We start from the raw sequence: 973,242 nt of genomic DNA, 5'->3' as shown, positions 1-973,242 counted from the left end.
AAAAGAAAGTATAGTAAAAATAAACCTTTGTGACTGTGAATGAGGCAAAGACTTCTTCGATACAATACCAAAACAGGAAAAAAGTTGATAAACTGGACTTCATCAAAATCAAGGACACTGATCTTCCAAACACACAGGTAAAGGAATGCAAAGGCAAGCCATAGAACTGTGAGAAAAATATTAGCAAATCACATATCTGATAAAGAACTTGTATCTAGAATATACAAAAACTCTCAAACTTAGTAATAAGATAACAGAGATTTTTAAAAAATGGGTGGAAGTTTTAAATAGATTTCACCAAAGAACATATATAGGTGGAAAATAAACACATGAGAAGATGCTCAACATGATTAATCATTAGAAAATGCAAATTAAAACCACAGTATAATTCTACTAGACAGTTATTAGTGGGATTAAAATTAAAAATACTGATCATTCCAAGTGTTGGGCGAGGATGTGGAGCAACTAGAACTATCATATACTGCTGGTGGGAATATAAAATAATACAACCACCCTGTAGAACAGTTGGGCAGTTTATTAAAAGTTGAACATGTACCTGCTATATGAACTAACCACTCTACTCCTAGGTATTTATCCAAGAGAATTGAAAGCATATGGTCATACAAAAATATGAGCATGAATATTCATAGCAGCTTAATTGGTAATAGTCACAACAATACAAATGTCCATCACAGAAGACATTATAAATAAATTGTAGCATAGCCATATGGTGGAATACTACTAGGCAATAAAAAGAATGGATGAATCTTCCAAAATCCTTACCAAGGCCTGCAAAGACTTACAAAATCTGAATCTCACTTTTCCCTTTAGTCCCATCTCTCTCTCTCTCTCTCTCCCCTTTTCTCCTTTTCTCCCTTTCTCCCTCTTTCTCTCTCCACTCCCCCATAGCTTGCTGTGCTCCAGCAAATTCTCCTGCCTGTGGTTTTTCCAACATTTCAAGCTTTTCCTGACACAGGGCCTCTCCACGTGCTAGGAATCCTATCCCCCTTTACTTCCCATCCACTGTCCCCAGCTGGACTGACTCTTACTTCTCCTTCACGTCTCAGCTTGTACTTTCAGAGGAATTTCCTGACCTTCTAATTTATAGGAGTATAACCCCTGCCCAGTTACATTCTGTCACAGTTTTCTTGAGCCTTCTACCTGTCACCCGTATGACCTAGGTCCAAAAAAAGTAAACAAATAAAAAAATAAATGTATGAATTTCCAACAATTATGTTGATGAAAGAAACCAGACAAAAAGAGTATATAGTGTAATATATGTAATTATTGAAAATGCAAACTGATCTATAATGAAAGTAGATCAGTGGTTGCCTTTTGATGCGGGAGGGGGTGATGAGTGGCTTGAGGAGTCTTTTGGAGGTGATAGATATGTTCATGATCTTATTTGTAGTGATGGTTTCACAGTGTATGCAGATGTCGACACTAACCAAATTGCACACACTCTAAATGTATGTTGTTTGTTCTAAAAATGTACCCAGGATTTGTTTTAATCAGGTATGTTAGAACACACAGACACAGAAATGATTGTCATAAAGGAAGAAGTTTATACTCACAGATCCCTAGAAACAGGGGACACAGCATCCCATGGAGGGCCACCTGGGGAAAAGATTAGGGTTTGTCATGAGATAGAAGAGACAGAGGGAAGAGCCTGGCCCAGAGCCTTTATTAGGGTTTTTGTTTGTTTGTTTTTAGTTAGGGGAATACTGAGGAACAATGTGTTTCTCTAGGGCCCATCAGCTTCAAGTCGTAGTCCTTCAATCTAGTTGTGGAGGGTGCAGCTCAGCTTCAAATCCAGTCGCCGTTTTCAATCTTTAGTTGCAGGGGGTGCAGCCCACCATCTCATGGGAATTGAACCAGCAACCTTATTGTTAAGAGCACACGCTTTAACCAACTGAGCCATCTGGCCCCCCCTGGGGTTTTAATAGGAAGGAATGGGTGAGGCAGGTAGGTAGCTGAGTAAGTTTAGGATTCATTTGAATAATTTCAGAGTTATAATCTCTGAGTTATAGGGGTAGTCTCTAGTTGTCTGGTATCTGGCTCTGTGGTGGTTTAGAGCAGGAGAATATTGGCTTGGTGGGTGAGAATTTGATAACAGACACGGTTGGAGGTGTGGACTCTGAGTTGATTGGTTTGTATTTGAAAGGCGCGTTCACAGGGGAGTTGTTTGGTAACGCTAGGATTAGCACCTCTAGAATCAAGGCCCCAAAGGGCATCAAGCATACAGAAAGTAAGAAATTATAGTCAATACTCTATTTCTTGAATGTCAGTTATTTCTCAATAATAAAACTTTAAAAAAATACACGTGAGCCTCCTTTCCAGCAAAATTATATGATGCCCCAATTTAAAAGAAAGCAATTAGTTTTAAGTCTTAACTACATCAGATAAATCATAATAATCTAGGCAACCTGAAAAAAAAGTTCTTCAAAATTTGAATAGTCTGATGTAGATTTTTGAAGGAAATGTACTTCAAACACTGTAAGTCACCTGTACAATAAGAATAATGCTTTAGAGGACTTCTGGCCAAGATGGAGGAGGAGAAAGGAGAATAGCACATCCCAGAAAGAAGACCTGCTATGTTCAGGGCCCTCTGGGGGGAACTGTGTTGGAAGTCCAGGTCTCCCAGTTCAAGAGCCTTCAAAAGCCCCTTTATCTGTGAAGCCTCCTAGTGATGGTTAATTTTTTGTGTCAACTTGAGTGTGCCCCAGGGTGCCCATATTAAACGTTATTTCTGGGTGTGTCTATGAGCGTGTTTCAGAAGAAAAAAGAAGAAGAAAGCTTTAGAAAAAGTCATACTAAAAAGAGGTCCTTATATCAGCTAATTTAAGAGATAGAATATATTTTTATTAACATAATGATTACATCGGTGATTTTTTAGAAGTTAATTTGAACTGAAGAAATTCAAGGATTTCCCAGAAATTGATTCACAGGAAAGTCTGAAATCAATTTTTAGGCCAATCTCCATCTAAAATTTAGGTAATTTAGAATCCAAATGATCACAAATAAGTAAGGTCAGTTAATAAAATGTTTGTTTATTTTATTCCTTCTGACAACCTCAGAATATATTAGGAACTTTCTGCTTGCAATTGCAGATATTAATACAAATCTAAAATTTATCCTCCCTTTCATGGTAAGAACCCTAAATGAGACTGAGTGAATACATGTTACCAGCCACATCAACTGTTGACTTTAGCCAAGACTCTGAGTCTGACTTTAGCCATAAGCCTCTTAAAATAATGCTAACTTCCTGATCATATATTGAACATTATCTAATTAACTAATTTTCAACCAGCCATTATTTGTGGGGTATGTGTGTGTGTATATGTGTGTGTGTATGTATACCTGTAGATACATGGTGGAATGAGTATATATAATTTGGAAAAGCATTTTATATACATTTGATTTCCAAAAGTTATGTGAGTTTTTGTTTTTTTAAACCCACACCAAAAGGATGGGTTTTTAAAAAGTTGATAAACCGTATTCTAATCAGTGTGTCTGATGTCAGGCTATTTAGACAGCAAAAATAACAATTTCACTTCAAATTTCAGCTCTAACATTTCTACATGTGGAACTATTTGATTCACTTAACACCTGCAGAAAACTCCTTAAGTGCCAGATCCTGTGGGTGTTGTACTGTGAGTGTTACAAGACGAAAAAGACACACTTCCTATCCCCAAATAGCGTATGTCTTGTAGGGGATTTTATAACATGTATTTAACACATTAGTTTGAATTTCAGAAAAAAAAAATCAAAATTTTGAAAATTTCTAAGACTGAAGTTAACAAATCCTCTGCTTTTTTCTCTATAGCACTATTCAGTTTCTTTCTTGGGATTTTGGAGTTTGGAAATAAATTTTTGGAACCTACATTTGGGTACAAAGTCCTTAGCAGGCTGCTGTCAGGGAATGCTACAATGAATGTTGTTTGGTTAGAGTGAAAAAGGAAAAATAAATGTGCTAATTCTATGTGTGTGTGTCAGGTGATATATATTCTATTAAAAATGGGATTCTAGATGCATACGTGAGACTTAGCTGACGTATATTTTTATGTATATGTATTTCCTACAGGATCAGCCGCCAACTTCAGCTTTTTCAGATGGATGAGGTCTCTTCTGATCCCCTCCTACAGGTGTGTGTCAATCTGGGTCCAGGACCAGGGCGGATGAGTGTCCTGGGGCCCTGGGAGGAGTTAAGGGTGCCCCCTTCCTAGCTGGGCTTGGGTCAGTTGTGGTGTGGGAACCTGACAATGGAAACCCTCAGGGAAACTCAGACTCTGCTCCTCACCATCCTCCACCACCGAACCCCAGCTTCACCTCACCAGAAGCTTCCTCTGGCTCATGTCCTCTCCCCTTCTTATCCTCAGGAATCATGAACAGTCTTTATTTACAATCTGATTGCTGGGTGATAAGTCAAGGGAGCTACTCTCATTGAGGTCAAAGTCTTTAAGACACACTAGGCATCAGTACATCATACACAAAGTGAAGGCCCAAAGGACTCCCGTTCTTCTATCTCAAGTCAGAGGTTGTTGCTGGGACTGTGCTGGTGAAAGTACAGAGGCCAAGTACAGAAATAGAGTAAAGATCCTGGAGGATTTCTGTAGAACCTCCACGTTCAAATACACGGGGAAAGGGAATAACAAACTTTCCTAGAAAGCCTCATAGAGAAGATAAGATTTCATAATCTCTGATCTCTTTCTTCCTCCTCCACCCTTCCGGTGCCAACCACTTTGTGTTCAGACCAACTTGGTATCAAAAGCCTTTGTAGTTTACCTAGTAGCTCCCTCCCCTTTGAAAGTCTCAGGATCTGGGACATTACTTCTCTCCTCTTTCAATATCAGTGAAGAACCAAAGCTTCAGGCTGGAAAAATCCAGACAGAGACCCAACCAAGTGTTTATCTGGTTTCATTTTGTTGATTTGTTTTTGAAATTCTAGCTGTCTGGGTTGCAATTGCCAATACGTATTTCCACCTTCCATGTCCAGACATTGCTAACAGATTACAGGACCCCTTCCTTTGTGCTTGGAAGCTGGACTAGACTTTCTGTGTGGAGCGATAGGAGCAGTGGACCACCTCTCGGACTCTCTTCCAGTCTGAAGCACCAGATTGGGTGGCTTAGGTCACAACACTACTACATTGATGTCTTATCCCCTACCCCCTATGCCTGTGGAAAAGTAGAGTTTAAGTGGAAACAACTTCTGTGTAGAGGTTGCCTACAGATTCTGAAGCTGGACGTGGTGGGTGGTTGAGAGTATTTGGCCCTATCTGACTTACAGGAATATTTTTAGGCATGCCAAGTTTTCAAGCCTACTCATGGCCATGGCCAACACTGCTCTTTATGTTGCATGCTGAATTCCTAGAATTTCATCTCTGAGGTAGGTCACTGTAGTGTTATGTAGAAAGAAGAATGTATTAGAAGGAGATTATTCTTAGAAAAGGACAATACTTTGGTTGGAATAAACCCAGTCCACACTATTCATAGCTCTGTGGGCTTGTGAAGTGGGCTGTGAGGGCCTCAGCTAAGTCTCAACATCAAAGTTGCTGGCCTCACCATGGCTACTGAGCAATATTTTGTGGTAGTTATTTAGGAGGGGGAAAGGCTCAAGAAATGGTGATTTATTTAAAAGTAGAAATTGGTAGCTGTGTTTTATAGTTTGTAGTTTTGAGATTTTTTTTCTTCCTCTCAGAACTATAGCTCCAGATGCTCTTCAAAACCAAAGAATAATATAGTGGAGTGGGTTTGGGTAAGGGAATTTGGCTATGTTACTTTCGCTGTTACACCTGCAAGTCCCATAATTGTGTAAAATTTAGCCCAATCTTGAGAAGGCTTTCTTTCCCGAAGTCCTAGCAACTGCCCAGGTGAGAATTCTTAGGCCATTCTAGACTAGAAAGTAAAGCATATTATTTCCCTGAACTCAGAAGAACACAATGGTTTCACCAAAAACAAACAAACAAACAAAAACATTAATAAAAAAATGTGTTGGTGAAAACACATGTTGACTGGTGTGGCATTTTGTCACTTCCTAACCTTTTTGAAGATTCAGCCTTTATAGAGTTAATTCATTTCTCAGAAAACCACAACTTATCTAATTTAGATATGTTCTTATCAGTGGTAGCAAGGCCTTAGTCATGTGATCTGAGTTTCTGTGACAGCACATTTTGCCAGTTAGTTGAAGCTTTCTGTGTAAGTTCCACAGATTTAAATGTTAGATTTCTACCTTTTTAAATTTTTTACAGCAATCAAATATATTCCTTATTTAAATAATTGAACATTACTACTTGCAAAGTAAATGATTCTTTTTGAGTAAAATTTCTAAGAGGCAATCCATGTCTAAGGTTTGACTTAAGGACCTACCATAGGTGGTAGGAACCAGAAGGGGCCCAGAAATATGAGAAAAGAGAAGCACAAAGAGGTGGAGAGGTTTGCCTGAGGCTACTAGGTTGATTAGTGACAGAGCTGTGACTATATCCATCTTCTGAAGATACCTGACTACCAGTCTGATCTTTCCTTACTCCTTTCTGCGTCTAGCACTTTCCTCATGTATCCCTAACATTTTTCTTTACCAGTTTATTCCAACTCCAACTGTCTGTAGACACTTCAGTGACAGTGGAATCCATACCAGGACTTGTTCTTTGTCTTCAGGCCAACTTGGTGACAAAAGACTTTGTAGATTACCTCGCAGCTGCTTGCTCTGTGAACCTTAGCTCTGGAAATCATTCCTCATTCAACTTTCTTCCAATGAACCAAAGAGAAGGTTTCTCTTTCTGCTCTTCTCAATTTTCCAGCCTCTCCATTCCATTGTTTCATTTGACAAAAAAAAGTAAAGAAAAACTATAGTACCCCAACACGACACCATTTAGGTTACCTTTGTATAATTTTCTAAATTTCTACTAAAGAAAGGTAAATATCTCTTTCCTTATTTGATACTTATTTCTCATAAATATTTACAAACTTTGGGTTCATAAACTGTTGTACATATAGCTTTCAACAGTTATGTTTTTCAAATACATCTTCAATAATAAGCATAATGACATTTTTACAAATAATTACTCCATGTTAGAGAAGTCTTATCTTCACCGATGGTCTTTCCTTCTGACCATCCTCTGTGTTTCTCTCACCAAAGGAGCTTGCGATCTCCCCACGAACAGATAATTTTGGCACCATCCCTCGCTAGGGTTGACATGGAGATGACTCAGCTCACCCAGGAGAATGTAGACTTCGCCACTCGGGATCGCTACCACCACTCCTCTCTTGTGAGTCGAGAGCAGCTGATGCCTCAGTACTAGAGTACTGAGTACTCAATCAGTACTAGGCAGCCCTGGGACCCTCCTCTCTTGGAGCCATCCAATGCACCGTGGACCCAAATCCCAAAACCTTTGTGGAGCTGGTTCTCCTCAGTAGGAAACTCAAAGACCTGTCCTCCTACTGCCATTTTGGACAATGGAAATCTGCATTCTGGTGTGGAGCACCACATCCAACCAGGGTAACCACTGGAATGGTGGCGGCTCTGAAACACACACCCAATCTGAAGAGCTCCACATGGACACCAAGATTTGAAGGTGTGGAGAAGCAAACCGGATTGCTTGTACTGAGGGCCACAATAAATGGTTACTTACATTTTTATTTTATTATTTATGTTTTGAATAGATAATACACTCACATCGTTCCAAAATATAATGTGAGAAGTCTCCTTCCCATTCTTGTTCCCCATCTGTTCAGTTCCCATTTCCTGCCCCAAAGGTAACCACTGTTCTTATATAGACTTCCACCATTTCTTCGTGAATATACAAGCAAATAGGAATGTGGATTCTTATTACTCTCCTTTTATACACAGAAGGTAGCATATTACACATGTGTTCCACACCTTGATTTCCCCTTCACAATCTGTCTTGGAGACATTTCCATATAAATACATATACCGTTGCCTCATTATTTTTCATTGTATGAATGTGCTATAATTTATTTCATCAGTTCCACAATGATGGCATTTGGATTGTTTCCAACCTTTTGCTGCTATTACAATCAGTTCTGCAGTGACTAATCTTGTACATGTGTACAAGCATAAAGAATTTCTGTAGGATAAATTCCCCAAAGCGGAATTGCATGATCAAAAGGTACATGCATTTGTAAGCTATTATTGTTTAGTGAAGGTCTTTTTAATTAAAAGTTAAATTGCCATGAATTACCTAATGGTGGTAATTTGTGTTCTCAAAAGCATTGGTAGTCGCCAGCTCTCCAAACACTTTTGCAGCTGTTTTTGGCATAAATGCAGGAGGGGACAGGACTATTTTGGTTCTTCTCTGAGCTAAGTATAACATTCATCACAAGCATCGGTCCTGGGCCATGGTAGTGGCTCCCCCAGATAAGTGGGGCGCTTGGCCCAGAGCCAGTGGTTTTACCGCTGAGCCGCAGGGAGGTACTATTGGGTCAGTTATGACCCCCTCCTTCTGCAGCAGAGGAGTCCTCCAGAGTCTGTGTGCTCAGAATCACCTGGGAGGCTTGTTACACATGTAGATTTCTGTGCCTCATCCATAGATTTTTTTATTCAGTAAGTTTGGGGGAGAGGCCTCGACTTTACATTTGTCACGAGTGCCTCAGGTGATTCAACGCAGGCAATCCTTGGACCCCATTTTGAGAAACACTGACCAGTTTAATAGACTGGGCTTAAAGCGAGTCGGGGGTAGGGTGTTCGTGATGAGGGGCTAGTTAGATCTTACCATTCTCTACCAGAAAATGAGATCTAGTTTATGGTGACTGTTCACAATGAGATCTAGTTTATGATCACTGTTTATGCACTGTTTTGTGGTTAAATACCAGACTTCCGAACATCACTGGAAACAACTTAACGAAAACCAGCCCTGAGTGAAGACGAGGCATTGGGAAGTAAAAACAGCATAAAAAGACAGACTGTGTTCCTGAGGGGCTGACCTTTGATATGATCTCTGAGGGCCCTTTTGAAGAAAAAGCTACACTAGTTTCCTGTGGCTGCTGTTAACAAATTACACAAACTGAGTAGCTTAACACAGTAGGAATTTATTCTCCCCCAGTCCTGGAGGCCAGACATCTGAAATCAGTATCACTGAGCCAAAACCAAGGTATTAGGAAGGCCGTGATCCCTCCAGAGGCTTTTGGGGAGAATTCGATCCTTGCCTGTTTCCACTTCTCGTGGCTGCTGGCATTCTTTGACTTATGGCCATATCACTCCCAGCTTCAAGGCCAACGTCTTCAAACTCTTTCTTTGCTTTGTGGTAACATCACCTTTTCCGTGTATGTGAACTTGGCCTCTGCCTCAGTCTTAATGAAGATACGTATGATTGCAGTGAGAGTCCACCCAGATAATCCAGGAAAATCTCATCTCAAAAGCTTTGCTTTAATCTTACCTGTAGACACTTTACCAAATGAGCGAACATTCATAGGTTTCAAGGATTGGGATATGGATATATTTTTGGACACCATTTCTCAACCTCCCTCAGAAGCCTTTAGGGATTCGGCTTTTTGCTTTTTTGAATTCTACATAACAAGCTAAAAAAGTAACTCCTTTGAAAAAGATGCTACTGAGTTTGAAAACCATATGTGGCAGAAGACTCAAGTATCCAGGATGAGAACGTTCCCAACATGATAAATTTTATGGAAGAGAGAAGGATGGAGTATGATAAAGATAACCAACCTTCTAGTTGGTGTTGGGGATACCTAAATGAATAGCCCAGAGTCTAGTGTGGAACACAGATGCTAAACATGCTGAATCTCTAATTAGATCCAAAAACTTTGTATTTAACCAAAACCATAGTGTATAAATAGTGATAGTAATTAGTGAAGCAGTAATCAGGTATTAGCCTGGGTTCCCCAGAAAGCAGACGTTCCTGCGCTACTGCTTTGCTGGGGGAAGGAGTGTGCATCAGGGAAGAGGGATGAAGCAGGGAGGGGACATATCGCTGAGATAGTGGCCCCTCAGTTTCATGTGCAACTAAACATTTCATCTCGAAGGACCCTTTTGAGAGACTGTAGGAACACCCATGTCTCAAGATCCCCTTGCAGAGCGGGGAAAGGATGAGAATTCATCCACTGGTTCATGTTTCCCAGAGTCCAAGGTTAGCCGTGAGGGGTGTGAACCCACTCTGCACTTGTGATTTGCACTTGTGTGAGTACCTAGCGAGTGGGCATGAGGTGCCCTGTGGGCATGAGGTGCCATAGGGCTTGTGTGCATGAAATTGGCTGGAGCCCAGCAGAATTGGTAGCTGCAGTGGTGGCTGGAACGAGTGACCTCAGGCCCAGCGACATGGCCAGAGAGGATCTGAGGGGGCACATAAGAGGTGTCATACACGACCCGTATATTCACAAAGGTCGGTTGTAAGTACAGACTGTCAGAAAGATGAGACATGGGTGTCACTGGATCATTGCGACAGAGTTTACTTATCTAAAGGATGCTGGAAAATGTCAGCACCGTCAGGATACATGGCAGTGAGACTAGCAGCATTTTCTAAAATAGAGGGGCCGGTTTCTGGCCTAAAAGATTTATCAAGGAGCGCACACTGGTGGGTAAGAATGTCTGAAAGAGTGAGGGTCGTATCAAACCTTCTAGAACCATAAATGTCACCCTTCAGGCCACACTGTCTATCAGTTTTTCCATCTAATGATCCATCCACTCATCTATGTACCTACCCACCCACCCATTCATGGCTGGAGCAACTGGTCACATGCCTGAGACTACCTCACCCGAGCCAAATACACCTCCCCCATCAGAGCTTTTTAATGTATGATCACAGGCCATTCAAAGGAACTTTTTAGCCACCATCCTCAAACTTGCAGGGTGAGTATAGCCCAATTCTAGAGCATTCTTGAACCCAGAGCTGGGAACCAGGACAGGGGTCATTTTTTTCAGGTGTCTCTGGGAGTCATGCCAACAAGTCCTCTGTCCTATACAACAGGCCGCATCCTACCCATTCATAAATCACTGTGGCAATTTGAGGCTCAGGATCCCATCATCCTTCCTTCCCTTCAGGTTTCTGAATGAGAGAGTATACTAAAGAAGGAAAACAATGTGCCTGTTTCTGTATTGATACCTGGACAAGGGTGCAAGGGCTGAAATGGAGAATGCAGCTGAGGTCAGAATGTTGAAGCAAGGCCTGTAGTATCTAACTTTCTTCCTCTTGAATCTAAGAATACTCTTCTCCCAAACACCCTTGGATGAGGCATAAGAATCAAACAAGAGAATGACCAGCTGGTCTCATCACCCAGTAGCAGATGAGCACAGATCAAAGGGGACCACACATCACCTGTCAACTGCAGGCCCTGCCTGACAATGAAACATGGCCCCAGCTCTGACTAATCAGATTGGCCTCGCCCCTCCCATGGGGGGAGCAAATACATGATGACAAGGTGTGGGTGGGGACAGAAGTGTTCCCTCTGCCCGTGCAGTGGTGGGAGGGAGTTTGGTTGGTGATTCCATCCTCTCCGTGGGCAGAGGAGGAAAGTGAGGAAAGCTGAAAGGTCCTCAGGAGCAATGCGAGCAGTGACAGAAGCAGACGCAGGGTCTGTGGATGGCCAGAGGAGCCCCAGGCCACATGGATGGCAGTCAGGGAGGGTTCCAGGAGGAGGAGATATCTGAGCACTTGGCCAGAGCATTCAATACATCTTTAGAGCTACTCTTTCCCTGACATGCATGTTGCTATTTCTGCTCTCCTACACTGAAGAGTGGAAAGAGGGGCTTCCACTCCTGAGGTCAGAGTAAGTGGGAGAAGAGGCTGAGAAACCAGCTCAGAGCTCTGCAGGGCCAAGGCCAATCCCTCGAGTTTCATGGCACTCGTGTGTATGCTGAATACCACCTGTACCAGTAGGTTGAGTGTGTGGGTTGTCAAGGTGGGAGCAGTGTGGAGATAAGACAGATAGAACACACAGTCCTGATATATGAGGTGTGATCAAAAAATACGATGAATGTTTAAATTTTTAAAAAGTGTATTCCAATAAAGGGTACATCGCCATTAACCCCGTCAAAATACTCCCCCTTGCTTTGAACACACTATCCCATCGTTCTTGCTACTTTTTGTAGAGCTCTGCTTTACATTGTCATTCAGGGACGTAGAAAGTCTCTGTTTTGTAGCCAAACACTGTTTAGGCCCTCAGTCTTCCCCCAATCTCTCAGCATCCAGTGGGCAGGTGGAAGAAAGACATGTGGATTCAAGATTCTTAATGTGATCACATCTGCAACGTTCCTTTTGCCATATAAGTAACGATTCACAGGTTCTGGGGATTAGGACCTGGCCATCTTGACTTTGGGCTGGGCTGCTGGGGCAGACCCTGGAGATGCCCAGGGAAATGGCTGGAGCATAGCTACAGAGCGTACAGCCAAACCGTGCGCTGCAAGCGGAATTCACAAGTGCTGAGGAGATACAGAGTGAAGAAGAATTCCAAGAGACTTCTTGAAGCAAGTGGATTTTGAACCAGGTTGAGCAGAGGATATGGAAAGGCTTATGAACCAAGGGAATGAGTTGAACAAAAACAAATGAGACAGAGGGACCAAAGCAAGAGAATGTAGGTCTTATCTTCAGCCTAACAACTCTTCTTTCTACTTTGACTTCAAATGGGCTCACTGGAGAGGCAGTTTGGTGTAGTCGTAAATTCATGGGATTTGGGGAAGAAAATCTCTGATTCCTGACTCTGCCACTTACTTGCTCTGTGATCTTGGGCAGGCTTCTTAACTTCTCTGAGCCTTGATTTCCTTCTCTGTAAAATGGGAACTATAATTCCTGCCTGCCTCCAAGTGGAGTTGTGAATACAAATAAAATGAGATTCACATTTTTTTTTGGAGGAAATAAAGGTGGAGGAGGTGTCATAAAAGTGTTCTCCTACCACCAGTGACTGCTGGTTCCGTGTCACTTCCTGTAGGCAACAAAGAAAGGAAAGAAAAAAAAGGCATCATGAGAACTGCAGTGATTCTTGCTACCTGCTAGCCTGAAATTTCGGAGCCAAATAGAGTCCTACCGCTTCAGCAGGCCACGCTGTCTCTCGTCAGCTACAGACACAGTGGCTTCACTAGCCCACAGCAGGGCATTTGCACATGGCCAGTGACAGGCAGGAGAACCGCTAGAGTTACCATTTGATCCCATTTCAGCTTGGCCGCCTCCTCCCACCCGCTTGGTTTATCACCTTCGTCTGGCCACTTCCCTGCACCACTTCTCTCAGGCTTCTCCTGCCCCTCCCCTCGCCTCCCCTCCCCTTCCGTTCCTTTCCCTTTCCTTCCCTTCCCAGAGCCTTGGGAATTTTTCTTAAACATCAAAAAACCTACCCCACTCTCCCATTCTTTAGAACCAAGGCTTACTTTCGAGCAAATAACCCACTTCTTGCCGTGTTGTATCCCCGTGATGTCCACATAGGAGCCTAAGAGGAGAGGATCAGATGTGGTGCTTGCATGGGCTGGGGGTCATCCCATACTGTTTGCACCTCTCCGTAGACAGGAATACAGAGTCTGTGCTCACCAGACACTGTTCGGCACCCCTGCGTCTGGGCTCCTTTGAGGAGGCAGAAATAGATGCCAGTTAGTTGGTTTGAGGCAGCAAGTAGAGGCGTAAGCCCCTGACTCTTGACAAGGTACTCTTCTTGGGGGGATGGTCACATTCTAGTAAAAGGGAAAGCAGATGGCGAGAAAGACCCACCAGCATCAGGGGTCCCGAGTTAGCTGTGCTCCTGGGCACGCTGCCCATCTCACAGCATCAAGGCTGGTACACTTTCCCTGTTCCCTAGTGTGATGGGCTGGTGGTGAGTGGAGAATGGATAGCAGTTGACTACTCACCATCATTCATTGAGGTGAGGGTGGCCACAACCTCCTTCTAGAAGAGGCAGAAGCAAAATAATGGAGAGCCTGGGTTTTGTGTGTGTGTGTGTGTGTGTGTGTGCCTATTTGGTGTGTTTCTTAAAAGGGACACCTATGACTCTGTGTGTGTGTGTGTGTGTGTGTGTGCGCACTTTCCTGACTGTCTGTGAGAGAAGGCGCTCTATAAAAAAATCTGGATTTACCAAATGTGAAACCTGGCTTAAAATATAGGCCATGTGGTCTTTGTCAGATTCACTTTGGGAAGCCCTGAGGGTGAGTGGCATTTCAAAGGATTAGCAGTCGTCTCCCAGCAGCCAGCAAGAGGGCTGGAGGAGTGCTGCTCTGTGCGATGTGACATACACCATATGTGGTAAGAGGCTGAAGGTGGAGAAAACAATATCGCTTTCAGATATGAACCCCAAACTGATAGTCACAAGGGCAGATGCTCGAAATGGCAGTGTTGATTTTTAATTGAGAGGCTTGTCAGGTGGGCACCCCTGTGTAACTGTATGTGTCTGTATTAGTCAGGGTGGGCTTGCTCCTGCAACAAACAGCTCCTAAATCTCAGTGACTTGTCACTTTATAAATTTATTTCTGGCTCATGTTCCAGTTTGATACAAGTCAGAAGGGGATGGGGAGCTCTGCTCTATACAGTCATTCAGGGATGTAGGCTCTCTCTGTATAGTAGCTGAACATTGTCTAGGCCCTCAGAGTGTTTCCCTGAGCTCTCAGCATCCTGCTGGCAGGTGGAAGAAAGGGACATGTGGAATCCTCCATGGAGGTTTTAGGGACCAGGGTTATAAGGGCTCAAATCACTGCCTCCTGCATGCCATTGGCCAGAACTGGTCATGTAGTCTAATTGAAAGACGGGCTGGGAAATGCAGGCCAGCTGTGTACTCAGGAAGAAGAGGGCTGGGTTTGGTGGGTGTCTGGCCAGTCTCTGCCACACTGCCACTGTGCTCAGGATGAGAATAGCTAAACTGAGTTCTTTATTGATGGCAAATGAGTGAATCTCCTGATCTGTCCTGAGTAGGTTCACCACTTTAGAGCTGTCTTCTGTAGGAAATTATACACTCTGCCATTCCTTATATCATGCTTGGAATTCCATTTTTAGTATTATATTCAGAACCTTTGCGTCTTCTAATAAATGGCAAGTTTTTATCTTTTGAGGGTTCATTTGATTTCTGGAAGCACCAGAAATCATTTGGAACCAAATCTGGGAATAAGGGGACTGATTAAGCTAAATCATGTTCTTTGGGTCAAAAATGAGGTGTGACCAGAAAGTAAACTTTATGAGACTCCTGAGGCAGTTGCCATAGATGAGATTCTAACACATTTTGAGGACTGACATTGTCATTGGAATCATTCCGTAAGGCCTTTGAAGATGCTGATTTGAAGGAACAGTATTTATTTAGATAAATATTGTGTGTGTGTGTGTGTGTGTGTGAGGTGAGTGATTCTGTAGTTTTGGTTCATACGCTGTCTTCTATTCATAATCTGTGTTGGTCTTTTTTGCCCAACTGGATTGAAAGATCTTCAATAGCAGAGATGTATCTTCAATTATAAATCATCCCAGTTCAAGTTTGAAGTGTTTTTTATGTGACCTGTCAACCCAATCAAGCCATCATGTGTTCATTCAGCCACTTGCTTAGAATTTATTGAATGTCTATGTGTGCAAAGCCATTTTTTTAAATTGAGAAACTGTGAAACCAGATGACAGCAATTGCTTCCCTAGTAGCCTGAAGTTCAATTTGTAGGCGTTGGAAGCAAAGTGTTCCAGGGTGAAGAAACAGGGATTGGGCACAGACGTCTTGGAAAGCCAGGCGGAGAAGCAACTGGCCTTGGAATAGGCTGCGCTCGGATAGTTCAACCAAAGTGTGAGAAGAGTAATAATTCTCCATAAGCTTTTCTTATAGACTGAAGACACGGGACTCGCTCTTCTCTGCAGTGAGGTTTTACCTTTCTGGATAAACCCAGTGCCTTGGAAAATCTTCATGTCTGTTTTAGAATTACTCATGTGACCCCAGGACACCCAGCCTGAGCTTCTCTTTCCTCATGAGCGGTAGGAGGAAGCATGAGAGACAGCATTGGAGCCTGCTCTACAACTGTCCTCCCAGGAAAGGATTTGGGGATCCCACCGTTCTATCATACAGCTGTATTCAGAGGTAAAGGATAACTCCTTATTTATGCAAGTGTGGTTCTCAGTTCACTGATACAAAAAATCACCTGGGATGCTTGCCAAAATGCAGATTCCTGCGCCCTTCCTAGACCTACTAACTCAGACTTTCTTGGGTAGGACCTAGGAATATACAATTTTAAGTAACCCCTCCCCAGGTGGAAAGGCTTTCGGCCGAGCGGAGTCTGAGACTATCTGTCTCCGTCAGTCCCGGGCTCTGATGGGCACCATCCCAGACCACAGCTCCATGATCTGTACACTGCGAGGCATGCTGGTCCACGCTGGCGTCTGCCGGACCACACTGCAGGGAGGTACACACGGACCCCACGGACGAGCCAGACAAAGTACTGCAGAGCCTCGTTCCACTAAGAACAGTGGCGTTGGGCTGCACCACCTTGGTGTGTGCACAGGTGTGTGTGTGTGTGTGTCTTTGCTGTTGAGGGTGTATTTATCTGTAGACCTGGAGCCATTTTATTCTCTCTGCTACTGACTGGTACACTCCCTCCCCATACCTCCCCCCCCAGCCTCCAACTCCTCCCTTCCTTCCAGCCCCCCCTCTTACGATGTTGGGACTTCATGTGTCCCCTGGGCTCCATGGTCATGGCACCCATCTGTAGCTGTTCTTAAAAATTAAGAAAATTGTTTCATAGTCTGTTCTTAAAAATTAAGAAAATTGTTATCGAGCGAGCTGTGTTATTAGGCTGTCTCCTTTGATCCTCAGAATAACTCAGTGAGGAAGGCACTGTTATTTCTCCCATATTGTAAATGAGGGAAGGCTCGGGAAAGTTAAGTAATTTATCCACGGTCCCATAGCGAGTAAGTGGCAGAGCTGGATTTGAGCTCAGATCACTCACTGATCACGCTTTACAGTCCCCATGCAGGCCAGCTTACACCTTGTCTTCTCTCTGTAAGGCCCCAACGGCTGCTCCTTACATCTCTATGGCACATGTGGGCAGACTCTAGCCCCTGGGCCAAATCAAGCCCAGGATCTTTTCTTTTCATAATTTTTAATTGAGGAGAAATTCACATAAAATTAACCATTTTAACTACTCACTGCCTGTTTTTGAAAGTAGAGTATTATTGGGACATAGCCACATCTATTCATTCACATATTGTCTCTGGCTGCATTGGCACTACCATGGCAGAGTTGATTCGTTGTGACAGAGACCATATGGCCCACAAAACATAAAACACTGACTGTCGGGCCCTTTATGGAAAAAGTTTGCTAAACCCTGGTTTAGAGGGTTTGATCTGGATCCAGGCCCTTGGGAATGAGTTTTCTCAGACATCTGTGTCTGCATTAAGGAATGCCTCCCCTTCTTAAAGGTAAATGCTCCTCCGTTGCTGGAGGCCATGCTTTTGCACCTCCTGGACCTAGCTCCTCAGCTACCTCTGTTTTCTCCTCCTTCCTCTTCTTTCCACCCCTACACACAGGTCAGTTCTGGTAAGTATACACACACCTGTGCCTGGTCTGCCAGAAGCCATCCATTTTTATTTCTTTCCCTGCCAAATGCCTGATATGGATAGTTTACACCGGAATATTTCACCTTCTCTCCTTATACTTTCCCTTCTCACCCTGCACAATCCAACTTCTGTCCTTTCTCTAGCTTTTCAGCTACATCTCCATGTGTATGTCTCGGAGTTACAGGACGTTCACGCAATCGACCCAGCCTCCCATCTTTGCTAATGCCACGCTACCCTGCTCTCCTGTTCTCTGACTGTCTCAAATCAGTTACTGTGAGGCAGGATCACCAACGACTATAAACCATGGTCACTTGGCAGGGGCAAAAGATGTCATAGGTCACATGTTCCCACTTGCTTATATGAAACAAAGACCTTTGGAGACAGGACATGTTGAGACATTTATGATCTTTTATTTATTATTTATTATCTTTGAGACATTTATTCATCGTTTATTTCCCACTGTGGGTCAAAGATTGGGGAGATCTTTATTCTAATGAAAGCCACAGTTTCAATTTTTTTTCTAGTTTTAAAACCAGAAAAATCAAGAGCCTCCTAATGTAATTGTTACTTAATTTTTTCTTTAATAAGAGAAATAACATACTTTTTTTTTGCATGACACTTTTTTTCTCATGTCTCTTGTGTTACTTGATTGTTATAGCTACCCCATGAGGTAGTAATACCTCCCAACGGCAGATATTACATCTTTTGAAGATGAAAAAATTGAGACTCGCTGAAGTTAATTGATTGGCTCAAAGTTGTAGAACTAGAGAATAGAGAAGCCAGAACAAGGACTCATGTGTTCTGCTCTCTACTCCAGAGCTCTTTTGTAAAACATCCCATGTGGCCACCTCCATCTTTCCAAACAGAAATAGTTTTCTTTCCTGGTTATAAGAGTAATACATGCCATCAAAAGACACATACAGGAATGTTAATAGCAATGCTACTTGTAATAGTTGCAAATGGAAACTACTCAAATGCCCATTAACGGAAAAAGGAAAATAGATCTAGCATGGGTACCATTGAGCGAAGAAAATGAAGGGTGTATCGTATCACTACATACAACACGGGCAGTGAATCTCACCATCACAGTGCTGAGCAATAGAAGCTAGACACAAGAGTACACATTATAGCATCCCACGGATATAAAATCCAAAACCAGGTAAAATATATGATTAAAATATATGAATATATCATTAAAATATATGAATCTATGTGGAAAGAAGTCAGGAGAGTGGTGACTTGCATTGGGAAGAATGACTGGAAGAGAGCATGGGCATCGTTCCATCTCAGTGCTAACCCTGCAGGTGTTCTGTTAGTGACATTCGCTGAGCTCTGGGTGGTATGTTTATAGCCCCCTACAGGGCTACTTTTCTCTTCTGTACATCATAGTTTAATTTAAAGTTTTAAATATGCGTAGTTGTTTGTGCTTTTGTAAGAAAGTCAGACGCCACAGAGAAGTACCCATATGCTTCAACCATTTTAAAGAATGAAACCCTGAGTAAAAGTTTATTCCACAGATATTTTTTAAAATGTATTTGGTTATGTGCGACAGGTAAATAGAAGAAACCTAAAAGAAAAGGGGAAAACAATGGGGATGAGTTGCCTGGAAGAAAGGCATAAAAAGAGGAAAAGCCTGATGGAGATGGAGAGAAACGGATGAGTGGGAGGCACTTGCTGATGCAAAGCGAGACATGAAGAAAAGCAGAGAATGAGATACCCACAAACAGCCCCACAAGAAGATACCTGTGAACAGAAAGTGACATAGAGAAGTGCCAAAAGAATGGGGGGCCCATCGGGGTCCAGAGCAAGAGGAAAGCCCCCAATCTCACAGAGTGAGGCAGAGAGGGGCAGCAAGAGCGAGAGGGGGGAATCTGGATTAGATGTAAAGATGTGGACGATGTACTTGATTGCTCACCTGGACCATGTGAGGGGCGCGAGTTATCACTACTTTTTGAAAGGTGGGGGAGCTTTGCAGTCACAGGAAGACACTGCCCTCTCAGTGTACTTTGGTTCAGGGCCTGGCACTTGGGAAGTGCTCATCAAATATGGGTTGACCGACTGAATGAAATGATGCCTGAAAACCCAGGTCCCTCTGCCCACAGTGGGAACTTCACCTCTGGGTTTTCTCTTCTTCCCGGGCCCTGGCCACTTTGCCCAGTGTTCTGGCATCCCAGGAATTTCCCTGGTTGCTTTGGGGAGGATTTTTCATGCTGGAAGCTTTCTCAAAATGAGACCATTTTATCAGAACCCTGTTGTGTCGGAGATTGTTCCTGGCTCATTGACGTTTACAGTGTGTAACCGATTTTATCAGAGGAATGTAGTTTGGAATTGGAACGGTTCTCTTAGATGGGCAGACAAGAAACGGAAGGTCATTCGAGGACCCACCCCAAGCTGTCTAAGTTGGAACTCAGGATTGCTGTACATGATGCTTGGGACCTGGCCAAGTCATGAGCAAGCCTTCCTCCCTGGAGGAGGTCCCAGCCTGCTGGCAGTGGGTTGCAGTGTTTACACCCTCACCTTGGCCCTCCAAGGCGAATGTCTCTGGAACCCTGCACCAGCCAGTAAAGAAGCAGCAAGAGGTCCTCAGCTTGGGGTCTAGCAAGCAGCCCTGCTCAACCTGGACAAAATGACACCATTCCTGATATTCCAGAAAGGGGACAGTAAGGCTTCTTTCAGGAGGTCAAATGTAGGGAAATGGGTTTATTCCTTCAGTTCTTGTATTAAAATCCCATGGCATTCTGCTTCCTGGAGCTCTGAACAAAACAGTGCAGGTGTAGCAAGTGTTCCATGGAGGCTTGAATTCCTTCTTCTGTTAAAACCCTGGTGCTGTCAGACCAGCTCTGCAGCTTCTTCTTGATGTATCACTGAGCAGAGAAAAGGACCAAGTGGATTGCAGAGACAGGCTGAGATGGGACAGGAGGACGGGTCATGAGAGGTCAGACACCTTTGTTCCTGGTGGGATGTCATCTACCCTGAAGTGGGAGAGGGCACAGGTGCCCCAGCTCAGGCCAAGGCTGCTGGATGCTGGAGGAGCAAGTTGGGAACAGCTGGTGCTGCAGGACACACTCCACTAATCTCTGTGCGCTCTGGACAGGGCTGGCATTCTAGCACATTTCTCTCACTCTCTACAACTATTTCTAAACGTCTTCATTGGAGTGGCTAGAATTGTGTACCTGAAAAGATAAGTTCAAGCCTTAACCCCTGGTACCTGTGAATGTGTTTTTATTTAAAAAGAGGTTTGCAGATGTAATCAGGTTAAAATGGGATCATACTGAATTAGGCTGGGCCCTAAAAATCCAGTAAGAGGGCCCTGTAAAGACATAGACACAGAGTGGAGTGATGCATTTATAAGCCAAGGGACACTAAGGATTGCCAGCAACCACCAGAAATTAGGAGGCAAGGAAGAATTTTCTCCCAGAGCCTTTGGGGAGAGCATGGCCCTGCTGACATCTTGATTTTGGATTTTCAGCCTCCAGATCTGCGAGAGGATAAACTTCTGTTGTTTAAAACCACCAAGTTTGTGGTCCTTTGTTAAAGCAGCCCTAGAAAACGTATGTATTATGTTCTTCAAAATTTCACATCCCTCAGGCTCCTCCACTCTTAGTAAATAGCCTATCTCCTACGTTACCAAAAAAATTGAAGTCCTTAGACAGAAATCCAGACTCCTTCGCTGTGCTACTCTCTCCTCTGTTCCCCTCCCAAGGCCAGTCCCTCCACCCCTCCTGCTTCTCAGAAATCTTATCATGTCACCATCTTATCTCTTTCATAGACCTCTGACTTTCTCTCTCCTAAGCAGACCCTTTCTGTGTTCATATTCTCCCACTAAAAACAAGAACAACTTCCCACCACCTACATTCCCCTGTAGTTAGTTACTGTGCTGAGCCACTCTTCCCCTTCAAAGCCAAACCCTCTTGCAAAGGTACCGCGACCAGCTTGGTTTCTTCACTCCCCAAGTTGCTCCATTGTTGCTTCTGCTTCAATCACTCCGTTGAAACCTTTCTGCTTATGGTCGCCAGTGACTTTCATGTTGCTAAATCCAATGGATAGTTTCTGTCTTTGCCTTACTTGACCTTTTGGCAGCGTTACACACTTAATCACAACCGCTTTCCCTTTGCTTCAGTGACATCACTTTCTCCTGGATTTCCTCCCATGTCCCCGCGGCTCTTTCCTAATCTCCTCTGAGGCGTAGTCTCTTCTCGGCAGCCATCTCATGCTGTGTCCTCAGGGCTCACTTTTAGACTCTCTTTACTACTACAGTAGTCTTTTCCCTAGCTGATCTCACTACTCCCTTGTACACAGATCTAGACCTCAAACTAGAACCTCTCCTCTCAGCTCCAAGTCTGTAGATCTAAATGCACCCTTGACATTGCCCCTTAGATGTTTCAAAGTCACCCTAGACCCAAGTCCACAACAAAGTTAATGATCTTGACCACACACATCTAGTTCTCATCCACTGTTCTCTCTCCTTGCGACTGGTGCCACCATCCATTCAGTCATGAAGACTAGAAACTCAGGAAATCTCTGACCTCTCTTCCTCATCCTCCATATCTCGTGGATTTCACCTCCTACAATCTCAAACCCATTGCTTCTCTGAACTCATTTCTATCATCCTTGTCCAGAATGATCATTTCTCACGTGGACTCTTAAGAATTCAGGAATCACCTCTTGTTTCTAAATCATTCCTGTTATTCTCGGAATGATGATTTCCAATTGCAAATGGTGTCCCTCTTCACTGCCTTTTCTTTTCCAACTCCCGCCTTACCCTACCTTCACAACTTAGACAACCTTAAAATGACTTCCCTCAATTTTTGAGATAAAGCAAAAATCTTTCAAATAGGCTGTTTGGGCCTGCCTGATCTGCTTGCCTCTGGCTTCACTCTCTTCCCTAGGTGATCCCTTTATGCTCCAGTCACCTTGGCTTTCTGTTAGTCCTTTACATGTATCTCAATCCCTCCTGCCTCAGGGCCTTGGCTCATACTCTTCCCGCTCTTCTTCGCCTGAGCAATAACCTACATATTAAGCTTTCAGACTGTGGCTCTAGCTCATGTTCACAGGGAAACTCAACACACCCTCCCTACTGCTGTGCTTTAGAGCACTTTCCACAGTGACACAGTTACATTTGTTACTGTCTGTCTTCTCTAAACCTTTCAGCTCTGTAAAGTCTGAGATTCATCCAACATCTAGCACAGTGCCAGGCGCCAAGTATTTCCATAGTAAATATGAGTTGAATGACTGAATAAAAGAAAGAAGCTACTATGTTGCGTCCTGGGGATACAAAGATGAATAAGAACTTCCCAGAAAGCAGATCCTATTGGGGGTGGGAGGGGACAAGCAGATGAGAGGATGAGTAAACAGACCTAGGGTGTAACAGGATGATGAGCACATAGCAGAGGAGCAGGCCAGAGGACACAGTGATGCCTGGGCCCAGCTCACCACCCCCAGATGAAGTTCATCCAGGTGTCTGTGACTGATCTCTCAGCCCTCACTGATCCCAGCCCTGTAATATTACTACTGTGCGGTGACCACTGCAACCCAGCCATCGCAATGCCACCCACACTGCCACAAATCCTACAGGGCACTGTCCTCAGGAACTGAGCACACTTCCAGTCGGATCAGAATGCAGTGTTATTAAAGGCTCTGGTTACAGTAAGAGCATCGTGTGAAGCGCTTCAGTCAGAAGAACTCCTGGTACCTTCCAGAGAGTGATCTCATCATATCCTCAGACCAACCCCAGGAAGCAGTGAAGAATAATGATTTTTCTCCCCACTGTACAGTTGGGGAGACTGAGGTCGATAGAGATCATTTGACTCGGCCAAGGAGTGAGAACAGCTCAGGAACAGAACTTGGAGATAACCCAAGGTCCTCTCTACAGGGTCTACCAGGCAGACCAGGCAGCAGAGGGGGACTCCTCAGGCCAAGGACGTGCCCAGCAGGAGCCTGCAGGCTTGTTTGCTTTGGTGCAGAAGCACATGACATCACCTCTTGGATCCACAGAATGTTAAAGCAGATGGGCCCTGAGACATCATATGACTCGTCATCCTTGTTTTATGAAGGAGGAAACTGAGGCCAGAGAGATGAATCTTCTTTACGCTCCCTTTCCTTTCCCTGCCTTACTGATATCAAGCAGCAGGGCAGAGACTGCTAGCTGTCTACCCAAATCCCTTGTTTGCCTTCATGGCTAGACTATATTTCCCATATACCTTTGCAGTTTGGTGAGGTATGTGACCATGTTCTCTCCAGTAAGATGTTAGAAGAAGCAAAACGTGCTCCTTTCAGGCCTGGCCCATCAAAACCTCCTATGTTCACATCTCCACGTTGTTTTCACCTCTGGCTGATTGGGATGTCAATTCCAAGGGCAACTTTGGAAGCCATACGTTAGAGAATGGCAGGGCTGCCATAGTGTGAATCCCTGAAAGACTGTATGGAGTCAGGTCACCCCACTGACCTGAACATCAGTGTTTAAGGCTATTAAGTGAACAAGAAGAATAAAACATCTATCCTGTAAAGCTGCTGCATTTGGGGGGCCTATTTGTTACTGCAGCCTAGCCTAAACCTAATCTAACTAACACAGGGACAGGAAAGTCTCTGCAAAAGCTCTGACTACATACAGTATTGGGTAGTGGAGACACTGGGCTCACTGCTGATTTCACTGTCAACCACTTTGGGGTGTTCCCACTCACCCCTCTGGAGAGTTTAGGAATGCCTGACTCCTAAGTCAGTCCAGAAATGTGATCTGAGCTGGCTTCCTGCCTGTTTCATTCTAGATCAATAGACTCCCAGGGCTGGAATGGATCTGAGATGTCATCTGACTTATCCCTTTGGGAAGGAAACACTGCAAATGTCCTTATACACCTGTTTCATACCTCCTTGCTACTGTGTTAGGTCTTTACTGAACCCTAAAACACTAGAGCTGGAGAACTCCTTCACAGTTATCTAGGACAATCTTTGTTTTACAGATGAGAAAACTGAGGCACAGGTCAGTTAAACAGTAGTAAAGGCAGGACAAGAAGCAAGGGGCCCAAGACCAGTTGACTATTCTTTTCAAGTGTCTCTCTGCCTCTAACTCTCTCTTGCTGTTTTCTCTTGTTCTGTCCTAGGAGGAGATGAAAAAGTGTTGGAGTCCATCTTTACTGTGATCCATCTTTCCAGGTTCTCCTTTGTCTCCCTCTCTTCAGGTTAAGCCCTAACCAGCTGGCCTGAACTTGGTCATTTCTCTCAGAGGGCAGAGAGAAGATTAGAGAGAGAGGACTCTGCACGCCTAAAGGGGAGGGACATGTGTGTGGCAGATCCACATTTGCTCCTTGGGCCTTGGTAGTGAAGGCAGAGTCTTTAGTGGGATCTCTAAATCTACACGAGAAGCCTCTAGGGACCATGAAACCCTTGAGCATGACTGGTTGCCTGGGATGGTACCCTGTGCTCTGAGAAATGTTCTCTGAGGGAGGGAGGGAGAGGCAGTGTTTTGGCTTGTGGGGGCTTGTCTGGCAGCATCTGGGCAGCTGGGTAGTCCTGCCTGTTAATAGGAGAGCAGGATCCAGAGAAATTGACTGGGGGCCATGAGAACAAACCAAGTTACCTACAGGAAGATCGTTGTATAGTACTTTCTTGGAAAGACCTGGAAATTCTATGTGAGAGCCCTGAAAACTTGGGTTTATTTTGTGGTTCTTATAAAATCAAATTGTTACTCTTCACTCCCATATTTAAGGTGAGCTTGTTTATACAGACCATCCTTACGTTTTCGTTTTCTGCCCAGTGACTCACTCGGACTGAGTCACCAGAAAGTAGGCCTAGGTCCATCATCAGCTACCCTGGACACCATGATCTGGTGGGTCATGGAGCTCTGGAGAACAGCAATTGAAAGGAGCAGAGAAATGGGGTGGAAAGACAGGCCTGAACAGTTTCCTGAACATCTGGTGGTCAGACAGGGGTCCCTAATGGAACTGAGAGATCCCCAAGGAGTTGCAGTATTCATTTCAGTTGAGACATTGCCTGGATTTTTGCAAATTCTGAATGGGACCAGAATTAATGATGCCACGTGGTCATTCACATATAAATCCCTTCCTCTTTGGGTCTAGCTTCAGAATCTTGAGCAAGTTATTTTCCCATTTTGAGCCCCTCTCTTCAGCTGGAAATGTAGAGGCTTGCAGCCCTTAAATTTAGACATTTTATCATTTATTTATTAGGAAGGGAGGGGATATGGACACAAATGAGACTTTATTTACCATGAAAATCTGTTTACATTAAATCTTTGCATCTCTCCTCTGAAGGTTTCCATTTAAAATTCAGTAATCTCTGTGCGTCATTTTGTTGAATTTGCGATCTGCAACCCTTTCCCTGGTTGAGTTTGCCCTAGCAGTGCCTGAATTCACAGTTTTCTTTTCCCTGCGGCCTGTTTGGGTGTCCTGGTGGTGACATTTCTGCAGAACTCTGGTGTGAGCCAAAGGCAGTGGTGGATGGGGATGGAATCCAGGCTTGAGAGGGCGCGGGGAAGGATGACTCCCGCGTTGGCTGCCGGGCGAGGTGTTAGGCTTGGCAACAGCGAACTCAGCGCCAATCCCTGAGGCCTGGAAAAGTAGTGGGGGGAAGGGGATGGGGGGGGCTTCAAATTAGTAGGGGACAGTGACGGGGCCGGGTGCAGAGCAGGGGCACAGGCTCTCCTTCTGTCGCATAACAAAGCACTTTGTTTAATCTAGTTAGTGCTAATCACCTAACCCAGCACCTGCTTGTCACCGATTAGCTGTGCATTTAAGGACTTGGAAATTCTGGTGCCCGATTCGGAAGACAAGGTTTCTCTAATTTTTCTCCAAATGGCAAAGCAATACGTGTGCGCGAGCGCGCGCGCGCGCGCGCGCGCGTGTGTCCAAAGTTGAGTGGTTCTGTGGCGGTCACCGCGGTCCCGGGCCGGCTGTGCGGGCGCCGCCCCCGCCCCCCTCCTGCCCTCTCCCCGCCCCCCTCCTGCCCTCTCCCCGCCCCCCTCCTGCCCTCTCCCCGCCCCCCTCCTGCCCTCTCCCCGCCCCCCTCCTGCCCTCTCCCCGCCCCCCTCCTGCCCTCTCCCCGCCCCCCTCTTGCCCTCTCCCCGCCCCCCTCCTGCCCTCTCCCCGCCCCCCAGCCCGGCCGCGCTCGGCGGGTGATGTCAACCCGCGGCGGAGCCTCCCGCCCCGCGACCCGCCCGGGCTAATTAGCATGTAGCGGCGCCGGGGCCGCCTCCGCCGCGCCCGCCAGGCCCCCGGCCGCCCGCCCGCGGCGCCCCACAACTTTTGAGGCGGGGACCGCGCTCGCAGCCTCACTTCGCGGACTTCCCGGGGCCTCCACGCCGTCCGCTGCCCGCTTCCCTCGCACCCGCGGCCGCCCCGCGCCGACCCCGCGCGCCGGGCATGTGAGCGCGGGCGGGCGCCGCCACCATGGCCTCGCCGCGCGCCTCGCGGTGGCCGCCGCCGCTGCTGCCGCTGCTGCTGCTCCTGCTGCTGCCGCCGCCCGCCCCCGGGACGCGGGGCCAAGCGCCCTTCGCCGCGCGCGGCACGCCGAGCGGGGCGCCCCTCGCTGGCGCGGAGCTGCCGCCCGAGCCCGAGCCCGAGCCCGGCCCGGAGCACGGTCTGCGGCCGCCGCCGCCCAGGGCGCCCCGGGAGCCCCGCGGGCCCGCGCCCCCCGGCCCCAACCGGACGGCCCTCGTGCCACACGCCGCGACGCAGCGGGGACCCCCGGGCCGGGCCCCGAGAGGCGGGAGCGCGGGTGAGTGAGAGCCGGGGACCGGACGCCGAGAGAGCCGCGGGCTGCGGGCGTGGGCGCGCCCCGGGCCGCACTCCCCGCCCTAGGCCCCTCCGTGCTGCTCCGCCCGGTGGGGGCTCCGCGTAGCCGGGCGTGCGTGGGACCCTGAGCGCGGCTGGGAGGGAGAGCAGCGGGAGGGGGGAGCGCATTTCTTAGGAGATTTCGCTGGTGTCTGGACTGGGGGGTGTGACCATCCTGTTCCCCCCCCCACCCCTTGGAAGAAAACTTATCTCCCTGGTGGACCCCGGAGCCCCCCATATACACACCTCCCTTAAAACGTGGAGGAGAACCCCCACACCTTTCAAAGTTTCTCTACCATTACGGAGTGATGACCTTCGGCGCGTGCATTCCCCAATCCCATTCTTTTCCTATATGTACAGAAATGGCCTCTCCAGGTGCAGAGCCTGACTTTCAAATATAAATAACTGGTTCTTTAAAGGTTCTAGCCCTTAGGATATTGTAAAGGACAAAGAATGTATTTGGAAACAGCACACTCTACAGTTTCACCCTAAAAGCTGAGGGACTGGGGGGGATGGGATGGGGCTTGGGGGTTGCAAGGTAGAACCCTTCCAAGGCAGACACTGACGCAGGACTGCCGCTGAGCCTTTTCCTCCCCTTTCCTTACATACATAGGCAGTGTGTGAACTCGGAGAAGGACCTGCCCATCCTCCTCTGGACCTTTTTATCCAGTTCCTTCTTTAGGTCTAGGAGAAATGCTGAGAACTGAGTGGAATTCCAACCATAATACTATTGTGACCTTGGGAAGATCACCTCTTTAGATCTCAGTTTCTCCATCTGTGAAATGGAAGTACTGATCCCCGTTCCTCCCAGCCTCCCAGCGATAATGTGACAAAATGAAAGTAAAAATAGTGAAAAATACTTTGACCGAAGTCAAGTATTGTGGTGGTGGTAGCCAGTGCCTTCCTGTGAGTGACAGGAGGCAGGTGCTCTCTTGGGGTTATCTGGAGAAGCAAGGTTGCTTGCAACACTCCGTTCTGATTTGGAGTTTAGGTGAAGGTTGAGAAGATTTCATCTTCCTAGTTGACACTTCATTTAAGTGTCTCAGGTCACACAGACTTTCTGGTATAGGAATTAGCATGCTTTGTTTAAGCTAGGGATGCTTTCTCTAATTAAATAAGAAAACATTTTTTAGAAATAATCAGATACCCCTGTAAAAACTCAATTCCAAATTCAGTAGTACTCCCATCACTGCAAACTGCATTGTCCTTGTGAATTTCTAAATCACTGGCACAAGACTGAGAAATTGAAGAACAGTAAGGGGAGGGAGAGGAAAAAGAAACTTCAAAAGACCTACTGGAGACACCCACGGTGACTCTGATTTTAGATGACTTACCACATATATCGTTTTAAGTTCCACGGGAAGGATTCAAGAACACAAGAGAGAACATTTCCTGCCTTTCTCGTGCTAGAAAAGTAATGGCAGGACACTAATATTTTGTGAGTTTTCTAAATGGAGAGTGGAATGCAGGGGATTGAGGCCATTTCAGAGGAAACTCCCGGGAACTGAAGGCAGGTTTGTCTAGCTGGTAATCAGCCTTTCTTAGCTGTGGAACCCCAACTTGTTAGGGGATGGGTGGGAGGGCTGCTCCCATGCCGGGTCCCTGGCAGGATGAGGCTGGCACTTGAGTCTCCTTCCTGTCATGGCTGGGAATCCCCACAGGTCACAGAGACCCATGTGTTACAGGGTGAGGGACGTTGGAGGAAACTGACTTAAGGGGGAATCCGCAAATAAAAACTGAGGCTGATCTCCTTTGGTACTCAGGGACCCCTCTCCCCTCTGCCTTAAGTGACCCACCTTTCCTCACAGGTGCCGCAGGTAATGCTGCTAGTCTTGGCTTTACAACCTTCCCAACTTGATTTATTTGGGGAGATGAGAGGGATGGAGGCTTCAGGTGTTTGAGATCGGGAGGAATGCACGTGAGAATCCCAGAGAGCAGGTAGGCAAGAGGCAGAATAGTCCAAAACTTCTCTTGTTTAAGAGGGTCTCTTCCTGGTGTCCCCAAGGAGTGTCTGCTGTTCAGCTGATCTAAGGGTAGATCTCAGGCGGGATGTTAGAACCGTGAGATTGGAACAGAGGAAATGCATTACCTGTTGAAAACTGCTAGAAGCTACAAACATGGCTGAGGATTCAGGCATGACCTGTGCTTGTTTTCCAGTGGTGGCTCAAACAGTGTCACTCGAGGGAAAAAGAAACAATGAACAAGAAAGCCAACATTACATGATTTCAGTGAGTCTGAGTTTCCTAATAACCTCCGAGGATTTTCTTTGGATCCTCTTTGATTGGCTACCATGTATCACAAGGTACAATCAGTTCTCTCCTACGGCAGCAAAGTCTCCATGCTAAAAAGGCTTCCCGAGGCCCTCTGGTCCACTCCACGTCCCATGTGGATGTCTGCCCTTTCATCACCCCTGACAGATGGCCATCTAGGCTGTGGACCAACGTTTTTTGTGTTGGGGCGCTGCTCCCTCCTGCTGGGAATGAGCCCAAGGTCTTACAAATAATGTGCTTCATTTGATTGTTGGGGAAACTGCCTGTAGTCTGCCAGGGTGCTAGTGGTCAGTGCCTAGAGCTCATGGCTTGGGCTTCCAAATACATGGGTGTCAGCCACAGGGAGCAGAGACGTCCTTTTCTACCCTGGGGCCTTTTCTAGCCCTTTTCCTCCTCTTGGCAGAGTTCGAGGTTCTCATTGTTGAGAAACCCTTGCGTACATTCTGTCTGTGGGTTGTTCGCCTGCATTAGACCGCAAGTCTCAGCACAGCAGCCCCCGCACCCCATAGCCATTGTAGCCTTTGTTAGGCTTTCACACCCACCTGTCACATGCTGGATGTTCAGCTGAACTTGTTGCTGGTGATTCAGCCCGTGGAGATAGGATGCCAAGTCCTGGAGGTTTTCTTTTTCTCGGTGTTTTTTAAACAATTCAGGGCTTCCAAGCCACAGTTCTAAGCTGATTTTTATATGCCTTATTTTTTGCAACTTACAGGCCATGCTTTAATTGTGAGATCTGCAGATGACAGGGGGAAAGAAGGCTTAAGTCATAATGAAAATCATTGCAGAAGGAAAGAACTTTCCCACCCAAAGGGGAAATGACGCTGAGTGGCCGAGCAGCCAGCCCAAGGAATAATCTTAGAAAAATGCAGCTCCCTAGAGTAAAGGAAGCACTGTGGGCCCAGCCTCTTCTGGGCTGTTACATAGCTGTCCCCTGAATTGCTGTAACTTTGTGGGCCAACTTTACCATTTAGCTGTAGCTGCTGGGAAAACCATTACAAAAGGTTGTGAAGACCCTTGTTGGGCAAGGGCTTGCCCCGCAGGCAAGGGAGAGGGGCTCTCTTCTAGGGTTTCTGCAGTAGCCAAGGCTGGGGGAGGGGGAAGGGGGTGGTGGGGATTCCTGAGAAGCCCGCTTGCTTTGATGGAGGGTGCCCCAAATAGAAGGAGGGGTGGGGGGAAAGGGACTGTCCGTGCTTGTGTATGTTTAAAAGCCACATCCTTTGAACCTTGCAAAAACCCTTTTATTGCTTCCCTCGGCATGTGTGCAAATGCTGAACTGGTATTTTCTCCAAGAGCTAAATGGTGTGGGTAGAGGGAGAAGGAAAGGTGTTTGATGCCCAGCTGGGCAGTGACTGCACTCCTAGTCCTGGAGAGCTGGGGAAGGAGCCCCTGCCCTCCCAGAGATCCCCTCTGCCTTCCAGCAGCCCTACCCAGCTGGCTGAAAACAGTGTTCTTGGAGTTAACTTGTCTCAGAGATGCTCAGAAGGAAAGCAAAGAACAGATGGCAGTTGAGGTTTTGTTTGTCACTTATTGCCTTCCTCAGTGGCTTCCCCTCTGCCCCCAGGCCCCTTTTGTATAAATGGGTGGTTTCAGCTGTAATGTATGTTCTTGCCTTCAAAGAATTCTAGGGAAGCAATAGGGAAGGAGATTAGTGTTGGTCTTTGGACTTCAAACCTTTCAGCATGTCAGTGTGGTCATTGCTTTCACGTTTTGCATCCCAGTTAACTCTCAAAACAATCCTGTGAGAGGTGGTATTTCTCTTTTACAGTCATGGAAACTGAAGCGCGGTGAGGTTAGATCACACTGTAGATGGAGGAGGCAGAATTTAAATTGATTTGACCAAATTGATTTGCTCTTTCCTCAATATCATGCAGCGTCTGTTTTCTCATTGGTATCGTAGGGTGAGAGTTGTTCTAGATCTCTAAGATCCTCTTCAGTGCATTCTTCTTCTGTTCTTCCTCCACTCCCTGCTCTCGCCCCTTTTTTGAGAGTAGGGACCAGGATTGAGTGAGAGATGGAATGCAGAGATGGCAGTGGTAATGGGGACTACCGACAGAGCAGAGATGCAAAATCAATTTGGGGGGAAATCGCTCAAGGCAATACCACATGTCTTTATACATATATAAAATGGTATTTTATAGGGAGATGGTAAATGATGCCCTATTTAAAGGGTGTGAATCCAGAGGTAGCTATGTTAATTATCAACCAAACTAAAATGAATTAGTAACACTCTTAACGGGCTCTCCTGGAAACATGGCTGATGCCATGAGGCAGTTGTTATGAATACCTAGTCACTAGGAGGAGAGGTTAAATGGTGCCCCTCTTCAGATCCTGTACGATTGTTTTCTTTTTAACATCTATGCCCTCTTTCACCCTCTTCGTTCATCTTGCGTGCAGAAACAAAGATGTTTCTATCCGGTCTATCTCCCGCCTTCTGTTGGAGTGTGGCAGATGGTTCATTCTGTGTTACGTTCGACTGATTTGTCCGCAAATATTTACAGAGCCCTTTCGGTGTATGAGGAACTGTGTCAGGCGATATGGAGGTTGTAGGGCAAGTCTATGTCTGATGCTTCCAGGGAACGGGTAGTCCTTTGGGGGCACACACATCAAAACTATAAAATCTGAATTGATGCCTTAGTGATTCATAAGGGAATGTCATGAGAAGAGCATACTGACCTAGGGAATGGTGTGGGTAGAGACAGGCTGCATGCAGCATGCAGAGGTGGGGGGGCTCCTGGCGTGGGGAGCCTGGGAGACGTTGGGGAGAAGGAAGGAGTTGACTAGGTGTGGACACACACAGAGGTGGGGAGGGTATTGGCATCAGCAAAATTCCAAATATTGAAAAGCTCAAGACTTTTTAAATGGAGGCGGTCCATAGCCAGGAAGCCAGGGGTTGAGGAGAGGAGAGGACTTGGGGAGACTAGTTAGGCTCCACAATAACTGGAGTCATTGAAGACTGTCATCTCATCCGGGCACGATCCAAGTTAAAAGGAAAGGGGAGATGGGGAGTGTGATGCCTGAGGAAAGGCCATTGGATTTGATTCTGAGAGGTTTAGGGGAGCCTTGAAGAGCGCAGGGAGACAGCCAGTGTGGACTTCCTTGGGCCAAGTTTAAGAAAGAGGCCAATCAGAGTGAGCCAGAACTCTTCACACCACCGCCCAAACCAGTTAACTGCCCACTCTTCCCACGTCAGGGATTGGCACCACAATCCACCTGATCACTTAAAGGAGAAGTCTAGAAGCCGCCCTCCATTCCTCTCCTTTCCTCACCCTCTACATTTTTTTTTGTTTCCAACTCCAGTTGATTCTGTTTCTAGAATCTATCACGAATCTGCCCTCTTTGTCTCCACTACTCTTTTCTGTTCTCCCTGCATCCACTCCTGCTCTCCCTCTAATCCGCCCTCGCAAAAGCCCAAGTGATCTTCTTAAGATGTAATTCAGGTCACCTCACGATCAGGCTGAAAACCCTCCAAAGGCTTTGCATTGTACTTAGAATAAAATCCAGACTCCCTGCTGGAATGCAGGGTCCACAGGCTCTGACCCTGCCAACCCTCTGGCCCCTTCTTGTTCCACTCCCCTCTTCTAATCACACTAGACGGCTGTTTCTACATGCAAACTCCTCCCTATCTTAGAGACCAGGCACATGGTGTCCCCCTGCCTGTAGTGGGACCAGCCCTCCAGGCAGCGAAATGCCCTACGGCCAGAACAAGCGTGAATGTTTTAGGATTGGAGAGAAGGACGGCCACAGTGGCAGGATCACGTTAGGGCGATGAGAACCACAGTAAAGAGGTCAGATTTTCTTCCAGGTGCCATGGGGGTGTTTTAGCAGAGAAGTGATGTGGAGAGTAGACTGGGAGAAGACAAGAGGAAGTGAGGGTGGGAAGCCAGGGCTAGTTTGGTGCCTGACCCGTGGTAAGCACTTGTGGTATTTGTCGAATAAATGACCGCTAAAAGGGAAAATGAGTGCAGATATAAAAGTCAGAGGTGGAAAGAGGAATTCATGCTTGCAGTAAACTCTGTCTGAGTTGACTTCACGTTCCTGGATCACCAAGACCCGGGGTAGGGCAGCCAGTACCTTCCTCATGCTTTACACCCTAGTGCAGTAGGGCAGTGCACTAGACAGTCTTTCTCTCTGAGTGAGGGAGAGGGCAGAAGGGTTGCCATGGGAGCAGAGGCCTGTATCCTTGCTGTGGTGTGGGGTGCCCCGGCTCGGGTGCTGCTGTGGTGCGGGAATCTCTGGGGTGTAGAGTTTGGATGTACATGTGTGGAGTGTTTGCCTTTTGCTGACTGGGTTCCTGCTTCCCGCGTTGGCCCAGGAGTTTGTCAGACAGCGAGCATGCTTCTCCTTCGTCAGGCAGGCGGCCCCTCCCGCCCCGACATTTGTTTCCCCTGCCAGACCAGGGACCGACCCTCAGCCCAGAGAAGCCTGGCTTGCCATCAGTCAACAGTGAGGCCATGAGATGATATTTTTGAGTTAGGCTCAGGATAAAGGGCTTGCATTTTGGTGGTTTCAAGCTGCATGGTCATCTTTGCTTTTCAAAAATTATAGCATTTATTTTTTTCTGATTGTAAACATTTTATGTGTTTATCATACAATTTGGAAGATAAAGGGGAAAACAACAAATAAAATATCACCTATATTCCAACTACAAGAAGTATATTAAAACATCAGTAATCGTTTCTCATTTACAGGGAATATAAAATGTTACATATATCCATATGAATATCCAGACTAGATACTGTTCCATTATACCATAACTTTTATGCAGCATAAAAGTTATGTATTTGTATCTGATTATTTCCTTAGTGTTATTTGTATCTGATTATTTCCTTAGTGTTATTTCCTGGATAGGGAAAATTTAAAGATTCCTGACAGTAATACCAAATGGTTCCTTAGAATTGTACCAAATTACACTTTTGCCAGTGTTGTAAGATTGTGTACCTCTCACCACACTCTGTTTGTCACCTGATGTTTTGATAAAAACAGAGCACTTTTCTCCTACCTTTCTTTTTTACCCAGATATGTTCTGATGGTGTGTGTGTGTGTGTGGTGGAGTGGCCAGTCACAGTCTCACTCTGCTCAGCCCCGTTTCCGGAAGCTTCTGGGGCTCTCCCTCATCCTCTGGTCTGATGCAAGTTGAAGAGAGACCGTTTCAGTGGGTGACTGACTTTGCAGCGTGTCTGATAATCAGGAAGCGTGGCCACTGCTGATAGTGGGTTTCTCCAGAGCAGTCCAGCAAGCCCTCTACCTGGACGCGTTGAAGTTACTACATCCGGGCAGGAGGCAGCCTGGCAAAGTGCTTTGGCAAAGTGGCCAAGCAGAAAGGAAACAGTGTTTTAGAAGGAACTGCAATGCAAAATTTGGGATGGGGCAAGAGAATGCCACAGGGGCCTGTGTCTTTCTAAATTAGAACCAGTTCATTGGCAGAAATTGTTCCTTTCAGTTGTGGAGTACTGGGCAAAATTTGATTTTTGTTTTGGGTTTATAAGAACATTTTGAGGATTCTTGACTCAGGGTTAGAAGGGACCTGAAAAGATTTATCTTTATTCATTAAATAATGGAAAAGCCGATTTCCAAAATAAGGAACAAAGGGAAGGCTCTTCATTTTCCTTCAGAGTGCCCACTCTTGCCCCATCTACCGTGGTTGATTTCCAGCCAGAGTCAGTAAATTTCACTTTGTGCTCAGGATTCGAGGTCGCCTTAAATTAGGAGATTATTTGACAAATCTAGACGCTTCCAATCGAGTGATGTGGTGGCCCCAGCTCAGACATTGACATTCCTGGGAAGGTTCTGGAAACCAGTGAGGCAGTTTCACAACCATCCTCATGACAGAGCTGTAGTTGGGCTGGAAATGTGCTCCAGCAACCCGAAATGGCTAGAAGTGAAAGCTGGTCCAGAAGGTCAGGTTTTGGCTCTGCCACTTACTTACAATGTGAGCAAATCCCATCCACTTCTAGCCCTCCATTTTTTTTTTATCTGTGAAATGAAGGGTTGGTTCATCCATGCTGAAAGCTCCATTCCTGAGAGGGCCCATCTTTATCCTGTGAACCTCCCGACTTCCCTGATGCTGGCAGGAAGTGTGAGGAGACTCAACAGCTGGTTCTTAGCTCGGGGTCCAGGAGCTGCGGGAGTCTGTGTGGGGGATGAGGAAAAGGGCCTCACAGAGGCTCTGCGTGTACATCTGGGAGCTCACCACACCTCCAGCAACTAGAGAGGAAGCACCAGATTATATCCGTTTCTGTTCCTTATTGCCTGGCACAGACTTCAACCCAGGGAGGCCCTGTCAACATGGGGCCACCAGCTGCCCAGGTGGTGCTGTAGCAATGCTGGCACCAACATACGATCTAAGGACTCCTGTGATAAGATCTCTTAAGGAGCTGCCAAGACCATAGGCTAAGTCTACAGAGGCTGTTAAAAATGGGCTCCTTCCTTTTGCTTTACATTCTAGTTCTGGGGTACTTGTCCTTCACCGAACTATTCTGGCTTCCCTGTCGTGTAAAAGTATTTGAGGAAAGCTCACAGGTCAGATGGTGTTCTGGTGACTCTGTGTTCTGGGTCCTGGGGTTGTTGGGGAGCTTGAAGGAGAGGTTTTGACCTTGCTGGAGACCCTGAATAACGATGGCCCCCAGTTCTCTGTGCTGGGAAGGAGCGGGGCTGCTGGAGACAAGGAGCTAGATCTGATAAGTTTGAAGAATTTCTGCTCAGGGTCTTTGCTAAGTTGGGAAATGAAGACCAGGGAGGAAGATGAGTGATGAGAAGAGAGCAAAGACTAAGATCAAGCTTGCCAGCTGGCTCTGCCACCACCCTAGGCCGTCTGGACAGAAGCAGTCACATTGAAGGAAGGAGTAGCAAGAATCCAGGGGAGAGATGCCCGGTTGTAATCAGGAATGTTGTTCCTTGTGCAAGGGCGTGACTAGTGTTTGTCGTACATTAGGCCAGTATTGGAAACCACTCCATTTTCCTTCCCTGGCTGGCAGGTAGGAGGAGATGGAAACAGACTCTACTTGGGGATGAGTTTCAGTCCTGTAGCCTCTGGGGCCACCAGGGCAATTGTTGCTGCCATGTGGCGAGACTTTTTCTGGGATCATCTTTTGCCAGGGTGTGGGCTTTGCCGTCACAGACCTGGGGAGGTCCTGGTTGGGTGTCAGACTGTCTCAGTTCAACTCCAACAGTGCCACTTGCCAGCTATGGGACCTTGGTAGATTATTCCGCCTCGCTGTGCCATCAGTTTCTTACCTGTCAAATGGGCTATTCATAGGCCTTGCTCAGGGAATGTAAGTGCCCCCTGTGCCCTGTAAAGCAGGTTGCTCTGTGCCTGGGCAGGAGAGCTCTGTAAATACTGGCAATGGTGATGCTACTGAAACCAGTGCCTGTTTATCTGGACCATTGTATTGACGATAGCACCCCCTCCACTTGGTCAGGGGACAAGTTCGAGTTCCCCTTCTAAGGACCTCTGTTACCTGGTCCTCCCTCACCCTGGACCCCTGCCAACCTCACCCCTTGGTATTCCTAGAACTCTCTCTCCATCCTTAGCTTCATGTGCAGAGAGGAAAGTGCAAGATTTGTAGTGAGAAAAACTAAGTGCTGCAGCCCCTGCCTATAACCATCTGAAGAGACCAGATTACACATGAAATAATTAGGATTCAATAAAAACAGTATGTGAGGTGTTGCCACAAAATAAGAAGCCTTTAAAAATCGATCCTTCTGGGACCTCCGTGGGCAGTGAGTGTTCTCCTCCGGTGAGAACCTTTGCAGGTTATTGACACACACCTCAAAAGCATTTGCAGGAGCTGGGAGCCTCCTTTATAGCCAGTGCGTGGGCCACAAGCAACCCACGGGTGTTTCTTTGTGATTAAACCACTTCCTGGATCCAAGATGGGGTCTCCCATCTTAATCTCCTGCATCAGTCACTAGATTGGGCTTTGATTTTTCGTCTGTTTCTAAAAGAATCCAAATCCATTATGAAGGGGTGAAAATGTGTCATGATTCAGGAAAGCCAAGAGAATATTCGACAGGCTGTATTGAAAATCCAAGAATTTTAGAAAACAGCTTGAGCAATTACAGCATTGTTGGAATATAAGTATGTCTTAGTGGGACCTCTTTGAAGAGGGTCATCCATGCTAGGAAGATAGATTCTTGTGGTTTGTTAGGAATTATGTATAGTCACGCCTCCTGGTAATGAAGTGCTGCTGTCTGTAGCCACTGGCAGAGGTAGGGAAGGGAGATGCCAGTGGTGGGTCAAAAGTTCTGCCAGGGTCGGAGGACTTTTGGTCTTAACCCCTTCGCTTTCTAGCTACGTGACATTAGCTGCCTTATGTCTCTGGGTCTTACTTTCCATGTGTTAAAAATGGGGATAATAGTATCTATCTTGCTACCTTAACAAGGCTTTTGAGGAAGAACAAATATAATTATGACTGTGAAAGCACTTTATTTATTTATTTATTTTTAAGGAGGGTGCAGCTCACAGTGGCCCATGTGCGGCTCGAACCAGCAACCTTGGTGTTATTAGCACCACGTTCTAACCGACGAAGCTAACCGGCCACCCCCGAAAGCACTTTTAATTGTAGACATAGCAACTAATTTGAGTCATAGTATGCGTTGGCTTTGACCATGGGCAAGACATTTCTGTCTCGGAGCCTGTCTCCATGTCTGTCAAATGGAGATGATGATCTCAGTTCTGTCCACTTCCCAGTGTTGTTGTAGGGGTGGAATGAATTAATCCGCATGGACAAGCTTTGTAAACATGCGTGCGCTGTGTGTGTGTTTGTCATTAATGTCTCCCAGAACACAGAGACGTCATGATTACCCCGAGTGAGGTGGGGCTTCATGAAGAAGGTAGATGCAGGAGGATGAGTGGAAAGTTGCCGAGGAGGTGGAGAATGGGAGAACATTCTAGGAAATCTCAACGGCCTTTTGCAGTCCTCCCTCCCTTTGTCCTCTCAGCTGCCTCTGGTTGCCACGAAGAGCTCTTTTCCATCTCCTCTCCCTCCCCCCACCACTGGGGTGATCTTCCCAGTTCTTCCCTTGACCTACCTCCAGCTCAGATCAGTGGACATTTATTGAGTCCCTCCTATGAACCACAGTCTCTCATAGGGACGTGGAAATATAATCAAATAAGTTATCATTGTATAACAAGATAAAACAATAGCCAAGAGGGAGAGTTCTGTCTGGGGAAGACTTCTTGGAAGTGGTCGCCCCTGAGCTGGTTGTGAGAAATGAGTCAGATTTTGCCAGAAGGCCAAAGGAAAGGGAGTGAATGAAGCATTCTAGGTGGGGAGGATTGCAGGAATGGAGCTCAGCTTCACCTGTTTTCCCTGAGTGGGTGATTCCCAGAACTGTCTTTCTTCTGTTCAGAAATCCAGTTCTCTGCCTTCAGATGCCTGCCAGACATACATACATGTTTATATGCTTCACTTTCAACACAATGGATGATGATTATACATGCAGATATGTCACCCCTTCCTTTTCCCAAACCCATCCTCCCTTTGCTTATTAATGGTCCCATTAATCTCTCTGCTGCACATTCAAAACGTCAACCATCTTTGTCTTGCCTCCATTTCTTCCCTTTTCTTAGTCACATGTAATCACCATCAGCTCTTCCTTTCCTCCTTCACTCTGTCCTCCCTCCTCCCCTGTCTTCCTTTCCTCTTCTGCATGCTGTCAGTACACTTAATTACATTAGGACAGTGGGCTACATAGGCTGTCAACATGTAATATCCCGTTTGCGTCATGAGACTGCAGTGTGGGTCCGGGTGTCTGGAGAGAGGTCCTGGAAGCCCACCTGAGGGGTCTGCCTCCTGCTTTCTGACTTTCCTTGTCAGAAAATGTTGCCTGTTCTCTGGAGCTCTTGGTCTTTGTTTTGCTCTTTCCTTTTTATCCTTCATTTTTCTCAATTCCCATATTTATTTTAACTGTAGTAGGACACACCTGGGTTTGGGTCCCATTCTACTATTGACTTAATCTCACTACACCTCAGTTTCCTTGTCAGAAAAGCAGGGATAATAATGGTACCTACCTCCCGAGCTGTCATAAAGATTAACTGGGACAATCCATGTGTCCGTTGGCACCTGCAGGGAGCAAATGCCACGCACATTTGGGCTGCCATAATAATAAGCCTAATGGTTACCTGACTCTGGTAGGTGTCTTTTAAAAAAATTCTCCCTAGCTTTGTTTCTCCCTCTCTCTGTAAATTTCTCCCTTTTGTTTTATTTCTCTTCTCAGCCCCCTTCCTTTCTTCTCCCTCTGCTTTCTCTCTTTTTCTTAACCTGGGTATGGCATACAACTGACTTTTAAAATAATTGGTTATATTTGAGTCAAGGGTCAGCTTTCCCACTGTTAATTTTAAAAGCCTATTAGTAAACTTTTAATTTATCTCTTTAAATAGATTTCACTCATACAAGCCCCGAGGGTCCTGGTGGGCCCACTGTGAGCATCCCCCGGTGACAACAGTGACCCTGCTGCCTTCCCTGTCCCAGTCCAGGCCTCTGGCCCCTTTTCCCGTGACATCATTTCACAAGTACGTTTTCTAACATTGTCAACTTTCTAGATAAAAGATGTTTCTGTGATTTCCTTAGAGTCCAGGGCCACTTCACACAGGTCTGTAGAATACATGAACCGCAGAACTTATAAAAGTCAGCCGCCAAGGCCGAGTGACTGTTTAAAGCCCAGGGCCCCATCGTGCAGTTCGCCCCTCGCCCTCCCCTGCAGCGGGCCCCTCTTCCTGCCCCCTCCTCCCGCCCTCCACCCCCCTTCCTCCTCGGAACCAGGATGTTTTTCCTTGCCTTTTTATTGTTTCGCTAACCTGGCAGGCCTCCTTTGGTGGAGCCCTGCCACCAAGCTTCCTCTCTGGGTGTGAGCGCATATTAGGGTGACAACACAAGAGAAAGGGAGGTCTGCTCCCCTTCCCCGGTCGCCCCACCTTCGCCACCCCCACCCGGCACCACAGGGAGCTTCCCTTTGCTAAAGAGCCTCCTCTTCAGCCCCTCTGCTGAGTGTTTCTTTTTCAAAGGCTGAAGGGGACTAAGGAAACATAGGCACAAGGTAGACACGCCACCCCCCCAAACCCTCCCCACACAGGGTAGGCACCCCCACAGAAAGCCTTTTTGTTTACTTATTTAATTGAACGGGAATCTTCTGACTTTGGACTCTAGGGCTTTGTCTCAAGGATTTGTTTTTCTGAAGCCTATAGAATTATTTTTAAAGCAAAGAGCTTGAGGTCACTTGAGGGACCTTCATCTTTCACTCCTGCCTGGGTAGGCTGCCTCAGTCATCGCCCCCAGGCCACCTCAGGGGTGAGTCCATTTCTGGAAACCTGACCCCGGACTCAGGTCAGCCAGTCTCTGCGGCCGGCCTTACTCCCCACAGGATGATCAGTGGGACAAAACCTGACTGTCTCACAGGGAGGGGAGGATAATACATCTTGTAAACTTCATACTTTTCATTACTTGAGGCTGTTCCAGGGGAATTTTTTTTTTTAAATCAGATCATCGATCTCAAGTCCAAATACTTCTCACTGTATATGGTTTTCCTTAGGGCCGCTCCTTTCAAGGCAAGAACAAGGAAGGAAACGAAACTCCCCATGAGCCCTGGACAGTTCAGATCAAGGGCTGAGCCTTTTGTTCACACAAACTCATTTGGCTCCTAACCTCCCTCCACCCAGAATCATTACATCCGCAGCAGCGTTTCAAAACACAGCCCAGAGTGACCCAGTTGAGGAGGCGGCTGCCTTTCTGGTGAGGTCGCAGCCACCTTCCCCCTATGCCCCCAAGGTTCCTGCGTGCCCCAAAATATCCCACTGGTCACCATCCGGCCTGAAATCCCCCTCATTTAGAGGATTCCAGGGGTGAACGCAGTGAGGCCAGGAAGGCCCTGATGAAAGCGGGCCTCGATCTGGAGGGCAGGGTGGCAGCCAGGAAGGGAGGATGGTAGGCATTCTGGTCTCAGCCCTGTGCCCTCCAGACTCCGAGGGCACCCTCTGCCACCCTCTGCCACACTGGGCCACTTCTCACTCCCCAATGGCACTGTAGGGCTTTACTTACATGATTCAGCACTCTTGGAAGCAGTCAGCTCCTCGAGATAGATTGCACCTTGTCTTGTGTGTGGTTGATGCTCAGGAAAAATCTATTGTTTTATTGTGGTAAAATATACATAACAAACTACCATTTTAACCATTTTTAAGTGTACAAGTCATTGGCATTGAGCACATTCACAGTGTTGTACAAACATCACCGTTTCCAGAACTTTAACAGTGCTTTAACTTTTCCTTCCTTTAACAGTCTGAATAATATTCCATTGTATGTAAATACATTTTGTTTATCCATCTGTGGATGGATGGGCACTTGGTTTGCTTCCACTTTTTGGCTGTCATGAACAATGCTTCGACAAACTTTGGTGGACAACTATCGGTTTGGTTCCCTGCTTTCAATTCTTTTGTGTATGTACCTAGCCCTGGAATGGCTGGATTATATGGTAAATCTAGTTTTACATTTTTGAGGAATTGCCAAACTGTTTTCCACAGTGCCTGCACCATTTTCCATTCTACCAGCAACGCCAGAAGTTTTCCGTTTCTCCTCATCCTTCTCAGCATTTGTTGTTTTCCAGTTTTTTGACTGATAGCCATCCTCAGGAGCATGAAACATGTCTTTGAATTTATAGATGCCGCTCACTGGCTATATGGTGGATTTGGAACTGTTACTGTCCCTCTTGGGCCCAGTCCTCTCACCTCAGGGTCAGACTAGTTGGTTCCTGTGGTCTCTAAGGAGAGGGATGGGGGCACCAAAGACAACCCAGACAATTTCTCAACTTGGACCAGAATGAAGGATACAAACACTATGATGCTGGCTGGTGATAAAGGCCACATGCCCTACATTAGTGTGGGAAGAGCTGGCTGAGCTGCTTCTCATTCCTCCCTGGTTTTCATGTGGGTGGCTACTTAGGAAAGACACGGGAATGAAAGAGCTGGCTTTCATCTCTACTCTGCCACTTATTTGGGGGTTACCCTTGGCCCGTCACCTCCATACTGAGCTTCAGCCTTCTCTTCTGTAAAGTGGGTAAGAATTCCTGTCCTGCTCGCCACTCAGAATGTCAGGATACAATCGGTTAATTTAGGCCCTCGAAATTATCCCTATAGACCAGGGGTGTCCAAACTTTTTTCAGCGTTTTTCACCAAGGGCCATATGTGGTAAAATACACAATCAGCCGGGCCACTCACTCAAGGTGAAGTACGTATTGCCTCACCTGGTTTATTTAAGTAAACTAAATATATTTTTGGAATTTGCTGCGGGCCAATTAAAAATGGATTGTGGGCCGCAGTTGGCCCATGGGCCGCTGTTTGGACACCCCTGCTATAGACAGTGCTTTGAAAATTATAAACATCTCTAAGAATAGGAGCATAATTTCATTCTCCCATACATTTTCTGTGGACAGTGTCTTGCTCCTCTTGCGGTGTACAGCATACCAAAAGGGGAATTAAAAAGGGAGAGTACTAGCAGTCTCTTTTTAAAAAGCTGTCTTCTCCCCTCCCTACGTGAACAATTGAATCTTAAGAACATTTGGAAAAATTACAAAGAAACCTGCTATCACAGGTATAAGATCCACGCTGGTCTGTAGAACAGCTCTCCTAAGAGCGGTTCCTAGGTTGAGGATCCCAGGAAAGCTGTAAGGGGGAGGCAGGGATGGAGAATTCCGTAGCTGAGGGTCAGTGTCTTACTGTTCCAGAGCCTTCTCCTGATGAGCCTTCATCCCTAGCAATCTCACCGTCATCTTCCATCTACCAAGTGACACTCTGTAAAGTCCTGGGGACTTTGGTTGACTGGTCTCTTCTTGCAGTCCTGGTGTCCTCTGCTGCGTCTCAGCTCTTACGCCTTCCTGGCCCCTACTTTTAATTTTGTTCTGTCCTTCCCTTGTCATCGGTGTCTTTCGCTGGCTCTTCTCCTCCCTCCAAATTCAAGTTTCCCTTAATTCAGTCTTTGGCCCTTGCTTATTCCTTCATATGTCCTCTCCTTGTCCTTCCTTCTAATCCATGATCCCTAATCTTTAACTGCCTGTTGGACATTTCCACTTGGAAGTCACAACCTCACTCCAAATTTCACATTTTGAACACGGACTTTTCCTGTCCCTCGAACTCGTTCTCCATTCTGCCTCCACTCTTTCTTAATGTCCGTCTTCTCATTACCCAGGAGAGTCCTCTCTGAGCTTGAAGCTGATGTAAACGTCCTCTTATGCAGTCTTCCAGCTAATAACATGCAGCTGTTGTGAAGCCAGGTCTGTCTGATTCCAAAGCCCATGTGACTCCTACCGTCTCCTTCCTCTCAGGGAGAAACAGGGCAGTGCAGAGGCTTTACGGCTGACATTTGAAGGCCAGTGGGACATTTCTGTCTCTGCTCACTGGTCAGGTCTTTAAAGCTCCATGTCATGGAGTTAACTGGGGTGTGGTGGAAAGACACCGGGGTTCAGATTGGGTCTCTGTCATTGAGCACGCGACCTTGACCTTGACTAGTCACTTAATCTTTCTGCCCCTCAGTTTCCCCATGTGCCCGTGATACCCACTTGACCGGCCAACATGTGCATTAAATGAGATAGCACATGTGAAAACACTTAGCACTTGGTGGGGAAATCTGATTCTACAGAGAGGGAAGTGAAAAGAAAGGGCTGGTGCTTCAACTCTGTGTCCCAGAAGCCGGAGGTTGTAGCTGGCAGCACTTGACACAGGGTCTGCTGCAGTCGTAGGCGGTGCGGTGTGGAGGCGGTTAGGCCCTCTGGGAGGAAATTGCCTCTTTGGATGACACAGAGCAGTCTCCGTACACGCCCACTCCACTGCACAGAAACAATGAAGTTGAAAAACCCCAAATCATGAGGTAGGTGGGTGGTGAGGAGCTGACCTGTAGCAGCTGCTACCTGGGAAATCCTACTCCCGAGCTGTGCTAGCGTCCCTGACGATGTTTGTTCACAAACAGATGTTTCGGAACATTAAAACACTACAGAAGTGGAAGTTGTCAACTTGGGAGAAAATAACAAGGCAAAGGAATAAAATTCTTGTTAATTTAATCTCCATTCATGGTACAAGGGAAAGTGATGGCCTGACACAGGGAGCTGAGTGCAGAGGGAAGGATGGTATTGCCAGCTCAAAAGATACCCGTGAACTGGGACATCCATAGTTCAACATGGGACTAGTTGGTGTGGTTCCCCCCCACCATGTGGGGTGGGGTGGTGGGTTAAGCAGTTGTCTCCAAGCATCAGGGGAGGGGGATGGGTGAGGTGAGTAGTGCCTCAGGGTGCTCCCTCCTACCCCAGAAGCTTCCCCTGAGTGGTGTGGCACAGCTCCTTCTCCTCATTCCCCATTTGTCCCAGGCTCCGCAGCCTGAGGCATCCCTTCTGTCCTTTTCTCCAGGGCCATGTCTCTTCTCCACCAAGAGTCAGATCGGGTTCTCCGATACCTCCCCCTGCATGTGGTACGTCCTGTTGAGTCCTATCCACTTGACTCCAAATTCCTCTCCCACTCAGGGCCTCCACCTGTGCTGAAATAAGAGCCACAGCACAAACAAGATTCAACCACAGTAACCTAAGCAATTGAGGACTTCTGAAAGGATTTGTCCTTTGACTTCAGTACATGTTTTAGCATGTGACCCATTGTTCTCCCTGAGATACAACACGGAATGCTGTAAAAGCACGTGCGTGTTCACAACCCAGACCTCGAGTGGTAGAGGGGCTGGGCCTGCTTTGTGAATGCTGTTTCTGAGGAATACTTCCTACCGTAGCCAATACAAGAGGTAGAAGGGCATCCAAAGTGAAACGGGACAGTGGGATACTGTTGCTTTGGAACCCCAGGACAGTGATGTCGGGGGCTTCTCATGCCAGAGGTGGTGGCGGCCCTCACCCTGTGCCCCCAAGTTCTCCCTGCACTTGTTAGGTGAGTGTCCTGGAGCAGAGCTAGAGGGAGCACCAGCTGCCCCAGCAGCCGCTCAGCTAGCCTCGGACCTTTCAGCGCACTGCGCTCCTCACTTCCAGGGGGGCCTGGGGATCTGGGTGCTATGGGGGATTTCTCCTCCGGTACCAGCTCTGATCTGCTGCCTGGAGAAGGATTGGGAGACTGAGCCATGAGTCATCAGCAGGGCCCACCCAAGTCATCCCCACATCTGTTTGTTAAAAGTTAATAGATCTAAGTCCATTTAATAGCTCTAATGTGTATGGTGCTGTACCAGATACTGTTGAGAGCTCTCACGTGTGTACTGTGTTACAGCCCAGAGAGGTAGGTCCTGTTACTGTCCCCGTTTTACAGGTGAGGAAGCCAAGGCGCTGAGAAATGCAGTATCTCGTCGGAGGTCATAGGGCATGTAAGGTAGAGCCAGAAGTCTCCCTCAGACAGCCTGACTTGAACCACAGTCTCTGTGTTCCTCACTGCCTCTCATGAAGAACTGAATTTCTAGATCCAGGCATGGAGCTAGAAGCAGGCTCTTTTTCTTCTAGAGGGGAGGATCTTTGCACAGAGAACACGGATTCATAGGGTGTGGGTAAAGCAAGCAACTTTTTATGCTGCCTCCTGTGTGTAGGGAAAGAAAGTGAAAGATCCTTAGATAAAGAGGGACACTAAAGGTAAGAGTTTCTCACCAGTTTAGGCAGCTATGGCCCCCGTGATGAAGGGGAAGAGAGTAGAGGTGGCACCACAAGCCAGCAGGTCTCTGAGGACAGCAGGGCCTGACAGTGGCAGCCTAGCCAGGAGTGTGTCTTGTTTCTAGCTGCTCTGGGGAGATGGGCACTGGCACCTCTCCTTGATCAGGCCACCAGCTAAGGCCACAACTGATGCTGAGAGTGGTGAGGTGTCTAGAGGCCACGTGGCCCAGACACAAGGAAACTCATCAGTCCTTCAGCTGGGCAGTGAAAGGCCACTCACCTGCTTATGTTTCCGCATGGCACAGGAGACCAAACCCGCACACTGTCTTATTAGCAAGTTGCATGAGCCCACTTTATATTTAACTATACAGGCTTCCCCTACCTTAGGGGGCAGGTCTGGGGGACAAAGAAAGCCCATTACAAGGTGGCTTCCACACCAGGAGTCCTTTCACCAAGATACCAACTTTTTTGGTTCTTTTCTTAGGAGACACATTTTTTTTTTTAACATGTGTTTTTAATAACATGGGATCATATGGTCCATACCATTTTATAATTTACGTTTTCACTTGACAATAGAAGGTGAGTATAATACATATCTAAAACTGTATCAATAATATATTTTGGTCAGTTTTTTAAAAAATTTATTGTTTTGTAATTAAGTTAACCAACTCCCTATTGTAGAAATTTAGGTTATTTCCAATTTTCGTTATTATAAACGATGCTGTGATAAACTTCCTAGTGCCTGAAACTTTGTGTACTTCCTTAATAATTTCCTTGGAATTAATTTCCAGAAATGGAATTCCTAGGTCAAAATATCTGCCTATTTTTAAGGCTTGTGCAATGGATTGCTAACTTTCTCATTGTAAAGTATGTGCTATTTCATTCTTACCAACACTGCGTGTAGGTGTCCGTTTTCTATACCTGCAATGACTGTAGATATTATAACTTTTTAAATCTTTGCCAATTTGATAGGAAAATCGCATATATAAAAATTTGAAAATGTCAAACTAGAAAAGTTTGGCTTTGTATTTTATTTCTTTCCTACAGTCCTTTCATATGTTTATTCTCCACTTACACATTTTCTTTTGTGTACTGCACATTCGTGTTCTTTGTCTATGAGATGTATATCGTAGGAATTTGAGAGTTCTTCACGTATTAAGAATGCTGAACTTTTATCATGCACGACAGACATTTATGCTGATTTGTTATTCATCTTTTTTTAATTTTTTGTTTTTATCACACTTATACATACTTTAAAGATCAACTGTGTTTTATAAGGTTATTATAAAAACTCTGATTACTTCTACCATCATCATTTCCTGCTTCCCAGAATCAACCACTTTCAACCCTTTTAACTTCTTTTTAGTAATTACATCCATATCTCTAAATAACATGCTTCTATTGCTATTTATTGATTTTTTTTTTTTTGGTTTTGGTTTTAGGCAATATTCATTGATTTCTCTCCATGGAAATTTTGTATCATTTCAAGCAACATCATTCAGAAGTTATACACTCCTATTTCTATTCCTTCAGGTTAGATTGAGGAACTTAAAAGTGCATTTTTGACAGAATTTAAAGTTACCCTTCTACACAACATGATTCTCATCATCCCCTCCCAACTTATGTTATCCAGGATTTGCTCTGTATTGTTTTATTATTCCCTAAATGAGAAATTATTTTTATAAATTCAGTATTTCTTTAGAATTATGCACGCACTTAACATTTTCTTTCGTCATTATTTCTTGTTGTATCTTATAGCTTTCATCTAGGGTTGTTTTTTTTCTGCTTGCAATAAATCCTCCATAATTTCTTTTAGTGGACATGGGTGATAAACTCAAATTTGACTGAAAATATTTCTATTTTAAAGTAGTCTCAAGATGTTTTTCAAAGCTAGTTTTGTTGAGTATTCAATTCTACATTTTTTTCTCTCAGCACATTGAAAACATTTGCCTACTGTCTTTTGGCTTTCATGGTTGTGGTTGAGAAATCAGCTGTTAGTCTAATTGTCATCTTCTGTAGCTGATTTGTCACTTTTTCCTTTCGTAGTTTTTAAGACCTAATATTTATTCTGTGATTTTCTGCAGTTTTACTGTGATAGGGGTTTATATTTCCTTTTTATTTAGCTTTCCAGGATTTATTTGGCTTCCTTAGTCTGAGGACTCATACTTTTTATTAGTTCTGGAAATTCTCAGCCATTACCTTTTTGAATGTTGTCATTTCTCTTTTTCCTCTCTTCTCCTAGAACTCTGTTTTTTTTTATTAGTTTCATGTGCACAAGACAAGGTAATACTTAGACGTTCATCATTTATATCCCTCACACTGTGGACCCCCCTCCCCCCATCCTAGAACTCTAGTTAGATATATGTTGGACTCTCACTCTATCTTCCTTGTATTTTCACCTCTTTTTCATATTTTCTATCGTTATATAGCATCTGGGCATTTTCTTGTCATCTGTCTTGCAATTCTTAATTCTCTTTTTGGCCATATCTAATCTGCTAATGAGTTTCCTAATTTCAGGTTTTTTTTCATTTCTAGAATTTCCATTTAGATTTCTTTCAAATGTTTTTGGCCATTATATAGTCTCTTTTTCTCTCCTTTTCATTATCTAATTTCTTTTCATGCAGTTTTATATACTTATATTTTTTGTCTGATAACTCCAATATTTGCTTGTCCAGTTTGCTGACTTTTGCCCATGGATGCCTTTTTACCTTGTATATTTTGTGATTTTTGACCGCGATCTTTTATTACTAGAATTTTATCAGTGAATGACAAAATTAGATTGAAGGTATATTCATCTAGAGAGTATTCACATTTGTTTCTGTCAAGTACTTGGAGGCATTGTATCTCAAAACCACTTTTCCACCCCATTAATAGAGTGTGTGTGTGTGTGTGTGTGTATTTGAGATGTAATTTATATACCATAAAATTCACCCTTTTGGAGTATGTAATTCAGTAGTTTCTAGTGTATTCACAAGGTTTAGAACCACTTTTACACACATCCTTGGCTTGAGGTTTAGACCACACAGGTGTGGTAAGCTTGTGCTTCACATGAGGGTCAGCTTTATGGTTACAAATTCTTGGGTGAGATTTATTTTTCTTTCATCTAAGACCAAGATTGAAGGGCCAGCTTGTTTCTGTTTCCTTACACCGAACGTATAGCCCTGGTCCCAGCTTTCCACAGGAGTTTCCTGTCAGATACCCTCCTTGAGAGTTTTGTCTGCTCTCTCCTCCATCCTTGTGGCGAGCAGACCAGAAGTTGAAGGTCACAGAAGTTGAGTAGAGATGCCTCAGGGCAGCTGCGGGCTTCAGAGTTAGCTCACCTCCCTGAATCCCTCTCTGAATTCCAGCTCTCAGTTCATTTTTGGCCTCAGAAGATTTGATTCTTTACTTACTTGTCAACTCAGCAACATTTAGAAATATTGTTTTAAAATATTTTATTCAGCATTTTTCGTGGCCGAGTTATCAGGATACTGCAGGACTATTGTCTGCCTTTTAGTTTTGTTTATAGTGTGCGTTTTTGTCTTCTTGCATCTTCAGTCAGCCCTCCAGGGAGAGAGTGTGGGTCAGTGCTGGCCATGTCCTGTCTTCACATGGCCATTCTTTTCCTTTTGGAGACTGCAGTGAAATTCCGTGGCTTGACTGGGGTCTGGGACTTCTACTCCTTGTCCTTAAAGAAGGAGACGTTGCTGCTCTCTCAGGCCCAGCCACACTTGTCGTAGGTATAATAGAAGTATACCCCAAATTCATTTCCTTCCCTTTGCTTATGGCTTGCCTGCTTTGGGGCATGGGTTTTGAATCTCTTCCGCCTCCCCACAATCACTTTTTTTTTTAATATTGTCAGTCTTTTTCATTTTATTAGTTTCAGGTGTACAAAACAATGTAATAATTAGACATTTACACCCCTCACAAAGTGATACCCACCCCCAATCTCCTACTCCTCTGACATCATATATATGTCATATTTATACATTGTACATAATAGCTGTTCCAGTTCCATTGACTCTATTCCCTATGCTGTGCTCCACATCCTGTGACGATATATATATATATAGTCATAATCACTTTTTTCCTGGCTTCTGAGAATAATTTCTCTCATTGTGCCCAGTTGATCAAGAAGATAAAGAAAACATCCTCAAACCCTTTCTTTTACCTCCTCTCGGGAGGCAAGCTTGCCTTCACAGCTCAGCTAGGAAGAACAAAGGGAACATGTCCTATGGGTCATGTTCTACACCCCCAGAGTCTCAAGTTCAACTTAGGGACTTTGCAGCTACCCTTGGAAACACCCCTCTACATCCCGTTTCTGGATGAGTGTACGCCTTGCCTTTCTGGGGCTGGGCCCCAGAGGAGCCTAGATGCCTGGGCAACTTCCCTCCCCCTTCAGGAAGCTTCTGTTAATTATCACTTACAGGAAACAGAATAGGAAGCATGAAAACAGTAATCTCAAGGGATTGGGGGAGGAAATGATTCCCTTAGGAAAGTTTGTCAGTATCTCTTATGGAAGTTTTTATAATATAACCACCCATCCAACGCCACTGCTTCTGGTAGTAGACCAGAGTGAGAAAATTGAAAATCATTCATCTGGAATTGCACTGTCCAATATGGTAGCCACTAGCCAAATGTGGCCACTGAGCCTTACAGCATGGCTAGTAAAATTCTCACAGGATTTTAAAGGTTTAATACAAAAAATGCAAAATATCTCAGTAATTTGTAATATTAATTAGATAGTGCAATGATACTATTTTGGATATAGTGGGTTAAATAAAATAGTTATTAAAATTTCATCTTTTTTTTCTTAAATGTGGCTACTAGAAAATGTAAAGATACATTGGTGGCATGCATTTGTGGCTCACTTTATACATCTCTTGGCCAGTGCTGAGCTAGGAGGTAACTTGTTCCATTTGGAAGTGTGTGTGTACGCGCGCACGTGTTTGCGCTATATTTTGAGTCTGTCTGTTCTGCCTGCAGCCTCTACTGGTCAGATGGTTGGTCATTTCTGCCTGACTCATGTAGATAGAAACGATTTCATTCATTGCCACAGAGGTTTCTCAACAGTGCCCATGGCTCCCAGCACTAAGCAGAAAGAAAAATATCATTCCCAAAGAGAGAAAATCAAAATGGGTTTTTCAAGGAGCAGTGGAATCAGCAGTAACTTCACATGGTCCTCGTCCTCATCCTTGTTTTCTCTAGAAACTCACTCAAGTCCATGCCCCAATTAGCGCATGCGTTCCATGTTCACGTCTGTAGTAGTTTGGATGTACAGGGCCATAGCTCTTAGAATGCTGTTTGCTTTTTTATCTCCCAGGGGCTGCCACCCCAGGAGTGGCCTGCCTGGCTCTGACTTCCAAGCTGTGGCCGTAACGTGTAGACTTCTCCAGAGTCTCCAGACGGGCAGCCTTCGAGGCTTGGACTTGGGTGTCCCACCCACCCAGACTCTGAACCCCCTGCCTTGATAAATGACACTTGATAAATGACACTTGATACCCCAAGATGATTTTCCGCTGTGCCCAATTTTACCCTCAACTTGAACTTCATCCTCACGTTTCAAACTAATGCCCTCTTTGCTATCATCTTGGGTGAAGTAAATAATCACTTAAAATTTTTTTCTGACTAATATAAATACATTCCTAATTTATAAACTTCAAGTTTTAACAGTCCATATTAATAAGCAACATTTCCTCAGCACCCCTGAACTAGAAATAAGGCAGAATAGGAGGATTTGCTCTAACGCTCCTCTCCAGCACATTATCTTCCAGCTGAGCACAGGTGCCTGGTGACTGGCAAGGGACATGACCGCTCTGGGCCTTCTTTGCCACCCGTGCAAAGTGGGGGCGATCCTAAGAGCATCTACTTCCGACATTGTGCAAGGCCTGAATGGAGGGGTGCATGCTAAGCGCTCGCGTCAGTGTTTGGCACGGACACACACAATTGCTATTACTATTTCTTTTTTTAACAAAACGAGATCGTGTTCTAAATGCTATTTTGAAGCCTGTTGTTTTTACTCAATGATACCTCTAGAATATCTTTATTTTATCTTATAGCATCATTTTAATGACCTTTTAATACCTTTTCATGTGGATATACGGCACCTGGTTTCATTGATCTGCTGTAGGATTTTTAGGTTCTTCCTTTCCTCCTTCTCTTCTCTTCCCTCCCTCCCTCCCTCCCTATAAAGTTACTGCATCAAACTTATTTACATCTACTAAGGTTTGGTAATATTGCCAAACCCTTCATGAAGTTTTCCGGAATTGTGCATGTCCCACCTCCGGCCTGTGAGAACAGGTGTCAGGATTAAAAGCTGACAGCTTTTACCGTCTACCACCAAGAAGGCACAGTTCACAGCCTTGCTACTAATGAAGAGCTTCCTTCCCTCCACTCACATCTGACCTTCGTCTGCCCACCCCCCTCTTTGAGCCTGCCCAGATGCCAGAGATTCAAGTCCTCTTCCCTGAGCCCCACGTTGATCTCTTTTTATCAGTCTTCATAATTCTGTAAAATTTCCTCTCACTGTAAAATTTAATCCTATGTACTATTGTTGCTTCATAATTTCTTCCACTAAATTACAAGAATAATTACTGTGGGGGGTGGGGAAAGAAAGGTGAAATTATTCTACTTGAGTCCACTTCCTTATTAATATATCTGCTCATGGGGTTGTTTCTGAAGGTTTTCTTCTTTTTGCAAAAGTCAGCAAGTTCTCACTGATCCATTTTCTGATTGTTTCAGCTACTGTAAGGAACCATTGGGCAGAAAACAACACTGAACCCCACATAGAAAACATCACCTTTGCTCAGAATCAAGTGGACTTTTCCACCGTGGCTTCCAAAGAAGGTGTGATGGTTCAGACCCCCAGCAAGAGACATGCTTCTTCAGATGCTCCAGAAAACCTTACTCCCCAAACTGAAACAGCACATGCTAGAGGAAGAAACAGCTCTTCGAGGAGAACAAATGTCACCGTTTCCCCTGTTGGGCCTGCGATAGCGACAGCTCTGACTTCCCAAAGCAGCACCTTAGGTCAGTTTATGCTGCTGATGCTCATTCCATTCATGTATGTCCAGTCCTAGAAAACAAAATTTCTGCCAGTCTCCCCCTCCCCCGTCCTGCGCCTCAATATCCATTTTCGGGTCCTGGACTGAGGCTCAGTCCTGTGACTTTGGCTCCATCTGTGGCACACTGTGGGTAGCAGGTATAAGTATAGACCTGACAAGGGTGCAGATTTGCTGAGAGGCCTGTCCAATCCCGTAGAACGTGTCCTCCATGACCAGTCTGAATGCAAGCAGCATCCAGCTATACTGCCACACACTGCAGTCTCAGAGGTACCAGGACTGGTGGGCTGCGTGGTTGCATGTTTGAGTTGAAGTGGCTCAAATGGTGGTTCTTGCTCCAGATTGTACAGCTAGTGGTTTGCTACTTTTACTGTAAGATGTGAAGAAGGGGCTGGGTCTGGATCAGCAAGATTTGATTGAGGAAGGGAAGACAAAGAAGTCTAGCATTGATTAGTTCCCTACTGCATACCAACATGTCTAATCTCTCAGTTCTCACAGCAAGCCGGTGAGGTCACATTATTCTCCTGTTAGGAATTTGGAAACTGCAGCTCAGAGAAGTTAATTCATCCATCGGGTGCAGGTCAAACAGCTCACACGTTTCAGAGCTGGGATTTGAGCCTGTGTCTGTGTGTCTGAGCCAGGTGGAAGGGTGGCTGAGGAATGGGTGCCCCGACCATGTGGTGAAGACACAGAGGAGAAAGCATGGGCTTCTTACGGAGCTTCCAGGCCGGCATCCTCCCTTGAGGGAAGGTGTAAGTCGCATACAGAGTAGAGGAGCCTCAGGTAGAACAGTTGTGTGGATGGCATTAGGGACAATCACGGAGGACTTTAAAGGGCTGACAGTTTAAATTTGGTGTGGTGGGATGAGTCACCTAAGGTTTTTGAACATGGCAGTGACATGATTAAAGCAACTTTGGGGAGGACTCACCTGGTAGACAGGTGTAAGATATCTGGGTGGGAGATGGGACAGAGAGAGCCTGGAGTCAGGGACCACCCAGGCAGACACAGAAATCCAGACACCAGGTGCTAAAATACGGCCTGGTGACCTCAGGGTTGGAGAGGAAGAGACTGATAAAGACTCTTCATAAAAGGGAGATGGATAGGACTTGGTAACGTAGAGCATGAAGCCATCCTAAAAGTAGAGGAGGAAGCCATCAAAGATGCCCCATGGCTTCACACCTTAGTGACAGGAGGTCTGGTTGGGCGCTCAATTCTGTAAAGAGTATGTATGAAAGTATTTTATGTCCCATTCATGACTAATGGAGTTAGAGCTTAGAAACTCTGCACATGATGCTGCCTGGGTTTGTTCATCCAGATATTGGAAATTTTGTTTATGTTGGATTCAAGTAAATTCTGGAACCAACTTTGCGAACTGTGAGTGATGAGTCATGAGGATCAAAAACTGATCTCTGATCCCATATCATCTGATACTTAACTTCCTTGTGTTGGTTTTCTGATAATTTTACCACAAGATGCCAAGTCTTTGTGAAATCTAAAAACATTCTTTGTCTTAGTTTGTGGTCTCTCGTTCAGGGGTTAGCTTTTCATAGAATAAATAATTGCTCCTGATTTCTTCTCATGTCTGTATATTTTATAGAGGTCAGAGCTGAGCCCACTAAAGATTATTCAGACATTTGGAGGTTGACTGGTGGAATTTTAATTGTTGCCGTCTGCTTTCAGCCTTGGGAAGGCTTTACCTGCCATCTAGCAGTGCAGGGTCAGAAGGAAGAAGTGCCCCTTCTCAAACAGAGAGCAGAACATCTCGGGGTTCCCTGGCGAGGGGGAAGGGGCTCCCCGAAGAAATGACTGCGTACACCCAAATGGCCACTTCTGTTTTGAGCCAGTCGTCTCTTCCTACTTTGGAGATGGGAGAAGAGACCACACTCTCCAGGAAGAGAGATTCCCCAGGCCCAGAGCTCTTCTGGCTGCGTTTCTCTAGGACAGCGGCTTCCACCCCTCCCTCAGGTCATTCCCCAGGTAAGTAGTCCTACCCAGCTTAGCATTCTGAAGTCATTCTGAATATAAATAAATAGGCATGTGTAACTAGACGTACTCGGCACAGGGGCTAAGGGGAGAAGACATTAAGCATGAATGCAAAGTATTTGGGGTAAATTTATGTCAGTATTGAAGTTCATCTTTAAAATATGTTTTCTGTAACTGTATAAGGAGGAAAGTAATAGTTGGTCTGGTGGCTGCTCCCCTACACACACACACACACACACACACACACACACACACACACACACACAGCAAAGACTAAGTGTTGGTGTGTATTCTTGCACAAGAGGCCATGTTCTGGGGTGAATGAAAGGACAAGCATTACGTCATTTGATTAGGAGTTAGATTTGTGTTTCTTCATTATTGCAAAAGTGTTACTTTCAGTGGCAAAGATAACATAGACATACATTTTTCTAGGCCATCATTTAAAAAAAAACAAAAAAACAAGGCTGTGGGGGTGGAGCACTCACCTCTTTGCCATCCCAGTTGCTAGTCATCAGTTCAGTCTCCTCTCAGGTATTTCCATCTCCAGGAAGCCTTTCTTCAACCCTCGGTGCCAATCCCCTTGTCACATTAGCTTATCTAAGCCTGTCTGCCCAGAGAGATTGTAATCCCCTTGAGGACATAGGCTGCATTTATCACTTCTCATCAGCCCCCCACTGCCCAAGAACGTGGTGCATTTGATAAGTAATGGGGATTAGCGTGTGCCCAAATATCACGGGGTTCACCTGGCCATGGGCCAAAGAGAATGTGGTACACTCTGCCCCTTTTTCTCTTCTCTGAGGTTTTATTCAGTCAGTGCCTGCTGCCTGTGTCTTCATCCCCATGCCATAGGGAGCAGGACAGAGAGGGTTGGAAATATTCTTGGGAAATGGAGGTTAGGTTGCTTTAGAAATTGCCATTTTAAAATTTTTAGAGGTCGGTGGTTTTTAGAAGTACTTGGCAAGACTGGGGATTTGGGTTTACGTCATCAAAGCAAAAAACGAACCCAGAGGTCCTTTCTGGAATGCCTATTGAAAGCCACCAGTTCCTCTTCCGTATACTCTGTGCACCGTTTCCTGCTGACTAGTATGTATATAGTTTATGATTTGTGTTTTTCGGAGATTGCTTTTTAAAATTATTCTTAAACATTGGTTAGATTGGCTAAAAGCTATGATCCTTTCCAGCTTCGAAGTTCTGTGGTTCAGTGATTTACAAGCAGCTTTACTAAGTGGTGGAAAGGAAGCATTTTCGAGGAAGCTACACTTTGGTTCTGGTCAGGGTCATTCACTATTTATAATTTAAATTCAACCCACTACTGTGGCGTATTTGAAAATCAGCCTATGTTTCCAACTTTACTGCACTTAACTCTGTAGTTCCCTATAGTTTTCAATATTAAAAAAATAATTGATCCTCAAATTCCTTGGGCGTTCATCATGTTAGAACCTTATACTTTTAATTTTTGAAGAGTTGTACCTTATCTTTCCCATTTCTTGAGTCTTTCATGGAGCATTTCTCTTCCTTCTCAGTGAACTGGGTGTTCTGTGATAGGTCCCACCTCCCTCTTTGATGCTACAGAGGGCTTTGGGTGCTGTTAAATGAAGGGATAGCAAGGCATCCAGGAACATCTGGATTCTGCCTGCCAGCCTCCTCTCCTCCCTGCCAGATGCAGAGGGGACATGCACGAGGACCCGAAGCCACATGGGAAGCAAAATTCTGCCTTCTTTTTAAAGCTGAGCTCATACCTGCTAACCGGAGCCCTGGTAGACCTCCTTCCTCCCGTGAAATCTAAATCTTAAGATTTTGCTATCCCTTTCTGACCAGGCAGGAGTGCTGAGCAGGCCAGCAGGACGTGCCAGAGGCAGACCTGAGACCCCCCAGCCCCGCTGGCCACTCTGTAGCAGAACGGAAGTGAAGAGAGAGCGGCAGGGGTGTGTGACTTTTTACACTTGGCCACTCCATGCATGCAGTAGTCAGTGTGACCCAGGGAAAGCCCTGGCACTTAGACCAGTCAGATGAGTGCTGTTTTTTACTAAGTGAGTGCTGAGATGGCCAGCAAGGAACCGGGCCTGGAGAGGATGGAGCTCCTTATTGGAAACATGAGGGGATTAGATCAGATGATCCTAAAGATGCTTTCTAATTCCTGCATCTGTTATTACAAACACACCAGCCTTTGTATTGTGTGCCTCCTTTCCCGCTTACTCTGCTACACAGAAACACCCACACAGCATAACCTCTTCTGAGGCTTGGGGAGTCAGGAGTTACCTGCTTCCAAAAATAAATCGCATGCCAATAAATATATATGTGCATGAAAGCAGGTACAGGCCCAAACAGCTATATCAGATTAAAAAATAGAGAGAGATCAGAAGCCATTTGAAAGGATTTTTCTTGCTGCTTTACATCTTTTGCTGCTTTATATCTTTCTATGCTTTGCATATTTTCTCTAATGACCATGTACTATTTGATCATTAGGAGAAAAGGTAAGTAAAGCAACTAACAGGGAAAAAAGTTCTCATTTGAGGTGGAAAGAGATATGTGTATGTTGAATTGTGTGAGAGCAGTTACAGTGGAGCTCTAAATTTAGTACTGAGCTTCCTGGAAACCAGGGCACAAAGGGAAACTGGGTGGGGCATGAGATTTTTGTCAGATAAGGTTAGTATACAGTTTTACCCATAGGCATAAGTGTTTTGGGGGCAGTCCATTCTAAGAGGAAAATTTACCTAAGGAATGTGGAGAATCATAATAGAAAATGCCATCAATTGCTGTTTTGTGGAAATTGTGCTAATGTTCTTTAAAAGGTGATATTTTATATAGATTGTCGATAGGAGCTCAGAATGTAATAATGGCTCTCAACTTATGAAAGTCCTTCTGTGGGTAGCTGAGCTCCTGTGGCCCAGGTAAATTGCTTTGTGGTGATTTCACTTTGTAAAAGGAAGAACATAAATAACTCAGAAGACTGTAGATTTAGCATATCTTTCTCAAATATCAGCTGCTTCAGCTAGATTTCTGGCACGTTCTGGGTCGCAGTCAAGCCAAGGTTGATCATTCTGTTGCATGCCTGATGCTTCAGTGTGTGCCGTGATCGGAGACTCACCTGTGTACTCGTACTTCTTCCAGATTAGTCGTTGGCCTGTCCACCTCCTGTAAGAAAGATTAGGGAATTTGGATGGTTTCTGCTCCCAAATGGATGGTCTTCCCATTTCTGAGTGGCTGCTGTAAGGGTTAGAAATGAGCAAGGATGGGCAGCTCTTTAACAGTCAATAGTGTTGGCCTGTTAATTAGAAGCATGGTAAAGTTCCCGTAGATGTCATTAGCAGGTGCTCATTTGGTGGTATGAGTGGGGACTGTAGATGAGTTTGACCAAACATTTCCTCCTTTTATTAAGAGGCACCAGCTCTGCAGAAGTCTTCACACTACTTCCAAGCTTTGCTGTGAGAATTAAACGAGATTAGGTATACAAAGTACTTACTTAAGCACAATGTATAAATGTGGGTATAAAGTACTGGCACATCATAATTGGTTGGTAAATAGCAGCTTTTAATAATGATAACAACCAGACGATGAAGCAGATGTCCCACGGAGCCCTTCGGGGTCGCGGAAAACACAGCAGTTTTCCTTTTGTGACTGTCAGCATTTGGGAATTTTGTAATTGTATTTCTGTGGCCACTGATTTATTGGACTCAGGTGTTCAGGCTGAGTCCAGTATAACTGCCACTGTACATTGAATCGATGAAATAATGCAGTTTACTGGGAATAAAAGTACCTTTGAAAGAGCACTCAGGCTATATTTTGGTGGATTTAGATCATAACTATAATGAAGTTAAGCTTGAGAAGCTACGTGGTTGAGTGGGAATTTGGGATGTATCTATAATTTTTCTTTCTTCCTTTCTTCCTTCCTTTCTTCCTTCCTTTCTTCCTTCCTTCCTTCCTTCCTTCCTTCCTTCCTTCCTTCCTTCCTTCCTTCCTTCCTTCCTTTCTTTCTCTCTCTCTCTCTCTCTCCCTCTCTCTCTCTCCCTCTCTCTCTCTCTCTCTCTCTCTCTCTCTCTCTCTCTCTCTTTCTCTCTCTCTCTCTCTCTCTCTTTCTTTCCTTCCTTCTTTCCCTCCCCCCCCTTTTTCCTTCTTTCTCTTTCTGTACTAATGTGTTTTTGTTTTTTAGGTAAGCTGGGACTCTTTTTTTGTGTCCTGGTCTTTCTTTTCCCTTGTTTTAATTACTACTTGTATGGATTGCCTGCATCTTCATTAAGGTCCCATGCCCAGAACTGCGGGCTGTATTCTAGGTGTAGGCTGGTTCTACAGTTTGTACAACAGTAAGAAGAAACTGTGTTTTCTGTGCTCTCTCTCTCTCTCTCTCTCTCTCTAATTATATTTAATATTTGTGCTTTTGGTCACAGCTGCATATAGGACTGGTCTTCAAGGAACCATTTATAATGAGAATGTCCTTCTTCCCTTTCTGGATCATAATTAACACCTCAAAACCTTACAATATGAAATGTGGTAAAAAACTACAGTGAATATTTAAATTAAAACAATTTATTACAATGAAAGACACATTACCATTAATCCCCCTCAACATACTCCCCCTCACTTTGAACACACTTATCCCATTGTTCTTGCCACTTTCTGAAGCAGTTCTGGAAGTCCTCTTTCTTGAGTGTCTTTAGTTGAATTGTTGTGGCTGCCTCGATGTCCTGATTCGATTCAAAACATATACCTTTCATGATCATTTTGACTTTGGGGAAGAGCCAGAAGTTGTATGGTGCCAGATCCAGTGAGTAAGGTGGATGAGGACACACCGTAATGTTTTTATTTGACAGAAATTGCTGTACCAGAAGCGATGTGTGACATGGAGCCTTTCCATTGTGATCACTAAAGACAATGAATGCTGCTGCCGAGTGCCATCCAATGGAAAGGCAGGGATCTTCAATATGGGAAGTGGCACGTTGAACCTTAATAACAGTGTGTGACAAGTTTCAACTTTTTTGGTAAAGTCAGTCGGGGGTGAACTACAGTTGAGAGAAGGTATGTTTTAAAGCGTGCCCTAAATTATCCTCCATCATGACAACCTCCGTGTCACACATCGCTTCTGGTACATGGCAATTTCTGTCAAATAAAAACATTACAGTGTGTCTCATCCACCTGTCCTGTATAAGTTATAAGATGGAATTCAAGAGTAGAAGTTTTACCTTCCTCTATAAAAACCAAGGCAACTAATGGTCTAAAGCAGGGGTGCCCAAACTTTTTTCAACGGTTTTCACCAAGGGCCATATGCGGTAAAATACACAAACAGCCGGGCCACTCACTCGAGGTGAAGTACGTACTGCCTCACCTGGTTTATTTAAGTAAACTAAATATATTTTTGGAATTTGCTGCGGGCCAATTAACAATGGATTGTGGACCGTGGGTCTAAAGGCTCGAGCTAATGTCTTTTAGCTCTAGCTGAAGCTTTTCATTGTGTTTGGTGAAGGATCTATATTTGTCTACCAAAATGTAATAAACATTATTTGTATCTAGATTCATCCCTGATTTTATTAACCTCCCCCCGACTCCTGAGTACTCTTAAAGCATTTTTTTTTTTTTCCATTTTAGCTTCTGGAAGTATGGAGGAGCTAAACAACTCCGCTGCTCTCCGAAGCCCCTCAGTCAGTCAGACAAAGAGTGTGCATATTGCCACCACATTCCCCAGTGGTGTCCCAGGGGTGATCCAGTCTTTAGCTGTCAGTCTGGGACCCCTAAATGAGACAGAGACTTTCCCTGAGGATTCTGAAATTGCCATGACTTCAGCATCAGTCCATTCTTCACCCTCTGTGGCAGAATTGAGAAGAAACAGTGAAATAATCAGGAATCCAGGGGATGGGGAATTCAGGGAGCTGTCCACAGAAAATGGGCTTGGCCTTACATCTTCCAAGGTTTCAGTGGAATTTGGACAAAATGATTCCCCAAGTAAGTATTCAATTTTACTTCATCTATTATGGACATTTAAAAAATTGTTGGATTTTCTTAAGGGATCACTTCAAGTCCATTTGCAACCTCTAAAAAAATCGTGTTTCTTTAGATAACACCATCTCCTTTATCTAGTATACCACATTATAACTTTTTGATTTTCATCCTTAGGTGAATATTGTGAACAGGCTCCAACAGGCACCATTCCTCCCACTTTTTTATACATGAGGAAACTGGGGCTCAGAGGGTGTAAGCAGAGTTGAAACCTCAGCCTCTGAGCCGTCACTGTTGATTGCATCTTGTTGCTCTGCAACATTGCCTTCAAAGTGAGAACTGGCCTGCTCTTTGAAACTAGATTGAGTTATTTTATGTGCAGATCATCTTTAGAAATAAAATATGCAGATATAAATATATTCCCCAAATTCCCCGTTTTAATGTACTCCCTATAGTTTATTTTCTGTTTGCTATACTTCAAAATTAAAATAATATTTATTAATAATAGAACTGTTTTAGAAAAATGCTTCTGACTAAGCACTATATTTAGGCATATCATATTTATTGGGCATAATACACTCCCTCCCTTGATTGCTTTTGGGGAAAGAAAATAAAACACTCAAGCCTCTCAGTAACTCTGCTGCTTTACACATGCTGTTTAAAAGCTCCCCTCTTCACTTATGTTTATTTTTAGTATTGCTATCTTACTGACACTGGAGAGTTTTGAAATAATTATTTAGAATATAAAAATGCATGTCCGATTGCACATATAATAAATACTTCACAAGGTTTTCGCAAAGGGGATCTTTCCTCAGAGAGGACTCACGTCTCAGCTGTGGAGGGGTCTCTTTCACATCTGTGTAATGGCATTTTTTCCCTGATGCCTTGCAGTCTCGGAAGGACACCAGCTGGCCAGCAGCTCTGATGCAGCGAATGGAAGCCCCATGTCTCAAACTGAGACTGTACCTGGGTCAGTCCCATCTGTCAGAGGCAGAGAGCGCATTGCACACTGGTTCTTGACCAACACCAAGACATTCGCAGATGTGGCAGGAAGTTCCACTTCCTATCCTGAAGCTGTGAACTCTTCAGTCTTGACCCAGTTCTCAGCCTCTGCCCCACAGTCTAGAGGAAGCGATACAGCGCTGGGTGAACGGAGTTACTCTGAGCTGGCCACGGACTTGTCCTCATCCTCAGAAAGCCTGGAGTCCTCCGCACGACGCGGTGAACGCTCGAGTAGGTTTTCACCTCACGGAACTAGACCACAGGGAGGGAGCACAGGCTGATGAGGCTTATGGTCTTCTGTGGCATAGTAAGGCCATGCATGAATGAAATACTCCGTAGTCTCCTCCAGTTTCATTATTCCCAGGCCGTTTTTCTAGCTGGTTGCTACAGATATACCTGTATGTCCCCCAATTTTTTCTGGTACTTCTCCAAAGAGCTGCTGTTGCCACCTGCCTCTCCCGCATACAGCTCAGGGACTTCTGTCCACATTCTTCCACTCCCTACAGCCCACCCCACACCCATACCCACCTCAGTCACTCAGCTTCTAGAAGGTGGAAATACCACCTCGTGAGTGGTTGTTCACCCCAGGTCCAGGCATTCATTAAGAGAAACTCTTTCTCTTTTTAAAGTAACTTTATTGAGATGTAATTCGCATTTTATATAATTCTCCCATTTAGAGTATACAATTCAGTGGTTTTTAGTATATTCACGAAATTGTGTAACCATCACTACTATCTAATTCCAGAACATTTTCATCACCTCAAAGAGAAACCTGCTACTCATCCACAGTCACTCCCCTTTCTCTTCCTCCCAGGTTCTAGCAACCACTAATTTACTCTTTGTCTCTCTGGATTTGCCATATAGACAAATTTCTATAGCAATCCCATAGTATTTCATGTAAATGGAATCATATGATATGTGGCCATTGGTGTTTTTCACTTATTGTAATGTTTTCAAGGTTCACCACGTTGTAGCATGTAACAGTACTTCAGTCCTTTTCATGGCTGAATAATATTCCATTGTATGGATAGACCACATCTTTTTTTTATCCCTTTATCAGTTGATGAATGTGTAGGTTTTCCCCCCACTTTTTGGCTATTATGGATAATACTGTTGTGAACATTGCAGTATAACTTTTTGTATGGAAATATGTTTTCAATTCTCTTAGATTTCCAGGTTTAATAGTAATACTATTTTCAACCTTTTGAGGAACTGCCAAACTGTTTTCAAGACTGGCTGCACTATTTTATGTTCCCATCAACAATGTACAAGGGTTCCAATTTCTTTACATTTTTACTAACACTTGTTATTGTCCATCGTTTTTTATTATAGCCATCCTATTGGGTGTAAAGTGATATCTCGTTGTGGTTTTGATTTGCATTTCCCAGTTGAGTATCTTTTCATGTGCTCATTGGTCATTTGTATATCGTCTTTGGAAATGTCCATTCAGATCTTATGACTATTTTAAAATTGCGTTATTTGTCTCTCTCTTTTTTTTTTAGTTATAAGAGTTCTTTGTATATTCTGCATAGCATTCTTTTAGAGATATATGATGTGCAGGCATTTTTTTTCCATTCTGTGGGTTGTCTTTTCACTTTCTGGATGGTATTATTTGCAGCACAAAAGTTTAATTTTGATGAAGTCCAGTTTATCAATTTGAGAAAACTTTTGATGTTCCTTTTTAAGAATGTCTTTGGGTAACGTAAAAAACTATTCTCAGCAGGCTTGTCAATGTAAAATATACACTGACTAAAGCAAAAATGCATTATCGTATCAGTTAAACTTATAATCGGTTTACATTCTTACTTCTCCATCACTCTTCCCCCAGATGAGCATCCCAGTCGACGACGAAAATTAGCATTTATTAGTACTGATGTGATGTGACAAAGCATAAGCTTATCATGAAAGAATACCACATGTATGGGGAGAGGATATTCATGCTTTTTATGTCTGTTCATGGAAAATACATTATCTGTCTCCTAAACAAAAAGAATCATTTTCCACCCTCACAATTGTGGGGCTCAGAATTTTTACCTTTTCGAAAACCAGGAGCTTAGGTTCTGTAGCCTTTCCATCTCTCGGTACCCTTCGCTCTGCAGTTAATGCTCTGTCGGTTCATGTGGAAACTGTGGTCTTATGTGAGCAGATTGTGGGGTTCGGTTATAAAGTGCTAGAATAGCCTCGTTCCTGAAACCACCTCACTGTGGGTTAACATGATGCTTTATCCCCTTTCCTCTGAATTACCCAAAGCTGACTGATCCTACCATCCAGCCTGTCAGAGTTCTGAGCTCTTCCTTTTTCTGGATTCAGATGCAGCGCCTCTGTTTTAGGTCATGACACTCCACTGTGTTAAGGCTGTAAGCCTGACGGGGTTGTTTGCCTAAATTTCATCTAACAGCCTTTACGATCTCCCCATCCCAGGTGTTGTCCTCTTTGCCCTGGGAACTGGTGCTCAGATATGCTCAGCTCTTGGTGGACTTTCCATGGGTCTCATAAGCCCTCCAGCCTGAGTCAGGTTCCGTCTGTCCCTGGCTCCGGGCTTTCTCAGTGCTGCTACAAGTCACTGTATATCCCTGTCCCCACACTCATTCCTGTCTGTCAGTGAATGCACACCTGTCATGAAGTGAGCTTACCTAACCCTCAGCTTTACATCTGTTTTCCATCAAGGGGTGTCTTTGGGGTATCAAGAGCTCGCCTGGTCTGGGACTAGGAATAAGAACCAGGAAAAGAGCCTGTTTGCTTGTAGAGCCAGATTATGACGTATGTAGGCCAAGAAGAACTGGACCTCATTTCTATACCCAAGAAAGGAGGAAAGGACATTTATTCATGTATCACTTGTCCCTGTTCCATCCCCACCAAGGAAATAAATACATTTTAAAAAAGTAAAACAGAGCAAAAACCTTTAACCTCCTCTCACACGGCCATCTCTCACTGATGTGTTAGGACAAAGTATGAACTCTTAGGACAGGCCCTGTGTCAGTTCACGTATCACTGGTCCCAGCAGGAGGTGAAAGCCTTCGGAGTAATGTGGGCCTCTCTCCTGGGCCTTGTCAGAAGATCTAAAGCCCCAGTAGAGTGGTTAGTCTTTTGCCCACTGTTCACCTCCCCTGCAGCCACCTCCAATTTCCCCGACATAAACTCTATTAATTAAGTATCACCAAGCAGAAATACAGTATTGACCCTGTTCACTGAAGTAATAAACTTCCGCATAAATCTAGGTCGCCTGAACAGATAGGCCGATCCGCAGCTCCTCTTGAGGTTTCAGTCACTGATAGGCACCTGCAGAGAACACCACACGTTTTGGTTTTATGCGTTGTCGGAAAGCATAGGGAAGCGTTTGGGCTGACATAGCCCAGGAAGTGAGGCTTTTCCTGAGACTCCAGCACGATACCATTGCTCTTGCCTTGCATTGACCAGCCATCCCCTTTGCAATCTTCTTGTAGCCACTGAAGATAATCCTGAGCTGGGAGTCAGTGCCGACTCGCAGGAGGGGTCTGAGGGGACATCCGGAGCTCGCGTTCACAGCCCACACACTTCAGCTACTTTCACTGGAAACGGAGAGCGCACGTTGCGATCTCTCACCAACGGGAGCACAACATCTGGGGATATGAGGCGCTCTGCAGAGGCTCCCAGAGAAACAGAGAGTGCCACTCTGCACAGGAATGTGACTGCGACTGGTGACGCCCACCTGGTCTCCGGTTCACTGGCGTCCTCACGCGCTCTTGGAGGTGATGAGCAGAATCTCTTTCCACATTCCTTCAGCTCATCTGCCAATCTGCCCACGGTCCTGGGATGAATTAAGTTCGCTGTCCACCCAGGAAGTACTTGACAAACTCTTTACGAAGAGAACTTTCTGGGTTTTCTTACCTCTCCCCCACCCCCAACTTGCCTAGGGCATTGGCTACGTTGTCTGCCAGGATGCTTAAATAAAAGAGAACAGCCACTTTGTGACTAAGGCCAATCTCCTGGGAAAGAAATATCTCATTATACAGAATGGAATGTTGGGAGGGTTTTCCTTTTTCCATTTAGGCATAACAATTGTTCTATTTGGGGTCTTAAGAGCTTTTCAGATACCAGTTTGCTTTTATCAAACAAGGCATGTGGAAGGAATTTGGACCTGTTCCCTATTCTTGGGCTTCTGGTCCCACTTCTCTTTTATTACCATTTCCATTGCTGCTACCACACTCCTCACAGGAGGGTAAATCTGCTCGGCAGACTCTGACCTTCCTGCCTTCCATACTGTCTCTCCAGAGTGCTGGCCATTGAAAACCACCTCTCCAGAGGAAGTGTTTCACCCATGGGTGTTCATGGATGGGACACTTGAGAGTCTGTTTTACAGTGCATGCTCAGGAGACTGCTTATCTGTTTAGTTGACCTAACTTTAGTTTTTCCCTTTGCAGTCACTGGAATTAGCTACGATCAAGTGAGTGGCACTGATTTGGAACAGAGGACTTCCAGCGACCACATGGACCACACCTATGTCTCATCTCCATTCACCAAGGGAGAACGAGCACTGCTGTCCATCACCGACAACAGTTCGTCCTTGGACATAAGGGAGAGTTCGACCTCTTCTATTAAGATCTCAAACTCTTCACATTCAGACTATTCTTCCTCTTCTCAGGTTCAGACTGAAAGAAGTAGCATCTCATCCTATGGAGGGGAATATGCTCAGCCTTCCACTGAGTCACTGGGTTCAGCCAACCTTCCGTCCTACACACCCACCATGAATATGCCAAACACCTTGGTTCTTCTGGAAGCCGATACGGGGTCAGTTGGTGACTCATCTTCTTCGTCAGGGCCCCCTCTGCCCCTGGCCTCAGTGTCGCACTCCCACCATTTGTTATCCTCAACCTTACCATCCACCAGGGCCTCTGCTCACGGCTCCTCCCCTGATGCACCCACACCTTTGTTTTCCTCGCCACCACCTTTGCCAGTCTCCCTGACAGTCTCTTCCCCTGGCTCACCATCTGTGTCCCAGACAACCCTGCCACCTTCATTTTCTACCTTGGCCCCACCCAGGACAAGGGACACTTCTGTGACTGTGGTTCGGACACCGACAATGACATCATCTGTGGCAGTGCTCTCTAATACTCAGACAGCAGACCCAAAGAACCAGAGCAACCCCACACACAGGAAAATGGTTACGGAATCAAAGGCACCGAGCCTGGAGTCTCTGCCCACTGAGGACCCCGAAGCTGAAACAATGAGCTCTACTTCGAGGACCCCTCTGCTCCCCGTCTTCCCAGAGTCCTCCACTGAGCAAACCCTTCCAGCCACGAGCACCAGCTTAGCCCCAATGCCTCTAGCTTTGACAGCCACCACGCTCGAGGCCTCGCGTCCCCCTGTGACCACTCCCCGTCCCCAGTCAAGCACTGCCCCTCTGAGGCCTGGCCCCACAGCAGTACAGACTGTGGCCGGAAAACAGCTCTTGCCAACCAGCCCTGGAATTCTAGTGCCACAAATTTCAACAGAAAGTGCTGTCACCACCAAAAGGAGCCAGGTGCATACAGAGGCTGCTACCCGATTGATCCCCCTGACCGCTGTACCCACATCAGCACAAGTGTTGACCACAGGGCTTGGCGTTTCAGAACAGTACAGTCCGGCTTCACATGCCCTCAGAACGTCTCCTTCTCCCCAAACCGCACATGTTCCTACAGCTGAAGTGTTGCCTCCCAAACCCACCACCTTCCCTGCTCAGAGCAGCTCGCAGTCCCCATCGGCCCCGCCGTCGCCAGCCTCAGGTAGGATGCAATGGCACGCGCACGCGGAGAACAGCTTGGGCTGGGGCTGTGTGTGAATGTGTGGCGACGGCTGGTGTTTACAGTAGTCCAGTGTTTGCTTTGTGATCTCAAATGCTTCCTGTTGAAGCACTTGAGGCATAAAATAATGTCACAGTGGACCTCATTTTCTCACCCCTGAGTTACATAATTCTTGCTGAAGAAACAGAAGAAGACGCCATTGGCCGTGTGTGACATCAGCAGATGGTGCAATTGTAGCTTCTGATGCCTCGTAATCACACGGGCTTTCTCAAGCATGACCTTTAACTCTTCCAGGGCCACAGGGGGCAGTGATGCAGGAGTGGAGGGTAGAGAAACTGGAGTAAAGAAGCGTTAGGGGGCCTGTCTGTTATACACAGTGACAAGGGGTTAGCTCTAGCTCCCAGATCAGAATCCCGAGCTGCTGAGTCAGGCAGGCGGCTCCCCAGTCACCAGAGAGGCTTTCCTGGATCCAGGGGAAGCCCAGGCTCCTTGTTGCCCTCAGCTTGTGTTGCTAATTGATCAGTGTGGGTGGAGGGCCTTTTCAGGAAGAAGACTGATAAACTCATCTTGTCCCATACTGACTGTACAATAAGGGCTCCTTTGCAGTGTGCTTGAAATGATCTTTACATCCACCTTGATGTCCCTGGCACAAGGCAAATAAAGCCATCCGCGTGATTTTTTTTATCATGTAAGAAAAGGTAGAAGTAAGATGGTCTGTCTTTTGATGTCATGTTCAACACTGTGCATTTGACTTGTCCACACCCAGGAAAGGGAAACTGCTGTTGGTGACAGGGTAAAATGGAGACTGACATTCTGAAGGAAAAAGAAAAGACGAGAAATGCTTTGTGGTAACTGGAGCAGGGAGCTCTGTTAGTGGCAGAGTTCCGCCCAGTCAGCCATCAGCATGCTGGGATCTGGAGGGTCATAACCTCCCCACCCCCACCCCGCCCCACAGGGCAAGCATGCACCCGTGATTGCAGCACCTCTGAGAAATGAAAGGTGGATCCTTCTCTCCACAAGTGTGGGGCCCCTGCTCCAAGGTTCACAGGACTTCACTTCCAGTGCCCAATACCATCTATTCCAATACCATAGGGGACACAATTCACAATCTCTCTTAAAGCTGATTATGGCCGTTGCCATGGTAACTATAGGCGAGTATTAGGAGCATTATTACTGGCTGTTAGTATATTTTTTGTGATTGGGTCCGTGGGTACAGTATTTGGCTACATAGATGCTGAATTTAGACAGGTAATTTGGGGTAGTTCAAGTAGCAGTGAGGAATAGGAACCCCATGTTTAGGTGTACCCACTTGTTTTCGAGGTTATTCTTTTGGAGTTAGAACTCTTGATTTTTACCGTTTTCTTCTCATTGTACCACTGATTTTCTCCTTGGCGGTGATGCAGTTATTTTGTGGGTTTTGGCTTTTCTAAGTATGTGTCAGAAACCTTTATTAGGCAATTGTTATACAACTGAAGCGACAGTGCTGGTTATGCAGACCGAAACAGAGAGTTGTGGTCACTGCCCTGGGAGTCTGAGATGACATTGAGGCGTGTGTATCACGAGGCCTGGATGAATCACCCCCTGCTCATTGTTACATCACATAAAGAGAAGGCATTGCAGGGTTCAACTCTAATTGTTTTTCTAAACGATTGCACCATATGCAGAGGTCCACATATTATTCCATTTTGAGACTTTCTGATCAAGGGAAATCTTGCAGCAGGAGGGGGCTTGATGAAGGCCTTTTTCCCTCTTAACATGTGGGTGTTTGTTTTTTTTCTGTAAAAATAAGGAAGATTTTATTAACACCTTTTTCCAATATGAAAGCATTTAACATTTCTAGGCTGCAGATGTATTCCCCTGTTCAATCTGGGCCACCACAAAGGCAGAAAGCACGGGGATTTTTTTTCTTTCGCATCCTAGTGCAAACAAAAAGGACAACATCAGATTGTTCAAGTTCTGTCAGGGGATGCAGTCCCCTTTCACATGTCTTTTAAATGGGCCGCGAGTAGAATTTTCTAAATATCACAAAGGCTAGTTGTCCATCCTGAACAGAGTGACCGTTAAGCAGCATTGGGATTTGAACCAGGGCTTGCGTTCAGGGATCCCGTTGTCTGACACGTGTGTCTGTATATATGCAAGTGCCGGAATCCGGTCCCACCACGTCACTGCTGCGCCTCTTGGGAACCCATTCTATTTTAGTAGTGTGGCCCTGCAGGCAAGTAAACAGAATTAAGCTGGAATCAAATAGTAGCCAGGAGAATTAAATATTTACCTAGAGCTGCCTTTACATATTAACTGCTTTATTCCTGGAATGTGTTTTTAGTGAACAGCTGTGCCCCTAACCCTTGTCTTCATGATGGGACGTGCGTTGTGGACCCCAGCAGCCATGGGTATCGATGCGTTTGCTCATCTTCCTGGCAAGGGCATGACTGCAGTGTAGGTAAGAGGAACAGTCACCTCCAGGGGCCTACAAGGCAAGAGCACATTGAGCCAGGCCGTAAACACCTTTTTTCTCCAAAATGTAGGGGAGTAAGGTTTTTTTAAATTAATGTCCTGCTTGCTTAAGAGTTAGTGTGCTTATGTGTTGTCTGCAGAATAATGTCAGACAAAAGCACTGACAAGCCTCCACAGTCTGACTTGATTCTGAAGCTGCCCATGTTCCTGCCGCTACACTGGACCATCCCTGGCTCCCTAAACACCCCTAAGCTTTCCTGCCCCTGGCTTTCACTGTGCTGGTGCCACCAGCCCATGTCTGCTCGTGAAAGTCCTTCCAGTCTTAGTCCAGATGTTATTGGAAACAGCCCTTAATCCTTCCCCTCCTCAAAATCTGCTACTTTATCTGTCCTTCCAAATCCTGCCTTGTGTTTACACTTAGCTGTATACGTGGCTGCCTCCACCCTTAATAGGCTGGTAGCCCTGTGAAAACAAGGGTAGTGTCCTGCTCATCTCTGGGGCCCCACCACCCCTAGTGCCATTTGGCCCTTAGCAGGTGCTTACTGTACCGCGTTATGGTCTTGCCGTCTGATTCAGTCTGTCCTTGTTTTCTGTCCTCTGCAGATGTGAATGAATGCCTCTCGAACCCCTGCCCATCCCTGGCCATGTGCAACAATACTCAGGGATCCTTTACCTGCAGATGCCCAGTTGGGTACCAGTTGGAGAAAGGAATATGCAATTTGGGTAAGAGTCCATCTATCTTGGATTTTTTTTCTGCCCCACAGTATATTTGGCAAAGTAACATACGTTGTTTTTCTCCCTAATCAAAACCGTTATTTGTCCAACATATAAGTTTAAGGAACACAGAAAGAAGTGTAAGATGCTGCCTATTATTCCACCACTCAAAGATGTAGCACCTTATTTGAAACTTTTTTAATGTACATTATATCTTTATATAGTTGAAATCATGCAGTATTTGTACAAACTTTACATTGTAAGCATTTTCCCATGTTATTACAAACATCATACAAACTTCTTAACGACGGCATCAATATGCCATCATTTGTGCATAACACTGTTTGCTTACCCATTCCACCCCGCAGTTGGGAAAAAATATACATCAAAGGATATTCTAACCACATAGTAAAGAAATAACATTTTAGGGAATGAAGAAAGAGAATAAAACCCTGATTATCCTATCAAAATCACACATTCTTTTCATTTTTATTTTTTTTATTTTTTTTTTCATAAATTTATTTATTTATTAGTTTCAGGTGTACAAAACAAGGTAATACTTAGACGTTCATCATCCATATCCCTCACACTGTGAACCCCCCTCCCCCCATCCACCATCTCTTTTCATTTTTAAAAGCAGTCTTCACGTTCTTGTCCACAGGCAGATATATTTTTATAAAGTGTTGCCATAATCATACTGTACAATTTGTCATGTTTTGTTCCCCAGTTTGACAGTTTCATGAAGCTGGTGGGTTTTAGATATAATCACCATTTTACGGATTAAGAAGCAAACAACCCATGTGAAAACTAAGGCCCTGACAAGGTGCTAAGAGGCTGAGCTTATACAACTGCTTGATGAGAAGCCAAGCTTCCAGCCCACAGGTCCTCCTGTCACACAATAGTGTGTGAATCATAAAAGCTTTCTTGCACACAGGGTATAGCCCTGTGTTGGAGTGTTCAGTCCAATATATAACTTGTTGAAGAAATTAGAAGTGAAGAACATGGAGTTATTATCTAAGCTGGATAAGGAAACTGGCAGGAAAGTGACTCATCTTTGAATCATCTTAAATCGCCTAGTATGATACTTCACACACAAAAAGAGCTCAGTAAATATTTTTGTGAGAGGACCAATGTCTTTGTCTTTTAAAAGTGTTATTTGCATGAATTCCTATTGCCTATAGGCTGAAGGGAATCATCAGACTTTTTAGAAGGTTGTATCAAATGACAAAACTAAAACAATTTAGTGACGAGTTTGACATCCCTTATTCAAGGGAGAACAAGCCATGGACGGGGGAGGACAGTGCCTCATAAGCAGGGGAGCATTCTTCCCAAGGGATTGTGGGCAAGAGTGGGTTTTAGAGAGGGTTAGACGTGGAAATGGCATGATTAGCTGGGGTTGCATAGCAGACCTTATTTAGAAAGATCAAGGAACAAAGAAATAAATATGTAGCCCAGAGTTGTCTTGGCTTTGAGGATTGGCTGACTGGGTATACTGTGCTTCTGGTCAAGTGGAGCAGTTGCAGGAACACGAATGTTCCGTTTGCTGACCTGGCACCCTTCGCAGCAGCGGCCCCATCTTGAGCCTAGACATTTATTTCAACAGTTGGTTCTCTACTAAAATAATGGCAGAATTTTGAAAATTGTTTAAAATACAAGGATCAAGTCAAAGCATCATTTAAAGAAAGAGAAATCTAGGAATGTAGACATCAGTTAAAATTAAGAATTCCTCTTATTCTAATAGATTGCTTTGGGGTAACCTATTTCATTTAGCTACACCCTATAAGAAATAAGCCAGGAGTTTTAGGTTTTAAAGTGGAAATTGGAAATGGTTTTGTTCTGAAGCAGCGTGGAGAGTACACTTGCCCAAGAACTCAAATGCTTGGCTTTCCTCTGTCCAGGGCCACCACCTGCAGCATATGACCCCTGCACCTCAATTTCCTCATCTGTAAAATCAGATTACCACCTGCTCTGCTTCCCACTGAGGGTTACTGTGAAGATCAAATAAAATAATGTATTTGAGCAAGCTTTGGTAGAAAAAAATGGTAGAATTCTCCAGAGGAGAGGTGTCACTTACCATTAGTTTTCAACCTCTTGGACCAGAACTGAAAGCGATGAAAACAGTAACCTAATCTGAATACAAAGTAATAATGAGGAATCTTTAAGAAAAACCATTTCAATAACCTATGTAAATCAGCAGTTAAATTTGAAGTAAAAAATTGCCTTAAAGCCTGATGATGTCGGTGCAGACGTGAAGATGTGCGTGTCCCTGGAGAGAGTACACTTGTGTGATGCCATCTTCGTGTGACAGTGAAAGCAGAGGCCACATTGACTGTCGTGACTCAGAAGAGATGTGTACTTAGCGTTTATAGTATGTATAGTTCTAGACAGGGAGTCTGGGTATAAACCTGTGAGATGTGAAGACGAAGGAGTGGGATAATACTTCTGGAAGCTTGTGTGTGGAGTGTCCCACGGGCAACACCATCAGGAGAGAGCTAGCGGGTCTTTTGTGTTAACAATCATCTTTCCCTTTTCAAGTCATTTAGCTTCATTGTTCATACACATCAGAGGAACATGCAAATTAGAGCATGCTGAAATGCTTTCATTTGGCCAAGAATGTTTTCAAAGAGCTCCCTGCTGCTCAGAAAGAGTCCTAAGCAGCTGGCTTCACTGAACTGTAGAACAAGCAAAAAGATGTTAAATAAGGATTAAAGGCTTTAGACAGTAAGTATAAGATGTTAAATGTTTTCCCTGGCTCATTTGTGGGCCTTTTTCTTAATTCAGCAAGCAAGCTTTCTGTGAAAGAGCAGCTTCAGGGGTTTTTGTGTTTTGGGTTATTTTCTTTTTTACTTTTTTTTTTCCCTGTCCAGGGGGAAAGATTCGAATTTAATATAAAGGAAGATAAGAGCCAGATATAAAGCAGGCTGTACTAATTTTTGGTTGCTTACCCATTTGTAAGTTCCAGTCCCCTCAGGCCCAATCAGCACCGACTGATGTTAACTAGAATTTTATGAGTGAAATGGGCCTTGAACATGGGGCTGCTTTCTTTCATGTCTGAATCCAATATGGGTCGTTTCAATACGTGGCTTATAATCATGGAGTCTGGCAGCCCCCAAAGTGGGGTCCCACTCCAGATGTTTGGCACCTTTCTCTGCCGTCCCTTGGTTGTCCTGAGAATGTCAGATTCCTCAGGGGACTGAGGGTAGAGAAGAATTTGGAAGATGGGCACACATCACATTAAACGTTAATTTTGGCCCTTGGGAGCTGGGTGACCTTGGGAAGTCACTGACTTCTGGAAGACTCTTTTATCAGTGATAAAATGGGCATTTCCTCTGAGCAAGAGTAATGGGGTGACTCGAGAGAGAAGGTGAAATCAAAGCATGCCTTTAAAGCCAAGGATGTATCAACTTGGTAAAAGACCTAGAGTGCGAGAGCTTTTTGTCCTCTATCTGAAAATTTTATGGGGCCTGAGGAGCACTTTTTGTGTCTAGCCCCACGTCTCCCTCCCCTCCTGCTAGGGTTATGCTATTTAGGCCAGCTCATCTTTCTTCTTTGTCACAGCTTTATTGAGCATCTATTATGGGGGAGGCCATTAGGGAGATGTCAGGAAGGCTCCTCTCAGCAGCCCTCACATATACACAAAAGTCTCCTTAGAGTCTCTCACCCAGAGGTTTACTCAGTCTGAGTCTTCAGCTCAGCTCAAGAGATGCTCACTTTCCTAGAGAGGAGCCCGGAGAGGCAGATGGGGTCTCCATCCTCAAAGAGAAAGAAATGCACAGACGTGGTCCTTTGAGGTGGAGTAAAGCTGGATGCCCCAGAAATTTACAAACACAGAGCCTTGCGTAGGTCAACCTGTTGTGTGGCCTCACAGGTTATGTTTTCATTTTCAGTGAGAACCTTCGTGACAGAGTTTAAATTAAAGAAGACATTTGTTAATACCACCATGGAAAAACATTCAGAACTGCATGAAGTTGAAAATGAAATCACCAGAACAGTAAGTTTCCTAAAAGGCATATTCCTTCTAGTCCTTTGTTTTCTAGAACAGATTTTGTTCAGAATTAGGATCCTCCTGGGGACCAGCTATAACTCCCGGGATGTTCATTTCTGTTATATATGGAAGGTAAACTTTATGGTAAAATAAGAGGCCCCCTGGAAATAGAAGGGAAGTGTTGGGAATGAGTGGTGCCCAGTAGAAGTGTTTCTTTGAATGTGTCCTCATGTGCAGTCTTTATCGGTGTCTTGGCGTTTCTTTTCCATGTGCAGATTTACCATCACAGACATTTAGATGACATGTACCAATAAGAGCTGTTGGTGAGGAGGAAGGACCTAGAAAATCCTACTATCCCATCAGCTGTTGACATGCTGGGTGATTTTCTCTCTGTGTTTTAGATCATGGAGAGAGTGATGCCAAAGGTGTAACAGTTAACCCTGATTATCCAGGGTTCAGAATTCATTGCATATATTATCTAGGGGCCTTTGATTCTTCTTCTTTCCCTCTTTGCTTTACTTTTTGTCAAGAAAAAAAGAAAGGAAAATGGAGAGGAAGAAAGAAGAGATGAAAATAAAGCTCAAATAGTACATTTTGCATCTCCACTGCTACCTGAGTCTAAGATTTGGTGTTTAGGAAATTGAAGTTTGCCATTAAAATAAGCTTTAGAGATTAGTTGATTTCTGATTTCAGTTTTACGTATTCTTTATGGGTAAGAGTTAATCTATTAGCAAAAAGCTATAGCATTTTCTAGGACTGTGGATTTTGTTTGTGTAAAATTTAGGTTCCAGTTCCATTTCTGTATCCACTGAGCCTCTGCTCTGTGACAGGTACTTTGCCAGAAGCCTCATTCCTGTTGCAGGTATTGCTAACACCTTTGCAGATGGACAACTGAGAGGCTCTGGAAGCTAAGGACATTGCCTGAGCTCAGAGCAAAGTTAGAGAACAGTCCACTAGTCCACCCTCACTTCTGACACCAATTGCAAGTTTGGGGATCCCCAAGGCCACCCTCAGATCTGATAATTCACTAGGACTCACAGATCTCACCAAGAGCTATTGATACTCAGGGTTATGGTTTATTACAATGAAAAGATCCAGGCTGCAATCAGCCAAGGGAAGAGATTCATGGGACAGAGTCTGGGGGAGGGGAGGGAGACGGGGCCGGTGGTTCAAATGTGGTGTTTGCAGTTGTGGTTCCCTCACGGACTCATGCAGTGTTAGTCTCTCAGCAGTGACGTGTATAATATTCATGGAGGATTGCCCACAGGGCCGCTCACCTGAGTCTTGTGGTCTAGAGCTAATCCATAGGCCTAGGCAGCGGCCCATATGGCTGACCTCGGCCTCCAGCCCCTCTGGAGGTCTGGCGGATACCCTCTAACTCAAAGCCCTCCCCATAAATCACGTTGTTAGATGAGCAGGAGTGGCCCAGGCCTCCAGGTAAACAACAGTAGGATATTCCAAAGCTTAGAGATTACTTTGCAGGAGCCAAGGGCCAGACCTCTCTTTGGGCAAGGTTAAATTTTTTTTTTTTTTTTTAAGGAGGGTGCAGCTCACAGTGGCCCATGTGAGGCTCGAACTGGCAACCTTGGTGTTATTAGCACCATGCTCCAACCAACTGAGCTAACCGGGCCACCCTAGTTAAATTCTTTATAGTGGGTTTTACGTCTACTTTATGTCTACTAACCCTATACCTGGTGTCCTCGTCACTCTACCACAGCTCCCCCTTGGTTGTGCTGTAGGTCAGTATTTCCTTCTAAGATAGTACAGGGGCTTGGAACCCCATGCAAAGGTGCAGCCTTGGCCATTACACAGCGGTCAGTGACTTACCTGACTTGCTAATTTTTACCCAGTATCAGCGTATAATTTATTGATGATGTGACATCTCCACCCGACAGGAAATAGTGAAGATTTAAGCAGTGACTGGAGACGTCATTCAAGTGCTCTTTCCCAAGATGCCATTCAGTTCTGAAATGTGCCATTTCTGTTTTTACCTGAGGGAGAAACAGTTTAAGTAATAATACTACTACATAACAACACATCATTGCCCATCAGCATATAAAGCCATGTCGTTCAAAGCCATAGGGATTTGATAACGTCCCATGTTTGAATCCATCTTCTAAAGAGTGAGATGTATCTGACACACAGGCTTTGAAGACAGGTGGGTTTGCATTGGTCAAGGTGTTAAGACCGTCTGTTGCACAGGAGTCCCCAGCCCCTGTGTGGGGGAACCTAGAAGCAGGTATAGCACTTTATGCCCTGGAGGGATTTCCTGCGCTCTCTCAGGGTACAAGGCAAACACAGGGAAAGTGGCTTTTAATTTGCTCTGAACAAAAGGGTTCTTGACCCACATAATATAATTCCCCACGGAGAGCCTTTTTGAAGAGGACCTATCTTTGCATTAGGTCAACAAATCGTAGATTAGGAAAGGTCTGTGTCGGGTCTGCCAGACCTGGGGTAGCTGAAAGGAACCAGCCTTTTCTTGAGGCTCGTTCACTATGCAAAGTCCAAATAAACAGTTGCTGAGTTTTTTGAAACCCTGCGTCTTAGAAGAGATCTGCTCCTTTGAAGATGTTTTGCATCCAAGGGTGCTATTCTGAACATCTTTTCCTGCCAAGATTTTCCCCACTGATTTACTATCTGCCTCTCTCCCTTTGTACTCAGGGAACAACAGAATAAGCGCAGAAAGGCGTGTAAAGAAGGGAACATAAATAGGACACCACTCCTCTGTAAAGACCCCTGCTGATAACTTGATGGCTGGAAAATGCCTATTTGATCCTAAAAATAGGAAATTGGTTCCAGGTCCAAGGCTTTTGTCTAACTCACAGTTAACAACAAACCTATTCTTTCTTTCAGTTAAATGTGTGCTTTTCAGCGTTACCTGGTTATACCCGATCCACAGTTCATGCTTCTAGGTAAGTAACAGAATTACATTCGCTTGTGAACCAGTCTATAGAAAGGGGAGGAGATTCTTACATGGGTGGTAGCAACAAAATTGGGCCCTGTTTTGACCCAGCCACAAGGTGACCCAGGGCCAAAGTCGCTGGACCCTCATGCTTTCCCATTCCCTCACTGGACAGTGGAGATGACATTCATTTTCCAAAAGTCCTGGGTCCACATGTCATTTTAGAACAATTAAAAACCTACACACTTTTCCTATAGAGAGTCCAGCGTGGTGGTCATGTCACTGCAAACCACCTTTTCCTTGGCCTCCAATGTGACGCTGTTTGACCTGGCTGACAGGATGCAGAAATGTGTCAACTCCTGCAGGTCCTCTGCTGAGGTCTGCCAGCTCTTGGGATCTCAGAGGCGGATCTTTAGAGGTAAGGGAATGGCCCTGTGGGACGACCCTGCCCATACGGTTAGGCACAGACCTAGAATAGAAACGTAAGGCTTTCAGGGCTCAGGTCCAGGAAAGCTCATCACAGAGCCAGCCTATCTTTGAAGTGGGTGTTGAGCAAATTAACACCGTGTGAGTGCACCTTTGTGCATGCTTACACACGCACACGCACACACACGCACACGCACACACAGTCTTAAATTCACCTGGTTCTTGGCCTGCTGCCCCTTCTATTTCTTCTCTACGTTGTCGGTGAGGGAAGTGATACAGGACCTGATGTAATGAAGCAGAAATCACTCTTCTTTCCCTTAAAAAGTTCCTGCTCTTTCTGAGGAGACAGCCATTCACACACAGAATGTACGTGCTTGTCAATTTCCCAAACTTTCATCGTGATACACCTTTAAGTAAAAAAAAAAATGTGTAGTATTACTTGTATTTTTTATTTGTTTGCAACTTATCAATGCACAGAAACAAGACCAGAACAATGTAGGCCAGACTGCTCACGATGCCATTCATGATCATTTCCCCATTCTTTTTCTTGCTTTATCTGTTTGGTCAAAAGCTTCTACGGTGCATCTAGTGTGAAGCAGATGAAGAAAAGAATTAGATACAAGTTCAGAAGGCAAATTTAGGTCTTAAAGGGGAGGTTTCGCCTCTGGGATGGGAAAACTGCTGGAATCAAAAGTACTTCCTCGCAAAGGGGGCTTGTTCCTGCTGCTTTCTCCTAAGTGATCAAAGTGGGCTGGCTCTGTTTAGCTCATGTCACTACACAAGTAGGATGTGGAATCTGTGATTCTCCCATCTGGTGCCCAGACACTGGACCTGAGTGGTAGGTAGCAGGTTTGGCGCTCTATCTGCTGGTAGACCCAGGACTTCCCCAGTGGGTCAGGGCTTCGTGAGGGCTGGTCCCAAGGGCTTGCCCACGGGAGAGCCTGCAAGCCGGGTGTTAACCTTTCACTCTGGGATAAATGCCGCAGCTTTGGCCTATTTCAGGGCTAGTTATTCGTTTGAAAAACAAAACAAAAAAATAAAAGAGCTAAACTTTCTGGAATTGAAATTGCTATCATTCAGCCTCTATTGGAAATTAGCTAAAAAGTTCATGCTCCATTGTGCTGTACTCTAAACTGTGAGGCAAGAACTCTTTGGTTTTACTTTGTTTCTCTTGCCAGTGATTCAAGGTCCCCGTTTTTCCTCCTCGATGAATAGGAAGGGGACCTTTCAATTCACTAAACATTTATGGAGTAGATCCTATGTGGTCAGCATTGTAGGAGGTTACTTTTTTGTCCCCAGCAAATGTGTTTCATGCCTTGCAAATCAAGTGATCAGATAATTTGGATTTATCGGATCCTGTTCGGAGCAGCCCTGCCCTCTCTCTGACTCCCATTCTTCCGATTGCTTAGATGGAACTTATAGGGAAGCACCTGTCATCCTTGTTTACTTGCTGAGGTCCCATTCCTTTTTTTTTTAAGACTTTATTTTATTTTTTTTTAGAGCAGTGTTAGGTACACAGCAATATTGAGAGGAAAGTACAGAGATTTCCTCTTACTCTCTTGTCCCCACATGTACTGATCCCCATACTTTTCCTCTCCTTTCAGAGCCTGTGAAAACAAAGACAGCCAGGTATCTTGGCTGAAAACAGGCTCACTTCTGTTTTTTCTCCCAGGTCTTCTCCAGGCTTTGCCAACTTGGTTTCTCGCTCGCCTTTCTGAGTGCTAGAGAGGTGGGCATGGCGAACAGGAGCTGTCAGGCTCTGACATCTGGGTGTTTCCAACATATGGGCAGCGTCCAGCTACTCTGGACATGGCCATTGCAGAGGCAGGTTTTCACTCTTCAATTCACAAAGTATCCACTTCCTTGCCTTTCAAAGAACTGCAGCTCTCCTGTCTCCAGATGTTTCGAGTCCTTGGAAATCCCCCAGGCCTTCGATTTACATAAGTTCTCTTTGTCTGGCGGATGTCATGCCCAGGAAGGACCATGGGAATTGTGGATGTAGAAAAATCACATCACCAGGCTTCAAATGAAAATGGGATTATACGTGGTTCTGTTTGATGGATTTATGATAGAATATTTTAAAAGAATTTTTTAAGATAGTGACTCCTTTATTGCAGAGGCAGGGCCAGCTTTCCTTGCTTTCCCATGAATCTGCTTCTGTGAAGAGAAGGGTTGCTTATGCAGGGCGAGTAGTATTTGCCAGCAGGCTGGATTAATGGGCAGGATGAAAGGAAAACGTGACATCGGCTTCCAGAAAATATCTAATCAGGCCAGGCAACTCAGGCTGGAGAAGGCTCTTGCCAGCCTGGGTAGCCTTTTGTTCCGGAGGTATTTCTTCAGATTAAGGCTTGAGTACTGGCAAAGCCTTCAGAAGTTTTTGATGAGGAATTGTGGAGCCTTAGTCCCTCTCCGGTGCCAGCTTCTCCGTGTTTGCTTGGTGACATTTTCCATTTTTTAATTTTTTTCCCTTAAATACAAACTTTTCACAATAAACAAAGGAAATTCTATCACACACACAAACAAGGTTCTGATTTAGCACGTCGGCTTCCACTGATAAAGACAGGAAATTCGGCGTTGAGAACTCAAGTTGTGTCCTAAGCTTACCTCCCTGTGACCAGGCCATCCACCGGGTCCCAAGCTCTCAGGACTCAGAAAAGGAGGCGGATGAGGGGGCCCTGTGTGGGTGTCAGCTCTTGTCACCAGAACCTGCCTGGGCAGGGACAGTTTTGCCATGTTAAGAATTGGTACCTGGCTTCTGAATAGGCTGGTGTCTTCCTTCAGGTGGGAGAGGGGAGACCACGCCTCCCTGTACAATACACACGCTGCCCTTCCGCGGCTCTCTCCCCATTTCACACTTGTTCTTGTCTGCCAACAGTAGCTTGCCTTGCCCTGTACATGGATCTAAATAAATTACTGCTCCCTCTCCAGTTGGCTTTTTCATATTTTTGTTCTGTTGTCTGTTTATTCCAATTACATGTGTCACTTTTCTCGGGCTTATTGTAGATGGTAAATTGTACCCTCAGAGGGTCTGCTGTAGAAATGTCAGAGAGGGTCCACTGTATGCAACCTCAGAGGGGGCCACCTGCGCCACGTGGATGCTTTTTGATAATAATGAAGCGGTTCTTTGTCATCCGGGAAATGAACATGGCTCACATGCCCAGGGCTGGACAAAGAATTAGGGCCCTAACGGGAAGGAGACAGCAAGCCTGTAAGATGCATTTTTCTGTCTGCCCGTGTCTCTTGGTGGTGACCCGGTGACTGGTGGTCTGACTGCACCTTCAGCAGGTGTGTATTCAGCACTGTGTGTGGACCAGTCTCTGTGCACGGTGCCAAAGACCCAGAGATGAATAAGCCCAAAGGCAGGCAGTGTAGTGGGGGGGCAGACAGGTGACAGAATTAAACCGCAGTCCCCGGGAGGCAGATTATCTTCTACACCTCTCCACAGAATCATCTGCGCAGGTCCGAGCCCCTTCGCTTCCTCTGCAGGAACATAGTCATGATTTCTGGGTTTGTGTTGACCTCCCCACTGCAGTCCTTGAGTGAGAAGCTACAGAAGACACCGCACCTTCGACGGCCGTGTTTGCAGTGGAGGCTGGAGTTGGGGACAGCACCCTGTTTCTTTTGGGTTTGGTTTCTCTGTGCCACCGCATGCTGGGTGAACGCTTAGTAAACAGGCCTGGCGGCCAACATGGGAGGAGTGGCAGAAGGCAGAATGGACCTCTGGAAGGAGTGTACACTGCAGACTTTTGGGAAAACTCTTCTCAGAGCCTCTTGAAACAGAAAAGTTCACGCATCTTAAAGTTTGAAGTGGAGGAGGTTTTGTTTGGTTTCACTGTCTTGTTTTTCCATTTCAGCGGGCAGCTTGTGTAAGCGGAAGACTCCAGAATGTGATAAAGAGACCTCCATCTGCACCGACCTGGATGGTGTCGCGCTGTGCCAGTGCAAGTCGGGCTACTTTCAGTTCAACAAGATGGATCACTCCTGCCGAGGTACCCCAGGGTCTCCGGGGTGGTGTGGCCCGTCCTGTGACCGGGAAGATGATTTTCTGTGCCAAGGGCTCTCTTTCTGCTCTAGGTGTGACTCTTCTAAACTGGGGGTAACCAGTTCTTGTTACACAGCCAGACGGAGTACATTATCTCCTTGGAATAACAGCATTATCTCTGACCAGTGCACGCTGGCCAGGCCACTGGATTCAAAGGGAAAGAAAAGAGAATGGAAGGCCTGTGGTAGCAACGCCTTTTCTTCCTTTCTTTTTTTTTTTTCCACTTTAAGGAAGTTAGAAAAATGACCATTTTAATTTCCAAACTTTTATTCTATTGTCTGCTAATCTTTTAAAATGGTAATCCAAGCATGGAGTCAGGTCTTACCTTTTAGCAGAAGCTGTGGCTCAGTCAACAGTTCTGATGAGGCTCGGGCGACCTGGGGCAGAGCCCGACTCTGCTTCACCAGTCATGCATTATCTTGGGCACATCACTTGCTTTGCTGAACCTCAGTTTCCTCTCCTGTGAAATGGGTATAGTGATACTTCATTAGATAATCTAAGAATTGAAGAAGGCTGTGTATGTGGTGGTACTTTGTGACCCATCAGCATTTGCTCTTGCATTTCACCCAGGTTGTTGTGGAAGTAATGAGTTCTAATTTTAAAGGTGTCATGACATGTTTGAGGGAAGAAACCTAATTCTGCTAACCTTTTAGGTGACACCTAAATTCATTCAGTTTGAGATGAAAGGCTTCTCAATGAGCATAGTGCTTTAAAATTAAATAATTCAAATCCAGAGCACTGTGCACCCTGACTTACAACAGATTGCTGCAATGTGATCACCAGAAAAATTTAGCAAGGTAAAGACCATCATGTCACTTTAAACATCACATCACATCAGAATGTTTCAGCACATTTTTCCTGTTCTGTCAACACCTGTGGTGACAGATATACTGGAATCTGAGTAAAAATCACACACTGCGGAAAAGTGACATGACAGTCATATGTGTCAGGGCTTCCCATTAGAGGACTCATTCCATCAGAAGAAGATAAAAATACGTTTTAGGGCAGTGCTCTCACCCGGATTTTCAGACCCTGTGACTTAAGCTTGTATACAAAGGGCTTTGGGAGGGCACAGCCACAGCTCTGCCTGCAGGCTCTGCAGTGGGTGTTGAAGAGGGGGGCAGCCGTCCGTGATGGGCAGTGGTCCCCATGCGTGACAGCTCCACCGCATTCCTCAACGCCATGTTAGGCTGCTGCTTTGGTACAAAGAGATGAGGCTTCCTAATTCCATCCTATCTGGTTTAATGCAGAATTTCCTTGCCCTTCTTAGAAACTGAGCTGTTGAGCCCCACTTTATACGGGAAGGCGACCTCTGCTAAAATCCATATGCTGGAGTACCGTGCAGCTGACGGGAGGGAAAGGCAAGGTGGGCAGAAGTGCAGGCACGTAGGAGTGCTGGCCCCAATCCACCGTGCCTCTGGAGTTTCTGATGGCCTCCAGATGGCCCTGTTAGCTTTGCTTCTGGCTGGCGAAGCCACGTCCCCTCTGTTTCCACGACAGCACTTTCATTGTGTCACTTATAGACGCCCAGCAGCAATAGCCGATCTGTCAGAGAGTTTCCAAATGCAGTGGCTCAGGCACCAGCAACCTTATGTTTATCAAGTAGTGACACCATAAGCAGTGTAAAGCAGCCTTGGTTAGCTTTCGGGCTTGTGACTGAGCCCCCAGGAAGCCTCATGTCTGCAGTGTCCTCGTTGGTTAGATTTTCATCTGCGGCCATCAGACCTCTGGGGAGTGTCTTTGGGAGCTCCTTGGACCACAGCCTTGTTGACTGGGTTCTGATGGGTTAGCAGTGACATCTTCTGGCCATTGGTACACAGGGGTTATTTAAACCAAGTTCCTTTTTGACACCTCAAATCAGGGGTCAGTCCCCTGTATTAATGGAAGATAGAAGCGTGTGGATGTTTCCTAAGTCCTTGCAATTCATAGCTGTACATTAGCAAGGCTGTATTGTTCTCTGTCGCGCACACACGCGCGCTTGCACACACACAAACACACACACACACACACACACACACACACACACACACACACTGCTTAATGTCTCACATAAAATGTCTTTATAGAGTCTTTACCAGACTTTCAAAGTGTCATATAAAATTAAAATAGGTGTCCTTCCCACAGGTGTCCTAGCTTTCTTCCACCATGCAGGCATCACGATGAATTCCGACTACCTGTTTGCCGGTCTCTTTCTCACTAGACCACAAGTGCCTGGTGAGCAGTACCTGTGTCTGGAATATGCTTAGCACATTGAGGGGCTCAACACATGCCTGTTGAGTGAACAAATATGATAGGATAAGATTGGCAGGTCTTGATTTAGTTTCCTGCATGGGAACAAAAGAGTTTTTAAGACTCCACCATTCCTTTTTTAAAAAGGCCAGAAGGCTTGAATTTTCTTGTGTTCCGAATCAATGGGGGAAGCCCAGTTCGGGTGTATACGCCAGCTGTTCATTGCATCTCCCTGCTCTGTGAGTCTGCCCCGCCAGGGTGTGGAGACGCAGCGCTGGATCCTAAGACACACGGGAGTGCCTTGTGGCAAGATTTTCCTCCTCGAGCCCCTAGAGCAGTGCCAGGTCCACCGTACCATCAGCCTTTGACTGACTGGCTGAATGAGCCCATTTGGAATAAAGACATATCATTACATCAGGGAGTCAGGCCACTTCCGAAGCTAAGTGAAAACAGCCCGACCGCTCAGCTCGCAGGCAGGACGACAGGTGGACTGTGTACCTGGCTGGATGGCAGCCCTGGGGTGGGAAGCTCCCTTCCCCCCCCACCCCCACCCCCCAGCAGATGACGGTTGGGTGGGTAGATCTGATGTGAAAACATTTCCAGGAGGAAGTGTTCAGAATAGAACAGACGGGTGTGACATCAGCCTGCCTTGCTGCTGCGATGGGTGGGATGAGTCACTGGCATGCCCGCCGTCCCTGTGTAGCCGTATCCATGGGTCATCCAGGGGCAGCTTCCCACGCTCACACGACCCGCTGTGGCATGGGACTGCCAAGGCACAGTGATTTCCAGGACCGGGAGACAGGGGTGCTCAGCTTGTTCCTTACAAGCCCGACCTGAGAAAGGCAGGAAGAAAACTCAAAGGTAGCACAGATTTGGGGGAGGGGCCTCGTTCCTCCTTCCCTAAATGAGATATAATGCTCTACCTTATTGCAAAAAGGATTTGAAGCACCTAATGAAAATTCAAGTACCAAAATGAGACTTAATTTAAAAGGTAAATCAGGTTGAAGGAGAAATGCAATGAATATGCAGAAAGATAGACCGTAAGTTACCACGTGTTTGCTAAAGGTAGGCCACTCGTTCCAGTTTTGGGCTTCCTGGACACTGAGGCAAAGAGAGAAATCTGATTCTGAAAAGGGGAGGGGGACCATAAAGTAACGTACAGTCGTTCAGGAGCACCCCCATCTTTCTAGACGCTGAGGACCGAGAGGAGTGTCCCTGGGGCGTCCTCCTGAGGAGGTCACTGAGCGGTGTTGTGGTCATGTAGTCCGTGACATCCCGCAGTAAATACTAGGGACTTGCCCCGGGCTGCTGCTTATACGAGGTAGCTCTTACAACAAGAGAATGTAGCTCAGGAAAAGGGACTCCATGGAGCCCAAACAGTGCAGTCCAGGTTCACCGCTCTCATGATCTGCCGTGAGAGAATTATAGGTTAGGTAGAACAGTGCTTGCCAAACCGTTCCACAAAACTAGGGATATGTCAATAGCCTATGACAACAAAGCAGATGCTAGAAACATTTAACGTCTAACATTAAAAAATAGAAGGAAGAGGGCTATTAAGCCCATCTACGTAGTCCACATTATTATCCACTAATCCGTAAGGGAGGATACAGGAAGTCTGTGTGAGCTCTCCCGTCCCAGCCTGTAGGGCGTGCTCCATCTCTCTCCAGCCCTGCATGCTGCTAGCACTCACATCTCACCGTTAGCATGTGTGCTGCCTGTCCAAGGATTGCTGCTCTATGCTATGTACCTGTTCTTACCCAGGATCTTTTCCGCAGTGCATATCGTACATTAATCATGAATCAAATTTTTATCATTCCTTGCAGCAATGGATTAGTTTGTGAGGCCATTTTTTATTGTCTGCTTTCATCCAAGCATGTGTTATAGCTCATGCTGTTCTGTCAGCTGATTATAGGGTTGAAAGTGTTCTGTGATCAAATAAATTCAGGAAGTGCTGATTCAGGGGAATGGCTGGGCCACAGCTCTTCAGTGAAGCAGCCATCCATGAGCAGCAGCACCAGAGGCTTCAAAGTTACGTGCCTGGGTGGTGGGCGCATTAGGGATCATCCGGTGGATATGTCCAACATCTCCTGCACAGACTACCGGGTTAGCTGCTCTTATGGAAAAGGAGGCACCCACTATGGCTGTGTCCCACAGAATGGCACCCACTAACTCAAGGGCCAACAGCAAGTTAAAAGTTAGACTCAAAGAAGGTAAAGCATTTGTCTTTCAGTATGTGATGTGACATGGGGGCCACAGAGAACTTCCAAAGAGAATTGCACTTGCTGGAAAATAATTACAGTTGCATTTATTTAGTGGTTACTATGTGCCAGGTGCTGTGCTAAGCCATTTGCATGCCTTATTTGACCTCATCTCCAAAAAAACTATAAGGTAGATATTATTATTATCTTCTTTTTATAGATGGCAAACTGAAAGCCACAAAGAAGTTAAGAAATTTTTTTTCATAAAATTAAGAGTTGAGCTGGCAACAGTATTTAGGCCAGGTTATAGACAGATAATTCTAAAGCTGTTGGCGGCCTTCTGGTTCTAGAATATTCTTGGGGACTTTAGGATGGCTGGTGTTTAATTGTCAGTTGGGGCCATGGGAGGTAAATAGATATATTTATGGATTTTCCTTTTCTCTTTCAGCGTGTGAAGATGGATATAGGCTTGAAAATGAAACCTGTATGAGGTAGGCTCCATGTTCGTTTATTCTGATGAATTTGTTCCAAACTTTATTTAGAAATTACTTAGTAAATTGCCTAATGATTTGAGATTTGAAACGAATTCTCATTCTTTTCCTCTGTTGACTTGCAGTTGCCCATTTGGACTTGGTGGTCTCAACTGTGGAAACCGTAAGTATGCCGTAAGAAGTCTCGAGTAAGAAGTCTCGAGTTCAGCGTAGGCAGGGCCCTTCGCCGGTGTTAGCCAGCAGGGTATGCATGCGTCTCCTCCCCTCCCTCAGTTCAAATCCACTGTCTTCCCAGCTCCCGTTCTGGGAGGTATGAGGAAAGCAAAGAGTGTTCTCCAGAGGCTCAAGGTCTGGTAGGGGAGATAAACATTCCTAAATAGCCCTGACCACAGAGTGTTAATATAATAAATTGTGAGATGTGAGGCAGGGAGGGAGTGGCCATGCCCGAGGAGAATAAACCTCCTGAGTACTTCTTGGAGGCGATGGAATTGGAGGTTTTGGAAGACTTGGACAGGCAGGTATGGAGGAAGAAGGCAGAGGGCAGAGGGAACCACTTAAACAAGGGTCTTGGGGCAGCCTGAGCCTGTGGGATTCGGGGGACAAAGAGTAAGGGGTGTGGCTGAGGATGGAAAGAGAGGAAGGCAGAGAGTGGAGGACTAGAGTAGAGGGGACCAAAGTGCTAGAGTTTGGGACGGCCAGCCTGAGAGTTTAGGCTCTACTCAGCATCCATGGTGGAACCAGTCAGTCTTAGAGCAGGAAGGTAGTTTGGAAAGAAAATCAGATCGGGCTGCAGTGAGAAGAATAGACTGGACAGAGGAGAACATGGGGAGTTAGAGACTTCCTCCAATGCAGTCACGGCAGGACTCAGGGCTGGAGACAGGCTCTGAGGCATCTGCTCCAAGCTGATGTTCCCGCTCCTAGAAGCACAGACGATAGACAGGGCGATGTCAGCTGTGTGCATGGTGTGTGTGTTTCACACCTAATTCAGTTTTTTGAGAAAAGCAGTTGGGATTCGTTGAATATCACGTTCACTGACATTTTCTTATATCAAGACCTGAGAAATGGAAATCACTCTCAAAATCATGAAAGATATTCTGGGATATAAGATGTAATAGGAATGATACCATTCAATACTTCGTCTGAGGATCGCTTTGTCCCTTCTATAGATGAATGTGCCAACAGCCCATATTCTAAGTTTACTAGACCAAAAGTAAACATGATTTAATATGTAAAAGTCCCCAGTTTCTGTTCCCCAATGGTATACTTTACATTTTACGTTCTCAATGGTATTTTCTTTGCTCATAAAACTTTTAATTAGTAAGTTTCATTCCTGGATTTCTTTTGAGAGTAATAAAAAATAAATAAAAGGAATTAAAACAAAATTCACTGCTGAGGACAAAACTGACATAAAGCTCTCTCGGTGTACTCAGCACGGAGCCACTCTCAGCCAGAAGCTAGGGATTTGGACTTCCATATTTACCTCAGATTATCTGATTCATCCTGCCTGCAAATTAGGAAGATGTGCAATAGACAGCCTAAGAGAAAGACTAGGGAAGCACTTCTGGAAGCAAATGTATTGAGTCATACTGACTAGAGAGGGAGCAGCCCACTGAATTAATGTGTTGTGTTTTTTTTTTTTAACTAGCAACCTGAGGTCACGGGGTGGTGTAGTACACAACTCTGTCTTCTTTAGTAGTCACTAAGGACAGCACGGTGTCATACAAGCATTTAGGCACATTCATTATGGTAGACCCGAGCCATCACACACCGAATGGTGTTCGTGTTACGATTATATGAACTGATTTGTACTCACAACACTTCTAACACCAAATATGTGGGGGTTTGACTCTCCAGACTTAGTGTCAGACCTCACAGGTGACAGGCTCATTTCCACAAGACTGCCCCCACATCAGCAGCACCCCCACCAGCTTGGACCCCCCGTACTTCTGACCAACTAGCTATAAATCAAGGGTTCTCATGACCCCCCACCTCGTAATGTGCTAGAGCAGCTCACAGAACTCAGGAAGGCACTTTACTTACTATTATAAAGGATGAAACTCAGGAACAGCCCAACGGAAGAGATGTGCAGGGCAAGGTATGGGGCAAGGAGAGTTCTCAGAGCTTCCCTGCCCTCTGGGCACCACACGCTCTCAGCACCTTTATGCATTCACGAACCCAGAATTTCTCAGAACTCCATTGTTTAGGATTTTTATAGCAACTCTGTTACATACTATCAATTAAATCGTTGGCCATTGACCCTTGGAGGGGTGGGGGTGGGGCTGAAGGTTCCAACCTTCTAATCACAGGTTGGTTCTTCTGGCAACCTGTCCCCATCCACAAGAGTCACCTAATTAGCATAAACTCAGGTATGGATGAAGGGGGCTTATTATGAATAACAGAAGATGCTTCTTTCATCCCTACCTCTCAGAAATTCCAAGGGTTTTAGAAGCTCGTATGCTGGGAACTGGGGGTGAAGACCAAATAGATATTTCATATTATATCACAGTTTCACAAGTGTATGCAGTTTAATAAGGGGAGGAAGTTATCATTGTTTAGACTATTTAAAAATTTAAAAGTATTCAAAATTCTTTGTACGTTATGTGTTGGTGCTTAAAAGGGTAGGCTTCAGGTTTTTGGAGATTTGGCTTATGTAAAATAGTCTGGATAGCAGTATATGTCCTTTTCTAAAAATGAAGGTTTAGACAAGCCAGTTTCTCACCTGGCTTCAGGGACTTTCTACTCTGTGTCAGGAAGATACCTGTGCTGTAAAGGGGCTGCCTGGGGTACAGAATAGCCTTGGTTCACTTTCTAGTGTGACTCTCATCCCTCCCTCAAAACCAGAACCGAGCCACAGAGCACCCCTAAACTGGTCAGAGAGTGGGGTGGCCTGTACATAAGAAGAGACCAGAGAAGGCCTAGGGCTTTTCAATGTGGATAAAGGAGGCTGAAGAGTCAGGCACAACATTTAAGATATTTGAGATCTGTTCACCTAATGCTGGAATACTGGAACTAAACGGTATTTTCTTTTAGAAGAGTTGGTTTTAGGGCTCACGGTAGTGAGTGCACCACGAGCCTGCAAACCTTATCCTAAGACGTTAGAAATATTTAAAACAGGCTTAGATAATATTAAAGAATAATTTTATTGAGGGAGGAGATTACATCGATTTGTATCACATGTGCAAGAAATTTACTAGACTACTATCCCATCAGATGGCGAAGAAAGAAAGAGAGAGCAAGACAGGTGAGGAGTGTGGAGCTGTGGCAGCTCTGGGAGTCAGGGAGGGAGCAGGAGGGAGCGATGTCGTCCTGAGGCCTCGTGGCCCTGACAGGCCTCCATAGACTGACCGAGTACTTCAAACCTGCTCTGGTCAGACAGCTTCCTAACTAGGTTTTACCAGAAAATGCTTCCTATTTCTCAGTGAGTGGAAGAGTGATCCCTAGAGGGAAAATGGACAGAGTGCAAAGCCCTATAAAGAGCTGAAGGAAAGGGAGTGATTTGCAGGGCGTTGTTCTAAGCGGCAGGTAGTGATTTTTTTTTTCCAGAGATCATTCAATCCTATGTATGTCTAGAGATGATATACCCTTATATCCACTGACTATTCCATACATTCCTGTGTCTCCCCATTATGTGTGCGGATGGGGGGCAGAGGGTCTCAGAAGTAGCCAGGATTTCTCTCTGATCCTGAGGCTTCTTTTCCTCCTTGTTTATCCAAGTCGCCATTGTTATGGCCAGCAGAGGGCACACTCCTTTGTGGATGTAGGCTAGTTCCTGCCCACCTTTTTGTTGGTGACTTTTGTTAACTCTGTGATGGTGTATGAATATTACTTTCTGATTTTGATATCTGTGTTAGTTTCAGTGTTGCCAAGCAATTAATAGTGGCTGATAACAAATAGTACCCTCCATCTGCCCCAAGCCCTGGGTATTGGTTAAGGTATCAGGAACACCTGAACTTTACCCCCGTCTCTGGCCATGGCACTTTGTGGTGTCTGGCTTTTCACTCAATATTTTGTGCCAAATAACAGGGCCCTGATCACTCACTACTGTCACTCTGCTGTCACCACCAAAGACTGTGGGCTGTAGCTTAGGCTGGATTTTTTGTAGGACAACAAATGCCTTTTCTCTGTGCAGACTTCTTGGAACACACACTCTACCCAAGCTCAGTGAGACGGGAGCCCCGCGTTGTCAGCCAAGCCACTGTCTTGAGGCTCCCTCACTCCATATTCCTGGGAGTCATCCAACTCCACTATGTTCTGGGTTAGGCATAGCCTATGAATCGCCTTTCCAAAATTTCCATAATTTCCTAGTTGTGTCCAGATTGCACTCTCTGTTCCTCATAAAGAATATCTTTCCAACTGGAGAGGGCAGGAATAGCCTTTCTTTCAAGTCCTTTAGTCCCTGAGGGAGTGTTGGCCCACCTGGACTCCCGTGTGCACCTGGCAGGGCCCCCTACCCCTGGGGAGCTCAGGTTGCACCTGTTTTATCACTGCTCTTCTTCTTATTTTACTTTCATATAAAAAAAGTCAGTGTGTATACCCTAGAGTCCAACAGTTCTGCCTTATACCAGTTATCCAGTGACCCCAGAATTACCTTGCAAGCTTGTTTTCAGAGAGGTCCCTCTCTTCTCTTCGCCCCTCCACCCTTTTCTTAGGCGTGCATGTTCCGCCTTTGCTTGAATTTTGCATCGGCTGCTCCTCTCAGTTTTATTACATCTCCCATGACATCTGAGTTTGCTTCACCTTTTTTCTCTTTTTAAAATAAATTTTGTTTTTTCATAGCATGATTTTTTTTTTCAGTTTTTTAACCTAAGTTAATTAGAAAATAGTTATAAACTAAGGGAAAAAGAAAAGTAAAATAATTAGTCTCATCACCCCTGAAACATTGTTAATACGCTAGATTGGATCCTTGCTACTAACTGTGGTCCGTGGGACCAGCCGCGTGAGCAGCCCCTTGGAGCTTGTTGGAAATGCAGAGTTGCAGGCCTCTCCGAGGGAATTCCAGACCCACTGAATCAGAATCTGAATTTTAACCAGACCCCTAGATTTCGTTAACATGCAGATTTGTATGTTTTCACGTTTGAGAAGCATTGGTATTATAGTGACTCTTTCCAGCGGTATGTATGTGTTTATCTTTCTAACATAAATTGGATCTCACAGAATATACTGTTTTGTAACTTCTTTTAAACCTAGTAAACTGTGCAGTATTTTCATTCACATAATTTTTAAATGTCCCTTTTTATACTCTGGAATTCTACTCTGTGGATTACCATAATTTACTTAACCATTCCACACGCATTATCCTTTTAAAGTCTTTTTTTATACTCCTATCCTCTAAGCCACGTTTCTATTTTGTGGTTTTTGTCATTTTGTGATTATAGAACTCACATAATTTTCCTACGTTACCTTTGTTTGGCCGCAGATGTTTTTATCCATCTCTGTTTCATGTTCACAACCTGCCCTTTTGTAGCTCATCCTTTCCACACAAAGGTTCTGCATCTCTTCAGCAGAGACTCCTTCCCCATGAGCCTCCCAGCATGGCCAGCGAGGAAGTAGAGCCTGTTTTCCTCATGTATGCTCCTCTTCCAGTGAAATCAGAACCTTCACCTTAAAGATCTTTCAGCAGTCTTCCCTCCCCGACTAGCAGTCCAGTGGCAGGTGTATAAAGTACCTGTTAATTGTGTTCACCCTATTGTTACATTGGGCTTAAAAAATTCACACCAGTGGAAAGGCTGAGTGTTGGCAGGAGTCACTCCTCACAAACATCCAGGAAGAGAGCACTAAACTCTGAGGAGGAAAAAGAGATCATTCATTATCCAGAAGTCAACTAGAAGTCTCATTCAGCTCAAAACACACGTCTCACTCAGTCTTGACTGGCCTTACTTCATTCAAGTCAGAGCTGGAAGGAAGCAGGGCTTGGGGAGAGGGGAATTCACTCCATATCTGCTCTTAGGTATGGTCACATACAGCCTGTACACGTGAGAAAGGCACATTTTAAAAGGAACAGAGGGGAAAGAAAAAAAAAAGAATGCTGTGAGCCGAGATTCCAAAGGAAAGATGCTGCAAGAAGAATGGAAAGATTTAAAAGGCAAAATTCTAACCATCCATCACGAATGAGCTCAGTGAGGGGGAAAAATGGATAGAAGTGAATAAATTTTAAAACAAAACTTATGTGGTCACTTAGAAAGGTCTGTAATGAGTTCAGGAGTTTTAAAGGAGAAGGCATATTAGTTGGTGTAATTCTGATACCGATTCCAACATGTGTTCTTTCCATACTGCCAAGCAGTTAACTCAGTTCTGACATTGTCTACCTGGAGATGGCATTAGATCCCACAGGTTACGGGCTCAGTGCACAAGACTGACCCCTCCTCCTGACACACGCACACACTTCAGCACTTCAGATACTAATTGCAAGTCCAAGGTGTCACCTGTGCTTCTGACCAACTGGCTACAGATGAGAGGTTCCCACTACCCCTTCCTTGGAGTCAATTAATTTGCTAGATCAGCTCACAGAACTCAGAGAAACACTTTGCTTACTAGATTACCAAGTTTATTGCAAAAGATGCATGGGGCAAGGTATGGGGAAAGGGCACAGAACTTTTACTCTCCCCTCCTCCCCACGTGTCAGCCAACCTGGAAACTCTGAACCCTGTCCTTTAGGAATTTTTTGGTGGCTTCATTACATAGGCACAATTGATTAAATCATTGGACTGGCAATTGATTCAACCTCCAGCCCTGCTTCCATTCCTGGAGGTCAGGAGATGGGACTGAAAGTTCCAACCCTCTAATTACAGTATTGGTTCCCCTGGCAACCAGCCCCCACCCTTGGGTGCTTTCCAAAAGTCACCTCATTAATATAACAAAAGACACCTTTATGCTGTCATCACTTAGGAAATCTAAGGGTTTTAGGAGCTCTGTGCCTGGCACTGGGACAAAGACCAAGTACATATATACAGAAGGTGCCAAAAAATGTATACACATTTTAAGAAAGGAAAAAGCTATTACAATTAGGCTGATGGTAAACATTTTGAGCACCTCTTATAATTGCAGAAGTCAAATGTGACTTGTATTCGTCTTTTGTTATTGGTATATATTGAGTATTACAATTTTAATAGTTTTTTCCTTTCTTAAAATGAGTGTGTGTGTGTGTGTGTATATATATATATATATATATATATATATATATATATATATATATTTTTTTTTTTTTTTTTGGCACACTCTGTATTTCTTATTATAAATCACAATATCACAGTTGGCTACAGCTCTTCTGGAATAAATAAGCCTAGCTAGCTTAAGCAACAAAGACAGTTTATTGGAAAGATCCTGGAATTTCAGCCTCAGGAGTGGCAAGAATCAGGGAATTATAGGGAACCACAGCAGCTGGAGGTTGGAGGCCCTCTTTTCAGGGCATACGTTCACATGACTCCATCTTCGTCTCTCATCTCTGCTCTTTGCTGTGTGTGTCTGTGCACAGGCTTTCTCTCTTTCCCAGACAACATGATGGAAATAGGCTTGCCAAGCAGCTTTGAGTGTGAGTTACTGGTTCAGCCATTTTGGAAGAGAAAGTTCTCTCTTTCCCAAATTGAAATTCCTGGGAAGGAACTACTTGACCCAGTTTGGATCATGTATTTACTCCCAAACCAATGTGCTGTGGCCAGAGGATGGTGTTACATGTACAAGCATGACCACCCCCAGTGTAACCTGCACTGGGGGGAGGGGTGAATAGTTGCCAAAAGGGGGTTGTCTAATTAGACAGTCCAGTAGATTCTATCCAAGTAAGCACATAAGGAAGTACAAAATAGTTTATAGGAGAGGCTAAGGTGCAGAATGGGTTGGCTTACTGAAAAATGCCAACTGTAATGAGAGCAACACCAACCTTTGATCAAACCACAAGAATAAAGAAAGATAGAACCATTGCTGGGGAAAAACTGAAATGGCAACAAATGTCAAAGAACAGGCAAGTAAGACTGTGAATTCCGAGTTCATTCTGGAGAATCTCCTCAACGTGGAAAGGATAAGGCAGACAAACCTAAGGCAACACTCACTGCCTTCTCTCTCACTTTAATAAATAAACTTTCAGAGCACGTGTGGAACTGATCAACATCACGGTTGGAGTTGAATCGAATCCCATGCGCTTGTTCTACATCATAACGTGGCCTCATAATAAATCTGAAGTCAGTACCTAAGTTCAAAAGATCAGTTGTAGTTCATGAACTGACTTTACAGCAGGTATGAGTAAAAAAGGTTTGTGGGTTATATTGTCCATAAGCTTATTATGTACAAGTTTTCAGTGCTGTGGCTGCCAAAGAACATCAAACATCCTCTTTAAAAAATTACATATGTGTATAAAACAAACTATGTATGTGTATGTACACACATGATTTCTAGATTTAGAGGAGGTTTTGTGTGTGTGTGTGTGTGTGTGTGTGTGAGAGAGAGAGAGAGAGAGAGAGAGAGAGAGAGAGAGAGAGAGAGAACATGAATCAAATTTGGGAAATACAGAAAAGCACAAAGAAGTAGAAGTTAGCCATGAGGACCTTCAGCAACACTAAGTTCTGTGAGCATTTTGGTGAATTCACTCCTAGGCGCCTTCTCAATGCTCGTGTGTGCAGGAGTAGACGACCTCTGGCTTTCTGTGCAGTGCTCTTTCCTCTCCCGTGTAATCTAAGCCAAATGCTACCCGCAGTGTGGTCTGCAGGCTGCCAGCATGACTGTCCTCCTGAAGCTTGCTAGAGACACAGCTTCTCTCGGGGCCCTAGCCCAGACCTCCTCCGTCATCTCTCGGGGTGGGGACCAGGCATCCGTGTTTACACAAGGCTCTGGGCAAGTCAGATGCACAGGAAAGTTTTGAGGAGCAGTAGGCTTATACCAGTGTTCCTCAAGTGCGGTCCGTGAACTCTTACTGGACTGTGACACGATCATTCAAAACTTGAAAGTGAACACTTAGAAACATTATATTCGTTTGACATGGCTGTGACATCCAGGCATGTGGTCCTTTTCAAAAATAGTTTTATTGTAAGTTTACAAAATCAGTCCACAGTAGACTCCTTAAAAAACAACTCATGATAGTTGGTGCCTGTGCGAAAAGATGAGAGGAGCAAATGAGACTTTATTTTCTTAATTTAAAAAGAATGCCCACAAGGAAAGAAAATGACCACAGATGGTATGAAAAGTACTGGTTTATACTGTCTGTGTCTCTTTAGAGACAAAACTGCTCTTTTCCAAAGGAATCTGCTACCACTGTAGCCACTTGCAAGCGTCACTTCTAACCTGAGTGCTCACTTTTGCTGAAAGTGAGATAAACTGAATTTGGTGTGGAGGGATAAGCAGGAGCTAGACTTTGGTCTCTAGGAACAAAGGGGGCCATTATAGCTTCTTCCTTCCTTCCTTCTTTCCTTCCTTCCTTCCTTCCTTCCTTCCTTCCTTCCTTCCTTCCTTCCTTCCTTCCTTCCTTCCTTTCTGAAATATAGAAAAATACATTTCAGTGTAGGTTTTTATAAAGCAGGTAAATGGCACAATCAGATTTGTGTGTTTTTTAATGAGTAGGCAAGACTGGGCTCAGGAAGATGAGTTAGGAAGCAATTGGCAGTTGTCTGAAGAGTTGACAGTAGTTTAGGGTGATGTTGGTGGAGACGAGGAAAAGTCAACAAATTCAAGAGTTGTCTTTTGTCTTTACTTTGTTAAAAGTGAAGCTTGAATACATATGTCAGGAGGTGAGGGAGAGAATTACCTCATTCCATGGTTTGGCAAGAAACTATTCCATGGTTTCTTGTGTATCTTATGGTTTTCGAGATAGTCAGGCTTTTGTGCTCTTTATTTAAATAAAGGAGAGGTGAATGGTTGCTTGTTTTTACTTTTATCTCAGTCCGCTCACTCTCAGCTCTGTGCATTATCCTTTGACTTCACCTGAATCCTTAGGGAGCATGGTTCCATCCTAATTTATTATAGAAAATATGCTTGTTGACCCTTTGTTTCATCCTGGACCTTATAACCCAAGAAGACAATTTTGTTATATTTCCACAACAACGAAAAATTAATCTGAATATTTAATAGGCCTTATTGAAAATGATTTACCCAGAAATATACAGGTATAAAACTAATCAATTAAAATTGTAATATTGTTTATTATATGTGGTATGTACCTGCTTATGTGATCGCTAATTTGGGGGTAATTAACTTCAATTTGTATGTATCGAGGAGACTACTCAGTGCCTAGCATGGTTTATGCAGTGATTCCCTCAGCCTATTGCTAACTGACCAGTAATAGTTCTTATAAAACTGGGGAGTCTAAGCCAGGGTCACCTGCTTTATATTTTATCAAGAACCTAAAACGAAATCAAGAATTTTATATTTACTCTCACCATCAATTCAAAAATTTAAAACACAGTTAACACCCAAAGGTGGGAAGTAGCCAAGAAAAGATTCTCTATTTTCTCCATAGTTTTTAAAAACCAACTTTACTGGAGGCATAATTTACACATAGTAAAATGCACATATTAAGTGAGAAAAAAAATACAAAAGAGTCTTAGAAGATAGAATACTGATTGAAAACCAACAAATTTAGTTTTAGAAAAGTTCATACATCTTTATTTTTCTCTTTTTACCATGGATTGGTGAAAATGTCATCAGGGCTGGTCTGAAGTACATGTTGAGAACCACCGTTCTAGAAGTGTCTGAGAAAGAACTTTTCTCAAAACAGTGTGGGGAAAGAAAAATAATATTCCTCCTACCCTTCTACTTTCTTGGCTGACACCCTCCCCCTGAGCCCTCCCCCCACCCACACACATACCTCTCTATAATATACATTAACAAGAGGGAAAAAATTACACATGTACACATGGGAGTCCCACAAAGATGAGACTCAAAAGGCAACCGGATGACTGAGTCTAATACACCTTCTTGAGCTAAGGAAAGGCCTAGGGGTCTGGGGCTTCAGAGGGGGGAAGGTAATTCATGGGAGAGTGACAAGAGGAAATGTTTGGTACACAATGGCTTCCCTGCCATGTAGTAGGTAAGTCTGTCAGGTGAAAAAGTTATCTCTGGTAATAGCTTTATTCCTGATATAGGCCACCTTTCTAATGTAAGTCTTCTTTACAAAAGGGTAAGTAACACTCAGTTTTCAGATCTCTGCTGTAGCTGCAGTTTCTTGAAAATAATAAATATGCCTAAGAGGCATATTTTGGGGTGGCAAATTCTGCTACCCTCTGACAGAAAATACAGAGCTAATCCTGACTAAGGGGCTATTGCTGGGAGCCCAGAAAGTGAAGTCATCAGCTGTGGCATGGAGGTAGCTGTGGGGTGGGGAGGAGAACCATTTTTTTGTATTCATTTATTCATTCATTACCTCTTACCAATCTACTTCTTTTTTTTAACATGTTTAGCCTATCAGCTTATCACCGTGGTGATTGCAGCGGCCGGCGGTGGGCTTCTGCTTATCCTAGGCATTGCACTGATTGTTACATGTTGCCGGTGAGTAATGGAGTTCACATTCTAATTCACTTTCTTTGCGTGTGCTATGCAAGGGCCAATTTTTACTCTTAAAAAATCTTTGGGGTGGTTTACAATATTAAATCATAACATATGACCGAACCATTAAAAAAAGGAGAAAGGGAAATTCATGATAGGTAGTGCCATTGGAGGAAAGGAAAAGAGAGCAAATGGGACTTTTTCTTTACTAAAAAGGAATAACCAAAAGTACAAGCAACAAAAGACGTAGATTGGACTGTATCAAAATGAAAAACTGCTATGTAGGGAAGGAAATTATTTTCCTTTACCCTTCTAGGTTATTTGGCTGGTCTGATAATCAAATTAACAGAAGACAGATTAATGGGAGAAAAACAAATTTAATTACATATGGGGAGGGTATAAAAATATGAAACCCACAGGCAATCAGGCATTTGAGGATTAATGTGCCCTCCTGAGCTAAGGAGAAGGGGGTAGGAGTCTAGGACTTCAAAGGGGAGGAAGACAACTGACAGGAAGATGAGAACAGCAAACATTTTGGCAAACAAATGTTTGCCATGCCATGCAGAGGCAATGGGACACAGAGAGGAATTTGATCCCCAGGCCCTGCTGAGCTTCCCCACAGCTCACCACCCCTAGTCATACTCTTTGTAGTTATCTGGTGATAGCTCTCTTCCTGGACCAGGCCCTCATCTAAATTCTTTTAGGCAGTTAGGGGGGAGGTAGAAAAAGCTCTTCCTGAGTCTTTTGGCCTGATTGTCTTCAGTCAAAATAGCCCACATGCTAAAGTGGCACATTCTGGGGAGACTTGTTCTGAACCCTTTCAGCTTCAAAAATCGCTCTCAAGAAAATGAAAAGACAACCCCCAGAATGGGAGAAAGTATTTGCAAGTCATATGTCTAATAAGGGACTTGTATCTAGAATATATAAAGAATTCTTACAACTCAATAATAAAAAGGCAACCCAATTTAAAAATGGGCAAAGGCCCTGAACAGACATTTCTCCAAAGAAGACGCACATGTGGCCAATAACCACGGGAAAGAATGCTCAGTATCATTAGCCGTCAGGGAAATGCACTCAAAGCCGCCATGAGCTGCTGCAAGGATGACTATTTAAGAAAACAAACGGGAAATTACAAGTGTTGGTGTGAGGATGTGGGAAAAATTAGAACACTCATACAGTGCTGTGGAAATGTAAAATGAGACAAGCACTTTAAAGCTGTCTGGCAGTTCCTCGGGGAGTTAAACACGGAGTGGCCATTTGACCTGGCACTTAGCACTTCCACTTTTAGATATACACCGAGGGTGGCAAAAAAAATGTATACAAGTGGACAGTTTGGTCACTGTTGCTCAAGCAGTAGTTCGCTATAACCAGAAGTGTCTGAATGCTGATGATAACCACTTTGAGCACCTCTTGTAATTGCAGAAGTCACACGTGACTTGCATTCATCTTTTGTTATTGGTATATATTCAGTATTACAATTTTAATACAGTTTTCCTTTCTTAAAATGTGTATACCTTTTTTTGGCACCCTGTATGTGCGTGTGTGTGTGTGTGTGTGTGTGTGTGTGTGTACTGTGTTTCCCCGAAAATAAGGCCTAGCTGGACAATCAGCTGTAATGCATCTTTTGGAGCAAAAATTAATATAAGACCTGGTCTTATTTTACTATAATATGAGACTGGGTCTTATGTGATATATGATATGACATGACATGATATGATATGATACCCGGTCTTATATATTATATAATATATGTTATATATTATATACATCTTATATATTATATAAGACCGGGTAGCCTGGTACAAGGCTGGTAATTTTGCTCCAAAAGACGCATTAGAGCTGATTGTCCAGCTAGGTCTTATTTTAGGGGAAACATGATATATATACATATATATATATATGTATATATCAAGAAAAATGAAAACTTATGTCCACACAGAAACATGTACATGAACGTTCATAGTAACATTTTTCATAATAGCCAAGAGGTGAAAATAATCCTGATGTCCATCAACTGATGAATAAACAAAATATGATATATCCATGCAATGGATTATTATTCAGCCATAAAAAGGAATGAAATACTATACTTGCTATAATGTGCATGAGCCTTGAAAATATTATGCTGCAAATTAAAAAGCCAGTCACAAAAGACCCCCTATTATATGATTCCATTTATTTGAAATGTCCCAAATAGGCAAATCTAATAGAGACAGAAAGTACATGAGTGGTTGCCCAGGGCTGGGTGGGCAGGGAGAGAATTGGGAAGTAATGGCTAAGGAGTACAGTGTTTCTTTTTTGGGAGATGAAACTGTTCTAAAATTGATAGTGATCATAGTTGCACTAAAAACCACTGATAATACTGAAAACCATTTAAATATACTAAATATATAAAATATATAAAAATATATAAAAACACTTTAAATGGGCCAATTAAGAAACAAACAAACAAAGATGAAAGGGTTACCTGAAATATTTGAGCAGTTAGAGGTTGTAGCTGACACGTGGGATGAACAGAAACTCAGCAAGTATGCTTGGCTCTGGCTTCCTGGCAGCCAGTGGGATTGGGTTTCTACTGGAAAAGGAAGGGAAAGGACAGAGTTGGTCTCTTTTCTCGGATTATCTATACAGATAAGGGAACATTATGACCTTTGATTTAGATGGTAATAAATGGCAGGAATTATCCTGAGATAACAGATGGAGGAAATGTACCAAAATAGCAAGATACCTTTTGACCATTGACATGAAGGACATTTTGTGATATCCACTATCTCCAGTAAGGCTGCAGAGAGGACTGCCCATTCAGGAATGCAGGCCTCCTGGTACAGCCTTTGTGTGTCATTTACAAACTTCCCACCACATGATCGAAGGTAAAGTACTTGAGTGGAAACAAAAGTCTGGGTATGAGATCAGGAGCTGCAGAGATAAAACCTAAGTGCTCAAGGAGACATAAGCCTTATATTTGCTAAGTGTCCTCTATCAGGTAGTGAGGTAGTGTAGCCATTTGGGGAAGAAGACTGCGGCCCTTGGTCACTGGGAAGGGAAGGTAGTTAGTTGTAAATGAATGAGTCATAGTTTGTCCCCGTCCTCCAGGGACAAAACAATGGCAGGTCTGTTCTGAACTGGGAAGGGACTATGCCTAAGCCACATGTTAGACGTTTGGTTTTGTGACCCGGAGTTATGTCATGCTTTCCCCAGAAAGTTTACATATAGGAAAATGAGGCAGAAGGAAGAAACTTCAGATTGATCTTAACTAGGGCAAATATAACTAAAAATATCTGATACGAGGCCCATTAGATAGGCAAATAACACATAGACTAACAATTTTTAGTCAATGAACTCGCACAAGTAGAGGACTTGTCCCAGGGTTTCCCTGACCCACTTAAATGAGAATACGTATGGGTTGTAAATAGGTCGGCTTTTTTGCAAACAAAATATCCTATTTGTATGGTTTCTGAATTAGCTTCATGTAGTAAAATTGCACTATCTGAGGAGTTGGGAGGCCTGAATTCTAGTCCCAGCTTTTCTACCATGTTTCCCCAAAAATAAGATCTAGCCAGACAATCAGCTCTAATGCATCTTTTGGAGCAAAAATTAATATAAGACCCAGTCTTATTTTACCATAATGTAAAACTGGGTATGTAATATAATGTAATGTAATGTAAATGTAATGTAATGTAATGTAATGTAATATAATATAATAATATAATATAATATATTATATTATATAAATAATATAATATAATAATACAAAATATCGGGTCTTATATTAATTTTTGCTCCAAAAGACGCATTAGAGCTGATTGTCCGGCTAGGTCTTATTTTCGCGGAAACACGGTAATAGCAAAATGTGGCCCCAGGAACAAGTTGCATCTCTTCACAAAGCCAGAGTGGCCCCATTTGCAGAGCTCCTGTTTTAGTCAATCTATGTGAGATCTAGGAGCACACATGTAAATTATGATGCTCAAGCTGGTATGGAACCACTGGACTAAAGGCCTGAAGGTCCTAAGGCCTTTCCTTTATGCCCCCAAGAAGCAGTGATCTCTGTCTCCCCAGAAGAGCCTAAGCCAACTCCATTGCTGGTATCTTTAAGAGGTCTGGTAACCTGGCCTCTTAGATTGGAAGATTTTTTTTCATCTTTTCTTGCACCTGATTGCATTTTTACTTGTTTTGGGCAAATACTAAAAATAACAACAACAATAATAACATCCCTCGGTGATGAAAGAAATATAATAGTAGCTTTAGGTCTAATTCATCTTGTAAAAGATTAGATGGTGCTTTCACAGATATCATTTCTTTACAGAATTTATTCATTTACATTTTCAAATATTTTTTACCCCACAGAAAGAATAAAAATGACATAAGCAAACTCATCTTCAAAAGTGGGGATTTTCAAATGTCCCCTTATGCTGAGTATCCCAAGAACCCTCGCTCACAAGAATGGGGCCGAGAAGCTATTGAGATGCATGAGAATGGAAGTACCAAAAACCTCCTCCAGATGACAGATGTGTATTACTCGGTGTGTATTCACACGTCCAGGGTGACCTCAGATTCCAGTTGCCTCTGAGAATTAAGGGATTCTGTTTTGTGGTAGTAGAAGCACTATAGCTAGTTAAGGGTTAAAAAGAACAACGGCCTAAACCTCTTGTTCGCATAGTTTAATATTCAATTCACTTATGATCTATTTTCATGGTATTTGTTTTGACATTGAGCTATAAAGGCTATTTCCACAGAGCACATTACTTTTATGGGGTTTTAGCAATAACCCTCTTGTTACTGAACTTCCCTATAAGTTATAGGATTGGAAACTGAATGCTAGAGAAAGGATTTAATGATATTTAGCACTTGGCTCTTTCATTTTTATCTCTTGTCTGTCATACTTTACCTCATGTGGTTGGTTAGATAGTTGTAACTGAGGGATTGGAGAAAGGTATAAAGAGAATACTTCAATGTCATCCTCAACCAGCACTTCCCAGAGGTTTACAAGCTTAGATACTCAATAGGTCTTTAATCATTTGCTGTGCCCTTCCCTGGACTGCATCACTTGGAAAGATGGGAGACTCCCCTGAATCTTTTCTTCTTCTGTCCCACATTAAATAATCCATGTCATATTCCGGTGCACTGCTCAGTTCATTTCACATTATACTATGTCAGTCATAAAGCAAACATATATGGGATATCTGAGCTGAAAAATAGACGTCAGGTGACTTCTCATGCCATGTGGGGCTGGTGGAGCTGTAGCAATAAAACATGAAACCTCGCCCCAGCAGGGACTTTAACAGCACTAGGTAATCCTGTGACCGAAACCACAACCCCTCTGTTTGCTGTGGGGATTAACCATGAGGGGTTAGACTTTGGATGGGAGGGGCAGGTTTCTTCATGCTAAGAAAGCTATTTTTTTGATGGTTTCTTTGAAAAATTTGAACCTGAATGAAGAACAAGAAGACACAGGGGAAAGATAAATGTAGACACAAACTTAGCTGTAGTCCAGATATTTCCATTGATATTTCTGCCTAAGAGGTTTGTTTTGCTGTCTGTCAGGAAAGCCCTTTTACTCTAATAACTGCAGCCATAATTAAGCAGGTGTCATTTCCGGGAGTGCCACACATTCACACTGTTTGCTAGGGTCTCCTCAGCCCCAGCGTGGCACGACAACATAGCAACAGACAGGCCTGCAGAGTCATAGGACCCAACTTCGCTGTGTTTCTATGGCGTTAAGAGTTGCCTTAAATAGATACAGTCAGGAACTTAAACTCTGTCTTTATTTCACAGATAGGTGTTCTGTAGAAGCAGAGCCTAAACTTATGGCATGAAGCTGTCACCTGAGTGAGAGTGCTGTCCCTCACACTGGTCTCACGTGTCCATTGGGCTTTCCTAGGATTCGTGTTTATTAAATGCAGTATCTCATGTTTTATTTCCGCCAGGCAAGCATTTTCCCCTGGTGGTCCTAAATAAGGGCCTCCTCAAAGTAGCCATGGCATTCCCAGGGAGCTTCTTCTGCGTATCAGCCAGGTAGTCACAACCCACTAGGCTGGAACCTGGTTAGAGAGACCTGAGAATCGCTGTCGGCCTCCTGCTTTGGGGTCCTAACTCCACATCCGATGGGGTCGTCCGACCTTTTGAAGGTTGGTCCCCTATTCATGGCTGGGACAGTCGAGTTCAGCTAAATGCCAGAGAGGATTGCTCTGGCATTTAGTGCTCCACAGAGAAAGATACTTTTTTAAAGGTCAAGCTAATCATCAGATATAATTCATCTTGATCATAATCAAGATAATCATTAACCCAGGTGTTTTCCTTTGTTGGTCGAAAATCACCCAGCTGCCCTTGATTAATGTTTTTTTTTAATCCCCTTTTAAAATATGGGCAAAGGTATCCCAGTTTCCATAAAGACACGGCCTAGGGGGTTCCTGACTTCTAGGTCAGACCTTGCTCTGCTATGTATAACTGCCTCCATTTTAGGTTTATTAAAATGTAGCGTTCTTTTGAAAAAAATAAAATAAACTATTACATTTTAAACCCACAAATAATAAATTGACTTTTTTTCTTTTCTCTTTGGCTACCAGCCCACAAGTGTAAGGAATCCTGAACTTGAACGAAATGGACTCTACCCGGCCTACACTGGATTGCCAGGATCACGGCATTCTTGCATTTTCCCGGGACAGTATAACCCATCTTTCATCAGTGATGAGAGCAGGAGGAGAGACTACTTTTAAGGGAGAAGACAGAGGGGCTCATTGCTCTGAGCGAGGGCTGGAGACCTCTGTTGCTCAGAGGACTGCACCGGGGGGCACCGCCGGCTGGCTGCTCCCAGGACTTGGGGAGCCACCCTGGAGTGGCAGGAGAAAGTGGGACAGGCGAGAGGGGCATGACCACCGTGGGCGGGGACAGATGGAACCTGTGGACATGACACTGCAGGCTGCTCATTCGTTACTGTGAATGTGAACATAGGCCAGTACCAGGAGCGTCTCTGAGGGACTGCAGCTTGGCCACTGGCTCCAGGGACCACGTCAGCTAGGGCAGATTGTTAGGCACCGTTGCAAGGACCCAGTTTTTCTCTTAGTTTGCACTTTAGTCAAATGGGTAGTGAGAGCTCCCTTTGGATGCTTTTCAAGACTGGTCCAGAAAGACCTCTTTTCCCCAGGCACTTCCATAGGCCTCAATTTGGTGAATCATTTACAGCAAAATCCTGGTTTTTTAGTTGTTTTCCTGTCAGTACCCATGTGCTAAACAACCTGAGTGGTTTGGAGAAGCTGTAGGTTAACTTAACAATATTTTAATATGTTTCTAGGTCGTCTAGTGCTACGGTTTCCAAGCCAACCTCCCAAAATGAAGAATTGAAATTTGTGAGTTACAGCACAGAACTCCCGTTTGTTTTTTTAGTCAGGGTGACACACTGATTTCAAAGTATGTTTTCCCATTGCCATTAAATCTCAGATAAGTCTGGGTCAGGGCAAAATAACTGCCATTTGGTGTGAGTCAGAGGCATCCAGCTGCCCCGTAGCGAGACCCAGCGAGCAGCAAGGGGCTCTAGTGCTGGGGCAGGCCCTGGACGAAGTTACAGAGCTGCAGGGGCTGGGGCACGGCATGGTGTCGGGGACTCGGATCTTCACCTTTGAGACAGAGGCTGCTACAGATGGAGTAGGAATGGAAAGCCGAGTGCAGGTTTGGTCTGAGCTGGTATTTCACCACTAAAGGGAAAGCAGCTGGTGTAGTTCCTACAGCTGACTGTGGTTAGAGGAGTAGGCTGAATACGCAAGCTCCATTTCCTGAAACACCAGGGCCTTGGGAAGCCGTGTGGATGCCTGCGGAAGACTAGAGCTGGGATGGAGCCTCATGTAAATCTGCTTACCTGCTAGTGCTGCATCCCTGCTTCAGTCCCTCATCTTGTCCATAAACTCGGTGTCAGCTTTTCAACCAATTGCTCAAAGCTATTTATTCGCTGAAGACATAACTTATTTTCACTCATCCAATAATTTGTGTCTTTCTACTACTACATAGTTCCCTCCAGAAACATGATTGTAATTCAAGTCAGCATTGGAGAACTAAAGACTCCTGGCCAGGTAGGGGGTTGAGAGTTTGCCTGTAGGAAGGAAATTCCACATGTCTTATTTATTATGCCTGTGACGTGGGTCCTGAGCGCGCAGCACATCCAGTGCTCAGTGTCTTTACCTGCTTCTTGTGGAACTGTGATTATTCTCGTCCCCTGCTTTTGAAGTATCCTAGTTTTGAATGAAGTGAACACAGAGAATTGTGTTCTCACCCTGTGACTTGCAGCTCAGTGGCACCCACATTTTTGGAAATGGGGTAATCTTTGGGGACAGTTCTGTCCTGGGCATGGTAGTTTCGTCAAGATTTTCTAATCTCTTCAGAATGTATCTAATGCTTATTCTTATGTAATCCTCATCCTGACAGTTGTAAATGCAAACTCCTCTATCCCGTGGTCTCCACAAGCCCTCACCCTTTGCAGCAGGTACACTAGTCAGGGGTGAGGCCTCTTAGTAGTTAAATTGCACTCATCTCATGAGATAGATACTAAAAGAATTCTGTTTTTGTCAGTGGATGCCAACTGAAAATTTCAGAGCATGTCCTTTTTGAAACCTTGGGTCTTGTATCTTTCTGCTAACCCGTTCAAACAGCCCTTTGCGCCTCATGGCCACACATCTACCTGGACACTTCCAGGCTCCTGCACTCAGCTCACCTGAGCCAACAGACTTGCTCCCTCCTGAGGTGGCCCAGCTTCCTGGCTCTTGATCAGATCCTTGCTCATCCCCAGGACCAGAGCCACAGTGGGGGTGCCATTCCCAGGCATATGCGTCTCCCCCCTTTAGCGGACATCACAGCTGACAGATCATCTCTGATATCAGTGCAAGAAGCCATAAGTTCCACAAAATGAAGTGTTCTGTCTCAGAGGCATTCTTGAGAAGAACCCCAAAGTCCAGAAAAGAATGTCCTGTGAGTTCCAAGGATGCTTTCCTGTGAATGGATATGAAGCATCCTTGTGTATATTGGATATGAAGCATCCTTGTGCATATTTCCTGTGCATATGAAGTAGATTAAGAATGTTGTTTTCTTTTACTGTGAAAAAAGCAGACACCCTGCAGGGCTGAGTTCACATAGTATCTGCAATTTCTAGAGGGCATGTGGGGGTAGGGAAGGTGCATCTCCAGAGTGTGAGGGTCGAAGGCATGAAAACAACGTGACTACGGCAATGACAACTGCCCACCCTGGGCGAGGAAGGGCGCGGCTGACTTGACGCCTGCTTGGGGTTACTCCCTCCAGCGGGGTCCTGCCTGGGCCCAGGGAAAACACCTGCTAGGACAGCCGCAGCCTCCGGACTGAAGTGTCAGGGCTGGGAGAAGTGGGAGGAAGGGGAAAATGACTCTTTACTGCCCAGGAGACACTTAAACTTCTAGAGGGGTGGACCCCATGCATCGGGTAGCATAGGGGGGGGGGGGCGGGTTTTGCTTAAGCTCCTAAACAAAAGGTCTTATTTCTCAAGTCTTTTCCTCTGTCCCACGAGCCAGCCCGGGGCATTAGAGACAACATAGGAAGTCTGAATGGTCCTAGCTAGCCCCTCCGGTGTTCCCATCATGGCCAGGCTCCCTGCAAGGTATTCGGCCTCACCACACCCCTTGTGAGGTGGGCACGAGAGTGCCTGTTTCTTACATATGGGAACCTTTAGAGAGGGTAAATGTCTTCCCTTGAAGAACCAGGATTCAAACCCTTCTGCCAGGCTTGCTCTTCCCACTGTACCTCCCTGCCTCCCCTTCCTGGTGATGCCTCACCATCCAGAGTACTTTAAATGTCAAAGAGGACGTGAGAGAGTGGGCTTAAAGTGTAAGTTAATTTTTATAAAGAATCTTAATATTATTAAGCAGTCACTAAACTAATGATATGAAGAGCAAAACATGTTGAATCCCTTTTTGAAAAAGTCCTTTCAGGTTTGTTGTGACACGTATTTCTTGGACACTTGTGGTCATCATGAACAAAATAGTGGCTGGCTCGTGCTTAGCAAGAAGCATATTGGTACGTGGCTTTGGGTGTAGGAGGTATAAGGTGATGACCTGGGTTTTTGACAAACAGCCAGACTTAGCCGTCCACCTGAGGGCCACTTTGCCTTTTTCCTGTGGTGAGGCCCTGGCTCCCACTTACTGGAATTACGGTTTTTTTAATGGTGTCAGAGTTGGGGAAATATCAGTTAAATATTGTAAATGCTGACAAATCTTCCTCCTTGGACAAAAGTTTATTTTCAGAAGCAGTTAAGTCATTTAGAGCCCAAATTGTGAGTGGATAGTGTAATCAAGCTGGCTGATAGCGTTTGGGGTCAAAAACTAAGATGTGATTATTAAGTTCTTGTAAAGGTAACGGTTCACGTAAGCCTAAAAGGGAGGGCAGCATCTTTGCAATAGAGGGCTCGATGGCTGCCCAAGAAAACGTCTTTGAAGGATGCTATTTGTGCAGATGTGAAAGTCCCAGAGCAGACATGGTAGGGGTGTCCTTTGCTCATGACTTTTGGAGACCTCTACTAATCCATCTTGCCCACCGATGAAGTGCCTGGGTGCCCTGTAGCTCTATGAACTTTGCCTGGAAAAGCTAGAATTGTATAGTCCAGTTGCTCCTGGCTTAGTTTAGCCTAACACACTCAAAACCTGGGTTTGACCCATACTTCTAAAATACTTAACACTGATTTCAAAACTAAAGCACTTTGGAGAGAGGGAGAATTTCCATATTTTGCATCTTGTTTAAGACTACCCGTAATGTCAGATTTTTTTTTTCCTATGTGGCAACTTTTGTGGGGATTAGAAGGGACATTCCATTTCCTTCTTGACAAAGCAGCATTCTGGGGTCTTCGTGTGCATTTTTGGAAACAGATACACAGTTTTGTAGAGTTGGTTTTTGAGTACTATACGTGTTCTTTTAAAATTTCCTCTCTTTTTGCGAATCTCTAGAGAAGGAAACTGGTTAAAATACTAGGAACATTAAAGTATTAAATGTCAGTTCATTTGTTGTGCTAAAGTATCTTTTCAATAACGTAACAATCCATCGTGTTTGGTGTAAACTGCTCACAGAAAAACTCGTGAAACCGAAAGGGACAACTTAGGTCTGAAAAGAGAGAAATCTTAGCCTGATTCTGTCCCGTTGGCATTTTTAAAGAGGACAGATTAGATTCTGGTTTTATCATTGTTTTGTGGACACGTCTAATGCACTTCAAGTGTAATCATTAGGTAGGAAGGATGGGACCACACAGGGATATGATGGATCCAGTCTACCTGCGAAACTAACCTAACTCACTTATCTTTCTGTATTACCTTGGCCTGTTTCTTTAAAAAAAAGATCTTTCATCATGGGTGGCTGTTAAGTTTTCTTAAGATTTGTGTTGCTGGATTTATGGTTAAATGAAGCATGCGGTTGGAATATGAACTTTCTGAGTTTTCACGTCTTGGATTTCTCTTTGCGAACCTTTAAACCTTAGCCCCTGATTGATTGTGTTAAATCCATTATGAGAATGTTATTTAAAGTTGTATTATAATTACAACCTCCACTAATTATTCAGTACTGTAGCAGCAAAGTATTATTTGTAAGAATTTGGTTATTTTTATACTTATCCACTATAAGTCTGGCGTTCTAGTCAGTAAAATAATGCAATAAAATAAATATCATTTTCATTGTGTGTTTTTCTTGTAAAAAAAAAAAAAGCAAACCAGACAGTGCAGCAGGTTATTTTTCATGAGGGCATCACTTAAATCATGGCCCTCTTTGCAGTGAACTCTTTACAGTGAACTCTTAATGTGGAAAATGTAGGGACTGAGTCATTGCTGTATCCTCAGTGCCCAGCACAGTGGGGAAATATACTTTTAATGATGGATGGATAGATGGATAGACAGATAGACCTAAATGATAAAAAGCCTAATTTAGGTATAACACCTGCTTTTGTTTACTTTTCTTTCTGTGGATTGAGAGCATAAATAACCAATTCAGACGCACAGTTTTTACCTATATGCCTCCCAATACCACTCCCTGCCAACACTTTACATCTTGGAAGAGAAAGAAAAGTAAGTGTATTTGTGCTTTGTGGCTGAGAGAATCTGTGGAACTTTAAGATGGTGGGCCAATGAATGTAGCTGCCTGACTAGATACCCACAATTTAACTGCATGTAATTGAACTAACTAGAATAGAAGCTGAGGTCATGGGCTGTGTCTTATAAGTATAGGATAACTTCTTTGAAGCTCCAAAGTCTGGCTTCAAAGTCCCCAAAGTGTTTTACATGTGGGGATCCAAAAAACATACAATTAAGTTCTGACAAGTTCTGATCATTAAGTTCCTGAACTTGTTGCAATGATGTTGCTAACCTTTTTTGGTATCAGAGGGATTGTTCATTATGAATTTGTACCAACTGGACAAACAGTTAACCAAGTTTACTGTTTGGAAGGGCTGAAAAGGCTGCATGAAAAAGTTAGACGACCTGAACTTTTCGCCAACAATTCATGGCTCTTGCATCACGACAATGCACCAGCTCACACCGCACTGTCTGTGAGGGAGTTTTTAGCCAGTAAACAAATAACCGTATTGGAACACCCTCCCTACTCACCTGATCTGGCCCCCCACCATGACTTCTTTCTTTACCCGAAGATAAAGGAAATACTGAAAGGAAGACATTTTGATGACATTCAGGACATCAAGGGAAATACCACGACAGCTCTGATGGCCATTCCAGAAAAAAAGAGTTCCAAAATTGCTTTGAAGGGTGGACTAAGCACTGGCGTCAGTGCATAGCTTCCCAAGGGGAGCACTTCAAAGGTGACTGTAGTGATATTCAGCAATGAAGAATGTAGCACTTTTTATAGGATGAGTTCGCGAACTTAATTGGCAGACCTCATACAGAAGATGCCAAAAAAAATGTATACACATTATAAGTAAGGAAAGAACTTAAAATTATGCTGATGGTAACCACTTTGAGCGCCTCATGTAATTACAGAAGTCAAACGTGAGTTGTGTTCATCTTTTATCGGTATATATTATTGCAATTTTAATACACTTTTTTCTTTGCTGAACATGTGTATACATTTTTTTGGCACCCTATGTATGTTAATAAGTTGCTTCCTTGGATGGCAGGGATGGATGAGCCTTTCAGATTGTGTCAGCTTTATGACAGAAACCTTGGCACTGGAGAGGCCAGTAGTGGCAGCTTGGGGCACAAAAGGAACCTTTTGGCAGATTAGATCAGGATTGTACTCATCAAACATCTCTGAACAGAGATAACCAGCGGCAATCTCCTCTCCTGACCTGGCCCCTCCCGCTCAGCTTTCCCAGCCCACCAGTTAATCCCCAACTGAGATCTTAACAGAACTGACCCATTTATTTTCCTGCCCAGCTCAGCCAGACATGAACATTACACAGAGATGCCAGGAATGAAGATATTTATGTTGATTTTTATTGACCTCCTAAAAACTTACAGCACCATCAGAAGGCCTGGGATCTGACAGCTGGTACAAGACACTTTCTAACAATTTCATGGTTGTTTTTCTCAGATTGTAACGTCAAGCCTGAGTCTGTTCAGCTCTCTGAGCCCCAGTATCCTGACCAGTGAAGTGGGGATAATAATTATTGTCTCCTAGAGTTGTGAGGATTAAAGGGGAGAATTCAAGTGAAAACACTCTGTAAACTACAAAGAAACGTAACGCATATTAGTTCTCTTCCATAAGGCCCTCCTATCACCAAAAGAAAGACAGATAACTGCAGGATTAATATGTCCATTTCAATGCTGATTAGCTAATTATTGGTCTTGACCTTGGACTTGATTCAAATTCTTGGAAATCAGGCATGTGATGATGGAAGGCAGAATTATCAGCAGTAGTTATTTACTTGGACATGAAGAGGAAAAAAATATGTCAAAAATGACCTTTAGCCTAAGAGGAAGTAGGGTATTCAGAATGTTTGAAAAGGGTGGCAGTAGGAGAAGGAAGATAGAGAAAAACCTCTCCAAATGAAGTGGATGTGTCCCAGTACATTCTTTGTGATAAGCAGTAGTACTAAAGGTAGAACTAATACAAGTGGAGAAGAGAGATGTCTCAGGACATTGGAAAGGAGACTTTGCTTTAAAAATATTAAATACAAATTAAAACAACACCAGGAAATTATAAAATAGAGAATCCCAGGATCTCAGGTTTGGAAGAGATCTTAGCCATCGTTTACTCCAACCACCTTTAAAAGTGCTTAAATTCCCTCTCATCTGAGTAGCTATCCCAGGAATAGAGAGCTTATTTGCTTTGAGGAAGCCCCCTACATATCTCAATAACTCCAAGTACTAGAAAGTTCTTTCTGACTTTCCTCCCAGTTATTTACCCCTTCTTGAGTGAGAATCCTTTTGGGAGGGGCAAGGAGATTGGAGGGGTGGAGGAACTGGATTTAGGTTACCAGGACAGATTTGAGCAAAGCTGAGCAGGAGAGAAGAGAGGTGAGGCTGGGGAGGAGGGTCTATACGAAGGCAGGTGAGCTCCAGGTGCAAAGAGACTCCAATGACAGAGAACACAGGTTCTGCTCTGGGTAAGCCACAAGCAACCTACCAGGGATACCTGAAAAATGTGTGAAGAGGATTGTTCCTGCCCACCTCTGTGACCTCCCCAGCTATCTTTTTAGGCATGGTGGGGGGAGGGCAGAGGCTGACAAGCAGTGGGACAGGGCAGATGGCCCTGGCCACTCATGCACACTTCCTGATTCATACCCCCACTTACTAGCTCTGTGACCTTGGACAAGTTATTTTTAATCTCTTTTTAATTCCTCAGATGTGATCATATAGAATCTACTTTTTAGAGTTGTCATGAGAATTAAATGAGTCGATATCTATAAAGCACACCAGTATTTTATATTTAGTAAGTGCTGTAAGTTTGTTAAACATAAAACATTCTGGAGTTCAAACTAAACGTATCATTGAACCATGACTTGGGTTTCACAATTTATGTGGCCGATTTCACATACTGCCCTGTTTCTCCTTCTCCTCTTTCTCCTCATTATATTGTTAGTATTATTATTATTATATTCCTGACAACCTCCTAAACTATGAAACAAGTTAATAATCACATTATAATGAGAGAGGCATCACAACAAAAGTTGCTAAGAGAGTAAAGTGTTTTTTTGTAACTATGTGAGATGATGGCTGTTAACTAAAATTATTGTAGTAATCATTTCACAATATGAACATGGCACACCATGATGTTGTACACCTAAAACTAATAGTGTCATATGTCAATTACATATGTGAAAAAAAGAAAAGCCAGGGTTTCCTGAAAGAAGCAGAAAGCGGGTGGTAAAGGATGAAAGGAGAGAACATCTGAAGTCGCTGGGACTATGGGAGGAAGCTGATTCAGACATGGGGCAGTAGTGAACAGAGGGTGAGAACAGAGGGTTTGTGGTAGCAGCAGTCCCCACATAAAATAATTTTACTTTAGCAGAGCTCAGCAGTGTCTATTAGAGCCAAGCAGGGGCCAACAGGTGGACCCAAAATTGCAGTTTTGTTTGGTATGTGGCACCAGATTGGGAGGGTACTGGCTGGAGTGACAGCCTGTGGGTTTGGCCTTAGAAGAGGGAAAGGCTGGGTGAAAATGAAGGGCTGACACAGATTACTATCTTTAATCCATACAATACCTAAAAATGTCATACACTTTAATTAGGACATTATGAAAAATTCCATTAAAATAATAGACAAAAACCATGAATAGAAGCTACAAATAACCTAACAAATATGTGGAGAGTGTCCAAACTCCTTAGTGGTCAAATCAGTGAAACTCTAAATACTACTGAGATACTCGGTTTTGTGGTTGTTGCTGTTGCTTTTAACCTACCAGAGTAGGGAAAAAGCCTGCTTTTTAAAAATGAAACTATTGTTTGCTGATGGATGAGAGGACCACTGTAGGGGTGGAAATTCCTGTCAATCTTTAAGAAGATAATTAGGCAATAATTTCTAGAAGCCTGAAAATTTCTACCCCTTGAATTAGTTATTCCACTCCCTGGAATTCATACTAAGGATATAATGCAAAACAACATATGAGAGAGGCACACTATTCTCACTCCCTCACCCCCTTAGTGCTTGTGTGCAAAGAACCAAGTCAGGTTAACCGTCAGGAATAATGGAACCTGGAGGCCATTAATATCCCGTGAGGCTCTCCGTCCCCCGATTGATACGCATCACAAGGCATGACAATAAAGTCAGCTTTCTCAGGCTACTTCCCTGCAGAGGCAGGTAAGTCCAAAGTACCTCCCCCCGCAACTTCATTGCTTTCGATTCCTACATTTCTATAATCCCTGTTTCTATTATTAGCTCCTTGGTTATCACCCACGAGGCTGTGAACTCCTCAAGGTCAGCCACCTGTTTTATAGTATTTATATATTTGTTTTGAATTGATCTCCACTCCCTTTTGCGAACACACAGTATGCCTAATAGATATTTGCGAACACAGATGCCTAATAGATATTTGTAAAATTATCTGTCAGTTCAGCTGCTCCCCCCTCTGTACTGTCACATTATCTACCCTCTTTAGTTTGTATGTTGGCTGGAGATCAAGATGATCTCTTCAGTTATTCTTAAATGTCCTGTGTGTGTGCCAACCAATTAACATTTCAGGGGTGCTATGTTTATTAATAGACTCTTTGTCACATACCTTAAATCAAGGTCCATGGCTCTCTGAGCCCTCAGCAATAACACTTCTATATTTCTTACTGATAAAGGGCTATGGTGATATGTGGGTAATAAAACATAGTGACAAGTCAGTTTACTCACAGAAAGTTAAAACTGCGATGGAGCTCAGAAAATGATGGCATCATTCAAACATCCCGATTCTACCTAGAAGGAAACTGAAGATTAGAGAGGGGCAATTTTCACAAGGTTACCTTCTGGTTCACGGAAGGGTTGGGATAAGAGTGCAGGATCTAGGCAACCAGTTTATTATGGTTACCAGGGCATGTAGTCATCAAAAGTATGTACAAAGGGCATGTGAGCCACAGCAGTGTAAGGGAGAGGACCAAGCCAGCACGGCCAGCCGTGCTGACAAGGCAGAGCTCCATAATGGAGGCGGAAGTCACTATGCCCCTGGGAGAAGGCCTGGTTGGAGAACATGGGCAGGGATGTGGGGCAGGCAGAGACCAGTGCTTGGATGAAATAGAAACAGTGTGGGGTGGTGAGTAGAGCATGGCCTTGGAGACCTGGAATTCAATCCCAGGGCTGTCTCAGATCCCCTTGTTACCTAACTTCTCTAAGAGTCAAATTTTTAGTCTGTAAAAATGTGCCCATAGAACTGACTTCTGAGGATGGAGTTAAAGGAGACAGTGGATATGTGGTAATATTTAACTCCGCACCAGGAAAGAGCTCTGGAAGATGGTGGTTTGTGATATCCTCGTGGAGGTCAAGTTGTGTGGTCCTTCTAGGAAGTTAAAGGTGAGCACCCATCCCTCTGTCAATCTTTAGGAGGCTTTTGGACAGGGATGAGCTCCAACCTTGGTGAAGACCTATCCCCATAGGGCTGACTACACTCTAGAACTGGGGTTGGCACCCTATGTCCCATTGGCCAAAGTCAGCCAGTTGCCTGTTTTTGTAGGACCCAAAAGCTGAGAGTGATTGTTACATTTTTAAATCACTGAAATAAAAAACAAGAATCATATTTTGTGCAAGGTGAAAATTATGTGGAATTCAAATTTCAGTGTCCACAAATGAAGTCGTATTGGAATACAGCCGCACTCACTTGTCTGCATATTGTCTGTGGCTGCTGTCGTGCTACAATAGCAGAGGTGAGTAGTCGGGACAGAGATTGTACATGCCATTGTCATCACTTCACACGGGTGTTCAGCACATTACTCAATAGTATTTCAAATGCCCCGTGCACGGTCATGCCATGACATTTTTGTTTCCTTTTTCAAATTACTAATGTGAATTTTTTTAAACTACCATGTCAAAATAAGGAGAGAAAAATGGACTTCAAATGTCATGACTTTAAATCACAGTAGGGATTATTTTGGAGAACGGATGGTTTTATCAAATTAGGTGGTACAGCATTATTTATTATTCAGTGACCCTGTAGGTGGCATAAAATAATAGATTATGTTAATATTACCAGACTAAGGACATATCGCAATATTCCCAACTCACTGAAAAGCAATCATCAGAAAACAATTTTTGTTTTTTAACGGAATATCTCATCCCAGCTGAATTTCTTCATAAAATTAACAAAAACAAGGCTGCCATCAAAGCAAGTTTCCCAGTGGCTCATTTGTTAGCCAAGCAAGGAAAGTCATTTAGGGATGAGTTCATTACATTGTGATTGACTGAAGCAGCCAAAGAAACGTGTCCAGAGGAAAGAAACTTGCTTAAGGCTATTTCAGCAAGAACAGTTGCTCAGAGAGTTGAGAACATTGGGAACAGTATCAATAGTCAATTAATAAGCAAGACAAATATTTTGAGCAGTTGCCCTTGGCTTTTGATCAGTTGATAAATGTTACCAATACTACTCAGTCAGTGACAAGTTTGAAGTGACGGTAGAGGTAGCCTCTATAAATAGCCTCTGTGGACCAACTATAATGAAGAATATTTTCAAAATGAAATCATACACGTTAAAGGAGTGCGTTGTATGATATGTGAATTAAATTCAATAAAGATTAAATCTCTTTTTTAAAAAAAACTATTTTCAAACAAGTTGAGAAAACATTATTTCAGTATAAACTGAAGTAGAATCTGCTAAGATATGTTACAAATGGAGGTGGTAGAAATATGTGTGGAGCAGGGAAAGCTATAGCTGCATTCATTGACAAAGCTTGTGAAAACATTAGGCATTTTAAAGCTTATTCACTGTATTAGTCATGAGTAAGTATTCTGTGTAAAATATTTGAAAATATCATGTGTTATGGAACCAGTAGTGTCACAGTGAACTTCATTCACTATCAGTGAACTTAACCATCATTGGTTCTGTGAACTTTTGTCAGATATAGAAGCTAATATCCTGACTTACCCTACTACAAGGCACTTTGATGGCTTAGTAGTAGTAAAGTTTTATTTCAAGTTTTTGAACACAGGGCTGAAATTAAAATCTTTCTGAAGATTTTAGAAGAACTATTATTATCAAACAAGAATGGCTTTTGAATCTTTTGCTGAATACTTGATAATGCTTCTTAAAGAATTAAACTTATAATTACAAGGCAAAACAGCACTTACATGCAAATTTTATACTGTGGTAAAGTCATTTTAACAGCTAATGTTTTGTATATCCCAAGTAATGCCAAGCTGCTTTCTATACTTTCCATGTGGTCACAAGTTAAAAGGAGAAACAAGATCCTCCTTCCCACATAAATTTGCAGCAGACATATATTCTGAATAGTTCCAGCAGTGCTTTTTGGACTTTAATGCAAATGTGAAGAAAATTTCTGTATTTCAAAATACTTTTTACTAAGCAATTGAGAAGCATCTACTTAACTTTCAACTGAAAGTGATAAATTTGCATTGTAATGGTATCTAAAACGTATCTACCCATAGAAGAATCTCATAGAATTTAAGAACGGCCTTCCAAGCAACGAATATACTTAATTAAAATTATATACTCATGGACTAATAGCAGCGTTTGGCAGTACCTATCTGTGTTGAAAGACATTTTCAAAGATGACATACATAAAATTTTATTATAAATTAGCATTACAGTTGAATATTTGTAATCAGTTTTGATAGGAAACCTAATTTTGAACTGCAATTAAACAAACTAATATCCCCCCTCCAAGAAATAATTCTATTCTTCCATTGGTAAAGCAGTATTACCAAAAATTGTGCTCACTTATTATATTTTAAATTTCACCAATAATTTTTTTGGAAATTTGTTTTTTTTCTTGTTATATAAATGTGTGCATAATATCCTCAATTTTGCCTCTTTCCCCACATAGCCTAAAATATTTACTATCTAGCTCTTTATAGAAAAAGGTTTGCTGACTATGATATAAGTCACAGCACTATCTATGCTTTGGTTCCTAGTTATAATATGGATATTATAATAGTAAATCTACTTCATGTTTTTGAGTTAATAATTGTAAAGCGTGTAGAATGGTGACACATGGTATGCGCTTTCTATTTCTATTTTTTTATTTTTTTAAGATTTTATTGGGGAAGGGGAACAGGACTTTATTGGGGAACAGTGTGTATTTCCAGGACTTTTTCCAAATCAAGTTGTTGTACTTTCAATCTTAGTTGTGGAGGGCGCAGCTCAGCTCCAGGTCCAGTTGCCCTTGTTTTTGCAGGGGGCGCAGCCCACCATTCCTTGCTGGAGTCCAACCAGCAACCTTGTGGTTGAGAGCCGGAGCTCCAACCACCTGAGCCATCTGGCCACCCGGGAGCTGAGCGGCAGTTCATTGACTTCATTCTAGTTGCAGAGGGTGCGGCTCGCAGGCCCATGTGGGAATCAAGCCGGCAGCCCCATTGCCCAGAGCTCACGCTCTAAACAATTGAGCCACCCATCCACCCCGGTATGTGCTTTTTAAATGTAAGTTGTTATTAATATTAATAATGACATTTCTTTTTTTTATTTATTGGGGTGACAATTGTTAGTGAAATTACATAGATTACAGGTATACAATTCTGTATTACATCATCTATAAACCCCATTGTGTGTTCACCACCCAGAGTCAGTTCTCCTTCCATCACCATATATTTGATCCCCTTTACCCTCATCTCCCTCCCCCCACCCCCAATAACTACATTTCTATAGCTCTTCTGAATTATACAGAGTTGTGGTTATTACAAAAGTTTCTGTGTGGGCATAGAGAGAGGCCTCTGGTGAATAAAAATTTGCTTTAAGACAGTCTTCCCTAAAATTGCCCGGTGAAGTGTCCACCTAATCCTATCCCAGCTCACTATTTTTCAATTTGATTTTTTTGGTAGCAGCTTTATTGAGATGTAATTTACATACCATACAATTCACTCATTTAAATTCAGAGCATCACCACAACCCATTTTAGAACATTTCTATCATCCCAAAAAGAAACATATTTCTTAGCCATCATCCCCCAATCCTCTCACCTCTTCCTGGCCTTAGCAGCAACTAATCTATTTTCTGTCTCTATAGATTTGCCTATTCTGGACACTTAATATAAATGGAATCATACAACATGTGGTCTTTTGTGACTTGCTTGTTTCACGTAATGTTTTCAAGGTTCATCCATGTTATAGCATGTGTCAGAACTTCATTCATTTTTGTGGTGGAATAATATTCCATTGTACGGATAGACCATGTTCTGCTTATTCATTCATCAATTTATGGATACTGGGTTCTTTCTACCTTTTGGCTATTATGAATAATGAAAGTTCATGTACAAATTTTTGTGTGGATGTATTTTGTTTCTCTTAGGAATATACCTAGAAGTGGAATTGCTGGGCCGAATAGTAAGTCTACAGCTAAATTTTTGAGGAATTGCCAGACTGCCTTCCAAAGTGACTACACATTTTACATTTCCACCAGCAATATATGAGGGTTCTGATTTCTCCACATCCTTACCAACACTTGCCATTATCTGTCTTTTTTTCCCAATAGCCACCCTAGTAACTATAAAGTGATATCCAACTCATTTTTAATTCTCTTGGATGGAGAACTACCCTCCTCACCACTCCATGCTGGGGGCATGTGGGCACACCACCCTGGGAGCCCCAGCCCTGCAAGAGCACTAAGGTATTTTCAGCTAAAACTTAAGTTTTTCTCAGGGGAGAAAAGGAATCCAGAGATTGTGCCACATTGGTAATTAGTTTTTCAATTCACAAGCCCACACATTTACACCACCCTCTAAGAAGGCATTATTTAGAAACGTGGAATTATTTTTCAAGAGACTACAAATACTTACAGGGAAGATTATTACAAGGAATCTTGACTCAGCAGGAGCTAGGACAAGATCCTTCTAGAGAGTTCTGTACACCATTGCCTAGCCCCATCTCACACATTCCACCCTCCATCCCTGTGATTTCCAGAGACACTAAGAAGACTTCTGGGGAGAGGAGAGAGGGCCGCTGGGAGAGAAGTCTCCATCAAGAAAGGAGGAGTCTCTCTGAGGTTGCAGGCCCCACATCAGGTCAGGAGGTCAGAGAGGAGGGTGGTTTCTGTTCCTGCCAAGTGTGTCAGCTACTGCCCAGGGTGGAGCAGAGATTGGGATATTTGCCCCCAAAGAAAGGAAGCCAATCAAGGGCTGTTTATTGCATGCCTGCTGTGTGCTGGCCTCTGCTGGGTATTGTGCTTATTGGTGTACTTTGCCGAGAGTGTTTCAAGATGAGGTCTTCCCGTTATACCTACCCCCACCACTCTCAGAGTGTCCTTTGTAGTACTTTGCACAAAAGAGTTATCGCAGAAATGTTAATTTCAGTTCATTGCTACATTCCCAGAGCCTGGAACAGTGTCTGAGTATTGTAGATACTCTTAAGTATTTGGTGAATGAAGGAAAGAATCTAAACTCGACACTGGCTGGTGGAACCCAAGTATAGTACCTCATTGTATATATATTTTATAGTTTATTCGCACTTAGTAAAAATACAAGTATTGTTAAAAATTTTCTTTGTTATAATCACTATGTAATGTTCCTCTTACGAACTCATCAAATTTGGCTTGACCAAGCCCAGATTTTGGACATTTACATAGTTTAAATTTTTTTTCTATGAAAAATAATAGTAGTACATCCTTGTACAATGTCTTTGAGCACATGTCTGGCTATTTCCTTAGGAATTGTTGGGTCAAGGATTGCATCCATTTGTAAAGGTCTGTAATACACATTGGCAAATTTGTCTTTGGGAAAGGGAAATGAGGTCTGTTTCCCACACACCATTGCCAACAGCAAGCACTGTCATTCTTTTCATCTTTGCCAATAAAAGTATAGTATCTAATTGATTCATGGTGCTAAGCCACCTCTCAAGGAATTATTTATGAGTACATACTGAAGATGGTTTTCAAATTTTCCATAAAGAAAACAGTTCCTGAGAAAATTAGATCAAAGATTCCTTCTTGGAAGAGAAATTTTATAGGTGACTAGGAACAACAACCACCAAACAGAATATCTGATGAAAGATTATTGGAGTAGCGGCAAGTCAAGTTCAAGCCCTGACTATTAAGTTAAAAGTCATTCATTATACTCTCCCCAGACTGAATCAGTCTGGTGGGGGTGGGAGGCACTTCCTAGGAAAAGAAGCAGGTACTTATCTGATCAAAGTCAATCAGAAACTTACTCAAGAGTTCAGCTCCAGCTCAGGCTTGGATTTATTTTCTCTTTTACTAGTGTGATGTAGTATTTTTCATGTTGTTGATATTGCACATTTCTTTTTCAGTTAATTTACTTGTTTGTTTCCCCTGCCCCCTATACTTTTGAAGGCGCTCTCCCTCAACACCCATGCAATGACGTGTCCTAGCAGTGTTTTCCAAATTTCTGTCAATTTTGTACCATCCTCAGGATTCTTGACAAACCATATACAGCAGTTCCCCCTTATCCATGGTTTCACCTTCCTGTTTCAGTCACCTGTGGTCAATTGCTATCTAAAGCTATTAAATGGGAAATTCCAGGCATAAACAATTCATTAAGTTCTAAACTGTACGCTATTCTGAGTAGCATGATGAAATCTTAAGCCATCCCGATCCATCCTTCCTGGATGTGAATCACCCGTGTCCATCGTATTCCCACTGCATACGCTCCCCACCCACTGGTGAGTCAGCAGCCATCTTACTTATCAGATCGACTGTTCTGGTACCACGGGGCTTGTGTTCCAGTCACCCTTATTTTACTTAATAATGGCCCCAAAGCTCAAGAGTAGTCATATTGGCAATTCAGAGATGCCAAAGAGAAGCTGTAAAGTGCTTTCTTTAAGTGAAAAGGTAAAAGTTCTCGACTTAATAAGGAAAGAAAAAAAACCATATGCTGAGGTTGCTAAGATCTGTGGTAAGAACAAATCTTCTGTCTGTGAAATTGTGAAAAAGGAAAAAAAATTGTGCTAGTTTTGCTGTTTCACCTCAAACTGTAAAAGCTACAGCCACAGTGTGTGATCAGAGCTTAAAGGCATTAAATTTGTGAGTGGAAGACGTGAACAGAAAATGTGTTCCAATTGACCGCAAAATGTTGCATCAGAAAGCATTGAGCCCATCTGAAGACTTCAGTAAGGGATCCCCTCAAGTGAGTTAACACTAGGCCATTTATTGCCAATTGAGGGATGGTTACACAGATTCTGAAATAGGTTTGGGTTGAAAAACATAAAAATTACTGGAGAGTCTGCGTCCGCTGAGGAAGACACTGCCGCCACATTTCTGGCAGGGTTGAAAAAGCTGACTAGGATTTGGTACTACCCCAGGTACTACCCCACTGGGGGTCTTGGTACTTATGCCCTGTGGATAGCGGGTACTACTCTAGCATGTCTACTTTTTCTTCCATAATATTTTTCATGAAATTGACTTATTTCTTTAAGACCTATATGAATTTACTTTTAAAATAAACTTTACATCATCACCTCAAAGAAGACACTAGTTTCCTTTGCCATAAATAGCAAATCACCATAAAATAAATACAATAAAAATAAAGTGTCACCAGATTCTAGGTGTATATCTTTGATTGCCAAAGGCTCTGTGCCTGAGGCCTGCTCTGTCTTCCTTATAAAGGGAAATATGCGAGTATTGGAGAACAGTTAAAGATATACTAGCAGTAAATGAGACTTTCTCCGGCCATAATCAGAATAACTGAATGTGGGGACAGAGCCCCAGAGAGCAGTTTCCAGGCTCTTGACCTCACATAGAAAAGTGCTGGCGTAGGTAGTAAATGGCCATCATCTGTGATTGGCTGGCCATTAGCTGTGGCTAGTTGGCCGTCAGCTGTAACCAGTGAGCCATTGGCCACTAATATAAACTGCCATGGCTATACTAGCAGAAAAATGGGGGCTAGTAAGAAGATGGTGGCTGAGCTGGCAAGCCCGGATTGCAGCTAGCACGGCGGATTACGGGTTACATATTGCAGAGAACTGGACAGCAGGTTGCAGATAGTGTGGCTTCTGTTTCCTGTGTCTCCAACCCAGCCACCAGCGAGAATATAGTGGTGTGACTCCCCTATCTATGGCTCCGTGGGTGTTCCTCTTTGGCCTCACCACATCCTGCGTTCTTATGTGGGGAGCGGGACCAGAGACCCTGCAGGCCGCCCTGCATGACACGTGGCACAGCGAGCAGGGTACTGCTCCTCCGAAGGGCAGTGGAGCAGTTTGTGTGTATGAACAGTCAGTCTCAGGAAGATCAGGAGGAGCAGCTGCCAGAGAGCTGGACCCCGTGGAGGGGTGGGAAGACATGGACAGTTCCCCAATCAGCAGAGGCCAGAGAAAGCGAAGGTTGTTGCCGCCCTGTGGGCTGGGAACTGCTTGCTGAGGCAGCCCGGATGCAGGACTTGTAGTCCCAGGAGGAAACGCTTGCTGAGTCCTCCATGAGAGCTGAGGGTGAGGTCAAGGTCGTCCCTCACCCCCAGGACAGCCCTGGTAAATGACTGTGGACTATGGGGAGTTGCCTTCCATCCCTAATTCAAAGGACGACTTGACTGTTTGGGAACATACCACCATGTATTGGAACTGGCGGATGTTTGCTTTTGTATCTTGACCGGCCGCCATCGAGAATATGTAAGCATCTTGACTGTGAGCCGCTGTTGTTCCAGCACAGTACCCTGAGAGGCCCAGAGAGAGTGGCTGTGCCCTGAGAGCCCTGGCTGAGTCTAGGAAGTCTGGCTGTGCCCAGAGAGAGTGGTGGTGCCCTGAGAGCCCTGGCTGAACCTGGGGAAACTGGTGGTACCCTAAGAAGCCCAGGAAGTCTGGCTGTACCCAGAAGTACTGGTGGTGCCCTGAGAAACCCTGGCTGTGCCCAGAGAGCCTGGTTGTGTCCAGGATATTGCATTCACCTCCAGGCTCCTCACACAGGGCCCCTCGCGGAAGATGCTTGTCTCGTAAATTGTGAGGCGAGACCCTGTAGGGGTGGAGTGTGGGGACAGAGCCCCAGAAAGCAGTTTACAGGCTCTCAGCCTCACATAGAAAAGTGCTGGCTCAGGTAGTAAATGGCCATCAACTGTGATTGGCTGGCCATCAGCTGTAACCAGTGAGCCACTAATATAACTCCCGTGGCTACGCGAGCAGAAAAGTGGGGGCTAGCAAGAAGATGGTGGCTGAGCCTGCAAGCGCTGCAGTGAGTGTTGCGAACAGTGTGGCTCCTGCTTCCTGTGTCTCCAACCCAGCCGCCAGCGAGAATATAGTGGTATGACTCCCCTACCTAGGGCTCTGTGGGTGTTCGTTTTTGGCCTCACCACATCCTATGTTCTTATGTGGGGAGCGGGAGCTGAGACCCCGCAGGCCGCCCCGCACGACACTGAAATAAATTTCAAAGGCACATATTTTTGCCCTCTAACTGAATCAATGTTCTCTAATGCTGTGTCCATGGACCACCTGAAACCTTGTGGGCTACCGTGTTTCCCCGAAAATAAGACCTAGCCAGACAATCAGCTCTAATGCGTCTTTTGGAGCAAAAATTAATATAAGATGCAGTATAGTATTATATTATATTTATTTTATATTATATTATATTATATTATTTTATTTTATATTATATTATATTATATTATATTATATTATATTATATTATATTATATTATATTATATTATATTGTAAAGACCGAGTCTTATAGTAAAATAAAACTGGGTCTTAATTTTTGCTCCAGAAGACGCATGAGAGCTGATGGTCTTATTTTTCAATCAGACAGGTCTTATTTTTGGGGAAACACGGTACAGCCTCAGTAGCTCTCACACCTGAGCATGTGTCAGAGTTGCCTGGAGTCTTGTTAAAACACGGATGGCTGATTCAGTAGGTCTGAGCTGGGGCTTGAAATGTGCATTTGCAAAACCTTTCCAAGTCATGCTGGCGCTGCTGGTCTGGGGAACACGTTTTGAGAGCCACTGCCCTCTTTGCATCATCTCTCACTTTAGGAATAACTGAGTTGGGGAAGGCCGACAGGCACAAACCAGACCCAACTGCAAACCCCAAACAGGTGCAGACCGGCTCAGATCTGTTGTTGGCAATTTTCCTCTTAAAGAGCAACAAGCCCAGACCCAGCACTAGCATCCCTGAGAGCAGTTCAACTCTCTAGAACCACTTGCTTCCTCTGAGGAAGCCTGAATTACAATTTGTAGCAGAGAGAGAGACAGAGAGACAGAGACAGAGACAGAGAAAGAGACAGAGAGAGACAGAGAGACAGAGAGACAGAGAGACAGAGAGACAGAGACAGAGACAGACAGAGAAACAGAGAGAGACAGAGAGAGACAGAGAGAGACAGAGAGAGACAGAGAGAGACAGAGAGACAGACAGAGAGACAGAGAGACAGACAGAGACAGACAGAGACAGACAGAGAGACAGACAGACAGAGAGAGAGAGAGAGAGAGAGAGCTCTCTGACCTTAGTCAAACCTCTCTATAATCTCACTCAGGAATAGAAGAGGAAGTAGGTGAGAAGTAAAACCACTTCCTCCATATAACTTTTCCAAGAGCTTATTAATTCCAGAAGATAGATGATGATGACAAACATTTTTTTTTTTAGAGCTGACTAAACTCAGTGGGGTGAGTAGATAAGCAATTGTGGAGTTTAACAAGCCAAGATTCCAAAAGCCAATGCCTGCGCCTTTTAAAGGTCGAGGTGTTTTGGAAAACATCTCCAGTAGTTAAAAGTCCACATGTCAGCATTTGAACCTCTTCGGAGCCCTTCACATCCTTTGTGTGTGAGAAGAGGAAAATCTCAAGAAGAGAGGTCAACTATGATGCCGCCTCCCAACAAATCAAACCACAGTAATTTGTCCATGTTTCCTTCTGGTGCATAACATTGTTTCTATGGGAAAATGGAGTCTCTATTCTTGACTTATAGATAAGTATCTAGAATATAGCTGGTGTGTGAATAAATATCACACCTTTTTCTTGCCCAGGTTTTGAATCATGTGAGCAATAAAACAAAGCATATGGCAGATGAAGACAAAATATCACTTTGAATAAGGAGCTTATTTTGGAGAATGTAGCGTAGGGCTTCCTAATGCTGAATCCTTTCCCTCCCAGGTACAACAGCTGTGAATACCGACGTTCTCTCCCAGAAGGGAAAGGGCAGGATCTGAGGTGAGTATTCCCAATGTATTCTTCTGAACTAAGTCCCTACACCTCACTTAGGCAGAATGAACAAAGGCATGCCGACAGCATGGCACTCTCTGAGTCCCCTCCACATGAGAGGAAAAATCGGCACTAAGGAAGAAGCATTTCCCTTACTGAGAAGCTCTGTGTACATTGTCTCTATAATCCTGGGATGTTGCAGTCTGGTGTGGATTGGGTTAGGAAGGGGCATGAGAAAGGATGATTGCTGGTTCATACTGTCAGGACTGCCTGCCTTTCTCATTGCCCGTGTTTTCCCAGGTAAGGCCAGGGATGAAACAGAAGAACAGGTGTTTAGCAGGCCTCTATCCCTTCCTGGTCACTTCACTGTATGCTCAGCAGAGAAGTGATATGGAGAATCAGTAAATATTGACACTGTTGTAATATAACAACACCAGCAGATGCTGGTGGTAGAACTCTGTGCATCCTACTCCCTTGATATTTTGAATCTGAGACAAGATAGAGCAGTGGGCTCTTCCTGGTTTAGGAGGTAGGATTTGAGACCCTATGACTATTTTTGTGACCTCAAACCACTTTTTCAGCTTTCCTACATTCCTGGTTAGCCTTTTATAAAGTGAATGTCATAGGTTGAAATGCCATGTAAAAATGGCAAAAAGCGAGATCATCTTTGCAAGCCATATATTAAGAACTTACAACTCAAAAGTAAGATGACAAACAACTCAATTGAAAAATGGGCAAATTATTTGAACAACTGTTTTACAAAAGAAGAGATATGAATGGCTAATAAGCACATAAAAAGATGCTCAATATCATTTGTCATCGGGAGATGTAAATTAAAACAAAATAGAATGGTTCAAATTCAAAGACTGATAACCAAGTGTTGGCAAGGATCAGTACAGCTGGGTCTCATATGGTGCTGATGGGAATGTAAAATGGCACAACTTTGGAAAACAGTTTTTAAAAGTTAAATGTACACCTACCATGTGATGCAGCCATTCCGCTCCTAAGTATTTACCCAAGAGAAACAAAAGTGTATATCCGTCCACACAAAGACGTGTACATGAATATTCATAACTCTTTTATTTGTAGTAGTCAAAAACTGGAAACAACTCAAATGTCCATCAACAGATGAATAGATAAACAGACCATGGTATATCCAGCACATCCATATAAATGGCATAATATTCAAGAAGAAAATAAACTATTAATACACACAACAACATGAATCTCAAAATAATTATGCTTAGGGAAAGAAGCCAGACCAAAAAATAAAAACCCAGTACAGCTGTGCGATTCCATTTATATAAAATTCTAGAAAATGCAGACTCAGTGATTATCTCAGACTGGAGGTGTGGGGAAGGATGGACACAGGAAAACTTTTGGAGACTGTGAGAATGTTTGATGTCTTGATTATGATGCTGGTTTCATGGGTGTATGCACATGTCAAAACCTTAAATCTGTGCAGTTTACTATACATAAGTTATACCTCAATAAAGTTGTAAAAGAGAAAAGAAGAGAGGAAGGCAGAAAGGAAGAGAAAGGAAGGAAGAAAGGACGGAAGGAAGGGCTGGTACACATAGCAATATGAATGAATTTCAAAATCATTGTGCTGAGGGGGAGAAGCCAGACATATAGTACATACTGTATGACTCCACTTACATAAAATTCTAGAAAAAGCAAACTAATCTCTAGTGACAGAAAGCAGACCAATGGTTGCCTGGGGTTCGGGGTGGAGGGAGGAATGGTCTGTAACGGGGCAAGAGGAAGCTTCTGGGTGTGATAGAATGTTCCAATATTGATTATAATGGTGGCTTCACATGTTTATACATCTATCAAAACTCGTGGAATTTTACACTTTAAATGGATTTATTTACTGATGCAAATTATACCTACCTCAATAAAGTGAGTTTTAAAAGAAAAAAGACATTTTTTTAAAAGGCTTTTGTTTAACTCCTGGTGCCAGGCATCATTCAAGCTGAGAATAACAGCACAACATATAGGCCTGAGAGGTGTCTTTGCTTGGGAAAAATATTAAAATTGGCCTCTCTGCTATGCAAGAGCCAACCCCAAATCCCATTCCTGAATAGAGACTTGTGAGACAACAAGAAACTAACCTGCTGTGTAAATAATATTAAAAAATGTGTTTTCACTAAAGTCAGAGTTAAAACTTTGGCTAATATTCACAAGGGGTTATTGGAGGTTGGGGCTAGACTCAGGGGAGTTGGGGTCTTGGATTTTTAAGGCGGGAGGACTAGGTTAAGAAAACTCTCATCCAATTGATAAAGCTGGTTCCTGAAATGTGGTGAGAGGTCAGGGTCTGAGGCGCAACAGGTGAATAGAGGAGCTGTGAGGCAGGAACATGACCAGGAGTGAAGAGATTGTCATCTGTTTTGTTTTTCCCTTTTCTGTGCTGTATTTTCCCCCTTCTTGACCTCTCACCCGCAAGCCTTCAGTCAAGTTAGGTTAAATGCTACAATTTGATGTTAACTCTGTTTGAGGACAGTAACGGGGGCTGTATCCACATACAGTAATCTATGGAGAGCCATGGACCCTTGGAGACATGATTACAAAGTCACTAGACATGACGGTCAGGGAGGCGCAGAGCGGTGATGCACAGTGAAAGGTGACATAAGTACTCCTCAGGGATTCTCGGAACTACAGCTGGAAGGAAATGGATTTCCTGCACTCAACTGGGGGTGAGTCAAGCACAGACTATATTATTGGATGTTTAAAGGAAAGGTGACCACCTAAAAGATGGTAGCTTGGGGCCATTTGAGATATGAAGAGATTAACTACCACCACTACCCCACCTCCTAAGGATGTTTGGGCTGTCCTGAGTTGTTTTGGATTATGAGACAGAAAAATAGTCCATAAGATCAGATTCATCTCTTGTATCTCAAAAGCTCAGAGGAGATCTACAGCATATGGCCAAACCCTAACTAGTAATTGCCATTGGCTGGTTGACGTCAGTTAATGACTGGACTTTGTACCTGAAAGAGAGTTAAAACTAAAGATAGTTGGGGGAAAATCATTTCCTCCTTGGATTACCTAGCAAGAAGATCAAAAATGAAAACCTTCGCTCACCTCACTCTTCTTGCTCTCCTTTTTGTAACCTCAGGTAAGGAACATTTAAACATTTTTAATTCTTTTAATCATGTTTGTTGTCTTTGAGGTGGAATCAACAGGCTTCCCCTACCAATTCCCTCAGTCTAAGAAGTGGACTATTTTGGGGATGAAATTTTCTCTCCAACTCAGCTCAAAGACACAAGACTTTTCAGTTTGCAATGAAGGAAGATAGAGCAGTAGTAAAGAGGCCCCTGGACTAAGATTTGGGGTTCAGCAAACCAGAGATTTGTCTTTTGAGTGTTCCTGAGGCCGAACAAGAGTGGCACAGTAAGTCCCAAGGGCCTGGTGCCCTGAAGTAGCCTTCTCTTTGGCCCCCGATATCATTGGGCCCTAATGCAGTGAAGGGACCTGGTTTAGTCCCTGCTTCTGCCCTCAAGAGTCTTTTGACCCCTTTCACATGGGAATTAAGGTTAACCCGAGGCACATCCCTTAATCCATCTGACTATTGGTGGGCTCTTCTATCAAATGTGTCATTCTTATCTATGTCACAGATACTATCAGGCACAAGGTAAACCCTTAAGAAATGAGAATAGCAGCAGGAATAGGAGTACCAGCAGTCAACATGACCAATTGGTAGATTATTTTCTTGCCCCTAGAAGAGCAATTGCTTATCTCTTCAACATTTCAGAATGACTATTTAAACCAGGCCCTGTTCAAAGGGAAGAGCCAGATTCCGCCATTCGGGGGCTCACAGACCCATGGGGGAGTCAGGTAGCCTCTTCGGCAGTTGTCTATATCCAAGGATTTAGGAATTGCTTCCTCACTAAAACTTTTAATTTTTTTTAACTGATTATCCATGTCAGAGTTCTTAAAGACAATTAAGGATTCTATAAAACTGATCACTGGATCACTAAGAGTTTACTACCCCATATGTCCAAGGGCTCCTAAGAGTTGGAAAGGCACCTTTGATGATCACCAGAGCCCTTAGGACAAAGATCATCTCTATTCATCTTACTCTAAAAAGTTCATGTGTCTAGAATTATTCATGTGTAAACATTACTAGAAAAATATTTTTGAAAAGTTTAATCCACATTTAATGAGGTATTTTTATTTCATCATTCTTTAAACACACCCCTTCGCTTTCTTCCTTCATACCTATCAATGGCTAAAATGCTGTGTAATGGAAACTGGGGCAATTGTTTTAAACAGCAGGACAAAGGAATCCACTTCCAGGTTGTAACAGCGCCATCTGGTGACATTTTCAATTGTCCTCACTGAGGACCATGAGAAATATTAAACCCAGACTGACAGTTCTGCAACTATAGACATAAAAGATATTACATCTTTTTTTTAAACTTGGGATGACATTGCTTAGTAAAATTATATAGGTTTCAAGTTACATTTCTATAATACATCATCTATATAATGCATGTGGGTTCACCACTCAGAGTCAGTTCTCCTTCCATCACCATATACCGTGTTTCTCCGAAAATAAGACCTAGCCAGACCATCAGCTCTAATGCATCTTTTGGAGCAAAAATTAATATAAGACCCAGTATTTTATATTATGTTATATTATATTATATTACCTAGTATTATATTATATTATTATATTATATTCCCGGTCTTATATTAATTTTGCTCCAAAAGACTCATTAGAGCTGATGGTCCGGCTAGGACTTATTTTCGGGGAAACACAGTATTAGTACCGCACTCTAACTAAGCTAACCGGTCATCCCTGTACTGCTCTAATTTTTATTATTTCCTTCTTTCTGCTGACTTTGGGTTTCAATTTGTTCTTTTTCTAGTTCTTTAAGATGTAATATTAGGTTGCTTGTTTGGAATTTTTCTTGTTTCTTGGGATAGGCCTGTAATGATATAAATTTCCCTCTTAATACTGCTTTTGCTGCATCCCAATAATTTTGATATGATGTATTTTCATTCTCATTTGTTTTTATGTATCTTTTGATCTCTGCTTTTATTTCTTCTTTGACTCACTCATCCTTTAATAGCATGTTGTTTAATCTCCACATATTTGTGGGTTTTCCCATTTTCTTTTTGTAGTTGACCTCCAATTTCAAAGTCTTGGGGTCTGAGAATATGCTTGGTATGATTTCAATCTTCTTAAATTTGCTGAGGCTAGTTTTGTGTCCCAACATATGGTCTGTCCTTGAGAATGTTCCATGTACACTCGAAAAGAATGTATAGTCTGGTGTTCTAGGATGAAGTGCTCTGTAAATGTCAATTGTGTAGATTTGATCTAATGTGCCATTTAAGGCTGATATTTCCTTATTGATTTTCTGTTTGGATGATCTATTCATAGCTGTCAATGGCGTATTTAGGTCCCCTACTATGTGTTTTTGTCAGTTTCTCCCTTTAGTTCTGTTAGTAGTTGCTTTATATATTTTGATGCTTCCTGATTGGAAGTGTGTATATTGATAGGTGTTATGTCTTCTTGTTATATTGTCTCCTTTATCATTATGAAATGTCCGTCTTTGTCTCTTGTTACCTTATTTATCCTGAAGTCTATTTCATCAGATGAAAGTATGGCTACACCCACTTTTCTCTGGAAGCCATTTGCTTGGAATATCGTTTTCCACCCTTTCACTTTGAGTCTATATTTGTTCTTGTGGCTGAGATATGTCTCTTTGAGATAGCATGTGGTTGGGTTTTGATCCGGTCTGCTAACTCTGTGACTTTTTATTGGTGAGTTCAGTCCATTTACATTTAGGGTGATGATATTACATCTTAATACATATTAACTCTGTCATATTTTAATAACATTTTCCCAGTTTGTCTGTTTAATTTTTAATTTTGTTGTTATGGGGTTTTTTGTGTGTGTGTTTGGAGGTAGTCACGTATTTTCATTTTTAATGTCGTCAACTATACAGTAATTCCTCAGTTAACATCATCGATAGGTTATGTGACTTTAAGTAAAACGATGTATAATCAAACCAATTTTACCATAGGCTAATTGAATAAACAAGAGTTAAGTTCCTACATCATCTCAATAATGTCATAGCCAAACGATGTTGAATAAAACACAGTTATTCAAGGACTTGCTGTATTTATTTTTCGGAAAATAATGGCTTGGGTACTAATTATAGCTGACCCTTGAACAAAGTGGGTTTAAGTTTTTTAAATCTGAGTATAAGTGGACTCACGGAGTTCAAACCTGCTTTGTTAAAGGGTCATCTCTAATATTAAACTTCCATTATATATTCAATGTTCTATCTTCTGAAACTTGGTATTTTTGTTCCTCCAGCCACCACCCAAAACCCAGTTGACCCAGCAACTCCTACCACCACAGTGACGGCATCTACTACCCCAACCACTCCTACAAATCCTACCACAACAACGACGGCATCTACTACCCCAACAACTCCTACAAATCCTACCACCACAGCGACGGCATCTACTACCCCAACAACTCCTACAAATCCTACCACCACAGCGACGGCATCTACTACCCCAACCACTCCTACAAATCCTACCACCACAGCGACGGCATCTACTACCCCAACCACTCCTACAAATCCTACCATCACAGCAACGGCATCTACTACCCCAACAACTCCTACAAATCCTACCACCACAGTGACGCCATCTATTACCCCAACCACTCCTACAAATCCTACCACCACAGTGACGGCATCTACTATCCCAGCAACTCCTGCAAGTCCTATCACCACTATTTCACCTACTATCAACACTGTTTCTTCAGTGACTTCCAGTGATGTCACTTCACCAAACACCAGCAACCCAAATCCTGATACCACAGGTAAGAGGGACCCCCTCAAAGATGCCTCACTGAGGAATCATAGCATTGTGGAGGATGGTAGGCAAGTATGTTCTACTGGGGTAAGGAAGTGGGTATAAAGAAACTCAAGTTTTCCTTGGATATGAACCCTTGTAATTAAAAAATCTGAGTCACAAAGGTTAGTAGTGATGGCAGTGACCCTGAAAAATTACTCACATTTCCATTCTGTTCTCCTTTCCTTCCTACCCACCCTACCTCAAGCTATTTGCCAGATGTGAAATATTTTGTGAACTTGGACTTTATGAAAGCTATTTTTCCACCTGCCCTCTCCCTAGGAGGTTTTTGGAAATAGTTTCAGCTTGTCTGTGAAGGCCAGGTTCAAATAAGCACCAACTCTTTAGCCCCACTGGTCTTGCTCCTTTACCTAAGGAAGGAGTAAGTTCTATCCTGACTCCTTATCAGATGTGATTGAAAAATAGGACAAGTTATGATGGTGGCTGATCACAATTTGGAGTTTGAGCCAATTTTTGGAATTTGAGCCTGAGAGACAAAAAGCCAAACAACAGCAGTGCTCATATAGTCCTAGACATGACCTGGGCCATTATCCAAAGGACAGATATTCTGGGGATACTGTCTGAGGGATGACAGTTGGCCTCAAGCCAAAGTTATTGAAATAAACCATTTCCCAACAGTTGATCTAGAATAGGGGTCAACAAACTTATCAATAAAGGCAAACTATGGGGCCGGCCCGGTGGCTCAGGCGGTTGGAGCTCCATGCTCCTAACTCCGAGGGCTGCCGGTTTGGTTCCCACATGGGCCAGTGGGCTCTCAACCACAGGGTTGTCAGTTCAATTCCTCGGGTCCCGCAAGGGATAGTGGGCAGCGCCCCCTGCAACTAAGATTGAACACGGCACCTTGAGCTGAGCTGCCGCTGAGCTTCCAGATGGCTCAGTTGGTTGGAGCGCGTCCTCTCAACCACAAGGTTGCTGGTTCAACTCCCGCAAGGGACGGTGGGCTGTGCCCCCTGCAACTAATAACAGCAACTGGACCTGGAGCTGAGCTGCGCCCTCCACAACTAAGACTGAAAGGACAACAACTTGAAGCTAAATGGCACCCTCCACGACTAGGATTGAAAGGACAACAACTTGACTTGGGGAAAAAAAAAAAAAAGTCCTGGAAGTACACACTATTCCCCAATAAAGTCCTGTTCCCCTTCCCCAATTAAAAAAAAAAATCTTAAAAAAACAAAATAAAGGCAAACTAGTAAATATTTTAGGTTTTGTGACCCACAATACAGTCTCTCTTACAACTACTTCACTCTGCCATTTTAACATGAAAGCAGTCATAGTCAATATATAAATAAATAGGCCTGGCTGTGTATCAATAAAACTAAATTTATAAAAACAGAAGATTGACCAGATTTGGCTCATGAGTCATAGTTTGCCAATTCCTTGTCTAAAAGAATCCTGAAACCTAAGCTTGAAGGGTCTAGATAAACCCTGTCATTCTCAGATAGGGAAAAGGAAGCCCATCGAGGCCAGCAACCTGTCCAAGGTCAAAGAGCAAGTTGATGTCTCCATACACTCATGTCTTTCGACTTCCCCAGTATTCCTTGATAGAGCTAAAGAGTAGATGGGTAAGCAAATGGAGCCAGAGCCTGTATCTAAGGCCTGTTTCCCAGTCTTTCATGTTGGGAGGGGCCACTCTGCAGGCTAGGTCCAAACAGGACATGGCTACATAATCAGCTCTCCTGGAGTCAGAAAAGGGAGCTTTCCTAAGCCATTTCTGCTTCCCCAGACACTCTCTGTTCTGGCTCTGTCACTAACTGGGGGGGGATGGGGCAAACCACTTTGTTCTGGGCTTCAACTTACTCATCTGTGTTAAGGTGTAACTGAACCAAATAACCACCAAAACCTTCCAGCTGAAACATCCCCTGACTTTATTCCTGACACAAAGAACAACCTGTCAGTCCTGTATTGCCAGAGAGAAAGCATTCCAGGAGTTATTTGTCTGGTGGATCCAAAGTGGAGTTGTGCTCAGTTTCTTCCCTAGGATTTCCTAAATCATCCTTGCAAGGTGACTGAGGGTTTTTTTTTTAAAAAGCCCCTTGCTTCACTTAGAATATCGACTCTCACCTTGTCAGAAGGGGGAGCCTTACTGTTTATTAGATACTGCGCTATGCCTCCCTTTGGTCCCATGCAGCATTTTTTTAACTCTTTAAAATAAAATTTTAAAGTAGACTTTATTTTTTAGAGCAGTTTTAGATTCACAGCAAAATTGAGAGGAAGGTACAGAGATTTCTCATATACCCCCGACATTACATATGCATAGTCTCAGTCATTACCATCGTCCCTCATCAAAGGGTACATTTGTTACAACTGATGACACCTCATGATTACCCATAGTCCACAGTTTACATCAGGGTTCACTGAGGGTGTTGGTACATTCTATGAGTTTTGAAAAATGGTATCCATGTATCTATCATTATAGTGTCACATAAAGTACTTTCACTGCCCTAAAAATCTTCTACGTTCCACCTATTCATTCTTCTCTTGCCCCAACCCCTGGCGATGTCTGATCTTTTTACCGTCTCATAGTTGTCTCTTCTCTAGAATGTCGTGTAGTTGGAATCCTATAATATATAGCCTCCTCAGATTGACTTCTTTCACTTAGCAATATGCGTTTAAGTTTCCTTCGTATCTTTTCATGGCCTGATTATTATCTAGTGCTGAAAAGCTCATTTCTTTTTAGCACTGAATAATATTCTGTCATCTGGATGGACCACAGTTTGTTTATTCATTCACCTACTAAAGGACATCTTACTTGCTTCCAAGTTTTGGCAATTATGAATAAAGCTGTTACAAATACTTGTGTGTAGGTTTTTGAACGGACTAAGTTTTCAGCTCCTTTGGGTAAATACCGAGGAGTGTGATTGCTGGATCCTCTGGTAAGAGTATGTTTCTTTTATAAGAAATCTCCAAACTGTCTTCCAAAGTGGCTGTGCCATTTTGCATTCCCACTGCAATATTGCTCCACATTCTCATCAGCACTATTTTATTATATATATATATATATATATATATATATATGTATATATATATGTGTATATATATATATATATGTGTGTGTATATATATATATATGTGTATATATATATATATGGAGAGAGAGAGAGAGAGAGATTTTATTGGGGAAGGAGAGCAGGACTTTATTGGGTAACAGTGTGTACTTCCAGGATTTTTTCCAAGTCAATTTGTTGTCCTATCAATCGTAGTTGTGCAGGGCACAGCTCAGCTCCAGATCTAGTTGCTGTTGTTAGTTGCAAGAAGCGCAGCCCACCATTCCTTGCGGGAGTTGAACTGGCAACCTTGTGGTTGAGAGCCCACTGGCCCATGTGGGAATCGAACCGGCAGCCTTCGTCATTAGGAGCACGGGGCTCCAACCTCCTGAGCCACCGGGGTGGCCTTATTTTATATTTTTTAATAAAAGTAAATTAGGTCCATAGTTATGGAAAAAGAAGCTTAAACAGGGCAAAATATATGCAGTAAAAACTAAATCTCGCTCTCATCCTAAATCTCTAAGACCCAGACTGCCGGTTTCCTTCCTCAGAAACCAATTTTATGGCCAGTTTCTTGTATCTCCCTCCAGAGATAATCTATACAAATATAAACATACATATTTATGTGTTTGTGTGTATTCCGCTTTTTTATCACAAAAGAGAGCATGTTATACACATTGTACCTTATATGTAGATTGTTTTTAAAAATCTATTTCTACCTAGAATTTCATAAGCATTCAGACAGCGCTGAAGGTTGTCAGACATTTAGTTTACTCAGAAATCAAAGCTCAGAATCATTTCATTTGACAGAGATGAAGAAAATGGCCAGCCAAGATCACCATTTGGCCACTGACCTAACTTTCTTCCCTGGATCCCATCAGATCTCTGGAGTTAGGAAAGATGCTTCACCCTACCTGGTCTGGGAGTCCTGGCCAGTGGTATGGGAACAATTGCAATATTATTCTCACCATTTATTCAAGTTGCCCACTCAGAAAGCCAGAGTAGAGTGTCTGTTCATCAATTCCTCTTAGAATTTTTACTGAATTAATCTACAGTCTCCCTTTAACATCCCTTTCCTTTCTTTATGGATCTGTACACCACGTATGCTAACTAGAATATAACCTCTAGTTTCTTTTTGGAGAGTCTTGCCTGTTCCTTTCTATAAGACAGTTATTTATACCATCCTAAAAATGTGATGCTTTCACTACAACAGTTTTGGGGAGGACTATCTAGTGTTAGAGGATAAGACATCAAGGTTCCGGGGGTCCCTTGCGATCCAAAGATTCCTGACTCCTTGCAATTAGAAGACTGCTCTGAGCAGACTCTTGCCCCCCAACCTCTAACTTTTATTGTTGACAAGCACTTGCTTCCAGAATTTCAGCAGCAAACTCCTTAGATACATAAGAAAATATGTACTTGTTTCTAGCTCTTCTAAGCGTGTGCCCTGGAGTAACACAACGAAGGACTAGAAAGTACCTCAGGAGGGAGGCGAGAAAATGTAAAAGTATGTTTCTGGGTGTTATTTGTTGCTCTGTTTTCATCTCTTTCTTCTCCACCTCAGGTCCTTGCCACAAAGATGCCTGCAGAGATGGTTCTTCGTGTGTTAATCTGAATACGGATCATTTTTGCCTGTGTGTAGATGGATATTACTATAAGTCTTCCAAATGCAACAAAGGTGAGTTACAAAGGATGAACCACGCAGACCTGCATCTAACACCTAAAGTGGAATTGAAAACTTAAAATAATGGCGAAAAGAGCTTCCAGAATACTAGAGGTAGAGGAAAATTTGGAGGCAACAAAGGCCAGCAAAATAGAAAAATGGCTCCTGCCTTTGTCTCAGTGGGACTAAATGTGAGAGGAAATTGGCCAAGTCAGATTTGTGAGTTAGTCCTGAAGGTCTGGCAGTAGATGTATCCCTTTACTTTATCTGTTCAAGGGACTAATGCTACGAGGACAAAATGAGAATGATAGTTGTCGGAGGCCCTGGAAAAGTTTAAAGACTGCACAAACACAAAGTGTGCCATTCCATGAGGACACTGACGTGGAATAACAGGATATGCCTAAGACCACACTGTTAGACAAGCCTGGAACTCCAGCCTTCTGACCGTGGTTCAGTTCTCTGTCATAGAATTTGCTTGCTCCATAACAGAAAACCCCATTTTTAGAAACTTAAGAGCCTCTCAGCTCCAGAAATGAACTTTTGGAGCAAATCACCATAAACTTGACATAATACTTTTTTGGTTAGATCAGCTAGGTGCTATGAAGGTCCAAGGCTATTTCCTGTGTTATAAACTATTATCTGTTTCATGAATAAGAAATATCCCCCCTTGCCAGAGCAGATCAATTGTATAGAAAACAAATGTTGGGGGGTGGGAGATGAGGGTCAGGGGGATCAAATATATGGTGATGGAAGGAGAACTGACTCTGGGTGGTGAACACACAATGGGGTTTATAGATGATGTAATACAGAATTGTACACCTGAAATCTATGTAATTTTACTAACAATTGTCACCCCAATAAATTAAAAAAAAAAGAAAGAAAACAAATCTATAGTATTGTCCCCGGGACTAGAGACATTTCAAAAGCCAAAGATATTTCAAAAGCCCAGCCAGTGTTCCTTGATAGATCTAAAGCACTAATAATCTCATTTCTGGGGATCCACTCTAAGTAAATGACCCCAAATATAGAAAGGCTTAGGCTTAGGCATGAAGATGTTCATTGCAACCTTTTTCCCCCTTTTGAGGGGAATATACATATATATATATATGTAAATATAACCATTACCTATTGTGGTTTGGGATAGTCTGGGATAGTCTATTATTATGCAGCTTTAAAACATGATAGTTATGAAGACTATCCCAAACCACAATAGGTAATGGTTTGGGAAAACACTTATTATGTAATAATAAGTAAAGAAGATTCATGATATAAACTTGGAATTATAAACATAAACTTTGCATAGGAAAAAAGGAGCTGGGAGAAATACAGGTTTCCCCCACTAACTGAAAGTACAACGGTCCTATGAAACGTTTTGTAAGCTGAAATGGCATAACATGCAGAAGCAATTACCTTAGGACACATCGTGCTCATGGATTCACAAACTAAATCTAGATACCGCGCGGACGCTCACAGACAGAATTCAAAGCTCTGGCGGCTGGATGCCGAGACACTGCGTATGGTTCCCGGGAAAGGAGCTGGTGTGACCACTCTCACTGCCCAGGGTACATGCTGCCTCTATAACAGCTCGCTGCAAAAAAAATGCTGACTGCTCTTTTCAATTTTCACCTTTTTTCATGAAAGCAAAAATTCTCTTCAGGTTTCTTTTGGTTAGCAAAGACAGATAGTAACGTAGGTCTTTCATAAAGCAAACTTTTGAAAAGTGGGGGATCCCTTATACCAAAATGAAAAAGGTGTGTTAGGATGGGTAGGATTTGGGGTAACATTTTTCATATTTCTACGCTCCCTGTAGTAGCATCGTATATTGTTTAGAATTTTTTAAATGTATGTTTTAAACAAAATGAAAATGACCCTCTTTATATTGAAACATTACAGAAAGGTTCTGCTTGAATTTCAGGAATGATATTCCCTGGAAAAATTACAGTAAGCATATCAGACACATCTAACTTGGAAAATAAAATGTCTGCAGCCTATCAACGATTACATATAAAAATTATTAAATTTGTAAGTATCATCTAACCTTCCTTCCTGTATAAGAATTCTTTATTCCAGCACCGAGTTGCAGAGCGTAGGGCTGGAAATTCAGGTGGTCCACACTGGTACCATTGTTCCAATTGTTCAAATAATGAAATACACCCTTACTGGTTGGCCGACAGTGGCTGTCCTGAGCCCCCTGGGTGCTACTACTGCCCTGTGACCCAGGCCCCCTTCTGGGACCCGTGGGCTTCCCCAGGACCCTGCACTTCTAAGTAATGCCTGGCTCAGCAGAGGTTCGTTAGAAGCTTTCTCCAGCCACGCCATACTCATCATTACTAAGCTATCATAATATTTTTAAATGGACAGGTAAATATAATGATGTTCTAAAATAAATTATTTCCACAGCATTGAAGAGAAAAAAAATTTAAAGAAGTTTGTTTTTTTCTTTAGACATTCCAACTTGCATACATTTCTGTGCTAGTATGACTTTTTTTTTTAAGGTCTGGAAGAGAAACTCCATCTGAATTGATATGTTACTTTTTTCCCCCCTGTCAAAAATGTCAAAATGAACAACAGCTTCATTTCATTTTGAGTTATTGTGAGTGAGTGGGAGGGTCAAAATGAGCTCTCCATTCTAGAACCACAGCTGTTAGACCTGGAAGGGGCCTGCAGAGGGCCTCTAGCCAGTGTTTCTCAAAGTTTAGTAAGACTTTAAAACCTACAGTCTTATTCTATGGTAATATCCTTTCATTCAGAATTGTATCATTACAAACGAGTTTTGTTATTAGAATTGGTAAAGTGTGAAAAACAGTTATCCAAATGACTTTCCAGATTGTACAGACAGAAAGAGTACTGATGATGGAACGGCCGGTGCCTGGCACTGCTAGGATACACAGCGTGGCTGCTGTTTCCCAGGGCTTGCCCTGGCCCCTTTGCCGTCCCACCTGGCCAGGACTTCTCTTATCCTGGATCTGCATTCCTATTTGCCAGCTTCGATGATAGATAGTCAGTACATTGAAGAAGGCAACATCAATATGTTCCTATTTCCAGGGAGTCCCTTGGTTGTGTCGCATGGCTTTACAGAGCACTGGCCACGGTGGCCACTGCCTTTCCCAAACTTGCTTCGGGTCTGAGTGTCCAAAAGCCCCCTCCAGCCACAGGCCTGTGCCCTGGTCTTCAGAGACCCGTTTAGAGACTTGAGCTCAGTCAGGTTTTGATGGTCCCAGGGGGACCAGGCAGGGGATAGAGCATTCTTATAATTTTGAAGAGGCTTTTGTCCAAAAGGGATATGCTAGAACTCCCTTGCAACTCCTAGAGGTAGGAAAATAGAGACAATTTACTTTCTTCAAGGTCCTCTTAGCAGACTTTGTAGCCAGGGTAGTGCTAGCTCAAGCCTTGAGAACTCTCCCAGGGTCCATTTTCTACATAGCTAGATCCAAATGGTAGTCCGCAGAGGGATTTGGAGTCCCCCTGTTGTATGCTGTGTCTGGCATTTTATGGGTACTATTTCTAATTCTCAAAATAGCCCCATGAGGGAGATAATACTATTTTGTGGATGAGGCAGTTGAAGATCAGTGAAGGAACTGACTGAAGGTCACTTCAGCTGATGATGTAGGAGGTTGGAATTTGAACCCAGATCTGCCTGACCACAGAGCCGCTTCTCCCTCTCCTCACTACCTGGCCCTGTTGTGCAGTGGAGACCAGGCAGGCCTGTTTAGATAGTACCGGGCTTCTTGTCAACCTTACTTATACCTGTTCAGACTTAGAGATGTATATTCCAACATCCTCAAGGGTGACCTGGAAGAGAAAAAAAAAAGAAAAAAGGAAAAACTTTCTTCTATGCCAGATGCTAATTTCACAATCTCTTCTTTGGGATTAAGAAAATTAAATGGACAGTGGTCAGTAGGGGAACTGAAGGATCTTGGACATTGTCCAGGGAATTCATTCCTAAGTTGATTCCCAGGAACCTGACGGTTTACAGATACACCAGCTATTCCTAATATTTAAAAGAATTAAAAGGAATATGGACATATTCTGAATATAAGGCTGCTCAGACTAACTAGAGCATCAAATTTATTTGAATTCGACTAGAATAAAAGAGAGATTAGTTAACATCTTTTTTAAGTCACATTGGTAGCTACAGTCTTTTAAAATGTGGGGTCACCATGGGGACAAACATAAGAAAAAAATCATGGATTATAAAAATGTTGCACCAACCCAGTTCAACACTCATGCAATAAATATGGAGAGTAGGGCCCAAAGAGGGGAAGACATGTCCAAGGTCATGTCTTTCACATTTAAAATTCATTCCATCATCAGTCAACCAGTGTTTATTGAACTTTTCCTGGGGGTTGCCCTATGCTGAGGGCTGTGGGGTGGGGGTGTAGGAAGTTGTATCCTAAGAAAGAAAAACACAAACCCCATTCTTGGCATCAAAGAACTTACGTTCTAACTGGGCCCTTCAGCCTACCTCCACCTCACCCCTGCCAGAGGTTCTAGCTTTATCTCTGGCTACTTCTCTATGAGTTATCTAGAGTTGTCTCTGCTCTTAGAACACAACTCAAGCCTAATAAGATCCATCTGCTCTGGAGCCCCTCCAGCACACAAAGCTGTGTGTCATATATTCCATCTCATTTTATACACATTATAGCCCTCCATGGTAGAAATTACTGCTATCTCAAGCTTTCCAATGAGAAAAGTAAGGTTCAAAGGAAAATTATGCAAATTACGGAAGAAACTTTCTTTGAACTGCCATGGTAGATTGGGTCTGCCCAATTTTTAAATCTCTTAGTACCCTGGCATAATTCCTTGGGCAAGGTAGGCAATGAAAGAAGTGTTCCTTGGGGAAATTGATGCATGCATATAGATAAGTCTAACAAATATGTGGAATTTTACCGTGACTTTGAAAAGACAAACTTAAGGGGCAGCCTGAAGGCTCAGGTTGGTTAGAGCACAAGCTCTGAACAACAGGGTTGCCGATTTGATTCCCACACGGGCCAGTGAGCTGCGCCCTCCACAACTAGATTGAAAACAACGAGCTGCCACTGAGCTTCTGGAGGGACAGCCGGATGGCTCAGTTTGTTAGAGCTTGAGCTCTCAACAACAGGGTTGCCAGTTCAATACCTGCATGGGATGGTGGGCGCCCCCTGCAACTAAAGATTGAAAATGGTGACTGGACTTGGAGCTGAGCTGAGCCCTCCACAACTAGATTGAAGAACAACAACTTGCGGCTGATGGGCCCTGGAGAAACACACTGTCCCCCAATATTCCCCAATAAAATAAAATAAAATAAGACAAACTTAATAAGTTAGTTACCTTAATTTTTAAGAGTATGATTATTAATTTGGCTAAGTGTTTGAGGTTTCCATCTTTTTCTTGGATAATGCTGACTTATATCAAAATGTTACTATTTTACAGCAAAAATTACTAAAAGGTGTTAGAGAGCATGTTAAGAATAAATAATTTGCTGTGATGAACTACATATATTTATACATAGGAGTTTAGAAATGTATTTGTGTTAAAACCTAGATACAGTATCACATTTCCCCCCTCTTTGTAGTTGTTAATAAATCTGTTCTCCTCCTCCACAGTTTGAAGGTGTATTCATCAATTCTGGTCTTGGACAGACTGTAATTCAGGATGTAGGGTAAGTTTGCTATGTACTAAGTTTGCTTGGAGGCAGGTGTACATTTCCCTAATTTCTTGTCTTTTCTTGAGTTTCCCATGCAGCACAAAGGCTGTCCAGTGGGAAGTCACAGGTCAAGCAGAGGTGGTCAGTCTGTCACACATCTCTTGGCCTGAATGGACAGAGTGTAATCTGGGGACAGCAAGATGCTGTCTGTGATTGGCTGTTCAGTAATTTGCACACCGGATCAGTGCGTTACCTGGGTCAGTTTGTTTGGTTCAATTCCTTGGCTACAAAACACACCTGGTCAGTCCCTGGAATGTACATTTTAGGGGGCCAGGAGGAGAATAAGTGGCTCATGGCCATCTCTTCCCTCATAGAGGGGCAGTGAGGGAGATAAGAAGACCCAAATCTCATACTTGGCTACTGAAGGGCCAGTAGCGAGTTCTTTCTGCAGTAAGAACAAGCATTTATTGAGTATATCCATATGCAATGACCAAAGAGGGACCCAAGAGGCAAAAGATTCTCAAGAAGGTAGTGATTCCATTTCGGCCGTCTCTGAAGCTTGTTAACACACAAGTGCTGCAGCCTGAGGAAAGAATGCTCTAAGATGAATGAAGTTGTGCCGAAAAAGCAGTCCTAGTGTATTCATATTTTGTGGGTTTTGTTATTGCATCTATCTTTATAAGGTTAGTCAAATTCTTTGTGGAATAAGATACAATAAATATTTAGACATATAAATTCAGAGGTCTCCTGAAGGTGGTAAGTTTTGAGGTTGGCGGCTAACGAAAGGCAAGTGTGATTGGCAGCCAGAAGACCAGGAGGCAGACTAAAGGAAGGCACGGTTCCCACAAGGTAAGGGGCAGGCAGCAGGCAGAAAGGCTGGACCCAAGGCAGAGGCTCTGAAACTGGAGGTTCACAGTAGACATCTGCTGGAGGGCTAGACATTGTTTCAGGACATTCAGTTTGAGTGACGGGGTAGCAGGGAGTTCATGCATTGGACAGGACTGCATAAAACAGCAACAGTGAGGTGTGATGGCTTCAGCCAAAACTGTACTTCAATCCTGTCCTTGGCCCTTCCTCACGGCATGAATGGGCAAGAGTTTTAACATCTCCAAACTGTGGTTACCTCTTCTGTATACCTGGGATAATCTGGTCAACTTTCCTGGAACCTTGGGAGGAATTAATAAGAGAACATTTGAAAGATTCCCTGAACAAAGGGCCTGGCACATAGATGATTTCAACACTATGTGTTTGTTCCTATCTGTTTCCCTTCCAGAATGTGGGACCCTGCAAGTGTGATGGAGAGCTGGTCCCACAAGGTCATCTCTAAAACCGTGGCACTCCTTTCATTCTTATAGAGTTACTTAAAGGGAGCCAGGGATGTTTGGAGACAACCTTTTACCTGTGAGCTCAGTATACTGGCAAGAAACTAGATCCCCCCTGGGGGCTGTGGCAGGGCTAATGGACCTTAGTCTCACCTAGAAGACATTTCTTAGGCTCCAGTCCAATGCTTTCTCCTTGGAATCCCCACGATATTTATCAACTGCACAAATGTTGAAATTAAAAGGATACTCAAAATTTCTCTAACTCTCAAACCTCTCTTTGGACAGAGGTGGAAACTCAGGCTCAGACAAGCTATGACTGATCTTGGGCCACAAAAGATGGTGGCAATCTTGGGTCTTTATCTCAGGTCTCTTTACTCCAAGTTTAGTGCTCTAGTCATTTATACTTTACCTTTTTGTGTCACTTAGGTACGCAGTGGCTCCCCTAATTCATGAGTATAGTGTCTTGCCTTCTAAATTGGAGTGTAAGCTAATAGATTCTTCGAGTGAATTAATTATCGTTGGCATTTCTTTCCTACCCCCCCTGCAAAATTACACCGTAGTTCTGGTCATTTTGTAACTGACAAAGAATAACTTGTATCAAGAACCCCTTTTTCATTGCCCTCTACTTTCCTTGCCACCTCTAAATCCTATCATAAATGAATCATGGGAGATAATTTAAAAATAAGAATGCTGAAGCCATTTTGTTTTCTTGGACTCTCTTTTGAGGTGATTGTTCCTGAAAACAGAATTTGGTAAAAATTTTGGATTATCTTGATTGTTCTGAAAAACCAACATGGCTGTAAACATTTCCTAAGTAGGTTGGCTATGTTTTCAAGCTTCTGTATGTATTCAAACATCAAAATGGAGTAGAGGGGAAAAAAAACGTGACAGGAAAAATATACCCTGAGTCTTAAAAACACACAGCCACACATCAAATAAGAAGGGAATTTTTTAAAGTCCTTTTATTTCTCTCTCAGTGATTGTATCACTTGATTCCTTTTGAGCACCGAAAGAATTAGACCTTGGCCCAACTGTTCTTAGGGCTCCAAACTGCAGTGCTAATTAGAGAGACAGAGACTCTTACAAGGTCTCGCTCATACAGACACTCACTATTTGGTGATGTGACTTGGTATTATACGCTCATATTTCCCACCGCCCCATCTCCCCCTGTTTCAGTTCTCCTCTGGGTCCTGTGGACCCAGGCCCAGTCACATACCCACTTCTCCTGCTGACTTCCTGGCCTTTTCTGGAAATGACCCAAACTCTGTATGGTTGATTGCTGTTTACTCTGTGCATACGGAGGAACACTGCCTCTCTGTCTCTCTCAAAGTTCAAGTCTGAGGTTTCACAGCTCAACAAGAGGCTTACTCTTGATTTTCTACAGAAAATGGCAACTTATTATTTTGGATATTACTTGTTCTACTTCTCGTCAGTCCCAGGCTCCTAGATCCTAAAAATGATTGTTCACAATTTTTCTGAGTATCCTCCAATGGGACATTGTTTTAGCCATAGATTTCCTCTGAACACACATTGAATAGAGATCTCCAGGCCTATAAATGGCCATCTGATTGAAACCCCAGGCCTCCATATTGGGGCCCCAATTGTGGATATAGGACTGTGGGTCAGAGCTAGAACTGGGAGACCTGGGAGTCTGGGAGGTTTAAAGACCAATTTGTTGATGCTTCGGTTCAATTCATCAAGTGATGGATTCATTTCATTTTCAGGATATCTCCTTCAGCAAGATCTGAAATGCGTGCCGATGGCCAGAGTGTTGATGTAACAATAGTAAACCTTTTCCCAGAAACTACTAAAGAAAATGAGATGTCTGTGTCTAATGCAATTAAAAAAGCAATTAGTCAAGGCAGCTCTGATGGCGTTACAGGATATACCCGTAAGTAGTAAATAATTTTATTCAAAGTTTACCTAAAGACCTAGCTACCTTTTTCTAAACTTTTCCATTGTATGTGAGAAGGGGGAAAGAAGAATTGGATAACTGAATCTACTGATGTCTCCAGGTTTCCTTTTAACCTGTTCATTCTTCCTCCCTTTCTTCTCTCACTCAGCTTCTATCCTTTTTCAACCGTTTCCCAAGTCGTCAAACTGACCCCTTTGTTTCTCTTTTTGAAAGGTAGTCTTGGACAAATAGTCTCTGGACAAGGAAAGGTGAAGCGAGGTGAAACAAGGCGGCTTTATACCAAGCTATAGCCCAAATGATAAGAGGAAGTTTTATGTATCCTGCTTCCCCTTTAGGCCAACACACAAGCCCATGGCACAGCTGTAACAATTCACTTTTGCTGTGCTACAAACCACCCCAAAACGTAGTGGTCTAAAACAACGACTATTTATTGCAATGCCATCATTCCATGGGTCAGAATTTGGGCTGGGCTCAGGTGGGCAGTTCTGCTCTCGGCCAGGCTTGGCTGATCTCTGCTGGGCTCACTTAAGCAATTGCTGTTACCTGCTGGGTAGGTAAGCTGGGGACTGACTCATCTAAGTTGGCTGAGCTGGTTGGTTTGTCTCTGTTCCATATGGTCTCTCATTTTCCAGCAGGCTAGTCCTAAAGGGTTTCAAGAGCAGCAAGAGGATAAGTTTCAAAGCACAGGTATTTCTCAAGTCTTCGCTAATGTCACATTTATAACTGTCCTGATGGCCAAAGCAATTCACATGACCAAGCACAGTGTGGCAGGCACTACCGAAGGGTATGGATACAGGAAGGCATGAATAAATGGACACTATTACTGTAATCAACCCATTACAGCAGTCATCAAAAGTTCCTTATCTCAGAGATACCTGTTAGGGCCAGTTCTGGTGGAAGCTTGGAGCAACTTGTTCTCAGTCCTAGTTGCCAAATCCAAATGCCTCTGTTACGGCACAATTGACCTGATTTTTTTGTAGCATCTGACACTAGTCTTCTTTTTCTGAAGTCCCCTTTTCCTCGGGACTCCACCCACTATTCTCCTAATCCCCTTCCTGCCTCCCTCATTCTTTTTTTTACTTTTCTTTCTTTCTTTTTTGATTTTTCTAAGACTCCTTCTTAATCTCTTAAATTTTTGCTTTTTAATGATTGTAACCTCCTTGGCCTATTGTGCAAAACTTATATCTCTTTCTGAAAATATAAACAAATCCCATTCATTTATAGTTTTTCAGCACCTTTTCTCTTTCTTCAAGAATTCACAAAGATTCTTACTATTCTCTCAGGACCTGGAATGTAAATGCTGTATGATAAAACTCTTAAATTCTATCAGAAAAGATTGGGACTCCCCTGTACTCTTGCCTCTCCTTGGGCTGCAGTCACTTCAGCCATGTCCATTCAACTCTTTTCGATGTAAGTATTACTTACTGGCAGAAGAGATTGGAGAAAAATAGTGTGGAGCCATTCTGTCTTTCTCATGTTATCCATCAACATTACACCAACCAGGCCTGGCCTTTCCATGAGCCCCTATAGCATGAACACACACACACACACACACACACACACACACACACACACACACACACACACACCCTTCATTCATTTGCCCACTTTTCCATTTTAACTTTTTGCTCTTTGTTGTTGGATTTTTGTTGTTGTTATTTTGGGTTTTGTTTGTAGCAAACCTGAGCTCATTTGGTGCTCTAGACTTTGTTACATTTTCAATATTCTGTCATTGGTTATGGGGCTTTCTTTCCATATCTTGTGTATGTCTTTCATTTGACAACTTTCTCTGCAAACCATGCCAGTTACTCAAATTACGTGAACCCTCTCCCCCACCTTTTTTTAAATCGCTTTTTTAGCAGCTACACAGTTAGAATTACATTTTCAGAGCTTCTGATATTCTTGAACTATTTCCATCTTCCAGAATCTCATGCCACATAATGATACCTTTTCCTTTCTGAACACTTCAATATTTACTCTGTCAAAGTCATATTACTCTCTCTGGCTATCACTTAGCCCTTGTCTTCCAAGGGACCCATCACTTCTACCTGCTAGTCAGTTTCTCCTTGGGTCAGAATTTGGTGCAGAGTAGCAATTCCTACAAGCAGAACCTGTATTCTCTGGAAGATGAAATTGTCAGCAAGGTAAGACAAACCTTATCATACACTACTTTTGGCTAGATGCAACTTCTAGCATGTGTGAGGAAGTTGAGGGTCCATGTCAGCATGGAGACTGTCCACTCAGAGTGGTTGCCAGCTGACAATAACTAGTGCATTCTTCAAGACAAAGTTGGGGTCCCCTATGCAATTCTCTCATTTAGGCTCTCCTTAGTAATTGCCTTGGTTATAAGCCCAGCATACTTGAAACCATTTGGTCTCAGCTCTGAGAATTGCTCCTCTCAATATCTGACAACTCCTCTCATCATCTCTCTACTCTGAGACCAGGCATGCGTTCTTAGATACATTAATAAATTACCACATGGTTCCAGCAGCGAGCATGAACTGCCCAGCAAATGAAGTGAGAGGCTCAGAACTTTTAGAGGAAAACATCTTTTCCTGCTTTCCTGCTTTTGCTGCAAAGACAGATTCTTTCTTCTGTGTCAAAAGTTGTAGAATCTCTTTCTCTAGACTTTTAACTGGAAGCGTTTTTAAATGGCAGGTGATGAAGGAAAGTTTGTCACAAGTCTGGGAGGTTTAGGAGAGAGTAACCACGTAACTGTTCTACCTTCTCCTAATCTCTCTCCTTAGATTCATCTAAGAATCTCTATTCTTAGATTCATCTTTTTGTTCCTAATGCCTTCCGACCTAATTAGACTACCATTCTTTTTAAAATTTATTTTTCAATTACAGTTGACATATTATAATAGTTTCAGTTGTACAACATAGTGGCTAGACATTTATATAACTTATGAAGTGATCACCCCGATAAGTCTAGTACCCATCTGACCCCATACATAGTTATTACAATACTAGTGACTATATTCCCTATGCTGTACTTTACATCCCCATGACTCTTTTTATAACTGGCGATTTGTACTTCTTAATCCCTTTCACCTTTTTTACCCAGTCTCCCAATTCCCCTCCCATCTGGTAACTATCAATTTGTTCACTGTATCTATGAGTTTGTTTCTGTTTTGATTGCTCGTTTATTTTGTGTGTGTTTTTATATTCCACACATACATCAAATTATATGGTATTTGTCTTTCTCTGCCTGATTTATTTCATTTAGTATAATACCCTCTAGGTACATCCATAATATCACAAATTGCAAGATTTCGTGCTTTTTATGGCTAAGTCATAATTCATTGTATACATGTACCACATCTTCTTTATCCATTCTAGACTAACATTCTTAAAAGATTGCTTTTGCATGGCATGCTTCTGCTCAAAATCTACCAATGGATTCTCAGGTTTATAGGATAAAAGTCAATGTGCTTAGACTGGAATTCAAAGCTTTCTATACTGGTGTGTGAACAAAAGAACGATCATTTGTTGAGGCTCCACTTGTATTTACATTAGCTCACTCAACTCTCACAAAAATCATGTGAAACAAGAATTATTAGCCCCATTTTATAGATGGAAGGGATGTGGGCCCACCAAAAATCAAATGATCAAACAGAGAGAGCCCACAGCCAATAAATACGAGAGCCAAGAATTTTCTATTCCACTTCACAACACTGCCTTTCCCCCACCCAAATACAACACCACTCCTTCCTGACAAGAATTCTGTGCTGCTTTTCATGCCTTGTTTACTCCACTTAGAAAGATTTTGTCTCTCCTTTGACTGTTCAAATCTTCCCTGTCTTTTAAGACAGCCAAAGTCCCATCTCCTCCATGTTACCTTTTAGCTACTTGAGCCCCTGAATTCCCATTGAACTTAAAGTCTGGATTATGAGTTGCTTGAAGCAACTCTGTATGGGTTCAGATATATAACTCTGCAAAGACGGGACCCAAAAGTTTTGGAGCTCCTATGTCCCTTATGGAACCCAGCACAGAACTAGGAGCAAAAGAGACATTGGACTTGAACATAATTGCACTGCATTGCGTTGAATTAATTTGAGTTGACTTATGTAAGAAAATCATCATGGAAGAGAAGATTGGAGAGTTGGATTTCAGAATCCCAGATTTTCATTTGTTAAATCCCAAAACTAAGGCAATTATAACACTAATGGAGTGGGGTGCTTTCACAAGTTGCTTTATCCATATTGTCTTGCTGAATACACTTTTGAATTATTTGTGCCCCTCAGAGGAAGATCGGTGTGAATTTTATGGTTGTTTAAAGGATGAAGATAGCTGTAGCAATGGTTTACAATGTAAATGCAAAGAAGGGCTGGAAAGACCTAACCCACAGATCGCTTTTTGTCTTGGTAAGTGTTCCACCTGCTTCTAAATGTCCTTCACAACTCCTATTCTCTCTCCTATCACATTTGCAAAATATAAACTTTACTGCTCAAGTGTCCATGTGCAATTCAGAGTCTGAGGGCTGTGAATTTTGACTTTAGACATATGGACCTGAAGTATGGCCTTGGCTGTGAGCTGGTGAGTCAGCCCGTGTGCAGCTTCACAGGGGGGCATGTCATGTGTACAGCCAATGAGCACCTCATTTTACCTAGAAAAACAAATGTGAAAAAAATTGTATTCTGTGATACATGCTCGTATCATTTTGGGGTTGAAGAGGTTGTTTCTGAAAATTACCTAGAAATCACTCTGTTTTGCAGCTAAGTGTCCTGATACTTGCAATGAAAAACACAATAAGCAATGCTTAGTGAAGTACAGAGAGAAGGCTGATTGCGTGTGCCTGCCGGGCTACCAGGAAGATGCTCATGGGAACTGTCAAGCGTAAGAGAAATCATTCCTTTTCTGTCTTGCCATAGCTGTAGCTTATATATGGGATAAAGGATAAAAAGGATAGGGCTTACCACATATGTATGGGTTTAGGATCAGGAAGTTGGTACACTGGCATCAGTTAGTAAGCATTCTCCATCCAGCGTCATCACCATCATCGTCAGAAGTTTTTGAACATTCTTTATATGCTAGGAACCACACTAGGTAATACCTCTCACATAACAACACTGTCGGGAATGTACTAGTTCCCAATTTTCAGGTGAGGAAAACTGAAGCCCAGAGAATATTATTTGCCCCAGCTGACAGTGCAGCAAATAAGTGGCAGAGCCACGTGGCCTAGTAGCCTGAGGGGATCCCACTTTATGCCGTGCCTGTGGGGTTCAGCCTCACCTGAATTGCTGAATATTCCTGGAGCTTGGGGGATAGAGTATTCACTCAGTAGCAAATGAGACCTCAGCCTTCCAAAGCTCCATGGGAGCATAAGGGAGAAAAAAGAAAGAGAAGAAGGAAGGAGAAAATGAAGGAAAGACATGGGGTTGGGTAGAAACTCTGACATGCTCCCACAGAGGCTCTTTACCATGGTTTCCTATTATGTATTATATTTTAGGTGTGCATTTGGCTACAATGGAGTCGACTGTAAAGACTGTGAGTATCCAAGTTTTGCTTTGTTGTTAAGCATCTGAGAAACAAACATTAATCATATTCAAAAATTCTGTCCAATCCCCCAAAGTCTCTGGCTCTCTTCATAAAGAGGGAGAAAATCTGCCTGCAATCGCGCCTTCCCATGCCTGCTCTTAGGTCACAGGCACCAGGAAATCACAGAGCTCAGCCTGAGAGTGGGCTGGCACATTGGCATGTGTCCTGTGTCAGCCAAGGGCAGCCTAACAGTCTCTTCATTTCCTATATTAGCTTAAATGTGCATTTTCTCCGACTAGAAAGCATAAAAGACCAGTATATTCCAAAAATGTCTGTGGTCGTGGAAGAGCAGAACCAGAAACCCGACACTTAAATACTCGAACCTTGTTTTGTTTCAAAGCTATTTAGTAGTTTAAGATGTGTAGTTGCAAGTTCACTTGCTTTGTGTCCTCCCATGCCCCACACCTACCAGGCTGGGACAACACTAACAGAGGAGGAGAACGGGTAATAGTGAACCTGCAGACTCTTCCCTCACCAGTTCTATCAGGTGAGGCCAGATACCTGGCTCCTCTGTTAGTGACAATTGAACTCTAACCTAGTTCCCCCAGCTTATCATCAGGTCGGGTGTGGTAGGCAGGCAAAAGCAGCAGAGGTCAGGAAGGGGTGGGGACCTCGGGTGAGATCCCATCCCCTCTAAGTTCCAGGATGGCCCTGTCACCATGCCCTCCTTTGCATTTATGGTCTTGTCTGGCAAGGCTGCCTCTTCGGACTGAGTTCTGAAGACACAGGTGGGGATTGAAGATGGCAAGGAGATAGGGTTAAAAGAAGTGAGTCACCCACCCAACCTGACCCTGGAGGGGTCAGAGAAGAGAGCTTGTTTGTTCTCACAGACAGCAACCCCTGGGAACACACGTACCTGTGCAGTAGACAGTAGGGGCCTGCTTGTGGGAAACTGTTCCTACTCTTCTCTTTTCCCTTTCAGCATTTCAGCTGATCCTCACTATCGTGGGCAGCATTGCTGGCATCCTACTTCTTGGCATGTTGATTGCGTTGATCTCAATGAGGTATGGAAAGGAAGTGTCTCTGTTTGGGGCACAGTGCCACCGGCATGACACGCTAGTTTTTAAACACACGTAAATTTTCCCAGGGCAGGAGAAAGAAAGTAAGGCGAGGCCTCTCTAAAACTACTGACTTGTTTTTCTTACCTTAATTTTCTTATATGCTATACACGATCATTGAAGAAAGTCAGGAAAATAGAGAAATGTGTAAAGGAGCAGAATAAAACACCAGCCTGAGGCAACATTTTGGCATATATCCTTCAAGGCTTTTCTCTGTCTTTTAAAGTGATATTATATACCTAATTTTGTATTCTACGTGTTTTAAAAAATATTTGTTGAGGTTTATTATTGTTTAACACTATAATGTGACACAGCAACCATTTTCTTATCAAAAATTCCTTTTTAACAGTGTTTAACCCACTGATGTTGTCAAATATCATTTTCATTAAGTCAGACCTCTGCCCAGGACCATGTTGCAAATGGTCAAAAAAATCAACCTCAACTGGAGCCCCCTAATTTCAAGTAGAACTGGCTCTGCACGGCCATTTCTCAGCTAGGGTCCTGAAGTGCTCTTCTTAAGAACATTAAGTATTTGTACAACAAATATTTAGATACATTAAAGTTTCCTCTGTTAACGGAGGGAGAATGCTGTTATCCTATTCTAAATGTGTCAAGTGGGGATCCACTTTGATAAAAACAAGCTACTTTTTAAAAATAACATGTAACTCATATCTTATATTTTGGCAAAATAGGTATTTTTACACTATATTGTGAAAGGTTAAAGAGACTTTAGGTTCCTGAAATATTGTGTTTCTTCCTTTTAAAAAAGAATTCCATTTTGATATTAACTTCCCCAGAGACAATTATAAGGACACCAAGTTGGGAACTGGGAATGGCTTTCCCTTTTTCCAGGAGAGGACCAGAACATTCTGATGGTGGAGCAAGGCTGTCTCTTCCTTTCTTAGGATTAGCTCACTGTCCTGGCTCTCCACCTTCCTCAGGGGATGCTATAGAACCTGTGACCCTGGGACAGCCACACTCTCAGCTCCTCCTGCTGCAGGCCCGTGTTTGCTCTTAGCTCTTGGTTCTTGGGAACAACACAAGAATTATTTCTTGTCCATTTCAAAGGAAAGGAAACTTCTCTTCTGTCACCTCAGACAGGAATGTTGTCAAAAGGCAGGAATTCTGGGGGTGGCCGCTTAGCTCAGTTGGTTAGAGCGTGGTGCTAATAACACCAAGTTTGCCAGTTCTATCCCCACGTGGGCCACTGTGAGCTGCGCCCTCCTAAAAAGAAAAAAGAAAAAAAAAAACAAAAACCGGCAGGAATTCTGTTGTAGGCTGGGCTGGCCAGGAGGCTCTCAGAGTAAGGGAGCCTTCCTTTACAACGTTCCCAGTGTGACGGAGGCCCAGTGACTATCACCCTGGGAGTGCCCTGAAAGCATCATGGATCTAGCTGGTCCCACTCCCTACTCCAGTCTAGGGCACTTCAGGGGCAGGTCCATGGCCTGCCCTGTGGGACACAAGGAAGAAGAAGGTCATGATCAGAGTTAATTGGGGGCAGATGCCTTCCTCACCTGCAAGAATTTCCACTTGCTTTCAATGCTTATCCTTGAGAGGCGAGAGCCGAACCTGGGAAACTCCTATTTCTCCTTTTAAGACCTTTATACATTGAACTTGTCTCATTCAGAGGTGCTTCTATAGACATTGACTTTGCTCAAATGTAAAATTAGGTCACAAATCATCTTTTCTCTTTGACTTCTATTGTTACTTCCATAAATCAGTCAACAGCACACTTGAGAATACTAACATCAATAGCAAAATGTGGGTGGGACCACTGGAATTAGATGGTAATGTTGGATCAGTGTTAGCGTTCTGGTTTTGACAGTTACATGGAACTTGCGAGAATACTGTCCTTAAACTTAGAAACTCTACACTGAACGAAGTAATGACGTATTACTGGTAATGGGACATCAGGTCTGCCTTATTCTTCTTACATGGTTCAAAAATGTTAACAGTTGGGGAATCTGGACAATGGATGTATGAGAGCTCTGTGTGATATTGTTATGGTCACTCACATGTAAATTTGAAAATAGTAGTGGAAATGTAATGGCTGTGTGCGATATCAGAGGGATAATGGATGGGGAGAGGAAGGTTGACTCAGTGTGAGGGATATAAATGATAAACGTCTAAGTATTACTTTGTTTTATGCACATGAAACTAATAAAAAAATAAATTTAATAAGTACATTTAAAAAAAGGAATATTAACATTTGCTTTAAGGACTCTCTGCCATTGTCAGATCCTAATTCCTGTTACTGATTACAGATCAAAGAAACCGAAGGATACTGAAGAACAGAACTTGATTGAGAACGACTTTCAAAATCTGAGACTGCAGCAGCACACGACAGGCTTTAGCAATCCAGGAGCAGACGTGAGCGTCTTCCCTAAAGTCAGGACAACCTTCTCCAGAGACGGTCAGTGGCAGAATCCCTACGCGGCCTCCGAAAACAGAGGCATGCCCCGTCCTGATTATTAGGTGAGTCACTGGGCTTCTGTGTGGCTTTTCTGAGTGAAATGCCCCAGGGCAGAGTAGGGACCTGGCTATGGTATTTTCTCCAAGCCCTGGCTGCCCCTGCAGGCTTTTTTTTTTTTTTTTTTTTTTTAAATCAAGAGAAAGGTCCTAAGAAGCTCTCTGCTATTGTAAATAGCCACCACTAGGTCCCTCACACTGACCATCTATGTGACTTTGGCCATATCACTTAGTTCCTTCGCCATCTATATCCTCAGCTATAAAAAGGAAAAAAAAAAAAGGCTTACCTTAGAATCCCTTAAGGTTCTTTGAAAATACAAGCTTCTATGGGTAAGACTCCAGTGATTGCGTGGGGTTGGGTTATAATTCCCAGGCTGTCGAAGGACCGAGGACACAGGTCAGGCCTGAAGAGGACATGCGTGTAAACACGGTTCTGTGGATCCGCTCCAGCCAGCCGTGTAAAGGCAAATCTCCTCTCCTCCCCTGCACCCCACCCTGCCCAGGCTTCAAGGCAACCCCATCCATTTCAAAAGATGGAAGATAAGTCAAGTTAGGCTGGTAATAGCTTATTTCCCATGGAAGGACTGTCAGAGACTAGCTTGTATTCCTTAGATTTGTATTGGACAATCGTAGCTGGCAATTTGCTCAGTGTGAGCCAAAAGAAATGCTAAAAGAGAAAAAGCCTGTAAGAGGTGACTCTCTCAGGGAAGAAGAACAAGGGGACTTGTTGTGGACGGAAGAAGAGACAGTGAAGGAGGAGAAGCCAGGGGGCCAGAGAAGAGACAGGAAAAAGAAGGCAAGGAGAGAAATAATTTTAAAAATAGTAATAAAAAAGAAAGAAAGGGAGAGACAGGAAAAGAAGGAGGGGTTACAGTGAGGGATACCCGGAAGAGTAGAAACATACAGAGGATAAAGGAGGAGGAGGACACAGGAGGGTGGTAGAGGGGCTGAGGAGGGCAGGCAGGCATAGGCTCTGCGCTCTCTGTGGCTGCATTTCACCCCTGCAGGCTGCTCAGGGGAGCACACTGCCCTTTAAGGATCTTAATGCACTTCGCACATTCTGGGAAAACCTGACTTACTTTTATTCTAAAATCCTATAGTTTTCAAAATAAACTTTCCTTTAGTCATGAAAGTCTAATGTTCAATGTGTGTACCAAGGTACGACTTATACACTATGCATCGTGTTGAGTCAGACAGAGTCTGGCCGGCAATAGCCAAAAATGGACATCCTGTGGGAGCGCCTCTTGGCTTCTTCATTGAAGGTGAACCTTAACCAACAAACTCATTAAAAACCTCCTTTCGTCCTTATCATTAGAGCCCTTACTTGAAGAAAACCCTTTAGTGGTATAGTAAGTGCGGGATTTAGTCAGACAGACATGGGTTCAAAGTTTTGCCCTTCCTGTTACTAGCTGTGTGATCTCGAACAACTTGTTTGATTTCTCCGGGCTTGTTTTCTTATCTATGAAATGAACAAAATGCATTCTGCCTCATAGGACAAAGATCAAATAAACTAACATCTGTAAAGGATCTAACACAGGTTCTAATTTGAATAATAGTATTCAAATTATGTCAATTAAAATAATGTTAATAATTTATGCATCTAAATTTTTCTCATCTATTTCTGTTGGAATACTTTTCTAAGTTTTTCTTTTCCCTCTCTTCCTCTCTTTTTGTCTAGAATAGTAAAAATTTGGAATCATCCATGGCCCTTAACCCAATATACAAGCTCTTATTTTGCATGTTTAAGTTACTGATGGAGAAGTGAGCAGCAGTGAAGATCTGACTTTTGGCAATTTTCTTCCATGGATCTCTAGCCTCTCTGAATGGAAGCCTGTGAAAGTTTTCAATGAATACAGCTTGTTTGCTAACTGAGTACCTGTGAAATTAAATGCACTTATTCGCACCTGTAAGACAGTTGATTTTCTCAATGGTTAGGAATTTTTGGTTTTGTTTTTGTTTTTTTCTGGTGGGGCAACAGTCACCATTTCTAATCTAGAGGAAAGCTCCCCAAGATTGCTCATGCCTGGGAGAAGGTCGCTGTTGAGTTGATAGCCTACCGATCAGTGACCTCATCCCAGGAGACCCTTACACATCAGCTGTGGAGGTCCCAAGGGATGGGAAGAGATCCCATCTTTTCAGGTTCTCCTGTCCCTCAACTGTAGGGATTTGATTGCCCTTGAACTGCCAGGAGCTTGTGACTGGGCCTCACACCAAAAAGAGAGAAAAAGGACATGTCTGTCAGCTTTTTCAGGAGGAGTGACTGGAATACAGGATCTTTTTGATGTTAATTAGAATGCCTGGACAAAAACGTCCACCATGGTGTGCATTCCCGAGTTTTTGAAATGCCAGTGGGTGGGAGGAAACACATGACCAGGAGGAAAAGAGGCAGAGGGAAGCTGGACTGGAAGATGAGTAAGGGAGAAGGTACACAGATTCCCCTCCTCGATGAGCAAATGGGCACATCCTCAAACTCATGCCCTACACAAGACTCAGAGCCTAGGAAAAGGTGCGAAGAAAAAAAAACCCAGAGCAAGAGCTTGAAGGCACTTTGAAATTGCAGACATTCTGTCTGGCTGATGGTGGGAGAGGGAGCTCGTGCTCTGGATCCAGACGTCCAGCCTGGTGATGCAGATTCCAGAAGTACTTCACCGAGGCCTCAAACTTCTCCTGTGACAGAGGCTTGGCTATGGCCACCAGTACATGCACACCCAGGAATGGGGGAGTCACATCCAGCACAGGCTTGCTGTAATGTTAACGGTATCCTTGTTTACGTCTGATGTCTGGCCCCCTTGCAAGTTATTTTTATTTATTGTTACTGTTATTTGTTCTTGACTGTTAACTGTGAAAGGTAACAAATAAAGCATCTTTGGTAGAAGGTGTCCTTCCTTGTGTTCAGGGCTTTTGGTGACGTACAAAGCAGTAAGTTTCACTTGCAATAGCAACCATGGTACATGGCAAACTGGAGAACCCTGGAAAAATGGAGCTGGAGCATATGATCAGACCATATCAATAGCCTTTGGACTTCACTGTTAGGCCAGTCTGAGCACAAGACTCAACTCAGATATTGCCTGTACCACCGCAATAAAGCAAGTCTCAATCTGTTTGCTGGTGGAGGGTCTTGCCATCAGCTGTAAAAAACGCAACATCTGTGAAGTGCAATAAAGTGAAGCAAAGTAAAACGAGGTAAGCCTATAGTTGTTTGTGCTTTTGCAGCTGAAAGCATCCTCACTCATTCCACTTGTGTTTACTCTTGCCGTCTCAAGGCGAGGTGATGAATGGAATAAAAAACACACTCTTATGAGCCATTAATGCCCACAGTGGGGACATTAGCCGTCAACCAATCAGTTAATAGCAGCAGAATTAATGCAGACATAACTTAATATTGTCTGACCACTGTGACTTGTCATTACAGACTTTATTTTTAACCTGCATGTTACCGCCTTTACATTTGAAGACGGTGCTGGATTCAGTGTTAGAATTAGCTTATTTGAGCCCCTTTTCTAAAGAGTCCCATCTCCCTGGCACCCCTATGCACGAGAGCATGCCAGCTTCCATTGCTTCTCAAAGGCCCTGGGCCATACAAACTCTAGGTTTAACAGACCAGAGTACATCATTTCTTCAGAGATTTTCACTGCTATTGTTTAAGTACAAATAATGCTCTAAATATGTATATATGTAATGTTTATGAAAATGGCTTTGCGTTCAAAGTTGCTTTTGATTCTTATATAATATGGCCTATCATTCATTTTTGTTTCTGCTCACTGGGACCTTTGCACAGGTTTGCTAATTGGTTGTCCTGAAACATTGGAGGATAGTCAGAATGAATTTTCTAAGATGCAAATCTGATCATGATGCTTCCTCGCTTAAGCCTGTCAAAAGTTTTCTACTGAGAGAATAAAGCTCATAGAATCAAGCCAGACTTCTGTGGCTTATCTGGCTGTTGCCACCAACTGCTCCCATTTTGCCTCAGACATCCCCTACCAAGTGCACTAACACTCTGGCCATACCTGCTGCCCCCTAAACATACCACCTCTTCAGAGGGCCATTCTTTGCTCATGCTGTTCCCTACACTTGGAATGCTCCTTTCCTACAACTGCTCAATAATGACCTTCATCTGTCTCCATCAGCTAAACCATCATCTCCTCTGACCAGCTTTTCCTCATCCTCTCCTCCCTGCAGCCCTCTCGAGTAGAAGTATCTCCTCCATATCCCTGCTGGGTCCTGTAACCAGTTCTCCCAGAGGAGAGGTTGTGCACAGTCTGTGTTTTCTTTTCACCCAGTAAAGACCTAGCATAGAATGACTATTAAAGATTTGTGAAACAGGAGTATACAACAGGACCCACCCTTCCAGCTCAATCTTGAGTATTTTCCTTATCTTGATTGTGGTGATGGTCTCATAGGTATGTCAAAACTTGTCAAACTCTCCACTTCATATATGTACACTTTATTGTACCTCAATAATACCTCAATGTGATGTGATTTATGAAAAATATATATTTGGTAACTCAGATGACTAAAATATATTTCACAGGTATGTTTGATGTTGTCCACAATTCCTGGCTCACAGCTCCTGGAACTACTGGAATTTCTTAAGTGTTGAGAGTGAAAAAGTGTCTTCTGTTAAGTGAATGAGGTGACTTTTGGGAAACACCTAAGGATGGGAGTTACCGGTGAAACCAACCATGTGATTGGAGGGTTGGACCTTTCAGTCCCACCCCTGACCTTGGGGATGGGGAGAGGGGTTGGAGGCTGAATCAACTTTCAATGGCCAGTGATTTAATCAATCATCACTAGGTTTGGAGAGATTCTGGGATGGTGAACAGGTGGAGATTCAGGGAGAGAGTGGCATACTTGGAGAGGACATGGACCCTTTGAGCCCCTTCTCACATACTTTTCCCTATGTATCTCTTCCATCTGGCTATTCCTGAGTTATATCCTTTTACAATGTATCAGTGATCTAGTAAGTAATATGTTTCTCTGATTTCTGTGAGCTGTTCTAGCAAATTAATTGAACCCAAGGATGGGGTCATGGGAACCCCAGTTGGTCGGAAGTGTAAGTGACAATCTGTATTTGTGATTGGTATTCTGAGTTGGAGGAGGTTGTTGGAACCTGAAATGTGTGGCCAATCTGTCAGAAGCAGAGCCTGCGGCTGGCATCTGAAGTGTGGGGGAAACACCCTGCCACGGTGGAATTGGGTCTGGAACCTGCTTTACTCAACAAAGCTCTTGTTCTTTTTTAAAGTGAGGGGATGGACTCTCCTGCAGGTACCTCTCCGACCTTGAGGAAGGCACCTTAGATCACAGCCCTAACACGGCACCGAAACACATACATGCCATTCTGCTGATCTCTGCTTCAGACGGAAGGTTCTCTTAAGGTCAACACGGGGTGAAACTAGCTGCGGATGGGCGGCTACCATGACAGCTGCAGGTCTCAGCTGCACATTGGAGTCACCTGAGGAGACTTAAAAATCACTGATGCCTGGGTCCCATCCTAGGGCGCTTCCCTGGTGTAGGGCAGAACTGAGCATCGGGACTTTCAAGCTCTTCAGGTGACTGGAACGTGCAGTGGAGTTTGAGAACCACTGCTTTAGATCAGTGGCTTGGCTCCTTGCTGACAAGACGCTGATCACATCATTTCCCATTCCTTCCTCTCAGAATCTAGAAACCAGAAGCCCATCGTGCAGGAAGTTTCAGTGGGCTCTAAGTTTCCTTATGGAGGAGAAGGTCAGGCGTCCGTCCAGGAGGTACCCGACACCAAAACAGCTTGAAACAAATCTTTTGGGCAGTTTTGCCCTTGAACCACCGCCCCCCTCTCTCTCCTTCCTACCTGCTGGGCAAATTTCACGGCCACTAGGTGGCACTGTATCCTATGGTTTGCAGAAAACCCAACTTCCAGGGGTGGGGGTAGGGGTGGGGAAAACTCTTAAAGGGCTTATTGAAATCTTAACTTTTAATTCACTAATGAGAAAAAAAAAATTTCCCTTAACTTTTTCTTTGTCTCTTTATTCCTTGCCCTTGCACCAAGGAAACATTCAGCTCATTCTTGTTGCAATATTTGCATTATTTTTACTGGATCATTCGAGATCATACATCGTTCCTTTTTATTGGGCCTATAATACCTTAAGTACTATTGAAGTAGTGTTAATGTCATATTAATGATGCATAAAATTTGGTACAATTGTTTAGATAATGTTTTATTTAAGGGTGATTTTCAAAAATCAAAAGAGGTAAATCCATTTTCACTGAAAAAAATTCTTCAGTTAAGATAAAAAAAAAAAAATATGTCGCCGGGGGAGGTTTCTGTCTTTCATCAGTTTTTAGGAGGTGACAAAGGCTGCCTGGGTTTTTTAGAGAATGAGGTTGGGAGAGCCCTGGGACACAGTCTGGGGCTCTTTCCTCAACCTCCAGGCTGTGAAATGTGGGTTCTTTTATACAAAGACAGAAGCTTGGTGCAAACCATCAAAGGCCTCATAATTCCTACAGGACCAGTGACATCTTTTCTGAGCCCACAATCATGACATGTGGTCCAATAAAAGAATTCTTTCCTGCTTCCTGATGAGAGAGCCACTTTGAAACACAGTAATAATAATAGTTGATATATTATGGAGTACTTAGTATATGCCAGGCACAATTCTTAGTGCTTTACATATATCAACTCCTTTAACTGTCATGATAATTATGAAGTGGATACTATTATGATTCCCATTCAATAGTTGGGAAATAGAGGCAAAGGACGTTCCCAAAGTCACATAGATAGTAAGTAGCATAGCCAGGGTTTGAACAGGTAGTCCAACTTCAGAGCCCACCTCTGTCATTTAATGCCAAACTATTGACATATGTAAGATATTTCAATGGTTAGTAGGGACAATGAGACATCTACCTATTTGAAACTGAGAAGTTCCTATATTTACTAAGCCTGGTGCCAGATACAAATAGTTTCATGGAACTTACAGGTTAATAGGCCTTTATTACCAAAAATGTAAAATTCTGTCTAAATTTATGCAATTGTTCAAATTTCAGAAAGTATTCTCTCCGTTAAAGTAATTCATCTAAAACCATCTGCAAAATGCCTGCTGTTTATTACTTATTACCTCAGGTGTGGCTTCCATGTTTGTCTGGGGGTCTTCCAGCTTCTCTCTCGCTAATATGAAGGCTCTCCAGTCTCTGACCATCTGTGGCATCCTGCCCTTGTGTGGTATTAGTGGAATCTTTGAAGTTTCTTTCCTTTTGGTGGAAACAATAACCTCTTTCTGGGTCCAAGCCAGAAATGACTCCCCCAATGGACTGACACTGAATGCCTGCATCTCTCCTTTATACCACCTTTACCAGCCATTCCCCTCTCTGTACCTGAGCTCTCTCTTATTTCTCTGATATTTAGAAAGTCCTCAACAAAATTTATTGAATGAAAGAATGAAGGTCCTATTTCCATAAAGTAACATCCTAGAGCCAAGAATGTTCTGGAATACGGGAGCAAATCGATAGAGTTAGAGCAAAACAACAGGAGAAGTTCAGATAGGCGATAACAGAAAGAATCTCTTAGCCAGCCCTGACTAAGGGTCCTTACCATTTTTCTAGTGAGGAGAATTAACTTATACAATGCCCTCTAAATGGTATATGATTCTCATTCTAGAATATGGTATCTGTCATTTTAAACTAATTTCTAAATTTTTCGTTTAGGTTTAAAACAAAGTGTCAATACAAATAGACATTTGGACAATGGACCAGTGGGTCAGCTGAATGTTATAATCCAGAGACGTCTGTTCTTGCTCCTGGGTGTTCCTGCTGAGCCCCCCTGCTCTCCTCTAAGTGATGATTCAGGCTTCTCTGTTATGGTCCCATCATTTAAAACATGGCTCTCAAGTTCACACTGTTGTGCATTAATCTAGTAGAAAGCAAGAAAGTGTGGAGAATCATGTAAAAGAGATTTTATGGGTTCAGTCTGGTGTTAATACACCTCATTTCTACCCACATTATACTGACTTAGAACACGGTCACATAACCTCACCCAACAGATGGAGACAGAAGCAGCAGAGCTACATGTCCAGGAACGTGAGGAAATGGATGCTTTGTGAACAGCTATCCAGTCTGTTTGTCTCCCTCCCTTCACCTTGCAACATTTCCTCATTCTTCAAGACTCAGCATAAACTTCACTAGTCTATCCCTAACCCTAGAATAGCATCTGGCACATAGTATACTATGTATGTATACACTCGATAAATATTTGTGGAATAAATGAGTCATTTCACAAATACTTTCTAAGTGCCCACTCTCAGGGAATCGAGAATTAAGTCAGAGAGACAGTCATGCCATAAGCAAGTAACTTCAACCTCAACTCTTCTCATGGAGCAAGGACCAAGCCCTTTGAGAACATGGAGGAAAATGTTCTGTAAACATCAGTTCACAGGCTTGAGCTGAGTATTGAAAGGCGAGTCAGAGTTTACTAGTCAGAAAAGATTAGGAATAGGGCCCTCTATGGAGGAGAAACATGATGTGCCGAGATGAAAATGTGCTTGAGGGTGGGAATAGGGGCCAAGCTGACATGGTGCATCAGGGCCGGAATGTGAAGGGTCTTGTGTGTTTCCTAACCAGCAGATTCCTGATCTATTACCAATCCTTCAATTATACCAAACATGTGCCTTGCCTGCTTTTTAAGGCTGCACCACTATAATTAGTAAGACATTTACTTAAGTCCTCTCTTCCAGTGTAGAGTAACTTGCTAGGCCCTCTGAGGTTTCTTTATAAGGAGACAGCCCACGTAGCTTACATTACGGCTTGTGACCATCCTGCCTCGGTCTGACTTGGCTCTGTCCTTTAACTGCCCTTGGAAAACAGTGATTTGGGTCGCCTAGTCTGGGTGCCACAAATCCCCACAGCTAACTACATTTTGGCCTGTTGATCTGCGGGTGAAAGGCTCTATGTTTGCTGTCAATGAAGATTTAATTGTGGTTTGGGGACAAATGCTATAAAGACAGTTATAAAGCATGGAGCTCCATGTAATGAAAGGCCTGCGGTGACCCTGGAGGGGCCACCTGTATAACATGACCTAGAAGATTAGTGGGGTCAAAGCTGTTGCCCTAAAAAATTGTTTGGGTCCATCTCCCAATTTAGGAAGTACCAGGTAGATTCAATTAATATTTATTGAATGCCTACTATGTGCCAGGTATTTTAAGACATATTTGCTAATTTAAACTGTTCATACATATTTTCTGAAATAAACACAAGACCAACTATTAGATGGTACTGCGCTTAGAAAATATTAAGATACTGCATTTCTTTTAAATATACTCAAATTATGTTAAGACTGCCATAATCACAGTGAAGATCAGAAATTCCATTCAAAATGAGGCAGCTGTGACATAATGGAAAGACTTCCAGTGGACCTTGGAGTCGGAGATTTTGGCTCTATTACTTACCTCTTTTCTGAGCCCTAGTGTCTAAATGGGGAGAATAAGGTATGTTTTTTGTTTGTTTGTTTTTATTTTAATTGTTTCCCTGTTCAAATGACTGATGTGGTCTCTGTCTCCTGACTGGATACTGAGTCTCCCCCACGGTGTAGCTTGGAGGAGGGCATGACACTGCTCCCAGGATGTGAGAAAGGGTAGCTGAGGCATTTACAAGTTTATTAAAATGGTTCACCCCTCCAATAAGGTCATACAAATATACTCTTAGGCTCCCTGTGTGGATTTTAAATATATGGTAATATTTGTATGTCATATTTATCCCCCAGTAAGGTATGTTTTACAGCATTGATTTGCATGAACTATAAATACCTGGCTGGGCACCGTCCTTGAGGCCTCTCTGAGAATGGGGACTTTTTGAACTGTGCTTGTCTTTGTGAAGAAACTGGAAACTAGACTCGTGGAGTTATTACAAAGTAGAATGGCTTCTACAGCAGGGGGGCTCTTGCACCATGGGAGCAACATGGAGCAACATGCCCTTGAGCTGAAGGCTCTGCCCGACTGAGACCAGAGCTCCTGTGAGATGGGCTCTTCGGGCTGCCATGCTCGCCAGCTGTGGCTCCTCCCTATGTCTTTTTGAGTTGGCTGAGCCAAGTGTGGCCTCTGGAAGGCTTCTGAGTCCGAGTGTTTAGTTGAACCTAAGAGGGACCTCCGATGGGCACAAGCAGGCATCATGTTTTGTTTTACGGTCTCTGAAATGTTGGAGGGGACAGTCAGTGACCTATCGCCACTGAAGCCAGAAGAGGAAACTATCAAAGAAGGAGTTTGGGTTACATGGAATGAAGAATTTGCTGTGGTTGATGATTAAGTATTTGGAGTGGATTGGCTAGGGAGCTAATGGAGGTTCCCTGGGGCATCATTTCAAGAGGCGATGTGATCATTTTCAGAGTGCACCCTCAAAACGGGCCCTCACAGTCTTCCCACCTACAGAGAACATGTTCACACAAGCATTGCATCCTCTATTAAAGGGCAGTGGTTTTCTGAAGGACAAATTTTAGTTGGTAGAACAGGTTATGTAAACGAGAGCCCTCTGTCAAGTGCCAAACATGTTCGACTTCACAAGTAGTAATTACAGAGCCAGCTCTGGCACGGACCAGATCTTATATTTTCCAAAGAAGCAAACTGAGGTCCACAGAGGAGCGGGCAGTTATGTGATTGCTTAACTGGTTGAAGGGTAGAGAACCAGAACTCGATTCTTTGGATTCTGAGTCCAGATTTCTAGTTTTCTTCTATTAGCAACTGAATATGAAGAGCTGTATTCTATAAAAGGGGCAGCAGCTTCTGCAAACTGGGCAAAGTTGGGTCCCAGGCTGGTGGCTGATGGTTTCTTGTGGACCAGGTCCTTGAGCAGCTGCTCCCCCTATCCCACCCCCAACATGAGCCCCCAAGAAGGGGTACGGGTCAGAAGCTCGTCTCTCCTTTTAAAGGCTGCTGAACTTCTAGCTAAGCCTGTTTTTAAGGACCACTGATGGACCTAAGACGAGGCAGAGGAGAGAGGCAAGAAGGAAGAAGAGGGTGGCAAGGAAGGGAATGAAGTGTAGGTGAAAAGGAGGATAAACAAGAAAGGGGTATTCAAGTAGCCAAGGCCAAATGCTGGCCCACCTTCCAAGAGCATTGCCAAGTTACAGCTTCTTCCTTCCAGTCTTCAGAGATCTCTGTCCTTTCCTGTGCCCTGGTGTTCACTGCCCTCTGTCCCATCACCCTGCTGTAGCATTTCTCCTCATGCCACACCTACGTGGACAGTAGCTGTTCTGTGTACCCTCCCCATTCCCTACTCCTTTTTTTCCTGGCATTTACTCTAGAAGTCTCTCATCACGATTGATTACAAAGATGTGTATGTATACCTGTATTCATTCATTGTACTTTTTATTGAAATAACTGGGGAAAAACCCATGCCCTTTAGGTGGTGTGGATAACTTCCAGGAAAAGAGAAACTGCGATGGCTTTGCTAGAGCAAAAATGGGCACTTGGAGAAAGACTCCACCAGTTTCTTCTGAGTCTAAGCCTTACAGATAATTTTAAAGACAAGTCTTCTAAAAAGAAAACAATCATGCCAAAATTAATTGAAAAATATCACACTTTTACTCTAATTTTACTGATGAATATTGTTTAAAGATATTTCTGTTCACAAAAGCTGGAAAACATACATGCCCTCTGAAAAATATAATCTTAAAAATATTTTCAAAACTAACCTTTGAAAAATTGCTCTCAGAAAGATATAATTAATGAGCATTTTCATAATTGATAATTCTATGAAGAGAGCGTGAAACCACATGCATTATTTGCCAAGGGTGTGCTAGCTATTCCATAAATAAGTTTAAAGTGTTTGTATGTGCATCTTAACAGCTTCGGAGAAATATGACTTTCTATGACTCACAGCTACATTTGTCCATTAAAAGCAATAATAACAAACAGAAACACCTTTCCTTACTGTTGAAAATTTCTATCAAGACCTGTTCTGTGTTCCCCCCTCTCAATATGAATTCTACCCACTCAGGTTTGGCATGACCATAATGTGTATGCTTAACGTCAAAAGAAGCAAAAAACATTACTGAGCGATCTACTATATGTCAATTAACATTGATAGGCTGTTTTCACCGAATGACACCATGCCTTGTCCCCTGTATCTCCTGTGTTCGCTCATTATCTGGATGTTGCCTTTAGATCTGTCCCTAGCAGCCCCGTATAGGCGGTAAACTCTGAGAGCTGGCCTGGGGATTATTTTTTTCCAAATCAGGACCATGGTGCAAGGGGGAGAAAAACCTATAAAGAACATGTCCCTATAAAAAGGAATATAATTTGGTACTTTAAAAATAAAAACTTAATAACATTAAAGAAAATTTATATGTTTCATAGCCCTATCAATTGCTGCAAAAGAATGTTGTAATACTCTGTCACCAGGACCTTTCATTTCTTGTACTGTGACAAATCCCAGGCATGACTATTAAAAGGACAGTAAATTAAGCATATTACCTAAACGAAGGTGAATACTATAGGGTTGTTGTCTTTTTCTGCCCTGGAACTTTTTCCCCTGCATAGTAAATTGCAACCATGTATCAGTAAAATATTCTTGACCTGGATTATAAACTGAATTGCACAATATGACAATTCACTGTGAGAGTGAATTAACATATAAATCTGAATTGTGGGATAGAAAAGTTTTAACTAATCTGATTTTTATGTCTTATGGTAAAATATACATAAAATTTTAACCATTTTTAAGTACACAGGGCAGTGGTATTAAGTACACTCACAATGTTGTGCAGCCAATCACCACAATCCGTTTCCAGAAATTTTCCGTTATCCCAAACTAATATTCTATGCCCATTAATTAATAATTCCCCATTCCCCCTCTTTTCAGCCTCTGGTAACTTCTATTATAGTTTCTGACTCTGTGAATTTGCCTATTCTAGGTACCTGATATGTAAAATGATATATTTGTCCTTTTGTGTCTTACTTATTTCACTTAGCATGTTTTCAAGGTTTATCCGTGTTGTAGCATGTGTCAGAATGTAATTCCTTTTTAAGGCTGAAAAATAATAGTCCATTGTCTGTAGGTACTACAATTTGTTTATCCATTCATCTGTTGATGGACATTTATATTGTTTCCACCTTTTGGCAATGGCGAATAATGCTATTTCGAACATGGGTGTACAAATATCTAAGTCCTTGCTTGCAGTACTTTTGGGCATGCACCAGAACTGGAGTTGCTGGATCATATGATAATTCTATGTTTAACTTTTTGAGAAACTAATCTTATTTTTAAACTAATAAGAAACATAAAATTTCTCGGGGTTGTTCGTGCTCAAACCTTGAGAGTCAAACCCAATCCAACCAGCAGCCTCCTTAGGGCCCAAAAGCTCAACAACAATCAGAAATGGGATGTTTCCAAGAAAACTGTTCCAGTGACTGTGGGAAGTACTGCCTTGTCTCCCTCCTGAGGGGGGTCAGCCGTGCACCCTGACTTTGCTGATTAGAGGGAATCAAAGCATTTGAAGGGCATTTCTACCCCCTAGCTTAATAAAAGGAATGAAGGGTTCTTAGGTAGGAAAAGAGCTGCAAACAAGAAAGCAAAGGCTTCAGGGGAATTAGAAAAGGCATCTCCAAACCAGTTCTAAAATTGTAGAGCATGGAAGAATGTTGTCATCACTTGGGAATTAGTGGCTCCTGGCAGGTCTGGGCAGGTTGGAAACCACCAGGTGGGACAGGACCAGGGTAGATTTGATTGTAACGCCTTCCAGGTGCAGTCCAGGTAAATAGGCGTGTGTGTTGGTTCTGAACAGTGAAGCATTATGTTGGCATGGAAAGGTGATGCACAGAAGGTCAGATACCACAGGGCCTAAGCTCATAGGACGCTTCCTAAATGCAGGTTAATGATTGTACTCAGTGCAGTATTTACCCAGTTTCTGAGACTTAACTTTCTTCTATCTAATCCATCTTTTACCACCTGCTGGACCAGTCTTTTAAAATCACCCCTTGGCACATGACACCTCCCAGTCCAAACTTTCACTGGCTTTCAATAATTTATAATCATGGCCTCTCAAGGCTGGGTAAGAGTAGCCCAAGGCCACTACCCTGAGCGGCAGAAAGACACAAGATAAACCTGGGGCAGCCTCTGCAGCACCAAGTTTACTGGAAAATGGGGATAAACATGACTTCTTTTTTTAAAGGTACATACTTTTATTGGTACAAATTACAGATAGTAAAATCGAGGCACAAAACAGTTCATTTACTTGCCTAAGAGGAGAGAAAGTAGCAGAACCAGCATTCAAATATTCATTGCCTGGCTAGCCTTGTGCTGTGTTAGGCATGTTATTAGGTTGGTGCAAAAGTAATCGCGGTTTTTGCAATTATTTTTCTTTTAAACCGCAATTACTTTTGCACCAACCTAATAATACCTCCTTCTATTTGCCTATAAACCTTACCAGTCTTTTTTTTTTTTTCCCAGTTGGGGAATATTAGAGGACAATGTATTTCTCCAGCACCCATCAGCTCCAAGTCCTTGTCCTTCAATCTAGTTGTGGAGGGCGCAGCTCAGTGCCAAGTCCAGTCGCTGTTTTTCAACCTTTAGTTGCAAGGGGCACAGCCCACCATCCCATGCGGGAATTGAACCGGCAACCCTGTTGTTGAGAGCTCGCCCTGTAACCCACATGCCATCCGGGTGCCCCTAAATCTTACCAGTCTTAAGTCATTCATCATCCCAGCTCAAACCCACCTGGTTCTTCCGACTCGCTGTTAGTAGCTCCCCAAGCTCCCCATCCCCACCCCGTACACACAAGTTCAGCACCAGCTCAGATGTAAATTATACGGTAAAAACCTAAGCATCTATTTTTGAGTTTATCAGCTTAATGTAAACGATAAGGTGAAAGCCTGCACATCTGTTTTTGAGTTTATCAGTGTGCTTGCACGGAATCCGCCGGTGTATCAAGATAAGGAAAAGAAAGAACGGCGGCACATTGTCCAGTCTGGAATCCTCCAAAGGGGCAAAAACGTTAAGGAGAGAAAAGTGGGCTCCACGCCCCACGTGTGTTCCCTTCCCCATCAACCGCGTCGCCTCCTTCCTTCCTTCCGCGAGCGCCGGGCTGCAGGCTCGGCTTTGGGAGGACGAGACGGCCGAGGCACGATCCCAGCGTGCCCGCTCTCTCCACAAGTCTAGCCACCTAAAGTAACCCCTGGCGGCGCGTGCCCCGCCCCCTTCCTGCAGCTCCCAGCTGCTGTGAAAGCCCAGCCAGACCCGACCCAGCGATTGGGAGCCCCGGCCCCAAGCGCGCGCGGGAAGAGACTTCCACCTGGGCGCCCTCCGCCTCCTGTCCCGGACTGGTCCCCGCGCGAGGCGGAGCTGGCCCGGCCCGGAGCTCGCCCCGCCCCGCCCCGCCTCGCCGTAAACTGACCGTGTGGCAGCCGGGCGGGGGCCTGGAAGGGGAGAGGAGAGAAGGAGGAAGGAGGGGAGGAAAGTGGAGCCTGGCGGGCCGGAGGGAGGAAGGGAAGGGGCGGAGGCGAGGGCAGAGTGTGCCGGCGCGCGGGGCGCCTCCCGGAGTCTGAGTTGCGGCCGCCGCGCGGAGCCAGCCCCTCCCCTGCCAGAGCTGCCCGCCCGGGCCGTCCCTAGCGGCGACACTCCAGGCGTCCCGGCCGGCGAGCCCAGGCAGCGGCGGCCCCTGGCCTGAGTGGCGAGCGCTGCGGGAGGGATGGTGGCGGCAGGGCGCGGGCCAGCGCAGCCGCCACCGCCTCCTGCCCGGCCCCGGGCGCTGTGAGCCCCGGGTGCGCGCGGGGCATGCGGCTGCAGCCCCCGGCCCCCGGCCCCCGCGCTCCAGCTTGGCACGCACGTCCCCGCGCTGTGTGTGGTTGGCGCGGCCGCTGAGGCCGGGCGCCCCCACCATGCCGCCAGCCCCGGCGCCCCTGTACGCCTGCCTCTTCGGGCTCTGCGCGCTGGTGCCCAGACTCCCAGGTAAGCTGCGCCGCCCTCGGTGCAGAAAGAAACTTGGTCGCGACTGGGATGGGCCGGGGCGGGAGGCGGTGTCTGAGCGCGGAGAGGCTCTTCCGAGCACTCCCAGGAGGGCGAGCCGTCGGGTGCGGCCCGGCGAGGGGCTTCCGAGCTGCGTGCGCCGCCCCGCCCGCAGCCCCGCGCGGCTGCAGTCCGCGGGTCCCCTCCCGGGCTGAGGAGGAGCCTTCCTTCCAGTGTAAACAGCCTTGTCCGGCGGCTGACCCAGCCCGGGGACGCCCGCGCCCAGTGAGCGGGGAGGGCCGCCGCCCGCCCTGCGCCGGGGCCGGGGCTCTGCGCTCCTTGGCACAAAGCGGCCCTTGTGGCTGGTCTGCGGCCAGCGGCCTTCTGGGAGGCGCCGAGCGATGCCGCGGGTGCTCGGTGCTGGGCGGCGAGGGGCAGTTGGAGATGCGAGACCTGGAGTCTTCGCTGGAGCCAAGGCTGGGGGCCACCGCTACCCGCGAGGGTTCGTCTCCCGGAACTGCGGATGCTCAGGGCCCCAAGGCGAATCCTAGAGTTTCACTGCGCCCAGCCTTACTTAAAGATGTAAACCCCCTTCTGTCTCCCCCAAGTCACCGCAAACCCGAGGGAAGACCCACGTCCCAAACCACAGCCCCACCTGGAACTTCCCGGTCTGATTCCTTCTGCCTGGCTGCATCCCGCAATTTACAAACATTCTGTGCCGCACATTCCCCTAAGTCAGGAGGACTCTGGAGCGGAGGGCAGGGGGTGGCGTGCGATTGATTGCATTAGTGCGACACTGCCATGACCGCCATGGGCTGGCCGCTGTGTGAGGAGGCTTTTACCTGCTTTAAGTTTTCGGAGTTAGGGGAGAGCTGGATGTGGCAGGTAGGAGGGTCCAGAGGAAAGATGCTCTTTTTGACTTTGGGGCTGCCAGGCAGATGAGCTACCTCCACTCCCTCCAAAAAAAAAAAAAAAAAAAAAAGAAGAAGAAAAGAAAAAGAAAAAGAAAGAAAGAAAAAAAAACCACTCAGAGTCCCAAACTTATTTTTCCCCCGTAGGAAATAATTGTGTATTGGGGTGCTCCATTCACTTTCAAGACCACGGTACTTGGTTGTTCTCGAGAGCCAAGTGCCTGGCTTCGGAGGGAGGGCAGAACTGCCCCCTCCACGGGAGTCTCATTTACATGAAGGCAGTGGAGGTTTATGTCTGAGTGGAGGAGGGGTCTGGGCAAACAAAAAACTTCCTGCAGGCCCTAATTCAAACTTAATACTGTAGCTAGGTTTCTTTTATGGGAAACTAATCACTCCAGAACTTGGAATAGAGCAGTGCTTTCCAAACACCCATCTGCCAACCAGTGCCGGTCACTTGATGTTTTTCTGGGTGCGCAGGGAGATACCGAGAGAAAGAAGATGTAGCCTGTGTCACACATAGGAGTGTGTCTTTGCCAACCAGTCCGCTGCCTCACAAGGACTCTCCTTTGAAATTGTCTTCTTTACTATTTTTTTAAATTTTTAGAACAAATTTTAATGAGCTATGAAATTAAGAAAAGCATAAATGACTAAAGTTCTTAATTTTTTTTCTTTAAATTTGGCCTTGAGGCAATGGTTAATTTCATATGTTTGTAAATGGTTAAATTAAAATATGTTACTTCTGAACATTGCAAAGAATGTTTGGATTAAATCTTTTTTACTTTTAATGAGAAACTTGTTTTAATGATTTAAAGTGGTAATAGGGAGGTAGTTTTTCATTTTTGACAAAATAAAAATCTGGCAATTCTTATGTGAATTTCCCCCTTTTCTGTTTGTTTTGTTCTGTTGTTAATTTTCTGTGAAGTCCAAAAATTAGGAACTGCTAAAGGAGATGACTTTTAAGTTCTATTACAGCTTGACATGCTGTGATTCTAATACTCAAATATTTCCAGTTGCAGAGAAGTTTTTCAAGACAGCTTCCATTTACATGGTGATTTCTGGTTTTTAGAGTTCATATACATCTTCACAATGATCTCCATTTTTCGGGTGGGCCCAAGTGGGTGAAGTGACTTGCCCATTCTCCTTTTCCCTGACAAGGAGGCTTTCTGGCCCAGTTCCCTTTGTCCTACATGACACAACCTAGGTAGGGAAAAAGCTTTGAGCTGGTGACATATTTCCAACTCCTTCAGGGTTCCCTTTTATTTTGACATTACTTTAGAGCTCATTTAGCCTCCCCCCCTTCCCCCACAATGGATCAGCAAAATGGTGATAGAACAAGCCCCTCATTGGCCTTCAGACCTGGTCACCTCCCTCTTATAATCTGGAGCTTCTCAAGATTAGAAGGGATTTACAACTGTGTGAGTTCTCCTAGTTTCCCAGTGGTGCTCAGCCACATTCCAACATAGTTTGAAACAGTTTTTCTTCTCTTTTCTTTGTTTTCCTTGAAGCCCTGCAGGTCCTTTCTCCAGAGTTTGTTTCTGTTTTGCTACTAGGAACATGATTTAAAAGAAACACCTTCGCTATGTCGTGACAGAGGTGGACCTGCAAGGCTACCCTGCCTTGGTGTTCCTACATCATTAGCCAAGCTGCCGGTCTGTTGCTATCTCCACACTTTCATCCTGGGGCTGAATCCAGCAGGAAACAGACTTTTAATTTAAAGGGGCTCATTTCAACAAGTCCCTGGCACGCTGACAAATCCCACATCCCAAGGTTATCTCCCGCTTTTCTTATACCATGGCCAAGAGCCTCACAACAGGACCCTAGAACTGGTCTTCCCACAGAACCAGGGTGGGGTTTCTCTGGGGTGAGGCCCTTGCTCTCTAAGGAGGGGGGAGCGTGGTATTGACCCTCCTGTAGGGCTGGAGTCATGTTTGCTATCATAGTTTATTATTTCTTTTATTGTTTGTTTAGTGATGCCCTGCAAATTAGATTGCTTTAAATCCTAAGAGAGCCCTTTAGTTTATTTCGTGGACTCCTATTGGTAGACTCTCCCCATGCCACCTCATTTTTGGGACTGTTGGACGTGAGCTGTGGGTTGACATCTGTCTTCAGGTAACCAGGCATAGGTTTAGCAATGACAGGACAATGAAATGCAAACTGGGGGCTTGGTTTGTGGATGGCTGTTTTCCTTAGGTATTTACACTTTAGCTCCATCATCTTTGAATTAGGGGGCTTTTTATTAAAGGGGATTGAGGCAGAAGAGGGCAGGGTCTAATTAGCTCTAATTAGTATTCCTCTCCTGCTTGTTCTCCATGCTTATTTAGCTACTGAGGCAACAGAGAATTAAAATATCTAAGTAGTTGGCAAGAGGCCCTTTGTGCCTGCCTGCACTGGTAACTACTTTTTCTTCTTCAGCTGGTTCACGGAAATATTCTTAGAAGTTTTAACGATATCGGCAATGTGGGACAATTACTCAGTATTTAAGTAATAGTGTCTTCTCACAGGGTGGTGTGCAGCTGGGTTATAAGGCGGTGGGTTCTCTTTTCACAGGTATTTTCATTTGGCTGGGGCTGAGGGCTTTGCAGGCTACAGCTATGGTTTGTGTTCTTTCTTTTCAGTTGGAATGGGATTAGTGGCTTTTATAAATGTAAAGGAACACTACTTATAGGTGCCTATTTGATTGTGAGGCTTCTTCTTGCTTTTGTTGAATGCAGGGTTTGATTCCTGGGCCGCATGGTGAAAAGTTTGCTTCAAGACAGGCCTCCCCCCCCCCCACCCCGCCCCGTGGCCAATGGCCGATGGTTGGAGGGGGGCTGTAGTGTGGCCTGCCTTCTCCTTACTGGATTCCCTCCCCAACCCCCACTAGAGTTTTTCAGCGATGGTTGCTTGTCTTTTGTAGATATGGGACCTTTAGTTATTCTCCACTTGTCCCTTTAGTTATTCTTAACTCTCACTCAGAGTGATCCTGTTGAAACTCAAATCAGATCATGTCACTCTGCTTCAAACCCTCCAGTTGCTTCCAGAAGTCCTCACAGTGGCCTGCCACATTCCCCATGAACTCTCCCTCCCCTCGTCCTCCAGTTTCCCTGATGTTATTTTTCTTCCTTCCCCTCACACACTTCACTCCAGCCACAGGAGAAGAGCCTCGTCCTCCCTTGCTGTTTCTAGCATGCCACCATGCTTCCGCTGCGGGCGCTTCCCTCTGCCAGGAAGGGACCAGTTGTGCCTTTCCCTCTTCCCAGATGTCCGACTTCCCCCACCACTGCCATTCTTCAGTTCTTTCCTACTCAGCCAAGTGTTCCCTGGGCACTTTCAACTAAAGCTGCAACCTTCTGCCCTACCTTCTTCCTATATCTCCTTTCCTGCCTTGATTTTTCTCCTTACTACTCATCACCATCCTATGCACTTTGTTTTTGCCCTTCTCCCTGAATGAGGTCTCCCTCAGCCAGGACACGTGAGCTCCCTGAGGTGGGGAGTTTGTCAGTGTTTATTCATCTCTGTATCCTCTGTGCCTAGGACAGTGTCTAAATCATATTTGTTGAATGAATAGATGAACATGAGTCTTGATAGTGTGTGTGTTTGCGTGTGTGTGTGTGTGTGTATGTGTGTGTGTGTGTGTGTGGTGGGGCTTGGCCCATCCTCACCTCCTTGTTGCCTTCTACAACTAGCTTTGAGATCAGGGTCTGTGTGGGTAGCTTATGAGGAGGAAACATTCTGGGAGAGAGAACCTACTTGAACGTGTCAAGAGTTTTTTGAGATGGAGTCTACAATAGAGACCATTTAGTCTACCTCCTGAGTTGTTTGCATGAGGGTGCTGAGGCTGAAAGGTTAGGTGACTTGCCCAAGGTCATGTAACCAATGAGTGACATAACAAGTACTTGGATCTTTCATGCCCAGGGTATCCTCTCCTCATCCTAGAATTCCAGCCCAAATGTCCCCTCTTCTATGAAGGCTTCTCGGCACCCCTCGGGTGGACCAGAATTGGCATCTCCTTCCCTTGGCTCATAGTGGATTCTGTTGGCGAGACGGGAGCTGGAGGGAGTCTGCCTCACCTGCTACGCAGTGAATTGCCCAGGTCTTACGTTTAGGTCCCTGATACAACCATAATGATTGATACTCAGTTGATTTCCCCCCACCCCACCTCCTCCATGGTTTCAATGGCATTAAAACAAACAAACAAACAAAAAACCAAACTTCAACTTTTAAAAAATGTAAAATGATTTTAGATTTACCGGAAAATTGAGAGGAAAGCAGCCCATATGCCTACTTTCCATATGTTCACTTCCAGTTTTGCCTATAAACGTCTTTTGTTAGTATGGTTATGATTAATAGTATTAACTAAACCTTTATTAACTAAAGGTTATACTTTATTCTGATTGCCTTAGTTTTTACCTAATGTCCTTTTTCTGTTCTAGGATCCCATCCAGGATACCATATTGCACTGAGTTGTCATGTGTCCTTAGGCTCCTTTTGGCTGTGGCACTTTCTTAGTCTTTCTTTGTTTTTGATGACCTTGACAGCTTTGAGGAGCTATTTTGTAGACTGCCCTTCTACTGGAGTTTGTCTGATGCTTTTCCTCATGATTAGCTTGGAGTTATGGGTTTGTGGAGGAAGACTATAGATGTAATCAATTGGCTTTTTAAAAATTAATTTTTGAATAGGTAACATATTCATGTAATTTTTAAAAAGCATACCAAGTATGCAGTGAGAAATTTCATCCATTCTTGTTGCCCCCTCAGCCCTGACCCCCTCCCTGCATAGATTATCCCTGTTAGGTTTTCTTAAGTACCAGCGTGTTTTCTGTACATATATTACAAACACCCCTCCCCCGTTTGTATTGAAAGGCAGCACTGAACACACTGTTCTACATATTGTTTTTTATTTTTAATTTAGCAATATATCAGGTTGAACTTCATATCAGTATATAGGGAACATGTACATTCTTTTTTTTTTTGTCCCCCACTGGTTGCCAAATTATCTTTAATTGAAATGTTTTCCTTTGTAATTCTTAACTACTCGAGCATTCCACTGCACTACTGTTGATGCCATCTATGGTGTCGTGAGGGTGGCCGCCATCCACATGGCAGCCCACAGCCTGGGCAGTCCCCAAGATCTCTTTCATGGTTCCAGCAAGTTCTCTAGCTAAAGATCGGTGCCTCAGCTGTCAGGCAATGTGGACAATCTTATCAAAAGTGATATTTCTACTCTGTTTAATGTTTGTGCTTCTGTCTGTTTGTGATTCTTTGAGGGCTTTGATGATCAGGGCAGAGGCAGAAGGTGGCACCTCAATCTGGGCCTGTCTGTTCTGGGTGGTCAGTTTCACTGTAATCCTCAGACCCTTCCAATCACCGGTTGCTTTAGCGATGTCATCACCAACCTTTTTTGAAGACAGACCCAGGGGGTTGATCTTGGGGGGCCAGGGCAGATGTGCACCGACTTCCCCCCACTGCACCTCAGGTAGATGACTTTGATCTCGTTGGGGGTGAACTTCGGCAGCTTGGTGGAGGCGGATGGTGCAGGATGAACTGGGACTTGGGACGTCGGCAGAAAGTGGCACGAAGCCTCCTCTGAACTGAAAGCGGAAAAAGTATACATTCTTTTTAAAAAGCTTTGTGGTATTCCATTATATGAATTGATGTTTTAAAAAACAAGTCATATCTGTGACGCTGACATTGTTGAGTGTTCTGTAGGTATCTGATATTCAGAAAAGCAATCTAAGATGTGAATGACTGAGATAGATCCTTCCCAGGGTGTATTTCCATTTCATGGTAACATCTTCAGACCAATGACTATTTAGTTGCTAGATTCTGTACTGGAAACACTTTATCTGTTGTGTGACAAATGTGGCAGGTGTGGTTCAGGTCATGGGGAGAAGCACTCTAGTACCTTACTGCCTTTTTTTCATTTTTTTTTTAAATAAATGTTATTGGGGAATATTGGGGAACAGTGTGTCTCTCCAGGGCCCATCAGCTCCAAGTTGTTGTCCTTCAATCTAGTTGTGGAGGGCGCAGCTCACCGGCCCATGTGAACCGGCAATCCCACTGTTCAGAGCTCGCGCTCCAACCAACCGAGCCATGTGGCCGCCTCCTTTTTTTCATTTTTAAACAAGAATAATGAAATGTTTTCATTTCCTGTTGTCTTGAAAACAATGACTAAAATATAATTCAGGACTGCATTTCTCTAGCCTGACTTTGTATTTATATCACGAAGGTGATGGCACAGACATTAACTTTTCCAAATATCATGCTCCGTTATTGTTCATGGGTGGGTGTCCACTCACCCATGGCTTTCTAAGGTGGGTATACACCCTATATATTCATTATGCTTTTCCCACCACCCCCACTGATTAGCGTCACATCTCCTCTCTCCCGCTGCCAGTAGGCATTCCAGCTTACCACTCACTTCTGTTATTCTGCTGAATGTTTTCGATTGGGAAATTCCAACTGCTGGATTTGTGCTTCAGTAGGTGTTGTGTGACCCTGACATGTGGGGTGGACAGGAGTGTGGAGAGGCTGAATGGAGGGAGGGAGGTGAGCTGGGAGACTGCTGCAGGAATGTGTGGAGTGCCTGGCTTGGATTGCGTGGGGCTGGAGGGAGCAGGCAGGAGGGGTTGGATTGGGGGAAACATGTCATACATCTTGGAGGAATGATCGGCCAGACATGATGGCTGCCTGCATATGATTGATGAAAGAGAGGGGTGAGTCAATGAGTTTCGGAAGGAGAGCATATTTTTAGATTATGGCTTGCAGTAAACCCCCAGCTGCAGTGACATGAAAGGCTGCAGGCAGTTGGAGTCGAGTTGGGAATAGTCACTATGCAAACAGCAACTAAGAAAAGATGTGGCCATTGTTTGGGCTGCGATTGCCTATTTCCACGACCCAGACACAACACTCTGACATTTGTGAACTCCAGTTGTTTAGCTTTTTAGTCATTGCTTCCTTCCTTTCAAAATGCTATTGGTGCTTAGCGACTCATCCAGCCAAATCCAAACTCTCTGAAATATTCATAGGTGGAGAGAGGAGACGCCAAAGGGAATATCTGGCACTCTGACACGTCAGCACACAAGCCTGGGTCCCTTGCTCCTGGAGTATCAGTCTGCTACCTGGTACCTGGCAGGCTGTGAGCTCCCGGGAAAAAGGCCTGGGTCATTCATCTCTGTATTTCTCGCATCCCCTAGTCCAGGGCTTGGCATGCTTAGTGTGCAGGTTTTCTTGAATTTGAACTTGTCCCAACAGCAACCTAATTCTAGAGGAATCATTTTGAGCATAGAATGTGCAATAATAAAGTAAAAATAACTAGCAATGCAGTAGGACAAATATTTTACAGTTCAGCATGTTTTCTTACCAGATGTCTGTCATATCCTTTGAGCCTCTTCAGTGTTATGGCCAAGTCTTTTAGGCTGGCTAAGCAGAAGACCAGATCCCAGTGTGATCTGGGTCAGAACTGGGGAGCCCTTATTGCCCTGACCTGGAGAGCCCCCCACCCAAGATCCCAGAGCCCAGGGATAAAGCCCAGGCAATCAGAAAGTGGTGTTTGTGAATTTATGTGGATTGGAGCAGAGATGTAAATGAGACATCTGACCTCAAGTTCCCTGCTGACCAAAGGCCTGTTGGAGATCTCCAGAAGACTCTGGCACTCGCTGGTCACACGTCCCTGAGTCTGAGACGGTGCAGAGACCACTAGGCAAGTTTCAGATGCGGGCACTTGCCGGCTAGCATCTTTTCTGACTTCTTTCTTGTAGACTGGGCTCCTTGTTTCAAGTCACTTACCTTCTTTTTCTCATGTTTTCATCTGTAAAATGAAGTGACTTGACTAGCTCATCTTTAGCTAAAACATTTTTATCTCCACGTTTTTGTAGTTCCGTGATTTTGTGGAAATGATTTCATAGAGCAAAGCAAATGATGTGCCACAGGGGCGGAGTTTCTGTTTGAGGAGGTTAGCGAGAACAGGAGGAAAGTCACTTTCATTCTAGGTTTGATTTTCCCCCCTCAGATAATGGTTTCTGACAGGTAAGGGGATTTGATCAAAAAATGGAACTGGCATTTTGAAATTGTTTTCTACACGCATTTTCTTTTTAAAAGGCTTAAGTACCTATTGAAAAGTCCCAACATGGCAGGAGGCAGGCAGGCTCAACTTTCCAGTGAGCTGGATTCTAAGACTTTCTTGGTCTGTGTTCGGACCCAGGACGGGCTCTTCCTGCTCAAACGAAGTTTATGCATGGTGGTTGGTACCTGTTTCTTTCTCCTGGAAAATGTGTTCTGAGGCCAGTGGTGTACCCAGGAGGTCCTGCAGCAGGTTTGAGATGGTGTCTGAGCAATGCCTGCATTGGGTCCCCCAGCTCTGTGGGTGTGAGGCAGGGATCTCAACAGGATGATGAGCATGAGGGGTCCAGGGTTTAGGGTTTGGTTCTCTGGTTGGTGGAAACCATTGTTCTTACCCTCAAAGCCACCCTTCCTTTTTTCCCAGCAACTCAGGTCCTGCCAGTTTCTTCTCCCTTCTGTGGCAGCTACCATTTTTATCTCTCTAGTGTTCTTTGGGGAGATACAATATACCTTCCTGTGTCACCCAATTTCTGTGGGTTTTTACCAATCCAGACACCAGAATCAATTGTCTACTGTAGATTTCTTCCTTTCTTGCATTAGCATTTCCATGATGTCTTGATATTGGCAGTGAATGGCATTCTGAGGAGCATGCAACAAAGGAAAAGCAGGGAGTTAACACTAACAAATAAGGGAAATGTTAGATTTTCAAGATGTTTTACAATAGATGTTACGGTGTTTTAGTGGAGATAGGGAACAATCTCCACCTCCTTACATTCCCCCCGCCCACTATCCCTTTTTCATCTTTTGGACTCTTTTTTTTCCCCCTTACGGTCTGAGTCCTTCTTCCTAGGGCTGGTGGCCCTGGGTTTTCCTTATTCCGTCTATCCAGTGTGCCTCTAGGCAACAGCCAGGAGAAACCAGTGAGTCCGTTTGTGCTGAGGACTAAGCAGTCATTTTCATTCAGAGGAAAACCAACAAGTTCTGCTCTTGGTCAAAAGAAATCTGTCCTGATGTTTCAGAGAGGAAGGGAAACAAAGGGATGAGTTTTAGCAAGGATACCTCTGCAGCTGGCTGGGTGGGGTGGAGGTGGGTAGGAGGGGTAGGGATGTAGAGTGTGGTAGGATGGGAGGAGGGTTTAGGGAGGTGGGGGTGCGGAGAGGAGAGGGAACAATGGATTTCAATTAACATCAACACCACAGTGGAGCCTGACTCAGGAGACCCCTCCCAGATTAATGGGAAGGGGGACTGACCTGGGTTTGAAATGAGTAACTTTTACAACAATAAAAACGTTTCCTTTTAATCTTAGTTTCTGATTTATTTATTTTTTTGAATCAGGAATGGGGTTTGAATTTGATCAAATGCATTTCCATTACCTACGGAGGTGATGATATGGGTTTTTTTCTTATTTGACCTACTAGTAGATATATTGCATTAATGGATTTTCTTTCTCTTAATCCAGCATTATATTCCTGGGCTACATTCTTTTTTAAGGGCTGTGCTGGCTTTTGGTACATTGAGGGTTTGGTGTGATAGCACCTGATTAGGATTTTTTTTTCTTATGCCTGCAGGAGACGTATATATTCTTCTCCCCCCCGCTGCCTCCCCCCTTTTTTTTTTGTCATTTCGGCTGGGCTAAGTATAAAGGGGTCTTGTTCCCCCTCAGTGAGGGAGAACTTGTTGTCATTATAGGGAAGGGGGTGGAAATCCAAGGGGGCCCAACAGAAGAAATGGGAGTTGTCACACAAGTGTGCATGATGAGTGGGTGCTTCACAAACCAGTTTAGCGTCAGGCCCATAGCCTTCACCTGCAATTATCACTGGGACCCTTCAGCCTTATTGAGACCCCCTATTAAAAAAAGAAGTGACTCCCCCTCCCACTCCATTCAGAGGCCTCATCCTTAAGGTTTATGGCCGTGAACTAATTGGTGCCTCTTTATCTTGCTTTGCAGGTCTCAACATATGCACTAGTGGAAGTGCCACCTCTTGTGAAGAATGTCTGCTAATCCACCCGAAATGTGCCTGGTGCTCCAAAGAGGTATGTGAGTGGGGGAGGGGAGGAAGATGAGCAGGAATGCTGTGGGGGCGGGGAGGGCGTGGCTACACCACAGCACACAAGTGGAGGATAAGGAAAAAAATGTGTGCAGATTCTGCAGGCTGCCTCTTCCTCTTTTTCCCGGGGCAATGACAAAAGAAAAGCTGCATTTGTATAACATGATAAGTTAAACTGGGTCTCTAGATAGTATTGAAAGTTTTAATCCTGTTTTAGGGAACCAAGAACGACTCCTGTAGAGTTTTCTGCTATTTAGTCAGAGACCTGAGCTTGTGAAGTGACTTTGTTGTATAACGATTCCAAACATCGCTGGGTAGGTGGCATGTTAATGGAGGCTGGTCATCTGAGGGTGGCTTATTTGAGGGTCAGTGTCACGAACTGACCTTTAGAGAATGATTTTATTTAAAAAGAATGGCTGCTGTTTCTTCAAGCCCTGCAGGAAAAAGTGTAAGCTTGGGTGGTGATAGGCAGATTGCTGTCATTAAAGCAATACACATGTCAAGCTTGGTGGGCTAACTGGGAAAGGATCAACTTCTAAGCTTCCTGGGTCAGTTTTCTAACCTGTTGTTGGGATCATGGGACATACGCCCTTCCTGCACGGGTGCACCATTGTGATTCTTTTTGGGAGAACCCCAGACTTGCCGTTTTTTTTGGACTGGCTCAGCCTCTGAAATTGAGTGTGTGGTGCCCTCAGGAGGCCAGGCTGCTTTGCCAGGATGCAGCCTCAGAGATCTAGGGATTCCTTTAGCCTGTAATGGCTAAGTGATGGTGTGGGGACCCCCTACTAGATGACACATACTTTTTACACCATATCTTTAATCCTCACTACAGTTTTGGCAGGTGGGTGGTAATACACCTGGTTTATTGATAAAAAGTCGAGGCTCAGAAAGATAAAGCGACTGTTTCAAGGCCTCATGATGTCCCAAAACTAGGGTTTGAGTCTGGCTTCTTGGACCTTTGAGCATGAGCTCTTTCCCCTAGGCTGTACTGCCTCTAACCTGTGACTGCTAGAATTTCTTCTAGTAGAGTAAGATTACGACACAAGTATTCTGAGAGGAATCTTCCCAATATGTAAACCCTTCTTTGATTTGTGCTTTTTTAGTATCTTTTCATGGATGTTCTTTAAAACCTTCCACTGGTTCCCTATGACCTGCAGGACAAATCCAAGGTCCACGGCCCCTGCCTGCCTCCCCACCATCACCCCTTTCCTGCCCTCAGTACGTGTGCCAGCGGGGACTACCTGAAGATCCCCAGAGAGCCCTGACGGATGAACACCTTCGTGGTTTTCCTTGTGCTGCTCTTTCTCCTGGACAGCCTTCTGGTATTCTCCATCTTCCCCTGAGCAACACCTTGTCTTCCAGTTTTCAAGAGTCAGTTTAAGCCCGATTTACTCTATGAAGACTTTCATGTTTTTCCCTCTGACACATCTGTCCATCCATCCATCCATTTATCTGTACATCTGTCCATCCATTTGATGTGAGAATATTAAGTTTTTTTCACCAGAATGTTAGAGCAGGAGTTTTGTCTGTATTCTTCATTGCTGTAATCTCCAGAACTCACAATGGTGCCTGGCACGTAGTAGTTGCTCAGTAAATATTGATTGAAGGAGTTCATTGGGTGGCTATTTATTGCATGTCTGCACATACAGGCCATGCCACTTCCTTGTCTCCTCATGCTCTACTCTTTAAATAGTACTTAGAAGTCTGCTCGTTTGTTTTCATGCTTCTTGCCTAATAACTAAATCATTATTTTCTTGAAAACCTAAACTCTGTCTTATTCACATTGGCATCCCCAGACCTAACAAGAATCTGGCAGGAATTCATATGTGATAAAAGAGGCCTGCTAGAAAGACGTGGCATTAGAAAACCAAAGTTTAAGTCCCAGTTTTACTATGATTTACTCTTGGTTTGTTGATGTATAAAATGAATAAGACAGTTCTACCCTCCAGTGTTATTGGCAGTATAAAATGAGGTCAGTGCAAGAGAGGGCGCATAGATGGGACTGCTAATAGACTGAGCCTCCTGAATGACTGAGTGAGAGTTATCCAGCAAACTGCTATTGGCATCGATGATTATAGTCTAGTGAAATGGGGGCAGTGAGATCCGGACACCGGGATCGATGGTCTACTGTAGGTTTCTTCCTTTCCTGTGTTAGCACCTCCATGTATCTGATGTCTGATAGTGGCAGCGAAGGAGGAGCGCGTCATTGTTCCAGCCCACACTTGGGCTCCCTCTGTGCTTAGACAGAGCCTCATCCTTGGCTCGAGAACTTCCTGTGATGCCTGCACTGGAATGCAGCTTCCCATCCTCTTTGGGAGTTAACTTTCCCCAGGGGCCTGAGGGTGTCTCAGGGAGCTGGGTCTGCAGAGTTCTGGAATGGCTTGGGTCAACCCTGCCCCTTAGCATCTGTGTGGCTGAATACCTTCCTAACCTTACATCCTGGGACATCATCCTAGAAGTAAGGTGTATATCTGCCAAGAGCATATGACGCGTGTGTATATGGTGGGCTTGGACCGAGCAGATGGCCGTGGAGGGCCAGGTCCCTAACCAGTGTGTTCTCGGTGGACTCTGAAGTGTAGGCACCTGGTCGCTGCATGCACACCAGCACGGATTCATCCCAGCACACGTTCCATCCAACTCCCTGGCTCTAGATCCCACAATGGCTTCCTTATTTTACTTGAGGTGGGGGTGGGGACTCTTTACATTTAACACTCCTTGTAACCCAATTCCACCTTCTCTAATCAGTCTGTCCTCCCATACCTGTATTCTCCCACAGGTATCAAGTGTGAGTCAGCCAGTGGCCTCTTTGCGTGCTGCTTCTCGAGGCATTATTCTCGATTTTTGTCCTGCATTTTTCTTTTTTTTAAGTAGCAATTTGCCTCTGCTCTAAGATAGTAAGTTTCACAACCCAGCTAGCTGTAAAGAGGAATGTGCAGGGAAGAATGTGTATGGAGGCTCTTATGGCAAGGCCTCAGGGCAGCCCCCATTATTTCCACCCTCATTTTCCTGCATAAAACCCAGTCACATCACTACGCCCAAGTGCAACGAGAACTGGGACACTTAATCTAGCTGTGTGCCCAGGAAGGAAGGGAGGATGGGTTTGTGGTGGAGGCAGCGAGGCCAGTGTGCCTTGCAAGAGGACAGTGGTTGAGGAGGAGTAGGCAGGGCTTGAGGGATCCATGTTCCCTGCCGGACAGAAAGCCGGGTGGGTGGAAGCAGGAGAGGAAGCAAAGGCAGGCCAGGGCTGTGCTCAGGGCTGGGGGAGCAGGAGGTTGGAGGGCGTGAAAGTCAGTCACTTTTATGTGATGTGGCCGTGGGCAGCACAGGCTGCTGAGACCGGAAGGAGAAGGATCAGGTAGGCAAGGCTGCCCTGGGAAAGCTGAAGTCCCACAGGGAGATCGGGGAAGTCTGTGTCATTTAGATGGGTAGAAATAGGGCCAGGCGTGGAAGGAGACTGAGGAAGCCTGGGCTGGGGTGAAGGGTCTTTGCCTTGGAGGTAGATGTGGAGAAGAAGGAACGAAGGGGTCAGTAGGACTGGAGGCAGGAACGTGTGGAAGGAGATGGATTAGAGGTTGGGAAGACGGGCCGCCTGGACCTTCTGTAAAATTACAGTGGCAGGGCAAGGAAAGGAGACATTGCCTATATTTTCTTTTAAGCTGGGAAGAAATGGGGGGGGGAAAAGAGCATTTAGTCCAGCTCACAATAGAATATAGATTCTTTGAGAGAACATTTCTTTGTGGTCATGAAAGGAATAGTCTTGGTCTGTTGTCAATGCTTCTTAAGTATTTGTTCAGTGCATTAAGTGAGCTGACTAAAAGCTGACCGAGGGGTTTCTCTCTCCTTAGGCAGGCAGTGCATGCCGTCCTTGTGGCTAGTGCACAGATTTAGGGTGGCATCTCTTACCTTCTCTCCTCCCTCTCCCTGCCCCAAATTCACAAGGGTGCTACCAAGCCAGGGCTGCAGCCTTGGCAGGTCAGAGGGCCTGGCCTAGTCGTGTCCCAGGAGAAAGGCCAGCCTCAGAGGGCAGCCAGCTTCCTGCCTGTGCCCAGTCTCTGCCAGGCTCGCTGCCTGTTTACCAGTTTGCTTCTTTCCTCTCCATTCCAGGGATTGTGCCTGTCTGCCTGCTTTCCTGCTTGGGTTCCTCTTCTCCCAGGATCTGCAGTTTCCAACAAACACAACACCGTCTTTCCCTCAGAACAACCACCCACATCTTTTTAGTGTTCGGCGTCAGCCACAGTAGGCAGGGTGGTCTGCAGATAAGGTGGTGACTGGGTGGCACAGACAGACACACCTGGATGCACTGGCGCAGGTGGAGATGCAGGTCTACTGAGCGGACAGCCAGCCGAGCACTGGCCTTCCCTGCAGGAAGAGACTGTGATTAACAGAGGGTACGGGGATTCGGTGTTACCATGTTACAACAAACACTACACCTCATTATGTCCTCTGCTGAGGTGGGATAGAGGGAGTAGAGAGGGGCAGGTATGACGAGGTAAAAACAGCAGTGTTGTAACAAATTAAAAGGATCTGAATTGGGAACACCTCCCTTTTCTTTTTTATATTATCACATAGTGACTAAAAGCCCTAACAGATGTGTCAAGTTTCTGTTCCCCTTCTGTTGCTTCTCTTGGTCATTTGCCTGTCGTGCACTTACCTTCCAGGAGTCCTGTGGAGAGGTGATGATGGTGTTTCTGGAGACCATGGGCAGGTGCTTCCTTCATAATCTCAAACCTCTTCCAGCGCCGAGCATCTGCGAGCAGTTGAGCTGTGCCCCATCAGAAGCCCATCCTGAAGCTAGTTTCCATTTTTCCATATTGAGATGAAGTGTACCCCTCTCCTTCTGTACCCATTTTTCTGCTTCGAGAGGGCATTTATCCTCCAAGTTTGATCGGTGGCAGGAAGATCTCTGCATTTGGGGCAGCAAGGAAATACAGTTAATCCTTCATCAACACTGGGGTTGCCGACCCCATGCATAGTCAAAAATCTGCACATAACTTTTCACTCTCCAAAAACTTAACTACTAATACCCTACTGCTGACTGGAAGCCTTAGTGATCATATAAACAGTCGCTTAACACATATTTTGTACGCTGTATGTATTGTATACTGTATTCTTGAATAAAGTAAGCTAGAGAAAAGAAACTGTTGTTAAGAAAATCATAAAGAAGAGAAAATAGATTTACAAGGTATGATCAAAAAATACAGTGAATGTTTAAATCAAATAAATTATTATAGTAAAAGACACATTGCCATTAATCCCCCTCAAAATACTCCCCCTCGCTTTGAACACACTTACCCCATCATTCTTGCCACTTTCTGAAGCAGTTCTGGAAGTCCTCTTCGTGAATGTCTCTAGTGGCGCTATTGTGGCTGCCTTGATGTCCTAAATTGATTCAAATGTTTACATTTCATGGCCATTTTGACTTTGGAGAAGAGCCAGAAGTCGCACAGTGAATAAGGTGGATAAGGACCGTAACATTTTTATTTTACAGAAATTGCTGTACCAGAAATGCGATGTGTGACATGGAGCCTTTCTGTTATGATCAAAACATATGGTGAATGCTGCTGCCGAGTGCCATCAATGGAAAGGCAGGGACCTTCAGTATAGGAAGTGGCACGTCAAACCTTCGTAACAGTGTGTGACAAGTTTCAACTTGTTTGGTGCAGTCAGTCGGGTGTGAGCTACTGTTGAGAGAAGGTGTGTTTTAAAGTGTGCCGTAAATCATTCTCCATCATGACAATGCTCCGTGTCACATACCACTTCTGGTATATGGCAGTTTCTGTCAAGTAAAAACATTACGGTGTGTCCTCATTCACCTTATTCACCGGATCTGGCACCGTGTGACATCTGGCTCTTCCCCAAAGTCAAAATGATTCAGCATATCAAGGCAGCCACGACAGCGCAACTGAAGACACTCACGAAAGATTTCCAGAACTGCTTCAGAAAGAGGCAAGAATGATGGGATAAGTGTGTTTGCAGTGAGGGGAAATATTTTAAGGGGAATTAATGGCAATGTGTCTTTTATATAATAAATTTTGTTTTAATTTAAACATTTACTGTATTTGATCACACCTTGTATAGTATTTATTGAAAAATAATCTGTGTTTAAGTGGGCCCCTGCAGTTCAAACCCGTGTTGTTCAAGGGTAAACTGTACTAAATTTAGAGGGATGGAATCTGTGGGCCCAGAGTTAATTTCCTGCTGCAGAATTCAGCAATGACCTTGGCTGAGATGGGAGGCAGATGATGATACAAAGAACACTGGACTTGGGTCTGAGAAGCTGAGTCCAGATTAATCTAAACTTCTCAGGTGAATTTAGGCATGAATTCAGGCATATTGGCTTCTGATTTCTCACCCACAGAAGTGAGGGGCTGGCACCAGGCAATACATCCAAGGTGTATTCCCCTTGGAACTTGCTGTATTCTGATACCTGGCAGAGGGTTGGGTGTCAAGTCTCTGGAATCTGAAGGCTCTTAGGCACATTAGACGTCAGGATGTCATTCATGCGAGGAGTCTCTCAATCACGAGTCTTCCTTTTCTCCCAGGGTGTATAATTTGGGGAATCGCACTCACTGAATTTGGAGCTTGGAAATGTAGGTATTGAGACATTGTCTCTATAATGTTTGTGTATCTGGAACGCTGTAACCATCACAGTATATGCCCCTGGTCTCTGTGGTTTTGGTTTCTTCACTTTAAATATGCATATGTTTTTGTTTAAAATTAAAATACCTTGAAAGGAGCTCAGGGGGATAGGAGAAGTTTCTGTGCTTGTGGGGTTAACACTCCTTGGGGTCTGCAGCATTCTCTGTCCTTTTCTTGGACAATGAAAACCTACGGCTAGAAATTAATTATGGTTATTTTCAGATCCCATGCCAGAGGGATCTTCAGCTCTCGTGAGGAGCCCACTCACTGTTCAGGTAGCCGCCTCACTCAAATGTTCTTCAGACCTGCCATACCCAGAGGTGTCTCACCTGGTGTCTTTGAGGCTCTGGAACAATGACAAGATTCAATATATAGGGAAAGATGTCTCAAAGGCTGTTGAGTACATCAGTAAAACCACTGGGCCTGCCCCAGGTAGCAAGCAGCGGAACTCTGTGCAGTTGGATTTTGGCAAACTGGTGACAGAGATGAACAGCACTAAGAGTAAATCTAATTTGGTGCGCATGCCATAATAGGGTGTCCCTTGCTGTTTTTCAAGCTGAAGCTTTTGAGAAGGGGGCTCCCTATACCGTCACATTGCTGACTTGATTGGCACTTCTGAAGTCACCCTGCAAGTTGCAGGTTTAAGATGGTCCGTGGTACTTCTCACGCCGACAACTAGGTGACAGGGCAGGAGTTCGTGGTCCTCCTGCCAGTGCAGCAGACTTCAGGGAAGACGTGCGCATTGGAGCTGAGATTTACCACAACCTTGAAGGATGGTATGAAGGAGAAATAGGGAAAGCTGCTACCAGTGAGGGGAATGAATGGAGCTTTGCTCCCTGGACATTAAAGAAGCCTCAGAACTTCTAAAGAGTGCACTTGGGGAAACCAGCTACACAGATAAGGCTGTAATTGGCACGGATGTGGCTGTCTCTGAGATCTTCAGGTCTGGAATTCTGACCCAGACGTTAAGTCTCCTGAGGATATCAGCAGGTAGCCCTGTACAGGTCCACCATCAACGACTGGTAGTGTCTTTCAAAACCCTCTTTGAGCAGAGTGACCAGGCAGGTCCAGGCAGCAGGGAATGATCTCAATGACCAACTTGAAAGTGAATGGCTGAGGCTGTGGAGAAGCCATGCAACTGCCTCCTGCTTAGAAGGAAGCAGATTGGCTCTGACCCAGCTTACTCCAGAGTGAAAGCAGCTGCAGACCAATGGGAGGAGTGTCAGGGGTTCCCATCACTCTGAAGATGCTTTCCTTGCCATCCTGGTGGTGGGGATCTGCACCTTGGCAAGCAGAGGTGGGCCAAGGACAGTTCTTCAGAATTGAAGGAGCTGTCAGCCAGGCCCAGTGTGCCAGCAAGGAGTTCAGAAATTGCCTAGCCACGTAAGCTCTGAGCGGCAAGCCCCAGAGCCCTTCCAGCTCCGGACAGCTCCTTAGACCTCTGCTTCAGACAGCTCAAGACAACAGACTGATAGTTGTGGGGCCCTCGGGGAGTTTATTCTCCTTTCTCCTACCCCTGTGCGTTTTTTACTTCGTCACTAGAATTGCTACACTAGAGCCAAACACGATCCCTTGGAACCAGTTTAGGAAACCTTAGCTTCGGGTTCTTGCATAATTTCCAGGATAATCATTTTAAGCTAGAATAATTATGTTCCTCACCTTGTTCCACAAGGGTCTGTGGAGCCACTTATACTTATGGTGCAGTCCCTGAGGTTTTGACAGGCAAGGTCTCCAAGGGTTCAGTACACAAAGTAAAAAGCAAACAAACAAACAAACAAAACCATTTAGTTATAAAAACACAAAAAAGCCCAAAAAGCCGTCACAGAGGCCCAGAACAACACATCTGGTTTTACTCATTTAAAAACACTACAAAGTCTTTCTCCTTATTGGTCTTGTATCTAGACGTTGACTAGTTTTGGGGAATGACTCCCTCTGCATGTTTGTGCCTCTGTCAGCAGTCTGGCTTCTCACACAGCAGTCAAGGGGCACTTGACCCATCTGAGGCTTCCTGTCAAACTGTTACAGAGGGCAGAGGGACACCAGTGTCCTGACACCACCAGCCACTACGGGGATTATCCAGGACGGCACAGTCGTTTCACCAGCTGGAGGAGGAGATCGTCGTTTTCACACCCACCAGTGAAAGGGTGTTCAGAGAGAATCCTGGGTTTGCTTTGCCATTTAAAAATTCCATTACTGGAAAATGATCAGTACTTATTTTAAAACAAAGTATATTATTTTAAAGTTAATGGCCCAAACTTCTGGTGCCTTACATTAGGTTGGGTCATCCTGATACCCAGCTTTCTCCTCAATTCACCTTAAGAAAAATATTTTTCTTATCAATGTGGCTTTATTGTTCAAACAATGATAAAGATAGAAAGAAAAATATCATTTTAGTTCCTCTACCCTAATACTTCAACTATCTTCGTTTTAAAGGTTTTCTTTTGAATCCCAGTGCAGATCCCATTATAGTTTCTGATTATTTTCTTAGTATGAATGTTTTGAAATTTCTACTTAGTCTCCATAATTATTTGCAATGCCTGTGTCATCTACTGAGGTTTTATACTGTATTTTTTGTTTGGTTTAGGGATCTCGGTTTATAAGCTTATAAGATTATGCTGTTCTAAATAACACTGCAGCATATATATTCTTAGGGAGTTTCCCCTTTCTTTCGATTACTTTCTTGTGGTAAATTACTAAGAGTGGACCTCTAGGTCAAAAGGCAGAGTGTACGTGTACCGTGACATTGTTCTCCAGAATGGTGTACAATGCCCAATGCCTGCAAAGTAGATGTGTGAGCAGCTCAAAGGTTAACTCTTGATTGCCTGAGCGATGACTACTTGGCGACTTATATATGTATCTTCCAAAAATTTTTAGTTATACAACCTGGACTAGTTCAGTTACTTTCTCCTGCTAGTTATGTTGGCAGACACATTTTTTTTTTTTTAAGTGTGTTTTTCCAGGACCCGTCAGCTCCGAGTCAAGTAGTTGTTTCAATCTAGTTGTGGAGGGTGCAGCTCACAGTGGCCCATGTGGGGATCAAACCGACAACCCTGTTAAGAGCACCGTGCTCTAACCAACTGAGCTAACCGGCCGCCCGACAGACACATTTTTTTTTTTTTTAACAGGACCTTATTGGGGAACAGCGTGTACTTCCAGGATGTTTTTCCAAGTCAAGTTGTTGTCCTTTCAGTCTTAGTTGTGGAGGGTGCAGCTCAGCTCCAGGTCCAGTTGCTGTTGCTAGTTGCAGGGGGCACAGCCCACCATCCCTTGCAGGAGTTGAATTGGCAACCAACTGAGCCATCCGGGAGCTCAGCGGCAGCTTAGCTCAAGGTGCCGTGTTCAATCTTAGTTGCAGGGGGCGCTGCCCACCATCCCTTGCGGGACTTGAGGAATCGAACTGGCAACCTTGTGGTTGAGAGCCCACTGGCCCATGTGGGAATCGAACCGGCAGCTTTCGGAGTTAGGAGCCTGGAGCTCTAACCGCCTGAGCCACTGGACCAGCCAACACATTTTTTTTAAAGGAGCATTTTGGCCATTAAACTAACCATGAAACCAAGCATTTTTATTACACATTTGTAGTTTACAAAATGCTTTCATATCCAGTCCCTTAGTTAATCCTCTTAATATTTGGTAAGGCATTTGGGATACGGACTATCATTTGTCCCTTTTCAAACAATGAGTATAGAATGTAGAGGGTTCAAGTTCAACCAGATGGTGATGGTTCTTCAACTTGAGGTGTTCTGGAGAGACACCCTGATGGCCTCCTGCTCTCTTCCTCTGTTTCTGTGCCTAGGACTTCGGCAACCTGCGATCAGTCACCTCCCGGTGTGACTTGAGGGCAAACCTGGTCAGAAACGGCTGTGGAGGCGAGTTTGAGAGCCCTGCCAGCAGCACCCAGGTCCTACGGAGCCTGCCTCTCAGCAGCAAGGGCTCCAGCTCTGCGGGCTCAGACGTCATTCAGATGACACCACAGGAGATCGCTGTGAACCTGCGGCCTGGTCAGTGCCCTTGAGATGGGACACATTAGTGGAAAACGAGGCAGGGCAGACTGAGGCAAGTGCCAGGGGAGGGTGATGGCAAGGCATGAGTCAGACTCCAGGAAGCAGAGTACAAAGTCCCTGTGGATGGACAGGATATATATATATATCTTTGTGATTTTTAAAATTGTGGTAAAATGCATGTCACATAAAATTTACCATTTTTAACTGTATGTAGTTCAGTGGCATTAAGCACACTTGCAGTGTTGTACAACCATCACTACAATCCATTTCCAGAACTGTTTGCATCTTCTCAAATTAAAACTCTACACCCATTGAACAATAGCTCCTCATTCCCTCTTTCGCACAGCCCTTGGGAGGCACTGTTCTACTTTCTGTTTCTATGAGTTTGACTGCTCTAGGTACCTCAGATAAGGACTCATACAGTGTTTGTCCTTTTGTGTCTGGCTTATTTCACTCAGCGTAAGGTCTTCAAGGTTCATCCATGTTGTAGCATGTGTCAGAATTTCCTTCCTTTTTCAGGCTGTATATATATATATATATATATATATATATATATATATATATATACTATATTTTGTTTATCCATTCATCCATCAGTGGACACTTGGATTATGTCCACCTTTTGGCTATTGTGTGTAATATTATTATTTTCTATGAGAGAATGTAGTTCATGCAAGCTTCTCAGGGGAAGTGCTACTTCTGGGAAAAAGTGCTTTCTCCTGTCAGCAAATTCCACTTGAGTCAGTGGCATTTTGAAGGGACCAACTTTTAGAGGAGAAGTATTTTGTTGTATGATGCTGGAGCCTCTGTGAGTCCTAGGATTGTAATATAAGGAAACCAACAGACGTTGCACACTTACCATGTGCTGGATACTTGCCCGACCCTAAGGTACCTAATATCACTGTACACACGAGGGGCAACCTGCTCACGTCCTCCCACTTAGCAGTGGTGAATCTGACTCAATCGCAGGTCTTGTGACTGCGGAACTCGTGGTTGTTTCTCGTCCACCACTTTCGTTATCCTGTATTCTACATATTAGAATCCTTGGATGCCGAAAGATGGATGTACGTGTGTCTAAATTAGGAAGCATCACACTGTTGAGAGAAGGCAGCTTTTTTCCAAATTCCACTGATTTGCCTCCTTTTCTTGTGTCCCATTGTCTACGACACCATTGGCATCACTGTTTGTAGATGGTTTGTTCAGATTTCAGGGCAGCTTGGTGCAGCGAGAAGATCATGGGTCTGGTTGGCCATCATGAGTCCCAGTTCTGGCTCTGTCCCGAGCTCAGAGGCCCTGGGCAAGCAAGTTAGCATCTCAGGGGTTTTGTCACCTTCATTCCTCACAGCCATGTTCAGCTGCCTAAATGAGACTTTTTGTATAAATGCACTTTATTTTTTTTAAAATTCTTAGTTTCAGGTGTACAAAACAACACAGTGATTAGACATTTACACACCTCATAAATATAAATGCACTTTAAAAAGTAAAAATTATTATTATTTTCAAAAAGTAAGGTCCAGAGGTACAGATTCTGAAGTCAGCCAGATCTAAGTTTGAATAGGGGAAGGGAAGGTTCTCAGTGTCTCAGAAATGGATTTAGCATGGCACTGCACATCAGAAGCACTTGATAATGCTTCTTGTTTTTGCTAGAAAGAGCTCAGAGACATCATAATATTTGAGACATGTTTTATTTGCCTATCAAATTGTCTTGGAAATAAAGAACAAGAGGAGGGTGTAAATGCCCCTGCTGGAGAGAGAGGCCCAAACAACTGGATGGCCTAGGGATTAATGCTGGGATTACCTATTTTTACAAATCATCTCACTGTAAGTGATACTTAGCCTTTTTGTTTGGTGAGACACCAAGTTGAGAGAGAGAAGGAAAGGAACACTTTACAAAGCTGTGTGAGTGGGTAGAAGGCAGTCAGCTGAGCCTTTGTGTGGGCAGATGTTTGGTGACGTCCTCTGGGGGAAAATAACTCATTTCCTTTTGTGCAGACAGGCTCAGGGTCAAGGGCTTTGACCAAGAAAGGGATGTAGGAGTTGTGGTAGACTATTGAGATAGTGGAACATTGTGTAGGATAAGAGTGGTTATCAACTGATGTGAATGATATATCTTCCTTTTTATCATAACAGTTACTTAAAGGAAATTCTCGAAAGTCGTTTACTTTAACACAATGTTATTTTTCATTTTTACTAGATCCTCTGTCTTTTTTCACGTGTTCATATTTTTCACATTCTTATAATGCGTTTGTAAGTGCGTACAGTTTTCACTCAATAATCTTTGAAAACAAGGACCCAAATTAACACCTCCAAAAGAGTTTATAGTTTCAGGGTCATCACTGAAGGAGGTTTTTATATTTTTGAAACTCTATCTATAATTGCTCTCAGAGCCTGTGATATTCTCTCCAAGAAATACTCTTCATGGTGGCAAATTCTTATTCTTCAGGGTAGGTTTAGTTTAGGAAAGAGTTGGAGGTCACACAAAGCCAAAGATATTTTAATTTTAGTTTTTCAAATCAGAATCCAGGTATGACTGTGTGGCAGAGAAACTGTTGTTTGGTTTGACTTAACTGGTTTTTTGATTTTTAAGATTTTATTGGGGAAGGGGAACAGGACTTTATTAGAGAACAGTATGTACTTCCAGGACTTTTTTCCAAGTCAAGTTGTTGTCCTTTCAGTCTTAGTTGTGGAGGGCAGCTCAGCTCCAGGTCCAGTTGCTGAGGGTGCAGCCCACCATCCCTCGCGGGAGTCGAACCGGCAACCTTGTGGTTGAGAGGTCGCACTCCAACCAACTGAGCCATCCAGGAGCTCAGTGGCAGCTCAGCTCAAAGTGCCGTGTTCAATCTTAGTTGCAGGGGGCGGGGCCCACCATCCCTTGCGGGACTTGAGGATGTGGGAATCGAACCGGCAGCCTTTGGAGTTAGGAACACTGAGCTCTAACCGGCTGAGCCACCGGGCCGGCCCTTAACTTGTTTTTAAAACAGCCCCTGAAGAGGAATTAAAGACGTGATGTGAATAAGGGCAGCCTTTCTGGGGCAAAGTTCTCTTGGCATTAAATTTATGCACAGTACTTATTTATGCATAAAGCTCAATGTAGGCTCAATGAAAGAAAAAAGAAATCTGTCTTATTTGGTATAGTCACATCTCCTGCTAAGCATTTATACGATACAGTTTCCGGTACTGGAAATAAAATGGAAAATGTGATCCTGTGGTTTTACAAAATCATGATGTGACTGCTGGGTGCAGCTCTGATCCTGTGGGAAGGTGTAGCGAGGTCAAGGTGATGGAGAGGTGGCTGCTCTATGAAGACACACCCAAATTATGAGGATGTTTTAGTCATAGAGATGAAGACTAGGAGGAAAATAAGAAAATAAGAATTTTTATAGGTCTAGAACCTTGTGAATGTGTTTCTCAAATATTAGAAACACCTGAAGCCATTGATGCCTCTTAAAATTTTGAAAATGTTTGTATCTAAAGAGAAGTATAGGCAAACCCAGATATTTTTTATTCGGGCGAAGGAGAAATGGTATATTACAGTTAGCACCTCCACAAGGTAATGACCTCTGACTCTGCTGAAGGCGTTCAGCTAAGTAGTGATTGGTTTTTCCATTATGCATTTGTAGAAGTGTTTTTGTGTCTTCTCCCTGGCCCTGCTCCCCATACCTCATAATAGATATTTGTTGAGTATAATGTAACACTTTACCAGACTAGCCAAGGACAAGCCTCAGCATAGTAGAAGACTTCACCAAGGCAAAATTATTGTTCCAGGATCAGCCTGGAAAAAAAGAAAAATAAATATTTCCCTCCTTTTTAAGCAGGGTTTTTTGTTTTGTTTTTATTTTCTTTTTAAATTGAGATATGAGTCACATACCATGAAATCCACGATTTTAAAGCGTTTAATTCAGTGGTTTGTGGTATATTTGCAAAGCTGGGAAACCATCACCACTGTCTAATTCCAGAACATTTTCATCCCTCCAAAAAGACACCCTGTACCCCCCTGTATTGTCACTCCTTCCTCTCTCCACCATGTTCAGTCTCTGACAAGCACTAGTCTATTTTCTATCTCTTTGGTTTCGCTCATTCTGGACATTTCACTTCAGTCATGTACTCTGTGGCCTCTTACACCTGGCCTCTCTCACTTAGCAAAATATTTTCATGATTCATCCGTGTTAGAGCATGTATCAGGACTTAATTCCTTTTTATGACCAAATAGTATTCCATTGTGCATATATAGATATACCACGTTTTAGTTGATGAATATTTGGCCCGTTTCCACGTGGGGGCAGTTATGATCAATGGTGCTGTGAGCATTCGTGTACAAGTTTTTGTGTGGACATGTGTTTTCAATAATCTTGAGTATATAGCTAGGAGTGATATTGCTGGGTCATGTGGTAATTCTGTGTTTAACTTTTTGGAAGAACTGCCAAACTTTAAGCAGGATATTGTATAAACACAGGATCATGTTTTCTATTTTTTTCCAATCCTGAAAATGTCAGGGTAACAACCTTTAAAAAGCCTTAACAAAGGACATAAAAGCCTTAACAAAGGACATAAAAGCCTTAAGAAAGGACATAAACTTTAGAATAAAGTTTATTGAAATGGTGAAAAGCTAGAGGTGGAGCAATTAGAAAAGGTTTACGTAAGTCATCACTCAATCTCAATCTCTTAGCCTCTCAGAAAACGACCCTTGATTGGTAGCTTTTTAAAAATTTTAAACATTTTATTTTGAAATAATTTTAGATTCACAAGAAGTTGCAAAAATAATAGAGAGTTCCTGTGTACCCTTCTCAGCTTTTCCCAACAATAACATGTTACGTAACCCCAGATCATATTATCAAAGCCAGGAATCATATGACATCAGTATCATAACTAAACTACAGGTTGCTTTTGGTACGGGTTTCCTGCCAGCCCCTATTTATGATGCTTTGGAGGTGCCAGTTACCTGATTGAGGTATTGCTTCTGCCACCCAGACTGCTAATGCATGCACTTGATGATGGGTGGATAAGAGGTTTGCTGTAGACTGAATGTTTGTGTTCCCCAACCTTCATTAGTTGAAATCCTAACCCCCAATGTGATGGGAGTAGGAGGTGGGGCCTTTGAGATGTGATTAGGTCATGAGGGTGGAGCCCTGATGGATGAGGTTAGAGCTGTAATTTAAAAAAAGACCCTGGAGAGCTCTGTCACCCTTTCTCATGTGAGGACACAGCAAGAAGTCTGCATTCTGCATCCCGGAAGAGGGTCCTCACCAGAACTCCACCATACTGGCACCCTGACCTTGGAATTTCAGCCTTCGTAACTATGAGAAATCATTTCTGTTGTTTATAAGCCACCCAGTTTATGGTACTTGTTACTGCAGCCCAAACTGTCTAGAACAGAGTTATTTTCAAGGAAACTAGAAATGCTGAGCGCTAATGCTTGGAGCAGGCACTGAAGGCCAACCATGGTTCCATCTGTCAAGAGGCATAATTCTTGAGGGGGGGAGTGGGGCAGCACAGTGGCCTTGTTCTAGACCAGAGAGATGATTCTTCAGTTTGGGTCTGGATTTAATTCTGGGGTACCATTACCTTCTGCTGCAGTGAACAGAAGAGCGAGATGATAGTCTGTGCCCTAGGGCCCCAATTCCCTGTTCAGCTGTAGTCCTGTTTTAATATAGGTACTTGTTATGTGTCCCTTCTTTCTTTTAATTTCTAACCCAGAAAGGTAATTCTGGGAAATCAAAAACTGATAACATTTTTGGGGGGATGGCGAGAATCTGTATCTGTTGAAGTACATTTGAACAGAAATCGTTCTTAAAAAAACTAGAAGTTCTTGCTGGAATTGTCTACCCTCACTCTCCAGAAATGTTTGTCCTCTGATATATACCCCTAAGGAAAAGCTAACTTTCCACTGTTTATTGAAAGAAGGGCAGAGAGAAGAAAGCTTTAAAAAAAAAAATCCATTTCAGGTAGATTGCTAGTTGATACTTGATTATGGTGGGAGAACCTCCACTTATGAACTGAGCAGCGGCAGGAATTCTGTGCAAAATACAGCTGAAGCTGGGTGCTTTGGAAACAGGAAAAACCAGAAGGATGTGAAAGGGGGCTGTTAGCAGGAGTGGCTTCATCCTCACCGGTGTGAGGTGATCAGCTTTACTTTTGTGTTTGCTTTATCCTCCTTCTCTGATCCCACTGCTGGTCTGGATTTTGTGGACTGGCCCTAGAGAGAAGGGGTGTAGCCACAGGGGCAGATGAACTTGTAGGGGTCCTATGTGGAGAGGGAGGAGGGGGGCATGTGTGCCGGGATGGTGTCCCCATGGCACCCACAGTGAAGGCGAGAAGGGCTTTGCAGCCTGCTGGTCACAGGGGAGGTGGCGACTAGTTTAAAGTCTCAGGTAGTGCAGGGCTGGGTGGCTGGATGTTTTATTACTGCGCTGTAGCTAAGCTTACATGGCTCCAAGTGGGCCCCCAAAGATGGAAAATGTGCCCCAGAGCTTCTCTAAGCAGAGAGTGCGCCTCACATGCAGCGATAGCTTCACCTTCAGCCTGCTAACCTTGGAGGCCACCCTTGTTGGGGAGTTGGTGCCCTGTAGCTTAACTCCCACACTGAGAATTAGTCCAGGAATGTCAGTCCCTCCAGAATCTGCTGACAAGAACATTCCACGATTGCCAAGGCCACTGAGGAGTTTGTAGCTTTTAAACTCAGACATAGTTGAGGTAGCAGTAAACCCTCATTCTGAACATTGATGCTATTACTCTTTTTCTTATACTCTTCCTTTTCTGGAAAAGTGGAGAAATATTTCTGTTGAACACTTGCAGCCTTCCAATTGTGTGCGTGCATGTGCTTTCTTAGTGATCCATTTCTCTTAGAATTTAATGCCAAGAGATTTCTTACTTCAGAATAAAGGGCCTCTTAGTGTACAAAGAGACCTATATATCACATCTTGTTTCCCTCTTTGCCTTCATGCCTGGAAAATTGGGCATTAAATTTAATGGCCAAGGCTGTAGCGTCTCACCCTCACATTTCTGGTCGGATTTTCTCTCTGTTTTTAGCCCCACAGGAAATTGCTTTGACTTTTGGGGAAACTAAGGATAAGTTTTCCTTGTGTAGAAGCATTTGTAGGGTGTTTATATACATTGTCTCCTCTAATCCCCACAAAAAATAACGTGCTCCCCATTTTACTGATCCAGAAACTGAGCAGCATGCGTGCTGAGTCCTTGGTGACAAGATCTGGATTCCAACCCAGTTCCCTCTTCCTCTTTCCTCCTGTGGGTGGCTCCCTGAATCCAAGCCCGTTTTCTGTTTCCTGGTCCTAAAATGCTCATCTGCTAATTACTCATAATCCACAAAGAGGTGGAAGTGGATTCTGGATAAAAGAGGGTGTAGCTTGGTACTTCTGGGGGAAGGGCACAGGTGACAGAAAATGCAGAGACCCTGCCAAAAGGTCATGGGATTGGACAGAAGGGACGTGATTGCAGGCTCTGGCCATTGGGGGTCTGTGTTCTGCCCATGCAGAGGAGGGTTTCCACTGCCCCCAAGTTTCCCCCCCCTTCCCCCACTGTGATGGGAGGGACCCTATGCAGTGACCTGTAGTGTCTGATGGGAACCAGAGACAGACAGTGATTGCAGCAGTTCGGAATTCATTCTGGAAGAAAGCTCAAACATTCATCCATTTGCGCCACAGTCTGATGGTTTTTAAAAATAGGCTCATACCAACAGGTAACCCAAACTACATCAATCTGGAGGCAGCTAGAACAGTACATGTAAAGACAAGTCAGGGCAAGCCCGCGCAGTGCTGTCACTCGGGCTACAAATAGTAAGTATAATAATCGCACTTCATTTGTGCAGGCTCCTACCCACATGAGTGCTTCGTAGCCTTAATCAGTGCTTTGCTGTTACTCGTTTTATTTTATATTTAAGGAGATGGAGGCTCACTCAGGTGGCACCCCTACTCAAGGGACAGAACTGGAACTTGGACTGAAATCTTTTGGTCATTTGATTCTTCATGGTCTAGTTAATGAAATCCATCTTGTCTGGGGTGGGAGGAGGAGAGGGAGCACGGAGGATTGGGTTCTCTGTCCTGCAAGTTCAAGAAGGCTCCAGCTTGCTGATTGTCAGCTAGAGGTACAATATTGGTATCTCTGAGGCATGATGCCGGCAGATCAGGCGTGGACCCCTTGGGTGGGAGTGAGGCCACCTTCACTATTGCACCTCTGAACACACAGAGTACATCCGAATTTCAAATGTGTGTGGACGGTTCTTCTATCCAAAGAGTTCAAGGGTTTCCCTTGGTGCCTCTGAAAGGCTAATCAGCCCAAGGGCAGACAGAATCACCTGGTATGATTTTGCTTCTTGACGCTGGTTCTAAACAATGTGTTTTTAGAGATTATGAAATGATGTAGAATTGTTATCCTGGCATGAGTCCGTCTGATATTGCGCTGACGTGGACCTTTCTATACACCCTGAAGGTTAGATTGTAGAGGCCACACCTTCCAGACATTGGCTTTTTTCTTTCTTCTTTCCTCTGAATTAATTCCCCTTTTCTCTGTCTGTTAGCTATCTTGTCATAGAACCAAAAATTATTTTCTTGTAGCTGGTAGACAAATCCAGTGGTGTTTCTTTCTTGCTTTCTTTTTTCCCCTTTGGAGGGGGCTAAAATTTGGGATCTGTCTTCTTGTATTTACACATATAATTTCTGATGATAATGATTGGTGTCTGTGATGTTCCAAAACATCAAATATGTCCAAGAACTAAATACTATTGTTTGATAAATAGCTAGGGAAATAGAAATAGGTGACATGGTACAAGCATGCCATTTGTGTCCTTTTGGGGTATTTTTTTTTAATTAGTTTCAGGTGCACAAGACAAAGTAATACTTAGACGTTTATCATTTATATCCCTCACACCGTGTGAACCCCCTCCCCCATCCACTATCCCTCTGACATCGTACACAGCCATTACATTTCCACTGTCTCTATTCCTAATGCTGTACTCCGCTTCTTGTAAGTATATATATATAAAATTATAGTTGGCATTCATTATTGTTCAGCTTCATCTTCAGGTGTACAGTGCAGAGATCAGGCATTTCCTTTTGGGGTGTTTTAAGTATCTTTGTATCCCCACCCTCCATTGCCTTGTAATCTGTCTCTTACCCACCTCAGTTCTTACTCACCGATGTCTGTACCCTTCTTTTGTTAATTTCATGCCCATTTTCTATTTCACACACACCTTTCCAGTCTCCTCCTGGCCACGTTCCCACCTTTCTCTGAAGTTCATGTGTGGTTGGTGGGCTATTCTCACCGAAATTATGTCTGTGGACTTGTCTGGCTCATTGTACACCAATTACCCAAGTGTCCTTTCAGCTGAGAAAACAGAACACCATTAAGGAGACTGGTTGTTAAAGAGTTTCCTTAGAAATGCTGAGCCAAGTATTTGGAAGGAGAAACTAGGGTTTCATCTTCAGCACACATACTCCCTTCTGTCATTCTTCTTCCAAGAAAAATATTTCTTCTGAGAGACACACAGAAGAAAAGTAAGAGGTGGATCAACTTTGAAAACAAAATCCATCCCTTCAGCCCCCAGCAAGTTGGGTGACCTCTAACGTGCACGGCCTCTCTGTTGGCACAGGTGACAAGACCACCTTCCAGCTGCAGGTCCGACAGGTGGAGGACTATCCCGTAGACTTGTACTACCTGATGGACCTCTCCCTGTCCATGAAGGATGACTTGGACAACATCCGGAACCTGGGCACCAAGCTTGCTGAAGAAATGAGGAAGCTCACCAGCAACTTCCGGTTGGGGTTCGGGTCTTTTGTGGACAAGGACATCTCTCCTTTCTCCTACACAGCACCGAGGTACCAGACCAATCCATGCATTGGGTAAGTGACCGGCTGTCCTTCTATTGGGTATTTAAGGATGGGCAATGGAGGAGCTGGAGAACTTAGCCCAAAGAAAGGACTGGGGGGGCAGGGCATGTTTAGGAAGGAGAACCAGACTTAGGTGTTTAATCTGATTAACGATGACTCAGTTCTGCCCTCCCCCTATGCGTGAACTGTCAGGTTGCCTGAAGATGTAAGGATCATAACTCATTTGTTTTCCTGTCTGCCTGATACAGAACTGTTTGCTACATTAATAGATTTTAGAGAATATTTTCAGGAAGTTTTGGACCCAGGTGACCAATGAGGGAGCAGGCAGAACAACTTAAGTGTTCCCCTTGTTTGGAGTGACTGACATGCTTGGGATAAGTGAATTCAAAGTCTGTCCCTGTTATAAATAACTACAACTTATCTCCACAAAACAAAATGAAAACCTTGTGCTTTAAACGTATGATATTTTCCCCCAACGTAAGTCAAGTACTTGAATTAGAAAATATTTGACAATATTATTAGCAAATAGGAGTTTCTAACTGCTGCAACAAACACATCCAAAAGTATGTAATGTCTTAAACTTGATGGAAGTTTATTTCTTGCTCACCTAAGTGCACATGGGTCTCTGACCAGTGGACACCTTTCCTCCAAGCAGGGACTCAGGGATCCAGGCTTCATCCATTCTGTGCTTCACCATCTTCCACATGTGGCTTCTCAGGTCGTCATGCCTGGAGGATTACTCATAGGGGGATCTTATGGGCAGGACTGAGTGGTCTTTGCCTCTTCTCCTACGTTTTAGTCTAAAGAACTGTGTTCTAGCAAGGAGACTGGAAACCCGTTTAGCTGTGCCCCTGAAGAAGAGGAAATGGGATTAGTGAACAAGTCTCTGCCAAGGTATTTGTGTATGGGAGACGGAGAGTCACATCCTCCAATCCCCTTAACAACCTCTATGAGGTTGGTTTGTTTCCCTTCTCGTCTTTCCAGTATCCTTTACATGTCGAGATTATACAATAACTGAGACTGAAGTTCTTACCAAGTGTCAAACACCATACCGAATACTTTACATGGATTATCTCTTTTAAATCTCATAGCCATCTTTTGAGGTCTCTAAGGTAGATGTGAACCATATTTTAAAGATGAGGAAACTGAGGTTTAAAGAGAATAAATAACTTACCCAGTATTACACAAATTGTAAGATGTAGACTTGGGATATGAATCAAGACAAACTACTTCCGGAATCTACCTTTCCATTAATATAGTGCTTGTTTTCCCCAGTCCAAATCACACTACAGCAAGCACACTTTACCTGAGTCTGAGTAATAATACCCGTTCCAAAACCATCCAGCCCTGTAGGCACTTGTCTAAGGGTCATGTTAGGCTGTGCTGCAGTAACGAACAATCCTCCAACCTCCCGATCTCAGTGGCTCAACACAATGAAAGTTTATCGCTTTTACAAAATCTGATGAGGGTTGAGCTACTTTCTATGGCAGCTCTCCTTCTAGTGGTGACTCAGGGATCCAGGCTCCTTTCATCTTGTGAAGTCACTTTTGATTCTTGGTCTCCTTGGTTGCCCCTAGGGGAAGAGAGCTGTTCTTAAGCCGTTGAGTCTGTCTAGCCCTTCAACTGATCTTCGGCAGCCTCAGCAACTCCCAGCTTGGATTGGGCTGGGTGGTTGGGGTGACGTGGTGTTTATGCCGGTGGTATATGTTCTTCTGAAACCTTCCTGATCCTTCTGTATACTCTCCTAGAAGCTAATTTAGATCTTTTCCTGGGGTTGGGAACCGACATGATGGAAAAACCAATAAGATAAGAAAAAGTTTTAAATACAAATGAGATTTTAAGTTCCTTAACCATGAAGAAGCAGTAGGTGTCATCATTTGCTGGTTTAGCGTCCTACTGGCCACAGGTGGTGCTGGCATTATTACCTTGGTCCTCTCTCCAAGGCCCTTTTCAGTGGAGTCCCAGTGCCAAATGTCTGATTATTGGCATTCTGCTACTTACCAGGAGCACCAGCGTCTTCACCAACTTTTTTCAGTTCATTCAGAGTAGTGATTTTATCTGCTTCTTTTTATTTCTGCCCTCTGGTTGGGCCCTGTCTCCAGACAGAAGGTTGTTTCTCCACTTTCATTCTTCTGTGGACCATTTACTAACTGTGAGATGCTAGATGGGAAGCTGGCAGAGGATGAAAGACTGAGTCTGGGCACTCAGCATTTGAATTCAGGTTATAACACACGACTTATTCAGAGCTTCTTCTCTAAGCCTTGGAAGGCAGAACCAATTTCAGACAGTAAAAGTCTTGACTGTGAGTACAAGGCACACTGAAAAGCTGCTTGTAAGACAGGAAACTTAGGGAAGAATTGGAGTTTTGAAGGAAACATCACATCTAAGGCAAATCTCTCTTCTCTGAACTGGGCAACACATGGGGAGTCACTTTTTGGCTCAGTGAGCAGGCTGAGATTTATATCTCAGAGTGTCCTCAGAGAGGCCCCACTGCTCCTGGGGGAGGACAGAGCAAGCTGGGGGATGCAGTCTGGCTGTTCCTGTGCCTGATCTGCCTGTACCTGTGCTTTGTCTGCCTTTCTGAGTTTTGATGACACTGTAAATTAGTTACAAACATTTAAAAAATAGAAGATTTAACCTAGGATAACCAGGATTCCTAGGTTTTCTTGAACAAACTGGAAGGTCTGGTAAAGCTGGGCTTATTCCACATGTCGTTTGGCTGCCGCAGTCCCTACCACTCCCTCTTGCCTCCCAGCTGGCCTGCTTCACTGGTTTACGTTCCATGCCTGGCTGGACGTTGTCTGTGATCCTAGTCTACTTTTTCCCTTTAGCATTGTGGAGAGGAAAATCAAGCTGCAGTGGCACCTTCAGTTAGTTTTTTCTTAGCTGTGGTGGTGGGAGCAGTGAAGCAGCTCCCAGGAAGTTTTGGAGGGGATGGGGGAGTCAGGAGAAGTGACTTAATCACCTCTGCAGGACATCTCGGAAAAGAGAGCCAGTTTTTCATGGGGCTTTCGTGAGGTTAGTCCCTCCTCCTTCTACTCCAGATGTTTCTGCCAAGGGATCAAGCTCCTAGACTCATCCCTTCCCATCTTAGAGTGCGCCAGAAATGCCAGAACCGAAGCAAGCAGTACCAGGGCTGCCGCAGGAGAAAAAGATGTCAAGTAATTTAATCATAAGATTAAAGAATGGTTTAATTGCTATTCTGAGTAATAGGAGTAGTGTCACTGGGAAGAGTCACATGATGTCCACTGATACAGGAGTTGGAGGATTAATCTGGCCCGTTACTTCTAGTTGTGAACACGTTGTCTTTTGTTAGCGGTATTGGGCTCTTGTTGGAATACGTGTCATATCTCATCCATACGTGGAATCTAAAAAAGTTGAACTCATAGAATCAGAGAGTAGACTGCTGATTGCCTGGGGCTGAGAGGTGGGGGGTGGGGGAAATGGGGAGATGTTAGTCAAAGGGTACCAACCTCCGGTTATCAGATGAATGCTTTCTGGGGAATCGAATGTACAGCATGGTGACGCTAGTTAACGATACTAGAAATACATACGTGGGTACTTGTGTATTTGCCAGTTGTCAGGAGAGTAGTAGATCTAAAATGTTCTCAGCCCACACACAGAAATGGAAATACTTGGTTTGCTTGTTTTGTTTCATCAGAGAATGCATCCTTATCTTGAAAATTCTCACACGTTGTCTCTGATGCCTCTCTCCTAGTCTCTTCCATTTTCTAACACTATTAGATGTCTCTCATTTTAAACTTCATGTTTTTAAATTTTTCTCCCATGATTTCTACCACTTTTTTTCCTTAAGCTGCACAATAAGAAATTTCTTCCAGTTTACCATTTTTTCCTTCCGTTGTTTTTTTTTTTTTTTCTCTTCTGTTGTTTTAATCCATACACTGAAGTTTCATTTTTGAATTTCAGTGACTGTATTTTTTATTTGGTTCTTTTTCAGACTTCTGTTTTTCATACTATTTTTTTTCACAGCCTCCTGATTGGTTTCTTCCCCCCTAATAATATCCTGTTCTGGTCTTTGGTATTATCTCTTCCTCTCCTTGAATATTTTAAATATCCTTGCTTTAAAGTACTCCATCTGATTCAGTTATCTCTACTTCTTGAACTGCAGACCCTTCAGTGTGTTGAATTTGCTGCCATTCTTTCATTCTTTCGTGGTGGTTTGTTTCTATAACTTTTTCATTAGCTCCTCTTCATCAGAGGGTTGCGTACCCCAGGTGTGTCGGCCTCCCTGCAGGGTGGTTTTCTATTTGCGGCTGCCAGGATACTCCAGGTATCACTGGGACTAGTTTTCCTGTTCATTTCTCAGCTGGGGGTTTCTTTGCCATAAAAGTAGTGAATTATGACTTGCTCTGGCCTGGAGTTGCAGTTGTTATGGGTGATTCATCTCACTCTTGGCTCTCAGTGGATCCTCCCTCTTTCCCAGGGCAGTGGTTGGAATTTTTCCGCTTTTGATGTTAGCGACAGGGCAGCTCTTCGTAGCGCCCTGCTTCATGCAGAGAGCTGCACTCCGGTGCTGGGCCTGGCGAGGGCCTGAGGCTCATTGACCTTGTCAGAATCCTGCCCCCAGTGCTTAGGACCTCTGTCAGGTCCTGACACGGGGAGCTCTCTGCCGTGAGCTCCTGCTCGCTGCCCACCTTGTCTCTTACGTTCATTCATTCGTTTGATGTTTTCTTCTTCATTTCTGGCACCTGGAATTTCCCTGCTAGGCTTCCAGTCTTGACTACATATTAACATTTGTAAAAATTCTACTTTATCCAGCAGTTCTATATGATTAGAGTAAGTGGGGAGTTCTTTCCTTGTCAGCTTGATGCATAATAGTCTTCTGAAGCATTAGATTGTTTTCTGGATTTGCCTAGATCTAATGTCTTCAATTGGATTGACTTTTTATATACCCATGTTCCCCCAGGCTCTTTGAGCATATATATATATATATATATATATATATATATATATATATATATATTTATATATTTATTTATTTATCTTATTGGTTCATAATTCTTAATTTAGTCCCTGTTTGTGTGGCCCTAAACTGGGGCCCTACATCACAGACACAGGGTGGGGGTGGGAGGGTTTCCTGACATGAGACCCTCCCCGCCAAATACCCCAATCCTCAGGTCACTCAGGCAGTTATTCCAGGGGTTAAACTAAATGTCATGTGACATCATATTTCAGTGACTATGGAGACATTCAACAGGGTCTGGGTGACGAAGTTGTTTTCCTCTAAGAGGTGCCACTAATTTGCTTGTAGTAAATTCTCTTCAACGAAGGCTTCTCTTTGGCAAACACATTTTCTAATTCCTAATTACTTAATAGAAATTCTCCACAGTAGAAAATCATCTACCGTTGACCCTTGAACAACACAGTTTTGAACTGAGCAGATCCACTTACACGTGGATTTTTTTCAATAAATACATACAGTACTGTAAATGTATTTTCCCTTCCTTAGGATTTTCTTAATAACATTTTCTTTTCTCTAGCTTACTTTATTGTAAGGACACAGTATATAATACCTATAACATACAAAATATGTGTTAACCAACCTTTTATGTTATCAGTGAGGCTTCTGGTCAACAATAGGCCATTAGTAGTTAAGTTTTTGGGGAGTCAAAAGTTATATACAGCACCCTAACCCCTGCATTATTCAAGGGTCAACTGTACTTATTGCCGTTTACAGGAACGTAAGGGAAGAGGTGAAAAATGCTGAGCTGATTTAGCCGAGCTTTTCACAGCTTTTCTGGTTTTCTCATTGAACAATTGTTATTCTGTTACAACCTTTCCTCAACCAGCCTGATCAACCATGACAGTTAACACACACCTGAAATCCTAAATCATGTACCAGAATGACCCAGAAGGGTATAGCTGCTTAGAGGAAGAATGAGAGGGAAGTGAGAGTTTGTGTGTATTTACTTCCTCCTGGGCCTGTCCATTTGTCAAATGATCTCAAATGGGACCTCAGCTCAGTTCTTTCTTCCAACTGGGAATGTAAGTTCCATGACCCTTCTCTTTATGACAAAATGAGACAGGGATGAAAAGTTTGGGTGGCCCAAAGCATGAGTTATAGGAATCTGACCTGTGCAAGCACAAGCTGCAGGTGAAGATTTGGGAGCAGGAGGAGGGGGTGAAACAAAGGACAGGCAAGTGGGGAAAGCCTCTAGCTGCTGCCCGTCTGGAGACAAGGATGTCCAGAGCCAGCTTGTGGCGAATGACTGTGGTGGATGGAGCAGGCACTGTTGGTCCCAAAGAATGAAATGGCTTCTTGGAAAGCCAGAGATTGCCTCTTGTGAGGAGGAGGGGAGCCTGTCCAGACCTGCCCTGGAAGCTTGCTTTCTTGGCGGCTGTTAGGCAGGGTCCCCTAGTAGTTGCTAAACCTGTTCGCCTTCCCCGTGTATATGGCTTCTTTGGATGATAAAGCCTTCCCACAAGGCCTCTCTGTTAGTGTTTGTTTTTCGTCTTCTGTTCTGAAAGGGGCTTCCTGAACATGTCCACAGAACTGCACAGTCTGGTCCAGCTGGACTTCCTGGCCTTGTGGGCTTAGCCCATTCTTGCCCTTACTCCCTGCACTGCAGCTCCAGTGGCCTTCCCTCATCTTGGGGCTCTCTATGCTCCCTACTGCCATGGGGCTCATCTCTGGCTAGGACCCTCTTCCCTCTCCCCTTTACCTAGTGAACCCGTTTGTGAAACAGTGTAAGGCCTCGCTTCCTATTTCATTGGTTATATATCAAGCTGAAACTTCTAGAACTATAACTGGGATCTAACTTCCTCCAGGAATGGGGCTGCTTGGGATCTCTATTGCAGATTGAAGATAAGATTGCCCAATATTTCAGGAGAAAGACATAGCATTAACCTACTACTGAGATGTAATACTTCCTGCTTTCCAAATTTCCAGGTATAATTGTCCATTTGAAAATGGTTGGTTTTGAAATGATTTCTGTTGCATGTAGGAGAGCTGATAGTTTATCACTGTGATATTTATACATGAATGAAGATGTAGAAGAACATTTTCATTCCTTTTCCACTTGGCATTGGCTTGTGTGCCAGCATGTCCTGGTGGTCTCTGAGGGGGTTGAAATGAAGGGGCTATGTGATCTTTGCCCCGAGGCAGCAGCAGAGTTGCCGACGCGGGTTTCATAGAGTAACTCACATTGTCTGCACTTGACATTGCCCACCTTCCTCAGCCCAAAGGGCTTTCCCCTCTGTGCTGCGTGGCTTCTCCATGTTGTAGAGAATGACAACATGAGTGCTGTTGCCCACTTACTTCCTTTGAATCATTTGTCGATTCCATTCACTAGCAACCTGGTATATGCTGTCTTACCCCTTTAAGGCCTGAGTAGTTTGGAGAGTAGAGACTATGCTGTTTCTCTTTTGTTCTCCCCACTGTGCCCATCCCACAGTAGGTGCCGGGTAAATATTTATTGGTTCCCAGAATACTTGGTTGTTTAAGATGTAGAGACAAAAATTGAAAAATGACTCTTCTCTTCTTTCTCACTAGTTACAAGTTATTCCCAAACTGCGTCCCCTCCTTTGGGTTCCGCCATCTGCTGCCTCTCACGGACAGAGTTGACAGCTTCAATGAGGAAGTTCGGAAACAGAGGGTGTCCCGGAATCGCGATGCCCCTGAGGGGGGCTTTGACGCAGTACTCCAGGCAGCTGTCTGCAAGGTAACTTTCCTTCCTGGTCCTACATCTGCATGGGAGGTCAAGGGGGGGAGCATCCAAGGGGCCGCTGGCACTGCCTGTAGGAAATGGTAGATTTTAATGACCCCAGCATGTGGTTTCCCATCTACTCTTACATCAGAGGATGAGCTCAGTGAAATCCACAGCAATCAAATCAGCTGGAGCTCAGGAATGGATTGGGGCTGGTGTCCTTGTGTCAGGGTGTGGCTGTGTGCAATGGGATGCTGTCTGCCAAGAGACAGCTGTTCTGTGTTTATGTATTTGGCTTTTTTTTTTTTTTTATCTTTTCAGGGGAAAAAAAAGGAAAGGTCAAGCCAAATGCTTAGAAGTTTATAGAGCTTTCTGGCCCAATTTTGGTAAACCTTAAAGATTGCTCTATTGGGGCATCTAGCTGTAAAGGAGACTTGCACGTCATCTTTGGTTGCATTTCTGTTTGTTTTTCTCCTGCTGCTCTGTGATATGTGAATCTAGAGGGAGGGCATAGACTTAGGTCAGAAATGAACTCATGCTTTGAGAGGTTCCAATCTCAGCAAAATATATCATTGGAATGTTGCTAATAACTTATTCCTAACATAATTTTCTATTGTCAAAAGAAACCAATACCAATAACAAAACATAAAAATAAAAATCACTCTTGAATTTGCTATCCCAACACATACTTTCAAAAATTTTCTATAGTGGTCATCATAGAGCGTGTATAATTGGCAGTGCTTTCTTGAAACTTTAAGCAGGCTTGGCAGTAGGGCAGTGGTTGGGACTCATGTTTGGACGATGGTTGGGGACGGAGGTTAGGACTCAGTTTAGAGAAACTGCAGTCATTAGCTGCTATTCATTTACTAGGCGATAAGCACTCAATTGTCCACTGACATGTTTCTGACTCTAGAGTGCCTGTGTTCAGTGTGTCACACTCTCACTTTTCTTCCTTTAATCCTTGACAGGGTGATAAGAGAGCCATAGTCGTCCTTTCTGAAATAAAAACCTGAAATGGTAGGTAGAGAGGGATAAGGGGAAGGAAAAATGTGAAGGAAGCAGCACTGTCTCCTGTCGTCCTCTTCTCGGTCCCACCTTGGTTCCACTGGTCATTCGCTGCATCCTTGGGGCCACCGGGGGAGGAAGGTCTCACAGTGGCCCCCTCTCCAGGATGGCTACAGAGTGGCCCCTTCCCAGCTGCTGGCAGAGCCAAATGGTTTCATGCAGAGGTCCCTGATGCTTTGTAGCAGTCCAAGAAAGCCAGATGGGACACAGCTAGAATGTGTTCAGCTCTTAATCTTTCAAAGACGTTACAAAATAGTTTATAGATTTGCTTCAGAGAGAAAAATTGTATTTTGACTGGCATTCAGACATTGATTGCATGAGGCGTTGTCTTCACAGACATTCTGCCAAATTTCGCTTCTTGGCAGGGATGAATAGTAAGTAGTGCAGGGAAAACAGAGTATCCCTCTCTTCTCCTCATCTTGAGAATTTTGTGGGTTTTCTTTTTGGGGGAAATAAATCACCCTTAAGGCTTAGGGGAAAAAACCCAATGACAGGCCTAAGCAGTGTCCAGTTATATTAATTCTGTGTAATTAGATTAATCAGAAAGGCATGATTGAATGCTTGAAGCACAGTGGTCTTTGAGTTCCTCTTGTGCTGACCCAGACTCATGAAAATATTCGCCCCTTTGAAAACTCACATTTCAAGACAGAGCATTTCAGAGGAGATGCTGGCAGGTTTCTTAAAGGTGTTGCCTTGTACCTCATATGTGAATTAGTGTTGGCTCAGGCACTCTGTTGACATGTTCTCTTCTTCTCCCCCATGGCCCTTTACAATAGAGAATACCTGCAAAATTACTAATTGCTTGGAATTATGTAGTTTGTGAGCCACCAGCTTCTCCACCTTTTCTTTTCCTTTGTGCTGTCAGTTTATATTGGGATACATGGAAAGCAATTTCTTTTTCACTTGAAATCACCTATTTATAACAAATGTCATCCTTCCTGGTTCCCCGCAGCCTTCCTTATAGTAGCCAAATACGAAACAGAGATTGTGGCCTACCTTTTCATGATGACTATGCAGCACTCATACCTTTAAAGAATATTGAAGGACTTGAATAATGCTTAAGATAAATTAAGAGGGCAGTGGAAAGCAAGTGATAAAACACTAAGAACAGTACGATCCTATTTTGCAAACAAAAGAAAGAAAAATATTGGAAATACGGAGACCAAAGTTACCACAGTAGTTGCCTTCAGTGATAGGAATGTATGTGTTTCATTTTTTTCTTTGTGGTTTTCAAAATTTTATATTTATCTAAATTCCCGCAATGAATATGTATGATTTGTTTATTCTGGAACCTTTCAAATATACAAAAATAGAGAGAATAGTGACATTAAACCCCATGTACCCATGGTCTATCTTTAACTGTCTCGACTCATGGCCAATCTTGTTTTATTTGTTTTGTCCCCTATTATTTGAAGGAAATCCCGGATGTCATTTGTTTCAATGATATTTAGATTTTTAATGATAATTCGATTTCAATAATCAGATTTGGAAGTTTCAATAATAATTAGATTTCCATTTCAGTAATTAGACTTTTAATTTCAATGATAGATTTTTTTTTAAGTTGTTTTTTTCTTGAAGTCCTGGGCATACCTTGCTTTGTTTACTGAATTTTCTGCCTCCTCCTGATTTGCCCAGATTAAAGGCCCTTCCACGTAATCCTGGAAACCGAATGAGACAGAGCCAGCAGGCCTGGAACCTCTGCCATTGGAGATGAGCCTCCCACAGGGCAGAGCGGCTGTGCCATCCGCCTGCAGCAGCACAGGCCCGCAGCTGATAACAGGCCCATCTCACAGCCCACAGGGGCTCTTTGTTCTGGTTCCTTTCTCACTCTGGTTTCCCTGGGATTGACTGTTAGTTAATCAACTTGTGAAACTTAGGGGTATGGGACTTTCACGTGATGAACCTCAAGTCCCACCTCTATGGCCTGCTCTGTGTTTCTCGGAAAGCTGTTCTTTGCAAACAGAAGGAAACTGTTTCTATATAGGATTCTATTTAGGAGAATGACTGTTTCTACGAGTGGAAGCTTTGAATTGCTGACTTTCCCCCAGCAGGTCACATTGCTGTGAGAGGCCATCTAATAACATTCACAGCTGAGGAATGCCCGTCCTCAGTGCAGGCATTTTTGTTCTAATGTGTCATACCCAGCTGGGTTGGAATGAGGGAATGTCACTGCCCTTCATTTCTTTTCTTTAATAAGTAGAAACCTATTATGGAACCTGTTTATACTTTTTCTTGGTCAGAATAATCGTTTCTCCCATTACCACTTTTGCTCTCCCAGGATTTTCTAGAACTTGATTCTAAGTTGTTTATTCTGCAGTTGTATAGGTGGAAGTATGATGCATGGTTCAGATTGGCACTATAGCTGCTTTCCAGTTTTTCCAAACAGGGAGTGCCTTTAGCCTGGGGAGATGGGAGGAGTGGCCAAGGAGCTCTGGTCCAAGTTGCCAGTCACCACTTGGCTTCTTTTCTTCATGGCATTCACCTTAAAGAAGTTACCTGCAAATTTGAGCTTGGCTGGGAACATCCTGTTTGCACAGAGGTCCACGGGCTGCTTTCTCCCATGAGACAGAAAACGAGATCTAAGCCACCCAGAGCATTTCCCTGTTGGTCTCAGCTTTGAGCACCCTCACATTTATCCTCCACACCCTTCAGACAGATTTTCTGTTTGAATCTCTCATGTCTCATTTTGCATTGTGTGTTAAGTTTTTAAAGCACTGTATGCCCTCTCAGAAACAGGCAGATGAGTAAGTTTACATGCTGAGTGAACCATCTTGGGAGTGGATTGGGCCCTTTATTCCTTTGCTGGTGAGACCATCCTGATATGCAATGGGGACCACAGCCCCGGGCAGCTGGAGGGACACCTTCACTCGGGCAAGACTTTCTCCATGGACCTCGGGAGGCAGAATACTAGCTGCCCTCACTGGACCATCATCCATGCTCCAGATGTTTTGTATACATCACCTCTGATTCTCACAACTGTTCCTCAGTATATGGGTGGTAGTTTCTCTTATAGGTGACAAAGTGAGCAGCACGGGGATTCATTACACTCATTTTTAGTAAAGGGGATTGCCAGGATCAGAACCAGATCTGATTGATTCTAAAGCCCATGCTTTCTCCACTCCCTGGTGCCTGGGCACTTTGGGAAGTAGCACAGTGCTGTGCAGAGGGGGAGGGCTCCACGTAGTCATGTCCCAATTCAAGCTCTGTCCCTTCTGCTACTGGCAGGCTCCCTCCCGAGAGGTCTGACCTCTCGGGACCTCAGAAAGCTCATCCGGAAAATGCAAGAAAGTGGGATTGGAAGGACATCTGCGGGATGTCCTCCAGCTGTGCTGGTCAGTGCTGCTTTTCACAGAGGACTGTCACAGCCCCACCCCCTTTGCTCAGAGCCCTTGATTTTGCTTTTTTGTCTCTCCTGGTTTAGGTTTGAGCCTCAGGCTGAGTGATAAAAGATGGCATGGAGTCAGGCATGGCTATGAGAGGTTTCCGCTCTGCACCCTCCCCCTTCCAGCCTCCTGCAGAGTTGAAATGGTTTCTTTTGGCTTGTTGCTTGCTTTCTTTTAGACCTCAGGCTTTTATTGTTTTTCTGAGCATGAGTTGAGAAATGTAGGAAATTGTTCTTCTTTCCTCGAGGTAGGCAGCCACCCCTGACACCTGTGTGTCACCTGAAGGGACTCCACCATGTGTTTTCTCTCCCTCCCTGGGTTATCAGCAGGCGCGACCTGTTTCTGCTAGCAGATAGACCCACAGTTTCTGGGGCTTGATCCAACCCAACCTGCTTGCTCTTCCTTTGGTTCAGGGTCTTGGTGAAATACCATGAAAGTTTTGAATTTCTCTGTGGCCTGCAGAAGCTACAGGGGGCTGTGTATGTAGGTTTGCAGGCCCTCTGCCCATGCAGCGTTTTTATTGGAGGTGGCGAAGGTTCTCCTAGACTTTCTGTTTGGCAGATGGTTGTAGTTAATGTACACTTTTGAATCACTCGACTGTTTTCATCCCTGAGGTGCTGTTTCTCTGTTGCCTCCTGCCTATAAACTGTGCTATGGGCTTCACTGCTCTCTCACAGCCGCTGGTTCTGACAAGAAGGATGAGAACTGACTGAATTACAACTCAGAATTATCAGCAGGGCACACATGAGAATTCACATCTCTCTCTTATCTTCCAGCATAAACCTCTCTTGCCTGCTTAGAAGGTGTCTGCACACCTTGGCTCCGCTGGCTGACGACAGCAGGGAAGAATCACCCTGGGGGAAGTTAAGTGTCCCCTTTGATGACTGAGGCTATGTATTTTTGTACCTGGCAAAATGTCAGTTTTCCATTGCCGGTGATGGGCTCCCTTTTGCTTTAAATGTCCATTTGGCAAAGAAGAAAAGAGACAAGGATTTATTCCTGGGACCTCTGGCTCTGCTCTCCCCAGCCTCGGTCCCTGGCCTTGGTGTTGCAGCCACAAGGACTTTGAGTCAATTACTCTGACTCATGGGAAGCTCTTTGCACAAGCTCTTTCCTCTACGTGGAGTATTTCTCCTCTGTATTCTGGCTTTTTATTTTTTTTTAAATTAATAGGCTTTATTGTGTAAGAGCAGTTTTAAGTTTACAGCAAAATTAGGCAGAGAGTACTGAGTACCCTTATAGCCTCTGTCCCCCACCCCACACAGCCTCCTCCATTATCAATATTCCCCAGCAGAGAGGTACACTTGTTACAATTGATGAGCCTACATGAACGCATCATTATCACCCAAAGTCTGTAGTTTACATTGGGGTTCACTCTTGGTGTACGTCCTGTGGGTTTGGACAAGTAAGTAATGACGTGTCTCCTGTTATAGTATCAGGCAGAGTCGTTTCAGTGCTCTGGAAGCCCGCTGCCTGTGTCGCCCTCCCTTCTCCCCTGAACCTCCTTTCCTTTTAATGTCTAACCTATGGCTGCTGACGGTTCGGACCGCCGCTTCCTTGTCTATGGGTCAGGGAAGCCTTCCTTAATCGATCCTCCCGACGAGGTCAGAGTCCCCGAGCAGCAGGCATTGGGCACATCCACTCCAGTTACCGTTGTATTTTTATTGGAGCCACTCTTGAGTGATGTCTGCCTCCCCTTTGAGACAGTAAGCTCCCTGAAGGTAGGGGCCCTGTCTCTTTTCTCACCACCATATATCCCCAGCGCTGAGCTCACTGCCTGGCACAGAACAGCGTCTCCTTAAACACTTGGTGAACAAGCAGATGCTTTGTTCTCACAGGCTTCCTGATGCTTCTGAAGTTCAGGTCCCTGAGGTCTACCTCCAAGCCCACCCATCCTCCCATCACACCGGGCTGCCTCTGTGTCCCAGGGCTGCACACATATCCATTAAAGCAGAAGTACTACAACTTGGCAGTACTTTCCAACTCAGTATTTATCAAGTGACCAGTAAGTCCACAGCGGCAGGTATTATAGAGAAAAGAAAAGATGAGAAAAAGTTTCTGTCCTCAGGGATTTGATTTGAGCTGCAGGTCTCCCAGAAAGCAAACGTTAGATGGAACCATATAAACTTACTGGCATTTGACTATCAAATATTTGACTATTGATAGTTTCTCCTGCAAAAAGAGAAAACTCATGTGGTTCAACTTTATATGTTGTAAATGTTTCTCTTCCTCAATTCAGATTGGCCTCCAGAGAGGCCACATCAGACTTGTCCTACTGCATGAGGCTGGGGCTTGGGCTCCAGATGAATGTCTAAATCCTGAGTCATAGGCCAAGATTTCTTTTCCCCAAAGGAAGAAATACTACACTTTTGCCCTCCTTAAGTTTAACCACGGAAAAGATATTTTGAAAAGATTTTTCATTGCAAAGTATAGATAGAGGCATGGAAAACTACTAATGAGAACATGTCTATTGTCAGGAAGTGATGGTAATAGGCTTGAATGTCAGCACTATTGGGGAAGCCAATCATAGAGGAATCTAACCTTGGTTTTCATTATGTGCTGTGTTGGAATTCCGACTCCTTGGTCCCAAACTCAGATCTGGTGTGGGGACTGCCCCCGGGCTGGTCATGTTGGTCCCCTTTCCTTCCTTATCTCATCCCCCAAAGCTGTTCTCTGTCTCAGTGCTTGTCTGAAAGGTTAATGTCCAGTGTTTTATTATGACTTTTGAAAAACTGGTCGAGTACTTACCGTGTGCAGGACACCTGTTACGGGCTATGAGGGAGGCACAGGGGAGTGAGCCGCAGTTCCTGGCCCGTGGGCACCGCTCCAGTTGGAAGACTGATGCCTGTATAACAACCTCAGGTACCAGGTACCAACAACCTGAGGTCCCCTCAGGTACTGGGGGAGGTCTGGCCCTTAGGACCCAGGGGTTGAATCACAGCATTCTTGTCCTTCAGGGGGTCACCTTGGCCTCTGCCTCCCCGTGTTTGCCCTGAGGCTCTGATGCTGATGACATTATTGATTACTGTTGCCTGAATGCTTTGTGAGTGCAGGCTCTATGCCAAGCGCTTCACAGAAGTGATTTCAGTTAATCCTTTGGAGGTGGTTCCACTCTCCTATTTTGGTGAGGAAACAATCCTAGAAAGGCGGAGTAGCTTCGCAAAGGTCTTACACCTCGAAATGACAGAGCCAGAGATGGACCTGAACCCACCAGGTCCAGAGTTCTTCATCTTGACCTTACAGTGCCTGCCACAGGGAGGGAGAAGTGGGAGGACTGCGCTTCCACGCAGAGCAAAGTCCTCATCTAAGGAACCATTCCAGTTTCCCATGTGACCCAGTTTGCATCTGGTAGGGCAGGACTGTCAGTCCCAGGGGAAGACCGTTCTACGTGCTACTGATCTCTGGAACTAAGAGTCCCCTGTTTATCAGAAACAGTTGTCACATGGCTCTGCCAACCCGTGGGATTTTCCAGAGGGACCACTTGTCCCATCCCAGGTCAGTGTGCTGATGGAGCCCAGCCCTTTGAGTGAGCTGATCTTTGCTCTTGACTTCCTTGTCTGTGAAATGGGAACGCTGATGTTTGCCTTCTCATTTGTAATTCATCAGGCGTCTCGGAACTATGGGTTCTGCCCTTGGTCTCACACAGATAGTACTGTAGAGACACTGTTTTAGATGGTGGGTCCATTTTAGCAGTGATGGAGCATGTGGCCGGTGACTCTTCAGTGACAACTGGGGCTCATGGGCCCTGTTGACATCTAGCCAGAGAGCTGTTTGTTTGGGTGACCATTAATTTTAATTAGACAGACTGACCTTGAGATCAGAAAATCCAGTCATTTAAAGCTAGTATTTCTGTCCTCACCGAAACTGCTCCCTGGATGGCATCTTGATTCTAGGTGCCCCTTGTGTTTTGAATACTGTTGACCAGAGATAGTACCATGAGTGTTGTCTCTGGACAACCAAGCCAAAGCGAGCAAGCCAGCCCACATTCAGGCAGCACCTGTGTTTCCTAAGGCAGCTGAGTGGGGCCCCTGCCTTTCTTAGATTCCCAGGAATTGGTGTTCTAGGCCCTCCCCTGCACTCTCCCTGCCTCTCTCACTTGTCATGCTCTGCCATGGTCCCTGTGTAAGCAAGTCACTGTGAAATGCATCTGGGGACCCACAGGCTTCAGTGGATCAGGTCGGAAGATTCAGCTTCCAAACATAGGACACGCCCTCCAGGGCCTGCAAGCCAAAGTCCCAGGCCTGTTCCCTCTGCTCGGCCAGACTGCACCGAGGAGACTACGTCTGCCTTTGGGGGCTGTGTTTAAGACAGACATCGATAGCAAGAGAGCAGGGGGGCGGGGAGTGGATGGTGCCAGGCCTGGAAACTATGTCCTTGGGGAGTGGTTAATGGTTAACCCGGAGGAGAGACACCACAGGAAGGAGCGGATGACCGGACATCAGATATCATTATAGCAGAGAGAGGGATAGACTTCTGGCTGTACCAGCGCACGTACCAGGGTATCACAGGGAAGCAGTTTTGACTACAACATAAGGAATAATTTTCTAACAAAGATGACTGCTCGGTAAGAGCAAGCTGCCAGATGTGGCAGTGAGTATATGTGGGCGTGCCAGATGAAAGATCCCTGCATTGGCTGGAGCTCGGGCGAGCCAATCTCTGGGGTTCCTTCCAAACTTCAGGTGCTACTATTTCCTCTGCCCAGTAATCCCTGGTGCTTTTGTTCTGCAGTAGCCCCATTCTAGCCTGTCTTCTGTGGCTCTCATCAGTTGATCTTCTAAGCTGCATTTGTACTTGGCCACCATGACCATGTATGCTCATTTGTGTGCCAAGCACAGCTTGCTTTGAACTGCTGCCTAGGAAAGCTTTCCCTGGCTCCCAATGGCTTTCCCATGGAGCCACTTTGCCATGTGGATAAAAGTCCAGATGGGGTGAGGCAGCTGTTCGGGGGACCCAGGGACAGATTAGAAGTGGGCAAAGAAGGGTGAAAGCCTGTTCTTGGTCCCTTGAATGACCTTCCTCCTTTGTCAGACCTTGCAGTTCCTGAGTGTGACTCCTTCCAACCCCAAAAACCAAATTGCCCCCTAAGCCAGAGGCTCATGTCCTCAAAGAGAAAAACCACATCCTTATTCCCTAGCCCTGTTTCTGTCTCTCCCCAGCCCCACACTCTCTGGGGCCAGATGTTGGAAGGGAACAAGCCAGCAAATCTGCTTTCATTCTTGGGAGGAGCCAGTTTCTACTTATCTTCTCAAAGACTGGAAGGCTTGGTCTTCCATCTCCATTCTACTTCCCATTTCTATGGACCACTGCTTTGGCTTCACTATTTTACAGAGTCCCACATTCCCCAGACGGACTTTCAGACCTGGCTGTGGAGGTCCTCCAGCAACCATCCCACTGCTCTGGCCCCCTCCCCCTCCCCACCCTTCTGAGCTTGTATCAGATGAGCCTGTGATCCTGCCACCACCCTTTCTACAATTCCCGTTAGTTTTCTCATATCTCAGCACATGGCAGATGACTGGATTACATGTTTTCACTTAAGATAGCCCCATAATGCTTCTCGTATCTACATGTTTAAAAGAAGATATTTATTAGACTCCAAAGCATATTAAATAGCTGGTGGAATTGTGAGTTATGTGGTTGAAGACTTGCAGACATTGTGAGGGAGGTTTTTTTGGTACCCAACCCCTATTTCATTTATGTCTTCATTCATTCGCTCCTTCCTCACGGAGTGCCGAGGATGGGCCAGGGTTCTCTGGTTGTTCTGGGACTGGGCCCCGCCCGCCTTTCTCTCTTCCCTCAGCTCCAGATCTCTGCTGCTTTCTGAGGAGAGAGCAGAGTTTGGGCAAATTCTCTGCTGAGTTTCTACCCTGAGAAAGTCCTCTCTGGCCCCATCCCTGGTTGGACTGGTTGGTCCCCACAAAACTAGAGGGTTTGCTTCCTGCAACCTGGATGGAATCAGAGATTTGGGCATGGACACACTTGTGTCCAGAGTCCATGGATGGCTGGTTTTCACCTAGCATGGCCACCTTCCCGCGTACCTGGCTCACCTGAAATAGCTGGAGTAAAGGTGGTCACAGAGCACATCCCCGTGGGCTGGCAGAATGCAGGCTGCTGGGCCTTGCCTGCTCGCACAGTGATTAGGAAGGCAGGGGACACGGCAGCACCGCCTGGAGGCTTCAGCTCAACACAGGTCATGAGAATGGACTACAAGAGAGAACTGACAGTTTGGGACTGGATGGGATCTGTGGGGAGGAGACCAGGGAAGTAAGATGAAAAAGACAATCCAGGGTTTCTAGACAAGGCATTCGATGGTCCCACTGTCAGAAATGGGCAAGCCTGGAGAGGCAGCTGATTTGGGGGGAAGTGGGTGTAGCAACCTCAGATAAGTTGAGTCCGGGTGACAGCCGACACAGATCATTTGGCTTTTGGCACCGATCTGGGAGTAAAGCTCAGGAGAGAAACCAAGTGTGTGTGTGGGGGTGGTGTGGGGGTGGGGTGGGGGGAGGGACGGTATGTGAATGGGAGTTGTCCAAGCAGATGCATGAACTTGGATAAATCTCCACAGGGGAGTTACCTTTGACCTCATCCAACTGCTGGGGAAAGAGATGGAGTCAGCCAGCAGCCAGAGTGGCCAGGGGGGATTGAATGGTGCCATGTCCCAGAAGCCAAGGGCAGGAGGGCTCCAAGGAGGCCCTGGTCAGCAACAGAGTGGCCACCACAGTGAGGTCTGGGGAGGGCTGTGGGATTAGAGGGAACCTCAGCATGTGATTCTCAACCTGGGCTGCACGTTAGGTGTCAGAGTCACCTGGGGAGTTTTAAAAGCCCCAGTGACAGGGCCGCAGAGGTCAGCCCAGTTACATCCAAATCTCTGGGCTTCAGTACTGTGAATGCTCCCTAGAGGGGCCTCGAGTGCTGCCAGGACACAGAGCCCTGTGTGTGAGGGATGGAGACGGGACTAAGAACCACTGTCTAAGAGGGGAGACGGAGAGGAAAAGTCACCCGGAGAGGTCAGATTTTAAGGAATTGAGAGGATTTACAGACAATCATTTTGCTAGGAGAGAGAAAAGAGAGAGAGAGAGAGTGAGAGGATGTGAGATTGGTGGAGTAGCTGGGTCAAAAGAAATGTTAAAAGTGAGTCAGTAGCAGATTTTTAGGCACATGGAAGGGAAGCAGAGAAGAAGGAACTAACTGATGGAACAATCCTCTAAAGAGGGTGGGATTTGGGGACTGTGTTCCTGGGGCAGGGAGGAGCACTCCTTCCGTTGGGACAGTAAGATCAGAGGAGGAGAGGCCAGGGGGTTGCCCCCCTTATTTATGAGGCATGCTAAGTCTATGGAACCAGACACAGTGAGAGACTGGAATAGATGAGGAGGCAAGTCCTGTTACCTATCTCTGTTGTTGAAAAAGAAAGGTGAGGTCACCTCCTGAGTGAATATGAGAACTTGAAGTTGAAGGCTGCCACTGACCTTGTGGTGAATTTGATGCAGATTTGACCAGCGAACAAAGAGAAGTTAAGTGACTCGCAGACTTGGCCAGACGGGAGTCCAGCCCGTTTCCGTGCCGCCCAACCCTGACATTTTCATCTTTGGGCTGACCTCTATCACATTGAATGTAATTGGCTTTAAAAATTTTTGTTTTTACTCAGAGACATGGAGAAAAGTTTAGCCAAACAAATAGGTCTGTTTTTGTTTCTCTTAAAATAGTTTTTATAAAAAGACAATATATACCAGATTTTGCCATGTGTAGTGCTCACATTTTTGCCCAAATTTGTGAGGGAAAAATAAGGATGCACATTATACATGGGTAATACTAATTCCTTATCTATATAAATGTTTTAAATTCTTTTATTTATGCTTATGAGTTAAAAGTGTAACTCTAGAAATCAATAACGATATCTATATGCAAAATAATATCCTGGAATATGATAATCGGTTTAGTTGAACTTACGGACGAATTTGCAACAATAAAGAATTCTTGGCCTTCTATGATGCATAAATATAATTTTGTTACTGGTACATAAAATTTCTTGTACGTTTATCTGTTCTTGTGTTTTGCAATTATTCGTTACATAAAATTTCTCATACCATAACAGTAAAAAAAATAAATGCTGAAATTCCTTTATATTGCAAAACACAAGTACCCAAATGTAAACAAATAAAAGTTTGAATTAAAACAAAAGATTTTTTTTCCTCCTGAAAGTTTGGGCCAAAGACGTTGGTGCGCATTATACACGGGAGCTCATTATACCTGGCAAAATAGTATTCAATCTAAACATGTAGAAAATGCTGATAACCAGACAGGAGATGAAAATCGCCCATACCCTTACAGCCCTAGAATAAGGTTGCGTGCTTCGGGATTACAGACTTAAGTCCCAGATTTTCAGCTCCGTGGGAATACTGCTGACAATAACTGTCAATTCTGGACTGTTTCTTACTGAGGTGGCTGCTCCTTGTATATCATTTTATTTAATCCACTCAATAGCCCTGTGTCATGGGTACTATTATCATCTCCACCTTAGAGCTGAGAAGTTGGGACTGGGAAAGATTAAGTGACTTTTCCAAGGTCACAAAGACAAGCCAAGGCAGATGTGGGGCTGAACAGAGATTTGCCAAACACCTGAGCCCAAACCCCTAACTGCTATGTGGATACTGCCACTGGACAAAGAATACATACAAGTGATATTTCCAGCATATTGATGACACTCAGTCTATTCATGTAATTTACTGTATTTAAATAACTTTTTGAGCAAACCAAGGCTTCTTAAAAAAAACAACAACAAAACCCAAAACAGCTTTTGAGGTATAATTGATATACAACAAACTTTACATATTAAAAGTGTACAATTTGAAAATTTGACATATAGACACACACTTGTGAGACATATCTACACCATAATCAAGGTAATGAACATACCCTTCTCCCCCAGAGGGGTATCTTTTTTGTCATTTCTCCCTCCTGCGCCACCTGCCCCCTTACCCCAGGCAGTCTTCCGTCACTGCATATTAGTATGCATTTGCTAAAATTTTATAAAAATAGTATCTACTCTGTTTTTGGCCTGGTTTATTTCACTCAGCACAATTATTTTGCAATTCAACTGTGCTGTTGCATGTCTTCATTCCTTTTGTTACTGAGTAGTATCCCATTGTATGGATACATGTACCACCGTCTGTTATCCCTCCACCTGTTGATGGATATTTGGGTTGTTTTGGATATCTGGTAGTTTTTGCCTGTTATAAACAGAGCTGCTACAAATGTTCGTGTTCAAGTCTTCATATGGATGGATGGCCAGGTCATTTGATAGTTGTTTGTTTTACTTTCTTAAGAAACTGCTAGTTTTCCCAAGTTGATGTCCACCACTTTACATTTCATTTCTTCCACATTTCCATCAACATTTGGTGTTGTTAGTCTTTTTAGTTTTTTAAGGGAGGTATAATTGATGTAACATGATGTTAGTTTTGGGAGTACAGGGTAATAATGTAGTATTTGTGTATGTTGTGAAATTTTCACCACAATAAGTCCAGTCAACGTCTTTTGCCACACAGTTACAGATATTTTCTTTCTTGTGATGAGAACTTTTAAGGTTCACTTCCCTAGCTACTTTCTAATATGCAGCACAGTATTATTAACTGTAGTCATCGTGCTGTGCATTACGTTCCCATGACTTATTTATAACTGGAAGTTTGTACTTTTTGACCTTCTTCACCCATTTTGCATTTTTTTTTTTTTAAAGATTTTATTGGAGAAGGGGAACAGGATTTTATTGGGGAACAGTGTACTTCCAAGGACTTTTTTGTTTTCCAAGTCAAGTTGTTGTCCTTTCAGTCTTAGTTGTGGAGGGCACAGCTCAGCTCCAGGTCCAGTTGCTGTTTCTCGTTGCAGGGGGCACAGCCCACCATCCCTTGAGGGAGTCGAACTGACAACCTTGTGGTTGAGAGGACGCGCTCCAACCAACTGAGCCATCCGGTAGCTCAGTGGCAGCTCAGCTCAAGGTGCCGTGTTCAATCTTAGTTGCAGTGGGCAGAGCCCACCATCCCTTGCGGGACTCGAGGAATTGAACTGGCAACCTTGTGGTTGAGAGCCCACTGGCCCATGTGGGAATTGAACCGGCAGCCTTCGGAGTTAGGAACACAGAGCTCTAACCGCCTGAGCCACCGGGCCGGCCCCCCATTTTGCATTTTTAATTTTAGTCATTCTTTTAGAATTGTATATTCTTTTTTTTTTTATATATTAGTTTCAGGTGCACAAGACAAAGTAATACTTAGACGTTTATCATTTATATCCCTCACACTGTGTGGACCCCCCTCCCCCCATCCACTATCCCTCTGACATTGCACAGAGCCATTACATTTCCACTGTCTCTATTCCTAATGCTGTACTCCGCCTCTTGTAAGTATATACTTTTAGGTGTGTGATAGAATCGCTCGGGCCGGCCAGGTGGCTCAGGTGGTTGGAGCGCCCTGCTCCTACTGCCTCCATCGCCAGCTCGAGTCCCACATAGGCCAGTGAGCTGCGCCCTCTACAGCTGAGATTGTGAACAACGGCTCTGCCTGGAGCTGGGCTGCCCTGAGCAGCCAGAGATTGGTATGAGCTGCCGCACAGGTGGCTGTGTGCTGCGGTGAGCGGCTGGTGGTCAGTGTGAGTGGCCAGTGGTCAGCGTGAGCGGCTGGCAAGAGCCGCTGTGAGCTGCTGTGAGTGGCTGACCGACGATCGGCGACCCACTGCCTCAGCCAGGGGAGCACAAGGCTCGTAATACCAGCAGGGGCCAGGGAGCTGTGTCCTACACAACTAGACTGAGAAACCACGGCTTGAACCGGAGTGGGGGGGAGGCAAAAGAAGGAGGGGAAGAATCTCATTGTGGTTTTAATTAATGCAAAGCTTTTCAACTCTTCAGTATGCAATACTTCATAGTCCCTGTAACAATTGTGGAGCCTCACATATCAAGGAGTAAAAGGAGAAGGGAAGAAATGTAAAACTTTTTACTAGTCTTAGAGTAATAATTGTAAATCTTTTTTTAGTTCCCTTTTATGTGTTAAGTATTTTTTAATACATTATGTCTAAACCTAGCATCAACCCTGCAAAGAAGGATTGTCTGCGTTTTACAGATGAAGAAACAGGCTGAGAGACGTTAAGTGACTGACTCAGGGTCTCACAGAACAAAGCAAAGACTTGAATTCAGCCTTGTCTGTTTCAAAGCTTACATACTCGGGTCCCTGTGCCTTACTCCATTTTGTAGTTAATTGTTTTCTCTTCTCTCTCTCTCTCTCTCTCTCTCTCTCTCTCTCTCTCTCTGACTCTCTCCTTTCCCCCTCTCGAATCCATTTTCTCACTATTGCCCTCTGCCCCAAACATGGAATACAGTACTTAAGCCTTCAAAATAGATACAGTGTTTCCCCAAAAATAAGACCTAGCCGGACAATCAGCTCTAATGCATCTTTTGGAGCAAAAATTAATATAAGACCCGATCTTATTTTACTATAAGACCGGGTCTTATATAATATAAAGTAATGCAACATAATATAATGTAATATAACATAATACCGCGTCTTATATTAATTTTTGTTCCAAAAGACGCATTAGAGCTGATTGTCTGGCTGGGTCTTATTTTCGGGGAAACACGGTAGTTCTGCTGACCAGGCAAACATTAGGAAAATTAATTCAAATGTAAATTATCTGTGGAGTAAAATCTTTGTAAAATCTCCAAGCCTCAAAGCCTGGGTGAGTAATCAAGCCTGTCCTGACTCATTCTCTGCAGCCCAAACTCTGGGCCAAGTTTGCTAACATCCCTTACATAACAAGGGTCCACTTCAGAGAAAACAGAATTTATTATTGTTATGCTTTGCCACTCTTCATTTGTGGAGCTGTTTTCATTTCAGATGCAACCTTTCAATTCAACAAGCATTTATTTTAGTTCTGGCTGTTTAGTTGAGAGCCTACCATGTACTTTCATGAATTATCAATTATCACACACATACATTTCCTCCTCTCTCCCTATTTGATTGGGCATTTTATCTTTTGGGTAAGAGACAAGTAATCTGAATCTGGCTTCTTGGGTCCTTACTGGTTCAGTGACCTTGGGTTAATAACTTTCTCTGAACACCAGTTTCCTCAGCTACAAGATAGCAATTACATATATTACCTACTTCACAAGGGTTGTGGTGAAGATTAAATGGAATAATGGAGGTAATCAATAAATGTTAAGTATTATTCCTGTTTTACTGACAAGCAAAAAAACTTCCGAGGTGTTAGATCATTTGGTCAAAGCTACACAGGTAATTAGGGGGAGCAACAAAATTCAGATGCTCATTTTTGGGCCCCCAGGTTCCACACTGTTCTATTTCTGCACTGCCACCCTCCTTTAGATCGCCACAAGTCCCTTAAGAAGCTGGCCTGGAAGAAAAGGAGACCGAAACAGTTAAATGACAGAGCCAGTATTCAGAGCCCAGTCTTGTAAAAGTAGTACTTGCTCATTAAAGACAGTGAAAAATGGAAATAAGAAAAAGATTACCCATAATCTCACTCCCAACCCCATTGTGGTGTATTTTGTTTCAGTCTTTGTTATTGTCTTCTTAATAGAAATTGATGCGTAGTTTGCAATTACAGTGCTGTTCCTTTGTTTTTCCCTTTATATCACACGTTTACATGTAATTTCATACTCTTACGAACATAATTTTTAATGGCCATGGAGGAGATATCTCCATTTACTTAACTGTTCCTGAATAATAGGATATTCATGTCGTTCCCTTTTTGTCACTATTAATAAAAGTAACTGTTGTGCATATTTCAGAATATTCTTGCAGCTAGAGTCCCTTGAAGTAGAATCACTGAGTCAAAAGACATATATTTCTTTAAGGTTTTTTTTTTAAAGCTAAGTTTATTGAGGGATAATTTTTTTTTTTTTTTATTATTTCTCATAATAGCTTTATTACAATATAATCACACATCGTATAATTCACCCATGTAAAGTATACAACTCAACAGTTTTTAGCATATTCAAAGTTGTCCAACCATCACTACAATCAATTTTAGAATATATTCATCACCCCAGAAAGAAATTCTGTACCCCTTAGCAGTTAATCTCCATTGCCATCCTCCTACCCTTTTTCCCAGACCCAGGTAATAACTAATCTAATTTCTGTCTCAATAAACTTGTCTACTCTGGACTTTCATATAAATAAAATCATACAATATATGGTCTATTGTTGTGACTGGTTTCCTTCACTTAGCATAATATTTTCAAGGTTCATCCAAGTTATAGCATATGTTAGTACTTCATCCTTTTTTATGGATATGAATATCTCTTTTTTTTTTTTAATTAATTAATTTATTTATTAGTTTCAGGTGTACAAAACAAGGTAATACTTAGACGTTCATCATTTATATCCCTCATACTGTGAACCCCCCTCCCCCCATCCACTATCCCTCCGACCTCACACTGAACCATCACATTATATATATAAAATTATAGTTGGCATTCATTAATGTTTAGCTTCTGATGTACAATGCCATGATCAGGTATCCACAGTATCCCTGAGGTGGTCTCCCAAATAGGACGCATGTCCATCGGATACCCAACAAAATATTGAGGGATAATTTACATAGAGTAAAATTGACCTTTTTTTAGGTGTAAAGTCTTACAGCCACCTCCACAATTAAGATATAGATAATTTTCATCACCAGAGTTTCCAAGTATCCCTTTGTTGTCCATCCCTCCCTTTATCCTCCGACTTGCACAACCACTGATCTGTTTTCTGTCTCTGTATTTTTGTCTTTTCCTGAATATCTTATGACCAGAGTTAGTAAATTGCCTTTTGAGTCAGATGTTTTTCACTTAGCATAGTGCTTTGGAGATTTATCCAACCTGTTTGTTTCTTTGATTGCTGAGTAATATCCTACTGTACAGATGTGCTTCAATGTGTCTCTCTAGTCACCACTTGAGGACCGTTTGCGTTGCTTCTAGTGTTGGCTGAGTATGAGTAGCTGCTATAAATATTTGCAAAGAGGTTTTTAGGTGAGCATACGTTTTCATTTTTCTTGGGTAAATACCCCAAACAGTGGAATTGCTGGGTTGATAGTAACTACATATTTGACTTTATGAAAATCTGCCAAAATGTTTTCCAAACTTGCTGAAACATTTCATATTCTTACCAGCAATTATGCGAGTTCGTTTTGTTTCACATCCTTACCAGTACTTGGTAGTATCAGGGTTGGTTTGCCAGCTACTGGAATAGTTAGTTACTAATTGTCATCTCATTGTGGTTTTCATGTGCATTTCCTTAAGGACTAGTAATGTTGAGGATCCTTTTATGTGCTTATTCCCACCCATATCTCTTCTTTGGTGAAATGTCTTTGCGAGTCTCTATCTTTTTAAATCTCTATCTTTTTAAAATTCAGTTGTTTGTTTTTGTATTATTGACCTATGAGAATTCTTTATATATTTTGAATACAAGTCCCTTACCAAGTTTTTAGTTTTCGCAAATATTTTCTCCTAATATGTACCTTGTCATTTCTTTTTCTTAATGGTATCTTTCAAAGAGCAGATGTTTCTAATTCTGATGAAGTCCAATTCATCAATTTTTTTTTAATCCTATGAATTATCTTATCTGAGAAATCTTTGCCTATACAAGGTCACAAAGGTTTTCTCCGTTTTTCTTCATAAGTTTTAAGTTTTAGGTCTGTGATCTACTTGGAGTTAGTTTTCATACTTAGTGAGATGTATGAGTTGAACATTTTTTTGCTTGTAGATGTCTAATTGATCCAGTATCTTCCGTTGAATTGACGATATATGCACGGGTCTGTTTCTGGTCTCTGTACCCCGTTCCACTGGTGTATGTGTCTATTCTTTTGTTAAGACCACACTGTCTCGATTACTGTCACTTTATAAGAAGCCCTGATCTTAGATAATGAGTCCCCCAACTTTATTGTTCTTTTTCAAAATTGTTTGGCTAGTCTCCATTGTTTACCTTTCCATGTAAATTTTAGAGTCAGCTTGAGACCTTTTCTCAAAAAGGTCTTCTGGGCTTTTGACTAGGATTGTGTGAAATCTGTAGATCACTCTGGGGAGAAATGACATCTCAGCAACATTGACTGTTCCAATCCATGAAAACGACCTCTCTGTCCATTTATTTATTTCAGATCGCTCTGATTTTCTTTAAGGTTCTTAATATACCTTGTCAAATGAAAGGTTGGTCTTCAACTTTCTCGTTAGGGTGTTTAGCACATTGTTGTGCCCTTCTGGATAACAAAGCCACATTTGTCCTGCAAAAATCCCTGCTGGTCTACATTCTCTTGATTAGACTTTATTTCCCAAGGATCTAACCCCGTCCCTTCCACTCCATGGCTTATAATTATTGCTTTATTTACTTAAAGGTTTAAACTCTTTATGAAAGTATAATATACATACTGAAAGCTATGCATAGAATGCATCTTGATACATTTTCACAAGGTGGAAATACCAGGTCAAGAAAGAGAACGTTACCGACAACCCATTTGTGATCCTGTGGTTGTGATCCACAACGCATCCTGTGATCTCTTCCAGTTATGACCCCCCCTCAACCCCCGTCCCAATTCTCCCACTAGTGGGAACCACTGTCTCTTGACTCCTAACGCCATAAGTTAGTTATATCATGGTTTAGAATTTCATTGCTGTAAGGGACCTTCTAGGTTTCTTACTCTAGGTCCCAAAATGTGTCTGGCTTTTTCATTGTGCCTTTGCTAGTGCCTGGGACACCTGCCCTCCCCACCTCCTTCTGCCTTCTCCTCATTTCCTCTTCTAGCTTCCTTTCAGCTCAGTTTAAGTTTCATCTTCCCTGGGAAGTCTTTACCTCCTCCTTCTTTCCCGGTTTCCATTGACATTGTATTTGTCTTCATTAGCACGCTAGTCATAATGTACTGGAAGTTGTGTTTCCATTTGACTCTAAGCTTTTTGAGGTCTGGAACAAGCTGTTTTTGTAGACCCAGTGCCTTCCATGGGGTCTGGCACACAGTGGGAGGCCAGTAATTGTACATTGAATAAATGTGGAGAGACAAGGAAACTGATTCCCCCAATGGTTAAGTTCCTTACTCACAGTAGGCCTCCTGGCTTTTAGTTCTCACTGGTTTCTTTTTAAACCCCTTTTCCTTTGACTTTCTGTGATTTCTAATTTTTAAAAAATTTTTGTTTACATGCTGCTTTTAGAGCAAGGAAGAAAACATTATATGTTCTCTGTTTTATCCATCATTACGGAGGCTATTTTATCTATCATTATGGTGATAAGAGAGGACATTACCTTCAACCCCTCATCTGTCTTAACAGCGATATCTTTTTATTTGTCAAGTCCGTGGACCCAGTCTCCTATTTCAACATTAAGTGTGCGTGTGTTGATAACTCTCAGCAATCTTTAAGTCCTTCCTATATTCCCCCTGCTACCGATATATTTTGGGATGCCCTTTCGCTGTCAGTAAGCCAGCAACCATACCTCAGTTTTTGTTGCTGAGGGTCTGGCTGCTCATAATAATGACTGTACATGTTTTTGTGTAGTGTTGGGGCCACAGTGACTACTTAGACTTCCCTCGCAATACAGACTGTATCTAGCTGTCTCCCCAACTAAAGAGTGGATACATTTCATGTAGTGAAGTATTAAAGGGAGTAAAGGGATAATCTGATTGACCTTAAACACCACAGTGGTTCAATTAATTGAGCGGAGTAGTTTACACCTACCAGCATGGATGGCAGATTTTACCAAATCCTCTAAAGACAGAGCCATCGATTGGTCATTTGAGCACTCCATTCTGAGTGGTTCAGTCTAATTGGAGGACTGAAATGTTGACTTACCCATCATCTTAGAGAAGCCCACCAGCCTCCTCAGATGTGTTGTGAGAGGTTGGGGAAGGATAAAGGCTGTTCTGGGGAAGGTGAGGCTAGAAGGGGAAGCAGCCCTCAGATGTAACTGAAAGGAGCAGGGAGGAGTTTGATGGGCTGGAGGGAGAGTTCCAGGTGCCTGGGTCTATATGAACCAAACCTGGAAAATTTGTCTTTTTTGGGTTCCCCCAAAAAAGTTCCCCAGTCCAGGTTGCTTCTCTTCCTAACTCTGTGGGATCCCTCCCCAATGGTTTGATGAGGGTCCCAGGTATACACACAGGGGAATGACTCTGATTCACATCATGACCCTTGGAGATCAGCCAGTGCTTTGTCCAATGCCCCGGGCAGGCGTGGGCAGTGCTCAGAGGGCTTTGCACCCATCACACTTCCATCCCTCAGGAGAAGATCGGCTGGCGAAAGGATGCCCTGCACTTGCTGGTCTTCACAACAGACGACGTGCCCCACATTGCACTAGATGGAAAACTGGGAGGCCTGGTGCAGCCGCACGATGGCCAGTGCCACCTGAACGAGGCCAATGAGTATACTGCGTCCAACCAGATGGTGAGACATGGGGATCCCCAAGCAGTCCTGTGACCCCGACTGTGGTCTGAGGTCCCACCTATCGGGCCCTCTACTCACTAACTTTCCATTCGTTCTTCAGGTTGGGTTTCATTGTTCCATCTTCTCCAGCTGCGTTTCCAGAAAGCCTCATTAACTTAGAACATTTCTCAGGGATTTCTGCAGCTGGGCCATCTGTCTGCCACTGTGTACCTAAGTGGGAGTGTTTCACTGCGGGAAGGATGACCCTGGGGAGACAGGATAAATCTCAAAGGGGAGAAGTGATATTACAGGAGAACGAGAACTGTGTTCTTACAGAGATGAAAACTGGGATCGAAGTTATAGGACGTGACAAAGACAAAAGTTCCTGCCTTCTAGAAATGGGCTCCCTGAGGCACTGAGCTGTCAGTGTCAGCAGTGGAAGGCATTCTGCTTGGAATGGCAAGCCCCAAGTACCTTCTACTCCCAACAGTCTATGACCGTGACTGTGTAATATAAAAGAATTTATGCAAAATTTCACACATATATATACGATAATAGACCAGTGAAATGAACTCCTGCATTCCTATCACCCAGACCCAATAATTACCAAGATCTTGTCGCACTTAATATGCAATTAAAAAAAAAAATCTAAAATTTCTTCCTTCCCAAATCCATTCTGTTATCCGGCTAGGGAGGAATTCTTACTAATTTTCTTGGCTGGACAAGCCCTTTTCCTCCAGTTCAAGAGGTGGCCAGTGGCCAAGCCTTCCATGTTATCCAACAATAATGGAGTCTGGAAAAAGCTCATCACTATAGAATCTGATAACTGTGCCCATCATTAACCCTTAAAATCTTTCAGGACTTTGTTCAACTGCCTCTCAGCCTCCTTCTTCCCTCCCTACTTACACTCCCTCCCCTGCCAGGGCCCAACTTTTAGTCCAGAGGTCCACAGCCTCTTCTGCCCATTCGGAGCCATGAGCAGGACTAAGCAGGACCTGTGGGGGACATTGGCAGGCCCCACATTAGGTATCGGAAAAGTAAAATAGGGAAACAGACTGGGAGGAAAGCCCTTAGGGAAGAGAGGAAAGATAACAGGCACTGAGAGTAGATGGTAGGATGTGGTGGCTGTTATTTTGGGGGCTTCCCCACTGTACTCCATCCCTGCTGAAAGGATGGAGACACAGACCAGGTTGGGAAACCTCCACTCATCACTTCTCCATTCTGGGTTGGGAGGGGTGGGAGGAGTGCATCTAGTCTGGTAGTGCCAGAGGGTCCTTTCCTGCGGGGTCCCCTCTACACAGTTAGGAGCTGCTCATGCGGCTTGGTTATTAAGGGCCTTTAAGGGGAAGATGCTTTTTCATGGCAAGTGATGAGTCACTGAGTATGTATTGGAGCCTGGTGGGTAGTGTCTCAGCCTGTTAGAAATGTTACATCCTTGACTTTTGCCTGGCCCTAGGACTACCCATCCCTTGCCTTGCTTGGAGAGAAGTTGGCAGAGAACAACATCAACCTCATCTTTGCAGTGACAAAAAACCATTATATGCTCTACAAGGTATGCATGGAGGGAGGGAAGCAGGGAGGCTGGCGGCCTGATTTGGGGGCCATGCTGACCCTAAGGTGAATGGGAGGTTAGAATGTAAGGTGAGACATGTTATCAGCCCTGCTTTATGTGGTGAGAGATACAAAGGGAGGGGTGGAATAGCGCCCTGTCTTTATCCAGTGGGAAATACTAGTGTTACAGAAGCTCTTAAGCATTCACCTAGCAGTGCATATCTTTACAAGGAATTTAACATATGGCATCTAATTTGATCCTGAGAAGAACTTTGGAAATAATACGAATTCCTTCCATTTTTCAGATGATGAAATGGAAGCACCCAGGGGCACACTCTTAATAGGGAAGGACAATATGAAATGAAACTGTACAGAAAGAGAATGAAGGCACTGAAGCAGACTATGTCACTAATTGCAGTATTCCAGGGATTCTATGCCCTGCCCACACAGAGTACAGGAGACCAGTGAGGTAGCCTGGGGTAGGAGTTTGCAGATAACAGTGAATGTCATGAGTGAACGGAGCAGTCTGTAGGAATCCATTCTGTCTAAAGGAGGCTATTTCCAGGTCATCCCACAGACCATCATGATAAACTCCCCTCGTGAAAGTGCTGTTTCCCACACTCACAGGCAAGTCACATTTTGAAGTAGGACTCTCCTCCGAGTTGCTCAGGGGGTGCGCACACAAGCTAAATGTAAAACCCAGCTCACCTCTGACATCCTTGGGCTACCCCCCCGCCAGCCCTGGTCCCTTCTCCTTTCCGCTCTTAAATACGCTCACGGCAACTTTATCTAATTGTGTTTTCTTATTGCCCCTGCCTGAGATTACCACTGATAAAATGCCACTTATATCTTCTTGAGCTCTTTTTCTTCTTTTAGTCTGAATCCATTTTGTAAGATGAAAATGAGGAAAGAGGATTGTTTTTTCTTTTTTTGTTTTGTGGAAGATAGGATAAAACACATCCGTTTACAAATGACATTTTTAGAGGGATCAGTTGCACAGACTGGACTGAGTGTGCTTCCAGATGCTTCAGGAGGAAAGAGGTCCACCTTGGCTTAAGCCATCCTTGCTGCTAACCTTGCTCAGGGAGGCGTCCAAGGTGGGCTGAGGGCAGTGGGTGTTTCTAGATGTTTCCATCCCTTTATAAGTGACACACTCAGGCGTTAGTACAAAGTAAAGAGGAAAGGCAACAATTTCAAGGCCTCCTGCTTTGTCACAGGACCTCATCCAGAGATACCCATCGGACCTTGGGAAGGCACCATTCACATCTCCATTCCTTATCAGGAAAAGAGGCTATCTGTGAGCCCTTTGGAAAAATCTCTCCTTCTGAACAGATTGAGGGCATCCTTGAGCTGAACCTGGGAATACCTATGTAGACTAGGGGAGAGATGGCAGGAAATATGATACGAAATATGAGCTTGGAGGATGGCCTTTCAGAGAGCTGTCCATTTCATGCCAGAGGGGAGGGGTCTCCGAGAAGGATCATGACTTTCTATGGTAGCAACAGTTTGAGACCTTCGAGAATAGATATTCCACAGCCTACTGCAGCCGCTCCTCCCCTGTGCTGGTGCTTCTCGCCTTTCCTTGTGGCAGCCTCTTCAGTTTAGGTTGTGAGAGTGACAGGCTGGTGCTGGGGACCCCTCACGGTTCTAGCTCGGTACAGCAGTGTTCACTCTTTGATGGTGTGGAAGGGCAAAGGGGCTTATTTCTTTTCTTTTCTTTTTTTTTTTTTTTTTTTTGCCAAGAATTTTACAGCCCTGATACCTGGAACAACAGTGGAGATTTTACATGGAGACTCCAAAAATATTATTCAACTGATTATCAACGCCTACAATGTAAGTGATTGGTTCCCCCCCCCATCCCCTCCCCCCAGCCCCATTCTCTCCCAGTGAGGCTTCAGGAGCCTATGTAGTCTCAGGTGGGCAGCACACCGTGCTGGCATGCTTGGCTCTGCCTTCCGTCTCCTGGCACCTTCTTCTCATTCAGGTTCGAGGTGGAGAAGGCCCACCTGCTGGATGTATCCCTCTCCCCTCCCCTCTGCCAACTAGGCTCTCATCATAAGCTAGTCCCTGTGAGCTGTGAATGGCTCAGTCAGACTCAGGCCGGCGGCCCCTGGCTGTGCTTGAGTTCTGACTATGTGATAACCCAGGACCTGTTGGCTTCCTTACTTGGGTGGGTACAGGTGCTCTCCACCCATCCAGTTGCCTAGATGATCCGGCCACTGTGTTCCCGGCGGTGAGAGGTGAGAAGCATGCATACTGAGGTTGCCTAGCAATGGGCAGGACCGTTGAAATTCCTCAAGCTCAAGGAGCTCCTCATAGAGCTGCAGACAAAATGGGATAGAAGAGTCCGAGAAGAATCCACAGCAGGTCTTTTGACCACACATTTAGGATCTGATCATAATCAGGTCCTTACACAGGGAGGCTGAGTGGGCCTATTAAATTTTGTGCTACTGTAACTCACCAGTTTACCTTAGCTCTGCTATACACGAAAGTGTGACAATGAAGTTCACAAATTTGTCGCAATGATGTTGCTAACCTTTTTTTGATATCAGAGGGATTATTCGTTATGAATTTGTACCAACTGGATAAACAGTTAACCAAGTTTACTATTTGGAAGTGCTGAAAAAGCAGTGTGATAAAGTTAGACAACCTGAACTTCTCACCAACAATTCATGGCTCTTGCATCACGACAATGCACCAGCTCACACGGCACTGTCCGTGAGGGAGTTTTTAGCGTAAATGAATAACTGTATTGGAACACCCTCCCCACTCACCTGATCTGGCCCCCAAAGACTTCTTTCTTTACCCAAAGATGAAGGAAATATTAAAAGGAAGACATTTTGATGACATTCAGGACATCAAGGGTAATACGATGACAGCGCTGATGGCCATTCCAGAAAAAGAGTTCCAGAATTGCTTTGAAGGGTAGACGAGGTGCTGGCACTGGTGCATAGCTTCCCAAAGGGAGTACTTCTAAGGTGACCATAGTGATATTCAGCAATGAGGTATGTAGCACTTTTTCTAGGATGAGTTTGTGAACTTAATTGTCCGACCTCGTGATAAGTGCAGCACTTACAGGTGTGGTTTAGGAGTCACTTCCATATCCCAAGCCAATTGTGATTCCCAAACCTTTCTTCTTCCTACTTTCCTTCCCCTCAATTCCTAATACTCAGACCTACTTTTTTTCAGGAAAATGCAAGCAATTTCTTATGCAGGGAAGTATGTACCCTCAGCTAAGCCCCAAGATGGTTATAGCTTCCACTGCCCACACAGCCCCTTATAGGACCAGGTAACGCCCAAAGCAGAATTCAGAGTGCATCTTCCTGGTAAAACAAAGTTATACTTAGAGTAAGTCTAGTGGAAGTAGCACTATTAGTTCGAAACTTATGTAAAATAGATTTTTGTGGGCTACACTGTGAACCTAGTTAACCACTATGGCATCACATGTGTGTGAGAAAAGCCATCTTATGTTTCCAGCCATGACCGATTTACAAATGAGTATTCGGAACTCTGCCTTTTCCAGTGTTGACTTTGTCAGCCTACTGGTGGAACACTTTTTTGACAAAGTACTGCTCAGCTAGACTAGCAGCTGTAGATAATACCCTTACCTCTGGGGGGAGCCCTGGTACTTGGGGGTGTGGCCAGCCCTCCCTAGGTCTCCTGGAGCTTTGCTGTGAGTTGAGGGGCAGTGAGGATTTGTGACCAGCTCCCCCTCCCTCCTCCTGGCTCCCTGCCCCCACTTTCCGTTATAGTTATGGGTCCTCTTCTTCACAAATTCTCCAATTCCACCTCACTCCTGAACTCCCTGTTGAGAGAAACTAAAGACTTCCTTCTCCTCACTCCCTACCCCACTCCCTACATTCTGACATCCTCTTTTCTGATCTCCGATCTCTAAATCTTTGCTGGATCCAGGGCACCTCAGAACACAGAACTCAGAACCTAGTAAGACAGGGTTTCCAAGTTAACTTTATACTTAGCAGTTTTCAGATTTCCACAGTGAGTGGAAATGTAACACTGAAAGAGAGAGAAGAGAGCATGCATGCGAGGGAGGGGGCCTGGCCTTGCCGAGTGTTGTCCTCGTTCCGTGTGCCGTGCTGTAAACCTCTTGGCTGCGAGCTCTGGACACTGAACTAAAGAAGTCAAAGTGAGAGCTGGAACCGGCCTGTGCAGCTCTCCCTGTCCCTCTCGGGGCCCTGGAGTCTGGGTCAGGAGGGGGTCTATTGCTAGATCTGGTGAGGTGAGCTCAGCTTGCCTCCTGCTGAGCCGGGCCCCTTTTGAGGGAGCAATGGCTAAAGAGCAACCACATCTCAGTCTGTGGGGTAGGGTGAGGATGTTCTCCTGAGTTTCTGGGGAAGAGCCACCTCCCAGCATTTCCATCCTCAGTCAGCTCCTCAGTCCAGACCCCTCTGGGTGGCTGACAGACTTCTGGGGCTCTCCCAAGAGCTTTTCCTGATAAAGTTACAGGCCCTCTGCTCCTCATGGCTTTAATAAAGGAGGGCCTAATGACACACAGTTTCATAGAACTGACTGGATGGTGTTTGCCAGAAATGAAAAGAACAATCTGCGCAGTCAGCATTGTGTGACTAAGTGGTTCTGCATGTCCACATTTGTGTGTGTGTGTGGGGGGTGCTGCTGAAGACCAGGGAGCACGAGGCATTAATGTTCGTTTCCTGGATGGGAATCTCATAAATGCTTAGTGGTGTTCCTTCTCTGAGATACATTGCGTAGGCCCTGAGCAGGGTTCATGATAAATAAACTCATTTTATTAATGGAAATCCAGGCCCCTGGGGAGCCACATTCTCTTTGTGGTAGGCGGAGGTAGGTCAGGGGAGAAGTGGAGAGCCCTCTCTGCTGCTGAGGAGTCGGGATGGGATGAGCAGAGAAAACGATCTCTTCCAGGTGGGAACTGCATTTGGAGCCTGGGATGGAGCCCTTGCAGAATTGTGGGAATCTGGCACTGTAACTTGACTGTGAGTTAAACGGGTTCCTGTAAGAGAACGTGTTAGGAAATGAGCCATACACAACTTATGAATGAGTTTGAAACTTGACTTTTTAAAAATGGGCGATTCTGGAATACTGTCAACAGTGACTGTTCAAATTTAGTGGAAAATTTTTAAAACAGCTTTATTGAGAGACGATTAACATACAAAAGCGAACAGATTTAAAGTGTACAATCAGATACATTTTACACATATACACACTTGTGAAATCATCATCACCATCAAGATATTGAACGTGCCCATCACTCCAAAAATGTGGGACCCTTGGTAATTGCCTACTTCCGCCCCTCCCTTCATTGGGCATTTTAAAGAACTATATACAGAAATGTGAAATGGCAAGGTATTTGGTGCAAAGCCTGGCTGGTGGAAGCCATGTTGGGACTTGATGCTGATTAGTACCTATTCACTGGCTGCCAGCATTTCTGGAAAATGGGAAGGCCCAGGGCTGGACTTCAGCCCCTAATTCTTCTCCTGGATTTCGGCCTCTGGTGTGGTGTGTGTGGGGTGTGTGCGTGAGTGAGCAACCTTTGGACCTCAGTAGAGGATCCAGTTTGCTCTGGCTACCCTTTCACTTGCTCCTCTGCCTGGCCAGGGTCCATGTACAGCTCTAACTGGACTGTTGGCATTCCTCTGTGTCACCTTACCATCTCAGCGGCTTGTGGTGGAATTCAAATGAGTCATGCAACACATGACTTAAGTGTGGGTGTTGACTTTTACCTCCCCCCGAGAGTGCTGGCAAACCATCTGTGGGGACAGTCTGGAAAGATTTTGGTTGGAACATATGTAACAGATGAAATGGCTGTGGTGTTTAGCTAAGCTAAGGAGGGAGCAAAATGGAAAGGGTATGTTTAATTTAATGTCTCGTAGAATCGAGTCTGTCATATGCAACTTTCATAGTGAGTAATCTCTAAGTCTGGGCTTTGATTTATTCTTGCTTTGCCAAATTCTTCATTGTGAGAGATCACCAAGTCCTCCAAGGGCGTTCAGTCATGTGGAGCTTTGCTGTATAGTTGGTGCTGGTGAGAGGGTCTCGTCCAGCGCTCAGAGAGAGGGCCCTGGCTGTACACACAGAACTCCAGCATCACCTCGCATTGAGAAAGGGGACGTAGAACTCACAGAGTAATCAGTGGACTCTTTTCAGAGTGGGAAAGAACAGAATGAGCTGGAAACCACCAGAGTTGCATGTGGAGGGTGACATCAGAGGCCATGGTATATGTTCTTCTAGCTGAGCACATGTTTCTCTTTTTGTTGTTGCCATAAAGTCTGTTCCCACCCACACCACAGCTGGCCTGACTTAAAGCAATTGCAGATGTGACCTAGCCTGACTATTAATAACCTTTACACTTCTGACATTTTTGACATTGTCTCCTTGTCTGAGGATGAGGAGTAAGGACTCATCTAAAGGGGCAAATCTGGTAGGACTTAATTGAATTTCAGAAATCACACATAAGTCTTCATGTGAAAGAGTTGCATTGCCTATGGCTTTGATCTTCTGTTATATCTTGTTTCCTATTCATTTATTCACTCCTTCATTCATTCACTCAACAAATACATACTAATGTCCTCATGTGTGGCAGGCATCATTCTAGACCTTGGGAATAAAACAGCTATCAGAACTCAGTCCTGCCCTCTGGGAGCTCATAGTCTAGTAGGGGACACTGACCCTTACAAGCAGAATATAGCCTGACCATCCACCGTGTTCAAAATCAGAGCCAGTTTTCAAAGAAAGAAGTGAGTATCGGGTGTGGTGATTACAGAAGGCACTGCAGGGGGATCAGAAGTCCTGGTTCTGGTCCTGCCTGCCTGTGGCAGTTGGACGACCCCGATGAGGCCTTTTCTTTGGCCTCAGTTCTCACTTCCATAAAACGAGAGGTTTGAACCGAATAATCTCCATGGTTCCTACCCCTCTAACATCTTTAGAGTTTCTGATTTTAGAGACTGTGTAGGGAGTGAGAAGAATACAAACTTCAGATCAGAACACAAGACTTTGGGGTCTAATGGCCACAGTAGAACATAGGATTCAGTTCCCATCCATTATAGTTACTGACTCATAGAATGGGAGTCCCAGTCCCCAGTGCTTTTTCCCCCTCTACCAGACTCTGTTAACACTTCCTGGTGGCAGCCTCAGCAGATCTTCGTGGGGAGTGCTTATGCTTCCTCTCAGCGTCCTGTTCAGGAACCACAAGGCTCATATTTCATGTGAATATTCCCAAGTAACTTTTTACATGGCTCTAATCTACCAAGCTCTTTTATGACATACTGTTTTCCCTCATCCTCATAGCTATTCACAATTACAAATTTAAAAAAAATTAGCTCACTTGCAAAAATAACTTCATTTAAGTTTCTTCCACTAGGCCTGAGCCCTTTAGCTGCTATTAAACTATCCATCCTTTCTTCCATCCATTCAACAAAAACTTGTGCTCAGTCCTAGAGAGAAATATAATATGGCCCTGGGAATTCACAATTCAATGGGGAAAACAGATTTGTAAATAACTAGTCACATCCAGCAGGAGAGTGCCATGTGCATGGAGTGGTGCCCTCGAAATCCTTTGCCAGTTGAGGCTGGCTGGCCCTTAGGAGGAAATGGATTTAAGAGAGAAAGTATTTTTAGAGTTGTAGAAGCACTTATGCAATTTGTTGCAAAGGAAGAGATTATTTTTTGCAGAGAACATTTTTAACCAGCTGTTAATTTGTTGAGAAAACTGCATATTTAATGTGTACAAGTTTAATAGTATATGCTCAGCAAAAAAAAGAAAAAAGAAAGAAAAGACACATGAGAGTAACAGGCAATTCTGCCTGCAGTTCTGTTTAATGCCGTGTTCCCTGGAGTGAACCTGAGAGTGAGAAGGAAGAGGAAAGTCAGATGGGCCTTCAGTTAATCTTGGGTTCCACATATCTGTGGGTCTCTTGGAGTGCATACATCCCGCTACACTGAGTGTATTTAGTGTACAATTTTATTTTTTTTGTAAGATAGGGCCCCTAAATACAAGCTAATTACTTTATTTGCCCTCAGTCTCCAGAGTACATCGACTTGAGAGATATTCAATGATGGTTTTTAAAATAACAGACATCTAGAAAATTGTACAAACTGTTCACAATCTAAATACACATTCTCCTGCTGGAGAGAAGGTCTATGGTGGGTTAGATAAATGCTATACCAAAATTACAACTAAATTATAGAACAATCAACCTCAAGAATCATCTGAATTAGTTCAGATTAGCTGAACAGAATCTCTGTAACTAAGGATGTAAAGAAAAAGCCACATTGAGATTAGTAGAAGGGGCGGAGACATGAAATGGGCTGACAAACCCACAGATAGTGGTTGAACACTGGGAGGGACATCTTGGTGGCAGTGGTCCCTCCAAAAGAGGGAGGGGACCCAGCCCAGAAGTCCTATGCCAGGAAGAAGAGTTCCCACAGCATCTGGCAGTGAAAATCAGTGAGGACTCTGTCTGTTTGTCTCAGTGAGATGGAAGGTGGCTGGAAACCTAGATGCCCTTTTAAAGTGTCCGTACATAGACTCACTTGCTTGGAAACACTCACCTGGTCTCTGGTGGAGGGGCGGCAACTCAAGAGATGCCAGAAACATACTGGGAAGGACTGAGTTATGTGGCTCAGGAGTGAGGCTAGAGGGACATGAGCCATTGTCCCTGTGTGGAGCCTGCTTCCTGTGTAGCCTGCAGGAGGATGCCATTTATTCTGTATTGATCCTCCCCTAAAGGGCCAAATCTGAGTCTGCATTGGTCTGATAAAATCCACACGTGTGCACCACCTTGGTGACACCCTAGGTACTATACTACATTGCCGGAGGCACTCCCGGTTCCCGGGCACCGGCCCCACCCCACAAATTGTGGAAGCCTTTTACAGCAGCAGACGGCCCGCAGTGGCCCGGGGAACTTCTGGGGGTGGGCAGTGAGCCACTACCTGGACCGCAGCCTCTCTTGGGTGGCTGTTGGTGAACTGTGGGCCTGAGGCAAACAATGGATGGCTGCGGTGTTCTTGGTATTTTGTGAAGCGGTCGTAGACCAGGCACTGGGCACAAGCACTGAATCTGCATTAACCTTGTAAAAACCACCAGGTCACATGACTCCCTTGGAACCCACCCCACCCCACTCCTGCTGCGTCACCAGAGGCACTCTCAACACTGCCTCAACTAGCCTGGTCCATACACCTAAAGAGGCTCTTTCAACAGCTGAGCCTTATGGGTAGCTGGCAAGTGGCAATGGGCCTAGGGGGCCTTGGGCCTTTTGCTAAGCTTCCTCAGGCCAATACTGATGGCAGCTGGCCTCGATTCACAGTGAGGCCACCCCCACATGCTTCCAGGTCCAGCACAGGGAGCAACCAACCACATACATATTTGTAGCTCCTACCAGGTAGCTCCAGGTCGATGATAGGCAAGGCTTAAATTGGCCCGCATGGGAGCCCCTTCCAAGAGACACCAGAAACAGCACACCCAGAGGCCAGACTTAGACTACACCAGAGCACTACCTGGCTAGACTCACAAGTGGCACACGCAAAGGGTGGTCTTAATAAGCACAAAAGCCTGCCAGGGTGAAGCCCCCACACAGCAGCTCATACATTGTGGGTGTCGCCAGTCCTCACAGTCAGCCTGGGAGTCAATCCTACCTACTGATGTGCCAAAAGTAATCAAGGCTCAACTATAACAGGAGAACATAAGGGACACTCCTAGAACACACAACAGGTGATCAAGGAGACTGTGCAACTAGACCAGACAGGATACCTACTACATAAGACACCCAGCAAAGAGTGAGAGACATAGGAGACCTACCTAATACATAGAAGCAAACACAGAGAGGCAGCCAGAATCAGGAAACACAGAAACATGTCCCAAATAAAAGAACAGGAGAAACCTCAAGAAATAGAACTACATGAAATGGAGGCAACTAACCTACCAGAGACAGAGTTTAAAACACTGGTTATAAGAATGTTTAAGGAACTCAGTGAGAATTTCAAAAAGAGATAGTAAGCATAAAAAAGGACGTAGGAATAAAAAGAACCAGTCAGAAGCAAAGAATACAATAACTGAAATGAAGACTACGCTAGAAGGAATCAAGAGCAGATTAGATGAAGCAAAGGATCGACTCAATGATTAAGAAGACAAGGTAGTAGAAAGCACCCAATCAGAACAACAAGAAGAAAAAAGAATCCCCCCAAAATGAGGATAATTTAAGAGATCTCTGGGACAACATCAAGTATAATGACATTCGTATCATAGGGGTACTAGAAGAAGAGAGAAAGCAAGGTATTGAGAACCCGTTGAAGAAATAATGACTGAAAACTTTCCTAACTTTGCAAAGGAAACAGACATACAAGCCCAGGAAATACAGAGATTCCCAGAAAAGATGAACCCAAACAGGCTCACACCAAGGCACATTATAATTAGAATGGCAAAGGTTAAAGACAAAGAATCCTAAAAGCAGCAAAATAAAGACAACTAGTTATTTGCAGGAGACCTCCCATAAGACCATCAGCTGATTTCTCAACAAAACTTTGCAGGCCAGAAGGGGGTGGCAGGAAATATTCAAAGTGATGAAAAACAAGGGCCTACAACTAAGACTACTCTGCCCAGCAAGGCTATCATTGAAAAATTGAAGGAGAGATAAGAGCTTTCCAGAGAAGAAAAAGCTGAAGAAATTCATTACCACCATGCCAGAATTACAAGAAATGTTAAAGGGACTTCTTTAAGCAAAAGAAAAGAGAAAACAAATGATGATAAAAAATATGAATTATAAAATGGCAATAAGTATGTACCTATCAGCAGTCACTTTAAATGTAAATGTATTAAATGCTCCAATCAAAAGACATAGGGTAGCTGAATGGATAAGAAAACAAGACGCATGCATATGCTGTCTACCAGAGACCCACTTCAGATCAAAAGACACATAGGTTGAAAGTAAAGGGATGGAAAAAGATATTTCATGCAAAGGGAAACAAGAAAAAAACTGGAGTATCAATACTTATATTGGATAAAATAGACTTTGAAATGAAGACTTTAATAAAAGACAAAGAAGGACATTGCATAATAATAAAGGGATCAGTCCAACAAGAGGACATAACGCTAGTAAATCTTTATGCACCCAACATAGGAGCACCTAAATATATAAAACAAATATTGACTGATATAAAGGCAGAGATCAACAGTAATTCAATCATATTAGGAAACTTGAACACCCCACTGACACCAATGGACAGATCTTCCAGATAGAAAATCAACACAGAAACAGTGGTCTTAAATGACACTAGACCAGATGGATTTAATTAATATTTTTAGAGCATTTCACCCCAAAGCAGTAGAATATGCATTTTTTTCAAATGCACATGGAACATTTTCCAAGATAGACCACATATTAGGCCACAAAACAAAGTCTCAATAAATTTAAGATTGAAATTGTATTAGGCATCTTCTCTGACCACAATGGCATGAAACTAGATATTTTACGAGAAAAAAAAAAAGAAAAACACAAACAAATGGAGCTAAATAACATGCTACTAAATAATGAATAAGTGAACAGTGGGATCAAGGAAGAAGTCAGAAGATACCTTGAGACAAATGAAAATGAAAATACAATGACCCCAAATCTATAGGACACAGCAAAAGCAGTCCTAAGTGGGAAATTCATAGCAATGCAGGCTAATGTCAAACAGTGTAACTTCACACCTGAGGGAACTGGAAAAAGAAGAGCAAAGAAATCCCAAAGTACAAAGAAGGAAATAAAGATCAGGGTAGAAATAAACAAAATATAGGCTAAAAAAACCCTGCAAAAGATCAGTGAAACCAAGAGCAGGTTTCTTGAAAAAATAAACAAAATTGACAAACCTTTAACCAAACTCATTAAAAAAGAGAGAGGACCCAAATAAATAAAATCAGAAATGAAAGAGAATTGACAACTGACACCACAGAAATACAAAGCAATTTAAGAAAATACTACAAGCAGCTATATACCAACAAATTGGACAATCTGGAAGAAATGGATGAATTCCTTGAAGTATATAATCTTCCAAAGCTGAATCAAGAAAAAACAGAAAATCTGAACAGACCAATTATGACTAACAAAATTGAATCAGTAATCAATAAGCTCCCAACAAACAAAAGTCATGGACCAGATGGCTTCACAGGTGAATTTTACTATACATTCAAAAAAGAACTAACACATATTCTTCTCAAACTATTCCAAAAAATTCAAGAGGGAAGACTCCCAACCTCATTTAATGAAACCACAATTACCCTGATTCCAAAACCAGACAAAAACATTACAAAAAATGAAAACTATAGGCCAGTATCCCTAATGAATGTAGATGCAAAAATCCTCAACAAAATATTAGCAAACCGAATTCATCAATACATTAAAAAGATCATATACCATGATCATGTGGGATTCACTTCTGGTATGCAAGGTTGGTTCAATAGCCACAAATCAATTAATGTGGTACACCATATAAACAAAATGAAAAATAAAAATCATATGGTCATATCAATAGATGCAGAAAAAGCATTTGACAAAATCTAGCACCCATTAATGATAAAATCTCTCAGCAAAGTGGGAATAGAGGGAACATATCTCAACATAATAAAGTCCATATATGACAAACCCAAAGCTAATATTATACTCAATGGCAAAATGCTAAAAGCATTCTCCTTAAGATCGGGAACAAGACAAGGATGTCCACTTTCAGTCACACAGTACTGGAAGTCCTAGCCACAGCAATGAGACAAGAAAAACATAAAATGCATCCAAATGGGAACGGAAGAAATAAAACTGTCATTATTTGCAGATGACGTGATACTAATTATAGAGAACACCAAAAATTCCACCAAAAAACTATTAGAACTGATAAATGAATTAATATTCAGAAATTGGTTCTATTTTTATGCACCAATAACAAACTATCAGAAAGACAAATTAAGAAAACAACCCCATTTACAATTGCATTAAAAAAATACTTAGGAATAAATTTAACCAAGGAAGTAAAAGATCTGTAATCAGAAAATTATACAACATTAAAGAGAGAAATTAAAGAAGATACAAATAAATGGAACCATACACTACACTCATGGATTGGAAGACAATATAGTTAAAATGTCCATACTGCCCAAAGCAATATATAGATTTAATATAATCCCTGTCAAAATACCAATGGCATTTTTCACAGAACTAGAACAAATAATCCTAAAATTTATATGGAACCATAAAAGACCCCAAATAGCCTCGGCAATCCTGAAAAACAAGAAAAAAGCTGGAGATATCACACCACCTGATATTAAATTATACTGCAAGGCAATAGTAATCAAAACAGCATGGTATTCGCCTAAAAACAGACACAGATTAATGGAACAGAATAAAGAGCCCAGACATAATTCCATGCCTATATGGTTATTTAATCTATGACAAAGGAAGCAAGAATTTTTACACTGGGGTAAAGACAGTCTATTTAATAGATGGTGCTGGGCAAACTGGACAGATACGTGCATAAAAAATGAAAATGGATCACCTTCTTACACTGTATACAAGAATAAACTCAAAGTGGATTAAAGACTTAAATGTGAGACCTGAAGCCATAAAACTCTTGGAAAAAAATATCAAAAGTGAATTCTCAGACATTACTCTTCGTAATATTTTTAATGATGTATCTCTTTGTGCCAGGGAAACAAAAGAAAAAATAAACATGTGAGACTACATAAAACTAAAAGCTTTTTTCACAGCAAAGGAAACCATCAACAAAACAAAAAGGCAGTCTATCGAATGGGAGAAGATATTTGCCAACAATACATCTGATAAGGGGTTAATATCCAAAATTTATATATATTTAAAAAACTCATACAGCTCAACACCAAAAAAACAAACAATCCAATTAAAAAATGGACAGAACGGGTATTAAATTATCGTTCTTTGAAGAAGTAAATTTTGAGGAGGTGTGGGAGGAAGGAATGCATTTTATAAAATGTTACAATGAAGTTCACAACTAACCTTTGAATAGCAGTTTTTAATATACAGTTAAAACTCTATAATGGACAGTTAAGTGAATTACCAGTGAAACGTGAACTTGCCAAACAGGGTTTTGGTTTATGGAAGAGCCTGCCATTGTTGTTCCACGTCTGGTTGTTACTGTTTACATTCCTTCGTTGAGCCTTTATCTTCATAAGCTTTTCAGCTGGTACATGTTGAACACGTCTGTTTTCATGGTCACCACAGGATCAGAGGCCGTGGATGTGGACAGTCGACTGGTCTGTTTCAGTCTGTCTTTTCCCATGACTATAACAACTGCCTCGTCTTGATTTATAAGAAAAACCTGGAAAACCTACAAAACTGTGTTTTGTGGCTTATCTAGGAGTAATACAGAAAAATATTGCTGTTATTTTTGGTGAAGAAAATCAATTTTGTATAGTTTATTTCAACCTAAATAAAATGTGAATTTTGTTTAAAAAAAAAAAAAAAAAAAAAATGGACAGAAGACACGAATAGACATTTCTCCAAAGAGGACATACAGATGGCCAAAAGACATCTGAAAAGATACTCAGCGTCACTAATCATCAGAGAAATGCCAGTGAAAACCACAATGGAATACCACCTCATACCTCTCAGAATGGCTATCATCAATATATCAACAAACAAGTGTTGGTGAAGTTATGGAGAAAAGGGCACACTTGTGCACTGTTGATGGGATTGCAAATTGGTGCAGCCACTATGGAAAACAGTATGGGGATGCCTCAAAATATTAAAAATAGAACTACCCATATAACTAATTCCACTACTCAGTAATTCCACTACTGAGTATTTATCCAAAGAAATCCAAAACACTAATTTGAAAAAAATATGCACCCCTATGTTTACTGCTGCGCTATTCACAATAGCCAAAATATGGAAGGAACTAAAATGCCCATTAGGAGATGATTGGATAAAGAAATTGTGGTACATTTATACAATGGAGTATGACTCTGCCATAAAAAAGAATGAAATCTTACCATTTGCAACCACATGGATGAGCCTAGAGGATATTATGCTAAGAGAAATAAGACAGAGAAAGATAAACACCATATGATCTCACTTATATGTGGAATCTAAAGAACTGAATAAATGGAAAAACAACAAATAGATTCAGATACAGAGACCAAATTGGTGGTTGCTAGATGGGAGAGGGGTTGGAGGGATGAGTGAGAAAGGTGAAGGGATTAGGAAATACAAACTGGTAGTCACAAAATAGTCATGGGGATGTGAATTACAATATGGGGAATATAGTCAATAATGTTGTAAAAACTATACATGGTGTCAGATGGGTACTAGACTTATCAGGGGGATCACTTCTTAAATTATATAAATGACTACTGTGCTGTACACCTGAAACTAATATAAAATAGTATTGAATGTCAACTATAATTAATATATATATATTATAGTCACAGGATATAAAAGTACAGCACAGGGAATATAGCCAATGGTATTGTAGTAGCTATGTATGTCAGATGGGTAGTAGACTTGGTGGGGATAGACTTTGAGAGGGGTGTAAATGTCTAATCATTATGTTGTTTTGTACACATGAAACTAATAATATTAAAAAAAAACAAAACCCTGAGTATCCAGCACCCAGGTAAAAAAAAAAAACACAAAACCAAAGAAACAGTATGACTAGTATGCTAGTCATACTGTCATGCCCTCTTCTGTTACTGTCCCCTAAGGGTAATCATTAGTTTTTCCTGTTTTTGAATTTCGTATCAATAGAATCACACAGTATGTGTCCCTTTTGTGTTTGGCTTCTTTTGGGCAGTGTTATATTTATGAGATTCATCTATGTCGTGGCATGTAGTCACATTTCATTCATTCTCACGATCATGTGGTATTATGTGAACAATCCGCAATTATAAAATAAAACCTATTTTGTTGATAGGCATTTGGGTAGCGGTTTACAATCAGTGGTGCTATAAATATTCTTGTACACGTCTTCGGGTCAGTACACATCTCTGTTGCATATAATCCTTGGGTGAATTGATAGGTCTAAGGTTGGCCTAAGCTTTAGATGCTGCCTAACGGTTGTCTCAAGGGTTGTTTCAATTTTCAGTTTCACGTGAAGGCTCCAGTTGCTCCACATCCTTTCTTACACTTCATATCTTCAGTCTTTTATTCTATCCTCGTGGGAAATTTTGACTTGATTTTCGTTTCATTCACTGTCTTGAGAACATAATCCACACAAAAGATGTTATTCTCTCCTAATGTAGTTCAGCCTCATTCAGATGGACCTGATCTGCTGCGGGATGGGTGTGGGTATGAAGAACAATAGGGTGGATTCCTAGGGAAAGTGCCTGAATTGGTTTTGAAGGACGATAAGGAGCTAGGCAGGGGAAGAGAAGAGCCATTGTGCCAAGGAACATTATTCTAGGCACGTGTGAAGGCCCAAAGTCTGGGGAGCACACGGCAAGATTTGAGGAGCTACGTGTCTGAAGCAGGGGGTGGGATGAGAGGTGACTGGAGAGGCAAATGAGACAGGACCTCACCCCGTAGGTATTATTATCTAATAATATCACAAGGCAGGTGGACCATTATCAACGTCTCCAAGCCCCCAGAGGGAGACCTCAGGCCAGGTTTAGTTCGATGGGGGTGTGGCTGTGGAGAGAAGGAAAGGGATGAAAGAGGAGCAGCAAAGCCAACTCCTGAGACTCCTGAGTGAGAGGAATCCATGTGGGCATCAGAGAACCAGTGTGGACAGCATTTTGGTGGCAGCCTATCCTAATCAGTTTGGGCTTCCTCTTCTCTGTTTAGAGCATCCGGTCTAAGGTGGAGCTGTCGGTCTGGGACCAGCCTGAGGATCTTAACCTCTTCTTCACTGCCACCTGCCAGGATGGTGTATCCTACGCTGGTCAGAGGAAGTGTGAGGGCCTGAAGATTGGGGACACGGTAAGTTCTCCCCCTCCCCCCATTGTTTATTTGATGCTTGTGTTAGCATTGATCACGCTTGTTTGACTTCTGATAATTTTCATAACTTCTTAGAGTCCTTTAGGAGTTCCTAGTCTGTCTTCCAACTCAGCAGCCTGGGGGACTTCCCTAAGCCTGCTCTGTGTTGTGTCTCCGAGGTGCCCAAGGGACTTGTTCAAAAACCCCAATCAGTAGACAGCCGTCAGTGCATTCGTTACTCCCTAAGTCTTCCTCAAGTTGACACTGTGCCCTTGGGGTTTTAAACCATTATTATCTTCACTTGACAGGGATGAAATCAGGTGGGAAAGTATGGTCAGGAATCTAAGAGACCTGGCCTTCATTCCTAGCTTTCTACAGCTTGCTCTGTCCCTCAGATAATCCAACCCTCACTTTTCCCTTCTGTAAAATAGGAAGAAATCCATCCACTTCTGTTTGATGAGATGAAATGGATAACTACAGCAGTGAAGGGCATAGATGCTTTGCATGGACTCTGGATATAATTAAATGATGGGGAGGAAACCTCGTATGTGTACCTGTGTGCCAAACGAGTGACTTGGGAGAGGAGGACATATGGGTGATGAGAACACAGATGAAATACTGTCACACAAGCAGGCAGTGGTGATGGAGAGCTAGCCGCACATCTTTGGGAGGTTCCTGCTGCCAAAGCAGATCACGAGATCCAGTCTTTGCTTTGTTGACAGTTTCATTTCATTGTTGACATTTCATTTGCTTTGTTGACAGTTTCATTCAGTGAGGGGGAAGTTCTCTTCCACTAAAAAGATCGGACTGGAACCAGAAAAAGTATGGGGACCTTAAAAATAGCTGACGATACGTTCTGAAACACTAACAATGGACAAGGTGGATATAAGCAGACTTATAACCGGGACTCCAGGGAAACCGCTAAAAAAGACGCAGGTGTAACTGCACAGCTGGTTACACCTCAGTCTCCCAGGGTTTTCTCACATTCCATACTAGATCCTCTCCTCCCTTCCCTTGCATGACTGCCCTTCGCCCACTTTGCGACACACAAGCATACGGGTACATCTCACTCTTCCTAAATATTACTGTGGTGCTTTGCCCGCCAAAGAGACAATTCAAAGTATGGTATCGATGTTGAGAAAGTGAAGGACTAATGACTGGGTAACAAACCTTCTTCTAAGACAGTTTTTCCCCAAGTTTGTTTGTTTAAATAAAAGGTGGGGATGGGGTGGGAAGAGGACCTAATCAAGTTGTCAGCTATATCATTAAAAATGATGACGTTGGCATTTCACTGAGAAGGCACTCATGGAATACGATGAGGTTGCTATAACAAAACTTCTAGTCCCATCTTTCTATTTATGTAAGTTTTTTGGGAGGGAGCGCTTTAATTACACAAATAAAAAGTAGGAATAGAATTGATGCTGGTCCTTATCTTACGTAGTGATAAGTGACATTATTTTACATATACATGAACTATTTGGGTGAGGAAAGCCTCATCTCATTAGAGACACTTCCTATGAAATTTTATTTTTAGTACTTGTCCAATTTTGTTGTATATTTATGTTGCTTTGATTCGTGGTAAGGATGAATCAATCCTGATGATTTTTTAAAAACACAAAGCCTCATAGTCACAGGGTTTAAACAGATCGTTATGAAAAATGGAAGGAGGCAGAAATAACCAGAAAAAACAACGTGTAAGTGAATTCTACAGATCTGTGGGTGGAATGTTTGGTGCAGTGTGTCAGGCGAGCTAAAGAATGATGGGTGAAAAACACCCAAACAAGGAACCCTTGACTTGGAGAAGAAGGTACCGTGGAACAGGGAGAAAGATGTGCAGCACACGCACACAGGAGCCCTGGGTTCAGGAAGCCTCTGGACCATTTCTGATGACATCCTTATGCATGAGACAAATAATGCGGGTTGATGACAGGACAGTCAGGAACATGTGAAGCTGAGTAAACACACTTTCTAAGAGGGCCGGTAGTGTCCAACCGGAAGACTCGACTGAGGTTCTAAATGTCTCTTGTCTGTTTATGTTTATTACTGGCTTGGGTTGCGCTCATGGAAGACTTAGGAAATATGGGAAGATCACAAAGCTGGAGGAAACAGGTTATCTTATCAAACCAAGATTTAAAATATTATTCAAAATTGAGCTGTGTTGAAATCATCAGGATTGATAGCTTGCATTTCATTCAGAATATTAGTAGGCTGGAGGGAACTTGGTTTAATGGTAGTTTTTAAGAAAAGGAGCTGACAGATTCTAAATGTCAAAGGCTCCATGTGAATAAACAGTGTTGCTTTTTTTTAGAAAAAAAATAATGCCAGTTGAGGGTGCATGAACAGAAGTATTTTGAAACCCCAGAGATAATGGTTTCACTCTTCCTTGGGTGGTTCAGCCTGCATCTGGAGTTCTGTGTTCAGTTCTATTTTTTAAAAGGACAGGTCATGATGAATTGTCTAGAAACTAAGAAGGTCAAAGGAACTGGTGTTTGTTGATAATAACATAAAATCAGAATTCTTTTTCGAAGCAAAAAACCAAAGCCAATTTATGCCACCCTAAGCCAAAAAGATAAGATTGTTATAAGATTGTTATATTGGGATTCCTAGTGGATCCAAGAGGAACATGCAGTTAGTTCTGGAAGCACTAGAAACAAATAAGACAGTGAGTAAGTTAGCTCTGTTCTCCACCGGTTCCCTGTGAGGTAGATACTGTTACTCCTGTTGACAGGTGAGAAGAACTGAGGCAAAAGGAATTTAATTGCCCAAGACTCCACAGCCATTAAGTAGCAAAATGAAAGTTCAAAGCCAGGGCTTTTGGGCTCTGAGGCCAGCACCCTGCACCACCTTTACCTGGCTCTGTGGTGCCCAGGATTCTGCTCTGTCATCCTATTTCAAAGGGCTCATCTCAGATGATAACAGACCAGGGGCCTCCATGCAGGGGACGCAGTTATTGTGTGCCTTTGTGCACCTTCCCCATTCAGTGTGCTTGCCTGTGGCTCAGGTGGGGAAGGCAGCGCTGCACTCTGTGCCGGCAGCTGAGATTTGGCGGTGTGGTGACCTGCCCAAGATCACCCAGCTACCCAGTGGCAGGCTCGAATCTCAAACCCAGGTCTTTTCACTCCAAACTGATTTCAAACTCATTTCACTAGTCATTGGCTCCTTATCATGGAGGGAATAACATGAGTTGGCATGCCCTGGGGACTTACAGTGTGGCCAACACTGCGGTAAGGGCTTTGCTGCTACTTCTTCCACTTCCTACAGCAGCTGTATACGGGAGACATTACTTCTCCATTTTAGGTGAGGAAGACTGGGGCTCCAAGAGGGGCCTGAGAAGCTTGCCACAAGTCCCACTGCTGGTGAGCCCCAAGCACCAGAATCAAATGTGAAACTGCTGAGGCCAGAGTCTGTGTGTTCCTTTTCTTTCTTTCTTTCTTTCCTTTTTTTTTTTTTTTTTTTAAAGATTTTATTGGGGAAGGGGAACAGGACTTTATTGGGGAACAGTGTGTACTTCCAGGACTTTTTTCCAAGTCAAGTTGTTGTCCTTTCAGTCTTAGTTGTGGAGGGCGCAGCTCAGCTCCAGGTCCAGTTACCATTGCTAGTTGCAGGGGGCGCAGCCCACCATCCCTTGAGGGAGTCGAGGAATCAAACTGGCAACCTTGTGGTTGAAAGCCCGCACAGAGCCTATGTTTTTTGCTTACACCTCATGCATTTTGGAAGTAAAAGCTTCAAAGAAGCCAAAGGTGGTGTCATTGCTGCTTATGTGCAGACACACGCTCTAGGATACAGATTGCATTTTTTGCTGAGATACCGTAGGATAAAGAGACATTGTCCAGAAGACAGAAAACGATTGTAAGTGACAGTTGTTCACAAAAGTGAAAACATCTCTGATGTATTGGGATGATTTGTAGAGCACTTGAAACAGTAAAGAAAGAAGGCTGCTTTTCCCATACACCCTCAACATCTCTTCCACAAGGCGAGTCGCAACCCCCGTCCTCCCCCGGCCTTGGGATCCAAGGGGCCATGGCCCCGTTGAAACAGCAGTGGTCCCCGAAACAAGCTTCCGTGCTGGCTCCTGGTCTCCTCTCCACATTCTCATGTTGTCTTGCTGTCCAAGGGGCTTGGTCACGTGGCCCCAGGCTGCACGGCGCGGGCTGTGGGGTTTTGATTTTCTGTGGCGGAGGGCAGGCTGGCAGAGCAGCGGCCGCTCATCTGTCTTAGGCATGCTGCTGCTCACAGGGCCGTGCCAGGCCACGAGAGGCGAGCTCTTTGAGGGCCCAGAGGCAGTGGGAGGAAGACCCTGCCACTGATATGCACAGCCCAGTGCACAATGGAAATGTGGGGTCTTTGTTCCAGAGTTGTTAAGGATCTCAAGATGACAACAGCAGAGCATTAAACGAAGCAAGCACATGGGCACGTAGCCGGCCCTGGTGGGTGGAACTGGGGGGCTTTCCCTCAACTGCCTTTTTGCTAAAGCAGCTGGGACTAGTCTGCTTTTCTTAACCCTGGGCCAGGAAGGGAAAGTTTTATTCCTCTCCTCAGGCTGAACTGTCTTTCCCTAAGGAGTTTACAGTTGGGCTTTGGCAAGCAGGCTTGCTACTGAGTATGTGGGTATTTTCTCTCTTGGTATTTGTCCCAAGGACAGATCTGGTGGAAGAAATAAACATGCAGCTGAGTTAACCCCCTGCAGGGAGACAGACGGGTGTGGTGCTAAAAGCGGGGCCTGATGCTTCGGGAGCCCAGAGGAAGAGGGGCCCTGCATTGCAGAGGTGCTGTTTGAGTTGAGGCTCAGAGCATGAGTAGGAGTTTTCCAGACACAGAAAGGAAGGGTGGGCAGGTCCCCTGAGTGGGCAGGTGAGTCTGTGAGCTTGTGAAAGAACATGGCCCTGTTCCCAATGTGAAGCAGCTGAGAGGCGTGAGTTGGGGGCTGAGAGGAGGGTGGTTAGAGCGGGGCTGCAGGCCATACTGGTAGGACGTGTGCAAAGCTAAGGTGTCTGGCTGTTATCTGGCACGTAGGTTCCATTCTTTAGAGCCGGAAGTTGCAAGGGCTATGGATGGGTCAGGGAATGGCGAGGGGCTAGGCAGGGGTATAGAGAACAGCTGAAGGGCCTTGGGACTCGCCTGGACAGAGGGATTAGGGAAAGCAGAAGGTATAATGTCATCAGGTGTCTCGGGGTCTGGCCTATGAATGAGGGTATGTGTGGGGCAGCCTAGGGACAGCTAGGTTAAAGTGGCAGCCGGGGTGGGGGGGCTTACCTCTTCATAAATAAAGTTTCCTGCGGGAGTGAGGGTGAGCAGGCAGAGGTCTGTGGTCACTTCTAACCAGAGGCTCCTCTCTGTTCTCCGTGTTAAGAGATCTTGTTCAGGCAAGACTCAGGAGAGGTGGTAGAGGGTTAGGGAAAAGGACGCCTGTCCGCAAAGAGAAATATTACATAAAGAAAACCTTGAAAGCCCCAAATCCAATGAGGTTCTTTTCTCCAGTGATTTCAGATTTTTCCCTAATTTTCCTGCCCTGGTCCCAACACCAACCAGGGCTGACTGAGTGGCCCTGCCCTGGGAGTCGGTTTTCTCACGGACCGGCTTTGACAAATAAGTATGCAAGTGGTTGACTGTGTGGCAAGCCCCATCGCCGGGTACAAAGGACCCAATGAGCCCGTCCCCGGCTTCCCACGGCGTCCCTGCTCCTGTCCCCTCCTATGGGGCTTTGTACCCCAGGCCCATGCCCAATGCTTTGTTTCACTGCACTCCTAGTGGACTTGGCATCAGCACAGTTCTGGGTTTGGTGGGTTTGGGGTGGGGGCCGGGTGGCCCTTTTGAAAGGGTGGATCAGGCCAGCAGCTCTGCTGGGGAACCAGGCGCATCCCAATGAGGTTTAAATAACAGGACTGGGAGGGAAGCAGGGCTGCTCTGTCCGTGACCTTCCTCTGGAATCTCAGACTGGGAGAATGGAAAGTCTCCGGGAACTGGGGAGCCTTCAGTATCAGTTGGAGGCCACAGTAATCAGGGAAGAGAAGCCTCATTCCCGCCGCCTGCCAGACTCTCCAGATTCTTTCCTGATCCCTCAGGGAAATGGACTCTGAAAGGAAGGGTTGAAAATCAGATTTACTTGCTGTTCTCCGAGTGCTTTTTATAGCATTCTTGTGCCCTCAGCAGGACCGGAGGCCCAGTGGCTGAAATAGACACAGCCATTCTCTGGTCATCAGGTGGCCGCTGAGCGCCCGGCTGCTGGGCCCGGACAGCGAGGACCGAGGAAGGCCACTGGGACCTGCTTACAAGCCAGGTGCTCGTTGCTCCCTCCAGCCAGGCGAGATAGGGCGTGAGCCTTTCCAAATCCGGGGGGATCAGTTGCCAGCGCTCAGTCAGGGGCTCCGCTAACCTCTCCACTTACCCCAAGCAGAACGCACTGGCAAGACTTGGGACATTTTATTCTCCCTTTCGTTACTTTGTCCTTTGTTGCAAGTTTTCCTGGGGGAAGCTGATGCTCACAGGTGGACACTCCCCCCAGTCTGTCAATAATTAAATGCCTCTAACTCTTGGTCCAGGTTACTCCTTTGTAGTTTATTCCAGTTCTGACCCACAGACACGTTTGGGAGCCAGGGCTTTTCATTTAACAAGTGCAGCAAAATGGTAGCCATGGGAAGTAGGACACGGAGCTAGTACGGCTACTTTCCAAGTATGTTCACCTCTGCATTCTTGGTGGCCCCATGGGTGGCTTCAGTCAGGTGAGCACCCCTCTCTCTCCATGTGTGGGCTCAGATCACCTCTAGCCAAGGCAGGAAGATTTGGAGAAGCCTCCAGCCACCACCTTTGGGGTCCCCACAGTGAGCCGGGCCACCTCTCCCACTGTACCCAGATCTGGACAATGGGTGCCTGCCTCTTTTTCCACTTCCAAGAGGGGATATGCCAAGGAGAGCACAGGCTCAGCCCTACCTCTCACCAGCTGTGCGACCAGCACTAACTTACCAGCCCCGTTTTCTCTCTGGTCCATGAGGATGCCTCCTTCTAAGGGCATGTCAATGAGACGCTCATGGAAATGCCTGCGCAGTGCCTGGCTCACATAGGTGCTCGGCACCTGGCACTATTAGTGTGTGTTGTCACAAGGCAGGTTTTAGTTCCCCCATCTTGTTTCCTTACCTCGAGAGCCAAAGTACCTCAGGGCTTTGGAACTTAGTCCTGAACCTGTTTTGGTCAATTCTTCCCTTTGCCTCCAGCCAGCCCCCACGTAGACATGGGTGGGGTTGGGCTAGCTCCTACTGTGTGAAGCTGGCTTGGTTCTCCCAGTGTCCTCTGACCCTGGATCCTGGTCATCGTCCTTAGATCACGTGTCCAACAGCATCTCCTGTGACACCCTTTGGCTAACGCTGACTCCTGGGTATCTGTTGTCAAGCTCTTTGGAGCCATGGCTTTCTGCCAAGCAGGACTAGCTCCAGAGAGCTGGGTCTGGCCTCCTGCTCAGTCTCATACACCCCCGCCCTCAAGCTGGGGTGTCCCTCAGTGTCACAGAATCTGAAGGCAGGCCTGTTAGAATTAATAAAGATCCCAAAGTGATAGGCATCTGCTGACTGTTCAGACAAAAGTATTTTCAGTGTTCTCCAAAAGTACACATCATTACCTAAAGAGTGCCCAGTAAAGCCAGTTATTATTTTTTAAAAATCAGCTTTATCCCAACCCAAATAATAGAATTAAGAATAGCAATAGCTAAGTGATTTCTAACCCATTTTGAGCTTCAGAATGATCTGAGACTTTTGAAAAATAAAGACATCCGGGCCAGACAGTGTGAGTCAGTTTCTGGAGTGGGCCCAGGCCTCTGTCTGTTTGGGGAGCACCGCCGTTCAGGGAAGAAGCCCTGCAGGACGGCATTTGGTCAGGGCGTGCCAGCTCCGTCAGTGCATTTCCACAGAGCCCTGCTCTCAGGGCAGTGCTGGATGATTCTAACCTCACGCGACTCCTTTCCCAGTGGGAGGAGGGGAGGTCGAGGGGTCGTGCTCTGCTTCCTGGGACAATCACATCGAGCGTGTCCTTGCTGTCCCCACATTCCAGCCGAGTGGGCAGCTAACGGGCATCTTTCCTGCACTGCCATCTGCCAGCTTGGTCCACCTTGTTGCCTGTTTCCAAGGCAACCCACAAGAAGCTCAGGAGTTAGCAACACTTCTTTACATGCTTTTTGAAAAATAGGAAAGAAGGAAAGAGGGAGGAAAGGAGGGTGGGAGGGAGGGAGAGGAGAGGAGAGAGAGAGAGAGAGAGAGAGAGAGAGAGAGAGAGAGAGAGAGAGAGAGAGAGAGAAGGAAGGAAAGAAGGGAGGGAGGGGGAGAGAGAGAGAGAGAGAGAGAGAGAGAGAGAGAGAGAGAGAGAGAGAAAGAAAGAGAGAGAAAGAAAGAGAGAGAAAGAAAGAGAGAAGGAAAAAAAGAAAGTCTGTCTACATGTGTGGAGCATTTCATCATGATGACTCACTCTTCTTTTATGACTTCAGGCCCATGGGCTGGTTATGAAAGACACAGCTGTAAGGACCACTCAGGTCCTTTTAGGTGTGGCTGTAAGGAGGCAGATACGCTGGGAGGGACCTGTGTCCTCTTGTCCCTTCTCCTGTAGGGAGGAACACTCTACAGAGGGATCCTTGGACCTCGGCGCCCATGGTTCAGAGAGCACATCTAGCACAGTGCCGGGCACAGAGGCAGTGCCCCGAACGTATTTGTTGAATGAATGACTTTCAAAATGGAGATGGGAAGAGGATAGGATAGAAGTGCAAAGGAAGTGGAGAAGAAAAACTGGGTAACCTTGAGTGGATCTTTCTCCCTTCCTGTCAAAGCCCATTTCCTGAGGGTTATGAGGATTAAAAAAGATAATGAATAAACATTCAAGAGCCAAGCACAATGCCGTCAAATGCTGGCATGCCCGAATATTCTCTTCCTCCATACAATGAGGGCGCTGGCTGACCGGGGCCACTTTCTCCTTCGGCCACAGTGGGGGTTCTGCATGCGTGTCGTGGACAGGACTGGATCCCGTGGCAGTTCTCCATCGAGCACCTCAGAGGAATTGTTCTTGGGCTGGGCCCCTGGGTGACTGGGAGGCCAGTGCAGATATTCTGGTTCGCCGTGGCCACAGTGTCTTCTTTTTTCTTTCTGCCCAGGCGTCCTTTGAGGTGTCGGTGGAAGCCCGGAGCTGCCCAGACAAACACATGGAGCAAGTGTTCACCCTGCGTCCTGTGGGGTTCCGGGACAGCCTGGAGGTGGGGGTCACCTACAACTGCAAGTGCGGCTGCAGTGTGGGGCTGGAGCCCGACAGTCCCAGATGCAGTGGGAATGGGACTTACGTCTGTGGCCTGTGTGAGTGCAACCCCAGCTACCTGGGCACCAGGTGCGAGTGCCAGGAAGGGGAGAACCAGAGCGGGTACCAGAACCTGTGCCGGGAAGCGGAGGGCAAGCCCCTGTGCAGCGGGCGTGGGGAGTGCAACTGCAACCAGTGCTCCTGCTTCGAGAGTGAGTTTGGGAAGATCTACGGGCCTTTCTGCGAGTGTGACAACTTCTCCTGTGCCAGGAACAAAGGCGTCCTCTGCTCAGGTAGGCACCCCAGGCAAGCACTTATGCTCGGAGCCAGGCGCGGGCCCAGGTGCTATTCAGACATCCCTCAAAGCATGCCTTTCACCTCCTACCACTGTCCTCCTGGGAGGAGATGAGGGCAGGTCTTGCCCACCCCCAAGCCTGGGAATGGGGACCAGTGTGTCAAATATAAAAGCAGGAGAAGGCTCCACCATATGACGTGGACTCTCAGAGTTGGAGGGGTCTGTCGTGGGTCACCCAGGACTTGCCTGCACAGCACTCCTGACGGGTAGATGTTCTACCTCTTAATTGCCTCCTGGGACAGAGAGCTCACTGGGGTTGGTAGTGGTTATATTCATCTCCTGTTGCAGCTCTAACAAGTTACCCCAAACTTAGAGGTTTACAACAACACAAATTTATTCTGTTAGAGTTCTGGAAATCAGAAGTCTGAAATGGATGCTGTTTGGCTAAAATCCAGGTGTCGGCCGGGCTGCATTCCTTCTAGAAGCTCTGGGGAGAATCCATTCCCTGGACTTTTCCGGCTTTTAGAAGCCATCTGCATTCCTTTGGCTTGTAGGACCTTCCTCCACTTTCAAAGCCTCTTCAGATCTTTCTCTGACTCTGACTTCTGTTTTGTTGTCACGTCTCTTTCTCTGACACTCCCGATTATAAGGAGCCTTGCAATTATGTTGGACCCACAAAGATAGTCCAGGAAATTCTCCCCATCTCAAGATCCTTGACTTAAATCACATCTGCAAAGTCCCTGTTACTGTGTAAGTAACACAGACATAGGGTCCAGGGACTAGGCTTTGGACATCTTTGGGGGGCCATATCCTGCCTCCCACAGACATGATCTGAAAGTGTCTTTTCATATTGAACAGAGAACTGTTTCTCAGTAACTTCCACCCAGTTGTTCCCATTGTAGCCTCCGTCTTCCATATGACCAACATCTGAAAACTTCTTTATGTTTCTCTGTTCTCTGGACACCAAATCCCTTCCTTCTCTCAGGGCTCTGTCATTTTGTTGAGCATGCGTCTCAGAATCAGACATGTTATTTGTCCTGGGTAGTGAGGGCTCATCCCAGAGCTCAGCGGAACATTTGCTTCCTGTGATCTGCACATTCCACTTCCATGAACACATCCTAACAATGTGCTCACTTTTTCTTTTCTGTTAAACAATCATGTTATAGTATTGAGCTCGTTGTTGACTTGACTACCAATATTTGGAGATTTTTAATTTTTTGAATGAACTCTAGCCAAGCCCGGTTTTTAGTTTATAATCTTTGAGTGCTTAAATTTTTTAATTTAAGCATCAGGCTTTACATGGATTCCAGTTACATGATGACAGTGTGGCAGTTCCCATTCTGGGAGATGCATTCTGATGAGGTACTGGAAAGTTGTGTCTCTGAAGTGTCATTCCATCCAACAGCATGCCACCTGTAAATAGAGTAAACAGAACAATTTTAGGCAGGACTATAGTTACTTCTGCTGTGTATTCTGTTGTTTCTAGGATTCCTTCCTTGAGAAGGGTCTTCCCGTTGGAAGTAATGATTTCAAAGGCACATAGAGTATAGCAGGGAAAATCAAGCACAAACATATGAAGCAAATCAGAACATATAAATGATCTGTTGTTGTTGGAGGAGTAGCCATCCGTCCATGGGAGAAACAAGTGCTGAGGGTTGCACAGACACGGGTTAGCAAGTGAGGTCTTCTGGAGCCGAATGCACCAGGAGACAAGTTATAAGTGCACCCTTGGGTGCAGTGGGACCCACGTGTTCAACATTGGGATTGTTCCAGAAAGTGCAGGACACATAAATGTCGTAGAAGAGTAAGCAAGGTAGAGGAGTTAGGATCTGATGTGCTGAACATGCAACAGGCATCCCCTCTTTCCCTGTCAAAGGGATGATAGATCGGGATTAGCTGGATGGTTCTGTCTGGGTTAGCAGAAAATGTGCTTAGAATCAGGCAGACCCAGCTCTGAGTCTGTTAACAACACATGCTGCGTGTGTTCCTTTGGGTATAGAGCTGTTGTGAGCAATAAGAGAATGCATGTAAAGCGCCCAGCACAAAAGGAGGACTCCCTGACCACCAGTGGCTTCAGTGGCAGCCACAGCGGCTGCCCGGTGTGCAGGAGCGGACGGCCTGCCCCCTATAAATCTCTGGGCTTTGCCTAAGGAGTCCCATCATGGGGGGGCTGGAGTTTCTAGTCCCTTTAGCAGCCACCACCAAGGCTCCAAGAAGCCTGGCAGTGTCTGCCATTGGCTTTCAGAAGTGTTTTGTTTTGCTTAAACTTACGAGCAAATATTTTCACACAACTGTCTCTCCTCTGCCCTGAGGAGTCAGGAATAATCCTCTACCAGGTCTCTATCCAGAAGGCTGCTTGTGCGTACGTTGCCTAGGAGCCAGGGCTTCCATGTCAGACAACCCATGTACATTCCATCTCCACAGTTTATCAGCCTTCTGCTTGGGTTGTTCTGGATTTCTGGTTTTCCTGTCCCTGAAAATGGCCTAGCACACCTTGTTTCTGCATTACTGTTCGAGCTGAAGGAGAAGACATAGACAGAGGAGCTGGCGTGGTGCTGGGCAGCAAACAGGGCTCAGTGTGTGGTGGGTGCCTCCTCTCCCTCTCTCAGATGTTTCAGTCCTGTGAATACAGAACAGAGCCTGGAGGTGCTGGGGAGAGAGGGTTAGTAGATGACGTGTGAGTGGCCTCAGTAGGGGAAACGACATTTTGGAAACAGGAATACTTGTAGCTGAGTGAATATGCAGCTTTTTTGTTCAACCACCAGAACCCACAGTTCTGAGCTAATGTTGCATTTCAGAATTCTGCCAGACCCCTGGTGCTCTTCTCTCCTCCTCCGTTCACTTCATACAGTCCTGCAGTCTTGGGAGACTCGTGTCCCTGGGTAGAGAATTGGGAGGTTCCAGTAAGCCCTTGGGGCTCCCACATGCATGTTTTTTCCAATCATTAACTTCCCCGGATTGCTGAGATAGGGTGTCTTTTACCCCCCCCAACCCCCCGCCAACTGGAAAAGCCATACACATTCTTAAAGAAAACTTGGAAAATACAGGGAAGCCAATGGATGTGTGGTCATTCCGTGCCGTTTCTCCCCTTCTGGGTGACGAGGGTTAATTTGGACCATCTGGCTACCAGACAAGAAACTCCCTTTACCCTCACTGTCTCGGATGCCTCCTTTCCAACACTGTGTGCTCAGTCAAGTGATAGCTCCAGATAGCTGAAGGATTCTTCGGAGGTCCAGAATATTTTGAAGGGTAGAAAGACATAAAATAAATTGTTCTTAATTCCATCACTTGTACTTTAAGAGGTTAGTACTTTTCCTTCTAGACTTTTCTTCTAAGTTGGTGTGTGTGTTTGTGGTTGTATACAATTTTGTATCTTGCTTTTTGTAAATAATATTATGTGCTAGGAAGCCCTTGAAGTTGAATTACTTTACTCCATCATTGATTAGGACCGTTTGACTGTCCATCACACCCCCAATTACGCTCCTCCACCATTTCACTAAGAAAGCAACAATGAGTTGAACGTGAAGCTATCCACGTCTTCCTGGAGAAAGCAGTTTCTGGAGTGAGGCCACTATTGTTTGGATAGTTGAGGGAAGACTTAAAGCCTAGTCTGACACATCCAGGCAGCGGCTCCTTGTACATCAGCTCTTCTTTCACTGTCTCTCGAACACTACAGCTTGTTCAAGAGGCAGCTGTGGACAGGGGTTCCAGCCCCCAGTTCGTTGGTACCCGTCATTGGCTTGGGGCCCCCACTCTGGAATTGGGTGTGTTAGTTTTGAGCTCTTGGGCTGCTGTTACATTTGGGGTTTTTGTGGGAGAGAAGTCTTATTTCCCAATAACCACTCTGGTCTTGAAGATGCTGACTCAGAGAGTCATAAGCAGCTGACTTCAGCTTTCTCTCTGTCTTTCTCATCCCTTTTCCCCGCTGCCTGTCCCTACAAGGAGACTGTGGGTTTGTGGTCTGTCTTCAGACGGGGGCAGAGGCAGAGCCAGGGCCAGAATTGGTGGGGACATCCTAGAGAACCTCCTTCCACTTCTCTCTGGTCTTTCTGCTTATAGCCCTTGCCCCACCTCCCAGCCAAGAGACTGGACTGAGGGGGAAATGCGAGCAATTGCACATTTGTGGTATGTTATACGTCATAAAAATTAGTAGTGAAGCAGATCAGACTAAGATCTGCAAGCAACTGAACAACTTTGTTGTTACTTTCGTGACACCCTGTCATGGAAATGCGTGTCCAGTCAGGGCTGTTGTGTCTCCCTCTGCTTTCTAGAGGCAGCAGAACTTAGAGAACAGTTCTACCCATAGACTATTCCTGTGTGTGCAAAGGGAGCTTTACGGGGCCATTTTGACCGTTTCTATTCTTTTTAGTCTTGTAAAGTGTTGCCCCTTCAGAGTCCCACTACTAAACAGCTGTTTAGTGGTTTTTAACATAATAAAATATTATGGCTCAAACTTTGTTGTTCTTTGTTGGCTTCCGTACAGTGCGTTTTCTGGGATTTGAGTTACTCGATTATGGTAAACTGTTGCAATCAGTCTCAACCGATGCTTTCAGCAGTCTCTGTACTAAAATGACTGCACTGGGGTACATTGCATAATTTGCTAATAGCCTACTTCTTGGGTTTCATATACTGAGACAATTTAAACCAAATAGGATATAGAATTTTGAACAGAACCTTTTTGGTCTCATGACTGTGAGCTTCCACAAGTAAATAAATTCTCTTATATTTTACTCCATCTAACAGGCTATTTGGCCAGTTTGTCTGTGTGTGTATGTGTGTGCGTGTACACGTGCACGTGAGCACATGTACACATGCATGTATATATGTGCACGTGTGTGTATGTCTATGTATATATTCTTTAATATGTGTCAGGTAATTAGAGGTCAAGGGACATCTGTAGTTCTCCCTCAAATATAACAAAAAGGAGAGTGACTCAAGTGACACTATTGGTGTCATTCTTAGGGGTCAGAGCCAGCATCTAAGCACAGGTTCTGCGTCTGGGCTGCTGGTTTCTAGAAGGCTTCACGAGGTTCTGTTAAATCTCTCCAGTTAAAAGTGCCTCTGATCTTATGGCCTCCTTCTGGACGTCTTATTTTTCACCAAATGAAACACCTCCCATGGCAACAGTTACCCAGATATGTTTATAAAAGTACTTCTCACCATATTTATACTGTTCTTTTCAGAAATGTGATTTTCACACTCAGAACCAGCAGCGTGGTTGCCATTCCTGGGGCTATGATCACAGCAGTACCTTCTGTCACTCCATTGCAATGTGCGTATTTCGTAAATGACTTGTTACAGGACCATACTGAGTGTGGCTCCGTGACAAAGGCCTCAACATGTGCCTTTTGAGTGAATTAAGGTTTGACATATTTAATTTCCAAAGAAAGGGGTCTTTTGGTGGAATGGCTACCACTATGTGCCTTAGGTGGGAGAGCCTCGAAAATTCTTCAGGTTTATATTAACCTCTGTTCAGTTTGTTCATGATTGCCCAAGTGCTAGATAAAGGGCCCCTCTCCCTCACAGGCATATCCTGCATAACAGTTTCCCTTATCGAGTATTATATAAATTCTAATTATACACATGACTGCGAAGGCCGTAAGAGTCAGATTTGTTCTGGAGTACTCCAAATGGGGTGTCTTTGAGAACAGAATTTGTTACAGAATTCTTCAGGAGCTATGGTTATAAGGAATAATATACCTGTAATTAGTGAAGATACTTCTACCGAGGACCATTTACCGGAATGGTTGTGAACAGTGCATGTTCAAATCTGGATTCTAAACCTGGCACTGCCCTTTCCTGCTTCTGTGACCTTGAGCTCTTCATGTACCCTCTCTGACAGATTTTCTTATCTGTCAAAGACCCTAGAGCATCAAATAGGATAGTACTGTAAAGCTCCTTGCATGCTGCCTCTCCACCAAGGGTATTGAATAAATGTTATTACCTGCCCACCCCCTTCCTGGAAGAACATTTTCTTACACAGAGATAAGCAGTAGACACATTCATGACCTCAGAATAGATTGGTTTTAGAAGTTCTCAACAAGCATCTTATGGTTAGGAATTCTCTAGAAATTCCATCTGTATCCAGACAATGCTCAAGTTCACTTGAAAGGCAAAACGGAACCAAAATTTCGTGGCTGTCATGTAAGGAAACAATGCATCTTTCAGACCAGCCTGTGAGTTAGGTGAGCTGGGCTGCTCAGCTCTGGAGTCAGCCAGCTTCTTGCAGCTCGTGGTTGGAGAAATCTCTTTGGAAAAACCAGAGCATAATAAGTATCTGGTCTTGGACAGTGCAGCTACAGATATGGAAACAATGATCTCTCACTGAGGGTTATTTTGTTTTAGGTAGGCTGCTGCATTCTTCTCATTCAGCTAGAGCTCATGGAACATTCCTCGTATACCAAGTGTTGTACTCGGCGCCATGGGCACAGAGTTGGATTAATTTCTAAGTTTTTGGGGTCCCTGGAATTATCCACATCTCAGAAACTTTCTGGGATTGAGGAAGGAAGATAGGAATCATTTAAGCTTATGCCATCTCCATCCAGATTTACATGAGGTCTTGAAAGACAAGAGAGAGGGTGTCGGGAAGCCATTGTGAGAATTTGCCTGGCTCTGTGCTCTGAGCTTAGCTCTGGGAATGGAATTTTCTTACTGCCTTTGCTTACTGCTGAGATCGTTTTTAGAAACATCTTAAGCAACAATTCACCAGTCATTGTGGAAAATGGAGTGATCTTAACATTGGATCTCCCCTCACCACTCTTCTGTCTCTACTTGGAATGGTGTGCAGACAGGACTCTGTGTGATGAGTATTCTGCACATGCCTTTGAACTTCAGGCCTGGTCCTTAAGGTCATGAAGTTTGGCTTGTGAAGGAAATAATGAAATTAAAAAAGCAAAGGAAAATCCTAGGAAGACCATGTGAATGTCAAAGATAAGATCTTAGTCATGTATAGATTTGGGTGGTATTAGCTTTTTGATATTATAGAATCCCATGTTAGAACATTTTTCATTCTTAGTTAAATTGAAAACTATGGGAGACCTCTGGTGACTCAAAGAGTTATTCCTAAGGCAGCTTTTGTTCCATTTCTTGGGTGTTGAGCTGTCACTTTGAGTTTGCTCTTGACTCTGGAAACTGTGACATAATTGATTACAGGCCTCTGCTGCTCGGTGCCTTTGGCAGGGTGGGGCAGGATTGGAAGGAGCCCTGTTTTCCTTTGGGGTGAGTGTCTGTGACTCTCAGAACATTGGCTTCAGAGCTCCACCCAGGTCCAACTGCTTCCTGGTGTCTGGAATGTGCTCTGAGCTATTCTGACCTGCTAGAAGTCTTCATTCTTTTCTCTAGGACCCTTTCTTGAGCCTGGCTTCTTGCCCTCTGACCTGGAGGAGGGGGCCTCCTATCACCCCCTCCCCAACAACCCCCCCCCCAAAGTCTTGACCAGATAACCCCATCATCCCCAGCCTAAAGAACTATACTTCCCAGGCTGCTGTGTTATTTGATATCACAGCATTGGCCTTTAGCAATGGGCAGATGTCGTAATGATGCAAGGAGAATCGTTGTTAATGCCCTTTTCACTATATTGAGGCAGTTTCCTTAGAAACAAACGGAGGCTAATTTGTTAGTATTTTGCGCTCATTATGAGCAAGCACTATAGTGGGATTATGCGCATGTCATGCCCTTTGTAATACCACCCATCACACACAGTAGGTCAAATGTGTATTACCTGCTTGTGTTTGGGAACACGGGCCCAGAACCTCGACTAGAGCTCCTTGCTATTCTTGATGATAGATACAGGCCAGGGGAACCTTGCCAGTAAATAGTGACCTTATTTTTACTTATTTTGATTAGCTTGAGACCTGTCCCAAGTATGTGAACTATCAGTTCAGCCCTCCCTGCCCCCATCTAAGCATGTAGCCCACATTTTCCTAGTCTTACTTCATAAGTAAGTGCTGTTTATTTCAGTCAACTTTTTAGGAAGCATTTAGTCTCTGTTTTCCTAAGTGTCTCTGGGTTACGTAAAGCTATATAAGACACAGTAGACCAGGCTGAAGGACACTCGTGGACCAAAGGACTGGCTGAGGTACCCGTCCTATGGTTATTAGTCTGATGAAAAGCCCAGAGTGTTTCTCTTAGTGTTCAGCAGGTATCTGGCTCTTGTTACTGATTATGCTGAACCCACTTAAATGAACCTTTGTTAGCCTGTTTTAATTCATAAAACACTCTTGACATGAGGATCTCATTTAGTTGTTATTACTCTACCCAGAGGTTGATGTGGCTGTTACTGATCCGATCATGTGGGGGCGGCTGTGGCTGAGAAGACTGGCATGTTGGCTACACTCCCCACCAGTGTTGGCCCAAAGCCTTGACCCAAGAAAAGCCCATCTCCCATCACCCCCCGGGGGTGCTGCTTCCTGCTATCTCGTGGCTTGGCTGGGCTCCTGGAAGCCCAGCTTCAGCGTGGCCCACTCATGTGACATTCCAAACCAGCTTTGTCCATTGGGCGTGCTGCACCAGGCTCTGAACAGTGGCCAACTGAGGGTGGAATATGGCAACTGCCAAGCAACCACAACAACGTGACAGTTTTCCAGGCTGAAAATAGTAATCCTCTCATCCTGTTGCAGTGATCCAGAGGGTGGTAAATTCATGTCCTCCTAAGTGTGGTTGACATTTCCCCGGAAGTGACTGCCCGTGGATTGGGCCGGGTTAGCCAAACTCAAGAGGTTGATCTGAGGTATCGCTATTTTTTTTGGCCACAGGCCTTCTGTTTTTCTTTCTGAGTCAGTGTTCTTGGGGTCCTTTACTTCATCTCACTCAGCTATTTCTAGACGTCTTTGAAACTGGAAAGGTGAGTTCATTAAAGAACATGGGATTTTTCCATCTTCCCTTCATTGCTTTACTCTCCCTGTGATGGATAGTGTTGGGCCAGAGACCAAGCCCTTTCGTTGCAGCTCCCGTGTCAAATGCAGCGGTAATTAGAGGGATTGGGCAGCGTGGGCAGCAGCATGGAGAAATCAGAAAGGCAGAGCTGTCCTTTTGAGAGGCCTCTATTGCCTTTGTTAGCAGAGTCAGCTTTCTAGCCTGTATTGTCATCTCAGAAAGTAATGTTGAGGTTTGGGGAAGATCAGTGTAAACAACCTCACCGTATTTATTCAGTAGTGGTCCTATTTTGCTGCTTGGCTATAGAATGCACCGTGTGGTGCAAGAAATGAAGGCAAAGGGTGAGGGGCTTGTCAGGGAATCGCCTGTTAGGAAGCACCCTCCGTTGACCTTGTCAGTGCTGGTTCGTTGACCCCAAGCCAAGGACAGACAGGCAGCTGGCCCTGAGACTCAGGATGCGTCATTGTTCACATCTCTGAAGAGTCTTTTGCTAGAGAAATCTGAACAATATTCAAGAACAGTAGCGGGGTGCAAAGCCTGTGACTTCTGCTTGACTGTAACCATGTCCTGCCACGGAAGGAGAAGTCTTTATCCTTTATTCCTCCTGTTACCCTGAAGTCTCAGGGTTTCTGGGACATGTGTTAAGAATTTGAAATATCTCAAACATCACATTGGCATTCATAAACATCAATAATGCTTCTGTTCCTTTTCTAATTTCCAGCATTGGATGTCTTTTCTCAGGGCCTCAGGATTGTCCTGATGATGTTCACAGCCTCCATCAACCATCAGCATATTCTGAGCATATTCTGTGCCTGATACCATGCTAGTGAGTCACTGGGCAAACATGAATTATACACAGTCTGATTTTGTATGGTGGAGGCTAACGAGAAGAGTCAAACGAGTCAACAAACAAATATATCCATGTGATAAGTGATTATGTATTACACTCTCTCTCTTAACTAAGTCTTCTGGTCGGTTATAGAACACGCTCAGGTCTCTTCAATCTTAAGGGAAAAAAAAAGGGAAAATAATAGGATAAAGACACCCTCAATCGCCTACCCCACTCATTGCCCCACTCTTTCCTCCATATTCATACAGCTGTATTTCTCAAAACATTTGTCTACACTGTCTTTATTTGTCCCCTCCCATTCAGCCCTCTCTTCAGTTCAATTTGGAGTCAGCCTTGGGATTCTACCAAAATAGGTCTTCCCAGATCCCTAATGGCCTTGTCCTGCTACATCTAATGGATGTTTTCAGCCCTCATCCTGACTTTTCAGCAGCAGTTGACACTGCTGACCATGCCCGCCTTGAAGTGCTTTCTCCCCACGTTTAGTCACAACTTTGTAGTCTCCTTTGCAGGGTCCTTCTCCTCTAGCAACTGGTTCAGTGCTGAATTGTCCTAGGGATGGCCTAGCCACCTTCTCCCTGTGCTCTCTCTAGGGAATGTCATCAAGCCCACACCTTCTGTTACCCCTCATGTTGTTCAGACTTACTCCTGAGCTCCCTTTCGTCACTGGCCTTCTTGACATCTCCACTTAAGTGCACCTTAGTCTCAGGATGTCTCGAACGGATACCATGATCTTCCTGCCAACCACAGTCCTCTTCTGATTTTCCCTATCTCCACCTTTCATCCAGTTGTGCAAGGCAGAAACCCAGCAACCGTCCTTTTTCCTACCATGTTTCCCCCAAAATAAGACCTACCCCGAAAATAAGCCCCAGTTAAGATCGTCAGCCAGACAGACGCATTTAGTACGTTATAACGATGTTCCAGAAGAAGATGACATGACTGTATTTGAATTAATGTAGATTGTTGTACATAAAAAAAATAAAACATCCCCTGAAAATACACTCCAATGCATCTTTTGGAGAGAAAATTAATATAAGACCCAGTCTTATTTTTGGGGAAACACGGTACCTTCTCCTCAACTTCTACATCCCATCGGCCACTAAGTCTTGTCCACTGACCTCTCATATTTCTTTGAAATTCATCTTTTTCCACCTCTGCTACCCCCAGACCAGTCTGTTTGCTCTTCACAATGCAGTCAAAGAGATTGTTTCAAAACAAGACTATGCTAATGTTCAGCACCTTTTAGAGGCTGTGAGTAGTTTGGAATGGCCGGAACCCAGGGTATCTGGGGAAGCAGGAACAGATGAAGAGACCCCAGAGGCAGGTTGGGATGTTGGACAATGAAAGTCCTTGTATGTTGTGCACAAAGTATAAATAATAGAAGGTATACTTTAAGTGATGAGGAGCCATTAAAGGGTTTTAAGAAAAACAGTGTCATCGTATAATTTACATTTCAGAACAATGATTAAGGAGGCCACATTGGAAGTGACTTGGGGAATGGGAAGACCATCGAATGGGAAATCAACCATGAGAATGCTGTAGGGTCCAGGGGAGGCTCTCAGCTCACCTCAGTGATAAGTGTATTGTTGGGCTATTTGGGGCCTAAAGGATAAACTCAAAACTCCTCCGTCTAGCACTCAGGCCCCATCCTCCATAATCACTCTCCTTACACTCCCTCCCTCTTTCCTTCCCTCTTGTTTCTTCCTTCCTTCCCATGCATCTATTTATTCATCCACACATCCATCCAACAGGCCCATATCTAGCCCCCTTGTTACCTATCTCTCCCTTTCAAATACATCCCTTGCAGGCTGCCCACTCTCTCTATTCATCTTCACAAATGAACTCAAGCTAGTTTTTGCACCCCAAATGCCTTCTCTCATCTACTATTCCAAACCTGTAGCTTTACCTGGAGCCCGTCCCAGGCTCTTCAGATTTCTCCCTACTCTGACATTGCTCAGTAATGTCAGAGGGAGAGGAACCTTAGAGCTCACCTAGTCTACCACCCTTTCTTGACAGATAAGAAAATGGAGGCCAAGAGTGATTTAATGCTCAGTTATTTAAAAGAGCCAGCCTTGTGGATGGGTCTGTTACACATTTTTAATTATACCACAGCCTGGGTCACCTTGAGTATTCATCCTATGTGTTGTTTTAATTTTTATCATTTAATCCTGACTGGATTATGCTGGAGAGGCCGTTAAGTGTAGTGGTTCGGAAGATGGGCTCCGGGGCTGAACAAATATGGTTCAAATCCAGGCTCCGACACCTAGCTGCTGTGGGACTTCAAATAAATTGCTTGGCCTCTTCATGCCTCGTTTTCCATCGGTGGGAAAATTAGGGTAATAATTGTACCATTGCGTAGGGTTATTGGGAGGACTAATGAGATAATCCAAGTGAAGTGCTTACACTGTACATTTCTGTTACACATTTACAAAGGATTTCCTCAATCTTGTAAGATATACAAGGCACTATTCCTCTTTTATTGATGAGGAAACTGGACCGCTGCCCAGAGCCAGAAAGGAGGTAGCTGAGATTGCACAGTGGCACCCATTCAGAAAGGATGTCCCCAGCCGAGCAGGTCCAAGTAGTTTCAAGCAGAGTGGTAAGGAAAGCACTGAGTTGGTCAGAGACTTTCTGCATGAGCTAAGTTCAGGCTTGGTGTTTAATGGAGCAGTGCTGTGCTTTCTCGGTGGGAGGAGCTTCCCATAGTTGGCAGGTTCTCTGGTCAGTAACTAACTCATCCTTGGCAAGACAACGTGGTGTTTACAAGCTTAGGAAGCCCCTGGTGAGTACACCACTTGTCAAGAGTGACTTCTGTCTTGGTGCTGGAGGTTCATTTCGTTTTTGCTGAAGTGCCTGGAGCCAGGCTAAGTTTCATTACGAGGGAATGGGGAACATATCCTGTGCATCTCAAAAAGCTCTGTTCTTTACTTTTTTGGAACCAAAGCCAGTGCACGGGAGGGAAAGACAAAGTAGTGACAGGGGCACAGTCCCACAAGGATCAGACTCGGACATACCCTGAGAATATTGGCAGGCAGCATGGGCCAAGCAGGAACACTTGAGGACACTGGAGGGCCTGTTACGTAATACTAACCTGCTTGTCAACAGAGAACCAGGAAGAGCACTTCCTAGGAGGGAGTTCCCCTTGTTCAGAAGCCCCAGACAGATAGGCCATAACCCCTGGCTCAGCAGATTCTCTGGGCCCCTGAGTCACACCGACCCCCATGGCTGGAAGCAAGTTAGGCTCTGAATTGGGTTCCTGCTGTTTTTAGCACGGTTGTTGGAGAGTTCCAGGAGCAGGGCCCAGGGTTCCACCCAGAGGTGTCCAGAACACAGACAAGACCAGACTTCAGTGACAGGGAAATATTCCAAAGAAGCAAAGGCTTTCCCGCACACACCCCTTTTTCTTTTTCTCTTAACCACTTCCTGTTTATGCAGCTGTCTCCTGAGAAAAGGGGAAGAGAAAGAGGAGGGGGAGACTGGGGGGCAGACAGAGGGTTGTGAGTGCAGGAGATGCTACAGACAACGGGAGAGGGTGAGAAGGGGATTCTATGAGAGAAGCAGGAACTGAGAGGAAACAATGAGAGAGAGGAAGTGACCATATATACGTGTGGGGAGAGGGAGACAGGGCCATGAGAAAAGGGAAAGGGAAGTGTCCTTCCTGTCTCAGGAACTGAGCTTAGCCCTCCCCTGTCAGTCAGAATGGACTCCCGGAGGGGACGGAAGCTGCCACTGAGGGAAGCCACAGTGCGTTCTGTTCCGAGCTGGATGAGAACTGTGTTTGGAGCAGCTGTGGAGAGATGATTTATTTGCCAAGGGTCCCATAGCCATGCCTCAGACATCTAGCTGTCCTCTTCCTGCTGAGGGCCGGGTTTGCTTCCCTCCCTCATGGGCTACACATTGACACACCTTAAGGAGCCTCCCAAGCAGGATCTCAGGCACCTTTGTGTGTCAACCTCCCCACCAAGGCTCTGGGGGCCCTCTCTGTCAGGTGTTCTCCTTTCAGGCAGGACTTGGATTAGGTAACCTTATGGGAGCTTTTCACCCTGAAAATCTTTGATCCGAGCTCCCAGAAAGTGCTCCCCTCCTATCCTCCAAGAAGATGTACCCCAAGCTACCCCTTCCCCTCACTCCCATTATAACCACAACAACGATGATGATGATGAACTTCACTAGCATTTATTGAGCACTTACTACATGCCAAACACTAAGTGCCTTATCCTGGTTAAGTGATTGAACTCACACAGCCCTATAAGGGGGGCATTTTTATTAGCCCCATTTTAAAAATGAAGAAACGAAGGTGCAGAGGGGTTAAACATCCATTCCTTCTGGTAAATAGCAAATTTAGGAGGCTAACCCAGGTACAGGTTCCAGAAGCCCCACATTAACCACTTACTGCCGCCTTTTCCAAATGTGTCCTTGTATCCCAGCTCTGTTCTTCACCACCCCCCACGTTCCAGGGTAAGCAGGCTTCTCTTCATCCTCAGCCTTACACAGGAATCCCCAGGCCCCCCTTTGCCTAAAACTGGTAGTCCCTGAGAGCATTGGTGGGGAGGGTGCTGGGGGATGCTGACCGCTTCCCACCACCTACTCCGCACTCCCCTTGCTCTTCAGTGCTCCCTGCTTTGCTTTCCACCCCGCTGAACTCACTCCCCTCCTTTGAGGTTGTGACATCCCATTTCATGGTCCTCATCCCTGTCACTTACTGACCTCCTGGTCACCCCCTACATTGCACCGCACGCTCACTCCCTCTTCCCCAAGCCCTACCTTCCAGGCGTCCTGCATTGCCCTGTGCCACGCTGTCCACTGCATTGGTCTCCGTGTTCCTTGATTGCTCAGCTCCAGTAGCAATCCCAGCAATTCCAGCTACCATTTCCTGAGCGCCCCCCTGTGCCACATACCATGTGAGGGGCTTTGCTTGCAATAACCCCCACATCTCACAACATTCCCACGAGGAAGGCATTGTCCTTATTGATAGATGAGGAAACAGATCATTACACAGGTTTGGGGACTTGCCCAAGGTGACAGAGTGGATGTGGAGGGCAGACTTGAACTTGGTGCCAGCGCAGTCCCTCCGCCTTTCACACAGCTGATCCGCCGTGACCTTGAACTCCACGGCTGGGTCTGAAAACTGTAGCATCTCTGGCCGCAGCCCTCACGCCTCAGCCCATCCTCTCCCTTTCTCCCACTACATCTCTTTCCACTGTGATCAATTTAGAGTTTGCCATTCCCTCAATCCCTCCATTTCCCCCCAAACTTTCTATCTCCTGATCTTTCTCTTTAGTCAGAAGAATGCTCAAATATATTCCTCCTTCAAAATCCCCTGTCCTTCCCATTGCTTCCTTTCCCTGCTCAACCAGGTAACTTGGGAGTTGCCTATCCAGACTGTTACCACTTCCTCGCCTCTCTAATGGCCGGGTTCTGCCCTCCCATCTCCACTGACGGTAGCAAAACCCAGTAGCCACTGTAGAATTGCCCTTCTGACCTCTACAGAACACTGGTGCTGGGCCTTCCTCTCACGTCCCGTTTGGCTTCCAGGCCACTGGTTCCTCTTCCTTCTTTCCGTCAGCTCTTTCCCGGCCTGCTTCAAGGGCACCCCTTCCTCTAAATAGCCTGCATTCTATTTTATAAAAGGAGGCAAGGAGGCCACGTCTTGGCCCCCAGCCCACACAGGCACTGTTGTGCTGAAGGAGAGCTGTATAAATGGACTCATTTACAACTTCCTGTCCATTTAGCTGTCAATCATTCTAACAAAGGTGGTACTACTAATAACTTGGCCATGTAGCAATTCACAGCTTACAAAGTGCTTTCACATGCCCTTCAATATCCCTATCTATGTGTAATGAAAATATTTTTATGTCTGCACAATATTAAACAGGCATCATTAAAATCAACTCACTTTGCCAAGGTGTTGGGGGGGAGCATTCTAAATGAGCTTTGCTTCGATGAGGGCTCCTTGCTTAGGGCGTCTGTGTACTGTTAGCCAGGATCATGTTCACAGTCCCCATTCAGTTCTACTGATAGGCAGGTTATTGATCCTTGGGACAAGGCCAATGACCCTCGTCATTTTAATATCACGTGTTCCTACTGGGATGTTGGGAGCGGCCAAGGGCAGACCAGAGATGTGGGAAATCCCCACACGTGCAGATTGAGGCCCAATTGCAGGATCTGAGACATGGATTAGGATAAAATGTGACCAGACCTACATAGTTTTTAACGTGCTATGTGGCTTATGCTTTCTAAAGGAGGCTTGGAAGCTTTAAACCAATATGGCAAGGTGTCATACCTTGTGCACTGCTCCCAGTAGTTGATAGAACCTGCCGGGAGTGCAGTGTTGAGGAAGGTTCTGAGGCCCCTCCCAGGCTCTCTGGAAAAGAATTCCATCACTAGGTGTGAAGGGGGACATGGCAGCATGTGCCACATCTTTGTCATCGCTGCTTTAAGCTGTCTTTGAAAGGTGATCAACTACCCGACAAACGAACTCAGGGCTACCAGGGGGAGTCACTGAGGAGAAGCCTTCAGGTGGCTTCAGCTCTTCTTCGAAGCATGGAGCCCGCGGCTTCCTTCCTTGTTTGGCTTGCTGGGACTTTGCTTTGGAATCACCAAATATTTGAGGTCCAAAGCCACAGGCATAAGGATTTTCTAATGTCCCGCAGCCCCTCAGCAGCTCCCACTTGCTTGCTCAGCCCACTGAAGTGGGCTGGGATCTCTGCTCTGACTACTTTCCAGGTTCTTTGTACAACATTCTTTCTTGTTGTGTTTTTGCTGTGTTCAAGTGTTGTGGCTTATGAGACTTTCAGGGATGGCCTGAGTCCTGTCCCTTTCCCTGAAACCTCGGTGACCTTTGGGGAATCATCAACTCCAACTCTCTTCTGCCCTTGACTCCTGACTCTCTACATGACTCCTGATCTGGGGTCCCCTCACCTGCCAGCATCGGGGTGGGTTTTGGAGCTCTCAGGCCTCTATGGGATCAGATGTACCCAAAGCAGCTGGTTTACTTGCTGATCAACCTTCCCAGTGGAAAGTACAAGAGCAGCAGGCACCTTTGCCTGTTTTGCCATCATTCTCACTCATTGTGTTTCCCTGAAAATAAGACCTAGCCGGATAGTCAGCTCCAATGCGTCTTTTAGAGCAAAAATTAATATAAGACCTGGTCTTATATGATTGCATAATCATATAAGACCTGGTCTTATAGTAAAATAAGACCCGGTATCATATATCATATCATATCATATCATATCATATCATATCATATCATCTCCGGTCTTATATTAATTTTTGCTCCAAAAGACACATTAGAGCTGATTGTCCATCTAGGTCTTATTTTCGGGGCAACATGGTAGATGCCCAGTCAACACGGGGTACAAGTTCTCCCTGCAGCACACATACACTTCACCCCACACCCAAGTCTTCAGCAGAATAAAATGCTACCTCCTCTCCAAACCTTGGACACTTTGGAACATTGTGTCGGGTTATATTTGAGAGTAGGAAGAAAATGATGAGAGTAGGAAACAATGAGAAGGGGAAGAAACAATGAGAGTAGGAAGAAAAACAACACTCACCACATCCAGCAAAGCAGCCCCTCTGGCCTGAGTACTGTCTTTGCTGACCAAGCCTTCTGCTTTGTGCAGTTTTGCTTTACGGGATGGTATGATGATGTACGAGCCATTGGAGAGCGCTAGATCAGTATTTAAAAACCTACCCCTGAAGTGCATTGATATGTGCAGCTCACTTTGAAATGCATTTAGAAATATGACTTGATGAATGGATCTAGGGGTGGATAGATATGAGATAAAACAATGGGTAACATCCTAATGGTGGGATGTGAGTGGTGAGTACATGGGTGTTCACTGTATAATTCAACTTGGCTGCTGGTTTGGAAATTTTCATAATAAAATGTTGGGGAGGGGGATTACCCCTGACAGTGAACCATGTTAATTTAAAACAGGCTTTTGACCAATGTGGTCTCTGAGGCCAGAGAGTGAAGGAATTGTGCGATTGGAGCCATTTCATTTGGGAAGACTTCCTGTGCGGGGTGGTTTCCTGCCTGCTGTGGCTTGAAACCCATGCTCTTCATAGACTGGTGGAGAGGAGGGACGTGCCGTCCTCCCTCCCTGGGATGAGCTGTGCTCCCTGCTGCCATTCCCCTCCAACACCCCTCTCACCCATCACCCTTGAGCAGGGTACTGCTCTCTCCTGAGGCTCTCACACCAGCTTCCAGGCAGTTAAACTGTACTCCACAGCCTCCTCCTGGCCCTGCTTGGCTTTTCTCTCCTCTCCCAGAGGGCTGCCGTATGCCTTGGCACTGCCTGTGAGACGCGGTGCTCTCATCCAGCATAATGTCTACTGTGAGCAGAGAGGCTGTGGGCATGGGAGAGATGGGAGGCCTGGCTGCTCCAGATGGCCGCCCTGCTGCCTCAAGATTCTAGGCACCGACAGAGCGCGGGGTTACAGGAAGTAAGTGGCAGGTGAAGTTCTCTGGAGTTAGGACCGACTGACCTGACTTGTACATCACATGCAACAGCAGGTGCTGGGATCTAAGCAGCAGGATAACTGACTCAGGTGTGGGGGAGTAAACCACAAGGTGCCCACCTGTCCAGTGCCCACCCTGCCTCTCCAGTCTCCTGCTAGTCTCCTGCTAGGGTGCTCCGTGAATGCAAATTCTTGCTGCTATTAATATCAGGCTTAGCAAAATGGCATCAGGAAGGAACATATGCTGCAATAATAGTATTAGGAGGATTTTTAAAAATTCAGTGCCATTCATAGCACTGCTTTCTGCCTCTGTTAGTGTAGAGAATTGAGAATTCACTGTCAGGCTCTTGGCCCCCTGGGAGGATGGTACTTTCCATAGTTTTTACTGTCCATCATGTGCACACACATGCACCCACCCACACACATGTGCCTGCTGAACACACTCACACAATCCTCCGAGCTGAGCACTTCCCTGCCCTTGACACCTGAAGAACCTTGAACGGGTGTCCAGCCCTTCCCCCAGCAGGTTGTGGAAGTGGTCCTTTCTGCAAGGGGGAGTAGGATGACCCTCAGCCGGTCCTCATCTTGGTTTGGGCATGCTCCATCTTCTTTTCTCCTGAGACGCAGTGGTTCCTGGAGCTCAGACCATGGACTCGGGAGTCAGACTCCTTGGTTTGCATTCTGGCTCCATGGCCGCTGGCTGTATGACCTTCAACAAGCCTCTCCATCTTTCTATGTCTCAGTTTCATCACTTGAGAAATGAGGATGATGATAATCCCTAATGCGCAGGTGCTTTTAATCAGTTTTACTCTGTGGAGCCTGACACTGTTACGTAGTAGTACAGCAGTGTTAGCCGCCCCCACTGCTCTTGGCAACCTGCTCCTCTGTCACCCCACTCTGGGCTGCACGTTCAAGTCCAGAGCAAGAATTCAGCAGCTCACTAAGACTGAGGCGTGGCAACTGTGCTGGTTTCCTATTGTGGCTGTAACAACTTCCCACAAACACAATGCTATTCTTCCAGTTCTAGAAGTCAGAGTCTGAAGTCATTTTCAGTGGGCTAAAGTCAAGGTGTTGGCACTCCCTCAGAGGCTCTAGGGGACGGTCCTTTCCTTGCCCTTTCCACCTTCTAGAGCTGCATTACTTGCATTCCTTGGCCTGGGGGCTTCCTCCTCCATCTTCAAAGTGTAGTATCTTGCCTCTCTGTTGTCCCGTCTCCCTTTCCCTTCTCCTTTTATGGGCCCTTGTGATGGCATTTAGGGACCACTGGATAATCCAGGAGACTCTCCCCATCTCAAAATGCTTCACTTAATCACTTCTGCAAAGTCTCTTGTGCAGAAGAGGTGACGGTCCCAGGTTCTGGGAATTAAGATGAGGACATATTTGGGGGTTATTAGTCACACAACGACTGAGGCAGGGAGAAGCTCTCTGGGGCCCTGGTTCTATGGCGTGACTTGGCCAAATTCTGCGCCAACTTGGAGCACTGCCCCAGACCCTGCCAGGCCACACAAGCTGCGCAGGACCCCCGCTGTCACTCCCTGTCAGCACTAGGCCCTCTATCTGTCCAAACAGACTCTGAGGGCACAGTATCTCATTCTGTTGGACCCCCAGTGCCTGGCACGTGGTGGGTGCTGGGTAGTGGTTATGTGTTTGTGCATGCAGGCGCTGATATGTTATGTGTGTCCTTTTAGGGCATGGTGAGTGTCACTGTGGAGAATGCAAGTGCCATGCAGGTTACATTGGGGACAACTGTAACTGCTCAACAGACATCAGCACGTGCCGGGGCAAAGATGGCCAGATCTGCAGCGACCGTGGGCACTGCGTGTGTGGACAGTGCCAATGCACAGAGCCAGGAGCCTTTGGGGAGACATGTGAGAAGTGCCCAACCTGCCCAGATGCTTGCAGCACCAAGAGGTAATGGACCCCACCTACAGGTTTAGAATACCTTGCGTCTTTTTTTTCCTTCCTCATTCCAGCTTCGCACCCCAGACCAAGCCTTCTTCCAGCCAGCCAGCCTCTCACTCCCCACCTGCACCCTCCCAGCCTTGCAGGGGAGCGAAACTCTTACTAACATTAACTAAAATAGCATCTTTGAGGCTCTGGTTCCAGGGGGATTTTGCAAGAAAATAAAAACAAAACAGAAAAAAACCCAGACTGCTATTCTATTGCTAAACAAATTTAGAAATTACCAGGTTACTGAGTTAAAAGAAATCAAACTGGTTTTGGTAGCCAAAATAACATCTTCTCACAGCCTTTAGTGTGCTACTAAATATTTCAAAAGGGAATTCAGTGGCCATCTTTCTTACGAGTGCATTTGATTTCACCCCTCCCCCACATTCCTGTCTCCCAAACAGTGTTTCATGGGACACACATATGGGACATGCCCTTTTAAAGAAAACATAATCAGAAGGTAAATTGGATAGGAGGGCACCTGACCTGGATGAGCCAGGCCAGAAACAAACTGCCAAGACTGTTGAATTTTCTGCTCCATTTATACAGATAATGGAACGCTGGCTCTGTGCTGCTGATGAATGCACAGATTGTCTAGATCTGGGCCCCCGGCCTGCAGTGACTCAGCCACAGGGTCACGTTCCCCGGCTTGACCTCCCCACGGCTCTGCCCTTCACATCCTGCCAGAGTGCCAATGAGAAGGAATTTTAAAAAAAACCAAGGAGTTATGCCATTGGGAAAGCAAGAATGACAGTTTCTCTTGAATTTTGCTAGAGAAACAGCTGTGTCGTCATCATCCATGCTAAGATGCCAGCAGGGAGGGACGAGGAGGGGCCCAGATGATCAGAAACAAATAATAATACAGACGGCGTTTCTCTTTGGTTGGAGAACGCAACTGTGCAATTTTCTTCTGGCAGATTTCCCCTCCAAGCGTCTGGCTCAGGCCGATAATAAAATGAGTTCATGCTCCTTGTGCCTGCCGTGGCTGCTGATCAGTCCGTGGGCAGAAACGTTCTGGGTGGCAGGACCCCTGGTTGGACATTTGCCACAAATAATCCAGGCGTGCGTAATTGAAAGCTGGCTGCAGGTCGAGAGACAAAGATAGACTGGGCCAGATTTTGTTCTGTGTAATTGGAAGAGAGCCGGGGAGAGTAAGGGAGAAGAAAAACAGATCCACTTTAGATCTGCTAAGAGAGGAGAAACAACAGAAATTCAGAGAAACATCCCAGGGGTGGAGGTTAGGATCCTGGATCTGGAGCCCACATAGCTGTGGCGGTCTGAGCAGGGACTCATAGCCATTGCCCACATTTTATGCTGGATGGAGGTGCCCTCCCCCCAATGCCAGCAGCAACACCCTTTTGAGTATATGGGTCCCAGTCCTTGTGGCACATGAAGTTAATGGAGGAATGGGGGGTGGGGGGGCTGGGGAAGCTAGGACACCACACGTGGAATCAATAAAAGTAAATAAAGTCTGTTTCTTCCTCTGGGGCAGCAAAGCAATGTATGATTGGCTTAGGTTAGTGTCGTGCAGGGTCTCTGCTCCCGCTCCCCGCCCAAGAACGCAGGACACGGTAAGGCCAAACAGGAACACCCACGGAGCCATAGATAGGGGAGTCAAACCAATATATTCTCGCTGGCGGCTGGCCTGGAGACACAGGAAGCAGGATCTACATAATCTGCCTAACAGCAGTCCGCGCTTGCCAGCCACCATCTTCTTGCTAGCCCCCATTCCCTTTCTGCTAGCGTAGCCACAGCAGTTATATTAGTGGCCAATGGCTTACGGGTTACAGCTGACGGCCAACTAGCCACAGCTGCTGGCATCTGATCACAGTTGATGGCCATTTACTACCCGAGCCAGCACCTTTCTATGTGAGGCCGAGAGCCTGGAAACTGTTTTTTGGGGTTTTGTCCCCACACTCCACCCCTACAGGGTCTCGCCTCACAATCTACCCGATAAGCATCTTCTGTGAGGGGCCCTGTGCAAGGAGCCTGGAGGTGAATGCACTATCCTGAACACAGCCAGGCTCTCTGGGCACAGGCAGGGTTTCTCAGGGCACCACCAGTACTTCTGGGCACAGCCAGACATCCTGGGCTTCTTAGGGTACCACCTGTCTCCCCGGGCACAGCCAGGTTTTCTCAGGGGACCACCACAGTACTTCTGGTCACAGCCAGACTTCCTGGGCTTCTTAGGGTACCACCTGTCTCCCCGGGCACAGCCAGAGTTTCTCAGGGCACTGCCACTCTCTCTGGACACAGCCAGACTTCCTGGACTCAGCCAGGGCCTCTCAGGGCACTGCCACTCTCTCTGGACACAGCCAGACTTCCTGGACACAGCCAGGGCCTCAGGGCACTGCCACTCTCTCTGGGCACAGCCAGACTTCCTGGACACAGCCAGGGCTCTCAGGGCACTGCCACTCTCTCTCTGGGCCTCTCGGGGTACTGTGCTGGAACAACAGCGGCTCACATCAAGGTGCTTACATATTATCAATGGCGGCCAGTCAAGACACAAAAGCAAACATCAAACCAGTCCCACTACATGGTGGTATGTTCCCAAACAGTCAAGCGTCCATTAAATCAGGGATAGAAGGCAGTTCCTCATAGTCCATAGTCATTCGCCAGGGCTGTCCTGGGGGTGAGGGATGACCTTGACCTCACCCTCATGTCCCACGGAGGACTCAGCATGCATTTCCTCCTGGGACAAGTCCTGCATCCGGGCTGCTCAGCAAGCAGTTCCCAGCCCACAGGGCAGCAACAACCTTCGCTTTCTCCGCTTTCTTCGGCCTCTGCTGGTTGGGGAACCATCCACATCTTTCCACCCCTCCACGGGGATCGAGCTCTCCGGCAGCTGCTCCTCCTGGTCTTCCTCAGACTGAGCTTTCATACGCACAAACTGCTCCACTGCCCTTCGGAAAGCTTTGGCCAGCACCGTATCCTGCCGACTACGCCATGTGTCACGCAGGGGACCCTGCTCGCTGCGCCATTTGTCGTGCAGGGTCTCTGCTCCCGCTCCCCGCCCAAGAACGCAGGACACGGTAAGGCCAAACAGGAACACCCACGGAGCCATAGATAGGGGAGTAAAACCAATATATTCTCGCTGGCGGCTGGGCTGGAGACACAGGAAGCAGGATCTACATAATCTGCCTAACAGCAGTCCGCGCTTGCCAGCCACCATCTTCTTGCTAGCCCCCATTCCTTCCTTGCTAGCATAGCCACAGCCGTTATATTAGTGGCCAATGGCTTACGGGTTACAGCTGACGGCCAACTAGCCACAGCTGCTGGCATCTGATCACAGTTGATGGCCATTTACTACCCGAGCCAGCACCTTTCTATGTGAGGCCGAGAGCCTGGAAACTGTTTTTTGGGGTTTTGTCCCCACAGTTAGTTTAAAGGTTCCATGGGAAAACAACCCCAGCTTTAAATGTTGAAAGCATTCATTTCCTAGAAGACATAGACATGATAATTTATTATCCGTTAAGCAATACCCAAGGAACAAAGGGAGCAAAGAGATGAGGGAACCTCGCTATTCCTTCTTACTTGTCTCTGGGCCACACTGACCCTGAGTCTCGTTCTCGGCCTAGTTGCTGCAAATTCTTTTTTTTTTAAACAAAGTCCTTTTGATAGTGACTTCTATCAGGCTGTTTTTCTACTTGCTTTTTTGCTGAGGGCCACCCGATTTTGAATGCCTTGTGTCCTTCTTTTTCCCTGGGGTTTCGGAGCAGCTGATCTCTACTTTGTAGAACTAACCACACATACCCTTCATCTTGGGTAAATTCACACTCAGCCTCAGCTGATTTCAATTAACAAGTTCTGTGCAAAATCTCTCTCAGCAACTTGTTTGTTTAAAAGCCCAGACCTATTTTAATAATGACCACAATATATCACAATTTCAACCTAGTACGTGAATCACACAAGTTAGACTGATATGTCTATGTGGATAATTAGGGAATATTTTCTAGCAGTGGTCCTGTGGTTGAATGACAGCAGGGAATGCAGTTGGAGGGCACAGTGAATCTCAGCTGAGACCAGAAGCAGTCACCCTTCTTTGTAATGTGTTAATCCAGGAGGCTGGAGGGGGTGCTGCTGGGTTAGCATGAATGACCAGAGCTGGAGCCATCCCTTCCTGGGCCGCAGCCACGGCTCACTTGCCTGCCTTCGGGAGCTGTAGCCTTGGGGGCAATGCAAACATCGCCAACTTGTTTGTAACTCTGGAATGTTTCCATGAAGTCATTCCTAGGAGAGTGGGATTTTTGTATCCAATTCTAGGATAGTTGAATTCTTAAGCATATTAAAACCCTCTTAAGAAAATCTTATGTACTTTCTCTTCACAATCTACTCACTTGTCCATTCCTCCTTAATGTTCAGAACATGAAGTGAGGATTTGGGGAGAGGGTTGTCTGAGAAGGGAGCACCTGGGTGCTGGATCCAGCAGCTGCCCTTGACTTTTCTCTGTCCTCCTTCCCCTCCCCTGGTCGCAGGCTGTGACTCTATCCTCTACCAGAGTCTTAGTGTAGCCCGACTAACAGGTGAGTAGACAGCAGGGCCCTTAGGAAGCCTGCCAGGTGGGCTCCCTCAGGGAAAGAGAAGGGGGCGAGGGCCTGAGAAGTCCGCAGCACAGTGGTTTTCGGCCCTCACTGTTAAGCAGAATCCCATATGCCCAGGCTCCAGCTAAGAGATGTAATTCTGTGGGGTGGTTGGCCCAGGCAGTGGTATTTTGTCTTCAAAGCCCCCTGGAGAGTATAATATGCAGGAAGCTTGTGAGAGCCCTGCCCTAGTGATGACCGGGGATATCTTGGGAATTGGGACAATATGGGGTCATCAAACACTGGCCATGGGTGTGAGGACCACTCTGTGAGACGGGGGTCACAGTTTCTTATCACTCAGAAACTTCTTGCCTGGAGCAGACTCCTCAGTCAGGTGTTTGGTGCAGCAGAGTGCAGATGGATTTGGCTCCAGCTATTGGAATTTGAAAGGTCTCCAACCCACAACTTGACTTGTAGACGAGACATGCCTCTGAGCTCACATATGTTCCTCCGAGAACCCTCGGGCTTCCCCACAGCCATAAGAATGAAGCAGCAACATTCCCTGAAGTCAAACAGCTGAAGACAGGCAGAAGTTAAAGCCTGTGGGGCCTGCAGGAACGCTGAGATCGGCTTTGCTGGGAGCTCTTTCATTATTTGTGTGGAGCTACTAAATAGCATTTAACATGCACATTTATTGCCTCTTTTCCAAAGAGATTGTGTCGAGTGCTTGCTGCTTCACTCAGGGAGCCCAGCTGACAACCAGACCTGCCAAAACCTGTGCAAGGATGAGGTGATCACATGGGTGGACAACATCGGTGAGTGTGCCAGAGCAGCCCTGTGCAGCCGTCCCCTTTTGGACCTTAGCAGACATGTAGAGACTTTCTCCCCTGTGGGATGATCTTGAAGGCTGCTTGGCCGGGAGGAGGATAGTTTTAGCCTTGAGTTAGGGGGCATAGCCTCAGTGTTCTTGGCATGACTGCCGGCTCCCCAAGAGGACTGGGGAACCTGTGCTAGGGCATAGGTTCCAGACTCTTTTTAAGGTATGAGACCTCGTTGTTCATAAGTTTCTGAACCCAGTCTTCTCCTGAGAAGTTGGTGTATTTGTTAGAATAAGTAATATTAGCTGCTATAACAAACAAACCCCAAACCTCAATGACTTAACAAAATATAAGTCAGTTTATCACTCACTAAAAGTCCAGTGAAGATTCTCCTAGATGTGGTCATCTAGGCACTCTCTATTGTGGAGGTTCCTCCCTTCTCAAGGTCCTCAGAATCCTCTCCATTTAGTCAGCAAATGGGGAAAGACAGAATGAAAGAGCACGTAGGAGGTTTATGTGAGCCTGGCCTGGAAGTACTGAACATAACTTCCATCCACATTTCACTGGGCAGTCATCAGTCATCTAGCCACATTTAACTGCAAGGCTGGCTGGGAAATGTGGTCAAGCTGTGTGCTCAGAAGCAGGGGAGCCCTGTTTGGTGAACAACTAGCCAGTCTCTGCGCTGTTGGTCGGAGCCCCGTGTGGCTATCTTTCAGTCCAGAGGGGCAGAGCTCTCGTTCAGTCTGGATTGAACCTGGGATTGAGTGCCACCTTGGCTCTTCTCCCAAAGGCAGGTCACCCGTTTTTGCAGATCTCGCCCACTCCTTCTTCTGCTGTGTTGCCTCGCAGCTTTTAGGGCTCTTCTTCCTCTAACTACTCCAGTTTGACAACATCCCCTCCATCCCCCTGCTATTACTCTGGACAAATGATTACAAGTCCATTTCTGATTGTGAGCCCACGAGGAGGCTCAGATAGAGGTACAAAGATGTTGGCTTTTCACCAGCTCTGGGCGGCATCCATCTTTCCAGTACAGCCATTGCTCTCCAGGCTGAGGAGTTTCTAAGGGTAAGAGATGCGAATCACTTATCTTCGCCCTATAAACATGTGACGGGGTTTGGAACTATTCTGGAGCAGTCTATTTACATCAAGTCAACGTGACCCTGTGCTGCAACCCTCCTGCACTGCTATTGAGAATGTAAAATGGTACAGCCACTTTGGAAAGGGTTCGGCAGTTCCCCCCAAATTAAAAATAGTCGCCATATAGTCCAGCAATTCCACTTCCAGGTGTGTACACAAGAGAATTGAAAATATAGGTTAACACTATACTTGTACATGAATGTCCATGGCAGCATTACTCATAATGGTCAAAAATGGGAAACAACCCAAATGTACATGAACTGATGAATGAAAAAATATGGCCTATCCATGCAATGGAACATTATTCAACCATAAAAAGGAATGAAATTTTGACACGTGCACAACATGGATGAACCTTGAAAGTATTATGCTCAGTGAAAGAAGCCTCACAGAAAAGGACATACGAGGTCTGACAGTTACGTTTGCAAACTTGCCACCGTGCGCTTACATTGGCAGCGCCGTACAAACAGCTCGGTAAGGTTTCATAACCTGGGTATATCAGTGTCTCACAGCTGTGTTTGTGTCAATGGGTGATGGTGTCTTGCTGAGTGGCGTTCATTATTTTTGCATGTTGTCACGAGAATGTCTGAGCTTGAATTAGAGCAACAAACAAACATTAAATTTATTGTTAACGTTGGCAAGAGTGGAAGTGAAATCAGGCACATGTTAGTCCAAGTTTATTGGGATAATGCCATGAAGAATACAGCAGTGTGCAAATGGATTAAGCGTTTTTCTGAGGGGAGAGAATGTGTCGCTGATGAAGAGAGAGGTCAGAGCAGCCAGTAACAAGCAGAACTTAAGAAAACATTGCAAGAATTCATCAAACTGTGTGTTAAAATCGTTGGCTGTGAGAAGCATAGCAGACGAAGTAAATATTGATAGAGAAACAGTTAGGAAACTCTTAACTGAAAATCTTAGCATGAGAAAGGTGTGTGCAAAAATGGCCCTAAAGGGGGCCGGTCGGATGGCTCAGTTGGTTAGAGCCCAAGCTCTGAACAACAGGGTTGCAGGGTCGCTGGTTCGATTCCCCAATGGGATGGTGGGCTGCGTCCCCTGCAACTAAAGATTGAAAATGGCGACTGGACTTAGAACTGAGCTGTGCCCTCCAGAACTAGATTGAAGGACAGCAACTTGGAGCTGAAGGGCCCTGAAGAAACACACTATACCCCAATAAAATAAAAATAAAAACATGAAAAAAGGAAAACGTTTCCTATCCTTAAAAAAAAAAAAAAAGGTCCCAAAGGAGCTCACTGATAAACTAAAGAAAAGGAGAATCGAAGTTTGCTAAGACCTTTTTGAGAGGCAAGATGATGTTTTGGTCCGTGTTATCACCGGTGATGAAACATGGGTGTACTGATAGGACCCTGAAACAAAGCATCAAAGTGCACAGTGGAAGTCAGCCAATTCTCCATGACCAAAAAAGTTCCATCAGTCCAAATCAATGTCAAAATGATGTTGCTAACCTTTTTTGATCAGAGGGATCATTCATTATGAATTTACACCAACTGGACAAACAGTTAACCAAGTTTACTATTTGGAAGTGCTGAAAAGACTGCGTGAAAAAGTTAGACGACCTGAACTTTTTGCCAGTAATTCTTGGCTCTTGCATCATGACAATGCACCAGCTCACAGGGCACTGTCTGTGAGGGAGTTTTTAGCCAGTAAACAAATAACTGTATTGGAACACCCTCCCTACTCACCTGATCTGGCCCCCAATGACTTCTTTCTTTACCCGAAGATAAAGGAAATATTGAAAGGAAGACGTTTTGATGACATTCAGGACATCAAGGGTAATATGACAACAGCTCTGATGGCCATTCCAGAAAAAGAGTTCCAAAATTGCTTTGAAGGGTAGACTAGGCACTGGCATCGGTGCATAGCTTCCCAAGGGGAGTACTTCGAAGGTGACTATAGTGATATTCAGCAGTGAGGTATGTGGCATTTTTTCTAGGATGAGTTTGCAAACTTAATTGTCAGATCATGTATGTTATATGATTCCACTTAGATGTCCAAAATAGACAAAAACATAGAGACAGAGAGTAGATTAGTGGTTACCAGGGGCTGGGGAGAGAAGGGAATTGAGACTAACTGCTAGCATGCATGGGCTTTCTTTTTGGAGTGATAGAAATGTCCTGGAATTAGGTAGTGGAAATGGTTACACAACATTGTGAATATACGAAAACTACTGAATCATGCACTTTAAAATGGTTAAATAGTATGGGGGAAAGACTGTGGACCTTGAAAGGGACTCAGCATCTGAGGCTCCCTTGCTGGCAGCCTTGTTCTCTGCCTTGACCTCAGCTGCTCAGACTTCTAGCCCAGCCACCTGTCTGTCTTGGCCCTAATTTGCCTTCTTTATAGACTTCCTTGTTCCTGCCTCCCTGATCTTGACCGACTGTTCTGGCCAAATCACGGCTTTTGAGTGTGTCGAGTCATGTATGCAGCCAACACGTATCCACTGAGCACTGCCGTGCGCCCGGGCTTGTGCCAGATCTAGGGGGAGCCAGCTGGGAGATGACCGAGTCCCATCTCTCCTGCCCCGTTTCCTGCTCCTGCTTCTGTCTTGCGACTTAAAGCAGGACAACAAATTCTGCCTGCAGGCCTGGGGACGTTGCCCCTTAACTAGGCACACACATTCAAAAAAGATAAGACAGTGCCTTCCCGGGGCCCACTTGGAGCAATCGCAGTCATTCATGTACAGCTGCCTCTCAGCCTGTCCCTGGGAGGTGAATTGGTTGCTTCACAGAGAAGGTTTCTGTTTGAATTCACCATTTATCCTTTTCCTTTCTTCTCCCTGGCTTTTTATCACACAAACACAAACACACACACACATACTCACAGACCAGGCTGAGAGAAAAGGTCCAGGCCTTTATGTTTGAAAACCACTCTAAGACATCTGGTTCCAGGTTAAAACTCCTTTGAGCAACAGGGTTTCAAAGGCCAGAGCTGAAAAGCATTTCATGGCATAACATTCACCTGCAATTGTCATTTAGGACCCACTGGCCATTTCCTACCCACTCACCTAACTCTTACTTCACACTCTTCCCTACTTCCTTTCCCTCCTAGAAGCCAATCTAAGACTTTCCCAAGGAGGCCTTAGAATGCAGCTAACACCTGGACCGGGGATTGTGACAGCTTGCATCGGGTAACAGCTAGGGGGTCAGGGAAGAGTTGAGGCAGTTTGAGGAAGGGGGCTCCTACTACAGGGGAGCAGGCCAATCCGTGCCGGCTCACTTTATCTCCAGGTGCCGGCACCACTCTGGGTACCAGCAATCTGTTATCCAAACGTTCTCATCACATTGTGTGTCTCTTTGGTTTTACACCTTAAGAAAGAGCAGCTAACGCTTGGCCTCTGCAGCCAGCTGTCAGCCAAGCAGACGCAAGTGGGAACTCAAAGAGCATCAGGACGGCTTTCTTTTCTTTATCCCTTTGATTTCCAGGGCCAATTCCATTTACCAATCCTGACACCAAGTAATTCCTTTTTTTATTTCACATTACCCCTAGTAAACACTTCAGAGGTTTGAAGATCCTTTCTTTCCACAGGGATCCCTCCATCTAAGGGAATTCAAGTCCCCAGAGCAAACTAAACTCAGCACCTAAGCCTGTGTTCTCGATGTGAGAAACCTGAATTCATTTTTAAAGGCCCAACCTTCTCCCCCGCCCCCTTAAGTCTCTCTGCATCCCCTTTCCTCTGTGCGGTGTTTGGCTCCTTGCCCCATCCATCAACGCCTCTGGGTTACTCAGATACAAACTTGGGATATTTCTGCTTGGTTTTCTCCCAGTGAAAGATGACCAGGAGGCTGTACTTTGTTTCTACAAAACTGCCAAGGATTGTGTCATGTTGTTCACCTACACAGAGCTGCCCAGTGGGAAGTCCAACCTGACGGTCCTCAAGGAGCCAGGTGGGTGAGGGCCGGCTCGTCTGCTCCCCCGGGGGCTCTTGTAGGCACGTCACCCATTCTCTCCTCATCACCCTTACCAAACTCCAGAGAAAGGAGGGTGATAATTCCTTATAAAGATCAGACTCTAAGGCCGCCCCCCTACCTAACTCTTACAGTTGAGAAGAAAGACGGCTGCACATCTGGCTGCCACAGATGGCTGTGGCAGAGCTCTGGGGAGGGGGGCATGGACGCTAGAGAAACACAAGGCCTGCCCCAGGGGAGTGTCTCATCTCAGAGGAGAGAAAGCGCAGGGGTGAAAGGGAACACAGGCCTCACTTAACATGCAGGGCTCAAGGCTAATGGTGGGGAGCTGCTGGGCTCTGCAGAGAATGTGCAGGGCAAGTCTGGACAATCCGGGCTGGGCGGGCCAGCGCTGTGTTAGGGAGACTTTGGGTACACACACACCCTGGCCAGGCCACTGCGCTTCCCAGCGTGCAGTCCAAGAATGGCAGATGGAGCACTGGATTACACATTCCTACGTGCTGCCGTGCCGGGCTCCCTGGGCCACCAAGGAGGTGCAGCTTTAATCCTAGCACAGATAATTCTGCCTCGTGCTTTGTGCCCAGGGACCAATGGCCTTTTGCCTTGGGGTAATTAGGGTTTCCAGTGTGACCCCTTTTATTCTTTTCTGGAGGAGCACGGGGGGAGCAGAAAAAGATGTGCTTTCTTCAATTCACAGCCTTGCAAACTGTTTCTCCAAATTGGGCCAGACCACATAACGTGCCTTCCCTGGGCAGAGGCGGGGGAAGTGTGGTACCAGCCCAGAATGCGTGCCTGGAAGAATGAAACTTTGCTTCCAAGTGCTGTCTTTGTGGTTCTTTGAAAATAAGCACATTTGCTCCAAAGGTCTCCACACTAAGGGCTTACAAATGCTGGCTGGCCCCCAGCCCAGCCCTTGTGGAAGTGGCTTCATGAAACCTCCTGCCTGCCCAGTCTGCCCTTGAAAACATTTACATGGAAGCTGAGGCATAGTCTAGTGTCCTGCCCTGGAGACTGGGCCAGGCTGGGGCGCTACAGCCCTGCACGGCGTGTGTGGGAGAACGTGGTGCGGCCTACAAGGTTCTCGCCTACACTGTGCCATCAGCTTGCTGTGTGGCCTTGGAACAATCAACATTCCTCTTTGAATCTTTCATTTATGTGCCTTGAAAGATGCCTGCCCACTCAAGTCTTCCAAACGCAGTGTGAGGATCTAAGATAGGATAAAGGGAAGACCTTTGGAAGAGAGGTGTACATTTTATTTCAGATACCCCCGAAGTTGGGGGTGGGAGGGGTGCACTGATGCTGGTGACCGTGCTCATCGTGCCTCCTGGTCCCCTCCAGAATGTGGCACTGCCCCCAATGCCATGACCATCCTGCTGGTCGTGGGTGGCAGTATCCTCCTGATTGGTTTTGCGCTCCTGGCTATCTGGAAGCTGCTTGTCACCATCCACGACCGGAGAGAGTTTGCAAAGTTCCAGAGTGAGCGATCCAGGGCCCGCTACGAAATGGTAAGGCAGTGGGAAGTGGGAAGTAGACAAAATGTCAAGTTTAGGTGTCTGCTTGAGTTCAAGCAAGTGATAAAGACCCGCTAACATCTTTGACATTCCAAACCAAGAATCAAATCCTGAAAGGAGGTATGTGCCCAGTTCTGGATGGTGAGACGTGCATGGCCTGGGAACACAGAAGTTCCTGAACAGAGCCCTGCCCCAGACCCAGGTTGGGAAACGCATGGGGCAGAGCTGCTCAGCTGGCACTGCCTCAGCAGGAAGTCTGGACAGTCTAAGAGAGACCACAGACCCAGGGGAGGCCCTCAGGTTCTTAGAGTCTCTTACAGTGTCCATCTGTGTATGTCTTGTCTCCCCATGCAAACTGCATGCTCCCAAAGGACTCGTTACAGAGTAAGGGCCCCCCACCCCCCAGTCCCCAGTTAGTTACTGTTAAAGTTGGAAGGAATGTCAGAGACCATCTCCCAACCCTCATTTTAGAGCTGGAGCCTGAAAGTTCAGAGGAGGGGAGGGATTCCCCCAGGGCAAGGCGATCTGGAGGCTGCCAGTACTGGAGCACAAGGCTGTCGCCCCACCCGCGTGCTCAGCCTGCAGCCTTCCTGGGTGACTCACCAAGGAGGCACCTCTAACCCTGAGTGTGTTCGAATGAATGAACTAACACACATCCTCCTGCCTTGCATGTTCTGTAGGCTTCAAACCCTCTGTACAGAAAGCCCATCTCCACACACACCGTGGATTTCACCTTTAACAAGTTCAACAAATCCTACAATGGCACAGTGGACTGACAGCTCCTTCTCAGAGGGCTGGAGGGGGTGAATGATAAAGTCAGAGACTGACACGCTTTGGACAGCTGCTCCACTCAATCACGGCTCCCTAGATAGACAAGCACAGAGACCTTCTGGTGAGCCTGGGCAAGGAGCCCATTTCCTGCACAGGAAGGCGCCCGGCCATGCCACCTGGCTACGGCGCCAGAGCCTTGCTAGGTGGCCACCCCTCCAAGCCTGGGAAAGGCCAGAGGACCTTGGCGCTGTCGGCTTTCCCCACCACATCCACCTTGTCCTGTCAATGAACTGTTGAGATGCTGGGCTGCCTCTCTTCCAGGAGGGCTGGGCCTCCAGTCTGGCTAGAGGAGAAGGCTCTTGGGACTGTCAGAATGTGTAAAATTGATGCACGGTCTGGCTTTTTAATGTTGATCATTTTTATATGAAATAAAAAGACCATGCATTTATGATATAGTTCTGATTCCTGATAATTGTCTGCCTGATGTCTATGCCTTGCACATGGGTGTGGGTGACGGGATTACTGAGATGCTTGTTCAAGGCCCAGTTTGCAAATGTCCATTTTCCTCTCTGGTCCATGTTTGTTTAGTACTTTTGTAACGAAAAGGAAAGAGATTGTTTGGGATTGAAAGTAAAGATTAAAACCAAAATATTTTGTCTTTGCCTGACACTCTCTATGACCTGTATGTTCCTTTCTGAAGTGACCTTGTACGGTGCCCCGGGGGCATTGAAATGTCTGTGCACTTCCTAAGGAGACGCAACAAGCCAGTCCAATGCTCGAAACCAGGTCTCTTCAAACAGGGCTCCATGGGGCCCTGAGGGGCAGCCGGGCTGGCTCTAGGGAGGACTAAGCAGGTCTCTTTGGACCCTCCCTGCTTTTACTTAAAGAGTTTAGGTTAGAAAATGTGAAAACCATCCTCCCCCTTCCCGAGGTGCTGAGGCCAGAAATAGTGCAGATGAAGAAGGTTCCAGATGTGGTTTCCACACAAAGTCACTTCTTACACATTATCAAGAACAGTTCCCTTCCCCAGCCAAACGCCTGTGTCCCAAGCAGGCCCAAAGCACAAAACTCATTTTTATTTTTATTTTTTCCCATTGGGCCCTGAAGTCCCCTTAGGTTCCAAGATCTGAGACTGAAGGAACCCCACAAGTTGCCTGATCATATCTCCTATTTATAGAAGAGGAAACTGATTGCCAGAGAGGGAAAGTGGCTTGCCCAGGTGTCAGGAGGCTAACTCATGACAAAATAGTACTATGTAAGACCCAGGTCTCAAATCCAGAGTGCCAGCTTCCTCCTACCTGCTCTTTTTGTAAAATCTCTTTCACTAATCAGTTTTTTGCTATTGGCATCACTTCAAGGCTATCAGGCTTTTATTCCAAATTCATCTGTTTTCAGCCTGTTCACCTTACTGAATTTCTGCAAACACGAAGACAACAATGCCTATCAGTAAATAGGGCCTATGGTACTCAGAACAGATTCTGAGTTTCCTTTGTCCTGTGTAATTAGGATGAAGCAGAGACCTGAGACTTGGTAAAGCCGTCTTAAATCCTTTTTGGAATACAGCCAAATGTAAATAAATATATAAAACAGGTAAATGGTGGCTTTGAGACTTTCTAAAATGAGAAAAATTGGATATTGGAAGAAACTTTGGCTTTCTCTTCTGCTTAATTGTGGATTTCCTGGGGACATTACCTTGTTCGAATTCTCATTTTTGGACAGCTCTGTAAGGGCACAGCATCCTTGAGCCATAGATAGCAAAGGATGATTTGCTCCTGGCTTCCACCTGACGTGGGTATTTCATCTGTGACCCGGGAGGGCTGCTGATGGAACCAGCCGCTCACGGTGCCCTGCTGCCCCCTGCTGGAAGCTTTTGGGACAGGCTGTTTGGAGACCTGACTTCTGAGATTCTGACCCAAGACTGCAGGTGACTTCTTCATTTCTTTTCTTAGGCAGTTTGGCCATGCCCCTCTTTCCTCCTTGCCCAACAATGAAATTAAATAATGGGCTGGAAAGCTCTCTCAAACGGAGGGTTACATTGCCCTTGCAGTCCTTACTGGCTGTGGAGGCACGGATGGAGTGAACCTTCCAATGCAGAGGTATCACCCTTGTGTGGCCACCGCGGCTCTGCAAGGAGTGCCTGGCAGTCTCTGGAAAATTTTTTCTGCTATCTGTTTGGAAAGATGATCAGTGCTGCACTTGTTTGTTGGAAAGAAGGGGGCATTATTTACCTTTGTAACCAATCTATGTTGCTATAATACAGATTTTTCAAATGGTACTTGTCAGGCGGGGTCTCAGCTCCCGCTCCCCGCACAAGAATGCAGGATACGGTGAGGCCAAAAAGGAACACCCACGGAGTCACACCACTATAGTCTCGCTGGCGGCTGGGTTGGAGACAGGAAACAGGGGCCACACGATCTGCAACTTGCCGTCTGCTTCTCTGCCAACCAACCTCACTTGCTAACTGCAAGCTGCTCTTGCTAGCTCAGCCACCACCTTCTTGCTAGCCCCCATTTTCTGCTAGTATAGCCACGGCAGTTATATTAGTGGCCAATGGCTCACGGGTTACAGCTGACGGCCAACTAGCCACAGCTAATGGCCATCCAATCACAGTTGATGGCCATTTACCACCCGAGTGAGAACCTTTCCACGTGAGGCCGAGAACCTGGAAACTGCACTCCTGGCTCTGTCCCCACAATGTAATACCGGGTCTTATATTAATTTTTGCTCCAAAAGGCGAATTAGAGCTGATTGTCCAGCCAAATCTTATTTTCAGGGCAACAGGGTACTTAAACTAAAGTAACTAACAGCCGCCTCTTTTGGGAAGACACTTTTTTTTTTTTTAATGTGCTTAATTAGGACCAAAGCTTGAGGTTGATTATCACAGAACACTCGAGATGAATTTTAGGTAACAGCAAACAGATGGGGAGATCAGAGAGGAGGGGAGGTCTTATTCTCTGTTCCAATGACACCTTATTGTGCGGGGGACTCAGCTCGCTGCGCCATTTGAGGTGTGGGGCAGCCTACGGGGTCTCTGGTCCACATAAGAACACAGGACACAGTGAGGCCAAAAAGGAACACCCACGGAGCCATAGGTAGGGGAGTCACACCACTATATTCTCGCTGGTGGCTGGGTTGGAGACACAGGAAGCAGGAGCCACACTGTTCGCATCCCTCACTGCACCACTTGCAGGCTCAGCCACCATCTTCTTGCTAGCCCCCATTTTCTGCTAGCATAGCCACAGAAGTTATATTCGTGACCAATGGCTCACTGGTTACAGCTGACGGCCAACTAGCCATAGCTGATGGCCATCCCATCACAGTCGATGGCCATTTACTACCTGAGCCAGCACTTTTCTATGTGAGGCTGAGAGCCTGGAAACTGCTCTCTGGGGCTCTGTCCCCACACTCCACCCCTACAGGGTCTCGCCTTACAATCTACGTGACAAGCGTCTTCCATGAGGGGCCCTTTGTGAGGAGCCTGGAGGTGAATGCAATATCCTAGACACAGCCAGGCTCTCTGGGCACAGCTAGGGTTTCTCAGAGCACCACCAGTCCTGGGCACAGCCAGACTTCCTGGGCTTCTTAGGGTACCACCAGTCTCCCTGGGTACAGCCAGGGCCTCTCAGGGCACTGCCACTCTCTCTGGGCACAGCCAGACTTCCTGGACTCAGCCAGGGCTCTCAAGGCACTGCCACTCTCTCTGGGCCTCTCGGTACGGTGCTGGAACAACAGCGACTCACAGTCAAGGTGCTTACATATTCTCGATGGCGGCCGGTCAAGACACAAAAGCAAACGTCCGCCAGTGCCACTACGTGGTGGTATGTTCAAGCCGGACATTAAATTAGGAATGGAAGGCAATTCCCCATAGTCCACAGTCATTCACCAGGGCTGTGTTAGCCTCACAATGTGTGCCCTCTCTGCTCCAAGTCCCCCCCCAACCTGGGGGTGAGGGCCTCAGCAAGCACTTCCCAGCCCACAGCGCCGCAACGGCCTTCGCTTTCTCCAGCGAGACTATAGTGGTATGAACCCCCTACCTGTAGCTCCGTGGGTGTTCCTTTTTGGCCTCACCATGTCCTGCATTTCTGTGCGGGGAGCAGGAGCTGAGACCCCGTGTGACACCTGTTTAGGTGACTTGATTATCCAGAAGCTGGCGAGGAAACCTATCTCCAGTTCTTGCTGGGATCTTGTCCTCTCCACCAAACATTGCCCCCCACTATTTACCCTTCCTCCCTACATGCTTTCTAATTCTTCTGACAGATGTTCTGCTGCATAATGTCTTCATTTTAAGTGGCTTCAAATTCTTGTAAAAAGGCAAGATCTAAACAGTACTAACCACAGGGTCATAAGCCCCTGTGACCTTCTAGGCTACAAGTATTTGACGTTTTTGTGGTGTGGACCCTTTTTGCATGAACTCTACAAACCCCATGTCACAATACACTGTTATGTAAACGGAATGAACTAAAAAGTCTAAACCTATTTATTGGGGCAACTGGGTACCATTTCCTATCTCAGTTTGACTTCAGAAATACCCTGGCAGATTAAGCAAGAAAAGCTTCTTTGCACCAAATATTAAACCCCAGAGAGTAAAAGCAGCCTGTTCTGTGACCCTCACAATAGGCCCACACCGTGTTCAGGGAAGGGATGCCCCCCACTTACAAAGGTTGAAGTCAGTCATGCTTGCTTGGAATGAGGATGGGCAAGTGAGACCCCGTCAGGGATCCCTTCTCTGGTTTGGTGCTGTTCCCTCTTCTCTGGGAAAAAGTGTGACTTGTTTTCTTATCTCAGAACTCTAAGGTATGATTGGGGGTCATCTGAGTTTCTGACTTGAGGACCCACATCTTCCCTGAGGTGACATGAAGCTCCTCTATGTGCAGACTACGAAATTATAAAACATCTCTTCCCTCTTCCTCTTCCTCGTATTTTTTTCTCTTGTCTCCATCATATAAACAATCTGGTATGTGCACATTAACCAAAAATCCAGACACAGTTCAAGGAATTATTTTTTTTGGATGAGGGAAGATGACAACTGACAGAAATTTCATGATTCCTGGCACAAAAATTCACTGCTTTCAAGACTCCTCTCCCTAGAGGTGACAGAGGGGTTGCCCTAGGCCATGGTTCATGGCTCGTCCTCTGCCAATTCAGCTAGCGCTGTGGCAATGGGACATTTGTATGAGCTGACGTGCTGGTTGCCATTCATGTCCAGGCCCATGGCAAATAAAACAGTATTTTAGAAAACCTACACTGAACAAAACACTGTCGACTGAGGGGGTGGTGTGGGTCACACGCCCCGCATGAGAGCTTCTCCACGTGGGTGGAAGAGCTGGGCAAAGTCCCAGGAGAGACGGGAGGCTGGGCTGCTCGGCTACCTCTCCTACCCAGTGTCGTTCCCAGGGTCTCTTTCAAGCTCGATCCACTGTGGGCTTAATTTGAGTTGGGAGACGTCCCCTAATGGATGGACCTGGAGTTTTAAGAGGGGAAGAAGGCAACAGAAGTGAGGAAGAGGTGATGGAGCCCAAGAGGAGACCACAGGGTTTTGGGGAAGTCAGAGGGCGACAAGATGGCAGAGGTAGGGAGGGGAAAAGAAAGGATAAGGGATGGTAGGAAATCAAAGACTGACGAGGCTCTTCTTCCCTGAGCAAATTCTAGGAGGTAAGCATTTTTAGGTCATCCATTCAAGCATGCAAAAAACATGGTTTTATGTGTTGTCTCTTAACTCAATATTCTCTCTTCTTCAAGTATCTATTCAAGGGATGGAGAAAACAAAGTTACTGGGTAAATAGGGACAGTGTGTTTCGTTAAACACAGTCATTTCAGGACCCACCCACCACCACACGTTGGCGGGCTGCTACGTGCAGGGAGACAGTGCCGTGTTATGGTGTTAGAGGGGGGCTCACAGAGCCACATCTCTGCACACTGACACTGGCTGAGACCTCGTTGTCTTTATCAGAACCGCTTTCCGCTGAAATGTCCTTACATGACGGCTGAGAGACCCTTCAGGCCCAGCAGATGTTTTCCAGCTAACTCCCATGCCCTTTTCAGGGAAGTTCGGCTTCTCTGTCATGTCACTGGAGCCACAGGAAGCACAGGCTGCCTCAGGCCCTACCCCAGACACGCAGGGCCTCCAAGTGCACTGCCAGCCTCTGTGCTGGGGCGAGGTCCCTGGATGGTCACCGCTTTCCTGGGCCCTCCCTAGAAAGCAAGCCCCAGCGTTCCTCTGCTGTCCGGGCATCTCTCTCTCTCCCTCCATGGGGTTTGGCCTGCGGTGGGGGAGCCAGTATCACAGCCCAGGCCGGCATCTGCCTGTGACCGCCTGTCAGCCTCCTGCTCCTCTCCAGGCCAGAGGAAACCCCTCCGCCACCCCCTTGGTGGGAAGGAGAGAGGCACATGTTCTTCCAAACCAATACTTATGCCCAAACCTTGAATTTTAAAAGTTAAAAAATGTTCTAATTGTTTTATTTCTCTTTGTGTTTCCATGTGGCCTCCCTTTCCTGGGGCACAAAGACCAAGTATGGGCTTGGAAGGGCTATGGAGAAAATGAAGGGGAAAAAAAAAATAACTTGATAATTCATACGAAGCCTAGAACCTAAAAAACGACATGGCATCGCACCTCCTGTAATCCAAAATAAAAACAGCATTTAATAAAACAGCATTAACTATAAAGTAAACGTACAGAAGCTCAAGGAATCCTATTTCCCAGCCCCCTTGCTTTTAAAAGAATGTATCAGATTCCTTCAAAGAACATACTTTGGTGTTGCTGCTTTACTGTCCTCCTAGCCCACACTTAGTGGGCCCGTTGTGAGCTGACGAGATAGCATATCCACCTGTTACGAGTCAGAGGGAGCAAATCGCAGTCCGCGGGGTGACACGTGGTCACTGTTAATGACGGACACTGGGCTGTGTTGAAATGCAGTATCCACACAGAGCCCAGCAGCTGTTTCTCTCCGAGAGCTCACCGAAAGCAGCCAGAGGCGGACTGAGAAGGCTGAAGGCAGGCTGATGGTGGAACAGCCTGTCTTCCTGGTGACGAGCTGGATCTGGGAGGGCGGCAGCACATCGTCACGTGTGTTTGCTCCGGCTGCCTCACAAAGCCTCCCGGAACTCCGTGGCACACGATAATAAGCATGTATTACCACGCTGACAGGCTCGCAGACCAGCTGGGTCCCCTGTGCACCAGGCTGTGAGAGGCTGGGGTGAGCTCTGCTGTACTCTGTTATTCTTCTGGGACCTGTGCGCTCGCCAGGGCATGTTTATGGTAGTGGCAGAAGTGACAGAGTTGGTGAGCAGACACTCATGAGCCTGGGCTCAGAAACGGTATCATCCTCTCTACCCATGTTCCACGGGCCAAAGCAAGTTACGTGGCCAAGCCCAGCATCAGTGGGGTGTGGAAATATTCTTCACCTTGAACTAGAGGAACTGCTGAGTCACATAGCAACGTTTGTGGATTCAGGGAGGGGAAAAGAATCAGGACAATGCTAGAATAGCTCCTTCAGTTTTGGCACTTTCTGCTGAATCCTGGCAGCAATGGAAGAGTATGTCTCTTGAGTTGTGATAGGAAAACTCGCTGATGTTTCTTGGGATAGTATGGAAGTCCCTTTTAAAAATTAAGTTTAGGAACTAAGTTCTGTAACGACCAGGACAATGTATGTCTGGTTCACTTCCTGTGTTCAGTAAACACTTGATTAAATGGTGAAAGAATAATATATGTATAATGATGTGTCTGCATATAGACATAAAGGGGTAAAAGTGGAATATGTCAGCCTACACAGAAAGGGAGTAAAGAGTGTACTAAAACTACCAAACTGGTGTCAAGAGACAGGGATTCCAATCCTTGCTCTGCTTGTAATTAGTTCTTCTGTAAGCTTGGGCAAATTGTTTCTCGATGGGCCTCAATTTCATCTGTGAAATGGGATGATTGGATCAGATGATCTCTAAGGAGCTCCCAGTGTCAGTTCCCTAAGATGCTGGGATAGTCACTTCAGCTGCTAACAGGTCCCATTGCTATTGGCTCCACACCGGCTACCTCTGCGCTCATAGCCTCCACCTGACGAGCCCTTTAAAGGCACACGCTCAGTGCATGTCCCCATTAGCATGAATCCGAGACGGAGCACTGAAGTGCAGCAAGCACAGACTACCGGGAGCCTAAGAACAGGCTGCTCCAACCTGAGGGGATCGGATGGCTGCGTTCCTAATTGGTTTCACAGCCCTTTCTTCTCAGGGCCTGTGGATGAGAAGGCCCTTCTCAGGTACCTGTCTCCAACCTTCCAGTGTTACAGATGGCAGTAGGCTACCAGTTGGATTCCTTTTACTTTGCAAGTAATTTATTGCTCTAGGTGCTTGTACAATTATTTACTGTGGGGACAGAGCCCCAGAAAGTAGTTTCCAGGCTTTCGGCCTCATGTGGAGAGGTGCTGGCTCGGATAGTGGATGGCCGTCAGCTGTGGCTGGTTGGCCATCATGTAGCCATTAAGCCATTGGTCACTGATATAACTGCTGCGGCTACAGAGGGGAGACGAGGAGAGTGAAGGAGGACACTGAAGGAGAGTAAGGAGTAGAGAGTTGGTCGGTTGGCAGCAAAGCGGACAGCAGGTCGCACGTCGTGTAAACCCAGCCTCCAGTGAGACCATAGTGGTATGACTCCCCTACTTATGGCTCCGTCGGTGTTCCTTTTTGGCCTCACCATGTCCTGCGTTCTTATGTGGGGAGTGGGAGCAGAGACCCCGCAGGCCGCCCTGCCGGCCACCCCGCATGACAAATGGCACAGCGAGCAGGGCTGAGTGACATTTACCCTTGGAGTTCATCATTTTTACAGGCTGTGCCTAAGTGTATGCCTCTGTCCAAAACTCCTGCCTAGAACTCAGCAGGCTTGTTAAAGCTGCAGACTCAAGTATGTTTTCAAACTGTGGGAATTTTCCTCAATCATTTCTGTGATTCCCTCTCCTCCCCTTATGTCTTCTTCTGTGCACGGATCTCTCCTCTAAACCTCTCATCTACTCCCTCGTGTTTCCATCTTTGTCCCTTTGTTTGGAATTTTGATTCCTTCCACTTGAATCTTCCAGCCCACAAATGTAGTTTGCGAGATTATCATACCATCTTTAAATTTTTCCATCAAGTTTTCGAATTCCAAGCTAAAATTTTTAGTTTCCCAAACAAAAAATTGTGCTGGCACCCATTCAGGAACATTTGCTGGGCCGTGTTCCAGGTGCAGAGAACACTGCACTGAACACAAACAAAATCCCTGCTCTCTTGAGAGCTCACACCTGTTACAGGTGGTTTTGCTTTCCTCTGGTTGCTGGATTTCCTGAGGCACTTTCTTTTGCTGACCCATGGTCTTGACAAGTGGGGCGAACCGTTATGCAGCAACAAACCCATGGCTGGTAGGAGTCCCACAGACTTCACCTGTGGGCCAGTGCTGCACTAAGCAGGATAGGCTGTGAGAAAACTGTTCTTCCGGAGCCAGGGGCCAGTGGGCCGAGTTGGGACCGAGACACCAGGCCTGTCAGGTGTGCAGGCTGGCCGTGAACAGATGCCTTTACATCCTGGGTCTCTGCTTCTGAAGCTCTAAAGGGGAGTTGGACCAAGTTGCTTAGGTTCCCCCACCATACAAATCAATGGGCTTATGTGGTACCACATACTTAGACTATTGGAAGAAGCCAGGGGATAAGTCCTCCGCTCCCGTAATCTTACAGATGTTCTGGGCACTGTGTGGGAGCTGCTCCCCTCTTCCTCACTAGGACCAGGTGTTAGACTTACAGCTCAGGCTCTGTAAATTCTCCGTGACTGAGGAAGGGCTAAACTATCTAATGCCTCCAAAATACTCCTATGCTCAACAGCACCCTCACAGGCCCCACGACAGCCCAAGCTCTCGCTCTGAATCAATTTGTGCTCCAGTTTTATGACTCCAGACTGGGCTCTTGCTTAGATGAGAGGTCGCCAGCACTGGGCTTATTCTCAAGACACATCAAAACCACCTGAGGCCTCTTTAAGAAATGCAGATTTCCAAGCCAACAGCAAGTCTGCTAAAACATTCTGATAGTGGGGCCCAGAGGTCTGCATTTTAAGTGTGTGCCGGGGTCAGGGGATTCTTTGACGCTCCTCTGGCCTCCTCCCTTCAAGTTACTTAGAAGGGGCCCTAGGTGAGCGTCACACACAGAACAGGCGGCACCGGCAGCCCACACCTGAGGAGCGGGAGGACTCAGCAAGAGGCAGGCAGACCTCTCGGCGGCTCAATGCAGAAGACACCTGTGACGGCCCGGTGCAGTGGTTCTGTGTTCTCTAGAGAAGCAGCATGAGAACTTGTCAGGATGCACATTTTCAAGCCCCATCCTAGACCTATCCAGTCAGACATGCTGGCGCTGGGCTCAGCATCTGACTTAAGACTCCAGGTGATTCTGACGCATGCTCAAGTGCAAGGCCCACTGAGCATGGCCAGTAAATGGCCAGTGCAGACCCCAGTAAATCACTCCAAAGGTTTCTCCGCCTCCAGGTCACCAAGGCTTTGAAGTCATCTAGAGATTCCTGCAGGTTTCATTCGGTATTCTTCCTCTTCTTAACATCCAGCTCCTTCAGAATAGCTCTGAGAGCCACACCTTCCTTTTCCTTCTGATCTTCTTACTCCTTGATAACTTGCCTTTCCCGAGAGGAATGTCTCTAGAGATGTAGCACTGGGACTTCAGAGCAGAAGCTCGTAAGTGCAGACACCAAAAGGGAATACAGTGAAAACCCAGTTGAAACCCCAGGCTCCATCTGCATCACTAGAGGAGCAGGGCACTCAGGGACGGCAGTCGTCATGAGGAAATGCAAGTGTCCTTTGATACCTGCCAGTGCCTATAGGAATGACCCAGACGAGGGAAAGGCAGATGGTGAGTGCGGTGGGAGAATCAGAACTGAGCCTTCAAATGCAACGGCCACCCTGGCCCTACGCAAACAGCCTTGAGTGTGTAGTGGGGCCGTTTCAAAATGGTCATCTGAACCCACACCCTTCACATGCCTCCCTCCGAGATGCTTCCTGAATAGGCCAAAGAAATATAAAAATGGGGGAAAATCTATATAAGTATTGGAGAACAGGGATCATCCAGAAATCTGGAGGAATTTCTGGGAGAAACACTTGGGACGAAGCGTGAGGAGAGGGCTACCTAATTGGTTATTCTACGTGTGAAGGCGGGACTTTTGAGGAAAGGTCTAAGTCCTCAGTCCCACCACGGAAATGTGCTGGAATCCAGAAATGAAGGTAACACCATCAGCTCCGTTCCTGGGCTCCTTTCTCTTAATTTCTGGTGAAGGCTGACTTTTCCGTCCCTGTCAGCAACAGCTGGGACAATGAAAGATACTTGAGCAAACCTCCAATTTGGAACCTTAGGCCTCTTGATGCCACTGTCTTTTTAAATAAATGAAAGAGCAGTTGGTCTATTTGTAATCCAGTGAGGCAGTAGGAACCTGTGACAGGATTTCAGTACAGGTGCACAACTGCTGCCCAGGGGAAGAAATGAATCAGAGGCCTCTCCGTTTGTGGAAATGAAAGCCAGATATTGGCTTCCGGGGCTCAGCTAGACACCTTCCCCCTTCCCATTCTGGGAACCAGCACCATTTGGGTGCCTGGACTCACTTTTAAGAGGAGGAGGAAGAGCACAGCTAATGTTTTAATATTATTGGGCATCACATTAGACAGAATAAAGGACACAAGAAATGTACTGGTTTTATCCTCTTGATGTCCTAAAATTTTCATGTCATGGCAATTAAAAATCAAAAAGTCTGGCCTAGAGATGGGGATGGGGGATCCTCAAATGTGGAAGACCTTAACACAGAACTGTGATCGTCTAACCAACATCAGTCTTCCTAAATGAATGCTTAAAAGGAACTTACTATAGTGCTAATGCAGTGATTACAAGCTGTCCAATATTTCCTAAACACCGATAATTCCAGAAGTCATTCCAACACACGACCCCTAGTGGAATCCAAGCAGTATTGAAGGCTGCTTATTATCTCCAGCCAGTGCTTTTCAGGAGGCCATGGATCTTCAAGGCCTTCACAAAATGTACCCGAGACACTCAAACGCCAAGTCGACTCAAATAAGCCTCCCAAGCAGCTTTTCTGTACATCTCAGCTGCTTGCAGACGATTAGCGGATGTTATTATGCCCCGGCCTACAATGATGATATCAGAACCTCGTTCGCCAATAACTTCTTGTGGGCTATTGTACTGTTGGCCGAGATTGTCCCCTGCAAAAACACAAAAGTTACTGTTTAACACAATATAAAACATCAATAAACCTGTCCCATGAATTTCCTGGAAAAGTATCTAACCGGCTTTAAATAGAAATATGTCTTGCTTTCCATGCCCCTCCTACACAGTGAGTATACGAAGAGATGCCCTGACATAGGCTAGAGACCTCCACAATAGAGAAAGAAGCCAACCAACGTCTAGATTAGAGCATTTATAGTGTAACAGTATCAAACAACAAAAAAGTAGATCACCTATATTGCCAAGAAAGGTTCAATACTGAAAAGAAAATAACAAAAATTGGCCTTACAATTGGGGACAATTTTAGTGTACATCTCAGAATCACTGTGACACACTGTTGGAAAAGGGCATCTAAATGGCACATGACCACATACTGGACCTTTCTGCCACAGCCCGAGTGCTCAGACCACGCACAAAGCCGAATCCTTAATTTTGGCTTTTTCATTCTTTTCATGGATTTTTACTGGGGTATAACTGACATATAACAGTTTCAGGTATACAACATGGTTCAGTTTTTGTATATTGTGAACTGATCACCACCTTAAGTCTAGTTAACATTCATCCCCTTGTATAATTACAACAATTTCATATATTCTAGGCTCCTTTGTCGTAAATTAATTGACCATGTATGTATGGGTTTACTTCTGGACTCTACTCCATTCATCTATATGTCTGTTTTCATGCCAATACCATACTGTTTTGATTACTAGCTTTGTAATATAGTTTGAAATCAGGAAATATGATGCCTCCAGCTTTGTTCTTCTTTCTCAAGATTGCTTTGGCTATTTGAGGTCATTTGTGGTTCCATGTAAATTTTAGGTTTGTTCTATTTCTATGAAAAATGTCATTTGAATTTTGATAGGGATTGGACCAACTCTGTAGATTGCCTTGGGGAGTATGGACACTTTAATAACATTAATTCTTCAAATTCATGAGCACAGAATATCTTTCCATATATTGGTGTCTTCTTCAATTTCATTCATTGGTGTCTTACAGTTTTCAGTGTACAGGACTTCAGAACCTCCTTGGTTAAATTTATTCCTACGTATTTTATTATTTTTGATGCAACTGTAAATACAACTGTTTTCTTATTTTCTCTTTCTGATAGTTTGTTGTTAGTCTATTAGGCTGGTGCAAAAGTCACTGCAGTTTAAAAGATTAAAAATTGCAAAAACTGCAATTACTTTTGCATCAACCTAATATTGATTTTGTATCCTGACAATCTACTGCATCTTATTTATTAGAAAAAGCTTTTTGGTGAAGTCTTTGGGATTTTCTATATGTAATAACATGTCATCTGCAAACAATGACAATTTGCCGCCAGAGCCAGGTTATATGGAGCTGTCTCCTGGGAAGCAGTCACAAAAATCAGGGTTTCCCAATATACCAGCAAGCTGTAGCGAGGGAGAGCACAAAGATGGCGTCCATTAGTTTACATTCCCTGAGACCAGCTCTGTAGGCCCCACCTGTGTGTCAAACCTGCAGCCTGTCCTTCAGGCTGAAGCTCCAGGACAAGTAAATAGACCTCTTTCACAGAAACACTGGGATTATGCTTCTGTATGCTGTCTGTGCAGTACTCTGGGGGTGATAGCCTGAGAACTGTCTCCCCAATCATTACAGCCTGTGGCACTCAGGAATGCAAATCCCCCTCCCCCGCTACTAGATCCAGGAGATGAAGGGGTGTGCCCTGGGCGGGAGCTCCAAAACTGGGGCACTAGACATCTATAAAAGCTTCCCTCCGAGAGATACTTGAGCTCTGGAACACAGCAGAGGGAGAGCACGAAGATAGCGCCCGCCCTTTGAGGTCTCTGGAAAGGATTACAGTCAGCCCTTAGACGTGAGTTTAATGAGAAGCCTGTCCCTCAGGTTGTAGCTATGAGGAAAAGCTAACAGGCTTCTTTGACAGAAAGGCTGAGCTCCTAGGTCTGTTGTTTCTTGCTGTGCCCTGGAGGGTGGAACCTGTTTAAGAACATTTTCTCTGTTGGTTACAGTCCTGTGGGACCCAGAGCTAGGCCAGGCAGAAGTGTCCCTCAGTGGCAGCTGCAAACATCGAGGCACCAGACAAGGGTAGAAGTTCCTTTCTGGGCAACACCGGTGATTTGAAGTGAGGCAGTGGGAGAGTGCAGGTTGTGTTCCACCAGCTTGTTCCCTGAAAGCACTTCCGTAGGCCACTAGATGTGTGTGAAATCCGAAGCCCGGCCTCAGGCCAAAGCTCCAGGACAAGCAAATAGGCCTCTTTCACAGAAAGACGGGGTGTTCGAGCATGCTGTCCGCGGTGCCCTGGAAGTGGTCGCCTACTAAGAACTGCCCCCCAATTGTTACAGCCCATTGGGATCCAGGAACACAAGTTCCCTAGCCTCCAGAGCCACATGATCAAGGGATGTCCCCTGGGCAGCAGATGATGTAAAAACTCCCTTCCAGGAGATACTGTGCTCTGGAGGGCGAAGATGGCACCTACTAGTCTCCATCCCAGGAGGTTTCCAGGCAACTCTTAGGTGTATGTTAAGTTAGAGGCCTTCCCTGTGGGCCAACACTTTAATGTTAGCAAGCGAGCCTTTTTACTTAGTATCTGGGTACCATCGGCTGCCTCTGAGCTGGGCCTAGGGCAGATGAGTCTGCTCAGAGCCCTCAGGTGACTCTCGTCTGTGGGTCTCGTGGACACAAGCCCCATTAGTGTTCAAAGCTAGAAGTTTTGGGGGCTCATCTCTCAGGTGCGGGTACAGCTGGGGCACTCGATGTGCAGTACAAACCCTTCACTCCTCACAGAGAAGCTCTGGGCTGGAGGTCCCTCCCGATTGTGGGTTACCACTCCAGGGGTGTGGTGTATGGTAAGATTGCGCTCCAGCCTCTCCCACTCCCTTGGATGTGCGTTTCTTGTTCTTCCCCGAGGTGTACTCCTTGCTCAACTAGCCTTAGTTTTTGTTTTCAGAGGAAACTGTTTCTTATGTAGCTTGGTGTGTCCAGGGGAGGAGGTAAGTGCAGGACTCCTACATCGTTATCTTGAAGCAGAAACCCTCTTTTTCCTTCCTTTCAAATTCTGTTGTTCCAGAAGCCTTCTGTTAAATGGCTTATCATTCAAATCCAAGATGCTTTCAATATCCCCCAAAGCCTATATCCTAACTGTACTATCTAGTGAAAGAATTGTGGGGGCTCACAAGGGACATTAATAGTCGACAAGCACAGAGTGCTTACTCTGTCAAGACAGTGTGTAAGTGCTTTAAACCTCGTATCACTTAAGCCTCTCAACAACCCTGTGAGGTCACCACCATTATCCTCATTTCACAGATGAAGAAAATGAGACTGAAAGAAGTGAATTGTCCAAAGATACATGGTTACTAAATAGAAGGACCAGAAATCCAAATCTATCTGACTCATAAAATGTTTAGTACAAATGTGGAGTTTAAAAAAAAAAATGTTGAAAGCTGAGGCAACTATTACAAAGCCTTAGGAAGGCAAGTCATCCTGCTGAGGTCTACTCTGTAATGTATAGAACCTGAAACAAGAAATCTGGGAAATGGAGACCTCCAATATTCTATAACCCCGGGGATAACACCTACCATTCATTAATTTATTGGAATGCTCATCAGCCTATTAGCTTTCTTTCTGATTACAGAAAGTTAATGATTTCTGTTTAAAGTACTTAAAAACAAAATACCAAAAAGGTAGTACCTTCTTTTTCTTAAGTGTGGTTATATTATTTACATAAAATAATTAGCTCCTTCGAGGTTAATGGGTATCCACTAGTTCTAGTATTTCAGAGTTTAAAAAGAAAACCGAGATTTACCAAACTCATACCTGCAATCATTATGTTCTCAGGGCAATCCTTCCAGTTACAGAAATACCAACTTTCATCAGCTCCTAAAAAGCATAGTGTCCATTCCCTCCAACATTTGCAAAAGTACTTCTAGAATATTTATGTGGCACAGGGGCACTGTGCTGGAGGGCAACCAATCTTCAGAAAGAGCTCTCATCCTTGAGGAGTTTCTAGACTAGAAGAGTATTCCAGAAATACTCTCTACATGTTCAAAAATCTATGCAAGGATGTTCAGTTTGTAACAGTCTAAATACATCAACAGGAGAATGGTTAAACATACCATGGTCCCAACCCTACCTAGGTAACGCTAGTGTAGTTGTTAAAAGGCACCTCTAGATGTGCAAACATAACATAGCTGCACAGATACAAAACATTCTCCAACTCTGTGTGCATATGTGAGTATATATAAAGCCAAAGGTCTGTAAGGATACATGTCACACGATTTATGTGACTGTCTATGGAGAGGGAAGCTGGCCTGAGGAAAGAAGGGTGTGAAGGAGAGACGGGTATGAGTTATATAAGAATGACTAGTATAAGGCGGACGGGTAGTTCAGTTGGTTAGAGTTCGAGCTGTGGTCAACAGGGCTGCCAGTTCGATTCCCACATGGGCCAGCGAGCTGTACCCTCCGCAACTAGATTGACAACAATGAGCTGCCGCTCAGCTCCCAGGTGGCCAGATGGCTTAGTTGGTTGGAGCCCGGGCTCTCAACCACAAGGTTGCCAGTTTGATTGGTAAGGGATGGAGGGCTGCGCCCCCTGCAACTAAGATTGAACACGGCACCTTGAGCTGAGCTGCCTCCAGGATGGCTCAGTTGGTTGGAGCGTGGGCTCTCAACCACAAGGTTGCCATTTCGACTCTCACAAGGGATGGTGGGCTGCGCCCCCTAAAACTAGCAACGACAACTGGACCTGGAGCTGAGCTGCGCCCTCCACAACTAAGACTGAAAGGACAACAACTTGACTTGGATGGAGCTGATGAGTCCTGGGAAAAACACACTACTGCTCCCCAACAAAAAGTCCTGGAAACACACACTGTTCCCCTTTCCCAATTTAAAAAAAAAAAAAGAATGGCTAGTATAAAATCTACTTTCCTTTTAACAGTTTTAAAGGTAACTTTTGAACTTTTCAATGTAAAAACAACATCAGAGTGTTAACCTGACAAATTCCACTGTGGGGTGATCAGCATAGTTGTTTTCATTTTAAATAGTATTTCTGAGAACCCTACTGTTCACAGTTCCAATCTCTAATGCCTTAAGCCTAATCCATAAAGAAGGAAAGAGATGGAAAGTGGGATAAACTCCTATACCCGTGATTGCATACCTTTGTTGCACAATAGCCAATTCAGGAAAAATAGAAATTTTCCAGGTCATCATTTCTTCCCCATTCAAAATCAAAGCAGTGTTAATGAGCCCCATAGGACATTTAAATATGTATATTTTATACCTAGATCACTCCTTTATGGACTAGTAACCAACACTGAGAAAATGTGCACTGATCTTTAGCCACTACAACTGCATTTCTCAGACTGCTGAAAGTGTTATATGTTCAAATAAGCTCGAGAGACAAGACAGAACCATGTCTCCACAGGGAGCGTCACAACAGACATTAGCACATCAAGGCTCTGCAAAGTCTTCTAACAAAGAAACAAAGGTTTGTGAACACCTTTCTTGGCAGCATATCCAGAACATCAGTTGGTAAACATTAATCTAAAATACCAGTTTCGGGGTATATTTCAATGAAAAGTAGCTTTCTACATTTCCCCCCTCCAATTAGACCACAAGCTATTTTGCATGTCTAGGTCAGTCTCACCAGGCCAAAAGGGCTCATTCATTACTGCTCTAGACAAACAAGCTTTCTCTTTAGCAACTTTAAAATAACACACAAAATTTCACTTTGCCTTGCTGACTTGGTAAAGAGTATTTTGGAAGAACCATAACCAAGGAACAGATTTACCTCCTGCTTCTAACTGAACTCCTGGAGTTAAGTGAAGAAATTCTGGTTTCATGCTTACTCGGGAGCCAGAAATAAAGCCAATCACAAATTCAGAATGCTCCTCAGCCATTCTAACCTAAATGGGATGTAACAGGACAGATGACAAGAAAGCAGTTAACGACACAGAAAACAGTTCTACAAGTAACAAATTGGCTCTACTAAGAAACTTTGCTATTTTATAGATGTCTTTCATTTCATATTGAACTCACTGTATCTAAAGCAGAAAATCTTAGATATGAATCTACATACTTGCTCCATTAACCCCGTCTCTCCCCTTCTCCCAATTAACCATACCTAACAACATTAAAAATCCTATACCACACATGTCTAAAATCTAGATGCTGCATAATTATTTATTTGTAGTAATACCTGGGGACCTACCTATGTTCCAAAAGGATATGATGCGCATACTCTAGAATACCTTTTTAATGGTATGAAATCACATTAAAGATTCACTGCCTAGCTACACAGGATACTCATGTTATGGACGGCCACCACATGAAACACAGCTCTGTGGTCAAGAGCTAAAGAAAGCTCACCTCTACCACTTTCCTCCTCCTTTAACGTTTGCTAACTGGTCTCTACAACTTCTAAACCATTACCTCATGCTCACGGAAGTCTCTCTGGAAGGTCTGTCTATCTAATTTGGCTCTTCCCGAAGCTCACACTGCTTTTTTTTCTTACTGCCAGCACTACCACCTACCGATAAGCAATGTCTTCTCCTGGAGCCAGACTCCGACTCCCAGAATGCCGAATACCAGCACTGACTGACTCATAAACCCTGAGAGCTGCTCTGAGAGCTGGGAAGTCACAGACATGTATGGTCTATTCAGGGGTCGGGTTAAAACCTGGCCCTAGGGCCATGGGAATTCTTCACAGTTCCACAGACAGCCTTTGAAATAACATGAAAACATAAATTCCCATGTAAAAATTAAAATATTAAAGTCAAAAGTTCTATTACTTTTAAAAGTAATAGTCTTTAAAGTATCTATAAAGGTGATCCAGCCAACTTTCTAGGTGATTATCCGATCATGAAACTTACCCAGAGGAAAATGTGAAGAGGAACTTTTTAACTAGATAATTATCCCCTCTCCTTTTATTCTGGAATGCAGGGGTGGGGGCTGGGTATTAAGGCATATGGTGTTACAAGAACTTTTAATAATGGGGGAGTTACTGGAGGGAACAGTGTGGCTGGACTCCACTTAAGAGCTCTGCCACACAAACCAATCAGTATCAAAGACTGAAAAAAAAAAAGGCTACTTCATGTGGGCTGCTGTCATCAGAAGGCATCTCTGTGGGACTTGGGAGATTCTGAGAAGAAGCTCTTCAATTTCAACTCCGGCTGAGATGAAAAAAAACCTATCTTAAAGGTCAGGTAAGCATACAGGCGGATGTTTATTTGACCAAATATCTGTGTTTCAATGTTTCTCTCTTGGGAGTATAATTCAAGTCCTTTAAGTGGACACTACAAGACAGAAAATGCTATTAACTGTCAGGCAACCTAGCCAACTAGGATTAATATACTGTCACACTAACAACAGCTGCTATTTATTTATTTTTTTAGCAGAGGTTTCACAGACCCCAAATTAAGATACTTTCTTCCCCTGGAACACGCAGTGTAACAGCCCAGCCTTCTCGCCCCAGTCCGTCGCTTACCGCTGCTTTCGTGTAGTTCCCGGTGGCCAAGGAGCCCGCAGAGCTCATTTCCGCAATGAGCAGGCAGGCCCGGCGCAGAGGCAGGCCTACTGCTTGCAGCCCTTTTACCACTCCTGAGCCGGGCACTGCGTGAGCATTGACTACATCTGCCCAGGAAGCTATTTTAAAGACACCACCTAAGAAGAAGGGGGAAAAAAGGTATGTGTCAAATTTCAAACAAAAACCTGTCACTGCCCAACCAACTACAATATGAAATAATCTTCTAGTAACATGTTAGTAAAATAGTGAAACACTTCAAGAATTTTAGTGATTAGCAGGAAGCATAGCAGACCTATGGTTCCAACTGTGGAAAATGTATGTCCACCTACCAGCTAGTTGAGAGATCACAATGAAAAAGAAAAACTCTTGCAAGTTCTGCACTTAGTTTTCCAGCAACACTAAGACTGTTTTTCCTTGCAGGCTGAAGCTTGCCAATAAAACGTACGCAATTAGAAATGGACTCCCGTGAAGATAGGTGTTTACGGAGGTCAAAGATATCAACATTCTGAAATTCCTCTAAAGGTGACAAATTTTCATTCTGCAGGGATCTCTCAGCCGCTTTACATTGTCTCAAATCTACTTGTTCCTTAGCTCTCTTTAGCTCTTCTAATTTCAGTAGGCAATTGTATTCATTTTAAAAGCTGACAGCAGGGCGGCCAGATGGCTCAGTTGGTTAGAGCGCGAGCTCTGAACAAGAAGGTTGCTGGTTCAATTCCCTCATGGGATGGTGGGCTGAGCCCCCTGCAACTAAAGATTGAAAACGGCGACAGGACTTGGAGCTGAGCTGCGCCCTCCACAACTAGACTGAAGGACAATGACTTGGAGTTGATGGGCCCTGGAGAAACACTGTCCCCCAATATTCCCCAATAAAATTTATAAAAAATAAAAATAAAAAGACTGACAGCAATAACTCTAATTGATTTTTTAAAAAAACTACATGCAAGCCTGTAGAAAGTTTATATAGAACTCTTACAGTAGATTAATAAACTAAACTAAGCAATGTGATGTGGGTGGGCCATCTCAAGCACATGAAGAAGTCAGACAAATCTACACTAAAGAAATAGCTTAAGAATAGGCATGTATTACTTAAAAAAAATTATCTCAAAAGATGCCTGTGTTAACAACAAAACATGTAAGGTTAAGCGAAAACAAGCAATAGATATATACACTACAACAGAAATTTGCATAGAATGGGTAGAGAATTAAGTATTCTTTTCAACCAATATATGATATGCTCTACTTTGAGTGCCTATTTAACATAAAAATTTCTTTAAAAAGGATACCTATCAACCAATCTTCTGCTAATAAATCCTAACAACTTTATACTTTCCTATATCTGCAATTTTCATTTTTCAAATATCAGAACTCACTGTGCTCTGCAGGGCCAAGCCATGTTTGCCTGCCTAGAACCTATGCCCCCTTTTTCTGGCATCAGCACCATTTTCTTTAGAGGAACTACCCCTGACCCAATCTCGGTTTAAGACGTTTAAATAGTTAAAATCCTGCTATCACCAGTGGTGGGGCATATTACCCCGGCGAGCTAATAAAGGTACTAGCTCTCCCTTTAGCTATTTTATACCTAAGGTATTCTATACCCAGTGACTGGTTTGGGGTTGGCATGAGAAGTATGCCTACCTGAGAAGGAAGTCAAGAAAGAAGAAAGCAGAGCTGAGATGAAGAGAAAGCAAGTCCAAAAGACATCACTTGAGCTCCTGGATCCAACTATACGTGACAGCCTGTTCTACAGCTGGACTTTCAGTGATGTGAGCCAGTACAGTTCCTTTTTTTCCTTGAGCCAGTTTAAGCTGGATTTCTGATTCTTGCAGATTCCTGAATAATACCTACCTTCATACTGCTTTTTTACTGTGTTTCCTATGTCTGCAAATTTCCGGTCTTCAAATATTAAGAACTCATGGCGTTTTGCCAGAGTTGTTAACTCCTCCATCACATCCAGAGTAAAATCATTCAAAATATCGACATGAGTCTTGAGCATGCAGATGCTGGGCCCTAAAGCATCGGCGAGTTGCAACAGCTCTCTGGACTCTGAAATATCAGCAGACACACACAGATTGGTCTCTTTTTTTTGCATAAGCCTGAGAAGCTTCGATGCAACTGGGTGGATCCTGGGCAGCTCTGCACGTGCACCAAAGCTGAGTTCTTTGGGTGCTTTCTTTACAGAAGGGAGAGAACCATTATGATCAGCTGCCACAAAAACATTCTCCTGAATAAATCTCTTCACTCTCTCGACCATCTCAGCATCGATTTTTTTCTGTTGCTCAAGAATCTCCAGCATTTTGGACAATGTACACACTGAGTGGAGACGAATGCCATGTGCCTGCAACTTGTCCGTGCCTCCCTGCTCTCTGTCCAGCAGCACCACAGCGTCGGTGACCTTCAAGCCCTCCTTCTGAAGAACCTCCACTGTCTCCAAAACACTAGATCCACTAGTAATGACATCTTCAATGATCAAACAGATTTCTCCTGGATTAACAGCTCCTTCTACAAGACGCTTAGTACCTGAAAAAGAAGCAATTATATCGAGTCCAATTTAAAATTATGTATTTTAGCCAACTCACGAAGGATCTTGCAATATAAATCTGGCATGTAGTTATGAAGGGGTAGATGATCTAAATCTTATTTTCTGACAATCTACTTGGGATTTATTTCTGATGAATCTTCAAAATGCCACGATTACCATTTTGTTCAGTGTCTCAGTACCCCCAAACTGTCAAAGTTACATATAGGGAATATTTACAGTAAAACTAGCAAATTATTTTGTAGTGTAAGTACCACTTAACATGCTTATGATCAAAATTCCAAATACAGGTCTTAAAGCAAGATCTCCTAGATCAAGGAAAGTGATGAAATACAGAATAACCCAATATCCTCAATGAAATCATTCCTTTTCCCATTAACAAACCAGTTTATTATACAAGATCAGCCAAAAAGTTGGCCTTTGCAGATATAAATTCAGGAGGGAAAATACTCAGCAATCATTACAACTTTATGTACTTATATAATGCAATGTGACTAAATACACTTTTTTACTCTAACCCCCGCTATAGACTATTTTCAGAAAATCCACCAAATGTAAATAACTAAAGCTATAGACTTTATAGACTAATTTTTTTAGAGACTTATTTTTATATTTTCCACTACCAAATCTGTCTTATTTTGAAACAGAAATACACGTAGTACCGGGCACTTTGCCCACGTTTTTTGTTTTACCACAGGTACCATCTTTGCCCTTTCCCATTCCTTTTCTCTTAACTCCTACCCCCTCCCGCCCACCCCTTGAAGAACTGGCAAGTTTAACTGAATCAGCTTAGACTAGAACACATGACTGTATTTCTAGGTATATTTAAAAATGAATGATCTTATTCTAAGAAATATTTTTGAAGATATAATAAGGAAATAGAAATAATAATTTCTTTATGGGCAGGAATTAATACAAACAAACACTATGCCTTCAAGCTGCAAAAATGCTTTTACTAGTTTTATAATGGACAATTTCAAACAAAAAAAGCTTCTCAACAGTATAAAACCTCTAAATACAGCACCTCACCACTTAACAACTGGGTGAACAATTCTTGTTTCAACTATATCTCAACCCTGCCCCCCCATAATTTTTAGAAGCAAATCCCAGAAATCATATGATTTTATCATAAGAATTTCTAGAATGCACATACAAAAGGTAAGGACTCTTTTCAAAAAAAAAGCAAATACTGCCACATCAACATAAAACAAAACAAAAACACCCATAACTTCCTCAATACCAAATATGAAGTCAGTTCCAATATTTTTAGATTGAGTTGGTTTTAAAGCAACCCCACATGTTTAAAACACCTACCTGATAGACTCTTTTCATGGGCCCATGAAAAAAATATTTTCATTAAAAATTTCATGTGGCATTTATACTGTTTTACAAGAGTAATTTTATTCATGCATTTCTCTTCATGCTATTTATAAATACACTGGGAAAGTATGTGCTCTTAGAACATTCTGCTGATGAGGGAAGGACTGGTAAAAATGTTGGGTCTCAGATATGGTGCAAAAAAAGCACTGTTTTCATTGCGTAGTAAATACAAACCATTTCACCCCTAGACTCTAAAGAAAAGGAAGGTGATTTATAGCAACAGTTAACAAATTCCACGAACCATAACAACTGAAAGGTCTTGTGAAAAATATTCAAGGTGACTCTGGTAAAACATCAGTGCCTAGAAAAAGTTCTAGCAGTATCGGGTTACATATCAACTTAATTCTTATATGACTTGTTATTTTTACCATAATCCTTTGTTTCTTTTCTTCTAATAAGCATTGGAATTTGGTTGGTTGAACAGATAATTGTAGCTAATGGTAAAGCTGTATAAGGTACTCCACACACAGTGTCAAATTTGATCCCTGCATTTTGGGCAGTTTGGAATAAAATTTCTGCAACCTGTAAAGAAAATGAACACATAAACTATGATTATTTCTATTTTAAATGGTGTATAAATAATGTAACATAACATTAAAGACAGTAATACAACCCAGTAGGAAATAGTCTCAAACCTGATCATAAAAAAGAACAAATGCCTTTTTGTTCAACTACCCACAGCATAAATCCCAGTTTACAAATATAAAAACCTACTTGTCTAGACTCAGGGTCTGCTCTGAGGGTAACACGGGATGTGAGGAAAGGCTATGATGTTGATCCCATAGATTAAAGATGGCCACCAGGCTTCCCAGCTTTCCTCAGTAATCCATTATGCTTTCAGTATCTAAACCTTTCTATCACCCATGAGTTATATTTTCTGCCTGAAAGAAGTCTTCAGTTAAGAAGCTTCATAAGAGAAATTAAGAAAACAATCCCATTTACAACTGCATGAAAAAATAAAATACCTAGCAACAGATTTAACCAAGGAGGTCAAAGACCCGTACGCTGAACACTGTAAGATAATGATGAAAGAAACTGAAGATACAAATAAATGGAAAGATATTCTGTGCTCATGGATTGGAAGAATTAATGTTGTTAAAATGTCCATACTACCTAAGCAATCTACAGATTCAATGCAATCTCAATCAAAATGCAATGGCGACGGGTGGAATCAAGACAGCAGGGTAGGTAAAACCTGAACTCCCCTCTTCCCATGAACACATCAAAATTACAATGGAATTATAGAACCACCATCACCAAGAACCACCTGAAGACCAGCTGAACAGAAATCCTAAAACAAAGGAGATAAAGAAGCAGCCACATTGAGACTAACTGGTAGGAGGGAGGGGCAGAGCCACAGACCGCACGGGTGCCACACGCACAGTGAGGCGATTATAAACAGGAGGGACAGCTAGGCTATGGAGGTCCCCCCTGAGGAGTGAGGGGTCAGCCCCACACCTGGCTCCCCAGCCCAGGGTGCCCATCCTGGGAAGAGGAGTTCCCATAACATCTGGCTTTGAAAACCAGTGGCGATTACATCGCAGAGACTAAGGACTACAGGAGACTGAGACACTGCTCTTAAAGGGCTCAAGTACAAACACACTTGCTCCAAGTCCCAGTACAGAGGCAGCAGCCTGAGAAGGGCCTGTGTCATATTGGGAGACATTAAACTGACTAACTTTAGGGCGAGTGCTGGAGGGGGAGGGATCGGAAGAACTCTGAGGCTGGAAGTAGGCACCATTTTTCCTTTGTTGAGCTCTCCTCCCATTTAGCAAGCCTGGCATGGGCAGGTGCAAAATCTGTTGCTCTCCATTAACCCGGCTAACACTGATCACCCTGCCCTGGCCTCTCCCTGAGACCGTTCCCCACTCAATCTGCTCACCCAGTTGGAGCCTCTTCCAGAACAGCCTGACTAGGTATATAGGCTGTAGACTCTCCCAAAGGTCTGCAACCCCCACACAAGCTGCAAGGAGCCTCAGCTCACACTACAGACTCTTCCAAAGGTCTACAAACCTCACAAAAATGGTAGCCGGCCTAAGCTTCCATTGTAGCTCCTGCCAAGTGGCCCCAAGTCTGGCACAAGTGGCAGCTGGTCTTGGCTCACACCTTAGGCTCTCCCAAGTGCCTCCAAGCCTAGCACAAGCTGCTGCTTAACGCTGACCAAACTGGAGCCACTCCCCAGAGGCTTCAGACCACTCCAGAGCTCCAGCCAAGCAGCTTTACAACTAACATATAGATGGGCAGCCGTGCCTGGCACAAGAGCCTTGCTAAAGTGACTCCTGCTTCCCGGGATCAGCCCCCACACAACAGCTTGTCCCCTGTAGTCAGTCAGCCTGAGGGTCAATTCCACCCACTGACATGCCAGCAACAATCAAGGCTCAACGACAACAGAAGGGCACACACAACCCACACAGGGAACAGCCCTGGAGCACCTGGCTTCAGGTGAGTGGAGGGACCTGTGCAGCTGGCCCCACAGGACACCTTCTACGTAAGGCCACTCTTTCCAGACCTGGAGACATAGCAGATCAACCGAATACATATACAAAAAACACAGCCAAAAGGAGGAGACAAAGAAACATGCTCCAAATGAAATAACAAAACAAAACTCTGTAAAAAGAACTAAAGGAAGGGACAAGCAATCTACCAGGTAAAAAGTTCAAAGCGTTGGTAATAAAGATACTCAATGAACTCAGGAGGAGAATAGATTAACTCAAAACTTCAACAAAGAGATATAGAATATAAAAAAGAACCAATCATATATGAAGACTACGATAACTGAAATGAATACACTAGAGGGAATCAACCACAGATTAAATGGAGCAGAAGATCAAAGCAGAATATCTGGAAGTCAAGGTAGCAGAAAACACCCAATCGAAACAGCAGAAAGAAAAAAGAATTTAAAAAATGGAAATAGTTTAAGAGACCTACCTCTAGGACAACATCGGGCTACCAACATTAGCATCGTAGGGGTCCCAGGAGAAAAGAGACAGCGACAAAAAACCTATTTGAAGAAATAATGACTGAAAAATTCCCTAACCTGGTGAAGCAAATAGACACAGAAAGTCCAAGCAGCACAGAGTCCCAAACGAGATGAACCCAAAGAGGCCCACACCAAGGCACATCGTAATTAAAATGCCTGCAGGTGAAGGCAAAGAGAGAATCTTAAAAGTAGCAATAAAACAGTGGCTCGTTACACACAAGGGAGCTCACAGAGACTATCAGCTGATTTTTCAACAGAAACTTTGCAGGTCAGAAGAGAATAAACACGGAGTAATCAAAGGGAAAGGGAAAACTACAGCCAAGAACACCGTAACTATCGAGGTTATCGTTCAGAATTGGAGAGACAAAATTGCCCCTAAAAGCAAAAGCTAAAAGAGTCCATCACCACTAACCCAGCATCACAAGAAAAGTTAGAAGGACTTCTTTAAGTACAAAAGGCCAAAACTGAAAATAAGAAAATACAGCAAAGGAAAATTCTCACTGACAAAGACAAACACTTAGTAAAAGTCGTGGATCAACCAATCCTAAGGCGAATATGAGGGTGGAAAGACAAAAGTAGTAGTAAGATCATGTGTACAGACAATAAATTAAGGGATACACACACACACACACACACACACACACTCACACAAAAGAGGGGGAAAAAATGACAAAAGCACATTTAGACCCTTCTACTCAGTGAGGTCTGCAGCGTTGGCTGCCAACTCGAGCATATTACGCCTTTTCACAAAATTCCCACGGGATTCACATACACTCAAAATGTAAGAAACACTGTGCTAGAAACGTCTGATTTGTAGAGAGGGTCTCCCTACGTCGACAAAAAAGAAAACACCCGCCCCCGCATGAAATGCCCACCCTCAGGCCTTAGTTCTTGCTGCAAAACGGAATCCTCCCTTCCGAGCAACAGTCCTCCCAAGTGTCTGAGCAGCGGCCGAGTCCTCCCCACCCATCTCTTCCGTTCTTCCCCACGTCTCACTTTCCAGACGGTAACGACCACAGAACTGCACCCACTTCCACGAGCCGGGGCCCCAGACTGGGCTCCGCTTCTCCCGCAAAGCACGCGGGTGGGTCCGAGGCCGGGCCGCTCGCCGGGTCCCCAAGAAGCCGACAGTTCCCGGCTGACGGGCTCCTCAAAGCGACTCCGCGGGCCGGCGGGAGCGTCCCCCCGCAAGCTGAGTCTTCTGCTCTCCCCTACAGCCCAACTCCTGGCCCCCGCCCCTCCCGCCCCGGGTCCCCATTTCTGCCCCCAGCCCAGTTCTCCCGTTTCCCGGGCTGACACCTGGCTCAGAAGACGTGGTCGAGACACGACACCCCGCAGATCGATGTACACCGGGGAGGAGAGCCCGCTCTTCAGCACGAAGTTCCCAAACTTGAAAGCCTGCACGTCGTACAGATCCGTTACCAACGCCCCCAGCACTGCATCGGCCGCCGCCATCGCCGGGCGCTCCACGTTCGCTCCACGTTCGCTCCCAACGCCCACGTGGGCGGGAGCGCCGGCCTTTGGCGCCCGGATGACGTCACCTGAGAAGCCCCGCCCCTTCCGCCCCCTTTTCCGGCCGCTGGGCGTGGCGGGGCGGGGCTGGGCGGGGCGGGGCGGGGCGGCTGCGCGCGGCTCTAGCGAGGATGCAGGGGCTGTACCGACACGTGCACCAAGGGTTATGCTACTGCTGGCTGTCTCTGGTTGGCATCGATGGAGTTTAAAGTCCCGAATAGTTAGATCGACTCCAAGATCATGAAGTCAAGCCTTTCAAGAGAGTGTGTAAATCCTGCCCGCTTTTTGTAGCTCAGCGTGCCGTTCTGTGCCTGTCGTTAGCCACGCCCCTTCCCCCTCCCCCGTCCCTGCAAATAGCGTGTCAGTACTCTTCTCAGTTCTATTAACTTCATGGCATCCGACACATGCCGATGTCACAGTAGTTTGCACACGGGTCTATAAAGCGCTTGGCAGGTTCCTTACCTCCTCCGTGGGCTCTAAGCGACCTGGTCGCATCCAGCGCAACACGGGCAGTGGGAGAAGGAGAAGGGGCGGCTTTGGGTTAAGTTTCAAGAAAGAAAGAAACAGAGACTTAATGCAGTTGAGTCTCAGAGGCCCAAGGGTCTCACCGTCATGAAAGACTGGAGCGCAAAATCAGGCCGACTGGTGGCTTTTATTAATTATACAAGGGCGTGAAAATTATCTATGGTCTGTGAAACGCATCCATCCTATCACAAAGGTGGTGTAATCCAATTATCCCCGCCTGCCAACAGCCAGGGCAGAAAGTCCTAGGATGACTTATTTAAGGTGTGGACCCTCCTGGGGATAAGTCTCTCACGTAAAACTTTGTTGTTGAGCTAAACAGGGAGAGCTGATATTATCGCTCTCCTAACTTCTCTCCCAATCCGGTGAGAGGGAAAGCCAGTGTCAGCAGTGGCTTCCTTTAAGCAGGGAGAAGGGGAGGCAATGCTCCTTCCCATATTTTCCGTAGTAGCTCATTGGGGGGTCCCCACAGGGTTCCGCCTGTCTTAGGTTGTTCCTCACGTGAGAAATCTTAACCCGTCCTTGGCTGGCAATCCATCTTTTGGAGACTGGACAGAGACATGAGGTGTAAACATAAAGATGAAGCAAAGTCCCGAGAAGGCACAGTCTCACAGACTCTTCTTTCCTTAGGGAAAGGTACGAGGGGACAGTCGGCTAGACTGCTGCCTGACAACACGACCTGAAAGGACATTTATTCCGCTTTGCGTAGCTCAAGTCCTTTGCACGTAGTAAGCGTACAGCAGACGAGGACAAAGGGACGAGAGTAGAAGAAGATGAATTCATCTGTATCAAGGTTATCCAGGAGGGTAACCTTGCTAGCCCATCTGAAAATCCAAGCATATTTGGTCTTTACAACTAGATCGGGGGGAAAATTCCCATCATGTGAAAAAGGCAATACTTTAAGGAAAAGAATACCGAAAAGCATAGGGCTGATGATTGTTACTCATCAAATTGATTCTGATTTTCTTTTATATTTTTTATGTATGTCTGTATTTTCTATGAAGAGATTGTGCTGACCAGCCAGTGTGAGGAGCCCATGCTTTGACCGTTACTTGTCATTTCAAATAAATGCAGTAAAATCTTGATGAAATAGAAGTCAAATGTTAAAACATTTTGTTCTTACTGACAAAATAAGCTAATCAAAACACTTCAATCTCTAACATTCTCGCCAAATGACAGTGTAATATGAATCCATCTTTTTTACACTTAGGTGGCATACGCAGACTCTCTCAAAGCCTGCTCAGGTCTGCATAGGCTAATCCAGATTCTTCAAGTCCACACTATGATGCATTAAACTAGTGAGATCCGTCCCAAATAGCCTGTCCGTTTGCTAACGAAGTTGCCACATGAAACACCAGAATGAAGTTAACGATGTACACCTGAGGCCTTGTTCAGCATTTTTGAATCGAGAAATGCCTTAGAACACTTCTCCAGGCTACAGAGTTGTTGCTTTCTTTTCCAAAATACTGAACAAAAAGTGTTGGAATAATGATGCGATATTTTCACCTTGTCAAAAGCTTTCGTAGGAGGAAAGAGAGAAAAAAATTACTCTTTTTATAAAGTTTTTAATTAGGAAAAAGAAGAGACTACCAGAAATAAGATCTTTAGTATAGTATATTTATAGGAATGCATAACTTGTGAGATGTACATTTTGAAGTTTCATCCATAACATTTACTGTAGTAAGAACAAGACAGCAGGTCATCACTTTACAACATTACACGTGAGTGAATTTAACTTACAAATAAAATATTTACAACCTACCTTTACAAAACGACATCGTGTGCATACAAAATGAACAACTGCAGAAAATTTAAAAAATAATAAGATAACCAAAACCCAGAAGATACACTTAAGGCAGACCAGCAAGACACTGAAATAATTAAGGCTGTGGAATTCTTCTGCACCTTGAAAATATAGAGCTATTTATTAATACTGTGGAGTGATTTTAAATCAATTGTTACAAGCCTGATGGAAGTATTACTTATATGTATATGTGTAATGGTCCCTATGGGGAAACCTGTCCACGTGTGGATAAGGCCCTTTATCTGAATGACCAGAGAAGCCCACCTCAAACTCTCAAAAGACTTGGTGGGGAGGGGTCACTCAAAACCAAGAGGTGCCAATGCAGTTTGCAAACCAAGTGTTAATAATTCAAATATAAAGATACTTCTGACTCCAGATAAGCAGAATAACCCAAAAGATGACCCCATTATGTTTCAGGCTTTGTTTATTTGGTTTTGTGACCTTCAGAAAACAGCAAATAATTCCTAAATGAGTAGACTGTAACTCTATCCATCAGCCCTAATGGTTTTGAATGACCCTGAATGGTTTTCCAATAGAGAAATTGACCCACCTGGGCTGTCTTCAAATGGATAGATTTCTGCATATGAGCAATAACATATACATACATATTATACACTATATACATGTACAGATGTACATATATCCATATTTTCCAACAGTTTGCACTTTGATCACTACTGTTCTCGGACTAGGATTTCAGTCCAAAGAGTATGTTTAGTTTTTTCACAGTCTTCATGTTTGTCCTAACTACCAGTTTTATTCACCTTCCCTATAGAGTAGACCGAAGTTTGGCAGAAATAGAAGTAAAAGCACCAGGGTCAAAAAAATCAGACATGGAGATGACAGATATGGCTTAAGTTAGTAAGAGAAGATGTATGTTTATTAACTTCAAATTTATAACCACAGTCTTTGAGATCACGGTAACAGTTCCCATAATACTCCAGGATGTGGATTCATTTCTTGATAGAAGTCAGGCATTGGAGGAACTCTTATGCTAGCTATTTGTGGGCTAGCAAATTAGCTTGTTTAAAGTAAGCCTCAGGAGTTGTGACTCCAAGAATTTATTTGCACGTTTTTCCACCACCCTCCCTTTTCTCCGCTATTCTCACTATTTAAAAATAACAGTTATCTGGATAAACAGTCAATCTTGATCATTTGAATAGAAATTAAATCTGACCACAGGTTAGAAGCTCCCAGCAAACAGGCTGACAGGAAAACACAATAGCCTATGAGATTAATTTCAGGTTTTCCATAAATGTCCCTTAAAGATGAATATTTGTCTTAGAGTAATCGCTTTTTCCTCTCCTCTAACTTCTACATATATTAAAAATGAGGAAGAAATGCCTTTCATAGAAAATATGGCCTATGATATTATTGCATTCTACTATTTCTGTATAGATTTCTGACATGAATAATATTTTCTAAACATCTACCGCTATGGACAAATTTCAGCCCTTTTTAACCCTTTAGAATTAATGAAACAATGAGAGCCTTATAGTTTTTAGAAAATGAATATTAACATAGTAACTCCCCCTTTTTTAGTGGTGTATGTATAAACCTTATCTTTTCTAACTCTGCCCCGGGTTTAATCATTTCCAAATGATCCCTAGATTTTAAATAGTTAAGAAAAAACATAATACAAATAAATCCACTGAAAGCTCACATACTGTGTTTGCCTAAGCTAGACTCCACAGAGATGTTATACAGGAGAGAAAGGAATAGGTTAACATTCCTCAAAACTGAGCAAGGAAGCTGTGTTTGCACTTGACTACAGAGCCCTCCTCCCCACCTTGTGTGTGAAATATTCCCTCCTCTATCAAATTCATGGGACAAAGTTTTAGTTAATGCACAGAAATAACCACCATCTACTTTATAACATATTTGTCCCCTCATATTCTCACAAATCTAAGCCTCCATGCTCTTCCACATAGGCAAGAAAAAAGTAATGACGAATTCACAGGCACTAAATCCTAGAGACTCTAGGAAAGCAAATATGCTACTCCTGAAACACCTGATTATCTGGGGGAGGGGGGGGAAGAAAAGAAACCAACAAACATTTCCTCCCAAAACCAACATTCATTTCTATACCCTTGCACTTAATTTGTCTCTTATCATAGATGCCTATGAGATTCTGAAGAAATGAGTTGTGATATTCGAAAATATTTTCACTTCTGCCTTCCCAGTGAGGAAAGTGGCTGTTTGGGTTCTTGTCTGTCAATTTTTCCAGAGCAGAAGGCTTGAGAAGAGAGTAGCAGTTGCTTCGGAGGGCATTTCATTCTTTGTGTCTGCCCTAAGAAATACTAGCGAAAACAATGTACCGACATAAGACTTCAATCATCTCTCCTAACCTTTTCCTGTAGACAAGCTTTTCAATGATCAAAATTACAGGCTAAGACCAAATAACATTTAGACAAAGAGCACCTAGTACTTCCAATTAAAATCAATTTACAGAATTTATTCTCATGAGTTTGCAAATGGTATCTAAAGACATGAACATTAAAAACCTGGAATGTTTAAAGTTACTATCAATAAAATTCTTAACACTGGCAGTGTGTAGCACTTTAAAAAAAAATACCAAAGTATTTTCTAGACATCCCAACTAAGGTATTCTTCCTACAGTCCTATGAAATGAATGTCTTCCCTCTTGTCCCCCCAACTCCCATTTTAACAATGGGTATAATTGGGGCAGAAAAAGCAGACTTTCTGTAAGAAAGGACGAATCAGGAATAGCTGAGATTGAAACTCAGTAATTCCTAGGCTCACCCTATATTCAGATGTTTCCATTTAAAAGATATTCTAAAACAAAGAAAAAAATGCTGCAATATCAGTCAATCTAAATACAATGAACTTCTTTATCTCCCATCCTCCCTCTGAAAGGCACTACTATTATAAAAGCTTTGTGAACCACAAAGCAGTGAAGCCAGCTAGTCCTCTGCTTCCTGTCTCCCCCAAGAGTGTTTATGGCTGTGAGAGATCTGAAGGACACCCGTCAATATTATAGTATTTTTCTTAAAAATGTTCCCACATTCAGCTGCAAGTGGATATAAATCTATTTACTTGAAACAAATGTAAAAGATGCAATACATCATTATACCTTTTAAAAATTATTATGGGTTGTCCCTGATTTTTTCCTTCTTTCTCCATCCCACTTTTACAAAAGAAACAAACAAAAACCTAAAACCCTATGCAAGGAATATAAGCCAAGCAAGAACTTGTGACTTTAACCAACATTTATTTTTCCCATTTCAACCAGAAGTTCACTGTCACTAATTCCTAGTTAAGTTTCCATTTCAAACACCACCATAATTACAGAAGTGGACTATTTTCTCTCCTCTCTTCTCTATCACAAAGGAATAAATATGTCTTCCAAAACAGGTACAAGAAAGTGGTCCCTGGTCCTTCATCCCTCACCACCGTTGCCCACAGAGCAACCTGAAGTACATTTCCCAGCCCCGTCTTCTGGGATTCCTTGTTATTTCCACCTTGCTATGGAGAATTCTGGAACCAGGACTGCTACTTATCCCTATTGGGAGGGACCAAGAGCTTTGCAGACAGGGAGACTCCCTGCTAGTTTCCTTCAGTTACCAAACTATATAAAATATACCTCCTTTCTCTTTGGGCCTCTATTAAATTCATTCTACTCTAATGATTGTACTTTGGCTCCAGGGAACAAAATCATACTACTTTTCATTTCTGTGTCCTCCCTCTCCAGTCTCTTCATTTCCCCAACAAGTGTCCTTGGGGGACATTCCAGGCAATCTCACATCTGGACCTTCCCCACTCTGCTGTGAAAGCTGATATAAACGCTTTGGCTCTGTCGAACATTCTGTCCACTGCCCTCCCCACCACACAATTTCATTAATGCGCTCCTGTGCAGTCCATGCACGTTGCCCTAGGTCCTATCCTTCGCAAGCAGAGACTCAGCTTATCTGCTGCGTGGTCATAAGCACTCAGAAGACTCAGCCGGGGCTCTTTCATTCTCGTCCACTGTGGACAGCACAGAACTTTCCAAGCCATACTATATGGATATCTGGAATCCTCAGTGCCTGCAATCTATCTCATGACAAGCCTTAGGGACCAGGCTTTCTTCTTGTATGCTATGTCTCATCATGATGACATGTTTACTAAAAGAGTGTTTAGTAAATATGTTTCAAATAGTCAAATATTATATCATAAAGCATTTGTATATACATTTGTTTTTAAATGAATAATACGGAAGATTAGTCAAGAGAGAGCTCTGAGGAAGGGATCCTTGATGACCCAGGGCTGTTCAAAAACTAGGAAACAAATACAGTCTGAGTCAGTTTCCACATATTTGGTTAATCCTGAAAATACGAAGTGCTATCTAGTCTTATTGCTTGAACTTTCTACTAATCTATTAATTTATAATCTTGGATGGGGTGAAGTGCAGGGTAGATGACAAAGTTGACTTTGAAACCAGTGGAAAAGAATGACGAGTATTTTTAATTCTACATTTCCACTGTGGGAATAAGTGTTTTTCTATATTAAAGTTCACACTTAGTTTCCACCATTCTTTTTCATTTAGATGGGTTTGTAGTTCTATTTATCCTTCATAAACTTGCCGCTCGCTCTTCTTTCTATGCTGCATGATTTTAATCCCTCAATCCTTTAGAGGAGCTAAGCAATGCCATTAAATCTAATTGGAACAAACACTTGAGTTATATTTTTAAACTATTATTTGCATAATCGCAAGTTTCAAAACATGTTCTAGAAAACAAAGGGTGGATCATGTACCAACACAAAAACAAAAACTCTTGCCAAACACACACATACAAAAAGAAAAGAAACCATGAAATGCCCAGGTTTAATTGTTTTTTCCACTAGCAGAAAACAAGGGCAATTCATAATCATCTCGTATGGAGAATATACACCAGAAAGCAGCGTCAGCCTCAAAGTGCAGGGCGTCCTTTCAGCCCAGGAAAATCTCAGTGGCTGAGTGGTGGTAGGTGTTGTAGTTGCAGTTAAAACTCAATCTCTATTAGGGTGATGTATCAGATTTTATCCCATGGCTTCAAAAAAGGACTTGAGACCAGGCCTTTCAAAGGCCTATATGGCTGCTTCCTTTTGGTGAGCACCCCTTAGCTTCCATAAGGGGAAAGAAATAAAGTAGGCCAACTTTCTGAGGACTGCATCCTACAGCGGCAGAAGGCGTCCAAAAGTGTTGTTACAGTGTTCATAGGAACTGTAGGAAAGGTTTCTATTTGCCCTTTTGTATGTACCTGTTGTAGTCATTACCTATTTCAAACCAAATGTAGACCTCAAAATAGCCCACAACTCTTATGCATTTGGACTTATTTCCTGGCAGGCTTTCCTGCCAGATTAACTCGGAGCTGCCAGTGAATTTGGGGGTAGCATTTCATATACAGAACCTATGTTAGTCAAATGCCTGTGACTGAGAGGAAAATCTTCTCATTCACAGATTGCAAAAGGGGAAGGTTGCTTTCCCTTAATGCACAGGTTCTGGTAAAAGATTTCTATACAAGATTTATAAAATGCTCTAAAAAAACATGTTGTCTACTTGTGCTTAGTCAAAACAATGTAATGCTTCAGTAAATAAATTACTGTCTTAACCGGAGCACTCACAGTATCTTATGATTGATTTCATATATATCTCTATATTATAAAACTCTGAAACCTGAATGGGATATATCTTACCATATGTGTATGTGTATCCTATTAAGAAACTATATCTAAGTAGTCTAAACCGGAATAGTTGGCATACACGACATCTCTCTTACATAGAACTTTTTGCTTAAAATTTCAGCAAAGGAAGGAACCTTTTTATACTCAGTACAATACGCTTACATTTTGCCCAGCTACCCACTCATTTTGGAATGCACAATTAAAATTTTGTAACAGCTAATATTTTTGTTATCCTTGCCACTCTTTTGAATACTTTCTGTGACTGCCTCTTTATCTCTTCTGAATGCCCTTCTGGAAAAGCCCTGCCTGGGCTTCAGGTGATTTTACTGCTGCTCAGACCCTTATTAACCACTGGAGAGGTTTAAGAAGTACATCTCTCAATCCAGGGAACCACATGGAGTGAAATGATTAACATAATTATTTACAGGCACACTCAGTCTTGCTTTGGTTCACACTGCACTTCCTTGTGAAACCTCAAGGGCTGGGCCACAGCTACGTTCCTTGCTTTACCCGGTTGACAATGTAGCTCTTGACATTGGGAATAGGCCGCACGTCATTCTGATGCTTGCGACGTTCTATGAAGCACGCCAGGCGGGAGGTGTCCAGGGGGATCTTGGAGTAGCTACCATTGTGGGGTTGCAGCCAAGGATGCTGCAGGCAGGTGGCTGCTGTGGGCCGCCTCCGAAAGTCTTCCTGTAAGATCACATTGATGAAATCTCTGGCGGCATTGCTCACGCCACAGAAGTATTCATGGGGGAAGCTGAAGTCCACCCTGCATACATTGATACATGTCTCCTCTTTGCTCTCATCCAAGAAGGGGGAGACCCCACTCAGCATGACGTAGGTCAGAACCCCAATGCTCCAGATGTCCGTTCCCAGGGACACGGGGATGCCTTGGATCACTTCTGGAGCTGCAAACTCAGGGTTCCCCAGCAGATGGTGGATGTGGAAATGACCTGAGATCTGGACAGCGTCTTCTAGGTCGATGAGCTTCACTCGAGGCACTGGGATCCGCAGGTCAATGAGCAGGTTTTCAGGCTGAGGAGAAGCAAGGAGGCGGGGAGAAGAGAAGGCAGGGTCAGCTCTCTGCCAGTAGGACTCCAGTAGTTCAAACACAGTTCTGTTATTCCTGGATAAAGCCTATCATCTATGGGACATTCCCTAGGCAGAGTACACAGGAGGCTTCAAAGCAAGCTACACTCTGAGTCTGGGTGTTGCTTCAGACATCATGTCTTCTTAACTATCCCTTCCGCATTGAATCAAGAAAAAATAATAAATTATTTGTTTTGGAGAACAGGGACTTCTTTTTTGAGCACCATGCAAAGGTTGACATTTATTGGCTTCCTTCTATAAAGTTAGGTGAAGTGGTTAAAGCTTACCTACCTTCGCTCATCCCAGATGTCATTGTGACTCATGTGTTCTCGTTAACTTGTAAATAACACACTTAAATTGGGTAACAACCTCGTTTCTGTTTAATATTCATAAGGACTCTAATTTAAGGAAGTAAAGTGCATTAGAATTTACATCCCTTAAGGGTAATGACTGGCAGGTTGGACTTCGCCATTTCCCTGCTAGGGTTGCTATTTCATATTACCTTTATGTCCAAATGTGCAACCCTGCAGTTGTGAAGGTATTGCAGAGCTTCCATGATGTCTCGGATATAAAAAGCTACTTTTTCTTCCATCAGCTCATCATGATTCATAAGGTAGTCTAAGAGCCGGCCGTCATCCATCCTGAAAATAAGGAGGAAAAGGCAAAGGAGATATATTTGTAAAGAAACAGAAAAATAACACACACATCTGCAAGATCTCTCCTATTCCTTCTTATAAATAAAGATCAGTGTTGCATATTTTAGTCAGAGCCCAAAGTTAGTATAATGTTCAGAACTAAAATAAATGAATAAATACATACACACATACATACATAAGTACATACATACATACAATTACAAATGCAGTGTGCTTAAGGGAAGAAATCTATATAATCTTAAGTCTCACTTTGTTTTGTTAACTTTTAAAATTGCTCACAAGGTAAAAGTTCTGACATCCCTTTAAGAGGTTAGGTTACAAAAGAGAGAAAATCTTGAGAGAGAGAAATGGGGGAAAGGGAGAGAGAGAGAGGAGAGAGGAGAGAGGAGAGAGGAGAGAGGAGAGAGGAGAGAGGAGAGAGGAGAGAGGAGACAGGAGACAGGAGACAGGAGACAGGAGAGAGGAGAGAGGAGAGAGGAGAGAGGAGAGAGGAGAGAGGAGAGAGAGAGAGATTTCAGCAATATTGTGATTAACTGGAATGTGGGGGCTGCACGCAGCCCCACACGTTTTGAAAATTGCTTTTATGTGTCCATTTTTAGTCGGGGAGAAATAGAAAGTAGGCAAAGTTTGTCCTTGGCATTCTTGACTCCTTTCTGAATCCTTTGCCTTTTTAGCAACTTTCCCACCTTAAACATCGTACTGAGAATAAGGTATGAGGAACAAGCCAGACCCGGATTTGAGTCCTGGTTCTGCCACTTACAGGCGGGGCCTGCAGCAAGTCGTTTGAACGCTGTGTATTGGTTTCTTCATCTTTACAGCGAGAATAACGACAACAACAGCAATAATAGCAAGGATTGTACAAGGATCACAAGAGACAATGAGGCAGTTAAGCATACGTGGTAGCAACAGTAAAGGCTCAATATACTCTTGTAAGTACCCTGTGCCCTCTTCAGCAAGCATGGCCAGATGTCAGGCCGGTATGTTCTCATGTGCATGCGGCTGTTAAAGGCACATCCCAGAAAATGCCCAGGTTAGGTGCTGAAAGGCTGTTTGTAAGTGTATTTGTTAAGTCCAAAGTGACAATCTACCAACCACTACACAGCTGTATAAAGTTAAGTACCATACAAAAATTACAAATGCTAGTAACGGTGTTGGTTTTATCTCTTCTTGCTTCCGTTCAACCAATTTAAAAATGTAGTCTACGGATGTTTACATTTTGGCTTTCTTTTTTTCATCACCAATACATTTATGATAAGTGACTGCGTCCAAGGCCCCCATACACATACACACAGACTGACAAGCACACGAGAGCAAGACTACATGAAAAGCTATAAATGGAGGTGGTCCTCTACTGAGCATGGGTTCAGTATTGGTCTTCGGTGTAAATGTCTGTCTTCTCTCCAGGCCCAGGGCCTCATCAGCACCAATCTGGTCCCATTTCTGTGAGGGCTCAGTACTTCTGAAAAGACTTTCTTTAGTCTTTGTAAAAGCTCTCTAAACCACTGAGCATGTTCTCTGTTCTTAGTCTGGGATAATAGTGAGGAGAATGTGACCTTATTGCTTTATCTGATGTATTCTGGGGCCAAGAATATGGTGGCTTGAGTCCTGAGAAAATCTGGAATGAGTGGAACGTTTGAAGGTTCCACCCTAAAAGGAATTTCTTGGGTGGTAGACTGGGGACAGTATAGCAATGGATTGATGCACAAACCCCTCTCTTTCTCTTCAACTCCACCCCTGTCAATAAGCCTATTGTCAATAGCTTTTCCTAAACTCCTGCCCAGGCCAAGAGTCTAGAACAGAAAGAAAAGGAAAACTAGAGGGAGAGAGATGTGGGTTCAAGTCCCAGTTTCTCCATTTCTTAATTTTAAGGAATTAGTTTTAAGGATCTTCCTTGTCCTTGATTTTCTAATCTGTAAAATGGGAATAACATTTTATAAAATGGAGGGGAGAGTGCTTGTTACATACAGCACTTTGTAAGCTATAAGACTATTAGATGTAACTGCCAATAAATAACCCAAACAGCTGGGGATCACCTTAGAGAGATGACACCTGTACTTACAGCTCCAAAATCAGGATGTAGGATGTGGGGGACTCATAGGTGTCATGGAGAGTGACGTACTGCGGGTGCTGCAGGTGCTGAAGTAGGGCTGCTTCATGGGCAGCCTGCTCTTTTTTCTTCATTTTTTTGCTAACAAATTTCACAGCAACATCTTTGCGGGTAGCTTTGTGAATGCACTTCTTTACAATGGAGAAACGGCCTCTGGAAAACAAAAAGGAGAAAGCACAATAAATGTCCTATGTACCAAGCAGCCAGCTTCAATAAATATCAACATTTTACCAACCTTATTTCATCTATTCTTTTCCTGCCCCCCTGATTTTTTTGGAGTGTTTTAAGCAAAATTCAGATATCATGTTACTTTACTCATAAATACTTCAGTTTGCATCTCTAATTGACAAGGACATTAATAAATATACAACCACCATTTTATGTTTACATCTAACAAAATTGACCATACATAAAATAAACAAAATGGCTCCCAGTCTCAGCTATAGCCCTATGGAAGTTAGTAAGAGAGTGAAATAGAAGAGGGGAACTGATTAGCAATGGAAGCAGAGAAAGGCAGGATCAAAGAGGTGACAAGCCTGCACCATCAAGGCCTGTCCATGAAGTGCCTTAGCCCATGAACAGAGGAGTAAATTATCTGAAGAGCAAGCAGTTCATTCCTAAAGCAGAAATGGATATATCAGAATCCGTGGCCATGACTAAAACTGACTCCTTGACCTGGCTCAGTGCTCACCAAGCAACTTTCTTATAATAATAATTTTTTTTCCATTAAAGATTTTCCCAAAAGAACAGAATGTGCTAGTTAATAAAACAAGTATTAGGCAAATATTAATTGAATGTCTATTATATACCAGACATTATTCTTGGCATAGTGAACAAGTATTTGGTCAAACTGACAGTTCTATTTTACATCATAAATTAATCAGTTGCCTTTCTGGTTTTTACCAGTACTCTCTTATAAGTTTGATTATTCTAAGTCACTTCTTCCACAGGACTTTGAATGCTGAGCCTAGATCTCCTAAACTTATTGGCCTTGTCAAGGCACTGCTAGCTAAACTTTTTAAAAAAATTTGTGTTTATCAAAGTTATGCATTGCCGTGGTTTAATTTAGCTTTATAAGGTTTGTTATTAAAAACAATAGTATCCCATCATCCCACCCATTTTTTTCCCCCTAGAGACAGTTTAATATACCAGTTTAATACATTTTAGCTGATTATTTAGGTATTCACTTCTATAACTCTAAATATAGTATGTTTTGTGTGGTTGCTTCTTGATTTTTCAGTTTTAGTATCTGTTGACAACCCCAAAATATGAGATTTTAGTCTCTTTCTTCCCTCTGTCTCCACCATGTAGCCACTTTTTCCATCCCCTATCTACTCAACAGAATTGTATTGTAATCAATATTCAGTGTTTACATTATTGCAACTGTCAGTTCTATTCACAGTTGAACCTCTAGTAAACTATGAATATTTTTCCTTTTTGTGGTAGAATGCATTTTTCAATCATTCCTGACAAAGAGTGCATGGGAAATAAGTTGTTTGAGACTAGCATATCTGAAATATGCTTATTCTACCTATATACTTGATTGTTAGTTTAGCTAGGTATAATTCTAGGTGGGAAAAAATTTCATTCACAGTTTTGAAGGAATTATTCTATTGCCTTTTAACTTCTAGTGTGATTGATGATGTTAACTGTCAATGTCCAAAACATAATTCCTAATCCTTTGTATATGACCCTTATAAAAATATTTAGCTCTCTCCTTACTGAGCTTTCCCCCCCATTCTTTGTCTGCTGTGGGCCCCTTTTTGTGGTTCCTCTGGTCAGAAAGATGGGATTCCCTCAGAGTTTTAGCATTTTGCATCATCAGGCAGTTCCACATGAATGCCCTTCAGGTAAAGCAGTGAGAGAAAGAAGACAGGGGGACAAAAAGAAATTTTCCTGCTTTCTTCAGCTCAAAGCAACCTGCTTTTTTCTGTCTTTTGGACAGAAAATGGGTTTCTTTTAGAGTTTTTCCTCTTTGTGCATGCTACAGTTTCCTGATTTGGCCCACCCTTGGGTCAAAGATAGGAGGTAAAGGGGAAAAAACAAACAAACAAACATACACAAACAGAAAATTCCCAGCCACTGTTCTTGTCTTTCTTTAAATTTTGACTTCCCTCCCTGGTCTCCTTTTTATTTACTTTTCAGAATCCTCAGATAGTTGGTTTTTGTATTTTGTCCAAGAATTCTGGTTGTAATCAGTGGGAGAGAAAGGCTACATTGGGCTTACTCCAAGTTGGCAGTACCAGAAGTTGGCTCATTTTAAAAATTGGGGGACTAAAAAGCTATTGGAAGCTCTGAGTATACATAAGAGGACTGGGGTCCTCGGTATGCAGCATGCATAAAGTCTCATATTAGACCTGTTTGGAATCGGGTTCTGCTGCCCTCAAATGTGCTGTGTGCCCGAAAACAGAGGCCCTCTGTTTTACCCTTTCCAGAGAATAAACCTCTAGCATTTTCCTGGATGGAGAAGGACAATCATACAGAAGCTGGGAGGACATCTGGAGCCATACATTTTCTCCCCGAGTTCAGCCAATCCTTCTAACTTTAGCATCCTCTTTCCCCCTATTTCCAGAGGTTCTGAGTGCTGCCAGTACCTGAGCCTTTGTGGAACTCTGCTATAAGTCATACTGGCTCTCATTTGACCCCACAACTAATTTGGATTGAGTTTTCTTAGATTTCCTAGGTCAATTGTCACTCTTTCACTTGTTTTATCTGCATCTAACACTTGATTGTTCTCTTCTTCCAATGCCCTGATCCTTATGTGCCTGCTTTAAAAAATTCCTTTACTATAGATTTAGTGAAGTCTCCGGAGGGAGTAAAAATAGGTGCCTGATTCAACCTGCTATCTTTACCTGAAGGCTTGGTACTGCTACCTTGTTGGATCCTGTAGCTTATTCCCAGGGAATAACTCTCTGGCTTCTTTAAACTGCATTGGTGCCTATATAGTTTATTTCTGGTTAAATATGCCATGCTCAGGTGCTCTTTGCTTCTACGGATGGGTTATCGGAGTGAAGATATTCTTTTTTGCTCCATGGTTTTTATAATATTCAGTTACAAGAGAGCGAATTTTAACAAGATAGTTATACTGGCTTAGAATTCTAACTTTAGCTGTGATGGAGAAAATTGGCTCACTTCTATGACGCTCGCACAGATAGCTTTCATGTGTCTCATGTAAGTACCTACATGTTTTATTTCCATTCTGTTAGCATGCAGCATTTTTAAAGGATCTTCTGAAAATATGAGGACTATATCAAGGAGAGAGGAAAAGTTTCAGGTTGTTGGAAACGAGATTTTTGAAAAACAATTGATTGCTTTGAACAGATCAGAAAATTGATCTCGCCTTTGAGAAATATCAAAACATCCATCTCTTTTAGGTAAAACATGCCCTAGTGTACGGCTGTCAGCAGCAAATTTATGTCTTATGGAGGAATTAACTGGGGTATCCAAGTGATTGAACCACTGTGACTTGCTTTTTAGTTATACTTTTATAAAGCATACTATGCTTTTTATTTTTCACGACACACTTTTCTAACCGAGATAGAGAGAGAGAGAGAGAGAGAGAGAGAGAGAGAGAGAGAGAGAGAGAGAGAGAGAGGTGTGTGTGTGTGTGTGTGTGTGTGTGTGTGTATAGAGAGATTGAACTAGAAATGTCCATTAAACAATGTGCTTTACAAATGGACATATATAGAGACCAGTACTCAACAATTAATGATTATACATTCTTCTCAGGAACATTTTAACAAAAATCACCATGTACTACTACTCATAAAGTAAGTCTCCCCCCAAATCAAAGAATCACTATCATATAGGCCATGTTCTTCAACGACAATGCAATTAAGTTAGAAATCATTAGCAAGAGGACAATTTGTCAAAGTCTTATACCTTTGGAAATTTTCAAACATTTCTACTACCATTGGATCAAAGACATAAATCATAGTTGAAGGAAAAATACTTAGAACTGAATGATAAAGAAAATGCCACATATCAGAACTGGAGAGATGTAGCTAAAATTATACTTTGAAGAAAAGGTTGAGCTTTGAATTCTTATACTAGAAAAGAAGAAAGGCTGAAAAATTGATGCATGAAGCCTCCAATTTAAGAAGTTAGAAAACAAACAATAGAAAATACACACAAGTATTCTAATCTTTTTTCTTACTGTAGAGAGAACGCACTTAGGAAAAGAAACAAACAAACGACAAAAGCAAGCCATTATTCGGATGTGATGTTATTAAGCGCTCAGGAATGAAGGAATAGAAAACTGGGTCATTACCTTCCAATTTCATTCAGTTCAGTATAAGCTGAATCAAAATTTTCCTTCCAAGAAATGGTGGCACCATCGGCAGCAGCATCTTTGGAAGAGAGAGAATTCATTCATGATATTAAGGAAGTCACATGAGAATAACAAAAAGGTTAACGGAAGAGCGCCAGCACCACCCCAGAACAACTCTCATGACTAAATATGGAGCCTAACTCAGTGGGAAAATGCCATGATTCTCTGAAATGTTCTTTTTAAAAATATCATCCAAGGGGAAACTGACATGACAGAGTCACATGCCCTCCCTGTGCCATCTACATCAACAAAGGAACACTTGGGACAATCAGGAATGCAACTTCTGGATATTTTAAAATAAATATTTGGTAGAAAAAATTAAAAGGGAGAGAGAAAAATCACACTGAAGCCCCAGAAAAGCCAGTGAGAATCAGGGCTGTAGGGAGGATTGCAGCAGAGAGGGTGGGGGAAGAGTTACAAGGCCAAGAAAGGAGGAAAGGAAAGGAATGTGCTGAAAACATTCTAAAAACTGCTCCTTCTCACCCCACTGTTCTTTGGCATTAATGACCTTATCCGGTATATTGAATGATTTAGCTTAATCCAAAACACATGCACGAGTAGAATCATTGTAGCATTCCCCTGTACAATGCGTTAATTCCCTGGCAATGATTTACACACACACACAGGCAAGCACACACACTAATATCTATTTGTGTTGTCTCTGGGGACCAATGCTCACAAGAAACAAAACATGAGCAGTGGTCATCTCTGACGAGGATTTAGTCAGTGATTTGGGAGCAGAGGACAAGCCAGCAGCGTAGTTCTTCTGACCCTGGTCACCTCAGGCTGTCCGGAGCACAGCTCAGCGGGGGCTCAAGATGCCTTCTCTAACATTGAAATCTGAGGAAACAGACCCAGGGCCAAGGTGTCCTAGTGAGTCACAGGCCCATGGGAGCAGAGCCATTGGCAGGGAGTGGAGCTGGTGGGGACAGAGCTGTGGAGCATTTCCGGCTTTGGGCTGGGGGTGGGTCTGTAGCTTGAGGCCCTGAAGCGTTTCTGACTCTCCTCTGGAGGCTCCTGGGTTCCCTTAGCCCAGAGACACAGGCTCATTGCCTTCCGAGTACGGTTACCTCCTGTCCCCGCCCCAACACACAGAGTCCTCTCTCCTGCACTACCCCAAACCTCACTACTTGGAGGTTTCTTTAGGAGAACAAGTTTCCTCTTTCAAAATGTCCTTGGGACCGAAGTGGCTAGGTGTGATAGTGAATAGGTGGGCAAAATAAGAGCCACGTTTATAAAATACTCCCATGTAGGTAACTATAGGTATATCTTAGTTCAACACATCTACATAAAAATGTACCCACATTAAGGAAAGATGTTCTGGGCGGGTTGGGGGTGGGGACACGATCAAATATTCATTTTGATTCAAATCTTTCAACCAGGTTGCTTTCCTCTCCTCATTTTAAATTGGTGAGTGGGCTGTCCCTAATGCTGTGAGGTACACTTCTGCCTGGTAGGGGTTTCCAGGGGAGAGGGGGCTTAGTGTTCCTGTCTCAGAAGTGGGGCAGGTAGATCTGTGTGACTCATGACCATCTGTCTGCCCCTCTTTGTTCCTGGTGACACACACAGGTGCCAGGAACCTAATCGGCCCTGGGCAGACATCGGTGGCAAATATAATTTTGCTTCAAGACACTTGAAATCACACTTTATGGAAACCCTCTTCACCAAGCCTCTGAAATGTTACTTGACTGAAACCACCAAGCAAATCTAGGTCCCCTCCTGCATGGTAGCCAACATGCCAATGAACAGCAGTATCAGTGAGTGTGTGACAGCTGGCCAGGTGCTTTGCGTCTGGGCATGGCTAGGACTTACCATATTCTGGAAGGCGCACAAACTCTGAGGGCTCACTGGGGAGACTGATCCCCCAGGGGTTACTGGCACTGACTCTGAACTGGTAAGGACTCCCAGGACTGAGGTCTTCTATGACGAGGTACGTGTCCAAGGTCGAAGCTACCGATTGCTGCCAGGCCTGGGAACCTAATGCACAATTTCCAAGGAGAGGGAAAGAGGAAAAAGAGAAAGGGACATTGTTCCAAAGACCTTCGGCAAACAAAGAAAGGAAAATCAACACATGCCATTCAAGAAACAGCTGTGGTCACTGCATGTCAGGCTCTGAAAGCCTGTGGGGAAACTGTGGCAGGTGTGGGTTCAATTTCCTCTATGACTGAGTCTACCACAAGGTGTGTGGAAGCAGGTGGCCTATAGATTCTGTTCATTTCAAATGAGTACGTGTGAGGGTGGACAGATCATACAGAATTTACAGAGGAACATGTGGCAAAATTTTAATAAGACCAGAAACATATACATTCATAATAAAATGAGAAAATATGCATTTGAAAATTGAAACAAAATAGAAATGAACATGTATTGAGCACTATACACATGTCAAATACTATGGAAGACATCTTCACATCATTCTCTCATTTGACTTTCTCACTTAAATCCACAGAAATCTTATGAGGCTAAGAGCATTAATCTCACTTGACAGATGAAGAACCTGAGACTCAGAAAGATGAAACAATTTCCCCAAGACAACTTAGTTGATAAGATGAAGTATGCACTGAATAATGCTGAGGTAAATACGAACTTGTGAAATGTGCCTGTCAGCTCAGCATTAATACTTTTGTGCTGAGTTGGGAGACATGAGTGAACAGCTTAAGAAAGATACAGAAATAGATAGCTTTATAACTGCACAGAGCCTGTCTAATAGAAGAAAGAAGGGTTAAAATAATAAGAGTAATGGAAAGTAGAGGAAAACAGATGATTTTGGGTCTGGGTGCAAGCACTTGCTTTCAATTCAGTTTCGTAATTCATCATGTATTCAGAGATGTGTTATTAACAATTAAAGACACTTAGCAGTTTCATATTTTAGCTAATTCTTCTTGATAAGTAGGTGTCAGGCTCAGTTGTTCTCAACTGCTGAAGAAATGTATGTACTCTTAGCATGTAAATGTGACAAATTTAAAAATTGAACTATTAAAAAAATTACTATCTATCTATCTATCTATATGGGTGGGGGTGCGGGGAAAGCTCAGCTCCTGCTTATTTAGTTATAATTCTGGGAGAAAGATCACAAATTAGCAAACTAGAAACCTGGGTTCTAATGCCAGCCCTGCCTCTTACTAATGCCAGCTTCGTGCTCACTTTCCTTAGGACTTCGCTTCCTCATCTGCTGAATGGGCCTGATTGTCCCTATTGGATGATTGACCTTGTTGAGTAGGGAAGCACGTGAAGGCACTCTGAAACTTGTTCTGAGCCTTTACCATTTTGGTGAAAACCACTGCGTGATGTTTGAGGCCAGAAGGTGCTATCTAGTCTGGTGCTGAGGCCTTTGTGTTGAGTTGGAAGACACCAGAAGGACCAGCTGAGCAAAGGCACGGGGGTTTAACAGTTTTATGACTTTGAAGGTCCTCCTTATGAGGAAGAGAAGGCAGAAACAGATGGCCCACCTTCCTCTCTGTACTCCACGGTGTAACCAGAAATAGTGCAGTTTCCTGTGCTGGATGGGGGCAGCCAACGGAGAATCACGGATGTGCAGCTTCTCTCTTGGGCAATGGGGCGGTTAGGGGCTGCTGGAACACCTTCAAGGACAGAAATTAGGGTCAAGTGCTATTTCTGCAGAACTTGCCATCTTGTACCCAGGTTGAACTTCACCTAGGAAACGTTACCTAATCTGCGTCTCAAATTTTTCCTATGACCTTCTCCACCGAGTGGCATACATTTTCCCGGGCCTAAGGGAGACCTGGGAGACACACCTCGCTGTTGGAAGTTCCTCCTTAGGCTAAATACTGCACATCGGAGATAAAACTTGGCCAGGGAACCATGCAGGAGGTGTCTGGCAGGCCACAGATAGCTCTAGCAAAACTTCGTTCTCTTCCCATTTGCTAGAACTTTACTTTGGAATTTTCACAATAGAATTGTTCTTCCCCAGATCTCCGAGAGCCCTTGCAACATGCACTTAAAATGTTTGACTAACACAAATTCATGGAGACAGAAAGTAGAATGGTGGTTGCCAGGGGTTGGGGTTGGGGGGCACGGCAGGGAGGAATGGGGGAAGTTGTTCAATGGGTACAGAGTTTCAGTTTTACAAGATGAAGTGTTCTGGGGATCGGTTATACCACAATGTGAATGTACCTAACACGACTAACTGTACACTTAAAATTGGTTGAGATGGTAAATTTTGTTACGTGTGTCTTACCACATTAAAAAATAAATATTCAAAAAGCCATAAAAAATGTTTAACTAAAGTAGACCGTACCTTGCACTTTAACGGTAGCAGACGTGGATGTGGTCCCGTGGTCATTTGTTGCTATGCAAGTATAAATCCCGCTGTCTTGGGGCATCAGATTGCAGATTTTCAGGGTGATTTCTCCGGAATCACTAGAGACATCAAAAGGATGCCCTTCAAACTCCAGTAATGAAACAATTGACTGGTAAAGGATTGGCACATGGTGTGCCGAGCTGATTCTTAGGCCCAAGGGGTAGTCCGAGTTCTGTTATACACCTTGGGTGATCAGCTTGCCTCTCTATATTCCCAATTCCTTACTGGGAGGCGGGGGGAATTCATGCCACGCCCATCTCTCAAGTTTGTTGTATACGAGGGATAGGGATAGAAAAATAAAAGAAGAATTAGAATATGGTTTCAAACACATAAAGTCCTATACAAGTACTGGTCCACGGTATGACTCATTATCATCAGCAACTTTGTCCTAAAACATTTTCAGTCTCATCGGTTCAGGAATGAATGGTACAAAACAAGAGAAAAGACTAAAGACTGAAAATGTTCAAGTATTTCAAATTGTACATGTAGGACCCTCAAAATAATTAAGTGAATTAAATAAAGGGCAAATTCCTCAACGAGACGATAATTGTCCCAGTAGTCCCTGGGGTACCACAAGGGAAAACCTGCTCTGAAAGGGTTAAATGCAGAAGTCCCAGTCAGCCCCATTCTTTCCCCATTGGTTGTGACATAGCGATTCTCACCAATCACTGCCTCTCACAGGCTGCCCCTTGGGTACACAGGGCAGAGGGGCTCTGCCGGAAACACTATTTCACACACCCAAATATTAACTTACTGGATGAAAATGTCTTGATCCTAAGTGTTTCTTCCATAGACGTTTCTTAAGCATTTAGGGCTTGTTACTGCTTGTGCACTGTGAGCAGTAGTACACAATAAAGTTCATACTTAGTAGCAATAAATATTAACAGGTTGATTGCAAGGCAGTCACAAGTTTTGTTTACACACCCTTTTTGCATAGAAGCATGCTGTGGCTGGATTTTGTCTTCTATTGCACATTTTGGAGTGAGTCATTTTATTTTCTTCTAAGAAAATTGTTCTTAGGTTAATGGAGGAATGAAATATATCACTGTTTCACAGGATCCTGAGGGGCATGGAGAAACTGGGGTGTGCAAACATGAGGACCCCATCCCTACCACACGTTGGAGCCTGTCCCCACTTCTCCTGATATAGATTCCCTTGGGGATCCTCAGGAAAAGACCGTTAAATATGGTGAATGTAAGTCTGTGACTGTCAAAGCTCTTCCAAAGTATGATTCAGGCTTGACCTGAGATTCAAAGGTTTAGGTTTTTCCTTATTTGCTCAGTGTGGGTACTGAAATCAGTCTTTCCAAACAGTTCCTTTTGGTCTCAGGTATGTCTACGTGATGCTGAGCAACATGTGAATATGTGCTGGTCCTGACCCAGGTGTTCCTCAGGCTGAGCGGTGGGTTGTAGGCGCGGTGAGGATGTGCCCATAGCTCACAGGCCTGAGTCCACGGCTGTGTGAGTGCCACGAGAGTGCACTCTTGTGACACCACGGTTTTTTACTTTCCCTCCCAATTAAGGCCAAGTGTTTGCGCTCGAATCTCCAGGGCAGCCTTTCTCTTGGAGAGAAGAGACTAAGTAACCACACAGAAGCTGCACTCCAGACTTGCCTCTGCGTGCTGCCCTAAGGAGCGGGGGTGCTGAGGTGGGAGGTCAGCTTACCAGGAGGAGACGGTGTATGTGGCGGAGCTCTTGTCAGTGTCAAGAATGTTCTGGTCCGGCCCCTTCCAGGTGATGGCGGGCTTTGGCCGCCCACAGACTTTGCACTGCAGTGTCACTGTGTCCCCGAGCAAGCAGGTCACATCCACTAAGGGCACGAGGAATTCTGGGGCCACTGTGGTCAAATCGACATAAGTTCACATCGTTCAGAACCAACTTAGACTAAAACAGCCATTTTACAACACAGACCTCTCATTTCCCACCCATGTTGTGCAACGATTCAAATAACCTTCACCTGAACACTGTTGCATTATCTTGTCCCATGAAAAAATATTTTTAAAAGTAATAAATGTTTATTGCAGAAAAATGAGGAAATACAGATAAATAAAGAGAAGGAAAAGCTCCACAATGTCATGATCCAGAGGTAACTATTATGAAGCTTCTGTCCTTTCAGGCTTTACATCAACACACTTTCTCATCAATAAATTGGATCCCATTATACATATTGCAAGTCATTGTCTTTTCACCCCAACGCCTTTTCATCATAAACACCTTTTCTTGTCCCTAAGTACAGAACTACCTGACCATTTTTTTTTTGTTTTTTTTTTTTATTAGTTTCAGGTGCACAAAACAATGTAATAGACATTCATCACTTATATCCCTCACACAGTGACTACCCTCCTTCCCCCACCCCTTACCCCTCTGACATCACATACAGCCGTTACATTTCCACTGTCTCTATTCCTAAAGCTGTACTCCACTTCTTTTAACTATATATATATATATATATATATATATATATATATACACATAAAATTATAGTTGACATTTATTATTGTTCAGCTTCAACTTCAGGTGTACAGTGCAGTGATCAGGCATCTACATCATCCCTGAGATGGTCTCCCTAATGAGACAAGTGTCCATCGGATACCCTACAAAATCTATACAACATTATTGATTACATTCCCCAAATTGACTTTCGTATCCCCGCAGCCATCTTGTGGTTACCGGTTGTGCTTTCTAATCCCCTCGCCTTCCTCCTTATCCCCACCCCCATCTCCCCGCCCCCATCTAGCAACCCTCAGTTTTTCCTCTGAGACTTTCTGATTAAGGACTATGTCTCTATGTCTATTAAGGACTACCTGACCATTGTTTAAAGGCTCTGCCTCAGTGCTGGGTTTGCCATAAGTTACCTAGCTAATTCTCATGTTCTCAATTCTACTACTTTTTAACTCACCTTCTTGGATGAAATTTGGATTTAAGATCTGAAAAACACAAAGAAACAGAAAATTGTTTAAAGCCTAAACGACTGAAAGAGAACAGGCAACTTCTACCCCACTGAGTAAAGGAAGTACACATTAGACAGATGAAGCCCAGAGCCCAGCCTCTGTGGTTTGCGACCACGTCACCATCACAGTAACAAAGAGCCCCTGGTTTACCTTGCTGTCTACTCTGGTTGGTCCTGTTACTCTGGTTGGTCCAGGCAAGGCCCAGGCGGGTGTACTGTGACTGCGAGCTCTGCCGGCTGCAGCTGGCCTTTCTGTCCTCCACCGCCCCAGTTGCTCTTCCTGCCACGTGCATAAAAGTCCATTCTCCTGCCCACCCAATTCAACGTCCGTTCAAGCAATGTGATGGCACTGCTTCTTCCCACCAGCTCGAATTTTCAAGAACAGGACCTGACATCTATCAAATCGGAAAGGTCCAATATGCCACTAACCACTAACCCAGTGGCTTCCTGCCAAACGTTACCCCTTCTCCCCAAAGAGGGAAACTGCTCTTCAAGTAGCTCAATGCAGAGCGTGTCTGTTAGAAGGTGAAAGAGAGAGGTTATGTCCATCTATCTTGCCCCCGGCACGACATCCTGTTGCCATGTGGCAACCTGAAAACCACTGACCTATGGTTCTAGGCCTTTTTGCTGCTCAGGTGAGGAAAGGAGACTTAGGCCGACTGAGTGACTTGTCTGGGTGGCGGAGCTCTTGGCACACGCTGTGCTCACCGACTCGTGATACCCTGCATCTTCACGGAAGGGAAAACCCGCCAGCCTGCCAGCCAGGGTGAAAAGGTCCCCCTTCTTAGGAGGATGGTCACCTTGATTTTTCTCCCATCTTTGTATTACCTCTCATCATGCAAGTGTGGGTCCTAAAGCCTGGCAGGGTGAAGGTGAACAAAAGATGGGCTTTGGAGTCAGAGAGGTTGCGGCTTATTTAAAGTGATTTTATGCTAATTACATACAACGTATTAGCATTGATTTCCTTGACTATAAAATGGGGATAGATAATACCTAGTGCAAAGTGTTACCACAAAGATTAAATGAAATACCGCATGTCAAGTGCTTACCACAAGGCTTGACAAGTAACAAGTGGCTATTTAAACAAAGCTTATCGAATTCTAATCGCCTCTCTTCTGCTAAACAGCCTGTTGGTACAGTGGCTTATCTCTAATAATTTATTTTGCAGAATTCTTCTTTCCTTGACGATAAAGCCAGAAAGCTCCTGTGCCTTACAAGTTGCCCATTGGGGCATTCACACTTATCCCCCTTTATTTGTGTCGTATGTGAACGTGGTTTGTGCGTGTTCTTCCCGTATAGAGGCATAAGATGCTACTTCCTCCTTTGGGTTCCCCTTGGCAGACCAGTTGCCCACGTACTACCCAGGGTTTTCCTGGAGCAGGCTGCAGAATACTACTGTGACGCCAAGTCTTGGGGCTGAGTGTCTCAGAACTGACCACTGCAGTGCGGCCTGCCAGTCTCAGGGGGCCACTCACTCCACTCTCCAGCCTTCCTTTCAATTTGTGGTTCCCCATCTTTGACCTGGGAAGCCTTAAAAACACAAAAGACCAAGGTCTGGGCCTCATGCCTGGAGATTCTGTTTTAATCAGTGTGAAGGAGGTCCAGGCATCAGGAGTTTTGAAAGCGGTCTTAGGTGAATCAACAAGCAGCCTGGTTTGCTGAGTGGTCCCCTCTATCCAAGGGAACTGGTCCCAGGCAAATCAACTCCCTGCCCCTGAGGCTTTGCTGGGTGGGACAGGGGATGTGTGGGGCGTTTGGTAAAACTTCTGCCTTTCTCACACCGAGGAGACCCCTCTATCTGAGGAGACTGGGCCATGGGAGGAAAGTGTGCCTAAACATGCTGGTCAGCACCTCATCAGTCGTCGGGGGTGCAGAGTAGGACATAAATTTACGCACCTGGCTTAGGTGAGGTAGAGAGAGTGACATCTGAACCAGTCATTTTACAGTCCAACGAAAGGAGACTAAGGATATTGTCTAAAGTCAAAGGTAGTCCTCTCAAGGTGGTGGGATGAAGGGTAGCTTTTCACCCCATTTAAAAAACATTGTGTTCTCCTCCAGGTCGATGTAAGGTTTTGTGGATACAGAGATGCTGAGACATGGGCCCTGACCTCAGGATTTATAAAACATCTGAATTTTTGGTGATTTTTTTTTTCCTTTCTCTTCTTACCTGGGTTTTTCAAATATTCTGCAGTCAGAATATTACACTTTTGTGATAACTTTTCTTTAAGGGGAAAAAAAGCGCCGTCAGAGCTATTAGACTGTAGGTTCTTCAAGGACAGGAACCACTTGTGATTGATCGTACCTCAGGCCCCGAGCGTGGGGTCTGCCGCACAATGGGCATTTAATACACGGTGGTTGAGTGAATATTTGCTCTTTGTTCTCATTTCAGGTCTCCTGAGAATTGAGGACTGGTTCATAAATAGAATCTGGAAATAGGACCACAAGATCTATAAAATACTTCTGGGTATATTACTGTTTTCCTAGAGTCTGTTTTGAAACACAGATGGAATGCAAACTCTTTGGAAAAATGATTTAAAAAACCAATAAAACCCATTACCTCTGAGAGAGGAGGTTCTTAGTGGCATGTGTGCAGGATGGAATGTAAAGTCTGAAAGCAGACAGAGCTCCTAGTATCCAGACCCTAAGGCAGACATGCTCTCTTGCTTTGGACAACATTTTTAGGCAGCGTGGGTCTCAGTTTTATCTGTAAATTGGGGATAATCATGTGCCCCTGGAAGGTTGTTTGATGTCAGATTCATATATTTGATGACCACTTGTTGAACTGCCCCTCGGTTAGGTGGTGGTGGCCAGCAGAGAGCTAGGCAGACATGTTCACTACCCTCAGTGGGCCAACAGTCTAGTGGGGAAGACGGAATTAAGTGACACCTACGCAGTGTACAGAACGGTGCTTGGCGGGTTAATGATCAGCCTTCAACAGACACGAAGCACTGTCCCTTCCCTCATCGCATCTCCACTCATTCAGAAGGACTCTAGAGGAAACACAATTTGGGAATGCTGCGTCCCATTTGCTGAGTGTCCTGCATTTCCCATCCTGATGGGAGCAAGACAGCGAGTCCACGCCAGGAGTCTCAGAGAGGAGACAAATGGAAGAGACAAATGGCAGGTTCCTATGTGACAGTTTTTAAGTGGGGTTTCCCAAACCTGCACTGTGCCGGTACTTTTATAACACTCCACCCCCCAACTGCTGCTTAGAGGATTTCTTGCCTTATTCCTCTTTCTCATCACAACCCCAACTGTGTTAAGTATATTATTAAACACACTCACTGCTTCAAGAGCAAATCTTCCTAGTTTGGGTGTGGGCTTTATCAGGGAACTTGCCAAGAAGGCTTCATTGCAGGCGGTCTGTGTGGCAGGGCTTGCGGGAGGCATCAGTCTGCATTCCTCTGCCGCTTGGCTGGCCCAGGTGGTACAATGGTAACACCACCACTGATTCGGGAGCGTCATGTCACTGCCATTAACTACTCACAAACGCTTTCACCTGCTTCTTGAAAACCCTGGGAGGAGGTGCTGAGCAGGTGTTATTTACTGCCATTTCCAGGTGAGGTGGGGGTGTATGTGCAAGATCATAGAGAGTGACAGAAGACTGGCCCTGGGAGCTCTGTCCAGCCCAGCAGTCAGTGCAGAGGCAAGGTCCTGGAGAAAGTGTTGTGAAGCTTTGTGATCAATGTCAGAGGACTCCCGGCTTACCTAGGCTTTCTAACCTTGCCCTCCATCCTCTCTCTACCTAATCCTTCTCTTCAAACTCTTCTAGCAAGGACCAAGAGCCTGGGCCAAATTCATGCTAATGCTTTTTCTAACCTTGACTCTGGATTATGTCCATAGAAGATTTCTTCCTCGTTTTTCTTCTTTCTACTTGGAAGCAAATCAGAATGTGGACAGAGGGTCACGACGGCCTTCTCACACTGTAGTGTAATAACTTACGTATTTATCTACGGCTTCCTATAGACTACTGAGCCCATGCTCAGTCAGACAAGGACCACGTTTTGTTGACTGTTATTGTCTCAGAGCTTAGCACAATACCTGGCTCATAAACACTCCATTTATATTTGCAAATCAAGGAACATTTGAAGTGGGAGGATCCTCATTTGGGGGAGAATTGAGAAACTGTCTTGCCATGGACTTAGGGTGCTTCACTATTTCCATCAATCAGGACTGTGACTTGCTCTGGAACTTTATCGGTCAGTCCGTGCCTGAGATTTAGCCAGCAATGACCCTCCACTCCTTCCTGCTCTTCTAGAGACTGGCACCTATGGCTCTGATCACGTGCCCATCGATCATATCATCTGCCCTGTATGTCATCGCCCGACCAGATTTGTGAACCCTTTGAAGATAGTAACCCTTTTACATGTTTTACGTATCATCTGCCATGCTGCTTAGCATCGCATCTTGCACTTAGCAGAAGATCAAGTATTTGTTGAATCAAATTAACTGAGGTCACTCAATCGGTAGACTAAAATTTAGGTCTCCTGACCACCTTGTCTAATGATCATTGTTGATGTGAGCAGGGATCTGAGGTATCAGGCTGGGACCTGAAGGGTTAGTCATCAGCTGTATATATTTCTTGAAACCTAATGTTTCCCTTCCTTAGAAACAGTTTGGGAATCCATGTAGAGTGGTAGACAGGAAGGAGGAGAGAACTGGAATCTGAAATGGATTTGGTCGTGGAGGAAAGATGATGCTCTTTATATAAAATGCACGTGTCCTCTCTCTGAGAGATCCAAATCCAAGAGGGCAAGGCTGGTAGACAGTGCGGAAAAGAGCTGCTTAGGAACCTGGTTTTATTTGAACAGCAGAGGGCAGTAGGTGGTAGTGCTTCCTCCTATTTGGGGGAAAAAAGAACCACCATCATGTGGTCTGTCTGCAACTTGGTTTCTTCCTGCGGGAGAGAATTCCAATCGTTTTCTTCATTTTTTTCTTCAAAATGGGAGGCTCAGTGAGGTTACAGGAAAGAATTACAGGTAAAATCAGCCAGCACTGAATTAACATGATGAGCTTGTAAGAAATCTTGAGTATTTTTCTTGCAGTCAATGTCCAAGATTCTGTCTCTACATCCTGAAAATAAGGGCGAAATCCTTGTCTGTCTTGAAAACCAGGTGACTCCAGAAGAAAAATACTGTTACCCCTTTTTTTTCTAAATCCCTCATCACCAGTCATAAAACACAGTTCAAAACTACATATTGAGACAGCCAAAGGAATAAAAATGGTCAAAAGAAACTCAAACTAAATGTCTGAAACTACTTTGAATAAACAAGCCTCTCTCTCTCTCTTTCTCTCTCCAACTTCTAAAATTTTAGGTACGGTTCTGGTTTGGCGGTTTAACCCTTCATGTTTTCAATCTGGCCAAACCAGGCACAGTTTTCTGAATTTTTAGAAAATATTTTTCTGGATGTTTAGAAAACATTTTTCCAAATTTTTAGAAAATCTTCCTACCTCTGCCCATTTCCAAATGGACACAAAACAAGCTGCAATAAAAAAATTTGTAAATGGAACTCAATGCCAAACAACAATAGAATGGTCTCTGAACTATTTCCTTATTTACCAACTATTTTCATTATTTAGTTCTAAGTATTTTTTCTTCAACCATAATTTTTTCCGTTTGACCCAATCATAACAGAAATGTTTTATAATTTCTAAATGTATGAGATTTTTTAAAATTACCTTTTCGTTGCTGATTTCTAACTTAATTGCATTGTGGTTGGAATGCTTGGTCTGTCTATCTGACATTGATTCCTTGATTTTTGATGAGACTTGCTAATTGAGTCAAGTTTTGTGAAAAGTGTCATGTGTTCTTGAGAAGAAGGTATAAGCACTAATTGTTGGGTACAGGCTTTCGGGAATGGCCATGTGCCAATCACATTGTTTTATGGGGATTTCTAGTTCAAATTCCTTTTCCACCTCTCCTCGGTATTTTGGTTAGAGAACATTTAGTGTGCTCTCAAAAATAAAAATAATGAAAATATGATTTTCAACAGAATGAAAAAAAATCTATCACCTGTCCCAAAAACTAGTTGGGGGAAAGAAACAAAAAGGTGGTTTACTGCTGCGTATATATTGCTCTCCCCATGCTCTTAGGACCCTAGACTTCTGCTAGGAAGTGACTGGGGTAGGGAATGAGGATGGTCAGTGGTGGTGTTGGAACTTCCCCTCTGTAAGTCACATTGCCAACCTGGAAGCCAAGATCTTGACTTTGGATACAGTCTTTATGGATGAATGTTTTGAGGTCTCATTCTTTATTGATTTGACCCTGATCATATCCCTATCCCCCAAAACTGTTTTTACGGAGTAAAACCACCTCTCAGAGTCTAAGGATCCATATCAGGTCACAATTTGCTTTGAGGCTATGGAAAAGTACAAGGTTGATTTGGGGGTTCCTTTGGAGTCTCCAAGTAGGAGTGCCCAGCCTGATGTCCCTCCCCTTCCCCTCCGTAGTTCTCACTGAAATACTGTAATGCTTTGTGTTATTAAGTTTTGATCAATTGAATTGACTAGGGCATGATATTGAGTGAGCCTGTAGGTGAACCTTGACAGCATAGTGGGAGGGTGTAGGAGGGAGGGAGGTGGTGACCTTTGCTTCTCCAATAGCTGGCTCTCAGAGCAGCTCCTCCTGGGCCAATGGCACCTTATAATAATCTCATTAGTTTACAACATAAAAGAAATGGACTAGGCCTCCAGACTAGGGTGAGGGTGCCACAGGACATGCATGACTGAAGGGGTACTGATTGACTGTTGGCCTGAGAAACCAATTCAGACGTTTTCAGCTCATGCGATTGAACTTCATTTCTTGGTTTCTATGGCTGGACGCCTGAGTCATTGGGCAAGGGTGTGGGTGAGGCCAAGTAATTACCCCAACTGTCAAGGGATTTAAAAAGTTGCCGAGGTAGAAATTCTCGTGCAACAAGGGAGGGCCTGAACCTGATCCTTCTTAAGAAACTATGTGAGCCTCAGTGACAGACTTCTTTCTTCTATGTCACATGCCAAGTTTGGCCTCTCGAAGCCCCACCGTCAAGACTTGCTCTTTTTATTGGTTGGATGACCATAACTTCTCTGAACCTGTTTCCTTTAGGAGGGTAAGAAAACTTCGTCTTCACCAGGTGGTTGGAAGAAACAGAAAGCATAATAGACGTGAATGAATATGCAGTGGAAGATCTCCAGGAGAAATGCCAGCTCCAGCAAACTAAGTGCCCTTTTGTCGGTGACAGAATATAAATCGATGTGCACGTAGAGGCAGAACAAAGCTAGGCAACGAGAGTGAATCTCTAGGCCAAACCCATCAGATATATTACAAAGAAAATATTTTTAAAAAATAAAATGAGAGGAATTTGATGCTTCCCTTTCTTTCCTCCAAAGAGTTCTTTTCACTAAAAAATGAAAATGCAGAAACAGGCGTCAGTGGAAACACACTGGCGATGCCAGGAGGTCAGTCACCTGACTAGGGGTGTAAAAGTTTCCTTCAGTCTGTCTGGCCAGGTTATTTTGAAGCTCTGAATCTGGGACAAGGAATCAAAACAGCTGAGGTGGGAGCAGCAGGCTACCTCTTTAAAGAGGTGGAAGTTGGAGCTGGGGAATGTGGGGCTGGGGAAGGAAAGAAAGGTCAGTTCCGGCCACTCCAATCCTTCTGAGCAGGGAGTGGACACTCTAGTCTGGTCTCAGGAGGCCATTCCCACTATACCCCCTGCAAAGCAAATTTCAGGAACAAGGCACAGAATCTGCTTTCTCTTCTGTTGTGGTCTCACTGTTTTCAGAGTCAGAAGTTCAAAACAGCAAAGGGTCTCAAAGTCCTTTGATATCACCCCTTAGCTCTGCTCGGTGATCAAAGGGTCTGTACCACTTACAGAAATGCCTGTACCCTTGGAGTTGTGTGACCTCCCACGGAGAAACCTGGGGCTCAGAAAGGCTAACTGGCTTTAGGCCTCACAGCTGACAGTACCCCGACTGGAGTCCAGGTTTTCTGACACCCATTCCAGTATTCCTTGCATGTGATATCCCTTTGTGTGATTTTTATTTAAATCATACTTCAGCCTTGGGAAGCTGAGATGGGCAGAAATAATATTCCTCTTTGTTGAGCGGGAATATTGAATAACAAATTCATACAGAAACATTGGCACAGAAGTCAGGTCTTCTCATCTGTCAGGATCCATGTTTTAGATGAAAACCAACCTGGAGATGGGTTGCTCCAAGAAGGGAGCAGAATGATGGAAGTGAGGGAACAACCAGCAATAACCAGATAACGCCTTTAGGGCACCTTTTCATTTTCAAATACGAAGTTACTTTTCATTTTCAAATACGAAGTTATAACTTCCTCTCTTTTAGTTTCCTCTTCTAAAAGTCTTCCAAGGGGCTGGAGGGAGGAGGGGAATGGGGAGTTGTTTTTGGGTAGTTTCAGTTTGGGATGATGAAAAAGTCTGGAAATACATAGTGGTGATGGTTACACAACTTGTGAAGGTATTTAATGCCACTTAAAAATGGTTAAGATGGGAAATTTTATGTTATGTATTATTTTACCACATACACACAAAAAAATACATGAAGGAGATGGGGCTAATTCATGATTTCCAAGTTTCCGTCAACTCTGAAAGTCTATGATTCTTACCCTCACTGGAAATTTTCTCCAAAATTTGCTTCACTTGTTTCAATGTTTTCTCTCCCTCATCTCTCAGAACCTCTCCCACAAGATCCCAATCCTGTTCTTATTGTAGAAAGTGACCCCCGGAGTTAAGTATCTTGTGGCTGGCATTTGGACCAAGGGTAACATCAGCATTTAGTCATGTCCCATGTTAACTGGCTGGGGTAGAGATGCAGTCTTTCTGGAATCCTGACAACTTCTTACTCTGATGGATTGACCTTCTCTGCTCAGTGGTATTGGGCATTTAAAAAAATTCAGATACATTTAATTCACTGGGCTTGACCTAAATGCTGGGCTGAGAATCCTTGTCCCTGAAGACAAAAGCCCAAGTCTGAAGGGTTGGTTCAGGCCTCCCTACTCTAGTATCTGATGCAGGCAAGTTGCAGTGCTTGGGTTGGAGGGTGGGTACAAACACCCAAGGATTCATTGACACAGTCCTCAGACAGCTTTTCAGAGGTGGCCTTGGTGTGGGGCCCTGCTTAGCGTGGCGTCCTAGAGATATCCAGTACATCTCAGAACGGATTCAGACTTCACAGAGATGGACATTGGCTCAGAGGGCAGATGCTGAACTTCGAGCCTCGAGCCCTGGCTCTAGCATGCGTGTCAGTGCAGGGGCAGGGAAGGGACTGAGAAGCGGGCAGGTGGGTGTGTGGTACCCAGTATATCACCATGTCTACACTCCTTGTCAATAAAAGGTAATCAGCAGGCTAAACTGTCATGGAAAAATGAGGCAATATTAACTTGTTCCCAAGACAGCCTTGTGTTTGAATTTAGGCCCGATTTGCCTCTTCTTTCATGTAGTAACATTTCCTTAACTATAATATCTCCCTCCACCCCTGCTCCCAAAGTGTAATCAGTGCAACGTAAAGAAGTAAGCTGAACTACGGACCAATCCTTGTCATATTTAGAACAGTTCTCTGAGGGATGGTCACGGATCAGCAGGAGAGAAGTGGGTGCTTGGCCACAAGGGGATTGCATAGACCTGGAGCCAATCTTGCAGCAGCTGGTGGTGTGGCTGGTGGTGCTAGGAGTAGGGAGTGCGGGTTGTACTTAAGAATATTCACAAGTGTGTCTCCACAGGGGAAGAAACAGGATGTAAACATTAAAGCAGAACTGCCTCCTTTAGGTAATTGGGTGGTCTTCGAAAGCTTTGTAAATCAGATTCCTAGGATTCAAGGTGATTTATTTCCATCTCATTAGCTCTCAAGGATGTGCCTATCTATCTCCCTAAAACAGTATATCTATCTAACAGTATTATCTATCTCTCTAAAACAGACATACGCCAGCCCTGAGGGTAGCAAGCAGCTGGTGTGTAAGCCAAGACCCCAGGAAACTGCTCCTTATATGGACTCTTCAACCCACCAGCCGAAGAAAGGTGAAGAATGTTTGTGTAGTGGTATTCACGTGGAGGTGGGGGTTAAGAGCCTCTACAAAGCTAAGACTGGAATCAACAGGCTGGCATTAGGCCAAGGGTAGGCAGTCGGCAAGGTAGGCCGTAGCATTCGGCGACCTAGCAAGGAGCAGTACACAGGAAACACAGGCCCAGGATGTCAGCTGGGCTTCTAGGCACAGGGCCTTGTAGCACAGGCCACAGGAGTTGCAGGTCAGCTCTGTAGGGCACAGGGACATGTTCCCAAAGAAACAACACATATTACAGTAATCAAGTTCAGCAGCCAAGTGTGAGGCTGGGGGCCAGGCTGGGGCTGGTAACGATGCCCAAAGCTACCATTTTAGCAGCGAGAAGCCTCAAGAAGTGGTGGCCCTCCTACCTGTTTCTCCAGCCAGGTTTTTAAGGTATAGCTCTCTTCACATGTGATCCTTGGCCATTTTCTCCTACAATGGACACTGCAATAAAGTTCTACTTACCAACTGCTTGAGAACACTCTCAACTCACATTTAACAGGTAGACTTTCTATATCTGATTTATTGTGTCGGAAAATACTAACCTAGCAGTGCCAAGATGCCTCCTTTCGCTCAGCACCTGCGTATGCGCTCAGAGTAAAGTTCAAGATGGCAACACAGTTCAGAAGAGCGCGCTGATGCTTAGAAAGACCCCGGTAGAACATACAAGGGCTGCAGGCACACCTGCTACAAGGAACCTTGGGTTAACCAGAATCGTTGCGCTTTCCAACCACACACCCCTCGAGAGTTCCAGTTAATTGAAATTTCTGCCTCAACTATTACTATATCGGAAAACTTTTCGGACACGCATCAACATAATTTTTGGCTTTCCTCTGTTCAGCAACGACCTTCTAATACCTTTGCTTATGTGCCTCACAGCACTTCCCTGGGAACCGTCTCACTCAGTCCATGCAGACCTTGGATGAATAAGAACCTTAGAAATGTGTGCAATTCACAAAGCGGGGCTAAGGGGTGTGTGTGTGTGTGTGTGTGTGCGCGTGCCCGTGTGCGCACACTTCTGCTTATCTAAATGTAGAATGGAGCATCTGATGACACTGGTTAACCTTCTCGGTGTGTGTTTCTCACAACACCCTGTTCCCACTTTTCCTTTAAAGAGCAGAGTGGGAAAGTCACTCTTCTCTTAGTCCTCCAGTGCTGATAAAGGTCCCAAATTGCATCCTGGAACACAGATACCAGGCTTTCCCCTTCCCTCTGCCTGGCCTTTCCCTACTTGCAGATGACATCTCTGATACATGCTAGCCACACTTAGGCGGGAGATACAGTGGCCACCAGGCATCTCTAAGCTTACAAGTGTGAGCGCCACAGGAGCTGGTGCCTATCTTATGAAATACAAGGAACACAGAGCCACAAATCTCCCCCAGTTTCTTCTTTCTCTAAGATACATTTAGGCTATGAATGCAGTATGTACTTTCTCCCACAGTGGAGAATTGCATTGACCCACACCTGCCAGATTTAGCTCTGTGGCAATACCCACATCCACAGGGGACTATTTTATCCTGGCTAAACTCCTACTTTCAACCACTTGTCTCTGGCCCAGTGCAGCCCAATTGGTGTCTTCCACAGTTGACTTAACCTATCTTAGGCTGCACGGTCTTTCTTGGGTTTTGTGGTGGTTGCCGTAATATGGTGGTGGATTTCTTTGGGATTAGGTCAAATTAGAATAAGAACAATAAAAATCCACTTAGTTAAGTGAAAAGCTTACGGCTATGAAAAGGTTTTTTTCTTTTTTTTAAAATCTCTATTTTGTGCTTAGAGGAAATCTCTAAACTTTTATCCATTACTGGAGATGGAGGCACAGATTTGGAGAAAAGCATTTCAATTAATCCTGAAAGACAAAATGGCAGGGAACGCCAGCTCCGAGTTTACTCAAATTCTCCAGGATTTATAAATTTAGAATGGTTGTCACTCAGTGGTAAGCCATGTGAGAGTCCTGTTTCTATAACCCCAAATAGTTTCTAGCCTAGAAGGGGTTGGAAATTGATTCGAAGTTCTTGGTAGAGGCGTTCATTCCACTCCTATAACCCTGTATCCTTAGAGTGTGAGAAAAGTCCCAGGGCAGGTTTCAGTCTCCTGTCTCTAGAAAGGCCTCTGCTAAGGCTCCAGGAGGGAGGCCATCTCCAGACTTCTTTTCCTGCATGCTGGGCACAGCCACTGTCCAGGATTCCTAGGGGCTGGACAAAGGCGGGTTCTGGGGTTGCCTTCGTCGTTCCTCATTTGCTATCAGCCAGCTGTACAGTGACTAGGTGCCAGCTCTTTATGAAACCACACTTAAAACATGATTTTGCTAGAGTCTTGAGGGAGACATCAGTTCCAGTAGGAGAACCACATAAAGAGGATACAGAGGAGAGAAAAAGAGGGAAAAGGGAGGAGGGATAAACAAAAGCGGGAAAAACTAAAATTAATGGGTTCTTGACTTTTAGCTGAGAATCAACCATTCTTTATAATGCTGTTTTCTATGAAAAAAAAAATAGTGTTCTAAGTTTCCAGTAATGAAGTTGGATATTTTCCATATAAAGCCAAACCCGCCAAAGGAGAGAAAAGCAAGCATTTAAGAGAAACGGAAGTTTGTTTTTTTTAAAAAAGATATCTAGGTTGAGTTTTCTATCAAAATTGAACTGAATTAAATTGTTTTGTTTGGTTTGAAGTTGGAATGGGACACCCAGAGATGTCCTGACATAACACTGTATCCTCGACTGGCTGGCCACGTTAGTAAGATCACTGTCACAGAACACATTAAAATAGACAATCACTGTATGAAATAGGACAACAATAGCTGCTCTACCTCCATGCTAGTATTAGGGTCAAGATCATCACACTCTGACTCCTCGGAACTGTTCGTCTCCTTGATGGGCAGCATGAAGAAGGGGGAAGAAAGAGAACACAGTTAGAACACAGGCAGTTTTGGCTAGAGAGTGAGGAGAACTTCAGAGAAGCATGGGCAATGGGAAATTGGGCTGAGAAAAAACCAGGTGCTTTTAAGGTGAGGGTGCGAATCACCAAGGGCGGCAGCATGCTCTTTTCAGGAGCGGAGGCTGGGATCATGTACAGCGCTCATCTCACAGGAAATAGCAATGGAAGCAACCGAATGAAGCATGAGTCTGTCGAATTTAAACTGTGGTCTTCTGCGAGGCTGGCCTTCCCAGATGAGGGTGAAGGAGAGAATACAATTTCTTTTCCCCAAGAAGGACGTTAGAATGAGTTTCAGTTGTTCTCATTTTGCTCAGGAAGGGGAAACAAGTGCCAGGTAGATAGATAATCACACGTTAGAACACAATTAAACACCAGCAGTTTAATTTCCATTGTCCAGAGGCAGATTTTTTTCAGAGGCCCATCATCAAGAAAACAGATCCCATCGTTTCAAGATGGGGGTGGGCGGCAACAAGGGTCTGCCAAACCATAGAATCAGTGAGTTCAGAGTGATAGGTGGATTATTACAAAGTAGTAACTTGGATTTCACCAATGTGCCTCCCTTCCTGCCCTGCACAGACCTGAGGGTGATGTCTGAATTCTGGGGAAAAGAAATGAAACTTTACCAAGGACACCGTGGCCCTTAAATTCCAAACCTCAGACTTCACAGGGTTGAGGGTTTGGAAAGCATCCCTGATCTCTCCTAATATCTTTACCCGGTGTGTATTTTCTAACCTAGGATACAGAATGAGCAGCTTTGAGAAACTTAGTATGAATCAAGCACCTTGCATTTCTAAGATAAAAATGCTGCAGATAATTTTGCTATAAAACATCTGCACAGTATAAAGGCATAAAATAAACAAAGAAGAGATACTTACTTATTTGACTCGAAGTTGCCAGGAGAAATAAAAAATAAAAAATAAATTGATCTTGCATGCAAAATCCTGTTAAACTATTTCCCCTCTGGTCCCCACATTGGGAAAAAAAAGTCCCCATCCACCCATATTGCCTTGTGAGAATGCTGCAGGGTGGGAGTAGATGAGAGGTGGGACACAGCTCCAGAATACCTTACTCACTTTAACAGAGACTTTGTTGCCCAGAATATCCTTGGGTTTACGAGGCCCTGTGGCTTCATTTTTACCCGTGTTCTCCACTTCTGCCCGCTTTCTCATGCGTAGAGTATGCCATGAACATGACTTCCTGTTGTACCAAAAAATGCACCAATCAAAATGGCAGGTCAGGGCAGAATGAGGCGGTGGGTGGGCTCGCCACCTGTGGGTGAGTCAGTAGGTGAGGTGCTCCATTCATGCCCCAGCTTCAGAGGCCCCAAACCTGCATGCCAGCTCTTGTGGTGGAGGGCAGCTGACCTCACCTCCAACCGGAAGTGAATGAAAACGAACTTTGACCCTTCCTGATAGATGTACAAGGTTGACTGTAGCATAGAAAAATATAAGTACTGGGTTATTATACGATAATAAGGGACGTTTTTATATAACACTGATAAGGCCTTACAGGACTGAGGAATTCCCTTCCTGAAGGGTACGGTGGATAGGTGAAGAACGGTGGATGGGCTGGGTGGGGGGAGCGGGAATGGGGGAAAACAGGAAAGACTAAAGAAATATATTCCACAGTGCATAAGCTAGTGGCACTTTCCCAGGATCGGATACAAAGACCCAAAAGGATGATTTTGAGGTTTACATCTCATTATTTGTATGTGGGCTGTGACCTCTCCCACTGTAGTACAGATCAGATTTTTCTGGGGCATTTGACTTAATGACCAGTTGAACATCACTGATTTATCTGGATATTTTAGGATAAAGGGGTTTTTGGTCTCTGTTCTCAGTGTTTGTGAATATAGGACTCTGTTAACTACTGAGAGGTCCTAGAGTTTTCCTGTTGGGAGAAGACCCAATATGTGTTCTCAGGGAGGTGAGGCAGCAATGGCCCTTCACACTATTCTAACTTCTATCTTCCCATGAGGGGGTTGGGAGTTACTTCTTCACAGATCTGTAAAGAAGCTCAGAGCAGAGCTCTTGATATGTTAGGACTCAAAGACAATGACACCAAAAGCCAAGTCACAGGCAGCATCAGTGACCCTGAGCAGGCATCACCAATTTCAGGTGTGGTCCAAGTTTGGCTGAAGCTCTATGATTGTCTGCAATAAGTGAGGTTGGCTTCCCTTCAGTGTCTCCTTGTTAAATGTGGGCCTATGCAGGCAGGGCTCAATGAAAAGAGCCTTCTTTAAGGGAGAGAGGAAAGAGAGGGGCATATGAGATTTAGGAGGAAAGAGGATACTTCAAAATGTATAGCATCCTCTCTACAAAATTCCACATATGTCAGGAATTTTAAAATGTTCTGAAGAAGGTATTCCAAAAACTATTTATCACTAACACACATGGTCAACAACCAACCTTCTGAGTAGGCAAGAACAATCATGGTCATGGTGTCAAATTTTGGGGGAAAGTGGGCTCCTTTAAAAGGCAAGAATCTCTCGGCCAGACCTTCTTTTGTAGCTCCTAAATAGGCAGGCTCTCTGGGGTCCCCTGCATACCACTTCCTTGCTCCACTTGCTGTAGCCGAGTGAGTTAGTCATGGAAGTTAACCTTAGATGATCTCACTCTGTTAATTTCAGACTTTCATCTCATATCTTTACCCCAAAATCCATGGCCCTAGCTCCTTCTGAGAACATCTTGAGTCAGGGAGGTCCTTGCTGCAGGCTTCCAGGGCAGACAGCACAGTGTGTGTGTGTGTGTGTGTGTGTATGAGTGTGGGAGTGTGTTCCTATGTTTATTACAACCTTCTGGGTCATTCAGTATGCTTGATGAGAAACTGGAAATGTCACAAATAATGTTCAGAAGAAAGATTCAGGGTAGTACCAGTGGCAGGACAGACTTAATTTCATATTCTACTTCGCAGAAGAAATCATCATCATGGTTTGGGGAGCTTCCACCTCTTGGCCACAAGCCTGGGGATTGATGTGGAAACAGGGTTTCAGTGACATTTATCCTGTAGGCATCACACCAATTCTGTCTGATCTCTGTGGCCACAGCAGGTCCCAGGGAGGGCATGGTGTCCTTCATTGATAAATGGCAACCATTTTTAGTCAGTTACTCTGTTCCATCCCCACCAGCCCTTGTGCAAGAAAAATGACCAAAAGACCCACAGGTGAGGAGGAAGGCATGCTCAGTGCCTGGATAAGTAGATCACAAATTATTATGACTTAGTTCTATAAGGCCACTGATTAATAAGAACTTCAATGTTTTGAAGGCCTTTATTCCCAAGGGTTCTTAAAAGGTACCAAAGCCAGGTGTCTTCAGAATAAAATGAATTGGGCCTATTTACATGTTAGGGGCCACTACTGATTTCCAGTTGGGCCTGTGGTTACCTAGAAAGGCTAGGATGCAGTCAGTAGCCTCTATCCCCCGAGAAAGGCCCAAAGAAGCAGTTGTTGGTGACCCTGCTCTGATGTCTTATGGGAGATCCTTCCACCCCTGTCACAGATGACCACACAGCATGGAAAGCAGTGGGGAACGCAAGCCAAACACTGCCGTCTATGCCAGTCATTAATTTACGTCAGCACCTCAGGGTCAGATGGACAGCATCCAATCTGCCTCATTCCTCATCTTAGAGATTAGAGGAAATGAATAGGGGCTGCTTAGAAGCGAAGGCTGGTGTTGAAGCTTTAGTGACTGTTTGTGTAGGAAAACATTGCCAATGCATTCAACCAACTCCTAAAATATAGAAAAGAAAAGGAAAAAAAAAAAAAACCAAACAAGGAAAAAGAAGAAACATTTGCACATTTCAGAGTTCCAGAAGAGTGAAATGGGGAAAAAGGGTCAACTAGTCTTTAACCTCATTAAAACATGCTCATGGTGAAAATTTATTTTACATATTTAAAATAGTACATTTAAAATTATTAGTTACATTACAGGTACAATGATGAACATTGTGACTCTCCATTATATTGCACAACCTGACTTCATCCATATGGGTTTCTTTAAATAGTGCAAAATACTTTTATACAGGAATGTGTTCGGAAGGGTCTTCGCAACCAAAATAAGGAGAAGAAATATCTTACAAATTACCATGAACATATATTAAAGTGACAGGGAGGGGGAAATTAAAAAAAAAAAAAAAGGTACAATCTGTACAGAGGAATTGCCATAGACACCCAAAAAGTTCCCTCTCTCCTGGGAGAAGCAGCAGGCCTCTGACCTGTGCAGATCTGGCATTTGTGCTTAGGTAATTTTTTGGTGTCAATCAAAAAAAATATATATATATATATCAGTAACTTAATACAATATAAATAGAAGTCCAGTCCAGTGAATCCTGTGGTGGGCCAAGTGGAGCAACGAAAGGCATGCTTTTGTCACCTAGGGTTTCAGTAGGGTTCTTTTCTTAACGAGGGGAAGAAAAAAGGGAAAAAAATGAACACAAAATTATAAATGAAAAGGAAAGAAAAACCATCGCCACTACCATCAACAACAAGGAAAATTCACAACAATCCAGCCTGGATGCCCCATGCTGTGTGTGGTTCCAGCACTCAAATATTGGTTCCCGTGGCACTGTCGAGATTAAGCAGCAGTAATTCCCTACCGTGTGTTTGCCTTTTTGTGTTCTTTGTTTTTGTTTTGAATTTTTTTTAATCCACATACTCCTCTCCCGGGGAAGCCAACGAGGCACTTACTTGATGCTCCCGTCACTATTTTCTGCTGCTGCTGCCATGGCTTTGGTGAGGGGCGCCAGGATGGTGCCAGGGACCCAGCCCTCGGCCGCGGGGGAATGGTCACTGGCAGGCTGGTACACCAGGCACATGTTCTGCTGGTTGGCGCCGAGGACCTGGACCACCTCACCTTGGCTCACACAGATTTCATTCTCCTTCAGCGCATAGTAATCTTTGATCACGGCCATGGACGAGGTCCCGTTGCAGCCTCCCAGGTCACTCTGTTGGGAGATGGGGCAAGAGGGACACATACACAAGATGGTTGGCTCGCACAGGCTTGCTCTGCATCCTGTTGTGTGGTTAAAAGCCAGACCTCCCACTAGCAGGGTAAACAGCAGGCAGAAGATTATCTTGAGTAGAGACATTATATTTTATAAACGTACTCTGTTTCATACACTAGTATAATCAAGGATGAATAGCTAGAGATAGTATCCAGCCTAGGTAAAGGTATAAACACACCTCCCACCTGGAAGCCCCTTCCCAGCATGCCAGCTTCCTGCCCGCATCCTCTGACTAAGGTTAGGAAGAGCGTGGTACTGGCACAAGGATACCTGAGCACCTGGGTAAAGTGAGGTCTGGGCAAAAGTCAAGTTAGGGATAACCCCCGGGGTGGAAAGAACACACACCCTTTGATACATTTTTTTGTCTTTTGAAAAGCATTGGTCTTACTGTACATTCTGACCTTCTTTGAGACAGGATAACAATGAGACATTCGCCCAGTTCAAACACAGGTCATCATCCACCCTGACCCAAGTCCTGTGGGAACAGAACTCCTCCAGTTTCCCCTGTACTCATTAATACAGAAGGTCTGGCCCCTGTGGCCTTTTCACGTGACTGACTCTATACTAGGGAAGCTGCTTCTAGACAGACCTGTGACTCCCAGGGAGGTCTGGCTGCCTCCTAGGGCATGGAGAGAGCCAAAATATCTTCAACGAGTTGGACAAAATGCCAATGTGACTTCAACTTATTCACAAGGGCAGGGTGTTTTTCAGGTGGAAAATCATTTCCAGGCGATGAGATGAAGTAGGTCAGTACAGTGACTCTAACATAGAATTGAATTTAGATGTTAACAGTCAGTTTTTTAAAAATCAGTATCGTAGTAATTTGAGTAAAAAGAATAAAAGTGTAAAATCAGACCATGTAGGTCAAAAAGTAGACGTTCCTATTCACAGACCCATTAGTTCTAGAGGAAACTGAGGCCTAATCTGATTCACTAACTTGCTGAGATTCTAGAGTGAGAGAATTGCAGAATTTGGAACGGAAACCAGGTTACCTGACCCTCAACCTAGCACTTTTCCCCTTTGTTCTCTTGTTCCTACTACCTTGTAGGATCAAAATCACTGTGACGACGGGGTCTACAGTGAAGTCTATGAGTATCCTCGTGGTGATGTCTGAGTTATGGATTCTCTATGGTAAATGTTTCACCCCAGGCTGGCTTCCCCATTCACACACATCAGTCTCCGTGACGCAGCCAAAGGTTGGTGAAGAGCTGTAAGCTCACTTCAGCAGCTCATCATCAGAAAGGGCAATCTCTTCAGAGGGTCAAACACTAGAGTTTTGCTTTTAGATGATCTGCACCACAACTACTCTATTTGGGATAAATCACCTGTTTTCATACTTGTTACTACAACAATATGTAATATTTGTATAGGGTTTCTGCAGATGGCAGTAGCCCTTGAACACAGAGTGCCTGAGCCACGGGCAATTGGTCTAAAACACTCAATTTGCAGGGAAGAAAGAAATAATTGAGACAAGGTTGTATCCAGTGGGCTATTCCTGCCAAAATGATCAGCACAAAAAGATGCTATTTCCTAAGGTGCGCCCCGAGGCCGTGCCCTCAGAGTGGTAAGGGTTGGAGTCATGGGCTGTCACTTACCTTGCTAGCCTCAAACTTGTCCCCAGGCTGGTGGTAATCAAACCCTGGACTGCCATTGGAGGTAGGTATCTTCAGGGGTGGCAGAGGCGGGTTATAGCTGGAGCCCTTTGGGGGCTTCTCAGAGCCCATGGGGACAGAGGAGTAGGGCCTGGGGCTGGCCTGGGGAGCCCTAGCAGGCTGGGACCTCATCACGGCTGTGCTCCTTTCCTTCCGCTGATACTCAATAGGCGACTGGAGTGCTGCAGGAGAAGAGCGGATAGTTACCCTAAGCTTTGGGAATTCCACTCGATTCGGAGGCTTCTTTGGTACAGGCTCTATGCCAGGTATAATGGGGATACACGAGGAAGACACTACCCTTGTTTTTAAGGAACTTAGAAACCTACCTGAATAATGAAAACGCAAAATCCAAATGGTGCCATATGTGAGATACAAAGCGTTGTACAAAAGGAGGGAGAGAGGCTCTGCAGTATGTGTGGGTGTGGGTACATAGGTACAGATGGTTATAATAAGGAACTTCAGAAGAGGGCTGGCTGTCAGACTGCAGCAAGGAAGCAAGTGTGAAGTGCATCTGGGGAACAGGATGGAGTCAGATTAGCTGGAGCACAGAGCCATGGGTCTCCATGGAGGAAGGGGAGATGAGACAGGTAAGGGAGGGCGGAGGTACCACGGTGTGAAACATCTTTCTGCCAAGGCTAACGAGCCTGGATTTAATTCTGAAGATCACGACAAGTGATTGGGTTCAATGAATTTGAATGTTTTAAATTCAGATTCTATCACCAGATCCACACTTGAAGAACATTAACCTTGCAGCAGTTGGGAGAAGAGATTGGCGAGGCCGATTCAGAAGCCACGAGATAATTACAAGTGAGAGGCCTAACCAGAGCAGAGCCAGTGAGAATGTGGAAGGGATTTGCTGTGGCACGTGTTCCGGAGGGAGACTAGACTCTGACCCGGCCTACCTGGGAAAAGAAGGCAAGAATCAAGGGTCACTCAGGTTTGGAGACGGGGAGAATGGTTGTCAAGGAGACAGGAAAAGCTAATTTGACAGGAAAAACATGAGCTTTGTTTTATTGAGGTTAAGATAACAAAGTTCCAAGGTCTGAGTCCTAAAGTGGTCAGCCAGGCAAAAGCCAAAGGGGTCAAATTCTGCAATCATGACTTCAAGGGCTGCCCGACTATGTCGGTTTTTTATCAGTATTCACTGCAACAAATATTTAAGTGGGTTAACAGCTGGAGCCCAGAGAACTTTCAGTTACAAAGATAGTTCTATAGTGTTCGGAATGTACTTCAGTAGGACTCAACATAGGGTCCCACTTTCCTTCTATTTAAGATCTCAGGAGGGAAAGATGGACTCTGAGATCCCTGCACCTGTCTCTGTAACTAAAAGCCTGACCCTGGTTCATCATCACATCCTGTCTCTTGCGTGTGTCAAAGTATAGAGCAGGCTCCTGCTAGATTTTAGCCTTTCTCTCTGGAGAGTGTTCTGTAGGCATTAAATATGTAGGCATTAAAAATTGATAAGTTGTTCAGTAATAGCTCCATAATTCACTAAAATTAGGAGAAAGATCTCTTGGAACCATGTAAAAGTCTGAAACATTGGCTATGCTCAAAGAAAAATGTAATTCCAAGTTTTAAGTCAAGAGCAAAGAGTTGTGAACCAGGACTTGTCAAACTGACCTCCTGAATCAATGACCTGCTTATATGCAAAAACTGTGCTAAAGTGTTTGAAAACAGTATGTCTTCTTAGAGAAGCTACACAGACGCTGGTGCTCTTCCATCAGCCTCGATATGGATAACTTGGGTCTTAGGATCAGGAAAGCCATGTATCATCTGACAGGGTTTGTTTCCGGCTGATGGAAACAGTCTTATGCCTGATCCTGTTTCTTTCTTTGCTTTGTTTGCTAGGGAGCTCACAGATAAATGTGTGCTCTAGCAACTATACTGCAGTTTTGTGGTTAAGAGACTAATTTTAAGTTATACAGTTCTGGGGTCAAGTCCTGTTCCATCACCTCCTATTTTTGTGACCTAGAACAAGTTTATTAACCTCTCTGAGTCTCTTTTTTCTCACCTGAAAAATACAGGATAGTAGTACTTACTTTTCCATGTAATATGAGGATTAATTATGCTAATACATGTGAAATGCTTTGTATTGTGCCTGGCACAGAGAATGGATTCACTATATGGAAGACATTATTGTTACTTCAATTATTTCTGGTTTCAATTTATTGTCCTACCTTATTATTCTTTCATCTTGTATTAATGAACTTATAAACCTCATTATTCCAACTTAGAATCAGAAATTCCTAATATAATGCAATTTAATGAATATATTATATGCACATATTTTTGCATAAGATTATTTTATTAACACAACTGTTATTTCAAAGTTGTATATTCAGACACCACAAAGTATACACAACTTTCATTACTATCCCTCAGGGCTGGCCTGGTATTTAATTTTAGATTTTTTAGAGTGAGAAAGAACCCTAGAGATCACTTAGTGTAAGTTTTTTTGTTTGTTTGTTTGTTTTTAAATCAAACTATTCTACAGTTGGGGGACCAAGGGGCATGATCCAAAAATTCTCTCAGTGAGTGTGAAATTGCTTTGAAGTCTTATGTTCTATCTTAAAAAGTCTTCTCATCCTGCTATATAATTTATTTTTATTTGTTTTAAAATAAACACAATGTTTTAAATCTCTTGTCATGGAGTAAAACTGACACTGTAGGGAGACGTGCCATGTTTTTCTGCTTCCAGGACTGCTGCTGGCACGCCATGGTACGTGCCAGCATGGGCCGAGTACATCATTTCTCCTTTTCACAAAATGAGCCAACTGACATCCAGAGAAATGTCATGACTTGCCAAGGTCCTCAACTAATATGTCACCTTCAATCTTTCCCCATAGTATTCAGGTCCATACTAGACATCCATCAAGTGCTCTATTTGCATCTTTTGAAAGAGTCTGGATTCCAGTACTGGCAAGAAGAGGTGACGCAGTGGAGGGTGGGCCCATATGTGCGTGCACTCACAGGTATGCGCATACAGAACTATGTATTTATTGAGACTTCAGGTTTACTTTGTTACTGGTCACACTTTGCCTTCAACTTCAGGCTCCGTTTCTGCTCAGAGAGACTTTTGAGCTCATCACTCAGCAGATCAGTACTAGTTTAGAAACTGTACGTCTCCTGGCCAAACTCAAAGTGAAGAAAATCCAGCAGGGAATAAAAATAAAGAAATGTAAACGAGGTAGCAAGTCCCCCTCATTTCAGTTCACACCGCCCATTAGGGGACTCCTGCAGGGTCTGTAGACATCTACAATCTCTGCGTATCGCCAATTTGTTCTGGGAAGTTTTAAGGGATTGCTGAAATTTAGAGTGCACTCAGCTCTCATTTGTAAGTGCTAATGTCACCAAGCAGGATGACTTATCCAGGCTCTCACACTGTTGGGAGCAGAGGGGGCATCTTGAACAGATCAGTCTAACTCCCAGTTATCTCTAGATAGCAGTAGAGAACTTGTGAGAGGACCAGCCATTAGCCACCAAATGGGGAGACATATCATTGATAGTCGGCCCCTAAAAGAAAGAGAATGTGCCCATCTCAGACTTTTGCCCCAATTCTTACCAGCTGGTAATGGTGGCCACAAGGTATCTATGCTATGTGTAGGCTCTAAGAGAATATCCCTTCTTTTGGAAAGATGGGGCTTCTTTATCATGCTCCATCTGTTCCACTTGCAGATTCAGGTTCATAAAAATTCTAAACAAAGTATTTCTGGAAACGACAAAGCTCGAGTCCATATAAAATGTGATCTGGGCTCATAACTCACCATGAGCCAGACAAGGAAGCTCAGAGGTATGGGGTCCGCTACAACGGTCCTACCCGGAGGCCAGGCCCAGTACCCACCATTTAAGAAGTCTCGCTGTGTTTCTAAGACTTGATTGATGTCCTGCACCCATGCCTGCTGGATGTCAGCATTGGCGGCTTGCAGAATGACCCTCTCCGAAGTCTCCCTGTTCATGAGGGCAAACTTGCAGGGGTCGCTGTCTACATTCTCTTCCAGGACCAAGTAATTCATCTGGAAGATAGCAAGTTGATCATTTTCATATTTAAGTGATTTAACAAAGTTCCTCAAAGTTTATATTTCAGTAGACATATTACAGTTCCTCAAAGTTTATATTTCAGGAGACTTTTCCAAATTTTTGCCCTGGATCTAATAGCTAACTACTATGGTTTCTGTCTTTGAATGACATGATCTGGGAGAAGCTGTCAGATGCTGCTACAGACTGGCTCTCAGCCTGTCACTTTCTCTCAAGACACTCAACCTTCACGCCTGAACATCATTAGGCTGAAAGGTCTTCAGTGGTCTGGACCCCCACTCATTCCAGCGCCTGTGTCTTAGAGAAGCAGTTTCCCCCAACTGGCTCTTCCTTGTCCCTTCTCATCCCCACTGGGTCCTCACCTTGATGCTCCTTTTGAACATATAGCCCGGGGTAAGGGATCCCTTCCTGAGCAGTTCACTGAAGATGACAATTTGTTCAAAGAGGAACACGCGCCTCTCCTTGGTCCGGGACTGCATGCCCGCGTCCAGCTCAATCACGTAGAACGTGTCCTGCTGCAGCAGCTTCCCCTGAGCAGTCAGGGTGCCCTGGTGGAAAGAAGTGCTGGGGTGAAGTAGGTGAAAAATGAGGAGACGGCCACAGTCCCCTGGGCCCACAGATTCCCTCCTCAGGGGACAAGGACAGCAGACCTGATACCAACAGCCTCGGGGCTCTAGTAAGAGACTGAATGAGGAGCCACCCATTCATGTAGGGCAGGCACAAAGGCCTGAAGGGAGACGGAAGGAAGACTATAGCACCACTAGGAAGCAGCTCCAGGAAAATGCCAGGAGGAAGGTAAAATTATTAGCCAGACAGATGTTCTGAAATTATCCTGCCCTTCTTGTTTTTTATTAGGAGAACAGCAAGTAGGTGCCACTTGGAGCTAGCAGTGGCTTTTCTGTCTTTGGAACTCTGAGAAGCATGTCTGCCTGGCTCCCTTAGCACAAAGGCCAAGAACCTGGAGTCTTCTTGTGGCCATGAGCCTAGAACCAACCATGGCCAAGAGCAGTGACGTGGGCAGGACCACAAGTAATCTGATGAATTGGGCCTCTCCCTTCTCCTCCTATTATCTCAGGATGAAGAAATTCTGAAGTCTTAGTCTCCTGTTATAAATCAACAGGTAAAATTAGGGTCCCTTAGATAGGTGCCCTTATTTTTCTGGGTCCTGTAATCCTTCTTAAAATGCTCCAGCTACCAGGCCATTTGACACCCTCTAGGTGTGTGTAGGAGGTAGAGCCTATTTGGCTTGCCAGCTTCTAACCAGATTTTCAGAGACATCGTCACATCCTCAAAGAGAAAATGGCCCAACCCTGCAAGTCTTTACAAATGCTATCAGAGAGCCTTGCTTTTTCTATTGTTCTGTGACAAGACGCTGACATCTGAGACAGAAGCCAGAGGGCCTCCTCTGAACTGCACTCTCTCAGGTGATGATTTTTGCCCTTCAGTGCAAATGTGGGCCATTTTCTGCATGTGATACCATATTCCAAACATTATCCAGCACATGCGTCATTTTTCTTTCATGTTCTCAAGAAACACCTGCCTCTGCTTGGATCATGGCTCCTCACTGTCAAGGTGAGCAGCCAAACAGGCTTATCTCTACCCTCGTCCAAAGTTAATATAAAGCCAGTGACCCACTAGCCAGGAAAGCTCTAAAAGCTCAATTAATATTACATAAGAGCCTGACCCATGGGTTAGAACCTTGCCAATGCTAAAGGCAACGCTGGAGGATTTAAAAGGGAGGGAATCTAAGTGAAGGGGTTACCTTCTCCCTGGCCCCTAGCTCTGGACTTCAGAAGGCATGGGGGTCCCTGCATGATCCTTCCCAATTAGCTGAAGGAATACACAGCAGATTCTCTGGAGTTTGATGAAAAAAAGGAAATGGTGGTGCTTGATTTAAAAGAGAAAATAATTCCACACTCGTGTGTGTGGCCATTCACAGACACACACACACACACACACACTTCACAGTTCCTGTGAAGTCTAATCGGAGTCAGACAGCACAAATGCCATTCCTCCTGCCAGTGGTCAGTTCCTCCAGGGACCAAGAAAAAGTCGAGCCAGAGTCTGCTCAGAAAACATAGGGACATCAAGGTTTAAGAGCAAAAGGAATTACTTGGCTTATTCAGAATAGCCTCAGACCTGACACAACTCCAAGGGGAAAAATGTACATCTTCATCTACTATGACTAAAGAAACACTGTGCAAGAACTCAGGGTATATTTCTGCTGCATAACCCTGCTTAGTCTCATGCCTCGGGTCTACCGTGGAGAACCAGGCACCTATGGAAAATGCAATGAACAGCAAAGACCCTCCGCGTACTTCCTGGTCACAAAAAGCAATGGAAATCAGACAGGGACACCAGACTGTGCTGGAAGACACAGAAGACAAAAGAATTTGGCTCAAGGATACCATGAATCTAACTCAATAACCCAAGCCTGAATATAACGTCTCCTAAATTTACTTACGTATCAGTCTGACCTTCTATCTATTCTAGTCTAGCTCTTCTAGTTTAGCCAGAAAAAAAAAAAAAGGCTATTACTTTCTTTATCATCTCAACTTCCAGGAATCCCTTTTCTCCAAAAAGGAATCATGAAATCTTAGGCTGCAGGATTAGTGGGAAACAGGACTAGAAGATTCACATCTTTCTGCAGGGGCTCAACAACAACTGCGTACCAGTCAATAATTGTGTCAGTTCCAATTTTATCATATGACTATTCAAAACAGATTATGTTTAGTGAATACATGAGGTTTGGATATACGCTAATAACAGCCACTTATTAAGTTTAAATTACAAAAGTCAATTAGCTTTTCAAAGGTTCACCGTTATGGGTCGAACTGTATCCCCCTCCAATTCATAAGCTGAAATCTTAAGCCCAGTACTTCAGAATGTGATCTCTTATTGGGAGATAGGGTCCTCACAAAGGGAATCAATTTAAAGTGAGGTCATGATGGTGGTCCCTGACTGAGTAAGACTGGTGCCCTTTATTTATAAAAGTGGGGATTTGGGACACAGAGATATGCACAGAGGGAAGATGGTGTGAAGATACAGGAAGAATGTCACGTGAACATGAAAACAGCCATTTATAAGCCCAGGAGAGAGGCCTGAAAAGATCCTTCCCTCACAGCCCTCAAAAGGAACCACCTTTGCCTATCCCTTGATTTTGGACTTCTAGCTTATAGAAATGTGAGATGATAGATGTCGATTGTTTAAGCCATCCAGTCTGTGGTACTTTGTTACAGCAGCCATAGCAAACTAGTACATTCACTGAAACCAAAATCCTGGAGACATCTACCTATTTCTCCTAAGACATGATTGTCCTCTTCAGAGAACAGAAATGTGCCCTGTGACGATTTAGCTAACTAAAACGTTACCTACAAAGCCAGCCACTATATAGACCTGTTTCTTAGAAACATCCTCTCAAAAAATAGTGTTCCACTTTCTCTCTACTTCCATCACATAGTCTGTTCTCTCTCCCCCACATCCATAGCATTTCTCAAGCAAGAAAGAAGAGGGAAGAGGTCATTGCCAGGTCAACAGGTATAAAGAATTTTGGGTCCCCCTTGGGATTCTGACTCCAGCCTGGTGACTGCGCTGGAACTGCCTATGACTTCCCTACCACTGGATATTGTAAACCGATGTGTCCCCTAGGCCCCGGCATAAGGGAGCAGATGGTGAGTGAAGGGAGGCAGAGGAGGCAGGCACAGGGCTTCAAAGGGAGGGCGTCTCACAGCCTGGGTTCCTGCTGCCCAGAAGGGAGAGAGCTTCAGAGAATTCTTAAGGGCTCACCTCAAAGCCCTGCAGGCGTCCCAGATTCATCATGTCATTGCAGCGTTTTGGGACAAGGCACATTAACTCCACTGCTTTCTGTGGGAAAGAACAACAACAGCTCAGGAGAGGGAACAGCACCAGGGTAGGAAGCTCAGTGCTGGAAGACAGGGACCCTCCTTGGTTCTAGGAAAGAACACTGGTCCCTGCTGCCCACTCTCAGTGGAGTGTGGGATTGTTGTTCTAGGGAGGAGGGGGTTGGCCATCAGGACAGGGACTCCACGTGAATCAGTGACCACATGTAGGGAGAGTGGTCATCCCATCCTTTTCCTACATTCCCTTTATTGTTCATCGATTCTCTTTCCTACTGGTATGTTCTGTCTTCTCTCTCTGTTGCTTTCCAGCTTCCCAAGCAACAGCTTAGCCTGGCTTATGAAACACTAGAGGTTTTAACCAAAAATAACTGGCCGGAATGGTCTGTAGCCTTTCTGGCTTAAAATAATTCCTATGGTGACATTGTCTCAAAGGACTTCACTTAGGGAGTAATCCTTGGGGGCGGGGAAGGGAGTAAACATGGAAAACTTTATATGTTAGACTCAAATAGTACCTGGATTCATGGATAAAATTGTACTTTGAAATGCCTAGTGTCTGAAGGACGTTGGAGGGCTCAGTTATCCTCCTTTCCCATCACGTGTCACTGGGAGACACAAGGAGAATACCAGCGGGCCTAAGTTCTGGTCTAGCCCAGGACAGAATTCTCAAGTTCTAGAAAACTACGCAGTGCGTTCATTAATATTCACCATTCCTGATCCTGCTGAGCAGCTCTTTGCAAGGGGCTCTTCCTGTCTTACAGGAGGCAGCCTGGGCCCCCTGTCCTCCAGACACAATCTTTACCCTTTATAGACAGCCATCCAACAGTATCCCTAAGAACAGTCAGCATTACAAGCAGAAAACTCACCTCGATATCTGAACACTCCAAACCAGCTTTCTCGCTGTATCTCAGGAAGTCCTAGCAAGTCAGGGAGGCAGGGAAGGGTGTGGGGAGGGTGACATCAGTTAGGAAAACAGCCAGAGCACTATAAAAAACCTAGCATCACAAAAACCATGATAACACCCAGAAGACTTTCCTTCCCAACAGAGATGGCAACGCTTTGTACTGGTTGAGATATGAGGTCATGAGTCATACTGAGCATAATAGCTAGAGAAAACCCCCAGGATATTCGAAAATTCAAAACTATGAGAAAACGGAGAGAGAGAGGGAAGAAAGAGTGTGAGTGGAGAAGAACAAGGGATCATGAGAAGGAGTGGGAAAAAGAGAAGTTAAATCTCGCTTCCATTTACCTCATATTTCTGTAAGATAAACGGTTTTAAAAAGTAAACTATGAGCAATTTTAGTTTCTAAGGCCTTTCCTTATCTTTCTCCTTGTTATCCACTCAGATTGTATGGTCTTTTTATTTTTTTATTTTTTTGAAGTACCAAGTCAGTGCTGGTGACAAAGTAAGAAAGTGAATCGAAAAAAAGAAAAGGAAATAACAACCAACCTTAAAGGCAGGAGCAAGAGACATGCAATTTATTTGGGGGCAAAGCTGACACAAGTAACCAACAGATAAGATAAAAGCCCATACATGCCGCCCCATTAGCCCACAGGAAGTGTCGTGGAAACAGAACCTCAGGCTAACCTGCTCGCTAACGTGGAGCCCGTAAAGACCCTTCTCTAGCCCTGACCCAGACTCTCAGCTCTCTTACCTTGAGGAGCAGCTGATATTTTGTTATTCTCTGAATGGGCTTGATAAGGAAGTCACTAAGTGTCAGCCTTTGATTTATCTCCTGTTTCACCTCCTGGAATACAAAGGAGCTATGTTAGAAAAAAGGAACCTAAGACTTGGGATCCGGGTTCAGGGGAGGGAAGGCAAGTCTTCGCATTTGCCAGTCAAGTTTTAGACTCTTCAAACCACGCGAGAGGTACCGCACAACTGCTAATTTCTCATGAACCACGTATGACATATACTATCACCTTCGGCACTGCGAGCAGTTTCACACCATGTGACCTCACCCCAGTCCTGGGGAACAAGTTGGAATGGGTATTCTGTTCTCTCTACCAGTCCAGGGCCAAGTCAGGAACGAAGGGCTTCCCTAGGACACAACAAGCCTGGGGGGGCCTTCAACTCAGATCGGCAAACACTCCATTGAGGGCTCTTTCCAACCCATGGTGTTGCCTCTCCTCAAATAAACACTTGCAGGCTGGGGCAGAACAAACAGTTCGAGGTGCTTGACAGAACCTCTGGGAACGGAAGCAGAGACAATGAGGTGACGGCAAGCACCTCAAGAAGCAGGAGGGTCCTTAGCAAGCAGTCTCCAGAGACGGGTGAGGAAGAGTGTGGGCGTGGTCTGTTCTGGGGCCACGGCAGGCGACCCGGAGCTTCTGAAGCTCCTCCATGTCAGTCTTTCTGCACAAGGCTTCGAAAAGGAGTCTGCACACTGGGCTACCTCAGCTCCTCTCCAGCGGAGGCTTATGAGAATTTAACTAAGAAGCTAATGGCTCTGTTGAGGCAGCTCTCCCTGTCCAGAAGAGGTCACCAAGTGCTGTGTGGGGGCCACCTGAATGTGTTTGTCTGGGCCTGAGATGCTTCCCCGGACCCCAGTTTAGCAAAGCCCAAGCAGCTTACTTCAAAGTAGGCATCATACTCAGCAACGATGTACTCGGAGCGCGGCTTATTCTGGCAGTACCACACGTAGATGTGCAGCTTCCGCTCCTGCAGAGGCAGAGGGAAAGGCATTCAGGCACCTGTGCATACTGCTTGGTCTCAGACTCTAGGGGTACTATGCTTGTCTACACACAGGGAGAAGGGCAAAGATATGGTCCACATTTTGGGGATCCACAGAGGCAGTAAAACGTCAAGGAAAGAAGAATAAATGTAGCAGCAAGAGCCTATCGTCCAAACTGCCAAGAAAGTTAAAAAGCAACAACTCCGAGAAGGATAAGAAGGAAGAGCAGAGGAGAGGAGGAATTTTAAAATGCACATAAATGAGCCTGGTGGGAGGGGAGAGGGTTAGGCGCAGGGAAACACTCACATGTTTAATGAAGAGCTGTGCCAATCTTTCTTGCTCCTGGATACATTTTTCCAGTTCAGCCAGGAAAAAACTAAAAGGAGGGAGGAGATAAGAGAAGGAAGCCACATTCCTCAGCAATGTTTTATTTCTCAAGGCTGAGATAAATGACAGAAGACTCTCCCCAAACCCTGCCCCTAAGGTCAGATGCAAGGGGAGGAAGCGAGAGTCCCGGGTTCCCAGGACACCCCGATCCTTGGGACAAAGTAGCACTTACTCCTTATGCCAGTCATAAATCTGGTGAATATTTCCAAACACGATTTTATCCTTTCCTCGCATGTCCTCAGGGACACCCTTTTCTTCTATTCTCTTCATGAAGCCCTGGAGGGCAGAGGCAATGGTGAGGAGAGCATTTTCATGAGAAAGCTTTGTGGGCCAGGCGCCACACGGCAGCCCCACGCAAGCGCCCACTCTTTGCATGAGTTCAAGGGCAAGTGCTTCTGAGGTTTCTCATTATTCAACCAAGACTTTAGCCTCGTGCAGAGAGACAGACAAAACTTTTATGAAGTTCTGGGTCTCTTTGCCTCTAGCACCCTTAAGAAAGCAGAAGAAAGAAGAAAACAATCACCTGCTCCCTTCCCTTCTCCCAATCCAAGCCCCATACCTTAAGAGCTCAGAACTAGACACATCTGGCTTAGAAAGAAGTCTTAATGTGTTAATACATTAGACTCTGTAAAATGCTATCATATATAATCTCAATTCCGCTTTAAAGTCAAGTTTTGAGTTGCACAGGCGGAATTTATCACCATCTGACAAATGAGAAAGCCAAGGCACTGGGGTGTTATGTGATTTGTCTTATAGTCACACCACTGAGGTCTGACTCCCCTGGATCTCAGCCTCCAGATTCCCAAGCCCTCTCCATCTACGCTGACTGTACATGGAGGTGGCGCTACCTCTGCCTGCCCTATCCTTCCTGGGAGAAGAAAATAATTTTCTATAAGGTAGAATTCAGGTCCTCTATATGCCAGGTTAGTCTGTTTATCCGAGGTTCAGGATAAGCGAATACAAACCCTAAGTCAGCAGTTTCCTTAGGATGGGGATCTGTAGGTTCCACGTGGAACTGGCAAGTGATTCAGATATCAGGCAATTTTTAGACTTCACATTCTTTTGTTTAATGTGTTTAACAACAGGGCTCTAAGCCATCTAAATTATCCATTTACTTTCTTAGATTTTCTTATCCAAGTGTCTACATCCCACTAAAGTAAACCCCTATGGAGAGAGCACTGTTTTATTTACTATGAAGTTGACTCTGAACTGTGGACCTGTCAATCTTGCCTTATTGATGGTTTTTTCCTTTGTCCTGTCGGTAGCTCTAAGCAAGAGGCTACAACATTTGGGGCCCTACTTCCCTCTAAATCTCTCATAATATTTCAAGAGGAAAAGAGAAAAAAAAGACCTTATCTACATATTCTATTTGACCTATTACACATTTTTAGTTTCATTCCTGCAAATACCAAGAGAGAGTAAAATACATATCCTCAAGTTAAAACATCTTGGCCCAGGTAGGGTCCAACATGCCCCCGGTTCGGTGACCACAGACCCACCCTGAGCCATCTACTCACCTCCACCACAATCCCCAGATCCTTGACGTAGTCTTTCTCTGTCTGTACCAGCTCATTCAGGACAAACCTGAGAAAGAGATGAACAATGTGGGTACATCTTCACACTCAAGTTCACAGGAAAGTTACTCTGGCACGGTAATGACAAGACCACCAAAAGCCCGCCTACACTTGGCACCCGTCGGAAAGGTGCTTACTGGTGCTCTCTCTATAAGAGCCCCCACTGAATTGCTGAGGGCACCGAGGCCAAGAGGGCATTCCCAGATGGCACACAATAGTCAGAACGTCGCGGAGCCCAGCATTCTTCTTTCTATTCATTATGCTTCTTCCTTCCTCACCTATAACTGAGCAGTTGTACGGACACAGGGCAGAAAGAAGGACAACCAGTTTGGCAAAACTGAGTTATGAAAGCTTTGAGGCCAAGGGATCAACATGAGACTTCTTCCTTCATTGCTTAGCTCCCTTCTTGCCTTCACAAGAGGAGAAAGACATTTGTTTGATAACCACCCTTTGATGCCTCAGACATCAAGTGAAGCTTTTGAGATACAAAAGCTAGTTATTCAGATAGGTATCCATGGTAACTGGCTTGCAAAGCCCCCAGTCAAGACCCGCAAGACAGACTGCAGATATTCCAGAATCACAGCTTTGAATGAGCAACCTTCCTACCCCCACCAGATGTGGGATTTAACAATTTCAAGGACATTTGCTTTCTTGGTTTCTTTCTTGTTAATGATTTCTTCCTCTTGGAGCATTTACTTTGTGCCAGTTGCTTCATCTGAGTTTTCTCATGCTTATTACAAGGTAGGTATTGTAAGCTCTATTGTACGTAGATGAAAACACTCAGGCAGTATGCCCAAGAGGACAAAGTGAGTAGCAGAGCTGAGATTTGAACCCAGTTGTACAAGAGTCCAAGGAGTCTGTTCTTTCACTGTCGCCCGCTGCCTGGGAAACTACTCAGACTGGCTCTCTGGAGTCCCTCAGGCACCAAACCCAAACACTTGTCTTTCTGTCCAGACAGTAAAGAGCTGGACACAAAATACTCACGGCTGTGCACTGGGGTAGGCTAGGTGCTGTGTGTCTTACTGGAGTCTGACTCAGATTATCTAAGTCGGAGAGAGTTTTGCCTGGAGACACACAACTGAATTTTTGGTCCATGTAGCAGAAGGGATAAAGTTTTGACATGTCAAAGAGGGGCCCCAGCACCAGGGTTGTAACCGTTCTGTATCCAGGAAGAATATATCTAAAATTCTTCATCTATACAGCACAGAGAAGCCACCAAATCCCTGGGTCTGGGGCCTCGGGGCCTTGGGGAGGAAGCCAGAGGAACACATGCTTCTTTATCAGCATGTCCAGCACTGCTAACCAGCTCCCTCTCTCTAATACACACAATCCTGTGTTGTAGGCCACAGGAAGGAACTGGCAAGGCCAAATAAAAGCATTTAAATATATCCTTAGTTCAGCCTAAGTTACTGCTTAGAAGAAAGTGGTAAACGAAAACCCACAGGCAAGTTAGAGTGGGAATTTGGGGCTGGAAGGGCCCCCTGGAGAGGAAGTCCAGCTCTCTGTCTCCAGGTGATGTTTTTATCCTAAACTATCCACTGACCAATGGAAGGCTGTCTTGGGCTTTCCAGCCTCGAGGGAAGGGGACTGGACCAGACGCAACTAGTGGAGCTGGCATCACTTCTCTTGAAGGATCTAATTCTCTAATTCTCCCCAAACTTCCTGCAACCTTTGCCCATCATCCACTGCATACACACCACACCAGGGTCGCATATGGGGAAGCCACTTACATCCTGCCCCTCAGGGCCTTGGCTTTCTGTTCTTCTTCCAGGTTTCTAGTGGGTGTGGGCGGGGTCATCCCCTCATTCAGGCAGCCTGCAGGGTCTTTCAAGCTTCCCCGGTAGGAGCCTCCTTCTAGGCTCTGGGAGAGAAGAATAAATAGCCTTAAAGAAGCATACACTGAGAAGTCACCCTGTGTCCCCCCAGTCTAGCCATAGGAAACTTGGGAGATGAGTAGCCAAGGCTCTTCTCACCCACCCTCAGTGAAGCCCCAGAAAACCAGAGACTCCCATCTTCCTGCAGCAGGGAGCCCAGAGCTTCCTGCCACCGTCTCAGGCCATCAGCACGTGCTTGGCGTCATATGCTGCCAATTTCCCAGACATAATGAAAATTGTCAGTGTGACTTATCTCTGGGTAAGAGCTCCAAACTGATCCTCGAAACTCTACACTAAACAGTCAGACAAGAAAATCAATTGTAGGAGCATTAAATGCAAATGATAAGGGGAAGGTGGTGACAGAAAAACTAGTTTGGTAAAACCATGTTTGTTTAATCAGCTACGATTGTTTTTTTGAAGAGGTCAATAGATTTAGTCTTTTCTAAAAACATCTTTGCTAAGGTCATTTACCAAGGGCTTTCTTTCATGTATTAACCACTTTCATTTCTTTTAATTAAGTTGCTGCAGGATTAAGAAACAAATTAAAGGGATTAATAGGGGACTCTGGAAAGAGGGAAGCGGAAAGGCTTCTAAGCCAAGATTGGCTAGTGACTGGGTGACTTTAAGTGAGGCAGCTCAAGTTGTTATATGCTTCAGTTGTCCTCAATTTTCAAATCAGAATGCTCCTTTCTACAGATTTTTAAGGACTAAACAGAGACAATAGTAGTACAACCCCTTGAAAAATTAAAAATACTCCACAAATGATGAGTTCCCTCCCACCATGGGGGAAACTGTTGACAATAAGGAAACTCAAAATGGAGTCAATTACCACCCTTTTTCCCCCTTCCCCTCTGGTAACCACCAAACCTATGTAACTTTACTAACAATTGTCACCCCAATGAACTTTAATTGAAAAAAAAATGAAGTCAATCTGTCAATCTGAACATTTTCACAAGTGCCTTGGAAGAAAGATCACACAGTAACACTCAGCATTTCGTTATGCAAATTGGCAGAAGCAATGAGGATAAAGAGTATGACTGGAGATCAAGGTCAAGGTGGGCAACAGAAAAACAAATCACCATACAAAATGCTTGTCGCCAACAGCCACTGTGGCTACAGGGAAAGGCTGCATTTCCATAGTCTTTGAAAACATCAGCCCTAAGCTTAAAGTCACAAAGACCAAAAAGCGTTCAAAAAGGCAGCAGGAACAGAAGACTTCAGCTAGGCCTTAACCTGCACTTGGAGCATCTGCCAGGAACTCTCTTAGCTGTTGTATTTCAACCTAGGACAAACAGAGGTAGAAAAAGTCCAGGGAAATGAAAACAAAAAGTGAAGAGGGGCTCATTGGGCCACTAGATGAAAACAGGTAGAGCATATTAAGAGTTGAAACTGAAAAACTGAAAACTAAGAAGAGATGTCAACCTTCTGTCCCCCTACTTTATCCCCAAATAAATAGAATGAGCCAAGGGCCAAATATGAGTTTGTTACCAACACTAGAAACTAGAATTAAGAGGACAGGGTCTTTAAGCTTGAGAAATAGAATTTCTTTTAACTTGACAGGAAGGTATTTTATAGAACAAGTAATCAACTATGGAAGTTGTTATCCAGAGAAGCAGCATAGGCTAAAAATATAGAAAGGTCAAGAAGAGTTTAGCTAAATTTATAGGTTCAGGATCTGTAACCAGTTATTAAGGAAATGAGTGTCTGGTGCTGAGGCCTGAGAAGCCACCGGACAGGCAGGCTTTCCAATGACATGTGACATGCCTCCTGGTGCCATCACCAGAGACAGGCTCCCCAGGCAGATGGACGCAGCTGGTGATTGATCTGATTACATGCCTTTTACTTCCCTTCCCCTCTCCCCATTGTCCTGTTACAATCTTTGTTCTGCAGACAGTTGGCTAAAAGGACGCTGGTGGCAAGGCCTAAAAATCAGGCTTATATCTCTGCCTACAAGGCTCTCCTATGGAACATCCAGCTTGGCGAGGTCCACTCTCAACTCTTCTACAGAGTGGACATCTGATTAGTCCAAAGTGTCATGAAGAAAAATACATTCCATCTCTTCCTGCCGGACCTGCTACATGAGCCAAAATGCCCAAGCATCTCCAGGGAAGCCCACGCTGAGAAGGGCAGAAGCTATGAGAGAGGAAGAAGAGAGAAGTAAAAGGTCTCGCTAAGCTGTATGCTGGGTAGTCAGCTTCAAATAATGACACTGGCTGTAAATACTTATAATAATTCAAGGACTTGGCTACCTGTGCTAGAGTTGGCATCCTGGGTCCCAGCCAAGGGCCACGAGGGGTGACCTGCAACTGTCTGTGCTGCTCCTGGGGGACACAGGCCGTGGTGGCTGGTTGATGAGTGGTGGCTGTGCAGCCACAGGGTAGACTTCTGTCTTGCTGGGGCTCAGGCTACAACAGCCTCAGTAGACAAAGGAAAAGGTGTACAAAGGAGGGAGCAACAAACATTGCACAATGGGTGTTCCTGTAGTTGGTCCAAGGTCAGGGAACAGAAATGCAAATAGAATTCAAAAAAGTAGGCTAAGTGAGGAGGAAGGCTGTCCCCATGTTAAAAACGAACACATTTCCTGTCTGCTGGGTCTTGGACCATGTACCCATAAACGCCCTTCCTCTGGGCTCCTATACCACCCTTTACACACCTCTTATACAGAATCCATTGCACAGTATTGTACCCGATCATTTGTGCTAAAGCAAAGATGTATTGAGCACATACTACATACTGAATATTTGCAAAGTGCTGGAGAAACACAGATGAGTAAGATATGGTTTCTTGGCCTCCATAATCTAAGCTACAATGGGTGTTCTTCTAGACAGAAAAGGTACCGTGGATGATGAAAAAAAGAGTAGGCAGCTCTATGGTGGGGTGAAGAGGAAAGGGAAAGGCTTATTGAAAGAGGCAACATTGAATGGAATACTGAGAAATGAAAAAGATTTTATTGGATATACCAATGGGAGAACATTCCAGGCAGGAGCAGCATTATGAGTAAAGGATCAAGTTGTGAAACTACATAGAGCAGCCCAAGCTGAAAGCTTTCTGGTAGAGGCAGGATATAGGGTATTAAGTTGGGAGGGTGGGTTGGCAAGTAATGGTATTATGTGAGTTGGGGATGAGTCCGTACTAGGGAAAGAAGAGGTGAGGAATGAAATAGATAACCCTGGAGAAGTATGCAGTCATGTAATCATAAGGAGCCTGGTGTGTGGCATTAAGAAGAAGAGACTTCACCTTCTGATAACAATGAGGGGAGAATTTTAAGTAGAGAAGTAACATGACTGAATTTAAGTTTTACAAAGATTAGTCTAATGTTCATACGAGCTTTTCATGATTTGGGAAAATGTCTTTGATATGGTAGTAAAGGAAAACAGGACTTAAATGTTATACTCAATATTATTAACTACATTATTTTAAAAAGGGTCTGGAAGAAAACATATTTAAAACAACATTGAATATGTCTAGATGGCGATATTAAGAGTGATATAATTTGGAGCGGAAGCCTTGGGGGAGTCATGACCATGCGACCATAAAGCACCAAGGGCAGCTTTGAAACTCAGAGACACAAGGGATCTCATTGCTTTCAGGTGGAGCTAGGAGGCCAAATGAATTCTAAATGCAAAATCTGGTGCCATCTCTTGAGCAACCAAAACAGAAAAAAAAAATAAAATCAAGCCCTAGACTGAAAAGTCGAAGTATAATAGATACTCCTGTAAAATTTCCACGCTCTAAATTGGAAAGGATCTTATTAGTTCGTCCTATACTGAACTAAGATAACTTCCACCCACGGTTTATTTTCACCCTCTGGAGCACAAGAGTTGAGATTAACCCTTCTTGCCCACGACAGTGCTCAGTTATTAGAAGACAGCTCTCACATGTCTTCTCTCTCCTAACTTCTCTCCGTACTTAACCTTGGTTTCTTTAGTTTTCTTTCAAATGACATGGACTCCATGGGACTGGTTCCCTCCTCTGGGGAGACTTACACTGAGTTCAGAAACGTTCGGAAATGCCGAGTTCAGAACCTGATACATGACTCACACACAACTCATGATAGGTGTGGTCTGGAGAGCTTTGAGTACAATGGGGCTACTACTCCACTTGATCTGTACATTGTACTCTCATTAATCCAGCCTATGACCCACACTGCCTACTTTGGCAGCCATCACACTGTTGGACTTACCGTCAAATAAAAACTCCAGATCTTTTACGGGCTCTAGATCTCACCCACTTATAAGCTAAAGAGCTGATGAGGAATAGGAATACAAATCTCGAAGGTGAAAAGCAACTCAGTATTCTCAAATGTGGATGAGGAAACAAACACCTACTGTTGGCTCCCCCACAGTGGGTACAGATGGGGATGGGAAGAAAGAGAAAGTACAGGAAAGGACAGAGAACTGAATTTTGGTGAGAAGATTCTGAGAAACCAACTACTGCTCCCTCATTCCTTGCTGTGATATGGGTTGGTTTTATATGTTCGACCAAATAAATATTTATAATGCTGGTCCTCAAGAAGAAGTTATTGGTAGAAGAAGTTGTGAAAGCTCTTATGGTAAATTTCCCAAAGGAAAGGGAAGGGCCATTCACCAGAGAAGGGCCATTCATCCAAAGACATTTGTTGAGAGCCTGTTACGCGATCAGTCAACTCCACCACGATTCTACACTTCCTTTCCTTTGGGAAATTTGCTCTGATGGGACTTCTGAATATCTACTCTTATATATTTAACACCAGACCCATTGATCGCACAAACTAGAGGCCTGCAGAGACCCCCAACAGTACTAAGGTGAGCAGTAGTAGTAGGAAAAAGGTAATCCAAAATATGAAAAACCACAGACTTTTGGAAACAAAAGCGTGTACTTGTGCAAGTGTAAAAGGATCCTGTACGAGTATGCTAAAGAGGAGGAGAAAATAATATTCTAAATGACAAATCATTATCTGGGGAGGTAAGCTGCAAATGAACAGATTATTTTAAGGTATTTTAACAAGTAGCACAACAGAACCACCTCAGAGCTGTCCCAGGCAGTGTGTGGCTTACACAGTGAATTCCATGGGACTGCAGAAGAAATCTGGCGTTGGCTGGTCAGGGAAGCCCTTGTCAAGAGATGAGATTTGTGTGGGACCTTGAAGGACTATTATGCTTTAGATAAGCAAAAATAAGAGAAGTGGGGTTGTATGACCAGAAATTTAGAGACAGGAAAGCCAAATGTGTGTTTAGGGATAGTGAAGAAAACAATTTGGTTGCAACAGAGTGCATCAACTGGAATAATAAGTGGACAGGTTGGAGAAGAGGCTACAAAACATTAGAATTTGGGGTAAATGTGGACTTTCTCTACAGGCCAGTGATTTCTGAATTTGGTTATATACCGCTATCCGTATATTTTGGTCATGCACTCCCAAAGCCTGTAACTTATTTATAAATTATGTATCTGTGCCACTGTATAATTATTATTTACACACACAAAATCATTTCAAAATGATGAGATAAAAAGATTCTAATATTTTCTTATTAGAGGGCACCCCCGTCTGCTTATGTAGGTGAGAGGGAGGTCATGAGCCCTCCCTGATGGAAGACCCATCAGGACAGGGAAGCCTGGAGGCGGACCAGGGTGGGGGAAGATCGAGCAATGGATACTGCAAGGGTCCAGGCATGAGGTCAGGGCCCAGGATTGGGTGGTGAAAGAGAAACTGAAAAAAAACAAAAGAAAACAGAGGGGAGGGTATGACTTTTAAGAAAAAAAATAATTTCAATGCTATTTGGAGAATGAAGAGGGTGTATGAGCCAGTGTGGAGAGGAAAGGAGAACAAGTGAGGGGTGGTCAGAGAGGCATGCTGAACACAAGAGCACTCAACTCGCCTCAGTGAGACAGGGAGAGATGGCAGGAAAACGGACAACCTTCAAGAGTGTGACACTAGTTACTGAAAACACCAGCTAATTTGTTTTTTTTTTGTTTGTTTGTTTTAGTGAAGAAGGAAAATTAGAAGGAAAAGAAGAAAGTCATATGTGTTAAGTTTCACTGGTACACGGTAAGCTGGGATATTTGCAAAGGAAGTTACTGTAATTAAAATTATTATCAGGCAGATTTCCCTAGAGAGCATCCATCATTTTCCTCTGATTCCTGGGCCAAATGGAGAAGGGTTTAAATGGTACTGATTAACAGGATTTGCCCAACAGAAATCTGGCAGAAGCAGACATTTGTCCTAATGAGAGTTGCAGGAAAAACCAAATGAGTGACGTGAATGAGAGCACAGAAAAGGAAAATGCTTCAAATTGTCCTCCTGTAGTGATACACTTAAATGTAAAAGTATGGGAGTAGAGGAACAGCTGTATCCAAAAAGGAGCTCTTTCTCTGGCATTAATTCTGAAACCCTGAACCAGCTCAGACTCATAACAAGACATGCACCAGCTCCCTTAATTTCTTGGGGTGAGCCATCCATGTACTTTTGCCCATTCCCCTTCATAATGAGCAATCAACTTTTGTAAGACTTTGCAAGGTAGAAGGCTATCTGAGGTCCCCAAATAAAATTATTCTGTGCTTTCAAAGATCCAATCTATGTTCTGTGTCTCAGCAGGAAAGATAGTTTCAGGGCTAACTAGATACACATCAATCACTGTCCAAACGTCACTTCCCCGGAGGCCATTGGACGCGGCATACAGGAAGGCTATTTTGTCTTGGATCCTTTTCACTTATCATCAATGTGACAATGCCAATAGAGCTTGTTAATTGCCCATGTCCATTCTCAAAGAAAGCCAAAAAGGACTTTGAGACACAGATTTTTAGAAATCACCATTAGCTAGAAACAATCCTATAGGAGGAATGAGGATAGGTACACAGGAGAACATTGCAGCTACACACGCCAGACCCTAGGAGCCGCATGGAGGTGAGACACAGGCAAAACTGCCTCCAGGACTCCCCACTTACCAGCTTGCTTTTGACCAACTGTTCTATTGCACTGACAAGGTCTGCAGCAGTAGGAACTTCGGCGGAAGCCTGCCGGGCTGCTAGCAAAGAAGAGGACTGCAAGACATCGAGCAGCAAAGGAAAAGCAGATTAGCAAGGAATGAGGAATAGTGATTAAGAAGCAAAACAGCAAGTCCAAAGCTCAAGAAGGGCAAGGCAAGCAAAGTTCTCCATTTAGAGGGAAGAGATGACAGAGGGAGATAGGGGGTGTGGTGTAGGACAGACCTGCCTGACTCCTTGTCAAGAATTCTGGCCAGCAGAGAGGCAGGGATGGGACTAGGCTCTCCTTATGCAGGCCAAAGGGGCTGAGGGGCGGGGTCTCTGTGTTCCCTGGGAGGCCAATAGGTAAGGGCTGTACCCACTGACAGTAGTTTGGGGGGGAGGGATAGACAAGACTAGCCACTCACTACAGGGCTGTTCTATGCTGTTCCAGATATGGAAGGAGTCAAAAACCTAGCCTTGAGTGTGTCCAAAGAAGAGAAGCCGTCCTTGCTTTATCTTAAATATGGATCTTCACTATGTGTTAAGCAAAAATGCTAGGGGCAGAGCTTCAGCAGGACCTGTGTGTTGAGTGCTGGAGTAACGAGAGACTATCCTGTTCATGGAGAAAGGGTGTTCAAACCAAGGGCCTGTCCCCTTTCCCCTCGCACCTGCAATAAGGACTGGTTCATGTGACTGTTAGGTCAGTGGTTTGGGAATTCCTGCTCACAGAGGGGCGATGTGGCTTTTATTTTTTATTCCTTCTTTCTCTTATTTGGGAAGACACTGGGGAGTCATGATTAAGCCTACACGCATGTGCAAACTTTTACCCCTGGCACGTCAAAGCAGATGGCAATGCTGTTGCCAGTGCCCAGGACACATGCTCCTTCAGTCTTCCACACCAACGACCGAGAGAAGAGAAGAGAATGTCCTGGCCATGCTCTAGCTTCAAGTTTGTCCCTAAGTTAGGGGGAAGAGTTTTAAACAGGAAGCTTCTTGTCTAACCTAAGAGTTACTTTAGGTCTTTGCCTCTGAGATGGAGGGAAAAAAAAAAAGAGTCAAATAAATGTAATTCAGTGAGACATAATAACACTCTTTTTCCTCTCTTGGGGAATGCAGGAAGAGAGTTTAAGTCTATTTGGAAATCTAAATTATCAACTTTTTGATCTAGTAATCCTACCCCTGGGAACTTATTTCAAGGACAGAAGGGAAAAGAACAAATGCTATATGTACAAAGTAATCTGTAGCAGTATTATCCAGAGTAGCAAAAATTGGAAACAACGTATGATATCACAAAACAGGCTGGTCAAGCAAATTATGGCACATCAAATAAATGAAATACTCTCCAGCTACAAAAATTATATTTGTGAAAGTAAAATTAATAAGATTTAAGGAAATATTAAATAAAACACACATGCATATGAACAAGTATTAGAAGGAAACATGGAGAATTAAAGTAGTCGCATATTAAAATGGGTGGACTTTTCAAAATTCCTTTTACATTGCTGTAAAAATTATTTTAAGAAATCCAACTTCATTTGCTAGAACTTCTGAGATCACCAAATATTCCAGAAAAACAAAGGTACAGAAATCAAATAAGTAGGACTGAGGAGGGTTAATGAGTCTAGAAAGAGATTGTTGCCATCTGCCCTATTTCTGGCTACGAAAACGGCTACACAAATGTCTAGGGGTAAGTCTGCATTTTCAGTTAAAAATTACTCAGAAACAACATAATATCCTTTTCCCCCAAACAAGCCATATCTGAGAGAATTAGAGGGAGAGGGTTCGTGACCTTTATTTCTCTTATACAACCTGGCACCTCTGGGTGGAGAGCTGTGTGGGATGGCAGATAATGTGACATGAGTGTCCTACTCCCCATATACACTATCACTGTTTATGGAACATTTTACAAGGATAGGCCTCTGGGAACACAGCAGGTTGGTTCTCGTTCCCATCTCAAGGTGAAGCACAGGCACTTCTGTCTCTGGGAATCCCGGATGGGCACCATGCCACGCTTCCTGCTACTTTTTTCCCAACAGTCAGGAGTCAGAGCTGCATTCTAGCAAATGAAGGAGGGGCCACAACTGTGCCCTTCTCATGGGTGAGTCACAGAGGGGGCAGCAACCACTTCTTAGTCATCATCCTGTCTCTAGAATCTGTCCCTCTGGCACAGAGGAAGCCCTCAATTCATGTCTGTGGTTAACGATCCAAGTAGAAAGCAGAGAGCATTAAAACCAGAACCGGGGTATCGCCAGAAACGCTACAGCGTCTGAAAACAGTACTTTTTGAATTGTACCCTAGGTGGTACTGTGTGCTGGGTCCACCGTGTCAGAGGAGGCTGCCACACTGCAAGGCAGAGCACTAGAGAGTTAAGGGAGACCGTGGACGGGGGCTAAGCCACTGCCACCACCACCACCACCACTACCAAATGACACTCTGAAAAGCAAATGCAAATGACAATCAAAAACTGAAACCACCACTTCAACCTCCAGACTCCAAAGGACAGCAACACTAAGAAAAGACAGGAAAAACACAACGCAGTGAAAGTGAGTGACACTGCACACAATTAGAGCAGCCCCAAGCCTCGAGTCAGAACCGGGAAGCGCATCCAACCTCAGCCTGTGCTCCAGAACAACGGGAACGATCACCCTGGGATTAGAGGCCCAGCGGACATCACACTTCAGACACCCAGAAGCCTCTGCCAGGTGAGTCAGAACATTTTGCAAAACAGAGAACTTGAGCAACCTGGCATGTTAGGTTCGCCTGCCTTGGACAGCAACCTCCCTTTAGCAGCATTTCCATCCTCATGCCGTGTTTGCAGAATTTTAACAGCACTGAGCTTGACTGGAAGTTACCATTACTTGGGTTTTAGAGTTGAGTATAGGAAAAACAATCAACTGAAACATCAGCCATACAGTTAGTCACAACAAAATGATCACGACCCAGAACCACCCCAGATTCCTTTTTGAGACAAATAGTGACTTTGGGGATCTGCTGCTTCCAAAGATGGAGCCATTACCCTTCACCAATAGGCCGAGATACCAGGCAGATCACCACTCTGAGCATTCTTCACACGTCTGCACTGCCCAGAATGAGGTCAGACCTCCAGGGTTAGGGGAGGGAGCCCCTACCAAATACAGACAGAATCTATATCACCACAGATTCACGTGATATAAGAGACAACAAGGGAGAGAGTATTACTACCCTTCCACACACACAAAACGAAATCCCATGCATTACACACTGCTCTTTCAAGTGAGGATGTGAAGAAGTCCTACCATCTCGTCCTGTGTGGGGTCATTGTCAAAGATCTTCATAGGTGGAGGGAGGGGTGTGTGTGACTCTTCATCTGGCTCATCTTCACCCCAACCTTTCTTGCTCTTCTAGAACAAAAGAAAGGCATTAGTCACTGTTTCATATAGCTAAAGATACCAATGGACTTACATTTTTTTAAAGAAAACAACAACATATAAGATACTTCCTTTCTCAACACACCCCTATTTTTCAGCTTCTGTGTCCTCCGCGGTAGGATAGGTATACCTGCTTATCTCAAAGGACAGCGAGAACCAAATGGGGGAAAACACACACACACACACACACACACACACACACACGCCATCTACCTCACTGATTAGCCAGGAAGAGTGGTCAGAGAAAGCCTAACTTCTCAAGTTTTTGAAGGACTATTAAACCACCATCTGAATATCACCAAGCTTTACAGTTGTTTTCAGAGGAAGAAATAGCAGACAGCATAAAATTACAAAGAGAGTCTGGTTACACATCAGGAAGTATTTCTCAGCCACATCAGTGACCAGAGTAGGTTGGCTTGCCAGATAAAACAGCTATCTCATTCCCCCAACCAAAACATACCCACTGCATTTTGATCACAGAATCTCAGCTTTGGAAGTTGGAAAGCTGCTCAGAGGTTATCCAGTCTGGGCTCTTGGCTTATCCAGGGGTCTCTCTGACTGTTACGTGAGGTCATACAGTCTCCCAAACCCTTCCAGCATGGGTGTTGGCTCATTTTCATGAAGGCTTATTTCATCACTGGTTGCCCCTCTCCCCCACTGAAGTCTCTGAGCTACAACCTTTCCTGCTGTAACTTTCACCTGTTAACCATAATTCTCCCCTCTAGAGTGACCCTGACTTGTCTACTCCCATTTATATGTAGTATTGCTCAAGATATTCATAAACAGCTACAATCTCCCATAACAGTGTTCTGTTTTCCGAGGGAAATGGTCTCCATTCTTTTATTCTTACTCTGAACAGGTCTAGCAGGTTTTGACACAGTCCTTAGCAGAGGCAGGAGACTGAGTGACCAACTGGCTCCCTGTGGAGCCAAAGCTGGCAAAACGGTGTCGCTGGATATCCTACGTGTTAGTCTCTGAATTGGTCACACATAAAACTGACAAGGTCTTGAGACTGCAAAGAACTCAGGTCACATAGGCTTAAGAAGATACACTGTTGGGGACTAGAGACTGCCTAGGTTACCACACCATAGAAAGATGCCTCCCATGGTTCCAGGAAGGATATCTGTCAGAAGCCCTTCCTGATGGAAGGCTCCCGGCTGCATGTACGTACCTCATCAGCGCTGTCTCCCTGAGGCGTCGTCTCATCCCCAGGCTTGGGAGATCCCAGGTCAAAGCTCTTCCGACCATCCCGTACTTTCTTCTGCTTCTTGATGTTTCCATCTGCTTTCCCACTGTTGAGCCGGCGCACAGGACTCGTCAGCCATTTCTTAAGGGTGTTGGTGGAGCGCTTGGGACCAGGGGAGCTGTGGATGGAGTTCAGGGAGGGCTGAGCCTGCAGGTTGGCCACTGACTCAGACTTGCCGCCATTTTCATTCGAGGAATGAGAGTATCCATCTAAGGAAAAAGAACATCCAGACATGGCCATGTCAGAGGCAGGGAAGGCAGGTGGCCAGCCTGGGAGTAAGGCAGCTCTGTCCTCAGAAGCTAGAACACAAAGCAGAATGTCAAGGCCAGCTGCAGACCCCAGCCAAGGAAACCCTCTCTGGAACAGCAGCAATAGCCGACATATGCAGTTTTTAGTATGTAAGGCACCGTTCCACGTGCTGTGGATACAGGAGTGGACAGAAGATGAAGACTCCTGCCTTCATGGGAAAAAATCAAGATCCTGCCTTCATGGGAAAAAAATCAAGATCCTAAACAAGAATTACCAAACAATAACAATGTCACAGAGCACCTATTAGTGTATTCTAAAGATATGTAAATCATAGATTTTATTTTCATAGGCCCTTTATCTAGTTGGGGGAGAAAGAGAGAGAGAGAGAGAGAGAGAGAGAGAGAGAGAGAGAGAGAGAGAGAGAGAGAGAGAGAGAGAAAACACAGAGCACGCAAAGTAAAGATAAATTCACAAGCAGTATGAGATTAATTGCCAAAGGGCTGGTATGGACTAGACGATAAGGAGGCAGAGTTCAGCGGAGGGTCAGATCAATGTTGGCGGGATTGGTCTATAAAGGTCGAATGGAAGAGATGTGTCTGACTGGAAGAGAAAGGAGAAGGAATTCCAAAGGGGGCAGACAGTGGGAACAAAAGCATAGAGGCAGTACAATTGAAAAGTTAAGTCAACGCAGCCCATAAGTAAACCTTCTGAATGAAATAAACATGAACAGAGAAGGAGAAATTGCGTAGAAAGGTTAGTGAGGACCTTTAATCATAAACTAGAGGAGTGTGAACTGTATTGTGAGACTTTCTTGGGATGATACGAGAAAAAAGGGTTTGTTTGTTTGTTTGTTAGTTTGTTAATTAATCTGGTAACTGTATACAGCACAGCCCTGGGAAGGAGGAATTAGAATCCAGAAGACACAGGGCTGTGTCTGGGGAGTGCAAAGGAATGAGTGTGAGGCATTTCAAAACAAGAAGTCATACTGTTAGTGTCTGGATGACAATCAAAGGTAAGTTGTCTCTCTGTATGCTGCTGCTTCTCGTTACCAAGATGGTCCTGGGAGAATACGTGACCACCTCTAATCCCACAGTGCCAGTGTGCATATTGCTATCTAAACCAAATCCATGACTAGGTATTTAAACAAATAATTGCAGTGGCCTTTTACACCTACTCATCTCAAAGACTGAATCACCTTTTCCTGTAATGACTTTCTCCTCGACCCAGACTAGATGTCTAATCTAGCCTTGGAGGCCCTCTTGCCTAGACAAAGAAGAAACAAAGTCCTCAAAGGTGAATGAATGCTTTTGCTACTAGAGAACTGTCTCCAGCTCGTACAACTGGCTGATCTCCACAGCACCAAGCCTGGCCCTGCAGGGACATTCTGAGATATTGCTAGAATTCTGTGCATATTTTAGAAAATAACAGCAGAATAGTTGCATCTAGGAGCAGAAAAATGGTGCTCCCTGGTATGAAGCATAACTTACTGGGTTGCTCTGCCGAGGGACTCTGTGGGGATCGATTGACTTGGTTGGCGTCCCTTTAAGGACAGAGTTGTAATCTTATCTCAGAGAATTCCTTGCTGGCGGTGGTCTAGAGTATGTTGACATTATTTCTGAAGTGTTTGCTATGGGTCAAACTCCTGTTCTCTGAGGCCTGTGTGATAAACATCTCCCCAGCACTGGCAGTGGACCCAGGCCTTTCTGTCACCTTTCTGCTGATAAGCTGCATACGCTTTTCATTCACCAGGCCCCTGGGATACCACATGGCTCTTTTAAATCCAAGCCTTCAAAAGTCAGATTTATCAGCACATACTGTGTCAGCAGAACTAGAGGCCCAGCCACATTAACTGTGCCTTGTGCTACTCAGCAAGGCAGATGACTGTCCAAGTTTTCTGTTCTATGGAAAATCATTGCCTGGCTTTGAGATTCACTGGTGTAAAATCTGACGGACCGTTCTTTTTTCTCCCATTGTCATCTGGTTCTGCTTTGGTGCATTTTGTACAAATTAATAGCAAGAGTACAAATTACAAAGTACAACTGAAAAAATGAAGAGTATTCTCAATTTTGTTGTCTCTATGTAAACAATGAGCGCCATTCAACCACAGTCCACATAAAAGAGATCACCTTGTTTCCTTTTTTTCCTCCGTTTGGAGATATAATTGACATAACATTATATTAGTCCAAGGCATATAATACAATGATTTGATATATGAGGACTGACAAGTTCGCGAAGTTGTTCCAACAATGTTGTTGACATTTTTTATCAGAGGGATTATTCATTATTCATTTGTACCAACTGGACAGTTAACCAGGTTTACTATTTGGAAGGGCTTTTCAGCTGCGTGAAAAAGTTAGACGAAAACGACCTGAACTTCTTGCCAACAATTCATGACTCTTGCATCATGACAATGCACCAGCTCACACGGCACTGTCTGTGAGGGAGTTTTGAGCCAGTCAACAAATAATTGCATTGGGACACTCTCCCTACCTGATCTGGCCCCCAATGACTTCTTTCTTTACCCCAAGATAAAGGAAATAGTGAAAAGAAGACATTTTGATGGCATTCAGGACACCAAGGGTAATAGGACGACAGCTCTGATGGCCATTTCAGAAAGAGTTCCAAAACTGCTTTGAAGGGTGGACTAGGCGCTGGTGTTGGTGCGTAGCTTCCCAAGGGAAGTACTTGGAAGGTGACCATAGTGATATTTAGCAGTGAAGCATGTAGCCCTTTTTCTAGGATGAGTTTGTGAACTTAATTGTCAGACCTCGTATGTATATGTATTGTGAAATGATCACCACAATAAGTTTAGTTAACAACCATCATCTCACATAGTTATAATTTTTCTTCTTGTGATGAGAACTTTTACTAAATCACTTTGAATACATGGTTATAAAAGAATGTGGTATCATTTAGTTTAGAAAACTTGTACTTAATTCATCACTACTTCAAAGAATGATTGGCATGTTATGCTCCTTCCATCTTTGGAAAATCGTTGCCATTAGTTGTTTGAGAATTTAATCTAGTACCTTTCCAGGCACAACAGTTAAGTGACTGATTTGTAACAACTATAACAATAATGCTGTTATCTCATCAAGCTGAGGTAGGTGGTGTTTTATTCTCATTTTAGGAAACAGAAAATCAGAATACTTCAGGAAACCAAGGCTCACAATGGCAGAGAGGCAAAATTTAAACTCAGATCTGACTCCACTGTACATATATCTAATCTTATTCCTACATTTGTATTTGCTCCATATATTTCTAATTTTACTATGAAATATTTTTAAAATACAGAAAAATATAGAAAAAGATTTAACATCCATGTACCCACCACTTAGATATGATAAATGTAGGTATTTTTTTGCCATATTAGCTTCAGATTTTTAAAAAAGAAATAAAAGATTATAGACATAGTTAAAGACTTTCTTTTTTATTTTTTGCTTATTCGCAATCCTGTTTCTCAGTTTCCCTTCCCAGACTTAAATTCTCTTCTGAAGTTGCTGTGCATCTTTCCCATCCATATTGTTAGCCATTTACTGTGTATGCAAATATATTATTATTTTGTTTTATATTTTATATAATTACAATGTATCAGTTTGCAACTTGCTCATTTATTTAAAGTTATTTCAGATTTACCCATGTTCATACATGTAGATCTAGTTCATTCATTTTGATTGTTGAATAGTATTCTTTCTTAGGACATATATGATACTTGTAATACATTTTCCTAACAATAGACATTTAGGTTGTTACACACATCCACCACCCCCCCCCCCACACACACACAAACACACCTGTATAGAGTAATTTAAGCAATCCTCTTTGCATATGTGTGGGAATTCCTCTAGGACAGTGCTTCCCAAACTACCTGTGGTAAGAGGTTACAACCATTTTTCTTATTTCTAGTCTGTTTTGGACCAATACTTTTATGAAATACAAAGTCATACTCTTAGATGTCATAGAAATGTGAAATTGTTATAAAAGCTTCTAAATGCTTACTCTCATCTTCTTACTTACCTCACTGTGGATTGGAAACAAATAGCTCGCAAACCTTCACCATCTGCAGATCAAACATTGAGTAGTACCACTGTCAACTCTACAGCATCTAAACCATACACTCAAGGTGGAGTCGCTGGGTTTAGGGAATACGCATCACCAACTTAACTAGGTATCGTCACGGACTCTCTGATTTACTCCCATCGACTTGTGCAAAAATTCTCCTCTTTCTGTGTTCTCCTTGAGAGACACAGAATGTATATTAGCACATAATTGTCCTCTGGAAAAATTAAATGTGTTCTCCTTAACCAAAATATAGACTTCAAGGAAGTAAAGTGAGAGGAATATAGAATGCTTCGGTAACAAATGAAAAGGTAAAATCCAGGGCCTCTAGATCAACAGGAAATGCATCCTATAGTTGGAATCTCAGCCACAACTGGAAAAACAGAAAACTTGGCAGGGTAATCCATGAAGGTTCAACTTCATAGACTGAGTGGCATAAGCTTATGTGTTTGGTCATGGGAATATGATACGAATGAAATCAAGACAATCTAAATAAGCCAACAAACAACAAACTCTGATCGATCAACAGACTTTCATACTATGTTTCACCCCTACTTCCTTCAATTTCCAAGTCATCTCTCTAAACCACCCAAATTTTTCCTTAATACCTGAGGAAAGAAGACATGCTCTATAGTCACAGAACATATTCCAAAGCTTAACCAATGACTAGAGAATTCCTGACACCAACATGCATCTCTTAATGATATTTTGTTAAAGTTGATGAAAAGAGAAGCTCTGCTGGTTTGATAATTTTCCTGCCTGGCTTACGTAATCCAAGGACAACCTACTGATGCCTACTCAGTGGATTGCAACATAGAGATGACCTGGGATCTGGACCTGCTCTGCCACTAACTAGCTAGGTAGCTCCAGACACTCGGGCCTCTGTTTCTTCATGGACAAAATGGACGGATAAGACAGGACGCATTCAAAGTCTGTGTCTACCACTGACGAGCTGTATGACTCTGGGCCAGTTACTTAGCCTCCCTATATTTCAGTTTTCTTATCAGTAAATGAAGATAATATTAGTATTTATCCCATAGAGTTGTTATTAGGATTAAGGAGTTAATATTTGTAAAGTGCTAAGGACACTCTAGACCATAGGAAGCACCATATAAATTAAAAAAAAAAAAAAATCAATGAAACCATAAAAGTCTTCCCTAATTCCACGACTGTGATTGTATTCTGTATGTTCCTTCATTCCGTTTGTATGTTCTTCTAAAGGTTAGATTCACTCATTTAAGGCCATTTTTGAGTTCAAAGGTTTATGCATCATGAAAGCAAAGAAAAACTTAATGCTGCCAGTTGCCATAATGTGTCCTTCTCCCTCCCCACCTCAAGTAACCAGTCCTATGACCAATGCCTAAAATCTCCTCTGACAATAAGGAAGTCACATCTTTGGACTAGGAGGCCACTGTTGTCCCACCTGAAGTGTAAGCAGTGCAAGTTCCTTTCTGGAGGTGACACAAACCGCCTCACCTATAGTGTATCTGAGCTAGGGGTATCTACGGAGCGGGAGCTTCTGCCGGCCTTTGTGACCAGGCATCATAGCAACATGTTTCCAAGCAGCACAGGAGGTGAGAGCTGTCTGCTTGACATGAAGATGAAAACTGGAAAGAAGCCCATGCGAGTCTGTTTCACTGAACACACCCTAACACGTCCACTGTCCTTCTTTTACTTGCGTAGCCCTTGTTTAGCAACCAAAATAGAAGATATTTGTGTACAACATGGGTAGTAATTGATCATACTAGAAATGTGTTATATCTAAATAGAGCTCATTTATAAACTCCATTTCCTTTTTACAGAGTTTCAACTCATATTTATTTCACTCAAAAAAAGCTGCTTCTACCCGTTTCGGTTTAGTGTAAAATTTGCAAAACTACTCTGAAAGCAAAACACGTTGTGTACAAGTCATCAAAGAATACAAATTTATGATATGGCAAATGCCTAATGGCTGCATCACAGGATTGTCATTCACTATTTTTCTAATCACAAACAACTGATTCAGCCTTCTTTCCCACTGACCTCAAAGTGAGCTGAAAGTAAAGAAGGGCTACACTGCCTAGACAAAAAAAGAAGACAGTTCTATTAGTTTTGTGGGTTAAGTATCCCCAAAGACCAGGAAGAGTGTCCTTGAAAGGGCGAGGCTGGGGCTCCGGGGAGCATACATACGTGCATGTGCCCTCCAGGGTTTCAATGGATCGTAAGCACCCCAGAGGCGTAACTCACTACGTTGGCCCACAATTTTCTACTGCTTTGAAGGCCATGACTCAGGACTAAACTACTCATTTTCACTCTCTTCTTCTAGAGTTCTGTGATGGTATACGATCACACCCCAAAGGCATGTGTTTCACATACTGTACTGTGTAATTGCTAAAAAATATGGGGTCTTCTTGTTCCATATTAAATATACCTGCTTTATCTAGATGGCCAGTGGGTCTATAAATGTCCCGCTGGTATTCATCATCACACTGTACTGGATGCCTTGACTCCAATGGCCAAAATCAGAAGAAATCACTAGATAGTTACTAGGTATTTACAGAAGAGTCCTTCAATCTCCTGTTCTTCTGTCCTGCTTTTGCTCCAATGATAAAGGAGTAATGGCAAACTCATCCTTACTGCTTTCTGTGGCTTGAGCTGTATAAGGCAAATGCATTTCAATACATCAATCTGCAGAGACCATAGACCCAAACATTGCTGTTTTCTTTGGCTTTCTCGAATCATTTACTTACTATAAAAATTATCAAAGTATTCATACATTTCCCCCCCACACTGGAAATTGCACATCTAGAGAAGGGCAAAGTGGTGGGTAAAAATTTTCTGGGCAACAAATACATAAATCCAATGGTTTGTAAGCATGGACAGCATGAAACCTACAGTGAGTATTAAAATATTCTTCACGGCATAAGATAATAGCTCTGGCAGATCTTCTAGTGGAATGCTTATGAAAGCCAATCTCCCGGCTGCATATTCAACTGAGGTCCCGAGGCTATGTACCACCAGATCCTGGCATGGCCGTCTTCCCAGCAAACCATTTTGTTGGCCATCTTGGAATCTGGTGCAAGAGGATGAAGAAAGCAGGTATGGTGACAGCAATAGGACATGGGGAGCGGGGAGGATCAGCCTGGTGCAGAAACACTGCTTCTTAACTCTACAAACTTCCTGTCCTTGCAATTGCTCCTGCCACAACTTTAGGTTAAACTTGGCAAACACACCTTGGCTCAGGAAATTCCTTTTTCCATCTCTTCACCATACCCAAGTGCAAAAACATGGTGCAAGCCCCTGCTTCCTGCTTCTTATGCCATAGCTTTTATATACTTAGTTCAGGAATCTGTTCTCCAATGAGTCCTTTGCCAACCTATCATTCTTTACCTCACCACTTTACTCAGTCTTTATGTGTTTTTTAATAACTTTTTTTTACATCTAAATCCCCATGGATTTGCAACATCTATGTCTAATTTTCCCCATTAAACTAAGAGTATAAAATGAAGGACCGCTCTGAGTCTTAAAAGCACACTGTATTGGACTATATCCTAGTTCATTTCTACTTATTGGTCCCCTTCTCTTCCCTATCCGTCGTTCCTTATCCTGGTAGAATGTGCACAGAGAGCTGAGCCATAGGGATTATTCTAAACCCAGGGGCATCCACATAGGATAGGAATGCTTTTCACCTTCCGAGACCATCGGGACATTAGCTCTTAATATAGAGATCCAACAGACAATCTCCGCAAGGGTGAAAAGTCGCACCTCTGGCTTCAATGAACTCTTTGAAATTCTGTTCTAATCCCGTCCAGATCGCCCTCACCTACTGCAGGCTCCTTCAATGCCTCCCCTGATCCTCCCCGACACCCGACCCCCTCCACCGCACCACCCGTCAGGATGCCATTGGATGCAGAGGGTAAAGTGATAAAATTCCCAGCTGCTTGTTGTTAGGATCTCCTCAGCCTCAGTTTGTCCTGCGTAATCTCTCTGAGCCAGAGACAGAGGGAGAAGAGCCCTCAAAAGGCGCTGAGTTCCCTCCACCACACCCCCAGATAATAAGCACATCCTCCTCACTCAAGGCCATTGCTGTGGCATGTGGCCACAATGACTCACTTGATTCACTACTTGAGGTGCCTTTGAAAGTTAAAGACTAAAACACTGTCTTTCTGTCTCCCTCTATTTCCCCACCGCTCTCTCCACATTCCATGGTGGATTCTGAAACTTGACATATCAGATCAGGCAAAAGTCAATGAGATGTAGCAGAGCTGCTTTTCCAAGAGTAAATATTCTAAATAGTATTTCCACCGATATGTCCATTTCACTTGCCCAGACCAGTCCACAGCCTCTGGAGAGGGAATGCACATTTCTTCCAAACAATGGAATAGAGAACTCTCCCACAGGGCTTGTGAACTGTTCAGAACGTAACCACCAAAAGACTTCACATGTTCAGACTGAAAGAAGGGCATGCCATATTTAAGTATAAAACCTAGATTTTTATGTAAGAAATGGTTACAACTTGTGACAAGGCAACAAGAATCAGTGGATAAGTAGGGACTGAGGTCACCTGAGATCTGCTTTCATCTATAAAGGGATCATGAGCACAAGGAGGTGACCTAGTCAGGACACGTGGCACCTGCCAAGTTCCACGGATAGGCATTTTTCTCTAGCTTCATCTCTTCACACGCAGCCCTCTCAAGCTCCATACATGGCAGGTAAGACAAATTTCCCTGGTATAATAGGGCCATTCCTGAGTCCAGGATGTATCCATACCTGAGTTTTCTCCTCGGCCTTCAAGTAAACCCCAGGTAGATTAAATGAGCTCCCTATTAATTTACATAGCCACATTTTCCACTTTTCAGATTGTGTGAATGTAAATAAATTCAATCCTTGTAATATGCACCAAGCCTCAAAATAACATTACACAAATTACTGGATAGAACTGAAGACTCTCTCAGAGAATGACCAAGCCTACCTTTCAGCTTTTCTTTCCTGCAAGCAGATTCTTCATTCACAAAGATTTCTGCACTGATATTTTTCTTTCCATTCCCAACGTCACCGCCCTCATTCAGATCTTTTAGATCCACTTGCTTTAACTATGTAACGACCTCTGAATTGCTCTCTCTGCATCTAGTATTTTCCTTTTACCTATTCGACCTCTCTCTGCTGCAAGAACAATGACATTGTTTTGTGCACTTAAGTCACTGTTTAAAACTTCATCTGTAAAATTTACCTCGTCAGCCTGCCATGTAAGCCGCTCCATGGTCAGGCCTGAGTTTACCTTTCCAGCTCTATGAGTTTCCATTCTTTGATAACCCAAGGTTCTCAAACAGTGGTGTGCAGACCAGTAATGCCAAGCACCATTTGGGAATTTGGTACCAATGCAAATTCTTGGGTCCCATTCCAGAGCTACTGGGTGACAAACTATGGGGATAGCCCAGCACTGTGTGTTTTAATAAGCCCTCCAAGTAATTTCGATGTATGCTAAAGTTTGGAAACGACTACTCTGTAAGAACCCTCCACTTTAGTCTAATTGTTCAGTTCACTGCACCACCGGGTAGCATTCCTCATACCACCCTGCTGCCTCTCTGCTTGCCTAAAGCGTACCTAGGACTTCTTAGATGACGAAGCCCAGCATGTTCTCCTATTGCTCTGGGAGTACCTCTTGTATCATTCATTTGGCACTGATAAATGTCTGTTCATGCGCTTAACCTCCTTAACTCTAAGTGAAGTCCTGGAGAACACAGATATCCTCCATCTTTATATCCTCAGCACCAACTCTTTGGTCACAGAGGAGCTCATGAAACGGTTGGTGATGAACAGCTCAGGACAAAGAAAGAGAAATCATTGGAATCTGACTATTTTTAGGCCCAGAGACCTCTAAGAAAAGTCAGTGTCAGTTGAGGCACTAGGGCTTCCTGTTCCTTACGATGCTCTAAGTGGCACCCAGTCGATTAAGATACATTACACAAAGTTACCTGTTTCCTGGCTGCAGGACTTCTAGGAAACTTTCATAGGCTAATTAACATACTCATGTAGATGATGACTCTTCAAGAAGAACATATAGCATTTACCAAATTCTATTAAGATATGATAGAAAGCAGTGTAGTTAGCACTGATCTTGGCTATTATTCCACCTCAGTCTGCAATACAAAAAGTGAATCAGATTCCCTAGGATGGTATCCCGAACGCAGGATTGCCAGTCAAACTCAAAACCTCTTAAAAACACCAAAGTAGGAGATAAATGACAGTCTAGCCCAGTTATTTTCAGCTGGTGCACTATCACATCAGAGTCTACCCAGAAGCCAGCGGGAAGCCCGACCTGGATTCCACTTACAATGTGCCCTTCAGGAGTAACCTTACCCAAAGGTAACCATGCCAGGCTTAATTACAGAAGCAGAGGGAAAGACTTAAGCAGGGTGATGCTGGAAAGCGTATGACTGACTGTAATTAAGCACTACTTAACTGAAAATGTTGCAATGGAAATTCTCCTAGGAAACCTGAGGGAAGAAGGAGGAGGAAACTGCCTATCTGGAGAGAGAAATAGGTGGCTGGTGATCAAAGACTATTTTCAGTGTCCTTTTATGGCAAACTACATTTTTGTGTGGGGTGGATGAGAAAGAAAGAATTAAGGTTTAGAGTCTCCTGGACTTTAGGTAGTTTGAGACTCTGCAGTCTTAACCTAGCCCTGTTTCTCCCAAGCACCCGTGCCACGTGAATTTTCCTCTAGGTCCTTGATATCGAGCTTGGAAAAAAGCAGCAGACCGACAAGCTGAGTTCAGCTGGGCCTCTTGGCCTGGACTGCTGGGCCAAATACAAAGTCTCGTTCTGCATTTCTCCACTTGGTGTTCTTCATGCAACTGTGCCCTCATGGCTGTCCTCGAACCATGGGGCCGCCAGGGGCCTCATGGAACCCAGAGCATAGGGTCACACCAAGGGTACACGTGGTCAAGAAAAGCCACCACCTGGATTATCTGGGGATGAGATTCACAAGCGTGATCCCATTGGCATCATTTCTTTAAAACATCTTATTTTAACATAATTTCAGATTTAGAGAAAAGTTGTAAGATTAGGACAAAGAATTCCTATATACCCTTCACCCAGATCTCTCAAACGTTACCATTTACCACTTGTTTTTTTCTCTCTCTCTCTGCTTCACTCACTTGCTCTCATTCTTTCTAAACTGTCTGAGAATAAGTCACAGGGAAGCCTCCCCCTTATCACTAAATATTTCAGTATATGTTTCCTAAAAACAAGGACGTCTTCTTTCATAACCACAGCACAATAGCAAAATCAGGAATTTAACACTGATACTCTACTTTCTTCAAAGGTTACCAACTGTCCAAATACTTTCCTTTATAGAAAAAAAGTCGTATCTTTCTTGACTTGGACATCTTTATGAGTACAAAGTAGTTATTTTGTAGAATATCCCTCTGTTTGAGTTTGCTGAATGTTTCCTTATGATAAGATTTAGAGTGTGCATTTTTGGCAAGAATAACCCTGAAAATGATGACTCACGTGAGGAGACACATACTATCCATGTGATCCAATTCTAGTGATGTGAACTTAGGTCCCTGGTTAGGGTGGTACCTGTCACTGACACAAGCTTCTAATCCATCAAGTTCAACTGCATATATGCTTAGTCCTAATGTTTTAAAGTGCTGGTACAAATCAACCCTAAGTGATGCCTGAACATAAATTCTGTGTAAAATACCCAATTCCTTTCATAAAATAATTTCCTGATCACAAATATGAGAGCATAATTTTCCACTCTATTGAAAACAGATCGCACAACGTATAATGAAAATGGGGATTACGCTAAAGGATAGAACTAGATTTTATTAAAATTTTATAAATTGTGCTTTGACATGTTATTTAAAGTTGATTGTAGCCTTGTGGGCATGCCAAAATCAGGCAAGTTGAAGTTTCCACGTGAAACTCATATTCCTAAAAGCGGATTCTAAAAGGAAGTCTGGGGTCAGGTTTGTACCCAACCCGAAAATCTATTCTACAGATATTGAAATGTCACTAAAAATGGTGTTGGAAGTTTTGGGGAAGGCGTAAAATTCTGGCTGGCTCTGTTAATTGCTTACATTAGTTTACTAATAAATACAGAAAGACCATCGTGACAAACAATGCTGGTTGCTACAGTCTGGAGTTTGGGAACCGGCCAGCTGAAAAGGCCAGAGGTTGAAGAATGGAAACATGATTCTAAGATACTGGTAGACTGTGAGGCATTTCCTCTCTCACAAGTTAAGTTTAAGTGTTAAAGGTAGGAAAAACGGCAAATAGGTGATGAGAGAATAGATCAGTGAGAACCTCAGAACGTCAAATGTTGGCCCCTAGTTTAGAAAACACTAAATGAGATTATTAACTGTTGTAACAAATAGAGCTGGGTAGAGAGGCTGAGTTGGGATGATGCCTGGAACCCTAGAAAGGTCACTTCCTAATTATATGTTATTTGCAAGGTTGGGACCAGAAACTCCCTTTAGCAAGCATTCTCTACCTTTGGGGCAGGTAAGACAAGCTAACACCTTGTTCTCTAGCTGTGAGCTGGTTCCTAAGACAGCAGTATTTCCACTTCCCTTCAATCGGGAAAAACATCTAAAGTATCTCCTGGGCTGCTAGGACACAGGGCCCTTAATCACCTAGGGCAGGGGTCAAAGGTCAGATATCTACGGGGACCAAAAGATCAGGTAAACATGAGAAGACTGAACAATCAGGAGAGGCATAGGGTGTCAAAACGGAGAATGTTGGTTGACTGAAGACATTCATATTCATATTTTTCCAAAGAACCCAAACACTTTGCTGCCAAATACTACACGCTCTTGCTACTTTGCTTTGCCTGCCCAGTGGTGACAAGGCCATCTCCTCTTTACTAGAGCTGGAACCCCCAGCTTTAAGGTCAGCAATGATTGGGATGGGGTATCATCCAGCACATGCAGATATCCCTGGAGATACCTTTTTCAGGAAATATACATAATTAGACTATTTCTGTAAGAGTGTCTCTTTCCTAGAAGACTGCCTAGACCCTGCCCCATTATGACGGCTCTTTTATTACTTAAGTGCTGGGTCTTGTAGGCTCAATTTATATAACATTTATATTTAAAGATATTATGATATCATTCAGTCATTCAACAAATGCTTACTGAGTGCCATCTATGTGCCAGGTGCTGTGGGCTAGAGCAGTGAAGGGGACAAAGTTCCTGACATCAGGAAGCTGACATTCTAATTGGGGTGGGGGTGGGAGGGTGATAATAAATTAATAGAAAGTTAGAAAATTTTCCAATATTGTTGGACAGTATTTAGAGAATTCAACTGGTTCATGGGCTGGAGAGGGCCTGGATAATTTCCTCAGTGAGCAATTGGTGATAGTCTCTCTGAGAAGTAAGCTGAGAACTGAATAAGAAGGAACCAGCCAGGTAAAGATGAGGATAAGACCTCTGCCCACGGCCCAGCCTGAGCAGAAATCCTAAGGCAGAAATGAGTTTGGGGTGTTCAAGTTACTAAAAGGAAGTTCTCCTGGCTGGACCACAGTTGGTGGTGGTGACTGGAGGAACATAAAATGAAGCTGCAGAGGAGAGCAGTGGTTAGAGTCAGAGCTTTGCAGGCCATGGCAGGGAGTTGGAATTTTATCCTCAATGCAGTGGGAAACACTGGGGGGTTTTCAGAGGTTGGGGTGATGAGATATGATTTTATTTTAATTGACAATCTTTAATTTAGTCCATATTGTATAGCCAGATTAACTTATCCTGAATTAAAACCACCTTTCTACCAAGAATCACTTTTTCTTTTACAGGATTTGGGGAGAAACATCTTCCAAATGTGGATGAATGGGAGACATCTTACTAAATCTGGTCTCTGGGCAAAATACTCCATACTCAGCTCACACACATAAGGTCATCCCATTCGTTCCTACTATCAGCTTGTGTTTCCAACACCTACCGTGTTTCCCCAAAAATAAGACCTAGCTGGACAATCAGCTCTAACGTGTCTTTTGGAGCAAAAATTAATATAAGACCGGGTCTTATTTTGCTATAAGACCGGGTACATAATATAATGTAATATAATTAATATAATATAATATAATATGTAATATAATATACCAGGTCTTATTTTACTGTAAGACTCTTTTATTATAAAAGACCGAGTCTTATATTAATTTTTGCTCCAAAAGACGCATTAGAGCTGATTACCTGGCTAGGTCTTGTTTTCGGGGAAACACGGTACACGTCACCTCATCTCTCAATTATATTCTTCCGGCTATGGCTAAGGCATACCGATACAGCTTTAGGTGGCACCATCAACGAGATACGCTCTCACTTCTGATACTGCTGATCTCTCTGCCTAGAAAGCTCCCCCAGCTCCCGTATTTTCTCTCTGCCTCAGGTCTTTACTGAAATGCTACCTTCCCAGTACAGTCTTCCCTGACTACACTATTTAAAATCACAACATCCCACTCCTCCACACCGACACTCCCTATTCCGTTCCTTTTTAAGTTTCTCTGTAGCACATTTCACCATTTAGCCAACGGTATTAACCGTGTCTTTTCATTTTCTGTGTTCTGATGCTTTGATATCTGGGGCCTTGCAGACTCTGGAGGGACAGCCCTCCCAGGGCTAGCTAATTCCCAGAGGTAGCCAACAACTCAACTGCAATTGCGCCTTTCGTATGCAAATCCATTTATCCAGAGCCCATGACCCCAACCATCTTCTTTACTGGGCTTTGCATTTGGGGTCCCTCCACCATCTCCAATCACCCCAGGGCCAAGTAACAGACAACTAGTGACAGTCCCTACACTCCAGAGCCTACTGAGATGATTCAAACTAGCCACTCCTATACACGACTGCCCTGACTGCCTCTTAAAGGCTTGAGCCCACAGTTCCTTTTCTCTCTCTGCCTGCGCCCAGGCTCAGGGTTCCCGCTGTGGCCCTGTGTGCTGTGCTCCCTCCTCTTGGGAACGAAACAGGCTATCTTTCGGTGGCCATCATTTCCCATCTGTCGGTCGTATTGACTTTAACATTTTCTACTCATGTACTACATTTAAAAATACCTCCTATAGAATTTAGCTTACCATTTGTCTCTTCGACTTCTCTAACTAGAATATAAGCTCCATGAAGGCAGGGATTTTTGTCTGCTTTTGTTCACTGTTGTGGGTCTAGCACCTAGAAGAGTGCCTGACCCCGAACTAAACCACTCCATAAACATGCGTTGGAAACAGATGTCATGGAAAATGCTCAATAATAAAGATATTCTAAATAGTAAATGAATAAAAAGGAAGCCACAATGACTGCTTGTGCAAGCATGGATAAATACAGGAGCCATGCAGTACAATGAGATAGCCCTTGGGATTTGAATTCCAGCTCTGCCTCTTCACCTTTCTGAGCCTTTGTTCTCTCTTGTATAAAATGGGGTTATCCCACCTCTGAGATAACAATAAAGTAACAGTAAAAGGTTATTGTGTGACGATAAACAGCAATCACAGTAATGACTGTTGAATGAGAATGAAGAGTACTGTGTTGTAATACAGGAATGCCCCTGGGCCTAAGGACCTGGGAGTCAGCCAGCCCTTGCCCTGAAGGCTGTTCTTTGAGTCGCCGGCTGCCTGAGTTCTCTCAGTGTCCTGCAGAGGACAGCAGCCACGGGACAATGCACTTCCTTCTTCTGAGCACTGCTTCTGACCCCCTTCTAGAACCCACTTTTCCATGTCAGTCACAGATGCAAACGCAGATCCCAGCAGGTGAAGACACAGACACACACACACACACACACACACACACACACACACACACACGCACTCACAGACGTGCAAACAGGAGTGAGCAGTCCATGGCAGGGCCCCCGTAGAACTCCCATGAACTCAAGTCCAAGGCCCCAGAACTATCCCACTCACCTTAGAAGAGAGGATTTAACTGGTTCATAAAACTTCCCACCCATTTCTCACTCCAAATAAAAATATTCACGATTGCCAACACATAAAAATACTTAAACAGGAGGACTTAGGAAAAAAAAGTCAAGCTTTCAAACATAGTAATTATAAGAAAAAATAGAAGAAAATGAAAAGTTTCTGTAATCCTGCTATCATGTGAAAATTACACTCCATAACACTTTAGAACATTTCTCTCATCTATGTGTGTGGAGGCTATTTGCTGAATGAATGAACTAAAACTTAAGCTCACGTGACCTTCCTTCAACCCACTGTCCCTTTGGCTAAGGCTCAAGGGTTCCAGGAATGCTGCTTGAGGAGCTTTCAAGGCACAGTAAAACGAGCACTGGGCCACACCGAGAATCCCAGGTGAGCATTCTAGGTTTACTGCTAACTTGAAGCATGGTTTTAGGCGAATCCCTGTCTTGCTTGGTTTGAATTTAGTAATCTGTCAAATAGAATAACAACTCTAGGTCATCTTAACCAGTCCTTCCACTATGAACACTCAGAGATAGAGAAGACTGTAATTTGTATTCGAAGCTGACTTTTGGATGCCATTACTCTGGGGGTGGGGGGGCGGTGGGAGTTACATTTCAAATCCTGTCCTTTGGCCCCAGTTCTCCGCCTGCAGCAGAGAAGGCAGCTCCTTGTAGTCAGAGTTAGACCCTGAGCTGGGCAGAAGCAGAAACTAAGTCCTGCTGATCTCCAGGAGAGAAGGCGAGAGAGGACCATGTATGGTTTCCGCAGACTTCCATAGACTAGCGGACCTGACTCAGTGGCCCTCTGCTTACTACTCCTACCAGGCAGATAAGGTGAGGGGTCAGGCTCCAGGTACCTGCCCCTCATGGCCCTTGAAAATCTTGCTGCTATCTATTCTTGAGCCTTAAAGTGTGTGTATAAACATGTAAAGGTAGCAGGAGAGACTATAAATTTGTAAAACTGTTGGGAAATGCTTAGAAAAGAAGAACTGAAAGAAACAGGATACAATATTAACTAAAAAAACTGAGCCAGCTGTGTATAATTTCATGTACACATAGAAAAAGTAACTAAAAGTAACTAAAGTCAAGGTGTTTAGAATTAGAGGTGATATATTTTCCTTAACTTTTTCGGTTTTCCAAATTATCTGCTATAAATATATATTCATACATAAATAACTCATGAAATTTCAAACAACACCTTAGAAATTTTAGGGTAAAATGTCCTCTACATCTCTCCAATTCCTTCTCAGCTATTCCCCCATATTCCCAGTTCTATGCTCCTACCTAACCACAGCTGTTCCACATAACTGTTGGACTACTTTCTATGTATCCCCGCCCCTCACACTCTCTCTCTCTCTCTCTCTCTCACACACACACACACACACACACACACACACACACACACACACACACGAATATTCTTGCACAGAGCAGTTCATGCTATATAGCTGAATGTTTCTTTTTTTTTCGTTTAACAAGTGCAGGATCTTCCCATGTCTGTATTTTCTTTGTATTAGACGGTTGCATAGTATTTCACAGGACAACTGTACCATAACTATTGCCCTATTGGAAATAATGCTGCTGCCCATCTTCTTGTTAGCAATTACAAAACTTGTCACTTGAACATCCTGGGACAAATGGAGAACTCCTAGAAGTAGGTGAAAGGACATATACATTTTCGATTTTTATAGATTCTGCCAGATGACCCTCCAGAAAGACTACATCAATTTATATTCCCACCAGTATGTGATTGATTTCTCCACCCCCTTAGCAATAATTTTGCTAATCTAAAGGGTGAAAACTTATCTTATTTTTATTTGTATTTCTCTGATTACTGCTAATATTATCTTTCCAAAAGTTTATTGCTTTTTTTTTTTCTCTTAAGTCCTTCTTTGTAACTTTTGCCCGTTTTCCTATTGGATTGTTGGCTGTTTTTCTTATTGATTTATAAGAACTCTTTATACACTCTGGATAGTAATCTTTTGTCTATTGTGTAGGCTGCAAGTCTTTTCTCCTAGTCTATCTTAACTTCCTTTTAGGGGCTATTTGCCTGAAACGCATCTGGAAATTATTTGTACATATAATGTTATTAGGAGACATAATTTACCTTACTTTATTGTCAGGAAAAATATTTTGAAGTAGAAACTTTAAAGAACTTCTGTTTTATATCGGTCTTATGAGCTTCCCACATTTTATAAATCAAAATTACAGAATTATTAAGAAGCCTTGTCACACATCTCACAGCCTAGGTATTTTCATAGCTCAGTGAATGCACAGTACTGCATGAGCACGGAGCTTGCCAGATGTGGGAGAAACAGATCTCACATTCTGGCTCTGGGGCAGTTCCGGTGCTCTTCTTGGTCATAACGTCACCAACGAGAGCTCCCAGTTAAAAGAGGACACGTTCCAGTCTAAACATCATTTAAGCCAAAGTTCAAGGACCTAGAAATGCCCCATATGAGGACAACACAGTTATTGCTCCAAAACAGAATTCCCCTCATGCATAAACTCTAATAGAGGTGATTTTAATTTTCTGTGTGCTTTAAGTTTCAGTTCAGAGGTTCAATAAATATTTGCTGAATAAATACATGAATGTGTTAAGTCAAATCTTTAAATCATTCGTGATGGGGATAATCAGAAGGAGTCGACTGGGCATTGAGATGATAAGGGGGGTGGGACGTAGTGAACAAGGAGTAGGTTTTCCATTAAAGCCTCGGGAGAGATGCTAGAGCTGTAGCAGGAATAACATTCTGGTGTGCATGTTTCGGGAAGGGAGACTCTAAGCCATGTATAATGGAAGGGGGGGCAGGGGCAATGGAGGCAGGGCCAACTGCTACTCTGATCTTGGCTGTTCTGACACATCACCCTGCCTTGAGTGAAGCACAGGGGCTGAAAAACACCCAGGGATACACATGCATCTTTGTTAAAAAGATGACACCAAAAACTGCTAAGGTACTGAGCCTCTAAAATCAGGCGTCAATACCGGAGCTGGCGCCTGTAGACGCTGCAGCCCAGAGGGGAGGGCCACAAGGAACCACCTGTCCTGTCCCACGTGATTCCTCGAGGCAGTGACGGTGGCCATGGACAAGGAGGGCTGTACTTATGCCCCTGCCCTCATCAACCCCAAGAACAGCTGGGGCAGGTGGAGAACAAAGCGTCCCAGGACGCGCTGGAAAGTGTCGGTGGTCAGTCATCCTTCTACTTAGTGATGCTTTTGTCCCTTTAGTCTTTTGCTGTAATTTAATATGTTCTAGTTGTAGAAGTAAATAATGTTATTGCAGGAATTTTGAAAAATCAGAGAAGTTTATAGAAGAGAATAAAAAAATAACTCAGAATCCTTCCATATAGCATGTTTTGGTGAACTTCCTTTCAGTCTTTTATAAATTAATAGCTTACTCTCTTTTCCATATACACTTACCTTTTTGGGGATACAATTTCAAAATTCTTTTTATTGTGATAAAATACATATAAAATCGACTGTTTTAACCATGTTTAAGGGAACAACAATGTTGTGCAATCATTACCGTTGCCTACATTTCTGTTTTATATGCCATTCTTTACTGAGAACTTACAACGTGACAGATATCCTACGCATTTCACTGCCAAATGGTTTAACATTCGCAACCCTCCACCAGCATGGGAGCTATCTCTATGCCCATTTTACTGAGGAGGAGAACGTGGCACCGAGACGTTGAATCCCTTACGCAGGTTACAGGGCTGGTAAATGACAGAGCCAGTATTCAGGGCAGGTCTGCTGAATTCTGAAATCTACACTCTTACACAGTTTTGAGCCCCATTTGGAAGACCACAGTGGAGTGGGAACAAAAGTGTCTTAATGCACCTATTTTCTACACACACAAATGTGAACCTAAAATTATCTAGTTCAAATTTCTAGTTAGGAAAATCTGAAATATTTCTAACCCAATAGAATAGAAATTGCACAGTACTCTTTCTCTTTATTTAGTGGGATAATTTAAGGATCATAAAAATATTTATAGGGCTTTCAAAGCTCATCAGCAACCCTCATCTCCCAAACCTATTTTCCACCATTAAGCACCTCGACTTTCAAAGCTACTTTCTCAAGGTTATGCAGAAACAACCTTTGTGGTTCGGGAAGAACAATATAGTCCACCACTGGCACCAAGAGTGGCTCTTGCCAGAGCTCAGTGGGTGACCTCTGTGCTCGCAGTCTGGAGAACACACTGTTCAAATCACAGGGTAAGCTTGGAAAATGGGAACGCTATCCTGACAATCTATTTTTTCAGAGTCCTCATTCTGTGGGTTTTTTGTGTTTGCCACCCACGTGTCACCCCCAATTGTTTCAGAAAAGGGATCTCTTCCCGATAGGATCCAAGAGCACACAACACAGACTCACATGAGAGTTGATGCTGTTATTTCCTTTATCCCAGGGATGGCTCTGAAAAAGACCTCAAATAAGACCACCAGGCTCCAGACGGTGGCAGTTTTTCCGGGTGGGGGGTGGGGGTTGGGGGGTGGGTGGGGAAGGGACGAAGCATAGATAGAAACCATAAGGTGAAAACACCTTCTTCATTCCCCTCCTTTTGGTCTCATCAAGTTCAAAGTCAAAATGAGCAACTTTTACTTCAAAGCAAAGGAACTCAATCGATTAGCATAAAGGAATACTCACTTTCTCTGAGGCAGAGCCCCAAAGCAAGGACATAAAGTTTTAATGATCATGCTGGAGGGCAGGGGGAAGGGGTATTCCATTTCAAAAATCATCTGGATCCATCCCACAGGTTAGACACGGCTTGGATTTTTGCCTGCTGTCCTCTGGGGAAGTCAACTCCTGCATATTGGCCTGGCCTGTGGGCCGAGCCAGAGACAGCAAGGAGGAATGGCTGATGGGCAGCCCAGGGAGAGCTCTCCTTTCAGTTACAAGAGTCAACAGGTGGGCTCTGGGCCGTGACATCCAATACACTGACTGAGTCTTCGAATCCTAAGGAATGATTCAGGAGTGTCAACACAAGGGAGCATGGAAATTAATCACAGTGACTCACAGGCTGCCAAGGCTACCAGGAGAAGGCAGGTGAAACAGATAGCGTTCTGGGGGGGCTGTGACCACTGGAAACAGTCTCCTTGGGAGAGCCAGTACTATTTTAAGAGACAAACAAGTGTGACTGTGGTTAAAGATAATCACAGTCAGATGTTGGCAAAAGTAGACAAACATTTCTAGGTCTCTGCTATTTAGGGTATAAAGGCGCACGTGTGTGTGTGTGTGTGTGTGTGTGTGTGTGTGTGTGTGTGGCAGTACTTACGTTAAGGGCTTTTGGTGGCATAGGGCTTACACTGGGGGTGCCAAAAAAATGTATACAAGTGGACACTTTGTTCAGTGTTGCTCAAACAGTAGTTCACCGTAATCAGAAGTGTCTGGACGCCGATGGTAACTACTTTGAGCACCTCTTGTAATTGCAGAAGTCAAATGTGTCTTGTATCTTTTGTTATCGATATATAGAGTATTATAATTTTAATACAGTTTTCCTTTCTTATAATGTGTATACATTTTTTTGGCACCCTCTGTATATAAAAATAAAACAGCCCACAAGGAAAAGCTGCTTCTGGAACTGCTAACCCATCCCATAGTTTGAGGGACACAATATGGAATTGTACCAGATTCCATTACAGTAATAAAACAGAAAAGTAGAACTTGATGCAACAATCAGAATCTAGTTGGGCAGCAGGGTAAGCGGGAGAGACAGACTATTGAGAGGAAACCAGAACACAACTTATTAACCACATGCTCTTGGGAAAATAATTTCATCTCTCTGTGCCTCAGTCTTCCCATCTGTGAAATGTGTAGGCTGACACCCCAAAGTTGAAGACCAAAGAAGATACGATAGTACCACATAGTAAATTGCTATCTGTTCATCATTTCCAGACTCTCCATTTTCATCCACAACTCCATGTCCTTCCTCATGCTATTTCCTTTCCCTATTTCTTAGATGAAAAACATCCCTCCAGACCGCTCAAGACCCAGTCCCCATGTTACCTCCTGACAAGGCCTTCCCTACGCACATTTTTCTCATTCCTCTGGAAGAGCTGGGCATCCTGTCCCCTGAGCACATACAACAGAAGAGGCAAAGGGACTTCAGTAGACTTTAAACTCATTGCAGTTTCTCATTAGACAAAGGGCCCACAGGGCAACAGAGACGACGCCTGCTAGCTGCTTTCCCAGCACCCATTTCTCTCTCTCTCCTTCATAAAAGCACCCAGATTTTCTAGCTTTGTGAGTTGAAACCCTATCCTTGCTCAATCTCCACCCCCATCCCCAGGGGTGGGTCCTAAAATAACCAGAATATTTTATTCCCTGGGCCACAGGGATTAATTCAAGGATGATCACATGACCCGACTCAGCATAGACAAACTCAAAGAGAGTCAATTTTGGAGACTTTTGACTTCCTCCTTCCCACCAAACATGAAGGTCTATAAGTGAGTTTCACTATTGGACAAAGTAATCTAAATCTAACCCATAATACATTTAATGACCATGTCAAGTTTCTTTGTTTTTGTCTAAAAGTGATAGATATACTTACTAAACACAAGCTCTGATTGGTTGCTGATGACAGAACAGAAATTTTTGAGCCGTAAATGGCAGATCAGATATTTACTGGAACACAGCAGATAATTGCAGTAATTAAAGGAACATATCCAAGATGATCAACTTTGGACATGAATATAAAATAATGACACAGATAATAAACCCTGTGTCGCCAAAGCTCTTAGCATAAGCATTGTTTGGCGCGCACGTGTGGGCGCGCACTCTTTTATACCCTAAATAGCAGAGACCTAGAATAAATATCAAGGTCTTTAGTAGTGGGCTGCCGAAGAATTGCTAAAGAACCCAACACACTGGCTTCCAGGTGTAGGGAGGAGACCTTTGATCTCTTTCTTAATTAAACTGTCACCGTGAATCAACTCCGTGACCCACTAGATCAGCAACTTGTTTTGGACGGGGACACTCCCAGGGATCAAAACTTGGGCAAAAGGCCAGTAATGAGAGGCCTCAGTTACAAGTCTGTTTTCCTGGACAGCTTTAAAAAATATTCACTAATCCCCCATTCCACTTCATGGTTCATCTAACACTACCCTATAAGTCAGAGAAACATCTGCTAATGGGAGAATATTGTGGTTCACAAGCTAGCATTTACTGGGTGTGCGTTCTACACGCCAGGAGGAAGCCAGGAACTACACTAGGCAATACACACACTTTTTTATTTGAGTCCTCACAAACACCCTAGAGATAAATGCCTGTATGTTCCCAAGTATACCGATGAAGAAATTAGCATAAAGAAGTGGAGTAACTAGACTAATGCAACTTAGTAAAGTGCTGATGCCAGGAACTCAGCCTGACCCCCCCAATTCATGCTCTTCCCTTACACACTCGAGCTAAAGGGAGAACTGCCCACAAAAACCCTCCAGTTTATTTACAGAAAGTGACAGACAGATGAGCACAACAACTCCAGCTGGCCCATGTTCCTGTCTTACCCACGTCTTTGTTTGTGATACTAACCTGGGCATTTTCAGAGATTGTTAGAATCACAGCTCTAGAAGCTTTGGGATCTGGTTCTCCTCTCAAATGTAAGCGAGGGCAGTTTTGAAAGACACGTACACTCAAGGCAGCCTCTGCAATCCTGCCTCTAACTGTTAGAGATCAAACAGAAAAATGAACGTTGTCCTATTTGAGTCATAATCTGATGCTATTCTAAAAACGTTGTATATGTATGTCACATTATGTATGTATGAATTTTATGGTGTAGGATGCCAATCATGACCATAAATACATATTGGAAGCATGACTAAATTATAATAAGCTAAATTTTACAAAGTAAAATTTTATGTACTTTGCATTTATACATTTGTAGTATAAAAATGTGCAAAGTTATGCCGTAATAGAATGACAGATGCTGCCGGTCCTGTCTCTGAGATATGTACTCATTAAAACAGAAAAACATGCAATGCAAACAAAGATGCAAGCCAGACAACCAAACAAGGGCTGACATCCATACAACACAATATGCAGATTGTACCTCATAAACCTGGGATTGGTGACTTTGGAATAAGGGACAAGAGTGAGCACATAATTGCGGTATAATGCTTGGCAGGGAGCCATAGTAATTACAAATCCAGGTGAGTTACGTCATGAATAGTTTACAGTGGGAGGAAACTGAGAGGGTGGAGAATTTGGCTGAGTTTCTCCAAGGGACCCAGCCAAGCTAGGATAAACTCCAGTAGTCACTTGGGATGACTACACCCTGAACTCCTCTTCTCCTTCCAGGGGTCTCATCTGGCCTTTTGGGGGGCTTTGCCCACCTTCTCTTCTAACGCCTGCACACACACACACACACACACACACACACACCCTGAGAACAGTCCCACTCTGATTTTGCTCTTGCAGCCCTGGCTTGCATATGCTGACAGAAGGTCACAGTTAAATTTAGATCTGACCACCTCACTGGGAAGGAGCTGGGAAACTGGCTGGTTGAGGAGAGCCATAGACACTCTGGTAGAGTTGGCTGCTTACACTCTAAAGGAAGGCTCTAGTTGGTGGTTAGGATGCAAGTTAAATTGGGAAGGAGGTATAATTTCCAAACCAAAGCACAAAGAAACAGGGTCTTAAAAATTAAAAATGCAGGAAAAAATAAAAACCTCAAAAGGTTATTGAGGTTTTCTGCTTTCATGCAGAATCCACGTACACCAATAGGATCGTCTCTGTTTTTTAACTCCCTTTGTGGAATGGGAATTGGAGAAGATCTCAGAGGCCGTTGAGTACAGTGTCCTGCATACGGTAGTCAAGTGTACACACTGCCAGGAGCAACCCATCGTCATGCACGATTAGTGGTGTATCGTGTCAATGCCTCAGAGCAAACACCAGTGCCAGGTGGGAAAGCTCTGGGTGGGGAATGGTGTGTGGGAATGTGGCCCTTTTAATGTGGATCCCAGTATCAAAATATGTAGGAATATGACAGCTCGATCAGCACTCAGGTCATGAATTAGGAAATGAGGGCCTCAGCAATGATCCTTCGTGGACAGTACTAGTTCCTCGGGTGCGTACGGACCAAAGAATAACACGCAAGCTCTTGAAGCAAGCCAGCTCAAGTAAGTACCACAAATGTGAACTCCATAAAGTTGTCTGGCTTTATGCTTGTTTTATTCTTACCTCCCTTGTGTTCTCCGTATAATTTTAGCGAAACCTTTTGGAAAGACTCCTTAAACTCGGTCCAGAATGCAAATAATATCTACTTGAGGGCTAGAAGAATGGTAGTAACAAGACTTTTGGTACTTATGTCAGTTTTTCAGACAGGATCCCTATGACCTCAATCTAAATTCCACCGTCCACCAACAGATATTCTCATAGCATCCTTCGAGAACACTTAGGAAGTCTGTGTGCGAGAGATCTGCTGTCCCGTCTAAACTGTAAATTTATAAGGGTAGTGCCTTGTCAATTTTGTTCCCTGGCTGTGATTCCTGATTGTACCCCCGTCCTGGAAGAGTCCGAGGTGACCTGTCCAGGAGACCTTAAGGAAGGCTCCCAGAACAGTGTGGCGGACCTCTCTGGCTTCTACGGGAAGGCTTCATGAGACCCTGATTACATTGAAACACACTGGTTATCCAGGCCTGGCTTCAGCTCAACCTTGACTTTCCATCTGGCCTGGAAGGTCACATGAAGGTCTCTTGAGATGTCTTAAGGAGGTCCTTTGTGTTGGCTGGCCTTGCTTGGAGATACTGGGCCAGTGGGGCAGACCCTCATTTCATCAGGACCAGTGAGTGGGACCTAGCCCTCAGCTCTAGGTCCTGGAAAGCCGGCTATGATTTCAGAGTGTAAAGTTCCCCCAGAATTCCTCCAGACATTTACAAACATCAGATGCAAGTGGCCACTGAGGGACAGATTTCTATGGGAGCAAATCTAGAGCAGGTGGCTAGGACATAGTTCCAGGACCCTGAGAGTGATTTCCGATTCACTGAGGTCCCCTGCCCCCTAGGTTCCTTCCAAAGAGCTGAGTCTCCCTACAGACTTGATCCAGTGTCTCTGCCTTCCTCATTCCCTCAAACAAAAGGCAGGACTATTGTATTAATACATTTCACTGCCTTCACTACAAAGATACAAGCCATACCTACAGACAGAATGTCTAATCACCAACTGAGACCCCAGGCAAGTCATTTCTCTTTTACAAAGTGCTCTTCTCATGGACAAAACTTTATGATCTGGGATGCTGTAAGAGTCTAGTGTTCTATGATATATAATCAAGGCCTGCTGTGTATACAGCTTTCCCTAGACAAACAGGGAGATGGTTCTAGCAGCTTGGATAGCACTGTGTTCAACCCAGGCACACAGGAATGCTTCATGAGGACAAAAATGAGGATGAAAAAATACGGTTCAGAATGACATAGTTGGACACACAAAACATCATTTAGATAAATGACAAAATGAAACTTGCCCAAGTTCAACCAGGAGTCAGAGCAGTGGGCACCGCACCCGGCCACACGGCCTCATCTTTTCCCTTCGACCCTGGAGCCTGCAGGCCAGCAATGGTTATGTCACGTAAAGAGGCAGAACTGGAGTAAAGTCAGTTAGCTGAGAGGTTAGAGAGTTGGGAGATGGTAGCACATTATCATTCTCTTCCTGTTCACTGTTCTTTTCAGGAGTTTCCTTCATTATGTTCCTAAAAGCTGGCTAATCTGAGCTCTGTACGAACTTACAATTTAAGCCCCACTTGTTCCCTCACAACTATGTTACTGAGAAAGGAAAATGTGTAACTGCTTTTCTTGAATATTTCAGTTGAGAAGGCCTGTGGGCATCTTTAAGCATCAAAAGACCACCATTCTCCTGGAATTGTGGAGAGGGCTGGGAGGATGGCCTTGGATTGGTCCTGGAATGGAATAAAAGGATACAAAGTTGGAAACTTTCTACTCTGGTACCTCAGTATATCATGGTCTAGAAAATGTAGGATAGGTCTGTCCAGTAGAAATACAATGGAAGTCACAAATGTGAGCCACGTGTATCATTTTAAATTTTCTCGTAGTCACTTTAAAAAGTAAAAACAAACAGGTACAATTAATTTTAACCTATTGCATTTAACCCAATACCTCGAAAATATTATCATTTCAACATGTGATCAATATAAAAATTATTGAGATACTTTACATTTTTTTTTTGTACTAAGTCTTGGAAATCTGGTATGTAATTTATACTGACAGCACATCTCAATTTGGATTAGCCTCATCTCAAGTCCTCAACTAACGGCTACTGAACTGGACAGTGCAGCTCTAGAAGGCAGGTCTGACCTGCTTTCTTCCATGGTCTCGTGCACGTCCCTGCTGCTTTGCTCACACTATCTCCTCAGCCCTCTAAAAATCCCTTCCTGGCCTTTGAGCCTCTGTTTGCTCGGCCCACTCCAAACTCTTTGGAGTGTACTTTTTCTCCTAATAATGCCACCATGGGCCTTGGAGCCATTCTCGACGGCTCGGGTCCACTCCTATGTCTTTGGAGTGTACTATCTCTTCTAATAAACTACTCTTTCACTACTTTAAAACAAAAAAATCCCTTCCAGCCTTTTAGACCCAGAGAGAACTCTCTCTCTCTCTTCTCTCTCTCTCTCTCCAGAGTAGTCCTCCCAAATCACTCTAGGCTGCTGTGTTTCCATCAGCTTCTGCATAATTATTTTAGTCAGCAATTAGGTAGGACTTTGGAGTATCTTTCGTCTTATTGTCTTCAGCAACTATTTTCCTTTCCCCCCGTCATTATTTACTGTTTCACACTTAAGGAACAGCTCTCAAGTTGACCTGCAAGATCCTCAGGGGCATGGAAACATATTCTCTACGGTCACTAGTCCAATATCTGCCACACAGCACTCATATATTGGGGGCTACATACACAAATGCTCAGCTCAGTTTCCCATATGATTAAGTGACTAAGGAAATCATTTGAATGTGACAGTTGGCACAGGACCACAGAGACTTCTATAAACTCAAGTCTAATAATAATCTAACACTTACCTAGCACTCACCATGTGCCAATACTAAATGACTTACATATATGTCAACTAATCTAAGCCTTGTAAAAACTCCATGACTAGATTCCATGATCATCTTCATTTTAAAACCAGTTGAGGAAACTGAGGCAAAGAGTTTATGTAAGCTGCATACACATAAGTAGCAGAGCTGGGATTCTAACTCATTCTGGCTCAAGTCCAAGCTCTTAATCATCATGATATATCGCCTCTCAGTTCAGAACAACCACAAAATATATTTTTATACCCTGCAGATCAGCCTAAGAATCAAAGGCATTAGTTTATTATATTCTCAGCCTGGGCATTTCCTTAGATAAAAAGAATTAAGTTAATTCCGAAAATGTAAACAGAAGTAAACAGTAGGAGACACATGAAATTCCTCGTCCCAGAGAATGCTGCTCATAAATCCTTTTAAAACAAAAAACAGTACACGGCCGGGTGTGAAACTGCTGGGTCAGTGGCAACAAGTCAGTCTTGAAAGTCCGAATGTCCTTTGATTCAGGAACTTCAGTTCTAGGGATTTACACTATGGAAGTAACTATAGGTGTATGGCAAGACTTAACTGTAAGAATGGTCATTACAATATTGTTTACAATAGCAAAAATTAGAAACAACCAAAAATATGGAGATTGAAAAGAAAAACGTACCACATTTACACATGATAAAACGTGCGTCTAGTGGTATGCTGATAAACCACTCTAAATAACACCAAAAAAATCTTGATTTGTGGTGTTTGGTGATTTTCCCAGTATAAATGCCCCCACTATGGCTCATCTCAAGCTACCAATGGCGTAACAGTCTGCTATCGAAATCCTGAATATTTAAAAATTCCAACCTGAGCTGAACAGGCTTCAGCATATCACTGAATGCATCCATAAAAATGTCACAGAACTTGTTCAATACGTTACGTAAAAAAGGTTTGCAATATTACTATATCATATTTCTGAAGAACAAATACACACATAAAAAAGACTAAAAAAGTATATTCAAAGTATTAATAAGGTTATCTCTAGCTAATGGAATTTTATCTTCATTTATCTGTATTTCCAAATGTTTTGCCAATATTTATGTATGATTTTGCTAGGCAGGAAAATATAGTCAAGGCTCTCTTTCCTACTTACAATAATTTAAAAATGACCTATCTTTTAAGGTATGTCTCAAAAACAAAACAAAACCAAACCCTTGGACTTGTTCAATGAAAATGACCGTACAATCAAAAGCCTCAAGGGTGAGAAAATTCCTAATACCACTTAAGTAAGAAAAGAATGAGAAGGATAAAACCTGTGGCTCTAGCCACAGTGTATATTGATCTCCTGAGGAAGACAGGTCCTTTCTTAGGGTCGTAAATCATACAGTGAAGAAAGGAAAGGTGGAAGTAGGGAGTGGAGATATGTAAAATACAAGAATCAGTCTGTCTATATAGTCTGATTTGGGAAAGATGTATTTCTTTATCCAGGGCCATTCCTAATCCCGTCCCACCAAACTTTTCACCATTATCTTGAATCAGTACTAAGAACTATCAAGTTTAAGTCTGATCCACAATGAAACACCTGGCAGCCATTAAAAATACCCTGGAAATGCATCTACCTGGGAGGATGTGCAGGAGATTCAGTGAAAACAAGTTATAAACAGGATATAAGACATGAACCTATTTATTTTAAAAGGGTGTAAACATATAGAAAGGGATAGATTCAGTGGTTAAGTAGTTGTTTCTAGGTGGTTTAGGATTATGCTATAAAAATTAGGCTTTTATGGTCTTTGTTTGCCTACCTTTTGATTTTTGTTTTCTATAGTAAGCATAGTTAGCTTTAAGAGTAATGAGGAAAACAAATAAAAGCAAAGGTGCCTGAATGGGAAGAAAGACACAACAAATTCCCTTACTGGACCCTTGGGGGCCTTGGAGCTCAGGGAACCTGTAGATGATTCCTAATTAGATGATTCCTAATGCCTCCACCTTCCCCACTCCCAACCACCTAGGCAAGTGAAAGTGAACTGGTGGGGGGGGGGCGGGCGGGGAGCTCTCTCTACACTCCTCCAAGCTAGAGGCCCTGGGGGAACAGGAAGCCTTCCATGATAGAATGCTTTTGCTGGAGCTGGGGGAAGGGAGGAGGAAGGTAAGGGAGGGTGGAGAGAGGAAAGAGAATAGAAAAAAATCAAAGCAAAGAAGCCGGCTAGAGGGCATGTTAAAACACAGACTGCTGGGTCCCACTCCAGAGTTTCTGTGCCCCTGGGGCCGAGAATCTGCATTTCTAACACATTTCCCTGCCGACTACATTTGGAGAACTTCTCTTGTAAGTAGAGAGAGAAGAGGAGGCACCACACAGGTGTAAAACTGAGACCCGAAATCTGTGCAGAAGCAGAGTGTTTGCAATTCTTTTTAACAGTGAAGCATGGTTCCTCTTTGGATGGTGAATGAGCCATCCTTTCTCTACAGGAGCAATACGGGGATTCTAAAGGTGCGCAGCAGGGGTGGTGGTGGTAAAAAATTGGGAGTGGCCTGAGAGCCTGTTATACACCAGGTACCCTAAGAGAGCAAACACATGCCTACAACTAATTCCACACCAAGGAAAAGAACATTTGCCTGGAAACACATGTTTTCCGAGGTACTTTTTCAACCTAGGGGCAGAAGGGGTTTCCCTTCCTTTCAGTTTGACAGTTTCCTCACTGTAGTCCCTAGGAAAGCCATAAGAATGTGGAACAACCTGTTCTGTCACTCTGATCTTTGCTCTTTTACCTGGCTAAGACCAACTTGGCAGCCTTCTAGCTGCCTTGCAGGTGTAACCAGGGCTCCCTTCCTTCCAGGAAGTCCAACACAGAAGTTTCTGTCAACCTTGAAAGATGTACTCCATTATTTACTGTATGAACTAAGTGGAGAGCCAAACTACCCATGCCCCACCCCCATCTGTGTGGAATACAGAAGATACCGTGCTTCCCCGACAATAAGAACTAGCCGGACAAGCAACTCTAATGCTTCTTTTGGAGCAAAAATTAATATAAGACCCGGTATTATATTAATTATATTATCTTATATTATATTATACCTGGTCTTCTATTATAGTAAAATAAGACCGGGATATGCAATTGATCCTGGCTGGAGTGAACAGAAAAATGCCTTTCATTAGATTATTAGCCAAAGCCAAGGGGTAGGCAAAGAATAAGTGGTGTCTTCTTACACAGCATAGGTTCTTGGGAACTGAAGTTACTGAAGCTATTCTCCAATTCTGGTACCCTGTGTTTCCCCTCAGAGGAGAACAACATGGAGATGCTTAGATTTCTCGCCAGTGTCTTCTTTTGAATGCCCTTTTATGTTAACACACCGTGATTATAATACTGGAAGTATTCTGTTTTTTTTCCTCTCCAAATTGGTTTAATTGAAAAAAAGAAAGAAAATCCGTCATACTTCTAGATCACAAGCTTTCTTTACCCCAGTGACAACTCCACAGCATCGAGGCACAGTTGACAATGGTTTGAACCAAGACCATTAAATAACAGTATTACCTCCCAGAGAACCCTCACAAATTTAGCTCTTGAGGAGTCCCCAGAGGATGGGCTCTATGTATAGCACTACATAGAGCACTACAATTACTGTTACCATCAGCAACAAACCTTTTTAAAGCACTTTACATGCCTGGTGCTACGCTAAGTCCTTTATGTGCCTCATCTTCACAACAGCCCAATGGGGTCATTCTGACCACCCCATCCTTCTCCCCCACTACCTAACCCAGGGCTGGCAGGCAGGCAGCACATAAATATCTCTCAAATGAATTAAAACACAGTGTGTTACATAAAAACCAGTGCCCTTCAAAGATGGAATGATAGGAATGCATTTTATTGATTCATTTCCACCTGAAAGGGTACACTTCAAGAAAAGGGACAAGAAAGAAAGGGGGAAAAGGGAACTCTGAATTAAACTGAACCACAGGGGAAAAACATAAACAGATATTTTTTAAGAACATGTGTCCAAGCTGCTCTGGGAGAGACAGATACCTGTCTTCTGTGGTCTCGGGACAGAACAGCCCCGCAAAGCAGACCAGGCAGGTCCAGTTCCAAATGGCTGTGGGCAATGAAGGCACCCCCCCACTCCCTGCAACTACAAATCATTCATAGTCAACACCCAGATTCCAGCTTGGGGACTGCCTCTACCCTTCTCACATGGGTCAGCCTTGCCTCTGTCCAGAGTAAAAGAAGCCACACACCCAGGAAGACAGTGGAGTTGAGGAAAGAGAACAGGAACCGGTGCTAGTTCTGAGCCTGCTCCCAAGCGGCTGGATCTCAGTTTCCTCCTGTAGAAAAGGAGATCTCGTACCTGATCTCTAAGGTTCCTTCCAGTTCTAACTTGCCATGATTTAGCCCCTCCTGCTTGAGAATCCCCCCTCGGGTTTGACAGCCATGCGTTTTCTATGAGCTTCCTTGAGGAAAAGCCTGGGGTTTGGATTGAAGGAGAGGGCAGGCCATGTAGCCTCTCACTCACTGAAAGAGAAGCAGCACTTCAAAAGCATGGGGAATGTTTTTAGGGCAGAAGAGAGCAGCATCAAGATTCTCCAGAGGACCATTAGGAAACAGAAGACCAACAACACTGCTCCAGAGTAAGGAATGCCTGCAATATTGTCCGGGAGCAGACGGGAATCCCCAATGTTCACTTGCGTTATTAAAAAAACAAACAAAAAATGCTTTTAAATTAGTTTGCATAAAACACAGAGTCTGAATTGTTACCTTTTTATTCCGAGTTAGGACTTACCACCTTGTAGTACATGGAACCATGTGGGTGACATGTCTACAGCGTTACCAGTGATCGTTGGACCCACAGCTGTATCAGAGGAGGGACATTTGGCTTCGGTGTCCAATCTCCACGTCATCCCATCAAATCCATAAGCTCCCATTTCTATTGGGCTACATCCTGACTGGCAGTCAGTACAGTTATCCAAGCAATAACTGATATCACTCTTACTACTCCCCAGTCAGAGAATCAGATACGGGAAGAGAAGCATAGGATTTGGGTTGGGGACAGTATGTATGTATGGTAATTCTCCCCAGATCACAGTATATCCCTGGGCAGCAGAGAAAACCAAGAGATATATTGGAAAAATATACATGCTAAATGGTCGATTCAATTTTCATTGTGGTGAAGGTACTTCCAAGAAAATGAAGAAATAAAAGAAAGTGAAGAAACAAAAGGGTATATGCATTAAGGTCCCAAAGATTTTGTCCCTTGGGTGGTGACTTAAACAATAGTGAATGTCCCGAGGGCTCCTCTTTGAGGTTACCATCACCTTTATAAAGAACTTGCTATCATGGCTTCACACATTAAATTCAGTTTATAAAATGAGCTGGATTAAGTTATGGGCCAAAAAAGAGACATTCACCTGAAGTCATAGGTTTCTGCTTAGTGATTCTGGGAAAAGGCAAGAAAACAAAAGCTTTTATAGATGAGGATGACTTGGGATGCCCTGTGAACCCCCATAAGCCTTACACTCCACGATGTTGGAATTAAGCTGGAACCCAACTGCCCCTGTGGGAAAGAGCCATGGGAATGTGATCCCAGCATCTCCCCCAGGATAAGTCACCACCCCTTCATCTCTTTACTTCTGAGATACTCAGACTCCTAAGCTGGGGGCCCTCCCTCACAGTGCAAATGGGGACACTGCATGTGCTTGAGACGCAAGGATCATGATGCAGCAATAAAGAAGTATACATAAATCCCGCACACACTGTGGAGAAGCAGGGGGTGAGAGTAATCAGGAAAGCGTTCCAAGAAGGGACTTGTGTCCACATACTCAAAGGAAATTACAAGTTGACTAGAAAATTAAAGGTTCTAAAGGTGGCTTCCACCTAGCAAGGTCAGAAAGATCTCTAGGCTCCATGATTTAAGAAGTCACAAACTCCAGGTGATTTGAAATCTAGGCTCCATGATTTAAGAAGTCACAAACTCCAGGTGATTTGAAATCCCCTTGGTCACTCTGAAACAAGCTGCTTTCTAAAATTTTAAGATAATTAAAGAACCCAGAACTGACCAACTGCTCCAGGCTTACAGGAAAGTCTAAGTAGCCAAAGCAATCCTGAAACTTCCCAGAGTGTGACATCAGTGATTAATCACCCTTCAGACATATGCATGCCATTATCTCATGATTTTTTCACTCCCCAAAAGGCAGTTATAAATATATTTGTTGTCTTTCTTCCTTCTCACCTGATCTCTATTTCCATCCTACCCTTGGTTTTCAGTTTCCTGCCCTTCAACACCAATTTCAAGGTAGGGAAGAAAGGCTACCTTTCACCAAACCTCTTTACCACACTCATATTCAATAGAACCCAAAACTGGAAAAGAAAAATAGACAGCTGCTGTCCTCACTTTTCTGAATCAAAAGACAAGCTCAACTAACTTCAGTGTGTGTTTTTCTTAAATATTGTATTCAAAGGCCACGCAGGTACCGCACTACATCCTTGACACTTACCCTAGTGCTAACAATTACAACCACTTGGGATTTAACCAGAGAAAGTCCAGGATGCCTCACTCAGCTTTGGGTCAAAAATAACCAGAACATTCCATTTCCTCTTGGTTCCCTTTCCTCAGATTTTAGAAAGAGATGTCCTTTAAATCCCAAGTGACTGGAAGCCAGTTAGTGAAGGCCCTTTGAGTTGGGAACCATTGTAGTGGGTTCTGACCCACTAGGTTCAAAGTGCAACTGCTGGAGAAGTAGACAAGATCCAAGTTTTCTCAGGAGAAGAGATAGAGACGAAATAACACACTGCTTTTATTTAAAAGGAGAAGCTGCCTTTCCATTGCATTAAGTGTGTACATCCAGAGAAACTGGTTTAACTGCACAGGGAGGCAGACCTCCCTGGCTGCGATGCCCTCCATTCTAGTCAGCCTCTCAGCCTCTTCCCTGAGACCCTCTCTGTGTTGCAATGGGGCGAGGTTTTTCCGACAGTTTTGGGGCTCTAGGCAATGTACTCAAGCTCAGTACAAGACCTCAGTTCAATCTGCTTTTGAATAGATGCCTAAGGCTGGGTAGAGACTCAGATCTCTCTTATCTGTTACGGCAGACTGAGGGGCCCCAGAGGGGTGGCCCAACAGCACTGTCCCCCTGCCAGCCCCCGCCAGGAGCGCCTTGAAAGGTGCCTAAGTCACCTCCCCCACTATCTCTCTCATTTTCGAGCCCCAGCTTCCCATCTTCACATGTTTCAGATCTAGGAAAGAGTAAGGAGTCAAGCCCAGAAGGTAACAAGGCACCCATCTCTGTTACCCTCCTTTTCCCTTTAAAGCTGCTTTCATTGCTCAGGCCTTTTGGGTTCCTCCATCTTAGGCTGTGGGTCGACAGTCTCCTCAGGCTCCGGCTCCTTCCACACTACCTTTCCTCCCACGCCCCCTCTCCAAACCACAGAGCCCGCAGCCACCGCTTTCCCAGTCTTGCAGGCTGGAGGCAGCCCAGCAGGCGCCCCAAGCAGGCTCCCCACCCCTTCCTGGGCCACAGCACAGAGGGACAGGCAGGGCAATTCACAAACAAAGCAAGGACGAGACCCTGGGAGAATTACTCTGTAGGGAAGCTGGGCTGCCACACATCTGGATAAGCACCACCCAAGTCCCTGCATTCTGACTTTGGACAGGAAACGGGACTCCCCAGAAATCCTGCTTGGAAACCCTTCACCATGAAAGCAGAGCAAACCCACCCACCAGATTCCCTTTGGCCATTTCCTGCTTCCTCTCCCTTTTAATATCCCCTTCCTTCAATTCCCAGCCTTGGATTTAATTCCCAGGCTTAGATTTTTGTGAGGGTCCCTGGCCCCCTAAGATTCCTTCCCCATCTGAATTCTGGCTTTTTGAGCTGGCAGCCACACAGTTCCGGGCTGTTCTAATTAAATGCAGAGACTGAGAGAATCTCATGCTGGGATTATGAACATTTACGATTTGGGGAAACGTCCTTCAGATTTATTAGTTTCTGTAGCCTTATATCTGCTCAGGAAGGAGAATCTGTCAGGGCAGTGATGTGTGCGTGGCATAGGAGACGATGAAGGGTTACTCGGATGAAGTTTATTCATCAGTAACTGAGAGAGAAAGTTCCAGCCAGACTTTGTTACACAAGAATGAGGACAGAGACTGAGGCATTACAATGGGGGTGGAGGCAACAGGTCCAATAGATGACACTTAAAAAGGGCAAATGTCAAGTGAGAGGCTATAGTCTCACTTCTAACCACACAGAAACAGAATCTCTCTCCCCTCAACCTCCACACTGAAGTGTTAAAGTGACATGTCAGCTGTAGCAACATCTGCTAACTCTGTCTAGGAAAATCGGATTTCTTTTTCAGGAGAGGCTCCAAAATTGATAACCTTCCCTCTGGGAACCTTCTCACCATCTTGTTTTGCAGGCTGATTTGGGGGAAACAAGTTGCTTCCTGCAAGTCTCCTCAACAACATTAAAATTAGAATAATTAAACTCAGTGCTAATTGGGTACATAGAGACTTCTTGGTTAACTGATGAGCCAAACTCTGGCCCAGAGCTGCAAACCTAAGTAGGCCTGAGAAAGCCCAACGCAGAGAAAAGCCGCTGCAGTCCCCAAAGAAAATTGTCACTTGGCAAAAATAGTTCCTGGTGTAGAGACAAGTGTCAAATACATTCCTATAGCTAGCAGTCATCAGTTAATCCCGAAGCTGAGATCCATATGTAAATGAGAGCAGGGAAGTCTGGCTCTGCCCCTGTGGGTCATACGCACAGCTCCGAGCGCCCTCTCCCCATCTCCCGAGTGCGCACCCCACCCCGCTGCAGGCTGGCGCCCAGACATCCAAAGTCGCTGATAAGTAGCAACTGAGTTTCCAAACTGCAGCTCCGTCTCCAAGTTAGAACCTCACCGAGGGGGGTGGGGGGGAGGGGAAGAGAGGGGCACAGAGACTGCGTTCTGCCGGGAAACTGAAATGTGCAGCGGGTCAGTGCAAACTCCTTTTGCCGCCCCCCCACGCCCCTTCCCCATTTCTCCCACCCCGGCGGTCTCCACCCCCCCCCCCCACCTTGTATTCAGCCGCCCGTCTTTGACTAAAAGAAGGCGCAAACGCCGACAGCCACTCACCTCTGCACGACAAGCAACAGCAGCACTTAGCCAAGAGCCACCCCAAAGAGGGACCTCGCGTGTAAGCCCGGTCTCCACCCTTCATGCTGTCACTCGGCCCCAGCGCTCCCGCATGGCCCGGGCGCCAGCAGCGGGTGGCAGCGCAGGGGCAGGAAACTTCAGCGCCTCGACCCTGGAGCCAGCTCCCTCCTTCGCTCCCCGCTCCCTCCCTCCCCACCGTCCTCTCCCCGCACTAAAGCCTCCGTCTGACTTTCTGGGAGCCTGAGCCACCTTGGGGAGGAGGGGAGGGGCCCGGCGGGGAGGGAGGGCCTAAGGGGGGCGGAGTTCCAAAGTCCAGCTGTTTGTTGGAGTCGCCGCCAGCAGCGTGGCCCAGAGCCTCGTGCAACGCCGCGGTGGCTGTGCGCACTGGGCAAGCCTAGGGAGGATGGTCTGTCTCTCACACAGGCCCTGGCACAAACAGGTGCTTCTTCTGTGCAACTCCCTCTCCTCAAAGGCCACTACGATTAGCTTGGCTTTAAAATACACAACCAGATGAGGCCCAAGCCCGTGGGACAGGAGCACATTTAGGGTCAAGACTCAATAATGCTTTTTCTCTCTCACAGGTTCTCCCTCTTCTTCCCCTCAGTCTTCAGACGTGGACAGCCTCCTCTGCACTGTATTCACCTTCACCCACCCCTTTTCTTTCCCTCCTTTTAATATGTAATGCTAATAATAATAGTGCCTCCTTTTTTTCATTGGCTCCCTGGTGGTAATAATATGCAAAAGCACTTTGGATTTGGACACATAAAACCAAAGTTCAAAGCTATTTTTTCCCTCCTATTAACTGTTTGACCTTAGACAAGTTACTTCACTTTAATGATCTTCAATTTCATCATTTAAAGAATAGATAAAACAAGGAAAAAGAATACCTACTGTGTTTCCCCGAAAATAAGACCTAGCCAGACAATCAGCTCTAATGCATCTTTTGGAGCAAAAATTAATATAAAACCCGGTATATTATATTATATTATATTATTTATTATATTATATTACACAGTTTTATATTATAGTAAAATAAGACTGGGTCGTATGTTAATTTTTGCTCCAAAAGACGCAGTAGAGCTGATTGTCTGGCTAGGTCTTATTTTCGGGGAAACACGGTATGCTACAGGATTGCTAATAGAATTTTAAAAGACCCATGGAAGTACCTGTTAGAGAGGAGATGTTTAGTAGTCCCAGCTGAGTGAACGCCTGCAGAGAAACTCCATTTCATTTATGGTGGAAGACTTCCATTCAGCCACCCCACAACCACAACCTATCAGCTACCATTCCTTTACTTCCCTATCCTTTTCTCCTTTAACTCTTTTTCATATTTCAAGACCAAGCTCATATCGCCCCTCGTGCCACGAAGCCCACCTGGGCCACGTCAACTGGACCTTCCCAGGAACCACTGTGTTTATCACTCACAGGGCATTTCTCGTGTGTGTGTGTCCAGATTTAGAGAAAAGGGATTGCTAGAAACATACAACAGTGATAAAGTATAGAGGGCTCATTCATCAGGAAAAAAGGTAAGTTTGTGAGAGGAATACAAAACAAGCTTGCTTACCCAGGTAACCAATACCTGGCAGAAAAAGAGCCAAGGGACAAGACTTTTAGGAGTTACCAGGATTTGGGGCTTCCTTTCTCAGTTTGGATCTTGTTTAGATTTGTGCCTTATTTATGTATACATTACATCTGCCACATGGTTGGAACACAGTAGGTGCTCAGTAAATGATATGATAGTAGCACAACTTAATGAGTAAGAATTACTAACATGTATCAGCATTTATTTGTGCCAAGCAGTTTCCTAATTGCTTTCTATACATTAACTCATTTACACACACACACACACACACACACACACACACACACACACGTAGGGTCCTCTTGACATCAGAGGAAACTGAATAAATGTGCTCTATGATAAGGCTTTGATGGTTTAACTCTACAGAAAAACTCTAAAAAGCTCCATCCCATAGAAGCAGCAGAACCTAGTCAAACTCTAACTTCTAGTTCTACCACTGCCATCTCCCTGCTGGCCTCTCCTAGCAAGAATTATATAAGAATCTCATTGTTAAGTAGGAAATGTGTAGCTGGTGCTCCACATACAAAACAGAGAAATGAAAGTTCAAATTGCTCATGCAGCCTGTACCCCATATTCCTGATTCACTGATTGTCCTCACTGTTGGTCAGTCTCATCTTGCCAGCTTGAATTACTATAGGATTATAGTTATCTGGGTTTCAGTTCTACCTGTGACAGCCAACTACTGTCTGGTTTTCTCTTCCATATCACCAAAGACAACTCATTTTGCTGTTCTTTGCAAGCCCAGAAAGCGTCCAGCACCTTCAGCCCTTGTGAAAGTAAACCTTATTTGCTTGTGAACCCCTGTATAGGGGTTATGATACAAGAGTTGATAGATATTTGGTCTACCTACTCAGTCCACCTCTTTAGATACTTTTGGGGCATTCTGGTAGGAATTCAGAGATATTTGAAAATTGCTTGGTGAGTAACCAGTTACTTTTTTACTTAAATATTCCTTCTGGGCCTTTCTGTTCAGGTGACACTGATCACTTCTGCAGTAATCCTTTGCAAGGAGCTGAGGACAGCATCTTGCAGAAACTGATGTGAGTTAGGTGTCTGAGAAAGACCTAGCCCTTCCTTAAGAAATCAGAGTACCAGTAGACCTTAAAGTAGTCTTAATCTCCATGAAAAAGATCCATCAAGCATGTTTCCATCGGTCCTTGTAACCCAGGAATATATCCGACTCTCAACTCAACATAAAACCACTAGGGACACCTATCTATCTTAACTTGATATGGTCAACACATTTTTGGCCATCCTGGAGATTCACTCTGGGGTTAGGCACCAATAACCCAAGAGTCCCCTTGCTGTCCTCATGTGCCTTCCAGAATGAGACCAGCGATGTCTACAACGTGATAAGAAAGTCTTGAACACCACTGGAGCACTGAGTGTCTGCAGACCTACTCATTAATGCAGCACATACTTATGAGTGCCTACTATGTGCCAGGCTCTGTTCTAGGCACTGGGTCTACACTGGTGAACAAAAACAATCCCAGCCCTTGTAGAACTAACCACTAGGGCAGACTCACCTGAATGTAAAAGGAAAGGGAATGAACATCAGATATTTGACCAAGTTTTGAATTGAGGGATTTAAGAAAACAGGTGCCTGAATCCTGTGACCTGCATCTAGATGTTTCAAGGTAGTGTCCTCGGGACAATTTGGAGGGGATGGTTGGTAAATGGCTTTACACACTGACGCTTATTCAAAACATCAGGAAAACTTTAAAAACTTCTAGGCTAATGCCTAGATTCCAGGGTGGAACCTAGTTTAAGAACCTTTGATGCCTGGTTCCCACCACCCAGCACTGCCTCAGATTCATTAATTTTGGGCACAGGTGGGCATCAATATTTTTAAAAGTTCCCCAGGTGCTCATCATATGCAGCATAGTTTGAGGACTGGTGGTGTCATGTGGTTCTCAAACTTGAGTGTACCTCAGAATCACCTGGAGGGTGAGTGAAAACACTGATTACTGGGCCCCACCCGCAGAGTTTCTGATTCAGTAGGTCTGGGTGGGACCTGAGGATTTGCATTTCTCCAAGTTCCCAGGTGACGCTGATGTTGTCGGTACAGGGACCACACTTTGAGAACCACTAGTGCAGAGGATTTCCCCCCATCTATCAGTGATCTACGCTCACTTCTTTTCATGATAGCACCTGATTTTTCTTTGAGGAACCAGCCCTCCTCTATTCTCAGACCACATTTTTGGCTGTGGCCGACATCCTCCCTAGGTTCACCCTCCATTCCAAGGATGGGCCCACGATCTGCACTTGGCCAGTCAGTACAGGGATTGGTTCAGACTTAGCACATGATCCAGTTTCAGCCAATGAGCATACACTGTGAGGCCTTAGCAAGAACTACTGGGAGAGCAGCAATCTCATCCCCCAAGATTTCTGAGTTGGTAGAATGTTAACCTAAAGCAGCTGGAGGCCATTTTGTCATCACCACAGAGGAAGAAGTTACCTGAGAATAAGGCCAACATGGAGGAACGAGATGAGAGAGAAGGATAGGAAGGGAGAGAGCGAGTGTGGAAGGTTTGAAATCATTTGAATCACTAAATACACTTTTCCCCAAATCCTTATTGATCTATGGAATTTGAGACTCCCAATAAACTCCTTTATTTTTTCTCTTTTTTTGCATAAGACAGTTGAATATCTCTAATTTCAGGGTTTTCAAACACCCACCTACCCTCTCCCAAACTTCAGGCTAAGAACCCCTGCACTAAGACAATATCTTTAGAGTGTTCTTAATTTTCAAAGAGATGGCTGAGTCTCATTCTTATTTTTGGCACAGTTTGTCTTTAGAGATGCCTACAAAGTCCATTTTACATGAATGAGGTGTTCCACTTGCCTATGTGTCCAGTTTATGTCTCATATCTCCATTCCCCACAACAGTGAACCCCAAAGAACCCCTGCTGGTCCCAGCCTGCAGACATTCTGCGCCAGGAATATCACCATGCTGGGCCTGACACCAGGGACTTGTGGGACTGCCCTCTCCCCCCCCAGTTAACCGCAGTTTCAGTAATGCGGGACCATAATTTCGGGCATCGGCCCTTCTCACCAATAGACGTATGTTGGTGAAAATTTTTCCTTTAGGAAACTCCTTTAGGATTGTTCTCTTTAAATTTACAGGGACAGGATTTTTCAAAATCCCGCTTCCCAACATTTCTTAATGAGAGCTCAGCCCAGAGACAGAAGGAATAGCAACCGTGCCTAGACATTCCTGTGAGAACCTTCTTACTGTGACAAGTACCGTACACACCGTTTACAGAATGTGCTTGGATAGGCTCAGAGAGGGCTGTGAGCAGATTTCTTGGTGAACAGGGAGGACAGACCCTGCTTTCCTCATCCCACCCAACCCATCATTTACCTGCCTTTTCCTCCAGCAGTGAAGCTCACCTGTAGCACCCACTCCCAGATTTTGAACCCGAGTCACATCTACAGTTTTAAAAAGCTCTGCAGGTGATTTCAATGTGAAGTCAGGGCTAAGAACCACTGATCGTGGGGCTCCCACACTCGGGGATGACTTCCTGCATGGTTGATACAGAGTTTAGGGAGCACCTGGACTCAAATGTTTTCACTTGTTCGCATGCTGACAACTAGTCCCTTGACTTGCTTTCCCACCCCCTGTTATGGTCTTCGTTTGCCTACCTGCACATGCCTTAAGCCTCATCTTCCCTGTGGCGATTTCTGACCTGTGAATCACCTGATTACCGATGGTTCATAATTTCCACAAATTACTCCGTCCTGGCTTCCACTTATGTGGCTTACAACTTTAAGATTCTTGCTAAGTTGTGATCATTTATTCAACAAATGGTTGGTTTGTGAACATCTACTATTTGCAAGTCACTAAGCTAATCTGCATACGGGACTTTACATGGGGAATTTATATGAAAAATACAAAGTGAATAAGGCATGTTCCCTGAGAAAAGACAACGAACAGGGTGAGTTCTAAAAAAAAGCAGTTGGTTCAATTTTTGTTGTTGTGGCAGAAAAAGGAAAGTGGACACAGACCAGGACTGGACATGGGTAGAGGTTTTATCTTTATGTAGAAAAAGAGGAATTGAGATAATCATCAGCAACCAGAAACACTTAAGATTAGAGAAAGGAGGTACAATTGGTTCTACATTTAATTTGAACTCCAAATATACCTTTTAAAATTGTGGAATATCCATGTAGGTAACTATTCCCAGGTATCGGGTGCTGTTTTAATAGTAATATCTATAGAAAAAGCCTGATTGCCAGTATTATGCATAGTAATCTCTTCTCCTAATTGTCTCCACTTAGTGTGCTCTAACCACTGCACCACTGCTGGCTCTGCGGCTCTGCCATCCACCTGGTGACCGCTACCAGGTGCCAATGACTAAACCATCACTTAGCTCATCCTATATCAGTAAATGGGTTCTTCCGTGCTTGCCCACTGGACACCTGTCTGCCTCTTTCTGGCTGTCTCACTTATCCTCAAGGAAGTTAGGCCACAGCTCATCTTGTCAATCACCCTGTTTGTTTTCAGGAAGTATCACTGATCTCCTTTGGGTCTGAGCCAGGCCCCAGGTAGGGGGTGAGTCAGACAATACTGATAAAGATGCAGGATTTCACAGAGGACCCTGGTGTCTCCCCAGAACCGCCGATGTTCATGTTCGTGTTTGTGGGGATGGAGAGGTAGGGCTGCAGGTAGCCAGGACAGCTTCCCGGAAATGTGCACGGAGCAGCCACCTGAGCTCAGGTGGAGACAAGCTATTTATCAAAATGAAAGATGACTGCAGCTGGAGTTGCTAAAAACAAACCACTGCAGGTTTTATCCACTTCCAAAAACGTTTACTTCTAAATAGGTCAAGGTATTCTCAAAATAGGGCAGTAGAAATGCCAGTCTGTCACTTTGACTGAGTTTCAGTTTCGGAAGGCTTTCCATGGCTAAGTGTCCACTACAAGGGATGGCACTTCCATTCCGACTGTCCATGCACCTTCCCTCCCACAGGTAGAAGGACCAACTGCAGCAGTATAGAGATTCACGGGTGCAAAGGAGAGGTTTCTGATACATTAAAGGCAAGGTGGGCTTTGCCTCCACTTTGGTCAGTTTAGTGAAGGTCAGTTCATTGAAGATTTCAGTAATACGAAGGATGTTGGAGATACTGCCTGCCCTTACATTTCGGTTTTCAACCATTCCAAATAAATGAGAGGTGCCGAGCCCATGTGTCCCCAGAGAAGACTTCCCAGAAGACATGATCTGAAAGACTTTCTTAGTCAGAACTCCTAACATCAGAACGTTATTTCCTGTTCCCATCCTCAGGCTCCTGCTAAAGCTTAAGCCAGTTTCCACTACAGTTCTTAGGGAGTGAAGAATTCACTGAGCCAGGTTCTTCCCATATGAACTCCTCAGGGGTCCTTATTGCATGGCCTTCCTTCTTTCCTCCCTTCCTTTTTCCCTCCCTCCCTCCCTCCTATCTTCCCTCCTTCCCTCTCTCTCTTCCTTCCTTCTTCCCTCTGTCCCTCTTACCCTCCCTCACTCATTCTCTCCCTCTCTCACTCCATCCCTCTCACCCTCTCTCCTTCCCTCCTTCCCTCCCTCTCTCTCTCCCTTCCTCTTTCTTTCCCACTCTTTCTATTAATATTTACTGAGACTTCTCATATGCCAGCCACTGCTCTATGTGCTGGGGGTAGAGCAATGAACAAAACAGACAAAATTCCTGCACTTGGGGGGGTGGGTGGAGGATGGGGCAGTGGAAGGAATAGACAATAAACATTTACAAATAATCAGGTAGTGAACAATGCAGTGAGGAAAAGTAAAACAAGAAAAGGCGCATTATACATTTTGGTGGGAGAGAGTGGGAGTGAGGGGAGACCTCTGTAATTAGGTGATGTTTGAGCAGAGGCGTGAAGGGAGCGTAGCAGTAAGCCATCCAGGTATCTGAGGGTCTGGCCCACCTGGAGTGTCCCAGGCAGAGGGAACAGGTGCAGGTGCTGGGTGGGGAGTGTGCATGGCTCGACTGGGGAATAGCTCAGTCAGGCAGGCTGGTCAGGAGAGTGGTCGGATGTGGAAGGAAGGTTATGCTCCCCCAAGTGTCCACATCCTAATCCCAGAACCTGTAAATACGTTACCTTACATGGCAAAAGGGACTCTGCAGACGTGATTACGTTAAGGAACTTGAGATGGGGAGGTTATCCTGGATTATCCAGGTGAGCAAAATGTAATCATGTGATTCAAAAGCACAGCACCTTTCCTGCGGGGGTCAGAGGGAGACTTGACTATGGAAGAAGAACCAGAGAGATGCACCATTGCTGGTGCTGAAGATGGAGGAAGGGCCTACAAGCCAAAGAATGCCAGAGGCCTCTAGAAGGTGGAAAAAGTGAGGACACAGCTTCTCCCCTAGAGCCTGCAGAAGGAACGCAGCCCTGCTGAAACTTTGAGTTTAGCCCAGTGACATCCATGCTGGATTTCTAACCTACAGAACTGTCAGAGAATAAATATGGGTTGTTTGAAGCCACTAGGTGTGTGGTAATTTGTTACAGCAGCAAAAGGAAACTAAGACCTAAGAGATGAAGTCGGAGAACAGGCTCTGGGGCAGATTCTGTAGGAGCTTCCTTGCAGACACAGAAAGGACTTGGTTTTTACTCGACGTGAGACAGGAGCCACGAGAATGTTTTGAGCCAAGGAGGATCTCCAGCCCAGGCTTCCTCCCCTCAGTTGGGAACCAGCAATGGTAATTATCTCCTTGCCCACCGGAGCATAAAGGTAGGAAACCATACCTTGTGTGGCCTACAGGGATAAGGCCTTGAGGAAAGTGAGGCAGATGGGCATGATATCAGACTCAGCATCCCTGGCTGGGGCTGATGGACAATGGTGGGGAAACTAGACAGCCCAGTCATATCCCCATGGCAGTGGCAAAGAAAGGGGCAGGCTGTTCAGTGAGTGGATGGGCTCTCTGCTCCCAGAGGACAGGGAGCTGGGATTAAACATGGCAAGAATTGTAAACTGAAAGATTTCTCATACACGTTGTAGGGTTTGGGTTCAAGCTGCAGCTGCAATCCTACACAGGTCCTGGATGAGAGGAACTTGTTCTCAAGGTTCAAGCCACACGGGAAGGCACTGAGGTGGCCAGAGGAGGGTTCTGACCACTCCATCCGGCCAATTAGCATCAGAATGCTGCTGCGGAAAGCTCCTGGAGCTGTGGCCTGCCAGGGCTGTTCCTCACAGCCTGCAAGATCCACTCACCTCCGAGCTTCCCTGAGCAGACAGGGTGGGCACTTCCCCAGCTGTCAGACCACCACTGCTCCTTCTCTGCTTCCCAAGCCACATTCGGTGCATGTCATTTCTGGTCCCTTTGTTGTTGGACAGGAAAGTGGTTTCAGCTTAGCTAGCTCTAAGTAAGAAAAAACCCCATCATCTCTTAGGGGAATATTTTGTTTGCTGGGGTGACTTCCTCTCCATCTTCTCCAGCCTCTCTTCAGCAAGCATAATCAGTGGCAGCCTTTCTTGCCTGGGATTGAATCTGAGACTCTCATCTTAGTTCTGAGCTCCATCCACTGGCTTATGAGTCTCCCCGGCACAAGGCCACTCGTCAAGCCTTCCTCTCCCTCCCCTCTGAATGATAAGGGGCATCATCTTCTTGTAGGTCTCATAGACTTACAGTGCACATCAGGACGCATGGCAATATGCTATTGACACAAGCATTTGATGGAAGCTAAGTCACAGCTGGCCTGCTAGAAAAAGGGCAGGAGGGCCCCAGAGAGCTCAGATCTTTTCCTTGACAGCACATGTCCTCCTCCAGTTTCAGCTCTACTTGGCGGCAGCACCACACTGGGGTGTATTTAGAGGAGGACGTGGCCTGGCCTGACATCCTCCTATTTGAGACTTCAATTCCAAGCCTTTTCATGTCCTGAATACTATCAGATGGATGGTAGCCAGCTGCAGGCAGGACATGTCCTCCAGAATACAGTAGGCCTGGGCACACTTTCTAACCATAACCATTCTTGCTGATCCCTTTGTCTTAAAAAAAAAAAAAAAGAAAAGAAAGAAAGAAAAAGAAAAAAGGAGGAGCGAGTGGGAAGAGTATGAACTAGATGGCACCTATATCTCCCTCTTCCTGAAACTGCATCCTGGGAGGGCTCCCAGACTGTTGCTCAATAACCATTTCTGGCCCTTCTGAACATAGACAGGTAACTGGAAGAACTTCAGTGACAAATGAAACAAGAAAGGCAGTTTTTACAAACTCCCCTTTGTCCTTGTCATGTTTGAATTGAAGAATAACACGCTCATAGCCACCCCAGTACTCAAAGTCTCGCATAGCCCTCCGTCACATAGGTCAGCCCAGCTCTCTGGTGTGGTCCGCACGTTACTTTCCATGACCACAGTTAACCCATGAAAGGGAATAGGTCCCTGAGAGATGCCAGAGGTGCAAGGCAGGGAATAACTTGAATTTTAAGCTCAAATATATCAGATATGACCTCGACCCTCTGTGTAGAAGGCAAAAGAAAGTTAGAGTAGAGGAATAAACTGTTATTTTTCGGGAAATCATGGAGCCAGATGGACCTGCTGTTGGTACGCTGGAGATAGGGCCCAGGATACGTCAGGAATAGAAACTGAGAGCAGAGGAGGGTGCAGACTAGACACAACGTCAGGGCCTTGGCTAACCCTATGGATGAAACTAGAAACCCAACCTTGAACCTTTGAACAGCCCTGGAGAGAGTTCAGGCTGGAAACACCCTAGACTCAGCACTATAGAGGTATCAGAACTGGGCCCAAGGACAGGCAGGAAATGAACACTGACAGGCTGCCTGTGGTGTGGTCCACCTAGGCTGAGAAGTCTAACTCAAGAGATCTAAGCACCATGGCCCCATTGCACAGATTTTTAAGTACGGTGACCAAGGTTGTCAGCGGGTCAGTGGCTGAGCCAGGCTTCAGACTCAGGTCTTCCACCCAAGACTCTTAGTTATATCATACCTCTCATTGTCTCATTTTATGGCCTACTAGATACCATTGGAAAGTCTCGTGGTCACCAGCTTACTTCTGTTTTATTCTAAACAATTAGCCTGTGCACAGAACAATAAGACCAACGTCACAGTTTCAAAGCAGTTTTACTTCACGTTGCCACCTATGAGCCTCCCAGCGACTCTGTGAGATAGGCACTTTTATCAGCTTCTTATTGCACAGATGTGGAAACGGAGATGATGCAACTTTCCATGTATTCCACACCCTGTCCTCTTCCTGGCTCATCTGACTCCCTGGGAACCAATCCCTCTCCTATTTTCTCAAAGATGTGCAGGTTCCCTTCTGAGGAAAAGATAGGCTGCAACAAATTAGATTGAACCATTTAGAAATTGCTGGTATTCAACCATTTTTTTTACTACGAAAATGGCAATTTCATGTGGTTCAATCCGATACATTGGACCTCAAAATAAAGATACTTACGCTCAGCTTGGATGGGTTAAACATAGGATATTTAGGTTAATCACTTTAGGTTACCAAGAGCACTTACCTGATGTGGAGAGAAAATAGCAGACAGTTTTAGAATCTTAGAGGTAATTCAGGAAGATTTGGATGAAAGGAAATAATAATGCTACTTTAGAACAAGCTACAATATGCATGACAGTAGGAAATGACCAGTACAGAAGACTGGCCCACAGACAGCCTCAGAGAAGATGGCAGTAGCCTCTTAGTTCTGTGTCCAGAGAGAAGGGGACAAGATCAGAGGTCTGCACAGGAGACTGGAGTCTCCAGATGTGTCTGCGGAAAGCCAGACAGCTGGATGTTCCTAAGTCCAAGGATGGTTAAGAGGACCATAAAACCATGCATACCAATAATCACTTTAAATGAGTTAGGATTATTGAATTTAATCCAAAATGTTTTATTCTGCTCTAAGGTTTTAATAAAAGAATTGGTGGACAAATTGCTAGGCTCTTATTAAGTAGTATCTTAGGAAAGAAGTGCCTGGCATTTTATATGCAAATCAAATTCCTCTGTTGTAGATAAAGATGAGAAAGAGAAGGAGAAGGAGAATTAGGATGTGTGGGTTTCAATTGGGGCATTACGAAGGGAAGAACAGGAGTGATGGGCAGGACATCCTGCCTCTGGATTTCAGCTCTAAGTAAGGAATTTTTTAAGCATCAGAATTGCACTACAAAGCAACAGGCTTCCTTTGGAAGTAATGAGCTCTTAGTCCCTGGGAGTGTTTACGTGATGCTTGGCTGACCACTTGTCAGAGACATTTTGGAAGGAGGTCCCTATATTAGGGGAGAGAGTAAAGCAGAAAACCTTTAAGGAGCTTTTCAAGTCTAAGATTCCAAGAGGGAGCCCCCAAAAGCTAATATTCTGAAGTGAAATGAAATCTAATCAAGGACCACATTGATTCAATTATAAAAAAAGGGAAAGTTTAGTTCTGATTGCTTAAACATCAGAAAAATGACAGGGAGCTCCTTTTAGAATCTCTACCAATACATCTCCATCTATCTTTAAGCACACCTATCTTCAAGAAGTCTTAGCACTCAAGGTAATTACATTTCTTATTCAAAGGTAGTATTTTTGGGTTTCAGTTATTCTTATCCAACACTATTGTGATTTTAAAAAACAACCTTACCAATACTTTCACTGCAAACATACTATATTCAGCGATGTTATTCTCAAAACGTTATGAGCTAGCATGAAAACGTATTTCTATCCTCATTCACAGTCCCACGTATAATTTTGTTCTATGAGGAAATGAGCTCTGAATTTCACAGTGGCTACCTCACAGCTGGTCAGTTACAGACGTGGGGGCTGTACAAACAGAGTAGGAATATGGATCAGCAAGCTGCAGTTTGTGATGTGTCATTTCATATGCCAAAGGAAATGTTCATCCTCCGATTACTTGTCAGCTTCCCATAGTAAAGTCCTGTTAGGCATTATGGAGTAAACTAAAAACCTGAGAGTAATTGCACATAATGCAGAATTATACTGTAAAGTAAGAGGGAAGTAGGGGAAAAAGGAGGGAGGAAAGAAGGGAGGGAGGGAGGAAGAAAGAGAAAAAGAGGGAGAGTGGGGGGGGGGGAGAGAGAGAGAGAGAGAGAGAGAGAGAGAGAGAGAGAGAGAGAGAGAGACACTTTGGGTGGAATTTTCCAGAGTCAGTAGGCAGGAAGAACCTGTAAGTGTCTGGATTTGATAGCAGAGGGGATATGAAAGGCCCATTTTGGCTCCTGGCAGCAGAAAGTGCTGGGGATTCCCATCCTGCAGAAAATCTGTTGCACAGGCTGGACCAGCTCCAGGGGCTGGCTGGCCCCTATCAGACCTGGACCCAGTTCAGCCCGCTGTCCAGAGTGCTGCTCAGAGTTGTTCTGCTCCAGCCTGGGACACCAGGAGCTTTCTAGTGGGCAAAGCACCCACCTGACAAAATCTGTCTGCATCCTGCTAGGACCCCTCCGGAAGGGAGCCCATGTGGCCAGAGGAGGGAGGCAGAGTGAGAGGGCCGTATGCAGAGCAGCCTGTAATGGGTTCATGCTCTCTGACTCCTCGACCAGCTAGCCTGGCGAATCACATGGAAGGATAATACACACAAGTACTTGTCTCAAATGCCTTCAGACTCGAGAGGTCCAGGGATAAAGAGTGCGACCTGGGGGAATAGACAGGCCTGGGTTCAAATCTAGGTCCAACACTTATAAGCTATGTGGCTTTGGCTGGGCAAGGTACCGAATCTTTCTAAGACTCAGTTTTCTTGTTTGTAAAATGAGTAAAATAATATTGTTATTTGTATGAAAGCATTAACCCAGAGCCTGGCCCAGAGTAACACTTAACCTATGTTGGGTATTTTTGTGAGTTGACTACAAACTTAACATAAGTCAACAGCACCATAGAGTCGCTCAGCATCTTTGGGCTGTTGGGGGTAGACGCCTCCAGAGCCCCCGCTGTCTCCACTGCTCTACACTTTCACACCCATCGCATGGATACCATGTTCCTGAGGCGGCTAGGTGCCAACAGCAGAATCATCAGGAGACCCCATGGGACACGACTCCCCGTGAACAAGCCAGGGCTGCCATGGACCACTGCCCTCTCCTCCAGCACCTCTGCTTCCAGAGCTCACCTGGCCCTGGTTTAGGTTTGGCTAAGCAAAGAGGCGTTTCCTTAGCTTTTCCAGGCACTGAGCTGGAGCCGGAAAAGAGACCGTACCGGAAAAGAAAAAGAACACAGATGTCCTATAGAGCTGCATGGAGAAGAACCTAGCTTAGTTTTCAGAGCCTGGGGCAGAAATACCCAGAATTTTACCGTTTTTACCATTTGTAAGTGTACAGTTGAGTGGCATTAAGTACATTCACACTGTTGTGCAACCATCACCACCATCCAACTCCAGAACTTTTCCATCTTGCAGAACTGAAACTCTGTCCCCATGAGACACTAACTCCCCATCCTTCCCCTCCCCCCAGTTCTTGGCAACCACCATTCTACTTTCTATGAATTTGACAGCTGTAATTTCCTCACGTACGTAGAATAATACAGTATTTGTCCTCTTATGTCTGGTTTATTTCACTTAACATAACGTCTTCAAAGCTGATTTGTGTTGTAGCAGGTGTCAGATATTCCTCTAAGACTGAATGATATCCCACTGTGTGTACGAACCACATTGTGTTTATCCAGGCGTCCAGTGATGGACACTCACCTCGCGACTATTGTGAATAATGCCCTGTGAACATGGGTGTACAAATACCTTTTGGAGTCCCTGCTTTCAATTCTTTTGGGTATATACATAAAAATCAAATTACTGAATCCTGTGGTCAGTGCATAAAGGTTCCAGTTTCTCCACATCCTCACCAACACCTGTTATCCTCTCTCTCTCTCTCTCTCTCTCTCTCTCTCTCTCTCAAAATAGCCATCTTAATAGGTATAAGTGGTATCCCACTGTGGTTTTGATTTGCATTCCCTAATGACTGGTGATATTGAGCATCCTTTCACATGCTTATTGGCCATTGGTATACCTTCTTTGGAGAAATGTCTATTCAAGTCCTTTGCTCATTTTTAATCGAATTGCTTGTTCTCTTTGTTGTTGAGTTGTAGGAATTCGTTATAGAACCTGCACACTAGCCTGTTCCCATGCATCTTAAGTATCTCCTAAGCCTGACACTCGGAGAAGTAACTCTCAACCCTCATGGAACATCAAAATTACCGAGGAACTTAAAAGATACTGATACCCAGGCTCGGCTGCTCTGAATTAATTGGCCTGGGTGTGTGTGTCTCTGTGTGTGTGTGATCAGTATTTTCAAAAGTCTCCTCCAGGTGGTTCTAAGAGACATCCAGAGTTGAAAACCACCACTGCAAAGTCTTTGTCCCTTGAAAGGCACTGCCCTTCACCACTTGGTGCTGAGAAAGTGAGAGGGGGTTAGAAAGACTAGGGGACTAGGTCCCAGAGGGTCCAACCCCAGGGAGAGGCCCTTCGATGTCAGGGTGGCCGGTGGCCCCACTGTGTCACACAGCCTCAGCATCAGTCCTGCCGTGGATGTGTCAGGAGAAAACAACCAACCACGGTGTCTGGAGAAGGCACAAGAGGGAAAGACTTGAGGCTGTCCCCACAGGCAGAGTGTGTGGTGCAGAGCACTGGACAAGAGGTGGGATCCTTGCTCCCTGTGGGTTCAGGGAAGTCACCTTACTTTCCTGTGCCTGAAAGTGCCCCTGAAAAAGAGGAAACCGGGCTGGTACTGTGGTTCTCCACCCTGACGGGACCTTAGATTCACCAGAGCAGGATTTAAAACACACTGGCCCCAGCCAGGACATTCTGATTCCAGTTGTTCGAGGTGGAGCCCGGGTACTGTCATTTGGTAAAGCTTCCAGGTGATTCTACAAAGCCAGGGTTGAGAACGCAGGTCTAGGAGTTACCCACATTCTCTCCTTGGTGCTCACGTATGGGGCTGACAGTCCTGGCGGAGCCCTTATCTGGCCCTTAGCACATCATCCAGATTCTGCCCTGCTTCTCACGCCTGTCGGCCTGTCGGAGCACAGGCTCTGCAAAGCTGAAGAGGACTAGTGCCCCTCCACGACTGAGAAAACAACAGACTCTGACCTCCAGTGACACTGGGTGAGGCTGCACTGTCCTACTCTGCTCCCCCCAGAACATTTCATTCTCAATCCCGTCATGCCTCACTTATAAGGTGGAGTGCCTGCTGCATACACACCGCTGCGGAGGGAAGCAAAGGCCGTGGTTAGCAGGCAGCCGCCTGGAATGGGAGAAGGAAGGGTTTACTGAATTTCCTCGAAGAGACCAACACTCAGGGCAGGCCCTGGAGAGAGAGGGAGGGGGTTTTCCAAGTTGGGACAGGTGCGTGAGCACACACACTGTCAGAGGAGGCGCTGTGGGGGCCATCAGGAACGCTCCATGGAAACAGGACTTAAGTCAGGATGGCTGGCAGTCAGGCACCTGCCTATTCTAAGCCCACACAGGGGAGAGAGTACTGAGTGCTCACAGGTTGCCTTTTGAAGGCCCAGCCTAACTGGCCTATACTTGCAGAGAGAAGAACCAACTTGCACACGGAAAAAGCCAAGGAGCTAGGCGCCAGGCACTGGAAAGGGTGTGGGTGGGCGGTGCTGCTTTAAGAAGCCAGGCTGGTGGCAGAGTTAGCTGGGAAGTTCTGGGACAGCTTCCTTCCTCGCTTTCCCTCAAGACTCTATTTTCCATCCCTCCTCCTTAGCTCCCATTTTCAGTTAACTCTCCACTACCCACCCACCCCTGTCCGCTTCCCCACCCGAGTTCTTACCCCAATGTCTCCACCTCCAGCCTCTGGATCACAGATCCACTCTGTTTCTCCCCTTTGGGTTTGCTCCTGCCAAGCTGCACACAGAGGTGCCCCAGCTGGGTCGGGCGAGGGAGGGGATGCATATTTTACCCAGCCAGGAAGGCCAGGCCTAGGTCAAGAAGTGTCAGGTCTTCTCCTGAAGCTAAGTCCTTCCTCATGGACCAAACTGTACTTGGACATCTATGATGAATTAGCCTTTCCCAGCCAATGAACTGCTGTCCTTGGTTTTACCTCTGGAGATGGGGTCTCTAGACAGGACTTGTGGGATTGTGTACTTATTTTGCTGAATAATCTATGACAAATGACATTATAACCATAACTTATCATGACAACTAAATGTATTGAGTGCCAGCACTGTTCTACCATGTTTCCCCGAAAATAAGATCTAGTTGGACCATTGGCTCTAATGCGTCTTTTGGAGCAAACATTAATATAAGAGCCAGCATTATATAAGACCCGGTCTTAAATTATAATAAAATAAAACCAGGTCTTATATTAATGTTTGCTCCAAAAGATGCATTAGAGCTGATGGTCCGGCTAAGTCTTTTTTGGGGGAAACACAGTAAGTGTTTTGTATATATTATCCCATTTCACTCTAACAAGTCTAACCAATTTGCACCTCTGTTTCCCTGATTTTCGCTTCCCTGGTTTCATGAGTTTCTCTACTGGCTACTTCCAAGGACCGAGGAGCTGCATTGGCAATTCCAAATTCCACACCGCTTCTTGACACAATCCCTCCTTAGTCCTCAGAGAAAAAGGGGAGCAATCAGTGAGGGCTCAACTGGAGGAGGCGAGCACAGGTGTGTGTGTGTGTGTGTGTGTGTGTGTGTGTGTGTGTGTGTGTGTGTATGGAGAGGGAGGAGAACCAGGTTTTGGTCGCATTTTTCTCAGGATGGAAACACTGCAGGGAGGCCAGCTGAAAAGCAAGGCAGCACTAATAATGCCACCTGCTATCGCCATCTGGTGGAGGAAAGGAGGAAGACAGGCTTTGGAGAGGGACCCGATGGAATTCCAGAAACGGGAACATTTAAACGTTATTAGCCTGTAGTATCTACCAGGAAACCTGCCGCAGGTCTCCATGGTGACCATCGTCCCTGCCTCCTGACAGAACCAGGTCCCTTCTCTCTTCCGATCTCATAAATCCCAAGCACAGGTCTGCACAGAAGGAGCCTCAGATGCAGATTAACTGACCAGTTACCAAACGAAGCTCAGGACTCAGTTGCTTTCTGGGTCTCAGTTTCCTCGGTGTACAATGAGTAACTTCAAGGATCCTGCCAGCCTCGACGTTTGAAGTCAGGTGCTTCTCATACATGAGTGTGTATCAGAGTCCCTTGAAGGGCCTGTGAAAACACAGACTGCACGGCCCTACCCCAGTGTTTCTGACCCAGCAGGTCTGGAGTGGGATCTGAACCTGCATTTCCAACAAGTCCCCAGGGGATGCTGATCCAGAGACACCCACCCCACCACCACCTTTGAGAATCATTGTTCTAGTCATTCATTCCCCTGGTGTGAGAAAAGTGAATAAACAAGTATGTGGAAGGAACACAGAGCTATATAATATAGGAGCCAAGTCTCCAATAACTTATCCATCAAAGGCACCTAAATGGGTGTCTCAGACCCCGGCAGGGCTGAGGGAGGGTCAAACTCAACTCATTCCCTGGGTTTGCTTGGTGCCTCTGTGTCGGCATGAGCACTTGGGTGGGGGTTTGGTGGTCAGTGAGCTCCAGGTAGATGTGGAGGGTCCATGAGAGAGGAGGACTCTAGGCTTTTGGCCACAGGTAGAAGAGGACTTTTCTAAACATAATCTGGCACAGTGGGAGAGCTGGAACAGATCTTAGAGGTCATCAAATTCAATCTTCATTTTTTAGATGAAGCTCTTTCTCCTTTAGTTCCCAACCCACTCTCTTCAAAGCAGGTCCCAGAGAAATCCCACAAGGTCAAAACGGGTTCACGAGACAGGTTCGTTCCATAATGTTCTTCAGTTCGAGGGGACCAACGTCCCCCGTGGCCTTCTGGGCCACATCCCCCGCCCCCTCTGTTCTCCCTACCTTTCACCAAGGGGAAGAAGCAGTCCATCTCCACGCTGCTCCGGGAATGGGAGATGCACAGGGCGCTGCTGGGGACCAGGCCCTCCTGGGGGGGGCTCCGTTCCGTGGTGCGCACCAGACACCAGCCCGGCCGCTCACTTGGCCGCTCCAGCAGCTCCACCGTCTGTCCCACCTGAATGGTCAGCTCGCTGCTGTGGCCGGCGTTGAAGTCCTGCAGGACCACGGTCAACTCACATCCACCAGAGAGCTTGGAGGTGGTGGGGGGATGGGAGCAAACAGAGAGGGCATGGGGGAAGAAGATGGGTGGGTGAGAGGGGGAGGGGAGAAAGGATGCAGGAGAGCAGAGGAGACCAGGAAGAGGTGGAAGAGAAAAGGGAAAAGATGGGATTCAGGGTGGGAGAAGGAAGAAGATGGAAAAGGGAGTTAGGAACAGGAAAGAAAAGAGAAAAAAAAGTAATTAACAGCGGTGTTGAATCACTCAGCCGTTCTAGCTGCGGCAACAGTCTGGAGCCTGCCCAGAGACAGGGCTTTGATTCTAATTCCTCCTTGTTCAGTCGGAGTTCTTTTCCTTATTCCTTTGCCAAAGTTCCAGCTAATGGTGCCTTTAAACCTCTTCCCCAATATATCCCTTACTCCTTCCAAGGGCTCTGCCCCATGCCGCACCCCGTCTCCACAACTACCCCTCAGACGCTTACTGAGCACCTATTTCTGAGTAACTCACTCTCACTTGATTCTAGTTGATGTTTAGGAAGAATGGAAGAGACAGCCTGCCTTCCTTCTAACCCCTGCAACCTCCCCTCCTCTCTTTGGAGCCATTAGCTTAAAACAGAGGCTGCCAGTGACCAAAAAACCCCCAATAATAATAATGAATGAGTGAATGAATGAATGAATGAATACATAAGTAAAATGAAGCTTCAATTCAAAGGCAGAAGCAGAACATGGTTTATCTAGAAGGGAAATAAAATTGTTTGACATTAGCTCAGCCACCAGGGACCAGGGGAAAGAATGGAACGGAAGAGGGGTCACAGTTTACTTTGGAACCATCCTGAGTACCCCAACCTGCCCTCCCTTCAGGCCTGGTACTCCCCACTACATTGATCCAGGGACAGAACCAATAAAACGGGGCAGAGAACAACCTCTATTAGCTGAACACTGAGACTTTCACTTTCCGCATGAGAAGCGCTTAGCCTGCTAATTTGTCTCACAGAGCTAAGCACAAGGCCTCCCTCTTGGAGCAGCAGTTGCACTTAGGGGCAGAGTGAGCGAGAGGGAAGGGGAACAATGGGTAGTCGAGCCCAGCTCGGCAGCCTCTCCTCTAAGGTTCAGCTCTAGCAGTGTTTCAGGGGAAAAGCCCCAGTGCCACCTCCAGGGACGTTGCCTCCAGTCTGAGCGTCTCTGATTTAAGCCTTCAGGGCCTGCACTGTCTGCTGCAGCAGCTGTACTAATGCACGAGTCCAAATATGTTGTGTAGCTGTTTTCTACACATCTGGGAAGCTTCTGCGGAATGGTAAACAACAAACATCGCAGTGAGGAGGGAATCACCTGTCCCACCAGGACCTAGAACTCAGCATTCAGGACTGTGACAGTTCTCTGGAACTGGAATGTCACAGTGGGCTTGAAAAGGTTAACAGGGTGCAGCAGGCTGGTGGCTGCAATATGCATCGCCACCCACCACAGAGCAAGGAGTCCGCTCTAAACACATTCCCATGGGTGGGCATGGCTGCTGTCAAGATTAGATCGGGAAGAGGAATCTGTAGGACAGAAGGTGGGAGATGGAAAGGGAAGAAAAAACCATGCTTGTTGTCTCATTTTTTCCATTGAACTTTCCTGGTCCCATGAAATGCACAATCCCCCACTTCCTCGCTCTCCCGGTGCTATCTTCCCTAAAGTGTCATTTAGAGAGGGATGCTGTGGGATGGTAATACATCACAGCTGCAGAGTGCTGTTACAGTGTGCAAAGTACCTTCAAAGGACTCATCCACTCCATCCTCCAGTAACCAGGTGATGTTACCATCTCCATCTCACACATCAAGACATTGAAGCTCAGAAATGTCAAGATCAGTGGTTGGGACATTGAACGTGCATTGTGCATAAAGATCACGTAGGGAGCTAATTGAAAATGCAGATACCCTTGCTGGTCCCTCCCTTGGTAGCCTCCCAAATGCCTATTTTTAACAAGGACCTCAACTCATGATTCTGAGAAGGGGGTTCCTGGAATACTGCCTGAGAAACACTGGCTAGATGCTTTTCCATAATCACCCAGGTGGACGTGAACCCAAACCTCAAATACAAATCCCCTGGTCCTTGAACTACACATCAGAGCAAGTTATGGACATAGTTTTAGATATGTTTGTGGTTGGAGGGGAGGGGAGGCAGGTGGAGAGAAGAAGATATCAGTGGCCTGAGCTACTGGTCCTCTCCAAGTTTGCTTGTCCTACATCAGGTTTCTCCAACTTTTCAGATTGCATTCCTCTGTAAGAAATACAAGTATACTTTATATCTTGACCAGTCTACACCACGTATGAACTGCTCCATCACTGAAACACAGATTTCACTCTCAATGGCTGGTAGCATCCCACAAAACGAATTCCACTTTCCACTAATGTACTATTGGTAGAAGGCTGGCCTAGATGACCATGAAAGTTCCTCACTGAACTTGCATGCCTCAGTGGAGTTGCTCCTCTGTGCCAACGTCACGTGCACATGGCCTGAGATGCAACTGCAGCCCTTTTGCAGACTGTTGAGGCAGATCAGAGAGGCTCTGGTTGCAAAAATGCCCAGCATGTCACCCAGGTGTAAGGCCCACTGCCATCCACGGCAAGTTACAGCCAGACCGACTGGCTAGCTCGGGGCTGGAGTTGGGGGGTAGGGGAGGATAAAGAGTCAGGCGGTGTGTTTCTACAATTCCATGACCCAGTTCCTGGAGAGAAGCCTGGAAACACCACTAGATGGTGGTGTTTGCCTCATGTAGGCTCCCAGTCCAGCCAGATGAAGGAAGAAGCAGAAGCAAGATGGTCGCTAGGCAGTTTCTGAGGCTCAAGCTTTAGATTCAGCCCCAAACCATTACAGTTCAAATACAGGATGAAGGTCTGGTTCACGTCGCCTCAGAGGTTTGCTCGCAAAGAGATTTACCACACCAGGGCCCCACCCCAAGGCAATAAAGGAATTCCAAAGAACGGCTGGGCTGCCGAGGGGGTTAGGAGAAACTGAAGAGTCGGTGCTCAGGCAGAGCTGCTGGTGAAATGGTCCCTCCTCATCCTCTCCCCAGAGCCTCTGGGAAGCCTTAGGGTGCCTGGGTATGGGGACAGAGCCCCAGAAAGCAATTTCCAGGCTCTCGGCCTCATGTGGAAAGGTGCTGGCTCAGGTAGTAAATGGCCATCAACTGTGACTGGATGGCCATCAGCTGTGGCTAGTTGGCCGTCAGCTGTAACCCGTAAGACATTGGCCACTAATATAACTGCCGTGGCTACGCTAGCAGAAAATGGGGGCTTGCAAGAAGATGGTGGCTTAGCTAGCAAGAGCAGGGGATTGCAGTTAGCACGGCGGGTTGCGGACAGTGTGCCTCCTGCTTCCTATGTCTCCAACCCAGCTGCCAGTGAGAGTATAGTGGTATAGCTCCCCTATCTATGGCTCCGTGGGTGTTCCTTTTTGGCCTCACCATGTCCTGCGTTCTTATGTGGGGAGCGGGAGCTGAGACCCCGCATAACACCCTGCATGACAAATGGTGCAGCGAGCAGGGTCCCCTGCATGACACTGGGGAACTCAGAGTTCACACTTCGGAGAACACGGGACTGGAATCAGTACTGGAAAGTTCTAAGAGCTCCTGCCAGCAGGGGAGGGGTCAAGGACAGAAGGGCCAAATACCTTTGAGGAATCCTGGCACACTTAAAAGACTTTTACTTGCAATCCTTCCATGTAATTCATTCCTGCTTCCTGCTTGAAGCCTTCTCCCGGACTGATGATTCACACCAACGACTGACCATTACACAATGTATGCCCCTCCATACACACCAAATTCCCTCACACATACTGAATTGTCAGGTTCTTAGAAATATACGTGTGTGTGTTTTCTTTCTGACCAGTTCTGGCGTGTCAGCTGATCTCCTGTCCTACAGAGACCAGAAGCATCATTTTCTCTTCTTCCTCTTTCCATTTTGCAAGGACCAGTGGGCATGTCCCCACTCTCACTGTTTCTTCCCCTTTACCGGGCTCCGGTCCTTTGCAGTGACACGTTCAGGAAGCCCTCACTTATCTCCCTGAGTGGAATCTTGTGTCCCAGGAATTTAAATGTTTTATGCAACAGCCTGTTGTACAAAATGTTGCAAACCACATCTCTGTTTTGTCCGAATTCTTTTCTTCCTCACAGCCCTTTAAGAAGTGCTTTAAGGTCCTTTGCAAATCTTTAGATTTTTATTTCCTATTTCTTGGCATATTCGTGTTCTAATTTTCCTATTTAGGCCTGCAGATAGATCATTCTTCACATTTGGGTTCATTTTCAACACCTCCTTGTCAGAGGGACCCCTTTATGTTATTAATTTTTCTTCTGGCTAAGCCTTCTCTCCCACAAATCTCCCTGCATGGGCTGGTGCAACATGCAACTTGTCTCTTAGTTGTTTTCTGATGGACTGATTAACCATTGGGTCATAGCTGCCCACATCTATCTCTTTCTATCTCTATCTATCATCTCTGTCTTTATCTCTTTATCTCTCTGTCTAGGTCTCCCACATTCTGACTTATTTTAAATCGACCTTATCTTTAATTGTCCATTCTTTGAACATCTGCTCCCCTCCACTGAATATGCCAAGCGTTCCCCCTAACCATTCTCCACTCTTACTCCTCTGATGCACCCTTCCTCCCTTCCCTCTGCCCCATTTTCCCATTTCACGGCTCTAAACTTCGATTAGTTTCAAAATTTCCTTAGTGCCCCTGGCTCCCTCTTTACATGCTTTAACCACCTACTCTTACTCCTCTGCCAGTGGTCTGGCCATAAAAATTGTATTATCTCAGCCTCCCCATCTTTGACCTACAGGTTTTACTTTTAAGTCATCCCATGTAGCCCTGACATGCAGGCAGCTGGCTTACTTTCTCGGCACTTTAAATGTCCTACTCTCCTGAGTTGAGTTATGCTGGTCCTCAAAAAAGACAAACCTGTAATCTGATCTTCTCTTCCTCTAAATATGTCTCAAGAGAAAAGCAGGCTTTGCTGAGGAGACGCTTTTCACTGACATAAAAGTAAAAACTCTCTTTTCCTCTTCTTTAGTAGGGTCCCTGATTTCTCTGAGTTGACCCTCCAAGTAGCCTTTCTTTGTCTGTTCATGATGCATCTTTGGGTCTCTTCCATCAGCGCACTGGCTGTTCTTTCAATGAACAATGTTCCCATCTGATGGGTGTCCTTAGCCCACAGAGGTGGGAGGGCTATCACATCCTATTCCAAACTCCAAGGCCGCATTGTATTCTTACTGTATATTTTTAAACTATCTGTTATGGATGTTTAACTGCCAAACTATCAATTCAATCCTGAGCCAGATTCTAAAACCAAACGTATCCTCCCAGGGAAATGCTGGTATCCTTGAGTGGATAGCACAGACTCTCAGCATGAAGTCAGGCGTCTCTGGGTCTCCTCTGACCTTATACCCCAGGTTTTGCAATCGTTTCTCATCTTACTCCCTTCACTGTATCCAGCCCCTGCAGCGCGTCTGGCTTTTTCCGCTGGGCCTTCCTGGGAGCTTCTAGGACATTGTCTTTGCCTAGCTCCCTAGGGCCCTGTCTAAGGCCTGCTAACCCTTTTCGATGCTAAGTGCTACTTGGGTTTCCCCCATTGCTTTCCCCCATCACCGGATTTTTCCTCCACCCCGTACTTTCCCAGTCTCTCTCCTTTCTGGGTCCTGGCCTTTCCCCTGTTGCCCAGTATCTAGATGGCTGCATCCTCCACCCTCCATGGTGCTTTCTGAGGGGCAGAAGTCGTTCTTCAGGTCTTCGTCTTTCCAGCATATACTGCTACTCGCACGTTATGAAAAGACCTCATGACCACCCTCAGTTCTCACTCATGTTCACCAGAAACTATTGCTTTCACTTAGATCCATTTTTGCTTGGTTACCAGTTGGAGATGAACTGAACCTCCTTCTGTATAAACAGTGTGACCTGGATTAACCCGAAGAGCTTCTGGAAAAAGGACCTAATTATTCCCTGTGGATTTTCCAGTGATATTCAGAGAGGTGGGACAGTACTCCACCCAGCAGTCTACTGTTGTCTGCTCAGCGCCTCAGCTTCTGCCTCTGTGCTTCCATCCCATTCTCCCCAGGCAGCGCCGCCCAGTGGTTCAGGGCATGGACTGGAGACTGTCTCTCGCTGGGTAACCAGGGGCAGATTACTCAACCTCTAGGTCTCAGTTTCCTCATCTGCGGAATGGAGATATTAACAGTATCTGCTTCAGAGGCTACTATAAAGATTACATGAGGGCCGGCCTGTTGGCTCAGGCTGTTGGAGCTCCGTGCTCCTAATGCCGAAGGCTGCCAGTTCGATTCCCACATGGGCCAGTGGGCTCTCAGCCACAAGGTTGCCGGTTCGACTCCTGCAAGGGATGGTGGGCTGCGCTCCCTGCAACGAACAGTTGGACCTGGAGCTGAACTGTGTCCTCCACAACTACGATTGAAAGGACAACAACTTGACTTGGGATAATATCCTGGAAGTACACACTGTTCCCCAATAAAGTCCTGTTCCCCTCCCCCCACAAAAAAGATTACATGAGATAATACTTACAAAGCACTTAGGATAGTACCTTGAGCAGAGTTAGCTCTCTAAATGTTTAAAAATAAACTCTAGAGGTATTAATTAATATTATTTCAATTTGAATTAGGAGTAGAGAAGAAATGGAAAAAATAATCAATTTTCATGGTACATTGGGAATATAGGCATGTAAATTATTATGTAAATGAACCACATTTTTCCTCCTTTTTTATAACCTTAGTGGGATCTTGCCCTAACCTAAGCCAATGATAAGAACTGGCCAAAGGCTATCTAGGGATGGTAACATCAAGGGTCTCCCAAGTCAGCACAAGCTTTTCCTGTTATAAACAAGGGGACGGTGGGACCCCAGATCGCTTTATGGAAAATAAGGATTCACTTCTGCTTTTTCATTCTGCATTGCTGTCCAGGAACGTTCCATCTGAAGAAGCCCCCCTTTTCCCATGAGCCTGATACCTGCCCACGTTACTTGCCACCTGAGCCTGCTGATAACTGTGAACATCGGTTTCTGACGCTGCTTCGCTCATCAGATAAATCAGACCTCCTCCTCTCCTGGCTACCTGCCCTCTACCTTTCTGGATCTAATTCCTCCACAACGCTTAGCCAGTGCAAGGCACAGAGTTCTCTGAATTAACCTCTATATATGGATGTCAACACAGGAGGCCGGAGCTGGCTTCAGAAAAACATGAAGTTGGAAGGTGTCTACTTGGGGCAGTTTAAAGGGCTCTGAGAAGGCCTGCCAACTCCTCTTGTTCAAAGCTGTCTTCGCCCCCTGCAACTGCCGCGAGTGCCTGGAATCCCACTGTCGGAGATTAATTTCATTAGGTAACATCCCTTGGCATGAACCGTCTCCAAGCACAGTATGTATATGATTCCATTCCAATTGCAAAAAGATAGAAGCAGCACACAAGTGAGACGCAGTTGTACTTATACGGCTTTAAGCATGAAGATGTTCCTAACAGCATTGCTTTTTTTTTTAATGACAAAAACTGAACAACCATAACATAAAAACACCCTAAAACTAAAATATAAAAATCTGACAGGAAGGGAATAGTTAAGTAATTATGACACATCCATTGAGTGAACGTTTAATTATGCAGCCATTGGATGTTTATAATAGCTTACAAATTGTTAATCTCGTAGAAAGTAAAAAAGAAAAAACAGGATAGGATGTAAAGTTGCATAAATGACTGTATGAAGAATGTCGTCAGCAACAGAAAAACTAACAGGAAATTCATCAAAGTGTTAAGACTGACTTTGTTGGGTGGGGAACTCTGGTAACAACCCCCATCCCCTTCTAATTTCCAGCATTGCCCAATATGTCTCACCTAAGAGTTATTTTATTTTATAATGAAATCAACAAGAACAAGCTGTAAGACAAGTCAACAATATAAAGTGAAAAAAAAATCTTGCAAATATTCCTAGGAGGCACAATACTTCGAGGGGAAAAGAAGCGGGCAGTGGATAGAGGGCTCGTGCCCCGTTTGGCTCTGGGACCACCATGTCATAAGCTTTGGGAAAGCCCCAAACTGCCGCTGATGCCTCAATGTGGTGGCTTCAAAATCTGTCCCTACAAATTCTGTCTACTGTAACCACCACTGTAAAACTCAGATGAGCTCTCCAGAAACCAGATCCATTTACACAAATTTAGTGCTGTTTTTCTCTTGAATTGAATTTTTGAAACAGAGGTGTAACTCAGTGTCTGGGCATTGAGAAGTACTGTTGTTGGGCTCTGGGATGTCTTCAATTTGCATGTTGGTAGCCTGTGGAGCTGCCAGGTCCAATTAAGAGTCTAAGGCTGATGATTTGCTTTATCTTTGTTCTCTGGAGCTGGGCTGCTGCTGACTGCACCGGAAAGAGCTATGTGGTTTCATTGTTTCCCCTGGTGCTGAAATGGAGGCAGAACTACAGAGAGGCAGGGAGTATGGTCTGTGGTCAGAGTCCGTCTTATGAATTGCATAGTAATAGTGGGGAAAACGAGGAGCAGGAATCCAGAGGCCTTGGTGCTGGTGGTGCAAGTTCACCCATGTGCGATTTGGGGACCATCCATCCCCTCTCCATACCTGAATTTCCTCCTTCTTAAGATGAGGCAATTGGACGTCAGGACCTTTTCCAGTTTTAATATCTATGCGCGGAGCAGTTTCTATATTTACTTTCTTTTTTTGAAGATTTTATTGGGGAAGGGAAACAGGACTTTATTGGGGAACAGTGTGTACTTCCAGGACTTCACCCCCCCCAAGTCAAGTTTTTGTCCTTTCAATCTTAGTTGTGGAGGGCGCAGCTCAGCTCCAGGTCCAGTTGCCGTTGCTAGTTGCAGGGGGCGCAGCCCACCATCCCTTGGGGGAGTCGAACTGGCAACCTTGTGGTCGAGAGGACGCGCTCCAACCAACTGAGCCATCCAGGAGCTCAGCGGCAGTTCAGCTCAAGGTGCTGTGTTCAATCTTAGTTGCAGGGGAAAAAGCCCACCATCCCTTGTGGGACTCGAGGAATCGAACTGGCAACCTTGTGGTTGAGAGTCCACTGGCCCATGTGGGAATCAAACCAGCAGCCTTCGGAGTTAGGAGCATGGAGCTCCAATCGCCTGAGCCACCGGGCCGGCCCTATATTTACTTTCTAACTAAGATCCTATTTAAGTTTCTTGAGCCCTTATCATGAACATGTTGCAGTACTTATTTGTTAACTTATTTCTTGTCATATTGCACAGGAGAAGGTAAGGTCCAGAAAACATTTTCTGTCTTGCTAATAGCTACATCTCCCGAGTCTAGAGTGATGCCTGGCACGTAGCTGGTGATCAACCAATTGAATGCACCAGTGAATAAGTTCCAAGAGCTACTGCCTGGTACGTAACTGAGCTAACGACGATGCCTGAGAGGTCTCTCTCACTGGCTGCCCCCCATTGCTGTTGGTGTCTTCTGGATCCCACAGTTCATGTTCTGAGCCCCCTTTCAAAAATGTTTATCTTGTCCTTTAATCATTTGGCTATATCTCTATTAATTCCTAAACCGGACAAAAATGGCATGGAGGGGGGACTCACAAAAACAAAGAGAATAAGAGGTAATAGTAGAGAAGTCAATATTTTTTTTGAATAACAAACTAGCTGCAAGAGTGGTAACTGACTTGGCAAAATGGAGATGCGATGTGAGTGTCTGGCAATTAGTCACAACCTGCACGACCCTCAGAAAGGCTCGGGAAGTGGAAGCGCCAGGCTGCAGTGAGCATGGAAATACAGGTGGGGCTAAAGACGGAAGTTGGGTTGAAAGTTAGTGAAGAGAGCAGACCCCTAGATTCCTCCTCTTTCCAATGCACACTTTTCCTGAAAAACTGAAATTCAATGAAGGTCTATGTACAGAATAGGAAGATGGCTGCCACCCATGTACCTCCTGGCTCCCAGAACACTGGCACCAAATATAAACATTGTAGGCAGATCTGAGGATCTTTCATTGGAGAAACCACAAAGAGGTACAGATGTTCAAATACTGGTATGTGAGATCCTGCCCCAGACCTTAGTACCCGGCCAGATCACTCACCGCACAGTGAAACTTTCCAGTCAGGAAGCTCCTTCCATTACACAGAATATCCGGTTAGCTTTATAGGCGCCTCACTGATACGTATGAATAGGATTCAGCTAAGGATCACCAGACTTTTAAGAAAAGCCTCTCCACAGAGACCTAACTAAGCAAACTAAAAGGACCAGGAACTCAGAGGAAACAAAATGCAGCCAGGACAAGAAAACTTCAACATTATCCATGAAAAAAAGAACAAGCAGCTCCATAAAGAGCGAAAATTATAGAATGAAAAAGAGCTCTCAGAAATGAAAAAATCATTGAAACAAAACATTTCAGACATAGGTGGGGAGATAAAGTCAAAGAAATTTTCAAGTAGAGCAGAACACTGAGAGAGGAAAATATGAGAGAAAATATAAGAAAATTAGAGATTCAACCGACCAAGTTTTTGGTAGACAGAATGGAAAGGAATAAATGGTAAAGAAGAATTCCCAGAGCTGAAAGGCATGAGTTGCCAAATGGATACAATGTTGCAGGTGCCTGTTGCAATTAATTAAAAAAGACCCACTCTAAAACAGAGCATCAGGATATATCGGCAGAAAAAAAGAGTAGTCAAAAAGCTTTCAGAGAGGATGAAAAAAAGTCAGGTAAAATCCAACAAATCAAAGACCATTATAACAGCAGATTTCAACAACATTAGAATATATTTTTTTTAAAAGTGGAGAAATTCCTTCAGAACTCTGAGTGAGAATTATTTTCAACCTAGAATTCTATCTATGTATCAGTCAAGATGAGGGTAACACTAACGGCATTTCCAGGCTCTCCAGGTCTCAAAAGGTGGCCTCAATAAGCATTCAGTAATATTAACTATTATGATTAGCATTGGTTGTCCTCTCAATTTTTCCTCTTTCGTTCTGTTTATTTTTTTCTGGTTTCTCTTAATGTGATACGCCTTTGATATATATACAAATTAAAATTAATCCCTTCATGCCCTTTAAAAAAACTGAGTTACTAGGCAGACAGATTTGAGCAATGCCTGAACCACAAAATGTTTTTTTTATTTTAGCAAAGCATTCATCCAAACCTTACGTGGCAACCTTTTAGCCAAAGGTTAAATAACATGTGGGCTGAAAAGGTGGTCCTGTCAGGTGGTATTCATGGCCTATATTAAACAGGAAAGGAACTTTGGGGTTCATGCAATCCAATCCCCTTATTTAGATAAGGAAAATGAATCCCCCAAAGAGGAAGGGACTTATGGAAGGAAGGCAGAAGGCAGTGTGTAGAAGATTGCAGGTGCTCAACAAACATTTGTTGAATGAGTAAATGTATTGGTAAGTAAATGAGTTAAGTCAGAGATTATCCAACTCTCCTAACTCGTACGTGTGAAAACTGAGAGCCCCAAGCTAGTCAGTAGCAGAGACAAAAACGGACACTCATGTTTTCAAATTCTCAGAACTCTTTTCACTCTATCTTGCTAGATTAATAATTGTATAATCTACGAGAATATCACAAGGTTTGAGGTCCAAGCTTGTACCTATGTATTCATGTATGGATTGGTGTAATTGTGGTAAGAGGATTATCAACTCCGTGCTTGACAAAGCTATAGAGGACGCAAAGCTGGGAGAGGCAGCTAACGTTACAGATCATAGAAACCTGGGGCCTTGGTGAGTTTCTACTGCAAACTCCTACTTCAAGGTCGGGCCCTTCTAGAGGCATCTAGCTCTCTGCTTTATGAAGCCGTTGCCTCTGGGTGCAGAGCTGTGGTTTTAACATTTTCTTTGTTTTTATAACTTCCATGCAGGGTTCTTAGTCTGCCCTCTAGGGTAATACAGAAGTCATCCTTCTTCCATAGAGCTTCACATAGGAAGACTAGATGAAGAATTCCTTAAGTCTTCTCTTTTTAAAGTGTTCTTCCAATGGCTCCCAAATGCATGGTTTCCAATATTTTTTTCCTATTTTTCTGCATGAACTTCATTATGTTACTGTCCTTCCTAATAGGGGGGCACAGAGAATTAAACCCAATCCTTTAGATGTAGTCTGCCCAGTGCAGACTAAGTGAAACCCCCACTTCCCATTCTAGACATTGCACTTCTATCAGTGGGGTCTGAGAGCCTTTTAGTTAAGTCACGCTGGGCTTCTATTGAGCACGGAGCTTCTACTGAGCACGGAGCTTACCAAAACCCCCAACCTCACTGATTCTTAACCCAGATCCTCCCCTTTCCTACTTGAGGTTCTGAGGCTTTTAACTCAGAGAATTTTCATTAATCTTCATTAAATTTAATTTTCTAGCTAAGGCGTAGTGTTTTGACCCTCTCATCTATCAGAGTAGTGACTCCTTCCAGCTGTGTCATCTGCAAAACTGAAATTTGTGCTTCGATGTGTTTATCCAAGGGAGAGAGAACGATGGAGAACTAGGTAGGAATAAGGACAGAGCTCAGATACTACACTGTAGGCTCCTAAAAGATGGATGGCTACGATCCACCCAGAAGTACTAGACTTGCTCTTGGGCACAATGAACACCAGGGGTGGAAGTTACACCAGGGGTTTCAGATTTGGCTTAATTTAATGTTTATTCATGTGTTCACTCAACAAGAATTTATCAAATGCTGGTGAGAGCTCTCCAGGTAGGGGGCAGGAAAATGCAAACTGATACAGAATCCTGTCTGCTTGGTATCTCTGTACTCCCGACTCAGGCTTCAGAGAGCATCTAGACTAGGCATAAAGTGTCAGTGGAGATGGGGCCGGGAGAATGAACAGTCTGGCAATGAACGTGAGCCTCTGCAACACTGAGCCTTAGTTTGGAGATACGTGCTCTGCCAAGGGGGAGACATCTTCTTCTGGCTTTTCTGGGCTTGCCCCAAGCTGTCTGCACTGCTGTTCTGACTGTACTTGAGCAGAAAGGCTTTTTCTTGCAATACATGCCATAGTGTGGGCTCTGAACAGCCCAAGGTTACCTACAGCCGACGGAGGAGATGTGGCTGGGAGAAACTGGAGATTACAAAGAGCAACTCTCCAGGTAGAGAGAAAAGTTGTGGGCTGCCCCAGGCATTCCTGCAAACTGTCCACTGTGTGGTTAGTGCGTCACTGAGAAGCTGAGCTTCGGGCGAAATCTGGCCAAAGGCCAGAGAGGATTTTGCAAAAGTGCATGTGGGTCACCATTTCTGATTTGGTAGGTTATTGGGTCTGGAGTCAGACTGTTAGGTTTGACTCTGTCTCCATTGTTATTATCTGTTTAATCTTAAGCAAATTAATTAACCTCTCTTTGGCTCATTTTCCTTATCTGTAAAACAGGGATAATACAAATTCCTACCGCGTAGAGTTCCTGCAAGGGTTACACGAGTTAACACAGATAACATGCTCAGTAAATGTTACCTATTGTTTATTTGGTAACTGTACCTTGGAATACACCCAACACATGTTTTCTGCACTGATACTGTGTGTCTAGGGAATAGAAATCCATTTCCAAAGTATCTCTAATGTCACATATCGACGGAAACTGGCAAATTGGGAAAACAATGAAAAGCAGATATATATTCCCATGCCCCGAGCTCAAAAGCTTAGGGTACAGTTTAGGCTACCATTTCCCTTGGTAGGCTCATGGGTGTGACGTTCTCTCCTCTTCCCCCACCAGGCCTCCTAGAGGAACAACGGCCTGGCATCACGTCAGGAAGGGGCTTCTTGGAACTGTTGGACAGATCTGGGTGGATAACACGTTCACACTGTGATGACGGGCTGGAGGGTGAGGTATCTACTCTCACACAGAAACCTGGCGAAACAACCCTGGAAAGAGGCCATGCTTCCCCGCGGTGGACCAGGGAACACCAATGACTGTTGGGTTACCTGAGTGCAAGCCCCAAGCCTGTCAGGACTGGAACTGGGGACAGGGCAGAGGTGGGGTTCAGGGCTGTGCTACTGAATGCCTGCGAGGGGGCTGTCTCAGCAAGGGGGCCGGCCAGGCACTGGGCGGCTGGGGGTGCATTACAGATGCATGTTCAGGAGAAGCATATTCTAAGTGCTTTGACTCAGAAAGCAAACACCAATAGTCACTGTCTCACAGACCAAGAGAAATGCCAGTGGACGTCTTGTTAATTTCTCATTTTCAAGCAGAATGTTTTCACATTTGTATGGCCTTTTATAGCTTATAAAGCTCTTTTATAGACATGGTCTGATCCTTGTGGATCCCATCAGGTTGGCATTATCATCTGACTTCAGAGATGAGCAAAGTGAGGCTCAGAGAGATGAAGTAACATAGCTCACACAACAGCAAGCCGCAAGGCAGGATTCCACATCCTACGAATTTAGCGATCCCATTAGGGCACTTATTTGCGTATTCACCAGCCACAGTGCTGGGTATGGGGCACAGAGCAGGGAGGCAGACAGTCATGACGACCCTGCCCTTACCAACCGTACTGTCTGTGGGGCAACACACATTATACAAGCATCCGGAGTATGGCGACAGGGAAAGCGTGGGTTGCTGGCCCAGGGATGAGGGATGGGGTCCCTCAGAACTGCCTCACCCGACTGCTCCACGGGATACGGCCACGGTTGTGACTTCTAGGAGCTGTTTATCTGATTAGCTTTGGCACCTCCTTTGGCTGTGACAATCGATAACAACTTCACTGCAGCTTATCCATCAGTCAGTGGGGTTCCAGAGCATCTGCTCTTCCCTGTGCCAGCCTGCTCAGCTCCATCACCACCAGGCCGTCTCCAACTGTGTTGGCACCCCCCTAGCGGTAGGAGATGCCAGCTCGCCAGAAAAATGATCCAGAACATGTGCCCAGCAAGGAGGAGAAGAGCAGTAGCAACTGAACGGGTCGTCCCAGCGTCTTACAGCACCTTTCCTAATAGCTGTCACATTTTTGCCCTCCGTAAATTACGGATTCTCCCTTATCCCGGATTTTATCCTGGCCCCTGCAGTGTGAAGATGGGCCTTTATCTGTGATCTCACACAGCTTGCTTGTCCAGGGTCACCCAGTTATTGGGTGAGTCCCAATGGGACTTTCTGCTTCTATCTGCAGTTGTTGGATGGTTTTGCTCTGGGACTGACAGCCACCTCCAATCTCATGTCTGGTTCGTGACACTGTATCTCTCTTACCACCACCTTCCCACCTGAGGCGCCCTCTGCACGCCGCTTACTACCTCTTTCCCTGTCTGTGTGCATGGTCTATGAGCCGGCTGTATCTTCCACAATTCTTAACTTGCAGTTCAGATCAGCAATCCAGGAACAAAAGGGCAAAAGCACAGTTCTGGTGGGTGCTAAGTAGCCACTAGAGGGAAGCAAACGCTAAGATTTACTAAAGGAAACAGCCACAAGTGGGCTGGTGGAACAGAAGGCTGAACCCTACGATGGCTGGGGCACCCTACCTGCCCACAGGAGAAACACGAGACGGACAATTGTATAGTGCCTGGCACATAGTAGGTACTCAATGACTCATTCCTAGATGAAATTCCTAACTTTACAAATAAGAAAGCAGAGATCAGATCACAAAGTGAGTTGGTGTCAGGGCCCCATCGCCCCGGCTCTCAGGCCAGGATGCCTTTCCATCACACAGCCCATCAGCCCTCTTCCTCCCCTCCTCCTTCCTGTTCCGTTCTCTATGGTCCAGTCCAGATAAAACCTGTTCATCCAAATTCCAAAACATTTTTGGACAAGCACTAGTCATTTGAGACTCTTTGCTCTATCCCTTATGTCTAATTTGTCACGTAGCCCTGCTAGATTATTAAACATCTTCCTCTTGCTTTCTGGACAGCGCTCTTGCCATTCCAGGCGCTTCCATGGGGGCCCTTCCAGGGTCGGCCCTTCCATGCTCCACCCTCATCATAACACTGATTTCAGAATTTACATTGACTCTGCTGTGTCTGCCCCTTCAAATTCTACCAGCCTCATGCGGGCATGCGAAGCCTTTCCTAATCCTCCCCATTCATGTGCTCAACTCCGACTTCCACGACCTGGCCGCAGATTATCTCTGCTTGGTCTCCTGATGGTATCCCAAATATGTCCCAGTCATTTCTGCCTCTGGGCTTCTGTTGATGGGTGCCATTCCAACTTTTGAAAAGCTTCCCTTTTCCTCTCTAGCCCCTGTCGTCCCCACCGCCGAAGGTCAAGGACAGCTCTCTATTCCCCACATCTGACATCTCACAGATTCTGCAGCAGTGAGCTTTCCCTTCCTGGGACTAATTTGTCTGTCCTATGTGTTCTGCTACTCAAGCAGTGCCAAGGACACACCCCTCCCTTTCGATGGCTTCCGCATACGTGTGTATTACAAAACATGTTTCTTGGCTATTTGGCTTAGTGACTAAACAGTCACTTTTGGAGTGCCCTCTTAGTTTGATCGATTTCCTCCTGTTCTGTGGCACCGTTTTAGCAACAGTGCCTCCTAGAGCTCTGTGTTTGGAGCCAGTAAAAAACGATTGTGAGTGTGTGTCACATCACAGCATTTTTTTTTTATAATTTTTAGTTTCTCGTGTTTTTTCCTATCCCAAATATGTCACTATTTCTAAGTCAGAACCTATGTTTCAGTTGGTAGTGTTGGCGGGTTGAGAGAATGGTGCGGCTGGGAGCTCCCTGGAGGACAGCAGGGTGGTACATAGTCTGGATTTTGAACTCAGCAGGCCTGAGAATTCAAGTTGACCACTGACTAGCTGTGTTTTCTTGGGAATGTTAAAAATACAAACTCTGTCTAAGCTTCAGTTGCTCAGCAAAAATACTGAGGTACTAGTAATAACCAAGTCATGTTGATTAAAGATGATAATGCACGTGAAGTGCTTGATATCCAGTTAGTGGCTGTTATTGTTGTTATCGCTGTTGTCATTCTTATTTGGTGTGATTGGTTGAGCTATCGAGTGTACATGAGCTAGTCCCTTTTCTTTAGAGAGAGAGATTATTCATTTTATTTTAAAGCGGTTTGTAATATACAGAGGGTGTCAAAAAATGTATACACATTTTAAGAAAGGAAAACTGTATTAAAATCGTACTACTCAATATATACTGATAACAAAAGACGAATACGAGTCACGTGTGACTTCTGTAATCACAAGAGGTGCTCAAAGTGGTTACCTCAGCATCCAGACACTTCTGGTTACGGCGAACTACTGCTTGAGCAACATTGACCAAAGTGTCCACTTATGTACATTTTTTTGGCACCCCTGGTACATACAGAGACATGCATCTATCAACTCAACAAATTTTCTCACACTGAACACGTCTGTGTTAGCATCACCCAGATCATGGAAAACAAACCTCACCCATACTCCATTCCAGACACTATTCCCTAGCAACCCATTTCATAGCATTTTTTTTTTGTAGTGGGAACACTTAACATGAGATCTATCCTTTCAACACATTTTTAAGTGCACAATCCAGTATTAACTCGAAGCACCAAGTTGAATAGCAGATCTCTAGAACCTGGAATACTGCCTTCTGTGTGCTCTTGTCCCACTGTTCTGCTCAGTGGCTCAGTGGCTCTGAGCAGTGAGAGTTCAGCAGTATTGGACAATTTTGACTTCCTTCTTATAGCTGCAGGAGCTGGGGCCCAATATTATGGAAGAGTGTTAAACTGTAGGTCCAGTTGGAATATCTGGGCTAGAATAAGATTTAACAGATATGGCAGAATGCAAAGTCAAGATCACAGACCCTCCGTGAACTGAGGAGGGATAGGAATTTTATTCTCCTTTAAATATAAATCAACGATGCCAAATACGGGTCACGGGGAGCCAGACAGGTAATTTCAGAGAAAGGAGGAATAAAACCCGACTTAGGTATCTTAAAATGTTACGATTCTTTCTTGCCCACGTCCCTTTCACTGTGATTAGGAGTTCAGTAGCTAGAAAGGGCCAGCTTGACTTGAATATGTCCTGGACAGAATAACAAAGGGAGTGTGGAGAGGACTCGGTGAACGACGTTCCCCCAGGAGCACACACCATTCTAGCTAAGAATGCCTGGTGTTGAGAGCACTTAGGTAGAGCGCAGATTTCTCTGTGTCTTTAGGAACAGATAGAAATTGAGGTGGTACTTGGGCAAGTTATAAAAAACTTGCGAATTGCACCTCTGTGAGGGCTCGTAGGCCCCAAATTTTAGCACATAGGGAGAAGAATGAGGTTTTAGTTAGAGAGATGGTTAGGACGTGGTTGGTAGGCATCAGACAGAGAAAAGGGAGTCTGCTGCTTGTGCTGAAAACTTTGGCATACAAGGGAAAACACACCCATTATCAGCATCACAGTAGGGGGGTCCAGCATAAACGTCCACATGCCCTCCTCCCCCATTTCCTGGGGCTTCAGCTTCATGCAATGCACTGGGTTCCAACTGAGAGGCAGTCACCTGTCACCCCAGGTACAAAGAGGCACTCCTCTCTCAGTGTTTTCACCACCCCTACTGGAAGGGCTTGGTCAACTTCAAACCAACTTGGTTTCTGAAGGTTAGAGACTGCTTAGGTAGTCTAAGGTAGGGTTAAAGGTAGAAATTCTCCTTTAAGCCCGACGTTAAGTTACCCATTCATTCATTCATTCATTCATTCATTCATTCAGCAAGTACTTGTTGAGTACCCCTGCTTTTGGATTCACAGTCAGAATATGCATGGAGTGCAATTTCCAATGCCTGCTCCAATCCCGCAAACATACATCCCCAGCATATTTGGGAAAGGATGTACTTCACGTTCTCACAGCTCCATCACACTGATAAGACCTTCCTAAGCTGCATTGCTACCTCTCTCCTCCACCTGCTTTCTATCTACCTGAGAACAGCTTCACTAGACTCCGAGACTCCAAGGGATCCTTCCAAGACATTCCCGACCTCCTTTCAGCTTGTCTAAGACGGATTCAGACTGGGAGATTTTGGTTCTAGGACCATGCTCCAGAATCAGCAGGGTGAAAGGCTTCCATTGTCAAGGAGACATTCTGATTTCCCCAGGGGCACTTTCCCTCAACACTCACCCCCCATAACACCCGTCTTTTGTATTGGGGTCCAAGTAAAGTCACTGCTTAAGATTACCACTGCCTTACGACCACTAAGCACTTTGACAAGGTCACAGTGAGTTGTCAATGAAGAAGACACTTAGGGTGATGGTTTCCTTCTTTTGAAAATGGCATTACATCTTAAATATCTCAGGAGCGTTTGTTTGTTTTTTAAATGGAATTAGTGCTGATGAGAGCCCTCTGCTTCCCTTCCAGTGCTTGGTCTCTGCCTTCTCAAACATAAAGTCAGGTGTGGGTAGGGCTGTGTTCTGAAGTTGGGCTGAGAAAAGATTTACAGAGTTAAGAGCCAGTTGCCATCCTTATCTAACACCATGTTCCCTTAGAGAGGACCAGGCTCTCTGGGAGCTCAGAGAAGCTCTATCAGGGTGGGGCGGGACATAAAGTCTCAGCCTGGACTTAACCACACCTGCCTTAACAGTGAAAGCTGAACAGAGATTAAAGGAGACGTCCATGACTAAGGTGGAGCGGTCTCCTCACAGCAGGTGGGGCCCAGCCAGCCGCCCCAGCCTCTGGGCAGAGGCACTGGGGACCCCTCCCCAGGGGCCGCTTCTCTCCCGGCTAAGGGCAGGAAGCAGAGGTACCCTGCTTACCGGCCTTTCAGGAACATCGCTGTGTCTTTGCGTGCAGTTCCCACGCTTCACATAGCTGCTGTTAACAGCTGTGATGTAGAGTGTTTTAAATCTCAGCCCATGAGGTTTGAGAAAGGAAAGGTACCCTGCACATCACAGAAACTGAAAATTATAGCAAGAAATTCATGATTTGTTCCCACAGTGCATACAGCCACAGTGTCACATGTGCCACAAATGCCACCGAACTTTTCCAGGGCCTAATGCTGACCTCAGGCGCACTGGCAAAGAAGGGACAACATGAACGACCCCAATATTTAGAGAATTTTATCCTTCCTATGCCAGAAAGAGAAAATGAAAAATGAAATGTTGCTTCTTACGGTAAAGGAATCAGAATCATTGGTCAATGAGCAGCCAAGCAAATGTTAGATAACATAGAAATTGTAGTGTTGAATAATCTTAAGTAGAGCCAGACCATAGAGAAAAAAAACACAGATGTCACCTCTGGCTTTAAAACTTGAGCAGATCCCCACTGTGCATAATAAAATCCTAACCTCTTCAGAAACATCCTCTACCACTTGCTGGTCCAGTCTAACCCTCTGTCACGCAACCTACAATCCACCCCAGCCACAGAGGGCCAGGCACTGAACACCCCGTGGTCAGCTGGCCCATCCGCCTGGGACACCCTTCCCCAGGCCCCACCTGCCAAGTTCTCCTGCTCATTTATAGCTGAGCTCATTTTCCTTGTCTACTGACTAATTATCTAACTTATTCATTCAAAGAATATTTGACTGCTTACTCTGTGCAAGTACTTCTTTAGGTGCTGGGGTTCAGCCCTAAACAAAATAAACACGACAACTCTCATGGATTTGCATTCTTGCAGGGGAGGCCGGCAGTAAACAAGATACATAGGCAAAATCAGGACAACATTAGAATGCTAGATAGGGATAAGTGCTAAAGAGAAAATACAAGCAAGGGAAAAAAGGTGTGGGAAGTCTGGTGTGTGGGTGGCAGCAATGGGGGGAGGGGTCTAGTGGCTTGCACGTCTTCTGAGAGGATTTCCAAAACCCCACTATGAAATGTTTCTTTCTTACATGTTCCCAATGGACATTATAAGTACCTCTAGTGCGTATTTAACATAAGCTTCCTTGTATTTCTATAGGGGCTATTTATATACACGGGCAATGCTCTCCAACTAGAACTGGGGCACCAACAGGCTTTTAGCTTCAAACTCCAGACGCTAGACATGCTTCACATAGCGTGTGTTGACATACTGTTTCCTGAATTGAGAGAAAGCGCCGCCCACAGAAGTCAGAATTTAATGCGTCCTTCCTTCTGTGTCCCCCAGCTTGGCATTCTTTTTCCTGTACCTTCTCGCTTATACCTTTTCTTTCTTTTACCTTCCTATTTGCAACAGACGTTTTCTTAATACTCTTTTGAGAAAGTATCTTCATAAATTAATTACCCTTCCACTAATTACTTCTCAGAAAGAACAAACTTTCATTGAATAACTCAGGAAAAAACAACTGATTTCTTATGGAAATTCATTTGCAGAGAAAATAATTGACGAAAGGAAATCTTCTGTGGTGTTTTCAAAGAATGTCCACAAGTTCTTTGATACTCCACCCTTCGGCAGCTGGTACCGCTTAATTCTCGTCCACTTGAGTGGCTGGACTTGGAGGCTTGCTTCTAATGAATAGAATATGGTGGAAATGACGACCTGTGGCTTCCGAAGCTAGGAGAGAAAAAGCATCGCGGTTTCCTCCTTATTCTCTATGGGATCACTGGCTTGGGGGAAGCCAGCTGCCATGTCATGAGGACACGTAAGAGAGAGGCCCACATGGTGAGGAACCGCGACCTCCTGCCAACAGTCCTGGGAGGCAACCATTTGGAAGCAGGTCTTTTAGCCCCAGTCAGATCTTCAGAGACCACATCTCAGGCTGACATCTCGACTGTAACCTCATGAGAAACCCTGAGCCAGAACCACCCGGCTAAGCCATTCTTGGATTATGACCCAGAGAAACTATTAGATAATAAATGTGTGTTGTTTTAAGTTGTTAGGCTTTGAGCTAATTTGTTATGCAGCAACAATTGAGTGACTTCTATTCTGGTTCTATCACCGACATTGAGGAAATCAGTTAACTTGTCTAAGCCTTAGTTCCTCAGCTGTAAGTAAAGGAGGCGTAGATCAGAAAACTCGAAGGCGTGCCAGCTCTTCACACTCTATGTTCTCTGAACAAAACACTCTAGGAATAATGCAGTTTCAGTCAGCTATCTGTAAAATGTTAACAACCTTCATCTCTCTGGGGTATTTCTGCAGATTCAGAGACCAAGACAGCCATCACCTGAATCCAGAGGTGCAAGCTGCATTCTCGGAGGTGATAGTCAACTTAGAAAGGGATACACAGAAGTCCCACAAACAGATTTTATGCTTAGGAAGGGCCTAGAGGACGTAATATGCTTTACGTGGGTGTGGTGCTACACAGATGACAGTATGTTTTCACGCATAGTATTTTATTTAATCCTTACAAATTTCCATTTTATAGATAGGAGGTGGAGGCTCAGAGAGCTTTGGTAATTTGCTCAAAGTCACAAAGTTATTTAGTTTCAGAGTTGAGAACTGAAGCACAAACTCTTTGTTGCTGAAGTCTACTTTCCATTACTCTCAGCTGCCTCCCTGATAATTTGACCATATATTCTGGTAAACAGGTTAAGGACATTGCCTGGGATGGCAGGACTCCTTCTATAAGCGTTCCTGTGTATAGCTGCTGATAGGGCAGGCTTTACACAGTAATCTTCTATCACATTGCTTATTTTGTCCTGTGTCCACAGGTGATTGGACCAGAGTGGGCCTTTGCTCATGGGAAGCTATCCTAAAGGTTGCTGGTAACAAATGACATGACCTGGGGCAAAAAAAATAAAAAATGAGTGGGGCCAGTTAGAGTCCATATTTCAAGAATATGAACTAGGAAATGGCAAGAGAATGACACAGTTACCTGAGGGCAGTAAAGGTTTTTAGGAAGGGGGAAAAGGTCAGAAGAGCCATATGGGCCACAGGTAAACCAAGGTTATGAGGGAACAGAAGCTTGGAGTAAGCAGAGGTGATAAGGTACAGAAAAAGTATATATTGTGTGGGACTTGAGGAGAGGGTCTTAAACTGGAACCGCAAGTGGGGTCCCTCCAGGCATCTGGGATTTAGGCTCATCCTACAGATCCAGGCTTCACAAGGTCCAGATCCACCGTGGCCACTAGTATTTGATTCCTGTGAGATTTCACCTCCCTCATCGATTCCTGGTAATACTCATTCCTTTCTTGATCTACCTGGAGAGAGCTCTTACCTTGCAACTGAGTGAATTTAGCTACTGCTGGCATGGCTGATGTGAAATTTAAAGAACAAAAGCGTATGGTTATGAAATGCCAAGAATCATACGTGGTTTTTTTAAAACAAAACACATATACAAAGACCTCCCTGGATTCTGACAATTAAACAACGAAAACACTTATGACACCAAAAACTACTTCGTGGCACTGAGACACAGGAGATGAGCTCTATTCCCTCACAGAACAAGCTGTAACTAGGCACTAACCAAATGTGTCCAGGGTTTAAGAAACTGCTCCTCATTGTACAAAAGAGGTGACAATCAGTGCAGAGTAATGCAAAGACCGACCACGACATATGTGGGTCCTACGCTCTGCGTTGGGGGTTTGACTGGCATTTAATTAGGGAGTAGGCTTGTGAACATCTAAATGTCACTTGCGACGGACATAAACCAGTGCTTCATAAAAGGCTGCATTTTGTTAAATGGTGCCCGCTGAGCAGCCCCTGACCTGCCAAAATATTGACCTCCATAGCACCGGGACAGACAGATATATTACGTAAAGAGTTCCAGACGAAAAATGAAGGGTCCTAGATAGGACTTCCAAGCTCCGCTACTTAGTAGCTATGTGGCTTGGAGAAGGAACTTCAACTTTCTCAGCTACAATTCTTCCATCTATAAAACAGAAAGCATGGACTAAAAGATCATCAAGGTCCATACCAGCTCTAAAACTGTATAAATGTAGGTCAAAAATTCTCAACTACTCATGCACAGCCAGCCACTCCACTAGCCACTCACCTTAAACACAGATGGTAACCACATTACCATAGTATGTCTACGAAACTCCAAAAATCCCAGGACAGATAGTCTGGCCACAGGACAGATTCTTTAAAATCAGACAATTCTGACCTCTTGCTCTTATTTTCTCCCTTACTTCCTTTTAAAAGAATCTAGAAAACCTAAGCCTTGTCTGGTTTCTTTCTTTCTGGTTCCTAGAAAAACCCCGCCGGTCACGTGCCCTTCTTTAGTCAGCACCTCACTAAACCGCCAGGCCAAGTATTCATTCCCCTCTAATTTTGCTCTGCTCTAAGCCCTGAGGCTTGCTACCTGCAGGGGTGCATCTGAGCCTGGGTCTCAATGAGGTACATGACGAGCTGGTGGAGAAGTTATTTATATAACGATTGTTACACTCACCACTTCTAATGGAACGGCATTCAGTGTTTTAAAGCTTTCCGTCTTTTGACGCTCAGTTGGAAAAGGATTTGGATCTTTGACTGTGGGCTAGTTCCCTCAGAGGATCAATGCACTTTAGAAAGAAAATCTGAGTCCCCAGAAGGCACAGAAACCCTAAATGCAGGAGGATGGTTTGCACTGCATTTTAAAAAAAAATTATTGGGGAACAGTGTGTTTCTCAGGGGCCCATCAGCTCCAAGTCGTGGTCCTCCAATCTAGTTGTGGAGGGTGCAGCTCAGCTCCAAGTCCAGTCACCATTTTCAGTCTTTAGTTGCAGGGGGCACAGCCCACCATACCATGCGGGAATTGAACCGGCAACCTTGTTGTTGAGAGCTCGCGCTCTAACCAACTGAGCCATCTGGATGCCCCTGAACTGCATTTTAATGTTCCTGAAACTCAGTGGTAAGTAGATTTTCCTCTAAAACCATTTTAGGATGTTTCCTGAAATCCCCATCTGACTGCTTCCCTCGGCTCCTCTTCACCTGCAGGCTGCAGATCTCTCCTGCACGGTGGCCTTTCTCTGGGAGTGACATGCCGAGCTCGGATGGCTCTCTCACAGTGGACTCCACCAGCCCTCAGGACACCACGTGACAGCACAGTAGACATGGTTGGGGGGCACTGAACCAGGAGTCAAGAGTCTGGGCAGCCATGGATTTTGTCCCTAAGAGGATGGTGATCTTGAGCGAGCCACTGGATCTCTCTGGGCCTATCATTGTACTCATCTATCCATAAAAGCACTGGGTAGGTGAAAAAATATATAAAAGCATCCTTCAGCTCTAACGTTGTGTTTCGATTCACAGCTTGCCCTTCACCGATCACGTGGAGAATGCCCAGGGCGCAGAGTACAAGTGTGGCTGTGAGCTGCGCCAGCTGCCCTGAGCTCTTTGGGGCCCCACCCTGAGCTCTGCTACAGAGCTGTCATCCTGAAAGGTTTCCTACTTAAATCTCCACATATATCGTACCCTTCCGAAACAAACCAAGGCAAGGTCTGTCTCCCTCCAGCTCCACAGATAACATTTCTTAGTTTCCATGCACATTTTTCTTGCTCAAAGTTTCTTTAGGGAAACTCGTCTTTTCCTAATGTCACTATGTCCTGGAATATATAGCATTGCTTTAAGAACTTATTGCAAATGTCAGCCAGTTTATCCACAGTGCACCCATACATCTTATTCCCTTGACCACAAGCTACTACAACCCGTGACATTTTTCCTGACCTCCCAACTAAGAGCGACAAATACCACTTCTCTCTCCTGTTTCTCTCTTTTTCTTTCTCCCCCCTCACCCCCCCCACCATTCTTTAGCTGTTCAATCCCATCTTCCTTGGTCCCTATATTATCAAGGTCACTCAAAATCATCCCACTGTGCTGAAAGAAGGCAGTGTTGAGAGAAGGCACATCTTGAAATGTGAATGCAGCTTAAGAAATATGCACCATAGTATTCTTGCACTTGTCAAAGACCAAAATGTTACTTAACCTAACATGTTTGCCTTTTCGCTCTTGCTTGCTGTCAGAAAATCTAAACATAAATTCAGTTCCAATACCTCAGTGGGGACTTTGAGATTACTCACTGGCCTTTGTTCATTCCTTTTCTGATTCCTTACCATATTATCCCTTGTCTAAACCCTTTATGCTTTTCATAAGCTAACAAACTTCTCATCAACAGTAAATAATCTTTGTCATGGCTTGATGAGAAAATAGAAGTCATTAAATATGAACACACTCAACTTCCTTCTTCTCCAGCTCCTCTACTGCCTAGAGAACCAGGTCCAAATCCCTGAGCATATAATTTAAGGCCAGAGCCCGTGTCTCAATCTTTCCAGCTCATCCGCTACCAAGACCGACCCTGTGCTCCAGTACACCCACCCTGGCTGATTCCCCAACATACCCAATAACTTCCCAACTCCCTGACCTTATCTCAGTCTGAAATAGGTTCTACCTTCCTTTCCCAATTCACATTCCTCGCACCTTCTGGAAATCCTTTCTCACCTTCAAGCCCAGCTCAATTTCAGGCTTATTCATGAACCCCTCCACAAGCAACTCCCATTCACGTCATTACCACGAGAAATTCCAAATCATTTCTTCTACTTTTCTAGTAGATTGTTATTTGTACCTTTACCACAGCACATTTTTGCCTTGGCTATTTGCCTACATTTCTGTGTCTTTTAGGGGATTCAAAGTGAATGAACAGTAAAGCCAGTGTGGTTTTAAAAAAATGTCTTCTATACAGAGGGTTTTAAATTATTGTTGATTTGAATTTGCTGAAGTAGGTGGAAAGCGTTGTATGCTGTTTCCTGACATTTTAGAAACTTCTACCTCCCTTGCTTCCTTCATATGGACTCTCTTATGTTTAACTGTATAAAATTTCACATGTTTCTTAGTGTTTTAATTAAACTCTTTCAAGTACTTTTGGAAATATGGAGAGTATATCTTTTAAATGCCTTGTATTGGCTTACAAATTTGGACTATTCCCTGGGTCATCTTTAATTTTAAGGAAATTCCAAATAATTAAAAAAAATAATTTCTTTACAATATATTTTAAATATTAAGGGGAAAATTCAGTGCTCTTTTATGATATATAGAAAGAGTTAGGAGTTGTGAGTCTCAAGGATACTCTTGCTATACTAATACTTGCCTGTACAAAATAAGCACAAAATGTGGAGGAAGGAATTAACAATGAACTGCCACTAATTTTCTGATAATAAGAGATACAATAGCAAAGATCCCAAGTCCATTCTGCTCTGATTTCTTAGTAATAAAGACTTATTTTGAGGGGACTGGGGTTACACAGCCACCTAGTAAAAGACTACATTCCTTCGGTTCCTTTGCAGCCATATTATCAAGCTTTGACCTGTGAGATGTAAGCCTGAGTATTGGTTAAAACTAGCGTCCTTACTGTGTAGGGGTTGATTTTTCTTCCCCTTTGCCCAACCTGCTCCCTGGAACACCTGCCATCTTGGCCTATGAGTTAGACCAAACTCTACGAACGGTGGGGAACAGCTAGAAGGAGCCTGGGTTCCTGGTGAGTTTGTGGGTCTTCTCCACCAGACCGAGTCTGCTTATCTTTAGGTCTCTGTTATGTGAGCGTAAAATAAACCTCTGTCATTTAATCCAGTGTCATTTGGAGTGTTTATATATATACCGCCGAGTCTTCTAAAATCCTAATTGATATAGATGATAGGATCATAGGAAGACAGAAATGGGAACTTTGAAAATGTTATTTTATCTCCATGATTTCTCATTCTGATCAGGGGAGAAAAGTAAATTCAAAAGCAGCTTGGATCCAAGACCCGTATCTTTGACAAAAGAGAGTGAGAGGAATGCCACAGAACTAATTATGCAAGTTCAGCTGACAGCAGTGCTGGGGACACAGCTGCTCTGAGACCCAAGTGACCAGAACAGATTGAAACAGGCTGAAGGGGAAAGTTTTCACACAAGTTATGCCCAGCATTCTTAGAAAACTCGAGTATTGCCCAGAAAGTCTCTGCCTAAAAGAAAAGATTAAAAACAAGCTGTAAATTAGTGAAAGAAGAATTAAATACAGGGCAATCTAGAATGATTGACAATGACCGAGGTTTTGTGAGAATATCTGTATATAATATAGATTCTTTTCAAATTTGCTTCATTTTATATATTTTAATGTTTACAACTTTAATGTGTGCAAAAGTGTTCACACACTTATAATGCTAAAAATTCTTCTTTATATGAAACATCCCCCTACCTACCTGCCTAATAAACTGTACAATCATGTTCTGACTTTTTAAAACCTCCAACCTGGGAAGACTCTTTTTGATGCTTTCCCACTTTTTAAAAGACCCACATAGCTTCCTGGCAGGAGCTACAAAAATTGCAGGAAAAGTGCCCGTGACGGCATAATTAGCCTCCATAGGACTAGTCTTGAATTTCTAAACCTATTAAGCAGTAATGAATATCAATTAACTCAGCTTTAACCCCCAAAACAGCAGTCCAGTACTTCTACCAGTGTTCTTTACTAACTTTTCTTCATCTTGAGTGAAACCACTTAATCCCATGTTTCCCCAAACCCCAAGCTTCTAGAAGATTCCTGTCCTCTGGAAGTTCACAGTTAGCAGTCAATTCTTGTACCCAATGTCACCTGCATAGACTTTTATCCCTCTGTCTTTACCAGCAAACTTTGGTTGCTCTGTGTTCTTTCTGGATGAACTTCGGTCCTGCAGCCTAGAATCCCCTACCTGCTTGTGTGAATGCAGCCCTGGAAACTGCCTCTCCTGCAGACATCTCCGCCCTCGGTGACTCTCTCCTGCACAGTAAGTATGTCTCAGCACCGTTCCCAGCCTGCTTGCATCTGACCTGCCCCAAGTGCCCCAGTGTCCTGTCCTCTAAATTCCAACCATGGGAGCCTTTTCATCATTGCTTTGGGCTCTTCTGCTTCTGCTTCTAAACATTAGCTCAGGTCATTCTGGATGCATGAAAAATACTTTCCATTCCTTCATTGGCTCTGCCAACCAACCCTCTCCTATGCTAACCTCACAGGTTCATCTCCTCCAGAGGCTTCCTGAATGACTATAAGCTAGGTTTCCACATACACGTCCAGTTTTCAACCCACAGTCATTTTCTTAAAATGGTTCTCATTTAATAAAGTGAACATACTTTTTTGTAATTAACATGGCTTTTTCATCTAAGAGAATTTTGTACTAAACGCAACTATTTATGCATTCTTTCTCTAGTTTCACCACATGCAGCGAGTCTGTTTCTTACACCAGCTTTCTTTCTCCCTCATTGCCCATTCGCTTGTATGAAGTTTTGCTGTGTTAACTAAAAACTGTTTCCAGGATGCAATTTAACCACCTCCTCACTACATCATCTGTGTACTCAGCACTCCCATAAATGGGGTGTGTCCTTCCAAGTGCATGACTTTATTCAATTAGCATTATCCCAGTCTCACAGACTACAGATTTCCTTTATGTCTGAGCAGACCGCAAGTCAGAAAACCTGGAACTAGTCCTGGTTCCACTAGTTATATGAATTCAGGGCTAGGTATTCCACTTTTATGGGCTTTAGGTTCCTTAATACGAAACTATAATCATTAAGGATTCTTCCAGGTCAAAGATTCTACTATGTATTCTATATCTGTGAGTTTATTCCTTACTGGGACTACTTCAATCTCCTGGCCCTGTCACCAGCCCCATACACCTCCACTCCTCACTCCAAGGGCAAGCACGTTTTTTATTATGTGTTCAGCACAAGGCCAATGGTTTTGATTCAATATTGAAAGAGATCTAAATATACTTAAGTGATTGAACAAATCTGCAAATTTAAAGGATAGAGAATAGAGGAAGAACGTGCCCTGTGGACTCCACAATTCTCCCATGTCCTCAGAAGACACATGACAAGGAACAATGAGTTTTGTCCCTGTCTCCTCCTGGGGGAACTGCTATGTCCGATTAAGCCCTTCCATCAGAAGCTACATTTCATTTCCTTGAAGCCTTATAATCAGGGTGAATGGGGATGAAATAAGGCGGTAGCGGAAGGGGCCAGTCGTTGCTTAAATGCTCAACTGTGTGGAGATCCAATTCCTGGTTTTCCAACCAAGGAAACTGGTCCTTTGCGTCTTTGTCCTGGATACAAGGAAGAAGACTTTGTCAGGCATGCTGTAACTGGGGCAGCTGGAGCCAGCCAGCTGTGAAGATCCAGGAGATTTCCTCTTCAGGGAACCAATATACAATAACTTGTCTGTACAAGTTAATCCACCTTGGACTGTCCACAGTGACTGGAGGATACCTTCCCCGCTGCTGCCTAGCTCTGAGTGCCAGTTTTAGAGACGATGTGGCTTACAGGCATACATCAGGGAACGATAGGGTTTCAGTGGATGTTAGAGAGCATGTATTTATTTATCATTTAGTCCCTTGCCGTTTCCCCAAAAAGTATCTGGGGTGGCTTATGTAAAATATATAGATGTTGAGACAATAAAAATACAAAGAGACTACCAAAAGTGTTAAAGCAGAGAGAGGGAATTCGTAACTCCCTCATTTACACATAAGGACAGAGAGGCTCAGAGAGACAAAGTGATTTGCAAGAAAAACAGAATTGAGACTAGAAACTCTTCCTTTATTGGTGACTTTGGTTCCAGGCTGATAGTTTTCTGCCTCACTCCAAGTTCTGCCATCATCTGGAGTGACTGGATCTCCCTGCAGGTAGCCCCATCAGCACCCTGACCTCTTGGTTCATTGGCCTCATTATCTCCATTGAGCTCCTTCTTCACTTCACTTCAGCAACGCCCCTCCCACGTCACACCTGGGATCTCATGGTCACCATTTCTGACTGCTCTCTCACATCAGTAAATGAGATATCTTCCTTTCTCTAGTGGCAGTCTACACACTTTAATACGTTGTATTTTTATTTTCATGCAACTTAACTAATTTCCCTTTTGGTTTCCATGTTGACCCACAGGTTATTTAGAAGTGTGTTATTTACTTCCCAAGTACCTTGAAATTTTCCAGAGATCATTCTGCCATTTATTTCTAATTTAATTCTGTTGAGATGAGAGAACATACTTTGTATGACTTGCATCCCTTTAAATGTAATGAGACTTATTTTATGGCCCACAAAAATGGTCTCTTGGTAAATATTGCGCCTGCTATTGTTGGGTGTTCCATAAATGTCAGTTAGGTCAAGGTAGTTGATTAAGTTCCTCAAGTCTTCATCTTTACTGATTTTCAATTATAAAGAGGAATGTTAAAATCTTCAACTGTAATTGTTGACTTGTCTATTTCTCCTTGCAGTTCTATCAGTTTTTGCTCCATGTATTTTGAAGTTCTGTTCCCATATGCATAAAAGTTTAGGGTTGTTAGGTTTTCCTGGTTATCATTATGAAATATCTTTATCCTTTGTCGAAATCTACTTTGGCTGATATTAATGTAGCTACTCCACGTTCTTTTACTTTTTTCTTTTTTTTTGAGTAGTTAGGATGGTATATCTTTTTTTTCTTAATGTAGTTGTATATTCATATTTAAAATGTATTTCTTGTAGACAGCACTAGGTTTGGTCTTGCTTTTTAAAATCCAATCTCTGTCTTTAAATTAAAATGTTTAAATGAATTAAATTTACTATGATTATGAATATGATTATATTTGAGTCTATTTTTTTTGGTTATTTGTTTTCTATTTTTCTCTTCTATTCCTCCCTCCCACCCCACCCCCGTCCCTCATCTGCCTTCTTTTGGAGTACTTGAGAATGTTTTATGATCCCATTTTATCTCCTTTGTTGGCTTTTGTTATGGACTGAATTGTGCCCTTCCCAAATTCATATGTTGAAGCCCCACTCTCAATGTGACTGTATTTGGAGATAAGGCCTTTATGGAGGTGATTAGGGTTAAATGAGGTCATAAGTGTGGGACCCTAATCCAGCAGAACTGGTGTCCTAACAAGAAGTGGAAGGGACACCAGAGCTCTCTCCATGTGAGCACAGAGAAAAGGCCACATGAGGACACAATGAAAAGATGGCATCTATAAGCTAGGAAGAGAGCCCTCATCAGAAATGGAATTTGCCAGCATCTTGATCATGGACTTCTAGCCTCCAGAACTGTGAGAAAATAAATGTGTTGTTTAAGACACCCGACTGTGGTATTTTGTTATGGTAGCTCAAGCAGACTAAGACAGTTTATTGGCTATAGGTCTTTGTTCTGTTATTTTTGTAGATCCACATTTTCCTGTGGTATCATTTCCTTCTACCTAAGGGATTCCCTTTGATAGTTCCTCGTATTAGGTTGGTTCAAAAGTAATTGGCAGTTTTTGCAATTATTATAACCTTTTAAACCGCAATTACTTTTACACCAACCTAATAGTATAGGTCTGCTGGTGAATAATTCTTTTTCAGCTTTTGTATGTCAGAAAAAAAATCTTCATTTTACTTTCATTTTTTAGAGATATTTTCACTGGGTATTGAGTTGTAGTTCGACAGTTTTCTTTTTACTTTCATTGTTGAACTCAGAGGCTCCTTCTTGCTTGCCTTGCTTGCCTTGTTTTCAATGAGAAATATGTTGTCACCCTTATCTTTGTTCCTCTGTATATAGCATGCCTGTTTTTCTCTGGCTTCTTTCAGGATTTTCTTTTTATCACTGGTTTTGACTAATTTGATTATGTATGTCTTGGTGTAGTTTTCTTTATAGTTCTGAAGCTTGGGGTTTATTGGGATTCTTGGATCTATGGGTTTATAGCCTTTACCAAATTTGAAATTTTTTCAGCCATTACGGTTTTAAATATTTTCCTGTCCCTCTTCCCTTTTTGGAAACTCCAATTATATGAATATTAGTTTGCTTGAATTAAGACCAAAACCAAATTTCCTGACTACAACCCAGGGTTCTTTTCATGCCATTGCAGTGCTATATTTTCTTGCCTGGTCTGCTTGTGTTCAATACCTCATATTTGTAGACAATCTGAATGTGTTTTACAGTAGAGCTTGCCCTGGCTTCCCAGTGATACCATAGCTACTTAATAATGGAGTAACCATGTGATTTGTAGAACAAGGTCATGCGATCATATGGCACTACTTATAATAGGAGCAAAGTGGCACATGGATCATGTTCTTATGCTTAGGTAAAATATCCTTTCCAACAACATCAGTCAGTTACTCTGCCATAGAGGATTCAATAAGTTCACATCCCTACTGTGCAGTACCTACTGTATAGAGTTTGATGCCAGATGCCAATAGAGAACTCTACAGGTTACCATATAAATAGAGAACTACAGGTTACCATATAAATAATGTAATAAATTAAGTCCTCAGACATGTCCCTGTAGACTCATCAGGACATTGTACCCTCAAAAATTGGTTCCCTAAATCTGGAAAAAGTTTCAAAAAGAATAAGAAGCCCTCCCATCTTTAAACTCTGACTAGACATTGACATTAGCACTGACCCAATACACATAGGGCCTAGTATCATGGACAGTGCATAGTGGAAATTAGGCAGTGGGAGTAAGAGAAAGCAAACAATGAGTTAAATATGAATAATGTTACTTCGATGTATATGTTTCAAACACACACACACACACACACACACACACACACACACACACACACACAAACACGTTGAGCAGATCCAAAAATTTTTAAATCTGAGTTAGAACCAAAATGTAAATCATTTACAAATATAATATGTTAATTGCTAACATAGTCATTCTGATGTTTATCAAATATTTCTAACTCTCTGCCTTCTAGACACAAAACAATTGTTTTTCTGGCCCCTATTGATTGAATAGGGCCATGTAAGTAGTTCTGGTCATGGATGTTGAGTAATTTCTAGTCTGAATGCTTTAATTGTGGATTAAGACCCTTCAAAATTCTCTTTCTGAGATGGTAATTGGCAACTTTAGACGCTGGTCCATCCGCCAGAATCCCTGATTCCCTATGATGAACAGACCCCCCCCGTCAATCCATAATGAACAGGTAGTGTTAGCAAGGAATAAATCCTTGTTGTTTAAAGCCACCAGTATTTTTAGAGTTGTTTGTTACCACAGCATAACCTAGCTTATCCTGGCAGATGTGTCTACTTTCATTCTTTTCTCTGGATAAAATTGTCTTAGGGATGGAAATTGTTAGGAGTCTAGGAACACTGAAAGAGTGGTAGGAAAGATAAAGAAAGGGACAGAGATGTCATGGAGCCATTCTAAGACAAATATAGACATATACAAATTGAATGCAATTTGGGCAGACCTACTGGATTTTATTATCATCGTTGTTGCTACTATTACCATAATTATTATTATTTGTTTTTTAAAAGAACCTGAAGATTACTACCATTACATGCTATGAGTCATCCTTGGTTTTGGATAGAGATACAATGGGAGGAGACATCATTATAACTTCTGGACCTCTCAGGCTAATGCAACAGCTATTCCTATCATACGCAGTTGTGAATTTTCTTTGAGCATTTGTATTTTCTCTCTGTCAATTGCACTATACAATTCTTTTAGTCAAGGGCCATATTTTACTCATATATTCCTTTTGTGCATTTTTGGAACAGTCTTAGAGCTCAATAAAATGAAGCTGCAGGCCAGTTTCACTTGCCAACAGGAAACTGGCACCATTGTTGACCATCTCTTGGGCGGACTCACAACAGATGCAGCAATTCTCACATTCTCGTTTCCTGGAGCTTTAGGAATGCTTAATGAGAATCATGAGCATGGGCGTGGGTCAGGGCACAGAAGAGAAGCGCATTTGCAATCAACACGGTCTTCGGAACTTTAGTCCTCATTGGCAACTCGGTGAAGCAAACCAAATGTGAAACTTTCCAAATTTAAATTCTCATGGCAATTGTTTCATTTGGGGGTGGGAGGGACTTGTACTCTCTTAGGTTGCTGCTTTTCCTTTTTCAATCCTGCCATTTGACATTCTTAATAAGAAATGATCTACAGAACCCCAGACGCCACGTGGTACATTTGAAAACTCATGGATGGGGACCACAGTAAAAACTGGGTTGCTAGATGAGTCACCATTTGTTAGACTTCTTTGAATTGTCAGTGACGAAACCACATGGTCATTTCCCATATCTGGCCGTGCACCTAGGTTTCCACTGTCCACTTGCTTCTTTGATTATCAGTGTTAGAGCTTTGCTAAGTATTCAGTTGCTTTTCCTGTTTATCAATCCTGGCCCTCTATTCCAGATTTTAACTTTGCCTATGAAATCATGCAGCAAACCTGTCTTCTACTCTTGTATTATCTGGAAATCAAGCAACATGCTCCTCGTGTTTGCTAAATATGACATTGTTTTGCAAGACTCACTGCCACTCTCCATTGGTGCAATGGAGGCACCTGCTTACCAGTCTGGCTGCCCTGAAGTTGGAGACTATTTCTCTGCACACTAAGGAGATTGCACTTGCTCCATATACTGTGCAGTTGTACTCACAGGACCTCCAATGTGTCTGGCACCGCTAGAGGCAGTGGGGGTACAGCAGTGAGAAAAGGGGACACGAATCCCTGCCCTCATGGAACTCACTCTGTAGCAATGACAATCCCATTACGGGTATGATTTGACACGGATCCTATAAAGCTATACGGCTAATGCTCTCCATCTACAGGCAAGTTCAAAAGATTTTGCGTCCTACAGATGAGGTCCGAGGCATGTTCAAAACCAAACTTTTATCAGGACTTGATAAAAGATGGCTGACTCACATGAGGTATGGTCAGAACACCTCTACTAAGCACATGTATTGATCCAGGAAAATAGAAAATAACCAAATGCCACATTTGATTTCTCATAGCCACACGGAGAATGCGATTTTGTTTGTCATGACACCACTTGGATCCCAGAGGCAGATCTGAGTAGGAATACACTCATCCCATGCAGCCTTTTTCTGGAGGAGCTGCTAACACCATTTGAGACTAATTTTTCTATACATCTACGGCAGACAACTCTCTGCACTTAGTCTAGGAATGTACCTCTCTAAAGATAAGTCTTAGCGTTAGATGAAACATGGTGAATTACCAATGAATGGAAGGACTTGTGTGCGGTAATCTGAGCTCCTCTCTCATTTGGCTTCAACCTAAAAGCTTGTGTTTTGAGGGCACAGTGATGTAGCTGGGGGGAGAGACTAGTTTCTCCTTAACTCCCAAGTCTGATGCCAAAGTTTAATGGGAAGAGGTAATGCAGAAGCTATATTTACACGATGACTGTGACTAAGTATTCTTCCTGCTGGCTGGGTTGAACACATCTATTGTGTGAGCCCAAGACTCTAGCATGAATTCTTGTACCTCTTCACTGGGTCTTCTGGGGGCCCTGTGCTCTTTGTGATCAAGAGAACAGGGACTTTCTCTGCCCTTGTACTGGTGACTGGGGTTTGTCCCCAACCAGGCATGGTTGGAAACCATTCTTCCTGCTGCTGCCGAATCTTTATCAAGCTAGATTGAGGGGCCCTGCAGTCTACTGGGAATCAAGGGGGCTAATCAAAGAGAATTCACATTTTAAATCTATTAAGGACAAAACAAATACCGTATTACACTTGTCAGAATCTAAAATGCCCCATTTGAACTTCCAGAGATTTATGAATAGTATTCCGTGAACTACTGGTTCTTAGATTCATTTTATACTTGGACTATACCTTGATTTATTTTCAAGAATCCCACCATGTGAAAACTTGGAGGGATGTTTGCTCCCACCATAGGGGAGGTCCTCATTACTCTGAATGGATGCAGGTTCCTCTAACCTAGGCTGATATCATCTAAGAAGGGCTCCCTTTGTCTCCTGGTAGAGGAGGAGAGAATAGCTTGGGGTCCCACTTGACTTCTGGGGCACATTCCTGGGCACTTTCTTGGCTCCAATGGAGGCAGGAAGCCTCGGGGAGAGACCATCTTACCTAAGAGCTCCTGCTTGTTCCTAAATAAGACTACCTCTCCTCGAGCCTTCGTGGTTTTGGGGGGAGTAATGAAGAATGATTTCTAAAACCTTGTGTGTGCTCCTAGCAGAACCCTCATCCTCCAACACTGAGAGCCTCATTACCACTGTCGCTTTGAGATGATTTGGATGAATTTCTTTATATCCTGTATTCCTGATTATGTCAGTCACCAGAATTAGGCCCTCATCTCCCTCCATCCCTGTAGCTATATTTTTCTCTATAGCATGTATCATCATCTGGCATTTTATATATTTTACTTGTCTATATTCCCACGAGGATGTAAGCTCCCTGAGGGTCGAAATTCTTGTCTATTTTTGTTGTTGCTGTACTTATTGTTGTCTAGCATAGTGCCTGGCACATAGTATACACTCAATAAATATTTGTTGAATGAATAAACGGCATGATGGATATCTAGTATTATTAAGAGTCACTAATTATTAACAATATCCATTCTGTTGTTTTTTTGACAAATGATTCCTTAATTGATCTTTGAGGAAGTATTAGTCTTTCCCATAGTCTCTGATAGCTGAGGGGACCCTCTAGAACCCAAGTCATCACATTACTTTGGGCATAACCCTTGATACCCCTCCCTCATACCAAACATTTGCCAGAGACCAACATGTCCAATGTAACTACTGATGCTATCCTATTTCAACCCTCTGCACCCCACCCCTACCTCTGCTGGCATATGCATTCTTTTATGACATTTTATCCAGGAGAAATCAGTTAGCCCGATTTCTGACAATTACAGCCATATTTAAGGTCTAGTGCATGATGGGAAATGGGCATGTGGCAACAGCCTAAGCAACCACCTTTGTAACACCACCAAGTCATGGGGCTAATGACCTTCTCCTTTAATTTCTGAATCATTCCTTCCTCAGAAGCTAGAAATGCTAGGTTGATGGCCCCTCCTAGGCTATGCACCTGCCTGGCCCTACAAGCAACCTTACGCGGTGCCATTAAGCTGTCGTGTCACCACTTCTATTCTGCAACACCAACCAATCAATCAGACCCTGCAAGGGCATCTCTCTTAAATGACCTCTTCCACTTCTAAGCCTGCTTGAGTGGCCTTGCAGGGTGGACAGACAGTATTTTGATCACTTTTGATGGCCTGGCTTTGAAGCCTATACCTATGACTCTCCAACAAGTTTGTTGTTTAAATAGTCCCAGAAATATCAAAACATAAAGCAGTACTTTAGTATCTTCAATACCAAAGGAGAATGCACGAAGAATCTGGAAGTACAAAGCCTGCTATTTACATTGCTAACTTCCAGTCAGCCTTGAAGAACTCAGCTGTGTAAATCAATGTTATCACCAACATGCTCCTCTCAGGGCCCAGATGCCCATGCAAGGCCTCATGAATCCAGGCAATCCCAGAGCAATACCTGGAGTGACATACACATGGGTCCCTTTCAGTGTGAGAGTGCCACACCAACGAAATTGAATCCCTGCTTCTACATGAACTAGGTTTCAGCCGCCACCCCCACCCCGAGCCCCACCCTGGTACTTCTTTTGAGCACAATATGTGCCATAACAACCACCCAGTGGAACTCAACCCAGCCACATCTGAAAACTCCACACTACGATTGGGTCTAAGGACCATTAAAATGTTGCCATTGGCAGGCAACAGAATCCCTGGACATCCTTACAGATAGAATAACTCTCGTTTTTCCACCATCCCAGAAACTCAAAGGCAGACACATGGAGACCCCCTCCCCATCACTGCTATTCCTGAACACTCTATGTTCCCCCTCTTTCTACCACTCTCCACGGCCACACCACTCTACTAGCACCCTCAATGGTCACCGGTAAGCATGGATAAAGCACCTGTGCTGTGAACACTCCCTCCAGGGTCAGGACAGGTTTGCAGAGCTGCCAGAAATAGGGTTCAAAGAACAGATCTGAGATCCAGCTGCATATCGGCCCCGAGTCCCTGTCTTGGGATTCCGCTCTGCACAAAGCCTGACCTAAAACAGAGTGGAGTCGGAGCCGGAGCAGCTCCTTCCAGGTGCTGAGGGAATAAAAGATGCTGCACGTTCAGGTGGCCCAATCTAAACAGGAGGAAGGTGTGTCAGTGGTATTCCTTCAGCAGCTTAGTCACCAGAACTACAGTCTTATCCTTATCTTCTGATGGTGCTTTTGGTTTTCTAAGCCTGTCTTCTTTTTTGACTTTGGAATTTATTTAAAGGTTTCACATCCTCATAAAGACTTTTTACTGGCCTTCAACCTCTTTCTGTGCATATGTATTTGTGTACAGACATGCACGCACACACACACACACACACACATTGTTGGATTACGGTCTTCTCATGGATTCTCCAACACTGACCCAAATAATTGAATCCTCTGCATCCCGCCCCAGCTCTCCCAAGCCAATCTATTTTCTTACATGGTCAGCCCCTGTGTTGCAATGGGCATGAACTATTTTTTTTTTAAAGAAAGAATTATTTTTATAGCACACCTTGGAATCTAAAACTCAGCAAAAACACATTCACACAGGATCTTTCATCAATATGGAATTTCTAATCATCCAAGCCTTATGACCCTCACATATTTGATTTGTTACAATCCACATGTGGAATATCTACAGCAGATGTTAGACCCCACTGCCCCCTTGTTACCACGCTTTGGGCTGGCGACCCAGATCTCCATGTGTGCTCAGAACTACAGACTAGACCCCCAGTCTCACCCCCTCTTCTCCTCCCAGGCATCCTTTCTTTCCCTTATGTTGAAGGTAAAATAGCTCATCAGTTCACTTTATCTGAGCACATAGTGAGTACAGAGAATAAAAATGGGGAGAAGCTCACGTGAGTTTATCATCTAAATCTAGAATATACTTCAATGTTGATTATTCTGTATAATTTACAGACTGATTCTATTATGCTATATTCTTTGGGGACAGATGATTTCTAACTCACTTTTGTGGCCTGCTTACTGGCTCTTACAGGGTCTGGTATACATTAAGTGTTCAATAAATGCTTACTGAATAAATGAGTGGTCCCAATGGCATTTCCGGAGGAAGATGTCAGAATACCAATGGATTGAGAGACAAATAAGGGCAGTTTTAGAAATTATACTTCTAAAACTTTAAACTCCTGGATGGTCAGAAACAGTATGGAAACTGAAGAGAGAGAAAGGTCACGTCTATGCATTCAATGAAAGATCTCATTCTTTCACTACGAAGAGTCCGTGCAGGACTGGAGAAAAGAACCAAAGGGCAAGTACTGGAAGGGAGGATTTTATGTTTCATTTCCATGATTTTTTTGGGGGGTGGTGGTGGTATGTTTAAATACTTGAAAATGTGATTAACCAGCCATCAGATTTAACAAAATCAAAATCCACTCTCATTTCGCTGTGTGCTTTAGTAATATAGGGGACTTTCAATTATCTCTACTAATGGAAAGGAAGCAATGGTACATATAATCAAAATGCCATTTCTATTTGCCTCTGGGAAGCATTATGTGTGCTTTTCCCCCAGCAGGTTTGCTTTCATAATGATTAGTTCTAGCTTAGGCGAACGTTAAAATGAGTTAGCATTTTCTCTGACTAATACCTGGCAGTGGAAGAGGAGAAATGTGTTTATGGCAGAGGAAACTCATGCAGGGCTTAGTATTTGCCACAATCACCCACATGAATAATCTACTTGCAGCAAGTGGGATTTTGAACAGAGCAAAAGGCAGAAAGTGACAATATGTCCTGGATTTTAATGGCCCAGGGGTAGAAGCCCTAGGAGAAAGCTATAGCTAGTGTTATGAAGAGTGTTAACAGAGAAAGAACGCTGGACTAGATGTGAGGCAATTGGGGTTCTCGTCTTTGATGACCAAGGGAGGCCATGTAAGCTCTGTGTGTCTCAATTTTCTTATCCATAGAAGGTAATAATGACACGTCCTGTTAGTCAATAATGACACAGTTCTGTTCTGCTACGCAACTGGTTAACTGTGTCAAAAGAGCACGTGGGCAAAAGGGCTTACAAAAGTATTAAATAATATGAAATAGTGGTACAGCAGAGCACTGATAGACAAGCTATGAAATATTGTGGTCACCACCTTTTCAGGACCTGTCCTTTTCCCTAACTCTTCAATGCTTGGGGTCCTGGGCTGTAGCTTCTGAAACTTATCCCAGTTTTTTTTAAAAAGTCAAATTTCTTAGGAGCCTGCTCTTGGAATAGCTACTTTGATAATGGCCATGGATCCTAAAGAATGGCTGCATCTTTTATCAGGTACTAGTTTCATTTTTATAGGGATCTTCTAACTATAATAGATGAACCTATTGGCTCTCAAAAGTGTGGTCCCTGGACAAGTAGCATCGGAATTACCTGGGGATTTGTTAGGAATGCAAATTTGTAAATCCACTCCAGACCTACTAAATCTGGGAGTGGGCCCTACTCTGGAAGTGGGGCCCAGCAATCTGTGTTTTAACAAGCCTTCCAGGTGACTCTGATGTACACTCAAGTATGAGAATCACTGTTTCAGCTTAAAGGAAAAAGGGAAAGCTAGAAATTGGGCTCCGGGATGTGCTACTGAGAAACCTTTATTTTTCTGAAAAAGGGGAAGGCTTATAGGACTTTTCAAATCACATGCACAGCTGCATGACTGTGTGTGTAAAATGAGGACCCAGCACATCATTTTCTCAGGGAGATCTTTTTCCCCAAACACCCTACTGAAAAATGCATCCCTACCTCTGGCACTCCCTACCTCTTTTTCTTGATTTCTTTTTCTTTGTAGCATTTATCACCTTCTAATATGCTGTGTTATTTACTTATTTATTTTGTTCGCTGTCTTTCTCCCCCAGCTAGAATGTATGCTGCACAAGGGACAGTTAGTTTTGTTCTCTGCTGTGTCCCCAGCTCTGAGAACTGGGCCTGATACCTAGTGAGTGCTCAATAAATATTTATTGAATTAATGAGTGAACGAATGACTGCTGAACCCGGGAGATGAGAAAATACTGGGGTCAGGGCCAAACACTGAGACACCTGCAAGCATCGTTAGTAGGCAGTATTGTTACAGCATGGGAGCCTAGCCTCTCTGTTCGTGCTTTGGGTTCTGAAATAACTCTGCGAACAAGGCTTGGTAAATGCCATCAAGGGTTTGGTTCAATATACTGTTTATCATTACGAAACGTGCTGTCTGGTTTTTCGTAGGCATGGGGGGAGCATACTGATTCATCAACATGTTAATATGGCTGGCTGGGGTGAGGGGCCAGTCTATGGGTCCACAACAGATCAGAGTGTGACCTGGTAGGGGTAAAAGTTGTCTATACATAAAATCAGGAGCTCTGAGTTCTAGTCCTCATTCTGCCCCTAACGTGCTATGTGGTCTTGGGCAAACTGCTTAGCATTCCCGGGTCTCAGCTGCACCTGTTGATGTCCAAGGTCCTTTCCAGTTGTAATTACGTACCCATTCATGTGTTACTTGGTTAATGTCTGTCCCACCGCTGGTAAGCTCCGTGAAAACGGGCTGAGTCTATATTCGCTCACCTAGATCCTAACGCTCAGCACTTGTAGGTACTCAACTATTTGATGATAAGCACGTCCCTGTGAAAACCAAATGGTGCTCTCAGCCTCATCAGGCTTGCTCTTGTACGTCACAGGTACATGGATGTGGGTTGCAAAGACCCTGGCTGGGAAGAGATCTCCAACTACACAAGGAAGAGCAAGATGCTGGCTCTAGCTCACCCCGAAACCCCAGGGTATACAGAAGCTGCACAGTTCATTCAAGTGAGGACCGTGGCAGCGAACAAGGGACAGCCCAGGGTGGGCAGGGGACCATCAGCCCTGTGGTTTGCATACGCATGGGTTTGGGGATAGAGAACTGAATTTGAATCACAGATCTGCCATTTTGTAGCTTTATGGCTTTGTACAAGCGATTTACTTCTCTTAGCCTCAGCCGCTTTATCTGGAAAATGAAGAGAGTACTGTCTGCCTATCGGTGCTGTGAAGATCAGAGGAGATAATGTATACCAAGTGCCTTCCCAGCCTCTGGAGGAAAAAATTGCTCTGTAAATGAAAACCTCCTTATCTGGATCTGCCTTTCCTGCCCCTTGTAAGGTTTTTAAAAATGCCTCCTTTCCCAAAGAACTGGCTCATGGGAGTGGCCTAGCCAGTCTGGCTCAAGGGGGGTAAAGATGGGGATAAAAAAGTGTTTCTCAAAATATCTTTGGAAACATATATTTTCTCCTTTTGCTTCCAGTTTGCTTAATGAGATTTTGACATTTGTAACTTACTATGGTGCGATTTTGTAAATAAAATTGAACAATCGATTATCATTTGAACCTGCTGAGATTTACCACTGAACAGAACGAGTTTGACCTTTGCCTGTCTCTCTTATTTGCCTCCCTTGTGTCTCCTTCCACCTTGCTCCCTGGAGAGTGAATTACACTCCTGCCCCTGCCCTACCTCCTCCACTTTCTCCCCACCACACTCATCTACTACATATGGCCACCTTCATTCTGGAAAATGAATTCTGCTTCTAGGCAACCAGAAGACAAAATGGCTGTGGTTGACATAATTCTTATTAGTGATTGTAATTGCAGTGGTGCCGCCATCACGCCAGACGTACGCTCATGGCATGTGTCCCCAGCTAGACAGATCTTTCCAGAAAGTGGGATGGGGTAGATTCTTGGTAGAAAATTAAGGGCCTCAGCACTCAACAGAAAGTATTTATAAATCACTATATTTCAACAGCCTGCTTTAGAATCATTTTTATTAGAACACATTCAAGAAAGTGACATACGGAAAAAAGACAGCAGCAATTCTCAGTCATGCAAATGCCCGTGTTAAGGTTCTCCATTGGATTTAAATTCAAGTACAAAGACAGTCCTTTCCTGAGCCAGGTGCAATTCCAGAGAATGACTCTTTGAATTGAGAGCACGTTTCCTCCGCAAAGTTCAGAACACTGAACAAGTCCCATCCTCACAGTAAGATTGTGAGATACATGGAAATGTAAACTTTCAGGATTTTAAGGAACCCTTTACCAGCCCTCCCCCATAACCCAGCTGGGGGAAGTAAGCCCAACTTCGGGACCTCTTAGAAATAAGGTTTAGTCTATTGAAAATAAAGCAGTAGGCCTTTAAAAAATTAGAAAATCAATATGTATATATACATATATATATATGTATATGTATAAGTAATGGAATCATCTTTGCCTCTTGCCTTGGTGTGGCGTTTCCAGGAAACTCTGTGTTAGGGGTTGGGGCTCTCTCTTGAGTGTCTTAAAAGCTGGAGGAATTTTTTTTTTTATTCTTTAACTTTTTATTACGAAAAACTGCAAACATATACAAAAGTGGAGAGAATGATATAATGAATGCCCACGTACCCATCATCTAGTCTGAACAATCATCAGCCTGTGGCCAGATTGTTTCATTTATTTATTCCCCTACTTCCTATCCGAACCTCCAATAGGCTAATCTGGAAGAAACTGAAGGCGAGTGGTCTTGAAACCAGAGACCTCAGGAGTGAGGGAGGTTAGGGAGGAGGAGCTAGAGAATCTTGACAAAACCTGGGTAGGCTGAAGCAGACAGAACATTTGCTGGGGAAGCGCTTGCTGCCAATGTTTGGCAACAGCTAGCACTGACCCTCCTCTTCACCATCACAAACCATCCCTTCTTCCTGTTCCCTCTTTCTCATGATGTCAGGGAGGCAGGCTGGATTAGAACAATGGGATCTTCCAGATTGGGGCCACTGACAATAGAAATATTCACCCTGGAGAAAAACTCCAGAGACACGTAAAACCCTCTAATGAACCCATCCACTCACACTGCAGACCTCTAGGGCAGTGAGGGCCTGGGATACCTGCTGTTTAGTTTGGGAGCTGGGGGAAGTACCTTGGGTCATGAGGCCTCTCATAGTTCCCTACTGTCCCACCACTTTAGACTTCGGAGAGAAGCTTGGCAATCTCGAATTGCACCCAGTAGAGAAGCAGGGAGCTCTGAGGGGTGAGCCCATGGCCCAGGCGGGCAGATTTTGTGTGGAACATGTTGCCCTCCGAGCAAAGGCTGCACCCCACACCAGCCCTGCCAGAGCAGTCTCAAGAGAGGTGGGTGATGGGAGTCCAGATGGGAGGTCTCAACGGCGGCACGGCTAACCCGGAGAGCTGCAGGGACAAGTCCCAGGCTGCGCGTTAAACGTAAGTGGAGAAAGGATCTCCAGGTCCCAGGTGCCACCGAGGAACAAGGTTGCCATCCTGTTAAGAAAAGGGCCGGGGCTCTGTGACTTGCATATGACTTTGCAAAAATCTGCATGAGATCACGTAGCCCTTTATAGAAAACAGAGTTAAGGCATCAGTGCAACCTACTGTATTTCTAGCAACCCAATGCACAGAGTGTAATGTGGCAAATACATAATCATTTTGTTAGAAGAGGACATGGGGGAGCAGAGTGCTGTGTGGGACATTGTTTGGTCTGAAGGTTCCGAAGGAGCCAACCAAGTTCAGGACCCAGATGAGGATCGCTCACTGGCCCCTCTTGCTAACTCTGTCAGGGCTCAAACCCATACGCTGTTCCTTGCATTAGTGTCCCGTAGACCAATCCTGCAATGGCTTCCCAATGTCCCAGATGTATAAAGAGGAGTAGAGCCAGGAATAATATAAATAGGGATGCATTAAATATAAGGTCCTAGTGGCAGTGATCATGAGTGTTTATTTTATACCTTTCTTTTTTGTTTTTTTTCTTGTTTCAATTCTTTTAGGGTCCCTATGCCCTACCAACAAGTCTTGCTATCACATTCAGTTGGGGGAAAGAAACTCAGAAAAGTTTACCCATTTATGCAGCAGATCTTTAGCAATAATGGACTTAACATTCATATTTCAAGTGTTTCCAGGGTCCAGGACATGTGGCAATCTGTAATTTTCCCAAGGCATGAGGTTGGTTCATGCAGGCTGCATGGCCAGTTGAGAGAATGGATCACACTGAGTGACAGCGTGAGCTAACGAGGAGCCATGATATGGACCCAATGTGGTCACACCATCTCTACTGGGCCCTCTGAAGTCATGGAATCATTGTTTCTTTAAGAACAATGGCCGCTCAAAGAAAGTCACCTTCTTGTGCAATTGGAAGAGTGACATATTCTGAATAGCAATGGCTCTCAGCCAAGAGAAAAGTTCAAGATAAATTAAAGAGCATGATCTCATATTTGACCACAGCTCAGTTCATGATGTCAAAGGCTCCATCACACTTGCCATATAGAAACGAGAAAAACAGTCTCAAACTCCTTTAGTAAGAACTCCAGCCAGGCCAAAACTGTTCATGCAGGGAGAGAAAATACTTCAGCATCAAGTTCAAATGGTGGTTACCCTGATCTGTGAGGAAGATAGGCGATACTTCGGATTTGGAGGGAGATGAGATTCCGAAGAAAGCCAGGAGCTGTACACACGCATTTGTGCAATGACTCATAGTCAAGGTACTGGTGGCCCCTGAGCTCACCTTTGCTCAGGCAAAGGGTGAATTTCAGATCATATTCATTAATGGGGGATGGCACCAACTGTCCAGATTAGCTAATCTCCCACATCGTAATTCACCGCCATTACCAGTTTAGTTTCAGATGTGCTATGAGGTCTGTGGAATTTATTTGGGTGGCAGAATTTAATAGTTGTATAAATACTGAGTTTGACATTCTGTTCTTTATACAGTGGTTAAAATTCTAAAGGGGGAGAACAGTTTTAAAAATATTTTTATTGTCATCATTATTATCTCATTTATGTCATTATTGGGTTTGTACTTATTATTAATAGATTATGTTTCTTGAGTGTTTAGCATGTGCCATGCAAAGTGCTGAATGTCTGGCATGCATCATTTCACGTAACTGCACCGCAACCTTACGGGGTGGGTAATATCATTACCCCCATTTTGCAGATGGAGGCACTGAGACGTCCTGCCCAGGATCATACAACTGGCAAGCGGAGGAGGTAAGATCTGTACTGAGGGGGGTTTGATTCCAAAGTTCTCCTTACCCACTGTGCTTTGCTGCCTCTTGTCAAGGAGACTCCATCTGCTAAAGGATATTTGTATGTTTGTGGATTCCAAAGGTCTTGGAACGCATCCTTCACATATTTTGAGGATCCATTTTATCCTTGAGTACCTAACTAGAAATGGTTTGGGTCACTTTATTCATTAGGTTTTGCAGAAAAACATTGATCCTCTCTTAAACCTCAACCTGTGACTGTCTCTGTGCACCTGCAAATCTGTCTGGTGATGGTTTCATAAATGTATGTAGGCAAACTGAACACTTGTTCTCTAAAGCCCTGAGAAAATACAGACATGTACACAGGAAGCCATTATTTTATACAGCCCAGTTGGTAGCCTGAAAGAGTAAACACCACTGTGTATGTAGCTTGTAACTTAAAAGAATAGTGGGAAAAGTTTAAGTGGAAGTGTGAAAAAAGGTCATTAAAATTTTTTGAAACACTAATGACTTCTATTATTTTGAAAATAACTCTCAGCTTAGAATTCACATATATCTCCCATGCCCTATACTTTTGGTATTCTGATTTAGTAATCCAGGGTTGAGTCTGGGATTAGTTTTTTGAACTATTTCCTGGATAATTCTGAGGGTCACCTGGTTGGGAAACCACTCTATCGCTGGAAAATCTGAGTTTTGCCGTCTTTCAACTGCATTTTCACATCTGCCAAACACACAATGTCCAAAAGCCCTTGTCTGTGGCATTTTCCACGAGAAGCAAGAATCAGTGAGACCTGCTTCAATAGGACAGTGATTTTTATGAACTAGTGCTCCCAGCAGCATTTGTTTTGTGTGGAGGGAAGAGGAGCATATGTTGAGATTTCCCCCATCTCTCAATATTCAGGTACAGATCCCTTCATAGAAATACTGTACATATTTATGTAATATACTGTAGGTCCCGTTCTCATACCAGATACACATAACAGAAGCTTTCTGGGCTACAGAGAGCTTTCTGCCGTCTCTGGGTGCACAAGAGAGATTATTAGGTATCCAGTGGAATAAAAATAGCCACAAATCTATATTACATTATAGATTTTTGCCCTTTCTTGTTCCATAAAGAGTTGAAGGCAACTATTTTGCAATATATTTTTAAATGCATCTTCAGTTAGCTGTATGTCCTGGGTGTTTCTGTCTGATGGATTAGGAAATCACTGAGGCAGGGATATGCCTGAATTCCTCCTCCCGTGGCGAAGATGTAATAAGCAGCCTGCTCCAAACTCCTGACTCATGCCTTGCTCTGCTGGCACAGAAGTCAGCGAGCAAGTGACACTGCAGCACATGGAACTTGGAATGTTCTTGGTGTTTTCATTCAGGTGTGTTTCATTCAGTTGATCGGGAATGATGGAAATGATAGGACTTAACACCATTTGGGCCAAAATGTTACTTCACGTGTTTTTGTCTGAATCATCCAATTGTTTTCTTTAGTGGACTTAGCCAGAGGGAAGCCGTGTGCATAGTGGATGTCAGAAGGACCTGGGTTCAAATCTCAACCCTGCCACTTTCTGGTTGTGTGACCCTGGGCAAGTTATTTAACCTCTCTGTGTGACATTTTCCTCATCTGCAAAATGAGGATAATGATACTTACCTCGAAGGTCCAGTGAGACTTCGCACATCAAATGCCAGGCTCCCATCAGGAGTTCAATGGCAAAGGCAGTGGTGACTGTCCGCTGTTCATGCTCTGGATGATTTTCCTTGCTAGCGGTCTTGGTGCCTTCCTCAGCCCGCCCAATTACAGCAGGAACTTCTGAGGGAAAGGACTGTATCTCTCCCGTTACATGGGGGGAGGGTGTCCTTGGTGGGGGCTTTATGTGCTGTTTGTGTCCCTCCAACTCAAATTTCAAATTAGAGCCCAGACTAGAAATTTTCCTTGAGGCCACCATCAGAATTAAAAAGTGAGTCACAGAAGAGTAAAAATTTTGAATTGTGCATAAGGAAAAGGCATAAACACCATGAAATGTATTTTCAGTTTAGCTCTTTTTCAAGGATTGATTGTGTGATCTTATCTGTTCTTTCATGTTTTCTACTCTGGCTGAATGGTCTCCCTTTGGCTTCTCGAGGTCTGTGTTTGCTGCTCATGCTTTTCACTGTCCATTCTGTGAGGAGGTTACTGACAAGGACCGGTTGGCCGAGCAGCTTAGTGATGGGCAGGCAGGCCCGGTGGGGGGGAGGGGCAGAGTTATGCTGTGCTCCCTCCCAAGGGACAGGCCAGGGGCTCCCCACCTCCAGCACACCACCCCAGAGAAAAGGAATCAGCCACAGTGAGGAAGAGGAAGAGTCAATCTCCCGGTTTTTCCTCCTTCCATTTCCCCCTCTGCTCAGGGAACCCTCTGAAAAAAACTGTGAAACTAGGCAGTGTGGGAGAAACATCCTTGGAAATATTTGTTTCATGTAATTTTTTTGTTTCACGTTCAGAAAGGTTAGAAACTGCCTCCTTACCAAGAATTCTTATCAGAAAATGTTCCCTCTGCCTTTAATCTGGGGGAGGTGATGGGGGGAGACATGGGGGAGGCTGGGTCTTGACCTAATAATGAAGCTCCTTTTGAAACCCCATTGATGGGTCACCCATTTCCTTAATAGATGCTTTCTGTGTACTCCTGACCTGGGTTCCAGTGTCCTCACGCTGAGTCGGTCTGGAAACCCCTCCCTCTGGAATCACAGGACCATCAAACCAAACTTGTAACATGTCTGCTTTCTCTGTCTCCCACTGGGTATCTCTTCACGAAATCCCTTCATGAACTGGAAAGCATATTTCAAGCTTTTCCTCGCCTTTTCCATACTTTTCTGAAGAACTGAGTTTGGGGGGAAACACTGATGAACTTATCATCCCCCTCATCATCACCACTGCCCCACCTCCTAAACTTCCCTTCTCATTTCTTTCACTGGGCAAAGCTCTGGACCTTCACAAACAAAGCTGCCAGTTCCTCAGCTCACAACCTTTGTCTATCCTGCAACTCAGCCCCACTTCACTCTCTGGCCACTTTGTCTCATCTTTAGGCCCTGTGGTGTGTGTCCTTACTGGGCTCCCTGGTCCTTGGTTCATACAGAGGGTGGACCTCAGCAACCATCTAATAATCGTGTCCCTTCCTAGCCTTTAAAAATAACATGAGGGGTTTTTTATTCATAAAAGTAATTTTCTTATTATAGACAATTTAGAAAAAGTCACCATCCAAAAATAACCACTATTTATATTTTGGTGTATTTCCTTCATATACACACACGTTCACATATGTACATACACATATACATATATATGCATACGTAAGCACAGACACATACACACACATATATGCACATACACGTTTCTTTTGTATGTTTAACAGAAAAATTAGTCTTCATATTTAGAGGGAAAAGGAAGACCCCAAGCAGGTGGGAAAGAAAAGTAACTGCAGATCGCAGCTCAGGTTGACCCTTCCCCTGTGCCAGCCACAGTCATGGGCTTTTGGAGCACATGGTTTTTTGGTTTGTAATGTCATGGACAGATGGCCAGGAAAAATATCCAAGATATCCCTGCCTCCTAGACCACATAGAAGAATACCTCTTAGAGAGTATATGGGAAACACATTTAGAGACACCAATTCATAAATATACAGAAAATATGTTATACACACAACATGTCATTCAAACAAGTATTTTCTGAGCACTTCCTGTGAAAGCCTAACTCTATCTGCGTGCACTGCTGATAACACAAGGTATCACACGTGAGCCTGTCTTCAAGGATCTTGGGATTCAGTTGCGGAGACAAAACTAACCCCTGGGAAACAACAGAAACCCGGAAGAAGCTGCGGTGCCACAAAGTGCTGAGGGAAGGGACTCCAGAAATCATTCTAATAACGAAGACGGGTTCCGACAACACTCTTCCTGAGGTCAGAAAAGTTACCAGGACAGAGAAATAATTGTGGAGACACAGTGATGCAATACAGGTTGGTAGACAAAGGAGCTTAGAATTTGAAAGGTTATATTTTAGTGAAGAGCATCACACATACCTACCAGAAAACATGTTTGAGGAGAGGTCTGCAGACAGCTAGGGACCCAGAGATGGGGCAGGACCAGGGGAAGGGGCCTGTGTATCAGGAGCTCTAGGTCCTAGGGAATGTTACTGTGGTTTGGAAAGCATGTTTCCCTACTTGAAGCTCCCAGGGATAGACTGTACATACTATAGAAAAATCGAAAGCCAGCCTGAGGAATGTGCAATCACGGCGATCATCTATTGGAACGTTATTTCAGGAAGAGGATGGAGAATGAAGGAAAACTAAGATGGTTTCGAGGTCAAGCCATGGACGGGTGTCTTAGAAAAGGAGCAGATCTGGGAAAGGATACCTAATGCGTTTAGTTTCAGTTGAGTAGGGTGCAGTCGTCATTCAAGTATAGTTATGCCATAGACAGTTGGAAATACGGTACCGGATCGCAGGGTGACAGGTAAGGGCTAGAAACAGATCTTCCAACTCACTCTGAAGGGTGTAACATTATGCTAGCAATGTGGCAAATACAAAGTAAAACATATAACATGCTTCATGGATGTTAAAAATTAATACAGTTGACCTTTGAACATGGGTTTGAACGATGCAGGTCCACTTACATGCAGATGTTTAAAAATACAGTACTGTAAATATATTTTCTCTTCTTTATGATTTTCTTCATAACATTTTTTCTCTAGCTTACTTTATTATAAGAATACAGTATATAATACATATAACATACAAAATGTGTGTTAATTGATTGCTTATGTTCTCAGTAAGGCTTCTGGTCAACAGTAGGCTACTAGTAGTTGGGGTAGTCAAAAGTTATATGTGGATTTTCGACTGTACGGAGGTCAGCGCCCCTAATCCCCCAGCTGTTCAAGGGTCAACTATATTTGATTTGGAAAGTGGAGGGCACTATTGGTGGCTCAGAGGTGGCGGTGAGAGATTAATGTGGAGAAATAGAGTGCATTTGCATGAAGGAGGCATGAGTCAGACTGGCAGTGAAGGGTGGGCCTGATGTGACTGGGAGAAGTCAGTGGGCATCACAGGAGGTGGCAGCAGCAGGAGCAAAGCACGACACGGGTGGGAGCATTGGTGGCCATTATTGACTATGTGCCAGATGTTGACATAGACAGAAAAGATATAAGCATCGTTAAGACCAAGATATGACTGTCATGGAACTGATAAGTAACTTGGGAGAAAGACATACAGGCAACCTGTGATTTGATCAGTGCTAGTTGGTTGAAACATATAAATTGCCAATTAGCAGTACCTTGGTTTTCGAACGTCTCCGTTGATGAACATTTCGGTGTATGAACACCGTAAATTTTATGGATCTATGGTATTATTAGATAGTAAAATTCATGCTAAATTTGCAGTTTTAGGGGTTGATTTTAAAGGTCTGGAACGGATTAATCCATTTTGTATTATTTTCTATGTGGAAACCGTGCCTCGGTTTTCGAACGTTTCAGAACTCGAATGGTCTTCCTGAACAGATTACGTTCGAAAACCGAGGTACCACTGTATTTGACCATTATACAAAAATGGCAATTTCATATGATTCAATCTAATGTAGGTGCATTCGAGTGTATCTAATAAATAAACAGATAAGGGTCTCTAAAGGGTCACATGTAGGAGGGAAAGTCACATACCTGTTTTTGGAGATGGGCCTGTACTTTATCCTAAGTAAATGTGCTCGTGACGGCTTTTAACAGACAAGTGAGGTGTTGAAAGATGTTTTAAGAAGATGAATCTGAATCTGGCGTCGGCAGAAAAGATAAAATGCAGGGGCAAAATCCCAGAAAGCATGGGGGCCATTCAGGAGGCTACTGAAAGGATTTAAGCAAAGGGCCTGACTGGGGTGGTGCGACAGAAATTTTGAGAGAGTAGTTCTCAGAACTTGGCAACAGACTGGCTATCAGGGAATATGCCAGAAATAAATCCACAGATAAAACCTGGGTATCTGGGAACATCGTGTTGTTCTGTCCGAAATAGGGAAGTCAAACCAAGTTACTAGTTTGAGAGAAGAAGGAAATCATTTTCTGATGCTGAGACTGAGGAAAAGCCAGACATCAAATTGGAAACATACAGGGGACCAATTATGATTACTGCACCCAGCAGTACTAGTGCTCACTATGCCCCCAGTTAGTCTTGCATTTGCGTGTTGGTTTTCTGGTTCTTCAGTAGAACTGAGTGTTTGTGAGGGTGGCGACTGGCCTGTTTTGTTTCACGGCTATGTCTCCATTCTAAAACAGCACCTGGTAAATAGCTGCTCAAAAAACGTGCTGAGTGGATGAATGAAGGAATATGAAACTGCCACTGGGAGTAAAGTCACTTCAGAAATATAACCTTGGAATTTTTTTGTCACGGACCTCAGAACCGAAGCAACAGAAACTATTGTTGACGGTGGGGGAGGATCTAGAGAAAGAAGAATCAGGGGTAGAAGTTCAAGTGCAGATCTCACTGGGAGCATTAAGTAACAAACATATGTCAGAGGGCAGAGGGAAAGGAGATGTTTGACAATAGGAAAAAAAGAAAAGGTGTGGAATTAATATACTGGGGGTGGGTATAAAGGATGAGATTCTGAATACTGTGGATAGGTTAACCATAGACTCTTTCTGAGTTTAGAACAAGAATATGAGAGAATAAAAGGATAGTGATGCATGCAGGTAAAGATAAAGGTAATTCTGTAACCATCATACTGAAAAATTTTAAAAAAGGAAAAGAACCCTCAGTGTTTCTTGGGAGAACTGACTCTGGGTGGTGAACACACAGTGGGATTTATAGATGATGTAATACCTGAAATCTATGTAATTTCACTAACAATTGCCACCCCGATAAATAAATAAAAAAAAAAATCTAAACTCCTTTGAACAGACAGAGTCCAGGGCCTTGCCACAGTATGACCCAAGCAATCATTCCAGTTTTATTTCCCACAGCTCACCTCGCAAACCCTGAACTTCGACCAGGCATATCTACTTTGTGTGCCCCAAACTGCCTTATATTTTCCTTTCTCCCTGACCCTTACTCCCAACACCAATGCTGCCTGGATAAATTCTACCCACTTTGAAAAGTCTAATGCTGGAACTTCTCTGACCTTACCAAGCTATAAGGTTGCTTTTCTTAATTATATTTCAGTCTCAATTTCCAGATCTCTCTCTCACCCATAACGCCTTGTGTTCATTTGTTCTTCATTTACTCATTTAACAACTATTTACCAAGTACCTCCTGTGAACCCGTACTTAGTTAGATTTGGTGATGCAGTAGGGGCGTAAAACAGATTATCTCTCTGGCTCTCTAGTGGAGGAGGCAGGCACATGACCACACAAATGCTTACACTAATGTTGCTAGGTCCCAAGAAATAACAGAGTGTAGTGAGATGTGACCTGAGGAGGAGACCTAGTCAGAGGGTCAGGACAGGCTGAGATCAGAAAGGAGAGCGGGTGAGAGGGGTGGACTGAGGCGTGGGAGGATAAGTAAGTTTCCAGGCAGAGGGAACAAAGGCCCTGAGCCGGGAAGAAACCTGGCACATTCAAGGAAGGCCAGGGAGGTTGCCAGGCAGGAAACAAGGGGAAGAGTGGCTCCAGTGAGGCTGGAGATGTGGGGCAAGGTCCAGACCATGCAGCCCTCATTGGTCACACTGAGGATTTGGGTATTCCTCTTAAGAGCAAAGGGATGCTTGCAAAGGGCTTGAAGCCACAGAGCGATGGGCAGAGCCTGCACTTGAAGACGATCACACTGGCTGCAGAGTGGAGAAGAGATTAGAGGGAGTTAAGAGTGACTGTCCGGGGACTGGTCAGTGGCTGCTTTCACAGGCCACGTGGGATTGGACAGTGGCTCGCAGTCGAATGGATTATACAGATAAATGCCCAAAGAGTGTAGCATCGGTCTTTTGGAGGCAGTCACTAGCGCTGAGAAACACTGATGTTCACCTTGACCCATCATTCTGTAAACCACAGTCAACATGAGCTCAGCTCTCCACAACCCTTGGGAAATGTGCCTGTCAAGATAATGAAGTTTTCTTGATAACTAAAGGTAAACACCAACATATTTCTCCCCATTTTAACCATTTTTATGAACACCTTTACATCTCTGACTTCTTAAGCAGAGTACGTTGAATATAATTTCCCCTTCTGTTGACGATTACAAATACTAACCTGAGTAATAATTGTGTGTAGTGCAAAATCCATATAGCACTCTTTGTACCTTCACTAAATAGAACTAAACTGTTGGAATTTTAATTTCCTTGTCAGCTTTTGTTTCAGAGCTTTTCTGTTTCCTTTCCTGTTGTCAGTACCTCATAGCCTTATGCAGCTATTTGTGTATCTCTATAGAAAAAACTTTCTCCTCTTTTAATTTTCTTATGTGCTAAGTAACTAGATGGCTGAGATGGTAATAATTATGTATAAAATTAAGATTCAAGAAACTTTCTTGAGAGCATATATGCTTAGTTTTGCCATGTAAAGACTACCTTCTGAGGTCTTGGTTTTGTTTGTCAGACAGCTGAGTTTCAAACCCAATGTACGTATCATCTTTTTTTTCTAACACATTTCATTGCTTTAGCTGTATCACCTGTCACATAATGTATAGAGTAAAATATAACAGATAAATTTTGAAAAGTCAACTAGTTCTTATTCTTTCATTAAAACTGAGGTACTCTTAGGGGTTGGCAGAAACCTGAATTATATATAAAGTCTTCATGTTGGTACACTATTCTGTGGAGAAATAAATGGTGAATTGTATTTTAAAGTACTAAAAGTAAGAAATGTCACATCATGTCACATCCTATGAGCCTCCAACTTACAAATGTACTGCCTTTAAAATGTCAAATTGCATGTTTATCAATACAGAATAAAGAGAGCAAAAAGACTAGCCACAGAGCGAGAGCATATATTTACAACATGTATAACCAACAAAGGCCTGATATCTAAAATATAAGAACTCTGAAAAATGCATAAGAAAAAAACCAGACAACTCATTAGGTTTAGGGGCAAAAGGCTTAAACAGGAACATCATAAGAGAAAAATCCAAAGGCCCAATAAGGATATGAAAGGTGTCCCACCTCATTAGTAATTAGGGAAATGCAAATTAACACCATAAGCAGATATTACTGCCTACCCACCAGACCTGCAAACATTTTGACATCTGACAATATCCAGTAGAGGTGAGGATACAGAGCAACAGAAAATCTCATGTATATATTGGTCGGAGTGTCAATTTGGTACCAGCATTTAAAAACATCGTTTACATTATCTAGTAAAGTTGAAGATATATGTAAACATATACTAACACTTCATGATTTTTTTCACCTAGCAATTTCACTCCTCGCTTTGCATCTAAGAGAAACTCCACTCCACACACACAAGGATATACATACGAGAAAATTCACAGCAGCATAGCTCACATAGCCTTAAACATCCCAGGTACAGAATGGATAAATTGTGGTATATTCACACATTGGACTACTATACAGCAATGAAAATGAACGAACAACTCTACAAATCAGCAGGGATGATTTCCATAAAAATAGGTGCTGAGTGACAAAAACAAGAGACACATACGCACACACAAACACACAGTATGACTCTAGCCATATAAACTTTAAAAACAGCCACACTGAAACTATATTGTTTTAGGAACACATACGAAGGAGGTAAAATTATAAAGTAAAGTAAGGATGGTATTATTATGAATGTCAGAATAGTTGCCTCTAGGGGAAAAGGCGGGGTTGTGACCAGGGAGGGGCAGACGGGGGGGGGGGGGGGGTGGGGGTGGGGGGGAGGGGAGGGAACTTCTGGAAAGCTGGTGATGTCTTGTTCTCCTGACCTGCATTTTTATTATGTGTATGTTCACTTATAATTACCCACTCAATTGCTTAGTAGTTTTTATGCATTTTTCAGCATACATATTTTACATTAAATATTTGTTTAAAGTTTAATGTAAACCAGATGTTATAATCAGAAATGTATTTTATCCGTAGAAATGAGTATAAATAACAGTTAATCAGACAAGCCCATACCTCCCGTTAGGTAATAGTATAGATTAAATACTGTGCGTTTCAATAAAAATAATAGAAAATAATATAGTTGCAATATTATCAGTTAAAGAAAGCATACAAGAGCAATAATAAAGATTATTTTCAAAGTACCTGATATCAGATTGGAAAAAAATAAAAAAATATTAATGATATACTGGATTGCAAGACTGGGGGAAAACTGGCAGTCGTCCACAGCTGGATGGAGTACAGATTGGTCCAACATCTATAGAGCGTGATCTGACAATGTCTATCCAAATTTAATATATATTCCCTTTCATGCAGCAATTCTACTTCTAGGAAGTTATCCTATTCACATACTCACAACTCACAAGTGGGAGAAATGACATGTCTACAATCAATAGAGGACTAGTTAAATAAATTATGGTACTGTAAATAAAGGAATACTGTATAGCCATCAGAAAAATGAAGCAGCTCTACATATCCTGCTATGAAATTACCCAGATTTGTTACATGGAAACAAGTGTAAAACAGTACTCATTGCATGCTACGACGTGTTTAAATATTTTGTAAAAGAATAAACAAGTGTAAGTGAGCTTTTGTATTTTTCAATAATGTTTCTTGAAGAATACCTACATTTTGAACCACGTTGTGTGTATTACTGCTTCAAAAGTTCATTAAAAAAATCTTGAAATAATGTTTGAGGAAAAACAGGTTTAATTAGATGATTCTCAGGAAGTAAAAGAAAGTTTTGGTAAAGATTCTAAGGGACATTTTGAATAGTTCCCATCAGAGATAATAGCCCATTAAAAAAAGGTCTAATTCTACATCAACACAAAATACTTCTTTTGATACAGATATATCAGTAGCACAGCTCTTTTACATACTGTTCATGATTAGAATAATCATTTTGGGATCAAAACTGACACAAAGGAAGAGAAATAGAAAGGAAAATGAATTTTCAAAACCAAGTTCAAATTTCACCGCTGGTGTAATAGTCTTCCCTGGTTCCCAGACTAAGTTTGTTGTTCAAAGTAGGTATTCTTCTCTTAGAACACGGAGCATATTGGGTGGCAAGTATGTATCTCATCTGACACGTTCATCTTTGTAATTTCTCTGATGCCGAGCACAGCAACTGGCGTAAAGGAAGTGCCAAGTACAACTGTCTGCTTTTGAACATACATGTAACGTGTAGAGCCACCCTATTTGGTGTCACAGAGGAGACACTTGGAGTAATAACTCAGAGAACTACAGGACAAGGACAGAGATTGTTCTTATGTATCCTGAATCTCCATGGTACCTGATCACCAGTCGACAGTCAATAAAAGTCTATTGAATAAAAGAATGAATTCATTCTACCAATATATTTCAAATACCTTTTTATTCTGACTCTGACCGATTTCATTCTTCTACATTAACAGATTTTCCTGCTTGGTCATGTGTAATGGTAGTGCCTGCTTGTCTGCCCTGTGAATAACACAACCCATCTAGTGGTTTGGACTTCATATGCCCCTGTTAGAAGGAGTATATCAAAGTTAAACGTTAGAAAAAATGCTCTAAAAATCTCTTTTCTCTGTTGGGATTTTTCAAGAAAAATTTCATGAAGGCAATAAAGGGTCTTAATAGCCTATGTGTAAAGAGGCATAAAAATTGTGACCATTCTTGTTTTGGGAACTTGTGGTGTGAAGTGGCATTCTGGGAAGGTGAGTTACTTAGATTTCAGATTCCACAATTCAAAGCATCTTCCTTTAACAAAATTATATGCCACTCCTTATCCTCTTCCATCCTCTTTTTAAAAAGTCAAAACAATTTTCCTTTTTCAAAAAGCATTATTTTTTCTCTGACATTCCTACCTGTTTTCTGAGATAGGAGAAATTTAAAACTATTTGGGGGTTATGTGAATACTTCCTGATCTTTCTCTTTGTCTAGAATATCTACCTGCCACGAATGTAAACTTCCCTAATGAGGAATCGGCTGACAGGAATTACAGCCACAAGACGACAGTGGGGGGAAATCCGGCATTCTGGTTTGAAATGGTTATGAGTCAGGGAATGAAACAGGTGAGGATGACCTTCAAGAACTCCCAAATTATCTTAAAAAACAAAATAATTGCTGAGTTCTTTTTTAAATAAAAGCTGCTATGGTGTCAGTCATAGAGACACACATGGAGGTAAAAGTAAACATAAAAATAGAAGTAAGTTTCAGTGCATTCCAAATGCCATAAAATTGAGCATATTTGGGCGACCATCAGCACCACAGAGAAAGGTCTCAGCAGGCCACCGAGCTGCTTTGTCTGTTGTCCTCACTCGCATCTCCTCTGCATCTAGAAGAGTGCCTGTCTTACCACAGGAGCGCAATCAGTGGTCAATGGATTAATAAATGAGATAAAAAGATAGCACGCATTAAAATCCCGAGGAAATGATAACGAAGTTTAAATATCCTCTCGTGCTCACGAGGTCAGCCTGTGTGTAAGTGGGCAACTGCAAAGAGTAAAGGAAACTGTCTAAACCCCATTCCTGCAGGTGACAGGATAGCAGCTAGCAGCAAACAGGAGATGGGCACAGTAAAATGGAAAGCCTGTTTTTTGTCTTCAGGACATCATCAAGTCCAGAGAGGAGGCTAAGCCCTTGCAGTGGGCACAGGGCAGACAGCAATGCATGCGGCAGCATTCCCCAAGCATTCCACAGCCAGCATCAGCAGGGGCCACACAGACCGCAGGACCAGCTCTCATGGACTTCTAGTAGAGGTATGTATCTCTCAGCCATTAGCAATGTCAAACAGAATCAACTAGAGCATTCAAAAAAGAGAGCAGACGAGCATTCCAAACTTGGAAGCCTCAACATGAATCCCTGTCCTATGAGGAAGCTGAAAACTGACCGCTAGCTCTGAAACCCAGAAGCGACTGCTCCATCCCCACCAGGACCAGAGCCGCATGGCACATGGAGGAAGGATGCTGAGACTGATCAGTGCTGCTTGGAGCTAGGGAGTGGACACCTGTAATGGGTCTGGTCTGCACAGTTCTTTGTCTTCTTCTAACAGTTTTCTCACAAGAGAGAGAGCTATCTGGGCAGAGGCAGGCAGGCTGCTCCCCTGGGTGGCCCGGGAGAGGCCCTGAGCCAAAGTCACGTCCTAACTGTTATTTCCAGCAGGAGGCCACCACATTCAAACTTGTTTCTTTTGACAAGTCCCTGCTTTCTGATAATAGAATCACATTATCTCAGCCCAATGCCGCACATCCTTCGATCCACCCATCTCCATTATCCATCTACCCCGTAACACGGGTACTAGCAGGCAGGTGGGGAAGTGACCCTAAGCTGCCAGGCAGGTAAAACCCAAGGGAACATTTTCAATCAAAGCTCAAGATCACGAGAGAGGAATATTTATCTGCTTGTCTATCCAACACGCTTTCCCCAAGACCCCTATGTAATGGCCACAAATAACACGTCATATTTTCCAGCACAGCAAGGATAGGTATAAAGGTGGTTCCAGCTAAAGCAAAACCACCATTTCAAAGTCGCCTTCACCTGTCCCATCTCTAGTCTCACTGCTTTGGTTCCAGACATCATTCCTGTTAAGTTCCCCAAAAATAAGACCTAACCGGGAAATCAGCCCTAGCATGATTTTTCAGGATGACATCCCCTGAACATAAGCCCTAATGTGTCTTTTGGAGCAAAGAATAAGACCCAATCTTATTTTTGAGCAAATACGGTACCAACACTTCTGCTTGAAATTTCTAATAGTTAACTGTCGTGCCCACCAGATTGCTTACCTCCGATACCATCCTCTTGGTGTCACTTCTAGTCATCCAAGAGCACAACTTTTTAAGACCAATATTTCCCACAGCCTGTTTCCCCCTACCCTTAGATTTAATGAGGATTCATTTTGTCCTGCCCTAAAATACCTTTTTCTCTTTAACTGCACGGAAGGAAAAGCATAGGTGATAGCCGAGGTCTGTGCAGAATACTCCAGGAAAGCGCTTGCCCTGAGAACTGCCGCTGCTCTCCCTGCCTACAGCCCCCAAGCCTTGCTCTGCCCCCCCCCCCCCCCCCCCCCCCGCCAAGTCCATGCCAGCTCCCCTTCTCAAGCCCCTTTTCCCCAGCAGAACACATCCAGCAAAAGCTGTCCTACTCACTCGGGTCGTGTTTGCCTTGGACTGTCGCCAGCTAATCCATTTTAACATCTTGGCTTGCTCTGAGATTTGTTTTCTCCTTTCACGAAAATTTTTAAAAACGGAATTAAGAATTGTGCTGGGCTACCTCAGGGCTGAGCTGGTTCTGGAGACCCGCTGCTCACGGGCAGCGGGGAGGCAGGGAGCAGACTTGTCCTATCTCGGTGCGCAGTGCCAAGCGCTCAGAGCCCAGCTGGGGATTTGCCTTGAGAGGCCTGAAGACTCCCTCTGTGTGGGGCAGAATCGCACCCCTCCCAAGGCACTATATGAGTCACAAGTACTTGGTGTCAAAGTGTCTGTGAGCAATTATCTTGCCCTTTTGCCCTTTTGCCATATGCCAGCCACTGGAGACATAAGAGACACTGGACTGGGTTATAGGACTACTTGTCGTTTGCTTTGGGTTGCTATGGATTGACCTGGGTGGGACAGGGTGGTGTAGAGGCAGCTGGAGAAGGGGACAATAATAGTGTTTGCTTTTTGCTACAAGGATCTAGACGCTGAACTATCACGGTTACTACAAAAGTACCGTTTTTAAAGCAACTTGACAGGCAGGAGACTGGTGACTAGGGTTTAAGCTTTACATTTGCCATGAACTGGCTTTGTGACTCTGAGCAAGTCACTTTGTTTCTTTTAAACAGGATGAAGGCGAAGGACTAGATGATCTCTCAGGTTCTTCCTTAAGCTTGTATGCATCCAAGTTCCAAACTCCTCCCCCCAACCCCACCCTCTAGTCAAATCTGTGCTATCACACATAGAAATAACCTACTGGCAAACCACCATGTGCAGTTTCCTTACTTCTGCAACAGATATGTGTGGAAAGCTGCCACTACACAGAAACAAAGAGATTTTGTGTGAACGCAGTGCTCTGAGTATCCTGAGAGCACTTCTGAGGTTTCCAGCAGGCTCCCTGTGTACAGCAAACTACTCATTGACTGCTGTAGTTTATGAAACATTGCTTTTTCAGGTGCTGGCAACTTTAAATATTAGACTATTACAAAAAGCAATGCAGTCATGGGAGATTTTGTTCTGGGGACCTAGGCTGTCCTTTTCAGCAAAGTGCATTTCATATCTCCGGTGGTGTGCAGTTTCTGGAAACCAGCCATTTTTTTGAGCAACTTTTTATTTACGGGTAAACCTGTGACCTCGAGTCGTCACACTTTATCAATTTGTTCTGAAAAGCCAGCACATTTTACTGTGCTGAACATCTCTCACTCAGGAGAGTGTGGAGTTGTGCTTCTGGGGAGGTGACAGAGCAGCCACAGGAAGGGAGCTTATCGTGCTTTTCCTAGGAGGAGTTCTGTGCTTTTCCTTGCCCACTGCTGCCATCGCCCCTCCTCCAGTCCCCTGTCCACCACAAGTCAAAGTAACAAAAGAACTATACGAAGGGAAAAAAAAAAAATGCTATTTTCAAGCCTACTCCGGGACTTGGATTGTTCAGAAAACTGAAAACAAAACAAAACCAAAAAACCCACAAGTTGAGCTTAAAATTTTAAAGTGAAGATGGCATTTTTCCTACTTTGGAGTGACTACCAGAATCAGAAATCATTGAAAAAAATCACAATGCCTCTGTGTAAGATGCACACAGCAATTCTGACCCCCTGTATCGTCAGGCGTGGGGCGTGACTGAGACTCAAGATTACAGAAGCTTATCCAGTCCCAGTTTAGATTTCAGCTACATCCACTTCAAGCCGTGGTAACAAGAAGTAGAATTATATATTCTTTTCAGGTGTTTATTTCAGGGTTAGAAAGTGTTTTGTTACTACATGGGAGGCAATGTAAGTCTTTACCGATAAAGAAATATCTTATGGGCCCTTAGGCCCCACTGAGACAAAAGACAGAGTAAAGGAAGACCTGAGGAATGTCTCTGACAGATCCATCACATTGTCTTCGACTTTTAATATAGTGCACTTAATGGGCTGGACCTCTAGTGGGTGGCTCAGGCATCGCAACTAAATGCAACACACTGTCACAATAACAGTTTGGAGACCCAACCTGACCCAACCTTGCACGGATCATCTCGATGGCTTTTAAGAATTTGCCAAGTGTAAATTATTACCTAGTGTAAACTGATAGGATTTTTGTCAGCCCTGATACTGCTGAGTCTCCATATATCCAGGTGTTTGGTTTTCTCTTCAGTGGCAAAAACCAGTGATCTATGGGCCCTTCAAACGCCAGAAAGCCGTTGTCTGTTTTCTTGCATGGGAATGCCCTGCAGTCACTCAGACACTCCTCACTTCAGACACCTTTTCATACAGAATCTCGGCTAGTCCTTCAAAATCCCGGGAAGCAGAAATCATTGCCCTCACAGTACAGGTGAGGAGACCAAGGCATGAAATGATTCAATGACCCACGCAGCTAGTAAACATGGCTGGGCCTTGTTTCGTTACTGTACTGCCAGTATGGAGAACTGCACCTGCTATGAAATAAGCAGGGCCTCAACACAGTGCCTGAGTGAAGAGAGCTGGAACAGGCCAGTGCAGGGGCTGCACGCTCCCCCACGCACCAACGCGGAGGCAGGTCCTCTCTGCCTACAGCCCTGGCCTGCCGTATGCTCCCGGAGGGCAGGTGTCAGGATTACCAGATTCTCATAAACGGGTGAGGCTCTCCAGAAGTCTAGTCCCAGAGGCTCCGACAGCCAGGCTGCCTGCCCCTACTGCACATTACTGCAGTGAGTGACGTTGGAGGAATATTTCCCCTTAGTTGAACCCTCACCATCTCTAAATAGAGCTTGTCCGCCCAATCGGTAAAACCAATTATTGGTCATGACGCACTACACGGATTGGTCAGTCCAGAGTTTAAAAATCACTGAGTTAGACCTTGAAATCTCCAGGTTCTCCAGGCGTGTCCCTGTCCCCCTTCAGTTCATAGCCAGCAGTGGCGCACCTTGCGTCTTAGATCACATTAGCTTATTGTTGAAATTCCTCATTCAAATCACAGGCAGCCCTGGGATGTTGCAGCAGTGTTCTCTCCCTTACCATTTTTGTAGAGACCACTAGCACCTGCAACTCATTTTCACTTCTTTTTCCCTGTCTCCAGCCAGACTGGACATGTCTAGAATTCACAGTGAGTTTTGGATGGAGAGTATCCCTACTCCCCGGGTTTGTAACATGCAATTCAACAAGCATTTGAACATGTCTAGCAAGCCGAAAGGAAACGGTAAGTATATGCACTGGGACCATCGCTGGGCAGATGGCCGCTTCTGCACCCTAAGCTGGAAATTATTCGGCAGAAATCCATCATGTTCAACGAGATACTTTGTCACTGCCATCTCATTACTCAGCCTTGCTTGACTAGAATTCTATATTCTGGATTTCTTTGAAGTGTGCAAAGCCCCATCACTTAACCATAAACCTATAAGCAAGGACCCTTTACAGTGGAAAGCCTGGAGTAGCACGAGCAAAGTCCTGGGCAGATAGGAAGGGGCTCAGACCACTGTAGAACAGTGTAAGCACACGCATTTGCTTCAGGGAAGTAACACTCTGTATGGGACAGGTGTCAGGTAGAACCAAATCATGCAGACCCACTTAAGGGTTGAATAAAAGCAACTTTGGGGAAAGCTATTAATGCCGTTTACTGAGGCACCCCCATTGGCTTTTTCAGCATTTAATGTGCAATTAAGAATATAGACTGAGTTCTCATGATGGGAGGATTTGTAACGTTAAGTAAGCAATACCAGCTCTCCTGCTCCAGAGAAAAGTGGTGGATTCCTTTCTTAGAAGAGTCAGAGAAGGAGTGCTCTGAAACCTGGGTGAGAAAGGAGCAGGAGGTTGGGCATTCGTCTTTCTCCTCAGTCTTGTCTTTTTAGCAAGAATTTGGCTGAAGCCACGGAGGTATGTTTATTCAATAATGCTGGGAGAGGTAGCTGACATACTGGAGAAAATAATTTATATTCAAAACGTGCTGGAACACTGGGATGGAGCTAAATGAGAAAATCTAATAATGTAGTCTGGTAGTCAGGTTACTAAGTCATCTAACTAAGTCCATGAAAACAGGTGTGGAGATTTTATGAGTAGTACTGCACACCCCTCCTAGACACGATGTACCATGCTAGGGAGACGAGGCAGAGTAGCCCTAGAACAAGGGTGGAATGTGCTTGAGTGAAATCACATCTGCAGTGTTATGTACCATTCTAGATGCCCCGTTTTATATAGATCACTATACTCTGCAGTCAACCCAGAGGAAGGCAACCAGCATGTGGAAGGGTCTGGAAATATATTAATACACAGAACTGGAGAAACTGAAAACTTCTAACCTAAGCAGAGATTAAAAGGTAAGACAACTGACTTCATATATATAAAACATCAGGGGTTGCCACTGGCCAAAGGTGGTACAATTTGAGGATTAAAATGAATACGTGACAGTAATATGTTATAACCCATTAAATAATAATATAACTCATGAGCCAATGCTAACTACAAACATCTAGACCTTAGGTTCTAAGGGCTAGCAAATGGAAAGAGGAGTAAGGTTGTTCTGTTTATAGACAGATACACTGAAGCTAAACCCCTGTATGTCTAATATGGAAAGGAACCTGCTGACAATGAGTTAATGGATGAAGAACCCAGAGGGCAGGACTTTGCTCAAGGACTTTCAAAGATCCTCACTCAGTCTGTTCAATAACTTATTTATAGTATCTAAACATTGGTTTCCCCACTAATAATGGTGGGAAATTAACCTTGACTGAATGTCTAACCAGTTCTGAGTGAATATATTTTACTTAATCTCCCCAAGGCCTCTGTGAGATGGGTATTATCTTTGTTTTACAGATAGGGAAGTGAAGGCGCAGTAATTCATGCCACGTGACACAGATAGTAAGGGCCAGAGCTGGGATTCGAGCCCAGGTGTGTCGAAACTCCTTCCTCTCCATCACAGCACACAAAATATACACAAAGAGACTGGAAAGGTGCCCTAGGGCCCCCCAGCTCTGCACATCGGTATGTCATGGCCCTTTAGTGGTTACATTTTCACATCTACCCGGCAAGGCCACTATTCTAAACCGGTTGTTAAAATGACCCTGGTCCCTGTGAGCTGTCTCTGCCCCATCCCTTCCCCACAGCCACACTTGTTTCCCCTTCTGTTAAATATGGTCCAATTTACCTGACCCAGTCCACTTCATTATCTTTCTCTTTTTCGGAGTCTATTTACCTGACCTCTTAGAAACCAAAGGAGACCCGTTTCCTGGTCTTGTGGTACCGTTAGGGGAAATGTTAACACTGCCGATGACGTCTCTGAGTTCAGATACACCAAGGACTAGCTTCTCCGATGAAGGGGGTTGCAGGTCAAGGAAGACACATGGCTGCCTTATTTCCACTCTTCTGTATTAGCAAAGTAAGAACATTCTAAATTATAGCACATGGTCACAGAGAGGCCCTCGATTTTATTCTGAAAGTGTGACTTTCTAAGTGGTCGTCCGGGTTTCATGTATGGAACACAGAATCTTATCATCTCCCTGCTGCCCCTGTTGCCCAAGGCTTGAGAAAGTAGTTGGGGGTTAATGTTTCCAGCAGGCCAGGTTCTCCAGCTGACTAAAGCTTCCTGCTTGGAGATAAGGAAACTTCTAGGCATCCCTAGCATATTTAAAAATATGTTTGTAGGTTTGTCTGCTTTCAGGCTACTAGTGGCCTCTTAATGCTGGAGTTCTCTGAGATCATGGACTATGTCCCATCTGTTCATTCATTCCCCAGGTATTGCCCAGTCATTGGTGTGTTCTGTGTGCCAGGGGTACGGCAGTGAAACAGACAAACACAACCTCTGCCCTCCTCAGGGCTTAACAGCCTGGTTATAGAGACACACATGAAACAAAAAGTACACAAGTAAGGATTCACACTCAACAAATAGTCCACATCTCTCTACAGTATCCAAAACAGAGCTCAGCACATGGTGGGAGCTTTTTCACGAATATGTGAGTAGTGGTTTTGTGGAATGTGCAGAAAGACTGACCAGCTGAGTTCATCTCAGCATTGGGAGTTCAACGCTTCGACTTTCAGAGTGAGGGGGAAAAACATGAGAGTGACTCAGGGAGATCTGGGTTCTAGTTTCTGCTTTTGTACTAACACTAGGATTTTTTGGGGGCAAGTCAGTCAGTCTTTCTGGGCCTCAGTTCCCTGACTTCCAGAATAACATATAGGTCCCAGGATTTCTCATGAATCATGAGATGCCTGCCATCAGAGGTGTTCTCATTTAGCCTCACGTATCTTGCCAGAGACAAGGCATGGCTGGAGCCGATGGCTTCCTAGGACAAATGGCTCTACCAAAAGGGTCTGTAAGTCAGGCCCATGGGGAAGATGGAGCAGCAATGGGAAGGGATGAATCTCCTGGACCGTGAAACTAACAGGCTCAGTCTGGACATGGGAAACACGGCCCTTCACTTACCACCCACTGAGTGTTTAAAAAGAAACATTCTCATTCATAGGCTATTCTAGGTTATATTTCTACACAACAGATCAGAGGAGAATGGAAAGTACTGAAATAGTTTGCTTTGTATGTTTTTACAAGTGGGAAAAAACCCACAATTTTCTATCCACTCTGATAGTCAAAAATGGCTTAGAAACTTGAAGGCAGGGTATTAGAGTTACCTGGCATGTCCTGAACACTAGTCTTGAGTGTGATTAGCACTGTGATCTTAGGAGGTTTGGGGGCATAGCGTTCCTTTTTCCCCAGTAAGAAAAAAATTAGGAAAAATCCTAACGAATACAGATCATCTTTAAAAAATACCCATAACTTAGCAAACTAAAATGAAACCAGGACACAGCCTGTTGCCTGAGGCTGACGGGCCAGGCCAAAAGACTAACTAGAGAAACTTGGGCCAAATAGTCTTTGAAAATCCCTACCTTCTGCAATAAAAATCACTAAAATGCAGCAACATACCATCTCAGACTCTTCTGACCCTGAGGTGACTAAATGAGACCAAGCCTTGCCGTGCCCCTGATGCGAATTCAGACAGTTGAATTCTTCCCCTAGCTTGAGCAGGTATACTGAGTCTTGGCTACTGGCTTCTTTCTTTCACTCCCCATCAGAGCTCCTAACTTTTGTTTACTTGCTCCAAAATGTAAGAGAGCAAGCAATCCGGCTTTCTCGTGAGACTACTGCATCCCTACATGCTGCTTCATGTACCACTTCCTGGTCCTCGGCCCCTCAGGAACTGAGCCCCAATATCTGGCCAGAAGAAGACACCATTTCTACTGGAGCCCGTTTGGCTAGCAGGCGCCTACCAACCAGCATCTCTCTGTGGCCATTTCCCAAATCATTGGTCATGGTCTAACTTTGAGATGAGCCCATTCAAATCATTATAACTAGGAGCCAATCACAGCCACTAAGGTCTCAGGAAGCTATCCCAGCCTCAGCACCCTGAGTTCCAGCCTCCCAGAAGGCAGAGCAATCCAAGCAGCCCAGATGCGGGCATCTCAGAAGGAGAGGAGACCCAGACTCTCTCACTCTTCATTCTCGCCACTCTGCTGAACTCACAACAGGAGAGGTCTGGCTGACTGCCCCAATCCCTGTCCCCTCTGACAAGATCTCCACATGTCACATAGCTCCTTCAGCCCTACAAAGAGACCACCGGCTTCTGAGGTCAGGTTCCATAGTGGGAGAAATTCCTTGGGGGATAACTCTGCAGGGGTGGTAAAGCCAACAAGAAGTTCTAGGGGAAGGTAGGAAGGGGCACTGTCCTACCTTGTCACTGTCCACTGTGTTCTGAGATGTCCTAGAGGCAATGGAGATGGTATCTGGCTGGCTGCTTCCATCCCCCTGGCTGTCAACATCCTCCACTCCATCCCTGCAGGAAGAAGAGGAAAAAAACAGGGGTGGGGGTGGGGGGAACCACTGTGGGTTTAGAGCACACAGGACTTCCAGCTGGGCTGGCAGAGCAGAGCCGCAGCACTTTCTGGCAGGGATTTGTCTAAAATGATCCCACTAAAGGAAACAGCGCTATGTGATTTTCAATGATGCCAGAGGGGGCAATTACTTATTCCTTTGTACCAGGAATGGGTCTATAATAGGCAGTAAAGAGGACCTACTCAGGACCTAGGTTTCTACCCTACTCAGGACCTAGGTTTCTACCCAGCTGGGTCATCTCCAACAATCCCAGAATTCAGGGTATTCACACAGTTTTTGTACATCCTGTAACAGGACGGGGGTTGGTTTACAGCTGGCCTATAAAGAAAACAGAACTGATAAGATGTTTCTTTTTTGACTTGTGTTTTTTTTTTTGCTCAAGAAAAAGGAGTGGGGTATTTTCTCCAGGGAAGTCCCAGATGTTGGGCCCTCAACTCCTGGGTGTGGAGGAGGAGTTCACTGCCTTCGTTTTGGTGGGTCTTCTTGATCTCGTGCTTATTTATGATGACTTCTTATAAATACAGAAGGCCAAGGCTTCTTCTCAAAGACAGGAGAACAGTCCCAGATTCCACAGCAGCTTTTGAGACAGCTGTGTTCCTGAGCGTCTGATAAGACAGTCTCCCAAGAGCACTCGTGGCATTTGGACCCCTTCCTGGGCTCCTGGGCCATACAGCTGTCCCACAGGTCCTAGCTGAAGGTTCTCCTTCAGCTCTCCAATCCTGCACTGCACCCATCGCTAGGGCCTAGGGGGATTAGACGCCTGGGAACTGATAAAGGCTGAATGGTCTCTGTGCCAGGAAAAACTGGAGCAGGTGTGGTCAGGGTTTGGACAAGTTAGCACAAGGAAGGACAGCTCTTCCCATGGAGGCTTTTATGAAAGTCACGGCCCTGATGCTGCTTATGGAAGAGGCCTGGCTTTAAAGGGAAGGGGAACTCGCTGCCTGAGAATGTTACCACCTGGGCAAAATAGCCCATATATTGATGCTGCCTCACAGAGTCTAAACGATGACCTCTGGTGTATGTGAGTGTACGTGGACATGTGTGTACATGTGTGCATTCATGTGATGTGTGTGCATAGCCACATGTCCACTAGTCATAAAGAGTGTTTTCTCCCACGACATCTCTCAGTCAACTGCTCTCTCACCACCACCTGTGGGCTTGGAAAATGCCAACTTATTTTAATAACGTAAGACGCCCATTTGTCGAAATGAAAATCTGCTGTAGAGAGAAATTATGTGACGCATTTCAAAACCAAAAATAAAGGACTTTTGGATCATCTGTTGTTTTAGATATCTGGGCCACTGCTGCCCACCATTCGTAGATAGTTGAGAGTTGGCTGTTCTTTCTGCTGCCCACTATTCTGACCCATGGCAGGCCCTTCTGTGCCATTCCAGATGAAGCCCTTTCTGGGAGATGTCGGGAACCCATCCAGGAGTGTGGGTAGTATTCCCCAAGGCAATCCACTCCTCCATAAACTCTGTCCCCAGATCCAGGAAGCCAAGCTAATGAAATTGTAGACTGCCTGGTTGTTCTCTGGAGTCTGCCAAGGCTTTTCACTGTCTCATCACAGGACAGTGACAGAGAAAAGGTGGAAGGCATTTCCAAGATATGTCCACCCATGTTCTAGAGATGCTCAAACTCTCTTACTATAGAAAGAAATGGCTCTTAATGAGTCGCTCCAGCCATGGTCATGGACATTCAGTTCTTTATGCCTGTTCTATTCTATCTTCTTTATTAAAGCGGGGGCTTCCTGCAGCATGCTCTCTCTCTAGTGCTAAACCAAGTGTACCCCTTCCCTGGACTCTGGACATAGGTAACTGAAATAAAAATAACCCCTCCCTCAGTATAGTCATGACTTCTCCTTCCAGCACAGAGAGGTGACCTTACCCTGGCCATGCATGTTGGGTCTTCTGCCCCGCAGAAGGCTCTCTCTCTACCTTAGTCACACCCTTCTTTTGGCTACCACCTCCCTCCGGGCTGCTTCTCTACAGGCCCTGCAGTGGCTCCCCCGCCTGCGTGTCTTGGTTGTGGCAAAAAGGTCAACCAACTCTGCTGGGTTTATTCCATTCATGAACAGGGGAGGAGAGGAGAGCCTGTTACCTACCACCAATGACCACCACCACCATATCTCTGGTTCCTGTTATTTATTTTCCAAAATGGACATGAAGTTTTTGTATGCTTTCTTTTTGAAGTGCCCTCCAAAAGAGTTGTTGTAAGTGATTGCCACATGGAGACTTGAGAAAGAAATACTTAAGAAGTCATCCACTGGACTAAGGGAAACTGGGATTCAGAAGGGCCTAGAGAGATGAAGATACCCCAAAAAAGTCCTCTTCTGCATGATCAAATTGTTTATCTCAGATGAATGAAGGTGAGGACTGTGGGGGTTGGCAGTTAAGAGCTGAAACGATCAACCCACCATACCACTCCTCATGAATTGCAGTACACAAAGCCCTTTCTTTCACTGTCGAACTGGTCCACAGAGCTCCCCATTCACGGCCCGCCTCCTTCCCAAAGCCTTCCCCTGACTCTCCACTCTAGTGCTCAGCTACAGTCCTCTCTCTCTGAATTCTTACAGGCTTTACTGTTCCTCTAGATGATACGGATTCTTCTTGACTAATTAATCCACATGTGAGACATGACTCTTAGATGGTTGTTGAGGGAACAGACTCATCTTTCACTTCCTTTTATCTTCTTGTAGCACCTTGTAGAGGGTCTAGCAAACGAGAGGTGCTCAATGAAGCCCTGCTGAGTTGAACTGACAGTATCTGGTAAGATGCTTCCAGAGGAGGTAACTCACTTAGGTAACTCGGTGGGGCTCCACCTGCAGAGTGCACCACCCCTGTGGAAGCAAAGGTTCATCCCACTCCCACTCCCGGAAGCATGTGAGGCAGTGCTGGGGGAGAAACGCTGGTTACCTCTTACTATTGTTCCTCTGTTTAGCTGGTGTTTTGGGGAGCTGAATTGGCTCCTTTAAAGCTCCTTTCAGGTGAATGATCCTTTCTTGAATCACCTCACGTATGTTCTTGATCCACTCCTGTTTGGTTTCTATGTTGGAAGCCTGGAGAGCCACAGGGAGAAAGAGTGAGAACCCCATCTCCCTTCACCCTGCTAAAACAGTTCCCAACCCTCCTCTTGCAGGCCTAGTCCATTACTCTTAAGATACCAAATGTTTGAGGAGTTTATTTCTCATTTTACACTTATGACTCTTCAACCCCAGGGACATGCTTCTCCAACTCTTAAAACAGAGCTATGACCTCAAGATTCAATGTAGACTGGAACAGGGGTGAATTTGAAAGTATTTAATAGCCTGTAAGGCACTGACCAATACTGATAGCTGCCCTGGGCTTGGAGCAGTACCCACTGGGCCAAGGATTAACCCTTTGCTTACTAGATTCTCTTGAGGTCTGGAAAGCTCTGGGAGGGGCAGCAGGGGGCATCTGAAGGCAACGGGTATGGATACACAGCAAGATGTTGAACATCTAGTATGGCTACAGAGGCTGTACTGACCGGAAGTCAGTTGTAGGATTTTAGCCTGGTAAACCTGCTCGTTGAAGGCATTGCTCCCATTCCATGAATATCCCATGTGTCTTTGTGGAACATTTTTCAGGTAATTCTGCCTCATGACACGTAACAGCTATGCTGGCAATTCAGAGTCAAGGAGTGTGAAGCTTTTGTCAGGGTTGGACCATCTTTCCCTTGGTGATGGGCGCTTCCCTGACAAGCAAGTGACCGGTGGATCTCTTCTCAGGATCTGCAGGGTCTCTTCTCGGTTAGACTAACCTTACCACAAGCATTGACTCAGTTCGTCGGTTGGGTGTGCTCTGGAGAGCTGAAATGACTCCTTAAGATGTCATCTGCTGAAAGGCCCTTTCTTAACACTCCTCTCAATCAGCATAGTTCCTACGCTGGTATAAGTTACTAGAGCTTCTAGAACATAAGTTCCCAGAGGCTAGGGTCCATATCTTATATGTAGCCATCCCCACAGCACTGAGCCAAATCCCTTATGTGTGCAAGGTACTCAGGGAAAAACATTCAATAAATGTGGAGCAAATTGAGGTGCCTTTGGTCAAAGGGTCAATTGTTGTCCTTGACATTGAAGGGGACATATGGACAGAACATCTCTAAGTGGGACCTGCTGAGGAAGCCCAATAAGCCATTCCCTGCTTTCTTCACTCCACGCTCATACGGACTTAGGAAACCACTGATCTTTGAGATGTCCAGTCTCCTTTCACGACAGAATTCGCTTCACAATATCCATGTGACGCTGTTCTTTGGCTTGACGCCGAAGACAAGCCCAGTGGTTCTGGGGAATCTCCAGACCCCAGCTTTTAGGTGTAAGGTGCCCACGTCCCGCCACCCCCAACCTGGGTCTTATGCCCAGCAGAGAGCAGTACTTACTTTCAGCACGGTTTTATTGTCTGAGGATGGGGTGCGCCCAGACCACAAGGCGAATTTGCAGGGATCTCCCTCTACGTGTTCCGTCACACCCAGCTCTGAGGTCTGTAGACAGGAAATGCCTGTGAGAGGCGGGGAAGGGGAGGGCAGTGGGGAAACTTAGGGCTGGGGTGGGAAGGGAAAGGCAACAAAGAGGAGAGGACCGAGGGAGGGGCTTCTGTCAATCAAACTTAAATAGACTGGATATTTTGTTCATCTACCCAGGATGAAAGGAACTACAGGCACGTGCCTGATTGGCAGGTAGCAGGGAGGGAAGGTGAAGAGGGAGGTGCTAAAAGCAAACAGGAAGAAGAATTGTGAACTCTAAAATGTAGAACTGGGAGTTGAGCAGGGGAGCTTTCCAAATAGGAGGTACTTTCATTTGTCCAGGCTGGATTTGGTGTGGCGCCAGGGGGAGAGATGAGCTGAGTGGTCAAGATCCCTTCCTGCCCACGGGCTCCATGAAAACAGGGAGGCTTGTCTTACCCCACCTGCCCCACCTACCAGTAGCTTGTTCTTGTAAACATATTTCGTGTGTCCTGAAGAGTCTTTGATCTCCTTGCTAAAGACCAAGGAGATCTCAAAGAGGAACAAGTGCCGCTCCCGCCCCTTCCGGATCAGCGACTTCGGGTCCCACACTTGAAAGGCATCCTGGAGAATCAGCTCCCCTTGCACGTCTAGGTTCTCGTCAAACCCTGAAAAATACCCATTTCTACCCTGTGGAGTTTCTCTAGCACCACATCCATGCTCCCCTCCCCTCCTGGAGAAAGGTCTCCTAACTGAGGGCCCTCGGCGCCCACAGTGCTTTCTCACTTGGCTGGTTGTGAGACTCCTGAGGACTTAACGAGCCAGCTCTGCAGAACAAGAATCAGATCCCCCTTCCTGCCCCAGCTCTCCCACATGGAACCAGTACTAGTGGCATCTCCTGCAAAGGTCCTATGCAACCTCCCCCTAGCTCCAGTGTCAGCCTGGGTCCTCCTGCAAAGGCAAACCCTCCACACATCTTCCTCCACAGCTCCCCACTGCCCCTGACTCAGAGCTTAGAGTGACGCTAAGGACAACCGCTGCCAGACTGAGTGCCCTTGACTCCACTGTATTTGTCGTTGCTCTATTTCTCACATCCCTTTCCTCGGACTGACTCTTCCCTGTGATGGCTTCTGTACAGTGTGGTGCACGACCCTTCAACGGTTTACATTTATGCCACTTTAAACCTTTAACAGAGGTTCTGAAACTGCAGTGGGCCTAAGAATCACCAGGAGAGCTCGTGAGAACACAGATTTTTGTCTAGCCATCACTCCCCAAGAGAGAGACGTGGGGTGGAGCCCATGAATTTGAACTTCCGACAAGCTTTCCAGGTTTTGCTGCTGGTGGTCCCCAGACCATACTTGGAGTAGCTAGATGGAGAATACAGGCCAGGGACAGGCTAGAGGAGAAGGGTACACCCAAGGGTGGGGTGGGGGTGAGGATCAGGTGCAAACAGAAAAGAAAGGAGTGGAGAAATTGTAACAACAGAAATACGAGTATGTTCAGATGGTTAGTGTTCAGTCTGCAGAAGAGAACCAGGACGCCTCTACATATAGAATTGGGGCTTCCTTGCTAAGGGTGGCCCAGGAAGTACTGAGACCAGACCAAGTTTCTTAGATGGAGGTGGGTGTGGGGAGGGGAGGTGATGGGGGAGAAAGAGCCCACAAGAGAAAAAACAGCCCACAGGTTTATATATTTACAATGGCGTACACTTATCTTGCTTAACACCTGTTTGCCAGCCCACAATGGAATGAGTCAACTCATCCAACAACTTCCATCCCAATATAACTGCTCTGCCCATTTGTTTTTCAGTGTTAAGAGCACTTTATTGGAGTCTCATTCTACTAGGTTTCTGGGCCCCAAGAACGTGGTTTCAGCAGGATGAAGTCCTATCAGGTTCACCTTCTAGGAATGGCATAAGAGTGGTTGCATACCAGTGTGAATATACCTAATGCCACTGAACTTACACTTAAAGATGTCTATAATGGTAAACTTTATTTCATGCGTATCTTACTGCAATGAAAAAAGAAGGGCATAAGGCTAAAGACGGTGTGTGCACGCGTGCACGTGTGCAAGATTTGTACTTATTCTGATGACAAAGGCAATGCAAATGCTATACAGATTGAACAGGACTGCTGTGAGGGTTCTAGCACATTTATAGAAAGGATTATGGCTTCTCCAAGGCTACCTCACAGGCAGCAAGTTGTCCACAGGCCTGGTCCTATGTGGGGGCGAGAGTTAGCTGAGTTGGCCCCCGTGAAGCTCCTCTCTTACCTCCCGAGTACCTATTAACAACTTGCTATTTCTCCTGTCTTCCAGCCTTGCCCTTTCCCTGATATCATGCCTTCCTACCATGCAAGCTCTCTGTTCATAAGAAAGGAGGAGGCTCCCCCAGGGAGGGTGAGAAGACAGCTACCTTCCAGCATGCTGACATGCATGGCGTCATTAGCTTTCTTTGGGACACTGAGCATCACCTCCAGGCCATCCTTGAGTTCCCCTTTTCCTTCTTCACAGCAAGTTAAAAGTTCCTAGGAAAAAAGTCCAGACACAATTAGAACCATTTCCCCCAGCTTCCCCCCAGCCACCAACCCATCAAGGCAGTTATACACCAGCTGCATTCTCTATAACTGTTCCCTTTAACCTATAAGAAAAGTGGGGTGGGATGGGGAGTTACCTCCAAAGAATTCAACCACAATTTTTCCCCCAACTGAGCTTTCTCAGATCAATCTAATCCAAACGGACTCAATGTAACCTAATTTCCGAAAAGGCAGACACCATAAATCAGCAACTAGGGCATTGGCTGTCACTTGACTGCCCCCTGGGAGAAGGGAACACCCTTGGCAAAGCTCACGAACAGAGGTGCAGTACTATGGAATCATGAAGAGAAGCAAGGGTGTGAAAAGAAGGCACAGCACTCATATATCACGGCCTGCCTATTGCTCGCACCACTTGGATTTACACACCGCTACTTCTGGAAAGCTGACTTCCACACACTGGGAGCAATCGGGGGTTACAGACATTGTAGGTTTGTAGCATTTCAGAGTTATAAAAGATCTTTACATCACATGGATCAGGAGACCCTAACCTGGGGCCGACAGATGGGTTGCGGGACTATTCCTTTCATTGTTGGATGAGCAAACTATGATGAAGAGGGACAGAGATTTTCCCCAGGTTATAGGATTCACTGGAGGCCATGAGGGGCTTGAATCCAGGCTTCCTGAATCCTTGTCCAGTGCTCCATCCACCACGCCAACCTGTCTCCTCCATGCCCTCTCGTTTACTTCCTCATTGGAGACTAGGTCATTACCATCGCCATAAAAGTTACACAGTATCTAGCTGATGGAAAAAAGATCATTTCCAACTACTTTACGAATCAAAAAGACCATATGGGTCGATTTGACCCACACCAGAAAAATGCTGGCTTCCATTTTTCTTATGAGAGTTCCTGTATTTTGCTCACTTTGACACTGGGAGGGAAGTAGTTAAGCAACAGATCTGCAATCCATACTCTTTTCTAAGAGGGGTTTAGGAAGGGGGAAGGCAGGGAATGGGTGAATGGGTGGGAATGTACTTCCAGGAAAGAGAGAAGTTGACCAGATCAAACCTGTAAACATGCTAATGACCGACAACCTGGTGAATAAACTAATGGTACTTGCTAGCACGAGAGTCCATATCTATGGAATGCTTTTAGTACGCTATATCTGGCCTGTCTATGTAGGATTTCTTATTGTAAACAAAGCAGGAATCCGTAGCTTTAGGAGCATGGCTCCCTGGAAAGTATCACATAAGCTATGCAACTATTTAAGTAAAAGTGAGTACATTTCATGACCAAATTGGCTCTCTTCGGGGTAAGTGATACATGCAACATACATCCTTTAGAAACCTTGTCTATTAATCTGGGCCATAGCACATCCTGATGCTGTAAGAAAGGACTTGGAGCTGTTGGAAGTCCTAGATTTCTCCCTGTTTCACCTCTGCCTTGAGATTATTTGAATTCTTGAAATTAGAGTCATGGGCCCTTTAACGACAGGGATTCGTTCTGAGAAATGCATCGTTAGGTGATTTCATCATGCGAACACCACAGAGTGCACTTACACAGACCTAGATGGTGTAGCCTGCTATACACCTGGGTTGTATGGCATAGCCTATTGCTCTTAGGCTACAAGTCTGTACAGCTCGTTACTGTGCAAAACAACACGAGGTTAAATTAAGCACAAGAGAAAAGGATGCAATTAAGAGATGGGGTAAACTCAAGATGTATTAGGTTTTGGCTGGTGTAACATGGCATACTGTCTTACAGTAAAATTGTTTTATAAGTAGAAAGAGTACGCTCTAAAATAATGATAAACAGTGTAGTATATACACATATAAGCCAGTAACATAGTCGTTTACTGTCATTATCAAGCATTATGGACTGTACATAATTGTATGTACTTATTTTTAGACTGGAAATGCAGTAGGATTGTTTATGCCGGCATCACCACAACATGAGTAATGGGTTGTGCTATGACATTACAATGGCTATGCCATCACTAGGTGATAGGAATTTTTCGGCTCCATTATAATCTTATGGGAACATCATCATATATGTGGTCCATTGTTGACCAAAATGTCATTATGTAGTACATGACTATATCTTTACGTTTGGTAAGATATCTGATTAGTGAACATCCAATATGAAAATCTAATCCTTTGTGTATCTTGGATATATTCCATGTGAAGAAGGGAGATTTGAGCATCCACAGAAGAGGTAAAATGTCCAGAGCACATGTGATTGGTTCTCAGCTGTCCTTGGTACCAATCAGTATAACGGCATCATGGTTCAGAAAACTGCATTTACTTCTGCTACCTGAAGTTCTCTGATTCTTCCCACTCCTTTCCTAATTTTAACCCTCCCAACCTTGTTTTCATACATCATCAAAGGAACTTCTAGGCAGAAACATAAGAGAGAAATAAGAAATATGCTTTAGTTTACAACAGAAAACACCAATTAGTTTAACACCCACAGCGATTTGGCAAGTCTACTAATCAATCAGCAAGGCCAATCAGTTCTCAGATCCTTCCTTGCTACAGTTTATGATAAAGAGAAGGCTGCACATTTAATTTACACTCCAAAAAGATAGCTGTAGAGATTTACATGAAGAATATTGAACATTCTAACTGATATATAGTTTTTTTCTTTCATGTGACACCTAAATTGAGGAACCCCAGAGGATACTGATAAATAAATATCAGTTTATTTGGAATAAAACTGACTTTAATGAGAAAATAAATCCCATATTATTTATTTATAGTAAAAGCTCAGCAAACTATTTCTTTTACTCAGCAGACACTCTGCTACCAACACATTTAAAAGAGTCCAAAATTATCTTTAGTCTTTTTTCCAACAACTCCACGACCTCTCCACAATCAAATTCCCACTACTTTATATTTTTACCCCTCTCAGTTACCTGCACAGTCAGCTCTTCCTAAAATATTCAAGACAAAATGAAGGCCCAGAACCTACCCCTCTATCTGTCTAAAGCAAACCCCAGGACAGCCTATCCATTCTCCACTCCCCTCCCTTGTTCCTGTCACAAAATCAATCCTAGCAACCTTAGTTTTACAGGATTAAAAGGGAGAAGTGAAAAGCTGTATTTCTCTTAGAACTACATCTTAATTTATTGAAGACATTGGCAGTATGGATTGGAGTGTTTTCTTCTTTTTTGTAATTCACAATTAATTCACCAATTCCCAAAGAGGCTTTAAGCATACTTAAATTAAAACAAAACAAAACAAAATACATACACACATGAAAATGAAATTTAAAATATCTGGCATAAAAATCACTTAGCAGTGTCAGCATTACGTGGGATAGGGACGGAGAGGATAATTACACACAGTAATCTGGGCTAAGGAGAAAGTACTGTAAGTAACCACAGAACTCAGTGCTAACTATCTCACAGTCAAAGGCAAAGAAGGATCTAAAGCTCTTGCAATTAAAGGTAGAAAGCACACCCATTTTTTTAGGAGAAAGCCCCTACCCCCATGCTCTACTCTGAGATCTTATGAGAATTGTGAGTCTTTACGTAAGAAACTTCAAAACACAAAGAGGATGGCAGTTTCAAAAGCGGTTCTGCCAAAACAGTGAGACGTCCTGCACATTATTTCTCACACTCCTCAGTAAAGGCCAAGGGCATGATGCGGCATTGGAATTCTCTAAGTCATTTCTGCAGGGACGAACGACTTGAGCACCTGGGAACAGACGCCCATAGTCTCTCCTTGGAGGCAGGAGGGAGGTTTGGCAAAGGAGGCTGATGGGGAAGGATGGTCCAGGGCCCCGGCATGACCCAGAGGTCTAAAGAAAGGTCCAGGGCATAGGTTCACTGCTGCCTCGACTCTGCTCATCACAAGCACTAAGCCAGGAGACCCCGGGGACCAGGTCAGTGGGCATATTCTGGAGTGACCAGAAACCGAGATTTGAAACCAGACTAGTTCCCAGGTTTAGTGCAGCTAGAATACGTGAGATTCTGCAAGTATCTCTAAACATGAGCTGAATTTTACCAGATTTTTCTCTGTAACTGTACTACTTATAACGTGCCTATCATAACCCTTTGCGTAGGAGGAGCAACCAGCAAAATATTCAAACTTAAGGAAAACTCTACTCTTACACCTTGGGAAGTAATATAGGCAGAAAGTACGTAACTGTCTATAAAGTAATTTCCCAGGCTTTCTGTGGGCAAGTGTCCTATTTTTTAGACTGTTACAGTATCCTTCTCTGAGAACAATCAGCCCAAATTACTTATCATTTTACATAATTTCATTATTTGACTTTAAAGGATTTCGGAGAAAATCCAAATCTGGTTGGCTCCAGAAGGCATGGGATACTATTGACACAAGAATGACATCATATTTTAATATGCAGTCTTTGACTGTTTTCTCTCAAAAACCTCATAATGGTGACAAACAGAGATTAATCAATGGTAGGTGCCATCTGAGCACTGCCCATGCAGACTGGCACTGCCCCTAAGACCTTGACCCTTGATCTTAACAGAAGCAGTGGCCACGGGGAGGAATCTTCCCCCGAGAGAAGGGGGGGAGAAGCTCTAAGTACCAGCCAGTGCCTGGAGTGGCAATTCCTAAGTGTTGGGCAGTGGTGGGTGAGTGTGAAAATAGTCATGACCTGTTGCTGCTTCCATTTCTCCTCTTTCTCCAATGAATGGAATTTCATGTGATAGGACAGATATGCAGTCTGGAGCAGGCAATGCCAGTGTGGGTTCATCTCTGAAGTTTTGCTCTAGGTAGAGGGAAGGTCTTAAGGTGGAAGTTTTCCCATCCTTGGACAAAGCTGGGACTCCCCGGGCCTGGGCAGTAGTTGGGGGTGACACAGAGGGGAGGGGAGGTACCTTCAGGAGCAGTTGGTATTTGGTGATTCTCTGGACAGGCTTAATTAGGTAGGAAGAGATGGAGTTGGCCAGACCATGCCGCTGCTGAATTTCCTACAGGGATGAAAACAGGTACCATTAGACATGGAGGGGCACGTGTATGTGTGTGTTACAGGAGGAGGCAGGCAGGGTAAGAAGAGAGGAGGAAAGAAGCAAGAGTAGACAATTATGAGAAACTGTTCTTTGATGGGGAAATGGGGGTAGAAAGACAAACAAGAAAGGCCAAGATGCATATATAAATAGAAAAAAAAGGAGAGACGGTGAAAGAGGAGAAGCTTTGGGGAAAGAAAGCAGATTTGTGAAACAGAAATGGAACTTAAGAAGAAATGGAGAAAGACAAAAGTAGAAAAAGAAAGTGATGAGGTGAGGAACAGACAGAAGGGCAAAGGAGAGGTAAAGACGTAGAAGTGAAAGGAAATAAACCCAGGATGGAGGAAATGAAAGGGGGATAAAAGAGAAGGTGAGCATAAAGGGAAGGCAGAGAGTGAGGTTTTGATTTCTATTCCGATGGCTCCCAAGTCTTTAGTATCTGGCCGCAGCTGTCTTCTTACAATGCACAAGGATAGATCTCTTTTCCCATCCCTTTTCTCTTTAAATTCAACACATCCTGTCCTAGAATCACTACTTTTTCCTTATAACTTTATAAGGAAAATGTGATCACACATTTTCAGTGTGATCAGTGGTACCTCCCTCATTCTTCAGGTCTGCTGAGTTGGAAACCGTGAAGTCATTTTCAATTGTTTTCCTTCTGTTACCCCTGACCACAAGGAAAGACACATCTTTCCCATCCATTGTCACTGACACTACCCATCATTCATGTCCAGGGTAAGACCGTGGCCTCCCAATGATGGCTGTGCCTGTCGTCTCTCACTGTAAGCCATTCTCTATCTTCCATCCCTAAGACTGAGGCGTTTATGAAGGTTAGAGAAGGGTACATTTTATTCCCGTCCTTCAAATACCTCATACTCTTGGTAGCTGAGAATACTCACACACATAAAACAGAGAGCCAAAAAGGACACCAGAAAGTGTTCATATTGCTTATGGCCAGTGAGACTAGAGAGGAGTCCCTTGGCCCAGAAGTAGTCATCAACAGTTTTATAGAGACAAAGCCTTCAGCTGGGGCTTAGAGGATAGGTAGGGGTGTGGAGTGGGAAGGTGGAAGAATGGAACTCTATAGAGCAGGGGTGTCCAAACTTTTTTCAACGTTTTTCACCAAGGGCCATATGCAGTGAAATACACAAACAGCCAGGCCACTCACTCGAGGTGAAATACGTATTGCCTCACCTGGTTTATTTAAGTAAACTAAATATTTTTTTGGAATTTGCTGCGGGCCAATTAACAATGGATTGCGGGCCACAGTTGGCCCACGGGCTGCAGTTTGGACACCCCTGCTATAGAGGGAAAACATAGAAAACAAAATGCAAAGGAAATAATCATCATGCATTTAAAGGGTAATGAGGACCGTGCCTGAACATCTAGATTCTAGAAAAAGTGAAAAATACAGTTAGATAAGCAAGATGTATTTAGGTCATTGATGGGGTTGAGCTAGAATGAAAAATAGGATTTGATGGTGAGCTTCTCAATGGTAAAGTATGAAACATCTTAAATAGAAGAAAAACATGATGAAAGCAATGTTTCAGAAAGAGTAATATACACCTAATAGCAACATAGCGGATGGAGGCTGGGAAATAGAGACAGACCAGTCATGTTACCTATAAAAGCCCAAGTGTGTAAACCTAGTTACCATATGATCCAGCAATTCCACTCCTAGGTATATACCCAAGAGAAATGAAAACGTGTCCACACAAAAACTTGTATACAAGGTTTATAGCACTATTATTAATAATAGTGAAAAGGTGGATACAACCCAAATATCCATCAATTGATGAATGGAAAAACAAAATGTGGCCTATCCATATAATGGAATACCATTTGGCCAAAAACAGGAACGAAGTACTGAGACATGCTACAGCATAGATAAAACCCTGAAAACATGTGAAAGAAGTCAGTCACAAAGGAACACATACGATTCCATTTTTATGAAATGGCCAGAATAGGCAAATTTATAGAGATAGAAAATAGATCACTGGTTGCTTAGGGCTGGGAGAGTAGGCCTGGGGGATAAGGTGTGTGTGTGCGGGGGGTGGGGGGGGTGGGGGTGGTGATAGCTAAAGGGTGTAGGGTTGCTTTCTGAGGTGATGAAAATATTCTAAAATTGACTGTGGGGATGGTTGCACATACCCGTGAATATACTAAAACCATAATCTATATCTATACTTCTATATCTCCAGGTGTGTGACATGGGAGCTTCCCCTAAGCTAAAATTAGTGAGAATAAAGCATTGGAAGGAATAAATAAACATTTTAAAGTTAGACAAGATAGGACTTGCTATGCCACCATGGAGAAGGGTGAAGAAGGAGTGATAAAAAAAAAAAAATTCCATTTCCTGTCAATTACCCCAGAAAGTAGCAATTTTCTCACTCTTTTCCCTTTTCCTTAGAGGTGTGTAGTTATAGCAGAACTTGTTCATGGATGCTGGGAAAAACAGCTGGCAGCTTGACTCTCTGGGCAAGTGAACATTGTGAGTTCATCTGGGGGCTTTGGCAAGATGGCTCAGGCAATAGGGCACAGCCTTCCCTCTGTGACCAGGTTCCCGGCTCTGGAAAGGCTGCATGTAAAGCAGTGAGGAAAGGGCTGTCTCCAATGGTTACGTCAGCAAACCAAGCTTAGTAATCTATCAGACATCACAGCCTCAGTTCTCACATTGGGAGCAGAAAATTCTGGGTCATGTGAATGTGTGGGCCTTTCTAGGACCTCAATTTTCTGTGTTCTCGTTACAATAATGGGTAATAAGAGACGACCTTTATTAAGGGTTTATCTCTTTTATAGAATGGGGGCCTAACGTGTAGACCTTGGAAACGGTTTCTAAGTATAGAAGTTAGGGAAACCCGTCTGGTGGAATGGAAGAAAGTTACAAAGATTATGCTTTCTGGGAAGCTTTGCGAACCATCAGGAGAGTTTACTGTTTTCCTTCCCCACCTCCAGGACAAGCTCCAGGAACTCCTACTGCACTGGATTTCTGGCTTCCGTTGGCCTTCACAACTAATGTAGAGGCTCATCAAGCACTATGGTGGAAATGGAGGATAGGCAAAATCTAGAAACTGGCAAGAGACAGGACTAAAGGCAAGTACAGTCTAATGCCAGACACTGTGATGTGCACAAAATGAATCAGGCAAACCATCGGTCAACCTCAAGATGGGGAGGTGTGTGCCACAGAAAGGCATACTGCTAACCTGCCAAATGCTGTGTGTATAAAAGAGATGCAAAATATAATGAATGCATAGAGAAAGGAAAGGATTCATGCAGGAAGCAACATTTGACCTTTAAAGGAAAGGAAGAATTCTGAAGAGTGACTTTGTGTGTGTGTGCATGTGTGCATATACCTGCACGGGCAGAGGTCATAATCCATTTCAGGCAGAGAGAGTAGAGTGAGCGAAGAAAGAGAGTAGAACAGTCTAAGGCATGCTCGGAGCACAGGGCACACAGAGAACGTTCAGAAAAATGTTAAGTGGGAGACAGACACACTGCATTTAAAACTTCAAAAAGACCCTTCGGGATACTGTTGATGAATAATCAACCAGAAATGTTTTAAGGAAATACATGATTATCCAATAAATTATCCAATAAATTCTGATACCAAGTTAGAGAAGTACTTTTCTTGGGTTTTCTGTCTTCTCATATCTAACATCAAAAATTCCAGTTTGGGACACTTAGGTCCATTCCCATATTAACGCTCTATTTTTGAAAATCACCTATGTTTTATATTGTCTGACTTTGTCCCATTCCAGTGTCATTCTTTCACTGAGCAGTATGATCCTTGTAGAATCATTTCTGTTATGGCCATGTCAGGCCCGGAAGATGTTCAGAGGTTTATTTTGTAAACTGGAGCATGGAAACTGTATTTAAGTATCTATATTCCCCATGGGGCCTAGCATACTACCTTGCAGACAGTGGACATTCAAATATTTATGGAAAGAATGAAAGCAGGTAGGCTGGAGGACAGACAGAAAGACGTTAAAAAGTTCTGAAGTTCAAGCTTTGGTCACTTCCGAAATGACGACCAGAATGGTCACCGCTGCTCCAGTCTCTCTCTCACTGAACTTCCCTTTCTCCTCATTTCTTCTCCCTCTTGTTCCTCCCTTGAATCTTGCAATGACCCATTTGATTCTGTTCCCTTTAGGTCACTCTCTGGGGACTACACAGATTTACCTTCGTTCACCAACAGGACTGGATCCTCATTCAAAACCAAAGGCTGTGATGAGGCAATCTACTGTGACTCTTCTCCTGGCCTTCACTGCAGCACAAGTGCTCATGCAGCACAAGGCTGCAGTAAGCTCACCTGCAAACTTTTAACCTCTCAACGCCCAGCCAATCAGATCAGAATCTCAGAGGTGGAAAGCAGAATCAGTAGTTTGCAAAGGCCCCCAGGTAATTCCATGTGTAGCCAAGGTTGAAACAATTGCCTGAGAGTAGTGATTCTCAAACATCAGTGGGCATCGGTCACCCGCGGGCTCCTTACACTCAGTTTGTTGGGCTCTAGCCCTGGAGATTCGGATTCAAGAGATCTGGAGGGAGGTGTCCAAAATATGCATGTCTAACAAGTTCTTAGGGGATGCTGATGTAGCTATCTGAGGACCACACTGGGAGAACCCCTGCAGTTGAGGGAGCTCTGCATGAAGTAGAGGTGAAACATCTTAACACCTGCATCATTGGAGATTTACGACTAGCTCAGGTTGCTGTTCAGGCACGGAGGCAAGTGTGCCTTGTCCAAAATCACAGCACTCGAGATGGGATGGGGTAAAACCAAGCAACCAAGCAACCAAGCAACCAAGCAACCAACCAACCAACCAACCAACCAACCAACCAACCAACCAAACACAGATTTTGTTTTCCTCCATTACTTTAGCCATGAGATAGAGGTTTAGGGTGGCCAGTGAAGAAAAGTGAGGAGCAAAGGATAGTTAAAAAAACATTATCCTAAAGTAGAGAAGCATTTCCTCCTGCTAAATAATGGCTCAAAAACGGAAAATCACAGCTTACGTCAAAGAAGGTGCCTGCATGCTCCAGGATCAGCTGGTTGGAATCAGGTTTGTTTTTACAGTAGGTGACGTACATCTGAAATTTGTCTGCCTAAAAAGAACAAAGACAATAATAGCTAAGCAAGCTTTGGTCGCTCCCTTCTGTTGACTATACCTCCAGGGTTCAACAAGGGCTGTGTAGTAAAACCCTCAGATGTGCTGTTGCCACAGGATTAGGTGTGGCAAATGTTCTGGGCTCATCCGGCCGACGCTCCCTTAACAAATTTTGGGAAGCTTTGCTCCTATCAGAAGGAGAAAGCTCACCAAAACTGAACTCATTTTACTACTAGTCTGAGCTAGAAAGAATTAGAAAATCCAATTCACATACCATAACGTATTCTGAAGTTGGACAGAATTTATTTAGAGATTATCTATCCGCTTTTTTTGAATTACCTACAATTGTGCTACCCATCTTAAAAAATGACAGCATCTGCTTTAAAAACAAAAATCAAACCACGAAAATGAAATAGGATCTCAGAAGTAGAGCTGCTTGTACTCCAAATGTCTCCATGGAGGGTAGTGTATAGGGTGTGTCAAGGGACTATGTGCTGTCATCCCCAATTTCTCAAAAGCAATGATGGGGAGAAAGGAAAGCACGGTGACCTTTTGGGGCAGGGTTTGAACAATGAGTCTTAACCATTGTTACTTCAAGTCAAGAATCTTATGGCTTGGTGAAAATTCATTTGTTATTTCTCTCAGGACACTCTGGGTTAGTGCTATACACCCTTTCCACTGGGAAAGGTGTGTATATTTTGGCCACCAAGTACTTTTCCCATTTGTGAAATGCTGCCCACGTTGGTGTCTCCTGAACATTTGGGGTGTCCTCTTGTGAGAAAACAGCCTAGATATGCATTAATTAGAGTAGGTTTTATTCATGCACGTACCTTTCTAAGTGTTATGTATGTACTCATTTGATCCTCATGAGAACCCTATGTAGTGAGTTCTATCACAATCATCCCCATTTTACAGATGTGAATACTGTAGCACAGCTTGGTTAAGCAACTTTAACTTCCCATAGTTAGAAAGCAGTAGAGCCCAGACAAGCTGACATCAAGCTTCTTGGTCATTACCATATATTACAAACTACTTTCTACCCGCTACTCCTGAAATACTCATATGTTAGGACTATGAGACTTAAAAAAATAACCTTGGGATAATTTTTGGCAAAATGTGAACATTTTATGCAATCATCAAAGGTTTTTCTGAAACCAATTTTGGGTTTATGTATCACCTGGGAGGCATTCATCATTTCCTAAGAGATGATAATAAATCATATTTATGGTTGATTGTAAAGCAAATCCAAAATTTTATGAAACAAGATTAAAAAAAATCTCTTCATTTAATGGCCAATCTTGTGTTTTCTCTACATTGGCTGTGCAAGGGGTCATAGAGTGGTTGTCGTCATTAATGTGAAGCACTCGTATGCATGGGCTTATGTATTTAGAGATAGAAAATGTATTAGCACAAAATAAATGGCAGTCTGAGATATCCGTAAGAAATGAGAAAGAGGGGCAGCCAGATGGCTCAATTGGTTAGAGTGCGAGCTCTCAACAAGATTGCCGGTTCAATTCCCACATGGGATGGTGGGCCGAGCCCCCTGCAACTAAGATTGAAAACGGCCACTGGACTTGGAGCTGAGCTGTGTCCTCCACAACTAGATTGAAGGACAACGACTTGGAGCTGATGGGCCCTGGAGAAACACACTGTTCCCCAATATTCCCCAATTAAAAAACAAAAAAGAAAAAAAAAGAAATGAGAGAATGTGAGGAAGCAAATGTGAAGGTTTCATGAAAAGAAAGCAACTCAGGTCATGAATTGTGGAAATGACTGTGATATTTATTACATGTCAGGGGACTAGTCAATCTCCTAGTTCATCTGACATGTTTCCATCTATAAAATATAAAACATAACCACAGCCATGCCTATTCCATTGGGCTCTTGAGAGTATAAACTCTTGAATCCTGAAGACATTTTGAAAAGTAATTAGCCCATTTTGAGTGGAAGTTACAACTAGATGATCACTAAATGTTAAAACTTTGGACCCTGGGGAAGAATTTCCATGTTCAGTTGCACTGAGTGTCCTAAGTGAACTTCCCTGAAGACGTCTGCAATCTTATGACAAACCTGAGCTCAGAATCACGTGGCATGGACATGCTAATGGAGACTGTTTCCATTTATACAGTTAGTAATAGGACCTGGTACATTCAGCCCATTGACTCGACCCATAACAATAGCACCAAGAAAGAGAATGACTACACACTCATCTTGTAGGTGAGCATTGGAATGGATACCCAAGGAGTCTGCTCTCTATTAAGGAAGAAAATGTAACCCATGGTTTGGTGGTTTGATGGTTTCCTAAAGTTCTAATTCCCCAATCCTCGTCCAGTTAAAAATAAACAAAACAAAACAAAAACCAATGGATGAAGCTGGAGTAGCTTCTCTACCAAGGGTGGTGGCTTGTTCCCATCTCCTGCTATATCCATTTCAGAAAGTGCTTCGAAAACTTAACAGATAGAATGTCTATGAACTTTTCCCTGAGAGGGCTCTGCTCCTTGGAGGGGAGGGACTGCTTCTCTCAGACCTACTCACGGCCCTTCTCTACAATCCCTGGTCCTATGTTAGAACGTCAGTGATACCAATGCGCAGGTCAGACACCCAACAGTGATGCCATCTCCGGACCCTGGTACCATCTCAGGATCTGGTACCAACTGTACTTTTGGAAAGCCTGGGACAGTGGGAGAGGGAGGATCTCAGGTCGCTTACCCAGGTCACAAAGCAGTGCCCCACATCCTCAGGCAGCTGCTCGTACTTCTCCAGCTCTTTGAGGAAGATGCTAGAGGGAGAGAAAGGCTGTGTTAGACTCCTGTGTACAGTTGCTCCCACCCCACAGAGCATTACGCTGAGCCGAACACAACCCTCCACTGTTTACACTGGCTTCTCCACCAAGTGACAATGTGGTGAAGAGTAGTTTAAAATATGTGACAACTAATTGCATTAAAATTTACGTTAGTTAATAACAGTGCTACTTCAAATAATATAATTTCCCTTAGGGGTTTACACTTCTCAAGCTGAAAATAATGAAATGTTATACTTATATTGGGCCTTTCATTTTAATAACAACTACGGATCTATTTTTATATACAAGTAATCTGAGCCCATTGTAACATTTTAAAAATACAGATCTCAAAATGAACAAAATATCATCCACAATCCCAGAGATAAAGTGGAAAATTTTGAATCCTACAATGACTTCTTTCACCAGCCAGTTTGTGCTAAAAACTATGAGTTAATGTTTCCTAATGTAGACAACATTAGGAAAGAAAATTTAATAGGGAAAAAGTTACAATACATTTTAAAGTTGAATTGAATTACTACTGAATTATCTGCCATTGTGGATATCTGTGCCACGGCTCCTTTCTGTGTTAATAGACAATAAAGAGTAACCAAACTGACTTCAAATTAACATATTAAACAATTGATTTGAGGTCAGAGAATATAAATTAATAGTCAAAGTACAATTTCAATTATGCAAGATAAGTTCTGGAGATCCAATACATAGCACAGTACTTAGCACAGCTTAGTACATAGCACAGCTAACAATACTGTATCGTATACTTAAATTTTACTAAGAGAATAGATCTTATGTTGTGCCTAATAATAATAATAATAATAATAATAATAATAAACTTTTGGAGGTGATGAATATGTCTATTGCCTTGATGATTGTGATGGTTTCATGGGTGTATACTTATAACCAAACTCATCAAGTTGTATATATTAAATGTGTACAATTTTTCACATGTCAATCATACTACAATAAAATGGTTTTTTTAAAAAAGTAATTACCATAGGAAACCAGGTGAAAGAACAGGGTGAATGAATATAGTAGTAGGTGGGACTTCTCAATTTATACTTTTATATTTGAGTTTAAAAATTAATTCAAAAACTAAATAAGATATAAAGCAGTTCTGAATTATTCTACTACTTACCTCTACCACTGGAAAAAATTAATTTTATTGATCTGACTTATTCTACCTGGCTCTATTGTCCAAGCATTCCAGCAGTATCTTTTTTTTTTTAATTAGTTTCAGGTGTACAAAACAACGTAATGATTAGACATTTACACACCTCACAAAGTGATAAACCCAACTAGATTACTACCTGTCTGACACCATACATAGCTATTACAATACCATTGACTATAATCCCTATGCTGTACTTTCCATCATATATATATATATATATATATATATATATATATATATATTTTTTTTTTATTATAGTTGACATTCAGTATTATTTTACATTAGTTTTAGGTGTACAGAGAAGTGTTTAGGCATTTATGTAATTAAAGAAGTCATTCCCTGGATAAGTCCAGTACCCATCTGACACCATACATAGTATTATATAACTTTATTGAGTATATTTTCCATATTGTATTGCACACCTCCATGACTATTTTGTAACTACAAATTTGTACTTCCTAATTCCTTCACCTTTTTCATCCACCTCCCAACCCCCCTTCCATCTAGCAACCATCAGTTTGTTTTCTGTATCTACAAGGCTATTTCTGTTTTGTTTGTTCATTCTATTCTTTAGATTCTTCATATAAGTGAGATCATATGATATTTGTCTTTCTCTGTCTGCGTTATTTCACTTAGCATAATGTTCTCTAGGTCCATCCATGTTGTTGCAAATGGTAAGATTTCATTCCTTTTTTTTTATAGCAGAATAATACTGCATTGTATAAATGTACCACAGCAGTATTTTATAATTACAATTGGTTATGGGTTCTATGTGTGTATTGCTTGTGTTCTCCTATCAATGGCTTAAAAATATGTGCCATTAAAAATATTTGGCAAGTCATATCTGGAAGGTCAAAATGCTAATAATGATAGGTGGGATCAAAGTATATATATATATATATATATATATGTATATATATATATATATATATACATATATATATATATATACACACCGTGTGTGTGTATATATATATAAATACCTACATATATAGATCATATATATATATATATATATATATATATATATATATACACACACCATGTGTATATGTGTGTATATGTATATGGGTATATATATATTTATACACACACACACATATATATATTTACATATATATATCTGCAATTAGAAATTTTCTACACTAAATGAGTATTACTTTAGTCATAAGAAAAAGTCACTTAAACATTTTGGGGACTCCTAGCAGAAGCCATTTGACAGCATCTTTCCCCTAACATGTGAATTTAAGAGTATCATGATCAGAATCATGAACAGGAGTAACTAAAATGTAATCTGAGTTTTTGAAATGCAATTATGCAGTGCTCGGAATCAATAAAATATCATATTTACTGATACTTTTAGAAGAATTGCAGGTGACACACATGTATTTCATGTAACTTCTAAAATAGAAATAGGAAAAAATATTATATAATGCTATTATTGAGAATTAAATCTTTTTCAAGGCCAAAAAGGAAGCATCTTTTTGTTGCAAAGAGACGCAATCTGACTCATTGCTGTATATGTAATATGTTAATTCTGGAAACTTCCCATAACATAACATATTAATATATTAATATAATATTAATCTATATTTAACCCATATTTTTATTTCTGGAAGCGAATTCTAAAGGACTTCGACTATGTGGCTCTTTTCCATGAGGAACACGAAATAATATAATGCACATCATCTTCACAAGTAGTTGTTCAGAGGATGTTGAGAGGTTCTCATATCTGCCTTCAGTATAAATCTCAGTGATGACAGTGAATGGAAATCCAGTTCTGAGCCGTGGTGGACTGAACAGGGCCTGGGGTGGGGGCTGGAATGGCTTGGCAAGTGGGGGAAGAGAATCTGATGAGCTAATCTAGGACGAAAAAATGAACTGCTTTAGAGAAAGAGAACCTAGGAGGAAGAAAGAACTTGGAAGAAAAGAGAAAAAGGAAAAAGGAAAGAATCTGGGGGGCCTGGACAATAGGGTAAGTGCTCTCAGCTTTCAGGAAACCTCTGCTTCCCCACTCTCAAGATCTTACTCTGCCCTCTACATTCTGACTTCCATGGTACATAGGCCCTTCTTTTTTAAGGGTGATTGATAAACAGTAAAACAGCCTGCATCATGGCATTCCATGTAAGATACAAAATTGTATTTTTGTTTTAGGAGTCGCAAGGACACCCATGATGACTCAGGGAGAGCTTTCCTCTTTCCTTAAATTATGAAACTCAAGCCTGCTCACTTAAGATTAATTTTAAGCAAACAGTAGTAATTATACCTACAGAATTGATCATTAATTGAAGTGCTGAAGAGAGGACTAGCAACTTTATTAAAAATCCTGGTAATTTAAATAGAGCTGAATTTTTTGTGATAGCAACTATCAAATACCTATGAGAATATACTCAGTTTGAAAATCCTCAAGAAATGAAAGCACTATAAAATGAATTAAATGCATAGACTATTAGGCCCATAATTAATGCTTGTTTGGAAAATGAAAGTTCTAACAGCAACCACCACTAGCCCACCCTTTTACTGATCCCATGTCTCATTTTCCTTTCCTCCTGCAACCAAGCACAAGTTAAACAACCAGAGTTCACACTTAGTCACTGTTGTGGGGGTGGGGGAGGGGGAGGGTGAGGGTCTTCCAAAGCCTCAGTTTTCTCATCTTTAAATAACAATGTTATGGGGTTGCTGTGAGGATTTAATAAATCCACATAGTTAAAGAACCCAACCTGGTCCCTGGCATATAGTAGGTACTAAATAAACATTAGTTCTTCAACATTGGTGCTTCCCAATCTTAAAACTCATGCTCTCTTTGGTAAACATACGGTATATAACACACTCTTCCTCACTTCGAGATACTTATGTTTAGGGAGCTCTCCCCACCAAGCCTCTGCTAAAAATAAGCTATAGCAGATTAGCTCCCCTGAAACCGTATACTGGGTTTTAATGCAAAAACTGGATTCCAAGGTCACATACCATTAAGTTTGGGAAATGCTGGGGGTAAGCTGGTTTCTTTACGGCAGGACTTCCAAAATCCTATAATATGATGAGGTACATTATAATCTCTGAAGTGATATTGTGTGTAGTGCTTCCCAAACTTCTTTGTAAGCAGAACACTTTTGGTGGTAATATCAGACTTTGTCTCCAGGAGCACTGTTGAAAAACCCTAGTTAGTGGTCCCCACGTGTGACTGTGCACTGCCCCCTGGGGATAGGATCTGAGTATGTGCGTTGGTTAGAAAAGCTCCCTAGGTAATTCTAATGCGTCCAGTGCAAAGCCCAGCATTTGAAGGTAACTGCCCTACCTTCCAGTATGCTTCCGGTAGGCAGATTCTGCACAGACTGTATGAAGTTTTAAATAAAAAAGCTAAGCATTAAAACAAAAAAACTACCTAGTGCTGGGCATATGAATGTATAACTTGGAGTAAGAGACTCACTATCATCTCAATGTAATTGTTGAAGTGGCAACAGTGAACTCCATTTTGCTTTTTAGTTTGCAGCTTATGAAGATGACAGATGATGTAAGTTTGATTCATATCATTCCGCCTCCTTCAAACAGACACGATGAGTTTAAATGAAAGCACAAGAGGTCACAACCTCTTCACAAGTGATGGAATATTCCACCTCAGCTGGTCTGTAGCGAGAGCTTAGTCCTTACCATTTCAATAATTAGATGTAATAAATAGCAGGGGAATGAGCAAAACGAGTAGTTGAAGTGTTGGTGTGAATGTCTGATGTTCTTTCAGAAAGGAATAAAACTTTTAAAGAAATGTCTAGATCTAAGCAATGTCATTACTCTTTTCAATTATTACAATGCAATGCATTATGCAGTCGCTTCATGAGGAAACTACTTCCCTCTGGTTCTGTACAGAATCCCCGGAAATGAAACCTGCAGCATTTATTGATAGGAAAGCTTTCTGAGGTTTGTCATGAAGTACTATGGAAATAGCACCATCCCAAAGGGACTCTGAGTCATTTTGATTTTATTATTCTCTCCAAAGGTAAATTTGGTCTACAGTCTCGAGGCTTCTGGAGAAGTGTATTCTTCACTGAGGGGCTCACAAGGTTGTCCTGCAGACAGAACTTTACATCAGGGTGCAGTCTGCATTTAAAGGGGGGAATATATTGGATGACCTTGTGTGTACGTGTGTGCACACGCTCTCACGCACATGCACTTGGTGGAATGCCAGAGGGGGTAAGAAGGGGAATGAAGGTGGGGGCTGTGGCATGGGGCAAGAGAAGAACAGTGTGAAGGCTACAAAAGCTGGCGGTAGGGTGGGGAGAAAGATGGCAGGCTCACTTATTGGCAGGAAGTCCAGGGCATCACCTCCTTATCAAAGCAGGCCCGGGTACTGCTTCCATACAAGTGGAGCTAGAGATTATGTCTAAAGAATTCGTTAGTGACCAGGGAGAATCAGAGCCTAGCCAATAGGAGGTTCTAGATTGCAGGGGTAAGGACAGCTGGTTGGCATATGGGAGTAGCTACTAAATTAATGGAGTGTCATGTGTGCTCCAGCGAAAGTGCAGGATTTTTCATGGAAGAACTTCAGCACAGTCTGATGCCCCACGCGGAGCCATGAGGACCACCTGGCTCTGTCCCTTCATCGCACACCCACAACATCAGCCTAGGTTAGAGATGAAGGGGACAGGTGTGCAGGGCTGGAATCCCAGTCACCATATTCGCACCCTCTGCCTCCAACCTCAAGCAGCAATTCACCTTGCAGCATTGCTAGCAAGGTTTGCTAATATTTCTTGATTTTGTTTAGCTTGTGTGATCAGATGAATCAAAATGTACCTGCATAGACATATAACAGGTTTAATGTTAAACTAAAATACAAAAATTAATCTCACATTTAATGTTAAACATATCCATTAATGTGCTGTTTAGCAACTAGGCATGGATGCTAAGCGGTTAGTGGGTACAACGAACATTAACATTGACACATCCAAATAAATGTTTAGACTTTGTCTTGCCTTGGGTATTCCCAATATCTACCAGCAGCTCACTGAAAACAACAACAAAACCACAGCTAAGTTTTTACACAGCCCTTCTGATGGGTTGTATAAAGCCTGCAGTTATCCCTTCGAGTGTGGGTTGAGGGTCCCAGAAAAATCACGACAGGTCTTCCCTTTTCTCTTTCCCTGATGGTTAATATTTAAGAAAATGACAGTGTGATGTAATCGGGAGTCACGAAGACCTGGCTTCTTTGGCTGTGCTACTAAATGGTTTGGGCAGGTCACAAACATTTATAAAACAAGGGAGTAGAACAGAACGGGATTATCTTCAAAGGTTGTTTTCTAGGCTTTTATATTTTGTTATTCTATGATTTTCTGTAAATGGGATAAAACTAATACCAAATGGGATAAAACTAATACCAAAGGCATGGTATTAGGGGGGTGGGAGGTGGGGCAGGGGAGGAAGAGGCATAGAAAACATGGAATATGCATATTTTAAGCAAGGTGTGTGTGTGTGTGTGTGTGTGTGTGTGTATGTGTGTGTGTGTGTGCACGCGTATGCATGTGCGCATGTGCTGGGAGGGTAGGAGAGGCAGCGAGGAGCCAGCAGCAGGCTGGCAGAGTGGCCCTGCCCACCGGCCTTGGGTGGCACGTCTTTGCCTCAGCACCTGGTGGAGCTAGTTCTTCACCTGTAGCTGCAACTTCACCCGCTGTGTTTTAAGAGGTTGTAAAATCAATTTAGTGGGTATAAACCAGCATTAAAAGAGGAGGAAAGAGGTGGGGAGGGGGAGGAGAAATGGAACCTAACCTAAAATACCAGCCTGCGTCACATATCGTGGGGGTGTTATTTTGAAAAACTTTATTCCCTGTTATATATAATATATCAGAACATAATGTATAATCTTTTTCTTTGGTTCATAATAAAAAAGTGTTTGAAAAACACCTTGCTGATTCTCCTGCTTGCAATAGGATGGTAGCCCCAGGGAGCGCTGTCTTTATCCATTTCTTTCCCTCCCTCTCCCTCTCAGTACCCACCCCCAACTTCCTATCTATCTATCTATCTATCTATCTATCTATCTATCTATCTATCTATCTATCATCTATCTATCTATCATCTATCTCCTCTCCCCACTACTACTGCCCTCTCTCTCTCTTCTCCTTTCCTATTTGTTCTTTCCTCCTTGTTTTTCACCAACTTGACTTTCTCACTTTTCGTTACCTAGGTATTTTATCTCACTTTCCCACCTCACTCAATCTCTGTCTTCACTTCCTGTGTGTCCCACTCCCCTTCATTTCTGACTCACACTACCTCTACCCACCACCTCTCTCCCGTCCTCTACCTCAGTCTCACAGTTACAGACGTGACAAGACACAGTCTGCCTGGGGTGTGATGTCTAGATATCTAATGGAGAGATTTGGGGTTGAGTCCCATAGACTCTTCCCATTGCCTCTCTCAGCCTCCCTGGTAGACTTCACCACTCTCTTCCCTTGGAGGGCCTTTGTTCAAACTTTCCTCCCTCAGTGAGGGAGCCATCTCTGGCTATAAAACTCCTGTTATTTAAATGTAATCTTAAATGCCCCTCCTCTGTGAAGCCTTTCCTGTTGCTCTAACTGAGGCTGTTTCTTTTGCTCCTTTGAACTGCATTTGTGCTCACCTCTACCTTTATCACTTGTCCCTAATTCCTAGAACTCAGAGGGCAGAGGCTGGATTTGACTCATCCTGGGGGACCAGCTCCATCTCTAAACTAGCACAGGGATGGGTAAGAAGGAACTCTGGGAAGGAGAGAGAAATGTGGGCCTGGTTCAGCTGCTCACTGGCCTTTCCCATCACTGCCCTCACCTTGTCTTCATGCCCTGCTGCACACTACCCTCTGCTCCTGGCTCACCCTGGACACCTTCTAGCCTGTAGGCTGACCCTGGCCTGGTCAGGGCTCCCGGCTCAGGCCCACACATCTCTGTCCCTGCTCCCTGGGTCTTGGGCCTGGAAATACCAGGCCTGGAGAGAGGGAGTGTGCAGGAAGAATATTCAGCCCCCACTAGATACATGTTGCCTCACCCCCCGCCCCAACTTGCTTTTCCAATCTTTGCTGAAAACTGACTTATTTCAGGTAATTAATGTAATGGTTTGGGACCTGGATGACATACATACCTGTGGAAGAAATGGGTCGCAGTGTTTCTCAAATTTGGGGGTGCACATGAATTAAACCCACCAGATCTGGCAGTCCCCATTGGTGGTCTACAGAGTGAGGGAAGAGGGGACAGAACTGATTTGGGAGGCCAAACCCCTTTAAGTGGGGCGGGGAAGGAAGGAGGGTCACACATTGGGCAAGTCTTCCCTGGGTCTAGTGTCCTCATCTGTAAATGGAGACGGTTGTACCTGATGGTGAAGACCCTCTGAGCCCTGACAGCAGAGACTATAAAAATGCCATTGCTCAGACTCAATATGACCATATCTCCAAATAACTGAAAAGGAAAAAGTAAAGTTCAGATTTAACTGAGGGTGATGGGCGTTTTAAACAAACAGCTGTCATCACCAAACCTGAAAATCTAATAATCAAGGCAAACTGAAAAGAAACGATTTTCCTGAATTACAAGTTATAGGTTAGTCAAAGTGGGGAGACTGGATTAACAAAAGCATGAGTGTTTGGGGGACCTGTTTATGGAATATGCTATCTCATCTGAATGCTCCTGGAATGCTTAGCAAAATGCAACAGAAGTAGATCCAGTTCTTGTACAGATAAGCTTCATGACCTTTATCTTTAGTTACGTAGAAAAAGAGATATAGTACAAAATGTGGAGAGTGGAGGGTTAAATGAAGTAGCATTGCATTTGAACCTCTAATTTGGTTTAAAACGACTACTTGTAGGTATTAAATTCTACATATTGAATTGTTCTTTATAGAAATTTTGGTGCTTGGGAATTTCTCTCTCTCTCTCTCTCTCTCTCTCACACACACACACACACACACACACACACACACACACACACACACATTAATCCTGGTTGTCATTTTTCTAAGTGACACCATTTAAAGGATCGATACCATATCACCCTGGGTGGAGGTACTAATTTCCTAAGGACTCAGCTAATTGGGTTATTAAGGCAGAGTCCATCTCATTCCTCTGACTCTCATCAACCTCTCCACCTCCCTCCTTCCTTCCCTTCCTCTGTCTCTGGAGTGTAGGCAGATAATCTGAGCTATAGACTAGAAATGTGAAGAGTATGTTCTTTGTTAGATAGCACTTAATTATAACTTGGGAAAGATGCAAACAATTGGGATTAAAAAGAATCCTCAGATATTTTCAGGTTAAAAAAATGATGATTTCAGAAAAGTATTCCTGAAGAGCAAACAGGTGTTTGGATCACTGTATGGTCCTCCCATTAAGAAGCTCCCAGGAAACTCCTCCATTCTGATATTCAATTATTTTGCTGGTCTAGAAGTTTCTGGTAGTGATGGGGGGGGGGAAATCATACCTAATGATTTCCCCTGTCTTGAGACTTTCACAAACAAAAGACTGAATTATGACTTGAGCCATTAGCCATAAGTCTGCAAATTGTAATTCTGTTTTTAGTCCGTCCGTCCATCCATCCATCCATCCATCCATCCATCCATCCATCCATCCATCCATCCATCCAACAAATATTTACTTAAAGTTTCTTGTGTGCTAGGCACTGGGGTTATACAGTGAAAAACATGGTCTCTTATGGAGTTCACAGGTCCTACATTTCCAAAGTTGGCTTAATTGCAATTTTATCTCTTAATGATTAGAGATTGTCGAGGTGTTATGCTTTTTCCATGAATAAAAAATTGTATGGCATAAGTAGAAAGCATACATTACGAGTAAAGCCTTAGCCCTCAAGATTCTGTAGGGAATTACTATACAGCTTGATTTTCTTGGATGTTCCCTGAAATTGTGGGTAATTTAAAACATCAATTTTTTTGGTGGATAGCTTTCCAAATGCTTTACAGAGTTCCCTTTTTAATGCAGAGTTCTGCTTTTTAATGCAGAATATACAAATGATTCAGGGCTATTACTAACATTGATTACTGTACTATCCTGTAAAACAGTGGCTGTGCTAGTCTCTATATCGGGATATAGGATTCTTTGCTCCAATACTGAGCAGCCTTTGACCACTATGGGTTTTTTTTTGTTCTTTAGCCTATTTTTATTGCAGTTTGTCTGCTTTCCTGTCAGGTTTTACTTGATGTGACTGGTCTCAAGCTGTTCTTGATTCTTATTTGCTGCTTCTAAATTGCTATGGGCTTCGACACAATCCAACCAAGAGGTAAATGGCTTTCAGAGAGGACAGAAAGGTGTTTCTATGAAAACATAAGAACTTTATCTTTGTGACAGCTCTTTTGGTTGCTCAGAGGCTGGTTTTTATTTTCTTCTTGTTTCTTTATAATGTCATAAATGGTAACATTTGCTGAGTAGCTGTGTTCTTGACAACTGAATTTATTCCTCTACAAAGTGCAGCATTCTATATGGTTTAACTTGACTTTTTAAAAGCATTTCTTAGAACTATATTTTGTAATTGGTAGACAGATTTTCAGCTATTTAAAAAACTACCAAACTGCTTACCGTGGATTAGTAGAATGTTATCACGAAACCAGGTAAGAGGAACAGTTATGTTATTTTGTTACAATTGATCAATTTTTGAAATGAATATTCTTTCCCTTTACACATTGATTTGGCAAAAGCAGGGCTCATAGGAAGTGTATGCTGTCATCTCTAGATTTTTCCACTTCGATACTTAGTCAGTTTGGTAAAGATGAGGAAAGTGAGACTTGTTGACTCAATTGCAGAGATCATAAATCAGAAAAGTAATGCAACATGATTACAGTTTCCCACTCCCATATCTTCTCAGATACCCTGGGGGAGATGGGATAATGGTGAGCTGGGCTCAGATGACAGAATTTGGAATCAATGGCCAAAAATGGCTTTATTAGGGTCATGTTAAAAAGGCATGAGGAGAAACTATTTCTATGTCTGGAGATTTCCAGACAAACCAGATGGAGAGTGTTAAAATTTGTGGGAGGGATGGGGAGAAAAAAAAAAGACTGGGAACTCTTATTAAGTTCTCCAGAGAGTCAGAGGGTTTTTCCTCCCTAGAACTTACTGTTTTCATAATCTGACACGGTTACCATGTTATAGGAGCTACATGTTCTCTTTAAACTGATGCCATTTGATGACATAACAGGAGATTAATCAACAGGAGGTGACAAGAGAGGAAACTTATTTAGACGTTTTAGAACTCGGGATCCTTTTACACCCAGCTAGTGCCTGCCTCCTAGTTATTCTTAGCAAAGGGCCATACTCAGGTCTCATTTCCTAAAGCTGGGCTGTCCAATATGGTAGCCACCCGCCACCTAAATCTATTCAATTACATAAAATTTAAAATTCAATTCTCAGCGGTACTAGTCACATTCCAAGTGTCCGATAGCCACACATGTCTACTGGTTACTGTCCAGTACATTTCTATCACTGAAGAAAGCTCTACTGGGCAGTGCTGCTCTTGAGTCCTATCTCAAGCTGGCTGCTACACGTGCACATTTGGCCTCCTCAGGAACTCTTAGAGCTGGCAGCTTTATCTGCAGCACAAGCGCTTAACTCAGTAAAAGCCTTGACGAGCTTGATCCTAAGACTTCCTCTGAATTGTATCCTACAATATTGAACCTTACCTCTTATCCCTTCTCTGAAAAAGATCTGAAGAGAGCTCTAGGACTTTCTACCAACATATTCCTTGTGTCTTGAAATTCCCTATTTGATTGATTTTTTTTTTATTTTTTAATTTATTTTGATATCCTGGCTGACATTTTCTTACTGGGTTTTATTATAGACTTTAGTCTTATTCAGTCATGACATACATTTCAGTGTAGAAACTTTTCATGCAAAATCCTAGTTAGCAACACAAACTCACCATTGGTTTAATGAAAGGAGTACAAAAATTTGCATACTTCATATGGGTTACTAACTTCTTCAGTTTTCCTCATAAACATACGAAATGTTTACAGACAGATCTTTCAAAGAAAGATTCTGTTTGCAGGGGAGAACTTTCCCCCCTAAATTCTTACCCCATTTGTATTTTAGAAATTGAGTTATTTCCATTAGTTGGTTACATAACTAATCAACCAATGTTCTTGCTGACCCTCTACTAACCATGGAACGTGCGGTTTAGTAGGCTGTGGAAAAGATACTTAAATCAAATTGGGAGCTGGACAAAATGAGTTGTGAGGTTTTAGGGCTCTACGATTCTCTATTATTTCAACAAAACAGAGTCAATTAATGTTCTCCCCTATAAGCTGTTAAGAAATATGTCCCATTAGATATTTTGATTATCTATCTATCTATCTATCTATCTATCTATCTATCTATCTATCTCTCTATCTATCTTTTCTATATTGTTGTTTTGGTTGAAAGTGGGCTTGATGGGGTAGCTGGGGATGGAGGAAATATTTAGGTTGAAAGAAAAGTTCAATGGAATTTGAAACCAAAGTGCCACAAGGTAGGAAGTTTAGCCTCAGATGAATTCTATCAAGATTCCCCCCAGTTTTAATAAGGAGGAGCTACTTTTATTTCCTCAAAGCCTGGTTATCGTTCTAATTGGGTATGAAGATGCTGCCAGGTAGGTCCCTAAGAGGAACACTGCTGGATACTTCACTCTCCATGAGGAATTCTGGACAATCGTGGAGAAAGATGGGGGAATGAGAAAAAAGTATGACTTCAACTGACATAGACAATTTAACAGGTAATAATTTACTAGGTGAGGTTTAACGATCAGTTCTGCTCCGTTTGTTGGGAAGCCCTGTTCTTGGGTACATATTGCACTAAGTGTGCTCCATTTAAACCCTCCACCAACCTACTTGTTATGAAAATCGTAGATCTCCTGGATGTTGCCAAAGATGATATGCTCTTTATTAAGGATCCCAGGGGGGATCTCCTCCACACCACTGGTCATTTCCCACAGGTAGGTCTGTAAGACAGCAACAGTTTCATCACTGGCAAGAACTGCCACATGAAATACAGACAAAATCAACAGGCCTTCAAGCTTATGGGGTAAGACTGAGACTGGAAACGCATGTGGCGTGTAAAAAGTGAGATGGTAAAAAGCAGAATGGAAAGAAAGAAAACGTGACTGTTCCATTATCTTGCTCTGCTGCTAGGGAAACACATCCTGACCTTCCGCAGGAGTATAACCTCCACTCTCTTCTTATGTATTAAACGTGTGCATGTCTGAGTGTGTGCTGGGGGGAGGATGACGGTTTTCAGATTCAAGTTCATTGACTGTGTCATGGTGTTGACTTTGAACTCCAGTGTCTTATATACTTTTTTGCTGGGTCTAGCTTGAGTCTGAGAAAAGTTACTTTTCAAAAGTGCTTCAAACTCCCATGCAATCACTATTGACCCCAGGACAAAGATTTCCTCTGGTTGGCTTTTTATTTATTAAGCTCTAGGAGAAGACACAGAGCACTGAGCTCCTGTCAAGGCCTTGACGCTGGGAAAGAAGTCCTTTTCCCAATACAACTGTGAACTGATTACTGCAAGACTTACCTCTAAGCACTCATGTAAGTCCCTCACATAAGCCTTCTCTGTCTGGAGTAGTTCAGCCATGATGAATCTAGAAGGCAACACATGGGCTTTCAGTTGGTTAGAGATATAATACCTCCCTTCCTTCAAACTTCACTTCTCTACCCCAGCATTTATGACATTCTTGACTCTTATTTTTCTACTTTACCAAAATGTCTCTTCCTTTCTTCAAACCTCTTTGCCTCTGAGTATTACCCCCTGAGCCCCTCTCACTCTGATCATTTGCTCTGTATCCCGCTGCCATATTTGTGCTCAACCAGTTCCTCATTCTCTCTCCCTTTTCCATCCTGGTTCTCCGATTTTGTGATTCTGTGCTGATATGTATCTGTTCTCATTTGCACGTGTGTGTTTGCATGTGTGTACAAGCGTGCAACACCATTCATATTTGTGAGGAAGCTTGGACCTCAGCTTCCTACATTTCTTTTCCAGCTCCCAGAATGATGAGTTCTGTTCAGTTCAGTTGTTGACTTATACCAGAACAATTCACAGTATCATAAGTTAAACCAGATTTAAAAGCTAAAAACAACAAACGTCAAGACACGACCACCGAGCCTGAGGGGTTAGAAAATTTTTAATCTGTAAACACCCAGATGTATTTGTGGGCCATTTAGTCCCTGTCACAACCACTCAACTTTGCTATTGTAGTGTGAAAGGAGCCATAGACGATATGTGAAAAAATAAGTGTGGCCGTGTTCCAACTGTGTTTATGGAAACAAAAGAATTTCATCTAATTTTCACATCACAAAATATTCTTCTTCTTTTGATATTTTTCAATCATTTAAAAATATAAAAAACAATTTTTACCTTATAGTCTATATAAAACAGGTGGTTATTAACCAATGTTACCCCAATAAATTTAATTTAAAAATACCCAGGTGGTGGGTCAGATTTGACCTATGGGCCACAGTTTGCTGACCTCTGGCCTGGATTATCCTGTGCACTTCAACATTATTTCTGATGGGGCGTTTACATCACAGACTGACGTGCATGGAGCTGAGCATGCGATCACAAGCAAAGCACAAACGAATGATGGTAAGTGACTGCTCTTCCGTCTCCCATAAAGAGAAGCCTGTGCTACAAAAATATACATCTTCAAGGAGAGGGTTCCCTTCCTCCTTAGGCCCCTAAATAACACAATGTGCTTGGGCAGTTGTTAAGCTTACGATGTATGGCTTCATTGTACTGTACTTCATTTTCTTTCTCCCACAAATTTTTATTACAAATGGTGCTTCTTAATGTGATTTGTGATGATATCTAATTTAACACGAAGTCTATATGTATACATTTATCTTAGATTTTTCACATCAATTTTTCAAGGTAATTCATAATAAAAACCCGTTTCCACGTGTTCCATCATATGAAAATTTTGAGAAAGATAGTCCCCCTGTTGGAAATTTCACAAGAAATATTAAAATGAGCAGCATCTTTTCCTGGACCTCTATCTTGGTGGGATCTTCCTTAAAGCAAATACATTTTACTGAGTAGTGGCAATTATATTAAAATTAAAGTACTGATTCAAAAAATTCCCTTTTGCAGGACTTAATTAGCCACTCTCTTACTATTCTTACTCTATTGGCAAAATGAAAAGTGTATGAGCTTTGAAGTTGGACAAACAGGAATTGAATATGACTTTGTCATTCACTAGAGGTACAGCTCCTCCCAGCCTCAGACTCTTTATTTAGAAAACAGCTGACCGCACAGGATTGCTGCAAGGATTAAACAAGATTATGTAAACAGAGTTTCTAGTCCATTTTAGGTGCTTGGTAAACAAGGAAAGAAGGAAGATCAGAAGGAATATAATCTGACATGCTTGGGAAAGTTGTCTTGGATTTTACCTCATTAGGCTTCTGGCATTCTTCTACCTTCTTCCTTTTTGTCCATCTGCTTCCTACAGTTGTGTGTCTTTCTTCATAATTTACCTCTACTACCCTCTATCCCATTTTGTTTTATTTTCCATGCATCTATTACCGTCCTCTGGCTCTTTGGTGTCCCATAGACAGTCCAGCAAGAAGATTTGATCCAATGTGGTCTCATTTCCCCCTGTTATGGGTTGAATTGTGTCCCCCCTAAATTTCATACATTGAAGTCCCGACTCCCAGTACCTCAGAAGGTGACCTTATTTAGAAACAGTCATTGCAGATCTAATTAGTTAAGATGAAGTCATATTGAAATAGGGGAGGCTCCTATTTCAAAATGACCAGTGTCCTTAAAAAAGGGGAAATCTGGATAGGCATGTACTCAGGGAGAAGGCCGTGTGGCCAAGAAGACAGCCATCTGCAAGGAAAGCCCTCAGAAGGAACCAGCCCTGCCAACACCTTGATTTCAGATTTCTAGCCTCCAGAATTGTGAGATAACACATTTCTGTTCTTTAAACGACCCAATTTGTCATATTTTGTTACAGAAGCCCAGCCAAACTAATATATTCCCCAGAGGAAATACAAGCTCTGACTTAGCAGACCAGCTTCAGTTTCTTCTCTCCATGGGACCTGTGGTCCTACTTCACTTTGATAAAATCAATGACATAGGGCTTCTCAATCTTAAGACACACTATTTTTTTCCTGCATCACCCAAAGGGAATCTGTCAAAATATTCTTCATAAAGCCCTTGCAAGATCTCTGTGTATGTGCAACACCAACATAAAGAAAGCAGAATGGTCAGGAAATGGTTCATATGGTTGACATTATTCATTGTCTCCACTATCCAGTGCCCTGTGGTTCTTGATTAGTGTGAAATATGGGAAAAGCATCATGTATGTTCACTGCCACCTCTGTAGGTGGCTATGAGGACACATTGATCTGTCAAAAGGGACAGGAGGCCGTGAAAACCAAGCACAGTCACAAGAAGCCTGCTATTGGTCGGAAGCTCCCCCCAAACATACTCTTTCTTCCGGGCAGACTTCCGCTTCTCTTCATTGACTTCATGGTTGGCGTCTCGTAGCTTGACCTCACGATCCGAAAGGCTTGCTGGGATGATGTCCAGCTCTAGGTCCTTGTTATCCTACACACAGAGAGATTGTAGACATCAGCCTGGAGATACTCTGGGAAAGCAACTCACCAGAGTTGGGGGAGGCGGTAGAAGGGGAAAAATAGAGAAAGACATAATGGAGAAGGATGAGAAAATGGGCAATCACACAAACTACCACCCACAAGCATGCTTTTTCATGGGATAATTATTTTTTTTCCAAATAAGAAAGATATAAAATGTTCAGGTCAAATGTTCAGGGCTAATATCCACAGTGAAGAAAAACAATGAACACATTTGAAGATTACTGTCCTATTTCCCCAAGGACTTTGGTCCTGATAGAATCTAAACAACACACACACACACACACACACACACACACACACACACACACACACTCACCCAAGATTGGTTATTAAGCATTAAAATATATGTGAAACAGAAACACATAAAGACATAAGAAAACTTTTATTTGTCAAGAAAAAAGAATAAAAGCAATTTGTTTTTAATTTAAACAAGCAACTTCCCTTGTCAATAGAAAGCTAAATGATAAAGCAATTACTGAATTTTCTAATTGCCTAACCCTGCTTATTTCAACCACCGTTTCGTATTTATACGGGATGGAAACCTCTAGAAAAAAAATCTCATAGGCTAAACCCTGGGGGAAGACACTAATTCCCCCAGTTTTAGTGGTTTGGCCATTTCACTCTCTAGGCTGCCCTGCTTCAGAGCATGAGCCTATTTAAAGATTTAAGAATTAGAAATTGTAGGATTAAATTGCCAGCCTGTATTTAGCTCTTAATTCACAGGTCACTGACCCCTATTATAAAGAACAGATTAAAGTCAGTCTTCCCTTGCTTTGTGGCAAATAGTACCTCTTTTCAGTTGGAATGTCAAATAGCCTCTGCATGAATTACATCCCTTATTCTTAAAAGAGTACTATTGTACATACTGGGGACTCTAATCATTTGCTGATTAACATCATTGGGTGGAAGATGGTACTGATGAAGCCAATATAAAGTTTTAGTTCTCAAAGTCAATACTTAACTCTACACAGAGAAAAACTCTATTCTGTGTTGGCTAACCATAGACCCCATCCCCGGCTAGCCAATTTTGCAATATATATACATATATACACATATATATATACATACATATACATACATATATACATATATATATACATATATATATACATACATATATACATATATATATATATATATATATATCTTTGCAGCACTAATCATGGAGGGCTGGAGGCCAGTGGCTTCGCAGCAAGATGCATCCCTCCACTAGAAAACCCATACAAGGCAAGAATTCTGGGTGTCAACAGCTCAGAAACCCTGCTCTGGAAGCCCTGCTTCCTTCCACAGCCATGAGAGCAGTACTACTGAGGGAGAGGAGAAAGGAGGAGGTTCCCGCTGGGCAACCCCCATACCCACCTCTGTGTTGACTCCTAGGGCTTTCTCCAGGGAGTACCGGTACTTTCCCATCCTCAAGGAGAAGTCTCTGTAATGCTTGTCCACCGTGGTCACCCATTTCCTGATCTCTGTGGCATGAATATGGCCTTTTTCCACAAAGCTATCAGCCAGCTGAATCAGAAGTTTCACCTTCTCCTTTGTTTGCTGCCCCAAAAAGATGGCCTTAAGTTACTATATTACACTTCCTCTCATAGCCCCCAGCCCCTTGTCTTCTTCACCGTAGCCACAGATAGCTCATTGCCAGGCTGCTTGGGTTTATATCCCAGGTCTATAACTGACTAGCAGGGAGGTCTTGACAAATTACTGACACCATCTGTGCCTGAGTTCCTCCGTCCCTGCTGTTATGTAGGGACCATAACAGTACCTCCATCACACAGCCTTACATGGGCTGACTATGTAGAATGCTTAGAACAGCACCTGGAGCAGTGCTCACAGAAGGACGCAGGGAGCCGTGGCTGTTGGCCATTATGCTTATCGATGTCAGAATCTCTTACATTAGTACAGTACTATATCAGTGTACAGCGTATGTTAATGTCACATCTGAGACTCATCTGAGTCGTAAAGCATCCCTAGGAGGAAGGTGGAGAGAGGTGAGATGGGGCTCTTTGAAACCACGGAGGAAAAAAATTGAGGCTTAGAAAGGCTTAGAGGCTTGTCCAAGTTCATACCACTTGCAAATGACAGAACCTGTCTGCCTCTGTTCCATAGTTGCTAGTTCTCTCTCTTCTCTGTACTGGTCTGAAGTAGGCTTTCTAAATGTCAGATAAGCTGGACTACGCAAGGATCTGATGAAATGCTACTAGCAGCAGTAAGAATAAACTCTGTTCCCTTCACCACAAGGATCCTGTCCTTAGTTTCCATGGAGAAAGGGAGAAAAGAATGAATGAAGCTAGTATCCATTACCGGCCTAAGTAAGATGGAGCTCTGACATGCATTGGGTTAATTTCATTTCTCACAACTGTTTGCTCAAGGTCTACTCTGTCCACACTACTGTGCAGAAGGTTGTGGGGACATGCTGGGGGCAGGGCTTAAACAAAAGAGGGAAAGAAGATACTCATATCCCCCAAACAGTCTCATCTCGAGAGGGGACAAGATTTTCACAGAGAATAGTTAAAGAACTCAGGGCACCATGAATTGAATGTCAAATAGAGAAGCATGTATAGTTAACACTGTGGGAATTTTAAAACAGGAAAACAATTAAAGGTGGGCCGACCCAAGCAGAGAAGTTCTCATGGGAGAGGCGGGACTTATGTTGGGTAAGATATAGAAATAGAGGGGATGTTCAAACAAGTAAACATTTGCTTATCTTTTTATCTTAAGTTTGGGTTTTGAAACTCTAAAATATATCAGGGAAGTCTAATAGATTTTAAGAGGAAGGAAAGACTATTTAAACAATATTCTGAGAAGTAAAATTATCTTTTGGACTGGAGGAAAGTAGGTCCAAGGTTTGGATCACGCCACAGTCTAGATAACTGAGGGAAACTGAGGCAGAAAATCACTGGGGGAAGAGTAGAAAACACAGAAGAGCCTTTCTCATCCTCTCTTGCCTTTCCAGGCTCATTACAGCCCCTCCCCAGCCACTAACCCTCCCAAGAAATGCCAGAGGCAAGCAGAGAGGACTTAGCCGGCCACACGGCCAGGGTGACTCACAGTCCGGCTCTCCAGCAACTCACTCAAAACATCTGAGTCTCTCCTATCTCAGGACAGTGAGTTGGTCCCCACAGCTGGGAGACAAGGGGCCAGAGGAACTTTGGCACGAAGAAAGGAAAGTGGGTATGAGGACAGGAGAAACATCTCCTTAGCCACGAAAAGGCTAAAAAATAGTAGCATTGGGAACTGGTTAAGAAGATACCTGGTATCCTAAAGACTTCTATTGTACTGCATTTAGGGGTTTTTCTTTCCCCCTGGGGGGCGGGGGGTGAGACACACACATATATATATATATATAAAATATATGTATATATTTGCTATTTACTTAAAATAGAGATTAATTTTTGCAGCTATAATCAAGAAATCCATCCTTAGGGGCGGCCAGATGGCTCAGTTGGTTAGAGCCTTAGCTCTCAACAACAAGGATGCCAGTTCAATTCCCGCATGGGATGGTGGGCTGTGCCCCCTGCAACTAAAGACTGAAAAACGTGACTGAACTTGGAGCTGAGCTGCGCCCTCCACAACTAGATTGAAGGACAACGACTTGGAGCTGATGGGCCCTGGAGAAACACACTGTTCCCCAATATCCCCCAATAAAATTTATTTTAAAAAATTACTGTAAAAAAAAAGTATGGATGTGATATTGTGGACAAAAAGGAGTGTTTGGGAAATATAATTCATCTGGGTTTTTCTTTCTTTCTTTTCCTTCCTTCCTTTGATCAGTTAATATTATACCATCTTCCCTTAATCAGTGAGCCTTCCTCTGAATATGGTTTTTTAAAAAGCCCTTTCAGTGTCTTTAGCACATTTTACAAGTCTTTAAGATTTAGTCTTGGTATTACTCTTATAATTTCATCATAACCTTTAATTTGCCTTTCACTGCTGATATTCCTTGTATTTACTGATATATTCTATGTAAATAATGAACGTATTGAGTTCTCTGTGTGGGTAAATAATTCTCTTGAGGTATATCTTCATATTCATTCCACGTGGAGAGTTTGTCACTATATATGAATAACTAAACCTTTCAAAAATATCCATCACATGTGAGCTATATGCCTCTTAAGAGTCTCAGAAACAGAATCATCCCCATCTTTTATCTGAACTTTTTAGGTTCTACTTGTCTCAGTCTGAAGTGCCTCTATGACATGCCAACGTTCCTTTCCTCGCAATCTGAATTCCTAGACATAATTCAGTTTAGCTAAGGCTTCAATAACCTTCATTATTACTTAATTCTCTTTTGTTACTAAGAATTTAGTCCCGTTTATCTCATAGCTTCTTTCACTTTCAGAGATAAAATTGCCAGTTTAAAAAAGTGTTTTCTCCAGTATGGAGGTATCTCAGGAATCTGAAAATGGAACTACCCTATGATCCAGTAATTCCACTCCTAGGCATCTACCCGGAGAAATCCAAAACTCCAATTCAAAAATCTGTATGCACTCCTATGTTTATTGCAGCACTTTACACAATAGCCAAGATATGGAAACAACCAAAATGCCCATCGGTAGATGACTGGATTAAGAAGCTGTGGTACATTTATACAATGGAGTATTACGCAGCCATAAAGAAGAAAGAAATCTTATCATTTGCAGCAACATGGATGGATCTAGAGAACATTATGTTAAGTGAAATAAGTCAGAAAGAGAAAGACAAGTACCATATGATCTCACTTATATATGGAATCTAAAGAAAAGACTATGTGAATGAACTAATCAGAGTCAGTTTTGGGGACGCAGAGAAAAAACCGAGAGTGGTTAGATGGGTGTGTGGGAGGGGGTTGGGGATAAGGGGAAAGGTGAAGGGATTTGGAAGCAGCTGGTAACCACAAGATGGCCTCAGGGTTTTTCTTTTGAAAATTAATTTGGGGAAGGTATTCTATAATGTTGTAAAGATTTTGTTGGGTATCCGATGGACATGCGTCCTATTTGGGAGACCACCTCAGGGATACTGTGGATACCTGATCATGGCATTGTACATCAGAAGCTAAACATTAATGAATGCCAACTATAATTTTATATATATAATGTGATGGTTCAGTGTGAGGTCGGAGGGATAGTGGATGGGGGGAGGGGGGTTCACAGTATGAGGGATATAAATGATGAACGTCTAAGTATTACCTTGTTTTGTACACCTGAAACTAATAAATAAATTAATTAATAAAAAAAAAATAAAAAAAAAAATAAAAAAGTGTTTTCTCAATACCATTACTCAGTGGGAAATGTAAATCAAAACTACAATCAGAAACCACGTCATATCCTCTAGAATGGCTACATAAAAAAACGGATGAAAGCAAGTGTTGGAGAAGATGTGGAGAAGTCAGAACTCATACATTGCTGGTGGGAATATAAAATCCTGTAGCCACTTTGGAAAACAGTTTGGCAATTCCTCAAAAGTTAAACAGATGTTCCATAGGACTCAGCCATTTCACTTCCAGGCATATACCTAAGAGACCTGAAAACATATGTTCACACCAAAACTTGTGCACAAATGTTTATAGCAACTGATAGCCTCCAAATTGGAAACAACCCAAATGTCCATCAACTAATGAATGGATAAATAAAATGTGGCTATATCCCTACAATGGAACACTGTTCAGCCATAAAAACATGAAATGCTGATACATCTACAGCATGGATCAATCTTGAAAACATTATGCTACGTGAAAGAAGCCAGATACAAAAGACTACCGATTATGACTCCATTATTTCCTTTATATGAAATGTTCAGAACAGGCATATTCATAGAGATAGAAAGTAGATTAGTGGTTGCCAGGGGCTGAAGGGAGGGGGGTGGAGGGATGACTGCTAACAGATGTGAAGTTTGTTTTCAGGGTGATGAAAATGTTCTGGAACTAGACAATGGCAATGGTTGTATAACCTGGTGAATACACTAGAACTACTGAATTATAAAAAATGAAAAACAAAATACTTTTTAAGAAATTTTGCTTTTAGAAGAAATGGAATTCTTCCAGATGTCGAGATCATTAAGCTTTCCTGTCACTGTGTGCCTTGATCCCTTGTAAATTTGAAACCCACAATAGGAAAATATGATCTCCCAACTGGATAGTCTGCAGCACACCACAACAAGAAAATTTTGTTTTCCTCTTATCCTCACCCATAGTCTCTTCATCTTATTTTTATTCTTACCTTTGGGGATTGTGACACAGCAAGTACTTTTCTATATTCAGTATTTCTTCCACTGAACTATTTTTTTTTTGGAGCAGAATACATATATTCTGAATATGTGTATCAATTCAATACTTTATTGCCCTGTTCGATCATGAGATCCACCATAGTGTCTTCTGGTTTAAGGTCAATTTGGTTTCCATTTCAAGTTAAGTTTATTGGTTATTAAACTTAAAACCCAAAATGGCTAGTTAAAGGCACTCTGCCTCTGGGAAATGGGGCTGGCATGTTCAGGACACTGTGACCTTCCATCAGAAATTCCTCAGCTGGATTTGTTATTCTCCAGATATTCTAACAACAAATAGCCCTGAGACTTGCAACCTGATAGGTGGGGGAATGAATTCCTATGAACAGAAATAGTTATGAGGGAGACAATCAAAGTAAAGGAATCATATTAAATATATTAATATATTCAGGAGGAGGGGGTGTTTTCAAGTCTACCCAAATTTCTTTTTATCCCTTATGTTCACAAATGTTTGTGGCCTCACTTCAATCCAAAAGGTACAGTCAGGTAAGTGAATAAAGCATGCTTCTCGTCCTTCGGGAACCCATTGGTTCATACAGATGACTGGAGAACAGGACAGTCCGTACCAGATGCCTTAAGGGTTATACAGACAACAAAGGCTGTAGGGCAGCGAAGGGCCAGGTCACATCCTGGCATGTAGGCAGGATCCCAGAGGAGGAGTCACTGAAGTGGAAAGATGGGCTCTTAAGAAGGACAAACGAAAGGGAAGGAAGGATATTCTGGACAGAGAAAGGGTATGAAAAAGGTACAGAGGCAAGAAAGTAGATCACGTATCCTCAGAGGGTAAGAAACCCTCCACTCAGCTGGAACATAAAATTTGCATAAAAAAATAATTGAAGCCAAAGCTGGGTGGCAAGGTGGCACAGATGAAGAAGTTGTTGAATGCTGACCTGAAGGCACTGGAGAATCCTTAAAGTTCTTGATCTGAGTGGTAATGTGACCATAGGAATGTTTTAAAGATGAACAGCATCAAAGAGCAGGATGGATTGGAAGGAAGGAAAGGCCAAAAGCATGGGACCTAATTAGGGTGGTAACAATGTGAGTAGAAAAGAGGAGAAAGATAGGAAGAATATGGTAAAGGAAGGATGAATTAAACTGACTAAATGATTCTCCACATTGTCACTTTGGTTAAGGACAGATTCTGCTCCCAGGAAGTTCTGGGTATCTGCTGTGATCCATCTATGGGAGTAGGAACACCAGTGGAGCTGATCCTATTCAGATTAAAAGTTCATTATTTTTAAAAGTGGGGCAGATAGATACAAGGTGTATAATTCAAAAGCCATTTTCATTTGGATTTGAAAAGGGTTCTGTACACCTGCCACCTTCCTGGTGCTGTTTGTTCTGGCTGGTATTGAAATGAGTCTCTGAACTGACAGCTTTTCACATGGGGTGAAAAGGCCCCAAGGCTCACAAGGACACGGGGGAAAGGCTCCCCACTATCAAGGGTTCATAGTGAAAGATTCATCAAGCGGATAACCGCTTCTGAAATAGATCAGGAATGAGACGAAGGGCCTCATTTTGTCGAAGCAAACTAGAGGAACATTCGCCATAGTGTCAGAGGGCTCTCTGGGTAGGACCGGCATTAAGTGATGACAAGAAAGATTCCTCCATGGCCGGGAGCCCACGTGAGGGAGAAGGACACTACAAAGAGGGAGCTCAGATAGATCAGATTTTCATTCAAACCCAAGGCTCCTCAGATTGAATCCTGGCTGTGGAAACAGATGAAAATGAGACTTCATCCTTTTATAGCATTCTCTGCCTCAGTGTGAATGGGAGTGTGAGGGGGTGTGGTATGTGCAATATTGCATGTTTTGCTCCCCAGTCTGGCTCATTTGCAGGTCTGAGGCCAGATGGAAGTCCAGTTGACCCTTGAACTGTGTAGGGTCCACCTACACACAGATTTAAAATCAACGCTAGTCAGCTCAGGGAATAAACTCACCTGCTTTGTGAACCCACCCATAGCCACTGGCCCTTCCCACACAGCACACTTCCCAAACCATTCAAATCTCAAGAATGTGTGGCTAAGTGTAGATGTTCACACATGCCATGTGCATGTCACGTGAATACATCCCTTCGCCTTATTTGGCTGGAGGAATACAGCACATTTCAGAAGCTGGCACACGAAGAGGAGCATGTGAAGCAGTGATTTCCCACATACAGATGTTCTACCCAGCCGCTGCAAGTCTTTGGGTACTCGCGTCTCCAAGGAGACAATCCTACCTGTGCTTCCGCTCTTGCCAATGTGAGTAAGCATTTCTGTATAGAGAGGCTGCTTTCCCTTCCAATGTGACACTGGCCAGACTGGGGAGGCCTGGGCAGATGTGGGGAGGGTTCCGGGATGCTTCCTACCTTGGCAGGCACCCTGAATTCCCCATATTCTTTCAGCAGTTCCTGAGTCTCCTCTGTGGTCTCTCCAGTGGAGGTATGTGTTGAGAGGTAATATTCACCTGTTTCTTGGATCCAGTCCAGCGCCTGTTGGAGGAAACAGCCCACCCCGTTCCCCAAAAGCCAGCTGTCAGTAGGAAAACATGCCCTGCTACCATGGATCAGCTTGTGATTTTGGATCGGGTGATGGACCCAGGAAATGCTGACATGATTCGATCAGTATGTAGCTTCGAAGTTGATGATTTTATGAATGAGCCCTCACTTGTTAGACTTAGAACAGCTCACCAGCAAAGAGAGTGTCTTGCCCATTAGATTGGCCCAGTTTCATTGTGAGTTAGGGGCAATCTGCCCCCAGAATCTCCTCCCAACTCCTGGTACCAAACTCTGAATAGAGTGCCTGGTAAAGGCTAAATGACTGGTAAGCAACAGCCTGTTCTCTTTCCTCTTTTCACCCCACCTCCCAGCTCTACTTTGCCTGCTGCTATGACCCTCTTCGGGATGTTCCAAGTGTTGGTCATCCTGGCCTCTGTGTAGTTAGTCCCTGTAACTAAGGCGAAGCCAAGGAAAGCTCTGAACATACCTGTTTAGCACTGCGCTCAAACACCACGTATTGCTGGCATTGGTCTAACCGCCGCTTCTTCAAGGTCCAGAAGTGCAGGACGCGATTTTCCCTCTGTAAGAGCTCACTCAAGATGGCTGCAGGGCAAAGATGAGAGCTGGTCATGGGAAAGCCCCGCCGCTTTGGCCCCACGTCCCAGGTACTAGATAATTGGGACCTTCACTCCTCCTTGTAGGACTAATCCAGGCATCAGAAGCAAGGGAGCAAAGCTTGGTCCAGAGAGAATTTCCCAGAGGGAAGCAAAATGGTGGAGACTAGGGTGAGAGCTTGCTGATGAAGTTCATTAATTGATGGGGGAAAATATGTACCCAGGGTGACTTAAAAAAGTGGCCCTGATTTTTTTCACACCAAAGCTAGTTCTTGGTGGTAAGAGACCATATGAAGCGTCAGTCCCTAAAACAACAACTAACTCGATAGGCCCCTAGAGCCTATAAGAGTGAACGGACTTGACAGGAATACCAGCCATTGTTGAGGAGTTCTAGGAGGAAGTGGGAGGGAACAATGGCAAAAAGTCTAGTAGAGCTGCACGGATAACTCGCATCATGTGCCCCACTCTCCGCCCTGCGCACGAGGGTGTGCACACAGCACTTTAACAGCAGAGCCTCAGTTTTAAAACTTCTAAATCACGGGCAAAGGGAAGCTGTGTTGGAATCATGTCCACAGGGAATCACGTGACTAGGCCCAAACTTCCATGTTGTTTTGGATCCGATCACAATAAAAGCTGAAAACTGGTCTCATGTTGCCTCTAATGATATTAGGTGTGAGGATAAGAATAAGGCACATGGAACCACCATGGACCATGGTAGGTGTTTGTCCATGTTGTTTCCCTCCCTGCTTCTCCCATTGAAGAGCAGCTGGATAGATTTGAAGAGCTACATGGATAGATTTCCTAAGTGTTTTAATAGTATGTTCTATGCTTGAAGCAACCAAATTTATTTTGTGCTGTGTCCGCGTCCTGCTTGCTGCTAGCTGTATTAGATACCAATAAAATATACAATGATGACGATATGAAAAATTAGTATTTATTAAGCCCTCACTGTGTGGCAGGCACATATTTTCACGATACCTCATGACGCATGCATGCACCGTTATTATCTCCATTCTGTGATGACGAAACTGAGGTTTAGAGAGGATGGGTGGGTAACTTGCCCAGGTCATTCAGACAGAAAGAAGCAGAGATGTTTGACCTCAGAACCTGAGTCTTTAGCCACTTTGGTTTCCAGTGTTATTGGGGCTGTAAAACACAAGTTACTGAGCTCTACAAAAAGGCTGCACCCCAAATTGCAGTGTTTATACTTTTTATCCTTAAAAGTTTTTGTTGATTTTGTGTACTTTTAATGCTCCGTGGAAGTTTGGATCTCTCCTCCCTTAGGCTGAGAGCTTGGACGGGTCCCATGATTCACCTCTCCCTACCTCTATGCCTTTGTCATGTAACTTTTTAGTCCAAAGAGACAAAGTGTACTTTCTTTTCCCAACCTGGGCCGGGCCATATAACTTGCTTTGGCAAATGAGTTGGTAACACAAACAGGGGCTCGAAGTGTGCTTGTGCACTGACACTGCCCCTTGTGTCTCTGCCATCAACACTATAAGAACGTCTCCTGGGTAACTGCTGCCCCTTCCACTGAGGTCCCAGGACTAACACACGTGGAACAGACAAGCAGACAACCTGCAGTGAAGCCTGCAGCAGAATTGCATTGTTGAGCCCAGCCAAGAGAGCCGTTCCCCAGCCAACAGTCACTTAAACAGGAAGTGCTTACACTTGTATACCACTGAATTTTGGGGTTGTTATGCAGCAATAGTTGCTCCTGCAACACAAACTTAAAATAAGTGGCACTGGCTTTGGGTCCAGGCAGCAGGTGGAAAGGAAACAGATACAGAAGAGAGTGTAGGCCCTGCTCAGGTGGATGCTTCAGTTGGGCAGATGAGTGTGAACCTGTGTTTCCTTTTGTCTTTTTTGTCTCCTTGTCAGAGTTCTGCTTAATGCAGCTCCCTCTCAGGCGGCTGAGAGAATCAACTCAGGTCAAAAATCAAGCAGGCAAAAATCCTTAAGAGTTTCAGGTTTCATTTCCCTCCTTCTTGAAAGCTTTCCTATGGGCAACAACCCGCCTTCATCCCCACGAAGGTGTGGAGTACCCTGCTCTCCTGGGCTGCCTGCCACTCTTAGCTCGTGGAGATGTAGAAGGAAAGCGAGTTCTCAGCAGGCAGCTGGCCTCACCAAGCTGCCACCTGCATTCAGAAGTCAGAACACAGGCTCTGAAATGTGCAGGAAGGAGAGGGTGACGGAATGCCAGCTACCCATACGGTCACTCAACCACAAATAATAGCACATCTGGAAAAGGAACCCTGCTTCCCTCTTCTCTCTAGGAAACTTTGATTTCTAAATTTAATTCTTCCAATTGGCCTCTGACCTTTTCACTTTCTGAGCTCTCTGAGCAGGGAGGGAGGCTCTTCTTAAAGCAGCTTCTTAAAGCCCCTCCCACGTCCACTCTGCAGCTCTCCAGGACTGCCCCCCCCCCGCCACAGGTCTAATCCAAGTGAAAACTGGTTCCCTCCCTAGCCTTGGTCCCAGGGTTATACCTCTCTGCTGTGTCAAGAGGACATTTGTTAAATTCTGCACCCATTCAAACGCTAATTTCTGTATGGTTCAGAGTAAGTAATTCCACCATTAATAATTTAAACTTAATTTGGTCAGCTAACAAGCAGTTTTTAAAGGTACTGATTTTTTTCATACAATTATAGACCCTATAGAATTAAGAGAGACGTTAAAGATGATCTAAACCAGTACTTATCTAAATTTTTGTGCACACATATCACAAATGTGTGATATGGTTGGGGTTGGGGTGAGATAGGGCGAGCTCTTACCCAAATGCAGGTTCTGACTCAGCAGGTTTAGGGGGGGCCTGATATTCTGTGTTTCTTACAAGCTCCCGAGTGATGACAGTGTTGTTGGTATGGGGACTCCATTTGGAGCAGCCAGAGACTAGACATCCCTTTTCAGTTTTAAATAAGAAAACTGATGTTTTAAAAGCTTAAGCAGTAATTACGAAAGCCAGGATGAGAACTTGGTTTTGTGATTCTCAGTCCTTGTGTCCAGTCTTCCCAGGCTGTGTGAAACCCTGGCACGATGCTGTTTAGAATGTGGGCCACATTGGGCTATTTACATTTAAATTGACTAATATTCAACAGAAGTGAAAATTTGCTCTAGGCACATGTCAAGTACTCAACAGCCATATATGACCAGTGTCTACTACAATGTACAGCATCGATATAGACCGCTTCTGTTATTTTAGAGAATTCTATTAGATAGCACGGCTATCTATTAGACAGCACGGCTCTAGACTCTAAGATAAATGAAAACGTTTGGGGGAAATGTTAGCCTCATTTTTCCCTTCCAAATCTCGATGTATGTTTAAAAATCTTCCCATGCATCGCCACAGCCCGTGCCATCCCACGTCCAACATTTTCTTATCCCAGGAGGAGAACCAGGAAATCTGAGATTGCGTGAAGACAAGGGACACCACCTCTGGCTGGTGCTGCTGACGTGGCTCGTTGTTTGCATGTCTCACACTGACCTTTCACTTGCTGCTCAGGTCCCCGAGTGTGGCTGGCGGCACTGGGCATACTGACGTTGTTTCTGTGGATGTACTTGAGAAACACCTCCGCGTTCCGCCGTGCCAAGGTGCAGGCCTGCAGGAGACAGAGGTATGAAGCCACCACACATAAGGCCTGGTCTGCAGGTACACGGGATCCAAGATACCAGAGAAGGGGCTTCTGGAGCTCTGGGTGAGCCGAGCATTGGAGAACTCTGCTTCATGGACACTCCCATCCCAAAGCAGGAGTCTCATGCTTTTACTGAGTAAAGAACTACTCCTGGTGCCTCTCTCCTTTCCACCACAGGCAAAAATCACACATCAGCCATCCCTTGTCAACTGCATGTTGAGTCAGTATTACTAACTTCACTCTTAGGCTGATTTTCCTCTGCCACCAGAATGCCTCTTACATGACCACGGGTGTAAGCCACTTTAACATTAGTTTAACTTAGACTTGAGAAAGCAAATTTGGGAAACACACCTATTCACCACGCATTCCAAATCTAAATGGATATGACCCACATTTAAAAACTTATTTGTCAGGCGGCTGGATGGCTCAGTTGGTTAGAGCCTCAGCTCTGAACAACAGGGTTGCCGGTTCAATTCCCACATGGGCCAGAGAGCTGTGCCCTCCACAACTAGATTGAAGACAACGAGCTGCCGGAAGAGTGGCCAGATGGCTCAGTTAGAGCGCAAGCTCTCAACAACAGGGTTACCAGTTCAATACATACATGGGATGGTGGGCTGCGCCCCCTGCAACTAAAAATGGAAAATGGCGATTGGACTTAGAGCTGAGTTGCACCCTCCACGGCTAGATTGAAGGATGACTTAGAGCTGATGGGCCCTGGAGAAACACACTGTTCCCCAATATTCCCCAATAAAAATTTTTTAGAAATTTATTTGTCCATCAAATCCACCCTCATCTCAATACCACTAACAAATATCCTATTGCTGGGAAATATTGCTCTAAGTAAAGGCATAAGAGCTGTTATAGTACCTCCTTTAAGCTCTCAAGAGCAGTGGGTGGCAGAGAGGACAGGTCTGTCCCAAGTTGTTGTACCCATGGAGGAAATCGAGGCCCAGAAAGTGCCGGGGTCATGAATTAAGTCGGGGCTAGCATCCAAGTCGACTGACAATATTTCTAGTTTCTCTCAAGGCCACAGATGTTCTGAATGTCTTTAAAAAGCAGCTTTCTCCTGACTATAGAAATAACACATAGTAGTCCACTAAATTTTAATCCATAATTTTCAGAATTAAATGGTCTCTAGACAAAACTGTCAAATTTTAAAATCTTTTTACATTTAGCCTCCGATTCTACAAAGTAGACAGTAAAAAAAATTATTTTAAGTATTGCATTAAGAATACTGGCTTCTGGGAACTCTGGTAAAAGACTGCTGGTAGGTCCATCTAGACGCCCGTGAATTTAACAGCTGGATGATGGTCCAATGCTAAAAAATACAAAAGAGATCAACGAATGCACACAAATGGAGAGCTCGATGTCCCATCCATTGGGCATATACTTCCCACAACAATAGAGAGTTTCTCAAGTATGGTTTTAGATACATATGGAAAACATCATACCAGAACATCTTCTTTTTTTCCTTCTTCAAAAGAAATATTTAGTTTTATGAAGAAATACCTCTATACTTCTATTTAAAATCTTTGATGTGCTCTAATTAAGTTGTTTTGTTTATTTTTTTTATAATAGGGAAGACTTTTAAAATCATCTTAAGCCCTGTATAGAAGAATTTCTATTGAATCTCATTAGTAAGAGCTGATCACTAAGGCTTCTGATTGAATGCAAACACCAGACAGGGAGGAGGGCAGGGGGAGGCCATCTTGAAAGAAAGAATAAAAATAAAACTCAAAGAGGTAGTTAAGGAGAGAATATCCCTCATAAAAGAAAGGCTGTTAATTATAGAATTGTAGAAAGTCAGTGACAACATGTCAGCATATAAAAATTCTCTTTTGTACTTTCAGAAACCTGAGAGGAAGCAGAACATGAAAGCAAGGAATGTGAGAGTGAATGGAACCTTTAGATGACTTTTAACACAGAAGACTCTGCCAGAGAGAAGATCAAAGGCTGGAGGAAAGAGGGTTAGGAGGACTTCCCATATCAGCTGAAACTGTTTGCAGCAGGCCTGCGCTTCCTCCCCGGGAAGCCGGGGCTCTATTAAACACAAAATAAACAAAATAAGGTATTTCTCTCTTCCGACAGAAAAAACAGTGTTACATTTACTAGTAATTGATGGTTGTCACCTTGATAAATAAGTAAGATTCTTTAATTTCTTTAATTCTTGCCTTACATTTTGCGTCATCCGGTCATAAACAATTTACTTGAATATTATTTTATATCTGGGCTTATATAGTTCAACGAAAATATTTCTATAAACCAAACACTGTTGTGAAAGTATGTATTTTTTTCCATTAACATCCATGGGATATCAGGATATTGGCACATGGCGCCAGTAGCAATGGCGTATTCTAGCTGCCTAATTATACAAAAGGTGCTGAGGGAAGTAAATAATATTTGAAGTGTGACCTTTCAACTTTTCAAGTTAACCAGCCAACATCTTCTCTACAAATGCCTCCTTTTAGAACTTGGGGGTTGGGAGAGAAAGAGAAAGGAGGAAAAGGGAGGAGGAGGAGGGGGAAGAGAGAGGAAGACAGTAGATGAAAGAACAGGCTCCAGCCCCAGACCTTGCATGGCAATGTGCTCTGACCTTGAGAAAGGCCTCCTTTTGTTCCAGATGTTTACTGATGAGTGGAATGACATGGTCAATCTCTGCTGCGGGTCCCAGTTTATCTCGTCCACCGCACCAGTCCTCATCTCTCCGGTATTCTTGCTCTAAGCTCTCCAGCACACTACAGACCTAATGAATCATGGAAGAAAAGAGTAAATTAATCTGTTGGGAAATATTTTACGAGGACCTTCAGCCGAGAGAAGCCTGCCCAGGTGCACAATTTTCCATTTGAAGTTCAGTTTGTAGGTTTAGTGTCCCTGGCATGTGTGAGAGAAGTCTAGGAGGCAGTGAGAATCCAGCATCTGGAGCTTGGGGGACAGATTATGAGATACGGATTTTGGAATCATCTTCTGACAGTCAATGGCTGAAAGCTGAAGCTATGGGGATTGATGGCATCACCTAAGGACAGTATGTAGAGTACAAAAGATAAAGAAACTAGTACCTTGGGGTATTTCAAAGTGTTTGTATATTGCTATCACTTTACCGTAACTCTGTGAATTAGGTAGCAAAGGAAAAGGAGGTTTGGAGAAGACATAGGGTTGCCCAACCATCTCTACTTGCCCTATAGGAAGTAGCCTCAAGTAGAGGTCAAGGAGGCAGCTGCCTATGTTATGGGATGTATGGGCCATAAATGAATGTTATCTTTTCCTTCCTTGGGGAAAAATATCCCAGCCAAAAGGTCTCAAGGTACTACTTATAAGGCAATGACATTTGCAGGCCTTCTACTGCAAAAGGTCCATTTCTTTCAGAGTGGTAACCGACTTGGGTTAACCTAAAAAGTGAGTTCAGAAGCTTTTCAGTTAAAAAATTGCTGAGAAGCCATGCTCTAAGAGTGACCTTATAAATGAATTCCCAGGAGAGCAAAAGCATTTCAAACGGGGCTCGGTGGGGAAATTCGGTTGAGTGTAACAGTAGAAGACCCAGGGCAGCCTGGAGTCAGGGCCTAGGGAAGGAGGCAGGAGATAGAAACTCACTTGCCTTCTATAGGCTCTGATTCCTTGCTTGGCTAGGGCAGCAGGGAGAGCAGCTATAAGCATACTTGGCTTCCTCTGTCTGAGAAAGTCATCCCTTTTGATGAACGGTGTGGCATTGGACAGGGCGCTTATTGAGTTATGAACTGAGCTGAAAGATGTCCCAGGAAGAACATCCTCGTGGCCAACATGCTTCCCATGACATGACAGTCCAGTCCCTAAGCTCCAGCCGACTTCTCTAGCACCAAGCATATTTCTTTAGGCAAGGCATGAAAACATTCAGGAAGGCTCACGCACGTCTTGAGAGAAATGTAAACATTCAAAAATTTTAAGAAAAAGAGTACTTGACACTTGTCCCAGGATAGTCTTGGACTTAACACCAATCAATTTGGAAGCTGAAAAGATTACCAAGCATAAATCCTTTTTAATTTAACAGGTGGAGAAACAGAAATCTAGAGAGAGAAAGTGATCTTCAGCAAGGTCAGTTCAGGATCAAATTTCTTAACTCTTAATCTAATGCTCAGTCCTCTTTAGCATCTTGATCCATCTCAAATTAAAATTTGTGTATGACAGGGATTAAGCTTCATTTTTACAAGAATATTGAGTTGTCTAGCATCATTTGTTTAAAAGACATTGCTCATGAAATTGCTTTGTTAAAAATCAACTGACTATATAGGTGCGGGCCTGCTTCCAGAACCTCTGTTCTGTTCCATGTTGTCTATGTTTACACCAATACCATTCTTGATCATCACAGGTTTGCATTAATTCTCAAAATCAGGTAGCATAACTCCTGCAATGTTGCTCTTCCTTTTCAAGATTGTTTTGGTTACCCTAGGTTCTTTACATTTCCATAGAAATCTTAGAAACAGCACATCAATTATTATTTTAAAAGCTTGCTGGGATTGTGTTGAATTTATAGGTCAACTAGGGAAGCTCTTTATCATCTCAGTCTGTTATACTCACTTCCATGGCCATCGAGGGTGTCATCTCTCTGAAACAACTGAGAGGACTGAGAGAAAGTGTGGAGACTGGAGACTGGAAACTGGCTGCAGGGCCCTCGGACAGACATGTTATATTTGCTCCAAGACACTTTCCCATGGTCCCTAAAGTCACCCAGAAGAGAATGTTTCTTTGATCCATTTCTACTAGGAAGCAACTGGAATGAGGAAAAGTATTTTACACTGAATAAAATTACTCCTGTTTTGGGCCGCCCCCATGGCTCAGGCGGTTGGAGCTCCGTGCTCCTAATTCCGAAGGCTGCCAGTTCGATTCCCACGTGGGTCAACGGGCTCTCAATCACAAGGTTGCTGGTTCAACTTCTGGAGTCCCGCAAGGGATGGTGGGCAGCGCCCCCTATAACTAAGATTGAACACTGCACCTTAGGCTGAGCTGCCACTGAGCTCCCGGATGGCTCAGTTAGTTGGAGAGCGTCCTCTCAACCACAAGGTTGCCGGTTCAACTCCTGCAAGGGATTGGGGGCTACGCCCCTTGCAACTAATAATGACAACTGGACCTGGAGCTGAGCTGCACCCTCCATAACTAAGACTGAAAGGACAACAACTTGACTTGGAGTAAAGCCCTGGAAGTACACACTGTTCCCCAATAAAAGTCCTGTTCCCCTTCCCCAATAAAACAATCTTAAAAAAAAATTACTCCTGTTTTAAACCTCTATTTCATGAAAAGAATTTCCTAACAGCACCCAAACCATTTAAAACTTCCTCTTAGCCCTTGTGCATATTGCTGTACAGATGTAATGGAAATGGGTCTGTATCTTTCCGGCCCTGTTGTATCTATTTCCTGCCTCTGTTCTCACAGCCGCACCCTCTTACCAGTTAGGCTCATAGTTCTCCAATGACAGAGAGATGTGTCCTCCATTAGACTGGAAGCCTCACGAGTAAAAGAGCTGTATGTTTTTCAAGCAATGCACAGTGCCTGACTGTGGTAGATTACATTTTGTTCAGCAAATTGTCATTCTCCTCTCCCAATCTTTATAGGAGGCATATACTTCCCTGCTTCACTGACGTTGGCTTGGCCATATGACTTTTGGCCAAAGGGATGATAGAATGTGTGACATAAGCAAACACTTGAAATGCGCTTGCACAGTAAGTCTTGGGCTCTTGCACTCCCGCCTTTCACCATAAATGTGCCTCAAGTAGCTGCTGCTCAAAGAGGATGAGAGACATGAGAACAGATCCAGACTCAACCTGTAGCTTGGAGCCAGTTCTACAAGCTCAGCCAAGACCCGCTGAATTCCAGATAATTAAGCAAACAAAATAAAGGCTTATTTTTTTTATACTACTGAGTTTTAGAGTGATTTGTTACACAGCATTATTGTGGCAATAGCTAACTGATACACTGCTCCAATCTACGATTCAGCATACCCCCATCCAATTTCTATTTCAACAGCTAGATCCAATGAGTTCAAGAAATTTCTAAGTAACAAATCATATGGTCTACGTCTTTAATGGAAAGCATTATAAGGAAGCCAACCATGGCGTTGCCACAAATCATTCTTCCACTCTCAAAGGTTAGTACCGAGGGGCCTGGTTTCTTGCTATGGTAGATACTGCAGATTTGCAGTGTGCGGCAGAAAATAATCCTCCACCAATCTCAGGCCCACACAACCCACAGCGCTTTCCCTCACCTGTTCAGAAGTTTTATAGAAGGCCACAGAGGCGTTGACCAGTTTTAGCCGGTCTTCCATCTTCAGCATGAGCTGCTGCCAGTGGAGCGCCACCTTCTCAGCACATTCCCGGATGGCGTCAGCATCGTAATGGCCAGCCTGGAGCAGCGCCTCTGCTTTCTGCTGTACCTGCAGGGCGCTCTGGTGCGTCTTCTGCAAGGAAGTGGCATGAAAGAGGGACTGGGCACAAGGGGAGGAGAGAGAGATCCATGGGAACAACCCAGGTGTGGTATGGGAGGGGGTGGAGTGAGGCGTGAGTGGAAAGATGCAGAAAAGTTAAAGAGCTTTAAATGACTGATTCAAACATTTTTCATGATGAGTAATACATCATTGTTTCTAAAGCACACTTAAAAGAAAAAAAAAAGAATACGATCCATTTTCATTAACTAATTGCTCAGGTCCTTAACTCCTGCCCCCACTCCTTTCTCTTCTACTTGTATCAAGTAGAGATACAAGCGTTTTAGAGACGGTTCCGTTTCTGTGGTAGAGAAAGAGCAGTTGTGTATAACTCTGCTCTTTGAATGGTTCATACATTAGTGAAATTTCCTTTTTGAATCTCATCAGAAAATTGTTCAGCATCATGTGTTTTCAAAGGAGGTTACTGCTGCAGTCCCATTTTACAGATCAAATAAATACTGCACATAAACAACAACAACAACCAAACAACCCCACGTAACACAAAGCTGAGCCAACAATGCAATCATTTTAAACATTAATCATCAGTTGAAAAGGATTCCAGTAGAAGGAATACATTTGTCAGGTTAATAAAGCAGGAAAGGAGCATCTCACACCGCCCCCTGGTTTCCTCCCCAAGGGAACAGAGTAGCACAGCAGACAGTTCAGCTCAACACGTAATCCCCACATCACTGCATTATTTGTGCTTGCCTTTAGGCTAATATATACATTGTAGAGGGTTTATTTTCTTATTCAGGCTACATATGGTTTGCATTCTCTGAGTTTACTTTAACTGTAGGAGGTGGGGAGACCAGGCTGGAGGACTGGGTGGCAGGGAGAGAGCCAACTGGGATCACAACTTATTAAAATAAAACACTGATATGGATGAGCCACACGACTTCAAAGAGCTACTATTATCCTAGCTTCAACTGCTGGGATCACGTCTACCCAATGCCATAGTACTAATTTGGCCTTTGCACTCTTAGGAAAGCATAGTTCTCTGGCAGGGACCGTTAGTAACTGAAGCCCAGAAACTGACTCCAGAATTCTTCCTGCCTTTCGTGTTGGGCGGTAGTGCTGGGGCAGTTCCCGAGAGCAAACCCACTCTGCACTCCCTGTGAGTACAACCTCCCTCCTCTTCACCTCTACAGACACCCTCACTCTCACCCAGATGGTAGTCCACACAGTCCTATTTATTTCTCCCAGGCTATCACCCCCCTCCTGGCTTCCCGTCTCCATCTCCTGAATCTGCACTCAGAATTAGCTCTGGCAGCATGACCTCCTCGAGCGACATCCTCATTTATTCCCTCGCTTTGCCAGAGTCAGCCTTCTATCCCGAAGACCACATCAGTGTTTGGGTTCCCAATCGCTGACTGAGCTAGAAGAAGTAAACTAATGGGTAGAAATGATCCATTGTAAACTCTGGTTTCTTTCTCTGTTTCAGTTATTGCCACCATTTTCTTTTCCTGTCTCTTCAATGCAGAGGTACCCGAACGTCCATCCTTGCTTTTTGCTCACATCTGCGGAGCTCTCATCTATTCCCTTGGCTTCTATTGGCTCCTCTTTGTAAATGATTCCCCAGGCTACGTTTCTCACCTGACAACGGACCTTCCTCTTTGTCTTTTGATGGCAGGGTGAGCTGCCTGCCTCACCGCTCACCTAGGTCAGCCGCACTGATTGGGCTGATCTAGCTGTCTGGCCATGTTAGTTACTTACAAAGATGCATTATCAGTACAAGAAGTGAATGATCTCCCCAGAGAGAGGAGGAACCCTCACCAATGAGTGCAAACAGCTTTACTGTCCTATCAGAGTCTCCATCTTCCTCCCAGGTATCTCCTCAAGTTCCACATCTAAAATTAAACTTCTCCTCCCTCTAAAACAGTCTTCCCGTGGCATTCTACCATTCCGTTGATGGCAGCCCTCATGGCCACCTAACATTACAATCTCGTCATCATCCTTGCCTGCTGTTCCTCACCTTGAATCCCAGCCCAGGCCTCACCACTTCATACCTAGACCGCCATGGTGGTCATCTAGCTAGTCTTCTTGCCTTCCATTTCTAATCCATCCCACCCAACCCTTACATTTCTGACGGATTAATTCTCTGTAATAGGAAGTGCTTGGATTAAGTGACTTCTACCATCCTTTCCAGCTCTAAAACTCTAATTTAATGCTATAAACATCTCTCCCTCCTATCAGTTCAAAAGCCTTCAGTGGCTCCCTCATTGCTAGGAAATGAAGCCCGAGCTTTAGAGGATGTCATTAGAAGCCACTCACAATGTGCTCCTAACTACTTCCCTACCGTTATCACCTACTACTTCCTTAAAAAAGCCTTTTGAAAACACACCATGCACTTTCTTGGGTTTGCTATTTTCATTCTTCCTAACTTTAATGAAACCCCTTAGCCTCTGCCCATCTATGTCCCAGTCTCCCTTTGAGATTCAGCTCGTCTGACCTCCTTCCAAGAGGCCTTTTCCGATAGCCTGAGACTCACTAAAAACTATCCTCTTCTGAACCAGATCACTCATCTAACGCTTAGCTAATTCTCCTTACTTAGACTGTGAAACTCAAGGCAAGGACTATTTTAAAAAATCACTGAATAGTTGTCATTTAACCAAATGTATATTCCGTGGTAGGCACTGTGCTTTTGCATAGCTTTTTCTAGTTCCCAGGACACTGCTACAAGGTGAATATTACTATTCCCACTTCACATAGTAGTAAACCAAGGCTCAGGCTGGTTAAGTAACTTGTCCAAAAATGTACAACCACGAAAGTGATGGAAACCAGAAGTAAGATTCAGGTTTGACCTATTCCCAATGCCCTTTCCACTATTATCACGTCACATCGTTTTATTTCCAGAAATTAGAATGGTCCACAGCCTCTCATGGAGAGGAAGCGTTCGCCAAATAAACACGTAGTGATTATGATAATTATCTGGCCTCGTCTCAGCATACGAAACCAACATATAATTGTCATCGTAAACCCGTTATTATGTCTTTCTCTCTGAGAGTGCAGGAGTAACTTTAATTTTCCTATAATTTACGCTATGTAATAAATCCTCATCTTTATTCTAAAACTCATTATCATCTAATAGCCCTAGGAACCCCTTCCTCCTTTGATTTCCAAAATGATAAACTCTTACGCATATGACATACGACATAATCTTTGCCTCGCTGGGTTTGAGTCATTATTTTGTATTTATTTCTATTCTCTTTTACCTAATCTTGGGTGCTATTATCTTTAAGACATGAATTTTCAAGGATGTTTATGTTTAGTAGCAGTACATGGAAGAAAACTGAACCCAATCAATTGAATTTATTATGCAGGTTTAACTACTGGATAGCGATTTCCATTTCTGCTATAATGCTAAAGTATAAAATGCATAAGAATATTTCAAATAAAAACGGAATTGAAAATCGAACTTGTCTCTGTGATGCTCACAGTTCTCGAAGACACATCTGCCATAACATCTTGGACACTAACAAATAATAATCCGGGTTTGCTGATCAAGCTGTGCTTCGACCTGCTGTATACTACTGTCCAATACAACTGTCCATTAGGAATGGCTCTGGGGAGCGTTCCTGAAGCCAACGCTGCTTCAGATAAAAATTCTGACCTTCTGTGGGGAGACCCAAACCTTCAAGCCGATGAGGCCCAACCAACCTAGAGTGAGTAACCATCCTGGTTTGCCCATGACAGTTCTCACATACGCCTGCTCTTCTGGCTTAGTGATTAATAATTCCCTCCTTTACTCTTAAAAGTGTCTCAGTTTGAACAATGAATTATATGATTACCCTACCTAGAGCTATTTTATTTTCCCTCCCCGAACCCAGGGTCCTTTCTTAGGGCCCAAGAAGTCAAATTATGTTCCCAGTCATTGTAAAGACCTCCAGAAATACCATCAAAATGGGTTAAATCAAACCAGACTAGTTAGATCCACTTCCAAATCGCTTAAATCCTCCCTGGCATATTTTCCTTCAGTGCAACCTGGTATACGCTGACACATTTAGAGAGAAGCACATGGCTACCTAGAGAAGGAGCGCATAATGAAATTCAGGCTCTGTTCCCTTCATTATTCTAGCCGTGCTGCAGACCCTGCCTATCTTACATTCCCATGATCTTCCAGAAATCCTATCTGCTCTGCCATATCCTCTGGAAACCACAGACATAAACTTTACAGGGTCCTCTTTCTCAACATCAATCCCAAGAATCTTTGATCTAGTTGCACCCAGGTATTAAGAGACATCTACACTTAGCTAGTCTCTATTCTGTAAGGACACAACAGCACCTAACACACATCAATACATGCTGCATATGCAAGTCATGTGGAATTCAGTCATTTCTAGCACTGCTAATGCCTTCACCTACTATTTTCCACTAACTCATTGAGTTGCCCCAGCGTGTCATGACACTTGGTTTTACTTGCCCCAACATTTGATTAAGGACTGAACATTGAATTACCTGACAGGCAGGTAAACTTTCACATGAAAGATAAAAAGGAGGGGGCATGACCCAGAGCTGTCTTGTCTCTGCCTGGTCTCCCTTACAGCTTTATGCCACGCCTCTAGTCTGACCACCAACCTTCGTTCTCTTCACTGCTGCCTCTCTGTGTGCCTGACCACTGTGTGCCTGACTCTTGATGGTAACCCCAATCTTGATTTTTCCTTTATGGTAAATAGATTCGAATGCCCTCCTATTAGGGCATGGAAGGAAAACGCAACAGAGACAGCTGACGATAATAAAACTTCTCTCCTCTGGTTAGTTCATCCTTAGACAATATTTGCCCATACTGTGTATGTAATATACAGTTCACTTTTAAATCTTAAATCCTAGACAGTACTCTACTACTGGCAATGGTTTCTAAGAAGATATCAGGCATCTTATAGAAACACGTCACTCATGTTCATGCTATGTTTACACATACAAGACGGTTTCCGGAAAGTTAAATGGTTGAAATCAATCAATACTAGTTTAAAAATGGCTAGCAATCAGTTGGGTTACAGTATTAAAGATATACTTACTAGCATGGACAGTGAAAATTTTGTCATTGTTGTGGAAAATCCTCATTAACAATCATTTGTTAAGTAGAAAATAACACCTTTGCATTTCTAACACACTCAGAAGTGGGCCGAGTTTTGTACGGAACCACAGTAATGAATGCCTTTGAAGTGTTCACTCTTTATCTCTTTTCCCAATGGTACTGAACTTATTTTATTTTTAATATAGTTCCTATGTCCCATTTCCTATTCTTTCCCCCACATCACTCCAAAGCAATCAGCTCAAGTCTCTTTGGGAGGGAGAATATTTTAGTAAAAAGGATAATTAAAGGTATTATTTAAAGCAAGATAAAATTTGTATTCCATTATCATAAGTGGAATTTTATTTTAAAACAGCCATTAAAACAAGTCTCACTTGGTGAACTTCGGGTCTGAGTTTATTCTTTAAATATGACTTCCATCTGCATTCTTGAACAATTCCTTTCAGCGAAGCAAGTTATCTAGTGTAATCTGATCCTGCGATCATTGTTTTTGCTCGAAGGCAGAATCTGACAATAGACTCTTCATGCTACATGTAAACTACATATTTGAAAATGGAACCCTAATTTACTAATGACTTTGCACTTGTTTATTCTCAATTCTGTGTGATCTTTATGTGAGAAATGCTTTACATTTCTCACATGGTGCATTGTCCATAATGTATAAAACACTCAATGGACCAGGGGCCTTGAAGATTAAAGGTATCAATGAGCAAAAAAGCAAATCCACATTTGTAGCATGAATACCTGTCTTCTACTACCAGGCCTCCTTGGGGTGACAAACCCTGCCTTTGCTTCTCCATCAATTCCTGGGTAAGTAGGGAGGCTACCAGGACCATCTCACTAGAAAGAGTGAGGCCTTCATGACACGAAGGAATGCCCACATCTTGAGGAATCATCCTGCCTGAAGCACAGAGCAGAAAGGGGAAGGGAGGACAGTGTAGCCAGATTTGGGTATTACCTCGATGGCTAGTTGGAACTGCTCGTGCTCCCGCTGCAGCTGCTCTGCTTCGGACAAAGAGCTGGCGTTGACCAGGCTGGCGTTGAGCATTGACTCCCCATTGCGGATCCATCCCAGAACCTAAGGAGTCAGGATGAGAACACCGGTGAATGGGCTGTGCAGCTTCCCCAGAGCAGCTGCCTTCTCTGAAGGCTCGTTCAAGTCAGGGAGCTCGCTGGTCTTCTTCCCATCGCAGATGGAGAAAGCACAGGGGGGTCTGGGTAATGAAAGTGCTCATCTCCCTAATCTTACCTGGCCGTAAGGTATTTATTTGAAGGACCAACTTAATTTCCAGCTTCATATATTCTTTCCTACCCTTATTACCCCTCTGTCCCAATTTCCTCACCCACTTAATTTAAACATTGTTTTATCGGATTACACTGTACATACATTTCTGGAGTTCCTTCTGGAACACATAATGGTTATACATAAATAAATCCCTCTCTTGGCATCCATTTCTTTTTCTTTAAGGCCCAGTTCAAATAGCAATAGCTTCTTGAAATGTTCCATACTTAATCACTCGCATTAGAAACAATCTCTTTGTCACCTAACATGACTATACCGATTTGTATGTACCACCTGGGTGGCACTTACCATGGACTGCCTTGTTCAGTTATTTTGACCTATGTTTCATTTTCCCCCTTAGAATGTAAACTTCCAGGAGAGTAGAGTATTATATTAGTCATATTTCCATCTCACACAGCTCCTAGCTCAGTACCTTGTATATGATAGGTATGCAGTGTTGTTTTGAATGAATGAGTGAGCGATAATCTATGGTAAATACCCAACTCACACCTGAGCAGTGAGTCCAACCTCCTATGTCTTGCAAAATAGCTGAGTAGACAGGTTTGAGTTTTGGTAAGTAAACAACCCAAAGGAAGGAGGAGAAAGAAAGAAAACAAGCAAAACAGAATGAACAATCCATCCATACATTGAATGGATTGTTAGAAAAAGGGAAAGTAAGCTATAATTGATTTAAATTATTTAGAGGCTATGACTAGGCTGAGTAAGATTCCTAGGTGATCTTAATTAGTACTGGGGGAAAGAAAACTCAGTTAGGGAATATTAGAATTAAAGGAGAAACAGCTGACACCGTGTAGACAGTCCTAGGTGACACGGAAATGTGGCATTATCCAGCTAACAGAGTCAAGCACAGAAAATCAAACTGGGAGAATTAGGCCTTGAAAATCTGTCTTGGGTCTGATCACCAAAAAACTACCACATATTCTCCTTACTAGGGAATCTGAGAGTTTTCTTGGAGAAAAAAATAAAAATTCTTCTGAAATTTCAAGATCAGTAAATACCATCCATCTGCCACCTTAAGACAAAGCAGACGTCACCACAGTCTGTTTCAGATTTTTTGTTTTGTTTTGTTTTTTTCTCCTCTCAACTTCTTTATGTTAAACCATTAGAAAAATACTAAGCCTGGTCTCCTATTCCATAACCCTCATAGGCATCTTGCGAATTTCCTCCTCGGGCAGAAAATGACTGATGCCATTTTGTGCATGGATAACACCAGGGCAGAAATCCTGCTGACACTGGGCTATCTGCATTGAGATGCTAATTCATGGCCAGTCTGGCAGATTGTGGGTAAGATGCCAGTCTGTACACAATTAGTTGCAGGAAATAACTGCTCCGAGTGTATTTGTGAAATCTCTGAAGCCACTGGTGTTCTATGGCTGGCTGGCTGGCTGGTTAGAGGTGCTGACGCTTTCCAGAAGCTGCCTGTAAGTCTGGGTACATGCATACATGGATGGCATGCCCAAATGTTTCATCTCTTTGCAAAATGGAAATTACAATGTGTATTTTTGAACTATGTAAGTCCTCCGTCCCGATTCTTTGCATTTTTCTTGGTTCAAGGCTCAGCTGAGGGTGTCATAGAAACATTTTCTCCATGGACCTCACAAATTAATGCTTGAGGAGCCATTTGACTCCCTCTCGGCCTCCTCAGTCTTGCAGGAATATTTTCCTCTCTAGTTTCAGTTAACTGCAGTATCAGTTATGGCTATAGTTGTGAAATCCCCATTTAGCAGCTTTTCCATTTAGAAGTAAAGTAGGCTTCAGTGTCTCCATGTTTCATTAAATCATGCCGTATCCTTGACATCCTTGTTCATTTTTGTTTCCCAAATGCTGTGTATAAAGGCATTCCAAGACTTCAAAGTGGGAGATTTGGTTTTAGGAAGATAAAAATGCCTGGTGTTTATATCCATGGCTTAGGTTTAGAGGGGGTACTGATCCCTACAGTTGAGTCAGTCCTGGAAGCAGCACTGGGGTAGAGTTGAAAGAGGACAAAATCTGAAGTCAGAACATCTGGCTTTGTCCCTACCTGGCAAAATCACTTAACCCTTCTGAGCCTCCATTTTCTCATCTGTAAAGTAAGGATCATAGTACCTTAACTTTCTGTATCAGGGTGGAAGCCACACATTGAGATGATGGTGGTGGTGGTGATTTTTACTTTTGGACCAAAGCTAGCTAATGCTATGGTTCTTTATTTGTACCTCTCACAAGGAGAAGAGAAAAGCGTTCGGGAATATTAATGTTTGTCCCAGAATTTATAGAGCTTATTGGCATATTCTGGGCCTCCTGATGTGATGTAGATACCTTAGCTGTCATGTCATTATCATTCTTTGTACTCTGATTAATGACAACTTTTGTTGGTATAATTTTGTATCACTGTTGTTCTTTACCTTCCTGGTTCATAAAATTGGTTATTTATTCTTCTGTGAGCATCTAAATGAGGGCAAGGTCGTAAAAGAAATATTGTAATAAAAATGAGAAAACGTTCAGTCCTACTAATCTGGAGATGTGTGACTTTGGGAACATCCCGTAATCTCTCTGAGGCTCAGTTCCCTGGAAAATGGTAATACTTTACCTAAGTCATAGGGTAAAGGTGAACTGAAGTAATTGTAATGCAAAGGTATTTTGCATACCATAAAATGTAATCTGTAAAGTGAGCCTTTTATGTTGATCAATCATTTAGGCAACAGTTTACCTATAGGTTAGATGATCTTTGAAGGTCACTTTGAACCCTAACATCCCATACTTCTTTCAAAATTCAGACACTGCCCCTATAACCACAGGATACCAGAGAAACTTTGTGGAAATGAGGGACTGGAAGAGTATTGCTGTTGGGGGATCTAGGCCATGAATTCCGCTCAGTCAGAGCTGGACATCTGCTTCCTCAGGCCAAGGAAACTCAGATAACCCCGAGTTAGGAGAAAACTGGATTTGGTTAATTGGATGTGGCTCCAGAAATGACGATGCTCTCTAAGCTGGGCAACTGGACCCTGTCACCGAGTATGCTGGGGAAGCTGCTTGTACATGGTCATCCCGACACGACAATAAAGCTATGAGGTCGCACTCAAGGTCACTGACTCTAAGGCCTGCACTGCAGATAACATCATAAGGCACAATCATTTCTGAAACTCCAGCCACAGGAAAAGTCATTAGCCCCTCAGATGGTACCTGGGAGCCTGTCATGTTTCCAGTGTTTCTTTGTTCTAAAACTTCAGGGTTCATGAGATCATACGTGCTCATCCTTTATAATTTTATAGACTGTGACCACGTGTCTTCTTCATTATCTCCATTTTGAAACAAATGGATTGCACTTGACCCTTTGGTTGCCTCTTTTTTGGATCTACGCCAACTCCTTTCTAATTTTTATGTACAGTGAACCCAACTGAGTATGGTATTATTCACAGGAATATGAGGACGGACAGGACAATATTTTCTCCTTTGTTTTGAATGTCCATCTTGATCATATGCAAGTTTTCGTCAGTATTTGGACCACAGGGGTAATTTCAATCAGTGTCTTTAGTAGACAAATAAGTATGATTTCTTTTCCCCATCGCTTAGAACCCTAACATCTTAGAAATCCATTTTAGCCTATTTTCTGCTAAATGCACTGCTATGCAGGAATACATACGGAAATTAATTTCATTTTATGCCCAGTAAGTAGGATTTTCAAATCTTCCTAAATTGTCTAATAAATGTGAGGTCATCCTTACCAGAGTAACAATTTTCCTGGAAAGCCATCAGAGCATTCTCTGGGATCTGGAGAATACTCTGAACTATTTTCTAGAAGAAAGGAGGGCATCAGGGTGGTTTAGGGCCTGGTCCATGTGCAGTAATCAAGGGACTGGTTTCCCCTGATTTCCCTTCAAGGCTCAACATTTTTCTGGAGGCCTTCGGCCATTTATCTTAGATACAAAGTCCTAGGTAATCCCTCAGAAAGAAAATCAGTTGCATTAATCGATTTCAGTTGTCCTAAATGCTTGAACACAGAATTCAGTCTAATGTCTCTGGTGTCATCACTCTTCAGAGCTTCAGTTTCATATAATTGTGGGGTAACAACACTGAAGGTTATGATGGCCAAAGCTAACCCTTTCATCTATGAGAGTTCTAATGACAGAGGTGTACACGCATACATTGTTGTCCTCTCCCTTTCTGTCCCCATTAATGGCATTTCAATGAAGGCGTCCTTTTTCTTTTTCTTTTTTTTTGTTTTGTTGAGAGTATATTCAAAAAAGGAACTCTCAAGCTGGTGTCTAAATTTAGCCCCACTGATCAATACCGACATCTAAATTAACTCCCTCTTTCCAAGTGTCAACAGCTTCCAAATCAATATTTCCTTCTCCACTAACTTCCATCAAACCCAAATGCCTTCCCTGAAACTGAAGCAGACAACTCCCTGAAGAAAGAGCCTTATATTGACAAGGAAAACAAGTCTGCCTAATGAGGCTTGGTGGCTTAACTGGACAGCAGTGCTTTGGTGTCTCCAGGGCCAATGTCCTTCACAAAAGCCTCACAGCTTTCCTAAAGTCTGACTTGAGCAAGACGGTACCATTCTGAGTTACAATCCCCCTTGCGTCCTTCTCGCCATGGTGGGGAGAAACCATTTTCTCACCCCAGTAGAATTCTTCTTTTTCCTCCAACTCCTGAGATACTGAATAGAAATGTATACAGATATTAGTCATGCCTGGATTATTCAGAGAGAGATGACCTACTTCCCCATTTGACGAACTAGGTATCATCATCCCAGCTCCTTATCCTATACAGAACATAGTCTTGGAGGATGAAAATTCTTTCCATTTTCCTATCAGTCAAGAAGAACATAATTAGGGAGTTGGCTCTACTATTAATGCTGGAGCCAAAAATAAAATACCAGGAACAAACACAGAAGTATATATTTCATTCCAAAGTCAAATAGGAATGATTTTCCTGTTATCTGCTTTGTTCAGATGATCATTCCTGCCACCTTCCTCTGACAGAAACAGCCAAGTAGGAAGAGCAGAGAACTCCCACAACCTGCTAAAGCCCACTGACCGATCAGGTGCCACCCTCTCTGCCAGGTACAAGCCATGCCTGCCTGTCTTCTTGGCTGTGAGGCTGTGGAGGCCAGGGAAATCCCAGACTGCGATCGGCTGGAGGGCTTCTCTTTTTCTCCCGACCCCAGGAGACCTTGCAGAGGCACATCGCAGACCTTGGATTTAGGAGGCCTGGGCTCAAGTTTCAGCTTGAGTTAGTCAAGAAGGCATAGGAGCAATGAACCTATGGTACCTCGGTTTTCTCATTTGTAAAGTAAACATACACCCCTTTCCCCCACGGCCTGTTGTCCTAAAATGAGATCACAAATGAGAACGCGCTGCTCAGATGAAAAGAGAGTCCTATCATTACTGCCAAGAGTTTCAGAATCTGTATACTCATTGCTGCTCGGCCTGCTAGGAGCTCCACAATGTGCTACAAATACTATTTCTCTTTAGGGATTCAGGTGTGATCCCAGAGGAACGAAACAGAAAACAACCTAGATGGGTGCACTGTGATCCCGCCTTGCTCGGGGCTCAGTGATTTCACTTGAGCGGAAGATGAAGATGGATCCTGAGCACAGCGTGTGTGGGCTCTGGCTGAGCACTGATTGGACGAGAAGGGGAGGAGAGAAGATAAATACTTTTGTCCATTACCATAAAAAACAATATAATAATGAAGACACTATAATAACTAAGACATAGGCATTCTCAAGGAATACCTTGACTATAAGGGACCAAGCAATAATTAAATCAAATACGTATGACGTTTTTGTTCCCTGGGCTAAATGAATGGACTTATATCTAAATGCTCTAGCAGTCACTGTACGTAGGAAAAAAAAATGTTTAAAAGAGGAAGATGTGTCTTTGCTTCGGATATTCGGGTGGGGCTCTGGCTAGAAGCAGGGGGGTGCGCTTGCTTGGGAGAGTGTGGAGCAGAAGATGCAAACACTGAAGTACTGTGGAGTCTGCCCTGCCGGGAAGCCCTCCTGGACCTGTGTAGGGAGGTGGCGTGCTCTTTCCTCAGGGTGACCATTGTCTGGTGACCTCTCTAGGCTTCAGTAGCCCTCATCTGCCCAACAGGAACGACATCTGCTTTAGAGATTGGTTGTGTAAAGTGATCAAGAGATAGGTGTAAAGGGCACACAGCACTCAATAAGTGTAACTGTAATTATACTTGTATGTCTTCAACCCCACTTTGTCCAAATAGGAAATCCCCATTCATCATGCGAATAACGCCCACTTAGTTTGTTCACAATATAAATATGTCATATTTTTAAAATGTGTCATGAATATTGTACGTTCCTAGAGATTTCTAGAGATCTGGGTATGTCCTTAGAATAACGGCTAGTATAATGTCTCATATACATAAGAACTCTTTTTTTTCTTTTTAAAGTTGATGTTAATATAGAAAGAAAATTTTCTTATTAGAACCGCACACATATTGAAAAGAATGAGGCAACAGCTATTCACTGACTATTCATTGTATGTCAGGCACTGTACTAGGCACACAGGGCCCCCAAATTAATCGACCTGGCTCTAAAAGCTGAATGTGTTTATTCATAAAGGATTTCTGTTTCCCACGAACTGTGAGCCGGGATTGGGGATAGAAAGGAAAAGAGTTCAGTGACTAAGGACAACTTGGGAAAGCCCTGCAATGCTCTCCTTAGATTGTTATGAAGGAGAAATTACGCATTTGTGGTTTGAGCCATTGAACCATGAGATGTATTTGTTAGATCCAATAGATGGCAGCCTCGCTTTCAGAAATGAACACAACCACTCTTTCACTTACCTATTTTCTGAGGTCTGGTTACACCTGTGGCTCTGTGTGCCTTACTCCATATCAGGAGCAGGCCCAAGCTAGGTGGGGAGCCCAGAATGGAGGTGGCAGGGCCGGGCTCACCTGTTTGACCTCAGCCTGGAGGTGCCGCAGTTGGAGGCACTGCTCAAGACGCTTATGAGTCTGCTCTGCGTTGAGCTCCAGTTCATGCTGCTTCTCATGGAGAAACTCCAGTAGCTCTTGCACCTGGGCTGCCAGATCAATGTCTTTCTCACAGATTAACTCAATTCCTGATTTAAAAACAAAACAAAACAAAACAAAAGTAGACAAAAACCAGGTAGTGCTGCAAAGACTATGTTTCCTTCAGTACACATATGAAAGCTGGAATTTGGAAATAGTCATTATCAGCACCTTCCCAACCTCTGCTTATCCCTCTGTGAAACTGGATAGATTGCTATAACCAGCTTCGTCTGAGATGCTCAAATCATGCCATTTCTTTTGGATTAAGTGAATCTTTGCCTGAGAATAACTTTTCAACAGATGGATCAGCTCCTTATCACCAACTGGACTTGGAGAGGTGGGTCTCTGGAAGTCCATCCCCAGACATAACAGCACCCGCAGTCTCTGCGGGGGGAATCTGCCAAAACCCAGGATATTCACAAGCCAGCCTCTGCAATACATTGGGAAATACAAAACAGCCCAAAAGACCCTGTCTCAAGAACTTCTGCCAAACATACACTCTCATTAGCTGGTCAGATGGAGATGACATCCAAAGGAGCCCACTGATCTCAACATATGGATGGCCGCTTCAAAAAATAAATCCCCTTTTGCAGACTCCTCATTTCTCTGACTCACACCAATACATCACTGCTCACCACCAACACACCTGCAGGCTACAGTCTGGGCAGTATAAGGAATGTCTGTACATGCTAAAAGAAATTCATTTCTGTAGAGGCAAAACAGTGTTTTTATAAAAGGATGATATGGGAGAGGGGGAAAAACTTTTTCTGGTGTTACATGGTAATAATTTCGGTATCTTTTCATGTTTTTTTTTTTCTGTCAGTTTCATAATTTCGAGTCCTAGCTCCTGAAATATCTGTGGGAGACAGAAAAGAACGGCTTGTTCTTTTGGCAGTCACCTCCTTCTAGTTACTATTTTCAATCACCAAGAGGATGAGGTAGAGCATTTCCTTGACGGAAATAAAAAATAAGAAGAAATACAAAAATTTCTACCTCTGTAAGGCTCAGCAAAATGGGATGACCTTTGACCCCCATGTTTCCTTTCTGAAAATGTAATTTAGATCCATCTGCAGAAGTAGATGCTCTTCCCTGCTTCCAGCCACGGTGTGATTTCCACCCCCAGCTCATTTTCATTCTGGATGCATCTCTCACGTTTAGTATGCTGGGTTTTTTTTGGGCAGTGTCTTTATGGAAAGCTCAGGCTCACCCCTACCACACTGCATGTAAATCGGCTCTCTGAGCCTAGTAACTCATCTAAAGGGGCCAGTCAGCTGCCTAGGACATCGTCCAGAGGAGGCTTGCAGCCTGCCCTGACACTCAACCCTTCATATTCATCGACCTTGCTTGAGATTGCTTTGTGCGAGATGAACCCAGGAAACAGAATGGGTGGAGACAATGCCTGCGGCACCTCTGCACTTCTCAACCACACATCAGGTTGTGGATGGAGAATGGGAGGAACATGAAGACTTAGTCCGGCTGCCCCTGGAAGAACAGCAATTCACCCTCTCTCCCACTGCCCCGAAACACACTGACGCGTCCCAGTGAAGGCTCATCAATTGGTACATATCCATCAATCAACAGCAGAGGGAGTTGACATTATTCCTCTCAATCTAATCATAGGCTTAACTATCTTCCTTAGGGGCTCTCAGAAATGCAACAAGACATGTTTGTTCTTTCCATCGAGTGGTGAAATATATTTGTAATGAATAGTTTGTTGGTCTATTTGAAGAAGGTTGTATTGAGATTTCTTTCTGAGGTGCTCCCCCCATCCCTATACCCATGGGTCCTGTACCCATCCCTCCCTCAGAACACTTCCATGGAAGTGGGCTCCTTGTTAACTGGTCCATATTCTTGCGGGAATGCAGGCTCTCCGATACCAGGGTCATGTCTGTCTTATGCCTCTCTGTATCTTTAGCACCTAGCACAGTACTTGTCTCAAACACCCAATAAATACCTGTTTAGCGAACCTATGGGCCTCTTTAGGGAAGAGCTCAGGTCATGTGCTATGGTGGAAAGCACCTGATAGCTTTGGGGAAGGACAGACTTAGCTTTGAATCCATGCTAACCTGTAAACGGTGAGTCTCTGGTCTCCTATCCTCTCTGAGCCTGGGGAAAATTGGAATCCCAACAACAACTCTGTGGGGGTGTCGTGAGGACTAAGAGATAAGGTATATTCAGTGCCTGGCATGCAGTAGGTTAAAAAATATCCATTTTCCCTTTCCCTTGGGGAAATCATAACATTCATTGTTGATTACTGATGGACAGTTGAATGACTTCTATACAATGTAAATATACAATCTTACTGTCAGGTGTTTACGTACTTGCTTTATGTATAGCATTAGAAACTACGGTGGTTTGGACACGGTTAGACCAGAGCTCTGGACCTTGGTTGACATTAGATTCATCTGGAGAAGTTTAAAAAAATCATCACGTCCTGGCCACACCCCAGACCCATAACAGAATCTCTGGGGGTGCGGGGGGGACCCAGGCATCAGTAAGTCTTAAAACTCCCACGGTGATTCCAGCATGCAAACTTGATTGGGAACCACTGGATAAGATGGTACAATGGCTGGCCATCAAGGGACAAAGATATTCCTTGCCTCACTCAGTTGCTAGAATGTTAGGCATTGTGTTTTATTTAGGGCTCAAAGCCACAGCTAATAATAAAGTCTTACTTTGCTTTCCTTTGCTGTCAGCTTGGGGGAACCACTTTGATTCCCTCAAGGAGAGGTGGCTGTGGTCTAGGGTACGAGGTAGGTATTCCTGGCTAGGCTGCTTGTACTTGTAACATGGTTTTTGACTGTGTGATCTTTAAATGTATGTGTCTGCCTCAAATGGAGAACATCTTCTTTTCTCTTTTCTCCTCGCCTCCCACGCCTCTGGCTGCATCACTGCCTCCATAGAACACCCAGTTCAGAAATTACAAAGTCCTTTAATTAGGTTTTCAGATCAGTATTCTCAACATTGGCTATATAGTGGAACCACCTGGGGAGTTAAAACATCTGGGCCCAATCCAGACTAATTAAGTAAGAATCCCTCAGGGATGGGGCCCAGACCTCGGTATTTTTGAGAAGTTCTCCAGGTGATTGTAAATAGGGAGCCAGGCTGAGAACGGTTGGGTTATATCCAAGTTCTCTTCCTCTCCTCGTAGCCCTCACCAGATCCATATTCCTATTAACCCCAGCGTAGCTTCCATTCTGGAAGAACACAGGTCTTTTCCTTCCTTTTACAACACAAGTAAAATTATTTGTGGCTCATTCTTTTTGCCTACATCTGTTCCACCCACATGGATGTTTAGTTTTGATTAATTTGGCAAATATTATTATTCAGAACGTGCTCTGGGCAAGGCATAATCACTCTGCTAGATGCTGGGAATGTAAGGAGAATGCCTTAATGCTGCTGGAGAAGCTACAAGGAACACAAATAAGCCCAACAGAAGGCAGTAAGTGCTAGAATACTAATACAATATATAATCATTATCAAGATATATTACCCCCTTAGCACGCTCGTGTATTATCCCACTGCATCCTCACAATGACTCTCTACGGTTGGTATTCTTATCATCACCGTCTTCCAGAGGAAGGCATGGCTTAGAGAGATCGGGTCACGTGTACACCCAGGTAGGAAGAGGCTTGGTGGGATACCAGGCCAGTCTTCTCCTCCTACTGTACTCTTAACCTCTATGCTCAAGGAGAAAAGTGGTCCCCCCAAACTTAATTTATTTTAAATGTTTATTTATTTTCCAATGTTGTGGCGGGGTTCTTTCCAGGAATCTTAAGTTTTAAGTATCACTGCCCCAGACTCTAAAGATTTTTCACTTAAAAACGCTGCATAAAGAGAGACTCTGAAGCTTTCATTAAACCACAAAAGCAACATATCCATGGGATATGCAGCTCTTGCCTTATTCCTAAGGTCAAGCACACAGTCACAGGTCAGATTACACTGGCGAGAAGAACTGTGGCCTGACCAGTGGTGGTGGTGAGGCTGAATCATAGCATTGGGAACTGGAAGGGACTTGAGGAACCAATGCCCACCTGCCACACTAGGCAGAAAAAGAAACTAATTCTAACGAAAAAGAAAAGGGGCTTCAAAGTCAGACTGCACATCGGCAGAACTTAACTTTCCAGCAAACCCCTTCCAACTTGAGGTTCAAATGGACAACACTAAAGTGAGGAAAGAACAATCAGCAAGTGAAGACATTGTTCCTGTTTTGCCTTCGAGTCCTCGGGCTGATAACGATTTAAGCAAAGGCCTTTGCTTTGGCTAGAGTTATTGACATCCAGAGAGATTTAGCAGAATCTGGCTCAATGTTACAAACTTCATACTTGAAAATAAGTGTATAGAAATTCCCCACCTTCCTTTCCTCCTCTAAAAATCAAAGTATAAGCCCTTAATTAATTTAGCATGGAGCGCTAAATACCAATGAAATTCTTCATCTTGCTAATTGTCCTTTTTCTAAGACAACAGTTTATTTCACCTTTAGGACAAATATAGTTCACTAGGTGTACATTGTAAATGCCCAAGCCGTTTGTTGCCTCAATCCTGAGTCTCTGATGTCTTGCATTCTTCTGATGTCCTACCTGCGGGCAAGGTCCACCTGGGTCAACCCCCAACCTCCACCCCCAGATCAGGCAGATCTGGCCTGATTCTGCCCTTCCCTCCTCGAAGCCAGAGATGAGGTAGATGCCTCCTCTGTGAGACCAGACAATCAGTAACAGACAGAGTGAGCTTCCCTTGAAGCCTCATGGGCTATACCAGACTGAGCAGCGAGCTGAAGTAGCAGCAGGGCAACAGCTAGTCCCAGCAGAGGGGGCTGAAGAGGCCAATCAAGCCTCTTTTGACAAAGCTCATTTCTAGAACAGGGTCCTGTCGGGGTGGGCGGCCCATCTGCCTGGGATGTTTTCACCCATTCAGCCCTCACAATTAAGTTGGCTGCCAAGCACAGCCAACCCCAGTCACAGGCAGTCTTCAGGGACTGCCAGCTCCTGGCGGTCCTTCTGTTACCATGGACACCCGGCTCTTGAGACAGAGGTGGGCTTGCCCAAGGTTATGTCAGCATACTGGTCCTATGCGTCGCAGGTTTTCAGGCAGATGAGCTCCCGTCCTGCCAGACGCATCAGTACTGAGGGGTGAAGGGCGAACACGCCTGCAGGGCTTCTCTGCCCCAGCCTCTGCCCTAGGTACTGTGTCTACATTCTCTCATCGTCCCAGGCTTAGCTGGATGGGCGGCTATTGTGAGCATCATGAGGGCAAGTCATGGTGAAACCCTGAGTCCAGACAGGGTTCCCCATCACCGAGAAAGGATTACAGTTTCCCCACCTTCTCTATCAAGGCTGTGAAAAGATATAAAGCGTAGCTTAGAATTCTGCTTCTCAAACTTTACTGTGTACATGATTTGCTTGGAGGTTTTGTTAACATGCAGATTCAGATTCATGCGTCTGGGATTCTGCACTTCTAATTAGCACTCAGTGACGCTGAGGCTGTGGGCCCAGGCTCACACTTCGAGTGGCAAGGTCCTAGATAGGCAGTCCCACCTTAGTGGTGCCTCCAGTCACGGGGAAGCTGATGGTTGGGCCCGACCCCGAGAGATTCTGAGGTGGCACGTTCTAGGGAAGAGCCCTTAAACTTGCATTTCTAACAAGTCCTCGGAGAATGCTGACGCTGCCGACCTGGAAACCACTTTTGGGAGTCCCTGTCCTGGGGCATGCCATAGGTATCCGCGGCTGTGATTTAACCATCCTGATGAAAAGCAGTGGTTCTCAGCCCCGGCTGCACAGTGCGATCACCTGAGGAGCTTTCTGTTGATGCCCAAGTCCTACTCGGAGATTGCTAAATCAGAATACCTGGGGGCACTGTCATGTTTAAAACAGTCACCAGATAGACCAATGTGAATGGCCCTTCCTGGGGCTCTGCAGGGTACGGTCTGCACACCAGACCGTGTGCAGACTGGGTCTCAGAGGCAGCTGCTACCTATTCACAACACAAATGAAAATTCAAGAAAAGATTATGTTGGCCAACGTAAACAGAATTTGCCAGGTGTCTCTCCTCTGGTTGGAAGTGAAGTTCCTTTGAATGCTGGCATGTACTCTTTTAGGTCGTTAAAAGAAACGTGGTACCCTGAAGTTAAGTTTGATTGCTAAGGTGCACCTGACAGTCTCATGATTCTAAATATTCTTCATGATCAACAGAGACACGGACCAATGGTGTTTTAAAGAGTGGATGGCCTGAGCCCCTGTCTGCCTCCTCCTGGAGGGCGAGGAACCGGAGCCAGTGTGGATGTGGTGAGTTCGGGCGCACAGATCTGGGTTCTACCACTCCACTGGTATGTGCCCAGACAAGTGACTTCTTTGTCCTGGAGTAGTGGGACCAGGGGACCACGATGGCTCCTTCCAGTTCTGACATCAAAGGCCAATTTGGAGAGTGGCAGGTGTAACAGTCAGGGCTCACACATTTGTGGGATAAATAGTAAATAAATTCCGAGCAGGAGAAGAAGTCAAACCTGGGGAATCAGCCATGTTTTCTTGAGAAGTTATACAACTCTATGACCTTGCCATAAATTTTTATCAACACTTCCTATGCTCCTGCACAGACCAGTGATAGGAAAACAGGGCTCTGAGAGGCAGGAACAGGAAAAAGGGAGGCAGCCGTGGGGGTGGAGGACAGGGCAGGAGAATGTGTGAGGGGAGGAGGGAGTAGAATAGCAGAAATTTATACATGGGAATACAATTCACATGGACGGCTGACTGCTTTTGAAGTCAGCCTGGTTCGTTTTTTCCAGGCTACCATTTTTTTTTCTGTCTGTGCTAATTTTGATCATTGATATATCCTACTCTCTCTACAGCTCCAAGAGACCCTGGCCTTATTCCCACCTTCACCACAGCCTAACTGAGCAACCTCGGACAAGTTATTTCAGCTCTCATGCTTGAGTTTCTGTCCCTTGTATCTATAGGAATAAAATGAATGGGTATGGTGGAAGTGCTCGTTGGAATCATGCGGGTGTTCTAGCTTTCATCACCTCCCTGCCAGGAGAACAAGGATGAGACAGGTCACCTACCCGAGGCCTGCACCTCCATGATGTACTGGTGTAGGTCCTGGCCCTGCTGGATGACCTCGAAGGTCATGTTGTTCATGGCCAGCTTCCGCTCCGTGTGGCGCTGCAGCCGCTGCTCGGCCAGAGTCAGATCCTCCGTGTTGAAGTCATTCATCTGCCGGAGCAAGTCCTCATTCCAAGCGTCGAGCTCTGCCGTCACCTGTGAGAGAACAACTGTCAGCACAGGCCTGCTGAACCCGACACTTCCTTTACGACCGCTGCAATCATTCTCAGAGAGGAACTCGGAAGTACCGAACTGGATAATAATCCCACCCGATACATGTATCAGATGAAAACTTTGCTAGCGTGCTTCTCAGGTCCATTCTCTTATGTACCCCCACGACAGCCCTGTGAAGGCAGTGGCACAAGTACTGTCACCTTCTTTCCCAAGAAGAGAAAATGAAAGCCTCACCCAGATCAAATCGTCACAGGATGGCTCAGGCAGCCTAAGCACATATCCCAGAGCCCCAGCTTAGTGATTTTCACTATGCTGGACCTCATCCCAGCTGACACATGGCACAGGCTTCCCAGTTATCAAGTGTTGCTGCTCTAGGAGCATCAGGGGACAAAGGGAAGGAGAAGACCAGCTGGAGGCAGCTGGGAGGTGGCGCTCTTATCTCTTGTGCTGGGGCCATACAGACTGGGATGGGAGTGGCAAGCACTCTGGCATGAGGGGCTGCTGTCTGGGGCACAGGATTACATGTTTTGTCTAACAGCAAGACCTTTCTTCATTGAAAGTATAGTTGCTGTCTTTGATGCAGAGATGGGGCGGAAAATACCATCTTCACTGTCTGCGTCCCCACCTCATTCAGGTCAACTACGGGATCCACTGAGCCCAGCAGGAAACCTAGTATCCACTCATTGTGGGGAAACCCTTGGGGAACAGGTTAGCCGGCAAAACAGGTTTTTAATGTACCCATCTTTGAAAAATACTTCATTCTCTAACTAGAGAAAGGAGTTAAATTGAGAAGAGAACTGATTTATAATTTATAAGAGATCATTTGTAGGATGACGAGACCTATATAGCCGAGGGCTATGACTATGTTTTTCCTCCCTGTATTTAAAAAAATTAAAGCAATTTATATACAATAAGACACACATATTTTAAGCATTTGTTCTATGAGTTTTGACAATTTTATCCACCCATGTAGTCATCACCCAAAATAAATATGAACCTTTCCATCACTTTAGGGAGTCCGCTGGTTGCCCCCTCCCAGGGGTTCCTGCTCCCACCCCGACTCAGGTATCACTTTCTGATTTCTGTCATGACAGATGGAGTTTAGCCTACTCTTGGATTTCATACACATGAAATCATACAGTACGTACTCTTTTATGTCTGGCTTCCTGTGTCCCACGTTCTGTATTTAAGATTTGTCCATGTTGTGTGTCTGTTCCTCCCTCCTGCTGCGTGGTATTCCATTCAGTGGATATACCACCATGTGTTTATCTACTCTCCGGCTGATGAACTTTTGGGTTGTTTCCACTGTTTGGCTAATATGAACCAGGCTTGTGTGAAAGTTCTTATACCCATCTGTCTGTGGATACAGGTTTCCATTTCTCTTGAAATGGAAGCAAGTAGAAAGTCATAAGGTAAGTGTATGTTGGACATTCCCAGTAGGAATTTTACATTCCTAATAGGCATGTGTGGAAGTTCCCATTGCTCTATATCCTCACCATCACTTGGTATTATCAGTCTATTTAAATTTAATCATCCTACTGGGTGTGCAGGGATATCTCATTATGTTTTAGGATGACTAATGATAGCGAGCACCTTTTCATGTGCTTATTGGCCATTTGTCTCTACTTTTGTAAAGTGTTTTTTAAGTCTTTTGCCTATTTTCCAAAAACTAGGCTACTTATCTTTTGATTATAAATTTGTGAGAGTTCTTAATATAAGCTGGATAGAAGTCATTTATCAGATAATGTATTGAAAGTAACTCAAGGAAATAGTCTATTTCCTTGCCTACAAACTAAGAGAAGCTAACACAAAATGAACACAACAAGCATCAAAGGAAGAGCCTGCCTTCTTTTCAATTTTGGTTTTTGTGTTGTTTCCTTGAAACCGAGTCTATGAAGGGTCTGTCTGCTGCAGGAAGAACCCAGAAGGGCCGCAAGGCCAGGAATCTGTGGAGTGGAAAGTGTCGAGGGACCTGGTGAAGAAGAGTTGAGTAAACTTGAGGTGCTTAAGGTAGGAGACAGAGGCTCAGAGGTCTGGTATCTTGTGAATTTGAATCTAAACCAAATATGTCCAGAATTCTATATCCAGTGTTTCTGTATTTTTTCCTTCTCCCTCCCCTCCCATCCTCCACCCTCACCACCTGACACCACTAAGCTGTAGGGTTCAACTCTGTCATGAAGCCTGAAGAATGAGAATTTCAAGGGACTACTCAGCAGAACAGCCTGACTCCTAAGCCTGCCCTCCCTGGGTCGAAGAGCTCTTTACTCTGTGTCAGGCTCTCTTCCCATTCCCCCTTACATGCTGCTATTCAGAGCCTTGTAATAGTCAGATTTGTGTATTTCGTTTCCCCACACCCCCAATTTATTTGTGTATTTCTACTGTTTACTGGAGTTTATTTTCTTTTCTATGGTCTTTCATTTAGTTCCTCCTCACTCCCTTCTTTCTGGGGTACAAGTGTGCCACACAGCAGGCGCTCTTTTTTTTTTTAAGAAAAACTTTGTTTTCAAACCTGAAGCCTACCCACTGCTAATGAACAAACCTAGCTTTCCGGCCTCATTTCATGCTCTTCTGTTATATGAACCAGTCAGCTGGTTTACTCACTGACCCTGAGAGCTAGCTCTGCCCTCTCCAGCCTCTTTCCCTGGTTCAATAGCCCCGAAATGCCCATGTCCCTCCTCCCAGTCTGTTCAAGTCCCCCCTCCCCACCCCTTTCAACGTAATCCCAATGGTATGGAAGCAACCCTCAGACCCAGATTTTTATCTTTGGCTTTTATACATGGGGCATGGGTTAGTTTGCGAATACAGAGACAAGACTGTGAAAAGAAAAATCTGCACTGGGAATTAATTCGGTGATTTAACTCCATTTGGGAAAGAAACCTGGAAAAATTTGTTCAGGGCAGAAACTAGGGCTTGAACCAAATAAAAGATAGAACACAAGGTGCCCATAGGGCATTCAGCTTTCAATCAGCCTATTTGCTTTCTCCTTCCACTCAATTAGCTCCATCTCAGCTCCTGGCCCACTCACTCTTGGCTCCAGTGGCCTCTATCTCCCTCACATTCCTGAATTAATTGGAGTGTTAGGGTATGATGACCTCTTTGAGAGATACAGTGGCAACATCTCTATTCTAACAAATGTCTACTCTAGAGCCACAGACCGAAGGGAAATCAAAAAAGGAGCTAAACAGAAACTTATATAGGATAAGAGGTGGTGGGAAATGGGAAGGCTCATTTCAAAGCAAGACTTTCAAAGCAAGTCATTTCAAAGCAAGACCCCAAGACTTTCTTGTCAGATGATTCACTGAATCCAGCATTCTGCTTCCAAAAATTGACCCTAAGGACTTGGTTTAGCAGCCACCTTGGTCTCTGTTCTCAGGGAGCCCTCTCCATTGGCTCCTCCCATTTCCCAAGTCTCTCTCAGTATTTATATGTAGAGAACATGTTACCCCACCCCTCGTAATGATTTTTGTTCTATACCTGCCCCTTCTCTTCCCACTTCCTGTGGTCTATTTCCATTAACTTAGCCCTTTGTTATTACCTGCAAAGTTGGAAATCTCACTGTGTAGTCCTTTTCTTCAGATAATTTTTAGATGATGGTCATCGTGATAAACATAATGATCATGGTTGAAGAAAGTATTTTACGTTGTATTGTGCATTTATTATGGAATAGATAGTGTGTCAAGCATTTGACTAACCTTCTTTTATTTAATCCTCAATGCTGCTCTAGGAGGAAACTAAGGCACAGAGAAGTCAGATCATTCCTCTCCCCCCTCCCGCCCCCCCCCCCCCCCGTCACAGAGCTGGCAGTGGTAGAGCTAAGTATTCAACTACAAAGTCCAGTGCCCTTAACCATGGCGTTGTATCAATAATGTTGGTCTAAGAACTCATTCTGGGGGTATTTTTATCTTTCCTGCTTCAGAGAAGTGGCCATTTAACCTCTGCCATTTTCTTCTTAAAGAAAAAAACAATCCACGATAACTCCATTTTCTTCACTTCACATGAACTTTTTAAATGAATCATGCATTCCTTGAATAGGTGCATAAATTAATTGTGTGTTTGTGGCCATATATAAATTTGCCAGGAAAAATTTACCCTGGTAGGAAAACACAGCCTTGCCCAAATAGGATATTTTTGTCTAAGAGTGTGGTAATTTTTTTTAATTGACTGTCAGATTACTCAGTAGAAAGGTAGTCTTAATCTATCGAGAATTCTTTGGTCCCCTAGGGGCCTTTGTCATGAACAGGAGACACATCTGCAACATGGTATTAGGGTGTGAACAGGTGAGGGCTTCAGCAGAGAGAAGTGTAACCTGCAAAGGACGGTGAGAGCCATGCCTTTGCTTCCCCAGCAGCTGCATGAACACTCAGGGACTGCCTAGTATGACCTGGAGTCACATTCAGAGAGAAACAATGGAAAAGAATGAGATGCTTAAAATATGGAAATATATGAATATAGGAAAGTATATTGTGAATAATAATGGTAACAATGTTGATTACAAGGCACTAAGTATTTTTTAATTAAGTGCCAGGTGCTTTGCTAAAAATGTCCTATGTTTTCACTCATTAAATCCTTAATAACTCTATGGGCTAGGAATTACTTTTCTCATCCCCATTTCTCAGATGAGGAAATTGAACAAGAAGCTTGCCTAAGGTCGCATAAATAGTAAAGTTGGTGAAACAGGTTTCAAACCCATGCAGACTAACTCAAAATACTATGTACTCAATGATTGTGCTATTTGCTTCTCAGCAAATGGGGTGTGTGTGTGTAATATACATGTATGTGTATATATATCACATATGTTACATACATTTAGGTCCAATCCCATTCCAACTAAGAGTGGAAGGATGGGTCCAAGGCATTTTATTGTGGTGAGATGCATGGACTATCAACTGCCAAATGAACATCTTCCTGTTTTATGGTGTCATTTTTACTAAGATGAAAAAAGTGAAAGCTAAATATTCGCCACTGACCTACAAGTAGTGGATAATAGGGAAAGACATATTGCAGCTAAAGAGCCAGTTTCATTGCCGGGGGAAAAACTATTTTATCTGCAATGGGTTTGCATATTGATATAGGTGACTATTGTAAAACTAAAACTAAATTACCATAGTCATTTATTCTTCTTGTCTAAGAATGTAAAGTTTTTTCTGTTAACTTACAAAATGATGGAAGTAGTGAATTCCAATACAGATTACTTTAAAGGTATATCAGAGCAATTCATTCTATATTTTAGAAATATATGTAACCTATCTAAAGAGTTAAAATATTTATTTATGTAGCTATATAAAGACCTATGAGGATATCACAACAATTTTCTAGAAAAGCAAAAGGACTTGGTATTAAAGAAATACTCAGTTGTTTTTAATTTTTGGCCAAATATATAAAAACATATTGCAACATGCTGTACTTGATGAGTTCAGTTACCTAATTTCTATTCCAATTGGATAATTTGGATAATGGAACAATTTTTATGACCAAGTTCACGTTCTTTTCTTTGTCATCATGATGATTAAAGCTGAGACCTTTGATGTAGTCATGCTTGATTTTGAGTGGTTATTTTGACAATATCTTTGCCTCTGAATCAGTTTGAGACATATGGGAATCTGTTGTTTTCCAAAGATCTCCTGTGTTGAAGAGCTCCTACAACATCTATTGTTCACTCATTCTAGTACTTATCAATGCTTCAGTGTCAGAATGTGTTTTTTCCAGGTAAGCTAACTACCTAGCACTGGAGTTTACATCTGCTTCCTTCTGCTGAATTCCCTGCAACCCTTCCAGAAAACAAGAAGCATACAGCATTTGAAGCTTGATCACGTAACCCGATTTCAGGTCCACAGCTCCAGACCCACCCCATTACCAAGAAATATGAAGGTTTCCATCAGGGATGTCTAATAATTTGCTGGATACAGATGACTTGCCAGAATAGTAAAGCTGTGTGAATAATCACTTCGTTCCATAAATGGAAGATGGAAGGGGAAACCTCTTAATGATCTTGAAATCAATTTGACAAAAGTCTAGAAGAGTATATCACGTAAATAGTTCGTGCAAACTTTGGTTTATTTTATTGAATTTGTTCCGTATTTCCTTCTCAAAGGATTTGGGGTCCATTTAGAAAACGCTACAGTGATCCCTAGGAGACGTCCACAAAGAAAGACCTCCAATAGATCTCATTTTCTTTCTTGATCGTCACTGTGTTGGTGCGTTTGAGGATGTATTGCAAACACGGAGAACAGCAAGGTTCTGCAGAGCCTCACACTGTACCTATGGACGAAAAGGTTCTGACGTTGATTGGATGATGCAGCCCTTAAATCATCCACAGTCAACAGGACTGTGCAGCCTGAGAGCTCCGTGTCACACGGGGGGAAAACGTACAGTGAAGCACTGCAAGCCCTGCCTGACCTGGCCAATGTTTCAAACAGCCACATTGTTGATAGTGTCATGCAGGGCGGCAGGCGGGGTCTCTGCTCCCGCTCCCCACATAAGAACGCAGGACATGGTGAGGCCAAACAGGAACACCCACGGAGCCATGGATAGGGGAGTCTATATCCATATATCTATATCCATATATCTATATTCTCGCTGGCGGCTGGCGCCTCACGACCTGCACCTGCTGTCTGCTTCTCTGTCTGCCACCCAACCGACTCGACTCACCGACCAGCGCAGCCACGGCAGTTATGTCAGTGGCCAATGGCTCACTGGTTACAGCTGACGGCCAACTAGCCACAGCTGACGGCCATCTACTACCCGAGCCAGCACCTTTCCACGTGAGGCCGAGAGCCTGGAAACTGCTCTGTGGGGCTCTGTCCCCACAATAGCAATACTAAATTAAACTTATTTTGATAAGCTAAATAACTGGGCCAACATTCAAAAAAGTAAAATTTGAGACGTAAAATACATAATACATAAATGGTTTTCATTGACCTTAAAAGTCAGCGTATTAGAAGCAATTGCCTTGAAAAAATAATGAAGGGCTTCCAAGGGAGTACAAGCCTAAACAAGACAGGTGATGAGGTCTCTGAAAAGGCTGCTGGCTGCCTTGGGAAGTGCAGTGTCCCACATGCCACGTGCAGAGGTGTCCCTCGTAAGCCAGGCATGGCTAACTCAAGTCCTGTCAGCAACAGGCGACCAGGAGAGTCAGGTGTGTAGAAACCATGCCACATCCAAAAGGAGGCAAATACATTGGAAATATGTACCACAGAGAAAGGTTGATCACATTTTTAGAGTTGGAAGGGACTGCAGAAATGACTTACACAATCTCAGTGTTTTTCAGATAAAGAGAAAGAGGCCTGGGATGACCATTTTCAAACACTTTTCAGGCTGCCAAATAAAAGAGGGAACAGATTTGTCCTGTTTTTCCAGAGCAGAAATAGCACCAAAGTGGAGAAGGGTGGAGATTTTGGTTTAACACAATAATGAAATCCTGAGCTCCCTCTTCACCACTCTCCTCTCTTCACTCAACCTCCACCCCAGCTTCTGGGCTCTGGAGAGATTCTGGTAGATGCTGGGTGGTATCCTCTCGGGATGCCAAATCCTGCCCACCACCAACTCTTACCTGTCCTCTAACTGTACTCTCATCGAGAAACTTTCCCTGGGCAGCCTGATACAGCTAAGCATTCCTGCCTCAGCATTTCATCAAACTGTGAGCCTCTCTCTTTCACAGAATTATCACATTGTATGATGGTTCTGTTTCTGTGCTTCTCCCCAGCTAGGTCCCCAATGCCAGGGACTGTTTGTATCCACAATGCCAAACATAGTTTTTGGTACATAGTAGGTGCTCACTAAATGGGTATGGAATTGAATTTCTATCAGGTAAAAGTTGACTGAGCAATCTCAAGTATAAAATGTTAAGGCCTCTGCATCCAACCAATTAAAGAGCTGAGACCATCAGTAAATTACAATCAGCTTTCTCTCCTCTAGGTGGGATTTTCTTCTGCGAAGGCCATTTTTACCACAGCCTCAGCCTGGCCCCCCCTTGTCCTAATGTGGACCCTGTAGATTGATAGTTGGCTATTCCATTCCTTACTCAGGTTAATTACACAGATTAATTTTCAGGTGCATTGAGCAAACTGTGTAATTATAGTGAGAGATTTAAAAGAAAGACCATAACTGTGATCCATTTTTCAGAAAGTCCTTTGTTTAGAGTATCTTTCTTGGTATCATTTCTAGTACTCTCCAATGGGAGTATGCCACCCTGAGGGTGCTCAAGATTATCCATTGATAACAGAGAAAAATTCTCTGCCTATACATATGCATATATATTTGATCAAACCAATATCAAAGATAGGAAGTTTCCTAAACTTTCCCTGGTAGACTGACGCGGAAGTCTCCGTCTAACCACCTGCCAGATGGTGTGGCAGGACAGGGCCAGGGAAGGTGGCAGCCCCACAATTCAGAGGGCCTGACTGGCTCATTTGTTCCATTGCTTTCAGCATATTTCAAATTATTGCTCTTTTCATGTGTCCACTTAAATGGATTGATCTATTATCTAGCTGTAAGTAAACTAACCTTCACAAAAAGACACATGGCTTAACAAGGTTCCTCAAAGAAACTGCAGCTTGAAGATAATACTAATTACAAAAGCACAAGAGAACTTTGAATTCTGTCAGCCACATTGTAGGGTAAAGACACAATGCCAACCTAATCAGACCTGTCAAGAAACCAGGCCAACAAAATAACTGGAAATTATCCGGGAGATTATTTGAAGTGTGGAACCACAACTTCTAATGAAAAAGCGAAACTTCATCCTAAGGGCATATTGTGTTTTGAGATTATTAGTCAGTGATACTAGAACATATATAATTTATAAACTAATATATATGCACATATAGGGGGTTCCAAGTTCAAAATTATTTTATTGAGAGGGTGCCTAATCAAAAGAGTCTGGAGACCATGTGCCTGTTCTTGCTTCTGAAAATATTTTTTCTTTCTTTCTGATCATTCTGATGAATTGTAGAAAACAATTTTGTTTTGCATTTGGTGAACTGTCTCTTTTATCATAACCATTTCACATAAAGTATCTTTCATAGAGGTTGGCTGACCCTACAGGAAAACACTTCATAGAATATCTATAGGTCACTTTGTCTAGTCTCCATGGCGTCTAAGAAGGTATGCCAGGAATGCAGCCGCAGTCCTGGTTTTTGAACATTTGCCTAATCCTTTTAGGATAAATTTCACTTAGTGGGGGTGCCGGGTCATCTCATCCCAGGTTACACTGTGGGAGCCACATACACCCATCTTACTGAGTAGGAGACTGGTGCAGCAACTCCTGTATTATCTTAATTCTTAAATTAATTAGCCCAATTTAGCCATCAGTGATATGGTTAAGAAGTCATGCTTAGATTCTACAGATGTCATGGGAGCAGTTCTGCCCAGGTTTTCAGTAATCCCCAGGAATTCTGAATATGTTCATCAGATTCCTTCCTTTAGGGAAGGAAACCAAAGCTGTAGGTCCTGCAATGACAGCCCCTGCCCTGCCTAATGTCAGCTCTGACACATCTCTCATTACACAAACCACCCTCAGTTTCACACTCTGAATCTTTTCTACATGTTTGCTCTTCATCCCCACAGTAAAACACTAGCTGGTATTTGAAAAAAATCTCATCACCCTCAAAAATAACTTGTGACAATTTGGCTTGAAGCAAAATTGAACTTTTCCATAGGTTTGGCAGGATTTTCATTTCTTTCGAAGATGAAATGCAGCATTTCCCCAAGCTCTGGGCCACACCCAAAACAGGGAACAAGACCCTTTTTAAAGCCTGGACGTTGCTGCCTAAACCAGACGGCACAGAACCAAATTAGTATCTTTATCTTCCTCATTTCATTAGACCCTCATACTATTTCCTCACGTTTTCTCTACTGCATACATACCAAGCAGCCTAAGTTGTTGTCCAGGATTCAGGGTGGGAGGGGGAATTTTTGTACAATACAAAGGTTGAAGAATGCAAATCCTACAATTCAAATATCAAGATCCCCTGTTGCAACATTTAAATAGGATTCATTTGATGTACAGTTAGCTTTTTTTTAAAAGGATTTTTTTTTTTGCATATACTTTGGATTGTTTTTCAGGAATGAAAATGGATTTTCCTAGAATCACTGCAGGCGAACACACCCTAGCGATACCCCCAGCTGACATCAGGGGTACAGTTCATGGCGAAGGGAAGCTAACCAACCCACTCTGGAAATGAACCAGGAACCCTGACCTCAAAACCACAGCCATCTAATGAAATAACCATTAAACCACCAAATTCTCAGATTGCTTCCTTCCCCCTAAGCAGATTTTGATGTGGACCTTGAACGACAGGAGAGTAAATTAAAAAATACAACAGCAAAATCACCACAACTGCTGACATAATTTCCCCCGATGCATTCAAACTCTGCGGGCGAAATGGAGCTGAGGAAGGGCTGAGGGAGCGCCAGGGGCCTACATCATTGCCATAGAATATAACCTCTATTTATTTTTGTGAGTCTCACTCCCAATTACCAAAGAATAATAACTCACACCCCTTCTTTCCTTTGTTGCCTTTGTTGCTCCACCTTTATGAAGTTCACCACATTCACTCTTTGCTGCCATGCCAATATCTCGACTTTTCCACTGGAATTTTAACTATTCTTTCAATATATGTTTAATGCTATTTGACACCTGGAATCCTTGTGAGTGTAGATTCAAAATACTCATAAATTATAAATAAATGCAACCAAAGTTATAGAATAAGTTGGAAGGATAATCAAGATCTAGATTTAAGGACTTAAATCTTTTCCTTTGTCCCACAGACTGTCCAGAAAGCACCTTTTAGGACATGAAATCTTTAAGCAAGAAACTGTCGTAGCTTCCAGGGAGGCAGGGGTAGAGGCGTGTTTATGAGAACAGAAAGACCATAAGAGAGTAAGGGACAGAAAGGACTGCTTTTCTTTTACATCTCTGATTCTAAATATGAATATGTTTGGTGTCAGGATTGAAAACAAGGGCAGCTGTTGCCAGGATAGTTTTCTGGTCCTGCGTGGGATTGGGATATTGGAGCTTTCAACATAAAAAAAAAAAAAGTCATTTTCCTTCTGAACCAGTTCCATGGAATTTTCCACAGATACTGTTGGGGAGATCAGTCCCAGAAGCCCCAACTCAGAGGAGATGGTTGGAATGCAAAACAAAGTTTAAAAATATGGTGGATGGAGAATTGGATTTCCCTCATACCAGGCCAGCTGGGTGCAAAGAGAAGTCAGTGCCTTTAACTTAACCCTTTGCCCTCCTTGAAAAGGCCAAAGGGCCTAGGTGTCAAACCCTGAGGGCCTGTTTCAAAGCAAAACACAATCAAAGGTGGATCTTATTTGGGGCAGACATTATTATATAATAATAGGCATCACAAAGGGGACATAAATAGATCAGAACACCCAATTCTGACCTTTTCAGAATGAACTGAGGAGTCTATGAGATGACCACCAAATGGCCTAAGCACAGACTTACTTTCTTAATAAGCAGAAAGCAAACTGAGGGTACAAGTCTTCCTTCCTGGGGCTCCTGACTTCCTGGCTGCTGTGTGATGTCACCTATTAGGTTGGTGCAAAAGTAACTGCCCTGTAAGTGTTAAGCCACGTTTAGGCCAGGAGCAGAAACCTTATCTTAAATCCATCTTGTCTTGATCCTGTCTTGCTTTATCTCCTAGGGATCTGTGATCAGAGGCCTGGGGCCAGGGTGTGAAGCTGGAGGACTTGGCCATGCCTTGAAACCCTTTGTCGAAGAAAACCCCCTGAAGCATTGAAGGGGGAATAGCCTTGTTTACCGCCCTCCTATAAAACTCCACACCCCTCTTTGCTCGGGAGGTTATGATCTTTTCCCTCTGCTCTAGCCTGACTTCCCGCAGCTCAAACACGCCAAATAAATTCGAATAGACCGATCTTGGTCTCCCACGACTCATTCCTCGGGCCGTGCCTAACAAAAAGATTAAAAATAATTGCAAAAACCACACTTACTTTTGCACCAACCTAATCATCCCTGATCTATAGTCCTCCGCTGAGGAGACCTCCTAATTTTAACACCTACTTGCTCACGAAGCTGTAGGATTCACGGACTCTATCCCAATCCCCAAACAGCCAATTCCATGGTCTCTCAGGACCCAAAGCACCAAGAGTCCAAAGCACACCAAGAAAACCCTTGTCAATGAAGTCATCCCCAGACAAACCGTGAAACAGGAGCTCTGCTTGGCAGTGGGGGAGAGAGGGATAGAGGATTATCACAAGCTGGAATGTGAATTTGTTGATTTCTAAAGATGAATCCTTGAGGCACAATCCGTTGTGATCCCCTCAGGCTACTGTGAAACTCCCTCCTTGGGGCGCCCCCTTGGCCACTACCCATGACCCCCACCTTCCCACCACCCTCCTCCGCCCCCTCTACCTCAATGGTGTACTGCTCAAAGATGCGCAGCTGCAGGAAGATGTCCAGCTTGATCTTCCGCTCGTGGAACAGCTCCTCCATCTGTACTTGGGCATCATCAAGCTGCTGCAGGACCGACTCGATGTGGCTGATGGAGCTACTATGGGGCGTCTTGTTGTTGGACACAGCCGAGTCCCTGTGGCAGAGCGGAAGAAAAGAGGGGAGGGGCCCTGCCATGTTAATGGTGATGGAAGAGCAGGGGCCCTCCTCGCCTGAGCAAGGTGGACGTCAATCGGTCGAGCCATTCAATCGACAGCTGTTTATCAAGCTCCTACTGGGAGCCTGGCACTATCCGCTTAGCAGTGAACCAAAGAGACACGTATCCTCTTTGGGGTGCACAACACAGTAGCTCCGAGACGAGCTGCTCTCCTAGTCCTCAGACAGAATTGTGAAAAGGATCAAATGAAATAATGCACGGGAAAGGGCTCTACAAAGCACACGATAGTAGAGAAATGGAATGGTTCATCCATATACGTAGTCTAATATGTATGGCTTCACTACACACACGCATAAGACTAGACACATTAAACACAATGCGTAAGCATAGACAAATGAAAGACATAATTCAACAAACGCCTCCTAGCTTTATTTCACAGGATTGATGTTAAAATAAAAGGAGGTCGTGGCTGCCAAAGTTATTCATCCCCTTTAGAATGCTATGCCAAAGTGACAGGCTAGTTATTACACGGGCTTCAAGCTATAGTTAGAGAAGCATGAGACCTGGCGGGTGCAAGTCTGGAGTCAGTCCCCACTCTGACACACATGGGCTAGTGGTCTTGGGAAGTCACCTCCCTGAGCCCCAGCGGCCTCCTAAGGCGGACTTCATAATCCCTGCCCTGCTCACTTCGTGGTTTGCTGTTAAGTAAGACAGTGTGTGTGAACGGGCTCTGCGACCAGGAACCAGGAACGTGTTGTAGGAATGACTATGAATTCGGAAAGGACACAAGTAAAGTATCAAGGACTTGATGGGGGCACAGCCCCGACTGGGGAGGGTAGACGATAGGACACAAGAGGTAACAACAAGGTTTCAGGGAGGATGAGTTCTGATTTGGGTGTTAGAAGAAAAGAATGAACCCGGACGAATAGATAGGAAGGGTGCACTTTCCGAGCAGGGAGAGTCTACACAAAAGTATAAGGGGAGGTGACATTTTGTAGAGGGGAACCAAGAGTAAATATATTGACCTGCTCAGAGAAGTGAGGTGGAGGTGAGATCTCCAAAGAGATCATTGTAATAGGAAAACTGGAGGGTAAGAAGTTTACATCTATAGGGCCTCGAATAAACAGGAGCCCTGAAACTTGAAATAAATGGGCACATTCAATATCTTGTGACATCTTGCTTTCTTATACAATTGAAGAAGTCAGAAGACAAGGGGAAAATCAGGAGTGTCTGAATCCTCTCACCAGCCAGCTTTCTGATAACCAGTCCTTTTAGCCGGTCTCAGAAGCAACGGTATCTGAGCTCACACTGTGTTTCTGAAGGGAACACAAAGCCAGTTTGTCAAAAATCTCTTCTTCCATCATTCAGAGAACTCCCAATTCTATATCCTGTTTGGTCATGAAAGCCCACCATGGCATGGACACCCCCAATCACGAAAGGCACATAAGAGATGTACTCAATACTGCGCCTTGGGCATTTGGTGAGGACTTTGCTGTTGGGAGGATATGATGGTTCTTCCTGACTGCTTCTCTCAGTCGCTCTCCATCACACAGCTTCCAGAAGGAAGAGAATACTTTCTGACCATTTGGCACAACCCCCGTGCCAGTGTCACACTCACTAGGAATCACAGAGATGACAGGAAACCACCTTAGGGACTTTGGTGATAAGTGCCAGACCTAGAGAAGCGGAGACCTAGAGAAGATATGCCCTGGTGTGTGGGAGACATCCTGCCAAGATCCACTAGGCACCATTTACTTCTTTCCTCTTTGACTGGTCTTGACATCAGGGACGAGAGTCCAGGCAGGAGTCAGGCTAGTGGAGGAATAACTGGTCACCAGTGGGTCTCGGTCACACGCCTATGGTCCTCTCTGAAATCCACGGAACTTAAACTCGTGGAACAGGTATCAGCCACAGCATTGCCTTCTCACTCACTGAGTAGCCTCCGCTCTCAGACGCTGTGCGAGGTTGGCCATTCTTAAGAGTAAGTGGCACCTCCATAGACGAGCCCCAGAGAGTGAAGCCAGCCAAGCTTGTGCAAAGCAATTGGAGAGAAAACACAAAGCCATCCCAAGATTCTAGAGCTGACAGAGCTCGGAGAGTAAGTCCCTTAATTATACAGACGAACCAGCTGACACCCAGAGAGGTTAAGTCACTGCCCACTATTTGGAATTTTCTTCAGAAACAAATTACCAGTGGAGATTCCTAGGTAAGCAGACAAAACTGTCGTGTGTTATACATTCATGAAGATGAATTAGGGGATGAAGGGAAAGAGGCTGTCTTATTAGTATGCAACACAAGGACTCAGAATATCTCATGTGCACATTTAGAATAGAAATAATTAGTTTCCAACAGAAACACATGCCAGGGCCATTGAAAGGTAAGTTCTCATTGTTTATTTAATTGGACAACTGGTATGGCGGGGAAAACCCTTTCAATTGAAACAATTCCTATCGGCCCCAGGGCTGGCCTGGGACTTGCTGATGAGATTATTTCTGTCCTGGGTTGGCAGAGGTCCCAGCTCTCAGTGATTTGGGGATAGAAAGCAGCCCCTGCGGGCCGCATCATTAGCACCATCAAATCCTATTTATGCAGCACCTGGGCACACAGCTGGTTGCCCAGGGCCCCATCTAGGACTCACAGACACTTTATCTGAGGAGCTGGTGCCCTTGACAGAAAACGGAAACTTGATATGCCAACAGAAAGGAGGCCCTGGGGTGGATGATTCTAAGTGAATGGCAGGATTTTCTTTCTTAGTTATGGTTCTTTAGGTCGATACAGAGGGATTTTTATTTGCTGGCAGCAAGGCATGGTGGAAAGGTCATGAGCGGGTGATAAAGAACAGAGTGGGACGTCACACCCTTTCTACATTCCCATGGGGCCAAAGCCAGCCGTTTGTGGTCCCATTTTGTGAACTGGGGCACTGGAGTTCAGAGTTCAGCCTGAGATCAGACGCCAAAGAACGCTATATCCCACAGAGGCCATTTCTCCACATGCCGGCGTTTGCTACACTTCTTCATAAGATGTGCTTTATTTTCTGTTGAATGTCGTTAATTTTTGTGATCATTATGTAACTTACTGATTGCTGAATCACACGGTGAATGATAACGAAAGCTTTGGAACATAATAGCTGTTCGGTGCACTATTTCCTTTTAAACTCAAGTTGCACACAGTGCGGACATTTTTATATGTGTCAGACGGAGACACTGAAGCTCACACAAGACCACAGAGCTGGTTGTGGCTGAGCCAAGACCGGGACATGACTTATCTGGCGTCTAGTCCGGGCCATTTCCCACTGGAAAGCACTGCCCATGCTGACCTGGCCTCGCTGGGCTCCCCCAGGGAGGGAGGCGCTGACCTGAGCTGCTGGATAAGGTCTTCCCCTTCCTTGATGACGTTGAGCGTGGCGTCCAGAGTGGCTGTCTGCTGCTGCTGGAACTGCTTTATCAGCTCCTGGACTGCATCCACGGAGTCGGCACACACGTCCTCCAGCATCTCCTTCTGCAGGTCTTCCATCCATGTCCACAACTGTGGGGAGAGAGCAGAGACTCCACTCAGGGCAGACGGGAGAGGCCAGGTCTGCGGCAAGGGCAAGGGCAAGGGCAAAAGAGTCCAACTGGGGTCACCCAATACTAAGCCAGTCAGTCAGTGCAGTGTCAGACTCTCCTCCTCAGCACACCTGTATGGGCAGGGAGTGTTTCTATATTTATAGGCCTCGCCCGTCTCTGCTAAGTTTACTCCATTAGTGGTGGCACCCCCTAAAGACATAGCCACCCTTGACCTGACTTTTCTGTAGTGCAGGGAAACTTGGGAAACTGGGAAGAACAGGAGACTGTGATAAACAAATATCTCATCTTTCAGAAAGGAGAAAAGGGAGGGCTCTAAACACTTCCTCCAGGAAGCTAGGGGTCGATTCCTAGAAATGCATCATCATTTTACAAATATGTATAAAAGAACGTGATGCCCCATAAGAACCAGATGAAGATTAATTAAGAAAATGCATTTTATGTTAAATCATTTTGTTCTTTGCAGGATCGCTAGATTGGTTAGTAAGTTGAATGCTAACGATGCAGCTTATCTTAATTTCAGTATAAGCATGAGACATTTCCCCCATGATGTTTGAGGTGATGAAATGTGGTCAGGATGATATTATTAGTCAGACAACTTTAAAATAGCTAAGTAGAGTGTTTTGAACTGAATAAGCACTGGAAATGATGAGGAGTTGTACTGAATTACTGAAAACTCATTTATTGATAGCTCTTCCTCCTACTGAAAAATAGGTCTTCAGTGGCCACATACTGAACACTTTCATAAATGATGGAGGGAAGGAAGAGTCTGATGTTTGCTGAGAAAGAAGGCATCTTCACCTGGCTGGCAGGAAAGAAAAGCTCAGGGCTCTGCCAGGAAAAAAGCCAATAGAGAGAAAACACTAATAGACAAAACTAATAGGCAGATGTGGATTTTGGTCCCTGCTCCTCCTATAACTTGTGGTGCCTTTGCTCACAATGCTTTTGTGTAAAACAGGTTGGGGAAAGCATAAAATAAAACTGTTAGCTACCTTCTGGTTCTAACATTTTGTAAGCTAAAAACATGGATAAATATCCACCTCGAGAATATTATTTCATCTAGTTAGTTCTTAGTATGGTAAATCAGGCTATGGCCTTTTAACGGTGAGAAAAGAAACAACAGAGACAAAAAATAGTTTTCAGATTTTGGAAAAGTTATCATTTGTTCTTCAGACAGGGGAGGTTATATATATAGATGTGTCAGAAGAGGTTGAGTAGACAAGATTAATGAATTCTGGAGGCACAGAATAAGGAGGTATAAAGAATTTCCTTCTTAGACAAGGGAGAACCTCTCTGAGCCTCAGTTTCTTAATCTACAAAATGGGAAGAATAAGAACTGCCCTGCTCATTTTAAAGATTATGAGGAGTTAATGATTTACTTATTATTAATGCTTTAAATAAATATATAGCATTATTAATAAGCCTATAGCATTGTGATGATAGCTATAACCAAATTATTATTATTCGGTGTCCCTGTCATTTAACAGCTTGCAATTTGGTTGTAATTAGTTCAGTTTATTTTCTTTACAAATAAGCTTTTTGTTATAAAAACACAAAACAAGTTTTCCAGACCATATAAGCTGGGATACATATTCCTACAAGTAGAAATGTACTTATTTCAAACCAGAATGAAACCAGGAAGTTGGTCCCTATAGCTTAATGTTACTTCACACTTTCTGGCTGCCATTTTGCACAATGAAAAAACCCATTTTCTAAAGTCCTTGGGTAAGAGGTAATGGATTCTCTGAAAAAGTATTGTATATAGAGGCAATATGCATAGTGATTAAAAGTTTCAAACCCCAGTTTTGGTGTGTATTAGCTACATAACCCTGGGTAAGTAACCTACTATCTCTGTACCTCAGTTTTCCTTACCCCCACAGAGTTGTAAAGATTATTAAGTTGATATATATGTGTATGTATGTCTGTGGGTATACACACAAGAACAAGTGACATATATCTATATCTATATCTCACTTGGAAACAGTGCCTGGCATATAATAAGTGATATGTAAGTGCTAGATATTATATTTAAGAAATATTTTTAATGCAAGCCCTCTCCAGTTCCCACTAGAAGGCAGAGAGAAAGTTTGAAATACGTTTTCATTTTGAAATTGGTAAAAGCTCCACATTGAATTTGGTCCTTCAATCTGCTAGGTTGAGCTGGGGCTTCTTTCTTCTGTTTTTGCTGCTGTGTCCTGGGATGTCTTAGGAAAGCCTAGAGACAAGAACGTTCAGATATTTCTAAAAAGAAAAAAGAAAAAGAAAGAAAGGGAGATGTGAAGATAGATGAAAACCGTGGACATGGAGCAGGTTATTTAAGAGAAAAAAAGAAACTTGAAGTCTCAATGGAGAACAGGCATTGAGACAGAAGACTGTTAGGAGAAGGCTGCCACTGTCACAGGAATGAGAGAGATAAGAGAGAGGCTTATAGGTATCTTGAGGAGTTTATTTTATTTAAGACAGTTTTGTTCTCAGTACCACCCTTAAGCTATATTAATGGCTTCATCGCTTGGAGTTCCTCTTCTCCCCCCCTTAATAATCACTTGAACACCTCTGGTGTATGTCTAGAAAAGAAAGTATCATTCCTTTCTGAGGAAATCACCATGACTCATGACACTTCCTCCTCCTCATGGACATGCAACTAAATTGTAGGGACAAAAATAAAAATTGCCCCCCCCCAAAAAAAAAGAGGGTGTCAGTGTCACAAAGAAAAAGACGAGGGAAAGACTAGGGACATCTGAGGTCAATATCATGAGAAAATGTGTCCTCCCCCCAAATATTCTTTGATTAATGAAGTGACACTGGTTTTTCAGATCTCTGTTTATATATTCTACTACATTATAAAGAAACTCTTGTCTAAGGCAGAGTTAAAAACCTACTCTGAAGAAAATCAGTTACCGTGTTTCCCTGAAAATAAGACCTAGCCGGACCATCATAAGACCAGGTATAACATAACATAACATAACATAACATAACATAACATAACATAACATAACATATATAATACCAGGTTTTATATTAATTTTATATTAATAAAGGGAAGCACAGTAAGAGGTAAAGAATCAAGTATACACTAGATGCAGCTTGATGGAGTGTTTAGCAGCCTGATAAGAAAAGTCTTCCTTCAAGAAGATATTAATAAAATGTCAAAATTGCTAGTGATTGAAGAAATTTGTCTCCAAGATAGGGAAGGACATTACAGCACCAGAGACAACGGGTTAGTGACATCTTTTTCTATTCTCCCTTCTATAAACAAAACAAAACAAAACAAAACAAAAAACGTCCAGAGGAAAAGGAGCTCTTAAATGGAATTGATATTTACTGAGGATAATTCTTGATTCTGCCCTTGTCTGGCTAGTTTTGTAACCAAGGGAAAACTACTTTATTTCAGTTACTTCACCTTTAAAATGAAGTGTGTGTGTGTGTGTGTGTGTGTGTGTGTGTACACACTTGTATGTGTGGTTTCTCTAGCTTGTCTCTAAAATCTCTTCCAGTTCTAACATGCCACGGTTTCTCTTCAAAGCTGACGTAAAGAAGTCAGTACCAGAAATAACCTCTCTAAACTGAACAACTGCAGTCACAACTTTGACGTCAGGACATCTAAAGTCCAGAGAGTACAGCACCAACTCAAGGATCGCTGCGATACCTAGTTAAGACATTTACAACCTGGAAAGCTTGAGTGGCAATCCACTTGAAATTCATGAGACCACACGGACAGTCACTCCCTGGTGGCAGCAAGCTTTAATTGCAGGCTCGGAGGCATAAAGTGGACAGAAATAAACCTCAGTGTCACTAAATTATGAGGAAGGCTCAATATTCCATTTCTTAGGCTGTAATTTTCCTACTATCTGAATGTCCTGTGGATCTCCTTCTGTACATGTGTCCATCTGATTTATCCCTGGAGAGCATGCGAGACTGCTTTGAAAAGAATCCAAATCAGAGAGCCACTTCTATTACTAATTTACTACACCAGGCAGCCAATGAGACCCAGTCAGAATGATTTCCTACTTCAAACTACTATACACCAATGATTGCTAGAACTAGGAAAAATTGTGGAGTGAGTGAGGGAGCTTGGTAGAAGCTACCACGTTTTTGTTTGTTTGTTTGTTTTCCCCCTACTGTTCCTCATTTTGGTTTCTCTCCCCTCGGGTAATCCTCATTACCTTTTGCTTGTCTGGTATCTAACATGTTAGCACTGCACCTTCTCCATCAACCCACCTGCTCCCCAGAAAGAGTCTCATGTTTCAGCCATTTCCAGACCCCGTCTTCTTGACCCAATGTACCTGCACTGCGACTCCTTCTTGCAGGGTCCTGCCCTCTGCTTGGCAATGCTGCTATGCTTTATGTGTTCATCAAGTCCATGCCGATATGCTTTATGGGGTCTTTCTCTCAGAGGGCACATACAGTTGGGGCCCAAAACACCTCCATCCAAAAAGAATGGGCCTAATTTGAGAATTTCCAGAACCTTGGCAGGGGTGGAGTTAAAGGAGAACTTCTTTCAGTGCCCTACATAAGGTTTGCTTTCACAGTGAAACCAGTGAATTCAGGAGAGGCCAACCCACAGACTGTCCTGCCCACAAGACTCTCCTGTTTGCTTAGTGGGACAGCCTGAGAAAACGGCAATGGAAAAAGGCAGGAAGGGGAAAGAGGGAACAAGGAAGGGAGAAACCAGGCGGTTTGTAGAAATAATGAGGCTTAAGGATGAGTGATTAAGAAAAGAGCTAATTTGACTCCATCACCTTCTCCTGCTGTTTGGCTGTTCCATTTGCACAGCTCCAGCTGCCACTGTGCTGATATAGTTGTGTGACTCCTAGAGATGTCAAAAGGAGCACCAGTTCCACAAGGTGAAGAGATCGTTGTTTGATTTGGTATTCACTACCCACTTTTCTTTCTTAAATAAACACTGTGACAGTTTGGCAATTGAAGTAGAAGATGAAGTTGTTTTGTTCTTGAGGCTATTATTCCTTTCGAAGACATTTAGTTTTGGTTCTACAGTGGGTAGGTAGAGGAGCATGTGTACATGTGAGTGTCTGGGGTGTGTGTGCGCGTGTGAGCTGCTTTGAGCAGGTAATAGCTTGGAAGAATGATTTCAGAAGGTTAGAAACAAATGAAAATGGGCATTTAATTAAGCTGTGTAATAAAGGGCTGAGGTGATTATCTTGGCCACATTCCTTAGTTAATTTGACTCTCATATTATTACTACAAAAATATCTAAAATTGGATATTTTGAAAGCCCAGCAATTACAGCATTTCCATGGAAACACAGCAAAGAAAGAGAACTGTGTTGGGACAATCTCTGCAGTGCAGATGACACTTATACAAATGTATTTTCCCTGGACAAAGAATGTGAGGACTTGGGTAAATGCTTCTCCCTACCTTCTCCCTAGCTCTCCAGACCAGCAAACAGCCAGCTGCCTTCTTGTCTCCAGGCAGAAAGAAGACATTTGAAAGTTCAGCACAATATATACTAATAGTAGAGGCTCTGAATCTATAAGATGGTCCCAAGCACACGCTTGTCACCTTTCTTCATTACATATCTCTTCTAAGTAGGCAGGAAAAGGTTTATTTTGGTAAAATAACATTATTGGGATTGTTCCTGATTTTCAATAAAAAATATCATTGAGGAAGATGTATAAAACAAACCAAAACAAATGCAAAGGAAAATTAAATCACCTACAACATGCTTAACTTTGTTGTATATTTTTTTCTAGTCTTTCTTCTATGCATATGATCAAAACTGTGGTCATGCTCGATATGCAGTTTTTGATGTATCATATTACAAGCCCTTTCTCGTGCCAATTAATGATGTTTGGCAATGTGATTTATAATGACTGTATAGTATTTCACTATACACATGCATCGTGGTTTGCTTAATGAATCACCCAACATGGAAAATTTAGATGATTTCTAATTACTCAAGATTATGAATAACACTGCAATGAAATGGTTAGAAGGTTTTAACCCTCCATCCAGACTCCTATGGTTGCCAAGAATTCACAGAGCAGGGCCAACAGGATTACGTAGACTCTACAATCTCCAGAATAAATGAGCCTAGAGGATATTTTTTTCATCTCTTCCTTCTGTTTCCACTTTGATCCTAATTAGAATAAATCTTTTGATGTAGGAAGCAGGCAAAAGTTAAATTATGAACTTCAGCCTGGGGAATCATAGGAAGTCTAGGTTAAATCATTTATAAAGAAGGATATTCAGTTCCTGCTCAGAAATCTCTTAGAAAGGGGGTTTTAATTCCTTCAAAATTACATCCTACAATGAATGACATGCTATTACACACTGGCACTAATGCAAAAAGTTAGCAAATAATTGTAGGTAGGTAGAAAAGAAGAAAGAAAAGAAAGGAGGAAAAAAGGAAGGCGTTAACCATAACTAGGCAAGAAGGATCTACGTATGACAATATTTTCCAGTAACCCTAATGCCACCCAAAGCCACTTTGGTAAAACTGAGCAGAAGATCATCCTTCCACCCACTCTATTTACTGTAAGAGGAAAAAGTAACCATAGCAACTCAAAATTCCCTAACAGACTTAAAGACTTGGCCACAAAACTTGCCTTGAGTTGAAACCCAGAAGTTTGCCGATAGAGTCAAGAGGAAGGAGTCAAGAGTTACTAGGCCCGGGATCAAATAGGACCCACACTTACCCCGGTTTGAGGGATGGTGTGTCTTGAGAGGTACTGAACAGAATACGGACAGATCAAACCACAGGAGTTCTCCTTCATGAGAACATCCAAGAATGCTCACTTTTGCCAACTTAGTTCATTTCTGCCTGCTATTCAGAGCCTGGAGGAAAGCCCCACAGCACTTCCGCTTCTCCACCTCTACCCCTTTTATGCAGATTGCCTATAGAGTTCAAGTGAAGAAACTCGAGTAGATGAAAGATGTGACTGAATGGGCTTTCCCTCTCCCCCGCTTTTTTCTTTTTTTAAAAGAAATGACTGGCTTCCCATTCTCAAGGCAACCTGCTCTATATTTATTCAGCATCTCTATGTATCCGACATAGTGACAGAAATGTACAGTAGAATCTATATCTACACATCCAAACCCGCATGTGTACTCTACATAGGAGCCCTTGGAATTCAATGAAGCAGAGCCAATGAGCTCAGTGTGACCTCAGCACCACGGATGAGGTACGCACTGATGAGTGCTCTAGTCCAGTCTAGGTGGGAAGCTGGAAGCCCTGGGGAAGAATCGCAAGGAAAAATGATGCCAGAGGTGAGTCCTCGAGTTCCTTATTAAGTTTACTGTAGAGATGCTCTAAGGATACATCTGGGAGGGAGTTTATTCTACTAGGGAAAAAAAAATTGGTGTCAGTATTGTACTACTTGATTTTGTAATAATCATCATAATAAGTATCACAAAGTAATAGAGAGTAGGTGATTTTCCCAAAGGCATGCAGCAGGCCTTGTGAAAATCTAGAGCTGGAAATCAGATGTCCCTGATCTTGCTGTACTTAATGAGTGTGTGTAACACACATGTGTGCATGTATGCACATATACATATGTATATACAGGTGTGTATACATATGGCATAGGTGTGCACATCCATACACACGTGTCTTATTCTCTGCTTTTCCCAAAGGGGGCCTCAGACTACTGGGGGTAGGAAGGTGACTGAGAGGGAGCATGTAGCTATAAACTCCTGCTGGATGGCTCAGATAAATAGCTTCTCCATGACAGCCCCTCAGAATGATGCTTTTCTTTCCATCCTGGACAACAGTCACAATCTGTGTGGTCTGAAAGTTGCAGATCTCTTGAACAGAAGGATCCTCACAAGCACACACCCATTCGCATCCAGGCAGGACTGCTCCTAATTTCTCTTACATTTTGGGATCCCGAGAAAAGAGACTATGCTATTTTCTGACAGCCTCCTGTTTGAATAAATTCCCTGGTGGAGAAAACCCCTCCCAGTCTCTACGTTTTGGCCTTCATGTGAAAGCCTGTGTCGCAAAGGAGAAAAAGCGTGGGCTTTGGAGTCAGAAAGATCTGGGATCAATTCCTACATTTACCACATCCTAGCTACAAGTCCCTGGGCAAATTAGTAACTTCTCTGATCTGTAAAACTGGAATAAAAAGTGACAATTCTCATGGCTATTGATTAGATAGATAGTAGCACATAGTAGGAGCTAAATACATTGTAGTTCCTGTTCTTCATCTGCCCCCAGAATTGTGCTGCTCCCCTTAGCACTATTTCACGTGAGTGTGATTTTATAAGCTGAGTCTCAGTGTGAAAACAAGTCTCAGGTTCAAATAGGACCAAGCTTAACAAGGTTTGAGACATATGAGGGTAAACAGTGGTGAATCCAGCCCTGACTATTCCTATCTCCCATACCCCCAAGCCTGTCAACACTTTCTAAGCTAAGGTCTCCCCTCCCCATCAAGCTCTTGCTTTGGAGTTTGAAGATATAAAAAGGAAAAAGAAGAAGGAAGAAGAGCAGAGGAGAGGAGCAGGTAGAAAAGAAAAAGGGAGAACAGGAGGGTGTGGGGTACTGGTTAAGAACAGGAGCGCAGCATTTAGGAAAATGGGTAAGATCTTTGCTGCACTACTAAGAGGCTCTGTAACCTTAGACAAGTTCTTTTATGAGCCTCAGGTTCCCCATTTGAAAATATGGTTAATAAGACCTCTATTGTAAGACTACCATGAGGGTTACATGAGACGGAATATGTGTCTGGCAATTAGTAGGTACCCAATTAAAAAAAGAAAAAACACTAGCTAATATACATTAAGTGCTTACAATGGACTAAACTTCGGCTAGGTAACCTGAATTACTTCAGGCTTAATTGCTATTATTATTAATTATCATGATTGTCAACATCAAATAGAGGAGAAGAAGAAAGGAACCTTGAATTCACATTAGAACCATAAGGGGCCATAGGGCTACCAAGCCCAAGTGCACAATTTTATATATGAGGAGACCCAGGGCCAGGGACATGGTGATTTGCACAAGCTCACATGGTTCTAGAGCAGCGAAATCTGGGCGAGAATCCCAGTCTCCTAGTTCCATGTACAGAAGGCGAGCGATGTAGCTAGAAAGGGGTCCTAGAACCATTGTCACCTTCTTTTTTTATTATTGGTGAAGGGGAACAGGACTTTATTGGTGAACAGTGTGCACTTCCGGGACTTTTCCAAGTCAAGTTGTTGTCCTTTCAGTCTTAGTTGTGGAGGGCGCAGCTCAGCTCCAGGTCCAGTCGCCATTTCTAGTTGCAGGGGGCGCAGCCCACCATCCCCTGCGGGACTTCAGGAGTCGAACCAGCAACCTTGTGGTTGAGAGCCCACTGGCCCATGTGGGAATCAAACCGGCAGCCTTCAGAGTTAGGAGAACGGAGCTCCAACCGCCTGAGCCACCGGGCCGGCCCCATTGCGTCTTTTGAGGAATGGTACTTCCGTGGAAACTGATCTTATCCAGCAGCACCCTGGTCAGCCAGCACCCCTACAGCCCTCACAAGGAATATGACTCCTGTGTTTTCATGCTCCATCCCAACACCCGCGGGCTCATAATTAAAGGAGAATACATGCCTCTGGCTTCTAAAACCATTGTTAAGAATTGGGGGAGCCACAAGCAAGCAGACAACCAGGCAGGAAAACCTGGATTAAGGCTAATCCTCTTGCTTTACAGGCACTCAGTTTCTGTGGGTCCCAAGGAAAGGAAGCAGATCCAGCTTCAGGGAGCTTGCCAGACCTTCATCTGCCTGGAGAATCTCAGTTTGGAAAACATTATCTTTTCAGGTTTTTCGCTGAGAGGCACTGCAATGATTTGCATCCAATCCCACAAAATGTCAGAAAGCCTGTGTAGTAACAACCAGGCTTCTTAATGCATTTCAAGTTTCAAAAATCAACTTAATTAAGTAGGGTTAATTTTTTTTTTCCTGAGCAGTAAACTTTAATTAATACTCCATTACAATGAATTCCTGGGGGAGCACACGCCTGCTTGGACCTAATGAGTTCATCTGCCAAGGGTGTTATTATAGAAGATGCTAAATGTGCTTCCTCACTGGCCACTTAATTTCAGAGTGCCCCACATTAATCAGGAATGATAAACAACTGCAGGTCTGCAAGCCTCCTCCTCTGTATGGGTCCCTCTGCCCTGCCAACAACGTAACATACTGCCTCTCCTGTCCCCACTTTGTGACGATTCAGGGCCAGATGTAAGCCCAGCTCACGTCCTCCTGCGTGGAGGGCACCTCTCCCTTCCTTCACTAGCTATCACTCCACCATCAGGCGAGGTGAGGACCCACTCACTTTACTATCACCCTATGGCAGACCTCACTGAGAAGATGCAATCCTTTTTAAAAAATAAAATAAAATAAAAACAACACACATATGCAAACTCTGTATGTTCCTTGGCAGCAAAGAGGATCAAAGTTGTGCAGGACTCTGATTCCTGACAGGAAACAGCAACCAAGAGCAACTGGGTGTGGGTTAGGAAGGGAATCTCTGATCCTCTTCATTTCCTCTTACAGTGACTATTTCTACACCAGGGATTCCCAAATTTCTCCAGCTGCTGACTGAACGCACCAGCAGACTCCCCAAACCATCTGCCTCCGTGGTCCCCTGCTCCTTAGAGGTCAGGAGGAAACTTTGCCCCATATTGCATGAGACCTACACACAGGTTATAAGAAGCAAAGTGTTAATACCATCAGTCTCAGGAGGCTCGCAATGCCCAGACCGTCCAGGACCCTAGGCATACCTAGAGGGCCATTTTACGAGGAAACTGGCCTGTCCCTCGCCAGCACAAATCATCCCAGCCGATGCCCCTTGTCCACCAGCTGCCCTTACCTCTTTTGTGTGCGTGTGGAAGGAGACAGACATGTCCAGGAGAAGCTTTCGCTGCTCCACCCGGCGCACGAAGTCTTGGATCCGTACCTCCAGGTGTCGAGCCGCCTTGTAAATCTCCTCGGGGTCACATTCCCCCGTCTGAGCGAGCTGCTCTGCTGCTTCTAGGAGCTTGTCTGCATTGGTGTACGTATTCTGCCGGCAACAACAGTGAGGGAAAGTCAACTTGCAGTCACGAATGGAGCTTTGCGCCTTCCCCCAGCCCACCCGAGGCTGCCCGGAGCTGGAGCGCAGGGCGTGGGCTGAGCTGACAGCTCCCTGATCTGGCACAGCGAGCTGAGTGGAGCCTGCCCGCCCACCTCGCAGCAAGCTAGCAGCCTGCTCGGCAGCTTGGCACCAGCGGGCACTAGCTAGGTGCCTCCTTTGTCCCTGGGATTTCTCAGAGGTGCAGCACCCCTGGAGAGAAACAAGGAGACGTGCGAGACTCCCCATTCCCCATCCAGTCCCTCACCCTTCCACCCTTACAAAGATCCATCATTGCCCTCACATCTCAGGCTGTAAACTGACAGGCTGGGGGATACCTCATCCACAGACCGGCTGGGTGTCTAGTGAGAACACTAGAGAAACAAGCACTGGGAGACTTGCTTGACTCCCCGCCCAAGTTCCTCGTAACTACCAGTGTTTATCTTTTGGAACAGAGCTATCTCTTAGGAGGGGAAGGGGCCAGCGACTCGGGAGCTGACAGAAGGAAGCAGCCAGAGTGCACGCGGGGATGCAGGCTAGTGCCCGCGTGCCCAGGGAAGGCTTACTGCTTGCAGCAAGGGTAGGAAGGAGTCTGGGGGTCTGCTTATTGTAAGCGACTGCGTGACATGCCCATCCACGCACACACGCTCCTTAACCCCTCGCTGAACACACTATCGTGGTCTCCAGAACGTTTTTAAAAGACAACCAACTTATGATTATTATTCATCAGGATGGAAGGCACCGCCTTTATAATATCTATTCCATACATGCCATAGATACAACATTTCCTCAGCAGGTTTCTCTTAAAAAACATCTCCTGATAGTCACTGACTTGGAGCTAGTGACTCACGTGTACATTGTATTTCTTAATATCCCTATTGTCATACAATGCCCTAGAGAGTGGTGAACAAGTGGTTACTGGTGACGACTTGAATCTGGGAGCAGGAACAGTCGGTATCAGAGGCAAAGCAAATGGAGAACTGACCTGGGTTTCTGAGCAATGGCTGGACGGTTCTTCACTTTGCTCAGGGAGCAAAGTAAACTCCCTGGCCTCCAGTCACCTGGGAGGTTTTCGGACTCACCTGAAGACCTGGGTGTTCAGGGTTGAATGGTGTCCCTTCTAAATTCGTATGTTAAAGTTCTACCCCCCAGTACCTGAGAATGTGCCATTATTTGGAAACCGAGTCACTGTAATTAGTTAAGATCGAGTCATGGTGAAATAGGATGGACCCCTAATTCAGTAGGACTGGTGTCTTTACAAAAAGAACGCCATGTGAAGACACACACACACACACACACACACACACACACACACGCACGCACGGAGAATGCCGTGTGAAGATGAAGGCAGAGGGTGGGGCGATATATCTGCAAGCCAGGGAATGACAAAGATTGCCAGCAAAACACCAGAAGGTAAGAGAGATACATGGAGCAGATTCTCCCTCACACCCCTCCAAAAGAACCAACCGTCCTGGCACCTTGATCTTGGACTTCCAGCCTCCAGAATCGCGAGACAATACGTTTCCGTGTCTAAGCTACCCAGTTAGGGCAGCCTTAGCAAACTAATAGACTGGGGTGGAACCTTTTCGCGTCTGTCGACGCAGCCTCTTGACTGTTCTGGAGAAGATGGGGAGGCCTTCAGCAAATACTCGTCATGACTGTAAGGGACACCAAGAATGCCCCAGAGGATCCTTAAGGCATGCTGTCTGCAAAGCGACTGCACAAGGCAAACACTGTCCCAAATCAGGTGAGGTGGGGGTGGGCATGGGGCTGAAAAGGAAGCAAAATTGTTTGGCTCCGTCTGGGGAATTCATGGACCAACAGATGATCCTTGTGTGAAGGAAGAGACTTTGCCACTAGTTGAATAAAGGTATGTCAATTCTGAAAGCAAATGTAGGGAGGTACTCAGAGTCATGATGGAAACACGGGGAGAGACGAGCAATGACAGGCAGGCGGACCATTGCAGCTGTGGGGCAGGTTAAGGACAGTTGTTATGGGGCTGCCCATAGCTTCTAGCAAATATACTCAGAGCTGATAGGAGGGAGAATTTTCAGGAACCTCTCCAATCTTCCACTTTAAACTTTAGGGAATATCAGGAAACCCCAAAGAAACCTAGATGTTGTGACTTTGTATTTTCTAGCCGAGAAATAAAAATTTGTGGCAAAGCCAAAGCAAGCCTGCATTCAAATTAAGTCTGGGACCAGTAAAGCAAAACTGAAGTGCCACTGTATCGGGTGGACAGCTTTGTCCCAGTTGTCCCAGGACTTTGCTGTTTTTTGGTTTTTTTTTAAAGATTTTTTGGGGGAAGGAGAACAGGACTACTATTGGGGAATAGTGTGTACTTCCAGGCCTTTTTTCCAAGTCAAGTTGTTGTCCTTTCAGTCTTAGTTGTGGAGGGCACAGCTCAGCTCCAGGTCTAGTTGCAGGGGGCGCTGCCCACCATCCCTTGTGGGAGTCGAACCGGCAACCTTCGGAGTTAGGAGCATGGAGCTCTAACCGCCTGAGCCACCGGGCCACCCTAGGACTTTGCTGGTTTTAGCCCCAGAAGTCCTGCATCCCAGAAAGCCTGTCAGTCCTGGGCCAGTTGTGATGGCTGCTCACCCTAACACACACTCAACGCTGTGGATATCTCCTGATATCTCAGGAGTACAGATCTATATACACAATGTATGCTGCTTTAAAGGAGGATAAAACCATGCTTAAGGGAAATACTATGATAACACGTAAAAAGGGCCAAGCACACAAACATAGATAATTAGGGGTTAACGTTTCTTGACATGATATAGGTGCTGAGAAGGTGCATGATATAGGTGCATGAGATATAAAAACTGAGAATAATAGCTAAAGATGATTAAATATTTTTCACACTCCAAGGACCATTCTAAAGGTTTATATGCATATTAACTCATTTAATCGCCACAATAACCCTCCACAGTTAATACAGCCACCAGCCCCATTTTACAGATAAAGAAACTGAGGCACAAAGAATTTCTGACCAAGGTCGCCTGTCTCATAAGTGGTAGAACAAAGACTAAAATCTTGTTTTCTGGCTTGAGGGCCCAAGCTCCAAACCATTACACTATCCTGTCAATGAAGAGGGCCTTGCATGACATGTTAAGGTGTTTTATTCCCAAGTTTTGGGAAGCTACTGAGCAGTTATGAGTAGAAGAGGGGTATGCCTGGAGTACAGTGTATAGAGACACCACCCTGCCTCTTACACAGAGTGAAGGCAGAAGCCTGAGGATGGGATGATTTAGCAGAGAAGGTGGAGGGCTTCTCACAGACAGGACTCTCTCTCTTTTGGCCCACGGTACTTTGTTTAACCCATACCACAGCCACCATCATGCTCACAGTAACAGAGTGCTTCCACAGGGATCTTCCTCCTGGTTTGCATGCTCCTGAAAGGTACATTTCACGTCTCATTCATCTTTGGTTCTCCATACCAGGCACCGTAGCTGGTATGCAATAGGCACTCACTGAATATTTGCTGAACAAACAAGACTCAGAGATGGGAGTGAGCACTACATGTTTGCATAAGTTGAATCAACCTGGTTAAAATTGAAGAGTGGCGGGAAATTACATTGGATAAAGCAGGGAAGACTAGATAACAGATTTCATAGAGAGAAAGGGACAATACAGACAGGTGGGAGGGACAATACAGACAATTCTGAGGTGGGAGGGCAATGGGGTCAGCGGTAAAAGCCAGACTCCCTGCTCTACCTGCTACCAGGCCTCCGCCCCATCACTACCAGAAAGAGCTTCTAAAATCCAGACCCAGTCACACCTCTCTTCCATTTAAAACTGTCCAGTGGCTTCCCACTGCCTTTGGGGTAAAATATCTTAGCGTGGCATGCAAGGCCTTTCTTCATCTGATACCTCCTTTCCCCTTTAGCTTCAACTCACATCACTCCCCTACAAACAGCCTGTGAAATAAATAGCTTACACTCCCAGAAACTCATTGCACTGAACCTTGCCTCTGTGCTTCTGCCTGAGATGGCCTGCCCCTACTTCTCTGCTTGACCAACTCTTACTTCCCTTTTAAGACCCAGTCCAGGCTTCCTTCAGGAAGCCAACCTTTATATCCACTTTCCACTCAAGGCTGGCTTAGGAGTGCCCTTTGGGTCCCCCAGAGTGAGCCGTGTTGACCCCCTCCACGGTACCCGTCCTATTCTAGTGCAAATGTTTGCCTTTCTCATCCACTTAGGGGCAGAAAATGTCTTTCACCTCTTTCCCTTTGTGCATGGCACCAAGCAAATATTCCGTAAGTATTTAGTGAACTAATAAAGACCACATCAATCCCCATGAATCCTAATATTCAATTCTCGGCCTTCATCAAACACCTGGTACAGACTGCGTACCGTAAATCATGTTCAATGTTCAATCCTGTTTGGTTTCTTCTACCTCCTGGCACAGTCTTGAAATAGGAATGTGCTAGAGACTATCAACTAGAGCTTTATTGAACCATACACTGATGCCTGTCGTTGCCCCAAATTGGGGCAGAGATCACAACAGGCTTCTGCCTACCATCTGACCAAATCGACAACAGTTTGTGCCCCAGAGCCAGAGTTCAGTCTCAATTCTGAGAGTAGTTTTTAGGCATTCTTTGGTTTCCCAGCCTCTGAGCCTCAGCCTTGGACTTGATCCCTTACCAACATTTCCCAACTAATATGCCCCACATGGGTTATGAGTGCTGAATACCAATCCCTCAGTCCTTGGGACTTTTAAGCAGGGACTCTGGTAGCCAGAGCCTCGGAGTCAGAGATTTGAGCTGCAGTTCCTGCTCTTCCCTCCCCAACCCCCATCCCTATGTCAATAAGGTAAATTGCTCTAAATAATTCAGCCCTGAAGTCTACCTTCCATTCCCCCTACTGAGCCTTTGCCCTTTTTTGCTTTCTCCTCAGGGAAGAAAAAGAGCATTCTGGGATAAATTGTCTATAAAAATACAGGCATCCCAACAAACACAAGTATGGTTTCACGTCCCTGGACCGCAGCAGAGGATACAGGGCTTTTGAAAGGCAAGGGGTGGAAGAGGCTGTGAATGAATACACTTCTGGTGTCAAGAGGTGACTTCCTAGATAATATGGAGTCGGCAACCTTTGCTTTACACTCTGTGGATGAGGACGGGTAAGTGTTAGAAGTCTTATTATTTAAAAGAGGTAGTGTGGACTGGTGAACATGACTACCAGATGACCAGGAAAGAACTCCTTTTCTGATAATTATTTTTCCTGGCTGGCATGGCTGGAACCAATGGGCAGCGAGAAGAAAGGAGCAAACGTACACAAGCATTAAAGTTAAAGGACATGGAAGTGCAGGTACAGGGGATGGTACAGACTTGTCTCCGGATCTTGACGTTAGTGAATGGCAGGCAAATCAAGGTAATACCTGAAACCTTACAGTTGAATAATACTTGACAGTTCACAAATAAATCTCTTTTACCTTCTTTCTTTACCCAATCTGGGGCAGATCTGCAGAGAATCCACCTGTGTGTGAGGAAACTACCTGACACTGGGAAAGAACCACCTGAAAGGATTAGAGGTAATGGCAACTTGTACTCACACAGGGCTAGTGCCTGTTCCCACCTGGCAGACTGAAAAACCTCATGATTCACAAGATATGGGGTAGAGTACTCAGAAGAATATTGCCTCAGTAGGGGTAAATAATTAGCCTTAGACTGAGCACTGCTCTGGTCTCACCTAACAAATTTTAAAAGAAAGACCTGAAAATATCAAACTTTCTTCAAGTAATTTAACTGTGTCCCAGAAAAAAGCTTAAAAATATTATAGAAATACAGAAATATTTAGCAACCAACAAAGTAAAATTCAGATGTGTTATCTAGTAAAAAATTAGCAGGCATGTTTACAAAGAAATAGGAAAATATAACCTCTAATGAGGAGAAAAAAATCAATCAAAACTGACATAGATGTTAAAATTAACAGATAGGGAATTAAAAATAGTTATTATAGGGCCAGCCCTGTGGCTCAGGCAGTTAGAGCTCCATGCTCCTAACTCCGAAGGCTGCCGGTTCGATTCCCACATGGGCCAGTGGGCTCTCAACCACAAGGTTGACAGTTCAATTCCTCGAGTCCCGCAAAGGATGGTGGGCTCCACCCCCTGCAACTAAGATTGAACATGGCACCTTGAGCTGAGCTGCCTACCGGATGGCTCAGTTGGTTGGAATGTGTCCTCTCAACTACAAGGTCGCCGGTTTCTACTCCAGCAAGAGATGGTGGGCTGTGCCCCCTGCAACTAGAAATGGCAACTGGACCTGGAGCTGAGCTGCACCTTCCACAACTAAGACTGAAAGGACAACAACTTGAAGCTGAGCTGCACCCTCCACAACTAAGACTGAAAGGACAACAACTTGAAGCTGAACGGCACCCTCCACAACTAAGATTGAAAGGACAACAACTTGACTTGGAAAAAAGTCCTGGAAGTACACATTGTTCCCCAATAAAGTCCTGTTCCCCTTCCCCCAATAAAATCTTTAAAAAAATAGTTATTATAACAATTTCATATGTTCAAAGAGTTATGTAGAAAAATAGAAGACATAAATAAAAAGACCTTGCACTTCTAGAGATGAAAAATATATTGGATGGTATCAACAGCAGGTTAGACATTGCAGAAGAAAAGATTATGGAACTTGAGAATGTAGCAATAGAAAGAATTCAAAATGAAATGCTGAGATAAAAAAAGAATTTTAAAAAATGAAGCATTAGTGAATTGTGGGACAACTTTAAGCAGGCTAATATACGTTAACTGAAATCCCTAAAGGAAGGAAGGAGTAGAAAAAAAGATTTGAAGAAAAAAATGACCAAAATGGTTCCAAACTTAATGAAAACTATAAATCCACAGATCCAAGAAACTCAACAAACCCTCAATGCAAGAATCATGAGGAAACACCAAGGCACATAAAAATCAAATCAAATAGAGTATGTGTGGGGGAAATGAAAAGGAAATCTTAAAAGTGACCAAAGGAAAAATGACATGTTGTACGCAAAGGAACAAAGATAAAGATGACAGCAGACTGCTCAACAGAAACAATGCAAGCAAGAAAACAGTGAAGCAACATTTTAAAAACCAATAAAAAACTGTCAACCTAGAGTTCTATGCAAAGCACAAAAATTTTTCAAAAACAAAGGTGAAATAAAGACATTTTAAGGCATACAAAAGCTGAAAGAGTTCTTCACTAGCAGACTTGAATGACAAGAAATGTTAAAAGAAATCCTTCAGGAAGACAAAAATGTTAACAGAGAGATATGCAGATCCACACACAGGAATGAAAAGCACTGGAAATTCTAACTATATGAGTAAATTTATAAGATTTTTTCTTATTATTTAAATTTCTTTAAAAGATAAATGTTTAAACAAAAATAATTAATATGTACTGTGGGGTTTACAGCACATATATAAGAAAAGCATAGAACAACAATATCACAAAGGCCAGGAAGGGAGAAATAGAAGTATACTATTGCAAGGTTCTTATACTGTTATATAAGGTATCATAATATCATTTGAATGTGAACTGTTATAAATTGGTAACCCATTCTATAAACCCTAAAGTAACCATTAAAGTAACAAAATAGTTACAGCTAATAAGCTAACAAAAGAGATAAAATGGAATCATAAAAATATTCAATTAATCCAAAAAGGAAGAAAGAGAAAAAGTAACAAAGAATAGATGAAACAAATAGCAAAAAAATGACAAAAATAGATTTACACTTAAACATATCAATAATCACATTAAATGTAAATTGTCTAAATACCACAATCAAAAGACAGAGATTGTCAAATTGGATAAAAAGGTAAGTCCCAACCATTTGCTGTCTGCAATAAATGCACTTCAAATGCAAAGACACAAATAGGTTAAATGTAAAACGATAGACAAAATATAGTATGATAACACTTATCAAAAGAAAGCTGGGGTGGCTATATCAATATTAGGCATAGTATATTTCAGAGCAAATACATTACCAGGGGAAAAGAAGGTATTTCATGATTATAAAGGGGTGAATTCATGAAGAGGATATAATAATCCTACATGTTTATACACCGAATAACAAAGTTCAAAACACATGAAGCAACCTGATAAATTTACAAGGAGAAATAGACAAATCCACAATTACAGAGATTTAATGACCCCTCTCAATCAAACAAGTAGACAAGACGTTAGTAAGAATGTAGGAGATTTCAAAACTCTCAGTCAACTTAACCTAACTGAAATTTATAGAACACGCCACACAACAACAGCAGAACACACATTGTCTCCAAGTGCTCACTGAACATTTGCCAACATAAACCATATTCTGGGTCATAAAACAAGTCTAAAGAAATTTAAAAAAATATGAATCATGAAATATTTTCTCTGATCATAACATAATTAAATTATAAATCAATAGTAGAAATATCTCTGCAAAATCCTCGGAATCAGAAAATAACACATTTCTAAATAATCCAAGGTCTAAGAAGGCAGTATCAGTTTACCAGATGTCTACAGTGTGCTAGGTATTGTGTTAGGCTCTTTATATACAGTAGCTCTAAATTTGGGGATCAATCATAAACTAGGTATTAATTAACTTCATTTTATAAATGAGAAAACCAAGTCTCAAAGAGGAAAAGTAAGATGTTGAAGAATGTTACATAGCTAGAAAATGGCAGGCCATGTCTCTCTGAGTGTAACCTCCAGGCTTCATTGAACAATGAACCTCCCTAAGACCCAACGTAAAATCTCCATTTCCTCTGCTTCTCTGTTACTTTGCATTATACTCATTCTTATGCCTTTGATTTTTAAGTTACAACACTGTAATTGTTCATTTGCAACTGCCATTTTTCTTTTTTGGAATGCTCTTCCAATGTGTACACGTTGACTTTAGAGAGAACTACATTCTCCTTGAAGGAAACAGTCCCATCTTACTCATTTTTTCTATCTCAGCTACTCATTGAGGTACAGTAGGCACAGTGCTCTCCTTTCAATATGCACTCAGCCAAAAGACTCTGTAGCCCAGCCTCTTGTCAGCATAACACTTGGAAATGGATGTTTACCTTATCTCCTAATATAGGTAGTTTCCAGTTTAAGAATGAGCAGTGATCCAAAAGTTCCTTTGTAAGCTTATTTAGCACTGGGAATGTATTTTCCATGTAAATGGAAGTTAGAGTCCCAGGAATATAAAAGGAAATTCAGTTGAGTATATAATAACTTTAAAATACTGATATAGCACATCATGTACAATCAGCCAAATTTTATACCTAGGGGATATAGGAAATGCTTTTCAGTTTTCATCCTGGAGCAGCAAGCACACACTTCTCCTCCATCTGCTGGCTCTGGCAGGGGAGGCCGGGTTGGACTCTGGCAATGGCAAAGTGGTCTTTGGTGGAAGAGGTGGGAAGGAAAGGAGGAAACTACTTCTTGGTACCAGTGATTGGTTAACCCATCACAATACACCTGCTGGAAGGACATCTTCCTAGGTGTCCCGAACAAGGGAAGAAACAATAGCTGCCTCCATTAGGGCAATCTGTCTGTCCACACACGGAGTGTCTAATGAGGAGTCCCGATCAAATGCTCCTTAATTGGAGAACTGTCTGTACAAAACTTCAGTCTACTAATTGGGACTGATACCAAAAATAATCACAGCAGATGCTGCTACATCCTCACACAAACAGTTTGGGTGCTGAAATTATCTCTGGGAACCTAAACACGGCTTTACCACATTTACATATGCAATCAGCACCTCTGCCATTCTTACATACGTCTCTACTGGCGAGAGAGCATTTTCCTCTCTAAAATGCTTCAGCACCTTTTTCTGTTAATGACAAATGGTATATTTTCAGAACTCTACATTTTTTTTTTTTTTTAGATTTTATTGGGGAAGGGGAACAGGACTTTATTGGGGAACAGTGTGTACTTCCAGGCCTTTTTTCCAAGTCAAGTTGTTGTCCTTTCAATCTTAGTTGTGGAGGGTGCTGTTCAGCTTCAAGTTGTTGTCCTTTCAGTCTTAGTTGTGGAGGGCGCAGCTCAGCTCCAGGTCCAGTTGCCGTTTCTAGTTGCAGGGGGCGCAGCCCACCATCCCTTGGGGGGAGTCGAACCGGCAACCTTGTGTTTGAGAGGACGCGCTCCAACCAACTGAGCCATCCGGGAACTCAGTGGCAGCTCAGCTCAAGGTGCCATGTTCAGTCTTAGTTGCAGGAGGTGGAGTCCACCATCCCTTGTGGGACTGGAGGAATTGAACTGGCAACCTTGTGGTTGAGAGCCCACTGGCCCATGTGGGAATCGAACCGGCAGCCTTCGCAGTTAGGAGCATGGAGCTCTAACTGCCTGAGCCACCGGGCCAGCCCAGAACTCTACATTTTTTAAAGTAGTTTTATTTTCCTACAGTCTAAATTTTATGTGTTTAAGAATATACCTAAGGTTAGGAATTCTGAGAAAAGAATAGCAGTTGTTGTTCGAGAGGGTGTTCTCGCTTTTACTGATTCCTTTTGTTTCCTTTTAATCCTCACTAACCCTCTTCATTCACATGTTATGCTTTAAAGGAACTTTCATGTATTTCCTCTCAGCTGTAGGCTGGAAGCTGACTATCTGGTCACTCTCAGGCAAGAGAGTAAAAGAAAAAATGAGAATTAACTGTTAGCATGTTATCTATCTAATATAGTAATAAGGACAGCATAGAAACACCTCGTTTGGGGACCAAAAGACAGAGTCAATCTTAGAGGTTGCCAATATAGGTTACTGTCGGAAGCCATAGAAATCCCCAGGCCTTGCCTAGGCAGAACTTCCTGGTCACAAAACCCAAAGCCCGCGCGCGCCAAACCCAGAGCCCGCGCGCGCCAAACCCAGAGCCTGCCCATTTCCTTGTACCTCATATGGCATCGCCCTGTCCTAGCCTATCAGCCCGCGACAAGTACCTCGCCACCCTATGACATAGCATATCCCACCCCCATCTGACATAGCTATATATATAACCCGCCATCGTAATAAAATTTTGAGGCTTGATCAGATCCCTGTCTTGCCTCCATTCTTCGCGTCTCCTGTCTCCCCTTTTTTTTTCATCCTCAACAGGTTTCTTCCCCTCGTCCCACGTTGTATTGTCCTGCCGGTCGGGACATTTTGGCGCCCAACGTGGGGCCCGAGGTACGAAGATTCTATGAGGACACCTACTCTGGAAACCGCCGCGGCCCCCCCCCCCCTCCCTGAGCCTCCACGGGCTGGCTTCTTTCGAGCCCACGCAGTTTTCACTCGTGGGACAAGACTCGAGGGCCTCCCCGGCGCGAGTGTGGCTTGTTTCGAGCCCGTAAGGGACAAGACTCGACAGCCCCCTCGGCAGTAAAAAGGCTCGTTTGGAGTTCACGAGGTATTCACCCGTAAGAAAAGACTCCAAGTTTGCCCGACGTTGGAGTAGCCGCCCAGCGAAGGACGAGAGATTGGTGAGTAGGTGATTGACATGGGACAGGAGTTGAGTTCACATGAACTCTTCCTTAAGGGTATTAAGGAATCTCTCAAGATGCGGAGAGTTAAGGCTAGAAAAAAAGATTTACGTGAGTTTTTCAGTTTTGTCTCTGATATCTGCCCCTGGTTCCCCCAAGAAGGAACGATTGATCAAAAATATTGGAAGAGAGTTGGAGACTGTTTTAATGATTACTATCGGGTTTTTGGACCCAACAAGGTCCCTGTATCGGCATTCTCATATTGGAATCTGATTAATGATATCCTAAAAATACATTCCTCAGACCCAGATGTTAGAGAGATCTTACAGACAGGGGAAACAGTCCTAAAAGAGAGTTCCCGCCCTCCTTCTGTCTGCCAATCTGTTTCAATAGACATGCCAGAGGAACCTAAAAAACAAGCTGATAATCAGGAAGCCTCTGCCTTAGAGAATCACCCATTAAAAGACCCCCCTAAAATCTACCCTTCCCTTTTGGCCTTTAATAATCAGGACCAGCTCTCCCCAAGAGACCAGATAGATTTAGAGGAACAAGCTGCCCGCTATAATAAAAAAGAAGATCCCTGGGGCCTCGCCGCGCCAACCTTGCGCGCCCCTTCACAAAAAATACATACCCCTCCCCCTTATGTCCCCCCTCAGGAACTCCCAACATTCTATGACCCAGTCTTAAACCCAAACCCACCCCTATTCCCTCAAGACACCCTAGTTCAAAACACCCCATCCTTAACCGATCCCATTAGGCAGGCAAAAATATCTTTAACCCAAGAAATTTCTTCTCTTAGAGAGACACTCCAACAAAAACGCGAACATATGCAACTCCTAAAGGAGCTGCATGCCCTTGAAAAAGAACTTAAAACCTTAATGCCTAACCAAAACCCTGAAAAACCTCAAAAAGGCCCAATACTTAATAAAAAGACCCTAATGACCTTTCCAGTTACCCGCAGCCAAAACCGTGGCCCACCCTCTCAAGAGGATACAATGGAAGAGACTGACAATGAACCCCCCGACTCTCATAATCCCCCCTCGGCCGATGAGGCCTCTGACACAGAAGACCCAGAAGATAACACTCCCAACTCCAATGATCCCACTGGCCAAAAATATCACCGGCTAGGCATCAAACATATTAAAGATTTAAAAGGTGCAGTAAGCTCTTATGGCCCGACAGCGCCCTACACCTTGGCAATTCTTGAAGGTCTCAGTGACCGTTGGCTCACACCCAATGATTGGTTTAAATTAGCTCGTGCCACCCTTTCTGGGGGGGACCACGTCCTCTGGCACACAGAGTTTAAAGAAAACTGCCGAGAGATAGCACAGCGCAATAGTGAAAATAGAACAACAAGATCATGGACTCGGGATAAATTACTAGGAGAAAAACCCTATCATACCAATGAAATCCAGGCAACTTTTCCCCCGGGGCTGTTAGCTCAAATTCAGAACGCTGGTCTCAAGGCGTGGCGCCGCCTACCTCCAAGAGGCTCCGCTACCACCTCCCTGGCAAAGATTCGTCAGGGCCCCGAGGAGCCATATTGTGAGTTTATCAGCAGACTCACCGACGCCGCCGAACGGTTGGTCGGAGAAGGCGAGAACGACAGCGCCTTTGTTAAACATTTAGCCTATGAAAATGCTAACCCCACTTGCCAGGCAACCATTCGCCCCCACCGTGGAGGCAACCTTGCTGACTACATTAAACTATGCTCAGGGGTTGGAGCCTCCCATACCTTGGGACTCGCTATCGGAGCCGCCCTCCGAGACTTTGCCTCAAACAAGCCTCCTAATCAACAATCTAGGTTATGTTTCTCCTGTAAACAACCTGGACACTTTAGTCGAGATTGCCCAATAAAAAATAGAGGTCCACAACCCCAAAATTCATCACAGCCCCCACCGACACCCTCCAGACCAATGCCTTCCACCGTGTGCCCAAGATGTCGACGGGGCAAACATTGGGCCTCTGATTGTTATTCTAAAACAGATATTGAAGGTATCCCCCTTTCCAGGAAACCGGGAAACCCCAGTCGGGGCCAGCCCCTGGCCCCTCCATCGGGACACAACCTAGGGGCTGTCAGGTTTGTTCCCCAACAACCAAGTCCTCAGATCCTCCCAGCTCAAGTGTCGGTTCCCTCCACCGGGCTACCCCCGGAAGCGCAGGACTGGACCTCTGTGCCGCCGCCGACTCGATACTAACCCCAGACCAAGGGGTCCAACTCGTTCCCACCACCACGACGGGACCTATGCCCCCGGAAACATTTGGACTTATATTGGGACGGGGCAGCTCTTCCCTCGCCGGCCTGAATATAATCCCAGGAGTCATAGATAATGATTATACAGGACTCATACAACTCTTAGCCTCGGCCCCTCTGGGCCCTGTATCCATAGTAAAAGGCCAAAGGATAGCACAGCTTGTGCTTCTCCCATTAGACACCTCTAATAAACAATATCTGACACCAAAGAGACGGGAGTCCGCCTTCGGCTCCTCAGATGCCTATTGGATACAACAGGTCACTTTAGAGAGGCCACTTTTAACCCTGTACTTAGATGGAAAAAAATTTCAAGGTTTAATAGACACGGGAGCGGACGCAACAGTCATCTCAGATAGATACTGGCCTTCAACATGGCCCTCTAAAGCCTCATATACCCATCTACAGGGCATAGGACAATCAGCCAATCCCAGACAAAGCTCTAAAATACTCTCATGGGAAGACGAAGAGGGCAATACTGGTAAGGTCCAGCCATATATTATTTCTGGAATTCCCATTAATCTGTGGGGCCGTGATATCCTATCACAACTCAAACTTATCATGTGCAGCCCCAACGAAATAGTTGCTCAACAGATGCTTAACCAAGGCTATCTCCCTGGACAGGGACTGGGAAAAGCTGGTCAAGGGATAAAAAATCCCCTCTCTATAAAGCCCAACCCTAACCGACAAGGATTAGGCAGTCAGGATTTTTCCTAGCGGCCATTGATCCTCCTGCACCCCATGCGGAGAAGATAAAATGGAAAGATAATTCCCCCGTTTGGGTGGACCAATGGCCACTACCTGAGGAAAAGTTGTCCGCAGCTTCTCGGTTAGTGCAGGAACAATTAGCGGCAGGACATATAGAACCAACTACTTCGCCATGGAATACACCCATTTTTGTTATTAAAAAGAAGTCTGGGTCTTGGCGCCTCCTTCAGGATCTCAGAGAAATTAATAAAACCATGTTCTCCATGGGAGCCCTCCAACCAGGCCTCCCTTCCCCGACAGCTATCCCAGCTAACTATCACAAGATTATTATAGACCTTAAAGATTGTTTCTTTACCATTCCTTTACACCCCCTGGACAGAGAGCGTTTCGCATTTAGCCTGCCTGTAACCAACTTCAAGGGTCCTATGCAGCGCTTTCAGTGGAAAGTCCTCCCACAAGGCATGGCCAATAGTCCTACCCTATGCCAAAAATTTGTGGCACAAGCTGTGGATCCTGTTAGAACACAATGGCCCACTATTTATATTATTCATTATATGGACGATATCCTTCTAGCAGGAAAGACCACCACAGAGGTACTCCAATGCTGCCAACACTTAACTCACAATCTTACCACTTATGGACTCCAACTTGCCCCCAATAAGATCCAGCTCAAAGACCCCTACTACTATCTGGGATTTGAGCTACATAATCAGTCCATAACCACCCAAAAAGTCCAACTTAAAACTAGTCATTTATACACTTTACATGACTTTCAAAAATTTTTGGGAGATATTAACTGGCTTCGACCATACTTAAGGCTCACTACAGGAGACCTCAAGCCCCTCTTTGATATTCTTCAGGGAGACTCAGACCCTCTCTCCCCTCGAGAGCTGTCGCCTGAGGCAAAGGGCTCTCTTCAATTACTAGAAAAGGCAATTCAACAACAACAAGTCACCTTTCTATCATACAAACAGCCCTTCTCCCTCATTATTTGTGCAACCCCTCATACACCTACTGGGGTCTTATGGCAAGATAATCCCCTCTTCTGGGTTCATTTACCCTCCTCCCCGTCTAAGGTCCTAGTCACATACCCATCCCTGGTAGTCAAACTTATTAAGATAGGAAGAGAAAAAAGCCGACAACACTTTGGCAGGGACCCTGATCAGCTCATTCTCCCCTACACTAAAGAACAGCTTAATTGGCTAACCCAAAATAACGATGACTGGATCATTTCCCTTACATCATTTCAGGGCAAGATAGATAATCATTATCCCCCTAATAAACTCCTACAGTTCTCCAGACTACATCCCTTTGTTTTTCCAAAGATAACAGCCACTAAACCATTACAAAATGCCGCCTTGGTTTTCACGGATGGGTCTTCTTCTGGCGTAGCAGCATATGTCATTAACTCACAAAGATTTCAGGTGCAGTCTCCATTTCAGTCTGCCCAACTTGTTGAACTTTATGCCGTTATAAAAGTGTTTAAAAAACTACAGGAGTCACCCTTTAACTTGTACACTGATAGTGCCTATATCGCCCTGTCTGTGCCCCAACTAGAAACAGTGCCATATATCAAGCCCTCTACCAGCGCTGCCAAACTTTTTCAACAACTACAACATCTCATACTACAAAGACAGACCCCATTTTTCCTTAGTCATCTTCGGGCTCATACTGACCTCCCTGGACCCCTTTCACAGGGCAATGCTATAGCAGACAATTATACCCGCTTAGTATGTCCCTTAACCTTAGATCCTATAACGCGAGCCACCCAATTCCACAACTTACATCATGTCAATGCCCACACACTTCGCTTGTTATTCAAAATTACCCGAGATCAGGCTAGACACATTGTTAAAAGTTGCTCAGGGTGCATAACCTTTCTGCCTCTTCCTCACCTAGGAGTTAACCCAAGGGGCTTACTCCCTGGACAAATCTGGCAGATGGACATTACACATATTCCTGAATTCGGCCATTTAAAGTATGTACACGTAACTATAGATACCTTCAGCGGCTTCATGGTTGCCACCCTTCATGGGGGCGAGGCTACAAAAAACATCATAGCCCATACCCTCCAATGCCTTACCACACTAGGAAAACCTCAAACTATAAAAACAGACAATGGACCAGGGTATACCTCCCAGGCATTTCAAGCCTTTTGTGCTCAATTCCAAATCAAACACGTCACTGGCATCCCTTACAATCCCCAAGGCCAGGGCATTGTAGAGCGAGCCCACCAGACACTCAAAAACACCATCAACAAGTTAAAAACCACCACTGCCTATCCGACCAAAGGATCTCCTCGTAATGTTCTCAGCCATGCATTGTTTACCCTTAATTTCCTACAACTTGACGCTCAGGGAAAATCGGCTGCCGATCGCTTCTGGCACCAAGAAACAAAAAATCAATATGCTACAGTTATGTGGAAAGATCCATTAACCTCCAAATGGAACGGCCCCGATCCAGTCCTCATTTGGGGACGTGGGTCAGCCTGCATTTATGATTCTCAGGAAGGCGGCGCGCGATGGCTGCCAGAGCGTCTCGTTAAGCCTGTCAACACCCCAAATCCAAATAACACATAAAGACTCCAGGGATATCTTCCCTGAGAAAATCTCTCTCTCTTTTCACAGGACATAAAGTTCTTCATGGAGTCCTTCACTTTGACACTCTTCACATTCCTCATCATCCCCGTTTACGGAGGGTTTGGGCCCCCCGTAAGCCGCGAGCAGCTATACAGACAGCTCTATGGCAACCCATGTGACTGCCCGGGAGGCACAGTGCCCAGTGGATACCTCCGTGCCCACACCGAGGAGCCAGCCCCACAAGGACAGGTAGATTTAGCATACTTAGCATCCACTGATTGCGGTAATAAAGTAGCCTACCTCGCCTATAATCCTAATATAAAGGGGGGATTCGGACTAGGAATAGATGAAACACAATGGACCTGTACCAATAAGCCCCGCATTATTCCCCCCATTGCAGGACTACCACCGCCCTGCCCCAGCGAATGCAGCTATTTTGATCAAATGCATTCTTCCTGCTACACAACCACCCAAATTTGTACTGGCTCAGACAACCAAACTTATCTCACAGCCATGTTATTGAGACGTAGGTCCGCCACATTCGGAGGCGATTGGGACTCCACCTCCCTCTCTGACAATAACAAATATAGTCAGGCGGGCTGCAGTGGTACAATTGGAAATAAAGTCTGTTGGCCAACTAAAATGCCTGTCCACATTTCAGATGGCGGAGGGCCAAATGACATATTAAAAGAGACTCTTGTCACTGAGCACATTCAAAAAATACTCCACCACCTATTCCCCCCTTTAACTTACCACCCCTTGGCTCTCCCAAAATCCCGGGATATGGATTTAGACACACAAACCAACAACATTCTCGAATCCACCTTCTGGGCCTTAAATCATTCCAACCCTTCTCTTGCCCAGGACTGCTGGCTTTGCATGACTATGGGAACTCCCATACCTACTGCAATCCCCTCCAATATCACAGTAAACACACAAATCTCTAACTGTTCCCGTCTCTCCCTTCCTCTTAGAGTTCAACCTGTAGGATTTAATACCTCCCCCTGCTATCAGGGACAATTTCAAAACAACACTTTTGATGTAGATCTAGGGTTTGTCACTTTTACTAACTGTTCTGACATCATTCAAGTTAACGGAACCTTGTGTTCTAGCCCTGGACAAGTTTTCATATGTGGGAACAGCCTCGCTTACACCACGTTACCCACCAACTGGACTGGACTTTGTGTCTCAGCTAGTCTCCTCCCTGATATCTCTATTATCCCAGGAGACACACCTGTCCCTCTCCCCAGCCTAGAATTTGCCACCGGGCGCCACAAGCGTGCTATTACAGCCATTCCCTTACTCGTAGGGCTAGGAATTACTGCTGGAATAGCCTCGGGTACCGCGGGAGTAGGTGTTGCAGTCCAGTCCTACAATAAACTATCACGCCAGCTGATAGATGATGTCCAAACACTTTCTGGGACCATCAATGATCTCCAAGATCAGATTGACTCTTTAGCTGAAGTAGTCTTACAAAACCGTCGAGGCCTAGATCTTCTCACTGCAGAACAGGGAGGTATCTGCTTAGCTTTACAGGAACGCTGCTGCTTCTATGCTAACAAGTCTGGGATCGTCCGAGACAAGATCAAAAAACTACAAGAGGACCTAGTAAAAAGACGCAAAGAACTCTTCGAAAACCCACTCTGGACGGGTCTCAACGGACTTCTCCCCTACCTGCTCCCCACCCTTGGCCCCCTCCTATGCATCCTTCTCTTAATAGCCTTCGGGCCATGGGCTTTTAGGCGCATTACTGACCTCATTAAAAACCAAATCGATGCTGTTTTGGCCAAACCAATCCAAATCCATTATCAGCGGCTAGCAACAGGGGACGGCCTCGAAGAAGGCTATCTTGGCTTCCTCCCCACGGGGACGACATAATACTAAGGGTATGTCTACTCCCCCCACGAGTTGGGGAGGGGTATGGGCACCGAGGTGAGTGCAAAGCAAAGCATTTGCAAGGAAAGGGCTCGACTCACAACGGTCGGCTCCCTTTAACTTTCCTGAGAACATACCTGGTTTGCATAGAGGTTGGTATCAAAAAATCTCTACCTCTCCTCCACAAAAGATACCCAAAACCATCCAATAACGAGCTCTGCTCGTTGGAGGAACCAGGCCTCTGTTCCCTCACTCGGTCAAGGCCCACCTCCTTAAAACAAACAAAAAGGGAGGAGATGTCGGAAGCCATAGAAATCCCCAGGCCTTGCCTAGGCAGAACTTCCTGGTCACAAAACCCAAAGCCCGCGCGCGCCAAACCCAGAGCCCGCGCGCGCCAAACCCAGAGCCCGCGCGCGCCAAACCCAGAGCCTGCCCATTTCCTTGTACCTCATATGGCATCGCCCTGTCCTAGCCTATCAGCCCGCGACAAGTACCTCGCCACCCTATGACATAGCATATCCCACCCCCATCTGACATAGCTATATATATAACCCGCCATCGTAATAAAATTTTGAGGCTTGATCAGATCCCTGTCTTGCCTCCATTCTTCGCGTCTCCTGTCTCCCCTTTTTTTTTCATCCTCAACAGGTTTCTTCCCCTCGTCCCACGTTGTATTGTCCTGCCGGTCGGGACAGGTTACAAGGTGTGACCCGACAGAAAACACCAGGTCCAGCTTCTAAAAAAGGACCAGCCAGGTTCCAGAAAATGTGGCCACTCCTAGGGGACTGAGAGACAAAGCAAGGAAGGGTTTTTCTCCCCGACCCTCCCTGCCTGTGCCGCCAGGGCATGGAGAGCAGCTGAAGGCAGAGTCAGGGCTGGGAGAGCCAGGACTGGTGCTTAGCCGCCAACAAAAAGAAGATGAAGCAGACAGGAAGTGGACTAGCAGCCAGAGTTTGGCCCAGAGCTGCAGCATTTATTTACGAGATAAAACCCAGGAGAGTACCATGTAGACACAAAGCTCTGAAGCCTGCGGAGGGAAGCATTTAATCTTCTTCCCATTGAGTAGGCCCCAGATGCAACCAGCTGGCATCCACTTTGCTGCCAGGAAGCAGCCCACCACTCTGGAAATTGGCTAACACAGTCTCCACCCACGCCACCTTTGCCCTCCCTCCTCCCCCTCATTCAACCCCAATGGGCAAAATAATGAAGGGGAACGTGGAACCACAGCAGAAGAACATGGACAAATAAATTTTCAAAGTGAAGAAGGTAGACCTAAGTGTTCCAACGTGGACACGTGGATTTCCAGTTGCCCTGGCCCTGCAGAAGTTCCTCCTCACGTGGAATTCTTAAAGCCAAAGAAACAAGCAGTGGGTGAGACAGCATCCCCGTGGAATGAAGAAGAGTAGGGCCACCAGCTGTAGGGTTTGGCAATTCGAGAGATAGGGGGGAAATGTACCCAGAACAATGTTCTCTCTCGAAAGATGTCACTTTGCAGTGTTGCTGTTTTTCCTGTTTTCTATATTCTATGTTTGGCTGTCAGTGGGAGGCAGTGGGCGAGAGAAGGAGAGCGAGGCTTTAGAAAGACAGGACAGTTGGCTTGAATATGCTGCTGAAAACCCTGGGATTTGTGAATTTATGTTTCTGTCTGTTTCACCACTGAAGGGGATGGACAGGGAAAGGCTGGGCCTGACCCAAGAAAACGGGGGTCAGATGATGAGGTGAACAAAGCAGAGGGTCTGGCCACACGTCTGCTTCTGCCCCTTTAGCGTAATGCTCCTCAAGCCCTTTCAGCCTCTCTTAGTCGCTTATAGCCATGTATGTCCAGAGCCGCCCACATCTGCACGGAGTCCAGTGCCGCTGACCTAAGAACCTAAGGAGGGTCACCGACACTCCTTGCTGGTGGCTTTCCTGCTCACTTTCCACCTTTGCAGACCCTGGACCCTCCTACCTGCCCTGTTCTTACCTTAGCTAACCTCCCTGAGTTGGATCCACAGATTATGTGGAACAGGGTTTCTCAACAGCAGCACTGTTAACACTTTGGAAAATTCTTTGTTTGGTGGGTGGGTGGGGGGGCTGTTATGTATTGAGTCCTGTCCCTTTAAAAAGATATGCTGAAGCCTTAACCCCCAACACCTGCGAAGGTGACCTTTTTTGGAAATAGTTTTGCTGCAGGTACAATTAGTTAAGGTGAGGTCATACTGGGACTGGGTGGGCTTTAATCCAACGTGACTCATGGCCTTATAAAAAGATGGTCATGTGAAGATACAGACACAGAGCGAGCACCGTGTGATATAAAGGCCGACATGGGTGATACAAGGGAATGCCAAAGACATCTAGCAAACCAGGAGCGGTCAGGAGAGAGGCCTGGAACAGACTGTCCCCCACTGCCCTCAGAAGGAACTAGCCCTGCTGACACCTTCATCTCAGACTTCTAGTGTCCAGAACTGGGAAATGACACGTCTCTGCTGTTTTCAGCCACCTGTTTTACGGTCCTTTGTCACAGTCGCCCTAGAAAACGAATACAGGGGCTGGTCTGCACACTGTAGGATGTTTAGCAGTATCCCTGGCTTTGCCCACAGAATGCCAACAGCAACCCCTTCCCTACAGGTAACAACCAAAATTGTCTCCAGACACTGCCACATGTCCCCTGGGGGGCAAAATCACCTTCTATTTGAGAACCGGTGTTTTAGGCCCTAAGACCATAAAGGAAGCCCAGTGAGGGAGACCGTGCAACGTCCTCAGCCTACAGTAGGTTTCTGATAATCCTGCAGATGGAAGAAGCCTCAGGGGATCATCTAATCCTGTGGTTCTCGTAGGACAGAATGGGGATGGGGCTCCAGAAAGGAGCTTAAGGGAGAAAAGCAATGCTCATGCCCTCCCCCAGCTTACTCAAAGCAGAATGAACCAAGGGTCGGGTTGGGGTGTGTCTGCTGGCATATGTTTTTGAAAGCTCCCCAAATGACTATAATTGCAGCCACTGTTTAAGGTTGAAACCACCCATCTAAGGGCAGGGCTTGAAGCCTGGGCTGAAATTCTGAGGTGAGAGAAATCTAGTCTTTTGTCTTCAAATGGTAAGAGCCTTTGAGTGAATGGTAATGCTCCTGAAGACCAGAAAAACCTGAGAGAACTAAGAACTGTACTGGATTCACATTTTGCTTAGTACTTTCAATACAGTAACTGTGGTTTATAAAAGTAAAAATTAGAATAATCAAAATGTCTAACAATAGGGGGAATGGTTCCCTGCATTGTGGTACGGCCATGTGATACAGTCATTACAATTATGTTTTGAAGACTATTTAGTGATCTGAGGAAGTGTTCCTGATGTAAAATGATATAAAGAAGTCAGGATAAACCAAACTATGGTTCTGATTCTATGTATCGATCAATTGATTGATTGAAAATACTATTACTAATAATGATGGTTGCCAGTTTTGGATCGATTTACAAACACGACGTGGTAGATTATGCTGATATCACGTTACAGATATAAAAGTTGAGGCTTGGAAAGGCAAAAGACCTTGAGTAAGCTCACATTGCTGGTGAATGGCAGATGCCAATCTGGAATTCACATTTATTTGACCCTGAGCAAAACATTCTTTGCAATATGCTGTGCTGAATGGAAATCTGCCAGTAAACATTAACAGTTTATGTATCATTATTTCTGAGTGATATTAGGGATGATTTTTCTTCTCCACTATTTTCTTGTTTTCCAAATGTTCTCTGTGAACATGTATTAATTATATAATCAGAAAAAAACGGAGAAAGCATTTTAAGTATAAAAATTACATCCAGGGAATGCTTTAGAAATTATTCCAACAAGGACCCCCCAAATTTTTTTATTTACATGTTTGCTTATTTTTGTGTAAGAAGAAAGATGTGCAAGACAATTGATTATCTTGAGAGAGAGAGTGGGAAGTGGGAGTCCAGGGATAATTAGTATTTTTATTTACATATCTTTGCAATGGTTCAGGAATTGTTATTACAACTAACAGGAATCTTTTTCAAAATTTGAAAAATACCAAATAAAAGAAATTTTAAAGGAAAAGAATCCAACATATTTTTGTCAATTGAGAGCATTTAGAAATATAATGTAGTTAGCTTAGAGACAGATGTATTTCCTAGTACTGAGATCTGGAAATTACTAATGCTTGGCCAACCACAGTGAAATCAACCATCACAAAAAAACGTAAAATTTCTCTGTAGCCTCAGTCAGAGATTTCACCTTTCTCAGTTTGTACTTTATGACATTGCTCAGCATAGCTTAGGAGAAACAGGATTTTGGTATGACATATATGCAAAAAAAAAGAAAAAAAATCCTGTTAAAAAATAATCACCTATGAAATCCTAAAAATTATTCCCTCTGGGCACAATGACAGCATCAGCTACCCATGACCCAGAGTTGTTTTCTGCAGCAGTCAGAAGTTAAAGACATGTCAAATTTGAAAACAGTTGAAAGTGAGGCAGGCTCTTAGACAATCCCCTAAGAGCCTCTGTCTGGAATGGGCTGCATGGTTTGCTGGAAGACCTTCCCTGTCACCATCATATAAATATCAAAGCCCTAATGCCCACAGCATGGAGCTGACAGCAGCAGAATGACAGGCAGGAGCCAGCTCTTGGGTGCCTCTGTGTCTGAAACGGACAAGCAGAGGAATATTGACATGCTGAGGGCCCTTCAAATAAAAACCAGCAAAATAAAGTAGAAGCGATACACAAATGAAAGGGATAATAGGAGAGATGTAATTCCAAAAGAATCAGCCTCTGTCTTCTAATCTCACTGGTCCACTCTGGGTCTGGGGTTTCAATGGCTTCAGAAAGCCCAAGTCACTTCCATCTCACCCTCCCCAGGTGTACCATGGGAATGTAGGCCAGCCCTGGGACACTGTTGGGAGGGACCCTCAGGGAAGGCAAAAGGGAAAGCTTCGCCTCTGCAGTGGCCCTGGATGTGTCTCAACTCGTGACTGGAATTAGTGAACACTGCCATGCGCCCTGAAACATCAAAAAAGCAACAAATACCGGTGACATATGTCAGACTGCTTGGTACACGAGGCATGGAAAGTTTAAACTGTATTTCAGAAAGTTTACCATCAATAGAAATGAAATTTAAAGTTTCAGCATGAAGTGCTAGGGTTAAGCCTTGGTTCCCTATGAAGGTAAATTATGTAGAACGGTTCATTCTCCGAGGACTAGAAAGAAATGAGTTGTGACAGCAGTACAGAGTGGTGATAGAATGCCGAGGGCGCATCAGGTCACAGAACAATGGGATAAGATGGATATGCCTGGAGAAGTTTTCAGAAGGAGGCCAGTTTTTGAGCCAACTTGAAAGAATCTGAGAAGTGAAGGCAAAGGAGAGGAACCTGGCAGGCCAGGGAACGGCTCAGGCAAAGGTTCAGACTCGGGTGTCGGGAAGATGGACATAAGGGGCCTTGGCAAGGAACCAAGAGAAATCAAGTCCCGGGGGCTTTCTCCCCCAAGCCGGGGTTGGTGACAGAAAGCCTGTCACCGATCAGGAGGAGCTAATGGCTTTTCAGGAAGAACAGCCCATCTGTCCTCAGAGCAGGCGTTCTGCAATCAGAGAGCCCAGCTCTAACCCTCCCGTGGGACAAGCCCCAGACAGGCGCTGTGTGGTGTGGAAGTGGGGTGCAGAGGGGGGTGAGAGAGGCAAAAGACAGAGGAAGGAGACCTGCACTAAGAATGGGGCCACCTGCACACCTTTCTCAAATAGGGCGGGATTCAGAGATTTGCTCTAGGACAGAAGAGACACCACATATCCACCAAAGACTGTTCACCACAGACCGTCAGCCAGGACCCAGGGCCTCTGCGTCCTCAGATCCCGACTTCCAAAGAGGAAACACGTTCCTCCCGCTTCCTTTCCTTAGGAGACTGAGTGAAGAGACTCACCCATCGGAGCCTTTCCTGGGTGCAGACATGCTGAGAGAGATCAGTGTCCCCACAGAGGGCCCTCAAGGGAAAGGGCAGAATCCAAAGAGCTGGGGATTGGACCATGAGACAGGGAAGGTCCGTGAGGATCAGGCTCACATCCATCATTCACCTCGTTATCTGGAGCTCTTGAATGTTCCCAACTTTCACAGGCCAAGAGCTATCTTCCATGACCACAGACTGTACCCATAATCCTCAGTCGTGAAAGCCTTGGCAAGAACCCTGAGTAATTCAGTACAAACCCACCCTTAACACCACAAAGGGAAAATTAAGCAATGGGGTTATGTGAATGGTGACACGTTGAATAGAAGCGAGCTGGCTAGGAGGCAGGCCTGGCAGGGCATGAATAATTTCACAGAGAGCGCCAGGGCTCTATGGAAGGCTGGCACGGGCTGGGCAACGCAGCTTGCTGCTGGGCAGGTAGGTCACTGTGAGCAGGGCTTCCCTATTTTCTCTGGCTAAAAGCACGTGCAAGATAAGTGGTCAGAGTGGTCTACATACAAAGCATCCAAACTCCACTTTTGACCCCAAAGCCTTACTGATCTACACTTACATAAACATCAGAACAAGGCTCATTAAGTCACTAGCTTTAGCTTTAGAATGTGGAAAGTCTCCCCAGCTAATCCTGCTACGCATGGGAATCTGGCCCTGAACAGTGTCAGAAGCCTGGGGCTTGAGGAGTTCAGTTAAACTCAGAGGCTGGTCAGCACATTCTCTCTCTTGGGAAACACCCGGTATGGGGCAATATCATCAATCTTTTCGATATCTTTAGTTCCTCTTTTCCGAGCGTGTTCCAGACATGATCTCATCCAGTGTAACTATATCCCCCTAATAATAATGATGATGATTTACATTTGCTCTGGGCTCTAGACTCAAAGTGCTTTTAAGTACATCAGCTCATGTAATGCCTACTTCCTCTATGATGGAATATTACTCCCATTTTAGAGATGTAGAAATGAGGTTTGGCGAGGTTAGATAACCGGGACGTACCTACACTTGTACATGCAGTTCTGGGCCTCCTACCCAGGAGTTCCAATCCCTGAATCCTTCTCACTGAATTCTGTTACCTCCCACAAGGAAGAAGGGAGGAAGAATCTGTAACTCCGTTTTGTTGATGGGACGATTACGGCACTAATTGTTGAAGTGGCCTTCATGTGAGGTACAGGGCAAGGAAAGAGAAACTCTAGGAAATTATTCTGTGTCAAGGTCATCTGGTACCAAATCATTTGGCCACCTGAAGCCATGGTGAAATGTAGTTTCTTGGAGAAAACCTCCAACCTCGAACCTTTCTAGCTTGTAACCTTTTCAGCTATGGCAGGTGGGTCAGACCCAAGGTTTGCATCCAATTAACTGTTTCTTCTTTAGCTGTGTATTTTTAAAGCGAATGAGACTGACCTGTGAATTCCCAAGACACTGAAGAATCCATGATTTTATTTTAGGCAGAGTCCAAACCTTGTAAAGAAACCTGAACATGTCTATCACATGGATTTCAAGCTCCCATTTTAGCCTTACTCACTTCCTCCTTTCCTCAATGTTATTTTCAAAGTTTGGGTATGTGATGGATTAAAGTCTAGAAGAGCTATTTCAATCCACGCTAGGCCTCACTGAGGCTGAGACACACTGTGCAAACCATCCACAGTGTGAAACACCATGGAGACATGTAATGACAGCTGCGGTTGCCACCATGGAGTATTGTCGGCTCCTAGAATGTAGTAGGACAGCTGCACTAGTCTCTACCGACACCCCAAGGGCAGTGCCTTGGGCTGGCTGGGCATTTGCTTTGTGGGTCCCAAGATGAATGACAGCATGTATCCTGATGAGGTTTGGATGATGCCTGGTACTTCAGGAGGCCGCAAGCTCAGCTCCCTCTGCTGCAAACCTGGCTCCCTGTCCATGTGGAATAACTCCGGTGTAATGCTTTATTCCTGTCAAAACTTGGCTAAGGGCTTTTCTCCTGTTAAAAATCAATTCCAAACAAAATTGGTTCATGAAAAAGCCTCTAGTTGCTCATTGGCAGAGAAAAAAAAAGACATGATCTGCTTGGCGGGTTGTTCTCGTTGGTGATGTGTGGTTATTTTTTGGTTTGCATAATCTACAGCCTGAAGCCCTTTCACTAGGGGCTCTTCGATGCTGGTTTGTGGTGCCCGTTGCCTGGCCCAGCTACCTCATTCACACACAAGTTCTCAAAAGCTCTTACCCGTCAGCCTAGACACTCCTGATTTGCTCCATTACCCTGAACGCCACAGCAAGGGAGTGCTTGCCTCAAGGAACTCACAGGGGTTCTGGGAAACATTGCTCACCTGAAACCACACTTGGACCAGAGCCACGCACTGCATCTTGGACACTGACTAGAGCCTCAATTTCAGGGAAGGATCTTCCAGAAGAAGGAACAGACATGAAGGAAAAAGAAGAGAAGGAGGAGGAGAAAAAGAAGAAGGAAGCAGGAAGGAGAAAGAGGAGGAAGAAAGGCTACAAAGGTTACAGATTTGAAGCACTCGCCACCATCACTATGTCCCACGCCGGCCAGTTTTAGGGCTCAGAAGGTCCTCATCGCCCTCTATTATGCGAGTGCACGCACCTACTGGAAAGGGGACCTGGAAAGGCTTGTAAACTGCCATTCTCTGAAGCGTTCTCCTGGGAAAAGATTCTGAATGCTTGGCTTAAACCCAGCCCTCCATGTTCAATGCTTATTTTGCTTCTTCTTACCCATTAATAACTGTACCTACTTTTAATAGCCAGTAATTACCAGTTACTAGAATCTCGAAAAGGGGAAGAAGTCTTGATATTAAAGATTTTTACAAGCAAAGAAAAATAACATTGTAGATATAGCTCTATTACCATAGACATATCATTAAGTGAGAAAAGCTGGTGACCGACATATAGAGAGAGAGAAATATCTGGAAGAATAAACACCAAAGCATTAGCAACTGTTAGACAACTGAGTGGGTGAATTATTTTTGTTTCTTTTTGCTTGTCTACACTTCTATATTGAAAATGTGTAGTTTTGTAATTAAAAATTAAAAATAAAAACTTCATTTGGAAAAAAAATCAAAACGAGAGTTAAATAAGATCAGATTTCCCCCCATTACTCTGAATGTATGTGTGCTAGAAGTGTGGGCTCTGGGGTCAGACTGCCTGGGTTCAAATCTCGTTTCCTGCCCTTAAATGATTCTCTTTAGGCCTGATTTTTCATCTTAAAAAATGAGGATAATATTAAAACCTATTCTATAGAGTTGTTTCAAAAATTAAATGAGCTATTTCTTATAAAGGTATACATTCAATAAATGGCAGTTGTTACTTATTTTTATAAGTTTTTCTTTATAGCACAGGTTTAAAACTTTGAAAATACTTTTCAAAATATTTTTATCCAGGAGAAATATGTTCACTGTGGAATTCGCATATGTTCCTCCTGTATGCAAATCCATCATGTTCTCCCTCTTACTTTCAGCTTAGACAAATGCTGGCTTCCACAGCAGCAAGCACACACGAGGCCACCCTGCTTGCAATGTGTCACAGAAATGAAAGAGAGAAGGAAGAGAAAGAAAGTCAATGTGGTTTCTCTTAATCTGGCAGGTTGACCTGTGCTGAAACCAGCTATTGGAAAACATGCTAATACATGGTTTGCTTTCAGAATCAATACCGGGCAGACGAGAAAGCTTTCCTCCAGAACAGCTTTCCCTGTTTCTTTTCTAAACTGTCGATGCTCTCTGAGAGATAGTAACTTTATTTGTCTCATCTGTATGTTATTCTCACTGTGTAGGGAAGGTATGTATGTCGTCACATTGTGAAACTAGTGGTTATATACTTGGTACCCCTCTAAGGAGGCCCACTGAGTCAGAGAATCCTTTAGAAGGAAGAGTGCTCTCACTTGGTACCTAGGCTCTTTCTCTCCTTCCTTCTCCCTTTTCTGAGGTCCCATGGTAGGCTTAGCTCCAGTTTACTTATGGAAATCAAATGGAATCACACATCTCACCAACAGACTGTTCCTCTACATCAGGTCCCACGGGCAGCCAATCCTGCCCTGCTCTAGTGCCCAGGTTTGATACCTAGACTTTTGTCATGTTCCTAAGAGCCAGCCCTTTCTTACCTGGTGCCCCAGCAACTTTGTCTCTGCTTTGCAGCCCAGAGGGTGGAGTCCTGCTGTCTGTTAAGAGCTTTCCAATGCAAACTGCCCATAGTCCCCCTTGGATGTCTGAATACATTGGCTCCTGGATACCCAGTGCTGGTATCCCCTACCCGCCTGCCCCAGGAAAGATACACCATTCCTCCATTGCGTTTCCTTGGTTCTGACTGGTCAGTTTGGCATGGCCACCTCTTCCATTATGCTGAACTTGAGGGCCAAGCTTGTCAGTACCTGTGGCTGAGCTGTCCCCTTGGTCCATGGCCCATCTCAAAGGAAAGGCCTGCTCTTTCCAACATAAGCAGACCACACCCAGCTGAGTCTTGAGAGGTGACAGCACGGCACTTACTAACCTAGCCTGGAAAGGAGTGAGGCTTAGATGTAGTCCATCTTCACTACCACGGGCACCACTGCTGCCACAGAGCCCGCCATGCACCAGGCACCACCTATGAATCACATTCTCTAAGAAGCACTTTCTACATGTTCTTTCTAACCCCCATGTCACTCTTCAGGGTAGGTGTCACTATCTCCATTTTAGAGAGGACACTGAAACTCCGGGAAATTAAGTGGTTGTCACAAGGCCCAAGGGCAATAAAAGGAAACAACAGACTGATTGCAAAGGCTACGCTTTTCTTCACTACACCATCTGTCCCAATAGATGGGAAATCAGAACTGAGAAGAATGTCTCTGGCAGGTTTGTGGAGTTATCAAGGGAGATTATTTTGGAAATTAGGAGGTAGGTTAATAATAGCCTGACCTCAGCAAAAGGTAAAAGAAAAGAAAAAAAAAAGTCCTGGGCTGGGCCAAGTGTAGTCCACCATTTTGTGCTAGAAAATGGTCACGTTAAGTGTCCAGCAGAAAGCAGAGCCAGCTGTCACTAACTGTGGGTACATGTGTTTCAGATAAGCCAGAGATCAGGTAGAGCAAGGTAAGGTGCAGTCATAGCGTTCCCAGAGGCCTGGGGTCACACAGACCTTTTGGATTACAAAGTTATCATAGAGGTTTGTGCAGGTGACCCGAGTCCACCAGGGAAAATGTTAAACACAAGGGGGTAAAAAGTGTCACTTAGTGGTCCTGTGACCACAGTGCTAACACATGGCTGTCTGAGGGGGTCACCTAGATCCACACATACATAGAGGACTAGGAACTGGTTCTGGTTGGAACTGGGGACCCATCCGGACTGATCCTAGAGACAGCTAAAGTTCTTATGAATCAAGGGGCTCTCTGGCAATAGCTGAGAGCCTAGACTCTGGAACCAGACTACTGTGGTTTGAATCCCAACTCCACCACTTACCAGCTCCGCCAACTTGAGCTACTTATTTAACCTCTTTGCCTGAGATTCCTTAAGTATAAATGGGAATTAAAAATACCTAACTCATGGGGTGTTAGGAGGACTGAGTTAGCATACGAAAAATAATTAGAACAGTGTATGGCACAGAGAAAGTACTCAGTAAATGCTATTGTTAAATTATCATTATTACTATTATTAGGGTCTCCTCAACAGGGAGAAGAAGAAAATGTCTATCAGTGAACATGATATACTGAATAAAAAATATGACCAGATGAGTTGCCCTGTACTCAAAATCAATATACCAAATGTGAAGTGAGTATCCTTCTTTTGTCTAATTTATTTTTGTTTTGTTGCCTTTAAGATCTTTTTTAAAAGGGCCAATCTTATTCACCTCTAACCAAAGAGAGTTTTTGAAAGGGAAAAAGAATTTTGTCCCATTTCACCTGACAAAGGGAAAGGATAGAACCCTCCCATAGTATTCAAGCACGGTGTGTTGGTAACTATCCCAGCTGGAAAAATCAGGCACTTAGTAGGGCTAGGGAAATGGACAGAGTCAGGATTACCATGTTCTCTTAACAAAACTGGTTTCCTATGGCTTCACCTAAAGTAATTTTTCAGTTGTTGTGTTTTTTTTTTCCAATTAAAAAGAAAATACAAAAGATTCCAAAGAACTCACTCAAAATTTGACTCAAAAGATGCTTCTTCCCAAGTGCTAGATCCTGGGCGGGGGCTGTGTAGGCTGACTCCAGTACAGTGCAGTCTCATTAATTCTATCAGGATGGCTCTGAATTAGGTCCCAGGATATAGGATCCTGGGGCCTGTGTTCTTATGAATACTCATCTAACCCATCATTGCAAAGGCTACGCTTTTCTTCACTACACCATCTGTCCCAATAGATGGGAAATCAGAACTGAGAATACTCATCTAACCCATTTATGATTCTTGGAGTTGGAAGCGACCTCAGAGATGAAGTGGCCTGATATACACCCAACAAAGGAATCTCCTCTGCACCACTCATTTCTTTATTTTTCAAGTACCAAATGCATGTGATGCTTGCTGTGCAAGGCATTGGGATAAAAAGACTAAACAAACGAAATTCCTGCTCTAAGGAAGATAACAGTCTAGCTAGGGAGTAAGACTACCATAAAAGTGATGATACTGATTGATAATTACATGGTAGGGATCTGACCAGAATAAGTGAATGCCCAGAAACGGGGCATTCAGTCCAAACCATAAAGGTCACTGAAGGTTTCCTGGAAGAGACGATACTTGAGATGAATGTTCAAAGATAAACAGAAGTTGGTCAGGGGTGGTCAGAGTTAAAGAGGTGGGAAGGATGAAAGAGGGGACAGCATTGACACTGGAGAGCGTGGCATGCTCAGGTAAACTCCAGGACAGAGGACTGGGGTATAGAAGCAGAGAAGGTAAAAGGTAAAACTGGAGAAGGCAGCTGGAGGTCATAAAAGGTTTATAATATCAAGAGTTTGAACTTTTACCAATGAGAAGCCATCTATGGGTTCCCTAACCAATGGAGTAACATGATGAGATGTGCGTTGTAGGGAAACCATTCTAGTGGCAATGTGAGAACATGACTAGGGTCAGGGGAAATAGAGGGCGATTGCAATAATCCAAGCAAGAGATCATGAGACTCTGATCTAGGGCAGTGGCAATAGAAATAGAAGGAAAGGGGTAATTAAAGAGGTAGAATCAGTGGGACTTTGTGATGGACTCATTGAGGGGTGATAACAACAAGAGGGGAGTCAAGAGTCCCAGGTTTCCAGCCTGAGCAACGAAGTGGTTGGTGCCCTTGACTGGCATGGGGACACAGGAGGAAGAGCACGATGGGAAAGGGTGGAAGAAGATGAAATATATTTTGGACACACTGGCTTGGAGAATCCTCTGAGAAATCTAAGTCGAGTGTCCAGAAAGCCAATGGGTTTATGAACAGGGAGCTCAGGTGTGAGATCAAAGATGAGATGGAGTTGGGAGCCATCAGAACAGGGGTAAAACTGGAGCCTGGGAAAGAATATAAAATCATTCAGGAAGTGTAAAGTGAGAAGAGAAGGTCTGAGGAACAAATCCTGGAGAAAAGGGAGAAGAGTTTAAGGAATGACCAGCCAGAGAGACATAAGGAAACCAAGAGAGCATGGTGTTAGGGAAGGCTTGGGAGAAGAGAACCTAAAAAAAAAGTGGTTGACATGGTCAAGTGCTTCAGAAAGACCAATTAATATCTGAAAAGTGTCCTTTGGATTTAGCCACAAAAACATCAGGTGGAAACTTGGGTAAGATTAACCGCAGTTGGCCAGAGTCAACAGAAGCCCAATAGCAAGGGTCAAGGGCGTCTAGGAGGTGAGGTAGTAGAGATGCAAATTTAGAACTTCTCTCAAGAACTTGGTCTACGAAGGGAAGGAAAAACAGAGCAAGGTAGGGTCTAGGAAAGTTAGTCTTGTTTTTTTGTTTTATTTGTTTGTTTGTTTTTAATGTGAAAAAAACTTGCAGATGTTTGTATTCTAAGGAAAAAAGGGCTGCCTCTACTGGAAAACGCCCCATGATAAGAAGCATGCTATGTATTGAGACATTTCATTCTGGTTTTGGACAGCTAATGAAAAAGCAACTGTGGGTTAGAAATGTTACTTGAATTAAGCCAAAATTGGCTTCATTATACCTTCTACCTTTATCTCTTCTACAGGAAGCCTTCAACTATCAAATCCAACCCCTGCCTTCCATAAAAAGTTATTAACTCAAAACTGAACATATCCAGTGTTCTTCAACTTCACTATCCTGGCAACCTTCCAACAATCACAGTCTAGTTTGTCAATATCCTTTTGAAAATATATTTTCTAGAATTAGGCACAATATTCCATATGTGATCTAAACAGCCAACATATAGAGAAATTCTCATCACTCTGGTAGAGAGGTTATATTTTACCTCATTACTTGGGAGGCTTCAATATTCCTCTTCGCTCTAAGAGTAAAGTCTAAACCCTTCCATTTAAAGGTCAAAATTCTTGAGTCTAGACACAAACTATACTCTTTTGAGCTTTTCTACAATGATTCGCTCTCTACCACGTAGAATCCTTTGCTTTCATCAACTTATTGATGTGTTATTTATTGTGTCACAAAATTTATAGGAGATGCTAGGATATCTGAGAACTCTCATCACCACCATAGTTTTCTTTGAGCTAGATTTGAAATCATGTCAGAACAGCATTTTCCCTACACTTCATCTGCTGGAGCGACTATGGTCCTCTCTAGGAACAATCATGGCTTCTTTTTTCTCTCCTTTCATCTCTATTATTCCTCCATATTGTTTACTACCCTCAGATTTGTAGATCTCACATAGCTGTGAACTTTTCCAATATATCTTCCTATTAGAACGAGCCCTTTAAACAAAAAACTCCTCTTCCATCGCCATTTCCTATTTACAAGCTCAATATCTTAAAGTCTCAGAAATATTTATCACATTTATCTTCTTGTGTTAAAGTCTAAGAACTTTACTTGTTGCACATGTCTTTTGTTAATATATAGATAAGGGAGGCTATAAATATTGTTTGCAATCTGTATTCTTAATTTTGTTTTTTTAACCTCAGGTGACCTAAGAGCCTTTTCTTCACAGGTACTTCTTTCTAAGTCACCTATGTGGTATCTCACATATCTGGTTTTGGTCTTACTGGAATAATTTCCTCCTTCCACTTTAAAATTCTCTCAAATCCTTCTAGATAGACCAACAAGGTTTTCTGCCAAAACACATCCTTCCCAATCTTTGCAAGATGCAGTCTACCCCTTGTCAGAAGTCCATTACCCTGGCTCTGTGAGATACAGTCCAGAAAACTTGTAAAAACATCATCTACATAGGCAGCCATTTGTTTCCCAAAGCCTCCCTTCTTTTCCAGTCACTGCCATCACATTGAAAAGGTAGAAACACCACCTGTGCTTTTGAATCTTTCAGTTCGCTACCCAGAACTTGAAAGTTATTAGGAATGCAGTCCCCATTTCTTCACACAGGAAGCAGCAAAAGTGGATGGACAATTCATGGTCTCGATAAGAGGTTCTTGGCAGGCTTTCTATAATATCTTGGATATTGGCTCCAACACCCTCTCAATTTTCCACGACAAGTGTATACACAGTGACCTTCAAAACCCCTGGTTCGGAGTTATCCATGACATGAAACATCCTTCTTCTTCCTGATGTGGGCACAACACCCCTCCCATCAGCTCGTGCCAGCAACTTCTCCCCAATGTTCTGTGGTGGGAGTGTCCTGAATCCACCCCAACATGCAAGATCCAAAGGCTAAAACTGCCTTTCGTTTTTCTGCTATTTCACATTCTTCCACTTGCCTACTTTATGACATTAATGTCTCTCCATTTTCCTGGCTTTCTTCCTATTTTTTTTTTCCATCTTGTCTAAGAACCTTTCATCCTCCCTAAGAGGCTGAAGCGTGAAAAAGCATCTATTTAGGCTCCTTTCCTTCTGCTTGCATTTGCAGCTGCTATAATTGGTCTCGAGCATGAAAAGAAAGATGTAACTGACTGAAAGGTCACTATATCACCCCCAAGGCAGGTGTATTTATTGGATTGCCAAATGAACTAATGGTTTATCTTGGTTTCACTACAAATGCTCCTTGAAAACACTAAAAGAGTAAAGGTTACGTCTTCCGTCTTACTATGAGACTTCTTAGAGGGTTAGAATATGTTTGCTGTGTGTTTTTCATTAGACTGTGGGGTCAAGACAGAAACTGCACATCCCTTTAATTTCCCATGGTGCCCAACACAGAGACTTGATGGGACATGAAAAGTGATGAGTGCTACCGTCCAACTGTGAGGGCATAGGCTTTCCACCTCCATGGATTACCCTATTCTATTTGCCCTTTGTACTCTTGTAAGTTAGCTGATTCTGCTTTGAATATCTTTGATGGGTAAGATCCTGATAGGTCCACTAAAATGTTTTCCTTCCATTTTTGCCTATTTTGACCCCAAGATTCAGAAGGAATATTTTTTAAGTGTATTCTATTCAAGTTTGAGGAAAAAAGCAAGGGTCAGATAGAGAAATAACTAACCAGAGAGTATTGAATGAAATATTTAATTGTGACTATGTTTTTATATTTCTTAAATGGTCTTTCTTTAAATGGTCTGTTTTTTTAAAAAAATGTTACACTAATGCTACTTAATATGCTTAACTGCTTGAATGTGATTTCGTGCTTTGAGATTTTCAATGATATATATTTGAATGTAAATGCTTGTTAATCTTTGACTAAGCTAGCTTACAGAGAGTCTGGCATTTCAGATAATGAGGTTATAAAGCAGACCACTGACAGCAGGCACAGCTGCTATCTAAACCACAGGCACTTGAGAACTCTCCTACTGAAGAACAGCAAGCATCTCAGGACAAAATAACAGTACCGTACCCCATTCTACTTCCTGGGCAGATATGGGCATCTCTATCCCCTGACAGTTATGTTATTATGGGCAGCAACTCCATCTTATACTTTTTTATACTCCTGCTGACACCTAACATGCCAAAAATATGTACAATTCTAGTGTCTTTTAAAATCTGATGTACTCTATGGCCTGCGTCATTTGACGAGGTTATAGGCAACCTGAGTGAAGTATATACCGGGACCCAGAGGGGTTCCCGCTAGGACCCAGGTCTTCTATTGAGCACAGAGAATGTCAGCAGCGCGGACTAGGAAACCCTATAGAGACAGACCCCTGGGGCATCCCCTGAGCCCGACCCTCACCACCTGCCTGCCGGGAACCTCCTCGGTCAGGCTGTCATGACTGTGGCTCTTCCTTCATCTCAGCTTCCATGCAGGCTATTCAAAGAGTGCCATCTGCAGGATGAACGGGGGACTCAGAAATGCTTCATTCAAAGGAGAGGTCAAGAGTCTGTTTAAGACCTGTTCAAGAGCTAATAAACCCAAAATGTAAGCTAAAGTTTAATGAGAAATAATGGATTGTGACAGTACGTCTTCAGTTATCATCTATATGTATTTTAATAACTGCCTTACATGTCGTTACCCTGAAGAGTAACGAAGGTTGAGAATCACAGATGTCCCCACTATCTGAAGAGTGGAGACGTATTTGTTCAGGGGCGTTACTCTGCCGCTTGACCTCTCCCTGTGGAGAGCCATTTTCTCTGCTTGAGGGCTGGCTCCTCCCCGTAGAGGACAAATTTCCAGGAGTTGTAACAGATACAACCGCTCTCTTCCTGGTTTGACTCGAGACAATTTTTTAAACCTGAATACAGAGAATGGGAGCTCAGAACCCCCTTCTCATATCAACCTTGGGTCAAAGAATCATGAACTCACAAAGTTGAAAGAGGTTCCTTCACTAAATCATGACCCTCTATAGTATTCCTGATAAGCGACCACCCCCCTGACCCTCTATTTCACACCAGGTGTGACAACCTTCCTGACCATATCTCATAACCAACACTCCCAAAACAACAAGCAACAAGTTTCTACACTTTCACTTCGCATCACGGATCTCTGACTCAGTCAAGAATTATCCAAGTCCTGATGAAATCCACTCCTCTCCTCCTCGTGGCCCTCACCTAGTTGAGAACAGAAGCAAGAGAGAAAGAGACGCTCTTTTCTGACTGGATCATCCCCTTTCTCACCATCTGAGGTGACGATCTCCCTGCACAGAACAATACTGGGAGGAGGCAGGCGGCTACCGACAGTCCATATGCTTTCACCGTGGTTGGAGTTGGTTTCCTTAAGTGGACTACCAATTCCCGGAAGCTAGGCAGCACCACTGCCCACTCCCTACCCCAGAGTCGGGACAAGGGAGCAGACAGGATTGATTTCCAGACTACATGACCCATCATTAGAGTCGTATGGATGGAGCCACGTGGTGACCTCACAGCCCCTCACTTAGGTGTTCCCTTTTGCAGGTAGGCGTTCCACATCTGCTATTTCCCTTTCCAGAGGAAAGATTCCTCCTAAAAGCATGAGCCTTTTGGAAGGGAGAACTCTCTCTTTTTTCTCACAAAGATACAGTCTTATCAGGAAGCAAGGAGAACTGGATTCTATCAAGCAATCTGTCATCGGTAGGGCCAAGGGAAGCTATAATGTATGACGAACGGGATGGCCACAACAGCACCCCCTCCACTCACTCTTGCTCTTCGTCCTTTTTCCACGAACAAACTGGTACTCAGAAACGAGTTTTACACCCAGTTCCTACACCTCAATAAGGAGGGCCAGCACAGAGTTAGGTAAGAACATGACTCTGGCGTCAGACAGACCTGGGTTTGAATTCCAGCAGAGCCACCAAAAAGCTGGATGACTTGGGTACACTGAAGAACTTTCTGGGCCTTGGTGTTATCTTCTATAAAACAAAGCTAATACTGTCCACCAATCAAGATTGGTGGGATATAAAATACATAACGGAACCCTAAGTTTTAAAAAATGTGTCCATTCTTTCTCTAGTATGAATTTAAATGAATGTGTCTGGTGCTAAATGAAAGGCATTGTCCCATGTGGAAGACATATCAGGCATCCACGAGAAAGCAGAGCACAATTGGGAGAACTGTTAAAGTTAGGGTGGCCTCCAGGCTTGATTGGTTGTAATGACATTCAGAAATGACAGTCCCTCATGATCCTATAACCAAGGCTGGCATTGCCTATGAGGCTGCAGCAGGAAGAGAGCAGGAGAGGTGGTCTGGGTCAGGGCTGTAGGTGGCTCTGGGGACGTCCTCTCCAAGTGTGGAGGGGCTGAGCCACAGGACAGGCAAAAGGCAAGAGCACTGAAGCTATGGGATAGCTCTATTCCAACAGACTGTCCCAAGTACCACAATCCTCACTCTCAGCAGACTGGGAATCCAGATGGCCCTCTCCCTTCCTTCGTCCCCTACCAGACTGAAGAGGCACCCAGAATGCCTAGCACCCAGATATTTTAGGTCCATACTATATCTCGTCCACCAAAGGCACACTGGGCCTGTGTCGGTATTATGTGGATACAGTCCAGTTCATTCTGCAGAAGGTCCTTGTGGCTTCTTTTTGTTTGGTGGTGGTGGTGGTGGTAAAACATACATAACAAAACTCATTAAGTTTAGTGCCATTAAGAAGATTCACATTGTGTAACCATTACCACCATCCAAATGCAGAACTCCTTATCTTGCAAAACTAAAACTGTACCCATTAAATAATGAACTCCCCATCCCGTTCTCCCTTTGCCCTTAGCAACCACCATTTGACTTTCTGCCTCAATGAATTTGGCTATCCTATGACTTCATGTAAGTGGACTCATACAATATCTGTCCTTCTGTGACTGATTTATTTCACATAGCATCTGTCTTTAAGGTTCATCCATGTTGCAGGATCCGTTTTCAAGGCTGAATAATATTCCATTGTATGTATAAACCACATGTTGCTTATCCATTCATCCATGGCTGCTTCCACCTTTTGGCTGTTGTGAACAATGCTGCTATGAACATGGGTGTACAAATACCTTTTCACAGTTCACCTTTTAATTCTTTTGGCTATATACCCAGAAGTGAGATTGCTGAATCATATGGTCATTCCATGTTTAATTTTTTGAGGGACCACCACACTGTTTTCCATAGTGGCTGCACCATTTTACATTCCCACCAACAGTGCACAAAGTTTTCCTACGAGGCTTTATTCCATAGGTTGGGTCTAATCGACCTACATTCACCAGGCTCAGGTCACTGCTGATACAGTCTTTCTAGCTCCTGTAAGGCCTCTCACTTTTTGGCATATACTTGCAGCTCCCCTACAGCTGTGGTATGCTCCACTGCTTTCCTGTCCTCTGGAAGATTCCTTTGGTTCTTGGCCATCCCTCTCCTTTTGTACCCACAGCATGTATCTGTCTGGCGCTGGCGGTCTTCCTGGTGAGGGTGAGGGCTCTGCACGTTGCCCAGCGTGACCCCCACATGGAAGATTGCCCCTATAGTGGGATCGGAGCCAGGTCTGGTCATGTGGAAACCTTAGCTGTCATCCTCACTGCTCCAGCAGCACCCTGCCCCATACGGATACTTTTCCCAGCTGCCGTTTCCCTGCCTTATTCTTAAGTGCTTTATTTTCCACTGCAACTGATCACATCTGACAAAAGAACGGGACAGCAGCATTTCATCTTGAAAATGAATATTTTCAGGATCCATTTGTAAACTCCCCAAAACAGGAATCCAAGGCAGACCGGATAAAATTTTGGGGACCGGAGGCTCAGAGCAGAAACTCTCTTCGATCACTCCAGCAGTAAGACAAATAGGGAAGGCCTCTCATCCTGCCTCTTTGTGCAAATTAGAGAACGGTGCCCATTTTGGATCAAGTGGGCAGCTCAGCTAAAAGGTTGACTATTGTGTAAATTACAGGCTATAATACGCAGGCACACTCCCTGGGCACATGTGGGTGCATGCTTGGTGAACAGGTGCCATCTCTTCCTCCAGGTCCTGGAAGGTACACAGCTTTGTAAGCAGAGCTGGTGCTGATTCTCAGCTCCCGTCACCTGCAGGGACAGGCACCGGGGTAGCTCTGGGCTGTTGCTGGGTCTGATGTCATTCCCTCCTGCCATCACCGCCGCGGGGACAAGGCTCTTATACATCATGCTGGCAGAAACATTTTCTTTGAAGACCGTAAACTAAGAGTCTATTCACCACTCACCTGCTGATCCAACAGCAGACAAAGGTCTCCTTGCATCAGGCGGAAACCATGGACTATCCACCTGACATGCCCCAGCAAACACCAAAGCCATAGCCCTGTCTCCCTCACCCCGTGTACACGCACGCACGCACACACACACCCCGCATCTTACCTGAGCCACCTCTTCAAAGTCATCGTGCCTCTTCTGCAGGGCCCGAGCTCGATGCAGGGACTTCCCAACCCCTGTGTGTTTGCTGAGAAAGGCCTCCCCGTGGTTTTCAATCCAGTCCAACACCTGGTCAGAGGAGGAAGACAGAAACAGTGACTTGCTGGCAGAAGGAGAGACAAGTGACAATAGGCTAGAGTCCTAGAGTCCTTATCCCAGTCAGAGAGCAGCAGGCCAGGTGGAAATGGGGAACCCACTGTGGATGCAGGGCCTTTCATTGCTGTCACTGGCACTGTAATAAACCAACCCTCAACTACATTCAACTCATCCTTTTTTGATCTCCAGAATATCCCCTCATTACTTTTTCAGTTTTCTCAGCCTTAATTAGTCCATGATTTTAAAGAAGCTACACAGACCATCAGGTACAGTTTCATCCTGTGGCTATCTTTCTTCCAACCACATAAAGTCAGACACATTGGGAGGAAATTAGGCAGAGCCAGATGAGGGCAGTTCCACAGCAGTGGCAACCAGGCAGGTGGATCCTGCCTCATTGTGCTTCTAGGCCTCTCTTGTTAATCCTGGAAATAAAGTCCAGAGAAGTCAGTCCCCACGTGGAGCTATGCTCCAAACTGCGGATCACCAGGAAAACTGTCCTCTCTGGCTTATTTCCATTTTCTCCCCCAATCACACCAATCAACCAACCAACCAACCAACCAACCAACCAAATAAAGTAAGGTCTTTGCACCCTTAAGGCCTTTAGCATCTATGATTCCCTTGGGAAGTAGTGGAGACTCCATGTTCTTTCAGGATTAAGATCTAGTCATTTGGCCTCAAGATATTTTCCTTGGTGTTTAAAGAAGTTGGAACAGAGGTGGCTGGAGCAGTAGAGAGACGAGGAAGGGATGCAGACAAGGTGAGAAAATAGGTTGTCTTGAGGGGCACTTGGTGGGGAAGTGGAAACCCCTTAATAAAAACCTTGAAATGTAGGGAGGACCGAAGCCTCTACCATCCATTTTGCATTTGCTCAGAAGGCCTAACAAAAATGTGGCAGAAGGGGAGCAGTGCATCTTCTGGCCTCTAAGGAGCTGATGCTCAATGAATCAGGAGGCCACCAGGAAGTCAGAATTATAGTACAGACACGCCGGTTACAGATCCTGCCAATACTGAACCGAGTCCACTCGACTCTTACTGCACTAAACTTTTAACTGCACATTTGATTAATAATACACTAGCCTTCTCAGATTTTAGAAGGACTTTTGGAAAAATGATTTAAATAAAGTGGGCCTGTTTAAAAGGATACTTTAATCCATTCCTCTGTCTCTTCTACAGCTTGCCCTGGGGCAAGCAGGTAGGCCAAATCATTCCAGGGACTGCAGGCATGAGTTCTAGCTTTACAGAATGCTAGCTTTTGGCTTCACTTCCGCTGACACTGAGATAAATTAATGCCTGCAGTTGTGCAAAGTATGGAAGCCGTCAAAGTCTTCAGTGACGGTATCATCAAGCCCACAAGTTGATATTGATATTAGTTCAGAGAAATGTATATAGGAATATATTAATGAGGTTTAACTAACAACCACTTCACAAAACTGGAAGGTCAGCTCATTTTCCACTAAAATGAAGAAAAATGGTTTCCAAAAAATGACTTTATCTAAACATTGGGTGTAGAGATTTTAAACACTTTATATAACCAATTTTGACTATATACATTTAATTCTGGAGGAATATCTCTATAAAGAAATTGCCGTAGTAAATTAATTGTATTTTTACCTTTTGCAAACACTGAAAGGCAGCATTGAAAGGAACTCTAAATGTTCCTTTCCTAGAAGAAAGAACAGCCTACATTTCCTTAGTATTACGTATGGTAAAATTGTAATAACAAGAAAAAAATCAGGAGAGTGCATTTTGACTTGACTTGCCACAATCTGATCCCCCAATTCTCTAGAATAAAGGGGATGTTGAGCATCAGCCTGCAAGGTCACAGATAAGTAGTTCTCGTCACAGAGTCCCATATACTGTGTACCATGGATAGTGCAATTTTATAATTTTTATGCATATTTCACGTTTTATTAGTCTCCTTTTGAGTCTGAATTGAAGCTTGGGGATCATTTTTATATATGAAGGCTGTATTTTATATATGAAAGGCTGTCTTACAGCCTTTCATGAATGCTGTGGAATTGATGACAGATTTTTCCGATCACATTTTTTTTTTTTAACTGAGCTTTCAGCAGTTAAGTGTGATCTGGTTGTCTGGCACTGTTTCCATGAATTTCATTTTATTTCTTTTCATTTTTTTTATTTCTACTTTAACAAAATAGGTTATTCTCAAACGAACTGGGGAAGGAAAAATGCATTTCATCCATTAGTTTGCAAATGGCTACCTTGCACATCCCCGGATGTGATTTCAAAACATTTGACCTTTTTTTAAAAAGCGATTTGTTTTCTGTTTAGGTGCTTTTGCTTTCTTTAAAATGTCGATTCATTTTCAGTTAGTGACAATTTACTTAATTAGCTCTACCGTAACCACTTAAAAATCTATTTCACATTTGAGAGGCTTTTACTTAGTTTAAATATAACTTTGATTGCTCTGTGATGTCACACGGCCTCCATTTTAGCCCAGCTTCTGCCATCAGACCTGAGGCCGTGGGGAAAACATGTGCCACCTCAGTGAGGATGAAGAAACTGCATGGAAACCAGTTTACAAGATAAAAAAACACACAAATGATTTAGGAAGTGAACCAAATGACTTTAATAAGACATAGAGACTGTACAAGTACCCAAGGATAAACATAATTCATATATGAACTATTGTTTAAAATGCTGATTTCCGACTCTTTTGCTATCAGACAGACCATTTAGATGGCTGGATACACACATTTAGACCCCATGCTCTGCTCACCCGGATTCCATGTCCCCCAACCCTGGGAGTATAATCCAGCTTCCCAGACTAGAAAGCAGAGACCCGTGCTCTGACAATTACCTTACACACCATCCATCACTGTACAGCCCTGGGGGTGTCAATATCCTTCAGTTTCTGGTCAGTCCCTGAGCATTACCGGTTCAGGAACAAACTGCATTTCTAGCCAAGCCCTGGACCTTACCAACGCGTATGTAACCGTATCAAGGCACTCCATAGCACGGAGACGACAGATTTTCCTTAAGTTTTCTTTTTTCTTTTCAATTTTCATACTCACGCTCTGGTTTTGATCAATGACAGTTGTGCCTCTGAACTTGAGTGGGAAGTAGCGCACAATGACAGTTGTCCAACTGATTCTGGCAAGATGTGCCTCTAGTTTTAAAGAAGCTATTTTATATACTAAGGTGTAAAAGAGCTGGATCCTAATTAAAAAAAAAAATTAGGGACACCAAATCCATTCAAAGAACACCAACTTAGGCTTACATGGCATTAACCCGTGCATTCTGGAAGGGGCATATCCCTGGGACCTGATTTTTGAGGGGCACCTTCACCTGACATGCAATCCTCTGTGGCCAGCCCCATCTCACCTTCAACCCCACCTCCAATGAGCTCCTGCCTCACCCCTAAACATTGCAAGAGCTGCTTCCCATCTCCTGAGTTTTGCTGTCGCTATGTTTAACTTCGCTGGACATGTCCATCTCTTTTTTCTCCTTATATCCGCTTCCCAGGCTCCTTCCTACTCATCCTTTAAACACCATCTCAAAATCCCTAGATTTGGAAAGCCTTTTCTCTTTTATAACCCACTCAGGCAAGGGTAGTATCACTCTTCTCTGATTCTGTTCACACCACAATTATCACCCACAGGCCTGTCTCTCCCACTGGATTCCGACCTCTCCTAATTGCTGGATACAGCATGGTTCTCAGCACAGAGTGGTTCGCTTAAGACATGTCGAACTGAACTCAACTCAAACTCATCCCTCGCAACACACAACTTTGGGGTGAATGTCTCCATATTCCCATAGTAACTCTACCTTAGCATCTCTCACAGTCTGCATTCAAAGTTTTCTGTGTATCTCCACCCTCTCCACGGCTCCACTCGGCAGGCAGGTACTTCCTGAAGGCAGATGGGGTTCTTGCAGTATATCCTACCCTTTCATCCCGCCCCTGTCCCCAGCATCCCTGCCAGCACTGCACATGCAGGAGCCACTCAATTCATGTTTATAGCCATGAACTGTCAAGTGCCAACATGACTGAGGCTCCTGCCCTGCTCTCTTGGGAGAAGCTGCACCACCCCATTCAGTAAGAGACTGACCTTCGCTCAGTATGTCCGGGACTCCTCACCACTACAGTGGGCAGACAACCTCGGCAACAACTTGCAAAACTCCTCCTCCTTTCTCATGTCCCAACTTCTCAACCAGAAATTAGTCCTTGCCCAGAACAGCCTTTTCCAAGAGAGCTACTCACATCCTGAAGCCGATTTAGGAGCCCATCTAACAGCCATTATGCATAATTCCCTAATCACCCCCTTTCTTCCTCTTCTAATTGTGTTTATTCCAGCCAGCATACAATCAAGACAGAGAGCTTTTCAGGGGAGGAGACAGTTCTAGCTGCTAAGGAGAAGAGATAAAGGCCCTTTGAAGAGAACTGGATATTTTCTGAACAGTTGGCCATGAATACAACTGAGTTAATGGGAGAAAACCAAGGGCCTAGCTGCTTTCTGTTCTGGGACTCTGCTTTTTTGGGGTTCTTCTAACATGATAGAAACTGAGCGTTAAAGGAGACCCCCAAGGATCGTCCAGCCCAGTGTAAGAGGCCCCTGCACTTAGAAACAACCCCCTTTTGAAACCAGTTTTAAGTTGGTTTCTAAGCTCCACTTACACATCCACGTGTTTCAGGTTCCTGAAGCATCATTACAATGTGACACCATCACGATCGTCCTAACTTACAGACACCATCCTTGGGATCAGAGGAGCCTGGGTTCTTGTCCCAGCTCTGCCCCCAACCAGTTGTGACCAGCTGTGTGTGTACCTTCTCCTCTCCGGACCTCACTGCCTCAATTGAGGATGCTGGATCAGACCCCTCTCCCTAAATCTCCCTCTCACACAAATATTTCATAATTTTATTATATCGTGGGCACAGCAGCTCCTCTCCTTGGAAGAAGAGACCATGGAGGGCTTGTTCTTTGTCAAGCACTAGGCCACGGCACGCTGCTCATCATCTCGTTGATGCTATCTCACACAACCGGGGGGTGAGAGTGATTATCCCCATGTTTGGATGAAGAAAATGAGTATCAGAGAAGTGAATTAAGTTGCCTGAGCTTACACAGATTTCAACTAGTGGAGTCAGGATTCAAAGCTGAGTGGTTCTGGCAGCAACACGACCATCTAACACCCAGACCCCATTCAAGTTGTGCTGTCTGTCCCAACACTGACCTTTCGAGCAAAAGGATGCAGTCCAGACGCATGTGTTGTGTTAAGCTGTCCCTTTAATCTGGAATGGTTCCTTAGGCTTCTCTTCACTTGCCTGCCTTGATACTTGTAACAGTTATCAGGCTATTACTTTATAAATTGTCCCTCAATTTGGGTTTGTCTGATGTTTTCTCATGGTTAGAATCAGGAGTACCACAGAATTGATTCTTGTTTTTCCCGCTGCATTCTGTCAGGTAGGATTCAATTCCAATTTGTCCCATTCCTAGTGATGTTACCTTTGATCATTTAATTAAGGTGGAGTCTTCCAGCCTTCTTCGCTGCGATGGTTTCTCTTATTCCCTTTGTAATGAATAATTATTTGAGGGAGGTACTTTGAGACCACGTAGAAGGTGGACACTGTGAGATGCCATCCAGGATGTTTTACCACGATGGCTGGAAGTGCCACCAGCAGGCAGACAGCCTTCAGTTGTCAGTCCCCTTTGGGGATTATTACCTTTGGCTGAAGACAGCAGCTTTGCCCGAGGGCACACCCCTTCCGGGTTGGCCTGTGTATATTGATGAACTCCAGTATCCAAAGACCCAGTTCTCTCTCCCCATCCTGGGTCAGCTCTGAACGGTCACCCAATCTTCAGAATGCCTTATAGATGGCTGAGGATTCCCTGAAATGACACTGGAGCTCAACTTTCCCCTCTATCCAATCCTTCTTCCCTTCTCTTCCTCAGGAGTTAATTCTAAGACCACCTCCAAATAAACTTCCTCTGCCTAGCCAGCCCCTGTATGGACGCCTTCTCACCCTGTCTGATCGCCGGTCCTCTAAGCTGGGCTGCCCTCCCTGCATGAATGTGCCCCTCACTTGGCCCAGGCTGAAACACTGCGTACCATAGCCCCTGCCCCTCAGGATGGTCTTCTTAACCTGCGCAGTCTCTGCACCTATGCCAGGCCACCCTCATATAGATGGTCTTCTCACTTCACTTGGGCTGCAATACCCTGCAGCAAACTGTCCCAACACAGGGACTCCCTCCTGCCCCACTCTGGACCATCCTTCCTTAAGGACTTCCACTGCTGGGCTGCCCTCCCCAAAAGCCACCTCAGCCACTCAAGCTCTGAATCCCTGGCCACTGTGGCCCTCCCACCCTATTTACCAGAGGTGCCCACCTTATACAGACACCATCCTCTCTGGGAACTCCCCCAGGCTCACTGGTCTCCCCTGCAGTCTTCTTTTCTAACCCCCGCTCATCTGCCCAGTCTCTACATTTTGGACTCCGTTCTGGACCTCTTCTTTCTTTTCTCTTACTCCCTGGATGACCTCATCCAGTTCCATAGCTTTCAATATCTATTCGTATGTGCTGGTAATTTCCATATTCACAGTTCCAGCCTTCATTTCTCTCCTGAGACTGAAACTCATGTATCCAACTGTCTACTCTTCCTCTCCAATTTGGCACATAATGGGCACCTCACACTTAACATACTTAAAACAGATATGTTTATTCCCTTCTGCCTCACCACGCTCTTCTCCTGGTCTTTCCTGTCTCAGCAAGAGATAACACAATTCACCTAACTGCTTAGCCACAAGCCTGAGAGTCTTTCTTATTTGCTCCTTCCTATGCACTGTTTCTATCACAACTACCCTACTCCAAGCCGCCATCTTTCCTCCCTCACCCCACCACCCCTCTAAGTGGTCTTTCTCCTTTTACTCTTGCCATCCCTGTCCACACAGTAGCCAGACCTATTTCTTTAAACATAAATCAAATCATGACACTCACCTTATTGCAACTCTACAATTGTTTCCTATCACCCTTAGAAAATCCAAATTCTCTCCATAACTTATAAGGCCTGATTTGATATAGACCCAGGCCATTTTTCCAAACTTCTCACCTCCTTTTTCCTGCGGTCCACTCACCAGCCACTCTGGCCATTCTCCAATTTTGGGGAACACAGCCAGTTCATTCTAGTTTCAAGGACTTTTAGGTCTCATTTCATATGCCTGGAACCTCTTCTTAAACACGTGTCGTGGCTTATTCATTCAGCTCTCTGCTTAGACATCACTGGCTATCACTATGTGACCTATCACATATTTTTCTGTTTGTGGTGATGCCTTCTCTTTACCTCCTACGTGTAAGCTCCATGTGGGCAGGGGCTTTGTTTGGGTCTCTGCTGTGTTCTCAAAGAGTATTTGCTGAATACATGAGTGAATGAACCCAACTAATCTGATTTGAGAACTTTCTGTGTGATAAAGGGCAAAAACCATTAAAGGAAATACAGACGGTTTCCGAACAGCTGTGGAATCAGAATCCCAACTCTCTGATTCCTTCATCTGACTCTGATCGGTCATCTTATTTGAAATCAATGATTAAGTTTGTGTGATTCTTTGATCTACAGTAAAACCAGCAAGATGGTGTGTTGTTTTAAGTAAAATGAAGAACTCCCCCCTCCCAGCCTCCGCCCTCTTTAGAAAGCCATTATTCTGAGGCCAAGGAAGGAAAGTTTACACATCATCAGGTGTTTACAACACATTTTGTCCTGTTAAAGGTTTAGGTTCACACAGTGTGTAAAAGCACCCAGGACATCCATCAGGTCATTGTTTCTGTCTCCTCGCAGAGCACACTGAGCGTTAGTTCTGAAGGGGAATAGCTCATACACTGCCAGTACCACTCAGATAGCATGTAGGCACCACTTGAAATGCCCAATTACCAGCAATTCATTCTCTGTTCCCTCTTTGGAACAGGTATGATTAAAATAAATGTCCTGCTATGGTGGGAGAAGCCACCATTTTTCTGAAAGGCTCAGCTGAAATTCATTATCAGGTGTATAAACTCTCTTTTCTGAGAACTGGGGTCCTTACCATGCTGGGTGGAAGCTGCTAAAGGAGCAGAAGACAAAAGTGTCAGCCACCGCCTTCCTGGGACCCTCTGCTCCCAGCCAACCCACACCTGTCCCTTCCCAACACCGAGGGGGCTGGGGTGACTGAACTCATGTCCTTGGCACCTTCTTGGATGAACCTCCTCAACCTGGTGCCTGGATGCCTGTTTATGGTGCCACCATACTTTTCATCACTAAGGCTTGAATCTCGGAAGCCACAGGTTCTCAGACTTTAGAATGCTAAGAATCACCTGGGGTTCTTTTTAAAACATAGGCTCCACTTTACCCACACATTCTGAATCAAAATGTATGGAATAGGACCAGATCATTTGTTTTTAACACACTCCCCAATCAGCCCAGAGGATTTTCACACTTTGAAAAATACAGTTCAACGTTCACACTTGACACCTCTCTTGTTTTCTATAATAAAATGGACAGTGATTTCCAGTGACTTTTTCCATAAACGCTTTCAAACCTCCCCTTGCCCCCTCACCCTAGTTTATGCCTTGTGGACACACCATGACTATGGCTCCCCGGGTCTTCCCACTCCAACCTAGCCCCCTGCTGGCACCTCAGACCTTCATGCTGATGGTCTGTTTCCTCTGCTCAGAATCTTCCAATAGCTTCCTACTAGTTATAAAGTGTGAGTCTAAGATCCTTCACCCAGTATTCCAGGCTCCAGAAATAGCATGTTGAGGTCAAGGACATGCTGAGCACGGGGGTTATCAGAAAGAAGTGACCCTGGATGGTGACTGTCTTGTCATTTGTTAATAATAAAAAAGGAATTGAGAACATTAAGGCATTTAAAATTATGGTGGATCAAGGAAGCCCCAAGGCTCAGTGACTCTCAGAAAGGGACTTCTTCACACTGCCTCCCAGGTCCCACCAGCCTCCCAACCCTGCTCGGTGGAGGCACCCAGGTCCTGCCCGGACGGTGCTCACTACGGAAGGACCACTCTTCTGTCAGAACAGAGTTTGCATTCAGAAAGAAAAGTAAGCACCAAGGGAGAAGGCCATGATGAGGAAGGGAAGAAGGCAAGGCAGAAAGTAGGGCAGAGAGGAACGGGTTGGGGTGCAGAATGCAGAGTAGTGTAGGCGTCCATGAACTTACCAGGCAGGAGGGTCTGAGCATGCCAGAGGGAGCCTCTAAAGCTCACTCCCCTTGCCAATTCCCCCCTTGCCAACCTTGCCAATTCCAGCTAGGGAATACATGGAGAGGGCTGGAACACACCCTACAAGACCAGCCTCCTACGCTGGGGAGAGGGATCGAGGGCTCCCTGTAAGATCAGTACCACCAAAGAGGCAGATGGGAATGTTTCCTTATGTTCTCCAATCAGAAAGCAACCCTGACAAGCATAGCCCTCTCTTTCTCCCCTTCCTACCTTCCCAGTTCAGCTGAGCCTCAAGCCTGCTTTTTGGGGGCATTCACTACGTCCAAAGACTCACCTATTATCTACTTGAATGGACTCAAATGACTGGATTATAACCATCAAAAAACTTAATTGAGAACTTTCATACTGCTAAAGAGTACCATGGACAAATGGATATTATTCAAGACATATGCTACAAAGCCAAGCACCAGCAATGCCTTTTAACATAATTATGACTGTGAAAAACAAATGAGAATCGGTAGTGTCTGTTTAGGGAAAATTGGTGCCAGATAGATAACTCTAGAGGGCATTTTCTAATGACGGGACAGATGGAAAGAGTGCTTGGGTGTGAGTACGGCTGTCTGTTGGTCTTTAATGGTAGTTGGAGTGCGAATCGCAGGTGTCAGAGGCTATATGACCCAGGGCAAGTCTCATTCTTTGGGACCAAGTAATACATCAGGGCCCTCTGAGCCATGACATTCCATTAGTAAACTGTAAACCCCTCAAGGGCAGGGGCTGTGTCTCTCTACATTCCCATCACCTAGCATAATACCCAGGAGTACCCAGGGCATAGCGGAGAGGCTAAGAGCATGGACTTAATGGTTAGGTGGACCTAGGTTTGAATCCTGTTCTGCTAAACTAAACGGCAAGTTAACTTAACCTTTCTAAAAGTCGATTTCCTCATCAGTAAGATGGAGACCAACTATCCCCTGTCTCATAGTGCTGGAAGATTAAATAAGAAAAGGCCCACGAAGGGATTAGATGTTCAGTCATACTTACTCATAAAGATGATGAAAGCCTGAGCTTTGAACAATGAAACTTTCACAGACACATTTAATGCCAGTAACAAAATCTCAGGGTTGGAATCCAACCATCACTCTGATGTTTGAATCCTCTCCGCAACATACCCACCAAGTAACCATTAGCTCAGATTGAATGGTTCCCCCTTTTGTGTGTTCCCAAATCTATCTGGGACTACACCCTGAGCTTTTCCCTTTTTAGATGCTTTAATCCTTGCTTTTTATAGGGAGAATTAATTTCAGGGTCCACCATCATTCTGGACACTGTTTTCTAACTCATCATTCTGTGTGTAACCCAAATGCCCATTTTTTATCATGTAAATTGTCAATTGGATTATACCACGCCCAAACTGGGTTAGTATGATTAAGGGGCTACAGTCATTATCGTTTAGTAAAAGATTGAATAATTGGAGTTTAAAAAAAATTGTTCTCAGATCCTTTTTTATTCTCAAATCCTGTTTACACATTCCTAGGCAGGCAAGAGCTGACATAGTAAAAACTATAATAGTCCATGTGAGACTCCAGTAAAACTGATAGAAACAGATGTGACGTATTTGTAACACAAAAACTATGGACTTCAATATTAATGCATTCGTTCACAATGGCAAGTCACTGAGCCAGATAAATTCTGCCATCACTGCCCTCACCAGCTCACCTGACTGGACTGTTTACAAGAAAAAGACAGTATTTTTAAGGGAGAGTATTGGAGCCTCAAATGTGTCACTGTCCCACACATACCACCAAGATCACTCCTAAGCCTTCTAGCCTAACCCTACCCCTCTGCCCACATTTTGCTGCCAGGAACAGGCACCCAGTTAGACTTCCTCTTCCTGGCCTCCTGGCTATAACTTAACGCTGCTTCCTGGCCTTCCCCAGGAACACCATCCCCATCTCCTGTGCCTGAGCTCCAAGGACCAGTGCAAATCTCACCCCAACCGCAGGGAACTTCCTCTGCTCTGACTCCACCAGTCCATGGTTGTTCTGCTTCTTTGGCCCTGAACCTAGATAGCTACATGTCATTCGTATGTCCCAACTCCTAGCACAAGGCTTTGCGCACCGCAGGTTTCCAAACACTTTACAATTTATTCTTGCACAGAATGGAGAGACAAGAAGAGAGAGGGGAGGCAGAACATGATAGCCTGCAGAGAGTGCTCAAAATGGTTGCTCTGACTACAAAGTGATGGACTAGAATTTGCATCTAGCAGAAAGAGCAAGAATCTAGCTAGCCCTTCTCCTCACCACAGAGTCAGGTCTGTCTGGGCTTAGAAGTAGTCCTTTGCATCCATGGGAAGCCGCAGGAGTTTGGGGAAAAGAGGAGACACACGGTGGAGAAGGGTGGGTGCATGCTTTTTGCTACTGTTCAGTACTTTCCCACTCTAAAACAATAGGATTAAAAATTATTCCATGAGCAATAATATGGCAGGTGTGACGCATTCATGCTTTCTGCAGCCTTAATGAACCCAAATTCAGTTTGATTCCTAGAGATTTATTTCCACTGTCCCCAAGCCCAGCAGGAAGAGAAAGCTGAGAATACCCGTGTTGGGACCCCAGGGAGGGATACCACCAAATTGATGTGTCAGGCCAACTCTGGCTGCAGATGCAAAAAACGGAATCTTATTTCCACTGCTGTCTATCTTTAGTTGTCACCTCTCTGCTTTTACTCTGCTTTGAGCCCTAACGGGCAAAGTTTTCCTACTTGGGCAAAGACCACCCCCTGAAATGGCAATGGGGCAGGGAGTCAGGCAGGCACCGTCTTTTTCCTTTCTGTCTCTCTCCTCACCTTCCTCTTTTTCTTTCTCTTCCCATGCCATGTATGTCTGTTTTCTACTCTCTGTCTTCAAATCTTTCTCTCCCCTTCTCTCTCTTCCCCCATTGTCTGTCTCTGTCTCTCCCTCCCTGTTTCAGGGTGTCTGTATCTGTCTGTCTGTCACTCTCCCCTCTATATGAAGTATGCACGTGTGTTTCCTGTCTCTCTTCCAGTTCTCCTTCTCTGTCTCCCTGGCTCCTCTCTCGTGTGGCTTTTCTGTAGGGCACCCGGACCCAGCTTCTTGTCCTAGGACGATCATTAAGTGGCTGTGTGGTTATGGCCAAGTTACTTTACATCTCTGAACCTCAATTCCTCAACCATAGAGTAGGTTAGACTGGATGCTCTTCCAACTGCTTGCCAGCTCTGAGATTTTATCACTGAATGACATGGAACGCAGCAGGCCCATGAAACAGTTGCTGTTGTAGAAAGCAGGGGAATCAGGCTGAGGGTCCTCAACAGCACAAGCCCCAGAGGGCGCCCAAGTACCACTTAAAGAGGATGTGACGACCAACCCAGGGGACACTGCTGGAGGATTTTACTACATGCTAGGCAGGCATGTCGTAAAGCCCTGTACTTGCATATCATTCAGTCTCATGAGACAGGCACTATGGTCGTTCCTACTTTAGAGGTGAAGAAACTGAAGCACCAGAGGTGAAGCAACCTGCCCAAGATCACACAGGCAAGACTTATCAGAGCAGGACTGAAACCCAGGCTATCTGACTCTGGAGCCCATGCTTTTAGCCATGATTCTGTGTTGTCCCAGCCACAGATGCTTGCTCACAAGCTTCCCGCCTAGGCTGCTGAGTAAACATCTCTGGAACCCTAATGTGCTCAGGAGTCTTGAATCCAGACGATACGGTTCAATCAATTCTCTCCTCCTTCAAGACACCAACTCTGACATCTCACGCCTCTGCCTGTAACTGTTCCATCAATAGTCTACTGCCCTGCACACTGGCTGGCGTGCTCTCATAGAACTATCCTTTATATTATATTGTCAAATTTGTATGTTTTATGCCACTGTAACTAACCAGGCATCTTGCCAGAACCTAGTCAAGTGCTGGGCCAACTGGAGAGGCGCAGGCTTTCTGAATAACTGATGAGCCACCAGGGTACTTCATGAGCACTGAGGGTATGTCCCTGTGTCCCTGAGCTGTAAACATCTGGAACCCTCAAGACTTTCACATCACAGTTTCTGCAGGTAGATTCCAGCTACTCACTGGCGACTACTGGATGTGTTGGGAAGGAGGGTTAAATGGTGTCCCCTTTACAGAAGCAGAAACTGGTGTCCTCCAATGATCATTTCAGCTCCTGTCAGCAGATACAAAGAGAACCCCAGCTTCCCACCAGACACAGCTAAGAGCTGTAAGGGGCACAGGGAGGAAGAAGCCATGGGTTCTACTCTCAGGGAAATACTGGAATCAAAGAGATGAAACATGTAAAATCAAAAACAATAAACACATAAAATTTCTGGGAGTCAGGAGACCAACGTCCAAGTCCTTCACTCTAACTATTGTGTGCAGTACGTCCAGTACCTTCTGAAGCACCAGCTTAGAAACCTATCGGGCACACGTTGTTTGGGTGCCAGGCACACGTTTGAGATCACCACCAGGCTTGGGAGCCCCTGCTTTCCACATTTGTCTTTGTGTATCTGCCCCGACGTCAGACACATGGTGAGAGAGAGAGCGGGACAAGCGTGAATGAAGTCATGTTCCCAGAAATCATATTCACATCTCCTGAAACGGAATTAACCATCCTGGGGAATTCAGTTCTCATGGGAAATCCAAACCCCCATCACGTCCACTTCATAATCGTCTGCTTGCTCTTCCTCAGTGCCGACAATTTGATTTGCACCGTAGAGATGAATTAACGGGGTGTCAATTCCAGAAATGCTCTCAATTTTAAGAGGATGATTTCAGAAAAGTCACAGGTGGAGTCTTATTACACCTGTTCCTGGCTTTACTGGAGATGCCGTGGTGGCCAGGGAAAGTCTGATAACAGTTCCCAGATAGTCCAAGTCTGGATGCCACCCTCCTGTTGGGGGCCTTTCACCCATCCTCCTCACAGCCCCTCTGCCGCTTTCCCATGCCCATCCTAGTACAACAGCCATGAAAACATAAGAAGGGCAAAGAGCACATCAAAGAAGCTTTACAATCCATAGCCCGGATTATCTCTGCAAATCATTCAGAGTTCACTGAAATAGTGACACCCCCTCTGTGTGCCCGCAGAGGCTGGCACCTCCCTCTGCCTCAATCACAGACGGACTCCATGCTCTCCTGTACTCGGGGATGATATATTTCTCTGGACAGCTCCAGATGGCAGGAGTAGGCAACTGATTTATTTGCTTCTCCATTCCCAGCAGGCCCCACAAGGGTTTCGGAGCTGGGGCCAGCACGTCAGCAGTGCCCATCTCTCCTGAGGCTGAGGCTGAGGCATTGCCTCTGACAACTCAATCACTGCCCCAGCTGAGGAGAGGGAGCTGCAAGGGAGTTAGGGCAGCCCGAGAATGGGGGGCACGCCTGAAGGCTTGTCTACTCCTGGGGCTGACTGCACGGCGAATCCCCCGACCCAGAGGGTCTCACAGCTAGCACCCAGCCCCTCCAACAACAGCTGTGAAGGGACCCAGTCCTTCTGAAGAAATGTCCAGCTGACTCTCAACTGTCCATGTATATTTTGATAGTTTTGGATTGTACTTGGTCAATACCACAGAAGATAGAGAAGGAGAGTGAAATGTTACTTTCCACGTGTAATCTCGAAATAGTGTGAGAGTCACAGAAAAGTCTATTAACACAAGTGCCCCCACCCCTGCCTGTCACTGTGAACCGGCCGGGAGATGAAGTGAAGCCTCAGTCTCAGTCCCCAGCTCCCACCCTGCTTCCCCACCCCTAGTGTAGCCGTCCTCAGAGCAAAGTCCTCAGGAGTCTCCAGGGAGACAGAGAAAGTATGAGGGGAAAAGAATGGGTTATTTCATCGAAAAGGGCATTTGTGGCAAGGCTGTCATTTTAAAGTCAGAAACAGAACCATATCTTCATTATTTGTGGTCAAGGAAAAAGCCATGGCTGGCAGAATAACGCAAAAAGGCATATTAAGCCAGAAGTAACCTCTAATTATGGGTCATACGGTCATCAACAGCCCATAGTTTAAATCTGGTTTCCCAAGTCCAATCCTGACAACGAATTCCCTAAAGGCCCTCGTATCCCACCCCAAAGCCTCACTCTAGCACCCTGCACCTGGCACCTGGTTAAGAAGTGAGCTCATTTTATGTGAGGTCCAACCCCGACAGTGCTCAGATAACCACACCGCAGGCTCCTGTGTTGTCCAGACAGCTCATGACGGAGTGAGGGTCAAGCTGTCCCCAAGGAAAACCATGTCCCGTGACTGCTAGGAATGGCTGTCCTCAGACTGAGTGTCCCCTCTCAGTACCACAGGGTGAGAAGACCCAGTCTACAAAGCTGCTCGGGTGAGAAGCATGCATTTAACAAGTCCAGACAGCATTTTGAGCTCGGGGCGGAACTGCCCTCTGCCCTCCGTAAGTCACATGTTCCCAGGCCTGAGCATCTAGGTCAGGGGCCCAGCCGTCGGCCTGCCTGGGATGGATGCGGGATGCGGGGCCTGTTTGTTACCTGCTGGACGTCCTGCTGGAAGACGCAGAGCTGCAGCCGCTGGTGGAGCCGCACCTTGCGGTGCTGCCAGATGCTCTCGAGGCGGCGCTGGTGGTGCAGCACCTCGTGCACCACGTCCAGCACCTGGTGCACGGCCTTGGAGTAGTTGGCCGTGGCTGTGAGGGACTCGGAGTTGCCAGGACTCAGAGGGCGCTGCAGCACATCCAGCAGCGCCTTGCCATCCTGGCTGACCTGCAGGAAGGAGAGAAGGTCAGGTCAAGGGAGAGAGCGACGGGCAGGGCCTGGAGAGAGAAGGAGGTCTGCCCGGGGGTCCCTGGCTAGGACTAGGAATCTCAGTCCCACCCAGGCCCATGGCAGTCAAGGAATGTGCCAGCCAGAGCTGCCAGGGTGCCGAGCCCAAAGCCCAGGGGAGGCCAGACCACCCCAGAGCCCTGGAGGAGAGGAGCTGCTGGGCAGCAGGCAGTTGTCTTTGCAACTCCTGAATCAGTCTCTCTCCCCCCTTGAATTTTAGCTTCCAGAAGGCAAGGACTCTGTCTGGCCCACGGTCTCCCCCACATCTAGAACAGAACCTGGCACAGAGTACTGGATAGATATCTTGACTGACACACTGACAGGTCAGGAGCAGAACTCCTTTTCAGAAATGAAGCTGAATATATGTCGACACCATAAACCTCTCCCCCTCTTTATTTTTTACCTTCTTCTCCCTGGCACCAAACTTCTAAATATGTGACCATGAGGCAACTTACCTAACCTCTTTCAGCCTCAGTTTCTTCGTCTGTAAAATAGGGATAGTAATGGCATAGAGTTGTGGGGAGGATTAAATGAGTTTGCACATGTGGGGGGCTTAGAATGGAACACAGCACATAGGGGTGGCTACCAATTCTATTAGAAGCAGCAGCAGCATTTCTCTCTCCTGTATTATTTCCTTGATATTTTTTCTTTTCTATTGCTCTTTCTTTTGCTCTCCTTGTATACAACCCCCTTTTGTCTCCTGAAAGTGGTGACATTCTCATTTTTCCAGAATATGCAGAGTAAAGGAAGGACCTTTAGATTGTGGACACACCATCCATGCCCTGGGTTCCCCAACACTTACCCTGAGTGGTGAGGTCAGTGGGGGAGGGCGTTCCCTATCATTCTTCATTGGAATTCTGACACAATTACGGGCAACAAAAATTCTGGAAAGTGGCATCATATGATTGACACCTGTGGCTCTCTAGTGCTTGGCAGAGTACCCAGTAGAGCATGTGTCTTTCCAATCTAAAACAGTAGTAACTGGAGGATTGGTGTTGAAGAATTGAAAGACCCCATATTAACTTGGTTAACAATGAACTCCAAAGTTGGTTTGCCATTGAAACGGTGTTTTCCTACCGGCAAGGAGCGGAAGGTGTGCTCTCACCTCCAGCCTTGTGCCATGAATGCACAGCTGGTTGCTGGGCCCACAGCCTCCCCTCACCCCACCTTTACATCCTGATAATAGCTTGGCTGGAGGTCCAGGAACACAGGAGCTGCTGTTGCTCCCCCTACCGCATAAAGCTCACAGGTTGGGGTGTGATTCAGAGGAACACTGATGGAATGTGCAGCTGAGACAAGGGAGGAAAACTGGCTGGAGCAATACGGCCAATTTAGGTGACCGCCACGACCCACCCCATCCCATCACGCTTGCCTCCCAACGTGTATTAGCAGGGGAGGGGGAGAGGAAGTGTCCTATAAATAATACAGAGGAAATGCCCTCCAGAGACATGAATAAGACAAATACCGTAGGGCCAAACCCAGGAGAGCTCTCCTCAGGGCATTCTGAGCCACTGCTGTGCTTTGGCATTGTGCTATGACCAGGGCAGGGGGGTCGGAGGTGGAGGGCCACGTCCTGAAATCCACATCAGCATGAATTCCAGTTCTCTGTCTCAGTCTACATCTGAAGGAGGCAGGGGCAGCCCACTGGCCTGTGGGAATGTCTACACCCCACAACGCCTGAGAATGAATGGCGAGAAATGCTGTCTCTACTTGTTATTACACTCACACCATACCTATTGGACATGTAAGTGCAATATTGATCTCATTTGTAAACTCTATTGTATATTTTATAAGTATTACATTTAGAGATTCTACCCATGGGCAGAGGCACCGTTCTAAGAGAAAGCCTTGGCCATTTGGATCAGAGCTGATGAGATCAGATTTGGCTCACACCCCGCCCTCTCCTGCCTCCTACAATGACAAAACCTGTTACCATTTTTAGCACTTATTTCTTGTCAGGCACTGGACCGAGTGCATTACATGCATTGTCTTGATTACCGTTCAAACTCCCCTACGAGGCAGCTGTGATCGCCTTCATTTCACAGCAGGAGAAACTGAGGCTGAGAGTGGTGAAGTAACTTGCCTGAAGTCACACAGCTGGCGAGGAGGCCACGACCCACTCTCAGCTTTGACAGTAGCGAAAACCCTTAGTCTCACCCAGAAGCCCCTGACTCTCTGACTTCAACCTGTACCACACTCATCTGGGATAAATATTTACTAAAATGTAGGTTCCAGGTCCCATTTCTTGACATTCTGATTTAGACTGGGGTGTAACCCAGGAATGTGCCCCTCGACCAAGCAAGTCAGGTGAGTCTGGTGCCTCGCTCTGAACAACACGGCTCTAGCTCTCTTTGCCCAGGAAGAAACCCATGGGCCACATGTGAATTCACTTACCCTTCCACATCCAGCTTCCTTAACCAGCCCATCTCTTTACATCCCTCAGCCCCCACCCCACCCTCAGAACTCATGCCAGTTAGCAAACCTCCTTACTTGTGTATGTCCACACAGATGCCCTCTATGACTCTTCCCTTTTACTTAGAAAAGAACAAGGACAAGAAGTGTTTTTCCCCGTCTTAACTTTGTACCAGGGCCCCGGCCTTTGATTTTTCAGTGGAAGAGTCTTTTTAGTTTGTCCTTCACTTCCATGGCAGTTTCTCACTCCTGCAAACACTTATCTCCACCCGGTGGTGAGTTTTCACCTCTGGACCTTCTAGTGAGAAAATCAGTATTTTTCGGATGAGTTGCTTCACAAATGAGGTAGCAGGCTGGTGTGACCAGCCAGAAAGCCAACTCCAGAGGAGCAAGGTGTTGCTTTCTTATATTCCTCTCCAGAGGAGAGAGTCCGATTGTCACACACATACAAGGTGAGGTGTGTGTGTGTGTGTGTGTGTGTGTCTGTGTACACGTGCATACTCGCACACCAAGGTGGTGCCTGCTGATGGCCCCATTTCTCCTGCTTCCTGGCTGGCGACACTATCATTCATAGATGAGGATCTTAAAGATGTCTCCCAAGGGAGGAAAATGGCTTTTCTTCTTAGTCCAGCTAGGCTATTCCACAGTGTACAGGCCAGTGCTCTCGCCACCCACCCATATGCATACACGCGCAGGGTGCCTGGGTGTCCTGCGTGGCTCTCACCTCTGTGTAGGCCTGGGTCACCTGCTCATACAAGGACTGGTGGTGGTGGATCGCCAGCTCCAGGTCCTGCATCTCGGACGGCAGGCCACCCTCGCTGCACATCTTGCACCAGGCGTCCACTCCCGACAGGAACTGGAAGGAGATGCCGGCTGGGTCAGTGTGGGAGCACTGGGGGTGGGCAATGGGCACATTATGTGGACACCATCAGATAGCTTCGAAAGAAGCATCAGGATCTCTGGAAGCCTTCGGAGACCACTGTAGAGGGTGTAGTTTTTTCTTTAATTTTACAAACACTAACTGCATATAAGAAGTCAGACCCACGATCTCTTTAGGAAGTGTGGTTTCCACAAACAAAGATGATGATTGTGAAACTGCTAGGAGGCGGGAGCCGTCTGCATGTTCAACAGGTCCCACACGTTGGCTATAAAATACAGGTGTGCAAACAGCTCACCATATTACAGGTGTACATTAGAGCTGCGTGTCCTAGGCACACTTGCAGGCACAGGTGAGGGGCTGCGTGTAATGGAATGAGATGTTTCCACACATGTACTTCCTAGTACGTGCACTGAGTTGTGAAGAGGAGCAAAGAACACGGGACCGTCGGCCCCTTCCCGTCCCAGGGAACTTGCAGAGACCATTCCCACAAGGGATGGGGAGTAACGCTCAAGGAGATCCCCAGTACTGGATCAGTACTCTTAGAGGTGGAACTGTGGAGGGGCAGCTTAGGGGGACAGACTGTATTGTGCCTATGGTGGCAGTGGCTCCTGGGATGTGATATGTAGATACAGATCTTGACAGATATTAAATTATTTAAAAATTCAAATGAACAACTGTAGAAGACTGTGAGTCTCTGTGCACAAAGGGTGAGCCAACTGAAATCACTCAGATTTATTGGGTAGAAAAGTACACCTTTAAAATGCAAATAATCCTTCACCCAACAGTCTGGAATGGTTCTGTCTGTGATTTCTCTCGCCTGGATGCACAGCTCCATTTAAATTAATTGCCTAAATACTTTTTATCTCATTGCCTAGAACAGCCCATACGAGGACAATAAAGAGCTACCTAACTAAATGCATTGAAAAAATAGCTTTGAATCCGTTGTTTGGTGTGTGTGTGTGTGTGTGTGTGTGTGTGTTTTCCCCCTAGTTGAAAAAGAATAATGGTTTATGAGTTTCCCTGAAGGTCTGGCAATACCTGAGGAAATTGAATTAAAAATAGATACAAATAAAATTGTAATCCTCATCCAAACTAAGTCAGAAAACATCAGTGAGATGTGGACCCCTCCAGCTGCCCTCAGTTCCGGCACTACATTTTCTAAACTGCTTGAGTTCTAGTCTTGGTGTCCCCGTCAGCTTTCAGTCTCTGGCCTGTTGGCTGTTGTAGTTGATTTTACATTCTATATGTTTGGGTTGTTTTTTTTAAATCACATTAGACATCTCTTAACAATTCTAGAAGAGGGCTGGGTGCTATTCAGTATCAGATTGCACTTGTACTTGATAACAGCTCAGAAGCTTCTTTGCTCCACCAATAACCATTTTACAAAGGGACCCGAAAGCAACTTGACACTCATGTGTCAATTGTGACAGGAGCACGTCTTTAATGTCCTTGGGATTTCTCTGTGATACTCTGAGAGTCCTATAGCAGAACCCACAAAACGATGAGCTCAAGGCAAAGACGACAGAGAGACAGAGATGGAAGTCTTAGGTCTCCATTGCCAATCTGGATAAACTTTGAATAAAGTGTGCAAGTGATAGATTTAAAAACAGAACAGGAGATTAGACATGAATATTCTCATGATCCTAAGAATGAATCAGTCACTATCAGTCATTACCACCATCGTCTTCAAAAGCAAACAAAAATACCACTCGATGTATAGGGCTGCCCTTGACTTGTAACATGAGACCTTTGGGAAGGTCTCAGGTGGAAACGGGCACAGTGAGAGAAATACAAAATACCAGGATAGTATGTTGAACAAATACCACAGGAAAAGCTATCATTGAAAAAGCATATTAGGTACTTTACATGTTCCATGGCTAATCCTTATAGCAGCACTAGGAGATAGACGATTATCCCCACATTAGAGATGAGGAAACGAGCTCAGAATGGTGAGGTGATTTGTCTAAGTGTGAATGAATGATGGGGCTGCAATTAGAACCTACACGTGTCTGGCCTCTAAGTCTAGACTCTTTCAATTATGCCATACTACCTTCCATGTTAGGTGGGTAACAGAGGGAAAGATGTAAGGTATGACCTTGTGCCCGCCTGACTACCTTATCCGTGGGCTACCCAAGTGTCACACAATGAAAGAAATTTAGAGGTTAAGACCACAGACTTTAACGTTAGATACACCTGGGTTGAAATCCCAGCTGCCCATAGATTGTGTGAATTTCAAAGTAGTAAACATTTAATAACCAGCATATATGTACACACGCATACACACACACCAACATACATGTGTACTGTAAAGTTTACTAACATAAAGGATATATAGCACATAATTTACACAGAATAATAACATATACAATGTTCCTAATTGAAAGTTCCACACAGCCAATTGATTCTCACAAGATGCTATTGAATGTAAATAACACAGCGGTATAGTTTCAACATGAAAGCTGGTTGATATTTTCACTTATGCTGGTATAAGACAAAAATGAAAATACCGTAAGACTTATGTCAGAACATTACTCATTCATCCATGATATGAGAGACTTCTTTGCTGAATGGAATAATAGTTTTTGAATACCAAAAAATATTTCCTCAATTTTGTGTGCTATTTACAGTGTAAGAGCTATAGACAAGACACATTTTTAAGTTTCGTCAAATTTTAAAATATTTTCTCCCTCCTTTTTTTAAAGACTCTATAGACAATCAATAAAACAATAAATCAAGCCTTGGTTTGTAGCATTTGATGATTTCCATGGTGTAAAACTCCTGCCTTTATCTATTCCAAGCTACCAATGTGACATCACCAAAGGTGGAATTAGGAAGAGACGATTGGTAGGACACACTGTACAGTATTTCCACCATACAGATAAACAGATATAAATAACCTCAAGAACCTAGATATAAAGTGTAGCAAAATAATTAGGAAGTAATGAGTTCTGAGTATTTATTGTTGTGAATATGACATTTTTAATGTAAATTCAGTTTTAAGTAATGTCTATGTTTAACCAGCTCACAAAATTCCTGAAAATTTAACAATTGGCTCTCCATGATCTGGTTAGAGCCAGCTCCAACACACCACTGGATCTTAGGCAAGTCTCTTAATCTCTGAGCTTCAGTGCTCCTCTCTGTAAAATGGGTTAATAATGTCACTGGTCAATACCAGTAAGCAAACGGCAACAAATAATTATAATTTCTATGGACTGTATTATGGTTAGATCATTATTATCCATAGCAAATGCTTCATGTAAAATTAGTTTCCCCCTGCTCTCAGCACTCAATGATCAGTTTACTTTTACCCCTTTGGTCTCTGTATGCTCAGGGAATGCAAATGAAGCCGACAATCAACACACACAGGCACACAACAATAAACTACCCGGGCAGAATGTAAACAGCCTCTGGGTTCCTTCTTGTTTGGATGATAAACAAAGCCATCAGTGTTTCTTTATGTACACAGGGGCCATGTAAGTGGTAGAACACAGGCTACTAGTGCAATTACTCGGCAAGGTCTTCAGTGTTTCCCAAAGAGGGGAGGGTCTCTCTACAGAAAGTGTACGTCCCTGCACCTTTCCCACCACCAGCAGCCATGGCAGCTCCCTGGGCCTCACCTGCTCAGCCTTCTGGTGGAACACCGCAGACATGGCGAGGATGGTGCTGCGTTCGTCCAGGGCAGCTGCGAAGCTCTTCCACTCCTGGTCCAGCTGTGTGGAAATCTGCTTGATTTGCTGAGAGGCATAATGGCCAGCCTCAGAGAGGCGGGAAGCCACAGACATGATGCGGTTGATGTTGACATAGGCGTTCTGGAAAAAAAAGGAGAATGCGTGCTTCGTGGGGCCGGCTGAAACGGCCTCCACGGATCCCTTTCGGCGTGGGTGAGTATTTAGGGGAAGGCAGCTATCCCAAACAAAACACATGAGAGAGGCTGTGGAGGCCACAGTAGTCCATCCATGTTCGGGCCAAGGGAAGTCTGCGTCTGTGACGTAAAATGTCCACAGATAGCGAGCACAGTGACTGAGGCCTTTCATTCTGGGGACCAGCCTAGCTTTAATAGTGCCAACTATTAATGCACATAAATGCAGCCACTTTACATGGACTGCCTTAGTAACCCTCACACTCATCTTGCGAGGTCATGCCTTGGGGACAGCACTTCTAACGGTTACTCTCTGGAAGTAAGAGCTCAGACGAAGGCCAACGCTGGAGGAGACAAAGGTGCCTCTCTTGCTCAGGAGAGAGCTGGACCCAGGGCATTAGCGCCACCTACGACAGGGCAGCAAAGAGGGCACGGGACACGTTACATCCTAACTCTATCTTCCTAACACCAGCTGAAGACTTTGCTGCCCCCACGCCTTTCCCTCTATCCAAAGAGCTGGGGCACTTGCCCGGGTTTAAATAGAGAGAGCATTTGAACCCACAACATGTTTCCATGCTAAAAACAAGATCAATGCAATTGTCCCTACTTGACTTAGGAACACTTTCCCACGTGACCCCAACAGGCATCTGTGGGGTTCTCCTGGCCATGCTGACTCCTTTCATCTCGTGTTTTGTTCACACTCATTCCCATCTTTCATTGCCAATTAAAATTCATGACCACCATGTGTGTTATTTCCTCCTAAGCTGGCAGAAAACCCTCCAGGAGGGAACAAGGCAAAAGAGAAACCTCACAAACATGAGACGGTAGTGAGCATGGTTATTTTTAACTGCTACCTCCTAATAATTATCTGAGGTGTCAAAACAATCAAGTAATATTGTGGCACCCACAGAGAGCTTTTCTCACACGTCTGCCTGAAGAAGGACGAGGGCGGCAGGTGGCTTGTACATCTTTGTTCTTTGTTACAAATCTTCTCGAATGATAACAAATGCTCTTCAACAACGGCATTTTCTCTTCATTCTATTAGCTCAAAGGTAGCTCATTAATACTCGGTAAGTTTAATGAAGGTTCTTTAGTTTCCTTTCCTTCTTCCCTCATGGTCCCCATTCCTCTTAACTGTCTCTGACCTCAAACACGTCATCCCGAACCTGAGCCAGGTGGATAAGGTCTCTCTTCATTTAGAAGGTCTCTGTGGAAGTTTAAAAGGTTAAGTGACGTACTTGAACATAAATCCACCCTGATGTCTAATGACCCCCATGCGTAATCTCTTTCTTTAGCCTGAGATCTTTCTTAGTACATTTCCTTAAAAGACTAGAATATTACTGACTCTTGGCATTTGAAATAATAATCCTTCAGAGATTTAGGAATCATTATCAGCCCTATTTTCTGAGTTAGGACACAGATTCTACTCAAAATGAAATTCTACAGAACTGAGAGGAAAACTAACTCTACACTTAGAGTTAGAAGGAAAGAAAAGGGGAAAAAAAGGGTATGTACTGATTTTAAAAGTTCTGTCTGCTAAGGCAATAACATTTGGATTCCCCCAAATTTCCTGCTTGTGTTGTCTTAGTTTGGGTTTCCCCAAAGCATCCCGAGACAAGGATTTAAGGCAAATCATTTATTCGCATGTGATCCTAGGAAGCACAGCGAGGGAGTGGGGAAGTCAAAGAGGACAGAGAGAAAAATGTTCATTAGTGGGTTACTGCTATGAGCAACTGGGGGTCATCCCTCCTGCAACTTGTTGAGAGACTGCAGAACACACTTCTGAGCTGTCCCAGTGGGAGGGGAAGAATCTGGGGTATTTATGCACCAAGTCCCATCACTCACGGTTGAAGGATCCTCCTGGAGCAACTCCCTGGCATTTCCAGCCTGACCTCCACACAGGCCAAACATAGCCCTCAGGTCAGGGAGTGGCACAGGCCCTGCCAGTGTGTATGGGAACCATGTACAGATGACCTTCAGGGCAGGCTGACGGAATAGGTGTGGGACATTGACAGTGCCCGATATAGCTGTCCTTCCAAACCAGATTCAAATCTTGAAAACGCTCCCTCTCACACACATTTTTCCAGATCTTTCTAGGGTTATTGGGTTTTCCTGTCTTGGGAAAGACCTTGTGTGCTTTGGCCAGATGGGAAACAGCAAAAAGAGCAGATGACTAGCCTGTCCCCAGGGTCCCGTATGTTCATCTTATGGATGCCTGGCCCTCTTTCAGCGCCTGTTTACGTTCTCCCCACAGGGAATGCAGGGAGGAGTTCTCTGAACAGTGCTCACTTCTAGGAAGAACTTTCTAGCTATCAGAGATGTCTAACTGTGGCCGCCTTCTTGAGGCTCTTAACACCTTGTCACTCATTCAAATATTTATGGAGAGTGGGCCAGGCTCTGTGTTGGGGGCTTGGGAGATCAAAGAGAAATGAGACAGAATTCCAGCCCTCAGGGGCTCACAGCTAAGACTTAAGAAAAGTCCTCAAATAACTGTAATTTAAAGCAAAATGAAATAAGTGTATTGACAGAGGTAGAGGCAACTAGCTGTGGGGATGAGAGGGAAGGGACCCGAACCACTGGCCGGGGAAGGGGGGCATGTTAGGAAGGGGCTTTCTGCACAGAAGGCGGTGGCGAGGCTGGCGGTCCTCCAAGGCCCCCTTCTATCCTTCAGCCTGTGATCATAAAGGAAAGCAAAAAAACAAACAAACAAAAAAAGACCACAGCTTACATTCCACATTCGAGGGACTAGCACAGTAAATGCCTTTTTGTTTCCTTATCAGTGGGCAGAGAAATGTCTTACTAAAACTAACAAATGATTATGCTTCACAAAAGAAGTAGAGGCAACGTTCCTCATAATAGAGGGACAGAGATATTGACTCATGAATTTGCTTGTTTTGCCTCTACCGCCCCTTTTCAAATGAGCAAAACACTATAGGCAAGTCACATTGCCCAAGTTCATCATCACCATCTTCATTTTCCTTCAGCCTAGAACCTGAGACCAATGGAAAGAGAGATTCTAAATTGCAGCCACAAACCAAATGAAAAGAGGAATGGCAGAGAAGCTCTCAAATGACTTAAAAGGAAAGCACAAGGTGAAAGTGCTGGAGTAAGAGTCTCGATAAAGAGTGGTGTTTAGTCATCAGGAACAAATGGCCCACCACGACCTTTGGTCAACCCATCTGCGTGGATCCAATCTTCTGTGTCACTGTTTATGCCTCTGTTACGGAGCATTTGGGGACATGGTGTGTCCTGTGGATATGGCCAGCAGGGATGGCGGTTTTGACTCTTCCCAGCCTTTCCTCCTCCACTCCCTTTTTTGCCAGCCTTAAATGCCCTTCTGTCTGCAGAGCTGTCCATCCGCCCAGGGCTCAACACCACTGGGCCAGGAGACATGAGTTCTGGTTCATCCCAGGCACTCACTCGTCACTTGCTTCTTCTGTGCCTCAGTTTCCTCAACCATAAAGTGAGGACATTGGGCTACATGATCTCAGACATTCCAATTGTGTGTAAGCAGTGTCTGCTCTATATAACCCAGGCCTCTAGATACACCCCTGTTTACGGAGGGCACCCAGAGTGAATGTAGAGAGAATGCAGGTCAGTTTTCTTCTTTCTTCAGTGCCTGGGGCAATACTGACTAAATCTCTTCCTTTCCCCAAACCCTCTTTTGTGTCAGAAGTGGGGCATAAACTGAAGAACAAGGTAATTCAAAGCTTTCAAGTATCCACGTGCAATGGGAAGGTTTTAAACAAAAGAGGGACATGATCTGACAGACTTTCAAAAGATTGCTCTGTGCACTAATGGGTCAGGAGGGTCGGAGTGCATGGTGGTGGCCTAAGAGAGGAGAGCTGCCCACCGCAGAGGTACAGGGAGCCCAGCATCGGGTGTCTGCATGCGTCAGCCCCTGGTCCTGGCTCTGCTCTTGGCCCTGTTGTGTGAGGGCGACAGCTGGAGCAGGGTGGCCCAGGGCCAGCTGCTCCCCTCCCTGTCTGCTCTTCAGCCCCTTCTCCTGAGCAGAGCTGCTTACACGAACCAGCCTCCTGGCCAGAAGTTAAAAACATAACTGGCCTAACATAATGCTGGCTTAGGGAGGATCGTCTTAAACCCTCCCCTCAAAACTGCTTTATTAATTGACCTCCCCCACATATATGTAGTGTCGCCAGTATTATTATCATTCTTCAAAGGATCGCGTAAGTCCAAAATGTAAACACACCCAGCTTGCAGCATGCAGAGCACCCCAGCATGGCCTGTGGCTTATGCCACCCCATCCTACCTCCCCACAAAGGCTCTCCTCCCACCCGCCATGTTGGTCACAAATGGGAAAAGTAACTAAATTCCAGCAAAATCTCGCTAACTCAAAAACACTGCCCCCACTTTTGTTGCCTACAAAATTCTGTTTTCTCAGTTCATTCCTGCCTTAATTAAGCGGAGATCACAGGATGGAGAGACCCTTCTCCTGAGTTCTTGTTTCCTGCTGTGATTAACTGAAGTCAGTGGAGCAGAGTCATTCTCCTGAAAAGAATTTCTTGGCAGAATCTTGATGAAAGTTTTCAACCCTGCCAAAGGTTTTTCACTTTGAACTTGGCTCCCGGTTGCCCAGACTGGCTACAAAAACATGCAAAGTTGCTTGCAGATAATGATAACTTTCCACTTAAAAACCCAGCTAACTATTCTCTTTAAACGAAGTTTCTTATGTGATGTACTCTGAAAGAGATACTAGTTCTTCTAGAAATAATCATTTGATGCAAGCTATCATTTTGGTAACCCCAAGCTCTGTCAGGGGTTGACTGTAACAGTAGATTATTTCTGAATATGTGTATTACTTGAAATCCATTCACTTTACTCCTAAAAGCAGGGGTAAATTTTATACCTCTGTGGTCATAGGTTCCTACCCTGAATCAGAAACTCTTCTGTGGGTTACATGAGACATAAAGCATCCAGTCCATTGCCTGGCATGTAACCAATAACTCAGAGACTGTCATATCTTTTCTCTCACCCAGTTCCAGCAGATTGGTATTAACCCTCGAAATTAAATACAAACTAAATCAAAGTATTAGTAAAAAGCATACCAAAAGAAAAACCCAACAACTATTCCAACTAGAGGGAAACATTCCAAGCGTCCACAGTCCCACTGTCTTTCACAGAGAGCATGCCACAATGCCCCCTACTATTCCTGAGAAAAGTCACTTTCCATGGGATCCAACCACCTGTGCCCAGCCCTACAGCAGGCAAAGCTGACCTAGCTGTCTGTCAGGCCACTGCCCTACACAACACACCCCCTCTGTTGGCAGAAATCAGAGAACTCAGAACCAGCCAGTGACTTGCTCTGTGAGCCATGCCCATTCAACAGTGTTCTTCCATATCTTAAGTTGGAAAACTCGAGGTCTTTGTCTCTTGGGAAAGGCTTCCTAAGGCATCTCCACTCCCTTGGCATGTGTTAGCCATGCCCAAAGCGCCCAGAAGTGGGAATGTCTTGTTCTCATACAAGGAGACCGGTCCTTTTCCTTATCACTAACCATTCTGCAAAAGGTGGCAGAAGCTTCTTCCCCAGGCAGGCTCCGGGGCCCTACACTTTGTCCTCCAGGGGCGATGTTTCTCATCTTCACCTCCAGAGAGGCAGAGGGGAGTCAGTGAAGAGTTGTCTCACCTCTGGGAGGGATGGGTTCTGAACACGGTTCTCAATTCCATTCCAGTTAACGGGGTTACAGCTTTGAAATCCTTATTATGAAAACAGAAGTTATACCCAGCATAGAAGGTGAGGCACAACCACCACCGAGGGGTCACCTTCCTGGAAGGATTCAGTTCTCTAGACAAGCTCTGGAGACCTTGACTCTCCACATCCAAAAGTCCAGGGAGGAAGGCCAGGCGAACAACCGTCCAAGGGCCAAGGTACTTAGCAAAATCATTTGGGTCAAATTAAAACCAAATGTTAAATCAAAATGAAATACAAAATACATGAAAATAGCATAGCCTCGGCTGAGAAAAACATTATGCATGCCAGGGAAGCACACCCAAATTTACTGATTGCTCTTTTTCTATCAGATATTCATGGTGGTGGGAACTTTACTTTAGGGTCATTTTTCTCTACTCAGTTCTCTTGTGTTGAGAGAAGCTTTGGAAAAAAAAGTATATATATATATACACACACACACACATACATATATACATATATATATACATATATATATATATATATATATGTATATATATATATAAAATCTGTTTTAAATAATTGGGGGATGTTCTTAAAACTACACAGAGGAAGTATACAGTATTTTATTCTCCAGCCCTTTCCTGCCCACTGAAGTTATTACATCAAAATATCAAATGTTTATGGGTGATGGAGCTAATAGGGAATTTATGTTTAACCTTTTACTTTTATCAAACTCATTCTTTTTATTGAGACACAAAGGTTCTTCCTAGTTTTTGTTTCCTCTGTAAATAATTATAGAAGTGCATTTAATTTCAATAGATTTGGTAGTTTAACATTTTTAGTTTTAAAAATTATTTGAACGTAGCTTTAATTTTAATAGATTTGTTCAAGTTGCATTCCATGAAAGCTGTAATTACTCAAATTTCCCCATCTCTTTTTTACTTTGGTAAAGGTTGTAAAGTAAAATTTACATATAAGTGAAATAGGCAAGTTTTAGTGAGCAAATGCTGCTTTAATAAGGAAAGGAATATAAACACATTTTATTTAATATTTTTAGAAGGCAAGTTCATGTAACAATTTCATTTTACATGAGAAAAAATAATAAAACCCATACATTTCTTGAATCCACCTAGTAGGTACTTAAAAATTGGTTAAATCAATAGAGTGGTGTGTTCAAAGTCACAAAGAAAAAGGCAAATTGGGACTAGATCCAGGTCTCCTGATTACTAGTTTGCATGACCCCTCTGCTTATAGCTACCTTTTCTCATGCCTTGCACCTTATATTAATTTAAGTTTTTGTTTTGTCCCACTAAAAGAGAGCCATAAGGAGAAGTATCTGGAGATTTTCCCATACAGCTTTCAGAGACTTCGTAACATTCGACATCAGTAAGAAAACAAAGAGACCGTGCCAAGGCAATGGAAAAAGCTGAACCTCACTTCCTTTCTCCAGATGAATGATACCAAATGCATTGCTTACATCTTAGCTAGTACCCAACCCAGTTGGGGTACTGAAGCTGTTAAAGCATCAGCTTATGATTAATTAGTTTAACATTACCATGTAAACCTGCTGATCCCACCTCGAAACATATGGACACTGGGATAGTAACATCTGGAATAAGAACTGTCCATGCTTGAAACTCTTCTACAACAGCTGAGATGTGATGAGCTCTAAATGAAACCTCCAACTTTCACCTCCCACAAACCACAGGGTGCCCTCTAGGGGGCCAAATAGGGCAGCTGATGGATGACTATCTGGTCAAGTCTGGCCAAACAGTAGGTCAAAGCATGTGGAAGCCATCTGTCATTGTCGGGCAGTGAGAGGAAAGGAGCTGGAGCAGCCCCGGTGCTCAGCAAAGATAACATTGGCTAGTGAATCCCTCTGCCCTCTCGCCTGGCTCGCTGTAGCAATCTTTCCTCCAGCAATTGCTTTACAAACCATTAAGCAGCTATGAAAACAAGCGCCTGGCCATATGTCCGAGGGCCAAGGAAACCCAGGAGCAGATTTAAGTCAAAGAAAAGCCCCGCTTTGTCTTCTTTGTCAGTTCTGAGTGGAACTTCCTTGGAGGGGGTGAGTATCTTTGCATGAGGCATCATTGCAGGCTGGATATGGTGGGGAGGGGTGGGGACAGCTGGAATCAGATTCAGGGACACCAGCGGAAAGAGTAGTTGGGAACAATGCAGCTCTTCTGGGGTATGATGCAGTGATTTCAGGCTGCCTTTAAGGTTGAAATCAGAGGCTGTAAGACTTCAGGAAAATGCATCCCCCAGTATTTTCCTCCCTCAGCCCTTTCTCCTGCAGTATCTGGCTATTCAGGGCTGGATCTGTGGCATCAGTACCACCTGGGAGCTGGTTAGAAATGCAGACTCTCAGGCCTCTTCCTAACATCCTGAATCAGAACCTGCATTTTAACAAGACTGTTCCAAGTGATACATCTGCACACTGAAGTTTGAGAAGCCCTGTAGATGGGAACTCTGAGGAGCTGCCCCCAAACAAGGGGAACTATTCCTTCTAACACTCCTGAGGCTGGCAGTAATAACAGCTGAACATTTGCCAAGCATAACACCACGCCAAATGCTGTGCCCAAAACGCATGCTCACATCTCATCCTGACAGACTCCCTGGCGAAGGCTCAATCGTTATTCCCCACTTAGAGATGCGCTGGTGTGGCTCTGAGAAACTGCCATCATTTGCCTACGGCTGCACGGCTAGGAAGGAAACACAGAGCCACAGTTAGCTGCTCTGCCCGTGCTCTTTCCCACCGTGCTGTTTCACGTTGCCATAAATGCCAATGCCGTTGGACTGGCCCAGAATGCCCCTCCAGGGAGAAGAGAGACGATGAGAAATTTCTCCCAAAGTTTTAAATACTCATACCCCAGACACATAGGGCCCCTGGTGAGAGAATTCAATAACAATTTCTACATCTCTGAAGCCTCTCTGTTGGGGCCCTTGACTTGCCCTTGGAATTCAGAACAGCCCAGGTCTGGAGTGGGCAGGAACCTGGCAGGTGCCTTTTTTTGTCCTCTCCCTCCCTGGAGCCATAATCGCCACCTATCTGTCCTAGGCCAGTCACCCTGGGGAACAGGTCCCAATTCCACACAACCACAGGAAAGCTCAGGATTAAGGCAACTCTTTGCCCCTTTAATCAATATCTTGCCTTATTGGTGGAGTCTTAAATCTCTATCCTATTTGTTTATTCAGCCAATCATTCAACAATGCGAGGCACCGTGAAAGCAGGGAACAAGACAGATAGAGTTCCTATGCTTATAATTTAGGAGAGGAGTCAGACAGTAAATTAATATTTACTCACTATTTCTTATTTCAGTGCTGTATAAACTATAGCTGAGTGATCGTGATCAGGTTGGGAAATGCTACATAAGAAAGAGCAGTCAGGGCAGGCTGAGCCCTGAAGTCAGGCTGATACCTGAGCTTCTCTCTGAATGAAGTGAGACAGTGAAGGTAGGAAGAGGTTCCAGGTAGAGGGAAGAGTGGGGGCAAGGACCACGGGGCAGGAATGACCTTGGAGGGTTCAAAGAACAGCAAGAAGCCCAAGGTGACTGGAGGGGATAAGCAGGTGATAGAGATTGAGATTCAAGAAATACCTGGGGCCCAGACCACGTAGAGCTTCATAAACCGTGGTACGGGACTTCAGCTTTTATCCTGAGCACAGGAAGACATGAAAGCAGTCTGAGTGCAGGAGTGACATGATATGACGCATCTTACACTTGGCTGCACACTCAGGCTGCTGTGTGGAGAATGGCTAGAAGAGAATAAAGGTAGGCGCTTCTACAATACTGCAGGCAGGAGATGATGGCAGCTTGGACCAGGGTGTTGGCTGCGGAAGTGGTAACAAGTGGCCAGATCCTGGGGATATTTTGCCGTTAGAACCGCAAGGACTTGCTGATGGAAATCCTTTAGCTCTTCCTTTTCTCTGGCTGCGTTGAACTCTGACTTCTGCTTTTTTTATACTGCTCCCTTCCCATCTGCCTACCTGGTCCTAACCTCTCACTTCTCAAATATCCTGATTTGTGAAACGTCTCACCTAGATGTCTTTGATCAGTCTGTGCCCAGCATCTGGTACTTCTCCTGTCTGGCTGGCACCCATGCCCCAGAATGGCATATGCAGTGCTGCTGCTTATTTATTACCAGTACTTCACATTTGTGTCATGCTGTACAGTTTAAGCCTTTTCGTGTACATTATCTCATCTGACGTGCTAGGTTTCATACACCATTTTATGGCTTTCATTCGGGTTCAGGAGACCTCAAAGAAGAGGCATGCGTCAGCTTTGGCTGCATTTCAGCCAAATTAACTCCTTGGTAGCTGAAGACGTGGCAGAGGGCAGACACTGGCTGCATGCGTGTAGAAGTGTGTGGGTAAACTGAACTGCAAGGCTCAGGGGTTACACACCAAGAGGGTACAATCAATAACCAGGGGCAAGGGACGTGCTGAGAGAAGGCCCCAGAGAGCAGAGGACTGAAGCCAGAAAAGAGGTACCAGGGCTGTGGGCAGAGAACTAGGAGTGAGAGAGAAGAGGAGGGAAATCTAGGACCTGTCAGTGGTGTAAGAGCAAGAGAGGAGGCTGAACCAGACCAGTGGTCAGAAATCGGAGTGGTCAGCCAAGCCCTGCAAGTTAGCTCAGAGAAGCCTTTCAGAAAGGACCCAGGCCAGGTGACTGGGCAGCACGTGAGAGAAGCAAGCATCATGCACCAGAGTGATGCTAAGAAAGCATCTGCCTAAGACAAGAAGCTTCCCTATGTTTCTTGTTTGAATAGGAGCCAATCCTCAAAACATGGCTGATTAGAGACCTGTGGGGAAAGATTAAGGGCCACCTAGAGAGGTTGGGGTGGGAGGAAGGAACAGGGAGTGAAGACAGATACTCTTTCTCCCTCGGTACTCCTGACCTTGAAGGGAAGTCCTCACCTCCAATGCCACAGGCTAAATAGCCAGTAGCTTTAGAACCCAACCCCAAGGCAATTGTCAGATGGCTTATTTTCTTCACCCTGGACCAGTGATTCTCAATCTGGCTCTCCACCTTGTACAGATTTCCTGGGCTCCACCTCAGCATAGTTAAATCCGAGTGTAGGGCAGCGGAGCCCACATGTGGTGTTTTCTCAAAGCTCCCCAGGTGACTGCAGTGGGCAGCCAGGGTGGAGGACTGCTGCCTTAGCCACATGCACCAGCCTCACAGGGCTTAGTTCAAAGCCCATCCTTCTCTCCTTAGGACGAGCTTAATGCTGACAGTGGTACCCAGAGCAAGGATCACAAGTGGATCGTGAGCAGATGAGAAAATAAAATCTAATCTTCCCACTGAGTTGGAAGAAAAGGGAAATTCCACCCACAAGGCTGTTCGCGGACATACAAACACTGCATCGTGGTCAACCTGATTAGCAAGAGCAGGTCTGGCGAGGATACCTGCAGTGTTGTACAAGCACAGTTTCCCCAGATGGCCTGCCTCAGGAATCCCTGTGTTAACAGCAAACCCTGGATCACATTCATTCTTGCCAGGGAGGGATACGTTTAGTGGTTTACTTCCATGTCAGGATTAGAACCTCCAAAAGAAAGATGCTTGGAGTGAGGTGAACCTTAAAAGGTCATCCAGTCCAGGCATTCCTGGGCTTTACTGCGCATCACTGGGGACCCTGTAAGGCCTTCCCCTGCTGAAAACCACTGCTCTCCTTCATCTTTCCGGTGGTTGTTCAGTTTCTGCTGGAGTCAAATCCTACAGGGCTCCCTCAGAAGGGAAGGCCCTTCCTTATCAGTTCTGTGTCTTTGCTGCCCAAACTCTGCTCCAGGTTGGTGACATAGGTTGGTATGCCGAATAGCTTTATTCACTCAAAAAGCATTTATTAGACACTTACTAGGCTCCAGGCATTGTTAGAGGTCCTGGCGGTACAGGTGTGAAGGACACAGACAAATCTCTGCCCTTAGGAGCCTACATCCCAGTGAGAGAAATTCTCCGCATTAGGTACATGAATGCAAGCTCCTTGAAGACCGCTTTGTGTCTTGTGAATCTGGCCATTCTCAGGGTTTGGCAAAGGGCACAGAGAATACAAAGAGCAAAGTCTGCTGAGTACCCCAATCAGTGAATGCTGAGTGGTGCGTCCTGTCCTCCTACCTCAGCGTCACCGACACCATCAGGGTTGGCGTCCATGCTCTGTCATGGTCACTCTCTTTAATCATTAAGAAGGTTGTATCTTAAAGCTAGTGGGAACCCACTTAAAAACATTCTCTCTCCTGTTGTCTCTTTCTTCTTTTTTTTTAACAGTTTTATTGACATATAATTCACATACCATACAATTCATCCATTTAAAGTATACAACTCAAAGGCTTTCAGTAGAATATTATCTAATATACAGAAATGTGTGACCAACACCACGGTCAATTTTGGAACATTTTGATGATCTCAAAAAGAAACGCTGTAGCCTTTTGCAATTATACCCTTATCTCCCATCCATCCCAACCCAAAGCAACAACTAATCTACTTTCCATCTCTATAGGTTTGCCTATTTTGGACTTTCATATAAGTGGAATCCTATAAATATGTGGTCTTTGGTGACTGGCTTCTTTCACTTAGTAAAATGTTTTCAAGGTTCATCCATGTTATAGCATATGTCAGAACTTCATTCCTTTTTATGGCCAAATAATATTCCATTATGTGTATATACCACATTTTGTTTATCCATTCATCAATTGATAGACATTTGGGTTGTTTCCACATTTTAGTTATTATGAACATTGCTATAAACATTTGTGCACAATGTATGGATATTTTGTGTAGACATATGTTTTCATTTATCTTGGGCATATACTTAAGAGTTGAATCACTGGGTCATAGGATAACTCAATGCTTAACTTTTTGAAGAACTGTGAGACTATATTTCAAAGTAACCACACCACGTTACGCTACCTCAAGCAGCGTATGAGTGTTCCGATTTCTCAACATCCTTGTCAACATTTGTTATTATCTGACTTCTTATTAGAGCCATCCTAATGGAAGTGAAATGGTATCTGATTGTGGTCTTGGTACCCCTGTCAAAAATCAGTTGACCACCGACACAAAGAAACCACCTGGGATTCTGGTAGAGATGTACTCAGTCTGTAGATCAATTTGGGGCATATTGCCATCTTAACAACATTAAGTCTTCTAATCCGTGAATATGACATGTTTTCCCTTTTATTTAGATCTTTTAATTTCTTCCAACAATGTTTTGTAGTTTTCAGAGTACAAGTTTTGCACTTCTTTTGTTAATTTTCCCCCAAGTATTTTACTCTTTTTGATGCTACTGTACATGGAATGGTTTTCTTAATTTCATTTTCAGATTGTTCACTGTAAACATGTAGAAATACAATTGATTTCTGTATATTGATTGTTTATCCTGCATCCTTGCTGAACTCATTTACTAGTTCTAATAGATTTTTTGTTTTTTTTGTTTGTTTCTTTGTTTGTTTGGGGTTTTTTTACTAGGTGCTTTAGGGTTTTCCAATATAAGATCATGAGAATAGGGATAGTTTTACTTCCTCTTTTCTACTCTGGATGCCTTTTCTTTTTCCTGAATAATTGCCTGGCTAAAACTTCCAATATTGAATAGAAGCAGCAAGAGCAAACATTCTGTTTTGCTCCTGATGTTAGGGATATGTATTCAGTCTTTCACTATTAAGTATGAATTTAACTATGGGTTTTTCACAGATGCCTTCTATCAGGTTGAGGAAGTTCTCTTCTCTTCCTAGTTTCCTAATTTACTGAGTGTTTTTATTATGAAAGGGTGTTGGATTTTGCCAAATGCTTTTTCTGAGTCTATTGAGATGACCACGTAGTTTTGTTTGTTTGTTTGTTTGTTTGTTTGTTTGTTTTAATTTTACTGGTTAAATCAACCTCACAATTCTGGGATAACTTTCAACTGGTCATGGTATATAATTTTTCTATATGCTGCTGGATTTGGTTTGCTAGTATTTTGTTGGGAATTTTTGTATTCATACTCATAAGTAATATTGGTCTGTAATTTTATTTTCTTCTGTGATATGATACCTTTGTTTTTGATATCAGGGTAACAACAGCTTCATACAATGAGTTGTGAAGTGTTCCCTTCTCTTTTATTTTTTAGAAAAGTTTCTGAAGAATTAGTATTAATTCTGCAGTAGTGAAGTCATCTGGTCCATTTCATATAAGTTACCCAATTTATTGGCATACAGTTGTTTGTAGTATTACTTTATAATCCTTTTTATTTCTGTAAGGTCAGTAGTAGTGTCCCCTCTTGTATTCTGACCCTACTAATTTTTTCCTTGGTCATTCTAGACAAAGGTTTATCAATTTTTTTGTTGACCTTTACAAAGAACCAGCTTTGGGTTTCTTTGATTTTTCTCTATTGTTTTTTTCTATTTGCTAATTCATTAATTTCCACTCTAATCTTTATTATTTTCTTCCTTCTGCTTGCTTTAGGTTTCCTTTTCTTTTTTCAATGTCTTAAATAGAAGGTTAGGTTATTAATTTGAGATTTTTTTTCTTTTTTAATACAAGTGTTTACAACTATTTGTTTTATAGTCTTCTATTTCTTTGTTCAAGTCTTCTATTTTTATGTTGTTCTGCTTAATTATTCTATCCATTATTAAAAGGGGGACATAGACATCTTTTTGTTGAAGTCTCTTTTTAAAAATTATTATTGAATTGTATCTTTCCCTTCATTTCTGTCAGTTTTTGCTTCATGTATTTTGGTGTTCTGTTTTAGGTACATACATGTTTATAACTTGCATCTTCTTAGAATGACCCTTTTATCATCACAAAATGTTCTTTTTCTCCAGTAACACTTTTTTTTGTTTTAAAGTCTGTTTAGAAGTTTGTTATGGGTGTAGCCACTCTGGCTTTCTTGTGGTTGCTGTTTGGAAATACATCTTTTTCTATCCTTTTATTTTCAATCCGTTATAATTTTTTAATCTAAAGTATTTTTCCTGTCGGCAGTATATAGTCTGATCTTGTTCTTTTATCCAGCCTAAAAATCTTTACCTTTTGGGGCTGGCCCGGTGGCACAGGGGGTTAGAGCTCCGTGCTCCCAACTCCGAAGGCTGCGGGTTTGATTCCCACATGGGCCAGTGGGCTCTCAACAAAAAACAAAAAAATAAATAAAATATATTTAAAAAAAAAAAAAATCTTTACCTTTGATTAGATAGTTTAATCTTTTCACATTGAACATTGTTATTGATATAGTTGGATTTATATCTGCCGTTTAAATTTTTTTCTATACGCTACGTGTCTTTTTTTATACCTCTACTCCTGTATTGCTTTCTTTTGCATTAAATGAATATTTTATAATGTAGCATTTTTATATCTTTACTGGATTTTTACACATCATATTTTTTAGTTATTTTCTTAGCTGTTGCTCTAGGCCTTCCGTGACTATCTTATCAGAATCAGTTTTAGATGTATACTAACTTAATTCCAGTAAGATATAATAATGTTACTCCTATATAGCTTTATTCCCTTTCCTCACTTTTTGTGATATTGTTATTATATATATTACATCCATAAATGTTATAAACCTAACATTAGATCATTATAATTATCACTTTTTATAATTTTATGTCTTTTAAAGAAGCTGAGACAAAAAAGGAGAATAAATATATGTTTATAGCTTTTGTTATATTCACTTCCTTATTTATTATTGCTGGATTCTTTCATTTGTTCCTGTGGACTCAAGTTACAATACAGAATAATTTCCTTAGCCCAATACATTTTTGCTCACACTCACCTCCTTTGTGTTGTTACTGGAAAACATATTACACTTCTATATGCTTTAGGACCAATAGCACATTTTATACAATGGATTTTTAAATCTGTTAAGAAAAAAAAGAAGAAGAAATATGCATTTATGTTGTCTTTTATAGTTAAATAATTACCTGTACTGGTGCTTTTTGCCTTTTTGTGTGAATTCAAATTACTGAGGTCACTTGCTTTCATCCTGAAAAACTTAATATTTCTCATAAGGTGTGTCTGCTAAGCGACAACTTTTTTTAGTATTTATTTATCTGAGAATATGTTTATTTCACCTTCAGTTTTGAAAGACAGCTTTGCTGTATTATAGGATTCTTGGTTGACAGTTTTTTTTTTCCTTTGAGCACTTCAAATATATTATCTACCTCCTCTGGGCTCCATTGTTTCTGATAAGAAATCAGCTATTAATCTTATTAGGATTCCTTGTGACAAGTCACTGTTCTCTTACTGCTTTCAAGATTTTCTCCCTGTTTTTGGTTCAGTATTTTTACTGTGATGTGTCTGTTTATGGCTTTCTCTGAATTTATCCTACTTGGAGTTCCATGAGTTTCCTGGCTGCATAAATTAATATTTTAAAATGTATCTGGGGACATTTCAGTCATTATTTCTTTTAATATTTTTCCTGTTCCTTTCTCTCTCTCTCTTTCTCCTCTCCCTCTTGTACTCCCATGATGCATATGGTGATACATTTAATGCTGTCCCATATTTTTCTGAGGCTTTTTATTTGTTCGCATTCTGTTTTCTCTCTGTTCTTCAGATTGAGTAATTTCTATTCATTTATTGTAAAGGTTGATAATTCTTTCTTCTGCCAATTCAAATCTACTGTTGAGCTCCTCTAGCAATTTTTTTTTTCATTTCAGTGATTGCATTTTTCCTTTTGGTTCTTTTTTTAACATTATCTATCTTTTTACTAATATTCTTTCTTTGATAAGACACTGTCATCATACCTTCCTTCACTTCTTCAGTCATGCTTTCCTTTAGTTTTGTTTTTGTTTAAAAACATATTTATAATGGTTACTTTGAAGTTTTTGTTAAAGCTGGCATCTAGCAGCCCTCACAGGGAGTTTCTGCTGCCTGCTTTTTTCAGAGTATGCTTTTTATCTGTGTTTTTTTTTTCCTGGTTATACTTTTTTGTTTCTTGCAAAAATGTATGCAATTTTTGTTGGAAACTAGACATTTTCAATTATGGATCCCAAGTCCCCCCATTTCTGGGGCTTGTTATTATTTTCTTGCTTATTTATTTAGTAACTGGCTGGATTACTTTAGTGAGGTCTATTTCTACCTCAGCCCTTACACTCTGATATTTCCCCTCCGAGGGTGCAACCTTAGGTATGCTCACAATCACCCTGGGATAATTTGGTCTTGGCAGTGTTCTCTTTAACTTTCTCTTTCCCTGACCACACTGAGCTGTTAAATTCAACTAATTTCCAGCTGATTATTGTTTTCACCTCTGTCCTGGGGCATAAATTCCTTTACAGACCTATCCAATCAAATTTGGGCTTCTTTGGAATGATAGTTTCTGAGGTCAGTGCTTGAGATTTGTTCTGGCCCCAGGGGTCTCTTTCCCCAGTTCTCTCTGGCAAACTAGCATGCCTACCCTTTATCCTGTATCTCCAATAACTCTACCAATCTTCTGGCAATTGCCTGTCAGAGAGCCTCCTTAAGGGCATTTCTGAGTGCTGCTGGTTCGAACTGCTCCACTCTCTGTTGCAAATGAAGTAAGTTGCTTTGGGGAAAAAAAATTGGCAGTCTCTGTGTTACAGTTTATTTCCACCCCCAAGCAAAATCTCTAAGCTATGGCTCTGGAGATGGGGTGAGGGAAAATGGTGTGCTTCCCTGAGTGATATCCCCACTTTAGGAGCTGAACACTCATTGGAGATCGGGGGTGAGTACCCTCACATCTTCTTGGCTTGCCTCTACCAACGTGGCTCTACATGACAAGCTGGGGTCAGGGCAACTGGGGCCCTAGAATTCTCAGTGATGTTGCACCCATGGGAGAGCCTCTGTTCCATGAGTGGGGGCTGGGCAGAAGGAGTTCCAGGTCTTGGCCACACTCCTTCAGAACTTTAGCAACAGGTAGCTAAGAGCAGAATAAGAACTGTCCCATCTGGAATGACAGTCCTTCAACTGAGAGCTCAGGGAGAAAGGCCTTGTATACTTGGTTGCACCAGTCTGGAGGGGACTTTCCATCTTATTGAGCTGGGAGGGGAGAGGGTCTTGGTTCAAATACCGCAGACTCACTGTTCTTACCCAGTCTTAGTAGATTTTCTTGAATAAATGTTCCTTCATTTGCTGTCTGTACTTAGGACCCTTTCCAGAGACTTTAAACGTTTTAAATAATTTTTGCCAGTTTCATTGGAGAGCCAGTCTGTGGAGCCCCTCAAGGGCTATCGTGCTGGAAGTAGATTGTCTTTCAGAACTTGTGATGCTTTATTTTAATAAGTAACTACTTTAGAATATAGATACCCAATACAATATAGATTCTCTAACTTTAATGTGCACATAAATCATCTGGGGCACTTGTTAAAAATGCAGGTTCCTGGGGCCCCATCCTCCAGAGGTTACAATTTTCTAGGACTGGGGTGAAAGCCAAAAGGATACCCACATTTTTAGCAAGCTCACAACATGATTCTTTGGGGGAAAAAATATACTAAAAAGACTAACACATACCAGATAACATTGATCTCTTTTTTTTTTTAATGGGTTCTATGTTTATTAAGGGGCTTTGCAACAAGACAGGGTCAAATGCTGGCTATTTAAATATCACAATAATTTGTGAGTATGTGGTGTGTGTGTGTGTGTGTGTGTGCATTTACAGCAAAATTTAGAAACACTGTCATTATAGAAAGTGCTGTCTGTTTGGGGTGGGGGAGTGCTGCAAAACCATAGTTTAGTGCTGCCAAGAATTGAAGATGACAGAGGACCCCAGAGCAAGGCCTCTCACACTGGGGTCAGGAAACCTGCCTCAGAATCTTTATTTCTCTTGCAAGAGTTGACTTTTCTTTGGTGCTACCATTTGTAACCATCCCTCAAAACAAAGAGAAAGTACCGCAGGCTTTGCTGCAACTGTCTGATTTGCACACAGGCAAGTGGCAAAATGTGCCTCTGGTGAGCAAATTGACAGGATTAAAGCAGCTATCAAACATGCTGCAGCAGAAAGGACGCCTACTGCTTCGCTGCCCGTGTTTATCACTAACGTGAATCCTCACAGTCGTAATAATAGAAAATGAATATCGTTTCGTATTTTAAAATGCTAGACAGGAACCATTAGCAATGTATTTTTCCCCCAAGAACTGGTTAATTAAAATTGTAAATAAGGCCACATTACATTTGTATGTACTCCTGTGTCTTTTTCATGAAGAACTAGAACTGGATGGCTACAGGGTTGTTGTGGTGCAGATTACAACCCAGCCTTAGCCACGTGCCCACACTCCCAGCAGAGGGGAAGTCCGCACTCAGGAGAAGGATTATTTATGAGAAAGGCTTCCACAAAAGGAGGCATAATTAAGTAAGAGGAGGGCCCCAGAGAGCTCAGGAAACCTGGCTTTCTGAAGCTCTATAAGAAGAGAATATTTTCCTACTGGGTTTAGTAGGTGAGTTATTATTACTATTATTATTTATTTTTCAAAGAGCAAAAGAACAAGATTCCCAGTAGGAACTGCAAAAAAAGAAAAAAAAACAAAACAAAACAAAAAAAACACGAAAAAACCGGTTATGACAAGAAGCCAAAGATCAAGCAATTTTAACTTTCTTATTTTACAGTTGCTCACATACCATACTCAGGAGGGTATCACTCCCACACACTTGGCATGTTAATAATCGATAGACTTTATTGGTACCAATTCATAGATAAAATTTGGGAAGTGTCTGCCTTTCTCTCCATAATTTAATGATATGTAATTATTTCTCAGTAATGGTCACCTGAGTGGGAGTTAAATCTGTAGCTGGTACATAAAACTAGACACAAGAAAACACAATGTAGAAAACAGATAAATTAGTAGTTGATCATCTTCACTTACAAAACAAGGGCTCCTTTAAATTGTAAGTTCTTTGGTACATTGTAGAGTTAATTCACAGGCCATTAATTACTATCAACGAATGAACAATGAACAAGTCAATACTGATTATTGATTGAAAAATGTAACGGACATTCCCTCATTTAAATCAAACCTCCATGGGACAGACCATCTCTCTTTTGCCCACCAACGTCCAGCACAATGTCTGACCCTTAATTATTTCGGGAATGCATGAATAAAGAAGTCATGAGTTTCTCGGAATCTTGAATTGGGAAGGTTGAGTGACAGGCTTTAGGAATCCTTTAAAATTGTCTAAAAAAATTCGTTCATATATCTCTGGGGAGAGGACCCACCACCTTCATTAGATTTCAAAGGCGTCTGTGACCTCCCTGAAAGGTAAGGAATGATGGGCCTATTTCAATGGTAAAACAGGATTCAATATGAAAGAATTCACCTGTAGCCTGAAACAAAGTATGCTACACATACCTTTATGTGGAAAGATGTGTGAACATATGTATCAGCGTGTGTATAACTTCCAGGAACAGAAACAGAACAATCCACATTCCCACTTTCCTGTAGTAATTGATCACTCCTACAGTCACTGGGCTCCATTAGTCGTTGTCTGCATTCCTCTGTTTCTTGGCAGCACATCCATCGCTCAGACCAGGGAAAAGGACTCTGGAATCCCCTCTTTTCACTTGTTTGGGATGCTGACATCCCTCTTTGTGGAAGTTCCTTTTAGTAACAAACCTGTAAACCTCCCGTTAGCAAAGGCAGAGGGCCATGTTCAGAAAGTGCAGGTGCCCAGGCAATTTGATCAAACCCTGAGATTTCCCTTCCCTTGCTCTACAGCCAGAGAGGAAATCTGACCTAATCAGGTTCCAGAGGCCTCCAAGTGCTGCCTGAATTCACAGGGTGGGAGACCTCGAGATGGGCTGAAATAGGCTAATTAATGTTGTATATTACATCTTTTCTTTCTTCTCTCCCAGCTCCAGAAGATGCTTCCCTTCAGTAAATTCCCTCCCTCATTTTCGTCCTGAATATGGAGACTTCAAAAGTGAATTTGTCAGAGGAAAGGTTTTTGATGTGCCACGAACTCTCAGTTATCCATATTAACAGAGACAGGCAGTGCTGCCGATGGTTCAAAGCCAAGGCTCTTTCTATGTAACTTTGTAGTTCATTTTTTGAGGGGCTTGGTGGCAGACTTACCTCTCTAATTACTTTTGCCTTTGCTTCTGTATTAAAATGAGTTTGCCTACCGTAGGGCCAGGCAGCTGGGTGACATGAAGATGCTGGCACAGAATTTGTAAAAGTCACCAGGGGAAATCCACAAGGCACACAAATAATCAAAGTTGACTAGATGTGAATTCCCGTCCTTAATCACCTGTGATCAATTGCTTTGCTCCCCTGTGACTCAAGTGAACCGGTGATGAGACATAATTATAGGAGACTAGTTGGAAGGCAATGAGTCTTTACATTTAGATGAAGACACAAGACCACTGTGGCCAAAATTGATAACAAAATCAATGCGGATGTTTTCCCTGCCTGGGCCCACACGCTTCTATTCTGCAGCCAGAGTTCTTTCTATGCCAGTCTCACGATGTTTGTCCTGCAATGGTTGCCTGTGACTGTCATTAGGGCCAGTCACAAGTAGCCCACCTTCTCCTCCCCAGCACACGCTAGGACCACACACCTCTACCCATGAAGGGTAGAGATGTGGCAGTGTGACTGGTGTTGGCTGATGGAAAGCTAGCGAAATTGGCATGTGTCACTTCTAGGAGGACGGTTCCCAAGAAGGCACAGGCTTGGCTACATGCTTTGTCTGGTGAGGCAACTGGCAGCATCTAAGATGGCGGCTGCTCCATCAGCCTGGGTCCCCACATCACTGATGAGCAGAGCTGCCACCAGCCAGTGATGGGCATGTGGTAGGAGCAAGAACTAAACCCGTTGTTTCAACCACTGAGATTTTAAGGCACGTAGTTAACTCAGCCTATCTCTACCACGGCACCATGGTTGCCAGAGTTCTCTCTCCAACTCGACATGGAACATTTGAGGCTGGAATGATTTCTGCCTTCATATATTAAGTCCAGTGGAAAGTGTATTTAAAACAACATGGTAGAAAAATGAAATTCTCTTCTTTCCTGGCCTCTGTGATCCTGCATGTTTATGTTTTCCTAACACTTGCACCCTTCCCAGAATCAATGGCTGAAATGATTAGATGTGTTTGGTGTTCAGCTATGTGGGGAATGGTGGAGCTATTCTTTGGGGCCAGGAGTACATGTAAGAAGAGCAGGCAGAGGGAGAAAGAGATGCATACTTAGGTTGCAGGCATTTCAAATACAATGGGGTTCATAGGACAGACAAGGTTGTGAAATAAAGTCTTGGGGTGACCACATGGAAAAAAAATAATATCCCAAAGTGTTAGTTTTACAAGGGATCACAGGTGTGATCTGGACTAGACTCCTACATCATCACCATCAGCATTCCAATATTTACTGATAACTTACTATGTACCAGGCACAGCTCTCACTGCCTTGCAATTAACTCATTGAATCTTCACAATAACCCATAAGATAGCTATTATTATTTCCTTTTTACAGATGAAGAAATGAAAGCAGCGTGAGGTAAATTCCCTGTGGTCACAAACATCCCTCTCTGAATTCAGTGTCTGCTCGGACACTCTTCATGCTGGGGAGCTCACTAACTCCCAGTGCTTCCCACCCCCAAGTCATGTCCTGCCTCCCCCTCTAACTGCCATCCCCTGGACGGTTCTGCCTCTTAGACCAACACAAAGCAATTCTACCCTCTTCTCCCCAAGGTAGCCCTTCCCATAACTGAAGGCGGAATCATGTGTCCCTTAAAGCTCCTCTTCTCCAGTCTAAACAGCCCCAATTCACTCAACCATTTCCCATGTGCCCAAGACGGAAATCCCTGCCCACCTAGCCCAGTGACTCACAAGCTAAGTGGATAAGTCAGCGACAGGGAACTGGGACTCCCTTTTAGTCTTCTGCTGAGCTAATGGCTTCTCCAAGCCCGCACATGTCTTTCCAAAGCAGGGTCCAGAGGCAGAAATGGGGCCATGACCTGCTACAGAATGGCTAGCTGGCTGGCCACGTGTCCTACACACATTACAGGACACGCTAAAGGCAAGTAGAATGCTAAAGGATCTGTGCATTCCAAGTTCCTCATTCTTACTCCCGCTGGTAGTCTGTTCCTGCCCCTCTTCATACTACCCCCAGTTCCCTTCCCTCCCCACTCTCCTGCCCCAGAGCAGGGCTGACAGTAGGCTTTCCACTCACCATGGAGTTCATGGCGAAGTGATTGTGCTGGGTCTGGAGGTCCAGGGCATGTTGGTAGCTGACTCCGATCTCCGTATGGCTCTGCAGGAATAACTCCTTGTTGTGGCTTATCCAGTCAAACATCTAGAAGAGACAAGATGGTAGTAATCAGAAGAGTCATGGGTCTAATAACGCAAAAATTTCAGTTACTGAAAGAAAAAAAAGCCCTCCTGCGGATGCCCAGGGAGAACCAGTCGTCACTCTCAGAGCAGGGTGGCCCACAGCTTGCTTCACCCTGAGAGCCCTCACTTTTAGCCTAAGGACACACCATCGGCTCCTGTGTTTCTCTACAGAGCCTACGGGAAAATGAGTAAGAGAAGCAGGGAGATGGAAGCTAATCACTCTCCCTAGTTACTGCCCCTTTGTAAAAACTTTTAGAAAGCCTCCAAAGTGCCCCATACGTGCTTCAGGGACAGGGGACAAGGCGACAAACAGGGAGGCTTAATCCATTCCCTACGACCCCAGTAGAGGAGAGAAACCTTGTTGGAAGCAAGAGGTCATCCTAACATGCCACGTATACACTGCCCGACCACACTCTTTGTGGAATTGACTCTGAACTGAATCAACTTTTCTTGTAACTCCACAGCCTTACAAGTCCAGGATTTCTGCTGTAACCCATCAGGAACCAGAAGAGGACGATTTTTAAGGGTAGAGTAAGTATTGTCTGTCACAGTGGGTATTGAGACATTTCTTCCCCATAGCTCTGTACTCTGGTTTTCTTTTAGGTTTCCCCTTCTTTCCCACGGGCTTTCAGGGGTTCTGACCAGAACCCCAGCTCCAGGGGAGGGTCTGATCACTCTAAGGGTTCTCTCTCCCTAGAACACCAGATCTAAGCCAATATTGTATAACATTTCCTGGCCAATGGGACTGTCTCATAAATAGGAATGTTATCCAATTCAGCACAATAAAATAGGAGGGGAAGTTTGCCGGAAGTTTCTGGAAAAACAGAACCCTAGTTCTTTAGATACAACTTATCTTCCTCTGAAAATGTCCTTGTGACCCTGAGCCCCCAATTGCTGCAGCCATTCTGCTGGCAGCTTAAAGGGGAAGCCAATGGGCAGAGACAGGGTGTAACCAAAACAGCGGCAGGAAACACAGGCAGAGCCCTGACGGAGCCTTGCCTGATCTCCACTTTGCTGCTGTGCTTCCTTAGTACCTGAGCCAAGATATCCTATTTATTTTCCAAGCCTATTGAAGTTGGAATTGTTTTGTGATTTTCTGCTCACATTAGTCAAGTGACACATCCAGGAAAGGTGTGACACCTTTGGAGGAGAGGACTGCTATGCATGGGAGTAACACTCTATAGTTTGGGCTGTGCAAAGGGCTGCAGTTCAGCTGAACACAGGTGCAGGTTGAGAAGATGGTGCCGGCTTTCCTGGAAGAAGCACTACAGCCTCATTCCATTATTTCCTTTTAAACAGAAAAGTAGATTTACTGTTTCAGTAACACTCAACCAATATGTATGGGACACTCACCATGTGGCAGGCACTGTCCAAGACAACAGAAAGATAAAAATGACTAAAACGTGGTTCTTTAGTTTACGTGGATTAAAGGCCAGGGTGGAAAGCAGACATGGGCTCACATACAATGTTAGTACAAACTTGGCATGTGACTCAATGAAAATCACAGCTTGAAGAAAATATCTATCAAGATCAAGGCTAATATGGTCTATCAAAGTAGCACCCACTCTTGATGGCATGGGAACAGGGGAGAGCAGAGAAGGCTTCCCAGAGGAGGTGACACCTGAGTTGAGCTTTGATTCAGGTAGGAATTCGCCAGGTGAAGATGAGTGGGAGGCGAGCCCCAGGTAAAGGGCAGATCAAAAAGGCAGGACGGTGGGGCAGCCCAGTGTGTAGGGCTCGGAAAGCACCTCAGCTGTGCTTCTGGAGCCTGATGTGAGCATAAGACGTGGCCAGGGTGGTAGATGTAATGACTGACATTGGGGAGGCCTGGACACAGGCTTCAGAAAACCTGGACCGTATACCGTGGGCAGCAAGATGTCTGCGGGGCTTTTAAGCTGAGCTGTGAAGTGTGAGGTGAGCTTTGATCATAGCTTGGGACGTAGACTAGAGGGGGCAAGGCGGGCCCGAGAGAATGATAAGGAAGCTATTGCAGTAAGCCTGGTGAGGGAGGATGGCTTAGAGCAGGGGCAGCGGAGTTGCAGGGGTGGGCCGGCTGGAGAGCTACTAGGAACGGGACGGAGGGCTCACAATTGTTTGGGGAGGGAGGGCAAGGCAGGGCTTGGGAGAATGGCCAGGTGTCTGGCCTGGCACCCTGGCAGGGAGCCCTGGTTCCAAGCCTGGCTCTGTCACTAGAAAAGCTGCTACTTTAAGAGGAGGGTAAGAAGCTGGGGTGGCATGGTAGACAGTGGGTTTAGCTTTAGATGTGGCCAATTTGACAGACTTATGAGAATTTCAAGCAGAGGTGTCCTATGGGCAGTTAGATTTATGTGTCTGGAGGTCCGGAGAGTGACTGACAACTCACACTCAAGTATAAAAACATCATCTTCTGAAGGCAAACATGCATGATTTGGAGATGATTCTCCCTTTTGAATGACTCAGAGCACTTCTGGCTAGCTACACAAATAATCAAGAAAGGACAAAAGTATCATTCTTCACTTCCAAGTGTCAGCAAATGCTTCAGGCTGGGGGCACCGTACCCCTGTCTGTTGTGGGCGCTGTGCTGGGTCCGCCAGCCGTGGCCAGCCCCACGTCACAGACACTCAGGCCGAGCTTTTGCCTTTTTAAAAATTATTATTAAGGACAAGCGGGAAAAGAAGACAGCTGCCCCAGGAGTTTAGAGGAATCTCATTCTGTAATTTTTGATCTTTAAAAGTCTGCCTCTCAATCCTACTTTAAAATAATTCCTCATCTCTTTTCCTTATTGACAAAAGAATCAATACAGTTAATAACAATGTGAAATGCCTGAAGTCCTTGGGACCTTGTGATGAAAAGCACTCACTCCACATACATTCCTGGCTATCCCAGTGGCCGAGAGCTGACCTTCTCTGTATTTTCTGTTAAATGCTATTTAGACATGCAAATAAGTAGCAGAGTTATGTGCTAGCTCCAGAATGATTAGATGGACCGGTGCCAGGTCCCTGCTGGACTACAGAGCAAGGAGAGCCGAGCACGGGCCAGTTAGAGTGGAAAGCAGCAGGAAAAGTAAGGTAACAGATAGGCGAGAGTGGAGAATACTGGAGGAACCGTGCACCTCATTGAAAGGGCTTCGCACAGAACGAGGTCCATCCATTCTGCCCTATTCGGCATTCCACGGGGGAGCACACGAGCAACTCCCCAGTGGCCGGGCATTCCGGGAAAGTTCAGCTGTACTGCAGGCAGCGTTTCAAAGAGGTGACACATGCCTCCGGCAGAGAGAAAAAGATCTGCTCTGGGGACCACATAGTCCCACCTGATATCAAGAACCAGGTGGGACAAATATCAGGAAGCAGGTGGGACTCCAGGATGGCTGTTTGCTAACTGACTGTCTCAAGTCATTTCTGGGCCTGAATCTGTTGCCTACTGGTATACAATCCTCACCCTTGCAAGGCTGGCTGTCTGCAAGGGTCACTTTCATTTCTGTTACATTCAGTGGAACTGGCTGCAGAGAGAGAATGTGTACATGTGCACGTGTGTGTACATGTGCACGCGTGTGCTGGCAAGTGGGATGAAGACGAGGCTGGTTCCAGGCCTGGCTCTGCCACTAACTATCCATGAGACTATGGGCAAGTCTCTTCATTTCTAGACTCTCATTTGCAAAGAATAATTAAGTGGTTCTCCAAATAAGCATTCCTGGTTTACAATCAGCTCAATTTGGAAACTCAAAGAATATATATGTTTTTCATTCAAAATAAAAATACTTTTATTGAGTCCCCTGGATCAGAAGGCGTATTCATTGCTACAACTTAACATTTTTAACTTTTTGAATAAAGTCACATAAATTATATAAATGTCTAACCACTATGCTGTACACCTGAAACTAATATAAAATAATATTAACTGTTGACTATAATTTTTAAAAATGGTCACGGGGATATAAAGTACAACATAGGGAATATAGTCAATAATACTGCAATAACTATGTACAGTGTCAGATGGGTAATAAACTTATTGGGGTTATCACTTTGTGAGGTACATAAATGTCTAATCCCTATGTTGTTTTGTACACCTGAAACTAATAAGAAGAAAGAAAAGAAATCAAGTCAGTGAGAAAACTGACTGATAGCCAGAGAAAGGCAGCTTCTCATCTCAGCTCTGACACCTGTCTGGTACATTAGAGTTCAAAATGTCCATTCCCATACTTCTTCTCACTGCATCCATCAGGCTCACTTCACAGATGGGAGAAAGGGTCAGAGAGGTGAAGCCCAGTGTCTAGAATTCATTCATTCCGCCCAATGCACATTCACTGAGTGCCTGTTGAACCAGATTCTTGGGACACTGCCTGGGCTCCATAGGGCAGGTAGCCCCCAATAGGCAGCCACCAGGACACTGTGAGGATCTAGCTAAAGTAAGGGGCTGTCCCTCAAATGGGGTCATTCACTCTCCAATACCCAGCCTCCTCCTCTCCCCTCGACCTTGCCCCATCAGTGCCTGGGGACAGCTGATTCAGATAGCTCCACTTCTCTCAGTAACTACTTAGTGAATGGATAAAAGCATGAGTAAATTGGCCATAGGCTCTGGAGTTGCTAATCTCCAGATGGGCCGATCCTTTCTAAGCTCCTTTCCACCCAGAACATTTTATTATTAGATCTATTTGCATCGGTTTCTCTGGAAAACACTTGAACTAGACTGACCCAAAGATCTAAAGAAAAACTAAAGACAATATCTCTACAGTGATTTCAAACATTTTGATCTTTTTTTTTTCTTTCTTTCTTTCTTTTTTTTTTTTGAGAAGCTACAAATGGTAGGTTCAACAAAATGTACTATAACAACAAAATTCCTCTAAGAGGAAAGTTCATGTTCAAATAGTGAAATTTTATCTCTGTTTGGAAACCAACATAGTTTTGTCTAATTAAGAAGATAGATGTTACATGTAAGATACTTGGGTATTTTTCTTTTTCGTGTTTTGCTTTTAACTAAGCTGAGTAATTTTTTTATGCTAGCTAAAAATCAGTGAAAATATAAAAAATCTGATTCTTAATATATAATAAATGATAAAAGAATGCAAATATCTATTTAAATGCAAATTAGGAAAATAAACAGAAACTTTTCTCTCTTTTCTTTTAAAGATGGGGATAACTAAAGGTTATTATTGTTCTGTTTCTTAATGAAGCATAAATTATTTGATCGAGCAAAGATATTAAATAAGGATCTTGGGCTTATTTTCTTCATTTGCCAAATGTAGCAACAGAGTCTGATTTAGCGTTTTAACTTTCAAACTACCTTACCACCTACTGTTAGTATTTTATATTGTCTGCAATCACAGATTAAGTTAGCTTTTAAGTTGCTCATATTCAGCTTTAATGTGTTTCAGAGTGCAAAGAACAGAGGCTTCAGATAGGAGACAGGCTCTAGTGCAGATTCTGCAGTATAAGCTTTGACAAGTTAGGTTATTAGTCTGAACCTCAGTTTCTTTATCTGTAAAATGGGGTGGGGATGGCCCAGTCAGAATGGCTCTCATCAACAAGACAAATAGTAACAAGTGTTGGAGAGGCTGTGGAGAAAACGGAACTCTCATACACTGTTGGTGGGAATGCAGACTGGTGCAGTCGTTATGGAAGGCAGTGCGGAGGTTCCTCAAAAAATTACGAATAGAATTACCATATGACCCAGCAATCCCTTTCCTGGGTGTCTACCCCAAAAATCTGAAAACATTTATACATAAACATACGTGTGCGCCAATGTTCACTGCAGCTTTGTTTACGGTGGCCAAGACATGGAAACAACCAAAATGTCCTTTGATAAATGAATGGATAAAGAAGTTGTGGTATATATACACAATGGAATACTATTCAGCGGTAAGAAAAGATGATATACGAACATTTGTGACAACATGGATGGATCTTGAGAGTATGATGCTAAGCGAAATAAGTCAGACAGAAAAAGCAGAGAACAATGTGATTTCACTGAAATGTGGTACATAAACCAAAAACAACAAAAGAACAAGACAAACAAATGAGAAACAAAAACTCATAGACACAGACAATAATTTAGTGGTTACCAGAGGGTAAGGGGGTCGGGGGCGGGTGATGAAGGTAAGGGGGATTAAATATATGGTGATGGAAGGAGAACTGACTCTGGGTGGTGAACACACAATGGGATTTATAGATGATGTAATACAGAATTGTACACCTGAAATCTATGTGATTTTACTAACAATTGTCACCCCAATAAATATATAAATAAATGGGGATGGCAATTTGCCCTATTTTGACCTTAGGGTACTAGTAGTGAAATTCAAAGAAGATAATGGTTTTTAATGGTTGTTAAGTGCTACATACCTGATAGATTTAAAATCTATATTGTGAGCTTATTCTATTGTATCTATTTCCCCACTGTTTTCATTTAGAGCACAAAGCAGAGGAAAGGTTTGGATTCAGAGTCGCCTTACTGCAAAATCATCGTGGGCTTAATGGAATCACACCTGCGGCTCATGTACAAACACATCCACAGCCCACCCCTCTCGGAGATACTACCCAGAGCGACCAGAGTGCCACACAGACCAGGGTCACCCACACATCCTCCCACTGTCTCCGTGTTGACACACACTCAGGGGCCCTGGGCACGCCCTCGCCCACACAGGACTCAGAGACCCTGTACACTCATGGTAGTGCCTGGGCACCCTGGTGCCCTCCTGCCCTCCCTGTGTGGCCTGACCAGGGATCTCACTTCCTCCCGCCTTGCTTCCAAACTCCCCCTTTCCCATCCGTTCTGCCACACCCCAACTCTTTACTATCAGAGACTCAATCTCTTTGGCTCTTAATAGTTTTTCACTTGTGAGAAATTCCTATTAAAATGCATTATCCCTGCAACCCTCCTGGAATGAGTTTATCTGAATACAGAAATAGCTCAGCAAGAAAGCCAGGCCTTTTGTGAGCACAACCCAGGATGAGATCCTAAAATGGGGTGGCAGAAGAGCCTTAGACAGAAGGAGAGAAACGCCAAAATTAAAAAGTAGGTGGGAAGCAAAAGCAAATTTCCCCACTTTCCAGTTCTTCTTTCACATGAACTCTGACTGACCCTGGGGCATGTGCTCTTGTGCAAACGGAACAACACACAGACCCCAGGTGTGTGTTCTCACCTCTGGCATTTTGCAAGGCTTGCAGGCCACAGGGAATTGAAGGTTTGGAGAGACCATCTTTACACTGGTATCTATAGATGGGGGACATGGTTGGCACTTGTGCCTGATAGACTGTAGGTATCAATAAATAGCTACTGAGGGATGTCAGATTCTCTGGGCTCTGCCTGTTTTCCTTCAGGATTTTTGCATGTTGCTGGCATGCTTTAATATATTGTATAAAAGAGAAGCCATCTTTCTCCTTCACCATAAATCCAGCAGCTCTAGGAGGACGCCTCAGCCTAGTTACGTGGGGGACATCTCACTGTAGCCTCAGCAATCACACAGGACACCAAACATTTCATCGGCCAGGCTGTGTCCCTGCAGACATGCCGTACATCACCTAGCACATTGCTTACACCCTCTGTTTCTAAATTCCCTAGTTACCAAATCTCTCACTGACATCCTAACACGTTGCTCACATTTAGAACCCTCCTGGTTTCTCTACCAAACAGGTAAATGTCCCACTGTGAGCGAGGGCTTAACAAAAACCTTTCCCCTTCTGCATGAGAATCTGACCTTCAGTTAACATCCCAGTTCTGTTTCCCTGGAAACAAATCAAGATCATCTGTGCCAACGTGTTACTAAATCATGCCTGTGGTAAAAACCACCCAAGACCCCCGCTGGTAAAGTGTATCTGGATGGAAAGGACTGACAATGAAGTATAAACACCTGACGGGGACACCAAACCTTGGGCTTCTCTGAGTGGGGTGACTCTTGTAACTGGCATGTCTATTGCAGGGACCCTGGGTGCGGTGCCAGTGGAGGTGTTACAAGCGGTATCGGCCGCCGTGGGGCAGGGAGTTTCTCAGCCATGGCAGCTTCTGCAGCTGTCCTCCACGGCACTTGTCTCCTTGTACCTGAACTAGTCTGCGCAAGGCTCGTTCTTCTGGTAAGCCAGGTTCCCATCGTCTGTCGCCCGGAGGAGCTCAGTGCCAAAGTTGGCCCATGGTGTCTTACAGAGTCTAAGCTGTGGCGTCTATGAAGACTCCCGGGCTGCATCCATGTTTCAGAGCCAAACTACATAAACAACAGTAGCCTGCCTCTCCTCGTCTTCCCTGTCCCCACCCTCCTTTCTCACTTGCAATTTCTCCCACTAACAGCAGTCATGGGAATGGTAACAACAATAATAGCAACTAACATTTGTTGAATGCTCATTCTGTGCCAGGCACTGTTCTAAGCACTTTACCTAGGTTAACCCCTTTAATCCTCTTAAGAACCTCACAACTATTTCCCTAATATTATCATCTCCATTTCACAGATGGGGAAACTGAGGCACAAAGAGGTGAATGAACTCGCCCAAAACCACGCAGCTCACAGGCGGCAGGCGGCCCCGTTTCAGTGCTGATGCTCTTACCGCTTTTACTCCAGCTTCCAATGTGCCCCGAGCTTCATCCCATCCATCCTTCCCACCATCCCTGAACTTTCAGAAGTGGGCTCGGCCGCTGCTGCCCGTGTTTGCCCTCATCTGCTTCCTCCTTAGCCCTTTGTAGTATGGTCTGCCTTTACTGCTTCCTTAAGTCTGCGCCCACAGCGAAAGACGAGCAGTTCCTCCTTTCTGAGTCCTTCATTCCACCACTTCGCCTTTCCTTTGATCTCATGTCGGACTCTGATGCAGCCCCCTCTGAAACTCTACCCTCTGTGGCCTTCGAACCAGGTCATTCTCAGGAGCAGGTCATCTGGCTGCAGACACGATGAACTTCTCCCTCCGCATTCACGGGTCTCCACCCAACACTAAATTTTCTCAGGGGAACCAGCACTTTCACACACTCGCGCTCTCTTCCTTGACCACCATGTCTAGTCTCAGCATGACAAAAACAATAGAACACTCACATTTTGAAAGCTCACCTGCCCGCCAGTCCTACACTGATGTATCCAGACTCACTTCCATTTCTCTGGCTGCCCCTTCATGGCTTCCTTTCCTGTCCTCACATCCTTCCTGTGACGGTCTCCAGACTTGCTCATCAGCCCTCTGCCCTGCATTCATCAGGCTCTGTCCATCTGAAAATCCACGCCGGCTCACAACTTCAACAACTCGAATAGTATTTCCTATTTCATGGGCCAGGGCCTATGCCAAGCACCTCTGCAGATAATCTCATGGAGTCCTTATAATAATGCCACAACACAGGCATTGTTCGTTCCGTTTTACACACGCTGAAAACTCACTACAAAGAGGGGAAATAATTTGCCGAAGATCACAGAGTTTGTAGGTGATGAAGATAAATTTAGAATCTCGTGTCCATCTGAACCTGAATCCTGTACAATTTCCTCTGTTCCCGGGTGCCCTCTAATCTTAACTTCCCAGATAACCGACAAGAATAAATACGTGCTAAGCTCCACACAACGAGCTTTACACACAGTATCGCAATCCTCGTAACAGGCCTATCAGGTAGTAGCATCGTCACTACCTTGTTCTAGTTAAGAAACAGATTCAAAGAGATTAAATAACGCAGCCAAGGTCACCTAATATAAACTCAAACGGCATATCGAAGACTCAAATCTCAGTCTGTATGACACCCCAGTCCATGCTTTTAAACCACTATCAAATTGTCTCCCAAATACACACCTAAATGTCCAACTAGTCCTCGTCACACGGTGCTTATGGAATCAATATGAATATATGAATATCCCCGTGACATTCCAGCTACTCCTGGCAGCTCCAACTACTACTTCTTTTCCGTGAAAATATTGCCTTCTCCTGACTTCCCACATCTTCACCCCATCCCCCCAGAACCCATTTATTCTTTCTTTCCTTCAATAACTCTGAAATATACCTTTTACTTTCCCTTGTGCGGCCACTCCCCCCTCAGTCTCCCGCCTAGATTACTGCAATCATTTCCTTGCTGGTCTTCCTGACTCCATTTGCTCCCTTATACCGAACCACCTGCCCCCACCAGGTCCACTGCTCTAGCACACTGCTTTCACCATAGATAGCATCCCTTCAGTCAAAAAATAAATTAAATAAAGCAAACATAAAATGAACCACACAAAATTATTATAGCTACCTGTCATCTACAATGCTAAAAATCCAATCTCCATATTCTGCCATTCAAGGTCCGCCCTTCCCTCCCCAACTAGTCCAAACCTGCCTTTCCCTGCTATTTCACACCACCCTCTTACACCACGCATCCTGCCGGGCCAAGCTCTATTTACTGCCATGCAAATATATCATGCCATACTCATGGCCACCCCCATATCTGTGCTCACATCTTTCCCCCCATGAGCTGCTCCACACCCAAATATCCAAGTTGTTCCCATCTTTCAAAATACATTTGAAGTCTCACCTCTTCTCGGTGCCTTCTTTGACCAACTGAGTCCATTCTGATTTCTCTGTCCTCCAAACTCACTACTCAGTGTCTACCATAGTAGTTCACAAACCTAGCCTTAATCAGAGCTCTCTGAAATGTTTTATTAAAAAGATACCACTTTCTTGAGATTCTGATTCAGCAGGAGCCCCGCAGGTGATTCTGATGCACTTGCATTTTTATTTCAACACTTCACGTGGAGACTTATGGTCTGTTTTTGATGGGGTAGCAGGTATCAGAGTTAACCTATCTATAAACTAGGTGAAAGCATTGGTCAACAACCAGCATTGACCAATGGTCCTTGAAGGAAGGGAAATACACATGTAAGCCCCATATTCACCCTGGCTTTCTCCTTGAGGGTACTTTGCAAACTGTGGAGCAGGGAAATAGGAGCTAAGCAGAGAGCAGCAGTCTTGCTGGGTATTAAAACAAACAAAAACAAACAAATTTTCGAGTTCAGGACAGGTAAGGTAGGTGATTGGAATTTCAGTGATAAATATTAGAGAAGAGGGAGTTAAGAAAAGGAACCCTAAAAATATCTTCCTTAGAATTTCCTTCCGGCCGTTGGCCAAACCCTAAGCTGCGCACATGCAAGGCAAGACTCCAGAAGATCTAACAGAAAACGGCTGTGGGAGGTGGAGGACACTGAGAGCTACACAGAGATGTTAGAAGTTACACCGTGCTGGCGGAATGCTGGGAGTTCTAATTCAAACAGTGTGAAGAGACTTTGGCGAACACTGTGGGCCCTGAGTTGAGAGCTCAGGAAGTCCAGGCTGGAGTAGTAAGAACCACATCCTAAGAATAAGAGCTAAACCCTAGGATTAACGAAAAGATGGAAGTAGACCTGCCACAGCAAAGACCAAACCAAGACTCCACATGTTCAAGATCTGCTGGTACTTTAATTGCATCCTAGAACAACGCTTCCCAGGATTTCTAGAAAGATAGCCTAGTCAAGAGTCTATACAAAAAATATCATTTACAGTATCCAGCATATAACAATAGAAATTATTAGCTACATGAAGAAGCAGAGAAAAGTGATTGCTAATCAAAAAATAAAATAGTCAATAGAAACAGACCCAGAGATTATCAGGCTGGCAATCGGCAAATAAGTCTTTCTGATTCAAAATAACCATGATGAACATCTTAAAAAATAGGAGGGAAAGGGACAAACTGGATTAAAAGACGGAAGAATTCAACGGAGTCCAGTTTTCTGTTTTGTGTAGCCAAAAGCATCCTGATATAAATAGTGTCGTGTTCATGATGCTTGGCACACGATTTTATTCACTTACTGAGTACCCACTGCATTCCAGACATTGAATTAGAAATTGATGATAAGAAATCAAGGTCAGAGTCTAGTGAGGGAGACAAATGTATTCAATATTCTGTCAGTTTTAAGTGTGAAAGTACTATGGAAAGTGCATACTATGGGCTGACAGCACAGGAGCACTTGGTTCAACTTGGTACAAGCAGAGGCAGGGAAAAGCACCGCTGGCTTCCAGAAGGTGGCAACAGCTGAGCCACACTTGAAAGACATAGGATTTAGGTGAAGAAGGTGCAGATGAGAAGGCGATCGTAATGACAGGAAATAGCTTGAGCAAAGGTCTAGAGGAGGCTTATCACAAGGACTAGAGAGGACGTACAAAGTGTTCTAGAGCATAAAGCAAGAAGTAGCAAGGAGGGATAAGAGACTGAGAGGGGCCAGGTCACAAAGGGGCAAAGGTCAAAGGGCAGAGGACCTGGGTCTATATTCAGCCACAGTGGGGAAGCACTGAAGGGGAGGGATCTGGTCAAATCTGCTTTTAATCCTGAACCGGGTGTCTACACGAAGGCCCCCAGATAGTCATTTATGTCACTGCACAGGGGAGTCCACGCCAGCCCTGATCTCACAAAACAAACTCAACTGGCACATTAGGGACTTCTCACCAACTGCGGGTCCTCCGCCGGCCCCACCCCTCCTTATTTTCCCCCTCGGCTCCTTTTTCTCACAAACCCTTCAATGTCTGGGTCAAAGAAGGTACACATAAAGGAGGAGATAAAGATAGCACAGGAAAGGTGCGCCCGCACGCTGTATGACGCCTCGTAGGCGCTGAATGCTCGCTAATGCCTTTCCACTTCCTCTGGGTTCAGGCAGGATAAGCTGGCAGTGGCAAAAAGGAGCTGCTTTCTGATTAGAGAAATCCAGGCTGCCAGACTTCACGCTAAAATCACACACTGTCCTTGAAATCGAGCCGCAGCTCTGCTCTGCCTGGAGAAGTACATACTCACGTTAGGCCTTAATAGCTCTCGCCCTCCTCATGCTAAGTGATGTAATGAAAAGTCTCACCAAGTCCATGATTCATACAAATAGTCTCAGACTTTAAATAAGGGTTTTTTGCGTTTTACTTCCAGCTGTTTGCCTGCATGGAGCCCCAGGCAGGACTGGCGATACACACAGTATGACCCTGTGGGGAAGACCTGGTCATCCAGGAGACAGCAAGTGAAGCACACAAGAAACTGCACCAACCACGCCAGGAGTCAGCCCCGGCAGCCCCGGGATATTGACTCGAAGGGGCCGAATTCCTTCCATCTGAACCACAGATGCTGATAAAATATTTTCAGGAATGGAGTGAGGGAATGTGTTTCACTCACTTCCCAAAATGTAGAATTGAAGAGGTCAAACCCTATTTAATCCAAGCTAAGAAAATAGTGCCCAATTTTATCCCACAGCTAAATTTAGGCATAAACTGAGATCTGGCCCTTGGCGAGTTAATTTAAATGAGCTAATGCTTATTCCCGGCATACAAGATACACTCAGTAAATGGTAACTATTATTGTTACTGCAAAAATGGAGTGTCTGCTGGATGTCCTCATCCGGTCCTCCCACACATCCTAAACTTGGCTGTGCCAATCACTTGCACATCTGAGAAAAGAATTTCACATGCGCTAAGTAGCAGGTGGCACTCCTTCAGGAATCCCTTTCTGAGAGAAGGGGCGCTGTGCTGAAGCGGGTCTGTGCTAGGTGCGCTTGACTTTGAGCTCAGGAAGAAAGCGAGCACTCCCTTTTCCCCCTTCTCTCCTCTTCCAGCAGCAGCTTCAGCAATAGGGCCCAGGCAGGTGAGGAACCACACGGGAGCCAGGCTCAGGCATGTCTGAGAGGAGATGGTTGGTCAAGCTTCCGGCTTCCAGACCCCACCTGGCAAAGCATACTCTGCAGGAGCTCAGGAAGGATGTACGGAACGCAGAGCCCAATCACGCCTCAAAGCCCTCCATTTCTTTAACAATCTTAGTCAGAGGACTAAGGTGAATCCTTATGTTTAGATAGTATCATTTTCCCTAAGAGTAGGGCTGATATGCAATAGCCAGATTACTCATGGTAATGGTTTTTAATAACCCTCATCACCAATTCTGTCTTTTCTGTGTCTTAAAAGGAATTAAAATTTGAGTTTAATTTAGTCATCCATCCTCCTTAAAAAGGTTTTTGGGATTTCCTTCCACTCCTGTCCGACTGTCACCATCCTAATGTGAAGGGCTGTAGTTAGCTGAGCTCTGATCCATTTTCTTTCTTTTAGTGAATCCAGAGTCACCGCTCTCCTTTACCTTTCCACTACCCCCTCATCTGCTCGCACATGGACAAAAGGACCAGGACTGGATTCCCTGCCTTCAAATCTCTCCATTGCAAGATGAAACTTGCTAAAACCCCAGTTGTCACGTGGGAGTATTCGAGGAGAGTCTCTTGAAACCACTCGGCAGCAGTAGGTGGTGCTCTTGTACTCCCAAAAGTTTTGTTCTGTCAGGCAGCCCAGTGAGTACAGACTGTGCTACAGCCCTTATTTTACCATTGACTGTGTGCCTCTGGGGAACACAGAGTTATCTAAGACACCAGCCCGGACCTCCGGAAATTTGCAATGTAATTGGGGAAATGAGACCTTTGAGCATAAATGTATCATCATTTGAGCATACAGCTACAATACAAGATGGGTTGAAATAGGGCCAATTTGAGGGGGGTGGATAAAACTATAGGAAGCTGCCCAGAGGAGAGAAAGACCATCTCCAAAAGGGGAGAATGGAGAGTGTAGCATTTCAGCTGGACCTTCAGCTAGGGTAGGGTTTCCATTGGCAGAGGAGAGAGAGGTTGGTGTAATCCAAGGTATGAGAAGGTGGGACTGGGCAAGGCACAGAAAGCGACGTCCTGATGACGGGGGCTAAATGCCAAGTCTAGTCTCACCCTCCATTCTAGGTACTTCTGGTCACCTCCTCTTAACACCTCATGGCAGGGTCAGCTCCCCAGGTAAATCTAGGGCAGGACATGTGACCCTCCGAGGTAGGACCAGTCAGTCCACCGGATCCGCATAGAGGAAACCGACTAGCCCTTTTTTCTCTATTCCAAGAAAAGACATGTCTTCTCTCACCACATCAGCCAACTGTCCCCACAGCAAAGCCTTTCTTTTCCTAGAAAAACATCGCTATGGGGGTGCTGAAGGTGAGCCAAAGGGCAAGAAACGGAGGTTTCTTAGTGGGCATGGAACGGGGATTATGGGGGAAGAACCCTTCTGGGATTCCAGAAGAGGCAGATTTCCTCCAGGGAATTCATGTTCCTTTGTGTGTTTTACCACAGATTTTCTGACTCTCCCCAAGATAAGCACCATGAGGATTTGGCTCTGGCTGGGAATAACATCAGGGAGAGACATGGGATACAGGGATGGGTGCCCTGGAGCGAAGGCTTTTCCCTAAGGAGCAGCAACTACTACCAACCTGGTCACATCTAACGAAGGGCACCAGAAACCTGGCAACTCAATATTTTCATACTGGAACGGTCTCTCTAGTGTACGTGTGCGAAGACGCGCTTGTATTCACATTGGAGACAGTGCCTCTCTCTGTCAGGATGGGAGAACCTAATTCTCGGGGCAGAAATATCCTGGAGTTTCAGACTGACTAACTTGAGCTACACGAAACAAGTGCACCTACATACAACATTGTTTTCTCACCTGTGGAAGGGGGATCAGAGCTGCGGACCCTACCCCCTCCCTCCTCATATCTGAAAAACTTGTGGCAGGCAGGCTACTTTGAAGAGGCTACTATGCACGTCAGCTGAAAATGGGCCAGAACTGATGGGAGCTCATCTGGAGCAGGAAAGACGGGGAAGGTCAATGAGGGCTGTGTCTGAGTCATTCGAGGGCCACCGTGTGGGAGAAGGAAGCGAATAGGTAGTGATGGAACCGCAGGGTATTAGTGCCAAGAAGGCAAATGCTGGCCTTGTGGGAGAGGACGTTCTAACAAACGGTGCTGTGTAACTCTGACATGGACTGCCTCACACAAGCTGTGGCTTCCTCAACCCCAGAAATGCCCAGCAGAGTCTAGAAGAATGCACGGCAGTCAGGGAGGCTGGAAGGGAGATCTGCCCTGGGTTAGGGATCTGACCCTCTCGTTGAAAGATTCTGGCATTTTCAGAGGCTGCTGGCTGGCAGGACAGGAACCATTTATCAGAATCCAGTTTTCATCATGTCCCTTGGTTGTTTAGAGAGCAGTGCAACTCGATTTCTGACTCTCTGTTGTGACTCCTGGCAATTGACATGACATCACCCTCCTGCTCTCCTCCCCCTGGAGCCCTAGCTCCAGCCACACTGGACGGGTGTGTTACCCGACAGAGCCCACTCTGCACTTCGAGGCTCATGGTCTTCCCTTTTCCTTGCACCCCAATTTCAGCTGAAGGCCTCCCCATCTATGCGCTAGCAGTGATAGGTCCCTCCATGACTTTCCCTGTGTTACAACTATTTTATTTGCAGGGCCCTCTGCTCCAATGTGGTCAGGCCTGACTCTGGCTCGTCTTCCAATTGCCCATCCCCAACAGAATATCTGGCACTTATTTAACGGCCTATCTTGACTACAGTGTTCTGACATTGTGCCAACCTGGTCACATGCTTCTATGTCCCTTTCCTTCTACTACGTAGCAGCAGATCTTGTATCTAATACTCACCTGTCGGTTCCTTCCTGGTTTCTCGAGGCGCCAGGTCCCTACCTCACTCCATGCACTGCTGCCACATGCTGCCCACTGTCTGCCCAGCATCCCTGCTGTGAATGAGGGTGTACTCTTCACCCTCCCTCCCCAGGCCACGCAGGAAAGCCTCGCCATGCCTCTCTTCTACTCCTGATCCCATCTAAGTGACCCAGCTTCAGTCTGTCTCCAAAAACCTACCATCTATTGAGCACCTTCGAGGCTCTGGGCATGCTAGATGGTTTATACACATTTTATTTAATCCACATAATAATCTTAAGGCATATATTAAAGTCTACATTTTACAGGTAAAGAAACTGCTCAGAGAGGGTGAACTGGCCACAGATGGCCAATCAGCTAGGGAGTTGCTGAGATTCAAACCCAGGTTTCTGTGATTACAAAGCCGGTGCTCTTTCTAGAAGCCCCAGCTGGGTCATCTGACCTGTGCTCTCTCTGCCCTCCACGGGAGGCCTGAACCATACATGGAGCTCTTCCTTAGCTCCACCCAAGGAAGGAAGCAGGACTGCAAAAGGGAAGCTAAGCGACATGTTCAGAGAATGAATGCACGAAAAGGGTGGGGTAAGTAACAGGCTGGAGGAGGTTCAAGGGCGAGGAGAAGAGGGGTCACATGGGAAAGGAAGGAGAAGGGGTGCAGTGGGGTTGGATGGAAGGTGAAGGGAAGGAAGGTAAGTGGGTCCTTCAAAGTAAAATGCCTGGAAAGGAATCTTGAAAAACCCCTAGAAACTGAATTTGTTTTTTTCATTTTAGAAATTATACCTGAATGTCTTTCATTCTTCAAAAAGGGGCTTAAGATATTTCTTCTACTTTCTCTACTGGGGCAGAGCTAACATGTTTTCTTTTTCCTTGGATCACTTCCCCATGGTCTCTCCCATATACACTGGTCCTCCCAACCCTACCCCCTGCTGAGTAAGCAGCAGAGAGACCTTGGTATCTAACCAGGGTCTGAGCCCTGGAGTGGTCACTATTTCTAAGCCACCTTTTTCTTATAGGAATCACATCAATGCTGAACCTGATTTTCCCTAAACGATTTCCCCATCCAGTGCCGGGGGTGGGGAGACATGGTCCCCAGCGCCTAGGCGAGGGCCTGATCCATAGCTGACACTCAATGTCTGTTGACAAATGAATGTTTCTCAGCTACTTCCCTGTGCCTCACACAAGTTCTCCCTCTGCTCAGGACCAACTTTTCCTAGCTCACCTAAATTGCTGTGGACAGAATACGTGTGACAACCTGGATTCTGGAAAGTATTGTGAACATAGCATCATGTTCTCAGTTCTAAGGCGTAACTAGGGGGACGCGCCGTTCTCAGGGGGCCCATTCATAAGTGGAGGCCACATATGCAGACTATTTACATACAACAATTCAGGTCTTGGCCCCTCCAGCCCTCGTGACAGACCTGGGAGGGAGCCAAGCCTCCCATGCCTACAGTTCCTCCCAGGCCTTCCTCTGCTTGCTCCCACACCCTCACCCCTGGTGCAGGCCTGGTCCCGCAGCCTGCGGTGGGGCTGAAAACGCAGGCAAGGGAGAAAGGAGAGAGAGCAAGGATGTAAAGAGGAGAAAAACAGCTTTGGGAGAAAACACTCACACATGCAGCCCACAGAACATTGTGACTTGGATTATTTTTGGAACCTAATGTTTCTAATGTTCAAGGGGAGGAAATGAGAAAAAGTAAGCAGAGATTCCCAGGACCAGCAGGCTGGAAATAATACAGGACACTGTGTCCTGTGTTGGGGTGGAATACAGACACACTTCCTCACCCTGAGCCCAGTCAACAGGGAGTGGAGGGGGCAGTGGTTTGGGTCCCAGTAGGAGGAGGGAGGGCAGGAACAAGAGGGCACTGGAGCCTGTCTCCAAAAAAAGCAGGAAATTACAAACCGCCCGTAAAGACCTTGCCCTTCTGGCTGCCCCCAGAGGTCGCAGCTCTTTGAAGCCTCTCTCCCAACACGAAGGGCTCAGGCAACTGAATCACAGAGACTCGTTGGCGCACCCCCTGGAGGCCTGCCTGGTGCTTGCCCCTTTACCATAGCAGTGGCCAGGACACAGGTCAGGCAACTTGTGCCCTCCGTTTCTCCCCAGCCCCTCCTGCCACCTCTTAGATTGCTGGCATGTGTGCCCTTCCTCCTGCAGGGGCGGGAGGGAGAGGAGGGTGTGTGTGTGTGTGTGTGTGTGTGCATGTGTGTGCATGTGTGTGTGTTGGAGCTAGGGGAGGTGCCCCCGCCTCAGAGCAGAGGGCTTCCCTTCCCATGCTGCCTACCTGTCTCTATCCCAGGCACACCTCCCAACCTCACCAAGTCTCGGCTTTCCCGTCTATAAAATGAAGCTGTCACACCCATCCGGCCTGCACACAAAATAGACGGGAGACCAAATGATGCAACGTCGTGATGGATGACTAGGGGTGGTCTCTGCTTCTGGATGAAAGTTTTCTACGTAACAGGAAAGGCCGGACCAGAAAATCTCTAAGGTTAAGGGTGTGAGAATACTTTAAAAACCGACATTCAAAAAAATGTAATGTATTGTAATTCCTACAATGGCACTTCAGTTTGACAAGTGACAGTGGGGTCAGGCTCACTACTGGCTTAAGAGGCCTCGGGTTGCAGCTGCGGTGAAGAGAAGCAGCAGTGGCCAGTGTCCGGCAGGGAGGACAGACCAGGCAGCACAATTTCTCCACAGCTGGCCCCACTGGCTCTCCTCAGCCCAGGGTCCTATGTTGGGCCCTAGGGCGTGATCAGAACAGTTTATCCCTTAGAGGGAGAGGGCCGGAAACGGCAGTGGATCCTTTGCCCAGTGACAGGGCATCCTAGGGACGTCTTGAATTACTAAGGTCATACAAACAGCATAAGGACATACAAACAGCAAAACGATAAGCACGTAACCCTCAGCACAGTACCCTGCTGTCTACCGCGATGCCCTTGACCCAATGGGCCCCATAAATATTTTCTCATGGTGAGTAGTAGCGTGAAAGTAATGTTACTTTGTTTGCACACACCTTCAAGAATATCAAAAAGCATTGGCATATCTGTTGGATGGACTGCAGGAAGTGTTTCTGTCCCCATGTTTTCAGGAAGACAAATACGCTCCTACCTAGAATGCAAAGCAGAAGGTGACAAGAGTCTCAGATGGAGAAGGTGCATGGGGAGGGGCGATCACATCTCCCTAGGGAGAATGGCTTCCCTCTGGGGCTGCTTCAAGGATAGACATTGTTATTCCAGCGACCTTTCACTGTGGCATCTTCCCCAACCCTGATCCACCAGATATGACCACAGTTTGATCTGGGTGCTTCTCTCTTATCCCTCACCCAGGGGCACCACACAATCTAGTGATCTTTGGGGGCCCCCGTGAACCTACATCACAATTGCTAACTTCTCTCCAAGCTTAATTCTTGATTTTGTTCCATTAGGGACCACTGAAAACTATTTGGAGCAAGTTCATGAGGGAGATAGTATCAGTGACACGCTGCACGGTCTCAGCAGGTGTTGGGTGACTGAAGAGCTCATTGTGATTGAAACAGTGGAGGGGGAAGGAAAGAAAGCCGATGCCTCGGAAGTAGCTATGCTGGGTGAGGTGCCGTGCTGGGCATTCCACAGACATCATCCCACTGGCTTCTCGTAACGACCCTGGGCAGCAGCTTGGCCATTTTTTTAAAAAAAAAAAAAAAGCAGGAAAAGAACTCAACAGGTTATGGTTCTATTTGCTGAGAAAAGTTTCTTATTTTCCATCATCCCCCAAGGTACAACCCTAACGAGAAAAGAACCACCTGTAGACATAGCAAGGGGAGGATGAAAAGCAAAAAGGCAAACGTTGTTATAGAATTGTTGAGCTATAAAGGGACTTAGGCAGCATTTAGTGCAACAGGTCGCCCAGCAGGAGGAATGGCAAGCACATTTGGCTTGGGGTGGCTGGGGATCTTTATCAAACTTCTCTGGAGATGCTGCTACATCCCCTTACAAGCCTGTTCTCTACAACCATGCCACCACTTCCAAGATCACACACGTGCCCCACCACCCCACTTCTCCCACTGAAAGACATTTTCGCAAAGAGAGAGTATTGTACATGAGAGCGGTGCATGTGGAGGCAGAAGATACGTCAACAGTCACGGAACTAGCCCAGATTCTTCATCTTTATTCCATGGGAATAGAATTGGGGGTCAGAGGTTAGCAGTATACCTAAGGTCTCCCCACTGGTAAGTGGCACCTCAGGACAAATCCAAATCCCCACCTACACAGTTCCATTTTCAACATGAGCATGGCACCCATGGGTGAACAGAATCTCCCCCGCTGTACGAATGAATACGCAGGAAGGCATTTAAAATGAGGGTCTTCAAAGAGAGCTTTCCCATAGGTGGTGTGGTGAGCGCAGGCTGGGGAGCCATTGAGGTCACTCTCCTCTAAGCAATGACAGTCTTCTGCGGGCAGATACCTTGGTCATGGAGGAGGTGGGCACCTACTTATCCTCCCAAGCGTGGCAATAAAGATCTTGTCTTGGGCGTGTCCCAAGCACAGGTTTACACACGATGCAAGCACAACATGCTGCATAAACCAATAATAAGTATCAACCCAATACTGGAAGCCCCGCTAGGTAGCTTTGTCCACTCGTTGGGGGATTCTCCCACAGGAAGTAGGAATATACTCCTCCTCTGAGGAATGGCTTTGGGCAAGACTGCGTATGGGCCTCCTGGGTAGACATCAGTATAGCTTCCTTTATCTAGAAGCGAAGGAGACAAAGGTTTCTCCACCAGTTAAGTCTAGGTATGCACTGCAGCCTTTCTCAGCACTCCTTGCCGATAAAGCCTGGAAGACGGTGGGCCTTCGCCGGATCAGAACTGGTGGAGCAGTAGCTTCAGTACTTTCTCCTACTTACCATCGGCATCAGCACACAGAAGGGCATCACAGATGAGCTCACAGGGCCGGCATCAGGGCTGGGTTTCCCACAGGGCATGGGCGGCAGACTTTTCTAGCTCAGGGTCTTTTCTTGTTGTATTCTACAGTATTCTCAGCACCCAGGAGAGGGGAGGGGGACTAGGGAGGATCGTCCCCTGAGCAGCAGCTACCCGTCCCTTTTCCAAGGGGACATCTACAATGAGTCTAGGTAATGACCCTTAATACCACAAACTGCCCGCTAATGGGGCAGAGGCCTCCTTTCTGTATGGTAATGGGATGTGATTACAGGGCAGACACTTTCATCACACAGGCTTCACTGCAGCTGAGGGGGCAGCTGGCTGGGAAATTGGGCTGCAAAGAGCCGTAATCTGCGCCTGGCTAATGAGGAGTGACCCGGCCTGTGCTCTGTGGACACAGCGGAGGACAGGCCCATTAGTTACAGACCAGAGGGCACCAGGCCCAGGGCACTGTTCCTCTCCCAGCAAGATGCATTGTGTGTTACTTGCTTCACCTCTGGATTACCCAGCCCTCCCCCAAATTGCTCAGGAAGGCTTTCCTGTCATTCCCGAGCTACAATATACCCTCTTCTCTGAAAACTCCCCAATCACAGAGGCTGTGCCTAGGTCAGTGAGGTGCACACAACAGACATAAATAATAATAAATAGGCGTTTATGACAGCTTGCTACTCCAGGGCAAAAATTCGGGCCTACTCATCTTTATCCAAGTGCCTTGTTTTGGGCTCGTGACAGCTGGTCAACAGAAGTTCATTAAATAAATGGGTGGCCTGCTTTATGAATCATCGGCACAAGAGTTCCTCTTCCCTAAATGCTTAACTGGGAGATAGAATGGCTCCCTCCCCACCACCCCCAAGATGAATGCAGGGGGTCATCACAGAGGTCAAGGGAAGGTGATCAGCGGTGGCTTCTTTCTCCAAGGCCAGCTGGTACATGGGGAGCACCACCCATTATTCAAGCCCTAGGAAACAAGCTGTCACCCCACAGGGTCCCAGGGGAGACTCTGTACCCACCTCCTTACAAAAATAGAAGCTGGGTGATGACCAGACTCCTCCGATTGCCAAGAGCTTCCCAGATCTGGAACCAGAGACCTCTGACAAGCCTCCCACAGAAAAGAGGCTCCGACGTGGCTCACGCAGTAACTATTTCCTCAGGCCCTTGTTTAGATGTGTATCTGCAAGCACACCACCCTCCCCCAAACCACCACCCTCCTCACCCCCTTTCAAAAACACCAAATAAGTCGAAGGCTGAGGCACTTAGTTCTGCACAGATATATTAAATTAATCTTGAAGCAACTTATGAGGACTGTCCTTCCCCTGTGCCCCACACCCAGCACATTTTCTGTGGCAGCTGGGTCAAGCCTGAGCGGCAGGTTCACCCCTGACTCAGTATCAAAATATGCCTGGGCTGCTCACTTCCCATCATCCTTTCACTCCCTCCGGTTTGTGTTTGATGCCCACACACCACACCTCCGTGCACACATATGCATGCACACACATTTCTTTTTAAGGTATGAACACACCAAAGAACAGGGACCCTAAACTTAGGAATCCATGCGGCGAATTTGGGGATTGTGTACTTGAATAGGGGGAAAAAAATACCTTTATTTTCACTAACCGCTAACTGAAATATAACATTCTCCTCCATTATGCATGTCAGCCACAAACGACATCACTGTTATGTCCGTGACATTAACAGACACATACACGTCACGTCACACCACATCAGGGTGTGGCCCTAAAATATCATTTATGCTCTTCACTGCTTCAAAATGATGGTAGTTGTGAGGCTTCAAGTGTATCTTGTTATTTAGCATGTTCCTAAAGAAGTACGTGGTATTTTTAAAAACCAGTAACTGTATTTCAATGGTTATTTTCCAAGCCCATACATCTTATTGGGTACATTTACAACTCTAATTCTGAAAAGGGGACCACAGGCTTCTCCAGACCGAAGGGGTCCACAGCACAGAAAGGTTGAAAGCCCCTGCTGTGGAGTGAGCGTTAGGAGGAGGTGGGATTTGAGATTCTCCCTAGAGTCGTCAGGGCATGGATTGGGGCTCAGGGGCTCCCAAGCAGTGCTCAGTGGTAGCGAGACAGGTCCTAGAAGCAGAGGGCAGTAGGGTTATTGGGTGAGAACTTGGATGGGCTTTGGAGCAGAAAAGGTTCTGGCTCTGTCTAATCGGCACTGTGCTCTTGGGCCAGCCACTTCGTCTCTCTGAGCTTCCCTTTCCTCAACTGTAAAATGGGAATAATAATATACCATGTGATTCCTGCGGGCATGGATTGAGAGGACGTCTGTGAGGCAGCAGTGACTGCTTGGGTGCCTGGCACCTGTCTGACTAGAAGGTCAGCCTTTCCTGCCCAGCATCCTCTGGGGCTCAGGTACGGTGTTTTGCTTTGTCTTTGAGACAGGCACTATCTGTGCCCTCTGCAGTCTTCCCATGTTCTCGAGCTTCAGGGATGCTGTGAACTGCCTCAAACTCTAATAAATCATATCCAGGCAGAAGAAGTCCCCTGACTCCTTTCTTTCCCGGGCTCAGTGAAATGCGCGTCCAGGCCAGGCTGCAGAGCACAGTCCTTGCCCCAGAGCAGAAGACACCCTAAGTAAAAAGGAGATGTTCCAGACATTTCCACAGGAAAAAAGCTTGCTTCTGGCTACACAGAGCAGTTGGCTCCTGACCTGATGTCTCATCACTTGGTGACCAGCAGCAGGATTCTGCAGTCCAAGTGGCCCCTCCCAGAGCAGGTCAGGGTTACACAAAATGGCCCTCAGAAAAGTCGGGGAAAACTTGTACAACCGCTAATGTGCGAGAAACCCCTTTCCATGTCTCTCACAAAAACTGGCTTAAATGAGATCCAAAAGTTCTGTTGCAGAACAGGGGTGTGCATGCTTCAAAAATTGCATCTGTTGATTTTCTTCTGATTATAAATGATAAAAGATTGGAAAGCACGTGACATTTACATAGAGAAATTAAAATCAACCATAAGCCTGGCCCCTAGAAATCAAAACGATTAATAGTGTGAATTTTCTTCCAGTTATACCTATGCTGCCACTCTGACACCTATTGGGATCACCATTATATATAGTTTTGTACCCTGATTTCATCCCTCAAAAATACTTAGAGACATTTTCAATGTGGGCTCTTAAAAGACACAAAACCATTACATCAGATGCAGTCAGTCTGTAAAATCCACAGGCTGCTAAGAGATATCAGGGTATTCCTGAGTACTGTGGGGCATTTAAACACACATTTTCAGAAAACGGATAAGGCGGAGAGTCCATTTCACTCCTCCTAAAGCACATCTAACAACAAACTCTCTTTTTTAGCTTGGAGAGAACCTAGAAAAGATACTTTTGTGTCCCTAGCAAAGAGGCATTATATGATATTTTTCTTCCTCACTTTCTCCCCCGATAAGGGGGAAGCTTTGAAAATTCACTGCTGGGAAAAATGGGGTCTTGCTTAAGTGCTGAGCAGCTAAGGAAAAACCTTCAGAAAGATGTGATATGGAAGGAAGAGCCCGGCACTTCAAACTGAGAAAAGCTGGATTCATACATCAAGTCTGACATTGTAGCCCCAAGATCAAGGAGCACCCATTTCCTTGAGCTTCAGCAGAGACAGCACCACCCACCTCAAAGGATCAAAGAGCTGTGCAGATTAAATAAGGTTCCGTGTGCAATGCTCTGTCATAGTCAAGTACACTGCATGGCAGTAATCACCAGGTCGTGTGGTGTTACTGTGGCTGGTAACATATTGTTATTTCTGTTGCTCAGCTGGCTTGAACCACTCACTGCACGTCCTGAGACGGGCAGTCTTCAACAGCGGGGGGAGGGAAAAGCGTGAACTCTGAAGCCACACTGCACTTCCTAGTTTGGTCAAGTTATTTAGCCTCAGTTTCTTCATCTGTAAAATGGGATGATGACAATATACCTGCCTCAAAGGACTTGAGAGGACGAAAGTGAGTTAATTTCCACGGTGCTTATAACAGTGCCTGGTGCATACTAAACACTATAGCAGGGGAGCTTTACGAAGTCAGTGATCAATGGCCAAATGTAAGATTGAAATGCATGCCAGCTAAAATCAGTCAGCACATTTTGGGGAAAGCTTTCCACACAAAGTAATACCATTAATCAGAAAGTGGGACTAGCAGCCTCTATCAGTTTCCCTAAAAAGCTATGCCCCCCACCATCCCAGCCCCAGGTGGGCTGCCTTCCCTCCTACCTTCTCGGCGTCCTGCTCGAAGAGCCGCAGCTGGAAGCACTGGTCCAGCTTGAGCTTGCGTACGTGCCACATCTGGTGCAGGTGCTGCCGAGTGGAGTGCAGCTTGTCCAGGAGGCTGGTGATTTTGGGCACCAGGCTCTGGAAGTCAGCGCTGCCCGGGATGCAGTTACGCCCCGAGAAGCCGTCACTGCAGCGAATACACTGCAGCAGCCGCTGCCCCTCCCGGTCCAGCTCTTCCACTGGGGCCTTCAGCACCTTCTTCTTAAGCTGCGTGTGCTCGTCAATGAGCCGCCGAGAGCCCTCCACGTCCACGGGGAACTCCTTCCGGGCCAGCATCTCCTGCAGGTCCTCCAGGCGCGAGAGCAGGTGCACGGCGCTGTTGAAGAACTCCTCCAGGGCGAGCCGCAGCTCGATCCACTCCTCGTGGTTGTAGTCAAGGGAGCCATCGAACTCCTCAGTCAGCTGGGAGGGGTCCACCAGCTTCGTGAGGCCCTCCACGGACACCATGCTCGTCTGGAAGGGCAGACACACAGACGGAGACTCAGGGACGTGGGGCGAGGGGGGGTGAGACCAAGGCAGCGGTCGGCAAGAGGAGAGAAAGTCAAGGGGAGAGGCCGGCTAAGTCCACAGAATAATGACCACAGCCTGCCTAGGAAAGAGCCAAGGGAGAGCACGTGGCTCGCTGGACAGGAGCCACAAATCAGCCAGGGTCAGCAATTTCAACAGACTGGCTGACTGGCTCAAAAAGCCTCTCTACCTGCCCACCATTTGCCATTCCAAGAAAGGCTGCCTTTCTGTCTTGGCTGCCCTTATCTTCCTCCCCTCATCCCCCGCAGTCTACCACAGCAGTGCTTCAGATGCTAGAAGCAGGAGACGCTGGGAGGAAAAACAGACCCAGTGCCTGGGGGTCTAGTTCTCTGTATCTTGAAAACCCACCCAGGCCCATCATCACAGCTGGATTAAGCAAGGTGGGTCAGATCCTGGGCTGTGAGAATCCGAGTCTATCCTCCTGCCTCCAGCTGGGAGGAGGCCTCAGCCCCATGCCAAGGCACTCCGGGTTGCCGTTCTCTGATTTAGCTGGCCTAGACTGGAGTTTGGGCGTTGGTGGTTTTTAAAAGCTCCCCAGGTGATTCCAATGTGCAGCCCGTGGCACAAACCTCTGCTAAACGACAGGAGATCCTGCTCTTCAAAGTGTGGCCGTTGGATCAACAGCATTAAGACCACCTGGGAGCTTGTCAGAAATGCAGCATCTCAGACCTATCCCTATTCCGCCGAATTAGAATCTACATTCAACAAGACCCCCTAGGGACTCTGCCCTAAACTCCAAGCAATCCTGCTCTAGCGCACTTCCCCCTTCAAATCCAGCTCACAGTTTACCACGTCCAGAAGGTCTCCCCTGATTATATTCACCAATTATTCATTAAGTACCTGCTACTGCACAAGCCTGTACTCACGTCTGCAGTAGGCATTTCATTGGCTATCTGTAAGGTACAGCTTTATAAATATTCTTCTGAGGGGGAGGCCTCCAGCTCTCCTGTACTTTTTGTTGTTTAGGAGACAGAGGCAAGCTTACTTAACTTGGGTGAAGGGAGATGGGAAGTGCTGGGCAGTTATGCTGAAGCAAAAGTTTCAGGACTTGTTGGAAAGATTATTTTCAGTCTTTTCAGGTCATAAATATATAGGCTTATTGTCACCACCACCTCTGCATAAACAAACCAAAAATACAAAAAGCATTTCCCTACAGGAGTGCTCATGCTGGCTGGGATACTGGCGGAGTATGACTGTTTTTAGACCAAGTCAAAATCTTTTTGTATTACTTACACAGAGTGAGACTGCCTCACTAAGGTGGTCGGGTGGTTGTGCTCAGATGGCAGGTATTGGGGCCACGCACCCCCCCACACACACACACATACACACACACTCCTGGTCCTGCAGGGGAAGGGTCTGGAACACGAAGTTGTTGCAAGTTTCACAGCATCCCTGCCTTTCTTTCCCACATACACATGTGTACAAGGACCATCCAATGCAGATGAGGGCTACAAGCCCGAGAAAGGGGAACAGCTCAGATTTGGCTGGAACAAAGACTCCTACATCATTGATTTAATCCGATGTGTTATTCAAAATTCTCAGGAGACACAGATGTCCTCTAAAAAAAAATCTCGTTAAAACACAACATGTTTTCCCTGGGTATAAAAGTAAGGCATAATTCTCAAAGGAAAATGAAAAGCACAAAGAAAATCAAAATCACTGGTAATCCAGCCACCTCTAATAATCGACCGCTAATATTTTCATGTTTGTCTCTGCCTTCTTCTCCACATATATACTTAAAAGGGAAATTTCAGATTATACTCCCATATTGTTTTATCAATGCCTTTTTAGAACAATACATCAATGAGCATTTTTCAATGACACTATTTTTCTAAATACTTTTTATTGAGCTATAATTGACATATAACCAAACATGGTTTTTAATGCTCTCATAGTATTTGTGTATTAATGTCATCAAAATTAATAGTCAGGATACAAACTAGATACATGTGTATGGACATTTACACATATATGTGTACACATATGTGTGTATATTATTGCAAAAACATGGTAATGACCATCCTTGTAGACATTTGTTTATAATTATAATTAGATTTTCAAAAAGTTTTTGGTTTACTTTGTATATTAAAAATATTTTCCTAGGAGAAGAATTGCTAGGTCAGTGGATATAAATTCTTTTGAAAGGCAGGATATAAATTCTTTTTAAGGCATTTGACCCAAATTACAAAGTTGCCTCCAGAAACAATTGTCCTAACAGTATACAGGACTGGAACAATCTCATGATCCTCTTTTTCCTCCCCAGACTCTAATTAGTAAGGCCACAGTAGCCAAGAAATCCTGAAATACCAGTCCCAGACATGTGTGTCATAGGCTAGATGGAGAAGGGCTGAGAAATGTGTGGGTGCTAAGAGAGAAGTCTGGCTCACCTCAAAGATGAATTTGGAGCTGCCAAAGTTGGTCTTCTGCTTCTGCCAGAAGTTGTCGGGTTTGATGATGAGGGCCACATGAATCTCAGCAGGAAAGGCTTCCTGCAGGGTTTTGAGGAGGGGCTTGATGAGGTCCCACTTGGAGCCCCGCATGTCGATGATGACGGTGAAGCCACGTTTGCACACGTCCTCACTGTGGGAAGGTCAGAGGTCAGGCACGGTCACTCGGAGACTTTCAATACACAGTCAAACAGCATCCGGAAATCTGCATTCCTTTACTCTGGACCACTCTTCCATCTTCATGCCAGGTCTCCTGGCCACCTTCCCATCCAAGTCAAAATGCACTGCCCGAAAACCTTTCCAGATTCACCCCCTCTCACTGAGGGCATTCTCCTTCCCCTAGCACTTAGCAAATAAACTGGCCTTCCGAATACGGTCATTCACACTTCTTGGGATGTTTACTTTTGGGGTTATTCACAATTATGTCTGATTTTACATTGAATTTTTGTCTCTCTTGATCCTGGGAGGAATCGTGTTTTCCCCATTTGAACACCAGCTCTCTAACCACAGCGATCCTGTCGCCCTTAAATCTGAGATGGGAAGTCCCTGGCAAGAGCGGTGCCCTTCCCCATGCCCACATCAATGGCAGTCTTGGCACACTTCACCACTGAACCCAAACTGGACCAAAGAACCTCTTTCAATAAAGATTCTAGGCAGATTCTATCAATTGATAAGAGATGGTACACAAAGTATTACTAATATAGATTTACCACCACAGTATTTAAGATGTGTTACTCATAGACGCAAAGGTATGCTTATGTCAAGTTATAAAAAATCAGGTTGCTGAGTCATGCTGATTTCACAGATAGCCTCGGGTGGTCCTGATTAGAAAGGCTGAGACATGCACTGTCTCATGTACTTTCATGACCAGAGTCACAGTGTAAACAAACATGATTCAGGAAAAGAAGGAAAGCTCCTAAAATCAAGGACAGATGAAGTGACAGTGGCCATCTTGAAAACCAGAAGACAAGCAGCCTAAGTGAATCCAGATGCTTTTATGTAACTTATTAAGTAGCAAAGTTTATTTAAACACTTGGACTTTATAAAAATCAAAAAGGAAAAAGGAAGGTCAAAATAATTATCTCGGTTTGGGAGAAAGTTTTATGTTTTGGTAGTTAGGAGGTCTTCTCTTCTTTGTGGCTTATTTCACCTAGCACTGTATTTTATAACTCAAAATAAACTTCGGTTACCTCACGTTTTTATATAAACAATGGCGTAGCATTTCCTGAGGGTCTTTCACGTAATTTCCCAGTCCCCAGATTGTACTTGCTTAAACCACTGTGCATGTTACATGACCCACAGACGTGCACCACCCCATATCTATCGTTTCCAGCTACTGAAGGCTAAGTCCACAATGGGAAGATTTCAGCCACAAATGGAAACAAAATCTCTTTTCAGGCTTCCTTCTCAAATCTCAACAGCGATGAGAATGTCACAGCCTGGGGAAGAGACTACAGTCCCTGTGACTGCAAATGTCTCAAGCTTAAGTCAGTTTCCTCAGGCCTCCCAGTTAGATGGGGAAACTCCCCATTTCTTCTCGTTGGTACAAAGAACTAGACTCAGCATAGGAAGAAGGCTGAGTCTTTTATTTCCCCCCAAATTCTGCATCCCAAAGGAAAGGAGCTACCTCTTCTCCTTCTCTGACACTTGAGTCAACAAGTGGTGAGAGACTTCTATAAATTTCTCTGCCCTATTGTCTGAAAGCAAGGTGACGTTTTCTTAAATTAGAGAATTTCTTTCCCATTATAAAAGAAAGACCTGCTGATTATCAAAAAGTTAAAATACTCAAAGAACTATATAAGAGATGCCCAAGATAGGAATTTATAATATCTGGCCTACTCCCTTCTTTTTTTGTGTGTGTAATTTGTGTCTGTGCAATGCAATACCATGGAGTGTGGTATTCTTCCCTGTTACACAGAGTTTTTTCTCCTGTCTAAAAGTTCTTTGAACTGTTCCATTTAATGGCACATAGTCCGTCTTATAGCTAGCTATACCATCATGTATTTAGTCACACTCATGACCGCTTTGCAGAAAGGCATATCAGCTTATATGTCTACTGGCAACGCATGAGTGCCCGTGCCCTTTACTGCACCCTCATCAGCACTGGTCACTGAAATCTCTGCCCATGTTCTGGGAAAAATATTGTGTTCCATTTAAATTTGCATTTCTCTCATTACTACTAGTTATAGCCTATTGGCCTGGAAGTATTTCCTCTGACTTGCCTGACAGTTCTTTTATCCACTTTTCTACTGGGATTTCCTGGCTTTCCTCATTGAGCTTACTTTCGTTCAGCTTGACCCATTTGGCGCATGCAGTGCAAGGTAACGGTGGGTCTTGCTCTGCCTTCGAGGTGACCCGCTTCCTTGTCCCTGCTCCTCGGGCCCCAGTCCTGTTACCCCATCCCTGTAACTGTGCTGACGTGAGGAATCTCCATCCCTAACAAGAAAGAGTATTGCTGCCAAGAGCTGGAGCTTGACTACCCCAGCATCGAAATGTGGTGTTCAGTAGCAGGTTACACATAATCACTTCTGACAACTCACATAGGAATCAGGTACCAATATTCTCCAGGAAGTTGTTGCTAACCCCAGAGATGGGGAATGAGGGCCAGGAGCTGACAGCTAATCTAACTGGCACGTTTCTGTGAAACAGCCTCATCTCTCAAGGAGCTTTGTTTGGTTTCAAGTAAGGAGCGGAGTGGAGCTGGGGAAGGAAAAAGAATGCCAGGGACCATGGCTGAACACTGGAAATACGATATTTCATCTTATCCTCACAACGCCTTAGAAACTTGGTGTGGTCATCTCCATATAAGAGATGGTGAAATAGAGGCAGAATCTGCGCAGGGTCACATGACTTGCAAGTGGCTAGGTGAATAATCAAAACCAGGACTGCTGAGCGGAAAGCCCACACTCAGGTCACTAAATTACACTACACCCCACCACATCGCCACTATGTGGGGTGTTTCTGTCATTGGCATGGGGTTTAAGCGTCAGCCATGAGGGAGTTAGGTCAGGGAGCTCACAGGAGATGAGGGAAATGACGACAAGGAGTCCAAGTGAATGACCTCCATTCTGTAGCCTGTACGCCAAAATCACAAAATCCCAGAAGCAACTGAGCATGACATATTGAGAAAGTTCAAGTAGTTCACTTTGGTTTAGGCACGTGGGTAACAGGAAGAGTGACTGATGACAGACAGCTACTCTGACTGCTTTGAAGAGCCCTGTCCCAGGCTCTGATCCTCTTCTCACACACCCCTCCACCCCCAACCCCACCCCAGGACCAACGAGACCTGCCCAGACAGAGTCCATGCTGCACCTCCAACCCCCTCATAGACCAAGCTCCTAGTACCTGCAACCTTAAAAATCTCTGCCCAAAGCACCCTTAGACTATTTTCTGAGCTCATGTGCACCGGTTTTCCAGGTTCAATCCCCCAAGGCAAGTAACACCACCAGTCTGAGCACCCCTAGGCCTGAGGGGTGGCAGAGGGTTGTTGTTCGCAGGCGTGTGGCTAGAACATGCATGCATGAGGCCCTCCACAGAGGGAGACGGAGCTGGGGAGTGGACAGAGAAGGGAGGCAGACAATGGCCCACGGGCTGTGTTGCCACACAGCAGCCTACCCGTCTGTCTCCTCTTACCAGCCCCTAACGCAAGGAGAGTCTGTGAGATGGATCCTTTCAGGGACTTTGTTTCACCTTTGTGCTTGCACCTCATGTCTCCCTGTTTGGCCCCAGAAAGATGGCTGGTTAGCCAATGACGAGTATGATTCCCCACGGGGGGCGGGGGGGTGAGGGGGGGGACAACTCAAGCCAGGCACAGTTGAGTGGGGACCGACAGGAGAACCCAAGGGGTTCATAGAGGTGGGGCAGCCCCCCACCTCCCCCAGGCTAAGGAGAGCCTCTGCCTCTGTGGCTGCATTCCTTCCCACAACCTGCAGGGGAAGTGATTCAATGATGCGTTCTCCATCTATTCATATGCATAAAGGTTTTGCCCCTTGGGGAAGTACTTATCCTGAGACTTATTGTTCAGCTGCCTGCAGGCAAGGGTGATTGGCTTAAATTAGTTTCCATTGTAATGTATGGAATTCACAGATCTTGAGGTTGACAAGCTTTACTTCTTTTACTTCCACACCTAACTAATAAAAGCCATGCGTTGGCCGATTTGGGGCTCAGTCCTTGAGGCTGCAGTCCCTTGGCTCTGCTTACACACTATTCTCGTCTACTGTCTTTCTTAACCTTGTGCCGTCCTCCTTGCTTCCCACAACTCTTGTCGTGCTGGACCCGACAGGGCTGGTGTCCCTGTGCTGCCAAATCCTGGCATGGAAATCAGAGTAGTCCAACAAACCTAAATCTGAAGTTGGCCTCCTGGGTTGCTATGAAGATGTATTTATCAAGATAGAAGGCTGGAACATGTTTTACCTAACAGTTAGCTTGCTATATTAACTTTCAGTATTGAGACGTGGGGTATGTGGGTTTCCATTTGTACTCTTGCCCCAGACACCAGAGAAGAAGCAGAGGTAGAAGCAGGTGCCACATCAGGATGGGTCTTATATTAATACAGTGGCAGGCAAGCTGGATTTATCCTGTGGGCACTGGGGAACCACTGAAGGGTGTCACTCAGGGAAGAAAGATGATGAAGTGGTTTGGAAAGAATACCTCCAGCTGTGCGGAGGGAGAGTAAAGAGGGGTCAGCCAGAGGGAGTGGTGAGAGCAGAACAGAGAAACCACCCCTTTGGATCTTTGCTAAAATGCTTCCTAACGGAAGTCGTCCTTGGGCCACCCTAGGTAAAGCTACAGCTGTCACCTAGCACTCCTACCTCCCTACCCTAATTTATTTTTCTCCTTAGCACTTATTACCATCTGGCTCCTACATTTCACTTATGCATTTATTGTCCATCTTCCCTCACTAGACAATAACTTCAGTGAGGGCAGGGATTTTTGTGTTCGTTTCATGGCCGGACTCCCCATGGCGAATACAGTAATGAGGAAGTAGAGGCAGCAGTCAAGGGCATGGTATCTAGAACCACTCTTCCACAGTCTGAAGCCCAGCCACTGTTTGCTTACTGAGAAACCGTAGCAACTTACTTCTAACCTCTACGCCTCCATTCCTTCACTGTAAAACATGAATAATAGTAACCACATTACAGGGTTATTTTAAAGGTTCTGTGTGTTAACGCACCCAAAGAAAGCACTTAGGGTGCCAGACACACAGTCTGGACTACGGAAGTCTTAGCTGCTGTAGGAGACATGGCTGATGTCCCGCCCAGGGCTCCTTTGCTGAGCACCCTGCCCAGTCCCCAGCCCCGACAGCGTGGCAGCCATCAGCTTACACCTGCGACCATCTCTGGAGACTTGCCTTTGGCCGATGGGCTCCACTTCTCCCAGAGATACCTGGGAGGTTACACTGCCACCCAGAGCGGGCAGTGTGTCTCTCATACAGGAGTGCCAAGGCTCAGACTCTACCTCCAGGGAGAGCAACTCTGATTAGGCTCCAGAGCCTCCCACTCCCCAGTCGGTCTCTGGAAGACTAAGACCACATCCTCGCTCCGTCCGACCCCTTCCCCACTGGTTCTCCAACTCCTGACTCCTTTACAATTTTTCCCGAAGAGAATGCCCTCAGTGTATCATCTGCACCTGAACCCGTCTCAAGACAGAGTTATTTTATTATTGCATTGTGAATAATTCTGTCAATATAAATGACACATATTTCATACATATATGACATTTTGAAGGTAATTAGATGTACCGTCTGGAGATTATAAGAGAAATCGGATCGCACGCTTTGACCTGGGAATCATACTGTGCCAAGCACCCAGTAGGTGTTCAATTACATTTGCTGAGTGAATAAATCCATGAAGAGTGGTAGCAGATAGGCACAGAAGTGGGTGAGATCACCCCAAGAAAGCGAATAAGATGAAAAGAACCATCTTCTGAGCCAAGGACAGAACACTGATGGGATATCAATGTTGAAGAGTTGGGAGAAGGAAGTGGGTGAGCCTGAGGAACAAATGCAGAGAGGTTAGAGAAAACCAGGAGACGAATGAAGTCAAGGAAATCAGGGCAGGGAGGATTTCAAGGAGGAACTAGTATTCAATGCTGCAGGGAGGCCGATCATCCACTGAGCTCAGAACTCCTGTATTTGGCAGTTAAGAGGACTTGGTCCCACTGGTCAGAGCAGTTCCAGCGGAGGGCTGGGACAGGGGCTGAGTTGCAGCAGCAAAGCAGTCTTCCTAACTGATCTCCGGGATGATTGGAGGAAATGTCATCCCAGGTTGTTTCTGGTGCACGGCCATCCCCTGGCTGTCTCCCCGACTCCAGAAGTGATCAGGGTACTGCAGGCTGCTTTTCGGCGCCCCCAAACCCCACAGTGGCTCCCCAGCCTGCCTCCTCCCCAAGACTCCATGCCCCCACACATCTTTTCCTCTCAGTGTGCTCAGATGGGGACCTTTAGGTAATCTATGTTTCAAAAGGTAAATATTAGCCCAAATCAAATTTTCAGGAGCTGAATTTTGCTTTGTGTGTGGTGAGGAGGGGAACACAGGAAGGCGAAGCTTGCAGCAGAGGCCTTTAAATCCACAAAGAAGGGGCAAGGAGAGTGAGTGACCCTCCCAACCTCCCGACTTTAGAAGGAGAATGTGGCCAAAGCGCGGTCACCCTGCCCCACTGGTTTCCCATCTGGGGCTTGAGACCTGGGCCCCCTTGGCCAGCTTCTCCCCCTTTGTGATAAATTACAATCTCTTCCAACTGAGCTGTGAACTGTTTCATAGACCCTCGGGGGCTCTGGGCCCAGAACATAAACACACACTGAATGACCGGATGATGGATCAGGTATTTCTCGTTCTCAGTTCTAGACCATTTATTGTTTTGTTCATTACACGTCACTGGGGCTGTTCGCAATCGGTGAGCCTCTGCTATCTCCAAAGAGCATTTTCATGACTTTATGCCAGTGTTTCTTAAACTTTAGTGACTTTTATTTATCACATAGGACACTCATTTAAAAATGATGATCTGAGGAATCCTTTCAGGTATGCTGATGACAATCGGTCTGGGATGAGGCCCAGGAGTCTCCCCAGTGATCCAAGGACAACATCCAGACTCTCTTAGGTATTGTTGGTGAGAGTTCAATGATAAGGACTCACTCTGTCTAAATCAGATTAGAATGGGCATTAATAAACAGCAGGTAACATACAACTGTATCACATAGCACAGCAATGAAATAGAGTGAGCACAACATTTGCAGGGAGAGCCAACAGCTATGCTTTGCAGGAACCTGTCAAACATGTTAGTGGATTCTCTCTCCATAGCCTGTGTCCTCACGAATGGAGTCATTTATTGTAAACACCGACTTGGGAGGGTTTCTATCCTTGCAGGGGATTTTTCTGGTTCTTTCCGCAAAGGAACTCCTCCTGTCTTGGCCTCAGGAGGCTTTCCCTACAGGTCTGGCTGCTGCCCTCCCCAATATAACTTTTTGTGCTCAACCAGACGCCTGCTGGAGAGCTGCTTTCCCAGGCTTCCCCAGGCTTCCTCCTCCACTTCCAACTTGCTATGAAATCACTGTGGAGGTTCTGCTTCTTATCATAGAGCTGCCCTGGCTGCCTCATGTAACACTTCCAGGAAGGGCATGGGCGTCTCTGGGTGCCCTGCGGTCCTGGCTATATCTGATGCTCCCAGTTATCTCGATCCACTGAGCTGGGAACTCTCAGGGCTGCCACAGGTCTGACTGGGCCAGGTACCGGGCCTCCGTGGGGGGTGATAAGGCACAATGAATAAGTGTCACCACAGACCCTCTGCACTCCTGGTGGACCCCATGCCTAGCAGAGATCACAATCTCGCAGCCCCTACTGAACCCAATCCCCCAAAGTCGTTTTATTAGGCACAGTTGTTTATACTGCTTTCAACTGTCTTTGGAGGACACTTCAGCTCTCCATTCTTCAAAGCACTCCTGGCTCGTTCACACACTCACATGGTCTGCCTGCCTGTGGACCTTTGGATTTGCACCTTGTCATAGCCGCTGCTACTATTACCCAGCCCTACTGCACACCTTAGAATCTCAACGGCCTTACGTTAGGGGCCAGGGATTAAGGTACCAGTGCCTCGAGCCAAAGGTCACTCTGGGACCTGGACAGCAGGGCAGAGACCCTGTCGGTGACAACCCCAGGCCAGGGCTTCAGCCTGGGGTACAGGTCTGGCCTCGGGGAGCAAAGTGCTACTCCCTCCCAATATCTGCTCCCTCAGCACCTCCCCAGGCCCTGGCCAAGTGGAGCCCAGAATGTCCCTCGGGATTCCATCCCAGCCACATCAGGGAGCCCTCCTGGATACCTCCCGTTATCGTCTGTCTGTCCAAAGGGCTGGCTGGACACAACCCTTCTCCCCAGGGTCTTCCCTATCTCCTCTGTCGGTGCCATCTCCCTCTCACCAACACATACCGCCTATTATATTATCCACACTTCTTTTAACCTCCTTATGGGTCTCAATTTTGTATTAGACTTTGCCCTCTCATCCCTCTATGCCTTTGTGCTTGCCCACCCAACCCCAGCTTTGCCTAGATAACTTCTTACGTTTCAAAGTTCAACTCACATGCCTCTTCCTCCAAGATGTCTCCTCTTACTGCTGCCTTCCCTCCCATCCTACCCCAACCCCCAGGGGAAAAGGGCTCTGCCCATGTACTGGCATTACCTTGTGCTTACTCTGCACGGCAGGTGTTCTATGTGGGGAACTATAGCCAGGCTCTGAATGACCAATCCCTGTCCCCCTTACAGAGATTATATGGCTTAACAATGGGAGACTAGTTACGAAGGTGATGCATAAATGATATTGTGCCGTACAAATATATCATATTATCTATTAATTTATTCATCCAACAAATACTTACTGAGCACTTACTTTGTGGCAGGCCCACGGCTAGGTATTAGAGATATAAGTGTGAACAAGATAGAAACATGAAAGCTACATTCTAGGGGGAGAGATGGCCACAAGACAGTCACTAGCTAAAGAGAATAAATGCACATTGTGATATGTCTTAAGAACTCATCAGATCATCAGACAGGCCACTATGAGGAGCTGACAATTTAAGCAGAAACCAAAACTATGAGAAGGGGCACTTAAGGGAATAAAAAAGACCAATGCAGGCAGAGGGGGAAAGTCTGTGCAAAGGCCCTGGGGTGGAAAAGAGCTTGTGTGCTGACTGCTCCTCTATTACAGGGAGAAGGGCGGAGGTGGTGACCTTCAGTAAGCAAGCAGACTAGCAGCCAGATCTGGGCTGGAACTCTAAATCTGGAGGAGCTCAAAATCGCATGCTGGAGAGAAATATAAAAGGAGAGCCAAACTACTGCAACTTGAAGCAGCTGTTTTTGATAAAAACTGAGACACACACATATATTAATGATAACAGCTAATTTTATTGAGCGCATGAGAATCTATGTAGGCTAAGTATTTTATATGCATGATCTTATGTATTCCTCATGTGAAACTCACAAGTAGCTGCTATCATTATCCCACCCTACTGTTAAGAAAGCTGAGGCTCAGAGAGGTTGAGTAACTTCCTCACAGCCACCAGGAAGAGGTAAAAATCAGTATTTAAATCTGATCTGTTTGAAGCCAGTATCTGTCATGCTACCTAGCCTCAGAGACACACAGCGTGCTTGAACTTGAAGAAATGTTAATGCTTACTCCTGATAATCCTTCATTTTAGTGCCAAGGGCAGCAAATTCCAGAGGAAGGAAGTGACTTGCTCAGGTTTCATAGTTCGGTGGATGTTTTGGCCATTTGGGTCAACCATCCAGAGGTCAATCTATCTGCTTCAGGTCTTCTATTGCGCCATGAGAACTCTGGAACTAAGAGGAAGAAAAATCCTCCCAGACATTGTATAATATGGTTTGGAGGCCCAGGGTATTCTGTGTGGAGTACTAAAACCCCTCCTCCAGGAATGAGGACCATCCATCCGCTCGTGGTTTCCACTGGCCCCGTTTGCCCCAGCTCCTATGATGCCACCTGAAATTTACCCTGTATCTATGAACGTCTGGAAGATTCTCACGTGAAACACTGCTGGAAAAAACACGTCTCTTCATCCTGATGGGAGGTGGGGGAGTAGAGATCTGCAAGGAGCACCCCCCCCCACCACCAGGCAAGGGGTCAACAAGAGTTTCTGCTTAGCGTGTGCTGCTGGGGCATGTTCGGTTGCTGCCAGTTTCAGGGTGTGGAGTGTCAGAATCCTAGTTTGAGAGCCTACGCAAGCCCAGTGCTTGGGCTGTGATGGAGTAAAAGTAACCTTCAAATCAGACCTAGTCACTAAGTTGTTCAGGTAAGGTGACACGTTGAACATTAGGGTACAGGGCTAGATTGGTCACTGAGGAGCGAGTGACAGAGTGGAAGGACAAGGGAAGGACTTCCTGTTTAATGAAGACAGATGGGCCCGGCCATGCATAGCGCTGGCCCTACAGGTGCAAGCGGGACCAGCAACGCTGCGGGGTTTGGAGGGAGGCCTGCAGAGGGCTCACTCACGGCGCGTAGACAGCCTTTAACACCTGGACATGTTCATGGCGAGCAGAGAAACCAGCCAAGGAGGAAGGAAGAGCACCCCCAACAAGTCACCCAATTCACACTTCTCCCCTGCAGTACGCTGTGCCCATGTCTCCCTCAAAGAATTTCATGAGCTGAATGCTCCATTCCGAATTTGAGGAGAAAGAAAAGGGTTTGCAGTTCTCAGGAGAAAACAATTCTCCTGACCCATCTGTGCCAAAGTTCTCATGCCATTCGCAGGTGGTGCTGAGTCTATGGCTTCAGGATCTAGATTTTTGTTTCAATCTTTTGCCCATCACTTTAATCTGTGTTAACCTGTTTCTGCTCACTGTTATTCTAATAGCAGCTTCCTGCCGATTGTCCCAAACCACACCACACCCACTTGCTTAAACAACCAGAAATCAGCAGGTGTTAAAGAAAAGTGTTAAAGACACATTAGCACATGCTTTAAGCTTTCTAATTGGTATAATCAGAAGCAGTAAAAAGAACACTGGAAGGAGGCAGGGCCTTACAGAGAACTGAGCCTCTCTCTAGGGAGGTTTGTGTGGGGAATGCGTGTTTGCCCGCATTCGGTTCTCACACTCATCCTCACCGTGTGGAGGGCTCCTGGGTGGCTGGATGTTGGAAAGGCAGGAGAAAGGAGCTCGGAGAGCGGGGAGGGCTCCCTTATGTCTTGTACCTCTCCCAGCAACTCACACGTCTAGCCCCAGCTGATTTTATGTCCTGGTCTGATTCAGCCATCATCAAGGCCTCCTCAGGTTCCACGTTAATCCATCCAGAGGTGTTTTCAGTTTTATTTTGCATTATTTTTTATTGGACGACACTCTCTGTCCACTTTCCCAGGTCGTGATAATTCCAAAGAATCTGTGTGGTTCTAGCCATGTAACAGCACATCTTTTGCCCCTGCACCTCTCACCTGTGATGCCAGGACGGGGGGGGAGGGGGGGGGAGGCAAAGCTTTGTTCTAAATCAAAGCCTCAATATCTTCCTCTGCAAAGTGGGGAGATGCTGACTAATTCGTCTGAGGATGGGTTCAGTCGTGTGTAAATGTTCCCTGCTGACGCGAATGTTCAGCTGTGGTTAAATACTACTATAGTAAAGGTTCTAGAGAGTCGCTTGCCCATTTCCAGGTCTGGGAACTCCCCACCCTCAACTGTACCAGAAGCAAACCGAACCCTTGCCCTCGTCAGAGTTCCAGGGAAACAGAGGCCAATGAGAAAAGTTGCCATTTTCCACCTCTTTAAAGTCTGCTACCCAATTTCAGCCAAATAAAGCTGTTTAAAAAAAAACAAACGAACTGAAAAACTCTCATTGTCTACGTGCCAGAGGCAGAAATGTGGCTGATCCTCTTTCTTGTCCTCTGGAAGAGTGGAGTGAGGTATTCACGCTCTAAGATTGCTCCCAGCGTCCCCGGGTCTGGCCATAAGGTGACAGGTCCACTGGCCTGAAAACATAGCAGGACCTTGCACCTGTGCCTGCTCACTTGTCCTCAACGCCACCTTTAAAACAAAACACTTTCTAAAATCAAGTCTGCTCTGAAAGAACAAAAATTTTCAGGACAGAGATTTGCCATGCTGCAAACAGTCAGAAGAGCATGTCACAGGCTGAAGGGAGCTCCCAAGGAGAGTTCTAGAAATGGCATGGGTGCCAGTAGGATAAAGGTGAAAGGATGCAGTCTTCCAAAGGATGGCTGTCTCTGCGAGACCAGCCTGGGTTAGTTGCATAAAACCTGGTGTGTTTGTTCATCAGCCAGGTCATCTTACAGTCTCACAAGCTCTGAAACACAATTGCCATTCCCCCAAAAAAGAGACCTGCTTTCTAAATCAGACAGGCCTGGGGACAGGGCATTAGGAGGGAGCTACTCTAAGTTAATAGAGAAAGAGAGCTTGGAGAACCAGAACCATTGCTCCTAGAAGTCTGGGGCTGGCTGGCCAGAGAAGGAACGTGGCAGACGGGTGGGTTCAGGGGAGCAAGGATGGACACTGACATATCCATTTCCGGACAGCAGCCTCCAGCCCTAGTTCCCACCCTGTCTCACAGAACTTTGCTTCTGGGGCATTCAGAACATGAAGCAGAAATGAAACAGAAACGAAAGCAGCACAGGGAAAGAAAGAACGAACCGGAAACCAAAACCACAGCCTCCCAACATAGCCCTTTCCTTGCCCTCCGCAGACAAACCCCGCCGGCGTTTTCTATCACCCCTTCTTTCCCCCAGAGTCAGGCTGGGTGAAAAACAAGTCATCTTTCAACTTAAAAAAAAAATAAAAAGTAAAAAGTCATTATAATCACTGTCCCTGCATCTGTGAGTAGCAAACCAAAGACGGTGGCCTGTCTAACCTCAATGCCTCAGTCACCCCAACTATGAGACACAGGGAGCTTTTCCAAATGAGGAGACAGAGAAGAGAGTGACCAAAGAGCAGCGGTGATGGTGCGGCCGCGCGCCTGCTCTGCCCAGACTGCAGCTGGCCAGGAGGTGGAGTGGTTCCTCTCCTTTGAGCATGCCAATCCCTAATGTCAATACCACTCTTTCTCCTCCTCGTGCCGCACCCCCACCTCTCTCCAAACTTTCACAGGATCCCCTACTCTCCAGCTCAGCTCCTGTTTCCTGTCAGGGCAGGTGGACTCCTGGTTTAAAAACCACCCGCTTCCTCCAGGAAATAGTCTTTGGTCAAAACTCTTCTGCACACAACTCCACCCCACCCCTCCTCCTCTTTCTCCTTAAGTAACAGTCGCTTTCTGGAAAGCCCAATGCTGTTTGAATACACACACACATACATACATACACACACACACACACACACACACACACTCTGACAGTCACCCTGCGGGCATGTCCCTGGGCTTTGCCAACGCTGGAGCTCTGCTCCCGCAGGGCAGGCTGCTCTCCCCCAGCACTTGGCAGACTGTCATGGCCAAGGACACTAACGAGGCCCCTGATTTATGTGGAGGAAAACCCTGTGATGGCTCAGGCACTAGTGCAAACCTGAGAGTAGCCAGGGAGGTCACGGAGAGCCAGATTGTGGACACCTGAGGCAGGGGACTTGCTTGGGACTCGAAACTAAACAGGAAGGGCTCTGAGGGTCCCCCCTCATTCGCCTGTAAGTTCAGGGGCAGCCCGAAAAAGCCAGAGGGTTACTTGGCCATTGTCTCTAAGGAGGTGTGTACGTAAGTACTAAACAAGTATCCGGTGGCTGCACCGAATTCAATCTGGACTGATTTGCAGGTGTCCTAACGGACAGCGCCGTCCCAGTCAGGGCTGAGGGGGAGTGAGGAGTGGTCCTTCACACCCAAAACAGGGAGTTGCCCTTCAGCAAATGAGTTCTGAAGCCTGAGCTTCTTACAAAGGAAAGCAGCCTACGGTCTAGAGATGAGACAACATTCTCTTTCTGGGCAGGGAATCAGGGTGGGGCGCGCGTCACAGCACAAGGTTCAGACCTTGCCTCAGGCTTCAGGCCAAGAGGAGGTGCTGTGCAAATCCTGGCACACAAATTACTAGTGATGGGAACATGAAATTCCAGCTCAGAACAGCACCGAACAGTCTGAGAGAAGAAAGGGAGAAAAAGGCCTCGGTTTTAGGGTTTTGGGGTAACTCTCAAAACCAAGGCTGATCCTCTCTTGACCTAGAACCAGTGGGGGGTGGGGTGGGGAGAAGAGGAAGGTTCTGAGAGAGAAAAATGGAGCAGGGCCATGAAGACACACATATGGATTATGTCAGTAAATTCTCCAGAAAAACATTTGTCCCAGCTGAGTCACCACAGCTCTGACAGAGTGCTCCCGTCTGGGTTCTGGGAGAAATAGGCTGGCTGTCAAACTTGCTCAATTTAGAAACAGTAACACCCCTCCTTGGTGAGACCAAGTCCACTCCCAGTTCCCTGGCACGCTCCTCCATGCTCTGTCCCCTGGCAGAGGGCTGTGCCACACAGCCAGGCCCATCCTCCCTGGTCTGGGCACTCCCTATCTGTGCAGCCCCTTACGGTAGAGAGAAGACATCCTGAAGGAGACCTGGGTCAGGCCTCAGTGACTTCATGTCTGGAAGAGAGAGCCTGGCGTTGGTCCCGCAGGGTCTGGAGGGTGAGACACTGCCCTTCTTTCCTCTTAGGGAGTTCCCAATCAAATTGAATTCAGCCAACCTGCAAGGTGCTGCTCTGAAAACTCACCCACCAAACAAGAGTCACATCCCTGTCCTCAAGAGGTTCACCACCTATCAGGGAGCAAGCCTTGTGGGCAATGAGAACTCTGGGAAGAGACTGAGCCCATTACCCCTACATGATGACTTTTCTAGATTCAAAAGTCTTTCTCAGACTATGTTCAAATGATTTTCTTCTGCTTAGGTGATGCTGGACTTTTAAGAAAGAACTTATTAAGAAGTCTTTTTATCTAAAGCAATCCAAGAAGAGATGAGATGGAGAGGAACAGTCAAAAGGGAGACATTCTTCTTTTGGTAAAAGCCCCAGTGGCTAACGGGTGCAGAAACTATCTGCAACGAGTGAGTGTATTCACCAAGGTTATATATACTCTTAGCAACAAAAAGCCCTAGTAGTGATGTGTTTCTTGTTTTCTTGTGTTCAGCTTTCATGTTTAGAGAAAGAAAATCGTGTCTGGAAGGGAAGGTTTGAAAAGACAAAGACTTTTATGTTCAATGTTTGTGGCTAATGAAAATTTTGAGGGAGACAGTAGAAGTTCCAAGAGGTAAGTATGCTTGGGGTGCTGTGACTTCGAATCTACCCAAGACTCAAGACAAACCAACAGGAAGGATCCTTTTTTTAATTTTGAAAAAGTTTTGCTTTTATAAAAGGAAGTTAAGAATTGGTATAGCACATTATTTAGGCATTTGTTTTCCCTTAAGAGAAGATCATTATAAAATTCCCAGTTTCAACTGGGAATTCTTATGTACCCAGGCTATTTTCACAAATGTTATTCTATTGAATATTTATTACAGTTCTCTGAGAAAGTGTCACGCAGGAGACCCTGCTCGCTGCGCCATTTGTCGTGCGGGGTGTCCGGCGGGGCTCCCACTCCCCACATAAGAACGCAAGACATGGTGAGGCCAAAAAGGAACACCCACGGAGCCATGGATAGGGGAGTCAAACCAATATGTTCTCGCTGGCGGCTGGGCTGGAGACACAGGAAGCAGGATCTACATAATCTGCCTAACAGCAGTCCGCGCTTGCCAGCCACCATCTTCTTGCTAGCCCCCATTCTTTCTGCTAGCGTAGTCACAGCCGTTATATTAGTGGCCAATGGCCTACGGGTTACAGCTGACGGCCAACTAACCACAGCTGCTGGCCATCTGATCACAGTTGATGGCCATTTACTACCCGAGCCAGCACCTTTCTATGTGAGGCCGAGAGCCTGGAAACTGCTTTTTGGGGTTTTGTCCCCACAGAAAGATTATATTAAACCCATTTTGTAGTTTAGGAGAAAAATAGGTGTTGCTTAATGGTTACTTAAATTTCAGTGTTTCAATCAAATTTTAAAAAGTAAAGCCTCCAAAGTCCAAGTTCTAATGATGGGAGAGCAGAACATTAGCGTGGGAAAACTCACAAAACCCAGCTATGTCTTCCAGGGCAGCTGAGCTAAGGTACTCCACCACTTGGTGGCAGCATTCCAAACTTGCCAGAAGTGGATAGTAAAGGCAATCTCTCTAGAAAATTAGTATCATAACATAAAATGTCAGTATCCAATATATGCTAAAAACATACAGTCTCAAGCAGCAGTGAAGGGTACACCATAAGACCTAACCAATGACCGGTGAAGAGAGAAATACAAAACATGCTGCAAATAATCACATAAGGGAGAGAGAAACAGCCCCAAGTCTGGAATCCACCAAGCTATCTCTCTAGCATCTATATTCAGGGAACTCCCTTATTTCCAACATCCCAGCAAAATGAATCTGAACTAAATTTAAATCATCCTGATTCCCTAGCAAGAATTCCAGGAAAACTTGAATGTACTGGACTTATTTCACCTGACATGCTAAAGTTTACCTAACCTAAGTGGAACCAGAAACATCAGCTTCCTAATAAGTCTGCTGCAGAGGAGCCATACACTTCAGGAACCTAAAAAAAAAAAAAATTAAATGGCTACATCTAAGCTTTAGAGACTCATTCGACATTGTCACCCAGGAGACAAATTCCAAAGAGGCCTCATTTTCTTGGCAAAAGGCAGATAAGGACTTCAGTTCAGATGAGCACAGAGGAGGTTAAAGCTACTTTGGGCCAAGCCAGGAACTGACTGAGCAACCAGCCCGGAAGCTGAAACACACCCAGAGGCAAAACTGAAAACTCACCAAGGGCAAAAACAATTAGGTCTTTCTAGATTTCATATCAGATCTGAACTTGAATATGTGATCCCCAATCAGGAGGCCTATTAGTTAGGAAAGTGAAATGAATCCTGACCTGGGAGACCCCACAGGGCTGGTCTTACGACCAATTACTTCACTCGTTTCAAATCCAGGGTCAGGGTTAGGTGCAGTACATGTGGCCCTGCATTAGGGTTTACTGATGACGATGGCAACAGCACTCTTTGCACAATGGGGCCTAGGCAACGATGAGCAAATAAACTTCAATTTGGAGAAATGTAAAGGCATACTGAAAATTTAAACGGGAAAATTTGAAAGCAATTTTAAATGATAAACGTGTATCAGCAGCCTTAAAAGATAAAATGTCCATGATTGCCACAAATCTATCCCAAAGCCACCATCTAAAATGTAGACAAAGGTTTACACACAAAAATGTTTACTGAGAGTTATTTATAGCAATGAAGTTTGGGAAATAACTTAGACGTCTAATGATAGGGGTAATTAAAATATGGTACATCTCCAGATATACTATTAGGCATAAAGAAAAGTTTTTAATGGTAAAATATTCTTATGATATAAATCAAAGTGGAATAAAAAAGAAGCACAATTAAATAAACAGTATGACTCAATCACCAGGCAGGTGACTGAGGGAAAGACAGATCACAAACGGAAGGAAACTGAACCCAATGCCCATCCCTAGAATACAGCAGAGACCGGCCCCAACCAATCTGGGCTTTCAGTTCAGGGTCCCTGCTACTGAAGTCTTACTCATCTCTAGTTTCCAGGTCTGAAGTACTTTTGTTTTACGGACAACACTTGGTATAATTTGGTCACTAGCGCATAGCTGACTATCACCAACAGACGAGCAGAAATGAGCAGCGTTTACTTGCATAAAACTGCACACAGACACCGGAGGGAGGTCTGAGGACTCCACACACCATCCCCATGGTCTGCACATCCCCGGTCACCACGGCTGCCCCAGGAGGCAGCAGAAAGAAGCCCGGGTTTAAGGTACTCACCACCTGCATTTCCCACCTGCATCGACCTTCACACTCAGGATGCTAAGAGAACCTTTGAGAGAGCAGATTTATGCCCACCATCATTACATTTGCCTGCCCCCTCACCTCCTTGCCACCCTCCTTCATTGTCCTCTTCCGATCCAGTGCTTAGCCCATCTGTCAGAGCCTACCTTCCCACTCACCCCACATGTATCCCCAACGTGCCATCACCACTGCCTCCTTCACTCTGCTCTCCTCACTGCTTCAGCAGACGGAAGCTCATCCTCTGTTGCGAGACCACCTGGCTCCCAATTATACTGGCTGGGTCCACAGGTGAGTTACCTCACCTCTCTGAGCCTCAGTTTCCTCACGTTATAAAATGAGTATAATAATACCCACCTCCAAGAATTACGTTACTGCATGCAAAATACTTAACACGGGGCAATGATATAGGTTAAAGATAGTATTGATGACAGCCAGCACTCATTTACCGCTTACTGGATCAGTTCCAGAGGTGGGAAGCATTAAGTCCTTTTCTCCCCCCACTCAAAATTAGATTTGAAGAGTCACCCTGTTGTGGCACACCATAGCAGATTCAAAAAAGCCACTCACGGAACACTACATATGGCACAGTACCAGTTTTATAAAGCTCCAAAGCAAATAAAACTAAACAATATATTGTTTATGAAAACGTGTGGTAATCTATACCAAAAAAAAAAAAAAAAAAAACCAAAAGAAGGATAAACACAAAACTCAGAATAGTGGATATTTTGGGGGGATGCAAAGGGGATGGAGGGGGGCCGACTCTCAGGTCGCTTCAAGAGCAGGGGTGATGCTCTGCTTCCGAAGTTGGGGGGGTGGGCTCTCAGGTGTTCATGTTATTATGCGTCATGACTTACATGTATATCTATTCTTTCATATACTACAGACATTTCTACAAATGTTGTGTGTGTATACTAATATTATTTATTATTATCATTAAGCTCCTTATCATCATCATTGTCATCATTATTATTGAGCTCCTTCTGGAGACAGACTAACGTACTGAGTGCCGGGGTATTACAGAGAGACTGCCAGATCATTTTTTCACAACACCCCTGTGAGATGGACATTCTTTTTCCAAATTAAAAATAAGAATATTGGACTCAGAAATGTTGAGTAATAGATCCAAGGTCTCACCCTGTGCCAAATATCTTCCACATGCCTCTCCAAATCCACCCTCCATTTTCTCCCCTCCACCTGACGCCCGGGGAGGCTGACCCCTACGGACTGTGGGCTCCCCATGACCTGGATTCGGTGGCATTCAGTTAATGATAAATAATGACAGGATGTCGCAGAATGGGAGGACATTCCATTGGGAACTATCGATTCCCCTTGCCCTCCTCATCATGTCATCACCAGGAGTGGGTGGCACCTCTCTACCGAAGGCCACAGCGGCTGTCACCTCTCTCTCTCTCCGGATTCCAAGGTGCTCCTCACCCTGCTCCTTCAGGCCCAGAAGTAGTACTGTTCTCCCCTCCCTGCTGTTTCGAGCCCTGCGATAACCTGGAAATCTACATCCTGTGGATGTCCCTGTTCCCTGCCTGCACCATGGTAGACTGTCCCTTCATGAAACTCTTCTGAGATTACCCAGCTTGAATGGTCATGTGTTTCCTGAGTGAGAAGGAGTGGGACTTCAATCTGAGCCCCAGCACCTCCCATCCTAAGAGGCCACTCTTCCCTTTGCTGTGAGGGGTCTGCACGGCTCCAAGGAAGGTGATCACTACCGACGGTAGTTACTGTTGTGGTTTCATGTTCCTCAGCAGCAGAGCAGAGCACCATTTGCTCTTTAGGGCCTCTGTTCTGTACAGCCAACAATACGGACACCTGACTGATATTGGTCAGAAATTTGTGTAGAATGTACGAACTGTAATAGAAATTATAAACCCTCTCTATAGAAGCCACAAAATAAATTAAAAATGGATGTACAAAGGTATGAGCTTTAGGCCAAAGTTCTCATTGGTCCTGTTTTCTGGACCAACGGTCACTACTCCCCACATCCTCCTCTAATTGATGGTCCCAGAGCAAAGGTTAGGATGTGAACACGTCTCAACAGGCCCTTACAACGAAACACATTTGGTGATGACAGTCTGGAGAGCGTGGGCTCTTCCATGCTTAATATAGTGGGAGGAAACTACTACAGTTTTCACCTCCTCCTTTTTAACTGTCTTTCGGACTCTCTCTGCTTAATTCTATTTTTCTGGTGATACTGCACACAGACAGGGCCGGCTATAAACCCAATTTCTGGCTGAAATCAGTAGAACCAGAGCAAACGTTATCAAATAATACACTATGAATATTGGTACCTTGGTTTGATTGGCATTACAGAATATCCCATCTGAATTTCTTGTCATTGTTCCTCACCAATGTGACACCTGCATTCCTTGCCAGAACACTTAGCATCTCAGCAGTGCTCTGAGGTAAGTGGCAGAGTTAAGTGGCAGATACATCTAGGGGCTAACAATTGGTGCCCTCAGGAGCAGCAGAAAGATGATCGTGACAAAGCAGGATAATACTGATGATGAAAAGGAGGAATTCAGTACAATAAAAAATAACCCAGGATTTCTTTACTAAATACTTAGAACTTCCCGTGTCAAGCATAATATGGTCAATTCCCAATAATCGCTGTGGGTAGATTATCCACACTGTGAGCTCTGCCTGGGCAACTGTTTATTCCCGGGGTAGATTATTCTCTCCTGTCTCTCACTTTCTAGGGACATTCATCAGCTGCTTGTATCTGAGTATTTCCTTTCCACTCCTTTCATGTACAAATAAGTGCAAGCAGATAGCAGGCCAGAAAAACAAAAAAGCTAGATAAGTGTAGAATGGATGATAGTCAAAAAAGAGAACTCGCGAACTCACCAAGATCCTTATCCAGGCCCTGGCTCATCGAAGGCACTCGATAAATATTTGTGGAATTGAGTGAACATAGTTGTTAGGAAGGTGAATTAGAAGACTTTTGAGGCCCCTTCCTACCCTGATATTCTATGACTCAGCACAAAATGACAGAAAGTTTGGAGAAGACCCAGGAGATGGATGTTCAAACTCATCAGGAATAAGAAAAGGAAGTTGGAAAGGACTCATGTCAGGCTGAGTGACTAGGACTGTTCTAACCTGTCACTCCAGAATGATTCTTGGTCCCAAGGGATGCCCCAAAATTCCCACCCAGCATCTAAGGGGAACAGAAGCAGTTCTCTTAGGATTTAAGATGTAGACAAGATCTGGAGTGAAATTCCAGGCCTTAACTTATTTAGGGAGCCTGAGAAAAAGAGTGTATGCTGGTGGGGGTGGTAAAATTCTGTTTTGAGGTCCTAGATTTTATAATGTATGGTCCCCCCCCCCCCCAGTATCATTGAAACACAGAATTCAGGGCAGGAAAGCCTCGTAGACAGGATCTAAGCCAGCCTCCAGCCCAGTTGAGGAATTCTTACAGCATTCCTCACAGAAGGTTACGCAGCCTCCAGTGACCGGAAGCTCATTTTTTTCCAGAGGCAGCACCATGCCTGCTGGACAGCTCCCACATGGGCAGGCTCTTTCTTCATTTCAGAGCCCTAATCTGACTTGACCCACTGACGCAACACAGACCATGCCTGTTCCCTCCTCTTTGGGGCAGCTCTCCTGACACCTGAAGTTAGGAATCACTTTGTTTCCATTTTCACTCCTGCCAGAAACCATCCTTCAATCCCTGAACCGCAGACACAATTTGCGGACCCCTCCACGAGCTGCTCCCCTGACCATATGCTAACTGGTCAATACAGTTCTCAAAATGAGGCTGGGAGAGTTGAATGTTGCAGAGTTGAATGCAGTGGTCCGGCCCGGCCTGGCTTTCACAGAGGACAGTGAGACTATTTCTTTCCATTCATTTCTGCATTATCACAACCATCTGTTTAATCACCTATTCTAGATCCTATTTCATCATGTACTGGACCTTACGTGTGTAAGAGACTGTTAGCATGAGAACTGCTATCTTAAGGTCAGGGTTAACGGCCCCTGGCTTGAAACACAACCTAAGTGTAAAAACAACCTGACTGTAAATTCCAAGATGTGGGCAGTGACAGCAAGGAGACAAGCAGCCCTGTAGCTTATCTTATACTCTTTGAAGCTGTGTAAGTCCTGTAGTTTAATTACTGTGTGCCTTGAAAATGCTATATAAACCCTGAGTTTTAAGTGTTTGGGGTCCTTGTTAAAACCCGCTGCGTCGGGCAGATACTCGGACCCCAGCTAGCTGGAAATAAACCTCGCTGTGTGACTTGCATTATCGTGTGACTTCTGTTCACTTGAGGAGGGGTTGACTCCGGACCCTAACAACGTGCTTATCTTCTGCTGCCTGGTCCACCTACGCAACCAGCACAGTCATACAGTAGTACACTGTCCTTTAGGGTCACTGGTTTGGCACTGGGTAGGGAAATTCACAGGTTTTTCCTAACGTTCTCAAAATGTCTCTTTCTTCTCACCATGGATGAGACTCTAAATATGAATGAATACACTCTAGGTCCCAGCTGACCACATGCATGTGAGCCAGCTCAAGAACACTTCAGTCACTTCACTCAACAAAACCCCGCATGGAAAAAAAAAACAAGGAATGAATAAATGCATGAAGAAGTGAATGCCAAGCGTCTCCTATGGACGACCACACCTGTGAAGTCTGCGAAGCACACTCCGCCCCCACAGGAACCTGCTTTTGTCGCCTCCTGGGCCATGACCAGAATAGGTCATTTCTTCCCATCAGGATCATCCACCTAATCTCGCTATTCCTTTCCATAGTCTCCTTTCTTTCCCAAAGCCATGGCTAAGCAGGAGAGTGGCAAACACTATCTGATCCGCTGCATTCTTCAGTTTCCCTCCCCAGACTTCACTGCCTTTGGAATAATTCTGTTCTAGGTTGTGTTTCCAACTGCCGTCACGTGTGAACGTGTGGCCACAGAATTAGGAAGTGATGGGAGGGCATGACTAGTCAGTAAGCTCAGCAGGGCGCCAAGTACTCACGCTCCTGGTACACACAGGCCCCTCGGGAGAGAGGCAGCAGGCATCCCCGAACAACTATTCCCATTGAACGCGGCAACCGGCCACCACCTGCCAGAACCTGGTAAGAACCTTCTCTGTTCTCAACAGCACAGGATGAAAGGCTTGTGCTCAGCCTGCGTCTAGTATATTCCTTCAGTGATAATGTGCTGTTTCTCCTTTCTCATGACCTTCCTTTCAGCCCATCTCGGGTTTCATTCCTCTTCACCCAGCAGAAATCTTCTCCTTTTTAATTGCTTCCAATCTGCTTTATCCCATCTTTGCTTAACAAATCAGAATGAAGAAAAGTGTTCTTCCAAGTCTTTCACCTTCTATTCCAAAGAGAAGATCAGTATGTATTATCTGCAGGGATATGATCAACACACCAGAAGGAAAAAATGTGCCTTTCATATCTCCAGGGATCCCAGTTTCTTCTGGGTCTAAAAGAGCTGAGAGTCCGCTATGGGTCCCCAGGAAAACGTTGCTTATAAATTGATTTAGAAAATGCCTGGTTTTATGCCTGTTAGTGTACCTGAGAAGGGTGCTTTTAAAACTGCTTAGCCTCCAGGTAGCTAAATTGCTAAATTACCTAAATCAGTCATGGGTTATTCAGTCCATATCCTTGCCTCCAAAACAGACGGGAATATTTCTTCTGTATAAAGACCTGGAGAAAACAAAATCTTCTATTCTATTTTTTAGCCCAAAGTCTCATGCACAAAGTTTAGAAGTTCTTCTTTGAATCTAACCTAAATCCCGTTTGTTGAAGCTTAAGACCTTTTATCTTCTTTCGGTCCCCGGTGAATATCATAAAGAAAAAAAAATAGACACAATTCTTCGTTTATTTGTTCACAGCCTTCTGCTTGGAGCTCCTCAGGGCTCCTCATTCTATTCAATATCCTTCCAGGCATTTGACACCAGCTCTTAAATCCCCATTACCACCTGCCTATCACCACCCAACAATCCCTTTATATTTGTCTCTCCTGCAGCTCTTTCAAATGAAGTGCTTGCCTCACTTCACACCTGCGTGAAGAACTTAATCAGCTAATCGTGTTCAAAAATTATCCAGGGTTTCCCAGCAAAGGTGGTGCTGCATCTCTAGCTCCTCTCTATAATTTACTAATTCTCCTATAAAATGCACAGACACAAGATGAAGGTTCTGCAAGCCCGAGGCACCACTTCTTATTTGCCACAACACACACTCCACAGCCCCACTAAGAGACAGAGAACAGAGTTCTAGCTGGAGGAGAGGAGGGCGGAGGGCGGGGAGAGCCCTGGGGCAGGAGGCGGGAAAACATGGATTTGCCTAGATTACTTTTCAGAGCGCTTCAGGCTCCCACATTCTATGATTCTTGGAGCAGGCAAAGGCTTCTCTTTTCCCTCCTTGAGAGATATAGACCACATCCTTGGCATGTCTCCCTCCACCAACCTCCATGGCCAAACCCACCTAGAGACCCTCAAAAACCAGTTTCTCAACCTTTTTAAAAATTATCATCGTCCCTTGCCCCCAAAGAGACTTTCTGTACTTTTTTCCTGAATCGCCCACCCAATGCAATTTTAATACTACAAATATACTGTATACCTGTTTACATATATATGTAGAGCTGTGCTTAATACATAAAAGAGCAAGGGTTTTTTTGATACCCCCAAGAACCAATCTCCCCCCCTTAGTGACATTATTACCCCCGTTGAAAATGCATGACCTAGACTGAGTTGACGGCTGCCTCCTGAATGAAACGAGTTATTTGACCCAAACTCCAAAAGCCACAAACCTATTCTTAAGCCAGAGGTTTTAAAAATAATCTATCACACAAGCCAGAGTGGAATCAGCCAGAGTTCCCGTTTCCCCAACGTCAGTTACAGCTTCCGGGGCCACACAGCCTCCTGTACCAGGCCCCTTGCGGTCCTCAGCCTGGGGCCTGCACCTCTGCCCACAGTTCCCATTTCCAGCTCCCACTCCATTCATATGAATCCCAGAAGTAACAATGGGAATGAGGTGAACAATGGCTGATGATGGTCCAGGAATAATGAGAATCCACTACAAGGGCAGAAACAACCCGGGCCTCTGGCAGGGTGGAGGCCCATTCCAACTCACTTGCATTAGCCCAGGTGCCCTCCCTCCTCCCCTGCAGGACACACCCCCTCACCTTACCTGGGCACACTGGCCAAATAGGTCACGAGTTTCCGTAGGTCTTCCTGTCTTATTCTGTCATGATTGCTGCGAGCAGGGAAGGTCAGGATGGGTCCACCTCGTTTATCACGGCCCCCTGCAGGGAGGAAGAGGAGGGAGCATAAGAAACCCAGCTAGCAAAGGTGCTGTAGAGGAAGAAGAATGCTGGCTGAGTGCTGGATGCAGCAGGCATATATACAGTGCCCAGAGAAATCTGGCCCCTGCTTAGGACAAGGGCATGGGGTTTGGAAGTGAGTAACGTGTGTTCTTGGGCAAGACTTGACTTCTCTGGTGCCTAATCTGCAGCGTGCAGATGGAGATAAAAATGCCCACATTCCAGGGTTGCCGCAAGGACTGATGAGATGGCACACTGGAAAGCGCTTTGCCAAGAGAATATCTTCCCAGATGTGAAATGATAAGGAACGTGGTATCACCCTTCTTCTTGAGAAAACAAGCCATTGAATGTGCTATGGTCTTTGGAAATGTAACCTTCCATTCACTTCTCTGCAAGGGTTCTGTGAGGTGGGACTGCTCCATATTCACCGCCGCCCCTGGTGAGAAGCCCTGAAAGCATCCACCCGGGATGTCATTGCGGGGAGGTTTTTAGATCCACAGAAAAGAATTAAGTGCTTTCTACACAGCCGAGGATCCAACCCTGCCTGCTTGCCTCAGGTGTCACCTGTCACTCCTGCTGGAGGAGCTCATGAATCTACCGGAAATGAGGATACTCAAGGTCTGAATCACTAGAAATGCATTGGTACACACTACGATTACAAATGTTTGCTAAACACCGTGTCCAAAAAAGCTGGAGGGAGTACCCCGAAATCATTAGCACCGTTGTTATAAGAAGGCTGGGATTTTACATGATTGCTTTGTCTTTCCTCTATTTTCCAAATTTCCCAGTCACTGCTTATTCTAGAATGTAAACATTGATTCATTGATGGGTGCTACAATTAGGAAGCAGAGCCAACTGTCTCAGGAAAGTTAGATGGGAACGAAGTTACGGTGTCGTAACCATGTCCTTACAGGCACTGGTGATTACACAAAGACAACTGCTGTGTCGTGATCACAGACACCCCCCCATCCCTCACACACCTGGGGAATCCACATCACATCCCCCACAGCCGGGACCACAAGGGGAGCTAATGCAAGAGGATGGAGGGGTGGCATGGCCCTTCCTAATACTAGAAAAGAAGCTTAACGCTCAGACTTCCAAAGAAGGATTTCTTCCAAGCAAAAGCAGAGCCTCCCACGGCCCCCACCCACGTGCGAGTTTGTGACTGTTTCCCTCTGATTGTGGGGTCCTGAAGTCACAGACAGTGGGAAAGCTCGACACACAAAACTCGCTCTCTTCCAGGATACTCCTCTGGAGGAAATAAGGCGATTGCAAGGAGAACAGGAACACAGGAGATCAGAGCCACTGAGCTGCCCTGACAAACAACTGTCAGCACCCCCACCTCCTCCCTGCCCCTTCCTCCAGACCCACACCAGGGCAGATGTGTGCAGATGTACCACAGAGTTGCGTCTGCCCCCCCCCCCCGCCCCCTCTAAGCTAGGGGAGTTAGTGTGTCCCTAGGTAGACAGGGAGGTCCCTGGTGAAATAAACACTGACAGCCATATCCTAAAACTCCAGGTTTTGAAATCACTCCTTCGCTCCAGGACATAATGTAACAACGCCTTGAGGTTAATCATAAAATTCCTTTTGGCCTGACAAACAGAGCTGATCTGATAGATAAGAGTGGGTTACTTTGCTAATTCCTTTAGGATGGGCAAGCAGAACAAACCTGGTAGACGAATTTCATTAGAAGGCGCCAGTTCCCTTCTTCAAACAGCTCCCCTTCCCCAAGCAGGCAAGGGAAGGGATAAAAGTAAGAGCTTTTGCCTCAGTCATGGGGCCACCCCCATTTGGGACCCACTCCCTCTCGGGAGCTCTTATCCTTTGCTTTCAATAAACTATCCTCGTTTTAAAACTCTTTGCCTCTCCCTGGTCCGTGTTTCCATTCTTCGGTCTCACGAGACGATCCCAGCCCACACCCAGAAACTGCCGACAGATCCAACATCACCTACATCATTTGGGGACTCACAGGAAAAATATTCCTTCATCACCAGCTCCAGACCTTCTGTACCACGGGCCCTGGTCCTTTGTACGAATAATCATCCCCAACTCATCTGCCTTGGAAATGGTCCCTATCTCCCAACTGGCTTCCACATGAGGAAAAGGAAACAAAAGAGTTAAATGGAAGGTTTCCTGAGAGCTGGGAGGTTCTTCCACACTGTCAATCTTCCCCTCCAGCCCTGACCTCACCCGAAGGATTTTCACTCACTCCTTTCACCCACTCGGGTGGTTTTAACCTCAGCTGTAGCCTTTCTCCCTGACCTTCCACAGACACTTTAAGAACAGAGCCAAGGGAATAGGAGGAGCCCAGGCTGGTCTGACTGGCCAAGGTTAACTAAGGAGTCTGAAGGGCTGTTGGCACTGTCCTTCCTGAGCTAGAGCCAGTTCTGCCCTTAGAGACAGGAGTTTGCACAAAATCATGGCTGGGGAAGGTTCTAGATAGCAGGGGAGGGGAAGTGAGGGGAGAAAGCCTGGGGCAGTAGAGTCGCCTCCCTTCAGGAAGTATGGATAAGAAGTCAAGAGGGGACAGCAAGACCAAGCCAGGTGTTTTTCCCAAAAGGAGAGGACCTTGCAAGATTGCCGGAAGAAGAGGAAGAGAATCATTACATTGGAAAGGGTGGGACAGAGACAGAGCAAGAATTCAGAGCCGCTACAAGCAGAGGGTTCCTGCCCCATCTCTGGCAGGTGGGTAGAACTCAGTGAGGGAGCAGGAAGCAGATAGATTATGGAGAGGGCAGAGGTCAGCCCGCATGGGGAACACCGTCCTTTAGGTGAAACAGGAGACGAGATCACCTGCCAAGGATCAGGGGAGGCTGAGGTGCTGAGAGAGAGGAGGAGTGGACCACAATTAGCGAGTACGGGGGGGGGGGGGGGGGGGGGGGGCCCGGGGAGCAGGACTGTACTGGGGCACAGTGAGAGCTCCGCTGAAAGGTGAAAGGTCTGAGTGAGTGCGGTATCCATGCTAGTCTCTAAATTGAGCGAAGGCAGAACAGAGCTAATGCCTGGGGTAAGTGGGCGGGGGGTCCCAATGAGGGTAGGAAACGTCCTGCTGGATGATGAGTTCCCAGAGAAGAGGGAACGGCCTATGTTTTGTTCATCTGATCTCCCTCCTCTCCCAACTGATCGGGGAATATGAGAAAGGGTCGAAGGTAAGAGGCGAAGGCCACAGACAGACACGTCAAGTGTCAAGGTCTTGGATGTACATGGCCATGGTAGGGAGATAGAAGACTTGACCGCCAAAGGAACAGCCATGACGCTGCAGGATTTGACTGTAACCGACCTGGGTGCTGCAGTTACAGAGGGCGATAAGCTAACGTCAGTGTGCATTATGGAAGGGGGTCCCAAAGGGTGGGAGACAAAAGAAGCCACGCTTTACAAAGGTGATAGAGATGGTAGCAGGACCTTCAAAAGCGCCATCCCCTTTCTCATCAAATACATGCTATTAGCCTCCTCATACCAGGCTTGGGTGCTAGGAGCTGTAGGATAGGAAGGCAGAGAATAAGGAGGGTGGGGATGGTTTGAGGTTCTAGAAATGGCACTGGCCATCTTCCACAGGAGCAGGGCAAGTCAGGGCCGGGGCAGAGGCAAGGCCAAAGCAGGGGAGGGTACAGCTTCCTGACTGAGGTGGAGGAGAACAGTGCCCACAGTTTGCAGGGGGAGTCAGGCTCCAGTTACAAGCCGCTTACGGTAGTTTGGGAGGAGGGAACAGAACGTACACCAGGGGATTCACACCAAAAGTTTGGTCCATGTAACTAGAGCTCTGCAAGATGTTAATGGATAAAGTGATATTTTTAAGGGAACGAGGTCATTCTGTCGTTTGGGAAATGCTTTCGTGTGCCTGATGGACACGGGCTTTGATGAACACGGCAGATCTCTAAGTGGGGGACTCTGATATGCAGCATTTCCCAAACGAATTTGAGAATACAACCCCTTTGTCTTTTCTGAGGGTCATCTCATGGGACTGCTGTTCCATGGAACACACTTTGACAGACACAAGTCCAGAGAACAAACGATCGGGCCACCGCAACTCGGAGTTTCTCTGGGGATGAGGTTGTTATCTCCCACAGTGATGTTGGCGAGAGATAAGGTGGCAGAGAGGGACATCAGGAGGTGGCCCAAAGGAGGGTGTGAGTGCACACGAAGGTAATAGGGGTGAAATGGGCCCTGCACAGATGGTCGGATACAAGGGACAATGGAGGCTGTGAGTGGGAGTCACAGCACACAAAGGAAGCCCGAGAGAGGCCCAGGGGGCGGCTGGGAATGACGGAGGAGGGCGGGGCGGGGATGGGAGGACGGGCTCCCTGCTGCGCAGCACAGACCCCGTCATACACGTGCACACACCCACCGCCAGAAGCTGCTGGGCTGCCCTGGGTTATTCCCGATGTGTGTTCCCATGGCAGCATGGCTTTCCTTTACTGTGGCCACGCCGGGGGGACCCACAGGGGAGGGCAGGCACAACCAGCTGTTCTCTGCTCACCACCTTCCTGCAGTGCTTGGTTCTTAGCAAAAAATGTAACTGCTCCACTGCCTGATTTAATGCTGGGCTTCTTATGTTGTCCCATGTTGGTGTTCTGTCTTCTAAAAGCGAAAGGTACGAGGAGCTTTTTCGGTTTGGTTTCTGTTTTTCAGATGTAGCGAGTCATCTACCTGGGGCCGTCCGTGTCTTTCCCAGGTACGGAAGGACAATGTTCCCTAAGCCCAAAAGCTCCTGGCACCACGTGCAGAGGAATAAGACTCACCCCAGGCTCCTTGCCCGACATGAGCCCCCTCGGTCCTGCTCTGGGAAGCGTCTATCCCCCTGATGCCTTCCTGGCACCTTGCTTCTGTGTGTTCCATAAAGACTACTCCCTACACTTGGGAAGTGCTTCTAGGGCTGGCTGGGCCCTGCCCCAGGGCTCCAAGTGAATTCCCATGGGAAAAGACAAACAGTCAAGGAAGGGCTTCCAAGTCAAAAGTCCAAACTGATATGGACCAGGATGGTACCAGAGGCTATGCATTCAGGAAGGCCTCCCGGAGGAGGCAAACAGGGAACTGACTTGAAAAGAAGAGGACAGGCTCCGACTGGCAGAAGGTATAGGGAAGGCACTGCAGGTAGAGGAAGCAGCAGGCATGAGAGAAATGGGAGAATCAGCAGAACACCCAGGGGACAGGGAGATATCAAGTAAAATAGGCTCAGGGACATAAAGAAGAGGAGGAAAAGATGGGATTAGGCTCCCTAGGGGGCTGTGGGCCATGTCCTTGGAGCCCAGATTATGGGCAGCAGCAGAAGGCCGAGGCCTGGCACTGCCGAGGGACCTCCATCTATACCAGGTCTTCCCCCCGCACCCAGCTAGCGCTCAGATCCAGGTTTACAGAGGCTCTGGAGATTGTCTTACCGACAACTCTGCCCCCCCTGAAACCACTGCCACACGATCCTGCGGAGCGATCAGCCTGGCTTCAACATCTGCAGTGACCGGGCTCCCTGCCTACCGCACGTACAAGCACCTAACACCACCAGGGACACGCAGCTTCCTGGCGACGCTCCTCTAACAGCAGCAACAATGAGAAAACACCTGTGTTATCATTTCTGCCACTACTGTTCCCACTGCGAATCATGAGAATGTGGAATGCCTGTAGCACCTTCCAAAGGCTCACATACTCCCGTGGCACACTCTGCCCTCACCTCCCAGCCCGACACTGAATCACCGACGTGCCTCTTCCCTCTGGTCAGGTGGGAGACACCTCCTGCTTGGTTGCTGCTCCCCTCTCTCCCTTCTCTCCATTTTGGCAGTCGCCCATCTGCAAGACCGGGTGAAGCCCTGCACCGTGGGACTGTACTGGCTCTTTCCCTGCGATTCCACGGCCACTCCTTGCACGTGACCAGGATCATCCGGAAACAAAAGCTCAGTCCGTGACACGTAAGCACTTGCGCATGTTTCTTTAAATGTGATCCTTGGCTACTCACATGGCCATCCCCCAGCCCCTGCCAGAGATGCTGATCCAGGAGCCTGTGTGAAGCCCCAGGTCTGGCACTCAGAGCGGTGCTGCTGTACCTCGCAGAGTGGCTTCCGTTACATCAGGAGTCACCACACTTTTTCTTAAAGGGCCAGACAGCAAACATGTTAGGCTCGTAGCCATCGGGTGTCTGCTGCAACTATCCAGCTCTGCCGTTGCAGTGACAAAGCAGCCACAGACAATACTTGTAGTAGACTGAACAACGGTTCCCCAAACGTATCAGGTCCTCATCCCTGGAAACTATAAACATCACGTTATTTGGAAAAAGCGTCTTGGCCGATGTGATTAAGGATTTTGAGACAGGAAGGTTATCCTGGATTCTCTGAGTGGGCCCTTCTGCGCAGTCCCAAGTGTCCTTACTCTGAAGCAGAGGGAGATTTGACACACACAGAATTGCAGAAGGCAATGTGGTGACAGAGGCAGAGATGGGAGAGATGCGGCCACAAGCCAAGGAAAGCTGACAGCCACCAGAAGCTGGACGAGGCAAGGAACAAATTCTCCCCCAGGGCTTCTGTCAGCTTGATTTCCTCCCAGGAAACTGATTTTGAACTTCTGCCCTCCACCACCGTGAGAGAGTCCATTTTTGTTCTTGTAAACCTCCAACGTTGTGGCCACTTGTTAGGGCAGCAATGGGAAACTGATAAACTAGTTACATATTCACATGGCTGCATTCCAATAACACCTTATTTACAAAAAAACAGGTGGCTGACGTGTGGCAAAGTATAGGCTCTCGTTTGCTGACCCCTGAATCAGACATTAAAAGGTCTAGGGGCATAAGATGGGGTTGGAAAGAGAAGTCAGAAATAAATATTTGGAAGTCACTATTCAGAAAAATAAATAAATACAGACACTCGCTTGAGTTCCCTTTACCAGGAAGGAGAAATAAGGAGGAGTCCGAGAGGGTTTTAGTATCCTGTCCCTGACCCACTCAGATATGAATCCCCCCACCCCCAAGTAAAACGGCTGGGAATTGTGAAGTGGACATTCCTCCAGGTAAAGGATGTCTCAGAGGGGCTTCAGCGGCTCCTGCCGGGCCTGCTAAGCTGGCAGGGCGGGTATATTGAGGTGTATGTGTGTGGGGGGGGGTGGAGCATGGCAGGGACACCACCTGTGGCTGTAAACATCCGCGCTGGTACCAGAGCTCCTTCCTCTGCAGAGAGGAAGTGGCCGCTCCGAGCAAAACTCCCACCCCCACTCTCTCTCACTAACACACAAAGAAGTGGGTGCCACACATGTGCGCACACACACAACCTCTCAAGGCTCATTACACAGGAAAGTCCCACAGACACTCACCAGACACGAAGGCCACTTTTTCCTTTAGGATGGGAAGGACATCAGAAGCTTTCAAACCATCATTCCGAAAAGAACCTGTGGGATAACAAAACAGAAGGAATCAGGGTGAAAGAGGTCAGAGAGCTGAATCCCTGGGGCCCACCCTCAGCCTCCCTGCCTCATCGTGGGCCAGACAGTTAGGCCTTCTTCAGGCCCTACAGCCAGCCCAATGGAACAGGAGAGAGTCCACCACAGAAAGAACACTTCCACACGATGACAGGCCACAGGGGTGACCAAGGGGGCGAGGTCCTCCTGATCCCTTTTAGGGAAAAAACAGTCCAAGTCACGCCCCGCACACATATACCATGTTTCCCCGAAAATCAGACCTAACCGGAAAATAAGCCCTAGCATGATTTTTCAGGATGACATCCCCTAAACATAAGCCCTGATGCGTCTTTTGGAGCAAAAATTAATATAAGACCCAGTTTTACTTTCGGGGAAACATGGTAGGAAGCTCCATGCCCCAGAGGCAACAACAGTACCCTGCTGCTGTGAACCTGAAGACGGGGCTTGGTAAAAACTCATCTTTGTACGTCTAGTGCCTGGTACACAGTAAACACTCAGCAAATGTCTGTTGAACACGTTCATTAATATAAAGATGGATCACAATGCCGTAAATAATTCTTTTTGCCTTTCCTCTATGTGGCACAGCAACTGTTAGTCTGCAGTTTATAAATGGGAAAGAAACCCACAAGAATCCCCAAGTGAGAAGCAACACTGAATGCGATCCCTTCCTCCACTTTTCTCTCCCTCCTCTTCAGGGTCACCATCATCAGCCCACAACAAACTGGAGGTAGGACACACCAATTTCCTGGGAAGGAAATGTACTGCCTTCTTCAGCAGCTCATTCTCTGCCTAACTCTCGCTGCCCTGTTGGAAAGTCCTTTCTGGGGTCTAGTTGAATTCCTGTTAGGGGGTTAGAGGCAGAGGCCTGGGGCTCACACAGAACGGAAAATAACAATGTGCCCCGAGGGGCAAAGGACAACCCAGCCCGGGGGGAGATGCGTGGGAAGGGAGGACTCAGCTTCCACACACACACAAAACCCCACGCCAGCCCACTGTGTCCCTGTCGTTTAACCTGAATATGCCACAAGAACTCGCAGGGAAAGCCAGCCCACACTCAGATCTCTACTGGGTATCCCCACTGGGGACATGGCACAGATGGACCCCGGAAGAGATGTGGCTCTGTGTCAGCTCAGTGAGACAGAACCAGAGACCCCGGACACCCCCTCGAGAGCCTTTCTGCACTTGGCTTACTCCCTTGCAGTACAAATGTGACAATCTACAGGGGGAGAAACGTGCTGGGCAGGACAGTGCCACTCAGGGCTGTCTCAATCCCGGCACTCTCTTTCAAGAGATCCAGAAATGTGGGAATTTGGGTAACAACCCAGGATGAAGACCACGGGCTAAGAGAAGGGAAATGAGCCCGTTCCCCACTCAACCACAGAGAAGTGATGGTCCTCCGAATGCCAGCTGCCATGGTCAGATGTCATACCCTAACCCAAAACAAATTTCCTAAGTGTCTCTGATGATTTCACCTATTTCTTCTTTTTCCGTTTTCACTAAATGAAGACAGTGAGCCTTTTTATTCATCAGTGGCTTCTCTGTACAAGTTGGTCCACAGGACCTGATGCTGGAGTGAGCACTGCAAAGGCTCGTGTCGAGAAGACGGCAGGCAATAGAAGAAACAACAACACCATCAAAATAAAGTTCTAACTATAAGCATTGTTTTGTACTTTCTATCCTTAGTTTCTACAGATCTTTATGCTCTGACTTTATCTTCCAACACAGAAAAGCTATTAAACCTCACTAGTAGAAACTAATTAGGATCAATAGAAATTACAAAGAGATACATGGGTTTGTTTTTTACCCTCATGCAAGTTTCAGCTTTCTTGGTAAGGAAGAGTCCTACCAGGCTTTACCAACCAAACAAGGATCATTTACAATTAATACATGAATGGTTTATGTAAACTGATGTTTCTGCATCAAAATAGCTTATTTTCATATATGAAATGTCTTTCTTTCCCTCAGTTTTAAAACATTCTCCTCAAAAAATAAAAAAACATTCTCCTCTACATCACTACACACATTATTCATTTCTATAAAAAATTTTTTTGATATGAAAATCTAAACTTCAGCCCTGTCTTCTTCCAGATCATGTACAATTTCAAAACTAGTAAGAACCAAACTAATGAGATTTTACTGGGTAACAAGAATCCATATAACCTCTTCTCTCTTAAACTCCTGCCCTATTTTCCCACTGCACTTCCTCTCCTCCCTCCTGTGTTAAAGTATACAACGCAGCTTGAATTTCACACAGGCCCTAGACATTAAGGAAGGGTCTGCAGTTTGCTATACCAGCAAAATGTTCCCAATCCTTCTCCCTCTTTGCTCCCACCCGTGGAAAAGGAAGGGAGGTCTGCATCTCATCCTTCGCACCCCACTCATCATGCCCACCACTTATCTCTTCCAGACTCCGGGGCGCTTGTCCACACTGCTGGCAATCCCGGGCTGCAGGAAATGTCTGTGTCTTGGTTTGGGCTAGTCTAAGATTCCTAGGGCTTCCTCTTCCCAGGCGAGCCTTCCCCCATCCACGTCAGCCCACCTCTGCCGTATCTGCCAGGCTGTACCCACCAAAGAAACCTAAAGTGTCCAGATTTACCAAATCCTGATCTAGGGGATAATCCTTTCTAACAATACAAACAACATTTTTTCACATTACAAAAGGAGTTGCCCCAGGGTTTCTTTAAATACAATCTGCCTTCATGGTTTGAATGAGTTCTTCATTTTCCAAAAAATTGAATTACAAATAACGTTTCAACAACATATGTATTATATCAAGCCAAGTAGAGCTCAACTAATTAGCAGCAGCTCAGAAGTGGGTGACTTTGCGAGAACACCTATTTGCACTGGCTGAAGTCCCTGTGACTCAGTTGCCCCAGGGCCCTTGTAAAAACAGCCAGCAGAATCTACTACAATCAAGGGGAAGTTCATTCCACGCCAACTCAAACAGGACCAGTGAAATAGCAACATGTTTTCACTATCAGGTACATGTCTGGGCAGACTCATAGTAAATGTTCCATAAATATTTGATGAAATGATAAATAAATGAATGAAATGCTAACCCTTCCTACAGTGACTTGCACAGGTCAGTGGCCTCATGTGTCACACCACGTGCTGCTGATCTGAGTGGCTGGTCTCTGAAGTACCACTCAGCTCGAATATTCTGAGACTTTTCAAACCTTTTTTTTCTATTAAATTTGTTGGGGTGACATTGGTTAACAAAATTATATAGGTTTCAAATATACAATTTTATAATACATCATCATCTAGATAGTGCATTGTGTGTTCACCATCCAAATTGAAATCTCCTTCTGTCACCATATATTTGACCCTTTTACCCTTTTCTACCACCCCACCCCTACCTTACCTTCTGGTACCCACTAAACAGTTGTCTTTGTTTGTTTTGTTTTTGTTTTGTTCATTTGTTCCTTTCAGTTTTACATCCCATAGATGAGTGAAGTCATATGGTTCTCGACTTTTTCTGTCTGACCTATTTCGCTTAGCATGATAATCTCAAGATCCATCCATGTTGTCGCAAATGGCACTATTTCATCTTTTCTTATGGCAGAATAGTATTCCGTTGTGTATAGAGACCACATCTTTTTTATCCAGTCACCTATCGAAGGACACTTTGGTTGTTTCCGTGTCTTGGCCAGCATGGACACTGCTCCAGTGAACTTAGAGGTACATATGTATCTTTACAGATGTTTTTACACTTTTGGGGTAGATACCCAGGAGAGGGATTGCTGGGTCATATGGTAATTCTATTCTTAGTTTTTTGAGGAACCTCCATACTGTTTTCCATAGTAGCTGCACCAATTTACATTCCCACCAGCAGTGTATGAGGATTTCTTTTTCTCCACAACCTAGTCAAGCCTTGTTATTACCTGCCTTGTTGAAAATAGCCATTTTAACAAGTGTGAAGTGGTATCTCATCAAATCTTTTCTTCGTATTTACTGGCTTTTAAGATCCTCAGATTATGAGATCAATATGGTTTGAAAGGAAGTACTGGGAACTAACTCCCTAGGGAGAGTCAATGTACTTTGGGAAGATAAAGCAACTCTTCCCTGGCCTCTCAGCTCCTTCTTTCCCAGGAATCAGCTGAGGGAGTGAGATGCACATGGCCCTTCACCGTATTTTGCAGGCAGCCCAAGTTACCAAAAGGGGAGACTAGTGATGGAAGAACTTCTGTGAGGAAGAACTTGAACTGCGACAGCAATCTCCGATACACAGTATATTCGATAGCACTATTCATTATAATTATAAACTCTAGACTAACCGTCCACCAGCTTCCACCTCTAAAAGTAAAGCCTGTTGACACAGTAGGCGCCTTGCTACCTCTAAAAAAAGCCTGAGAACAAATAAAAGCCCCTACACCGTTGGAGTTACTGCAAGAGAAAAGAAAAGAAAAAAACAAACAACCCAAAGGGCACCCTCAGGAACCTGCTCCACTGTGAGTGCTGTGCTTTTTCTTACGGACAAAGGCGCGCTCCACTGGCAGGCAGTGCCCATCTTACCCCCTTCGCATCCTGCTGCTGGCACAATTATAAGCCTGCTGCTCCTATTAATTAGCAAAGTTGAAATGCTCTGCATCTCTTAGGGAAGTAAAAATTACCACTGCCATCTCCCAGGACTTCCAGCATGGGTCTTCTCCAAGCCCCACTTCCGCCTCCTCCTTGTTCCAAATGTGTTCCGCTTACATTGCCTCTGCCTGTTTTCCTCACACTCAGTCACCTGTCCCCAGGCTGGGAAATGCCCAGCGTCGTTCCTCTGGCTCCCAGCCTATCTGTGGCCGCAGCAGGACCGGAGTTTTGTCACAGTCCCTGTCCATGGTGTTATGGCTCAGGGATGGCAGTGAGTGTCCCCCCAAGCAGCTGGGGACCTGGTGCTCCATGTTACCTTCCTTCAGAAAATAATCCTGATTTCAACAAGAAACAAACAATTAAGCGTTGAGCCTTTGGAGGTGCAAGCTGCCAGGGTACCCATGGATTGCTCCTTACTGCCTTTGGTTCTTAGTCATACCCCTTTAATTTGCACTTATTTAGAAGTTACTGTGTAAGTGTGCTAACATTGCTTTAGTGGGCCTGCACCCTGTTTCACCACTGAGATGACAAATTTCCCAGTGCTCAGGAGTCTGCTTCCTTTTCCCACTCCATCCCTGTGGTGTCCAGCATGGGAGCCTGGAATCAAGGGGGCAGTGAAACACTGACCGATCTGCTGCACAACAAGAGACCTACTTACAACTGAGTTCCAAGAGCTTGTTAGGCCAGACTGCGGTTTGGGCATGACTTGGACAGTCTGCTCGTTCTAGATTCATTCTTTCATCAATTCTTTACTGAGCACTTATTAAGTGCTGGGCCTCACGTTAGGCTTTAGCGCTACTAAGACAAATAAAGAATGGACCCTGCTCTCCAGGGGGCTTCCACACAAAGAGAGACAAGAGTGTGTAGAAAGGATAACGAGCTTTTTTTCCTTTTTTCTTTTTAATTTTTTTAATTTTTATTGGGGAACAGTGTGTTTTTCCAGGACCCATCAGCTCCAAGTCAAGTAGTTGTTTCAATCTAGTTGTGGAGGGTGCAGCTCACAGTGGCCCATGTGGGGATTGAACCAATGACCTTGGTGTTATGAGCACTGCGTTCTAACTAACTGAGCCAACTGGCTGCCCATAGAAAGGATAACGAGCTCTTATCAGAGATGGGAAATCACCCGTATAGAGCGCAAGGGGGCTCAAAAGAAAGACTTCCTAAAGGTGAGTCCCGAGGCCTTGTTACTCAGAGTAATAAGCATCGCCTACCAGCTAGAAATTTGCTAGGAATGCAGAATCTCGGCCCCTCCCCAGACCTACAGTGTCAGGACCAGCATTTTAATAAGAGATCCAGGTGATTCATATGCACATTACCTGTGGCGAAATGCAATACACTAAAGTATTTCTTTCTATTCTAGAGTTGCCCCAGAGGCAGAGACAGATAAAAGCACCCTTTAGTCTCCTCTAAACAGAACCTCATCTAAACAAAATCTGATCCAGGGCTGATTATCATGCCTCCCATCTCCACCCTGGGAATTCCAGAGATGCAGACATTACCCATCACTCAAATTCAGCTCTGGAATAAAAAGGCTATCTACGAGATAGATGACGTCCCCTTCCAGGGCATGGAGACTGGGCCGTGTCTTGTTTTTTGGCAGTAGAAATGTTTATGAATAACACCTATCTATACTGCTCAGAATTTTGGTAGCTTCAACCACTCTTTTCTGTATCAAACATTTTAATTTCCCAACAAATCTCCCCCCCCCACCCCAACCCTCAGAGCCCTGCCTTCCTCACTGCTCTCAGTACCATAAATACTGTCACTGATCATTTTCACAGCGCAGGATGCCACCTCTGAGCCGGCCCTGGAGGGCAGCGGGGCCAGTCTGTTCATGCCTCTTGATCACACCTGCACTCCCACCCATGGGTCCCAAGCCCTGCACGCTGAGCAACACTGAAAGGGAAATAGAGGAAGTAGAGGTGCCCCACCCCAGGGAGGACTACATCCGATGAGAACTCAGTGCCCATCTCAGGCAATTCTCTCCCTTGGAGGGGAGACCCAATTGCTGCCCTCTGAGCGTTTCCAGCCTCACACAAGACTGAGCGCCCATTTCCCCTGACACCAGGTCCTTACCACGCTCTGTATAAAAAAACAACGTAAGATGCTAAGATTCTGATAAAGACCCTCCCATCTTGCCCTCAACCTGGCTGCCCTGTACCCCCTGAATCCAGACTGTTGGTGCCATCATCCACTGAGTTAACTAAGCAGAAACCCAGGTGGCACCTAGGCTTTCCTGCTCCTACCTCCCAAACGGAGATTCGGTTACTCAGGTCTGTTGATTCTACCTCTGAAATCTCTCTCTAATCCATCATTTCCTCTGTGCTGTTTCCCTGACTTAAGTCAGGTTTGGTGTCCCTGGTTGTAACTTATACTATCACTCCTGAAAAGCATTTCTGTGTTTTCATTCTGCTCCCCACAAACGGATCCTGACACCCTGAGGGTAGGACCACATCTCACTTGTTTTCCTACCTCAACACCTAGTGCAGTGCCTGTCACACAAAAGCGGCCCAAGAAATATTAAGCTGACCCTGAGCACGCACAGATCCTAAGAAGATGGGGAGCAAGGGGGGTGAGCTGGAAGCAATTCATCAGGGCAACTCCCCAGAGGAGATGATCTTTGAGCCAGGTTTTGAATAAAGGAAGTGCCATGGCATGGTGCTCTGGTGGGAAACAGAGAAGAAGGAGCAAGTAAGCTGTGAGCCAGAGATGGACAGAGCTCACTGGTTGAACAGAAAAACGGTTAGGGGGTGATGGGAAGGAGGGCATGGATGTGGTGGGTGGGCTCTGTGATCTCATTCTGACCCTGATCTCGCAGCAGTGTGGGCTCTTGGCTAGGTGACAGCAAAGATACAGCTGCAGACACTTTTGGAAGCTCAGAGAGCTCGGACTGCCGCAGTGAGGGTCAGAGCTGGGTGGCATCTGGCTGGTCCCAGGGAAAGGCTGTGGCTCCAGGCCAGAGCTGAACCCAAGCTCCACGGCACATTCTCCTTTATCTTCAAGGAGATGGAAGAGGATGGGAAACATGATCCATGCTGAGGCAGATGGTGGTATGTGGGGGCAGGGAACACTGGAACTTTGTCCCTTTTTGTTTTCTCCCTAAGTTCCAAGAGAGGCAGGAAGAAGGTTCGTCTGTGAGGTACCTCCTGAGAGGCTGCCAGGAGAGTTTGCGTGAGACCCTGGGAAGATGCAGTGTGGACCTGCATCATAAAGCAGAGAGATGTGAAGTCCCATCTGTATAGGGAGTAGATGGGCAAAGCCCTGGGGGAAGACACTGTCATTGCAACGGGGGACAGTCGGGAACCTATCGGTGGGTAGAGGCGATGGTTTTCATCCCCTCACTGTCCCATCTCTCCTCCCTACCCTTTCCTACATTGACATAAGAGAAGGAGAGAGAGGGTAAGAGTAAGAGGAAAAAGGGTAAGAGCAAGAGAGAAAGAGCTGGAGAGAAAGATACACACACACACACACACTCACAGATGAAGGTTAATGTCATGTCTCCTCTTTATAGATACTAACGAGCTATCGAGGAAACAGCCTGTTGGAAAACTCCTTCAGCGACTACAAATCCAAGTAGGCTCCGTGCAGCTCTCATTAAAACAACTACCACGGAGGCACGAAGTGTGCATTCAGAGGCAGAAATAAATCTGGCGGAGAAAGAGTCTGGGCAGCAGAACACCTGGCCCAGTGTGGCGATCCCCCCGCCTCTTTCTAACCTGGGGAGCCATCTGCCCACAGTGAGGCCAGCTCCTGCAGTTGTCCCTCACCGCTGACACCACCAATGTCAAAGCCTCCTCCTTCCTTGAATGGGCTGAAGCCATGAAAAGGGACAGTGTGGTAGAGTTCTCCCTGGCCTCGAGCCATGGGACTTCTCAGAGAAGGATATTCGTGATCCTCAACTAACCTTATTTCAATGCAGAAGGGGAGAGGGAAAAACAAAACAAAACACAGCAAGGGCTCCTCTTTGGCAATTGCTAATACTAAGCTTTCCTAAGCAAACAGAAGAGACCTCATGCAACGTGAGGCAATTGCCAGAGACGTGATATAACAGCCAGTCGGACAGTTTTTACACTTGGGAGAAGCGATGTCTACCGTCTCTCAACCCTGACAGGTATTTGAACATCACTGGTCACGCTGTCTCCTGCCCTGCACCACAGTGAGTGGTGTGCCTTCCCTGGGAGGCTTCCCTGGCCCCCCACCCCAAGCTGCACGGGTTCCTCCTTCTCTGTACACACATGGCAAGCACCTCACTGCTGTGCCGTCTCCACTGCTGCATCTGGACCCCTCCCCAGACACTAAGCTCCTGCAGACGGGTCAGGTGGTGATCTCCATATGTCCAGTGCCTACAAACAGCTAGTGCTTAATGAGGGAACCCCGGGACTGACTCTCACTCCTCTACAGGGACATGGCACCTTCCACAACAAAGACGCTTAATAATTGCTGTGCCTCTCCCTCCCCGCGTCCCTCTCAGGTGCCTATTTCTAACGCCGTCTCCATCTTTCTCTTTCTCACACTCCCAGATGAACTCTAATTGTGGCCAATTTCAATCTTAACTTTCTAAAGTCAATATTAGATATAAAGTCCTAGCTAATGGGCGACTTTTAAAGAGCAGAAATTTGTAACACTTACCATTGCTAAATTAACTCCATTAAAGATCACTAATAATTAGCACTTTAAACTTGTGGGTAACACCTCTCTAAGCCCAGCTAATGAGCAAACTGTTTCTGTTTAGTCTTCACAAGATTTTATATTAGCTCGAGTTGAGACCTCAGCTGCAATACACACAGGCTAACTCATCCTTCCTCCCTTCCTCCCTCCTCCCCAGAGAAGCCTACATCATTCAGTGTACTCTAGACACAAGAAAATAACCACTTCGGAAGTGGTTGTATCTGCCCATCACTTTTTTTTAACCAATTCTTTGCTAACTGACCCAGTTACTTAAAGTGCTCATCCCTCACAGATGGTGGTGATGGTGGTAGATTTATTGTCTTTTTGTTATGTTGAGCATTAGTCTTGCATGGCTCCGTGAAGTAACACAGAACATTAGCCAGAGATGAATTAGTCAGTGATGAATATGAATCGACTGTTGAACATTAGCAGTGTATTTGCTTTTATATTGAGAGAGAATTAAAAGGTACTCAGAGGTGCAAGGTATGTGCTGCAGAAGTTCAGACATACGTCTCACTCCTGGGGACCCTCATTATCAATTAGCTCCCCGCCCTCTTACCCAGTGTGTCTATGGATCGTATTGTAACTGATTTTAATTTAATCAGGGCATAATGACTTTCAAGATAAAACTGTTGATTGGAAAAGCCAGCTTTGGCCTCTGTCATTGTGACAGGCACTCTGGCAGTCATCCAAACATGAAATGGCCCAGCACCTCCCCACTGCCTCTTCCCTCTCCCCGTTTCCTATGGCCTGAAATTCAGGGGTAGGTGGCATACAGTGGCAGCAGCAGCTCACTGCAGAGCTCAGAGCAGGAGACTCACGAGCAGGAGACCCTCAAGAGCAGCGCCTGGAGCACTCCCTCTCACCTCTGCTCCCACCTTCATGTTTTCTAATTCCACCACTGTGCCATTCCTACCCGTCTCACTACCATGCCCATCGGTGGGAGCGACATACCAGACACAGACTGGACACAGGCCCACCACAGACACGGAATGACGAGGGCCAAAGAAATAACTAGGTATGCAGAACTGCAGCCCATCGGGCAAGAAGGACCACACCCAAGGGTCATGTTAGTGAACAAACTTTAGCAAAAGAAAGCACCTTCTCTCATTTCAAGGACATGAGTGCTGCTGTCCTTGGTCCTGAGCTAGTTGTGTAGTTATTACTGTGGCTGCTGTCCAGCCTGTCCCGGGATATATGGGACCAAATGAGAAAGATGCAGGCATGCAAGAGACATTAAGATAGATCGAGGAGATAAACAAATGGGAAGAAGTGTTGAAGGGACATAGGCATGGAAGGCTACCAGAGAGAATAAAAACATTTGTCCTGGTATCCTTTTCAAGTAATTTCAGTAACCAAGGAAAAAAGGTCTGTGCACATCACACACACACACACACACACACACCCTTCCACAGAAATCAGACAACATGAACTCTGTATGGCTCCCAATACTATGTTTAGGTTTTTGAATAAACTGGCTGACCATATCTGAGGTGGATGGGTTGATCATGGAAACATCCCTAGAGTTTCAAGGAATTTCTTACTCTCTCCTTAGATGATTAACTCAGGTATCTAAACATTGCCCAATTCAGCTCAATAAATATTTGCTGAACACCTATACATGCCAGGTAAAGTTCCAGTCACTGGAGGCACAATGATTTAAAAATGTAGAATTTCTGACCTGAAGGGACTTTTGGTTTAGGGAGAGAATCAGATATATCAACATGTAATTTTAATATCATGTAAGAAACACGATGACAGAGGTACATATGTACAAGAAAATCCCAAAGGGATAATAAAACTAGAGCTCTAAAAAAAGTGTCTAAAAAGTGAAAGAACAGTAACTGGAGAAATGGCAGAGTTATAGGATTGCCAGCAAGGTCTTGGACTGTACAGGATGGTGGTGAAGACTGAAGTCCCTCTGGTGGGTTTACGGGAACAGACAAGAGTAGCTAGGACCTGGTGGTTTTTCTACACCCCCCCTCCCCCCCGACCCAGACCCTCACCAGAGTAACAGATGATGAGTTTCATGTTTGCCAGAGATAAGCAACCAAGTCTCCTGCAGACCCAGTGTAACCAGGAGCCAGCATAAGCTAGGAAATGACCAAGATCAGAAGACAGTCTAACTCGTGGTGCTGCTGTTTCTCTGGAAACAAGCATAACAATGTCAAGTGCTAAATAGGAAACCAGGGGTAAACCAATATCTCATGAAGCTAGAATCCTTCTCCAGAATTACGGAAAAGAAGGGGCTGTGAGGTGTCTGCCAAGGGTTGCCTAGGTAACTCTCAGCTCTGCTCACCAGAGGACGTCTAAACCATGCATTCCAGAAGTACTTGGTAAACTGAAACAGGCTTCTTAACCCTGCCTCAAAAATGTGTGTGGTTGGGGAGGGCCATGATTCTCGTGAAACCGCATGCAAATTATTGCATATATGACCATATGTGTCTATTTTTCTGAGAAAAGAATCTGTGTAATTCTAGTTTTCATCAGGTTTTCAAAGAGGTCGATGGCTCCCTAAATGGCTGGGAACCACTGGTTGAAGGCAAAGTCAAAATGAGACCCGATAATGTATCTCAAGTTCTAACCACTAGATTCTATCACCCACTATCTGCCTCACTCATGGCCCAGTTTCTAACACTCATGGTTTAGAGGGGACCTAATACTGTGGTTGGGCTGGCAGAGAAAGTAACTAGAGAAATAATTTAGATTCCTTAGCTTGAATAAAAGGAAGCTGAGACAGCTGGTGGGAGGGGAAGGTGGCCAACAGGATCCTCTAAGGATAAACTTAATCAGAGGTGGTTCTCTCTCATGGAGTTCCTGAGGGCCTGGGGAACTGAGGATAAACATAGATGCATGGCAGTACCCTTTCTAGAAATCTTCCAAATTGATGGTTCCCCTGGCCTCTAATCCCTGCTAGCAGAATGCCTCTGCAAACTTATTTAACAAGATCCCTTGGAGGCTGGATCAAGGCAGGATAAGGAGGGAGTTCTCAAGTGTTCCTTCTCAGGCAGCCACAGCTCGGCATGCCTGGCCACTATTTTCTCAACGAGCTATTTTCTGCACGGGATGGCAAGCTCCCGCAGGGCAAGCACATCCTCAAAGACAGCCCTGAGTAAAGCACTTACTAGGTGTGTGCCCTTGAACAAGTGGCTTAACCTCTCTGGGTCTGTGCTCCCCCATCAGAGATAAGAACACTCACTTCATAGGTGATGATTAAAGGAGAACATTTATTTGAAGGTACCACACCACAGCTGAGGCTAAGTTAATGTAACACTCCTCCTCTCTTCCCTGTTCATCTTGGTAGCCTTAGTATGGGGCATGGCACACAGTCTTAGGTTGGTGCAAAACTAACTGAGGTTTTTGCAATTCTTTTTAACCTTTTAAACCACAATTACTTTTGCACCACCCTAATACCGTGTTTCCCCAAAAATAAGACCTAGCAGGACAATCAAGTCTAATGCATGTTTTGAAGCAAAAATTAATATAAGACCTGGTATTATATTATATTATATTATATTATATTATATTATATTATATTATATTACATTATATAAGATCCAGTCTTATAGTAAAATAAGACCCGGTCTTATATTAATGTTTGCTCCAAAAGACACATTAGAGCTGATTGTCCGGCTAGGTCTTATTTTTGGGGAAACATGGTAGACACTCAATAATAAGCGTTGATTATGTGAATAAACAAATACATGAGTGAGTGAACAAGTAAGTGACTGTAGTAAATTCAGAAAACAACAGCTAGAAACTGCCTCCTCAGCTTCCCACTACACACCTGTAAGCCACGTTGCTCACACTTATCTGTGAGCACTTATCCCTTTGAATGTTGTGGTTCCTCTCTCCTATCCAATCTGGGCTATTTGGCAAGCACTCTGACCACTCCTGTACCCCAAGCCAGGTTCCCCAGATGCAAAGGAAAGCCTCCTATCCCCAAAGAGAGACCAGCTACTGACTGAGCTTACTGAGCACGTGCCCCCCCCCCTGCGTCCATGGGCACCCCTCCCACGCTAATCTTTGGACTGGTGCCTACAGTGCGCATGCCTCCTTCCTTCTTCCCGGGCTTCTCTTCCCCACTGCTGTTATGTGGCTGGCTTCCACAAAGGTGTACAGGTCCAGGTGGCATTTCTGAGAAGTACTCCTACTGAGAATGCATCCCGATAGCAGGACTACCATCTGAGACGAGGTAACCCCAACATCTACCTGGAGGCAAAACCTTCAGAGCCCCGTGAGAAGCCCCAGCTTCTTGTGGGGAGAAAGAACAAGAGGCCCGAGCAGAGTCCATGCCCTACGAGTCCTTTCCTTGGTTGGCCCTGAGCTGTCAAGCCATTGTGACTGGGGAGTTCCCACAGGAAGAAAGGCTGAAGGCTTTGTGGAGCTGAGTGTGCAGGCACCGGGGAGTGGCCAATACAAACCCTGGGGAGTCACAGCCTCAAATCCACCTGCTCCACAAAACAAATGGCCCCAAGCTGCTAAATTCTCTGCCCCACGCTCTCTGAAACTATTTTCTCATTAATTCTCCAATATGTAGAGTTTTCTCCAGTAATCTGAGTCAAATACCTCCAGGTGGCTGGAATCCCTGGGCCTCTGCTGCTCTTCCAGCTGCTTTAAGAAGAGGAGACCTTGCCATGACCGGGCAGTCATGAGATTGCCATGCTCGTGGATGGAAGCACACATGTACTCACAACACAGCTTATATACTCAGACTAGATGAACGTGAAGGTAGAGAGTAAAGATGTCGATTATGGTCTGTGCTATTGAAATATCACACCACCCTAAATGTTCCACCACAGGTGATGGGTAAGATAATCCCCGGTATATCCACTCCACATGGACATTAAACATGACACTGTATGAGAATAATCAATGCCATGGGAAACTGCATGGTACATTGTCAGGTAGAAAAACAGCTGATAAAATAGCACGCACGACCTTATTCCATTATTATACACACTGGGGTGTGGGTGGGTATGTGAGTGTGCGTGTGTGTGCGAATGAAAACCACATACATCCATGCACACGATAGTTATCTCTAGAAAATGGGATTATGGCTGATGCTGTTAATGTTTTTTTAATGTTTTTCACTGTCCAATGTTTCTTATTTATTCTTGACATAATTTGAGAAAGGCAAATTCCCTCATTGTATATTAACCTTTCAAAAACAGGATCTTTGCATGATATTCATGCACTTAAAAAGTTTAATAATTAGGTTGTTATGATACCATCTGCAAAGAACATTTTAAAAGCAAGCTTATTTAAAGTTTAGGACAACTGTGTTAATGCAGCTGTTCACTCTGTAATGTGATTACAAGGCAAGGAAAAAACGGCTACCATTCATCACAGAAAATTGTCTTAGGGCTAAAAGAACTGAAGTCCAAAAGAGCTGTAAAAAGAAAATTAATTTTTCATTAAATGTCATTTAAAGATTTGCCATGTATGCAAATAAGGTTTACCTCAGGAATGCAAGCCATTATAGAAGATTCAAGTAAAATAAAATTGAAATAAAATCAATATGTTATTGGATTAAAAAGCTAAATATTATAGCGGATATCTGTTGAATGAATCTCTAAGTACCTGTTATGTGCCAAAGGGATTTTAAACTAGACTTCCATTTGGAGGGATAAATGGATGAAAGTAATTAAACATTTTTTGGGGAAAGAAGATGAGTAACGAGTTGGGCTTGCCCTACTAGATATTAAAAAACATAATTTTAAACTACATTATTAAAAGGCAGAACAGACACAAGAATTAACATACAAATGAATGGTGCCTAATTTACAGATCTAGTACAGATCTGCCATATTTAAGAATTTAATATATGATAAGGGACGACTCTAATGCAATGGGGAAAAGACAAATTATTCAATAAATGCCACTGGCAAAAATGGACTATTTGGAAAAAAAGAAATCAAGTTAATACTCATATCTTCATACCATCCACCAAAATAAATTTTAGACAGATTAGAAACTTAATCTTAAAAATGACATATAAAAAAACACCCAAAGAGAAAATATGGGCGAGTAGTTAATTGATCCTCAAATGAGAAAGAGTTCTGTAGGCATGAAAGCCCTGAAAGAAATTGGAAAGGAAAATATGGATAGCTTTGTCTGTGGAAAATTGTAAACTACACATCAGAGTATAAACAGAATTTAGAATATAAATGATGAGCTGGGAAACATATTTACAACAAAATCTGACAAAGGATGGATAGTATTCCCTTTAAAAAAACCAGGCAAAAAAATATAAATATACATTTCCAAAAAAAAAGGAGAAATGGCTAATAAACCTAAGACAAAGTAGTCAACATAATTAGTAGTCAAGAGAATGCAAACTAAACAATGAGATGTTTTAAAATCCATTAAATTTACAGAGATTTTGAAAAGGCAGCCATCCTCAGTGCTGACGAGGGATGAGCGTGAGCCTCACCTCTCCACACCCCTGCTAGTACAAGGAAAGTGGTACAACCTTTCCAGAAAGCAGTTTGATAAGATGAAGCATGAATATGCATAAACAGTGATCTAGGCATTCCCCTTCTGGATGTCTACCTCAGGAACTAAGGAAAAATAAGAACAAATATTTGAGGACAAAGGGTTTCAAGCAGCACTTTTTATTGTGGTCCCAAACTGCAAACAGCCTAAATGTCCAACAAAAGGGGACGAGTTGGATAAATTTGAGACAGCTATAAATGGAACACCAATCAGCCATTAAAATTTTTGAGTAATTTATAATTTCATGGAAGAATGCTCAAAATACATAAAGTAAAAATGAGGACACTAATGATACATGTACTACATATGTTAGGTTGAATCATATGAAAGGAGTGAGACTCAGGTAGTCTTTTACCTTCAGAAATAGCAATTTGGTATGATCTCAAATATGAATATATTTCTTGGTCGTGGGATTATGGAGATACGAGGTCAGACAATTAAGTTTGCGAACGCATATAGAAAAAGTGCTACATACCTCATTACTGAATGTCACTATGGGCACCTTTGAAGTACTCCCCTTGGGAAGCTATGCACTGATGCCAGCGCCTAGTACACCCTTCAAAGTAATTTTGAACTCTTTTTCTGGAATGGCCATCAGTACTGTTGTCATATTACGCTTGATGTTCTGAATGTCATCAAAATGTCTCCTTTCAATATATCCTTTATTTCAGGTAAAGAAAGAAGTCATTGGGGGCCAGATCAGGGGAGTAGGGAGGGTGTTCCAATACAGTTATTTGTTTACTGGCTAAAAACTCCCTCACAAACTGTGCCTTGTGAGCTGGTGTATTGTCGTGGTGCAAGAGCCATGCATTGTTGGTGAAAAGTTCAGGTCATTTTCATGTACCTTTTTCACGCAGCCTTTTCAGCACTTCCAAATAGTTAACTGTCCAGTTGGTACAAATTCATAATGAATAATCCCTCTGATATCAAAAAAGGTTCGCGACATCGTTGCAACAAGTTTGTGAACTTCATTGTCAGACCTTTATATTTCATGTCTTTATAGTTTTTTTTATAGTTTTCAAACTTTCTACAGTGAATATCTATTAAAATTTTAAAGTTGTGCAATTATGTGTAGACCATATGATGAAACACCCAAGACTCAAATCTGTATTAAACCACCTCCCAGTCTTCTCTGGTCTAGATTTTACAATCCTCTGCCTCTTTGAGCTCTTTTTTCCCCCCTTCTTCCACCTCCACCCCCACTCTGGTTTAAGCCGTTGGTTCTTAGTCTAGTTGTGTAGGACACAGCTCCCTGGCCCATCCCACTCATGCTGGCCGCCAGCCACTCCTACCAGCACACGGTAGCCCGCAGAAGCACTCAGCAGTCCAAAGCAGCTCACGGCAGCTCACGCCAACCTCCGGCTGCTCACAGCAGCCCAGTTCCAGGGAGCGCCATCGTTCACAATCTTAGCTGTTGAGGGCGCATTTCACGGGCCCATGTGGGAATTGAACCAGTGACCTTGGTGGCGGCATTAGGAGCATGGCGCTCCAACCACCTGAGCCACCGGGCCGGCCCCTCTTTGATCTCTTAATCTCCATGTTCTTCATCTTTGTCTCTTCTTTAATTTATTTGCATGTTCTGTAATTTGTTCCTTGGGGTTAATCCCCAGAATAAAAAGCAGGACCCTATAAAGGATCTGACCTGGGCTGTCAGTCCCGCTTCCTCCAGGAAGCCTTCCCAGACCAGGCACGAGAGATTTTTATGACCCAGGAACAGCCAGTAGAAGTACTGCAGTCAGTGTAAGTATCACAGAAGGGGAAGGCAGGCAGCCTCCTCGTCGGGCATTTTCCCCACTCATCTCACCGCCACTCCCCTAAGGCTGGGACTGAGGTTCCTACCCTGTCCTGCAGTGGGCTCACAGGTGAAAGGTAAAGGCCCACAGGCTTGGGAGAAGGCAGCCAGCAGCTCGCCTAGACCAGCATGTGGTGAGAACTAGCCCCCGTCAGTGGGCCTGGCGTGTTATTGTCTCCACGTTCCTGCTGGATGTCTACTGGGGTCCTCATCCACATGAGGACTCCTAGCTGTTGGTGACACGTCCTCTCCCAGGACTTTTTGACTGTGCCATTCATGGGGTGGCAGAAAAAAACACTAGACTTGGAGACAGATGACCTGGATTCAATTCAAATCAACCATACCCTCTCTGCCCTCAATTTCCTCCAGTGGATTTGTCAAAACCACCCTGATAAGGATTAAATAAATTCAATTCCAGGTAAAGCGGTTGCCAAGCTGCAAAGACCCATACAAAAGTAAGGTATTAACTATAATGTCTGTATTGAAGCCTTTTTGAGAAGCCATTACAGGTTTTATGCCTTTCTGATCTTGAAGCATGCCTGTCCTTTTAGGCTCTAGCTACAGCCCTCTCACCACTACCAACACCACCATCACCACCAACCTCAGGGTACTGGTGACCATGATCCCAGAAAGCCTGGGTCAGCCCAGGTCTACCTGCACTGCCCTAGTGTCTCAGGTCTGAGGCCATAAATGTGCTGGTTGTAACCTTGAACTCTTGGCAGGAATTAGTTTACAGGGCAAGTATGACTCTAGATGCTGGGTAACGGCTATGTTTCCATTTGGGGAACATGGGAGTATGGTTCCCAATGAGGGCTGAGGATTGTGTCAAAACAACCAAGTGCACTTCCCTGCATTCCTACGTGTGTCATTGTCTCAGCACACCCATTAGGACATGGAGACGAATGAAACCTGGGAAGCGGCACTCAGTTCTTCCTGAAATGCCAGCCCCAGAAGTCCTGCCACCTCTTCCAAACCCTTTCTCTCCTGACAACTAAATGCACCCTTGCGACTCCTATGAGCATACTGGTTCATCATAGGAGATGGACTGCCATCCAGAAATGGGGCCAGGGCCTCCACCCCCCAAATCTTCACCAGCCTCCCAACATAAAACATCTTTTCCCCTCACTTCTTTCTCCCACTGCTCTCATTCAGAAAGAACTTCTAAACGTGCCCAGTGACTTTACAAATAGCTCAGGCCAGTGAGCTGAGCAGAGACAACCACCTCCCTTCTCCTCAGATGGACAAAATGCGCCCCTTCCTAGAGGGCCCATCGGGGCCAAAATCAAGCAGAACCAAGTGGGATACCAGAGCTAGAACGTCCTGGCAGAGCTGCTAGCCCTTCAATTACAGGAAGGGAAACTGAGATCCAATGAGGGGAAGGAACTCAAGACTTCACAATGAGAAACCCAATCAAGCCTTCTCTGCTCCCTACCTCATGGCCTGCAGAGTACCCCCACTGGAGATGCACTCATATTAAAATGCAAGGATGGGTAGATGACAGCTTAGAACTTTGCTACCCAACACAGTAGCCACTGGATATAGGAGGCTACTTAAATTTCAGTTAATTAAAATTGAAACTTCACCTCCTCAGTCACATTTGTCACACTCGAAGTTGTTAATGGCTATCATCTGGGAGAGACAGACTGAGAACATTTCCATCACTGTAGGAAAGTCCCATTGACAATGCTAATCATTTGGATGGCCAGATATCCTGCAAACGGCTGAGTTCCTTGAGGGCAGGGTCTATGGCAAGCGCTCCTTTGGAATGTACAGGGAATGTTCTTCATACCCCATAACCAACACTGAATGAGTAAAAGAACAATCCTTGATACAACCATAAGGGGCTCAGTCAGCAAGGACCCAGAATCCATGCAACACAGATATGCCACCCAGCGGAGCCACAGAGATGGCCATCCTTGGTCTAAGCACATGAGCAGAGAAAAAACAACAAAACAAGTAACTTCTGTTTCCTTACCTCATTCTTTTTCAAAAAGCATCACTATTCATTTTGAAATCTGATCAAATTCTCCAATGGTAACCAAAGCGTTCAGTTCCTACCTGCCAAGCTTCCTGTAGACGCCTTTGAGCCTCTGCCACTTGGGGAGGCAGCTGTGCTGGAAGGCCAAGAAACCCGAATGAGAAGGGAAATCCTCAGGTCCCCTAAAGGTAAACAACCTTCACAAAGCTAGGAGACTCGGCGTTTTCAGGAGACAGTTGAAAAACTTCATGTGTGCTCACTTTGTAGTGTCCAATCACCCTCTATCAAAGCACCAAAAAGCTGACTGGGCATACCGGAAATCAGTCTGCCACTCTATAGTGAGAAGCCAATCTGCCCAATGGCTTTCGCAGCCCACAGCCCAAGACTTGGCAAGCTGAGAAGTCACTTAAAAGACTGGGTGAACATCCTGTCAGGGAAAAAGCCACTTTGCAAACAGATTTGAATTGTTCTGCTCTGTTCAAACATTTGAGTAAGAATATTCCTGCCAATAAAAAATGAGTTTTAGAAATTTCTGGATGTAAAGCCTCTAATAAAGATACCCTTTTAAATAGAAAGGATCATTCATTAAAATGAGACCAAGGGGGAAATAAATTAGCTGCTGACAGAGACCAGAAAAAGACCAGGCCCTCTGGATATTTTCAACACCTGAAGTTCTAACTACAGATGAGACAAGGAAAAGAACTACTCTGAGTTCTATCGGCTCAGTTAAGAGTAACTGATACAATTAATGTTTAGAGCTAAAAAGCTACTCAATGAATACTCAGTTTCTTTTCTATAAGCTAATGGCTATATTTTTGTGTTTGTTCACATCTTGTAGTATAAAATAATTCATATTGCTGTTTCAATTTTAAGACAAATTTTAAATCAATAAAATTCTTTCTCTTTTTTTTTTGGAATGCCCTAGCCCATTTTCCACATGGAAGATTCATTAGAGTCCAACTCAAAAAAAAAGCTGTGACTTAGCATCACTGTTCCTCAGTTTTCCCATCTTCAAAACATAAATAACACCAATTCTACAAGGCTACTGTGAGAATTAACTGAGATTATGTGCCTGCATTGTGACTGGTAGCTAGCAGGCAGCCAGTAAGTGCTAGGAGATGGAGTGAATGAATGAATTAATGAAGTGTCTGGACTGTGTGATTGATTTGCCTCTGGGCTCAGCTGCACAAACTGGGAAGCAGCTAAACTGCAGAAACCACTGACAACTTAAGACAGTCCTCCACGAGCTGTCAGCTCCTGGAATTGAAGACACAATAACGGGGAAGACGAAAGCCGCCTCCAGAGAGCGTGCTTTACAAATTCAGACTCCTGTAATGGTGAGGACATGATACTTCCTGTGGGGAAAAAAAAAAAAAAATCTTCCCTTCGACACTAAAATTGTACGAAGAATAGTCTCATCATTCTAGTTTTGGGGCTCTAGGACTCAAATCCTTCCATCAAAACCCATATGTAGATCTGGAAGTGTCCACCATCCGATGGGGCCCAGGCTTTAAAGAGGAGCTGAGTCATGGTTTTGGTACTGTACCGGGCTAAGAACGTTTCTAACCTGGGAGAAAAACACGAGACTAGGAATCTGAAGACCCGAGCTCCCCTTGTGGCTTTTTCAAAGTCTCTTCCCCTTTCCGGCCATCATTTTCAACACTAGTAAAATGAGCAAGGCAGACGAGATGACGACTGAGGCTGTCCCCTCTCCAGCTGTTTCATTCCCTAATTCTGCTTTGCTGTAGAAGGGCTAATGGCCAGCAAGAAGTGACAGAAGGGTACATCCCAAAGGGGAAATGGGAATCTCTGGGTTGAGAATCATGCTGATGAAACACCATATTTAATTAATGGTAACATGCATCATTAATTTATGTACACTAAGAAAAAAACTGCAATTAAACTACTACACACCATAAACTGTAAGATTTCATCCTGGTTTCAGAGATGGCAAAATGTGGGGGAAAGAGGACTCTTAGAATCAATAAACTATGGGGACTAGCATTTACTGGGTACTTGTTATATTCTAGGTACTGAGCTAAGTGTTTTATATGTATTATTGTATTCATTCATTTAATCTTAAAACAACCCTGTGAAACAAAAATGTGTGAAAGGTCAGCATTTTACATGGGAGAAAACTGAGGTACAGAGGGTTTACAGAATTTGCCTAAGAGCGTTGAACTAGAAAGGAAAAGAGGTGAGATGTGAACCTTCCACGATTACACTCCAAGCTCGACGTTCTTAACCCTTTACCCTTTGAAGAAAGGCTGAAGCAATTTGATACAAAGCAGAAATGAGTTCTCTGACGCAGACAGGGCTGAAACACTAAAACTGTCAGAATACATTAAAGGAACTTATTAGGATGAAATACGTTGAACTAGAAGGGACCTTAGAGATAAGGTAATACAAGCACATATTTTACGGACAAAGAAACTAGCACCCAGAGGTATTATATCATTTGCCCAAGGTTACACAGCCAATTAGCGCAAAAGCTAGGATTCTAGAATTTTGCCAGGTAACAAGCTCCATCTCGTAAGTCTATAGTTTTCTGAATCTTCCCGTTCCTGTCTCTTCAAGTTCTAGGCACGTTCCCATCTCTACTCAATGATTTCTTTGTGATTTCCCTATGATCACATAGGTAAGTTCCTTCGGAGTCCCAGGAGACGGTTCCTTCAGGTCTGAGACAGCCATTCTCAAAGCAGTGGGTGAGGGGGACAGAACAGTTCAATCCTCTCAGTTCTAGGACCCAGCATGTTTAATGTCCCTGGGCCTGCGGTTTTATATATAAGGCCAATAACACCAACCTCATATAGAGACAACGCATATCAAGTTCCTACCGCACATAGTAGGTGGGTAATCGATGGCAGTTATTGCGGCTACGACTGCTGAGGCACTTGGTGCTTTTCCTCTCCTTTCACCTTCTTGGCCATCAGTTCTTACATGAATAATCTATCTTGCATTTTTCAATGTGAAGTACATTCTCCTGGCTGGAGACAGTGGAAGCAGAATTACAGGCCTTTATCCTTGGCTTTTCCATCTCCCATTACAATGGATTAGCTTCCCAAGCAGAAAACCAAAAGCCTCCTCTGTCATTACTGTTCACCCGCGTGCCTCCGTCTGGCTTTAACCCAGTTTCCTGTCCTTCCTTTACATTTTTATATGAGGCCTTTAAAAAACTCAAGTTTTCTTGAAGAAGTTCCTTTCCTTTCAGAATTCATCCTGCTTGTCTTAAAGTGAAGGCCAATCCCTTTTCAAGGTGTAGGCAACCCTCACCTTGAAGCTCAAGCTCAAAGTAATCTATGTTCAGCCTTCCAACCATCAGGGGTTAGGTGCCACTACAGGAAAAGGCCCTGCCTACCTTGTTAGGGATCGCTGTGCTTCTAGTCACATCCGTGTTAGAAAATAATGTATGAGAAGCATGATGCAGGCTCCAAGGAGAAAGGGCATGCCCTCAAGCCAAGATGTAAAAGTGACAGAAAAGTTTAGTAGCCAGGACGTGGGCTGCCTAAACAGTCGTCGTTTCCATTTTAAGGACACCTAACTGAGGGGAAGGCAAGGCCCAGCCCCACAGTGAACCACTCTGTGGAAAGCCCAGCTGGTGACACCAGCTGGCATAACCAAGGGACCACCACGCCCCTGGTGACAACTTACCTCACAGAACCCGGGCTTTGTAAACCAAGCATCACAAGAGACCCCATTTCAGCTCCTGCCTTCACAAGCCTGCCCGGCTGTTGTTTCGTTCTGGCTGCGTTTGTGGGACTTTCCCGTGGAAGTCGCTCCCACTGACTAAAGTTTCCCACCTTCCTACCTAGGTGTCGCCTCCCTAAGTACCTTACATACTTAATGTTGTTTATGTCTCACAACTACGCCAAGGAAGCACGTATTATTTTCCACATTTTATAAGTGAAAAACTAAAGGTGAGAGAAATCAAATAATTCACCCAAGGCCACAGCGTTAGGACATGATGAAGTCAGGATTTGAACTCAGGTCTGCCCCATTCTACAGCCCAAGTACAAGTCCTCCTACCATATGCATCTGTCTCCTGGAGTTCCCAAGTCACCCGGGACGAGGCACATCCAGAGATTCAGTCCTTTTAGGTGGAGATCTAGCTGTGTTTAGTGCGTCCCAGACACCAAACCCAGCCCTTGAGTTTCTATGGAGCCACAGAAGAGCCAGACTGCAGAGTTCTGGCCTCAGTTTCTTGCTGAGTGCCGCAGTGTGTCCCCTGCAGCTACCACTGTGTTCTGTTTAGGATCTTGCTCAGCCCTTGCCATACCTCTCTCCTGGCAGGGACTAGAGGGAAGTATGTAAGCGGCTCCTGTCCTCCCACGTCACTGCCTGGGGGCCTGCCAGGATGGTTTGATGGCCCTGGAGTGTAGGACCACTGACTCGCCTGACGCTGTGTGTTCCCACCTCTTTCACCCTCTGGAGACACTCTCCTCCCAGGACTGCCCGAATCCCCCTCCCCCACCTTGGCTGGTGACTCCGGCCTGAAGGAAACTTGCTCTTGTGATGCTCCACTGGATCCCATGTATTTCACGGCTGACCATTCACCTCTTCCGGGCCAGCCTCACAGTCCCTGAGCTCTCAGTTGGCAGACACTCTGCCAACCCCTTCAAAAGTGCCAATAGCAATCTTGTTTGGAGGAGGGAAGTCAGTTGTCTTCATGTAGGCAAGGGACTAAAACATCCCACAAAAGACCGAGCATTTCAGAAAACAAGTAGCTACATTAAAAGTACCATGAAACTCCCCACCCCTTTTACTGTCAATGACATGGCCATTATAAACACAGCACCAAATAATGTTACCAACTTCAAGTGTTAACTTGAAACCAGCTGCTACAGTCAGCAAGACATTCCAGACCTGGAAAGTTCGGAGAACTCGTGTAACACAGTAATTTCAACAACTCTAAGTCCAACTTAGATGAGGTCTTTGTCTGACTACAGGGAGGGAGCTGTACTTTTCAATGTGCCACACCACCCAGAAAGCCCAAGGGGGGAGGCACAAGAAGTCTTCTGTGGTCACTTGGACTGACCAGTATCCACGGCAGTGACTGTTTCCACCAAGTTAGGTGAGAATGGCCCAGAGATGAGCCAGGTGCTCACCAAGCCCTTTCCCTCTTCTTCCAAAAGACACAACTCTTACATTTCCCAGACTCCCTTGCAGTGAGGCGTAGCCAATGACTGAGTTCTAGCCAGTGGAATGTGGGCAGAAGTGTTATATGCCACCTCCAGGACCAGCCCATGGAATAACCCAACATGTGTATCCTCCACTCTCTCTGTCCCCCCCTCTGAAGACTGGATGGAGACTGGTTCCAGGAGAGGACGGCAGTGGCCTGTGACATGGGGAAGAGATAAGCTTCTGTTGTGTTACCCATGGTATTTTCAGGTTATTGCAGCGGTCCACCTACGCTGACCAATACACAGAGGACACTGACATTGTTGACGTAATTTCTGGTGAAATATCAGGGTGGTGAACTGTGAGACTGAAGAAATTACTTTCCATCTCCATCTCAAAATCTTACATCTACTGTTAATGTAATTCTCCAAAGGGTAGACATTGTCTCTTTTAAGACTGATAAGGATATGTGAGTGATCGGGGTACAAAACCTGCAGGAGGACATCAAAGAGAAAGAGCAATAAACCCAGGGGAGAAGAAAACTTGGAAGGACCTAGATGCCTGCTACCAGTAGTGGTCAGTCTCTCCATTCTTCTAATAGCTCACCCATCCCCTCTGACAAACACATGTGAAAATACCAGATACATTTTAGAAAGCAATATGAATACAAGGTACTATGATTGATCTGATTCTCAAATTGAAATCCTTGGCCTTCTCTCTCACCTGGCCGAGCTCCAGCTGCGTCTGCGACAACCAGAAGTCATGTCCATTTAGACGGTATTTGAAGTTCACCATCTTGCACTATGCTCAGCTTTGTGTCTCCGTCAGGTCAGACAGGGGAATAATCATTTACTTCCCACCTAACATATGCCAGGCCCATTACAATAATTGCCTCATTAAAGCTTCTTATGTTCTTTCTTCAGATGGATATTATCTGCATTTCACCAATGTGGAAACTGAGGCTCATAGCAGTCAAATGATTTGCCCAAAGTCAGACAACTGGGAAATAGAACTGTACGAATGATTTTCATTTGCGTAAAACACCATAGCTGATTGGAATCCTCCCTTAAACAGCTAAGGACACCCAGTGGTGTGAGGGAGACTCTTTATTCTGGCTCCCACGAGCCAATTGTAATTCTCAGGATTTTTGCCCACTGGTGGTTGAAGAGGTTAGTAGCTTAAAATCTGCCACAGATAGGAGTAGTTACACCATGGAAACCAGCAAATGCTACACTCAGGGCTTTCAATCTCCCAGGGAAACACTTGCCAGCACATCAGTAACGACACCCTTATATCTGGACCAATATGGCAAGGCAACACTGCGTTTTGCTGAGATGGCAGGAAAAAGAAGTCGAAGGAAACAGTGCCTGGATTGCAGGCGTTGCAAACAAAAAGTTACAAAAGTAAAGGCAAATGTTTCAAAGACACAAAGAAACGAAGGAGAACTATGTCTCCCTTAACATGGCTTAAGCTTCTGACTTTCATAAAGAGTTCTTCTAACAAGCTGGTAAAAAAAAAAAAAAAAAAAGAAAAAATTAGGAAGAATAATACTAGTTTTAGCTGGGGAGGCAGTTAAATTCTGGGGCAATGTGGAGGACTGCTTTGAAAAGAAACATCTTAAGAGATTTAGTTTTAAACTAAGGGATAAGGGAAGCATCACAACCCCCTTGAGGTAAATTTTGAAACAGGGATTAAAAAAAAAAAAAAAAGACTGCGCAGTTAGCACGTTAATGCAGTCGCACAGATAACCCAAAGCAGAAGATGAAATCACACGATACATTCCGAAGCCAAAGATAAATGACTGGAATGTTTTCTTTGATCAACAGCACATGACTTACCTTCTGGAATCAAAGTGCATCTTAATTAGATGAACGTGCAGTGCTTCCATATCTGGGGAAAAGAGTATAGAAGCTGGTGGAGTCGTTAGGGGCAGTCAGCCTGCATTCACTTTTTTTCTTTTTAAGTAAACATTCCACGTGTGGGAAATCATCCCCATGTGGAAAATAAAGAAATTGGTGTTTTTATTTGTGGCCTAGAGCAGTTGTTCCCAAACCTGACTGGCTGATCATCAAATTTGGTTGAGAAAAATTTTTAAAATACAGACTCTGGTGACTATATTTAGATTTAGATTCAGTGAATCGAAGAGATTGTGTGTTTGCCAGAACTGAATTGAAAGACTCATAAAAAAGCATAACAGCAAAACAATAATTAGGAAGATTAAAGGATCCCAGGAAGACACCTAAGTAAGGTTGACCAACAGACCCAACTGCAGCCAGGGGAGGGAAAAACACTGACGTAGGATGGGGGGTCCGACGGGGCTTCCGGTTTTTGAAGAGGCATCAGACCAAGCAGGACTCTGAGAGTAAGGGGGTAAGCCTAATTGCCACTTATTTAGACATGTTTGGAGGCCAAGTGACTTAACATCTTTGAGCTTCGAAATCTTCCTCTGTAAAATAGGGGGCACTCATGCTTAACAACTCACATTGACGGAGAATGGGGAGCACCTATCACAGTTCCTGGCACAGAAGAGTCATTGTTGGTTATTACTCTATTATTATTTTCTCTTTTTCACTCTGCGTTGGGAATGTTACCTAAGCCAAAGCCCAAAGCACTACAGAAGCTGCTTCCTGGGCGCCTCCAACCTCCCTCTTCCAGCTAGACAATAGGCTCACAGCCTGGCATCCTCTGAGGATGACATAGAAGGCGAATTACAGCATCCTCGGTCAGAAAGCAAGAGAGAGGCTTTCACCTGGCTCTGCCCTCCACTCGCTATATGACCTTGAACAAGCCTCCTGCTTCCTTCCCTTGGTCTTCATTTCTAGCCCTGCTAAATGGGCACAATTAAATAGAATCTGTCTTAGCCGGTAGCTCTAATGAAGAGCCCAGAAGAATGAGTTAATGTGAAGGCTGACATCGCTCAGTGGTAATGAGCCAGCCTGCCGTTGTCCCCAGGAGCTGTCTCTCCCCAGTCAGGGAGATTGTTGGCACCTCCAAACTGCTGCATTGAGCTTCACCTAATTGGAGGTTTGAGGACAGATGACACCAGGTTTCTGAGAAACAAAATGATCTCTCCAGCTCCAGAGCACTGCACTGAGGAAGAGGAAGAATGGGAAACCTCCCCAGAGTAATGCATCTAAGTTTCCTGGGGGCAGCTTATAAAATATTAATGAAACTTGAGCCACCACCAGAATATGTCAGTGAGCAAAGGAAACAAGCAAAGCGAAGGGTGGAGAGAGTGCTACTGGCCCAGCTGCCAGCTGGCACGACACACTGGAAATGAGACGCAGCCAGCCAGACGAGCAGCAGGACAGATGAGGAAGGCTGCCGCAGCACTGAGGGCTCTGGAGACTCCAGAAGATTCTCAGGAATTAAGGGAATGACACTTTGTTCTCTAAGAGAGGACACGAGGTGTGTCTTGAAGAAAAGGTGATGAAGCAAAATTATGGGGGAAGGACCCCACTTATATCTGTTGCCAGAGATAATCACAGGAGGGACAAACAAATGTCCCAAGTAGAAGGGGCAGGCTTGTGAAGAAGGAAAGGGTAGGTATATGGGTTTGTGAAAAGGTAACTTGAAAAAAAGGTGGGAGAGAGGAGACCAGGATGGTGGGGTACTCAAAGAAAATTAGCTTACCCAACTTCTCATTAAAGACGTAGGGTAGACAGGCTGTCACTTCTCCACAAAAAATTCTAGACCTTCATGCTGACATTTTCCTAATTTACATTTTCTAAATCACTTCCATGTAAATAAAGTACCTCAAAGACATGGGGTTTCACACTTCCAACTGAAGCTAGCTCTGAAACCCCTGTGTTTTCTCTTGCACGTGATGGGAAGGAGGAGATGGGGAGAGGGTAAGAGTAACAGCATGAGACAAGCAGTGCTTTCTGGGGCCCTGGCCTGCTGCTTGGATGATCCCCATTCCCAGCAGCTCCTGGTCACAGCTCCAAGGGCCAAGCTTAACTAGAGATCAGGATACAGCCCAAGTAAAAGCCACTTCTTCCCAAGATGGGAGCCACATCATTGCAGCACTCCCTTGACTACATTTATGGATTCGGTGCATACCAAATTAATTTACATGTCCTTAAAAGCTAAACATTCTCAAAAAGTAAACATTCCCAAGTCCATCACTTGTTTATGTTCAATGGGCTCCGTCAGATCCGGAGCTCCCAAGGGCAGCGCTACCCACCTCCCTCCCACCAGGAGCTTTGGGGGAACAGAAGTGACTCCCACCCACCTGTACAGATCCCAGCAGAGCCTCTACACACCAGGACTTTGAAAATGCTTTTTGATGAGGATGGCATTTTAAATCCCAAGGATGCCTCTCCAGGAAGAACAAAGTTCTTAAAACTAGCAATTTCTGTTAGAAAAGAAAACATATACAAGGCTCCAGTCTTCCATGGGGAGTGCCAAGACGCTGGAGTGACCAGGAGCTCAGCCAGCCAGAGTCAAGGAAAGCCATTGTTCTGCACGCTACGAAGGACGGCCCGCACCCCAGTGTCTCCACCACCCTCTGAGCCCAAGCTTAGCTGGGACTGCCCAGACCCCACAGTCTTGCATTGGTTAGCATTGCTTTTGGCTGACAGTAACAGAAAGCCCTACTGTAATGGCTAAATAAGTAAGGTGCTTATTTATCTCAAGCAACTAGAAGCCTGGACCTGACCGTCCAAGGCTGCCTCAATGGTGTCTTTCTTTTTGACCCACCATCTTTGTACACGGCTTTTGTCTCTTGGTCACAAGATGGCGGCAACGCATCCTGGCACCATGTCCCCATTCCAGGAAGAAAAAAGCGTGAAGAGACAACAGTTTTCTCTTCGGATGGCTTTATCTGTACTTAAGAAGAGAAGATCTTCTCATTGACTTGTGCCTACATGTCAATAGTCAGAATTATCTCAGATGGCCTTCCTTAGCAGCATAAGAAGCTGGAAATTTAAGTATTTCACTCTCCACGCTTCATAATAAAGGAAGAAAAAGGAAAAAGAAGGTCTTTGGAATGGACGTTAAGTACCCTAACCTGCAATATCTGTGCCACCCACCCAGATTCACAAATCAAGAGGATATTCACACCCTCCCAAGACGGACGGTGTAGGGTACCTCTTGTTTGTTCTCTCAAATATGAAGCCCTTGAAAAAATATACTCCCGACTCAGAAAAGCCTCTCTGGCTCCCAAACGTGTCCCTTCCCATTTAACAGGCTGAGTCACTGTTACATGCATTCTCTCATGTATTCTTCACCACAATTCTCTAAGGCAGGGATAACCTATCCCACATTTATAGATAAAGAAGGAGAAACTCAGTGAGGTTATGTTACTTGCCAAATATCCCCCAGTTTATAAGTAGGCAAATCAGGTTCCGAACCCAGATTTCTACTCTCAAGCCGGTGCTTTTTTCATTATACCAAGGGTCATTCTTATCACGCCGCATACCTGACTGTTGCTGCTACTGCTGCAACGCCCCACCCTTCCCATTTATGACAACCCTTTCCCACTTTAAAATTTAGATTAATGCAGAAGGAGAAGATAGGTCATGGGTAATCTGGCATAACCTTTTTCAAAGGTTGAAAAAGACCAGGAACCTGTCGACAACAGAATACGCATCTTGGTTGGATGCTCTCCCAATCCTCACCCAAAACACCAAAGCCAAGAAGAGAAGATGCCTTCCCAGGGTCATCCTCCCATCCGTCTCCCGCACTCCACCCCCCTCCAACAGCAGGGACAGACCTGGAAGTTCTCTGGCACGTGTCCAAGGGCCCGTATGCTGCATGTTGCTGCACAGACCAGCCCCGGACTCCCCGGCAGAGCACTGTCATTACGGCGCGGTGATTGCCTGGCTACTGTTCTCACTTCCACACGAGACCCTTCGCTCTTCAAGAGAAAAGGATTGTACCTAACTCAGTATTATTTTGCAGAATCTAGCATGGTGCCTGGCACGTGGTAAGTTCTTAATAAAAAAGTATTCGAATAAATGAATGCAAAACATCAATTCTCATTATAGTGTCCTTACATTTCTTTTTACCCTCTCCAGAGTGGAAGAAGAAAACAGCTGGCCGTTCCTGTGGGTGCCCAATTAGGACTCCACAGATCCCAAGGAGGGTTCAATTAGGGCCATTCAGCACCAATACAGAAACCTCTTAGAATACAAGAGCCCAGGGAGGTTGAGGTCTGTGGCATTGGGGGTGATCTTTCTGCATTTCTGGCGTGCATGGGGTGTGTGAGAAGGAGAGGAAAATGGGCTGTAAACTTCTAGCAGACAGAACTCTTGGTTCAAGGAAAGCAGAGAAGGAAAGCAGAAAGAAGCCAGCCTAGGAGCAGCAGGAGTTGAGTGCCAACACTCCATGTGGGCCCACCATTCAGGGCAGCAGTGCCGTAGTCAAACAGGCAGCCCTGACTGGGTTTCAGAGTCCCCCATCTCTGGCCTTCCAGGCCTTTCCTTCGTCTCCTTAGCCCGCCCCACTGCCTTGCCTTGACCCCTGGCCTCTGGCCCATCCTTGCCCCTGACTCTCTCCTGAAACCGATCCATCACGCTGCCATGTCCTTCCTGAGTATAGCTGAGGGCAGCTCCCAGGCACTGCCGTCTGCAGCCCACAGCCACTGCTGATGGAGTAAGAGGATGCAGACGCCGAGAGAGCCTCCAAAGCAGTGGTTATGAGCCTCTCCGGAGTCAGTGACCCCTTTGAGAACCTGAAGAAGACCACAGACCTCTGTCCCAGTCAATCGCACATATGCATACAACCACAGGATTTCCTACAATTATACGAGCTGCAGATTTCCAAAAGGACCCATTCACGGACCCAGAATCAGAACTCCTGGCCCAGAGAAGGCCAGGCATCCCTATCATTTTAGGGCTGTTGCTCTCCCTGGGAGAAGCCCCCGTAGCTCAGCCAGGTGACACTCAGCTTGTCCTCCCTCCAGGAAAGCATTCAGAACAGTAAGAACACAAACTCTCTCTGGGATCCCTCCCACTTCTGAAGGCTTTAATGAAAAAGCACTGAGCCCTTACTGTGTGGCCAGCTGTGGGGAGCCAGAGGACTTGACGTATGCTTTCTGGAAACCGAATCATGACAATGAACTTGTGAAGTTCATATGATCCCATTTCAAATGAGGAAACTGGGCTTAAAAAAGGTAAGGAACTGACTGAGGCCACACAAATAGTGACCGAGTGTGTGCGGTATCAAACCCTGGCCAGTCCAGCGTCCATGCCTGCTCTTGTTAGCACCACTAACCAGGCTACTCTAGAGCCTTCCCAAGGCTAGGTTACCCTCAGGGCTAAGCAAAGGAAAGCTCTTCTCGCCATCCAGAATCTACCCACCTCGCTGCATGTTGCACAAAGCATTTAATTCCATAACCAGGAAACAAGCTACAAAGAGAAGTAATAACACCTCATGGTTAGGCATCTGCTCCTCTGCCTGTGAGTTTCTGGGCAGTTCACGGACCTGTCACCTGAGTGAGTGAGTGTGAACCAGAAGAGAGGTTCAGGTAGCACCCACGTAGGAAATGGGAGAACAGCTACAGGTGGAGGGAGGAAAGAACACACAGGGGAGAGTCTTTGAAGATGTAATGAATGCAAATAAAAAGCTAGCTTAACATGTTCTGACTCTGCAGAATACCATGTTCTCTAAAAACAGAATGACATAAGGCAAACCTAGTCAAGGACATCATTAAAGATGCATGCAAAGGTTTAACAAAAGTTTATAATTTAAAAAATCCTAATTGTCCAACAATAAGAGCAGTTAGATAAATCACTGTGGTATAATTGTTAGGTGTGCAAGGTCTGAAATCAGACTGCTTCAACTAAACCCTGGCTCTGCTACGCAAGAACTGTGTTACCTTTTGAAAACTGCTTCAATTCCTTAAGCCTCCATTTCCTCACTTGTAAATGGGCATATTATAGTACCTGCCTCTTGGTATTTTAACTTACACCGTGCTTGGTACATTCCTAAATAACTGTATAGCAAGAAATCATTCAATAAATGTTAGCGAGTAGTATTGTTGTCATTCTCCAGATGCATTAATAAGACAAAATACTATGGAGCCATTAAAAATAATTTATAGAAATATAATGCTATTGAACGCTGTTAAGTGAATGATATTGAAACAATGTGTTTTAGGTTTTAAAAAGCAGATTATTAAGTACCTATGCTTTCTTTTTGTCATACATATATTTATAAATGTGTGTTCATCGTATTTTTATGTGTATGTATTTAGATGATTAAGAAAATGAAATGAAGATTCCGAAAGAAATAGCCAAGGGAAATAAGAAAGTACTTTTGCCCTCAGAAATGAAGAAAAAAAAGAAAAAGGCCAACTTCAAGACACCAAAAAAAGCTCTAAGGGAATGTGCTCCTGAGGAATTTCTTTGATGTGAGCTTATAGAAAATTCCTGGCTGTCAGGCCTGCCCCAGCCCCGACCCTATCCTTCTCTCTCCTCTTTGGTGTGTGACCTGGGATGTGGGCCTCTCTAATCTCAGACATGGCAGCAGCCAGCTCCATTATTATCAGTATTATCAAGAATAACAACAGCAGTATCTCTTGTGGGAAGAGCACTTCACCTTTTTCCAGAATCCTTCACGCACCTCCGGACTGGTCTTTAAAACAAACTTGACCTGAGCGTTGACCCTGAGAAGGACCCCACCTGCAGCTTGTCAGTTGGAGCTCCACACGGGCCAGGAAGTCAATGTCTGCTCTGCCCCACAGACCGGAAGAGGCCTGCATACACTTAGACATCCCTGAGGGGCAATTCTAAGGGTTCGTGGTGAAGACCAGCGGAGTCATGGAAAACACTTTAACCCCTTCCCATTTATTCCTGTTACTCAGCATGGACAGTTGGGGAAAGAATTCCAGGCTCTGGGGAGGACAAAGCTGGAGATAAAAGGTCCCCAGTTCCCTCCCTCTCGGCTCTGTGGAGCTCTGCCTCCTCCCCAGGCAAAGAACACTTTTGACAAGAACCAAAATAATGATAGACATGCCCTACAGCGCAGGTAAGGTTAATGCAAGTGTCTGAAATTAGGTTTCTGGCAGGTTAGCAGGACTTTGTAAACTTTGGCAGCTGTCCTTTTGTGCAGAAGCATGAACAAGGTACCCCACATTCACTGCTAAAGTCGGATCCTCACTGTTATCCAAACAATCGGGTCAGGAGGTAGATGAGAGTGGAGTCAAAGACGGGGATTCTTGTGGAGCCAGTTCTGGGCTCAGGAATAAGTATCCAGAGGCAGTGATTCTTGAGGCTCTGTATCGTAAGACCTACCTGTTTCATGGCAGTAGGACAAAACAGGTGGCTCTATAAGGCCCTTGGAGAGGAGAAGGAAAAGATTTTTGCCATCCTCCTACCCTGCCCACACAGGGGAGACTCAGGAGAAGGTACTGGAAATGTCGACATGCTCTCTATGGCTCTTCAAAGTCAGGGACCACTCCCCAGGAGCACCATCCCCACCAATGACAGAGCACTTCTCCATGTGTCATCAGTCTGATCCTCGCAACAAGGAAACTGGGCAGCTATCAGTGTATAGCAGGCGGCATCCCAAGGAGCATGTCACACAGGAGGAGGTCTTGAGTAGAGTGACTGTGGAGGAGGAGTGAGGCCCTGTGAATTCTGGTAAGCTCTCACCGGCTTGGCTAAGCTCCTGCAGAGAAGTGAATTAACGTGGGGTTACAGTACACGTTCTTTTGCCCCTTCTGAGTGTACGTGTATATGGTTTCTACCTAAGTCTTAAACTACTCGCTAATTCTTCTCCCCACATCTCTTCTAATAGTAATAATACATTAATTTTGCAAATAGATGCTAACGGCATTTAGAATCTGCATCAGTCTGCAATATTTGCAATGACCACATACACATGTTCTCATGCTTGTAACTCCCCCAACCTCCCACCCCTACCATCAGTACCTTCTCTTTCGGACATTCAGGTCTACTAGCTCATGGTCCTCAAACACATATCCAGAGAAAACATACACTTCCCCACACACAACCCTCCTCCCACAGAGCTGCAGCTGAGCACCCACCCAGAAGGGAACAGGGCCAGGATGAAATCTGAGAAGTCACACTGACGCTCGGGCTCTGGAAGCACCATGGAGTTTCAGGGGCACTGGGGGAGGGCTTAGTTCCCAGTTTCAGGGGCACTGGGGGAGGGCTTAGATCCCCCTGGGTCCAGCTGCACCGAGAGACAGAGCTCAGAGCTTAAATCACACTTTAACTCTGTTCTTGTAGGACAGGGCCTTTCTACTTTCAGTAACATGGAGAGGAAGTTGTACCTACAGGTGACAACCCACAGCAAGTGCTTACAGGACAACTACTCATGTCCATGCTCACGTGGAAGAAAGTTTTAATCCTGGTGGGAAGAAATAAAGTTACTACTCTTTCGAATACTGCACTGCATTCCAAGAAGTAGGTGGTATTATCATTACTGCCAAGAAACAGGCCTTAGAGAGGCTCCCAACCTGCCTATCATCACACATCTGGTCGAGATGATGGAGCCAGGACTAGAGCCAGGTCTACCAGACTCTAGAGCCCCTCAGCTGCACCCTCCTCCACTGGCACCGCTTCCTGCTCCTCCAGACCTACCTGATTCCGCCCCTGTTGGCTCACTATTAGGATGGCATCACAGGAAGAGACTTTTGGGGAGCAGTCCAGCTCATACTCATCTCTCCCCACTCTGCTCTTTTTTGACACTCAGTCTGAAGTACTTCACCTAGCAACTGATTTTTTAAAAATCTCCCATTGCTCTCTAATTGCCTCATATGTGTCCTCTTGGCTTCCTAACCTGCGCCTGAGCCTAGAGCATTTCTTCTCTCACTTCTCCCTCTATTCCATGGACACCGTCAGCATTCAGTGAATGCCTGTCACACAACTAATTGGAGAGATACAGACGCAAACCTTCTTTTTGGAATACAGAATTTCAAAAGTCAGAATTCTCCCTAATTCTACTTTTCTGGTCCTTTTCACAAGATAAAAGTGGTTCTAAAGAAATGGGGAAATGCTTATGATAAAATGTCAAGCTAAAAGAGATAGGATACAAAAATAGATACACTGTGTGAACTCAACTATATAAAAACACAAAAATATTGGAGAAAATATATTAAAGAGAAAAGGAAAATAAAGACGGGAAAGAAATATACCAAAGGTTAAAGAGGGTTTAACCTGCCACTCTGTCAGGTGGCACTATGAAAGGTTGCTATTTTTCCATTTAGTTTTTTGTCTTTCTTTTGGAAATGCCGGAAATTGCACTTTAAAAGAATTCTAGAATGAATGTTAAATTGAATTCTATTTGTAGAGGAGGTAAGTGGGAGTAAGCTTGGGAGTAGAGAGGTGTGCGCAGTTAGTTAAATTAGGCAAAAATATTAAAAGAATACATCCTTCAGGGTCCAAACATAAACAAAAATCACTCTAGGAATTAAAAACAGAATCCAATGCAGGAAATTGGTCATCCAAAGTGACAGAAGAGCTAAGAAGTTGAACAGGATGGAACGGAACCCCAGAGATTACCAGGAGCCAGGTTCACCCGAGGAAACTGGAATCAGGAGAGCTGAGCCTCACCCCCTGGCCCAGAAAATGTGGTCATCAGAGAGTGAGGGAAAGATCCTCCTGTTTCCTCTTCTGTTCCGTTTTTCAGTCTCCTGCCAGTGCTTTCCACTAACCACACTCAGCCATGAGCCAGCTCTCCTGGAGCCTGAGAAATATAGTCTGCAGCGGGTGGCACCTGGTAAAAGGGCAGGGCAGGAGAAGTCACAGGGAAGGGGGTATCTGAAGGCAAACTGTCCCAGGACCAGCACGAAGGGGGTGAAAATTAGATCACACATCAACTAGATTCTAGGTCAGGTCAATAAAGAATAAAAGTACATGTTTTCACAACTTTCTAGAGAAGATACATTTTATATACATACAATTAATTCCAGGCAAATACAACTCTCATACCAGCATTTCCCAAACTTCCCTGGTGACTGGAGTCCCCTGGGGTCACCTATTAAACACACAGTTTCCTGGACGCCTCACCCGGACACACGGGTTTGGTCTGCAGACCTGCTGTAGTGGATTAAAGATGGCAACACACTGTTCCCTAGTCCTTCCAATAAGAGACAGAGTCTACTCCCCCTTCCTTTGAATCTGGGCTGGCCTTAGACTTGCTTGCCCCATGGAATGAAGTGGAAGGAACATTCCGGGACTTCTGAGGCCTTGCAGCATTTGCCCAAGGCCCTTACAACACTCGTATTGGGAAAGCCAACCACCATGTAGGAAATCTGACGACCCGAGACCATCATGCTATGAGGACGCACAAGCTAGCCACGTAGAGAGACATCATTAAGAGAGAAGAGTGACTGGCCAGCCCAGCAGCTCCAGCAGGCATCAGACATGGATGAAGCCCTAGCACATTCCAGCCTCAGCAGACACAATGTATGTGTGTTTGGGGTGTGGGAGGCATGCAGAGAACCTAGCTACGGGCAAAACCCCCAAACACACGGCACCTGTCCCAGTCTTCTCTCACTATTGGATCCGCCCTTGAGGCCCCAAGCTTTGAGAAGTACAGGTAAGCCACCCCTACTGAAGTCCTGACAAAATCATGAGAATAAAACACTTGTTTTATTACGAGGTCAGCAATAAACAGGACACATGGCTAGTGATTTGGCAAGAGGCGTGTCCCCAGCCTCTTCAAGTAGGACGAGGCTCCAAGTCACCTGCCCACGGATGTGTGTCAGGGTTGGTGATGATGGGAAGGGGACAGGTAGCATCTTGAAGAAAAATGACAGCACTCAGATATATAACCTACTAGGGAGAAAGTCAGAGGCCCCGGAAGGGTTCAGCGGAGAAGTGGGCAGAATCAACCACCCCAAGCTCCCATCCAAACGCCCTCTGCTCTTCCCATCCCCTCTCTTCTCCATCCCACCCCTTCACCACTTTCCAAGTGTTCAAAACTTGCTTCCTGAAATAAGTGGGATCTGACCGCATTCTAATTTGTATCATTTCCTATATTTTCTCAGAGTCCATGTACAGAAAATGAGGGATATAATTATAAACTAAAATGAGATAGTTTGGGACAGTACTTGTGTACTGTAAAGCACTGTTTAAAAGTATATATGTGTGTGTGTGTGTGTGTGTATACATATATACACACACACATATATACATATATACACTTTTATATACACTTTTTAAAAAAATATGTAATTTTTTTCCTTGTATGTTGCTTTTTAATACAATGTTATATGTAAGATTTTTTCCAGAGCCAACTGGGTGGTCACATGGAGAAGTATTTCTACCTCCCACTTCCTAAGCCTTTTTCAAAATGTCTGGAATCCCTTGCATGCTCTGACAGCAGTTGACATCACAAACAATACCAACACTTTCAGACTTGAATACTTATAGGGACTTGGCTTAGTGTCTCAGCACACGCTCCACTCCATAGCAAGGTGAGCCGGCACGCTCAGTCTTCCCTGCAGCACATGACATGTAGCGAGAAGACTGCGATCGTCTCATTGCAACACCTACCCCCTGGGAGACCTTAGGTGCTAGGTGTTAGCTGATTCTCTACAAGGATAGTCTCTTGCATTGCTTCACATCTTGTGACCAAGGCCCTGTCAGTTTTTGTCCCCCACTGCCTTTTCAAGGATATTCACACAGGGAATGACTGGCTCTCTCTGAGGCAGAGAGCAGATTTGTTTGCTGACGTATAAGCATGTCTCTCTCTGGGACAAAGCTTGGGCAGATTTGCATGCAGCCCCTTTAAAAGACTGGGGTTTCCTAAAGTTGGGTTTCCTCAGCTGTAGATGCAAATCTACTCTCTGGGCAGGATCCACCAGGGCCCCTGTGCCTTACCCCTGTGACGTGGGGGTGAGGGGTGCCAACACAAATATGCTAAAGCTCATGCTACCTGTTTTGCCACGAGTGATTAAGTCGTCTGCCTCTGACCGAGGAGTCTCATATCTTCCGCCAGCATCCACAGAACCGGGGCAGGCTAACTTACTAGCTTCCAAGTAGGTACAATCTCAGTCCCTTCAGGGTTCTTGACAGTACGTAATAGAGTACCTGCTCTTTCCGTCCAAAACACCTGCTCCAGCGTCTCTCATTCTCCTGTGCAAAGTACTTCCTTCTGCCAGAACCGTGATTACAAAATCTACTGTCTGTGCAGGCACAGGACAAGAGAAGCTGGGGATAAATGTAATTAAGTAACTAATTTGCGTGCTAAACACCAATTTCTGTCAGAGCCAGCCACTTGCTGAGGGTATCATTTAGTTAGTAACAATCCTAACTAAGGCAGCTTTTGCTCTGAAGGGAAACCTTTTCAGAAATGTCGTTTTCCCTACAGAGCTTTTTACCTTCACAACCCCTGACCCTTCATGACTGTTTTTTTACTGTCTTGAATATCCACATGCCCCAATCCTTTATCTATACTCATACTACTGCAGACTCCGATTTATATTAATAAATACGATTTATAATAATAAACACTGTGGACTCAACCCTGGCTACATATGAAATATGACACCTGGGCTCCATGGCAGATTCTCATTAATTTCTCTGCAGTGGGACCTGAACCGGGGATCTTTTAAATGCTTTCCTACAAGACCCCATTTGCAGTTAGGGTTCCAAACCTCTAATCTATCTACCCTAACGGGAACAGGAACCAGGTGAAAATGCATATATTGGGGAGTTTGTCCAATATTGCTCTGCTCCAACATCCTAATTGCCTTTCAACAAACTCAGTTAGCTCTTCCTTGCTTCAAATATAAATTTTAAGTACTCACCCCCACCTTGTAATTCTCTAATAATCACGTACAATAGAAATCCACCCCTGCGATGTAGACTGAATTGGCCTGTTCCCTTTGTTTTACTCTACACCTCGCCACTCCAATTAACCCGTTTGTAGTTCATGCAACCATCACTCCCTACGTGCCTTGCTAAAGACCTCTTTGGAAACAACTGGGTTTCTCATGGCTTATTGCTCTGCCCATCACGGTCAGTGCTTCCTGCTTCTCTCCTCTCTGCCCCCTCCTCTCAGCACCAAAGCCTCAGGGAAACAGGGGCCAGCATGAAGATACCCTTCCCTACCAGGGGCACAGGAACTTTTGCTAATGAAGTGGAGTCTGCACAGCTGCTGAGATCCTTGCCTCTCCTTCCGCACACATCCCCTGTATCTGAACGGATGGACAAAATGTGCAGAAGCCTCTACTGAGATGCTAAATTCAGCAGGTCTGACGTGGAAGGCCTGCCTCCCTCTCACTCTGCCCATGAGGAAACCGCTTAATTGGGTATCTCTAAACATATTACATTTACTTCTTATATTTGAGTATATACAGAGCCTCCGTTCCACATCCTGGAAGGAGGAATTTGTCTTTAAATACAGCACAATCCATGCTCCTTGTCCTAATCGCTGGGCGTTTCAGAAAAATGTCCCCCATCCCCACCAAAGTGAGTTCTGGGCAGCGCTGGCTGGTCATTAAGGTCCATCCATGTATACAATAAATCACCAGCAATTTCCTCCAGCACCATTGCCCTCTTCTGCCATGCCCTCCTCCCAGAAGAACACCCCCACACTGTCCCCATGGTCACCTCTGTCAAAACTCCCACTGAGGAGGGATCTGATATGCTCGGCCTTGGAGTACTGATCAGGCATCGCAGGGAAACATCTGTGTCAAAGGAATGAGTTATTTTAATGGTCGAAACGTGGGCTGTGTTGAGCTGGAGGGAGAGATTCTCTAAGGGACGGCGAGAGGGTTTTTATTCCTGGGGAAAAGGAACAAGTTTATTAGCCTCAGCCCCTGCCTCGTGAAGACACAAGCTGTGGGAAGCTATCAGATAGCTCAGCATTTCCGTCAGTAGATAACTGGGTATCTGCTTGCAACAGGCTCTGGTTGGGCACCGCGTGGATTTAGCGTGGATTCAGTGATATAGAAGACAAGTTCTCTGTCTCCAGAGCCTACCGCAAACGGCAGTCACACATGAAGGAGACTTTTGGAAGATGTTCCAATGACCAAGGAACACACGAAAAATGCTCCACATCACTAGGGAAATACTAATCAAAACTGCAATGAGCTACCATCTCACATTCATTAGCATAGCTACTATCCTAAAAACAAAATAGCAAATGTCGGCAGGGATGTGGAGACGATGGAACCCTTGTGCACTGTTGGTGGGAATGTAAAACGGTGTGCTCACTATGGGAAACAGGATGGCAGTTCCTCCAAAAATTAAAAATAGAATTACCATGTGACCCAGCAATTCCACTTCTGCATACGTGAGGACTATTACATTCACGAACTTGTTGCAGCGATGTCGCTAACCTTTTTTGATATCAGAGGGATTATTCATTATGAATTTGTACCAACTAGACAAACAGTTAACCAAGTTTACTATTTGGAAGTGCTGAAAATGCTGCATGAAAAAGTTAGACGACCCGAACTTCTTGCCAACAATTCATGGCCCTTGCATCACGACAATGTACCAGCTCACAGGGCACTGTCCGTGAGGGAGTTTTTAGCCAGTAAACAAATAACTGTATTGGAACACCCGCTCTACTCACCTGATCTGGCCCCCAGTGACTTCTTTACCCGAAGATAAAGAAAATATTGAGAGGAAGACATTTGGAGGACATTCAGGACATCAAGGGTAATAGGACGACAGCTCTGATGGCCATTCCAGAAAAAGAGTTCCCAAATTGCTTTGCAGGGTGGACTAGGCACTGGCATTAGTGCATAGTTTCCCAAGGGGAGCACTTCAAAGGTGACCGTAGTGATATTCAGCAATGAAGTATGGAGCACTTTTTGTACAATGAGTTCGCGAACTTAATTGTCAGACCTTCGTATACCCAAAAGAATTGAAAGCAGGGTCTGCAAGAGGTATTGGCACACCCATGTTCATAGCAGCATTACTCATAACAGTTGAACCATGGAAGCAACCCAAACATCCATCGACAGATGAACGAATAAGCAAAATGCGGTATGTACATACTGGAATATTATTCAATCCTAAAAAGGAAGGAAATGCTAACATGTGCTACAACATGGACGACCGCTAAGGACATGACGCTACGTGAAATATGCCAATCACAAGAAGACAAATACTGTATGATTCTACTTATACGAAGCGCCTAGAGTAGAAAATTGATAGAGAAAGAAAGTAGAATAGTGGCCGCCAGGGACTGGGAGGTGGAGTGCATGGGGGTTATTGTTTAATGGGCACAGAGGTTCCGTTTTATAAGATGAAAAGAATTACAGAGATGGATGGTGGTGATGGTTGCACATGATACATGTATTTTATGCTACAGAACTGTACCCTTAAAAGTTGTTAAGATGGTCAATTTTGTTATGGGTATTTTACCACAATTTAAAAAATTGGCAAAAAAAAGAAGGCTTTTAAAATAATATCTATGACTCATTTGCGAGGCATGCTTCTAATCACCTTTAAAATATTAACTCACACAATCCCATAGAGTTTGCCGCAGCATTTTACAACTGGGAACACTGAGGAATAGAGAAGGGAAGTAACAGAACCAGGACTTGAACCCATGACGTCTGGCTCCAGAGTCTAAGAACCTCAGCACTGTGGTGACCGTCTTCAAGAGGCCAGTGGCACCAAATACCCATGAGTGGTGTCCCCCGCCTGGGCAGTCTACGGGAGGAGCCTTATTCTCGCACTAGTACTGCTATTGCTCAAAGGATTCCTGTCTCGTTGTCTCGGTAGGAACTGCCCCTCAGGGTCCTGTGAATATCCCCCACTGAACACACCCTTTCCTCTGAGGAGGTAACCACAGTAAATAAACTGGGCTCCACAAGCCAGGCGACTCCCCTCTAAGTCACCACTGAAGTGTGACTGATGATGTGACAGTGTCTCTGCCCTCTAACCTGCCTCAGCGGGCAGTTCCCTTGGCCTAGGGGCAGACCCCATAGGCCTGCCCTCAACTGTCTGCTGAACATGCTTAGAAACCTGGTCAAAACAAATATCCAGTAGCCTTGAAAATGAAAGGCAGAGGGGTAGCTGACGGCAGGGGAAGGGCACTGCCACCAGCTGAATGCTGAAGCTGAGATGGGGCGTTCTGGGCAGACACGTGACCCAGGGGTTGTCTTGGGTCTTCTTCGGATCCTCTTCTCCCCCCTCCCTTGGCCGTCTTGTGGGTTTCTGAGATGACTCCCCAGAAAGAGGCAGAGAGCAGCTGGTGCTGTCTGGGCCAGGGACATGCCATGTTGAGACCCCAACCAGAGGAACAGGAAGGAGCACACACTGGAGCGAACACTAAGAGCCAGCCCCACACAGACCTTCCCAGGTCAGACCCACAGCCTGGGAGCTTCACAGCGAAGGGACACGGTGCAGAAGCCCCACAATTAGGAGCTTCAATTAGAGCTTTGAGAGGAACAAGGAAGTGGCAGGGAAGAAACGAAGCCCAAGGAGGTCTCTTTTCTGACAAAGAGAGAAATTCAAGAGTAAGCAGATGTCCTTGGGACAGCTTTGGCTTTGAGCATGAGACGAGCTGCTGGCTGGTGGGTTTCCTGCAGCCTCTCCCCGTGCTTGCAGATGGCCACCCTCTTGCTGCCTCTTTGCCTGGCTGCCCCTCTGTACACACAACCTCTGGTGTCTCTCCCTGTGACCTAATCTCCTCTTCTTATAAGGACACCAGTTTTGGTCTCATTCTAGCTTAATCAGCCTTTTCAAGGCCCTATGTCCAAATACAGTCACATTCTGGGGGTTAGGGCTTCATCAGATGAATTTAGGGGGACACAATTCAGCCCATAGCATCCCATGTACATATAAATATTTAGTAGTTTGGATTTTTCTGCCCCTCTTCCTCATCACTTTCTTTTTCTTTTTATTTATATTCAGTATGAAAATCTTTCATGAGGAAGAACAGCTGTGAAGATGCTGTTTTCGTCAGAACAGTAGAGCAGCTCAAGGAATCCAGGAAGGAAGCGTATCTTCTTACAGGACTGGAGGCCAATCATGAGATGGCTAAAGAGCCAGTAGATGGAACCCAATGGGATTGGGGCACCGGATCCCTCAATCTCCTGGGCCCTTGTCTTGGTTTATACTCTCTGCCTGTGGCAAGCAAATGCTAAGATGGTACCCAGTGAGCCCCACCTCCTGGTTTCGTGCCCTCATGAAATCCCCTCCTTGAGTGTACACTGGCCTAGTGACTTACTTCTTACCTAATAGAATATGGCAAAGGTGATGAGATGTCACTTCTGTGAGTAGGTTACATAAGACAGTGAATTAGATCTTGCTAGAGACTCTCTCTCTCTCTCTCTCTTTCTCATTGGCTTTGATGAAACAAGCTGCCATGTTGGAGGGGCCTACGGGCAAGGAACTGAGATCAGCTTCCAGCCAACAACCAACTAGAAACTAAGGTCCTTAGTCTAGCAACCCTGAGGAACTGCCACCAACCATGAAAGCGAGCTTAACAGTGGGTCTTTCTTCAGTCAAGTCTTCACATGAGACCCAAGCCCTAGGTGACACATGAAAGACCATGAGGCAAAGGACACGTGTCTGGATCCCTGACCCATAGAAACTGTAAGGTAATAAATGTGTATTATTTTAAGCCATTAAGTTTTGGAGTCATTTGTCACACAGCAATTGATAACTAATACACTGCCCTAACTAAAGTCCTCATTCTTCTCCCCAAGTCTTTGCCATCCTATTGTGCTGATTTCTGACCAATTAATATCTTCCAGTATCCACACTGTGTTTAATTCCCTTAGGATAATTTTATCCTGTATATAATTTTCATCAGATTGATTTTGCCGACTGCAAAAGATTGCAGTCACTCTGAGCATTCGTAGGATACTAACTGCCAATGTGGAAACATCCAAACTTAGGTTGGTAATAAGATTCGCATCCCCGATGTACCTCAAGGTCATGGTACCCTGTCCTAAAATACCTGAGGGCACTCGCTTTCCCACCTGACTTAGCTTCTCTTTTCTACTTCTTCCTTTCGTCCCCATCTGAGGAAACATGTTATGCTTCACTATCCATCAGAGGAATCACTTTCTACTATGAACAGTATTTTTACGACACATACATATCCATCCTAGGTCTATCCGTCTGTCTTCTTTATTTCCAATTCTCTCCAAACTAACTCAGGAAAAGATTTTTTTCCCCTCCCCTCTACTTTCTCCTCCCTGCTTTGTTCCGTTTTTGAGCCAAAAATAATTCTAATGATGGATGATGAGTGCAAGATCAGTGCCAAGGATTTATACCTGCGTCAGGAAAAAGGCAGAGCCATTGCATTTTGAAGTAAATTAGCGCTAATAAAGAACAAAAGCCAGCCGAGCCCTTGAAAGCACCCCAAAATCAACGTCAGAGCCTCTACAAAAGTTTCAACCTCCCACCTCATCATCATCTCATTTAACTTAACCTGTTTTTTGTTGTTGTGTTTTTTTTTATCACAAGCAGCTTTCCGGAAAAAAAAATAAAATAGGACATCTCTTCGCTAAGTTTTTTGCTATGCTTACTATGAAAACAATGTTGTTCTCTACTTTTTTCATTGCAAATATATGCTATGTGGTGAGTTATTTTGGGTCTAGCCTGGGACTGTTTAACCATTACGCATAAATGTATTTGTTTGTTTATTTGTTTGTTTTTTAGAAAAGCACAAGCCTAGTTCTGACATCTGACTTATTGATGAAATTTTGAATATAATCCATTTGAAAGTGGGGGTTACAGATCCCAGTAGAGTGAGAAGGGTGTCGTTCATTATAGGAAAGGACGTGAGAATTAGGGGAATGTGCAAACACAGGCAGAGGGCGGGGCAAGCAGAACTGAGAGGAAGGAGAACAGAGAGTGATGAGCTGTGTGGGAAAGAGAAGCAGGGGAGGGAAGTGGAAGGTTGATGATATTTACTGAGTAATATGTGAGGAACACTGAGCTAGAGCTTTCTCTTGTTATTGTACTGAAACCTCCCAGCAATCCTGTGACAGGTCATCTTCTCCTGCCACTTTTCAGATGAGGAGACTGATTCGAGAGGCGATATGACCTGCTCAAGGTCACACAGCTTATAAGTAAGTGGTGGGGGCCAAGATTCCAACTTGGTTCTTTTTGAAGAGTCAGCACAGACCTTCTCGTTACTTTCCAGTGCACCTACTCTTCTTTTTCTAGGTTAAGGAAAAAGAGGAGGTGAACTGTTCCACTTTTCTTGATGAAGGTTGGGGGAAGGAAATGATAAAGCAGAAGAGTAAACTGGCAGGGAAAGTCTAGGGAACCAGAGTCTCCATTCCCCAAATCACGGAAAGTGTGGCTTTCAAGGTAGGAGCTGGAGGACTGCAGATGCTGGGTCTGGAACTGCTCAGGAGGATGCCGAAGGGAAAGCCAGGGTGCTCCTTCCAAAAGCCACTACAGCCTCCCTTGGCAGGTGAGGAAACAGAGCAGCCTTAGCAGAGAAGGTCAAAGGCAAAGCAAGCAGCTGAGAAGAACCACAGCTATGAAATCAAGAAAGGCCGCAGACTCTCATCCCCACCCGCGACCCCAGGGTCCAACTTAGCACTGTCCTACACAGTTTGTGCATACGAGGTGGGACAATTAAGTCTGCCAACTTGTTGCAACGATGTTGCTAACCTTTTTTGATACCAGAGGGATTATTCATTATGAATTTGTACCAACTGGACAAACAGTTAACCAAATTTACTATTTGGAAGTGCTGAAAAGGCTGCGTGAAAAAGTTAGACGACCTGAACTTTTCCCCAACAATTCATGGCTCTTGCATCACGACAATGCACCAGCTCACACGGCACTGTCTGTGAGGGAGTTTCTAGCCAGTAAACAAATAACTGCATTGGAACACCCTCCCTACTTGCCTGATCTGGCCCCCAATGACTTCTTTCTTGGCCTAAAGATAAAGGAAATAATGAAAGGAGGACATTTTGATGACATCCAGGACATCAAGAGTAATATGATGACAGTTCTGATGGCCATTCCAGAAAAATAGTTCCAAAATTGGTTTGAAGAGTGAACTAGGCACTGGTGTTGGTGCATAGCTTCCCAAGGGAAGTACTTAGAAGGTGACCATAGTGATATTCAGCAATGAGGTATGTAGCACTTTTTCTGGGATGCGTTCGCGAAATTAATTGTCAGACCTTCGTATGTTATGGTTGGGGGAAACTGAGGAAGGGGAAGCTGTGGCTTAATGTGGAAGATGCAGCTATGTATCTTGGGCATTTGTTTCTTTTATTTTTATCTATTTTTTTAAAAAAAACTTTTATTTATTTTAAGTGTGTTTTTCCAGGACCCATCAGCTCCAAGTCAAGTAGTTGTTTCAATCTAGTTGTGGAGGGCGCAGCTCACAGTGGCCCACGTGGGGATCGAACCGGCAACCTTGTTGTTAAGAGCACCGTGCTCTGACCAACTGAACTAACTGGCCGCCCTCATTTGTTTCTTTTAAATGTTTGCTCTGAAATAATTATCTTCCTTGTACTGTTTGCTTAGTGTTGTTTAAACATTACCCTTTTAATAAAGAGGTATATTGTGGACCCAACAAGAGGGATATAAAAACTGTGCTCTTTTATCTCAGGCAAACACTGAGATGCCACTACTTGGATGTGCCTGGCCCGGGGGAGCCCAGGACTTGCCTTTCGAAAGAGCCCCCAGGCGGTGGCGATGCAAGTGGTCTAAACCATACTTGAGGAGACACTGGCCTGCACCACGTGGCTACGGGAAAGTCCAACTATTACACAGCAATAGACTGACTAGATTGGGACTGCTCGCTAAGATAGGGGGCTTAGGAAACTGGGAAACTGCAAAGGACAAGAAGAAATTTCTGGGGTACTGGCCCCTAAAATACAATACCTCCAACAACCTTCAAACCTGCTCCTCGACAGCACTTCACGAGCATCTTCTGACCCCTTATGGCCCTTCCCAAGCTTCTGACTCACGTGGAACCCTCACCTCCCTCATACTGTTCCCAATTAATAGTCATTCCTGATATTTTTACTAGACTACTAGGTTATGGTCAAGGTTACCAGGATATTCACTGCCTTTAAAATGCTGCTGAGAGGCAATGAGGGCTTTGTCTGAGTCTGTGTTTGCTTAGTAACGGCCTGGTCCTGAGCGCATGGGAGGTGGCTGGCCTTCTCTAGGGAGGACATATGCAAAGGTCTCCAACCACACATGCCGAGCCACCAGACTCCAGGTGGCATGGAAGGGAAGGGAGCGAGAACAAAGGAAGCCAGTTAGCACAGCTGACCCTACAGTGGCGCCCACCCAGGCATTCTGTCCCCCTCTAACAAGAGAGAGACCACCTCACACCTGAAATCTATGTAAATTTACTAACAATTGTCACCCCAATAAAATTAATTAAAAAAAAAAAAAAAGAGAGAGAGACCACCTCCACCTCTTCTCACGGAAGGTCAGGTGATCTTTACTAAGTGCTCGGAGCCCTGGGGGCCCAGTGGGCCTCTCTGCCCCAGGAGTCTGACAGGAAATCAATCTGCTGTCTTTTGCTTTCTGAGTATGATGGAGTTTGGATCAAATGATCTCCAAGGTCCCTCCTAATGGCCAACACTCTATCACTCCTTTTAGCCAAGGCTTGAGGGTGCCATTTTGGCGTGAGACAGGAGAGAACTGACCTAAAGTTAGAAAACACAGTCACCTCCCAAATTCCCTTGAAAATAAAGGAGAGCAGTGGTATGAATAATCCACAACTGGACCTTATTTTGCATCTGAAGACACTGAGGCCAGACTGGAGAAGCAACTTGCACACAAAGTGACGCCGTTGACGGTTGAACTTGGGTTAGAGCCAGGCCTCCAGGCTTCTGGTGCTTGCCCCCCTCCACTGTTCAGCTCAGCTACCTTTGGCCTGACAGAGGATGCTCTGACTTTTGGCACCAGCAGCTGCTTTAGCCACCGAGGGGCACCTGGTTCCAGCTGATATCCCAAAGAGTCAAAATCCTGAGCACACACCAGTCAGGTTGTGAGGACAGTTGGGTAGCAGAGAGAAGCTAGTCCCAGATTTTATAAGTCACCATAAATGTATCACAATGTGGGTAATCTACGTGGAGGTTACTGAGTGATAAAAATGATCACTTCTCTGAATACCACTGGGGGCTTCTCAGGATGGATTCCCTCATAACTCCAATCGTCCCACTAAATCTTCTCCCTGACACGGTCCTGGGTGAAGTCATGGCTCTAGGAGGTGGAGAGCAACTGAAGATAGTTGTCGTTTTAGAAAGATTGAGCTGAGTGAGCTAGAAAGGAGCAAGGCAGGACCAGAAAAAGAAAGGCCAGTCACGAGGCTTCGGAAGCACCCAGGCATGAGGTAAAAGGTGAGAGAGTGGAAAGGGGAAGTTATAACCGGTGACTGGATCTGAAGACTAAGCTAAGGCAGCCACGGAAGAGAGAAAATCATGAAGGAACTCAGGGTTTAAGTCTTGAGGAAGAGGGGCCAAGTATCTTTAGACACGTTGTACAGGACACTCACACAGAGTCACAGAGTAAGGAGGTAGAGAAAGGTGCCTGAAACCTAAAAGATGTGAGCATGGCAGCCCCATGCGAATGGTTCTGAAGGGCAGCCTGGACGCTCAGCACCACGCCGACTGCTGGGCCTCTGCGTGGATGCGTCTTATGTTCCTAATATTCGGTTCGCACCTTGAGGGCAGAGAATTCGGTATATTGTCATTCCCCGTGCCTCAGTGTACACAGCACGGGCACACGGGAGCATAGGCACCTCCTCTGACTGCACACACTGGCTGGGCCGTGCCTGATGCTGCAGATCCCTACACATTTCACCCGCCACATTAGTTTTCATGACAACAGAAGTCAAGCTGGTCCAGGGCCATGGGCCATTGTCCTGCCAGCTGCCCCCTTCTCGAGGGACGACAACACATGGTCCCCAAAGACTGAGCAGGCAGAAAAGGAAGCCCCTTTGTGGGTTAAACCCTGCCACCATTTTTCTCAATTCTGAAGATGGTGACTAGCTCACGGGACCCAAGCCATCTTCCAAACATGTTTCCTGCCAAGAATTATAGGAGTTGAAAGGAAGAAGAGCTCTGACTGACAAGGGCAGCTGAGAATCTCCAGACCTTATGGGTGAGTCCCTGGCCAAAAACCATTCTACCTGCAGCTGAGGCCACACACACAGGGCCAACGCCCACCTCTGGTTCCCAACCACGTGGCCTTCCTGTCCTTCCCTGGATCCCGGTGCAAAGGCCCACTACCTGCTTTTGCATACCTACCCCTGCAATGAGAACAGCATGCTTTCTTCTTTCTTTCAGGGCTCCTGCTGAGGGCTAAGCAGAAAACTTGACAGCCAAATGCTGATAATTCCTTAAATAGATGCATTCAACTGGAGAGTTCCTGTCACTGAGGAACACATTTAACGTGATGTCTACCTCTTTGCCTTTTGTCTGAGGCAGGAGCCAGCAAAGATGATTAAGGGTGAAGAATGCCTGAGAAAAGTACAGCCCTCCACCACCAACCGGCACCATAAAGCTCCACATCATCAGGTGAGATGGGGGTGCTAGTGTGGTTCACCCCACTCTTGTTCACGTGACAAGGGAGCAGAGGTAGAGAGCCTGAGATCTGGAACAGACCTCAATAACAACATCCTGCATTCACACCAGCACTAAGTCCCCAGAGCACACATGCTAGAACCTTCTACTTCTAGCACGCCTGCAGGCTGTTCTCTTCCTCCCTCTTGTAGGAAAGCTCTCCTTTGGAGACACTCCCTTCCTGGTCAGGGCAGGCCTGCTCTGCAGTGTGAAGGGAGCTGACAGAGACCCAGAACCCGGACACATACGTGGGGGCCTGAGGAAGTCCTGCACTGGTGCCCTTCTCCAGTGAGGCCGCTGCAATTCTGGACTTCTGGACACTTTGCCCAACGGTCTGACATCCTGCAAGAGGAAAAGGGGCCCAGCTGGCTCCAAGGAAGGAAACTGATGGGGGATTTTCTGGTAGAGGGGCCCAGAAGAGACAACCCAAACCTGAGGGGTGATGGGCAGCAAGTAAGCCTTGTGCCTAAAGTGGACAAATGCTGGGCTTTTACAAGTTCCTACCTCACTGTAACAGAAAGTCTGATGGAATATCAGGAACTCCTTGGCAATGAGGAATGGTGGGGCATTTTGTACTTCACAGTATCAATAACAAGATTTACATATCTTCTTCCAAAATTCCTGGACAAACTTCATCTCTGCCTAGCTGGGAATTTCCGAGGCCTCTGCCTGGTCTCTCCAGTTGGTCCTGAGACGTGGCCATTTAAAACAACAGGAAACGTTTGCTCCTTCCATCTTACTCCCTCTTCCCCCAGTTATCACTAGGTCAGGAGGCCAAGGCAAAAACAAATGAAACAGAGGAAGCTTCAACGCAATGGTTTTTTGACCCCTTTATTCCCTTCATCCCCCCAAACTTCAGATCAACCTAAACACCACTTCCACAAGGTATTTCCATTCCCAAAGCCTAAGAGATGATTAGTGTCCACTCCCAATTCTGCCTGCCCTTGGTCTACTGTTCTCCCTTCCATTCTGGGACTCTCATGTCCATAAACTAAATATAGACCATGACGTAGGCTCTGCTCTCTTTCTAAATTTACGTTTTTTCTGTATCAAATTTATTTTAGCCATTATAAAAGCGATACAAAAATAGACATAGGAAATAAAAGGACTTAATGTCTCAACCCCATTCTCCACATATTAATTATATTTTTAATGCATTTCCTTCTAGTCTACTTGCTGTGCATTTTTCCTTCCTTCACCCTCCCACCCCCGTTCACCTGGATCAGACACCCTTGTTCCCCAGCTATGTCACTTACTAGTTTTATGACCTTGGACAAGTCACTTACTTCATCTCAATTTCCTGGGTAGACTGATGATGGGGGGAAGCAGACTGTGGCAACTCTGCTCATTCCTATTACACCTGCTTTCCATTAAACTCTTTCACTGAGACCCGATCAGTCAAAAAGGAAATAGGATTCAATTTATAAAAAATCATGTGACACAACTTTTCTGGAACGCCGCTATCATATCCCAGGAGGTAGGTCCCTCAGAGCATGGAATGGTCTTACTCCATCACTTCCTATGAATGACAACCGCCCCAGCACACAGGAAGCACTGATGCATTGTGTTGAGAGGGTTAAGAATAATCCCCAAAACTGTCCCTTACTGTGCACCTACTACATGCTAAGAATTCTTCCAGGCTCTTGGCAATTTTTTTTCAATCCTAATCTCAACAAACTTGCAAAACAAAATACTGATCCTCATTCTACAGATAAGGAAAGCTAGGTTAAAAGGTTTGCTCAAGACCTCAGATCTAAAAGGCCCAGGGTCTAGGTCTTCTGCAACTATCGTCCTGAACCATGGTCTGATATTCTGTGCAGCATGTCTGGCCACTCTATTCAGTATGTAAGCAGCATTTCTTATCGTCAAGAGCAGACTTTCTGGCTGTTTTTCTAAAACTTCCTCCTCTGGCCTTTCCGCAGGGGACCAGGATTAGCGAGGTGGATCCATCCTGACCTTCCCTGGCCATAGCAATCAAGGTAGAATAACACGGGAAGACCCGCAGAAACTCATGACCTTTTGGCCAGGGTGCTCAGGTAAAGTGAAGGCTCGGGGTGGGACAGGCTTGATTCAGGAGATCTGAATGAGAAGCTCGAGCTCATTCTGCCCTTGGAGTGGCTTCTAATTACTCCTGGAACATCACACCCATTGCTGAATGAATGACACCTCACATCAACCACAGAAAATAGGTACACCCATGTTATGAACCAGGAAAATAAGATTCAGAGAAGTCAAAGAACCTACTCAATGCCCTATAGCCATCACTGCTAAAGCTGAACTGGCTGAACTCAGGTTTGTCCAACTCCCAAACTCATGCTTTTCTTCTCCACCAAGCTGCCTTCCTTCCTAGTATCCAAAAATGTACGGAGCGAGCACACGTTTTTTGGGGAAGGATGCTTAGGACACCCATCAGAATCTTTCCCAGAACCCCCAGAAAGATGATTTTATTCATGGACCCTGATGGCAACTGCTTGCAGTTATTAAACCATCTGCCTGAGAATCCAAATTCTAATTTGATCTCCACAGGCAGGAATTCCTCAGGGAACATGTAATTTAAAGTTAAGAGGGGGTCAGAGAAACAGAAGTCGATCCATGATGGATTGTTTACAAAGATGGCCCCATCGAGTCCTTCCATCCATGTGTGCATGTTCCTTCCCAGTGGGACTTTGCCTCTCCTTCCAACAGAGGTGAAGTCTGTCTTCCTACCCCCTAAGTCTGGGCTTGTCTGACACTTGCATTAACCAAAAAAAAAAAAAAAAAATACAGCAGAAGAGACACTTGATTTCAAGGCCTTGACTTCAAGAGGTCTTGCCGCTTCTATTCTCATCCTCTTGGAACACTTCTGCCATCATGTCAGGACACTCAGTCTGGTCTTCTGGTGGATGAGATGCCAAAGATAAACAGAGAAGTACCCAGCTGACAGGCAGCACCAACAGCCAGACATATGAATGAAGCCATCTTACGCCACCCCGCCCCAGTCAAGCTTTCATCTGACTACAGCTACGTGAGTGACCCCAGGTGAGACCAGAAGAACCACCCAGCTGATCCCAACCCAAATGACTGACCCATAGAATTGTAAGCAAATAAACCATTGTTTTAAGTCTCTAAGGTTTGGGGATTTTGTTACACAGCAACAGATCACTGATATATGTTCCCTTTGCCTCTGGTAACACTTCCCTCACCTACTCTGCCCAGCAATACGCACCCACCTACCCAGTGCGGAATCTTCCTTAATTCCTACCAACCCCTGTGTAGGACTTCTCTCAGACGTTGTTCCTGATAATCACTTTCATTCTGTATACAGTGGTACCTTGGTTTTTTAACATAATCCCTTCCAGAAGACAGTACGAGTTCTGAAACGTTCAAAAACCGAGGAACGGTTTCCCCATAGAAAGTAATGCACAATGGATTAATCCGTTCCAGACCTTTAAAATCAACCCCTAAAACTGCAAATTTAGCATGAATTTTACTATCTAATGATACCATAGAGCCATAAAATTTACGGTGTTCGTAAACCGAAATGTTTGTCAACAGAGACGTTTGAAAACCGAGGTATCACTGTACATGTACGCAGTGTATCCTACCAGCCCCGCACTACCCTGGCAAGCATAGGGGATTCATAAGTGTGTAAGCTGAGGACTCTCCCCTCAGTGAACTCACGGTATTACAGACGTCCATAACCCAATTCCCAGTACAACAGCAACACAAAGTGCAACGTGCGGTGCACAGGTGAGCCGGGCTCCACAGCATGTGCACCCGGTGGGCAGAAGTGTGAATAAACGGACAACACAGAGAAAAGTGGTTGGGGGTCCAATTCCTCAAATCAACTTACAGAGGATTACTCCAGTGCACAAATCCACCACTTTTAAGAGCAGGGCTGGCATAAAGAATATGGGAACTGAGGAAGATTGTAAAGGATATTTCAGACGAGGCATCTGATATGGCTCATGGCCTGAGAGGCTCTCCAGGGTCTGAGAAACCCCAAGACTGGAGCCAGGTAGCACATACAGTTTTCGACTGCGTAAAGAAGAGCCACACCCAAGAGTTTCACCAGGGTTCATACCAATGGGAATTGAGAGACTGATTAACCAATGTATAGCTTCTCTGTGTGTTCTCAAGAGGAAAATGTCTCCTCTCATATATCAAGCGGTTGGTCATAGTCAGCAAATCCCTGTTGCCTTCTAAAAGAATTCCAAACTCCTTAACCTGATTTTTAGGGGCTCTCTATGATCTGTGCTAAACTCAGAGCTGGAACTCTAATCCCAGCACTGACTTACTTATTCACTCTGAGCAAGACTCTTCCTGTCCCTGAGTCTGTTTCTTAATATGCAACACCAGGATTTTTACATGCATAGATCACGGGATGTTATGAAAAAATGACATAACAAAGTGCGTGGCATTGTCCTGGCACACAATGAGTGTTCCCAAAATGTAAAATTCCTTCCCAGTGGTTCGATGGCCCCCATCACACTCAGAGAAAAGAGATTCCTTCAGAGAACAGTCTGTGAGATGCCAGGGAGGAGGCAAACATTCCTTGGGATCAAGGCATATCCTGAAGCTTGAAGTAGTTGGTAAGGGTCCAGAGGGATGGACTGGATGCTCTCGTTGTCATTTGTTTTTGTTTTTTACTGCATATCCCAACTACATCCACACAGCAATCAGGCAGCTAACCAAGGCTTTGTAAAGATATTTTCTGAGAAAGGAACGCTGAAACACCCTTGGTTGAGTTTTAACCAAGCCAACCCTTGTCTCAGACTTAACTTCATAACCAATGATGGGCATTCGCTCTTGTTCTCAGAACACTGGTTCCATGTTAAGACTATTCTCACCTCCTTCTCCAGTTTCTTGAGAGGGAAAAACCCTCTACTCCTAATTTCCTTAGTTCTACTCCAGTAAGGCATCATCCCCCCCCCACACACACACACATCCAAGCCTACTGAGAGTCCCAGAGAAAATCAGCCCTCACCTCTTCCCCTCCCTGCTCCCCTATTGACAAGCACGTCAGTCCACTGTTGATTATACTCCTTCCCTGTCTCTCTCTCTCACACACACAGATACACACTCATATTCTATAGTAAGATGGGAAACCAAACTGACAGAACTAAATCTCCATCAGAGATCAATCGATAGCACTGACTAGAGCAGCATTTCACCGGAGGCGCCAGCGAGCCACAGGGAGCCTCCGCCCCTCCCCCTAGAAGTGCAGACTGCCCTTCCATCAATCCCTGGTAATCTACCGCACAGGTATGAACCCCTGTCCAATAGAGCCCCAGCTGGGGAGAAACGACAGCTGCTAAAGTGTCAACCACTGGCTCAGGGTTGAAGAGAACTAGGCTCCTTCATATCTGTGGGCCCTTATCCTACAGGGAGGGCCCCCCTGACCCCGTAAGCCAAAGCCACCCCTATCCCTACCATCTCATTCTAACAGCCCAGAGAACTCACATACAAAGTGGAGTGGTTCCCAGTCTCCGAGCGTGGACTCCCCATAGTTACTCCATGTCTCCCATTTAAGTCACAGCATTGACCCCTCATAAACAGAACGGAAATAATGTAAGTGACTCAATGTGCCAAGCCCTCTGCTTGGTCTTTACACACGTGTTCATCATTCATTCCTATAACATCCCCTGTAAGGCATTAGTATTTCCATTTTACATATAAATAAACTGAGGCTAAAAGAACCCAAAGATAACACAGTCAATAAATAGGATTTGAATCAAGGTCCAGGTAGCTCAAAGTCCACGACTTTCTACCCAAGAGTCAACGGAGGTGTACTCTCTCAGCATGTAGTCTAAATATGCCTGCCTGCGCTTGGGTGTTCGTCCACCCAGGATAGCGTTTATGCCTCAGTCTCTGGTTTCCTATAGCTCCAAGCACAGTGCCATGTTTGGACATAGTGTTGACAATGGTGCTGGATGCAGTTGCCTTCCAAATCATTCCCAGAGTTCTTCTCATCCATCAGAGGCCCCCTGAGACCTAACCCAAACCAGAAGGCATGAGAACATACTCGTAGTTGCCACATTCACCAAAAGTGGTGCCTTTTCTACAATATTTAACAGACCATGTTGTCACAACAAGAGTTAAGACCATGATGAAAAGACATGAGAGGAAGTAAAAGGAAAGCCAGACCAGGAGATATGCAGAGAGGGTAGACAGGGTCACCTGTTCTATCATCTCACTCTGCACCTGGGAAAGAAGATTGCACCATGAAGCCTCTTCCTACGGAGCTTCCCCTAGTTTTCAAACCTGGCTGAGTCCCTGATCCAGGCCATCTTCTTGACTCTTACCGCCACTTTGGGGGCTCCCTGAAAGCCTAGGTGAACACAGTTCTCCCTAGCAGAAGCCTGCTTTCCATGCTCTTCCCTGAACTCTCCCACATTCTCTCAAATCCAGGTTCCCAGAGCTTAGACAAGGTAAAGAATCAGTTACCCATGGCAACCAAACCCCACTGCTTCAAATCCAACTTTACTTTGGCCTGGAATCAAAGAGGAGCCAGGACAAGTTGCCTTTGTACCTAATGCATTCACTTTATCATGCCGTACACTCATGTAACTCTTCAAGTTTTCTAAGGGCTTTCCAGTATCATCTCATCATCTCTTAAAGCCTGCTGCAGTTCTTGAGGTGAATGACAATGTCCTCAGGCAGACAGGAACTCCTTGCAGTTGTTTTGTCTTTCACCATCAGCCTCAGAACCTCTGGGAAGCAAAAGGCTTTCAGCAAAAGAAGAGCAGGAATGTGATCTCCCCAACACAAAGCTGCAGAATCACTCAGCCTTAGAGACGGATGGAGACCTAGCAGCTCTCTAACTAGACGTCTCTCATCCTTAGCAAGGGTGCCCTCTGAGCATTGTCCAATAGAACTTTCTGTGAAGATGGAAATGCACATATCTGCTCCTCTAGTACGTTCCCCCACAAGCCATATGTGGCTACCCATCACTTGAAATGTAGCTAATGTGACTGAGAAGCTGAATTATTTTAACTTTAATAGCCACGTGTGGCTAGTGGCCACTGCATGAGACCACACAGCTCTACAGCATCCCACCCCGACCTGGCTGCCATGGTACTTACTGCCTCAACCTGCTCGATCATGTCCCACAGACGAAAGAGTGTCATAGAATTTTACACAGAGGGTGCCTGGCCTGTATGTTCAAAGAATCCCGTGATGAAAAAGCTAACTGAAGACAAAAAGCTTTTGTCTACAGTTTAGATGTTGATCATTTCCATAACAAAATGCTTACAAATTCTTACAGACTGAGCAAGCTGGACACAGAGGAGTTGCTAAAGACCAGCTAATTCAATGCCTTTATTTTATAGATGGGAAAAGACTTGTTACCCGTTTCTCCTCAGGTTATACCTGACAAAGCCCACGTTCTCTAGGGAGTCCTGTTTCTGACAACCTTCCCTGTTATTCTCTATCCCCGGGCAAGAGCCAAGCTGAGGAGAAGAAATTCTATCTGTCACCATCCCCATCAGTGACCAATCTCCTCCTCATCGATTTCACAAGGGCCCATCGGTCTGGGGGAAACTGAGGGAAAGAGCTAAGGGAGCTCCGGGCCAGACTCAATGCAGAGCCCTGCAGCTCCTCTCTCGTCCCTGCCCACCTTCCACCCTCACCTGTCCAGTCACCTATTTGGAAAGCCTTCAAACTTAATGTTCCAAAAAACATCTGTTTTCCTCTCATATGAGCTCAGAGCGGTGGTCTCAGTTTAAATTTGGGGCTTCCAGGCAAAACTGATTCCCAGAAGAATCTCTTTCCTTTTGTTATTTGCTGAATGGGTCCCTGGAAAGAGGAAGCGCCCAGTGGTGTAGGTCCTAGAAATAAAGAATTTGAAGTTAAGGAGAGACAGAATCTAATTTTCTTATAAAAAGAAAAATATATTTGCGTCCTCTTGTTTTTTTAAAAAAAAATCTAGAAATTAAGAATGCAAATGTCAAATATATGGTGATGGAAGGAGAACTGACTCTGGGTGGTGAACACACAATGGGATTTATTGATGATGTAATACGGAATTGTACACCTGAAATTATGTAATTTCATTAACAATTGTCACCCCAATAAATAAATTAAAAAAAAAAAGAATGCAAATGTACGTTGGCCTGAGTTTTATTAGTGTTAGAGATCTTCGGTCATATTGTTTGTTAAGGAGAAATGTCTGTGACATACAATGATTCATTCCTCAAATCCTTACTGACACCTTCTTTCCGTCACTATGCTAGGCATACCATCATCTTATAGGGGAGACAACACTCACCCACTCAATATCTACTGAGATCTCACTAGACCAAGAAAGTGCCTACCTTCACTGAACTTACGCACCAGTAACGGGAGGCGTTCAATAATCATGTGTACAAAATAATCATTTCAGAGAGCGTAAATCCTAAAAGAACATACAAGCAGTAGGACACAGCATGACGGGGCAGGGTGGGGGGGGTGCTACTTTGGCTAGGCTGCTCAGGAGAGGCTGCTTTTAAATAAATGACATTTGACCTCAGGCCTGAAAATTGGGAAACGGGCAAATGAGAGGATGAGGGAAGATGCCCCAGGTGGAGGGAACAACGTGTGCAAAGGCCCTGAACTGAGAACAAGCCTGACCTATTTTAGGAACAGAACACTGGTAAGGCTGGAATAAAGTGAATATATGAGAAATGCCAAAAGAAGAGACCTGAGAAAGAGGCCGGTCTGGATTATGCAGAGCCTCCTAGGCCAAGGTAAGAGGTGTGGATGTCATTCCTAGTACAATGAGAAAGCACAGGGAGGTTTAAGCATGAGAGAGATACGATCAGATTTATTAATATAAATGCATACGATAATGGATAAAATATTTACGATACAGGAAGATGGCTGCAAAGCAGGCCATTGCAAAGAATTATAGGAACTATGGCAATAAAGAAACCTGCACTGCAGGAAGGGGGTGAAAAAAGACTAGCCTTTTGGGATGGTGGCATTCCCGGCCATAACAGTAGATGCAAAAATGTGGAAGTATGAAACGATACACAGGAAACATGGTGGCACATTGGAAGGGACCACAGGTAGTCAGCATGAAGGACAAGTAGGTTCAAGCCATGTGTGGGAGGGCTTTATATGCCAGCCTTGGGAATGACATTTATTTTGCAGACTACTGGTTCTTAACTTGGCTCTTAAAAATACTGGTACCCAAACCCACCTCGGACCAACTATATCAGAACTTCTGAGGTGGCTGGTGTATCTAAAAGCACTCCAAGTGATGTTTATGCAAAACCAGGGTTGAGAACCACCCCTCTAGGCAAAGACTGAGGGGTGCTGAAGGGTCTGACATGAGCAGTCACAATTATTTATTTTCCGTAACAAATTTGCTTTTCTAAAGGTTCCATCAACAAAACGAAAAGACATCCTACTAAATGGGAGAGGATATTTGCCCATGATACATCTGAAAAGAGGTTAATATCCAAAATTTATAAAAAACAAAACTCATACAACTACACACACAGGCACACACACACACACACACACACACACACATCCAAGCAATCCAATTAGAATACAATATTTTTAAAGTCCAATATATTCAGGCAATGATGACAAATGAATTGCCAATATTTGCACTGGAAAGTTTTGAACACTGTTGCACAGAGTCACAAGTTTCCAATCCTCCTGAACTCTGGCTCTCTTAACAGTTTATGAGACATCTAGAAACTTCCAAAGAGAAGAAACCATCAGCAGTACCGAGTTGATGGATTTGAGAGCCAGAAGGGTATTCCAGAGAAGCCCCGCTTATTTTACAAATATAAAAAGAGACGCCAAGAGAGGGACCTGGACAAGGCCAAAGTGACTGAGGGGTAGCAGAAAACACAGACTGGAACCCAAGCTGCTCTGCTACGCCATGCTGCTGCTTGTTTCTTACTCAAAGAAGAAAAGCCATCCTAATGTTGGGACTTGGCATTTTTCACAATGTTCAGCAGATCGTGAAAGAGCACTTAATTTTAGAAGAGACATATGAGAGGAAAAGGACGGAAAATAAAAGTCCAAACTAATGAGAGACAGTTTTGGGCACACAGAACTTTATTTTTCAGGTTATCCCCTTAGTTAATGACCTTTAATGTCACTGCTTCTTCTGATGCTCTATTTTGATATTTCCATAGGCTTCTGTCCCTGAGAATTTATTCAAAGTAAGACAAGTTTTCTACAGGTTAGTAATTCTTTTCAAGGCACATATTTCAAGATGTAGACCCACGTGTTTCTCTAGACTCCAGGAGATGGAAGATTTGGAAGCAAGAGACACAGAAGAAAGGGTCCTTTCCCCATGCTGCAGGCTGCATTTGCAGGATAGAATCTCTGAGGATATTCTGAGTCTATACTTGGAAATACCTTTCCAACACTGAAGGCTGAAATACGCTGCACACTTTATAGGCATGCCAGGCAAATGTAGCAGCAGTGCCATCTGCATTTATACTGCCACCTTTGAGCTTGGGAGCCAAGATGCATGCAGCAGCAATGGCCAACCATGTGTTTCTTCTCCATTTCTCGATGAAGCGGTCCACTCAACTTTCCTCTGGACAAGTAGGGGGAAGTGCACTGCGATTTCAAATGTCAGCTGCATTGATTTGAAACAGAGGTAAGGGACACTCAGCCACAGTCACTGTCCAGTCTGGATGTGGCAATAGGTATCGCGACTGACCGTACATTTAAGTGTGTGAGCTCTACAGTGAATCCCAAAGACGGTGCTTCCTGCGCCTCAGAATTACCACAGAGGTGATCAAGCTCAAGGTGGATTATGTGTCAGCTATGAAGCTATGACCATCCCCCGCAGGAGCACATGTTGCAATTGAGTCCACAGAAACAGTGGCTTGGCCAAGGTTTGGTCATGGAGAGATGGAAGGAAATCCTCAGGCATTAAAAATGAATCAGGTGGCCCAGGAACAAGACTATGGACTGGGAAGCTCTGGTAGAGGAGCACAGAGGCTGGAACTGGGCCCCGAGTGAGCCTGGAGGTGGAAAATAGGAGGTCCATGGTCAAGGGACGGTCACTTCTGACTGGAAAGGGGCCGCGCTCATCAGGACAGTCATAGGTGTGCTCTCTTCGGCCAAAACTTTCTCAAATTGTCTTGGGGATATTCTCAGAATAGATCCAGAACTCGATCACTATCTGGGATAGAGATAAGGGCTCCCGGAACTGGGTTATCTTGCCAAGCTGTGAAACTACACTTTACACTCCTTTGAGATCCTCAGATATTACTTTTTTGAATAACTTTTTTATTTTGTTTTAAACTCCCAAAAGGACATCACACTCCACATTATCTAGGTTTTTTCCACTGCCTCTCAGTGTCTTTTATAGACTTACCCAATTTCTTTTCAACGCCTGAGTAAAGGTCCTAAAATAGTTCAGTGTCCTGTTGTGATATTTATACATTTCTTCCACCTTTATATCATTTCTTTTTACTTCTTATGCAGCTCAAATTCTAGAACCTCTTAGGTGTTTTAGAACCTATGTTGCTCTTCTGTTTTTCTGGAGTGCACCCAACTGATAAACATCTATAAAGAACAATAAAAAGTATCTTTAATGTCACCAACAGATTTAGGCTACAGGATGATGAGGACGTGTTCTCCAAATTGCTTTCACATCACTTGCAAGGTGACTTGTCAAAACAAATCTTTTATCACCTCTTTTCTATAAGACTTCCTGTACTCCATACATGGTGGTTCCCTTCTACTGTGAATGCTCTAGCACACACAAGCTGATTCAAGTGTCATTATCATGCAGTCCACGGTTCCTTCCCTCTGGGTGAGTGGTCAACCATCCATCAACGAGTCCAGCAGAACATGCTCAGTCTTCATGGATGTTTCCATTGCCCAACCATCCTCACCCTAAAGGGGTTTGCTGGGAGTGCCTTCTGGCCCTGGGGCCGGTGTGCACAGGAAACCCGGCAATGCCCATGTTCAGTCCCTCAGACCAGCATGCCAGGAAAACACAGTGCTGTTTTTTTTTTTTTTTTTTGGACCCTTCTCATCCTCAAATGTCATCTTCTCTAAGATGTGTTTTGAATACAGCTAAGGAGATCGTGGGTAGTTTGCATTTGTTTCCTGTGTGGTCCGGATGAGGACGCAGTGCTTTCAGACACAGCAGCAGCAGGAATGAGGGAACCGGAGTGCCTGAAGGAGGTACGGGTGTTATCTCCATCATGCACCTTCGCTCACTCATGAAGAACCGTTTAGTGCAGCAAACACGTTCCACACGGGAACACGCACTCTGTCGCCCTCACCTTCTTTAGACACGCTTATTTCCTTTGATGGCATTTGGAAGTCATGCTGCTGCTTCTCCTTTGGAATAACCTGCAGTGAGCAAGGGCTTCATGTGCAGAAAGGAGCTTCCATTTTGCTAAGGAGAAAACGGACAAAAGTGTAGTTAGTGCCTCTATTTCTAGAGATTCTTCTCCATTGTATGTAAGTCTGATAACAGCCCCTTCAGAGGACACTCAGCAGGATCCCAGCTCTGAAGACCCCACCTCAGGAGTAAGGCTGGGTGTTGGACTTTACATCAGAGCAGGGATTCACAACAATTCAAATATAATTTACATACATTATGGAACTCTGCCACTGATCATACAATAGACTATACTATTCAGAGCTTAGATCAATTTAAACTCTTACCTTTTAGCGAGGAGACACTGCTTTTTTCTTTGTCAGTCTCAAAGCGAAGGCCACAAGGAGCTGGTTTCCAACTTCCTTCCAACTCCTACACCCACACTGGCTCTTACTCCTGCCTCTCCTGACCACACAAGGCAGTGAGCTCCTTGTTTTATGATCTCCTCAGGTTCCAGAGAGTATCCACTACACCCAGACTTCTAAGGCCTAGTGAGGAGAACTGGAACTTATCCTCCAACCTGTGGAGCAAAATTTAACAAGGAGAAGCACACAAGGCAGGCGCTGATGTTTCCCCACCCCCAACTCCCTCTCGGTAACGGGCAGCCTGTCCTGAAGGCAAAAGTGCATGTAGCCATTACAGCTGAGAGCTGCGTCTCCCTCTGGACTAGACTCAAAATTGCCAGACACCCCAGGCAGTTCTACATTAAAGAGTGTTCTGCATCATTTTCAGAGATGATTTAGAGGAGGCGCAATACGGGTTCCAATATTTGAACACAAAACCTTAAACAGTTCATTTTGTGCTAAAATGAAACAATTTCTCAATCCCAAAGATGTCCATCTTTCAGTCCCTTTCGAAGTTCTTTTCTGGGCCTTCAGCCTGTGGAGATTCTTCAGAAATGGAGAGGCCGTCAGGAAGCACTTATGCCTATGGTTCTGACCTTCAGAAGCAGTTTGGAGCTAAGGAAAGGATATAACTGGGAAGTGAAGCTGCAAGGCTTTGACGTAGATGCCCACAGGCGTGGAGAATGAAATGCTGTGAGAGGCGTGCAAATAGTTCTCATTTTGGGGAGCCAAGTCTAGGCCAGAGGACCAGAGTCTATGATAGCGCAGGATATTTTTGAAGTGCAGGAGGCCACATGAGACTTGCACGTTTCTGTGCTATAGATGCAAATCTATTTCTGCCCCAAACCCCTGGGATAAAGAGTAAATTGGGAACCAAAGGGAAGGAAGAAAGAAAGAGCAGTGCTGAGGGGGAAACATCACCTTGAGGCCAAGGCACAGCTGGCAAGGCGATCTCAGATCACATGTTATTAAGTATAGTGTACACTTCGTTTCAATTCCAGTTATTGTTGTCTAATTTACCCCCTTCCGCGGTGCCTTCTAGAGCCATCCTAAAGCAAGAACAATGACATATTGTGATAGTTGAGTCCTAGTAAATGGGGCTACTTCCTCACAATGACTGCAAATATGAGCATTCACCACAATCGCCCTGTTACATCCAGAGGGTCAAGGTTACTTGAATATCAGCTTTGTCCAGTATTTACACTACTTTGTTTCTTGAGGAAAGGTGCTTGTAATTTTTTTTATGGTGGTAAAATATGCATAACATTTAGCATTTTAACCATTCTTAAGTGTACATTCCCATTGTCATGCTGCCATCACAACCATCCATTTTCAGAACTTTCCATCATCCCAAACTGAAACTTGCACTACTTTTCACACAGTCTACGAGCCACCCCAGAACACCAAAGGATGAGGACTAGATCTAACTTCCTGTTCGGTCCTGGGAGGACTCTCAAATACAATTTAAGGTTCACAAAGTGTTCTTCCTCGAGGTTCTCATCAACCTCCTATTCCTCCTGTAAAAGGCAGAAGACCAAGGCCAGGAGAGGGGGACAGACTTGCCCCAATAGAACAGTGACCATGCCACCACTAACAGTAAGAAGGAGGAAGAATACCCTCCACGGGCAGAGCTGCCTCTTGCCCCAGTCTCCGCTTTCTGGGATTCCTGTGTAGGGGAAAATGGCCCAAACAGCCTGGTGGCCCAGAAAAAGAAGGCAGTTCTCTGACATATGACTCACTGCAAAAGCCAGCTTGGGTAATTCAGCACTGACTCTGCTCTCCTTCTTCACTTGTATCAAAGCAAACCCACATCCCATCCACTTTTCACAAAATCACCATGGCACACTCCCCATCACCCTCCTCTTTGCCCTCTTCCCAAGCACACACCTCTTCTGATTATCACTTTAACCAGATTTCTTCTGCATAAAAATGGGAGCAACCAAGAGATCCTGCCTGGTGTAGGATGGCTCTATGCACAACTTCCCATCATGCCCCAAGTGCTTCACAAGCCAGCCACCCTCATCCCGGTGACCAGGAGCTTCCAAGAGTCGATTTGCTCCTGGGTAGTTCTTGGCAAAATTGTACCATGAATCACAAGTGCAATCTTCTTACCACAATTAGAACCACAGTGCTGAAAACACAGAGAGATATACTGTCACCCAAGCATTAGATCCCCTGAATTTCTGATATATGCGCCCTAGTACACACTGAACCGCATTGTATTCGTTTCCTAGATTACCATAACAAATTATAACAAACTGGATGGCTTAAAACAATAGAAATTTACTCTCACAGTTCAGGCCAGAAGTTCAAACTCAAGGTGTCAGCCCCTAAAGGCTCTGGGGAAGAATGCTTCCTGCATCTTCCCAGCTTCTGATGCTTAATCCGGGGGTTCCTGGGCCTGTAGCTACCTCCCTCTTCTCTGCTTCCTCTCTCTGTGTCCTCTGCTCTTCTCATAAGGACACCACTCACTGGATTTAGGGTCTATCGTAATCCAGCATGACCTCATTTTACCTTATTATATCTACAAAGAAACTATTTCCAGATAAGGTCACATTCTGAGGTTCCAGGTAAACATGAGCTTTCAGAGGACACTTATTCAGCCCATACAACCACCTTCCATCTCCAAGGCGGGTTAGATCCAATTGCTTGTTTTCTTTGTTTTTGCTTTTTGCCTCTAGCACCTTCTCCATTTCAATCCTGCTCTTGACTACTGCCTTGTTGGAAACCTTTCGAAGGCCTCTGCCTCCATCTCTCCCATGCCATTACACATCTCCAGACCTCACTTGAAAGTGGGTGCATGAAATACCCAGTTAAAAAGTAACAACATGAAGTTGCCCAGTATCCATCTCTCCCCATTCACCCAAAAAGCAGCGTGTGCCCATCTCACCTTCAGCCTTGCACTGGAGGTTACAGGAGTTCCTGGCCTCCGGGGACTTGGTACGTGTTAGAGCAACGGGTACGTGTTAGAGATAACGACAGAGCCAGGTCCAGAGGAAGGACTGGATGTGAGCCGGTGGCAAAGCAGAAGGCACAGGGACAGCCTGGGCAAAGGCACGGAGGTTCCAGTAAGCCTGGAATCTTCGGGGCACTCTGAGCAGACTTCACCTGACCAGACAATGGGCTTTGCTGCAGAGGGTAGGCTTGATCAGAGATAAGGCTGAAAAAGGCGACTGTTTGTGGATGTGAACCCGATCCTGTAGGGCCTTGAGTCCAGGCCAAAAGGGCCCATTAAGGGTTTCTAAGCAATTGGGACTTTGACTAAGTGGCGTTCAGGGAAGCCAGATCTAGTTGGGTGTGCATGATGGACTGGGGGAGGGGGAGGCAGCTGGCAAGGAAGCGCTGGCTGGGGGCCCGATTAACAAGGCGGCTGCAGGGCCAGAGCCTTATTCCTCCACTCTCAGTGACTCCCCATCCACTGCCGTAACCTTCCATCAGACATTGCAATCAATGCAGCCATGCCGACATGGCTGGGCCTGCAGCCCTCCCTTCCTATTACCGTGATGAGTTGCAGAGGGCATGTCAGGGAGAGCTTTCAGTGAATTCCAGGAATGGACATCCCCGTCAGACAAAAAACCCCACGGGGGAGCCCTGGAGTGCTTTGCAAATCAACACAGGAATGCCTCTTACGGATAATGGCCTGTCCAGAGAAGACAGAATCGCCATCTTAGCTCAGCTCCAGCATCTTCCCATTGCCATACTTCCACAGGAATGATGCTGGCACCCAGGAGGTAACACGGTGACCCCCAGCTCAGGCACTGCTTTGCACTGGAGGCCATCAGATGGGATTATCATTTCTCCATTCGACTGGGAGCTTGCTGGGAAGGATAGGTTGTCTCTCCCCTAAGGCGCCATCCTGGTCCTTCCAGTCACCAGACACAGCCCAGGGATGAAACACAACACCTTCTCCATCCTCCTCATTCACCAACAAACTCCCCTGCCTGGGACCTTAAGGAGCAGATGGAGGGGTGCAGGTGACACAGAGGGGGCAGGAGCAAGCCCAGAGTACGGTGGGAAGAATAATTTCTGAAGTCCACAAGGTACCTCTTGGAGCCTCTTTTCTTGACTTGGGCCTTCCTGGAGACATATGAGCAGAAGAATGGGAGCTCCAAAGAGCAGGAGGACAGCTGACTCCTTTGGTTTCCCTTCTCCTTAAGAAAACTCGTTACACCATCACAGGAAGTTCCCACCAGCCCCACAGCCACAGCCACAGTCACAGCCACCCTTGCCTGACTGTGGACCAGCCTGGAACAACAGGCGTCAGGGCCTGGGGCAGGGGCACCGGCAGAGCAAAGGGGCCGGTGTGGAATTTCCTGGATGCAGCTAAGGCACAGGGAAAAAGCACACTTCCACTTCCACCTCTGTTGGACTGGGCTTCCAAGCTTCCTTAGAAATAGATGGTACACAGCACAGCAGTCCTCAAGGAAAACGACCCTCCTCCAGACTGTTTTCCCATTTTTAGCAATCAATTTAATTTGAAAGCTATAACTTCCACCTCCTTTCTTTCGGAAGGCAGAGGCAAACGGGTGATCTGTTTGAACTCAAAGTAAACTCCCTCTGTGTATAACTTGCTTCGTGGTGTCCCCATAGTGAATCTGACTCCCACTTTTGATGTGGAAAGATTTTATTAACAGAACTACTTTTCCCAGCCCATTCTCATTGGGATTCATGGCGCTTGCCCAAGGTACATTTTGGCTACTGCTATGTTACCTGAAATCCTGGTGTGGATTAATGTTCCATGACAAGCACATTCACGGGTTCTATGAGAAATGCCCGGCTGTCTTTGGGTGATAATTATGGAACAAAATTGGCCGTGAGAAGCAGCCTCGTTTACACTAGAAGAGACCCCCAGATTGGGAGACCTGGGCACCTGCAGATCTTATCACACCACTATCGGTGTGATCCAATCACTTGTCGCCTCAGGGTCTCAGGTTCCTCATCTGCAGAAGGAGATTGCTGGCCTCACACAGTTCTCAGTTCTCTTCCAGCTCTGACTTCCTGTGATTGTAAAAGACATTTAAAAATATCTCCAGGGAGAGAAATCTCACAATATTATTTAGTCATGAGAAGATTGGACTAATGATATCTAATATCTCTGAGTTCTGAATGTCTGTTATTCTAGTATATACAATGGTTTTTAAATGTTGCAAAGATTAACTTAAAATTTTTTAAACAAACAAAACAGAAGTGTCTTTTTTAAATGCCCATTTTAAAAGAACAGAACTTCCAAATCCTAAAATAAACTCTTTAGCCGATCTGTGCCCACACAGAGAAAATGGGTGGATGACATGAGAGCTATACAACATCTGGGTTAGCAAAGGCTTGTGGAGACTCTCTGCTGATCGAAATAAGACGTGACAATTACGGGGATATTATACCACGGTCCTAACTCCACATCATTGTTATATACCTTTTGTCATTAGGTCACCTCAGATCCCAACATGAGGATGGCCTTATGTGAAAAAGATGAGCTATCCCTCGAAAACGGCACCACTCTGTCCCCAACACAATGGCAGACCCTGGGACAGCAAAGCAGCATCTCAAGATACTTAAAAACCTGGGTAGGGCAACCAGGACTTTAGCAGGTGCCCAGTTGGGTTGGTATTGGGCAAAACCTACCATCCAATTTGGAATCCTCCTGGTTAATAGACCATAGATTAGCTCAAGTCACAACGGAGGTCAGAAGGCATGGGTGTACAAGACAGGGACAGGCAGGTGAGATTCATCACCAAATACTCAGCTGGGTCTAGCCATAGCAGGGAGCACAGATAGATGGGGAAGACTTGCAGTCCAGTGATCAAGCATCAGTAAGGTTTTTTTGTCAGGTCCCAAGTGTAAGTATACATGGTCATTTTACACAGTCAGAAACCAACGAAGCCCCTCGAAGGCTAGGCATAGATTTTGAGTGCTGGTATACAGCAAGTGCTCAGCTACATTTGTCAACCACATGGAAACTAAAGAAGCTGTTGCTTCATTGTTGGTCGAATAATCTCTCCCATTCATGGCTGCTCAGATTTCTAGATCAACCCCAGGAGAGAGGAACAGGGGTGAGAGGTAACTCTCCAAGCTTAAAGGTGCGTGGATGAGATCCATGGTCTCTAGAAGGTAGGATTCCACTTCATTGACCACCCTGGGGATCACTGATGCCAAGGAACTGTGTTACCTGGCTATTGCGATCTACCTCCATAGTTTAAATTGGGTGGAGCTCTTGGATAAAGGGTGCTCAACCATGTGAGGAAACACTCCTTAGCAGCACCCCAGACTCAGCTGCCTTGGGATCTTAGAAAACCTGAAATATTTTAGGTTGCTGGAAGTAGATGGACACAAACAAAAGGGCCTCCACAAAGTAATTAAAATAAGCAAGCAATTAAAGGCTCTGGGTGTCTGATTCCTGAGCACACAAATCAGGCAGATGTAATAAACCCCCAAAATAGGCACCAGCTGAGCCTATTTTCAGAGAAAGCATTACCTTATTTTGAGAAGAACTGGCATCAGATAAAGTAATGATCATTTTCAGTTGAATCTTGTAAGCAATTGCATTTAATTTAAACCTACGTATTGTGTCTCTTTAAATTCCATTTCTTATGGTATATCCATCTTCTAATAGAGAGGACAGTTAACCAATTCATACTATAATTGTATTAAAGTTATTTACTTTGGAGAAGCATATCTAAATACAGTCTGTGAGTCAATGTGTTTTACATCTGGAAACTTTTCTGGACCTCTGATTTTGCCCTGGCTTCTCTTAGTGCATATGCCAAAAGTCTAGCTAGCCACTTATTCAATATAATTGCGCTCAGTGTAGTGCCAATTACTTGTTGGACTCTCTAAATTTTAATGCTTAGAAACAAACCCACACATACATGGTGACTTGATTTATAACAAAGGTGACACTACAGTGTAGCGGGAAAAGGAAGGTCTTTTCAACAAATGATTCTAAGTCTAGTGGATGGCAAAAACAGGAAGGAAAAAGAATCCCTTCCCATCCACAAAAAGCACTTCTAAGTGGATTACCAATCTAAATGGGAAAAGTAAAGCGAGAAACCTTTCAGTAAAAAAATGTACGGGATACAAAGATTTCTACTGGACACAAAAAGCACTAAATGTAAAAGAAAAACTTGATAGATTGGACTACATGAAAGTTAATAACATCAAAATACATCTTAAAGAACAGTAAGAGCCGAACCATAGACTGGAGGAAGATATTCACAATACGTACATTCAACAAAGAACTCATATCCAGAATATATAAAGAACTTCTACAATTCAATAAGGAAAAGACAGCTAATTCAATAACAAAGACTGGGCAAAACACCCAAAGATCCACTTTACAAAAGAGGGTATCCAAATGCCCCTAACATATGAGAACATTAACTTCATTCATCATCAGGAAAATACAAAAACAAAAAACAAAGAAAACCCCAAATGTGGCACTACCACATACCTAGTATAGGAAAAGACAAATAATGCCAAGTACTGGCAAAGATATGGACCAAATGGAACCCGCTGGCAGAGATGTGAATTGTTACAACCACTTGGGAAAACACTACCACTATTTGGTAGTGTTTACTAGAGCTAAACATATGCCTACTCCAGCTTAGCTATATGAGGAGAGATCAAAAATACAATAATTGTTTAAATTTTTAAAAATTTATTACAGTAAAAGATGCATTGCCATTCATCCCCCTCAAAATACTCCCCCTCGCTTTGAACACACGTATCCCATCGTCCTTGCCACTTTCTGAAGCAGTTCTGCAAGTCCTCTTTCGTGAGTGTCTTTATTTCATCCTTCAGCATGACAATGCTACTTGTCACACATCGCTTCTGCTACAGCAATTAAATAAAAATATTACTCTGTGTCCTCATCCACCTTATTCACTGGATCTGGCACCGTGTGACTTCTGGCTCTTCCCCAAAGTCAAAATGATTCAGCACATCGAGGCAGCCACAACAGTGCAACTAAAGACACTCACGAAAGAGGACTTCCAGAACTGCCTCAGAAAGTGGCAAGAACGATGGCATAAGTGTGTTTGCAGTGAGGGGGAATGTGTCTTCCTGTTATAATTTTTTTAAATTTAAACATTCACCGTAGTTTTTGATCACACCTCATATACACCACAAAACTGGGTACATATATCCATCCATAGACCTACACAAAGTGTTCATAGCAGCTTTATTAATAATAGCCCTAAATTGGAAACAACTCATATTCCTTATACAGTAAAATGGATAAATAAATTGTAGCGCATACAGCTAACCCTTCAGCAAAGCAGGTTTGAACTACACAATTCCACTTATACATGAATTTTTTGTCAGTAAATACATGTACATGATTTCCTTAATAACACTTTCTTTTCTCTAGCTTGCTTTATTGTAAGAATACAGTATATATTTGTATATACCAATGATAAAATATCAGAAGGAGAAATTAAAAAAACAATTCCATTTACAATTGCTCCAAAGACTATAAAATATCGGGGAATAAATCTAACCAAAGATGTAAAAGATCTGTACTCAGAAAATTATACGACACTGAAGAAAGAAATGAAAGAAGACATAAATAGATGGAAACACATTCCATGTTCATGGATAGGAAGAATTAATATAGTTAAAATGTCCATACTGCCTAAGGCAATATACATATTCAACGCAATTCCTATCAAACTACCAACGACGTTTTTCACAGAAATAGAACATATAATCCTGAAATTTATATGGGACCATAAAAGACCCCGGATAGCCTCAGCAATCTTGAGAAATAAGAACAAAGTGGGAGGTATAACAATACCTGATTTCAAACTATACTACAAGGCTACAGTAATCAAAACAGCATGGTACTGGCATAAAAATAGACACATAGATCAATGGAACAGAATAGAGAGTCCAGAAGTAAATCCATGCCTATATGCCCATCTAATCTACGACAATGGAAGTAAGAATGTACGATGGGGTAAAGACAGTCTGTTCAATAAGTGCTGTTGGGAAACCTGGACAGACACTAGTCAAGAAAATGAAGCTGGACCACCTCCTTACACCATATACAAAAATAAATTCAAAATGGCTTAAAGACTTAAATGTAAGATCTGAAACCATAAAATATCTAGAAGAAAATATAGGAAGAAACTTCATGGACATTACCTGGAGTAAGATTTTTACTGATATATCACCTCGCGTGCGGGAAGTAAGAGAAAATATAAACATGTGGGATTACATCAAGCTAAAATGTTTTTTCACAGCAAAGGAAACCATCAATAAAACAAAAAGGGATCCTATTAAATGGGAAAAGATATTTGCCAATGATATATCTGATAAGGGATTAATATCACAAATCTATAAAAAACTTAACTCCAAAAAAACAAACAACCCAATTAAAAAATGGGCAGAGGACTTGAGGAGACATTTTTCTAAAAAGGACATACAGAAGGCAAGAAGACATATGAAGAAATGCTCAACATCACTAACCATCAGAGAAATGCAAATGAAAACCACAATGAGATACCACCTCACTCCAGTCAAATGGCTATCATCGATAAATCAACAAACAACAAATGCTGGTGTGGATGTGGAGAAAAGGGAACGCTAGTGCACTGTTGGTGGGATTGCATATTAGTGCAGCCACTACAGAAAACAGTATGGAGGTATCTCAGGAATCTGAAAATGGAACTACCCTATGATCCAGTAATTCCACTCCTAGGCATCTACCCGGAGAAATCCAAAACTCCAATTCAAAAATCAGTATGCACTCCTATGTTTATTGCAGCACTTTACACAATAGCCAAGATATGGAAACAACCGAAATGCCCATCGGTAGACAACTGGATTAAGAAGCTGTGGTACATTTATACAATGGAGTATTACGCAGCCATAAAGAAGAAAGAAATCTTATCATTTGCAACAACATGGATGGATCTAGAAAACATTATGTTAAGCGAAATAAGTCAGAAAGAAAAAGACAAGTACCATATGATCTCACTTATATGCGGAATCTAAAGAAAAGAATATGTGAATGAACTAATCAGAGACAGTTTTGAGGACACAAAGGAAAAACCGAGAGTTGTTAGATGGGCGGGGGGAGGGGGTGGGGATAAGGGGAAAGGTGAAGGGATTAGGAAGCAGCTGGTAACCACAAGATGGCCTCAGGGTTTTTTGAAAATTAATTTGGGGAACTTATTCAATAATGTTGTAAAGATTTTGTTGGGTATCCGATGGACATGCGTCCTATTTGGGAGACCACCTCAGAGATACTGTGGATGCCTGATCATGGCATTGTACACCAGAAGCTAAACATTAATGAATGCCAACTATAATTTTATATATATAATGTGATGGCTCAGTGTGAGGTCGGAGGGATAATGGATGGGGGGAGGGGGTTCACAGAGTGAGGGATATAAATGATGACCGTCTAAGTATTACCTTGTCCTGTACACCTGAAACTAATAAATTAAAAATAAATAAATAAATAAATAAATAAATAAATAAATAAATAAATAACACATCATAAGTCTCTGACCTATGGACCACTAGTCAGAGCCCAAGGGAGTTAATGTATCATTTTTGATGCATTAGCTCCTTCAGAAACAGTCAAATCATGAAGGGCCAACCAGGCTTTTCATCCTTTTAAGATAAATAAATGAAATTCCATGCAAAAAAAAAAAATAATAATACAGTATATAATACCTATAACATACAAAATATGTGTTAGTAGACTGTTTATGTTATCGGTAAGGCTTCCAGTCAGCAGTAGGCTATTAGTAGCTAAATTTTGGGGAAGTCAAAAGTTATACATAGATTTTCAAATACACGGAAGGTTGGCAACCCTAAGCCCTGCAATGTTCAAAGGTCAACTGTATATATCGAGGGTGCCAAAAAATGTATACACATTTTAAGAAAGAAAAAAAAAACTACTAAAATTGTAATACTCAATGTATACCGGTAACAAAAGATGAATACAAGTCGCATCTGACTTCTGCAATTACAAGAGGTGCTCAAAGTGGTTACTCACCATCAGCATCCAGATACTTCTGATTCCAGCAAACTCCTGCTTGAACAACGTTCACAAAAGTGTCCACTTGTATATATTTTTTGGCACCCCAGGTACAATAGAATATTACATAACAATGAAAGGGACATACAACAGCGAACACAACATGGATTAATCACATATAACATTAAACAAGAGGACAGACAGAAAATAGTATGTACTTTAAGATTCCATTTATATAAAATTTCAAAACAGGCAAGCTAATTTGATGGTGCTTGAAGTCATCCTAGAGATGACCTTGAGAGAAGAGACTAGTTCGTGGAAGGGGACCCAGGGACAAGTGGTCTGGGTGCTGGTGACATTCTGTTTCTTGATCTATATTCTGGTTCACAGGATAAAATTTCATTGAGCTGCACACTTAGGATTGGTGTCCTTTTCTGTATGTGTGCGATACTTTGGTACAAAGTTGACAATTAGAAAACATACACACAAAATACATTTAAGGCGGAAAGTCTATGTGAGGGAAAAGAAATCCATGAAAACTGTCTTGCAAATCCAATCTTATTAAATAACAGCGAAATGTACAGCTTCCAATTGTTCAGATTAGAAAACTTGCTTTTTTATTTAAGATATATGCCCCACTTTCAAAAAGAATTGGAAGCCTCGGTCTCATTTATTAACAAATATACACTAGAGGCTTTTTACTCTTCACTGGAAGCTTTTAGGACATGAAAATGGTTAAATTTTGCTTGGTTTACTTTTATTTTCTTCCCCCTGCTAATACATGGGTTTTTAAAACTACCGTTTTTCTTGGCTAACACTCTCTAATGAAGATTAACAACCCTAATATTTACATAACCAGAAAGCAAATTATGCTGAGCAGGATACAGCTACCCAATCAGAACCTTGGGAAGGCTCTCAGCCAGTGGCTATTGTTCACCTCTAATAGCCTCACGTTCATTGGAAAGGGAAGATTGGGAGCAATTATCTCAACAATCCCAGCCAGGAAATACAGCCATGCTATTCAGGAAAAAGAGAGGGCCACAGAGAGGAAACCTGCCCTAGTGAAACAGCATGGCTGGCCAGAAGGAGCTTGTGTTTTCCTACCCTGATGTGTGTGCTGGCTTCTGGCTCTTCCAGAGGAAAGCTTTTCCAGGGGACCATTCTCTTTCATTCACCAGACTTACATTTGTACAATGCCTATGGTTTACAAAGTTTCCTAGATACTAATATTATCTGAGTCTCATGTCACCCTAGAAAGGAAATAGAGGAGGTTATTACTATCCCTTAAGCTGGTGAAAGAACGGAGACTCAGCCAGTTGAGGCCTCCATAAAGCCACAGGACCAGTAAGTCACATAGCAAGGGCAAAGCACTTCCAGGCACAGTGCTCTGTCTCCTGTACCTGACGTCTCCCGGCGTCTATCCAAGCCTGCTAATGAGAATGAAAACACAATTCCTAGACTTAAAAAAAAATATGCTAGGATTATTAAACATTGGGCAGCAGGCAAGCTGGAAAGTATACCCCAGCCCATGGGCAGTATTCACACCTTCAGGGTCATACATCCAGGCTCTGGGAGGAAGGAAGGGGCCTGGGTAACAGCCAGGACTGGGGGCAATTGGCTGGTGAGTGTCGCAATGGTAGAAACGTGCTGTCTGGGCAGGCTTTCCTGCAGACGGGTAACTAACTTATTTCAAACCTGTGGGTTTGAAAATAAGGTATAGTTCTGAAATCTATCGATAAACAGTAGGTTGGGATTCGGCCAGAGATGGCATATCACCATCAGTAGTAAACAGCAGAAAGAGCACTGGCTTTGGAGTCCAACAGACCTGGCTTTGGATCCCAACTCTGTTTTTCACCAGATGTGTGTTCAAAACAAGTTACTTAATCTGCTCTGAGTTTCCGTCTCCTTGGCTATAAAACAGCAAAGATAATACCTACCCATCAGAATCGTTGTGAAAATTAATGAAATAATATATGTAAAGTTCTCGGCATATAGAAGGCAATAAAATAAGTGTTAGTTCCTTTCCCTACTCCCTACCTAACAACAACAAAAAAAGGTTTCTTTTTGTGAGTTTTTAAAAACATGACATGAAAAGTTTGTATCTTCCTTGGCAGCCTAGAATGAAATAAAAATGTAAATCATCTAAATTCATACCTTACAGGATAATCATATATGAATATATAATAACCTTCTCAGATGGCCTATTTTAAGAATTTTGACCTATTTTCTTTTTTCGTTTTCACCTGGAAGTTATCTGATTAACTCAGAGCCTGCTTCATTTCCTGAAATAGAAATCGCAATAATCTTCTTCTTAATTTTAATAAGTGATTAACATGACAAAAACATGTCAGCTGTAGTCAGCAACCAGCTCCCACAATTTTCTCTAGGACTGAGGTTGCCAAACGCTGTCTGAAAGAGAGAACACGTGTCTCGTTGCTGGTTAACTCTAGATGTTGTCCTGGCAAATTCCACAGGTTACCCAGAGAAGCTGAGGTCAAGTTTTATACCTGACTGCCTATGACACTTCCTTTTAAAAAGAAAATACAATCTTTACAAAATCTCCAGATGTCCTTCCATGAAAATGTTCTGCTGTCATCTAAAACTTCATAAATATCCTCTACCCATAAACTCACCCTTCTTCTCAATTGTCTTATTTCTGTTGGTGCCTGCATGTTCTTAGAATCTCAGAAACAAGAAGCTAAAAAGATTTCTAATGAAGCCATTTGGCCCAATCCCAATAATATGCAGGAATCATTTCCACGGCATCCCTGATGGTCTGCTACTGACTAAATACTTCCAGTATAAGGGAGCCAACTACTTCCCTGCTGCATTGTTCCCATTCTCGGTCAAAGTCTTCCATAAATCTAGCTGAATGCTTCTCCATATGTCTTTCCCCCATTCACTAATCCTAGCTCTGCCCTCAAGTGCAATGCGGGGGGCAGGGGCATAGATAAATCTCACCTTTCCTCCACATCGGAGGCCCAGCAACATGGAAGGGAGCCACGATGCTTATACACATGTTTTCTGCTCTAAATCAAACATTCAATTCAAAAAAACCCCCAAAACCCAAATCATTTGTTGAGGGTCAACAAGGTGCCTCACACTGCCCTACGTGCTAAGACAGGAACGTTAAACAACACAACATCTACACACAAGAAGCTCACCCTAGTCCGTTAGAACAATCTGGATGTGACCTGGCTTCCAGGCCACTCATCCTCTCCCTCTGGATAGACTATGTCTTGTTGATCCTTCCCTGAAATCATGGTAGCCAGAATATGAGAGAAAAAAATGGATGGTACATCTCAACAAATTAGGAAGGAAAGACAAATGGAATAGAAAAGTGCTCAGAGGATATGAACAATCACATTAAAAATCCAAATGGCTAATACACATATCAAAATGCCTTCAACTTCATTTACTATCAGGGAAAAACCACTATTGGATTCAATTTTCACCTACCAGATTGCCAAAACTTAAAATGACTGATAACATGCAGCGTTTGGGACGCTGTTAGCAAAAAGGGCACTTTCATCCATCCGCACGGAAAGCTGCGAGACACATCATTGGTGTTTACCCAAAGGAGTTGAAAACTTATGTCCGCACAAAAACCTGTACACGGATGTTTATGTAACTTTATTCATAATTGCCAAAACGTGGAAGTAACCAAGATATCTTTCAGTAGATGAGTGGCTAAATAAACTGTGGTACATCAGACAATGCAATATTATTTAGTGCTAAAAAGAAATGAACTATCAAGCCATGAAAAGACATGGAGGAAACTTAAACGCATATTACTAAGTGCAGAAAGTGAATTCTAGAAAGTTATATACTCTATGATTCCAACTACATGACATTCTGGAAAAAGCAAAACTACGAGACAGTGAAAAGATCACTGATTGCCAGGAGTTAGCGGGGAGGGAAGGGAGGACACGCAGAGCACAGAGGATTTTTAGGACAATGAAATTACTACGTATGATATTATAATGGTGGACACACATCATTACGCTCTTGCCAAAACCCATAAAATGTACAACCCTAAGAGTGAACGAATGTTTATTCATTAAAAAGCATGAATAAAGCTCCAGCAGCTACCCCAAGCTCAGTCAATATTCGTGGCCTTCGAACCTCCATAAGGAAGACCTAGGTCTTCAGGACACTCTCTTACTCGTACAGCATCAGACAGAAGCCCTGCCCTGGTCCCACCTGCGGGCACCCCTCCAGCATCCCACATCTTAGATTTCTAGCTACTGCAGTCCAGGGCTTCTTAAACCACCTGTGGTAAAGGACCCGTTTGGTTTGGTTTCTTTTTCATGTGTTTTTTTTTATTTCACTCTGTCATAGAAAAGCACTTTTGTAAAATACAATAAAAATAAATTAGTAGAGAAATACGATTTTAAACTATGGACTTTGGGTGATAACAATGTGACAATGGAGGGTCACCAATGGTCACAAATGCACGGCTGTGGTGGGGCTGCTGACAAACGAGGCAGGCTGTGCAGGTGTGGGGGGCAGGGTGTAAATCGGAAATCTCTGTACCTTCCTCTCCATTTTTCTGTGAGCCCAGAACTGTTCTTTCAAAAAAGAAAGTGTTCTTTTAAAAAATGAATAGGAAAAAAAGGAGATGGGTGAGTGTGTGGATTACACCAATGTCCATTTCCTGGTTTTGATCCTCGTGCAATGTAAGTACCACACTTGCACGGAATGTTAACCGTGGGGCCCACTGAGTCACGGGTGTGCAGGATCTCCCTGCATGTTTCTCTGCAACGGCCTGTTATTTCTAAATTAAAAGTTTAAAATGAAAAGTTTACAAATAAATGGATGGATGAGATGCCAGTGGCAAAAGAGACGGATCGTGCAGAGCCTAATAAGAGGCCCAGACCAGGGTGGGTTCATCTACTGAAATCTCTCTGGAAATGAGCACCCAGGGGAAAAGAGAGCAGAACTGCCACCTAACGGTCCACACCCTGCTCGTCCGATGGGGCCACCTTTCTGGAAAGACAACACTCAGCTCCATGATCTGAATCTGTAGGACCTTCTCCTCGTTCTTATTCTGGACTCTCTGGATGGACAGAGTCTGTGGACCATGCTTGCCGTCACCTAGAAGGATGACTGGGGTGAGGGCGGGCTGTGGACCATCAGGCTCCAGAGTCCAACACACCTGGCTTTAAAATGCAGGCCCAGCCCTCTCCAGCTGTGGGGTAGCCTGGCCATTATTTGGCCTCTTCAGGCCTCCACCAAACAGAGATGGTGACAGCACTATTCTTACATAGGGTTGTGAGAGGAATTGATGAAATCATTCATACCAGTCATATAAAAAGCATGAATAAAGCTCCAGCAGCTACCCCAAACTCAGTCAATATTCGTGGCCTTCGAACCTCCATAAGGAAGACCTAGGTCTTCAGGACACTCTCTTACTCGTACAGCATCAGACAGAAGCCCTGCCCTGGTCCCACCTGCGGGCACCCCTCCAGCATCCCACATCTTAGATTTCTAGCTACTGCAGTCCAGGGCTTCTCAAACCACCTGTGGTAAAGGACCCGTTTGGTTTGGTTTCTTTTTCATGTGTTTTTTTTTATTTCACTCTGTCATAGAAAAGCACTTTTGTAAAATACAATAAAAATAAATTAGTAGAGAAATACGATTTTTAAAAACAAAATATAAGGCCCATTAAAAAAAATTAGATTTAACAGACAAAATTGCGCTGGCAAATTTCTATGAAAGTTTCATAATGCTTCCTTTCGATTTCCGCACTTGTCATTACTGACTGGTTGGTACCAGACATTTGGCAGAGCTGTGGCGTGGACCCTACTTTTAGGTCATGCCTCTCTCATACCTCCTTTCTGCAAGCTCCTAATAACCTTCTCGTCAGAAACAGAACTGAGTACTTCCAAGTCTCTATTTCTTCAGATTCATCTGAATTCCCTAGCTAGACTGCATGTTCTTTCAGTGCCAGGCCCATGTCCACTACCCCCAGCACAGGATAGTGCCTGATAGGGGCCCAAATCCTTGCTGACAATCCAAATAGTAAAGAGGCATATTATTTACTTTTACCCTTTCACAATTTAGACAACTTGGCAGCACATGTGTGAAAACTTGCCTGATGAACAGTTCGTCCTGTTAGTATCCCTCTATTTACCTGCCTTCCATTTATTTCTGTGTCTTTTTCACTGCCTGCTTCACCTCTATTTCACTGAAATGCACCAGATATGGTCACTTTTTCTCTTCCACCGAGGGACAAGACGGGACAAATCACAGAAAATCCCACTGAGCAGAACAGCTGGCTCTGCCTCACCAGATGAACATTCAAGGAAATGGAGTATGTAGGTTACGTCGTTTCCAGGGGATACTGTTATCTGCATCTCTGGGTCTCTCTAAGGCTGGGCCCATAATAGCTGCTCAGTAAACATTTCTGTGACCTGACCACAAAGTACCGGCTGTATCTCAGTGACCTCACGTCACATCTTCAGTCACGTCACTCCGAAGGCAAGAGCAGCCATAACCAAAAAGGGGCAATGAGTGGTCATATTGTAGGAAGGAGCCTTGGGGTCACTTAGACCAGTGGTTTCCTACCCTGGCGCCTAGACTTAGTCATTTTTTAATATCATTTTTCTGAGGTGAAACCTGAGCGTCCGTAGTTTTGATTCCACAGCTAATTCCAGTGTGCAGCTAGGAGGATATACCAGTGATGTGAAATACCCTCCCATCTACACTAAGCACTTAGCAGATGTTTCTTAATTTGTTGTTGAGTGGAGAAGTGACTCGACCAATGGATAAATCCACTGATCAATCAATTCACCAACGGACAAAAACCAGTCTGTGGCAAACGTGGCGATGGTCTCGCCTCCTGTCCCCTCAGACCCCTCCAGGGTGGGTCTTCTCCCAAGGCCCAGCCTTCACCTCCAGCTAGAAAGCATCCCTCTGCCATCCTCCTGACGGTGGGAGAAGGGCTTGTTTCTCCCCTGGATCACTGGCCCTAAGAAAGCACTAATTTAGCTCATCCTCACCTTTCTCAAGCAGAAAACTCCTGGGTTTTCTCAAACACATATCCAGAAGGTCCCACAAATACCACTGGCCTCCACTCATACAGGATGGGAACATGTTATCTCATCTATGTCGTGTTTATTTAATGGTTGTTTTTCGATTGTTTGGCTGGCGGTCCACGGGTCCAGGACGCTATCTCAGATTACAGACTTCCAGAAGACAGAAGCCCGAGAACACTTAGTACAAAGTGACTGGTTTGTAAAAAGTCTAGTAAATGGGTGCTCTTGTGTGGTTGAAAAAGGGGCAAGATGACAGGTAGGGGGGCTGTGTGTGAGAAGGAAGAGGCAAAGGGATGTACAAGCCGGGAAGGGTGAGATGCTAGCTGCCCACTGTGGGCGGGCACAGGTGACACACAGTATTAGGAAGTGTCCACTGCCCCATCCCAAGGGGCAGGGAACAGCTTAGCTGAGCTTCAAATGCTCTGCTGAGAATGAGTGCCTGGGGCTGCCCCAGCTTCTGACCTCTGGCCACTCCCTTAGCTGTTCCTGCTATTTTTAGCTGAACAGCGGCCCCTCCCCTGCCTTCTCTTCAAACTTAGTTCCATAACCCTAGAGAAGCAGCTGAACTTTCATTCTCCCTCTGGACCCTAAACCTCCCACTACTCCTTCAGGCTTACACGGAGTCCGTTTGGGATACTGGATGGGGAAAGATGTACGCAGGACAGCTGTGAAACCCAACACATTTTTCAAGCCAGGAAAACAAAACTACATTCACTTCTGAGAGGGCGGCACTCCCTCTGGCCCCCAAAGCAGGTACTCCCTGGGTCTCCCCTTCCCTCTGAGCTGCGTGCACATCAATAACATTCCACCACCAGCATTAGCAGGCCTTTTCTGGTATGTTTCTGTCTCCCCACTAAACGGGGAAAAGGAAACTTGCACTATTTGAGAACCCCTGTTTCCTGGCAGTCTGCTAGACTCTATTTGTGGATTTTCTCACTCAAACCTTACAATCCAGGAGCTAAATTAAGGGACCCACCCAGGGTCCAACAGCTTGCAATTAGCACAGCTAGGATTCAAACCTAGTACTTCGTGACTTCAAAGCTAACAGAGGTCTGACTTATTTCGCTTGGCATGATAATCTCAAGATCCTCCCTTGTTGTCACAATGGCAGTATTTCGTCTTTTCTTATGGCTGAGTACTATTCCATTGTATATAAGTACCACATCTTCTTTAGCCAATCACCTATCGAAAGACACTTTGGTTGTTTCCATGTCTTAGCCACCGTGAGTACTGCTGCAATGAATACAGGATCACCATCCCCTGAAAGCAAGCCTCATGTTCCTATCACCAAAAAGAGTAACCTGCTCCCAGCCCTTCAAACTATGAGCTTCCCAAGGCAGGAATCACGAAGCCCCATTAGATTGGTTCCTCTCACTGGGCTCAGTAAATCAGTAAGGGTTGACTGAACCACTGGCTTCCAGAAAAAGAGAGGAACACATATTCGCCATCCACATGCCAGTGAGATATTAAGAAATATGTGCCCTCTCTTGCCATACCAGGTTCTTTGGTAGCTGGAGAAAGCGGGGAGGAAAGCATCTAGCCAAGAGAGATGAATTATGGACCATCTCGGAGTCCATTGTAATATTTCCCAGTCCCAGAAGCACCTCTCAACTGTAGGGATTCTGAGAAAATGATTCATTCATGCATCATCCAGCAGATATTTACTGAGCACCTACTGTGTGCCAAGAATTGTACTCTGTGCTAGGGGTAGAAACGTGAACCCCGCAGTCAGTTTCTGCCTGCTAACGCTAGCAGCTCTGGGGGAACAATACTGGGGTTAAGACGCCTTTGTGGGGTAATGGCATCTCCTGGCACACTACCTTAAATTTAGTGCTGAGGCACTTTTGTGGGAGGGCGAGGAGGAGGAGTGAAGGAAACCAAACTCGTTGCTAGGCAACCATGATGAATTATTCTCAGCCAGAACCATCAGAGCAGCAGCACTGCACAGCGAGTGGGTGGGAGGAGGAGATGGGAGCAGGGGGAGGCCGGAGAAGTACAGAGTGGGTGGCAAAGTGGTGCAGAGACAGCACCATGGCTAGAAACACAAGCCTCTCCCGGGCCCCATTCTCAGGTGGACACGGCACAAAATCTGCTCGCGGCAGGAAGGCACGGTACTGTGGGGACAGCCCAGGAGCCACAGGGAGGGCCTCCTGCCTGGCCACAGAAGCTCTTGTTCTGAGGCCTGAAATTAACCTCCAGTTATTATAACCAGGGCTGTACTGAATACCAGAAAGGGACAAAGAACAGCATAAGGCTATCGTGTCCTCGCCTGGAGGAACATACAGTCCACCCGGGCAGTGAGACACACAAACACATAGAAAGAGTCCATCAACAAGCATTTATTAAGCACGTCCCCCACATTCATTCTGCACAGTGCAGGAAGGGGTGGAGATGGAGACAGCCCTGGGGCGGAGAGGGGTGCTTATGCTGTGTTGGCCACACAGACGGCAGTGATGACAGACAGCTGCTGGGACGCAGGACTGAACCCGAGACCTGGCTCAGTGGCCAGGGGCTCTGGGCAGCCTGCGGCAAGCTGCTGGAAGTCTCTGGGCCTCAGTCTCCTGATATCTAAAATGAGAGACTTAAACCAAGCAATCCTTCCAGGTCTGACATGCCCGAGTGTTGACAGTATAAATGCTTTGGGATGTCAGTGAGAGCAGAGCTGAGTGTCAGGGGATACGCAGGAAGGACTACCTGGGAGCGGGAAGACTGGAGTGGGGGAGGGAGACTCATGCCTACCGAGGGCCTATTACGTACCTTTACTTAACAAGAAAGTATTTTCATTGAAAAAGCTGCGCCTCAGAGAGGTTAAGTAACTTGCTCAAAGCCACACAGAGCAGATCCAAGATCCGAAGCCAGGTCCACCTGACTCCACAGCTGTGTGCTCTCCACTGGATCCCACTGCTTCTCTAAGATGGTACGACGTGGATAGGAACAGGGTATGAGAAGGCCTGAGAGAAGCAGCTGGGCAAAGACACTGGCAGCCTGCCAAACCTCCAGGATTAACAAGGGAAGATTTCTGGGGCCAAGGACAAGGATGTGAGCGAAAGGAAGAAATGTGGTGAGCTTCAGAAAGGACAACCAGGCAGTCCCCTAACCAGTATTCGGCATTGTGCCAAATGCTGCGGAAGAGAAAATGTATGGAAAACAGTCCTTGCCCTGAATTAATTTGCAAACAAGGAGATAAAATGTGAAAATTAACAATTAGTGAAATGCTACAAAAAGTGCCAAAGAAGGCAAACAAATATAAATCATAGTACAGTTTAAGTGGGGGAACTGTTGCTTCCAATTTTGGTGGCCAGGGGCGATTCTGTGGAGGCAGGGGAGTGAGTGTGGGCCTGAATGGATTCCAGGGGGAACCAGTGGAGAGAGGGAAAGAGGGGAAAGCACATTTGGGACAGGAAGCATTTCCCCCCGTGGGAGAAAAAGCAGGAAGGATGCTCTCTGTGTTAGGGAGAGAAACAGTATAGACCAGGTGGGGTGGGCAAGACTCAGAGCCTTGGCTGACAGAATGAAGAGTCTGATGCTGACCCAGAAGAGAAACCACTGAATCTGCAGGAGCAGGAGAAACACAAGGTAAAAAGAAAACCAGCAACGCTCAGAGGGCCAAGGAAAGGACCCATAGGTGTGGGACGAGGAGGGTCTGAACTAGGGGGTGCCCCTGGGGACGGCAAGGAAGGACGAGTTTCCTGGGTATTTCAAGATGAACAGAAAAATCCTGGTGGCTGGGGAGTGGGAGAAGCAGGGAATCAATGTTAACCCAAACTTCAGACTGAAAGAATGACAGTGCCATATTCAGAACTAGAGAAGCCCAGCAAAAAATAAAACCGGGGGAGGGTGGTGATGAGGTTGATTAGTTCCATTTTAGATAGTCTGTCTAAGGCTCCTCTGGGATATCCAAATGAAAAAAATCACGAATCACAAACTCAGGAAAAGGAACCCTGAGGCTGGGGGACGGGAGGTGGGTTCACCCATCACCCACCACACATGAGCCCTCCTCCCTAGGGAAGGCAGGACAGCTGCTCTGAGTTAGGAACTGTATGTCCTGTTAAGAGAAGTCACAAGGAGAATGGAAACGAAATCCATGAGCCAACTATTAATGATTCCCGTAAACAAAGCCAGCGAGGCTCTCCAACAGGGTCAGGCCAGGAAGAATGGAGTCCACTCCCCTCTCCAAGCAGGAATCCCTTCTGTGCTCTATGAGGGACGACGAGCCTTTGCCAGGAACAGAGAATCACAGGGGACCTTGCCCAGCATCTCGAGATAGAGACAAGATTTTGGAATCAGAAAGACTTGGGTAAGAATCACAGTTGTTCCCTCTGATGGAGCCTGAGCAAGCTATCCAACCTCTCTGAAGAGCACACAGGTGAAGTGTCAAGCGCCTGGGACAGACAGCCCTGGTTAAGTGTTACTTCCTAGTTCTACCCCCAGCCCAGAGCAGGCCTTTCCATCATGTTCGGTTCTCAGGGATACAATTGTTTTTCATTAATATCTACTCAGCAGTCCTAGTTACACTCTCTGGGAGCACGAGTGACTAAGGAGTCAGCTTCTCCTTGGGCCAAATATTGGCCATGTTTCCCCTGAAGCTGGATTTGGGACACCCTGAACTGTATTCCTTCCTCGTGATAAGGTCTGATGGATATAGAGTGGGGGATAGGGGTAGGGTGAGGGGTGGGGTCGAGGAGCTCTAACTACTCTTCTGCAAATGTACCCCAGGGCCACCAAAATAGCACCTCCACCTGACTTTCAGTGGCAGTTAAAATTCTACCATTAGAGATTTATTTCTTCAGCTTAAAAAGCTTCTTTTAAATAACAAATATCTCATGAGGAATAACCCACTGAGCTGTTACCGATCATAAGTAAGAAAATGTGCACTGATTTAGGAGCTGCCTTGGGGAGCAAGAGTTTTAATGTGTTGAAGAGAAAGAGGGGAACATTTTCGAGTTGAGATCACCAGTCCTATTTTGGGAGGCTGTTGAAATGAGTTAGAGACCAGAGCACAAGAGGACCTAGGAGAGTGAGTTTCACAGCTTCATCTGGGATCAGCCCTGATCACTGAATGAGGGGGGTCACAGAAGAGATAATCCTGCTGGCTGGAATGACCATGTGATCACGTGGGGCCTTGGGGGGAAAATGAGAGCTGGGAGGGCAGTACCTCTCCAGAGGGCAGCAAAGAGCACCACAGAAAAGCCATCTCCACATCCCACGAAAGCAAAATAAATGGGACCAAGGTCCACCAGGAGAGCCAGGAAGCACTTTCAGGTGATGCACAAATTGTCCTCTGTTGCCCAGCAAAGCTTTCCTTGGGCCCCACCTGTCTCCTGGAATCATTCCTTCAAAAATGGCCCAAGATCTAACACCCAAACCCCAGGGTTCTACCTCTCTCCTGGGCAGACAGAAAGCCGATGTCCACATCTCCCTTGAAACCCCTGCATGAGGGAACCCCAGGGCCCTGATGGGACGACCCTCACCTTTCTTCTCTCTGTGCCCCCAAACTCTGCTTCTTCCTCTCTGCCCTCACCTTGTCCCCAGTGAGGCAGAGGGGCCGCTGTCCCACAGTTCTCAGCAAAGCAGGAAGGAATGCTTCCAAAGTGACTGCCACACAGGGCCTGGCACACAGCAGGTGCATAAGAAACTGCAGATGTAACAAACGAACACATTCAAACACTGGCCAAAGCGTGACTCAAGGGCATCACGTCACAGGAAGCTACAGAAGGCACAGCACTTCGTCGTGTTTCTGAGGAAGCTTTATTGACTCAACATATATGCCCTGATGGACACACATGCGCCCGTTCAGCATGTTTTCTCCAGAGAACAACTTCCAGGGCGTGTTGGGAACTGCAGGGCCCTTTGCCTCCTCATTACTCTGGTCTCCCGTATCCAAGGAGACGTTCTCCCGGAGGACGGCATCACCAGAGGAAAAATGTCCATGGATGGAGCCCTGAGCGGAGAGTGTCACTGCCACACGGGCCAGTGTCCTGAGCCAGCTTCAGCAGCCCCTCCCACAGCCTCCCCGACCTGCCTCTGCCCAATCTGTACCAACTGCTTTGCAATGCTGTCTTTCTGCCACCTCACATCTGTACTTTATGGACCATAATACACACGTAGGTGAACAGCATCAGAGAACAGCGCACCCCCCCTTTGGCCTCCCGCACCCCAATGTCTTTCCTTTCGTCCCAGCAGAAGTGCTATGGAGGTGGTGAAGACCGCGCTCTCCCCCAGCCAGCAGGGAGCTCTTTGAAGCCCAAAGCCATGACGAAGAGTTACACATCGGTCCTTGACTCTTCTTTCCTCTGGACCCAACACTTCCCTTGAGCACCCTGACCCTGTGGGCACCCCCATTCGTGCTGGTGACTGAGTGATACACAAAAATAACTTCACGGAAGGGGAAGATGTGACTACACAAAGAAAGGTGGAAGGAGAGAAGACAGAAGAGGGGAAGAACCGGAGTGAATCCTTTGCGACCTCAGCGGGTCCTCATACGCTGTATTAGTCACCCTTTCATCTTTAGTACCGCCCTGATCATTGATATTTACCCTGTGATCTGGTCCGCATCTCTGCCCATTGAGCATAAGACATGGAGCTCTGTCAGATATTCTGAGCGCCAGAACCCAGGCAAGAAAGTTACCAAGGCAACAGAACACTCCTCTTTGGTATAAATACTCGCGCGGTGCGGTGGAGTAGAGCACAGACACCCTCCCCTCCCCCTCTTTCTGATGTGGCTGATTTCAAAGTCAAGGGAGCCATGAATGTGTCTGATGGGGAGTAGGAAAGAGTGGGTCCCTCCAAAGACCAGCTATGTCACTGCCTAATGGCCAGGCCAGCAGAGAGAGAGGACTGTGCAGTTCTAATTGGATGCCCAGTTCCCACAGGGCCCAGAGGTGGGGATAGGGGCAGAGAGGAGGCTGTCAGAGGGAGGACGTGACGGGAATTGTAGGAGGAGACTCCTGAACCCACAGCACGAGGACAGGCACCCAGGACAGGCCCTGTGGACCTTGAGACACCAGCCAGTTGGGACCACTGGAGAGGTCTGGGCCCTTATGTTCTAACTAGGGATGTTCTGACCTCCCTGTTCTCCGTGCTTCCTCTCCAGACCCATAAAGACATAAACTGCACAGAGAACCCTGGATCAAGCATCCATGTCCCAGTGTTATTCGCCGAAGACCGTGTCCTTCACCCCTGCCCTCAGCAGACCCATTCCATTCAGACAGCCATCTTGGCTATGCCTGCGTCCCACTCACACCCAGCGCTCATTTTTAGCCCTTTCCCTTCCCTGCATCTCAGCCTTCTCATTTCTAAAAGGGGAAAGATTTCCTCTCCTCCTTCCAACCTTCAGTATTTCTGGAAAAGGTAAAAACAAAATGAAATTCTGCCTGTGAGGACTCCTCAGAGACATACTTTTAAGAAGTGATCAGTACCAAGTACGAGGAGGTGGGGGTCCTGGGGGTGGTCCCCAACCATCCCAGCTCTCAGACTTTGAGGGAAAGATGGAATCGCCATTCAGAACAGGGTATCTTATAGGCGTTTCCCGTTTCCATCCATATCCTCACTGTTGCTCCCCATAAACATCCAACGTACCCAAACTGAGCTACACACACGTCAGGAGCCGCACCCCCACCTTCGCTCCCTCCATTATCTCTGCCCATGTCGCACCACCCAGCACGAGCAGACTCACCATCCGCAAAGCCGTCCCCAGCCACACACCAGCAGGCCTGTTCCCCACACTCGTAAAGACCCACCATCTGCACCAACCATTTGACTCGTCACGCTGCATTTTATCATTCTTTTCTCGGATGTCCCACACCGCATCCACAATAGTGTTGTGCACAAAGGAGGCATTTAAGTGAAGATTTGCTTTAGGGGGGAATTTTAAAAACGGATTCACTGTTCGGCAAAGCCAGGTGACTCCAGGTGTGCACGTTCACCACTCCAGAAGGAGAACGGGCCCTCCCCACGTCCTCTGCGATATTCGCCATCATAGCTTTCTTCCTCCCCTCCTAAAGACCCCATTCTTACTCTGGCCTGAAACATCCTTTGCAGTTACCCCAAGTCTCACAGCGGCTCCACCCCCACCACCCCTCTCCCCTGCTCATCCAGGACGGCTCAGGACACCCTCCCCCCATCTCTATATCACTAAGCCTTCTGACTTTTCCTAGGAACACACATAAGGTGCAACTTTAAAGCAGTGTCGCCAGATTTATAACGAACACCCTGGGACATGGCCATCCTTTCCCAGGTCACACCCTGCCCCAGGAGACTGTTTCCTGGGTTACAACTCCAGGATCTCTTAGCTGCCTGGAACTCTACCCAGAACTTCTGGGCCTCCACCAGCCACTAGGTTTCCTGACAGGAAACGGGTATTGTCTCCCTGTGAGGAGACTATAAAGACCAAAGAACTCTACCCTCCTCCCTGAAGTAGGGTAGACATCAGGCCCACCCCCACTCATCCTCCCAGACGCGCCGAGAGTCAGCCCAGTGTCACTGTAAGAGGGTGGGCTTTGTACCAGACAGGCTAGGGTTCAAATCCTTGGGCAACTTGGTCACGTGTCCCAATCCATCGGCACTTGCTGCGGGCCTACCTACTCTTGTTCTAGGAAGTCAGGAGCGCTCCAAACGTGGTCTTCACGCCAGCAGCACCAGGGAACGTGTTAGAAATGCAAATTCTTAAGCCAACTCCAAACCTGCAGAGTCAGAAACTCTGAGAGTGGAACCGGCAACGTATATTGTGACAAGCTCTCCAACAGACTCAGATGTACATTCAAAATTTGAGGACCACTGATTTAGGCCCTGAGGAAACACAAAACCCCAAAACCTACCATCTAGACCAGCAGTTCTCAGCATTGACGGCACATTAAAATCACCTGGGGAGCTTTTAAAATAACAGCAGAGCCTGGCCCCATCGCAGACCGATTCCATTAAAATCTCTAGGAGTGGACAAATAATCGTAACGCAACTTGCTGAGCACAAAGTGAACGAGTGTGCAAGCAACTGAGAAGGCAGGGAGGCGATCAGGGGAAGTGGCTTCACTATGTGTGCCTCTGTTTTCTCATCTGAGAAATGGGGATGGAGATGACGTATGAAAGCATATGTCCAGTTTGTATCAGTTCCCTCCCAGCTGCCAAATAGACCTCTCGCTGACCCGAGCTCAGCAGCTGCACTCATGTAGCACGCCCCTACATCAGTGCACCACCAAGGACCCACCCTGCCAGGGAAACCTCCCGGCTGTGCACAGCTTTGGGCAACAGTGCTTTGCACCCGCCACTTCGACACTCCCAGGGGCTCCAGTCGCGGTCTCGTAAGACAGGCTGCGACCTTGGGAACCAGACTGTCTCCAGATGGCTGCTCACAGCCCAGACCCTCGCTCTTTCAGAGAACAGCTCTTTCCAACAACTTGACAAAGGCCACTCGAATGACTCTAGGAGCACACTGCCCTGTCCTGCTCCCTTTCCAACCTTTCTTTCCTGTGGATCCAGACAGGGCCAGGGTGAGTGAGCTCTCTTAGCATCAGGCAATCCTCCCTAATTTGGAATCCTTCATTATTCAATCGCACCCCCCCCACACAACATCTGAATACAGGTCTACAGGGGACTTGGCAATGGCCCCAAATTCATCTACCTCTCCTCCAGGAATGGTCTGCAGTCACAGAGAGTGCCCTGGGCCCCCCACAACGTCTCACACCCACACGCAAGCCCAAGGCCTCCCCCACTGAACACAGAAATGGCGACTGTCCTTGCAGCTGCCCCCCTGCGCTCTGTGCTTAGCCCAGCAGATGCTGAAAACATTGTTTGTCTCCTCTTGGGAACAGCCTTCACTGTCATTTTAAAATATAAACAAGCGAATTATGTCATTACTTCATAGGCAAACCTTGCTTTTTTTTAAATTTTATTTTTATTTTAAATACTAAAAACACCATCACTCATCTTGCCCAGATTTGGTTCCCTCTTCCCAAGATTTCCCCCAAATGAAGCTGGGCTGTTTCCAAAAATCAAATTAGCATTGAAAGAACCATGTTTTGTCACCATTAAGAATAGTTAGGGGCAAACGAAAACAAAACAACAACCTGCACCACCAGATTGAAAACGCTTCCCAGAATGCAAATCCCGTAGGGTTTGAACGTGGTGGTATCCCGGCATTTGTTCCCCTCTGGGGGCCTGCTTTGAAGGGAGCACCACTCCAGCTGGTAGTGGTCAGCTATGCCTAGAAGGCGCCTCAGAAACCAAACGCCCCCATCGTCGAATAAGGGAGCGGCAGAGGGGACACAGAGAGAAGGGGTTTAACTTCAGAGAAAAGGGTTTAGACACCCCAGAAGCAGGAACCAGGACTACCGTCCAAAGAGGTGGGGGCTGCTAGGGGGACAGTGTCTTCTGGGGCCAAGACCTAGCAGCTTCGATGCCTGCCCCCGCCCCTCAGAACCCCCACAGAAGAATTTGGAACATGAGCTAGGAATGAAAAATCCCTGAAGAAACAGCTGTTGCAAGAACAGGAAAAACGAAGTCACACACAGCTTTCCCCTAGTTCTCCGAGCAGCAGCGGCACTAAGGCCAGATTCCTTCCCAGACACCACAGAGTCACCCTGTCCTGGCCCCATCACCCGCCTTTCCTCTTTCCCCAAGTCCTGCCATGTGGGAAATCAAACCTCTGCCCGGGCTGGCCAGAGGAGGAGGAGATGTTTTCTCCTTGGCTCTGCATTTTCATTCAGCCTTAGCACTCAGGCTGGGCGAGAATCCCTCAGTGTGTCGTGCTGCACCTTGGTACTCGCCTCCCCAGTGCTGACAGCTCCCTCTTCACTGGATTTCTGAGCCTCGCACCCACATTCTCACTTGCTCGGGCTCCAGACCCTGGGCTCTTGAGCTGCCCTCACAACCCTTCGGAAAAACGTGGCCAAAAACATTAGCCATGCTCAGCTTTGCTCGGCAAGGCATGCTGGGCTGGGGCTCCAATGGGGAGAGGGGGCTGGAGGCCAGGGCAAGAGCTGGGTCATTCAGGCAATGCTCAGTCATCCGCACTGTTGGTGCAAAGAGATGCTGGGTAATCCAACTGATGGATAATCGATAACCCAAAATGATGGACATTGTTTGTCAGGAGACAACATGATTTTTCCCAGCAGAGTTGCCAAGGATCTAGTTGTTCCAAAACGAATTTGCATTTCCTGACACAAAGACTCAGAACGATAGAAAACAGCCACAGAAAGAGGAAGCCGGTTCAGTATTTAAAATTGACCATCTTTTACACGTATAGAAATAGTGAAGGGCTGGCTATGTGGGGAAGACACGTAGGCAATTAGAGCTGAGAGGGACCTAAGACGTCATCTAGGCCCCCGTCTTGCAAAGGAGAAAACTACGGCCCAGGGAAGGGTGGGGATGACTCACATGGCACAGCCACCTGGCGGAAGAGCCAGCAGGAGACCTGCCTTATCTAAGCAGAGCACTGCTCACTTGGCCACATGAGTCCATGAGCTGCCCCTCGTAAAGAAGCAGCATTCCGAACCCCTGATGCTGACAGGGTGTCACCTGGATCCTGCAGGCCTCGCGGCAGTGGCTGCTTCTGTAATCACCGGATTTCCCTACACACGCGTCACCCTCAAGTGCTACCGACGGCCTCAGGCCAAGCAGCAAGATGATTCATAAATCACTGCCCAGTTGTTAAAATTACAGCATGGGCTTTGATAGGCTTGTATTCATCATACAAGGTGAATCAGCACCTGGTACGGTTCAAATCCGTAGCTGCTACCAACTTCATCTAGTTCGAGTATAATTATATTCTTGCTCTGTGGGTGGCCCTTTTGATGTTTTCCAAAATTCTTTGACATGTTGTACCTACCGTGGTGCTCAGCAAACCCTGTGGGTTAAAGGTGGAGGAGGTATTGAGATGCCTATTTCATAGACTTCCCTGATGAATGTACCAAAAGTAAACAGTTGGCAAGTGGGGCTGAGAGATGACGGCAGAGGCATCCTGACTCCCAGAGCCGAGCTCTTCCCAGAACAAGTTGGGAGCAGGAGAAAGAAGGTAAAATTCATAAGAAGCTTCAGGGAAACGAGCAATAAGGGCATTCAGCGCCTGTTAACCTGCAGGCAAACAGAAGTTACAGGCGTCTGGGGCAAAGTATTGTCTCATGCTTGAGTAACACTTCCTTTTCCTTTTGATTTTTCTTCTTTAAAAAATACAACTTGCACACAATAAAGTGTGCAACTCTTAAGGGAGGGGCTGGTCAAATTTTCGCACATGTGTACACTGATGGAACCACCAGCCAGAGCAACTTTGGAACATTTAGAGCCACCCAGAAGGTTCTCTCATCCCTCTTCCAATCAAGAACAGCCATTATCTGACCTCTACCCTCTACCATAGGTTTTACTTGCTCTTGCGCTTCCTATAAAGACATAAATGAGAGAATACGTATTCCTTTGCACCTGGCTTCTTTCGTTCAACATCCTGTTTGCGAGATTCCTCTGTGCTGTTAGTCCGCCAACAGTGTGCTCTTTCTTGCTGCTGTATAACATTCCCTTCCATCAACGCACAACGATGTATTTATCCATCCTACTGTGGATAGACACATTTCAGTTGTCTCCAGTTGGGGCTGTTAGTATGAGTAAAGCTGATGGAAACATTCTTATACATGCTTTGATGGAGATAAACCCTCATGTCTCGTGGGCACATCCAGGCGCACAGCTGTAGGACCACGGGCTACACATACAGATACCACCAAAAAGTTTTCAGTGGGTGCACCATGATACACTCCCACCAGCAAAGAGAGGCTCAGGGGCTCCACGGCCTCAGCACCAACACTTGGTGCTATTGGTAAGACTCCTTTTTAAAGTATCACTGGGGAACACGGTGCCCCAGATAGGCTTCCAGATAACTGACGTTAGTCTTTAAGCAGCTTTAAAAAAGAAATCACCTAATAGTTTTACTTATGAAGCAGAATGAACCACCTAGCCCTTGGAGATCACCTCTATATTAAACAGCTAGGAATTTCACTGTCTCCTTCACAGGTAGGCGTCACTAAAGTAACAGCACTTCCCTCTAATTGCTGTTCCAGGAAATATTGAAGATGGCCTGATCAGCAACTCTAGTTTACGCACAATCGTAAGTCAAGAAGTCCTGGTCTCATTCCTTTTACTTGGGCTTCTTCGCAGCTATAAGGCTATTTCTATGTCCTGAATTGTAAAGGTTACCCCATAAATAGATAAGTGAGTTATTACTCATTTCATTTGTCTATATGTAGCTTGGCAAATGTGACCCAGTTATCAAACAATCAACACATTTCTAAAGCACATATTTTATGTTACTGAGCTAGACATTCTGGAAGTCACAAAGAAAATCAACAAGGCTTCCCTTGAGGGGCAGGGCACCAGGATAAATCACATGGGACGCTGTCATCTGCCTTCCTTTCCTCACTTTCACAGATGAAATGAGGTTAAAGCAAACGTCAAAGATGGCCTTGGCCTTGGAGGGAAAAGCAAGTCTTAAGAGAATGAAAATGGAAGAGGGAAGAACAGCCCTGCCCATCGGGCCATGGTGATAGAGTGAACTGCTGATAGAAGGTGATGATTGATCTAGAGTGTTCTCTTAGGAAAAGGTCAGCTTCCATCTTATTCCTTCCTTCCCCGACTTCTGCCTATCGCCACCTTCCTTCTCCCAGCTACTCTCTCTCGGTGCCACTGCCCATGTTAGCGAAGCACAGCTGCCCAGCTCACACCTCATCACCAAGTGCAGTGCTCAGGGGAAGACATATTCCCTGACCTTACAAAACACACCCACCCTAAAGAGCACACCTACGGTGACCACCGAACGCAGGATTGAGTCTAACGAGGAGTCACTGAGGAAGAGTGGCCAGGGCTTCAGCCTTAAGCAGGTAAGACTCAGGCAGAGAGGGGGGCAGTGCTGAAGAGGGCTCTGCCCTCTAGAGAGCAAAGGACGAGAGTAGGAACCCTCAGAGTCTGAATGGACGGGATAAGCTTTCCATACCACCGGGGTGCTGGGTGGGACGTGATTCAGCTACTGCTCCTCAGAATAGCCTGACTTCTTCATCCAACAGGAGCTGCCTGAGCAAGGTGACTGAGAAACGTAGGGACTTTCTTAGAAACACCCTCACACACACAGGTAGACCAGGCTGTGTCACCCTTCTGCTCATCAGCATGCTACAGCCTCGATTTCTCAATGCATAGTTTCTGGCCCGGTTCCCTAGATGTCAAATGCAAATGACTGAGAACAACTTCATGGCTTTTCGGGATTGGAAAGCTGCTGCTGCCCCTGTGCAATGCTGTAACCAAATTGACAGGGCAAGCACTTGGGAGTGGGGAGAGGGGAACAGGCACAGGAAGGAAAGGCCCATGAGCTGACTCTAGATCCCAGGACCCTTCAGGACCAGTTAAGAAGGCAGACAGCCCCTGCACAGGGCCACGTGGGAAAACCTCAGCACCATACCAGAGCCACCCACATGAAGACACAGTTTGGGGGGCACAATGCTCCCCTCTATCGAGGTCAATTCTCCAGATATCTTTTGGGGACCTATATCAAGTTTCGTTTTTCGTTTTTTGATTTTGTTTTTTTCAAGAATCTGTAGTCTTATTCCATCCCGAGGGACCATCTACCTCTTATCTCTAGGTTTAAATTTTCATTGGGGTTTCCTGCTTCCCTGTATTGTCAACCCAGAGGGACTACCTCCCCTCTGGATGGGGCAGAAGTAAAAGTACCACACGGGAATCAGTAAAGTGGGATTGGGCTCAGACTTCCATTTGTCCGCCTGTGAGTTTAGGCGGACAATCTCTGTAGAAAACACATCTTTTTCAAGGACAAATGTCTTTTCATATACAGAAAGGAACAAGCAGAGAGACTGGTGAGGAGCAGCCATCAGTTAAATAACCATGACAGTAGTTGAAAACATCTATATCTCCACAGCCCAGTTTTCTGGTTTTCTCTGTTCATTAACGATCTTATTCCCTTTGTAAGTTGGACTACATGCATAACTAACGACTTGAGAAAAGTCAGAGTGTGACCCATCAGCAAGTGCTTCTTGAGGGCTGGGAGTTGGACTTACTCACTGCTGTCTTTCTAGTACTTACCACAGACCTGCACAAACACAAAAGTGCTTAATAAATACTGAGGGAGGATATGAATGGAGAAAATAATTGAATAATTTAAAACATGTTGCACACATCAAAGCACAAATTCTTAAGGGACACAAAATCATGGAGAGGCTTAGCCTATAAAACTGTGGAATAAGAGTAACACAGTCAATGAAGCGTAAGAGAAAGAAAACAAAACTAAGGAGACACAAGGATCAACCAAAAAGTAGGAAGCACTGCCAAATAGACTATGTAGTAATACTAACTGCTGTCCTCAATTATCTGAAGGATTTCAAGTAAAAATGAAATTACATAGCTCTATATTACTCTAGAGGGTTGAACTAAGATCAACATGCCTAAATTAAACAAAGGCAGATTTCAATTACATACACTAATTTACTAACAGTTCGCTCTGTCCAACAATAAAATGAGTTGTCTTGTGAAGTTGTGAGCACCTTGTCACTGAAGATACAGCTCATCACCAATCAGAGATCATCCAGAGGCAACTTCTGCCTCCAGTGGAAGTTCGACTCGATGGACTTTAAGATTTCCTCCATAACCAAGATTCTACTAATCTAGAACTCTGTGGTCAAAAGTGGATAGAGTCAACCAAAGCCGACTTCCTGGAAGAGGAGAATTTGGAGTCGAACTGGGAAGGAGGTGATATGGAATAGCAAATTAATCTAGTTACTACAATGAGTATTAGTGTGTAGGACCCAGAAACTCACTACGTCAGGGGTGGGGGAGGGGGCATTAGAAAAATCACCCTGTATGATTGTGTCAGGGACATTTTAGGGTCCATATGTATTATCCCAACTATTTAGAGTAAATTGAGGCCTTCCTAAATTGGCAGATAATCCTAACATGAATCAAACTGAAATGGGAAAATCTTATCAGATATTTAATGAGTTGAAGCAATATGGAGAGGCCATAGAGTTGGAAATTAAAAGAAACCACCAACAAGGCAAGTCTAGCCCACAAATCTGTAACCAATTTGAAACTCAGGAATGGTGGTCTCTCAGCTGCCGCCATAAAAGTGCCCATCCTAGCAGCCTTGGACTCTTGTCATTATCAAACCAGAGGTCATTATTTTATAACTCCAGTAATGTAGTTGAGCCAGATGGACAAAAGTACCTCCTTTCATTTGGCTTGAATAATAGCCAAATACAAGTCATTTTACTATGACTTAAAGAGTATTGTGCCCATCTGTTCACACTCATCACACTCATAACTGAGGGGTGGAATGTGCCATGCACTCTTGGACAATCCTGCAGAAGTGGGTCCGAGGCTTTCTGGGCCATTTGCCATGTGACAACATTTCCTTCATCTGTGGACATATGGACTTGATGAAACTGTCGGCTGGAAAGCATGGTACAGCAGGGCTTAGGTCATTCCATTTCCACAGGAAAATTTACCTAAGTTATAGCCTTTACATTCTGTGTTGTATCACAAGAAATCCTTGCAAGCATGCAACTTTGTGTTCTCTCTTAGGAGATTCTGGCTTTGTGTCCTTGACTTAGAAAGGAAAAGTTGTGATTGGATGGCATTCTTGTCCACTATCTTTAGTTTAAAACAGGAGGTAAATCACCTCCAAGGAGAGGACTGGCCAGGTGATGTCCACAGACCACAGACAAACCTTCGTCGTCTACCTCTCTTAAAATGGAACAGTGGTGGGGAGTGGTAAGGGTTCTCAAATATTTGCTCAGACTTGGAACTACTTCAATGGTTGAAGGAGAGAAACCTCACCAACAGAGTTTGGGTAATATTGGATTATTTTTAAACATAATTTTGAGTAAAAATGAAAGGGACCTTGCTAAAAACAATCCTTCTGATGTCTGTCTTTCCAAGTTTGGAAATTTTCACTCATGACTTAATTCTTTAAAAAAGACATAGAAAGAAGATAATTTGAGGCCTAGCCAAAACAAGGAAATCTTTTCTAATTCTTAGCCAGGAATTCTCAAAACCATGATTCTCTTTTATTCAACATTTCCATAGTGAAGATCAAGGAAAACAACGAAGGCAGAAAAGACGTTGCGAAAGGGCACCCCAGAGTGGGGAGTGCTAGTAGGTGAGCTGTTGCGTGTTTTGGTCTAAGCTGGTAGAGTCACCCCCTTTTCCTCCACACCTGCCATATGGTCAGGACCCAAACCAAGATGGCGCCCCTAACTCACAGAGCCACCATTACTCAAAGCGGAAACATCTGATCAGTCCAGTCCTACTCATCCAGAAGGGCTGATGTCCTAACTCTTGGAAATCAAGATTCTTGACATCCTCTCTTCTCTCCTCCTAAGTATTTCTCTGCCCACAAGGGAATCAAGGAGAAGGACTGAAAGAAATTTACTCCAGGGTATTTTGCTGTTTGTGGGCAGTATGTTGAAAGCGTTTCTAAAAAGGGGGGATTATGTGGGAAGTTTAAAAAGAGGTGCTTGTGTTTTCTGATTTCAATTATTTGGGCCCTCAGCACCCTTGACTTCCCCCAGACTCCTTTGCGTGCCCAGGAATGATGAAGAGTGGGCCTGAATAATGATGTCTGCCAGCTTTTGCAGGAACACCACACGCAGCCCTCTGCCCACCAAATTCATGGCTTCCTCTCCTCTGCTGGGCAGCTGCAGGTCACCTGCTCCTAGAAGCCTTGCTGACTCACCACACCGTCTCTTACCCCTGTATCTCCTTCGTCACAAGATCAGCACCTTTGATCCTGTGTATTTCATGTGTATCATATCATGTGTATTTGTCTGTTCTCATGATTAGGAAACGACAACATGAAACAACAGAACAAAGCAAGAGGCGTGTAATCGAAGGTCCTAGATGCACGGCTTTGCTTCTTCTGGCTAGCAGGGCAACCTTAGGCCAATCTCTTCACCTGTTGGAGCTTCAGTTTGCTCATATGAAAGAGAGTGATGCTAATCTTGCCCTACTGATCTCAGAAGACTGTTGTGGATTTCGCGTGAAATAACTCATCTGAAAGCTTTTGGGAGATCATAAAACAGCCTGTTTCTATTGTTGGTGGTGCAGAGATTGTGTCTCTTTCTTACACTCCAACATCTGAACTCGGGTTGTGCCTCCTCTGTGGGCTCAGCACAGATTTGGTTTAAATGTCACTGAATGGCCTCCTTGTCACTACAGTGCTGAACACAGACCTTCTCCCCAGCTTCCCCACGTTCGCTCAGAAGTCAAGCTTCCATGTGCATCATTATACAGACACCCACTGAGAAGGCTGCTGCAGCCTGGCCTCATGCACTCCCAGACACAAGTCACGAAGGAGATCCAGCCCTCAGAGGCTGCTGAAGGGCACGGCCGCAGCAGCAGGGGTGGCACCAAGCCTCCTGCAGCCACAGGCCACCCTGGCACGTGCAGCTCCACTGCCCAGAAGGCACATCATCCCCTGACAACCAGAGATTTTTTTTCTCCTTCTCGTTAGCACCACCACCTGCAGAACTTCCATCACAATCACCGCTGCCAAACTCCGTGGCACTACTTACCTCACCGTTTGGCAAGCTAATAGCCCAGAATTCTCTCACTGGGACTTGTTTTTAGAGTCATAACTAAAATCTCTGATTGCCCACCAGAAAGCACCCAGGAGAGCAAAGGGAGACGGAGCTCTGTGACATCTGAAGCCACTAATTGCCCATCTTCCCTGCAGCGGTGTGCGGACCGTGTTCTGTCTCCTTCCCTGAGTGTTTGCTAACAGGTCTGCCTGTGACCTGGGGCACTTAGTGATGCTAACTCACCCTGCCTCTTCTACAGCTGACACCTGTGTGCAGCTCCCCTGCTTCACAACAAAGCAAATTCAAGCGTTAATGGCCTTATGAAGAATTCCAATCCACGGCTCCTCCGACGGCTCCAAAGGCATCCCAAAACTATAAAAATGCTTCGAGCAGAAATAAATCATGATTTCTTGCACTTTATCATATAACCAGGTACCACAGGCCCCAGAGTCAACTTCTCCCTAACAGTCTGATAAAGGAGGTAGGAAATGGCTGAGTGCTCATGAGTGACTTGTGCAATATTTTATAAACACGAAAGGGAAATCAATATCAGAGTGCTGTGTGGGGGGAGGAGAGGGCAGTGATGTCCCCTGAAAAACCTGAAATGCCCTCCCTCATGCTACCAAAATTCGATTATGTTTTAAATATCTAACTCAAGCTGGACTTCTTCCATGAGGTTTTCTCTGACCACTCCAGCCCAGCAACTTTCATTCATTTGTTCATTCATTCATTCACTCATCATCTATATGTACCAGGCACTGTGCTAGGTTCTGGGAGTAAAACACTATAAACAGTTAAAATATCTGTCTGTTGATGCCATCCTCTCACCTACTAATATCCTTGCATCAAACAGTCTTTCACAGAGAGCATTTTCCTAGAACTCATATTACTCTCCACTTTACAATATAATCATCCACACATCTTTCTAAGCAGCTTGAGGTTAGAAGCATTTCTGATTTCTTTTGTGGTCTGTTAAGAGTAGGTACTGAGTAAATATATACCGAATGAACAGTTAGCTAATTACGTGAAATATATAAATACACATAATATATTTATACAAATACATATTTAATTTTTCTGTCTAGCTGGAAAGTTTCTTCAAAGACAAGAATTTCTCTGTTAACATTTCTGTATCATCTAAACCAGGGGTGTTCAAACTTTTTTCAACGTTTTTTACCAAGGGCCATATGTGGTAAAATACACAAACAGCTGGGCCACTCACTCGAGGTGAAGTACGTATTGCCTCACCTGGTTTATTTAAGTAAACTAAATATATTTTTGGAATTTGCTGCGGGCCAATTAAAAATGGATTGCGGGCCGCAGTTGGCCCACGGGCAGCAGTTTGGACACCCCTGGTCTACAGCATCCAACCCACGGCTGGGTACATGGCTCATTCTCAGTACAGATGCTCTTCGACTTACGATGCTGTTACATCCCAACAAACCCATTGTGAGTTGGGAATATCATAAGTTGAAAATGCATTTAATACACCTAACCTACTGAACACCATCGCTTAGCCTAGCCGACCTTAAATGTGCTCAGAACACTTACATTAGCCTACAGTTGGGCCATTAGTTTGAGTTTCAGCTCAAGAGGAACCGCCTTCCTCTTCTCACCAGAAGCAGGAGACACAGACGGGCATTTTGTAGACATGCTGGGATGGGAAGACACAAAACACAGTACCCTGGCCACACAGTAGCCTGTGGAGTGTTGCGTGGCTGACCGGCTGCTGTAGCTTGCTGCCGCTGCCCAGCACCCTAAGAGAGCTTAGTACCGTGGTTCACTGACCCGGGAAAAGATCAAAATTCAAAATTTGAAGTACAGTTTCTACTGATTCATATTGCTTTCTCACCATCGTAAGGTCTAAAAATCGAAAGTCGAACAATCATTAAGTCGGGAATCGTTTGTATGTACTTCGTTGAATTCAGTAATCTTGCTAGTGGTGAGGGTTCCTCTTCCATGCCAATCCTGTAATCATACCCTAGATTTAGATGATGGAAAGCCTAAGGCCAAGGAAAACAATACATCAGTCCTAAGTAACCTACAATCCCCCAACAGACTGGTTAAGCTTTCTCCCAGGCCAGAGCACTGTGTGTTAGGGAGGAATAAAATCATCTTTCAACTCTGAGGACTGACATGAGCCGCCTGTGCATTGCGAAAAGGAAACCAACGTGAAATTGGAGCAGCAAGCCTACCTTTGGACAGCAAGACCATCCATGGAAACTCCATCGTCTGACGCACACAGGGTCTGCCTGCCAAAGGATCATGAACGCAGGGGTCAGGGCCACCCACCCTGCCAGGGGTACAACTGCTGCCAAAACCAGTCCAGGGAGCCAAGACCCTGGGCATCCTTGTTGTCCCAAGTGCCCATATTTACTTATCTTTTGGTTCAGTCTCTTGAAATCCATTTCCTGGAATAGCAAGCTCTGCTCTGATTACCCTTAGGGGATTGCACAGTGGAGGAAATCAGTGCCTGGAGCTGACCTCTGTGGGGGAGATGGACCAACAGCCTCTAACAATCTAGGTGAGATCAGGGGAACTGACGGAGCTCTCCCACGCCCCACAGGCATCTGTGAGTCCTACCACCGATGAGCACGTCTTTAGCACTGGCACAGCACACGCAGCTGGCAGCCTGAAAATGGCGTCAGGACATCTGTGCGTCACTGACAAGGGCCTTAATCCAAATCAGAGTGTCATGTTCTAGACATCCTCAGAGGATAGCTCAGGATTCATTACCAGACAACTCAAAGCACGTACCGTGAAGCCCATCCTCCCAATTCCCCGAAGTAGAAAGTATCCCAAGACCTTCAAAATCAACATCACCTGACCAAATAATAAATTCCCTTTTCTAGTCCAGACACGATGCCAGGCTTCGCCTCAGTCATACCAGATCTGAGCAGTCTGACCGCTGCTCATGTCGGGTCAGCCTGGGAGTAAGTCCCGCCTCCTTCTTCATCCTCATGATCCAGATGGACCCTGAAGAAGCTGGTCTTGGAAGCCAGCAACGGCATTTAGTCATGCACGGCAGTGAGCTGACTTCATTTTCCTCCATAAATATTTCATTGAGATTCAGAGAAATAAGAGAAACCTTATTCACGAGATTTATGTTTGTCTTAATGATTTGCAGCATAATTTGTTCCAATTAAATATTTATTTTAATATCTTCCTGAGCCTGCAAACTTCTGCCCATTCATCATTGAGTCTTCCTACCATCGGTCCCCTCACAGATGTGAAGACATGGGGGCAGGAGGGGGGGAGCCTCGTTCTCCTCTGACGTGGGAGTTTTCCCTCTGCAGCTCCCTCTTCCCCAGCAGCCTATGCCAAGCGTGCACTGTCTCTCACACATCCCCCACACAGGGCCCCGCCAGTCAGCCTGCATCTCCAGCTCCCTCTCACACTGCATCTCGACCCTCCCTGCAGCCTTGAAGCTTACCTTGCTCAGATACCTCTCCTAGATGCGGAATCCCAAGGAACTCTCTAGAGAACAGGAGAGGCGGGAAAGAGTACTGGGCATTGCGCTAGGATGAAAAGGAGACTGGAACTGCAATAAAGAGCTCTGAGTTCAAGTTCCCACATCACTGCTTCTGGCCATTTCCCACTCAGATAACGGAGAAATACTTCTTGTTGGAAGAATCAAATAAGATGATGAAGGTGCTTTATAAACTGTAAGAACTATAACTACCTCCCATTGCTGCCGTGACCATCAAATGAAGGATATACTTCTAGTGTCTTTAGGACCAACGTGGTATACAATAAATGCTCAGATAAGACAGTTATTATAAAAATATGAGAAACGGGCTTCGTTTCCTTATACAAGTGCTCCTGACTATTGAGGGCTCAGTGCCCACTGTTTTTTATACGTTGCCTAACGGAATGCTGCCATCACCCCTGGCTCCACAGAACTCATCATCCCACGAGCATCCAGGACGCATCGGGGGGGCACAGGCTTTCTGTATGTATGTGTGTGCTGTACTTTTAAACTGCGCACGTTCACACACATCTTCGGAGTCTCCTCGGGAAACTCCCTCCAGCTGAGATGATGTAATCCTCACTCCGTTGCTCAAGCTTCCCTGGACCCTAAGAAAAGCATGCTGTTTCCTTGCCCCGAGTCTTCAAAGCCACTCCCACCCCCCTGGGCATCAAGAGCAGCCCCCATAACACGGCAGCCAGAGCCATCAGCCATCTGTGGTCGCTCTGTGCTGACCCTGGCTGAGAGCTCCCCACTCGGCCTGCCTGAAATCTGGTTCCTGGACCAGAGGGAAGTGTCCCCTGCATCCCCGTGGAATGTTTCAGCCTGTCCACCCTCAGGGAGGTTTCCTGGATGCTACTGAGAAGCAGCAGGATGGGGCTGGGGCTGGGGCCGGGGAGAAGGAATACATTCCCCAGACAGCTTAAAACCCAAAGGCATTTTACCTTTTGCATTAATTACACGTCATTTCTAAAATGTCTAAATCCCTGGCACTGTGAGGAAGATTTACTATGCCAAAGCAAAACAGGGCTTTCGCAAAGTAATGACAAAAAGGCTTATAAGTTAATAACGGCTTTGAACCTTGTATACTAGAGCAAATGCTATTCTCTGAGAAACTGAAAACTGCTGCTCAGTCCCGGGCTGAGTGCCGCAGGCCCCAGCTCCTCACAGACAGTCCTCTGCGCCACCAGCCATGTTACTTCGCTCCTCCAGGAAGCCATCCCAGAATACTTCCCACCATGTGTGAGTCATTCCATTCACTCGAGACACCACCCAGCCCACGTCCCCCAGACACACACACACACACACACACACACACTGCCTTAATGCTCTGCTTCCGGAGCCAAGGAATCTTCAATTAACACCAGGGCGCTCTGTGTTCACACCCCTAAAAGGATTAGCTGGGTGCTACTGGCCCAGAAGAATGAAGGAACCCGTCAGGGGAACTAAGGCACTGCCAGGGTCGGAGAGGTTTGGGGCAGAGAGCAGTTTAGTTTCCTAGCACCTTTCAAAACCATACCAATTCTGCCTTACCCCGAGATGACTCTTAATAAATGTTTGATTATTTAAATATCAAACAATTTGCTGATGCGCAAGGAATAAACACTACTTGCTTTTCTTTTTCAGAAAAGAAATGCCCAGTATAGACCCCTAGCTCGGGGCAGCAGGCCCACACACTGACCCCTACCCCTCCTCTCCCTCTGAACTGCGGAAGATCAGAATGAAGCTTTCAGTGTCTGAAATCTGATCTTCCATCTGTCACATCCCCCATTCGGCAGGAGCCTGGGGGTTGGAAGACAGAGCAAGAGAGGGCTCCAGGGGTCCCCTTGGCAATGAGCAGATGTTAACCTTAACGCCAAAAGGGACAGAGGGAACTGCCTCAGCGCAAGAAGAGCTCTAAAGTCATAGTCACATAAACTCTGGTGGCCAGAGGAGACCCCACGTTGTCACTCAACAGTCTGATAACACCTGGCATTGACTCCAGACGCCTGAGGGTACAGGTGTTCTCATCACAGTTTCCTGATGAAGCAATGGAAAAAACATGAGGTTCAGCGTAAGAAAACCCCGGTGAGAACCCTAACTCACCATCATGAGAGTTCTGAGCAAGTCACAGAACTTCTTTGAACCTCAGTTTCCTCATCTGTAAAATCAGGATGATACTACTGAGGCGTTTCAGCGCAGCACCTAGGACAGTTCCTGGCACACAGGAAGTCCTTAATCAATGTCCAAAAACCTGAAGTTACAACCATTGTTAACAGGCCATAGCTTACTGGTTCTTTTTCCAGAAGAAGCACTAGACTTTTGTTTTCTGTCTATACTGCTTTTGCTGGTCCTTACAGAACTCTTAAGAAGCTACGAGAGACTGCCAGCTGAGACAGAAGACGACCAGAGGGAAGTTCTCTGTCCTAACTCCAGAGCTGAGCCACAGCCTTCCTTCCCCTCATGGATATAGTCCAGGTCAACTAAGCTAAGAGCCCTAAAGGATAGTTTGAAACATCACTGTCACTGGAAGAGAAATCTGCACCATACCCTTCATTTGAATACAGATGGTTTCAGCCACCAGATTTGCTCCTTTGTAGAGTGTGCCCTGATAAATACATCTTATCTTTAAAAATGCGTCCCCATCTTTGTTGACAATCCTGTCATCCACATGGAGAAATGTTCCTGAAACCAGGGTCTATTTCTGGAAACCAATTTAAATTTGTGAAGCGGCTTGTATTTATGACAAAATGGAAGTAAACCTGGCTGAAGCAAAGACCTATGTTCCCGAGATAAGTGACCAGTCATTTATTAGTTGCTGGCCTTCACTAACACCCAAACCACAAGCTGCCTCTTCCTCAGACTCTTTGAAGCAAACCTGGGTCCTTCCAAAGCACCGGGAAGGAGCTGACAAACCAGGGAAAGCAAGGAGCACTAAATCAGGGGCCACACCCTCACAGCCAAGCTCCATGCCAGGAGGGGCAGAGGGCTTGGACAGTGGCGGAAGGACTCCACCCACACAGCACTTTGAACAGAAGCTCTCCTCCCCCTGGAGGCACAGAGCTGCTAATCTGACACACACCCAAAGCAGAGATGTGGGTAAAAATAAAATTACGACTGCTCCCAGGAGAAAGCCAGGAAGAGAACATATTGAAACAATCATGGCCTGAAGCCCTGCCTAGCACCACGCTATGAAGTGACCTCAGCCAGGCCCAGGAAAGCACTGACCAAGTTCCTTGCCTTGCTCAAAATCTCCCACTAGATGCCCATAAACTACTAAATAAACTCCTAAATCTTTAGTGTAAAGCATAAAGCCCCCTTAGCCAGCCTTGCCCGCTTTCTCCCTCATTATCTCAGTCTGCTCATTGCACACACACTTGCACACTTGCAGTGCACACACATGACCTCCCCATGGAGACTGTTTCCCAAACTCTCAAATCTCCCCACTCCTTCCTCTGTTGCCCTGCTCCAGCTCCACAAGTCCAGCTTCTACTGATTCCTCAAGGCCTCCCAAGGCCAAGTCTCCAGGCAAAATCGTTCGCTTCCTCGTCTCTGTTCCCAGGGCACTTTCCAACTAAGGAATCGTCTCCCTCTCCTTTCCATGAAGACAAAGACAGCCTTCCTCTCATAAGGAATATGTCTCTTCCCATAAGAGTACCTTTGCAGAGCGGGGATGTAATACATATTTGTCACTTGAAGAGTATCTCAGTGCCAAGATGTTTCTTCTGTAACATGAGTTTTATAGTCCTCACCAGACAAGAAGTCGCTCTTAACAGAGGCAATTCAAACTTCACTAACTTTAGCCTGGTTTCCTTCCTTGTGTGCTACCTCAGCCCTTGGAAAGTCTCATCCCAGTATGTCCAGGAGCCCCGCTCACATGTGCCCTGGGCTCCCCAAGCATTCCATCAGCCACAGCTGCCATGTCCTCGCTCTCCTGCCCACTGCTGCTGGAGGGTGCCGAAGGTGCCCACCATGGGGACACCCGTGTCTGACCCAGAGCGCTGCCCCAGGGCTCTCAAACCCCTAACCCTCCAAGTGCCAACAGCCTGAGGTGCCTGGAGTTCTCACTACCCCCAGACCAGCCCGGACAGACGCTCAGTCCCTTTTCCCCACTCTGTGTTCTCAAGGTCAGCCTCATCTGTCCCCATATGTCACACGGTGCCCCCATGAGGACAGCTCCTGCCACTTTTGCATAGGCCTCCTCTACTCAGGGCTCAGACATGAGCCCATGGGTTGGCTGGAGACAAACATCTGAGAGGGAGAGCACATGGTCTCTCTAAACTCCATTTCCCCTACCTCCCATTCAAACCCATGACACAGGGACCAAAGGGCTGCTTGCCTCTCTGAGGAAATGGCCAGGACACATCCAACTGCCCACAGTGCCACAGTGTATGCTGAAGCTACTACATTCTTTTGCCTCTGGTATCACCTCTTCTGCAGTCTGCAGCTTCAGCCCTCAGCCCTCATCTCTCTGTTTGAGTGCTAACGGAGCAGAGCTGGCTCCAACCACCTTCCCTTCTGAAAGAGGGAAACCCTTCGTCTGCCTTCCTCCTCCCTAATGCTTCCGCCCAGGGCAGGCCTTATACTGCCAGCACCTCTGTGGACCCTTCTGCCTCAGCTCCTTCCTCTTCTTCAGCCCCGTATTCACCATTGCCCTTGGATCCTTCTCTCCCAAAGTGGTCAATAAGAATGGATTTCAGCAGATACTGCCCAGGGCCCGAAGACTTACCAATGCTGAAGCCTTCTAATGCCTGCCCTTTAGTAAATCCATTATTCTGGGCTGGGTCATCCAAGCCTTTAAACTACTTAATGGAGAAGGAATCCCAAGGAGGCAGGGAGCACCTTGAGCTGATGGGTACAACCAGCAGGAGACAGCCCAGCTCATCATCTGGCAGGTTGTCTCAAGGTGAGGACCTTAAAATAAGGAGCTCCTGATAGATGACTCTGCTCGGGAAGGAAACATATCCTAGTCACAGGAAGGTGCACAGAGCAGCCTGAGGATGAAGTTTTCCCCCAGGACCTCGGGCCAAACTTCAAGATAAGGTGGGTCTTTGACTCCCTCCCATGCACCCAACTCTCGACTGCCCTGGTTCAGAGGCCCAGCACACAGCACTTACTGCACATTCTGTCTCCCGCCCCTTCAAACCCTTCCTGAGCTTCCAGGCCCCAGATCTCCTCCTGACCATTCCACCATCCTCTTCTCATCCAAAAGTTAGATTTTAGGCAATATGGAACATGAATTAATAGCTGACACGTATTACACTTTTAACAAGTGTCACATCATTGAATCCATGCAATAACCCTATGGTGTAAATACTGATACTGCAGCATCTTATAAATGAGGAAACTGTGGCCTCGAGAGGCTAAGTGACATGTCCAGTATTAGGCGGGAGCGAGTGGCGGAGCTGTGAGCTAACCCAGGCCTTGTCACACTGAACCATTCGGCACACTGCCTAAAAAGCAATTCAATCAGCAAAATAACCTGGCCACTGGGCTTGATACTTCCAAACTTTATTAAGTTTTAGGTTTTCTTTGGCTTTCAAAGGATCCTGGTCATGCAAATCAATCACTCCAACCAGTAGAGTTAAAGGATGAAATAGCATGGAGGTGATAAAAGGAGACAGAAGCTACATGTAGGTGTACTTTCAACTCACTTTCACCCCACTTGAAATTATAACAACCACAAAATGCAGCTGTACACATCTGCCAGAAGTATCACCCCATGCACACTTCCAACCTACTTGGTATACCTTCGTCAAGTACCTTCTTTGAGGAACTTTCAAGAGCTAACAACCCGGGGCAAGTGATGGACTGGCAAGGGAAACATCTACGATGAGGTCAAACCATAGACCTGGTACATGGAAAAGAGAGGGAGAAGATGGAGCCTGAACCTATGAAGGGCATTGGTGCAGGACCTGGCCCCTCCTCAGTCAGAAACTATGGAGGGGCCAGTCGGGGGCAGGGGGATAAATGTCCCTCCCACTGGGGTCTCTTGTCCCAAAGAGATGTGCACTCCATCTGGTCTCTTAAAGGCCAGGAGCAAGCCAGCCCTTGGGAAATGCTGTCTTCGGTACCCTCATTTCTCACCTTTATGCCCTCCCACCATACTCCTAGGTAATGACGGCAAGTATATTAGACTAAGGACAGCCCTCCAGCCCTACTGGGGAATTGATGACCCTGTTCCTAAGGTCTGTGAGGATTCTTGAACCTTAGTATGATCCATCTCCTGCAAGCTGCAGCCCACTTCTGCCAGGACCACCCAGAAGGACCCAGCTCACCCAGTGAAGCCAGATGACTCCATCGGATTCATTAGCTTTTATGCGATAAACATTTATAGAAGTAAATTGTTGTATAATCCATTTTTGTGAGTAAATTTCCAATAAGACCATTCTTTCTACTATAGAATTTTATTTTTGAATAGTTTTGAGAACATAAATGTATTATTTGATTACAGACTATCTCACATGTTTACAGTTTTCAGTTACAAAGTGTGTTTTCAAGGAACATGGCCCTGACACTTTAGAATCTTTCCCATTAGGGTTTGGTTCTACATTTTTTATGCATCACATGGAACATGTACATCCCTAAGTAGGGCAAGAAACATGCCTGTACCCCTTAATCCTTAACTCTAGCTGAGCACAGAGTAGGATTGATAGTTAGTTGCCTGCCCAAGGACCATTTACCCCCCTCCCTTGCTTATAGAACCTAGATTTTGTTCAGAAATCAAGCATCCATGTGTTTCAGGGGAAGTGGAGACCCTTCCAGCCCCAAAGGTAAGTTAATTATGTTGCACCAGTCGTGGGAATCGAATCCCCTTCTGGTGACTTGTTTAGAAATCGGTGGTGAAATTACATCCTTTGAGACTTGAAGAAAAGTCTCCCAAGGGACATCTGGGAAGGTTTTCTTGCTCTTAAAAAGCATCTACATGAAAACATGCATGAAAAACAGGCTCTTTCAGTTGTCAGTGCTCCACGTGACACATGAAGATGTGGCAGCCATCTTGAGACTATAAGGAATACAGGAGGCAAAGCCATTCAGTCCTGTGATCTCCATTTCTTGTAATGGCTGTCAATGCAATTAGAACCAACCCTCCCACTGAAAACAATTGTTGAAAATCTTAAATGCATTAAAGAGCTAAGAAAATAATTATGAGGCCAAAATTTAGGAGAAGATGAAAATCCAAAGAGATTGGCCCAAAACACCAGGCAGCTTTTGCCCTGAGAGCATTTGCCAATCTGTAAGAAACAGTGGTAAAGCTAAGCTGTGCTTCTGGCAGCCAGGATGAGCAAGGGAAGCAAAAACCAAAGTTCAGGGCCTGCCCAAGGAAGGGAGTTTGATAAATAACACTCCATTCGAAGCTGGGCTTCCTCACACAATGAGGGCTTCAACCTCAAGTAAAGGTAACCTAGAAACAAACCAGCTCTGATGGAAACTTGAAACACAGCTGCCGGTACTCTAGGTCCAGGGAAACTGAGGCACTCACCTTGGGTTAAGGTGGAACTAAATGGTAGTATCCCTAGGACTCTGGCAAAAGAAAATGAGTATTTCCAGGAGTTACCGTTCTAGGTTTTAAATTATTCTCAAAATTTTTTTTCAAAAATAATGACCAGGACACAATCAAAGATAACTCAAGGAAAAAAGACACCGTGGGCAAGAACCATCAGAAACAGCAGATTACAGATACAGACCCACAAAGACTTCAGATACTAGAATTATGAAACAGAGATCATAAAGCAAACATGCTTTTTACTATGTTCAAAGAAAGAGAAGACAAGCTTACAATTTTCTATTAAACTGAAAACTTTTTAAAAAGTGATATGAAAAAATTAAGTGGGAATTCTAGCACTGAAAAATACAATACTTGAAATTAAGAAGTCAATGAACAAATTTAATTGCAAATTAGATACAGTTGAATAGAGAATTAATAAAGTGGAAGATACATCAGAGGAAACTAGGATGCATCATGGAAAGACAAAATTATGGAAAACTTAAGGGTAATAATAAAAATTTAGAAGATACTGTGAGACATTTTAACTTCAATCAATTTCAAAATTGATTCAAATTAAGAAATTTCTGTTTTAATCAATTTGTATCCCAAAAGGAAAGAACAAAAAGAACAGAGAAAATGGCGAAGAATTTTCCCAAACTGATAAAATGCAACAATCTACAGATGTAAGAAACCTAATGAACCCAAGCAGAATAAGTAATAGAGAATCTGGTGATAATACTGGCCTCTGATTTAATGCCCAACTTCTGAACTTCTTGGTATGAGAAGCAGGAGAAGAAGCAGGAAGAGAGAAGGAGAAGTATTTATTGTTTAAGCCATTTTGAGTTTGAGTTCAGTTACCTGCAGCCAAAAGCATACTAAATGATATTCATAGTAAAAGTAAAGAAGCTACCATTTATTGAATGTCTACTATTTGGCACATACTGTGTATAGATTTCAATTTTGTGTAATTCCCTACAAAGCCTTATACGGTAGTATATATCAGTCAATACAGGCTTGGTAGGCTAATACTACAAACCACCTCAAAATCTTGATTAGTAACAGAATAGATGATTATTTCTTGTTCATACTACATATTCAACATGGCTCAGCAGAGGGCTATGCTCATCGTCACTCAGGGCCCCAGGCTGATGGAGGCTTTCTCCCAACACAGCCTCTACAATTGATGAACCAGTGGGAGAATGAAGTAAATAGTATATCAGCTTTAAAAGCTTCCATTTGGAAATGAAAACACCTAACTTTGCTCACATTTCATTGGCCAGAGCAAGTCACATGGTCAAAGGTAAAGGGAAGTACAATCTTACCGTGGAAGGTGGAGAGCTGGAACTATTTAGTGAATGGCTCTTAGGACTACCACAGATAGACTACCACTAATCCTTCAAGTGAGGAAGCTGAGGCTCAGAGAGGTGTTTAATACTTATTAGGCAGATGAATCAAGAATGTGCTTATTCATATATCTTATTCATATATCTTCCTCAGGGTGGTATCATGAATGTGACTATTTGCCCTTTGGTGACAGGGGAAGTGAGAAGGAAAATGGAGCAGTGATATGCTCTCTCAGGAGCCAAGCAGAGTGTCCGGCTGGATCTCATCATGGTCTATCCCAGAATCACCACCCTCGGGGCAGAGTGTGGGACCAAAGCAGCCAGGGGCAAAGGTCCTAGTCCTTCCTTTGTCTGTTGTGTGACAGTAGCTAGAGCCTTTCCTACATGGATAAGATTGGACTAAAACCGGCCAGAGAATGAGTTTGTATATTTGCACTAAGTTCCCACTATCTCATATATTCCAGGTGTTCAAGACGTGGTTAACAGAGGGGAAAAACAAGCCCACGTCATCCAGTGGGTCATGCCAAGTTTCTTAACTTTGATCTTTGCAGATTCAGAAAGCTTGTCAAGGCAAAGGAGATACAAACTGAGATCTCAACCTATCGTGTCCAAACACAGGGGAAGGGGCCACCTTGTTCTCTTAGGTCCTCAAGACATTCCTATGAGGTGGATTTTCCAGCCTGTAATGTGCAGAACATTCTCTGCCTCCTCCAAACCTACTGATGACACATGCACCTCCCCTGCCCAGGACCCCACATCTACTGTCAGGCTCCCCTGGCTGCCCTTCATGGCCTGCCTCTGTCAGCCATGTCCAGGCCCCTCCGTTTGAGATTCTCTCCCTGTGGCAGGGAAGGAGTCAGCAACAAGGTTCTTATTTATCTATGTGTTGGTTTATTTCTTCCCAAGGATGAGGCAGTGGTGAAGGGGAAGGAGAGGGAGGAGGGGTGGAGAGGGACCAGAAAAGAAGCTGTGGTGGGCCAGAGGTTGGCAGAAGGAATGTCTCTATAATTTCAACTGCTTTCCAACCACATTGTTTCTAGCTGAGCCCCCCTGGGGTGAAAGGTCTGTGTATTACTGGGGATGGGAGTTTGTAACCTTAATTATGCCTCGAAGCATTTGGCTGTGTTCATCCTGAAACTTCCAGCAGGAAAAAAAAAATGTGGTTTCCATTACAGTGTCACTGAGGGACTTGTACTGGGGTTGGGATCATTAAAATGAAAACACTGATGAGTAAGCCATGGCATTTTGTCTCCAAGACTTACGTCCTTCCTCCACCCCTAGCCCTGTACTTTATTTTGAGACAAGCTTAAAATAGTCTATAAAATATGGAGCTCATTATCCCATCTAACAGATTTCATTTGGCCTGAACGGAGATTAAAAGCCCCATGCCAATGCTTCCTCACAGCCTAGGTTTGGAAGGAAGGCAGCCCTCTCTGCCTTTGCCCCGGGCTGGGTTCTTGAGAGTGTGATTCTGCAACCGTCTGGGAGAGCCAGGAGGTGCCACTTCCAATTCTACTCAGCTTATTTTTCATGATAATAAGAGAAGATGGAGAAAGAAACACAATCCTGCTTTTGGGGCTTCTTAGAAATTTTGCTTGGAGCCTTAAAAAGACGAATCCAAAGTAGACACCGTCCGTTCAAACCCATGAATTCTCCAGTCTGCCCACTGTTCCACATACATCAGGGCTGTTGAGCATTAACGGGGCAGAAAAGTTGAAACCATGGGAAAGGAATGGACAGAGGCCACCACTAGGAGTTTTTGTGCCCCGGCTTCATGTGGAGGCTCAGCTAATAACTAACTGAATGACTTTTGAAAATGAAATTATCTCTTTGAACTCAGTTTCCTCATCTCTTAAATGAGAGGTCTCATCCAACTCTCTCTTTCTTCTTTTGCTGGGCATATAATTATGGAGGCAAAGGGAATGAGAAAATTAAAAATTGAAAAAAAAGGAACTTCTTCTTACCACTGATCTATTTGACCCAATACCATCTCTTGAACCAGTAAATTTACTTTTTATCTGATAAAGCTCCAGCCTTCTCTGATTACATCTACCCTCTGAATCACCAGAGTGTTTGCACTGCATTTTCTCTCACCCTGAATGCCCTTTCCCCTTGCTCTAGTCAAATCCTTAAAAACCCAAACACTCATGAGGACAGTGTGCTTAATAGAAAATACATGCTGATGGCTGGATTTACCAGGTTTAATGCAGTCCAGGCACAGATGTCATCTCCTGTCCACGGTTTCCCCCCGGGCCCGGAACAGGGTTTTGTGAGAGGAAGAAGGAGGAGCTGATCTGTTGATTGCACTGACAGACTCCCGTTCCCCACTCATTCAGTGTCCTCTGAGTCGATAAGCGGCAGTGTATCCAGGTGACAGACCTGCCCCATGCCCCGGGTTATGGTCTACGGGCGTCCCCTCAGCTATCTCACCTGTGTCATAACCCCTCCTGCATCCCAGGAGGCTGAAATGAAGCCATGAAGTGCCTGTGCTAAGTCGTGAACTACCCCACCCTCTCCAGCCTCGGCCCCTGACATTGCTTACTCTTTTTTTGTTTTGTTTTTTAATGTGTATACATTTTTAAAATTTTTTTATTGGGGAATATTGGGGGACAGTGTGTTTCAACGGAGCCATCCGGCCACCCCCATTGCTTACTCTTTTGCTTAAGAACATCAAGGCCATGGGAATTGCATTTCCTCATTTTTCCTTTTTTCTACTTAAAAATAGTTCTCAAAGCACCCCCTTCTTCCTTCCTTCCAACAGAGGGAGCATTCTCCCTCCTCCAGTCTACCACTTCCATCTGCACTCTTCATTCAACCCACCGCTACCTCCCGCCGGTGACTGCTACACTTTGCAGCACTTCTCACACACACGCTCTTAGTATAGATTCAACGGTTGCCTGATATGTGTTTTGTGTGCCTCACTCACTGGGGTGTGAACTTCATGAAGACGTCATGCCTTATCCATGTGGTATCCGCAGAAAACGGCACCATGCCTGCAACACTGCTGGTGCTCAATGACTCTTTATCGAATCGATTAATAAGCCCATTGCTGTTCCTCATTTTCACAGTTCTCTCTGTCCTTGGCTCCCCCGCCCCCAGCCTCAGATACATTCAGTCCTCCCTTCTTGAACAAAACCATCACTTGACCCCGAGGTCCCACCAACCACTATTGCATTTTTACCTCGTGTTTTCTGACATAGCTCTCAAACAAACAATGTGTGCTTGCCGCTGCCTCATCCGCACCCCCTCCTACCACCGCAATCTGGTTTCTCCATGTGGAGGCTGCTGACACCACGCTATGAGTCGTCCCCAGGGCCTCCTGTCACCAAAGCCCCCAATATGGCCCCATCTTCCTGCAGATGGGGACCCCTACTTGTCCCTTCTCCTCTAGTGCCATGAATGTACTATACCCTGGTTCTCCTCCTCCTTTAGGGATACTCTTCCCATCCCTTGGGTTCTGGTTCCCCATGTGCACACTTTCTAAGATCAGTCTACACTGGTCACATTTCCCCCCTATGCTGTCTTCCCTGAGCTAATAACAATTAACACTATCACTTTTAGGCGGATGACTCAACAGCATGCATTTCCTACCCTAACTGCTCTTTAGAAACACAGACACACTTCAAATGTCTGAAGGAATTGGGCATCTGGTTATGCCATGTTATGCTTCTTTGTATTCCCAGCACCTAGTCTACTGCCTGGTACGTGGGAATTGTTCAATATAATTTTAAAGTGAATGCTACTACCCTGCCCTCATGTGCCTTTAGCCCGACATGCAAGCAAGGACCTTTGCAAAGTGGCCCCAACCTCTCCAAACTTAATTCTTACTACACAGATGCGCCAGGCAGTCTGTACTTTCTGACACCCACCCTCATCATGAGCACTACTAACGCTTAATTCACTTCTCTCCTTGTTATTCTATCTGCCATTGTGCTATTTACTGTGGTATTTGACATTGTCTATTTCCCACACTAGACTCTAAAGCTTCATGAAGAACACTTCTTCAGCATTGTTGAGTAAGATATAGCACATAGTAGGTCCTTAGAAGATATTTGTGAAATGAGTATTTCTTCCTTCACTCAGACCCAAACATTTCTCCCTCTTGTGAATTCATAGCACTCATTTAGCAATTCAGCATGAACTAACATCTTGGGGAATCACATATATATATTGTAGGTATATTATTTTGCAGGTACTGTCCACATAGAACCATGGAACTAGAAGGGATCCTTATAAGTAATCCATTGTTTGAGAGGGGCCAACAGAGACTTGGAGAGGTTGCTGCTAATCTTGATCTTTTAGGGGTTTGAATTGTGAGCTACCTGCGGGAAGGAATCCTATTCCCTACCCCTGAACACTCCCCGCTATGCCTGGGCCCTTCGTGGCTACTATTACTACTGCCACTAATAAGAAGACTATTGCCTTGACAATTTCTTTGATAACAAGCCATCCACAAGGCGAAGAGCAAAGCTGTCCCTTATACTGGGAGTCCAGTTGGCTTCCTGACCATCCAGGGACATAGCTGCCCCGCTGCTCCCCAGCTCTAAGCAATCACTGAATATGCTACAACAGAAGAAGAGGCCCTGAGAGCCACGCCACCCCCAGGGAAGTGCTGTGTTACTGTTCTCACATAGCAGTTACCTCCACCCACTGGCTGGAAACAACATACCAGGACCTCGCAGAGCAGCTATCGGTGTCCTTCCCCCAGGACACGGCCTACATATATCTTGTGCAGTGATCTCACACCACAGATAAGACATCCCAGTACTCTGCTCTGCTGACGGGGCAGAGGGGCAGACACCCAGTTGAAATGCATGCTGGAGAGAGGGTGGGGGTCTCGCCACCTTTAGGGCAGCACATACAGGAGAGAACTCTTTCCAGACAGGAGTAAGGGGTCCTGGATCTTGACTCTTCTCCGAGCAGCTCTGTGGCTTTAGTACAGCATTTAACCTCTACAAGCCTGTCTCCTATGTGGAAATGGGAACTACAGTAACCCGTTTCAGAGAGACACAGAGGACCAAAGGGGATAAGATATGGGAACTGCAAAATCACTACAGTTCTCCTTTTCCTCCTTAACAATTCCATGATAGTCAGTACCTTCTCTTCGTTCCACTTCAAATACTCTGTTAGGCAGAGCTCTTTACTGGATTTCCTGTTAGAATACAGCCTTGAACTAGATGCCTGGATGAGCATATAAACGGATGGCGGGCCGAGCCTGCCCTCAAGGCAACTCGTTCAATGGAGGGCATTTCAGGTGGAAGCACAGAAAGTATGGAAGTTGCTGGCAGACTGTGGTGTGGAGACACAGGGAGTTGTTTGGGATGGTATGTCAAGTGTGGTCACACTGGTTATCGGGTAAGAGGCCTGGATCCTCTAGGAAAGTAGTCTTGTGCCAAAAGCCAGATACATAACTATAATGGATATCTATTTGTGACTTAAAAAGCTGCAATAAAGTAACTCCTTCCTGTATTATATGAATGTCCAGCTCAAAGGGGAAGACGATTACAACCTAATGTCCTCTGATTAGAAAATTCCCAGCTCAGGAGAACTATCCGATGCACTTTTCATACACATGTTGTGTGCTTTTCTCTACTTTTCCCTGCTGACCCTAGGAAGGGAGGCACAAGACAGAAATGTTGGCACCAAGAAGCCACACATCATGCTGGGCACACACATGCAACGGTTAACAAGAGCAAAACAAGCCAAACCAAGGTGGGTATCCAGGATGGCAGTCTGCGGCAAGCGAGGAACTGGCCTAAGATGGACTCCGCGAAGATACCAAGTCAGAGGCCAGAGCTGGGCAGATAACTGAGCAGCAAGCAAGCCAAAGCCAGGGCAGCTGTCAGTGACGGCAAACCAGCGGCCAAGAAGAGGGCTGCAGGCCTGGGAAGGAAGAGACCAGCTCTCAGGGTGCTCTGAGAGCCTCAGCCAGGAGGGCCAGCTGCCTCTCCACCCTGCACTGCACCTGGGCGGACTCAGGCCTTGGGTGAGAAAGTCAGAGAGGTTTGAAGGTGGAGGCACAGAGAACGGCCGCACCGGAAGACGAAAACTTTAGTGAGAAACACAAGTAGATTCCTGGCTGAAGAAGAGCCCAACAGCCTGAAGGCTTGAGGAAAGTTAGTGTCCTCAGCACCCATCTACCAGAAGGGAGAAGGGAGTTTTCTTTCTCTAATTGTAACTGAATACAAGCAGTGCCCACCAATTGAAGGTATCCTAATCAAGTAAGGAAACGTGGTGTTTTGTTTTGTTTTGTTTTTGACTTCTCCAGTGACAAACCGCCATCTCAATCTCCAAAGCCCTAGGCAGCCAGAACAGAGAGAAACACCCAAAGCAAGCTGGAGCCAGACAACATCCTGCATCACCGGTGAAGTTTTTCCTGGGAATAGGAAGGCAAGTTAGGTAGGGATAGAAAATGTTCAGAGTTGAAGTTTCTGTTGAAAGTTACATAAATTATACCCAAAGGACTGTTCTTTTAAATTATGTTCCTTAATACATTCCTACGTGTGTTTACTGCTGTGTTTACTATTCTAATACAGTCACTGATTTTCCTCATTTATTTTATTCTGCTGAAGAGTCATTTTTGCCTTTACTCTCTGGCATCCATATCAAAGGATGACAATGAGCAGGTCTCAGCCCTGGCTGCCATTAGACTCACCTGCAGAGAGAGCTCTTTAAACATGCCAATGTCCCGATGTCCCATGTCCTGAAGTCCCTTGATTCTAATTCAGTAGGGGGGAGGGGGGCGAGGAAGGAACTGGACATTGAGCTAAGAGCTCCCAGATGATTCTAATGTACATCTAGGGATGAGAACCAGTTGCTTTCTGATCCCAAATCCAAAGCTCTTTGTGGTAGCTACAGGGAGGCTGACAAAGAACCAAGAAGAAATCAACAGCGGCAAGCCTGCGCTGTAAATGCAGCGTATCACTTCAGTTTTCCACGCATCAGTCCTCCGTGTACTTCTGTCACCATTTCACCAGATCCACACACCTCCTACAGTTACTTCCTCGATAATGTTTTAAATCAACTCTATTTTTTACTTGAACGTATTTTTAAAAGAAACCAGTAGACTGAGGGTAATGGCAAGGTGGTGTAAAAAGGCAGAAGCAAAATAAGACGAGACAGTGGCCCCTGAGAGGAACAGGTGCGCAGAACTCAGGGAAATCAGGAAGGGACGGGCGCAGGCAGGAAACCCAGGATCCGGATGGCGAAGCCGGCCCAGGCACAGGGGAGAGAAGGGACGGGGCTTGGCAGTGGTTAGAGGATAACAGAGCAATGCCCGGGAATGAGGTCCCAGGTGGCACGGGGCTGAGCCTTTAAAGGAGCCCTAGCGACAGTGAGCGTGGGCTGAGGGGCAGGGAGGCTGGTGAGGCTGGCATCGGGGACCAGAGATGAAGGCGGGGTGGGGGGGGCTGGTGTAAGGTAAAGGGAGGCTACAGGTGAAAATGAGGGAGGACCTGAGGGGTAGGTGGGGCTAAGGAGGGCCTGCCCTGAGTGGGATGGGGACAGGGGGGCGGGCAGTGCCGCAGAAGTGGACACTGGGCAGAAAACGGTGTCCTTCAGACCGTGCCAGGCGGTGGCCAGCAAGAGAACCACCTGTAAGTCACCTAAAGATCATTTCACATACTAGTGATGCATGTCCCCACACACTGGGAAACCCTGCCTGACGTTCTATGATTAAAGAGCATTCACTCTTCTCCCTTCACTACAAAAACACACACACACACACACACACACACACACATGTAAACCCCCACTTTCTTGTCAGGTCCCCGTGGATATGCCAAAACTCAACAACAAAAAGCAATGTCACTTCTGTCATATACCACCCATGCTTCCCATCTGTATGAGCGCCTTTCTTTTGATGGACAGTCCCCACATGGGAACCATCTCCTTAGGCACCGTCTGTCTGGAAGCACAGAACACAATAAGCAGAGTGACAAACACCCAGCAACAAACACTGTAGAAACATCATCTGCTATTAATGAAATAAATCATCAAAATAATCATGTCTAGCAAGCTGGCAGTTAATTATCCTATAAATCCTCACATACAGTTAGGTACAGCTCTAGAAAACAACCCCTCTTTTTTTTTTTTTTTTTAAATCCTGACCTGTAATAAACAATGATAGGGGAGATAAAAGATCAGTCTGTAATCACCAAGCACACACTGTCACCCTTTGTCAAGTTTATTTCTGCCCTATAATGTGTTCTAACGTTTCCTCCTCTTCCTAGGTGTGTCAAATCACAGATTCATTTATCCCCCGTCACAGCCAAGAGAATGACTCAGGCTGGCACACAGCTTGTTGATTATTTCAGTTTCCTGGGCTAAACTCATCATTTCCCACTTCTTCTCATTTCTTATTCCCTCCTCTCTTTCTTGAGGCCTGTTACTTTTAAGATGACAGGAGGCATGGCACTGTTGGGGTGAAATAACATAACATCCTAAACAGATGAAAGGAGCTAAATTCTGTTACACTAAAGAGAGATCTAAGAGAATCGTGTTCACCGGCCAGAAGGAGAGGTGGATCATGCATCCATCCATTCAACAAAAATGTATTGAGCAGCAACCATGAGCCAGCTCAGTGTAGCATGCCATTGTCCATACACTGTTAGCTACCATTAGTTACTAGAGAGAAGTGGCCACATCCAAACATTCTGCTTCAACTTTGATGTGGGTGTGCACGGGTGTACATATGTAATACCGTGACACCCAATAACCAGAACTGGGTAACATACCAACACCCTAAAAGCCTGGAAATGAGTTGTCCTACACAGTCAGAAGCTGCTCATCTAAAGCCTCATTTAAAACAAATAAACAAACAAACAAAGACACTGTGTATAAAAGACCATAAACATTCCAATTATAGCCATACATGATGACAAAACATGCATAAAAAAAACCCACACAATTCTAGCAACCAACTTTTGCTACCCAAAGGAACGGGTTAATCCACTGATCTATAAATTCATTAACCGGACACTTCTGAGAATGCCTGACAGTTTTACATGCACTAACACAATAAATATCCCCCAAATTCTATATAGGTAGTGTTATTATTAAAGTTCCCATTTTTTCAGATTAACAAACTGAGGGTCAATCCTTTATGCAAGGGCACTCAGAAAGTAATGGAGCCAAAACTTAAACCTAGGTTTGCAACGCATGGATTTGAGCATTTTGTAAAAAACAAAACAATTATTAGTGGTACAGCTTATACATTAACATCTCATTTCTTCTTATCATTAGTGGCATGTTAGTGAGTTTGAATCTTGTTTTAATTCACAGAAGTATAAATTGTCTCTAAGCCTCTAACAATTCTTAACTGGCCTTTTCTCAGCTCCTGGTTATTACATACCACCTGTTCCTGTCTTTCCTAAGATGTCCGTAAGAGAGTAAGAATCAACTGTCTTGGTAATGAAAACTAACATTTAAGGAACACCTTCTTCATGTCAGGTACTGAGATAATATTAGGCGGGTGCAAAAGTAATTGCGTTTACAAGGTTAAAAACACTTGCAAATACTGCACTTAAACTTCTGCACAACCTACTAAGTATTTCACTTAGCCCCCACAGCAACCCTCTGCACTGCTGCTACTGTTATCATCATCATCCCCTTTTACGATGAAGGAAAGGAGGCACAGAGAGGCTAAGTCACTTGCGTGAGGTCACACACCTGGGGGGTGGGGGCTCACACCTGTGGTCGCCTTCCCCTTCCCTTTCCCCTTCCCCCAGGCTATGATCTCCACCAGTAAGAAGTTCTGGCTCTCTTCCTAACACTCTCACCTCATCTCATCTCATCTCAAGTCTGGGCTCCCACTGGCCTGTTTCTCAGTGCTAGTGAGACACTGCTTTTTGCATGTGCTGGTGTGGTTTCCTCCATCTTTGATTTCTCCTTGATAAGAGCCCTGGTTCAGCTGCTCTGTGCAGCTCTCTGCTTCCACCTGGGACTGACCTCCTGGGCCGAAGACTGTTCCCAGTGGAGATGCACACACGGGGGTGGGGGGGGTGGGGGGGTGTATAAGGGCTTCCCCAGCGCCATCTTTTCCATCGGGGTTTGACCTCATTCTCAGCAAAACCTCTTAAAGGAGCCAAAGCTTTTAAAAATAACACTAAACATTTTTTAAAAATCAGTTGCTTAACCCAGTTCACAGTGGCTTTTCCTTACAATGCAACGTCTAGACTTGCATCACATTAACAGGAGATTTAAGTCGCAAGAATATTGGATGGTGGAATGTATTAAGGTCAAACTAACCTGAGGAATAAAACAAACCTTCCCTTTCCACTAAATGTAAATTCTGTACCGACTCTACCTACAGATAAGCCACAAAGGGAGCTGTTCTTAGCACAGGTACCACACAGATCCACAATGCTGAGAGGCACAGAAGGAGGAAAAGAACTCTTACAAAGCACCTACTGTGCACCAGACACCATGCTATATGTTTTACAGGTATGAATTATATAATAATTCTACAACAACCCTAGCATATAGGTCTCACCATGCCCATTTACAGAGGGGGAGACAAGCTCAGAAAGGTCACGTAAATCAGCCTGAGGTCACAGAGCTGGTGAGTGGCAGAGCTGAGATGTGAGCCTGCATCATTTGCCCCTAGCCTCTTGCTGCAGGGACCATTCTCCTTGTGGCACTGTTTCTCAGAGCATTCTATTGACAGCCCTGCAGGACAGGACTTAACTTGTCTTTGACTGCAGGACTGAGCAAGTAACAAGATCTTGATGTACAGATGTTCCCCAAATGGCCCCATGCTCCTGATTCCCAGCTGGGTCACAACTGTCCCCAGAAAGACAGCCTTTCTTTACTTCCCAGGGGTTGGCTCCTCGCCTCTGCTTCGTTCCGACTTCTCTCCCTTCTTGATCTGTGTCCCTCTCTGCTGTGCCTTTCTCTGTTCATCTCTGTTTATTTCTGTCTGTGTGTGCATATCTTCCTGTCTCGCTCACACACACACACACACACACACACACACACACACACTCAGGAATACCTCGATCCAGCAGCCGGAGCAAGCGGAGATACCAGAGATACCACTGGTCCCAGAAGCGGTCCGTCATCCCCCCCTGAACTCATCCTTCACAGCCAGTCCCCTCAGCAGAACGTAGTTCCACCGTCTCTGACTTGAGGAGGCCGGAATTTCTTGACGCTGGGCTCACACACAGCCTGCTCTAAGCAAATGCCTGCCTGCGAAGACAGCCACCAGTCCTCCCACACAGAGGCTGACTGTGCTGGAGCCTGTTTCACAGCAACAAAGGAACAAGAGCAGAACGCAGACCGCGCCTGCAGGGGCCCAAGGAGAGGTTAGAGAGGTGGGGAGAGGAGCCAGGGAAGGCTTATCACAAAGGGATTGGGATAGAGGTGGTCTTGGGAATGAAAAGCCACAGGCAAGGCCAAGTCTTCCATTTCATTCCAGGATCTCCTGCCATCCTGGCTTCCCCTGCCTCCCACGCCAGAGGCCAGTGGCTCCCCAATGGGATGGGGGTGGGAAGCCAGGAGCTCAACCGTCCTGGACTCCAAGGCTAGCACCAAAGACCCACAGCCTCACTCCCTCGCTCTGCGGGGACCACAGGCACGCCCTGCCCAAGACTGCTAGGCCCATGGGATCAGAAAAAGGCCTCAGACAATTTCTCCCCATGTCCCTTCATGGATCCTCTGTTATAGTGGGCACGGCATAGGCTCAGGAGTCGCACAGTCATGGGTTCAAATCGTGCTTTCACTTAATAGTTTCCTGGCTTCGATCAAGTTACTTCAACTCCCTAAGCCCCAGCTTCCTTCTCTATAAACTGGAGAGAACCGCGTTTGCCTCCCAGAGCTATTATGAGTCTCCAAGGAAAGGAAGGATACAGCCTTTCTGGTGCCGCTCCTGGTAGGCAGAGCTCTAGTGGCCATTTCCCCTTCCCCTCCCACCCCCATCCCTCTTGCCAGATTCTGGCTCCCACGTGTCCATACATTCCATGGTTTCCCACCTCCATGCCTTTGCTCTGCTATTCCTGCCAATAGCATGCCCTCCTTAAGCCCCGACTTCACCATGGCCAAATCCTCATGAATTTTCTCATGTCTAACTCAAATGCCACAAAAGCCAAGCAACCTCCCCTGGTCTTCCCCACTATATACTGCATTTCACTTTCTCCTTCACGCGGGACTCCTCTCCCTTATTTGACCAGAAACTCCATGAAGCTGGGTCTCCTGCGGAATCATTTTTGTGTCCTCATAGAGTGTCTTGGACATGGCAAATGTTTAAGTACTTACTCACTGAACCAAGGAGCAGGCCACTGAGTCTGGGTACGCATAAAAACATGGTTTCATTTCATCGCTAAGAAAGGAAAGGTGTGGGGTCCCCTGCCCCTGGACACTGCCTAAGGCCTACAGAAGGATAACAGGGCACCACGACCCTGCCCTGCTGGGGACCCATTTCACAGTGCACTGCCACCCACATGGTCAGGCTGTGCCCTAGTGACTGGGAGTCCTGCTCACAGAAATGAAACCCAAGGGGACCCCAGGTCTGGGACAACCTTGTACTCCAAGCCTAAAAACTACCCAGTGGCCACGCACACATTCATCCCAGCTTTTGTCGCAGCCTAGACCATGCCAGCAACACCCTCTCATTGTCCTCATAGACACGCGAGCATGCCGGGCCTCCTGAGCTCCACTGGGGAGCTGGCAGAAGCAGGCCCCTCTCAGCATCAGCTCTTCCCGGGGGCAAGGCCTCCAAGGTGAGACAGGCTGAAGATTCTGACAGGACCCAGCCTGGGGACCAGGCATGCTGGGGGCAGGCGCGCGAGCGGAGAGGGAGAAAGCAGCAGGGCCGGTCCCCACCAGCCTGCCTTGCCCCAGCACCACCCTCACTGTATCATGGCTCCTCCTTAAGGGGCAGCACTAGGAGTGAGCAGACACCATTGCCCAAAAGCTGCCTTCAGGATTTGTGTATTATTTTGTGATAACCTTAAATGGACAAGACTCCAGCGTGTATGTAGTTAACACAAGAATGCAAACCCCTCCTCCTCTCTCTCCAGAAAGAAGTGCACTGATCCATACAGACCCTCCCCCTTCCTTCATGAGTAACACCATCCATCACTCAGGTGTACCCAGCACATTTTAGCTCACATAGTATTTTCATATCCCTTATCAACTTTGGGCCTCTCAACAGCCATGCGAGGTCTGCAGGATGGGAATCACTTTCCCCAGTGTACAGAAGAGAAAACCCAGGTTCCAAGGGGTTAAATAACTTGCTTATGGTCAAATGCCTCGCAGGTGGCTGGGCTGAGAAAGAAATATGTGCCATCTGTCTCCTCCCAGAGAACGTTTCTGGGGCTCTGATTGTTCTCTGAGGAGCTGTGCCATCTTTCACAGAAAGATGGAAGCCCTCACAGGAGGGCAGGATCTTTAGGGCAGTGCTGACATGCCCTGGGCACAGGCTGAGTAGTCAGCCTGCATGGGGCCACTTATTAACGGCCTTTTGTCTTTTGCTTTGGGCCCTGGCTGTAGCTGCCAAGAGAAAGTATCTTCAACACAACTTTCTCTAACACAACTCAGGAGAAATCTGAAATGGGATGGGTACACCCATAGCTCCCACCATGCAGGAGACCTAGACAGAGATGGATGATGGGAAGAGTGTCTGACTGGGAGACTAAAGGCCCAGTGACACAGCATGAGCTAGAGTACTCTGACGGTGCTAATACTACTATTCCACTTCCCATTCTTGGGCCCTGAGAAAGAAGCTGGCCCTGTTCCCATCCTTCTGGTACTCAAGGGCAAAACATTCCACACTGCTTCCTGTTCAAAGAGAGAAAGAGAATCAAGATGATAAAGAAAAGTATGGGTGCAATCACTTCCCCCATAAACTGTGAACCTAAGAACATAAGCATACCTGTTAGAGTCTGGCCCAGGATGAACCCATTCAGCCAGGAATTTTACTAAAGATTGGCTTCAACCCATCAAGCTGGGCTCCTCGGAGCTCCCCAGCCTACCACTGCTCATTTCTCCAACTCCCACAACGCCTCATAAGCTTTACTTTAAATGTAGCCCTTCCAGAAGTTGAATAAAATGTTCCAAGAGGCTGTCAGAGATGCCATTAAGCTGCAGTGCAATTAGAAAGGATGGGATATTGGCCAGGAAAGAGCTTTATTAGATTTGTGTTGTTGTTTCGTCTTAAACAATGCTTCTGCGGTGGCTCCCTCCTTCATCACGGTCAAAGCCAGAGCGGCGGTCGGCGGGGTTCGCCCAGCCCACCCAGATGGCTGCAGGGACTTGCTATCCAGCGACACACAGTGACCCCTGGGCCAAAGCAGCCCTTCTATCCCAGAGGGCCAGTGCCCCTCTGGATGATCACCGGTTACTCGATGTCACAACAGAGATATGTTCCCTTCTCTTCGCTGTTCCTTCTTCTTAACTTGGCACTGCTCTTTCTCCCTCTCTCCACCCACCCCAACGTGAAAACACTGTGTTCCCGATCAGATAAAGCCAGCACAAGTGTGTGGAGCAGAAGGCAAGCAGCATGGAGGGAGGAGAGAACCAATCAAGTCCCACCTCTTTCCCAGTCATCTCCCGGAACAACAATGACCACTGCTGCAGCAGCACCGGCCGGCTCCTCAGACACATGGGGCGCTGGAACAAGTACAGGCCCCACAGGAGGTGGCACAGTGGCTAGTGTCTCTGTGCCACAGTGAAGACTGCCCGCTGAAAGGATGTTGTCCCCCCGCCCCACCCCAGGAAATGGGCTCCACCAGGCTGCCATTTTGCCCTGCAAGCTGTGCTTCCCTTGCCACATGAATCAAACACTCCAGCAGACACCATCCTCAGCCACCTCCCACACTGCTTCTGTCCCCTTGGCGATTAGCTCCCAAGTGGTGAAGTGTAGCCTATGGCAACACATGCACGGCAACACCCTCCACGGGATAGGATGGACACCTGCCAGTCTCTCCTAGGAGAGCCCGGTGTCCCCAGGTGAACAGGAGCCTTAGGTCCACACCTGAGGACAGCACCTAAAACAAATATCACCTATCATGCTGAAATTCAAGTCCACCGCTCCCAAGAGGCCTTTTCCCAGCTAACCTCATGCATTCTCGATCTCAGACGTTCTCAAAGTTTAATGGGCAGCAGAATCACCTTAGAGGGTTGGTTATCCATGCGGATAACTAGGCCTCACTCCTAGAGGCCTGCATTTTTAACAAACTCCCCAGATGATTCTGAAACACTGATCTACCCGTTTCTGTCCCTGCTCTCCTCTTTTACACACTGCAATGACTTAAATCATTTAACCATTTTGGTTGAGTTCTACAGTGTACCCCGTCTCACCCACACACCCTAAGAGTGAGGGGGGAGGGAGGAACAGAGGGTGGGGAATCCTGAGTCCTGAATTAGAGGAGAGTCTCCTGGAAAGTAAAGGGAAGTCCCGCCTCCCCCTAGGCCCACTAGAGAGCCCCGCAGGGAGGGGCTGAGAAGCTGCCAGCCAGGAAGCTGAAAAATCAGCCCCATCTCTCCACAGGCTCCAGAAAGCATTCATTCCACCGTGGCTCCACCGCACACATCTGTACAATGGCTTTAAATGTCACCTCAAATATCAGGTCAGGCAGCAGGAGGGAAAGGCGGAAGCTAATTAGCCTGTCTTGCTCTGGCTTTTGTGTCACTTTCATCCTTGCTGACCCCTGACCTCTGCTCAAATCTTTAACTCTCCCTTGGCTGAGGGAAGACTTCACACGGCCATTCACCTCACTGGGCTGTAAACCAAATTGTTAAATGCAGAACCAGAATGCCTCTGTGACCCCTCCCCAAACAGTTATAGTTCCCCCACCAGTCATAGAGCCCCCACATTGCTCTGAAGCTCCAACCGCCCCAACACCCCTCCCCGTGCCCCAAGAGGCAGACCTTTCCCCACTTTCTCTGCCTTTGCAAAGCTCACCCATCCTGGACCCATGAAAAGTATTATAATCATCTCATCCCCTCTAAGGTTTTCATGATGAGAGTTTAATATTTAGGCCCTTGGGAAATATTTACATTGTGGTAAAAGACATTGCCTTAGGTCAAAGGATGGAAAGTAGAATTCGAGGCCTTGGGTACAAGCAGTACTGGGGGGGTACTGGGGACAAGAAGGAGGGGTCCATGACTTCACAGGCCTGTGCCTGACAAGCCGGCCTGAGGAAGGCCACTCACAGGAGCTGCTGTCTCTTCCTCCTCCCTCCCTCGCTCCCCTGACCTACCATTGCCTCCACAGATCACGGCCACCTGGTAGGTTGCCTTCTCCAGCACACCTAAATTATGAAGTGCTTCCTGAAGGAAAACCAGTTAATAAGTAGTTGGAGAGACTAGTTCAGAACCCGACCCACGAGGCTCGTTATGGCCTGCTATGTTTCCCTCACCGCCAGTAAGGGGGCACCTCCATCTTCCCTCCACAAGGAACAGCTTCTTTAGCCATCAAAGGTGGTGTGACTCGATGATATAAGAACCCCTCAGCCTCAGGGATTCACCCCCTCCCAGAGGTTTGGTTTCTCTTAACTGTTCCTCTCGTCTCTCAATTCCCACAGTTCACCAACGTAGAATCAGGAAACCTTAAGTTGTCAGTCACCCCAGATGAAACTTCTTACCTCACCCAGCACCTGGGAGCCTCACTATGGAGAAGTCTCTCCCTTCTCCTCGCTTTTTCCTATGCCCACTCCATCTCCTCCAAGAACTTTTCCAAATAGTTCCCCCCAAACCCAGCACATCTGCCCAGTAACATCAGGCACCATCAGGACGACTGGGGTTGATAATAAGGAATGTGAAGTTCCCCAAAAGGAGCCCACTGTACCATCAAAGAAATATGAATACATTTTGGTTAGCATTTATTTAGAACTAAACATTTTCTCTATATTCCACTTTTTTTTTTTTTTGGAAAATGTACAATCTGTGTACGTCCCATAGGGCAACGCGCTATTCCATCAGAACACTGACTCACCTGAATGCCCTGACCCCACACACATACCAGCCAATTTGAATCCTCTCTTCCTTGGCTCTTCATTTCAAAAAGAAAAGTATCAGTTACCATGAACATTTTACTTTGCAGCAAATGGATTCTGCTTATGGTTCTTAAAAATAACTGACTCTGTAAATTGTATAAAGAATATCTCTGTAATCTGTTTATACTGTTAATTTGAAGCCTTCTAGCTGTTGGGAAAGGGTGTGAGCTTTGGAAACAGACCAACTGGGTTCAGATTCCAAATCTTTTCCTAGCTGAGTGACTTGAGGCAAACCACTGAACATCCCTAAATCTCAGTTTCTTCATCTTTTGGATGAAGACAAGGCTGATCTTATAAAACTTGAACAACCTTCACAAGGAAACAGAATAACATACCAAATGCTAAGCAGTGCACCTGATACATAGTAGGTGCTAATAAAATTAGTGCATTCTCCTACAATAGAAAACAAGCTCACATCAGGTTAAGATGCTCAAGTCACTGGACCTAAGTGGACAGACAAACCAGTAAAAAAAAAAAAGCCAGCATCAACTCTGCCCCTGAGGACATAACTAAGTCAAGTGGCCCTTGGTAAGTCCCGAGTCAGCGACAAGTCAGGACTCCAAATCCTCCGCTGCTCTACCTGCCCTTTGGGCAGGGGCAGAGTCTTAGATCTTACTTGCCCTGCTGCCCACCTCATCTGGCTTCCTCTCTCTGCACTAGCAGCTTGGAAAGTGCTAAAAGAAATTCAATTTGGAAAAATCTTTTGACTCTGCCCACGTGAACCATGTGGACGACCCTAGAACTGAGGAGATGGGAAATTCCAATGATTTGGCTGCCCTAAAACTCCATCAATTCTGGTCTTGCAGCAGACACACAGGAAGGCCTGATGACAGCCATGTAAAAAAAAAACAAAAAAAAAACTGTAAAACTTCAAGAAAAAAGACGGTTACACAGTTAGGGCAGAAAGGTTTTCCTAAGACACAAGACACAAAGCTCAACATATTGGCTCGTATATATGGTTTTTTGCTTTTTTCTTTACTCTCTGGAAGGATATACAAATCAGCTAAGAAGAATAGGGGCTGGACAACAGCAATGAAAGAAATACTTTTCACTGTACATCTTTTTTCACCTTTTGAATTTTGACCTTTTGACTGGATCACCTAATTTTAGAACTCCATTTGAAGATGATGAAGTCAAGAATAAATAAAACTGTTCCTGGAGTGAGAAGCCCGAGCCACATAGAAAGTCCACATGGAAAGGTCATGGAAAGGAGAACCAAGGACCCACAGTGAGAACCCCAGAAGTCCCACACCCACCCACACCAAGTGCCAGCCACGAGAGTGAGGCCACTTTGGAGCTTCCAGCCATCCCAGCACCTGGCAGAAACCACATGAAACAGAAGAACTACCTGGTCCACCCTCACAATCACGAGAAATAATAAGCTGTTGTTCTAAGCCACTAAGATTGGGGGTGGTTTGTGACAGCGTAATAGAGAAATAAAACGGAGTCCTTGGTGAATGAAGGGCAGTTAAAGCCACAAGACTGGATGAGGTCACCAAGGAATTACTGGAAAGGATTTTACCTTATCTCATCTACCGTGTTTCCCTGAAAATGAGACCTAGCGGGACTGCAAAGACCTAATACGTCTTGTCGAGCAAAAATTAATATAAGACCTGGTATTATATTATACCTGGTATTTATATTATATTATATTATATTATATTATATTATATTATATTATATTATATTATATTATATTATATATTAGACCCGGTCTTATATTACATTAAAATAAGACCAGGTCTTATATTAATTTTTGCTCCAAAAGACACATTAGAGCTGATGGTCTGACTAGGTCTTATTTTCGGGGAAACATGGTAGAAGATGAAAGCATGGCTAGTCTCAGATAGGTAGATATCTATTTGTCTACCTATCTTAGAACTAGAATTCTGAAGACAGGGTTGCCACAGGTGCAGGGTCAGTCACGGGAGGGCTATCTAATTAACATGCTTGCCTGAATTAAAAAGAACTCAGACTTGCTCTAACAGGAAGTAAATACGTGTGATTTGGCTGCCTGCTTGGACAACAAGAGCTGTCATTTCCAATTCACTAATTTACAGTTCTGAGGTTTGAAACAAAATGTGTTTAAGGCCCATATACAATATATGACATGCTAGAAAATATATTATTTGCAACCATTTAAACTTATAGCAACAAAAATGTTACATGTCAACTTAAATGTGTGAGGGGAATATATAGTTTTCAATATTCTTTTAGGGTATACATGAGCAAAAAATTCTGAAGCCCATTGAACTATGTATGGTATACTCAAACAGTGAGATACTATGCAGCTGTTAAAAAAGATGAAGCAGCTTTCTGTAAATTAATATGAAAAGATATTCCAAACATATTGTTGGGTTAAAAGTGTCAGGCAAAGGACAATACAGTTAGTATTCACTTGCTTTTGACAAGAAAAGGGTAAAATAAGTATGGATTCAGATTTGTTTATATTTGCAAAAAACGAAACACTTAAGATTCACAAGAAACTAACACTGATGGTAAGTTACCTGTGGGGAGAGGAGCAAACAGACAAATAAGGATCTTATAAAGACGTTTTTATATTGTATTAATTTTTGAACAATGTGAATTGTTATATTGTAGGGTTTTTTAAGTCTTCACAGGGAAAAAAAAGAATAGATAAAATTATAAAAACATGAACAATGTTAAAAGATAACCTAGGAGACAAATATTTGCCACATTGCAACAATATATCATACAAAGGTTTAGTATCTCTAATTTACAAAGAGCTCCTTAAAAAACATTAAGAAAAAGTTAAGCAACCCGGTATTAAAATTAATCAGGAATATGAACAGACAATTCACAGAAGAGGAAATACAAATGATTAATAAAAATAAAAAATGCTAACCCTTACTGATGATCATGGAACTGCAAATCAAAGCATAAAAGCACGCTACATTTTACCTATCAGATTTGCAATATATAAAATATATATGTATGTATATACACACACACACACACACACACACACACATATATGATCTTGTAGAAGAGTAAATTGATATACCATTTTTAGAAATCAATTTGGCAGTACCTATCAACATTTCCCAAATGCATAGCCTTCAGTCCAGCAATTCTACTTCTAAGACTCTCGCCCACTGCACCTAGTAAGATTCATTATGGTACAGTTGTGATACAATCTATGTTATACTTTGAGACCATTAAAAAAGAAGTTTTGTATGTGGTGACATGAAATGATGTCCATGATATACTGTTGGGTGGGAGAAAACTATTTGTAAAATAATTTGAAATAATTTGTATTATCCCACTTTTTGTGGGGAAAAAAATTACACACACACACACACACACCCTTACACACTATGAGTATATATTTCAACGTGCACAGAAAAGGAGTAGGATAGGATATACCCCAAACTGGATATACACCAAACTTTGACAGTGGTTTTCCCTGGGGGATAGGGGAGGGTGATCAGAGAATTGTACTTTATAAAATTTTATGTTGCTATCATTTTTTTTTATCATACGCATTCATTACTTTGGTAATTTTCAAAGCATGTCAATATTCAAACTGACTGAATTAGCAGTTCAGACCTTTCTGAAAAATGGGTGCTCCCTCGGAGCCAGAACTGCGTGTTCCCGTCTCCTCCTCCCACTCATAGGAGCTGGAATGTAAGATCATAATAACCAACGCCCCGGACTTAACACACCTGTCCACTGGTGTCCCCCCACTTGGCTCCACAACAATAAGATTCCTATGAGTGCTCTGTGAACTTGATAAGCATTCAGTAAAACCCAAATCTTTGCAGACCATTCCCTCATGGGCCATTTAGACACCTGCAGGAACTTTGGTCAGAAATGGCAACTACGTTTCATCTCGAGTTCTAGTTCTAACCAAGGGCAGTGATTGTCCAGAGCTTGGTGTTAAATAAAGTTACTATCTTTTCCTTCACATGAATAAATATCTTTGAGATTATGCTTGGGGGAGGGGAATTGTGAGACCACAGGTAGGACGGAAAGAGCTGCACTGTCCATTAGTGACAGCTGCCAAGACACAGCAGGAAGAGCCGTAACACACAGGCTGTGAAGTCCGCCATCTCTGCCCTTCCTTGTACAGTGGGCTCTGACTCACACTAATACTTTCAAATTCACCATCTCTACGTAGAGCGTGGTACTTTCGCTGGAGGGAGCTGACGGTGGCAGGAGCTGGCTGAGGGTGAAAGACGGTGGCAGCTGATTGTGACTGTGTCCTGAAGTGCTGTGTCTATCAGAAGAGAACATGAAGGCATGGAGAGCTGGAGGAAGCGGAAGGAGGCCCCAACAGGTGGAGATGTGGCTCAAACAGCTGCAGATGGAAGACGGAACACCTGGGTACAATGAAGGCCTGAGGTAAGCCCAGAGCCTGGGTTCCATCTGTCAGGTCTTACGAGTTCCTTATGCCAAGGAGTCAGCAACCGTGTGCAGATAAGAACGTGTCTTTTACAATTTTGAAATGTCCAAGTGTCCTACTACTTGGAAATTCACTCATCTTTTCTATCCCCACAATCAAAAACAGAAAAAAACAAAACCGAAAAACCCAAAGCCAAAAACATCTCAGAACTTCACGTGTTGTAACTAAAAACACTCAATAAACAAAGCCAGTCCTTCAGCTCCCTTGGGGAGTAATTGTCTAAGAATGCTTCTTTTCTTTCAGCTGCTGAGAGAGAGAGAAACAGACGTGCTAAGAAGTGTGCAGAGCTCATCTTGAAAGCATTAATTTTTCCAAACACCAAAGTTCAGTTCCTGTGCTTTTCCTGAGCAAGGAACAGCAGCAGTGAAGAGACTGCTGAGGACACCCCTCCACACACGTCTGCCTGAGTGGGGGGGGGGTCTGGAGGATGTGGTCGTGGGGAAGCCGTGGGGGTAGGATGGGAACTTGGAAGGCAGGGGACAAGGCCCAGGTACCAGGACCTATCACCAGGAGGGGTTGCACAAGCTTTGTGGGTGCTAATGACTTGGGAGGAATGACTTCTTTCTAAATTGAGAGGAGACAAAGCAGAACCAACACCTCCACCTGTTGTCAGGCCCATTTTCTAGGGACCAAGTTGGCAATCACCCAAAATATTCTTCTGTCTCAGCTACCCCTCACAACCTTAGCCCGACAACCACACACAAGGGCTTAGCACCAGGAGAGGTTGTCCAACATCTGGGCAGGGGTCACTTTACTTTCTTCTCCCCATTTAGGGACAGTATAAAGCCTATCAAATGTATTATATACGTTGGATTAAGGTTTGCAAACCAAGTGGTTTACTAGTAGGGACAGGACTATGGCCGCACATGTGTGAGACTGATAAGAGTGAAATAAAAAACATGTTTTTGTGTGAAATCGAGCATAACAAAATTGAGGGATAAGCACATTCACCAAAACCACTTCTGGTTATCACCTAAGAAGTAAAGAAGTGCAAGGGACAAAGGATAAAAGCAGAACTCCAGAGCAATGCCATGAGAAGTCTGACTGGGCGCTCCAGCTAAGACCCTCTGTGAGGCTCTGAACGAGACACTCCAGAACGTTCCCCCTGGACGTTCATCTGGACGATCCCACAGAGCGCTTTGTGGGCTGCAGCCACGATACCGAAGCTCTTCCTTACAAGACCAGCCTGCCTCAGACCTGTCTCTCCCAGACCAGGGACCTTCTCCACCTCAATTGACTCTGGAACTTGGTTCGTTATTAAATTCTATTCTATTCTGTATAATCCTTTGTGCTTAGCAAAGCACTGGCTTCTAGAGGGACATTGGGTCCCAAATAAAGCTGTGTTACTCTATCTGAACCTGTGCCGGGACTTTGTTCCCCACACACGTCACGAGTACCACACAGGGACGTAGAGCCCTGCGGAGAGGTTAATGTCCCCTTGACTTTCAGGAAGAGACTGAAATGTGGCAACTGCCCCTCCAGGCGCTCGCCACAGGGAGGGAAGTCCACTGTAGAGAATGCAGTTTGGTCATCCACAGCTTCCCTGTTCTTTGTCGCCCTAAGCCCATTCTCCTTAGGAGGCTGGGTGTGGCCACAGAGGAACAAGACACAACAAAACCACCCACTGAGACCAGGGTAAGTCTCAGCATTTGCCTGATGGAGGCAGACTCCACGGCCAGGGTATCCCTGCCAGTCTTTACTAGACAGACATTCTCTGTCCTAGCGGACAGCGACCACTAGGTCCTACCCACATCCAACCGTGTGCCAGGGGTCAGTGCCCTCCACGTAGGATTGAATGCTTTATCACCACCAAGACTTCATACGCCAATGTTACCACTCACTAGCTGTGCGACACTGATCAAGTTGTTCAACCTCTTGTGGCCTCCATTTTCTTATCTGTAAAAAGACAGTGATAGTAGTAGTACTTAAGTGCTATAGATGTGTAGATTTATCATTATCATTATTATTGTGTGTTCCGCCTTCACCCCCCACGCTAAGCCAGAGCTTCCCTTTGGACCACGGCGAATGCTTTTCCCATGCTTTGGAACACTGTACCCAGCCTGCGTTCATCTGACTATCTGTGCTAATTCTCTAAGTCCCTAGGAAGCCTTCCCTGACCCTCCCAGCTGGGCTGAAGGTCCCTGCATCTGCACCCACCACACCCTGTACTTCCTCGGTACCGTATTATATTCTCACTACCTAAATGTCTGTCTCCTCAACCAGGTCTCCTTCATTACCTTGTACCTACTACCTGGCACAGAGAATGTACTCAGTAAATACGTGTTGAATGAATAAACAAGGAGGAGATGAAGGGCCGCTTTCATTCCTTTAGCAAGCATTTCCCAGGTGCCTACTCTGTGGCATACCCTGGACTGTGCCTGGAAATACCTGAAGGAGATACCCAGGCTACTCTCCAGGAACTCACAGTCTGAAGAGGAAAATTTCTGTCTTCTCACAGTAACTCGAGATAAAAGATCAAGGCGTGAGGTCGCCAGGCCAGGGCAGGTGTGGCTCTCAGAAGGGAATACAGGTTTGCCTAGAATGGGTCTGTTTAACTTGAACCAAGTAACAGAAGCCTTGAATCTCAGATTCTGTTTACCAGCCCCGCATGTGAAAGATGCACGTCGCAGTGCATGACCTACGAAAAACTAAAACTGGATTCTTCTTCGTAAGGGTGGTCTGTCTAATGCTTTCACGAGAAACACTGGTCAGTTCATTGCATCCATGCTGTCTGCAAACTGTGTTCACCAGACGATAAACAATGCACAAACTATGATTCCTGTCCACAGCTCCTAGAGCCATTTACTCATGTTGTATCATTTCTTCCCTTTTGAATTTCTCACTGTGTTTTATGTTTGTTTTGTTCATTAGCTTAAAGGAAAAAGGGAAAAAAGAAACATCCGGAGTTAAAGGAATATTTGTTGTTCCTTCTACTTTTCTCTTCTATAGGCAAATGAGCACCAGCACCGCTCACCCGCCAAAGAAAGCCGGCTGTGGGATTTTAGAGACAAGCTAGTTGGCTGTGCCTTTGCCAGAAGCCTTTGATAGCTCAGAATCACTGAAGGGAAAGAAGGAAACAGAATTTCTACTTATAGTAAGTGAAAACTGAAGCAGCTATTCCCTTGGACATTACATCATAGATACTCGAGGTTATGTTTTCCATCCTGGTTGCCCTAAAAATGAAGCAACATAGGATCTTTTCCTCAATAAAAAGTCTGAGCCTGACCACCCCCAGAAGAGCAATGATGCTCCCAAACCCCAGCCTGGGGAGTGGAGGGGTCAGAGCACGGCCTGCGTGTGCTGTTGCAGCAAGGTGACTGCACAGCTGTCCATCCGGGAGGGGGATTTGCAAAGAGTCACACTGCCTCCATCCTCCATCACTCACCCGAGGACTCTGGTCCCACCTTCACTACCGCTTTGAGGGTCATCTGTGGTACAGCATATACGAGGTCGGACAATTAAGGTCACAAACTCATCCTAGAAAAAGTGCTCCATGCCTCTTTGCTGAATCTCACTACAGTCACCTTCGAAGTGCTCCCCTTGGGAAGCTATGCACCGACGCCAGAGCCTAGTCCACCCTTCAAAGCCATTTTGGAACTCTTTCTGGAATGGCCACCAGAGCCGTCATCGTATTACCCTTGATGTCCTAAGGTCATCAAAATGTCTTCCTTTCAATATTTCCTTTATCTTCGGGTAAAAAAAGAAGTCACTGGGGGCCAGATCAGGTGAGTAGGGAGGGTGTTCCAATACAGCTATTTGTTTACTGGCTAAAAACTCCCTCACAGACAGTGCCCTGTGAGCTGGTGTATTGTCGTGATGCAAGAGCCATGAATTGGTGAAAAGTTCAGGTCGTCTAACATTTTCATGCAGCCTTTTCAGCACTTCCAAATAATAAACTTGGTTAACTGTTTGTCCACTTGGTATAAATTCATAGAGAATAATCCCTCTGATATCAAAAAAGGTCAGCAACATCGTTGCAACAAGTTCACAAACTTGATTGCCAGACCTCGTATAACAAATTTCAAAGCCAGATAAAAGTGAGTTGGAAATTATCTGCCCCAACATTTCTATCCTTCTTGTGGATAATGCAGAGTAATCTAGTAAAACCTGTGACTTGGAAAATGTCCTTTCACCATGAGTGCTAAACAGAGAAAATGTGCAGAAGACTGTATATTGATGTATTTACACGAGGTGCGATCAAACAATATGGTGAATGTTTAAATTTAAAAAAATGTATTACAGTACAAAACACATTGCCATTAATTCCCCCTCAAAATACTCCCCCTCGCTTCCAACACACTTATTCCATCATCCTTGCCACTTTCTGAAGCAGTTCTGGAAGTCCTCTTTCATGAGTGTCTTTAGTTGTGCTGTCGGGGCTGCCTCGATGTCCTGAATCATTTTGACTTTGGGGAAGAGCCAAGTCATACAGTGCCAGATCCGGTGAATAAGGTAGATGAGAATGCACTGTAATGTTTTTATTTGACAGAAATTATACCAGGAGTGACGTGTGACACGGAGCGTTGTTATGATGGAGGATGATGGAGGACGGCACACTTTAAAATACACCTTCTCTCACCTGTACCTCAAACCCGAATGACAAGTTGAAACTTGTCACACACTGTTACTAAGGTTCAATGTACCGCTTCCTGTATTGAAGATCCCTGCCTTTCTGTTGGATGGCACTCGGCAGCAGCATTCACCGTATTTTGTGATCACAATGGAAAGGTTCCCCGTATCACACATCGCTTCTGCTATGGCAATTTCTACCAATTAAAAACATTACAGTGTGTCCTTATTCACCAGATCTGGCACCGTGCAACTTCCGGCTCTTCCCCAAAGTCAAAATGACCATGAAAGATAAACATTTTGAATCGATTCAGGACATCGAGGCAGCCACGACAGTGTGAGTAAAGACATTCACGGAAGAAGACTTCTAGAACTGCTTCAGAAAGTGGCAAGAATGATGGAATAAGTCTGTTTGAAGCAAGGGGGAGTATATTAAGGGGGATTAATGGCAATGTGTCTTTTCCTGTAAATTTTTCTTTATTTAAACATTCACTGTATTTTGTGATCACACCTTGTACCTGTGCATAGGCCTGTGGGTGTGTCTATCCGAATACACCTCCATATATTGTATGGGGCAGACAAATTAGCCCAAGCAACACTGGAGGTATTATCCAGCGGCACTGAGCTTGTCACTAAGGCAGCTGTGTCTCTACCAACAGACACAGTCTCCCTGGAAGACCAACTGGTTTAGCAACATATAGGAAAGAAGGACTATTTGGATACAGAGATAGCTTATTGTTTTCCTGGTATCTTTGAGGTCGAATGCACTCTTAACATGGAGGTACATGAAAACATTGCTCATTAAAGTGTCACGGGATCTCTTGTAAATGACACTTGCCCTGGAACAATATGGACCATCCTCATTTCCCCTTATGACAGGCTAGAGCGGGTGGTCAGGAGAATGTCATAAAGTGCATGTCTGGATTTCTGCTAAACCTTTGACAAATGTTCTCCACTGTAGTCCTGTAGATAACATAATGAAAAATGAACAGGATAAGAGTATAGTTGGGTGGAATTGCTGCCTATAAACTGGGGGGCCAAAGAGTGTTTATTAGGAGAATGCAGTGAGCTTTAGGTGGGGTGGGGGTCTCTGGTGGTAGCCACAAAGCTCTCCCCTTGACTGTTGTGTTTGACCTTTTTAAAAAATTATTTCCTAGGATGACAAGATGAAAAATATGCTTATAGTATGGGCAGATGATACAAAAGTGGTATAGTGAGCTTACCACTATAATAGATGCCCAAAATCGATATGTGAATTTATTTCAGCAGATTCCAACACTAGGGCAAATTTTATCTCCGAGATCCACATTTTAAAATAAAAATGTACATAATTAATAAATAAATAAATAAATAAATAAATAAATAAATAAATAAATAAATAAAAATGTACATATTATTCACGGAACAATTGCACCCCTTTGTATTGACTCTAGAGAAACACTTGTGTGCGTCCATGCTTGTTCACAAATGTTCACTGCTTATAAGGGTAAAAAAAAATAAAATTAAAAAAACAGAAATAACAATAGAAGAATTGCTAAGACAATTATGGATTATCCACGATGAGAAATACTATACAGAAGATTTTCAAGACATGTCCCTGCATGAAGAAAAAGTTGCCAAATGATATGAAAAGCATATGTTAACCTCTGACATACACACACACACAAATTTACAAATTTCTGCAGATATGTAGCTATACATATAAATGCACAGAAAAGTCTAGAAGGGTCCCTAATAACTGATACCAGGATTTACATCCAGGGAGAAACTAAGTTGGTATGAAATCAAAAAGGGCTTTGGCTTTGCCTGCAACATCTGAGATTCAGAATCTATTGTGTTAAACTTGTATGATTCAGGTTTCTTTTTTAAAAATACCATTTTTTATTAGTTTCAGGTGCACAAAACAATGTAATAGTTAGACATTTATCATTTATGTCCCTCACACAGTGACAACCCCCTTCCCCTGATCCACTACCCCTCTGACATCGCACCGAGCCAGTACATTTCCACTGTCTTCCTAATGCTGTACTCCGCTTCTTGTAAAATATATATAAAATTATAGTTGACGTTCATTATTGTTCAGCTTCAGCTTCAGGTGTACAGTGCAGTGATCAGGCATCTACTCCATCCCTGAATTGGTCTGCCTAATGAGACAAGTGTCCATCAGATACCCTACAAAATCTTTACAACATTATTAGTTATATTCCCCAAATTCAGCTTTCTTTTAAAAGTCTTACTTTTAGCTTTTACAAAAAGTTCAAAACTATTCTGGGCCCAAATTCTTGGGCTACTCATGACCACAAAGTAAGAGGGGTCGGCATTGTGGAAACACGACAAAAAGTGACTCCAGACTACACAGAGGGTATTAGAAGCTTCGTGCCCAGATAGCCTCCAAGCACCAGGTGTCACTAAGCTGTTTGGTCACATCTGTAGCATTGTGTGGGATCCAATCCTGGCAGCACAATTAGGCAGGGACACAGGCAAAGGAGAATTCAACTAGAGGAAAGAAACGCCTTTGGGGAGTCTGAAAAGCATGACTTAAGAACAATGAGTGAAGGAACAGAGACTGTTTAACCTAGAGATAAAAAGATTATGGAGAGACAGACAAGTTCCTTATAATACTTGAATATTGAATAATATTATTCAGATGGAGTAAACTTATTTTGGGTTTTTCCAGGGGTAGATACCAGCATAAATAAATACAAGTGATTTTTTTTTTTAAAGATTTTATTGGGGACGGGGAACGGGACTTTATTGGGGAACAGTGTGTACTTCCAGGACTTTTTTCCAAGTCAAGTTGTTACCCTTTCAGTCTTAGTTGTGGAGGGCGCAGCTCAGCTCCAGGTCCAGTTGCTGTTGCTAGTTGCAGGGGGCGCAGCCCACCATCCCTTGCGGGGACTCGAGGAATTGAACTGGCAACCTTGTGGTTGAGAGCCCACTGGCCCATGTGGGAATCGAACCAGCAGCCTTTGGAGTTAGGAGCACAGAGCTCTAACTACCTGAGCCACCAGGCCGGCCCTACAAGTGATTTTTAATTAAAAATAAATTTAAAAAGAAACATCCTAACTAATAAGAAGGAATGACAACAGAATAGTCTATCAGGTAAGATCATAAGCTCCCTGTCATTAGAGGTATTCAAGTGAGGGATTCTATAGAAAAGTGCTGTATTTCATTAGAAGCAAACTGAGTAACCTTTAAGATCTCTAACAACTCGAATAGTCCCTGATTTCATATTTTGGCGGCAGGATCAATTTCCAATCGATGTGTACCCCCATGAACTCCAAATCCCACAGGCGGTGTACTCTGCCACCAGGTGGCAGTAGATCCCTTGGACTATGGGTCCTAAATGTTAGATGTGATGAACAAGAAATTAGCAGTATTCCACTATTTTTTTAAATTAATAATAATAATAATAAAGCAGACACAAGCATTGGGCCCAAAAGTAGCTCTTTCCAAAGCAACATGTAAGTATAACTCATAATTTTTCTGGTTATTTCATCACAATGATTCTTAATCACTTGCTTTCTTTTGTACATGCCTTTTGTACAGGATCTATAAAGAGACTCTTATCTGCTTCTGTGGGCTCCTCTCTCTGGTGTCCAGTTTCCCGACTTGCACATAGTTCCAGATCCCTGTGTCTCCTCTTAATGCAAAAATGCCCCTGCTCCCTCTGCAGCTGCTAACTGCTACGCACGGCCACGTCTTTCTTCCTGACGCAAGGAGAAGAACCAGCAAGAAGGTCAGAGAAGTGCCCCCACCAATTCCTGCTTCTAGCTTTCCTGTCCCTGTACGCACACAGCTGAAGCCACAAAACAAGCAAGCGACCAACAAAAGCAGAATCGGGGAGCAGCTGAATCCCCACACCGACACCAGGCAAGTATGTCATTATCCTTTCCGAATTACAAAGAATAATCTCCCACCCAGCTCTTAAAGAAAAGAGAAACTTTGCTTCTCTAGCCACAGCTGTTGGTGGGGGGATGTTGCTTAAAATTTGAATACAATCAGCAACCCTTGTCCCAATCCTTAGCAACCAAAACAGTTAGCCTCGCCTTGGTTACAGATCACTTCACAAAACCTGGTTCTCAGAAAGTGTTTCTGTCAGACTTTGTGAGTGAAGGAAAATGAAGTGAGGCTTTAAAACAACAACAAAAAGACGAAGACTTAAAGCAGTTTCATAACAATAAACCATCTACCTGATTTAAGGTCCTACTCATCTTTCTGGTCTTAGGTGAAACACTTCTTCCAGGAAGCCCTCAGAAGCCTAGAACTATGTTGGTTGCCCCTGCAATATGTACCAGTACAACCCGATACCTGCCCAACCACAGCCCCCACCTGCCTGTCACAGCCCTACACCCGCTCTACCACAGCCTGTGCTCCCCGTCACAGCCCTACACCTGCCTGTCACAGCCTGTGCTCGCCCTGTCACAGCCCTGAACCTGCCCTACCACCATCCTTTCCACACCTACCAGCCCATTTCCCCATTTCACTGCAGGCTCCATGAAGGCCTAGACTCTGTCTGTTTCTTTCACTACTGAATCCCCTAAAGACAGGAGGACTCAATAAATATTCCTGACACTATTATAAACATCCCTTACCAATTGACGAATGATGGTAGAGCCCCAGTCCAGAGCTGTTCCATTGAGGATAATATTCATCCACCTCCCAAACATTTCCTGATTCCTCTTGTACCAGAGAGGTACAGGAGGAGGCAAACCCAGGCCCTGCCCTCAAAGAGCACGCATGGAGGACGGAAGCCAAGACAAGGGTACGCATACCTACAGCACAAAGTAGATCCACAACACCAAGAAGGAGGGGGGCTGGAGAAGGGGAAAACAGAGGCCCAGGCACAGGGATCACCATGCAGTTCACAGCGGCTGTCGCGATGGCTACAGACAGGCCCTCCTGGGGCCAGAGCCTGGAGGGACTTCAGTAATACCTTTACTCAACATGTGCAGGCTGAATGCTTTGCATTCATGCTTTTACTTCTTGTAACAATTCTATGTAAACCCCTCCTCACAGAGAAGTGACAGCCAGAGCCTGCAGAGAAGTCAAGAAAATGGCCCAGGTGGCGTAGCCAGTCAGCGGCCGAGCTGGGATCCACACCCAGGCCGGCCTGATGACTGGGGCAGCAAGGCCCTATCGCTCTGGAGCCTGAAATGCCAAGTCAAGGAGTTGTTACTTGATCCAACGGGCAATGGAAAGCCACCTTGAGCAGAAATATGCCAAGGTCAAAGCTTGTGCTTGGGAAGATTTATCGAGGAGTAACGAGGAGAATGGATTGGGAGTAGTCAGGCTTGAAGCCACCAGCCGCGGTCCAATGTCGTACCATGAAACTCGTGAGCTGAGGGCAGCAGGCAGACAGGAGGGGCAGTTCCGAGCTGAGGGATTCCAGAGGACGAGTGGGGACAGGGGCGATGATTTCAAGGTAACAACGAGGGAACTGGGAGTGGTGTGTGCACGCTTCTCCGGGCCCTCTGTGTGTGTGCCTATGTGTGTAGTGTCCTGGGAAAGGGAAGTCAGTGTCTGTGGGACAGAGTGGGAATGCGCACCGGCGTGGGTCTGGGAGGATGGCAGCTTGAAGTCCTCAGGGGGCAGCCTGAATGCTCCCCAATCTCCACCTCTCCCGATGCATTGCTGTTACCTGCAGAAGCCTCCTGAATTCCCCCAGCCATCCCACCCATTGGGGCATCAGAGCCCCAGCAACTCACCAAAAAAAAATAATAAAAACCATTAGCAGCAAAGTGGCACGAGGCAACACAGTCATGTCCACCCAGGTCTACTGTCCTCTGGTGGGCCTGCCCCAGCCCAGAGGACGCCTGGTCCCAAGTCCGCACCAAGAAGCAGAAGCGTGCCGGCCCCAGGCGGGAACTCGGACTCGCGGTAACCTTGGGTCAGAGGCTTACCTTCTCGGCATCTGTTTCCTCATCTGTAAGACACACAGTTTGAACCAGAATCCGAAGTTGCAAACTGGAGGCCAGCAGGCCAAACTCATCATACACATGGACTTTGCTTGACCGACACAATGTCTTGTCATTGAATTCGTTTCAACGTTTTAAAATAAGGCCATTTCACAAAGAAAATGCCTATGTGAATCCTCTCTGAAACGAGAACTCAGTCCCACATGGCATCAGTCAGCTGGTGCTGAGAAGCCGCTCTCCCTGAGAGGAGGCACCACTCTTCAGTTTGCCACAGCGCCACCATCCCCTACCGCTCCCCAAGAGTCCCCACTCACCATCTACACCTGGCCCTTTCAATCTTTCATGCTAATGGACTGGCTCCTCTAGGCACTTCAGTTCTCAACCCCTAAGAAGACGAGCTAAACTATCATTATTGTAAGCCTCAGGAATTGGGGGCAGTAACCGGAAGCACAGAGAATCAGGCAGTGAACTCCTCACCGAGGCAGAAACCCCACTCGAGCTTCTCCAAGAAGCAGGGCTTGCTGCCGCTGCTCGAGTTCATTACACGTGTGTCAGGCCTGAGCACCATGGCCCCATCCCCACCCCAGCAAGGAGGAAGCAGGCGGATGACATCAGCCTGGACACAGACAAATGCCACCATGCAGCAATTGGCTTCCCCAGCCACTCTCATTTAACAATTAGCTTAACCACCCTGGTCAGGCACTTGCCGCTGGAGCAGAGAATGATCTGATCAGTGGCAGCCTCAGCCTGGAAGCCTCAGAAGTCTTCTCCCCCTCCCCCTCTCACTTCAGCTGGGCTGCGTCTCAGGCTCACACACACAGATGTTGTAAATAGCTCCAAAGGGGTCCCACCTTCTCCTTGAGCATCTCACTTGGGCCCCTGGGAAATGGACATGGGAGCCATGTCCAAAATCAGTGTCTCCTGCTACAAGTTCAGCCCATTCTCTCCTAATTCCATCCTGCAGAGACTCTGGCCTCCTCACAGGAAGCGTGCCGGCCAGGATGCTCATGGCAATCATTTCTCTGGCCCTTTGGGAGTTGGGGTGTGGAAAGGAAGCCTGCACAGAGGCCCCACTGCAGGGAGGGAGGTAAACTCACAAGGCTGGCAGTGGTGGCACATCCTGGGCACAGATCCTGACTCAGAAAACGAGTCTCAGTAACGGGGCTTGCCTCCCGGGGCCAGCATGCTCAGCTCCCCATCTGCAGTGCCAAGGGGCCTCTCGGCAGAAGGCGCTTCCCTCACCCAGCTTGTCATGCTTCTGCCCCCAAGTCCTCCCTCAAACTGTACCCTAAACTCCAAATTCCAAATTTCAGACACACACACACACACACACACACACACACACACACACACACACACACAGTGGTAAGGGGAGACTGAAGAGTTTATAAAGTCACAAGTCCCCAGAAAGCTGGAGTCTATTTCAAAATACAGTACTAGAATTCCAGGAGAGATGGGGTGAGTGAGGCCAGAAAGAGCAGAGCCCGCATGAGGAAAGCATCCCCGCATGACCAGGTAGAAATTTCAGACGCCACAGAGGAGGAAATGGTACATAAACATGGAACCGCAACCCAGGAGCTGAAGCCAAAAATACAAATGACGGAAGCCAACGCCGAGGTGGATCACAGAGGTTATTTTGTGCCACCAAAGGGAGACAATGAGATGGAGAATCATGGGACCAGTTGGTGACGCTCCTAGTACAAGAGGCATCCACACGAATGCAAGTCCTTCCCAACTTACCCTCCTCGAGGGGGAAGAAGCGAGGTGAGCGTTGCCACTGCAGGAAGTGCTCAGGAACCTGACTGACAAATGAGGTATAAATAAATCACTAGGACCATATGGCATCCACCTGGGAGCCCTAACGGAATTCAAGGGTGAAATCGTGGAGCTGCGAGCCAAAATGTGTAACCTCTTATTACAAAGTCACTCGTGCCTTAGGACTGCCAAGTACTCATGTAGCCTCCATTCATAAGAAAGGATCCAGGGAGAATTCTCATTTTCAGACCAGTAAAGTCAGCAGAATACATATGAAGAACAGTACTACTGAGAGTGCAAGGAAGCATGACCTATCAGAGGAAGAGATAGGACAGTTTTTATCAAAGCAAAATGTGTATATAAGAGTTTTTTGAAAAAGCAAACATGAATGTGAATTAAAGAGCATCTGTGGGTGTCATTTACATACATTTCCAAGAAACTATTAGCAAGGTATTATAGTAAAAACTTTTTTTAATTGAATAATGATACAACAGAGAAAACACTTTTTCAGGGAACTGGCTTGGACACCAGAAACAAAATGAAAGAATACACTGGCACGTCCCCAAATTAAGAAATAAAAAAAAATAAAAATAAAAAAAAGGGCTTCTTAAGGCATCAACACGAGAACTGGCCTTACATAACATTCTTATAAATAATCTGTCAGAGGGAATTAGCAGTGAGCTACTCTACAGGTCTACACTCTTTCAGCGGAGAAGTGTTGATCCAGAGAAATGATAGGAAGGTCTTTTCAGGTTCTGAGAGCTGATGTCAGAGGAGCCTGAGTTTCAGTGTGATGGAATCTACTGGCCCCCGTGACAGTTCCTAGTGTCCTCTCTCTGGGCTCTATTTCCTGGACCATATGATCGTGGTCTCCAGAACCTCACAGAAAACGCTCTGGCTGGACTAACAGGGAGACTGTCCGCCATATTCGGTTAAACACTGACCAGTCAGGGCCAACCATGCGTCGGTCCTTCTTCCCTCACCTGTAGTGCCATTTGCTACATAGAACTTCAGGTTTATAAACCCAAAAGAGACACGATAGGAAAGCCAATCTGATGCCATGAACCAAGGATTCTAAAACAAACACAGGGATGATTGGATTTCCCTATTCCTTTGAATTAATTTTTTGTTATTGCAGCTCTGCCTTGAGCATATAGCAGCAAACTGGCCGCAGAAATGCAAACCCAAATGAGCTCAGCATCCCTTCCCAGGCCCCCCTGCTCCCCGTTACCCCATGCCATCCGCCTGTTCTCCTTCTCCTACGGCCTCTAACATGAGTGACGGCCACATGGTAAGAGGCCTTGCAACACTTTCTCAGCACCCATCTCAGCTTAATCACATCCATTCATTCCTTCAAAACCAGGGACAAAACAACTTCTCCCCGGCCCCCCAACACCCAGTCCCCTGTCATCATGGGACCTTGAAACCTACTTCTATTGATCTGGGCTTGAGGTCAGTGCCTCGCTGGAGGATAAAAACAAAGGAGTGGAATGTCATGTCACTTACTACGGCTTGTGCGAACATAATATAGTGTGGAGGTGCAGTGTCAAATCCTGGCTCTACTAATTACTAGCTGAGTGAACTTAGAGCTCAATATCCTTTGTCAAATGGGTATAAAAATGTTTACCTACTTCCAAGGGCAGTTGTGGGGATCAAATGAGATCATGCTTATAAGTAGCTTGGTACAGGAGCGGGCTCATAATAAAGACTCAGTAAATATTGGGGAGTCCTAACGATGCCTTCCGAAACAGATCTCTTCCTTTCTTGATCTTCTCGATCTAAACGTAGCATTTAAAAGGCTGCCTTTTTTATTTTTTATTTTTTTTTGAGGTGTGATGCAACTTCATCACTTTATTCACATCTTCAAAAGAGTCTTTATGCTACATTTTTAGTATAAAAAAATCCACAAGTGAAGTGCGCCACCGTGTAGAGAGAGACATACGACGCTGAACTTCCATCAGTCAACGGTACAGTCAGACGTCACATGTACAGAACATAAAAGTTGGATGAACTGAAATTATAAAATAAAATCCAATTGCCGAAAACAAAAATCAAAATATTAAGCATCCCTGAAATATTCTTAACCCTAATGAGATTTCACAGGGCTTACGTCATTTTGTAGTGAGGCACTCACACTAGCACCCTGTTAAGCCAGCTTAGGAATTCTGGGGCACCAGGAGTGGCTGCATGAGACGCTCGGACAGTAAAAGGTAACCGATTTTTTTAATCTGACGATTCCCCTTAATTTGGCTCTAAAGTCATCGGGCTTGTGAAATGCACCCTCTTCCTTGCCCTCCCCCCCCCCCCCGCCCCATTCTAAACAAACTATTGTTTATAGTACAGTTTGCTTTGCTATCCTTTGTTCAAACAAGCTGAGTTTTTCTGGCACCAAAGCAAATTTGGGTTTGATTCTTGTATAAAAAGACAACCTAGGAGGAGGGTCTGCACAAAGGCTGCCTCCCTTAAAGGTGACTGATGCTAGTCCCCTTTGTTCTGTTAGGTTGGTGCAGAAGTAACTGCAGTTCTTGCAATTCTTTTTAACCTTTAAACCACAATTACTTCTGCACCAACCCAATACAACCCCTCAGCTCTCAGTGGTCCCTTCATCTTCTTGTGCAGTATTTGCTTAGACCTGTCTGTATGTTTTATGAATTGTCAAGTCCTTACCTTGTGCCAGTGTTAAGTGATGCCTGTTCGTGGATACCGTTTGCATGGCAACGGGCAGCAAGCCTGGCCTTACCAGTAGTGGGCTATTAACTGCTTCCAAGAGAGTCCCCAGATGACACTGCACAGGGTGAATCTGTCGAGGTGAAAGGGGTGCACTCTGAAACTAGACTTTTGTCAGCACTTCGAGAGCAGACCCATTGTTGGTGAAGACTCATTAAACAAGCTCACAAAGCTGACGTCTAAACCAGAAGCTCCATTTATTGGGTGCCAAAAATAACAAAATACAACTGTCACAGGACCTGGGGTGCTCGGGTCAGCAGGGTCAGCGTAGGCAAGTGGACTGGGGAACCAAGCCATCATCCGAAAGTGGCATCGTGAGCATATAAGCAAGGCTAGGGCAGTGTGCAGGGCAAGTCACGGCTAAAGGGCAGCAGGAGACAATGGGCCGATGCATCTACCCCAAGATTAGCACTGGACCTGCCAGACAACCCAAAGTTCCCTGTCTGTGGCCGAGCCTGAAGTGCTCCAGCTAACCAGCACCTTCTACCCGCAGGCTTTCTCCAGGCTGCACTGAGTGCAATTAATTAGGTTTCAGATTACTAAATTACAGTCCCATTTCATTCAGCCTAGCATCCCCGAGATTAGTCCCAGGTCACTCTGATGGAGGCTTTTCCTTGGCACATTTGCAGACTATCGCCTGGTCCACTGCTGCAGATGGTAGATGACACCCACATAGAATTTAACCCTTGGAGGCAGCTTCATTTCTGTTATTTCCAGGTTCCTGGGAGACTTCACTGTTACTTCCATGAAACCTCTCTGGGCAAAACTCTCCCAGGCCAGGATCTTCATCTTCTATTTTATTTCCTGGTTCTTGAGCAAGTAGAAAAGGAATTCATTAGCAGTAGGCACCTCATCAATGCAATAGATTGACTTGGTAAGTGAAGCTACAGACATTTGCTTTCATTACCAGGAAGAGACCACTTCACAAACACTGGTTGGAGGGAGGGAGGGAGAGAGAGAGAAACAGAGAGAGAGAGTGAGAGAGAGAGGATTCAGGGAGCAGATTGGAAAGGAACAAGACCAAGAAAAAGGAAACACTGAGCTGCTGTCTTTGCTGTCTTTACAAGGACTTGCAGAAGAAAGTATAAAATGTCCCGGGGGTTGTATTTAGGAAATTGATACCCGCTAGTTGGAAAAAAAACAAAACAAAACAAAACAAAAACAGCTCCTCTTCCACATTTATCCCAGCCAATATCCTCTTTTCCTTCCCTGGTGTCTTAATAGCATGTGGAAGAACATTCAGTTTTAGTTCTTAGAAGAAAGAAACTTGGAGCCTGAGAGTTTCCAGTCACAGACTCCTTAAGCTGGAGAAGATCTTTCAGGAATCCCTCTGGCTCAAGGACTGATGTGCCTGAGGGAAGTTCTAAAGAGGAGACACCTTGGCAATTGGGGGAGTGTTACCTTCCTGCGTGCTTGCAGCATGGGTGTCTTCTGCTGTCCCCTGGGTTTCAGCTGCAAGGCAGTGTTAATGAAAAGAGGCCAAGCTTGGAGCCAGACAACCTTAGGTGAGATCCTGGCTTTGACAATTTCTGGCAAATCACTTAACCTCTCTGAGCCTGTTCTCTGGGCTATAAATGGGAATGACTACTACCTTTCAGAGTTGTTGGAAGGACTAGAGATGACATCTGGAAAGTGCTTAATCAATAGTTGCTTTTCCTATGGGGGGCTTTTGGCTAACTTGGCACCTGTAAGGGACATTACCATTAGAGAAGTCACCAGCAGGGAGCACCTAACTGGGCTCAGATCATCAAGCATCTCAACACACCTAAACAGGCAGGAACACCGTGCCCCACCGCCAACACACACTTGCCTTCCAACTGGGCACAAGGCTGCCTGCCTCCCGTTCCTGGCCATTCTTCACATGGGAATGATCATCCTGAGCCCAGAGTTTAAAACCCTTCAGTAACAGACATCAATCAGCACACATGGGGGGGGGAGGGTAGTGCAGACAGAGCAAGACAAGGTAGAAAAGTAACCATAATGAAGGCAATTTTAATTACACAATTACATGTGGAGAAAGGACCCTAGCAACCATTCAGTGCAACTCCCTCATTTCACAGGACGGAAAACTGAGACCTAGAAAGGAGAAGCGACAAATCCACGTCAATGATAGATGGGTGCTAAAACCAAGACCTCCCGACTGGGCTTTCTTCATTATCCCACACTGCACCGACCCCTGAAACTGACACCCAAGGTGAGATACCAGAGAAGGGAATGTTGAGCTTATATTTATTTAGTTTCTATTGTATAAAAACTCTGGCACAGACACACTAAGGCTTACAAAAGAGTTCCCAGCTGTCCTCCAAGAGCTTAACATCAATCCAGCTGGGGAGAAAATACTTGGCGTACGAAACAGCAATAATGAAAGGAGGTTTGTGATGACAAGTCTTAGAATGAGATCAGAGTGATGGCACAGCAGACGGCTTCCCCACCTGGGGTGAGGCAATGCTGGAGCCTCAGAAAATGGACAGACTATGAATAGACCATGGCCAGGATGCAAAGGACATTCAAGCAAAAGTTTCAGCAGGCACAAGTCTTGGAAGTCCAGCCTGAGCGTGATATGTTCTCAGCGGGAGAGCTCCATCAGGCTCTCCAAGGACCTGGTAGATACAGAGCCCGCTGCTTCCTGGCCTCTTACATAGATCTTAGAGCGTGGTGCTCAGAGCAGACACCTTGAGGTTCCCACGTTTCTCAGACATCACTGTGGCAGTCAGCGCTCATGCGCAATTCTCTCTCTCTCTCTCTCTCTCTCTCTCTCTCTCTCTCTCTCTCTCTCTCTCTCTCTCTCACACACACACACACGCACACGCACGCTAACAAGGCCTGGTGATAGAGTCAGCTGCTCAGATTTCTCTTTTCCTGCGTGTTGCATGACCCCAGGGAGCTCTCCTCTGGGCTACAACACGCTCTGACCACTCCATCACCGAAGCAGGCTTCATCCCTGCTCTCCACAAAGACTTGTCCAGTTATTCTTGGTACTCACGGTCTGTCTTTGTGCCACACACACTCTTCTATAGCAGTCTCTGTCCATAGCTTTGGAGACGACGTCCCTAGAAATAGGGATCAAATCCAGCTAACTGTGCTAACCTCAATGCTACCTTCCTTTCACTTCTCCTACCTTAATTTTCCTCTGCCCCTATTTCTTCACCTCCTTATATCTTGCAGTGCATATTTTTTATAAGCTGCTATAATGCCTTTTTCAAGCAAGGTTGTACCTAAATACCTGCCTGCTAGTCTAGCCCACTTGCATAGCAGCCTGACAAAAAAGACTCTCCAGTCTGTCCCCCACGGATACCTTGGCCCCCACCCCCACCCCAATCACAGAATGCCCAGAGTCATGCTTCCAGGCCTACACCAAACATCACCCTGCCTACAAACCATTCCCTAATTTCCCCAGGTAAAGCTCACTCCCTTAACTCTGAGCTTCAACTGCATGTAGTATGTACCCCTTTATAGCATTTACCCTATTCCACACTGTAATCTACTCTAAACACTTGTTTAAAAATTGTTTTTGTTGTTACAGCAAGGCAGCTCTGTGTCATTCCCTCACTGAAAAACACTCAATGTCTCCCCATTGTACAATGAAGGAATCCCTTTTTACCACCAGTTTACCTCTCATTGGATTTCCTATGTTCGTCCTAGACACCTGCTAATCCAAACTGCCTACTTTTCTCAAGCACGCCCTGCCCTCCACTACAAGTAAAAGGGGGGGTGGCCAGCAGATTCCCTGTACTTCTCTCCTGTCCCTGGGCTGCACACACATACACTCACTTCTAGGAGGTCCCCAGTCTCTTAGACATTCAAATTTTGCCTCCTCAGTATTGCTTCCTCCTCCTCCTAATAGGTCTCCATGAATTTCTTTCCCCCCAGGATACTGCAATAGAAAGACTATGGATTGTGGAAGCAGACTATTTCTTGGTTCAAATCGTAGTTCTGCCATTTAATAGCTATGGGATTTTAGGCAAGTGCCTATCCTCTCTGAATCTGTTTCTTTACCTTAAAAATAGGGACCACAAAGAGTATTTTCAAGATTAAATGATTTTCTTCTAGGAGTTTTATGGTTGCTGGTCTTATATTTAAGTCTTCAATCCATTTTGCGTTTATTATTGAATGTGGTATAAAAAGGTGGTCCAGTTTCATTTTGTTTTTGCATGTATCTGTCTAGTTTTCCCTACACATTTATTGAATAGATGATCTTTACCCCACTATATATCCTTGCCTGCTATGTCATCGACCAAATGGCCATATAGGCTTGGGTTTATTTCTGCTCTCTCTATTGTGTTCCATTGATCTATGTGTCTGTTTTTATGCCAGTACCATGCTGTTTTGATTACTATGGCCTTGTGGTATGGTTTGACATCAGGTAGCATGATACCTCCAATTTTGTTCTTCTTTCTCAGGATTGCTGTGGCTATTCAGGCTCTTTTGTGGTTCCATGTAAATTTTAGAATTATCTGTTCTAGTTTTGTGGAAAACGCCATTGGTATTTTAATAGGGGTTGCACTGAACCTATGGATTGCTTGGGTCGGAAGGACATGTTAAAAATGTTAATTCTTCCTATCCATGAGCACAGTATACGCTTCCATTTCTTTCTTCAATGTCTTCCAAGTGCAGGTCTTTCACGGCCTTGGTTAAATTTATTCCTAAGTATTTTTTTATACAATTATACATGGGATTATTTTCTTAATTTCTCTTTCTGATAGTTATTGATGTATAAAAATAAAAGCGATTTCTGAATATTCATTTTGTATCCTGCTACTTTACTGAATTCATTTATCCTTTCTAATAGTTTGTTGGTGAAATCTTTAGGGTTCCCCAGTATCCTGGCTATAACTTATTTAGTTAATTAATCATTTTATTTTTTAGTAGTGGCAAAACTGTGCTAGTTACTAAACTACATGAATGGAATGCAAATGTGTGAGAGAATAAAAAAATAATAAAGCATACTAAAGCTTTGCAAATTAAAAAAGATTAAACGTGTGAAAATGCCCAGCCTTATCCCAAACATATGGAAGGTGCTCAGTAAATACCAGGTATGGTATTGATATTACTGTCCTTGTTATTATTCATGCTTCTGCGTCGTGAAAGACGAAAGAAGTCAGACATTACGGCCTTGGCCCCCAGTCACAACACACGCACCGCTCAGAGCCTGGAGGCCCTTTCCACATCACAAATCGCATTGCTTCCTCATACATCAAGTGGAAAATTCCATTTTGTTCCTTTCTCGGACCATCAGTTACTGGAGGCTCCTCTTCACCCCTCCCCAACTCCTCCCAGCTCTGTGGGGTACTTTCTTCCTTTTGTAAAAATTATGTCCCAAACACTTCTGCCAATAAACATTATTCAACTGTTGGGGTAAAGCATCTAAATCAATAAATACCTAACATCCACCAGCTTCTCTATCAGCTCCAGACATGGCAGGGTGGGGGGATCTGGGGGGTGTCTCGATGTTCAAACGAAAAATGAACTGTTAGTATGTGATAGAGGCAGGTAGGGAGCGCGATTTCATTCTAGTTGCCCCATATTTGTGTCTCTGGGCTAAACACAAACACTGAGTGTGTTCGATGGAAACGGGGGATTAGTACTAGATGAACTCTAAAGGTTAAGTTTCACCCTACCGCTCACTCAGCAGAGGAGCCTCCCAGAGACTCAGAATATAAGTGTGTTTGAGGTTGTTGTCAGTGTCACTGGGCCAACTAGCCTCTTTGCTTTGAGTCCCAGTTTCACGAAGTGATCTATGTGAAATTGGCACAATGTCACTGAAGCTGCTACCTATGGAAACATGCGTTATACCAGATAGAGGCTGGCAAGGGCCCGTGCAAGTGCCCTTGAGTTCCACAGATGGTGGGGATGGTTTCCTTCATGAAAGAAGACCATGCCTCTTCCCTGACTTCTAGTCAATACTAGAACAGAAAACTGCTTGAGTTGAGTTATTCAAACTTTGTTATCCTGTCCCCTCGGTGAAGGGACTGTCAGAATAGCTGCCCGGGGTGAAAGGCTCCGCCTATGGAGGGGAAGCCATGTTTTCTTCAGTGCAACACTAGCTGGGCCCTGTCGGGATCAGACCATGGTGCGGCCTCCCCCGGCCACGGCCAAGCAGCTGCACAGACAGCACCGGTCCCAAGACAACACGTCAGGACATTAGGAGGCAGGCGGGTAGTCCCCGCTTATCAGGGGCCTCCTGACCTTGTCTCCCATCTCGTAGTTAGTTGGAGATAATGCAATGATCCAATTCTGAGATCCATGAAGATGGGTACCTGGGGGTAATTTCAGTAGGGAAAACGTCACTTGAGGACCCTCTAGCTCTTTTTATCTTTGCAAATTAAAGAAGTGTCTTCAACTGTTCTTTTACCTCCAAAGCCTAGAAATAGAACCTAAGGTATAAAATGTAAACATTCAGCCTAAATACATGGAAAGTGTGTTTACTCTCTCACTTAATGTTCAATTCTTCTCTGTAGAAAACAAGAGAAACAAACAAAATGAAGATAGATGAACCTAAACAAGGCAATCAGTAAGCACTCCTGAGACATGTTAGCCAGAGATAAAATAAGAGCAAGCATGTGTTGAAGAGAAGCCAGGAATGCAGAAAAAGGACCAAGTAGACACTAACATTCACACCGCACATCGACTGCTCTTTAGAGACACTCATTCAGGCCTCACGAGTGTCCTGCCCACACAAGAGCCACAGCTCTTCTTCGGGGCTGCTGGCTGGGCTCACCCACCCCAGCACCTCTCTGAGAAATGGATGCCACAAGCACCTTCTGCCTACTGAGCCCTCGCCTTCCCCTCTCAATTCTGGTTTCCAAACCACATCGTCGGTGAGACACACAGGACCTACGACCCTGAGTAACACGGAAGTCAGGGATGTGGTCTTTCCAGCCACATGTACCCTATCCTAAGTGCATAAACCTATCTCGTGTCCTTGGCTGTGAGCTTCCAGCTCCATGACCTCTGGACAGGGTGCCCGCTATGTGTAAAGTACACTTAGAGGCCACCACTGCCTCAGGGTAATTTCTTATCACAACAGGGGTGGGTGGAGTGGTGACCTTGAAGAGCCAAGTTCAGGGAATGTAGGAAGAGAGAAAAGATGCCAATGTCATGTCTGAGGTTAGAGTTGAATCCGGGCCTCGAGGGAAGATCATTCCAGTGAGAGTCAGGATATAAGTGTCCTCTTTCTGGCTGGGCCACTAAGAAGCTGTGGACAGTTCACTTTGCGTCTCGGGAATTCAGTTTTCTTTATCTGTAGGAATGAGGCAGTTAACCTAAGTTATCTTTAATACCCTGCCCCCCCATCTCCCATTTGGGTATTTATAGTATTCTTGCAGTCTGCATGCCCCAGCTAACACTGCGCCACTGGAAACTGGTGTTTGCATAACTGGTGCTCACGTAGAGTACAGAGATCGCCGGATGCTGTACAGGCATGCCTCTTTTTATTGTGTTTTATTTTACTGTGCTTCACAGATGTGTCTTTTTTACAAATTGAAGGCAAGACCCTCCACCAGCAAAAAGATTATGACTCGCTTTATTGCAAAACTTGCTTTATTGTGATGAGCGGGAACTAGACCTGTAATATCTCCAAGGTATGCCTATATTAGCGATGGGAAAGTGACTAAGAATGAGGTTGGGAAAAAAGTTTTTCCTTAAAAGCAGCCTATTCTCCTAGTGGACAAAACTCTGTTTGCCCCTGTAGCCCAACCCTCCATCATCCGCACCCTGTTCCGTATACCTTCCGTCCTTCTCCAGCATACGCGGGCCCTGGGAAGCTGAGTTTTTGGGATGGCATCAAGGTTCTTTTGCCCTCTGGTACCCACTAAATTCAGCCATTGGAAAGCCCTAGCAAGAGGCAGTAGAAGCAAGGAAAGTGAGGCTGGGATGTGCGCAACCTTTTCACAACCCGCCTGTGGTGTCCCAATGGGCTGGCTATGTCCCTTGCCATAACGTCACAACCCCTTTTGAGGTAGCCCTCAACACTGACTCTGTGTCTCCAAGCTCTGGTAACCCCTCTTCCTCATTCCACTAGGCCTAAGGAAACAAACCTCCCCATTAATAGCGCACACCTACGTAAAGAGCCCCTTCACTCAGCCTTCCTCCGACTACCCAGCATGGCTGATCCATCTATTTCCTGCTGGGGCCCTGACTGGTATCCCTAACGAACCCACTTTCTCTCTGGTCTATCTTTGAATGACTGAGACACTCTGTAAATCTCTGCACTGTGCAACTCACATTCCAGACCTTCTCTGGTACAGGTGAATTTCCAGACAGAAGCTGAGTTGCCTCGTTTCTTCACAGCCCTCTTTATGCCTACCTGCAAAACTTCCCGTTCCACTTGAAAAGAGAGAATCACCACAAGGGCTGAAAACACTCAGTTCTGTGTGTGGATGAGCAGCACATTCATGTTATTATCTAATGTGTTCTTCCGCCCAACCTGGTGACTCAACATCTCTCCTTGGAGATGACCTCACAGCGACGGCTTCCTACGCACAAGCTTCTCCCTGACAACACCCAGCCCACCCTCCCAGGGAAGCGGCTGTCATCAGGGATCCTGCATCCCCCTTAAGCCCAGGGCCACCTCTGTCCCCTGCACTCAGCACAACTGAAAGGTGACCCAAGTTGGCTGCTTTTACCTGGCCTCTGGAGACTTTTTTTTTTATTTCAGCTTTATTGCGATATAATTGGCATAAAATTGTAAAATATTTAAAGTGTGCATCACGGTGACTCGATAGTCATACGCATCGTGACAGCATTCCCTCATCTAGTTAACAAATCCATCGCGTCACATTATTTATCTTTGGGGGCGTTGGTGAGAACATTTAAGCTCTACTCTTTTCGCACGTTTCAACTACACAGTACAGTACAATTAAGTCTAGTTACGATGGTGTACCTCAGATCCTGACACCTGATTCAGCACATAGCTGAGAGCTGGCATCCCTTTACGCACCTCTCCCTATCTCCCCCACCCCCAGTCTCTGGCAACCACTATTCTACTCTCTGCTTCTATGAGTTTCCCTTTTCTTTTAGATTCCACATACCGGTATAAGTAAAACCACGCAGTATTTATCTTTCTCTGTCTGGCTCCTTTCACTTAGCTAATGCCCTCAAAATCCATCCATGTTGTACAAATGGCAGGATTTCCTTTGGCCTCTGGAGAAATTATGTTCTCTCTCAGCCCCAATCTAAGCTTAACATTTCAACTCCTTGAGATGGTTTCCTTTCAATAATGAGAGTAATAATTAATGAACAGTTGGTTTCTTTTTAATAAGAGTAATTTAAAAACAGTTATTGAGTATTTATGTACCAGACCTCGACTGAAGAATTTTACGTGTTACACAATTCAATCTTCACACAACCCCACGCAGTAGGTACCTTTATCACCCCATCCCATTTTAAAGAAGAGAAAGTAAGCACAAACACATGCCAGGATTCAGGCCTATGAAATTTGACTCCAGAACCTTTACTCTTTTTTTTTTATGTTTAGTGTTTTATTATGAAATATTTTAATCGTTCAGAAAACTAGAATAGTATAACTAGTACCCATAAACACACAACCGAACTTTAACAATTATTAAATGATTGCCATATTCGCTTCATAATTTTAACAGAACTATTTTGAAGTACATTACAGATATGCTATTTCACCTGTAAATACTATAATATGTATCTCTTAAATATGAGGGCATTTGCTTACCCATAATACCATTAGCACACTGAACAAAATTAACAATAATTCCTTAACATTATCTAATAACCAGTCCATATTCGAATCTCCCCACTGGTCCCCACAAAACATGGAACTCTCCATAAGTTTGCATGTCCTCCTTGCACAGGGCTGGTCTCATCTTGTTTGAACCATTACAACTTTAGTTCATACACTGCACCCACCTCCATCACCACCATGCTATCTCCTCCTTGCTGTGCTTTTCCTTCTTACATATGAAAAATGAAAAAATCTTCTCTCTTCTTCCAGTTCTCTTTCCACTCAGTTCTTGTATAAATCTAGTGCCAACCAGTCTTTCCTGATGGAAAAGAACCATCTCCCCACTTTAGCTACTGCCCCGCTGCCGCCGCCATCATGTAAGAGACACAGCAGACAACACGTGCAAGATATAGCATCACTTCTGTCCTCCGTGAGCAACTCCAGGAAGAGGGACGCGGTGAGGAGGCTCCGAAGAGACGGATGGGGTCTCTCTGGGGTGAGCAGTCTCACCCAGCGGGAGGAAATTGTTAGATTTGCTCCTGGTGTTTGCCTGGGGCATTCTTGTTCTGAAAACAGGGTATGTGTGCCTCAAGTGACGTCAGGTGGAAAGGAAAAGCCAGGCGGGGTCATTCCCAGGTACAGAGAGCCTCCTCTGAGATTCTAGATCTCAAACCAAAAGCAATCCTCATACACACACACCATGTTCTTCCTCTCCGTGCCCCATTAACCGACTCATCCATTGGTCAGATGCCATCTTCGGGCATCCTCTCAAACACTTGGAGATTTTTCTCCCCACCACTGGGTGGGCAGTGTGTGCAGTGGGGGGTGGACGAGAAGAATGGGTCCTCATTACTGTTGCTCTTTCTCCTGCTGCAGACCTCTTTGACAGAGGGGAAAGGTGCTGAAGAGAGAAGTCGAGGAAGGAGAGTACAGCAAGAAAGGCATCCGCTCGCTCAGTCTCTAACGTACCTCTACATACCAGAACGATTACATCCTGCCTCTCCGGGGCTGCCAGAGGAATCACACCATGCCATTCACTGATGAAAAAAAAAAGTCTCTTCCCATCTCTCAGCAGTTTAAACTCCCACTTGTTCTTTAAGACTTAACCAAAACCACCTTCCGAGTTTGGCGTCTTCATCGGTGCTTCTTTAGCTTCCAGCGATAACCTGACTGCAGGATGTGTCAGGAAGAGGTGTAATTATCCATTTCCTCGGTTGGCTCCCCCGCTGGACTCTAAGCTCCGGGGGCCAAAACCACGTCTTATTTATCTCTGTACACTCAATCCTTAACACAGGAACTGTCATATACCGGCCATTTAACAAGCATTGGTCAAATTGTACCAAAATCTAGCATTTCTCCTAAAACCACCTTCTGTGCCTTGCTAATGGCACTAGAGTGTGTTTTTTTCTTTCTTTGCTTTTCCTTTACTTACAAAATAAAAATTAAAAAGAATCCCCAACTGCTTCTCAGTAGTTCATCGGATAATCAAAGTAACCGGAAAACACCACACGTCCAGAAAACATGTGTCTACGTAGATAGAGAATGTAAGTCTGCCTCTTATTAGTTTTGTACACGAATCCTTTTATACGGTGACTCTGGAAAAGCCCAGCATTTTTCGATCCTCACCACACCAAAGTCAGTGTTTTACATATGGCACACCCTCGAGAAACACTTGTTGAATTGACCTGATGGTGTCCGTGATTCCAGCTCCTTAGAGAAGTTGACCATCTGCCAAATATAGCTGCAGTGTGTTTGAATTATGTTAAATAGTCCACAAAGTTCAAGCAAGGAAGAAAATTACCAATCCCTCCTGGAAGTGAGCGGAGAGAAGTGCTTTCTTACTTCCAAAATGTCCAAACATCTTGTTCTAAATACTGACATCTGTTTGCTTCCAGCTTGCTGCTCCCAATGTTTGCCAACTGGCCAAGAATATGTGTGTCTTCACCAACCATCTTCCGCCATCGCACCCACAACACTTCCACCCCGAGCTGGCAACTTCTCAGGCGCTACCATATAAGCGCTATGCCGGCACCCAGGGCAAACAGCCACCTGCACCGAGGGGCCAGGCCACCACCTCTGCCCCCTGGACAAGTCCACCGTCCCAGTGGTCCAGTGGCTCCCTCCCCTACAAAACAGCCAGCAGTGCCATCATCCCAATCACAGGTCCCCCTGTCGCCCCTCCTCGGCCTCTCTTCTCATTGCCCTCTTAAATCACATAGAATCTGGCTGCCGAAGACACTGAACCCTCATTCCACAGGCAGGAGTCTTTCCGGAGGCAGACGGAGAAGCCTGCATTGTTTGGTGACCACGTCCATGCTCGTCTCTCCCGGTGATCTCACCTTGAGCGTTTCCTGCTCCTCTTCTTTCCCCTCCAACTCTGCTTGGATTTCTCATGGAGAAACAGGAGACATCCGGCTCAACTCCTCTGTCTCTGCCCAGGGGGCATCCTGTAGCTGGCAAAGGAGGGAACCCAGCAATCTTCGTGCACCAAATCGTAAGAGGGGAGGGGGCCAGGCAACAAGAAGGGTCTGCATTACCTCCCAAGTGTTCCTTGCTACGGGAGCACATCATTAAACAGCAAATGAAAAACATCACAACAGGTCAAGAGATTGACCATGCAAAACAGGAAAGGCTTTAGAGTATTTTAACACCTTTAATAGCACTTTTTTCCTGGTCTTGAACAAAAGGACTTGCATTTTCATTCTGCACTGGGCCCTGCAAATTATGTAGTGAGCTGGTCATTATCAGCCTCTCGCTCTACCCTAACGCCCCAATGTGGTGCCACTTTCGCCTCTCCCGAGCTCATGTTTGCGGAGTAATATCTAGCCCTTCCTTGTGAAAGGAATCCCTGATACAGGGTCTGATAAGTACCAATCAACCTCAAGAATGGTCAGTAAAATCAACTAAGAGTGGAGAAAAGAGTCCCTTGAGAATCAAGGCCACCGGGAAGCCAAGGAATTCTGAAGATGTCTGGTAACCTGGAGAATAGCAACTAGGTTGAGGAGATAGAAAACACTAAAAGCACCCCCAGAGAAAATTTCCCAACAATTACGCCATTATCCCCATGGTTCCCAAACTATGCGCCCAAGGCACGCTGGGGTGCCACAGCAAATTCATAGAGGATCCATGGATGTTTAAATGTTTGAGGGAACTACCTTAATACTTGACATACATCAGACACAACATGACCTACTAGAGCAAGATAGTTCTCATTTTATAATTAAATCACAATTCATCCCTTTCGATGACATCATATCTTTGCAAAACTGGATTTGGAACTGTTGGCTCTGATAAAAAACAAGCACGGCACAAAAATCAGTATAGAACAGGAAATGAAGGGAGCAATATCCAATCTGATTCCAACGTCTGAGAAGGTGTGCAGGTACATACGTCTCAGTAGTAAGTACCCATGATTATTTAAGAATGAAATAAAAATACTCTCAATTTCTGTGTATTCCTTTTCAAATGGCTACGACATCATTAGGACATGAGCATTCATTAAGTTTTTTGGACCTAACAACTTAATGAACAGACGTATTAAGTGTTTTGCTTGGCCGAAGGGCATCATGGAATTAGGGAGACAGGAAATTACCATGAGCCAGGAAGGTTTGGGGACCTCGGCACTAGGCAATCCCTTTCTTTCACATAATGAGTCTCTGGAAGCAGTGGCAAAAGACAAGGATTGTGAGGAGCATGTGCCTCGTGGAACCAGAGCTGGATTCAACCCGGTATAAACCAACAATTGACACAGTGACATCCCGCACCTCACATTTGAAGAGGCTACTCCCAAATTTCAAACTTCACCTTGGATGTTATAAAAAGCAGCCATAATTTATACTCTTTCATCTTCAGCCTAGAGGATGGATGGTCCAATTTGGAGAAGGTTAAAGGAAATGTGAAATCCATAAGTGAAGGATACAAAGACAGAGACAGGAGGAAAGCTCAGTGATTTAATTGGGCTGGATTAATTCCAGTAAGGAATCACAGAAAAATCCAATTGCAGGTCAAGGCGATGAAGCTTGCAACGCTAAGCCAGACCACAGATAAGCCTGATGCTCTTTGGCACCGTAGGGAAATGTGTAACTTCAAAACGTTCAAGCTTAAGGAGAAAAAAATAACAAAAAGGAGAGTCTGGGTCAAAAACTAAAAAGGCTGTTCAGGTTACAACCTCTTATATTTGTGGCCGGAAAGAGCATCTGGCCCACCTATCAAAATTAGCTAGCTCCACCCATGGACTCGGGAACGCAAACACGTGGCATCAGCCAAAGAGACAGAGAAGGACCTACAGGTAGCTCAGTTATCACGAACTGAAGGGGGAAATGACATACGTGAAGATCCTCTAGGACTGAAGGATAATGCTCTGTGGGGAATTTGGAGGCCAAGTGTCTCACTTCCTTAATATAGTCGGATAGTTTGAACCTTCAACTTGTAACCCCAGGCTTAGAGATGAAGCCTGGACACTGGCAGGCCCATCGAACGAGGGAGGACACAGGGCCCGGGAGCAGCAGAAGTGATGGAGCCTCATGAGATGACTCGATCCAGAGAGAGGTCTGAGGACAGCAGCCATGACAGCAGGAACTATGTCTCAGCCAGGTGCTCTCCCTGGGCTGCTCCTCCGTGGGAGCTGGCATCTGCATGTGCAGTGGACAGGGCCAAAGCAAGGAGAGTCCTCAATCCATAAGGACTGCTGTGGCTAGAACTCGCATCCGGGCCCTCTCTCCTTCTGCCCCTGCTTCTGCAGGTGCCCTGCCTAATGTGGATCTTTCACTGCTTTCCTTGACTGACCTGCCACCCTTTCCACCTTCTTGGCTTTAAGCCACCTTCCTTTTCCCTGGCCCCTTGCTGTCCTCAATCTGGCTTTGGGGTGCACCCTGACCTGGCTACCCTCTCTGGTCCTGACTCTTGGTCAGCCTATAAACATTGAGAGCTTCTTAACCTTTAAACCTTGCTTGTGTTTCCCCAATCCCACTGTCTCATCCTCTGTCCAGCTTCCAGAATACTACTTATGTCTGAAGACAGAGTGGCAGCAAAGGGAGTCTGGTGGAGGAGGCTCTACGGAAAAGAGCAGGATACGGTCCTGAAGGCTTAATGTCCACAGGAAGGAGCACTCTGAGGACCGCCCTCCCCACCCGCTCCTCACTACGCCAAATGTGGTAAGGGATAAATCAATGGAAGTGAAAACTCCCTCGAAGAGAGAGGGAAAAGATCTGGCAGGGCCAGCCAAGACAGATAGCTCTGGGGAAACAGACTTGCCAAATATCCAATTTAAAGAAGTCGGAGGCTCTGACAAAATTCAAACAAAACTTTTCTCCTTTCAAAAATCCTCTTCACAGACAAGGAGAGGAAGCAAATCATGTTTAAGAGTAGATGTTATATAGAGATTATGGCTACCCAAAACTGTTGACTGCACTTTCTTGGAAAGCCCATAAATACTTGGTGGGTGCTATAAAAGTAAGAACTCCAGATACAATAACTGGCTCAGAATTTATCCTGTACAGTTCATCCAGAGACCAGCAAGACGGAGGTTTGTCACTGGATTTCAATGGCTACAGACAGGTATCAACGCTGTCTCAATTTATCAACCCTGTGGCAATTTGTGTGTTACTGCTAAGGCAATGTTTATAGGACCAGCATTTTCTCTGGGTTAAAATACGCAGAGGAGGATTTTCTCCTAAGTACATTCTCAAAGAGACCACAGACTTTCAAAAAGACTTACAGATTGAAGGAACCTCGGCAATCATCCATTTCAGCACCTTCAATGTACAGGGAAGGAACTCAGGCCCGAGAGGTGCAGTTACTGCCCAAAGATCACAGAAGAGGCAGCCAGCACAGAGCTGAGAGCAGCACAAGGGGCCCCCAGCTCCAGACTGGGGACGTGTTCCCTAGTGCTCCACTGCAGCCACATCTCTGCCACAAGCCAGCCAGCAGACTTCGAAGGTCTCTACAGACATCCAAAGCAGGAAAGGCTTCCACTGATCATATTTTTGGGGAGTCCTTCCTCTCTCCCCACCCCCAAAGACAACCATATACAAACTTACTTTCAAGGGCTAAGCAGTACCTGGGAAGTACAACCCCCAACTATAGTATACACATGCATGTTAGGCAAAGGGCGGCCACAGTTACACAGCTCTGAAGGAGAGGGTGGGAAACATAGGGTTAACAGTCCTGACACTGAGAGATAAATTACCTCCTTTGTTCTTAACCTCCACAAAGGCTGTCCAGGATTCCCAAGGCTCTAACCATGTAGCTAATGTATGGGGAGATCAAATTGAATCCAACAGCCCAGGAATGGAGAAGTCCCAGAGAACAAAGCCTAAGGAGTGCACATATGAGGTGTGATCAAAAAATACGGTGAATGTTTAAATTTAAAAATGTGATTACAATAAAAGACACATTGCCATTAATTCCCCTCAAAATACTCCCCCTCGCTTTGAACACACTTATCCCATCGTTCTCCCCACTTTCTGAAGCAGTTCTGGAAGTCCTCTTTCATGAGTGTCTTTAATTGCGCTGTCTGGCAGCCTCGATGTCCTGAATGGATTCAAAATGTTTACCTTTCAAGGTCATTTTGACTTTGGGGAAGAGCCAGGAGTTGCACGGTGCCAGATCTGCTGAATAAGGTGGATGAGGACATACCGTAATGTTTTTATTTGACAGAAATTGCCGTACCAGAAGTGATGGGTTATGACTTTCTGTTGTGATCACAAAATACAGTGAATGCTGCTGCCAAGTGCCATCCAACGGAAAGGCAGGGATCTTCAGTATGGGAAGCGACACCTCGACATTAGTAACAATGTGTGACAAGTTTCAACTTGTTTGGTGCAGTCAGTTGGGTGTGAGCTATAGTTGAGAAGGTGTGTTAAGTGTGCTGGAAATCATCCTCCATCATGACAACACTCCGTGGCACACATCGCTTCTGGTACGGCCATTTCTGTCAAATAAAAACATTACAGTACATCCTCATCCACCTTTTTCACTGGATCTGGCACCATGAGACTTCTGGCTCTTCCCCAAAGTCAAAATGATTCAGGACATTGAGGCAGCCACAACAGTGCACCTAACGACACTACAAAAGAGGACTTCCAGAACTGCTTCAGAAAGTGGCAAGAATATGGGATAAGTGTGTTGGAAGCGAGGGGAATTAATGGCAATGTGTCTTTTATTGTAATACATTTTTTTTAATTTAGACATTCACCATATTGTTTGAGCGCACCTTGCACTGAGGGTCCTGGAAGGAAGGAATAAAACATGTACCTGGGTGCAGAACCACTTTAAATGGAAGAACTAAAAAGTCTTGGCATGGAAAAAAGTGGTACCCTCCCCCCAGAGTGCTTGACAGAGTCCTAAAGGGATTGCCCTTCTGCTCTATTTTAAAGAGATGTAGGGTTGGATTTGATGGTGCCACCTCTATCATCAGGTCCTGCAGAATCTAGATTTCCATGGTCCTAGAGCCTCCGGAAAACCTCAGTAGCACATGATCACACATTCAGCCATGGGTCTGTCAGAGAGGACCTCCTCTGGGGAGCTGCCTTGGTCTTTCTCCTGGGGAACATGAAAACCTAAAGGGAAAATCACAAACATGCTTATTTAACACCTAGCATAATGCTAGATGGAATAATTGGTGGTGGGAGGTGGGGGGGGTGTCTGAAACAAAGTGTCAGAGAATTACCTGTATGCATAACAAATCAAATAAATACTTCAAAACAAACCAAGTAAAACAGATTGAATGGCTGTAAGAGTTTAGAAACTGGGGCAGGGTAGAGAGAAGAAATTAGATGACCTCCTTTTGAATTCAAGAGACATGGGAACGGGGAAGAGGAAACGTTCTGGCTAACAGCAGCCTTCTGTGAACCCTGCACTCCTCCAACACTCCATTTATCCTGGCTCAAAACCAGACTCTAAGAATTGCAGAGAATGAAACTGTATAACCAAGTGTGCCCTCTGCTAGAAGTGATGCATTACAGAATCTGTTGGGAAATGCTAAACATCATTTCTGTAAAGGTGTTTGGCCAATGAAGTCCAAATTCCCCTCTCCCCCCAAAAGGTAATTGTTACACCAGATAATGTGGAAGTTCAGCATTTTACCCTTCGGGATAGGACCTCACCAGTCTTCTTAAAGGTCCCGAACGTTCAGTGGATAACTGGATGAGCTAAGATATTTGCAATAACCCCACTCATTAAAGAGCTATATTCGACTAGACTATAAATGACAAGCTCCTGGAGAAACTTTGGTTGGAACGACTGATAATCATAACCCAGAAAGTTGAACTTAGAGTTCAAGTGAATAAATGCTAATCAGGACTTAGGAATTCTGGGTTATAGGAACAGAATACACAACCACTCAGGGAGACTTTATCGTACGTCTCACAAAGCTCTCACTGCTCCAATGGTTCCAATGGTGGGAAATACAGTTTGAAGGTCCCTGTTCTGGTGTCTGGAGTCAGGAAAGGCCAGCTGCCCAGGCACCATGAAGGGAGGGGCGACATACGAGGGAAAGACCCGAGAGGTCCATTCGGACCAGGGAACCATCAGGACTGAGGCTAAAAGGAAAACAATCCCAGAGCTCTCTGAAGCTTTCATGGCAGTCAGGTGGGGAAGGATGGTCAGCATGTTCCCCATTTGTTTCCAGAGGCTTCTGCAACCTTTTGAATAAAGCAGTAACAGGAAAATGAGGCACAGAAGAGCAAGTGGTACCATAGCTAATGCTGAAAAGATCCAAGCCTCTCTACCCAGCCTCAAGTTTTCCTGTTACCTAGGAACAGTCACAAAGCATGCTGGGAAGAGTCACTAAAGTAACCAGGTGCAAGCTCTGTAGGTGATCTAGACCAATTTCTGACCCACGCCTGACTTTACTCATCTTTCTGAGCTGGCATTTGGCTGCCGGCCTGGGGATTTCCTCATTTTGCACATGGCAGACATTCTCCCAGGGAAGGGAAAAAATTAATTTGACACAAGCAATCAATCCCAGTGGAATGTTTGTGCATATCGAGCCAAACAGAAATGGATGCTAACGGGAGCACTTCTGGAAGGTGACGGGAATTTTAATGCTGAAAAATGATAGTGTCAAGAACCCAGTAGGATGGACAAAGCACGCACGTTTGCATCTAAAGCACAAGCAACAGCCTACACAAGCACACAAGCATGTATACACACACACAGGCATGCAGCTCTGCCATCCTCGGGGGGAAAGCTGTCCGGGGCATAACTGTCCAGCCTTCAGGCACTCTGTTTATGTTTTGTATTCACAATGTTTAAAGGAGTTGAGGAATAGAGCAGTGCTAAACCCTGCTACGGCAGAAAACGATAGCAGCTTGTGAAATGTTCCGGTGATTCTCCTGGGATCCCTGTGCTGCCAGGCTTGGTAAAAGCACCATCACCCTTCACCCACAACCCAAGGCAAAAACCTGGAGATTACCTGCGACCTCAGCTCTCCTTCAACCCCCACAGTCAACTAGACATGAAATTCCATAGATGCCCTGCCGTTACATTTCTTGTATCATCAACTACCTTTCGGCGGTTTCCTAACGAGAATTCTTATCTCCAATTTTGCCCCCGTCAACACCATACTGTCCTTTTCTCAATTATCATTTTCATTCCATCCCTTCAATCTTTTCTGACTCCCCACTGCTCATAGGATAAAATCCAAAGCCTAGAATATGAAACCCAAGAGCTCACATGCACCCCCAGGCCCTGTCACCTTACAACCTCTCATTCTCCGTGATCTCGCACAACTCTCTGCCTCTGCCAGGAATGCCCTCCCTACCTGTCACTCTGGAAAATGAGCTCCTCTTCCAAAACCCATTCAAGCATCTCCCACTCTATGACTACCACCACATCTGCCAAAATAGGCTTCACCACTCCCTCGTTTATGTCTCTGCATTCCACTCGTGTAATTATATCATATACCTGGAATGCTTTGATGTACTTGTACAAAAGTCTAATGTTTCCTTGTATCAAAATGTGAGCTCTCTGATGGTCTAGAGAATGTGAGGGGAAAGAGTTGGAGTTCTAGGTAGAAGGAAATGTAGCAGAAAGCCAAGAGGGCAGTTTAATTACCCAGTGTCTCCTCTTGCGATGGTGTGGCCGGGCTGGGCTTGCACATGTCCTCGAAAATGAAGAGTTTGGATTGCTTTCACTATCTTCTCTACAGGACTCAAAAGAAGAAATGTTCAAGGACATGAGCTGGCAAGAGATCAATAAGTTAGCCCTCCCTGTGCCTTAGGAGAGCTGGCAGCGCAGCCCTGATGGAGCCCTCAGCAGGCATTATCTAGGGTGTTCAGGCACATCCCTAATTACAGACTTGCAATCCAAAGGAACAGGCTGAGAAAGTGTACGCTTTTCAACACAGGCCCAGAAATCCCAGAAACTTGGCCCTTCTTTAAAAATAATCTAAGGGCCAAAATAGTTGGGAGTCACTGCTAACCATCAGCATGAATTAGAGTCTGTCTGCACCAAGGAAGGTGTGGGGTAACCGATGAACTCCGGCATCAGAGGGTCTGAACAAGCAGTCTTGAGCTGCAAAGACAAAAGGCCTCCGAAGGATGGAAAGTCTTCAGAGGACCAGCGCATAAAGGTGCTGGGACCACTTGCCACCTGGGTGCTGGTCCTGCTGCCTTTCCCATTGTCCACTTAGCTCCAAATATTGTAGATGGAAGATGCGTTCACGACCACCTAGCTCAATTCTCTCATCAGACTCAGAGGCATAAAGGGATTTAACTGAGCGTATCAATAACAACGCTGTTCTCCTGACACCCAGACCACTGTCCTTTCCACTTGAACCCAACCTCTGGCCCCATCTAGCGGCTTCCTGATTTCTGCTCTGTACTTTCTTGACCTGTCTGGTTTGCCAGTCTCCCACTTTCTACCACCTTCACAGGGAACAGTGTTCCCATTTTCCCTGGTTGAACTAGAAAGACTGCTCATAGCTACTGGGGCGATTTGAGCTCCAGAGCCCGAGAGTGAGACTGTGCAAAACATAGTTTTCCTGTGTTAAAAGAAGTAAAAGAATGTTGGTTAAAAACAACAGCAAACCAACAACGCCACTTCACAGAAGAAGCAGAACAACTGCCCTCAACTGGACTTCATTTTTCTATCTATCTATTATTGATTTAAGTTGATCTTATTCCCCATGTCCTTTCTACAGAAGACATAGAAATGTTCATGACAACCTAGACTAATGCTAAAGGAATTAGCTTTATTGGGAAAAAGCAAAACTGACGGGAACTGGTCACTGTAGGAGACTGAAGAGACTCGGGTGGCAGACACTAGCGAGGGGAGGGGAAAACCAGACCATGAAAGGCCCCAAACTCAACCGTCCGTCATAGTTCCCAGACCGAAATGCCATCCTCTTGGAAAGTAGGATTCAGAAGGTCAGCTCTATACGTAACCATCACGGCCCCATCGCCCTCCTAAAACTGGGAGCTCCTTGGAGACAGACAGTGCCATCCTTGCTGCTGGACCGCAGTGGATGGGCTGTAAGACGCGCTCCCTCAGTGCGCGCTGGAAGAAACGGTGCCACACTTCTGCACGGTTACCTGCACGTAAACACATGCAGGTACACAGATGGGATCCCAAGGAAGGCCATCTTAGAAGGCGCATTGCTGAACCTTTCCCCCCCCCCCAAATTATTGTTTTAGCTAGGGTAATATTTTTAAACATATGATGCACTTTTCTCTTTCGCATGTCCTTATATATATTTCATCTCTCCCTTACTCTGCCAGAAGCTTCTATTTGCCTCAGAGACATTCAGGCTCGTTACAGCAGACAGAGAGCAAGCGTCCGTGTTCAGCTGTGGACATTCAGGACAGGACTGTTTCTAGATGCAGCTTAAATTCTCACACTCCCATTAACATACCAAGATCCAGCCTGGGTGAGCCTGACCACTGAGAGCACCAGAGGTAGCGAGTACTCAGATGCAGCGTAAGGGAGACACTTGCCAGGAAACAAGGGGGCACGCCCTCTCCTTCAAGCTTCAGGGGAACATGGGAAGTGTTCAGTCTAGGAGGTCAGACAGCAGGGACTCAGTCTCCTCCTCAAGGCCCAACCAGGGATTGGGGGACGGGGAGAGCAGCTTTAGAATATAAGATCCCAATAGGTGTGGAGACACATGAGAACCCTAACCACTGCTGAGGAGGCTGCGGGCCTCGGGGCGAATGCCCGCCATTCGGTCATGTACCATGACCACGTGGTACGGAGCTGAGCGGATGAAAACACAGGCCTGGCCAAGGTAGGCATCTAGGTGGGTGAGCCAGGTGCACTTTCTGCCTGCTCACAACTGGTACTGAGTGAGCTGGGGAGCCGCACGTGTCTTCGTTCCCTGAGGATGGTACTCAGCGGTACTCAGATCAGTGACCAGGCAAATGCCTGGGGTCACGACTAAGAGGCTGCCATGTGCAGGGGCTGGGCCCCCAGAGGCAAACGTCAGGGCATGACTGTTAGTCCTGGGTATCAGCACTGTGCCCCCAGCAGCAAAACAGGTCTAGCCATACCGTTGCAGACACCAGTACATGGTCAGACCAGACCAGACCAGACCCCATGAAGCAAAGGTCAGGGGAATCCAGCCATCATATGTGGCTCCAAGCACCCTTACCCCCTCGCCCAGCACTCCCACTACAAGCTCATGGGTGCCCCTCCATGCAGACCTCGTTCTGGAGAGCAGTAGCAGAACAGGACAAAATAGGAGTGACTGAGAAATTCATCTGACAGAAACAATCATCCAAAATGACTGATCCAGAAAAATACAAAGAGCAAAAAACCCAATATACTATAAACTGGCCTAGTTGGGGTGGGGGCTCATGAGAAAGACTAGCTCCACCTGAGAACATTTTAAAAGAGATATTTTCTTTGCACATCTGGGTGATAAGAAGTAAGTGGGCAACTGAGCTACACTGTCACCCATCAGAGAAACCCTCAGCTGTTCTGGGCAGTTAGAAAAGCCACTCTTCCACTCTCGTGCGCACTTCTCTTTTCCGAAAGCAAATGGAACGTATCACGAAACGTTGCATTCCACCTCTAGTGCTGCCAATTTCCTACCAGACATGAAAAAATGCAGTCCTCAATGCAGTTTGAGCCTGTCACCCCCTTCTGAGTCCCCCAGCTCAGCTTTCAACCACACTCAAAACCGAGGGAGACCCCAGAGAAAGGCAGCTGACAAAATCCTTTTCATCGAGTCAGCAATTTTGTTTGTCTGAAGCATTTTTCTTCTATTATTGCACTTTATTTCATACTCTTCCTATGAGGTACAGCAGAGCAAGTATATTTACCTTTTTCTTCAGAGGAGGAAAGAGAGGTCCCATCTGTACAAACAGACATGGTAACTGGATTGGCCAAGTCACAGAGCTAATTAGTGATGGATAGCATTGGAAATAAAGGTCTCCTGAATCACCTCCTTGGATTCTTCTAGCTAAACACAGACTACGGCTTTTGCACACACAACCTAAAACACTTCCATACCTGTGGTATTGGAATTAACTTTCACTCAAGCCCACAGAACACATGTGGCTTTTTTTTTTTTTTTTTTTAGCTAATTGTGACTGCAAGTCTGGCTCCTAAGTCACTTAAAGACATACAGCAAAAGGAGCCAAGAATGGCCTCTACCATTTATTTAAATGTCACAACAAAGCGTCCTTAAACATTACACAAAAAGTTATCCTCCAGAGAACAGGAACTGGCTGTTCTCCCTCTCTCCCGAGGATAAAAGCAGGAAACATCCTGAACCTAGTGTCCTACAGTCACCTTTGAAAAGGATCAAATAATGAGTGACCCTTCTTGCTACTCTTTGGACCAAATAATGTCCCAGAACAAACACTCATCCACAGAAAAGCTGGGTTATAAATATCTATCATTAGGAGAATGGTTAAATAAAATATGGCACATCCACACAACAGAACGTAACACAATTCTTAAATCAAATGAGATAGAGCTATATGTACTGACATGGAAGATGTCCACGATTATAAAGTGATAAAACTAAGTTGCAGCACAACAGGTATAGCATGATTCCCTTTTTGTTAAATAAAACTACACATGTGTATAAACATGTACATTCAACAGGTACATATATTTGTTGAATTTATCTTAACATCAGGGAGGAGGGAGAAAGAACATCCACTTCTGACCACAGACCCTGCACTTGTGCTTTCCATATATATTTGTTACAACAGTAAGTGTCAATATCGTTGCCCCTCCAAACAACCAAAGGCTACTCCATCTTCCTATCTCATCCCCATATAAAAGTTCCTTGGCTTACGAATGCCTTACTTTGCTCGACAGATACATCTATACCAGTGTACCATACATTTAAGTTCATTAGGAAAATGGTTTCATTTATGCAAAAGTTTACACCCCACCTCCGAATTTGTTTTTCAACTTAATTCAACAATCAAAATATAGACCATGGACCGAGGGAGAGAGTACACATAGGAAATAAGACCAGAAGGAAATATCTCAAATTAACAAACGGGTTCTTTCTGGATGATGGGATCACAGTGGCTTTCTATCCTTTATATTTGATCATATTTTCCAAATGCTCTACAGTGAGCCAGCATTAATTTTATAATTTAAAAAAAACTTTATTATAAAAAATAAATGTGCTATGAAAGAATACCAAAAATCAAATCTCTCTAAATGAAACCTTGTTTACCACTTATTAAAATTAAATTACCTTTTAGCTTATAGACAACAAATACAGATTAAATAAATCAATGAATACTTGGTCCATTTGTATGTTTAAAGTTTCCCAAATGGGTTTTCTGAAAGAAGAGTGCATCTTTATTTTTCCAGTATCTATGAGATGTATGAATATTTGAAAGCAAGCGATAAAAGCTGTCCTTTCTAATTAATCCAGAATCAACAAGAGTTGTGCACTATATTTCACAGTCAATATTGATTTCATAGGTCTTTTTAAGGTAGAATTATCTGTCCACAAAAAAGCAATTCATTTCTTTAGCACAGTGTTTCATTATAAAACTCTCAAATGGCCTACACACCAATAAATAGCTCTTTTAAAAAAGTCAAGCCAACAAAGACTAATCACACAAGTATTATATGCAAGGCACTGACCTGGGTATTTAGAAGAATACAGACAAGTCCAAACCGAAGGGGTGCACAGCTTACTTGGGGAAAGCAGACAAGGTCATTGTCCAAGGTAAGGCCTCCAAAAGGCCTTTGAGCCATCACTGTTCAGTAAGGTTTTAGGAAGAGGCTGGTGTACAAACAAATCTGGTGCCCACCTCATCTCCACCCTGGGCATCTTGGCCAAGTCACCGACCAAGAAGGTGCAAGTCACCTGCACCCCAGAAGCTCTGGGGCTGACCAAGGCGCAGAAGTCCACACACCCAGCCCACCTGGCACTCAATCACACAGATCATTCATGTCCAAAGATTTTTCTCACACAGATCATTCCATGTCCAAAGAAAAATGTCCAAAGATTTTTCTCTCAAAGAAAAAGTCACGTGATAACTTTTTTACCAATGTAATGGAAGTATAATTTGCACGCACACAATTGGACATGTCAGTCTGCAGCTCACTGACACTCACCAACAGAACACACCTGGGATCAAGAAACAGGACACACTATCAGGATTTTCAAAACGTCCTCACACTTGCCATTTTATTTTTCTCCTTACTTTTGTCACCAAACTTCGGAAACGGTGGTCTGTCTTCCTTTTCACTTCCTCCTCCTCTGTGTCAGCCTCAGCGACCCGCCTTCAGGGAATCCCTGCACCCAACCAGGTGAGGCTCCACTCTCAATGTGCAGCGTGCCATCCTCACGGCGCTTATCACACTGCACGCCGCAACTATCTGCTTGTGTGTCGATCCCACCAGACTTACCCTCTGTGGGAAAAGATTATTTTTAACCTGTTTGTGTGCCCCCAGTGCCGGGCACTTAGTAGGTGAATGAGTGCGGGAATTCATAAAGGGATCCACTCACCGCAATGTAGGACTCTGCTGTAATTGATCAGTTCTTTGACCAGTGCTCAATGAAAGAAACATAGTGATATTTAGTTGTCAAAACTCAGTGGTTGGGCTCATGAAGAGTGACTAGAAAATGCTACTGTTTCAATATTTGGTTAAGCATTCTCTTTATATCCGAGTATCTGAGCCTAATATGTGCCATTGCGCTGGGGTACAGAGAAGAGATTTACTATCTCGCACCTACCCTCCAAATTAAAGCTGTGACATCACTTCCAATGGCATTCTGTCTTTCCACGGCCACACACCAACGTGGAATCCTGCCAATCTTCTCCCCAACTGCTCCTGGAGCTACTCCTCCCTCTCCCCACAGCCTCCTTTTGGGGACAGTAAGAAGCCAGAGACAGGAATCCCCCAGGAGGTCCAACCCCCCTCCCTCCCCCCTCTGTCCCCTTTTTGTCACATCCAATTAACCATCTGCCAGTCTCCGGGGTCTCCTTCTAGGCCCACAGTCCAGCTGCCAACTCAGGACTGTGTTTCCCCACCCCCATCACTCATAGACGCCCATTGTCCCTGGGCTCCAGAATAAGAGTGTAAAAGGCAGAGATTTTAACCACATTCCCAGTCCCTGTCTGCCATGCCTGGAATAATTGTAACTGCAAGCTTAAAAATCATATCCCTACCTAGCTCTGCCCTGTAACGGAAGGAAAGAAGAAAGGCAGCAGAGACGGGGGAAGAAAACTATGGAAGCATCAAAATTTTCATGATTTTCATGATTTAGAAAATAAAGAGTTTCACCTAACTAGTAATATGATAATAGTATGTGTTATATATGTAATATATATGTAATATAATCATACTAGTAATATATTACACATAATGACGTTACTAGTAATAAAATTCCATTTTTATTACTATTTACAATATTAATATAACTGTAACAATACACAATATGTCTACAAATATCAAGTGACCTGAGAGGTGCCCATTTTACAGATGAGGAACCTGACGGTCTGAGAGGTTGTAACTTGCATAAGGTCACACAGCTGGTAAGTTCCTGCCCTAAGAGTCTATGATTCTGGGACTGAGCTATACCAAAGGAAACTCCCCCCCCCCTCGACTCTAAGAAGTATAAGCCAAGTCCCCTATAGCCCACCTTTTGGTAATAACAGCCCCCAGATTCCTACTCTCCACCCCTCTGGAGGCTCCGGGTCAGGTCCCTGAGGAGCCTCTGATGAAATGGAGCTTTTCACCTAATGACAGTTCTTGGGTTGCCCCTAAAAGGGGAGAGCTGGGAGTCCAATCAGAGGGAGAGTTTCAGGGCCAATGGAATGGGAGTGCTCACTGGCACCTTCCCTCTTGTGTGAGGGGCTCCTCCTCATGGAGAAGCATGAGCACCAGGCTCTTCCATGATATTGACTCTGCTTCCTCTTTCTTCTAGGACCTCTGGAGGCATTAAGGAAACTCTGGAATTGAAGAGCAGGTCCCATCCCTGGGAGATACGCTACCTGACAGCCAGGCACGGACCCCTCCCCGCGAGGCTGCCCCCAACACCTTCTTACCCGAGTCTCCCTCTGTCTCTCTCTTCTCCCCATTCACCCTCCACCCTGCTAACCGGCCTTTCTGACTCATTCCGTTAGAGGTGATTCTGCAGACCCTGCCATATAGCCTGGAGCAAATCCCACCTCAGCCCACAAAAGGAAGCCACCAGCATTTCTAGAAGGGTTGTTAATTTGGGATCTCTTAGATTTTTTTTCACCTTCCCTGCCCCAGGGCCTCCTAGGGCCACACTAACCCAGCTCACACACTTCCCAGCTGCCCTCAGCTTACACCGTGCTACCCCAATCTCCAAGCCAGCTGACGGTCTCTGCTGATCAGGCGCAAGGCCAGGCAGTGCCTTAGCTTAGGTCGGCCTTCCCCCAGGGTCCTCTCGCTCCAAGTTCACCCTGCAGCTGACACTGAGATCCACCCCTCCAGGCTCATCGAGAACTTTCCTCTGTCAGTTGCTTCTCTCTTCCCTAATTCTTCATTATTTCCCTCATGCCTGCCTCTCTCTCCTCCCCAGCCTAGGTATTCACATATCTTCCCCACCTAAAAAAAGACTCCCCTCAACTCTGCTACCCATGCATATCCAACCACCTTACTATTTTTAACCTTCCCTTCACAGCCAAACCTTTCCAGAGTCATCTATATGCACTCCCACCACTTCCTCCCCATCCACTGACGCCTCATTCCCCTTGCAATTTGGATTCCACCTCCCATCCATAATTTCAAAGGTTCCCAGCGATCTCCCCACTCCCAGAACCAAGGAGCTTTGCTCAGCCCCGGTCTCCCTCCATCTCTCTGCAGTATTGGGCCCTGGTGATGGCCTGTTTTTCTCTAAACTCTGCTTTCTCCTGGTCCTCCGGCCTTGCACCTGAGACTACAGCTCTCTCTCTCTCGTTGGCCCTCTGCCCTTAAGTCTATATATGCTTTTCATTTATTATCTCATCTATTCAGATAGCTCCAGCCACAACTTCTTCCGGATATCTCCCAAATCTGTATTTCCGGTTCTGGCCTCCCTCCAAAGCTCCAGACTCTCTTCTAAGCCGCCTACGGAATCAAACACCTCCCTTAGCTATTTCACTGACACCTGAAATGCAACATGTCCCCAAGTAAATTCTCAAGTCCTCCCTCTCCTCCTGGCTCCCCACAGCTGCTTGTCCTCTTTCTAACTCCTGGTTTCAATTTAGGGTACGTCCATCCTCCCCATCACCCAGGCGCTAAGCTTTGGAGTGATCTTTGATTCCTGCCTCTTCCTTGACATGTCTACACCCAAGTTGCCAAGTCCTATAAACTCTACCTCCATGAGGGCGCTCACGGCCGTCCTCTTCTCCCCATGTCCATTGTGGCATCTCAGATTCAGACGCTCAAATTTCAGACCCCCAGTGGTCTCCTGTCTGGCCCTGGTCAGCAGTACCTCCCCCATTCTAATCAGCAGGGCTGCCAGATTTATCTTCCTGATCACGTCATCACCCCATTCAGAAACTTTCAGTGTCTCCCAAAAGCAAACTGCAGAAAAACCCAACGCCTTGGCCTGCCACTCAGAGTTCTTTATGAACTAGGAGCCCAGTAAATGTTTCATAAATGAAACAACCCATCTGGTCCCCACCCCTTTCTGAGTTTTATCGCCCACTGATCCTCTGTTTGCATGCTCTGAGTCTCATGAATTGGATGGACCACTTACTGCCCTAACTGCCAGGGATGTTTGCCCATCCTTCTAACACCTGTCCAACCTGGAAACATTTTCGGTCTTCCCCATCCAAATCCTACCCATCCTTCAAGCCTCAGCTCAAAAAGTAACCACTTCCTCGAGAACACAGCTCATCTACCTACTTGTCTATACCTTTTGTCCATGTCTTCTACCTACTGTGTTTCCCCCAAAAGAAGACCGGCTCTTATATTAAGGTTTGCTCCAAAATTGCATTGGGGCTTATGTTCAGGGGATGTTGTCCTGAAAAATCATGCTAGGGCTTATTTTCTGGTGAGGTCTTATTTTCGGGGCAACACGGCAAAGACAGTTTCATTCTAATAATGTCATGGGACAGAGGGGAGGAGACAAAACTAGTTCTCCAACAGTGTCTTCTTTACTTCCCTGAATTAATTCCTCTGTCCTACCCGCTGATTCTTTCTGTTCCCTCCCTCCTCAGCAGACACGATTTCAAGCAGCTCTATTGATCCAACAGCCCTGCGACTGTCAATCATTTCCCAGTTATTTTGCTGCCAGTCATTCACACACAAAGGAGTGGCAGGAGGAGTCTGAACTACATGCAGACAGAGAAGGAGCAGGAAGGGGCTGATTCACTGCACCCACCTGAGGCTCAGCGGAAGAAAGCACTCCATTCTTGCTAGGCACCTCCAAAGGGCATGAGGCCAGGTGCTGGCACTGGTATACTTTTGGAGATGGAGAGAATAGCAGTGCCCTAATCTGTGTAAGGAGGATGCCCCATCCAGTACCCTTGGAAAACAAAATTGAGAAGGATTGCTTTCTTCCTGGGCTGCAAAGGTCCCACTGAGGTCAGATTAAACAAGACAATACTTGTCCAAAGAGGCACTTAGAGTAATAGAACGTTTCATTGGAAGGACCTATCTACATATATTTGGATAGAACTGTACAACTTACGAGGACCTTTCACGTACTGTTTTTCAATAGCCTGGGGGTATTATCCTCATCTTACACAAATGTTAAGTCACTTGCCCAAGTCCTTCTGAGAAGTAGAGAGCAAAGGGGAGTGCTCACCTTCTGCTCTCTTGCCTGACCTTCTTAGCCTCCTTCACAGGCTTCTGTTTTCTTCCTTTCCCACCCCTAAGTCCAAGTGCTCCCTGAGGGGGTACATTTATATCCATTTCCCTTCCTGCTCTTTATTCTTTCTTGTAATGATTTTATACACTCCCATAGCACAGTACATGGGCACTCAATGAATATTTGTCACACAAATCGTTACACAACTGAATGAAAGAAAGCTATAGCGCAAACCCTAGCCTTTTGATTCCACATACAGGCTCCTTGCACTCCACCAGGCTGCATCTCTCGCAGGCTGGCTCATCCCATGTCAAAAACCCTGTGCAGCACCCCTTCCAGAGATCCCCCAGCCTCTGTGCCATCACATTCACTTATTAATTAAAACAGCAGGAACAACAAGGACAGCGAGGATTTCTTGTGCTCCTACTGTGTGTTGGAAACCACTAAATGCTTTTTACACATTTTTTTTCTTATTTAATCCTCTCCACCTGTATGTAAAACAAGCATGATCAGTCCCATTTTGCAGGAGACTGAGGATGAGAGAGATTAAATAACTTACCCAGGATTCTCCCCCTAGTTAGCGCTGAGCCTGTCTTATATAAATAAGTGCACGATCTCTGACTATACGGAGTTTCTCAGCCTCAGCACTGTTAACATTTGGGGGCTGGAATATTCTCTGTTGTTCTGTGCACTATAAGATGTTTCGCACTACCCGAGGCCTCTATCCACTGGATGCCAGTAGCAACCGCCTCCTTGAGCTGTGACAACCCAAAAAAAAATGTCCCCATACATTGACAAATGTTCCCTGGGGAACAAAATTACCCCCAGGTGACACCACTGGACTATACCACACTGACTATCTCCGGAAGTAAACTGCCAAGTTCAAGAACCAGAAAGAACTTTGAAACGTAAAAATGTTCCTTCTCCAAATCTACACAGGACCCCTAGTTTACATGCTCTCGTGTTTTATTGATATTTACAGTCAGTATGATTTTTCTTACTTCTCATTTAATGTCTTTCTGTAGCTTCCGTTTATTCTAACACCTCTTTCATCCCACAAAGGATAAATAAACACAACTGGATAGAACGTGCCAGTAATAGAGTCACTGATGATTTGGTACCACAAGGAGGAAGCAAAGCCTCTCGAATCTACTGGAGGCGTACCTGGATGTCATCGGTACGTTCTAAAATACACCGAAGTCTCATCAGGGAGGCCACCTCAGGGATGACGTAGATGCCTGATCACTGCACTGTACACCTGAAGCGGAAGCTGAACAATCATGAATGTCAACTACAATTATATATATACTTACAAGAAGCGGAGTACAGCATTAGGAATAGACAGTGGAAACGTAATGTGTGCGATGTCAGAGGGATAGCGGATGGGGGGCGGGGGGTTATCACTGTGTGAGGGATATAAATGATAAATGTCTAACTATTACACTGTATTGTACACCTCAAACTAATAAAAAAAACTTTTAAGAAAATAAAATAATACATAAAATAAAATATACCGATGTAGAAATAGCCTACACAAATACAATACTGGAAATAATACAACCTTCCCTCTCCAGAATTATAAAGCCCTCTCGATACTCCCACAGAAAACCCTGGAAAATGGTGTGACCAAAAGCCCTATTCATGATGAGTGGAAGTGGAGGAGAATCAAGAGGGAACAATAAACATTGAGTTAAGCATCATATTTACATTCTGGAGCACCAAGCACAATGTCCAAAGGAGATGTTTTCCTTTGATGCAAAAGAGTGCTCAGAACGTAAGAGACCCCTTCCCTTTAGGTACCTGGCAATGCACAGACAGGGTGGTGATATTTACTCAAATAATCGCACGCAAACATAGGCTGTTATTCCCAAACCTTCCTTCTCTGTGATCTGGTCATCAGCTCCTCCATCTAAGTAGATGGGGCTATCATCTGAGAAAAAAGTTTAACGAGTCATACAGTGAATACCAATATACCACCACCTAGATTCAACAACTGCTTATGTTTTGCCATGTTTGCTTTATATTTAAAAAGGTGTCTTTTGTTTGTTTGTTTGTTTTGATGATTCACAGCTTTTTAAAAGACCCTTTTCCTTACCTCCAAAGAACAAATAAGTTCAACGGTGGAGACAAACCCTATGTGTATGAAGAGCAAAAAACAATATAATTCTCCACTGACGAAGTCTCTGCAAATGACGAAGAGACAAGTGAGTGTTTCAGGAATTTGGAGGAGTTGGTCTTGTGTGTTGTGAAAGGTCCCAGAAGGTGGGACCCCAGTCTTGAAGAATGAGTTGGATTTTGGAAAGTGGGGGTGCCAGAGTGGATGACTCAAGGAGAAAATGAGTCAAAGTGCCCTTGGAGAGTAAGAAGAGCAGTCAGGCTGGAGGTGAGCTGTGAAGTACAGACCTGACCTTGAAGGCACCTGGGAGTCACCCTCCATCCATAGACTAGTAGGTACTGGTGAGATGAAATTAATGCAATCTGCTTGGTGAAATGCAGTTTGCCTGCAGGTACCGATTTGGAGCTGGGGTGAGAGAATAGATTCCAAGGGACAAGAATGATGGCCGCTAAAGATGCGTCCTGGCCTGGAGCAGAGCCCTGTAGATGAACAAGGAGTAACTATGAAAGGTAACTCAGTAGGATTTGTTACAGGAGAGATTCCTCACAGACAATACCAAGGTTTTAAATACCATGACTGGCAGAGGATGACGCCACTTACAGAACTAAGGAAGGCAAGAGCAGGAGCTAGTTTGGAGAGTGGGAAAGACACAGAGTTGAGTTTGAGGCTGGCCGAAGTCCAGGTAACAGCAAACACTCCAGCTGAAAATGTCTGGACTCATAGGACCAGGCTCAACAGAAAGATGGCTGTAGAAGATATTTCCACATCGATCTCTTCATTTGTCCTCTTTTTTCCTTTGAGTCTTAAAGAAAGAGGTTTCTCCTCTGCCACAAAGCTAAGCTCTTGTTTTGTCAGAGAACCTACTCTTATCTCACCTCTTCAGGTATCTAACTCAACAGTCAATCTTGCGTCTTCAGTTTTTCCAGTCTGCAGCTTTCGCCCTTCCACCTCCACACCTGTTCTGACTCTGACAAAAAAAACACCATTGAAAACTCCTTTTCTTGATATTAACACCCCTTCTAACTAGCACCCAACCTCTTTTTCATTTCAGTGAGAAACTGCTTCCTAGCCACCACCCCAAACCCCCCATTATGAATGCGTCTTCTAATCCTGTGCTCCCAACAGCTCCCAGTGGCCTTCTTATCACGTCCAGTGACGCCTACCCAGTGCTCTTCCTGCTCAATCGCTCTCTGCCCCTGTCATCACATCAGAACCCACGCTGACTCCCTGGAGTCTCCAGGGTCAAGTCTCCTTTGCTGCCCCTTCCTACATAAGGGTTTCTCCCCCGAATTCTACCTTGAGCCCTCCCTGCTTTCCTCCAGCCCCTCTCTCTGAGCCAACGCGTGCACACAGCTTCAGTTGCTTCCAGTCCTGACACAGATGGCTTCCAAGTCCACACCGCCAACCCGAACCTCCCGCCTATGCTCCTGTCCTGAGTCCCCCCATCTCCCACAAACGCTCACCTGGGTGCCCCTCGGTCACCTCCAATCCTCCACATCGGAAGCTAACATCACTACCTGCAAAACTGGCTCCTGTCTATAATCAGACTATGTCAGTCAGGACACGTCAGTCCGCTATACTCTCAACCAAGCTACTTCCGTTTCCCTCGTGGGATCAGTTTTCTTTTCCCCCTATAACTAGCTTGTCAACAAATCTCCACATTTCCACTTTTGAAAATGTTTCTGTGTTGCCATTGACACCCCATCCTCTCTGCCACCAACCCAGACTAAGCCCCTCCCCCTCCGCTATGGATCACTTCCGCTTCTCTCTGGATTCTTTCTTTCCCGTCCACTTCATCAGTCATATTACCTCCAGATCAACCTTTCCAAACTTTCTTCAGGATATGCCCTTGCTCAAGAACCTAAAGTGACTCCCTGTTGACCCTGAATCAAATCAAAGTCCTCTTGGGCTTCCAAGACTCTTCCTATCTGGCCCTGCCCTACTTACCCAAGCGTGTTTTCCACTCCTCCCCAACCTACACCTGTCACTCAGGCAGCCTGAAGTCCCCAATGGCGATGCTCCAACCTCCTTGGGCCGCTGGCCAAGCTGCTCCTCCCATTCCCCATCCCCACAGCCCCTTCAAGGGAGACCCTGGGTTCCACTCCTCTACAGTTCTGTCCACTTTTTATCTTGTAGCACCATAATGTTTAGCAATTAATTCATCTCTGAACAGTAACTGTCAATCTTCTTTTAAAGTTCTTCAAGGGCAGAGACCACCTGAAATATTGTGTTTCACAGCATCCTGGACAGCAGAAGGCTTCTAGTAGGAGCCGAACAGTCCTTGTTGGTTTTATATTCCGAATGGTTCATATTCCCAGTCCTGAGTTTCCATATTTTCCCTTCTCTGCCTCATAACTGTGATCAATAAAATTATTGAGACACACTTTCCCAGGCTTGGAACAGAGAATTCCCAGAAAGACAATATGGAATCCACCAAGCTATAAGAATAGTGGAGTGTGTGTGTGTGTGTGTGTGTGTGTGTGTGTATGTGTGTGTCCACGGGCAAACAGGGAAGTAAGATTTAGAAAATCTAGCTTAATCAGTTGTCCAAGAGAACTAAAGTACCAAAATAATCAGAAGGTGAAAAGTAAGGAACCAAAACAACAAAATTATTTGAAACATGCCTAATTAGAGATATAATATGCCAAGATTTTGACAGAGCAATTGCCAATCTGAGCTTTGTGCATGCAAAATTTTCCACCAGAAAGAAGGGGGAAACCCTGGCACTAGGGACTTTGAGAACTTATTTGAAGGTTTCTCAATTCTTCAGTTGGATAAATTCCTCAAGTCTAGCCTACCAGGTGTACCGCTATGTTCCACAGAGAGGGAAACCAGAAGGGAGAAGGTTAAGAAATATGGCCTTTTCCAGGTTTCACAATTCGCCATGAGAGCCCAGGCGAGAGAACAGAAGGGGGTACGATCAGAAAGCAGAGCACAAAGGGCCACACAGGTTGGATGGTGGTTCAGCTGAGGACCCTGGCAGCCAGCACTCCCTCTTACAACTCGTTACAGGTGGTCAGTCATGTCCAGCCTTGTGCAATGAGGATTTCACTTTCCTCTGATTCTAAGTGCACATCAGACCTAGCCCCCGTCAACAAGGTTGTCTGAGAAAGAAGAATATTCCCAACAAGAGTCCCACTGGAGTCTGCTATTTACTCTGTGATTTGAACCAGGGCTATACAATGTAAGCCCCACCTTGTGTGTTTGAAAAACCCTGGGAAAAGGAACACATTGGACCAAGATATCCCTTTAACACTACGTGAATTCATTTGTCAGAAATTAGCAAGCCTCCAGCAAGTGAGCTCCACTCCCATAGACTGGGTCAGAGAATGGGCAGGAACTAGTGTTTGGATGATAGCACAGGGGAAGGAGAAGTAGAGGTCAAAAGATGAAAGTGGGGGACAGGAAGGGAAAGTGGGAAAGCTCCCACTTCAAGAGTTCTCCCCAGAGCTAGGAAAAGGCAGACTTTTGACCCAGATGGGAAGCAAGAGGGGTCCGGAAGACATACTGGTAAATATTTCCAGGTATCACTTGGCCCCCAAAACTCTATCCTAAGTGGCAGGCTACAAACTCAGGTCAAGTCTGAGATGCTGGCTCCCTACACTCGCTTTAGAATCCACGCTTTGGGTCCCAGGGTATGTGTGTGTCACAGAGATGAGACAGAAAGAGAGAATGTGTACGCAGAATCCACATCTGAGAAAAAGGAAGGAGAGAGGAAGGCAAGACTGAGTCCTGAGAAGCAGGATAGGGTAAGAGGAGCTCCCTCTGCTTTCTCCAGGTCCTGGCATCAGCTCCTGTCTTCCAGTGTTTTCCTTTCCAGACCCACTAGAAAATGAACATATGGATCAATCCAGCCTGACTCCTAAAGCCACAAGTCTCCCCAACAAAGCACTCCACCCCGGGGCTTCCCTAGAGATGACCTCCAGACAAGGCAATGAGGTTAGGAAACAGATGGATGTGCAGGGAGGGAGCCTTCAGAGCTAAACTGATCCCTGACCCCATCAGTGCATGTCCTCTAATCCAACGTACAAAAAAAGAGGGTAGAAGCTCAGGGGCCCCGTGACTTACTGGACTCCTTGGGACAAAGATTCCAGACAAAATGGTTGCAGACAAGTGAGATGGGAGCTCTATCTACCGAGTTGGAGCGAGCCACAGGTAAAAGGGAGATGGGGAATCCCTGGCCACCCGAGAAACAGGGCCACAGGTGCTGGGAGACGAGGATGGTCGCGTCTGCTCTGGGGAAGAGGCTGTGTAGTCGGGGAACAGGAGAAGCTATAGACCTGGGGGATGGGAGGTGGCTAGGCTGCAAACAGCTGGAAAGGCAGATCTGGGGGCTCTACAAACTACAGGCGAGCAAAGATTCAGTGGGTGTGTATGAGGGCGACGCTAAGTCACACTTCCAGGAATGAGTGATTCTTATGAAAAGCTCCTGCGTTCCCAGAAGTACAGAAGAGGACGGGGAGGAGGTCCGAGGCGCCCACCGCCCTCCCAGCGCGTCTGCCTCTCGAGTCGGAGACGCTGCTCCCCACCCGCACCCTGCATGACTGTCCTGGGTCCGCCCCGCTGCTGTCAGTCTGCAGCCTGCGTGACTCCAGGTCCCCACGGCCCCTTTCACTGCACAGCAGGGCCCCGGGCCCCTGGCCCGAGAACGGTTGCCATCCCAGGGCGGCCGGAGCCGGGCTGACAGGCTCTGGGGTCGGGGGAGGTGGGGGGAGGCGAGGGAGGGGCGGGGAACGGGAGCGGCACGCCGCAAAGTAATCCCACATCGCCCGGTGCCCGCGCTCCGGAGAAGGCGGCCGAGGGGTCCGCCTCCCGCCTCCCACCACACAGACTCCCGCAAGTGGGCTGAGCGCGGAGGGGCGCCGAGCTCCCAGCCCCCACCCGTCTCCAAAACGCTACCAGCATTGCCATAACAACAGGAACCTCGGCAACTCCAGCCCGGACGACGAGGGGGGCTGCCCCCCAATACGCACACGCCAGCAACAGCCCTCCTTTCCCAAACTTGTCCGAGACCCCGCGGCCAAGGCAGCGGCCCTGCCCCGGCCGCCCGCGCCCTGCCCAGCCTACCTGTCCGGAAAAAGGCGTCCACGTCCGAGTCGGCTGCCCCTCCTTCCTCCGCCGCCCCCTCCGGGGGGTTCATGACTGAGGGAGGACGTCCGCAGGCAGCCGGGGGCCGGCGAAGCCTGGGGCCGCGGGCGGCTGGGCGCCGGGTGGGCGGAGGGCGCGGGGCGCGGCGGCAGCGGCCGCAGACCCGGCGGGCTCCGGGCTTGGAGGGCCGGGGCTGGGGCGGCCAGGCTGGGGCGGAGTGCGTGAGCCCGCTCAGGCGGAGGCGCGCGGCTGGCTGGGGGCGCCCGCCGCCGGCTCCCCCATGGCACCCCTTCCCAGGGGGCGCTGGCCGCCTGCGGTGTGGCCGGGCCGGGACCCGTCCGCGCTGCCTGGGCGCCCGCTCTCCGAGCGCAGCAGCGGCCGCTGGCGCTCCTGCTCGCCCGTCTGCCCGTCTCTATTGTTCAGCCCCGCTCGGCTCTCCGCTTTATTTTTCCTCCTCCCTCCCACCCTCCGTCTCTACCTCCTCCCTCCCTCGCTCGCTCGCCCGCTACTTCGCTGCCTCCCTCCCTCGCTCTCTGGCTCCCCCTCTGGCTCCCGCGGCCGCCGCCACCCCCGCTCCTCCCCCCGGCTCCCGCTCCTCGGTCCACGCCAACAATGACCCCCGCGGCACCGAGCTCAGCTGAAGTGCTGGCCGGGGCCAGGGCTTCGCCGCGGACCCCTGGCGGCGCGGACGCCCCCGCCCCCGCGGCCCGGCGCCGGCCTCGCCGGGAGCCGGGAGCCGGAGCCGAGAGCCGGCCCGAGCTATTGTTCGTGGCGATGCTAGGCCGGCTTCCTGAGCCCCGCAGGAAAAGCCCCGCGCGGAGGCGGCCAGGAGGGGGCGGGGCCGCGGGCGCACGCCGGGCTCGCCCCGGGCTCTGCCGCCCCAGCGCCGCGCGCTCAGCCGCTCCCCTCGCGCTGTCGCTGCTCGGGGCCCAGGTGTGTGGAGGCGGAACCCTAAACTGTTAGTCTGCCCGCTCTGCAGACCCGTCCCCCAGCTAGACTGACCCGTCCCTAGGGGCTGGACTTTTCCCTCCTCCTTCCTGACGAGCTCTCTCCTATCTTCCTCCCCTCCTGAGCCTCTCACGTTTTCCCCACCATCTCCCCATAGTTCCTTTCTTTTTTAGTTATCCTCTTCCTTTTTCCTCTTTTCAGTGTCCCTTTAAACATCTCTGTCTCTGTGACCCTTGGTTCAGTTCACTCCTCTTGCGATGTCTTCCTGCCTCTCTCTCCCTCCCTGTCACTCTCTGTCTCTCATTTGCCTCTGTCCTGCCTCGGTCCTTGGCCCTATCTCAGCGCTTCTCTTGGACAGTTATCAAAACTCCCGAATCCCTGGGGCTTTCTCTGTTTTGTTCTCTTCCTTGTGTCAGTGGAGAGAGAGATCCAGTTGGCCAGGAGAAAGGTGTTACGGCAAGCTGAATTTCAATTAACGTGGGAGAGGGGCTGGGGAGAAATGGGGATGATGGCAAAAAAGAAAGCAGATGCTGTATGGGGTAATTAATGCAGTGATTGTATTGTGCCAATTGGTTTTTAAGCAATAATTAAACAATAATTAGCCAGTATTCTGTTTATAGTTCTAGTGACTAGAGAGGCTACAAAACAGGCTCTTTAGACCTGAGTAATTAATGTGGCGTGCTGGGGGGGCGGGGGGGGGTTGCAGGCAGCTGGAGAAGCTGGGGCGGGACCTAATGTATTAAACACACCTGATAGGAAAACCAGTTCCCAGACTAACGTTGATGGCCTGCCACCCACCCACCAGTCAGAATCTTCTGGATCTGTTTGTCTCTGGCAACCTATTTAGTTCCACCTAGTTCTGGGTCAAAGCCCTGGGGACCTTTCTAGATCTACCAAATGTGTAAGTCTAACAACAAATAGAGGGAATTAAATGAGTTTTTAGTGAACCCTTTCTGGCTCCTTGTACTCATTACTTCCTTTACTGAATGTCACAGATGTTTTTCGTTTGGTTTATTTTTTGGTGTGTGGTTTTTTTTTAACCATTAAAAATGTAAGTACAGTTACCTGTATCCAATCTTTGGTATATCTACCAGACCCCATTTCTTTAAATTATTATTATTATTATTATTATTATTATTATTAATGACTCTGAGGTCACAAGTTAGCTGCCATGAGATCTAATTTATATGGTCCTGATATCTTCAACTGCCTTAAAGCAACCAAATGCCCCTACCTATCATCTTTTTGACAATGAAAGTACTTCTCAATCTTCTTTTCTAAATTTTGCATTCCTTTAACCCCATGATCAAACCCTGGCCTGTACGCACACACTTACACACACACACACACACACACAAAATGGCAGAGCTAGTATTGACTGCCACCATTGTGCAGACAGAGAACCAGAGGCATGGCAAGAGTATTATCTCATCACAAACTGAGAAGAAGCATCACATGTTTACAGGAAAATTTATATCAAAATCACAGTAAATGTGGACCAGAATGAGGAATAACCTCCTGTAATGACACTGATTTTTGAGAAGTTTGGCAATTTCTATTAAAATTTTAAATGTTCTGAGCTATATTAATAGCAGGCAAAGATTTCAAAGCAAAGACTATTACCAGGGATAATTAGACATACAAGCCTGAAAGTTTTTGCATTTAGTAAGAGTTTCAAAATATGTGAAGCAAAATTGATAGGACTACAAGGAGAAGTAGACAAATTCATAATTATAGTCAGAGGTTTCTATATCTGTCTCACTTAATAATTGATAGACTAAGAAGAGAGATCATCAGTAAGAATATGGAAAACTTGAATAGTGAGTTCAGCCAACTTAACCTAACTATATTTATAGACTAGTCCACTCAACAGCAGATACATCTTTTTCAAGTGCACAAGCAACACTTATCAAGATAAACCATATGCTAAGCTATAAAACAAGTCTCAATAAATTGTAAAAGATTAACACCATGAAAGTTATACCTGTTGTTCTTTTTTAAAAAACATTATACAAAGTATGTTCTCTGAGCACAATAGAATTAAATTATAAATCAATAACAAATATACGTAAAATCCCCAAATATTTGGAAACTAAATTGTATACTTTTAAATAACCCATGGTCACCTAAGAACTCAAATTGGATATTAGAAAGAATTTGAAAGTGAACAAAAATGAAAACATCATATAAATTCCTGTGGGATAAAGCTAAAGCAGCACTTAGAGGGAAATTTAGAATCCTAAAATATTTTTAAAAGAAAGGTCTCAAATCAATGATATCCTGTTCTATCTTTAGAGCAAATAAAACCCAAAGCAGAAAAACAGAAATTTAAAAAAATTTTAAAGAGCCAAAAGCATTGAAATAGATAACATAAAAACCAATGAATGCCAAATTGGGTTCTTTGAGATTATTAAAACGTATAAACCTCTAGTCAGACTGAAATAAGGAAACAAGAGAGAAGAATCAAATTACTACTAACAGGAATGAGAGGTGGCATCACTATAGGTTATAAAGATGTAAAAAGAATAATAAACAATTTATGCCAATAAATTTGACAACTTACATAAAATGGACAAGTTCATTGAAAGACAAACTACTAAAAAAGCTTACTCAAGAAGAAATAGATAATTTAAATAGCCATATATCTATTAAAGAACTTATAGTTGTAGCTTAAAAGCTTCCCACAAAGAAAACTCATGACCCATATAGCTCCACTGGTGAATTCTGTGAAACATTTAAGAAAATAATAAAAAGTAATAGCAATTCCACACTCACTATCCAGAAAAAAATGAAGAGGGAATATTTCCCAATTATTTCTATAAAGCTAGGATTTTTCTGATGCCGAAACCAAAGAAAGACCAATTAAGAGAGAAGAGAAAACAAAAAACAAAAAAACTACAGACCACAATCTTTCATAACCATAGATGCAAATTTCTTGATAAAATGGTAGCAAATCAAATCCAATAATCTATAAAAAGTATAATATATCATGGCCAAGCCAAGTGGTTTATCTCAAGGATGCAGGGTTGGTTTGAAACCTGAAAATCTATCAATGTAATTTACCATATGTTATGAGTTGAATTGCGTTCCTCAAAAAGATATATTGAAGTCCTAATCCCTGGTACCTGCGAATGTGATCTTATTTGGAAATAAAGTCTTTAGAGATTTAACAATTTTGGATTAAGTCATTAGGGTGGGCCCTAATCCAATATGACTGGTGTCCTTATAAGAAGAGAAAAATTCCATGTTAAGACAGAGACACAGAGGGAAAACACCATATAATAACAGAGGCAGAGATTACAGTGGTGCAGCTCCAAGCTGAAGAATGCCAAGAATTGACAGCCACCACCAGAAGCTAGGAAGAAGCAAGAAAATTATTCTACGCAGAATCGTAGTTGGAGAATGGCCCTGCTGACACCTTGATTTGCACCTCTAGGCTCCAGAATTGAGTAAAAATAAATTTCAGTTCTTTTAAGTCACCAGCTTCTGGTATTTTGTTACAGCAGCCCTAGAAAATTAATATACATACCATACAAAAAAAGAAAAACTACATGATCATCTCAATAGATGCAGGAAGTGCATTTGATAAAATACAACGTCCATTTCTGATTAAAATTCTCAGCAAACTAAGAATAGAAGGAACTTCCTCAACTTAATAGAGGGCATCTACCAAAAAACCTGTAGCTAATATCAGACTTAATGGTGAAAAACTGAATTCTTTCCCCCTAAGATAAAAACAAAGCAATGAGGTCCACTCTCACTCCTATTCAACATCGTACTGAATGTTTTAACTAGGATAATAAGGGAAGAAAAAGAAATCAAAGGCATCTAAATTGGAGAGGAAGAGGTAAAACTGTCTTTATTCGTAGACAACATAATTGTCTATTTAGAAAATTACATGAAATTTATCAAAACATTATTTGGACTAATAATGTGTTTAGCAAGATTTAAGGATATAAGACCAATATAAAAAAACAAATTGTATTTCGATACACTAGCAGTGAAGATTTGGAAATTAAAGTTTAGACAACAATCACTATTTACATAAGTTCAAAAATATGATATATAAAGATTAAATCTGATTAAAGAGATGCAAGACCTATACATTGTAAACTGCAATACATGTCTGAAAGAAATTAAAGAAGGCTTAAGTAAACAGAGATATACTGTGTCATTGATCAGAAGACATCAATGTTAAGACATCAATTTTCCTCAGATTGATCTGTGGGTTCAATCAAGGATTCCAATCAAGGTCCCAGTAGTTTTTTTTGTAGATATTGACAAGCAGATTCAAGGCAAAGAAACTAGAAAAGCCAAAACAACTAAGAAAGAAGGAAGTTGGAAGACTTACACTATCCAATTTCAAGACTTACTATAAAGTTACAGTAATCAAGACAATGTGATATTGATATAAAGATGGACAAATGATGGATCAATGGAACAGAATAGAGTCCAAAAACAGACCTACACTTTTACAGTCAATTGATTTTCAACAAAGATCAATGGGAATTCAGTGTAAAAAAGATAGTCTCTACAATGGTACTTGAACATTGAAAACCTGTATTAGTTTTGTGTGGCTAGTGCAACAGATTACCACAAACAGTGGCTTAAAACAGCACAAATTTTATTATCTTACAATTCCGGAAGTAAAAAGTCCAAAATGGGTCTCACTGTGCTAAAATCAAGGTGTTAGCAGGGATACACGTTCTTTCCAGAGACTCTAGGGGAGAATCTGTTTCTTTGCTTTTTCCATCTTCTAGAAACCACCTAAATTTTCCAGTTTGTGTTCCCCTTCCTCCATCTTCAAAATCAGCAATATTGGCCACGTCCACTTCATACTGCCATCTCTCTGGTTCACTCTTTTGTCCCCCTCTCCCATCTTTAGGGCCCTTGTGATTACATTGGGCCCACCCAGATACATCTAGGATAATCTCCCTATTTTAAGATCATCTGATTAGCAACCTTAATTCCATCTGAAACCTTAATTCCCATTTGCCATGTGACCTAACACATCCACAGGTTCAGGGATCCAGGACAGAGACATTTTTGAGGAAGAGCATTATTCTGCCTATCGTAATATCCATATGCAAACAGAAAATGAATTTAGATCAATATCTCACACCATATACATACAAAAATTAACTCACAATGGATCATCGACCTAAATGTAAAACCTAAAACTATAAAATTTCTAGAAGATAATTTTTGTGACTTTAGGGTAGGCAAAGATTTCTTAGATATGACACCTAAAGCATAATTCTAAAAGAAAAAAAAAGATAAGCTTGACTTCATCAAAATTAAAAAGTTCTGCTCTTCAAAAGACATTGTTAAGATAATGAAACGACAAGCCATTAAGATAAAATATTTTTTGATACACATTATCTAATGAAGGGCTGTATCCAGAATATATAAAGAACTCTCAAACTTTCAAAATAAGGAAACAGACAACCCAATTTTTAAAAAATTGGGCAAAAGATTTGAATAGACACTCACCCTGGCAGATATATGGATGGCAAATAAGTACTTGAGAAGATGCTCAAGATTATTTATCATTAGGGAAATGCAAACTAAAACCACAATGAGATACCACCATCTATGTCTGTAATTAAAAAGACTTGTTCAAGTGTTGGTGAAGATATGGAACAGCTGGAACTCTCCTACACTTCTGGTGGGAATGGAACAACCATAGTTTGGCAATTTCTTAAATAGTTAAGCATGTACCTAACATAGGAGCCAGCCTTTCTTGGTACTCAAGAGAAATAAAAGCATATATCCATGCAAAGACTTGTACACAAATGCTCATAGCAGCTTTACTTATTACTAGTCAAAACCTGCAAGCAATCCCAAACCCACCGACAAGTGATAGGATAAACAAATTACGGTAAATGTATATGATAGAATACTACTCAGTCATAAAAAGGAATGAATTATTGATATACCCACAATTCATGGATGAACCTCAAAATAATTATGCAGCGTGAAAGAAATTAGACAAAAAAGAGTACATACGAAATTATTCCATTTACATAAAATTCTAGGAAATGCAAAGTAATCTATATTGACAGAAAGCAGATCAGTGATTGGAGATGACCAGAGTGGGATACTGGCAGAGAAGAGGTGAGAGGGTGGGATGACAAAGGGAAACAATGAAACTTTTGGAAGTGATGGATGTGTTCTTGATTGTGGCAATGGTTTCATAGGTGTATGCTTCTGGCAAACTTGTGAACTTTAAATCTATGCACTTGTCAAATCATGGAATTTTCCTGGTCTATGAAATACATGTGTCACATTTAAATTTCATAATGCTTTTAACTTTGTAACTAATTTTTTACAATAAGGAGAAAGAAAGAGGGAGAATCATCACCGGGGGAATCCTTTTCACATGATACACAAAAGTGTCAGGGTGGAGAAGGATGGGGAGATGTTCAAGTACCCGCTTTTAAAAAACACTCTCAAGTATTCTTGACAGACACCTCCTTCTCTCCACCCCCTTTGAAGATTTAAGAGGAAAGAGGACAAAATGGAAGAAGTGTTTATAAAGGTAGATGTGCCTCAAAGACTGAGGATTTGCAGTCTATAGAAACAGTCTAGGAGTGAGGTTGTAAGCACCTCCGGGAGGGAGTGGTTGTGGGACTGAAGCATCAAGTTGTGGAAGTCAATAAGAAGGAAAAAGCAGTGGCGTGTATTGATGGCTTATATGCAGAGTGGAGAAGGTGTGGGCAGGAAAGAGGGTGGGGTGGTGAACAAAAGTTCAACACACCTCTGGGCACTAGGTAACTGATAAAGAATGATGGCATTACTAATGGAAGGAAAAAAAATCTAGAAGAGAAACCAATCTGAGGAAAGATGTGAAAGTGATTAAAGTAAAATATTCCTTAGTCTAACCCCTCATTTCATCAATGAGAAAACTATCAACTAGAGTGTTGCTTCACAAGTTTGCCAGAAGTCACACAGCAGACCCTAGAACTCATGACTCCTAGGGCAGCTTTCCACACTGCTTGACTGTAACACATTTCCTGTAACCCGAGGAGTCTGAAGTGATGATGGGCAGCCAGGTGGTAATGTCCAATCAGCAATTAGAATTGTCAGCACAGAGCCTGGGAGGCCTTGGGAGCTGGAAATATTGATTAAGGAGCTAGGAGCTGGCTGAAGCAGTGAGAGCAAATGAGATAAAAGGTTTTCCATCCATATCCATTAACTTTCCTTTTTAGACATATTATCCACTTGTATGTCCTGCTTTCTACTCAAATCAAATTGCCTTAGAACCAGCACCTCTTCCTGACTTTCCTGACATCATTATCCCAGTTTTACAGACTAGAACCCTGGGAGACTTGCTTGGGTCATCAGCCCCCTTTTACTTCCTGCATTCATGCTGTCATGAAGCCAGAGTTTTTCTTGGAAGTGTCGTCCATGGCCCCCTTTCCCTCTAATGCCATCCTAGGCCAGCCTTCAGCTCTGTAATCTTGAATTTTTACAACAGTTTGCTCTGGCTTCCCCAGGCAAGGTAAAGCCAATATTTGGGGAGGTGGTGGGGGGGAATAGGCCAGCGCAACAGACAAGTCGCAGGAACCTGGTGGCCATGGAGACGAGACAAGAGGACATCAGGAGGCAAATGAATCAAAAAAGTCAGATGTCACAGAGAAGTGAAGGGCAGCAAGCACTGAGGCATAAAGACAGGATTTGGGGAAGGGGTAGGTTACCAGGGACCCGAGAGAAAAAGGAGGGTGGACCCCAGTTATAGGAGAGAGTACGTGGTGAGGGAGTAAAGTAGAGGGTAGAACTTGACTGTAGACAGGACAGGAGCATGTGGTGAGAGAGGGGAAGCAGCAGAGCTGAATCATCTATTAACCAAGTCTTGGCAGTGAAAATATAAAATAAGACAGTAGCTAGACCGGATGGTCAAGTTTCCAAATGTTTTTGTTTTGTTTTTCAAAATGGAGCTAACTACACAGAGTTGAAAGGCACAGCTGAGAGGAAAAGAGAGGGATAGAAAATTCGGAAGCTGGAAAACTATCAGCATCACTCAGAAACTGGAAGATGGGCGGCCATCCCTGTGGCAGGGATCGTCTGGCATCCTGAGGGTTGGTTTGCATAGAGGAAGCTGGTGGAAAATATTCAGGCCTCAACTCTTGATTCCCGGCCCTCAGCCCATACTGCACAGGAAATTTCTAACACAAAGCTGTTTCCTTTGTCACACTATTTTCTGTTTAGAGTGAGCATAGGAAGTAATCTGTCCTGTTCTTTTAACAATTCCAAGGGAATGCCAAAACATCCCCTGGTCTTGGCCTTGCTTGATATACAGTTGTGACAGAATCAAGGTTCTTCCTGACCTCTGCTCTTAATCTTTCCTGCTGCAATTGAAGCCTATTCCTTCTCATCCTGTCTTTGAGGGCAGCAGATGATGGCCAAAAAACTGCCTGCTTGAGGAAATCTGCAGCAGGCAATATGAATTTCCTCCAGATTTTAGGGAAGTTGTCCTCTTCTCATCGACTCTACATCCATGTTCCCTGTCAGCCTTGCCTCTCTGAAGAGATGGGGGCACTCAAAAAGACTAAAGAACATTCAAATATACTCCAGTTTCCACTGATGTTGTAAGAGAAGTATCCCTTTGGTTACCTCAGAGATTCAGGTATGAGGAAACCAGAAGGAATTCTCGGCTAGCAACCTAAAGCATATCTTAAGCTACCCAAGGAGAGTTATGTGTGTTTAAGAAGTGACCAGACCCAGCGGGGGGGGGGGGGTTCACACAGTGTGAGGGATATAAATGATAAACATCTAAATATTACTTTGCCTTGTGCACCTGAAACTAGTAAAAAAATAAGTAAAATTAAAAAAAAAAGAAGTAACCAGACTCATACTCCAGTCAGCCCAGGAATCTCTCTGTGTCACCAAGTGGCCTCAAAGAAGAGTAAAGTTTCCTCTCAAATGCCATCTCAAAAGGCTAGGAGTATCTGCCAAGCATTCCTCAGGGATATGTCTTGCAGCCAGTCACAATCAAGATGTGGAAAAGAAAGTGAGAAACAGAGAGGTTAGATGGTGATAAGGGGAAAGAGAGAGAAACAGAAAGAGATATAGAGAAAGAATCTCTTCCTGCTAGAGCAGGGGTCTTATAAATAAAGTTTTATTGGAACACAGTCATGCTCATTCATTTGCTTAATGTTTATGGCTGCATTTGTGCTACGATGGCAGAGTTGTGTAGCTGTGGCAGAGACCGTATGTCCTGTAGAGTCAAAAATATTTGCTATCTGGCCCCTTACATAAAAAGATTTAATAACTCCTGACTCAGAGTAATAATAACACCATAACTTCCTCTAATATTAGTAAGCTCTTTGTGGTTCTTCAACTATTCTTTATGCTTAAAGTTATCTACAGAAACTATTATCCTGAAAAAAACCTAGACTAGAGCCAAAACAAACAATGGGAAAATTATTCAGAGCTGTAACTTAGAGAACGACCAAATCAAAACTTCACCGAGATATAAAAGAAATCACAAAGCTAAAGAACAAATCTGACTCTCAAAAAGGCAGCTGCAGATGGAAAATGTATGTGTGTGTACGTTTATACTACTTGTGTGTGTAAAATACATAAATATATCTATGTATATTCTCATAAGTATTTATATACATTTTTTCTGATTAATATTTTCCAACATGCATATCACAATTGTTTGATGGTAAAAGTTGATGATATGTATGGTGCTCAAAGGAATTAAAGGAATTGATCAATGTAATATAGGAATAATAATATAAAAATAAAATCTGGAACAGGTGAATTTAGGGAAAGAAAATGGCTTAAATGTTTCTATTATCTTCTGATATTGACATAAGGGGTTCAGGTTTGAAAGTGATGTTTTTTCATATCTCTGTCTAAGGTGCTATGTAACATAAGACTGAAGAGGAAAAAGGATGGGAATAAAGGATGAATGCCACCCCATGAAATGGGGTCAGTCATCTCGTCTGTTCTCAAGCTTTTGCAGATAAATTAAAGGCCGGTTGAAAGCCTCATGTCTAATTTGGCTCATTTTTTCCAATCTTACCTTCTTCAGATTACTCCTCCTCATACCCCATCAAGCCGTCCCACCTATCTTGTTCTGCCTACACACACACACACACACACACACACACACACACACACACACTCCATTCCAGGCAGAAGATTCTGCTCTTCATTCTTATTTATCCAGCAATCCCTGCTCTGTCCCCTACTCTAAGCTTCTGCTCAAAGGCACAGACACTGCTGGTTACTTACCCAAAATCCATTCTCCTGTGCCTGCTTACTGAAAGAACTGCAATAGTATTCAAGTAGGCATCGTGTTCAGCTGAAAGGCTCACCTTCCCTGACTCTTTTGCAGCTAGGGTAGCCGTGTAACTTGTTTCTTGTCATAAGATGTGACTCAGTGAACGTGTGCTAGGAAGTTGGGGAAAGTGTTTGCCCTGCCTTTTTCTCCTACATGCCTCTTTTCCTTGCTCTTTTCTTTTTCCTGCCCGATTCACAAACAGGAGTCTTGAGGTAAAGCAGCCATCTTGGGAGCATGAGGCAACAAAGCCACAAGCTACAGATGAAGGAATAGAAAGAGAGAAGAAGCGTAGGACATTGATGACACCTTAGAGCTGCTGTATCTGGCTCTCAGGCTGCTTGTTATGTGAGAATAAAATGCCTACATCTAGTTAAGGCCCTGTAGTCAGGCTTATGTAACGAATAGCCTAATACAATTCATTTTCATACCCATACTCTTCCTTCTGCCTAGTAAGTTACTCTTTCCCGACCCCATACCCAGTTTTTGAAGTTCTATGCTTCCTTCACGGCCCACTTTAAATCCCATCTCCTTCATGAAGACGTTTCACAACATCTCAAAATTGATCTCCCTCTCTCCCATAGGGTACAATTAAAATAATTAAAATAACATGCATGTATCCCATCTGCTTCATATCACAAAGAATTATGTATGTTTATTCACACATACCCTCACTAGATTGAGACTTGCTAAGGGCAAGGATCCTATTTCGCTCGTTTGGAGCCCTGCGGCACCCAGCACACTGCTCAGAACAGTCACTTGATAAAGGATTCCTGAATTACTTCGATTTGAGAGATGCTCCTCCCTTCCGAAGTGTATCTTACAGATCATATGAAAACACCTAGCTTCTATGTGGATAGGATGGAAAAGTTACCAAATGGGAAAAGAGACTTGAGAAATCGTAGTCATATTTTGACCATGCTTTGACAGTTTTGAAACTGCACAGCCTGTTCTGACTAATGGCCAAGATCTAAAAACTAAGGTCAAAAGAATGGACAGGAATGAGATGGGATTTGAAGCCCAAGATTGGGCCTGTATACCATCAAATTCAACCTAGAATTAGTATCTGCTAGAGGTAGACCCCTATCCACAGCAGTTAATCCAACTTACTGCATTATCATTCCGGTTACACTCCAACTGTTGATTTCTTTCTTTTGACAAAAATTTATTGAGCATGTAATTTGTGCCAGGATTGGGTGACCAATTATTTCAATTTGTAACTGGGATGTTTTCAGAGACAAAGAAATTTTCAGTGCTAAAACCAGGAGAGTCCTGGCCAAACTATGATGCTTGGTTACCCAAGAAGCTCTGTGCTTAATATCAGATGTAAATCAGTAAAAAGAACAGATATGGTCCCTGTCACATGGAGCTCTACAATCGAGTGGGCTTTATTTGGGGCTTCCAGTAATTACAAAGATTTATATACTTTAACTATATTTTCAAATCATTCATGTTAGATATTATTACACAGTAATCAAATCCATCCAACACATCCAGGTGTTAACACCACAAATCTCTCAGCACAGCTGGCTGGCTGTCCATGTGTAGGAAAGATGAAGGACCTTGGAACAGGACAATAAGCAGAAGTTCAGTTCATGAATGCGGTCATTGTTCTGCCGGTTGTGAATTCCAACCAACTTTAATCACAGCCTGAGCCAATTGTCTGTTGTTCTTGGCTCAGCAGGCACACTATATCTTCAGGTTCTCAGCCCTCTTTGTGACACACACTTTGACCTGTCGGGTGGAACAGTGCCTACTTTGGAACAGGAGATGTCAACCTTTCCTGGGGGAGTGTAGACGTAATCTGACTGTGCCATCTGCTGATGTAGCCATCACAGCTAGCTGGGGCATGACTTTTCCTCCATCCTTGTTCCAGATGGATTCCTTCTATAGCTAGATACTGGGTTAAAGAAAAAACTCGCCCATTCTTGGGTCAAGGGCATGTGGATGACTTATTTCCCCTTTTAGAATGTCAACCCTTCTCCCAGATAGATAATACGTACTTCTGAACTTAATAATCTGAAGGTGCTATTCCCCCACAGTAGTCACTCACTCAATAAAGGCTGAAGATCCTGTTTCCTCCATTCCAAGAATCAGTGGAATACTTCTTATTCTATGGTGGACTTGTTCTCTTCAATCACTAAACTTCATTGCTGCTAGGCTTTGATAACAAACACCAATTGGTTTTCTCTGATCGGCGAAACACCATGCTATGCATTTTTGTATTCATTAACTTATATAAACTACACAACAACTCAAAGTAGATATTGTTATTCCCACTTCCAGATGAAGCAACTGAGCCACAGAAAGGTTAGGGAACTTTCCCTGGGTCACGTATCACAAATGAACAGAGTAGAACTTGAATTCAAGTCTATTAGACTCTTCTAAGAGTTCATTTGATGATCTGAAAGGGAACAGATATGTTTGTTTGGAGATAAATGTGAGAAGGACTTCAGGAAAACAAGCAGTTTTGTGTCTATCGACTTCTAAATTTTGCTTGAAGATGGGGCGGGTGAGACTTGGGAACGCTGCAAATCAGGGAGAAAGGCTGGACGATAGCCGTGGTCTACTGCCTGGCACTATAGCAAATGTTCATTTGTAACTATATAGGAGTTTGTGCTTTGAAGCAATAGGGAATTAATTTCAAAATTAATTTCAACAAACAAAACTAAAATCTTAATTTCATTTTTACAGCAAAGATGCTTTAAGTAGCCTAGAGTTACCCTTTGGAAAGGGACAGACCAGAGAAGTTAGGGAGTCCTCTCTTTGTTATACCTGCTAGTCACAGTGTTTGTTGTTGAAGCGCTGGCAGCATTGATGGTCTCAGAGCCGGACCACACCACTACCCATGCCATCCACTGGCGCAGTGGTAGGATGGTGCAGGGTTCCCAGAATGAGCATTTACAAATCAGGAAAGCGAACCCTAGAGCCATGTCTACTCAGTGTCATGGACACTGCCTGATTTGGAGCATGTGCTTCATCATTTTAGTGAATAAACAAATAAGTGAACACATAAACGAAGTGATTTTTTTTTCAGAAGGTCACACAGCGAGGGAAAAAATCCAGTATCCTAAATCTAAACTCCATCCTTGGTCTACATACATCGTCATCCTCTGGGTGAGCCTGGCCAACTTTACAATGGTTATTTGGAAGTCAGAATGAATAGGGCACGGTGCCTGACTTCAGCAATATCAAAAATTTAATTAGAGATGTGGAAAAGATGGAGTTGGTGAAAAGCTGTTATCCAGATGCCAGGACCATTTGGTGTGGTTGGTTTGATTTCTAATGAGCGTCTGCTCCACATCACCAATCCCTTCTCACTTCCTTACCAGGCACAGTTCACACTCCAAAGTCAACTATTCGTTATCATCTGTGTGGTCATTCACCCTTTTGTTGTCTCTTCTTGCTAACTGTTTACTGTGGCTTCCCTCCTACATTTCTCGACTGCCTGTTCCCACTTGACCCTGTCAGCCAGGTGGTCCTCAGGGAATGGAAAGGAACAGAAAGCATTCCAGAGTCAATGGGAACCCATTAGCTTTATCTGCTGCTTTGGATGCCCCCCATGCCCTGCGTGGATACATGGCACAAGCTGGTTGAACAATCATCCATGGATGGGGGAGCATTCTACACTCAGCTCTCCATTGTCCATGCGAAGGGGACAAAGAGGGTGGGTGCGCAGCAGATAACATTTTTAAAAATCAAGGTATAATTTACGCCTATTTTAATTGCACATTTTAATGAGATTTTACTTTATATACCCATTCGACCATCACCGTAATCAAGATAAAACACATTTCCAGCATCCGAAAAAGTTCTCTTGTGCCCCTCGCAGTCAGTCTTCTCCTACTGTAGCCCCAGTCTGCTTCCTGTCACTCTAGATTAAATTTGTCTTTTCTGGGGTTTTATATAAGTAGAGTCATAGGGTATATACTCACAAAAGTTATTTTTACTCGCCTTGAGAATAGCTTCTCTGATCTCCTTCCCAGGGATGTCTGGGTCAGGCTGATATTAAAATGAGTTAATGTTCCCCACACCCACGCTGACTTAACAGGGTGGGCAGAGCTAGGACTTGGAAGAAACCTGAGAGTCAAGATGTGGAGACTGAAGAGAGTAATTACTGGCAGTGAGAAGAATGTTGGTCCTTCCCAGCATTGGTAGAATATGGCAATGCCTGTGTGCCCGCTGTGTGCCCTAAACCTGCGTTCAATGTGGCTCAGTTCAGCTTCTCCTACACCTAACTGCCTAGGAATTTTGCGCGCTTTGTCTTGACTCCCGCCGGGCCCTCTCAGCCACGGAGTCATTGCACCCTCTGGTGTAAACATGGGGATCTGTCACCCCTGTGGCCTGAGGCGGTCCTACCCATGCAGCTATCACCCACCATAATTGCCCTCCCCTGCCAGGGGGTTCCCTAGGCTTCCCTGACCGAGAAGCCAAGTGCAGGGAAATACCAGGCTCCCTCCAGCTGCCGTTAGGTTCATGGGTCAGAGGCTGAGCCAAGAGATCAAACACTTGAGGAAGGACAAGAACAGAGAGAAGGGAAACCCCGGAGAAGACTGAGCAAGCTAAACATGAAAGATGAGGAGGAGCAGGGCAGAGGCACAACCCAGAACACAAAGCAAGAAGTAATAGAGGGATAGATTTTTGTTCCATCTAAGAGAAATCTTAAAAAATTCACTTCTCTGCCCAAAATAAATAGATTCAGACTCAGGCTATGAGAATCCTTGAAAAGTGGTTAATGTGAAAATGCAGATTAAAACACACACACACACACACACACACACAAACCCCTATACACCTGCAGGTGCTGCTCGACCTGCATAATCCCTTTAAACCTCCAATAACTTCCACCATGGTGATCAAAGTCTCATAAATCTGCACTAGCTTAAAATCAAGAAATATCAATCATGTTCAGGAGCTTAGGGGTAGGGACAGCAAACGGGCATCCCAAAGCCATTTAAAACCACAGCACAGGCTTTTCATCAAATTATTCCAAGAAAAGCCAAAATGGAAAACACTCAAGCTTCTGAATTGTCATTCCATACTTTCTCAATTTGTTCTTTTTGTTTCTTCGTTTTAAGGGGCAGTGTGGAGGGTGAGGGAGTGTTGACGAGATATTTAGTTGGAGAGCAAAACATTGCAAAGACCTATCTCATTTAGTCCTATTCTTATACACAATAAAACCAAAAACAAACAAAAAGAATTTTGAAAACTATTGCCAGAAGTCATTAGAAAATAGCACTGTTTCTAGTAAGGCACCAACAAAGAAGATGTCTGGCTTTTGTTAAATGATTAATTCATGCCAGAGAGTAAAAGTTATGGATACTATTCTACTAATAATAACAACTACTTTTTCTTTTTCATTCCTACTGTATGTGCCAGGCATTTTCTGTGTGAAGAGGTTTGGGTCCATTATCTAATTTCATTCTCACAGCAACCCCATGAGAAATATTATTCTCTCTGTTTTACAGACAAAGAAACTGAGGTTCAAATTATTTAAGTAACTCTCCCAAAGTCACACAACTGGTAAATGATGGAGCAAAAATTCAAACCCAGAGTTTGCTATGGAAGCCGTGGTGCTATCCAAGATGCCATTTACCTTCTGTGGTGTGATGGACCCTGCCTGCAGTCCACCTGGACGAATCATACGTCACACTCTGAGGATTGATGTGTTTTCATTTTCCTCTTTCTTGGCCTTGTCCAGTGACCTTTTCACACCCCAAAGTCTGAGAAAAGTTGTCTGTTAACTGAATCTTTACTCCAAGTTCAGACCACATAGAGAAAATAAAGAGTCCCTTGCTTATGTTGCTTGCTTCAAATTCCAATTTTTCTGTATTAATGTACTACCACGTGATCCTGGGGATACTTCTGAACTTTAGTCTCCTCACCTATTAAATAAGGATCTATAAAACTACCTTCCTTCAGGGTTGTGGTGAGGATTGATATGTGGGAACACAGTCTGGAGACTGCACAGGCCAGGCAATTGCTGGGTCTTATGATGATTATGGCACCTTAAATATAATAAGGAGTAATAGCCCCACTAAAGTCTAGTTTCACAGAGAAGAGAGAAGAAAGAAGACATTTCAACCACTGGGATGAAGGCTGGAGCTCATTTCAAAACACTCATGATTGAAAGACATGCATTTGCGAGAAGGAAAATATATGTCTCTCTACCATCATTTCCCAAACTGTTTTCAAAGGGGCATTAATAGATGCTTCCTCAAAACCTCTATGGTCAGAGAGATGTGGAAAACACCATACATGTGACCCCTCTCTCAAAGAATCACAATGTACTTTGTCTTACTGAAAGTCCTGAGAAGTCTTACCATAAAATAGTTCCTGCTTCATTCAGCAATTCCCGGTTCACCACAAGAACTTGCTTTAGGGGTTTCTACAGATTAAGAATCTCCCCCAAACCCCAGGGAACATAGTTTGGGAGATGCCACTCTCATTAAAGATAGCTCCTCTCACCCACCATCAATAAATACGTGATGCACTTTCTTCCCATTGTGACCAATGTTCCTTCGTTTAACAATTCACATCACAGTAAGGAGATTCCCCAAAGCCTGTGAACATGGTTTTACAATACCAGGCTCTTCAAAGAGGAAAGTACACACAGTACACCCCACAAATCTCTGGGTACAGGCCCAGCTGTCTTGGATGAGAAGAGACAGGAATAAGAGAAGGAACAGGGCGTCTCATTTAGCAGCAATATGTATTTAGTGCTGCTAACTTATAGTAGAGAATTGTCTTAGTTTGGGGTCTTCCAGGAGCCGACCCTGAAACAAGAGTTTAAGAGCAAGTAGTTTATCTGGGAGTTAATCCAAGGAAATACCAGTAAGAGAGTGAGGAAGTGAGTCAGACAGGGGAAGACAGCCAATAAAAAGTGAATTATTAAGCCAACTACACAGTAGACAACTATAGTTTAATCCTGCTGGGAAAGTGTAAAACACACACCTCAGAATTATCCCACTCAAGGGATGAGATTGCTGGGATATTTATACATCATCTCCCATCCTCACTCATTGGTTCAAGGAGGCTCTGAAGGGAGGAGGGTAGGGCAGTTAATTTTCCAGAACTTCTGAATTTCCATGTATCTTGGTCTTAGTGATCTTCCAGAGTGCCAGATAAAGTCCCCCGGCATCAAGATGCAGACACTGGCCGTTGGAAGATGTCTGGAGGCTGCTGACACGGTAAGGCCTGAGGATCTGCTTCAGTGTCTCTCAGACTTGCCCCATATTTCCAGACGGGAAAGCCAAGTTGGAAAGAAATTAAATCTACCCATCCCTGAGCCACTGTTCCACATGTTTTTGAGGTGCAAGGCTGTGACCTTGAACCCACAGTCCCAGGCCAAGAAGCTAATTGGGCAGAGAACACAGATGACCACTTCCTCCTCTTCCCCTGAGGCAGTGGCTGGCAATGTTTTTCTGGCTCCACATCAGTAATATTTTTCATTACAAACAGTGATTTTTAACGGGTGCAGGTGAGGGGAAGCCACATTCCCCCCGAGGTGGTACATGAGAATCCAACGGGACGCAGACTGTGTATTTAAAATACCTCTTTACAACTACCTGGCTGCCTCACGATGCCAAGTCCCTTGGGGTTAAGTCATTGTGAGGTGTCATAATAGCAACACAGGATGGACAAATTCCTGATCAGATGAAGTCAATGTGCCCCTGAAGCAAGCAACTAGTTCAGCTAAAGGCATTGCTTTTTTTCTAAACGTATAAGAAAAGATACTGTGAGGCATCAAAGGAAGTAGTTTGCACTGTGAGCCAAGGACGGTCTGAGTGTTTCAGGAAGTTGGCAAAAGACCAGAATTTGGAAGAAGCTGCAGGCAAACTTGTAGTTGACTCAACTTATGGTGGTTCAACTTGACACCATCCATTTAGGTCGGAAGTCAGAGGTGTCCTATTTTGCTTCAAGGGGTTACTACTTTCTCTTTCCTTTTCCCCATAATCTCACCTGCTACCCTTCCTCTTTCCATGAGTTCATCCCTACTGTAAAACATTTACAGGTGAGGCTAAATGAGGAGTCATAGTGTCAATAATTTATAACAAAGAGAACCCAGTTACTTTGTGTCCACAGTATTCCGAACTGCAGGACCTGAATTACACCTGTGGTCTGAACCTCTATTTTATCAGATTCTGGAAAATAAGTTAAAAAGAAGGAAAGATAGCATTTTAGGAAGGGCCAGAAGTAGATGATTACTCCAGGTAAGTTGTACCTCTTTTACTAACATTACATCATATGATTCTTTGGCCTTTAATAAGTCATTATTTGTACTCAATTTTCTCTCCAGGCTCCTAAGCATTTTAACTCAAAGCACCTTCTCCTCTGGTTGATGTCTCTTGTGGTGGACACAGCTTCAGGGAAGCAACAACAATACTGCTTTGCCTGATTCCAACCTCTCCAAGTTGGAACTTCTTTTCACAAATCCCCTAAAACCAATGGCCTGCATACCATCCATGGTGCTAGAGATAATTATGAGGGTGGAAGGGTGGACTTCGGATATGATTTAATTTTCATATTATAACAGATTGCACTACTTTTCAATGTTTGCATTGTTTCTTTGAAATAACATTTTTCTTTTTAAGGTTTTTATTAAAATATAGCTAACATACAATATTATGTTAGTTTCAGGTGTACACAATAGTTATTCAACATTTATGTGCCTAAAGAAGTGATCACCATAAGTCCATCAATCATCTGACACCGTACCATGCTATCACAATATTATTGACTATATTCCCCATGCTGTACGTTACATCCTCATGACTTATTTGTTTTATACCTGGAAATTTGAACCTTTTATTCCTCTTCACCCTTTCCCCCCATTTTTAATTTTTCAATTACAGTTAACATTCAACATTATATTAATTTCAGGTGTACAGCCTAGTGGTTAGACATTTATATAACTTAAGAAATGATCCCCCTGACTAGTCTAGTACCCACCTGGCACTATACCTAGTTATTACCATATTATTGACTATATTCTCTATGCTTTACTTTATATCCCCTGTGACTATTTTGTAACTACAGATTTGTACATTTTAATGCCTACAACTTTTTCACTCTTCCCCCAACACCCTTCCCATCTATTACCCCAATAAATCTAGTATCCAATTAACACCATACATATTTATTACACTATTGTTGACTATATTCCTTATGCTATACCCTGCATCCCCTAACTACTTTGTAGCAATCAATTTGTTCTTCTCAATCCCTTCCCCCTTTTCACTGATTCCCAGCCTCCTCCCATCTAGTAACCATCAAAATGTTCTCTGTATCTATGAATTTGTTTCTGTTTTCTTTGTTTGTTTATTTTGTTCTTTAGAGTCCACATATGAGGTCAGACAATTAAGTTTGCGAACTCATCTAGAAAAAGTGCTGCATACCTTATTGCTGAGTATACTGTGGTCACCTTTGAGGTACTCCCCTTGGGAAGCTATGCACCGACACCAGCACCTAGTTTACCCTTCAAAGCAATTTTGGAACTGTTTCTGGAACGGCCATCAGAGCTGTCATTGTATGAACCTTGATGTCCTGAATGTCATCAAAATGTCTTCCTTTCAGTATTTCCTTTATCTTCGGGTAAAGAAAGAAGTCATTGGGGGCCAGATCAGGTGAGTAGGGAGGGTGTTCCAATACAGTTATTTGTTTACTGGCTAAAAACTCCCTCACAGACAGTGCTGTGAGAGCTGGTGTGTTGTCGTGATGCAAGAGCCATGAATTGTTGGTGAAAAGTTCAGGTTATCTAATTTTTCATGCAGCCTTTTCAGCACTTCCAAATAGTAAACCTGGTTAACTGTTTGTCCAATTGGTACAAATTCATAAAGAATAATTCCTCTGATATCAAAAAAAGGTTAGTAACATCATTGCAACAAGTTTGCAAACTTAATTGTCAGACCTCATATAAGCAAAATCACATTGCATCTGTCTTTCACTGTCTGACATAGTTTACTCACCACAATACCCTTCAGGTCCACCCAGGCCACCACAGATGGCAAGAACCCATTCCCTTCCATGGCCGAGCAATAGTCCACTGCACATATGTACCACCTCTCCTTTATCCATTCTTCCATCGACAGACACCCAGGCTGCCTCCACATCTTGGCCATTGTAAACAATGCTGTAATGAACATATGGATGAGCACATCCCCTTGAAGTAACATTTTGGGTTTGGATAATTACCCAGAAGTGAGATTACTGGATCCTTCTTTGTCATTTGTTATAGCCTTTGTTTTAAAGTCTCTTTTGTCAGATATAAGCATTGCTACCCCAGCTTTTTGTTTTTTTCATTTCCATTTTCATGAAATATCTTTCTCCACACCTTTACTT

The 973,242-nt window shown here is 44.6% G+C and overlaps 6 protein-coding genes and 1 pseudogene across 41 annotated transcripts in view; 4 read left to right on the top strand and 3 right to left on the bottom strand.

Moving 5' to 3' along the window:
- The window catches only part of SLC12A8 (solute carrier family 12 member 8), a 116,635-nt gene extending 108,443 nt beyond the window's left edge, over window positions 1-8,192 (top strand). The window contains exons 12-13 of the mRNA XM_081077516.1: window positions 4,085-4,145; window positions 7,136-8,192. Coding sequence (XP_080933642.1) covers window positions 4,085-4,145; window positions 7,136-7,298 — 224 coding nt within the window. The 3' untranslated portion in view covers window positions 7,299-8,192. The remainder of the gene's footprint in view (window positions 1-4,084; window positions 4,146-7,135) is intronic.
- A 7,590-nt stretch (window positions 8,193-15,782) lies between these two features.
- HEG1 (heart development protein with EGF like domains 1) lies at window positions 15,783-110,397 on the top strand. Of its 4 annotated transcripts, none has more exons than XM_081068745.1 (18): window positions 15,783-15,984; window positions 52,837-53,124; window positions 54,837-55,133; window positions 60,720-61,073; window positions 61,959-62,300; window positions 65,513-65,797; window positions 66,470-67,810; window positions 70,152-70,268; window positions 70,886-71,005; window positions 74,884-74,987; window positions 77,835-77,893; window positions 78,141-78,301; window positions 82,164-82,298; window positions 87,227-87,269; window positions 87,395-87,432; window positions 98,648-98,735; window positions 103,077-103,251; window positions 105,296-110,397. In XM_081068745.1, exons 1-18 carry the CDS (start codon window positions 15,894-15,896, stop codon window positions 105,443-105,445), a joined length of 4,188 nt encoding a protein of 1,395 aa, XP_080924871.1. In that variant the 5' UTR covers window positions 15,783-15,893; the 3' UTR covers window positions 105,446-110,397. The 4 variants fall into 4 exon arrangements, with proteins under 4 accessions (XP_080924871.1, XP_080924870.1, XP_080924872.1 ...); XM_081068744.1 differs by lacking the exon at window positions 15,783-15,984 and adding an exon at window positions 26,712-27,185; XM_081068746.1 differs by lacking the exons at window positions 15,783-15,984; window positions 103,077-103,251 and adding an exon at window positions 26,712-27,185 and having other exon boundaries at window positions 105,296-105,440.
- Window positions 110,398-129,455: 19,058 nt separating this feature from the next.
- On the top strand, window positions 129,456-159,219 carry MUC13 (mucin 13, cell surface associated; the record flags this gene model as incomplete). Its single annotated transcript, XM_081078997.1, has 12 exons — window positions 129,456-129,480; window positions 133,206-133,721; window positions 138,320-138,433; window positions 140,334-140,440; window positions 144,004-144,059; window positions 147,091-147,257; window positions 151,528-151,647; window positions 151,999-152,119; window positions 152,733-152,770; window positions 153,744-153,825; window positions 156,144-156,354; window positions 158,027-159,219. The coding sequence occupies 11 exons, from the start codon at window positions 129,456-129,458 to the stop codon at window positions 156,352-156,354; spliced, it is 1,557 nt and encodes a 518-aa protein (XP_080935123.1). The 3' UTR covers window positions 158,027-159,219.
- A 12,495-nt stretch (window positions 159,220-171,714) lies between these two features.
- ITGB5 (integrin subunit beta 5) lies at window positions 171,715-295,634 on the top strand. Of its 2 annotated transcripts, XM_081024733.1 has the most exons (15): window positions 171,715-172,251; window positions 183,147-183,232; window positions 193,679-193,883; window positions 203,488-203,737; window positions 211,239-211,407; window positions 233,074-233,235; window positions 234,671-234,766; window positions 236,509-236,598; window positions 251,538-251,672; window positions 260,794-261,223; window positions 281,104-281,326; window positions 286,594-286,697; window positions 291,620-291,739; window positions 293,099-293,265; window positions 293,952-295,634. In XM_081024733.1, the coding sequence occupies exons 1-15, from the start codon at window positions 172,182-172,184 to the stop codon at window positions 294,045-294,047; spliced, it is 2,403 nt and encodes an 800-aa protein (XP_080880859.1). In that variant the 5' UTR covers window positions 171,715-172,181; the 3' UTR covers window positions 294,048-295,634. The 2 variants fall into 2 exon arrangements, with proteins under 2 accessions (XP_080880859.1, XP_080880860.1); XM_081024734.1 differs by lacking the exons at window positions 286,594-286,697; window positions 291,620-291,739; window positions 293,099-293,265 and having other exon boundaries at window positions 293,952-294,710.
- LOC308506272 (large ribosomal subunit protein uL11-like) lies at window positions 178,165-178,751 on the bottom strand (annotated as a pseudogene). Its single transcript has one exon. The product of its transcript is annotated as a large ribosomal subunit protein uL11-like (transcript).
- An 8,385-nt stretch (window positions 295,635-304,019) lies between the features above and the next one.
- On the bottom strand, window positions 304,020-322,230 carry UMPS (uridine monophosphate synthetase). Of its 4 annotated transcripts, XR_013992083.1 has the most exons (7): window positions 321,978-322,201; window positions 318,067-318,220; window positions 315,628-316,299; window positions 313,744-313,919; window positions 312,049-312,163; window positions 305,905-306,259; window positions 304,020-304,869 (listed from the first exon to the last, which is right to left on the bottom strand). XR_013992083.1 is itself a non-coding variant. In XM_081030291.1 (6 exons), the coding sequence occupies exons 1-6, from the start codon at window positions 322,131-322,133 to the stop codon at window positions 306,090-306,092; spliced, it is 1,443 nt and encodes a 480-aa protein (XP_080886417.1). In that variant the 5' UTR covers window positions 322,134-322,230; the 3' UTR covers window positions 305,663-306,089. The 4 variants fall into 4 exon arrangements, 3 of the variants coding, with proteins under 3 accessions (XP_080886417.1, XP_080886418.1, XP_080886419.1); XM_081030291.1 differs by lacking the exon at window positions 304,020-304,869 and having other exon boundaries at window positions 305,663-306,259; window positions 321,978-322,230; XM_081030292.1 differs by lacking the exons at window positions 304,020-304,869; window positions 318,067-318,220 and having other exon boundaries at window positions 305,663-306,259; window positions 321,978-322,071.
- Window positions 322,231-330,531: 8,301 nt separating this feature from the next.
- Window positions 330,532-952,066, bottom strand: KALRN (kalirin RhoGEF kinase). 28 transcript variants are annotated; one of them, XM_081025698.1, is made up of 60 exons: window positions 951,639-952,066; window positions 766,457-766,531; window positions 759,037-759,151; window positions 733,977-734,169; window positions 731,002-731,514; window positions 705,283-705,405; window positions 682,315-682,506; window positions 678,542-678,673; window positions 675,115-675,345; window positions 659,322-659,444; window positions 619,133-619,324; window positions 608,098-608,306; window positions 604,586-604,760; window positions 591,990-592,185; window positions 584,819-584,985; window positions 577,574-577,693; window positions 571,368-571,586; window positions 567,732-567,881; window positions 564,991-565,105; window positions 561,380-561,495; window positions 560,764-560,886; window positions 553,516-553,698; window positions 551,988-552,106; window positions 549,074-549,140; window positions 548,386-548,495; window positions 535,313-535,382; window positions 532,512-532,601; window positions 527,373-527,465; window positions 522,404-522,515; window positions 520,468-520,658; window positions 519,928-520,029; window positions 518,445-518,587; window positions 515,368-515,470; window positions 446,926-447,172; window positions 391,187-391,470; window positions 389,884-389,988; window positions 386,588-386,683; window positions 379,523-379,653; window positions 377,736-377,802; window positions 376,391-376,494; window positions 376,138-376,207; window positions 375,732-375,818; window positions 374,812-374,904; window positions 374,023-374,073; window positions 373,086-373,163; window positions 369,662-369,847; window positions 369,106-369,277; window positions 365,208-365,446; window positions 363,296-363,552; window positions 359,685-359,808; window positions 358,484-358,543; window positions 345,585-345,612; window positions 344,351-344,522; window positions 342,624-342,745; window positions 341,815-341,946; window positions 340,178-340,342; window positions 338,306-338,384; window positions 333,988-334,188; window positions 331,775-331,913; window positions 330,532-331,218 (listed from the first exon to the last, which is right to left on the bottom strand). In XM_081025698.1, the coding sequence occupies exons 1-60, from the start codon at window positions 951,709-951,711 to the stop codon at window positions 330,673-330,675; spliced, it is 8,970 nt and encodes a 2,989-aa protein (XP_080881824.1). In that variant the 5' UTR covers window positions 951,712-952,066; the 3' UTR covers window positions 330,532-330,672. The 28 variants fall into 28 exon arrangements, with proteins under 28 accessions (XP_080881824.1, XP_080881822.1, XP_080881844.1 ...); XM_081025696.1 differs by having other exon boundaries at window positions 389,884-389,985; window positions 951,639-951,863; XM_081025718.1 differs by having other exon boundaries at window positions 571,368-571,559; window positions 951,639-951,863.
- Between the last annotated feature and the right edge of the window lie 21,176 nt (window positions 952,067-973,242).

This window comes from Rhinolophus hipposideros (genome assembly GCF_964194185.1).
Source record: "Rhinolophus hipposideros genome assembly, chromosome: 2".
NCBI lineage: Eukaryota > Metazoa > Chordata > Mammalia > Chiroptera > Rhinolophidae > Rhinolophus > Rhinolophus hipposideros.
This window is presented reverse-complemented; position numbering and strand designations above follow the sequence as displayed.

Coding starts and splice junctions, on each gene's coding strand:
- UMPS (XM_081030291.1), bottom strand. CDS start 322,133: ATGGCGGCGGCCGATGCAGTGCTGGGGGCGTTGGTAACGGATCTGTAC. Junction 313,920..315,627: donor AGTAAAAAAGCAGTATGAAG/GTAGGTATTATT, acceptor CCTTCTTCTTAG/GTGGTGTCTTTAAAATAGCT. Junction 306,260..312,048: donor AGTTCAGTTAGAAGCAGGAG/GTAAATCTGTTC, acceptor GTGTTTTTGCAG/GGGACAATCTCGGCCAACAG.
- ITGB5 (XM_081024733.1), top strand. CDS start 172,182: ATGCCGCCAGCCCCGGCGCCCCTGTACGCCTGCCTCTTCGGGCTCTGC. Junction 203,738..211,238: donor CAGACCAATCCATGCATTGG/GTAAGTGACCGG, acceptor CTTTCTCACTAG/TTACAAGTTATTCCCAAACT. Junction 234,767..236,508: donor ACCATTATATGCTCTACAAG/GTATGCATGGAG, acceptor TTTTTTGCCAAG/AATTTTACAGCCCTGATACC.
- KALRN (XM_081025698.1), bottom strand. CDS start 951,711: ATGAACCCCCCGGAGGGGGCGGCGGAGGAAGGAGGGGCAGCCGACTCG. Junction 592,186..604,585: donor TTGAGCAGTACACCATTGAG/GTAGAGGGGGCG, acceptor GTTCTCTCACAG/GTGACGGCAGAGCTCGACGC. Junction 548,496..549,073: donor ACTTACATGAGTGCTTAGAG/GTAAGTCTTGCA, acceptor GCTGTCTTACAG/ACCTACCTGTGGGAAATGAC.
- HEG1 (XM_081068744.1), top strand. CDS start 26,858: ATGGCCTCGCCGCGCGCCTCGCGGTGGCCGCCGCCGCTGCTGCCGCTG. Junction 70,269..70,885: donor AGGGCATGACTGCAGTGTAG/GTAAGAGGAACA, acceptor TGTCCTCTGCAG/ATGTGAATGAATGCCTCTCG. Junction 82,299..87,226: donor GATGGATCACTCCTGCCGAG/GTACCCCAGGGT, acceptor TTTCTCTTTCAG/CGTGTGAAGATGGATATAGG.